Source organism: Canis lupus, chromosome 32 (assembly GCF_011100685.1).
Source record: "Canis lupus familiaris isolate Mischka breed German Shepherd chromosome 32, alternate assembly UU_Cfam_GSD_1.0, whole genome shotgun sequence".
NCBI lineage: Eukaryota > Metazoa > Chordata > Mammalia > Carnivora > Canidae > Canis > Canis lupus.
This window is the reverse complement of record NC_049253.1, coordinates 36,891,400-38,044,832: the sequence shown is the minus strand read 5'-3', so window position 1 is coordinate 38,044,832 and position 1,153,433 is coordinate 36,891,400. Positions and strand designations below refer to the sequence as shown.

The 1,153,433-nt window shown below is 38.6% G+C and overlaps 9 protein-coding genes, 5 long non-coding RNA genes and 2 pseudogenes across 35 annotated transcripts; 5 read left to right on the top strand and 11 right to left on the bottom strand.

Annotated features, from left to right (window-relative positions):
• Positions 1 to 37,387: 37,387 nt before the first annotated feature.
• Positions 37,388 to 151,442, bottom strand: CNOT6L (CCR4-NOT transcription complex subunit 6 like). Of its 6 annotated transcripts, none has more exons than XM_038582352.1 (12): positions 151,361 to 151,442; positions 106,483 to 106,604; positions 104,070 to 104,256; positions 102,724 to 102,809; positions 86,900 to 86,989; positions 76,635 to 76,703; positions 73,843 to 74,000; positions 71,605 to 71,759; positions 59,986 to 60,137; positions 54,180 to 54,407; positions 50,143 to 50,345; positions 37,388 to 44,746 (listed from the first exon to the last, which is right to left on the bottom strand). In XM_038582352.1, the coding sequence occupies exons 2-12, from the start codon at positions 106,592 to 106,594 to the stop codon at positions 44,534 to 44,536; spliced, it is 1,653 nt and encodes a 550-aa protein (XP_038438280.1). In that variant the 5' UTR covers positions 106,595 to 106,604; positions 151,361 to 151,442; the 3' UTR covers positions 37,388 to 44,533. The 6 variants fall into 6 exon arrangements, with proteins under 6 accessions (XP_038438280.1, XP_038438279.1, XP_038438282.1 ...); XM_038582351.1 differs by lacking the exon at positions 151,361 to 151,442 and adding an exon at positions 151,139 to 151,261; XM_038582354.1 differs by lacking the exon at positions 151,361 to 151,442 and adding an exon at positions 151,079 to 151,097.
• Positions 151,443 to 152,198: 756 nt separating this feature from the next.
• Positions 152,199 to 292,467, top strand: MRPL1 (mitochondrial ribosomal protein L1). Of its 7 annotated transcripts, none has more exons than XR_005382931.1 (12): positions 152,200 to 152,498; positions 172,856 to 172,990; positions 194,585 to 194,669; positions 211,640 to 211,751; positions 226,785 to 227,043; positions 230,004 to 230,087; positions 231,220 to 231,291; positions 235,391 to 235,502; positions 251,861 to 251,967; positions 262,011 to 262,169; positions 282,779 to 282,860; positions 292,157 to 292,197. XR_005382931.1 is itself a non-coding variant. In XM_038582344.1 (11 exons), exons 2-11 carry the CDS (start codon positions 172,946 to 172,948, stop codon positions 292,273 to 292,275), a joined length of 1,077 nt encoding a protein of 358 aa, XP_038438272.1. In that variant the 5' UTR covers positions 152,201 to 152,498; positions 172,856 to 172,945; the 3' UTR covers positions 292,276 to 292,467. The 7 variants fall into 7 exon arrangements, 5 of the variants coding, with proteins under 5 accessions (XP_038438275.1, XP_038438273.1, XP_038438272.1 ...); XR_005382932.1 differs by having other exon boundaries at positions 262,062 to 262,169; positions 292,157 to 292,196; XM_038582344.1 differs by lacking the exon at positions 262,011 to 262,169 and having other exon boundaries at positions 152,201 to 152,498; positions 292,157 to 292,467.
• Positions 268,082 to 271,437, bottom strand: LOC111093572. The gene is made up of 3 exons (XR_005382934.1): positions 271,326 to 271,437; positions 270,163 to 270,312; positions 268,082 to 268,833 (listed from the first exon to the last, which is right to left on the bottom strand). It is a non-coding gene; the product is annotated as an uncharacterized LOC111093572 (long non-coding RNA).
• A 34,671-nt stretch (positions 292,468 to 327,138) lies between the features above and the next one.
• LOC111093626 lies at positions 327,139 to 334,599 on the top strand. The gene is made up of 3 exons (XR_005382933.1): positions 327,139 to 327,630; positions 330,683 to 330,882; positions 332,871 to 334,599. It is a non-coding gene; the product is annotated as an uncharacterized LOC111093626 (long non-coding RNA).
• Positions 334,600 to 394,059: 59,460 nt separating this feature from the next.
• On the top strand, positions 394,060 to 828,748 carry FRAS1 (Fraser extracellular matrix complex subunit 1). The gene is given in 77 exon segments (XM_038582341.1): positions 394,060 to 394,255; positions 400,873 to 400,904; positions 545,585 to 545,692; positions 553,815 to 553,907; positions 562,337 to 562,496; positions 565,104 to 565,237; positions 571,585 to 571,668; positions 573,321 to 573,422; positions 573,938 to 574,129; positions 578,933 to 579,022; positions 581,037 to 581,072; positions 582,331 to 582,478; positions 583,903 to 584,046; positions 585,597 to 585,731; positions 601,045 to 601,188; positions 605,901 to 606,041; positions 607,629 to 607,769; positions 609,209 to 609,385; positions 623,708 to 623,848; positions 626,460 to 626,603; positions 645,029 to 645,181; positions 645,421 to 645,567; positions 650,899 to 651,045; positions 653,880 to 654,020; positions 655,772 to 655,912; positions 657,620 to 657,757; positions 660,852 to 661,078; positions 661,080 to 661,123; positions 669,966 to 670,050; positions 673,170 to 673,496; positions 688,109 to 688,262; positions 694,580 to 694,758; positions 699,102 to 699,218; positions 707,814 to 707,928; positions 711,171 to 711,308; positions 713,643 to 713,675; positions 720,858 to 720,989; positions 722,090 to 722,215; positions 724,599 to 724,846; positions 730,710 to 730,858; positions 731,038 to 731,200; positions 732,781 to 732,916; positions 736,429 to 736,619; positions 737,612 to 737,765; positions 738,945 to 739,208; positions 741,226 to 741,414; positions 742,781 to 742,900; positions 743,175 to 743,354; positions 751,774 to 751,898; positions 752,180 to 752,320; positions 754,311 to 754,538; positions 756,568 to 756,681; positions 758,367 to 758,517; positions 759,855 to 760,014; positions 762,530 to 762,698; positions 764,874 to 765,120; positions 766,364 to 766,425; positions 766,427 to 766,709; positions 768,681 to 768,841; positions 769,398 to 769,545; positions 776,177 to 776,382; positions 779,809 to 779,965; positions 782,130 to 782,330; positions 783,889 to 784,076; positions 785,624 to 785,686; positions 785,688 to 785,900; positions 788,437 to 788,669; positions 790,858 to 791,018; positions 793,486 to 793,700; positions 796,585 to 796,735; positions 798,124 to 798,231; positions 799,875 to 800,034; positions 803,917 to 804,033; positions 818,486 to 818,652; positions 821,673 to 821,878; positions 822,969 to 823,115; positions 824,989 to 828,748. Coding segments are annotated over 77 exon segments (12,036 nt in total). The 5' UTR covers positions 394,060 to 394,179; the 3' UTR covers positions 825,583 to 828,748.
• On the bottom strand, positions 434,139 to 434,642 carry LOC119877804 (60S ribosomal protein L21-like). Its single transcript, XM_038582342.1, has one exon. The coding sequence runs from the start codon at positions 434,613 to 434,615 to the stop codon at positions 434,139 to 434,141; it is 477 nt and encodes a 158-aa protein (XP_038438270.1). The 5' UTR covers positions 434,616 to 434,642.
• LOC607191 (60S ribosomal protein L31-like) lies at positions 449,033 to 449,455 on the bottom strand. The gene has a single exon (XM_038582343.1). The coding sequence runs from the start codon at positions 449,444 to 449,446 to the stop codon at positions 449,072 to 449,074; it is 375 nt and encodes a 124-aa protein (XP_038438271.1). The 5' UTR covers positions 449,447 to 449,455; the 3' UTR covers positions 449,033 to 449,071.
• LOC111093633 lies at positions 708,894 to 713,310 on the bottom strand. Its single transcript, XR_005382930.1, has 4 exons — positions 713,154 to 713,310; positions 711,278 to 711,422; positions 710,219 to 710,322; positions 708,894 to 709,128 (listed from the first exon to the last, which is right to left on the bottom strand). It is a non-coding gene; the product is annotated as an uncharacterized LOC111093633 (long non-coding RNA).
• A 9,712-nt stretch (positions 828,749 to 838,460) lies between the features above and the next one.
• Positions 838,461 to 839,423, bottom strand: LOC100687190 (annotated as a pseudogene).
• Positions 839,424 to 841,352: 1,929 nt separating this feature from the next.
• Positions 841,353 to 884,856, top strand: ANXA3 (annexin A3). 4 transcript variants are annotated; one of them, XM_038582338.1, is made up of 15 exons: positions 841,353 to 841,437; positions 841,576 to 841,761; positions 842,990 to 843,068; positions 845,232 to 845,283; positions 854,983 to 855,070; positions 857,937 to 858,031; positions 860,801 to 860,914; positions 863,912 to 864,002; positions 869,196 to 869,275; positions 872,355 to 872,411; positions 872,776 to 872,869; positions 874,516 to 874,611; positions 875,514 to 875,572; positions 876,900 to 877,022; positions 884,462 to 884,856. In XM_038582338.1, exons 4-15 carry the CDS (start codon positions 845,269 to 845,271, stop codon positions 884,519 to 884,521), a joined length of 972 nt encoding a protein of 323 aa, XP_038438266.1. In that variant the 5' UTR covers positions 841,353 to 841,437; positions 841,576 to 841,761; positions 842,990 to 843,068; positions 845,232 to 845,268; the 3' UTR covers positions 884,522 to 884,856. The 4 variants fall into 4 exon arrangements, with proteins under 4 accessions (XP_038438266.1, XP_038438268.1, XP_038438267.1 ...); XM_038582340.1 differs by lacking the exon at positions 842,990 to 843,068; XM_038582339.1 differs by lacking the exons at positions 841,353 to 841,437; positions 841,576 to 841,761 and adding an exon at positions 841,951 to 842,047.
• A 20,316-nt stretch (positions 884,857 to 905,172) lies between these two features.
• Positions 905,173 to 906,458, bottom strand: LOC100687260 (annotated as a pseudogene).
• An 8,591-nt stretch (positions 906,459 to 915,049) lies between these two features.
• Positions 915,050 to 917,560, bottom strand: LOC106558125. Its single transcript, XR_005382560.1, has 3 exons — positions 916,977 to 917,560; positions 915,708 to 915,826; positions 915,050 to 915,269 (listed from the first exon to the last, which is right to left on the bottom strand). It is a non-coding gene; the product is annotated as an uncharacterized LOC106558125 (long non-coding RNA).
• Positions 917,561 to 972,102: 54,542 nt separating this feature from the next.
• Positions 972,103 to 972,604, bottom strand: LOC111093591 (protein Asterix-like). Its single transcript, XM_038581748.1, has one exon. It carries the CDS (start codon positions 972,567 to 972,569, stop codon positions 972,297 to 972,299), a length of 273 nt encoding a protein of 90 aa, XP_038437676.1. The 5' UTR covers positions 972,570 to 972,604; the 3' UTR covers positions 972,103 to 972,296.
• Positions 972,605 to 1,005,445: 32,841 nt separating this feature from the next.
• LOC119867144 lies at positions 1,005,446 to 1,006,512 on the bottom strand. Its single transcript, XR_005382559.1, has 2 exons — positions 1,006,459 to 1,006,512; positions 1,005,446 to 1,006,133 (listed from the first exon to the last, which is right to left on the bottom strand). It is a non-coding gene; the product is annotated as an uncharacterized LOC119867144 (long non-coding RNA).
• Positions 1,006,513 to 1,014,545: 8,033 nt separating this feature from the next.
• On the top strand, positions 1,014,546 to 1,129,401 carry BMP2K (BMP2 inducible kinase). 4 transcript variants are annotated; one of them, XM_038582334.1, is made up of 17 exons: positions 1,014,616 to 1,014,741; positions 1,061,146 to 1,061,264; positions 1,061,639 to 1,061,699; positions 1,063,161 to 1,063,266; positions 1,068,780 to 1,068,922; positions 1,070,677 to 1,070,798; positions 1,072,920 to 1,073,001; positions 1,077,546 to 1,077,678; positions 1,084,542 to 1,084,645; positions 1,086,040 to 1,086,119; positions 1,091,438 to 1,091,598; positions 1,095,017 to 1,095,219; positions 1,096,569 to 1,096,667; positions 1,097,502 to 1,097,686; positions 1,101,722 to 1,101,879; positions 1,108,099 to 1,108,209; positions 1,123,312 to 1,129,401. In XM_038582334.1, the coding sequence occupies exons 2-17, from the start codon at positions 1,061,212 to 1,061,214 to the stop codon at positions 1,124,742 to 1,124,744; spliced, it is 3,234 nt and encodes a 1,077-aa protein (XP_038438262.1). In that variant the 5' UTR covers positions 1,014,616 to 1,014,741; positions 1,061,146 to 1,061,211; the 3' UTR covers positions 1,124,745 to 1,129,401. The 4 variants fall into 4 exon arrangements, with proteins under 4 accessions (XP_038438260.1, XP_038438259.1, XP_038438261.1 ...); XM_038582332.1 differs by lacking the exon at positions 1,061,639 to 1,061,699 and having other exon boundaries at positions 1,014,546 to 1,014,741; positions 1,072,941 to 1,073,001; XM_038582331.1 differs by lacking the exon at positions 1,061,639 to 1,061,699 and having other exon boundaries at positions 1,014,546 to 1,014,741.
• On the bottom strand, positions 1,124,253 to 1,153,038 carry PAQR3 (progestin and adipoQ receptor family member 3). 5 transcript variants are annotated; one of them, XR_005382927.1, is made up of 8 exons: positions 1,152,782 to 1,153,038; positions 1,149,260 to 1,149,422; positions 1,141,773 to 1,141,928; positions 1,138,832 to 1,139,029; positions 1,135,954 to 1,136,044; positions 1,133,089 to 1,133,237; positions 1,130,349 to 1,130,464; positions 1,124,257 to 1,124,774 (listed from the first exon to the last, which is right to left on the bottom strand). XR_005382927.1 is itself a non-coding variant. In XM_038582336.1 (7 exons), the coding sequence occupies exons 1-6, from the start codon at positions 1,152,964 to 1,152,966 to the stop codon at positions 1,133,095 to 1,133,097; spliced, it is 936 nt and encodes a 311-aa protein (XP_038438264.1). In that variant the 5' UTR covers positions 1,152,967 to 1,153,038; the 3' UTR covers positions 1,130,521 to 1,131,631; positions 1,133,089 to 1,133,094. The 5 variants fall into 5 exon arrangements, 2 of the variants coding, with proteins under 2 accessions (XP_038438264.1, XP_038438263.1); XR_005382928.1 differs by lacking the exon at positions 1,124,257 to 1,124,774 and adding an exon at positions 1,127,899 to 1,128,157; XR_005382929.1 differs by lacking the exon at positions 1,141,773 to 1,141,928 and having other exon boundaries at positions 1,124,253 to 1,124,774.
• Between the last annotated feature and the right edge of the window lie 395 nt (positions 1,153,039 to 1,153,433).

Sequence of the window (1,153,433 nt, the reverse complement as noted above, 5' to 3'; positions counted from 1 at the left end):
AACTGTCACAGCCAAGAGAAGCCCAAGCGATATGACAAACGTAATGTGATATCCTGAATAAGAACCTGGAAAGGAAAAAGAACATTAGGTAATAAACTAAAGAAGTCTGAATAAATTATGGATTTAAGCTAATAATACATCAATACTGAGTCATTAATTATAGCAAATGTATAATACTAATGCAAGATGTTAACCATAGGGAAACTGCGTGCAGAGTATATGGGAACTCTGCACCCATATTGTTCTAAAATAAAAGGTTTATTATACATAAAAAGAAAAATGTTCCTTGTTTGTTCTAGTACAGGCCCCTAATAGATTACTAAAGAATATGAATATAAATGACTTGTTATGAACCTTGCTATAAAAACATCCTGGAGCCCATGCCATATAATTAAAGTAATTATCTTATTAATAAGATCTTTGTATCATAAGCTTCTATTAGTGCCTCAGTAATTCCAAAAAAAAGTGGGTGGATTCCTGGATCACACTACACTTGAACAGATAAAACTTTAGCCTAGCCAAGCCAATTATACTGCCCATTCTAGTATTGGCTGGAACCCACTGCTATTTATGCCATTAGTAATTGGATTTTCTTGGAAAAAATCTTTCTCAATGTAATAAAAATACCATAAAGTTCAAACTTAGCAGCAGTAGGCAACTTTTAATAACCCAATCTGCTCTCCATTGCAAAGTACACCAATTTGGAAAGAAGCTTGTAGACATATAAAATAAAATATTTGTTTTATTTGCCAATCCCATTTTTCTGTTCATTTTTTCTCAATTGAGGTAATAAGTAAAAGTTATAGATTGATTAATACTAGTTTCTACTTGAAAAGCAGAATCTCTGCAACTTTTTCTTTACTCTTTTGACTTTAGGCACACAAAGCTAGATTTTTCAAAAGATGTTGCAAATTTAATGTTATATGGTATTATACTTTTATAGATGATTGCCTTCAGAGAGTTTTTAATTATCATTAGGACTGTGTGCAAGTTTTTAGTTAGAACATAAATAATGATAATGAGAAAAACAGATAACTTATGTTATCTATTCACCAAATATTGAACCATCATTTGCTATGTCCCAGGCCCTATGCTCAGTGTAAGGATATAACGGGGGCCAAAAACAGATGCAGGCCTTATCTTCTTGGAACAAGTGACATTAGCCAAATAATTTATGTCAGATTATGTAATCAATTTGATTCAGTAGCCTCAACAATTTGGATATAAACAAAGAACTGTTTTATTTTTCAAGTAAATCTTTTAATTCTGCTCTAATAATTCTCCTTTTTACTGGGTAGCAAGACCCCTACTATCATCTACATGATTTGATGTCTCTTACAGTTATTATAACAGAATGCTTTTGCTTATGAAGACTCATTTCTGTTTATTTTTAAATTTCAATCACTTATTTGATAGACACTCCCCTTACCTACCTTGCAACTAGACTTACAGCTTAGGCAGGAATGGCTAGAGTATGTGGGAATTCCCTTTCACGGCATAACCTCCTTTCCTGCAATTTCCCTTCTTCTGAGTCCAACCCCAGAGGGGTCAGAGAAAAAGACATCTGGTTATAGAAAAGCCCACGAATGTCAATATCTCCTTTCTTTAGTCATCACCACTGTTCATGCTTGCTGTGCATAGATATGGTGAGGGGAACCAGTGCTCAACAGGTTCACTGATGAGGAATTTATCCCAAGTAATTTGTCGAGGTTTGGTAGTCCCTTGAGAGATTCAGCCATATTTTCCTACTGGATGTCTCATACGTTTACCCCTTCCCTACAAAGAATTCAGAAAGAGAGGAGTATTCTATGCTGCCGTCTTCAATGGCAACTAGGTGTATCAACTAATTATGCAATGGCCTATGCCCCATCTTCTGAGATGCTTGAAGTTACTGGGCCTCCAGACAGGAAATATGGGGAATTATAGGTGAAATATATATGAAATGTATAAAGGAAACAGAATCTAAGCAATCCAGGTGCAGAACATCTGTTTTGCAGTTATCTATTAAAGCTGAACGCACAGCTACCCTATGACAGTAGCAATTCTACCACTGAGCATATAGTTAACAAAAATGAGTACATAAGCACTCCCAATAGTATTCATAATAGTCAAAACTGAAAAGAAATAGTAGAAATTTAGTAAAACAGCTAAATAAATAGTGGCATTCACACACAGAAATACTTTGCAGCAAAGAGACAAGACCAATTCCTATTATATGAAACATGGATGAATTTCACAAATATTGAGGCAAAGGAGGCAAAGGGAAAAAAAAGCTATATATGTAAACTTTAAAAGTAATCAACATAAATGATAGTGCTAGGTATCAGGATAATGATTACCCTTGGAGAAGAAAGATATATAATGGTGGGAGACAGGGTGCTGCTAATGTTATATTTCCTGATCTAAAGTGTTTATTGAGCTCTACACTTTACAATCTGTGCATTTTCCTGTGAATTACATAAATTACACTTCAACAGAATAATTACTTTTTTATTTTTTAAAGATTTTATTTATTTATTCATAGAGACACACACACACACAGAGGCAGAGACACAGGCAAAGGGAGAAGCAGGCACCATGCAGAGAGCCCGACGTGGGACTCGATCCAGGGTCTCCAGGATCACGCCCTGGGTTGCAGACGGCGCTAAACCGCTGCACCACTGGGGCTGCCTGAATAATTACTTTTTTAAAAAGGACAATGTAGTTCTTTCTATAGTAAGTTAGCAGTTATTATGTAAAAACTGTGCCCAAGGAAGCAGATTTAACACATACAGTTTCAGGAGGAGCTAGTATTTATATATTCCCAGATAAAGCATGACTTCATTTGGAGCAAACTTATAAATTATTTTACTCATTTTCAATTCTAAGTGTTTTTTTCATGTGCAAAAGGAAAGTGAGAACTATCAGTGTGTTGGCTCCGATAGCAGAAGGACTTCTCAAAGTCTTAAATTATGTCAGTTTTACATCAAAGTCAAAGTTCAGACACTTCAGAGAGAAAGTAATTTAGGTTGAGTTCAATAAAAATTCATTGTTTTCTTCTACTGCAGGGAATCAAGGTTAAAAGTTCATTATGATGAAAGTGAAACAGCTCTCATTATTGTGAATGCCATTGTAAATTCAGTTTAAAATTTCAACACAAGATAAATTTATTTGGCTTAACATACATAGGTATATATTGTTATTGCAAATATTTTTATTTTTTTTTGCAAATATTTTAAAATAGAACTATTCTATATAGGTCTACCAGTATAACAAAGCCATTATCTTGGGATCCCTGGGTGGCGCAGCGGTTTGGCGCCTGCCTTTGGCCCAGGGCGCGATCCTGGAGACCCGGGATCGAATCCCACATCGGGCTCCCGGTGCATGGAGCCTGCTTCTCCCTCTGCCTGTGTCTCTGCCTCTCTCTCTCTGTGAGACTATCATAAATAAATAAAAATTTTAAAAAAAGCCATTATCTTACACAGTTAGCAAATTCCAAAAATTACATGATTTTAACCACCCCATCTCAAAAATGTCCCAGTTGAGTTATAAGCTATATGTAAATTAAGTTCACTTTCAAAAGTGCTGATGTTGGGTGAGAATGAGAAGACCCAGACCTCATTCCCCCACAGAGACACCAACATAATAGCAATAAATGGTACAAAGAGTCTTTTTGAGAACTACAGAAAACAGTTAGTTAGTTACAGTACTCCAGGCAAGTACAGAGGCAAGAATGATGGTACTGAAATAAGTAAGAAAAGTCATTGCTTGGGATGCCTGGGTGGCTCAGCAGTTGAGCATCTGCCTTTGGCTCAGGGCATGGTCCTGGAATTTTGGAATCAAGGCCCACATTGGGCTCCCTATAGGGAGCCTACTTCTCCCTATGACTCTGCCTTGTCTCTGTGTCTCTCATGAATAAATAAATAAAATCTTAAAAAAAAAAAAAAGAAAGAAAAGTCATTGCCTTTTATCCAAGATAACACTTTCACTAAGCTGGTACAGTGCTTAGCCTCATCAGGATAAAATACCCAACTCATCATGGTTTCTCCTTCAGGAAGAAAAGAACAGAATACCATCTAACATTCTAGCTTTTCAAGTGCTACCAAGGACTTGTTTCTGTATAATCCAGTTTGGAACACTGACAGGGAGCTGACATATTATCAATGTCTGAGGGACACTGAAAACAAAGGAGAACTCAGTAGCTTGTGTGGCACCTGAGAACCTGCAATTCGGATAGACATCAGAGGGAACTGGAGGTTATGAACTGAAGAAAAAGAAATAGGCAAATCTCTCTAGCTGGGAAATTATATGTACAAGCCCAGAAAACACATCCCAAGAAAACACTTTAGAGGCCTTCAAAATCAGGCCAGGCTGACTGGTAAAGGTCTTCTTCCCCCATGCAAAGCCAGTCTGTAAAGAACAGGAGAGGTACTTATTCTTTCAAATGCCCAAATTTGAGGGAAGGGGCAAGATTGCGGAAGAGTAAGGGTCCTCAACTCACCTGGCCCCACAACTTACCTAGATAACTTTCAAAACATCCTGAACACCTATGAATTTGATCTGAGATTTAAAGAGGGAACAGCTGGAATGTTATAGAGAGAAAAGTTTTCGCTTTTAACAAGGTAGGAAGGCGAAAAAATTAAATAAATAAATAAATAAATAAATAAATAAATAATTATAAAGTGGGGGAGGGGCTCTGCGAGGAGCCAAGCTAAAGTGAAAGGGTGAGAGCCTCCGGGACAGGAAAGCCTTGCCCTGGAGAAGTGGGAATTTTGAAAATCTGAGCCTGAGCTTTCCCTGACAGAAAAGTGCTTAGCAGGGAAATCAGGCAGAGTCGCAGGGGGTGGGGGTGGGAGAGTAGGGGTGGGGGTGGCGGGCAGTGAAGCCTCAAGATTCCCAGAGCCACTATAAGAGGAGGGGCACCTGGGAGGAAGGCAGCTCACTGCAAACAATGGACCAATCTTGGTAAATGGTTGGAGTGGAGCCGCCTTCCGGGCATTTGGGAGAAGCCAGTCGGTTAGGCAGGCTGGCTCCAAAGCTCCCTTTATCCTAGACCCCGGCTCCAGATGGAGGTAACTGTTCCCCATTTCCCTTCGGGAGGTGGCCCCCAGGGGCATGGGTCCAGCAGCACAGGGCCCCGGATCCCAGGGTGCCAGGGGACACAGCCCCTGATCCTGCGGTCCCCCCAGGACAGGCGGAGGCGGGGAGGGCACAGGACAGTGAGGACTCTCCTGCCACTGGGTGCCCCCAAGCTGTGCAGGTCATCGCCCCTGCCCGTGAGCATCTAGGCCAGTGCAGACTGGGTGACTGTGGTTGATTAATGGGGGAGCTGACTCTGAAGCTGGAGATCTGGCCACCACCAGTGTTGTTGTTCCTCCTTGTGTCACCTTGTGCCTGGGAGAGGTGGGGCCACCAGGGAACAGAGGCCTCTCGGGGTAAACAGCTCCCACTGAACCCAGCACCTGGTAGGTGGGGGGCATCACTGCCAGGCACACACACCTGAGAATCAGCACAGCAGACCCTCCCCCCAGAAGACCAGCTGGAAGGACAGGGGAAGAGCAAGTTCTTGCCCAAGCAGGGCTGAAAAGCGCCAGGACTGAGGGAAAATAGTATATAAAACTAGAAGGTCCTTTTTTTTCTTTTTCCATTATGACCTGTTTTTATATCAGACTAAACTTTTCCAATATTTTTCTCTTTTCCCACCTTAACTACAATATTTTAACAGCTCTTCAATTTTAAGTTTTTTCCTTTTTGACTTTCATATTTCTAAAATTACATGTCTCAGATATATTTTTCACTTTGGGATTCCCTTCAGGTGTATTCAACTTAATTTTGGTAGATATACAAGATATGGGTATTTGTTTTTTGTTTTTTTCTGCCTCATTTTGTTTTACAATCGGTGGAAGTTAGTATCTTCTAAGAAATGACCAACATACACCTAGAACCAAGAAAAACACCATGCTGGTCCAATCTGTTAGATTATATTCCCTCTTCCTTACCATTCTGCCCCCCTCTTTTATCTTGTTGGTTTTTGTGGTCAATGTTGGAGCTTATATATAAGTATTGCTGGTCTGTATAAATTTGGGATTGAGCACCTTCTAACATATAGAACAAAATACACTCAGAACCAAGAGGATCACCTTAGGTAGACTACATTCTCTCTCCACTACCACTTCTTCACTACCACCATCCCCCTGCTTTTTTCTTTTTCCTCTTTTTTTTTTCTTTTCCTCTTTCTTTTTCCTTCTTCTTTGTTTTTGGCTTATTTTTACTCCTTTGTTTTAAAATTTGGTTTTCACTTTAGTGGTCCTTTTGTTTTGTTCTGTTCTTTTATTTTCTGGTCTTCAACCAACTTGGAATCATCTAGGGTATATTTTACTTAGGTTCTGGTTGGTATTTTTAACTCAGCCCACTGATACAGCTACTTTGCTCTGGACAAAATGACTAGAAGGAAGAATTCACCACTACAGAAAGAACTGAAAACAGTATACTCTCTGCCACAGACTTACAGAATTTGGATTACAATATGGTGTCAGAAATTCAATTCAGAAGTACAATTGTAAAGTTACTGATGGCTCTGGAAAAAAGCATAGAGGACTCTAGAGACTTCATTACTGCAGAATTGAGATCTAATCAGGTCAAAATTAAAAATAGATTAAATGAGATACAATCCAAACTGGATGCTCTAACTGCTAAGGTTAATGAGGTGGATGGAAGAGAGAGTGAGTGACATAAAAGACAAGTTCATGGAAAGGAAGGAAGCTGAGGATAAAAGAGAAAAACAATTAAGTGTCCATGAAAGAAAGGCTTAGAGAAATAAATGATAGCCTGAGAAGGAAGAATATATGTCTAATTGGGATTCCAGAAGAGGCTGAGAGAGAAAGAGAACCAAAAAGTATACTTGAACAAATCATAGGTGAGAACTTCCCAAATCTGGGGAAGGAAACAGGCATTCAGATCCAAGAGATAGAGAGGACCCTCGCCCCAAATCAATAAAAACCGTTCAACACCTCAATATTTAATAGTGAAACTTGCAAATTTAAAAGATAAAGAGAAAATTCTTAAAGCAGCATGAAACAAGAGATTCTTAACTTATATGGGGAGGAATATTAGATTAACAGCAAACCTCTCCACAGAGACCTGGCAGGCCAGAAAGGGCTAGCAGGATATATTCAGTATACTAAATGAGAAGAACATGAAGCCAAGAATACTTTATCCAGCAAGGCTCTCATTCAGGATAGAAGGAGAGATAAAGAGCTTCCAGGATAGACAGAAATTGAAAGAATATGGAACCACCAAACCAGCTCTGCCAGAAATATTAAGGGGAACCCTGTAAAAGAAATAGGAAACCCAAGAAACAATCCACAAAAAACAGGGACTGAATACGTAATGCAATGACACTAAATTCACATCTTTCAATACTTTCTCTGAACATGAATGGACTAAATGATCCCATCAAAAGACACACGGTATCTGACTGGATAAAAAAGCAAGACTCATCCATTTGCTGTCTACAAGAGACTCATTTTACACCTAAGGACACCTCCAGCCTGAAAGTGAAGGGGTGGAGAACCATGCACCATTCAAATGGTCCTCAAAAGAATGCTGGGGTACCAATCCTCATATCAGATAAATTAAAGTTTATGCCAAATACTGTAGTAAGATATGAAGCTACTTAAAGAGTATATCCACAAGAAGACCTAACAATCATGAATATTTATGTCCCTAATGTGGGAGCTGTCAAGTATATCAATCAATTAATAACCAAAGTAAAGGGATACTTAGATAATAATAAACTAATAGTAGGAGACTTCAACACAGCACTTTCAACAAATGACAAAACTTCTAAGCACAACATCACCAATGAAACAAGGGCCTTAAATGATATACTGGACCAGATGGATTTCATGGATATATACAGAACTTTCCATCCCAACACAACTGAATACACTTTCTTCTCAAGTGCACATGGAACTTTCTCCAGAATAGACCACATACTGGGTCACAAATCAGGTCTAGACAGATACCAAAAGATTGGGATTGCCCCCTGCTTTTTTCAGACCACAATGCTTTCAAACTAGAACCAAATCACCAGAAGAAATTTGGAAGAAACTCAAACACATGGAGGTTAAAGACCATTCTACTAAAAGATGAATGGGTCAACCAGGAAATTAGAGAAGGATTAAAAAGATTCATGGAAACTAATAAAAATGAAAATACAACCATTCAAAATATTTGGGATACAGCAAAAGTGGTCCTAGGAGGGATATACATTACGATACAAACCTCCCTCAAAAAAACTGGAAAAAACTCAAATACACAAGCTAACCTTATACCTAAAGGAACTGGAGAAAGGACAGCAAATAGAGCTTACACCAACAGAAGAAAAGAGATAATAAAGATTCAAGCAGAACTCAATGAAATAGAGACCAGAAGAACTGTAGAAAAGATCAACAAAACTAGGAGCTGATTCTTTGAAAGAATTAATAAGATAAATAAACCATTTACCAGCCTTATTAAAAACAAAAGAGAAAAGACTCAAAATAATAAAATCATGAATCAAAGAGGAGCTATCACAACCAATACCAAGGAAATACAAACGATTTTTAAAATATATTATGAGCAGCTATATGCCAACAAATTAGACAATCTAGAAGAAATGGACGCATTTCTGGGAACCCACAAATTACTAAAGGTGGAACAGGAAGAAATAGAAAACCTGAACAGGCCAATAACCAGTGAAAATTGAAGCAGCCATCAAAAATCTCCCAAGACACAAAAGTCCAGGGCCAGATGGCTTCCCAGGGACTATCAAGCCTTTAGAGAAGTAATACCTATTCTACTAAAGCAGTGTCAAAGGATAGAAAGGGATGGAATACTTCCAAACTCATTTTATGAGGACAGCATTACCTTGATTCCAAAACCAGACAAAGACCTCACCAAAAAGAAGAATTATAGACCAATATCCCTGATGAACATGGATGCAAAAATTCTCACCAAGACACTAGCCAATAGGATCCAACAGTATATTAATATTATTTACCATGACCAAGTGGGATTTATCCCCGGGATGCAAGGTTAGTTCAACACTTGTAAAACAATCAACATGATAAATCACATCAACAAGAGAAAAAACAAGAACCATATGATCCTCTCAATAGATGCAGAGAAAGCATTTGACAAAATACAGCATCCATTCCTGATCAAAACTCTTCAGAGTGTAGGGATAGAGAGAACATTCCTCAGCATCTTAAAAGCCATCTATGAAAAGCCCACAGCAAATATAATTCTCAATGGGAAAACACTGGAAGCCTTTTCCCTAAGATCAGGAAATGAGACAGGGATGTCCACTCTCACCACTGCTAGTTAACATAGTACTAGAAGTCCTAGCATCAGCAATCAGACAACAAAAAGAAATAAAAGGCACTCAAATTGGCAAAGAAGTCAAACTTTCCCTCTTTGCAGATGACATGGTACTGTACATAGAAAACCCAAAAGACACCACCCCAAGATTACTAGAACTCATACAGCAATTCAGGCAGTGTGGAAGGATACAAAATCAATGCCCAGAAATCAGTGGCATCTCTATACACTAACAATGAGACTAAAGAGAAATTAAGGAGTCAGTTCCATTTACAATTGCACTCAAAAGCATAAGATACCTGGGAATAAACCTAACCAATGAGGGTAGAGGATCTATACCCTAAGAACTACAGAACACTTCTGAAAGAAATTGAGGAAGATGTAAAGAGATGGAAAAACACTGCATGCTCATGGACTAGAAGAATAAATATTGTGAAAATGTCTATGCTACCCAGGGAAATCTATACATTCAATGCAATCTCTATTAAAATATCACCAACATTTTTTCACAGAGCTAGAACAAATAATCTTAAGATTTTTGTGGAATCAGAAAAGACCCCAAATAACCAGAGGAATATTGAAAAAGAAAACCAATGCCAGGGCATTACAAAGCTTGATTTCAAGCTATATTCCAAAGCTATGATCATCAAGACAGTATGGTACTGGCACAAAAACAGATGCACAGATCAATGGAACAGAATATAGAACCCAGAAATGGGCCCTGAACTGTATAGTCAACTAATATTTGATGAAGCAGGAAAGACTATCCATGGAAAAAGGACAGTCTCTTCAATAAATGGTGCTTGGAAAATTGGACAGCCACATGCAGAAGAATGAAACAGGACCATTCTATTACACCATACACGAAGATAAACTCAAAATGGATAAAAGATCTAAATGTGAAACAGGATCCATCCAAATCCTAGAGGAGAGCACAGGCAACACTTTTTGAACTTGGCCACAGCAACTTCTTGCAAGATACATCTATGAAGGCAAGGGAAACAAAAACAAAAATGAATTATTGGGACTTAATCAGGATAAAAATCTTCTGCACAACAAAAGAAACAGTGAAGAAAACTGAAAGACAAACTACAGAATGGGAGAAGACATTTGCAAATGACATATCAGATAAAGGACTAGTATCCAAGATCTATAAAGAACTTATTAAACTCAACAGCAAAGAAACAAGCAATCCAATCATGAAATGAGTAGAAGACATGAACAGAAATGTCTCCAAAGAAGACATAAACGTGGCCAACAAGCACATGAAAAAAAGGCTCTGCATCACTTGCCATCAGGGAAATACAAATCAAAACCACAATGAGATACCACCTCACATCAGAGAGAATGGCAAAAATTAATAAGGACAGCAAACAACAGATGTTGGAGAGGATGTGAGGAAAGGGGGACACTTTTGCACTGTTGGTGGGAATGTGTACTGGTACAGCTACTCTGGAAAACTGTGTGGAGGTTCCTCAAGATGTTAAAAATAACAGCTACCCTATGATCCAGTAATTGTATGACTGGGGATTTACCCAAAAGATACATATGTAGTGAAACGCTGGGACACCTGCATCCCCATGTTCATAGCAGCCATGTCCACAATAGCCAAACTGTGGTAGGAGCCATGATGTCCTTCAGCAGATGAATCAATAAAGAAGATGTGGTCTATATATACAATGGAATATTACTCAAACATTAGTAATGATGAATACTCACCATTTGCTTTGATATGAAACTGGAGGGTATTATGCTGAGTGATGTAAGTCAATTGGAGGACAATCATATGGTTTCATTCATACAGGGAAAATAAGAAATAGTGAAAGGGATTACAAGGGAAAGGAGGGGAACCGAGTGCAAAAAATTAGAGAGGGAGACAAACCATGAGAGACTCCTAACTCTGGTAAACTTTCTTTTTTTTTTTTTTTTTTTGAGTTTCTATTTATTTTTTTTTATTGGTGTTCAATTTACTAACATACAGAATAACACCCAGTGCCCGTCACCCATTCACTCCCACCCCCCGCCCTCCTCCCCTTCTACCACCCCTAGTTCGTTTCCCAGAGTTAGCAGTCTTTACGTTCTGTCTCCCTTTCTGATATTTCCCACACATTTCTTCTCCCTTCCCTTATTTTCCCTTTCACTATTATTTATATTCCCCAAATGAATGAGAACATATAATGTTTGTCCTTCTCCGACTGACTTACTTCACTCAGCATAATACCCTCCAGTTCCATCCACGTTGAAGCAAATGGTGGGTATTTGTCATTTCTAATAGCTGAGTAATATTCCATTGTATACATAAACCACATCTTCTTTATCCATTCTTCTTTCGTTGGACACCGAGGCTCCTTCCACAGTTTGGCTATCGTGGCCATTGCTGCTAGAAACATCGGGGTGCAGGTGTCCCGGCGTTTCATTGCATTTGTATCTTTGGGGTAAATCCCCAACAGTGCAATTGCTGGGTCGTAGGGCAGGTATATTTTTAACTGTTTGAGGAACCTCCACACAGTTTTCCAGAGTGGCTGCACCAGTTCACATTCCCACCAACAGTGTAAGAGGGTTCCCTTTTCTCCGCATCCTCTCCAACATTTGTTGTTTCCTGCCTTGTTAATTTTCCCCATTCTCACTGGTGTGAGGTGGTATCTCATTGTAGTTTTGATTTGTATTTCCCTGATGGCAAGTGATGCAGAGCATTTTCTCATATGCATGTTGGCCATGTCTATGTCTTCCTCTGTGAGATTTCTGTTCATGTCTTTTGCCCATTTCATGATTGGATTGTTTGTTTCTTTGGTTTTGAGTTTCATAAGTTCTTTATAGATCTTGGAAACTAGCCCTTTATCTGATATGTCATTTGCATATATCTTCTCCCATTCTGTAGGTTGTCTTTGAGTTTTGTTGACTGTATCCTTTGCTGTGCAAAAGCTTCTTATCTTGATGAAGTCCCAATAGTTCTGGTAAACTTTCAAAGGGTTGTGGAATAGAAGATGGGCAGGGGGTTGGGGTGACTGAGGAGGGGACTGATGGAATGAACACTGGGTGTTATACTATATATTGGCAAATGGAACTTCAGAACTTTAATAAAAACAAATGAAAAAATAAAAATATTTTAAAAATCAAATGCCCAAGTTCCAGCAAAATATAACTACACATCTAAAGCAACAGAGAATTATGGCACAATCAAAGAAACAAAATAAATCTCTAGAAACTGACACTAAAGAAACAGAAATCAATTAATTACTTGACAATGAATTTAAAATAACCCTTTTTTAAATGGTCAACCAGCTGTAAGAGAACACAGATAACTACCAAAAAAAATTAACTAGGAAATGATGCACAAACAAGAATGAGAATATCAACAAGGAGACAGAAACTAAAAGAAGAACCAAACAGAAAATCTAGAATTGAATCATCCAACTAAATTGGAAAATTCACTAGATGATTTCAAAAGCAGATTTGATCAAGTAGAATAATTAGTAACTCAAACACAAGTCATTTGAAATTATTGAGTCAGAGAAACAAAAAAAAAAAAGAATGAAGAAAGTGAAGAAGAGAGGTACTTGGCTGGACAGTCAGTGGAGCATGTGACCCTTGATTTAAAGGTTATGAGTTCAAGCCCCACATTGGGTGTAGAGATTACTTAAAAATAAAGAAAAAAAGAAAAGTGAAGAAGACCTAAGAGATTTATGAGATGTGACAGAGGAGACCACTTATGGGAGTATTTGTGGAGTCTTGTAAGAGTCCTAGAAGGAAGAGAAGGGAAGAAAGGTAGAGAGCTTATTTGAAGAAGTAACACCCAAAACATCTTAAATCTGATTAAGAAAATGGACATCCAAATTCAAGAAGCTCAAGAGATACCAACTAAGATGAATCCAAAAAGTCCCTCACCAAGACACATCATAACCAAATTGTGAAAAGTCAAAGACAAAGAGAAAATATTGAAAACAGCATAAGAGAAAAGTGACTTTTCATATGCGAAGGGAGTTCCCAAAAGATTATCAGCAGAAACTTTGCAGGACAAAAGAAAGCATGGTAATATATTCAAAGTGCTGGAAAAAGTCTTCCAAATAAGAATCCTATAGTCAGCAAAACTGTCCTTCAAAAATGAAGGAGAAATCAACTTTCCTGGAATAAACAAAAGCTGAGGAAGTTCGTCACCACTAGACTTGTCTTACAAAAAAGGGAGTCCTTTGTTTGTTAAGGGAATCCTTCAGGTCGAAATGAGAGGATGCTAGACAGCAACACAAACACACACAAAAATATTTAGCTGTCTATGAAAGGTAAATATATAGACAAATCAGAATCCTTTAAAATTGTAGTGGTGGTGTGTCAATCTCTTTAAATTCTGTTCAGAATTTAAAATATAGAAGCATAAAAAATAACTATAAAATTATGTTATAGACAAACATAAAAAGATGTAATTTGTGACATGGTTAATACAAAGGAAATAATGTTAAAGAGTAGAGACTTTGTATAAAATTGAAGTTAAGTTGCTATCAGTTTAAAATAGATTGTGACAACTATAAGATTTTTTAGATAATCCCATGGTAACTACAAAGAAAACACCTAGAGAATGAGAAAGGAATCATAGTATACACTACACAAAATCAACAAAACACAAAGGAAGACAGCAAAGAGGAACAAAATAGCTACATGACATAAAGAGAAAATTAACAAAATGGTAACAGTAAGTCTTTATCAGTAACTACTTCAAATATAAAGGGATTAAACTTCTTAAAAGACACAGAATGGCTAAATAGATTTTTAAAAACCCAACTATATGCTTTCTACAGAAGTCTCACTTCAGATGTAAGAACACACATAGGCTGAAAGTGAAAGGATGGAAAAAGACAGTCATGCAAATGGTAACTTAAAGAAAGAAGAGATGGGTATACTTTACTAGATAGCATAGACTTTACATCAAAAACTGCCATGAGACAAACGAGGACATTATACAATGATAAAAGGGCCAATTCATTGGGAAGATATAATATTTTTAATATATGTGCACCTAAAATCAGAATATTCAAATATATGAAGCAAACACTGAACAAATTGAAGGAAGAACTAAACAGTTACATAATGAGATTTCTGCATCTTTTAATAATGGTTGACCAACCAGACAGAAAATAAGAGAAAACGGAAGACTCAAACAATACTATAGACCAGTTGTACATAACAGTCCATCAAATGGCAGAATACGAATTCCTCTTGAGTACACATGGAACATTCTCTAAGATAGGGCACATGTTAAGCCACAAAACAAGTCATAACAAATTTAAGAAAACTGGAACAAATATTAAATATCTTTTCCAGTCACAATAGAACAAAATTAGAAATCAATAGCAAGGAGTGCCTGAGTGGTTCAGTCAATTAGGTGTCCAACTGTTGGTTTTGGCTCAGTTCATGATCTCATGGGTTGTCGGATTGAGCCCTGTGTCACGCTGTGTGCGCAACGTGGAGACTGCTGGAGTTTTACTCTCCCTCTACTTCTGCCGCTCCCCATCCCCATGCTCTCTCTCTCTCTAAAACAAACAAATAAATTCTTTTTTAAAAACTGGCAAACTCTTAGCTAGACTAAGAAAGAAAAGATTCAAATAACAAAAATCATAACTGAGACAGAAGACATGACAATTTATACTACAAAAATTTAAAAGTATTATAAAAAACTACTATGAACAACTATATGCCAACAAATTGGATAACCTGAAAACACACAAACTCTTGGAAATGTACCATGACTGAATTATGAAGTAAAAAAAATCTGAACACACCTATAACTAGTTAGGAAATTGAATCTGTAAACGAAAACTTCCCAACAAAGAAAAGCCCTGGATCTGAAGTCTTCTCTGGACAATTCTACCAGACATTTAGAGAAAAATTAAACCAATACTTCTCAAACTCTTCAAAAGATTGAAGAGGAGGAAGCATTTCTAGACACATCTTTGGGGGCCAACATTGTCTAGATACCAAGGCTAGACAAAGATATCATAAAAAAAGAAAAATACAGACCAATATCCCTATGAATATCGACACAAAAATACTCAACAGAATACCCAAAATTGGTACAATAACTGTGGGAAACAGGATGGAGAGTTCCAACCCCCCAAAAATAAAAATAGGAATACCATATGATCCAGTGATTCTACTATTGGCTGCTTACCCAAAGTAAACAAAAACACTATCTAGAAAAGATATATGTACCTCTATGTTTATTACAGCAATATTTATAATAGCCAAGATATGGAATTAATCCAAGTGTCCAATGACAGATGAATGAATAAAGAAAATGTGGTGTATATATTTACAATGGAATATCACTTAGCAATAAGAGTAGAATCTTGTCGTTTTTGACAATGTGGATGGACCTAGAAAGTTCTACACTAAGTGAAATAAGTCAGACAGAGAAAGTCAAATACCATACGAAATCTAAAAAACAAGCAAAATAACAAATAGTCTCTTAAACACAGAAAACAAACTGGTTGTTGCCAAAGGGACAGAGAGTGGAGGGTGGGAAAAAAAATAGGTGAATATTAAGAGATGAAAACTTCTAGTTATAAAATAAATAAGTCACATAGATGAAAGTACACTATAGGGAATATAGTCAGTAAGACTGTAGTAACATAGTATGGAGACACATGGTGACTATAGCTACCATGTTGAACACTGAGTAATGTATAGAACTATTGAAATAATATGTTGTACACCTGAAACTAATATAACATTGTATGCCAATTATAGTTCAACAATAAAAAAGCGTTCCCCCCAAAATAAAAAATAAAGCATTGTCGAAGAATAAAAGACATCACAAATAAATAGAAAGACATTACATATTCATGGATTGGAAGACTTTTTACCACATTTTTTAATTTTTTAAAAGATTTTATTTATTTATTTATGAGAGACACAGAGAGAGAGACACAGGCAGAGGGAGAAGCAGGCTCCATGCAGGGACCCTGACATGGGACTTGATCCCAGGCCTCCAGGATCAAGTCTGGTTTGATCAGCGCCCTCCACGGGGCGCGAAACCACTGAGCCACCCGGGCTGCCCACCACAATTTTTTTTTTAAAGTGTCTTGCTTAAGTCATGTTATGTGGTTTCCCTACCCGTGACACATAGTGATTCAATCAACTGATCACTTTTGAAGCAAGCCATCTCCGACACTCCTCTCCAACCCATTCCAGAAAATGAATCTGTAATTCTGTGAGTTATGATAAATTTTCCTGGGGTGAGGGTGGTGTAGAGAACATTCAAACATGGTTTTGCCAATGTCCACAATAGCCAAACTGTGGAAGGAGCCTCGGTGTCCATCGAAAGATGAATGGATAAAGAAGCTGTGGTCTATGTATACAATGGAATATTACTCAGCCATTAGAAACGACAAATACCCACCATTTGCTTCGACGTGGATGGAACTGGAGGGTATTATGCTGAGTGAAATAAATCAATCGGAGAAGGACAAACATTATATGGTCTCATTCATTTGGGGAATATAAAAAATAGTGAAAGAGAATAAAGGGGAAAGGAGAAAAAAATGAGTGGGAAATACCAGAAAGGGAGACAGAACATGAGAGACTCCTAACTCTGGGAAACGAACTAGGGTGGGTGGAAGGGGATGTGGGCGGGGGGGTGGGGGTGACTGGGTGACGGGCACTGAGGGGGGCACTTGATGGGATGAGCACTGGGTGTTATTCTATATGTTGGCAAATTGAACACCAATAAGAAATAAATTTATATAAAAATCATGGCTTTGCTTATGCTCTTCTCAGTTTGGAAAGTACATGACATATTTGGGAAACTAATTAATCTGTAGTGGCAGGAGAAATGAAGGCTGAAGCTGTGGGAAGGAGGTAAGGTTAGAAAGGTCCAATGTTATAGAAAGGCTTTCAAACTCTGTCCCCATCCAAACAGGTGGAATTCTACCCTATGGTCAATGGAAAATCTCTAAGAAGGTTTCCACAGAGGCAAGTGACAAGATCCCATTTGCACAAAGGATGTACTGGCAAGGAACAAAGACTAGAAGCAAGGAGATCAACTGATGTAGTTAAGCTGGTGTCATCTGTATTTTTGCAAAAACTTCTTAAAGAAATTGTGGAAGGGATGAATTTAAGAGATGTTTTTGAGGTAGAAGAGGATTTGGTGACAAACAGGTGAGGGGATGAATTGAAAAGCAATTAAAGAAACAAATATTACTTGGTATAAGCCTGGCACATAGTAGGCATCCAATAAACATTAATTTCTCTATTTCTTAAGAGTGTACATAGACATACAACTAGCATGAGTTTTCTGATCCTTTGTTACTGGAAGAACTATGACTTTTTAAAAATAAATATATTTTCATCTGGGAAAATATGTTAAATACAATAAAAATTAAAACAGCACTGAGGGGGGCACTTGATGGGATGAGCACTGGTTATTATACTATATGTTGGCAATAGAACTCCAATAAAAATATATATATATTAAAAAAACAACCACTTTGGAAAAATTTTGGTAATACTTGACAGAACTTGGCTACATTGAGTAAAGTTGAAGATACTCATATCCTAAGACCCTGCAAATCCACTTCTGGCTATAGCCCCTACAGAGACTCTCACACATGTGAAAGCTGGAACCAACCAAAATGTCTGTTAAGAGGAAAGTGGATACTGAATTGTGGAACATTGATGTAATAGCATATACCACATATATAGTGTTTCAGCATGGATAAATTCCAAAAATGTATCAAGCAAAACAAAAAAAAATATTACAGAGTGATATGTATGACCATGTGTTTAAGGCCTATTAAATAACAGTATGTAATAAGTAAGGGAAGAGGCTTGTAAAAAGAGGAGTGCATAGTAGATCTTAATTATATTTATGACATTTAATTTCTTTGAAAAAAGGACTTGAGCAAGCGTAACATAATGGTAGGATTTGATAGAGGTGGATACACTGGTATTCATCACAAGATTCTCTATCCTTCAAAGGGAAGAGAGAGAGAGAGAGAGAGAGAGAGAGAGAGGCAAACCAAGAAATATACTCTTCAATATAGAGAAAAAAACTGATGGTTACCATAGGGGAAAGAGGTGGGGGAAATGAGTGAAATAGGTGATGGATTAAGGAGTGCACTTGTTGTCATGAGTACTGGATGTTGTATGTTAGTGTTGAATCACTATATTTTACACCTGAAAGTAATACACTGTATGTCAACAGGAACTTAAATTAAAACTTTAAAAAACCCCAAGATTCTCTAATTATTCATAGTCTGAAACTTCTGCAATAAAATACAAAGAAAAATGCAGTAGTCATTTGTCTATTGTCCTCTAAGCTGCAGAATAATATTAGGTCAAGTATATGCTAAAGTTTTCAGGACAGAAATTAGGCCACTTCTTTAACCTTGAATGATCTCCATAGAAATAGCAACCACCTTGGTGCACCACATAGAGAGTTCTGAGAAATTGGTGCTCATTTTGGCTCTGATCTTGAGCAACTCAATAACTGTCTTATGGAGAGGAGACAAAGAGAAAATCCTAAAAGGAGCTCAGGACAAGAAGTCTTTAACATACAAGGGTAGAAATACCAGACTGGCAGTAGACCTATCCTCAGAGACCTGGCAGGCCAGGAAGGACTGGCATGATATATTCAGGGTACTAAATGAGAAAAATATGCAGCCAAGAATACTTTATCCAGCTAGGATGTCATTCAAAATAGAAGAGATAAAAAGCTTCCAGGACAAACCGAAGCTAAAAGAACTTGTGATCACCAAACCAGTCCTACAAAAAATATTAAAAGGGATCCTTTAAGCAAAGAGAGAGCCCAAAAGTAACACAGACCAGAAAGGAACAGAGACAATCTACAGAAACAGTGACTTTACAGGCACTAAATTCATATCTTTCAATAGTTACTCTGAATGTACTCTAGACACAGGGCATCAGATTGAATAAAAAAGCAAGACCCATCAATATGCTATCTGCAATAGACTCATTTTAGACCCAAAGATACCTCCAGATTGAAAGTGAGGGGATGAAAAACCATTTATCATGTTAATAGATATCAAAAGAAAGCTGGGGTAGCAATCCTTATCCCAGACAAATTAAATTTTAAACCAAGGGGATCCCTGGGTGGCGCAGCGGTTGGGCGCCTGCCTTTGGCCCAGGGCGCGATCTTGCAGACCCGGGATCGAATCCCACGTCGGGCTCCCGGTGCATGGAGCCTGCACTCCCTCTGCCTGTGTCTTTGCCTCTCTCTCTCTCTCTCTCTCTGTGACTATCATAAATTTAAAAAAATATAAAAAAATTATAAAGAAAAAAGACCTGGTCCTTTAAAAAAAAATAAATAAAATAAATTTTAAACCAAAGACTATAATATGAGGAAGGACATTATATAATAATTAAAGGGCCTATCCAACAAGAAGATCTAACAATTGTAAATATTTATGCCCCTAACATGAAAGTAGCCAATTATATAAACCAATTGATAGAAAAATTAAAGAAACTCATTGATAATAATACAATACTAGTAGGGAAGTTAACATCCCATTCACTGCAATGGACAGATCATCTAAACAGAAACTCAACAAGGAAACAAGGGCTTTTTTAAAAGATTTTTATTTATTTATTCATGAAAGACACACAAAGAAAGAGGCAGAGACACAGGTAGAGGGAGAAGCAGGCTCCATGCAGGGAGCCCGACGTGGGACTCGATCACAGAACTCCAGGATCATGCCCTGGGCCAAAGGCAGGCACTAAACCACTGAGCCACCCAGGGATTCCTGAAACAAGGGCTTTGAATGCACCAGATGAACTTCACAGATATATTCAGAGTATTCCATCCCAAAGCAACAGCACATTTCTTACATGTATATAGAACATTCTCCAGAATAGATTACACACTGGGTCACAAATCAGGTGTCAACTGGTACCAAAAGACTGGGATCATTCCCTGCATATTTTCAGACCACAGTGCTTTGAAACTTGAAGTCGATCAGATGAGGAAATTTGGAAAGAACTCAAATACATGAAGGCTAAAGAGCATCCTACTGAAGAATGAATGGGTCAACTAGGAAATTAAAGAAGAATTTTAAAAACTCATGGAAATAGATGAAAATGAAAATACAACTGTTCAAAACCTTTGGGATGCAGCAAAGGTGGTCCTAAGAGGGAAGTACATAGCAAAAGAAACCTTCTCAAGAAACAATAAATGTTTCCAATACACAAGTTAACCTTACATCTAAAGGAGCTGGAGAAAATAACAGTAAATAAAGCCTAAATCTAGCAGGAGGAGAAAAATAATAAAGATCAGAGCAGAAATCAATGCAATAGAAACCAAAAGAACAGTAGAACAGATCAATGAAACTAGGAGCTGGTTCTTTGAATGAATTAACAAGATTGATAAACCCCTGGCCAAATTTATCAAAAAGAAAAGAGAAAGGACTCAAATTAATAAAATCATGAATGCAAGAGGAGAGATCACGACCAACATCAAAGAAACACAATTTTAAGAACATATTATAAGCAACTATATACAATAAATTGGGCAATCTAGAAGAAGTGGATGCATTCCTAGAAACTTATACACTATCAAAATTGAAACAGGAAGAATTGGAAAACCTGAACAGACCATAACCAGCAAGGAAATTAAGCAGTAATCAAATATCTCCCAACAAACAGGAGTTCAGGCCAGATGGCTTCCCAAGGGGATTCTAACAAACATTCAAACAACTAAGACCTATTTTTCTGAAGCTGTTTCAAACAATAGAAATGGAAGGAAAACGTCCAAACTCATTCTATGAAGCCAGCATTACCTCGATCCTAAAAATCAAAGACCTCACCAAAGAGGAGAATTACAGAACAATATCCCTGATGAACATGGATGCCAAAATTCTCACCAAGATACTAGCCAATAGGAACTAATAATCCATTAAAAAGATTATTTACCATGACCAAGTAGGATTTATTTCTGGGCTGCAAGCCTGGTTCAACATCCACAGAATCAATGTGATACACTACATTAATAAAAGAAAGGACAAGAACCATATGATCCTCTCAATAGGTGCAGAAAACCCATTTGACAAAATGCAGCAACGTTTCTTGTTTAAAACTCTCCACAGTGTAGGTAGGGATAGAGCAAACATACCTCAAATCAGGAAAGTCATATATGAAAAGCCCATAGAAAATATCATTCTTAATGGGAAAAAACTGAGAGCTTTTCCTCTAAGGTCAGAAACACGACAGGGATGTCCACTACTACCACTGTTGCTCAACATAGTACTAGAAGTCCTAGCCTCAGAAATCAGACAACAAAAAAGAAATAAAGGGCATCTGAATCAGCAAAGAAGTCAAACTCTCAGTCTTCGCAGATGACATGATACTCTGTATGTGGAAAACCCAAAAGACCCCACCCCAAAATTGCTAGAACTCATACAGGACAGCAAGTTGCAACCTTTCTGGATATACTATCAATGCACAAAAATTAGTTGAATTTCTTTACTCTAAAAATGAGGCAGAAGAAAGAGAAATTAAGGATTTGATCCCATTTACAACTGCATCAAAAATCATAAGATACCTAGGAATAAACGTAACCAAAGAGGCAAAGGATCTGTACTCAGAAAACTATAGAACACTTATGAAAGATATTGAGGAAGACACACAGTAATGTAAAAACATTCCATGCTTATGGATTGGAAGCATAAATATTGTGAAAATGTCTATGCTAACTAGAGCAATCTACACATTCAATACAATCCCTACCATCAACTTTTTTTCATGGAGCTGGAACAAATAATCCTAAAATTTGTAAGGAACCACAAAAGACCCCTAATAGCCAAATGAATATTGAAGAAGAAAACCAAAGCTGGGGGCATCACAATGCCAGACTTTAAGCAATTTTACAAAGCTGTGATCATCAAGACAATACGGTACTGGCACAAAAACAGACACATAGATCAATGGAACAGAATAGAGAACCCAGAAATGGGCCCTCAACTCTATGGCCCACTAATCTTTGACAAAGCAGGAAAGAGTATCCAATGGAAAAGAGACAGTCTCTTCAACAAATAGTGTTTGGAAAATTAGACAGCCACATGCAGAAGAGTGAAACTGGACCATTTTCTTACACCATACACAAAAATAAACTCAAAATGGATGGAAGACCTTAATATGGCACAGGAATACATCCAAATCCTAGAAGAGAACACAGGCAGCAGCCTCTGTGACCTCAGCCACAGCAACTCCTTCCTAGACACTTCTCCAAAAGGCAAGGGAAACAAAAGTAAAAATGAATTATTAAGACTTCATCGAGATAAAAAGATTTTGCACAGCAGAAGAAATAGTCAACAAAACCAAAAGTCAACCTATAGAATGGGAGAAGATATTTTCAAATGTCTTATCAAATAAACAGCTAGTATCAAAGTCTATAAAGAACTTATCAAATTCAACACCCAAAGAACAAATAATCCAATCAAGAAATGAGCAGAAGACATGAGCAGATACTTTTCCAAAGAAAACATACAAGTGGCCAACAGACACATGAGAAAAAGTTCAGCATCACTTGGCATCAGGGAAATACAAATCAAAACCACCACAATGTACCGCCTCACATCTATCAGAATGACTAAAATTAACAAGTCAGGAAATGACAGATGATGCTGAGGATGTGGAGCAAGGGGAATTCTCTTACACTGTTGGTGGGAATGCAAGCTTGTCCAGCCACTCTGGAAGACAGTATGGAGGTTCCTCAAGAAGTTGAAAATACAGCTACTCTACAACCCAGAAATTGCACTACTGGGTATTTAACCCAAAGACACAAATGTATTGATTCTAAGGGGCATATGTTTATAGCAGCAATGTGCACAATAGCCAACCTGTGGAAGACCCCAGATGTCCATCAACAGATGAATGGATAAAGAAGATAATGGAATACTACTCAGCCATCAAAAAATGAAATCTTGCCATTTGCAAAAATGTGGATGGAACTAGCAGGTATTGTGCTAAGCAAAATAAGTCAATTAGGGAAAGGAAATTATATGATCTCACTCATATGTGGAATTTAAGAAACAAAACAGAATATCATAGGGGAAGGGAGGAAAAAATAAAATGAGACAAAGTCAGAGAGAGAAACAAACCATAAGAGACTCTGAATCATAGGAAAGAAACTGAGGGTTTCTGGAGAGATGGGGTGTGGAGGATGCTGTAACTGGTTGATGGACATTAAGGAGGATACATGATGTAATGAGCACTGGGTATTATACAAGACTGATGAATCACTGAACTCTACCTCTGAAACTAGTAACACATTATATGTTAATTAATTGAATTTAAATTTAAAAAATTAAATAACTGTCTTATGACCTTGAGCAATTCATTTTATTTTGGTCCTCAATTTCTTCACCTCTTCTTCTACCAGTTAGCTAAGAAGATAGTCTGAATCTTATTGTGAATCTTAAAAACAAGAAGGATGGCTGCCACATATTGCTACACCCAGCTGCTGATAAGCATTTTAATTAGGATTAAATTGTAGATGCATTTATGTCCTGTTATTATCTCTAATCTATCCACCAGGAAACTAAGGCTTAGAAAAGTTAAATAACTTGCCAACAGACAAAGCAGGAATTTTAACTTAGATACATCTTTCACTTTGCAAGTCCAAAGTCCATGCATGGACTTAACCTGACCCAAAGACTCTTACTAGTTGGCAAATTGAACACCAATAAAAAATAAATTTATTAGTAAAAAAAAAAAAAAAAAAAAAGACTCTTACTAGCTCAGATCATACTATTAGTGAGTATTCCTCTTAATGTTCTGAGTAGGTTAGACATGTAACTTATCCTTCAAAGTAGGATACTTCAAGAGTAAAAGGGACACTGTTAATAATTATGCCAGGCATAAACCAGGACTGTACCAGCAAACCCAAATACATGGTCACCACAGTTCTGACTCTGTAGCAAACAAATTCCAGTAGGCTTTTCAGAGATACGATACAAGCATAGTGGTTTTCTAGTGTAATAACACAGGTCATTTAGATGCCCAATCTAAGGTTCTGTTGCTCTCAGCACTAGAAGTTCTCCCAACCCAGCTGGCTGAAATAGAGGGCTGGAATGGTGCCTTCCAATGGTGTCTTTATACACAGCTGTTGCCCACAGAGGGGCATAGCAGCTGTTCCAAAGTCCTTCCATGGTTTTTCCTTTACTGTCCTATTCATGTTCTAACATACAGTTTCTGCTTCCTCTGTTACTGAGGCACTTAGAAAAATCCTATCTGCAAAGAAGGTTCTCACTCCTGAAGCCTTTGATATAAGAATGGGACGATGTTGCCCTCTGGTGTTATTAAGGAGGCAGCAAGGCTGTCAGGATGGTCAGGACAAGGGTGCCTAACCTTTACCAAGCAAGTGCATTAAAACCTCTTCATATTTAATGCTTACAACAACTTTAAAGTTCATTCTTATATTCTCCATTTTATAGATAAGAAAAATGCTCAGAGAAATTAATTTATTCAAGGTCACACAGCTAGGAAGTAAATTGAAATTCTATCTCAAATCTGTCTAGCATTAAAGCCCATGTCTTTCCTTGTATTAGTCTATAGGCCACATAAAAACCGAGTCTTTAAGTATTCAAAATATATTAATGGAACGCTATTTTATAAAAGAAATTGAAGGGCAGCCCGGGTGGCTCAGCGGTTTAACGCCGCCTTCAGCCCAGGGCCTGATCCTGGGGATCTGGGGTCAAGTCCCACGTCGGGCTCCCTGCATGGAGCTTGCTTCTCCCTCTGCCTGTCTCTAATTCTCTCTCTGTGTGTGTCTCTCATGAATAAATAAATAAAATCTTTTAAAAGAGAGAGAGAGAAAGAAATTAAAGTTGAGGATAGGTTGACTTATTCCATAAAGAGATCTCTGAGTACTTTAAAATGAAAAATGAAATATATATACCCTTATATGCTTGGGGGCTGGGGGCGGGCAGTCCATTTTGCCTTGGCTAATGGGATTTTTTTTTTCACTTTTAATACATTCCTACATCTTTATTAACATTTTCCTACATTTAAAAAAAACGATCTCATTGATCCTTGTTTCTTATTTCTGAACCTCCTGCCACTTTCTCTGTACCAGGTTTCTTAGTCCCCTTGTGTTACAGTCATTGGTGAACCTAATTCTGCCATCCATCTTCCTCGTATTACATAATAAGCTACCTGAGAGCTAAGACTATGTCTTACTTTTTTCATTTCAAACCCTACAGTATCTATCACAGCACTCCACAAAGAATAAAGCCTCAAGGCATTTGCAGAATTCAGACTGCAAGAGATGTCAGCCACTGTCCTTGTTTATATTTTAATTCCACAACATTAATATTTTCTTCCAACTTGATAACATCCCACTGGGTCCTCTTACAGAGTGAACTGGCCATGTTAAATGCCTAATAGCCTGACAAGATCAAAGCTCTCCTACACACATCCACATACTGGCAAAAGCACACGTCAGTGAATGTTGAGGTTGGGCTAGAGATGTGGTCTCTTCCACATCTCAAGAGTGGAGGCTGTGGGGCAGTCTGCTGCCCTTGTCTCTATCTTCCCTCATTCTCCCATTCCCCTCCTCCATATTTAGTCATTATTCTGTTCTACCCCAGCATCATCTACCCTCTCATTCGATTGCTCCCTTAAATAGAGCCTTTCTACTTTTTCCTTTCCCTAAATGGCTTTCACTGATTCTGGCTTTTGTGAGTCCTCTGTTTTCAGGGAAATGTAGCTAACCTCCTGACCTCTAATTCTGCTACAGACCAGCTGTCTTGCCACAGGCCATGTATTAACCCTGTTTAAGCAAGTCTTTAAATTCCTGGGATGCTCAGTCAGCAGCATCACCATCTGCTAGGAGTTTAACCCCTGGCTCCCTGGGTTTTAACAGTGGAGGTGGATCAGACACACAAGTTTCCATATGTGAGTAGGTATGAGCCACATAATACTTTAATGCTTCTCTGCAATTCCACTCAAGGTCAGCAAAGTAAGTTTTGATATTGAAAAGCATGTTTATGTCAGTTTGTTTCAGTGATACGTAATAGCAAAATACTAGAAGCAATTTATATATTCATTCAATACAAAATTCAGCCCTATGAGAACACAACGAAAATGTTTTAAATGGCTTTAGAATATTCTATGGTTTTGAGATATATTTATTAACCTGCAGAAATGCTTAAGTTATAATGTTAAGTGGAAAAGAAGAATATAAAAATAAATTAGGGGCTCCTGGGTGGCTCAGTTGGTTAAGCATCTGCCTTTGACTCAGGTCATGATCCCAGGGTCCTGGGATAGAGCCCTGCATCAGGCTCCCTGCTCAGTGGGGAGTCTGCTTCTCCTTCTCCCTCTGCTGATCCCCTTGCCTGTACTTTCTCTCTCTGTGTCAAATAAATAAATAAAACCTTTTTAAAATGCATCAAATATGGGGTGCCAGGGTGGCTCAGTGGTTAAGCATCTGCCTTTGGCTCAGGTCGTGATCCCAGGGTCCTGGTATCGAGTCCCCACATCAAGCTCCCTGCAGGGAGCCTGCTTCTTCCTCTGCCTGTGTCTCTGCCTCTCTCCTGGTGTCTCTCATGAACAAATAAATAAAATCTTTCTTAAAAAAAGCATCAAATAGTAACCATTTTGAGTAACCATTTTAGTAACCATTTTATTTTATCCAATTATTTTTTTCCTGCAACATACATTCTAGAAAACATTTAAAAAACCACTTTTACATATTCATAGTAATAAATCAGTGCAAATACAATAGCTCTGGTGTAGGTACAGCATATTAACTAGCATAAACCCACAGCTGACAGGTGGGATAAACTATTTTTATTGCTTCCACCAAGTCCTGGAACTTTCTTCTGTTAACAATTTTTCAACAATGCCTCCATAAAACAAAACAAAACAAAACAAAACAAAAAAACTACTTTATTTCTCTCGTCTCTTCTCTCTTTCTTCTCAAAGTCATCCCAGGTCTACTTCTTGGCACCTCTCTGAGTCACAGCTCAGGGGAGTAGAAAAGCAGAATACAGCAAATACTCCTATTTCATCTTTCTACTAAGACTCTCTTCCTTGAATCCCTGAGAAGACACAGGACACTGTCACCAGAGAAAAACTGGTTGCCCCTGAGTACACAATTCTATTAAAAAACTACAATCTAAAAAAATAATAAAAATAAAAATAAAAAATTACAATCTCACCACTGTAATTTCAGACAGGTGAGATTAGAACTTTGTATAGTAATTGCCTAATTCTGGCAAATAGGCAAGTAAATACAATACTTTTAAAAACTGTAATATAAGGCACTCTCAGGCCTTTGGCATGTATGCAGAAAGGGTCTTATTTCTCTCTCTTGCATTTGTTTGCAGGATAGGGCAAAAACACTGAGAGCCCACATGACAAAACATTTGTCCCTCCAGACAGCTGAGCATTCCCATGGATAGACAATGGCATCTACTTGGAGGAGTCCTTTAATATGTATTTAAAAAGCAGATGTTTAAAATATAATTCAGCCCTGTCAGACAAAGAACCATCTCCAGTTATTCCATTTTTATTCATAATGGAATCATTTTGGAGGACTATCCATAGATAATTTAGAGAAAAAAAAATTAGGTGAGTATAGGCCAGTAACAAACTCCATTCATTGTGGCTTGAAATTTGAGGAAGTATATGGAAGAGAGGTACAAGGAGATTCAATTAGTTCCTTGACAAGTTTTCCATTTTTACAAATGCCCACACTTGATAAAGTTTTCATTGTCCTTTATTGACTATTGCAAACATTCACATACACTACCACCCAAACTGGAGATTAAGTTTCCAGATACATTTGACCATCTTAATAATTTTGATTAACAAGAATTGTGATTAACAAGGAAGAGTGTACACAAAGACAAGCCTAAGACCTTGAACTTTTAACACAAAATCTTAGGCTATGTAGCCACATTCCATAGTCCTATAGTCATAGGATAGATAGGGCTGAAAAGCATGCCCAAGTCTTAATATAGGTTGCAAAGCTGCAACATTAGTTAAATTACTTACCAAGTATTTTATGTTAAGTTAAGGGCCCTGGATGGAAAGGAGTGTTTCACTGAGATTTTGGTTGGTGACATTTGGGCAGACAGAGAGGAGGCTGTGAATTCTTAACTCCCTCAATGACCTAGGACCCTCCTAGCTAACAGAAGCAGTTCTCCTCTTGTCGGTTGGTCAATGTAACACCCCACCTAAGGCAACCAATCTTCACTTGCATAAAAATATTTACATGACTTCACTGTGGCAGTTGCCTGAGAAGAGAACGCTGATTCTCTGCAGAAACCATTCTAACCACCCATCATTGTTTCTAGTCTCACAAGAGTTCTATCCTAACAGCCCAGATGGAAAAGTGCAGGACCTATTCCAATGAGATACAGCAAACACATCAAAGGAGTTGCAAAATTCTGTCAATTTGTATTAAAAGAAATCTGGGGAACATGTATGAGAATATATCAGTCTGTTTAGGCTACTATAACAAAATACCACAGATTAGTAGCTTATAAACAATAGAAATTTATTTCTCACAGTTCTGGAGGCTGGAAGCCCAAGATCAAGGCAACATAGTCACCTTCTATTGAGGGCCCTCTTCCTAATTTATAGCTGACATCTTACTACTGTGTCTACACACTGGGGAAGGGGCACAGGATCTCTCTGGGGCCTCTTTTATAAGGCACTACTGCCACTTATGAGGAATCCACCCTCATGGCTTACATACCTCCCAAAGGCATCACTTCCTAATATCATCTTTGGGGGGTTAGAATTTCAACTTACAAACTTTGGAGTGACACAATCATATAGATCATAATAATATATTCTTTTTTTTTAAAGATTTTATTTATTTATTCATGAGAGACAGAGAGAGAGAGAGAGGCAGAGACACAGGCAGAGGGAGAAGCAGGCTCCATCCTGGGACCCTGACACGGGACTCGATCCCGGGACTCCAGGATCACGCCCTGGACCGAAGGCAGGCGCCAAACCGCTGAGCCACCCAGGGATTCCCTTGAATATGTATTTTTAAAACTATTCTTTCCAGTGCTCAATAACCACATGAGGCTAGTGACTACCATACTGGGTAGCATAGCATAGTCAAAGGAGTCTAGAGAATCCTAGAGACAGGAATTTGGAGTGGATTCATAATGTACAAACTGCTTAGCCACTCCCATCCATACCCTCACTATGAAGAATACAGAAGACATTTCTCTCACCTCAATATCGAGAAATTCATTGGTGAAAGCATATTCATATAAAGGTTAGTTGCAGAACAAAGCTGGAAGAGTCACTCTTCCTGATGTCAAAACTTACTACAAAACCGCAGTTACCAAAACACTATAGTACTGACATAAAGATAGACATACAGACCAATGGAACAGAATAGAAAGACAGCGCAGAAATAAAGTTTCATGTAAATAGTTAAATTCTTAGCAAGGGGGCCAAGATCATTCAATGGGAAAAGGACAGTCTTTTCAACAAATAAAGCTGGGAAAAATAAATATCCAATGCAGAAGAATGATTAGGTATTAGGTCTTAATACCATGTACAAAATTTAACTCAAAATGGACCAAGGATCCATTACTCAAATGTAAGACCTAAAGCCATAAAACTTTTTAAAAATAGGGTGAAAGCTTCAAGATATTGGATTTGGCCGTGATTTCTTAGATATGACACCAAACGTACAGGCAACAAAAACAAAAATAGACAAATTGGACTTATACAATGAAAAACTTCTGTGAATCAGAGGACATTATCAACAGAATAGAAATGCAATCCCCAGAATGGGAGAAAAATATTTACAAATCACATATCTGATAAGGAATTCATATCCAGGATATATCAAGACTCCCCAAACTCAACCATTAAAAAAAAAACAAAACTCAATTTAAAATGCAGAGGACTCAGACATTTCTGCAAAGAAGATACAAAAATAACTCATAAGAAGACGCTCGACATCACTAATAAGTAGGTAAATCCAAATCAAAACGACAATGAGACATTGCCACCTCACACCTATTGGGATGGCTACTGCCAAAAATATAAAAAACTGAAATAACAAGTGTTGGTGAAGATGTGAAAATATTGGAACTCTTGTGTTTGCTGGTAAGGATGTAAAATGGCACTGTCACTGTGGAAAATAGTATGGTGGTTCCTCAAAAGAGACACAGAGAGAGTGAGAGAGAGGCAGAGCCACAGGCAGAGGGAGAAGCAGGCCCCATGCTGGGAGCCCGATGTGGGACTCAATCCCGGGATTCCAGGATTATGCCCCAGGCCAAAGGCAGGCGCTAAACTGCTGAGCCACCCAGGGATCCCTATCCTACTCATCTTGATTGAAATAGAGTATCTTCTGGTCTTTTTCAACTGAATCCTACCTAATGTAATCTTATTATAGACACTTCCAAACCAATCCACAAGAGACCATAAATCCCCATAAATTGTGCCATTTGATTCACAGACCTCTTTTTTCTTAATATATTTATTTATTTATCTTAGAGAAAGAGAAGAGCACATGCAAGCTGGGGAGGGACAAAGGAAGAGAATCTCGAGTAGACTCCCCACTGAACGTGGAGCCAGAGCCCATATGCAGGGCTCAATCCACAACCATAAGATTAAAACCTGGGCAGAAACCAAGAATCAGGCGCTCAATTGACCCACCCAGGTGCCCCAGATCTACAGGCCTTTTAAATAAGGTCTACATGTTTATTTCTATGTTTTGCACAGCTTTATGTGTTTGATATACATTTATAAAATATACACACATAGATACACACATACATACTGGAAATTTATCATATATGACAAGTACTATAGTTTTCTTTAGTAAGATTCTTATAATTCAAGAACACTAGTATAATTACCCACCTTGTGGATATTCCAAGAAACAGATTTTGAGATGGAGACTGGCATTCAGGAAGTTTTTTGGAGAGTGCCAAAATCAAACCTGGGAAGTGAAGGAAGCAATACAGTCGCAACAAAGATCCCAGCCATTGCCATCAGGGCTCTGGAGCTGGCCATGTCCATTCAGAATGGTCACATGTTGATGTGAGGAGGCCAAAGTCAGTAAACCTCACATTAGCCAGCCATTGGCCCCAGACAGAATGGGGAATGATGTTGGGCAAGGCAGCTGTCCTTCCTCAGCCTAAGGTACTTATTAGGAACATTCTCAGTGGCGAGCCCACTCCCAGATGAAAGAATAAGTGTTTCAGTCCTGAAGAGAGTAATCAGAGTAGTATACCACACCACCACCTTAAGTCAGTCACTCATTTTGCATAATACATTTTGAAAGCATCTCCATTCTCTGCCCCCCAAATCTTACAAGGGAAAGTTTAATAAGATGAACTAGTTTTGTGCTACAGCTGTTCTGGGGCTACAGTTGATATTCATCTCCCTTCTCCACTATCCACCCACCCTAAGTTCCCTCTCATTCTCAACGAGCATCCCTATTGCTCTTAGTGCCTGATCTGATGGGGTAACCTAGAATCTGGTTACCATGCCCTTTTCATGATTCTTGCACTTGCCAATTACACAGCAAAATGGAGCAGGGAAATGCCAAGAGTCACCCAAGTGTACGCCTGGGTGCTAAATATATTCCTCCCTCCTCTCATTGTGTAGTAGCAGCTGGACCTCTAATGCCATAGGTCTGCAGGGCTCAATAGGAAGGGCCACTTGCACTCTAGCCTAAACCTGCTGCAAAGCCTTTTCCTGCTTCTTACACCAGCTCATGACCAAGAACACAGAGCTATTGAGTTACTAACCTCTCAGAGTCTCAGTTTCCTCACCTGAAAAATTAAGAGAATTACAGTACATATTTTATTAGGCTGTTGTGAAGATTAAATGATTTCATGTATATAAAGCATACAAATAGTGCCTGGCACAAAATAAACCTTGAAAGAGGAAGTGAAGGAAGCAATACAGTCGCAACAAAGATCCCAGCCATTGCCATCAGGGCTCTGGAGCTATTCTAGTTTTTATATTAATTTACATATTTGCCATGATCCACAATAAAGGGATACAAGTACCTATAATATGCTTAGAAAACACAGGACTACTCTTAAATTTATTTTAATAAGAACTTGAACATTTGCTGTTGTAAATTTAAGTACATTTCCTTGACTTGTTTTAATATAAGTTCAAGATCCCCTACTATGTCATATTTGAGGATAAAACCTGGGCCTGAACAGATGAGAGAGTTAACATTTAGGTAAATGACCTTTGATCAAGAGGATCTAGAAACCATTGGATAAATCTCTTCTTCCACTCCTCAGGTGGACATTCACAGGTGCATTTTACTTGGGTCCTTGGAGAGCTCCTGGAAAGATCAAGCCTCAGCTGCTCACAGAAGTGATCAGCTCAAGAACTCACCATTGAATTGGCTTAGGTTCTTTCCTCATTTAACTTTTCCTAGTCTCCACCTGTCTTTGTTTTGTTTTATCTAAATTCAATTTGCCAACATATAACATCCAGTGCTCATCACACATAACATGCCTGCCTTAATGCCTGCCTACCAGTTACTCCATCCCCCACCCCGCCCACGCCCCTACTGCAACCCTCTGTTTTCCCAGAGTTAGGAGTCTCTCATGGTTTGTCTTCCTCTCTAATATTCCCCCAGTTTCCCCTCTTTCTCTTATGGTACCTCCCACTATTTCTTATACTCCCCGTATGAGTGAAACCATATGATGATTGTTCTTCTCCGATTGACTTACTTCACTGAGCATAATATCCTTCAGTTCTATCCACGTCGAAGCAAATGGTGGGTATTCATCCTTTCTGATGGCCAAGTAATATTCCCCTGTATATATAGGCCACATCTTCCTTATCCATTCATCTGTTGAAGGACATTGTGGCTCCTTCCACAGTTTGGCTATTATGGACATTGCTGCTGTGAACATTGGGGTGCAGTTGTCCCATTTCATTACATCTGTATCTTTGGAGTAAATCCCCAGTAGTGCAATTGCTGGGTCGTAGGGTAGCTCTATTTTTAACTCTGAGAAACCTCCACACAATTTTTCAGAGTGGCTGTAATTCCCATGAACAGTGCAAGACGGTTTCCCTTTCTCCACATCCTTTCCAACATTTGTTGTTCCCTGTCTTGTTAATTTTCCCCATTCTCACTGGTGTGAGGTGGTATCTCATTGTTTTGATTTGTATTTCCCTGATGGCAAGTAACGTGGAACATTTTTCCATGTGCTTGTTGGCCATGTATAGGTCTTCTCTGGAGAAATGTTTGTTCATGTCTTCTGCCTATTTCTTGACTGGATTGTTTGTTTTTTGGGTACTGAGTTTGGTAAGTTCTTTATAGATCCTGGATACTAGCCCTTTATATGATATGCCATTTGCAAATATCTTCTCCCACTCTGTAGGTTGCCTTTTAGTTTTGTTGACTTCTTAGGATCACATCCCAACATCAACAACCTGCAAGGAAGATCTCCTAGACTCTGTCCTTTTGAGAAACTTAGGCCAAGATAGTCATTAACAGAAGTAGCTCAAAAAAAGCAAATGCTTCTGGACATGGATCACTCTCTAGTCACTCCATTGTTGGTTGATGACCCCAATGTGCTTTCACTCATGGTGGATTTGAAGTACAGGTAGAAGAGAAGCACTGGCTTATATGTAAAGCAGTAGCATTTAAACAGTATTGCACACACACACACACACACACACACACACACACAAACAGTATGGCACAATTTTAAGTATAAGGACTGTGAGGGTGTCCAGTTCTCAAAACTGACTTTGGACATCTTGAAAAAAGAAAATGACAGGCTCAGATTAGCCAACTGTAACTCAAGACATACTGTGAAAGTCAAATACATCCAGGGCAGTGCTTAAATGATTATTTCAGTAGCCACAGGGCAAACAATGCTAAAGATCAGGCACAGGATTTGTATAACAATAGTAGAGCCACAACAAATATGAGCATAATCTTCAAGGTTGTGCAAAGTGAAACTGTAAACCCTGGGATGGAAATATTTTGTAGAAAAGCCAGAGAAGGGGTACCTTGGTGCCTCAGTCAGCTGAGAAGCCAACTCTTCATTTTGGCTTAGATCATGATCTCAAGGTTGTGAGATCGAGCTGCACATTGGGCTCTGTGCTCAGCAGAGTCTGCTTGAGATTGTCTCTCTCCCACTGTCCCTCTCCTTATGCTCTCTCTTAAATATTAAAAAAAAAAAGATAAAAAAGGAAAAGCCAGAGAAGCTCAAATCCCCAGATGTCATTGAATTCTCAGGGCCCTCTCCCTTCTTAGAAGAAAGAAACCTCCTTTTGCCTGGAAACTTGCAAAGTTCTTACTTACAGAAGCCTCAAAAGTCCTTCCAAAGTCCCATTCATGCCTCCATTCTTTGAACTTGGGACCAATAACTATGGTGACATTACAGTACCAACTGAGCAGAGGTATACAGCACTTAAACCAAAAGAAACTAGCTTTCACACCCAAAGAATTCTAAGACCTGGGCTAACATTATGACCAGGATTAAAGAGAGATATGAATGTGGATCTTGAAAAGTGTTGAATCTGAGAGACCTGAGTAAGACTCTATATGGAATAATTTATTGACATAGTGGCCTTCTATTGTGATTCAAGATTTAAAGTCTTAGCAAACAATCAGTCCTAATATGCTGCTGGCATGATTCCTTGAAATTTGGTGTGGCAGGCTGTGTTCCTTGGGAAGCATAGTCTGAAATAGAGATTAATATGCAATTAGTAGGAAACTGAAGATGGGATGGTGTTTCAGAGGTGCTGAGGTGGACTTAGACTGAAACTTAATACCCACATACCTCCCAGGCATTGGATGCTCCCAGGAAGGGTCATTTAGGGTTCACAATGCTGGTGCACAAAGATTCATCATATTGGCATGAGAAAGTAGGGCTGCTGCTACACAATGGAAGGCAGGAAAAAGTATATCTGGAACCCAAGGGATTCATGGGGCAGCTCTTGGTTCTTCCTTGTTCAGGGGTGGCTTGGAAAACCCAAGCAACCTATACCCAACAAGCACAAAACATCTTGTTGGGACGACGGTCTGGGTCGCCAAATCTTAGGAAAGCAATCTAGATCCACTGATGTGCTGGTGCAAAACTGAGTAAAATCTGGAATGCATGACAGAAGAGAGAAGGTGACAAATATTAATCAGCCTCAAAATCAATTGCAATGGATTGTACCTTGTTCTCCGACTCCTTATTTTGTTGAGATTACAGTGTGTCATTACGTCAGATTCCTCAGATGCCTCACATCCTCTCAGCTCACTTCCTTACTGCAATCATAGCTTAGCAACCAGTTGCACACAGGTGTAACTTTTTTGTAAAAAAGATTTTATTTATTTATTCATGAGAGACAGAGAGAGAGAGGTAGACACAGGGAGAGGGAGAAGCAGGCTCCATGCAGGGAGCCCGACGTGGGACTCCATCCCTGGTCTCCAGGATCACGCCGTGGACTGAAGGTGGCGCTAAACCGCTGAGCCACCCGGGCTGCCCACACAGGTGTAACTCAACAGCGCTTTGCTTTCCGGACCACCACCCAATGCATTTCCCCCCTATGAGATTCTTGCATGAATCTACTTAGTGAATTTAATAGATGCACACAGGTAAGAGTTAACACCCTTTTTTCATGGGAGCCCCTACTCTCCTCTCCCACCCCTCATGAAGACAATTTTGAGGTGCACCCTAGTCAGCTCCTCAGAGTCAGTGGCCAGTTTATGTCCCAGTTGCCCATAGAGGTGATCGGCTCAATATTGCATCCTTGACTTGGCTTTCCCTCTTTATTGTTATCCCTACCCCCTTACTCTTTCTTGGGATCACTTCTCCAAATTACCTGCGTGCAAGCTTGTCTTGGTGCCTTTTTCTATAATTTCATGAGATTGTTTCTTACATTCATTTTACTAGTATCGGTACATTTTTGTCAAGGTCACGTGGTGAAATGCAAGGACACTTAGTGTCTTGATTCCTCTATTTTAGAGTATCTTCTTAATAAGCCAGTTATCCTAAAGCCTGGTCCCTCTGAGATACAGTTCAAGTGATTCTACTTTTGGAGTACTTCCTGAAGGCTGCCAATGTCAAGACCTCTATATAGAGAGGATCCTTGGAGTCAGTGACCAACTTATACTGGATCCTTGGTAAAAAGGGCCAATCAATAGGCACTGGGCTAAAGATCTGTCAATGTTCACAATCTGTTCCCCCCAAATCATCCATTATCTTCCCTAAGCACTTACTAAACTGGACAGCTCAGTTGTTTCATTCTCTTCAAGAATAATCTGGTCCCAAGTATACCATATCTTAAATAACTTTTCAACTGAATATCCCTGAATGTAGTTTCAAAATTGCTATTTCAGTGTGCCTTCCCCCACCCTCCGTCCCAAGACTCTAAAGATGGAAGATACCATTACTATAAAACACTTCAAATATTTTGTGTCAAAAATAGAAATGTTTGAAAAGTGAATTCTTCGAGGATGAGGAATCTGTCCAGCTTTATATCCCCAAAGCAGCTTGTTCCTAGTAGATAATTGAAGTGTTGAATGAGTTTACTCTGTCTTGGGAAGTCTACTTATTAAGACTGGTTAATGTGGTAACTCAGCAGATCTGAAGTTTGCATATCAGCCAGTATGGGTTAGACCATGCTGCAATAACAAACCTTTATGAAGACACTGAGATTTGGCTGTTGTTTCTCACACATTTCTGTGTACGTCAGCAGGAAAGCTCTGTTCATCAGTCACTCAAAGATCTAGGATGGGAAGTTGAATCTCAATATATGCTTCCATTATCACCAAAGCAACAAAAGGGAATACAGCAAACTGCACACTGGGTCTTAAAGCCTCACTCAGAAGTGACACATGTCCCTCTGCTCAGATATCTTCAGCCAAAGCAAGTCATAATTACGGCTAACTTTCAAATCTATTCTAATCAAGGTACTGTTTAAACAGTAATACAGTTTTCACTAGAAAAAAAATGTAGCATGAATTTATAATTTTTTGTCTGAATTACCTTGGCTTCTTACTTCACTTTCCAAGAGATGTACTGACCTAAAAGCAGACACATACTGCACAGAGAAAGAGTAAAAAATCAAGACAAAGGTACGCAGTTGCAAAATGGCCATTTATTGCCTACAGGGGAAAGGGAGGGAGAGAAGAGGAAGTACACAGGTGCAAGGAAACAAGCATATATTTAGCCCTATACATCATGTGTGATCAGTACCCAATCTCCAAAATGGAAAAAAGTATTTTGTCATCTGACATAGTAGTTAAGGTTCTTAAGCACCTCCCTTCTGAGCTGCCACAAGATTTAAAAGGCAGGACTGCTTTGTTTAGTCAATGTTCACATTAATGAAAAAATACTACCACCCAACTGTGTCCTTTTGCACGCACATTTTGTACAGTGTCTACTGTGAAAAACATCTCAGCTGAGCAGTTCGGTCAAGTTTCAGACCTCATCAACTGTTTAATAAATAGAAAAATAAAGCAGCTGGTGATTTTGTCAGAGAGAATGTGTTCAGTAAGAGTAGAACCACTTTCTCCAAGGATAACAGAGTGTTAAATGATTAGAACGCCACAGAATCAGTCTATTAAACATTAAACACTAGTAAGCTACAATTACATGGCACTTCATTAAGTCTTCTAACAAGAGAATGAATGAAAAAAGAAAAAAAGGAAAAAAAATCTTAGATTTTTAAACTGATTAATGGAACACAGTAACAAATTGATTTAGTGCTTGGCTTTTTCCTAGGACAAAAGTAAAGTAAATATATAACCTAAAACAGGAGAATCTGTTCTGGAATAGTACCACTAGAAACTCCCAAGCATTCAAGGGATAAATTACCAAAATATCTTGCTCAGTTTTAAACTCAAGTGTTTTGCTTTCCAACCATTAAACTAATCACAAAAACACTTTATAGGCCACAGAATGACTCAAATATATGCAAAACAATGCATTATTAATTTATTGCCAAATAATGAAAATAGATGAATCCTTCCCTATTCAAATGGTAAGTTGAGTTGAAGAGTAGATCGTCATTTATTTGGCACTTGTTTTATGGTTGAAAGAAATCACAATACAAGATATAAATTAACCCATAGTGAATATGGCAAACACCCTGGCCTTTCCGAAAGAGAAGGTACAAACACACTCTTTCTCTTTACCAAAAAAGAAGTCTCCCTCATTACCACCCCATCCAGAAGTAAAAAAAAAAAAAGCCAAAGTTTGAAATGTTCATCCTCCTCAAAATATTCCAAGTAGTCCAATGAACTCTATTCCTCAACCTTTCCTAGATCAAAGAAATGCTTGCATTTGGACAACTGTACGAATGCCCATAGTGCACTTCTCAGTGCCGCTGGTGTTTAAGAAATTTGCCACTCACAACACTGAACAATTCCAGATCCAGTGTGCAGTAATACAGCCATCCAAACTCCTCCCACCCACCCCCACCCCTGAAAAAAGTTGGCAGAGCAACGCTCAGGAATTTCACAGGTAAGGGAATATATTTTTAGCAAGTTAAGCACAGAGAAAGAACAGTACAGCTTCTGAATACATACACACCCAGACTACTGCATCACTTATTGTACCAAGACTGAAACAAGTAGCAGGAAACTAAGCCTGTTAAGCAAAGCCATTGTTTGACACATCAACACTGAGCCAATTGTGTGAGTTAAGATAACTAATTAAACAAATGTGGTTCATATAACCATTAATAGCTTCAAAGAAAATACAGTTATATGTCAGTAACACAAAACTGAAGCAAGAAAGGGCCACTTTTGAGAGGGTTACCATGATTCTTACGCTTTTAGATTTAAAAGTGACAGAGGTACAAGTAGGGAAATAATCTAAATCTGGGGAGACTGTTGTAACAAAAAGAAGTACTAACAGGTGCCAAACTATGCTTTCTCCAAGTTTCTGAAAACTGCATGTACCAAGTATGCCAAGAGTCATATCCCTTGGCATTTACATACCCTTTTCAAAATGTGATTTACTGTTTCTGATAACATCATTTCTAGTTTTGAGACAATGCTACTGAGTTTAAACTAAGTGCCATAAAAAAATGAACATTTAATAGGCAGAAATGTCCTTATTTTATATGCTTTGAAAGTAAAATCTATTTTACTTAAAAACATTCCATTACTTTAATGTCATGATGTATGTTGAATAAAACCTCAAACATGCTTGTTTTCCTTTGGTTCCAAGAATAACCCAAACTTACGCCAAAATAAATTACTAAGTAGGTTAACAAAGCTTGCTTTTCCTAGTACCTGCCTACTTCCTACTGTAAGACTTGAGTAAGTAATTCAACAGAGAAACTTACATAAAGAAGGTATTTGGTTAAAATAAGAAAACATGCACGTTCTCCCTCACCACCTTCCTGAAAAAAACTTTTTTTTTTCATGGATCTTATTCAGAACACCCTGCAGTATAGGTATAAGAACTTTCTTCTTCTTATCCTTAAGCTTTAAGATGACACTTATTCACAGAGATTCCCAAATCATTTTCTGTAAAATCAAACATGCCCTTGGCATCCTGTTCTTAAATTACAACTTTGGTAAATAAGCCAGGTTAAAGGTGTAGTAATTAAGTTTCAATCTGAATTTGGTGATCATGATGCAATAAAAAAAAAATTAAAATCATTCAAAGTAACCATAAGTATAAAAGTTTTGTTTACGAACTGGAAACTTTAGTGGAATTTCCTGGCTTAGAAAAATATCCTAATTTTCCTAGCTAATTTGTCTACCTATAATTCTCAGAGTTCTATAAACATGATATAATTCAAAGGGAAAAGGTTAAACAAATCTACATATTAGTTGATTTTTTTTTTTTAAGGTGAGGGCAGGTAGGAAAAAGATAGTACCTTATAAATGTGACAATTCACATTTCTGTCAAAATATAAGTATATATGAGTGCTATTTTGAAAACGTGCCATAAAGTTACTGCTTGCTATATAACCATTATTCTATGGCCCTGCCAAATGTATCAGAAACTGATTATGTTTTCTGTGACCAAAGCTACTGATCAGTCAGTGCATTTTACAAAGCTATTAAAATCACTCAGAATGTAAGACTTAGAAACAAGTACTGTAAGTACTGGGACACAGTCAATTTGCTAGAAAACCTAGCCTTGTATTAGGAATGAAAAACCATATGCCTCTGGTTCCATCAAAGAACACATTTAACCTATTTTGTCTTGTGCTTTCTCTACTTCTTGCTATTTGATTTGAAAGTATAGATGGCATTTGTGATTTTTAGAAACTCTTGGAAATGCAAATACAAACTTAATTTTTCACCCACTTAACAACAGATACTTAGGAGATACAATTTCAAAATGGAACATAGTTATGTTTGCCCATGTTCCATTTCTAATGTGCCACATCCTCAATTCTAATATAACCCATCATAGAATCAAGTGATACGAGTTTTAGGTATTTTCTCCCTTCTCTGTGATTCAATACATAACTGTAACACACCAAATAATAGGGACAAATAAGAAACAAAGCTTTATATTTCTGCAAACTACAACACTGAAACACAGTGGCTTATTTAATACATTCACACAGGATGCTTATTAGTAAAATTAAATATCTGCCTATGAATATCAGAAAAGTAATTTGAAAAGAAAGAGCTTGGAACAAGGCAAATGGGAGGGTGGAAGGGTGGGGGTGAGGGGGAGGGTGAAGCTGGTCTCAGAACCCATTGTGCCATTACCTGACTTTAACATGTGATATTCAAACGAACGTTCACACGCCTTACATCAAAGAAATGAAACAAAAATATTCAGCTACATTGTACAAAATTTTTTTTACATAAAACATCATAAATCTTGAACAGATTTACTATATCTGAATTCTAAAAAGTTGCCTATAGAATGGTGCTGGGATTCTGTTCTCTGCTTGCTTTTAGGCAGTGCTGTTGCTTAAAAGTTGACACCAGGCACAATATTTTAAAACAAAGTCAACAAAGCAAGGAGCAGTAAGTGGATTTGAGCCTTTCCCAGATGTCAGTCCTGAGGATGCTGCAATATTCCCCATCAAAATGTGTAAAGCTATGAGGCAGAAACTGATGCCTGAGAGAGTGGGTGACTTGACATGCACTTGTATGACTGTTGTAATAGCAAACAGTGCAGTTTTCCCTTCCTCAAACAACACTGTTTTAATAAATTTAAAGAACACTCCAGTTCTTAGACAAATATCAGAAATCATATTTAACAGTTAAAAAAAACCACACATTATCACAACCTAAAAATGCCCAAATTTTCTCTTAACTTCAGATAAAATATGCAGCAGCCCCATGGCATAAAGCTTATTAAACTTATTCTGAGAACTAGAAAGTATATAAGCATAAATATTTTACTTTCATTGAATATATACCATATGTCATTCACCTCTTCCTTTTGGCTTCTCACTGCCAAAGTTCCAAATGGCATGCGTTTTAACAAGACAATACTGAGGAGAGCAGCATTTCTGATCATCTGAATTGGCAGCTCAAAACAGATACCACTCCTTTTACAAAGGGAACAAAGGGTGAAAGGTGTGTGAAATTTGGGTAGTGGGCTAAAGGGAAACCGTGCACATGAAATTTGGGTTACCATGCCCCAAGTGTGTGTGCCACCCAAAACATAACACAATTAATTACCTACTTCAACAGAGCTATTACCAACATTTACTAAAACCACATTAAAAATACACAGGATAATGAATGGTTTGAAAGAGTGCATTTGGAAGCAGAGAGAACCCAATTACACACCTTCCTGCAACAGAGTGCCTCGATCATACACAAAATAAACTTAAGCTGTTTACAATGTTTCCCAATTTTTTTTATTTTTTCCCTCTACATTTAACTATTAAAAAAGTTTTTATTAATAAATGGGCTCCTCTGTGGTTCATATACAATCATAAGTGAACTTTAAATTCCATTTTATACAAACATCTCAAAAAATATTGGGAGTGAAGTATGGTAGGAAATATTGCTCACATTGCTAATTAACATGCACATATGAAAGGAGGAAAATGTTTTGTTAGTGCATATACCTCCAGAGCAGAAAACCCACGCAAAACAAAAGATTTAAAATAAAACATACAGTAGCTGATTACAAAAAAAGGTAATGTCCACAAAATTAAGTTTTTCATGCTATTCTACTTTCCAGTACTATGGTTCAGGTAATCAATTTGCATGGCTAGATGTTGAATGTTTGAGGTATATAAGAAGGGATACCTGCACACTGAGGAAAATCTGTCACCTTAAGGGTTGTTTCTTTGTTTATTCTGGTACTTTACCATTTTTAAAAGAATATTTTATTTACATCAAACTCCACTCAACTACAATGACATTCCAATTATAATAGATGACAAACAACGCCTCTATCACTAGGCACTTTTAAAAGGGAGGTTAGGCTCTACGGAACCCTTCTGATGCAATCCCATATATGACGTTACATCATCCCACCACCCTCGTCCCACTAAAATCACCCTTCTGGGGAAACATTATCTTATATAGCCTGATTAATTTACTATGGAAGAAATTAGTAGAAAATGACCAAAGGAAATGCATCATTTAAGACTAATAAAACAGCCTAAGATGTCAGGTTTGAAAGAGGAGGCAAATTGTATATATTTAAAACTAATTAAATAATTTAGATTTGACCTGTACTTTATATATTAGTGAGACACAAATATAGGCTATTTTCTTTTAAAATTTCATTCACATAATGGAAAATTTCTTGTTTATTAAAAATATCACATTTTGAGACTAGAAACAGTAAAGTGCATGAAAAGTTTAAAATATAAATTTCAGAAAACTCTTATAGCAGCAAAAAAGCAGAATAAAGAAAAACTTAAAAACAGAGACACAACCTTTTCCTGTTAACTGTGCCCTAATTAACATCAAGTAGCCAACCAATTTTTCCCCCAGAAAACCTATTATGTTCACGGCCTCTTGAGTCATAGATCTTCAACTGGCCCCTCCTGGGCAAAAAAAGGATTCCAACATTTCTAAAGAGCAACAACAGTTGGGAATAAACCAGTAGCTTCTTAATTCAACCCTGACAGACAACGGAAACAAAGATTAAAAGCATATAATGGCCATTTGGCAACTAGAGTCAGGAAAAAAATGATCCAGGGTTTTCAACTACTCCATGTTCTCTCTACCCCTCAAGTCCTTGCCACTGTCACCTCAAAAAGCCCAAACCAGCAGCCACCTGTCCTACTTCAAGAAACACATGAGATATTTGTATCACTTTTCCCTTTTAAAACTTTGATCAGGGCCTTTTTATTCAGTAGTTGTTTGGGTTTTGTTTGTTTTTTTTTTTAAACACTGAACTATAACAGCAAAAATTAATACCCAGATCTTATCTATTTCTCCAGCACAATCAGGCAGAAGAAAGAGGTGGGTGACAATAATGAAGATATTAGACACTAATTTTGTGGGCATCCTAAATATAACAAATTCTACTTTCAAGACGTGTGGCAGTAGAAATTACCTACTATTTCCTAATAAACTAGAGAGAAAGGCTTAAAATTAATACTTCCAATGAGGTTATAACTAACAGAGGAACTAAATACAGAGTGATTCCTCAAAAAAACAAAACAAAACAAAACAACCAGTGCTTGCCCAACAAACTGTCATGTGCTGTTGAATGCTTGATTTTGAAAGCATATTGTGCAACCATCTTTAATTTCTCTCTTCTTCTATTATGGTTAAAGCTGTATCATAGTTTATGTACAGATCTAGCAAATTTAAGTGCTTTGTTAATGTGCAAAAGACCAGGGGAGCCAAAAATCAGTTTGTTATAATGGAAAACAGAAATCTAAGAAATTTTTCCCGTAAGGCATGCCACCAGTCAGTTTAAAATGTCATATTTATAGTTTTTAAAAATTGCCTTTTACAAAAATAGTTGGCTCATGTGAAACCATTCAAAAGAAAGTATTTGTTTTGGAAAAACAAATACACTGTTGTTGGGCCTTGAATTGGTGATTTATTAATTACGAATGCTGACTCCTAATATAATATGAAGAAGGTCCAACTTAAAAACAAATTAAAAATTTGGAAAGAGTAATACTTTGGTTCCAGCCCTAGTGCCAAATGATACCAATATACACAAAAATGTACAAAATCTTAGAGCAAACACATAATGAAAGGAACCTGAAGAAGCAGCTTAAGGATGGCCATACTTCACTCCTACATACTTTGATTTACAACTGTACAGGTCCATAGCAACAGATCCCCCCGTCTTTGCGGGGCAGTACTCCACTACCTCCGATTAGGCAAGTGAACACCATTAACAAGAGGCAGAAGTGGAGGGTGGAGTTCAAGTTGTGTTAACAGTGAGAAGTGGTCTGAAGGGATGTGAGGGTGTGGACACCCAGTGATGTTGTTCTCAACCAGCCATTGAGGATCTAAAGGCCCCAGGACACCAAGCACGTTCATATGAGTCTTGGAATAGAAAATGTAGTCAATCACGCCCTGGAAAGAGATTAGGGGTTGGAAAAAAAAGAAAAATATATGCTTAGAAAAAAAGAATAACTCAAGATATATAAAGAACAATTCATAATTTGTAAAAGCCAAATACCTGATTAACCTGTACTTCTAGTACCTGTTATCTTGACAATGGGTCAAATACGACTCAAGTCTTCAGTGGGTATTACATAAAATAAAGATGGCTCAACAGGGAAATACAGGACCCAACTGGAGTCATAAAGCCTTGTATGTGTGCATAAGTGGTAAGCAAACGGAGAAGCTAAACACACCTATCTAGGCATCTTTAAAATTGGCTTGCTTAAGTTACTGAAATCTAATACATCAGTATAAACATTATGGGAATACACTAAATCTATCAGTCACAACAAGCTTTTTATATAAATGCATAATGAAAAGGTATGACTCAAATTAACTTTTTAATGTTAACTGGCATTATTTTCAATTATTTACACATCAAGATATCCAAACACATATGAACGAATCCATGGTAAAGCAGGTTATATTTGCCAATTCTAGTTCAGCTTTCCCAGATATGCTACCTACGTACAAATACTACATACAGTTAATTTTTCCAATGTGTTCTTTAGAATACTCATTTTCACAAATTCTGGTATACTGTAAATTCTGGATTCCTTAGCAAAAAATACTTGACAGGTATATATACATAGAGAAAGAGAGAGAGAGAGAGAGAGATACAAATGATATATATATATGAAACTAGATGATTTATTTGGTTTGTCTGAGCATCATCAAGTTTTAAAATTACTGTGCTTTTTATTGCCCCGGGCTGTGGACACAAGAGGCTAAAGTCAAGGGGCACCTGGGTGGCTCAGTCAGTTAAACGTCTGACTCTTAATTTCAGCTCAGATTTTAATCCCAGGGTCTTCATCTCATGATCAGGAGTTCAAGCCCAGCATGGAGCCTAATTAAAAAGGGGAGGGGAAGATAAAGTTAAATTTCTTCCTATCCATATCAAAAGAGCCTGAGCCCAAGTGTGGAGAAATATTTCCAGATCTGGAAATATCTATTTAGAAATAGTAAACATAATGAGTTCCCGAAATATTATAATATTATAGTGAAATGGGCTACTTTAAAAAAATATAAAAAAAGAAAGTAGAGACTTTTAATGAAAAAAATTTGTATTATGAAATTTGGAAATAATTACCTCAGTTTGTTGACCAAGACCAAAATAATGAGATTGTGCTTTTGAGCAAGAGGGCCTCATTCAACATTTAGAAACCTTAATTTTGCCACAAAAAGGTACCTACTTGATTCCAAGGAAGGACTTTTTGCCATGAATACTCAAAGTCTAAACAGTTAAAAAAAAATGATAGTACAAAGCATTATCCTTTCGTTTTGGCTAATGCCCAGTTTTGCAGTGACATTTTAGGAAAAGGGTCAGAGTGGATTTGTCTTTATGAGACCACTTTTGTTTCAACTATAAATAAAACATAAATGAAATACTCTGTTACTTAGGTTGAATAAATCTCCTGTATCACTTCTTAAGAGTGCCATTATGCACACTAGCTGCTAGACTTATAGAATCCTTTGCACACACAGGCCCCAAGAAGATGTTAAACACTCTAGAGAGTAAGACACATTTAACTGGAGGAATCACTTTTAACTATTTTCTTAATTTGAAACATCCAGAGTAAAAGCTCTTATCAAAACCCTTAGTAAGGTCCTATCTGCAAACTCACCCAAATATTTGTACATATGTATGTACATTTACATACTGTCAAACCCACAAAGTAGGTTATTAGACTAATGATTCTTAACATTTTTTAATTCAAACTTTTTTTTCAAAGGCTACAATGTGGGGAAGTAGCCTTAATATTAGTAAAGACTATAGTAAGTTTATAGAACTGTATTTGAAAAAAAAAGAATAATGGAAATAGTTTATGAGCTAACATTATGCTAATAAGTTTTACTTATAAAAGAATGTGAGAAAATTATATACTCTAATAGAGAAAGATTTACTACTTGACAAAATAGGAAAAGTGTCCTTTTTTCATTAACTGGTTCAGGTACACCCTTAGATTGGTGGGGCAAAGAGCAGCAGCAGCAATAGTGGTGGCAGCAAATCTGCATTAAGCTGTTGATTCAATTTACCTGTTGTTACAGTCTGAAGGTTTCTGTCCCCCCAAAATTCACACTCTGAAATCCTAATTCCTAACATGATGGAAATAGGAGGTGGGTCTTTGGGGAGGTAATTAGATCATTAAGGTAGTGTTCTCATGAGTGGGATTAATGCTCTATAAAGAGAGACCCCAGAGAGTTCTCTCAGACTCTCTGCCTAGTGAGGATACAAAAAAACAGCTCTCTGCAATCCAGAAAATCCTAATCTGAGCCTGACCATGCTGGTGCCCTGATCTTATACTTCCAGCCTCCAGCACTGTGATCAATAAACTTTTGTTGCTTATCACCCACACAGTCTATGGCCCATATTCTGTTAGCTATCACTAAGACACCTGGTCTACAAGCAATTGTCCTAAATGGCTTACCCATCCTTTGGTACATCCCAAATCATTTCTAGATTAAATTCGTCTGAGTTCTAAACAACACGAAACCTCTCTCCCCTCACTCGAGAGGTCTCTCTTTTTTTTTTTTTTAATTTTATTTTTTTTTATTTTATTTATTTTTTATTTTTTTATTTTATTTATTTATTTATTTTATTTTAGAGAGGTCTCTTTTTTTTAAGATTTTATTTATCTGACACAGAGAGAGAGCTCAGAGAAGCAAGGGGGAGCAGCAGGCAGAGGGAGAGGGAGAAGGGAGCTCTCCACTGAGCAGAGCCCAACATGGGGCTCAATCCCAGGGCCCCAGGGTCATGACCTGAACCAAAAGCAGATGCTTAACCAGCTAAGCCACCCAGGCACCCCTGCATCTGAGTTCTAATATCACTTTTCTACATTTCTAACTTATTCAAGGACCAAGAAAGTAAACAGATGCTATAAGTCAAGTAAATAAAATTTAACAAAAAAAAATAAAATAAAATAAAATTTAACAACACTCCACTGATGTAATGGCAGAATTCTGTATTTGGAACTGTATGTAATGTTAATTACATGACATTTTTTATGTCTGATACTATCTTTCCTTTTTTACTGATTGCCTTCAATACTGGGATGGCATAAAATGCTTTACATAAAACTGAAACACTCACTGTTATTAGGACTAAAAGCTTCATTTTCTGTTGTTAGGTATGCCCTTGGTTTGTTCTCTGGTCATCCTATCTTTAAATCTCCTCCCACTCTCCCATCCCATCCATCTATCTATCAAGCCAGCCAGTGTATTTATCTTCCTGTACACACCTGTCTCTCATGGATTTATAGCGCTGTCCTTCTGTCTCATCCTAACCTACATATTCAAACATCAAACACTCTCTGAGTCATGTGCTTTTGGTTCTTTTCCTGTACCTCTTTGGACAATGTAAATGGTTCAGTACAATTTTTGATTCAAATTATCACCACATGTAAAATCTTTTGAAGAAATAACAACAAAGGAATTTAAAACAATTAGCTGGTTAAGAAAGATGGCTTAGGTGAATATCCCAAATTTTGTTTCTCTAATTTCCATTGATGGACAAGGAAAAATAACCTTTATCAAAGCCTAGATGAGGTAGAAATTTGGTCTTTCTACCACACCCATGCCAAAACAACAAGAGTAGCAGAATTATTAAACATTTTAGGGAATTTTAATTTGGATTTTCTGGGTTGTGCTGGCAAAGATGTATTATATATCACTATAGTCACAAGGACAGAAATTAACGTATAGTAAACTGTGGATCATTAAGTCTAGAGGTTTTCCTTTAAGCTTGCACAAGAGCAGTGGTATGCTACAGCCAGCTGTACCTGCTTTCTTAGTGTTTCATCTCAATTCTGAATTCAATGGTATTAGGTTGGGAGCTTGAAATCTACCATAGTGGGGAATACTTACACCACAGAAATCAACAAACACTGCAAGTTAGGGTTTCTTTTTCTGGGAAAGCTGGTTATTAAATATCTACTAGCACATTACTGCATATGAGTGATTTGAACAAAACGAACTATCACTGGGGATATCTCTATCTACTCTAACAGCAAGTACTAAAATTAGATTCAATTTATTCTAAGCAATTTTTTCTCCACTTTATGATTACAAAGTTGACTAATAACATCACAGCAATTTCCCTTCCTCCTCCTCCAATTTGTTCCTTAGAAAGGGGCTAACTAACAACAATCACTGAAAATAAAAACATAAAAAGATTTTGGAGATGTGAAAGAGCTCATTTCAAAATTTTTCTTTGGTATTTTTATATATGACCCCTAGGCTTCTTACACCAAACCACTTTCTAACACCTGTATTTTTTCCAGGAAAGTATAAGATTTTAATATAGATGCCTGAAATGCCGGAAAGTCAAACAGAAGTATAATGGAGAACTATAGTCTGAAAGACTGATCAGATAATTGGCAACAGGAAAGTAATCTTAGTTACAGAAAACCACTACAATCTTTATTTCTTTTTTTATTTAATTTAATTTATTTATTTATCCATGAGAGACTCAGAGACATAGGCGGAGGGAGAAACAGGCTCCATGCAGGGAGCCCGATGTGGGATCGATCCCAGGACTCAAGGATCACACCCTGGGCTGAAGACAGACACTAAACCGCTGAGCCACCCAGGCATCCCACACACAGTCAATCTTTCTAAAGAACAATATGTCCTCTAAATATGCCCTCTAAATTTTTTTATCTTGAAAAAATATCTCTCTTTTCCTTTTATTAATAAGCTGGAGTGTTCCACTGCCTGGGAATATATTAGTTTGACTACATCAATAGAGGGCTGTGTGTGTGTGTGTGTGTGTGTGTGTGTGTGTGTGTAAAAAAAAACAGACCCTCTCTAACCCCATCTCCCAAAGAAATTTGGAAAATTTAAAGATAGATAAGACATCTATGAAAATTACTAAGAAAATTCTTTGAGAATATTATATAAATTCATTCAAAGTAAACTTACTCATATACCCATATCAAGTTGCCTATTATTTAGATTCTTACTGAAAGTTAGGGAGTAATTATATTAATAAATATGAAGATTAACTATATTAATAAATATAAAGTGTTCTGAACAGTGCCTGGCACATAGTAGGCATTTTGGGAGTTTGGGCTGTTTATTAGCATTACTTGAAATGTGGAAAACAAGGGTTCAAAAAAATTCTCAAGTTAGCAATAACAAAAAACAAAGCTAACAAACCCCCTGACATTTAGTAGCATATTTCAAGGCATTTTGAGAATCTAAAAATTCCTGAAGATTATACAATTAAGCATAAATAATACAGGTCTTTCTTATCCTATGTTTGTATTTAAAATAATTTCTATATCAGCTCAGAGACTATTACTCACTTTGAAATCAAAGGTGTAATTGGTGTAAGGCATCAAGTTATTTTCATAGGCGCTCTTCAGTTGGAAGCCATGTGTGATTCTCCCTTCTGAGCTTCCATTCTTCCCATTGCAGCTGAAGTTCATAAGACACTCATTGTACCTTAGTTCCTTGAAGTCCTTATGGTTGTCAGCTACTCCTCCATTGCTCAAATATTCCACAACACCTAACAGAAAAGAGAAAGAAGAAATACTACCATTTAGCATTTAGACCTTAATATAAGACTATACGACCAAAATTTCATTATCAGGTGGATATACCAGGTTCAGAGCAGCTTAATTAGGTTGAGCCATATATGAAACTGCCTTTTTGTGGTGGTTGGTTGTTAAAAAAAATCAAACATCAATAACTTCATATGGTTAAATCAAACTGGAGGGTATTTGCCTGTTCCAAAACAAAGTATCAGGATCATCCAGAAATATCTTCAGTTTTTTAATGGGTTCTTCAAACTAAAGAAGATTCCTTGAGGCAAAGGTGGCATTCACCAAGAAAGACTTAACCTTGAAGGCTTTAGAATATTATCCTAAACCACTATCTCATTAGTATCTCACTATCCTCTGCAGTCAATCAACAACTTTCAGGAATATGTATAATATAGCATACATAATAAAAAGTCATTTACAACAAAAATAGACTTTGCATCTTCAATATTTCAATGTCTATATTAGGTAGAAAGTATTCTTTATTTTGAACTATAGTGAATTCTTTTAGTCTGATACTATATAAGGGACATTATATGCTACAAAAAAACTACTTGGTAAAAAATATTAAATATGTATAAAAGCTAAAGTAGAACCATTCACAAAATACACTGCTTCCATTTAACAAGTAAATATGAAAAATATATCACAATGCTGCTGCCGCTGCTGCTGCTGCTGATGATAATGATTGATACTGTTAGCTATCTCTTTCTATCTGTGATCAGGAATGACAGCAACATATAATGAATAAGTGATGAGCACAGTATCAGTACTGTGAAAAGGAGCTATCATGTATCTAGCATTTACTATATGCCAGGCACTGTTTTAAGTACTTTACACACTTAAACCTCACAAACAACTTTATGTGGTGGCTAAAATTATTCCCTTATTTAAAAATGAGGAACTTACAGATTGCACCTGTAAGTGGTAGAAGCAGGATCCAACCCTGGCAGTCTGGCTCTAGAATCAGCTCACCACGCTGCACTGTCAATGACAGCTTATACAAATCAAATGAAATGGGGGAAACATATTTGAGAGGATTTCAACTCAAAAAAGGACTGAGAAAGGAAGACGTGGTTAAGGTGCCAATTGGGCTAGGGGCTAAAGACAAGTATGCAAAAGGATGATTTCAGCATTTGCTAAGGAGAAAAAGTAAAGATATTTTCTAGATTTGTGACTTACGAAAATTGAAGCACTTGGGTTCACATTTATTGTTGAGTGATAATTTCAAATAATTTAAAAGTTTACTGAAAATATAAAAAATTTAGAATATGCTACGTAATAGAAAAACAGTAACACTTAAATGTCTCACATTTGAACTTTAATATCTAAAATGCAGAACTGATTTTTTACAAAGATCTGAAATAATATAAATTAGGATATAAAGTGGTTTAGTATAGCTCAAGAAGTAATGTCAAATCCAAGGAGAATGTGGATCAGCTTTCTGCATCTAATTATCAGTATTCATATATCATTTAATGAATTCATTGAAAAGTTGCCAAGCATTAAATGTGTAAATTGCCCTGGGTAACACTGACATTTTCACAATATTAATTCTTCCAATCCATGAGTATGGAAAATTTTTCCATCTCTTTATGTCTTCCTCAATTTCTTTCAGAAGCGTTCTGTAGTTTTTAGGGTATAGATCCTTTACCTCTTTGGTTAGGTTTATTCCTAGGTATCTTATGCTTTTGGGTGCAATTGTAAATGGGATTGACTCCTTAATTTCTCTTTCTTCAGTCTCATTGTTATGAAGACAGTATGGTAGTGGCACAAAAACAGACACATAGATCAATGGAACAGAATAGCGAATCCCGAAGTGGTTCCTCAACTTTATGGTCAACTAATACTCGACAAAGCAAAGACTATCCACTGGAAAAAAAGACAGTCTCTTCAATAGACCATTCTCTTACACCAGACACAAAGATAAACTCAAAATGGATGAAAGATATAAATGTGAGACAAGATTCCATCAAAATCCTAGAGAAGAACACAGGCAACACCCTTTTTGAACTTGGCCACAGCAACTTCTTGCAAGATACATCCATGAAGGCAAGAGAAACAGAAGCAAAAATGAATTATTGGGACTTCATCAAGATAAGCTTTTGCACAGCAAAAGAAACAGTCAACAAAACTAGAAGACAACCTACAGAATGGGAGAGGATATTTGCAAATGACCTATCAGATAAAGGACTGTATCCAAGATCTATAAAGAACTTATTAAACTCAACAGCAAAGGAACAAACAATCCAATCATGAAATGGCCAAAAGACATGAACAGAAATCTCACAGAGGAAGACATAGACATGGCCAACATGCACATGAGAAAATGCTCCGCATCACTGGCCATAGGGAAATACAAATCAAAACCACAATGAGATACCACCTCACACCAGTCAGAATGGGGAAAATTAACAAGGCAGGAAACCACAAATGTTGGAGAGGATGCGGAGAAAGGGGACTCTCTTGCACTGTTGGTGGGAATGTGACCTGGTGCAGCCACTCTGGAAAACTGTGTGGAGGTTCCTCAAAGAGTTAAAAATAGATCTGCCCTATGACCCAGCAATTGCACTGCTGGGGATTTACCCCAAAGATATAGATGCAATGAAACGCCGGGACACCTGCACCCTGATGTTTCTAGCAGCAATGTCCACAATAGCCAAACTGTGGAAGGAGCCTTGGTGTCCATCGAAAGATGAATGGATAAAGAAGATGTGGTCTATGTATACAATGGAATATTCCTCAGCCATTAGAAATGACAAATACCCACCATTTGCTTCAACATGGATGGAACTGGAGGGTATTATGCTGAGTGAAGTAAGTCAGTCGGAGAAGGACAAACATTATATGTTCTCATTCATGTGGGGAATATAAATAATAGTGAAAGGGAATAAAGGGAAAGGAAAGAAAATGAGTGAAAATATCAGTGAGGGTGACAAAACATGAGAGACACCTAACTCTGGGAAATGAACAAGGGGTAGTGGAAGGGGAGGTGGGTGGGGGGTTGGGGTGACTGGGTGATGGGCACTGAGGGGGGCACTTGGCGGGATGAGCACTGGGTGTTATGCTATATGTTGGCAAATTGAATTCCAATAAAAAGAAATAAAAAAAAACAATTGGAAAAAAAAAGTTTCTCTACTTGCTTGTTTAGTTAACTATGTAATAAAAGAGCTGATTAGCAAGCAGCATCAGATCCTCAAAAAAAAAAAAAAAAAAAAGTTGCCAAGCTTATTAAACTACTCGTGCTGAATATTTCCTCGTTGTTTCTTCTCCATTGCACTCGGTGCCTCAGGATGCTGATTTTTTACTTGCATCAACAGCAAACCCCCCCACCCCACTCTACCTTCTAGTTGAATTTGGTCAATGGGCAGCACTGGCAGGACAGTAGAGTGAGACAGGGGGATATATTACCCCTGGCTCCCTTTTTGTTGATGTCAGAGATTAATAGTATCAGTTAACTCAAAGCCATCACTCCTACTACATAATCCTCTCTTTATAATTACTTTTTCTAAGTTCTGGTAACAGTTCCCACCACTCTCCAAACGTTGAGGTGTAGATGTGGTATAGAGTACCTAATTCCCTTAGTAATAGAGTACTGCCTTAACCCTGTACAAATTTTTGGAAATAGCTTCTTTACTAAACTTTCTGCAATTACCCCATGTCTTATTATCCCTGGATTCTTACTAATACATTCCCTAATTTCACAGAAAAATTCTCCACTCAAAAGTTAAGAGCAAGCTAGCCCTTCAACTAGAAGCTAAAGCAAAACTAAAAGCAAAAGGAAATGATGTCATAAATACCTGAATCTGGCAATGAGTTAAGATCTGCACATAGCACCAGCGGGATGGAATTAGGATCTGCAGTTGGGCTGCCAGGCCTACTAGAGGCTTTCTCCAGAATGTTTTTAACCTCTGAGACAAACATCATGGTCTGGATGAGTTTCACATCAGAATACTCTGGGTCCCAATGCATGTGGGCATTTGCCACTATAAGCAGCTGTTTGTCTGCAGCATGAATAGGCTTCATACCTAAATTTAAACAGTAGAAAAAAAGGTAAGATTATGCTTTATATATCCAAAAAGCAATTAGCTTAAGGTTTTCTCCCCAAACCCTGTAGCTCCTTATTTTTTTCCCATTAATTTATACCTTCCCTTTTATCTCATAATGTCTTAGAAGCTAAAGTGCTAAGATTCTGATAATTCCAACATGGGAATTACTCCTCTAGATCAGGGTAGACAAACTGCAGCCACAAACTAAACCTGGCCCACCACCTATTTTTGTACAGCCTATAGGATATAATAAGCCTGGTGCTACATTTTTAAAGGATTCTACAAAAATTTCTTTGAAAGACTGACAGAGACTGTAGGTGACCCACAGAGACTAAAATATTAACTATCTGCCCCTTTACAGAAAAAGTTTGCCAATTTCTGCTCTTATACACCCAAGTTAAGAATTTTATCATGATATAATCAACATTTGATTTTAGTGCCTTGATTTGCTGAGTTCTTGAGGTAAACAAGCACTTTAAATAGCTATCATTTAAAGATCACAATTACCTAGTGAGGCAGGCTTTCAGTTATTTGAATTACCTAAACCTTAACTTAAATTCTTCCCACTGCCCAGTACTCAATTCACCTTGCACTTCCTGAGCAAATCAGTGATGGATCGACAATAAAAGGCAGTAATACTATATATATTAATTTATACAAATTAACTAAGGAAGAAAGTTTCCTACTAAAACAAATTCATACCAAACACCCAAATAGGGCACCTGGATGGCTCAGTGGTTGAGTGTCTGCCTTTGGCTCAGGGTGTGATTCTGGGGTCTTGGGATCAAGTCCCACATTGGGCTTCCTGCATGGAGCCTGCTTTTCCCTCTGCCTGTGTCTCTGCCTCTCTCTCTCTCTGTGTCTCATGAATAATAAATAAAATCTCTAAAAAAATAAAACAAAATAAAAACAACACCCAAATAAAGTAATTTTAAAATGGAGACTTAGGGGATAGTGTGCTCTCAAAATGTGGACACTTGGGGTTTTAAATCTGGCTGTTTTACTGTTTATTTTCGTGTTGGGATGGTCACGTAACCTTTGGTACTCAGGTTCATTTGGAAAGTGAGAAATGCAATTAGAAAATATGTGAGGTTCTTTCTTCCCCCTAAAATTCTGTTTTTAAAATTTTGTCAAAATAAGTATTAACATAGTATTAACTTTCAAAATGGGAAACAAAATATATAATATATTAAAAATTGTGAACATTAAAACTTGGTTACCATGTACAGGCAGAGAAAGATAATCAAAAATATTTAAAATACAAAGCTCAGTAGGCATGGTATGAGGCCATTTAAATAAAACTACAAAAAATAGGGATCCCTGGGTGGCACAGCGGTTTAGCGCCTGCCTTTGGCCCAGGGCGCGATCCTGGAGACCCGGGATTGAATCCCACATCGGGCTCCCGGTGCATGGAGCCTGCTTCTCCCTCTGCCTGTGTCTCTGCCTCTCTCTCTCTCTGTGTGTGTGACTATCATAAGTAAAAAAATAAATAAATAAAAATAAAAATAAATAAATAAATAAAACTAAAATAAATAAATAAATAAATAAATAAATAAATAAATAAATCTACATACATACAGTCTATATCAGTAATGAGTAAAGAAATTAGCAAGAGCTTTTCCTAAAGAGTATGAATGAGATAAGGAACTTCTTTTTATATACTTTTGTACTACTGCAATATTAGTAAACATGCAAAATTCATTTTTTATTAAAATTTCTATAGAATTACCCTATGATCCAGCAGTTGCACTATGAGGATCAAAGGATACAAAAATACCGTTTTGAAGGGATACATGCACCCCAATGTTTACAGCAGCATTACCAACAATAGCCAAATTATGGAAAGAGCCCAAATGTCCACCTACTGATGAATGGATAAAGATATACATACACACACACACACAAATGAAATATTACTCAGCATCAAAAAGAATTAAATCCTGCCATTCACAATGATGTGGATGGAGTTTGATGTTACGTGAAATAAGCCAGTCAGAGAAAAACAAATACCATACATATGATTTCACTCATATGTGGAACTTAAAGAAAAAACCAAATGAAGATTGAGGGGGAGGGGGGCGGAAAGAGAGGCAAACCAGAAAACAGACTCTTAACCATAGAGAACACACTCAGGGTTGCTGGAGGGGAGTGAAGGGATAGGTTAAATGGGTAATGGGTATTAAGGAGGGCACTTGTGATGAGCACTGAATACTGTATGTAAGTAATGAATCACTAAATTCTATACCTGAAATATTATACTGTATATTAACTGTAATTTCCAGAAAATCAAAACTACCAAAAAATCTAGAGAAATGCCTCTTAAATTTTTCTATTGAAAATATAAACTCTACAGAAAAAGACCTAATTTTCTAAGTCTACTATTTTGATAAAGTTTATTATATCTTAGTAAAGTGAAAAGGAACTTACCTTCAATGTTGAATAATAAACAAGTAACTGAACTGTCTGTTATATGTGACAGAAGTAGTCATTTTTTAAAAATTCTATTTAGGTATAATTAATATAATAATGCTTTCAGATGTACAACATAATGATTCAATATTTGTATACATTGCAAAATGATCACTACAGTAAGTCTAGTTACCATCTGTCACCGTATAAAGTTAAACTCTTGGGATTTACTCTCTTGGCAACTTTCAAGTACACTTTACAACATGAATGACTAGGGCACCTGGGTGGCTTGCTGGTTAAGCATCTGCCTTCTGCTCAGGTCATGATCTCAGGATCCTGGGATTGAGTTCCGTGGTGAGCTCCCTGCTCAGCAGGGAATCTGCATCTACCTTTCCCTCTGCTCCTCTCCCCACTTGTGCACATACATTCTCAAATTTAAAAAAAATATATGAATGACTATAGCCCCCTCATGCTGTACATATCCCCATAACTTATTTATTTTATAAGTAGAAGTTTGTACCTCTTGATCCACTTCACTCATTTTGCTCACTCCCCAGTCCCTCTCCCCTCTGGGAATCACCATTCTATTTTCTGTATCTATGATTTTGATTTTGTTGTCTCTTCATTTGTTTTGTTTTTTAGATTCCACATATAAGTGAGGTTATAAAATATTTCTTTCTCTGACTTATTCTATTTAGCATAATACTCTCAAGGTCCATCCATGTCATGCAAATGGCAGATATTCTTTTTTATAACTAAATAGCATTTCATACTACCTTTTTTTTAGCCATTCACCTGTTGATGGACACTTAGGTTGCTTCCATGTCATGGCTATTGTAAATAATGTTCCAATGAACATGGAGATGCCTATCTCTTTTCAAGTTAGTATTTTCATCTTCTTTGGATAAACACCCAAAAGTGGAATTGCTGGATCACATAGTATTTCTTTTTTAACTTTTTTTTTGTGGAATCTCCATACTGTTTCCCATAGTGGTTATACCAGTTTATATTTCCACCAAGTATATAAGGGTTCTCTTTCCTCCACATCCTCATCAAGACTTGTTATTTCTTGTCCTTTTAATAATAGCCATATTAAGGTATGAGGTGATACTTCATTGTGGTTCTGATTTCCATTTCCCTGATGATTAGTGATGTTGAATATCTTTGCATGTGCCTGATGGCCATCTCTGTCTTCTTTGGAGATATGTCTCTTCAGTACCTCTGCTCAAATTTTAATCTGAGTGTTCATTTTCTTCCTATTGAGCTTTATGACTTATTTATATATTTTAGATATTAATTCTTTATCGGATATATGATTTACAAATATAGAAATAGTCCATTTAAAGCAATGTAATAAGATAAAATCTAACAGCCCAAATTCTCTAAGTTTTACTCTTTTCTGAGAAGTTTTATAGTGTCATTTCTGGCTATAGATTAAATGTTCACTATATTAAAATTAAAAACTACTGGGTACCGGATCCCTGGGTGGCACAGTGGTTTAGCGCCTGCCTTCAGCCCAGAGCGTGATCCTGGAGTCCTAGGATCAAGTCCCACGTTGGGCTGCCTACATGGAGTCTGCTTCTCCCTCTGCCTGTGTCTCTGCCTCTCTCTGTCTCTCATGAATAAATAAGTAAAATCTTAAAGAAAAACAAAACAAGGGATCCCTGGGTGGCGCAGCGGTTTGGCGCCTGCCTTTGGCCCAGGGCGCGATCCTGGAGACCCGGGATCGAATCCCACATCGGGCTCCCGGTGCATGGAGCCTGCCTCTCCCTCTGCCTATGTCTCTGCCTCTCTCTCTCTCTCTCTATCATAAATAAATAAAAATTTAAAAAAAAAAAAAGAAAAGAAAAACAAAACAAAACAAAACAAAACTACTGGGTGCCTGGGTGGCTCAGTCGGTTAAGTGTCTGCCTCCGGATCAGGTTGTAGTCCCAAGGTCCTGGAATGGAGCCTGCATCAGGCTCCCTGCTGAACGGGGAGTCTGCTTCTCCCTCTCCCTCCCTCTGCCTGCTGTTCCCCTTGCTGTGCTTGCTTGCACGCACTCTGTCTGCTTGAGTGCACACACTCTATCTAAATAAATAAATAAATAAATATTTTTTGAGATTAAGGAACTATTAAAAACAATGGAGCCATAAGCACCTTCTATAATATTAAATTCCTCTTATAGAAGTAAGAGACATATTTCAAAATACGAAACAGTCTGCTGTATAATTTATAATTACTCTTCTGAAAATTAAAAGAATAAAACTTCAAAAGAAATTCAATTTTCATGTTACCAGAAAAAGAGGTACCTAACTTTTGAAAAGAATGAGACTGCAAAGGACATAACAGTAGGTAAAAAGGGAAAGGCCAAAAAAGAAGAAAAATTTAAAATAAAATATCAAAGATTATTTGATGATGGATAAACTGAATACCAGAGAGAAAAGGTTTGGACAGATAGGTATGGTCTGAATAATCCAAATCAATACTCAAGACAAACATCTTTTCTTCTATGATAAGTATTTTAAAAAAAGTTTACAAATAAAGCCCTAATGTGGTCTTAACATCTCCTTGCTCTTGCCTAAAATATACTAATTAAGTAAACAGTGAAATGCTCAAAGGCAGGCAGGAGAAAGGGGAAAAAAAGGTCTGGATATGCAAAGTACATATTGAGTTTCTGACTTTGAAGGAAGCTATAAATAATCTAAAATGCAAAAGATAACTACCAGGTAGATAAAAGATCCTGCTCTTATCCCAGTAATGACTGAGATATAACAAAGAAATTAGAGAAAACTTGCCAAGTACTTAACCTTAAAGATAAAAGATTTCGCACTCAAGAAGCTAAAAATATGGTTAAAAAGAGAACCAACTCATTATAATTTCCAAACTGAGCCAACTAAGCATTTCCTACTTTAAATAGCCTTTTGGAAATAATGGCATATTAAAGACTTTCCTTTTTACAGATTACCTGGTAAGTAATATCCCTAGATATATATGATGGTTTACATAATTAGTCCTATTTTCCTGCCCATTTCCCTTAAGCTTTCTTAAAGACAAAAAGAAAAAAAATAACTGTGCAATAAATAAGCAAGAGTCTGTGTACTTGTTTGAGATGGGAAAGCATGAGATGGTATTTATTTTTAGTAAGAATATTTTAAACTGCACTCACCTGTTCCAAATAGTTCCTTGTGGACCTCTAATACCACAGCGACACCAATATTATCTTTTGTCATCACTCTGTTCAGCATAGCTTCGGATCCATCTGAATTAGCCATTGCCACTTGGTTAAATTCCACTGTATGCTTTTGCACCAATGTAAATCTAAAAGGCACAATGCATTATTAGTGTAATAGTAGATACCTGGACTATCATGCTGAAAGACATTAAATGAGGGAGCAAAAGATACACTGTTCACTATCTCCCTAGTCATTTTCCATCTGCAAGGGGACATGCATTAGTCCTGGCCAGGGGGACATAAGAAGTGCCACCTAGCAAAGACTGCATACATATCTCTTTGCCCTTTTATATGTTTATCCATGTGGTAAGAAGCAGGAGGGCAAAAGCTAACCCACTATGGACTGGGAAGCAGCTGAACCAGTTCTGGACTGATGTGAGAAAATTGCCCTTCTCTCATTTCTTTAAGCTATTGTTAGAACTTTCTGATAAACTTTCTGATATTTAAAGGTGAACACAACCTTAACTAGTCAATAGATTAATGAAAAAGAACAAAATAAAATTTAACTACCCTGCTGTTTGCAGTTTTATTCTTACCACATCAAGATATCTGTCACAGGGCAGCCTCGGTGGCCGAGCGGTTTAGCGCCACCTTCAGCCCAGGGCATGATCTTGGACACCTGGGATTGAGTTCCAGGTCAGGCTCCCTGTATGGAGCCTGCTTCTCCCTCTGCCTGTGTCTCTGCCTCTTTCTCTCTTTCTCTTTCTCTGTCTCTCTCATGGATAAATAAATAAAATCTTTTAAAAAAAAAAAAGATATTTGTCACACACACAAAAAAGTTATTTGTCACACCCATATCTCAACTAAGGAGAAGCCAATCTTTTCATCTGATCTTTACTATAAAAAGGTGGAATACTTTTTATAGTATAAAAAGGTGGAATACATACTTTCTCACATATGTAAGGGTTCAGAAAGACAGCTTCTATAAGGTGAAAAATGACTCTCCCTGTATAGTTTCTGCATGAATAGTATTTTCTTTCTTTACTTCCAAACTAAGTATTGTAGATTTATAGGACTTAATAGAATTGAATCTAGCACTGACATTTAATAGCAGTATGACTTTAGGGCAAGCCATTTAACCACTTACAGCCTAGTTTTATTAGGTTTGTAAGATATTTATAAATGGCCAAAACCAACTAAATATAATTACTTTTCCCTAAGTACTATGTGGACAGAAGACACCTTTGTTCTTTTAACAGGCTTCCACCCCATCTTCCTCCTAGCTTTGAAACTGAAGCATGTATTCATCTCTTTATAAATACAGACTAAAATCTTACTATGCTGCAGGACACTGTGCTAGATAAAAACAGTACTCCTTTCCCTGCCCCAATTCTGAAGTTCTCATGCACGGAGAAGAACAAGGGCAAGAGTAATAAAGAGAAGGAAGATTCAAAGTATGCTCTAGGTAGACTTGACGATCCTCCATACCAGACTTTTCCAAACATCTAAGCAGAACATCTTTTTCAAACAATTTCTGGTAAGATTCTCGTACATAAAGTATTATGTTTGACTAAATCAATCACTGAAAACAATACGTTTTTATGAGTATAAAAATTTCAAATCGAAGGGTATAGATCATAGTCTTGTTATCAGTCCCTGCATCCAACTTATTTCTGCTTTTTCGTAAGCAGAACCTCTTTTATTCATTCAAAATGCTTAAGAGTCTTCTCTGGAAACCATGTCTTTCTTTCCTCTTGGAAGATTATTTTTCTACAGGCTGTAGTGTATATTTTTTTTTAATTTATTGGAGTTCAATTTGCCAACATACAGCATAACACCCAGTGCTCATCCTGCCAAGTGCCCTGCTCAGTGCCCATCACCCAGTCATTCCAACCCCCTGCCCACTTCCCCTTCCACTACCCCTTATTCATTTCCCAGAATTAGGTATCTTTCATGTTTTGTCACCCTCAGGGACTGATATTTTCACTCATTTTCTCTCCTCTCCTTTTCATTCCCTTTCACTAATTTTTATATTCCCCAAATGAATGAGACCATATAATGTTTGTCCTTCTCCGATTGACTTATTTCACTCAGCATAATACCCTCCAGGTCCCTCCACGTCCAAGCAAATGGTGGGTATTTGTCGTTTCTAATGGCTGAGTAGTATTTCTGCATTTTTGTTTGGGTTATAAAGTATTAATAAAAATCCTGATCCACAGAGACACACAGATATAATTTGCAAATAACTGACCTTGAACTCAGAAAACCTTAGCATGTAGGTAAAAACTTGATTCAGAGGTCTACACCAAAACAATTCAACTAAGCAGCACATCCAAAACATATTTATTAATTTCCAAAGTGTTAAAAATAGGTATTTGAAATATTTGAGTGAATATATTATTTTAAAATTATAATTTATTTGTATTTACTTTTTGAAATATATTCTAAATATTTACAGAACTCTTAAGGTGTATTTACAGGAACCTTGTAAGAAAGTATAAAAAGGGACACCTGGGTGGCTCAGTGGTTGACCATCTGCCTTTGGCTCAAGTTCCGGGATCGAGTCCCACATTGGGCTCCCTGCATGGAGCCTGCTTCTCCCTCTGCCTGTGTCTCCGCCTCTGTGTGTCTCTCATGAATAAATAAATAAAATATATTTTTTTAAAAGTATAAAATTCCGGGGATCCCTGGGTGGCGCAGGGGTTTGGTGCCTGCCTTTGGCCCAGGGCGTGATCCTGGAGACCCGGGATCGAATCCCACGTCAGGCTCCCGGTGCATGGAGCCTGCTTCTCCCTCTGCCTGTGCCTCTGTCTCTCTCTCTGTGTCTCTGTGTGTGTGTGACTATCATAAATAAATAAAAATTAAAAAAATAAATAAATAAAGGCATGTCTAAAAAAAAAAAGTATAAAAATCCTGCTTAATGGTAATATTGTTAGTACTGGAATATTTTACTTCTACCAAAGTCAGGTTGTTATGAGGGAGGGGGGTATCTAATAGTTAGAAATGTCTTTGTTAACTAAAATTTGTTTCCCCGTACCTAACTTCCATTTAATCTAGATCTAGATATTTTCCTTAAGCAAATATAGAATAAAACCTAGTATCTCTTCTACTTGCCACTACTTTAAATATCCAATCACATCTTTTCTAAGAAATGGCCAATTTTTAAAAAATATTTATTTATTCATGAGAGACAGAGAGAGAGAGAGAGAGAGAGGAAGAGACATAGGCAGAGGGAGAAGCAGGCTGCCTGCAGAGAACCCGATAGGGTATTCGATATCCAGGCTCCAGGATCACGACCTAAGCCAAAGGCATATGCTCAACCACTGAGCCATCCAGGTGTCCCAGAAATGGCCAATTCTTTACATGATATATGGTGTGAGACAGTTGTTCACCTGAACATCTCAAGTTTTCCCAAAGGTACAGTATCTAGAATTGGGCATAAATGAAGTAGTGAGGTCTTCATTTTGGACCGTATTTTTGTTAATAAAGACTGAAACTGCACTTTGGGGAAAGCCATATTAATCATAAACCAAATGAGAACTAAGATGTAACTAAAACTTCCTGGACTTTTTCCCTCTTAAACCAGGTCTCTTCAGTTCCGCATTTCATAAATGCTTATCAACAAATAAGTGGGGAAAAAATGTGCAATATACATATTGCACAGATTTGGGAACAAGGAAAAATACAAAGAAAATTGAGAGTTACCTGCAACCAAATATCCTAACAAGTCAATATATTTCCCCAGACCTTTCTCCATGCATTTTCATGCAAATATTCCTATACAATTATAATACTCTATAATTTTATATTCTGGTTTATTAATAAACATTCTATCAGAAGGACTTATAAAATTAAATATTCAAAACCAGTATATATGAAATGTATTATAGTTCACTATACAGACTCACCATAATTTAACATTCTGTGGCAGACATTTAAATTGCTTCTGATTTGAGCTATTATAACTAATGCCATTATGAACATTTTCACATAAATATTTTTCTGTACTCTCAAATGACTGTATCCCTCACTCTTTCCCTTCCCTTAATAATCTAAGTGTAGCCACTTTATTTCTGTTGAGTATCATTTCATGACTTTCTATTCATTAGTTCAGCCACTCTCATTAAGCCACTCATATTAAGGATACTTTGTTATTTTTTAAAATTTTTATTTTAATTCCAGTTAATATACACAGTGTTGTATTAGTTTTAGGTGTATGATATAGTGATTCAACAATTCCATATGTCACCCAGTGCTTATCATAAATGTACTCCCTTACAGCCATCACCTATTTCACCCATCCGCCCACTTATCTCCCTCCCCTCTGGTAACCATCAGTTTCTTCTCTTTAAAGAGTCTGTTTCTTGGTTTATCTTTCTCCTCCCTTTGCTTATTTGTTTTGTTTCTTAAATACCACATATGAGTGAAATCATATGGTGTTTGTCTTCCTCTGATTTATTTCACTTAGTTTAATAATCTCTAGCTCCATACATGTCCTTGCAAATGGCAAGATTTCATTCATTTTCGTGGCTGAATAATATTCCATTACATACACAGATACACACACACACCCCAAATCTTTCTTTCTTCGTCAATCAATGGACACCTGGTCTGCTTCTATATCTTGGCTATTGTACATAGTGCTTCTATAAACATAGGTGTAAAATGCATCCCTCTGAACTAGTGTTTTTTGTATTCTTTCAGAAATATTCAGTAGTGCAACTGCTAGATCATAGGGTAGTTCTATTTTTAACCTTTTGAAGAACTTCCATACTGTTTTCCAGAGTGGTTGCACCAGTTTGCATTCCCACCAACAGTGTAAGAGGATTCCTCTTTCTCCACATCCTCACCAACACCTGTTCCTTCTTGTGTTGTTGATTTTGGGCATTCTGACAAGTGTGAGGTGACATTTCATTGTAGTTTTAACTTGTATTTCCTTGATAAGTGACAATGAGCATCTTTTCATGTGCCTATTGGCCATTTGTATGTCATCTTTCAGAAATATTTGTTCATGTCTTGTACCCATTTTTTAATTGGATTATTTGGTATTTTGGGGTGTTGAGTTGTATGGTTCTTTATATATTTTGGATACTAACCCTTTATCCGATATGTCATTTGCAAATATCTTTCCTCATTCTATAGTTTACCTCTTAGTTCTATTGATTATTTCCTTTGCTGTGCAGAAGTTTTCATTTTGATATAGCCCTAATAATTTATTTTTGCTTTTATTTTCTTTGACTCAGGAGACCTATTTAGAAAAAATTTGCTATTGCTGATGTCAGAGAAGTCACTGATTAGGACACTTGAAGCTTCATTCTTTTTTTCTAAAAGATTAAATATCCCTCCCTCCTTTTGGTTTTCACAAATCTTATGTGTGTTTATTGGTCTTCCCTTAAATAATCGAAATTCTCAATAGGACAGAACCAATAATAAAAATAATACATGCTGCCCATTACTGAGGATATATCTACTTTGTGTCAAAATTGTGATAGGGGGATACCTGGGTGGCTAAGCAGTTAAGCATCTGCCTTCGGCTCGAGCAGTGATGCTGGAGTCCCAGGATCAAGTCCTACATCAGGCTCCCTGCATGGAGCCTGCCACTCCCTCTGCCTATGTCTCTGCCCCCCTCTCTGTGTCTCTCATGAATAAATAAATAAAATCTTAAAAAAAAAAACTTGTGATAGGTACTTCGTATGTTTTAATCCTATAACTTGCAAAAACTTTGCAAAGGGATGAATATGAAACACACTGTCCAGATTCCTCATCAACCCTTCAGGAATTGCTCCAGCTGCAAAAAGCTACCTCACTCAAGGTCAAGTACTTCCAGGAGTGATCTACATCCAGTTATATATCGAAAGCAAAAGATAAAAGTTTAGGGATTTTGATCCCTCCTGGGTTAACTCTCACAGACCATTTCAGCTCCAAAGCTAACAGGCAGGATCAGCTGAGGCTGTAGGCTTATAACACAATTCTGTTTTCTACGCCCAATTTGATTTCTTTCCTGCTCCCTTCCATTGGGGAACATCAAACTACCTTATCTTTTTGAAAAATAACATGGGTTTGTTCATTTTCAATATCCTAGGAACTTCTCCTACACTTCAAGATTCATAATAGATTACCCATGTCAGCTCTGTAGTCATACTTTTGCAAGATCTTTTATTACCACGGAATGTAATTATCTTGATTTGGAAACCTAACTAGTTCAGGCAGTTTAGTGACTCTTGGCTTACCAATCTCCTCTTCACTTCGTCTTTAGTCTTTCCACTTTGAAGATAATTCTCAATAGAGATCATGAAAGCAAAATAGAAGTTGTACAGCTGTTTTTTACCTTGATCCTCAATTAGTGATTATACAATTCACAATGGGTATATCCCTTCTTTACAGTGCATGGTATTTAAAATATCCTTCTCATTGCCTAAGCATTTTCACCAAGCCTCTGCTTTTTCTTAGTCTTCTTAGCAAAGATCACAGATTCAGCCAACTTGTTTTTAAAATACATGCTTGGTTACTGACTTTTCTTCATTTAAAAATGAATCCTGAACAATTATTCAGTTTATGACATGCTTCTACCTACCCTTCAACTTACTTCCTAATTGGTATAATTAATGATTGTATTGCCTCACTTTTGACTTTTACTTCCAATCTTCTTAAAGTATGTTTTTTAATGTCTGTGGCTTCAAAAAGTTCATAAAAATAAACACAGTTTTCCTGAACAAAGTATAGTATGTACATCCTTATAACTAACACTCCCTTCCTTGGCCCTTACAAATACGAAAGAGGACAGGGTCACATTCTTGAATCTTATCATTTCAGCTTCACCAATTATTTGTTTTGTTTTTTAGATTTACTTATTAGAGAGAGAGCAAGCACACATGTGGGGGTGGGGGTGGAGGAGGAAGGGCAGAGGGAGAGAGCATCCTAAATAGACTCCAAGCAGAGTGCAGAGCCTGATGCAGGCCTTCATCTCACAACCCTGATGAGCTGAAACCAAGAGTTAGATGCTTAACCAACTGCACCATCCAAATGCCCCTTCACCAGTAGTTGAAGAACCAAAGAGATAGCTGAGAACTAAGCAATCAAAGAAAGTTCCTTCTTTACAGTGAGAATTAAGAGCAAGATATGCTTCTTGAATGGTAAAAACTTTTCAGGTACTCTAAGAAAATCTCCAGCACTAGTGCAGATCATTGCCGTCTCCTACAATTTGTCTTGTTTTTGTGTTACACTGTATTTATAATATATTCATAATATAATAAGAAATAATTATCCATATTCCATCCATACTACCTTACTAATACTATTTCTTAATTTCCCCTCCAACACATAACCAAACACACTCCGCTATGCTTTGACTTTGTCTCATAGGTGACATTTTGACATACAGGGATATCTTCCTCATTCCTTCTATTAGATGTTTGGAATAAAACATACTGGTTTATAGTTACTTTTCACTCACTAATCTAAACCATCAAGCCTTGGTAACATGTAAAATCTTGTAACTTGTCTCTATTTAAATTCATTTTATCATTCCTATTGTATATGTAGAACACAGATGCTATAAGCATTAATCTTCATGCTTTTTTTTCAGTCTAAGAATTCTCCTATTTACCTCCTGAAAGTCTTATATGAAAGTTAAATGGGCATAAAGACATCATATATAATAAAGACTGACATAATCAAAAACCAAAGACCCCACACCCTTCTTACATGATTTGAGAAAGATTATTAGGTTGAATCTTTCAAATACAGGAAAAACATGTCCAAAACAGTGCTTCAAACAGAACAATGAGATAATTCATTTTTTTCCCTAGCTTGTGATCTAGAAGTAATTTTATGGGCTGTGATGTGATTAAATCATTGGTGAATGTCAACTATGAGCAAGCAAAACAATATATAAGACTTCAGGAACAGCAAATAAGTCTATTATCTAGATCTTTGTCTCCATTTTTCTCCATTTTCAATTTCAATTTCTCCATTTTCAACTCTGCATCTGGATCCAAGCCCATTTCTACTAACTGCTAAGTATACAGACAAAATATGGTAAGAGGAAATTTAAGTTTCTGAGTCTAAAAAAGTTATCTATAGTAGCAGTCTTTCTGTACACACACAAGAACAAAAAAATCCATCTATGTAGTTTATAAAATACTTTGCACTTAAAATAATAGTTACTGAGATAAAGGACAAGCAAAAGTTGACTTCTAGAATTTTATGAATTGAAACTTTTATTTTCTGGTATCCATGCATCTAACCACCCAAAAAAATTTGTCATGATAACCAAAAGGTCCTGCCAAATCTTAAAGTGCTTTCTGAAACCCCGAAGACTAAACTACAATGAATATACTACAAGTATATTATTTTATTGTATTCTATTTTAGAAATAGAGAAGAAATTCTTATTATAGCATTTTGCTAAAAACAGTAATTATTATAGTTTCTATTTATTGTTACCTACTCTGTACCACCATCTTCCACAAAGGGAAAAACTGTCATCAATGAAGATTAGGAATTATGAGATACTCTGGGGTTTTAGAAGAATGAGACTTTAAGTACTCTTCCTACAGCTATATTTTGACTTTGTCAGTTTTGTTAACTACATAAAGAAATTGGGATCCCTGGGTGGCGCAGCGGTTTGGTGCCTGCCTTTGGCCCAGGGCGCGATCCTAGAGACTCGGGATCGAATCCCACATCGGGCTCCCGGTGCATGGAGCCTGCTTCTCCCTCTGCCTACTATGTCTCTGCCTCTCTCTCTCTCTCTCTCTTTCTCTCTGTGACTATCATAAATACATTTTTTTTAAAAAATTGAAAAAAAAAAGGGATCTCTGGGTGGCGCAGCGGTTTGGCGCCTGCCTTTGGCCCAGGGCGCGATCCTGGAGACACGGGATCGAATCCCACATCGGGGCCTGGTGCATGGAGCCTGCTCCTCCCTCTGCCTGCGTCTCTGCCTCTCTCTCTCTCTGTGACTATCATAAATAAATAAAAATTAAAAAAAATTATCTTAGATGGTAATATACAAATATATACAAATGAGGAAATAAGCCCGGAAAGGGTAAGTGACTCATTCAAGGTTATATAGCTACATAAGTAGGAGAACCACCAGGCTTCACAATTCTTTTCTTTGCATTGTATTATGTCTCCAACCTGAAGGAAGAGTAGAATAAACATGGTAGTATACTTTGTATTAAATTTCAAATAGTTTGGCATTGGATAGTTAGGTCCTATGACATCAACAACTATTTGATACTACTCAGAAGAGAATATAATAAAGATATTAATCTGTTACTAGATCCAGGTTATTATTCAGGCAAAAAGAGTTGATGTCTGGAAGAAAATCTAATGATGCACCTAAGTATTTCCTATGTGTTCATCCCTTAACTAACTCATAGCATTTTTAATAATTCAAGCATCGATTTTCAAATACTTAATTGTTTAAAGTTCCCCTAGACAATAGTCATATTTGTTAGTTAATCATCTCTAGTAAATTATCAAGGCATTTTAGATTTTCCTCTCAAATTGTGAAGGGAATGATAAAAATTATATTATCTTCCTTTGGGAAGAAACAATGGCAAATGGAAAAAGAACTTGATGTTTTATGTTAATATTACCAGTACTCTTTTTTCAATTATGGTGTTTGGAGTAAATGTATATATGAATATAGGTAACAAACAACAAATTCAAGGTAATTTTTCTAAGTGAGGTAACCTTCTAAGACATACAAGTAATAATGGAAGATCAACAAGAAACCTAAAAATTAAAGTTTAGCACTATGGTTAAAAGCACTGACTATGGAGCCATACTACTTTCTGTACCTTGGTTTCCTCATCTATAAAAATGAGGATACACTTCTACCTCTAGCTCTGAGGCTTGCTTTAAAAATTAAATAAGAGGGGATCCCTGGGTGGTGCAGCGGTTTAGAGCCTGCCTTTGGCCCAGGGCGCGACCCTGGAGACCCGGGATCGAATCCCACATCGGGCTCCCTGCATGGAGCCTGCTTCTCCCTCTGCCTGTGTCTCTGCCTCTCTCTCTCTCTCTCTCTCTCTCTCTGCGTGACTATCATAAATAAATTTAAAAGAAATTATAAAAAAATAAAAATAAAAATAAATAAAAATAAAAATTAAATAAGAGAATCCATAAAATAAAAGGCCTAACATTACTACGAAGTAGTATCTATTGTTATTCTGAAATTCATAAAACAAAAATCACCAACTAGAAGAATTTAGTATATTCTAACCTCAAATACTTTAGGGGCTATGTACTAATTATTAGCCAAAATGAGAATATCTCTATTCAAAATTCAGAGAGTAAAATAAACAAAAATTCACAAAAAATATAGGGAAGTAGGTACAAATAAATGAGAAAAGTAGGCCAAGTATTTGAAAGATACTTTCAAATTCACTTAATTCATATACTTAACATAACATGCTAGTAATATGCCTGTATCAATAAAACATGTAACTGGCTTTGTTATAACTGGTACTAATAAAGGGACAATACTGGAATACAGTATATGCTTATCCTATAAGTAGATGATTCCCTATCTAACATATCAAACCCAAATTATTAACCATAGGATTTAACCTCGATCGGACTTTACACATTTCAGTCTTCTATTGGAGATTCCTTCATATTTTCCACTCTAAAACTGGCAGCCTTTCTGAGGCAAAAATATGTTCCTCTCTTTTCCTCAAGATGATAACTAAGGAATATGCCTGTAGCATTCAGGCTCAGCCAGCACTCAAAAGAAGACCGCTTTCTGAGTGTGTTGTGGCTCTACACCCTCAAGTAGGAAATGCAGGTTCCTAAATCCAGTGTACACAAGATAACAAAGGCTTCTACAAGATCATTTGTGTATTTTATTAAGCAGATTCAGAATATTCTCACCGCTGACTTAATCAACCGTATTAACCCCCCAAAAAACACAAATCCTGTTTTCTGTGTGTCTGATGACTGTTTTCCATTGTCCTATCTCAATCCTTTAATTCTCCACCTCCATAGGCTGTGTTTCTCTTCCATCCTCCCTCATCTATCTATGCCAATCTCCATCTTACATATACCTTTTTTTACTTTGATTTTCTTATATGATTACCCTTTCCTACTAGACTAGAGCTCTGAGTGGGATAAGGAACTATGTCTCTTGTCTTTGTGTCTTTTTTTTTTTTTTACTAGCACAGCACCTGTCATAAAGCAAATGTTCAGTAAACATTTAGTGAATAAATGATTAAATATATGAAATGTGAATTGAAAAAGGTTAATAAAATTAAGGTTTCTGAAAAAAGCCAACCTCAAAACAAAAATCACAGAAAGACTCAGACCACTCATTTCAAATCTTAAAATGTACTATGCTTTCTTTTTTTATACTAGAACTAGTATTTTACTTCATGAAAACATATTTGGAAATACCATGCTAACACTATACTCAAGTATACACCTCTCAAAATTTTTATGTAATTTGGCAATAAAGCATTAAGTAAAATAAAGATTCTTAATTCTAATACACAGCCTAAGAAATATAACATTACCAAGAGTTTTTAATTTTTACATCTCTTGCTTTCTAACTTTTTGCTAATTTGTGTGTTAAAGAAATAAGTATGCACTATTATGCTTTGTTTCCTTAACTCACTTTTCTGTTTTGAAGAATATTGCACAACCATCCACATGCTTTCTCTCCTGCTCAGACATGATTTTGGCACGTGACTTTGGAGAAAAAAATCCATCGTATCCACGCTCCTTCAATGCTGGCAGAAAGAGAGTGAAGTATTGCTCTGTTTCCACTTCCTGAGGTGAAAGAAAAGTTGTCATCAACATGACAGAGGAAAACTCTGATTAAGATATAAAAATATTCAGCATTATGAGTAAAATGTGACTAAGTTAAAATAATTCACATAACAAATATTATCTATTCTAACCTTATTCCTAGCAGCAGCCATTTCACAATGGCAGCTTTTAAAACTCAAAGAACCTGAACTGTTGGTATGATTTTTCTTGCTCACATGGCTAGCTGGTCCCAACTCTCTTTCGTCCCAGTTTAGAGTTCATTCTACCATACTTCAATTTATCAAAACTGGTAAAACTGGACATATTACAGATTAAGCAGTAGGGAATAGTCAATTTTATACAGAGGTATAATATTTAAAATTATTTATCTTTCTCAACTGTGATAGAAAGGAATGATACCCAAAAGTGAGAAGTTTAAGATCTATCAAGAAAAAGTTCTACTCTAAGGAATTTTTAGGTACCTGAACACCAATCATTCCAATGGTCCCTGTTAATCCAGTACTTTTAAGTTAGACTATTTTATTCTTGACCAATAAAATTTTTTAACCAATCTTTCCAAATGAGATAATCAAATGTGAAGATAATGATTTATATGATAATGCTCATAACATGATTTTATAACAGTAAAAACTAATAAATAGCCTAAATTTCAGACATAGAGAAAATGCTAAATCAATAAATAATTATTCATATAATGAATCGGCATGAAGAATTTTAGTAATATAGAAAGTGCATTAAGTACAATAGTTTGATCTCAAATCTATTTTGAAAATAGATCTGTAAATAAATAGGAAAATTGAATTAAAAAATACGTGCAATAAATATTTCAGAAGTTTTAACAGAGAAACTATTTTTGGATTATGACATTAGGTGTTTTCCTCCATCATTCTTTATATTTTTTCCAAAATATTCAATTTTTCTAGAATGAACATTTTATTCTACAGTATTACCTTATTACCTTTACAATAAAAAAATGCTTCTTAAATTATGACATTTTTATCCTTCAAACTATGCTTAGAAGAATGTGAGGCTATTATTACCGCGAATACTAAATTTTAAAAAAGGACAATTAAATAACTACAACAAGGCTGACTTTGCCTCCTTCTCTCCCCCAATTCTAATGTCAGTTCTCAGTTTTTAGAAGAAAAATTAATGTTTGAAGATTTTTATTTCTCAGGAAATCATATGAACCATAGCCAACATAAATTATCAAGCTACTCAAGTAAAAAAAATAAAAGGTTGTTTAAAAAATAATACCTTTCTTCAGGCTATGCTAAAAAGCAGTTATGAAATTATATCACTTAAAATTTTTAAATACCTTCATAATCATGTAACATGCTTTGAAAAGTTGCTAAGAAAAAATTACTAAACACTATCTAGAAACCTTGACTATTCATTAGCTAAGTGTTGAAAAGAAGTGCTAAAACACAAATTTCAACAGAAAGGTGCTTCTTCAGTTTAATTCATTATAATAAAGTGTTATAAAACACAAATGTCTAAATTTCAGATATGGTTTTTAAAATAACACAAAAATGCATGATTTATAGCACAGTATTTTTAAATGTTTACAGTGTTTATTTATCATTAAGGAATAGTGAACAAATAATTCTTTTTTTTTTTTACAGAGTCTGTAAGTTAAATTTAGATTCCTAAGACACAACCTTCTGCAGTTTTCTCTTTCTACAATACAAATGATCTCTTCATAAGATGAACTGTTAACATGAATAATGGATAAGATTATTTTCACTTAATAGTAAATGAGTATAGGGGGAAGGTTATACTTAGCAAAATAGTTTCACTGCGCAAATGTCTTATATGCTTATTAAAACTGCCCTTTTTAAGAGAGAAAACAATTCCTTTTGAATTTTGTTTTGAATACAGACTCTCTCCCAGAAGTAAGAACTACTAAGTTCACCTTTAAGTTTAAATTTCTTTTTTTAAATTTTTTTTATGATTTTATTTTTAAGTAATTTCTACACCCAATGTGGGACTCGAACTTACTTGAACCCCAAAATCAAGAGTTGCATGCTCTACCAACTGAGCCAGTCAGGTGCCCCCAGACAACTAATTTCTATAGTTTTACCTGAAGACTAATGATATCTGCATCACAGTTAACAATTTCTTCCATAATTCCCTTTTTCCTGTATTCCCAGTTTAATGCCCAGGATGGGCAATAGCCGTATAGCTGCCGGGTGGCGTATTTATCACATAACACATTGTAACACATAACTGTGAATGATGCTAAGAATTGGGAGAAAAAAAACAAAAGACAAAAGGGAGAAAATTAGGCAACTTTTTAAAAAAAGAAATACCATGTGTATACCTGCACAAGCACACATGGCACACAAACCTATCCTAAATATTGTGGAATGCCGTTGGCAAAATTCTGTTAAACTATATCTACAAAGACTTCACTAGAATCCATCACATCAAAATTCTATTACTAGAATTAGACTTACAGTTCATACTTTAGATTTTTAGGAAATTTATTTTAACAAAAATTCAAATTCTAAATCTGAATGCTAATTGTACATAATTTTTTGACCAAACTCTAAATGGAACAAAAGTAAATTTTAGTTTTATTAAAAGGCTCTAATTTCATTAATTTTTAAAAATATACATTAATACTTTTGGGAGCCTCTTACTGCTCTGAGCCAGAAGCATATGGACTAATAACAAAGTTTAGTTATAAGTGAATCCTTTTTGCCAAGTCATATATCCATTTCTGAAACTGAATTCTCATTTTAAAATGCCCTTAGATTATAAAAGGACTGTGACCAAACTAAAAAGACAATAAGGTTTATATTCTTGTGCTCTGAAGAACAAGAGCATCAGTTATCACCTAGGAACTCAAAAATGCAGTCTCTTTGGTACCACAAAGACCTACTAAGTCAGAATCCGAAAGTTGACAAAATCCCCAGGTGAATCACATGTACATTAGCTTGAAAAGCCCTGATTTTTATCAGTAATTTTCTATCCAGGCTACCCATTAGAATCACTTTGTACAGCATTTTTAAAAAGTGCTCATACCCAAGGCCCTGCTCAAGACTAATTAAGTTAGTGTATTTAGGGTCTAGATAATTCATATTTTTAAAAAGCATCTCAGATGATTATAGTGGGCAGGCATTGTTGCAAATCACATACTTAAATAAAAGGTGAGGAATCCAAATAATGAAAGTAATAGTACTTGATTGAAGTTGGTTGGTTAAGATTCAGCTAAATGGGGGCAAAATTAAGAGAAACTCAGTTCAGTGGTTCCCTGGGTATCTGACTGGAGGCCATTTTGTACACTGTCAGCTTTTTCACTATCTGGTACTGATTCTTACAAAATAATCATTATCGTTTTGTACCTATAAATCGTAAGTTATTATAAACATCTCCCTACTCCCTACTTTTACCAGGAATAAAAGCCACTTTATTTAGCACTCAGATTCTACTTAAGAAAGTACAACAAATCCTGAGAAAAATTCATTCTCATTTTTCAATAAGGAAAACCCAAGGATACATTACTTTGAGAATTCAACTGATGGATGAAATCATGTTTCTGTCATTCTTTTTCTTAATGAAAATGTAGGTATGCAGTATCAGGAAGGCTTTTTTTCAAGATTATGTTCATTAGTGCTCAAAAAGGGATCACTTTGAAGAACCAGAATATGGTGTTTTTATAATCAGAAAGGTAACAATTAATTATGCATTAAGGAAGGCTAAACAAAATAAATCCATCTATGTCAAGGCTTTGTAGAAAACCTTAAGTATTCCTTTTACTCAGACCATCAATGTGTATCCTGTTAATAGGAGTGTTACTCATAACACGGACACAGTGCCTCCTAGAACAAGGCTGATACTAAGCACGTGGTAGTTTTAAGATCACTGTCCCTGGAAGAAACAGAATTGTACTGTATATGCTGGTATTTCTCAGTGTTATTAACATGCAAACAGAACCATGAAGATGATATACTTCCTACATTTCCTAATTTCAAAGCAAGTAATTTTTTCTGAATCCTCTAACTTTAAAAAAAAAAGCACACATACAGAAGGGCTTAAAAAGTACATAATAAGTTCTGCAATTCACCCTTTAAAAATTTAAGTGTCAGTATTCAGTGACTGGTTCAACCTTCGTATTAAAACAATATAATTTTCATTTGTGAATTTTAAAATGAAATTGGATATAATGAAAACTTACTCTTGTGATTAAAAAGAAGGCATTTGGAAACATACTAATTCATAACAACTTATTTTAAGTAGAATTCCTAATCATAAAATGTCTAATAAGCAGTAAGAAGCACTATAAATGATGTCTAATCATTATTAGTCTCCACTGAAAAGAGAAGGCTTTATATTTTTCTACCTTGCAGTTCTAGAAATGCTAACATATCTTTAAATTGATTAAATATTCATGCTCTACAATTTCTACACCACTGGCCTGGTATTATATTTTTTTCCAATACAGCAAATATAGACTCAATCTAAATTATTCTTTCATAAGTGTTATCACTCTACCCACTCAAGATAGATAAAGTACCGAAGTAGTTTAAAATTTTTGGAAGAAAATTCATTATTTTTCATATTTTCTTTTTAAGTCACCCAATACTTTGTGTGAAGATGCCACTTGGAAGGCTTTATTTATTTTCTTATTGGGAGGCTTCATTATAAGGAATAATTTTAAAACCAAGAGCTCCATCACTATGAAAGATAGAGAAGATTCCTACATGTGGCCCTAATATGGGTTTTCTATTTTCAAATCTATCCATCAGTAGTAAGCTCATCTACCTTGTGGACATAAAAATGAAGGTTTATTATACTTATATTACAAAGCCCAAATGCATTTCAAGTATTTCTGAAAATATTCAAAGAAGACTAAGGAAAACTATTTACCTGATGGCAGAATTTGGTCTCGTTCTTTTAATGTAATCCATGGCCTCGGAGGAAGCTGCTCTGGATGAACTAGGGAGAAGAAAAATCTTTTTTAAACATAAGTTAATTTCATGTGCTTCTAAAATCAGTATCATTTACTTTATAATGTCAAATCAACTTCTGTTTTCTCTTCAGCTCTAATGGCCCACAAACTGACTTAAAAATCTAATACTGAAACATAAAGAAAATTTAGAAGCCAAAGGAAGTTCAAGCAGACCTATGCTGAAACATAATGAATATATGAAAACATTAGGAAACTCATTACTGACATTTCTACTTACACAGCATTTATGAGAAGTACCTACTTAAAACCTTAAGTAAGATCGAGGTGCCTGGGTGGCTCAGTCAGTTAAGCATCCAGCTCTTGATTTCAGCTCAGGTCATGATCTCAGGGGCTTGGGATCAAGCCCCGAGTTGGGCTCTGCTTTCAGCAGGGAGTCTGCTTAGGATTCTCTCCCTTGGGAATGCCTGGGTGGCTCAGCGGTTAAGCATCTGCATTTAGTCCCAGGATCGAGTCCCACATTGGGCTCCTTGCATGGGGCCTACTTCTCCCTCTATCATGTCTCTGCCTCTCTCTCTGTGTTTTTCATGAATAAGTAAAATCTTAAAAAAAAAAAGAAAAAAGAAAAAGGATTCTCTCCCTCACCTCTCTCACAGAAAAAAAGAAGGCACTGGTTAAACATTAATTACTCAGATATGGTTATCAATACTATAGAACTAAAACCTACCCAACTATCAGATGAGAGAAAATTCACTAAGTTAAGATTTAACTAGCCTTTTACTTTTTTCCCTTTAAGAACATTTACAATTACAGGACAATTAGATTCAAGTTTGCAGATTTTCCCAGGGTATGCAATAGCTGAGAAATGTATTCCTTTAGAATAAAACACTCTTATCTTCATCCAGCCACAGAAATTTTGACCAGAGTATCCAAGATCTTTAAAAGCTTCTCTTTACTAGCCATTTTGGTGTTCCAAAAGCCTATCTAAAGAATGCATGTTTTAGCATCCATACTTTTCACAATGTGGAATGAACATTTTCTTTTGCATATTCCATATCTTGTCAGGAAAGGAATGAAGGATATCATTAGATGACGAACAAACCATCCAGCTGGATCAACATACTGAATATCCTGGAAAACAATCATGCCTGCCAGGAGTGCCAAGCCACAATCATAACAACTATCTAAAAAAAATGAAAGCCCAATATATAAATACAATGAAGTGTAAATAAGGAACTTTCTAGCTGCTGGGTTCCTTATCTGGAAATGGTTAAAAATTCAGAAATCAAAAAATCCTCAAAATAAAACCAGTAAGGTGATGCTGACATTTTGGTGCTTCCCAAAACTTTGCCAATATATTTTAATTAATTCATCACAATATATAAGTAAAATGTGTAGTATTCACTGACAATATCCAAAGAGCCAAAAACCTATGAAAAAACACTGTATCTAACCAGTAATCAAGAAAAATAAAGATGAGAGGGCATGTCTTTATCCAGATTGTCCCCCAAATTTTAATATAACCAGAATTGATAATGGTGATAAAAAACGAATACTTGCATACACTGCTGGTGAGAATACAAACTAGTACAGCTACCTGGGAGGACAAGTTGGATCATCTTTTAAAATTTAAACATATATGTCCCTATGACTCAGCAATTCTAATTTCCTGGGATCAGACCTATCTATTTGAAAAAAAGCATTCAAACAGATATTCACTACATTATTGTTTATAACAGCAAAAACAAGGGTAAATGGCTAATACCCATTTTACAGAAGTCTATGCAACAGTTTAAGAAAAAAAAGCAGAGATACAAATGTGCTAAAATGGAAAGCTATATAAGAAATACTGAGTGAAAACAACTAGAAAATATATAATGATGGGGTGCCTGAGTGACTCAGTTGGTTAAGTGGCCAACTCTTGATTTTAGCTCAGGTCATGATCTCAGGGTCCTGTGAGGGATCAAGCACCCCATTGGCTCCATGCTCAGCAGGGAGTCTGCTTGAGGATTCTCTCATTCTCTCATTCTGCCCCTCCTCCTACTTACACAGACACTCTAATAAATAAATCTTTAAAAAATATATATATAATGATAAAATAGAATATGTTTTATTAGAAAACATTTTAAAAACACACAGGAAAAGTAGTATTATCAAATTCTACTGGCATAATTTTTATATGTAAATGTCTATAAAAATACCTACAAGAACACACACTCAACTTACAAGTGTATTTACTTATGATGGAGGGGACATGCAATTAAAGGTAGTGGTCAAAGAAAATTTTGGTCTTAATGGGAATTTAACATTTTTTACAAGGAGAATAATATATACATGTGTGCCATGTACTTTAATGTTCTTAAGATTAAACTACAATGTCAGTGATATGACAAACCATAAAATAAAATAAAGACTGTTTAAACTGACACAGTACTAGAATTTGGATTAATATGAAAGATAAGTCTGTTCTCATGAATAGAAAAGAAGAGACAGTAGTTAACATAGTAATAACTCTCTCAGGATCATACCTAAAATGTGATAAAACAGTAATCCTCCCATTTTATCTCCCATACATGCCACACATGGTGCTAGACAGCCCTGCAACCAGCCCTGGAGCCATGAGGAATAGATTAGGGGCAGGGAGTAGGGCAGCAAGAAAATCATGATTTCTCTGGCCAATGAAGCCAAAAAGAAGTGCAGCAAGTATTAGGTGGGAAACTTACACTCAGTGGCAGTTGTAATTCAATGTGCTAGTGGAAATCTAGCAGAGTCCAAGAGAGTCAACCCACCCCATCACTCCAGTGACGAGAAGCACTGGGCCTCATTTGACCATGGTAAGTAAGGGTGTCAGCTGAGCCAGGAACAGCTGACAGAACCCATATACTAAATCTAAACTGGGCAACTGTCTGCTAAAATTGAGATTTGATTTTAAAAGGATCAAGAGTCTCCAAACTTAACATTTGAAATAACCAGGATTCAACTGAAAATCACTGGTCATACCAAAGGCCAAGAATATCACAAATTAAGTGAAAAAAGACTATCAGCAGAGACCAACACAGAGATGATTCAGATGTTAAAATTATCTGACAGACATTTTAGAGCAGCCATCATAAACCTGCTTCAAGAAGTAATTACAAATTCCCTTGAAACAAATAAAAAAATAAAACTCCCAAAGAAGCAGAAGTTCTATTTGCTGAAAAAGAAATTACTGAATGAAATTACTGAACTGAAAATCACAATAATCAAAATAATGAAACTCACTGGAAGGGCACAAAAATAAAGACAACCAAAAAATGAGTGAATCTGAGTATTCCATCTTAACAATTAAAAGGAAAATAAACTGTGGCAAAAAAAATGAACAGAGCTTGAGAGACTAACAAAAGCTCTATGACTCATATAATCAGAATCCAGAATGACAAGAGAAAGAACATGTGCTTTAAAAGTATTCTAAGAGATAATGGCTAAAATGCCTCAAATTTGGTAAATGACAAAACCTACAAATTCAAGAAGGTGAGCAAACTTCAAGTAGAATAAACCCAAAGAAATCCACACTAAGACACATCATAAACTGCTGAAAACTAAAGACCAAAAAAATCTCAAAAACATCAAAGAGAAAAGATATATTACCTATCAGGGAACAATGGGTTTCTTTTCTGAAACCATGGCAGCCAGAGGAAGTGGCACATTTTCAAGTGCTGAAAGAAAAGAACTGTCAAACCACAAATTCTGTATCATGCAAAATTTCCCTTCAGAAATCAAGGGGAAATAAAGATGTTATAAAAGGAAAACCATGAAACTTTGTGGCTAGCAGAACTGCCCTTAAAAAATAGCTAAAAGAAGCTCTCTAAACAGAAAGGAAATGATAAAAGAACTGGAACATCAAAAAAGAAAGAACAAGCAATGAGTAAAATTAGGGGTATACACAATGGACTATCCTCTCCACATGAGCTTCTTAAATCATACCTGATGGCTAAAGCACAAATTATAACATCTGTGTGGTACTCTGTAAGTCAAGGAAAGATTATAGACAATTATATTTTAATAAAATTGGGGAGTGTGAAGGCATTTAAAAGGGAAGGCATCAACAAGGCACTTAAAAGTGGTAACACCACTATCAGTAGACTATGCTAAATATGTATATTATATCTAGAGCAATCACTAAGAAAACTACAGAAGACAATATACTCAAAGATAGCATAAATTTTAAAAGGTACAATTCTAAAATATATTTAACCCACAGGAAACCAAGAAATGATAAAGTAAAGGGAAACACAAGCAACAGAAAACTGAAAAAATGGCAGACTTAAGTTCTATGCATCAATAATTACTTCAAATGAAATGATCTAAATATACAAATTAAAAGAGCAGAATCTTGGCAAGGCAGATAAGAAAAAAGTGATACCTGACTCAATTGTATATTGTCTACAAGAAACTCATATCAAATATAATAACATAGTAAAGTTGAAGGAGGAAGGAAAAAGATAATACCATGCCAGTATTAAACAACAACCAAAAAAAGCAGAGTGGTTAGATTAACAACAGATAAAGCAGACTTAAGGGCAAGGAAAATACTAGAAACAAAGAAGGGCATTACATAATGATAAAAGGTTCAATCCACCATATCAAATGTAGTATAAATTCTAAATATGTACATACCAAACAATATACCTTCAAAATATATGAAGCAAAAACTGATAGGGCTGAAAGGAAAAATATGCAAATCTACAATTACAGTTGGGGATTTCAACATTATAATGTATTTATAACAATATGAGATAAAAAACTAGAAAAAATATGGAAGAATGGAACATCACCACTAACATGATCTAATTTACATTTATAAAACCATTCACCAAGACAATAAAACAAATCCCAGCAAACTTAAAAGAACTGAAATAATGTAGAATGTTTTCCAACTGTTCCCAAACTGGAATAAAACAAGAATAACAGAAAGAACAAGAAATTAACACATTTCTAAATAATCCATGAGTAAAAGAGGACGTTTCAAAGGAAATTTTTAAAACTACATTAAACAGAATGAATACACAACATATCAAAATTTGTGGTTAGCTAATGTAGTTCTGAGAGGGAAATGTGTAATGCTACATGATTGTATTTATAAAGAGGAAGAATTTCAAGTCAAAACTCTTAAGTTTTTATTTCAAACAAGAACAAAATAAACCCAAAATAAGTAGACAGAAGGAATTACTAAGATATAAGGAAAAAGAAAGGTTAAACATAAAAGAACAGAAAAAGATATATAGTGCAAATTCTAACCAAAAAGAATTTGCGTAGCTAGGTATTTTCATATAACCATACTAATATTAAAGTAATAAGAAGAGCATCAGGAGCTGATAAACATTTCAAATAACCAGAAAGATGAAATACATGAAAATATACCCTCAATATATGTAATTAAAAAGAAACACAAGGAACAAAGGAGGTGATTACATAATGATAAAAGAATTAATCTTTTTGATTCCTGTAAGAGCCGTAAGAAATAAACAAATCTGTGGTATGCAGGTGGCTCAGATTGTTATAGGTCTACCTTCAGCTTAGATCATGATCTCAGGGTCCTGGAAGGGAGACCTGAGTCAGGCGCTCTGCTCCGTGGGGGGAGTCTGCTTCTCTCTCTCCCTCTGCCCCTCCCATTGCTTGTGCTTTCTCTTGCTTTTCTCTCTCTCTCTCTCAAATAAATAAGATCTTTAAAAATATATAAACAAACCTACAATTAAAGTGGGAAATTTTAGCACAGCTCTATCAATAATAAATAAAAAGTAACTACCAAGTGTATATGTCATATTCAAACAGTTAACAAATGCTGTATTTATAGAAAACAGCACCAAATAACTGCAGAATACACATTCTATTTAAGTACATACTTAACAATTAGAAAAATTAAGCATGTGCTGGCTAATAAATAGCACATTTTAAAAATTTTAACCAATTAAAAGTACTCTGACCACAATGCAACTAAACCAGGATTCAATGACAAAGAAAAACAACTCCTCTAGAAATAAAGACACTTCTAAGTGATTCATCTAAAAAGAAGTGATGAGAGCTTTTAGAAAACATGAACTGAATGATAATGAAAATAATAAAATTAAAACTTGAAGGATGCAGCTAAAAGCCATGTTTAAAGGGAGACATTAAAAAAATACTTTGAGGAAAAAAAGGAAAGTCGAAGATTTTTTATTTATTCATTTGAGAGAGAGAGAGAGACAGAGAGAGAGAGAGAGAGAGAGAAAAGCAAGAGCAGAGGGAGAGGGAAAAGCAGAGTCCTGCTGAGCAGGGACCCCAATGCAGAACTAGATCCCAGGACCCCGGGATCATGACCTGAGCCCAAAGGCAGATGCTTAACCCCCTGAGCCACCCAGGTACCCAAAAAAAGGAAAGTCTAAAAGTTAATGATTAAGATGTTAAGCAGTTAAAAAAAGAACAACAAATGAAACCCAAAGAAAGGCAAAGGAATAAAAATTTAAAATCACTGATACTGGGATCCCTGGGTGGCGCAGCGGTTTAGCGCCTGCCTTTGGCCCAGGGCGAGATCTTGGAGACCCGGGATCGAATCCCACGTCGGGCTCCTGGTGCATGGAGCCTGCTTCTCCCTCTGCCTATGTCTCTGCCTCTCTCTCTCTCTCTCTCTCTCTCTCTCTCTCTCTCTCTGTGACTATCATAAATACATAAAATAAAATTTAAAAATTTTAAAAAAATAAAAATAAAAAATAAATAAACTCACTGATACTATTATTTATTAATAAGAGTATCAATAAAGCTAAAAATTGGTCTTTTTCTATGCATGAAGTAAATAAAAGCAACATAAATAATGTCTGGAATGTAAAAGAGACATCATCACTATATATCAAATAAACATTAAAAGATATTCTGAATAACTTTATGTCAATAAATTTGAAGATTTAGAGAAAATGGGCAAATTACCAAAAAACACAACTTTCAGAAACTGATAAGAGAAATGAAGAATCAGAACAGTACTACAGTTATTAAAGAAATTAAATCAGTAATTGAGAACTTCCTTCAAAGAAACCTCAGACTCAGATATATTCTACCAGACATTTAAGAAAAAAAGAAACCATTCTTAAATACACTTTTCTAAATAATAGAAAATAAATTTTATGATGCCAGTAAAATCTTTATACTAAAACCTGACAAGAATATTGAAGAAAAGAAAATTACTGGCCAATGTCACTCAAACTCATATGCAAAAAATCCTAGGTAAATTGTTAGTAAACTGAATAAGGGATACACACACACACACACACACACACACACACAAACTTTCTTAACCTATATAAAAATTATGGTGAATGTCACATTTAATTGTAATTATTAAAAGCTAGTAATTTTTGAAATTAGATAGATTATCATTACTTTTAGTTAGCATCTACTGTGATCTTTAGCAAGCACAATAAAGCAAGAAAAAAGAAATAAAAGATATAAGAATTAGAGGGTAATAAAAGTGTCATTATTCACAGATGACACAATCGTAAAAATTGAAATAAAAATACATTAGGATTAAAAAGAGTTTAGCAAAGTGGCTAAATATGTATTTACCAAAGGCATTTTAAGTGTTCAGCAAGGTGCCTGGAAACCAAGAATATACAAAACCCAACTATATTCCATAAATAAGCAATAATAATCTTATTAAGATAAAATTCATTTTTTAAAAGAACATTTATGAGGGCATCAAAAAAATCAATACCTAAAATAAATGTAATAAAAAACATGAAGACCACTACACAGAAACATAAACTCAATAGAGAGAAATTAGAAAAATCACAATAAATCAAAGAATATTCAACGTTGTTAGATCAGAAGATCCAGTTGTAAACATATTTATTCTTTCTTTTTTTTTTTTAAAGGTTCTATGTATTTATTAGAGACACAGAGAGAGAGAGAGAGAGAGAGAGAGAGAGAGAGAGGCAGAGGGAGAAGCAGGTTCCATGCAGGAAGCCTGATGTGGGACTTGATCCCAGGTCTCCAGGATCACGCCCTGAGCTGAAGGCGGCGCTAAACCGCTAAGCCACCAGGGCTGCCCTGTTGATTATTCTTTCCAAAGCAATCTATAGATTTAATATATTCTCAACCTAAATCTCTACCTTTTGGGAAGGAGAGAAATTTGAAAAGCCAATTCCAACAATTTTAATGAAAATACAAGGTAAAGGAAGAACACCAAAACTAACTTGGACTTTAGAATCAAATCAAGAAGACTTACTCTACTGAATCTTAAGAATTTATAAAAATATCCTAATTACATTGTTATATTGCCATAAAGACTACTGGCAATGATCAGAAAACACAAAACTCAGAAATAAACCCATCATACAATAATTTATGACAAAGATGGCACTAAAAAACTTTTTTTTTTAAGATTTTATTTTTTTATTCATGAGAGACACACACACACAGAGAGAGAGAGAGAGAGAGAGACAGGCAGAGACACAGGCAGAGGGAGAAGAAGGCTCCATGCAGGAAGCCTGATGTGGGACCCGATCCCAGGTCTCCAGGATCACACCCTGGGCTGAAGGCAGGCGCTAAACCACTGAGCCACCCGGGCTGCCCGGCACTAAAAAACATTAATGAAAGAACAGTCTTTTCAAAAAATGGCTCAAGATCAACTTAATCTACATATGGAAAAGTTATGAAAATTGATTCCTGTGTTACTCAAATTTCAATTCTAGTAAGATATTAGCTTTAAATGTTACAAGCAAAAAATGGTATTTTTTAAAAGATTTTACTTATTTATTTATTCGTAAGACATGGGGGTAGGGGGGAGAGGCAGAGACCTAGGCAGAGGGAGAAGCAGGCTCCATGCAAGGAGCCCGATGTGGGACTTGACCCCAGATCACCAGATCATGCCCTGAGCCAAAGGCAGATGCTTAACCGCTGAGCCACCCAGGTGTCCCCAAATATGGTATTTTTAGATACAGTAAAATACAATCTTGAACTTGAGGTAGAAAAAATTTCTTAAATAGGACACAAAAGTAATACCATAATAGAAAAGATCAATGAATTCAATTATGTTAAAATGTTTTCTGTTCACCAAAAGACAAATTAAAAAAATAAAAATAAAAGACAAATTAAAAAAAGGAAGGCAAACAATAGCATGGGAGAAGATACCTGCAATATATATATCACCAAATGACTTGTATCCAAAGCACTGAAGAATTCCTTAAATATTATACACACATACACCCCACACACATGCCATATGAATGACTACATCTATTTAGACAAAGGAGATATGGATTTTTAAAGCAGGAAAGAAATAGTGTACACATACTATATATATAGCTAAATTAAACTTTTAGCCATATATTATTAATTTGTTATAGAAAGGATCTCTCAAGTTTATTAACTCTCCCATTAATCAACTTTTAGTCTTTACAGCCAAAACATTTTAGATGGTATTAATTTGGTTTTACATTATTGTAAATATTACTATTTTTTAAAATTTTTGTATGTAGATGTCTTCTGTGATGGAGAGAATTAAAGAATATAGACTACATATTGCGATGCTGGAATCTAGAGTTCTCTAGCTCTTTTTCAGGATTCTGTATTTTAGAAAGACATTATATTATTCCAAGAAAAATCTCTGAATTTAAACATCTATATACTTTTACTCATATTTTGAGTACTTAAGCAAAAAAGAAAAAGTTTTAGGTCAAATACTTAAAAGACTTCTTAGAATACAACTATTTTAGTCAGGTGCACCTGGTGTTCTTAATCAAAATCCTGCTTCCAAATTTCCACATAGTATAGTGAATTCACAAAAAATGTGTACAGTGTATGGGATCCACATAATCTGCATCAAATTCAAACAATTAATAACTATGTATCTGGGATTAAGAGCAAGAGAATCTTGGGTTCACAGCTCTGGCATTAATCACCTGTGTTAACTTGGAAAAACTAATTTATTCTCTGAATCTCAGAACCTGCATCTGTATATTACCAGTAAAAATTCAGACCTCTTAGATTCTTAGAAAGACTAAATGAGATAATGTTACTAAAGCTCCTAATATATTGCTTGGTAAACAGAAAGCACTCAGTATATGAAAAGAATGTCCCACTACCATGGGATTTAATAATGGGAGAAACTCTAAAATTATGATAAGCTTTAAAAAATGGTCAGATGCTCTTAAACAACATGTGACATATTAGCGAGTAGTAATACATGTAGAGTTCTCTGATGGTCATTAAGAGTTACCTGCAAGATTGTCAAGCATGAAGTTCAGTAGCTTTCTGGTTCCATCTGGGTCCTGGTATAAATTGAGAATATCCTGTGATAAAGGATTGCCTAAAGCAGAATACAAAAGTAACATATGTAAGACTTACAACTCTAAGACCAGACAAATGTACACAATAAAACAAAATACTAATTTTCTAAAGTAAATTTTATAGTATTTAATCTGTTATTACATAAATTTAAAGAAATTATATGAATCTAAAGACTCTTTGTTAAGATAGTCATAAAGAAAAATTTCAAAAAAGTTCTTTCTTTCCAGATTTCACTGTTTATACTATATACCTACAATTTATGTTTGCCAAAGTCACATATATAAACATATATATATCTTAGTCAATTCTGAAGTAATATCAAAACTCAGCACCCTGAATTTACCTTTATAAGTTCTATATTTATCTTTGAAGACAATATTCTAACTGAAAGACAAACAGTCCATACAAGAAAGAATGAATGCTATAAAAAAAAGGAGGGTCTTCCTAGTTAGAATATTTATATTACATATGGAGAAAGGAAGACATTTCAACTAAAAAGGAAACCTTGTACAAATACGACTTAGCTAAATATGAGAGGAAAATAAGAATTTTTCATAATGGTGATCAGGGATATCTGAGTAGTAACAGTATAAATGTATCAAACATAAAAAAAACAAACAAGCTATTATTAATAATCTATATATTCCCTTAAGAAATATAAGAGGGGCACCTGGTGGGTCCAGCAGTTAAGCGTCTACCTTTGGCCCAGGTCATGATCCCAGGTTCCTGGGATCAAGCCCTGTGTGGGGTTCCCTGTTCAATGGAAAGCCTGCTTCTCCCTCTCCCTCTGCCCCTCCACGCTACTCCATGTTCTCTCTCTCTCTCAAATAAATAAAATCTTACTAAAATATTTGGGTATTTTATTACATATAACTCAAAGTACTAAGGGAAAAAACTATGATCAATGAGTTAAGCAGTACATCAGACACAGCTAAAAATAAAATTAGTGAACAGAAAAAAAATACATTCAAAGAAACTACCGAGAATGTATCACTAAGAGAAAGATATAAAGTAGAAGACAGCAAAAGATATGTGAGTTAGATAAGGTATCTTAACATATATCAAGTTGGAACTCTAGAAATAGAGAATAGAAGTTGGGTCTCTGGCTCAATATGGACTCAGAAGTTGTCACTCCTGCCCCGACAACTGAAGTTATAAGGCAAACTGCTGCCCTGAACACAACAGGCAGATAGTAAAATCACAGTCTAGCGGCAGCAAAATACTGGACACAGAAGCCCAGAAATGGAACTAGTATCAGTTGGCACACTTTAAGATAAATTGCTGGAGGCTTACAGAAAATTAGCTTGAGAGTTAAAAAAAAAAAAAAAGAAAAAAAGCAAAGGGACCCAGTCTTAGGAACCTCCAACACTTCCCTGAGTTTTATCTCTAAGAGCCCCCTGGGCTTTTTAATATACAGTCTGCAGAAAAATTCCCCTTGTTGCTTTTAGTGGGGGAAGGAGACAGGGTGGGCAATGCTCTTCTTAAGTCCTACATGCAAAGAAAACTGTTTTACCAGAGTATAATCAGGACAGGTTTTACCATTTAAGCTCAAGTTACTCCACACTCCAGGTCCATCTAGCCTGATTTAGGGCAGAAAGAGTATGAAGCAGGATATCTAACTCAAAGGCCCATTAAAAGACTGAGACCTAATCATAAAACTATAGGACTCTTCCTCTCTTCCTACATCTTACACATCAGTATTACTCCTGTATAATTACAGATGATTATTGTAAATAGAATTATAAGCCTCAGAGTCTCTAGGAAAACCCATAGGCAACAGAGGAAATAAAAACAAGAAAACCGGAGGAAATTTTAGATTCTGACACACAACAGCAAACAGTTAACACAGACTAAGTCCTAGCCAGAAAGAATTCAGAGAGAAGTGAAAGACGCATTATTTTAAAAGAAAAAGGCTGCAAACTTTCAAAAGATAGTCCTTTAAAAATGAATAAACTGAGTCAAGAAGCACAATGTATACAAAGAAGTATATCAATGGATTTCATTTTACTTTGTACTGCAAACTAGAGAATGCCAATTACAAGTAGAATACTTTAAAATCTATTAGGGAAAATAATGAATTACTTAAAAACAGAAACTAAACAAAAAACATGGTAATAGCAATAAAAATAGCAAAATTGTAGACAAAAGTCCTATCTTATCAGAAAATATATTAAATATAAGTGGATTAAACTCAGATATTAGCAGTGAAGAAATTAGAATTCTAAAATGCAGACATTAACAGAATGAATAAAACATAATTCATTATATGCTGTCCACAAAAGATTCACTATAGATTCAAAGACACAAATAGATTGAAAATAAAGAACAGAAAGAGGTATGCCATGCAAACAAAAAAGAATGGAGTGACTGTACTAAGAGTGGCTATACTAAGAAAGGGAAAATCTCAATGTTCTTTATCAATGAAAGAAATTCAATTAGTAGTTAAAAACCTTTCAACAAAGATTAATTCCAGGCCTAAATGGTTTTACTGGAAAATTCCACCAATCATTTAAGAAAGTAATAATACAAATGTTCTGCAAACTCTTCCAGAAAAAAGAAGTGTTACACTTTCCAATTCATTTTATGAGGTCACCTGTATTCTGAAATCAAAGACATTGTAAGAAAAACATTACAGAATATGTCTTATGACCATTAATGTATAAACCCTCAACAAAATACTATATACACTAGTATATATATTCAGTATATATTTAGATGTTTCTCAATATATTAGAGAACATATAATGACCAAATTTTTTGAAATGGGAATAGAGGCTGACTCAACATCTGAAAAATGATATAAATGGAGTAAAGAAAAGTTACACAATCATCTCTATAGTCACACACAAAGTATTTGACCAAATTGGACTTAAATCAATAACAAAACCTTCAAACAAATGTGAAATAGAAGGAAGTTTATTTAATCTGAATAGCATTACCAACAAACTTGTCATTGATATAATTAATGGTGAGAGACTGTTTTTCTCTAAAATTGAGAACAAGGATGTGCACTGTCATCACAAGTATTTAATACTGTCCTAGCCAATGTGATAAGGCAATAAATTAAAAGCATATGCAAAAAAATAAAAAATAAAAAAATAAAAGCATACGCATTATAAATGAAGAAATGAAAGTCTCTTTGCACAGATTAAAAGTTTACCAATGATGCAAGAGACGAGCATTTGTAATATTTATAAATATAAATATTTTATATTTAAAAATTAACTGCATTTTAATTCTACAGTATCAAATAACTGAAAATTTAAAAGGCAGTATCATTTACAACAGCAATCAAAAATATCAAGTAAGTATAAATACAGCAAAGCATTTGTAAGATCTGCATGCTAAAAACTATAAAGTATTAAAGAAATAAAGAATGCCTTCATAAATGAAGAGACATATTGTATACATAGATTGGAAAACACAATCTTAAGTCTCGAGATTAAGATAATGAATCTCCTCCTCAAACTCATCCATATGTTCATCAGTATTCCAAAAAATATTTCAGCACAATATTTTGCAGAAATAATAAGCTGATTCTAAAATTTATATGGAAATGTATGCCACCTAAAAGTATAAAAGCAAATGTGAAAAAAATCAAAATTTGGAGATCTCCTGCTGCATAACCTCAAGGCTTATCATAAAGCTACAGTAAATCAAGTATTTTGGTATTGGCATAGATCAGTGGGACACAATAAAGTATCTAGCAGTAGATCCACATATATTTGGGTTCACTGAATTTTGACAGAGTTGCAAAAGAAGTCCACATAGAAAGTATAACCTTTTCAACAAATAGAGCTTAATTACTGGATGTGCATAGGCAAAAGAACAAACCTTGCTCCATATACAGAAATTAACTCAAAACAAATCATATATCTAAATGTAAAACCTAACTATAACATTTCTACAATAAAATTTTCATGTACTTGGATGAGGCAAACATTTCTTAGAAATGACACCAAAGACATAAAAATCCATAGAAGAAAATAAATGATAAATTGGACTTCATCAAAATGGAAAACTGGCCCTATATGAAAACAGAAATGCAAGCCACAGACTAGTAGAAAATATTTGCAAAAACACTTAAACAGGATTTGAATCCAGAATATATAACAAATCTCAGTAATTAGAAAAAAGCAACTCAATTATAAAACTAGGCAAACAATGTGAAGACACTTCATCAAGGAAGACATACAAGAAATACGCAAACACATGAAAAGATACATTGTATCATTATTCATTACAGAAAGAAACTCATTATGAGCTATTCCTGCATCCTATTACAATGGCAAAAATTGAAAAGATTAATACCAAGTGCTGACAAGAATGCACAGTAACTAAAACTCTTATTTGTAGTAGGAATGTAAAATGATACAACCCACTTACAGAAAACAGTTTGATGGTTTCTTAGAGAATTCAACATATACCTACCATACGACCTGGTAATCCCACTTCCAGGTATTTACCCAAGGAAAATAAAATTTTGTTTCATGCAGAAATTTGTATTCAAATGTTTACATTGTGCCTTATTACTAATCACCCATAACTGAAAACCAAGTTCTTCAATTTGTGAACAGATAAAAATGTGCTGTATATCCACACAATAGAATACTACTCAGCAATAGAAATGAACTACTGAAATATCCAAAATGATTGAATCTCAAATGTATTATGCTAAATGAAAGAACCTACACTCAAAAAGCTACATTCTGTATGTTTCCCTATAGGATGTAAAGTAGGTGAAAGTAGATGTTGATTTCAACACAAATGAATTCTGAGGGGGTAAGAGAACACTTCTATTTCTCAATTGTGGTGATGGTTATGAAAGCTAAATGTCTATCAACATTCACCAATTTTGAGTGTCTACACTCACCAAAGAGTTGAATTTCACTATATATAAATTATAACTTGTTAAAAATAGTTGCTAACAATTTAATTTTTTCAAAAATATATTAAAGGTATAATTTCAAGAGTAACCACTAAGAGTCTAGAAATAGAACATACTAACTCCAAAGCAAAAGAAAGTATATAAAACAAAGGGGAAAAAAAATTCTTAGGCAAAAAAAAAAAAAAAAAAAAAGACACAGAAAGTTGTATCAAAAGGAAGGATAGCATAATACAAAAATACCCATAATTACAATATAGGTGAAGCAATTGATCTGAACCCACATTAAAAACAAAATAAAGTCAGAATGTATTAAAAACAAAGTCCAGGGGTAGCCGAGTGGCTCAGTCAGTTAAGTGTCTGACCCTTTAATTTCAGCTCACTTCATGATCTCAGGGTCCTCAGACTGAGTCCCACATTGGGCTCCCCCCAACCTCAGCAGGGAGTCTGCTTGTCTTCCTCTCCTTCTACGCCTCTCCCTATTTGCACATGCATGCCTTCTCTTGGCTCAAATAAATAAATAAATCTTAAAAAAAACAACAACAAAAAACAAAGTCCTAAGCATAAGTACACAGAAAGGTTGAAAGTAAACAGATGAGAAAAGATATATTAGACAAACATTAACCAAAAGAAAACTTGCACAGCTGCAATATTAGACAACACAGACCATAAGATGAAAATACTCAACAAGGAAGGAAGAAGCTCACTACCTATTATCAGGTTCTATTCACCAAAAGGTATATAGCATGATATACAATATAGCAAATATACAGCAAAAGGTGTAGGTGGTATACCTAATAAAATAATCTCAAAGGATATAAAGCAAAAGCTGAGTGAACTACATGGGGAAATGAGCAAATCTACAATTTTAGTGGAAATTTTACATTAATTACCTTAATTACAGGCTAGAGTCAAAAATTTATAAAAATATTAAAAAATCTGAGCAATAAATCTGATCTAATGGACAAATAATACAGACCTATGCCCAACAATCAGAGAAAAATATTCTTTCAGATGCAATAAAACATTTACAAAAATTTATTACATACTAGGTCATAAATTAAGAACCAAAAAATGTCACAGGATAGATTCATACAGGTTACCCTACCTGCCTATAAATGTTAACTTTAATGCTAACAATTAAAAAAGATTTAAAATCATGTATGCTTAGAAACATTAAATAATTAATGGGTCAAAGAAGATATGATAACCTATATTAAAAGTACTTAGACCAAAACAAAAATGAAAATACTTCACGTTGAAATTGTGGGATATAGCAACAACAAAAATATCCAAATAGGCACACTTTATAGCCTTACTTAGATGCTTATACAAAATAAGAAAATCTAGGTATATATGAAACCACGTATCCAACTTAAAAGGAGAAAAAAGGAAAATATAGAATAAGCCCAAACAAAACAGAACAAAGAAAAACAAAAACGAACCCGTTTTTGAAAAATAAAAAGCAACACTGATTCACTGAAAATAACACAACTGACAAATCCATGGGGAGGCTAAATTAGGAAAAAAGAGAAGGCACAAATAAACAATTCTAGAAATGAAGAAGGGGATGATATAGCTATAAATAGAACAGAGTCTAAAAATATATCAAGAAAATATTATGAACACTTTCATGCAAATAAATTTGAAAAATTAAAAAGCCAAAACATTCCAATGGTACATATATGATCCAACAAAACTGACTCATTAACAACTAGAAATCCTCAATTGTCTTATAACTAAAAATATATTGGGGTGGCACTTAAATATCTTCCATAAAGAAACAACTGTCAATGATAGTTTTATAGAATTATAAAATAAATTATATAAATATAATTTATATATAGTGAAATTCACATCTTTGGTGAGTGCAGACACTCAAAATTGGTGAATGTTGATAGACATTTAGTTTTCATAACCATCACCACAATTGGTATATAAAATATACCAAAATTTCAAGAACACATTAGTTCAATCTTATACAAACCCTTTAAGAGAACCAAATAAGAATCTTACTTAGGTCTGTCTTGTTCATGAGCATATGTGTAAAATTCCTAAAAAATTTTTTTTTCTTGGGAAAGGCAGTCCACCAGGGACCCAGTGCTTCCCTCTTCATTCTTGGTGAGGGTGACAGATTCTGAGGTCTATCAGTCTGATACTGAGTAGTTCTATAGCTAGTTATATAGGCAGCTAAATAGGTTAAGGCAACCATAGCAATATTTCCATGTAACTCTTTGCCTCCTGGGCAATCAATACTGCTGCTTACTAAAGAATTTGCTGCTTGCTTGAAAAGTGCTAGAACATTAGACATGAACTACTCAAATGCAATGTAAACTCACTGTGTTCATAGCATGTTTAGACCCATCTTGTTGCTTGAAGGGATAATGTTCTTTGTCTTGTCTCAGGAGTCTCATTGCCTCCTGCCACTATCCATGAAACAATCATTAACTTATGAGTAGGGTAAAATCTCAGCGCCTCCACAGTCCTTGAGAAATATTATCAAAATAAATCCAGCATACAAAAGCACAAGGTTGGCTTTATCTCAGTGATGCAAGATGCAAGTATAGTTTGAATTGGAAAAAATGGGGCACTTAGCTGACTTAGAACATTCGACTCCTGATCTTGGGCTCATGAGTTCAAGCCCCATGCTGGGTGTAGAGATTACCTAAATAAACTTTAAAAAATGAATAAATAAGTAGGGAAAATATATAGGTATAATTTACTAACTCAGCCTATGAAATGAGAAAGTTCTCCCACAACTGATGAAACATTTAATAAAAGTCAGCACTTAAATAACAATTAGCAAAGCAGAAATAGAACTTTTAGAAACTAAAAGTGTATTTTATGAAAAACATAAAGCAAATATGGAAAAATATTAGAAGCATTTCTTTTAAAATTGAGAATAGAGGCATGCTCATCCAGTATTAATACTTCTACTCAACATTGTACTTAACATCCTGCTCAGTACATTAAGAAAACATGTAAGTTGAAATAATTAAACCCAAAAGAATTTGCAGACAAATTTTCTGAAAGATAAGAATTTAGCCAAGAAAGCTTACTACAGATCAATTTTTCCCTCTTACTTGTATTTCTATACCCCAACAGCAAATAGGCAGGAAAAGTAACTTTAAAAATAATTGTAACAGGGGCAGCCTGGGTGGCTCAGCGGTCTAGCTCTGCCTTCAGCCCAGGGCCTGATCCTGGAGACCCAGGACTGAGTCCCATGTCAGGCTCCCAGCATGGAGCCTGCTTCTCCCTCTACCTGTGTCTCTGCCTGCCTCTCTATCTATCTCTCATTGAAAAAAAAAAAAAAATTGTAACAAGAAAAAGAAGAAAAGGTACCTAAGAAACAAAACCAATAAAAGATGTGCCTGGGAAAAAGATGTGCAGAAAGTTATAAAATTTTATTTGAAATCATTAATATATAAATAAATGGGGGAAACACCAAAATTCATAGAAAGATTCAATATATTAAGGTTAATTCTTCCTAAATTGATCTACACATTCAATGCAATTCCAAAGTCCCAAGAGTATTTTTTGTGAAACATAACAAGCTGTTTCTTATTTATGAGGAATCCAAGACAAACTGCCAAGACACTATGAAAGAAAAATGTAAGGGGAATTCCCAGACTAGATATCAAGTCTTAATATAAAGCCATAATAATGATAATGGTAATGCAGTAATTGGTGCAAGGTCAGACAAATTAACTTCTGGATATATAAAATGGAGATCCTAAAACAGACCTTTACAAGCTGATAGGGAAGCGACTTTGCTGATTATCAGTGGGAAAAGGGAAAACTATTCAATAATGATAGTGAAACAGATGGTTATTCACAGAAAAAAAAAAAAAAGACTATATCACCCCCTCAAGCCATATTAAAAAATTAGTTCCAAAATGGTACTGGAAGAATTGGATAGGTAAATGCAAAAGAATGAAACTGGACCACTTTCCCACACCATACACCAAAATAAACTCGAAAAGGTTTAATAACCTCAATGTAAGACCCGAAGCCGTAAAACTCCCAAAGGAAAACAGGCAGTCAAGTCTGGGACATTGGTCTTAATATCTTTGTGAATCTCTCTCCTTAGGCAAGGTAAACAAAAAGAAAAAGTAGTAACTGGGACAACATCAAACTTTTTTTAGCACAGTGAAGGAAACCATCAACAAAACAAGAAAGCAATCTAATGAATGGTAGAAGGTATGTGCAAATACTGTTTGGTTAATATCTGAAATATACAAAGAATTCTTATACATCAACACCAAAGAAACTGATTAAAAACGGGTAGAGTTTTCCAAAGAAGACATACAGAGAGCCAACAGACACATAAAAAGGTGCTCAAAATCACTAATCATCAAAGAGATGCAAATCTCTCTCTCTCTCTCTCTCTCTCACACACACACACACACACACAGAGGAATATGACTAAGCTATAAAAAATGAGATCTTGCCTTTTGTGACAACATGGATGGGTGTAGGGAGTATCATGCTAAGTGAAATAAGTTAGAGAAAGACAAATACCATATGATTTCATTTATATGCAGAACCTAAAAAAATGAATAAAAAAGCAGAATCAGACCTATAAATACAGAGAACAAAGTTATGGCTGCCAGATAACTGCCAACAGACAAAAGGGGTGAAGGGGAGTGGGAGATACAGGCTCCCAGTTATGGAATGAATTAAGTTAGACTAAAAAGCACATCATAAAAAGTCAATGGTGTTATAACAGTGTTACACGGTGACAGATAGTAGCTACACCTATGTTAAGCACAACATAACTTATAGAATTGTTGAATATCTAAGTTGTATACCTGAAGCCAATGTAACGTGTGTCAAATATACCAAAAGAAATAATAAATTGACCTTTAAAAAGATATATGCACCCCCTATATTTACTGCAGCATTATTTACAACAGCCAAGATATGAAAACAACCTAAGTGACCAATGATAGATGAAAGGATAAAGATGTGGCATATATATATATATATACATATATATATAATGAAATAATACTCATAAAAAAAGAATAAAATCTTGTCATTTATGAAAACACAGGCCTAGAGGGAAATATGCTAAGTGAACTAAATCAGACAGAGAAAAACAAATACCTTAGGATTTCATTTGCATGTAGGAACTAAAAAACAAAACAGGGACACCTGACTGGTTCAGTCCATAGAGTATGCAACTATTCATCTCAGGGTTGTAAATTCAAGCCCCATGTTGAACTCAGAGTTTACTTTAAAAACAAACACACAGGGCAGCCCTGGTGGCTCAGCGGTTTAGCGCCACCTTCAGTTCAGGGCCTGATCCTGGAGACCTGGAATCAAATCCCACATCGGGCTCCCTGCATGGAGCCTGCTTCTCCCTCTGCCTGTGTCTCTGCCTCTCTCTCTCTCTCTGTGTCTCTCATGAATAAATAAATAAAATCTTTAAAAAAGGGAAAAAAAAAAAAAACAGGGCTGCATGCATGGCTCAGTTAAGCAGCCAACTCTTGGTTTCAACTCAGGTCATGATCTCAGGATCGTGAGGCTGACCCCCTATCATAGGGCTCCACACTCAGCAGGGAGGGAATCTGCCTCTCTCTCTGGCTCCCTCTCCCACCCGCCACATTGGTGCTCTTAAATAAATAAATCAAAACACACGTGCACAGACCCCAAACAAAAACCCAAACAGTCTCTTCCAGAGAACCACCAGGAGGTTGCCAGGAGGTAGGAGGATGGGGAGGAAATGGGTAAAATCAGTGAAGAAGATAGAGTAGTACAAACTTCCAATCATATAATGAATAAATCACAGGGATGATAAGTGCAGCAGAGGATGTAGTCAATAATATTTCAATAATATTATATGGTAACAGATGGTATCTAACCTTAATGTGGTGAGCATTTTGTAACGTATACACATCTGTCAAACCACTATGTTGTACCTGAATCTAATATGTCAACTATACTTCAATTAAAAATTTTTTGTAATTTCAAATTAATGAGAGAACTTATTATGAAGAGCAGAAGTTTACAAAACTTTTAGGAAATAATACAGAAAAAGAGTTTTCGACCTGGGATAGCATAGGATTTCTTTCACAAGACAAACATGCATTAATCATAAAAAATTTTTAAATTCAACTACAGTAGAAAAAAAAATAAAAAAAAAATAAAAAAAAAATAAATTCAACTACAGTAAAAATATCAAATCTACTCATTACAAGATACCTAAGAAAACAAAAGAAAAGCCACAGAATGGAAGAAGACATATACAATACAAAATAGACAAAAGAACTCCTACAAATCATTAATAAATACGTCAAGTGAAAATGCTCAGACATATCAATAGCAACTTCAAACAAAAACCATGGCCAATAAATACATGGAAAGGTGCTCAGTCTTACTATCAATTAGGAAAACACAAATTAAGAGAACTAGAAACTATTTCACACTCAGTAACAGACAAAACTTTTAATTTTTTTTAAGATTTTATTTATTTATTCATAGAAATGCAGAGAGAGAGAGAGAGAGGCAGAGACACAGGCAGAGGGAGAAGCAGGCTCCATGCAGTGAGCCTGACGTGGGACTCAATCCCAGGACTCCAGGATCATGCCCTGGGCTGCAGGCGGCGCTAAACCGCTGCGCCACCAGGGCTGCCCCAGACAAAACTTTTAAAAGTTGACAATACTACATGTTGGGAAGAAGACAAAAATGGAAACTGTATTACTTTTGGGAGTGTATTTTAGTACAACTACCTTGTAAAACATTATGGCATTACGTAATAAAGCTAAGAAATACAAGTAGATCTCTACAACCCAACTATTCCACTCCTGGGAACTCTATCAGGAGATGTATACAAGAATGTTCATGGCTACATTGCTTATAGTAGCCATAAAAAGGGCAAATCATCTAAATATCTACTGTGGAATGAATAATTATAGCATATTCATATATCAGAGATAACACAGCAATTAAATTACAATTACATGCATGAGCATGGCTGAATTATAAAACCATAAGGTTGAAAAAAGCCAAGTCATAGAAAAATACAGTCAGTAGGATTTCATTTATTTATATAAAGGTTAAATCACCAGTAATAGTTACATATATAACCACAGCATCTAGCACATAGTAGGTATTCATCAATACCTGTTGTTTGAAAAGAAAAGTAAAGGAATAACTAACACAAAATTCAGGACAGTATAACCTCTGGGAAAAGGGATGAAGATGTAATCATGAAAAGGCCCACAGGAAAATGTAAGGTATAGGGGATCTATGCCAACAAGGTGTGACTGCCTATGTCCAATAATCTCACCAACAGTTTTTATCACATTTTTGGAATTCTTCTAAATGGTAAAAGTTGAGAATAGTTCCAATTTGCAGTTGCTATTATGCATGTGTTGATGAACCCCCTATGATTTAAAGCCTTGTGGATATTCTCTTATATTAACTATTAATATATACTAGATTGTTCTCTAATTTCTAGAAACCCATTATAAATACAAAAATAAGTACTTTACCTCCTGTATAAATGACAGATTTTCAAAGTGCATTTCTTAAAAAGGTACTGAGAATATATATAATGGGTGTCCAGTTATTCATCATATTTTCTTTAAAATTTAGGCTATTCTTTTTAACTTCATGAATACAAAAACATGTTATTCCTTTATGTTATATTTTACGAATAAATAATTTCACAAGTAAAAGAAGCTTCTACTGCCATGGTCCATTTTATTTTAAGGGAGATATGTAATTCCTGGAATAAGGCTAGAAATCTTCATAATTATTGAAGTTCTAAATAGTTTACAACCTAGGACATCAATGTTTAGTGCATGAGTACAGCTCTTTGGCCCATATGTCAGAGAAAGTACTACCTTAACACCGTAAGACATGAATTCTAAATTATTTAAAATAACTATAGAAGACCTGCTTTTACTTACTTCTTCTATAAACTTAATACACTCTGGATTTTTCTTTTCAGTGATTTAAGAGAACATTTCCAACTTACTTGACTGGCCGTGTCTGTAGTTTTCTAACTTGCCCTCTTATTCCAACCCCTCAAATACTGTGCATACCCTTCACACATACTCCACAAATGTCAAAATAGAATTTCTAGAAATTAGCTTGTTGGGCCAGGATGATCAAACTTATTAATATTTCCCTATCTGTGCTTCAGAGAAAGACAAGGATATAGGGAAAAAGTGCTCCTTTCTTCAATTTCAAGACAAATGGCATCTCAGAGGTTGTGCATTCTCATTGTTTCTTTTAAATACATCACGGTGACATTTTAAATGCTCCATTCCAATTAGTCCCTTCCCTTTTCTAGACACAAAGTACTACTATGTGACTGCTAAAATGGATTAGGAAATTATTTTAATGTTTACCTTCCTAAGAATATAGAGCTACTATTCATTAGAGACATTTTATTTGTTCGGTTGCTTCATAAAACCAATCCTGTTTTTACTCTCTCAAACTTTTGAAAAATGACAGGAAGAGCTCCGAGTTTCTTTCATTTTTGAAAGGTCCTTGGCTTTTCTATATTGGATCACTTGAATAGAAATGAATACTGCCAGAAAAGTTCTCAAGAAAGAGAAAGAGACTGCATATAGGTATTTATCGGGGAGCAAACTAGTTTAATGAAAAGAAATTTATTCACAGGCATGAACAGAGCTGATGCCTAATCTAAAGTACTAGAGTAGACATCTAAGAAGAGATTTTAACAAATGTGAATCAGTAAACAAAAAGACACTAGGATCGAAGACCAGCCAAAAACAGTAGTTTGGAGACTAAGACTTTATTTTTTTAAGACTAAGATTTTAACTAGTAAAATAGAATGAAAGACAAAGGAGATAATGGATATTCAGAGTGATTCATTCAGTTGATGCTTAGTATAAATTTTATTGGAGTATGTCTCTACGTGAGATAACAGTGTTATGAAACAGTAAGATATATAATATTTGCTTTTTTAGGAACATAGGGTACAAAGGGTAAATCCACAGAGTTCAACAGTAAATTATTCATTTGCCACTGATATGCTCTCCATTGATATTAACAGGAGGAGAATAGCTGTTCTTATTGGTGTTAAAACAAACAGTATGTTACTCTTAGAGACAAAAAAATTATTAAAATCAGTATGAAAGCATGATTTCATACTTCATGAATCTAGGATTATTAAAAATGACAATCATTCCATAATATTATTTAATAAAAAAGAACAGACTTGTTCCCACTCCAACTCTAGCTGGATGCTTATTTGAACTACTTTTATAAGAATAAAATTTAGTATATAGAGATTAAGGTAAAATGTCCCAACAGTTGCCTTGGGTTCATCTTTAAGAAAATATTTTAGGGACGCCTGGGTGGCTCAGCAGTTGAGCATCTGCCTTTGGCTCAGGTTGTGATCCCAGGATCCAGGATTGAATCCTGCATCGGGCTGCCTATGGGGAACCGGCTTCTCCCTCTGCCTATGTCTCTGCCTCTCTATGTGTCTCTCATGAATAAATGCCTCTCATGAATAAATCTTTAAAAAAAAGAAAATATTTTAGATGAAAGTATCCCCTGGTCTACTTTATATATGATAAAAAAATATCAATAAAGTTCTACAGAGAAACTAAAAACACAAGACAGACCATTCATATACTTATGTAAATTTACAAAGTATTAACTGTACAAAGAATTCCAATACCACTTTGGTCATTTCAACCAATAAGGTCAGGATTCTTTCCATTCATATTCAAATTTCAATCTTAATACTCCATTATATGACATATGCAAAGGTAAACAGAACATGTTCATAGAAAGTCAAATTGTCGTTGAAGGAAAATAACAGAAGTGTTTACTTTATAAGGTTTTAATGTTCATTCCTCATGAGCACAGAATAAAACATTTAATCCATACAGTACATCTGTATTTAGCCCTCTGAATTTAAAATATACCGTTCTTATGCTGTGCCATGAGAAAATTTTAACAGATTTCACTATTTATATGAATTAAGAATGACTTTCATCCCAAACTGATTGAGAGGTGATTATTAAGGAACATATATATATATTTTGTTTTATTATATTACTTTCCTTGCTTGGGATGCCTGGGTGGCTCAGTGGTTGGCATCTGCCTTTGGCTCAGGGTGTGATCCCAGGGTCTGAGGATCAAATCCTACATCAAGCTCCCTGCAGGGGAGCTGCTTCTCCCTCTGCCTATGTCTCTGCCTCTCTCGCTGTGTGTTTCTCATGAATAAATAAATAAAAACCTTTAAAAATAATAATAATGTATTACTTTATCTTAGCAAAAATTAAATAAGCGGCACCTAGATACTAATTCTATGCTATGTACAAAGACCTTATTATATTGGGGATTAAATTCTTATAACAGCTCTTGGATTTTTTCATTTTCTTTGTAACCTATAAAATCCTACGATGGATGACCATTTTCTTATACAAGAGTATCTGTAACAGTATCTATACGCACAGTGGAACATATATTTTGGATTCATTTATTTAGAATAATCATACTTATTAGTTTATTTTTACTGTTATTGTGTTTTCTCTCTTACACCATACAATATGTCCATGCTATTTTATCTACTCTATCAAAACCTGACATGGGTCATTCTGGGTAGGTTTACTTTATTAAGTCATTCTTTTAAAAGGGTGTGGTGAGAAGACTACAGAGTTAAATTTAAAGTATCTCCTTTAAGAATGGCAGCATGTTGAAATACTGAAGCTCACTTTGATACTAAAGAACCACTTTATTTTCAAAAGCAAGCATAGTTACATTCGAAAAATTACTCTAAAACCTGACATATGTTGTAACTAAAATTGTGTTTTAAAGGCTCACAACACCTCAATACTCAGTGTTAATGCGGTCATCTTCTTAAAAAAATCACTCACCTTTCAAACCTAGAGTTTGTAGCTGGAAGAGCCGACCAAGTTCATAAGGCAAAACCCGTAACAGATTGTTATTTAAAAGCAATTCCCTGTTTTAAAAAACAAAACAAAACAAAACCTGTTTTAGCTTAATATATCAAACTTTATTAATATCTGTAATTGTTTTCTTAACCTTTCCTAACATACCATGAGTGATACAAAGTATATTTCTAAAAAAAAAAAAAGTATATATCTATCCTTCCAATCAAAAAATATTGTGCAATATTAAAGTACTACAAAATGTGTGACTGCCACAACTGTTAACAATGTTTCTATAACTTACTCTCTTAACACAGATTATTGAAGTTATAAGAATTGTATATCATTCTCAGGCTAAATTCACTCTTTTCTCTCTTACCCAAATGCTTACAAGACACATATCAGAGTGACAGGTATTCTTAGTATCCAAAGACAACTGCTATCATTGAATCCAGTGTAATTCATAGAAAAAATAGACAATCACCTTTATCAGTTTTTATAACTGATTACAACTGTAATCTCATTAAGATACTATGATGAACAATCACTGATATAGAACATAAACACTGAAAACAAAGCATAAGATAATACAGATAGTAGGATAACATAGATAAGATCCACATTTTTTTATTTTGAAATTTTGGCCAGACTATATAAGAAATGAACAGCCCCTTGTTATACAGCTAAACAGTATGAAAGAAAAGAAACAAACATACAGTAAGGAGATAGTGAAGAGTAAAATTCTCAAACATGAATTTTCAATTTTAAACATATGACAGCAATTTTTAAAAATTACTACTCAGCAGATAAACATAGAAAAGCAATCCCTGTTGATATTGAGAACATTTATACAAGGTCTTAAGGGACCTACAAATTTTTTTCCTATGAAGAGATTTTTAAATAATCCTGAAGGACTACAAACAAATCCATTTATTATCAAGTTTTCAAGATTTCCTTAAAGAGCTGTGACATATAAGTATACTTTGCCTTATAGAGCAGAGATATGTTCCTGAAAGTTTACTACAAGATCACAATATTTTCCCAATTCTGTATGAGTATCTTATCATACACTTGAGCGTCAAGTGAGAGTCATATTTTAACCCCACCCCACCTCAAGCTTGTCAAAAGAAACAGAATCACATTTAACTAGAAACCTTCAAATTAGAGGAAATGTTCAATGGAAGCCAACTCAAGCACTGTTGCTTACAGTCAATATCATCTGATTTTCAAACATACATAGAAGTCCTCCTGTAAGAGGAATATTCCATAATTTTCTTATTTGGTAAATTTAGAATTTTATATACTGAGTCATATCTATAATATTTTCTTACCTGAGAGACACCATGTTTCCTAGTTCTGCTGGTAAACTTCTGAGTTTATTGGATGACAGATCCAGGTAAACCAGATTATGAAGCTTGGCAATATCAGGTGGAATGCGACTAAGGTAATTGTCATTTAGGTGCAGCGCTGTCAAGTGTGTCAATGACCAAAGTGATGTACTTAAGCTCCGCACTCTACCTAAAAGGCAAAATATTGAAGCATTAAATTCAAGGTCCATGTATCAGAAAAAGTCAGAAAACATATTTCAGACTCTGATTTTTTTTTACCATTTATTAGCTATATAAACCTGGGCAAATCAACTGGCCACAGCTAATATAAAATGAGATATTACCTTAATAATTTGTGTGAAGATCATTTTATAAACTTTACAAAAGTAAAATAGAATTTCATTTTATATCACTATTAAAACAACATATTTTGATTTAAGGAGCAGTGAAAGGTAGAGAGGACACAAAATCTCAGACAGTAACTGTTACATTCCACATAGCTATCAAGCAGTAAGCTCCAGCTTACATCTATCCAGGGTTCTTTCTGTCACAGGTTCCTTCATGCTGTCTATAAGCAGGCTTAAAGTGCCAACTAGGATTTTGTATTTATAGGAAAGAAATTTTTCAAGTGAAGAGAGCTCTGGTCTAAAAGAAACTTATTTCAGTTTTATCTGGGATTTAATCAACTGGTTCTCAACCAGGGGCAATTTTATTCCCCAAGGGACTTTGGCTATCTGAACACATTCTTGGTTGTCAAAACTAGAAGAGTGCTACTGGCATCTAGTGGGTAGAGGCCAGGAATACTGCTAAACATTATGCTGTACAACTGAAACTAATGTCTCATTGTGTGTCAACTATACTTCAATTTTAAAAAACTGTAATTTATGTAAATTATAGTCCTTAAGATCTCTACTGATATGTATTACAGCAATCTTTTATCTTATGTGTGTTTTAATGGAATTCTTTATAAGATGGTAATATCTCATGTTAATATTCATGTGTATTTAAACTTATATAAAAATAAAAATAAAAAAATAAACTTAATATATGTTAATATTAATTTATATTTAAACATATATATGACAAATTATCACATTAAGGATCCAAATTGCTGAATAACTATCTTCACCGTCAAAATTCCAATATCATGTCTACCATGAAATTAATGTCCATTAAATCTTTAAAAATAAAAAAAAAAGAGGATAGTACTACTGGTATCTAGTGGATAAAGACCAGGAAAGCTGCTAAACAACCTTACAGTGTACACAACAGCCCCCACAAAGAACTGTCTAGCCCTAAGTGTCAGCAGTACCAAGTTGAGAAACCCGGGGTTAGCCCATTAGGATTTACTCATATTTATTCTTATTACCAATCATTTATACACTTAGTTACCTTTTAGCTAAATGTACAGATAATTCTTGCTGTTAATACTATAATGGGGGTTTAATGCTTCCAAATGAAAGCCTACTGGGGGGAAGAAGGGGGAAGAAACCCATTCCACATATTGTCTGTATTCTATCAAATCATAGGAGAAATACAATAATTATATTCTATTTTTAATAAACTTTTAACTTTACAATAATTTTAGATTTACAGAGAAGTTTTACCAAGGTAATACAGAGTCTCTGTATGCACCTCATCCCATTTCCCCTGCTACCTACTTATATTACCATGGTACATTTGTCAAAACTAGGAAACTAATACTGGTACATTATTTTTTTGTATTGGTACATTACTAATTTACGGATTTACAGATTTTATTTGGATTTCACCAGTTTTTACAACTTTTTGGTGTTAGGAGTCAATTCAAGATACCATTTTGCATTTGACTAAATGCATATCTCCTCTGGTCTGTGACAGAATCTGTCTCTCCTTGTTTTTCATAACCTTGACAATTTCGAGGATTACTAGTTAGGTATTTTGTAGAATGTCCTTCAGTTTGGGTTTGATTTTTTTTTCACTAGTAGCCTGGGACTGTAAGTTTTTAGAAATCATATTTCATTTTAACAAATCCTAAGTATGAAGGGTCATGTAACATAGTTATTACTTACTTGTTACAATAAACAACTTCTAGGTTTCCTACTCTGCAAATACTAGGATGACAGAAGAACGGCAAAGATTTCAATTTGCAAAAATAATTACTCTGACAGCCAAACCAAAATCTATTATATCAAAGAATCGGATTTACTCAGAAACTGAATTCCCAATGTCCTCAATTACAAATGCCAACTTTGGCGTAAGGTATTATCTCAAGAATGAACAGGAACAAAGATATTTAGACACAGGTAAATTAAACACTAGTACCTCTGCATCTGGTATTTTCTCAATGAATTCATCTATTTTAAAATGTACAATATTCAATTCATGTTCATAATTGCTATTATATCCTGGATTTAATGCTTCATATTCCACTCACCCGAGATTTCTAATTCTGCCCAGTGAGATTTTTTCCCATTGGCTACCTCCTCTGCTGACATGATGGTATAAATTCTGCGAGGATCTGGAGGATCATATTTTTCCTTTGGCATCCCTATTAGTCTGTTTAAACAAACAAACAATAAACAAACAAGAGGATCATCAATTACTATAGTCTTATAGAAAAAAAGAAAAATAGGATGGTAAGTTTTCTTTTCCTCTCTCCCCTTGCCAGGCTACTAATTCATTTTATACCACAAATTCTCACTAGAAGGAAAACACATCTGCAGTATGTTAGGCTCTTGCAGGAACTTGGTAACAGATGCCTAAGGGAAAATGTAAACAAACAATGACATTGGATTTCACATTGAACTTTGTGGTTGCTTCATGAACATCCATTCCAACCCTTCTCCTTCCTTTAGCTGCCTTGCTTTCCTAAACAGACTGACCCTACACCATTTTCTGAATGGACTCTGACTAGTCTAAGAATATCAGAGTAATCCATCCTCCCTAAGTGATATTCAAATATCTCATATCCAAGACAATCAGCACATGACATTCCTCCTGTCACAGAGATTAGTTCAGAAGTATCTAATAATCATGAGGCTTCAGATTCATTCTATGCTTATGGAAAGAGAGGCTTCTCTCTCCTACTAGTCATAAAAGAAGAATATAGTCCACACTGCTATTGGTAACCAACCAACAATTATAAGGAAGTCAGCCATAGAAGCCAGCGTCTAGAAAAACAATACCTGTAGGACTCTCAAACACTGGGCTTTCTGGATAGACAGCCAACATATTTTGCTTATTGTTTAAACTAGTTTAGTTTGTATTTTCTGTTACTTGCAGTCAAAAGCATCCTACAGGATGGTATTTTCTTAGTATGAGCCAATCTTGATATAATCTGTTGTTCTTAGGTAATATGCCTTTTCTCTCAAAAGTGTCCAACTTGGGATGGGGGAGTGTGCCTGGGTGGCTCAGTTGGTTAAGCCTTCAACTCTTAATCTGAGCTCAAGTCTTGATCTCAAGGTCGTAAGTTCAAGCCCCATGTTGAGCTCCATAGTAGGCACAGAGCCTACTTAAAAATAGTTTTAAAAGGGCACCTGGGTGGCTCAGTTAAGTGTCTGCTCAGGTCATGATCTCAGGGTCCTGGGATTGAGCCCTGCATTAGGCTCCCTGCTCAATGAGGAGCCTGCTTCTTTCTCTCCCTTTGCCCCTCCCCCCTTCATTCATTCTCTCTCTCTCTGCACTCCCTCTCTCAAATAAATTTTTTTTCAAATAAAAAATCTTAAAAAAAAATAGTTTAGCGCTCGCTTCGGCAGCACATATACTAAAAAAAAACAAGTTTAAAAAAAGTGTCCAAATTTGAATGAGTTACATGGCCACTGTAATTGAAACTAATGCTATATATTCTTCATGTAACTGCCAAAATAATCACCAAATGATCATGAGTGATGACAACTCTGTATAAAAATCCTCGAGTGTGCAAGGTAGAAGCATATAATAAATGGCCCTAAATTTAACTATTTGCGGGGTCTAACACAAGAATTACTGCTTGGTAATTGTCAGAAAATAAAAGCCAGCTCAGATCTAGCAAGAGTAGCAAATGACAAAGCACTGCATACTATCTCTAAATTGCCTTGTTGTTTGCTTTTTTAATGTTGGTTCTTTCATATTCAACACACACACACACACACACACACACACACACACCAAAATCAAGTGCCTAAATCTGGGAGTATTTCCAAGTAGAGTTTGGAATTTATAATTCAATAGAATTTACCTTCAGGTGGTCTGAAATTTGTTACATACAGAGAATAAAGAAAAAATGGTGGTATTCCAATTGTTTAAAAAAAATCACAGCTACTTCATAAGAAGAATACAATCAAAATCTCCCATATCATAATCTACTCCTATTTCTTTTTTTTAAGATTTTATTTATTTATTCATGAGAGACACAGAGAGAGAGAGAGCGGCAGAGACACAGGTAGAGGGAGAAGCAGGCTCCATGCAGGGAGCCCGACGTGGGACTCGATCCTGGGTCTCCAGGATCAGGCCCTGGGCTGAAGGCGGCGCTAAACCGTTGAGTCACCCGGGCTGCCCCTCTACTCATATTTCTGAAGGTAAAATAGTCACTTTCCCCTTTACTAAAAGAGGCAAAGAGAAAGTTTTCCAAATTTATTCACCTGTTTAACAGCAATTTGCTTCCAAGTTTCCAGGTTAAGCCTTTTTGCTTTAATCTTCTCATACACTTTCATTATTACTAACTCATATTTGATTTCCCATAAATATCCTAGATCTTTGTACAGCACAAAGAATATGATTATTTTCCACAGCAGGGGAAAAAAAAAACTTGATTTCTACCACACTTGGCCTATGTAAAAATACTTCTAAAAATAAAATTTTTAGACAACAAGGTTTTTGGAATTTCTACTATGCACAAGTTACGTGTATCTCTATGAGTACATCTGCATACTAATTTAAGATTCCACAAAAACACCAGATTAAGCAAAGCCAAATCAAACAGATCCAAACCCAATGACATGCTACAAAATCCATTCACTACATTGAAGATGGGAAAAAATAAGGGCTGTAAAATATGCAAAAACAAACATTTTCAATGTTTCTCTAAAAATTAATCCCAGGAAATGGTAATTAATCCACATGTTCAATTTCCCTAAATATTTTAACAATCTAGACAGGTCAATAATTGCTGTCTATTCTTGGCTCTCTAATTCTAATTTAAAAAACAGCTACTATCTAGCACTTTTTAAATTTTTCGTAAGTTCCTACCTTCCTAAATCACTAAAATTTACAAATTCTGTTCCTGCAAAACAAATTCATGAAATGTTTACGTGACATGTAAAACCAAAGGAATATTAATACTGTCATATTAGGGCTCAGAGATCTCTTTCAAATTTGATTAGGAAGCCATTAAAAATACAAGTCACTCAATTCAAAATGAATATAGATTTGGATAGCTTGATTAAAGCTATAACATCTTACATTTGGGTTAACTAACAAGCAATTTAGTAGAGTCTACAGTTCTCGTGATCAATACTATCTCAAACATCAGGTTTTCATATATGCTACTAAAGATTTAGAGAATTCAAATTCAGGAAATTGGTAATACTGAAGCCTCCTATTCAGCTTTATTTCCCCTCTAAGTTACTCAGCATCAACTTTTCATGCTAGAGATATACCACAAAAACCTATTTCAAAATAATGTAAAATATAATTCAAATGTAGTTTAACTCTTTAAACATGACTCTTGATAGTGTGATTTCCAATAGTCTCATAAGTCATTCTAAGGCTGAATACTGAATGATGAGTATTTTTTATCCAAAAATTAGAAATGTTTATTTTGGAAAGCCTAACAGCTAATTCCTTATCTTCTTTTTCAAACTGATGAAACAGGTAGGTTTTTGAATTGGTTTTTCCAGGAGTTCTAACTTTTGCAACATCTTACATCAGTTTCCCAAAGGATCTTCCTGTTACATCAACCTGATTTATACTAGAGATCCTGATCATGTAACAGAGTACAATAAAAGCCCCTTTGGCAACACAACCTGTTTAACTTCCCTATCTTCAATCCTACTTCAACACTATAAAAAATACACCACCTAGCTCCTCAAATGCTAACTACATAAGCTTCTTTAAACCTGCCTTCTTATATGTATACAATGGAATATTACTCAGCCATTAGAAACGACAAATACCCACCATTTGCTTTGAGGTGGATGGAACTGGAGGGTATTATGCTGAGTGAAATAAGTCAGTCGGAAAAGGACAAAACATATGGTCTCATTCATTTGGGGAATATAAAAATTAGTGAAAGGGAATAAAGGGAAAGGAGTGAAAATATCAGTGAGGGTGACAAAACATGAGAGACACCTAACTCTGGGAAATGAACAAGGGGGTAGTGGAAGAGGAGGTGGGCAGGGGATTGGGGTGACTGGGTGATGGGTACTGAGGGGGGCACTTGGCGGGATGAGCACTGGGTGTTATGCCAAATGTTGGCAAATTGAACTCCAATAAAAAAAATTTTTTTAATGTAACAAGGATTTTCAATATTAAAAATTAAATGAGATAATTATTTTAATAGATATTGAAATGTAATTGGAAAAATATTTATTTCTTTTATACTTGAAAAAAATAAAATATAGAATTAAAAAAACCTGCCTTCCACCTTCCATTCATTGAAGCTTAGCATATCACCTACATGCCCCTCCCCAGATACTAGTGCAAAATTTCTTGAGTACCATCAAGAACCTGATTTTGTCCTACTTCTTAGTTCGTTCCTACATGAACTATCCTAAAAGTAAACTAGTTTAATCTCCATCACTGAAGGCTGATGAATCACTATCACATAGTGAAGATTTTCATTAATTTATTTCTCAGTCTTCTGTACCACAGGAAAAACTTCATGTAAACTTGTAAAATACAAACTGCATGGAAAATGTATTCTAATTTTTTCAGTTACAAGCCATATTTTTTTAACTATCTGTTTATTTGAGAGAGAGAAAGAGCGAGAGAGCATACATGCACACAAGACAGCAAGCAGCAGGAGGGGCAGAGGCAGACAGAGAATCTTCAATTGGACTCCCTTGTGAGAGGGAAGCCCAGTGCGAGGCTTGATCATGACCTGAGCTGAAATCAAGAGTCAGCCACCCACCCAACTGGGCCACCAGTTACGAGCAATATTATACCTAGCACTAGAGCTACTTTGCCCTAGAAAAATTTAATTTGGAGTTTCTGAAACCATAAATAAAATGCAAGATACCTAAATATCATGTTGATTCAGTGAATAGCATATTATAAGATGTAGATGAAATAAACCCAAATATACTATTACTAAGGAATCCCAAATAAATCTCAGATTTTTATATCTGAGGCTAATAACACAACTTAACTTCTCCCTCCTCCAAAAACAATAACAAAACAAAAAAACTAATCTGAGCCAAATCAGAACAAACTATTAAAGGCTAGCACTGGATTTCTCTTAATAGCAGTTATCTAGAACAACTTCTAAAAAAAGAGCAGCCTCTATAATACATATAAAGATGTTAAGTTCTTCCAGTGTTTTTTTTTTTTAATTTTTTTTTTATTTTTTTATTTTTTTTTTTATTTATTTATTTATGATAGTCACAGAGAGAGAAAGAGAGAGAGGCAGAGACATAGGCAGAGGGAGAAGCAGGCTCCATGCACCGGAAGCCCCATGTGGGATTCGATCCCGGGTCTCCAGGATCGCGCCCTGGGCCAAAGGCAGGCGCCAAACCGCTGCGCCACCCAGGGATCCCTTTTTTTTTTATTTTATTTATGATAGTCACACAGAGAGAGAGAGAGGCAGAGACACAGGCAGAGGGAGAAGCAGGCTCCATGCACCGGGAGCCCGACGTGGGACCCGATCCCGGGTCTCCAGGATCGCGCCCTGGGCCAAAGGCAGGCGCCAAACCGCTGCGCCACCCAGGGATCCCAGTTCTTCCAGTGTTAAACCACAGCTTCCCACTCACCATCCTATCTAAATTTAAGGTCATTTTATCCAACTCCATAGTTGAGCACAATTACAATTATCTCACTTAGAATTCAGTTTAAGAAAGAAAGTATGCTACAACTACCACAGAGTGCTTCATAACGAATCAGAGACTTCTAACTACTCAACCCTAAAATACAAATCACTTGACATATATTTATTTCCATATAAATATTAAGTGGTCATTTCAACTGTAGTTTGCAGAGCAATCTTTGGCAGAAATACAGATGCTGGCAAAATTCCCAAAGTTAGAGGAAGACAAATTTAAGCCCATATTAGATATTTCTGCTTACATTTTAGAATAAGATGTTAATGATTTGTTACATTTTACACATCTTCAGATAACTCTGTCTTATATTGGCATTTATTCCCAATGGTTACAAAACACATTGTTATTTAATGAATATTCACCCAACTAACAACCATCCTTCCTACCTGGTCTTAAGCATTAAGACTATTTTTCTTCCTGAGAAAATAAGGCTAAGCTCACCTTTTCTAATGAAGCAAAATAACCCCTGAGCTACAGCATTACTGAAGTTTCTACTTCCTCATTAATAGCTATTTTTAACTATACACAACTCTTAATTATTATAACTGTCACATAAAATTTATATCTTCCCTAAATGGGCTCACCACCTGATACTAAAAAACAGTACCTAACAAGTCACAGTACATACAGTAGGATCATATTGTTAAAAATAAAGATTGATGACACTCAAGAGCTTAGAAGACACCCTGAGATTAATAATGATTTCATTAGCATTCCCCATTCTACTTTTACACCAAGGGCCTATCTGGATGGCATTTGTCTGCAAGAACATATTCAACTAAAGTTCATAGATGATGATAATGCAAACAAAAAAAGAACCCCAAAGTTTTCATGAGTATCTCCCACTCTAAACAAAACACTAAACACTACTTAAAAAAAAAAAAAGTAAAGCAAAACCTGTATCTTATGCTGATAAAGTCACACATCGTTATGAAAAAAATAACCTCCAATATTTGGAATTTCATGTTTCTGACCAGTTTAACATTTATTCAACATGTATTGCATGCCCACTACTATCATGTATATACTAAGCACATGAATTTCTACAGTAAACAAGATAAACAACATCCTTGCCCTCATGTATCTTATACCATTTTCATAGCACTACTTGAAAAATAAAGTTACAGAATATATATTTACTTTCAAATAGTGTTATAAAGAATTTGGCATTTCTTGATACTGTTTTCTTTCCCCCTTATCAGGTAGCTGCATTGCTCCCTTCTGTCACCATTCTGAATTATACAACTAAAGAGAAAATAAAGCATCCTTACCACAAAGGATGAGGGTACTGAAGTTAACCCCTCAACAACGTTAGGTTTAAAATGCTTAGGTCTATTTATAAGCAGACTTTTTTACAGTACCATAAACATATTTACTCTTCCTTACAATTTTCTAAATGCCATTTTCTTTTCTCTAGCTTACTTTATTGTAAGAATACAGTATATACTACATGTAACATGCAAAACATATGTTAATCAACTATGCTATCAGTAAGGCTTCCAGTCAACAGTAGGCTTTTACTGGTTAAGTGTTAGGGTAATCTAAAATTACACATGAGTTTTCAAATACATGGCAGGTTGGCATTCCTAACCTCCAAGTTGTTCAAAGGTCAACCATAATAGGTAATCTACAGAATGATCAAGGACAGGTGGAGAAAGTACAGTTCCCAGAACAAGAATGGCAAGTTTTAATATTGGGGAATGGACCAAAGATAACCAGGTTATCAGTACATTTAATATATGGCAATGGCAAATACTTTCCTAACCCAGTGACATTATTTTTTCTATGATCCTTACTGAGAAACTGAATAATTAGGTAACAGTAGTAACAAGGATTCTTTTGGTCTTTAAAAATACTTGGATTCAGGGTGCCTGGCTGGCTCAATCAGAAGAGCATACAACTCTTGATCTCAGGGTCATGAGTTTGAGCCCCACATTGGGTGCAGAGATCACTAAAAATCTATTAAAAATAAATAAATAAATAAAAACACTTGAACTCAACATGTCTTCTTTCTAGTTGGTTTATTCTTAGGGATCTACTTCAAATCCCAAACCAAACTAGTTACTTATCCAAACAAAATGAATAGGCATACATGGCAATAAAGCCTCTGGATGAAAATGAGATGTCATAATGCTTGCTACATCTTTTTCTAAAGGTAACCTAAAGGTAATTTTATGGTATTCCACAAATGATAACCAAAAGAAGCTTCTAACGCTACAAAGGGTTAAGGGCACAGTCTACTTGTCAGCTAAAAAAGTACTAGGAGGAAAGAAAAAAAAATCAGAATATAACTCTTTTTCTGCACATTGGGAAATTTTCTCTCATATGTGCATTACCAGAAAACAGCAGCAGCAACACAAAACCAATAAATACTAAAAGGAAAAATAAAGACCTGGGATTATAAATCTATCACTTCAAAATTCCAAAATAATGAGACAAGTTTCATCTTATTTCATCATTAATCAAATTGGACAACCAAAGCTTGTAACTCTATCATTCCAAATTAGGTCTTAGTCTCTACCTAACAGTCACTATGCTTTAATGCCTCTTATATTTACTGACTGCCTCCCACTTATCTAAAAATACTGAATATGATCTAATTATCCTGCAGGAAATGGGAGGTAAAGAGATTAGATTAAAATTTTCACATCAATTTTTCCAGGACTATGATTTCTTCCCCTTGATAACTTTCCACTTTTTTGGTGTAACTTGTGTTTTCTATTTCCTCAGATGAATACATTTTGATTTCTTTCAATGAATGTCAAATTCCTATCCATCCTTATGGCTTAAGTCATCGTTCACCTCTTCTTCAGTACATTTCTCCATTTAAAAATCAACAAACCAATTCTAAAATTTATACAGAGAAATCTAGAATAGCAAAAACGCTTTTGAAAAAGAAATATAAACTTTGGTGCATGCACTATCTAATGTTAAGACTTACTATAAAGATCTAGTAAACCATACAGTTTTGCATGGATGAAGGGATAGACACATAGAGTTTAAAGGAAGAGAACTTATAAACTAGAAATAGAACCACATCCATATAGCCAATAGATTTTGCACAGATGTGCAAAGGTAATTCAATAGAGATAAGTTTTTCAACAAATGCTGCTAGAACAACTAGACATCCACACACAAAAATAAATAAATAAATAAATAAATAAATAAATAAATAAATAAGCATCAACCCTTACTTTGTACTATAAACAAACTTACAAGGATCATGAATTTATTTTTTTATTTAATAATAAATTTATTTTTTATTGGTGTTCAATTTACCAACATACAAACACCGAGTGCTCATTCCGTCAAGTGCCCACCTCAGTGCCCGCCACCCAGTCACCCCCCCCCCCCCCCCCGCCCACCTCCCCTTCCACCACCCCTAGTTCATTTCCCAGAGTTAGGAGTCTAGGATCATGAATTTAAATGTAAAACCAAAAGCCATGAAACTTATAGAAGAAAACATAAAAATCTTTATGACCTTGAATTAGGCAAATATTTCTTAGATAAAATACAAAAAGCACAGAAGAAAAATACTGATAAACTGAATTTCATGAAAATTTAAAACTTCTGCTCTTTGAAAGATGAAAAGACATGTCCAAGACTGAAAAGAATATTTACATAACATAAATCTGAAAAAGCACTCAGAATATATAAAGAACTCTCAAAACAGGGGCAGCCCGGGTGGCTCAGCGGTTTAGTGCCGCCTTCAGCCCAAGGCGTGGTCCTGGAGACCCAGGATCGAGTCCCGTGTGTCAGGCTTCCTGCATGGAGCCTGTTTCTCCCTCTGCCTGTGTCTCTGCCTCTCTGTGTGTGTGGTGTGTCTCTGGTGAAAAAAACAGATACAATCTTCAAAAAAAAAGGAAAAAAAGAAAAACAACCTAATAAATAAATTGGCAAAAGATTTCAACAGGCATTTCATCAAAGGAGATACACAGATAAAAAAATAAGCACATGAAAAAATGCTCAACTATAGGCATTTGGGAAATACAACTTAAAATGACAATGAGATATCACTACTGGAATGAGTAAATTAAAAACTTCCAATACCTAGGGCCAATAAGGATACCTCACACACAGACCCATCCTTGTGTGTATGCTTATATACATATATAAACATATATTCATTTTTATATATACATACACACAGCCCCTCACATTTCTCTGGTAGAAAGCAAAACAGTACTATCACTTTGGAAAGGAGTTCAGTTGTTTCTCACCAAGTTAAATGTACTCTTATACAACCAACAATTCCATCCCCAAGTATATACCCAAGCATAATAAAAATTTATGTTCATAAAAAAAACCTGTACATAAATGTTTGCAGTAACTTTATTTATACGTTCCCACACTTAGAAACAACTCAAGTGTCCTTCAACTGACAATTAGATACTAACTATGGTACATACAATAAACTACTACTCAGTAATAAAAAGGATTGAACTAATGATAAAAACAACATGGATAAATGTCAAATGTATTATGCTAAATTAAAAATACCATTACCATACTCAAAAGGCTATGCACAATGTTCCTTACCATAATAAAGACCATATAACAAGCCCACAGCAAATATACTCAATGGTGAAAGCTGAAAGCTTTTTGGTTTTTTTTTTTAAGATTTATTTATTCATGAGACACAGAGAGAGAGGCTGAGATACAGGCAGAGGGAGAAACAGGCTGATGTGGGAGCCTGTGGGACTCGACCCCGGAACTCCAGGATCACGCCTTGAGCCAAAGGCAGACGCTCAACCACTGAGCCACCCAGGAGTCCCCAAAAGCGTTTTATTTATAAGCAGGAATAAGACAAGGATGCTCACTCTTGTCACCTTTATTGAACATAGTACTAGAAGTCATATCCAAAGCAATTAGGCCAGAAAAAAATAAAAGGCACCCAAACTGTAAAGAAAGTAAAACTGTTTGCAGACATGACATTATATATAGAAAACCCTGAAGACTCCATCACAAAACTATCAGACTAATAAAGTGAAGTAGCAAGATATAGAATATACAAATTGTTTCATTTCTATACATTAATAAACTATCAGAAATTATTAAAACAATCCCATTTACAATTGCATTTAAGAAAATGCCTAGGAATAAATTTAACCAGGGAGATGAAAGATTAGTACAATGAACACTAATATGACACTAATAAAAGAAACTGAAGATGACACAAAGAAATGGAAAGAGGGAAGCCTTGGTAGTTCAGTGGCTCAGCAGCTGAATGTCTGCTTCTGGCTCAGGGTGTGATCCTGGTCTGGGATCGAGTCCTGCAATGGGCTCCCTTCAAGGAGCCTGCTTCTTCCTCTGCCTATATTTCTGCCTCTCTCTGTCTCTCATGAATAAATAAAATCAGAAAGAAAAGAAAAAAAGAAAAGAAAAGAAAAGAAAAGAAAAGAAAAGAAAAGAAAAGAGAAAAGAAAAGAAAGAGAAGAGAAGAGAAGAGAAGAGAAGAGAAGAGAAGAGAAGAGAAGAAGAAAAGAAAAGAAAAGAAAAGAAAAGAAAAGAAAAAAAAAGAAAAGAAAAGAAAAGAAAAGAAAAGAAAAGAAAAGAAAAGAAAAGAAAAGAGAAAGATAGTCCATGCTCATGGATTGGAAAAATATTGTTAAAATGTCTATAATACCCAAAGTAATCTACAGATTCAATGTAAACCCTATCAAAATTCCAATGGCACTTCTCCAGAGTAATAAAACAAGTAATTTTAAAATTTGTATGGAACCACAAAAGATACTGATAGCCAAAGCAATTTTGAGAAAGAGGAATAAAGCTGGAGCCATCATATTCCTTGATTCTAAACTATATTACAAAGCTATAATAGTCAACACAGCATGGTACTGGCATAAAGAGACATATAAATCAATGGAATGGAACAGAGTCCAGAAATAAACCCACATATATGACCAATTAATTTAAAACAAACGAGTTAAGAATATATAATGGGAAAAGGATAATCTCTTCAACAAACTGTGTTGGGAAAACTGAACCGCCACATGCAAAAAAATTAAAGTGGATCTCTATCTTAACACTGTATACAAGAACAACTCAAAATGGACTAAGGATTTGAACATAAGACTTGAAACCATAAAACTCCTGGAAGCTTCTTGATTAGATCTTAGCAATGATTTTTGGATTTTACAGCACAAAGGCAACAAAAAACAAACATGTGGGACATCAAACTGGAACCCTTCTGCTCAGTAAAGGAAACCCATCAACAAAATGAAAAGATAGCCAAAAGAATGGGAGAAAATATTTGCAAATCATATATCTGATAAGGGGTTAAAATCCAAAATATATAAAGAACCCATACAACTCAAATGAAAAAAAAATCCAATTAAAAACTGGGTAGGGCAGCCCTGGTGGCCCAGCGGTTTGGCGCCGCCTGCAGCCCGGGGCGTGATCCTGGAGACCCTGGATCGAGTCCCACGTCGGGCTCTCTGCATGGAGCCTGCTTCTCCCTCTGCCTGTGTCTCTGCCTCTCTCTCTCTCTCTGCATCTCTATGAATGGATAAATAAAATCTTTAAAAAAAAAAAAAAAAACTGGGTAGATGGGATGCCTGGATGGCTCAGTGGTTGAGCATCTGCCTTTGACTCAGGGCAGGATCCCAGGGTCCTGGGATCAAGTTCCGCATCAGGCTCCCCACAGGGAGCCTGCTTCTCCCTCTGCCTATGTCTCTTGCCTCTCTGTGTCTCTCATGAATAAAAATTGGGTAGCAAAACTAATTAATTAATTAAAATGGGTAGACAATCTGAATAGACATTTTTCCAAGGAACACCAACAGACATACAATAAGGGACTCAACATCACTAATCATCAGGGAAATGTAAATCAAAACCACAATGAGGTATCACCTCATAGAATGGCTACCATCAAAAAGACCAAATATAACAAGTGTTGGCAAGGATGCAAAGAAAAGGGAGCCCTTGTGTACTACTGGTAGAAATGTAAACTGATGTAGCTACTAGAAGAAAACAGTATGGAAGTTCTTCAAAAAATTAAAAATAGGGGGAGCCTGGGTGGTATAGTTGGTTAAGCATCTGACTCTTGGTTTCAGCTCAGGTCATGATCTCAGGGTTCAGAAATGAAGCTCTGCACTCAGCACAGAATCTGCTTAAAACTCTCTGCCCCTCTGCTGCTCTCCCCGCCTCATGCAATCTAAAAAAAAATAAATCTTTAAAAAAATTAAAAATAGAACCACCACATGATCCAACATTCCACTTCTGAGTATATATCCAAAGGAGCAAGATCACTATCTCAAAAAGATAACCTGCATCCCCATGATCACTGTAGCATTATCTACAATGCCAAGACATGCAAACAAACTGTGTGTCTATTGGCAGATATGTGCATGAAGAAAATGTATTATAATGCACACACATATAGATACACACCCCCAACACAGATTATTATTCAGCCATAAAAAGGAAGAAAATCCTCTCATTTGCAACAACATGGATATACTTTAAAGGCATTATGCTAAGCAAAATAAGTCAAATACTTTATGATCTTATACATGGAATCTAAACACACACACACACACACACAACTGAATTATAGACACAATAGACTGATGGGCAAAATGGGTAATGGGGGTACATCTTCCAGTTAAAAAGTATGTCCTTGGGATGTAATGTACAACATGGTAACTATAGTTAATACTCTACTATATATATGTGAAAATTGCTAAGAGAATAGATATTTAGGAGTACTTGGCTGGCTCAGTCAGTAAACCATGAGACTCTTGATCTTGGGTTCATGAGTTCAAGCTCACATTGGGCATGGAGCTTACTTTAAAAATAGAGAGAGAGTAGATGTTTAAAGTTATCATCATAAGAGAATCAGATCTATGTGTGATCACAGATGTTAACTAGACTTATTGTGGTAATGATTTCACAATATAGACATATATAAAATCATTATGCAATACAATAAAATATGTTATATTTCAACTGTATCTCAATTTCTTAAGGACTATATACTATATGAATCCATTTAGATGTCATTCCAGAATAAAAACTATTGGGACAGAAAACTGATGAGTGGCTAGCAGGGGCTAGGGATGGAAGGAGACTGGAAAAGGAATGAGTGAGTTTTCTTGTGATGTGACCTAGATATACTGGTTAATTTATAATTACTCACAATATTACCATCAGAAATATACTCAGAAAATAAAATAACTTAAGCCTTCTTGTCTCTTGGTAAAGTAGACCTTGGGGGAAAAATTGCTATAACATCCAAAAACCATTAAGAGAGTAAAAAATGGAAAATAAACTAACAAGATGTAGGATTTCCCTATCTCTTAACCTCTCTTCAAGGCATTTATAAATACGTTAGCCTAAAAACAGCATCAATTGACCTGCAAGTAAAATCACAGAAGTTAAATCCACAGCATTTTGCAGTCTCTTGGTAACTTAATGTCAAAGAGTCACAATAAGTCAATTTTATTACTAACTAATAAATACCAAGAGGGTTTATGTGATCAGAGTCACTTGAAAAGTAAAATCCCTCCCTCTCTCCTTCCACTCCCCCAACACACACAAGAGAAGGGGATTACAAGCAGTGCAGGGTTGCTGAAAACTATCACACTAAATATGATGAAACTGTGTTGTATGGGAGGACAGAAGAAAGATCATGGAAAGTTCAAAAGTCTGTTCTGCTTTCCTGACTTCTTTCTATAGACTGTTTTCCTAATATAAATAACTACCAGCCATAAGAAAGTCTAATAATAAACATGTACTATTAATCTTGGTTGCTTCCTTCTTTCATTCCCTTTTACTTTTCTTCTCTCAATAGCATTTCTTCTAGTCACACTTCCAAGTGGGCCTATATCTTCTACTGAGTCAGCTATCACATTCTTAAAGAAATTATAAATGCCTTAAAAGCCATGTACTTATATGAAAAATAAAAATATTCTTATCTCTTTGCATCATAAAAGCAAATTACAGCATAGCATTAACTGTCATCACATTTAACCCAAGCTTCTCAGCATGCACAATTATAATTACTAGTGTAGTGAACAGATCCAGTTAGCATAAGATCCAATTCTTTAAAAAAAAAAAAAAAAAGATTTTATTTATTTATTCATGAGAATACACAGAGAGGAGAGAGAGAAGCAGAGACACAGGCAGAGAGAGAAGTAGGCTCCATGCAGGGAGCCTGATGTGGGACTCAATCCTGGGTCTCCAGGATCACACCCTGGGCTGAAGGCGGCGCTAAACCTCAAGCCACCGGCGCTGCCCCATAAGATCCAATTCTAAAATATATACTCATATTCTTCTTTGAAATTGAGAGAATCCACTTAAAACAAATAATCTCTACATTCAGGATTCTTTAGGTCAGCAACTAGCTACCTTCTAGCTCTAAAATAAATCTATCAGATTTTGAAAACATATGTGAAATATAAATACATATGAAAACTACATGAAATAAATGTTAGGTAGGATCTAGACTTAGACTATTCCATCTAAAAGAATGATTTTATACATCAGAAGAAATGCAACAAACTCCCAAATTTATGATTTATGAAAGTTAATTAAAAATTCCTACTCAGTGATACTTGGCTATAATTTTAGAAATATTTTTAGGCTATCCCAAATTCCTATTCAAAAATTTCAGAATTGGGCAGCCCAGGTGGCTTGGCGCATTAGCACTGCCTTCCACCCAGGACGTGATCCTGGAGAGTGGGATGGAGTCCCATGTCAGGCTCCCTGCATGGAGCCTGCTTCTCCCTCTGCCTGTGTCTCTGCCTCTTTCTGTGTGTGTCTCTCATGAATAAATTAAATCTTAAAAAAAAAAAAATCAGAATTAACACATATTTAGTGAAAAACACCATTAATTTAATGTATACATAAATGGCTGCATTAAAAACATCATAAGAGGGATCCCTGGGTGGCGCAGCGGTTTGGCGCCTGCCTTTGGCCCAGGGCGCGATCCTGGAGACCCGGGATCGAATCCCACGTCGGGCTCCCGGTGCGTGGAGCCTGCTTCTCCCTCTGCCTGTGTCTCTGCCTCTCTCTCTCTCTCTGTGACTATCATGAATAAATAAATAAAAAATCTTTAAAAAAAAAAAAATCATAAGATGTCTAAATTAATACTTATTTAATAAAAGACAATGAAACTTAATTTTTATACAGGGATACACAAATATAGCAAGAAAAAGAGCTATAGCAATTCAACTCCATAAAACTTAGACAAATGAATTGTCTTCAGGGAAAAAAATTTCCTAAACTTCATATTCCTTATGATTCTCTTTTAAGATGGGAAATTAGAGTACAAAAAATATACCAAATAATAAACCCTCATGTTCTTAGAGGATGATTCTGAAATGAATTAAGTGAAAAATAACTCTCCAGTGATGCTAGTCATTCTAAAATGGTGACAAAAGTATGTATAAGAGTAACTAAAAGGCCATATATTCTATACAACGTTAATACAATTAACTGCAATCAAAGTATCATTCTCCTTGCTTTAAAGAACTAGCCTCCAATAAAACCAGTAACTCTTCCCAGGGTCCTAGGATCAAGTCCCACATCGGGCTCCCCCACAGGGAGCCTGCTTCTCAGGAGCTCTGCCTCTCTCTCGCTTATGAATAAATAAATAAAATCTTAAAAAAAAAAAAAACACTCTTTTATATTGGTAGTAAGTATAAGTTTCCTCTAACAACTGCCTGAAAATCCTATTATTTACTTAAGCCTATGGGACTTAATGAATTTTTCAAAGTTACATAAAACATAAAATACTACAAAAATTGGTTTACCCAGAATTCTATCAGTTGGTTCTAATACCCACCATTTGTGCTAACTTACAGTTCTGCACTAAATAATCCCAAAGAAAAACATTAAATTGCAATTAGTATAGTGTGGATATTTACTTTTTGGTAGCCCAACCAGAAAATTGGTAATCTATATTAAGTAAAAAGCATTTCTCTAAAAACCAGAAGTCTATTCTCCAATTGTGGATGGGCACTAATTCAGTTTTTAAAAATCACTGAACATTTAAGTATGTGGGAAAGCATTCAAGATGTATTGCTAACTGAAAGCAAAAGCTGGTTACATATAACATAATCTCATCTTTGTAACAAAACTTATATATTTGTGTGTGTACCAACATATACAAAAAAGGTAGGAAAGAATCAGAATTTGGAGTAATTCTTATTTTTCTTATTTAGCTATATTCACTTTTCTATACAGACAATAAATTATTCTTATAATATGAAGAAAGGACCTTATAGTAATAATTTTTTTTAGAGAAGTTTTAGGTTCACAGCAAAATTGGCAGAAAGAGTTCCCACAAACTCCTTGTCCCCACACAGTAACCCTCCCCCAACAACATCTAGTACCAGAGTAGTACATTTGTCTCAATCAATAAATCTTTACTGACACTTCATCACCCAAAGTTCATTGTTTACAAATGGGTTCAGCCTTGCTATTATACATCCTACGGATTTCAACATTATCTATAATGACAAGTATCTACCATTGTGGCACCATATAGAATAATTTCACTGCCCTAAAAATCCTCTGTGCTCTGCCTATTCATACTTCTCTCCCCTCTAACTCCCGGCAACCACAGATGTTTTGATTACATCCACTGTTTTGCCCTTTCCACAAATGCTATATAGCTGGAATCATACATTATACAGCCTTAACAGACCAGCTTCTTTTACTTAGTAATATGCATAATAAGGCTCCTCTAGATCTTCCTATGGCTTGATAGTTCATTTCTTTTTAGCACTGAATAACATTCCATTATCTCGATGTACCAGGGTTTATTTACTCACCTACTGAAGGACACCTTGGTTATTTCCAAGTTTTAGCAAACATAAATAAAGCTGCCATATACATCTCTGTGCAAGTTTTTATGTGGATATAAGTTTTCAGTTTATTTGCATAACTAGCAATGAACATGACTGCCGGCTGGATCATATGGTAAGACTATGTCTAGTTCTATAAGAAACTGCCAAATAGTCTCCTAAAGTGTCCGTATCATTCTGCATTCGAATCAGCAATGAAAGAGTTCCTGTTGCTCCACATATTCTCCAACATTTGGTGCTGCAAATGGTTTTTGGCCATTCTAATAGGTATATAGTATTTCGCTATTATTTTTAATTAAAAACTAAAAACGCATTATCAAATGCATTGAAGATATATTGATACAAATATCAAATATTTGAAGATTACCTGTGAAAACTTTCATTTTTTAAAATAATCCTAGTCATAATTCTAATAACCTAGCATGTTATCAATACTGAGAAAGTTATATACTACCTACAGATACCTGCAAAAATATCAAGGTAACAATCTTATACTCTAAAATACACAAAAGTGAATACAAAAGTGAACAAAATTCTGCCAAATAAACGCAATTAAAAAAAAATCACAAAATCAGTTAAAGAGATCACTGTCAATTGAGACATCTATATTTTCTTTGATCAAAGGAAATTATTTTTAAGCCTTTCTGTGAAATGTTTAGTTATTCAAAGTCTCAATCATAGAAGATACACTATAGCATACAATTTCTCTAAGGTTTATTCATCTGTTACACCCCTAATATTTTCCTGAAGCTTCTTCCATATTCTGATTAAGGAAATTAACTTGATTTTCCTTCAGCATTATTTAAGCTATGAATGTAATATATTTTTCTTCTATAAATCATTCATATACCTATGTAACAGTATTTTTTTAATTATGAAAAATATCCTGATAAAGCAAACTACATCTAAAGGAAATGATAGAGGTTTTTAATTTAGAGATTCAAAACCATATTCTTCCCAGAATATAGACACATACACACATCTGAAACATAAACATTATATTTAAAAGCATGTTTTGGTAACATACTACCAATAATATTTCACAATGTATTTATTCTTTATTTAATAATTTTAATTCAAATAAAATACCCTGAGTTACTTTTTTTTTTTTTTAAGAGCCTAAAGGTCACTTTTAAATGCCCCTGAGGACAACAGTCTAACTCCAAGCAATAATTTTCTTTCTAGGGGTAGAAAGTATTTGTTTCCCCAACCACTTCTGAGCACACTATAAAAAAATAAAATTCGTATGTGATTCCCTGTCCTTTTTGAAACCAAAGTGTAGAGAGACATACAAAAAGTTAAGCCTGGGTGTTATCCACTGAAAACGTCACTAGGTGCCCAACTCCATATATCCACACATCAATACGGGCAAGAAAGGATTTTTTTTTTTAAGCCATCAGTTTAAGGAGTCATCAATTGACCAACCCCAGTAGCACAACTAAATCAAGCAGCTATACTAAAATAAGAAAGATCTACCGCATAAAACTAATGGCTGTCTAAAAAAGTAAAGTACTGGTTAATACAATGGTCATTACTCCCAAGAAATACTAAAATAACAAATCAGTCTCAAATCACAGCACACACTAAAATCCTCTCTAAAAGTGAGGGTTCTCGGGCTGCCTGGATGGCTCAGTGGTTGAGCATCTGCCTCCAGCTCAGTGCGTGGTCCCAGAGTCCAGGGATGGAGTCTCACATTGGGCTCCCCTGGAGGAGCTCGCTTCTCTCTCTGCCTATGTCTCCGCCCCCTCTGTGTCTCTCATGAATAAATAAATAAAATCTTTCAAAAATAAAAGTGTGGGTTCTCAACTAGCTGTGATTTTGCTCATTAAAGTATCTGGCAAACATCTGGAGACATTTCTGGTGGTCACATGGGGGAATGGTGCTAATGGCATCTAGTAAAGTAGACGTCATGGGTGCTGCTAAACATGAGCAATATCTTTGCCGATAATGACTGTCTAATACGGAACAATGTTTCCTTAATTTTTTGTGCCATTCACAATCGACTCAAAGCATAATAAACTTTAAGCTAGGCACTTATTGTGATGAGCACTGGGGGTTGTACATAAGTAACAAATCACTAAAATCTAAACCCACAACTAACATTACACTATATGTCACCTAACTGGACATCGAATCAAAAAAAATGTGTAGTTTAAATGTTTATTTTTCATAATTTGCAGAGATTTACTTCATTCCTGAGTATATAATTAATTTTGTAATGGTACATGAAAAAAAATAAGCTGGATTAATATTTCCTCATCATTTTCTTAAGACTAGACAATCAACAAATTAATCTCTATTTGTGGCATGTGCCTATTTCTGTGGTGCAAATACCCCCATGTGTATTTGTGGTACAATATTACCCATATTTTGAAAGTCAGGTTTCAAGCTGTCAACAGGATGTCCAGTAACATATCATTATATTGTATTTCAGAAGTAAATAATCTCAAAATTATAATAGTAAAATAGTGAGTTTTCAGCACTGAAAGATTTTATCTATTTATTCATGAGAGACATAGAGAGAGGGGGGCAGAGACATAGGCAGAGGGAAAAGCGAGCTCCTCCAGGGAGCCCTATGTGAGAAAATGATGAGTATTCAGCATTTGTTTCTTTTTCTTTTTCTTTTTCTTTTTTTTTTTTTTAGCATTTGTTTCTAACAGGGTTTAATTCTGTGTTATGTAATTTAATTTTCAATAGGTTGAACTCAATAACCAGCTTGCAACATTCCTGAAAAATTAATAGCTGGCTCTTTCAAACCAGCCCAAGCCAACTCTAGCATACCACTAAGTATATGAAATCCTGACTTTTCCTCTATTAGATGCTCAGTTAGTTCCTAGTAATTCTGCTTCACCAAAAAATTCAAATCAAACATCAACCTGCTCCATGTTGTACCTACCAAAACCTAACTTATCCTACTTATCTCCAAGGAGGTTCATTCATTAAGTAGTGTAAGACATAGAACTTGTTCTTTATGAGAATGTATACAACCTATTATATAAGAACAGAATTAAAACTTTACAAATAGAAACAGATGATCGTATTCAGTCCAGTGATTCTCAACCCTGGATAGCTTTTAAGGAAGAAACAGTATGAGTCTATACAAGCTCTTCCATAAAATTGAAGTGACCACTATAAAACATCAAAACCAGATAGCACATTAATTTTTTTTAATTTTAGCAAATCAAATCTAAAAATAAATAAAGGGGATAATACATCATACAAAGTGGTATTATCTCAAGAATACAAAGGCTAGCATTAAAAAAAATCAACATAATCCACTTATATTCAGATTAGAAAGCAAAACCACCAAAATCCAACCACCATTCTTATCTAAAAAGAAAGAACTCAAATAATAAAAGGGACTATATTCAGCCTGATAAATACCATCTATAAAAAAGCCATAGGTAACATCATACTTAATATTTACCACTTAATCTCTAAATGCTTTCCTGAGATCATGAACAAGGTAACGATGTCAGCTCTCACTTCTATTCAACTTTGTACTGAATATTCCAGCCCACACAATTACACAGAAAAAAATTTAACAGGCATGAGCCTGGGAGGAGGAATCAACTTATCTTTGGTCTCAAACAACATGATTTTGTATATGTAGAAAAGCCTACAGAATCTACAAAAAAGATACAAGAACTAATTGTTTAGCAAGGTTGTAGGATATTAGATAAATATATAGAAATAAAATAGATTTGGGAAAGATATACAAGTAACAAGAACTTAGAAACTGCTTTTTTCTTTTTTTTTTAAGTAAGCTCCATACCCAGCATGATGCCCAACACAGGGCTTGAACTCATGACCCTGAGATCATGAGCCAGATGCTTAACTAACTGAGTCACCCAGGTGCCCCAGAAACTGAAATTTTTTAAATACTATCTATAGGGGCACCTGGGTGGCTCAGTGGTTGAGCGTCCACCTTTGGCTCAGGTCATGATCCTGGGGTCCTGGGATCAAGTCCTGAATTAGGATCTTCTGCCTCTGCCTATGTCTCTCCCTCTGAAAAACTAAAATCTTAAAAAAAAATAATAACTCTTTAAACATTTTTTAAATAAATAAATATTATTTATAGTAGCATCAAAAACTATGCAATATTGGGGATTAATATGAAAAGAAATGTGGAAAAATAGCAAAATGCATAAAACTTGTTAAATCACCAGGCTGTATACCTGAAACCAGTGTAACACTGTGTCAACTATATTCAAATTAAAAAAAAAAAGAAAAAGATGTACAAAACCTGGATACTGAAAACACCACATAGTGACAAGAATTAAAGAGCTAAATGAATGGAGATATGCATCATCTTTATAGAACAGAAGATTCAACACTGTTAAGATGTTAATTCTCCCCAAATTGATCTATAGATTCAATGTAATAATTTCAATCAAATCCCAGCATGTAGTTTTTGTAGAGACTGAATGACAAGCTCCATCTAAAATGTAAAGGGAAGAGCACCTGGTTAGCTGTCAGTGAAACACAGGACTCTTGACCTAAGGGTTGTAAATCTAAGCCCCACGTTGGGCATAGAGATTACTTAAAAATAAAATCTTAAAAATAAAGAAATCTTAAAATAAAATTATATGGAAATAGAAAGGACCTAGAACAGGCAAACAATTTTGAAAAGGAAAAATAAAATTAAAAGTTTACACTAAGGGGCACCTGGGTAGCTCAGTCGGTTCGGTTAAGTGCCTGTGTTCGGCTCAGGGAACAATGCCAGGGTCCTGGAATTGAGCCCTATAATGACAGGCTCCCTGTCCAGTGGGGAGCCTGGTTCTCCCTCTGCCCCTCACCCTGCCTGTGCTTTCTCTCTCTCTCTCAAATAAAATCTCAAAATCTCTCTCAAAATTTTAAAAAACTTTACACTACTTGATTCAAGAGTTATTATAAAGTAATTATGGCAATGAGATATTAACAAAAGTTAAACAGATTGAGTGCAAGCTGGTGCAGCCACTCTGGAAAACAGCGTGAAGGTTCCTCAAAAAGTTAAAAATAGAACTACCCTATGACCCAGCAACTGCACTACTGGGTATTTACCCCAAAGATACAGATGTAGTAAAACAACAGGACATCTGCACCCCAATGTTCATAGCAGCAATGTCCACAATAGCCAAACTGGAAGCAGCCATGATGTCTTTTGACAGGTGAAGGGATAAAGAAGATGTGGTCGGGGCACCTAGGTGGCTTAGTGGTTGACCGTGTGTCTTTGGCTCAGGGCATGATCCTGGGGTCCCAGATCGAGTCCCACATTGGGTTCCCTGCTTCTCCCTCTGCCTAAGTCTATGCCTCTCTCTCTGTGTCTCTCATGAATAAATAAATAAAATCTTAAAAAAAAACAAAAAGACATGGTCTATATATACAATGGAATATTACTCCGCAGTCAGGAAGGATGAATCCTACCGTATGGCTTCAACCTGGATGGAACTGGAGGATATCATGCTGAGAGAAGTCAATCAGAGAAAGACAATCATCATATGGTTTCACTCATATGTGGAATATAAGAAATAGTGAAAGGGACTATAAGGGAAAGAAGGGAAACTGAGAGGGGAAAAATAAGAGAGAAAGACAAACCGTGAGAGACTCCTAACTCTGGGAAACAAAGGGCTTCAGAAGGGGCGGGGGGGGGGGGTGCCTGGGTGATGGGTACTAAGGAGAGTACTTGATGGGATGAGCATTAGGTGTTATACTATATGTTAGCAAATTGAATTTAAATAAAATATTTAAAAAACAAAACAAAGTAAAATAAGTAACATGTATTAATTTATATCACTAATTCACTAGTAATTACAAAATTCTAGGTTGTAGGAGTTTTCATTATGTCTTATTTTAGAGAAGCAGAAGAAACTGTAAATGTACAGGCCAAAATTATACAACATCTAGAAGAAAACCTTAATGATCTTAAGTCAGGCAAAGGTTTCTTAAATAACACAAAAGCATAATCCAGAAAACAAAAAATCGTCACGTTGAATTTCATCAAAATCAAGAACTTTTCTTCTTTGAATGGCAACAAGAAAATGAAAAAACAATCTACAGGTTGGGAAAAAATTGCAAATCATATATAATAAAGAATGTGTATCCAGCATAAACAACCCTTAAAATTCAATAATAAAACTTTTTTAATGGAGAAAACATTTTAATATATAGTTCATCAAAGAAGATATATAGATGGCAAATAAGCACAAGATGCTTAATGTCATTAGTCATTAGAGAAATTAAAATTAAACCACAATGAGATACCACTACATACCTACTAGAATGGCTATTATTAAAAAGACTGACCAATTAAGAAATGTAGAGCAACTGGAACTCTTATACACTGAATATAATGAAAAATGATACAACCATGGGAAACAGTTTTGTGGTTTCTCAAAAAGTTAAATATATATCTATATGACCTAGACACCCCACTACTAAATATTCACCCAACAAAAATGAAAAAGTATTTCCAAAGACTCAATTGATCTCCAAAGTTCTTTGTTTTATCTGTAATAGCCAAAAACTAGAAACAACCCAAATGACTATCAACATGTTGGTAGATAAATAAAAAGTAGTAAAAAAAATAAAATAAAAATAAAAAAATAAAAAAAATAAAAATAAAAAGTAGTAAATACAACAATGAACTATTACTCAGCAAGGAAAAGGAATGACCTATTTACACACACAAGAACATGGAAAACTTTCAAAATAATTTTGCTGGGTGAAAGAAAACAATTTTTTAATCACTATATTGTACAACGGAAACAAATTAACACAACATGTTAACCACACTGGACTTAAAATTTTAAAAAGAAAACAATTTTAATAATTTCAGCAAATTGATTCTTCAGGTAAACTGATTTTCAAAAAAAATGGTCTAGAAAAGGGGAATTGAGTAATAGGAGGTCCAAACAGGTACTGACTTTGAAACAGTCCAGCACAATTTCTATACTAAGAAGTTGGTAATTAAATTCTCATTTTTCTTCATATGAACCCCAAGGATAGATGTGTAGATAACAGAGCTGGAGACCCAAGATACCACAGCTTATTACCGTCACACCCTTAACACCCTGAATCCAAGTAACCTGCATAGTCTACACAGTAACTCAAAAAGTTTACTTTTCTGACATAGAAACAACAAATTTAGCAGCTAACTATTCAACAAACTTAGAGATAACACAAGAGAAACCATGTTCCCATTTCTCTTAACAAATTCTTATACTAGCAGTTCCTTTCTTTCATTTCCTACTTCCTCACTAACACAGATACAAAATAAGAAAAAATGGTTTGGGATTTTTTTTTTTTTAATCTGTACTCTTATCCTCCAATTCACTGTCAGCCTAACTTCAAAGTACTCACATCTCTAAGATATCCAGGTAAGCAAGAAAAAAGCCACAGATGGAGAACAAAGTTTCCATCCTGTTATGTACTCAAGATGTTATTATGTAGTCAAGACAGATCTATCCAATACATCTGGCATGTGTTCAAGGATAAAAATGGAAAGTCATTTGTCTATTCTCCAGCATTCTCTGTAGCATACTAATCATGAAAGGTCCATATCCAACTGCTGCAAATTCTCATCTGAATTTCTTTTTCCCTACAGTAAACCTACGAAAATTAAGTAGAGAGGGAAAGAACAAAAGCACAGTACTATATTCACAAGGATGTCTACAATATCAGAAAATCTGCTTCAAGCATTCTCCTAAAACTGCTAATCAGTAAGGAGTACTGCCCAAAGGAAAGTATTCTCCTCAATTGGATGTGCAATCTGAAAGAAGAGTTAACAAGAATCCACAGCACAGTCTGTGTCTTCAACTACCAGAAATGAAAACATCTTTGCTGCTAAAAAAAAAGTCAAAGTAAGAGTCAAAGTCAAGAGTAAATATGTTCAGATTCTGAGACAAGTTGCAAGGGCAGCTGTAAAAAGATCACAGATCACCCAGATAAGCCACATTGTTAAAAAGTAAGCATAACAACAATTGAGAGTTCTTATCAACTTTGACAAATCCACTAGAAAAACTGGACTCAGTCAACATGTTTAAATGTGAAAAAAATAAAACAACCTAAAGTAACATTCTAGGGCTCCCTTCTGCAGCACATACAATAAAGTAACATTCTAATATTTCATACAAAGTAAAATACTTCACCCTTTTCCTTCTCCTACCTTCCAATTTCAGGCTCTTCCTCTCTATTAATATATAAAACCAAAAATTTTAGTATTTCAAATATAATATCTTGAGTTGGCTTATATGAGCAAAAAGTCATCTGTGTATAAACTAAGAATATTGTACTGCATCAAGAAAATATAAACACTAATTCAAGAAACTGGTTTCTGTTACTAGAAAATTGAATCAGTATCAAAAGCTAAAAATTTAATAAATTTCTCTTCACAATGCATACCTTTGCTAATTATTTTAGCTTTTCTATTTCTTTAGAAAATAATTTAAGGATTTACTTTAAGATTTGACTGATATGAAAGTCTGCAAGTAACCAAAATAACTATCCCATACTTTTAACCTGAACCAAACAATACAATGCTTCAGAATTAGATATACTCAATAAGATATGCATTTAAAAGGTCTTAAAACTAGTTTGACTTATCTGAAAACCAGGATTTACAATTTGGAAAAACAGTATCTAAATGTACAAGATTCCATTAAAAATAGCATAGTAGGGGTGCCTGAGTGGCTCAGTTGATAAAACATCTGACTCTTGATCTCACCCCAGTTCTTGATGTCAGGGCTGTGAGTTCAAGACCCATATTGGGCTCTAAGCTGTGTGTGGAGCCCACTTAAAAAAAAAAAAAAAAGTAGCAGAGTAAAACAGAAAAACCTTAGTTAACTAAACTCTAAAACTTGGTAAGGCACAAAGAAAAGCTCCATCCAGGAAAGGGTTCTAAGGTGCCAGCATCTTAATTATGAAAGAATTTAAAAAGCAGGGCCAGGGGAATCCCTGGGTGGCTCAGCAGTTTAGCGCCTGCCTTTGGCCCAGGGCATGATCCCAGAGTCCTGGGATCAAGTCCCACATCAGGCTCTCTGCATGGAGCCTGCTTCTCCCTCTACCTGTGTCTCTGCCTGCAAATAGATATCTAGATAGATAGATAGATAGATAGATAGATAGATAGATAGATAGATAGATAGATAGATAGATAGATAGATATAAATAAAATCTATAAATATAAATGAATGAATGAATGAATGAATGAATGAATGAATGAATGAATGGCAGGGCCAACGCTGACTCACACTGATCCAAAACAGCATCAAACAATAGAGCTAATCCTTAACTTTTTGGCATGAATAAATGCCTAAGGAGAGTACCACTCTACTCATACAAATGATTGCCAAGAAAGCTGTGCTTTGTACTAAGCGGAAAAGGTTGGAAGGGAAGGGGTGTCAGCTTTCAAATAGTTCCTAAAGTAGTTGCTTAAAAAAGATAAAGAATAAGAACTTACAAAGGCTTTCAGTCAAGCTTGGTTCCAGGAAAAGGATACTTTGGTCCTATGTGAAAGCAAAAATCAGCCATTGTAAAATACAGATACCCAGATTTTGTCAGAAGGATGAATATTGTTCATTACTTCCCACAAAGGTAGCAGAGTCTTTAACTTGGATTCCTACTTTTTTTCCTAGCAGATAGATAACTCTGCAAAAGCAACAAAGCAAACTAAACATAAAATTCTTCTGAATTTCAATTCAGCAGTCAAAATGCCAACTTTACAAACTCATCAAAGGTCACAGAAAAGCAAATTTCCTGTTGTTACTTAAACTCATTACCTTCCTCCTAAGCTAACCAATACAGAATTTCCTTCTTGTTTTGAGGCTGACAAAATGGGGACAGTATACTTGCAACATACTAGGAAAAAAGGGCAATTACACAGAGTCAAGGAACAGAATTTGACAACATTTTCTAAATCCCAATTACACATACTCCAAGTCTATTTCTCCACTTGAGAAATATCTAAATAAATATTTTTATTAACAAATTTTTAAAACTTTGAGGGGCACCTGGGTGGCTCAGTGGTTGAGCGTCTGCCTTTGGCTCAGGTTGTGATCCAGGGTGCTTGGGATTGAGTACCACCTCAGATTCCCCGCAGGGAGCCTGCTTCTCCCTCTGCCTATGTCTCTGCCTCTCTCTGTCTCTCTCATGAATAAATAAAATCTTTAAAAAAAAAAAAAATATTTTGAGGTTATTTTATAGAAAGAGGAAAAGTGTATTGCTTTGTAAACATTTGTCAAAAATACATAATAAACATCTGTCAAAAATCCATTATTTTGAGGGCAGCTAGGTGGCTCAGTCAGTTAAGCATCTGCCTTCAGCTCACGTCATTTTCTCAGGGTCCTGGGATAGAGTCCCACATCAGGCTCCCTGCTCAGCTGGGAGTCTGCTTCTCTCTATCCCTCTGCTCTGCTCCTTCCCCCGTCATGTTATCTCTCCTGCTCTCTCAAGTAAATAAAACCTTTTTTAAAAAGTCCACTATTTTGGGACTCCCAGGTGGCTCAGCAGTTGAGCTTCTGCCTTCAGCTCGGGGCGTCATCCCGGGGTCCAGGATCAAGTCCCACATCCGGCTCCCTGCAAGGAGCCTGCTTCTCTCTCTGCCTATGTCTCAACTGCTCTCTGTCTGTCTCTCTCATGAATAAATAAATAAATCTTTAAAAATTGAAAAAAAAAAAGCCATTTTTAATTATTAGAACTGTGTTCGTTACCCTAAAAACCTTATAAGAAAAATGTTAATGATGATTACTGTATGACATTTATGTATTTCCCATCTCTTTCTAAAACACACATAAAGTTGCTTTGTACAAAGGATATTTATCACTCTTTACAAATAACTATAATTTAATGGAGAATGTATGCAAATTCCATAAAGGGCTACTAAGAAGAATAAAATACAAATAGTCAAGAACTACCGGTCTGATGTTCTTGACCAGTCTGATGGACTAACTGTGAAATGTGCTACAAGGACTGTAATTTTAAAAGTAAAAATGGCCTAAATTTATCTATAAATTATATACACATATACTATATATGTATTAGTATTGTTATCCCTGTCCTCTTACCAGCATCCTAACAATGAAAGAAATAGGAAGAGTTACAACTGTTTCTCAAAGATGTATATAATTATGGGTAATGTCCCATATGTACTTTTCATCCCTCATGTCTTCTGTATTGCTCTACTTAGTAGTCATCCTATTAAAATATAGCCATTTCTCATCACTCCAATGAAAACTGTTCTTATTAAACATAAAAAACTTTAATATTACTAAATCAATTTTCAATCCTCTTTTTAATCAGCTCATCCTGTATGATTTCTCTAAAACTGAGGACCACCCTCTACATCTTAAAACTTCCCCTCTCTTATCTTCTGAATCAGATTATACATAGGTTGAAGGAAGACAGAGTTTGAGTGGGAGAGATAAGAAAACAGGCACTGAATGACCTGTGTGTCAACACTGTGCTAGAAGATTTGAACACATTATCACATTTAATTTCACTAAAATAAAAACTACATATTATTCTCACTTTATCAATGACAAAGCTGAATGGAGAAGCTGTGAAACACCCAACGGCTCATTGTTAGTAAATGACTAAAATGAAATTTGAATATGGATAATTCCAACCACAAAACCCAAGATTCTTTTTTTTTTTTTAGATTTATTTTTATTTATTTATTTATGATAGACAGAGAGAGAGAGAGAGAGAGAGAGGCAGAGACACAGGCAGAGGGAGAAACAGGCTCCATGCCAGGGAGCCTGACGCGGGACTCAATCCTGGGACTCCAGGATCACGCCCTGGGCCAAAGGCAGGCGCGAAACCGCTGAGCCACCCAGGGATCCCCAAAAACCCAAGATTCTTCTACTAAATCATGACAAACTTAATTCTAAACATACATTTATAGAAGAAAATGCAGAATAATAATCTTATAATCTTGGAGTGCAGAAAACTTTTCTAAACAAGGTGAAGACCATAAAAAAAAAAAGACAGATTAAATGATACAAACAAATGTACTATCTGTAAGGCAAAGAGTTAAGTCATAAAGTCAAAAGATCAAGAGGAAAGGGGAGCAAAGTATCTAATACTTATAATAGAGAATGAGGTAATGTTTCTAAAATAAAAACAACTTTCACAAATCAATAAGAAAAAAATGTAAACACCCCAATAGAAAAATTGGGAGTAAAGTTAGGTCATGATCAAGCAAATTACAAAAGACTGGCCAAAAAAAGTGAAAAAAAATAACTCCCCTATTAATCAAATAATTGCAAATTTTAAAAAACATATGACTTTATTATCGGAATGGCTAAGATTAATAATGTAAATAAGAGTTTGGGAAAATAGGTACCCATCATGCAGTTGACAAGAATATAATTTTATACATTTCTAAAGGATAACCCAACATGATGTATCAATATTTTAAATGTGTAATCATTTTAATCCAGCAAGTCCACTTCTAGAAATTCATCCTTTAAAAAACTGTGATAGAGGGAGCCTGGGTGGCTCAGTCAGTTGAGCATCTGACTCTTGATTTAGGCACAGGTCATGATCTCAGGGCTGTGAGATCAAGCCCACACCCAGTGTGGAACCTGCTTAAGATTCTCTCTCCCTTTCCTTCTGTACCCCCCCCCCATTAAAAATACATAAATATAAATAAATAAGTGTAAAGTGCATTTATGAATCTTTTCCTTGCATTAATGTTGATAATTGTCAAAGGAAATTAATTGCCCATCAGTAGGGGATTGAATTGTAGCATATCAATAAATTGAATTACAATCCAGACATTAGAAAGCATAATATGTAGAAATGTGAAATGATGCTGCTGTTGTGAAAGTTTGTCAATTTTCCAAAAATTGAAAAAGAACTGCCATATGATCCAGTAATTACACTGTTAGGTTTATACCCAAGAGAACTGAAAACATATGTCCACACAAAAATTTGTACATGAATGTTCATAGCAGGACTATGTGTAATAGCCAAAAAACGGAAACCCAAATATCCATCAGTTGATAAACAGATGAACAAAATATATGCCCATGACAGCATATTACTCAGCCATAAAAACTTACAAAGTACTATTACATGCCACAACACAAAATAATCTTAAAATCATTATGCTAAGTGAAAGATGCCATACACAAAAAGTCATAGATTGTGTAATTCCATTTATATTTAATGCCTGGAGTAGGCAAATCCATAAGAGAAAAAGTAGACTGGTGGTTGCCAGTAGATGAAGAAATAGGCAAACTGGAATTGCTAATGGGATTAAGGTTTCTTTTGAGGGTGACGGAAATGTTCTAAAATTAGATAATAGTGGTAGTTCACAACACAGTGAAATACTAAAACCACTAAAGTGTATACTTGAAAACAGTGGTTTTTGAGGGGCACCTGAGTGGCTCATCAGCCGAGCATCTGCCTTCGGCTCAGGTCAGGATCCTAGGGCCCTGGGATCAAGCCCCACATCGGGCTCTCTGTTCAGTGAGGAGCCTGCTTCTCCCTCTCCTTCTGCCTACTTCTACCCTGCTTGTGCTGTCGAATAATCTTTTTAAAAAATTAAATAAACATGATTTTTATACTATAGTGATCTCTTTTTAAAAAATGCTATCAATTTTTTAAAAGCATAAGGCATATCTACTGATGGAAAAAATGACAATATGCTGGTTAAATCAGAAAGCAATATAAAAAAGAGCATATAGAATCATTCTATTTATGTATGTATATATGCACATATTATTGCCCAGAAACAGACAATGGTTCAACACTACTAACCGTCTTGTCTCTGTAAGATAAGATGACCAGGAAATTATGCTTTTCAATATAATTTTTTTTTTAATTTTTATTTATTTATGATAGGCACACAGTGAGAGAGAGAGGCAGAGACACAGGCAGAGGGAGAAGCAGGCTCCATGCACCGGGAGCCCGACGTGGGTTTCGATCCCGGGTCTCCAGGATCACGCCCTGGGCCAAAGGCAGGCACCAAACCGCTGCGCCACCCAGGGATCCCTCAATATAATTTTTTATATAAGGAACAGATGTTATTTCCAAAAGCAGACTTAAAAAAATATTGCCATGTGGAAAAAAAAAAAAGACAGTAGTATGACAAAAATACACAAAATAGATGTAAACCAGGAGAGAATACAAGCAAAGATTACTAACCTAGGGTCCATAAACCTTAGGAAATCTATAAATTTGCATAGGAAAGAAATCACAACACCACTTTCACTAATATCTAATGAAAATTAAGTACCTCAAAAAAAAAAAAAAAAGAAAATTAAGTACCTCTTTCAATTAGAGCTAACATTAGCAGTACCTATGATTTTTGGTCACTAACGTGTTGTATTTTCCTATCACGTGATAGTTGTTACAGATAGCTCAAAATATCATCTGTATGTACCACTACTTCAAAATTATGGTAGTTATTGGGACGGCTGGGTGGCTCAGCAGTTGAGCGTCTGCCTTTGGCTCAGGGCATGATCCTGGGGTTCCAGGATCAAGTCCCACATCGGACTCCCTGCATGGAGCCTGCTTCTCCCTCTGCCTATGTCTCTGCCTCTCTCTCTCTGTGTCTCTCATGAAAAAATAAATAAAATCTTTTTTAAAAATTATGGTAGTTATTATATTCACTACTAGATCCTGTAATTTAAATGCACTGATAAAGAGGCAAATACATTAATATATTAATATATCACAAATCTTTTTTTTTTTACATTTTAGTATTTTAATGTAACAGGTTCCTTTTTAATCTTATTTTCTTTCATCCACTTAAAAATCATTATTCTAGGGATGCCTAGGTGGCTCAATGGTTGAGCGTCTGCCTCGGGCTCCCTGCAGGGAGGCTGCTTCTCCCTTTGCCTATGTATCTGTGTGTCTCATGATGAAATAAATAAAATCTCCTTAAAAACCACATTATTCTAAAAAGCCTCCATGGCGGCCTTCTCCAGGCTGCCAAAGGATCCATACCATCAAACAATCCACCCATATCCAAATATACCACCTATCTATTAGAGGTAGGAAAGGACATCAAAATCATGAGGATATTCTAATTATTCAGGCATAAAGCAATTAGGGACTAAATCCAGGGGAAAAAGAGAAATCATCCCAATTTTAATCAATTTAACACAGAATTCAATCTGTCTCCCCCTCCCTTCTGATTTCTTAGTCATCTGACTTCTTCCTTCATATTCTGACTTCTTCCTTCATTTCCATCCACCAATGTCACCTTATTAAAAGCTGTGGCTACCCTGATTGACAGATTTATTTCTTGACTTAGCACTTCATATTTTAACTCCTTAAAAAAGAGCCTCCCTCTTTCTATTCTGATCTCAAATGATTCTGCATACTTCAACCAGATATTCTTAAATAATTATTTCAAATTGCCACCAACATGCTCAAGATCACTCAATGCTATCAGTGTGTTTAAGAGTCATATTTGTAATTACAGGATTCTAGACCCACATCTGCAATTACTATTAATCAAAAGTAATATATTGCTATGTCTTACGAAGTGTCTAAAACATTATAACAAAATTCAGACATTAATATGAGACCCTGAATTTATAGATGTAAAAGACCACTTAGCTGCTCTAGAGGTGAACAATAGGATAAAACTAAAATTCCTTACCTAGGCATTCAAACCCATCCCAAAAAATCATGTTCCAATATGCCTTATCAGCTTCCTGGTTGCCACTGAAGCTCTGGAAGTTAACCAGAAATTAACCAAATTTCCCTCTCATACTTGAATGTGGATTTGCCTTTCTGCTACTACCTATTTGTTGATGTCATTTCTATCATTTGCAATGCCATTTGATTATTCGTTTGGTAAAAGTAACTAAGTCCCTAATATATACTAAACACTAAGTACACTGATACGAGTAGGGGTTTAACCCCTGCAAACACTTGGGCTACAAAGTGAGATATCCCTGCTCTTAAAAACTCAACAGTCTGATGGAAAAATAGAAAGAGAAACCAGGTAAATACAAGACAATATGGTAAATGCTATATAAAAGGAATGCACAAGATGCTAGGGAAGCTGAAAGAGCATAAAGCAAACAACCAAGTGTCATCAGGTAAGATTTCTCAGAGTAGGAGCAATCTAAGGTGAATTATTCAAAAAAAATCAATGAGATCACAAAGTATTATAGGTATATATAAAACCATAAACCAAGCTATAAGTCATTCAGTATGGCAAACCTAAGGAATAGGTAGGTTCAGGAGAGAGATGTAATAAAATGATAAAACTGGAGAGGTACGCAAGGACAAGATCATAATGGGTCTTACATATACTCCTATGAAGTCTCCACTTCCTTCTTAAAAAAAAAAAAATTAAAATAAAGAACAGCAGGATATCCTGGAAAGTACACAGGTTTAGGAATTCCAATGACCTAAATCTGAATTTGAGCTCTGTCATTTCCTTGCTTTGTGAGTTTCATCAAATTTGCCTCTCTGAGCTTCAGTATCCTCAACTATAAAACAGAAATTAATAATATCAATTTTGCCAGGATTCTAAGAAAATTTTGTGTAAATCTCCTAGCAGAGAGGTCAGCAAACTATAGCTTGGCTTGCCAGCAATGAATGGTCTTACTTTTTTTTTTTTTTTTTTTTTAAATTCATGAATGACAGAGAGAGACAGAGACACAGGCAGAGAGAGAAGCAGGCTCCATACAGGGAGCCCGATGCAGGACTTGATTCCAGGACTCCAGGATCACTCCCTGAGCCGAAGGCAAACACTCAATCACTAAGCCACACAGGTGTACCAATTTTTAAAGGATTGTTAAAAGAATAAAAAAAACTACAACAACAACAACAAAAAACAAAGAATACGGGACAGAGATCATAATGTAATCCCATGGCCAAGATATTTACTACATAAAGCCCTTTATATAAAACACCAACTCCTGTCCTTAGCACATAGTAAGCAACCAAAAAATAGTAACTACTATTGAAGGATTTTAAGGAGAGAATTGAAGCAATGTCAAATGAATTTTGCAAGATTTCTCTGGTGACGATGGAACAGAAGTTAAAGGAGCTGCTGGGAGGACAAGCAAGGAAGATGCTGCAATGTTCCACTACCTTTTCCTTTTCTTTCTTCTCCTAACCATAAAGAGATCAACTTCTATTTCCTCCTTATCCCTGTAGATTACAAACCCATATGTACTCTATATGTTATAGCATTTAAATGGTCTTTGTCAGTTAGCATATTCTGCTTACACTTGCTATTTACCAGGGCTTAAATCCCTTATATGTATAAGTAGTGAAAGGGTAAGTATTATGGAGTCAAACACATCCTGTTCTATTTATTTATTTATTTATTTATTTATTTATTTATTTATTTATTTATTTATTTTATTTTTCAGATCCTATTCTAAATATTGATTTCACCAATATTTAAGACTTGTTATTTACTTGTATGGTTCCTAGCAATAAGAAACAGTAATGGCTAACTTATATTGAATTTTAAGGTTTTTTAAATCATGGATGTGCCACATACTATTCTAAGCACTTTATAGGTATTACTTGATTTAATGCTCAGAACAACTCCGTAAGAACTATGATCTCCCTATTACAGATGAGGAAACTGAAACATGGAAAAGGGAGTTCTCCGAAGAGCTAGGAAGTGAAGGATCCAAGGGCTCACATTATTGCCTACCTCTAGAGTGAAGATCATACTCTACTTCACAGGATTTTCATGAAAACTAATTGAGATTACATATTTAAAGAGAAGGGTATGGCTTTTCATAGTTCTTAGTTCTCAGTAGTCCAATAAATAACTGTTCCATTTCCCAGTTAAAAAAAAAATTATATTCCAAACCCTGAATAAAATAGCTAATAGCCAATAGAAACTTAATATTTCTTTAGAGTCTAATACTTTAAAGTGATTAAAATTCTTATATTGTTTCAAGATTATCATTCTGTACATTATTCACAACATATTATTCTGTAAGTTGCAGAAAACTGCACTAATATGAACCTATAGCAGAACATACTCTTGCCAGTTTTTTGCTTTTAAATATAAACATTATGATCAGACAGCAATGAATATATACATAAAGATCTCAAGAAAGTCTTTGTATAAAGGGACATTCCAGTTTAGTATAGCCTATATTTAGTTCTGTTCTCTTAGTAGTATTTGTAACTAGTATTATATAACTCTGATCTATGTTACTCATTTAGGGAATCTATTTAAGTAATGTGGGAAGAGAAAAAGATTCTAAACTGTAAGATTACAGAGAGAGGTTCTCTCTGCAAAAGATGAATGTAAGGGAATATAAAGTGTTATAACTTCTACTTTGTTGTCACCAATTTCTATTGTTAACAATACGAAAGCCCCAAAATACCTGGCATCTATTCAGTATGAACAATGAGTCCCTCACACAGCAAAGTGCACTTATTTCTTCAAAAGAATTAAAAATAAATTTTTATTTCTAGTGAGATTTTAATGTGATCTAAAAAAAATTGGAACGTATCCTGCTACAAAAGAGAATACAAAAAAAAAAAAAATATATATATATATATATATATATTACCACTTTCTAATCCTGACTTGTAAACAAGAAGATTCTTGGCTAAGCCCAAAGTTATTTAATTCTGTGACATATAACATGGACTAAAATAAGTGGGTTTTTTTGTTTTTGTTTTTGTTTTTTTTTTTTTGAAACATTTTTTTGGGCAGCCCTGGTGGCCCAGGAGTTTAGCGCCACCTTTGGCTCAGGGCGTGATCCTGGAGTCCTGGGATCAAGTCCCACGACAGGCTCCCTGCATAGAGTCTGCTTCTCCCTCTGCCTGTGTCTCTGCCTCTCTCTCCTGTTCTGTGTCTCTCATGATTAAGTAAAATAAAATCTTTAAAAAGAAAAAAAAAATTTCATCAGAATGTAGCTGCATGGGAACACTATTTAAGTTCCAAAACTTAAAGGGCAATCACCATAAGTGAAACATAACCTTGGGCAGCCTGGGTGACTCAGCTGTTTAGCGCCGCCTTCAGCCTAGGGCCTCATCCTGGAGACCTGGAATCGAGTCCCGGGTCAGGCTCCCTGCATGGAGACTGCTTCTCCCTCTACCTGTGTCTCTACCTCTCTCTCTCTCTCTCTCTCTCTCTCTCTCTGTCTCTCTCATGAATAAATAAATAAAATCTTAAAAAAAAAAAAACAAAGGAAACATAAGCTTACTTTGCAGAGCAAAATTTCCTAATAAAGTTATCAGGTTTTTTAGAAAACTTACAAAAACAAAACCATTCATGCTGAAATATTTTGGGAAAAAGTCAGGTAATAACCAAGTCCCAAGTAAATATGGAATTCTTAATTAACAATACCCTCAATAATCACAAAAGTGTGTTCCCATCTTTTTAATTCTATAGTTAGCTCATTTATGATTTAGTATTCTGCTTCCTGTGTCCCCCTCCACTCTAGCTATCAATGTAATCAGGAAAAAAAAATCCCCACAGTTCTAACTGAATATTTTTCAAAAGAAACAGCATTTTCCACTACTCAAGAAACCTGAATTATTCAAAAAATCTTCAGTGAAAGATTAAGGAGCCTCCTAATGTGTTCATGGATTAATGAGAAGGCAATTAGAGAACATTAAAGGAGTAGGGAGGGGAGGAAATGAGGGAAAAGAAGGTGGTGAAAGCTAGCTCCTCTTTCTCAAATAGGTTAAAGCATCATTACCTGACACTCATTACTAGACATGATATCTTACTTTTGTAATCCATATTTCATACTTCCCTCAACTCAACCCTAACACCCCAGAGATCCCTTCATGAGAGGAAACACTCAACAAACTAGAAATAGAATTTCCTCAACCTAACAAAGAGCATCTATGAAAACCCCACAGCTAACATACTTAATAGTGAAAGACTGAATGCTTTCCCCTGAGATCAGGAACAAGACAAGGATATCTGTTCTTGATACTTTTCAACAATGTACTGGAGATTTCAGCCAAGACCATGAGACAAGAAAATGAAATAACACATCCAGATTGGAAAAGAAGTAAAAACTATCTTCACAAGTAACATGACCTTTGTTATACAGAAAATGCTATGGAACAAACTAAAATATTGATCTAATAAACAAGTTCAGTAAGGTTGCAAGGTACAAAATCAATAGACAAAAATCAACTGTATGTTTATACACTTGCAATGAACCCAAAAATAAAACAATTTATAATAGCATCTAAAAGAATAAGATATTTAGGAATAAATGCAGCAAAATAAGTATAAAACTTAAGACTCTGAAAACTGCAAAAAAATCTTGCTGAAAGAAATCAAAGAAGAGCTAAATAAATGGAAAGAACCCATGTTTGTGAATAGGAAGATTTAGTATACTTAAGATGGCAACACTCCCCAAATTGATCTACAGATTTAACACAATTCCTATCAAAATTCCAGCTGGCTTCACAGAAATTGACAAGGTGATACTGAAATTTTTTTTACTGTATTTTTTTATTGGAGTTCAATTTCCCAACATATGGTATAACACCCAGTGCTCATCCCATCAAGTGCCCTCCTCAGTGCCCATAACCCAGTCGCCCCATCCCCCCGCCTGCCTCCCCTTCCACTACCCCTTGTTCATTTCCCAGAGTTAGGAGTCTCTCATGGTTTGTCTCTCTCTAACAATGTTAGACTCCCTATATCAGGTCATATGCAGAAATTAACTCAAAATGGATCAAAAATCTAAATGTAAGTACCAAAACTAAGAAACTCTTAGTACAAAACAAGAGTAAATCTCTGTGACCTTAGATTAATAAATGGTTTCTCAGATATGACAAAAAGCACAATCAATAAAAAATTAAGATTTCATCAAAATCTAAAACTTATTCTTCAAAAGACATCATCAAGGATCTGTATGAGTAACTCACAAGCTGCAGGAAATATTTGTATCTATAATACTTATATCTATAATATATAAAAGACTCTTACAACTCAGTAACAAAAGATAGTTCATTTAAAAGTGGGCAAAGGATTTGAATACACATCTCTCAAAACAAATATATACAAAAATAGCAAAAAACAAATGAAAAGACACTCAGCATCTTTAGAGAAATGCAAATCAAAACCACAATGAGATACTAACACTCACTAGGAGACCTATGGTCAAAAAGATAACAAATGCTGGCAAGGAGTAGAGAAGCTAGAGCCCTTATATACTGCTGGTAGGGACAGGCAACAGTGAGGGTGCTTTAGAAAACAGAAGTTCCTCAAAACTTTAAACACAGAGGCACCATGGGGCACCTAGCTGGCTTGGTCAGTGTAACATGCAACTCTTGATCTCAGGGTTGAGTCTGAGTCCCACACGGGGTATAGAGATTACTTAAAAAATAAAATCTTTAATAAAGAAGGAGAAAATAGGCCAGCCCCGGTGGCACAGTGGTTTAGCGCCACCTGCAGCCCAGGGCGTGATCCTGGAGACCCGGGATCGAGTCCCACGTCAGGCTCTCTGTGTGGTGCCTGCTTCTCCCTCTGCCTGTGTCTCTGCCTCTCTCTATCTCTATGAATAAATAAAATTAAATCTTTAAAAAAAAAAAAAAAAAAGAAGGAGAAAATAAACATAGAGGCATATGATCCAGCAATTCCACTCCTAGGCATTTCCCCAAAAGAACTGAAACTATGTACACAAAAACTTGTATATGAATGTTCATAATGGAATTACTTATAATAGCCAAGTAATAGAAATAACCCAAATGTCCACTAGCTGATAAACAAAATGTAGTGTATATCCATACAATGGCATATTATGCAGCCATAAAAAGGATGAATTACTACAACATGGATGAAACCTTGAAAACAGGGTAAGTGAAATAAGCCTGTAATAAGACCACATATTACATTAAGATTCCATTTGTGTGAAATGTTCAGAATAGGCAAATATAGTCAGAAAGCAAATCAGCGATTGCCTAGAAGTAAGGGTATAGGAGAAGGGGGCGGAATACCCTTAAAGAATATAGGATTTATATTTCAGGTAATTTAAATGTTCTAAAATTGTGATGATGGCTGCACTACTATGAATATACTAAACATCACTGAATTACATATTTTAAATAGGCTACTTCTATGGTAAGTGAATTCTATCTCAAAAAAGCTGTTACCTGGGATCCCTGGGTGGCTCACTGGTTTAGAGCCTGCCTTCCACCCAGGGCGTGATCCTGGACTCCCGGGATCGAGTCCCGCATCAGGCTCCCTACATGGAGCTAGCTTCTCCCTCTGCCTGTGTCTCTGCCTACCTCTCTCTCTCTGTGTCTCTCATGAATAAATAAATAAAATCTTAACAAGAAAAAAAAAAAGCTGTTACCCAAAAAATATTTTCAGTTTTTTAAGTAGTCCCTGACCCATCCACCATTCTATTTCATGTTACTCCCTTTCAGAATGTCTGCGGTTTATACTGTAGTTAGTGACTTGGGCTTGTTCATTCATTGCTTTGAAATAATAAATTACAAGTTTTATCTCCTTTCCTCATAACCTACAAGCTTTGCAAGGGTTTCTTTTATTTCTTTCATACTTTAGAACCAAGTATAATAATGGATTCAGAATGGGCCCCCAAAAAAGGCTTGAATTTTCAAAATGCAAAATATTAAAAATATGTACCATGGAGGTATTAACAAGACTACTCAAAAGTCTTCCTTGGAGGAATACAGATATATGACTTCTCAGATCCTTAACCAAACCGTTTAGAATAAAAATAAGAGAAGGAGGGGGACCTGGGTGGCTCAGTGGTTAAGCATCTGCCTTCAGCTCAGGTCCTTATCACGGTCCCGGGACGGAGTCTCACATTGGGCTCCCCCCAGGGAGCCTACTTCTCCCTCTGCCCGTGTCCCTGCCTCTCTCTGTGTCTCTCATGAATAAATAAATAAAACCTTTAAAAATAAATAAATAATAAAATAAGTGAAGGAGAACATAGAGCTAAAGTTTCACATTACAATAATCCTAGGTAATAAAAAAATAAGTTATGATTCAATTAAAATTAAAGTTGTCTAGAGATAAAATTCATTTAATATGCCAGAGGCTCACTGTTAGTGCAGTTAATCAAAGAAAGTTGTAGTATTCTCATCATGAACCATGAGCACAAGTTAATAATTAAATCTTTGTTGTTTATTCAATGATTTTATTGTTCTGAGTGAAGTCTCACATATATTAAAATGACTTTAGAATTATAAAAACAGCAATAGTAAACAATAAAACATAGTAAGGTCCACCTAAATATTTCCTTAAAGTATAAAGTAATAATAATATTTTATCCTAATACGAGAAAGTAAAATATTCAAAACTGTGTTCCCATGAAACTGTAACCCAGGAACTGAAATTCAAAGTCAACTGATTTCAAAGTACAAAGAGAAAAACTCAAACAGCCAGAACCCAGTAGACTACAATGACAGTAGATAATTAGATAGTAAAGGAGAGACGTTACTAAAGGTTATAAAATCCAATTGTTATGTTCTCTGTAAAATTTGTATCTTTAAATAGCTAGATTTCACTTGTCATTCATTCTTCATAGGAGAGAGCTCTTCTTCCTTTTGTAGCTTTAACTCCTTCCTTCTCTCCCCCCTACCAACTGCCCCAATTTTACTCTTTGGGAAGATGGAAAGCAATTTTTAAGTATTATAACTCACCCTTTTGACATAATTTCATAAATACACACTACCATCTAAAGCAACATCATAAAATGCCCCAAGCTGTCCACCACCATCTGGGGACTACATTCTCCTCCCCCTTGCATTCAAATAAGACTCTATGACAAATTCTCACCAGTCAAATGTGGGCAGATGTTTGTCACTTTAAGTCTGGGAGTTCTTAAAAAATGGCCTGTAAGTAACAGGCAAGGCTCCAAGTCCCTAAAGAATGCTAGAGCCATAGATGTAAGGAGTGTGGGTCCCTCAAATACCACATGGAGGAAAGCCACAAGCCTGCTAACCAGGAGCACCTGCACAGAACTGTTACATGTGAGCAAAATACAAACTTACATGTGTTAAGCCACTGAAATTCTGGTGTATTTATTGCCCTAATTAGCATTATCCAGAGTAATACATACACAAAGCCTTAAGTATTTCAATTCCCCCTGATTAAAGACATTTGTAAGGGATATTTTGGAAAGCTTGTTTAAAAGCCCATTTAAGTAACATTAAATTTTAAAATCTAAACAATTTTCCACCTTGATTTTGTTGAAACATAATTACTTTAAACAATGATAGCATGAGCAGTTCCACGGTTAATAAATTTACTGTCCACATGTCTTAATATTTTAGTTCAATATATTTTCATGATTACAAAGAAATGTTTTCCTCACTTTTCCCAAATTAAAAAATCATTGTTTTAAAACACTGTGATTCATAATGTCTACTTTGTAACATCTAATGTCTATGTAGTTTAAAACAAAATTTTCTATTTTATTGTTCTTAAAGTATTAAAAATTATCTATTATTTCACTGTATTTCTTTACTTATTTTATTATCATCTATAATTCTTAAGAATTCTTCCTTTAAATATAACCATATGGCAGATAATTCTGTCCACTGTAAATGCAGACATGCCCATAAGACACATACTTTAACAAAACCATGACATTTCTCATTCTAATAAAGTTGCCCCTACTATCCTTCACAAAAGTGTTAAAATTTCAGTGATTTACAAGTGTCTTTTTTTTTTAAGCTTACCATTGCTGATATAAATAAAAATAAGGCCTAATTTGGAAACCTGGCTTTAGTAAATGGACATACTACAAACTTAACCCAATGAAACTCCTCACATTCTCTTCATCCTGCCTTCACCAAAATAATTTTTAAAAAGATAGAAAAGAAAAAAAAATCCTTCTTTAACCTTTCCATTGCCTTTACCTTAAACTCTGTATCATCATTTTTTTTTCTCCACCACAATTAAAAATAAATGAACAGCACATTCACTACTCCACAGAGAGTAATAAAAATGGAAAACTATTCAAAGTTGATTGAGGATTTTTCCCTAAACCATCCAAGAATGTATTCCAAGAAGTTTTTGTTTACCAAATCAGTCAACATGAACTCAAAGAATTACATAGCAATTTTTTGGCACTTATGCTTTATGAATCTGTTAAAGTAATCTAAACTCTCGTTTCTTGATCCATTTTAATGCTTGATTGTATTGGAATGTATATGTGCTATATACAGTACAATTTTTTCCAGGACTACATAGCCAGAATCATAAAAGTAGTAAAACTGAGAGATGGCCTATTCAAAAATACAGAGGAAAAAAAGTATGACTAGACAGTCTCTATAAACTAATATACTAGGCCACTTTAATGACAGTCTTATTTCTAGGAAAGACATAAAAAACATTAAAAGTTTATATATACCTTATATATTATCAAAGGACTCTGAAATGTTCTACTGCCTTGATTTTTAACCTACAATTACACAATATTGCTCTCAGTTATCAAATGGGTATTTGTCCTTACACATGTTTTTCAATGCCCACAATCAGGGCTGCGGGAGGAATATTTAACTAAGCCTCTACTATGTGCCAAACATGTTTTTTCATTCCACCCTCAGGACAACCTTACTATAAAGGTATCTCCTCGTTACAAATGGAAAAAAAAAAAAAAAAAAAAAACAGAGACTTACAGACATTCGGTAACTTGCTAAGGTCAAACAGCTAAGAAAAATGGCACAGCCAGAGTTCTGAGGTAAAACAAGTCCTTTTTCCACTCAACTACACATGTTGTTTTTCCAGCAGTGGTCCCAGAAAACAGCTCTCCACTCCTATTCTTCCCTCCACTCTTGTTCCCAGTGCACGGCCTGGAACATTTGTGAGACCAGTTTTAGAAACAGGGCTACCCGGCCATCATACAGAGCATGGTCTGCAAGGATCAAATCTGTATCAGGACTTCATCCACAGGGTCTCAGCTAGATGAGCTTACGAAATGCAAACGGAAGGAGGGCGGAGTAAAGCAAATAAATCATTCAAATACCATTTATATTTGGGTCTACAACGCACTGCACACCTATTGGCAGATTTATCTTCATAGTTCCGCTTTGCTTAGACCACTCTCAAAAATAGCTTCCCCGGAGCACACACACACCCTGGGTAGACAACATAAAGGCTCCTTGACCTAGGTTTTGGAGATTGTGCATGAGACGTGTTTGTTTGTACGTGACTATCCTGATCGGCAATATAGATAAGTAGAAGCAGTAAGGCAGTAAAATGTAATACTGTGCTTCCAACGTGTACAAACGGCTCAGCTAAACTCCCTGAACACAATCCATCTCAACAGCCTAAGATAACTAGGCCGAGTTAGGGACGATGACAGCTACAGTAACTTCCTCTTCCTCACCAACCTCCTCAGTTCCGCGTGTGCACGCCTTTCCCCTAGGAGGCAGGATAAAACGATTTCAAACGCACAAAATCGATCCAATGCCACCAACACCGCAGGACAGGAAAGCCAGCTTCCATTTCTTCCCTCGCGTCTCGGGGGGGGAAAAAAAAAAAAATTTATCTTAAAAATCGCACTCATGTCCCCCACGAGAAAATATGTGCGACGAAAACTGAAAACGTGTACACAGTCCGTCCACCGGGCCTTCGCGGAGGGACGGGGCGAAGGGATCTCCATCCGCAGCCAGTGTTCCCGAGATTCACCGCTCTGAGTCTCTTTCCCTCGGGTCCCGCCGCCCGGAGGGGCAGAGCCTGCAGCTCCAGAGCCAAAATAAGCCTTCGCCTCTCTCCTCAGCAGACGCGGAGGCGGCCGAGGCGACGGCGGTGCGCGCGTCCCGCCTCCGACCCTCCTCACCTGCCCAGGCCCGAGGCAGCGCCCCGGGTGCTCGCGGGCCGGGGCGTCCGGGAGGCGTCCGGGAGGCGTCCGGGAGGCGTCCGGGAGGCGGGCGGGCGGGCGCCGAGGCGGTTAGGCCGCGCTGCAGGCCGGCGCGCTTCCTGCCGGGCCCGGGAGCAGCGGCGCGGCCCCGACCCGCAGCTCAGCCGGCCTGGGCTGCCGCGCGCGGGCGGCGCACACACTCGCGTCCCCGGTCCGGCCCGGCCCGGTCGGGGCCCGCCGCGGCCGAGCAGCTTCACCCGCGCGGCGCCCACAGAGGGGGGAGGGGAACGGGGGGGCGGGGGAGGGGCGCCCCTCGGGGGTCCCGGACACACGGAACCCGCCCCGCACCCCGGGGCCGCCAGCGCCGGCCCCACACACGCCCACTGGCCCCGGGTCCCCGGGCCGCCTCCCCGCCCGCCACAGCCTCACCTCGCACAGCCTCACGCACGCTCGTCGCTCTCCCACCTCACCTCCCGGGGACGCTTCCGTGTCCCCCACATCGACCCTCCTCCGAGGCGCAGACACTCTACCTCATTCTCTTCCTCCGGCCCAGGCGGAGCAACAGCAGCCATTTCCCCGCGGCAGGGGAGACACGGCGGCGCGCGCGCCCGGCCCCACAGATGCTTCCCTCCGGGCCGCGGCCGCAGACGCAAACACAAACACCCACGGGCGGGCCTCGCTCCCGCCCGCCCCGCCGCGCCGCGCCGCGCAGCGCCGCCGCCGCCACCGGCAGGGCCCGCGCCCCCCCTCACCTGCATTCAGCGCGCCGGGGTCCGGGCGGCGGCGGCGGCGGCGGCGGCGGGGCGGCTGCTGCTGGTGCTGGGGCTGCGGCGGCGGGGGAGGCGGCGGCGGCGGTGGCGGCGGGGCTGAGGGCAGCAAAGACATGCAGGCAGCCCGCCGGGGGGAGAGGCACCGGCCGGAGGGGACGCGGGGCGGGCGGGCCGGGCCGGGCCGCCTGAGGGACGGCAGGGGCGGCGGCGGAGAGGGCGGCCGACGGGAGCGGGCAGGCGGGCGGGGGGCGGGGGGCGGGACGGTGACCCCGGGCGCCCAGGAGAGGCCCCGCGGCCGCGGCCCCCGACGCGACGGCCCAGCGCCGCAGCGAGCTCCCTCCCACGCCGCGGCTGCTACTCCGAGGGCGGCGCGGAGCCCGGCCTTGGCCTTGGCCTCCGGGCGCCGGGGCTGCTGCCGCCGCGGGGCTTGCTGCTGCGCCTGCCGCTGCCGGGCCCGAGGCTGCCGCCGCCGCCGCTCGGGGACGCCAGGCTCCGGTGCCTTCGGTGCCTTCGCTCCCGCTCCCACGTTCACAACCCCGAGGGCCGGGGAGAGGCGTCCGCGCGAGGTCGGAATTGGGATTAATAACAAGGTGCGGAGAGTGCGAGGAGGAGGAGGAGGAGGAGGAGGAGGAGGAGGAGGAGGAGGAGGGTTGATTGACGTGGAGGGGCTGGCGGCGCTCAGACACTCCCCTGCGCGAGCGCGAGCGGGAGCGCGAGCGGGAGGGGGAGGGGAGAGGAGGGAGGGAGGGAGGGAGGGGAGGGGAGGGGCGGGGCGGGGAGGGGGCGGAGCTCCAGCGCCGCGCCTCGGCCCCGCCCCCCGGTCCCCGGTCCCCGGTCCCGCCGCGGGCCGTGGCGCGCCTGCGCGCGTGGCTGCCAGGGCGCTCACCCGTCTTCTCCTTTGCCCTTATCGCTTTTTTACTCTCTTTTCTTGGCTCGAGCGGCCGGCGGAGCTGGGGGGACTGGCGGGGCGTCACACGTCCACGTCCACAGAGCCATGCTGCGGAGGAGGCCGGCGAACCCTCCTCACCCGGTGTTCCTGCCGGACGCGGCGCCGTTTGCCGCTCGCAGGCCTGAGGCGGCCTGAGCGGGAAGCGCTGCTCGGGAGCTAACGAGACGTCAGGTGAGGGGAGGTGAGGTGAGGGGAGGGGAGGTGAGGTGAGGTGAAGTGACGGAAGGAGAAGGTTTCCTGACATCTCCGATGGGGCGTTTTTGTTGGTTGGTTGGTTGGTTGGTTGGTTGGTTGGTTGGTTCAACGCAAAACACCTGGAAGTTGTGTCGCGAAAGGTAAACTGAGGAACCTCTGACGCTCCGCCATCATCCCCGTCCTACTCATCGCCTGATTCTCCCTTCTCGCGGTACAACTACGTGTGTTTGGCTGTGACCCTCCCCCCCCCCCGCCCCCTTAGCGAAAACATCAAAACGTAGAGAAAGATTAATGTTCGCTTGGCGAAGGTGGCCTTGACGTTTTAAGTTTCTCGGGTCTAGTTATGTTTCTGTGGGTTGGCTTCTGCTTTTTTACCACCTGTAGGTAGTCAAAAAAACAAAAAACAAAACAAAACATACCGACTCTAGAGGCAGAGTAGTGCTATTGCACTTTTGCACACTCCCTCGGTGCATGCTCCAGGCTTGTGCACTAAAACAAGCAGCATAAGGGTAGATTATTAGCGTATTTTTCCCCACACAGGGGTAGTGTTTAGCATACTAAGCGCGTTGTGTTGGTTGCGATTAATTAGGCCTTATTATTGAATGCCAAAGGCCTTCATCTCCTGGGGAAAGGAATGGTACACACACACCATCATTTAGCCAGAACTAATCAGATATTAAGAGTCCATCATTGCAAAAGGACAATTGCACCTCTTTCATTTTTGTCACCAGAAAGTGAGTAAAGAAGCCCCTTAGGACGGAGGACTGTGGACTACTTTGTTTTCCACCCGCGTTAAGTTTCTGTTTCCCTGTGTAGCAGTCGCGTTCCAGCGTCTGTAATAGGTGTTAAAATGGCCTTGATCCTAAAAGAAGCCTCACTCATTCATTCCCAACTGTCTTCAATCTAGACTGGTATATATGAATAGTTCTCTCTGACTTTGTAAACAACAAAGAAACAAGTCACTTCTGGAGCCCAGAATGGTAAACCTGCCTGAATGGCCTTTTGCCATAGCATTTCTCCTTGACACACACTTCCCCCCCCACCCCCCCACCCCCCAAGGAGAAACACTACCAACTGTTGAAGAAAATAGGAAAATAAACACCTGAAAAATATAAATGTGATGATGGCATATCCTCAAAGATTTAAGCTTATTCAAATACCTATAGATACATAAAGTCGTAGTTCTTTGTATATAATAATGATCTATGAAGGATATTATGTTCCAGACATTGTATTTAGCCTCAGAAATACAAAGATAAGCATATATAGTCCCTATTCTTAAGTAGCTCACAATGGTTGTAGGGGAAACAGACTCTAAACAGGAAATTCTCACAGAGCAACCAGAAATGAAATTATGAAAGGTAATACAAAATAAATAGTCACAACAATACCCAGGAGGATAAGGCTGATGGCACTGGCCTTTTACTTGAGCCATATATCTTGTCATTCTCACAGGCTAACTAGCGAGTAAGGACTAGGGCGAAGGAAGAAGGGATAGCCTTTGTGGCTGATAAGGAAGTGCTAATAGTAAATGGTGTGATGTGCTGGTCCTGAAGCTCAGGTTTATGTGGGAGATGTTCATTGTTGCTCTTTAAATTTTGTATAGTAAACGATCACAATCCATTGAATAATTGTAATTGTGATATTCAGAGTTAAGAACAGTAGGTGTTTATTTAAAAAAAGGCAAATGCAGATTAAGTTTTTTGTTTGTTTTTTTTTTATTATTTCTTCATGAGAGACACAGAGAAAGAGAGAGGCAGAGACACAGGCAGAGGGAGAAGCAGTCTCCATGCAGGGAGCCCAATGTGGGACTCAATCCCAGGACTCCAGGATCATGCCCTGGGCCCTTCATGCCAAAGGTAGGCACTAAACCGTTGAGCCACCCAGGCACCCCCAGGTTAAGTTTAAATAATCTCTATTCTCAGGAATGTTCTCTTTATACCATAGCAAATGTATTGACTCACCAAACAAAAGGAAAGCAAAACTTTTGTATATTAATAAATATAACTGTATTATCCAAAAAACAGATTGTTGTTTTTCTCATTTGCTATGAGATAGAGATCAAAGAAATAATTTTCAAATAGTTGGCGATGTATAGATGCTGAGAAATTAAATCTTCACTGATACTTAAAAACTCATTCCAATTCAAAAGACATTCTAATAATAAAACACTAGCACTAAAAAAAATTAGCATTTAAGCCATTTTTAAAAAGCAGTTTTATAGTAGATCAAAGTTTGCAACCAAATGGTAACCTGTTTTGACATCTCATTTCATGGGAATTTTTCATGTTCATCAGACATTTCAATTTTAATAAGATTAAAAATGACACAATATAAAAATCTCTCTTTAAAGAAAAGTGATTTATCCAATTGAAAGCTTCTGGCTTAAGTAAGGCCTTTTTGACAAAATTGGTAATAGCAATACTGTGAGGTACAATTTTTTCTGAAACAACAATTATATTTATTTGCACTGTTGCAAAATTGTTCATTCCTTCCCAATTAAAAAAAAAAAGTACTTGATGTTCTAGTGACCACCTGTGTCTTCTCCAAATTAGCAATTAATATTTGATCTGAGTAAATCAGATCTCTACATGTTATTTCTGTCAGTAGTGTAACTGGATCTATAAGATCCCTGAGAACTATGTTGTTTTATCTATTTTCTGAAATTCTGTTGAACAGCTCGCTCAAAAGGGAAAGGTTTAAAGTTTTTTATTTAAGAATATTATTACTATTTGATAAAGATTCAACTAAACTTGATTTTACTGATTTCAATACACTTTTCTATTAATAGCCACATAATTGTTAAAGAAAATATCACATATAAGTTATTTAGTAAGATGTAATTAGTAAAATAATTAAATGTAATTTACCTGATACTCATTAGTATAACTTTTAAACAAGTATTAACCAAGATGATCTTGAATTTTTACTTCCCAGACCTTCTGACAGGGCATCCTGTCTTTCCATCAGCCTCCCCTTTGTTCCTTTCTCAGGAATGACTGTGGATGACACCAAAGACCATCCCACCACCCTGGCCAAAGATGAACATTTTCCTCTCATTATATAGTGTGCCATATGATATGTTAGTTCCAGATAAAATAGCAAAGTCGGCAAAGTTCATCTTGGTGACCCCTTACTTCCTCTTTCTATATTTCCCATTTCGAGTTCCTTGATCCCTGAATATTCAGAATCTCCATCCCAGCCCCATCAACATCAGCACCACTCTTTCTTGTGCTTTCCTTATTCCAAAACTTTTCTAGTTAAGCACTACCACTATCAATAAAAATCTACTACTTCAGTTTGTCAAGGACTTGTAGGCACCTGGCATGCTATCCAATCAATAAAATCAATTATTTTAATGCTGTATTCCAAGGATCCTCATGGGATTTTCAAACCCACCTAGGATACACAGAGGAGACCAGATACGTGAGACTTCAACTAGAATGTTTCTATTTTACATATTGACCATCTATTTGTCTCCCTGGTAACTTTCCTTTTCCTACAAACAGTGCTCCTTTCTTTTCTTTTTTTTTTTTTTTAAAGATTTTATTTATTTATTCATGAGAGACAGAAAGAGAGAGAGAGAGAGAGAGAGAGAGAGAGGCAGAAACATAGGCAGAGGGAGAAGCAGGCTCCATGCAGGGAGCCCGACGTGGGACTCAATCCCGAGTCTCCAAGATCACACCCTGGGCCAAAGGCAGACACTAAGCCACCCAGGCATCCCAAACAGTGCTCCTTTCTTTTGGGGAAACTATTTCTGCCTGTTCTATAAACAGGTGACTCTAGTGGCAGCTGGCAGCTCAGTCCCCAAACTTCTTGGCTGTATACAGGGTGGGCATATGACACAAGCCCAAGCAAACAGCGCTCTTTCCCAGGATGTGTTCAGGTGGAACTTAAGGAAAGAAGGGCTATTCCACTTACAGTGGTAGTCTGAGAAAAGAAGGAAGTCTTGATAATGGCAAGTGGCCACATGCTGCTTTACGTGGAATGAAGCCATTACACAGAGATGAAAGGAGAGATAGCAAGTCCTGGTGGTGCACCAATCTGAATTTCCAGTCACCCATGGGGTCCAGTTGCACCTTTTCACATAGTGCGGTTAAACTTGTAAATTGTCTTCCAGACTAACTTGAGTTAGACCTTAAAACGAAAACATCCTAATACGTTGTTTCTGCATAAAAGTTCTTTCAAAGAAGGCTAACTGCTGCTAAATAAGTTTGAAAGTCACTGAACCAAACTATAATAAGACATTATTGTTGGTTGAATCATAGTCTACCAAACGTTACAAGTCACCTTGTCCTAATTCCTTTTTTCTACATGAGGAACCTAAGGCAAAGTAACTTGCTAAACATCACACAGGCAGTCAATGGCTGTCAAAGTCAGTGTTAGGAACTGATTTCTAGATACCTTGCTCAGTTGTTCTCTTCATTACACTATCCTGTCACCTGTTTAATTCCTCCCAATGGTATTTTTAAGAGGCAATTACTTAGAGAACCTTAATCTAAAAGAATAAATCACAACAGTGGCAATTTCACTTACTGATTGCATAGTGGAAAGCTATTTGCCTGCATGGAGGCCATAATAGATGCCTTTTCCTCTTTCAGCCTCTCACATGCTTTTCATATGGGACCCAAACATACTCTTTGAGTCTAAGATGGTCAGATCTACAGGTTTTAACTGCCATCTTTATGCTTATAATTTCCAATCTACATTTCTAATCCAGAGTTCTCTCCACACATTCAGACCTACATTGTCAGTTTCCTCCTGGGTATCTCCACCTGGACAGTCTATACATATTTCAAGATCAGTATGCCTAAAACTGAGTTCGTCGTCTCTCCTCCAAAACCTGTTGCTGGCCTTGTGTGCCTCTTATTTAAAATGGTACCACCGGGACGCCTGGGTGGCTCAGCGGTTAAGCATCTGCCTTTGGCTCAGGGCGTGGTCCTGGGGTCCCGGGATTGAGTCCCACATCGGGCTCCCTGCATGGAGCCTGCTTCTCCCTCTGCCTGTGTCTCTCATGAATAAATAAAATCTTTTTAAAAAAAATGGTATCACCAAGGGGCATTTGGGTAGTTCAGTGGAGTAACTCTTAATTTCTCCCCAGATCATGATCTCAGTTTTGTGGGATCAAGCCCCACATGGGGCTCTATGCTCAGTGCAGAGTCGGCTTGGGGTTCTCTCTCCCCCTCTCCTTCTGCCCCTCCTCCCCTTGCTCTCTCTCCCTCTCTCTCTCTCTCTCCCCCCCTCTATCTCTCTTAGCAAATAAATAGTATCTTTAAAAATTAAGTGGTACCACCATACTAGTTGTCATGTAATCATATGAATAGTTCCGCAATGCAGAATCCTAGGAATCATCCTTAAGTTTTCTCTCCCATCATCACCAAAATCTACCAATTTGACCTACTAAATACTTTCAATAATCTATTCCCTCCATCCCAGTGAACTGCTAATGTCGTAGGTCAGCCTGAATCCTCTTGCCTAAGTTTTTGCATTTTGTCTATTAATGCATCCCTACTAAGTATAATCCCAACATCTTTTTAATACATATTCTAATTCATTTTACTTTGCTCTTAAAATCTTTCAATGACTTCCCATAATTTATAAACTAAAAGCAAATTCACAAGCATATATGGCCTTAATGATCTGCCTCTCCCTTGTCACCACCACCTGAAGCCATTAACTTTCAGCCTCTCTCTCTCACCCCTGATTTTAATGAACCACTTATTTCCAAAACAGGACATGCTCTTTTAGTTCTCTTTGCACAAGCTACTTATTCAGCATGGCATGCTCTTTCCCATTTTTGTCCTCCTTTTGAAATCATCTTTCAAGATTTGGCTCAAGCATCACTTCCTCTATGGAGCCATCTCTAAAAGCCCTACTGTGAGGGCAGCCAGGGTGGCTCGGTGGTTTAGCGCCACCTTCAGGCCAGAACCTGATCCTGGAGTCCTGGGATCGAGTCCCACATTGGGCTCCCTGCATGGAGCCTGCTTCTCTCTCTGCCTCTCTCTCTCTCTCTCTCTCTCTGTGTGTCTCTCATGAATAAATAAACAAATTTTTTTAAAAAATTAAAAAAAATAAAAGCCCTACTGTTTATTTCTTTAGCACACTGTGCCCACTTTTATTACAATGTATGTGATTAAGTAGTAAATTCTCTTCTACATCTAATTTGAGCTAGACCTGTACAACCAAAGCATGCGGATTAACACATTGTTTCTGTGTGAGAGTTCTTTCAGAGAAGACTACTGCTAAATAAATTTGGAAATCACTGAATGATAAGGCATTATTATTGGTTGAATCATAGTCTTTAAAGAAGAGACCTCTCATATGTGGAGATGAACTATAAAAGATTCTCTGTTTGGGTGAATGCAGTCTATCAGAGCCCAGCCCGCACCCACTTCTTGGCCAGATGTCTATGTGCAAAATGCAAACTGAGCAACTATATCATGGTATACTGTAATTATATATGTAAGTATGCATCTATCTCACATAGTAGATCTTAAGCCCTGTTTTTATTCCTAGCACATCACAGAGTGATACATAATGCTCAAGAAACATCTGTATAATTGATTAATTACTAGTAGCCCTTCTTAAACCATACTATTTGGTCTTAATTTACTAGTAATTAGCTGCTATACAAGAAATCATAAATAAGAGTGACTTAAATTTTATTTTTCTCTCACATAAAAGAAGTTATGGTAGGAGTCGATTCAGAGCTGAAATGGCACATCCATGTTCAGCAGGAATCTGTCTCCTCCTGCTTTCCTTAGAACATGGCTCCGGGGATCCCTGGGTGGCGCAGCGGTTTGGCGCCTGCGTTTGGCCCAGGGCACGATCCTGGAGACCTGGGATCGAATCCCACATTGGGCTCCCGGTGCATGGAGCCTGCTTCTCCCTCTGCCTGTGTCTCTGCCTCTCTCTCTCTCTCTCTCTCTCTCTCTCTCTCTCTGTGTGTGACTATCATAAATAAATAAAAAATTAAAAAAAATAAAAAAATAAAAAGAACATGGCTCCATTTCCTGCCTCAGTATCCAATACAGCTGCCTGGGCCACCTCATACAGTTGTGCAGTTTGTTTACTGCAAGGGCATCTGACCAAGAAGTGAGTGGGATCTATATACTGCAAGCTAATTCACCTGACCAGAAGAGGAACTTTTCCTAATTCATCTGCAAGGACAGGTTTCTATTCTGTCTAGAGGTACCAAAGAGGTTATCTGAGATATTGGCCATTGGGATTCCAACTATCCCATGCATTCTCCTAGAAGAGCAAAAATTATCCCCATCTCTAAGCACTTTCTTAGACGACCACCTGAAAAAAATATTTCCTTGGATTTCATTGGCCCAAATTTGATGACAGGACACAACTAGCTGAAAGGTAAGCTGAGAAAGACTGTTTCAGTTAAACATACTGCCACCATAAATAAATGGGAAGCTTCAATATAGGTGTAGCATACATACAATCCACCATTTCGACATTGGATGGTTGATGAGTCCAAAGAAATAGAATTAAGGCATTGTACTGAGTTTCATAATTAAAAGTTCAAATTCTAATAAAGCAAACTTAAAATTGTTTATCTAAATTAAAGCAAGATACTTTCAATAAAACTTTCATGGTCTGTTTTTGGAAGCCAATAATCAATCTCTCTCTCAGTCTCTCTCTTTCTCTCTCTCTTTCTAAAAGGTCAGTAGAGGGCAGCCCGAGTGGTTCAGTGGTTTAGCACCGCCTTCAGTCCAGGGCGAGATCCTGGAGACCTGGATTGAGTCCCAAGTCATCGGGCTCCCTGCATGGAGCCTGCTTCTCCCTCTGCCTCTCTCTCTCTCTCTCTCTCTCTCTCTGTGTCGCTCATGAATAAATAAATAAAATCTTTTTTTTAAATAAATAAATAAATGGTCAGTAGAGTTTATTTTTGGTATGCCAAACACTCTATATATAAATTCTGAGTTATCAAGTAGAAGGATTCTCTTACCCTTTATAAATTAAAAAAGAAAAATGTCCCCTTAAGAAGACGGTGATAACCTTAAAAGTTACCATTAAAGTTTTAGGGCTGAGTGTTTTGTATTCATACCTATATTTCTAAGACAATGGTAATTAGTAAAGGCTCCCCACTGCCTTTTGCTCAAGGATCTTTAGAACCTGGATTCAGACACCTTTCCAAACTTAGCACATTTTTCCTTCACACACCCTAATTCCATCCAAACTTGTTCCCTGCATATGCCCTGACTCCCACTCTGTACCCTTGTTTGACATTGTTCTTAGCTTCCACTTCTCAGCCTATCTCCACATAATGAAAACAAGCACACCTGTCAAGCACCATGTCCAATGTTCCTTCTTTTGTAAAGCTTTACTCTATGTATCCCCCCCCCTACAACCAAATATATGTCCCTCCCCATCTAGATACCCACCACGTTTTGAGAGAAGGGACTCTGACGTTTTATTTGGTGCAGTAGAAATTCTATGGCTTTTGGGGTAAGAAAGACTGAGGTAGGGATCCCTGGGTGGCGCAGCGGTTTGGCGCCTGCCTTTGGCCCAGGGCGCGATCCTGGAGACCCGGGATCGAATCCCACGTCGGGCTCTCGGTGCATGGAGCCTGCTTCTCCCTCTGCCTGTGTCTCTGCCTCTCTCTCTCTCCTCTCTGTGTATTCTCATGAATAAATAAATAAAATCTTAAAAAAAAAAAAAAAAAAAAAGAAAGAAAGACTGAGGTAAGACAGGATACAAATTCTGGCTCTGCATCTCACTATACCAGACAATTCCTTACCTGCATCTGAAACCTAAGTATAAGATGTACTTACAAAGTTAGCATGAAGACAAGTGAAGTAGTAATTGTTAAGCTGACAACAGTAGACAATGTTTCTTGACTAAATTCATAAATATAGTATACAGGCTTGTGGTGAGTTCTATTATTTTGAGTCATAATAATGTGTATCTTCCAAAGATACCTTCCATTAGATTTTATCAGAAGTAAAAATCATAAAAACAAAACACATTAAAATAAAACCACATTGACATAATTAAAAGACATAATTACAAGTAGAAAATACTTAAAGCGTTTGTTTGCTTCAAAAAATTTCTTGAGATACCTGGGTGGCTCAGCGGTTAAGCATCTGCCTTCGGCCCAGGGCATGATCCTGGAGTCCTGGGATCGAGTCCCACATTGGGCTCCCTGCATGGAGCCTGCTTCTCCCTCTGCCTGTGTCTCTGCCTCTGTGTGTGTGTGTGTGTGTCTTATGAATAAAATCTTTATAAAAAATAAATAAATAAATAAAATGTTTAAAAAGAAAGAAAAATTTCTTCAACAGACATCTCCAGGTAACCATGGCCCAAAAAATTGTGGAAATACACACATCTGTTTGCACTGAATTAGGGAGACAGGAGTGATGTGTTCTACTTCCAATTCTGCCATTAAACATGTTTGCTACCTTTGGCAATTTGCCAGGACTGTCATTTCCCAGCTTCATCAAAAACAGTGAAATTGGGACACCTGGATGGCTCAGCGGTTGAGCGTATGCCTTCATCTCAGGGCATGATCCCAGGATCCAGGATCGAGTCCCACATTGGGCTCCCTGAGAGGAACCTGCTTCTCCCTCTGCCTGTGTCTCTGCCTCTCTCTCTTTATCTCTCAGGAATAAATAAATAAATCTTTAAAAAAAAAAAAAAAACAGAAAAACAAAAACAGTGAAATAAAATCAAGACACTATATACCCTAAACAACTTAAAGGTAGAGATACTAAGTGTAAATATTATGAGAAATAATAAATAATTTAAAATGCTATCTACTATAATATGTTATACAAAGACAAATAAATGGTTAAAAGAAGTTATGTCTCTTTTGGTTCTCTTCGCACAATGAATTTCTTCTTTATGAGTTTTCTGATAACATACCCTAATCAGTTCCCCAGAAAAAACCTACCACCTACCTTACGTTTTTTCTTCCATACTTCTTTCCTTTGATAGTGCAGTATTTATAACTGTCTTATCAACTAAATTAATATTTTTACCTGACCAACTCTTTTGGTGGATAAGAAGAAATTATATGCTAATGCATGGGTTGACCCATATAACTGCTTAACCAAAAATACCAGATGTCACTGTGTTTTCATGCTAACTGTGTTGTGGAGGATATGCTTTTCTGTTTTTCTTGTTCTCATTTTTCAGGGCAACCTGCAATTCTGTGTACCAAACATGAACAAGAGATTGAAATCATAGAGAGGTTATATAACATCAACCCAGGCCCCACATGGATATGTGAATCGGTTAATAAAATTATAGACAGTTGCTAAAGGGATGATTTTTCAGATAAGAATTTCTATGAAATTCCAAATTTCTAAAAGAATGTAGATGTTCACCTCTGGATTTATTTTGACTTTGATTTTGATTAAATGCTTTTTAATTAAAATATCAGAATATTCAATAGAGAAGTAGGAGTGCATGAAGAAACAAAGAGGTAGAAAAACAGGTACATTTTATCAATATTCTACTACTTGGCCTGTTATTCTGAAAGCATACATAGTACCGTAATTTTCCTCAAGTGTTGTGAGAAATGGATACTTCATGTGCTCTAAAATTTCTGTAATTTTTTTGTGAAGTATTTTTATATTTCTTTCAGAAACCAATTACAAAACAAAAACAAAAACAAACAAACAAAAGAAACCAATTACACTTTACTGGGATTTTTCCTGTCAACAAAGTACATTTAGTATAGCCTCTAAAAATATGTCCCCTACTGTGCAGAAGAGATTTTTGAACTAGCTACACTACTGGGCTGAAACAAAAATTTCTTCCCCCAGAAAGGAAGATGGCTGGTTGGCTGACTTACCCCATTGCATGTGAGAAGCTGGAACAGCAAGAGAGAGAATGGTGGACAGACCGCTTAGCTACTCATAGAACACAGAGAGGACGACAGGCCATGTCCTCATGCTGTGTGGTGCTGAGGAGGCTCTGCCCAGATGTCGAGCTAGCATATCAAAGCTAGAAACCCGATCTCCTCCATCTGATATTAAAAAAAAAAAAAAAAAAAAAAATTTAAGAGCTCAGAGTTGCACGTTTGACCCAGCAGCCCTACCCACCGGTAAATTGTATCCTAGTGGATGTCAAGCCCTAGCCCATCTGGTTTGCCACTCCTCTATCCTCAGTAGTGAATAAGGCACGCGGCAGTAAAAGAGTTCCATCCAAATTTCCTAAAAAGAGGAAAGAAGCCTACTCCTTTTCTCTGTGTGTCTTTAGGAGATAAGAAGAGTTTACTCTTAAATTGTGAAAGACTCCCAGAAATATTTGACTGAGAGAAGAATGGGGGATAGGAATGGAGTGGGACAGAAACTTTAACTTGCAGAATCAAGACCCAGAAAAACTTAGCTTTTGTCAAATTTCCTCCCTAATACACAACCTGGTTAAGTCATACGGAACCTCATTTCCTTAAGGGCCATATATTTTGTTGTTGTTATTGTTAATAGCCCTCTATTAATGAATTCGCATTGTAGAAAATATAGACAAACAAAAATAAAAACATTACATTATCAATATATTTAACACCTTACTGATGTTTGTCTTCCTGGTTCTCTCTATATACACAATTTTAAACTAAATGAACTCATACTGTGTATACTGTTTTGTAGCCTGCTTTGATCAATGATGTCCACCTATTTTAGTAAATGTTTATCTAACACATAGAATATAATCTAAAAATTTCTTACTGACACAAAAATGTCATTTAGAGCTGGTTTGTCTAAACCGCTCTCCAATCCAGGACCACACATTGCATAGAGTTGATACAGCTAAGTTTCTCTTTACCAAGTACTGCCCCTTTTTTCTGACCTTGGATTGTTGAAGGAACTGGGACAATTATCCTGGAGAATGTCACACTTAATTTCTTCCTTGTGTTATCATTTGGTTAATTCCACTGTCCCCTGTGTTTCTTGTAAATGGGCTGTTATATGTAAAGTTTTAATTGATTCAAATTAAATATTTTTGGCTAGAATACTTCATAGATATGTTCTATCTATCTATCAATATGTTACCATATTGCCTCTCATCAGAAGACACATACTATCTGGTTGATTAACAATAAATAATACTGATGTGGAACCTGGATCAAGGTGATGACATTCGCCCTCACCCACCCAGAAACATAGCATAATGACTTGTGCAGGTGGAGACTTACTGTTTGGTAAAATACAGACTTCAGTATTGTTTTTGTTCTTAAGAATTTTATATGTCAGTTAATCATTAATTTGGTTTTAAAATCCATTATCTGACTTTTGTTTTTATTTCGATGGTAGACTTATCGTCCTGATTGTTTTACTTTGTATGTTTATTAAGATTAGTTTTTATATACCATCTTGTGTGGGAAACTGTGGCCCAGTTGTATGGTAGAGCAAATAAACTAGATGTTAAAATTTTGCATCAGATATTCCACACATCAAATAATTTACGTTTTGAAATTTGAGATTTATATAACCTAGAATAACTCTTTATTTTTTTTTTTTTAAAGATTTTATTTATTTATTCATGATAGTCACAGAGAGAGAGAGAGGCAGAGACACAGGCAGAGGGAGAAGCAGGCTCCATGCACCGGGAGCCCGACGTGGGACTCGATCCCGGGTCTCCAGGATCGCGCCCTGGGCCAAAGGCAGGCGCCAAACCGCTGCGCCACCCAGGGATCCCTAGAATAACTCTTTAAATGTTAAACATTAGGTTTTTGGGTTTGTTTGTTTGTTTGTTTTTTTAACTAATACCAACCGTTGATGCACCTACACAAAACAATTTTGGCAAACTTCTACCAGTTGATCTTTAAAATAATCATCAAGGAAATTATGGGGCAGCCCCAGTGGCCCAGCGGTTTAGCGACGCCTTCAGCCCAGAGCGTGATCCTGGAAACCCAGGATCGAGTCCCATATCGGACTCCCTGCATGAAGCCTGCTTCTCCCTTGGCCAAAAAAAGGAGATTATGGTATTTTCTGAAATAGAAATAATTTTGTTATTTGTTTTCTTTCCAGAATTATACTCCACATTTTTATTTAGTTTGTCTACATTGGTGGCCCAATCCCCAAAATAATTTCCCATCTATAATATTATATCCTGTGTATATCTTACACTGTGCTCCATATCCACATTGTGTTGTTTTTTATGAACAACTTTCAGATATAGTATTTTAAAGTGAATAGACCAGGCAAACCTGCTTTTTTGGACTGATTTTATGAAATAGAACAATCTTTTAATGTGAAAAGAGCTTCTATTTCACTCTTCTGTTCTAAAATGATTTATGCTCATCATACATTTTTACTTATATTCTTTTTTTCAAAGAGTTTATTTATTTTTTTATTTGAGAGAGAGGGAAAGAGAGCATGAGTAGAGGGGGAGCTGCAGAGGGAGGAGGACAAATGCAGAGCCTGATGTGGGACTCAATTCCATGACCCTGAGATTATCACCCAAACTGAGATCAAGAGTTGGACACCCAACCAAGTGAGTCACCCAGGCATCTCTCTGTTCTTTTTTTTTTTTTTTTCAAAATTTTTAAAATTTGTATTCTTTTGTTAAATTTTTCAGTTTCTTCTTTCTCTCAGCCTAAACTTGAAGGTTAGGATTCCAACATATGATGTGATTTAAGAGAATAACTGCACAAAACAATTTCCCTCATTGCTTGTTATAATGCCTAAAAATTAACCATGAGGATTCAGTCTTTTGAAAATAAAAACTTTTCTAAAATATTGTGTTAAAATGTACATCACCTTAAATTAATGTATTCCAACAGCTGCTATATAGAACATTACTTCCATGAATTCTTAGAGTTTAGGGAAAGGGAAGTTTCTGTGGCAAATTATATACAGGAAATGCTACAACTGTACTACTTTTAAAAACTCATAATACCCTTAAGCTTAACAACAACAACAAAAAAAGTGGAAAGTCTTAGCTAAGGAACCATGCCTAACTTCATTTACACCAGTGCTTTCTCAAATATATTGATGACAGAACTCAAATATATCAATGACTACTTACTTAGTCATTGATTCTCAACAAGATACTAGCCAATAGGATCCAACAATACATTAAGAAAATTATTCACCATGACCAAGTAGGATTTATTCCCGGGACACAAGGCTGGTTCAACACTTGTAAAACAATCGATGTGATTCATCATATCAGCAAGAGAAAAACCAAGAACGATATGATCCTCTCATTAGATGCAGAGAAAGCATTTGACAAAGTACAGCATCCATTCCTGATCAAAACTCTTCAGAGTGTAAGGATAGAGGGAACATTCCTCAACATCTTAAAAGCCATCTACGAAAAGCCCACAGCAACTATGATTCTCAATGGGGAAGCACTGGGAGCCTTTCCCCTAAGATCAGGAACAAGACAGGGATGTCCACTCTCACCACTGCTATTCAACATAGTACTGGAAGTCCTAGCCTCAGCAATCAGACAACAAAAAGACATTAAAGGCATTCAAATTGGCAAAGAAGAAGTCAAACTCTCCCTCTTCACTGATGACATGATACTCTACATAGAAAACCCAAAAGCCTCCACCCCAAGATTGCTAGAACTCATACAGCAATTTGGCAGCGTGGCAGGATACAAAATCAATACCCAGAAATCAGTGGCATTTCTATACACTAACAATGAGACTGAAGAAAGAGAAATTAAGGAGTCAGTCCCATTTACAATTGCACCCAAAAGCATAAGATACCTAGGAATAAACCTGACCAAAGAGGTAAAGGATCTATACCCTAAAAACTACAGAACACTTCGGAAAGAAATTGAGGAAGACACAAAGAGATGGAAAAATATTCCATGTTCATGGATTGGCAGAATTAATATTGTGAAAATGTCAATGTTACCCAGGGCAATTTACACGTTTACTGCAATCCCTATCAAAATACCATGGACTTTCTTCAGAGAGTTAGAACAAATTATTTTAAGATTTCTGTGGAATCAGAAAAGACCCCAAACAGCCAGGAGAATTTTAAAAAAGAAAACCATATCTGGGGGCATCACAATGCCAGATTTCAGGTTGTACTACAAAGCTGTGGTCATCAAGACAGTGTGGTACTGGCACAAAAACAGACACATAGATAAATGGAACAGAATAGAGAACCCAGAAGTGGACCCTGAACTCTATGGTCAACTAATATTCGACAAAGCAGGAAAGATTATCCATTGGAAGAAAGACAGTCTCCTCAATAAATGGTGCTGGGAGGGATCCCTGGGTGGCGCAGTGGTTTGGCGCCTGCCTTTGGCCCAGGGCACGATCCTGGAGACCCGGGATCAAATCCCACATTGGGCTCCTGGTGCATGGAGCCTGCTTCTCCCTCTGCCTGTGTCTCTGCCCCTTTTCTCTCTCTGTGATGACTATCATAAATAAATAAAAAATTAAAAAAAAAAAGAATAAATGGTGCTGGGAAAATTGGACATCCACATGCCGAAGAATGAAACTAGACCACTCTCTTTCACCAGACACAAAGATAAACTCAAAATGGATGAAAGATCTAAATGTGAGACAAGATTCCATCAAAATCCTAGAGGAGAACACAGGCAACACCCTTTTTAAACTCAGCCACAGTAACCTCTTGCAAGATACATCCACAAAAGCAAAAGAAACAAAAGCAAAAATGAACTATTGGGACTTCATCAAGATAAGAAGCTTCTGCACAGCAAAGGATACAGTCAACAAAACTAAAAGACAATCTACAGAATTGGAGAAGATATTTGCAAATGACGTATCAGATAAAGGGCTACTTTCCAAGATCTATAAAGAACTTGTTAAACTCAACACCAAAGAAACAAACAATCCAATCATGAAATGGGCAAAAGACATGAAGAGAAATCTCACAGAGGAAGACATAGACATGGCCAACACGCATATGAGAAAATGCTCTGCATCACTTGCCATCAGGGAAATACAAATCAAAACCACGATGAGATACCACCTCACACCAGTGAGAATGGGGAAAATTAACAAGGCAGGAAACCACAAATGTTGGAGAGGATGCGGAGAAAGGGGAACCCTCCTGCACTTTTGGTGGGAATGTGAACTGGTGCAGCCACTCTGGAAAACTGTGTAGAGGTTCCTCAAAGAGTTAAAAATAGAGCTACTCTATGACCCAGCAATTGCACTGCTGGGGATTTACCCCAAAGATACTGATGCAGTGATATACCAGGACACCTGCATCCCAATATTTATAGCAGCAATGTCCACAATAGCCAAACTGTGGAAGGAGCCACAATGTCCTACGACAGATGAATGGATAAAGAAGATGTGGTCTATATATACAATGGAATATTACTCAGCCATCAGAAGAGATGAATCCCCATCATTTGCTTCAACATGGATGGAACTGGAGGGTATTACGCTGAGTGAAGTAAGCCAATCGGAGAAGGACAATCCTCATATGGTTTCACTCATATGGGTAATATAAAAAATAGTGAAGGAGATTATAGGGGAAAGGAGGGAAAATGAGTGGGAAATATCAGAGAGAGAGACAAACCATGAGAGACTCCTAACTCTGGGAAACAAAGGGTTATGGAATGGGAGGTGGGTGAATAGGGTAACTAGGTGATGGGCAATGAGGAGAGCATGTGATGGGATGTGGGATGAGCACTGGGTGTTATGCTATATGTTGGCACATTGAATTTAAATTTTAAAAATGTAGGGACACCAGGGTGACTCAGTGGTTGAGCGGCTGCCTTTGGTTTGGGGTGTGGTCCTGGGGTCTGGGGATTGAGTCCCACATTAGGCTTCCTGCATGGTGCTTGATTCTCCCTCTGCCTATATTGCTGCCTTTCTGTGTGTCTCTCGTGAATAAATAAATAAAATTTCTTTTAAAAATTGTTTTATTTTTTTTTTAATTTTTTTATTTATTTATGATAGTTACAGAGAGAGAGAGAGAGGCAGAGACACAGGCAGAGGGAGAAGCAGGCTCCATGCACCGGGAGCCCGACGTGGGACTCGATCCCGGGTCTCCAGGATCGCGCCCTGGGCCAAAGGCAGGCGCCAAACCGCTGCGCCACCCAGGGATCCCTAAAAATTGTTTTAATGTTTAAAAAATAATTAATTATTTTTTAAAAAGAAAAATTATTAATGGAATACATAGGTACAGTATCATATAAACAACATTGCTGCATTAAAATCAAAGACAATAAGCTTAGTTACCTTAAATACAAGTTGTGCAGCAAAGGTCCAATGGAGGTAAAGCGAGAAAATATAATGCCATTCCAATCCTCTCCAGTTTTCTTAAGTTTGGTAAAGAAAATGAGATATTACGTTGCATTCTAAAAGAAATATTTTATTACTATATTTCTGATTGCATAGCACTTTACAATTTACAAAACCTTTTAAAGTACAATTAGCTCATTTGATCTTTACAATATTATTGTTTTGAAGAAATCAGAGCTATATCACAAGTGTCATATTTTAGCAGATAAGAAAATTCAGAGATGCCTGATGATATCTCCAAATTTACAAGCTCTCCTTGTATGTGGCAACCTAGATCTCAAATTCAGGCATTCTTACTCTTAGGACCTGATTTGTCTGCCACTAACAATAAGTATTTCATCAGGTCACTTCTATTTAAATTTAAATGTAGTTTTACTTATCTTGAAGTTTCTGAACCACAACCTGTAATGTATAAATATTTTTCACTAAGCCCTTGTATAGAAAATTAGTATAGATTATTTATATATTTAACCTGTAGGACTAGACTTTTCACTATGTAGAAGTGCTATTTGAAGCATAGAAGCTGTAGAAATCCAAGAGATGAACCTCATGACCTAACTAATTGCATAATTGCATTTGACCTAAGAGAGCTTCTTATGAGCTCTATTTAAGACTGTATAAAGTGAAAACACTGACCCAATTGTGTATGTCAATGATTTAGCGCCAAATATCAAAATACTGGAGAGTTAAGGGGTTATTATATTATTAAACGAATATAATAATGATCTAACTCTCCACTGAAATGAAATTCAGTAGAATTAAATATTTGTCTCAGTGAAACACCATGGGTCAGCTTGACAATATCTTGAAATCAAGGTAAATGAATAGAAATCATCAAAGGGTTTTTAAACAGAAGGATTAGATATAAATGAAAAACTAAAAATGAAGCAAAAATGATTTTCTAATATTACTTCCAAATATCTTCACTATACCTATGTCTAATTCGTATAAAAACTAAGTCTCAAAAGTCTCATGCACTTAGCTGCCTGCCATACTGAAAGGCAAACTGCAATTCAGCCAATGGTAAGCAAATTTTCTTACAACCTTTGTTTCTCATGCATCTCACATAACACCAGACCCCAACTAACAACAAAAAATTTCTTTCCAAAAATTTAGTTTTGAAATAGTGGTCTTGGGGCGCCAGGGCTGGCTCAGTTGGTAGAGCACACAATTCTTGGTCTTGGGGTTGTCAGTTTGAGTCCCATGTTGGGTGTAGAGATTACTTAAAAGTAAAGTAAAATAAATAAAATAAAATGAAATAGTGGTCTAAAAGCCTATTTTTGCAACCTGAGTATTTATGAGTTGGATGTTTGTCACTCAAGGAGAATTACAATCAAAATCAGGTAAGAGGGCAGCCCTGGTAGCTCAGCAGTTTAGCGCTGCCTTCAGCCCAGGGCCTGATCCTGGAAACCCGGGATAGAGTCCCACGCCAGGCTCCCTGCATGGAGCCCACTTCTCCCTCTGCTTATGTCTGTCTCTCTCTCTCTGTGTCTCTCATGAATAAACAAATAAAATCTTTAAAAAAGAAAAAAATCAGGTAAGAAAATTCAGTAAGGTCATTTAATATATGGATTAAAATCTCTATTATCTGGTATTATCTGGGTCACATGGGTGGCTCAGTGGTTGAGTGTCTGCCTTGGGCTCAGATTGTGATCGAGGGGTTCTGGGATTGAGTTCTGCATAGAGCTCCCCGCAGGGAGCCTGCTTCTCCCACTGCCTGTGTCTCTGCTTCTCTTTCTCTCTGTGTCTCTCATGAATAAATAAATAAAACCTTTAAAAAACAAGAAAACACCTCTATCATCTGTATTTTTATCATATTTTTCTATCATATTCCTAAGATTATACATTTGAACTAAGATTTGGCATAAAGCAAAGAGCCATAGAACAGAAATATGTCAGCATTAATGTAATCCTTATAATTGAGAATCAAACCTCATTTAAGATGCTTAGTAGATGTAACAGTCTCTTCATGTACTCCTAGAATTTATTGCTGGGTTTTGTTCTGACTGTTGGAAAGTATTTTGATCTAAAACATCTTATAAGCAGTCTACATGGGGCACATAGAGTGTTTTACTCAGGAGTCTAAATTGTTAATCTCACCTTTGATGTTTCTTTTAAAAAAATGATTTTATTTATTCATGAGAGACACAGAGAGGCAGAGACATAGGCAGAGGAACATGCAGGCTCCCTGCAAGGAGCCTGATGTGGGACTCAATCCAGGGACTCTGGGATCACACCCTGAGCTGAAGGCAGATGCTCAATTGCTGAGCCACCCAGGCTTCCTGCCTTTGATGTTTCTTAAACATTTTTCTATTTTTCTGCTCTCAGTAGCAATTTCTTGGAAGTCATAAAGGACTTGTAAGCACCTAATCATGGTATATTTTGTATACTTTTAAAATATTGCCTTTTAAAAAAATTTTTGTTTTATTTTCTTGGGAAGCTTACACCTCCTAGAAACTTCTTTCCCTCCTATATCACTCTAACCTGGATAGAGACCCAGGTCCTCAGTTGACTGTGCCTAACAACCAGCTGTGTAATTTTGGAAAAATCTATTCACCTCCTTGACCTCAGTTTTCTGAGAAATTTAGCTTTAAGTTCCTCTCAGAGTATTCCTTCTCAAAAAAAAAAAAAAAAAAAAAAGAAATAAGGAAGGAAAAGAAAAGGATTAATTAATTTATTTGAAAGAAAGAGAGAGAAAGGGAGAGAATCCCAAGCAGACTCCATGCCAAGAGTGAAGCCTGACATGGGACTCAATCCCATGACCCTGAGATCATGACCTGAGAAAAACAAGAGTTGATTTGAGCCACCCAGATGCCCCTCAAGTATTCTTTCTTACATATTCTTTGACATAAAGCAATTGTCCAGAAACAGACATTGAAGAAATAAACACTATCCTGCCTTTCACATGTGTTTGGCCAGAATTATGAGGGTCTCTCAGACATCATTGGAATGAGAGGACTGGCCAGGAAAGGGGGCATGTTAAAGTCCACCCTGCTGGAAGTATCCAACATGAGGTGTCATAAATTCAAGTCTAGGAATATTAAGGACTGCCTAAAGCCCTGTGAAGAGTGATGACCAAATTTTGATACTGTGATTATTTTGAAGTTTTCAACTCTTATCTCATCAACAGGATAAGGAAGCTGTTGAAGAGATATGCTCTGTGTATTTTGCTACTCATACACTGGTGTGGCAAGGAAGCACCATAGACCACTGATCAACTATGGGAAACAAACAACGCTGGAAATACACTGTTGACAGTCTTTGGGTAACATAAGCTTCTCTTGGGTTCTCATCAATTATAGAAGAGGTTTGATTGTCAAATTTCCCAATACTTGGGAAATTCCTACTTTCTGGGGTCATCTATTATAATTTAGTTTACAGAAAAATAAAGTCTAGATGAATAAACATGTTAATAGTGGTGAGTTAAGACTCACTCCTAAGGGGAATGGGATTGCTGGGGAGAGACTTCCATATTTATTTTATACTCTTTGGATTTTTACTACTTTTCTTATTTAAAAAAAAAGAATTTTAATGTGCTATATTAACAATCCTAAACTGAAAATAGGCTTGTTATCCAGACATTTCAGGTAATGGGTATCATTCTCAGGCTGAAAAGAAAAGAATTACTGTCTAATTTCTAGAGTAGATTTTACCACAATGGCGTAAGTTTGTAGACATTTGGAAGAAAATTATTTTCATTTGCTTCCTTCTTTTCACAAGTATTTGATTATTTTATTGTATCATATTTCTGTGTGTTTATTTTTTCCAGGGTTAGTCTTGATACGTATATTCTTGGTACATGGCAATTGATCAATAAATGTTTGTTGAAGGAATACATTAAATAAACCTTAATCTTATTCTATTTTAAAATCAGAATAACTTTTATTTTATTTATTTATTCATGAAAGACACAGAGAGGCAGAGGCACAAGCAGAGAGAGAAGCAGGTTCTATGCAGGGAGCCTGATGTCAGACTTGATCCTGGGACTCCAGGGTCATGCCCTGGGCCAGAGGCAGACACTCAACTGCTGAGCCACCCAGGCATCCCCAGAATAACTTTTCAAATAGAAGGATACCAAGCTGGGCACTGAAACAGTGTTGGTTTTTGTTTTTGTTTTTCCTAGTAACCTAGAAGATTTTACAATATTCTTTAAAAGTTATCTTAAAACTCAAAATGGATAAAAGATCTAAATGTGAGACAAGATTCCATCAAAATACTAGAGGAGAACACAGGAAACACCCTTTTTGAATTCGGCCACAGTAACTGCTTGCAAGATACATCCACGAAGGCAAAAGAAACAAAAGCAAAAATGAACTATTGGGACTTCATCAAGATAAGAAGCTTTTGCACAGCAAAGGATACAGTCAACAAAACTAAAAGACAACCTACAGAATGGGAGAAGATATTTGCAAATGACGTATCAGATAAAGGGCTACTTTCCAAGATCTATAAAGAACTTATTAAACTCAACACCAAAGAAACAAACAATCCAATCATGAAATGGGCAAAAGACATGAAGAGAAATCTCAGAGGAAGACATAGACATGGCCAACATGCATATGAGAAAATGCTCTGCATCACTTGCCATCAGGGAAATACAAATCAAAACCACAATGAGATACCACCTCACACCAGTGAGAATGGGGAAAATTAACAAGGCAGGAAACCACAAATGTTGGAGAGGATGTGGAGAAAGGGGAACCCTCCTGCACTTTTGGTGGGAATGTGAACTGGTGCAGCCACTCTGGAAAACTGTGTGGAGGTTCCTCAAAGAGTTCAAAATAGACCTGCCCTACGACCCAGCAATTGCACTGTTGGGGATTTACCCCAAAGATACAGATGCAATGAAACGCCAGGACACCTGCACCCCGATGTTTCTAGCAGCAATGTCCACAATAGCCAAACTGTGGAAGGAGCCTCGGTGTCCATCGACAGATGAATGGATAAAGAAGATGTGGTCTATGTATACAATGGAATATTACTCAGCCATCAGAAGAGATGAATACCCACCATTTGCTTCAACATGGATGGAACTGGAGGGTATTATGCTGAGTGGAGTAAGCCAGTCTGAAAGTACAAACATTATATGGTCTCATTCATTTGGGGAATATAAATAATAGTGAAAGGGAATAGAGGGGTAGGGAGAAGAAATGGGTAGGAAATATCAGAAAGGGAGACAGAACATGGAAGACTCCTAACTCTGGGAAACAAACGAGGGGTGGTGGAAGGGGAGGAGGGCGGGGGGTGGGGGTGACTGGGTGACGGGCACTGAGGGGGGCACTTGACAGGATGAGCACTGGGTGTTATCTGTATGTTGGCAAATTGAACACCAATAAAAAATAAATTTATTATTAAAAAAAGTTATCTTTAAAATTTTCCTACTTATTTTCAGGGAAATCTGATTTAACAAATACGTTGATAGTGAAAAAAATTTGACTTAATAAACAAGTTGTATATGATATCTCAGTTTCTAAAGAAATGATTAATTTTATGTTGGCAAAGTACTTGCATATTATTTAATTAGCTATTCCTCACAACTATTCCTCTAGTGCTATTATCTGAGTTTAAAAAGAATGATTAAATGAATGAATGAATGAATGAATGAATGCTTTGCTTAAGATCCCAAAGGTAGGCAGCAGTGAAGACAATTTGATGTTCATTAGCCCTGTTGTCTCCCCAGAACAAAGGGTAGAACTGCAGAGCTTTCTTCCATGGCAGTAGTAGTGGTTCATTTGTTAATGCTTGTCAGGAAAAGATGAAAGACTAAGCCAGATAAGAAGTGTCTGCCTGCTACAGGTATGGTTTAGCATCGTGGTTTATAACTTATATGTAGTAAATATTATAACCACTATTAGTTAGGCCTTGTGCTTTTTTTTCAGGCTTTGCACCCTTTAAGTGCACAAACTCACATTTCTTCTCCAGTGCCAAAATATAGTTTACTTCTGCTCTAGGCCTAGGAAGAGAGAGAAGAGAGAAAGAGAATATGAACAAAGTTTAAATGGATCTGAATTACTGAGGTTTCTTTGCTATATTTTATTGAATTCCACATTTTAAAATTGATGGAAAGGTGCTCACTGAAAAAAAAGTGCTCATATTGATAAGTATAACTTTGAAGGAAGAGGGGAAAGTTATATTTTTGGCAGTAGGTCAGCTTTTACTAAATCTATTTTCCTTCCTTCTCTTTTGTTATTACATTTTTATTGAATATTTTCCTACAGCTTTTTTGGAATTAACTGAGTTACTCTAGTTGTTTGCATGCAGGAGTAAGGTTTTTTCCCCTCACTTCATTTAACATTCACATGAATTTTTATTCAATTTCTTTGGCTTTGGATATTCACCTCTCTTCATCTTCTGTGTTCTGAATAGCATTTTCTCTTCTGCCTATTGTTCCTGTGAATGAGGCATTCACAGTTGGATTTACAAGCTGTTCTGGAAATTCAGAGTTTTCCTTTGTGGCATGTGACTCTTAGAACACAATCTATCCTTGGCATTTGCCAGTTAATGCCTAGACTTCTCCAAGGCTAAGCATCAGTTAAGATGGTTGAAGAACATCAATGTTGAACTAAAACTTTTGACTAATAAGCCCCAAATTCCTTTGTTTCGTAGTTGCATTTTCAACATGAATTCTGAGTGATTTCTGGGTGCTTTACTTTTTTCAATCCCAAACTCTTGTTCTTAGCTTTACCTGCCTCTTTGAAGTATTGACCAGCCTTATGTCTCAGTATAATCACTGACAAATGTACATTATTATTGCGTTGGCTTTAATTCCCTACTAAAATTTAAATAAATTTGAGGTATTATTAATATCCATTTACAATGTCCTTTTGATTTTTAATATGGAACAAATCCTGCTGGATAACATTATACAAACAGCAATTTGATTTCCTGAAAGTAAACCTAAGTAATGAAAATTCCTACCCCTTGGGCTTAATGCATGATTTTAAATGTCAAAATCTGCCTAGAAAAGTCAACTATATTCCCCTCCCAGGTAGTTAGCTACAACCAGAAAGGAAGAAAAATTGAAATACTTCTATTTAAATGTTGTTACAGCATTAAATAAATTTGTCTTGAGTTTCTAATATAAAATGTCTAATAGAAGTCCCTCTGTTTGGAAGATGCAGCCCACTTCCAGACTTTTGTTTGGGAAAAGATCATTTAGAGATAATTGTGTGTAGTACTTCTGCATTAAGTTCTATTTTTCTCATTTTTTAAGGAATGTGGCAGGTATCCCTACCTTTTATCGGTGCCTAAGGAGCTTTGTGATGAAGTTATTACTGTTTCTCCCTTGTCTTCATTAAAAGCCTCCAATCCCCGAGGACTCCGTGACAAGTCAAGCTCAATAGCCTAGCAGGCAAGGGCTGCTTTTTCTGTCAGGTTTCCCACCCATCTTTCCTAACTTACAAACATCCTACACCACTTGATTTCCGAGAACCCTTTCTGACAATCCCTGCTTTTGTCAATGCCAAACCCTTTCCAGAATCCACTATGCCTTGGATTCTCATTACAAACGTTTTCCATTACAAACTCAGCTGTGAAGGCTTCCCAAATAACAACCTCCCTCCCAGTTAGTGATCCCTCCAGGGCAGCGGCTTCCTAGGTGTGGTCTCCTTCAGGAATTATCAAAGTCACTTCATCACCCTGGAAACTTGTTAGAAATGTAAGAGTTGGGTAGCCTGGGTGGCTCAGCAGTTTAATGCAGCCTTCAGTCCTGGGTGTGATCCCAGAGACCCCGGATCAAGTCCCACGTCGGGCTCCCTGCATGGATCCTGCTTCTCCCTCTGCCTGTACCTCTGCCTCTCTCTGTGTCTTTATGAATAAATAAATAAGATCTTTAAAAAATGGAAGAGTTTTGGTGCACCCTAGGCCTAGTGAATTAGAAAGTCTAGGGGTGGGACCTATTGTGTTTTAACAAGCCCTTCTCTGGATTCTGACCCATGGCCATAGGGCATCAACTTCTAGCCATACAAGTATCTCCAGACTCTCGCTGGTTTTCATAGCAGGTTCTTAAGAGGACTTTCATGTAAAACTAATCCTAAACAAGCAAATAAAAACAAAAATATTTGCTTAAAATGGCCTACCTAAAACAAATTAGCCTGAAGCCTATTTTTCCAAATGTTATTTACTTAATGATCAGGGCTCTTAATAAACAATTTACCTAAATTCAATCTCCTGTGAATGTTTTTTACATCCTTATTGATGAAGTTTTGGAATATAGGTGAAGTTTGGTGGAGTGAGGTCCAGAGCCGATGACCAAGAAAGAATTCTTGAGATGTCTTTGGTGCAAAATGGTGGTTTTATTAAAGCCTGGGGACAGGACCCGTGGGCAGGAAGAGCTGCTGCCCCGGGCCTGTGAGGGGTGGCTGATTATATACCTGGGAGTGGGAGGGGTTGGGAAGGGTGGGAAAATAGCCTACTCTCTAGGGAATTCTGGAAGCCAGTATTCCAGGACCTTGAGGGGATCAGCTATTGTTGGGGAAAGGTCACTTAATACCATTTAATAAAACCTGAGTCATGAGACCCTTCCGATGAGTATTGGTGGGCCATGTACTTGGCAGATGATCTCCAATACATATCTTGGGGGTTTAGAGATAAGGAGAAATTTCTAAGGAATTTTTATATGTTAAAGTAGACTCACAGGATCCTAGGGGTTAGACTACGATTGCCTTCTGCCCTTAGCAAAGTATGAACATCGAGGCAGTTGAATCTATAGAGGAATGTCACTCACCCTGTTTCAAGGACTTGTCAGTGTGCTTTGTCCTCAGCTAGTCTCTTTTCCCCCATCACTTAACAGTTTCCACACCATTCTTTGTTTTTTTTAAAATATTTTATTTATTTATTCATAGAAAGAGGTGGAAGGAGAAGCAGGCTCCATGCAGGGAGCCTGACGTGGGACTCGATCCCAGGTCTCCAGGATCACACCCTGGACGGAAGGCGGCGCTAAGCCGCTCAGACTGCCCCCACACCATTCTTTAAGTCACTAATGATCTCTCAACTTTCATTTGAAACCTGAGATTTTCCCCACCTGGGTTAAGTTGTTCTCTTAATTGTTTCCAAAATGAATTAGCTGCAGGTTTCTCCCATAACATTATGGATTTCTCATGAGCAAAAATCTTTTGTTTCTCTTGTTATGTCTTATATTATGCCTCGTGTATGGTAGACATTTGAGGAATGATTGTTGGCTTCAATGATGGTATACAGTATAATAGCAGACCGTACAGAACAGAGGCAAGCCTTGTATTCAAATGGCACTTCTTTCATTACTAGCCATGTGACTTTGGGCAAGTTTTTAAAAAAATCGCTCTATGCCTCAATCTCTTTACCTATAAAATGGGCATAATATATAATAGTACTCACATCATCGAGTTGTCATAGAATAAGAGGAGTTTATATATGTGGTATATATATACCAGCATAAAGCAAACATTATGTATGAGTTAGTTATTATTTCTTTAGTATCAAATCCTAGTTCTGCTTTTATTCAATTATGTGTTTTACTCACCTATGTTCATTTCCTTTTCAACATTCCTTGTTCTTGTAGCTAGAGCACAGGGGTGCAAGAGCACCTGGCTCCAGGGCTGCCAAAAAGACCAGGTGTAGCCGCTTGCCGCTAACAATATCCAAAGGTCGAGAGATGAGTGGTGGGTGAGACAAGAAAGCAATTTAGTTCAGTGAGGCCAACATCAGGAAAACAGTGGACTAGCAGCTCAAAGACCAAGTGCCAAAAATACTTCCAGGTTTATATATGGAAAATGTGGGACAAAGGTGGGTGGATACATGCAGTTAGGCAGCAAAGGTCACATCTATCATTGTCTTGGAGTCAATCACTGGTCTAGTATTTCAGGCTTAGGGCAGTGCTTACTACTGGGGGGAGTAGTTTTGTTTTGGTTTTTTGTGGGTTTTTTTTTTTTTTTTTTAAGATTTTATTTATTTATTTGACACAGAGAGAGAGCACAAGCAGTGGGAGTGGCAGGCAGGCTCCCAGTGGAACAGAGAGCATGACATGGGGCTTGATTCCAGGCCCTGAGGATCATGACCTGAGCTGACCCAGGCACCCCAAGGGGCAGTTCCAATTCCCATCCGGGGATGCTTTGCTCTCAGGGTAATCTGCTTGAGCCAGGAGACCGCCTGGAAGGAAAAACACAACCAGGTAGTTTGAGATCAGCCAAGAGTCAGCTGAAATTCCCTCCATTCTTATTACACTGTCTCTGCCTCATTTGGAATTAATAGAATAATTAATTTTGTCACAAATATATAAAATATCACTTTTTAAAAATTAAGATGCATGCTTTAAAGAGTTCATATTGGGATCCCTGGGTGGCGCAGAGGTTTGGCGCCTGCCTTTGGCCCAGGGCGTGATCCTGGAGACCCGGGATCGAATCCCACATCGGGCTCCCGGTGCATGGAGCCTGCTTCTCCCTCTGCCTGTGTCTCTGCGCCTCTCTCTCTCTCTGTGACTATCATAAATAAATAAAAATTAAAAAAAAAAAAATAAATAAAGAGTTCATATTCTCTGACCCAGTAATTGTCCTTCCAGAACTCTTATTTTTTTTTAATGGGCAAACACTTAGCAAAAATGTATGAACAGAATATTCATTTTAGTTTTATTAACAGTACTTACGTTCTTTACATATTTTGGATATGTCTTTTATCAGATACATGGCCTGCAAATATTTTCTCCCAGTCTGTGGCTTGTCTTCTCATTCTGTTTAGATGTCTTTCACAGAACAAAATCTTGAAATTTTAATAAAGTCTAATTTGTCAGTTTTTTCTTTCATGGATTGTGCCTTTGGTGTTTTATCTAACATGTTATGGCCAAAACCAAGGTCACCTAGAGTTTCTCCTACGCTTCTAGAAGTTTTATAGTTTTTTTTTGTATCACATTTATGTCTGTTCCATTCTGAGCAATTTGAGTAAGGTATAAGCTGTGTGTTAAGGTTCATTTCTTCTGCATTTAGATGTTCAATTGTCCTAGCATCATTTGTTGAAAAGACTATTCTGCTCTTTAATTTATTTATTTTTTAAAGATTTTATTTATTTATTCATGAGGAACAGAAAGAGAGAGAAAGAGAGGCAGAGACACAGGCAGAGGGAAAAGCAGGCTCCATGCAGGGAGCCTGATGTGGGACTCGATCCCAGGTCTCCAGGATCAGGCCCTGGGCCGAAGGTGACGCTAAACTGCTGAGCCACCAGGGCTGCCCTATTCTGCTCTTTTTAATGTCAAATTCTATTCTTTCTCTCAAGAGAAAACACTCTATTTTTATAGTGTATTTTGAAACAGATATCTAGACCCAAGATGGAGCTGCTCCTACATGAGATGCCAGGTCAGCAAACTGAAACTGAGATAACTTTTGTGTCCCTGTAAATGCTCTGCTTGGCCAGAAACATAGCATATCACTTAGTTGATCCACAAATGCCAGCCAACTTGGGCTTTCTTACCTCAAAGTCGACTATTTGGCCCTAGCCAATCAGATATTTTCTGCTTTTCATTTCCTTGTTCTTTATTCCTTATCTTATAAAAGCTTCTCATCCTCCACCCCACTTTACAGTTCTCCAAAGGAGCACGTCGCGAAGTGCTCATTTTGTTTGCCTAATCTAAATTGTCTTCTTTAATAACTTTTTAACATGTGACTCAACGTGACTCTTCTTTGTGTAGAAGAAAGCTTTTTTTTTTTTTTTTTAGAAAGCTTTTTATTCAACTCATTTGGACTGAGTGGCTGGTTTGTTCATCATATAAGATGATAATCACAAAAAAAATGATAACTACATACCTTAAAGATTTTTTAAAGTTTAAAATGTGTAGAACTCATTCATTTGCTAAACTTTTCTTTGAATATGGATCTGCTGATTGTTCTAAATTGTCTTTTTCAGAAAATACACATAAAATGCATCGCCTGTGATAGCCAATGTTTCAGTTAGAACTCAGAATTCTTAGGTTTAAAAATGGGCTCCCCCATGTAATTATCTAGAGCACCTTACCTAGCCTCTCTCGTCTTTAATTTCCTCATCTGTAAAATGAGAGTAATAATAGTACCTATCTCATAAGAGAATAAGTTAATATATGTTAATCACTTAGAACATTTGTCTCACACATAGTAAGTATGTTATAGGTATTTGCATTAAGGTGGAACAAGAACTTGTGGTACAATCTGAAGGAAGAATCCTATATCTTTATTCTCTTTTCTGTATTTTTACAATTGCTTTGTTTGCAATTTGCCTAATTTGGCAGCAGTGGTTTTTAGTGGCTTTTAGCAGCTTTCTCAAAATTCCAAAGCACTCAGATACATTTTCATATGAAAAACCTTTCTTGGGATCCCTGGGTGGCGCAGCGGTTTGGCGCCTGCCTTTGGCCCAGGGCGCAATCCTGGAGACCCGGGATCGAATCCCACGTCGGGCTCCCGGTGCATGGAGCCTGCTTCTCCCTCGGCCTATGTCTCTGCCTCTCTCTCTCTCTCTCTCTCTCTCTCTCTCTGTGACTATCATAAATAAATAAAAATTGAAAAAAAATTAAAAAAAAAAAAAAGAAAAACCTTTCTTGTACACACACATTTCATCAACATACATGGCAGATTTGGGGAAACAATGAACTCAGGTATAAAACTCCAGGGGATCCCTGGGTGGCGCAGCGGTTTGGCGCCTGCCTTTGGCCCAGGGCGGGATCCTGGAGACCCGGGATCGAGGCCCACATCGGGCTCCCGGTGCATGGAGCCTGCTTCTCCCTCTGCCTGTGTCTCTGCCTCTCTCTCTCTCTCTCTCTCGAATAAATAAATAAAATATTTTAAAAAAATTAAATAAATAAATAAATAAAACTCCACTAGTGGGATAATCAGTGGGCAGACTACAGAAGAGATGGGAAGAGAACTTCAGCTGACTCTGTTTTGACCCCAGACTTTCTAGTTGGGTTATTCTTTCCGGCTCATCTCCTGGTTCAGGCAGAAAACCCTGACAGCAAAACAGTAAAGCATCTCCTGATGGGAGTTGAAACTACCCTTCAAGCAATAAAAACTGCCCTGAGGCAGCAATACCAGAAGTGTGATTGATTCCAAGACAATGATCAATTTGACCTTTGTTGCCTACCTGCATGTACCCACCCACCTTTGTCCTTATATAAACCTGGAAGTATTTTCGGAACTTTAGAGACAGTCTTTGAGACACTAGGCTAGTCCACCGCCAGTGTTGGTCGCACTGAACTAAATTCCTTTCTTGTTTCACCATCACTCATTTCTCTGCCTTTGGATTTTTCAGTGGTGAGTGGTCTTCCCTGGTCTGTTTGGGAGTCCTGGAGCCAGGTGCTCTTGTATCCTGTGCTCCGGCTACAAGATTACTAGCCAGGTTTTCAGAGTGCAATGGAAATCAATCGATTTGTTTACAGAGGCATTGGAAAGATTCAGTTAATTTGGTTAACAGATTACATACCAGGTTGGTTAATAGGTTCTACAAATGAAACAAGACCATCTTTTTTTTTATTGGTATTTTTAAGCTGGTAGTGACAAAGTTTAAATGCACTCTGTGAGGTGATCCCTGGGTGGCTCAGGGGTTTAGCGCCTGCCTTCGGTCCGGGACATGATCCTGGATTTCCGGGACGATGTGGTTCCCTGCATGGAGCCTGCTTTTCCCTCTGCCCATGTCTCTGCCTCTCTCTGTGTCTCTCATGAATAAATAAATAAAACCATAAGCAGAAGGAGAAGCAGGTTCCCTGTGAGGAGCCCAATGTGGGACTGGATCCCCAGACTCAGGATCACGCCCTGAACTGAAGACAGATGCTCAACCACTGAGCCACCCAGGTGACCCCCTCTTTTTAAAATATTTTATTTCAAACCAAATAAAGTAAAATGTTCCATTTTATTTCCATACGTAATGCAAGAAGTCAAGTTTAAGAAATGGGTCGAGATTATAGTGGATATGCCTCAAAGAAGAATTCTGGTGGGAATTTAAAAATGTCTCAACTAGCATTGATGCAGGCTGGCTGCCTCCAAGGACCCAGATGGGGCGGAGCAGGAGTCCTGCAGTTTCAGCCAAAAGTGTCCTTGGCTTTGTGCAGGATAGAAATCAAACGCAAGCTGGAAGGAAGTGAGAGCAGAATTTATTGAAGACAGAGAGTAGATACAGACGGAGCATCTGGGAAACTCGGAAAGGAAAAGAGAATGACTCTTTTCTTTGTTTGGGGTCTAGGGTTTTTATTATGGATTGTGTTCTGGTGTATAGCTCTTCTCACACATCCAGGAACTGGTTAAAGCCGAATGCTCAGTTGACCCCTCTAAGTCATTTGTGCCCTGGAGCCAGGGGTCTTGGTGAGTCAGTGGTCTTGGAAAATGTCACTCCTTAGATGTTATCTGTTGTGCTGAAGACTTCAAAGGAATTACTAACTCCTTGACCTCTACAAAGAAGACATACATTATCTGTATGATAAGGTATATGTAGGGTAGGGGTGCAGGTCCTAACAAGAATAGAAGCAGGAAAAGGAGCAAAAAAGCAGTCCTTCAAGGGATCTCCTTGATTTCTCTGTTTCAGTACTATATATTACCTTCTGCAGCATATAAAACTGACTCAAAGTGGACAAAACTCATCCACGATTCAAATGGAAAAAAACATTTAATAATTCATCCACTTAAAAAGCATAATTGAGTGAGCTCAGACTAGTATAATAAAAGCTAGTGTATCTTGGGGCACCCGAGTGGCTTAGTTGATTAAGCGTCTGACTTCATTCAGTTCAAGTCATGATCTCAGGGTGCTGAGATGGAGCCCCACATAGAGTACCATGTGTTGGGCTCCACACTCCGTGGGAGTGCTTCTCTCTCTCTCCGTCAGCCCCCCAGTACCGCTCGGGCACTCATGAGAGTGCTCTCTCTCTCTCTCAAATAAATTAAAAAATATAGAAAAAAAAAAAACTCTTTAAGAGTTGTGTCCAAAAGTATATAAAATAGAAAAAGTATCAGGATATATCCACCAACGTAACAAAACATAGCAAGTTGTATAAATAATTATCAAATATAATCAGATTCTGGGACTCCTGGGTGGCTCAGCAATTGAGTGTCTGCCTTTGGCTCAGGGCGTCGATCCCGAGATCCTGGGATTGAGTCCCACATCAGGCTCCCCGTGGGGGGCCAGCTTCTCCCTCTGCCTAAGTCTCTGCCTCTCTCTGTGTGTTTCGCAGGAATAAATAAAAATCTTTAATAAAAAAAATATAATAACATTCAGTTGCAAAGACCCTTAAGTGAGTCATTTAAAATATGGAAGGCAAAGGGACTGTCTCTAAGAATTTAGTCAGACCCTTACAAGTGGTAATTTTGAAGCTTTGGCCTGGTGTTTTGCTAATGGAACTACCATTAGGAGGTTTATTCTACAGCAATAAGCCTATTTCTCATTCTGATAGACATCAGGGCAGGACATTTGAAAAGTAGTGGGATTAGAGGGTCCAGACCCAAGTGTCTGCAGGGTCTAGGCGACTTTGTGAATGACTGAAATGCCTAAAGAGGCAACCATGATGATTGCGGTGCTAGTGGAGCTTGGTATGCCATCTACAAAGTACAATGCTTACTTAGTTCCAGTGGGTCGTGGCCATGTAGAAATATGGGGCCAGTATGGCTTGGTCTCCTAATTATTATTTTTTTTTTAATTTTTATTTATTTATGATAGTCACAGAGAGAGAGAGGCAGAGACACAGGCAGAGGGAGAAGCAGGCTCCATGAACCGAGAGCCCGACGTGGGACTCGATCCCGGGTCTCCAGGATCGCGCCCTGGGCCAAAGGCAGGCGCCAAACCACTGCGCCACCCAGGGATTCCCCTCCTAATTATTTTCAAAAGAAGACAGAAATGTAAAATTTTAGCTTAATTAGTGGTCAGTATAATTTAAAAAAATATCTGTGGCCCAATACTGTATTAATATGGCACATTGTCTCTGATAATTCATATTTCCCCTTAGGAGATGTGTATGTATGTCTCTGTCTCTGTGTATGAATGATCTAACAGCTTTCTGCTTAGACAATTCAAGAATGTGACATTTTGGCAACTCACATTAGAGGGAAAAGCTAAAGAGGATCATACTGTAGTAGCTATGTCCTCCAACTGTTCTATGGGCCTTGGAACATGCTAGAGAATATGAAGAACTATCTTGTTAGAGCACTGGAGTCTCGAGGGCATTATTCTTGACTGAACAAATCTGAATATTGGATATGTATTGTGTTGGAAGGGTTATATGTTATGGGGGTAAGACCATCTCTTTTATGGACAGAAGGGGTTTCAGCAGACTGGTATAACACTGCACCTTGGAAATAAGATGAAGGTGGTGTTCTTACCATAAAACAAACCTTAGCACAGAGTAAAGAACAAAAATCAACCATAATACAACCTGCTATGTATGACTTCTTGCCTGTGCTTCCTTTGAACTGTGGAAATTGTTATTGTTGACATATTGTCAAAAATTTTTTGCTAAACATGTAATTCTTTTTTGTTTATCCCACCAGTTCAGTTAAAGTCTGATCTAATAATATATTGACCAGATGTCTGTATTAGTCAAAAGTCTGGCAGGAAACATGGCAAATTCAGAGTTTAACCAAAGAGAGTTTAAAAGGGGACCTATTTACATAGGTGCGGGCAGGGTTAAGGGCACTGCCAAGGAATGTTGAAATAAACATACATGAGAAAGAGAGGGAGCTACTGCCACACCAGGCCTGAAGGGACAAGGGGAAACGTAGGTTATTAGAAATGAGGTGAGAGCTAGAGCTGTGGAAGGAGAGATGCCGGGAAGAACCAGTGGCCAACGACAAAATGCAGCCGCCTCCAGGACCACAGCCAGAGGGAGCAGGACAATACCTTCTCTTCTCTTTCTTCCTGTCCTCTCTCACTGGAGCTCCCTACTGCCAAACCCAGAGAGAAGCCAGAGGCAAGGAAGCCCAGGCGACGCAGTTTAAAGGAGTCAGTCTCTAAGGGTACACCTAGCAGGGTGGACAAAAGTGAAGAATAAATGTAACCAGTGGCAAATGCAGTATAACCAGTACAATGATCTGTTAACATAAGGAATTACCAGTAATTTACCAGGTTATAACAAGGAGGGAAAAAAATCTGTTAGGAAAAAATGGGTAAAGATAATGAAATATTTTCGTAGCAGGTAGATTTATGCCAACCATGATAAGGACAGTTTCATAAAACTAAGTAGTTTCTTTTTAATCTACTAAATTATTTGAAAGAGGTAACATAAATGACAAAGGAGGGTTAGCCAGTGAATTTAATTTATTCAGATTTTGCAATGAATTGTGGTAATGCCTTTTTATAGATGATGAAAGATACTTAATTCTCATGGAATAAAGGCTAAGATAAATAGTCATAGGTAACTTTAAGATTTAGCAAATTAGTAAGAAACAAAACAAATGAACAAAGAAAAAAGAGACAAACCAAACCAAACCAAACCAAAACAAAACAAAAAAACCCAGACTCCTAACTACAGAGAACAAATTGATGGTTACTAGAGGGTAGATGGAGGGATGGGTTAAATAGGTGAAGGGGATTAAGAGCACACTTCTCATGATGAGCACTCACTAATACATAGAATTGTTGAATCCCTATACTGTGTGTGTGTGTGTGTATATATATATATATATATATATATAAAGATTTCATTTATTTATTCATGAGAGACACACTGAGAGAGGCAGAGACACAGGCAGAGGGAGAAGCAGGTTCCTCCAGGGAGCCCAATGTAGGACTCGATCCCAGGACCCCAGGATCATGCCCTGAGCTGAAGGCAGACGCCCAACTGCTGAGCCACCCAGGCCTCCCTATACTGTACATCTAAAACTAATGTAACACTGTATGTTAACTGTACTAGAATTAAAGTAGTAATAATAAAAATAAAGATTTAGCAAATTAGACAAGGATTTCATATTATAATGGACCCTCAAACAACATGGGTTTGAACTGCATGGTTCCACTTATACGCAAATTTTTTTCAATAAATACAGTATAGTATTATAAATGTATTTTCTCTTCCATATGATTTTCTTAGTGGCATTCTCTTTTCTCTAGTTTACTTTACTGTAAGTATACAGTATATAATACATATAACTGCAAAATATTTGCTAATCGATTGCTTATGTTATCCATAAGGCTTCCAGTCAACAGTAGGCTATTAATAGTTAAGTTTTTGGGGAGTGAAGAGTTATTCATGGATTTTTGGCTCTACAGGGGATTGGCACCTCTAACCCCCATATTGCTCAAGGGCCAACTGTAATTCAACTGATACTAAGTCAAGATGCAGGGTACAGTGTGCCATATTTCAATCTGTAATTTGGAATTAGATATTTTATAAAAAGATGTAAGGAAAGAAACCTGCTAACCTTGGCCAAAGAAAATCTAGGAAAAATCAAACATTGGATGAGACCTAACAAACCTCATAAGTGGGCGACATTATTATTAAAAAAAAATCATAGTTGCTTGCATTATTCTGAGATGGCTCTCTACATGCCACTGGTGTTTTCCAGACCAATGGTGAACTATATAGCCTTGATATTTCTTAGCCTTTAAGACCCCACTAATAATGATTGGCTCTATGCCTCCAGTATTCTTGAACTCTGGACAAATGCACTGGTTGTTATAAGGGAGTGTCGCATTGAGTGGTCCCAAACACATATGCTACTGCATTGTGTCTGCCCTTTTTGTCCTCTTCTGCTGCTTTTGGTTAGTTTTTGTGTGTAAGAAAGGTGCCAAAGCCATCAAAGCTATCTGTGTCCCAAGTATGTCACAGACTGTAGCATGCTGCATTCTAGAATTTCTCTCATGTCCTCTTTTGATCTGGTTCCCATAAACAACAAGCCCTATGCTCATGGGGCTCTAAGTGGTTTCAGCAAAATGTCTCTTTTACATGTTTTTCTTGTGTCTTCCAGCCCAGGTTGTAACAGTAATGCTTGAAAGGCACTGGGCAGAAACAGGGCCCTAAGGATTACTTCTCTTCCACATAGGTGCTGTATCCTTCAAATGCTCTCACCTCCCTTACATGAATAGCTCCTTAGAGCCAAACACACCCTGCAACTCTTCTGTCTGCTTGACAGGTATCTGAATCTCGAGATGCACACAGCTTGGGTTAAGTGCAGTCCTTCGATTACACAGCTGCTACTTCCTGATTCTATTCTGGGTGCCCTAGAAGTGGGGAGTTGTGGTAACACTGCAAAAATCCCCACTCGCTGTCATTCACGAAAGGTTCTGGGTCTCTTCTGATAGTGGGGCATTGGGAACCAGAGCATCTTACTCTCTCTAAATTTCTGCAGCCCTCCTTCTAGAGAGAGTTCAGAAAAGCAATGCGTTCTTGTGGTTTCTTGAAGAATCACATGCTTTATATCAGTTTTGGTGGTACAATCTGTTTTAGAACCTGGATTATTACAGTTGAAGATAAATTTTATTTAGGAGCCCATCTATTTTTATTTATATTCCCAGCCATTACTATTTTCCTTTGACCTTTGGAGAAATTCATTAATTTTTCTAAATACAATCTACTTTTCCTGATGGATTAGGATGCTCATTACTTCCCTGGACCCCTGGATAACTCTTTGATCTATGTTTGCTTTGATTTGTTTCCTTGGGTTAGAGCTCTGTCATCTCTCCTAGATGAGCCAGAAGCATCTTTTATTTGTCCATTAAAAATTAATCCTTAACAATTATTCATAGTTGTTTAGCATAACTTAACAAGATGTAACCAAAGCTAAGGAAGTGCAATGGAGAATCACATGCCACAAAAATGTTGTCATCCCTATTTTCAGATGGAAAGACCACAGCGCTGAGTGGGGATATAACCTGCTAGGGTTGGCCATGTCAGGAAAGCGTGACCTGAACCTCTGGCTCCTTGATTATTAAAGGCTCTTCTACTCTGAGTCTCGTTCTCTCCCCATCTCTCTCATACCACTACTCTTCTACCTCTATCACTTGTTTACTAAGGGAAGAAGACAAATGCTAACCCAGTTGCAACAACAGAAACTTTGTTAGATGGAATAAGATAATTTAGACAAGGATGGAGATGTTACTGTATATGGATGAATATTGGAGTATTTATTTAATTTTTTTAAAAGATTGTATTTATTTATTCATGAAAGACAGAGAGAGAGGCAGAGACACAGGCAGAGGGAGAAGCAGGCTCCATGCAGGGAGTCCGATATGGGACTCGATCCTGGAAGCCTGGTATCAGGCCCTGAGCCAAAGACAGACGCTTAACCACTAAGCCACACAGGCTTCCCAATATTGGAGTATTTAGACTCAATATTTTTCAGATAAAATGACTAAGAAATAATTCTCAAGATTCCCTAAAACCCTTGGGCTCATTTCCTGAAGTAGTAAAAAGTAGATGTTTGGAGACAGAGAAAGAGCTTATTAACTCCTAAGGCTGGGGCTTGAACTCAGCTTCAGTTCAACCTTATCTAAAAAAAAATACAGGATCTGAAAAAAGTGCAACAACAAAATGTCCAGTTCACTTCTGAGTCTACAAAAACAATAAAGCCACACGGTACAAAAGAGAGGAAGAGAGTCACATCCTTTCAGTTACTTACAGCCTACTTTTGTGGGTTGGGTACGCTCTTCAATAAAAATAAAACATTTTCCTGAGAATTGCTTTGTTGGATTGTTACTTTTCTTAGAGCTATAAAATGTTTAAAATATGCATTTCCAGGGGCGCCTGGCTGGCTCAGTCGGTAGAACATGTGACTCTTGATCTCGGGGTCATGGGTTCGAGCTCCACATTGGATGTAAAGATTTCTAAAATAATAAACTTTAAAACAAAGTTTTTAAAAAGTTGGGTAAAACGGGATCCTAAAAATAAATTTAAAAAACCCACATTTCCATATTTAGATAAATATTTCAAGCAAGTTTTACCACTGCATGCATTGAAGATAAAAATTAACTCTAATTAGTGTTTTGTTGGTGCTTGTGACTTGCACGCTTGGCTTTGAAGATCAAAAAATAATACATATGTGCTCACATGTTATTTACCTTCTCCCACACACTCTGATATTATCTGGCCATTTTCTAATTTGAAACATCGGCATCAAAAATATTGAGTCATGGGTGTATGTATGTTTAAACATCAGAGTTTCAGGACAGTGAAGCAGGAAGAGGGTGCAGTGATCAAATATACTGAGCTGATATTAGGCTCTAACACTAGCTGTGTGGCCCTTGGCAAGTTATTAACTTCTTGGGGCCTCAGTTACTTCATCTATAAAATGGGAATTAAGCAAGATCCCTAAATGTATCAGCATGAAGTATGTGTGTGATGCATGTCTAATAGTGGTTAAAAATGAAGTCTCTGGAGCCAGGCATCCTGGGTTGAAATCTCAATTTGACTACTTATTAATTGGGCAAGTTACTTAACTTCTCAGTGTTTCTGTTCCTTCATCTGTAAAATGAGAATAATTATAGTGCCTATCCTATCGGGCTGTTGTGAAGATTTAAACAGTTAAATTATGTAAACCCTTTAAAAGAGTTTGGCACACATTAAGTGTTCAATAAATGTTAGCTATTATTATTCTTCTAAAATCGTGGTAATGTAGTAGCCATATGTGGCCATTGAGCACCTGGAATGGACTTAGTCCTAGTTGTGATATGCTCTACATGTAAAATAAATATAGAAATTCAAAGACAGGGGATCCCTGGGTGGCGCAGCGGCTTAGCGCCTGCCTTTGGCCCAGGGCGCGATCCTGGAGACCCAGGATCAAATCCCACGTCAGGCTCCCGGTGCATGGAGCCTGCTTCTCCCTCTGCCTGTGTCTCTGCCTCTCTCTCTCTCTCACTGTGTGCCTATCATAAATAAATAAAAATTAAAAAAAAAGGAAAAGAAATTCAAAGACAGTATAAAAAAAGAATGTAAAATATCTCAATATTTTTTATATTACATATTGAATTGATATTATGAATATATTGAGTGAAACAAATTGTTAAAAATAATTTTGTGTCTTTTTACTTTTTCAATGTAGCTACTAGAAAACTTAAAAGTACATATGTGACTTGCATTATGTTTGTTTTGGACAGAGGTATTCTAAAATACAGAAATCTTAAAGCAAGAAGTCCATCAAAAAGAACCTTACCTTTTGGTTTAGCTCAAATCTGGATACTTGTGGTATGAGGAAAAGCAAAGGAATTACAATGTACTAAGTGAAGCCATTACAAGTTGCTGCAATCTTAGGTTATGTTAATTTTTCCAGGAGTGATGCTCCTTTCTCCTCTGGAGTGTTTTGTTCAGTCTTGGGATTATATTTAAGAGAGGCACAGGCCACCTAGAGTATATGCTTGGTACGCCTCCTAGGAAAATGAAAATTTTTCTCACAATGCCTGGAAAAGAGGAACTGTGGGTGGGTAAGAATATGAACATACTCAGCTAAGTGAGAAGACATAAGAGACATGACAGCTGTCATTGAATACCAGGAATGTGGATTTGCCATGTGGTAATGAAATTGGAAAATGGAATTGACCCAAAGGGTTCAATTGGGTCCAAGTTAGAGGGAAGATGATTTCAGCTTTAACATAGGGAGGAGCTTTAACAATGAGAGTCGTCCAAAATTGGAGTGAACTAGCTTATAGGATATTCAAGACTTTGCCACCCTAGATTTAAGCAGAGAATTACAGATAGAGTTTATATATCAGGTAGATAGAAAACCTCAAAAGGTTTTCAAACTCTGAGATTCTATGATTAAGGCTTCGCTGCTGATTCTGGCAGAGAGCTGCCAATTCGTGCATCATAGCCAGAATAACTAGAGTTCCAAGATTTTAATTAGGGTTTTTTTTTTTTTTTGCTTCTTTGTTTATTTAGGAGATACAGAAATTCACTGATACAAGCTCAAGAAAACATGTTATTGTGGGGCTATGTGTGGTAGATAGGGATCTCACAAGAAGGCAGGGAGAGGGATAGTGATATAGCAGACTTGACGGAAACTGTAACAGGAACTGAGGCTGCATCTGCTGTCTTCCTCTCTGGGGCGGCTGATCTCTTCATGATAGCTCTGCTTTCCCCCGCATCCTCGTTCTAGTCTATTCTGGAAACTGACTGGCTTCATGTAACTCTGTTCATTGCCATTTCTGCTAAGAATTTCAGCTTGTCTTTCAAAGTTTCTCTGGCCCTGAATCTACACGTGACCTTACAGCTCAATTCTCCCACCTATATGTTTCCATCTTTCATTTTCTTCAATTCCAGTTTCATGAGAAAAAGGATTGGCCCAGCTTTTTTCAAGCCAGATCACTAGCTATAGTATGGAAGGACTTTCCTTGGGTCAGATGGCTTCAGTTGGTCCAGATAGCTGTGGTTGGGGAATTTTTTGTTTTTATATATGGGAGGGGGAAGTTTCCACCAGAAACAGATATTTGTGGTGCAAGGAGTTACTGATACTTCTAGTATCTCTCCTGAAAGATGGAGGTCATGGAGTTTATAACCAGAAATTTGGGAATCCACTTCAGTTTATTCTGTGTTAAGAAGAGAGAGCCTCGGGTCACCTGGGTGGCCCAGCAGTTGAGCGTCTGCCTTCTGCTCCCAGAGAGCCTGCTTCTCTCTCTGCCTAGGTCTCTGCCTCTCTCTCCGTGTTGCTCATGAATAAATAAATAAAATCTTAAAAAAAAAAAAAAAGAAAAAAGAAAGGAAGACAGCCTATTCAAAAGATTCTTATTTGAGACTAATGATAGAAATATAAATTTTATTCTAGGATGTGTTCTAGGAACTTGTTACTCAAAATGTGGTTCATCAACCAGCACCATCAACATTGCTTAGGAGCATGTTAGAAATTAGACCCTCATGCTCACCCTAGACCTACTAAATTAGAATTTACAATTTAACAGGATTCCCACGTGATTTGTATTCACACTGAGGTTTGAGAAGTGTGGCTCTAGGATAGGTTAGTTTGGTTCAGGTCTTTTAAGTTATCAAAGGCTTTTACTAGGAAACTTCCAATAGTGTGTTATAGCCATGTGAGAACCAAGTGCTAAATTGTCCGAATTTTGTGAATTGGTTGATTTTATGTTTGGGAGCTTGAAACCAGATATTGTGGGAATATTTATACCACAGAAATGAGTAACTACTACAAATTTGTTTCTTTTGTACCGGAGAGCCGGTTGTTAAACATTTACCAGCATTCCACTGGATAGTTTTAAATCTCCTAATTCAAGCTGGAATTAAAATGTCTCCTAGGGTTTGTGGGACACAGCAACTCCCATATTGAGGTAGATGTGAAGCAAAATAAAATGAGTTCTAATTCCTCACAAACTTTTCCACCTTATGATTAAGAAATAATTATTCTAGATAGACATTTCTTTATAAAAAAATAATCTGAGTCTGCAATAAACAAAAGGAGGGAAGGCAGTCTAGGTGATACTTAAAATCCAGATGGACAAATAAGCAGAGACCAGAAATTCTCCCAGCTGGCAGTTGGACAGTTTTAGAGCTAAAACCGAAGTATGGAATAGCAGTTTCTATATAGAGGAGAAGATAAGACTGGGTAGATTCAGGTCCTAGAGACATATCACATACAGGAATTAATGCTTTTATTGCCTATATTATATTGAGTATAAAATTGTTAAACAAAACAACTCCTCCCCACATTAATGATAGGTATGGATGCAAATGTGTCATGGTATTTATTACATAGGGAGTGGTTTTTAAAGTGTGGTCTCTGGACAAGTACACCAGTTCTCAGCATCCCCTGAGAACCTATTATAAATACAAACTCATGGGCCACACCCAGGCCTACTGGGTCAGAAACTCTGGGGGCTAGAGCCCAGCAATCTGTTTTACTCTGGGTGATTTAATCTGGGTGCTTCTGATGCCTATTATTGAAGTAGGAAATATCATTGAGTTCCTTATTTTTGTTCAATAAAATAATTCATTTTCAACTTGAACCCAAAATAGGAAGTAACTCTTCTTGCAAGAGTTTCCAGAACAACTGAAAGATGGTTGAAGAAAGAGAGCAAGATCAAGAGAACTGCAGAGCCAGGCAAGTATTTAGAAACCTCTCCCAGGGAAGTTAGCCAAGCAGGCAGGAGGCTGGCATGTTGCCAAGACTCCTGGAAAGTATAAAACCTTCCTAGAAATCAACTGGGAAAAGTTGTGTTTAAAGTGAACCATAAGGAAGTACATAAACACTTTCTACAAATACTAATGAAAGTTCTGATATAAAGAATGGGACATCCTAGTCCATGTATCATATGTGTATCAGAATGTATTGTATTAAGAAATAAGCAGATAATGGAAAAGAAGGTATGAGAACAGCTTATTCATTTTGCCTCCCTGGTTAAGAGTTCTCACTGGTTCCTCCTACTGACACATTGTAACATGTAATGAGTGTTTACTCTGTGTCAGGTACTATAGTAAGTACCTCCATAAATTATCTCATTAGCCCTGTATCCCAGATTAAGAAAACCCAGGCTCAAAGAGGTACAGCAACTTGTCCCACATTACATAGCTGGTAAGTGATGATACTGAGATTGAAGCCCAGAAAGTTTGGCTCCAGAGCACCATTACTTAACCAAAAGGTTACTGGCCTTCTTTAGTTAGAACTTCATTACATATTAAATATTGAGGGGCTTGGAGTTCCCATTTCAGAGTGTGGATTTTTGTAGTTTTTAATAAGTTTCAAACTAAATAACCTCTTTTTAAAAAAAACTATTTATTTGAGATAGAGAGAGAGACAGAGATAGAAGAGCACAAGGAGAAAGGAGAGGGAGAAGCAGGCTTCTCACTGAGCAGGGAGCCTGATGTAGGCCTCTATCCCAGAACCTCCGGATCATGACCTGAGCCAAAGGCAGACACATAACCGACAGCCACTCAGGCACCCCTAAATAATCTCTTTATGTATTGTTATATATAAATAAATGGACTCTGAACCCCATCTGACTAATACCATCAAGTTCTGGTGGTCACAATAGCTAAACTGTGGAAGGAGCCACAATGTCCTTCAACAGATGAATGGATAAAGAAGATGTGGTCTATATATAAACGGAATATTACTCAACCATCAGAAAGGATAAATACCTACCATATGCTTCAATGTGGATGGAACTAGAGGATATTATGCTGAGTGAAGTAAGTAATTGAAGAAAGACAATCATCATATGGTTTCACTCATATGTGGACTATAAGAAATAGTGAAAGAGGCTATAAGAGAAACGGAGGGAAACTGAATGGGGAAAAATTAGAGACAAACCATGATGAGAGAACTTCTAACTCTGGGAAACAAAGGGTTGGAGAAGGGGGGTGGTATAGAGGGATGGGATGACTGGGAGACAGGCAGTAAGGAGGGCACTTGATGGGATGAGAACTTTTTTTTTTTTTAATTTTATTTATTTATTCATGAGAGACACAGGGAGAGAGAGGCAGAGGCACAGGCCGAGGGAGAAGCAGGCTCCATGCAGGGAGCCCTGAAATGGGACTTGATCCTGGGACTCCAGGATCAGGCCCTGGGCTGAAGGCAGCACTAAACCGCTGAGTCACCAGGGCTGCCCAGCACTGGGTGTTATACTATATGTTGGCAAATAGCATTTATTTATTTATTTTTTAGATTTTATTTATTCACTCATGAGAGACACAGAGAGGCAGAGACATAGGCAGAGGGAGAAGCAGGCTCCATGCAGGGAGCCTGAATGTGGGACTCGATCCTGGGACCCTGGGGATCATGACCTGAGTCCAAAGGCAGCTGCTCAACCACTGAGCCACTCAGGTGCCCTAGCCAATTGAATTTAAATTAAAAAAAAGAAAAAAAAGTCCTGGTGGTCAAAGTGGGCAGTCGGATAAGTTGCACCACTACAGGACACTGCTTTACTGCAAGCCATACTGCCTGTTACTCTGAGGAAAAGGGGCCAAACCAAAATAAGCTCTCAAACCCGCAGGGAACCAACGGCGAACCACGCAGGTGTTTAAATTATCTTGTTGTAACAGGAGACACAAAGAAGTACACAAGTGGGGGTGAGATTACTTTAGGTATAGGAATGGGGAGTTGTGGAGGCTATGGAAAAGCACTTTCATCACCTTTTTTTTTTTTTTAAACATTTTTTTTATTTATTTATGATAGTCATACAGAGAGAGAGAGAGAGAGGCAGAGACACAACAGGCAGAGGGAGAAGCAGGCTCCATGCACCGGGAGCCTGATGTGGGATTCGATCCCGGGTCTCCAGGATCGCGCCCTGGGCCAAAGGCAGGCGCCAAACCGCTGCGCCACCCAGGGATCCCCTCATCACCTTTTTTTGTCTGGAAATGGATTTGGCAAACTTGCCCTAATTGTTGAATTTACCCTCAAGTGAAATTGGCTTTTAAGGATCATGAAGGCCATGGCTATGTTGGTTTCATTTGCCGCCTCCATGCGTGGCCAAGCACATTGCTTGACACATGGCAAACAGTCATGTATTTGTGAAAAGGAAGGAGAAAAGAAAAGGAGACAGAAAGGGACGAAAGTTATAAAGGCAGATGCCAAGTTCTTTGAATTTGTGTGTATACCGGTCGTAAGTGGGTATGGACCTTTTGAAGTAACTGCTTAGGTGTTAATAGGACAGGGAAATAAATTAGAGACCACGTCTGTCATGTAGTCAGGTACAATGGATACATGTGAAATAAATAAATCATCTGGGAAGTTCCACTTTGATCAGTTCAACTTCTCATGGGCAGCTTCATCGAAGTAAATTTTGGCCATTGGAATGGCCAGAGAGCTTGTGTGTGTGTGTGTGTAGGGATAGAGAGGTGTTGGCCTGGTGTTGAGGCTGGAGAGATAAGCAGGAGCTAGAAGTGAGCTCTGGAGGTAGCTACTGGAGGAAGGGGGGAAGGGGGTGGGGCGCACCTGGGTGGCTCCGGTCCTGATCCCCAGGGTGCTGGGATCCAGGGCTCCCTGCATGGAGCCTGCTTCTCCCTCTGCCTCTATGTGTCTCTCATGAATAAATAAGTAAAATCTTTTTAAAACCCCCCACAAAACTAGGAAGGGATATAAACTATGATCAGATTTTTTTTTTTTTAAAGATTAAACTATGCTGACAACACCTTTGACTGATGGAAAGGACACTGTTTTTTGGTTTTTTTTTTTTGAGTCCTAATAACCTGTGCGTAGGTCTCAAGATCTCCCATTTTAAAACTAGAGGTGTTCTATAAATCTTTCAAGTGCTATTCAGTTGACCCTAATGGGCCAGCTTGCCGGCAGAAGGAACACGTCGAGCTGATTGAGGTGAAGATGACCTTAAGACCACGCTGGTCTCTAGTTGAGACAAAAAGAGAGTTTTGTTAGTGGGTGGGACGCCCGCCATTTTAAAGTCTTCCCAAGGCCGGAAATGGGCCGATAGAAACTGGTGAGATTCCTCAGATTGTTTTTTCATGCTTTGCTGGGTACTCTCTCGATATATTAAATTATCGTTCTAAGTACATTTGAGTCAAAGAGAGCAACGCGAACAAGACCGTATTTTCCATGAAGGGCAGATTTCTCTGCAGGTGGTTTAAGCTGTCCTCCCGGAACCATGAAGCACAGGGTCCTAGCACGGGAGGCCAGCACGGAAGCCCGATTGTAACACCGCCACCGGGGCGGGGGGGACCCGGGGGGTTCGAGGTTCCCTGCCGGTGTGAAGCTTCTTCTGGTTTCCGCCCCTTTTCCTCTCGCTCTTTCTTAATCCTCACCCTTCTGTCCGTTCCGGAGAGGAACCCTTTTTAAGTTTCCTGCAAGTTGAAGCGTAGGACCGATTTCGTCGACACAATCCGGAATGGTCAACATGGCGGCGGCCATGAAATGCGTCGGTCGAGGTAAAGCAATGCGTTATCCGGGCTTGGGGGGAAGTAGCCCTGGTATTCTGCGGTGAGCCAGACCCTCCTAGGCACGGGTCTGCGCGGGGGGCTCGAAGGCTTCCTGTTGTTTGGAGTTCTAGGTTCTCCAGAGGGCTGTTGCTGCTCACAAACGGTTTCACAAACGTTTCGCTCCTTCCTGGAGCCGCCTACCCCCGGGCTGGAGTGGGACGGGGTGTGCGCTGCTACCCCCCCCCCCCCCCCGGAGCCGCCCGCCCGCCCCGGGGTGAAGACGCGGTTCTGCCTCCAGCACTGGGGTGTGGGCTGCGTGGGAGAATTCCATAAGAGACGTGAGTTCTGGTGTGGAAAAGGTGGTACGTTTACGTGATCCACAACCGTGAACTTCCAACACCTTTCGGAACGCTCGCTGGCGCTTGCGGAAGTTCATCGCTGCAGGCAATTGTGATTCTTAAAGGAATTTGAAGTGACTGCTTAGGTGTCAGTAGGACCGGGAAATAAATTAGAAACCACGTCTGTCACGTAGTCAGGTACAATGGATACATGTGAAATACATCATCTGGGAAGTTCCTACTTTGATCAGTTCAATCTGCATCAACATTTATCATTGGGAGACTAATTGTGTCCTACTTCTTGGTAGTAGCTCTTTTCCGGACTTAGTAAACTCCACAATTCATGGTCTAGGAGGACGGCCCTTTTTTGGTACAAAAAAAAAAAAATTTTTTTTTTTTTTGGTACAGTGCTTTTTAATTTTTGTTTTGTGATTTTGAAGCACCGATACATATTGTTATTGATTAAGGTAGCTCTTTAGTTGAAGACAGCAGCCAGCATCACTCCTATTTTACAGAGGAATAAACTGATCCCGTTAAAGTATGTGGTAGCGCTCATATAACTAGTGAATGGCAGGGGCAAAACTGAAGCTCCACTCCTAGGCTAGAGATTTTTTTTTATTTTTTTATTTTTTAACCTACATCCTGCTTTTTCTCTTTGAGCTTCTTTTGGGAATGCTTAGCGTCAAGACAGGATTCTGTGTTGGGGACAGTTGTTTAAAAGAGTGGTGACCAAACCAGAAAATGTATCTTTACTGAAAAGAGACTTATGGTATTTTCTACATGTATGACAGAAATAACACTGTATTAGACAAACCAAAAAGAGAACTGAGGATTATCATTTTCTTCGTGCCACGTTTTCTTCTCTTGGCTTCTGGCATTCCTCTCTTTAATTTTCTTTTTATCTCACCTGTCATTTCTCACATTACTTTGCTAGTTCCACCTCCTCTCCCCAGTCTCTTACCTTGCAATTCCTCAGGAGCCAGGAACCCATCTTTAATCTCCATGTCTTTTTTTTTTTTTATAAGATTTTATTTATTTATTCACGAGAGACACAGAGGCAGAGACACAGGCAGAGGAAGAAGCATGCTCCATGCAGGGAGAGATTGACACGGGACTCAATCCCGGGACCGCAGGATCAAGCCCTGAGGCAGACGCTCAACTGCTGAGCCACCTAAGTGTCCCCCAATCCTCATGTCTTTTGTATGTAAATTCATTCCTCTAGTGATCTCATCCAAGTTTCCTGGCTTTCGCTATTATCTATGTCTTAATGGCTCTCAATTTTTTATCTATGGTTGGGGCCTCTTGTAAACTTTAGTTAGTTAGTTAGTGAGTAAAGGGATAGAAGTTTATTAAGCAAAGATAGAGAGAAAGCTCTCAGAAGTGGGAGGGGTCTTGACAGGGTTTCCCCTCTTGTGAACTTTAGATTCTTAAACTTATCTGCCAATTCTAGGTCTCCACTTGTATGTCTCATTAGCACTTAACACTTGTCTGAAATCAGACTCATAGCCTGCAGTCTTCCCCCTCTCATTTGATGGTAACTTCATCCTCTTAGTTGTTTGGGCCAAAAGCATGTCCACAATTCCCTCTCTTTTTCCCACACTTCACATAAAATAGTTGACAAATTTGTTGGTTTACCTTCAAAATAAATCCAAAATTTATGTCCTCACTACACTATAGCAACTACCTTGCATGCCATTACAGTTCCTCACCTGGCATTCACTATGTTCTCAAAAGAGTAAATCATGTTACTCTTATTCTCAAAACTGTAAGACCTCCCCATTTTTCTTAGTTTTTAGAATGGTCTACAGATGTGTTGTCCATATTGTTATCCACTATTGAACACTTCAGGTGTGGTTAATCTAAATTGAGTGTGACAAATACATATTAGATTTTGAAGACTTAGTACCAAAAAAGGTAAAATACCTGAGTTTTTTTTTATATTGATAACATGTTGAAATGATAATGTTTTGAGTTATTAGCTGTAATATGTTAATTTTATTAATTAAGTTCACTGGTTTCTTTTTTTACCCTTTTTAATGTGGCTATTAGACAATTTAAAAATATACGTGTAGTTTACATTCTACTTCCACTGGACAGCACTGGCCTAGGGTCTTCACACCTGCCTTATCCCCCCTACTCACCCACTCACCCAGGTTACCTCTCTGACCTCTTTTCCAGCTACCTTTCTACTTACTCTGTGTTCTCTAGTCACATTGCCCTAATCAACACCAAGAACATTTCTGCCTTGGGACAACTTTTTCTTCCAACTGGGGTGGGCTTGAACGCTTTTTCTAGAAATTTGTGTGACTGATTTTCTCATTTCTTTCAAATCTTTTGAACTTTTGTTCAAAATGATGTTTGTGAAATTATCCATATAACACATAGTGTAGTCATTTTTACTCTTCTCTAGCTTTCCATTATAGAAATATACCACAATTTATTTATGCATTCTACTGTAGGTAAATGTTTGGGTTCTTTTAAAAAAATTTTTTTTTTAAATTTTTATTTATGATAGTCACAGAGAAAGAGAGAGAGGCGGAGACACATAGGCAGAGGGAGAAGCAGGCTCCACGCACCGGGAGCCCGATGTGGGATCCGATCCCCGGTCTCCAGGATCGCGCCCTGGGCCAAAGGCAGGCGCTAAACCACTGCGCCACCCAGGGATCCAAATGTTGGGGTTCTTTTCTGCAGTATTGCCATTACAAAGATATGATGATGATAATGATGATGATGAATGATGATTTATTTTAATTCCAGTATAGTTGACATACAGTGTTAGTTTCAGATATATAATATGGTGATTCAGCAATTCTATATATTGCTCAGTGCTCATCATGATAAGTGTATTTTAATCCTCTTCACCTATTTCACCCATCCCTCCACCCACTTCCCCTCTGGTAACATCTATTTGTTCTCTATAGTTAGCAGTCTTTTTTTTCCTTTTTTGGTTTATCTCTCTTTTTAATTTTTTTTTTCTTAAATTCCACATATGGGTGAAATATATAGTATTTGTTTTTCTCTGGCTGATTCATTCACTTATAATATCTAGATCCATCCATGCTGTTGCAAATGGCAAGATTTCATTCTTTTTTTATGGCTAAGTAATATTTCATAGTGTGTGTATACACAGACACCAATCCCACATCTTCTTTTTCCATTGATTGATGGATGGACTCTTCGACTACTTCCATAATTTGGCTGTTATAATAATGCTGCAGTAAACAGAGAAGTGCATGTATCTTTTTGAATTAGTGTTTTCATATTCTTTGGGTAAATACCCAGTAGTGGAATTAGTGGATCATATGGTAATTTTTTTTCTATTTTTAATTTTTTGAGGAACCTCCACACTTTTTTCCACAGTGTCTACACCAGGTTACATTCACCAACAGTGCCTGAGGTTGCTTTGTTTTTGTATCCCTGCCAACATTTCTTTTGTGTGTTGTTGATTTTAGCCATTCTGACAGGTTATGAGGTGCTGTCTCATTATAGTTTTGATTTATATTTCCCTGATGATGAGTGATCTTGGGAATTTTTTCATGAGTCTGTTGGACATCCATGTCTTTTTGGAGAAATGTCTCTTCATGTCTTCTGCCCATTTTTAAATTGAATTATTTGTTTTTTTGTAGAGTTTTGTAAGTACTTTATATATTTTGGATACTAATCTGTTATTGGATATGTCATTTGAAAATATCTTCTCCCATTTAGTAGGTCATCTTTTAGTTTTGTTGATTGTTTCCTTTGCCGTGCAGAAGCTTTTTATTTTGATGTCAACTCAGTAGTTTGTTTTTGCTTTTGTTTCCTTTGCCTCAGGAGATACATCTAGAAGGATGTTGCTACAGCTGATGTCCGAGAAACTACTGCCTGTTCTCTCCACTAAAATTTTTATGGTTTCAGGTCTCACATTTAGGTTTTTTTTTTTTTTTTTTTAAAAGATTTATTCATTTATTTTAGAGTTAGAGGTTGAGCAGGGGGAAAGGCAATGAGAAGGGGAGAAAAGATAGAATCTCAAGCAGACTTCCCTCTGAGCATTGTGCTGGGCACAATCCCATAACCATAAGATTGTGACCTGAGCTGTAACCAAAAGTTGGATGCTCAACTGACTGAGCCACTCAGACACCCCTCACATTTACGTTTTTAATCCATTTTGAATTTATTTTTGTGTATGGTGTAAGATAATGGTCCAGTTTCATTCTTTTGCACATAGCTGTCCAGTTATCTCAGTGCCATTTGTTGAAGAGATTTTCTTTTTCCCATTGCATATTCTTGCCTAGTTTGACAAAGATTAATTGGCCATTAATTATGGGTTTATTTTTGGGCTTTCTATTCTTTTCTGTTGGTCTATGTGTCTATTTCTGTGCCAATACTATATTGTTTTGATTACTGCAGATTTTAGTATATTTTGAAATCTGGGATTGAGATGCCACCAGTTTCATTTTTCTTTTTCAAGATCACTTTAGGGATCCCTGGGTGGCGCAGCGGTTTAGCGCCTGTCTTTGGCCCAGGGCACGATCCTGGAGACCCGGGATCGAATCCCATGTCAGGCTCCCGGTGCATGGAACCTGCTTCTCCCTCTGCCTGTGTCTCTGCCTCTCTCTCTCTCTGTGTGACTATCATAAATAAATAAAAATTAAAAAAAAAAAAAAGTTTAAAAAAAAAAAAGATCACTTTAGATACTCAGGGTCTTTTGTAGTTCCATACAAATTTTAGGATCATTTCTTCTAGTTCTGTGAAAAATGCTGTTGGTATTTTGATAGGGATTGCATTAAATCTGTAGGTTGCTTTGGGCAGTTACAGATGTTTTAACAATATTTGTTATCCCAATCCATGAGCATGGAATATCTTTCCATTAGTTTGTGTTATCTTCAATTCCTTTCTTCAGTGTTTTCTAGTTTTCAGAGTACATGTCTTTCCCCTCTTTAAGTTTATTCCTTCTTATTTTATTGTTTTTGGTGCAATTGTAAATGGGACTGTTTTCTTAATTTCTCTTTTTGCTACCTCATTATTAATATAAAGAAATACAATGGATTTCTATATTGATTTTGTGTCCTGCAACCTTACTGAACTCATTTATCAGTTATAGTAATTTTTTAGTGGAGTCTCTGGGTTTTCTTTATATAGTATGTTATCTGCAAATAGTGAAAGTGTGACTTCTTCCTTACTGATTTAGATCCTTTTATTTCTTACTGTTTGATTGCTGTGGCCAGGACTTCCACTACTATGTTGAATAAATGAGAATGGATATCCTTGTCTTGTTCCTGATCTTAGGGGAAAAGCTCTCAGTTTTTCTCCTTTGAGGATGATGTTAGTTGTAGGTTTCTCATATATGGCATTTACTATGTTGAGGTATGTTCCCTCTAAATCTTCTTTGTTGAGGATTTTTATCTTGAAGGGATGTTGTACTTTGTCAAATGCTTTTTCTGCATCTACTGAAATGATACTATTGTTTTTTATTTCTTATTGATATGATGCATCACATTGGTTAGTTTGAGAATATTTAAACTTGTATCACAGGAATAAATCCCACTTGATCATGGTAAATGAGCTTTTTAATATATTGTTAGACTCAGTTTACTAATATTTTGTTGAGGGTTTTTGCATCTATGCCCAGAGATATTGACCTTTAGTTCTCTTTCTCTGTAGTGTCTTTATCTTGTTTCAGCATCAGGATAATGCTGACCTTATAAAATGAATTTGGAAGCTTTCCTTCCTTTTCTTTTTTTTTTTTTTTTAAGATTTATTTATTTATTCATAAGAACACACAGAGAGGAGAGAGAGAGAGGCAGAGACACAGGCAGAGGGAGAAGGAGGCTTCATGCAGGGAGCCTGATGTGGGACTCAATCCCGGGTCTCCAGGATCATGCCCTGGGCCAAAGGCGGGGCTAAACTGCTGAGCCACCGGAGCTGCCCTCCTTCCTTTTCTATTTTTTAGAATAGTTTGAGAAGAATAGGTAACTCTTCTTTAAATGTTTGGTAGAATTTATCTGTGAAGCCATCTGGTCCTGGACTTTTGTTTGTTTGTTGGTTGGACTTTTGATTACTAATTTCATTGCTGGTAATCAATCTGTTCATTTTCTATTTCTTTCTGTTTTAGTTTTGATAGATTATATGTTTCTAGGATTTTATCTGTTTCTTCCAGGTTGTCCAATTTGTTGGCATATAATTTTTCATTGTATTCTCTTATAATGGTTTGTATTTCTGTGATGTCAGATGTTATTTCTCCTCTTTCATTTCTTTTTTTTTTTTTTTTTAAAGATTTTATTTATTTATTCATGAGAAACACAGAGAGGAGAGAGAGAGAGAGGTAGAGGGAGAAGCAGGCTCCATGCAGGGAGCCTGACGTGGGGCTTGATCCCAGGTCTCCAGGATTACACCCTGGGTTGAAGGTGGCGCTAAACCGCCGAGCCCTCCCCGGGCTGCCCACCTCTTTCATTTCTGATTTTGGTTTAAGTCCTTTCTCTCTCTCTTTTGATGATTCTGGCTCAAGGTTTCTCAATTTTGTTGATCTTTTCAAAGAACCAGTTTCTGGTTTCATTGATCTGTTCTATTGTTTGCTTTTAGTTTCATTTATTTCTGCTCTAATCTATTATTTCCTTCCTTCTACTGCTTTGAGGTTTTGTTTGTTCTTCTTTTACTAGCTCCTTTAGGTAGAAGGTTAGGTTCTTTATTTGAGATTTTTCTAGCTTCTTGAGATAGGCCTGTATTGTTGTGAACTTTCCTCTTAGAACAGCTTTTCCACCTCCAAAGGCTTTGACCACTGTGTTTTCATTTTAATTTGCATGTATTCTTTGATTTCCTCTTTGATTTCTTGGTGAGCTTTTCATTGTTTAGTAGCATGTTATTTAACCTTCATGTATTTGTGTTTTTTGCAGATTTTTCTTGGGGTTGATTTCTAGTTTCGTAATGTCTTGGTCAGAAAACATGAATGGGATGACTTTAATCTTCTTGATTTTGTTGAGACTTGTTTTGTGGCCTATTATGTGATTTATTCTGTAGAATGTTCCATACGCTTTGGAGAAGAATGTGTATTTTGGTGTTTGGGAATGGAATGTTATGAATATGTTAGATATATCTTGTCCAATGTGTCATTCAAAACTACTGTTTCCTTGTTGATTTTTCCATTTGAATAATTTATCCATTGACGTAAGTGGGTTGTTAAAGTCCCCTACTATTATTATATTACTACTGATTACTCCTTTTATGTTTATTGTTAGCTGCTTTATGTATTGGGTCCTTCTATGTTGAATGCATAAATATTTACAGTCGTTATATCTTTTTGTTTTGTTTTTCTCTTTGTGATTATATAATGTTCCCCTTTTTTCTCCTGTTACAGTCTTTGTTTTAAAGTCTATTTGTCCAGTATAAATATTGCTCCTTTCTTTACACTTCCATTTGCCTGATAATGCTTTTCCATCCCTTCACTCTCATTCTGCATATTTGTGGGGTTGTTTTTTTGTTGTTGTTTTTTTGTTTTTTTTTTTGTAGTAAACTCTACTCCAGTGTGTGGGCTTCCAGCTCGACCCTGATATTGAGTCACATGCTCTACTGACTGAGCCAGCCAGATACCTCAATCTGCATGTGTCATTAGGTCTGAAATGAGTTTGTTATAGGCAACATATAGATGCATGTTGCTTTTTAAATCTATTTTATTACTCTGTGTCTTTTTTTTTTTTTTTTTTTTTTTTTAATTTTTTATTTATTTATGATAGTCACAGAGAGAGAGAGAGAGAGAGGCAGAGACACAGGCAGAGGGAGAAGCAGGCTCCATGCACTGGGAGCCCGATGTGGGATTCGATCCCGGGTCTCCAGGATCGCGCCCTGGGCCAAAGGCAGGCGCCAAACCGCTGCGCCACCCAGGGATCCCTACTCTGTGTCTTTTGACTGAAACATATAGTCCATTTATTCAAAGTAATTACTACCATTTGGTTACTTGTTTTATGATTGTTTGTAGTTCTCTGTTTCTTCTCTTTCTCTCTTCTCTCATGGTTTTTTGGCTTTCTTCAGTGATACACTTGGATTTTTTTCTCTCTCTTTTTTTTTTTTTAAAGATTTTATTCATTTATTTATGATAGACATAGAGAGAGAGAGAGGCAGAGACACAGAGGGAGAAGCAGGCTCCATGCCGGGAGCCTGACGTGGGACTTGATCCCGGGACTCCAGGATCACGCCCTGGGCCAAAAGCAGGCGCCAAACCGCTGAGCCACCCAGGGATCCCCGGATTTTTTTTCTTTTTGCATATCTATTACTGGTTTTTGATTTGTGGTTACTGTTAGGTTTTTATATGACATATTTTGCATACAGCAGTCTAAATTGATGTTTCTTAAGTTTGGATCCATTCTTTACTTCTCTCCTCCCCATGTTATAGATATATGGTGTCATACTTTACATCATTTTATTTTTGTGAATCCCTGACTGATTTTTATAGATATACTTATTTTTACAGCTTTTGTGTTTCCTGCTTTTCTTATTCCTACTTATGGTCTTTCCCTTTCACTCAAAGAGTCCCCTTTAACATTCCTGTTGGACTAGTTTACTTGGTCATAAGTTCCTTTAACTTTTGTTTGTCTGGGAAACTATCTCTCCCTCTATTTTGAATGATAGCTTTGCTGGATACAGTGTTCTTGGCTGCACGTTTTTTTTTTTTTTCTTTCAGCACTTTGAGTTTATCATGCCACTTTCTTCTGACCTGCAAAGTTTGTGCTGAAAATCTTCTGATAGGCTTATAGGGTTTCCCTTATATGTAACTTTTCAGTTGCTGCCTTTTTTTTTTTAAGATTTTATTTGTTTATTCATGAGAGACACAGAGAGGGAGGAAGAGAGAGAGAGGCAGAGACACAGGCAGAGGGAAAAGCAGGCTCCAAGCAGAGAGCCCGATGCAGGACTCGATCCTGGGACTCCAGGATCAGGCCCTGGGCCGAGGGCAGTGCTAAACCAGTAAGCCACCCGGGCTGCCTTGTTGCTGCTTTTAAAATTCTTTCTTAACAACTACTTTTTGCCATTTTAATTCGTATGTGTTTTGGTGTGGACCTCCTTTGTTTGATTTTGTTAGGGGATCTCTATACATCCTGGATCTGCATTTTTGTCCCCCCGCCCCCCAGATTTAGAAATTTTCTGCTATTATTTCTTTAGATAAATTTTCTGCACCCCTTTTTTCTTCTGGGATCCCTGTAATGGGACTATTATTAGGCTTGTTGGTGTTACTGAGTTCCCTAAGTCTATGTTCATATTTATTATTATGTTTCTTTCTCTTGTTTAGCTTGATTTGCTTTCCATTATTCTATCCTACAGGTCACTACCATTTATTCCATCTAGTATATTTTTAATTGTAGCTATTGAGTTCTTTGATTGGTTTTATTTTATGTTTTCCATCCCTTTGTTAAAGCCTCACTGAGATTCTTTTTTTTTTTTAATTTTTTTTTTTTTTTTTATGATAGTCACACAGAGAGAGAGAGAGAGGCAGAGACATAGGCAGAGGGAGAAGCAGACTCCATGCACCGGGAGCCCGATGTGGGATTCGATCCCTGGTCTCCAGGATCGTGCCCTGGGCCAAAGGCAGGCGCCAAACAGCTGCGCCACCCAGGGATCCCTTTTTTTAATTTTTATTTATTTATGATAGTCACAGAGAGAGAGAGAGAGAGAGGCAGAGACATAGGCAGAGGGAGAAGCAGGCTCCATGCACCGGGAGCCCGACGTGGGACTCGATCCCGGGTCTCCAGGATCACGCCCTGGGCCAAAGGCAGGTGCCAAACCACTGTGCCACCCAGGGATCCCCTCACTGAGATTCTTTACCTTTTTCTCAAGTCCAGTGAATTATTTTTATGACCATTACTTTACATTCTCTGTCAGGCATATTATTTAGGTCTCTTGCTGTGATTTTTGTTCTATTTCTCACTTGGAACATATTCATCTGTATCCTCATTTTGTCTAGCTCTCTGTGTCTGTTTCTGTGTGTTTAAAAAGTCAGCTGTCTTCTGCTCTTGAGAGTAGTAGCCTTATGGAGAACAGGTCCTGTAGTGTGCTGCAGTGCAATGTCCCCTACTCACCAGAGCCTGGCACTTCAACCATATCTTCAGTGACTGTTGCATGTGCCCTGCTGTTGTGGCTGAACCATGTTTGCCTTCAGTCCAGTCATCTGCAGTGGCTCTCTTGGCTTGTTGTGGGCAGGGTTTGGTCCCTCCGTTATTAATGGGCTAGTATGGGGCCACCTTGGACTTAAAGTTGAGTCAGATCAGGGATTTGCCAGAGATGTGATAGTACCTAACTATAGGTGAATGTGGGGGCAGGGTGCTTGGTGCCAGCAAGGACCAAGTTGACAGGACCAGACCTCCAGCACCATATAGACTGAGACAGGTTGTGTTGGAGGGGGCAGATCTGCAGAAGTGCTCAGTATTGGGATGCATGGTGTTAGCAAGGTTTGCATGGGTCTGTTGTGAGAGGAGACCCAGATCAGAGGGCTGGCTGGTGGGGGCATGTCAGAAAGAGAACAGGGAACAGGGCACACTCTTAGCAAGTTAAGTAGCAAGTGTTGATGATGCACTGGTTCCTAAAGGTGTTGGTGTGTTGATGCTGGGGGTAAGGCATGAAAATGGTTACTGCCAGTAGTTTTGTTCCTGGAGAAGTCTCTCAAGGATCCCTGCCTCTCCAGCACATGCTCTGAGATTTATATAAACCAGTCTCCCTCCTGTACATCCCAGGCATTTTTCAAACTGCTGTATTGTGCTGTATTGCATGGGGACTCTTTGTTTTGCTGCCTCTTTAAGGGCAGGGACTCAGTTTCCTCTTGTCCTCCTGCCTCCCTTCTGTCTCTCCCTCCTGTCTCTCCCATGAGCCTGCTGATTTGTAAGGTTCCAGGTCTTAAGCCTTGCTTAAGAACTACTGAAATTCAGCCCCTCTGGTTTTCAAAGCCAAATGTTATGGAGATTGGTCTTCCCTGTGTGGGCTCCTTGGTGTGAGGGTCTGTTTCTGTCCCCTCTCTGTGTCCATGGTCTCCCTCTCTCCTGTGGACAGCCTTGCAGGTCCATTTAGCCCCTCTTTGAAGTGGCCTTGGCCTCTTCTCTACATTTAGCTGTAGAGAGTTTGATCTGCCAGCTTTTGGGGCATTTTCTGGGTTATTTACATTGAATTGGTTGTTATCTAGTTGTATCCCAGGGGTGAGGAGAGCTTATGGACCTCTTACTTTGCCATCTTCCCCAGAAGTCTCCTGACATTATGATGTTGTTATTTTGGGCATGTATCTTGGTACACATGTGTAGGAGTTCTTCTAGGGCATATTTCTACAAGTGGAATTACTGCATCACTGATATATATATATATATATATATATATATATATATATGTATGCCCAGCTCATTGAGTTATGCCATTTTATTTTCCAAAGTGGTATTCCAGTTCATACTTTTATTTACTATGTGTAAAATTTACCCTTACTTAACATTTTCAGCAACTCCAGACTTAAAAAAAAAAAAAAAGTTGCCAATCTGATGTATGTAAAATATTGCTACTTAAATGATCGCACCTAGAAACTGTTACCTGTCCACAATTTAATCAAAGCATTCCTTGCTTTACTCTTTACTTTTTCATAAGAACTCTTGTGGAAAAAAATGATGTCAGCTGCAGTAAATGACATACTTAGTGATGTGGTTGATTTACATGCTGCTGTAATTTTGATTTACAGGCCAACTGACCACTCTTTAAATAGCACTGTGGAATGATATTTTATTATGTTTTAAATTAATATTTACCTGATTACTAATGAAATTGTGCATTTTCCCATACATGCATGTACCGTTTATGTTTCCTTTAAAATTAGCCTGTTCATCTCTTTTATTTTTTAATTGGGTTGATCTTACATATTCTGGATATTAATCCTTTGTTCTATAGGTTGCTATTATGTTCTCCCAGTTTTTGGCTTGCCTTTCATTTTCTTTAATAAACAGATGTTCTTAACATTAATAAGTTACTTTTTGGCTAGCGCTTTTGGGTTTTGTTTGTGAAATTGTTCCCTCCCAAACAGTCAAAAAGATACTTTCCTATATTCTGAAAACCTTTAGTTTGTCATTCAAATGTAAATCCTTAGTCCACCTACATTTGATTTTTGAGTGTGTGCGTGGTATGAGATAGGGATCTAAATATACTCTTTTCCCTATGCATAATCCCTTTTCTTAACCCCACTTAATTGAATTCTTCATGAAGTTATTGGTAATAACATTTGTCCTATTTCAGATATACATAGAGAATAAAATTTAAATTCTTAAAAAGAAATTCAGGATATGTATATCATATTCCATAATAGTAGAGCTAACGTACTCTGTTGATCCTGAACTGGATTAAGTTAAAACTAAGTGAAGCATGGGTGCCTCCCAAGTTCGGTTGGTAGAGCATGTGACTCAATCTCAGGTTTGTAAGTTTGAGCCCCATGTTGAGTGTAGAGATTACCTAAAAATAAAATTTTTTAAAAAAGTAAATAAAGACCGAATTATTCAATTAGATGTTTGCTTGGCTTTAGTTTCAAGAATTGAAGTTTCTACTTTTACAATTTTTTATTAAGATTTATTATTTGAGAGAAAGAATGTGCACAAGTGGGACGGGCAGAGGGAGAGGGAAAGAGAATCCCAAGCCAACTCCTCACTGAGTACAGAGCCCAATGTGAGCCTTGATCCCATGACCCTGAGATTATGACCTGAGCTGAAACCAGGAGAAGGACTCTTAACTGACTGGGCCACCCAGCTGCCCCTATTATTATGCTTTTTAAAGAATGGTTGAGACTCATAAAATATTGAATATTTTTTTTCGGAAAATATTAAAGATGTAAAAATTATGGGTGTAATGTTTAATGTTAATATTTTATATGTTTTTTTTTTCTTTCAAGTCTTGATACATCATCAAAAGCATAGTCTTTCGAAGAAGGTTTATCAGATACCTCTTTATCCTTGTTCTGTATATGTTCAGGTGTCCAGCAGACATTTTGCTGCTGCTACAAAGTAAGTAACTTTTTTTTATTAATTTTGTTTGCTTTTATTGAAAATTTTGATTAAAAAACATGCTTTTCCCATAAAGATGTACAGGGGCATAGAATTATGAAAGTTATCATCTCTGCTTTTTTAACATTTTATAATTTAAAAGAAAAATATGACTTATTATAGTAATACTTAACATTTATTGAACACTGCTATTCAGTAACTAATTTAGTCTCCACAGCTATTTTATGTGGAAGCTGTTGTTATTATGTTCTTTTTTTCAGTTGAAAAGCAAGGCATTGAAAGATTATGTAACCTGCCTAGGTTCACAGTAGTAGTAAGTGTTGGAGCTAGGACTTTGTGACATAAGATTTATATTGGTCTCTGCCCCCAGTTCCTGATACAGAGCTTCTAAAATTCCCGTAATCTCCTGAGTGATAGGGATGCTAGGAGCATCTATTGTTGTAATATTTGGTCTTTGACCCAGTTCCTGATACAGAGCTCCTAAAACTCTTGTAATTTTCTGGGTGATAGGAGCATTTTGTCCTAATAAGAAACTTTTGGTAGGCTCCCAGATGGGGACTTGTCTCCAGAAAGACTAAGCCATGATTAGAAGCTTCCAACCCTATCTGTTATCCAGGGAAGAGAGAGGATCTAGACATTGAGTTCATAATTAATCATGCCTCCATAAAAATCCCTATACTGTGAGGTTCTGAAAGTTTCTGGATTGGTGAGCATACATCTGTGCCCAAAGGGTGGTGCATCCAGACCCAATGGAGACAGAAACTCTTGCACTTCCAACTCTTCTGCATCTTGCCCTATGTACCTATTTATCTGTATCCTTTACCATATCTTTTGTTATATAAGAAACTGGTAAATGTTAAATAAGTGTTTCTATGAATTTTGTGAGCTATTCTAGCAAATTATGAAGTCTGTGGAGGGGTCACAGGACCCCTTGATTTATTTATAGCTAGTTGGCCACAAATACCAGAGGCCTTTTGAATTGCTATTGGCATTTGAGGTGGGGGCAGTCTTATGGAACTGAGTCCTTAACTTGTGGGATCTGATGCTAAATCCAGGTGGATAGTATCAGAACTGCCGTTAATTGTTGGATACCTGGCTTGTATCAGATAATTGATTGGTGTGGGAAAAAATCCACACATTTAGTGTTAGAATTGTTTCTTATTTAATACCTGAATACCCTGTCCTGCATCTTGCTTGCTTTTAACTTAACAATATATTTTGGAGATTGTTTCAGATGGAGCTGTCTAGTTATTTATTTTTTTGTTGTTGAGATATAATTGACACATATTATTGTCAGGTGTCCAACATAATGATTCATTATTTATATGTTTGGGGAAATGCTCACCACGGTCTGGTTAATATCTATCACTATACAGAGCTATCACTTTCTTTTCTTGTGATGAGAACTTATGAATATTTACTCTTCTAGCAACTTTCAGACAGACAATATAATTTTATTAACTATAGTCACGGTGCTGTACATTATATCCCTATGATTATTTTAAAATTAGAAGTTTGTACTTTTGACCACCTCCCATTTTACCCACCACGCCTGTCTCTGGTAACCACCAGTCTGTTCGCAGCATCTGTGAATTATTATTATTATTGTTTTTTAAAGATTTCATGCATAAGTGAGATCATAAGGTCTTTTATTCTCTGACTTGTTTCACTTAGTATAATGCCCTTAAAGTCCATCCATGTTGTCTCAAATGGTAAGATTTCATTCTTTCTTTTTATGGCTGAATAATATTTCATTTTATATATCTACCATATTTCCTTTATTCATTCATTTGTCAATGGGCACTTAGGTTGTTTCCATGTTTTGGCTATTGTAAATAATGCTCTAATGAACATGCCTATAGTGTTTCATTTCATATATCATAATTTAACCATTTCCCTATTTCCCCCTCTGGTACATATTTATTTTTTCCGTCTTTTGTTATTATAAATGAATAGTCATGTACATAAATCTTGTCAAAGATTTTGAATGTATTCATAGTATAAACACTGAGAAATAGAATTTTTGAAACAAAAGATGTATGCCCTGCAGACGGAGAGCTCTGTAGTTACTGCGGGAGCTGAATCCAGGGCTCCAGAGCTGGCCGCCGCCACTGTGGTTGTTCCTCCTGGGGCCTCACGGGGTAAACAACCCCCACTGAGCCCTGCACCAGGCAGGGGGCTGAACAGCTCCCCCAAGTGCTAACACCTGAAAATCAGCACAACAGGCCCCTCCCCCAGAAGACCAGCTAGACGGACAAGTTCCAGGGGAAGTCAAGGGACTTAAAGTATACAGAATCAGAAGATACTCCCCCGTGTTTTTTGTTTTGTTTTGTTTTGTTTTTTTGCTTTTTGATTTCAGTTTGCTTCCTCCACCCTTTTTTTCTTTTCTTTCTTTTTCTTTCTCTTTTTCTTCTGTTTTTTTTTTCTTCTTTTTTTCTTTTTCTCTTTTCTTTCATCTTTCTCTCCTCTCTCTTTCTCCTTTTCCCAATACAACTTGTTTTTGGCCACTCTGCACTGAGCAAAATGACTAGAAGGAAAACCTCACCTTAGAAGAAAGAATCAGAAACAGTCCTCTCTCCCACAGAGTTACAAAATCTGGATTACAATTCAATGTCAGAAAGCCAATTCAGAAGCACTATTATACAGCTACTGGTGGCTCTAGAAAAAAGCATAAAGGACTCAAGAAACTTCATGACTGCAGAATTTAGGTCCAATCAGGCAGAAATTAAAAATCAACTGAATGAGATGCAATCCAAACTAGAAGTCCTAACGACGAGGGTTAACGAGGTGGAAGAACGAGTGAGTGACATAGAAGACAAGTTGATGACAAAGAGGGAAACTGAGGAAAAAAGAGACAAACAATTAAAAGACCATGAAGTAGATTAAGGGAAATAAATGACAGCTTGAGGAAGAGAAACCTACATTTAATTGGGGTTCCCGAGGGCGCCGAAAGGGACAGAGGTCCAGAATATGTATTTGAACAAATCAAGCTGAAAACTTTCCTAATCTGGGATGCATTCAGATCCAGGAAATAGAGAGATCCCCCCCTAAAATCAATAAAAACCGTTCAACACCTCGACATTTAATAGTTAAGCTTGCAAATTCCAAAGATAAAGAGAAGATCCTTAAAGCAGAAAGAGACAAGAAATCCCTGACTTTTATGGGGAGGAGTATTAGGGTAACGGCAGACCTCTCCACAGAGACCTGGCAGGCCAGGAAGGGCTGGCAGGATATATTCAGGGTCCTAAATGAGAAGAACATGCAACCAAGAATACTTTATCCAGCAAGGCTCTCATTCAGAATGGAAGGAGAGATAAAGAGCTTCCAAGACAGGCAGGAACTGAAAGAATATGTGACCTCCAACCAGCTCTGCAAGAAATTTTAAGGGGGACTCTTAAAATTCCCCTTTAAGAAGAAGTCCAGTGGAACAATGCACAAAAACAAGGACTGAATAGATATCATGATGACACTAAACTCATATCTGTCAATAGTAACTCTGAACGTGAGTGGGCTTAATGACCCCATCAAAAGGCGCAGGGTTTCAGACTGGATAAAAAAGCAGGACCCATCTATTTGCTGTCTACAAGAGACTCATTTTAGACAGAAGGACACCTACAGCCTGAAAATAAAAGGTTGGAGAACTATTTACCATTCAAATGGTCCTCAAAAGAAAGCAGGGGTAGCCATCCTTATATCAGATAAACTAAAATTTACCCCGAAGACTGTAGTGGCAGGTGAAGAGGGACACTATCTCATACTTAAAGGATCTATCCAACAAGAGGACTTAACAATCCTCAATATATATGCCCCGAATGTGGGAGCTGCCAAATATATCAATCAATTAATAACCAAAGTTAAGACCTACTTAGATAATAATAATACACTTCTACTTGGTGACTTCAATCTAGCGCTTTCCACACTCGATAGGTCTTCTAAGCACAGTATCTCCAAAGAAACGAGAGCTTTAAATGATACACTGGACCAGATGGATTTCACAGATATCTACAGAACTTTACATCCAAACTCAACTGAATACACATTCTTCTCAAGTGCACATGGAACTTTCTCCAGAATAGACCACATACTGGGTCACAAATCGGGTCTGAACCAATACCAAAAGATTGTGATCATCCCCTGCATATTGTCAGACCATAATGCCTTGAAATTAGAACTAAATCACAACAAGAAGTTTGGAAGGACTTCAAACACGTGGAGGTTAAGGACCATCGTGCTAAAAGATGAAAGGGTCAACCCGGAAATTAAGGAAGAATTAAAAAGATTCATGGAAACTAATGAGAATGAAGATACAACCGTTCAAAATCTTTGGGATGCAGCAAAAGCAGTCCTGAGGGGGAAATACATCGCAATACAAGCATCCATTCAAAAATTGGAAAGAACTCAAATACAAAAGCTAACCTTACACCTAAAGGAGCTAGAGAAAAAACAGCAAATAGATCCTACACCCAGCAGAAGAAGAGAGTTAATTAAGATTCGAGCAGAACTCAACGAAATCGAGACCAGAAGAACTGTGGAACAGATCAACAAAACCAGGAGTTAGTTCTTTGAAAGAATTAATAAGATAGATAAACCATTAACCAGCCTTATTAAAGAGAAGAGAGAGGAGACTCAAATTAATAAAATCATGAATGAGAAAGGAGAGATCACTACCAACACCAAGGAAATGCAAACGATTTTAAAAACATATTATGAAAAGCTATAAGCCAATAAATTAGGGAATCTAGAAGAAATAGACGCATTTCTGGAAAACCACAAACTACCAAAACTGGAACAGGAAGAAATAGAAAACCTTAACAGGCCGATAACCAGGGAGGAAATTGAAGCAGTCATCAAAAACCTCCCAAGACCGAAAAGTCCAGGGCCAGATGGCTTCCCAGGGGAATTCTATCAAACGTTTAAAGTAGAAACCATACCTATTCTACTAAAGCTGTTTGGAAAGATAGAAAGAGATGGAGTACTTCCAAATTCGTTCTATGAGGCCAGCATCACCTTAATTCCAAAACCAGACAAAGACCCCACCAAAAAGGAGAATTATAGACCAATATCCCTGATGAACATGGATGCAAAAATTCTCAACAAGATACTAGCCAATAGGATCCAACAGTACATTAAGAAAATTATTCACCATGACCAAGTGGGATTTATCCCCGGGACACAAGGCTGGTTCAACACTCATAAAACAATCAATGTGATTCATCATATCAGCAAGAGAAAAACCAAGAACCATATGATCCTCTCATTAGATGCAGAGAAAGCATTTGACAAAATACAGCATCCATTCCTGATCAAAACTCTTCAGAGTGTAGGGATAGAGGGAACATTCCTCAACATCTTAAAAGCCATCTACAAAAAGCCCACAGCAAATATAATTCTCAATGGGGAAGCATTGTGAGCCTTTCCCCTAAGATCAGGAACAAGACAGGGATGTCCACTCTCACCACTGCTATTCAACATAGTACTGGAAGTCCTAAACTCAGCAATCAGACAACAAAAAGACATTAAAGGCATTCAAATTGGCAAAGAAGAAGTCAAACTCTCCCTCTTCACCGATGACATAATACTCTACATAGAAAACCCAAAAGCCTCCACCCCAAGATTGCTAGAACTCATACAGCAGTTCGGTAGCATGGCAGGATACAAAATCAATGCCCAGAAGTCAGTGGCATTTCTATAGACTAACAATGAGACTGAAGAAAGAGAAACTAAGGAGTCAATCCCATTTACAATTGCACCCAAAAGCATAAGATACCTAGGCATAAACCTGACCAAAGAGGTAAAGGATCTATACCCTAAAAACTACAGAACACTTCTGAAAGAAATTGAGGACAACAGAAAGAGATGGAAAAATATTCCATGCTCATGGATTGGCAGAATTGATATTGTGAAAATGTCAATGTTACCCAGAGCAATGTACACTTTTAATGCAATCCCTATCAAAATACCATGGACTTTCTTCAGAGAGTTAGAACAAATTATTTTAAGATTTGTGTGGAATCAGTAAAGACCCTGAACAACCAGGAGAATTTTAGCAAAGAAAACCATATCTGGGGGCATCACAATGCCAGATTTCAGGTTGTACTACAAAGCTGTGGTCATCAAGACAGTGTGGTACTGGCACAAAAACAGACACATAGATCAATGGAACAGAATAGAGAACCCAGAAGTGGACCCTGAACTTTATGGTCAACTAATATTCGATAAAGGAGGAAAGACTATCCACTGGAGAAAGACAGTCTCTTCAATAGATGGTGCTGGGAAAATTGGACATCCACATGCAGAAGAATGAAACTAGACCACTCTCTTTCACCAGACACAAAGATAAACTCAAAATGGATGAAAGATCTAAATGTGAGACAAGATGCCATCAAAATCCTAGAGGAGAACACAGGCAACACCCTTTTTGAACTCGGCCACAGTAACTTCTTGCAAGATACATCCACGAAAGCAAAAGAAACAAAAGCAAAAATGAACAATTGGGACTTCATCAAGATAAGAAGCTTTTGCACAGCAAAGGATACAGTCAACAAAACTAAAAGACAACCTACAGAGTGGGAGAAGATATTTGCAAATGACGTATCAGATAAAGGGCTAGTTTCCAAGATCTATAAAGAACTTCTTAAACTCAACACCAAAGAAACAATCCAATCATGAAATGGGCAAAAGACATGAACAGAAATCTCACAGAGGAAGACATAGACATGGCCAACAAGCACATGAGAAAATGCTCTGCATCACTTGCCATCAGGGAAACACGAATCAAAACCACAATGAGATCCCACCTCACACCAGTGAGAATGGGGCAAATTAACAAGGCAGGAAACCACAAATGTTGGAGAGGATGCGGAGAAAAGGGAACCCTCTTGCACTGTTGATGGGAATGTGACCTGGTGCAGCCACTCTGGAAAACTGTGTGGAGGTTCCTCAAAGAGTTCAAAATAGACCTGCCCTACGACCCAGCAATTGCACTGTTGGGGATTTACTCCAAAGATACAGATGCAATGAAACGCCGGGACACCTGCACCCCGAGGTTTATAGCAGCAATGTCCACAATAGCCAAACTGTGGAAGGAACCCCGGTGTCCATCGAAAGATGAATGAATAAAGAAGATGTGGTCTATGTATACAATGGAATATTCCTCAGCCATTAGAAAAGACAAATACCCACCATTTGCTTCGATGTGGATGGAACTGGAGGGTATTATGCTGAGTGAAGTAAGTCAATCGGAGAAGGACAAACATTATACGGTCTCATTCATTTGGGGAATATGAATAATAGTGAAAGGCAATATAAGGGAAGTGAGAAGATATGTGTGGAAAATATCAGAAAGGGAGACAGAGCATAAAGACTCCTAACTCTGGGAAACGAACTAGGGGTGGTGGAAGGGGAGGAGGGCGGGGGGTGGGGGTGAATGGGTGACGGGCACTGAGGGGGCACTTGACGGGATGAGCACTGGGTGTTATTGTGTATGTTGGCAAATTGAACAGCAATAAAAATAAATTTATTATTAAAAAAAAGATGTATGCATTTATAATTTTGAAAGGTAAACCAAATTGCCTTCATAGAGATATTGCCAATTTATGTCCTTACCAGAAAGTAGTATTAGAATGTCCATTTTTCCATATACAATATTGCTAAAATTTTTGAACTTTGCCAATTTGATACGTAATAAATGGAATCAGGTTTTAATTTCTATTTCTTTTATTATCATTGAGGTTATATATCTTTTCATGTGTTTAAGATCCACATTTTGTTTTCTGTGAATTTGTCTTTCTGTATTGTTCCATTTTTGTGTACGTACTGTTGAAGTGAGCAGTGTTTAGTATAAATTTTTTGATCATGTCCTATTCTGATTCTTTGTTGTTGATTAGTGGGAGCTCCTTATATAATAAGTTAGCACATATCTGCACTGTATATTTTAACTGTTATGATAGAGAAATGTACCAAGTGCTGTGGGATCACAGGTGAAAGGTAAATTAATTCTACCTGGAAGAGGATATGGCAAGAAGTAGTTGAAGTTGGTCCTGGAAGATAGAATTTTGCAGAGGGGTTGAGAGGAAAGTATTTCAGTGGTGCAGAAGCATGAAAGTGAATGATACGGATAAAGTACACTGTGCTGTAGCTTGAATATAGGATGAAGAGGGAGGTGGCAGAAATGTGACTAGAAAGGAATCTTCCTTTGAGTTTGCATAGTTCCTGGATTCTTTTTGTTATTGAGAAGTTGGAGAAGTATTGGTTGTAGCAGTTTACATTCCCATACCCATCCAGCAGTGAGTGAGTGCCTGCATTCCTAAAAACTCTGGATATCGTCAGTCTTCATTTGTGTTTCTTTATCATATTTCTAATTTATATCTTTTTGCCTATTTTTCTGTTGAACTGTTTGTCTTTTTTTTTTCCTGCTTTTTGAAAATTCTTATTAGGGATATTAATTACACTGAGAATATTTTATCTTTGTTTCCTTTATCCAATAGAAAAAAATTTTGTTTTGAAAATTTTCATTCTATGTCTTCCCCATATTCTATTCCAGTGCAAGTTGAAAAGGAATTTAAAAGAAACAATGAGGGCATACCTGGTGGCTCATCGGTTTAGCGCTGCCTTTGGCCCAGGGCGAGATCCTGGAGACCCGGGATCGAGCCCCACGTCAGGCTCCCTGCATGGAGCCTGCTTCTCCCTCTGCCTGTGTCTCTGTCTCTGTCTCTGTCTCTATCTCTATCTCTATGTCTCTCATGAATAAATAAATAAAATCTTTAAAAAATAAAAAAATAATATTTCTAAAAGAAATAAATAAAAGAACAATGAGAGTTATTCCATAGCTTGATGAGAATCATCGTATTTATAATCTTAGTTGTGTTTTTAATTTTTTTTTTTAAGATTTTATTTATTCATTCACGAGAGACACAGAGAGAGAGGCAGAGGCACAGGCAGAGGGAGAAGCAGGCTCCATGCAGGGAGCCTGACATGGGACTCCATCCTGGGTCTCCAGGATCACACCCTGGGCTGAAGCAGCGCTAAACCGCTGAGCCCCTGGGGCTGCCCTATGGTTTTAATTCTTTAAGATTATTTATTTATTTGAGAGAGAGGGTGTGTGCAAGTGCACATGCACTCTGTGGGGAGGGACAGGACAGAGAGAATCCCAAGCAGACTGCGTGCTGAGTGCATAGCCCGATGTGGGGCTTGATCTCCCGACCCTGAGATTACAACCTGAGCCGAAACTAAGAGTCAGAGGCTCAACCTACTGTGGCATCCAGATGGCCCTGTGTTTTTTGTTTTTTGTTTTTTAGTATACTGACTTTATAATATACTAAAAAAATGTTTTTTGTATGCCAAAATTTTTTTAAACATTTATTCATTAGAGACACAGAGAAAGAGGCAGAGACATAGGCAGAGGGAGAAGCAGGGTCCCCCGCAGGGAGCCTGATGTAGGACTCAATCCCAGAGCTCCAGGATCACACCCTGAGCTGAAAGCAGACACTCAACCACTGAGCCACCCAGGTGTCCCTGGCAAAAATTGTTTTTATCAGGATTTGAGACAGGGTAGAGAGGCTTGTGCTTGATTCTTCTCTCATCATTTCATTCGTCCGTGTATGTGCATATACTCATAGTTTGTCAGTGGCAGATCCTGATATAAAAGGCCACTTTGGTCATCTCTGACTTTGGTTCTGTTTCTTTGTTGATAATAGGTTCTTTTTCTTCACATATCTCAAAATTTTTTATTGACTGCAGAACATCTTGCGTAGAACAGTTGAAACCTAAGTACCTAGTATTTATGCCTGGGAATGCACATGCCTCTTGTAACAGTGTTGAATCAGCCCAGTTAGAAGTGGAGCTAGGTTTTGGTTTTGGTGTTGCTATGGTTACAACCAGCTTCAAATTTCTGTTCTTTACATGGTGCAAAAGGTGGGGGCAGGGTTGCTGGAAAATTTTTCTCAGCATTCCTCCTTTATGCTCTGTTTTCTGCCTTGCCTGTGTACCTGTACCTCAGGGTGGGGCAGTGGGGGTGGGGGAGTCTCTCTTCATACTCTTGCTTCTTCCCTAGTGTAGATTGCTGTTGCTTATTAGTGTTTGCTAGACTGGAGATGGGTGCAGGAGGGATTCTCTGTTTTCCAAATCAGCCTTTGAGTGCGCCCTGTGTGACTGGACCTTCAGGTTGGGGTTTTCTCAATATTTCTGTCCCTTTTCCTCACGGTTTCTATCTATTGCAGGTCTTTGCCAGAGTGTCCAGGCCCTTCCCCAACTCGACTACTGTTGGAAGATATTGTGCTCAGGACTGTTTACTGACCTACCCCTAAGGATAGACGTTTTTGTGTTTTTTTCTTCTTTCTTTTCCTTATACACATGGGTGTTTACCTGTGACCTATGTGGTTTCAGGGTTACATGTCTTTCTGGTAGCAGTGACCAATCTCTGTGGCTGTATTTTTTAGGGAAGCTTTCTAGTCTCCTGGCCTGCTCCAGTCTTTCCCAGGAGCATCTGGTGGAGGTCAGTGGAAAAGGCCTACAAATTGAGTGTGAACTCCTATTGTGTGTGGATATCCCAGGAGGTTTCTAGTAGCCCTAACATTTTAGCTGTTTTTTTTTTCTTACCTGCTTACCTTTCTCTCCTACTATGCTACAGGTCTGTCCTGAGTATACATGTGGAATGGGGATAGGGAATGCAGGCTGATTCTCCTTGGCTATAAGGCTACTTGGTTGCCCTGTGATCTTAGCTTTGTGATGCATTCAAGAAAAGTTGTGATTTTATCCAACTCTCTAATTGTTAATATTCATTCCAGTTTTTATTTTTCAATTTTCATTTATTTGTATCACTGGTTTCTTTTTTTTTTTTTTTACTTTCACATTGTCAGTATAAACAGAACTTCTGCATTTAGTTTTATGAATAAAAGCATCAGAGATATTAGTGAACTTATTTACAGAATTACACTGAGAAATAAGATGTCAGGATGTTTGCATTTCATTAATAATTACATGCCCTAGGCATTTTCTCTTTAGTTCTGTTTAGTTTAGTTTGATGGAAGTTGTGTATCACTATGCCCCCCAACCTCCATCCCGCAGTTCCTCAGTGTAAAGAGTTTTTCAGCCTTGAAGGGACTCGATCTCTGGGGTCACAGATCTTCAAAGGTCTTAAAATGAGCTTTATTGTATAGCACTGATTTTTTTTTTGTTTTGAGTATAACCATGGAATTATTTTTCCTTTTATGCTTTTGGAGTTAAGGATCAGATAAGGCAGGGAGAAAGTTATTACCTGAGTATAGTCTCTTGTTATATTTAATCTATGTCATTTAGATAGGTAACCACAGCTAAATTCACTTGAAGTCAGATTGCCAGATATTTTTCCCTGGGCTTGGCAAAAACCTTTTTAGTATGATTTATTTTTATTCCCAAGAATCCTAGCATTTAAGCTCTCCTGATAGGGCCTTATATAATTGCATGAACAACAATAGTTCTTCTGGATGTGATTGTAATGAATAAAGATAGATATTTTTGGAGGGTCATGAAAAACAGACAGTGGGTATATAAAATTAATTATTGACAGGTTTTGTTCAGTTATGTTTTTTTTTAATTTTGGAAGAAAGTGCTTTTTAGAGTCCTGTTTGATCTGTGTTATAATATGCTCCTTTTTTTATTTAACTAAAACAGTGTTCTGTTTGTAAGTTAAAAAAATATTCTGGCCCCCTTCCTCCATCTTCAAAGCCAGGAATGGCAGATTCCCTTTCACGCTCGAATTTCTTGTTCCCATCTCTGTCAGATGTAGTTAGGAAAGGGAAAAAAATTTCTCTGCTTTTAAGGACTTGTGTGATTAGATAGGCCCCCTGGATTATCCAGACAGTCTCCCCATCTCAAAGTCTTTAGCCCTAAGCACATCTGCAAAGTCCTTTTTTGCCATGGAGATATAACATTTTTGGAAAGCTATTATTCTGCCTACCATAATATTTTAGAAATATTACTTAAATAATTTCAAACTCTATGGTTAAAAGATTATAGGTGTGATTTGAATTAATGTTGAGATTTTAAAATATATTATCTCTAGCTCTTTTTTTTTTTCTGTCTTAGGTTCAAACTCTTACCTGCAGTTACCTGTTGAACATATTTTCCTAGATATTTTATAAACACCTTGTTAGCTTTTGTTATGTATCAAACCACTCAAGAATTATTTATCATTGCCCACACATGTGTTAGTCAGCTGATCTAAGCCAGGTTTGGATGGGGTATCTCTTAGGACCTTGGCTGGGCTTGCTGCACATTTGAGTCTGCAGGTCAGCTGCAAATTGTCCAATCTAGCCTGGGGCTCTGTGGGGTCAGCTCTGTTTTACGTATCTCTTATTCTTGTAGCCCAAGCATATTCTTATGGAAATGGCAGAAATACAAACATGCAAGTGGAAACCTTTTAAGCTTCTTATTGGCCTAAGCTTAGAGCAGAGAAACTGTCACTTTTGCTTTATTATATTGGCCAAACTAGTCAGATGACCAATCAAAGTGCTGGGAAATATGTTCTACCTCTTTTTTTTTTTTTTTTATTTATTCATGATAGGCACACAGTGAGAGAGAGAGAGGCAGAGACACAGGCAGAGGGAGAAGCAGGCTCCATGCACCGGGAGCCCGATGTGGGATTCGATCCCGGATCTCCAGGATCGCGCCCTGGGCCAAAGGCAGGCGCCAAACCGCTGCGCCACCCAGGGATCCCTGTTCTACCTCTTTAAATAGGAGGAACTGCAAAGTCACTCAGCAAAGGGACTTGAATGAAGAGAGGGAATAAAGAAGTAGAGTCAGTGATGCAACTAACCCCACGCTCAAACTCTGTATTGCCTCAAACTAAACATCTTTGTAAATACCTCCCTTATAAGAAAACTGTTTTGCTTTCTTTATTTCTAGTCTTAATGATACTCCTCTATGCCTAGTCACCTAAGCTAGAAATGTAGGAGATGTTATATAGACTTTTTCCATCTTTCTATTTCTGCAGTGTATACTTTATAAATATATAATCTCATTTTCTCTGGTCTATTACCAATACTACTCTGGAGGCTGTCATATTTCCTTGAGAAGAAAGGGAGGAATTGGTCTTTATATTGTCTCTAATTCAGCTTCCTTCAAATCTGTCTCTTGTATTGTAGCTGGGATACTCTGTTGGAAATACAGATGCCACTCCTGTTCCGTGGCTTCTTATTACCCCTAGCGAAGGCGCTCTGTGATCTAGATTCTCCAGCCCCATCTTCTGATGTATCTTGCCTTCTGTTTTGCCCTTTAGTTCAGGAGTCAGCAAACTATGTCCAGTGGACCAAAAAAATCTGGTTTACTATCTATTTTTGTATGATTCATGGACATGGTCTTTACATTTTTAAGTGATTGGGTAAAAAAAGAAAAAACAGTATTTTGTGACACATGAAATTTAAGCTATTTGTTCATAAAGTTTTATTGGAACGTGGCTACATTCATTCATTTCTCAATGTCTATGGCTGCTTTCACATTACAGTGCCAAAACTGAAATACTGAGATAAGAGACCATAAAATATTTTGCTGTCTGGTCCCTTCCAGAAAAGTTTTGCTCACCTTTGCTCTCATCAGTTAGAATTTATTGATTTATTTAAGATTTTATTTATTTATTCACGAGAGAGAGAGAGGGGCAGAGACACAGGTAGAGGGAGAAGCAGGCTCCATGCAGGGAGCCTGACGTGGGACTTGATCCTGGGTTTCCAGGATCAGGCCCTGGGCCAAAGGTGGTGCTAAACCGGTGAGCCACCAGGGCTGCCCATCAGTTAGAATTTATAATTGGTCTCCTTGAATACTTGTATTCTGTTTCATGACTCAATACTTTTATTATGTTGTTTCTTTGCCTGGCTGACCCTACTTTTTAAAGTAATAGCTTTATTGAGATGTAATTTACAAAGCCTACAATTCACCCATTTAAAGTGTACGATTCAGTGGTTTTTAGTATATTCACACTTTTGACACCATCACCAGTGTCAATTTTAGAACATTTTTGTTAACTTCCCCTAAAACCTCATGCCTATTGACAGTGATGCCCCATTTTTTCTAACCTCCTTTCCCAGCCTCAGACAATCACTAAGTCTACTTTCAGCCTCTATGGACTTCCTGTCCTTCATGTTTCATAAAATATATGGTCTTTTGTGACTGGCTTCTTTCACTGGCATAATGTTTTTACAGTTCATACTTGTTATAGCTTGTATCAGTACTTCAATTCCTTTTCACTGCTGATTAATATTTAATAAGATACGGGTATTTTATTTTATTTTATTTTTTAAGATTTTATTTATTTATTCATAGACACAGAGAGAGAGAGGCAGAGACACAGGCAGAGGGAGAGGGAGAAGCAGGCTCCATGCAGGGAGCCCGATATGGGACTCGATCCCCGGTCTCCAGGATCACACCCCAGGCTGCAGGCAGCACCAAACCGCTGCACCACCAGGGCTGCCTGAATACGGGTATTTTAAAAGTATGGATATACCACCACATTTACGTATCGATCTCGGTTATTGGACATTTGGGTTATTTTTACTTTTTGGCTGTTATGAGTAATGCTGCTATGAACATTTGTGTACACCTTTTCATGCGGTCATATGTTTTCGTCTTTCTAGGGTATATACTTTGGCCAATTCTTCCTTATTCTTCAAGAATTGATGTTAGGGTCATCTCTCATAGAACACTTTCCTAGTTTCCTAGAGTGGATTAAATGTCTTCCCTACAGCTCTGATAACACTGTGTCAAAGTACTTAGCCATTCTATTGAAATTATCTGTTTATATGTCTGTCTCCTCTATTTCTCTAAATTTCTGGAGAACAGCATCAATGCCTTATCCAACTTTGTATCAACTGCATACAGTACAAAAGTTCACCTAATACTTGTTGAACTAGAAAAACTATAAAGCAGTTTATGCTTTTGAATTAAACAAAAAAAAATAAACTTTATTTTTATTATTTTTTTCTGAATTATGTACATTGGCTTTTTAAAAAAAAGTTTCTTAGAATATGTATTGAGATAACTGATCTTGAATTTTTTTTTTTTAAGGCCTGCAAAGAAAACAAAAAAAAGTATGAAAGACAAAGCATCAGATGAGAAAAAAGATGAGATAGAAAAAATAAAGTCATATTCCTTTATGGAAGGTGAACCTGAGGATGATGTCTACTTAAAGCACCTATATCCAAGGCAGATATATGAGGTGGAGAAAGCTATTCAATTACTTAAGAAATTTCAAACTCTAGACTTTACTAATCCAAAGCAAGGTGTTTATCTTGATTTGACACTGGATATGTCACTGGGGAAGAAGGTATGTAAATTCAATTAAAATAAATTTGTGAATAGTAGCTGTGTGAATTGCTGTTTCTTAATTTTTTTAATTCTTTGTTTCCTATAACAATTTTTGGGAAATCTTATGCTCTTTGTATACTATAGAATGAAAAATGTTTGTTTTTATTTTCCAAATATAAAATATGTTGAACATACTCTGCAGAGTTAATGAACATGTCTCCTATTCACCTGAAAATCACTGATATAAATTTCAGCAAAAGTAGTATTAAAATTAATTGAGGTATTACTATAACTTTGAAAAGTGACTTACGCTGCCTGAGTGTCATACTCCTTTTCTGTAAATGAGGATTTGGGATTAGCTCAGTTGCCTGCAGGTATGTTCCTTCGAGTCCTGTGTTGAGACTGAGTTTGTATGTGCATGTACCAAGCTCCTCACTCTTGCTTCATCCTAAACTTTTCTGCTTTATCTGTTTATATGCAGTTTTGGAAGACTTTTGCTTATAAAACTCTAAAAGTAGTAAAAATACTAAATTAGAGTTGAGGTCCATTATACCACTAAATTTGGAAGTGTTGCATTTAAGAAATTTAATTTTCTTGGAAACAGTATTTTAATTTTTATTCTGAGGATGTCTTTTTTTTTGGGTCAAACTAGAAGATACAAATTTTTTAATACAATTTAACAACCTCAACAACAGTTGAACACGTAGGAGGAGGCAGTACAGTGTAGTCCTTAAGAGCATGGGCTCTGGAGTCAGATTACAGTACAGGCCAGAATCCTGGTGTCACCACTTACTTGCTCTTTGGGTTTCTGGTTTAACCTCTTCAGATCTATTTTTCTACCTTCTTTAAGGGGAAATAAAATGCTTCTTTTATACAGTTTTTAAGAGGATTAATTGCGATAATGCATGTAAAGTATTTGGTAAGTGTTTAATAATCACAGTCAACATTTACTGGAAAATTTTCTGTGTACCAGCCACAATGTTAAGTGCTTTGCATGCGTTTTCTCATTTAATTCCATAATAACCTCAAAAGAGGAAGCTGAGACATAGAAACTGAAGTAAGTTGTTCAAGGTCACAGAATAGGAGGTGGAGTTAGGATTTGAATCAAGGTCTTGAATCAAGAACGTTTTTCTTAGTTCTTATTTATTAGAGACAGTTTATACCAGCCACGCTGTAATTTTATTTTATACCACAGTGTTACTGTTAGTTCTTTTATTTTAAAAATGTTGTGGTATCCAAGATGATCACCCTCTCAGTCAGCCGTTAATGTACTGTTTACCATTGAACAACATAGGCTGAATTTGAGGATTCACTTACATGCAGTTTTTTTGATAAATACAGTACAATACTGTAAATATATTTTTCTTATTTTCTTAACATTTTCTTTTCTTTAGCTTTCTTTGATATGATAATATAGTATCTAATATATACAGTGTACCAAATATGTGTTAGTTGACTATTTATGTTATCAGTAGTTAAGTTTTGGGGAAGTCAAAAGTCATACGCAGATTTTCCACTGGGCTGGGGATAGTGCTCCAAACCCTGAGTTCTTTAGCGGTCAGCTGTGGTTCATAATGAAGACTTGTTGTACCACACACTTTCATTAACATTGAAAGGGTACTGGTTTCTTTCTAAGACATTTTTTTTGTTTTTGATAGAGCCCTTTTACAACAAGCTAATATTCCCCCAGGGAATTTTATTATGATTTTATCGTGGTTACTGGCCATTGAAAAATTCCCTGAAACCAGTTGTGACATGTTAATGGCAAAGGAATGTCAGTCAATAAAATTGAGTTGCATGTCTGATAACAAGTGTGCTTAAGAGTGTGCCTTCTTGTCTGAAAAGAAGTCCTCAGGAGCTTATCTTTACTCAAAATAAAGTTTTTTAAAAATATATAACCTTTCAATCAGTTTTAATTAGGGAACAACCCTTTTTCCCTTTTTTCTAGATCTTAAAACTGCACAAAAACTATGGGCCTAGAACTTGTTTCCATGTGAAGTCTCTCTAAGTGATATGAGCCACAGGGCTAGACAGATCCTTGGCTTAGGTAACTGAACAAAAAAGTTCTGAGGCCCTGTAGAATCTCCACCCATGTTTGGGTGGGTGTCTCAATGCACGCCATTACATATCTTGGATTTTCCAACTGACTTCCCAAATGTCTTTCAAAGTGGTAGGCAGTCTGTATAGTTTCAGAATAGACCCAGTCAGAAGAGCCTTTCATGCTTGGCATTTCTACCTTTGATTTAGGGTTAATAGTGACCTACTAAGCAGATTAGCTGGATATTTTCTGTTGTCCATTATGCATAGCTGTGCTCATATACTCCTTATAGTATCAAAAAACTTACATGTTCTTTTTAATTTAATTCAAGGTAGTAAACATTTATTTATTTATTTATTTTTTTTATTTTTTATTTTTTTATTTTTTTTTATTTTATTTATTTATTTATTTATTTTTTAAAGATTTTATTTATTCATGAGAGAGACAGAGGGAGAGAGGCAGAGACACAGGCAGAGGGAGAAGTAGGCTCCCTGCAGGGATCCCAAAGCAGGGCTGGATCTGTGGACCCCGAGATCATGCCCTGAGCAGAAGGCAGATGCTCAACTGCTGAGGCACCCAGGCATCCGTAAACTTTTAATGATATCTATCACGTAGAAGGCATTGTACTAGGTTCTGGGGAAGATATGGGTATGCAAACACATCTTTTAATATAGGAGAGACTGTGAAGAATGATGTAGAGATAGAAACCAAGTGCTATGGCAGTATGGAGGTGGGGAGAGAGAGAGATTTTCATTATGATTTCTTAATAGTCTCTTATGCTTTAATAGTAATCAGTAAATAGTTCTGAATTAATTAGAGGACATATGGTAGAACTAAAATGTTGAAAACAAAACATGTTAGCTTTGTTTTTTATAGATGTAAGAGATACAGAAAAGATGAATGAATTTTTCTTAATTATTTTTCCATTGTTGTATATTTAGAAAAAAGTGGAGCCATTTGCCAGTGTTCTTAGTTTTCCATACCCATTCATTTCAGAAATCAATAAAGTTGCTGTACTTACAGAGGTGAGTAACCTTTGCCAACTTTTCATATCATTTACCTTTTTTACATATCACATTGATCAGTGCTTAGATTAACTGAATGAGTAGACTAGTCACATAGCCTTATTTTCCCCCATTTGAAGCAGTTAGGTGCCTTATTTGAGGTTATGTCATTAGTTTGAGAAAGAGCTAAACTAGAATATTAATTTCATCATTTTTAATCTACTACATTATGTTTCTTGTAAGAAACTGAAGAGAAATAGAGAATTTGTCCTACTAGTTCCTGCTTCAAACTCAAAGTACTCTTTTCAAAAACAATGAAATTATTTTGAAGCAATGAGCTCACTTAGTACTGTGAAGACAGAAACCACACTTTTAAAAATATCTAGTCTGGAAAGCCAGGAAAGTCGAAGCTGTAACAGAGTCATACGGCTCTTTTTCTGTCTTTTTGTGTTACTTATAAACATTTGTTTGTAATGTATCTATAAATTGTTAGAGCATTTTGATTCTTCTATATCTGCCTCACTTTCAAGGAAGAGATTTTTTTTATTTCTAGAAAAGTGGAGAATATAGCTGTTGGAATGCTATAAAACTTGAATGATTTAAAGGAGTGATACATTTTCACAGTAAAATCAAATGGCATAAATGGAATATACAGAAAGACAATAACTAATCCTGTGTTTTTCTTTTGAATTTTCAGACAGCTGGCTAAATTTAAGTTTTTCATTCTAGTTAGTTAACATACAGTCTTATATTTCAGGTGTACAATGTAGTTTTGATTTTGTCATTTCTTAAGTAATTTTTCCTCTTCTATATTGGGGATGTCTCCATTTAAGTTAGCAAAACTAAACATATTTTAATCTTTTACTTTTGGAAGATGATATATTGAAGGCATTGAAGAGTTAGGTTGAACCACTCTGGTTCAATGTGTTTTAATGTGTTTCCTCATGTGTTAGTCAAGAAACACCTTAATCACCTACAAAGTAAACTTGTTCAGGATGTAATATCTCTGATGTGTCTGATTGAGAATTGATGCATTTTCAGTTAAAAGTAAAACCACAATTTTTACTTTGACCTGTGATATTATTTCTTACAAAATACTTGAAAGCAGATTGAACTTACTTAAAGATTGATGTTCAAACTATTGTATTTATAGAATGCATCAGAGATTAAAATAGCAGAAGAAAATGGAGCTGCGTTTGCAGGAGGAACTAATCTGATTCAGAAGGTACAGTGTTGTATTCATGTTCATTAGTTATAGAAATTGTTATCTTTGCCATCCATTGATTTGTTACATGTGGAACCTAACCACTATGCTTACATCTTTTGATGTAATGTAAATGGTTAGTAAAGCTTTGTAGAACAGGGAAGAATTTTCCCATTCTAAGTCTCAAAATCAAGCTAAGAAAAAACTATCCAGTCTGATACTAATTATGCTTGATTTATAGTGTGATTTTTTCCCCCTCTTTTCTTGCTGTATGTTTGTGAGAGTTTTGTGAGTAGACTGGAAAGGGCAATATGACTCTTTGTGGTTTTGAGTGGGAGATTTAAAGTGACATTTAAAAGGTAGCACTCATGAACATCATTATTCATTTTTTGAAGCTCAAATATTTGTTTTTGCCTTCTTGAGGTGAAAAGTGTGATTAACTTTACAGATCACAAAGGATAGTATCTGACCTCTGTAGTAATATGATACTTTTTTTTTTTTGTAATATGATACTTCTAATTATCTTAACTTTTACTCTGCAGCCACTTCAGAGTTGCATAGATTCCCCATGAGGCAACAAGTGGTTATGCTGCTTGTATTGAGAAAGTAACAAAGAATTTGTGGAGCTGAATTGCAATCAGAACAATATATATTTTTTTTTAAGAGGTGGGAAGAAGAAGCCTGTCTGTTGAATTTTGGGAGTTATTTTTGAAAATACAAGAGATTTTCTTTAACATTCTCTAAAATCTTTCTCTTTTAAATTTAATTGTTTAGGTTATAGGAATACTTTTTGTATTTGGCGCAAGAGAAAGTATATGAAAATTTCTTTTTTTTTTTAAGATTTTATTTATTTATTCATGAGAGAGATAGAGAGGCCGAGACATATAGGCAGAGGGAGAAGCAGGCTCCCCACAAGGAGCCTGATGTGGGACTTGATCCCCAGACTCCAGGAACAGGCCCTGAGCCAAAGGCAGATGCTCACTGGTGAGCCACCTAGGTGTCCCTGAAAATTTCTTTTGTTCCATATTCAGATTTGGATTTGGGGAAAGTTTGAACTGGGCCCTTCCTTTGGGATGTAGAAGAGTGTTTGTAGGTTGTTTTTTTTTTTTTTTCCACCCCCAATAGTACTCTAAATGTGGGGAGGATTCTGTATTTTTAAGGAGAGTCTCCAGAATGATTTTTGGGAGTAGCGCTAATGGAAAATACAAAGAGATTATGCTTTCATGCAGAGTCTGGCTCAAAGTCAGAGGGTGGTACCAGTTCTTTCTGATGTATGATAAACTTTAATCAAATTATTAAAATTCTTTTAATTTTTAAAAACTAAACAATACCACATATTCTTTGGAATTGGAGAGTAGAGCGTAATGTCTGGAGCCAGAGAACTAACTATTCTTATTAAATTAGTGTACCGCCTTCCATCTGTTTTTTTTTTTTTTTTCCAGAAAGCATAAGAGTGTCTGGTAGAACTGTCAAAACAACAATGGAGTTTAAATGAAGTTAAATGTTAAGCAAGAAATTACTTCTCAAGAAATAAATGTCTGTAACATTGTTTATTAAATAAAACATATTTGAAAAAGTAACCCAAATAAGGAAAGCAAGTACATTTTGAAATTATTTGGTCAATATTACAGGTACAAAATTTCCCTTAGGGATACCATTGATGATCTATTACTAGAGGAAAAATGCCATCTGTATAAGGCATCACTAGCATATTCTTGCAGGTTTTCACATGGAATCTTTCTTTTTAATTTTTTAATTTTTATTTATTTTATTATTATTTTTTTTCACATGGAATCTTTCAAAGCTCATCCATGTTATTTTTTTTAAAGATTTATTTATTTATTGAAGAGAGAGAAAGAGAGAAAACAAGCAAGCATATAAATGGGGGGAGGGGCACAGGGAGAGGGAAAGACTCCTTAAGCAGACTATATACTGAGCTCATGACCTGACCCAAAATCAAGAGTACGCCACCCAACCAACTGAACCACCCAGGCATCCCTCATTCATGTTAATTTTCAAAGGTATTCAGGTTATGAAATAAATTCAATCCAGTTTTATAAATAGTATCATGAGTGTAATTTTTTTAACACATTCTGTATTTTTTATTTAGATTAAATACTATTTTACTTAGCACTTATAAAAGGTAAGGTACGGGGATCCCTGGGTGGCGCAGTGGTTTGGCGCCTGCCTTTGGCCCAGGGCGCGATCCTGGAGACCCGGGATCAAATCCCACATCGGGCTCCCTGCATGGAGCCTGCTTCTCCCTCTGCCTGTGTCTCTGCCTCTCTCACTCTTTCTGTGTGACTATCGTAGGTTAAAAAAAAAAAAAAAAAAAAAAAAAAAAAAGGTAAGGTACGGTGAATTTACTAAACTAATAGTCATTTAGGTAAGGCCTTTATTTAATAAATTCATTTTGTTTCATTTTGAGATATCACAAATATACTTGGTTGTGAGAGATTTTTAAATAATTTAATTTTTACTCCTCCCTAAAGCATGGTTTTTGTTTGTATAGTTTTGTATTATTCCAAGATGTGATTTTAAGGTTAACTGTAACATAACTTTCACACATAAATTTAAAGGAACATGTCATAAAATCCATATTGGAAAGTAATCTTAGAGTAGAAATTTCACATGCATTTCTTTGACATTTAAAAATTGCCTCTGTTTTCATATTTATATGAATGAGAGCTCTGGGTTCTGGAACTACATTACATGTGTTCGAGATCTGGGTCTGCTTTTTGTAAGTGCACAGTCTGACTAATATGCCTTGAGACCTCAGTTTCCTATCTGGAATGTGTGGCCAACATCAGTACTGCCTCCTAGAATTATTGTAAAGACTGGATGAACTAAATCATTTGACATGTTTAGCAGAATGCTTGGCACATGTGTTAAGTGCTTGTTTAATGCAAGTTATTGTTAAGGGGACCAGAGTAAGTTATTTAGGGAGTAAAGAATTTGTAAAAATAAGAATAGTAACAGAAAGGTAAAATTCCAGAATCACTGTTTAATTTTGCCATGGTACAAGATTTTAGGGTTTATTGTGTAGCCCCAAACTGCGTTTTTTGAGTGACATACTATGGTAATAGTATATGCAAAAAGAATCATTGGTAAAATATTTGTTGTCCAGGCAATATTATTCTAAAAAGTTGCTTTTCTATAATGAAACTAAATGTTTTTGTAATCACTTTGTAATCAACTGTATGTTTAAATGGAGTATATTGTAGTCTAATAATTATTTTAGATGCTTGCCTACATTAAAACTGTTTTTAAAAATTTGTATATTATTATTATTATTTTTGCTATTAAAATGGAATTAAGAGTATGGATAAATATATTATAAATTAATTTATCTTTGACCATCTCACTCCTCTTTTATTTTTAGTTATTGGAGGCAATAGAAGTTTAGTTTCAGTTCTTTGTGAAAATAATTATAGATTAGTTCTCTTGATGCTCTAAATTTAGGAAAGCAGTGTGGTTGCTAGCAATTTGAGTGTTATTAATTTTACATGTGATATATTGCACAATTTTTGGCATTGTTTCTATGGCCAGTTTTAATGAACATAGGAATTCACCTTTGTTAGGAGTATATGAAGCATGTACACATCAGTGCTATCTTCTAGTTTATTATACTTTTGCCTAGTATAACCCCATGTAAGAATTAAATCAGATGAATTTTTTTTTTAGGGATGTGGCAGTTTTTAAAAGAACATCAGGGCTGCCCCGGTGGCTCAGCGGTTTAGCGCCACCTTCAGCCCAGGGCGTAATCCTGGAGACCTGGGATCCAGTCCCACATCAGGCTCCCTGTGTGGAGACGGCTTCTCCCCCTGCCTGTGTCTCTGTGCCTCTTTCTCTCTCTCTCTCTCTCTCTCTCTCTCTCTCTGTCTCATGAATGAATAAATAAAATCTTAAAAAATAAAAAAAAATAAAAGAACATTAGAAAATATTTTGGTTCTAATGGTTTTCATAATTGGTAAATGTGTTTGTAAGGTCTTTGTGTTTGAAGAAAAGAATTGTGCTTAATGTCTGTTTTCTAAGTTCTAAGGGAAATTACTACATTATACTTTATTTTCAGAAGGATAAAGCTTTTCATATAATTTATCTTTTTTCCCCTGATTTTCAGATTTTGGATGATGAAATTCAATCAGACTTTTATGTAGCTGTTCCAGAAATAATGCCTGAGCTTAATCCATTAAAGAAGAAGCTGAAAAAAAGATTTCCAAAACTAACTCGAAGTAAGGGAGAATTCTTTTTATTAATTTAATATGCTGTCAAAAGCTTTCTAATATATATATTTATTTATAAAACGAAACTGCTTATATGTAGAGTAAATAATATGTTCTAGTATTTGAATTTCATGTTGTGTAAGAACATGTGGATTTGATTTTTTTTCCCCTTTGGCATTAATACTGGTAATAATAATTTGAAAACCTAGTTACTTTATAATACCAGTTCTTTAAATTTAGGCCACATTCAAGTTTGAAATTAATGCCATATATTTAACCCACTAGATATGTTATTTTCATACTATTTTATACCTCTTTATCAATATAATATGTATGCTTGTATATGTCAGCATTCATGTATGTTCTATATATATAACATACATATATATAACATATACATATATATATATAATGCTTATTGTGTGCATGGCTCTGTAGATATTTCCCTTAAGGAACTTTCCCCTTCTAGTCATTTCCCTCTTATGAAATCTAGTAAGAGGTAATGTTGTTACATAAATAGCCATAGTGTGAGGTATTATATGATAAATTCACAGTATGCCAAATGTGTTCAGTAGAGGAGGAATTTATACATTGGTGGGGAAATCAGAGAAGGCATGCTGAAGGAGATAACATGTAAACTATAATTTGAGGGCACCTGGCTGGCTCATTCTGTAGAGTGTGCAACTCTTGGTCTCAGGGTTGTGAGTTTGAGCCCCACTTTGGGTGTAGAGATTATTTAAAAATAAAATCTTAAAAAAAAGAAAATAAACTTTAACTTTAAAGGGCAGCTAGCTGGCTCAATCAGTAGAGCATGTGACTCTTGATCCCAGAGTTGTGAATTAAAGCCCTACATTTGGTGTGGAGCCTACTTAAATAAACAAACAAACAAAAAACCTGTACCTTGAAAAATTGGATGAGTAGATTATTATTATTAATAATATTATTATTATTAATTTTAAAGATTGTATTTATTTATTTATTCATGAGAGAGACAGAGAGACAGAGGCAGAGACATAGGCAGAGGAAGAAGCAGGCTTCCTGCAAGGAGCCCATTATGGAACTTGATCCCTGGACGAGGATCACACCCTGAGCCAAAGGCAGATGCTCAACCACTGAGCCACTCAGGCATCCCATTTTAAATAGAAGAAATCTATTAATGATTTACAATGAAATAAGTCAGATATTATAGGCCATGTACAAAAAATGTCAGTTAATTTTCTTTGGCTTGTAGCAAATGGTACCCCTACATTGAAATGAAAGAGAATAATGGGAATTGTATTGGAAGATTGATCCCATATTGGGAAGGATCTTAAGTAAGATCCTAATAAGCTTGGGCTTTTATTCTGTATTTAGCAGGAATTTCTTAGAAGTTTTTAAAGTGGGGAGTTCCTTACAGTTTTAATCTAGAAAGAGTTTGTGTAAGATATATTGGCATGCATCAAAACTAGAAGTTGGGAGCTCAGGTTCGGTGCAGTTGTCAGAGACTAATAAAGGTAATGTTAAAACTAAAGTCTTCATAATGAGATGAGTAAGGAGATAAATGTCAAAGATACTAGGTCTTAGGGCTAATAGGAATGGACAAGTTGAGGAGGAGGAAGGGAGGAGTCCTATAATGCTGAGATTTTGAAGCCTAGGGATCTCCTAATAAATTGATACTAATGGAAACGGAATATTTGGGAGGAAGAATAAGTTTATTTGCTGACATTTTTTTTAGGTGTGCTGGATTTGAGATAAAATTTTATGGTATAAACAGAACAAGTGTTTTAAAATTGTTTTAGTAGATTCATTTTCAAATTCTAATTCAAATTGAACTAATTCATGATATACGATAGCCACTAATACTTATCTGAATTGTAGATTACGTTCTGTATTTAAGCTAATTCAAATGTCCTCTCTGATTCTTTTATTGTTGTAGAGTTTTGTTTAATTTTGGTAACTTGCATTGAATAACACATCCTTAATAGAAATCAGATTGAAGTTTGGTGCTTTTTATTAGCACCATTAGTCCATTATGGTAGTGTGTATTGTCATGGAATCGGACTTCGAGTCTTACCTAAGGAAAACGTGAAACTAAACATTATTTTAAAATTTAAACTGGAATTATAGTTGAATTTGATGAAAATATCTCTCATAATTTTTTGTTTCTAATTAAATTAAGCTCATTAAAACCAAACAATACTAAATATAGTCAATTAAAAGTGAAACTGAATAGCAAATATATCGGTGTCCAGTAATCTCCTTACTTTGCATAGTGAACTGATTTTTCACAGAAATTAACTTTGTCACCTTTGCTACTTTATCCATTCTCTGAAGAATCCTCTTGGCTTCTTTCTTTATTCTTTAGCCTTGAGTTTTTTTTTATTACTGCTTTCATCATAAACGTTGAGACTATTGTTTTTAGCCTGAAAGATTTTCAAATAACTTATTTCTTTATTTCAAATTAGAAAAGTGTCCCTTTAAAATGTTTATCTTTATTAATTGACTTTATTTCTACTTTCATGAGTCATGGTTTCCGTATACCTACCATGGTCAAGTTTCCTAGGTATGTAGTCCTTCACTTCGATTTGCTTTAACAAAGCATCTTGAAAAAATAGACCTTTCTCCTATAACGTTTTCTTTTCTCCCTCCTCAGGATCTGTTTAACAGCACTGGCAAAACATTTATGTTCTTTAAACATGAAGACAAACGATTAACCTGTCAAAAATGTTAACACAGAACACACCAGATGTTTATTAGAACAAATAAGACTAAAAAAAAAAAAAAAGAACAAATGAGATTTGTATTATGCATTTTCAGAGCTTATTCTGATTTTTTTTCTTTAGGAACATTTGATTCCCCTTATATCCAACAAAAGATTTTAGGGTAAAATAGAAACTACGTTTTGAGCAAATGGATGAAAATTAAAAAACAAACAAGCCCCTACAGCTGAGCTCATTAGTTTCCCATTTTGTCTTACATTTTGTTTTACTAATGGGAGTGGGTGTAACTGTCTTGGCTGGATTGAGTGTGCACATTTTGCAGCTTGTTTAATGCTGCATTTTTATTCATTTTATTTTAATTACGTAACTGTAGGCAAGTTCTCTACTTGTCAAATGCACACTTGGGTTCTTTTCCTAGTATTATGTCTTCTTTCTTTGAAAAAAAGACATTTAAAACTTGCTTTTCAAATTTCTTGGAAGAAATTGGGTTTCATTTTGCTTGTCAACTAGCTTTCTTTTCCCGATGTAAATGCCCTCTGGATTGTTTCCTCTTTAATATAGATATGTTTTTTTGATATTTTAGATTTTTTTTATTGCTAACCTATCTTTTAACACTTATTAAACAAAAAATATGAGTATGAAAAATATCTTGACTTAATGGAATTAGTCTTTTATTACACATATTAACCTATGAGTGGGTATTATGACATAGATGGAGAAAGTGGAATCCTTTTTAAACTATGCTAAGTTATTGGCAGGTAGGTGGAAGAGGGACATGATTAGAAAATTGGACTCACTAATGTGTATTCTTCTTAACACATAGCTCTCTCTTTTTTCTTTTAGCAACCCTGATTCCTTATTTTATTTTTTTTAATTGGAGTTCAATTTCCAACATATAGCATAACACCCAGTGCTCATCTCATCAAGTGCCCCCCTCAGTGCCCGTCGCCCAGTCACCCCCACCCCCCGCCAACCTCCCTTTCACCACCCCTTGTTCATTTCCCAGAGTTAGGAGTCTCTCATGTTCTGTCTCCCTTTTTGATATTTCCCACTCATTTTTTTTCTCCTTTCCCCTTTATTCCCTTTCACTATTTTTTATATTCCCCAAGTGAATGAGACCGTATAATGCTTGTCCTTCTCCGATTGACTTATTTCACTCAGCATAATACCCTCCAGTTCCATCCACATTGAAGCAAATGGTGGGTGTTTGTCGTTTCTAATGGCTGAGGAATATTCCATTGTATACATAGACCACATCTTCTTTATCCATTCATCTGTCGATGGACACCGAGGCTCCTTCCACAGTTTGGCTATTGTGGACATTGCTGCTAGAAACATCGGGGTGCAGGTGTCCCGGCATTTCACTGCATCTGTATCTTTGGGGTAAATCCCCAGCAGTGCAATTGCTGGGTCGAAGGGCAGGTCTATTTTGAACTCTTTGAGGAACCTCCACACAGTTTTCCAGAGTGGCTGCACCAGGTCACATTCCCACCAACAGTGTAAGAGGGTTCCCTTTTCTCCACATCCTCTCCAACATTTGTGGTTTCCTGCCTTGTTAATTTTCCCCATTCTCACTGGGGTGAGGTGGTATCTCTTTGTGGTTTTGATTTCTATTTCCCTGATGGCAAGTGATACATTTTCTCATGTGCATGTTGGCCATGTCTATGTCTTCCTCTGTGAGATTTCTCTTCATGTCTTTTGCCCATTTCGTGATTGGATTGTTTCTTTGCTGTTGAGTTTAATAAGTTCTTTATAGATTTTGGAAACTAGTCCTTTATCTGATATGTCATTTGCAAATCTCTTCTCCCATTCTGTAGGTTGTCTTTTAGTTTTGTTGACTGTATCCTTTGCTGTGCAAAAGCTTCTTATCTTGATGAAGTCCCAATAGTTCAGTTTTGCTTTTCTTTCTTTTGCCTTCGTGGATGTATCTTGCAAGAAGTTACTATGGCCGAGTTCAAAAAGGGTGTTACCTGTGTTCTTCTCTAGGATTTTGATGGAATCTTGTCTCACATTTAGATCTTTCATCCATTTTGAGTTTATCTTTAACACATAGCTCTTAGAGTTAACATCAATACTCTAGTTGGAGTCTTTTCAAAAAGAAAGGTTGTTGTAGGGCATCCCGGGTGGCTCAGCGGTTTAGTGTCACCTTCAGCCCAGGGTGTGATCCTGGAGACCCGGGATCAAGTCCCATGTCATGCTCCCTGTATGGAGCCTGTTTCTCCCTCTGCCTGTGTCTCTGCCTCTCTCTCTCCTCTCTGTGTTTCTCATGAATAAATAAATAAAATCTTTAAAAAAAAAAAAAAAAGAAAGAAAGGATGCTGTAGCAGTCTTGTCCAAAGAGTATTCACATCTACTGAGTAAGGGCACTGCTTTCTGTATGGAAGATGGTATTGTATCATATTTGACACTAGTGGATGTAAACTTACTGAAACCTAATGTGAAATATTTTTAACTCATAGATTGACATGCTGTACTTAAGAGTATTACTTGCATTTTTAAAACAATTGGAACTCTTTGGTTATATAAAGAAAAATATGAAGACAGGATTTTTGCACAGTAACGAATTAGAAATTTTTCTAAATTCCCCCCTCATGTATTAGTTTAAAAACTATTTATGTGTGAAAGACTCCAATGATAATTAGGAATAATGATAATTATTATAGATTAATTATTGATATATTACAGCTGGTTTTGTTACTCTTCCTTCATTTCCTATACTCTAGCAATAGTGGCCTTCTTGCCCTTCCTCATACACACTAAGTGTTCTCCCTTCTCTGATCTTTGGACTTACTGTTTCATCTATCTATAATGCTCTTTGCTTATTAACCTGGTTCACTTTCTCATTCAAATATCACCTAGGCAAAGAGGCCTTCCATAACTACCCTATAGAAACTGTTATCCTCCATGCCCTCTTAATCACTGATTTTTTTCATTATTGCAGTTTTTTAATTTTTTAGGACTTAATCACTTTTAGCATCTTACTCTGGCAACCACCATATTGTTCTCTGTGTTTATAGGTATTTTGCTTTTTTGTTTGTTTTTTAAATTACATATAGAAATGAAATCATACGGTATTTTCCTTTCTCTGTCTCACTTATTTCACTTGGCATAATAGCCCCCAGGTCCATCCATGTTGTTGCAAATGGCAAAGTCTCATACTTTTTTATGTCTGAGTAACTTTCCATTTGGTGTGTGTGTGTGTGTGTGTGTGTGTGTGTATGTATGTGTGTGTATGTATGTATCAATCATACCTTTTTTATCCATTCATCTGTTGATGAACACTTAGGTTGCTTCTGTCCTGACAATTGTAAATAATGCTGCAATAAACAAACATAGGGATGCATATATATTTTTTTGAATTAGTGGTTTCATTTTCTTTGTATAGATACTCAGCAGTGGGATTACTGGATTGCATGGTAATTTCTACCTTTTATTTTTTGAGGAACCTCCATACTGTTTTACACAGTGACTGTACCAATTCACATTCCTACCAGCAGTGCACAAGGATTCCTTTTTCACCACATCCTCACCAGCACTTGTTATTTCTTGTGTTTTTGATACTAGCCATTCTGACCAGGTATACGGTAATGTCTGATTGTGGTTTTGATTTGCATTTCCCTATGACTAGTGATGTTGAGCATCTTTTCATGTGTCTTTTGGCCCTCTGCATGTCTTTTTTGGGAAAATGTCTCTTCAGATCCCCTGCCCATTTTTTAATTGGATTGTTTTTCGGTGTGAGTTATGTATGTTCTTTATATATTTTGGCTGTTAACCCACTATCACATATATCAGTTGCATATATCTTCTCCCACTCAGTAGGTTGCCTTTTTGTTTTGTTGATTATTTTCTTCACTGTGCAAAAGCTTTTTATTTTTTGATGTAGTCCCATTAGATTATTTTTGCTTTTATTTCCCTTGTCTAAGAAGTATCTAGAAAAATGTTGCTAAAGTTTATATCAGAGATTATTGACTATGTTTTCTTCTAGGAGTTTTATGATTTTAGGTCCCAGATTTAAGTCTTTAACCCATTTTGAGTTTATTTTTGTTTAGTGTAAAAAGGGGTCCAACTTCATTCTTTTGCATGTAGCTGTCTAGTTTTTCACTGTTTATTGAAGGGACCTTCTTTTCTCCATTGTATATTCTTGCCTTCTTTGGTGAAGACTAATTGACCATGTAAGTGTGGGTTTATTTTTGGACTCTGTCCTGTTCTGTTGGTCCATGTGTCTGTTTTTGTGACAGTACCATACTTTTTCTGATTGCTACAACTTTGCAGTATATCTTGAAATGTGGGATTTTTTACCTCCAACTTTGTTCTGTTTTTCTTGTGTGTTTTTTTTCTTCCCAAGATTGCTTTGGGTATTCAGGGTCTTTTGTGGCTCCATACAGATTTTGGGATTATTTGTTCTAGTTCTGTGAAAAATGCTGTTGGTATTGATAAATATTCTATTGAATCTGTACATTGCTTTGGGTAGTATGGACATTTTAATGCATTGCTTAATTTTAACATAATATTAATTCCTTTGGTCCATGAGCATGGAATATCTTTCTATTTGTTTGTATCATCTTCAGTTTCTTTCATCCATGTTTTATAGTTTTCAGTCTTCTACCTCTTGGTCAAATTTATTCCTAGGTATTTTATTCTCTTTTGGTGCAATTGTAGATGAGATTGCTTTCTTAATTTCTCTTTCTGCTGCTTCATTGTTAATGTATAGAAATGCAACAGATTTCTGTATTATTAATTTTGTATCCTGCAAGCCTACTGAATTCATTTATTTTTTTAAGATTTTATTTATTTATTTGAGAGAGAGAAAGAAAGAGAGCTAGCATGAGCAGGAGGAGGGGCAAAAGGAGAGGGAAAGGGAGAAGCAGACTTCCTGCTGAGCACAATCTGATGTGGGGCTTGATCCCAGGACACTGGACCTGAGCTGAAGTCAGACACTTAAGCAACTGAGCCACCCAGGCATAATAGTTTTTGGTGGTCTTTAGGGTTTTCTGTGTAGTATTATATCATCTGCAAATAGTAACAGTTATACTTCTTCCTTAGTAGTTTGGATCCCCCCTTTTTTTTTTTCATGTCTGATTGCTATTGCTAGGACTTCCAGTAGGTGTTGAATAAAAATGGTAAGAGTCGACATCCTTATCTTATTTCTGTTTTTTGAGGAAAAGCTTCCAGTTTGTCATATTGAGTATAGTGTTAACTGTACATTTGTCATATTTAGCCTTTATTATGTTGAGGTATGTTCCTTCTATATAGATGTTGAGAGTTTTTATCAGGAACAGATATTGAAATTTGTCATTGCTTTTTCTGTATCTACTAAGATGATCACATGATTTTCATCTTTCATTTTATATCCTTTTTTTTTGTTGTGTGTATTTGGTTCTTATTAGAGTATGAGTATTTTTTGGTTTTGTCCAATTGTATTCATATGGCCTAGAATGATATGTGGCACATAGGGGGCCTCAACAAATATTTGTACAGTGAATGCACATTGTAACATTCAGTTGATAGAAGATACAACATTAAATTAAGTCAAGTGAGGAATGAATTACAATTTATAGATTTTTTTTGGATTAGAATAATTGTATGTATAGTTATTGAGAATCTGTATCAACTGTGTCCCAAGCCTTGAGTGTGGTAAGTATGAACAAGATAGACAAGGCCCTTACTGTCACAGAACTGTTTTTTGCAGCAGGCAAACTTATTTAATTTGATATTTAATCATGCTCAGATTTCTAGTTAAACAAAAGAACCATAAAACATATATTTGATATATAAAAAACCTTTATTTGATTTAGCTATCTTTTCTAGCTATGATCTTTTCTTCTTTGTTGTTTTATACTGTTTTACACAAGTGGTCTTCACTGGTTGGATGTCTCCTTTTCCTTACCAAGTATTATTCTTTCTTACATCCTTCTTTCATAATTCAACTAAAATGTTGCTCTTAGTAAAAATCATCAGTTTTTCTTCTGCCGTATTCAGAGATCTCTTCTAATTTTTTTTTTGTTTCTGGAAATTTTCTTTTACACTATATGATCTTAACTCACCTTCTTTCTTATTAACTGTCCCTACTTTTTTTTCCCTGTCTTGTTTTATCCTACTCTCTTCTTTCCTATGATATTCTTGGATAAAGGAGAAAAGAGAATATTAGAGTGAAATACCTGATTATATAGTTTAATACTGATTATGTTCATTATGGAAATTGGTAGAATTAGAAGAAGAGAAAGGGAAGGGAAGACAAAAGAGAGAGGTAGAAGAATATAAAAGTACAGAGAAAAGAGAAAATGAAGAAGACAGCAACTACATATAATAAGGGCTAGCAGAGCCCTAGAAATAGTGGTGAAGATTTAACATTGGGCTATATTGAAAAGCAGAATGGAATATTGGTTAATATATACCTGTCTTGGTCTTATGTTTATTCACTTACGACCTTCAACTGGCTTTTTAACATTTTTGTGTCTCTGTTTATGCATCTACAAAATGGATTTCATGATAACATCTCTCTATAGTGTTTTTGTTATAGTGTGTGTAAGAGCTTAGCACAGGCTGGGTGATAGGTGCATAATATAAATGAACTATAATTATTACTGACTCCCTGCAATTCCTAAGGTAGCTATTTATTCTCTGCAGTTAATTTAGGAGTATTCATTCTTGTTCATGCCTTTATATATCATTTCTGCCTTCATAATTCATTTATTAATTAAAAACATAATAATTGAGGACCTACTATGTGCCAGACAGTGCACTGAGGGTTGAAAGATAAAAAGATAGTTTCCATCTTTAAGGAGATTTAAAAAGAGAGAGACAAGAACAAACTACTGCACTAAAATGCAGAAAGAGAACTAGTGTACAGTGTGCAAAGTGTTGAGAGGATTGAGGGACTACTTTGTAGAATCAGATTATATAAAGGAGACAGCAGTTGAGAGGTTAAGGATTAGTAAGTATTAGTAAGTATTTTCTTTCCTGACATGCATGGGGAGAACATTCCATGTAGAGGAAATGGCACAAAAATATGAGAAAGTTGTGTTCAGGAAATTATAAATACTTTTCTATCATTTGGTACATAACATTTTATCAGATAATGGTGATCAGTGGGGTTAGACAGTGATAGGCAGTGGGCCAGATGACCGAGGGCTTTGTGTGATGTACTGTGGAGGTTAGATTTTATCCTTTATCACTTAGAAGCCATTGAAAAATGTTGCTCAGAAGAATGATGTAAGATTTGCTTATTTGAATTACTGTATGTGGGAGCTGTGTAAGTGATAGCATGGTAATAGAGAAATGATGTAACTCAAACAGAGACCAGTAGGAGGCTAACGCAGTAGGCTAAGTAAAAGATGAATAAGGACAGAATCTGAGCAGCGGCAATAAAAATGAAGAGGAGGAAGGCTGTTGTGGGATATTGAGGAGGCAGAATGAACAGTAGTTACTGATTAGATATAGGGGGGTAAGGGCGAGGGAGGAATCTAGAATGATTCCCTGATTTCTGTTGTGAGTAATCCAGTATATACTATGAAATAGACAGGTGGTGAAACAGGTTTGGGCATGATCATATCAGGCAAAAGAGGGAAGATAGAGTTAGGCTGGCACAAATTTATTCTATTTTCCTAGAAGTCAGTATGAAGATGAATAAGTTGTGATAAATAAATGTGCACATTGTAATTTCTAGAGTAAGTGAAAATCATGCACAGATACAGGTTAAAACTAAATAAAGGAATAAAAAAAAGATACACTAAAATATTTTTGTTTAAAAGAGAAGAGGCAGTAAAGGAAGAAAAGAGGAACATATGAGGTGAGACAAATGAGACAAATAGAAAACACATCAAAATAAAAACCTAAATCCAGCCATATCAATAGTTTTGTTATTTGGAAATGGAATGAATGAACATTCCACCTGAAAGAGATTATAAGACAAAGAAAAAAAATCCAATTTTATGGTGTTTACAGGAGACACACTTTATATTCAAACATACAAATAGGCTAAAAATAAAATGATAGGTAAAGATATACTATGAAAACAGTAAGCATTAGTGACTTGGACTGACTGTATTAATACCAGACAAAATGGACTGTTGAGACAAGGGCTGTTAGGAACAACTTTATGCCAGTGAAACGGGCAAATTTCTTGTAAGACACAGATCACTAGCGTATCTAGAAAATCTACATGGATCTATAGCAACTGAAGAAATTGAATTAGTAATTTACAGCTTCCCACAGTGAAAAGTTCAGAGCCAGGTGACTTCTTACTGGTGTATTCTATCCAATATTTAAGGCAAAAATAATATCACAACCTCTTTTAGAAAATAATGGGGAAGGAACACTTACCAACTCATTTTATGAACTCAGCATTACCCTGATATCAGAGGTAGACAGGACATTACAAACAAAGAAAACAACAGACCAATATCCTTCATGAGCATTGAAGCACGAATTTTTAACAAAATATTAGCAAATTGAATCCAGCAGTATGTTTTTATGTATATATGTATGTATATAAAGGTTAGTAAACACTAACTAAGAAGGTTTATTCTAGGATCACAAAGTTAGCTTAACATCTGAACATCAATATACTATATCATGTTAATAGAATAAAGGAAGTAGGGCAGCCCCGGTGGCGCAGCGGTTTAGCGTCGCCTGCAGCCCGGGGTGTGATCCTGGAGACCCTGGATCGAGTCCCACGTCGGGCTCCCTGCATGGGGCCTGCTTCTCCCTCTGCCTGTGTCTCTGCCTCTCTCTCGCTCTCTCTGAATGAATAAATAAATAAATCTTTAAAAAAATAAAAGACTAAACAAATTTAAAAAAAAGATTAAAAAAAAAAGAATAAAGGAAGTAGATCTTAAGATCATCTCAGTAGATGCAGGGAAATCATTTGACAAAGTCTACAGCAGCCATTCATGCTAAGAATTTAGAATACTAGGAATAGAAGTGAACTTCCTCAACTTGACAAAGCACATTTATGAAAAATCAGCAGTTTATATCATTCTTAGTGATGAAACCATTAAGATTGAGTGCTCTCTACCTAAAATCAGGAACAAAGTAAAGATTTGTTCTCTCATCATTTATGTTCAGCCTTGTACTGAAGGTCAGTGAAATAAAGGGCATACATATGGGAAAGGAAAAAATCAAACTGTCTTTATACCCAGAAATTGTGATCCTGAGTGAATTCTAATAAGTGAATTTAGAGAGGTTAAAGTATTTAAGATCAATACACAAAATCAACTGTATTTCTATAGTAGCAATAGCTAATCAAAATGAAATTTATAAAAATAATATTAATAAGAGTTTAGAAGGTTAAATAAGGGAATAATAAGTCAAAATAAGGAATAAATTTAACAAAAGACACAAGACCTACTTACAGAGAGCTGTTTAATGTTGCTGAAAGTGTCAGGAATACCTAAGAAAATAAAGGGGCATGTCATTGCTTTTTGAAGGATAATATTATTAAGAGGAAGTTTTTCCTATATTTTCTACAAATTTAGTGCCGTCCCAATCAAGCTCCCAGAAAGATTAAAAAAAAAAAAAAAACATTTTTTTTGAAATTAATAACATTTATTTTTGAATTAATACATAAGTGGAAATGGAAGGAGCCTGGAATTAAAAAAAAAAAAGTTTTTAAAAAAGGAAGAACAGAATTGGAGGACTTGCATTACCTGATTTAAGACTTTAGTGCTGTAGTAATCAGGACAGTGTGGTATGGCATGAGTATGGATGTGTGTAGATCAAACATTGGGAGTTAAAAAAAATAGACCCAAGCCTAAGGGACAACTGCTTTTTGGAAAAGCTGCCAAGGTTATATGGGGGAAGAATACTTTTCAATGAATGTTTTGAAATAACTGGATATCCCTTTCCTCACATCAAACACAAATATTAATTAAAAATGGATCACAAATCTAATTGTAAGGGCTAAAGCCATGAAATTCTAGAAGAAAATTTTCTGGAAGAGCATCTTTTTGGCTCTGAATTAGGCAAAGATTTCTTAGGACACAAAAAGCATGAGCCATAGAAGAAATTGCTACATTGAACTATTAAAATTAAAAACTTGCTTATGGGAAAACACCACTAAGAAAATAAAAAGACAAGCCTCAGTTTGGTGGAGAATATTTGCTACATATATATCTGATAAAAGACTTATATCCAGAATATACAAAGAACTCTATAATTTAGGAAGAGACTATTTTTAAAAAGGAGCAAAAGAACTGAACAGGCAGTTTACAAAATAAGATCTACATTTGGCCATTAAGCACTAGAAATGATGCTCAACATCTTGGTCATTAGGTAAATGCAAATCAACAAGGACAGACTTTGGTTAGAAGACAAAGAGGAGGATCCCTGGGTGGCTCAGCAGTTTGGCACCTGCCTTTGCCCCAGGGCATGATCCTGGGGTCCTGGGATCGAGTCCCACGTCAGGCTCCCTGCATGAAGCCTGCTTCTCCTTCTGCCTGTGTCTCTGCCTCTCTCTCTGTGTCTTTCATGAATAAATAAAATCTTAAAAAAAAAAAAAAAAAACAGGAAGAAAAAGGAATATGTTAGGTCAAAGGAAGATTTTATTTGGGGATAGAATTGGCCTGAAAATTCAAATCTGCATCATTACTAAACCCGATCTATCAATTTTTTTTCTGGTTTCATATTCTAACTGTAAACACACTATATATAAGTTTTTTAGTACTCCATCAGAACCTTCTCTTCAGTATGTTTTAATGCAGACCTATTTCTATTTTCTTCTTAAGCCCTGATCTTTCACACTCATTGAACGTCACTATGAGATCAGACCCAAGATGATGAAGTTGTTTGTTTATTCTTTCAGCAAACATTTGCCCTTTTGTACTCCTTACTAATTAACCTACCTGCATCTAGACAGAGATATTAGGTAGGCTATTGGAGATCATTGATGAGAGAGGTTGTAACTGGAGATAAAATTGGCAATTATCTGTAGATAAATGGTTTTTAAAGCCATGTATCTGGATGAGATCACTTAAGTGTGATTAATAGAAAGAGGTCAGATGACTGAGCTCTAAGGTAGTTTAATCTTTGTAAGTCACCTAGGGAAGGGTGGGTCAACCAACAAATTGAGTGGAACAGCTAGTAAGAGTAGTGTTTCAGAGAACAAGTCTGGATATTTTAAGAAAAGAAGATATATATATATACTCTGAACTGCTCTTGATAGGTCAAGTCAGAGGAGCATTGAGAAATGATTATTAGATTTATCATTGTGAAGGTCATTGGTGACCTTGACACTATTATTTTCAGTGGATGATAACCTGATTGAAGTAGATTTAAGAGAAAATGGAAAGAGGAAGTAGAGAGAGAAAGACTAGACAGCTGTTTTGAGAACTAATACTCTTAAGGGAAGTATTGGCCGCCTGAAGACATTATGAAGTTGTAGATGTGTTTTAAGTTGGGAGGTTTTATTTCAAGTTTGTAAGCTGTTGATAGTGTTTTAGAAAAGCATGTCTAAGAAAATTGACAGTGTAATAGAAGGGAGGGGTGGGATCTAGTGCACAAATGAAGATGATTGGCTTTTGCTAAGAGCACAGACTCTTCATTCACAGTGACAGAAAGGAAGAAGGCATTGTGGTTATAGATTTTGGTTAGTCAACATAATTCTTGAGCTCTCACTTTGTAGAAGGCACTATTCTTAAGGAACAACATTTAGTAGAGATAGGAGTGCCTGTTTTTTGTACACCACTATCAGCATTTACTGTTTATATGATACTATTTTTCATACTGTTTAATACTAGTTACATCAGAATGTGATATTAAAAAAAGTAGCATTTTATAGTAGTTGCTCCATCTGCACATCCCTTTTCTTCCCATCAATGACAATTAGATTGTAAGCTCCTTGTGGATAATTGCTTTCATTTACAGTGAAGTGCTCCTGAGCCATACTGAACAACTCCTCAGATGATCCTTAAAATATGCTGAAGATATACCATACTCTCTATGTAATGATATCTTCACGTTGACTTATCATGGGAAGAATTATTGGATACACTGAAGAGTGGTGTGTCTTTAGTAGCATATTCCTTATTATATTTCTTACTCTTCAAATAATTCATATTTTCTATGTACAAAATTGAAAAATTTTCAAGTTAAGCTGCGTTGTCACGAAATCTTAAAAACTTATATTTTGTGTATTAAATTTGAATTAATGACTGAAATTTGGGAGGTACAGTTTATTTTTGAAGTCTTCTCTGTGATCCTTTGAAAATTCTTAATTTTTACCTTGACTTAATTTTTCTTCTTTCTATATTCAGTTATACTTCTTTTTCTACCATAGTGGAGGACAAAGTTTTTTTTTTCTTTTTTTAAAGGTTTGCATGTTTATTTGTAATTACAATTTACATTACTCCAACAGAGCAGCCCACTGCTATGTTCTAATTCTTAGCCATTAAGTCCTACAAAAGTAAATCCAAGCTTTTACAGTAACTGAATCAATACAGAACTAAAACCTTTATAGCTACGTAAAGGGGCTTAGTTACCAAGGTGCTTATGTTCAACATGATGCCCTCTCTGGCAGAAGGGTGCATGCTTACACTAAAGGTCTGACCCATTTACTCATGCAACAAATTTATATTCCCCACCCTCCCTCCACCCACTGTAAAACAAAAACACAGCTATTTACAGTTGAGAAGAAAAAGGTTCTTGGTTAACCAACTTTGCAAAAAAGACTGGCTCATTTCCAAGTGGATGAGACGCTGAACATTGGCCAGAGTCCATTAGAATCCTATAAATTGAGTTTCAATTCTTAACTCTTTTTTCATGCCAGTTTCTGTAGCCATTTGTGCAATAATGAGCTGCTTCTGGACTGTCAGTCACTATGATTATTATTTCTACTGCTAAATCTTGTGACTTTTCTAGTTCGTTTCTCTTTTTTATGGTAGGAAAGGTCAGGTGAGTTTCACATTAAAGTAGGTAAAAAACTTCTTAAAAGATTTCAAGACTACTGTTTGCTTTTATCACAGAAAATCTTTTTTTTTTTTATCACAGAAAATCTTAAAGATTTTATTTTAATTTGTCCTAATGTTTCTAAAGTGCAATAAGTGTCATCTTTGCATATACTTATTTATTGGTTATCTATTAGTGTGCAAGAACATTACCACAAATTTAGTGGCTTAAAACAACACACATGTACTGTCTCATGGTTTCTGTATGTTAGGAATGTGTATATAGCTAAGCTGAGTCCCCTCTGCTTCAGTGTCTCATAAAGCTTCTATCAAGATATCATTCAGAACTTGCGGTTTCATCTGAGATTTGACTGGGGAAGTGTCCTCTTCTGGACTCATTTGGCTTTTTGGCAGGATTCAGTTCTTTGCAGGTTGCTAGAACTTTTTCATGTGTCAGCTTAAAACATTGCAGCTGCTGCTTTAAAACTAGTAGGGAAGAGAGTGTTCTCCAAGATGGGCATTATGGTTTTATGTAATGTAATCATGTACATATAAGCATCTTGTCACTTGGTTAGAAGCAAGGTGTCACTCCTATCCACACTCGGGGGTGGGAGGGGATCACGAAAGAGCATGAAAACCAGGAAATGGGCATCAAAGGGGCCACTCTAAAGTCTGTCTGCCACAACTAGTTTGCTATGTCTTAATATGGAATGAATGTTTCTCTTATTCAGTAATTTTTGTTACTTATATATAGTGATAACTTTGGGTTTTTAATTTTTCTAACCAGATTCTATTGGCCGTGACATCCCCAAAATGCTTGAATTATTTAAAACTGGACATGAAATTAAGGTAGATGAAGAAAGGGAGAACTTTCTCGAGACCAAAATAGCAACAGTAAGTTATAGTAGAAATTATTAAGTAACCATCTTTTCTTTTTTCGCTTAAGTGCCTGATAATTTATAATACAATATGCCAGTCCTTTGAACTTGTTCTTGGTTCTAGCATCAGGAATAGCACTAATATACAGTTAGATAATTTTTTTCTGTTCTGTAGATTGAACTCCTAAATATTAATGGTATTTAAGAATTCCTTCATGTGCCACTCAATGATACTGTCCTTTATCTTATTTGATTATTCTACGTATGCATTTTTTGCTCTCTGATATTCTAAGGTTATTGAGAGTAGGATTGTATATCCCTGTGGAACGTTGCATAATGCTCAGCCCATAGTAGGTATTTAATACTACAACAATGGAATTGAGTAATTTGCTTTATTTTTATGAATTATTTTGATTATCCCTGGTTGTATTTTAAAACTGCCTACTCATAGAAGAGACTGGAAATCAACTTCCAAAGCTATTTTTTGGACTCTGTTATAGATATATCAGGTTTATAGGACTATGTTTGTAGATATATAGTTATTTGCTAATACCTTCTTTATGCTAAAAAATCTTCAGTTTTTTTTTTCCTGTTTAGTAACTAACCATAGGAATAATAGTGATATTGATAATAAAATTTAAACAGTACCTAGCAAGTGCCAGACACTATTCTAAACACTCTTCATACATTCCCTTTCTTAATCTTCAACACTATGAGAGGACAAATTATCATCACTATTTAATGGATGAAGGCACAGAAGCCCAAAGAGTTTAAATAATTTTTCTAAGGTCTCACAGCTAATATGAGGCAGAATAGGTATTTAAACATTGGCAGTCTTTTTAAGAGTCCAGGTTCTTTGCCCCAAACCATCTTCCCTCATGCCTGGAATTATTTGAATAGCTTATTCCTCTTTCCATCCAGCTCTTAAGAGGAATTCTGCATTATAGCTAGTGGCTAATAGTCCAAGCTAATTGAGCTATGCCCAATATAGTTCATCAGAAGTAGGGAAAAGGCACTCAGCTAGTTTTATAGAATGAAAACTTGCTTTATTTTTTTTAAAGATTATATTTATTTATTCATGAGAGATAGAGAGAGAGAGGCAGAGACACAGAGGGAGAAGCAGGCTCCGTGCAGGAAACCCGATATGGGACTTGATCCCGGGTCTCCAGGATCACACCCTGGGCCAAAGGCACGTGCTAAACCACTAAGCCACCCAGGGATCCCCATAAAACTTGCTTTTTTTTTTTTATGATTTTATTTATTTATTCATGAGACACAGACACAGGCAGAGGGAGAAAACAGGCTCCATGCAGGGAGCCCGACATGGGACTTGATCCTGGGTCTCCAGGATTACACCATGGGCCGAAGGTGGCACTAAACTGCTGAACCACCTGGGCTGCCCCAAAACTTGCTTTAGAAAAGGGCAGAATAATTTAATCTAGTCAGGGATTGGGAAATCCCTCATTGTCATTGCATTAGAGCTCAGCACCAATTGTGTGGTATCGTGTTCTCCTAGAATCTGATGTTGTACTTTCCTTATTTCCAGGAGGCCCTTGGCAGTGTTTCATGTTTGTTAGGGATGACAACATTGTAATGGGAAAAGCAAACGAAAAAAATGGAAATTTTAAGAAAATATTCTAGAGTTGTAGAGACTTAGGTTTGAATACCTGTTCTATTACTTATGGGATGGCAGACTGTAAAAAACAAGTTTCTTTCTTTTTTTTTTTTTTTTTAAAGTTTGTGTTTCTTCCAGGATGATTTATTTTTTTTTTAAATTTTTATTTATTTATGATAGTCACAGAGAGAGAGAGAGAGAGAGAGAGGCAGAGACACAGGCAGAGGGAAAAGCAGGCTCCATGCACCGGGAGCCTGGTGTGGGATTCGATCCCGGGTCTCCAGGATCGCGCCCTGGGCCAAAGGCAGGCGCTAAACCGCTGCGCCACCCAGGGATCCCAAAAAACAAGTTTCTTAATGTTTGTCTTGAATTCCTGAGCTGTAGAATTTATGTAGTAATATTTATTTCACAATGTAGTTTTGAAGGTTAAATAAAAATATGAAATGGAAACAGCAGTTGTTACTGTTTTTTTGTTTTTAGAGATTTATTTTATTTCAGAGATAGAGTGTGTGGAGGGAGGAGCAGAGGGAGAGAATCTTTAAGCAGACTCTTGCCGAGCGGGGAGCCCTATATGCAGGGCTTGATCCCACGACCCAAGAGATTATGACTTGAGCCAAAACCAAGTCGGATGCTCAACCAGCCACCCAGGTGGTCTGTTGTTACTGTTTTAGTTGGACTTTTGGGGACTATTGGATGTCTTTATAAGACTATTTCTTTCCAGCTGGATCTTTTCTTTTTGTTATGTTTTCAGTATATTTTTTTTAATGGATCCTGACTCAGTGTATAAGAAACCATGACATCTCATTTATTCTTTTTAACAGATGCCATAGTGATTAAGTGATTACATGAGCTCCAGTTCAGATTACTTGTATCATTTAGAGGTAGAATGCTTTTTCTTAATGAAAAATAAATGAACTTCTGTGTTTAAAGCAACTTTTTTTGAATACTACTTAAATATTATAGTATTGTATAATAAGCAGGTTAAGAGAATGGGTTTTAGATCCATACTATCTGGATTCTAATCCTAGTTCCAGATTAGAATTGTGTTACTTTGCTCTCTGAACCTTAGTTTTCCCCCATTCCCCCTAATGTGAAATGAAGTTAATAATGATAATTACTTTCTAGGTTAGGAAGGAGTAGGTGAAATAATGAGTATAAAGCAGACTTCTATTTCTGGCTAACATGAAGTAACAGGAACCTGATTTACTCTCTCACCTGAAACAGTCAGCATTACCGTGATACCAAAACCAGGCAAAGAAACTAACAGTTTAGTATCATTTATGAAAAATAGGTGTTAAAATTATAAACTAAATTTTATCTGATAGAATGCAGCAATATATGAAAAGGATAAGATCACCAAGTAGGATTTATCCTAGGAATGCTAAGTTAGTGTAACATTCAATGATCAATTATTAAAATTCACCATATTAACAAATTATAAAAGAAAGCCATCTGATCATCTCAGTAGATATAGAGAAAGCATTTAATATAATCCAACATTTATTCCTGATTAAAAAGTCTTAGCAAACTAGGACTAGAAGTTAATGTCCTCAACCTGATAAACGGCATCTAAGAAAAACCAATAGTTAACATACTTAGAACTAAAAGACTGAATACTTTCCTTCTAAGACCAGAAACAAGTTAAGGATATTCACTCTCACCACTTCTGTTCTCCATTGATCTAGGGATTCTAGGCAGTGCAATCAGGCAAAAAAAGGAGCATCTTGATTAGAAAGGAAAAAATAAAATAGTTGTTATTCACAGATGGTATGATCTAGCTACAAAAACAAAGAAGTAAATTAAGTAAGGTTGCAGGATACAAGTATACAAAAACCAGTTTTGCTTGTATAGCAGCAATAATTAGAAATTAAAATTCTTTAAAGAAATTAAAAGTTTTAAATAATAATTTATAGTAATATAAAAAAATAGGAAATACTTAGAGATAAATCTGACAAAAGATGTGAAAGATCCATACACTGAAAATTTCAAAATATACTTGAGGGAAATTAAAGAAGATCTAATAAATGATGAGGTATATGATGTTTATGGATCAGTAAATCCAGTATTTTAAAGATGTCAGTTGTCCCCAAAGTAATGTATAGATTTAGCATATTCATGATCAAAATCCCACTTAGCCTTTTTTATTTTGTAGAAACTGGCAAGCTGATAATAAAATATGGAAATACAAAAGATCTAGAATAACTAAAACAACTTTGATAAATAGCAAAATTAGAGGTCTGATTTCAAGATTTATAAAGCTACAGTATTTAAGACAGTGTGGAATTGACACCAAAGAAGACAAAATGATATGGAATAGAATAGAGTCCCCCCAAAACAAAACAAAACATATATGGACAACTGATTTAAAACAAGTTGCAAAGTCATTTTTAATGGAGAAACATTAGTCTTTTCAAGAAATGATACCAGAACAGTTGAATATCTATCTACAGTAAAATGAACTTTGACCCATTACTTTATACCATATGTAATTAACTCAAAATGTATCAAAGATGTAAATATAAAGCCTAAAATTATAAAATTTCTGGAAGAAAAAGTTGAGTTAGGGAATGATTTTTTTTAGATGTGAATGTAAAGCATAGTCATGATCCACAAAAGAAGAAATTGATAAATTTCACTGTATAAAAACTAAAAGCTATTTTAGCTTTCTATTTTCTATTTATTTATTTTTAAAGATTTTATTTATTTATTCAGGAGAGACACAGAGAGAGAGGCACGCAGAGACACAGGCAGAGGGAGAAGCACGCTCCATGCAGGAAGCCCGATGCAGGACTCGATCCCGGGTCTCCAGGATCACACCCTGGGCCAAAGGCGGTGCTAAATTGCTGAGCCACCCGGGCTGCCCAACATTTTCTCTTTAAAAGACACTGTTAAAAAAAAAAAACAAAAAACAAAACAAAAAAAAAAAATAAATAAATAAAAATAAAAAAAATAAAAGACACTGTTAAGAGAATGAGAAGATAAATCACAGACTGGGTTAAAATACTGATAAATCATATAACTGTTATCAATAATATCCATAATATATAAAGAGCTCCCAAAGCTCGATAATAAAACAACCCAGTTTTAAAAACCAGCAAAAGATTGGAACATACCTCATCAAAATGTAACAAACACATGGCATAGAGATGAGAAACAATTTGAAAGATGCTCAACATTATTAGTTGTTATAGAAATCCAAATTAAAACCACAGTGAGATATCACTATACATCTGTTGGAATGCTTAAATTAAAAAGATTGACCATAGCAAGGACTGGTAAAGATATGGAGAGACTGGAACACTTACACTACTTTGACAGTGTAAAATGATATATCCTCTTTGGCAAACAGTTTGACAGCTTAAGAAATTTAACATCCAAGAGTGCCAGGCTGGCTCAGTCAGTTGGGTGGCTACTCTTGATTTTGGCTCAGGTCATGATCTCAGCGCCTTAGGATTGAGCCATGCATTGGGCTCCACACTCAGTGGGAAGTCTGTTTCAGGATTCTCTCCCTCTCTCTCTTTCTGCTTGCTCTCTCTCTATTTTTTTTTTTTTTAAAGATTTTATTTATTTATTCATAGACACAGAGAGAGAGAGAGGCAGAGACACAGACAGAGGGAGAAGCAGGCTCCATGCAGGGAGCCCGATGTGGGACTCGATCCCGGGTCTCCAGGATCACACCCCAGGCTGCAGGCGGCACCAAACCGCTGCGCCACCGGGGCTGCCCTTGCTCTCTCTCTAAAATAAATAAACACATCTTTTAAAAAAAGGAAATTTAACATCCACTTGCTAGATGATACACCATTTCACTTTTAGATATTTATCCAGGAGAAATGAAAACATATGTCCATACAAAGACCTATGAACAAATGCTCATAACAGATTTATTTGTAATAGCTAAAAGCTGGAAACATCCCACATGTCCATTGACAGGTGAATGTATAAACACTTTGTTATATCTATGTAATAGAATATTCTTTAGTAATAAAAAAATTGATACATGCTTTAACACGGATGAATATAAAAATGATTATGCTAAGTAAAAGCCAGAGAAGTTACATACTGTATGATTCTACTTTTATAAAATTCTGACAAATGCAAATTTATATAGTATCACTAATGTATAGTGACAGAAAGCAGACCAGTAGTTATAATGGGCAGAGGTAGATGGGGAGTAGGGGGAGGAGGGATTATAAAGGAGCACAAGGAATTTTGGGGATGATTGATGTGCTTGTTATTCTGACTGGTGAGGTTTTCATTAGTATATGCATATGTCACAACTTAATAAATTGACACTTTTAAGAATGTGCAGCATATCCTGTGGGATACTATTCAGCAATGAAAAGGAAATGAACTATGGATACCTGCTCTGATGTGAGTCACAAAAACATTATGCTCAGTGAAAGAAATCAGACATAGAAACCACATACTATGTGATACCATTTATATGAAAGGGCAAAACTATAAAGACAAAAAATAGATGAATGGTTGTCTTGGGCAGAGGTGAGAACAGTAAGTGTAGGCATTAACAGTAAACATGCATAAAGGATCATGTTGGGGTGATGAAGATGTTTTAAAACTTACGGTGATCATTGCACAACTTGATAAGCTTACTAAAAATAAACATAAGTTAGAAAATGGTAAATAATATGATATGCAAAATACACCTCAATCAAGTTAAAAATATGCGGTATGTGGGCAGCCGGGTGGCTCAGTGGTTTTGTGCCACCTTCAGCCCAGGTGATCCTGGAGACCTGGGATCGAGTCCCACGTCAGGCTCCCTGCCTAGAGCCTGCTTCTCTCTCTGCCTGTGTCTCTGCCTCGCTCTCTCTCTCTCTCTCATGAATAAATAAATATTTTTAAAAAATATGCAGTGTGTCAAGTATATCAATAGTTATTTTAAAAGCAATAAAATGTATTTACAGTTTTATCTAATATAGCTATTATATGAATTTTATTTATTATAAGTATCAGATAACAAAGATTTTATTTATTTATTTTTTTATTTATGATAGTCACACAGAGAGAGAGAGAGAGGCAGAGACACAGGCAGAGGGAAAAGCGGGCTCCATGCACCGGGAGCCTGATGTGGGATTCGATCCCGGGTCTCCAGGATCGCGCCCTGGGCCAAAGGCAGGCGCCAAACTGCTGCGCCACCCAGGGATCCCCAGATAACAAAGATTTTAAAGCAAAGCAATATATCTTTCTCAAAAGTTTGAGATTTCTATGAATGATGTTATTTTTTTTAAGATTTATTTATTTATTTGAGAGAAAGAGAGAACACAAGAAGGGGGGGAGGTTAGAGGGAGAGGGAGATAGCAAATCCTCAGGCAGACTCCGTACTGCGTGTGGAGCCCTGCATGGGTCTCAATCCCAGGACCCCATCATGACCTGAGCTGAAACCAGGAGTTGGTTGCCCAACCCACTGAACCACCCATGCACCCTGAGTGATGTTACTCTTACTATACAGTTGGAAATATTGAAGATGTTGGGCTTTTTGTTCATTTGTTTTTGCCATCTGTGTGATGTGAGGCCTGGATTTAGAAAGAGTATGCAGATGAAAGAGCACTGGTAGATCACATGCCTGTTAAGGGGCCTTATTTTGGTATATAAGAAGGAAGGTATACAGAGCACAGGTCAACAAACTATAACCCATGGGCCAAATCCAGTTGTGGTCAGCTTTTATACAGCCTGTGAGCCAAAATGCTCTTTACAACTTTAAAGGGTTGTAAAAAATAAAACAAAGAATTTGCTGCAAAGATTTTATGTAGCCATAAAGCCTGAAATCTTTACTCTTTAGAGAAAAGATTTGCTGACCTCTGATCTACAAAGATGTTTTTTGGGAGAGTAAAATGTATTAAATTTGTTTAATTATTTTATTTGTATAATTATTTGTATAATTATTTGTATTTGTGTATATATATATGTATATATGTATATATATAATAATTTGTATAATTATTTGTATAATTATAATTAATTATTTGCTTGTAGAGGAGAGACTATCTTACTTCAGTTAAATCACTTGATATCTGTTGTTACGATTCTCAAAGGGTCTATACTGCCACATTGCTTCAAGATCTGTTCTAGTATTGATGTAATATAAAATTGATCTTAAGCAGGCTTTCCAGCTGAATGATCTTTCTTAGTTATCTGACTTGAAGATTAGTATCTTGGGTGTTAGAACTCAACTACTAATGCCATTGTATATCAAACCTGTACAAATGCCCTTATAGCTAGCCAATATCTAACATTTGTCAGGAATGTTACTTATAGTTAAGTTAGTTTTTTTGTTAATCTTTTCTACCATTTGTGCCTATAATTTACATATTCATGAAATTGGTTATGACTGCATGCTAGTAGATCAAATGCTCATATCAGTGAAAATGCAACTTATTTTTCTGAGAGAAAATTATTTATTTATTTGATTTTCATTTATGAAAATGCCATTTAAGTGATATGTTGAACATAATGCAAACACAACAGGTTATTGGAATATTTTATTTTTCTGTCAATTATATTACCATCAAGTAGTCACCATTTTTTTTCGGCATGAAGGATATGTTGGTTGGGATAAAAGTAAATTGCTAAATAACCAAATTTAAGGGAAAGATTTTAAAACATAAAAATAAAGATTCGCAGGGGAGAAAAAGCATATTTAACCGGACCCTAACTTATTTTAAAATTATGGTTCTTTCCATGAAAAAGAAATGAGGGACACCTGGGTGGCTCAGTGGTTTAGGGAGCCTGATGCAGGACTCAATCCCGGGACTCCAGGATCACACCCTGGGCGAAAGGCAGGTGCTAAACCACTGAGCCACTCAGGGATCCCATAATGACATTCTTATAAATACACATTGCCAGTTTTTTCCAAGTATACCCAGAAGATAAGTGTCCAGAAATAGAATTCTATTGAAAATGTTATGTAGGGACGCCTGGGTAGCCTGGGATCGAGTCCCATATCGGGCTCCTTTCATGGAGCCTACTTCTCCCTCGGCTTGTGTCTCTGCCTCTCTCTCTCTGTGTCTCTCATGAATAAATAAATAAAATCTTAAAAGAAAAAAGAAAGAAAAGAAAATGTTATTGTAAGTATTGCTAAATTGCTCTCTAACATGTTTATATTAACTTACAATTCATCCAGTAGTGTGTTATGTGTGTTACCTCACTTACTCACCAGAATTAGGTATCATCAGATGTAATCATTTTGTTTGTTAAGTGACATATTACGTGTGTGTGTGTGTGTGCGCGTACTTTTAACAGCTTAAAAATTCCAGGGTAAGCATTATCGTTTTCTTCTTCTGTTCTTCTTAAGATTCTGAGTTTCCTCATCCTTCCCCCCATCCCATTCTTACTCCTTTTTTCTATATTTCTAACCTGCTCTGATTTTCCAACACTTTTTTTTTTCCTATGTGGGTTCCTATGACTCCCTTTACTGTGACCCTGTCTGACTCACCTCTGCCATGCCTTGCTCTGTTTACCAGTGCCTACTAAGTGACTCAGGGTGCTTGTAAAATTGAAATGTTTACAGATACTGAGATTGCCTAACATCTGCTAATTACTGAAAATAAGGCCTTTTCTTAAATTTTTTTTTTTTTTTTTTTTAATGATAGTCACAGAGAGACAGAGAGAGAGAGAGAGGCAGAGACACAGGCAGAGGGAGAAGCAGGCTCCATGCAGGGAGCCCGACATGGGACTCGATCCCGGGACTCCAGGATCGTGCCCTGGGCCAAAGGCAGGCGCCAAACCGCTGCGCCACCCAGGGATCCCAATAAGGCCTTTTCTACCCAGTGTTTTTGGGCTGATTTTTCTGGCCCATAATGTATTAGAGATTTTCCCTGCATCCTGTATAAAAAATATCTTCATTTATTGATTTTTCTTAAACTTTATTCTCTGAATACAAAAAACTAATAGTTTACTTATAACCTAACCAAAAAAAGAAAAAACCAAAAACAACCAATTTAACATGTTTTATTTAATAAATATTAAGTACTGGCTCTGTGCTAGATACAAAAAAGAATATTTTTCTTAAGACATAACTAATAGTGAGATAAATATGGAAGTAAACTATAATAAAGTATGATAAATGTAATAATAGAGATTCATATAAAAAATGAAGAAGTTGCATGTAAGGAGCTGTGATTGATGTAATCATGGCATGGAGTAGATCAAGGATGGCTTCTCTATGAGGAGTTTGAAAATATATACCAGGTAAATTAAGGGTCATTATTTATATTTTAAAATAATACACAAAATGATGAGTGGTCTCCTATATATCTATATTGGTTTAGCTGTTTTAAAGGGACTAAATAACAGTGACTTCACCATGGTCGAAAGTTATTTCTCTCCCAAGTTTGAGCTGCTGGTGGGCAGCTTAGGGCTGTTCTGCCCCAGAGTCATCTAGGAGTCAAAGTTCTCCCCCCAACCCCCTTTTCTTTCCATCTGCTAAGGTCTTTTATTCTGGGTGCTTAATTCTTGCGGATACCATGTCTGATTTGTAGCCTGTGTGAAGGAGGCAAGAAGGAGATGGAGAGCAAGCAGCTTTCTTTCAAGCATGTGAACCATTGACCTCATCACTTCTGCCCCTACACCACGGTCAGAGCTTACAGGTATGGCTTAGCTGAAGATCTGTGCTAGCTGGTGACCATGTGCTCAGAAAAACTTTATTTAAAAGAAGGCTGGTGGGCACCTGGGTGGCTCAGTCAGTTAGGCATCTGCCTTCGGCTGGGGTCGTGATCCCAGGGTCCTGATTGAATCAGGCTCCCTGTGCAGTGTGGAGTCTGCTTCTCCCTCTCCCTCCCCCTCTCCCTCTGCCTGCCACTCTCCCTGCTTGTGCTTTCACGCCTTCTCTCTCCCTCTCTCTCTCTGTCAAATCTTTAAAAAATAAATAAAAGAAGACTGGCTAGATTTGTGAGATAATTAAGGTTTTTTTTTTTTTTAAATTTTAAAGATTTTATTTATTTACTTATGAGAGACACAGAGAGAGAGAGAGAAAGAGAGAAGCAGAGACACAGGCAGAGGGAGAAGCAGGCTCCACACAGGGAGCCCGACTTGGGACTCGATCCCGGGTCTCCAGGATCACGCCCTGGGCTGAAGGCGGCGCTGAACCACTGAGCCACCCAGGCTGCCCAATAATTAAGGTTTTGACACAGCTGAGGAGGAACCAAGAAACCAAAAGAATAAGAAAATAAAGGAATTTTTGTTCGTTTTGTTTATTGCTGTATCCCCAGTTCTTAGAATAGTACCTGGCAAATGTAGGTGCTCAGCAAGTAGTTGTTAAATGAGTGAATATACAAATATATGAATAACAAAAGCTACTGCCAGTTGAAGATCAGTTAGAAATTAAGACATTTTAAATGTATATATAGTGAATCAGTGTCCTGTCTTATTAAAAATTTGATTTATACCCAACTTTTCAAACAGTGCTAATGAAGTAATATTGAAAGTGAAAATTTTAATTCGTGAAATTTCTCAAAAGGAGAGAATTAAAAATCCTGTCTTTTATTTATAGAAATGCTTAGCCAGGTATATATTTTGACATTAGACAAGAAAGTTAGACTATATCCAGAAATAAACCTGCCAGAATTTGAAGTAATTTTCAAAGGACACCTATTAGTATTTTATAATATACCACAAATCCATTTTATATTAGCTGTGAGGGTTTCAGAATATGCCTTGTTTTTTTCTTACTGATAGTTTTCTTGTGTGTTTTAAGATACTTGGCCTCCAGCCTGTTTTTTTTCTTTTTTTCTTTTTTCCTTTTCCAGGACACTTCTAAGTGTAATTATAGGACAGGCGCATTGTTGATTAGCTTTCTTATTACTTTCCTTTCTTATTGTTTTCCTTTATTATAAGGAAATAATAAAAATTTCTAATTTTCTATTGATATGGGATTTCCCACTTTACAGAGACACATAATACTTTTATATTTATCAAATACTAAAATGTTCTTTGTCTCCTTTCATTTTGGTTAATGTTGACTGCCTCACATATTTCAAGAACAAGTGTGATAATGCAGTTGCTGAGAATGACTATCAAGAAACAGAACTATTCACTAGGAAAAGATTACTATAGCCGTAAAATATGTCACATTAAGACTTGTAGTAGGAAAAAAAAAAAAGACTTGTAGTGGGAAGCATTTATCCAGAACAGACGACATGCAGTTTAAAGGAAAATTTGCAGTGTGTTTATTTAGTGTATTTAACCTATCATAGTATTTAATACCATAATAAATTATATGACTCTCATGGCCTATTATATACACTCCTGCAAAAGCCCATAAAAATCAAACCCATGTTTCTGTATATGTGTTTTCAACTAGCAATTACACTTTTTTTTTTTTTTTACCCAGCCCCCTCAACTCCTCAACCAAGCTAACTTTTATGTCTGAATCCGGTTTATTAGTATCTTACATATATAGAAGCACTCACTGTAGTTTTTGTGGGGTTTAAGCTTTGATTTTCAAATCAGTTCTAATTTAAAAATCTTTTGTGATTAACAAAGTTGGAAGAAGTTTGAGGATAAAGATATAGATTTGCATTGTAATGCACACTGCACCTTTCAAAGGGTGCAGTATACTGTGAATCTACTTAGTTTCAGATAATTTTTTTTTGTAGTTTTGTTTCCTTTATTATTAAATGTTCTACTGTCAGCATAGCAACTTGTGAGAATTCTTCACACTATGAAAAAGTGTTTGGCCTTTGAAAGAATGGTTAGTTAAGACCTGTATTTCCAGTCATTTTTTTCTCTTTTTTTACTTCAAAAGAATTATTTTTCAAGTATACATGTACATAAAGTGAGGATTTTTAAAATCACTTTTCATTATAATATTTTCTGAAAAATAATAAAATCAGGAATCTTGATGTTTTATTTTCATTTTTTCTTAAAACAATAGGGGCACCTGGGTTCATAGCACTATAGAAAAGAAAATTTGAAGCGTAGTTAAACCATATTCATTATATTTCTGTAAGAAAGTAAAGAAATTAAATACCACACATTTTCTTGGGATTTATTGCTTATTCTTACCTCTAGTTAAGCTCCTATTTGTAAATATCCTCAGTATTTTTCTTCAGTTTTTTATTTTGAAAAATTTTAAATGAATGGGAAAGTTGAAAGAATAGTACAATGAACACCTATATACTATATTCTCATCACCATCTAGATTCACTAATTTTGCCACATTTGCTTAGAAAAACTAGTAAAAGTAGTTTGCTTAGAGAAAGTAGTAGATATCTTTTTATTTTCTGAAACACATAAAGTTGCAGACATCATAACATTTCATGCTAAATATTTTCTCATGCAGAGCCTAAGTATAGAATATTCTTCTATATATGCTTTTCAAAGTAGTTTCATTTTTTGGTATGGCTTTTATAATTTATTAGTACCTTTTTTCTATTTATAATTTATTGATTTGTTCTTTTTCTTTATCCTATTATCCTGAGATTTTTGCTCATTGGTTTTCTAATTTTCTAAGTTTTTTTTTTTTTTTTAATTTTTATTTATTTATGATAGTGAGAGAGAGAGAGAGAGGTAGAGACACAGGCAGAGGGAGAAGCAGGCTCCATGCAGGGAGCCCGACGTGGGATTCGATCCCGGGTCTCCAGGATCGCGCCCTGGGCCAAAGGCAGGCGCCAAACCACTGCGCCACCCAGGGATCCCTAATTTTCTAAGTTTTATATGAGATTTATAAGTATTCCCTTTTTATTTTTATTTAAAGTCTAGTTAGTTAACATATAGGGTAATATTAGTTTCAGGAGTAGAATTTAGTGATTCATTGCTTACATATACCACCCAGTGCCCATCAAATGCCTTCCTTAATACCCATCACCTATCTAGCCCATCCTCCTACCAGCTACCTCCAGTAACTTTCAGTTTATTCTCTATAGTAAAGAGTGTCTTTATGGTTTGCCTTCCTGTTTTTTCTCCCCTTTCCCTATGTTCATCTGTCTTGTATCTTAAATTCCAAAGAGTTTAAATCTGTGAATTTGCCTCTGATTGTATGTCTTTATATTTAGTTTTCTTGTCATTATTTTTAAAATACTGTGTCATGGTATTTTTTAAATCTTTTTTGGCAGATTATTTAAAAAAAAAAAAAAAAAAACTTCTTAGGGATGCCTGGATGGCTCAATGGTTGAGTATTGAGAGATTGCTTTTGGCTCAGGGCATGATCTTTTGTCTAGAGATCGAGTCCCGCATCAGGCTCCCTGCGAGGAGCCTGCTTCTCCCTCTGCCTTTGTCTCTGCCTCTCTCACTGTGTCTCTCGTGAATAAATAAATAAAATCTTTAAGAAAAAAAACTTAAAGAAAATTGGAACCTTTTTTGGCTTAAGTTTTTGTTTTTGTTTTATTCTAGTTTGACTGCCTTATTGTTGAAGGCATTCTATGTAGTTTTTGCTTTTTAAAAATTTCTTGAATCTTTCATTGTGGCCTGTGGTGTAAGATTGGTATTCTTTTTTTTTTTTTTTTAATTTTTATTTATTTATGATAGTCACAGAGATAGAGAGAGAGAGGCAGAGACACAGGCAGAGGGAGAAGCAGGCTCCATGCTGGGAGCCTGACGCGGGACTCGATCCCGGGACTCCAGGATCGTGCCCCGGGCCAAAGGCAGGCGCCAAACCGCTGCGCCACCCAGGGATCCCCGGTATTCTTTTTTCAAGTGTACCAGTGACGCTTCAAAATAACGTATATGGTGAGGCTTCCAGGTAAAGATTACAGATTGAACACCACAGTGATAACTGATTAGAAAATGCCAAATCTAAGCCAGCAGTGGAGAAAGCCAAAAAACGAGTACAGTCTAAATTTCAGGATCTTGCAAAGAGCCTCAGGATCTTACTCTAGATACCTCCGGAACTGAGTGTTGGTGGTACATCTGGAGATGGGACAAAAGCCCTCTGAAATAGGGAGCTTTAATTAAAACTATTGAAGATTCTTACATACTTCACGACACTGGGTAGCTGCCCTTTCCCATGCTGGCAGATGGATAGAAAGATTAAAACAGACAGTTTCTAACCTAGGGGAGATTGGAAGTTGAGAAAACTGATAATGGAGATTAAGTGAATCTAGGTATACTGAATGCTGAGGAATCCTTCCTCTATCCCCAGTCCCTCCCTTCCCCTGACTTGGCTTTCAGAACTCTGGCAGGAGGGGATTAGATGAGGCGTGGTTCAGTAATAATAATGATGATAGTGATAGTAATAATAATAGCAGGAGCAGCAGCAGTAGTAGTAATAGTAAGGTTTGTTTTCGGATTCCCCTTTCCTTTCTTTCTGCCTTCTGCTCTCTCTTTTTTTCTTTTAATAGCTCTTTGAAGTTTTTCCTTTCTATTTTCTTCCTCCCTCTCCTTCTTTTTGCTTTTCTTTTTTTACTTCTTTTCTACTCATCCCTCCCTCTTTGGCTGTCCACTTACATACTGGAAAGATGAAAATATAATTAAATTTATGGGAAAATTAGTATGAATTAGTGGGAAGTGAATACCACAGAGTAATTTTTCAGTGGCATTCAAGTTAACTTTGATTGCTTAGGGTATCTAATCACAAAATGTTGCCTGGTATTTGTTGCCAAAGTTATAATGCTCTGTCTTAACAAATCATTGTTTATCTAAAAATGTTTTTTTTTTCCTAAAAATGTTTTTAATATAAAAGTTCTCTAACGGTGTTTAAATGTTTTCCTGTGGTCTTGTATTATTCATTTGTTACATTATAAACTTTTAAAAAATATATTTGACAGTCTGTGAATTATTACTAATTCCAAATTAGTGGCATCAGTAAATTTATTATTAAACATCGATTCCTCTTGTGAGTGAATGGAGTCCTCCTCTTCCTTTATATTTTCCTATGTTACAGGACAAGATCCCACTAGTATACTATAAAACCAAGTAAATAAAAGAGCGTATTCTAAAGCAACTATATTCTTTAAAAACATGTATGTCATTTGTTCTGTTTCAGTTTAGAAACTATTTCTATTCTTTTAATTTTTTAATATGTAGTCCTTTGAAGCACTATGTTTGTATATCCTTTGGATAATTAGAACATAAAATCTTGGATGATTTGGAATGAGGAAGACTTGTAAAAACTTCACTAAATATAATTGCAATTTTGAAGAATATATATCTTTAAAATATACATTATATAATAGACTGGCTTTGACATGAGCAGTTATTCATAGCATTAAAGAAAAAACAGAGAAGAAATGTGTGGGAAATATCAGAAAGGGAGACAGAACATAAAGACTCCTAACTCTGGGAAACGAACTAGGGGTGGTGGATGGGGAGGAGGGCGGGGGGTGGGGCGAATGGGTGACGGGCACTGAGGGAGACACTTGATGGGATGAGCACTGGGTGTTATTCTGTATGTTGGTAAATTGAACACCAATAAAAAATTAATTTATTAAAAAAAAAAACAGCTGAAGCCCTTTTACAATCATACAAACAACCAGATTTTTGAAGACTTATAAATGATAAATGTATCAACAAATAAAGCCCATACTCATTTTCTAAAAAAAAAAACAGGAAAGGACAGCTCAGATTTACATTTATACCAGATTGAGCCAAGGCCTGATTAAACTAGTGTTTCTTGTTCAGGTTTCAAAAATACTTGGATCTTTGACACACTTAAAAAGGCAGTGTCTTCGATATACTTTTTCTCTTAATTAAAGTTGTAGACATGGTTCATTCATAGGCATGTTACTTTGCTTTACTTATGTAATAGTGAATTGTTTTGTGGCAAGATTATTGTTAACCTGGCAGCTAATGAAAGCTGAAGTATATTGTAACAAAAATAAACAAGTTCAGGTTAAGAGAATATAAACATAGTAAAATCTTGTGATGAAACCAGAGCCTCCAGTTTTAACAAACATGTTACAACAGGAGAAGTGAATGTATTGAAGTTCACTTAAACAAGATGTGGATAATATCATTCATGGAAATTGAAGGCTTATTTTGTAGCAATGAGGCCTATAAATTGTGAAAGTGGCAAGCAAAGAATATTGCTTAAATCAGTTAGATCCAAGCAATAGTTGGATAAAAGGTGGTAGTCCATTGGCTCATAGTTCACTGCCACTTCTCCTCTTTTTCCTCCATTCCTTCCATTTGATAATTAACTTTTCATTTGTTGCATTATTTCTGGCATACTACAGTGAGCTGTCTCATAGGTAAGGGAATTACAAGGAGGAGAAAATAAACTTTAAAATGTAAAAGTCAAATTCTGTACTTGTTAGTTCTCATTTAAAAAGAAGGAAGTAGATTGGTGATAGATCTTCGATCTTCAAGAGTGTGCATCTAAGAAAGAGGAGAAAGAAACTAATATTTATCCAGAACCCAGTATGTGCCAGCCTTCTGCTTGATGCTTTATTGTGAGAGATGTATATTTAACTGGGATGAATAATTCTTGTAGTATGTTACATTACATCCTTTGGATGGATATTCATCAGTATTAGGTCAAGAGTTATTTATTACCATTTCCAATTTTCTTACCTATATTGTCATGAAATTAGAGGAAAATTTCCAAGAGCTTTTGGGAAATTGAAGGTGGGACTTTCCCGTTCTATCAGATATAAATAATACCATAGGACAAACCATACCATTTGAGAGAAACCACTAACTTTTCTCTTTAATTAATTGCATTAACTTAATAATGTAGTGATCATTGATTAATAGAATAACATGAAAAATATGAGTAGGTCATAACATGTAAAAGGGGAATAAACTGACTTGCTTTCCTTTGTTAATCCATTTGTTAGCAAGTAGTTGTCAGTATACTGCATGTACTGCACATATAGCTTTCTTTTGTTAACTTTACTTCAAAAACCAGTGATAAGTTTGATAGGTTTTACTGAAATCTATCTTTATCCAAATGCTGGGAAAGGAAATTGAATGGGTCTGAAAGATAATTCCTTGTAAGTTTCATCACTGTTACTTTCAAACAAATAACATTCACTAATATTGTATAAATAGTAAACAAAATACCAATAAGCCCCTGTTTCAAATTATTAAATATATTAAGTAGAAACACAAAATTAAGTGTTTTCCAAATAGGTTTATCATTAGCAATGAGGAAAGCTGCTGTTGCCTGAGAGTACCCTCCTTCTCCCATTTAGATTTTGGTAAAGTTAGGAATTTGTTAAAATGATGTAAAGCATAACTCATACCACAACTTGTCTTTGCAAGAATTCTTATATATTTGGTGACAAATAATGTATTCTCATACAGGAGTTGGCAAACAGTGGCTCTGTGAGTCTATTTTTGTACCACTGTTTTTGTACCACCACTTAGAATGATCTTTTAAAGGGCTGTTAAAAAGAAGAAAAAAAAAAAAAAAAGAATATGCAGCAAAAATCGTATGTGGCCTTAAAAGCCTAATATATTTACCATCTGGTTCTTTGCAGAAAAAGTTTCCCAACTCTAAAATATAAATACATAACATAAAAGCCTGAAGTTCTGGTTCCAGGTGATACGGTGTAATCATATGACAACTTGTCTCTTGCACTGAATGCAGCTGTTATAAAACATGGACAGAATGCATGGAGTAGCTATTTGAAGACCCCGAAAAGTAAATAGTAGCAGGCGAATTAGGGAAGACCAGAATTTGAAGTACCACCACTCACTCACCACTGGTGATGAGTTTGCCATTTTTCTCCTTGTCTTGTCACATGAACTACTCTCACGATAAGTCTAAAACTGGAAAGCGGACATTGATGCAGGCGGAGAGTTTCACGAGAAGCCTTTTACTTCAGGCTTGAGAAGTAGAGAACATGGATCCTAGTGGGGACAATTGGTGCAGAAAATTGGTACAAGTATCTAAAATTTGAGAACAGAGAGCCTTCCTCTCTGACTGGAGGATCTATGATCACAAGAAGATGGGTGTGCACACTGTCTTTGCTTCTTTTCTCTCTCTGTCTTGTCTGTTGGCAACCAATGCAGGAACAGTTACAGAGAGTAAGTGGCAAAATGGGGTAAATAAAGCCCCAGCTATCTGGCCAGGGTTCCGAAAGGAGAGTCTTAGGGAATCAGAAGGTACTAGGAAGATCAAGGAGAGGGGGGAAACTAGAAAAGGGACCTCATAAAAATTATTTATGAATTACTAGAGATGGACAGAGGAAAGAAAGAACTTGAAGATAGATCATAGGAATTATCTAATCTGAAAAAGACAAAATATAGGGAAAAGTAAGAAAGCCTTAGGGTCCTATAGGCCAATACAAAGATCTAACCTTCTCCCCAAAAGAGAAGAAGCCTAGGGAGGGGCTTGAGCTCACGACCCTAAAATCAAGACCTGAGCTGAGATCAGAGTTGGATGCTTAACCGATTGAGCCATCCAGGCACCCCTAAAATTGAAACATTTAAAGTGAAATCAAAACTTGTATTCATACAAATATCTGAATACATGTTTATAGAAATTATATTGATAATCATCAAAAGCTAGAAGAAACTCAGTTGTCCTTCTATATGTGAATGGATTAAAAAACCCCATCTGGTATATCATGCAATGGAATACTACTCAGGGATAAAAAGGGCATGAACTACTTATAGAACAACTTTAGAGAATCTCAAAAGGTTACATTCTGTAACCCAAGTGAAAGTACTCAGAAGGTTACATACTGACACCAAAAGCACAGGCAATGAAAGAGATAAATGGGACTTCATCAAAATTTAAAACTGTGCATCTAAGATTACTATCAGCAGAGTAAAAAGGCAACCAACTGAATGGCAGAAAATATCTGCAAATCATATATATGGTAAGAGACTTGTATCTAGAATATATGAAGAACTCTTACACAGTAGTCTTCCCCACCCCCGCTTATCTGTGGTTTCCCTTTTCACAGTTTCAGTTCCCCACAGTCAACTGCTATCTGGAAGTAGACAGTCCTCCTGATGCATTGTCAGGAGGTCAGTAACAGTCTGACGCTACATCACAATGCCTGTGTCACTTACCTCACTTCATCTCACCATGTAGGCATTTTTTTAAAAGATTTATTTATTTATTTGGGGGGGGGGGGCGTGGGGAAGAGCTAAGGGAGAGGGAGAGACAGAATCTCAAGCAGACTTCCTGCTGAGCTTGGAGCCCCGCACAGGACTTGATTCCACCACCCCAAGATCATAACCTGAGCTGAAATCAAGAGTTGGGCACTTAACTGAGCCACCTAGGTGCCCCACCGTGTAGGCATTTTACCATCTCACATCATCACAAGAAATGTGAGCATAGTAGAGTAAGATATTTTGAAAGACAGAGAGGGAGGCCACATTCACATAAGTTTTATTACTATAGTGTGTTATTATAATTTTTCTGTTTTATTATTCATTTCTTACTGTGCCTAATTTATAAGTTAAACTTTATCATAGATATGTATAAAAACATAGTATAGAGGTTTGGTACTATCTGCAGTTTCAGGCATCCACTGGGGGTCTTGGAACCTATCTTCCATTGATAAGGGGGGACCACTCTAACTCAATAATAAAATTATAAATAATTCAAAAAATGAGCAAAGGAGTGGCACCTGGGTGGCTCAGTGGTTGAGCATCTGCCTTTGGCTTAGGGCATGATCCCGGGGTCCTGGGATCAAGTCCTGCTTCAGGATCCTCACAGGGAGCCTACTTCTCCCTCTGCCTATGTCTCTGCCCCTCTCTCTCTGTCTCTCTCATGAATAAATAAAATCTTTTAAAAACTATATTAAAAAATGAGCAAAGGGTCTGAATACACATTTCTCCAAATAAGATATACAAATGGCCAATAAAGACATGAAAAGAGGCTGAGCATCATTAGCCAACAGGAAAATGCAAATTAAAACCAAAATGAGATACTGCTTCATACTTACAGGGCTGTCTGTTATCAAAAATACCCAAAAGTAAGTGTTGGTGAGGATACAAAGAAATTGGGACCCTGTGCGTTGGTGGTGGGGATGTAAAATGGTGCGGTTGGTGTGGGAAATGACATGACAGTTCCTCAAAAAATTAAACATACAGCTACCGTAGATCCATAGATTGTAGTCATAGTTAATATACCCAAAAGAATTGAAAGCAGGAACTCAAACAGATGTGTGTACAGCCATGTTCATTGCAGCATTATTCAAATAGCCAAAAGGTGGAAGCAACCCAAGTGTCCAAGACAGATGAATGGATAAACAAAATGCATATTCAAGCGTACTTTGGAGATATTGCAGGTTCAGTTCTAGACCACTGCAATAAGTAAATATTACAATCAAGTGAGTCAAATGAATTTTTTTGGTTTCCTACTGCATATAAAAGTTATGTTTATATTATACTGTAGTCCGTTAAAGTGTGAGATAGCATTATGTCTAAAAGAACAATATATGTGCCTTAATTAAAAATTACTTTATTGGGGATCCCTGGGTGGCTCAACGGTTTAGCGCCTGCCTTCGGCCAGGGGCATGATCCTGGAGTCCCAGGATCGGGTCCCGCGTCAGGCTCCCTGCGTGGGGCCTGCTTCTCCCTCTGCCTGTGTCTCTGCCTCTCTCTCTGTGTCTCTCATGAATGAATAAATAAAATCTTAAAAAAAAAAATTACTTTATTGCTAAGAAATCCCAACCATCATCTGAGCTTTCAGGGATTTGTAATCTTATTGCTGATGGAGTGATAGAGGGTCTTGCCTTCCTGTTGATGGCTGCTGATTGATCAGGGCAGTGGTTGCTAAAGGTTAGGTGGCTGTGGAAATTCTTATTTTAAATTCTTAAAATAAGTCAACAATGAAGTTGGATTGTTGCAATTGACTCCATAACAAATATAATAATGAAAAGGTTTGAAATATTGTGAGAATTACCAAAATATGACAGACATGAATTGAACAAATGCTGTTGGAAAAATGGTGCCAGCAGACTTGTTCGACATAAGGTTGTCACAGAACTTCAATTTGTGAAAAATGCAGTATCTGTAAAATACAATAAAGTGAAGTTCAAGAAAATGAGGTATGCTAGCTATATATACAATGGAATATTATTCAGTCTTAAAAAGGAAGGAAATTCTTACACATATATATAACACGTATGAACCTTGAAGACATTATGGTGAATGAAGTAAACCAATTGACAAAGGATACTCTATGATTCCACTTATTTGAGGTACCTAGAGCAGTCATATTCATAGAGACAGTGGAATGGTGGTTTCCAGGGGCTGGAGGAACAGGAGAATGAGGAATTAGTGTTAAATGGGTACAGAGTTTTAGATGAGGAAGACGGAAAAGGTTTTTGAGATGGATGGTGGTGAGAGTTGCACAACAATGAGAGTATACTTAATGCCACTGAACCACATACTTCAAAACAGTTAAAATGGTATATTTTATGCTATGTAAATTTTACCACAGTTTTAAACAATCACAAAGGGAAGAAAAGTTATGCCCTGTTACTCCATTTGTATGACATTTTTGAGAAGACAACACTTTAGTCACATATCAGGAGTTGCCAGGGTTAGGAGTGGCAGAGAGAGATCACGTGAGAAAGTTCTTTTGGTTATTTATTATGTATTGTGGTGATGGTTCCTCAAATGTATGTGTGAGTTAGAATTCATGGAACTGTAAACCTATAAAAGGTCAATTTTTAATCTTGAAAATATAATTGCATTTTAATCTGTCTTTAATCCTGAAAATATAATTAAAAAGCATATCAGCTGTAACAAAATAATTAGCCTGTTGGGGCTGTGGTGGTGGTGAAGGTGGGGATTTTGCTTTTCCCTCCACTATCACTATGAATGAGTCTCATTTCAAAAAAATGTGAAGACAGAAAGTATGCCCTATAATTTGTAGCATCATAAAGGACTGCTTTTGTAATTTTAAATACTAAACTGAAACTAATTTTTTTATTAACAAGTATGTAATAAAATATTTGAAAAATGTTAAATAGCATAAGAATATAAAATTCATACAAGGGTTGCCCTTGGTTACATTTTAGTATTTTTATTACTGCTGTCTCTATGCTTGTAGTTTTTGTTTATGTAATTGCTATCATACTATAAATTAACTTTATATTTTCTTTTTCTTAAATACTGTTTCTTGAATACTTTTCGAATTATTAAAATTCTTGCAAGATACCATTTTAATAGCTATATCATAATGTCATGTAGGTATATCATAATTTATTCAAACTTGATCCTTTTCTTGGGCATTTAGACTGTGATATCTCTCATTATTATATATATCATTCCTGTGAACATAAATTCACATCTTTCATAGGTACAGAAATACAGTCTGTGTATAAATGTGTAACCCTTCATTGAAAAGTCTGAATTTAGTGGGATACAAACACAGAGTAGTTTTCTCCGTTCTGATTCTAGCTGTGCCATGTGTACGATTTCCTTTCTTTGTTTCCTTCTCTGACATGTTAGATAGATCTCATAATTCGAGTGACTCTCAGTAATTAAAAGTGCAATCTGATTCAGTTCAGAACTCTAATCTCATATGCAGAACTTTCCCTTGCTCAGTTTGGAACCAGGCTTTTATGGCTCATGTGATCTGAAGTGAGGAGGGCTTCATTAAGTTTTCACTCACACCTCCTCCCACTCTGGAACTTAGAGTGCTACAATGACTTGATTCAGTTCTGAAATACCTTGTCCCAATCACCTTTGCAGACCTGATGAAGGGAATAAGGGATAGAAGGCACAGGCCTCTGCTTACCTATGTATATTTCTTGTCTCCACTTTGATTATTGCTACATCTCTGGCAACCCTTAGTGTTTTCATGTCCCTCATAGCATGTGTTTAGCCAGCTAGTCTCCCCTTTGCTAGGTGCCCCCTCTCTCCAAGACTTCTTGGAGCTTTGCCTCCTTATTTGGCCTGCTTCTACTTAGGTGGATGTTGATTATAATAGGACTTTTTTGGCGCCTTTAATTGCTGGTTATCTTTCTTTAGAATATAGGGTACTGGGCAGCCCCGGTGGCGCAGTGGTTTAGCGCCGCCTGCAGCCCGGGGTGTGATTCTGGAGACTCTGGATCGAGTCTCGCATCGGGTTCCCTGCATGGAGCCTGCTTCTCCCTCTGCCTGTGTCTCTGCCTCTCTCTCTCTCTCTCTCTCTCTCTCTCTCTCTCTCTCCTTTGTGTGTCTCTATGAATAAATAAATATTTTTAAAAAAATCTGTTAAGAATATAGGGTACTTGTAGTATGCCTTTTTTTGTTTCAGATTTATCACCTGATCTGAAAGTCCTGAAGAAACTTCCAGAAAAGCCCCATACAACATCTTCTAAACAAATATCTAGGGCACCTGAGTGGTTCCATGTTTGAGCCTCTGCCTTTGGCTCAGGTCATGATCCTGGGATCCTGGGATTGAGTCCCATGTCGAGCTCCCTGCGGGAAGCCTGCTTCTCCCTCTGCCTATGTCTCTGCCTCTCTCTGTGTCTCATGCAGAAATAAATAAAATCTAAAAAAAAAATAAAAAATAAAAATAAAAGAATTTAAACACATATCCAAGCTTTGGACAGTTGTTAAAGCAGTCGCTAAGCATTTTTCCTACTGTTACTTTAAATGGCAATGCAATTCTTAGCCTGACAAAACATTTTTTTGCTTCATCTGCATAGTAGATAGTTAGTTAGAAATGTCTCAGCATCTGACAAAGCTTTCTGTTAACAAAACAAAATCTTTTTTGATCTAGCAAAAATTAATGGCTCTTTTTGCCCATTCACGTCTTTAAACATCATCCTTCAGTCTGTCTTCCATACCAGGGGTCTGCAAACTGGTCTGTGGGCCATTTCTAGTTCTTCACTTGTTTTCGTAAGGCAAATTTCACTGGAACACAGTTGGACTCATTTGTTCATGTATTGTCTATGGCTTCCTTCTTGCTAAAGAGTGGAGTTGAATAGTTGCAACACAGACTGTTTAGCCTGCAGAACCCAAAATATTTGTTATCTGACCATTTATAGAGAAAGTATAACAACTCCTGTTTTACACCCATCCTGTAGAATTCTTTCTAAAATCCACTCAGATATACCATTTGTCTGCTGAGAAAAATTAAACATTAAATAGTTTCTCACAGCTTCGCAGTTCCAAAAAAAAAAATATTTAGCCTTACATTTCAATCTTTTCGTGGTCTCCAATCCCTGTGTCAGGTTTGGACTCAGTATTTCTTCCTATTTTCGGTGATGGAGGCTAAAGTCTGGAGTTACAGATTGGCAGCTTACAGGCTAAATTTGGTCCTCATACTGCTTGGGCCCAAATAGTGGTTTTGTTTTTTTTTGTTTTTTTTTAAAGATTTTATTTATTATTTATTCATGACAGAGAGAGAAAGAGAGAGAGAGAGAGAGAGAGAGAGAGGCAGAGACACAGGCAGAGGGAGAAGCAGGCTCCATGCAGGGAGCCCGACATGGGACTCGATCCCAGGACTCCAGGATCACGCCCTGGGCCGAAGGCTGTGCTAAACCACTGAGCCACCTGGGCTACCCTGTTTTGTTTTTTTTGAATCAGCATGAAAAACTAGAGGATATCACAAAGAAGTTCAGATTTCTAGTTCTTGACAAGTCAGGAATTCTGTTAACGCTGGCCTCTCATGGGCCTCAGTGCTAAGTAGCTTTCTGCCTTCCCCATGTGGAGTGGTGCTACCCACCTCTGTGCAGCCTGTGTCACACAGGTTTTGTATGCATATGCATTCACATCTGGTCCTCCTCAATCCTACGAGTTAACCTGCTCTAGCCACTGTAGGCATTTGAGTTTGCTACACAGGCCTAGATATAGTGAACTACCTTGTGTTCATCTGTTCTACCTTATTATCATATTATATCATGCTGCTCCTTCTGCCTAGAAGATCCTCATTGTCCCTCAAACCCCTTCATCCTTTAAGACTCAGTTAATCTTTAAGACTTACTTGTCACTGTCTTTGGGTAGCCTTTTCTCTCAAAGTCAATCACTTCTTCCTCTGTGCCCTTATACTACATTGTTCACAATGGAGTGGCATATATGATGATGTGTTTTAGTTACCTGATTGTAAGTTCCTTGAGAGCAAGATTTGTATCTTATTCATCTTTTGCTCCTAGTTCCCAACCTGATGATGGACAGAGTGGGAGATGAGAAAGGGTTTCTGAATTATATGGTGTTGCTGTCTCTACCAAAAGTTGGCAGGTGGTAAAGGATTCATTTGACAGAAAAATTTGTATTTTTTCCCACTTAAATGCATATTTTTTCCATTAAGTATTTCACTTAGTTTCTTCTTTTCCTACTCTATAACAAACTCATTTGTGTTTTCCAGGCAACTGATAATTTATTTTTCATAAGAGCTACCAACACTTAAAAACTGTGTCCCACGTCACAAGCTAGTAAGTAGTGTAAGTGGACTTCAGATTAAGATTTCTATGCTTTTAGAGCTCACTATAGCTGTTGAGCCACTCCTTACCAGGGGTATGTGCCCTTTGATAAGTTACAAAGTTTTCCAAGTCTTAGTATCTAATGGTAAAAGAGGAATTGCAGTAGTTCCTATCTCAAAGGATTCTTGGGAGAAATGAATGAGAATATTTATGTAGTGCTAAGAACAGAGCTTGGTGCAAAGGATTTACTCAATAAATTGAGATGCTTGGGGGATCCCTGGATGGCTCAGCGGTTTAGTGCCTGCCTTTGGCCCAGGGCGTGGTCCTGGAGTCCCAGGATCAAGTCCCACATCGGGCTTCCTGCATGGAGCCTGCCTCTCTCTCTCTCTCTCTCTGCCTCTCATGAATAAATAAAAAAATAAAATCTTTGAAAAAAAATCGAGATGCTCAATCAGTTATTCTTATTATTATTTTCCTTAATGTATATAGGAGACACACATTATTTTCCTTTTCTTGGTTGAGACTGTTAGGAGTCATGGTGATTAAGACCACTGGCCCGTCTGCAGAAACTGTATGCTAGGCCATGCTGTATTTAATCTTAGAATATTGTGTTTGGAAGAAATTTTGGAGGTCAGATGTTCTAACAGGTGCTTTCCAAAGGAGCAGTCCTCTCCACGGTTTTCAGTTAGAGATGATCATCTACGGGCTGTCAGAACGTTTACAGTGACAGCACCTGACAACCTTAGGAAAAGGAACGTGTGATTGTTAAAAAATTATGTGTGCATACTTCACTTGTTTGCTTTAGTTTTATCCCCTGTAAAAGGTAAAAAATTAAGTCAAATAATACACTATAGTCCTTAGTCCTCCAAAATATTTGGAGACTCATCTTTTTTTCTAGCAGTTCTCAAAGTGTGATTATAGATCCCTGTTAACAGACACACTTTCCTCAGAAGCCTTTCTTCTCCCTTCCCCTTTCTTTTAATCAGAGAATCCATGAAGACCCTGAAAGCATAGACTAATTTTTGTGTGTCCCTGTGTGCAGTTTTCTGGAGTGAGATTTGATAACCTCCCAAAATTTAAGAATCATTGCCTTGGGGGGGCGGGGACGGACTAAAATGGTGGTGTAGTAGGAGGACCCTAGACTTTCCTTGTCCCTTGAACACAGCTAGATAACTATCAGATCATTCTGAATACTCAAGAAATCAACCTGAGGGCTGATAGAACAAACTGCATAGCTAAAGGGAGAGAAGAGATCACCTCCAGGAAGGTAGGGAAGTGCCAAGATGTGGTTTGGGGGAGAAACAGATTGTGGGTGCCGCAGAGGAAGGGAGTTCTGGAGCTAAAGAGTTGTAGTATACTAAGTGAAATAAATCAGAGAAAAACAAATACTGTATGATTTCACTGATACGAAATTTAAGAAACATGAATGTGGGGGGGGGGAAGAGAAAAGACTTTTTAAAAAAGAAAAGATTTATTTGAGAGAGCAAGAGAGAACATGAATGGGAGGGGCAAAGAGAGAGGGAGAGAAAATCTCAAGCAGACTCCTGCTGAGCTTGGAGCCCAACTCTGGGCTCCATCATACGACCCTGAAATCACAACCTAAGCTGAAACAAAGAGTTGGATGCTTAACTAACTGTGCCATCCAGATACCCCTACAGACTCTCAACTGTAGAGAATAAATTGTAGGTTGCTAGAGAGGGAGGGAGGAGTTAAATGGGTGATAGGTATTAAGGAGTGCACTTGTTGAGATGAGTGCTGGGTATTGTACGTAAGTGATGAATTACTAAATTCTACACCTGAAACTAGTATTATACCATGTACTAACTAATGGAATTTAAATAAAAACTTGAAAGAAAAGAATCACTGTGTTAGGTACTCATGACTACAGTTTGCCTTGCATACATCTACATCTCAAAAGGATGAAAAAAATGGTCAGGAACCATTGATTTTTAGTTTTCTCATAAATTGTAAAAACTAATTGAGGGCAAAGGTTAGGAATTGCATGGAAAGAGGAAAATCTGAGAGTTAAAGCAAAGAGAGACATATGCACTGAGCCTCTACCCAAAAACATCTTTGGTAAGTCTTCCATCTAGTCTGCTTAGGGAATTATTTCTGACATAATAAGGGATGTTAAGCAGAAAGGAAGATTCAGTAGTCTTTTCTTGAAACCATGTCTGCTACAGAATGAGGAATAACTATCATGTTCTGTAATGGGCAGTCATTTAACTAAACGTAAGTAGGATTGTAACTATTAGATATTCAAATGCACACATAGGCACATGTATGAATATGGTGCTTACTATAGTTCAGGGTTCACCAATCCCAGTTTTCTTTTCTGCTGTACCAAGTCTTATGCTCTGATATTGAGAATCTAACAGATAATATCATCTCAAAATGGTCTGTCCTACTTTTGTAAGACTATAAAATGTTATTGCATGAGGGCACTATAGAAGTGAGAGTAACTGAGATATAGAGAAGCCTACGAATGTTAACTTTCCTGAGTTATCTCTAGGTTATTGTCAGCCCAAATTCCTTTCCTATGCAAGTTTTGATAAAATTCATACATGCATACTTTTACTGGGCCATAATTAGCACAAATAGCCAATTAAATAATCACAGTTACTGCATAAACCATAAAATATATAGATTTTTTTCATAATTTTATGTAATATCTAAAAGAAAAGGTAAAATTACGTATTATGCCCATAAATATTTTAAAATTTAGTAGAGGACACAGTACTAAAAATTAGACATGCTAAAATTTGGACAAAAACATGAACTATGTTTGAAAACATTTTTAGGTATTTCAGAACTTAATGAAATCATTGAAGTTATCCTAATAATGAAAGTTGCAGAGGAAGTATTTGTTTTGTGTTTTTCAAGCATATGTTGCATATGTTTAGCATCTTGTTTTATCTTACTGTAGGCAGGATGAGTCCACAGAAGTATAGTTGAGTTTAGTATATTCAGTATATTATATAACAGTGTAGAGCGTAACTTAATAGTAAATAGTAAAAACATACGTTGGACATCTTGCTTTTTCTTGTACTTATTACTTTCCCAAATTTAAGGTAGCAGTGGGTCTTTAACAAAGGGTGAGGGAGCTTACTAGAGCTGTGGTGGTTACTTCATTAGATAATAGAAAGAAGGACAATTTGATTAACGTAGAGAAGTACAGATGAAGGGAGACACATGCTGATCATCTTAGTTTTTGTTTTGCTTTTTAACAAAGCAAATGTAAGGTGCCTTTTCTGCCAGTGAACTACTTGGTTAGAACATATGGAGTTCTGTGGACTTAAGAAGGTGAATTAAGCATTGCTTGATATTATTTTTTTTCCGCTCACAGTTTCACTTATGGATTGGCATAACGTGAAAATGCCTCCAATAATATCCAAACCTTCTCATTTAGGATTTGGTATTGCATCATGTCCAAGTGAATGTAAAATAAATGGTGATGATGAGAATAGTTTTTTTTTTCATGAGGAATTCTCTTCATGCTTACACAGCACATTTTCCACAGGGGTTTCAGAGTCACTAGAAAATAGAAAACATACTTGAACTCTTACCATGTGATTTTTTTTTTTTTGCCATTATGCTATTATGAGTTTTACATGAATTTCAAAAAATTGATTCATTTGGCAAAGTGTAAAATCCTTTAAACATCGGGATGTAATATAACTGATTTTAATTGGTATATTTTAGAAGAGTAACATGCATTAAATTTAAATGATAAACATTCCAAAGTTGTGAGCTAAGTTTTGGAGTTTTATGAATAGGGCTTGTTCACTATATATGTACTTACTATAATTTTTGTTGAATAGCAAGATATTTGTTATTGCATAGAGTGTTACCATAGCATCCTGAAAAATGTCTCTGTATCAGATATGTATGTTTGAATGTGTGGTAGTTTTATTTTGTACTCCTGAAAGCATGAATTTCTTTTTTTTTTTTTTTTTAAATATTTATTTATGTATGATAGTCACAGAGAGAGAGAGAGAGGCAGAGACACAGGCAGAGGGAGAAGCAGGCTCCATGCACCGGGAGCCTGATATGGGATTCGATCCCGGGTCTCCAGGATCACGCCCTGGGCCAAAGGCAGGCGCTAAACCGCTGCGCCACCCAGGGATCCCAAGCATGAATTTCTAAACATTTTCTTGGCGTCCTTTAAAAGTAAATCAACAAAGGGGATGCATGAGTGGCTCAATCAGTTAAGCGTCTGACTTCTACTCAGTTAAGCGTCTGACTTCTACTCAGGTCATGATCTCTGGGCCTCATTTTGGACTCTGCTCTCAGTGCGGAGTCTGCTTGTCCCTCTGCACCCCTCCTTTCCCCACTCTTGCTCTCTCTATTTCACAAATAAAATCTTTAAAAAAGAAAACAAAAAGTAAAAGTAAATCAACAAAAAAAAACTTTAAGGAGGGATCCCTGGGTGGCGCAGCGGTTTAGCGCCTGTCTTTGGCCCAGGGCGCGATCCTGGAGACCCGGGATCGAATCCCACGTCGGGCTCCCGGTGCATGGAGCCTGCTTCTCCCTCTGCCTGTGTCTCTGCCTCTCTCTCTCTCTGTGACTATCATAAATAAATAAAAATTTAAAAAAAAAAAAAAAAAAAAAAAAAAAAACTTTAAGGGGATCCCTGGGTGGCTCAGTGGTTTGGCGCCTGCCTTTGGCCCAGGGCACAATCCTGGGGTCCCGGGATCAAGTCCCGCGTCAGGCTCCCGGCATGGAGCCTGCTTCTCCTCTGCCTGTGTCTCTGCCTCTCTCTCTCTCTCTCTTTCTCTATCATAAATAAATAAAATCTTAAAAAAAAAAAAAAAAAAAAAAAAGAAAACAAAAAAAACTTTAAGACGAAGTATCACTAAATCCTTGGAGATAGGGATCAGGGATGGTGTATTCTGCCTCAGGAAAACACTGTCTAAAATAAATACTAGTGTAGTCACCAAGAGTTGCATTATCTTCTCATTTTCACATTATTAATGTTATATATCCTTTTCTTTCAGCTGGATATGCAAAGTGACCAGATAGCTGCCAATCTGCAAGCAGTTATCAGTGAAGTTTGTAAGCACAGACCACTCAGTTTGGGTAAGTGATTTGCTGGAGTACTTCCCTATTGCTCTGTGATTCTTTAAGAATGTAAAATATTAAGAAAACAATCAAGTTAAGAGCAAGTACAGTATACAATAGCAGCATTATTTTCTGGAAGCTGTTTAGTAGGCTAGAAACACATATAGTGCCCTTATTATTGCATTATGTGCCATGCATATTCTCTTTGCAATTTCACTCCTGGCTGGTTGCAGCCAAAAAAGGGTTCATTATACTCAGTAGACTCTTTGTTTATAGACTTACTATTATAGGACTCTGTCAAGTTTAGTTTTATAACCCAGTGTATAATTAAAACACAATCTTAAGCTTTTTTTTTTTTTTTTTTTAACCTTCTTTGGGAGTTAAACACACTGGTGAATAAATACCTCATTGTTAATTCTGCTGTTGTAGATATGGCCATAGTTCTTAGTAATTGTATGTGTATGCATTCTTATATTCTATGAGGCACTTTAATTTCAGTATAGGATCTTCTGAGACTATGGCAGGAGTGGAATGATGAACAGTAAATCTCTAAAAGGAATATATCCTCTTTTTACAGTTTTTTAAATAGAAGTATAATTAACATATAATGTTCTTTTAGTTTCAAGTGTACAACATAGTAATTCAGCATTTGTATACATTGCAAATTGATCTTGATCGCCACCATAAGACTAGTTACCATCTGTCAACATACAAAGTTAATAAAATAATATTGACTGTATTCCGTGTGCTGTACATTACATCCCATTGACTTATTTCATAACTGAATGTTTCTACCTCTTGATCCCCTTCACCCATCTTGTCCCTCCTCCAACTCTATACCCCCTTGGCACCCACCGCTCTGTTCTCCTTATCTGTGACACGGGGTTTGGTTTGGTTTTGTTAGTTTTGTATTTTAGATTTCACTTATAAATGAAATCATTGGTATTTGTCTTTCTCTGTCTGAATCATTTCATTTAGGATAGTGTCTTCAAGGTCCTTTAGTGTCACAGAAAGATTTCATTCTTTAATATGCCTGAGTAGAATTCCATAGTGTGTGTGTGTGTGTGTGTGTGTGTGTGTGTGTACCATATCTTCTTTATTCATTCATGTATAGATGGACACTTAGGTTGTTTTCATATCTTGGCTATTATAAATATGCTGAAAGGAACATAGAGGTGTTTATATCTTTTCAAACCAGTGTGTTCATTTTCTTTAGATATACCCCAAAGTGGAATTGCTGGACTGTTCTTTTTTTAATTTTTTGAGGAATCCTCATACTGTTTTCCAGTGTCTGCACCAATTTACATTCCCACTAACAATGCATGAGGGTTATCTTTTTCTCCACATCCTTTACAACATGTTATTTTTGATAATACCCATTCTGACAGGTATTTGATTTGCATTTCCAATGATTAATGATGTTGAGTTTCTTTTCATGTGCCTGTTGTCCATCTGTATGTCTTTGGGAAACTGTCTACTTAGATTCTCTGCCCAATTTTAAGTTGAATTTTTTTGTTATTGAGTTATAGGAGTTCTTTATAAATTTTGGATATTAACCCCTTATTGGATATATGATTTGCAGATACCTTCTTTTGTTCAGTAAGTTGCCTTTTCATTTTGTTGATAGTTTCCTTTGCTCTGCAGAACTTTTTAGTTTAATATAGTCCCACTTGTTTTTTTTTTTGTTTTTTTTTTTTGCCCTTTTTAGTCATCCTAAGAAAAAAAACCTGCTAAGACCAATGTTGAAGAGCTTATGACTTGTGTTTTCTTCTAGCAGTTTTATGGTTTCAGGTCTTACTTTCAATTTTTCAAATTCTTTGAGTTAATTTTTTTTTAATTTATTTTTTTATTGGTGTTCAATTTACTAACATACAGAATAACACCCAGTGCCCGTCACCCATTCACTCCCACCCCCCGCCCTCCTCCCCTTCTACCACCCCTAGTTCATTTCCCAGAGTTAGCAGTCTTTACGTTCTGTCTCCCTTTCTGATATTTCCCACACATTTCTTCTCCCTTCCCTTATTTTCCCTTTCACTATTATTTATATTCCCCAAATGAATGAGAACATATAATGTTTGTCCTTCTCCGACTGACTTACTTCACTCAGCATAATACCCTCCAGTTCCATCCACATCGAAGCAAATGGTGGGTATTTGTCATTTCTAATAGCTGAGTAATATTCCATTGTATACATAAACCACATCTTCTTTATCCATTCATCTTTCGTTGGACACCGAGGCTCCTTCCACAGTTTGGCTATCGTGGCCATTGCTGCTAGAAACATCGGGGTGCAGGTGTCCCGGCGTTTCATTGCATTTGTATCTTTGGGGTAAATCCCCAACAGTGCAATTGCTGGGTCGTAGGGCAGGTCTATTTTTAACTCTTTGAGGAACCTCCACACAGTTTTCCAGAGTGGCTGCACCAGTTCACATTCCCACCAACAGTGTAAGAGGGTTCCCTTTTCTCTGCATCCTCTCCAACATTTGTTGTTTCCTGCCTTGTTAATTTTCCCCATTCTCACTGGTGTGAGGTGGTATCTCATTGTAGTTTTGATTTGTATTTCCCCTGATGGCAAGTGATGCAGAGCATTTTCTCATATGCATGTTGGCCATGTCTATGTCTTCCTCTGTGAGATTTCTGTTCATGTCTTTTGCCCATTTCATGATTGGATTGTTTGTTTCTTTGGTGTTGAGTTTCATAAGTTCTTTATAGATCTTGGAAACTAGCCCTTTATCTGATAGGTCATTTGCAAATATATTCTCCCATTCTGTAGGTTGTCTTTGAGTTTTGTTGACTGTATCCTTTGCTGTGCAAAAACTTCTTATCTTGATGAAGTCCCAATAGTTCATTTTTGCTTTTGTTTCTTTTGCCTTCGTGGATGTATCTTGCAAGAAGTTACTATGGCCGAGTTCAAAAAGGGTGTTGCCTGTGTTCTTCTCTAGGATTTTGATGGAATCTTGTCTCACATTTAGGTCTTTCATCCATTTTGAGTTTATCTTTGTGTCTGGTGCAAGAGAGTGGTCTAGTTTCATTCTTCTGCATGTGGATGTCCAATTTTCCCAGCACCATTTATTGAAGAGACTGTCTTTCTTCCAATGGATAGTCTTTCCTCCTTTATCGAATATTAGTTGCCCATAAAGTTCAGGGTCCACTTCTGGGTTCTCTATTCTGTTCCACTGATCTATGTGTCTGTTTTTGTGCCAGTACCACACTGTCTTGATGACCACAGCTTTGTAGTACAACCTGAAATCTGGCATTGTGATGCCCCCAGATATGGTTTTCTTTTTTAAAATTCCCCTGGCTATTCGGGGTCTTTTCTGATTCCACACAAATCTTAAAATAATTTGTTCTAACTCTCTGAAGAAAGTCCATGGTATTTTTTTTTTTTTTTTTTTTTTTTTTTTTTTTTTTTTTTTTTTTTTTTTTTTTTTTTTTAAGTCCATGGTATTTTGATAGGGATTGCATTAAATGTGTATATTGCCCTGGGTAACATTGACATTTTCACAATATTAATTCTGCCAATCCATGAGCATGGAATATTTTTCCATCTCTTTGTGTCTTCCTCAATTTCTTTCAGAAGTGTTCTATAGTTTTGAGGGTATAGATCCTTTACATCTTTGGTGAGGTTTATTCCTAGGTATCTTATGCTTTTGGGTGCAATTGTAAATGGGATTGACTCCTTAATTTCTCTTTCTTCAGTCTCATTGTTAGTGTATAGAAATGCCACTGACTTCTGGGCATTGATTTTGTATCCTGCCACGCTACCGAATTGCTGTATCAGTTCTAGCAATCTTGGGGTGGAGACTTTTGGGTTTTCTATGTAGAGTATCATGTCATCGGCGAAGAGGGAGAGTTTGACTTCTTCTTTGCCAATTTGAATGCCTTTAATGTCTTTTTGTTGTCTGATTGCTGAGGCTAGGACTTCCAGTACTATGTTGAACAGCAGTGGTGAGAGTGGACATCCCTGTCTTGTTCCTGATCTTAGGGGAAAGGCTCCCAGTGCTTCCCCATTGAGAATGATATTTGCTGTGGGCTTTTCATAGATGGCTTTTAAGATGTTGAGGAATGTTCCCTCTATCCCTACACTCTGAAGAGTTTTGATCAGGAATGGATGCTGTATTTTGTCAAATGCTTTCTCTGCATCTAATGAGAGGATCATATGGTTCTTGGTTTTTCTCTTGCTGATATGATGAATCACATTGATTGTTTTACGGGTGTTGAACCAGCCTTGTGTCCCAGGGATAAATCCTACTTGGTCATGGTGAATAATTTTCTTAATGTACTCTTGGATCCTATTGGCCAGTATCTTGTTGAGAATTTTTGCATCCATGTTCATCAGGGATATTGGTCTGTAATTCTCCTTTTTGGCGGGGTCTTTGTCTGGCTTTGGAATTAAGGTGATGCTGGCTTCATAGAACGAATTTGGAAGTACTCCATCTCTTTCTATCTTTCCAAACAGCTTTAGGAGAATAGGTATGGTTTCTTCTTTAAACGTTTGATAAAATTCCCCTGGGAAGCCATCTGGCCCTGGACTCTTGTGTCTTGGGAGGTTTTTGATGACTACTTCAATTTCCTCCCTGGTTATTGGCCTGTTCAGGTTTTCTATTTCTTCCTGTTCCAGTTTTGGTAGTTTGTGGCTTTCCAGGAATGCGTCCATTTCTTCTAGATTGCCTAATTTATTGGCGTATAGCTGTTCATAATATGTTTTTAAAATCGTTTGTATTTCCTTGGTGTTGGTAGTGATCTCTCCTTTCTCATTCATGATTTTATTAATTTGAGTCTTCTCTCTCTTCTTTTTAATAAGGCTGGCTAATGGTTTATCTATCTTATTAATTCTTTCAAAGAACCAACTCCTGGTTCTGTTGATCTGTTCCACAGTTCTTCTGGTCTCGATTTCGTTGAGTTCTGCTCGAATCTTTATTAACTCCCTTCTTCTCTTGGGTGTAGGATCTATTTGCTGTTTTTTCTCTAGCTCCTTTATGTGTAAGGTTAGCTTTTGTATTTGAGTTCTTTCCAGTTTTTGAATGGATGCTTGTATTGCGATGTATTTCCCCCTTAGGACTGCTTTTGCTGCATCCCAAAGATTTTGAATGGTTGTATCTTCATTCTCATTAGTTTCCATGAATGTTTTTAATTCTTCCTTAATTTCCTGGTTGACCCTTTCATCTTTTGGCAGGATGGTCCTTAACCTCCACGTGTTTGAGATCCTTCCAAACTTCTTGTGATTTAGTTCTAATTTCAATGCATTACGGCCTGAGAATATGCAGGGGACGATCCCAATCTTTTGGTATCGGTTCAGACCCGATTTGTGACCCAATATGTGGTCTATTCTGGAGAAAGTTCCATGTGCGCTTGAGAAGAATGTGTATTCAGTTGAGTTTGGATGTAAAGTTCTGTAGATATCTGTGAAATCCATCTGGTCCAGTGTATCATTTAAAGCTCTCGTTTCTTTGGAGATGTTGTGCTTAGAAGACCTATCGAGTATAGAAAGAGCTAGATTGAAGTCACCAAGTATAAGTGTATTATTATCTAAGTATTTCTTCACTTTGGTTAATAATTGATTTATATATTTGGCAGCTCCCACATTCGGAGCATATATATTGAGGATTGTTAAGTCCTCTTGTTGAATAGATCCTTTAAGTATGATATAGTGTCCCTCTTCATCTCTCACTACAGTCTTTGGGGTAAATTTTAGTTTATCTGATATAAGGATGGCTACCCCAGCTTTCTTTTGAGGACCATTCGAATGGTAAATGGTTCTCCAACCTTTTATTTTCAGGCTGTAGGTGTCCTTCTGTCTAAAATGAGTCTCTTGTAGACAGCAAATAGATGGGTCCTGCTTTTTTATCCAGTCTGAAACCCTGCGCCTTTTGATGGGGTCATTAAGCCCGTTCACATTCAGAGTTACTATTGAGAGATATGAGTTTAGTGTCATCATGATATCTATTCAGTCTTTGTTTTTGTGGACTGTTCCACTGAACCTCTTCTTAAAGGTGAATTTGAAGAGTCCCCCTTAAAATTTCTTGCAGAGCTGGTTTGGAGGTCACATATTCTTTTAGTTGCTGCCTGTCTTGGAGGCTCTTTATCTCTCCTTCCATTTTGAATGAGAGCCTTGCTGGATAAAGTATTCTTGGTTGCATGTTCTTCTCATTTAGGACCCTGAATATATCCTGCCAGCCCTTTCTGGCCTGCCAGGTCTCTGTGGAGAGGTCTGCTGTTACCCTAATACTCCTCCCCATAAAAGTCAGTGATTTCTTGTCTCTTGCTGCTTTAAGGTGCTCCATGCACCGGGAGCCCGACGTGGGACTCGATCCTGGGTCTCCAGGATCGCGCCCTGGGCCAAAGGCAGGCGCCAAACCGCTGCGCCACCCAGGGATCCCTGTGATAGGTTTTTTTCCTTGTGGCTACCATGCGGTTCATATATACCATTCTATGTATATAACAGTTTGTTTTCAATTGGTAGCAACTTAATTGAAACTCATTCCAGAACTCTGCATTTTTTTTTAAAGATTTGATTTCTTTGAGTGAGAGAGAGGGAGCAAGCATGAGTGGGAGGAAGGTAGAGGTAGAAGACTCCCTACTGAGCAGGGAGCCTGATGCAGGACTTGATCTCAGTGCTCTGGGATCATGACCTGAGCCAAAGGCAGATCCCTAACTAACTGAGCCACCCTAACACCCTGGGAAATCTACAGTTTTTTTCCACCCTCTGTATTTTATGGTTTTTATGTCACATTTTACACTTTTTCATTTTATATATCCCTTAACTAATTATTACAGTTTTAGTTTTACTACTTTTGTCTTTTGACTTTTATGCTAGCCATATAGGTGAGTAAATGTACTACTTTTATAATATATTTACAATTTCCAGTGAGATTCTTTTTACTTTAGTATGTTTTCTTGTCATTATTAGTACTATTTCATTTCAGTTTAAAGAAGTCCTTTTGACATTTCTTAATAAGATTAGTTTAGTGATTATTAACTCCTTTAGCTTTTACTTATCTGAAAAACTCTATCTCTCCTTCTATTTTGAATAATTTTGCTTGGTAGAGTATTCCTGCTTGTAGGTTTTTTCTTTTAAGCACCTTGAATATGTCCTGCCCTTTACTCTTGGCCTTCAAAGTTTCCTATGAAAAATTTGCTGATAGCCTTATGGGGTTTCCTTTGTGTGTATCAAGTTGTTTTTTTCCTGCTACTTTTAACTTTAACTTTTGACATTTTAATTATAATGTGTCTTGGTGTGAATCTCTTTGGTTTTATCTTATTTGGAACTTTCTGACCTTCTTGGATTTGGATGTTGATGTCCTTCCTCAAGTTAGGGTTTTCAGTTATTTTTTCTTTGTTATAAGTTTTCTGCCTGTTTCTTTTCTTTATGGAACCCCTATAATGAGAATATTATTTTGCTTGGTGTTGTCCTATGTATTCCTTAAGCTATTTTCACAATTTAAAATTCTTTTTTTGTTTGTTTGTTTGTTTCCCTGTCTGGGTGAGTCCATTGTTGCATCTTACAGGTTGCTGATATGTTCTTCATCCAGGTGCTATTGAACCCTTCCAGTGTATTTTTCAATTCAGTAATTTTAGTCTTCAGCTCTGATTTTTGTTTGGTACTTTCATATATTTTGTCTCTCTTTGTTGAAGTTCTCCTTGTGTTTATTTATTCTTCTGAGTGAGCATCCTTATGACCATTACTTCGATCTCTTTATCAGATAGATTACTTATCTCCATTTCATTAAGGTCTTTTTCTCAGGTTTTTCCTTGTTCTTTCATTTGGAACATATTTCTTTACCTCCAAATTTGGCCTGATTTTGTGTGTTTCTATGTATTACTTGAGGGACTGGTAGATTTGTTACTTTCTTTGGTTTCTACTTCTGTAGGCAACAAGATTTGTTGGCCATGTACAAGATTTTCTGTGGTGCTTAGCTGTAGGAGGGAGCCACGTACGTGCTCAAGGGATATACCCTGTGTGGGCTTCACACACCTGCCAGCTGTATGTGGGGTGCTTATCTATTTGTGGCATGGTAGGAATGAAGGAATGGGGATGGGGGTTCACCTGGCTGACTGTGTAACAGGCTGTATTTTTGGTTGGGGCTGCCCACTTGGCTGGTTGTGATTTGACTGCAACACAGCAGGGTAGTGGTACATGGGACTCTTGACCACCAGCTGTGCTGTGGCTATGGCATGTGGGGGCAGAGCATGCCCGGTGGCACTAGTAGGTTAAAGTGGCATTGCCAACATGACTCTTCCAGCATTAGCATTAGCGAAGTCAAATGATATTGCAAAAATGGCCTCAACCTGCACTTTCATCCTCAGAGAGAGAGTCTCAATAGGTTCCTGCATTCTAGCAGTTGCTTTAAGATAATAAGTGGGTTTCCTTCACATATGGTCTAGACACTTCTCAAACTGCTTCTTTGGCACCAGTTGTGGAGTGAGTGAGTTTGTGTGTGAGCCCTTTAAGAGCAAGTTCTCTGCTCTTCCCAGTTCTGGGGTTCTGAATGCACTGTTGGTTTTCAAATTCATATATTTTGGGAGCTCATCTCTCTTGTATAAGACACAGTGGTTGGGATGCCTGGTGTGGGAGACAAAGCCCTTGGTCCTCAGGGAAAAGTACTGTATTTTTGAGATCCCTCCTAATTGTTGATCGCCTTGCCTGGGATGGTGTTTTTGCAGAGTGTTGTCTCTGACTTTCCCATGTGTCTCAGTGCAGCCCTTTTATCCGTTGTTGTGGAGATGCTGCTCATCTAGTCTTCAGGACTTTTTCGAGGAATTTGTTCCATATATAGTTGTAAATTTATTGTGTCTGTGGGAGGAGATGAGTTAAGGATCTTCTTAAGCTGTCATCTTGAACTATCTCCCATCTTTTTTTTTTTTTTGACAATTTAAATGAAGTGCCTTAATTGTTCTTATGAAAAGCTATTTAATTTTTAAGGAATTGTGCTAAATGTTCAGTAACACAAAGTAGCATCAGTACTGTTTCATATAAATATTTAGAATATGCCATCAAATGTAAATATCACCACCTGCTCCCTTCACTTTCAGCTTTGCAGTAAAATAAATTCTGGGTGGTCATTTTCTGGAAGAGAGAAATGAATATTACAGAATATGTAGTTTTAATGATAAAACTCTAATATGCTACAGTACAGTTAGTTTGTCTTCTACTTTAGAGATGAGATGATCTTTATAATTCACAGTATTAATTCAGTTATATAAATACTTTTCAAGTAGAAAATATAACATGAGTTTTAAAAGGTTTGTTGTACGTTTCTATTTGCTCATTATATATCTATGAAATAAAACAAAAGTTGATTCTTTGTTTCCAGGACCTTTCGTGGTACGAGCTTTCCTTCGTACTTCAACAAGTGAAGGTTTATTACTAAAGATCAAGCCATTGTTGCCTAAAGAAGTAGAAACCGAAGAAAGTAACAAAGAAGATGCGTAAAAAATGTTATATTATTAAATTATTTTCAGTGGATTAAGAAGCAACAGAGAAAATTATAAAACTGTATAATTTCTATATTTGGTGTCTTGTTATTTCTCAGTCATCGTGTTTGACAGTGAATTTTAACACTTGGAAAATCTTACAACAACACTTTCCAAAATAAGCAAATAAAATTTTCTCTCTCTGAACCTATATTTTAAATCCTATTAAATTGTCTTCTTTAGAATTTAGATTCTGCATGCTGGTAATTATAGTGGCAATATCTAGCTTAATAACTTTCCCTTGAGAGCCATACTGTCTGGGGAAAAGTAATATTCTCAATTTTTGTAAGATAGAGAATGGCAAGTCGTGAGCTATATCACAAATTTGACTATTTTCTTTTTTTTTAAATTTTTATTTATTTATGATAGTCACACAGAGAGAGAGAGAGAGAGGCAGAGACACAGGCAGAGGGAGAAGCAGGCTCCATGCACCGGGAGCCCGACGTGGGATTCGATCCTGGGTCTCCAGGATCACGCCCTGGGCCAAAGGCAGGTGCCAAACCGCTGCGCCACCCAGGGATCCCAAATTTGACTATTTTCTAAAGAAAAAGTCTGGCAAGTGTTCATTCTAAGAATTTTAAATGTCACTTGTGATAGCGTGAACATAGAAAATGACTAAGACATTAAAACATGTGAGTGGGAAATCGTTTTTCCTTTTAGGAATTAATTTAAAATATTTGTGGGGTTTTATAATGACAACACTATATAATTTAATGGTGCTTTATAATATACATATAGTGTATAGTGTTTTCACTATACTTCATATACTTAACCTCATTTGATCTTGAATTCCTTTACTTAACAGCAAGTAATAGGTTTGGATAGTGTTTGTTGAATGAACATCCCATGATGTGGATAGAACAACTTCATTGAATTGGAGAAGTATCAGGCTAGGAAGTTGAGTGTCTTTCATCAAGTGTCCATTTGCAAAGTGGTGTTGGTCTTTATGTATTTACTGGCAGGTGACAAAATGGAAAACATAAGGATAAGTTTGAGATGCAGTTGCCCACTGTCCTTTCTTTGGAATGATTTCCTTTACCCAAAGACTATCCTCAGACTTTTCTTTCCTTTCCTTTTCTTTTCTTTCCTTTTCTTTTCTTTTCTCTTCTGTTCTTTCTTTTTCAGATGTTCAAATGCTGCTTCTTTCATGAAATAATAGCATTGATAAATTTGTTGGTGGGTTTTAGTAACACCCACTTTGTAAAGAGTATTTTGGCAGCTTCCAAATTGTTTTTGAAATAGAAGTGGATGGAGGAGTCCAAATGACTGTGAGCAACCATTGTACCTTAGTAAGCTTTTTTCCACAGGAAAATTAAAATTTGAGGGCTATTTACCTAAAACAATTTTAACATTAACTATAAAATAGTAATAGCAGTTATCTTCTGAGTGCCTACTACCAGCTTATGCTTTATATGCATCCTCTCATTTCATCCTCATAACAGTTCACTGAAGGAGGGTTGGTACTCCTACTTACAGATAACGAAATTGAAACCTCTGTGAGCTCCCCTAAACTAAGACTCAAACCTAGATCTGTCTGATTTTGAAGTCTGTTCTCTTAACCATTAGGGTATTTTATCTCCTTTTTATATATTCTAAGATAAATTGGACTGTTTAACTGAACAGTTTAAAATTGTGAAAACATTGGATAATTATGTCTTAGTATCTCTGGTTATGGCAGAGCTGATGTGAAGAAAGTAGAAATAAAAGGGTTAGAAGGAGTGGTATGAGAAAAGAGTGGTGTAGGTTAGGGAGACAAAAAGATATTTACTTGTTTTCCCCAGTTACTATCTTTTGAAGGCTTACTGATTAGTCATTATTTGAAGATCCTAATTCAGAGTAGAAGCTGTATTTTATATTTGTGGATCTTATTCTGATGAGTAGATTAAGTGTAGTCTTATGATGGAAAGTTTTAAAAACACTAATAATTATAAAAAATCTCATAATCCTACTACTCAGAGATAACGAGCATTAATATTTTGGTGCTTTATATTGTCTTTTTCACTTGACAGAGAGACAGAGAACATACACATGATGCTATAAAGTAAGCATTTTTCCATATTATTTGAAATCTCATGTGGAAAGCATCATTTTAATGGTTGAGCAATATTCTATCCTGTCCTGTAATTTATGGAATCATTTCTTAATTGTTGGACATTTAAATCACTTTCAGATCCCCCTTCTCTGTTATTTACAATGCTTTGGAGAAAATCTTTGAGTGTAGTTTATTTTCCTCTCTAGTCCTAGCAGTGACATCCCTGGGTTAAAAGGTATGATATGGCTAGAAGTCTTAATTGTGTCTTAAGTGCTTTTGTGATCAGAACAAACCAGAACAAGGAAGTATGGTTGGAAAATTTGCTCTAGGCAAGAACATTCAAGGGTTTTATTAACATTAAGGGATAAATTATTCCCTACTCTTTCATTAAGCTTTTTTCCTTTTGGCTAACTAGAACTAATGTTGAGTGTTTATAATGATATGTTTCTAGAAAATAGGATTGTACTAGATTACCCTTAATGTAAATGTCTTTCTCTTTTGCATTATTATTACTATCATCATATTTTCATAGAGAACAGAGAATTAAATCTTACATTTAAAGAGATTAAAACCTTAAAAATTTTATATTAAATACCAGTGATATTCAGACTTTAGCCTGTATTCAAATCACCTGGTGGGCTCACAATCACGAATCTCTGGGCTCTGCTTAGCAGTCTTGGGTGAACCTTTAAAATGTACATTTCTAACAAATTCCCAGGTGATGATGTTGCTGTTTCGTGGATAACACTTTGAGAACCCCTGTTATTTTCTATTGGCTTTTTAAATTCTGGCTAGATAAAAAACATCTTTGGCTGTGATACCACAAACAGTTTATTTAAAAACTCCACGGGAGGGATCCCTGGGTGCCTCAGCGGTTTGGCACCTGCCTTCTGCCCAGGGCGTGATCCTGGAGTCTCGAGGATCAAGTCCCACATCAGGCTCTCTGCTTGGAGCCTGCTTCTCCCTCTGCCTGTGTGTGTGTGTGTGTGTGTGTGTGTGTGTGTGTGTGTGTGTCTCATGAATAAATAAAATATTAAAAAAAATAAAAACTCCAGGGGCACCTGTCTGGCTCAGTCGGTAGAGCATGTGACTCTTAATTTCTGGGTTGTGAGTTCAACCCCTGTGTTGGGTGGGCATGGAGCCTACTCAAAAAAAAAAAAAAGTCACAGGTAATACTGATGCACCGGGATCAAGAATCACTGGTAGGGGATCCCTGGGTGGCCCAGCGGTTTAGCGCCTGCCTTTGGCCCAGGGCGCAATCCTGGAGACCCGGGATCGAGTCCCACATCGGGCTTCCTGCATGGAGCCTGCTTCTCCCTCTGCCTGTGTCTCTGTCTCCCTCTCTCTGTCTCTCCTGAGTAAATAAATAATCTTAAAAAAAAAATAAGTTGCAATTTTAAGAACAGGTAATAAAAAGCTAATGCACCAAATTTAAGAGCCAGGACTGGGATATCTGGGTGGCTCAGCGGTTAAGCAACTGCCTTGGGCTCAGGGCATGATCCTGGAGATCTGGGATTGAGTCCCACATCGGGCTTCCTGCATGGAGCCTGCTTCTTCCTCTGCCAGTGTCTCTGCCTCTCTCTGTGTGTCTCTCATGAATAAATAAATAAAATCTTAAAAAAAAAAAAAGCCAGGACTAATTTATAGGTTTTTGATTTATCTCTGTGTGTAAGTAATTTAAATTCTGGGTTCTCAGTGTATGAGAAAACAATTCAAAATCTAGGATCTTTCTTCTGTAAAATAAGGACATTGTAAAATGGTACCACTATGCTTTTCTGACAAAATATTTTTTGCAGGTGGCATTTCACGTTGTTATAAGTTATTTAATAGAACGTTAATTAATATTACTAATATAAACATACATGTAAACATGAATTTAATGGTATTAGGATTATCACATGAAGGACCAGATGCTTTGCCTGGAGGGGGAGGCAGGCACTTATTCAATAGTGATTGTTTTTCTGTAGCAAGCAGTTAATAACAGTGTACAGTAGGTGGCGATCATAAGCTTTCATGCAACTTTTAAATAGCCTTTGTTTATTGGTAAATACTTGGTTTTTTCCTTTGGCTATACAGATAAAAAAGCAAAATTATTATATAGACCACTTGGAGCTTTGTTTTATAATGAGTTTTTTATTTGTTCATTTTAATTCTGTTTTGGTTATACCATGGAGTTTGCTTTAGTTGTCACTGTAAATAGTGCATTTAGAATTCTTTTCTTTGTTTTAAATTTTATTATAGAATTTTTCAAACAGTAAATTTTAAAAAATAAGGAAAACCTGTTTACTTACCACCCACCTTCAGTAATTATCAGCATTATGCAGTTGTGCTAATTACATCTATCCCTTTCATCTATCCACCAGCCCCCAGTTTGTCCTTATGCCTACTAGAGTAATTAAAAGCAAATTCTGAAAAATCCCATGTATCATATATCTTAACCAATAGTGTCTTGAGAATAATGAAGCTATAATTACAAGAAGGTTTTAGGTCTCAGAACCCAATTTTTGTGTGTGCTACTCTGGCCATTGAAGGCATTCAGTTTTTATTAATTTTTTTCATGTAATACTGGGCAGATATCTATATATTTTTCGTGTAATAATGGGCAAATATCTATTTCTATTGCTCTGAGAACTTAGTAACATAATTAGCTATAGAAGGTGTATATAAGGGCAGGCCGGGTGGCTCAGCGGTTTAGCACTGCCTGGGGTGTGATCCTGGAGACCCAGGATTGAGTCCCATGTCGGGCCCCCTGCATGGAGCCTGCTTCTCCCTCTGCCTGTGTCTCTGTCTCTGTCCCTCTCTCTCTCTCTCTCTCTCTCTATCTCTCATGAATAAATAAATAAATAATCTTTAAAAAAAGGTGTATATAAATATCAGTACTTCAAAAAATAAGGAAGAAGTTGGTATCCTCACTTAAATTTTTATTTTTGAATCAAAATCTAAAATTAGAAATATAACTATTATAAGGAATCGGTTGAAATAATATTTTCATCTGAACATATCCAAAGAACAAAAAGTTTTACTATATAATTTTATTTTAAAAAATAGAGGAACATTAAATAAGCGAAGCAAAGGAGAAAGAACACAGTAAAAAATATAAAGAAAACAATGACCCATAATTTCTTAAATAACCAGTTAACATTTTGTTGTACTTCCTTTTTTTCCTTTTCTCTATGTGGAGGTCTCCTTTTTCCCTGAAATAGAGTGGCTATGGTCATGTTGGGTACAGAGTAGAAGAGAGACTTCTTGGCTCCCAAACTGCCAGCACTTTAATCACTTCCTTTTGAAAAAAGGCAAGTAGAAACAATCACTATTTACTAAATGAAAGGTTTAATACTTTCTGTATCTCATCACATGTTACATAAATTTTATATTTTTGTTTCCTAAGTTGGTAATTGGTTTAATGAAAATTAGTTTATACATTTTTTAAAATATAAAAAAAAACAGTGTTTCCCAAAGGGCAATAAGTATCTACCATTAGCGGCACAAGAAATCAATTTCAATAGTAAGTAAACCACATTTTATTTTATTTTATCTTTTTATTTTTTATTTTTTTAGTAAACCACATTTTAAATGAATATTTAAGTGTATCCTTAATGTATCATAGAAAAATATAACATCTAAAGACCATGATTTCATGGATATCATGACATGGGATGATATTACAATAGGTATTATTTATAAAGTCCATTTGAAAACATTAAATTATATAAATATTTTAATCGTATAAACTGTTTTCCACAGTGGCTGTCTTATTTTATATTCCCTGCAGCAAGGTATGAAGCTTCCAGTTTCTTCACATTCTCGATAACATTTAGAATTGTCTTTTTTCTTATAACCATTTCTAGTCAGTGTGAAGTAGTTATACATATTTTAATTGAGAAAATGAGTTTTTTGCTAAGAAACTATTTAGGTATAAATGATAATAGTTTTTAAATATATGCCATTGCAAGATGGAGCTTGGATACTCTGAAGCTCCAGAAATAGAGCTGTAACTAATATAGATTTTATAAAGAAGTAAGTTCTGGCACAAAGTTAAGCAAAACTTAAATGCAGTGTACTCTCTTACAAATTAGTTGTAACCTCTTTATTGAGTGTATTTACATCCAGCTGTATCAGTTAGCATTCTATAATTACTGTCAATGGAAACTGACTGACTTAAACAGAGACGGGATTAATCATAAGGATTTGGGATGATTCACAGAACTTAAGGAAAGGCCAAGGAACTGGTATTGGGAAAGGATAGGAAGCATCTCATGGAATCTAAGTAGCAGGAACCAATGGACAGTTTCCTCAGCTACTGAATCAGCTCAGTCTTCTGACCTTGTGTCATTCCACTCAAGATTTAAGTTCTCAAGGCAGAGAGTCTGCTTGGCCTAGTTTAGCTTACACACCCACTCCTTGGTCAGGAAAAGACAGAATTGATCATTTCACTGAAAATGCATTCAGTAGGGTAAAAGAAAGTCCTCAGGTGAACATTGAGGTGCTTTTACCAAAAGAAGTGGCTATTGCGTGTTGGGCATGAAAACCAATAGATGTGTACTACATTAGGTTACTACAACTTGGATGGATATTTAGGAAGAATCAGGAGCACTGATGGGAGGGTTAACAAATCTTTAAGGCCCGTTCATTCTTTGAATTTTTATTAAATATCTCTGATTTCTGTGAAATCAGTAACTTTCTATGAGCTCAAAATATTTCTTACTCAAAGTATTTTTAGACACATAGTAGATATTCTTTGCAGAAAAAAGTGTCCATTTATTTTTTGGAGGGGAGAAATGTCCATTTCATTTTCATTTTGTTAATTATAAACACATGAACAGATTCCCATGGTAAAAAGATTCAATCAGATCAAAACTTTCTGTGAATCGCCCACCCAACCTCTCTGGTGGCTCCATGTGAATCTTCTATACTTATACAAATTCTGTTCCCACATGTATACAGTCAATTGCCTGTGGCATATGGATTAAAATCGACTGCATTATACTATATTTAATGTTTTACAATTATTTTTTTACTCAATATCCGGAGCATTATTCTATGACTACTATATTTTTTTAAAGTTTGTATGTTGCTCCATAATATGAATGTACCCTAATATATATATTACCATATGTATATTACCAGTCCCTATTGATAGACATTTAGGTTTTTTCCAATATAACATTTTGATGAACATAATTATTATGTGTGTCTTTGTAAGTATGAGCAAGTACTTCTCTAAGGTAGTTTGCTAAAATAATATAGTGATTAAGACCACAAACCCTGGAGTCAAACTAAGGATTTAAGTTCCAACTCTGCTATATATGGTACATTGTTGTTATTGTCCAGTAATTTTAAGGCAAGTTTCATTGCCTTAAACTCAACAAATTCCATGCAGGATAATTGAAAAGAAAACTATTCTAAGGCATACCATATTCAAATTGTTGAGAACCAGTGATAAAGTGAAGCTCTGAGAAGCAGCCAAAGGAAAAAAAGAAACATTAAATATAGGGATATCAAGATAAGAATTACTACTGATTTCTTGTCAGAAAAAATCAAGCTAAAACAAGGAATGGGATGATAACTTTAATATGCTTTTTTAAAAAGTTGATCTAAGAGTGGCTCAGTCAGTTGGGCATCTGACCTTGGCTCAGGTCATGATCCCAGATTCCTGGGACAGAGCCCCCTGTGGGGCTCCCTGCTCAGCAGGGAGTCTGCTTCTCCCTCTCTCTGCCCCTGCCCCCCCCCCCCCCCGCTTGTGCTCTGTCTCTTGCTTTTTCTCTCTCAAATAAATAAAATCTTTAAAAAAAAAATAATCTAAGATTCTATGTCAAATGAAAATAACCATTAAAAAGGAGAGCAATATAAAGACATTTTGAGGCAGACAAAAGCAAAGAGTTTATTTCCAGCAAACCTGAATTACAAGAAAATTTACAAGTTCTTCTAGAGGAAGAAAAATTATACCAGATATAAACCTAGTTCCATACAAATGAATGAAAAATGCCAGAAGTGGTAAATACGTGGGAAAATATGAGATTTTTTTTCACTTTTATCATTTAAAAAATTACCTTTTAAAAGCAAATGTAACAGTGTATGGTGGGGTTTATGACAGTTTGAAGTAAAATATGAAAATAATAGCATAAAGGTTGGCAAGTTATATATGCATATCATTTCAGCTGGGTACAATTTTCTGTGTTCATCTGGTGTTTTTTAGTGGTGAAATCACACAAAGTCAAATTTAACTTATAGTAATTTTTTTGTACCGTGTTAGAACAAATTTACATTGTCAAAAGTAAGCATTATAGTAGAACTGACCTTACAGTTCACTGAGTATGACAAAAGTTTATACACATGTGAGCACGATGAAAATCAAAATGCAGAATATTTCCATCACCTCAAAGAGTTTAGTTAGTGCAATTTATACTAATTCCTGCCTTTACCTCAAGCAACAGATTTGCAGACTGCTCTAGACTTTCATATAAATGGACCATAGGATTGACGCATGTATTTTATGTTTGGCTTCTTTTGCTCAGGAATAATGTTTTGAGGGAATCCCTGGGTGGTTCAGTGGGTTGGCACCTGCCTTCGGCCCAGGGCGCTATCCTGGAGTCCCGGGATCGAGTCCCACATCGGGCTCCCGGCATGGAGCCTGCTTCTCCCTCCTCCTGTGTCTTTGCCTCTTTCTCTCTCTCTCTCTGTGTCTATCATAAATAAAAGTAAATAAATAAATCTTTAAAAAAAAAAGGAATAATGTTTTGAAATTTATCCAAGTTGCTATATAATATATATCAAATATGGTGTTCTTTCTTTTTTTTATTATTGCTGAAATATATTCCCTCATATAGATACGGCAACTGTATTTATCCATTCAACAGATGGGTATTTGTGTTGTTTCCAGTTTGGGGCTATTATGAATAAAACTGAATATTCATGTACAAACTTTTTGTTTTTATTTTGGTGGACATTTGCTTTCATTTCCCTTGGATAAATAATGGAACTGCTAGGTCTTATGGTAACTGACATTTTTCTCAAGAAACAACCAAATAGGTCTACAAAGTGGTCATACCATTTTATACTCCCACCAGCAACATCTGAAAGTTGAAATTACTTAATATTCTCAGTTGGGTTTTTCATTTGTTTAATTTTAGCTATTTTAGTGGGTGTGTAGTGGTATCATTGTGATTTCAATTTGCATTCCTCTGATGACTAATGAGCTTTTCATGTGCTAATTAGATGTTCTCATATCTTATTTTGTAATTAGAACAAGGTGTCTGTTCAGATGTTTTGCTCTTTAAAAATTGGGTTGTCTTCTTACTGAGTTATGAGTATTTTATATAATTTGATTTCAAGTCCATTGTAATGTATATGTTGCAAATATTTTCTTCCAGTTGTGCTCTAACTTCATTTCTTAGTTATGTCTTTCAAAAAGTGGAATTTTACAACTTTCATAACTATTTTATTTTATGTTTCTCATATGGTTAATGCTTTCCTTCCCCAAAATTGCAAAACTTTTTTCTATATTTTGCTGTATTACATTTCTTCTATAAGGTTTATAATTTTTATCTTATTTTTTATTATTATTTTGGGGGGGTTTATAATTTTTTGGGGGGGTTTATAATTTTTAACCTTCATTTTTAGGTTTCTGGCTTATTTCAAAAAGATTTTTTTCCATGGTATAATGATTGAAATGCATTTTTTCCATGTAGATACTTAATTTTTCTAGCACCATTTGTTGAAAAGACAACAAGCCATATTTGGCTTGGTCAAAATTAATTAATCGTATATGTATAGGTATGTATTTGAGCTCTCTAATATCTGTCTGTATATTAATACCACACTGTCTTGATATCTATAATTTATGGTAAACCTTAAAACCAAATAATGTAAGCATTCCAACTTTGTTTTTCAAAAAAATTTGTTCTGGGACACCTGGCTGGCTCAGCGGTTGAGTGTTTGCCTTCCGTTCAGGGTGTGATCCCGGGGTCCTGCTTCTCCCTCTGCCTGAGTCTCTGCCTCTATCTCTGTCTCTCAGGAATGAGTAAATAAAGTCTTTAAAAAATTTTTTTTTTTGTTCTGGCTGTTTTAGGCCTTTTGTTTTGTTTTGTTTTGTTTTTTTACGATTATTTATTTATTTATTCATGAGAGACACAGAGAGGGAGAGAGGCAGAGACACAGGCAGAGGGAGAAGCAGGATCCATGCAGGGAGCCCAGCGTGGGACTCCTGGGACCCCAGGGTCACGCCCTGGGCTGATGGTGCTAACCTTAGCTGAGCCACGGAGACTGCCCGGGCCATTTGTTTTCCTATATAAATTTTAGAATTGGCTCATCAATTTCTGCAAAATGGGCTATTGTATTTTGATTGAGATTTTATTGAATATGCATTTGAATTTAGATAGAACTGGTATGTTAACAATATTGTCTTCTAACACCTGTTTAGTATCTGTGTTTATTTAAATATTCTTTAATGGCTCTTAGCCAGAGAAAGGTTGAGGAAGTTCTTTCCTATTTCTAGTTTGCTGAGAATTTTTTTGTTATTGTTGTTGTTCATGATAGGTGTTAAATTTCATCAAGTGCTTTTTCCACACTTATTTAGAGAACCATATGGATTTTCTTTTTTAGTTAACATGGTGAATTACATTGCTTGTTTTCAAATGTTAGACCAACCTTCTGCTCCTGAGGTAAATCCCATTTGGTCATGTGGTCATGCTGCATTATCTTTTTTATATGTTGCAACTTGGAATTGATAAGATTTTATTAGAAACTTTTCCAGCAAGGTTCAGGAGAAATAATGGTCTTTAATTTTTTTTAATTTTATATTTTAGTAATAGCTTTATCATCAGGGTAATGATTCAAAATGAGTTGGGAAATATTCCTTCTATTTTCTGAAACTTTCAGTAAGATAACTATTATGTCTTCCTCAAATTTGGATAAATGTTACCAGTAAATCCATCTGGAACTAGGATATTTTTTGTAGAAACATTTTAAGTGACTAATTTAATTTATTCAAATGATGCAGGATTGTTCAGGGTTTTTTTAAAAATATTTTTTTGTCAGTTTTGGTTTTGTCTATTTCTTCTAAAATGTCAAATTTGTTGCAATAAATGTGCTTAAAGTATTTCTTTATTATCCTTTTAATATTGATATGGTGATGCCCCTCTCTTCTATACTGGTAGTTTGTGTCTTCTCTTTTTTTCTTGATTCTTCTAAGCTAGAAGTTTATTATTTTATTGATCTTTTTTAAAAAGCAGCTTTAAAAAATTTTAAAAATAAAAATAAATAAATAAATAAGCAGCTTTATATTAATTGATTTTTCTCTGTTGTTTATGCAGTTCATATTTAATTGAAAATTTTATAGCAGCTTTATTAAGGTATAAATGACATACCATACAATGCATCCATTTGGAGTGTACAGTTTTGGGTTTTCTTTAGCATCTTCACAGTTGTGCAACCATTACCATCATCAATTTGAAAAATTTATAAACCCCAAAGGCAATTTCCTATCTATTCATTCTTCATTTTCCTAACATGCTTTCCCCAGCCCTAGGTAACCTCTAAACATTCTATCTTTTAAAAATTTGCCTATTCTGGACATTTCAAATAAATGGAATCATATAATATGTGGTCTTTTGTGACTAGCTTTTTCACTTAGCATAATGTTTTTAAGATTTATCTATTCTATAGCATGCATCAGTACTTCATTTATTTTTATTTTTGAGTACTTTTCCATTGTATGACTACATCATAGTTTGTCCAGTCAACAGTTAATGGACATTTGGATTGTTTCCATTATTTGGCTATTATGAACAATAGTACTACAAACATTTGTATACAGGTTTTTGTACAGACTTTAAAAAAATTCAATTTAATTAACATATAGTGTATTATTAGTTTCAGAGGTAGAATTTAGTGATTCATCAGTCTTATGTAACATCCAGTGCTCATCACATCATGTGTCCTCCTTAATGTCCATCACCCAGTTAGCCCAACTCCTCACCCACTTACCCTCCAGCAACCCTCAGTTTGCTTCCTATAGTTAAGAGTCTCTTATGTATGGACATATGTTTTAATTTCTCCTGAATATTTACCTAGCAGTAGAATTGCTGGACCAAATGGTTACTCGGTGTTTTGTCTTTGGAGGATATACTAGGCTCTTTCCCAAAATGACTGCATCATGTTATAATCATTTTTGGCACATGTAAGGATTCCAATTTCTCCACATCGTCACCAACAGTTGTTATTATCTGTTTGTTTGTTTGTTTGTTTGTTTTTTTAATTATAGCCATCTTGGTGTGAATTTGTATCTCCTTGTAGTTTTGATTTGCATTTCCTGGATAGTTAAAGATGTGCTTATTGGACATTTGTTTCTTCTTTGGAGATGTGTATATTCAAAATTTTTGCTCATTTTTTAACTAGGTTATATGTTTGGTTTTTTATTGATGTTTGGGAAGTCATTATGTATTCTAGATACAAGTTTCTTATCAGATAAATGTTTTGTAAGATTTGTCTCCCATTCTCTGAGTTGGCTTTTCACTTTCTTGATGGTGTCCTTTTTTTTTTTTTTTTTTAAGATTTTATTTATTCATGAGAGACACAGAAAGAGAGAGAGAGGCAGAGACATAGGCAGAGGGAGAAACAAGCTCTATGCAGGGAGCCCAACATGGGACTCGATCCCAGGTCTCCAGGATCACACCCTGGACTGAAGCTGGAGCTAAACCACTGAGCCACCCACGCTGCCCCAATGGTGACCTTTGAAGCACAAAAGTTTCTACTTTTGATGATGTCTGATTTGTCTGTTTTTGTTGTTATTTTTGTGTTTTTTGGTATTTTTTTAAATATTTAATTTATTTATTCATGAGAGAGAGAGAGAGAGAGAGAGAGGCAGAGACACAGGCAGAGGGAGAAGCAGGCTCCCTGTAGGGAGCCCAACATGGGACTCGATCCGGAGTCTCCAGGATCACACCCTGGGCTGAAGGCAGCGCTAAACCACTGAGCCACCCGGGCTGCCCTGTTTTTGGTATCTAAGAACCCTCCTTTTTTATCAAGTTCATAAAAATTAACACCTGTGTGTTCCTCTAAATATATTAATAGTTGTAATCTTACATTTAGGTCTTTGATTCACTTTTAGTTAAATATTTATATGGTGTTAGGTAGGGGGTTCAACTTTATTCCTTTGTGTATGGATATTTGGTTGTTTGACCACCATTTATTGCAAGGACTGCTCTTTTCATCTGCCAGTGGTCTTGGTACCCTTGTTACAAATTAAGTGACTATAAATGTAAGGGTTTATTTCTGGACTTATTTTGGGTCTTTTAAGTTTCCATACAAATTGTAGGATCAATTTGTCAATTTTTGCAAAAAGCCAGCTACAGTTTGTGTGTATGTGTGTGTGTGTGTGTGTGTGTGTGTGACGTGGGACATTTTTTAACTTTTATTTTATTTTATTTTTAAACATTTTTTTTGTGAGAGGGAGAGAGAGAGAGCACATGAGCTGGGGGAGGGAGGAACAGAGGGAAAGGAAGACTATTGCTTTCTTAACCCCATTTTCTCCCGGGGCCTTTTGTTTTTTACTGTGGTAATTTGCACAGCACTGTGATTTTTAGGAATAATTATGCTGGGTTATAGAAGAAATGACTGCTTAAGATGGGTACATTTTATTTCATGTAAGTTATTCCTTAAAATCAATTTAAACAGAAATTAATAATTCTGGGGCTAAGTTATTTAAGGTGGTAAAATAATTTCTTTTTTTTAATAAATTTATTTTTTATTGGTGTTCAATTTGTCAACATACAGAATAACACCCAGTGCTCATCCTGTCAAGTGCCCACCTCAGTGCCCGACACACAGTCACCCCCACCTCCCTCCCACCTCCCCTTCCACCACCCCTAGTTTGTTTCCCAGAGTTGGGAGTCTTTCATGTTCTGTCTCCCTTTCTGATATTTCCCACTTATTAGTAAAATAATTTCTTACAGTAACTTTTATTTAACAAAAAGCTTCTGAAAACTTACCCTTTGCAAGATTTTTAAGTATCTATCATAACTTCTAATGAGTAGTTAAATCCATTTTTTCCACCTCCACTAGTCTTATATAAATCCATTTTTTCCCACAAACATTTAATTATTCTTTTCTCTTAAATTGTTTGGTAAAATGGTTCTGCCCTTAGTATTATTTTCTTTAAGTTTTCAAAAAGTTACTGATAATTGCCAATATCTGACCCTAAAATTTTAACTGTCGACTGTGTCACACATATTTACCAATAGTTGCTTTTTAATCCTAACTACAATGTTCCCTTTCTTTATCTTCATTTAAAAATAAGGGGTTGATTTCAACTCTTACTCTTCTCCCAATATTGCCTACAAGGTAGAAAGCAATTTTGCATAGATTAAAAGCCTAAATTAACCGTTAAAAGCAGATGGACTTGTCAAATCATCTCAATGGATTCATTGATAATTCAAAGGAAAAATAAATCAGAGCCTTTGTTACATGTCTGTAGTTTGGGAGAAATCCTCTTTCAATGAGAAAGCTAATCATTTAACAAATATATGTTCCCATGGGAAAATAATGTTTGAGTATAACAACGATAACTCTCGATATTTTAAAAGAATAAAATTAAAAACAATGGGAACCTTTGAGTTCCTACAAAAAGTAATTAAGACATGGTGTAAGTTTGTTTTTAGGATAGTATATAATTTTGAAGGAGTGTTTGAGACTTATAGCTGAGTTTTAATATTAAGGTCAGCAAATATCAATGAGCATCAAATTGTGAAAACTAAAATGACAAGGGTGAGTGAATAATGCTGTCATTTTTTTCCAAATTTTTATTTTAATAGGTCTGTCTTGGATGGTTATAGATGATACTAAGTTTCTTCTGATTTGGCGATAGCTAGAAATAGCGATATGTATAAAAATGAGTGAACATTCTCTTAAAATACACATCTTGTCAAAATGAACTTTTTGTTGATAAATTTTAGCTTAAATTTTAGTCTAGATGTAAATTAGGAAACCCTCACTCTCATTCTCCCATCAGATGCTGTTCATTTTTTTTTTTAAGATTTTATTTATTTATTCATGATAGTCACAGAGAGAGAGAGAGAGAGAGAGAAGCAGAGCGAGAAGCAGGCTCCATGCACCGGGAGCCCGACGCGGGATTCGATCCTGGGTCTCCAGGATCGCGCCCTGGGCCAAAGGCAGGCGCCAAACCGCTGCGCCACCCAGGGATCCCTTTTTTTTTTTTTTTCTAAGATTTTATTTATTTATTCATGCTAGTCACAGAGAGAGAGAGAGAGAGAGAGAGAGAGAGAAGATGCTGTTCATTCTTTATAGCTCTTGTTAAAATTTATTTGTATGTTCATTTGTTTAATGCCTATGTCTCATGTCTGACTGTCATGTATATATTTTTTACCACTGTATATCCTGTACCTAGCACCATGCCTGGCATATAGTATGCACTCTTGAAAAATTGCTGAATGACCAGATAAATACAGTGCCTACACCTCAAAAGTCAGCCTTAATTCCATTCTGACTTAAGAAATAACTTGAGCAAGTTACCCTCTTTCTGCCTTTTTTGCTTTCCATGGTATAGTAAATAATAATGATATCTTACATATAATACATTGCATCTCTATAATAGTAAAAGCATTTTTATAGCATTCACTGAGTATTCACTATATGCCAGGTACACTTCTAGGTATTAAGGATATAGCATTGAACCGAAAAAAAGACAAAAATCTGTGCATTTAAGGAGCTTACATTTCTAGTAAGATCTGTTGTTTTGTTTTGGTCCTCACAACAACCATATGTATTATGACTTAATAATTTTGATAAAAAATAATTTTGATAATGTGCAGTGGGTAGGACTGGTATTATTATTAATTTACTAATGCAGAAATAGAAACTTGATAAAGTTTTTACTCCAGGTCAATCAACTAGTGAGTCCAAGCACTAGATAATGTCCAGTGTTTTTCTTCCTCCCTTAACTCCTTATCTATCGTGTAGGAATTTTTTTACCAAAAATAAGATCCAATTTATTCAACATCTCCTGCAAAATATACTACATAAATACAAAGTGATGGCATGATTCAAGTTTTTTATAATTTTGAGGTATAATTGACATACAACATTATATTAATTCCAGATGTACAATACAATGACACTCTCTCTCTCTCTCTCTCTCTCTCTCTATATATATATATATATATATATATAGTAAAATGATCGCCACAGCAAGTCTAGTTAACATCCAATCATGATTCAGTTTTTAAAGTGGTTTAAAAAACTACAGCATTTCAAGATACCTTAAATCCAAAGAAAATTAAAAATTTAAGCTTGAATTCCTCTGTTTAGGAATTCTGTTATTTGTGTACTTCCTGACTCTTATACCTAGACTATTGACAAGTTGGAGCTTCTTATTGTTAAATGTTCTAATACTGTATATTAATTAGCATGGGACTCAAGGCAGTGCCCATAAGTGGATGGCGTAGTAGTTGCTAAGCAAGGGAAATTATTATGCCATCTGCTGCTCTTATAAGATGTGTTATTACCCAACTCATTTTCTGAACCCACACACCAAGGCACCACAAGTAATATAAATTATAGTAGCTTGTACATTTTTTGGCTAAATAAGCAGTTTATAAGAAAAAAATCCCCAACTTTTTGCTTCTTGACAATTTCAGTGGCTGCCTTGAGAATTTTTTTTTGTCCTTTAAACTTTGTTTTCATGAGATAATCTTTTACTAGATCATCAGATATCCCATATTCAAACTTAAACAAGAATTTTTCTTTTGGGGGATCCCTGGGTGGCTCAGCAGTTTAGCGCCTGCCTTGGGCACAGGGCATGATCCTGGAGTCCTGGGATCGAGTCCCACATCAGGCTCCCTGCATGGAGCCTGCTTCTCCCTCTGCCTGTGTCTCTGCCTCTCTCTCTCTCTCTCTCTCTCTCTTTCTCTCTGTCTGTGTATCTCTCATGAATAAATAAAATCTTTAAAAAAAAAAAGAATTTTTCTGTTTTAAGTTTACAGATTCTCTAGCATTGAGAGTAAACTATAGGGAATCTGGTATTTTATTTCAAGCACTTCGAATTCTAGACAGCATTAAAATGCCCCCAAATTTGCTGGGGCTTGCATAGAGGAACCTAGATATGAAAAGTATATGTATCTATTTCACAGAAATTCCAAAGTATTTTTTTTTTTAAATCTGCCCTAAAGGTTATGCTTTAGATATACTTTATTTGACCTTTTATCCTACTAAAGGGTTAGATTACCATAGAAAAATCCTTCTCAAAGTGTATTTCTTAAAGATATTAACAAGTATTATTGGGAAGAAGGTTTCTGTAATCACATATGATGAAAATGCTAAAGAGATTTCTTCACCCGACTTCTCAGAATCTTTAATATATTAATATGTTAGTGCATATTATATAATCCCTATATAATTTTCATATTTTGCCACAGAATTTTTTCTTTTCTTTTAAAAAAAAAGATTTTTATTTATTTGAGAGAGGAGAGAGCTCATGAGTGCAGCGGGGGTGGGGGTGGGGAGAGGGAGCAGCAGACTCCCTGCTGAGCATGGAACCCAATATGGGGCTCACTCCCAGGACCCCGAGATCATGACCTGAGCTGAAGGCAGATGCTTAACTGATTGAGCCACCCAGGCACCCCCAGAATTTTTTTCTTAGGAATGTCTTGTGAGACTAATGTTATTCACAACACAATTTATCTCAGAGTATATGTTAGTATTTGCATATAGCCTATGAAGTCTGTATTTGCTACTGGTTACTCCTCAATCCTCTTCCCTCTCTGGGCACTCTCAGTTGTACCCATGGCCTTAAATGTCACTTGTAGTCTGATGTTGCCCCAATATGCAAATCTACCAGCATTGTCTCCTGAGCTCCACATCCATGTGTCCATCTGCCTACCTAGCTTTTCCAACCTGGGTATTGAGGCCTTCAGAATCAGTTATCCAAAAGTGAACTCAATATCTTCCTCTTAAATCAGCTCCTCCAGCTCCTCTCCTATCTTATTAAAGATCACTAATATCCACTCGGTTGCCCAAGCCATGTGCCTGGATCCATCCTTAAGTCTTGCCATTCATTTCTCTTTTCTCATCCAGCCATCAATGTGACCTAATTATCCCAATTCTATGTATCTCTTAAATAAGTCCACTTCAAATTGCTTCTAACTTAAGCCTTCATCATCGTATATTATACAGATTGCTGAAATAGCCCTTTAAATCAGCACTGTTCAATGTGTGACCCAATACAATGCCAGCCACAAACCCAAATCATGTATGTAATTTTAAAATTTCTGGTAGCTGCATTAAAAATGCAAGATAAAGTAGGTGAAATTAATTTTCATAATATATTTTTAGTCCGATGTATCAAAAATACTCACTTCAACATATAATCAGTATTTTATATATATATAAATTATTGATATTTTACACTATTATTTTTATACTGAGTTTTTGAAATCCAGGGTGTATGTTTTACTTTCAGCCATCTCAATTTGTGCTGACCATATTTGAATAGCTCAATAGCCACACGTGGCTGACAGTTGTAACGTTGGACAGTAGAGCTCTTAAGTTGTTTTCCTCTCTATAGATTCTCCCTTTTTACCCCATTTTCCCCAAGGAAGACAGTGTGGTGTATCTGATTGTATCACTCCATTGTTGAGGATCCTTGGTTGATTGCACGTTGCCTTGCCCTTCAATACCCACAATAATAAGCTGTAACTTGCCTTTCTAGCCTTATCCCATTTAACCCTACTCTAAGTTCCATGCATACTGATTTATTTGAGGTTGTTTCCCAAAAATACCATGCTTTCTGTCCTCTAGCTTTTGTATGTGTTAGAGTAATTCTTCCCTACCACTTTGCCAGATAAATTCCTGTTCAGGTCTCACATTTAGGTGTTTAATCCATTTTGAATTTATTTTTGTATGGTGTAAGAAAGTGGTTTAGTTTCATGTTGCTGTCCAGTTTATCCACATTATTTGTTGAAGAGACTGTCCTTTTCCCATTAGATATTCTTTTTTTGTTTTGTTAAAAATTAATTGACTCTATAGTTGTGGGTTCACTTCTGGGTTTTCTGTTCTGTTCTGTTGACCTGTGTGTCTATTTTTGTGCTGCTAGTACCATACTGTTTTGATTAATATACAGGTTTCTAATATAACTTGAAGTCTGGAATTGTGATGCCTTCAGCTTTGCTTTTGTTTTTCAAAGTTGTTTTGGCTATTCAGAGTCTTTTGTGCCTCCATACACATTTTAGGATTGTTTGTAGTAGCTCTGTGAAAAATGGTATTGGTATTTTGATAGGGATTGCATTAAATTAGATTGCTTTGGGTGGTATAGACATTTTAACAATATTTTTTCTTCCAATTCATGAGTATGGAATGTTTTTCCATTTTTTTGGTGTTATTTTCAATTTCTTTCATCAGTGTTTTATAGTTTTCAGAGTACAGGTCTTTTATCTCTTTGATTAGGCTTATTCCTAGGTATCTTACTGTTTTTGGTGCAATTGTAAATGGGATTGATTCCTTAATTACTCTTTCTGCTGCTTCATTTTTGGTGTATAGAAAAGCAACAGATTTCTGTACATTGGTTTTGTATACTGTGATTTTACTGAATTTGTTTATCAGTTTTTGGTGGTCTTTCAGGTTTTCTAGATACAGTATCATGTCAGATGCAAGTAGTGAAAGTTTGACTTCTTCCTTGCCGGTTTGGATACCTTTTATTTCTTTTTGTTGTCTGATTGCTGTGGCTAGGACTTCCAGTACTATGTTAAATAAAGTGGTGAGGTGAGGTGAGAGTGGACATCCCTGTCTTGTTCTTGACCATAGAGGGAAAGCTTTCAGTTTTTCCCCATTGAGGGTGATATTAGCTGTGGATTTTTCATATATGGCCTTTATTGTGTTGAGGTATGTTCCCTCTGAACCTACTTTGTTAAGGGTTTTTATCATGAATGGATGTTATACTTTGTCAAGTTCTTTCTGTGCATCTATTGAAAGGATCATACGGTTCTTTTATTAATGTGATGTATCACAATGATTGATCTGAGAATATTGAACTACACTTGCATCCCAGGAAAAAAAATCCCACCTGATCATGGTTAATGACTTTTTTTTTAATGTATTGTTGGATTTGGTTTGCTAGTATTTAATTGAGGTATTTTACATCCATGTTCATCAGGGATATTGACCTATTGTTCTCTTTTATAGTATAGTCTTTTTTTTAAATTTTTTAAAAAATTTATTTATGATAGTCACACACAGAGAGAGAGAGAGAGAGGCAGAGACATAGGCAGAGGGAGAAGCAGGCTCCTTGCAGGGAGCTCGACGTGGGATTCGATCCTGGGTCTCCAGGATCGCGCCCTGGGCCAAAGGCAGGCGCCAAACCGCTGCACCACCCAGGGATCCCTATAGTATAGTCTTTATCTGGTTTTAGCATCAGGATAATGTTGGCCTCATAGAATGTAATTGGTTCTTTTCCTTCCTTTTCTGTTTTTTGGAACTGTTTGAGAAGAATAGGTATTAACTCTTCTTTAAATGTTTGGTACAATTCCCTTGTGAAGCCCTCTAGCCCTGGACTTTGGTTTTTTGGGAGATTTTTGATTTCTGATTCAGTTTCTTTGCTGGTTATGGGTCTGTTCAAGGTTTCTAGTTCTTCCTGTTTCAGTTTTGGTAGTTTGTATGTTTCTAAGAATTTATCCATTTCTTCCGGGTTGTCCAATTTGTTGACATACCGTTTTTCATAATATTCTCTTATAGTTGTTTGTATTTCTGTGTTGTTATTTCTCCTCTCTCATTTATAATTTTATTTATTTTGGCCCTTTCTCCTTTTTTTTGGATAAGTTTGGCTAGAGGTTTATTATTTTTATTATTTTTTTTCAAAGAATCAGCTCCTTGCTTCATTGATCTGTTCTGTTGTTGTTTTTAGTTTCTATATCATTTATTTCTGCTCTAACCTTTATTATTTCCTTCCTTCTGCTGGCTTTAGATTCTGTTTATTGTTCTTTTTCTAGTTCTTTAGGTATAAGGTTAGATTGTTTATTTGAGATTTTTCTTGTTTCTTGAGGTAGGCCTATATTGCTATATACTTTCCTCTTAGGACAGGTTTTGCTGCATCCCAAAGGTTATGGACTATTGTGTTTTCATTTTCATTTGTTTCCATGTAAGTTTTTATTTCTTCTTTGATTTCTTGGTTGATGTTTAGTAGCATGTTGTTTAACTTCCATGTATTTATGGTCTTTCCAAATTTTTTTCTTGTGGTTGACTTCTAGTTTCATAGTATTGTAGTCAGAAAAAGTGCATGGTATCATTTAAATCTTTTTGTATTTGTTGAGGCCTGTTTTGTGGCCTAATATGTGATACCTTATGGAGAATGTTCCATGTGCACTTGAAAAGTCTTTGTATTCTGCTGTTTTAGGATGGAATGTTCTGAATATATCTGTTAAGCCCATCTGTTCAGTGTGTCATTGAAAGCCATTATTTCCTTTCTTATTTTCTATTTAGATGATCTATCCATTGATGTGAGGTGTTGAAGTCCCATACTATTATTGTGTTATTACCAATTAGTTCCTTTATGTTTCTTATGAATTATTTTATATATTTGGGTGTTTCCATGTTGATTGCCTAAATATTTACAATTGTTATATCTTCTTGTTGGATTGTCCTCTTTTTGATTATATAATACCTTTAGTCGTTGTCTTAAAGTCAATTTGTCTGATATAAATATTGCTACTCTGACTTTATTTTAATGTTTATTTGCATAATAAATGTCACCCACACACACACACACACACACACTTTCAATCTGCAGTTGTCTTTCGGTCTAAAATGAGTCTCCTGTAGGCAGCATATAGATGGATCTTGGGTTTTTCTTTGTATCTATTCTGACACCCTTATCTTTTGATTGGAACATCTTAGTCCCTTTACATTCAAAGTAATTATTGATAGATATGCATTTGTTGCCATTTTATTACTTGTTTTCTTATTGTATCTGGAGGTTTTCTCTGATCCTTTCTGGTCTTTATCATGTTTAGTCTCTCCTTTGGACTTAAAGAGTTCCCTTTGATATTTCTTGCAGGCTTATTGATGAGCTCAAGCTCGTTTAGTTTTTGTTTGTTTGGGAAACTCTTCATCTCTCCTGTTCTGAATAGATAGAGGATAGAGGATTCTTGGCTGCAGATTTTTCCCATTTGGTACTGTGAATATATCATGCCACTCTCTTCTGGCTTGCCAAGTTTCTGTTGATAAATTTCCAGCAAGGCTTATGGGTTTTCCCTTGTATGTTAAAACTTCTTTTGTCTTTCTGCTTTTAAGATTTTTTATCATTTTATTTTGCAAATTTATACAATATGTCTTGGTGTTGGTCTGCTTTTGTTGATTTTGATGGGATTTTTTCTGTGCCTCCTCATCTGGATATTAGTTTCCTTTCCCAGATTTAGGAAGTTTTCTCCTATTATTTCTTGAAATGAAGTTTCTGTCCCCTTTTCAATCTCATTTTTTAAAATCTTTTTTAAAAAGATTTTTAAATTTATTTATTCATGAGAGACAGAGAGAGAGAGAGAGAGACTGAGACACAGGCAGAGGGAGAAGCAGGCCCCATGCAGTGAGCCTGACATCCCGGGTCTCCAGGATCAGGCCCTGGGCCAAAGGCAGCACTAAACTGCTAAGCCACCTGGACTGCCCTTGCTCACTTATTCATCTGGGATTCCTATTATACAAATGTTATTTTGCTTAATTGAGTCACTTAATTCCCCAAGTCTATTATTATGTTCTATAATTCTTCTTTCTTTCTTTTGTTCAGCTTCATTATTTTCCATTACTTTGTCTTCTAGGTCACTGATTCATTCCTCTGCTTCTTCCCACCTGCTGTTCATTACATCAACTCTGTTTCCAATCTCATTTATTGCATTCTTCATTTCTGATTGTTTCTTTTTTAACCTTTTTATCTTTGTGGTGAGGGTCTCCCTGATGTCTTCTATTCTTTTCTCAAGCCCAGTGAATATCCTTATGATTGTTGCTTTAATTTTTCTATCAGATATGTTACTTATATCTGTTTTGCTTAAATTTCTGCCCATGGCCTTATCTTGTTCTTTCATTTGGGATAAATTCCTCTCTCTTGTTATTTTTTTCTAATCTCTGCCTTCTTCTCTCTATTAGAACAGCCAGTTATGTCTTCTGGTCCTGAAAGTAATGGCCTTATGAAGAAGAGGTCATGTAGTGCCCAGGATCTGGTGCTTCAGGGAATGTTTCTGGAGTGTGCTGCATATACTCTGCTATTGTGTTGTGGCCACTCTATCCTTTAGGCCAGTCATCTACAGAGGCTCTCCTTGTGGGACTATTTTATCCCTTGCCTAAATGTGGCAAGTTTTAACTAGGTGTGCTTTGGTCTGCTTGTGAAATGAGACTTGACACCAACTCTACCAGAACTGAAGCCCTGCAGAACTCTCTGGTCTGGAGACATGGTGTGGGCAGTTTTTGTGCTGGTTTCTGGCAGAGGGGCCTGCCATGCTGGGACTGAGACAATATTGGCTTAGAAGGGCAACTGTGGCAGAGCACAGGGGGATGGGGTTTGGTGTAAACAAGTTAGGCAGCCAGTGTCCATGCTCAGCTACTTTCATCAGGTGGGTGTGTTTATGCTGAAGGGTGGAGGAGGAAAATGGCATATTATATTGTTCTTAGAGAAGCATCTCCTAGAATACTGCCTCTCAGGGATGCGCTCTGAGAAGAGTGAATAATCTCCCCCATTGTGCCACCAAGTGATTTTCAGGTTATGGTTTCCATGCTGTCTGTCCTTGGGTAGTTTGCCTGCCTCCTCTCCAGGAGAAGCACAATGCCCTCAAGACTCTATCCTAGGCAAGCAAGCTGACCTTTAAAAGTCCAAGCTTTAAACCTGGAGCTTTAAGGTTGCAAGAATCATGAAATTCAGCACTTCTCATTTTCTAAGCCAGTGGCTTTGGGGAAACATTTCCCTTGTGAGTTCCCTTTTGTGTTCCTCTTTCACCCTTCTCTGTGACTACAGCTCCCTGCCCTCTGTAATATCCGTGATCTTTTTCTCCCCTAAACCAAATCTATGCATTTCCTACCTTCTTTGATGTGGCCTCATCCCTTTCTTCTGTCAGTCTTTAGGTTAATTTCTGGGGTATTTGGGATAATCGAGAGTTACTGTGTTTGTGGGATAAGATGAGCCTAGGGTCCTCCTACTCCGCCACTATCTTCCTCCCCTGCAGAAGTACACTCATTCTTCAAATACTCTTTCTCTTCTATATGTCAAGCGATGGGCTATGTATTTCCTGGCATGGTGGGAGATAGCATGCCTTATAAATCAATAATAATACATATTCCTTTTACATTATATGGTAGTGTGATAGCCATAAATTTGCATATATCAAAGTACTCTGAGTTAAAATTCTGTGATTACAAGAAATAGACCCATTTCTGATTAACATAACAAGTAAAGGGGGGTTATTGGAAAGATACTAGAGGTACGCTACAAAATAGAAGGAAGAACTGAACCACCAAACTTTTAGGAAGCTTTGGAAAGGACAAGAAACAAGGTAGCTTCTGATTTCTAGCCTCAGGAGCTCACAGATGTGGTTATCAATCATGTTTACATCAGATTACTCATGTAGGTTCTAAACGTATTTGCTCAAAAGTCAAATTCTTGGGAGAAAAAAACTGGGCCACAATTTAAAAAAAAAAGGAGTAGATTCTATATCAGTGCTCTCAGGGACTAAGTGTCATGGAGAGGCCACCTAAAGGGCTTAGTCAATTTTTTTAATGATTATTATTTTATTTATCATATATTTATCATATTTATTATTTATCATATAGAAGATCCAATAATCCAAGTAAGATTTCAAACTCCTATTTGTGTATAATAGGATTGGGGATTTAAATTTCATCTTTATACAGTGGGAATGCATGAAGAGTCTGGAGCAAGGAACTGTGATGGTCAGATTTCCATATTGAAATGGAAATTGGTTGCTGTGTAATCAACATATTGAATGGAAGAGAAATTAAACTTTCTAGGTAGTATATTGTAAAATCAAGGAGAAGAGTTATAAGGCTTGAACATGAGCAATGACAATTGGGAAAAGAGAGGAGGCAAATAAAGAACATATTTAGGAGGTGCTATGGTGTGGAATTTTTAAAAAATGGTGTCTAGTCACAGTAGACTGAATTCAAATTATAAGGGAGTTCATTGCCTCACACACCTGAAAAGTTCAGAGGAGAACAGAAGTTAGTTTCAATGGTGTCATCTAAAAACTTTGTTTTCAGGGGATCCCTGGGTGGCTCAGTGGTTTAGCGCCTGCCTTTGGGCCAGGGCGTGGTCCTGGAGTCCCGGGATCGAGTCCCACGTCGGGCTCCTGGCATGGAACCTGCTTTTCCCTCTGCCTGTGTCTCTGCCTCTCTCTCTCTTTCTCCCTCCCTCTCTCTCCCTCTCTCTCTCTATCATGACTATATAAATAAAAAAGTAAAAATAAAATAAAAACTTTGTTTTCACCTTGCAATTCTGCGTTCTATAATGCTAGTTTATTTCAAGCCTAGTTTCCTTCCTAGTGACAAAATGACTGCAGCAATGACTCCAAAGATCCAGAAAGAGAAAACATGTGGGTGGCCTTTTAGAGGTTTTCTTAGAAGAGAGAGAAAACCAAAAGTTACCTTCCTGTTCCTGACCTGTTATGACCAGGAGATTCCAAATTTGCCTAAACTTGTTCATTTGAAGCTAATCACTTTAGCAAGGAGTATGAAACAACCTTTGGGAATAGGATCGGCTTCCCACAAGCGTAGGACTCTAAGGAATGGGATAGATCCCAAAGTGAAAGCTTAGACAGGAGAAAATTAGTGCTATTAAGTCAATTCAGGGAGATTGTTTACTATGGGGTGTGTACTCTTTCCAGAATATTGATGGTGAGAGGAAGGATATATAGAGATGCAGGATTGAGGGAAAGGATTTTTTTCTTTCTACTTTTCCTTCTTTACTTCTTTCTCCCTTCCTCCCTCCCTTCCTTCTTTCCAAGATAATTTTTTAGCACGTTTTTAAGCTCATACATTAATTTACATTTCATTGGCCAACAGTGTCACAAGGCTATACCAGCTTCAAGGGATGCTGAGAAAAGCACATACTGGCTATGTAGCAAGGGAGAAAGGAAATGGGAACAGCTAGTGAATTAGCTAAATATAAGAATTTGCTAAACTAGTTCTTTTGAAGTCTTTTTGTTCCCAACTCCCAAGATTTGGGGAGTGTGTTTTCTTTTTGTGTTCAAGATATTAAAATTTTGTGACAGTGCTGTAGGTCTATTATAAAGTCAGAGTTCAACAATGTAGGGAAATGCATTCCTTTCCTTTTTTACAGGAATCCTTTTTTACAAAGATTTACAGAGATCGTAAAGTGAATGGAGTAGGAATTAGAAGCACATGCTCCAGATTTTACTTTACAAGATAATGCTGAGACAGGAATTTTGTCTTCTTGGATGGACTTCCAGCCAGCAGGAAGTGAATGGCTCCATGGGATAGATATGAACAGCTGAATCATAGAGCATTAAATCTTAGCAATCAATGTGTGACATAGTAACTCTTTGATCCAGCACAATAAGAAGTGTCAGCTTATAGATGATACTCTTATACCAGTATTGCGACAGCTGATTCAGATAGCTATGTGATTCCAAATTGCTGAGCCGTTTCTTCAACCAGAGACAGCATCAGAAATGAAGATGAATCAAAATTGATCAATAATGTAAAGTAGATGATACAGCCAGAGCAGACTGCCTTCTCACTGGCAGGAGTGCTGCTCTGTCTATGGTTCTGCTTTGTAAGACGGCCTTTTGGACAGCAGCCCTCAAGTAAGGGTATGATGCAAAAGCATCTGTGGATCCCACCAGGATCTATTGACTAACCATTTTCAGTATATGTGCCGCCGAGGCGAGCACATCTATTGACTTACCATGATTCATTCTTCGTCACTCACTTCCCGATAATAGAAACAAAGTCAGAGCAATTGAATGCCTTGAAGGGGTCAGTGTTTGTGGCTCTGGAAATATACACTGCTTCACTTCCTCATTTCTCATCAGTGGATTTGCTTCAGCAGCTATCCAGCAGCAGGGAGACCATTATTGCATGAAAATGTTCCATGACAGTGACATTCATTCAATTTTCTGAAGCTGTGACATGACATTCATTCAATTTTCTGAAGCTAAGTATGGACTGTGGATTTTCTGGATTCCTCTAAAAATGTAGGACAAGCAGCTTACATTTGAATAGTGATTAGACATTCTTAAAATTTTAGAAAACTCAAGCTTATTCATATTTAGTGACAGCAATAACTAACTTCTCAGTCTTCAGGTAAAAAGCCCTGGAAGTATCAGAGGTGCCCAGGTCACTCAGCTTGTTAAGCTTCTGACTCCTGATTTTGGCTCAGGTCATGATCTCAGGATTTTGGGATTGAGCCCTTTGTGGAGCTCTATGTTCCTCAGAGAGTTTGCTTGAGAATTCCCTCTCCCCCTCTCCCACTGCTCTTTCCCAGTCATTCTTGCATGCACATGCATGCTCTGTCTCTCAAGTAAATAATTAAACTTTTAAAAACAAAGATCTGGAAGTATAAAAAATAATGAAAATTCCCTGAAAATTTCCAAACATTATATTATTTTATATCCTTCAGTATTATCTTCTATCGAACCCTTCCATTAGAACTGCTATGGAGTAGCAACACTGATGTTTGACCTCACCTTTCTGACTCTTCAGGTCCAGGTGAAAGGAGTAAATAGCAAATGGGGAAGATCTGAGGACAGAAAAGGGAGCAGGGAAATGGAAGCATCTAGATAACCCACTGTGATCTCTATTACTGAGGTATCTAGCACTGACTATTTTCCTAAGGCATTTGTAATTGGAAACAGCTCTGCCCATTTCAATCTGTCCTTCTTTGCAAGCATCTTGAGTGACATAGTATTATCCTATTATGTGAACAAAGACACTGATTTTAATTACATGGAAATTGATGTTTACTGTGAGCTTTTATGAAGAGTAATTATTACATTGAAAAAGATCCAAAGAATAGTTAGTCATCTTTATGAGCTTTGATTTGGGTGTTAATGCATCTTTAGTGTTCAATAGTGAGAATGAATTTGTGCATTAGATCCACATTTATATCATTTTTTTCAGTTATCAGAATCCTATTGCATACATAGGTTTTGCCTATCCACATAAGTTGACTTCAAGGCTTTGTTTAGCTTACTTCCTTCTCAATATATTGCTGCTTTTATTGTTCTCCAAGTATGCTTGGGCACATTATCAGAATTTTGCTTCCATGACTAGACGTTGCCTTTCTCAAGGTCAGAGAGCCTGTCTTAATCAGTTTTTCAGACCTCCCAACAGAACACAAAGTTTGGCTTGTAGGAGGCATTCAAATAAAAGTTGAAGGAAATAGATTATTTGAGACAAAAGAAATAATCTGTCTGCCTTGCTTTATCTGAAAAAGAGGTAGTTTGATTTACATCACAGGTGTATATGTATTTTGAGGATTAATATGTATGGGTAGGAGATTAATCGCTCGGAAGATGATTGTTGTACAAAATTCAAGAAAAAAAATCACTCCTAGTTGTCAGCTGTGATGGGTCTGCATAAAATCCTACTTTCTTTGTTTTGCTGATGTTGCAAGTACCTGAGCAATTTGCTGTTCCCACCTTCTTGGATCTATATGGTATTAATGCTTTACAGATTTCTCATTTCCATTGAATAGCTGCTCTTCAGATTTGGTGTAATTTCAGAATTTAATTAGGAATCGGAGCAAAGGTCAATTGATGTCTCACTGTGAGGCTGAAAGAGGGATGTAGAAGATGATTACATTTGTGCCTAGTGCCCATTGCTCATTTTAAAGGAGAACTTGAAGCTAGCAATGTGTGAGACCAGGTGTGTTTACCCATCTGCCATCCCTGATAGCTGAAGCTACTTCATCAACATTGATTAACATGCTCTGGCAGGTGCAGGTCTTTAGAAATCAGTTTAAATGGTAAAACATTTTAGCGGGGGGTGGGGGGGTGGGGGTTCTATTCTAAAACATACCCCCCTCCCCACTCTAGTTTTTTTTTCCTGCCCATGGTCAGGGGAACCTGAGGGACTAGACAATCTTCTATGACTCTTCACTCCCATTGGGATTTGGAGTTTTCATTTAAAGAGTCTCAGTCTGCCCTAAATATGTTTTTATGCTTTGATCCGGTGATTCCCTTTTTGGGAATTGAATAGAATGAAATTGTCAGAGATCTCTTTGGATATCCATGTGTAGATCATTTGTTTTAACATGATAAAAAAAACCTGAAAATAATAAAAATGCTTAAGTAGGAGATTGATTAAATAATGATACAAATGCACAATGGAATTCCATGGAGCCACTAAAAATCATTTATTTAATAAGTTGGGAAAATGCTCATTATGTAATATGAAGTGAGAAAAGCAGAATTCAAATACAAGATATATGTAGTTGTAATTTTGTAAAACTAGCTAACTATATATTTCCCAGTTAGCCCCCTTAGTATTTTCCAGATTCTTAGAATTAATTTTTCAGTAATAACCAAAAGGCAGTGATTCATATAACAAAAAGTGTGGGAACCTCCTATGAAGCAGAGACTGTAGAGGTAAAAAGCAAGGGTGACAAAAATCAACAGAGTCAAGATACCAGTATGGGAGAGGGTCACTCTGGGCTGGGGATCTCTGACAAAAAGGTGACCACTCCATTCAAGTCAAATATAAACAAAGCTCAATACTGCTTTCAGATGATAAATGGTTAACACTTGGTTGACATTAAGGGTGATAGCCAGGTCTGGCTCTGTTGGCAGGTGAGAGAGTAGACAAGAAGGGTGAAGCTTGGGCCAGCAGGTAGAACAGCCCACCTGGCTAAGGAGGGGTCTGGAAGCAGAGATGGAGGAACAGATCGTATAAATGGTGAGAGAGAGGAAGTAAGCCCAGTAGGTAGAGCACAAATAAGATTTCCTGCCAGATTGGCAGAAAAAGCAATGGGAAATACAGGGCTGGGTAGTATTTGGAGATTCGGATGTAGCACAGGGAGCTTTAACAAGTTCAGTCTCTTTTGTCAGTCCTCTACTCAAAATCCTCCAGTAGCAACTCAGTTCACTCAGAGTAAAAGCCATAGCTGTAAAGTCTAGATTTTAAAAGTGTGCCCTTGGAAATTGGTTTGAAGAAGCACGTTGCCTCCTCCCGATGGTTCTTGGATTTTGCAAGAAGATGTTTTCATAGATGTGAATGGTTGTTTTAAAGCAGCACTTTTTTTCTTCTTTAAATGTAAATGGATCTGAAAGCACTGGGTTTTAAATGTCACATGCATTTCTAAATCACCCTCTCCTCTACCTATCTAATCTAAGCCAACACAGGGAATCCAGCACTGGAAGTCTGTGTTCAAGCTCATCAAAAACAAAGACCAAAGTAACTACACAGGGTTCTTGGTTCCACCTACCTATTTTTGCTTAGATCTTGACTTTAAGTCAAGATCTAAAGAAATGTAAAGTACATTTCTAAAAGAAATGCCTTATACAGTACTTGGCATAGGGCTGACCCAAGCCATATGGTTTTCCAGCTAGGCTAATAATTTTGTGTATCCACCAACTGTTACTACAAAAATACTTCCCCAGCTGAGTGTGGCAAGTAATAAGAAGGACTTTTGTGGCAGTACTTGTCACTTTTTATCTCGCACTGTCCAATATGGTAGCTATGAGACACATGTGGCTATGTAAATTTAAGTACAAATTAATTAAAATTAAATGTAATTTAAAATTTAGTTATTTTCTCACAGTAGCCACTTTTCAAGTGCTCATGTGGGTAGTAGTGCTTATATAGGATGGCACTGATATAGAACCTTTCAATCATTGCAGAAAATTTTTCTGGAAACATGTATGCCCCTTAGAGCATAGCAAGAACCCTGCAGTTCATCTACTGACAAGATAGTTTCATAACAATCCATTATATTCTAGCATTCACTCATTCAGCAAAGATTTATGGAATTTTTACTTGCTGTATTTCCTGGTTTTGCTTGCCAATGGACCAACTAGGTACCTGTGGCTTCAGATTTCAAAGAAGGCCCTGAGATAGAGAATGGAAATGACTAGTGGTGGTGTTTGCAGTGAGTCAGTTGACGGTCACTGACAATTTGAAGTGGACTTAGGAGACACGATCCAGGACACCGAAGTGTCTGCTTCAAAGTTTTGTAACTCTATTTTGTCTTTGTTTTAACATTTGCTATTATTATGACTTAAAATGTTTTTAGTATCTAATAGTAATGCCATCTAAGCATTCATTTGAATGTGGTCCAAATGATAGTGCCAAAAAAATATGGTCATGAAAATCAGTATCTTTGAAATAGAAGTTTGATGTGTTAAAATAAGGCCAAAGGCCCTAATACACCAGGCTATTGCTTTGGGGAAAAGCATGCTATGATATATCAGAAATAATCTTGGGAAAATATAAGGCAAAAATAGGCAACAATGGTGGTAGATACATGTGTTGTGAGAATTCATCTCTTCTCTGGCTGTTATTGGCTCAGGCACAGGCTCATTTTCCCAGGTCTGAAATTACTATGGTTCATTGCTTCCCTGGCCATAGTAACTTATTTCAGAGGTGTGAAAGTCCACGCAGTGTGAAGTGTAAGAATTTGATTTTATGATGGGAAGGAAAGGAAGCCCCTTATCCTCCAGTGTAAATGAGAAAATTTGGGTTCCTGGGAGCTGCCAATAGCTACCTTGCCACCATGGAAAAACTAGCCCAACTGAAAAACCACTACAAGAAGGAGGGCACAACCAAGGGAATTACAAAAAAATGAGAAGCAACGGCCCTGGTGATTTTACAAACCTTTGGCTCAACTGACCCTAAAGTTTGCCTTCTTTCTAGTTATGTGAGTCAATAGTTGTTCTTATTCTCTAACTCAATTTAAATTGTGATTGTGCTACAGATTCCTTCTATTCCGTGGTGTTATCTTCAGAGCAATCAGGATTTAAAACAAAAAGTCCTACATGAAGCCAATAGAAGACTCTGCTTTTTTTTTTTTTCATGAGCCAAATCAAATGTTCTGGTCTTTCCACTGAAACTTTCTTTTGGCATAACCTTATTATTATATTATTAATCCCTGATCACAGGCAATTCACTTCTAAATTGATTTACATTGCTTATGAAGTGAAACATCATCTACTACTCAGTTTAATTACTGAATTCTGACTGCTTACATAAATAAACAACTCTCTGCGTGTGACAGTCTGGGCACTGCTGACCTCAGATTGGTCAAATTCACTTGTGGTCCCAGTGGTGATCAACGATGTGCATGTGTGGGACTTCTACTTGTAATAATGCTCTGGAGCAACAAAGTAATGTTGCACAGTTTCATATTTTACGAAGTACATAATTGCTTCTGTTTGTCCTGGATATATATCTAACAAGGTCTATTTCAATACATTCTGAAAATTATCTTCCAATAAAATGGTTGAAAATATGAATCATTTATATTTTATGGTTTACACAAAGACATTTGTGTAAATGAAATGTGTAACAGTTTGGCCTCTTTCTGTTGCCAGTGATGGAAGACTCAAAACTAGTTTAACAGAGGAGAATTTATTGGCCTCTACAACTGAAAAATCCAGAGTTTTCAGCTGAAGCAGAATTTGAGGGTCAACCAGTGCTTTTGGAATTCAGCTTCCCTCTGTGTCCACTTCTGAGCTCTACTCTCTACTGTATTGGCTCCAGGCTGAGGCTGAGGCTCCACACAGTGTCCTCTTGGAAGCTCTAGATTCCCTCATATATCTAAATCCAACAAAAGAGACAGTCTTCCCCCACAAAAAATCTCAAAGAGAAGTTCCAGAACTTACAGTTGTTGGTAATGATTGGCCTCAACCAATTATTGTGACCAAGGAATAAAAATACACAAATTGGCTTAGAATAGTCATATTCTCAACCCTGCATTCAATGGAATTTAATTCTCCCCACCTAAGGAAAATCCTAACTATGTGTACATTGTATATTCTTATCTCAAAAGGGAGGTGTGGGTGGCGGGATATGAAACTACAAGCCATCAGAAAGTGAGGCCATGTACCATTCTTGTGTTTGGTCTTCAAGGAACTTATGGTGGCCTAGCTGAGACTTTTACTACTTACTCTCTTCTCACATTTGGGTTCCTCGAAGTAACCAAGTTGCTCTTTGGTAGGGCTTCTTTGCCTTTCTTTCTGGCGCTATTCCAGTTCCATCTGAGCACTGCTTTTTTCTCTGAGCTCAATTTTTGCGAGCTAAAGTTCATGATTTTGTACAAGAAACTGTTAAATCCATTGGCTGTTTTTTTTTTTTTTTTTAAGATTTCATTTATTTATTCACGAGAGACACAGAGAGAGAGAGAGGCCGAGACACAGGCAGAGGGAGAAGCAGGCTCCATGCAGGGAGCCCGACGTGGGACTCAATCCCAGGTCTCCAGGATCACGCCCTGGGCTGAAGGCGGTGCTAAACCATTGAGTCCCCCAGGCTGCCCAGCTGTTTGTTTTTTGGTTTTTGGTTTTTGTTTTTTTAAGCTAATTTCATTAGCCTCACACTATGATTTATGGCTTAAGCCAAAAATGGCTAAGGAGAGAAGGAATATTCTGCTTGATAAGTTTCTGAGGCAGCTAATTATTGATAAATAGAAAATAACTAGCTTAGAAGCGCCTGGGTGGCTCAGTCATTAAGCATCTACCCTTGGCTCAGGTCATGATCCCAGGACTCTGGGATTGAGCCTGAGTCAGGTTCCCTGCTCAGAGGGGAGTTGTCTTCCCCTCTCCCTCTCCACCTCCCCCTGGCTCGTGCTTTCTTGCTTTGCTCTGTCTCTCAAGTAAATAAACAACATCTTAAAAAAAAAAAAAAAAAAAAAAAAAAAAAAGAACTAGCCTAAGCAGGGAGAGTACATTGGAGTCATCTAATACGATGTGTAGACCTCGGTTTTATTCCTGAATATGGTTGAATTTGTTCTGGTGTATTTAGAGGTTTTAGGATGCTGCTGGATGATCTCTCTTGAGACCAGTATTCTGAAGAAGGGTTGGTTTCATTTTTAGATTTTATTTTTTTTATTTATTAATGATCTATTTATAGATCTATATATAGATCTATATATATATACTGAGATTGAGAGAGAGAGGCAGAGACAGGCAGAGGGAGAAGCAGGCTCCACTCAAGGAGCGGGACGCAGGACTCAATCCCGGATCTCCAGGATCATGCCCTGGGCCCAAGGCAGGCGCCAAATTGTGAGCCACCCAGGGATCCCCCTGGTTTCATTTTTAGAGAATAGTGGATATACAAGGGCATTTCCAAATCTGGAAATATAAAATTGCCCACCCAGAAATTTGCTGAGCTTCTAATTTGGCTGTTAATCAAACAATCTAAAAATAAGGGTTGCTTTAAATAAAAGACTAAAATAAATCACTCAAGAGTCAGTCTCAAATCTGATTTTGTATAGTAGGCTAATTATAACACCAAATCACTTATTTATTCCTCCTTAAATCTACCATGATTGCATGTGTTTTTGCACCTAACTAGTATAAACCCTCCTCCTTTTAAGTTAGGTGAGGAAATACACATCTTTCTTTTTGCCTATTAAGAGAGCATATTTTCTTAAAATCTTTTGCTAAGGGAAATGTTTCTTAGAATTCAAAGAGTCCAAAGAAAAAGCTATAATAATGTGAGCCAACTGGAAGGTGTTGAGAAAAAGCAATGAACTTGGAGCAAAAAAAACCCTGGAGTTTAAATAAGTCCAACCATTACTGTGTTGCCTTAACCAATTTGCCTAACTTCTCTGAACTTCAATTTCTGAAGAAAACAGAGAACAAGTTAAAGGGGATTCAAAGCTACATAGTAATTAGACCCTCCTTAGAGCTGGAAGAAGTCAGGTGGCCTTTATAAACATTCTCTAAATATTTAAACCATTGTGGATAGATGGACTCTTTAAAATTATAACAATAATACCTTCAATTTATATAATTTTGTCCTAGAAGAACTTGTGTAAAAAAGGAATAATTTATTCTAAAATAATTTAAAGGACTAGAATAAATGACACCTATTAATATCTGCCAGTGTTTTGTCATAATGTTATGATGATAAGCATTCTAAGAACTGAATATAAGCCATGAACTGATGAGATCATAGGTTCTCATAGGGACAAATCCACATCTAATTTGGATCCCATCCAGAACTGATGAGCCTTCTTGCCCAGCCTTAACTTGGAGACAGAGAAAAGAATGTGATGGGCTTGGGAGGAAAAAGCATTCAAAAGCCACCTTGAGATGTTTTGCATTCCAGGTCCCACACTCAGCATTTTAAAATTAGCTTTTTTATTTTAAAGAAAGTGAGAGTTTTTCTGGCTCCATTGTATGCTCCATATACTTCTTGACATTGTGCTTCTTGCATGCTGTTGCTCATATAAAAGAAAATAATATTTGATAAGTATTAATTTTCCAAAAGATAATTTTTTTTACCTAGGCAAATTTGTTTAAATTTTTAAAATTTTACCTAGTCAGATTTAATCCAAGCCAATCTAAACTTCAAACCCAAATCAAACAAAAAGGAGGAAGGGAAAAAACCCCGAAAAATCTTTCTTTTAAGCTAGCTTTCTTTTCATTGAAAAATTAAGTTCTGGGCAGCCAGGGGTGCCTCAGTAGTTTAGCGCCGCCTTCAGCCCAGGGCCTGATCCTGGAGTCCCAGGATCGAGTCCCACATCAGGCTCCCTGCATGGAGCCTGCTTCTCCCTCTGCCTGTGTCTCTGCCTCTCCTCTCTCTCTCTCTCTCTCTCTCTCTCTCTATGATGAATAAATAAATAAAATCTTTAAAAAAAAAAAGAAAAATTAAGTTCTGATTTTGTTGGAAACCTTTCCATACAACTTTTTTTAATATAATTTTATCTTCTCATGATGATCCAGGTTGGAATAATAGTTTCAAAGCCTTTTGGAGGTGATAACAACCAATCCTGGTTAATTTTGTAGCTTTTCCTTCCTCCTTATTTCCTTCTTTATTTTATACCTTTTTTCTTTTAAATCACATATCACATACATAATGTTAATTTATTTTAACTTATTGTAACTTATTTTTAAGGTTAATGCAAATTATAACAGATTTATTGATATATAATTCATATAGCATGCAATTCACTCTTTTAAAGGACACAATTCAGTGTTTTTAAAATATTCACAGAGTTGTGAAATCATCAACCACTATCTAATTCCAGAACATTTTTATCACTCCCCCCTCCTAGATAAACTCTACTTATTAGCATTTACTTCCCATAACTCCCTCTCCCCAGGCCCTGGCTACCACTAATCTTCTTTCTGTTTCTTTAGATTTGCCTATCTTACAAATTTATGTTTCATATAAATGGAATCATACAATATGTGGCTTTTTGTGTCTGGCTTCCTTCATTTAGGAGAAAGTTTTTAAAGTTCCATCTACGTTGTAACATATATCAGTATTTCATTTCTTTTTATTGCCTAATAATATTGCATTGTATGGAGCTACCACATTTTATTTGTTCATTTATCAGTTTATGGACACTTGGGTTATTTCTACCATTAGGCTATTATGTTACTATTAATATTTGTGTGCAAGTTTTTGTGGGGACATATGTCTTCAATCCTCTCTGGTTGTACATAGAGGTGGAATTACTGAATCATATGAGAACTCTATACTTAACTTTTTGAGGAACTGCCAACCTGTTTTCCAAAGTGGCTACACAATTTTACATTCTCATCAGCTGTGTACAAGGGTCCAATTTCTCCATATCCTTGTCAAAATTTGTTGTTCTCTGTCTTTTTTATTATAGCCATCCTAGTACATGTTAACTAGTGTCTGATTGTGATTTTGAGCTAAATGTATTTTGATTTGCAAGAATTTTTCAGAATTGTATGACATTCTTTATGACAAATAGCCATAAAGCACCAGCATTTGTTGAACACTTTTCCAAACAATATCTCATCTTGTGGGGTATAGTTCTTTTCGTTCTACAAAGAGACCAATGTAAGGGAAGTGCCTTTTGTGGTTTTAGTTACAAGTGGAGTCAGTATTTGCACCCAAGGCTGTCTGACACCCATGTCATTGTTGTGCAACTTCATTATAAGCTGTGGAGATACATTCCAAATCAGGTCTTCAGATTCACAGGCTTTAAATTTCGATTTTGGGACACCAAAGCCCAATGACTTACTCTGTTCATCAGAGAGACTTTAAGGTCTTTGGGAACATCATGTTGGGGTCCTGGTCCTAAATCCTGGAGAAGGATCAAAAGAGCCTCAGCTGAGTAGCACTTTGTCTCAATTCTTTCTCCTTACCCACTTTGCTCAGATTTGTCTGATTCTCTGACTATTCAGCTGGGTGATGTAGCCCTTTGTTCATCAGAAAGACTAAAATTTATTGTACTGATATAAATTCCTGCCTCAAAGGGATAATTGATTACATTATCTATCTAGTTGACAGGCCTTTAAAGCCAGAAAATTCAGCATTGTGGGAGAAGTAAATCTAATACTCTGGAGAACAGCCAGAGATCCTGTAGTCACAGCTGCCCTGAAGAAACTACCCTTGTTTCTGACTTCCTCTCTTTCCAATTATCTTGACACATTAATCTTACGAATTCCATGTCACCTGACTATACGTTTAAAAAAAAGAATCCAGTCTGTTTGCCTTTCAATCTATTATTCTATTTATACATAATTTTTATTCAAGTAATATGGGCACATGGCTAAGAGTAAGAATCCCTTGCTCCATCCATTCCACCTTTACTCCATTCTCAAGAATCAACCACTGGTAACAAATATCTGGTAGTGCTTTTATGTCTTTACATGTGCTTTTTCTATCATTGTTTGATTTATCAATTTTAGACATTATGAAAATTTGCTTCCTTTATAATAAAAGCCATTATGAAATATTCATTCAGTGATACCACTTCCCACTTTCCTAATAACTTAAAAGGTATTACCACACCTTAATTTTTAATTTCATACACTGTAGGTATTTTCCTCCATTGCTCATCTTGTAAGATGAGGATATTAGTGACTGTATCCTGGCATTTAGTTCTCCTCTCCTTTCTTTCCCAACTAACTTCTATACTTTGTCATTGCATCGTCACAGTTGATAACATTTATGGTCTGTTCTGTCACAATTTAATTTTCCATATGTTGCCTACAGGTTAGGCCTAAAAGCCAAAAGGCAATAAAATGTCATTATTGTGACTCTATGAAAATTATGAATTGACGTGGTATTATACTATGATTATATTTTTCTTGTATAGTTTTTCCCCATGAAGTTTCTAAAACTCCTCCTTTTCTTATACTACTTACCTTTACTTTTTGATTATTTCTATACATATCAGGTGTGGTTTTGTGTGTAGCTTTTTCCTGGAGTCTCCCCCGCACCCCAGGCAAGACCTTCTATCCATCTTTCCCAGTTTGAACTGCCTCAAGGCCAGATGCACAGCTGTCATCCTGGGACTTCTTTTCACCTTCTTGGTTCATTCCCATGTTTCACTGGAATACATCCCCAAGAAATTTTTAAAGAAACGGTGTATGGGAGGTAAATTGTTTTAAGCTGTTCCATATCTGAAAATGGATTTAGTCTATATCACATTTGGATGATAGTTTGTGGTGGCATATAGAATTCCAGGTTCAAAATCATTTTTTCATTAGAACTTTAACAATATTATTCCACGGTTTTTTGGCAACCCATAGTGTCATTGCAAAGCCCAGTGCTAGGGGTGCCTGCGTGGCTCAGTGGTTGTGCGTCTGCCTTTGGCTTGCATCGTGGTCCTGGGGTCCTAGGATTGAGTCCTGCATCCGGGTTCTTGCAGGGAGCCTGCTTCTCCCTCTACCTATGCCTCTGCCTCTCTCTCTCTCTGTCTCTCATGAATAATTAAATAAATAAAATCTTAAGGAAAAAAAAAGAGAATGTCCTTATTTCTATTTTTTCTGTTTTTTCTTGGAACTACTATTACTGATGTTAGGTTTTTTTGTATTGCTCTTACTCAATTTCTTTAGAAGAGACCTCTCTACATTTTCTTTAAGATAGACTCTAAAAAAATTCTTCAAGAAAGCTAGAGATGGAAACTTATTTTTTAAAGATTTATTTATTCATGAGAGACACACAGAGAGAGGCAAAGACACAGGCAGAAGGAGAAGTAGGCTCCCCAGGGAGCCCGAGGCAGGACTCGATCCTGGATCCTAGGATCATGGCCTGAAGTGAAGGCAGACACTCAACTGCTGAGCCACCCAGGCGTGAGATGGGAACTTTTCTGAAAACACACTTTTAAAAAAATGAACTTCTGGGGGTTCCTGCGTGGCCCAGTTGGTTAAGCTTCCAACTCTTGGTTTTGCCTCAGGTCATGATCTCAGAGTTGTGAGATGGAGCCTTGCTTCCAGTTCTGCACTTAGCACAGAGTTGACTGGAGATTCTTTCTCCCTTCCCTTCTGCTCCTCCCCCTCTTGCATGCACTCTCTCTCATAAATAAATAAATAAATAAATAAATAAATAAATAAATATTTTAAAATAAAGTTAACATTTATGTTTTTTCCCAGTTTTATTGAGATTATCGACATATATAACTATATAAATTTAAGGGGTATAGCATAACGGTTTGACTTAAATATATTGTGAAGTGATTAGCACCGTAAGTTTAGTTAGCTTCCATCATCTCATACAATAAAAAGAGAAAGCAATAAAAGAAAAGAAGAAAAAGCCTTTTTTTTTTTTTTTTGGTAATGAGAACTCTTAGGGCTTACTCTTTTAACAATTTTCATATATATCACACAGCAGCATCAGCTGTTGTCATCATGTTGTATTTTATATCCCTAGTTCTTATTTATCTAATAACTGGAAGCTTGTACTTTTTGACCACCTTCCTCCTGTTCCTCCTGCCCTCACCCTTCACCTCTGATAACCACAAGTCTGATTTCTCTCTCTCTTTGCCCACCCCTCCTTTTTGGTTCCACATATAAGTGAAATCATACAGTATTTGTCTTTCTGTCTTAGTTCACTTAGTATAATGCCCTCAAGTTCCATCCATGTTGTTACAAATGGCAGGATATCCTCTCTTTTTTTTTTCTATGGTGGGATAATATTGCATTATATGTATATACCACAACTTCTTTATCCATTTATTCATCAGTAGACATGTAGGTGGTTTCCATGTTTTGGCTATTATAAATAATGCTGCTATGAACATGGGGAATACCTCTGTTTTTGGTCCCACAGCCCACTGCTACCATTTGTTAGATCCAGGATATCTGTGTTTTGTACCTCTCTTATATTCTTCAGACTGTTTTTCTCCTTACTTGTATTCCCTGCCCCATCCTCAATACTTACACATACACATACATTTCCTCCCTCTCTCTGTCTAGACTGATGCTTCTTCTTTCTTCCTTCATCACTAAACATATCACTCTGTCTGATTTCAGTCTTCCAGAAACTGATCTAATCTCTAATCTGTTGTTCACCAGTGGAGCCCTTCTTCTTTTTTTTTGTATTAAAATTATTCCTTTTATGTTCTTTTTCTGTCATTTTAATAGCATCTCAAGAGGAAGAAGAGATAAATATATGATTGTTTCACCAAACTGACCTCTAATAAATCAAGCTCTTCATCAGAACCTGTCTTTGCTCTGCCCAGATCCTTGTTACTCATTATCATTAACTCAGCTTTCTTTGGATTGCCTGATTTTGCTCTATATGATCCAGTATCTTCACTCAATTGCTCAGGTTTGCCATTATTCTTCTCGGTACGGAGAAATTCCTTCTTGTACTATAAAACAGGTCTGAAAATTACTGTTTGGTGTTTAGGATTAGTGATTATTATGCTGACAACTATAACTCAACTGTAGTAAAATTATTATTTCCTTTATATCCTCTCATAGAAATGAAAGTGGTGAGTAATTAGCTGTGTGTTTGGTGTGGGGTCTAGGGGAGTGAGAAAGGAAGGAGAGGACCAAGTCATAATTTTCATTAAATAGAGCATCTAGAAGGTTATTAAGAATGATGAAGTTTTATTTTTTTAAAAAAGACTTATTTATTTATTTGACAGAGAGAGCATGAGAGGAAGGAATAGAGGGAGAGAGAATCTCAAGCAGGCTCCACACTGAGTGCAGAGCCCTACCTGGGGCTCAGTCTCATGATGCTGAGATCACGACCTGAGCCAAAACCAAGAGTCAGACACTTAACAGACTGTGCCGCCCAGGTGCCCTGATAAACCTTTCTCCATCATCAGTAAAGATAGCCAAGAAGAAATAGGTTTCAGTTGCAATATGATCAGTTTTTTAGAAAAAACTAGAAAATATTTCTGAATGAGAAAGAATTTCTGTAGAAAATCATGTAATTTCATTTCTTTAAAAATAATATCGGGACTCATTTTGTTTTCAGTAAGTATTTAAATGTGATCCAAATTAGAAGCAGAAGTATGGACTAGAAGTCCTATCTAGCTTCTTCTCCTAGGATGACGATGAAAAATAACAACAGTAATGGTAATCAGTATGTTTTATTGAGTATTTGCAGTGTGCCAGCTTCTGGGCTAAGTACTTTACATGCCAATCTCATTTAATTCCTACAACAGGCCTATGAGGTAAGAAATATTAGTATTTCTACTTGACAGAGAAACCCATTATCCCAGATCCCTAAAGTAATAGATTCAGATCTGGGTCTGTTTGACCACAAGATGCTTGCTTTCAAGATGCCACATGAATTTGTCTCTTCTAGGATGCTGTGATTTTCATTTTCAAAATCAATGCCTTTATCTAGGACCACTATGCCCTTATTGTTCTAAGTAATACTTGTAATTGTTGTTTTTAGTGATTTGTTCTTTACCCTGCATTATTATATCATCGAATCAGATTGAGGTGATGATGCCTCTACTTCTAAAATTTGAACTAGTTTTCTATTGTCATAAAAATGTGCCGTCTTCCAACTGTTTTTCAAAGTCAGATGACTTGTCAGTACTTATACAGAATACCCTTAAGACTCTGTATCCACTGTGAAGCTTAGCTACTGTCCTGAATGGACAGTTTCAGAAAATGACTTTCTGGCCCAACCCCATGACAGTCTGTCAACTCTTAACAGCCTTGTGGGAGTGCTGGCAGATGGCAATCAGAGCAGGTGAGCACTTCCTCATAAGGACACTCTTCACAGTAGTCTTTAAAAATTGTGGCTGCTTCATGTAGGGTAAAAAAATCGGGTAAAAGAAAAACCTTTATCCCACGGAGTCTTTAGATAGATTCAATCTTATTTTACAATACTCAGCTATATGTTTATTTTTGCTCTTGTTGGCTTTATTGTTCATTAAAGAATTGTTTGCTCTTTATACATATGAGTGACTTGAAAAGTGCATATTTATTTTAAATCTACATAAAAGGCACAAGAACAGTAAGAAAAGAAGGGAAGGAAGAAAAGAAGGATAAAGAAAAAAAGGGTTTTGCTATGGAAGTTAAGAGAAATCCAATGGCAGCAGATCCCTATTATGTCACAAATGGTTAATTATACCCTAAATTAAATTCTGACACTAAAACATATTCACACAATTGCAGTTAGCCTACAATGTGATTGTCGATACAAAGGAATTCTGCAGTCCTTTCCAGCACTTATACCTGTTCCCCCACTCCCCCCACTCTGTAGTATTTATCCTGAGGTGATCCAAGTAAGAATCCTCCTATAGCTACTGGCCAACATACCACTGCCCACTGCTTCCCCTACTCCATTTCTTCTCCCTCCCTCGCTCCTTCTAAACTCAGTTTGACCAAGATTGTCGAAAGGATGATGGCAGAGGCAACAAAAGTAACTAAACAATTTTTGTCTATGATCCTGCCTTTCCCTTTTTTTTTTTTTTAAGATTTTATTTATTTATTCATGAGAGACACAGAGAGAGAGAGGCAGAGACATGGGTAGAGGGAGAAGTAGGCTCCATGCAAGGAGCCCGATGTGGGATTCGATTCCAGGGTCTCCAGGATCAGGCCCTGGGCGGAAGGTGGCGCTAAACTGCTGAGCCACCCAGGCTGCCCGATCCTGCCTTTCCATTCATGTTTCTGTCTGTAATTATTGACCACCTCCTCCATCCAAGAATATGTGATGATGTTAATATCACAGTAGCTGAGTAAACATGGTTCTCTTAACTTTGCTTTATGTCACTATAAAGAACACACCACTGATAGGTCCTATGATGTCATTGTCACATTCTGGACCTTAGGTTCTTGGGTTGCTCTGCACTAGAAAACAGGATGAAACTGATAGGCTCCTATACACAAAAAAAGGGCATTCTAATCACATTTGTATCATGCTTTAAGCTGCTGTGCTTCACAAATTAGTTTTCCTCCTTTATGTAGAGGCTTTATAAGAATTCTCTGTATTATTGTCATCATTACTACTAGCCTCAGCAATGACAATTTTCCAGTCCAGTGACTCTGTCTACACACAATCTGAAGTGCCATAACTGCATTTTGGAAAAAGTACAAAAGCCTAGAAAGCTGATTGATTGAAATTCAACATAGAAGATACCAAATCAGATTATAAAAGTATAGAAATTTACCAAGTATAATGTATAGAAAAAAGACAAACTTATGTAATAGGAAAAGAACCCAGCATGTATAAAGTTTTAATAAATGATATTGAAAGACATGACAAATCAATCAGAAAGGGTAAGATTGAGGGTACTTAGCTGTCTCAGTCAGTAGGTCACGAGACTCTTACCTTAGATTTGTGAGTTCAAGCCCCACATTGGGGCTAGAGGTTGCTTAAAAAAGGGTAAGATTGTTCATTAAATGGTCTAGGGACATATGTTTTGAAAAAAAAATCAACTTAGATTTTCATCTCACACTGTATGCGAAAATTTATTCCAGATGGACTAAATATAAACTATTAATAAATAAGGATAAATTATAAGTGACTGGTCTCTGGAAGGGAATGTATTCTATTGGCATTAGAACAGAGATAAAAATTATAAAGTAATTTATCATCATCTGACTATACAACATTCTTGCATATCTGTATATCAAAAACTTAAGTTATGACAAAAGGGATACTATCTTTTATATGTACAATATGTAAAATATAACTTACATAATTATATAACTTATACAAACAGACAAGAAAAACATTAAGACCTGAATAATTAAAGTGGGCAAAGAAAATGAGCAGTCAATTCACAAAGGAAGAGATTTCAGAGCCTAATAAAGATAAATATTCAATTGCATCTGTAATCAAAGAAATATAACTAAAATAATGAAATGCCTTTTTTTCTTCTATCAAATTAGCAATGTTTCTATATTGGCTGGGCCCTCTGGGAAGCAGTTGCAGAGGAGAGTTAGGAATACAAAGGTTTATTTGGGAGTAAGTCATCTGAAAGATAAAAAGGGGAAGAAGCAATGTCTGACATTCATGTACTATGAATATTCTATCACACTGCATGACAGTCTATCAAGAAAAATAGGCAATTAGTGCTAATAACATTCAAATATAAACCCATTTAATCCTCACAACAATATTATAAAGCATGTGCTTTCTGGACCCTTATATTAGAGACAAGGAAACTAAGGCACAGAAGGAATAAATAAAATGCCCAAGACAGAGTTGGAACTTGAACCCAGGCAACCTGACTCCAGCGTCTTTAGTCTTCAGTCTTATATTACAGTGCATTTAAAGTATAATATGCAATTTTAAGCAATTTTTATTTTATTTTGTTGATTTTTAAAGCTTTTATTTATTTATTTATTTATTTGAGAGAGCGTGAGCAAGTGAGAGAGAGCATGAGCTAGGGGGAGGAGCAGAGGGAGAGGGAGAAGCATACTCCCTGCTGAGCAGGGAGCCCGATGTGGGGCTGGATCCTGGGACTCCAGGATCATGACCTGAGCCAAAGGCAGATGCTTAACCAACTGAGCCACCCAAGTACCCCTTAAGCAATTTTTAAAATGATATTAAGAATGAATTTTGATCATGTGAAAAAATACTTATGATATAAAATTATTTGGAAAAAACTGAATTCAAAATTATATAATGTAATCTCAATAACTATAATATAATATAAAATAATTAATGACAATAGAATAAATTATTAATAGTCACTACTGAGTGAGAGGTTAGGTGTAGGGTAACTAGCTCATCCTGGCCTGCCCCGAATTTTCCTGGTTTTTCCCAAGTCCTAGGAATTCCATCAATTGTTGACCAAATTGGGATGATTCATCAACCCTAATGATTTTAATTATCTATTTATATTACTTTGGTCCCCACCTCAAGTTTTCTAAACTGAGCATCTATTAACTGAGTAATCAGGAAAACAACAACGACAACAAGCTTTTGGGAGAAGAGGAAGCATGTTAGCTGTATTTTGATTGAGGAGGGACCAGAAATAGGGGAGAAGCATCCAATATAATGACCCAGATCAAGGAAACTGAACAGGTAGCAGGAAATTTTAATTTATTTTCTTATTCATTTAACCCAGTGCTAGGCCCTGGGGATATGGAAATGAAGACAGGTGACAAGTCACTTGCTCTCAGGAGTCAACAGCATTCAATAAACAAATGACAATACTCCTATGTTGTGATGAATGTTATGCAGGAAAGAACTAGGGTGATGCAACAGAGAGTAATGAGATGGGGATACTCCAGAGAGGAGGCTTAGAGAAGGCCTCTATGGATTGGTGACATTTGATTTGGGACTGAATGAGAAGTGGTATTATAAACATTATTAATGCAAGTATAAAACTGAACCATGGAGAAAGAAAAGATTTCTATCAGTTCATTACTTCCTAGACCTGGGATTGAGACTCATCTCTGGAGATAGAATTCCTTGGCATCATGCTCACAACTTACATGAATGTTAACTAAAAAAGTATGTGAGAAATTGGGTTCAAAAATGGAGCTTTTTAAGGGGAGAATCAATGAAATATCAGTTATCAGAAACTTTTTCCTTTATATATTCTTTTTTTCTTTTCTTTTCTTTTCTTTTCTTTTTTTTTTTTTTTTTTACAGATTTTATTTATTTATTCATGAGAGATACAGAGAGAGAGAGAAAGACAGGCAGAGACACAGGCAGAAGGAGAAGCAGGCTCCATGCAGGGAGCCTGATGTGGGACTCGATCCTGGGACTCCAGGATCACGCCCTGGGCCGAAGGCAGGCGCTAAACCACTGAGTCACCCAGGGATCCTTTCCTTTATATACTCTGAAGCAGTAACAAAACACCTTGAATCTATAATTTTTCACCAAAATAAGGGCTTTAAAAATTAGTCTATTGCCTGTGTTTGAATGATCTCAGTTTAGCATGATTCTGCTTAGAAGCAGTACAAATTTTGAATGAATAAATCTAGGAGGGGACAGTCCATGATGGCAGTGCAGGAAGATCCTGAACAACCTCCTCCCACAGACACACAAAATCTGCAGTGACATGAACAATTTCTTCTGAAAAAGAAATGAAAACTAGATAAACTGTTCCTCTACAACAAAGGATAAAAGGACCACATCAAGATGGGCAGATGAGGCAGAGACCCAGTCTGGCCAAACTCCCTCCTCCCCAGCCCCCGACCCCATGCCAAGCATGGTGATTCACAATACTGAGGGATCTTACAAGTCTGGAGCTTATTCTGGAGGAGGAAGGGGCTTTTACCCCACATCAGGCACCTAGTATCTAGGCCAGAGAGATGAGTCCCCAGATCATATCACTTAGAAAAGCAAAGGGTTTATTTCCAGGGGACCCAAAGGGTAGAGAACTGAGATTCTCCCTTCAAAGGGTTCATGTGCAGTCTCACTCACCCTGGAACTCAGTGCAAAAGCAGCAGTTTGAAAATGCCTAGACTACATGTGAAAGGGGTTCATTTACTTATCTTAAAGCATCTGCTGGAGGGGCAGGGAACAATTAGGACTCTCCAGAGATGGAGGAACCAGTGGATGCCATTTTTGTACTCTCCCACTACCCCACTAGCAGTGGTGGGTGCACATGGATGAGGCATTTACTAAGGCCAGAGGGACTGAATAGCATAAACAATTAAAGCACTCACAGCTAAAGCCAGTGAGTGTATGCAGACAAGGCACTCTGCTGCTGCATTACCAAAGCCAGTGGGCATATGTAGTCAAGGCATTTTCCCATTGCCTAGCTGAAGCTGGTGAGAGGGCCCATCCTGTTTCCAGCTGCCTTGCTAAACCTGGTATGTGTATGCAATATACACAGGAAGCACCCCTTAATTGCCTGGCCTTGGTGGCTAGGGGGCTGTGTTCCTGCGTTGTAACAATCAGAAACACAACTTTTGGCAGGGTATATCCTTAGGGCACTGAACAGACAGTAAATTGAAACACACTGCTAGTCTTCCTATAGAAAAGGTGTTTTTACATGTCCTCACAGGGAGACTCCATCCTGTGTATTGCTTTGGTGTCACTACAGCTCAACAATACTTCCCATAAAAGAGCTTATAGCCCTGAGTTTTGGAGCCCTGAGTTTTGCAACTGTTGCCCAGGGAACACCTTCAGATTTCCTGGGCTGATAGCAGGGTTTATAATTACAGCCCCATAGGAGTGTATATATTTGCATGTTTGAAAAGCTGCTGCCTCAGGGTCTGTCTTCCAATCAGCCTGAAACTAGGTGCTGGACAAGATCCCTCCCCTTGAATCGCTAACAGATCTTGACACACCCTCAACAATAGGGATTTATCAAGAATCAATGAGTTTGCTGAGATAATCACAAAGGTGTAAGTGACAACCAAGAATGAGGACAAAGTTGAAACTTCTCTACCTACACAAGGCACTCCTTCAGGACTAGGAGAGGTAACTGTTGTGCCTAACAAATAGACACAAACCCAGAGAGTCAAGCAAAATGAGGAAACAGAGGAACTGTTCCAAATGAAGGGTTAGTTAAAACCTCAGAAAAAGACCTTAATGAAATGGAGATAATAATCTACCTGATAAGAAATTTAAAATAATGGTCATAAAGATATTCACCAAACTCAAGAGAAGAATGGATGAACACAGAACTTCAAGAAAGATTTTGATTTAAAAAAAAAGGAAAGAAAATACTGAATAGAAGTCACAGGGCTGGAGAAGATAATAACTGAACTAAAACATACAATAGAGGAGTTTAACAACAGATTGAATGAAGCAGAACAGATCAGCAATCTGGAAGATGGTAATGGAACTCATCCAAACAGACCAGGAAAAAGAAAAAAAAAAGAATTTAAAAAATGAAGGTAGGTTAAAGGATTTGTGAGACAACATTAAGCAAAATAATATTCACAGAAAGAGAAGGGAGAGAAGGGGGCAGAAAACTTATTTGAAGAGATAATGGCTAAAAACTTTCCTAAACTGGAGAGGAAAGAAACATGCAGACCTAGGAAGCCCAGAGCCTTTCAAACAAGATGAATCCCAAGAGATCTTCATCAAGATACATTATAATTAAAATGTCAATAGTTTAAAAAAAAAATCTTAAAAGCAGTAGGAGAAAAAAGAACTTGTTACATACAGGGTAAACCTCATAACTATCAGCAGATTTTTCACAGTAGAATTTTAGGCCAGAAGGGAGTGGCATGATATATTCAAAGTGCTAAAAGAAAAAAACCTTCCGGGCAGCCCCGGTGGCTCAGTGGTTTAGCACCGTCTTCAACCCAGAGTGTGATCCTGGAGACCCGGGATCAAGTCCCACATCAGGCTTTCTGCATGGAGCCTACTTCTCCCTCTGCTTGTGTCTCTGCCTCTCTCTCTCTCTCTCTCTAATAAATAAATAAAATCTTAAAAAAAAAAAAAAAAGGAAAAACCTTCCAACCAAGAATACTCCATCAGCAAGGATACCCTTCTGAATTGAAGGAGAGATAAGAAATTTTCTAAACAAAAGCTAAGGGAGTTCATTACCACTCAACTGGTTTTACAAGAAATGTTAAAGGGACTTTTTAAGCTGAAAAAATGTAGTACTATTTAATAAAAGAAATGTGTAAAAGTAAAAATCTTACTGGTAAATATGTAGTAAAGATGGTGGAGCAACACTTATAAAGCTAGTATTAAAGCTAAAAGACAAAAGTAATAAAATGAACTTAAACTACAATAATAAATTCAGGATACATAAAATAAAAAGACAAAAAACAAAACAAGAGATGTGGCAGTAAAAATGTAGTTTTGAAATAAGCTCAAATTTAAGTTGCTTTCAACTTAAAACGGGCCGTTATATTTATAGGATGTTATATGTGAGCTTCATTGTAGTAACAAAGTAAAAACCTGTAGTAGGTACACAAGAGAAAATGAGAGAGGAGTCTAAATATGATACTGAAGAAAGTCATCAAAGCACAAGAGAAGAGAACAAGAGAAAAAGAAAGGAACAGTGAGAAACTACAAGAGAAGCCAGGAAATATTTAACAAAATGTCATATAAAAACATACTTATTGGGGCACCTGGATGGTGTAGCCAATTAAGCATCTGCCTTTGGCTCAGGGTCCTGGGATGGAGCCCCATGTCAGGCTCCCTGTTCAGTGGGGAGCCTGTTTCTCCCTCTCCCTCTGCTAACCATCCCCCTACTCATTCTCTGTCTAAATAAATAAATAAATAAATAAATAAATAAATAAATAAAATCTTTAAAAAGAAAAACATACTTATAATTACTTTAAGTGTAAGTAGACTGCATTCTCCAATCAAGAGATACAGAGTGGCTGACTAGATTTAAAAAAAAAAAAAAAAAAAAAAAGACTCATTTATATGCTGCCTACCAGAGACTCACTTCAAATGTAATACACGGACAGACTGAAAGTGAAGGGATGGGAAAAAGAAATTCATGAGGAGCATAGATGCAAAATCCTCAACAAAATACTAAAAAACTGAATTCAGCATTAAAAGAATTGTATACCATGATCAAGTGGGATTTATTTCAGGGATGCAAGGATGGTTCAATATCCACTCATCAGTGTAATATACCACTTTAAAATGAAAAATAAAAATCATATGATCATCTCATATGAAGAAGCATTTGACAAATTCAACATCAATTTATGATAAATACTCTCAGGAAAGTGAGTGTAGAGTCACCTCTATGTGCCTTTATGTCTAATGTACCTCTGTGTCTAATGATAAGGTGACAGTTAACATCATGTTCAATGTTGAAAAGCTAAAAGCTTTTCTTTTAAGATCTGGAACAAGATGGGCAGCCCGGGTGGCTCAGCGGTTTGGCTCCACCTTCAGCCCAGGGCTTAATATTGAAGACCCGGGATCAAGTCCGGAGTCAGACTCCCTGCATGGAGCCTGCTTCTCCCCCTGTGTCTCTGCCTCTGTGTGTGTGTGTGTATCTTTCATGAATAAATAAATAAAAATCTTTAAAAAAAATCAGGAACAAGACAAGAATGCCCACCCTCCGCACTACTATTCAACAAAGAGTTAGAAACCCTTTCAATTCGGTGAGAGAAAGAAATAAAAGGCATCAAAATTGGAAAGAAAGAAGTAACATTGTCATTATCTCTGGATAATGATGCTATATATAGAAAACCCTAAAGATGGCACCAAAAGCCATTAGAAGTAATAAATGAATTCAGTAAAGTGGCAGGGCACAAAATCAATATACAAAAATTGTCGTGTTTCTATACACTAACAGTGAACTATCAGAGAAATTAAGAAAACAATCCCAGGCAGCCTGGGTGACTCAGCGGTTTGGCAGCCGCCTTCAGCCCAGGGTGTGATCCCGGAGTCCCTGGGATCGAGTCCCACGTCGGGCTCCCTGCATGGAGCCTGCTTCTCCCTCTGCCTCTGTCTCTGCCTCTCTCTCTCTCTCTCTCTCCCTCTGTGTCTCATGAATAAATAAGTAAAAATTAAAAAAAAAAAATCCCAGGTAGAGATACACTTGTGGCCAGCATAGCATAATACAGAGACTTTTTTTTTAAGATAGATAGTAATAATAGTAATGATTTTTCTTATAAATTTATTTTTTATTGGTGTTCAATTTGCCAAAATACAGAATAACACCCAGTGCTCATCCCATCAAGTGCCCCCCTCAGTGCCCGTCACCCAGTCACCCCCACCCCCGCCCACCTCCCCTTCCACCACCCCTAGTTCGTTTCCAAGAGTTAGGAGTCTCTCATGTTCTGTCTCCCTTTCTGATATTTCGCACTTATTTTTTCTCCTTTCCCCTTTATTCCCTTTCACCATTTTTTATATTCCCCAAATGAATGAGACCATATAATGTTTGTCCTTCTCCGTACAGAGACTTTTTAAATCACTCTGTTGTACACCTGAAACTAATGTAACATTGTGTTTCAACTATACCTCAATCAAAAAAAATTTCATTTACAATTGAATCAAAAAGAATAGAAATAAATAAATGCCTAGAAATAAACAAGGAGGTGAAAGACCTGTACAGTGAAGACTATAAATCATTGATGAAAGAAATAAAAGAGGACATAAAGAAATAGAAAGATTCCATGCTAATGGATTGGAAGAATCAATATTGTTAAAATATTCATATTACCCAAAGCAGTATACATATTCAATGCGATCCCTATCAATATTCGAATGACGTTTTTTTACAGGAACTGGACAATCCTAAAATGTGTGTGGAACCACAAAAGACCTAAATAGCAAAATCAATATTGAGAAAGGAGAACAAATCTGGAGGTATTATGCTCCCTGATTGCATACTGTTCTACAAAACTATAGTAATCAGAACAGTATGGCATTGGCAAAAAAAGAGACATATAGATAAATGGTACAGAATAGAGAACTCAGAAATAAACCCACACATTTATCGTCAATTAATTTATGACAAAGGAGGAGAGAACATACAGTGGGGAAAGGATAATCTTTTTATTAAACGGTGCTAGCGGGCAGCCCCGGTGGCTCAGTGGTTCAGCGCCTTCAGCCCAGGGTGTGATCCTGGAGACCCTGGATCGGGTCCCACATAGGGCTCCCTGCATGGAGCCTGCTTCTCCCTCTGCCTGGGTCTCTGCCTCTCTCTCTCTCTCTCTCTCTGTGTCTCTCATGAATAAATAAATAAAATTTTAAAAAAAATAAACGGTGCCAGGAAAACTAGACATCAATATGAAAAAGAATAAAACTATTATCTTACATCATACACAAATGTTAACTCAAAATGGATTAAAGACTTAAACATTAGACCTGAAACCATAAAACGCCTAGGAAGAAAGCATAAGCTCTTTGATATCAGCCTTGCAATGAACTTTTGGTTCTGACTTCAAATTGTTGCAAAGGCAACAAAAGTAAAAAACAAGTGGGACTTCTTCAAACTAAAAAGCTTCTGTACAAAAAAAAAAAAAAAAAAGAAAGAAAGAAAAGAAAAGAACAATAAAAATAAATTTATTATTAAAAAAAAGCTTCTGTACAGCAAAGGAAACCATTAACAAAATGAAAAACAACCTAATGAATGGGAAAAATATTTGCAAATCATATATCAAACAAGGAGTTAATATTTAAAATATTTAAAGAACTCACAAAACTCAGTAGCAAAAACACAAACAATCCAATTAAAAATTGGCCAAAGGATCTGATTAAACATTTTTCCAAAGAAATCATACAGATGGCTAGCAAGCATATGAAAAGATACTCAACATTACTAATCATCAGGGAAATGCAAATCAAAACCACAGTGAGATATCACCTCATACCTGTTAGAATGGCTATTATCTATCAAAAGGACAAGAAATAACAACTGCTAGTGAGGATGTGGGGAAGAAGAGATCCTTGTGCACTGTTGGAGGGAATGCATGTTCATGCAGCCACTATGTAAAACAATATGAAGATTCCTCAAACAATTAAAAATAGAACTATAATATGATTCAGCAATCCACTTCTGGGTATTTATCCAGAGCAAAACACCAATTCAAAACAATATATGCACCCCTGTGTTCATTGCACCACCATTTACTATAGCCAAGATATGGAAACAACCTAAGTGTTCAGCGATGGATGAATTTATGAAAAAGATGTGATGTACACACACACACACACACACACACAGAGTAATGCTAGTCAGCCATAAAACAAATGAAATTGTGCCATTTGCTTAACAAGAGAGGAAACCACAAATGTTGGAGAGGATGCGGAGAAAAGGGAACCCTCTTGCACTGTTGGTGGGAATGTGAACTGGTGCAGCCACTCTGGAAAACTGTGTGGGGGTTCCTCAAAGAGTTAAAAATAGACCTGCCCTATGACCCAGCAATTGCACTGCTGGGGATTTACCCCAAAGATACAGATGCAGTGAAACACCGGGACACCTGCACCCCGATGTTTCTAGCAGCAATGTCCACAATAGCCCAACTGTGGAAGGAGCCTCGGTGTCCATCGAAAGATGAATGGATAAAGAAGATGTGGTCTATGTATACAATGGAATATTAGTCATCCAAAACGACAAATACCCACCATTTGCTTCGAACGTGGATGGAACTGGAGGGTATTATGCTGAGTGAAGGAAGTCAGTTAGAGAAGGACAATGGTCATATGGTTTCATTCATATGGGGAATATAAGAAATAGTGAAAGAGATTAAAGGGGAAAGGAGAGAAAATGAGTGGGAAATATCAGTGAGGGTGACAGAACATGAGAGACTCCTAACTCTTGGAAACGAACAAGGGGTAGTGGACGGGGAGGTGGGCGAGGGGTTGAGGTGACCGGGTGATGGGCACTGAGGAGAGCACCTGATGGGATGAATACTGGGTGTTATACTATATGTTTGCAAATCGAACTCCAATTAAAAATGTACAAAAAAATCTTGCCATTTGCAACAACATGAATGGACCTTGAGGACATTATATTAAGTGAAATAAGGTATTATATTAAGTGAGAAAGACAAATACCATGATTTCACTTATATGTGGAATCTCTAAAAAATGAAACAAATGAACAAACAAAACGAAACCAAAATTATAGATATAGATAACAGAATGGTAGTTGCCCTTGGGGAAGGGGTTGGGGAGTGGGTGAAAGGGGTGTCAAAAAGTACAAACTTACAAGTATAAAAGAAATAAGCCGTGGGAATGAATGTATAGCATGGTGACTACAGTTAGTAATACTCTATAGCATACTTGAAAGTGGAAATCGTTACAAAAGATTGTAAAGATTGTACAGATTGTAAAGATTGTAAAAGATTGTAAAGATCTTCTTTACAAAAGAGTAAATCTCAGATGTTAACTTTTTATAGTGACAGATGATAACTTAATGTGGTGAACCTTTTGCAGTGGGTACAAATATTGAGTCATTATGCTGCACCCCTGAAACCAATATAATGTTGTATGTCAATTACACTTCAATAAAAAATTTATAGGGGTACCTGGGTAGCTTAGATGGTTAAGCGACCGACTCTTGATATAGGTTCAGGTAATGATCTCAGGGTTGTGGGATCGAGCCCCATGTCAGGCTCCATGCTAGGTATGGAGCCTGCTTGGGATTTTCTCTCTCCCTCTGCCCCCTCTCTGCCCAGCTCATGTATGTGTATGCTCTCTCTCTCTCTCAAGATAAATAAACATAAATAAATATAAATTTATAAAAATAAACAGATTTAAATAGTAAAAATTTAAAAAGAATAACAATAAGGGAAGTTGCAATCTTTTTTTCCTTCATTTAGAAAATGTACAACTCCTTAAAATAAAGACCAAGCATGCAGTTTATAGGGGGAAAACCCCAAACACTCCAGTCTTGCCAAAGTCAACAGAGTTCTTCTGAAGTCATCAGACTAGTAGAAGTTCATCTTCACCAAAACTCTTAAACATTGAGAGCTTGTTCGGTAAAAAGTGATAATAGGCTCACAGGACTTCCTTGCCTTCTCATCAAGATAGATGACAATTAGCAGAGGAAATTATTCAATAAATTCAAAGAAGGATCACCACTGGACCAGAGAAGGAAATGCTAGAAACAAGAGGGTTTTTTAAATTTATTTTTTGTTTGTTTTTCAACTAGAAGAGCTTGATATATTCCTAAGGTCTAGCTAGGTAATATACTAAGACCAGGTGTCATAGTATATTTTATGGTGCTTATAATAGAACTAGTCCTAAAAAGAGTGTAGTATTTGTTATTCCACATTCCTTTCCTGTTTCTATCCCTCTCTTCTCTGAGAATACATTTTAGGAAAAAATTGTTAAAATGCTTATTAAACAATTTTTATGCTTTAAGCTGATTATGAATTTGGATTTTAAGAAAGGAAACAATCAGTAGAGTGGATTTTTTAAATCCTCAGAAAAATTTCTATGGAGGAGATGCTTTTTTGGGGTAGCAGTTTAGGTTGGGTATCAGTGTCTGCTGGTAGGCTTATCGTAACTAAGAACACTGAGCTTTTCTTTAAAAAAAATTCCTTAGCTGGAATGAATAATTGAAAATGCTGAGCCATGAGAACTTCAAAGATTAATTTCTCCATTAATGGCACAAAGTGATAGAAATAATCAGCTAAAGAAGAATAATCAAGCTAACTCAACTGGGGCATTTCATCTGATACTCAAAGTTGCTGGGCCAAAACTTTGATCTCCTTCAATTTTGTTTAAGGGAGTTTTAGGTCATTTAAAACTGCAGAAACCTTCTGTCTTTGTAATTTAGAACTGTGTTCTGATATATGTTTTTTTTTAATCCCTTCAGGTAATAGGATACAAAGTGCTATTTTGGGGCACTGTGAGCTGCAGGGTGGTTATATAATGACCAGTGTCAGATATTCCCAAAAGGCCTTGGGTATATTTTTAATGTGCTTACTTGATATAGCCACAAGTCCATTCAGTTATATTAAACTTGGAGGCAGCCCATCTGAGTTTACTTAAGAGAGAACAATGATGCAACAGGAAGTCAGATGGCCAAGATAAGACACCTGCGTTCCAAGAGAAACCAAACAAATCAGAACCACTACAACTTGGGTCTGAATAACAGTTGGGAATGCAGTAGATTCAACTGAAGATTTTCTTTTTAGTAACCAATTATGTTACTAACAGATAAATTCTCCAGATTTATAGCTAAGAATATAGAAGTTATCATGATATCAGGTAGATTGTATTATCTTTGTCAGTGAAAAATGTTCATACTGTATAAGTCTAACTTATCAAACATCTTCATAAATGGCCATTAGGATTATTCCATGGTCATGGAAACTTTTTGGAGACTATATATATATCAGATTATTTTAACTATTGTTGCCATCAACCTTATTGACAGAATCAGCACTGTATTAGTAAGAATTACATAGTTTCTCCCTGTATTTATTTGGTTACTGATGTGTTTGAGGCACTGTTTTTGGCCTATTTAAAACATCATCCCTGTTCCTTACAATAGTCCTACAAAGTACACATTATTAGTCCCAATTAATATGTGAGAAAACAGAATTTAAGTGACTTGCCCAAGGTTTCCAAATGGTTAAATGGTAGATTCATATCCTAGTAAGAGCTTCTCTGACTCTAAAAAAAACAAATTCCTTTTTAAAAAAATTTTTTTAATTTATTTTTTCATGAGAGACACAGAGAGAGAGAGAGAGAGAGAGAGAGAGGCAGAGACACCGGCCGAGGGAGAAGCAGGCTCCATGCAGGGAGCCCGATGTGGGAAACTGGGTCCCCAGGATCAGGCCCTGGGCTGAAGGCGGCGCTAAACCTCTGAGCCACCCAGGCTGCCCAAAACAAATTCCATCACAATCACCATTTCTCCAATTTTTATGTTGCTTTTCCTTCAGAATTAGTGGATGGAGTGGTTTTCTTTGCCACTGTCACTTACTTGAAGCAAATGTCTTCCTTTCTTTGCAGTGGATTGCATTCACTGAATATTCACAAGTTCCTCAGTGCTGTGGCTGTGTAGCTGGTGGGGGTAAAAGAGGAGAGAAATCATGGTGGAGACCTCCAAAGCATCTTTACTATTCTAGAAAATAAACGAAGTACACACTGTACCTTTAACCCTAGTACTTGGAACTCTAATGGGGTTAGTTTAGCTACATACACAAATCCTATTCAAGTTTTTCACATCCTGGGCTGTGGAATTGTTAACAGGGACTAGTGATGTGGGTATGTCACAATAACCACTTCTGATTGAGTCCTTTCCAGGTATGAAGTACTTGACATTGGGTACCTTTTCAGTAAACACATCAACTCTATGAGTTCGGTACTATTGTCATTATCATCCTCATATTACAAATAAGGTCAAGGTTAGGGGCGCCTGGGTCACTCAGACCATTAAGTGCATGCCTTCAGTTTGGGTCATGATTCTGGAGTCCTGGGATGGAGCCCCACATGGTGCTCCCTGCTCAGCGGGGAGTCTGCAACTCCTTCTACTCCTCACCCCACTCAGGCTCACTCACTGTTGCTCTCTCTCTCAAATAATTAAATAAATTAAGTCTTTTTTTAAAAAAAAGTCAAGGTTATTTATATGCTTATTGGTAGAGCAGGAGGACTTAGACCCTATGATTTCAAATCAAAATTCTGTAATTGGGGGCATCTGGGTGGCTCAGTTGGTTGAACTTCTGCTTCAGCTCAGGTCATGATCTCAGGTTCTTGGGATGGAGTCCTGCACCGGCTCCCACTTAGCCAGGAGCCTTCTTCTCCCTCTCCCTCTGCCTGCAGCTCCCCCTGCTTGTGCTCTCTTTCTCTATCAAATAAATAAATAAATCTTTTAAAAATACTGCAATTGTTTCTATGATATTTGGTAATTGTTCAGATTAGTGTTCTTAATGTCTTGACACTGAAGTTCTTATAATTCTCAAACATCCCAAGTAATTTGTAATTAAAATATATAAAATATTAAAATTTCCAGATGGTTTACTTTTGTGTGTGTGAATTAGAGAATATTCAAGGATTTCTCTGAAATATCATCATCCCATACTTTTTGCATTCAAATATATTTTCTTTTGTATGAGAGGAATGTTTATAATAGCAGTTGATATGCAGGAAACTGAACACAACCTTGTCTCTTAGCCACTGTGCTGATTTATTATCTGTCTCCCCTTTTGTTACTTCAGAAGTGGCCAGCTAAAGGGCCTGGCACAGTAAGTTCTTGGTAAAGGCATGAGAGTAAGGCACAGAGTGGTTAAAAGCATAGATTACAGAGTTGAAGCCAGCCTTCCAGCACTTACCAGTTCTGTAATATCAGGCAGGTTATTTACCCTCCTCAAGCTTTGGTTTCCTCATTAAGGAAATGGGGTAATAATTACATAGGATAATAATTAGAAGTATTTAGTACAGTACCTGATTACCACAAGTGCTTAATTATGTTAGTTGATATTATCTGCTATTCTAAGAATCCTTTTTTTTTTCTTCCTGACTCAGAAAGTCTAGTTAGACTGTAACAAAACAGAATAAGGGGCTGTATCTTTGCCTGCAGGGTGAGTTAAAGAAGTCTAGGACAGGGCAGCCCTGGTGGTGCAGTGGTTTAGTGCTGCCTGCAGCTCAGGGTGTGATCTAGCCGGCCGTGGGATCAAGCCCCATATTGGGCTTCTTGCATGGAGCCTGCTTCTCCCTCTGCCTGTGTGTCTCTCATGAATAAATAAATAAAATCTTTAAAAATGGATATATAACATTTGATTTATTTTACTAACAATGCCATGTTATGAGGGGAGGAAGGAAAATATAGTCAATAAGTAACTCTAGGAGCCTTAATAAAATCTTTACTCTTTTCTATCTAACTCTGTAAACTAGTAGGCTTTTTTGTGTGTAAGCACTATTTTTTTTAAAGATTTTATTTATTTATTCATGAGACACACACACACAGAGGCAGAGACACAGGCAGAGGGAGAAGCAGGCTCCATGCAGGGAGCCCGATGTGGGAACCTGGGTCCCCAGGATCAGGCCCTGGGCTGATGGCGGCACTAAACCACTGAGCCACCTGTAAGCACTATTTATAAGTCTTGTTAACAGCAACATTGCATCTCGGATGATGAATAATTTGTATGTGGGGAAACTTTTACTCATTCCTTGCTAGCTGTTGATTTAAAAAAAAATAATCATTAGCATCATGGAAATTAGTGAATTGTCAATTCTTGTAGAATTTATTTTTCTCCTTATAAGTGATCTGAAAATACCTTAAGCTATCTGCAGATAGAGGTAAGAAGAAAATCCACATAGATGCAGACCGGCTTTCAAGGAAGCTAAGTGGGTTTTAGGTTGCAAAGTAGGAAGCACCAGGTCTGGGGCATGGTCCTGATTCAGAGGGAACATTCCCCAAAGGTATATTGTTAGACATTACCTACTATGATTTGGCAGTCAGCACTATTGCTCTCACTCATTTTCTTGATAAGTGGTTTGATGGAATGATAAAACTTTGATAACATATCAAGGTAAGCTCTGTCTTCAAGTGTCACACAGATTTCTCATCTTCGATAATATTCTACAGGTATTTTTGCCTCAGGGTCATATATCTTTATACTACAGGAGAGTAGTGAAGATTTCTGGCTTCTGAGATGAAAAATAGAGTTTCATATTGTGCCCTAAATACTTTCTTTTTTTTTTCTTTCCCTAAATACTTTCTATGTGCAGTTTTGTCTTTCCAGTCTCTTTTGTACCTGCCTCTCTGCTTCCTGAGCAACTAGCACAACCTTCCCTGTCTGATGTGTTGACCATATGCCTTCCTATTGCCTGTAGTTAGTTATCTTTTTCAGTAGGAGGAGTATGATGATTAAGCTGACATCAGTCTTCCTTCTTTGACTTACTAAACAGGAAAAGGACTTCAGAGATAACAAAAAGATGTCAGAAGTAGGAAATAATGAAAAAAAAATTGGAGAAAACAATTTTTCTTTTGATATTAATCTTATTAAGCAAATGATGTGAATGAGAAAGCTGATTACACAAATCCCATTGCTGGTGAGGAAGGCAGTGTGATTAAATAAAACAAACACACACACAAACTAAAACTGAATTTCAACAGGGAAATATGAGATCTGGCCTAATCTTGCCAACCACCAGCTAGATAATTTGGTCTAGTTATTGAACTTTTTAAGAACAAAATTTACTTATGAGTAAAATTAGAGGATTGGAACAGGTGTTCTGAAAGTCCTCTTATGATTCCACCATTTGATGTTCTAAGATAAACAAAAGCCAACATCTCCAGTGAACAATTTACCAGAAGATGATCATGAACTTGTCATTCTGAATCAATGCTTATAGTACTAAAAAATGGTGTAATTCTACCCAGAGTGTTTTAAGATGAATAGAAGTGAAATAGGTAGAAGCATCTCAGACCAGAGAAAGGCAACAGTTGATTCTAAGTGATTATAAAAATCTAGATAACCAACTAAAGTAACTCAGCAAAAAAAGTGAGCAACAAAACAAAATACAAAATCCAAACCCCAAAGAAGTATTGACAAAACTTCTTTAAATCCTTCCAGAAGACTTTGTTTATATTACTTTTAAACACTCTAAGTTCTCCTTTATAAAAGAGTATAGAATTCCATATCTGGACTTGGTGAGTGACTGGTACCAGACTTTCCTTCCCACTGTACATAGCTAAAATCTGAGCAAAAAGCATGAAACAGTTGTTAGACATTGGGCAATATACTGTACAAGAATATGATTTAATCCCTGAGATAAGGGAAACAAAGAAGCTGAGTCCACCAATCACCCTGAGTTTCACTTGGAAACATTTTCTAAATTATAATGTGGGGAGGGAGAATCCAAGCAGAGCATGGTGATCTCACTTAGTTGAGGGGACAGACTTTGGAAGAAGTTGAGGTGGCTGGTATTTGTGGAGAAGGATAGTGGAGAAAAGAAGAGAGTCTCCTTAAATTAATTAGTGAATACTAAACTGTCCATATGTGAAATCCTTATGAGTCCAAATAAGAAGGATGCTATATACAGAACAATTTCCAGAGTTAACATTGGCAGGAGACATTTCAATTCTCATCATCCAGAATGGAGAGACCCTGTTGAATTCCTGGGACATTCATGGAGAATCCGGAGGATCATGCATTAATGGTATGTCTAAATTAACTCCCAAATAAAAATTACTGTAGACTTATCTTAATAAAATTTCAAGACAAGCCTTGAAATGATCCAGCTGATCTGCAAGTAATTTAACTTGCAGTAACTTAAGTAACTTAATGAAATGGTACAACAAATTTCAACACTGGACAAAAAAATCTAGATAATTAACAGTGTAATGCTCACAATCTACAAAATCTAATCAAAGTAATTACATGCACAAAGAGGAGTGAAACATGACCTACAATCAGAAGAAAACATGACCTACAATCAGGACAAGAAATGATAGAGATAATGGAATTCACAGACAAGAGCTTTAAAACACACATTAACAATACACTCAAGAAGTTAAAGGAAAACATGAACATAATTAGGAAGAAACATTATATATATTTAAAGATTGAGTGGAAATCTTGATTGAATTATATAGGTCGATGGAAAATTAACATCATAGTGAAATTGCTAGTAACCAGTGATATCTTTATCACTGAGATAAGAGAACATTTTAAAAGCAGCCAGAACTGGAAACTGTATATTCAGAGTAATGTCAATAAGAATGACATCAGACTACCCCTGGAACTAATGTAATGGTATGTATTAACTATACTTTAATATAAAAAAATGACATCAGACTTCCCTCAAGAACAGTGGAAACTGGGAGACAATAATATGATATCTTTAAAGTGATAAGGAAAAAACTGCCAACCTAGACTTCTATACCCAGTGAAAATATTCTTTAGAAAAATTAAGGCAAAGCAGACGTACCAAAACAAACAGAACTGAGGAGTTAGTGCAGAATAGCACTACAATAAATCCTAAAGAAGATTCTTTAGTTTGAGGGCAAATGATCCTAGTTGGAAGTGCAGATATGTAGGAAGAGCACTGGAAAGAATAGATGTATGGGTAAATATATACTTGGAAACTATTTTTTAAAGTGTCTTTTTAATAAAGTGTCTTTAAAAGACTATTAACCATATAAAACAAGTGTAAAGATAATGTCAGGTTTGTAATATGAGAGATAAATGGAAAAAATTATAATAGCTCAAGTCACTTAATGTTTGTAAAGTAGAAAATAATAATTTAAGGAAGACTGAAGTTAATAATGCTTGTTGAAGTCTATAAAATAATGACTACAAATGTGTACCCAAAAAAAGCAGAGCAAAAAAACCAAAGCCAGCAAAGATCAAAATAGAAGATAAAATAATATAATAAAAATATTTTTAACCCAAGAGTAGATAGGAGAGGAAGAATATAGGAGCAAAAAATGGGAATAATTAAAAAAAAAAAAAAACACAAGATGGTAGACCTAAACTCAGCCATATCAATCATCACTTTATTATGTCCAAATGAGATTCTCCCTTGGTGTAGCTCTGTTCTAAAGATGCCAGGGCAGTGTATGTGGAAAGGAAATGATATCCAGAAGAACCGTGGGCATTTCTGGGTTAAAAACATTGGGAAACCTGGAAATGGAATAGGGACCTGGATAGTGAATCAAATTTTTTTTTGTATTGCATTCTATTCTCTCAATAGTTTAGCTGCTTTCCAATGTACAATACTTACCTTTTGTTTTTTTATTTGAATTCTGCTTGCCTTAGAAAGGAAAACACCTGAGAACAAAGGATTGATAACCACATGATCTTCACTGCTGATTTTTGTGTGATTTCTTGCATTCTGCCTTTTCTCCCCATCTCTATACCTAGAACCTCAGAATCAAATCTCTTATTCCTATTTTGGTAGAGTTATTAAACAGTTGGTGGAGAAAGTTTAAGGTCCTGGGTAAAAAAGAGCTTTATAAAATTCAGAGTGTTTTTGCCTCCCCCATTTCATGCTATATTGTAGTGCATACATTTCTTATTCTTATCAAGCTTTCAGAGCTTAATTTGACTGCCATAATTAATTAACCTTTAACTCTTGTAAAGGTTACCTAAATATTCATTCAAAAGATATTTTCATATGTTGCAATGGGCATTACTAAGTCCTACTATGCATAGTTCCATTGTTACATTCCTTTTTGTTTGAGATATTATCCAATTCCCCTTCTTCCTGCCACCTTGGTTTCTGTGCACTGTGAATTTCTTCTCACAGAAGCTTGTTTTCACTTGTCCGCTGACTAGCCTGGACAAGTCACTGATCCTCATTGTATCAAACTTCTCACCTGTGAAATAGGAACAAAAGTTGGCATTATGTTTGTAAGGTGACTGACCTTCTGAAGATGAACAATTGCTTCTGTATCATTTAGTGTTTCTTTGGTAAGCAACAGGATGCTGACTTGGAACAGCCTGTGAGAGGGGACAGTAATGTGGGAGAGGTTTAGACTGCAAGTACACTACCACCTTGAAAGAGTAACTGTTGAGGTCTTTGTTAAAGTAACCTTGATCAGACACACACACACACACACACACACACACACACACACAATTGAGGCATACTTAAATTCATCTTCATTTGGTCTATAAATTATTTTTTAAAAATAATATTTGGTATATGTAAGTCTCTCTTTTTTTAAGATTTTATTTATTTATTCACAGAGAGAGACACACAGAGAGAGAGAGGCAGAGACACAGGCAGAGGGAGAAGCAGGCTCCCTGCAGGGAGCCGGATGTGGGACTTGATCCCGGGTCTCCAGGATCACGCCCTGGGCAGAAGGCAAACACTCAATCGCTGAGCCACCTGAGTGTCCATGGTCTATAAATTCATAATACTCATGATATTAGTACTACTTGAGATACAAAATGTATTTTCATTTGATTTTGCTAATGTGTTTCATAGTTTTAAAATGGCTTCTAGTTATTTGTGAACTAAGTCCTATAAATGGTGCCACTTCTACATGATGCATTTAAATGTATAAGCTCTTCTTCATAGTACATATTATGCAGTGTATAAATCACATGATCCTGTGAACCCAGTGAACAATATGAATATTGGTGGTATTGATACTCTCCATGGTGAGAGCATAACTGTTTTCATAATCAAGTAGTCTGAATTATCTCTATATTTGCTGATTTGTGTGACCCCCAAACTAAGTCCTTTAAAGGAAAGAAAACTAAGTCCAGAAAATCAACGTCAGGTTATATTTCTTTATTTAAAACATTGTTTTTACCCACAAATTCAAATTTTTAAAATAAATTTTAAGAGATATATTTTTAGTTGAAATATACTCAAAAATTTTAAATTAGGTTGTAGTGATTCATAAAATCTCTCTGAGATAGTCTTAGATGGAGTAGATAGAGAAGAATAAAACAATTATTTGAAGATTGAGGCTCAAAGCTCTATATTTATCTATATCTTTTTTTTTTTAATTTATTTTTTATTGGTGTTCAATTTACTAACATACAGAATAACCCCCAGTGCCCGTCACCCATTCACTCCCACCCCCCGCGCTCCTCCCCTTCCACCACCCCTAGTTCGTTTCCCTGAGTTAGCAGTCTTTACGTTCTGTCTCCCTTTCTGATATTTCCCACACATTTCTTCCCCCTTCCCTTATATTCCCTTTCACTATTATTTATATTCCCCAAATGAATGAGAACATATAATGTTTGTCCTTCTCCGACTGGCTTACTTCACTCAGCATAATACCCTCCAGTTCCATCCACGTTGAAGCAAATGGTGGGTATTTGTCATTTCTAATAGCTGAGTAATATTCCATTGTATACATAAACCACATCTTCTTTATCCATTCATCTTTCGATGGACACCGAGGCTCCTTCCACAGTTTGGCTATCGTGGCCATTGCTGCTATAAACATCGGGGTGCAGGTGTCCCGGCGTTTCATTGCATTTGTATCTTTGGGGTAAATCCCCAACAGTGCAATTGCTGGGTCGTAGGGCAGGTCTATTTTTAACTCTTTGAGGAACCTCCACACAGTTTTCCAGAGTGGCTGCACCAGTTCACATTCCCACCAACAGTGTATGAGGGTTCCCTTTTCTCCACATCCTCTCCAACATTTGTTGTTTCCTGCCTTGTTAATTTTTCCCATTCTCACTGGTGTGTGTCTATCTATTATCTATCTATCATCTATCTATCTATCTATCTATCTATCTATCTATCTATCTATTCAGTCAACCATTCCCAGGCGTAAATATATAATTACTTGTTATAGTATTAGCTAAAATCAGTATCAAGAAAATCAAGGAAGAAGAAATAAAACTTCTTGGATTCCTTTTTCTATTTATACTACTGTTTTCAAAGGTAATTATACATTTATACAACTCAGAAGCAGTTTGTAGTTGTGGACCTTTCTTTTTTTAAACTTCATGCACTTTAATTTTTTAAAACTTTCACATTAAATAGCATGAATTTTAGGTGTCCATATGTTTACTTATTTATTTTTTCAAATATTTATTTATTTTGGAGAAGGAAGAGAGAGTATGTATATGAGAGTGGGATGAGGAGCAGAGGGAGAGAATCTTCAAGCAGATTCTCTGATGAGTGTCTAGCGTGGGGCTCCATCTTACCATCTGTGAGATCATGATCTGAGCCAAAACCAAGAGTTGGGCACTATAGCAAGTGAGCTACCCAGGCAGCCTCCATATACTTATTAATAAATAGATTTCATATCTTTTTTTCCCCTCCTTAATCTAGTCATATCTAAGAGAGTTATGTTGAAGTCATCCATTATGATGTGGTTTGTGTTAATCACTCTTTTTGTTACTCATACTTTTTGCTTCATGGATTTTGATGTTATATTGTTTGATCCACAAAGTTGGATGGATATAATATCTTCTGGGTGGACCATAACGTTTTTCCAACACAAAATGTTCCTTTTGTTTAGTTAACATTTTATCCTTTTGAATTCTGTGTTGTATATTTTTATTACCACTCAATATTTTTTCTTGTTAGAAATCTCCTCATACATCTATTTCATTATTTTCAAACTTTCAGCATCATTTTGTCCTAGACATATTTCTTTTTTTTCTAAGATTTTATTTATGTATTTGACAAAGACAGCTAGAGAGCACAAATAGGGGGAGCAGCAGAGAAAGAGGGTGGAGCAGGCTCCCCGCTGAGTAGGGAGCCTGATGCAGGGCTTGATCCCAGGATCCTGGGACCATGACCTGAGCCAAAGGCAGATGTTTAACTGACTGAGCTACCCAGGTGCCTCTAGATGTATTTCTTATAAATAGAATATAGGTAAGTTCCATCCTTTAAAAGGAACTCTTATCCATTCATATTTATTGTGCTTACTAATATGGTTTTTAAGTTTTTATTCAAATTCCAGTTAGTTAGCATACAATGTAATATTAGTTTTAGGTGTACAATATAGTGATTCAAACTTTCCATACAACACCAGTGCCCACCATAACAATTGCATTTCTTAATCCCCAACATCTGTTTAACCCATCCCCCTCTACCTCCACTCTGATAACCATCAGTTTTTTTTCTATAGTTAAGAGTCCATTTTTGGGGGCAGCCCAAGTGGCTTAGTGGTTTAGCACCACCGTCAGCCCAGGGCCTGATCCTGGAGTCCTGGGATCGAGTCCCGCATTGGGTTCCCTGCATGGAGCCTGCTTCTCCCTCTGCCTGTGTCTCTGCCTCTCTCTCTCTCTCTGTGTCTCTCATGAATAAATAAATTTTTAAAAATCTTTTTAAAAAAAGAGTCCATTTTTTGGGTTGCCTTTCTCTCTTTTTCCCCTTTGCTTCTTTGTTTCTTAAATTTCACATATGAGTGAAATCATATAGTATTTGTCTTTCTCTGACTTATTTTGCTTAGCATAGTATTTTCTAGCTCCGTCCATGTCATTGCAAATGATAATTCTTTCCTGTGGCTGAGTAATATTCCATTATATATGTAAATGTAAATATTTATATACCATATCTTCCCTTTTTTATCCATTCATCAGTCCATGGACACTTGGGGATTTCCATAATTTGTCTATTATAGTTAATGCTGCAATAAACATCAGGGTGCATATATCGCTTTGAATTAGAATTTTTGTCTTCTTTGGGTAAATACCTATCAATGCAATTCCTGGATTGTAGGGTAGTTCTAGTTTTAACTTTTTGAGGAAGCTCTATACTGTCTTCTAGTGTGGCCATACAAATTTACAATCCCACCAATAGTGCAAGAGAGTTCTCCTTTCTCCAGATACTTAGCAACACCCATTTCTCCTTGTGTTGTTGATTTTAGCCATTCTAACAGGTGTGAGGTGATATCTCATTGTAGTTTTGATTTGTATTTTCCTGATGATCAAAAAAAGTCCTAGAGGAAACACAGGCAGTAACCTATTTGACATTGGTCATAGAAACTTCTTTCTAGGGCAGCCTGGGTGGCTCAGCAGTTTGGCGCTGACTTCAGCCCAGGGCATGATTCTGGAGACCCAAGATAGAGTCCTGCATCGGGCTCCTTGCATGGAGTCGGCTTCTCTCTCTGCCTATGTCTCTGCCTCTCTTTGTGTGTCTCTCATGAATAAGTAAATAAAATCTTAAAAAAAAAAAAAGACTTCTTTCTAGGCAAGGGAAAAAAGCAAAAATAAACCTTTGAGACTTCAAAATAAAAAACTGCACAGCAAAGGAAACAATCAGCAAAACTAAATGAGAGTCTAAGGCGTGGGAGAAGATATTTGCAAATGACATATCTGATAAGTGCCACACTTATCCCCTCAAGAAAGAGCTTGTTGTCCAAGTTAGTCAACAGTCTTCAGCTTCAGAGTTTCCATCAATGGTAAAACAGCCTTAGTATGCAAAAATATAAGAAACTTATAAAAGTCAACATCCAAAAAACAAGTAATCCAATTAAAATGGGCAGAAGATATGAATAGACATTTTTCCAAAGAAGACATACTGATTACAAATATTTTTACCATCTTCTTTTATGCTTTTGATTTGTCATGCTCACTGGTTTCTTTTTATCACATTTCCTAGTATTCATGGACTTGATTGTTCTGTTGTTTATTTTGCCTTTAGTGACTTGGGAAATGTAATTTATTGTGGTCTGGGGTACTTATAAATTTTGGCTTTCTGGTTCTCCTTCTTTTGGTTGCTGAGGAAACTTCTTCCCTCAACCCATTTACTCCATGTGGTGCTCTTCCTCACTATACCCACACCTCTGCCAACACAGAAACAAGCAGGTCAACTCAAGTCAGCTAGTCAGACAAACTCCTGTCTGGCCATAAAAACTGGGTCAAGAATGAGCCCATCCTTATCAGAATCTTCCCTGAATCAAAATGACTATACCATCCTCCACGATAAGACACAAATTTGGTATTTCTATTCTCATCCCCCTCCACTGAAATCTCTACTTTGCTGAAATCATTTTGAATTTTAATTATGTTTTTGAGGCTTTCATATTATAGTTATTCTATTTTCATGATATTTAAACAATTCTTTATTAAGATTTATGTCCAAATTAACATATCTTTGTATGTATCCATAAATTTACTAGTTTCTTTGCTGAATACTATTTCTTGTAACTCACGTCTTCCTTTTTTTTTTTTTTAAAGGTAATTTATTTGTAGGAATATATCTTGGAGTTTTTCAGAAAGATTGAGTGAGCAGTAAAGTTTCTGAATACTTAGCTAAATAAAATTCCTCATTTGTTTTCACATTTTAGTGATGATTTATTTCCCTTTGTATGAAATTTGCATAAAATTTAGGTTCAAAATCCTTTTCCTTTAGAACTCTATAAAAATTATTCCATTGACTTTATGTATCCCATGGTGAAGATAAAAAATATAAACCCATGTGACTCTTGATCATTTAGGACTACCTTATATAAATAAGTTTATTTCTGGAGATGAGAGATCTTACTTGAATGATCTTAAGTGTTTCCTTTTTCATTATTCCTGCTTGGGATTAAATCTAAAGGTTCTAGGCAGCTCCGGTGGCTCAGCGGTTTAGCGCCGCCTGCAGCCCAGGGTGTGATTCTGGAGACCCTGATCGAGTCCCACATCGGGTTCTCTGCATGGTGCCTGCTTCTCCCTCTGCCTGTGCCTCTGCCTCTCTCTCTCTCTCTCTCTGTGTCTCTATGAATGAATAAATAAAATCTTTAAAAAAAAAATCTAAAGATTCTGTTGTTCCCTTGGCTCAAAGAAAATTTCCTTCATTTTTATTTTTTATTAGTATGTTTTTGTTTAAGCATTTATTAATATTTTTAAAACTTTTAAAATAATTTGTAAATAACATACTTACTGTATTCAATTACAATAAGACACAACTTATAGTCACTCTATAGTCCTTTTTAGCTCCCCATGTTCATGTGGAGATGTGCCACACTTATCCCCTCAAGAAAGAGCTTGTTGTCCAAGTTAGTCAACAGTCTTCAGCTTCAGAGTTTCCGTCAATGGTAAAACAGCCTCATTCAAAGGCATGCCTTCCTAAGATGATTCACATTTAATGACTTAATTGAGTTGGGCATATAAGGGCCCCAAAGTGATTTATAACCTCTGGAAATGAACATGCTGCAAATGTTCTAACGGTATTGGCCAAGGTGTTATCATTCCCTCATCTCATTTTATTTTATTTTTTAAAGATTTTATTATTTATTTGGCAGAGAGAGAGAACAAGAGAGCACAAGGGCAGAGGGAGAAGGAGAAGCAGGCTCCCTGAGGAACAGAGAGCCCAATCAATGCAGGGCTTGATCCCAGGACCCTGGGGTCAGGACCTGAGCCAAAGGCAGATGCTTAACTAACTGAGCCACCCAGGCACCCCCCTCATCATATTTTAACTACCTCTTCTGTCCAGTTCTGTTTTCTTTCCCTGAGATGATTCCTAAAATACACCCTGCCTTCTAAATTTGTGCTTAGCACTGCTTGAAGAGAACTTAGCTTAGAAAAGTTGGTGGCAGAAATGGTATGAGAAAGTAGGTAATGTGGTGTTTAGGATATGGATTATTCTCTGGCCAGTTAGCAATAAAGACCTCATCACTGGTGGTAGGCAGAGTACAGATAATCCCTGGCTTAAGAGATAATTATTAAAACTCTCAGTGATGAATTAGAATGGTATACCCAATGAAAGGGAATATACTAGCTGGTGCAATTTATTAAGCATTTGAGAAGTGTAAGAGAAATAGTAGCTCTAAAGGCAATGAAATTGGATGGCTCTTGCCATTGGCTTTTAAGCCATTGATACCTGATTAATGTTTCTTAAAGCACAATGTCTACTGGGAACTTATGAAAACTACAAATTCTGTGACTCCAGCACAGACTTATACAATAAGAAACTCTGGAGATGGAATCCAGTCATTTGACTTTTAATAAGCCTTCCATATTATTCTGATGCTAAAGCTTTATAATCAGTTCTGTAAAAAAAAAAAAAAAAAAAAAAAAAAAAAAGAGCAGGAAAAGCTGTAGGCATTAAAGGAAAAATGGAAGTTAAGCGTGAAAGCCAGAGGGCTGCCTTTAAGCTTAGAAAGAGGCTCCTATCTCCTGCAGTCTCAGAAAGCTCAGGACCAGTGCTAAGAATAGTGGCTGAGTTCCAGAGAATGTTTAACTCTCAACCAAGGTAAGTCTGTTATGCCAAGGTCAGGGCCTTATGATGAGAACATCTCTTCAAATGTCCTCCCAAATTTTGAACTCTCAGAATTCTCTGATTTTGCAGCATTAGGTCACCCCACCATATTAAAAGTTAGCATTTCTCCCTTGTCTGAAGACAATTTAGAGGCTCCTTCCAGGCAAGACATTCAGTGGCGGCAGGAGCATACTCAGCTTTGGTAAGTGGGAGTCCATGCTATTAGACCAATGCATAACCATTATCTCTCCCACCGCGACCGTTCCTTGAATGTGGCCATGTGCAAGCACTGAGTTGGCCAATGACCAAGACTGGCTGATGTTAAATGGCCTGGTTCCCTCAGGATCTACTTCCACATCCTTTCACGGGAACTGTATCTTGAGTTAAGTAATCCAAAACAAAGTATATGCTAGGCCTGTTAAGGGAGGAAAGGGACTCCACCAGACAAGCTGTAGATCTAGTCAACATGTACCTGTAGGAGCTGCTACACTGAGACTAAATCTGAGAGTGCTTGATCAGCTGGTAAGAACATAAGATTGAATAGTGGAGAGTTTATTGATTTGAGGACATGTGCCCAAGATACAAAATTTAATGCCCTGGCAAAGCCCCTAGGAGATGGTATGGACTTACTCCTAGGATGACTTCTAGAAACATAATAAAAGTATTGTTTGGGGGGGGGCAGGGCAAGCTGGTGGAGGAGGAGGGTCCCCAACTCACCTGTCCCCACCAACTTACCTAGATAACTTTCAAATGATCCTAAAAACCTATGAATTAGGCCTGAGATTTAAAGAGAGAACAGCGTTCCAGCTGTTCCAGAGAGAAGAGTTTGCACTTCTAACAAGGTAGGAAGACAGAAAAAAGGAAAGAAAAAAGAAAGAAAAAGAAAGAAAGAAAGAAAGAGAGAGAGAAGAAAGAAAGAAAGAAGAACCAAGTGGAGGAGGGGCTCCCGCGAGGAGCTGGGCTAAGGCCGAGCAGGGAGAGCCTCCAGGACAGGAGAGCCCAGCCCTGGAGAAACAGGAGCTTTTAAAAATCTGCACCAGATTCTTTCTAGAGGGAGAGGCGCTCAGCAGGGAACTCAGGCAGAACCGCAGGAGGGGCAGTGGAGCCTCCAGGTTCCCGGGGTCACTAACAGAGGACCTGCACCCTGGGGGAGAGCCCGCCCACCCCGCAGGCCGAGCTCCCTAAGGGGCTGGAGCACGAACCCAGCGGGGCCTGGGGAGCAGTTCAGGCGGGGGCTCTGGGCAGAGGGGGCTGCGCGGCCCCGGGAGCACGATTCCAGCGACCCAGGCCCCGGAACCCAGGGCGCCGTGTGACACAGCCCAGGATCCTGCACTTCCCCCGGGACAGGCGGAGGCGGGGAGGGCACAGGTCAGTGAGGACGCTTTTGCCGCTGGGCGGTCCCCAAGCTGTGCAAGTCAGCGCCCCCTGACCCCTGAGCATCCAGGCCAGTGTGGACTGTGAGACTGTGGGTGGTTACTAGCGGAGCTGACTCCAGGGCTGGAGAGGAGGCCGCCAACAGTGGTGTTCTTCCTCCTGGTGTCACCCTGTGCCTGGGAGGGCAGGGCTGCCAGGGAACAGGGGCCTCACAGGATAAACAGCTCCCACTGAGCCATGCACCTGGCAGGGGACGGGGCAGCGCCCCCAGGTGGACACACCTGAGAATCAGCACAGCAAGCCCCTCCCCCAGAAGACCAGCTGGAAGGACAGGGGAAGAGCAAGTTCTTGACTGAGCAGTGCTGGAAGCTCCAGGGGAAGTCGAGGGATTTATACAGTATATAGAACCAGAGGATATCCCTCCTTGTTTGTTGTTTTTGTTTGTTCCTTTTCTTTTTTCTTTTTTTCTCTTTTTTTCTTCCCTTTTCCAGTACAAATCATTTTTAGCCACTCTGCACTATGCAAAATGACTAGAAAGAAGAACTCACCATGAAAGAAAGAATCAGAAACAGTCCTCTCTCCCACAGAGTTATAGAATTTGGATTACAATTAAATGTCAGAAAGCCAATTCAGAAGCGTATTTATAAAGCTACTGGTGGCTCTGGAAAAAAGCATAAAGGATTCAAGAGACTTCGTGACTACAGAATTTAGATCTAATCAGGCTGAAATTAAAAATCAATTAAATGAGATGCTATCCAAACTGGAGGTCCTAACCATGAGGGTTGATGAGATAGAAGAAAGAGTGAGTGACATAGAAGACAAGTTGATGGCAAGGTGGGAAGCTGAGGGAAAAGGAGAAAAACAATTAAAGACCATGAGGAAAGGTTAAGGGAAATAAAAGCCTCAGAAGGAAAAAACTACATTTAATTGGAGTTCCAGAGGACGCCGAAAGGGACAGAGGTCCAGAAAGCATATTTGAACAAATCATAGCTGAGAACTTCCCTAATTTGGGGAGGGAAGGATCCCTGGGTGGCGCAGTGGTTTAGCGCCTGCCTTTGGCCCAGGGCACGATCCTGGAGACCCGGGATCGAATTCCACGTCGGGCTCCCGGTGCATGGAGCCTGCTTCTCCCTCTGCCTATGTCTCTGCCTCTCTCTCTCTCTCTCTCTCTGTGACTATCATAACTTAAAAAAAAAAAATTGGGGGAGGGAAATAGGCATTCAGATCCAGGAGATAGAGAGATCCCCTCCTAAAATCAATAAAAACCATTCAACACCTCAACATCTAACAGTGAAACTTGCAAATTCCAAAGATAAAGAGAAAATCCTTAAAGCAGCAAGAGACTAGAGATCCCTAACTTACATGGGGAGAAATATGAGATTAACAGCAGACCTCTCCACAGAGACCTGGCAGGCCAGAAAGGGCTGGAGGGATATATTCAGGGTCCTAAATCAGAAGGACATGCAGCCAAGAATACTCTATCCGGCATGGCTCTCATTCAGAACAGAAGGAGAGATAAAGAGCTTCCAAACTGAAAGAATATGTGACCACCAAACTAGCTCTTCAAGAAATATTGAGGGGGAATCCTGTAAAAGAAAGAGGACGCCCAAAGAAATAACCCACAAAAACAAGGACTGAATAAGTATCATGATGACACTAAATTCATATCTTTCAATAATAACTCTGAATGTGAATGGGCTTAATGATTCCATCAAAAGATGCAGGGTTTCAGACTGGATAAAAGAGAAAGCAAGACCCATCTATCTGCTGTCTACAAGAGACCCATTTTAGACCTAAGGACACCTACAGCCTGAAAATGAAAGGTTGGAGAACCATTTACCATTCAAATGGTCCTCAAAAGAAAGCAGGGGTAGCAATCCTCATATCAGATAAATTAAAGTTTATCCCAAAGACTGTAGTAAGGGATGAAGAGGGACACTATATCATACTTAAAGAATCTATCCAACAAGAGGACCTAACAATCATGAATATCTATGCCCCTAATGTGGGAGCTGCCAAGTATATCAATTAATAACCAAAGTTAAGATATATTTATATAATAATACACTTATACTGGGAGACTTCAACATGGTGGTTTCCACAAATGACAGATCTTCTAAGCACAACATCTCCAAAGAAATGAGAACTTTAAATGATACACTGGACCAGATGGATTTCACAGATATTTACATAACTTTACATCCAAATGCAACTGAATACACACATTCTTTTCAAGTGCACATGGAACTTCCTCCAGAATAGACCATATACTGGGTCACAAATCAGGTCTTAACCGATACCAAAAGATTGGGATTGTCCCCTGCATATTTTCAGACCATAATGCTTTGAAACTAGAACTCAATCACAAGAAGATATTTGGAAGAAATTGAAACACGTGGAGGTTAAAGACCATGCTGCTAAAAGATGAAAGGGTCAACCAGGAAATTAGAGAAGAATTAAAAAGATTCATGGAAACTAATGAGAATGAAGATACAACCGTTCAAAATCTTTGGGATATAGCAAAAGCAGTCCTGAGAGGGAAATACGTTGCAATACAAGCCTCTCTCAAAAAATTGGAAAAAACTCAAGTACACAAGCTAACCTTGTACCTAAAGGAACTGGAGAAAGAACAGCATATAAAACCTACACCTAGCAGAAGAGAGTTAATAAAGATTTGAGCAGAACTCAATGAAATAGAGACCAGAAGAACTGTGGAACAGATCAACAAAACCAGGAGTTGGTTCTTTGAGAGAATTAATAAAATAGATAAGCCATTAGCCACCCTTACTAAAAAAAAGAGAAAAGACTCAAATTAATAAAATCATGAATGAAAAAGGAGAGATCACAACCAATACCAAGGAAATACAAACGATTTTTAAAACATATTATGAACAGCTATATGCCAATAAATTAGGCAATCTAGAAGAAATGGACGCATTCCTGGAAAGCCACAAACTACCAAAACTGGAACAGGAAGAAATAGAAAACCTGAAGAGGCTGATAACCAGGGAGGAAATTGAAGCAGTCATCAAAAACCTCCCAAGACCGAAAAGTCCAGGGCCAGATGGCTTCCCAGGGGAATTCTATCAAATGTTTAAAGAAGAAACCATACCTATTCTACTAAAGTTGTTCCAAAAGATAGAAAGGGATGGAGTACTTCCAAACTTGTTCTATGAGGCCAGCATCACCTTAATTCCAAAACCAGACAAAGACCCCACCAAAAAGGAGAATTATAGACTGATATCCCTGATGAACACAGATGCAAAAATTCTCAACAAGATACTAGCCAATAGGATCCAAGAGTACATTAAGATTATTCACTATGACCAAGTGGGATGTATCCCTGGGATGCAAGGCTGGTTCAACACTCGTAAAACAATCAATGTGATAGATCACATCAACAAGACAAAAAACAAGAACCATATGATCCTCTCAATAGATGCAGAGAAAGCATTTGACAAAATACAGCATCCATTCCTGATCAAAACTCTTCAGAGTGTCGGGATAGAGGGAACATTCCTCAGCATCTTAAAAGCCATCCACGAAAAGCCCACAGCAGATATCATTCTCAATGGAGAAACACTGGGAGTCCCTTCTCCTAAGATCAGGAACATGACAGGGATGTCCACTCTCACCACTGCTATTCAACATAGTACTGGAAGTCCTAGCCTCAGCAATCAGGCAACAAAAAGAATAAAGTCATTCAAATTGGCAAAGGAGAAGTAAAATTCTCCCTCTTTGCAAATGACATGATACTATACGTAGAAAACCCAAAAGACTCCACCCCAAGATTGCTAGAACTCATACAGCACTGTGGTAGCGTGGCAGGATACAAAAATCAATGCCCAGAAATCAGTGGCATTTCTATACACTAGCAAGAAGACTGAAGAAAGAGAAACTAAGGAGTCAATCCCATTTACAATTGCACCCAAAAGCATAAGATACCTAGGAATAAACCTAACCACAGAGGTAAAGGATCTATACCCTAAAAACTATAGAACACTTCTGAAAGAAATTGAGGAAGACACAAAGAGATGGAAAAATATTCCACGCTCATGGATTGAAGAATTAACATTGTGAAAATGTCAACACTACCCAGGGCAATTGACACATTTAATGCAATCCCTCTCAAAATACCATGGACTTTCTTCAGAGAGTTGGAACAGATCATCTTAAGATTTGTGTGGAATCAGAAAAGAACCCAAATAACCAGTGGAATATTAAAAAAGAAAACCAGAGAAAATGGCAGAAAACCATAACAATGTCAGATTTCAGGTTGTACTACAAGGCTGTGATAATCAAGACAGTGTGGTACTGGCACAAAAACAGACACAGAGATCAATGGAACAGAATAGAGAACCCAGAAATGGGCCCTCAACTCTAGGTCAACCAATATTCGACAAAGCAGGAAAAACTTTCTACTGGAAAAAGGACAGTCTCTTCACTAAATGGTGCTGGGAAAATTGGACATCCACATGCAGAAGAATGAAACTAGACCACTCTCTTACACCATACATCAAGATAAACTCAAAATGGATGAAAGATCTAAATGTGAGACAAGAGTCCATCCAAATCCTAGAGGAGAACCCAGGCAACACCCTTACACCCTTTTTAAACTTGGCCACACCCACTTCTTGCAAGATACATCCATGAAGGCAAGGGAAACAAAAGCAAAAATGAATTATTGGGACTTAATCAAGATAAAAAACTTCTGCACAGCAAAAGAAACAGTCAAGAAAACTAAAAGACAACCTACAGAGTTGGAGAAGGTATTTGCAAATGACATATCAGATAAAGAGCTAGTATCCAAGATCTGTAAAGAACTTATTAAATTCAATAGCAAAGAAACAAACAATCCAATCATGAAATGGGTGAAAGACATGAACAGAAATTTCACCAAAGAAGACATAGACATGGCCAACATGCACATGAGAAAATGCTCCACATCCCTTGCCATCAGGGAAATACAAATCAAAACCACAATGAGATACTACCTCACACCAGTGAGAATGGGGAAAATTAACAAGATAGGAAGCCACAAATGTTGGAGAGGATGTGGAGAATGGGGGACCCTCTTGCACTGTTGGTGGAAATGTGAACTGGTGCAGCCTCTCTGGAAAACTGTGTGGAGGTTCCTCAAAGAGTTAAAAACAGAACTGCCCTACGACCCAGCAATTGCACTGTTGGGGATTTACCCCAAAGATACAGATGCAATGAAATGGCAGAACACCTGTACCCCAACGTTTATAGCAGCAATGTCCACAATGTCCAGCAATGTCCACTGTGGAAGGAGCCTTAGTGTCCATCGAAAGATGAATGGATAAAGAAGATGTGGTTTATGTATACAATGGAATATTCCTCAGCCATTAGAAATGACCAATACCCACCATTTGCTTCAACGTGGATGGAAATGGAGGGTATTATGCTGAGTGAAGTAAGTCAATCGGAGAAGGACAAACATTATCTGGTCTCATTCATTTGGGGAATATAAAAAATAGTGAAAGGGAATAAAGGGAAAAGGGGAGAAAATGAGTGGGAAATACCAGTGAGGGTGACAGATCATGAGAGACCTTAACTCTTGGAAACGGACAAGGGGTGGTGGAAAGGGAGGTGGGCAGGGGGTTGGGGTGACTGAGTGATGGGCACTGAGGTGGGCACTTGACAGGATGAGCACTGGGTGTTATGCTATATGTTGGCAAATTGAACTCCAATAAAAAAAATTTTTTTAAGTGATGGTTCACAAATTATATGAACTTGAAATGCCAGGCTTACTGTGGGAGACTGTGGAGGAGGGAATTAAAAGATCCTAGGAAGTGCTCATGCTGAAGTGGGCATATTATGTGAGGTGATAAGTTCTACTAGAAGATCCATTTTTCACAGGTTCACTAAGAGGACACACCACCCATCAAGGCCATAGAGAACATGCTGGTGAGAAGGTAGAAGCATCACTAAAGGTATTCTGTGGTGCCTCTCCTCTGTAAGCTGGGACTGATGGGAGGAAAGACTATTATAGAACTAGGCTGATAGGAACCCAAAACAATAGAGGCCAGGTGGCAGCACTTAACTGCTAGAAGCCAGGTGGATGTAATTATTATAATGAACCACAGGGTTGGAATGACAGCAAAGGGAAACTAAGGAACTAATTGACCCGAAGAGGGTTATATAGATGGTTAATTGAACAGGTGACCCTGGGGGCATAGTAGATGCATGCCAACATAGGTACTACTTGGTTTGTACTATCATAACAAATCCAAGATGAATGACTGGGAGCTGAGAGAAATTACCATAATTTAAAGCCATTATATTTTTGCTTGAATCCTAAACTAAACCAGTTTTCAGATCTGGGCCACATCTACTGATATGGAAGCTGGACCCACAGGAAGAAGGCCCCTGCAACATGACAGTTATCACAGTAATAATTCTTCCAAGTCTTTCTCCAAAAGAATGTGGTCATTTACTCAACAGAGTTCATTCTTGGGAAAGAGATGTTGTTGTGTGCATGATATCCACAAGATGTCCAGGTCCTGATCCCTAGAACTGTAATTGTGTTATGTTACATGGCAAGGGAGAATTAAGGTTACAGATGGAATTAAAGTTGCTAATCAGCTCAATGTAAATGTGGAAGAGGGAGAAGAGACAGGGTGTCACAGTAATGCACTATGAGAAAGACTTGACCAGCCATTGCTGGATACCACAAGCCTGGGGAATATTGGCAGCTTTTAGAACCTGGGAAAGGCAAAGAAAGGGATTCTAGAAATTCCTTGATTTCAGCCCAGCAAGAGCCATTTTATATTTCAAACTTGAGAACTCTAATATATAGTTGTTATTTAAGCCACCAAGTTTGTAGTAATTTGTTAATAGAGCAATGGAAAACAAATACATGCACTAATGCTTTTTAATCCATTTAACTTACACATCTGGCCATTAAAGGAGTCAGATGAATTCTACAGGATCCCAGTAGACTACTGCAAACTCAATAAAGTAGTAGTCTCATTTGCAGCTGCTGTGTCAAATGTAAATTTGCTGGCAGATTAACATGGCCTCAGGTATATGGAATGAGTACCCTGAGCTGGCAAACACATTATTTTCTATTCCAATCAGAAAAAAAAAAAAAAAAAAAAAACCCACAAAAAACACATTTACATGAAATGGGAAACATTAACATTCATATGGATTAGGCAACAATATATATTTACAGTTTTCCCAGGGCTATGTTAAATCTACTACTTTCTATCATAATATAGTCTATCATAATAAGGTCTGAAGAGATCTGGGCCATGTGGATATCCCCCAGAATAACAAACTGATCCACTGCATTGAGGACATTATGCTAATAGGGTCAGAGGAGCAAAAAGTGGCTGATTGGCTGGAGGCCTTGGCAAAACACTTATGTGTTTGATGATAGAAGATAAACCTTACAAAAACTCAAGGGTGTAACACATTGGAAAAATTTCAGCAGTTAGTTTTCATGAATGTGCCAGGATATCCCTTCAAAATGAAAGACAAATTGTTGCATCTTGCACCTTCTACCATGAAGAAGGAAATACAGTGCCTGGTAAGCCCCTTGGGGGACTTTATTCCACACCTGGGAAGGCTAACACAAAAGTAATGATGTCACTTACTGACATCAATGATAGGGTGCAGAGTAAGGAAGCGTTCTGCAGTAGGTCTGTGCTGCTTGGCCCAACTCACCCAGCAGTCTTTATTATATTACAGGTGTGAGTGGTGGGAAATGGTGCTATATGTCACTTATGGCAAATTAGATGGAATCAAAATGCAGGCTTTCTAGAGTCCTATAGCTAAACTATGATCTCATGGCAGATAAATATATGCCTTATAACTCTTGCTGTGCTACAGGGCACTGTAGAGATGAAGTGTGTGACCATGAGACACCAAGTGATCATGCATTTGGAACTGGGTTCTGTCAAGACCCACTAAATTGTAAGTAAGGCAGGTTCAGTAACAATCCATTGTGAAAGGAAAGTGTTATATCTGAGGTCAAGCATGAATAGAACTAAGGACATCAGCAAGCTGTATGAGCAGGTAGTCCAGATCCCCAGGTCATCTGCTAGTGCATCACTGCCCCTCCCCCAGCTCATCCCTATGGACATTGGACCACTTACAATGCAGCAGGGACCTGCTGCAGAACCCTTTCTTGCTCTGCACCCAATCAGTGATGGCAGCCTTCTATATTACTCACTTACTGAGTAAGTGAGTATATGGATTAGAGCTGTATTCCCATGTGCAGATTTATAATGCCTTCAAAATCCTCATAACCAGACAACGGAGATTTACAGATGGGCAGCTGTGCTGTAGCTTCACTCAGGAAAGGCATTGAAAGATAACGAGGACAGAATTTCAAGCACTGTTTCTGGTTATCCACTTTGTGTGAGAGAAGTAGGTTAAAGTTGGAATATATATAAACTCATGGGCAATGACAACAAAAGGATGTGAATGGATATATGGGAAATGTGAAGATCTTTGTGTTATGTATAAACAACCATCAGAGGGCATCCATCATGGAAGAGGCATGGAACAACCAAGTAGACAAATTTACTTGGCCATTTGACATCAGCTGGTCTCAGTCATTGACCATTCCAGTGTTTGCACATGAGCACATTCATAGAATGGTCATGGTGGAAGAGATGAGGGTCATGCATGGGTCTAATAGCATGGACTTCCATTTACCAAGTCTGAGTAGGTTCCTGCTACCACTGAATATGCAACTGCCTATTTTCAAGGAAACCAGCCAGTCATTGGTGGCAAGTTGACTACATTGAGATATTTCTATCCTGGAAGGGCCAGAGATCTGTCCTAACAGGGAAAGCCAAATGTTCTGGGCATAGATTTGCCTTTCGTGCCCACAAATTCCAATCAACATGACTGCCTCAGAGCTTATGAAGTATTTGATCCATCAGGATGGGGTCCCAATAGGATAACATTACACCAAACCAGGGAACCCACTTGTCAGAAAAGAAGATGCAGAAGTATGTCCTTGACTATGAGATTTATTAGTCACATCAGTGGTGGCACCATGGAAAACTTCAAGCCTAATAGTTCTGGCATGGCATACTATAGGTGCAGTTTAAGTATCAGCTTGGAGGTGCTGCTCTAGGAGGATGGCACACCATCTCCTACAACCCCATTAAAGGAAGTAATAGGAATTACTAGAAATAAAGGAGTGAAAGCTAGAGTAGAATCACAGTGATTCTCACCAACCCACTTAGGGACTAAAAATTCTGGCCATTTCAGTCCAGCATGGAATAATACCTCGGAAGACCCATACATAGGGTTGGGTGAGACGAGGTTGATACGGTATTGCAGTTCAAGTGTTTGCACAGTTCTGCTTCTTCCCCCTCTCTTATTCAAGTATAGATCATTAACAAATACCCTACTTGCCAAATTCTGTGTTTAGATCTGCTTCCAGAGAACTCAACCTTTGATAGCACCCAATTTTAGTGCATATTCTTCTAGGTCTTTCTCTATATGTGCATTTACATATATAAATATATATAAACATTTAAATTTTTCTTCACATAAATGGGATCACAGTGTATATGTGGCTCTCTATGGCTGGATTTATCTTTTAGAGACAGTTTTATTGAGGTAAAATTCACATTTTTAAATTGCATCTCAGTAAGTTTTGACAAACAATTAAGATATAGGATATTTACATTACCTAACCAAATTCCTTCATGTTCCTTTGCAATTAATCCCTTTATCCCAGTCGAAGCTCCAGATCTGACTTCTGTCCCTATAGATTTGCTTTCAATATATCATATAAATGTAACCATATAGTATGTAGCCTTTGGTCTGGACTCTTTCAGCATAATGCTTTTGAGATGTAATATTTATGGATGTATCAATAGTTCATTCGTCTTTATTATTGAATAGTATTCCATTTGTGGATGTACCACAGTTTGTTTATCTGTCAGTTGAAGGACATTTAGGTTGTTTCTAAATTGGTGCTATCGGGCAGTCCAGGTGACTTAGCAGTTTATGCTGCCTTCAGCCCAGGGCATGATCCTGGGGTCCTGGGATCGAGTCCCACATCGGGCTCCCTGCATGGAGCCTGCTTCTCCCTCCACCTGTGTCTCTGCCCTCTGTGTCTCTCATAAATAAATAAAATAAAGTCTTTTAAAAAAATAAATTGGTGCTATCATTTATAATGCTCTTATAGACATTTATGTACAGGTCTTTGTGTGGACACAAAATTGTTTATAATTCTGTTGAGATACTAGAGAGTGGGACTTATGAGTCATTCATTAAGAATATATTTGACTTTAAAAAACCAAACTATAAAACATTCCCAAAGTGGCAGAAACATTTTACATTTCTACAAGCAATGTATGTGAAGGTCTCAGTGACTTCACATTCTTCTAAGCACTTGGTATTTTCAGGCTTTAATTTTAGTCATTGTAGTAAGTGTGTAGTGCTATTTCATTATGGTTTAATTTGTATTTCTATAGCAACAAATGATCTTAAGTGATTTTCACATACTTTTTGACATCCTGAGTCCAAAGGCCTGAGAATTAGGGGAGCAATGGTACAAGTCCCAAACCAAAGGCTTGAGAATCAGCACCAACGTCTAAGGGCAGGAGAAGATAAATATCTCATTTCAAACAAAGAGCAAATTTGTGTTTCCTCTGCTTTTTTGTTCTATTTGGGCCCTCAGAGGATCTGATGATGCTAACCCATGTTGGTAAGAATTGACTCAATCTACAAATTCAAATGCTAAACTCTTCTGGAAACACTCCACGGATACATCCAGAAATAATGTTTTACTAGCTATCTGGGCATCCTTTAGCCCAGTCATGTTGACACCTAAAATTAACCATATGAACACCATATTATTACTGTAGCTTTAATGTATTAAGATATATTTGCATTGTTGAATGTATCAAAAGTTCATTTTTTTTATTAAAACCAAGTGATAGTGTTATTTATTTATTTTTATTGTTGGGGGGTTTTTTTTGATAGTGTTATTTCTTAAAATACATTCTTTTTTCAAAATTATTTTGCTTGTCTAGATTCTTTGTATTTTCACATAAATTTTAAGAACTTCTGCTTTAAAAAAAAAGATTTTATTTATTTATTCATGAGAGATACAGAGAGAGAGAGGCAGAGACACAGGCAGAGGGAGAAGCAGGCTCCATGCAGGGAGCTTGAAGCGGGACTCAATTCCGGGTCCCCAGGATCACACCCTGGGCTGAAGGTGGCGCGAAACCGCTGAGCCACCTGGGCCTGCCCAGAACTTCTGCTTTTGACAAAGATGGAATAACAAGATCCTGATTTATTCTCATGTCTGCAGTAACTAGAACAAGGGATAAATTATATGAAACAACAGTTTTCAGACATTGGGCGTAGGCATTACAAGACAATGATCACTGAGATGAGAAATAGATGAGAAAAACCCTATGATTGACCATTTTACTGCCTAGATAATGTTTCCAGGCCACAGCACGAGGAGGAGGGGACCCAGCAGAGCCCCAGTCTTCCTGAGTTAAGGAGAAAACGTTGAGAGTTTTGGGAGGACCAGGAGATAGGTTTCTAGGGCAGAGTCCAAAAGAGGAGATAGCTGTCAAGAAAGTTCCAGGGACTTGCAGATGGTCCTGTTTTAGTCAATTCTCAGCTGGGTACTGATAATGTCATGCATGGGAAGAAAGTACCTGAGGCTGGAGATAGAATTCCAACCCAAAGGAGCAGAGGGAAAAATCTCTGGTGTTCACAAAGGGCCAGAAATACATCATGTTCTCTCCAGCAAGAGTGAACGAACAACTTTATCATTCACAAGACATTGGGCAGAGAATTCAGAAAGTTATTGGAAACAAATCAAACATTGACTAAAGACTGTTTTGATGTCACCTAACAAAGTTTAAAAACAAGCCTTGAAAGAATCAATTGTTTCCAAGTATCTAAACTGTATGTAAGAACAAAGCTCAAAAATATGTTTCAAAAACCACAAGAGTATCCAGCACCCAACAAGGAAAGATTCACAATGTCTATTATCAAATAATAAAAAAAATATTATCAGATGTGAGGGTACCTATGTCCTGTGACTGCTGTCTCATATAGCAAAATGGCCTTTGCAAATACAATTCAGATAAGGATTTTGAAATAGAGAGATTATCCTAGATTATCTAAGTGGGCTCTAAATGTAATCACAAATTTCCTTGAAAGAGAAATACAGAGGGAGATTTGACTTATAGAGACAGAAGGCAATGTGATGACTGAAGCAAGACGCTATATGACTTGCTTTGAAGATGACTAAAATAGCCACAAGTTAATGAATGCAGCTCTAGAAGCCAGAAAAATGGTAATTTGTTATAGCAGCCATAGGAAATAAATACAGACGTCGGTACCAGGAGGTGGGTATTTCTGTTAAAACAAACAAACAAACCTGAAAATGTGGAAGTTGCTTTGGAATTGGGTAATGTGTAGAGACTAGAAGAATTTTGGTAAGCCTGATGGAAGAAACATAGATTACTTTGAACAAACTATTGGTAGAAATATGGATGTTAAAGATTGCCATTGAGGTCTAAAAGGAAGTAAAGAGTATGGTAGAGAAGACCTATATTGTCTGTAGAATACCTAAATTGTTGTAATCAACTCTTGGTATAAATATGAACATTAAAGGTTGTGTTGAAAGTTTAGAAGGGAACGAGTAACATGTTTTTGGAAGCTGAAGGTAAAAGGACTTTGTTCTATAGTGGCAGAAAGCTTAGGTGAATTGTGGCCCATAGTTCTGTGGGAAAAATACTTGTAAGTAATGAACTTGGATATTAACTGAGGAGATTTCTACATGAAGTATTGAAAGTGCAGCCTGGTTTCTTTTTGCTAATTAAATGAGTAAACTGAAAGAGAAAAGAGATAAATTAAGGGAAGAACTTTCAAGCAAAAAGAAACCAGGACTTGATTTGGGAAATTCTCAGCCTATCTTGTTTGAAAAAAAAAGCTAAAATTTGGAGATTCATTGCCAGAAACATGTGCTCGAAAGAGAAAGCCATAGGGGTGGCTGTTCAACCTTTTGTGCTTTGGAAGAATCAAAAGATCAATATATACATTCATGCAGAGTGAATTTGAAGTGATTAAGCATGTGACTCATAGGTCTCCTCAGCCAGCTCAGCAGAAGTCTGGAAAAGAGATGTGATTATCCAGGAAACATGGGTGGAGGAAGCTTTTATTAAATGGCATAAGTTCCTGTGACACACAGAGGAGAAATTCACAAGGTTTTTGAGAATGTTACAATGGTAGAAATATCCCTAGATTTGGATTGAAAGGGACAGAGACAGGATGAAATGAAAGGTTGTTGGTCCCCAAAATTTTAGAGGGAGGTAACAGGTTGCAAACATGTTTTGCATTTCAAGAAAAAGGAAGGATGACTAAGGGCAAAGCTTTGGGTCCGGAGGGCAGAGCCATGAGCCACAGAAGACTATTCCCACACTTTTAAATCTAATGGGTTTGCCCAGTTGGATTTTGAAATTGCTTGGGACCAGTGACTCTTCTTCTCTGTCCATTTTTCTTCTCTCTGGAATGAGATATCTATAGCATCGTCCTAACCCTGTCCCACCCTGTTTTGTGAGCGTGCCTTAGTCTGTTCAGGCTGCTATAGTAAAATTCCATAGATTGGGTGGCTTATAAACAACAGAGATTTATTTTTCACAGTCCTGGAGGCTAAGAAGCCCCAAATCAAGGTGCTGGCAGATTTGGTTTCGGGTGACATCCCACTCCCGGTTCAAAAACAGCACCTTCTTGCTGTGTTCTACATGGCAAAAGGGGTAAAGATGCTCTTTTACAAGGTCACTAATCTCATCATTAGGGATCCACCCTGGTGATCTAATGACCTCTACAAAGCCCCATCTCCTAATACTATCACATTGGGGGGTGGGATTCAACATAGAACCATGGGGTACACAATCTGTATTCAGACCATAGCAGCATGTAACTCACTTTTTAGTTCACAGGTCCTCAAATGAAGGGAAATTTTTTCCACAATTGATCATATTTGTTTTGACTTAGATGAAATTTGAGACTTTGGAACTAATGGTATTTAGATAAGATTTTAGATCTATAATGGGTTGACACTTTTGGGGATATTGGGATATGAAAGAGCAACATCTCCCTTGGGTGAAGTAATTAATCTTCCTTTTCCTAAGAACCTGAAATGACTTCCTCTGACTTAGTTTGCAGAGGAATGCTGATCTTTTTAAGGACCTATCTCTACTACCTCTCATCCCTGCTAGACATATGTAACCAGACTCAAGACCCATCACACTCCAGTGGGTGAGATAGAATCCATGACACACCATATACACCAAAATAATTGCAATATAAACCCATTAAGTATTTACAGAAATTGATCCCAAGATGCACAGAAATTCCCAAATTCTGATTATTTTTCTTTCCCTATGCACAGTCTTTCTACTAAATGACACTAAGTTTCTTTGGGAGTCTAGAAGGAACATATTACCATATACATTTTTGGTAGGCCAGTGACTCCTTACTCCAGAGAACACCAGTCTCTCCTTATTCAAGGGCTTTGTGTCTGGGAATTGGCTGAGGGCTCACAATTTTTTTTTTTTTTAAGATTTGTTTATTTATTCATGAGAGACACAGAGAAAGAGAGAGGCAAAGACACAGGCAGAGGGAGAAGCAGGCTCCATGCAAGGAGCCTGACGTGGGACTCGATCCCGGGACCCCAGGATCATGCTCTAGGCCAAAGGCAGGCGCCAAACCACTGAGCCACCCAGGGATCCCCACAATTTTTTTATATAATATGTGATTTAAGTCAGACATTTTTCATTTAATCTAGAGCTCTTACACATTGACAAATCAGGAAAGATTTTAGTACACTGATTATTTTAATCCTAAGGGCACTGTGATCAATTAGCTAACACAAAACATCTAAGAAGGTCTGAGTATTTTTTTTTAAGATTCTATTTATTTATTCATGAGAGACACACAGAGAGACAAAGAGGCAGAGACACAGGCAGAGGGAGAAGCAGGCTCCGTGCAGGGAACCTAATGTGGGACTCGATCCCGGGACTCCAGGATCACGCCCTGGGCCAAAGGCAGGCACTAAATTGTTGAGCCACCCAGGGATCCCCAGGTCTGAGTATTTTGATGACTAATTTGGCCCTGCATTTATTACAGTTACCATAGTCGTCTTATTTCTGATAATTAAGTGCTGTGACTTGCTCCCTGCTATCCTGGTATCCCATAATCCACACTGAATTCATCACCCAGTTAGATGACAATTTTTCCTATACTGACTTCTAAAGAAGAGTCACCACAATAGTCTTCAAGGATATCAGGGCTCACTCATCAATGAACTTAATGTCTTGGAAAAGGCAGTTATACTTATCTTCTCTCTTTTTCTCTAAGTTGTAAGTTTTGGCCATTTTATTGATTTTTTCTAAAAAGTGCATATGCTTTGATTTATACTTAGTTTTTATGTTGTATTTAATTAACTTATGTTTTTGTACTTACTCATAGATTTCTTTTAATTTCTCTGGACATAATTTATTATTTTTTTCTTGATTTTATTTATTATTTTTTAAAGATTTTATTTATTTATTCACAAGAGACAGAGAGAGAGAGGCAGAGACACAGGCAGAGGGAGAAGCAGACTCTCCCTGCAGGGGGCCTGACCTGGGACTCAATCTGGGATCTCCAGGATCAGGCCCTGGGGCGAAGGCCGAGCCACCCGGGCTGCCCTTTTTTATTGATTTTAGAGTTAAAATGTTAGCTTTTCTATTTTTGATCTCTCTTAGTTTTAAGGCATTTTTAAAAAGATTTTATTTATTTATTTGAGAGACAGCACAAGCAGAGGGAGACAGTGGAAGAGGAAGGAGCAGAGGAAGAGAATGTCTAGCAGACTCTGTGCTCAGTGCAGAGCTGGACACAGGGCTCAATCCCACAACCTGAGCCGAAAACCAAGAATTGGAAGCTCAACTGACTGAGCCACTCAGGCACCCAGTTTTAATACATTTTTAATCTTTAACTATTTCTGTCTCTTGCTTCAGATACCACACTGAATTGTGTCACACAGGCTTTGATAAGCAATTTCTTTGTTACTTTTTTCATAATTTGTGACATTGGTTTTAATGTCCTCCTAAGTAAAGAGTTATTTAAAGGATTGCTTTGAAATTTTTAAGTGTACTTATTTGTAAAATAACAAAACTATTTTTTTTTGTTAGTGCTTACTTACATTGTAGTTGTTAGAGAATATGTTGTGTGTGGCTTTTTTCTTTCTTGAATTTCTTGAGATATTATTTACGACCTAATGTGGACAGTGTTTATAACTGTTTCCTGTGTGTTTGAAAAGCAAATGCATTCTTTACTTTTTTGGGCAAAGATGAAGACCTAATCTGTCTTGCTCTTCCTACATCCACTGGTTTTCTTTCCCCTTCCCTCTTCCAGTCTCAACGTCAGCTTCAAAATTCTGCTTTCAGTCTTTACCTTAATGTTCCAAAAATTTTAAATAGATCAATGATCTTTGCCATTTTATTTCCCTACTTCCTCTTCCCTTCCCCATCCCTACCCCATCTTCCAATAAACTTATTTCAAAATTCTCTTTGGTTAACTCTAACTTCTAGGTATTATTGGAATTTTAATTCTAAACTATTATTTGCTTTTCCTTGAATTACGTCTTTTCACTTTTTATCATCCTTATTCCACATTTATACTTTACAAATTGCATCATCGACTTCTAATTTTAACAGTTTATTTTTTAGTTCTTAAAAACTAGGATTTTTTGTTCACCATTATTTCTTGTACACTCAATCTTTTACTAACTTGAGACATTTTTCCTGAATTAATTTTTCTTTGCTTCTTTGTTTCCTAAGGAAAAATTAATAGTATATTTTGTGATCATATAAAATTTATTCTCCTACTCTTCCATGGGGAGGATATCTAGGGTGATAAAGAATTCATAGATCTTACTTCTTTTTTCTGGAAAGTCTGTATTTTTTTTCTACTTTCCAGAATCACAGGTAAGAAATCCATTGTGATTTCTTTCTTGTCTAAGTTAATCTTGTGTGTGTGTGTGTGTGTGTGTGTGTCTGTGCACACGTGCTAGTGTCTGGAAGGGTTAGATTTTCTTTTTATCTTTGGCATCCACAGTTTTTATCAAATTTTGTCAAAATGTATGCCACTTAAAATATTAATTATGCCTGGCATTTTAATCTGAAAAGCATAATCTTTCTTCTGTTCTCTTTTAAAATTTCTCTTATGCTTTCTTTTTACCTCTTGGATTACTTTTTTGTGTGTGTGTTTCAGCTCTTCTGGATCTGTCTTCTTTGTCTTTTTACTCACATCTCCAAATTTTGTATTTTGGGGCTTTGTTGTGATATCATTTCTTTACTTGATCTCTTATATTTTAATTTTGTTTCCAGATGTCTTTGCTCTTTTTTTGGTGTTATTCTAATAAATTTCAAGATTCAAGTATTATAGCTTTGAACATTAAAAAAAACTTTTTGTTTCATGATCCTTCATTTACCTTCACATATTTTTGTATGCCAATGATTTCTCTAATATTTTTTTCTTAAATTGTCTTCTTAAATTTGTCTTCTTCAATGGGAGACATCTGTCCTGTTTTTGTTTTGTTTTTTATCCTGGCACACTATTGAGCCTCTTATTTGTTTTAATATTTTATCTATTTATTCATGAAAGACAAAGAGACAAAGGCAGAGGGAGAAGCAGATTCCCTGCAGGGAGTCGGATGTCGACTCAATACCAGGACCCCTGGGATCACACCCTGAGTCAAAGGCAGATGCTCAACCGCTGAGCCACCCAGGCATCCCAACTATTGAGCTTCTTAAATCATCTGAGATCCTTCTTTGCTTTCTCATAATTGTGCTATGTAAATCAGCCTCTTGGGGATCTTCTCAATAGGTGGTGGACAGGCAGGAGATGAGAGTTAAGGAATTTTTTTTCCAGTGAACCAGCAGTCAGTGAGAACTTGACATACTGTCAGCATTCTTTAGTTTGAGTATGTGTGCAGGGGTGGAGTTGGTTCTTATTCATCCCCCCAAAAGGGGACTATTCAGCTCAAGGTATAATTCTTTCTGAGAATGGTCTGTAGTAGTATACTAGAGGGTTTCCTTGTGTTGGGGGTATTGTTGAGCTGAAACAGAACTATTTTATTCTAGCAGATGCAAAATCAAACGTCACCCTAGTTTATACTAGGGTGAGAGGACTTCTTGTATGCCTGGTCTTTGATCCTTCTAGCTTTTTAAATGATGTGCTATAGAAAATGCCTTAACCAGGCAAAATAGAATCTCTGTAGGACATTAATATCTAAGTATGCCATACTTTCTTCATTTCCCTCCCCACTCCAAAGGCCCTCTCCATGTTAGCTGTTTGTCTTACTAATTAGTTGGGAGAGAGAGGGATGTATGCTCCTACTCCCATCTTCCCAGCATGAATAATTACTGTTTCTTTGCTTCTTTCCTTATCTTTTCTCTATTTCTTTCACTAAGGACTCTTATTAGACAGATATTGAATCTCCTGGAGCTATATTATATTTTATTGCTCAAAATTTTGAAAATGCCTTCAGTTTTTATCTTTAAGACTACTGACTAAAGTCTTCAGCTATGTATATCTTCTTATTTGGAGCTTCTGTTAAGTTGTTCTTATTTTGGAAACTATTTTCCAAAAACTCTTTTGTGTTTTTAACTGCTCTTTTTTCATAGCAGCCAGTGTTTATTTTACAGATATATTGTCCCTTGAAATAATTCTGAGGATATGAATTTAATCTTTTCAAATGTTTTCTTGTGTTTCTCGCATGATGCCTTTTTACTCTGGGATCAGTTATTTTGTTTGTTCATCTTTACATTTCTATCTCAAGCTGTGGTTCTTTTCTCAAATGTGTTTTGATTTTGGTTGTCTGTTCATATTTATGACAGGGCTAGGTTGACTAGTATGGGTAATTGGTGTATATTTCCTCAGTAACAAGAAACTTCAGTTGCTTTTTCTCTAAAAGAGTACGCAAATTTGGGGATGCCAGAAAGTAAGTTTACTAAAGAATTCTATTGATATGCACATAGGCAGGATTCCTTCCAATCACAGAGACACATAGTGGGCAGGCTAGCTGGGGACTAGCTGCTCAAATTAGAAAGGCATCACTCTGGATATAAGTGCTTAATGGTGTGACTAGTACTAATTAATGGGTCTATTCATCAGTGTTATTTTATTTTACACTGATATAGGTAGCCACTCACAGAATCCCCACACTTATATTGAAAATGAAAACAACTGAGGTTATTTTGGTGGTGTATATATAGTAGCATCATATAAGAAACTCTCCAGCTCAATCCAAAGCTTGTTATAAGTTTTTTTTTTTTAATATAGTCAGGTTATAAGAGCATTTTTAAATACAGTTGTGGATGAAAACAATTGCCTTCCTTCTTTTCAGATGAATTTTAGAAAATCAAAGTAAAAAAAGTTTTCTTGGTGTTTTTTTTTCCATGAGTGGAAAACACAAAAATATCATGATGTTCTAGCCATGCTAGATCATATAGGCACATGTATACATAAACTTTGTTCTGTCCTTGGATATCTATGAACTTAATTGCATTTTTACAGCAATTCTTTCCCTCCCTACTTATTTAAGTGAGCTCTCTTTTTTGTAGCAAGTCTTTCTCTGACTACAACACTCTATGTAAATTAACACAGTATGTATCTTTACATTTTATTTTTATTTTTTAAATAATAATAAATTTATTTTTTATTGGTGTTCAATTTGCCAACATACAGAATAACACCCAGTGCTCATGCCATCAAGTGTCCCCCTCAGTGCCCGTCACCCATTCACCCCACCCCCCGCCCTCCTCCCCTTCCACCACCCCTAGTTCGTTTCCAGAGTTAGGAGTCTTTATGTTCTGTCTCCCTTTCTGATATTTCCCACACATTTCTTCTCCATTCCCTTATATTCCCTTTCACTATTATTTATATTCCCCAAATGAATGAGAACATACAATGTTTGTCCTTCTCCGATATCTTTATATTTTATAAAAAGCTTTGGCCTTGATTCATTCATTGCAAGTTAAATTTTCTATATTGATGCCACATTTGATGCAGCATTGATCCAGATTCATGCTTGAAGCTGAAGTTGGTAAGAGGGTGTTAAGTCCAGGAGATATGAAAATTTCTCCCATCTCTGAGGCACTTTCAAACTCCATATACTTCTTGATTCTAAACAAGATGCTAAGAGACACAGGGTCATGAGTCTTCACAGTCTGCTTTTTCACCTTCTTTTCATCTTGTACTCACGAGGGAAATATTTCTCAACTCTACACCTTCCTGAAAATGACAGCAGGTTCAGGACTGCCTGTCTGCCAGGGGACTCCCATGAGAACCCACCGCCAGCTTTTCCCTGTCTTTTCCAAGTTTACAATCATTTTAAGACTGAATAACTCCAGAGGCATGAATGTCAGACCTATTGCAGCCCAGTTGTTACTAGATGCTTATAGATAAGAAAGAAAAGCAGCAAAATTAAATGTTAATGAATTACCCAATTCAGACCCATAAAAAGTCACAGCTCCTATTATATCATCACTGGAAATCTTTAAAATATTTAAATATTTAAAAAATAAAGACACCAAAAGGTCTTCTTCCATGGATCAAGGAATGAGATCATTATCTTGCTTCCTGCTTTTCATTCACAATTAGAGAAATATTATTATTATTATTATCATCATCATCATCATCATCATCAGTTTTGATTTATCTGAATAGCCTGCTGAAATAGACCTCTGGGAGCATTTACATATCCAATTACTACAGGATGATTATTCATAGCCTTAAAACTGCCTTGCACATAAAAATGCCTGACCTAGCTAAAAGTTCTTTTTTTTTTTTTTTTTTAAAGTTCTTAATAATAATACTTTATACCTGTACGGTGGTCTTAATGTTCCAAACGATTTTCATATCCCCATTTTCTTAATTTGAGACTGAAAACAACCCAGGTTGATAAATAAATCCCAAGTATTATTACCTCCTTTTTACAGGTGAAGACCTAGAAGATCTATCAATGACTTATTTGAAGTCAGTCAGCCAGTTAGTCTTAGAACTTAGACTGCACACATGGTGTTACTTCCTGGGCTCAGTGAGATAACAGTCTCTCTTACCTTGCTTTATGAAGTCCAGTGTCTTTGGATTGCAGTGAAAATAATCTCAAAGTCCTGAGTTTGCTTTTGAGAAGGTAAAATGTGTTGTTCTTTGTCATTTCTGCTCTAAGGTCTTTAAAGAGCCTTAGTGGTGGGGCATGAGGAGCCAGGACACATCAAGAGGATTGAGTTCACTAATGTTGATCCCTAGTTGTGTTGACTCAGAAAGAATATCCTGAAAATAAGCTGGCTTCAGGAGAAATCTTCGTATTCTGCTGAATTTTCCCTTATAGAGAATATATTTGGTAATTACTACCTCATGGAGTTTTTATTTTCTTCAAAGGTACTAATAGACTGCATGTTTGTACACCCCCAAAATTCGTGGGCATGAGAGTGAATGTGGACCCATGAAACACAAAGAAAACATTTGCTAGGAGTTCATGAGAAAGTAGATGTTGCTTTCCTAAGCTCTGGATTAACCCTTTGTAGAGTGGACAAAAAAAAAAAAAAAAAAGAAAAGCATATAGCTCTGAGAATTGCTGGCTGTTATTTCGTATTGAAAAGCTAGATCCAAGTGGAAGTGAAACTGGCGCAGCACAAGGCAGAATTGGTCAGGACAGGCTAGTTTATACTGAAGTAACAACCCCCAAGTCTTTGTTGTTTAACTAAATAAAGTGTATTTTTTATACTACCTATCCAATGAGTGTTGGCAGGAGCCTTTGTTCCAAACAGTTCTTTAGGGATTTGAACTTACTGAGGTTTCATCACTTTATGATGCTGCCATCATAGGTTTCAGATGTCAGTGAGGCCACTGAAGGGAGTATTGGTATAGTTAGTTTCGGCTCAAAAGTGACACAGCCCATTGTCTGAAGCAGTGTCGTCCAATAGAAAGATAATGTGAACCATGTGTGATGCACAGGACTAACTTTATTGTTGTTGTTACCAAATTTGGAGGTAATGCATGTTTGCTAAGATTTCTTTGTTTATTATGTGTTTTTTATGTTGTTAACTAGGGCATAATTTACCCACAGTAAAATTTTCTTTTTTTAGGGTTCAGTTCTGTGAGTTTCAACAAACACATACATCACATGATTAGCATTTTAAACAAGTTTTAGAACACTTCCATCTCTTGCCAGATTTACTCTGGCCCTTTGTAGTCAATCCCTCTTCCTACCCTTGGCCCCTGGCAACCACTGATCTACTTTCTGATGGTATGGTTTTGCCTTTCAACAATGTCACATAAATAGCAGCTTTTGGGTTTGGTTCTTTTCATTTAGCATACCGCACTTGAGATTCAATCATGCTGTGGTGTGCATTAGGAGTTTGTTCCTTTTTATTGTTGAATAGTATTCCATTATATGGATATACCACTGTTTGTTCATCCATTTCTCCGTTGAGGGACATTTATGTTGTTTCCCAAATGTTTTTGGTGACTAATAAAGCCAATATAAACCATTTTTGTGTGTACATAGTTTTTCATTTCTCATGGGAATACATTTACCAGTGGGATGACTCAGTCATATGGTAACTTCATGCTTAATTTTTAAAGAAACTGTAAAACTGTTTTTCCAAAGGGTCCACACAATTTTGCATTAACTCCAGCAATATATATATGAGAGTTTCAGTTGTTCCACATCATTGCCAGGCTTGATGTTATCAGCTTTTAAAAATTTATTTTATTTTATTTTTATTTTTTTAAAGGTTTATTTATTTATTCACGAGAGACAGAGAGAGAGAGAGAGGCAGAGACACAGGCAGAGGGAGAAGCAGGCTCCATGCAGGGAGCCCAATGTGGGACTTGATCCCTGGACCCCGGGATCACACTCCAAACGCAAGGCAGACACTCAACCGCTGAGCATAAGGGAGGCGTCCCTTAAAAATTTATCTTAAAGGGCAACCCGGGTGGCTCAGTGGTTTGGCGCTGCCTTCAGCCCAGGTCTTGATCCTGGAGACCCCAGGATCCTTTTTTTTGTGATACCCTAGGATCTTTTTCTTTATTTTTTGTGTGTACTCTATCTTTGAAATCTGATATATAGAGCTCAATAGCCACATGTAGATAGTGGTTGCTGTATTGGATAGTGCAGATCTAGATGTAGTTACTAGTCTCCCTTAACTGTGAGTGGGCTGAGAAAACATGATATTCTGTGATCCAGGAAATGTGGGTGAGCACTAGCAATGTCTATTACAAGGTAGAGTGGAGAGAAAGAAAGAATTCAGGTCCTATATAACATCATTACAGTACTAAATTGAACTCAATCTGAAGATAAAAGGAAAGCCTTAGTTTCTAGTTATGACAAACAGAAAATGCCATGTATGGTTTAAGACAGTTTGAATTAGCTGATCCTCTCTCTCTTTTTAAAAATATTTTATTTATTTATTCATGAGAGACACAGAGAGAGAGAGAGAGAGAGGCAGAGACACAGGCAGAGGGAGAAGTAGGCTCCATGCAGGGAGCCGGGTGCGGGACTGGATCCCGGGACTCCAGGATCATGCCCTGGGCCAGAGGCAGGTGCTAAACTGCTGATTCTCTTATTTGAGAATTCCTCCAACATAACTTGAACTGCATAATTACATATGAATTTAGTATAGAAAAATGAGAAAACATAGGCAGGCTAAAAAGAGAAATTAACAGTCACTTGCAAATTCAGATAATTATTTTGGTATATAATTAACCTCTGAACAACATGGGGGTTAGCGGCACTGACTTCCTGCAAAGTCAAAATCCACGTATAACTGTTAGTTCCCCAAAACTTAACTAATGGCTTACTTTTGACTGGAAGTCTTACTGATAACATAATAATCAATTAAGACATGTTTTGTATGTTATGTGTATTATATATATATACTGTATTCATACCAAGAATTATCTAGAAAAAAGAAAATGTTATTAAGAATATCAGAAGGAAGAGAAAATACATTTATAGTACTGCACTCTATTTATATAAAAAAATCATGTGTAAGTGGACCTTCACAGTCCAAACTTCTGTTGTTCAAGGGTCAACTGTATATCATTTGAGATGTATATGTACGGATATGTGTGTATAAGTGTATTAAAGTTCATGTGTATAAGCAAAATCGTGGGAATGGTATATTATCATTGTATAATCTATGTTTTCCACCCAATAATATTTTGAAAACATCTTCCATGTCAATAAATAGATGTTTAAACTATCATTTTTAATCTCTATGTAATATTTGATTTTATGGAAAAGTCACAATCTACTTAACACATTCTGTATTAATAAGCCATTTAGGACATTTTATCATGTAAGTTGGGGCAAGGGCAGACTTTTTTTTTCTTCAGAGAGAGAGTGCACATGCCAGTGAGTGCAAACAAGTACTAGCAGAGGGGAGGGATGGAGTGAAAGGGAGAGAGAGAACCCCAAGCAGCCCAGCATGGAGCCCTTAGCAGAGCTCCATCTCAAGACCCTGAGATCATGACCTGAGCCGAAATTGAGTCCAATACTTAACTGACTGGAATAACTTCTTATCTGAAACAAAAGCAAAGAGCATTTGGGAATCCTGTTTCCTTTTTTGCACCTCTTCTTTTATATCTGGCTTCCTCTCAGTTCTTTCAGTAGAAAAAAATACAAGAGGGAATATACAGCTCAGCAAGGTGACTAGATGATTAGTAAAATTAAAAAAAAATTAGTTTCCTACAAAGTTTTCAGTACTTTTTTCTCATTGCCATGACTACATTATACTTCTTACCAGTAATGATTAGATAGTCAAGTTATTCAAGGTGTAACTAGAAGATAATTAGTGATAGAACAACAAATTAAGTTAAAAAGAATCTAGAAGTATGCAATAGTAAAGTATAGGATGAATCAGGCCAGTCCTATTGGACTTTTACTTATAAAACAAAAGCCAGTGTAGTCTGTGTAGGAAAGAACTTGATTAAATGTGCCGAGATGACCCATTTTCCTCTTTTGGCTGTTGTGGCCTTTGGCATTTCAGTGACCTCTGATGTTTGGCTTTCTGCTGTGTTGCTATGACAGACACAGGGTTGATATTAAAAATATTTCACAGTGATTCAGGGGCACTGATCAATGACAAAAACACCCAGCCTATCGCAGCGGCTATGACTGAACCTGTGTAAAAGTTATGCTGGTTGTCCCAAATGGAGTAGATTAAAACAAGGAAACAAATAAAAAAACCCCAAAACTTGAGGTTCTTGTTTATTCCAGGAAAGAGATTCTAGGTATGAAGCCTTTTTGGGCAGGGGGGTTTAGTCTTACATGTCCTTCTAGTGACACTGCTGGGGAAACTATCATTTTCCACAAAAATAAATGGTAAATAGCCTCTTCCTTTCTCTAAAACAATACCTAAATTCACAGAAAATGATCCTGAGTATATGAAGAACTCTTACAATTCTACATAGACTTAAAAACTCCACTAGCAGAGAAATATAAAGAGGTCATTCAGACACACACAGAGAAACGCAATAAATATAAGAAAAATTGTTTTACTTTACTAATGAGCAAAGAAATGCAGATTTAAAAAATACCCGTATTTCACTTGGCTAACATCTGTCAAGTGGCTACCATGTGTCAGATATGGTGCTAAGCATTTTTACCTCATTTAATGTAAACAAACGTCCTGGTAAGGACTTTTAGTATAATGAATTTTGCTCTAATGCCCATTCCCTAGGCAAGGAATCTGAGGTTCAGGGAGGGTAATATGCCTGAAGTGACACAGTTAATAAGTAGAGTTAAGCAAAATGCCATTTTGCCTTTTGAGATTTACAAAGATTAAATGATAGGTATCAAAATGAAAAATATGCATCCCTTTGACCCAGCACTTTCAGTTCCAAAATTTATCCCAGGGCAATAATTGGGTTAGTGCACAAAGGACTTTTATAAATAATACATTTAGTGCTGTATTATTTATAACATAAGAAAACTAGGAACGATATAAATGTTCTTCAACAGAAGATTGGCCAAATATATGTAAAGACCTATCCATATAATATAAACTCAAGCAGCTCTTAAAAATAATGGTATCGATCAATATGATTTGGCTTAGAAAGTTGTGGCCTAGCTATACTGTTCAGTGGGAGGAAAAAAAGTCAGGTTACAAAATAGCCTGCAAATTGTGAGTGTATTTTTGTCAAAAGAATTGTGTTCAGTTAAGCAGAGAAAAATGTTTGAATGCGTTTGCTGTGGTTATTCTTGTGGAAGGGTTAGATTATAGCAGAGCCCATCAGTGTATGTTTCTGTATTATTTGATTATTCTTTTGGAATAACTATTTGAAGCAGGAGAAAAAAATCAACACATATTGTCACACGCCGAACTGACAAAGCAGAGCCAAAGCAGTGACGCTGCAGGATCACCCCTAGGGCAGGTACACCTCGGCGGCACAGAGGAGAAAGAAATGATCCAAGACTCAGTGAATAGGGTGGGGTTGTGCAGAAAGAAGACCCTGAAAATTAGAAGAAAGGGCGCAGAGGGGAGAAAGGGAGAGGAGAGTCAAGTGGACCAACAGGAAAGTAAAGACAAGTTGAACAGTTGCAACAAAGTCAGCGAAGCCCTCCCTTTAGCAGGAAAGGTTCAACCTGTGGATTTGCCGAGAGGCAGGAGAGCGTAGCAAAGGACAGTTGAGATAGTGAAGAGCAGGAGCTCTGGAGTGGAGCAGTACTGTTAGTGCTCACTAAATAAACACCCGTGTTTTCCCCAACAGGTCCAATCTGTTTTGCGGTGAGGTTGGGGCCATTCGACTCACTCTTGCCACTGGATTGTGAGAGGAAGGGCTAAGTCCCTTAGGCATTTTAATGCCTCCCTCATCACTTTCTTGCCCCCAGGTAGAAGCTGCATGAGGTGTGCTCTATCATGCCAGAACAACAAGAGGTAGTCACCTATGCCCAGGGGCCAGGATGTGATTGACAAATAAACGTTTGTCTTAAGACACTGCAGTGTGGGCTTCTGCCTGTTTTTGCAGCTAGCATTGCTTGCTCTAATATGTTTTGCCATGTATTAGTTGTCCAACTTTAGACAGATTACTTAACTCTCTGAACATCAAGATTTCTCCTGTAAATGGAAATAATCATGGTACCTTTCTCATAGGGTTACTGGAGGATTAAATGGAAAGTGTACAGTGTTAGGCTATTATGGTTATTCTTACATGTGTTGTCTATTATTTTTGTTTTTGCTGTCATTTACAGGAGGAATTGATAAATAAATTCCCCAAACTGGACAGCACCAAGGTCAGGGAAATGTCACTAGGTACCAGTAGGACCAATCGAAGGAGATACTGTGGGGCATTTTAACAGAAGTTGTGGAATCTAGATGAGTGAGTGAAGAGGAATAAAGATACAGACGCAACTACTGTGCCAACTCCTTGTCAGGGGAAGCACTGGTTGCTGGAATGAGGTTAAGTTATAGAGAAAAGCTAGTTATCATCAATTGCATATCCATAAAAATGCCTACTAAATTTCCATCATAATGAAACGGGTTATGTTAGTATAATTATTTTCCTGACATCTCATATCTCAATTTAAGTGGCCATGGAATGTGCTATATATGCCTAATCTTACTAATTGGTTGACCATTTCACTCATTTGATCATACTGGGATGGGGACTTGAGCCACCTAATCAGGGATGGGGAGGAGGATGATGGCGGCGTGTGTGGGCCAGTGTGTGGCCCTGGGTGGGCTCGGTGATGGTGATGGTGGTGGGGGTGATATATATAAATAATGCATATGATGAATTTGGGGTAACTTGGAAATGCTGTTCTCCCCCCACTTCCTCTCCTTCCTTCATTTCCTTTCCTTTTTAAAAAGTAGCACATTTGCATATCGCACAAGTATAACAGATGTCTTACTGAAGCTTCTTTGAGTGCCACGATGGTATAGTTTTTTTTTTTTTTAAATCAAATTGATTTTTAAGAGAACACATTGTCTAAGTTACTCCCAGTCAGCGGTGGCTACAAAATTTCTATAAGGAATGGGTTCGGAGTGGTAACCTGGTTGCCAGAGTGTGTTGGAAGCTGAGTTTTCATAGCACTTTATATGGGACTGAGAAAATGTCAACTTTCTAAATAAAAAAAGGAGAGGGGTTCTTTTTATGGGGAGCGGAAGTTAAGACACCCAACTGCCCTTGATGTGGCCACTGCTTTCAGGCACTTACTATTTTCACTCAGTACATTCTTTCAACAAACATTTAATGAGCATCTACTATGTGTTTCAGATACAGAGGTGATAAAGACTGTTCCTGAGGCCCTCACGATCCCAGAGAGACTGAGGGTGAGTTGCACAACTCCTGGGTCCTTTACTCAAAAATCAGTGCCAGGTTAGGTTGTTAGGGGTTCCCATTCTCTTCTGGCTAATTAGTAATACATACAGGCGTCTGCCAGTTACAGCTTACGGAGTTACACTGAAAAGCCATTCGTTCTAAGCAGCGCACGAGAGCATCAGAGCGTTCCCCTGCTCTTAGGGTGGTTGTAAAGACTGAAAACAAGTGGGACCCCTGCCGCTTCCCAGCTCTGCGTTCGCTGCTTGGACAGGCCCCGGGTCCACGTGCTCACTCACCTCTGGCCATCTACGGGGACCAGGACGTCTCTGGGCCAGTCGAGCCCAGCCAGCATGTCTCTGATGCAACCTCTCTCATCTCTCACAATGATTGACCCTGGACCAGCTCTTTTTTATTCGATCATTTAAAAGTTGCCGTCGTCACTCGGTGCTGACCCGAATCAAGGCCTTCACCCTTCAAGTGCGTGCCCCAGTCGGCCTCGCCAAGACGTTCCCTTCCCAGTGCCTGGCATTTGGGGGCGCAGCTGGAGCCCCGGCGCAACGCGTCTGAGCCTCTGGGAGAGGTCCGGGCGCGCCCGCGGAGGGAGGCCCCGCCTAGCACGGAGGAGCCGCATCCTGCAGGCTGCAGGTACAGCGCACGGGGGGACCGCGGGAGGGTCCCAGAGCGGGCAGGACGGGTCAGGTGTGCCCCGCGCACTTAGTCCAGCAGGAGTGGCCGCGGGTGGGGCAAAGTAGCGCCGGGGCCTGGGATCCCTCCTGCAGCGGGAGGCGAGGACCTAGTTTGTGGGCTCCCAGCAGCGCCTGAGTGAGCAAGACCCCAGCATCGCGCCCCTCCCGGCTCCCCCCGCCCCTGCCCGGGGTGACCCCTTTCCACCCCGCCCCCAGACAAAGGCAGCACGTACTCCAGCAGGACGAATGCGGGGATCAGGTTGCTCTCGGCCTCCCCGCACTGCCCCCCTTCGTCCCCCTGCCCCACGTGACTCTCTGGAATCTCCGCCGAAGCCCCGAGGCCCTGGGTCTCCTTTCAAACCGAGCGTTGGAGGGAGGAGGGAGGAGGGAGGCGGGAGGCGGGAGGAGGGAGGAGGGAGGAGGGAGGAGGGAGGAGGGAGGAGGGAGGCGGAGGAGGGCGGAGCGTGGGGGCTCCAGAGGGACCTTATTCCGTGCGTATCCGGGCTCTGCGGTCCGAGCGGCGTTGGGTCGGGGATCCTCGGCGGCCCCTCGAGCTCTCTCCTCCGAGCATCTGAAATCTTGGCTTCTCCTGCGCCCGCGTAGTCACGCCTCAAGCCTGCGGGCCAGCCCGGGGGCCGGCGCGGAGGTGGCGGTCGGCGGGGAGCAAGGGGAGCAAGCCGCGCCCGCAGCCCCGTCCCGCGGAGCAGCTGCGCCCCCGGTGCCGTGGGCGGAAGCCTTGGGGCGCTCGGCTGCGGGGGCGCGGCCCGGGGGTCCCGGGAGCTGCCCTGGGCCCTGGCGCCCCGCCCCGCCCCGCCCCGCCCCGCCGAGGAGTGTCCAGCGAACTTCACCGGGCGGCTCCAGAGCAGCGCGCGGGCACCGCCCCGGCCGGGACCCTGGAGCGGGGGGTCCGCTGTGGGCGCAGCGCGGAGGTCCGCCCCTCGGGCCAGTGCGCAGCGGAGAACCGCGCTCGGCGCCTCCGCCTCCGCCTCCGCCTCCGCCTCCGCCTCCGCCTCCGCCCCCGGCTCGGCTTCGCGTGGGGGCCGAGCGCGCTGTGGCCCTGGAGCAGCCGCTTCCCCGGTTCCCCCGCGCCCGGGCGCCGCGGCCAGCGTTGGAGGCGGGAGCCGGGCCCTGGGTGCTGAGCGCCGGGCTCCGCCAGGGCAGGTGCCGACGCGCAATGGGCGCCTTCAGAGTGTGGCTCGGGGTGGCCCTGGCGCTGGCGGGATTCGCAGCATCGCCTCGGCATTGCGAAGGTGAGAGGCTCGTGGGCTGCGCGCGCGTGTGCGTGTGCGGGACTCCGGTGTGCGGGCCGCGCGGAGGTTCCTCGGGGCTGGTAGGCGGGTGGGATGGAACCGGAGTGCGCTTTGCTGCAGGGATATCCCGCCCCGACCGCGGTGCCCCCCGCCCCGCTCTCGGCCGCAGGTGCCCTTGGGCGGGGGTGGCCGGTGGACCTGGCATCTCCGATCCGGGCCTCCCCCGCCCCCGACGGCAGCGACTAGTGAAGCGGGGCCGAGGAGCCGACAATTGCTCTCACCTCGGCCCCTCCGCAACCTAAGATCCGGCCGCTTGAATCCGCCTCCCCCGGCCCCGATGGGTCCCCCGTAAAGTGCAGTGAAGACCCCACGACCAGGTAGGTTGAGCGGCTCCTGGACGGAGACCTCCAAGCGCCCTGCGAGGAGTCCCTCCAGTACAGAGGCGCGAGGCCGCCTGCTTTCTTAGGGGGAAAGTGGCTAATAAGGGTCTAGCCTCATCCTCTTACTTCGCCCTCACTCCGGGGCCCCCCAGCCCGTGCGCACGACCGCGAGCTGCGCGCGGAGCCGGAGGAGGCGGCGGGAGTTGTGGCCGGGATGGCACAGGCAGGCGGCCGGGCCCGCACGGATGCCTGGAGCCGAAGAGTGAATCAAGCGTTTGGGGGTCGAGGATGGGGGCCCGGGGCTGCGGGCGCTGTGGACGCCCACCTGCCCCGACGAGTAGGGAAAGTCCCTTTGCTGAGTGCTCGCGGAAGGCGCAGGGAGGCGGAGGCAGCATCCAGCGTCCGGGGCCCCGGGCTTCCCCTCCCGGCTCCATCCATTACTCCTCCGGCTGCGGGCAGGGAGCTCCCCTGCTCCCGGGGACTCCGGGCTGGGGCGCGGAGGGGCGCCCGGGCCCTGCTGCAGGGTTGGGGCGGCCCCAAGGGGCAGGGCCCGCGCACCCGGTGGGGCGGGAGGACAGGCAGAGGACAAAGCCCTCCCTGGGATCGACCTCCAGCCAGCAGAGCAGCTGCCTTTTCCTTGCTAGTAGTTTCCCCGGACAAAGTGGCGTGGCCTTGGAAGCCCACGCACGGTACTGGGGATTTACCGTGGGTGGAGGCACCGCCTGCCCGCCCCCCTTCCCCGGGGAAGTCTGAAGCCTGTCCAGTACTTGCCCCAGGAAGAGCACGTCTGGGGCCTGTGCAGCCTACTTCAGATGGGTGACAACCTGTAGAAATAGGTCTGTGTTGTGTGCGTGCGTGTGTGTGCATACCTAAAAATAAATAAATAAATAAAACTTACAGTGCTGAATTATAACGATAAATCAGGTAGGAGAGTTAACCCAGGCCACCCAAATCTGAATTTGAGACTTAGAAAAATTATGTCTGCATTCGGTGGTGGCAACGCGGGGACGCGTGCTGCCCCCCTCCCGGATAGCTCACCAGCGGGGCAGTTGGAATGATGCCGTTTTTCTGAACCAAATCCCTTGAAATGACAAAAGCCATTATTATTAGCAGGGCTCGCTCTTAGGAAGACTAGCTGGTTCGATGGGCAAAGTTTAAGAACGTCCAAAGGCTTTTGATGGGGAGGAGGAGGGCAGGATGCCAGGGGTGCTATTCCTTCAAAGATTCTTTGGAAACTTTGCTTCTTACTGTTTCGCCCCACCTTCAGGGCATTCTAGAATCATTTCACAGATTGGGTTGATAAATGTCTGAGAGTTTCCATCCAAGTCATAATGGTCCTTATCTAATAATGAATGAATGAATGTGGACATTTATTGAGCACAAGCTATTTGGCTTTTACTATGCCAAGCACTTTACATACATTATCTCATTTAATTGAATTAATTAAGTGATATCAGGCCCACAGCCAAAAAATCAGCTGTCATCTGGTGAGACCTGTGGTTTGGTTCTGTCAGGGTATTCCTTTTCTCTTAAAAATATGAGCATTGAAGTCAAGGATGGAAAGCTTAAGGGTCTTACAGATTTCCTCAAGTTTTTATGATTAGTTCTAGCAATGATTTTTAAAAATGGAAAAGAAGCATTTTCATGCGTGCTTCTCACGGTGTGACATACACTTTGTTACTTTTGCTGACCAAGCTATGGCAGAGTTCGTGTTTTCTTAGTGCTCAGAGAGCGTCTCACACATACTTCTAGTACACCAGTTAATAGTTCTACAATCACATTGATAAAGGTGCAGTTTCAGTATTCTTCATGTAGCTGTGTGCTCACCGAGGGCTTCTGATGGCTCCTAATTACTCTTACATCTCCACATCACCTCCTAGTCCCCGCGAGGTGCTAAAAAAGTATTGGTCAGATGAATGAGTATTGCCTAATTACAGTCTTTTGAATTAAGCTAACACTGGCCTCGATGAGAAACTTCTGTATGACCCTGAATGAACCACTTAACTTCTTTGGCCTGTGGTTCTGTCATTTACCAAATGCAGAAGTTGGCTGGCGAGGTGATAGCTTTTGCTGGGCAGCCTGGGTGGCTCAGCGGTTTAGCGCCGCCTTCGGCCCAGGGCATGGTCCTGGAGACCCGGGATTGAGTCCCACATTGGATTCCCTGCATGGAGCCTGCTTCTCCCTCTGCCTGTGTCTCTGCCTCTCTCTCTCTCTATCTGTGTCTCTTATGAATAAATACATAAATTTCAAAAAATATTTTTGCTAATTATCCAGCATGGGGAAAAAAAAGATCAACATTTGCTGCCTTATTTGTGGTCGGTTGCAGCTTTCTGGTTCTGAATTTTACTGTAGTTATTAAAAGAAAAATGAAGTCTTACAAGCAAATCACTGGTAATGTTATTTTATACTGTTTTATATTGCCAAGCTGGCAACTCACTATGATTTGAGAACTTAATGCAATCAAGAAGTCACTGAGAAACTTCTAGCAAAGATGACTGCTTTCTGAATCAGACAAGCTTTGCCATGACAGTCTCTGGAGAAGCATGTTTTGAATTTTGTTAACCCATGGAAAATCCACTAGATAGAACGTGGTGGCTTGGAGATAGGAGAGGACTATTGAAGTGGACGTTGAGAGAAGAGAGTTCGAGTCTGTGTCCTGTAACTCCCCATGTGGCTTAGTCAATCCCACAATCTTCCAGACTTTTCCTATAAATGAATGCCATTAACAGAATACATTGGAAAAGATCATTTGATAGACAACGTGTTTTACTTATGGGTGGATCAGCATATTTGGTTCCACTCTTGGCTGGAGAGTTCCTTCTGTGTCAGATTTAAACTTTAAAACTCAATGTCAATAAAGAGAAGACATTGGCTAGGGAAAATAGCCTATCTCTTCATTCTTTCACTCCATACATCTTTATTGAGAGCTTATGTGTATGGTTATGTCTGGTAGGGGGAATACAAATGTAAAAAAGTCATACTACCTGCCCTGAAGAAGTTTGCATACCCAGTAATTGTTAATATCAGTAAAGTAGAAGTAAGGATGTGTGAACATTGGTCCTTGGTGGGTTTCCCAATATTGAATAATTGTACTTTTACATCTTTTGGCTTTTATAACTACCTGCTAGTGAAAATAAAGAGGTTTCCATTTCTGTTCTCCTCTAGAGATTAGATCCTGCATATACATTGTTTAGTGAGGGTGTAGCCATCTGTATTCACTGTTACGGACTTAAGTGGCAATTATCACTCAGCTTCACTCAGACGCAGGTAGTCATAAATACCCTCTACCACATGGCTCAAGAGAAGGGAGGAGAATACCACATAGCAGAGTTGGAGTTGTGTGCCAAATCTTACAATAGTTCAAAAAACAGTTGGCCCATTTTCATTTTAATTGCTCTATTAATTGATCTGAATTTTGGTTTACAATAATCAGGATATGAGCTGTCCTGTCAGTTCAGAAAACAATTCTATTTTAACTATTCCATAGTGTACAAGCCATATGTTGAATTATAGCACAACCTAAAGCTTGAACATTTAAATGCTAACTTGTGGCTACTTGTTCCTAATGAGTCATATTTTTGTGATACCGTGCTCTCCAAATCTCTTCATATCTTATGACCATATAGACTGCTTTGTCTTTGAACTAATGGGTCTGATGTTTTGCAGCTCTTGGATTTAATTTCTCTTATTTACTCAGTTTACCAGGTATGGTACTATAGTGAATAGTTTCTGGATATGAGTACTATATTCCGTTTTGACTTGAGTCTCTAGCAGATGCTTGGCTTAACCAAGTGTGTATGTGGTGCCACATTCAATGCTGATTTATTTATGTTCTGGTGGGTTTATAACATCTATCTAACTTTCCAGAAATAGGCTTTGATGTGAGTAGTTGGATATTTCTTTCTTTTTTAAAAGATTTTATTTATTCGTGAGATACAGAGAGAGAGAGAGAGAGAGAGAGAGAGAGAGGCAGAGACACAGGCAGAGGGAGAAGTGGGCTCCATGCAGGGAGTCTGACGTGGGACTTGATCCCGGGTCTCCAGGATCTGGCCCTGGGCTGAAGGTGGCACTAAACCGCTGAGCCACCTGGGCTGCCCAGTAGTTGGATATTTCTTAGGATACTTCATTCCTTTTGGATCTGGCTTTTGGGAGGCAATGCTATGTAGGAGGGCAGTAAAATAATTTGAAGATGGTCTTATTCTAAAGGTTAAATTTTGTTTATTCTAAAGTTTGAATTTTGCTAAATTGTACCTCGGTCATGATCTTTATGTTTATTTTGTAGAAATCAGAAGTAATGAAATAGGTCCATTTGAGTATTTTAGAAATTGAATTTTGTTGATATATATTTATTTGAGCTTTATATGATTATTTTATGTATGTACACATATATCCTATATGATTTTATATATGTATATATTTATATATATGCATACATATCTCTCTTATGACATACCATAGACTGAAATACTAAGTCTTTATTTCTTGAAGAGACATAAGTGAGTTAAGAAGAATTTTCTCCCTAGGTTTTATCTCAGGCTATTCTTGTCTAAATGTCAAGGGCACAAAAGTCATTCCAATAAATTTGGGCATAGAGATCTTTGATTCAGACCCCAAATGTAAATAGCCATCTCATCTCGGAAGATTGTTCATAATTCCATTTTTGGTGGATAAGGCAGACTGGCCCCTTCCTGAAATGTTAATATTTTTGAGACTTCACGAATGATCTGTTGAAGGCCAAGCACTATAGTAAAATGTGTCCTTCCCTCTTTGGACACCACGTGCAGCCTATTGTCAAGATGTGCTTCTGCCTTGGTGTGTGTATGCTATTCCAGTCTGTTTTGTAGGTTCGGTTTCTGAGAGAGTAGATGTTAGCACAGTACCCACATGTTTCTAGGTTAAAAAAAAATCTTTGTGCTGTTCAAAGATTGGTTGAGAATTAGAATTGCAATTTTACATTGTTTTTCAAATATAACACTTGGAAAGATTTATTTTATGGTATGCTAGTTATTCAGAAAATATAGGTGTCCCATTCACATTTAACCTTCTTTTCCATTTTGAAGCAAATCATCTGTTGTTTTTTATTTGGTGCTTAATGAATGGAAAATATAAAGATGTATCAGTTCACAGCCAGCCCATTAGAAAGAAATATTGAGTGAAAAGAGGGTGAAAAGAGTATTGGAGTTCAAGAGCTCAGTAGACAAGTTCTTTTCAATAACTACAGTCAGGCAGCCCTGGTGGCCTAGCAGTCTAGCGCCGCCTTCAGCCTGGGGTGTGGTTCTGGAGACCCCGGATCGAGTCCCACGTCAGGCTCCTTACATGGAGCTTGCTTCTCCCTCTGCCTGTGTCTCTGCCTCTCTCTCTTTCTGTGTCTGTCATAAATAAATAAAAAAATCTTTAAAAAAATAATTCAAAAAATAACTACAGCCTGCACTGCTCTCTGTAAAATGTGATATTCCTAAAGAGGAACATACTGTGTGAAGTAGTTAATCACTCAGATACCTAAGTGGATGCCTACTACGTGAAGAGTTAGGGAAGCCAAAGAAGTAGAAGCAGCTCCTCTCCCAAGAGTTTGTATATACACTGTAGCAGGGTAGATGCAGCGGTTCTACAAGAACACAAGAATGAATTCACAAACAGATGATGCAGGCACTGAGTGCTATGAGGGCAAAGGGGAGACAGCATAATCCTGTGGGCTGGCAAACCTCATGAAGGAGATGGGATCAAATTTAAGGAACTTGAATAGACCCAGTGTGTCTCCTGCAGAAAACCAGAATGAGCGAAGGCATGGAGATACGGGAGTGTTACCACCAGCTCCTAGGTTGGCCTCTTGGGTTGGACTGGAGAATTTGTGTAGGCAAAGAGTGGCAGAGAAGCCTGGATAAATAAATTGGGATTCAATTAGGGAGGTGTTGCTGATTTATCATGTAGAAAAATACGCACTGTATACATAACATGCCATTATAAATACATTTATTTTAAAATTCATAAATTTAAATTTATTTATTTAAAACAGATAAGTTTTAATGATGCTTTCCCTCATGTGTATCCAAGAAGTGTTGTTGTGTTGTACAGGGTTATTTCCCTGGGAGCAGAATGCTCACACTTTTAAGATTTTGGAAAAAGCTCAATTTGCTTACTCTGATGCATGTAAATGGAGTTTTAGCCCAAGTCTGCTGGGGCAGTGACAGTCGGTCTCTCTTGCATTCCTTTTAATTCTTGTTTTGTTTTTCCCTACAGGTGCTTGTGTCTACCAGGGTTCCTTGTTGGCGGTAGGTCATTCTTCATCTATTTGGTTTATTTCTTTCAAATGTAAAATGCTTGATTGAGGTTGCAGAGTGAGTGAGTGACCCTATCGTTGTAAAATATGTTTATTTTTCCTTCACAGTTTGAGGATTATCCCTCGTCTTGGCACAATCATGTTCAATTACTTTATACCTTTTCCAGAGTGAATTAGTTCCATTCGAATACTTAGGTATTGGAAAAGAAGTTCAAACACCCAACACAATTTGCATTCCATGGTTTTCCTTTGTGTTCTTTCAATCAGAGAGAAAATTAGATCCCATTCTCTTGCCAGATATGAACTAGGGCACACTTTGTTCATTTTCTCATTGCATTTGCTTCTTCCTTTGAACCCCCTCTCCAAAAAGAGGTACACTTATTAAATTGAGTACAATGAGGAGGATTCCAAATAACAAGCAAATTAACTATCTCTGAACTTTTGCCTTGTAGGGTAGAATTGATTTTGAATTTAATGTCATGATGACTTGGGGAAAAAGCTGATGCCAGTCTTATGCATTTCTTTTCATTAATAATGTACTATGGTGCATAACAGTGTGTTAAAGCCTTATTGAAGACTGTCTACATTCCATCAACTCTAATAAATGGTGTGACAAGTCATTCTTCACCACTTTTTTATTTTGGTTTAATAAATGCTATATTAAAAACAGGACTGAAATGGTTGGAGAGGGTTTGCTCCTTTATATCACAACTTGCTATTGACATGTGCGATATTAATAAGTCATCTTGGATTGTCCTCGTGGTGTTGAAATAGATGAGGAATATCTGAAATATCCAACAGTCTGGATAATGGTAGATGTTCACAGTAATATTCTTGATTCTGAACTTTATGTAATATAGTTACTGCTCTGAAGATTTATGTTTTTTTCCCCTTCATGTTTTTCTATTAAAGAATCAGGAGAAAGCCAGTTCCTTTTTCTTTCTCATTCTGTGCCCTTCAGAGCCTGCTTTTCCTTGTGTTTCTTCTTTAATACATTTTCTGAATCATCTAAAAATTGAAGGGCTTTAAAATACATCACCGGTTTGGGGGAACAGTAGTAGATATTATAGACAAGTCAGCTATCCATGTTAATACAAAGAGAATTGCTTACTGTATACAGTGCTTCATAATTTAAAAATATTTTTTCATAGCTATTGATCTATTTGATACAATAGACTAGTGTAATGAGCAGATCAAGTATTATTTTATACTCTTCTTTCTCCCTCTCTTTAATGAAGAACCAAAGATGTGAGAGATTTTAAGAGATTTGCTAAAGGTAAATTGACCATTAAGAGATTGAACAGAATAAGCCTACCTGTCTTCCTTCCGTTGTTCCCCCTGGATCTGAAGGAAAGTGGCTAGCCTGTCTTCTATATTTGATGTTGCTCTGTGTTATTGTGCCTCCGAATATGAAAGCATCAATTACTTGGAGAGGGCAGTGCCATCAAGTTCAAGGAGAGACTGTCTTGTCAATTTGTACCTAACAGGTGATCGTGCTATCTTGGATTCCATGCTCTGGCTCCTTCCAGGACTATGGCTGCTAAGGTCTAGTAGGCTGTGCTGTGATGCACCAGCACACTCCTGTTTCCCACCATTTGGCTTCTTTGCTTACCAAGATTCAGTTCTGTGTGTTCTTAAACCTCCCCAAGCCTGATGTATTTATTATTGTAGGTATGTAATTCAGTTAGAAAGACAATACATCTATTACAATGATAAAGGTTCTTATTTAACTAATGTTTATGGAGTGGCAACTGTGGCCAAATGTGGAATTCTCCACGCCATGCGTCAGTGAGCAAATACACAAAATCCTCGCTTTTGTGAAGCTTGAGTTCTAATGAGTAATATATATATATAGAAGTCAGATAGGTGCAACAGAGGAAAACAATAGGGGAGTAGGGAGATGGAAGATACTGAGTAGAAGATGAGGGTGGCTACGGCAAATAGGGTGATAGGGACGGCCTCCTTGAGAAAGGGACATTTGAGCAGCGACCTGCAGACAGCCATTATAAAGAGCTAGTCTCCCTGGATATCCAGGGAAATAGAATTCCAGAGAAGGGGAGAGCAGTGGTCAAGTCTGAAGCAGGCTTGCTTAGCCATTTGAAGAAGTGTGTGGTGGTCAGAGCGGCTGGAGTGCATGACCAGGGGCAGGATGAGGTCAGAGAGGTGGGCCAGAGCCTTGTATAGGCTTTAGCTTGTCCTCTCAGGAAGGTGGAGAGCCACTGGAGGAGCTGCAGCAGAGGAGTGACAAAATCTGACTTATAGTTTAATTAAACTGCTGGAATGTGAATGTGAAAAGAAATCATGTTCTTGTTTCTAAGGAAACTATGGCGAATACTTTAAAAAGACCCCGTAGAGGTGAGTCACTAAAAATTTGCTGTCAAATTAAGTATAGGAGAAACAACTATAAAAGATTGGGGAAAAACACAAAAATCCAGAGAGATTCTGCATTCAGATTTATTTGCAACCATTTTAAGTTTTTTTCCATTTTAAGGGACTTCAAACTGGAAATAGTAGATGATGCATTGTGGGCATAGTTAATTGTCTGCATAATTAATTGCTGTTCTCTCTCCACCTGATCTGGTCTTGGAGAAAGGCATTGCCCCTACAGCAGTGAAATGGAATGAATGTGCATTTTTGTATTTTGAATGAAAATAAAGAGCTTATATACTGATTCTGGGTTTTTCTGATTAAAGAGCTCTTTAGGTGAGAGGGATTCTATGGTTACGAGGTTTCACAGCTGGGAGCTGGCTCTGAGGATGGTGGCGTGATGTCCCTGTACGAAAAAAACCCTGTACTACTCGCACACATTTTAGAGCTAGGTGTGACTTCAGAGATCATGTAGTTCGAATTCTCCATATTATAGGTGAGAAAACTAGGGCAAGGGTTATGAAGTTCTTGAACTTAATCCATTTCTCAGGTGAGTAACCAGAAAAGGAGAGTGGGTCTGGATGAAAACAGCAAAGCAACAGCTTTACCCAGAAGAATTCCACAAAATGTATCTAGCAAATGAGATCACAGATCTCGGTACTGGTTGCAGATTGCTAACTCTCATCCTGCCTTGTGAGGATTTCTCCCACTGATACGTCTCCAGTCTTACCCCTTGTTGCCTGGGAAGCTGTCAGATAGAGTGGAGGATCCATGATGCTTGTCACTTGACAGACTTCGTTTTGATTCTTCCTCCTCCACTGCAACCCAGCTCTGTGACCTAGAGCAAGTTACATACATCTTCCTGAATCTCTATCCCTGCCTGTGTGGAATGGGGATAAAAGCCTCTCCTGAGGGGTTTTCATACAGTAAAGCCGATAACGTGGCGAGGACACTCCGGTGCAGTGCCTGGCATGTGCTTTTCTGCTACAACAAAATTTCTCTTTACCAACAAAGAAGGACAAGAGGAAGGGAACAAGTTACTAAGCACCTATGTATTTCATACTGTCAGCAATCCCAGGAAATAGGTGTTGTCTTTACAGATAAGGAAACTGAGGCTCAAGAAGTCGAAGTCACTTGTCCGGAAATTATATAGGTGGTCACTGCTAGAGCATTCAAACCTGGTTCTGACTCTAGAGCTGTTTCACTGAGCAGCTTGTTTCTCTCAGCCAAGCCAGTCCGCCTGTTGTCTCTGAACACAACTGGCTTAGTTCACCTTTAGTTCTATATGCCCATCCCCTCTCTGCTGCAGTTGTCTCTGCCAGTCTCCACCCTGACCGCCACAAAAGCCAGCTGTCCCTGGGTAACCCCTACCCATTTAACTGAATCTCTCCTGCAGTAGTGTGTACCAGATCCACCACATGACACAAGAAATGTTTGGAGGGGGTCATTGCATCTTAAATAAACACACACACACATGCACACACAGGAAGGTCCTATACCTTGAGAAACACTATACTATTTTGGGGTGTGTTTCTTACCGCACAATACCCCTGGACCCACAGAACTTTCCCTAAAGTCAGCCCTTGTGAAAGAAAGAACATGACTACCGTGTTAAATCAGGAATCTATCAGGAGGAAGCCACCTGGTCTTATGTTTAACTGTGACAGGGGCATTGAGTGGGAGCAGAAAAATAAAATTTTTATTTCAATATTTTTACTTCTGTTCTTTTCCAGCTATATTGAGTGAAAAGAATTTAACTTTCTCTTGGCATCACCACAAGTAAACAATTCTGCTTTATCAGGTTTTCCCTAGGGGTGGAGAGTCGTACTCTTGACCTCAGTTTTTTGTTTGTTTGTTTTTTGACCTCAGTTTTTACATCTGTAAAATGGAGACTATTTACTTCACAGCCTTATTGCAAAAGTTAAAGGAGATCACCATGAAGCGCTTAGCTCTGTGCTTGTGACTTCTAACACTCAGTGAAGGTTAGCTGCTGTATTTGTTGCCAAAAGCATTTGTGATTGGAAGAGTGGCACAAAGCTGTTCTTCTTCCCTTGATCAAAAGTGTTATGTGTTGACATTTTCCTGCTTGGAATACTTTTGCTCACAAATGCTTGACAAAGTAAATTATGTGACACTAAATTTGGACACATTCGAAAGAAAAAAGTTCAGGGATAGTTAAAAATGTGGAGTGTTTACTTCACAGCTATTTAGTATGACACAATAGAAAGATCTAGGCTTCGGAGTTTGAAACCTACTACTGCCACATACCTGCTGTGTGGCCCCAAGTATGATATTTTATACAGCCGAGACTCAGTTTCATCGTCTACATAATGAGGATTGTAGTCCTCCCAGGGTTGATGTGAGGATTAACCGAACGCATGCTTGTGAAAGAACCCAGAACTGTGGTTGGTAAGAAGCTGGTGCATACGTTATCTCGGTGGCAAAAAGTGTCGGAGTGGAAGTGACTCAGTGATAGAGGCCAGGGTGTCTTGTTTTGGGTCCTGGCTCTGTAATTACTAGCTATGCAGCATTGAGGGAGTCACTTGAATGAAATGAGCTCTGTTTCTAAATTTATAAAATGAGAACGTTTGATCCTCCCCAAGATTCCTTAGCTCAGTGCTACTCAATATGAGTTTCCTTGTGGATGGCTGTGTTCCATGGATACACTGTCCAGCATAGCAGCCGTGAACCACGTGTGGTTATGGAGTGCTTGAAATGTGGCTGGTGACCCCAGGGGGTAAGTTCTAAATTTTTCTTAAGGTAAATTAATTAAAAAAATATAGATCGCCTCATACAGCTTGTGGCTACTGTACTCTACCATGCAGCTTTAGAGCTTTACGGTTCTTAACATCTGTAGCACTTAAGCTTGAATTATAGTCTCACGTGTGGTTCTCACCCCAGGTGGAGCCTCCCTATAGTGTTGTTAGTTGTGGAGAGGGTCACAAGAAATTTGTTACCATATCTGAGGTTGTTCTTTGTTTATGTAATTTGAGCAGTTTTAAGTCATCTTATTGAGATCACTACTCTCCCCGTTTTGCTTGATATGCTTTCTGGAGTGAAAGGAGCAGAGATACAGCTGAGCCCTTGCCTGCAATCTGTCTTACATATTCCATTAAAAATCTGTTTTCAGCTTTGTTGAGGTATAATTGGCCCATGAAAATTGTATGTGTTTTAGATGTACTACTTAATGATATAGATCGATCGATAGATAGATACAGACATATATATATTGTGAAAAAATCACCACAATCACATTAATTAACTTATCTGTCACCTCACTTAGTTACCATTTTTTTACTTTCTTGGTGGTGGTGAGAACACTTATTATCTACCTCCTGGCATGAGCACTGGGTGTTATATACAAGTGATCAATCACTAAATTCTACACCTGAAACCAGTACTACACAATATGTTAAGTAATTGGAATTTAAATAAAAACTTGAAACTGATATATATATCTCCATCCTCCTAGCAAATTTCAAGTATATCATACAGTATTACTCACTATTGTCACATTGTTGTGCATTAGATCTGCAGAATTTGTTAATCTTGCTTACCTTGCTAATTGCCCCAGCCCCTGGGCACCACCATTTTCCCCTCCACTCTGTGGGTATGACTATTTTAGATTCCTCATATAAGGGAGATTGTGCAATATTTGTCTTTCTGCATCTGACTTACTTCACTTAGCATAACGTTCTCCAGGTCCACCCATGGCGTTGCAAATGGCAGGATTTCCTACTAATTCAAAGCTAAACAATATTTTACTGGATACATACACCACCTTTTCTTTACCCATTTACCAGTTGATGGATATTTAGGTTGTTTCTATATGTTGGCCGTTATGAATAATGCTGAAATGAACATAGAGGTGAAGATATCTCTTCAAGATCCTGATTTCATTTCCTTGGCTATATATCCAGAAGTAGCATTGCTGGACCATCTGGTAGCTCTATTTTAAAATGTTCTCAGGAAGCTCCATAGTGTTTTCTGTGATGGTTGTACCAATTTGTATTCTCACCAACGGTGTACAAGGATTCCCTTTTTCTTTTTTTTTAATATTTTATTTATTTATTTATTTATTTATTTATTTATTTATTTATATTTATTTATTTATGAAAGACAGAGAGAGAGAGAGAGAGACAGAGACACAGGCAGAGGGAGAAGCAGGCTCCATTGCAGGAAGCCCGATGTGGGACTCGATCCTGGGACTCCAGCATCAGCTCCCTGAGTCAAAGGCAATCACTCAACCGCTGAGCCACCCAGGCACCCTAAGGATTCCCTTTTTCCCACATACTTGTCGACACATATAATCTTTTGTCTTTTTGATAATAACTATCTTAACAGATATGAGATAATAGGATAATATCTCATTGAGGTCTTTGAATTTGTATCCAGTAAAATTTTTACAAAATATTTTTGGTGTTTTGTCAAAGTCTGATCTGCTTGGAGTGTTATCCACTGTTTATACAATGGCAGAGAAACATTGAGAACTTCGGGTCTAATATGTAGGCCTTGTTTATTAAGGCTAAGAAGTAAGAAAGATAAAGGAAGACAATTCGAGCTCTTTAGTTCTAGTCACCCTTTTAAAAGATGAGTGTGCTATATAGCATTACTTTCTTTTATTTGAAACTATAACATGAGAGATGGTCCCATAGAAACGAAAATGTCTCAGACTTGCATTTGTGCTGGTTATTTATCAACATGCTTAAGAGATTTTATGGTGAAGAAAAATGAAAATTTGGAAGCTTACCCTATTGAGTGGTCAGAGTCCCCCTAAACTTTTAGTGAATCTCAGCCAGTGGCTACTATTAGACACTCTGAACTTTGTAGCAGTCAGGGGGAATACTTGGCATCCTGTGGATATACTCAGAGGGGAAGCAATAAAAGCAGCCATTCCTTAATTTTCCTTAAGAGTACTACTGGGTATTGTAGGATATTGTTGTTTTTTGTTATAGCTTAACAAGAATTCAGCATTTTTAAGTGCCTCTGGTCCATCTTCATTTATTATTATTTTTTAAAAAGAGATATATATATATAAAAGATATATATATATAAAAGATATATATATAAAAGATATATATATAAAAGATATATATATGAAGATATATATATATATATATATAGAGAGAGAGAGAGAGAGAGAGGGAGAGAGAGAAAGGCAGAGACACAGGAGGAGGGAGAAGCAGGCTCCATGCTGGGAGCCTGATGCGGAACTCGATCCTGGGACTCTAGGATCGTGCCCTGGGCCAAAGGCAGGCGTCAAACCACTGAGCCACCCAGGGATCCCCATCTTCATTTATTTTTAAATACTGAGCAAAAAAAAAAAAAAAATACTGAGCAATATGTTTTTTTCATAATAAATTTATTTTTTATTGGTGTTCAATTTACCAACATACAGAATAACACCCAGTGCTCATCCCGTCAAGTGCTCCCCTCAGTGCCCGTCACCCATTCACCCCCACCCCCTGCCCTCCTCCCCTTCCACTACCCCTAGTTCATTTCCCAGAGTTAGGAGTCTTCATGTTCTGTCTCCCTTTCTGATATTTCCCACACATTTCTTCTCCCTTCCCTTATATTCCCTTTCACTATTATTTATATTCCCCAGATGAATGAGACCGTATAATGTTTGTCCTTCTCCGACTGACTTACTTCACTCAGCATAATACCCTCCAGTTCCATCCACGGTGAAGCAAATGGTGGGTATTTGTCGTTTCTAATGGCTGAGGAATATTCCATTGTATACATAGACCACATCTTCTTTATCCATTCATCTTTCGATGGACACCGAGGCTTCCTTCCACAGTTTGGCTATTGTGGCCATTGCTGCTAGAAACATCGGGGGGCAGGTGTCTCGGCGTTTCATTGCATCTGAATCTTTGGGGTGAGCAATATGTTTTTAAGTGGGAAAGCTACTCTTGTTAAAATGTACTTATTCTGGGATAAAAGCTTAATTTTTTTTTTTTTTTTTTTTTTTTTTGCAGTAAACCAGTAGCACATCATCACTGTGCTGGGCGCTGCGATAAATTTCCTTTAACTGAAGGTATTCAAGACCAGACAGTCAGCATCAGAAATGAGAGTGTTGGCTAGGTCTAGATGACTGCCAATTTGGGGTCTTGCTTAGATGGATTGAAGGTGAGAGTTATGCATTTCTGCCTAAAGAAGTTCTTAGGGTGAGGAAACCTGACTCCAGTGTCCAGTGAAGGCTTTCTTACTGTGCATCTCTTTAGGATAGGGAGGGATTGTGTACCTTTGGGTCCCAGGTGGTGAGCATTGGGCTCTAGGTGCTTCAGATGATTCTTTTGCCTTGCTGGGTTTTTATAAAGTGTCCCTTGTAATCAGATGTGCTAGTTTCCTATTCGGAAATTGATTTCTTCTTAAAATATTGTGTGAGAGGAATAATATGAGAGGCTTTGTACTTTTATTGATGAATAATCCATATGCATTTTCAGCCTTATTCATATTCTTGTGGTAGGAACAGATGTTTTAAATTAACCAACACATTTCCTATGCTTTGTTTTGAATTTAGAAGACACAGCTGAATTTAGCAGCCATATTAATTTGTTCAAACTATGCTATATGTGATTATATATCTCAATTTTCTGGTTGGATCATACACTCACCCTACCTTTTATTTTTTAACTTTTTACCATTTCTGTTCTAAATTTTTTATTTAAAGATTTTATTTATTTATTCATGAGAGACACAGAGAGAAAGAGGCAGAGACACAGGCAGAGGGAGGAGCAGGCTCCACGGAGGGAGCCTGATGTGGGACTTGATCCCGGGTCTCTAGGATCACACCCTGGGCTGAAGGCGGCACTAAGCTGCTGGGCCACTGGGGCTGCCCATTTCTGTTCTAAATTGCCTGATGACCTAATACCTCATTTTGTTTTTTTTTCTCCATTTGTCTTTTTATACATACAAAATATATACATATACATGTTTATTTTATACACAGTACATTTATGTATGCATATATACATATCCTCTAGGAAAGAACTATCACTCATGATACCTTATGGTATTATCTTGTCATAATTTGCTTACTTTTTAACGCCCTCTGCTTACTAAGGGAAAAGAATGTATATAAATATCAAATGACAATTGTGAGTTAAGCCAGCTTATGTTTTTTGGTATTTGAATGGCAAATGTCTAAAGAAAAATTGGCTTTAAAAATTTTGTATGGTATCCCCGGATAACTTAGCGGTTTAGCCCTTGTCTTTGGCCCAGGGCGTGATCCTGGGGTCCTGGGATCGAGTTCCACATTGGTCTCCCTGCATTGGAGCCTGCTTCTTCCTCTGCCTGTGTCTCTGCCTCTCTCTGTGTCTCTCATGAATAAATAAAATCTTAAAAAAAAATTTTTTTTCGTATAAAAAATAAAAATAAAAATTTTGTATGGATGGCATTTTGCTTCTGTGAGAGGAAAGGACACTTAGATATAAAAATGGTGCAAGATAATTTTGTTAAAAATTATGTAAAATAAGTGCACTGCCTCTGGTATGCCAGCTAAATTCTTTTTTAGCAATGATTTCTTAGGCTCCCAGAGTTTATAAACTAAATGAAAGGAAGGAGGAAAGGGAAAAGCTTTCACAGTAAGAATGTTTATTGTTATACCCAGGAGACCCTTGAGTTTGGGCCATGACCTGTGAGTTCTTTCCTGACAGCTCCCAAGATTGGTTATTTATTAAATTTATGTCATTCCTTTCTTCCAAAGGGAAATTGAATGGTGGGGGAGCGGTTAGGGGAAAAAGTTGTCTGCATTGGAGAGCAGATTTTGTAGTTCTTTATACCTCACATTCCTGAAATGGTTTTGTAATAGTGAACAAGAGAGAATTATTAATAGAAATAGATAGTTGTTCTTTGGTGATCTTACTATGCCGAGTTTCCCTGTAATCCAGAGGGAACTTGGTCTAAGAGATGAAAGAACAGAAATAGAAGGAACCCTAACCTGCAATTAAGGGAGAGAAGAAATTTCTTTCTCTCATATTTGCCATCAGTATATATAATAGGAGTGATCCAACTGGATTCCAGATATTGATCAACTTCCATGTGTACAAGACCTGAGTCATGTCCCTAGGGCCTGTAGTAGCAGACTCTAGGTTGCCTGCTCACTAGCTCCTTTTCTCCTCTTCTCTATTGGCAATCCTTTTTTTCCCCCCAGTCCCCACCCCTTCCCCACAAGACTTGTGTAAATCCTTACAACTGTAAGCAACTTAGGAAGTATATATCCCCCTGCCAACATTGGTTTAGGAGTGAGTTTATGGCCTAATTGTGGCCAATATGCATGGAAGTCTGCTAAGTTTTTGGTGCTTGAAAGAACCTCATAGGTAGCACTTCTCTCCTCCCCAGTTCTGAACTAGTTGAGAAATAAAGAATAAATTTAGACCTGAAAACATCACCTTTTTATTTTTTAATCAATGAAGCTAAGGTGGCAGATATATCTTTGATTTTTTTCTTAAATGGACTCACTGATTCTGAACCCCCAGATTCCAGTAGACTTATGCATTCAGAACTTTACTGAAGCAGTTTTCCCATATAGAAAGGCTGCTCAGGTAAGAATTCCTGTTGGGAGAAGCAGAGGAAAACTTAAGTTTTTGGATGAAAGTTTTGCTCTCTAGAAGAGGAAGAGAGACAAAACTGAGTTAAGCCTGTACTCTTTTAAATTTACCAGTTAGATAAATCATACCACCTTCCCAAGCATAAGAAAGCACTAGAGTTGTATGTTGATACCCCTACACAGGAAGGAACCCTCAGGAGAAAGACTTCTCCATTAATGGGAGACTTTAAAACTTAGTCTTTGAACATTGGCAGGTGAGTATGCAGTCTCTGGAGCCACTGCAGCTATTAGGCTGCTCAGCCAACATGCGCAGGTTGATGGCAGAGAAAGGCGGAAAGAGTTTGGTTTCTTTCCTTTTTTTTTTTAAGATTTTACTTATTTATTCATGAGAGAGAGAGGCAGAGGCTCAGGCAGAGGGAGGCAGAAGCTCAGGCAGAGAGAGAGAGAGGCAGAAGCTCAGGCAGAGGGAGAAGCTCCCATGCAGAGAACCCGACGCGGGACTCGATCCCAGGTCTCCAGGATCACGCCCTGGGCTGAAGGCGGCGCTAAACCGCTGAGCCACCCGGTCTGCCCAGAGTTTGGTTTCTTGAGGAGTTGGGTTGTGGATCTGCCAATGTAACCAGCACAGGAACGGACTTTCCTGGGGGATTGTTATATGAGTCTAGAAATTCTCTAATTGTTTAAACCAGAATAAATAGGATTTTCATTACCGTAGCCCAAATCATTCTTTCCCACACCCTGCCATCAAATAGTGAACTCAGGTCATAGCACTTTGGGTTAAGTAGTCAGTAAAGGGGCACCCCACATGGTAAGGGGATGGGTTCTAGATTCAGAGTTCGGAGTTTCACTCTGAGCTCTTCACTGCTGTTTGACCCTGGACGAGCTACTCACCCCATCAGTAAAATGGGGGTAATAGTTTTGTGTATGTAAATAGAGCTGCTGCAAAGTTAAATGGGATAATATGTGAAAGTCCCTGGGACATAGTAAGTAATAAGTATGTGTTAGCTGTTGAGAGAATATTGTTATTCCTGGTGTAAACCACTTTTGATCTGGGCCTTAAAATGTGGGTCAGTTTAGAACAGGAAGACATGAGGGAAAAGCTCTTAAGATAGAGGATCAGTATGAGGAAAAACATGAGTGGCAAAGGTAGTCCGTTTGACTGACATGTGAGAAGTGATGGGATGAAAAAGAGAAAATAGTTTTATTTTTTAGAGATTTTATTTATTTACTCATGAGAGACACAGAGAGAGGCAGACACACTGGCAAAGGGAGAAGGAGGCTCTCTGTGGGGAGCCAGATGCAGGACTCGATCCCAGGACCCAGAGATCAAGTCCTGAGCTGAAGGCAGATGCTCAACCACTGAGCCACCCAGGTGTCCCCAGAGGAAGGCCTTTTCAACTCCAGATCAAGTAGGGCCCTGGAATAAGGCATTTGGATTACATTCTGTAGGCAGTTGGGGACGCTTTGAAATGGAAATCATTTGCCCTTAGATTCTAACTCTTACTACAATCTGATCAGTGTGTTGTTGGAAGTGCTTTCCTCTCCTGTGTTCCTCCCTCTTCTCATTTTCACCAGGGTCCTCATATTGCTGCTGTAGAGCTTTGGAGAGGGCTTGAGGGGTTCCATGGAACTGATCATCATTGCCGAAAAGGAAAGATCAGTCTGCAGACATATTCGAACAGTGAGTCAGTACTGTTAGGTTCATCATTAGTTCAGCAGAAATGGCTTCATCTGGCATATGTCAAGTGGAACTCCCTATTAATAGGCATTGATCCACTCCTTTAGTATCGGTGTTCATAATGATGCCCCCTGAGGTGGTGGTATAATTGTTTCCCTTCCCCTTTAACCTAATTGGCATTTCTCATTTCTTCTTCATAATTTGTAAAGATTATGTTCTGGATAGTATTAGGATAAAGTATTTTATTGGATTAAATTTTTTTTTCAAATGGAAACCTGGTTATTTGATATATCCTACCCCAGATTTTGAAGAGTATAGTTTTTCTCTCATGCTGGACAACAGAAGCTTATTATCTTTTTTGTTTGCTTTTAGAATTTTATCAGATTTATCAATTTTTACATTTAAAATGTGTTTTTAAATATGACATTGTGTATCAACTATACTTGAATAATAAAAATAAAAAGATTTTTAAAAAAAATGTGTTTTTTAGAAGAAAGATCAAGTATGGGAAGATACTTTAAGGAATAGAAGGACCTCTTGAAAAACATGAACTGCCAGAAAAGATTCTTAATAGTTTGAGGATTTAGGAGGAGAAGAGAGGAAGATTTTATGGGAATAAGATAATTCAAGCGCATATAAAAGGAGACAAACTCATGTTAATGGTTGCTTTGGTTACCACTTTAGTAGAATGGATGAAGGTGTTGAGGAAAAAAAGTCTTTTTATATTTCTTACTCTGTTTCACTGATGACTTGGAGGAAAAACCTCAGTAATAACAGGAGATAAATATATAGCATAATAAAAGAAATACTGTGAGCATCAAGGCATGTGTATTCCTGTGATATGGTTTTATACAAACTTATTAAGGTTAAGGATACTTACTCAGCAAGGGAGATAGTATCTTTAAAACTAAGAATTCCATTTTTGGGGGGGAGGTTCTAGAAATAAATTATTGAGTTAGGAAGAAAACCATTAAAAAAAAAAAACCCATCAATAGTTTTTTTTTTTGAAGTGTTTTTTGAAAACCAAAGTACATACCCCAGAATATCATTCCAACTTTTGAGAGTGATAGCTTTCTTTTTTGATCTTTCTAAGGGAAAAATGGCCATAACACCATTATATTAATATGATTAATTATATTGAAAGTATTATTATATTAAAAGTATTATAAATTTGTTCTAAAATAAAAGAAACCATACAAACATAAAATATCAAAGGAAAGGAGAAGCCACGGACAATATCCTGTGAGAGGCTTTCCAGTTACATTCCCACTGCACCTGATATTTGTACCTCCACCGCCTTATGTCAGTGGACTGTACTTTATTATTTGCACATCTGCTCCCACTAAGGACATAGATTGTAGTGTACTCATTTTTATATCTGTGTAGAGGACATTGTCAGGTATTCAATGAATGAATGAGTGAATGAACAAATACATAAATAATTATCCTTAGTTATAGTTCTGCCCTGTGGAAGTTTCTTTACAGAATCATACAAATGTTTTACCCAAAAGAAGGGTAAATTGGTTCCCCTTGTGCATGTAGTTCCTTTAAAGTTAATGAAAGACACTCGTACTTTAGCATTACAGAGGAGAAAATAATTGCACTCATGATCTGTTAAAATAAACAGATGTAAAGAGATATTTTGATGCTTTCTACTTTGCGCTAAAGTGTCCAGAAATAATTTTAACAGGTATATCTTAAAAAACGTTTCAGATCACAAAGGCCAAGAAATATATTTTTTAAAGATTTATTTATTTGAGAAAGAGAGAGAAAGCATGCACTCATGCGGGGGTGGGGCAAAGGGAGAGGGAGAGAATTTTTTTTTTTCTAAAGATTTTATTTATTTGTTCATGAGAGACACAGCAAGAGAGAGGCAGAGACACAGGCAGAGAGAGAAGCAGGCTCCATGCAGGGAGCCTGACGTGGGACTCGATCCTGGGACTCCAGGATCACGCTCTGGGCTGAAGGCAGGTGCTCAACTGCTGAGCCATCCAGGCATCCCAAGAGAGAGAATCTTAAGCAGACTCTCCACTGAGTCATCAAGGGGCTTGATCTCAGGACTCAGATCATGACCTGAGCCAAAACCAAGAGTCAGATGCTTAACTCACTGAGCCAGCCAGGCTCCCCTGGCCAAGGAAATATTTTATAGTAATATTAGATTTACTTTTATAGGATTTAAGGTTAACGAGCTCATAACTATCATTAAAAAAATCCCAAACTTTCAGTGCCTTCTATTAACCTATTATATGCAAAGCATGTGGGAAAGAGCTGTTGCAATGTTAGAAACTTTTTAAAAAATGTTTTTATTTTTCTGACAGAGAGAGAGAGAGAGAACAAGCAGGGAGGGCAGCAAGCAGAGGGAGAGGAAGAAGCAGACCCCCCCACTGAGCGGGGAGCCCAATGTGAGGCTCTATCCCAGAACCCTGAGATCACGAACCGAGCCGAAGTCAGATGCTTAACTGACTGAGCCACCCAGGCACCTCTTTAAAGCCTTTAAAACAAACAAACAAACAAACAAACAAACAAAATGATGAAACATTAAAAAAAGGGAAAGTCTCTATTAATCCAAATAATTCCACAAACAAGGATAACTACTAGTAAATATTAGATGAACTTATTACAGAACTTCTATTAAGTATGTGTATGATCAACAAAAACAGGCATCACGATATGCATGTTGTTTGGTCATTGTTTTCTTAGTATATTATATAGTGAATGCTTTTTTATCTCAGTACATAATTGATCTACATGATAAATCCATTGTGGATAAACTAAGTTATTTTGGTGATCTCCTATTGATTGGAATTCATAGTCCAGTGTTTTGGTATTGTAAGCAATATTATGATGACCATTCCAGCACATTTTTCAATTATTTCCTGAGGATAAATTATTTCCTCAGGGTAAATTTCAATTATTTTCTGAGGTGAATTTCTTAGAAATACAATTATTGAGCCACACGAATACACATCTTTAAAAAACATATTTGTGTACACACTTAATGTACATTACCAAAATTGCCCTTTGGGGAAGTCTTACCAATTTCCATCCTATTAGCTGGTATTAGTAGGGAATTCTGATGTAAGATTAAAACTAATTTGATTTTTGAATTACTGATTTTTAAAAGGTGATGACATAGAAGGCAGTATTGACAAATTTTAATAAAATTTTAAAAATATCTAACAACATAAAACTAAAAACAAAGCCCAATAGAATACAGATTTTCAAAGAATTAGTGTTATAAAGAATTATTTAGTACTTATAAAGCATTCATACAAATATTTAATAATACTACCAACTCCAGGAATTAAGAATAGAGAGTTCACGTAAGAGAAAATACAAGTAGCAAATATATTAAGAAGAATCATTGTTAAGAGCAAGGTGAAAACTAAACCAATAATGAGATATCACCTTATGCCTATTAGAAAAAAAAATTGATTAAATCTAGTTTTGATGAAGCTTCTGGGAATTTGCCCTAAGGAATTAATTTAGAAGAAAGATAAATTATACATAAAAAAGTGACCTTTCCAGGATTATTTGTACTATAAATTAAGAAGTTACCTAATGTCTATAGTAGAGGAGTGGTTGAGTAAATCAGTATAGATGGAGTTGACATGAAACATTCTATAGCTATTAAGATAATAGATGTGAAGAACATTTAGTCATGTAGACTCATTTATGAGGTAATGTTAAGTGAAAGGCAGAGTGTTCAAACCTTGTGATTAAAACTCTCTTTTAAAACAAACCTTTCTGTTAATAGAGTCTAATAAGTGGGAGAAACCCATTTTATACCAAAAGGCAGGAGAAAACTTGTTATGGATATGGAACCAAAGGAGAGAGTGGATAGAAGTTAGGAGAACGAAGGGACAGTGGACGCAGAAAATCAAGAAGGGACAAGATGACTGGAGTGGGATCAAACCTTAATTGGCAAGGACAACATAGACAAGGATCTTCTTCAAAGATAGAAGAAAAGCAGGAGAAGGTGTATGAAAATCACATTATTTAGGACTCTTACTGTGAGCAATGGGAACTCAGCTCAAATTAGCATAAGCAAAGCTTATAATTTATTGCTCCCTTGACCTGGAAGTCCAAGGGTTTAGCTTCTGATGCAGCTGCATCCATGTGATCATATGACATTTCTCTTGGCTGTGCATTCCTCTGGGTTGGCATCATTCTCAGGCAGCCTCTTTGTGGTGGCAACATTGGTTTACACAGTTCAAATAGTTTGTATTCACAGGGAGCCCCTTTTCTGGGGATAAGTTTCTAGTCAAAGTTCTTGGGAAAATTCTGGTTGATCTGGCTTGCATCAAGGATCTTACCCCCAGTTGTAATCATATCCTCATGGGGAGAGACAAACCTTATGATTTACCGTACTACCAAGGAGAGAGGCCATTTCCAACAGTGAAAGTATGCTGGCCAAAGAGATGGGAGCAGATGTTCTCTAAGGATAAGTAGACATTTGGAGACAGTGTGGCTCATTTACTAAGCCTTAAGTGAGAGCTACCATCTGCTTTGGTTGGCCTAATCAACTAGGCTGGAGAATGCGTCATTGGAACCAGGTCTCCTATCTCTTGACTACCCACATTGTGGCAACCCTAAACTAACATCCATCTTTACTTGCTTCTATCTGAAGCCTCAACTTCAGAAAGTTAGTTGGATCCATTTCACTCTATAATAAACCTTTACTTGTTTGAAAATAATACTCAGCAAAAGCATGGACATATTTGATGAATTGGGGCTGCGTTGATGTCCTTTTTGGTAATTTGGGTGTGGGCAGTGAAGTAAATGGGTGATAGGTTAGATGTTAAAGCATTTCAAAGTGGGATGTTTTATTGTTTTCTTGAAATGCTTGTTTGGAACATTTCTTGGTACTTAGTTCTTTCATTTATTTTCCTTTGATAAATGACTAGTGGAAGGAGAAAACCGTTTGTAATGGAGACTGAAAATTTATTGACTAGAAAGATGGGACTCCGATTGTATGGGGCCAAACATTTCTCCAGTCCTCTGAAATGAGTCAGCGATTTGGTGTATAGTGTCCATTCCAAAATCATTGTCCTACCATGAGGAATGAGAGCAGAGTAAGTTAAATTGTAGCACTCTCAGGTGTTTGGGAGCTTTAGACTATTATCTGAAAGAGTTATAATTTCTAGCCTTTTTGGAGTTATAAATGTCTCCTCCCCACCTCCCCACCCCTCTGCCCCTTCTAAAAATGTAGAAAAATAGGAGTTTTGGAATACTGGAAGTAAGGTAAGAAGTTTGATCATTTTCCTATCCTTAATTTAATGCCCTATAGAGGTTGTAAATTAAGCTTTCCTTTCCCAGTGTAAGGAAGCGTTCTCTTACTTGCTTCTATTCATTGAGACCCTCAAAGACTGTTTTCAAGGACAGGAAATCAATCCTCAACCTCTTTGTCTTTAATCAAAGATAGAAGGTTAGCAGCTCAGTGTTTAGATGCACAATAAATTGCATTTCATGCTGGTGCTGATATTTCTAAAGGTGGATTGAAGAGAGTCCTTTATGACTCAAGGATTGTAAATGCCACTGATTCAAAGCAAAGAGTTTGGATGAGTTTTGGTAGTTTATGCAAAGGAGCAGAGCTGAGGAGTGGGCAGGAAAGAACAGGGTCTTGAGAATGTCTTGGGTGGAAGGACTCATGTAATTTTTTGTCAGTGTGAGTCTGAGATATTTGAGTATTTATGTAAGAGAATTGTATGGAAACTCTGGAGCTGTGTAAGAGAGAATACGAAGAAACATAAATGTAGGTTAAAAAAGATCTTTTTGAGAAAACTTTGGGGCCAGGCCATAGCCTGACTTTTAATAGCTACAACTGTTTTTAGAAAACAGGTTAAATTTTTTTTTCTTTTTTCTTTGTACTGTTGTGATTGTTTTATCTCATTGTAAGGATTTTGTACCTTGAGTGTTAGTGTAGCGGTTGTTCTCAATCTCTGCTTTTTGATTCATTCTCCAAATTCTATATTTCTTTGTTTGTTTGCTTTTTGTTTATGCCCCTGTCTTTCTCCTCTGCATCCCTTTGTACTAACATCTCAATTTTTACCCCAAGCTGATGGTGTAACAAAACATGGAAGTAAATTAGGAGCTAGAACTAAGAGCTTTCATTTTCAGTCTTTACAATCATCTTATTGTGTTTGATGATTTATTTTTTTGTGTGTGTGTAGAACTGTCAAAACTACTCTACCATTGGTTCTATTTTGAAAACTGCCATCTTCTGGATCCCTGAGTGAGCCTAAGCATTAATAAATGTGATACTCTATATAATCTATACCACACAAATAGAATGACATCTCACCGTTGGTAACCCAGCTAGCTCTTTGGCAAACTTGTCTGTTTGGAACACAGCTAAGAAAGAGGAACTAACGACAAAGGTCTGTGAAGAGCCAAAATAGATACCACACTGTATATGCCTGATTGATTTATCTCCCTGGGGCAAGAGAAAGCCATCCTGTTGGTATTACCACCGTGGGAGGTGTAATTGCAGTGTTCAGCAGTGTTGCTTAGAGAAGAAGATGACACGCTCAGGCATTTAGGAGAAAGAGTAGATTTTTAGTAAAGATTTGAGTCTTGTTTCCTTTTAATTACATATATTTAAAATATTTTTTTTCTGTCAAGGGAGGATGTCAATAAAAATCAAATCTTTTCTAAGTGGAATAGTTTTTATCTTAATGAAATACATTCTATTGTCCCGAGTTTGTACCAGTGAATAGCTAGTGATGTATCCGCTTTGAGAAACACTGTGTGAAATATTTTCTATGCTCAGTTCTGCTTTTGCCATGAACACGTGGTTTAAACTGCATAAATCTGTTGTGCAAACAGATATGTAAGCATTCCATGAGCTGCATATTGGGATGCATTCATTTTGAGCCCACAAACACTTTACCACCTCAAATTCTTTTATAGTTATGGAATATTTATTTTCAGTTCACTTCTAATCTTCCATTTGTGTGGCAAGGCAATGCTTTTGTTTTCCTTTTAAATGGTTACATTACCTTGTAAATCTGTCCTAGGATGTCTTGCCAGGATATGCAGGCAGATGGAGTTGGGATTAGCTTCCCTAAAATTTGTCTTCCTTCCCTCTGCTGGAAAAACAAAACCTCCCTAACTGACACTGCAAGCTTGGTATATTAAGTTGGTGTTTAGCTACATTCTCTGATTTAAATGAGTCCTGGATACCTATGGGAAAGAGCTTTGACCCTGATAACAATTGGAATTCAGACATCCGATGTCATGTCTTAAGGACTATGGAGAATGGGATGGGATGGGACTACAGGTTCAAAAGGCTAGGCTGAAAAAAAAAAAAAAAAAAAAAGCTAGGCTGTAAAGAGAGACAGGAGGGTTCCTTAGAGGAGTATCTCCACAAATGAGGACAGTGTTTGGCAAGGTGAAATCCTCTAACAGAACTCTTTGGAACAATGAAAATATTCTGTAACTTGTGCTGGTAGCTACTTCCCACCAAAGTTAAACATGAATACTTGAAATGTGGCTAGTGGTGGAAGAAGAAATGGATTATAAATTCTATTTATTTTTAATTCGATTTAAATAGCGTATGTGACTGGTAGCTATGTATTGGACAGCACTGGTGTAGACTTTATAGCAAAACTAATGGCCAAAGAAGGCAGTGATTGAACATATAGCTTGGGGCAACACATAAACTTACCCCATCCAGCCTGTTAGAGCAGTTTTGAACCTTGAAAGGAGATGGCTGAGGGGTGAAACTGGAAGAACCATATTACTTGGAATTCAGACCCTCTCAGAAACCTGGGAGATACATTGGCAAGAAGCTTAGCATTAGCTCTCCTAGCTCTCCTGTGGCAGGATCCCTCACTCACTGATCTTGTCAGTGAGAGATAGTTGGGTGTCCCAGAGTTAGGAGGTAAGCAGCAAAGAACTCCAGGCCTTGTCAGCTGCCTCTGGACATTGCAGGTAGGTGGAGCTGGGATAAGTGGACAGAAAGAAACTCTAGCTACCTATAGAGGCTTCATTTCCCATTCCCCTTCTCTTCTTTTTCAAAGAATCCTTTTTTCAGGCATTTTCCTTTCTTTTGATCACATCCTTTAGAAGAGCTGGGCCCCTTCCTCAGACCAGTGATGAATTTTCTTTGGCCTGAGTCAGTGCTCTTTTACTTCTAATTTTTCCTCATATTCCCCCACTAGTTTTTTTTTTTTTTTTAATTTTTATTTATTTATGATAGCCACAGAGAGAGAGAGAGAGAGGAGGCAGAGACACAGGCAGAGGGAGAAGCAGGCTCCATGCACCGGGAGCCCGATGTGGGACTTGATCCCAGGTCTCCAGGATCGCGCCCTGGGCCAAAGGCAGGCGCCAAACCGCTGCGCCACCCAGGGATCCCCCCCCTACTAGTTTTGAAAACCATGTATCTCCTTACACATTTACAATTTATATCTAAAGCTTTTTTTTTTTAAATCATAGATGTGTGAATTGTAATGTATGCGTTTTTTGCATGTGGAAAACTGGCATTCTAAGGAAAGTTATTATAGCTCTATTCTAAAATGTCAGTATATCCAACAGAATCTGATTATTGTAGCAATTTGATTCCCACTACCATCCTCCATAAAATATACACAAAGTCTTCCTTTATGGGAAATGTACATTGTTTCTTTTTCTTTTTAAACTTTCGTTTCTGATCCAATTTTCCCACAGAATTTATCCTCGTGTAAATTATTTTTATGCTTCAAAGTCTTTTATTGATCACCCTATTATATACTTCTGTGTGACAAAATATGTATATAAATTTAAATTTAAAATATTTGTAATGTTTCCCATGAACATAAGGCTCTTAAGTGTTAAGTAATTTCTTTTGGATTAAGTTATCACAGTTGAACAAAACAACATAAACACATTACAGATTTTGATGAATATTTGTTAAACGTTAGAAAGTACAGTTTCATTGGAAATGCATCTCTTAATGAGATGGATGGGGCTTTTTTCCCCTTCAGTTTGTTCATGTAGGATGCATATTATTTATTGCTTGATGAGAAACAGTTCAATATCAATTCTATTCCTGTTTTCACTTGTCTAGATTTAAACTCTGTGAAATCTTGTTAACATAAGTATCTCGGTAAGGAAAGAATTTGTTATAGTCTCTTTGAACTTCTTCTTAGTTAAAGGCCACAATCAGTTATGATCTATCATTAAAAATTATTTTTAATGATAAGCTGACAATTTGATTGGTCCCTCTTCGGTTTTGCTAAAAGCAAAGGATTAGTAACTGCCTGATTTGCAGAAGGATTCGTGTGAGTTATTAGAGTACTTTGTTTCCTCAACTCTAACATTGATATTTCAAAATGCCCCTGTGTTTGATGATCCCAAGATTTTAACATACTGGAGCATTACACTCTATAAAAATTCAGAGTGAGAGGTATGTCTTTCTTTTATATAGTGTGAGAAGGAAAATAGTGAAAGGCTTAGCCTATTCTGAGGAAAGGAAACATGGATATGGGGATCTGGAAATTACCTTAAATTATCTATTCTCACTGTACTCTTGAGGAGACTTCATTTGGCCCCAGGGGTCAAATGCACTCAGTTTGAAAGCCCATGATCTAGGCATTTCTGTGATTCCCTTTTGCTGGCCTGGCCCGTGTTTGGTAGAGAATACGATTCTGGGACAGTGACAGGCAGGGGGAAATCTGTTTCAAGATTCTGGGAAATGTTTCCTGCAACTTAGAACCATCTGAGCCTAAAGCTGTGCTTCCTTGCTATTCAAGGAATTGTGAGTGTGCATAGGCTGGGTAGAATTAATGTTGTAAAAGAACAACATAATACTGTAGCCAAAACATAGTGCATTCATGACCCTGGAAAAGGCATAAGCCTTAAATTCCAAATTAGAAGGAAGTTAATTCACTTAGTCTAGAGAAAATTTTAAATGTAGCAAACAGTTTCTAATACTGAACTATATGCTAATCTAGAAAGGTTTGAACACCTTTGGAATTTGAGAGCCAGTTGGTTATCCAACCACGAAGGTATTAAGGTGTGGTTTCAGAATTATACCAATTTTGAAGCTATTTTTCTTTTCTTTTCTTTTTTTTTTTTTTTAAGATTTTTATTAATTTATTCATGAGAGACACAGAGAGAGAGAGGCATAGACACAGGCAGAGGGAGAAGCAGGTTCCATGGAGGGAGCCTGATGTGGGACTCGATCCTGGGTCTCCAAGGTCACGCCCTGGGCCAAAGGCAGTGCTAAACCGCTGAGCCACCCGGGCTTCCCTGAAGCTATTTTTCTATTGAGAAAATTTCCCCTATATTTTCAGAACTTGACTTATAAATCACCATGATAGATATTCAGATCTGGTTAAGTGCAAAATTGGGCTTTGAGGGCCAAAGAGGCCTTTCTAAACTCTGTCACTTTCTTTATCTTGGAGTTCAGCTACTGCTGTTCCCGTGGGCCTCCAACCATTAACTCATCTATGCTCAGGATCATTGAAGCTGTAAATCCATGCTATTCCTAAAGTACAGCTGTGTGTTGCAAGAAATGATTTTCTCATGGTCATTAGAAGAACAAATGCCATGGGAAATTTTTTTAGAAGTCGACAACTGAAGAAAGGCATTTTTTCCTCTAGTTGATATAAAGGCTGTCATTGCGTAGAACGGCCTCTCTTACCCTTTTGTGCATTAACTGAGCATAATTTTCAAATGTAAAACTTCCAAGAGGAGCATAATTCTGGAAATGGCAAGATTATAATTATGTGCAGCATAAAGGATAAATTTGTAGTTTATAAATCATGGATATTAATATTCATCAGGAGCCTAATTCACAGTAAAACTTGAAATAACTACATTGTTAAAAATAATTGAATTTGGGTTTTAGGAGAAATTTTAGCAGTTAAAGATTATTTTTGTAGGGAGGGCATTTGGCCATCTGGGCTTTAAATTTGCATTTAGGTGGGGCTGTTTTCATTGCTCTTGGAAACAGTGGCATACATTTAAATTAATTTAGACTTACTTTTCTCATTCCTACTACCTACCCCTTATCTGTCACGAATGCTTGGTTATTTAACTTTTCACATATTTTTGAATCTCCTCTTTCCTGCTGTTTGTGCTTTTGCTATCTTGGTTCATGCTACCATTAACTTGTAGCTTGATTTCTGCTGTGGCTTCTAACACATCCCTCCTCCTCTGGTCTTGTACAAATCGTTCTTAGGCTGTATCAAGAGAAATCTAGTTGGTAGGTAAGTGTTTATCTTATTACTCTGCTTTAAACTTTGTGGTGCCACCTCAGTATCTACAGGCCGAGGTTGCTCTGGATGGAGTGAATGGGCCAAAATATATTTTACTATTGAGTAATGCTGAACTTTTTCAGTGGCTTTGATTGTTGCTGATTTTCAAACAGATATATTTTTAAAAGTTTTAAAGGCTTCAATTTTAGGATCCTGAAGTGTGGGTGGCTCAGGGGTAAGAACTTCCCTGGTTGGTACTTCTGGAGCTTGCGGTTCTTCTCATTCTTTCAGTGTTTTGGTGTCAAGGAGAGTGTATAGTTGTAGAAAAAGGGGCTTTGGGAAAGACCTGTGTTCTAATCTCCTCTTTCTGCTTTCTTACAAAATAATTTTACACATGTTATTTAACCTGCACAAACCTCACGTCCTTGTTCTGTAGGATGGATTACTGTGAGGACTGGCATGTAGTCGGTACTTCGTCAATGGTAGTCCATGCTGTTCTTTGAGGTTTTCAGTGGACCTGGGGGGAGGTGGGTTTCCAGGACCTCACAGTAGAGATGCCCCAAAAGAAGAGTGTTATTCCTCAAAGTAAAGCGTGACTCTTATGTCACTCTTAGATGCATGCATAGATCATGGGTTAAAAGGTATCAGAAGACTTCAGACTAATTCCTGCAGATTCACATAAAACCTTTTATATACCGCCCAGGGGGTCTGTATGCACAGAGTAGAAGCTGCGAATCACAAAAGGGTAGTTTATTACAAGTGGTTTTATTTTGGGAAAGAGAAAAACTCATCCAACTTTAACCTTCGCTTTTACTGTAGCTGGGTGGCTGCAGAAGACCACAATGAAGTATGTGTAATTTTCATTCAGAGTCACCTTTTGTTTGGCGATAGTGGTTCACTTTTGGAATATTCTGAACCCAAGCCTGCAGTCACATTTCTGTCTGGATTCAGGAGCAGCCAAAAAAGGGGAGCCATTCTCAAGCCGGAATAAGAAGATATGTATTGAGAAGCATTCAACATATGATAAAGTTATTCCAAAATGGAAAAATACCATGAGTACCAGCCTAAAACTCAAATGCCTATTCAGGAGCCATGAAAAAATAAACATTGCAGAAATGGAAGGGAGTTAACCAAGGTTTCTGGAAACTAAGATACAAAGTGCTAAGTATAAATTGTAGTGAATTTCTATTTTTGCAGCTGTTAGAACTCAGCCATGCTGCTTTTACTGAAAAAGAAAAACAGTACTCATACCACTATGACAACTGATTATATTTAATATCTACTATCATAAAAACCTTATTAAGATTTCAGAAGAGCAGAAGATTAAGTTACCAGGATTAAAATTATTTTTATCTGAATAAGAATAACAGGTATTTAAAATGTGAACTACCAAATCTGATATATCTGGCCAGATGCTCTCCAACTTTTCATTTTTATTTTTATTTTTATAAGGAACCATCTGCTGTAAGTGGAGGTGCCTATTAACTTTTCTAGTAGAAAAAGAAATTAGCATCTGAAGGCCCAGAGCCAGTGAATTGTGAAAGAACACAGTTATGAAGACAAAATTAAAAAGTCCTCTGACACCCCAAGGACCAATTTAAAAGGGTTCTATTTAGAGAAATTCTGTTTGCAAAGCATATATTTTCAGTTATTCCTGTTAAGGTTACTACTAGCAGCAATTTCCGAAGCATGTTTTAATAGATACTGTATTATGTTGCATTTAATGAGAATGAGCTCTGGATCACAACTCATCTGTTTATGGAGCTCCTTCCCCTGTCTTATCTCCCACCCTGAGTCTAGATGACCAGTCTGGTATGTCACGACAGGCTACCTGGAAGTCACTATGCAGTTAGAAATTTAACATCAGTGTGAGAGGAATACATGAAATTATTTGGCCAAATAGTTTTTGGCAACTATAAAAGTGAAATTATTATTATTTTTAAAGATTTTATTTATTTATGAGAGACAAACACACACACAGAGGGGCAGAGACACAGGCAGAGGGAGAAGCAGCTCCATGCAGGGAGTCCGACTTGGGACTCGATCCTGGGTCTTCAGGATCAGGCCCTAGGCTGAAGGTGGTGCTAAACCACTGAGCCACCAAGGCTGCACATAAAAGTGAAATTAGGAAAGCATGTAGTGCTCCATCTTTATATTATCTATATACTTCCAGAGAACTTTGGGTCACACAACAGCTGAGATAAAAGGTAATGCTGGTGGATTTGGGATAATTGTTTAAGAAGTGAAAATGATGGCAAATGCTCTATTTTAAATATTTTAGTTGTTTGAGGTAGCATAGCTTTTTCATGAAATTAAATAGCTTTTGGATGAATTAAAGTCACATGCAACATTTATTAAATATATTTTGAATCTTTAGCTTACAAAGTTCTAAAGTTGGAACTTTCCTGACTTTTATCTATAACAGCATCTTAATAACATGGAGTGTTATACTGTGTGCTAAATGATAGACTCATTTTTTGGTAGAAGTTTTGTAGAGTTGAGAGTTAACTTTAAGAAACAATGAATAGCTAATTATCACATAGTAGTTGCATGGTGTACTAATATAATTTGTTTTCAAGTGTTTTAACAGAACTTCTTTCTATACTATCAAATGATTACTTGATTCAATATAAAGTACTAGTTGGAGTATTACCTCTGAAGCCAGATGACCAAGTTGAGATCCTGGTTTTTATTTTTATTTTATTTTTAAAAATATTTTATTTATTTATTTGAGAGTGCACAAAGGGAGAGGGAGAAGCAGGCTCCCTGTGTAGCAGGGAGCCTGATACAGGGCTCAATCCCAGAACCCCAGGATCATGACCTGAGCTGAAGACAAATGCTTAACTGACTGAGCCACCCAGGTGCCCCAGAGATCCTGGCTTTTATATTTAATAGCTGTTAGACCTTGGGCAAGTTACAGAATCCCTATACCTTGATTTCCTCATCTGTATAATGGGATAATAATACTACTTAGCACATAGCATTTGTAGGGAATCCAGTGAGTTAATATATTTAGTTTAATGTATGGTACAGAATAAGTACTCAATAAATCCTTAATTTGTAGCCTGCTTGGAGTCAGTGTATGGACTCAAGAGAAACCGAATTGAAAATATAATTTAGTATATTCACGAATCCTTTTTGAAGATACCATTTATTACTTAAATGGTATCTTAATGTAGGTTTCCTATTCACCAATTGATATTAAATTAAGGGCTTCAGATCAAGTAATAAAGTTGCTATTTTATTTTATTTTATTTTATTTTATTTTATTTTATTTTATTTTATTTTTATTTTTTAAAACTATATTTTATTTATTTATTTATTCATGAGAGACGCACAGAGAGAGAGAGAGAGAGAGAGAGAGGCAGAGACACAGGCAGAGGGAGAAGCAGGCTCCCCGCAAAGGAGCCCGACATGGGACTCAATCCCGGGTTTCCAGGATCAGGCCCTGGGCGGAAGGCGGCGCTAAACCTCTAAGCCACCCAGGGAACCCAAAGTTGCTATTTTAAATTTTCTTCATATTTTCAAATTAAAAACTTCAATTGTTGCCAAATATAGTTCTTGAAATCTCCCTGAAATATTTTTGGAAGAATACATTGAACAACATTTTTAGGTAATGTTTCTTTTTATTTGTACAATTTGTTTTCCATCTACAATGATTCATTTTCACAGTGGAAACACAGTTGCTAGTTCTTTAAGGCCTACACATATCCAAGAGGTGTGTATATTCATTATTAGTATATACTGCTTATAGTCTATAGTTCATATAAGCCATGAACAATTTATTTACATATCCATGTTGGAAGCAACCATAGATGTGAGCGGTTAGTGAAAATGGGAGGTGGGGAGAGACAAAGATGGTAAATGCTACTTTACCTAAAAACATCTCATCAACACTTGCTACTCATCTTGGTTTAATGTAGATTCCAGGATTTGGAGTTAGAGGATGTTCTTTATTGTTTGACTTTAGGCTAGTGACAAATTTTCTACATCTCAGTTTCTTCATTTTGAAAGTGAACATGATAGTAGTACCTACTTCACAGGGTTGTTATGGAGCCTGTGGAATATACATACCATAATAATTGTGTTTGTAATTTACTGTGTACCACTGCTCTGGCCATGTGTTGCTTTACCTGTGTCATCGTGTTTAATCTTTTCCAAAGCCCTAGGAGGTGGTTATAGTCACAGTTCCCTTTTTATGAAAGAACAGAACTTTTTCAAGGCTTCCCTGAAAGTAGAAGAGCCAAGACTTAGTCCTGGATCTGCCTGACACCAAGGTCAGTGTGCTTTGCCTCTATAACATTTATAAACCTTCAAGTGCCTGGGAAAGTTTAATTGCTACAATTCTGCTTTTAAAGCATTAGTAATGAGATGCCTGGGTGGCTTGGTGGTTGAGTACCTGCCTTTGGCTCAGGATGTGATCCCAGATTCCTGGGTTCGAGTCCCACATCAGGCTCCTTGCATGGAGCCTACTTCTCCTCTCTTTGCCTGTGTCTCTGCCTCTCTCTGTGTGTCTTTCATGAATAAATAAATAAAATCTTTAAAAAAAATAAAGCATTAGTAACTAAGGCATTAGGTACTAAAAATAATGTATGAATTTCCATAGAGTGATTTAACAACCTACTTATAATTGAGAACACTATTTTTTTTTAAATAACAGTATTATAAGGGGACTACAGGGAGATTTATAGATAATAAACTTGAAATTCCTCAGTTTGATTGAGGGTAGCACTTGCTGTCCACTGATGCCGTTGTCTACTTGTGTCCATCTCTGATGACCTGTAAGAATTTTCCAATTGTCATATGAAACAATTTTTATTGAATTTATGTTCTAGATTTAGGAATTTAGCTTTGTTTTGTTTTTAGTTAAACATGTGCCAACTTAACCTATGAAGCCAGGAAGAATAAAGTTAATCCTCAGCAGAAACAATGTTCTTTCTGTGACCAGCCCCTTCACCAGGAAACATTTCTAAAATCATTATCATAAAGCAATGTAATATCTATAAATGAAAAAAATTGAAAAAATCTGTGTAATTGACCAGAAAGGTCTTTATTTTCAATGCAAAAATTTAAAAGCTTTTCCAAGAAAGGAAATTCTGTCCTTTAGTAGCTAGATCCTGTTTGGTTAAGTTTCATTCAAACAGTAAAAATCTCATTGTAGAAAAAGAAGACTATTGGCAGATGGTATACTGCATCGATAGAACCATTTTTAAATTGTTTATTTGGAAATTGGAGCATATTTTTCCCCACAAATAGTTCATAAAAGCTGGTTGGATCTATTTTATGCGTGGTGAAGTCTCATTATTTTATTGTTTTGGTTTTAATCTTGAGAATAGAGGACTGTTATGAGCAGAATTGTGTCTTTCCTAAATTCATATCTTGAATTTCTAACTCCCAGTCTTTGGAGGTGGGGCCTTTAAAGGGTAAATAAGGTAAAATGAAGTCGTGTGGGTGGCTAATTCAAAATGACTGATGTCCTTAAAAGAGAGGAGGTTAGGGTATAGACACACAATGGGAAGACCATGTGAGGATGCAAGGAGAGAAACCTCACGAAGAAATCAACCCTGCCAACACCTTGATCTCTGACTTCTAACCTCTAGAATTGTGAGAAAATGAATTTCTGTTGTTTGAGCCATGTTCTCTGTGATGGCAGGCCTAGCCAGCTGATACAAGGGCCATGTGGTAGGGAGGGTAAGAGCTGGCTTTAGGCTAAAAATGCAAAAATAGAAGAAGAGTTTGGTTCATTCTCCTTTACGTTTTGCTCCATCTCTCTTCCTGTTGTCTTCTTTTTGCCACTGAGTTCCCACTATAACCCTCTTCTTTATTGTGTTGGGTTTGGATGGTTCTGGATTGTTTCTGAACAACCCTTGCTCCTTATGTTCCCGATAAAGTTAGGAATAAAGGAATAGGTTTGGCTCTTGGTGATAATGCTATTGTAACACATCGGGGTGCATGTATGTACCCCTTTGTATCTGTATTTTTGTATCCTTTGGGTAAATACCTAGTAGTGCAATTGCTGGATCATACATAGGATAGTTCTAATTCTATCTTTTTGAGGGACAATAGCCAAACTATGGAAAGAGCACAAATGTCTATCAGCTGATGATAAAGAAGATGTGTGTGTGTGTGTGTGTGTATACTTAGACACATATAGATACAATGGAATATTACTCAGCCATCACAAAGAACAAAATCTTGCCATTTGCAATGACAGAGATGGAGTTAGAGAGTATTATGCTAAGTAAAATAAGTCGGAGAAGGACAAATATATATGATTTCAGTCATAGGTGGAATTTCAGAAACAAAACATATGAACATATGGGAGGGAGGAAAAAAGAAGAAAGATAAGGAAGTAAACAAGAAATTTTTATTTAATTTTTAAAGGATTTTTTTTTAAGATTTTTTTTTAATAAGAGACACAGAGAGAGAGAGAGGCAGAGATATAGACAGAGGGAGAAGCCCAATGCGGGACTCAATCCCAGAACCTTGAGATCATGACCTGAGCCAAAGGCAGTCAACCACTGAGCCAACCAGGTGGCCCGAAACAAGAAATTTTTAAAGATAGAGAACAAACTGAGGGTTGATGGAGGAGAGATTCCAGGTTTGGGGGAGAGATGTCCGGTATAAATTTGGGTAGAAATAGGAGAAATAGCTTGGCTTAGCTTAGCTTAGCTTTGTGTGTGTGTGTGTGTGTGTGTGTGTGTGTGTGTGTATGAGAGAGAAAGAGAGAGAGAGAATATGTGCCTTATTACCACATTGAATTAACCTCTAATTCATCTGATTTTGCAGCACTGTTTTCCTGTGGTCACATTAACACTGTAGTCATCTCAGAAGTTTCTTGAAGAACCAGAAAAGAAATATCCTTAGAAGTTACTATTTCCCAGAGGCTAGGGGGGAGAGAGGCAGCTGAGGAGAAAAACTGGTATTGGGATAGGGAGGCTAGGGTTTGGTTAGTGACAGATCCCTTGGTAAAATGTTGATCTTCTCTGTATGTTCTTTAGCAGATAAAGGAGATTATATCTATCCTACTTTCAAGATTGTTGTGAAGATATACCAAGAAACAGAGTGTAGAATTTAAGACTTGGAAAGACTGCCAAGTCAATGAATCCAGTAGTTTTCATTTATTTTCATGTAACTCATTTTTTCAAATGAAGGCAAAAAAGTCAAACATAGTCACTCTTTTCAAGTAAAAGTGACTTACTTGGCATGCACCCCCTTTGCCTGCTCTTTCTGTCTTTGAGGGCACTCCAAGGATTCTTCAGAGCCTAGTTTCTTTTCTTTTCTTTTTTTAAAATATTTTATTTATTTATTCATAGTCACAGAGAGAGAGAGAGGCAGAGACACGGGAGGAGGGAGAAGCAGGCTCCATGCCAGGAGCCCGACGTGGGACTCAATCCTGGGACTCCAGGATTGCGCCCTGGGCCAAAGGCAGGCACCAAACCGCTGAGCCACCCAGGGATCCCAGAGCCTAGTTTCAAAGTATAGTTTAAAACCTACTTCTCTGAGCCAACCTCTTCCAAATATAAGGAAATTTAGGCCAAGACACAGTCAATAGCTCCCCTGGAGTTTGATATTTCCATTCTCTAAGGGTTTTTTCCCATTGGGAAAACCATCTCCGTGTGAAAACACTCTGAAAAGTTGAAAACCCATATCAAAGTAAGCACTTTTGCCTTAATGATATGCGTCATTTATTGAATACTCTTAATGCTGTGGAGCAGGAACAGCTTCACAAGTGTGCGACCCATGCCCTTTGTATAGGTCGTGCATTCACAAGACCACATGCTCTTGGTTTTATGCTTTGCTTTGCCAACTTGGAATTCTTACTAGTTTTTGAACAACATGCCCTGTGTTTTCATTTTGCCCCAGACCCCACCAACTATGTAGCTGATCCTGGCTCCTGGTGTTTATGTATCTTGTCTCATTTAATACTCACAACTATCTTCAAGGTGTGGATATTATTATTCCTATTGTACAATTGAGGACGTTGAGGACAGGAGAATGTCCTAAGGATCACGTGTGTTGTGAAGGTGCAGATTGGGAAATGTAGTCAAGGAATGTTGGTCTCAAAGCCCCACCATCTTTCCAATTTAGGCTAGTGCTAGTCTAATATAAGACTGTGGAGAAGGAAAAGAAGTTAACAATAAATCCTTGTTTGGGAGAGAGTGGGGGAGGGTGGGGGATGTCAGAGCTGCTGAAGTGCTTTGCTTGGCCACTGGAGGCCATTTCATAGGGATAAATGTCCTTTAGTTTTTTGAAGACAGTTAACTTTTTTTTTTTTTTTTTACACAGTTTGTTATAAGACTTGATTTATGTAGAATCTTTACTCCACAGATCTGGTAGCTGACCCAACAAGTGTGATTTTATTTCTTTACAAAAGGAGAAGCCGAGAAACATTTGTAGAAGAACTTGTTTTGGTTCTGGCTGTGAACTGGAGGCAAGTTTAGGATTAGAGCTCCCTTGTGCTTGCTTTTACTTCGGCATTCAGATCGTGTTTTTTATCTATTTTTTCATATACAGGTGTAAGACAACATAGTGGTTTTGGGATTGTTTTGATGATAGAAGTTATAGAGTAGAAAATACAAATACTTGGCATTCCTGTCTTCATGTCTATAAGAACCTAAAACTATGTTCAATCTCCTTTTCCCTCTGTAATTTTTACGTGAGTGTATAATTTTTAACATGTTTTTCATCCAAAGTGTCAATGACATTTTTTTTTATGGTGACCTGTGGTAGAAAATAAGAATTTTTTTCTCTAGAGGAAATTCTTAAAGAACTGAGGATTTCTGGTTCTAACGTTCTTGGACAATATTACGGCCTAGGTTGTAGTAATGTCCTTGTATTTGTATAATGCTTTTAGTCTGTAGTGTGTTTTCCTATTTGTTATAGAGAAGAGAATAAGACAGCAGAGTGTAGGAAAGAAGGATTGCTGTCCTGATATTCTGACAGGACATGAGAAACACTAAGTGAGGGTTCCATAGCAAGAGCAAAAGCAAGTGAACACGGAGGCAGGGTGCCATGCAGGATTCAGGAGTCCAATTTTTCATTCGGCTAGAGTCCAATGCTCAGCTTCATTCATTCAACAGTTATTCATTGCCTCTCACAAAATATCAAATAAAAAACCCTTATAATACTCCAAATTAGACTGCAGTGGCTTGATTAAGACCTAAAGTTGCAGATTTATATCAATACTATTTTTTAATGGTACACTTCCGAGATGTTCTAACTTACCTTCTTTTTCTTTTCTTTTTTTCTTTTCTTTTCTTTTCTTTTCTTTTCTTTCTTTTCTTTTTTCTTTTCTTTCTTTTCTTTTTTTTTTCTTTTCTTTTCTTTTCTTTTCTTTTCTTTTCTTTCTTTTCTTTTTTCTTTTCTTTTCTTTCTTTCTTTCTTTCTTTTTTTTTTTTTACAATCCTGAGGTCTTTTCTTTACATTTATCATGCCATGAATTCATAGGGAATGGGTTCCAGCAGTGGAAGCAATGGGCTCCTTTCCATTGCTTCTCACAAAGTGTGCTTCTCTGGGTGGGGCAGGCTGGCACTTCAGTTGGACCCAAGTACCTTTCTCTTTGGCTTCCTTCTTTTTCTGATCATTTTCCTTCACACGCTTCAGGAAGCTATCTCGGCTCTTTGAGTGTTTAATATGCCCAATGAGGACATTAATTCTCTTGGCCAGAATCTTGCCCTTAACTTGTTTGTTTACAACAATGCCAACAGCATGCTGAGTATCATTGTAGACCCTTCCAGTTTTGCCATGGTAACATTTGTGGGGCATTCCTTTTTGAACAGCGCCCATTTCCTTGATGTGCACAATATCACCTTTCTTACAGATTCGCATGTATGTGGCCAAAGGAACAACTCCATGTTTCCTAAAAGGCCTAGAGAACATAGAGCGGGTACCTCTCCTCTTTCCCTTTGTGTTGGTCATTTTGGCGAATTACTGGAAGATGGCGGTTCCGGCCGAAAGGCTAACTTACCTTCTTTGATCAAGGTCAGAGATGGTGATTTTCAAAAGAAAAAAAAAAAAAAAGATGAAAACTGAAACAGTTTTTGTCCCACTTAATGGGACGTGCTCTGGGGCGAGGTTCGCAGGCCTGCGGGGGAGGGAGAGAGCAGGGAAGTCGCAGTTTTCTTACTTATTCAAACTCTTTTTTTTGTTGTTCCACAGTTCATTTACTGAACTGGGGCAGGTGATTTAACAGCAGGTTGCGGGATAAGGCTGGAAGGGAAGACTTCTTGCTTCCCCTCCCAGGAGCCTTGTGTCATGGACGCCTGTAGATTTTCCAGAATAGCCATCTGCTGCCGGGCAGGCTGGGTCTGAAGCTGGAGGTTGGCGTGCGTACCTTCTGGGAGCCCAGGCGTTCCTTGGGCTTGTGTTCAACTCCCGAGGGCAGCTTCGTTCTCTGGACGTTCAGGAGAGTGGCCGGTGGGGAGGGAGCTTGAAGATTAGTACAGCGGGGAGGGTTGGCCCGACCGGAGGCCCAGCATCCCTTCCCTCTGGCTTTCCCGTCGGGCGGCTAAGCAGGCTGCTCCATCTGGACGCCCAGAAGCTGTGCTGTCTGCGCTCTTACTCCGGAGCCTCCTACCCGGGTCCACCTATTCAAACTCTCGAATGTGCTTTCTTAAAGACCTCTGGGAAAGAAACCATTTCCAAAGGACTCCCGGGAACATTTCTGTGGAAGAAACAGAATGCATCTCCATCAGTAATCCTCGCCTAAGTCCTTGGAAACTCCATTAGTGAAGTTCATGCCCAGAATCTGTCAGAGAGGTTGTAACCAGAGTGCTAATGGCTCAATTCTTTAGTTATCAAAATGTCACGTCATATTAAGTGAATGAACTCCAAGTATCCATATGCTAATTAGATTTATTCTGTACACGTTGGCTGTGATAATTATCACATTGAGTATGAACTTTATTGAACGGCTCTACAAATTCCCCTTAAGTCTCCAAGTTAAGATGGCACTGGGTACCCCCTCACGAGGGTATTTTAACTCCTAGCTAAATAGGGTGGTGAAAATAAAAGTTGAGAGTTGGAGAAAAGTCTGGAAAAAAGGAAAAATAAAAAAAAGTCTTAAAGAGAAGGTTGTGTAAACCAAATATATAAAGCAGTGAAGGCTGCTATAAAGATTTTATTGCCTTGAGATTGAAGTTGCCACATTATTGTTGATTTCTCTCAGTCAGACACATCTAAATTTATTGCCATATAATGAGTGCACTCACCGCTGTGTAGAATCTGAGGGAAAGGGGGACAAAAGAGTAAAATATAAAATAGCTTCATCTAGAGTAGAAACAGAAGTTGAACATTGAGTAACTTTCCTATTCTTTAAACCAAATGAAAACACGTAAATTTGTATCCTGTTTGTAGAATAACCAAACACTTAGAAATGATATGGGGTGTGTGTGGGGGGGGAGGGGGAAGCTTCATCTTCTACATTTGGAATATCCTAGATCCACCCATTTTGATCCATTTTGAAGCACACAAAGAGGCAGAGGAAGCACCTCTCTGCTTCCTAATAAAAGGCCTTCTCTGCCTCCTTTTAAGATCCAGAAAGGCAAATAAAAGTACTTTGGGATAGGGCCTGTGGGAGTGGCTTAAGGGGAGCTCTGAGAAAAGCTACTGAAGCCTCAAAACCAGTATTTAGATTTTTAAAGCCATTGACTATTGGCTACAGGGATGGTGTTGGAAGAAGACATTCATGAAACAATTTTAATTGTTAAATGAAACTGGCATTCTTGGTAATTTTTTCCCTAATATTTTAATATACCTGGAGACTCACAAACTGCAAGTTTTTCAGTTTTCTCTTGCTTTCTGAGAGGACAAGTTTGGTAGATGACTTTCTAGGTCTTCATTTATAGATTACAACTATTACTCCTATGTTTTCCCCCCAGGATATGGGTTATAGTAGGACAGTGTTGGGGGACAGAATAAGAGACATGGACCCAACGGGGGATGTACATTTATGAAGAGTAGTATATTATAGTTCTTTACCTTAGCTTCACAGATCAGTAATACTGGGGAGGAGCTAAGCTCTGTGCCTGAAGGGCCAGACCCAGCGTGTAACAGAATCCACTAGAATGAAACAGCCACCTGTAGAAAGTAGCCTCCCCTGTGCTCAAAGCTCATTTACCTAAATCCTCTTAACTAGAACCTCCTGTATTGCTATGAAACCATGACAGTGTTTTTATTCAACATTTTACTACGGTCTCTTCCAGAAGTGGTTGTCCCTTAAACACAAGACAAAAAATGGGATATTTATTTATTTTGAGATTTTATTTATTTATTCATGAGAATACACAGAGAGGAGAGAGAGAGAGGCAGAGACACAGGCAGAGGGAGAAGTAGGCTCCATGCAGGGAGCCTGATATGGGACGATCCTGGGTCTCCAGGATCATGCCCTGAGCTGAAGGCGTCGCTAAACCGCTGAGCTACCGGGGCTGCCCCCAAAATGGGATATTTAGAAATAAATCTGAACACCAGCCCCTTTGAGAGCCTGATGCTAGCTGCACATGAGCTAAGCTAGCACCACATTTGCCACAGTTTTTTTTGGCTACTAGAATTTCAGTGTTTTGCTCCATAAAGTGCAAAATGATTTTAAGAATACTTAGTGTAAATCTATCAAGGGCTAGAAATAGTGAGAAGTCTAGAAACACAGTCTTGGCAGACATATAAGGACGAGGGATATCTGGTGCTGCCCAAGATTTTTCTTCCCTTGAACTCTTGGGTATATATACAGAGAATCGATCTTACCTGTATAAGAGGCCAATCATTGTTTTTATTCATTTAATAAATGGGTCTGTTCTTGATGCATGATTAAATGATTTATCATATGCATTTTTATTGCTTTCTTGTTTATTAATTCATTCTATTGTACAGCCTTTTAGAAAAGGTTGTAAATTTGTTGATTCATCCAGTCATTCAGCAGAAATTCACTGTGCAGCTGGAATCTCTACCATGCTAAGTACTGGTGGTATACTGATGGAAGGCCCAATGCTTACCTTCCAGGAATTTACAGTCATATCAGAGGACCTTTTATCTCAAAGGGGAGAAACCAAATACTTAATATGTACTTGATAATATGTTTTAAAAAAAAAAGCAAGGCTTGTCTTGGACTCATACCTTTATTTTATATTTCATGTCCTGTAACATTTGTCTACTAAGATTATAGAGTGTTTTATATTGTATTTTGTAATATAGTTGAACTATCCTGACTCTCAAGGTGTTAGACTAACCTTGCTTTGCATTGCCTTCTTCCATTGGTTGTTGTGATTTAAATAGATTGGATTTATTTGTTTTCTCAGCAGTGGGTTGATTTCCTTTCTAGTTTTTCTTTACTTTAGATCTAAATTTTTTAGAGAAGCTGCTGTTCCCCAGCTTCTCCTCTTGGCATTAGGTGGTTCCATGTGGATAGCTCCCACCAGTCTGAAAGAATCTTTATCTTGTTCTGAAGCCAGAATTCAGGCCTGGCTTGGCATAATCCTCAGAAAGGTAAATGTTTAATGGGAATAGTTCCTTCTGCAGCTGCTCTGAACTGTTGGCTTTACCTGACACATTGTGTTTGTGTATGATTATATGACATTCACTCATAATCCTTATTTTGGAAAAGGGGAGAGATTTGGGGTAGTTGACAGGCATCATGCAATTCTGGGGGTTTTATTATTCAAAGCACCCTAGTTGTGCTTTTCTGTTCCCTCCCTCCACATAGACAAAAGGCTAGTAACCCAAGCTCCTGCTGCTCCTCTCAGAGGGCATGGGGGGGAAATGAGGAAAAGTAATGGGGAGGGGGCTCCTTGGTACTTATAAAGATCCATACGAATTCATTTTTTCTTCCATTTGACGTGAGATGGTGGGGGAGAGGATATATGCCGCTCATCATCGTTTTCACGTATATCGGTCTTAACATCACAGAGGGAAAAATGCTACTGTTGGAAATAGGATAAAATAGGAACCGTGATAATGGATGAAATTAGTACATAAGTTGTGAGGTGTAAGATGAGGTTCTCTTTTGCAATAATATAAAACTTATGAATAGTTAATAGAGATAGAAACTAGATATGCTGGAAAAGTAAGAGAGTAATGTGGGGTGGGGGGCAGAGACAGTCCTAGTGCCACATATCCCTAGATGGAATTGCTCTAAATCGATAGGAAAGGACTCCAAATCAGAAAAGATTTCAAGAATGTGTGTTTTTAAAACACAGAATTATAAAAACACAATAAAATACAATTTTTGGAATGTTTAACATTGTGATTTTTCATTATATTGAGAATTTCTTTGATAATCTCCTTCACTTTAGTAAGTATATTGTCCTGCTTTCTGTTTTTCAATTAATGAACCTAACCTGTAGTTGAATTCAAAGTATTCCTCAAAGTAGGAAGGGAAAAGGCCTAATTGCATGTGGTTACCGTATTTTTGATTTTTTTTTTTAAGGATTTTACTTATTTATTCATGAGAGACACAGAGAGAGAGGCAGAGACACAGGCAGAGGGAGAAGCAGGCTCCCTGCAGGAAGCGCAGTGTGGGACTCGATTCCGGGTTCATGCCCTGAGTCAAATGTTCAACCACTGAGCCACCCAGGTGTCCCGTATTTTTAATTCTTGATTAAAAACTGTAATAAGGGGCTGCCCAGGTGGCTCAGCGGTTTAGCGCCACCTTCAGCCCAGGGCCTGATCCTGGAGTCCTGGGATCGAGTCCCACGTCAGGCTCCCTGCATGGAGCCTGCTTCTCCCTCTGCCTGTGTCTCTGCCTCTCTCTCTCTCTCTCTCTCTGTGTGACTATCATAAATAAATAAAAATTAAAAAAAAAAAAAAAAAAAAAAAAAAAAAAAAAAAAAGAAAACTAACTGAATGAATATAACTAATGACTAATCAGTCAACAGGTACATATTAAGAAGGTAGCTTTTATTATTGCTTTATTTATTTATTTATTTATTTTTATTATTGCTTTAAAGGAATCACACTGTCACTTCGTGTATGTATTTACAAATATAAAAACCTCTGGGAGGGATCCCTGGGTGGCTCAGTGGTTGAGCCTCTGCCTTCAGCCCAGGGCGTGATCCTGGAGACCTGGGATTGAGACCTACATCGGGCTCCCTGCATGGAGCCTGCTTCTCCCTCTGCCTGTGTCTCTGCCTCTCTCTCTCTCTCCCTCATGAATAAATAAATAAAATCTTTAAAAAAAATAAAAACCTCTGGGATTCATCAATCTGGAGGTCATGGATCTATAATTTATTTTACTATATTGTATACTTTAGCCATGTCTGAACTTTTCCATTAGGTGTGACTATTTTCTGATAGCTCTTTTTGGAGGCCTCTGGCTTGTGAATGGGCTTTGAAAACATTAACATGCTATCTGATAATTAAGATTCAAATCATTAATATTTTGTTCTCCAGAAATGGCTTGGGGAAGTACTACAAGAGTAGTCATAATGTAATTGTACTTACCACATAGATTCTGTACAGCAGTACTTGCTTCTTAGTTATTAATGCAATTATGAAATGGCCAAAAACAAAACCACCAACTGGCTATACTCAATATTTATTTCTTTTAATACTTTTATTCTATTTCTAATAGTTCCTCAAAAGTATGTCAGCCAAGTTCAGGTTAGACTTTTTAGAATAGTAGTTCCTAAACCTATCATCAGTTATGGTATTTGTTAAAAACGCAGATAACTAACTCAGTTCTGAGGATGCTGATTCAGTGAGACAGAGGTGGGGTCCTGAATTTTAAGCAAGTTTCCCAGGTGATTTGACTCCATGGATTATTATACGGGAAACTCTGATTTCAAGAGCATCACTATCAGGTAATGGATATCAGCAAAACCTCTTGACTGTTGTAATTGGGTAGTTCAGATTATGTTCTTCAGAAGCAGTTGATATTACTACATTGAGGAGAGAGGAAGAGCATCTCTCATCTGTTTTCTCTGATTTGTCTACTGAAGCAAAACAGAATTGTAAAATATGTATTTTTTCTGTTCATTCCTTGTCCTTATGCCTTAATCAGACCAAAGGGGAGAATTTTTTTTTTGAGTTATAAATGGATATATCTCAGACTCTTAACTATTTACTATCTAGAATATATTTGAACAAAGTATATGGATGTATTTCTTATATTCTGGTTGTTTTGGAGTTGACAGCGCATTTGGTTTCTTTAAAATGTATGTTGATTTCTTATGACTAATATATATATGCCAAATTTGAGCACATACTTTTCCTTATAAATAATAATAAATAATAAAACAATAAGAAACCTTATTTCTATGATTTCAAACAACAAAATAACTCTCTCCTCTGGAATGTCAGATCAGGACAAGAATCATCTGTGCCTATGTCAGTGTAGGAGACTGTTCCATATATGGATTTATCTCTAAGATGTAATTTTAGAGTTGCCCAGGAAGTACTATATATTCTCTAGGGCTTATTTCTGAGATTATCAAAATATCTTTTATGTTTTTCTCATTTTCATCACTTCCCTGGCAAGATGGTATAAGGGAGAAAGATCCCCATTAGCTCTGATTTGTTGTTGGGGCTGGGGCCAGCCCTAGCAAGAGGGCCTTATGTGCAGAGCTTCAGTCATGGCCAATCTTGTTCAAGAGGAGGCCATTTGTACCCTGTCTGACCTCAAGATTAAGGTCAGGATTACTCCGGTGCTAAATTGAGTATACTCTTACGGGTTGCTGACCTTAAGTAACTTTCAGAGTAATTCATGCCCTGTAAGTCTTTGAATCTTAGAATACTTAGGCCCAGTTCCTAGGCTTTCTCTAATGTAGTCTCAACTGAATTAAAATCTTACTACAAGTTTGGAGTGAGAACCTAGGTTTGGACCAAATCTGGAGATACGATATAGGTGAGATGACTGGAGTGATAGTGATTCTGATGTTGGGTTGATGACCTTTCTTACTTTGTTGGGAATTGAAATAAGTCTTTTTTTTTTTTTTTTTTAGATTTTATTTATTTATTAAAGAGAGAGCCCATATCATGCATGCACATGAGTGGGGGAGGGGCAGAGGGGGAGGGAAAAGCAGATTCCCTGCTGAGCAGGGTGCCCAATCCCAGAAGGGGCTTGATTCCAGGACCATGAGATTGTGATCTGAGCTGAAGTCAGCCACTTAACCAATGAACCAACCAGGCACCCCTGAAGTGTGGCTTCTTAATCCCAACACACATCAAGGAAGACATCCAGGAAGACAGCCAGGGATCCTTATATAGTACAACCCTTGGATGCTTTGGTATTTTACTTTTCTGGGCCATCAGGTTTCTTTGGGAAGGCAGTGAAAGTTCAGAAACTTCTCAGCCAATTTTGCGACCAAATTTGCCTTCTCTGGAACCTGAGTGAGTGATCCAGTGGTACAGCCTTGTTGTATGACCTTTCTCCTTGGATCAATAGCCACATTTAGACATTTTCATATAATTATAAGGATAGGATGAGTCCTGGTTAGGATTCCTGCTCAAATAGGGTAAACTAAAGTAAAATAAATTCCTTTGAACATTTTGGTCCAGTGCTGTAATGACTGTAGATGCCTAATCCTTGCTGGAGTTTAAATTTCCTAAAGCAAGCCCCCTCACATCTTGGGAGCATTCTGGGGGCCTCTGTAAGAGTGGGAACACTGGTTAGGGTGAGGGGCTTTGGCACAATGCTGGCCTGCATCTTTCCTTTGATGAGGCTGCAGGGCCCTAGTCAACAAGTAATGTAATCAAGCATGCTCTGCCTTAGGTGCCTCTTGGCACACCATGTGGAAGCACTTAATACAGTGCAGGAATTAGCTAACAGCCTGGGAGATTTATTCCCTTGCTGGATAGTAGGCAAGGGGCATTTTATCAGACTCTCTGTCCCTCTTCAGACTTACTGTCTAAACAAAGACTTCTTTGGTTATACTTGAGCTCTGTTTCATATTGGGCCGTCTATGTTTTGCAGTGAAATAGCTATGTTGTGCTTGTTTAAAGCAGCACAGTAGACTTAGCTGTTTCTTTTTGTATCATAGTACATGTGGTGGATTTCATTTAGAATAGCTACCCATGGCAGCTGGAATATGAATAGCTCTTGGATGATGAGCCTTGGAATGCCCAAAATTAAAGATGTTGATGTGGCCTGGTCATGCATTGTCTATACTAGACTCTAGAGTTTCGATCTCTAAAGGGCAAGAACTGTATCAGCTGCACAGCAGGTGTATGATATAGGAAATCTTTGATACTTTGTACTGAGAATTCTTGTTTTTATCTATCTGTACTGTGCCATACCAGTCTGCCTTACCTTCCTGAAATCGCATTATATCCTTTGCATTATATTCTATCCTTATTTTTGAATCTAGCACATTGTACAGTTTCAGTATTAACTCACATTACTAATCATATCACATGTCTAGTCATAGATCATGAAAAAATGAATAGATAAGAGGGTAAAATGGAAAAGTATTATTGACATAGTATACCATTCACCAACTTCCCTGGGCATGTGTGGGGACCCCTAGGATATATTTATTTTGTATTAGTGAAAGTTTTTGTTCCCATTACAAGCAAATTAATGGAACCTTGAAATTATAGCCTGAGGATAATTAAAAGTCACTTAGAATGAACCCCAATTATTTGTTCATTCATTAATTCAGAAAACATTTATTGAGCTCCTAATGTGTGGTCAGCAGTGTCCTAGGTACTGGGATACCATGAAACGGACAGATGAAATGCTGTATTCATAGAACCAAGAGTCTTGATGGGATTGATTGAACAATTATTAAAGAGAATGGGTAAGGGATGGGCTAATGTTTCAGGCTGGGGGAAAATGTACGTGAAACCTGAGAGAGAGAGTGAGAGAGAGAGAGAGAGAGAGAATATTTGAGGAACTAAAAGGATTTCAGAATGGCCTGAATGTGGAGTGTGAGGAGGGAAGTGATGAGACATGAGGTTAAAGAAACAATCCTGGGTGCACTATTGAAGGGTTGGCTCTTCAGGCTCTTTTAAAGATTTAGAATTTATCTTGAAGCAGTAGGAATTATTGTAGGTTTTTGAGCTAGAGAAAGATGTGATCAGATTTGCAGTCTAATAAAGATATCAGTGTTATGGCTATGGCTGGAGAACAGATTGAATGGGACAAGAGTGAATGACAATGGCTTTGACCAAGATGGTAGCCCTGGGGTAGAGAGGGGTAGGGATTTGAGAGATATTTAGGCAGTAAGGTCAGTAAGACTTGGTAATTGATGAGGAATCAAGGATGACTTCCAGATTTCTAGTCTCAGGCCAACTGGGTGAATAGTGATATGATCCACCAAGAGAGTGAGCACAGGGGGAGGAGCAGCTATAGAGGAAGAATGATGAAGTAAGTTTTGAACAAACTTACTCTGAGATGTCTGTGAAAAGCCAAGGGAAGATGTTGATTAGGCAATTGCATTTTAGAGTCTGGAGGTGAGGAGAGCGGTCTTGAATGCAGATTCCTAATTGAGAATGTTGTGGTAAATCCAGGGGAAATAAAGAAACAATCTGAGAAATGGTCCATGGCTTCCTGGTATATGAAGTTATACCCAAAATAAGAGTAACAGTGTAAAGATGTCTCTGGCACCTTGAGTCATGTAATAAATACTCCCCAGAGTCTAGAGAAGGTCAGTAGCCTGGGTAATCATGGATATTTTCAAGCCAGTGTAACCTTTATAAAATTGATCTCCTCACCTCTACCCACCTGAAACCCCCAGTGGGCCCTCACTGATGTTAGGATGAGGTTCAAATTCCTTAGCTTGATTGCAAAGGCCCTGTCCTAATTTTGTTTCTCCCCAATTCTCAATTCGTCCCACTCCATTCTTTTTTATCTCTCATTTTCTGGTTTGGCACCTACCTATTAATTCCCAGAACATGAAGCTGCTTCTTACTTTGGTGGTCTGCCCATGATGGTCTTTACCAGATTCCTGGTTTGTTCTTCCACACCCTATGTGACTGGCAATTCCCGTATCTCTCTGAATCAAAGCTCTGGCCAGGTGGTTCTCCTCATGATGCTTTCCCTGTCTCCTGAAGACGGCATTACTCACTCCTTGCTTTAGTTCTCTTCCTTGTACATACGTCTATTCCTACATATAGTGTCATCTTTTTGTTTTGTTCTTTGTTTTTGTTTGCATTTCTGTCATCCCTTCCAGACTTTTAAGTTCCTTATTGACAGTAACCAATTTTTTTCCTCCATTATGTATCCAGTATCTAGCATAGTGTTTGGCACATTCAAGATGCTCAATAAATTTTAAACTGAAATGATTATATTAAGCTTCATGTGTATGTATAGGGGAGATTATAGGAATAAAGGAGCTCTTGACAGAATTTTTGTGTGTCTAATAACTTCAAAAGCACTGATTACAAAGTCAGTGCCGTATACTCTTTGTTAGCAATAATGGGAGTAATCTAGTCCAGCCGGATCAGTACTTACACACTTTTGGGCTTCATTGCCTCCAGAATCATTTTGATTCAGATCTCAGCTTTGTTTCTCATCCTTCTGTCTTAAAAAGTTGAAGTTGTCAAAGTTGTAACCAACCCCCAAAGCCTATTCAATTTAATAATATTTAGTCATTCATAGACAATTATTGAGTGTCTTCTAGGGGTTAAGTCCCTGAGGATATGGGGAAAGACATGGCCCTAACCTCAGACAGCTTATAGCTTCAGGAGAGAGCATGCTAGAGGTTTTAGTGTTAGTAGCCATTATTTTTGCTAGCTGTTTCAGCTGTAGTGCTAAATAAGCCAAGTTATTGATTCTACTATTTTCTGATTTCTTTCAGGTATTATTAACACATGAACTAAAAATGATGTTTTTTTTCTTGAGATATGCACATTTTTGACGATTTGCTGCATTCTCACGTGCTTTCATTGTGCCTTGGTTGAAAATGTTTTTTCCGGAGGATTAATTCTTTCCAGCATTAAAATTCTGATATTGATATATAATCACATAGGATTTGATATGGAGGTTTAAATTCATAGAAAACTTCTCAACTAGATCTCTTTGATCAAGCCAGGCACAGCTCCTTGGCTTTTCATCTCAGCTCAGCTTTCCTTGAAGATTCCTTACCCCATCCAGACTATTTTTCTCTATTCCTCCCCCATCTCCGCCCCCCCACCCCACCATTCCCACCCACACCATAGAGTTGTTATCTCTTTCTTTTGATACAAGGCACGGAACATGTTTATGTCTTCATGATGCTAGAGGAATTATGTAGCCTGGTGAGAGGAATGACTATTGTGTTAAAAATGTCTGTGCTAAGTCTTCATAATAAGAGCAGCATCAGCAGAAGCCCAAACTGTTCAACATTCCTGAAACTGCAGTTTGTATTATGCAGAGAAGATGGTATGTTAGCCTTAGAAAGGCATGCCACCTCTGAGCCTCTTCCCAGGGCTGAAATCTGTGATGCAAGGAACTTTGGAGCAGGTGAGCATAGTGCCGGATAGTGACTAGTAGCAGAGATTTGATTGGAAAGGAAAAAAGTTAACTATTGATTACTTATTCAGGAATGTGTCCTACAAGAATGGAGAGATCTCAAATTATTTTGCCATCTTTAACTAGAGTTTTAAGTCAAGAACTGTATAATAACTTCAGCATGGATTTAAGTAGTTGCTGATAAATAGGTACCTGGGACCATCTCCATGGGGATAGTTTGTTTTATTAAGTGAACTTACTAAACAGGTTCTTAAAGCTCTGTATTATTTCATTGTGGTCTCAAACCTAGCCTGTAAAATCCCTTTGTTTTCTCTTACTGTGTATAGGTTTGGGTCTTTACCGTGTAAAGCTGGTGCCCTGTCAGTGCTGGCTTGTGTTTCTTGGTGATTTTTCACCAGATCTGCTACCATTAGGTGTCCTTCTGCAGACCACGGCCCTCCTGAAGAGGTTGTAGGGAGTCAGGCGAGGCAGCCAGTGACTATTGACTCTTACTTTAGGTTTGGTTGGGAAAACAACCTCTTTCCCATTTCATTTGAGAATTCATTTAGTGTTTACAGGAAATCGGGTCTTTGTTTGGTGCCCTTTATTAAAACAAAACAAAACAAAGTATCTCTGGCAATATAAGCAATGTATGGCTGCTGTTTTGAATTTGGTATTCAGAGATTTTCCTGCAGTCACGCAGAACTCTTAGTAGGTGGATGGCTAAGCTTTGTGAATTGGAAGCATGAATAACCATCTCAGTTCAAATACTGCAGAATTGTAAGCTGCTTTTTGTACTAAGGCAAGGAGACAACTAGAGGAATAGGAGTGTCTGGAGATGCTGGAGAGAAGAACGATTTTAGAATAATTTAGGTAATTCAGGAGACAGAGGGGACAGGAAGAGAAGAGATGAAGACAGAGTTGCCTGTGATAGAAGAAGCAATGTCTCTTTCACTGAGAAGCTGAAAAGAGCAAATGGCAGTAGGTTCAGGCAGTAAATTTATGTGTGTGTAGGATGGGGGAATGGTTTGATGTGCTTGGGGTGGTTTGGATGTGATGGTGAAGGGTTTGTAGAGAGAATGGTTGAAATTGGGCAGAGCCACTGAATGGGATGGGAGAGTTTCTGATTTGGTTTGGCTATTCCAGGGCAGATGCTTAGGGCCTGCAGAGAAGGAATAGTTCTGCCAGATGGTTGCGTATTTATACCCCTTTAGATTTGGAGCTGTCTGCTGGCCTGATACCTCACCTCGTTCTCTCTAGCTCCTGACTTCCCAGCCCCTCCTCCATTTGTAAGTCAACCTAAATCCCTCTGGCCAGACACATAATCAATTGCTCTGCCTCTTTAACTTCAGCTCTAACTCCTAACTATGGCTCTTGTCTTTCCATAGCTGAGCAGTTTTACAAATGGATTTCCAGGTAAGAAATCCAGAGCAGGACCCAGCGCTCAAAGCTTTCTCTTCTTTCCTACCTTTGAATAGGCAGCCCGTTTCAGCTTTTGGGTTGGACTTAGAAGGAGCAAACCAAGGACAAACTAAAGGATAAGTAACCTGGTCAAGGGTCCAGCTGTGATGTGAAATCACAGACATGAAGTGGAGGCCCTCGTAGGAGTATTCAACATTTGTCTAATTGTGTGCAGCAGCCCCGAGACCTCAAATTTTGGTTTTGATCCAGAGTTGGTGGCCTGTGTAGAGGTATGCGACAAGATACATGGATGAAGAAGATAAGAAGATGGGCAGAAATTTCACTGAAGTAACATTCCATGGGGTCCACAGTGAGGTTGGAGAGAGGCCAGTGACAGATACAGGCTGATAGACTGAGAGCAGAAGAGGTGTCAGATGACCAAGATCCTGGTAGGGCCTGAGATAGGGGGATTACGAATAGATGTGGAACAGGGAATTCTCACCCCCATTTTTGTGGGTTGTAGACAACTGTTCTATCCATCTCAACTCCCTCACCTTTATTGAACCCATCAGTATAGACTGAGGATTCATAGTCTGATTAGAAGTTTGGATTAGGTGACCCAAAGAGCTTTTCAAAGCCTATGATTCCATTATATTCTAATGGAGAAAGGAAAATTACATGACTTAGTTGATTAGGGATGACAACAGAAACAGAATATGTCTTTAGCTTTGTGTTGGCTTCTTTTCTTGTTCATCTTGCATATGCATTTTCAATACGTGACTTGGAGAATTCCTGAACTACACCACTGGGAGGGCATGGTGTTCACTGACATGCTGATGCCACTATTCAGATTTTTTTCTTTCTTTTTTTAATGGCATATTTTATGATTTCTTTCCTCAGAAATAGTTATTTCAAAGTCAGGCTTCCATTATAGGTAATCATGCAGTGAGGGCTCTTTGACAAGTTCCTTTAGAACATATCTAACACGACTATTTTTACCTTTATTGTAGGCATGTGTCGTGATACGTATTCTGAGTTCTTAAGAGCTACTGGATGCATACAAAGGAGTAGCATCCTTTCTTTGGGCCTCAGAATTCTTTATTTCTCCTCCTCTTAGGTGCTCATGGTAGAGACTTTGGCCCTAGAGATTTTTTGTTTCATCTGTTACCCAGTTTATTTTCCTGTCACATCCTTCCTTCTTACGTCGACAGGATATTGCTGTGGCTTCCAAGGCCTGGGCCTGTAATCACATTGTTTTTACTTGTAGGATTAGTTTTGGTCTTTTGGAAGTCATTGATCCATTACTTGGCAATGAGAGAAGAAAAGTGGAAAGCCCGAGGAACTAAAAAAAAGTTGCTTCTCTCCTTTTTCTCCTGCCAGAATTACTCCTTCATGACAGAAAACTCCAAACGTGTTTCTGGGAGCTTGGTTCAATGCTGGGCTCTTACCTACCAGTTTCAACCCCCCATGTGACTTAGATCTGTATGTGATTTATCAATTGTAATGGCATATTAATAAATGACAGTTTTCATGTCTTAGGTATGGAAATAGGTGCCCTATATGTGTTACTTTTTTTTTTTTTTTCAGTTTTATACCTTTATTTGACAATCAGCGATTAGTTCTCATCCACATTAACAGTCTGTAGATTTTTGAAAGTGGTGACAGGTACGTAGGTAACCAGCGTGTAGAGCTTGTTTGGTGAATATTCATCCTCGTTACGTTTTCTGGACAACCGCACACGGATACGGTATGGAACATTCCTTATTCCTTTGGCCCAGACAGCTTTGTTGAGCCTGGTGTCAATGCGCACATCTGGAGTTCCCATCTCCTTCATGGCAAATTTCCGGATCTCTCTGAGTGCCCGAGGGGCACGCTTCTTGAAACCCACTCCATGGATACATTTGTGAATGTTGATGGTGTATTGTCTGGTCACTACCTCGTTGATGGCAGAACGGCCCTTCTTCTCGCCACCCTTCTTTGCGGGAGCCATTCTGCCAACCCCTAGTTGGAAAAAAAAGTGTATGTGTTACTTTATTTAATTTTCAAAACAGTTTTCTGTGGTAGGTGGTGCTATTATCCATACTTTATTTTATTACTTTTTTTATCCATACTTTATAAACAAAAAAAATTCTGAGGTTGGAAAGTTAAACCACTTACTGGAAGCCATTTAGTTAAGTGGATTTGAGCCCTCATGCCTAAGTTCAGAGTTTAAGGAAAATGCTCCTTTTTTTAAATACTAATTTTGATAGCTTGAAAGGACAGTTGCATGCTGACAGATTCAGTTGCATAAAATTGTTATACCATAAATGATGTGATTGAGCTGACCATATATTTGAGACATATAGTAGCAAACCATATTCCAAAAGAAAAACAAAAACCAAAAGTTCCTCCCTTCACTTGCAAATGGAAACAAATTTTGATTGACTTTGCTGATGCCTTTCTCAAGTGGTCTTTCTGTCTAAAACTCTTGCTATTATACTCAAATTTTCTCTTCCATTTTTGTCTCTTTCCATTTCTTTCTGTTCTTTTTCTCTTTTCATTTTCCCTTTTTCCTTCTCTTGTGTTCCCTCTTCTTTCAAAAAAAATCTCTCTGTATCTTCTTAGTAGGAGTTTCAGGTGCATGCATGAATTATTTATTGTTACTGCTCTGTGTTTCTGCAGTGGATTTGTGAAGAACATTCTCATGAGGGCACCATCTGTACTTATTAATGACAGTTACAAACTGATCTGAGAAAGAAGCTTAGAAACATTTGGGCTATTTCTTGCAAAGTTCTGAATACCTATGTAAGCATAAGATGAACAGGAAAGGCGTTCCAGGAAGCACCACATTCCCAGATGGGCATACCGTTGTCAGGAGCCCAGGTCGTGTGCAATAATTTCATCATGAGCACAGACTAAAGGTTCTAGAAGAGTTTTTTTTTGTTTTGGGTATGTTAAGGATAGAAGTTTCCATTTTTGTTTTCTCAATAGTGTCCATTTTTAAATGGATCATATCTCAAGGGCATGTCTGTATGGTTGGACAGGTTGTGTATAGTACATCTCTGAAGTACGCCATTTATATTTCTACACAACTGTATATGGAATCCAGCTTGAGGATATATAGTTAATTCTCATTATTTGCAATAGTTACATTCTATAAAGTCACCATGAACACTGAATTAGCAAATATTGAACCATTGATCCTAGAGGAAATATAAGGTAGGGCTCCTGTGAGCCTCTGATCATAACATTTTTAAAATTTAAGTTGATTACCACATTTTTATCAGCTGACCAATATATGACCTTGGTTTATGTGTGTTTCTATTTAAAGATACCTTATTTAGGGACACCTGGAGGCTCAGTGGTTGAGCGTCTGCCTTTGGCTCAGGTCATGATCCTGGGGTCCCGGGATCGAGTCTCATATTGGGCTCCCCTCAGGGAGCCTGCTTCTCCCTCTGCCTGTGTCTCTGCCTCTCTCTGTGTGTCTCTCATGAATAAATAAATTAAAACTTAAAAAAAAGATACCTTATTTTATATATATTGTTTATTCATTAACATTGAACTCCTGTCCAATAGCACTATAACTCATGCCTTAACAAGGCTTATGCAACATATGTATTTTCTCCGTAAAGCACATCAAACCTTCCTGAGTTTAGGGACACTAAACAGCACTTTAGCACTACGCTTGGAGTCTGTTTTAAATAGCAAAATCACCACCACCACCAACAACAAAAAGGCATAAAAATGTGAAAAAACCACAATACTAAAAAGACTGCAAAAAAAAAAAAAGGACACTTTTTTTTTTCTAGTATGCAAGCTAAAACAAGAAGGTAGATAGTCACCTTTGACCTCAGTTGGGAATGTGCATTTCAGGTGGCTCAAATTTTTTGCCAGTCTGTGCATATTCTTGAATGACCATGAAGGTGTATATGTATTGACTTGGAGGTTACAAATAAATTTTAGCCAGTTGGTGAATTCACAAATATGGAATCCATGAATAATGAAGATCAATGAATATATGTTTTTTTAACTAAGAACTAGAGGAATCCGAGAGACTTTGGGCTGGGATTCATCTTATGGGAGGTAGGATTATAGCATTTAGAGCTGGAAGGATCTTTAACTGCCACCCAGTCTAATTTCTTCAGTTTTTAGATGAGGAAGAATCTCAAAGACATATGACTTATTGAAGGCGACACAGCTAATGCATGCAAATGACAAGCAAATATTTAAGCTGGAATAGTAGTTCAGGGGGACCCAAGTCTTGATGTACCATACTGATGTCCTGCCTCTGTCTGTGTGCCATGGCGAGAATCCCCACAGGACTTTCTGTTTTGTTGAAAGGGGAGGGCAAGGAAGATGATGCCACTAATTAGCTCTTCCAAATGTGGGCTTCTCTCTCAAACCATTGGGGCAGCAATAACAGAATGCAATAGACTGTGTGACTTATAAACAATAGAAGTTTATTTCTCAGAGTTCTGAGGCTGGCAAGTCCAAAATCAAGGCCCCCAGCAGATTTGGTGTCTGGTGAGACCTGCTTCCTATTTCATAGATGAACATCCTCTCCTTCACTGTAACCTCGGTACGGTAGAAGGAACCAGGTTGCTCTCTGGGGCCTCTTTCATAAGGGCATTAATCCCATTCTTGAGGGCTGTACCCTCATGACCTTATTACCCCCAAAGACCCCCCATCTCCAAATGCCATCACACTGGGGATCAAGTTTCAACATACAAATTTTTGGAGGGACACAAACATTCGATTTGTAGCATCTTCTCACCCCATTTGTTTATTCATTTGAGAACTGATTTTTTTACATATTTAATGTGTGTCTGAACAGTGGTAGGTGCTGGAATACTGGAGGTGAATGATACCTCATAAGCAGCTAATATGCAGTTGAATGCCTTCAGAGGAGGACTGGGCACTGGTACACACAAGGCTTGAGTCCACTGGCACTGCACCATCTGGAAGAAAATTTCCTTTCCTGGCAAGCAAAGCTCTAAGGAACTAGACTTAATGTCATTTCTCAAAATCCTAAGAAGCCTCTCTCATGCTATCCACTTGGCAATGAGCTTCCTGGGCTGGACTATTATGTAAATGGCTTTTATAGTCCTTTGGTTCATTTTTTTTTTCTCAGCTAAAGAAAAGATGTGAAGCCTATAATAGAGTCTAATGCTCCCCTCAATGTGACCACAGTAAAATGTCCAAAGGCCCTTTATAGGTCTTGTTGGTTCTAGAGAATTATTTGGACCAGTAATTCTTACTTATTAAATGCTAAGTAAAATAACTCCTTTAATTATATGTGTGTATCTGTGTATTTCTGTCTGCATATAAATATATAAAAATAAATTTTAAAATAAAATAAAATATATTTTCCTTTCTCAACCATGAAGAATGGAAGAGTGACTATTTCATTGTGTAGCTTTTCTTTTTTTCTTTTTTTTTTTTAAGATTTTATTTATTCATGAGAGATACAGAGAGAGAGAGAGAGGCAGAGACACAGGGGGAGAAGCAGGCTTCATGCAGGGCGCCCAATGTAGGACTCAATCCCCGGTCTCCAGGATCAGGTCCTGGGCTGAAGGTGGTGCTAAACTGCTGAGCCACCTGGGCTGCCCTTCTGTAGCTTTTCTTGAAGATTATAGATTTTTTTTTAAGATTATAGATTTTTAAAATACTTTTTGTGCTTCATATGTCAATTATGTTAATTCTGCTTTTACTCCAGAGATGGCATTCCTGTCTATTAACATTATTCATTTATTTTTTTTCTAAAAATTTATTTATTTAAGAGAGGGAAAGATGGAGAGAATGAATCTCAAGCAGACTCCACACTGAGCATGGAGCCTGACACAGGGCTTGATCTCATAACCCTGAGATCACGACCTGAGCCAGATCAAGAGTCAGACATTGGGGCACCTGGGTGCCTCAGTGGTTGAGCGTCTGGCTTTGGTTCAGGTCGTGATCCCTGGTCCTAGGATTGGGTCCTGCTTGGGCTCCCCATAGGGAGCCTGCTTCTCCACCTGCCTATGTCTCTGCCTCTCTCTGTTGTCTCTCATGAATAAATAAATAAAATCTTAAAAAAAAAAAAGAGTCAGACACTTAACCAATTGAGCTACCCCGGTACCCCAAGATTATTCATTTATGAGTGTCTGCCTTATCTTCTCTTAGAACTGGAGATGACTGACTAAGGGAAACTGTAAGTACTGTCTGGAGAGGCTGGATAAAGCCCTAATGAAAAGTACTCCACATCTTGTGTGCATCATTTTGGCACCGGCAGATGTCTTTTCACTCACTCTCTGAAGGAAGGATGAACTTTAGCATCTAGATTTGAGGTGTGTGTATGGCAGTGTGAGTAGTGGTTAATTGCATGTGCTATGGAGTTAGGTTGAATTGGGTTCTAATCTGATTTCCATATCATCTTGGGCACATTACTAAGGCTTTCTGCTTCCAGACTCTCATCTGTGAAATGGTGATATTGATATGAAGCTCACAGGTTGTTTTAAGAATTGTATAGTTAATTGTATAAATGCTTATTGTAGTGCCACATAGGGAAGGCTGATAAATAGTACTTTTTGGCAGTAGTAGGTCTGGTTATTATTAGTGGCCATGTGCACTTATTGAACACTGGTTTAATCTAAGGTGGCAGCTTCCAATCCTGGACTCCCCAATCTGATATTTACCTTCCTTCTATAGTTGGTCTCAGGCTCAGGGGAGGTTCTGCCTCCAGTCTTCTGCCTATGGAGAGCCTCACTTCCCATTTTATTGGGAACTCTGGTGTCAAACAGCCTGTCACTTAGCCCTGCAGCTGCTCTCATTTTGAGTAGCAATAGTGATCATCGCCTCTAATAAACACTACTCTGATCTGTATTTTCATTTTGTGCAAATGTGGAGCTTAGCTATGAAAAGTAAGGATGATCATAGAGAGCATTTAGCTCCAAGGCCAAGAACTGAGTTGTTTTGTTTCTGGAGGGCTATGTGCCAGTATCTGGTGAGGATATGTTCAGAAGATAAGGGAAAAGTAACCCAGGGATCAGCAGTATTACAGATAAGCCAAGACATTCATCCAGGATGTGTGTAGAAGACCATACCCAAAGGGTTATGCAATTTCTTTTAACTGTATGCTCTTGTTGTCTGTTTTCATAATCAGATTTGGTTTTTCAGCCGTGATAAAAAGATCACAACTATTATGTAATAATTCCTTGTCATATACCACTGTGTGTTTCTGAACAAATGACTCAATCTCTCCAAGCCTCAGCTTCTCTTGCTATAGGATGGTGGGATGTTTTTAGTACCTATCTCTTATGGCTGTCCTGAGAATTAAATGGGATAAATATATGCAAATGAATGTGTATGAGATAACGTGGGATCATCAACTTAGCACAGTGCTTGCCTTATCTCAGAGTAAGCATTTGATAAGTGTCAACTGATAATGTTTAAGTTGCCGTTGAACTATAGTTAATAATGAAAAAATAAAGCTTGATCTTCCTTGATTTTAAACACTGACTGAATACTGAGGATCTCTCTATTCCTGGGATTTGTAAGGAACTACTTTGTGTGTGTATTCACACAGGAGCGCACGCTGACAGGCAGGTCTGCATATCTCTATAATTACATTAGAATAATCTAGCTCACTGAGAGTTCACATCTTGGGTCTCATGGACTGGCCTAGTTTGGGAAAGTGTTCTTTGGAGGTGAGTCATATCTTCCACCTCACCTGCCAAAATAATATGCTGCCTTCTACAAGCAGTCACTGGAAAGGAGGTTAGCACATTGCCAGCCTCAGATATATGGAAGGATGCAGGCAAGTATTGGACCTGAGAGCTGAAGAACAGGGCCTTGGGGTGTCATAGCAAGAATACAGAGGAATGAAGAAGGAATTTAGGGCATAACCAAAAATGAACATGTAGCAGACTATTGACTGGACAGAGAAAATTTCATGGGGTATGTTGAAAGTCATTTTCCGAAGTTTCTCTCTTATTTTATATTTGGGATCTCCTTTCCCACAAATTACAAGTTTTTACCTATATTTAGGTATAAAAAAGCAAATTTTTAGGAGACCCGAGCCAGCATCCCACAGTGTGCTGCTCTGTTAGTGGGGAAGAGTCTGGGTTATAGAATATTAAGAATGTGCTAAGTACTGAATGCTGCATTAGCATAAGTAAAATAAATTTTTAGCTTTTAAAAAAGATTATAATTGATAACACTGTATTGTATAATTGAAATTCACTGAGTAAAAATGAAATGTTCTCACAAGAAAGGGTAGCTATTTGAGGTGATGCATGTGTTAATTAGATGGGAGAAGTCCTTTTATAATGCATATATCTTACAATTTTTATTTTTATTTTTATTTTATTTTATTTTTATTTTATTTTTTTATATCTTACAATTTTTATATGTTTATTATGTCTCAATAAAGCTAAAATTAAATAAAAAGATTCTTAGAACATTACTATTAGTATCTGTGTGATGCAATATGAAAAAGGAGGTTGAATTATACTAAGTAATGAATCCTCTTGCCTCTTGCTTAGCCTACCTAGTTGACAGAAATTAGTATTTAAAGCATTTGGGCCATTGGATGAGATTTCTTATGTAGAGATATTTGTTGAACTGTATTGTTATAACTAGATTTGACCTTTTGCCCCCATTAATTGATTCATTTGTCATCTGTTTTTGAATTAGAAAAAAATAACAGGTGAACTTTTCACTTCCTTTTTCATTTTATTTATAGTTTTTATTATGAAAAATTTCAAATACAAAAGAATAACTTAATGAATATCCGTGGACAGTCACCGTCTAGCAGTTCATGGCCAATTTATTTGACTTGTACATTCACCTACTTTCTCATCTTGTAGTATTTTGAAGTAAATTCTGATCATATCAATTCATCAATAAAAATTTCATATGTATGTGTAAATGGTAGTGACTATTTATTTATTTATTTATTTTTAATTTTTTTGGTAGTGACTCTTTAAAAAAATAACTAAAATAACTATCACACCTACTAAATTAATTGTTCCTTAATAACTGTAGTTATTTAAACATATTCAAATTTCTAATTATTTTTGTTTTCCCTTGTTTTGTTTATAAGGACGTGTATTAGGGTCAGAGGTTGTGATTGACTATTTTCCACCGTATTTATTATTTAATATACTTACTTTTTGAAGTTGTGCTTTCATTTTGCATTTGTAATTGAAGGTTCAATATAAGCTGGATTAGTTTCTTGGCTCTTCTAGGAACTTGTTGTATGGCCATGAGCAAATTACTTCATTTCTTTGAGTCTCAGTTTCCAAATTTATAAAATGATAGTGTTGAGCTAGAAGACCTTTAAAATCATCTCCACTTAAATCTTTCAATGACCTAAACTATTAGCAAGGAAAAAATAGGATATTTGAACTTTTTTTTCTTTTAAGAGAGGATATGGCTTTTGGAAAGATCACAAGCCAGAGCCACAGATAAAATGTTAGATGATGGGCTGGGAGATTATTTTTGTTTTTCTGGAAGAAATTCTACCCTCATGGAAGTTGCTATTTGACTTACTACCTTCAGAGTATACAAACTGTCCTTTTTACCCTTCTTTTAGCTGAGCATGGTTCAGGCCTGAATTGAAGTGGGTTATGGGGGGAAAAACACTTATTTGGGATTTCATTTTAAAAATTTGTTAAATAGAATTGTCTTTTAGCAATGGTGAATTTTGTTATCGCAAACCAACTCTCTCACTAAAAATAACTAGAAAATATGGATAAAGTATGAAAAACCTTCTATTTAAAGGCATAAGAGGACTATTAAGATAGTAAGACATTCTAGGACCAAGATCTAGAAGAGGAAGAGTCCAAAAGCAGTGGCTGAGAGTCTAAGACGCCTGGCACAGCTTTTAATACAATCACGAGGCTGATTCCCTATGTGGGAATTGTGATGGTAAATACCCCAGACTTTCATTTGAGAACTTGAAGGGTTGGAGCCTAGGAATAAGAATGAGTAGGAAATAACAGAAATCCCTAGTTGGATTTAAATGATTTGGAATTGGGGCACCTGGGTGGCTCAGTGGTTGAGTGTCTGCCTTTGGCTCAGGTCATGATCCCGCATTGGGCTCCCTGCAGGGAGCCTGTTTCTCCCTCTGCCTGTGTCTCTCCCTTTCTTTCTGTGTCTCTCAGTAATAAATAAATCAAATCCTAAAAAAAAAAAAAAAAAAAATGGTTGGAATTACTGATGCCTTTAGACTACCTGCTTGCCAGAAGTAAAATTATTCCTCTCCAGAAGAAGATAGCATCATCCAGATTATCCAGGGATCTCTACCACTTTTTTATATAAAATGTTCTGTACTTAAGTAGAAATAGCCTATAATATAACAAGACAAGATGAAACTAAAAAAAATTTTCAAAAAATGTGACAGAAAAAGACCCACTAGGGTCTCAGATCATGAAATTATAAGGCTATCAGACAGTCTTCATAACTATAATTCATATGTTCAAGAAATAAAAAAGGTAAGGCTATGGGGTGACTAACTGGCTCAGTGGGAGGAACATGTGACACTTGATCTTAAGAGTTTGAACCCCACTTTGGTGTTCAGATCACTTAATAAATAAATAAATAATTTAAAAAATTAATAAAAGTTAATGTTGAGAATTGTAGTAGATAACTGGAAACCAAGAAAAAACCCAAAAAGTATATAATTTAAAAAATACAAGTGAAATTAAGAACCTAGTGAATGGCTTTAACAGTAGATTTGACACAGTTGAAGTGAAGTAGTAAATTGAATGATAAAGCAGAAGATATTATTCAGTCTTAAGCACAGAGAACAAAAAGAAAGGAAAATACAGAAAACAGAAATACAGAAATACAGAATACAGAAATTTGTAAGAGACAAATAAGGTCTGGTGAAAATGTTCACTATTAATGTAACTGGTGTACCATAAAGAGAAGAGAGATAGAATGGGAAGGCAACATTTAAAGAGTAACTAGTGAGAGACAACAAATAATCACCTTGAAACCTACACTGGGCAAAGGACAAGAAGAAGTGCTAATATAAATAATGAGAACCAAGAAAAGAGAAAAAAGATCATAAAACCAGCCAGAGAGTAAGGACCTATTACTTTGAAAGGAGAAACAAGTTACTAAGATGATTTTTCAATAGAAACAACGAAAGCCAGGAAACAATGGAAAGATATCTTTCAAGTTGTGAAGGAAAACAATTGTCATTATAGAATTCTATACCTAGCAAAAATGTTCTCCAAACATTAAGGTGAAAAAACACATTTGCAGACAAACAAAAACTGAGAGAATTTATTATCAGCAGATCTACATTAAATGAAGTCCTAGGGGATCCCTGGGTGGCTCAGCGGTTTTGCACCTGCCTTTGGCCTAGGGCACGATCTTGGAGTCCCGGGATTGAGTCCCGCGTCAGGCTCCCTGCATGGAGCCTGCTTCTCCCTCTGCCTGTGTCTCTGCCTCTCTATCTCTCTATCATAAATAAATAAAAATAAATCTTAAAAAAAAAAAAATGAAGTCCTAAAGGGTGTTCTTAGGCAGTAGGAAACTCACAGGGATGCTCAGAGATGCAGGAAGGAATGAAGTGCAACAAAAAGGTTAGTAAATATGTAAGTAAATCTAAATTTGTATGATTATTGACTACTCCAAGATAATAAAATACTAATTAAAAATATATATAAAATTAAAATATACAACAAATTACTTGGTTTTTGAGGGGCTGAATGGAGAAAAGGTGTCTTAAAGTCCCTGTATGATCTAAAGAGTAGTAAAAAATACTAATTAGGGTAGACTTTAGTAAGTCATGAATGCATGTAGTATCCCTAAAGTATCACCTAAAGGAATAGGTAAGGAATACATCACTAACAAATAAAGGAGGAAATAGAATAATAAAAATTCTTGATAAATCCAAAATAAGGCAAAAAGAGAAAAAGGAACAGATACAAAGCAAAGAATAAGATAGAAAATTTAAACATAAATATATCTGTAATTCCATTAAATATAAAATATTAAAGCTTTCCATTGAAAGATAAAAATGATCAGACTGGAAAAACAAGCAAATAAAACCTAACTATAAGTTGCTTATAAGAAACACGTCTTAAATGTAAAGATTCAGAAACATTGAAAATGAGAGTTTGGAAAAAGAAATACCATTCAAAGACTAAACAAAAGAAAGCCAGTATAGCTTACAATATCTTTTTTAAAAAAAATCATCTCTCTTTTTTAATTGATTTATTTTATTTAGAGAGTGAGAGCAAGAGCGAGAGCAAGAGAGAAGGGGCAGAGGGAGAAGGAGAGAAGCTGACTCCCTGCTGAGTGCAGAGCCTGACTGGGGCTAGATCTCAGGAACCTAAGATAATGACCTGAGTTGAAATCAAGAGTCAGACACTCAATCAACTGAGCCACCCAGGTGCCCCTAGCTTATGATATCTTAATGCAAGAAGAATTACTAAGAATGGCATTTCGATGATAAAGGATCAATCCACCAGGAAAATGTATTTCTTTTAAATGTGTATATACCTAAAACCATGGCTTCAAAATATGTAAAGCAAGTATTGACAGAACTGCAAGAAGAAATAGATACACTCACAATTTCAACGGGAGATTTTAACATATCTTTTCTAGTAATTGATAAGTGGACAGAAAATTAGAAATGTAGAATATTTGAACAAATTAATCAACCTGTCCTAATTAATATATAGTATGTAGAACAATATACATAATTGTGAAATACATATTTCTTTCCAATGCAATATTGTACCTTTGCCAAAAATGAATATATGCCAGGTATAAAGCAAAGTCTTAATTTTCAAAAAATTAAAATTAGAGAGTACATCTTGGAACACTGAGAAATCAATTAGAAATTAATAACAAAAGATACTTGGTAAATTCCCAAATATTTTAGGAAAAAAAATCAATATTTTTCAAAATAATAGGTCAAAGAAGAAATCAAACCATTTTGACCAGAATGAAAGAAATATTATACAATTAAAACATTAAATAGAAATTTATAACCCAAAAGATATACATAAAAATAAGAGGCACCTGGCTGGCTCAGTGAGTGGAATGTGCAGCTCTTGATCTCAGGGTTGTAAGTTCGAGCCCCATATTGGGTGTAGAGATCACTTAAAAAGGCACATATAAAAATAAAATGTTAGGGGCACCTGGGTGGCTCAGTTGGTCAAGTATCTACCTTTGGCTCAGGTATTGATCCCAGGGTCCTGAGATTGAGCCGTGCATCAGGTTCCCTGTTTTCCCTCTCTCTTTTCCCCTCCCCCCACTTTTGCTCTCTCTTTTTCTCTCTCTTTTAATTTTTTTTTTCAAATTAGAGATTTTTTAAAACTCTTTAAAAAATAAATAATTTTAAAAAAGAAAGGCTGAAGAATCTCAAAGAAGTTGGAGAAAAGAATAATAAATCTGAAAAAAGTAGAAAGAAGAAAATAACAATTCCATGAAAAGATATTAATGAAATAAAAACAAGTATATGGGGCAGCCTGGGTGGCTCAGTGGTTTAGTGCCGCCTTGGGCCCGGGTGTGATCCTGGAGACCCAGAATTGAGTCCCACATCGGGCTCCCTGCAAGGAGCCTGCTTCTCCCTCTGCCTGTGTCTCTGCCCTTCTCTCTCTTTCTGTGTTTCTCATGAATAAATGAAAAAAAAATCATAAAAAAAAAACCAAGTATATGCTAAAGAGAACCAACAGTGTCATGACCTAGTGTTTTTGGAGAGACAAGAAAAATTGATAAACTTCTGATGAGACTGTATTCTCTGACTTTGAAGAATTATTATTTTGGCCAAAAAATGTATTCCAAAATTAACATTGCTGCTTAACCATCATATTTTCCCTCCTTCTCCTTCTTATTTAAAAAAATTAACATACATATAATTTTTTAAAAAACTAGTATTTTTATACCCTTTATATATCTTTAATCAGTCAGCTTCAGAAGGAAATTACTTTTTTCATTAAAATGTGATATATGTTCATTGAACAAAGTATAAATATGCAAAAAGAAGATTTACTAGAAAATGTTAAATCCCAGAAAATAATTGCTTTTGATGTATATTCTTTGAAGCTCACATCTTCCTCATAGATTCTCATATATTTACGAAATGGAGTCCATGTGTATTGTTCTATAATTTTTTTTACTTAGTATATGTGTAATGACTATTTTTCCATGTAATTAAATATTTTTTTGCTGAATAACTTTAATAATCAACATGACCTAATTTACTCAAGTGTGCCAGTTACTTGTATTTAGATATTTAGTTTGTTTGCAATATTTCTGCTGTTTGAACAGTGCTGTAGATAAACATTCTTGTAACTAAATCTTTGTGCAAATTACTGATTATTTCCTTTGGATAAATACTTGGTAGTGAAATTGCTGAGAGGAAAAATAAAATTCACTCTTAAGGCTTCCAGTATTTATTGTTCAGTTGCCTTCCAGAGAGATTGTGCCAAGTTCTAATCTCATCAACAGTGTGTGAGAATATCGATGTCCAATAGTGTCTCTAATATTAGGCATAATCTTTTCATATAAACTTCACATAATTATCTTATCCTGAAAGTGCTGAATCAGAGTTTCCCAAAGAATGACAGTAGAGGGCATGGAAGCCAGAGAACTAGGAAAATACACAAAAAAGTACACTTTGGGGAGAGAGCTCAGGGAAGGGGCAGTGATTGAAGTTAAGGGCGTTCTTGCTTAGTGATTTGCAGTTAATTTCTAAGAGCCCTTCAGGGGCCAGGAGCCATATACAAGCCAAGAGAGATGAAAGCATGGTTGTTCTTAATTCTGTACTTTTACTTCAATTGTTAATATTATTATTAATTTTATTTATTTATTTTATCTATGTTTACATAGATCCCACAATGTCACTCACCTGAGGTGAGTGCCATGGGGTGAAGAGAGACTTACGGAACCTCATGGAGTTATTAGAAGCCCTGAAGTCATATCATGGCTGCATGCAGGGCTGTTTTGGAAGTCAACAGGCCTTTTGGAGCTCAACAATTTTGAAGTGCTTTTTATTTATTTTTATTTTTATTTTTGCTTTTTATTTTTATTTCAAACAAATTTTATTAAATTCCAGTTAGCATACAATTATTATTTTTTTTAATTTTTTAAAATTTATTTATGATAGTCACAGAGAGAGAGAGGCAGAGACATAGGCAGAGGGAGAAGCAGGCACCATGCACCGGGAGCCCGATGTCGGATTCGATCCCGGGTCTCCAGGATCGCGCCCTGGGCCAAAAGCAGGTGCTAAACCGCTGAGCCACCCAGGGATCCCAGTTAGCCTACAATTATAAAGTACTTTGAAGTTTATAGGCTTTTTATATATTTCTTATTGGAAAAACTTATAAGAACTACATTAAAAGAGATTTCTTACAATGCACCTAGAACCCAAACTTCTATAGCACTACAATTTTTTAATTGCTGTTTTTTATCAAAGTAATCATGTGCATTGTCTTAAAATTCAAATAGTAAAATAAGACTTATAGTGAAAAATAGTAGTCCCCTAAACAATTTCTCCCACATTCCAGAAGCAGTTAAATCTTTTAGCTGTTTCTTTAGACATTTTCTTCAGTGTTGCGAAATAAATGCTTATACTGCTATTTCTTGATTTTTAACATTATGATAATATCAATTGATTTCCATAGAAGATTATAATTTAGTTCTCTTATATACAAACATTCCCTAGGCATCTGTCTCCTTTTTCTTCACATTGTATAACATCTTCCTCCTTCCCCTTCCCATCTTCCCAATATTATTTTTGAAACTTTTTTATTATAGAAAATTGAACACAGAAAGTAGTGAAAATATTGAAGTGAACCCCAATGTGCCCATCGCCTAGCTTCAATAATTATTAAGTTGTGATCAAACTTTTTTTTCTATGTCCTCTGTGGTGAATAGTTTGAAGTAATTCCAGACATCATATTGTTTCATCTAGAAATATTTTAGGATTTATGATTCCAGTATAAAAATATAATAGTTTTTTTTTGTCAAATTAGTTTATAGTGCTGACTTTATTATAGCCATGTAAATATTGCTCATGGATTTTGGTTTACAACTTAATGTGGAGCCACATTTTCTAGCTGAGCCACATTTTCTAGCTGCCTTCTGAGAAAAGGTGCAAGAAGATCAATTTTTTTATTTTTTATTTTTTTAAGATTTTATTTATTTATTCACGAGAGACACAGAGAGAGAGAGAGGCAGAGACACAGGCAGAATGAGAAGCAGGCTCCATGCAGGGAGCCCGACGTGGGACTCGATCCTGGGTCTCCAGGATCACACCCTGGGCTGAAAGCAGGCGCTAAACCGCTGAGCCACCCAGGCTGCCCGGAGATCAATTTTTTTAAACCTTGTGTATCTGAAACTTCTTGATCCTACCTTTACTATCAATTAATAAAGTCAGCTGTAGAATTCTAGGTTGTAAGTGATTTCCCTCGGAATTTCTAAGGTGTTGTTTCATTGTGTTCTATCATCCATTGTTATTGGAAAGACATCAGCCATCACGATTCCCAGTCATTTGTTGTTTGTTTTTGCCCGTCCTCTGGAATGTTTTAGGATCTTCTCCGTATCTCTGGTGATCTGAAATTTCATGATGTTGTGCTGTACTTGTATTGTATACATATATTTTTATCCACTGTACTGAGGATATAGTACATGCTTTCAATACAAGATCTCATGACCTTCAATCCTGGAAAATATTGTTAAATTATTGCATTGATGACTTCCTTCTCCCCTCTGTTTTCTCTGGTCCCTCCTTCAGAATACACAGCCATGTTCTTTCCTCTCCCCCAGCTTCCCCTCTTTTCTACTCCCCTTCCTTTTCTTCTCTCCTTCTCTGTCATTTGGTTTTAGATCTTTCTACACAGGGAGTCTGGAAGCCAGCATTTCTGGGAGACAAATGGGGATGGGGGCTGTGGTCTCCCCACCGAGTGTGCCGACTGTCACTTGACTCGCCCTGTTCAGTAAGATGTTTCACTGGACTGTGCTTGGTGGTCCCAGATGCAGAGCATTTCTGGTTCAGCCTCTCCAGAGGGTAAATCTTCAGTCCTCCAGCAGGGTTGGTGGGAGAGAGGGTGATCAGAGGTATCTATCTGTTAGCTCGCATTGTCAGCCTTTCCAGAGTTTTTGCAATGTTGACCACCACCTAAAGCACCTAAAGACAGTTGAAGCTGAGAAACCTGAAATGCTGGTCACTGTTTCCCTGTCTGCTTTCTATCTTTGAAAATTGTGATCTCTATCATCTGGTATCATTGCCTCCTCTTCTCTTTGATAAGCATTTGTATACTTTTATCCCTTTTATTTTAGTGGAACTTTAGGAAAAAGTAGAGATGAACAGTTTTATCTGTTGTGCTTCACCAAAGACTTAGCACAACAGATTTTTATTTCTGCAGGTCACCTTTCTAAAGTAGTTAAAAGAAGGAAAGGAAGGAGGAGGAGGGAGAAAGAAGAAGGTGTGGTTATATTGAGGAAGTGCTACTGATCCTTGTACCACAGATTTCTCATAGAGAATAAAACCAGGACTGCCTCAGGGCTTGTGTTTTGTTTCTAGGATCTCTGGGGATGTGTGGTCATAGGTGAGTCTTCATCTAGAGAGTAGGATACATTTGCCAAGAAGACTGGTGAACTGGTTCAATGCAACAAATATTTATTACAAAATGAATTTCCAAAGTCATTTTTCACCTTTTAACAAGAATTAATTTCATCATCTGTTTAATCAAATGGGGGACTAGATTTCTTTTGAAATAAATGGTGAGGAAAATGAAAGTATTTCCATTTCCATCATGGTTTATTCTGTCCCTCAAATAAGCTTCTGTTCAAACACCAACTAAAATTTGGGTTTCACAAAATATTTCATTTATTTAGTCACTCTCTTACTCCTTTCTTTTAATTCCCAGACCAAGATAACTGTTTTTTATTTGAGAGAAGGGGAGAGAGAGCACAGAGGGAGAGGGAGAAGACTCCTGCCAACCAGAGAGCCCGAGGCAGGGCTCAATCCCAGGACCCCGAGATTGAGATCATGACTGGAGCAGAAGGCAGACCCTCAACTGTCTGAGCCACCCAGGTGCTCCAGGGTAACTTGTAGTAGATTGTGACTTAAGGTGGTGGTTGGTACAGGCCTGTTTTCCTCATGAATTAAGTTTTTCAGCACAGATTAAGTGACTGCTATTATGTGGTATTGTTTGGGGTTCTTTGGATGAAAAGATAAACAAGGTAGGATTTTTAGGAGCCTGTAAGTTTATAGCCTTGTAAAAATCTGGTCCCCATATTAAAGAAAGAAATGAATTAGCTTACATGTATGGTGAATGAACAGTTGTTTGAGTTCCTGGCAGGGAGGCCTATTCTATAAAGGCAAATCACATAGATTTTAAATTAATTAGACTTGGCTCTCATTCTAGGTTTGCCATTGTGTTAAATTGTGAGGATTGTGTTAAACAGGATAATGTGAGCCTCTTGACCCTATATGAATGTTTTGTTTGAGTTTTATTTTTAAGATGTTAGGGATCCTGAGGCACTAGATTGGATGGTGTGACTATGTCCAAGGAATGCAGAGCATTTGCCTGCCATACTATTTGGTAACCTGATTGTTGTGGTGCTTTCCTGAAAACTTAAATCTAATTGTTCATTGTGAGAAGTTTCTGGACATCTTCTGTGGAACTAGTCCAATCTGGAGGTGACCTTTGAAATAATTAAAAATTAAAAGCTGCTACTTGTGCTGCATAATAAGAAAGTGTCATTACTTCACTCTAAATCCCAAGACCTTCTTTTCTATAAAACATGTGAACAGTGTCTAGAAACAAATTTATTTGGGATTTTTTTGTTTCCTTCAGAAGTGTAAAGAAATGACTCCCTTTTTCACTGGTGAGTAGTCTGCTAATGGAGACTCATAGAATCATAGATTTTTTTTTTTTTTTAGAATCATAGATTTTTGAAGCTAAAAAGTACCTTAGAGACCACCTGATTAAAATTTTTAATTTTATTGATAAAGAAATTAAGCTTGAGAGAGGCTATTACTTGTCCAAGACTACAGAGCTATTAACTAGTGAAGTCTTAAAAAAACAGCCAGGTTTCAGCTGTGTAATAAAAAATTCAATGTGATATTTTATCAGAGCTCTTTAAATGTTTTCTAGTCAGTCTCAGCTTAGAAAAGATGGAATCCCAAAGGGTTCTAAAACAAGTTTGCTGAAATTATGTAAGAAAATCTTTTAAAAATTAAATTCATCAGTGAATTGAGATGTTGTAAGCATTCTTGAGTGTCTAAATTAGCACTCCAGTTTTCATATGATACATAGCTATTAATTATGTATTTGTGTTCTTAATTATTTATCTCAAAATATATCTGAAGCACCAAGTTGTCCTGTGTTAAGAATACTGGTGATTGTTACTGCTTATTTGTGAATGGCAGTTACTGATGCTCAGTAACTTGACCTGATACTCCACCTCTTTTGATGTCATTTTTAACAAGGTCCATCCTTCTTTTCTCACCCGTGTTTATTGTGGCAAATTATAGTGGTCACGAATACACAATACCTATTAAGAACACATGCACCAACAAAATCCATGTGACTTGTGTTTCATCAAATGATAATGAAGTATTTTGATAATGAAGTATTTTGATAATGAAGTATTTTCATGGTTGGCAGCAGAATGACCCTGGCTCTTCTGTGAATAATATCTTCTTAGCTTTAAATGTGGGCTGGAGAAATAGTCTTCTTTTAAAAACTCTCAAAGAATGTAATTCACACTCTTTCTTTGGGGAAAGCCTTGCAATATTGCTTTCCCTTTGCAGGCTGAAAAAGCTCCAGATTTGGAATTCTGTTGTCCTTTTGTCTTTTGGCTTCTGCCTCAGTCCTCTGAGGAGGCAGTGATTGGGAACAGCCTGATCCTGAAAATGGTGGAGTTGGGGCAATGCCAGTGGAGGGAAAGCTCACAGTAAGTGCCATGTTTTGGTTAATTGATCTAAGGGCCTGAGCATCCTTGGCAGCAAATATGCAGTTGGCTTTCATATCTGGTTTCAGGTTTGTGTTACTCTTTCCTTTCTTCTCCTTAAATTTTGTTCCTGAGAAGTTATCTTTTCTCAATCTGCTATATCCTTTGCATCCATTAAAAAGAATATGAGTCCAATACACACTTATAGTAAAAAATTCAAATAGAATAAAAAGGTTATTATATGCCTTGTACACCTCCTCCAGTCTTAGCCTTCACAGGAAACACCATCTGTACATTCTTGGATCTCCTTTTAGACATTTTCCATGTGGACACATCTATATATGTATATGTATATGTTCCTGAATGGGAGTATAGTACACATATAGTTCTCTTCCTTCCCTTTTCACTTAGTACATTTTGGAGATCTTTTTGTATCACCACATGTGGTGAACTCATTCTTTTAAATGACTGGGTCATTTTTCCATGTTTAGGAGGTTCCATTATTTATTGTTTTTCTCATTCTATTTCTCCTTTTCCTCAGAAAACATACCCCAAGACAAGCATTCATCAATCTCATACTTAAGGTTTGAGGAGGCTCAATTTTCCAGGCCCAAGAAAGCCAACACATGTCAGCTTGGGAGCATCATTAACCATCAGCATCTGCTCTTCCCTTTTCACTTCTTGGTGTATGAGAATTGGTGTATTTCCCAAAAGTGGTGTTTCCCAAAACCAGACCTGCAGTGGTGGCACCAAGGGACAGTGGGTCCTGGAAAAATGAATGGGAAGCTGGGTACATCAGTGGCGATTCCTTAGATTGGACACAAAGCAGGAGATTAAGGTACTGTGCTGTCAGAATTTTCAAGGTCAGTAATGCTGCTCACTCCATTTCAAATCGAGTTAGCTCAGAAGCCTATTCCAGTAGCTTTGTGTGTTTTCTCAGATAGGAGGAAAGTCTTGGAGCTTATAAAGCCCATCTTGGGAAAAGCCCACAGATTCCCACAGGAAATTGAAATGTCAGTCTTCGCCTGCCTTCAAGCAAGAGTACTAAACTTTGGACAAGATAAATAGTTTTCAAACTCCTTTTAGAAGGGGAACCTATTTTCCAAATGAAATCTCTTTTACAATTCCCAGTAAATAAAAGAAGAAAGAAAGTGGAGCTGCAGGGTATGAGTTACATATCCTCTATCAGTTCCCTCCATCAATTCCCACAGCCTGGCATCTTACAGAACACAGAAAAACAAGTAGACTAGATAAGCATCATTTAATTTCATCCAAGATATTATGATTTTATCTTTCTTTGTCTTTTAATAGTATTTAGACACCATGAAGTGTTTATACTTTGTGTATAATTTTGAAGAAGAAACATCTTCTCTTTGTACTTTTTAAAAGAGCCTGTTTTGAATGGACCAAAGCGTAGCCAGTTGGTTGAAGATCAGATACATCATTTCAGTTAACTTTTAGCTACTAAAGGAAAATTTAGAAGTATCCAGACTGGAAGAACTAGTTTGTAAGGGCAGCAAGTCTCTACACAAATTCCAAAGCCTGTGAGATTGATTGCTTTCAGTGTTTACTGCAGTCAAATGATTAACTAAGACCCTGAACTGAGCCCACTGGAGAAATGATTTATGCTGTGAGTGCAGAAAGGAAGTTTGCATATGACCATTGGATTTCTTGCTGAAGCCCTTTAAACATTGCTTATCTTGGGGACACCCACTACTTAGAGCAATTTTATTTCCTTTTGTATCTTATATTGCCTTAATCCAGAGGCCGAGGCCAGTCTTGTAGTATTTACTGAGTTTGGTTTCTCAGGGCTTTCTAGGGGATGCCACTGAGTCCATAGGAGAAAGGTGTGCTTCAAACCATTTGAAGTGTGTAGTGCTCTGAAATTTTTCACCATCACAAATGAAGTAGTTGGTTTATGATTAATCAGTTTTTTCTAACTAAAGAAACACAATGCTCACAAACATTGAATCATACTATAATTATTTGGGATTTCAAAGATAAAATGTATGTTGATTAAAGCCAGAGCCAACTTTTGTGGAACCCCCCCCCCTTTTTTTTAACACTTCTCTCACACCTTGAAGTGTGAAATGGAAATGGAAAGCTCCCCTTTCCCCACATTGAAATAGCATACATCATTTAAAAATATGTGCTGAGCACGTACTATGTGCCAGTCACTGTTCTACATCATTGGGATACAGCAGTGAAGAGAACAGAAAGTTCTTACTCAGAGGACCTTCATTTTCGCTCTTTTAGCTAAGTCATTTAAAAATTTGGTGAAAAGTTATCAGCTCCACCTTCTGCAACAGATGTTATTCGAGAAAGATAATGTGCTTCAGGATAGTGAAACTTGTTATTTTGGTAGGGAATTTAATTTTCTGTGTACTCAAGATAGGGCTAATGGAAGATGAGTATCATGGGCTTGTCCTGAGTATAAAATAAAAGATAAATACACAGTTTTTCCACAATGTGCTATTACCTACCTACATATGGAAGAATAAGACAAAAAATAAAAATATACATTCCTCTAGGTGTAACACAGACTAAAAAGAAAAAGCATTCAGTTGCAACTCTATTCAATAGAGAGCATCAAGAGACCTGAGGAGTTGCTGATAGATAGTTTCCTTGGCTCCCTAGAGCAAGGGATTTCTAAAACCTTCACTTTTCTTATTTTTCTGTTATAGCTAGCAGAGTGGTTCGGCCTAATAGCTGATGCGAACTTTCAAGAATTCTTAATCTTTGTTGGGAAGATATATTAATCTTTAAGGTAGTGCCTTTGCTTTCTTTTGCTATAATATCTTAGTCTGTAGATGGAAGGAATCATACTTGGTCAACTGGGTTCTGAGCAGGACTGATTCTAAGTGATCGTACAGAATCTAAATCAGTATTTGCATTGTTCTATTTATTCTGTATCATGTCACACTATAATTTATTGTACTATTATGTTATATTTTAGAAGAATGAATGTTGGTGTTGCCGTTAAGAAAGGTTGAAATCTGTTTAGATTTGAATTGGTATCTTTTCTGGTGAAGTCACGTGTGCTTGGAGTGCTATTCTTTTGCATGGTTTTGTGGTACTGCTGTACTGCTCAAGGCACTTCCCCCTCCCTCTTGTTCACAGGAAAGACTGAGGTGCAGGAAGGAGACTGCGTGGCTTAAGATATCTGAACACATGGTTGGGTTGTTTCTCACCTGCATGTCTTTGTTTAGGGCCCTGGGTTGCTTATTTCCAGGCTCTCAGGGAGAGTAAAGGACTTGCTAATTTGAAATTGAGTAGCTGCTTTAATTCAAACCTCATTGCTGTTCCAATTTGTATACTCCTATGTTTTCTTCAATTAGAGGCAAGCCTTTCGAATTCAAGAAAAGACCCTTCCCTTGCACTTTTCTTGTGTGTCCCCCATGTCACATAGTTCTTTGTATATAAGCCTAATTATTTGCTGATTGATTGAGAGTGGCCCAGAGCTAATAACTCACAGATCATAACCGATTTAGTTTTGGAGAATTCATTGATTTGTTCCTCAGATATTTGTCGAGGTCTTAATGTGTGCCAAAGAACTATTGGGAGTAAATAATTACTCCTTTGGTTGAATCTAAATGTGATTCTCAGTGCTAATGAATTTATATGATATGACCAGGGAAATTGGTCTCATTACTTGTAGACATGTTCTGTTGGCTTACTGGTCCTATTTACTTTACTAAGAATAACACAGAACTCTCTTTTCTTTCTATTCCCAAAGACCGAGCATAAGCTTAAACCTTCTTTATTGCTTACCTGGATTGCTGCTACAGGTTAATAGCTGTCTCTATTTTATTGGTGTTCTTGCCTCACTCACGCCCACTTTCTGGGTTCTTCCGCAATGATGATACAGTGATCTTTCTAACCTGAAGACTGGTAATATCTCTACAGGGTTTTGTCCATGATGTATAAGACATTCTGCTAGCCTTCCAGCCTTAATTTTAACTATGCCTCCCTCTCCACACTTTGTGTTCTAGAAATGTCCCATCAGTGACAGTATCTATTGGACTAAGAGTGCTATGAGGGTAGGGTTCATATCTGCATACACCTCTTTGAATCTCTGAGATCCAGAATGGTGCCCAGAATATAGTGGGGTTCCATAAGTGTTTGTGGAACTGAATTTTGCTCACTCTTTAAAACTGATGAGATTTCAGTTTGTTAGCAAGCCAAACTACGTTGCCTTCTGTCTAATCCCTTAAATTCTTTTAGATGGATTCAGCGTTATTTGTTAAAGCACTTCGTGAAATGGAAGGAAGATGGCTCTTTCCTTTCACTGCTCAACAGAACTCAGAAATATATTTAGAACATTAGCATTTGACTACTGCTAAGGACTGTCTGTGTATTTCTTTAGGTTGTCCTCCTCATCTGATATGAGGAGGTGGTATTAATTTCTAAAATAACAGAAAGGAGGAATAAAGTAACGCAGGGGACTTTCACAGTGTGTTCTTTAGAGAATCTTCTGCCTTTAATGATCTTGAGAATAGAACATGAAGTAATTTGATGGATTACTCAGTGTTCCTTGAATCTGCTTTATATTTCATAATTTTTCCCTTTTCAAGTTTTGTAAACCAGTTTTCCTCATAATATCGATTATAGCATTTTTTCAGCGATGTTCAACCAATTTGTGGCTCTAGTGTTACTTTATGATCTTGTTGCTCAACTACATCGGATTTCTTTGCTTAAGAAATCTCTGCAAATTCTTCAGAGTCTTTTGTTCAGTGTAAATTTATCTATTCTAACAAATTTGGATTGCATATTATTCCCTATGATTTTCTTTCTTCATGGTCATTTCTTATTTATGGTTTTTTTTTCCTTATCTCTATTTCATTAGGCCAAAAGGCTGTATGAATATGTGTGCAGCTTACATATGGCGTGACCTTTATATTCAGAGATGAGCCCACTCACTGTTGAGATTGATATCTTGAATTGTGCTTCATGGAAACACAGGAACAATAATGTCACCCACAATTTCTCTTAATCTCTTCGTCCTCTTAGAACTAATGGTGTACATTTTAGAGGAAATGGTATTGTCTCTGTATAAAGATTGATATACTTTGAACAAAAATTCAGGCTTAGTGCTATTAAGAGACTTGCTCAATAAGTAATCTATTTGCTTAAAACCCACTTAAATTTTTCTTTTTTCTTTTTTTTTTTTTTTGATGGTGGGATTTTATATACATTCTTAAAAGGAGAGACAACATTATAAGGAACTCACATATATATGTCACTCAGCTTTAAAAGCTAGCAACATTCACCTATTTTAGGGCCTGGACTTTAGCACTTGCTCTGCACCTAACATAGGTTCTAAAGAAATTCAGTTGACATTGGGTAGATCAGAAGGTATCAGATTTCTTTTTAGGCTCATTTTAATTGCATGCATGTAATTATTCTCATAACCACTTTAAGTTGTGCTCATTGTTATTTAAAAAAACACAAAAAACTAAGAAAATCCATTTTTAATCCCTGGAGGGGAAAAATGCACAAATAAGTAAATTGGAAATCTTAGCAGGTGGGTAACTGAAAACAAACAAAGCAGAATTATCCTGAGAGTTTTATCACTGTTCCAAATACTAAGAATGTGTACTTTATTTGGGAGATTCAATATACCCTGTCCTTGAGTATCTAGCAGCAGTTAATTGCCTTTTCTTGAGTTTTCTCCACTCTGTGATCTGATGTGCTTCCCTCTACCATCTTCCTGACTCAGGGAACACACACACATACACGCACAAAGGTAATGGAGTAGCATTGAGTGATCCTGTGTGACAAAGTGTCCTTTAATGATTTCCATTATTTTTGGATGAGGCACTGTATTGTTTTTGATTATTCACATCATTTCTCAATTTTCTTCACACAGATAATAAAACATTGATTCACGTAGCTTCATTAACCTGTAAAATCCTTGAGGCCATAGCTCATTCATCTTGTATCCTCAGCACCTAGAACAGGACCTGACTTCCAGCATCTTCTTGGTGCACATTAGTTGGCTGGAGCAGAACCATGCCGTTGGTTAAGAACCTACATGTGAAATGCTTTATTATTAAGACTAGATTGATATACTCTGAACAAAAAAACTTTTTGGCATGTGTTTAATGAAATAAAAAGATTGTTATCATTATTTTGAGAACAAACTGAAAAATGAAAAAATTAAACTGATTTAATATTACTCTGAGCACACTGCCAAGAATAAAGTAAATGGAGTAAATCATGCTGAAATGGGAAGGAAAGAAAACAAAATCTAATGGAGGGAGAGGTTATAGTTAGAAAGCAAAGTTATTTTTCAAAACTATTATTTCCGTCATGACCTTTTCTTCAAGTTAACTGATGATACAGTCACTTGCTTTTTCCAATATAGAAACACATGGCATTCTAGCAGTTTATTTATAACCCACTGTGAAGAGCAAGTAGCAAAGAAGAATGCTCAATTCTGCATTTTAAACACGACTCTTCCTGTGGTCAGGATGAAATGTTATTCTGCTTGTCCCGTGGTATCTTTTACATCTGAGCAAACATACCTGGCTTACTTTTCCCAACTTCCTCCTCTCTTTTTTCTCTGTTCAGGAAATCAATTTGGTTGAGTTTCTCGTGTAGAGCGAAACCCATGGATTTGTACAGAGCTGGTGAGCGGACCATCAATGGGATCTCTGTTAGCTCATTTTTCATCAGGGAGATACATTTCTTTCCCAAAGCTGTGATCTAGGAGAGTTGCCAAAAAGCTAGAGTTTAAAAAAAATACACAAAACCCAGCAAACAACGTAATTCTTTCATGTGATGATCTCTCCCTTTGTGCTCATTATGCTGTTGCTGGCTGACCAGTTCTAAAATAGAGTTCACGGTTCCTTTGCCTTCGGCTCTTTCTGGGTTTTTGAATCTTAGTCAAAGCTTGATTCCAAATAGTTGTCCACTGACAGCATTCAAAGGATGGACATGGAAGACTCTGTTTGTAGGTTAGGACTAAATTGAAAAATGATGGAGGCTAATGAACAATTTCTCAGGTTCACTTATGTGAGCTTAGCAGGTGTAAAATATTTACAAAGCATTTTTTGTTGTTGTTTTGTTTTGTTTTGTTTTGTTTTACAAAGCTTTTATGTCCAGATCTGAACTTGTGTGTTCTTTGAATCCAAAGCCCTCACTTTTCTTTTTTCTTTTCTTTTCTTTTCTTTTCTTTTCTTTTCTTTCTCTTTTCTTTTCTTTTCTTTTTTCTTTTTTTCTTCTCTTCTCTTCTCTTCTCTTCTCTTCTCTTCTCTTCTCTTCTCTTTTCTTTTCTTTTCTTTTGATATTTCTGTCTATCTCTTTGGCAGGATCTATAGCAGTGGCTTAAAACACCATCTTTTCTTTTTTGGGTCCTCAGCTGGACTGGTAATGGAACTAACCAGCTGACCTAATTTATTTCCATCTGCTTAATTTTATGCATGCCTCTTTGGTAGCCAGAGCCAGCTTTCCTGACAAGAAGAAACAGTGATGCCCACCCACTTAGTGGGAGCCAATTTTTTTTTTTTTTATTGTGAATACTTGAATTCAGCTTATATGTAAGATTCTCTAAAGAAGTAGTTGTTTTTCCATTACCCAAACAAGACATTGTCCCTAGGTGGCTTTGGAAATCTGCAAAATGACCTCTGTTTCAAGGAGACCTTTCTGATGATTGAATTGAATCGACTGATTCTAAATATTACACCATTAGTGAAAAATATTTAACAATCATTTGTGCCTGGGACAACTGTGGATTTAGCTTAGTTGCTTTCAACTGTGGATATCAGGATACCACTGTGGCGAACCTCTCCCACTGCTTCCACACCAGAAGGATGGTGAGGGTGGCTCATTGCTAGTTTTCAGCAATGTAGTGTTCATCTCCGTCTAGTGCCGTCTCTCCTCTGCTGCAACCACAGGATCAGGATGCCTATACACTCCCTTTTCTAACCTCTGAATCCTAGCAGCTCTTTCTTTCTTGGCCTTTCCAGCTACTCTTTCTACTTTGATTGCCCAATGAAGTTTCTCATTAGGCTCTGATAAGTAAAAAGAGACATCAGAAGCTGTGGTGCTTCAAGCAACATTCAGTGAATTAAATTCTTATGTGTACATTGTAATCAATAAGCAAAACATCTCTATATCACCTTGAAAATATATCACATATTACGTTTTTAGGCTTGCTGCAATTAATAGTATGCTGAGGAGAATGATATATGGATTCTTTTGATCTCAGTTCTTAGTAGCAAAACTAAGTTTTTGTTTACTTTCCTGTACCTCACATGATTTCTTTTTCCAAAGTAAGCTGGTTGCTGGACTCTCTTGTTCACTTGGCTATACCATTGCTGTTTCATGTTTAGAAATCTCTTATTGGAGAATGGCTGTTATGTTGATATGGTGTTAAATTATGATTACTGTGTTTTGGCTTTGTGCATTCAGTAATGATGAAGTGTAGACACAATGATTGAAATCGGTAGATGTGGAGATCCCTGGGTGGCTCAGCGGTTTAGCGCCAGCCTTCGGCCCAGGGTGTGATGCTGGAGTCCCGGGATTGAGTCCTGCATCGGGCTCCCTGCATGGGAGCCTGCTTCTCCCTCTGCCTGTGTCTCTGCCTCTCTCTGTGTGTGTGTGTCTATCATGAATAAATAAATAAAATCTTAAAAAAAAAAAGAAATCAGTAGATGTTGTCTGGGATAGTTTAACTATAGTCCTTAAACCAGGCAGTAGCAGGGGCTTTTTGACATATGGAGCAGTGCTTTTCAATCACATAATGTAACATTTGGTCAGCAGTGAAGGGTGTCACACATAGTTGATACTACTGATGGGGTAAAACTTATCAGTAGATAGATATTCACAGACTTTGTGAGAGCGAAAGAGAGCACAAAACTCAGTGGATAAATTTTTTGAGAGAAAAATCATCAAGTTGGAATACAAACCAACTACCTCCTTTGGAGCTTCATTGAGGGGATTGATGTCACAGGAATATAAAAGGTGGGCCTTAACAGTTCAGAGAGAGATGAACTAAAAAGGCAGGTAGAAAAGATGTGATGGTGTGGATAATTAAATTTTTTAGGAGTGGGACAGTGAGTGCTCCTGAGTTGCATGTTGTTTGAGATAATGCTATAAGACAGAACTTTCATGTTGCTATGGACTCTATTCTATGAACTCCTTTAAGTGATTGTGATTCAAGAGAAAGTGGAAATTCTTATTTGGGCAATCTGTTTTAATTGTGACATTGCTCAGGACTGTGTGGATCATGGCTTTTTAAGTTTGCAGTAGTAATTAATTTTCTAAAGTTTTGATATGATTTACTTTTAAAAATAATTAAGAATCAATTCATGATTATTCCTATATTATTACTCTCATTCATAATGGTTTAAAGAGCTTTCCCCCCATGGGAGAAAAGGATGCTCTAAGGATTGTGTATAATCCCCATCATATCTACTCTACAACTCAGAGTAGGTATGTATTACTATTAATCAGTGTGGTGATTACCATTTATTTATAGTGCTTGTGATTTGTGATATTATAAGTTTTAATTTACCCATGGGTAAATTTTTAATAAGAGAAGGCAAGAATAGATGAAAAAAGCCTGATAATGTGTCTGTATCTCCACTGAACACAAAAAAGAAGTATGTTTAAATGTTTGCCTTAGTAAGAATACAAGAGTGCCATGGGTCATAAACTAAAGGATTATAGGTCAAATATGTCAAACATAGCCTACAGACATGTTTTATTTGTCTCTCATGGTGTTTAAAAATTTTTGAGTCTATTGACAAAATATCAGATTTCATAGGAAAATCTGACTTTCTAACTTGAGCAGTTGGAAGGTTTGAGAACTTTGGGCCCATATTCCAATGACAACCATCATCTGGGAGTGTTTAGAAGCCTTGCTCATTAGGTGGGGCATGTGCACTCACATGCTGTTGCCCCCACAATGCTTTTTCTTAGGTCCTGGCTGCTGCTTCTGTTTTTTTTTTTTTTTTTAATTTTTTTTAAATTTTTATTTATTTATGATAGTCACAGAGAGAGAAAGAGAGAGAGGCAGAGACACAGGCAGAGGGAGAAGCAGGCTCCATGCACCGGTAGCCCGATGTGGGATTGGATCCTGGGTCTCCAGGATCGTGCCCTGGGCCAAAGGCAGGCGCCAAACCGCTGCGCCACTCAGGGATCCCGCTGCTTCTGTTTATGCAGGCTTTGGAGTATGCTGTTTCTAACTGATCACTAAGTCAAAGGTAGACAAAATGATGAAGTTTAAAAAGTTTGTTATAATCCTAGTAATATTAATAATCTTAAATGCCTATATATTTTGTGTTATCGTAATATAAAACAAAAAAGTAGGGCTTATTTCTTTTAATTAGAATAGTTCCATTGGCTCAAAATAAGAACTCAGTAAATATTACCTATTATCATTACTTCTAGATAGAGTCATCAGTGTTATTTACTTTATTACAGGTTTTTTTGTTTTTTGTTTGTTTTTTGGCTCAAAAAAGTCTTCTGCAATATTGGGAGTATGTTTGGTATGTCTACATCATCCATCAGTACTGTACCTCTTGTACCTTAGAAAACCCTAAAAAAAAAAAAAAAAAAAAAAGAAAACCCTTGTACTAAATCTAACTTTTAAAATTTTATCTAGTGCCATAGATCTTCACCTGTAAAAGAAGGAGGCTTTTCTTTGCTGTCTACCTTGTATGGTAAAACAGAGTAGAAATTCTGTAGAGACAACTGAGGCTACTGGTAGAAAGATGCAGAAAAGATTTTGTCTTCTATAAATGAATTTGATGAAGATGGATTTAGTCATCCATTTTCCAATTCCTAATTCCATGCATTTTTCTAAGCCTTGGTAGGTGAATACAGAAAAGCATAAGTATCAAGTTGTGGCCAAAGGATATACAAAATACAAATTTGTTGATTATGGAAATGAACTTTGTGCGTCATGTGTCACTTGTCTTGTAGATTTAATGTTATTTTCTTGACTTTGACTTATTGCCAGAAGGAGGAAAAGTAGGTTTTACTCTTATGCCTTAAAGGAACCCACAAGAAAAATGCTTTTTTAATCTGCATACATGGGATATAACACTAACTTGGGATGATGCTCAGCATCAATGGAAACTTATGATTATGTCCTCCCATCTTGTTCATTCTCCCAGAAAAATTTGGTTTTAAGTGGGAAGAGAAAGAGATAGAAATGGTACCAAAAGAACTATTTCTTGTGTTCAAAATTGCTGTTTTCTTGAGTCCTACGTTTCCGAGCACCCACTGTCCTTTCAGAGGAAACAGAAAGTAGTATTTCACTGTTGTAAATGAAGATTGAGTATGATGGGTTACATTTGAGGGAAATGTCCTCTTAAATGATTGCAAAAACACAAATATATCTCAGCTCTAGGGTTTTAGTGTAGAAGATCTTGTAAATTTTGTCTGGCTGCCATTCTCATTGTTGTTTCGTTTGTTCCATTTCTGTCACTGCCTGTTAGGTCAATGCTTTGCTTTTATCTGCTGACTTCGGAAACCCAGGTTATTTCTCCCAAGGCTGTTGGGCAGAAGAGCTTTCAGAAGCTGGTTGACTCTTCCTGAAGAGGGAACTGTTAGACAGTGTACTGTTAGACATGGTGCTAGTTCCTTTCTGTGTCGGCATAAACCATCATGTATTGGGAAAAACAATTAAATGGACTTGTCTAGAAAGGGAGAGTTCTGAGGCATATTCCAGTTGTTTTTATAGCTGACTGCTAGAAAAAACAAATTGTGGGATGAGTTCTTCTCCTCTCTAAACTTTTCGAGGGGGGATCTCTGGGTGGCGCAGCGGTTTGGCGCCTGCCTTTGGCCCAGGGCGCGATCCTGGAGACCCGGGATCGAATCCCACATCGGGCTCCTGGTGCATGGAGCCTGCTTCTCCCTCTGCCTATGTCTCTGCCTCTCTCTCTTTCTCTCTCTGTGACTATCATAAATAAATAAAAATTAAAAAAAATAAAAATAAAAATAAAAAAAAAATAAACTTTTCGAGGGCTGAGCGTGTGGGTGAAGAGTTCCCAGTACTTGAGGTGGTATTAAGCAAGAAGCAAACAGGCAGATAACACACACATGTCACCATTTCACTTACTGCTTGCCTCTAGAAAAGCACACTCGAACCTCAGATGATAGAAAAGATAGTAAAGACACCAGTCTTTTAATGGAGACTCTTGGAACATTACCTAACTCTTACAAAAAGTATTTTATTCACGTTTTTCCATTCTGTTTTTTATTTATCTTTTTAATGAGTTAATCTATATGCATAGATCCTTATTTATATAGATGTACATTTTCACATTTCTCTTTGAGAATTTTCTCCTTATTGTTAAAAAAATCTATATAATATTCTTCATTATTTGCAAAAAATCTATTTTAATTAAATTGTAGGATAAAAGATTTCACATATTTCAGGGACCAGTTAATTGTGTTACCTAATTATGCCAAAAGTGGGTAATATTTATAATTGTTTTATTAGCAGAGATCTTCATTTACGTTTTTTTTTTTTTTTTTTTTTTTTTTTTAGCTGTGGGCACTTTCTGAAGGTTGTTTGGCACTTAAAATGTGAACACTCATCCTTTTGTTTCCTGCCCGTGCCAAGGGAACAATATTTTGAATTATGATAAAATGAGGTTTCCATTCTAACCCACAAATCTTTGTAACATCCCTGCTGGGGTTGCTCTATAGTGCCATGGTTTCTTATTGCTTCTATGGAAAAATTCATCCCAAGTCACAGTGAGATATATGACTTCCTCCTTAGTTCCAATATTGACAAAATTAATACTTACTTGGACTGTTGGAAGAGAAGTCCCACCTCCCCACCCCTACCACCCCTCGTCCCACTCCTTCCACTCCAGCCTGGGCCTTGTGAAGAGTTCTAATTCATTTTCCTCCATTCACTAGGTATATGGAAGGAATTGTGCATGGTCACATCTGACAAAGATGGAAGTAGGAAGAGGTTTTTGCTCTGCTTGTCCAACCTTCCATGGCGTCCATCCCATGGGATTGCACTGGCCATCTGACTAGAATAAAAGTTGAGTTCCAAGAAGCTGGAGACAGATACAGGCTCATGAACTGGGCACAGAAAGGAAGAGGGCCAATTCAAGTCAGAGTTCCTAAGGACCTATGTAAAATCAGTCCTCTGTGATACAGTGGTGCAGAGCAAATAGCTTGGTTATAGGCAGAAATGGAGTCCAAGGATGAGTAGTCAGGAACACTTTTGTATGGCACATTCGGCATTTTCCATTGGAGAGGTGGAGCAGTATGTGATGCTCGCAACACAGTAAAAGGAATTTATTTATTTATTTATTTATTTATTTATTTATTTGATTTATTTATTCATGAAAGACAGAGAGGCAGAGACATAGGCTGAGGGAGAAGCAGGCTTCTGGCAGGGAGCCTGATGCAGGACTCCATCCCAGGACCTTGGGATCACTAAGCCACCCAAGTGCTCCAAAAGGAATGTTTTTAGAGTCATGTTTGTAATTCTAGGTCATAATACTTTAGAGTAGTAAAAAATTTGAATCAGTATAGGTTAAAGAAGATAACAGAAGGAATAGAAACTGCAGTTATGATCAATTAATAAAATTATTCTTTTTAAATTTCATGAAATGTTAAGATATAAGAAGAGATTTAGAAAGGTTTGATTTTATTAAAATGCTGTTATAAATTTAGTACTTAAATTGTTCTAGAATGAAATAAATCTTACCTGAAATAATGCCTTATTATAAAAGGTAAGTTATTTCTATCTAACAACTTTTCTACAGAAGGAATCCAAAGGCTATTTAAAAATCTCAATTTTTATTAAGCAAATCAAGTATTTTAATTTGTGTTTAAATATGGGCACACCTTAGTTAATATCTTTTCCTTTTAGAAAAGTTTACAGGGGCACCTGGGTGGCTTTGTCAGTAGAGTCTGCCTTCAGCTCAGGTCATGATCCCAGGGTCCTGGAATGAAGCCCCACAGTGGGCTCCTGGCTCAGTCCCTCAGTCTGCTTCTCCCTCTCCTCATTTATGCTCTCCCTGTCTCACTCTCTCTCTCAAATAAATAAATAAAATATTTTAAAAAAGAGAGAAGGGTTTACAGTATTTTTTTTTAAAGATTTTATTTATTTATTCATGAGAGACACTGAGAGAGAGAGGCAGAGACACAGGCAGATGGAGAAGCAAGCTCCATGCAAGAAGCCCAATGTGGGGGCAGCACCGGTGGCTCAGCGGTTTAGCGCCTTCTTCAGTCCAGGGCGTGATCCTGGAGAACCAGGATCGAGTCCCATGTCAGGCTCTCTGCATGGTGCCTGCTTCTCCCTCTGCCTGTGTCTCTGCCTCTCTCTCTCTCTCTCTCTCTCTCTCTCTCTGTGTCTCTATGAATAAATAAATAAATAATCTTAAAAAAAAAAAAAAAGAAAGAAACCTAATGTGGGACTCAACCCCGCGCTCCAGGATCACGCCCTGGGCGGAAGGCAGGCCCTAAACCACTGAGCCACCCAGGGATCTCTTACAGTATTTTTCTTATCTTTTTTGTCCTCTTTTTCATGTAGGTTTTTTCAAAAGTAACATCTTATTTTCCTGCCTCAGCAGCAGCCTAAAGTCAGTCTTAAAGTGTTTACTCAAAGCTCTTGTCTTCTTGAATTTATTCCTAAACTTCTGTTTAGGATTCATTTAGTTATTCATTCATTCAGGTCCATTGGTAGGCCAGGGGAATATACCAATAAAAAAAGTCAAGGTTTCTGTCCTCACATTCAGTCCTTCAAATCAGGATATAAATTTAAAAGACAAATTCTAGGGTAATTCTCTTGGTGCTCTAAAAATTGATAAGCATTAATCATGCTGGAACCCTGACCCTCCCCCATGCTTTTTTTGGAAGAATGGCTAATGTCTAGGTAAACATCAGAGCTTTCAGAGCTAAAGGTATGATAAAGCTGACCCGGTGACCTTTCTTTTGACAAAACACAAGTTTATAAAGTACTTTCATCAATGTCCCTAGCATAGAGTAGAACATCTTTCCTTTTTATAGTATTTTAATGTTTATAATGTGTTTTAAACTAGCTCATCTTATGCTAGGCGTTCACTAAAACCCATCTCATCTTTTGAAAATGTGCGACAGGTCGTACAGGTGACATTCTTCAGTGTCCAGCTTCTATTGCACCCTGATGTTTATGTTGACTTGAGAAACTCCAAAGATCTTGGAAATGAAGCAAAATGATTTCATGGAAAGTGTATCAAATTGCTAAATTAGAAGACCTGAGTTGTAATCCTAGCTTTATTAGTGTTGACCTTTATTACTCTTCTCCTTGAGGCTTCTGCAAAATGAAGGGCTCTGATAGGTAACAATTAGGGGCCTGTATTAGATAGTTATTGTTGTGTAACAGCCCACCCCAAAATATCAGTGTCATAAGACAATAAGCATTTATTATTACCCAGAAAGTATACATGGGTCATCTGGGCAGTCCTGCTAACATGGGCCAGGCTTACTTGATTTGATTGGTCTTGCTCGTGCTTCTGTTGGCTAGTCTGTCGTCGGCTAGGGTCTGGCTCCTCTGGAATGGCCTCTCACCCATGGCTGGCTGTTGTCTGAGCAGCAAGATGAGAGTGTCTCACATTTCTCATCATCCAGCAGGCTAGGCTGGGCTTATTCTCTCTGCCAAAGCATGTCCCAAGAGTGTGATCAGATACAAAACAAGGCCTCTTGAAGCCTGTTAATTCCACTACCTTCTGTTGGCTGAAGCAAATCTCAAGGCCAACTCACATTCAAGAGATGGGGAAATAGACTCCAAAGTCTCATTGAAAGGGCACAGAAACAGTGAGGAGTAGAAAATGATAGCCTGTTTTGCAATTAATTGACTTACAGGCCCCTTTGAGCTCTAACTTTTTTTTTTTTTGTTAAACCTGTGAGTGATCTAATTGGTTATTTAAATCCTACTACTGTGCATAGGCACTGAAGTGCAAAAGAAAAAATAACACTTGACTATATTGAAGGCACTTTGTATTTTATAAAACCATTTTCACTTTTCCAGAGAAATGTAATGTAAAAGATACCCTTGAGGATCTGGCAATGTGGTTAAGCAAATAAGGCTCATATATTAAAACAGAAAACATTTCAAGATTATCTATTTTTCTTTTGGATGGAGATTTATAACAGCTATAGGACACAGAAAAGGAAGAGGCAAATGTGGGCTAGAATTGTCTACTAAGCCTCAAAAGATGAGGTGTCAGTGGTTAGATCCAGAATAATCTTTCTTCCTTTTGATCACCCCTTATATTTATACACACGAAGAGAGCAAAAGGTACTTTAATTAAGCAAGGGAAACCAACAGTTGGCTGATGAATAATTAATCTCCAAACTCATTCCTGCTAGTTTAAGGAAAAAGTGATATCTTGACTATAGACTTTTAGTAAATAAAAACTATTCTGACTAAGAATGTTTAATTTTCTCAGTACTCACTATTTTTAGATTGTGGTTCCTTTGAATAAAGCAAATGGCATTAATTTCAACCATTGGCAGAAGTTGCTAGGTGTACATTAAAACCGATTTCTCCCTCCTGCACCTCCTTTTGAAGATAGGTGTATCATTTAAGTTCTGCCCCAAGTGAGTAGAAAAACATGCGCCACTTCTTGGCTTGTCCCATAATATCTCCACCAAGTGTTTCTCCATACTTTTCTGCCTGTCTTGGTTGGTCACATCCAGGGTGACTTTGGAAGCCATAGATCGATCAGCTTGTAAAGAACTCCTGCCAACCTGTGTTCCTAAACGATTGCCTGGAGCAGAATCCCTCTTTTAAAAGGACTATTTACCCTGGGCTCTTAACTGAACAAGACATGAAATTCTGTTCTGTTTCATGCAATACAGTGGGTCTATTTGTTTAATCAATACAGTCTGCTCCAACTAGTACAATAAGTAATATATTTACTTTTAAAATTGTGGTAACTAAAGAATAGTTTTCTAGATTTTCTTCTCTGTCAACAGACATTAATCTTGATAGAAAATTGAGTTCCATAAACACTTATTGACATTCTCCATCTACAAAGAGCTGAGCTCATTGCTGAAGCCAGAGCTGAATAAGACTATTCCACTTCAGGGAATGCATAGTCCCCTAGAGTAAATGTATATGTAAACAAATCATTATCATACAATGTAATAAACCTATTTTGTGATACAGGTTTATTACAAATAAATGTACCACAGAGACCCCACTATTTAGTGACTCAAATAAGATAGAAAGGTTTTTTTTTTTTTTTTTTTTTTTCTGTAATATTTAAGAGTAAGGCAGACAATCCACAGTGGGTGGCCAGCCCTGCTCTAGAGATTTATAACAATACTGATAATGATTACTATTGTTAATAATAATGATCATTATGATTATAGGTAGCATTAACTGGCATTTATTTATGTAATTTATTTATTTATTTTAAAAAGATTTTATTTATTCATGAGAGACAGAGAGAGAGAGAGAGAGAGAGAGAGAGGAAGAAGCAGGCTCCCTGCAAGGAGCCTGATGTGGGACTCAATCTCGGGGATCCCAGGATCATGCCCTGGGCCAAAGGCAGATGTGCAACCGCTGAGCCATCCAGGTGTCTCTGCTTAAGTAATTTACCCAAGTTCATATGGTAAGAAATGACTTGGCTAGGTTTTGAACTTATGCTGTTGTATCACCATGCCGTAGTTGGATAAGCAAATTGATACAGTGGGCAGTCATTGTAATATGGGAACATCCACTGATTTGGGGGGACATTTGACTGATACTTTTAAAATAGTCTTTCAGTACTCATAAACTCCGGTTGTAATGATGTACTTGGTGCTTGTGTTTTTGCTGCATATATTTTTTATGTGTTTTATGTTTTAGATGTATCAAGATTCTTTGACGCAATCTAATTTTTGTGAGTTTCTGTTTTCTTATGTAGTCAGTAAAAGGTTATACCAGTTCAAAAAATTAGTGATGACTACTTGCATGTGTTATCTTCCCAAGGTGACTTTTTATGGATCTCCAACTTATTTAGAATATGGTATACTGATTTTGCCCACACTAAGTGCTTGATAAGTGGCTTCTTGATGAGCAAATATAGAATAATACACAGTGTAGAGTTCATCACTCCAACTCCCATCCAAAGCATACCATACATGTCTTCTCCTTGTCCTCTGCATTTTCCCTGCAGTGCTCACTTAGACACATGGCAATGTCTGAATGTTCCTTTCCCTCACCTACTCCTTGAAGAAGGCTGGATTTACCAGAGGGAGCAAAAATGGTTTTTAAATAGCATTTTTGCTTTTTTGCCCCTGTAAGATGATTTGACAAATATAAACCTAATCTGAAACCTCAGATTGTCTTTTCCTTGAGTAGACAATGTCAAAATATTCAATGTGACATTTTTATTATGGTCCACAATGGTTTTTCATTTTGTCCAAGTGTTAGATTTTTTTGTCTAAGACTTATACTTCTGGGAATAATTTTAGTTTCCGTTAAGATATTGTGACTGCTCTCTTACTTTTTTCATTTACTGATGATCATTTTCTCTTGTCCAGGATGGTGGCTAGAAGGGTTTCCTGAGCATCCCATCTCTGTGTGCTGAATTGATAAAGAGGCTAGGCAAGTGCTAAAAGATTCTTGGAGATGCTTTCTCCCTGGGGTCATTGAGTCTGGTTAACTCTGGCTTCATTAGAATTTGTGAGGGTGCTTTGTGTTTAATATGTCTGGCAAGACAGAATTAAAGAAGGAACCAGGCAGTGTCAGTTTACTAAAGTTGGCAGCTCTTCACTGGGAAATTTAGATGTAAATCATGATCCAGGTTGGGTCTGTTGCATGTACTACAAGAAGGGTTTTGAAAATCCAACAGGCCTAGCAAGGGAGTTGTGAACTACAGGCTGCCCTTTTATTCTTTGAGTACAAATGACTTGAGCCATTCAGGAATGAATTAAGTAATTTTTTTTTCAATAATCATGCATTCATCTTCTTTGCCCAAACAATGTTCTTGAGGTCAGGAAGTAAATGGGGAGCTGGGAATTTCAATTTCCCAGACTGGGTCTATTTTTCACTAGCGACATTATCTTTGGCAAATTGGTTTACCTCTGCTCTTTCTTTCCACAACAAAGCTAATTATGGCTCGTGGAATTCATAGGCTGATGCAGAGGATGACATTGGTAGTGTACCATATTGGAATTTGAGTCTGCACTCTGCCATTTACCTATTATCACCTTGGTCAGGTTGCTTAGTCTCTCAGATGGAGACAGTAGTGTTTGCCTCACAGGATTGTTAAAAGAATTTAAAAGGCTGTGGCTAGACATCAGCAAGCACAATGTCTAGTGTATAGTAGGTACCCATTTAATTCTGGTTATTACATTTCATCGTCATTATTATTAGCTGTTGTCAAGTTTTCAACTTGGATGAGATACTGGCAAACTATCAACAGAGGTGCAAGGAATGTTCTTTCCTGAGAAGATCATGCCTATTGCTATGGAGAGGACTATTTTTAGCATAATAGTAATTACTATATTAATATTAAAAAGTTTTTTTTCAGAGATTTATTTTCACAAATGAGAGAAGCTTCAGATACCATCTGAGTTGAAAGTCAGCATGGCATCATGGAAACAGCATGAGATTAAGGAGTTGCACAGATCTCTGGCACTACCATTTACTAGCCGTGACCTTGGAAAAGTTAATTAACTTCCGCAAGCTTCAGTTTACTTGTTCATAAAATGCTAATGAAATGATAATGTTAATTTAAGTAAAACTCATTTTGAGGGCTAGAATTAATATATAGAGTTCATAAAGTCTTGGATGTTCTATGTGATTGATTAATAGAACACCATAAAATGTTGCCACGTGCTTTCCAAAGGTGTTTTGTTTTGCCATCTTGAGCTACCAAGATCCCCCAATTGTGTAGTATGGTCTGTCTTTAGAGCACCCTGTACTTTTCCTTTGTACCAATTAGTCACAATGTATATTTCTCCATTTCTTGGTATATTTGTTTACTGTCCTTTGCTTCCCCCTTGGCTGAGGGCTAGGTCTGTGTCTGTTCACCATTAGATGGCTAGCACAAGCCTGGCATAAATCTTTGTTAAATGGCTCGGTGGAAGGATAGAGCCAACAATCAACAGCGATATTTCTCCTCTGTAAGCACATATCATTTATTTGTCACTTCATTTCATATTGCCTTGTAACATCACCTGTTGTCTTGTTAATTAGCTCTTGTAAAATTTCTAATTATTTCTCATACTCTCTGATAGGCTGTAAACCAGTTATGTGCTGAAGCTATAGATTTGATCTGCATTCCCCACAGATAGTACACTCCTGTGCCCAGTAATTATTTGTTGAATAAACGAACCAGAAAAGGAAAGAAAAGACTCACTCTGGGGATTTCACCAAAGATTAAACCTTTGGGAAATGTTTATAAGGTTGGTTTTCGTTCAGCCTTCTTTCTCTGTTGCTGTCTATTGTAATAGAGGTGACTGATGTTCAGAGAGATAAGAACAGTCATAGTGATCAACTCTGACACTGACCTAACCATTTTTATATACACACCTCAGTGACATTTCACCCCACTGTGGCCTTCCCCCATGGCCACACTGCATCGTCAGTTGAAATCACTCAGCTTTGGAATTTTTCTCCCGCATCACCTCCCTCCCTCTCTTATGTTGAGCTGCCAATTTGTTCTCCTTTTGGCTTCCTGTACCCCAGTCCACTCTCCTCTTGATTCTTTTCAGTTTTAACATCTGCCTTGACTTTCCTGTCTACCAGTCTTAGTCACATTCAAATTCAGAGTAAACCAGCTACCACTTTAATGACCAGGAATCTTCCTGTGGGCCTTTACTTGCCTTCCATCAGCTTGAACCTGCGTGGCCTCCTTTCTGCTCTGATGTGGCACCTTGAAAACCATGAAATTGAACTTCATCTGGACACTCACTGTTGATAAACCATATTTTATTAATAAAAAAAAATCTCTACACAACTGTATTTCACATCTTCTCTGCCTTCTTTAAGTTCTCCTGCCTCATCCCTCCAGGGAAATTAAGTCATTTGCCCAAGGCCACAGAGCTAGTAATTACCCAAAATGGGCATTCTGGCTCCCCCTAGTTACTAGTCTCTACTGCCTCTTTAAGTTTTTTGTTTTTGCTTTAATTTTATTATTTTTTAGTTTTATGGGTTTTTTAAAATTTAAATTTAATTTGCCAACATATAGTATAACACCCAATGTGTTTTGTTTTTTAAGAAAAGGAGAGAGGTGGGGGGAGGACGGGTGAGTAGAGAGAGAGGGAGGGAGAGGGAATCTTAAGCAATTTCCACACCCAGCACAGAGCTCGACATGGGGCTTGGCTCAGGTCATGATCAACCCTGTGATCATGACTTGAGCTAAAATCAAGAGTTGGACACTTAACTAACTGAGCCACCTAGGTGCTCCTCTTTATGTGCTTTGCATGTGTCTGTACAACTCATGCAAAATATGTATGATTTAATGATTTTTCTTTATGTAAATGTAATATACTATGCTTAGAATTCTGCACCTGCTCTTTTTCAACCAACAAAATATTTTGGAATTGCGGTTATTCTTGCTTCCTCCCCACCTCCAACCTTTTTGCCACACTCAATGCTTTTCCAGATTCCACAGGGACTCCCTTTGTAATTTCTCTTACCACCGTTTACATGCCTGAGACCACCACCTTGTTCAACATGCCTAAACCTTTTTGCCTAGAATATCGATGTCACCTTCTGGCTAGAAAAAAAAATAAATAAGCATGCAGCTGTGAAACTACTGCCTCCTGGCTGCCACTGGTGGCTCTCACCAACACATCACCATAGCCTTTGAAGTTTCCCCAAGTCTAACTTCCTTCCTGCTCCCTCTCCCCAGCATATTCCTTTTTTTTTAAAAAATTAATTAATTCATTAATGAGAGACCCAGAGAGAAAGAGAGGCAGAGACACAGGCAGAGGGAGAAGCAGGCTCCATGCAGGGAACCTGACGTGGGACTCAATCCCGGGTCTCCAGGATCATGCCCTGGGCTGAAGGCAGGTGCTAAACCACCGAGCCATCCAGGCTGCCCTCCCCAGCATATTCCTGTGACTGTGTTCTGCCAGATGTAACATAGGATCCTCAACCTGGCCCTCATGTACCTCTGTAATTTGGCCCACTCCATCTTTCTAGTTGTGTCTATACTTAACCCTGCAAATTATCAGTGCTTTCCTGTGGCCGTTCCTTCTCTCCTATCATATCCTGAATCAAGAGTAGTTTCTTTTCTTCTTTCCTGTTAAAACCCTACTCACCCTTCAAGGGACATCATCAGTGCTGCCTCCTCTAGCACTGAAGGTGGGCCTTGACTTACTGCCTCCTCACTTAGGTATTGTATGTTCCCTCTCCCCTCCTCCCTCTCTTCTCTACCTCTCCCATTGTATTTCACACCTCACTGTCTTCCCCTGTCTTGGCCCACTTGGACTTGCCCTACTATTTATAGTTTTTATCTCTCCTGGCTAAGAGCATTGATAGCAAGAGTCCTACTTGTATTTGTGTTTTAATTGAATAGAATCATTAAAGAAAAGTTATATATTTTTTTGAAAAGTTGTTATATTTAACATCACTTTTAAAATGTCTGTTTCCATTACTTTTATTAGTCTGAAGAATATTAGTCTATGGCGATACTTTTGTGAAATTTTTGATTGAAAAGCTCTTTGGTATTGCAGTAACTGCATGGTGACAGATGGGAACTAGACTTACTTTGGGGATCACTTCAAAGTATATAAAAACAATGAATCATTGTGATGTAAACCTAAAATTGATAGGATATTATATGTTAATTATACTTCAATGAAAAAAATAAAGAAAAGCCCTTTGGGGCTCCTTTGTATTTTAAAATTGCACTTTTCCTCAGAGAGTAATCATTTGGGATTCAGTTTAGAGGTGACCATTTGATAAAAAAAAAATGCCTTTTGATCTCTGTGTTGGTGGCAGTTCTTTTATCCATGACACCCAGCAAAGAGAAGTGCACTGTGAAATGTTTTTTTAGAAGACAAGTACACATCTCGGTCCACAGATTAAGAGTGGAAGACACTAAAAAAAAAAAAAAAAAAAAAAAAAAAGAGTGGAAGACACTGACTTTATGTCCTGTAACTCTCATCAACTTCTGATGCGTCTCTGTTCTGTCAAGTGGGTAGAACGACAATACCCTAAGTCCTTCTGATGTGTTCCTTTGTTGTCCTAAGGTTTTGTCGCTATCTGAGGTCTGACACAGTCCTAGTTCTCTCTTAGTCTTCGAAGAGATCGTTCATCTCTGTCTTGAGTCCGAACCAGTTGCCAGGAGATATCTCTATCCTCCTTCTTGCTGCCCCCTCCCCACCACGCTTGTTGGGTTTAGGAGTCTTCTGCTGTTTCTGCTTTACCCTTGAAGCATGGGCATTAGTACTAGGACTATCCATGGTCCCCTCTGCCTAGGGCACCATGAGCTTGAAGCTATTTCTCTCTAGAGGAGTCCTGTCACCTCACAGAGAGGGGTTGCAGGGAAATGAGGTCCAGGCTCTCTTTATTCCTAGGACTCCTTCTTCTCTTTTAGTCTCCTTGCTTTGACATCTGCCATTTTTTTGTAATCACTGGAGAGCTCCCACATTTCCATCCTGGAAGAGCTTTCCTGTCTTTCGAACACGGGAGGCATCTTAAAATTGAAACTAAAAAGTAACATAGCTCTTGAAATTATACCTTTATTAGACTATTTTTACTGTAGTTGCGTACTTCATTACTGCTCATTCTTATTCAACCCACATCTTTATATAAACTGCAGAAAGTTGGTTCACTTATTAGTGAACCAACAGATTCTAGTGGGGGTTATTACTAGACTTTTATTTTATTTTATTTTATTTTTAATTTTTTATTTATTTATGATAGTCACACACAGAGAGAGAGAGAGGCAGAGACACAGGCAGAGGGAGAAGCAGGCTCCATGCACCGGGAGCCTGACGCGGGACTCGATCCCGGGACTCCAGGATCGTGCCCCAGGGCCAAAGGCAGGCGCCAAACCGCTGAGCCACCCAGGGATCCCATATTACTAGACTTTTAAAGATCATTTTCATTTCTTATTGGAAGGTAAGGAGAAAGTGGTCCTTACTTAAGATATTGCTTTGGAGAGCCATGGTGGATAAAAATGACAGGCTGGTTGAAGTAATAAAAACATTTTTATTTTCATTACACTGTTATTGTCAATGTGCTTAATAACTCTTACTACTTATTATCATTGGTTACTATGTACATTCAGCTTCATTGTACAGGTGGCATAACTGTGTGCTACGTGACTAACTCTTGATTGCGATGTCCCTCAGCGTCTGCTGTGTTTCCCATGTTTCAGTGGAACACACAACTGCATCTGTGACGTAGAATTGCAGCTTCTTTTTAGTACCAATCTCTGATGCTTAGCTTCTCTGAATGAGCTTCGTGTGTCCTAGCAGCTCTCCGTAAATTGAATTTTGCTGTGTTCACTCCTTCCACTTGGAAATGTGTTGGCTCATGTCCTCAACTACAAGAAATCATGGTCCACTTAGGTCACATAAAATACCTTATTGTTAAAATTTAGGGCTTGGCAAACATACTTATCTCAATGCATCTTTAACATATTTGGTATGATTGTGAGACCTGCTTACAAAGATTCGACTACCATTTGAATGTACAAGAGGATTATGTGTTTAAAAGAGAAGGTAATGAGAAGACAATTTGATGGATAGTAACGCTTCCTGCCAATGAGGGCTGTAAGCATAGGCCCCATGCCCATCTCACCTCACCCCACAAGGGCCTTTGTTTTCCTGTAACCAGGAGTGGCTATCTGTCTTGAATGTAACTAAGACAGAAGGGAGGGAAAAGATAAAGGAGGTGTATTCACTCAGCTGTCTCAAAAATGCTGAGCTTACCAGTTGTCTCACAATTAAGATAAGCTAAGTATTTGGCTGACTAGTCCTGGTCGTCTTCAGGCATTAAAGTAGCTTGGAATATAATTTGTCTTGGAGATAAAATGACAGGATTATAAATCTTTAACCAGGCTCTCTTAAATCCCGTAAATTGAAGCTGAATTAGGTCAGAAGTCTCAGGCAAGAGAACACAGTCTTGAGCCATTTACGTAAAGTGGAAATACCTATGTAGGAATGGTCAGAATGGATGTTTTCATTTGGAGAACAAAAACATTACCCTAAATGTAAATCACTGAATTTTCTTTTAGCTGCACACAAATAGTGCATTACAGTTATGCACAGGCTTAAGTATTATTAAAGCAAAAAGGCATTACTGTATTCAGTAATGTGCTCTGAGTATTTTCATTATTGGATCTCAGCAGGCTTGGTTCTATGCAGAAAGATGATGTAGGGTGAAATCAGCCTTTCCTACTTCCTGCAAATGCAGGCAGCTTCTCTCCACCGGTCCCAGTCTGATGCTTTGGCTGGCTCCTGGCCCCTTATCCTGTTGCCTACGGACTGTTTTTGTGGGGAAAGGTAGGATCTCCCATTGGACAGTGTTAGTACTCCTGGTTCCCATTAATTAATTAAGCTTCTGTGTGCCTGCCACTGGCTGTGGTGCTTTATATACAGTCTGTCTCTAGTGTTTGTACCCTTGGTGGTGAGCATATTCCTGTACATTGTTCAGCCCTTGGATTCTTGCTGTTCCCTGTTTTGCCTTCCTTGGTATTATACCATTTTGTTCTCTCTTTTCAGACATCCCTCACATGGACAAATTTACTATTCAAGTACATTTCTACAATTCAAGCTCATAGAACCCTACAGGGGAAAACTAAGCCTATAAGCCTATGATAATACTTATTCTTCATTAAACACTAATGTTTGAATGAACTGCCAGGTTCTCTGCTAAACTTTCTATCTCATTTAATCTTCACAACAACTTCTCAAGGTAGGAATCATCATTTCTGTTTACAAACAAACAAACAAAAAAACCCTGAGTCTGAAGTGGCTAAGTAGTGTCTCCAAGGTTATTGGCTGGATACTAAGTGCTAGAACTAGGACTGGACTTGAGGCTGTCTGCACTCTTAACCTCTTCTGCTGTTTCAACAGAGAGCTAATGAGAGAAAGAGTGAGAGAGAGAAATTAGCTCTTTGCTACATCCTCTCCCCAAACACACAACTTTTTCTTTCTTTGGTTTCTTTGAGCATTTTAATATTGTAAAATTGGCTTTCTAGAGACCACACCAATCTTAGACATCCATCAACAAAGAAATTTTAGGCCAAATAGGGACTAAGAAGAAATAGCAGATTGGAAATTGGACATATCAAACTAGGAGTGCAGGTCCCTGGCATAAACCTTCAGCAGTCCAAACTCAAAGCTTGGAAAAATGGAGGCATTTCTGATATCAATCAAAAAAGAATGCCATCTTACTTTTGAAGCCACAGGGCTTCTTCTTTAAATCTCATCAGATGGAATGAAGATTATTTTCCTCTGAATTAAAAAAAAAGACTAAGTTTCGTCTCTCAGTTCATTATTTAAAATAAAACCATGTCTTCTCATGGATTGACCATAATCTCCAGTGCTACTGCTGGGTGCCACTGCTGTCCCCTTCATGGTAGCCTGGAGAGATGCCAGCAGACTCTTGGGTAGTGTTCGGATGGCAGCACCTCTCCCTTGTGCTCCCTGGTAAGGAGGGACATGCTTACTCTGCCATGGGACCCTGCAGTGTGTTGGTCTTGACTGGTGTCTGCTGTGTCAGGGTTTCAGCAGGAAACAGACTATGTACCTAAACTAGGTAATCTGGGGAGATATTAAAGGACTTTTTCTCAAAAGTGAAAGAGCATTTTGTAAGGAAACCACAAGGATGGTGCAGTCCCCCAGGTCTAGTTATAGTAGAGAGCCAGGATCTGTCTGAAAGGGCCAGGGGAGGGAACTATGAGTGGAACCTGAGACAGGGCTAGCCTGTGGAGAGAGTTGTCCTTTGAGAGCTGTGGTCTTCAGATGAGGAATGTGGCCAGACCTTGGTGCACAGCTGGGAGGAAGGCAAGGAAATAAATAACCTCATTTTCTACCCTTCCTCTAATCTGCTGGGCTTCACTTTTGGCCAAATTCTACAGGAAGGCAGGGGACACAGGAGCCTGCTGATGTGATTCATCCAGACTACCTCTGTTGGCTGAAAACAGGGTTAAATGGAAGACTCCTGTGCTCAGGCTCTTAATCATGGGACAGAATTAAACCCCTGAGAGATGCTAAGTTTCTGTCTCTTTGTGGGCGTCATTTTGCAAACCAATGAGATTAAGACTTTAGCCACTGAAATATTAGTGGATTGTATGTCAAACTCTGCACTGGCCATCAGGGAGATATTTATGTTGATTCCAGCCGAGTTAAGGGTAACAACTGTAGTTTGGTTGTACTCCAGTTCAGAAACATGTAATTTTTGCTTTTGGAGGTACCTTCCTATAATATTTGAGACATCATTACTTTTATGTATCAACATTTATGAAAATCAGCAATTTAAGATAAAGGACTGAAAACTAGGAAGCCTAGAGAACATCATAAAATCTTGGTCTTGGAGGAGAATATCCAATTTTTTCTTCTAGTTAGATTGGGAGTCCTTTCTAAAGGACCTTCTATAACCGTTAGTGGGAGGATCTGAAACTCAGCCCATTCTCTTTGCCATCGGACATAATTATTAGAAAGAGCTTCCTTACACTGGTCAGAAATCACCTCACTGTTCCTTTCACTAGTTTTAATTTTTCCCTGCAGAGCTACGTGGCTTAAATCTCATCATCCTTGAAATACAGGAAGACAACTGTCATTTCTCACTGACACCTAATTTCTAGTTTGTGCATTCACAGTTTCTGCAGATTGTTCTCATATGATACAATTTAATTCAACAGACATATATTGAACCCTCCAGCTATATGCAAGACACTTGGTCCAGGTTCTAGGAGGGTACACCTACTAAGCTTCCAGTGTAGTGGGGATGAGGAATATAAACACCAAATACAAGACAGGGTGAAATGTGTTGAATAGAAATTTAACTCACATACTTTTAAGCCTTCATCTAAGTTTTGGGTAAAATGTTAAATACCATAGGAAAAAGGGAAAGCCCTTTCGTAGGTCAGTAAAGAGCCCTCTCCAAGATTGAGACCATTTGGTTAACTCACATTATTAGGCATTGTCATTCTACCTGCTTTTACCTCAGGTCATCTTATCTACCCCCACCAAATCATGGAGGACCTTTATCATGCTTTGCTGAAACCAAAATTCGTTATGCCTGTTCTAACATTTGTTAGTCAGAGATTACACACCTCCATAGTGAGAATAGGTTAGAACCTCAAAGTAAAGGGAAGGTAAAGAGTCATATGACATTTTTTTATACTCATCAAAAGAGACTTGGTTTAAAATTAAAAATAAGGAAAAAATTAATGTCTAAATGTTAAAAATTGTTGAAGCTAAGTTGTGGTACCTGGTTGTTTATATTATTCTACATACTTTTCAGTGTATTTGAAATATTTTTAAACTTATAAAAGGAAGAAATAAACACTGTCAGTAACCCATAGTGAAATCTTAAAAGTTGACTATGGCCATGGCAGATCATGAGCCACCAGAGACAAGAGCCACCAAGTGATTGGGGATACTGGCTTATACTTAGCATTCACTTGTTGTACTTAATTTCATTGTTAAAGTTGTTCTTTGAGTCAAAGCAAAAACAAACAGCCATTCATAGGTGAGGACAGTTGGGAACTTTTGAGTCTTAAATCACCACTGTGCGTTGTGTGCTTCGGGAGGGGCTCTCCAGGAATGACTGTACTTGAGATCATGGTTCAAGCACCTCTAACTCCTGGTCCGCTTTCACTAAAGGTTAAGGAATTCAGCATTCTCTCTCTCCTTTACACCTTCTTCCTTTGGGGTACCTTCCTAACTTTTTAACCTTTCCCCCCACATAGATGGGTATTGGATGGAGCATACTTTGTTACTTCCTGTATGAAAGTGACCCAAGGTCCTTGATCCTCCATTTCTGCATCAGTAAAATGGCAATAATGATACCAAGGATTTATATTTTTTCTAGGGCTGCTATAACAAATTTCCACGACTGGGTGGCTTAAGACAATAGAAATGCATTCTCTCACATTTTTGGAGGCCAGAAGTCTGAAATCAAGGTATTGGCAGGGCCACACTCCCTCTGAAAGTTCTGAGGGAGTCTTCCTTGCCTCTTCCAACTTCCAGGCACCAGGTATTCTTGGTTGGTGGCAGTATAACTTTAATCCCTGACTCCGTCTTCCCATGGTTGTCTTCTCCCTGTGTGTTTTTGTGTCCTCACCTCTTCTTATAAGGACACCAGTCATTGGACTTAGGGTTCAACGTCATTCAGTATGACCTCATCTTAATGTAACACTAATTACATCTGCCGCGGCCCTATTTCCAGATGAGGTCACACTTCAAGGTTCCAGGTCCACATGAATTTGGGGGGAATTATTTGGGGGCTTAAATAAGATACTCTATGTGGAGTACCTTCATAGGGTATGGTATACAGTAGGTGCTCATTAAAAGTTCCCATCCCTTAATGACTGCGGGTACATGAATGTCTGAGAAGAGTAGAGCTCACAGCACTGATTGCATATTTCCATGGGAAGTGCTCAGGATTTGATCTTCAAGACACTTTCCTGTAGCTTGCTTTTCCCATCTACCAAACGAGGCCAAGCATTTCTCTGAAAAGTGTGTAAAAATATGGTGAGGTATTCTTTTAAAAATTCTGGTTCTGGTTTTCCAGTTGTGAACATAGCAAGGGAAAACTTCTTGAGAATGTAACTTAGAATCAGGACACAGGACAGAGGTGGAAAAATACAGTTGTTCACACTGTCTGGAAGTGTATCATCAGTTCAGGCTGCCTTGGGTTATTTGCATTCTTCTCATTCTTTCAGCCTTGGGGGCCTTCTCTTGACATCTGGCTCTCCATAGAAAAAGCACCTGTGGTGGCCTCTTCTTTTTAATATCAAGTGCCAGCAGGTAGTGAGGTGTGTTATTCTGAAACATTGCTCACAATCTCCCCAGGCTTTGGATGACAGAAAGTGGAATTTCCCTGAATGAGCGGGAAGTGTTTCATTAAAAATCTTAGTTGCATAAAACTGCCTATAATGTGGAGCTTTGAAAAGCTATTCTTGCCCTGCTCTAGAAACTGTATTTCAAGTGACATCTCTATAAACTTTGAACGTGTTGTGTGTACAGAAATCCAAAGAAGGTAAATAAGGAGAGAGTCCAGATCTTCCTTTTATCCAAGTAACTTATTTTAAGGAATTTACTTTCATCTAGGGGTGGAATAAAGCCTGTTGCTATTAAGAGACACCTTTTCTTTGTCTCTAGGCATTGGAGATGCCTAACTAGCAGCCACTTGTGAGACAAATGGGTAGAATTGTCATTTTTGGCAGTCCTGTAAACATAGCTACCCCAGGGAGGCACGGTGGCTAGTGCCAGGATGATGTGCAGTTGGCAGGTCTGTGGATAGATGTGGCTGAAAAGATTTGATTAACAAACACTCTTGTATATGAAGCTCACTCTTTTAACTACTGGTGATACTACTGTATTTATATTAACTTATTTGACCACCCAATATTTATCAAGTGCTTATTATGTGCTAGGCACTTGGGGATATAGGAATAAAAGTTCCTATTCTTAAGGGGTCCTCGGCCTAGTGGAGGAGATACATAGGGAAATTCATTCAATAGCTAGTTGAGCATAGTGTCTCAGGCACTGAGATCTTTGGTGCATGTGTTGAACAAGATATTTCTTAATATTATGAAATCTTCAGTTTAGTAGGGGAGACATACATTTAATAACTATACAAATGACTGTAGAATTATATTCTTAAGAATGGCTATAAAGTAAAAGGTCAGGGTGCTGTGAGAATGTATGACAAGGCCACCAGGTCATTGTTGTTTTCTAATCATGGTACCACAGTAAGTGCCACGTGGGGCTGTGTATCGGGAGCACACAGGAGTAGGGCTTGACTCAGACTCAGGTAAGTTAAACAGTTCCTGACAGAGGCATCATTGGATCTGGGAGGATGAGTAGGAGGTAATCTGGCAAATTAGAAGGGTAGACCCCCTCCCTGGTCTCAACTCTTTCCCTCTGGGTAGATGATGATGCTATTCAGCAAAAAAAAGAATGCAGGAGGAGAGGAGGTTTAGAGAGATTGACGATAAATTTGATTTGGGTCACCTTGAGCCTGAGATACTTACAGACATCTGAATTAAAATTCCCAGAAAGCATATGAGCCTGGTGCTCGGTGTGGAGATGACTTGGGACCTGCCACGAGCAATTAGAAGCTTGGACATAGATGAGAAGTGAGAAACACAGGGACTCAGACTGGGAGAGTTGCACAGAAGAGGAGCTGGAAAAGGAGACTTCGAAAGAGCAGCTGGAGATAGGAGGGAAACCAGGAGAGAGTGGTGTGCCATTCATGGGCTGATGAGAGTGGTAGAGTGAACGAAGTGGTGTGGACACAGGAGCTTCACATCTCTTGTTTTCCCCCTGGGGTTACTTTTCCCCCCGGGAGCAAAGCCTTAAACCATGAGAACAAAGCTGTTATCATAGAATATTAACAGTCACCAAGATGAGGGAGAGTGGGACCCGATGGTCTCTGCACAGGAGTTGTTTTGGCTTCCCCCTAAAATCATTCCACATTCAGATGAAAGGTCCATCTTCCAGCAGTACTGGTCAGGAATGTGCTTGCTGATTCCAGAGAACACATTGCATTGTTTCTCTGTTGGTATTTGACTGGTATTTGCCTACATTCTAGTTTGGATCCTGTAAATAGTAACCTTACCTTAATCTACTGTTAAATGATCTCTGTAATTTTTCTGTTGAGTAAATTTTCTACCATTTAGGTCAGAACAGGGCAGGCTTCTGTGAGTAGTCTTTAGTTCTGGGCATGGGCTATGGGAGAGCATTATCACTTGATATCTTTTTTTTTTTTTTTTTTTTTTTCACTCTTCATGTGGCTTTTTATATTATACCCATCCAGAGGTCTAGAAAGTGGTCGGTGCATTACATTTTTCAAATGCATTAATTAATTAAAAAGTAAAAACAGGGGCACCTGGGTGGTTCAGTCAGTTGCGTGTCCGACTCTTGCTTTCAGCTCAGGTCATGATCTCAGGGTTGTGAGATGGATCCCTGTGTCAGGCTCCACGCTCATCATGGAGTCTGCTTGAGATTCTCTCTCTCCTGCTGCCCTCCCCCACATTAGCACCTGCTCTCTCTCTAAATAAATAAAATCTTTTTTAAAAGGGTAAAAATAGGCGTGCCTGGATGGCTTAGTCAGTTGAGTGACTGACTGCCTTTGGCCCAGGTCATGATCCCAGGGTCCTATGATTGAGCCCTACATCAGGCTCCCTGCTCAGCAGGGAGACTGTTTCTCCCTTTCCACTACTTGTGCTCTCTTATTTGGTCTCTCTCTCAAATAAATAAATACAATCTTTTTAAAGAAAGGGTTAAAACAAACCAACAGAACCTGGAAATTGGAAGAGCAAAGAGAGAGTGTGGGGAAAGCAAACTAGTGTTTATTTAGTGTGTATTATGATCTAGGACGTCTCTTAGTGTCAAACTATGTCCATTGACTAGTGATGGTAACACCAACTGAGGGGTTGTTAGAAATGCAGGTTCTTGGGCTGTACCACAGACCTGCTAAATCACAATCTACATCCCAGGTAATTTGTGCTCACAGTAGAGTTTGAGAAGAATTTCTCTAGGCACTTTAAACTATCACATTTAATTCTCATAGCAAACCTGTGAAGTACAGATAGTTACCCCCTTTGTCAGTCAGGGGTGACTGGAGAAACAGAACCAGTGGGAGATAATATTAAGACATTTATTCCGATGAATTGGCTTACATGATTGTGAGGCTGGCTAAACAAGTCTGTGTCCATAGGATGGGCAGTCAGGAGGGGAAGATCGTGGGCAGTCTGGAACCCTTGGGGTTAGGCTGAAGCTGTTATCCACAGGAAGTCAGGAAGGGAGAAATCCTGAGAACTCAGGGAGAGTGGTTGTAGGTCTAGCTGGTATTTAGAGTCTAATTGGCCAGAAAGAACCCAGACTCTTTTAAGGGAATGATTAGGCCAGGCCCACCGAGGATGATGTCCCTAGCTTAAAGTCAATTTATTTGGGACTTGAAATACATCTGCACAATCCCCTGACAATAGCACCCAGATTAGTGTTTGATTATGCAGTTGGGAAAAGGTCTGTGTGTGCTACAAATGGCTTTGCCTTCCCTCGCATTCTTGTAGTTCAGGCTCACCAAATTCATGTCAAAAGCCATCGCATCTTCATTTTCAGCAAACAGAGGTCAAGTAATTTCTTTTGGATTATATAGCTTGTCAGTGGTGCCTGAGCATTCATTCCCAGGACTGTCTTACCATGTTGCTTCTAAAAGAATTATCATTTTTCCAAGTGTGTTAGCCAGACCAGTACTGTGTGTTAACCCTGCACATCAGTTGAGTAACAATTATTTGCAGAGCTCTTGGCATATCTTGTGTAGGCCTGAGGCAGGTTCTGTGTCAATAAGTGTCATTAAAAAAATAATAATAATAATAAGTGTCATTTAGCAGAGTGCAAGTAAAAGTGAAACACGGTCAACTGATCAAAGTAGTTTATAGTATACAGCTGCTTTATTGGCTGGAGCTTTGTTAAAGTAAACTTGATTTATCAAGATTATTGCCTTGCAGAATCTGATGGAATGTGTATGTGCCAAGGTTTATAGGTTGGAACTTGATTGCTAGCTTTTTTTTTTTAATCTTTTTTTAAATTTTTTAAAAAATTTATTTATGATAGTCACACACACACACACACACACACACACACACACAGAGAGAGAGGCAGAGACATAGGCAGAGGGAGAAGCAGGCTCCATGCACCGGGAGCCCCACGTGGGATCCGATCCCGGGTCTCCAGGATCGCGTCCTGGGCCAAAGGCAGGTGCTAAACTGCTGTGCCATCCAGGGATCCCTGTTTCCATGTCTTTATTCGTGAATTCCCTTGTCTATCCTATGGCCCACATTTCAAGTCGAGGTTTAATTGGATATTTTCTAATCAAAAATATTTTTGTCGTTTCCTTTTGAGGTTGTCCTCTTTGCTGACCCTGTCCTGTACACCTGCTGATCCTAGTTGCTTCAAAAGGGTCTTACCCCCAAAGTTGAACTTTCTATAGCTGCCTATTGGAAAAGGTGATACATGTAAGACCTGCAGCTCTTCAGTAACTTTGGAAACTTGGGGTTTTCAAAATCAATAGGTCAGGAAATTAGTAACCTATGGTTCAACTTGCAGAAGATTCAAAGATATATTTAATTTAATCTTTCATAAAAGAGCAGCTTTGATGAATGGCTGGTTTTATAGAGTGGTGAGAAACAGCTGTTTGACAGACTGCTTGGGAAATTAAGATCTTGCTTATGCTTTTTTTCCCTCCCCCTCCCAGAATCATGAAACCTTTATATAAGCCTGGGCCAGAGAATACTAAATGGTGATCAGTTATCAGGGATATCTATTATAAATGCCATCTGTTGAAGGCTTCACATATATTCAATAGCATTTTTGCTGAAGTACTCTATCATAAAACTTGTCACTTGTGAACTATGTGGAAGTCGATATTAATTTGGAGCCAGTGTACTAGGTTTGAATCACATGAGGCTCATTAGTATTTGCTACGTCAGGATCCACTTGGGCTCTTGCCCTGTCTCTTTATAGAGGGGTAGTTTTTAAAGATAAACTTATTTTTTTCCTATCCCAAGCTTATCAGCAGACCAGAGCAGCAATATGCAAAGTGACACAAATTACACAAACTGCGTCGTCATCCTATTCTTTGGTGATTTCCCTATATCAAAACTGTGTTCTGATTAATTGTTTTTTTCCAGTGACAACTAAATATATAAATAACAAGACGATCTTAGTTTGGTGGCTGTCTCCCAGGGGTGCAGAGTTTTTATCTGTATATTTTATGCCAACTTGTACTACAATAATATATGTAACTGAACTTCTCTCCAAATCTTTGAGCCTAAAATCTGATCTTTTTATTTTAGTGTCTTCCAAAGCACTTAAATATTTTTGAATGGATGAGTGCACAAATGAAAATACTGGTGCACTTAAAGAGCAACTATGGTCAGCCTATAAACAGAAATTGGAATAGAGAGCTGGAAAGGCACATTCTAAGTTCAGCTTCCCTTCTTGGTGTTGGAGATCCAAATGGAGCTGCAAAACTACTTGTGTGTCTTCACTGTGTTCCTCTACTAGAGAAATGAATCCATTAACTGAATGTGGTGTTTTAGAGGGGGCATATATGGAGTGATGAGATGGGAGGTAGCCCTTCGTCTTGCTTTCCTGATCACCTGGTCAGCAAGGGATGGCATCACCTACCCTTACTTTGCCTTTGGGAAGGATGATGATTCATAGACCTCATTTACAAAGGTGAGGAGTGGTTATAGGCAGAAAACTGAGCTAGCTGACATTTGCTCTTTGGAGAAGGAATTAATCAAATTTTGTCCCCAGAGTTTGCAGGTGTCCCACCTTCTGCCTAAGCATTTCTTGGGAGAGAGCCCAGGGGACTATTATTTCAAGCCACAGGTCTACTTGGAGGGTCATGCAGCAAGTGACTTATAAATAAAATCAGAGTCTATGAATAGTGTCGTCACATTAAAAGACAATCGCTAGATTCTCCCATTAGGCAAAGAGCTCGCATCTTTGGAATCCATGAGTTGGTATCATTTATGGGATACCTAAGATGTACCTTGCTCCGATTAACATTACCATGCTACTTGCTATAAAAAAGCCCAAGGGTAGACTACAGAAGATACTAGGGTCACCACTTTCTGAAGACTGAGCTATAATATACCTCCATGGCTGGTGCAGATGGCAGATCTCTTTTTTACCTCTCCATTTGCGTGTCTAATGGCTCATCCTACTTCACAAATTCACAAATTCTGCACCCTCTTCCCAACCTATTTCTTCCACTTCCCCCATCTCATAATTTTTAGCGTAAGCCAAAAGTTTCCCTAAAATAGTCTTCCTAAAGACTCCCTGAAATAGACCTTAAGTTCTTTTCTCTAACTTCATTACCTCAATCCTATTCCAGAAATCCATCATCTTTTCCCTAAGTGGATACACTAGCCTTCTAACTTGGTTCTGCTATTTCTGCTGTTGTCCAACTACCTCCTTTCCTGCCATAGAAAAGCCCATCTGACTGCAGTGTGGCCAGATCAGACCTCTTCCCTGTTTAGTGCCCTTGGTGCTCATCTGTCAAAGTTAGTCTAAATGCAAACTCTGCCCTGGTCTGCATCTCAGACTGTACTTCATACTGTTTGGCTGTGGCCCACTACAGCTTTTCCTCCATGGTCCCTGCTTGCTGCCACTAGTCCAAGCATTTGCCCTGTCTATGCTCTGTCCTAGGGACACTCTATAGAAACCTCACTGGCTCCCTCCCCTTCAGGTCTGAATGTAAAATCATTTCTTCAGAGGGGCCATTATTGTCCATGCTGTCCGAATAGATCACCTCTCTCAACTACCTTCCCACCCTCACTTGTTGGTTATTTTTTTACTTAGTTGTTTATTTATTGTTTCTTGTAATCTACTGGAGCGAGCTTTTGTGAAGGCAGGGTCCTTAACCCCTTCCTCCCCACTTTTCTCCATCCTTCCATCCTTCCATCCTCCCTTCCTTCCTTCCTTCCCAGGGCACAACGTGGTGCCTGGCGAAGAATATTTGTCTAACAAATATTATTTTAATGGTTGAGTCAGTGTTCATTATTCTTGTGTTTTTGGTCTGTAGCGGTGTACTAGGTTGACAGCTTTGGGAGGTGTTGTGGACTAAGCAGTGTCCTCCAAGCTGACTGTTTTTGGAGAAGGAGCCTTTATGGAAGTAATTAAGATTGAATGAGGTGTAAGAGTAGCCCTGATCTGATGGGATCAGAGCCCTTCTAAGAAGAAGAAGAAAGACTGGAGAGCTTTCTGCACATGGCATGCACACACTGAAGAGAGGAAGTGGAAACACAGCCATCTGTAAGCCGGGAAGGGAGCTCTTGCCAGAAGTCAAGTCAGCTGACACTTTAATCTTGAACTTCCCAGACTTCAGAACTCTGAGAAATAAATTTCTGTTAAAGCCTCTCAGTCTGTGGCATTTTGTTATGCAGTCCAAGCTGACTAACACGAGGAACAGTGTGCAGTGACTGTCAGGTTGCTTTTGTAGGTCTTAACACATGTCGTCTTCCACATATAATTTGGGTTGAATTTTCCCAAATGCACTAAATTAGTCTCCCTCATTATTTCTTATCTACTCAGTGTCTGTCTTATCACCTAGCTTCTGAAGATCTGTTTGGCATTTTATTACTCAGGGGAGTTAGTGTTATTTGGTGAATTAGAAAATTTATAAAAATGTTAAAATATGTTAAAGTAACATTTAGAAATGTTAAAAGCAAATAGTTCCTACCGCAGGGTCCTGGGGAATCTATGCATTATTTTCATCTAGGAAAAGTCTCATTTACTTTTATTTATTTATTTTTAACATCTCAAGGCCAGTTCCTTTTATATGATTTTTAACAATCATGTCTTTTTTTTTTAGACCCTTAATTTTTTTTTTTTAATTTTTTAATTTATTTATGATAGTCACAGAGAGAGAGAGAGAGAGAGGAGAGACACAGGCAGAGGGAGAAGCAGGCTCCATGCACAGGCAGAAGGAGAGAGAGGCAGAGACACAGGCAGAGGGAGAAGCAGGCTCCATGCACAGGCAGAGGGAGAGAGAGGCAGAGACACAGGCAGAGGGAGAAGCAGGCTCCATGCACCGGGAGCCCAACGTGGGATTCGATCCTGGATCTCCAGGATCGCGCCCTGGGCCAAAGGCAGGCGCCAAACCGCTGCGCCACCCAGGGATCCCAACAATCATGTCTTATTGATCATAGTATCTCTAGTATACAGGGCAGTAAAACATCTATTTTAAAACATTGTATAAACTCCGTAAATTTATTGAATAAATAATGAAAGTTTTCTGAACCCATGATTTGTTTTTAGTCTTCAGTATGTAAAACCTTGTTAGAAGTCTGTAGAAAGATTAAATAATTATATACTTTAGAATAATCAGTATGTACTCTTATTATACTTTTAATTTTCATCCATTATCTTGGTGTTCGAAGTTAAAAATCTGAGCTAAATTTAGAGGATTGGTTCCTAAATTGGGTTCTCTAACTCTAACTTAATGGTATCTGTGAGCATATATTTTATAGTATTACTGGCAGTGGTTGCATATTGCTTTCATTCCAACATTTTAGATATTCTCTGTTCCTCAGAAGCAGTAGAGGAGAAGAAAAAGTTATATGAAGAATTTGGAATAATGATCTCTTTATTATATGAGGGACTTTGGAAACTCCAATTCTCAGGGCTTGAATGAGATTCTTTTCCCTCTGTAGAATTTAAATGAAAATCATGGAAATCCACAAGTGTTGTTCTTTATAGACCTTTTGAACTGAAGTTTAAAAAATGAGTATTTGTAATAAGGAGGGTATGATGAACAAAGAGTGGAGTGGGGGTGATTGGGACAAAGTGGAGCAGAAATGGGGGTGAGATTCCAGGGATAGTATGTACTGAATACTTTAGGCGAAGGTCATTGAAAGTTTGCAAAAGTTCCCCTTGTCCTTTTGCTTCTACAGGCGACTCACTGTTTTTATCTTGATAACCATACTTATTCCTGAACTCTCTCTCCTTCCATGCTGCCTTTCCTGCAAAGCTAGTCTGGGCCTTTGAAGTCTGATTGCCTGGGTTCAAATCCTGAGTCCTCCATTTAATATTTGTATTCAAGGGCTTTCATATAATAAGATCTTTTATTTTTAAAGGATTTTATTTATTTATTCATGAGAGACACAGAAAGAGAGAGAGAGACATAGGCAGAGGGAGAAGCAGGCTCCATGCAGGGAGCCCGATGTGGGACTTGATTTCAGAACTCCCGAATCACGCCCTGAGCCGAAGGCAGACACTTAACCGCTGAGCCACCCAGGCGTCCCTCATATAATAATATCTTAATAATTAGTTATTTTTATCATTGTCCTTTTCCTCCTTACCATCATTATTGTCATTGCCATCATCTTTATTTCTCCCAGGGAGCCTATCACATCAGTATTTTATTAATTGAATAAATATTTAAAATGGCATAGGCATGAGAAAGAATTTCAAAGTGGAAAAGCTCAGAAGTCAGGCAGAAAATGTAGCTTATTTCAGATACATAGAGAAGGTTGGACAAGGAAGGATTGAAACAGGGAAAGAGTTGAGAGTGAAGAGTGGTAGATGAGCAGAGAATTCATACATTTTTAAAGCAGGATTGGGTAGCAGGTGCTGTTGATGCCCACCTCTGATTTCAGTTACTTCCACTGCAGGTTGATTGGGTGGTAGTTCCATAGAAGCTCAGACTCACACTAATGGCGTCCACCTTAACCTCCTGACTTCATTTTACTTTCTACCTTCTCAGACCATTGAGGTCAACTTGACCCCAGGCATATCTGCAGCCTACAAGTGTGGGGGTTCATGTCTCCTGACAACTTTCACACAATAACGCAAGACTTCTGCCTTTCGGATGAACTTCCTGGAAGGCATTCTCTTTGCTTCTTAGAGGTCCCACTGGCATACAGCCTCAGTTGACTGTGATCTTTATAACACACACTCATATTGACCTTTCCTCTGTCCTTGTCTCACTCTTCCCTCCCACTCGCTCACGATTTTCAGGCCCTTTTCCAAATGAATACCTTTTCCATGACTCTCTGACTTTGTCTCAGGTCCTCTTTTGGAAGAACCCAAACAAAGAAGAAAATTAAAGAAAGTGTGGGAAATTGATAAGCCAGCATTCATTTGGGATGCTTTTGCCATTCTCTGAGGTAAACAGCTTGCTGCTAAAATATCTTAGCAATATTGAATTATCTTAACTTCTTTCAGCTATATTGAAATTTTCTTGAGGACAAGGACAATTTTTAAAAATTTTTATGTACCCCACCTTCTGTCACTCAGTGGTAACATTATTTGTTGATTGATTGGTTTTCCAGTTGAATCTCCAAATTCCTCTTGAGACTGTCATTCAGAGTAATCTAGTTTAGCAGTGGGGAATCAGTAGCAAGTGACAAATGAGTTCTCTTAGTTTGAGGATTTTAGTTTTTAAGAGCAGTAGCTCATGTGAATTTCCTAGCTGAAGAACAACCTTGCTCTTGTGAGTAATTATCTCTCCAGAGATGATCATCTCTGTCTACTGCCCCTTAGCTTGATGTACCTTCAGGTGATGTGTAGTTATTTGGCTTTCTGATTTTGATCTGTTCCTATGAGAAAGAAGTGAATTCTTTGGGGGAGGATAGTACTGTAGGGCATTTGTCTATAGAGCACAAAAGCAGTTTTTCCAAATTAATGACTGAATGAATTGTTAAGATGGTCAAATAAAATAAAACCAATCAGTATTTTGAAATATTGGTAAAATGTAAACTTATCTTTTTGGCTTTAACTCATATTCCTTTATAAAAAAGATCCATGAGAAGACCTGTGCACTGGCATGGTATCCAGACTTCAACCTCCTAGGGAATTATAATAACAGTGATTTGATTAGGAAAAGAAAGAGTCGTACACCTGAAAATAAAGTAACATTGTGTGTCAACTATGCTTCAACTGAAAAAAGAAAGAAAGAAAGAAAGAAAGAAAGAAAGAAAGAAAGAAAGAAAGAAAGAAAAGAGAGAGTTCATTGGGATCGGAGATATGCCATGTGTATGTAGGCCTGTGAAGTTCCAACAGAAACTATTTTAATGAATTAATACATGCAAAATGTTTAGAAATGTGCCTGACACATGGTGGATGCACAGTTTACATTATCTCTGATGATGATGTAAGAACAACAACCACAAAACAGTGAGGGGAAGAGCCCCACTGCCTTCAACATGTACTTACCTTTGTGACTTGGAATTTTAGGGTAGAGGATACCTAAACAGAACTCCTGTAGATGATAGTCTTTTTGGGTTACTATAACAGAATACCATAACTGGGGGGCTTATAAACAACAGAAATTTATTTTTCACTGTTCTGAATACTGAGAAGTCCACAAGACCCAGGTGTCATGAGATTCAGCATCTGGTGAGGTTCCTCTTCTTGTTCATTGATAGACATCTTTTCTCCATGTCCTCACATGGCAGAAGTGGTGAGGGAGCTTTCTGGGGTCTCTTTTATAAAGCATTAATCCTATTCATGAGGACTTCAACCTTATAATCTAACTACCTCCCAGAGGTCCCCTCCCGTATTGGGGGAGGTTAGGTTTCAACATGTGAATTTTGGGGAGACACAAACATTAAGTCTATAGCACTGCATTTGTTAAATATACCTCCTTTATAGGAACATAGGTAGTAAGAACCACCCCCCACCTCCCTCCCCACTAGCTGCCTGTCCATTCAATGTGAAGAAATTGAAGCAGGTCTTATCTTAAGGCTGATGTAATGGGAATTTGACTTGAGATGAGACAGAACTATCATCAGTAGGTTCCTAGCCCTTGTCAGAACCTTGTTTTTGCTATGTCTGTTATTACTCTAAATAGATGTCAAGTTAACCGAAATGAGCACAGCTCTTTTCTTGGACACAGTGTGTGTTCAACCGCAAATAATTCACTATAAGCTTCTGGCAGACATGGATCTGTGCCTTATATTTTCATACACACAGATATGGAGCTCCTGACAGATAAGGCCACACCCCATCATGGTATTGCTGACATATTTCTCCCCAAACAGCACTGTTGATCATTATGAAAGCAAGACAGGTTTTTTTTTTTTTTTTTTTTTTGCAAGACAGGTTTTAAAGGAGAAAGAATATGTTGGGAGTTGAAAGCAAAACAGAGAGTAGCTTTTAACACATACTTGGAGGCTATCTTTCAATTTTTTTCCCTGTATTATTTTGAGGCAGATCAAGAGATTGCCACAATACTGATTTGGTCAATCTATTCAAGAAAGTGACATATCCAAGTTTGTCATGGCCCTGGAATTACCTTTTTTTTTTTTTTTTTTAAAGACAAGCAGCGGCCAAAGAGGTCATTGAGGCATCAGTTTGATGAAACCTCTTCTAGCAAATTGCCATTTCTGATTATTCAGTGTATCTTCTCTTTCATCACTCAGAATGGCTACTTCAAAGGGAGATGTCTCCTCTTGTGGAGACAGTGATGGGAATGTTGTAACTTGCAGTTTCCAGCATGCCTTGAATTCACCTTTGTCTTGTTTGTTGCTGAGTCTGGAAGGCCAAGTGAAAATCTTTTTCCTTCTTCCCTAACTGCTTTGTATTCAGCTATTCCTTTCTTTCAAACATAATGCATTTCTAGTAATTGAACTTTTGTTTATCTTTTTCTGAATTCAGATTTATTCTTACTGCATTTACACAGAGCACATATTTCATTTTGGTTGTTATTTAGCTTTTGGTCTATGCATCTGCCTCTTCTCCAGGTCAGAAACCATGTATTATCTTTTTTTGGTGTTGGTGGGAAGACTGGAGCTTTTCACAAAGTAGACACTCAAGATCCGTTACTTTAATGAAATGTTTATTGAGTAAATGTTAAAGTATTATAGTTATCTGATTAACTATCAATCCTAAAAGTATGAAATTATGTACAAATTAGCAGCTAGATAGAGCAACAAAGTATTAGTAGTTAATTGGAATCATAGAATTTTTAAAAGTGTATGGGATTTTAGAGGAACTTGAGACTTTAGTCCAACCTCTGTTTCACGAATGGAAAATCTTGCTTTGGATGAAAAGTCCAAGGGCAGGGCCATGCACTGCAATCTTTGAGTGCTTTTACTAGAGAGCTGTGGAACTGGCCTATGAAAACCCCGTTATCAAAATTCTCAGTGTTGTAAGGGTTCCGAACTCTAACCTCCCTACATGCCCCTCTCCATGTGATGTGCAAGAATTCTAAAGGTAAGACTTAACCAGTTGCTTCTGAAAATCTGTGATATTAAGAACAGAATCAAGTTAACTTTGTAGTCTAATCGCCCACTCATTTTAGCTGACTTCAAAGCCAGGATTTAGAACGTCTCTAATGAGAAACAAAGGAGGTATCAGAAATAACAAAGAACATCAAGGATCTTCTTAAAAACTTTCAGAGCCTCTCTTCTCAGAAGATTCACTGTGAGTGAGAGAGGAGAAAGTAAACATTTATCAATAGCCTTTCAGATGTCAGGCCCTGTCACATTTATTAGGTCCAACAGTACTTTAAACCAGTGGATTTCAAGCAGTAATGACTTTGCCATTCCCACCCTAGGGGATACGTGTCAATGTCTGGAAACAATTTTGATTATCACTACTGGGGGGTTGCTATTGGCATCTAGTGGGTAGAAGCCAAGGATGCCGCCAAACATCCTACTACACACAGGCCAACCCTCACTAAAAACACTTTTCCAGCCCAAAATGTCTATAATGTCATGGTAGAACAACTCTGTAAAAAATTGTATTATCTTCATATTTACAGATGAGAGGATAGAAACTCAGCTCAGTGTTCCTTGGTTAAATAGATTGGGCTTATAAATCAAGATTTCTGAACAACCAAGACCTCCCAGCCTCTCTCTAAATGAGCAGTGACTCCTAAACGTAGGTTTACATAAGCATCAGCAGGGAGCTTGTTCAGACTTCAGCTTTCTGGATCTGCCCTTAGAGATTTTGTTTACTTTGGTCAGGTATAGAACATGAAATCTGCATATTTTATCAAGCAGGCTCTTCAGACGCACAATTGGAGAAATATTGCCCCAAACGGGTGTCACTGCTTGGACAATGCTGCTTTTATTGTCCTTGTGGCTGGGAACTAGTGATTTGACTACTTTTGCTTTGCTCTGGCTTCTCCTCTCTTTAATGTCACACTTTCTTCTCCTTTGACTATCCCGTGAGTAATGACAGGGGCTTTCTTAGTTGAGTATGTGCCTGTTACAGGGTAAGACTGTACCCAGGGTAGATCCTGAATAAATTGAGGAATTGGAGGCAGATGTCATATCCTCCATCAGATATATTTTATTTCTTCATTCTACGCTACCATTCTTTTAAATTAATGATGGTGTTTGGTACTTTGGGTATTGGAAATAACATAGAACTGTTTTATAACACTGATTTTGGGGGAGGAATGAGTAAATCTTCCTGTAGAGTTAGCCAGACTGGTTTGTTTTATTTAACAAGCATTAATTGAGTGCTTCCTCTGTGGCAGCTAGGAATTTTACCACATGACTGATAGGCAATAATATGTGGTAAAATAGGGTCAGTGTTGCTGGACATTAGGAAAGCTCACATTGGATTGGTGAGTGACTTAGAGGTGACTAAGGGATAAAGAAGTTAGAGGTGTTTCCTACAAAATATAGTACAGTCTATTCTCATCATTCATGGATTCCATATTTGGGAATTTACCTCCTTGCTAAAATTTATTTGTAACTCCCAAATCAATACTAAAGGAACTTTCACAGTTATTCATGGACATGAGCAGAGAGGTGAAAAATTTGAGTCGCTTGACAAGCATGTTCATAGCTAAGGTCATCAAAGAGAAACTCTGCCTTCCTGTTTCACTTCTCATACTATACACAAATATAATTTTTGTGGTCTATTTAGTGCCCCGTTTTCTGGATTTTTGTGTTTATGGTGGTGATTTTGCTGTTTAAAATGGCCTTGAAGCATAGTTCTGAAGGGCTGTCTAGTGCTCCTAAGCAGGAAGGATGTACCTAAGGGAGAAAATATGGGTGTTAGATAAGCTTCATCGAGCAGGAATTCTAGTACTGTTGGCTAGTGAGTCAATGATAATGAATTAACAATATATATTAAATAAAGTGTCTTTAAACAGAAACATATAAAATAAGATTATGTATTGATTGGCTGATGAAAAATTTTTACCAGAGGCTTGCAGGAACCCTACTCGGTATTTTCCCTAGGAACAATGATTCAACATTTGCTCTTCAGTGTTTGTGGAGGCTCTATAGAACGTAAATACCATGAATAATGAGAATCCACTGAGTATGGATTACCTAAACTTAGCGTATACAGTGAAGTACTATGCAGCCATGTTGTGAAACTATCAGGGAGAGGCTTTCATTTTGCCTAAGTGATTTTTTTTTTTTCTGAAGTAAATATGGGTCATTTCCATTCATACAGAAATAGCATTTGTCAATTAAGGTAATTGCTTACTAAAGGGATAAAGTACATTAAAAGCTATCCCCTTTAAAGACATAATTATCAATGAGGTTGAAACACCATTCAATTCATTTTCAAGAACCACTATGAGTATCTAGACTGATTTCTGGGATCATTATCATGCCATGTTATAAACCTTGTCTTGGCTTTTAGCACTGATTTTTAAAAATTTATTTCCACCCAGAGTCCACAGAGTTCAGGAAGGAGAAGGCCCTTTGAGTTGACTACCTATTTGGATTGTGTTTTCTCTAAAAGTCAGAAAGAAAAGTTCTACCTGATTTAGAGTTTCAGAGTGAACACAGATTGATATGTTTTGAGCTATGTCTTCTTCATCAAATGTTTCATCCTTTTCTATATTTGAGGATCAGTGACAGGTACCAGTTTTCGGTAGAGCATATATGTTAGGGAGACCCCACTGAGAAGGCCTCCACATGCACAGTGAAACTTTAGTTGAACCTGTAGACTCCTTTTTCTCCAAGTCACTCCCTGCCTCACCTCTGCTTGAGATGGAGCCCAGGGAAGGAAAAGAAAAAGAGCAGGTTCGGCCGTTGGCCTTTGGTCCACTGTACACAAAATTCCAAATGCATTACATCAGGGGACAGCTTAATGTTTTAAAAAATGACGATCACAAATATCTAGCTGTGATAGGTTGAGTTATAACATCCCAAGTTCACATCCTAAACTGCTACTGTGCCATATAATCCTTAAATGGCAAAAGAGACTTTGCAAATGCAATTGAGTTAGGGATTTTGAGATGGGAGATAAGAGTACCTTGGAATCTCCCCGTGGGCCCAATCATGGAATCACTAGGGTCTGTCCAGGAGGGAGGCATGGGGAGGTATGATAGAGGAGAGATGGTGGTGCTGAAAGCAGTGACTGGAGCAATATGCTTTGAAGGTGGAGGAAGTGGCCAAGAGCCAAGGAAGGCAGGTGGCGACTAGAAAATGAACAAGGCAAGGACATAGATTCTCCCCTCAGAGCCTGAAGACATAACTAGCCCTGCCAACAGCTGGACTTCAGCTCATGAAACTGATTCCACATTTCTGACCTCCAGAACTGTGAAAGAATAAATTTGTGGCATTATAAGCTACCAAATTGTGGTGATTTTTTTTTTTTTTTTTTACAGCAGACATAGGGAATTACTATACTACTCAAAGAGCATTTTTCTGATGCTGTTATTATATCATTTCTTTTTAGAAAAGTAAGTTCACATAATATTTATGGAAATACACTTCTTGTGCAAACATTTCCATAACTAAACAAATTTATTTAAGCATTTTTAAGAGGAGTATCTGGGAAGATTCATAAAATCATGGCATTCAAGGGGGTCTAGGGAAAGGTTAGTCTAACTATTTTACATATGAGTTAACTAGGACTGGAGTCCAGGTCTCCTGCTATCCAGTCTAACGAGGGTAGAAGATGAAGCAAGGAATTGGCTGCCCCTCTTTCTGGTCCCTGGGAATGTCCTGCCTCCTTTGTGAAAATGGTGCCAGTGTGTCATTTGCTGCCATTTGTGACTTTGGCATTGCTGCCCAACAACTATGAATCTAGGAAGAGCTCTGACTTTGTCAGGGATTGGAAGGGGGTATAAAGAAACCGGCACCAGTTGGAATAAAGTTATTTTAAAAAATTAACTCAAACGTATAGTTATTACTAAATAACTGCAATCTATACTCTGATGTTTTAAGCCTTTCATTAAGAAATGAAAGGAATTTTCTCCAAACCCATCCATTAAGCCTTGAAATCCAATCCTTGCTCTCAAGTGCAAAGTCTGGAAATGAAATGGAATGCCAGAAATTACCTCGATTGAGACCTTTTTCTTTTGTTGTGCTCTTTTGGAAACTAATCCAGGGACAACAAGAATGCAGCAGAAACGAAATTGCCAAAATGATTATAATACTCCCAAATCTATGCCTATTTAAAGACTTTGTTTACCTTTTAGACTGTCTCAGATAAGTGAAGCTTTGTAGGAAGTGTTTAGACCCAGAGATAGGGAAGCTTTTATTTTTTTTTTTATTTTTATTTTTTTGGAAGCTTTTAAAGTATATTATTTTTTCATGTAAATAGGGGAAATATAACCTTAATGCCTCTACATATTTCAAAAATATGTAGCAATACTAGCCTCAAGTTTCTTATGTTTTTAATAGAGGGGGGAGGAAGATTTAGTAATAGTAGACACTTGCTTCTGGTAGCTTCTATAATCCTGGCAATAGTCTATGAGATATAAATATTGTTATTTTACTTTACTTCTCAAGAAACTAGTTCAGTGAGCTGAAGTAATTAGTAAAGTTAGTGTGAGGAGTTTGAAAAGAATTAGGTCTCAAGGCTCCAGATTGATGGACCAGGCTGTTATAATTTTCCCCAACTGGCTATTTCCTCCCCATTCAATGGGCATATGCGGGGTATATGAATGCATGGAGGCAAATGCAGTGTCAAGCCTTCCCAATTCAGGTTCTTAGATATTTTAATTTGTAGGACTGTATTTTTTAAATGAATCATTGCTTATTTATTTACATTAAGCTTTTCTACATTTATAATTATTTATTTATTTATTTTTTTTTTTTAATTTTTATTTATTTATGATAGTCACACAGAGAGAGAGAGAGAGAGAGAGAGAGAGAGAGGCAGAGACATAGGCAGAAGGAGAAGCAGGCTCCATGCACCGGGAGCCCGACGTGGGATTCGATCCCGGGTCTCCAGGATCGCGCCCTGGGCCAAAGGCAGGCGCCAAACCGCTGCGCCACCCAGGGATCCCTACATTTATAATTTAATGCAAAGCAATACATGCTCATTATAACAAATCTTCCAGATGAACAAGGTTTAAAAGTGTGGCTATTCTTCCATGACTTTCTCAGCTTCATACAATGCAGAAATGTTCTTTTAAGGAAAAGCATTGCCTAGTTTAGGTTCTGCTAAACAGAGAAAAATGGATTGTAATTTGAATGCCTATTGTTCACATGTACATCATTGCCCCTAAAGCACTTCACAGACTTTGTTCTGTTTAGTAGCTAAAAATCCTTAACCTAGTCTGAGATGCCTCAAATTCAAATGCAGTCACTCATGAATGAATGAGATTTTGCTCTATTATGAATTTTCTCCACTGTACACAGGGTATATGTACAGAGTATTTATACCCTCAGAACTGCTAAGTATCAGAGTCCCTGAGGAAAAAGCTCCTTGGGCTCTTAGGGAAGACATCTCATGGTGAGATTAGGGGCCCACAGTCCCACAAACACCTGTTGAAACAAGCAGTAACCTCTTACTGGAATTGATCTTATGTAGTACCTGAGGTGGTACTTCCCAGGTGGTTCATGGCTTGTCTCTCTGGATTTTAGCCTTCAGGCAACCTCTTGGAATTACCCTCAGCCTTCTAAGAGTTCCCAGTCCTTATTTGCCCTCTTTTCCCTATTTACTCTTTCTCTGAAACTATAGGGAACAAGTCCATTCTTGCTCCAGTATTCCTGGTTCTGATCCAACTTGTTCCCTACCTTATCACAGCACTGATCACCCCTGCAGAAGGCTGGCAGTGGTCTCCTGATGATCATAATACACCTGCCTAAATAGGGGTACTTACTGTGTAGTAGGCAAAGTATGTTGATTGGATATTTTCCATTTGCCCTTCTAGAACTACTGTTTCATCTGTTCTGTAATCCTGGAGGTGGCTTACACTGATGGGCCCTTTCCCCTTTGGCTTCCAGTTAGTTGTAAGCCATGGGAGGCACTGACAGTAAATGGGAGGAGGGTGAGGTGGAATACTTATTCCTCCACCTCCCACCCTGTGAGTTGTCTGTGGTTGGTTGAGTTCCTCTGCTTCTGAAGATCACAGCTTTTCTGGTTTCTCCCCCACGTCCCTTCAGGCCTGGTGGTGGTAATGGTTCCTCGGCTTCTTGCGGTTGCCTGGGATTCCCAACCTTTGCCTACAGCATTGTCAGTAGTCTCTGTCTTACCTTGTCCTCAGTGATATTGTTGGAGTGAGCCATCTGTTTTCTGCCAGGACCAGAGTCTCAGGCCCTTTTCTCCTGCCTCTCTTCCACCTCTCACCTGTGAATGGCTCTTCTTTGCCTTTTATGTGTTAGTGCCTTCATCCCCACGCCTCCTTCCCTAGACCCTGTGATTTGGGTAACTATCTGTCATCAGTAATTTTCACCTTAGTAGGAAATTATTTCAGAAAGCAATGTCAGAACGGGAAGGCACTTGAGAAATCATTGTGGTCTTGTGAGTTTTTATTCAAAAGTTAAAAAAAAAAAAAAATAGAGCCAGAGAAGATAGATGTTTTGCCTGAGGTCCATTAGATAATACCTATAGGCTAGTTCCTCATTCCTTCCTCTGTACCACATGGAGACTGGGGTTTAGTGTCCCAGATTGGAGGTATCTTCAGAAATGCAGGCCAAAAGATGCCGCCTTCTGAAACTGAAGCCAGTAAGACCCAACATTAAATGGGTAGACTCAATCCCTTTGCAGAAATAAACAGATTCTAAGAGGAGATAATGGTTTTGAAAATGTATTGTGGGCAAGTCAATAATGTTTCCTGGTTTCAGCTAGAAGATTAGGGAGTTTCCCAAGAAATTAGCATAAGCTTTAATCTAGTAGATTTTACATACACAAAGGGAAACATCATCACAGAAGGGTTGTTTGACTGGAGGGGTTGGAGAAGTCTTGAGAGAGGTTCACCTCTGTGGCCACCCTCTGGATTACTTTATCTAAGGTTTGCACAATTCTGTGGGTCTGAAGATAGACTCTTGACCTCAGGATCCCTCTGGATGTTTGTTACTGCAGGGATCATAGCAGCAGGACTCATTGGGGCTGACCTTTGAAAATAACTGCTCTTAATTAAGAGACTAATTTGATTCTGCGTAAATCCTTGGGGGCTAATTTCATTTACGTTCTTTACTGCTGGCCTGCCTCCCAATGAAGCTGACCAAAGGGCCTGTGTTTTCCGGAATAGCTCATTGACTCCACAGCCTTTCATTCCCTGTGCTATAGTTCCCAGTGCTTCTCTAAGTCCCGTTTGGGGTTCTCATAGCAGACTTACCTGACCTCTTTATGTCCTTTCCCTGGCCTCTGCTGAGCTCGCCCACTTCATCTCTTGCCTTATGTGCTGGTAGTAGACCCCATGTCCATGCCACTCTCTGCCTCTCTCTATGTTCCCACACTTCCCTCTTCCTGGAACTGATTATTCTGCCTCCTTCTCTGCTCCCTAGCCCCCACATTTAACTAAGATGTGGTCCAGATATCACCATTTCCCAGAGCCTCTGCTCCCCAACCTGGCTGAGGGCCCTGGTCGCTGGTTCCTATTCCAAGTCCTGCATGTATCTGTCATAGCACTCATCACCTTGTATGTAAATTGCCCAGTCTGATAAGTTTTGTATTTAAAAACTTACTGTTTATTCTCACACTGAGTTCCTTCAGACCTGGATCTAGGTCACCTTGGCGCCTCAGCAACAAATACAGTGCCTGGCTCACAGTACATAGACACTCAACTTGGAAGTGGGTATTCTGATTAGTAAGAAATTATACTTTGGGGCTTTCCTGACTTCTGTGGACTCTCTCAGCTTTTTGCTTTGCCTTCTTCCACCTCAAGCTCTTCATATCTCAGGGACACTTGTATGCCCAGAGACATTGGGGACATAGGGATGGTTCATATGCCATTGTCCTGTCCTTGCCAATGAAAAGAATGATGCAATTATAGGAGATAGGTTTATCTTGTGTGGTAGCATCTGAGAAAGAGAGAAGGGAAGTGAATTGCACACACAGTTATGGCAGATCAAGGAGATTGTAGGAGTCAGAGCTCCCAGTAGAAGCCAGTGGTTGTTAGGTTATAAAATCATCGGGTCTGTTAGGTGGCAATGCCTTAGGAAAAGCAATAAGCTGCTTTCTTCCTTGCCATGCAAAGTGGAGAGTCCCTTGGGCATCCCACGTCCCCATGCTCTGAGGACCACAGCTTCAAATACTTGCAACAATTTCCTCTCACTGTAATGGAAGCATTCTCTTCCCAATGTACATGTGGTCGTGGGCATTATGGCCCCTCTGTAGGGTACAGTGGGACTTGTTGGCAAAGAAGGAGGCAGCTGTGGATGTTTAGGTGCTTGCATTATCGTGAGAAGTTTCATCTCACTAAAGCGATTACCTGACACAATGAATTGATATATGTAGAAGTCGAGTAGACTTCAGGAAGTGGTGTCTTATAGACTGGGAAAGGGCATGAAGGAAACTTTTGGGGTTCTCTGCCTAGACCACCCATGTCGTGGTTACATGGCTGTTTACATATGTAAAATTGTCATTGAGCCTTACAGTGAAGGTTAGTGCACTGTGTGCAGCTTACTGTATAAATGCCATTCCTCAATAAATTTTAAGAAAGAAGTCACTTGGAAAAGTTTATATGGCATCATTGAAAAAAAACAGGGAAGCAGGAGGCTGATTCTGACATTTAAAAAAGTGACTAAAACACTGCCTTCAAACTTAAATGATCATTAGTCTATGACTAAAACTTAGCTGTCATGACACTTACACAATCATTAAGATCACACAGGATCTATGGAGACAGTGCAGCGGAGTGGCACATGGCACATGTTTGTCTTAGCGACCTTCCCTTCCACCTTCACTCCTACTTCTCTCAGATCACTCAGCGCTGGGGTCCCAGGGGCTCGGGCAGTTGTTACTCTTCAGATTGTTTCTTGGGTTTGGACTGAAGTAAAGCTTTGACATTAATACTTTTATTTTTTGGAAATGATTTTTTTTATTGTGGTAAAAAAAAAAATATATATATAGTATAGAAGTTGTCATTTGAGTCATTTTTAAGTGGATGATCAATGGCATTAATTACATCCACAATGTGCAACTATCCTCATTACTTATTCCCAAAACTGCTTCATTACCCCAAACAGAACCTCTGCACCATTAAGCAATCACCTCTCACCCCCAGCCCCTGGTCACCTTTGATCTACTATTTCTATGAATGTGTCTTTTCTAGATCATTCATGTAAGTGGAATCATACTGTACTTGCCCTTTTGTGTCTGGATTATTTGACTTAGCACAATATCTTCAGGATTCATCCATGTTGTAGCTTATCTGGAGCTGTGGGCTATCTCTCAAAATCAAGAAAGAGCTCAAGTCAAAGGAGCTTGAGGAAGGGCAAGGCTGGCAAATCGAGTAAGGATGTCCAAACGGATTTTCTGAAGGAAGGAATTAGAGGTCTGTCCTAAGCGAACCCAGGGAATGAGCATGGAAGGAAGTTGAGACTTGGGAACAAGACTGGCTTTTTCTTCCTTGACAGTGGTGTGGGGCAAGCCTGGAGGTATTTATAAGACCGGGGATGATCAGATCTCTGTCATATTTCTTACTTCTTTGCTTTCCATGCTTATTTCTTCCTCATTTGCATGCCTTTTGCTACACAGCTTTTTCCATGCTCATGAGGTAAAAAATGTGGTGTCTTAAAACTTAGAATTTCCAGCCCTGAGCTCAGCACATAATATGTACTTGAATTAGTTAAAATATAGATAAAATTTGCCTTAACACAACAAATAACAGTGGCTTATTAGCTAAGGTTAGTTTCTCTGAGAAATGAAATGGAAATCAGTGTGCAGGTGTTCTACTGGGGAGTACTCTTGGGGAAAACTTAAGAGAGTAAGGAAAGTAACATGGAGCAGAAAGAAGTTGCACTGTGATGCAATAGAGAGTTATCTGTTGAGACCTCAGCTGGTCTCAAGGGGAGCTCTAGAATTGGGATGGCTCTTCAGAGTTCATAATGCATCCAGGCAAGGAGACCTGTGGTTGCATCTCCTTATAGATCAGTCACTACATGCAGGCTACCTATAGTGGGGGAATATTATAGGGTGGCTCCCCTCAGCTAAGACCAGTTTCTAGCCAGCACTTCTGGCAGCTGGAGAAATAAGCACTTTCAACCCGAAGGTGGAGATCTGAGTGGCCTACCAGGACTAGAGTGGGACCCAGACTTCTTCCATCTTGTTGATCTATGTTATAAAGGCTTACCCCCACATACACATCCCAATGGGACACGTATCTCTCTTTCTTCTGTTCACTTGGAATTCTTACCACTTGGACATGGCCCCTAAGTTACACACATCATTCCACTGACTTGCCATTGCCTAAAACAGCCAGATGAACACACTTAGATGCAAAAGAGGCTGGGACATTATTTCTTTTTTTTCTCCCAGCCTTATACCCCAAGATATAATTGACAAAATTATATATATTTAAAGTGTACAGTGTGGTGGTTTGATAAACATGTATATTCTGAAATGATTATCACTATCAAGTTAAACACATCCATCACTTCACAGAGTTACCAATTTTGTGTATGTGTATAGCAGGAATGCTAAAATCTACTCCTTTAGCAAATTTTAAGTATACAATCCAACTATAGGTACCATGCTGTGCATTAGATCCCAGAACTTACTCATTTTATAACTGAAAGTTTGTATTTTCTTTCTTTCTTTCTTTCTTTCTTTCTTTCTTTCTTTCTTTCTTTCTTTCTTTCTTTCTTTCTTTCCTTTCTTTCTTTCTTTCTTTCTTTCTTTCTTTCTTTCTTTCTTTCTTTCTTTCTTTCTTTCTTTCTGTTTTTTTTCCCCCCCCAGAATCTCCCCTTAGGACATTCATTTCTTTTGTTTGTCTTTATAAGGTATGAGTGAAGGAAACCAAAATAATGGAAAGGGGTTATTTTGGGTGTTTTATTCATGTCATATTTCTGAGGTTTTCCTGACTAAGCATGGAAAGCTTTTATAATCAGGATAAATATTATAAAAGTGTATAATAGATGTAGTTGATTGCTGGAAGCATATGAACTTTTAAAGAGTGAAACTATAACTGGCTTCTGTATCAAATATAGAATAACTATAGAGAGGACAAAGGTAGTAGGCAGTCGCCCCAGATGGCTTTAAATAATTATTTATTTAATTCACTAACTCAGCAAACACTTACTGAGCACTCTTCTTGACCAGAGGGAAATCTCCTTCTATTGCTTTTGTTCAGTTTTCATTGATTGTGACCTCCTAAGATTGAAATTTAACCACAAAGTGAGTGCTTTTTACATTCGGAAACACTCACATGTGTTGTTGGGAATCACATATACATGGACAACTTTAATAGGTGCTGGTTTCATTATTAATTCTTACACTGGATTTAGAACAAAGCTGGAGTGTGAGACAATAAGGTCTCTGCATCTTCAGGAAAGTAGTGGGCTTTTGGGATTTGGTGGGGAGAGCTGACTTCGCTGCCATGACTCCCCTAGCGCATTTGGTCGCTATAGTTGAACAAGGCAAAGGCTAGAAGTATCCATTTTTATTTCTTGCTCCCTCTGCTAGCCTGTGCACTTGTATTCTGTGACTCATTTGGGCAAAAACACCGTAACTTTCTATCAGCAATAAATTTTCCTGCTTAATTTTATAGTACTTGATGGGTTAGGAATAATCTAAATTCTGTGTCTGTCTTGAAGTCATCCACAGCCTATCATAAATTGTTCTGCCGCATGCACATTTTTAAAATAAATTTTATTACAGAAAATTTCAAGTAAACACAAAATTAGAGAGAATAATATCCAACCTTTATTTAGTTTCAAGAATTACTAATACTTAGCAATCTTGTTTCATCTACCTTTCCCATTTTTCATTTTTTGCTGGGGAATTTGAAAGCAAAGTCTTTATTGTGTCTGAACATCCCACAGATATCTTGATAAAAGCAGCACCCTTCATGGATACCTCTCAGACTTCCTTGGGGTCTGCATGTGGAGAGTGTTTTTGATTTTACAGCGCAACTTTTCCTCAAGCCAATAAGTTGCTTGTGCCAAGACCAATTAATTTACTCATTCATAACCAGAGAAATAGTGTGTGCTGTGTGCAAGTGGTTGTGCAGCCCTTACTTGGCTTTTGCTTGCCATTTATTTTAATTTGTTTGTCCTCACACAGCATTACTAGCCAGTCATTTCTCAACAGCCTCGAATGAACTGAGGGGCCCTTGTCACAGAATTAGGGGACAAAGAGATTGCTTTCTTTGCACAAAAGGCTACCCTCCTAGATGTTATGATCTGGGTATGAAGTCTGTGTTCCTTGAAATTAATGATCATTTAAAGGTGCCATCTTTCTCTAAAGCAGTAAATCACTAGCCAGTGTGTAAGCTTGCCTTTCTGATGCAGAAAGAACTGAAATTTAAAGCACACCTGATGACTATCTCAGCTATTCTTTTTTTTTTTAATTTTTAAAATTTTTTTTATTTATTTATGATAGTCACAGAGAGAGAGAGAGAGAGAGAGAGAGAGAGGCAGAGACACAGGCAGAGGGAGAAGCAGGCTCCATGCACTGGGAGCCTGGTGTGGGATTCGATCCCGGGCCTCCAGGATTGCGCCCTGGGCCAAAGGCAGGCGCCAAACCGCTGTGCCACCCAGGGATCCCTATCTCAGCTATTCTGTTTAACTTCACTGTGGTCTATAAAATGATTTTTTAAATAACAGTAAATATGCATAACATAAAATTTACCATCTTAACCATTTTTAAGTGTATATAGCTTAGTGGTATTGAATATATTCACATTGTTGTGCACCCAATCCACAAAACTCTTTTCATCTTGGAAAACTGAAACTCTATACTAAACAGTAACTCCCCATTCCCTATACTAAACAGTAACTCCCCATTCCCTATTATCCCTAAGCCCTGGCAGCCACCATTCTACTTTCTGTCTCTATGAATTTGACTACTCTGGGGACCTCATATAAATGAAATTACCATCTTTGTCTCTTGTGACCGGCCTATTTCACTTAGCATAGTGTCTTCAAGGCTCATCCATGTTGTAGCATATACTAGAGTTGCCTTGCTTTTCAAGACTGAATACTATTCCATTGTATGTATATACAACATTTTGTTTATCCATCCATTGGTTGATGGTTACTTGGGCTGGTTCCACACTTTTGCTCTTGTGAATAATGCTGCTATAAACATGCATTTGTATAAGATATTCTTTTTTAAAAAAATATTTTATTTATTCATGAGAGACAGAGAGAGAGAGAGAGAAAGAGAGAGGCAGAGACACAGGCAGAGGGAGAAGCAGGCTCCATGCAGGGAGCCTGATGCGGGACTCGATCTGGGATTCCAGGATCACGTCCTGGGCTGAAGGCAGGCGCTAAACTGCTGAGCCACCCAGGGACCCCTTAAGATGTCCTTTAGGTGAAAAGTTCTTTTCTTGTTCTGGAATATGTTGCTTCCTTGTATTTTGGGTGTCCACCACTATCCTTCCCTGAGGTTATTGCAGGGCCCATAATGCCATATCATTATATCTTTCAAATCCTGGGCACTTTTTTTCCTTGACCTACTGTGCCATTTGCCATGGGTATGCCCACCAGTTGGTACAGTGCTTGGGACACAGTGTAGATATTTGTTAAGTAAGCGAATGAATAAATGAATGAATGAAGTAAAATTAAACTAAAGAGAAACAAGTTATTTTTCCCTGTAGAATGGTTAAGACCCCAGGGCACCCCAGGTGGCTCAGTTGGTTAAGTATCTGCCCTTAGCTCAGTTCGTGATTGAGCCCCACATCCATAGCCTGCTCAGCGAGGAGTCTGCTTCTCCCTCTCCCTCTGCTCCTCCCCACTGCTCATGCTCTCTACCCCCTCTCTCAAATAAATCAATCAATCAAAAAAGAAAAGGTTGGGACTTCAGGCCTGTCTAGATATGTCCTAGAATACTTCTCTTTCAAACATCTGGCCCATGTTCCTATTGAAATTACTCAATATAGATTAATTAGCTATTGTTCTAATTTTAGTCAGAACACACTAACATATCCAGTACCTCTTTCCTGCCTTTCTTCCTGTGATTTGAACACAGTAGAAGCTCAAAATATATTTATTATAAATGAGTAAATTGGAGAGTGAATGTATGTATGAAGGGATTATTTAATGAATGAGCTAAGAACATATTCTTTGGTGAGTGGTATATTTCTTGGAGACCTTCATTATAATAGGGAAGAGAAAAGGAAGGAAGGAGGAATGGGAGGAACATAATTTATTCTCTCATTCCACAAATAATCACAGTTCTGGGTACTGGTGGTTCAGCAGTAAACAATGCAGGCACGGTTTAGGCTTTCAGGGCCTTACCTTCCAGGGAGTGAAATAGACAACAGAATGATTTCCAGTTGTTCTCATGCTGTGAAAGGAAACAGGAAGCCATGGTAGAGAAGAATAGAGGCCTATTGGGGAGGGTAGTCAGGAGGACATAGATGAGAAGATGACACCTTCAGAGTGTGAAGGAGCCTGGTCAGGAGACGGGGGATGCGTGCCAAGCCAAGGAAATGCCTGGCAGGAGGAAAGCATTTCCAAGGAGCTGATCTGACTAATATGGAGAGGGAAGCAGAAAGGAGTGAAGCCCCCAGAGCAGTGGTTTGGCAGGTGGTAGTAAAGAGTTTGGACTTTGGTTAAGAGCATTGAAAATCCATGGACGTGTTTGAGTTTGAGAAAGATATGATCTCATTTGTATTTTAAGAAGCTCTGTCTGGGGCACCTGAGTAGCTCAGTGGTTGAGCGTCTGCCTTTGGCTCCGGGCATGATTCCTGGGGTCCTGGGATAGAGTCCCACATTAGGCTCAGCACAGGGAGCCTGCTTCTCCCTCTGCCTATGTCTCTGCCTCTCTCTCTGTCTCTCTGTCTCTCGTGAATAAATAAAATCTTTTTAAAAAAAAAGAAGCAGCTCAGTCTGGTTGCTGTGGGGAAATTGTTGAAGGGTGTGTCTGGAAGAGGAATGCACTGTCAGGTCCATGGGAGCCACAGCCCAGGCAAGAGATGAAGGTGGCCTGGAGTGGAGGTGACACTGGAGCCAGGGAATTAAAGATTCAGTATCAAGTTAAGAAATTGCCTTCCTCACCTCCTATGTTTCTCCTGCTTGTCCCTATGTTTATTTTGTTACATATGAAGGCAGTTCCTCAAGGTCGGTGAAATCCGATGCTATTATCACTGCCATTTTGATGAGTAATCTCACTTGGTATTGTGTCAGAGTCTAGGCATTAGTTCACTGGACAATAGCTTTTGTAAGTTTCTATCCTCTCTTCCTTTATGAACTTAAAAGATCTTTCTTAACACATGCACATCAAAAACAAAAATTTCTGCATTTAATATTTCACTGAATGAAATATGATAATTCCATCCACCATGGTCATATCTTTTTGACTCCTAAGCTTTGTTTTGGAGCATACACACAGAGAGACTCAGGAAACAACCTTAGAAGGATCGGTGTTTAAAATATAGCACATTATGCTTCTCTAAAACTCTCTTTTTGTTCATAGAGTGTGGTGAGTCTTGAGAATCTGGAAATATGTTACATTCTCTATGATTTGTTCAAGCTTTTCTGGAGAAGAGTAGACTACAATTTTTCCTAGTAGAGCCCAGTTCATGATCTGAATGCTGTAGCACTAAGCCAGTGGGGGAGGGGTTGTGGGGGGCGGGTTGTAGGAGTGATGGCAGGGGGTTTATGTGGGACTGAGTGAAATGCATATTGTTTGCCTTATGATACCTGGTTGAAACTCAGGTTATGACTTAATTCTCAGATCTGGTCTAAGGGCAGATCTAAAAGGATTACTCTGTGGGCTCTTTGGACCCATCATCATTTTGACCTTGCTCTTAAAATCCTCAGAATCAATCAAATCGCTCTTCCTAGAGATCCGGAAATAAATGATGGTCCTGAACGCCTCCAAACTCAGAGCAACCCATGTGCCACCCTTATCCTGTGGGAAGGAAGGGGAAAACAGTTGATCGTTGGGGATGAAGAAAAGGTGATACGTGTAGGTTGCTTGCCTTGACAAATTCTGTAGTCTGCCTATTCTGGGTGATTTTTCAATCAGAAATTTCAACCAGAAATTTCTTAGGAAGTGGCCATTAAAATGAATTTTTAATCCTTTCAATTCACAAAGTAGGATTTGTAAATTAGAGAAAACGTATTCCTTTCCATCTTTACAGAGGAAACATTGTTTCAGGATTCATTTTCCCTAATATGGGATTTCAGCTCCAGCTATAATTCAGGAAGTGCTTGTCTGGTAATTCCATTCTTTTGTTGATTTTTCTCCTTTTCATCTTGAAGATGATTTTATTTTTTCATGGTATAAACCAAATACTATTTAAAGTTCGTATTAGGGAAGAACAATTAACAAATCCATGAATTGTGGTCCTGTTTATACATCTGTTATCAGAGTGAATTACTTGTTTGTTTAAGAAAGAAGTTCTACCTCATTTAAGACCATTTTTGTCGATTAGCAAATGAATTCTATTTGAATTCTTGTAAGTGCTTTTACTTTACACCAAAAGAGACATTGTTTTAGAAAATCAGAACATTGAAAATTTTTTTCAGCAAATAAAAAACATATTATCTGCTTATAAATACTAGAAGTTAAAACACAAATAATATATTTCCTAATTGCTTTTTCTTCTAGACCTAGCAACAATTGATCACGGGTATATATATATATATATATATTACTTAATATATATATAATATATATATTATATACAAGTAATATATATACTTATTTACTTACACAAGATATGTAATTATTAATTATTATATAAGTAATAATATATATATTACTTAAACAAAGATGTATTTTTAAAAATCTTTTAAAAGAGCCACCTGCCAGATCAAATTGATCAAGCACCTAAATAACATGTTGGATTTAAAATAGATTTGTGTGAGATATCTGTTTCATCCTTGAGGAACAATAATAAACATTGTAGAGAAGGTTGAGCTTTCTCCAGAATTTACTTGAGATGTCAGGATAAGTAATTGCCTTGCTGCTACAAATTTGGAACTTAACATTTTGTTGGGCCTATTTTTGCTGCCACTCCATAGATAATAAATTTCATGAAGGGATCTTTCCATTGGCAGAAGTTAGTTCTTTTTGTTTTCCCTGCAGAAAATGAGTTGCTTTGCTTTGTGATAGACAGGTATCCAAGCACTAATACTTTTCTTTTCAGTCTAGAATCAGGTAATGATGGCCCATCATTCTTACTGACAGCTGGGATGACAGCCTTGCTCATCCCATATCTTCTAGTACAGCTCAAGGACAGGAACAGTGGCTAGAATTTTATCAACAGGCCCAAGAGTCAAGGGACAGGAGTGATATGGGTTGGAGTAGGTGATTAACTCTTTGAAGATTGATTCCTCTCCTGTTATCAACTCCAAATTGACCAGAAGGTGCTATTTGGTATAGAACCTTGAATACTATCCCTCACTTATCCCTCTGGAATGATACAAACGCAATCTATTTTGTTGATCAATTAATTCTCTCTCTCTCTCTCCCTCAATGCAGTTGATCAGTTGTTGCCCAGCTATAGTTTGCAGGACAAATCCAGTCTATGGTTGGCAAGCTAAAAATGGGTTTTATATTTTTAAATGATTAAAAAATCAGAAGAAAAATATCTCCTGAAAATGATAAGTCAATGCCCCTAAGTAAAATTTTACTTGAACACAACCTGCTGATCCATTTACATATTGTCTATGCCTATTTTCTGCTACATTGAAAAAAATTAATTGAGAAGTTAGGACAAGATATGTAATGGACCATAAATTCTAAGGTGAGGTAAGTCTAGGCTCTTCTCAAAAATATATATTATTTACTACATATGTAGCTATGATCCTGTCCTTAACTGTAGTGGTGATTTTCCTGTATTTTGGACAAGTATTTTTTTCAGAAACCAAATGGAGAAAACTTTTAGCACATTTCTCATGTTCAGTATGGTCTAATTGAATTAAGGGAAGAGTCAAAGCAATAAGGAATCAGAGCCTGTTTGGACAGTAAATCATCTAATCTGGAGGTATGGGGTTAATGCATCCATTGAGTTTACCTGCTTCCTCTTTTTCTAGTCATTTTATTTAGGAGATCATCTAAACTTGTCAAGTATGCCAACTTTCAGAAATTTCAAGAATACTAGTAGCATGTTTTCTTTTTCTTTATTTTTATTTTTTAAAGATGTTAGTAATTTATTCATGAGAGACACAGAGAGAGGCAGAAACATAGGCAGAGAGAGAAGCAGGCTCCCCAGAGGGGATGTTGGACTTGACCCCAGGACACCGGAATCATGCTCTGAGCCGAAGGCATACACTCAATCACTGAGCCACCCAGGCATCCCCTGGAAAATGGGATGTTTTCCTTTTTTTTTTTTTTTTTTTAAAGTAATTAGCACATGTTTATTTTAAAAAGTAAAGGTGATCAGCTATCTTTTTTAAACTAAAAGAAAGGGGAATATAGAATTTATTATAAAGATTAAAAATACCAAATTTGTTTTGTGGTCTCTGGTAGTGTCTTAAGATTTTTTTCCTTCTCTGCAGCAAATCCCTGTATGTACACAGAATTAATGTGGTAGTAAACAACTTCTGGGCTGATTAATTGATATTTGAAGTAAAGTGACCTGTGAGAGTATTTTTGCATATGTATTAGAAACCTTAAAAACTTGCATGTGTCCTATCTTTACTTATGCCTATCAGCTGAATAGCATACTATTTAATGACTTTGTAAGAATTGTCCTTATCTCCATTAACTCTTTGCATTAGCCTGGCTTAACCGTCCTCTCAGTGCTAGTGTCCAGGGCAAGCCACCCAGTGTGCATGGCACAGGAGCTTCATGGGCATGCATTTCGACAGAACCTTGTGAGACCCAGGATTTGCCACCAAGAAGAGGGTGGCAAATAGTGATTTGCAAATGAATGCGTCCTCTTTCCCACATTTGATATTCAGCTTTAGGTCAAGATCACAAAACCTCTTCAGTCCATATTAAATATCAGTCACAAGGCCCAAAATGGATAAAGGCTGAAATCGTATATTTTGGTTGAAGCCCAGGAACAAATTATAATGGCTGTTCTGTCTTTAAAGGAATCATTCTCCTAAGGGGGCAGGAAATTTTAGGCTTGTCCACAGTGTGACCAGACATAACTCTTTAGGCCATTTACAAGGGTGCAAGTAGCCTCTTGTACTCTCTGGAAGGCTATAGGAGAGCAGAGCAGACCTGCAGAGCTTCGCCGGCTTCAGTCTGGATTATTACTGGGCCTGAGGCACCGGCTGATCTTGCTCAGCTTTGGAAGAGTTATCACAGTTTTCCAGCCAGCGCTTGGAGAACTCCAGTGGAATCTATCAGAACCCCTCTGTGGAATTCATCTAGGATTCAGCAAATCTAATGATTCTGCGATTCAGAGCTACTGTAGCACCCTCCTCATCACCCCTGCTGTCCACTCTCATCTCTTTGTTTCTTGTGTGCCTCTCATCTCTTTGGTGAGGTTGTGACTCCCCCACTCCCCAGTCCAAAACTCATCGTCTCCTATTCCTTTCACAGCCCCTAAACACTAGTGGAACTTTGCATTCAGTTCAGTAACTTCTCGGTAAATGTTGACTGTAGGGCAAGACTGGAGAGGCCAATTCTCCAGAGAATGTGTGCTTTTGCATGTATATATACCGTGCAATGTTAATGAGTCCAAGCAAGAATTTACAGGGGCAGTGATTTAATTCCCTTGCCATTAGTCAAACAAACAGTAGGTGGGACGGGTGTTAAGCTTAAATATCTCTGGTGCACCATTTGAACCATACCTACCACCTGTGGGTTTTTTGCAACTTGTCCTTTTGTTGCGGTGGGTCCCCTAATTCTCTTTTCAGTCCCTTTCATCGCTTCATTGTTCTCAAAGGCACAGCTCTGTAAACCACATAGAGGCCTTTCAACTTCTCTTGCATTTTGTTTGATTCAGCAAATTGACTAGTGCTGTCAGCTAATTGGAGTGGAAATATAAAATGAAAGCTGTATTATTCAGCTGCCAAGTCTCCTCACTTGGCAGGGAATGGGTGATCCTGGTAATTGTACCAGAAGTGTAATTGCTCTGGGTTCTGCCTCTGGATTTAATAGTGAACCCTGGGAGGGTCTTCCTCAGAGACACCTGATACCTGCTTCTCTTCAGTGGCTTCCTGGCAAACAGTGAGGCTTGAAGCAAATCTAATCTAATCAAGCATTCTTCTGTTGCTAGAGAATACAACCACTGTGTATTTTGCTGACTGTGGGAGTGGATTGCTTGCACTAAGTACTTAGTCAATATGGCATTCTCATCAGAACTGGCAGTTAATTTCCTCTTGGTTTGGGATGGGGGTGGAATCCATGTTCCCAGAGGTGAAGATGCTAACCTCATATGCCAGTCGTGGCCTGTGCCAGGGCGTTCTTGGGAACAGTAGCTGATGCAGAACAGAAGCACATTTTAAACTAGTTATGAATGAAGGAAGGTTTACATGTCGGGGAAAGAGTTGAATGGCTTAATGGAAAAATAAGGAAAGTAAAATGTAGTTGATTAGTTCATCATTAAAGTTAATCATCTCAGTGGTTTTGGCGTAACCAAGCTGGCTTTCTTTTCCCTTCTTTTCTTTTTTTTTTTTTTTCCACTTTAATTCATGAACTGAGTGAGAGTGGTGAGCAATATTTTAGGGTAGATTATGTGGGCATTAGCATGTGGATCATATGGCACGGGTAACTTATACTCCTCCCAACTTAATCCTGAGCCCATGGCATACAATAGTAATTGTTCTCACTTAACCTGCCCTGGACAGAGCTTCAGAATCCTCCTCAACACAGTGTGTCAAGTGGCTTTTTTTGTTTCTTTGTTTTTTTTTTAATTTATTTTTTATTGGTGTTCAATTTACTAACATACAGAATAACCCCCAGTGCCCGTCACCCATTCACTCCCACCCCCCGCCCTCCTCCCCTTCTACCACCCCTAGTTCGTTTCCCAGAGTTAGTAGTCTTTATGATCTGTCTCCCTTTCTGATATTTCCCACTCATTTCTTCTCCCTTCCCTTATATTCCCTTTCACTCTTATTTATATTCCCCAAATGAATGAGAACATATAATGTTTGTCCTTCTCCGACTGACTTACTTCACTCAGCATAATACCCTCCAGTTCCATACACGTTGAAGCAAATGGTGGGTATTTGTCATTTCTAATAGCTGAGTAATATTCCATTGTATACATAGACCACATCTCCTTTATCCATTCATCTTTCGTTGGACACCGAGGCTCCTTCCACAGTTTGGCTATCGTGGCCATTGCTGCTATAAACATCGGGGTGCAGGTGTCCCGGCGTTTCATTGCATCTGTATCTTTGGGGTAAATCCCCAACAGTGCAATTGCTGGGTCGAAGGGCAGGTCTATTTTTAACTGTTGAGGAACCTCCACACAGTTTTCAGAGTGGCTGCACCAGTTCACATTCCCACCAACAGTGTAAGAGGGTTCCCTTTTCTCCACATCCTCTCCAACATTTGTGGTTTCCTGCCTTGTTAATTTTCCCCATTCTCACTGGTGTGAGGTGGGATCTCATTGTGGTTTTGATTTGTATTTCCCTGATGGCAAGTGATGCAGAGCATTTTCTCATGTGCGTGTTGGCCATGTGTATGTCTTCCTCTGTGAGATTTCTCTTCATGTCTTTTGCCCATTTCATGATTGGATTGTTTGTTTCTTTGGTGTTGAGTTTAATAAGTTCTTTATAGATCTTGGAAACTAGCCCTTTATCTGATACGTCATTTGCAAATATCTTCTCCCATTCTGTAGGTTGTCTCCTAGTTTTGTTGACTGTATCCTTTGCTGTGCAAAAGCTTCTTATCTTGATGAAGTCCCAATAGTTCATTTTTGCTTTTGTTTCTTTTGCCTTCGTGGATGTATCTTGCAAGAAGTTACTATGGCCGAGTTCAAAATGGGTGTTGCCTGTGTTCTTCTCTAGGATTTTGATGGACTCTTGTCTCACATTTAGATCTTTCATCCATTTTGAGTTTATCTTTGTGTATGGTGAAAGAGAGTGGTCTAGTTTCATTCTTCTGCATGTGGATGTCCAATTTTCCCAGCACCATTTATTGAAGAGACTGTCTTTCTTCCGGTGGATAGTCTTTCCTGCTTTGTCTAATATTAGTTGACCATAGAGCTGAAGGTCCACTTCTGGATTCTCTATTCTGTTCTATTGATCTATGGGTCTGTTTTGTGCCAGTACCACACTGTCTTGATGACCACAGCTTTGTAGTCCAACCTGAAATCTGGCATTGTGATGCCCCCAGATATGGTTTTCTTTTTTAAAATTCCCCTGGCTATTCGGGGTCTTTTCTGATTCCACACAAATCTTAAAATAATTTGTTCTAACTCTCTGAAGAAAGTCCATGGTATTTTGATAGGGATTGCATTAAAAGTGTATATTGCCCTGGGTAACATTGACATTTTCACAATATTAGTTCTGCCAATCCATGAGCATGGAATATTTTTCCATCTCTTGTTTTTGTTTTCTTAGAAGCTTGGGATCAGTAAGATAACAAGAATAAGGTTGCTGAGGCAGGGCTGGATACCCTTATAGGTCTGATTCCTTCCCACGAAGAAATCCTTGCCAGCTATAGTGAGGTGCAGTGGAGGTAGCAACAGCAGCCAGAGTCAGTTAGGTCCATCACGATCAGTTATGCACAGACCTATCAAGAGCTGTTCTCTCCAGAACTATAATTTTTTAGTTGAAAGAGCATGGTTTTTGTAACCAAGTGGTCTTGGCTTCATATTCTGGATTTTCCAGTTACATGATAAGTCACCAAATAATTTTTTTAAGTTTTGGTTTCTTTTTGTTTTGTAAAACAGAAGCAATAATTAAATAATTCATAGGATGTTTGCAAGGATTTAATGTTACATGTAAATACTTATATAAACACATTCGTATGTAATATGTATCTCATAGGTATACATATACATGTATATACACCTGTAATATGCACATATAGGTATATATATAAGACACATATATGTAATATAGGTATGTAATAGTTGCTTAGTAAAGAGTAGCTCTGAGTATTATATGGACATACAACTTGTGTATTGACATTTTAAAATGGATGTTATAAAATGGGGTTTGGAAAGTTGTGTGTTAGGTTTTTTAAAAATGCATTATCTTTATGGTATCTTATTTTGGAAAGTAAGCTTCCTAACTTGTGTGCACATTACGAGTAGTATATTGAAGAACATGATTATGTAAAGCACACATGAGAAAAAAAAATCCAGCAGATGATGAACTGCTTATAATTTGTGCAAAGAGGTGTACAGTGATGATTCCTCTGAGAAACAGAGGTCATACCGAGATTTCTCTGGAGTATAAGAAAGGCCCAAGGATGGAGAACTGGGAGCCTCTGCTCTAGCCTGTAAGTGCTGGGTACTATACTGAGGAATTGAAAATGTGTTTCTGATTTATCCTCCTAATTTTCTCTCATAAATATATTTTATTATCTTTATTCTTTTTAAGTATAAGTAAACCAAGGCTGTCAGGACAGTTAATCTTGTTTAAAGTTCTGTAACTATTCAAGCAGGGAGTTAGATTCCAACTCCCAGATGTATGACTCAGAATTCATCTTCAGATTATGGACACTGTGCTCTAACCTCTGAATTTAATGGATGAAGAATCTGAGGTTTTGGTAAATGACTTGTCTTGTGTGCCCAGCTTGCTGAAGACAGATTATAACTCCTAGTCTAGCGCTCTTTTTCTGTACTTGGTTCTCTCTCCAATTATTCTTTTCCTTTGTTCTCTAATTGTTTTAAAAGTCTTGCTTTTTCAACTGTATATCAAGTTCAAGTGCATATGTAAGGGATGGGGTTATATTTTAGTGTATCTGGTTTGGAGTGCATGCTTAGCACAATGATAGATCTTCTATAAATTAGATCTTCTATAAATTCTTGGTGACTTGAATTGTTGAAGGATTTAGTTACTGAAATTCTATTTTGAAAGAGGCAGCCTATATGTACATATATACAAATTGGGGTTTTATCTTTGAGACTAATTGATACTTTATAATAATGACTCTCAATGTTGTTGGATCCACTACACTGTCCAGTCTGACAATATTTATCTTTTAACATTTTCATTCAGTTTAATTACTGATATATGAAAGTTTATATTTACTATGTTATTTGTTGTCTGTTTGTTCTCCTGTTCTATGTTTCTTTTTTCTTTCTTTTCCTCTTTAGGATCAATCCAAAATTCATTTCCCCATCTTTTAGCTTGTTAGTTATACATGCTGTTATTATTTCTTTTAGTGATAACCCTAGGAATTACAACATGTATTATTTATCTGTTTCCAACTAGTACAAGGACCTTGAAACACTTTATTTTTTATTTACCCCCTCTGCTGTCTTATATGTCATTGTTATGCAGTTTTTATCTACATATATTTTAAATTACACAAAATGTTATTATTTTTGTTTTGTACAGTTAATTTTTAGACTTATCCATATATTTGCCCTTTCCATAACTCTCAATTCCTTCCTTCATTGCTGTGTTTCCATCTACAATCGTTTTCTTTTTGCTTAAACTTCTTTTACTTTTTTCTATTTTCATGTCTGCAGGTGACAATTCTTATAAGTTTTATTAATTTAAAATATCTTCATTTCACTTTTATTTTTTGAAGGCTATTTTTGCTGGGTATAGAATTCTAACTTGGTGATGATTTTTCATTTATCATTTTAAAGATTTGTTTTCTGACTTCCATCGTTTTTTTGTGAAGAAGTTGGCTATCAGATTTATTATTCTTTGAAGATAATTCTCCACCCTTCTATAGATTTTAAGATTTTTTTGTATGAAAACAACTTATGAATTCTAACTTGGTGATGATTTTTCATTTATCATTTTAAAGATTTGTTTTCTGACTTCCATCGTTTTTTTGTGAAGAAGTTGGCTATCAGATTTATTATTCTTTGAAGATAATTCTCCACCCTTCTATAGATTTTAAGATTTTTTTGTATGAAAACAACTTAAGTGACTGTCAGTGGATGAATAGATAATGAAAATGTGGTACACACACACACACACACACACACACACTAGAATACTATTCAGTCTCTAAAAAGAAGGAAATCCTGTCATTTGTGACAACATAGATGAACTTGCAGGGCATCATGCTAAGTGAAATAAGCCAGACTGAGAAAGACAAATGCAACATGATATCACTTACGGGTGGAATCTCATATTAAGCAGAGAGTAGAAGGTGGTTGCTAGGGGTTGGGGGGTGGGGAGGGATAGAGAAAGGAGAAAGAGATTTTATTCTTTACTGTTAGTTTTCAATAGTCTTACTCTGATGTGGTTAGGTATTCTTTTCTTTATTCTGTTTGTTAGTCTTATTACTTCTTGAATCTATGGCTTAATGTGTTTCTTCTGTTTTGGAAAGTTCTTGGCTTTTCTTTTGTCAAAAACGTATTTTTGCCTATTTTCTGTCATGTCTTCCTCAAGTGCCCATATGTTAAACATTGCAACATATTTCATGTGTCTCCCATGCTCTTTTCTGTTTTCTAAACATTTTGGTTTTTGTCCTTCACTTTGAATATTTTCTATTGAGCTGTCTTTTTACTTAATAATATTCTTTTGTGCTATGTCCAGTGTGCAGTTAAACAAAATTAATCTCATTTGTTTGTATTTTTCTGTTTTAGAATTTCAAATTAATTGTAGTTGAAGATACTGGTTAAAATATTCATAGTATTTTTTAAAAATACTGATTAAATATTCATAGTATTTTTAAATTTCCAATACATTTTTTATCCTCTGTTATTTTCATAAAGTTCTAAACAAAAAATGTACAATCTCTTTTTGAGTTACATGACAGTTAAATTTCTGGATAATTCAGTGTGTATTATTACCAGTCAATAAATTCTTTGTGTTTTATGTAAAACAGAGTTAGGATAAATAAACAGCTAATCATAAACATTTTTTTCACTGACATGAATGTTTCATAGAACATTGAAATGTTGTGGAAGTGGGACAGTTTTTTGTCTTGCATGATATGAAAGCTAGAATTTATGATCCCTGTCCATTAAATAAAGCCAGTAGTGCCCCAACCTTCAGTCTTCAAAACAAATTCTCAAATGCTTCTTAAGGTGGCATAGCCCCTGTTTAGGAGCCTGCTTTATGTTAAATAGTGAAATTGCATTGCCTGTAATGAAGTCTTTGACTTAGGACCTTGAACAGGCCTGAAAACAGACATTTCAGGATGTGGGTTTGCCTGTTGAATGTAAGTGTCAGAAAGCTCTCCACCATTGTACTGGGTGATCAATTTAACTAGGCCAATTGCCAAGAGCCTGGCTACAGGAAAAAAGTTGGGGATTGAGGACATGCAGCAGAACTTTGAATGATTTGTACAGTGTTGCATGCTGAAACATGATATCATTGGGCAGGTGACTTGGCATTCAGACAGAAATAGAGGGGCCCTTTCAGAGCAAAGGTCTTGACTGAGACATAAGTCTAGAAGGTAAGATTTCAGTGCCTATTGATAATGGTCCATTGAAGGTACAAGACTTTTATTACACAGAATGTGAGATGCTATGTTCTGTATATTTGACTTTTCAGCAGTTGCATCACAAAATAGCTAGTGATTATCTAAATTTGGGAACATCCAACCATCCATCCATCCATCCGTCAAAAACATTATAAGTGCCTGCTACATTTTAGTCACTGTGGGAACACAAAGGTACTTATATATAAAGAAATATAGTCTCTACTGTTGTTGGGAAGGGAAGGAGGCAAATAACTAATTATGAAAGATTGATAATGATCAATTGGGGAGGAAGACAAGAAAATAAATAATATTAATATGAGAAATAATGGTATAGCAATAATTTAATTTCATGTGCAAACATTTGAATGTTTATTTGTTTTTTGTTATTTGCCTTAGGAATATGAAATGAAGTCTTTGAGAGCAGAATTTTTAGAGGAAATAATGCAGTTACAAACTTAAACTGTACTAGTCCGCCTAGTATTGACTTATTTAAAGTGGAAATATGAAGCAGACTTTATATTCATTATAGAACTTTTTCTTTCCTGTGGGTAGCATTTCTAGAAATTTATGAGGATTATATTGTCATTGGGGTGCGCTTAGATTGTCTTTTCACTATAACAGGATTGTGTTAGTATGAATGGAAGGCTGGGTGTAAAAAATAGAAGAGCTACAGAGCTAAGCCTGTGTTTCCATTGCTTGAGAATTTAGAATATGAAGCACATTCACTGGGCATTTAATTTTATTCTATATTGTGAAGAGATTCTTTTTTGTTTGTTTTTTGTATACTCTTCTAGGAGTGTAGTTTCCACAGCACTATCTAGTGGAATATTTTGTAAACATTTAAGCTGTGGGAAAGTTAACTCCCCCTTATCTTGGAAACTGGAGATTCCAGGAGGGATTTTCTAATTCTGTAAATGCTACAACTACTCCCTCTGTCACAGAAAGTACCACCATCAACTGGTCAAGGTTGTGGCAAGTGACCAAACTTGTAACTAACATTTATTAAGTGCTTCCTACGAACCTGTCACAGTGCTAATAAGTGTATTAATTTATTTCATCTTTACTATCACTTTGTTCAAGATCCTATAGCTAGGGAGCAATTGAATTGGCATTTGAATTCAAGTTTATGCAGTCCATATTGGTATTGCTACTTGAGTTAGTGTGGTGTATGACCTTGTGTTCATAGACCAAGGCTATAGGTACAGAAGTAGGTATGGTTGGAAAAACTAAAAATTCAGAATCAAATGGATACTGGTTCAAATATAGGTACTATCATTTATAATCTTTGGTAATATTACCTAACTTCTGTGAACTTTGGTTTCCTCATCTGTAATGGAGGGGTGATGATATCTATTTCAAAATATTTTAGGAAGAAATATAAAAGATCTGAATGTGCCAAGGAATCTGTAATCTAAAAGGTACCATTTTTTCTTCTTTCTTTCTTTCTTTCTTTCTTTCTTTCTTTCTTTCTTTCTTTTTTTTGTGAAAAACAGAACTCAGAGGAATAAGTCTGGCATTGTGGAAGTGGGCGAAGCTTTGGAGGCAGGGAAATATTGACTTAGGGAGGCAGAGAGGTTCTCCCTGAGGAAGTGGTATTTCAACTGAGACCTGGAGGATATGTGGAAGTTAGATTAAAAGAGTATGTAGGGCAGCTGGGTGGCTCAGTCAATTAAGTGTCCAACCCTTGATTTTGGCTTGGGTCATGATCTCAGGGTTGTGATATAGAACCCTATGCCAGGCTCCATGCTGAGTGTGGAGCATGCTTAAGATTCTCTTTCCCTCTACCTCAAAAAATGAAGGTAGGTTAGGAGTGTGCTTAGGAGGCATGGGGAACATTTTAGGCAGGTAAGTCACTTAACCTTACAGTCCTAAAAACAAAACAAAACAAAACAAAACAAAAAACAACTCACAGTCCTTTCCTCTGAAATTTGCAGTACTGCCCTCACGTGCCTCCTCTTGCCCTGTAAAGTGAGAGAATGGAAGTAACCATGATATGAACTGGTAAGACTGCTGTATAATAGAAGACATTCATTGTTATTGATACATGACAATACTGTGGCATGGAAGAAAAGGATGGGTTTGAATCCAGATCCATTCATTACTAGATGTGCTCTGGATGATTCCTTCAGTCTTTCCACACCTTATTTCTTCATTTATAGAGTAAATGCTCTTACAACATAAGGCTTTGTTCACAAGATGCTGGGAGGAGCAGTGGGCTGGCATGTGTATGGGGTCCCTCAGAAGTACTGGCACGTGGCAGGAGCTTGTTCCCTTTCCTTCCCCTGCCCTCGCCTGTTACTATAGACATATGTACAAGAACTTGATGTTAACTTGCCATGCTTTCAGTGTCTCTTGTCAGCCAGCTGAACAAAGACATTTTTGATTATATGTAGCAGCTATCTTTTCATCTGTGATTCCTGCTGTTGTTTCTGTATCCAAGGTGTATTCTTATAGCTGATGCCTTGGGGTTTATCATTTTAAGACAGCAGGAGGAGAAGATCAGGTACAAGCTAGTCACTCCACAATGCTGAAATGGGAAACTACTTAGGTCTTTGGTGTGGAATACAGGAAACTGTGAAGAGGGCCTTATATGGAGCAAGCTTTTGAACTGGGTCTCAAACAGGAAGTGATCTGCCATTTTTTTTCTCTTATTTGGCATTAACTTGTGTTTGCTCCTCCTGAAAGGAGAGAATTTCTATCTTTTCTTAACAATAAATATCCTCTGCTCCTTTTATTTGGGCTCCTTTTTATTTGGGACTGGATAAGGAGCTTTACATAAATTTAAAATGTGACTGAATGAAAAAGGTATTGTTTATCTAAGCTGTCTGTGGAAGGGCACTTGGGGAAAAGAATTGAACTCTAAAATAACCTTGTGAAAGTTATTGATTTGCTTCTTTATGGTTCCTTGACAAACAAGAACATTACCGTGCCTGCACTGGGGCTGGGTCAAAGAACCCTTTTTTATAGATTATCTTTTCTGAAAACCAGACTTGTCAGAAAAATAAACATCCAGAAATGAAGATATGAGACCCAGTTGAATATTGTGTCCCATTTTGCTTTGAAGGACAAGTAGGGAACACAATTAATTTTTAAAAATCTTAGGGGATCCCTGGATGGCGCAGCGGTTTAGCGCCTGCCTTTGGCCCAGGGCGCGATCCTGGAGACCCGGGATCGAATCCCATGTCAGGCTCCCGGTGCATGGAGCCTGCTTCTCCCTCTGCCTGTGTCTCTGCCTCTCTCTCTCTCTCTATCTCTGTGACTATCATAAATAAATAAATAAATAAATAAATAAATAAATAAATAAATAAATAAAAAAGCTTGGCCAGTATAATAGGCATGCATATTTATTCATTTATTCCATGAAACATATTTCTTTGAATGAAGTGTTTTCACAAAAATCTCAGCTTCTCAAAGCCATCTAGGTAACTCAGTGCTTAGATACAGAGTTGATGAGAACCTCCCAGATAGGGAGATGCAGGCCAGGACCTGCATTCTGCATTCTGGAACCCCACATTGGAGCCTGGCTTGCTTTAAGTTACAAGCCATGTTCCCCACAAGGTGCTTGGAGAGACTGTTTATTTATTTATTTATTTATTTATTTATTTATTTATTTATATAAATTTATTTTTTATTGGTGTTCAATTTGCCAACATACAGAATAACACCCAGTGCTCATCCCATCAAGTGCCCCCCTCAGTGCCCGTCACCCAGTCACCCCTACCCCCCGCCCACCTCCCTTTGTTTCCCAGAGTTAGGAGTCTCTCATGTTCTGTCTCCCTTTCTGATATTTCCCACTCATTTTTTCTCCTTTCCCCTTTATTCCCTTTCACTATTTTTTATATTCCCCAAATGAATGAGACCATATAATGTTTGTCCTTTGGAGAGACATTTTAGTACCCACTTCCTCGAAGGTGGTTCCAGCAGCTCTCATTTGTCAGCCCCAAACTTGAACCCTTACCACACAATCTTCAGTTGCGTCCTCCCATTTGACTCTAGGAAGCTTTGTATCTACCAAGGCTGGACATAAGAAAAGAAGAATCATTCTTGATGCCAAGAAGATCCATCGGAATTAGGAAAACAAACTCAAAAAAGAAGACTGTTGTGTTGTCTTCCAGGATACGAGAGCACAGGGACCCAATGCCCAAGCTTCCCATAACTATCCCTACACTAAGGCACACAGTGAGAGAGAGAGGCAGAGACATAGGCAGAGGGAGAAGCAGGCTCCATGCACCGGGAGCCCGACGTGGGATTCGATCCCGGGTCTCCAGGATCGCGCCCTGGGCCAAAGGCAGGCGCTACACCGCTGCACCACCCAGGGATCCCCCTGGCCAAGCTTTTAAAGAAAATATTAATATGCTATAAGAAATTATGTAAGATACACTTTTGTTATTGAAAAAATATAGAAACTGAATAAGGATAAAGGAAAAAACCAAAAATCACCTACAATCCATACTCAGGAATGACCATCCTTCACTTACTAGTTTATATAATTCTGTACTTTGTTTCCTTGCACATAAATACATTTTGATTATAAAAATGGCATTAAAAATGGCATTATATTCTACATATTATTTTGTAACTTGAAAGCACAGATGGGTGAGCTTTTTTTCTTTTTTCTCATTTTTGACATTAGAAACCAAGGGAATTTAAGATGAGATGAATTCATCAATAATTGAAGTAGGGTTATTATACCATACAAATTGAAGAAAATTTATGTTGGCAGTTGATATACTGCTCTTACAGAATACTGTAAGTAATTTCCCCCCAGAAATTTGAGTGAGGGATATATTCATTGTTTATTTTTAGCACTAATCAAATGTTCAATAAATACTTAACCAAGTGAAATAAGTTTTTATTCCTTGAATTACTTGGCTATTACTTTAAGATATTTGGAGATGGAGGCACTATATTATCTGCAAGAGCATTTGATTCACATATTACTAAAATATTAAAAGCTGTATTAAAAGATTATATTTTGATTGCTTTGTCATAATCTAATCCTTTAATCTATATTCTAAGGAGGAAGTATTTTAGGACCTCCTTTTTGCAGAGTGTTAGATTGGAAGAGAGGATTATAAAGCAACAGAATTGCAATAGTAACATGCAAGATCTGTAAAATTTACTTTACAATGTTATTTCTTTGGACTTTATGGCTTTATCCAAAGTTTCAGCTATTGAGGAACTCTAGTATCCCCACCTTCATGAAGCAATTTTATGGAAGCATAGAAATTGACTTCATAAAGTTTTAGACCTGAAAAATATATGGCCATCTATCCTATCCAGGCCTTGGTAAGGGGCTCATTTTATTTAAAATTAGCCATAAATTACTTATTCTATGAGGACATCAATATAAGGAAGTTTTTGACAAGTCTGATGACCAGATGAAGAAAAATTCTTTCAAACATAGTTTGATTCCAGTGAAGTAATAACCTTCAACATATTGGGGATTTTGTAGTGCTATCACTTAAACATTGTTTTTATCCAGATCTTGTATCCTAACTAGAATATCTCAATTTGCCTGGATAGATATTTTCTTAGCAAGTTCTCAGGGTTGTTCATTAAATTAATTCAGCTAGCCCTCAGGAACCATGCTCAGGGAAGGGGATACATAGAGAGAAATAAAATGAGACCTTCTTTTTTAAAGAGTCATTCATAGTCTGGTGGGAAGACAAATATATAAAACAGAGTCAGGAAGGCCTTTTGGGCCCAGATAAACTTAACTTTGAATTAGCATAAAGAAAAATTGTGCTTCTATGAGTGAAAGTAAAAGATGATTCCATGTTTTTAGAAGATCCTGTTTAGGGATCCCTGGGTGGCGCAGCGGTTTGGCGCCTGCCTTTGGCCCAGGGCGCGATCCTGGAGACCCGGGATCGAATCCCACGTCGGGCTCCCTGCATGGAGCCTGCTTCTCCCTCTGCCTATGTCTCTGACTCTCTCTCTCTCTCTGTGTGTGACTATCATAAATAAATAAAAATTAAAAAAAAAAAAAAAAGAAAAAAAAAAGAAAAGAAGATCCTGTTTAGAGTTCAACAAGCCAAGTCTACTGACAGAGCTGCTAACAAGCATAATGGACTGTTTTGGAGTCTGGAATCACGGAGACAAGAATTGAGGTGCAGAGAAGTTGGCTCCTGATCTAAGAATGCCACATCTGGAGGGGTGTGTGTGTGACTGCACCTTAGAAAGTAGCAAACTGAAGATGGTCTGTGGAGCTGGGATGGCCATCCTGTGTCCCAAATGAAAGGAAGACATGGATTCCTGGTTATGTCAGCTCAGTGAGACAGAGACTTCCAAGTTCCCAAGTGTAGTGTTGAGAATGCAACCTGTGGATTCATTATTCCCTTCTACTGCAAGTCCTGAATCCTTTCAATGAGTGCTAAGGTCCGAGTGAAATTATTATAGTGAAATAATAATATAGTGAATAATAATTTCATCATAATAATTTCACTCTGTTTTACATGTGTAGGCTGGCGTAGGAAGATGAGAAAGTCAGGTACTTTGGGAACTGTTTTCACTCTGAGAAAAGGAAATGTTTAGGAGATATTTGCTAAAATGAGCATGCCATCTTAGAAAGCATTTAGGATTAAAAATAAATTATACTGAATGGGCCCTTAGTAAGTTCCCAGTGCTGTTCAGATCTCTTTAAACACATCATCTCACTTGATCCTTTCCACAGTCCTAGGAATTAAGTACTTTATCATCCTTACTTTACAGGTGAGAAACCCAGGGCACAGATAACCTTAACTTGATAACAGACTTCCCATTCTGAATGATGACACCAGGATTCAAGCCCAGGCAGCCCGGCTCCAGAGCCTGAGTACTCAGGTCTCTTAAAGCTCTGTGAACTTTGAGCAAGTTGCTCAATCTCCCATCACTTGTTTCCTCATCTGTAAAATAGGAATAGTCATAATTGTAGTGCCAGATCCATAGAGGTGTCACACACATGCTTGTTCAGTTACTTCCTCTCTGCTGGGCCCAGCTCTCTAGAATGATGGCAGAAGTCAGGAAAACAAACTAGGCCAGCCTCCTCCAGTACCACAAATGCCTCCTGTATCAGTGCTTCCTGCTCTAAGAGTCAGCATAAGATATTAAGTGGTAGCCACTGGCTTCATGAAGTTGTCATTTTTATTTAATCTGTATCCTGAAACTGATACCATGTTCTTGAAATCAGTGGGGAACATATATTACCTCCTGGTTGAGAATGAAATGTGTTTTTCTTCACCTACCTGTCATTGCTCTTTCGCTTAGGAGGAGACTGTAGTCGGAACACTATTGCCAATTTCAGAGAATGTGTTATGATAAAAAAAAAAAAAAAAAGAAGAAAAGAAATTCAGAGATATTTCGTATCAGATTCTAGTACTCATTTGCTTTGGCTCAGAGTGTTTGTGAATTAACCAGTGGGGATGTAATCTCACTTTAGATACATTTTGTGTTTCTTAAGTGACTTTGGATTTGAAGCATATTTCCTAAGAGGTTATACATTTAACATTTCTCAGTCTGAAAGGATGACCTCATTTGTGCTTGGGAATGTTGTTCACATCCCTGTAATTCTGTACTAGTGTTGGTATGTCAGACATGGTCTTTCAGAGAAACAGAACCAAAAGGAGACATATGTGTAACTTTATAGATATGTGTATTTAAAGAGATTTATTTTAAGGAATTGGCTCATGCACTTGTGGGGACTGGCAAGTCCAAAATCTGTAGGGCAGGCCAGCCGGCTGGAAATTTAAACAAGAGTTAAAAGTTGCAGTATGAGGGGATCCCTGGGTGGCGCAGCAGTTTGGCGCCTGCCTTTGGCCCAGGGCGCGATCCTGGAGACCCGGGATCGAATCCCACGTCGGGCTCCCTGTGCATGGAGCCTGCTTCTCCCTCTGCCTGTGTCTCTGCCTCTCTCTCTCTCTGTATGACTATCATAAATAAATAAAAAAATTAAAAAAAAAAAAAGAAATCACTTAAAAAAAAAAAAGTTGCAGTATGAGTCTGAAATTTTGAAATTTGCAGGGCAGGCTGGTGGCCTGGAAACTCAGGCAGAAATTCCATGTTACAGTCTTGAGGCTGAATTCCTTCCTCTCTAAGAAACCTTAATTTTGCTCTAGAGACCTTCAACTGATGGGATGAGGCTCATCATGTTATCCAGGATAATCTCCTTTACTTTAATCAACTGACTGTAAATGTTAATCACACCTACAGACTATCTTCACAGCAACACATAGGCCTGTGTTTGACCAAACAGCCAGGCACCGTAGCCCACCCAAGTTGACAGGTAACATTAACTGTCACACTTGGCTTCTGCCTTTTTGTGGGGAAGTCTCAGCTCATCCCAGCTCAAGTCCAAGGCCCTCATGTTCATGATCCATAATAGATGTGTGAGTGTCTGATGGATTGTGCTCATACGCCTGCTTCATTTGTACCCCAATATGTTTAGCATACAGCTGGGAATATAATGGCCACTAACAAGAGCTAGAAAGTGAAATCTAAGGTGCTGATATTAATTAGTGGCAAATGCTGCTTTTAGAATGCTGGTCCAAGTGTCATTTTCCTTTAAACATGCTCCAGTGGTTTCTTTTGGTTAACAGCAAAGACAAACTTCAAGTCAGGGAGCAGCCTGTCCTCCTGAGGTTTCAGGCTGATCGATGGTTTTTACTCTGGGTATCGACAGCTCTCTGCTGCATGCCCTTGTTTTTGGCTACGTGGGCTGACTGTGATGAAATGGATTATACAGCTTTTACTGCCTCTTGGGGTCTAATCAGTGCCCAGTAAGCGCTGTGTGTGCCTGTGACTTTCCTTTGCCTTTTAATTGTTAAGGCTGTGGGGCTGTTGTCGGTGCTGCTTCTCTGTATTCGTACCTTGACTGATCAGTTTTTAACTCAGAGCTTATGCTTCCTTGCAGGATGCCACAACTTGGAAGCCTGATTCATGCCAGAACTGCCATTGCCATGGCAACATCGTTATCTGCAAACCTGCTGTTTGCAGAAACCCTCAGTGTGTCTTTGAGAAGGTATGGCATCCTAATTATATCCTGCATATACTGGTAAAGTCAGAGAAGTTTCGGGTTTTTGCATCTCTTCAGTCATTTGGTTCTGCCATTTATCCCAGTCTCTGATTGGAAGCCTTATGAAATGCAGGAGAGAATTTTAACATATCACATTTAAGGATATTTCTGTTTACTGAGAATTTATTCTGAACTGGGCACTCAGTTAAAGGTTTGTAGATGTTATCCCACTTAATATCATGTAGGGTAGGTATCTTTCTCTCCACTTTCAGATGAAGCAATGAAGCCTGGAGATTTTAAGCAACTTAACCACAATTATGCAGTCAATAAACTGCTGCCCACAGGTTTTCCTGGGGCTGACAGACGCTAAAGCTACTGATAAGCACCATAACATTTACAAGCCACTGAATGGATTGAAAGTCCGCATTGACTTCTTGAAGATAGCTTTTCTATAAACATTATTTGTCCTGCCACTGACTGTATTTGTGATGCCGTTGAGCCCCCTAGGAACATAGGGGAGAGGGTTTGACTCCATAAATCTCCTGGTTGACCAAATACATGAAGGATATTTCTTCCTTTCCACTTTGTGAAAGATTTTCAGTTTTTTTTCTGACTATACATCTAACTCTGTTAGAATACTTTTTTCCTGGTGCTTTTTTCTTTTTAAAGTGAATCTTAAAAAAACAGCTTAAGCTTCAAATTTGAACACTTGAAACTTTCTGGAGAAGACTAAATTATTTTCTTTAAAAATATTCTGTCAATTTTACAAGCACAGTTTATTTTTTGAGTTTTATCCCTCCCTCCATAATAATTAATCTTGAGACTTTATGCCATCTGGTGCTAGTAAGTTTCTGTTTATTTTTAACATTGGAGTGAAGAAGGTTCTGTATACCTTTCAGTAGGTCCCTCAATTTCTTCATGGGTATATTTCTGAGAAGCTGAGTATACATCTAGCATTGGTAAATTTAATAATATTTTGTTGTATATTGTGGGGTTTTCTATTTGTGGAGCACATATTCCTAAAAGCTCTCTACTTAGCTTGTTGAGTAATTCATGTCACAATCTGAGCTGCTCACATAAGGGCCATGAAGACATACCCTTTTCCTCTTCACATGAATAACTGTAGTATCATGTAAGAATATGAATCCTTGCATTAAATGTTAGAAAGATATTGATGATTGTATTGCTGAAAATGGTATGTGTTCTATACCAAGGGTCAGCAGACTAAATCTGGCCTGCCACTTGTTTTTGTATGACCTATGAACAAAGAATAGTTTTTACATTTTTAAAGGGTTAGAAAAAGACAGAACAATATTTCATGATATAAAAATTATATCAAATTAATTTAAGTGTTCGTAAATAAAGTTTTATTGAAACACAGGCATACTCATTTGTTTGTGTGTTGTCTGTGGCTGCTTTTATGCTATAAGGACAAAGTTGTGTAGCTGTGATGTATACCAAATGTGGCTCCCAAAGGCTAAAATATTTATTATCTGGCCCTTTACAGAAAGTGAGTTTCTGACCCTTGTTCTATACGAAACATGATGTTGTCCCTTCCTCATTTGTTTTTTTTAATTTTTCTCATCTCCGTAAATGGCAACTCCTTTTTTCCAATTGCTTAGGCCAGAACACTTAGCATCATCCTTGACCCTCAACTCTCTTCCACATCTCACATCCAGTGCATTAGCAAACACCCAGCCTCTTCCTTCATAAAACCATAGGTACCAAATGCAATTTCCCTGCTTTTAACTCTAGTCCCACCTATTATCATGTTTTTGTATGTATTCTCATTGTAGCCTCTTAACTTGTTTTACTGTTTCCGTGCTTGCCTTTTTCATTGTCATCTTGATATAGCAGTCAGGGTGATACTATTAAAATTTAAGTCAGATCATTTTGGTTCTCTCTTAAACCCCTCTAGTGGCTTCCAATGGCTTCTCACTCAGAGTAACCACTTATAATGTCTTGTTAAAGTGCTATTATACCCCTGTAATTAATATGCTGTTCTTTCCCTTGTTCACTCTGCTTCAGACACCAAGCCTACTTGGTGTTCCCTGGAGATGCCAGGCACACTTCTGCCATTAGGGTCTTTGCACCCTGCCTTTCCCTCTGAAATGGTTTTTTCTTCAGATACAGATATATACGTGACTTGATCCTTAACTTCTTGAAAGTCTTGCCTGAACGCCACTTTATTTAAAATTGTAAATCCCTACCCTACTGCATATTTCCTGTCCTTCCTCCATGCTTTATTTTTCTTCCTGGCACTAATATCAGATATACTATATATTTTACTGATATTTCTTGTTTACTGTCTCCTTTACTGACTGTATATCCTCAGCCCCTACAATAGCACCTGACACATGGTAGGCACTCAATAAATATTTTTTAACCAGTTGAATGAATGAATGAGAGAAGAGGCTAGAGAGTTGGTAAGTTCAAAGTTATGGAAAGCCTTGTACTATGCTGTACTATGGAACTTGGGCTTTTATTTGGGAGATAATAAATAGTAATAGAATAGTAATGAGGATTTTAGACATATGAGTGGAATGTCCAGCTTTTATTTTAGAAAGATCTCTGGGGATCCCTGGGTGGCTCAGCAGTTTGGCGCCTGCATTTGGCCGAGGGAGCAATCCTGGAGTCCTGGGATCGAGTCCCTTTGTCGGGCTCCTGGCACGGAGCCTGCTTCTCCCTCTGCCTGTGTCTCTGCCTCTCTCTGTCTCTTTGTGTCTATCATGAATAAATAAATAAATAAATAAATAAATAAATAAATAAATAAGAAAGATTTCTTTGGTTTTTCTAGGTTAATGCATGATATTAGAAATGTGGGAATCAATTCAGAGGTTGTCAGAATAATCCATATGAAAGGAGGAGCACTTAATCAGAGCACCAGTAGTATAGGGCTCAAGAGGAAGGGACTGGCTCAAGAACACTTGGGATAAACCAGCAGAAATATATGAAGTTAGGAGGGTGAGGGAAAGGAAAAGAAGAGATGACTCCCAGATGTATGGTTTGATGACTCGTTGGTTAGCTGAGCCACCAACTGATCTTGGAAATACAGAATAATGAGGAAAAGCATTCTATCTGGAAGGAAAATGATGCTTTCATTGTGAATGTTGAGTTTAAAGTATCTGTGGAGGAGCCAGGTGGGCATGTTGAAAGGGCGGCCAATATATGAGTCTAAAGCTTAGAGAAGACAAAGTTGGAAATATCATGTGGGTATTGTTAGCATATAGTCAGTAGCATAAACCTTTAGAAAGAGTATAAGATCAAAGATGCAATTTGGGGAACACAGTCATTTACAAGGAGGTGAACATAAGAGAGGGAACTTAGGAAGATTGAAGAGACATAGTCACAGAGGTAAGAGAGAGGTACTATGGTGACCAGGACAGTAGAGAGTTTCCAGAAGGAGTTTGTATCAACAGTGTTGATCACAGGCCAAAGCTGATGTTGATGTCAGTAGAGCGGTGCAAGAGGAAGCTATATTGTAGAGGTTTGAAGAGTGAATGGAAAGTGGAGAAAGGAAACCAAGTAAAGGCTACTCTTTAAGGGATCTTTGCTGAGAATAGAAGAGAAATGGGGGCATTAGGCAGACATCGGTACATCTATTAAGTTCCTTTGAACCTCCCATCCCCAACCTTTCAAGCCTCCTATGTGCTGCCATGGTGCTTTGTGCTTCCTCTTACTATAGCCCCTGGCCGGACTGCAAATGCCTATTTATTTGTCTGCTTTCTCCTCTGTCTTCTCACTATTGAAGCCTGTCAAACAGCACAGTGTGTGACACTTAATCAATACTTGCAGAGTGACCGAACAAGAGAAGGGAGAGGGCTTTGTTTTTGATATCAGCATGAAAGATACATGATCATGCTAGGAGGAAAAGAAAGATGACCTAGAAGTGAGAGAGAAGCTGAAGATGTGGGAGGTGGAGTAAGGAGGATAGAGACAGAATGAATGAATTAGAAGGAGTAGGTTTTAGGGAATAGAGTGTATGGGATCCAGAGCTTGAGATGGGGAGGTTAGCCTCATTCTCTAAAAGTGAAAAGAAAAAGTTATGGATAGATACAGATATAGTTAAATTTGTAAGTAAGAAAAGAGACGGGGCACTGAAATAGTTCATATCTAATGATATTTTAATCTTACTTTGTGAAGCCTTAGAGGTTCAGTTGGGAACTGAAAGCAAATTTAGGAGCTGTCATGAGGGGTTAAAGGGACTGTCTAAAGGTGGAGATAGAGCATTTGTGGGTGATGTTAAGGGCCTATGGGAGCAGGAGATCATGAAACTGTGGGGGTACCAAGCTGCATGATGGAGTGATTTTCTAAGCAATGTTTACTAGCCAAGTATAAGGGAAGATAAGACAAATTGTGGAATAGGTCAGGTATTGGGATTTTGCCATATTAATGGAGAGAAAAAGTAGATATACAGGAAGTGTTGGACATTGAGGCCAACATGATTAGGAAAATGAGGCCAGCTAGGGGCTGAATGACTACAAGGGAAAAGTGTTCAAGGAGCTCTCTGAAGGACATGATAGGAGGGAGAGTGAGGGTGGGAAAGAGCTAAAGCCCAGAAGGTTCATATTCAGAGAGTTGAAGTTTTCTGGTATAGAATAATTTGGAGTGTAGGTAGGTTCCAAAATTGACCATGACCATGGGGAGCTCAAGTGAAGTGGAGGAATGAATTGAAATGGAATCAATTGTATGAATTGAGGTGCTTAAGAATGTACAAGGATAGGATGTCACTTTCATGGACATTGAAGTTGTCTAGAATCATGTCTAGATGTAGTGTAAAAAGAAACTGAGCCAAGTCTTTAGTGAGTACAAAGGAGTGATCAGAAAATTGGTGAAGGATAGTAATAAGAATGACATAATTGAAGACTATGAACTCTAAGAAGGTTTCTTATGGGTAAAATGAGAGGGTTGTATCAGATGATCCAACCATAAGAAACTTCCAACCCCAAGGTCATGTTGAGGGTATCACAGAGTACTTGGGTCTTTATTTTAACTAATGAAATAGATCATAGAATGATAGAACTCAAGAAGCCTTTGAAATTCATGGAGTCAGACTTTCTCATTTTATAGACAAAGAAACAGACTATTTGGGGTTTAGTCACTTGCTCAGAGACACAGAGCTAGTAAGTGGCACAGCCACGACAAAACCGTAGTCCCTGGTTCATTACCCAATGTAACTTCTACTCTACTGTGTTGCTTTAAGTTTTCCTTTGTGTTTCTTAGCAGCATGTGTTGTTATTCAAAACTGCTGTGGTATACTTACATTAGTTTATGGCACAGGTTAATGAATCACCATTGCACCTTTTAATTATTATTAATAACTTTTGTTACTCTCATCTTTTAACAATGTTTAAAAGCCCTTTTACAATTTGTTTTATCTGTGGATTGACCGGAAATAACCTATTGTCAATGGCAATTCTAACAGATCTATCTATCTATCTATCTATCTATCTATCTATCTATCTATCCATGCATCCTGTCCATATATAATAGATTCTATATCCATTTCCTATGTCAATCTAGAAGTAGCTAAATAGGAACAGAGAGGGAGAGAAGAGATAGACAGATTGAGAAAAACAGAACAGAGGTATTTAGAACCTTGATTATTTAACCCAGTCCTATAGGACCAATCCTCTCCGGATTTCTGGAGAAGATATATGTGTAGAAGACAATGCCATACAAAGGAACACTGTGGGGGAAAAACAACAACAACAACAACAACAACAAAGGAACACTGTGTACATGGTGGGGGTTCAGCTGCAAACCTCAAGCAGCTAATAATAGTATTTGCCTAATTACGCATACTATAATTCTTACAACTTAATTAGGTAAATACTATTATTAGTTGCATAGGTGTCATACATATATACACACATAATCATATATATGTATATATGTACACACATATACACAAGTATGTATATGTCTATACACATACATGCTTAGAAGAGTACCTGGTGATTCTAAGTACCCAGTTAAGTGTTAGCTATAATTACCAAATAATCATCATAATTACTTTTGGTTGGTTTTTCTAGATCCTGGGCAAGTGGTGTTGCCCAGCAAGCCTAACAATCTTCCTTGTTACCTCTTGCCCACATGGTTACTTTCTACTGTTCCCCAATGTGCAGCCTAAGCTTATGTGTTACAGCTCACAAGGCTATGCCAGGTCACATGGTTAGAAAGCAGAACTCCATCTCTCCTTCTCTAAGCTCCCACATGCACAGTGCTTTGCTCTTCCTTTAGTCCCAATCACCTTTTTTATGTTCTATCACAGCAATAGTTAGACTTAAGTTGGGGACTTAAGTCCCCACTGCCACTCACAAATAGAGAATATTATATTTATGAAATGATTTTTGAGGGCCAAATATGAAAATCAGTTTTTATAGAAAAAAACTAGTTTGGAGATGCAAAATATTCCTTGAAATCTTCCATTCTACCTGCCTTTCTCCCTTGGTCCCTGCTTCCATGTTAGAATATAAACAGCACTTGGATTGTCTTATTTTCTGTGTGAAATTCTTAATGCAAATGAGGCTAATGTGGTTTCTATATTTTACTGACCTAGTGAAAATCAGAGAAGTATAGTTTCCTCTTGGGTTCAGAGGGCATTTTTCTGAAAAGTCATTAATGTCACATAGTATGAACAATTTTATAAAACCTCATATTGTATGTTTTATCTTTTATCAAGCAAATAGGAAGAATTTGGTGCTCAGTATTGCTAGATAAAATTGTATTTATCTGTTTAGTGGATGAACAGTGGTAAAATCTTAGTCCTATTTCTCACCCATTCTTTTTTTTTTTTTAATTTTTTTTTTATTTATTATTTATGATAGTCACAAAGAGAGAGAGAGAGAGGCAGAGACACAGGCAGAGGGAGAAGCAGGCTCCATGCACCGGGAGCCTGACGTGGGATTCGATCCCGGGTCTCCAGGATCGCGCCCTGGGCCAAAGGCAGGCGCTAAACCGCTGCGCCACCCAGGGATCCCTCTCACCCATTCTTAAGGATGTAGTTATATAAAATTAGAATTCTCTTGTAGGTACAGTTTTTTATTTTAATGGAAGCAGCCCCAAATACCAATGAAACATTAATACTCACACTCACACACACACACACACACACACACACACTTTTTTTTTCATTCTACTGGATAAATTCTTTGTAGACTTTTATTCTGTGGACAAGCCATGATTCCCTGGCTGATGCAGGCTCTTTTACCATTTTTGGTCAAAATCACTCATTACCCATCCTGTCACATGTTTAAGACTTGTGGAAACACTAAGATATCTAAGTGGAGAAGCAAGATGAGTCAGAGGATCATTGGGCCCCAAAGACAAACATGATCTTTGCTCCACAGTTTTAATGACCCTTGGATAGATGGATTCTTCGCAGTGGCAAATGGATGGTTAGTTAACATGACAACTTCCCAATAAATCCTAGGATATCATGTGGTAGCCCATTCCCTTGATAGTATCACATCTTGATAGAAAACACTATTGGAATTACAGGAGGCCTGGAAAACAATGTAGATCTTTATTGGAGCTCAGGAATTCTACCTGGCTCCCCACCCTACACATGATGCCTCCACACCAATGCTGTTCCTCCCCTAGCTTTGTCCTTCAGTTCCTGCCCTGTGTGCCTCGCTACTCTGTCCAGTAAAAGCGAACATTGGAGCTTCAGCCTCCCCTCCCTGCTGACTGCATCAGGTCTCCATAGGATACCTGAAAGACCTGCCAGCTCTGTGGCCACCCCATTCCCCCACTCCCTGACCCCAAGTCCTCTCAGCAGAGGGGAACAACCCCTTCGGGGAGATACAGCCCTTCTCTTACCCTAACTTCTTTCCTTGTGTTAAGGATGGAGCATTTCTAGTGAATAAACTGCCCCACTTCATTACTAGTGACGAGGTGTAGACAATTTTCAGGGAAATTACTTTCTCAAGGGGCTTTGGTTTAACTTTGAGAGAAGCTCATCTTGACAGAATCCTTTTTTGTCAGTTTATTTGGTTTATCCTGTCTGTTGTCACCCATGGAAACTCATGAAATTTAGTGAATCTGAGATGACTTGGGGTCCGGTGAGCCACTCTGAGTGTGTTTGTTGCCGCTGTTTTACGCTGAACTGTTTTTAAATGCTCAGGGAGAAGTGCTTCAAATAGCTGCCAACCAGTGCTGCCCTGAGTGTGTATTGCAGACTCCTGGATCTTGCCATCATGAAAAGAAAATCTATGCGGTAAGTGTTTTCTGACCTATTGTTGACTCTATGCCTGTAGATCATTGATGAAGGAAAGCTGACTGCTAAACCTGTGTTGGCAAGAGAGGTCTGTTTTTTGTTTTGGTTTTTTTTTTTTTTTTAAATGTCTGGGCTGCAGAGGACCTAAAGCTTGATTTGAGGGGCATTTGATTTCCATGGGCATTTGGGTTACTTGAATAAATTTAAAACAGTTCTACTTATTCCATAGGTCCTATGTAAATATTTGTAGATTGAATTTGTGTCTGTATAAAGAGTAGTTTGAGAATATTGATGTTGAAGAAGGCATGATGCTGAATAATAATAAGCCACTTTGTCTTGTGTACCACACACATTTTTTTCATTCAATAGTTACAGACAACCCTGAGTGAATAGAGCAGATACTATTACTCCTGTATTGATGATGAGGTACTTGCCCAATGTCATATTACTAATAAGTGGCATCACCTAGCCTAGAACCCTTACTCCTGATTCAGTGCTCTTTCCATTAGGGTAGAGTTTCCCTACTTTAGCACTAATGACATTATAGGCTTTGTTTTGGGGACTGCCCTATGCATTGTAGGATATTCAGCAGTAGCCCTGACCTCTACCCACTAGATCCTGGTAGCACCCTAAGTCCTGACAACCAGAAATGTCTGCAGACATGGCCAGATTTGCCCCTAAGGGGCAATATGCTCATCTACCCCATTTATTTTTTTAATTTATTTTTTATTGGTGTTCAATTTACCAACATACAGAATAACCCCCAGTGCCCGTCACCCATTCACCCCCACCCCCCGCCCTCCTCCCCTTCCACCACCCCTAGTTCGTTTCCCAGAGTTAGCAGTCTTTACGTTCTGTCTCCCTTTCTGATATTTCCCACACATTTCTTCTCCCTTCCCTTATATTCCCTTTCACTATTATTTATATTCCCCAAATGAATGAGAACATATAATGTTTGTCCTTCTCCGATTGACTTACTTCACTCAGCATAATACCCTCCAGTTCCATCCACGTTGAAGCAAATGGTGGGTGTTTGTCTTTTCTAATGGCTGAGGAATATTCCATTGTATACATAGACCACATCTTCTTTATCCATTCATCTTTCGTTGGACACCGAGGCTCCTTCCACAGTTTGGCTGTTGTGGATATTGCTGCTCTAAACATTGGGTGCAGGTGTCCCGGCGTTTCATTGCATCTGAATCTTTGGGGTAAATCCCCAGCAGTGCAATTGCTGGGTCGTAGGGCAGGTCTATTTTGAACTCTTTGAGGAACCTCCACACAGTTTTCCAGAGTGGCTGCACCAGTTCACATTCCCACCAACAGTGCATCTACCCCATTTAGAACCACAGTATTAGAAATCAATCCTCAATTTCTTTTATTATACTTTCTTATTCCAGATCCTTTAGGATTCATTTATAGACACTAAGTCCTGATTAAAAAGTACCATTGCAAGGTTTATAATAGGAACTTGGAAATGGAATGGACACAGTTCATCTTTGCTTATACCTCAAGATTACCCCCAGGCAGTAGGTTAAGTTGGATGTGGTGGAAAGAGGCTCTTTGCTTTAACCTTTATCTTCTACCTGATGCAAAACTCTCCCCAGGTTAGTGCCTCTGCCCATTTGGGTTAGCAGGATTTGATATACCCACTCTAGGCTGCTAGTCAGTGTGTGTACCTAAAACTCAGTGAGCCTAGTGCACTTTCCCCATGGGACAGGATCATCTTCTTTGAGTCATTGTCTGGTAATTACCAGGAAGTTGCTGAAAGACACCCAAACAGGATCTATGGTGGGAATGTCTTTATACCATGCAAGTATCACCCTTAGCTATTCAATTCAGTCTGTGTTATGAAGAGTGGTATATGCCACCGAAGAGGATTGCCTGTGAAATGAAAAGTGTTGTAGAGCACAGTGGTGACAGAAGTAATGCCAGGTGGTAAGGATTTGAATAGGTATGTGGTATAAAGTCAAACCCACACTGAATCTCTCAGATGAAGGCATATACAGGATCCAAAATAAGGTCAAGGGACAATCAGGTATCTTAAGTAAGTGGCAATTCTAGGGACACACAAAATCAAAATTCACTAAGTCTCTAATGACATTCATCATTTGTTCTCTTGTGTTATATTTGTGCACACGTGCTATTGTCTTATCTTGGCCTAAAATGCTTGAGAACATCGACAGTATTTTCTGCATCTTTGTAGTGATCTTCCTTGCCACCCACCTAATCAGGCATTTAGCATTGAACTTTTCCCAGAGTAGGTGCTCAGTAAACATTGATGACTGCAGGATTCACACAACGAGCAAATAAATCCTTTCTCCAACTTATCTATGTCTGTGTTCCAACGGCACGTTGGTCATTGACCAACTACTTCTGTAGCTGGGTGGTTCTAGGACCGGAGGTCTGCTGATGGATTAATTAAGAAATGAAATCTGCTTGGCCTCCAGCTTTTTCTGGAGGAGTTTGGAAAGCGCTCCTTCTTCCTGCCTCTCCCCCTCCCCCCTCCCCATTCTGCTGTAATACATCACATGGAAAGCTCTAAACTGGGTAAGAACATATCCATGTGTCCTTTTCCCATATGCAGCTTTCAAAATGTACTCCTCAAAAATGTTATATTTCTGGTACTTGATGTAAGTGAGAGAAAGGCTGAATTTCAGCAACTGTATTTTGAAGGAAAAATTCTCTAGTGGTCTACTTCAAATTGAAATAGAAGAATGATTTTTTTTTTAAGAATGATTTTTTTTAAGTCAAGACAAAAAAAATCTAATTTTGATCTTAATAAAGTCAAAATGATCACATTTCTTCTCTTTCTGCCCTTCCTTCCTCTCTTACTTTGTTCATTTCCCCAAGATTCTTTCCAGAGCCTTCTTAATATTATTTGTTTTCTTGCATGGTTTAAATACTTTTCTGGGTTTGCTATGAATCTCACCATGTCTCTTGTATCACAAGTTTTTTTTTCTCCTGACTCTTGAAGGGTTTGTTGTTTGGTGTGTGTGTGTGTGTGTGTGTGTGTGTGTGTGTGTGTTTGCCCCTTTTGGTTTGCTTGTGAAACCATCCAGAGCACTTTCCTCTCTCACTGAACAGCAGTAATCTTGTCTTTAGAGGTGGTCATGGAGACTCTCTCCCTCTAGCTACAAAACAGCCCAGTGTTCTAAGAACTTTAGAACCATGATCCAAGGTGAAAGCTTTCCCCTAAGAGAGGGCTTTACAAGAGGCTTTAGCATAGAGTGAGTGTGACAAGGAGGAGGGGAATTAGTTGAAGTGATACTATGTCCAAGGAATGGGGTCGAAGCAAAGGAAAGTAAAGGATGAGTCCAACACGGGGCAGCTCCAGAAGGCCACCCTTTAAAGAATTGGTGTTGCCTCACCAGAGGACTGCCTTTGCTTGCAGGGTAGACAGCATCTTACACAACTGGCATTCTAACGAGTCAAGACAAGTCCCGACATCTTCCCTGGAATTTAGGAAAACACTTGAGCCTTTTGGCTGCCTCCAGGTTATTTGAGAGTCTTACATGGGTTTATAACAGCCAGCATTTGGGGGACTATTTCATCCATGACCTCCCCAAAGCTGTCCCTTCAAATTAGTGTTTGGATCTCTGCCCAGCCTTGCCAAACATTCAGGGAGACAAACCTGAAATATGTTTTCCTAAAGAGTGTTGGAATGCTTTTCCTTGTTCTTTGCCCCCACAAATTAGCTTGTGAAAGGGAGGGAAAAGGACCATCAGTCCCCTTTCTTTCTTCTTTACTAATTTAATCCCTTCACCAGATAATGTCAGGTCTGAGAAGATAGTGCGTCCCTGAAAAAGAAAGTGGCAAGCGGTAATGCCCTAGTGCCCACATTCAATTGAATGAAGGAGCACAGAGGGAGAGGGCTGCTCGCTTTGCCTGTCTGGGAAGCTAAAAGGAACACTAATTTGTGTGTGTGAAGGTAGAAATGACTATTGAATTCCACAGCCTTGTTCTCTTCAAAGTAGAGGATGTAATTATAATGTGCACTCAACATTCCCAGATAGTTAGTATTCTGAATCTATAACTTCGTAACAGGAGCAATTATACAAAGAAAAATTATTTTATTGTTCCATCAACAAGCCAGGCAAATACTTTATGACCTTATCTTTCCTTTGGGTTTATGTCAACAGCCAGGCTGACTTATTAGTTGGCTATGCAGAAGAACATATTGAAAGTGTTGTCTGCAGAATGCACTTTTGTCCCCAGTCAAAATCTCGTATTTTCAAAAGGTATTAATGAAGTTAGGATGACACAGCTAAAACCAGATCTGGGAGCATTACTGTGTTTATCTATTATTCCTTGACTTTACAAAGCTCTCTTTGCTGCTACAGTGTTTATAAACAATAAGGCTTTTGTAAATGAGTATGGAGAACACTAGGAAATTATATATATATTATATATAATTATTGCTATTACACTAAAATTATATATGTCAACATGTGCCAAACCCCTTGATTTCTAGTCTCCTTCTGCTGACAGCAGCGTCACTGGGGACTTATGTGACTTTTTCCCAAGAGAGCAGTGGGACAATTTGTCTCCATCACTCTGTGCATTTTGGATCAACATCTGATCCTCTGTGGCTTTGACATCAAGCATTGGAAACCCCCTACCAAATGTTTGTCGTTATTCCCATAATTTTCAAGCTTATTGTGAAGGGGGAATATCCTGCCTCATTTTGTGTCTCTTGAGTTACATAATAGATTCACATCATTAGAGTGCTTGAAGGTACTGAAGAAATTAACACAGCCCTCTCATTTTTACAGATGAAAAAATTTTGGTGATTGACAGGTTGTTATTGTAATTCACTTTTGTGGTCTCTGTCTGAAAGTGGTGTGATTGCAAAGTTGTTTTTATTTAAAGATTTTATTTATTTATTCATGGGAGACAGAGAGAGAGAGACAGTCAGGGACACAGGCAGAGGGAGAAGCAGGCTCCATGCAGGGAGCCTGATGTAGGACTCGGTTGATCCCAGGTCTCCAGGATCACCCCCTGGGCTGAGGGCGGCGCTAAACTCCTGAGCCACCTGGGCTGCCCCAAGCTCTTGTTTTAATGAAGTGAAATGTCAAGATGCTTAGAAGCAACCTCCTAACTTTTAATAGAATAAGAAAGTTCACTTTAAGCTGTTTCATATGCAGCCTTCGCATTTTACTTTAAGACATAGAATGATTCATTTGATACTTTATTTTTTTTTTAAAGATTTTATTTATTCATGAGAGACAGACAGACAGACAGACAGACACACACACACACACACACACACACACACACACAGGCAGAGGGAGAGGCAGCCCGATGCAGGACTCAGTCCTGGGACCGGGAGATCAGGACTAAGGCAGACGCTCAACCGCTGAGCCACCCAGGCATCCCTTATTTGATATTTTAAGCAGTAATTTGCCTTCTGATGCCAAAAGTTAAAATATGTCTATGGTGAAAATTCAAAAACTAAAAAAGTGTACCAGCAGAAAAAAATCACTGGTAATTCCCAAACTATGAAAATCACTGCTGCTGTTTTCTCAGTTTTTTGGAGCGGCAGTAGTAGTGGAGATGAGTAGATGGGTAGAGCTCTATGTATTTACACTGTGTGTGCAGTTTATATCTTACTTTTTAATATAACATGTTGTGAATTATTCCCTGGTACACCCTTGGACAACATGATTTCCTATTATTAGGCATTTGGGTAGTTTCTAACTTTCATGAGAATATTTCCAACTTTGCAATAAAGAACAGTGTAATGGAGTTCCTTGTATTTAAACTTTTTGCATGTATCATTGATCATTTTCTTCAGATAACTTCTTAAATTGAAATTAGTAGGTCAAAGCATTTAAAGATTTTGAGTATTGAAGCTGTGACATCTGTAGTCATTAAAATTCAATTTTAAGTTGTCTCTGTCTAATGAGAAATCCAGTGGGAGTATCACGGGTATTGTAGCCTCTTTTTGAAGTATGGTTACCTTGGTTAGGCCCCACGTAGCTGAGTATCCCAGGTGCTGTAGAGAGGGAAGGCTTTATGAAGGAGAAAATCCCACTCCACTGCAGCTTCACCAACATGACTAGAAATTTTGAAAACTTCCCCATATCTGATATGAAGAAGTGTTATTCAATTTTATTTTAATTAATCTTTCTTTGAAATTAATAATGTTAATATTCTATAAGCTTATTGTTATTTTTCTGTTGGATTTTTTTTAACTTATTGCTTGTAAATGCTTTTACATCATAGAGCTTAGTTCTGATTAATATAATTTGTAATTTTTATTAGTTTGTCATTTGTCTTTTAACTTTATAATGTATTTTTCACAGACTTTTAAAATTTCAACTTAGAACCTATCAAATTTTCTCTTACAGTTTCTTTCTTTGCTTTTATGCTTAGGCTTTTCAAAGTATAAAGGTCAATTACTTCCTCTCTTATATCAGTCAATAGTTTATTACCATGTTGGGGGCTTGCCCATTTATATGCTGTACCAAATTTGAAATTTTATAGTTAGTTATAGCAGAAGTAAAAATTGGTGGTAGAAGACTTGGCCTTGATATTATGTCCATTCCTATAGTCACAGATGGCATATAGGCTTGAACAGGAGGAGGAAGGCTGTAAACTCAATGCAGTGGAAGGAAGAGAGAGGATTGAGCATCCTCTACCTGCCACCCTCCCCCCTTGCTCGCTTTTTAACAAACTACCTCATTTATCCTTATAATAACCCAGTGAGGGGAATGTTGTCATACCATTTTAATTTTTCAGGCCAGGAATCTGAGATTTAGAAAGTCACTCACTCACAGTTCCCAAAGCAGGGAGGGCTGAGCTGGGAACCTCCAAGGAGACCCTCAGTTCATCTGGCTCCATGCATACTTGGCATTATTTTTCTCTTGTGCTTCAGTAGTCCACCTAGAAGAAGGTAATCTTCGTGATGGAGAGGTGAGGACTCAGTTCCCAAATAATTGGATGGCTGTGACTTACCTATTACTACCATTATTATAATAATAGTACAGGTTATTATTAATTCCAGAATGTCAGACTTGGCATCCTTGCAACTTGGTTGTAATTAGCAGAATAATGGGGTACTGACTTGTTTAGGTTAAGACAGTTCTTTTGTGTTTGAGAGAGATGAATAGCCATTCTGGACTCTGGCTTGAGGAGAAGCAAGAAGACATTGATTTTCTGTGCTTCTCAGTCGACACAGTTGTAATCCCCAGATTATATTTAGGTGATTGAGCACCTGGAATGTGTGATGTTTTTAATAGAAATCTATATATGATTTGGGCTGGATCAGTTATCATCATATGCTACATTTAATATAGGCAAAGGATAGCAGTTTCCAGTATATTTAAGAAAATGTCAAAAGAGGAAAATTACATTCATTAGGCTTATTATTTTCCCCCCTATGTCTTGCAAAAGGCCACTATTATTCCATTCTGCCTTTGAGAACATAACATATTTTGACAGCAACTTCCCTCAGCAGTCAACATATCTTTAGCTTTTTACATTCAGGGTTCATCCCCCTCTTGCTCTGCATCCCATTTGAGTGTGGCTCATTTAAATATTTTTGATACTCAGTGAGTCATATAACTCAAAACAAGGATCTGTTAAATCACTGATACAATCCTCGCTTTGGGAAGGTCGTACCCAGCCTAAAGCAGATTAGCAACATTCTGTGTGTATAAATGGGCTCTGAGTTGGCTCTGTGGTTGGTGGGAGAACTGGTTGGCTATCATACTTTCCCCCAGGACCAGGAGATCATTGGAACAGGAGAGAGTAAGATGGGGGCCGGGGAAGGAAGGAGAAGAAAAGAGGAATATGGGAACTAATCAGTGTAAAAAGTAAGGCAGAAAGAAGGGGGGGGGGGAGGGAAGAAGGAAGGAGGAGGATCAAAGTGAGAGCTATTGAAAACAAAAGGACCATTATAAAGAATTCAGGATATATGTGTGTGTATACATTACTGTAGGCTTTTTTAAAAAAAAAGATTATTTATTTATTTATTCATTAGAGGCAGAGACACAGGCAGAGGGAGAAGCAGGCTCCATGCAGGGAATCCAATGCAGAACTCAATCCCAGGACCCCAGGATCACACCCTGAGTCAAAGGCAGATGCTCAACTGCTGAGCCACCCAGGTGTCCCTATTACTGTAGGCTTTATAGAATTTTTTAAGTGATTGGAGTTGGCATGCTTTTTATTTTCTTTCTGTGTTTTTCTGAAATTTTCGAAAATAAATCTTAGGAATGCTAAAAAGAAAAGAAAAGAAAATTCAGTTTTTTAATTGGTCTCTGACTCAGGACGTTGTAAACCCTAGTCTTAACCTTGTAAGCCTAGAGCTGCCTTCCATGTCTCCTGAGCACTGTCCCTTGATTTGTGTTAGAGGTTTGTTTCTGTTTGGTCAAATGAAAGCTATATTCTGACAATAGCCTCCTTTTTCTTTTCTCCCCAACACCCAGCATGGGACAGAGTGGGCCTACCCCCCGTGCAGTGTGTGCTCTTGTACTCACGGGGAAGTCCGATGCACCCCCCAGCCATGCCCACCGCTGTCGTGTGGACCACAGGAGCTGGAATCCATCCCTGAAGGAAGCTGCTGCCCAGTGTGTGTGGGCCCTGGGAGTGAGTATCAACTTGTAGAAGGAGACGCTCTTTGCCTCTGAGGTTTACCTGCTGACATCCCAACTTTTCTCTTTCTTGCTCACTTTGGCTCAAATATCCCTAGCCCCGTTCCTTATTGGACCAAGTTGGAGCCTTGCACTTGGCAGAAGCAATGTTGCAGAGAGTGAGGTTGAAACAGATCTTGAAGCTCCATTCCAAATTTGGGATTCTGCAAGTCTCTGATTTATTTATTTTGTGCTGGCCAGATGCATCCCTTTGCTTTCGCTGCTCCTGAGAAGCAAAGGGAGGAGGAACAAGATTCTTTGATGTGACTCCATGAGGCTAAGATAGTTCTTCTTGTATCTTGGCAGAGACAGAATGAACAAATCACTTCTCCATGTAGCATCACTAGCACTAATTCTGCCGGTTGGTCTTTGAGATGACGTAACTTCTTTCTCCAAGACACACAGAGCAGGAAACAGAGCTTTCATTTGTCTCTATGCTCACTGTGGAGATTATGTCTGCCTACAAATGGAGGCCTCATTCAGCAAGCCCAGGACACACCTCCAGGCCCTTTCTTTGGAATCTGTGCTTGGTGCAAGTACTTCTTTTATTACATTTTAGGGATATATGTCCCCCTCCATTTTTATAACTCAGTAGTAGTAGATACTTTGCGATAAATACAAATTATTGTCATTGCTGCATTATATCCTCTCTTGGCATATAATGGTTAAAATTATTCTTTTATTTAATAATACCTGGAAGCTATGCTCTATTTTTGCATTTCCTTTTTATTGTTTTAATTAATTTTATTTTAAAATTATTTTTATTATTTTGAGGGAGGAGAGGAAGTGGGCAGAGGGTGATAATGAGAGAGAATTCCAAGCAGGCTTTACACCCAGTGCAGCCCGATACAGGGCTTGGTCTCACTATCCTGAGATCAGGACCTGAGGCAAAATCAAGAGTTGGATGTTCAACCAATTGAGCCATCCAGGCGCCCCTGCCTCATTCTGATCCCCAGTTATTCCATTCCTGGCATTCCTTTACTCTGGAGAAAGGTTACAGAGATTGAAAAGTATGCATAGGAAACAATGGAAGTACAATGCTTGCTTTACGCATTTCTCCAGAAGAGGACTGACAGCTGCTCTGAGCCAAATAATCCTGCAAGTAAAAATACTTGAACAACAGAGTTTGGGGGTGGCAATAGGTTGGCTGAGATTGTGGGATCCTTGCTTGCACTTTAAGAGGCTTCTTCCTTGGCCTCCAAGAAAAAGACATACTGGAAACATTTTGCCTGGGGAGAATGGAGGATCAGCCAGGGCCAACTTTATAATTTGCTAGGTGCAAAATGAGAATGCATGGCCCCTTGTTTAAAAGGCAGTGGGTGGGAGGAAGCCACTTATATTCCTTTGTGGTTTTTCTCAACTGTCACGTTTTTAATTTGCTATTTAATGTCATACTGCTTCAGGCATGGGGCTACTCACCGGGTGGATGGAGACCCCACAGGCACCCCATACCCCATCCTGCTACTTGGTGCTTAGGGTACATGCATTCTCCTGGTACCTGCATCCAGGTCCCTGATGTGGGTAGAGGGTGGCAGTGTTCACTGTGATGTGAAATTTTGGGGTCTGGCAGCAAGTGGTCAAGAAAGAATTCTTGAGATATCTTCAGTGCGAAAAAGGTGGTTTTATTAAAGCACAGGAGAGGACCATGGGCAGAAAGCTGCAATGAGGTTGTGAGGAATGACTGATTATATACTTTCAAGTTGGGAGGGGGTTAGGGATAGTGTAAATCTGTAGGGAATTTTGGAAGTAAGGTTTCCAGGATCTTGAAGTGCTAGCTGCTGTTAGGGATAGGCCATTTACTACTGTCTAGTACTACCTTAATCCTGAGACCATCCAGATGCATATCAGTGGGCCAGGTAAAGGTAAAGGAAGTTTCCAAAGGGATTTTTATATGTTAAAGAAGACTTACAGGATCCTGGAGGTTGGGCTAATGTCCAGCTAAGACTACCTTTTGCCTCTAGCAGAGTATTAACATTGAGGCAGTAGAGTTCCTGAAGCAAAGTCTCCCTGCCTGTCTTAAGTACTTGTCAATGGGCTGCAAGAGAAATTTCATTTTTTCCCCCTACGTTTCTTTTGCCTTTGTTCTCCACATCAACTGGGTATGGGTTTGGGAGCAAAAAACCCATCTCAAGAAACCCATCTCAAGAAGGCAAGGAGGCAGTGGGATGAGGGACCATGCATGAGCTGAGGCTCCCCAGCACATATTATGTTGTCTCACCAGACTTCACATATAAAACTCAGAAAGTTATTAAGAACTCCATACAGTGGGGGCGCCTGGATTCCTCAGTTGGTTAAGCATCTGACTCTTGATTTCAGCTCAGGTCATGATCCTAGGGTTGTGAGATGGAGCCCTGCATCAGGCTCCATGTTGGGCATGAGGCCTACTTGGGATTCTCTCTCTGCTCTAAAAACAAAATGAAACAAAACAAACAAACAAAACCCCCCAAAACCTCCATATAGTGACTACAGAGGGTCCTATGTGACTGCACACACATACCTGGAGTCAGCCCTGAGATCAGCAAGTGCAGTCACCCCAGTAATCTTTATTTTTCTTACCTTTCAGAATCTTGTTCCTATGAAGGCCGTGTATTCCAGGATGGGGAAGACTGGCCATTGAGTCGGTGTGCCAAATGTGTGTGTAGAAATGGGGTCACCCAGTGCTTTATAGCTCATTGTCAGCCTCTGTTTTGTAATGAGGTAAGGAAGACAGCTTCCAAATGGATCCTTCATAGACTATTAACTTCATTGTTTGGGAACTTGGAGCCTCTTCTGGGGTTGTCTGGCAGTCTTTCGGAAGTACTAGGAACGAGAAGCAAAGGCTGTTTTGTTTTCCTTATACTTTTGGAGATCACCCCTGAGACATTTACCCTTGGAAGCTACAGATAGGTCTAATACCAGCCATTTAAGCTAATTGTTATGTAATGAAAGTGAGCCTTGGATGTACATGCAAAGAAGCCACCAGCTCCAGTTGCAGATGTTGCAAAAATCTCAAGCTAAACATCTGGAAAAGTCAGCAATATGATCAGGTATTGTTTCTCAATGCATAGGTATAGTCTTGCTTTTTAAGACATAAGTGTGTCTTTGAACGTGATTATCCAGATGTACATTTTTTAATTATAAAATAATGATTCACATTATTCAGATTTTCTCTTGGGGAGCTTTAAAAAATAGTGGATTTTGTTCCTCATTTAAAGTTCATCAGAATTTCAAAACATTAGACTCTTCCCATAAATTCAGAAGAGAAAATCAATGGCAAATAAATGTGGTATACATGATACTTTATAGGTTTTACTCTTCCAGAGGTTTCTATGGCTGTTCTGTGGCAGTTGACAGATAACCATGAAAGGAGTTTGCCTCCAGTCGAAAAATAGCTCATTTTTGATCTTAAGGAAAAGCCGGAAGCCAACATTCAATTGATACAGAACAGTACTTTGTGTCAAATAAAACAAAATCAATAACATGGCATATTGTGACAATTGGGCAATATTTTTAAAGGCAGACAAAAGGCAATTAGACAGAAATGCGAAATGCCAAATAAAGGGAAAATGTATCTAATTGAAAAATTAGACTGTATTACCTACACTACTGCAACTACTGCACTCATGTCACATCTCCTAGTTCATCACGAAGTCTTCTCTCAGTGCTAAGATTACAAATGAGCTTCTCTGTAGAGTTGTATAGTATCTCACATTCAGGGGACACTATCAGGTTGGGGAATTTTGATTTAGCACTTTCTAGGATTCAGTCCCCTTGTGTATGAAGGGTAATTAAACAGTTTGCCACAATTGCAATAAGGAAAGCAGGAGGCAAGGGGGACCACTTTGTGAGTCTTCTGCTTTAAATCTTTGTAACCTTAATGGACTTCATGTTAGGGGGATAGATATTGAAGTACTTGAAAGTACTAGTTCCCATTTTTAAAAACATTATATAGTGGTGCACCTGGGTGGTTCAGTCAGTTGAGTGTGGGACTCTTGATTTTGGCTTAGGTCATGATCTCAGGGTCCTGGGATCCAGCCCTATGTCAGGCTCTGTGCTCAGCAGTGAGTCTGCTTGAGGATTCTCTCCCTCTGACCACCCCCAACCCCACCCCATACATGCACACATGCTCTCTCTCTCTCAAATAAATCTTTAAAACAAATTTAAAAAATAAAAACACTAAATATAAACTCTAGCTTCAAACATTTACTCACATACAGTTTGCATTGATATACATAATTAATTTAAAAGATGAAATTTGGTACCATACTTCAGAGCTAGTTGATGTGCAAACATTCTAAGGTCTTGAAAATAGATTGATTTGAATCACTCTTGCATCATTAAGTTTATATTTTACTATGACATATTAAAAAAATAAACTCTTAGATTATTTAGAAATATCTTTCTTGAATTAATATCATTATTAAATATTGGATGTTCAGATGATATCAACGGGTATTAAAAAGGGGTGCTAAAAAGTTTAGACTTTTGATGGAAACACCATCACCACTGTCTACCATCTATCATCATCTCTGTCATCACCATCACCACATTTTTTGCACTTATTATGTGGCAATCATTAATTTTCAGAGCTTTGTAATTCTCATAACAATCCTATTAAGAGCTATTATTATCATTTCCTCTTGCCAGTACATAAAACTGAGGTACAGAGAGCTTAAGTAACTTCCATGAGGTACCACAGTTAGGAAGTATCAGTGCTTCTCACCTAGGCAGTTCTGCATCACTTCAACAGACCACACCTGACTTATATTTTTTAACTATTAGCTAGATAACCTTCCAAAATGATGAGTTACATAGCATTTATGTATAGTAATAATCACAAAAACAATAGTTACTAATAGCATTGAACACGACTGCAGGTATTTTGTATGCATCAACTCATTAAATATTAAAAACACAACACAAAAGTTCACCAGAAGAAATGTATTTCCAGGACTTGAGCTATAGAAAAAAACTGATTTTTAATGTGAGTGTTTTTCTTTTTCTTTTAAAAATTGTAAAAGGAATCTGTACTTATTAAGGAAAGTTTGGAAAGGCAGAAAAGCAGAAAATGATCATCTATATTTCTACCATTCAAAAACACCAGCTTTTCTTGGTAATTTATTCCAAATTTTTTGTAGGCAAATGTGGATATATTTGTTTTTTTTTTTTTCATAGTTATAATCACATTTTAGAAGTTGGTGATAATTTCTGACAAAAGGAGTAATTTCTTATGTTCAAAAGGGTCTTTTTCCCTTAAGGAAGGATTTAAATTCATACTGAAATTGTTTGCTTTCAACTTTTGTCCAGATGCCTTGAACAGAGCCCTAGCCCATCCACATTTCTGTAGGCTCATTAAAATGGTCTGTTCAGTCGATAAGTGTTGTTCCTGATGATGTTACCACCAATTTTTTTACTGTAATTTTTCTCATTCCCCATGTTGATGAATCTGAGTAGGTTGAATTTCATCTTTGGATGTTCTTTCAAGAAAGATAAAAGATTGGATGTCTTCTGAGCCACTAAGTGTTTGAGAATTATTTTCTTCTTGTTTATGTATCTCAAAATTGGGGGCTCAAAAATTGGGGGCAATTATCATTTCCTCACATCCCAACTCTGTGGGCTCCTTTCCACTGAACCCTGAAATTTAGTGCCATGGAGAGCTCTGAGGTCTCTTTTCTATTTCATTGTGTTCATCTAGTTTCCTTTGTTGGATTCTTGCAGGATGTTTCCTTATCTTTAAAAATGAAACATTTTTCAGGACATTTCTAGGTGAGGTGTCTTTTCACCCTTATTACCTAGAATATGGTCAAGCCCTTTCAGTCTATATTCCAGGTTTTAAAATGCTTTCTTCAGTTATGGCTTTAATTTAATCATATTCATTCCAATTATTCTCATTTCTCCAGCAATACTTATGATTCTTAGATTACTCCCCTCTCTTTCCCCCTCATTATCAATCATGTTCTCTCTCATCATTTTGTTTCTTTCCTCTTCATATGGAGAGAGCTTCTTGAGTTTGCATTTACAACTTCTAGTATTGATTTTGACTATTTCACTTTGAATTTCTTTTAAATCTTCCTTATTTTTCTTCTCTTTGGTTCATCTAGGTTTTTTATCCTAATACTTATTCTTTTTTATTGCTTCTTGCTTCTATTTAATAAAGACTGCATCTTCGTGCATCTTACTGAAGTTGCAAAATAGCTTTTGAATATTTTCTTTCAGTTACTATAGTATGTAGCATTCAGAAATTTGCCTTTCTCTGAATCTTTAGAACATTTTTAGTTTTGCTGGCTCTTCAGGGTTTTTCCCAAGTTCCTTTCCTTCTGTTTACTCATCCTTGATCAAGAGAAATCTGTCCATACCCACTGTTTGAAAGCTGCAAGGGTAAATCTCCTACCGTTGGCTAACTCCCCTTTATGGATCTGTAGCCAAATGCTAAGAAATGTGCATATCTCTTTGTCCGAGGGGCTGGTGGATTTTCAGTTAGTGTAGCTCTATTGTACCGAGATTGGATCTTTTCCTTACCTCCATAGCCCAACCCTCTTACGTTCTGAGCACATGAAACAAAAACTAATCTCCAGTTTGTACCTCTGCGAAAACTCTCTCCTTCTCTCTAGGTGACCATGTGCTTTATCACTTGAGGCACCATCCTATCCCCCAACTTTTTATCACTCCCTCTACCTCCTCCAACATACATACTTCCCACTCTTTTTTCCATTTTTACATTATGGGCTCTGATTAGGTGTAGAAAGAAAGATATTGAGGAAGGTGAGGGCTGGTACTCTGACCACCTCAAAAGATAGTGACCACACACCAGAGGGATGAATCTGGGTTGTGTTGGATATAGAAAGGCAGAGAATTAGACAGAATGATGTTTTTTATATCTATTTAGGTTTACACAGCAAAGAAAGGTCATAGAATGTCTTATGTTCAATGGGACTTCCTCTTAGCAGTGGTAGAGGTTGGCTGTGTTACTTTTTGGTGGTGAAATTTTAATCTCTTTCTATACCTGTAGAGGTATCATAGTGGGAGCATATTCTGTCAAGAGCTGTTAGCTATAATACACCATTAAATTTTTATCATAAATATTTTTATTTAAGGAACATGAAAAACCATAATTAAGTATATCCTTAATGGTAGTTCTACCCTAAATTGTAATAACATTAATCATATATATATATTTTTAAATTCCTGAGTTTACTAAGGGTGCCATGTTAGACCTGGAGTTGGCAAACTTTTTCTGTAAAGAGCAAGATAGTGAATATTTTCAGCTTTGTGTGCTGTTCAGTTGAAAGAACTACTCAACTCTGCCATTATAGCACAAAAACAGCCACAGATATTACGTAAATGAGTGGATGTGGCTGCATTGCAGTAAAAGTTTATGGAAACAGGTGGTAGGCTGGATTTGGCGCATGGTCCATAGTTGACTGGCCCCTGTGTAGACTATACGTTTGGAAGAGCAAAATCTACATAGCCCAGAATGATATGGTTCAAATATATGACAGCAACAAAATGCACTGTTAAATAGTCTTTCCCATTTTTCTGACCCACTTTGCTGTTCATCTTCTTATTGATATCTCTAGTCTCGTTTATGAAGCACCAGCCCGGTGAGGTCTTCCCGCTTAGGTAGTTCTCCTATATCCTGGGATATTTTCTCTTTAAATACCTTTCCTGGGACGCCTGGGTGGCTCAGCGGTTTTCTGCTTCTTGTAAGAGAAAGTGAAGGTAATTGTTCAGGAGGTGTCTTCTATGTAAAATAAACCACTTCTTAGTCCTTAAAACTTATTATAACCCTCCTTGCTCTGCCTTTAATTTGTCTACGCTCTTGCCATTCAAAAGGGTATAATGATAAGTCAAAGTGAGAAGCTGACTCTTTGGCATTAATGAGGGGACAGTTGCTGTGAAAGTTATTTACAGGGTAGCAGAGACAAAGGGTCTGATATTCTGGGAGCGGGAGTGGTAGAGGGGAGAAGTAGAGAGAGGGCATGGGGGTTCTTTGGGCATTTAGTCTCTGTCACCCACTTTGTCCATATTCCCAAATACCTAGGAATACGATTTTTTTTCATGTTAAGGAACCCCCTAATGCATATATGTAAATGTGCATTCACATAAAGATGCACAAGAATAGTGAAGTAGGTTATCAAGAGAGAAATACCTTCATTCCGAGTTTAGCAGTAACTCAACAAGAGTTTAAGTGTTCTTAAGTATTGGTATGGCTGGTGCCCTACAGTTTCCTTCCAACCATTTGTCATTGTCAGGTCAGCTGTGTGACCTTGTCCAAGTCACAAAACCTCTCTGGTCTTTACTTTTCTTGTGTGTAAAGCAAGGATAAGAACATGTACTTCATAGGGCCATGTAAAGCATTAAAATAGTGGCTGGCGGGGATCCCTGGGTGGCTCAGCGGTTTAGCGCCTGCCTTTGGCCCAGGGCACGATCCTGGAGTCCCGGGATCGAGTCCCACGTCGGGCTCCCGGCATGGAGCCTGCTTCTCCCTCCTCCTGTGTCTCTGCCTCTCTCTCTCTCTCTCTCTGTGTGTGTCTATCATAAAGAAATAAATCTTTAAAAATAAATAAATAAATAAAATAGTGGCTGGCAAACACTAAGTACTATTCTTACTATTATTTTTAAAAAATATATTTTATTTATTTATCCCTGAGAGAGAGAGAGAGAGAGAGAGAGGCAGAGACACAGGCAGAGGGAGAAGCAGGCTCCCTGCAGGGAGCCTGATGTGGGACTCGATGCCGGGACTCCAGGATCATGCCCTGAACTGCAGGCAGACGTTTTAACCACTGAGCCACCCAGGCATCCCTCTTTTTGTTATTATTTGTGCTTTCGTTTGCTCTTAGAAGAGGATAGGACTTGAGTGTGCAGACCTCTTAAGAGGCACACTGACTTTGGAAGTGCTAATTCTTATCAAAGCACTGGATGACTAATAAATGCTAAATGAGAGGAAATTGCTATTTATGGATGCTTGAAGCACATGATTGAATTGGCTATGAATGAAATTTTCCTGCTGTTGTGGGTTTTATTAATGTCTCCTTTTATTGGATTGTTCCTTTTTTGGACGTAAGGATGAAGCTATAGTCCGAGTTCCTGGAAAATGTTGCCCACAGTGCTCTTCCCAATCCTGCTCTGCATCTGGCCAAGTGTATGAGGTAACCTGTGATGTACCCCCTGCAGATGTTTTGACAGATGTCTCACACATATGCCCTCTGCCCTTCCAACCACCATATTTCCCCACCCTCTTGTCTGAGTCTTTGCCAAGATTAGTAACTCAGTATATAAACAGCTTTTTTTCTTCTCTTTGTGGCGAGGCTTTATGAAAAAATTAAATTGAAGGGGATTAGAAATATAAAGGAATGTGCTGGCAGGCCGCACCTGGTTCACGAACCTTGTTGAACTTACTGTTTACACGTCTCGAAGGAAAAAAAAGGACTATCCTGGTTACTATTCAGTTTACACTTAGGCTGGAGGCCCTGGGAATGTCTCTCTGTTTGGTTCATATCCAGAGACAGCTTCCCTCTGCCTTACACTGTGGGGGGAGGCATGGGGGTGAGAGGGGACTGAGGGAAGGGAGGGGAGAAGTTAATGGTGGTGGAACCTGCATACTTGAAAGTACTATTGGAACAGTCTAGATAACTGTGCCTAACACATAATAGGTGGCAAATGAAAAATGTGTTCAACAAATTGAATGAATGAATGAATGAATGTTCTGTCTCAGGACTACACCCAGCTGAGGCAAAAAAAAAAGGTCACATTATTCAAAAGCAAAGAACGTACAAAAAATACACCCAACTACTTCCCTTGCTTGCCAGCCACTCTAAAGAAGACTAAATAGGAATTGGAATTATGACTCTCAGTAGAGAATCTGGAATTGGGTAATAAGGAATGAATGTCACGAATGAACATAACTAATTGGGAAAGGACTTTTGTATGTACTAGATCTGTGTTGTCCAATACAATGTGTGCCAGATTAATTTCTACTGGAAGAGATAGCCTTTATATCTATTGTGATAGTTTTGGTTGCAAGTAACAGAAATACTCCTCTAAAAGTGGTTAAAATGAAAACATTTTTTTAATCTCATATAACAAGAAGTCCAGAGGTAGGGTGGTTACAGGGTTGATCAACTCAGGTCTTAATGATGTCTTCAAGGATCTAAGGATCTTTTTCCCATCTTTCCGTCTTGCCATTTGCAGCTTGTTGGCATTGGCTTTGCATCTTGTTCCCTCGTGTCCCCAAGGTGGCTACCTCAAGACTAGCTCATGCACACACAACCATTACTAAAGGATGGTGGGGAAAAGGGTTGGCTTTTCTTCTTTTATGGGGGAGAAGAGTCTTTTCTTTGACCTCCACTGTTCTAGCAAACTTCCCCTGAGGTCTCCTCAGTTAGGACTGGGACAATGCCGTTGCCTATTTGTAAGAGGAGCTGGGAACGTGGCTGTAGGAGCTGGGTCTCCTGCCAAAGAAGAAGGGCTAAAGAGCTAAAGAATGAGCACTGATTAGGCAGGAAACAGGGTCTTCTTATTAATCATGATGTTCCAGGGACCCTTTGTGCCTGGCAGAGAGCAGACCCTCAGCACATCTGTGGAATGAATACAGTTGAATAAAAACGAATGCAAAGCTCCCTTTGGACATTTATTGACTTTTTCTTAGTTGCTGTTACTGCCTAACTGTTAACATTTCTCAGGAGTACATTCAATGTGGCTCAGTTAAAAACTGTAATAAAAAATTGTGTGTCTTATGTGCCTGTGTTTCTATTTGATGTATGTGACACTTGATTTTCCACTTTGTCCCTTCTTTATTCAGCATGGTGAGCAGTGGACTGAAAATGCCTGTACCACGTGTATATGTGACCAGGGTGAGGTCAGGTGCCACAGACAGGCCTGCCCTCCGCTAAGATGTGAAAAGGTATTTGAGACAGCATGGCTTGGTTTTCAAAGCTTTATTCTGGGTCATTTAAGAAATGCATTTCTAAGTCCGTTGTGTCTTTTGAGGGAATCAAAAGTTTTATGACATTCAGAAATATTAGGGGCACCTGGGTGGCTTAGTTTAAGCATCTGCTTTCAGCTCAGGTCATGATTCCAGGGTCCTAGGATCGAGCTCCACATCAGACTCCCTGCTTAGCAGGGAGCCTGATTCTCCATCTCCCTCTGCTGCTCCACCTGGTTGTGCCCTCACGCTCACTCTGTCAAATAAATAAATCTTTTTTTAAAAAAAGGAAATATTAGAAAAAGATATGAAAGATCTGCTTTCTAGGAAGAAGGGCTAAGGTACAGGGGAACTTGCCTCAGCTGGGTTAATTTGGGCAGGCAGGGAAAGGAGCAGCATACAGTGTTGGCACTTTATGTCCTTCTGCCTCATTGGCTCAATGTTTTCAAACTCTCCTGAGAACTTCCCTTTACATGCCATCTTTGTTTCTTCAGGGTCAGAGAAGGGCTCATCGGCATGGGGAATGCTGTGAGGAATGTGTGTCTCCTGCAGGAAGCTGCTCGCACAATGGGATTGTGCGGTACCAGGATGAAATGTGGAAGGGTTCAGCCTGTGAGTTCTGCATGTGTGACCGTGGCCAAGTGACCTGCCAGACTGGGGAGTGTGCCAAAGTGGAGTGTGCCCAGGTAAGAAGCGACAGCATTTCCACTTGGACTGTAACAGTTCTCTTCAATGGGAAAGGAGGTCCCTCACCTATTCCTTACTTTTTGGCAGCAGAGGCGACAACCAGGTTGACCACTCACATTTCACAGAGCCTTCTAGCACAAAGATTCTGTGGTTTAAAATAAATGCCACTGTTTGTTCAGATTGACTTGGAACAGCCCCCTGGAGCTTTTAGTTCTCCATGCATCTGGTCGGATTGGAAGCCCTGCGCCAGAGACATGAAAGGGAAGGACATGCTATGGGACATTAGCCTATCAGTCAGCGCAGCTGGACGTCATGGCTGACAGGCCTGCCCGGCTTGCTGTGGTTGTGAAACAGAGGTCCGCAGGTGCTCCCATGGCCCAGCTCTGTTGCAGGCCCTACTGGCAGCATTTAGCAGAAAGGAGAGCCAGCACCTGCAGGTTGCTTCTGTGAATCAGGGAAAAAAAATAAAATGTTTTTGTTTTAAAGAGAGGGGAGGGGAGCCTCTTAAATAATTAACTCGGTTGACCTCTGTTGACTTCTGCTTTCTGCAGAATTTCTAGAAGCTTCTAACAAAGCAGCCTCTGTTTGGACTATAGATGTATATTGTAGGGAAATTGCCTTTTTTTTTCCTCTTTGAACTCCATTTTGACCCATTGCAAAACAAATTGCTTTGAAAGTTGTCTCCTTCTCCCTCACCACTCCCGTCCGCCCCACCAATTTCCCGCAGGGTTATGGACTTGAGTAGATGAGGGAAACTCAGAAAATCTGAAGCAGTGAATGTCTGTGAAGGCATTTTTCTTTCTAGTTCTTCACCCCCACATCTCAGCTCTCTTAGCACCAAGCCTGAGGAGGAACAACCTTTCAAACATGGCTGTCAAAGACAGGGTGATTTTTCATTTTGCCTCCTACTTCTGAGTCTTGACAGAGCTGACACGTATTTAGGTAAAGAGGGTCTTGCTTTGTGCAGATTTATTTCCTGCACATGTCTTTTCATTTCTTTTCCTCCTTTATGTCTGGGGAGTCACAAGTGTTGGACAAAGATGAGAAAAACCCCAGTCAGGGCCCTTTTTTCTTTTCCCTTTCTCAGGCTGAGGCTGGGCTTCCTGGCCTTGCCAGACTGCCGGGAGGATGCTGGTTTATCTTCTAAGGTCTTAGTTTGCCAAATAATAGCCTAGGCTTTATGGAAAATGTGGGAGAGGTGATTCTGGCAGGGTGGATCCCTCGGCCACCTACTTTCAGTTAGGTCTGAGCAAAGAGTCTCACTCACAGAAAATGATTTGCCCCGTGGTCCCCAACGCTAATGCATTTCCAAGTGCCTGCTGTCCTCCCTGACGCCTGCCTGTGGCCCTGTGTGCCAGGTCTTCTCTGCTTTTAGGAAAAGTTGGGGGCAACTGCTGAGGGAAGTGGAGGGGGCCGGGTTCCCGTCCAATCACCCCACATCCCTGCCTGCTTCCCACTCCCACCCCAGCCTCTGTTATGAACTGAGGAGTTCTAATGTCTTTAGCCCATTCCTCCATGTCTTTAGTTAACTAACCTAATGTCTTCCAGGTAACATCTGTGTTTCCAAGTGTTGTTAAAGTCATTAAACACTGCCGAAGTGAAATTTTAACCAAAATTGACTCTTACCAAAAATATCCCTTAGCCTTCTTCTTTCTGTGCCATACTTCTGTAAATAGCTCAGTGAACGCCTGGAGTATGAACTTCCTAACTTCTGCTTAGCTTGGAGATAAAAAGATGAATAAGACACATCCTAATCTCAAGAGTTCCCAGGCTTTGAGAGGAAGTCAGATACATCAACAGAAATCGCAATATGCAGTGGCATCAACAGTGATGGAAATAGGAATGAAATGCATTAGGAGCATCTGGAGAAAATGACCATCTGCCAAGGGGAGCCCTACAAGTGTGCTGTTGATATTTTTATTCAGTTCTACCCCACTTTCTCCCTTTCCTAGGATATCAAGGCCATTTGATTCCTAATCCCGGATACCAAGGGTAGATTGAGTTGTTATTGTTGTTGTTTTTTTTTTTTAAGTTTATTTATTTATTCATGAGAGACACAGAAAGAGGCAGAGACATAGGGAGAGGGAGAAGAAGGCTCCCTGTGGGGAGCCTGATGCGGGACTTGATCCCAGGACCCTGGGATCAAGACCTGAGCCAAAGGCAGACGTTCAACCGCTGAGCCACCCAGGCATCCCAAGGGTAGGTTAAGTCTAAATATATGTATATCCACAAAGATGCAGAAAAATAAACTTCTAGAAAAGACAGAACCGTGCAGGTTCACCATTATAATAATGGTCCCATTGTTTATCAACCACAATGTTCTGAGTAGCATGGAAATCAGCACATAATTTTTTCTTTGTTAAAAAAGGAGAAAATGGCATGGCCTTTGTTTTTGATGTGTCCAACCAACTCCCTAGATATTGAAACATAAATACATCAATAGTGAAATAGCACAGTATGAAGATTTTCATTTTTTTCTGTATTTTATGTTAACTTTGAACATGAATTCAGATGGAGAAGTCAAATTATTTTTTTTTATGATAGTCACAGAGAGAGAGAGAGGCAGAGACATAGGCAGAGGGAGAAGCAGGCTCCATGCACCGGGAGCCTGACATGGGATTCGATCCCGGGTCTCCAGGATCGTGCCCTGGGCCAAAGGCAGGCGCCAAACCGCTGCGCCACCCAGGGATCCCTACTTTTTTTTTTTTTTTTTTTTTTAAAGGACCTTGCATTCATGTATTAGGCATAGAATGGTGCTGATGAGGGGGGTAGGACCGAAGCTTTTAGTAAAATGCATGGAAGAGGGTGAACACACCAGAAGTGTGAGGTGCCTTTCCCTTCTCCAGTGGAGGAAGATTCCTTCATAAGAGTGTTTCCTTTTCCAATGGTCAAGCTAGTGGAATCACACCATCTTTGCTATGATGATGGGGTGTTAGTGTGATTCAGTGGGGAGGGGTTAGCAATTGCATCTGGCCTATGGCAGCAGAATCCTCTTAGAAAGAAAAGAATTAGTTTTGTTCGGCAAAACAGTTTTTCTCAAAGCAAAAATCAAATGCTAATTGGAACAGGTTCCCCACCACAGTGAACTGACGCAGTTTGGAGCATCCAGGCTTCTTCTATAAATAGCATATCTATTTACAACTCCCTACCTCACCAAAACTGAATCCTTGTTCCCCTGCAGCAAGGCTTGCTGTTTATTTATAGTAGTGTTTGAAGCCTCAGAGCAGCCACCCTCCTTGCCTTCCTGGGATGATGCAGGCTCCATTTTCAGTTTTGTCTCTATGTACTATAGCGGGCATTCAAGGAGCATCCACACATTTTGCTTTTAATGGAAATACACGGACTCTGTCTCATTTTAAAACATTGTTTTAAGCAACTTAGATTACATGCATATAAACCCCCTATATGCTTTGAAAGCAGATTTCACTGTCTCTGGGTTAGGTCTATATTACCAGCTGATTTGTCATGTTTCTGCAAAACAATTTATATGTAAATACACCCTCTCTCTATAGCATCCACTGCTTTCCACTGGCCTCTGATTGGCGTGACATTTTGATGGACAGTGATCTATACACAACTTCTGTCTTCTTGAAATCAGTTTTTAGACATTGTAAAAAGTTGCAATAAAAAAAGTTTCAATCATGTAATTTTGTATTTCTTTTAAAAGTTTATATTTCCCTCCGTTAAAATAATACATACTCATTTTAGAAAATTGATTCGCAAGAAAAGTAGACTTTAAAAATCCACCCATCATGCTACAATCCAAGACAACTGATGCTTTTATTTTATATATTTTTAGTGCAAGTGTTTTTAAACATAAATATCACTGTGATTATTCTGTTGCACAATTTTACATTATTCAATTTTTACCTAACATGGTTTCTGCAATTTAAACATAATGTAGACCTAAAATTGGATAATGTCTTGATTTAAAGAAACATAACCATTCTTTAGAAATGGAAAGTGCTTTAGAAAGTGGAAAGTGTTTAAGGAACACTCGTTATCCTATAGATCTATTAGATGTTAGTATGTGCATATGAAAAATTGTAAACAGAGATTGTATCTTCCACAGCAGATTTCTTGGGAGGTAGGCTTCAGAATTTATAATTATTTAATTTTGATAGTAAGCATTTGTTATTTTATAATAGAAATAAAAATGAAATTATTAATATCGGGAAGTTAAAATAAGACTTTGAAAGTTAAGCATCTACCATCTAAGTGTGACCTTTTTCCTTCTTCTTATAATTAATTTAAAAAATAGTGATTATGTGAGTTGGATAACAGTTTCAGAATATTGAATAAAAATTGGTTTTCTGCTGTTTAATTTATGCCTGAAACTATATCTGTGCATAAAGGGATGTATCTGATTTTGTATTCAAGGAAAACTGTTGGTTTGATTTGAACACTGTTAATGACACCAAATCACAAGTTCAGATGTTGTATATTTAAGATAGCCTGATCCTTTTCTGAAACTTGTACCTTTCTTTCCAAGATTACAACAATTAACAATCTTGGCCATTCTTATTTGTGTGAGCTTCTGGTCATGAGTTGGAATCGATGGAGGGATCTGTGCACAAGTATCACAAGAGCTGGAATGAAAAACCACTTGGGGGGGTGAGCTGTATGGCCTAGATTGTCCATGGGAAGCTGACAGGGAGAGAGGGAATAAGCAGTGGGCCCAAGCAAAGGGTGGGCTAAGGTTTTTCATTCTAGTCAGGGAATCCAGCTGTTTTTGCAATTTTAGTAGTGCTACCTAGAGATGGTAATTTGATAATGTGCCTCTGCAATCCTTACTTCTACAGGGTGAAGAATTAATTCACTTAGATGGAAAATGCTGCCCTGAATGCATTTCAAAGAATGGGTACTGTGTTTATGAAGAAAATACAGAATTTGTGAGTAGCAGGCTAATAACCAGAGACTGTTAAAAATTAAATAATAGTTCAAAACTAGTTTAATGAGGGGCCATTACCTTCCCATATCTTTTAACCATTCACGTGTTCAACAAGTGTGATTGTGTACCTACTATGTGCCGGGTACTAGAGACACAGAAGCAAGTAGCAGACAGAGTCCCTGGTCTTGTGAGCTTCCGCTCTAGTGTGGGGACACAGAGGACAAACATAAGCCTGTCCCACACCAGGTGGTGACAAGTACTGCCCGGGGGAATAGAGCAGCTAGGGAGGAGCTGAGGGACTGAGGGACAAAGGTGCTTTTTCTACATAAGGTGGCTAGGGATGTCTCTTGTGCAGAGAAATTTTAGCAAAACCCAAAGGAAGTGAGGGAGCAAGCCACATGGATATCCGTGGAGAGAAAATGTACTAGGAAGAGGGGCTGGCAAATGAGAAAGACTGAAGTAGAGGTGTGCTTGGTGTGTTTGAGAAACAAAATGAACACGGCTGGAACCAAGTGAATGAGGGGGAAAGGATTTGGCGAGGAGGTCCACCAGGTAGCCTGGACACTGTGGTATATGTGTTGTGTTTTTGCCTTGGCACACACAGGGGCTGGGAGAGCTTTGAGCCCCAGTGCTCTGATCTGGCTTACCTGTGAAAGGTTCACTTCGGCTGCTCTGCAGGCAGGAGATGAGAGGGGGCAGGACTGGAAGTAGCTGGTCTGGTTGGAAGGTTTATAGCAATAGCCCAGAGGCAGTGATGGTGTTTTGGTCTCTGGAGGAGGTAATAAAGAGTGATCAGGATTATGTTGCAGGTAGAATTGATCCTGATCACTCTGTATCACCTCCTCCCTAGACCAAAACACCATCACTGCCTCAGGTAGAATTGAAAGGATGTTGAGGGATTGGATGTGGGGTAAAATTTTCATTTGTGAAGGTTTTATTCCCCAATCTATACTTTAAAAAATTATATACCCAATGGAAAAAACATTTATCTTAATTTCTTCAAATTTGCTCTATTTATATAACCCATATTTTCCACATGGGGTTTTGGAATGTGGATAAATTGTGTTTTAAAAAATAGGCCAGTTGACCACAAAGACAACTGCTTCATTGACCAAGCAGAATAGGATGATAAGAATTGGGATTAAGTCCTTTGATTCCTATGTGCTGTTTCTTCGTGATTTGGGAAAATTGCCTCTGTCAAACCTGTATATGCTGGGGAGAGAGTACTGTGTAGGATTACCAGTACGGGCTCCTAAATTCAAATATCTACTTTGCCACATACTGAGTATAACCTTGGACAAGTTACTTAATCCTCATCTGTGACAAAGGTTATAACAATTGTATTTACTTTATGAGGCTATTGAGAGAATAACACCTGTAAAGCACTTAGAACAGTGCCTGGCATATTTAGAAATAAAAAAAGAAGCTAAAAAAAAATGGCACCATTGTTGTTATTATGCTATTGACATTGTTTCCTAAGTGGTTTACAGCTTAGTCATTTTTATTTCCTAAGCATTTAGGAGATTAAAGGCTGCCTATAAATAATTGAATTTCTAATTTCTCAATCATACTATCAATTTTCCTACCTGTTTTTAAGGTAAATTAACCCAGGTGGAATTAAAAAAAAAAAAAAAAAAGCAAGTTGTGTTAAATGAGTCTAAACCCCCATAATGCTGTGGTACCATATAAGACTGAAGAGTTTGCCAGGCTTAGACCTCTTGCCTATGAAGTTCTTCATGTGGAAGCAAATTGAAGCCAATGGCTTAAGCACAAAGTAAGAATAAGAATTAAAAAAATCTATTCCGAGGCATGTTGTCTTCACCTTATATCATATACTTTTCTTGTTTTTTTGACATATATAGATTTTTTTTCTATTCATAAGAAGTGAATGAAGTTGCATGTTATTTGGATAAAATGGATAAGTATTAAATGAAAAAATAAATAGATCAGCCTAATGGCATAAATAAACCAGCTTTTAGTGGTATAATAAATGCATTTTTTGTTGTTGTTCCTAGATGTCCTCAAATGCAAGTGAAGTTAAACGTATTCCAGTAAGTATAGATTTTTAACTCTAGATTTGACTCATTGAACTTTTGCCCCTTTCTTTACCCAATGTTTTCCCCAGAGTTAATAACTAATACTTCTCTAAGTACGGGCTCCCACATGTATCTTTCCCCCTTTTTTTGTGATATTTTTCTTCTTCTGATTTTTTTTCTGGCCTAGAAAATTCAGTTTAACCACCAGTGCAATTTCATATTCCTCAAAGCATTGGGAGCTTTTGGGGTTTGGGAGTGTTAGTTTCCCAAAACAAAGCTGAGTGTTCATTCCTTCAAGCTTTTTTGCAGGACCACTCTATATGGTCCCTTTCTAAGGGAAAATGTAAGCACTTTTGTTCATACAAGCAAGCTCATAATTCTGGAGCCTATAGAGTCAGGGGCCTGGGAATCCAGTCTGCCTTGAAATGGAAGAAAAGCCCTTCTGCCTTCTCAGATAATATTCTTGATTTTTCTAACATTGTCATTAATTTTTACTAACTATAACCACATTAATTCTTTGGAATATTCAACATCAGTTGGCTTGGTAAACATTTTATCAAGTATTTATATTATAATATGATCTAATATCCTCCCATTTTACCTCCTCATCGCCCCAAAACATTCTGATAGGAGCCTTCATCTCTTTCCTATCTCCAGGGTGAGTGGGATAGTGAGCAAAAAGGAATTGCTCTTTATAGTTCACTTTGAATTCTCCATCAAAGTACTAATGTTTATTACCATAATTTGCTTGGCTGAAAAGAATATTTTAGCCTGAGAAAGCCCATGGCACATCTGTAGCCCACTAAAAGATGTCATACAAGAGCTTTCATTTTAAGAATATAATAACTCTACTGTTACTCTTACTGGAGTAATTATGAGGAAATTCAGGGCTTTAACCAGCTTCCCACTGTTATTGTAAAGATTGTATGTAATGTACCTTCTAATCACTAGGCACATAGTAATCCCCTCTGGTGTTTTTTTTTTGGTGAGATAGGCTGAGAAACAAGTGTTATATGCTTCTTGCTTATTCTGGGAGCCCCAGAATGCTTTCCTAGTTTTTCTTTCTGCCTGGGTTATACATTAAAATAAATCAATTATATACAAAGAAGGAGAAATAGTATCATTGACTACTGTCCTGTTTTAGAGTTAGGTTTGTATGATACTGAGCAGGACCTTCATTTTGTCCCTTATGGAAATTCTAAGTTCTCCACCTGCAAACTGTCTTCTGAATTTTTGCAATTCCGATAACATCATTCTTTACTGTTTCATGTAGGAGGGGGAGAAGTGGGAGGATGGCCCTTGCAAGGTGTGTGAGTGCCGGGGCTCTCAGGTAACTTGCTATGAGCCCTCTTGTCCACCGTGTCCAGTGGCCACACTAGCCCAGGTGGTGAAGGGACAATGCTGTCCAGATTGCACATCAGGTGGGTCCATGTCTGATTTATTTCTACTGAGATATTTTTACTGCCAAAAAATTCTGAGAGACCTTTTTCTTTCTTTCTTTCTTTTTCTACTACAAACCTACTAGGTTTGTTTGTTTGTTTTTTTCTTGCTGATTTTTCTAACAAATGTGTTACTTAATCTTTGCCCATATATTTGCCAAACTCAGCAGATTATGGGTATGTGATCTTGGGCAAGTCATTGACCCTCTCTAAATCTTAATTGCCTCGTTGATAAAATATACCTTATCTACCTTGAAAAATTGTTATGGATATCAAATAACATAAAGTTTGAAAACTTGTAAAGGCAAATACATGTGTTAGGACTGGTCCATTATTGAAGATATAAGAATAATTGCTGAAAGTTTGTTACAGGTGTCCACTTTTTATAAGGTGAGCTATTAAACAGATGGTTTCTTTTGGAGTTCTCAAATCGGTTTTTGAAGTTAAAAGACTCATTGATTTCTTCCAAAAGAAAATTTTATCTACTTGTTCTGCAACTCTGCTTTCAAATCACCTGGGGTTGAGTTAGTTCCAGTTAATAATTGTTGGCAAGTACTGGCATTGCTCTGGCTGTGCAGTAATTTGCATATATAAGTTTAGTCTCTCTTAGAAAAGTGGCATTTTCTTCCATTCGTATTTCATAATTAATTGTTTTCATCTGTGGGTCACAATTTTTCATATTGGCAGCTGCTTTGTTGCACTCAACTTATGTTGGCCGATCACAGTGTTTATGTGAAGAGTTTATCATGGGAAAAGCAAAGCAACTTTATGTTTTAATTATGTTACCTTCACCAAAGTGGCTCTCTGTGCTTTCCAAAACAAATATTTAGTATATTATAATGTACTATACCTTGAAAATCAGGTCCTTAAAAACTTCAAAACCTTTAAGAAGTCCTTTGCTGACAGTTGCCACTGAATTCAATGATAATCCCAAATGCTGGGAATGAAATTTGGAGAAAAAGAAGAAAGCTTTTTTTGAGCCAATAACCTTGTTGAAATTGTATTTTGTCTTAACTTTCTATGCATGCCAAAGCTTAAGAAGAATGTCTAAGAAATCATAAATTATTGAATTCATTTAAATCCTATATTACAAAGCTGGTAATTCCTTTTTGTAGAGTCATTCCAGCAGGCAGAAGTATTAATAGGGCCATCCAGTCATGTTTTTAGTGTTTTCCATTTGTAGCTACCAGAGACAGTAATAATATTTCAGACAGGAGATGTTCTTTGAAAGCTTGCATTGAAATCACTTTTGCTGTTTGGCGGCCTTTTTCATACCTAAGTTTCAGAGTTTTCTGTTCTTCATATTCTATAGAGTTCCATATACTCTGTAGATTCTTTTCTGGAAGAATGTAACAGGAATCCTGTGGCCTTTACTAAATTCTCCTCTTCTTTGTCCTTGATTGTAGTTCATTGCCACCCAGACTGCTTGACCTGCTCTCAATCTCCAGAGCACTGTGACCTCTGCCAGGACCCCACAAAGCTGCTGCAGAATGGACAGTGTGTGCACAGCTGTGGTCTGGGATTTTACCAAGCTGGTGCTCTCTGTTTAGGTATGGTTCTGGACAGACAGTCCAGAGGTGGACTGAGGCTCACTACTGTCAAGGAGGGGGGGGGGTGTCCATGTATGCAGGAAATGCACAACTTCCAAAAACCATTAGAAGGTATTAACATCATCCATACATTACTCGGCTTGTCTACCTGCAGGTCTCTTTCTTCTAACATCTCACAGGTGTTTTGATGTTTACTGAAAGCTAGATGATGTGGAGGTTGTGATTGGATTTTTAATTTTTTGAAGACTTTCAAAGATAGTAATATTGCTGGGATTCTTGGTGTCATTTATTACAACACTCAGTTAATCCAAGATAGAACTTTAGAATTGACATGTACATTTGAGATCCCTCATTAGAACTTTCTCTTTTTGTAATTGGGGAACTTGTGGGCCAGAGAAATCGACTGCCTTGCTCAACATCACACTGGTAATACTGTGATAACATCACATTGGTAGTAGAGCTTTTCTCCTGTGGTTTATTGGGGGATCCAGAATGGGTTCACTTCAATTTTTAGAGTTCTTATGCATCTGAGAAGGAGATCTTATCTGGCAGAATTTGGTTTGTTTGAGGCCAGATCATCACTACTTTTTCCCTTATCTCAGACTCAGGCTGCTAATTTTCCATTGAAGAGTGTGTTGGTGGGATCCCTGGGTGGCGCAGCGGTTTGGCGCCTGCCTTTGGCCCAGGGCGCGATCCTGGAGACCTGGGATCGAATCCCACGTCGGGCTCCCGGTGCATAGAGCCTGCTTCTCCCTCTGCCTATGTCTCTGCCTCTCTCTCTCTCTCTCTCTCTCTCTGACTATCATAAATAAATTAAAAAAAAAAAAAAGAAATTAAAAAAAAAAAAGAGTGTGTTGGTTTATACCACAGCTGTGAATATTTAACCTCTTTGTCCCTCAGTATTCTTACCTGTAGAATGGAGTGAAATTTCTAGTACCTTCCTTAGAGGGTTCTTATGAGGATTAAGTGTGTTAATATACATGAAGTGTCTAGAGTGGTTTCTAGGATATTGTCAAGCTTCAATAAAGATTAACTGCTTTTATTATTTTTGTAATTATTTACTTCTCCCTACTTTCTCTTCTGATGCCTGATCTTTAGCCTTTTTAAAAGTCATTTATACCTCTGCCGTGGGTTGTGGAAGAAAAAAGACAAGGGATATTCTTAGGAAAATGATTGAAAGCAAAAGACACTGGGGGGCTATTGGATAAGAAGAGTAGAGTCAAGAGCTAAACTTCCTGGGTTCAGATGCCAGGTTCATGGGACCTCTGACAAGTTACTTCACCTCTGGGAGTTTGTTCCTCGTGTGAAAAATTGGGGTTAATAATATCGGCCCAAAGGGTTGTTGTGAAGATTAAATGTATTCATACATATAGAGCCCTTCATGTGGAGTCTGGCATGAAATATATGCCATATAATGAAGGCTGGTAAAGTTGTTCTCTGTATCTCCAGAGCCTCAGAATTGGGCTACATGAGAATGGGCACCGAGGTGATGTCTCTGAGCTAATGAGAGCTGCCCTTTTTTTCTTTTTCCCACCCTTGCCTGGAGCCAGCCTGCCAGCCTCAGTGCTTCACGTGTACCAGTGGGCTGGAGTGCTCATCCTGCCAGCCTCCTCTGCTGATGCGGCACGGCCAGTGTGTGTCTACCTGTGGGGATGGCTTCTACCAAGATCGCTACTCCTGTGCAGGTAATCACTGGCTGGGCCACCAGGGAAGCCAGCCCTGTCCCCCAAGAGATCCAGGGCCACCAGGAGCTCAGAGTGTGTTTTCAAGTATGAGAAGAAACTCTGAGGGATTCTCCTGATGGGCTGAGAACAGTGGATGAGAGAGATGACACATGTTTTTATAATCTTACTAGTGCGTTAGTGACGTGTGTGTGTGTGTGTGTGTGTGTGGTAAGATTTCTCTAAGTCCTTCTGCACATGCCTAGGGACACTGGAACAATTCTTAATTCAGTTCAGGATTATCATTGTGTTATAAATCAGATTCCTTCATCGTGTAAATACATAGTGCTTAAATGAAAATGAAGGGTGAAATAATATCTATATTTTTTCAAAACTTGATTTCTACCTGAAGAGAGAGGGAGAAACAGAAATGAGAAAGTGACATCATGATAAGAAACTTGGACAAGCAAAACAGATGGTGACATTTACATTTACTCTTACCTTAGTATCTGTATGCTATAGTAGCTTTATGTGTCTAAATTAAGAACTAGTTGAAGTTCTTAATATTATCATATGTCTCTGGATATGTATGTAATAATGTAATATGTATCATGTCTCTGGAGGTCTGAGTGGTCTTCATGTCATTTAAGTGAACCATTTTTTTCAATAGTGATTATAATCATGAGTATAAGTAAAAAAGTAAATGTATAAATAATTTTTTAAATGCAGGAATAGGAAAAATAAATAAATAAATGCAGGAATGGGAGATGGGGTAACGGTGAAAGCAAAGACAAAGGGCCGAGTCCTACGTTTGTCTGCAGGAGGAGACGGAGAATCAGGTATGCTCAGAACCTAAGGCAGAGTGTGCAGTGGCAGGCAAACCTGAAAAGGCAGTCAGGCCAGAGGCAGGGTCCTGGATGTCATACAAGGAACTGTGGTCACTCGGCTCTGCAGCTGAGCAGGAGAAGGTGCAGAGATATGATGAGAATTGGAGGTGCGGGGATCCCTGGGTGGCGCAGCAGTTTGGTGCCTGCCTTTGGCCCAGGGCGCGATCCTGGAGACCCGGGATCGCATCCCACGTTGGGCTCCCGGTGCATGGAGCCTGCTTCTCCCTCTGCCTGTGTCTCTGCCTCTCTCTCTCACTGTGTGCCTATCATAAATAAATAAAAAAATTAAAAAAAAAAAAGAATTGGAGGTGGGCTAGTCTGAGGGTCAGCTCTTCCCTCCTATGCCCTTGGTTAGATTTTTTAGGAAGATCGTTTGGAGAGAATATAGTAAAGAGAGTCAGGACATGGTGTTCACTGGCTATGCGGGCTGAATGAGCTCTGTGGCATGGAAGGTCCTACGTGGAAAGTCTGCTGGCCTCCTCCAGTCCAAGTTGTGGGCAGAAGCAACATCCCTGGGCTTATGGAAACCATCTTAAAGGGAAACACTAGTATTGCTTATGTCATACAGTTATGAGGATGGCAGGGCCTACCCTGGAGCCAGTCACAATATAGAATAAAAGACATGCTAGCTTCTGAGTCCGGCTTGGGTGCTCTTTGCAATCTGTCAAAATAACTTTTGTATCCCCAATGTCAAGGGCTACAAAAAGTGTTCAGCATTTGTTGAACAAGTGTTTGATGAACCCGGGAACATACTACCCTTTTGGGATCCTTGCAGGACCAGTGTTTTTATAGGAATCTCAGCCATAAATGAGGAAAGAACCCCTAATGTTTCTTACTTATCATGTTCTGTTTACCTGTTATTTTAGAACAGGCTCAAAGTGGGCACATCCAGATGCCGTTGTAAGTGTGTAATGGTTGGGCAATTTAGGTAAACTGCTAAAATTTCAATTTGATGAAGTTACTGAATGTAGTCTCTACTCCTTCCTTCTATCCCATCGAAGAGACCTCCTGCTAGTGCTCCTGTGACAGATTTGCCTTTAAAAGGGAATTAATTTCCCCTCGATATTATTCTTCCTTCTATAATACCTCTACTCCCTGCCCCACATCCCACCTACATGTTTACTTTTTTCTTTTTTTTTTTTTTACTTTCTTTTTGGGGGCCATTTTCCTTCTCTTCTGTGTCCAGTGTTTTGTCGGTGATGTTCATGCTGTTGTAGGGCACTTTGAACGTTTCATTTGATTATTGGTTTACGGTAGCTGATTGCTTCCACATTCCATCCACATACCCATACACAAGTGCCTCTGGTAGAAAGTTGCTGGGAAAATTTGTTCATGCTCCCTCCAGGGAATTAAACCAATTTGCTTTAGTTCAGCCTGGTTGCATTTTTATGCATAAAATGAGAAGAAAAAGAGCAAGAAGAGAGAGAGAATGATCTTAAAAATTAAAGCTAAAATTGTGATCAATTTCCATATACTGTTTCAATGCTGAGACAGCCCAAATAAGCTTTCCAAATAAGCTTTCTCATTATTGGAATTTTTTGCAACAATTATGCTTGTGCTATTTTTGGTGGCTTTTCACCATTGACCTTGGAAGTCGGCCAGTCAACCAGTGCTCTTCTAGCATGTGCTAAACTTTTCAAAAAACAGCCTGCCATTTCATGGTAACAACAGGTTTTTCTGGATTGATTCCTCTTGGCAGGGTCATTTATATTATGACCAGCATAATTTGGCATTTTATTGACCCATCAAAACCAAAAGAAAGTGAACACTGTGCTGAGGAAACTAATTACCAGAAATTACCTGATTAATATTCATGCTCACTGTGTTGAATATAGGGTTGAGAGAAAAATATGGGGCAGAGACAAGTGGCACAGAAACACATGGCTCTTCGACAAAAGAGTAGGAGCAGGTAAACCGGAGGGCTGAAGACATGGAGTCCTGCTAGAGAATCTTATCCTCAGGGTTCCTTATCATTTTCCCTTTTCCCTTGAGTTTTGTGGTATACATACACAGATACACAGATACAGATTAATGTGTTTGTATATGTGCGTATATTAATGTTATTACGTTCTTGTGCTTGATTAAACTAAGTAGTCTCATAAATATAGACACATTATGCACCCCCATACCAGTCACTGCTTTGTTTCCTCTGCCTTCCCCAGTTTTGGAGTTTGATGCTTTGATCACCTCACCTGAAGGCTCACTACCACCCAATCCTTATACCAATCTAAGTCAAAGACAGACAATGTATAAGTTGCGTCTTCTCTACAGCAGGTAGGGCCAAAGAGTAATCACCCTCTTAGTGACTAGAATTCATCTTTTAGACCTGGCCCTCAGGCTTCTGCCTTAACCCCTAAGCTTTCTTTACCACCAGCTGGATCTGGTCAAAACATCCCTGTTGCCCGCCCTGTCCCATTCTTCTTGACCTTGTGGCCATCAGGGATGCTGGATTGGGCTTCTACTTTGGTTCCTTCTGTCTTGTCTGTTGTGATCTATTTCCAGGAATCAACAGCCAATCTCTTAGTTGCACCAGCCTGTTGGTCAGGCTTGACTCAGATATAGATGCTCCTTGCTTCCTCCCATCGACCACATGGCCTTGCACCTTTTCTACGTGGGTACCACTTGTCCTGGATTTATTGTATTCTCTCTAATCAGAGTGGTAGGCCCATCGCCTCTTCCTAGAAACCTTGTTATGAAATCTAAGTTTGGATCCAGACTCAGCTCACCATGCCCCGAAAACATTCTTCCTTACCGGTCTGCCTTTTTTTTTTTTTTTTTTAAGATTTTATTTATTTGGAAAGAAGAGTGAGAGCAAGGGCAAGTGAGCAAGCACAGAGGGCGGGGGAGAAGCAGATTCCCTGCTGAGCAGAGAGCCTGATGTGGGGCTCAGTCCCAGGACCCTGAGATCATGACCTGAGCCAAAGGCAGATGCTTAAACTAACTGAACCATCCAGGTGTCCCTTTCCTTATGTGTCTTGCCCCTCTTTTCAGTCAACCCCTGTTTCACTCTGGTGGGGCCACGGAACTATTGCACACATAAATCCTAGGCATGGGAGTTCATAAGAAGAAGAGTTAGAAACAACCAAGCTAACGCACATCATGCAAGATTAGTTTAAAATAAGTAGCTCAGAAGACTATAACTTTGAATAAAGAAAGAACAGAGTTTAGCCTATTTTTATATGTGTGTCAGTGTTGACTTTGGCCAGTCCAAACTTCCAGTACTCACAAAGGCCTGAGGATGGAGCTGTGTATACCTGTGGCAAGTGCTACTTTCATTCTGCAGACCCAGAGATGGGAAGGAGTGTGACATGGTGCTTAATACTGTAGGCTTGGGAGCCAAACCTCCTGAATTCCAGCCTTGGCTCTGTCGTGTACTACAAACCGTATTTTTTTTTTAACTCCACACTTCAATTGCCTGTGGGTAAAGCAGTAACAGTAGTATCTGCCATATAAGCATGGTTGTAAGGATTAAATGAATAAATATTCACATATGTCATTTAGGATGGTGCCTGGCACTTAGTAAGCCCTCCTTATGGGTTGGGAGACTTGTATTTCTGCTTTTCATTGTCCTCCTTCCCCATTCCATTTCTCTCCCTCCTACATTCATTCTCCTTTGATCACTGCTTGAGGTCCTGAGGATATGAAGTGAAATAAGTGTCTATCATAGTTTCCTATAGTGAGCTTGGAATCAAGGCAGGGTTAGCTGCTGATTACAGAGATGTAAAAAAGAAATCACATAAACATACAAATTCATGCAGTTTATTCTATATTCATTGCTGTGTGGCCTTAGATTTTGAAACTTAAACAACCAAGGGAGGATCATTTTGATTCTTACCTCTGCCACTTACTGCTGTCTGGTTTCACACAGATAATTTAACTGCTCTGAGCCTCAATTTCCTCAGCTGTAAAATGGGGACAATGTCATCTACTTTAAACCATTATGATGAACATTAGAAAAAATGTTTGAAAAATGAAAATATGTTATGCCTGGCATAACATGGACATGGACAACAAAAGGCAACTATTGTCATCGAATCCATCCTTTTATTTTTCAATTTATGGGAATGAAAATTGTTTGCATTAAGAAACAAAGAATTTTGTGCCATTTGCTTCTGATTTCAAATAAAATCTACTTTTATATGTTATGAAGAAATAAATATAGGGAACAGTTACCTGTATTCATCACAAGTTAAAATCCTTTTATTTTTTTAAATGCTCAGATTAAGTGTTGAGTCTGGAATTTTGTTTCGTAGCCAATATTATGGTATAATTAGAGGGAAAACTTAGGAGAGCTAAGCCTATAAAATTTACATATAGGATGCTGATCTAGCTAAGATTTAAAAGCTATAGTTTGAACAGAGGAACTTCTGAAGTTAATTATTTATTGGAATTTTGTTTGACCGAAGCCACCCAACCGTTTTTAGAAATGAAATGCTGACCCTTGGAGCTGAGTCCAAGGCAGTGAAGACTTAACTTAAGACTTAACTTAGCATTATGTTTCAGCATGTGGCTTAGTTCAACCTGGTTCTGCCCAGAGCAGAGCTCTTGGCAAAGGCATTTATGAAACCACTGTTCTGGAATCTGCTAGAAGACAACACCTCCTTGTTCTGTTGGGATGGTCATTGTGAAGCCGGCATCCTCCATGGCCCCCTCCAACATCATCCAGGATTGGAGAGTCAGTCCCTATTTCATTGCCAGATTACATATTCAGTTGGGGGCCTAGCACACTCCACCTCTCTGTCTTCACTCATTCTGTTCTGCCCCTAAAATTATATGCTTTGTTCATGTCTTCTTTGGTCTATTATAGCAATTATGGTCTCTCACTTAGTTGCTGAGGGTCTTGTAAAGGGGACTTATTGCTTCAAGTGATACTCTTGTCTCTTCCATTCTGTTCATGTAGGGAATATTTGTTGAATCTCTTTCATGTACCAGGACCTAAGATACAGAGTGAATGGATAGAAAACTGTCCCCTGGGGGTTAAAGAACTTACTTTCTCAGTGGGAGAGGAGTGTCAGTATAAAAGTATATAGATAATTTCAGATACATACTACTCTGAAATCATTACTATCAGGGCTACAAAGGCAGTTTTAAAAGGTGTATTATAGGAAGTGAGTGATTATTGAGACAGGGACAGGTTTCATACTTCTGAATTCCCCATAGTGCTAAGCACATATAAGGTCCTCTGGAATAATTTTTGACTGAGAAAAGTGTAATAAACCATTGCATGGAGGAGAGAGGACAGGAATATACAGGCATGCCTAGACTTTGGCTTACTGGTGACATAACTTCCATTTAGCTTCTATTATTTACTTCCTGTCAGCAATTCCTGGCTAGGTGTAGCCTCAGGAAGATTCCAGAATCTCTATTTTTCCTGCTTCTCATCTTCTTCTCTTTGTCTCCCTCCTCTTCAAGATAGTAGAGTGCCTTATCAGTGCTGGAAGGGTTATTACTCTTTTTAAAAGAATGAAAAACGACAACAAAAAAAACAACTATTATTGGAACTCGAGTAGTACCCATGGAATGTTTTAAGCCAGTCAGAAGGCTGGACAACAGGATTGCCCTCCCAGAATGTGTACATTTCTTGAGTGAACTAGACTCAAGGAAACAGGTGACAATGATATTCCAAGTCCTCTCCCTCTTTGGATGTTCATGTAAAAGTTAAATGGAGAGAAAGTAAAAGCAGCTGGCAGTGTTGTGCCTGGGACCTTTGCTGTGGCAGGGGACTAGCTATATTTGGCATTTGCCTGTGTTGCTCTTAGACCCTTGCTGTGTATGTCAAAAGATAAATGACAGACAAAAGTATCACATACCAGCAGAGAAAGCCTGCCACAGATGCAAGGGAGGTTATCTTCTAGACAGATCCCATTCTTCCCGACAAATCTGAACCCCCAAGTATTTTAGCTATGGATTACAAACTAGTGACAAGTCTTCTGGCTTTCTGTCCAGTTCCTAGGGTTCTCAGTATTTTAGGTAGACTATATGGCATACATTCCTTGTCTCTTTTTCCTATTCTCCACCCTGACGCTCTCCCTACACAATCTTCCCCTCCCTTTCTAGGCTGTCCACAGAGCACACAGCACCTCCATGTTATCACTGTTGAGATCTGAGCAGGCTATGTTAGTGCAACCAGGAAGTCTGAGAACTTTCCTCATCAAAAACTTGGTTTTGGTTAGTGGTCCCTCTGGCTTTTCAATTTCTGTAGACAAATAGACTAAAGGTATCAGTGGAGAAATCAATAGCCATTTAAGAAATAGCGGCTGAGAAAAAAAACAAAACAAAACCAGGAGTCCTACCAGCTGTGGGTTGCCAATGGTCACAGTGGATGAGTGGAATCTGAGAGTTCTGTTTGGCTCATCAAGCTGGATTGAGATGGTCACTGCATTTGAAATCTCTTGCAATGTACTTGTGTTGTAGATTTAGAAGTATAGGCAGAGGGGCAGGAGAGAGAAAGGATAACTTTAAGAACATTCCTCGTGAGCTGAATGTCTGCCATCATCCTCTGACTTCTCGTACCAGTGAAAAGCTGGCCTGCTTGTAAAAATCTCTCTCCATGTGGCCCTGCCAAAGCCTCTGCCAGCTAGGAAGTCATCCCTTTGGTTCAAGCTCTACAAAGACCCTGCTAAAAATTCAAATATATTACCCAAGATGAGTAAATCATTCAGCTGTATCACAAATGTGGTCAATATATTAATTAGGTATTTACCTAGCATGTGTCTTTTTTTTTTAAATTTTTATTTATTTATGATAGTCACACACAGAGAGAGAGAGAGAGAGAGGGGCAGAGACATAGGCAGAGGGAGAAGCAGGCTTCATGCACCGGGAGCCCGACGTGGGATTCGATCCCGGGTCTCCAGGATCAGGCCCTGGGCCAAAGGCAGGCGCCAAACCGCTGCGCCACCCAGGGATCCCCTTAAGGAATAGGGCTACAGGCTTTTTTCCCCCTCCCCCTTGAGTAATTGATTTTTCCCTAAGTATGAAATGAATTCATGTTTATTACAAAAAATAATTTGACAAAGTCAGTCAAATTCAAGGAATAATAAAAAATCAGCAAAAATCCCTGACTCAAACTCTCCCAAATTACTACTGTCAGTTTTTTGGTGAATATCTATCCAATTTATGAAAGTGTATGTGTGTGTGTTATATGCACACACACATTTATTTATTTTTCAAAGGTAAAAATCACACTCTCTATATAGTTTTATTGCCTGCTTTCCCATGTTATTTATTATCCTTCTACAAAATCTTTTTAAAGCTATTTTATAACTTTCCATCTGGGGCTATGCAAGAATTCATTCAGCCAGTCCTCTGTGGTTTGACGTTTGTTCCTAATTCTTCCATTATCATAAATAACCGTGATGCAAACATTTTTAGTAGAAGTTGTGGTAAACATATTTGATTAGAATAAATTCTTAGACCTGTGATTGCCAGGTCCAAGGGTATATATGTACTATTTGAAGCCTCTGGCACTTTAATATGTGGCAGTCCTTTTTTTTTTAAAGATTTATTTATTTATTCATGAGAGACACAGAGAGAGAGGCAGAGACACAGGCAGAGGGAGAAGCAGGCTCCATGCAGGGAGCCTGATGCAGGACTCAATCTTGGGACCCCGGGATCACACCTTGAGCCAAAGGCAGATGCTCAACCACTGAGCCACCCAGGTGCCCCTGTCACAGTCCTTTGAAAAAGTTGTAACTTGTACTCCTACTAGACACAAATGAATGCCTGCTTCCTACCACCCTCATCAGCATTAGGTGTTATGATTCTTCTGGTTTGTCAAGTTGGTTGATGTAAAATGGAATCTTGTTTAATTTTTTTCTTTTATTGATTTTTGGGATTCACATGAGGAGGTTTGACTTCATCTTACTTATCAGCTCATTCGCATGATTAGCCTGGGCCAGTTATTTCTCTTGCTTATCTATCTATGCCTGTCATTCTGCCTGTCTATTCCTTTTGCTCCCATGACCTATTCCCATTTCTCTTCCCCCCCAGCTTCCCACTTAAGTAACTATTCTAATGCAATTTAATATGTGTTGTGCATGTGTGTGCTCAATTTTAAATATTCATAAATATTAGTAGGTAGGTATTTCATTCTTTTCCTTTTTTTTATTCTAAATACTTTATTTTTTAAAGAGCAGGTTTAGGTTCATAGCAAAGTAAAAAGGATGGCACAGAGGTTTCCCGTTTGCTCCCTGCCCTCACACATGCATGACCCACCCCATTACCAACCATTATCCAGGGGTCTGGTTTATTTGTTATCTTGGTGAATCATTCATTCTCCTTTTTTTTCTCCCAAAGCAGTGTTTCTAAGATGCATACAGGTCACTGTATGTACAGATAACCAATTGCATGCAGCTGTTGCTCTCCTGCTTATTTTGCATATCTCTAGCTGTTTATGAAGCTAAAGATTTTTTTTTAATGTGTTTGCTTTTTTTTCCGTTATGAACTCACTCAAGTACAAATGGGTTTTCAGAATGTATGGAGACCCATTTCAGGGTGTCAAGTTTTCTGTTGGCACAGGGAGGCAGGTTGAAGACAGAAACCCAGCCTGGAGAGGACAGAAGTTTAGAGTAAAAGGATCAAAAGTATGATTACTCCCATGAACTTCCTTTCCTCTTAAACTTGTCTGGCATTTGTGCTTCTTAGACAAGTAGCCTTGGCCTCCTGTGGGGCTGTGTTGGAGGAAAGGAGAGTCATCTGGCCAGCATCTGGTCTTCTCTGAAGACAGTTACCAAGCTATTTTCAGTGGCTTTCCGCAGGACTTTTGTTGATGTGTTGTAGAGAACACAAGAGGAGGCCTCTAAAGTATGAGCACCCCGGGAAAGTCTGGAGTCCCTTCTTGTAACTGCTGGAATAATCAACAAGGACTCTCCTTTGGTCCTTTCTAAGAGAACCTACCTTTCCCATAGTCTTTCCCGTCCTTTCCTCTTCTGTTTTCTGCTGTACTTTAATCTGCTCTCTTTATAGTTACATTGCCTTTGACACCAGTCGAGACAGGATGTACTTGATCTCTCAGGGTATGTCACTCATTGGATCACGTACGGCATTCTCTGCTTTCTCAAATATGTCTTCTCCCCATATCTTCATGAGTTACATGCAAGAAATGTTATTCCCACTTTGCAGATTAAGAGAGCAAGGAACAGGGATCCCTGGGTGGTGCAGCAGTTTGGCGCCTGCCTTTGGCCCAGGGCGCGATCCTGAAGACCCGGGATCGCATCCCACGTCGGGCTCCCGGTGCATGGAGCCTGTTTCTCCCTCTGCCTGTGTCTCTGCCTCTCTCTCTCTCTCTCTGTGTGACTATCATAAATATATAAAAATTTATAAAAAAAAAAAAGAGAGAGAGCAAGGAACAGTGAAATTGAGTGTAAGATAGAACATTTTTTTCATCCAACAAGAGCTTCTTATTGGAAGTGTTGTACCCATTGTCTCCTGATAATACTTTAGAACTTGGCAAGTTCTTCCTGGTCATTTATGTGATGAGAATGGAAGCTAGTGATTGCTACAAAATGAATATGGACCAGAATGAAGGAATTTGACTTGTGGATGACGTAGCTGCTTGTACCTGCAGTTTGGGCTGCTTCTGTGTAGTTGCCAGTGAAAACCCCCTTGGCTGTTTGGAAATCTGAACTGCAGCCTCACTGATGAACCTAAAAAGGCCTGCTGATCAAGGGTGCCAATTTCCTGGGAATGACAGGGAAACCGATTCCAAAAGGCCATGGAAAAGGTAAAGGACTAAGGCTCCTTCTTCCTGCGGGGCATTTTGAACTGCAGGCTGAGGCTATTGTATCTGGATCCACTGCCTAGGCTCTGAGAAGGCTTCCTGAAAAATGAGAACTGGCCCATAGGAAGTGCCTTTAACACTATCCTGGAAAGGGATTGTATTTTATGCTTAGAGAAGCACAGGTTAAGGGTTTTTTTTTTTTTTTTTTACGGCAATCTTGTTTCAAAATTATCAAGTGACAAAAAGAAGTTTCTTATTTTTAAAGTAGGGTTTCAAAATAGAGTTGCCAAAAGAAAAGTAACTCATTCCTTTTCATTTTGAAATGAATTGCTCAGCAAGCCAACACATGTCTTGCTATGCTTTAGAAAAGTCAGGGGCTTTCCTAAATAAATTATCTACTGCATGTAAGATATGAAGATGTTTTTCTCTCATTAGCCCTCTTTTAAAATTTATTGCCACATTTTCACAATATGCAATTCAAACCCTGGGTGATCTGAAATGATTGCTAAGAGAAATTATGATGAAAAGTCAGGGAGTGACCTTCTATTTTTCATAATAACCCAGGTATAATAAAAGCCACATGTAAAATAAGCCTGGAAGAAGAGGTCATCTTTAGTAGCATATGTTCAGTGTTAGAAATTAGAAATCAATTGCAAAACACAGTAGGAGTATGTCATTATAAGAAATGATAGTTAAAAATAAGAAAAGAAAAAGAAAAAGAAACGACAGCTCAGCATAGTCCCATACTGAAGAAATAAAGATCCCGTCTGCTGTCTTGCCTGACCATCGAACATGCCTTTTGTTTGCTATTGAAACACAGAAGGCCTGGCCTCCCATTTGGCACTCTATATAAATGTAGCATAAGTATTTGTCATAAGTCGATTTGGACACCAGCATTTATTAGGTAAATTTACAGCCTCAAGCTTATCTCCCCTAAGTTATCATATGTTCAGACTATGACCTCCTGGTTAGTTGTTGCCATGTAGAAGGAAACTGATATAATGACTCCCTCATAATCAGTAAAAAAAAAAAAAAAATTCTGTTGTGTGTTCATTTAACATACATTTAATGAATACTGACTTTGTACCAATTATCAATCTGGACACTGGGGGTTTGAGATGATTCAAACATGGCCCCAGTTTTGGAGAATATTATATTCCATTGAAAGGGATTGATCTGTAACCAAATTGATTAGGACAGTAGGAGAAATAGTCTAAGAGGGTATGTACAACTTTCTGTAGAACACAGAGGAAGGAGGGACTGTTTGGACAAATTTAGCAAAGCTTCCCAAAAGTAGTGACGACTTGAGCCTCTTGAGTGTAACCAGGATTACAAGGGCTATGGAAGGAGCTAGAGACATTGCCAACTGGGTGAATCCTGCATAGGGCAACCAGAGCCCACGAACAGACACACGGCATGCTTAGGGTAGCCTGCTCCGTAGACCCGGCCTGCTTGAGGGAGGTAGCAGAGGCAGGGCTGAAATGTTAGGAGCAGCTCAGTTTGTGGCAAGCCTGAATGCCGTCCCTAAGCCTGTAGCCTGTATCCTGCTCATCCTTTGGCCCTGTTCTGATTGGCAACACTAGGGATAATGTTAAAAAAAATACTTAAGTAGTATGGCACAGATCAGATTGGTCAGAAGATAGGGGGTTACTGGAGACTCTCTCCTGTGTCAGACCTTTCAGTTCCTGGAGCACAGTTTCTTGCAGGCTTCCCAGAGATGAAGCCAGAGTATTATCCTCTCCCCACTGCAGAGTAAACTCTCTAAGAAGCAAAATTTACTAAATCTCTTAGAGATGAAGTCCAAGGCCCTACTTGGCCTTCCATGACATTTGTGATCTGGCCCTTGCTGTCTTATTTCCCGTCATCCTCTCAGGCACTTGCCCCCCAGTGTAGTTTGTGCAATGATACCAATAAGCTCAAGTGATGGGTGGTTTAAATGTTCTCTCCAGTAGGCTTCTGATCTGTGGTTAGCCGGGAAGGCCCCACAGGCTACTCACAGCACCTTGTATGTGGTAGGTGTTTCTGTTGAACATTGGATGGATTCGCCTGGTATATACCTTCTTAGGAATGAAATTTGTTTTTTTTGTTTGTTTTTGTTTGTTTGTTTAGGTAATGACTTTTTTTTTTGAATATATAATGGTTTTGAATCAACTCCTGAGTCAGTAAGACAGAGGCACAAACATGGATAGACACTTTATTTTTTTTAATTTAATTAATTTATTAATTATTATTAATATTATTAATTTGCATGAGAGACACACAGAGAGAGAGGCAGAGACACAGGCAGAGGGAGAAACGGGCTCCCTGTATGGATGTGGGACTGGATCCTGCGACCCCAGGATCACGCCCTGAGCCAAAGGCAGACGCTCAACCACTGAGTCACCCAGGCGTCCCTAGGGGTAGACACTTTAGATGATGACTATAGTCAGTAAGTGAAGAGTAGCTGAGTAAGTGAGTAAATGACAGATTTCATGTATGTTCAGGGTAGAATTTGTTACTGGGATCTTTAATCCACATTTTAAATTATGATATCCTAATATTAGCTTATCCTAATATTAGCAGTGATCTCCTGTAACACATAAAATATAAATAAGGTGTTAAATATTAATGAAGTACCAAATGTAGAGTACCAAGCAGTTAGTTAACTAAGTGGAAATGGATTCTGCCCTTATGAAGCTTACAGTTTAGCAAGGGAACCAAATTGTAAACAAGTAAACTTTCCTCCATTTCTGTTTTTCACCTGCTCTTGTCATCTCTTGCCTGGACCAGAGCAGTGGACTCCGTGCTGGCCTCTCTGCCTACATGCAACTCCTTAAAACCTCTCTACACAGCAGCCAGAGAGAGCTTTTAAAATCAAGACTTGTGTTGATCTTGCTTAACCCCTTTTGAAATTTCATATTAGACTTAGGATAAAATCTTAATTTCTTTCCTTGATCTTAAAGGTCAAGTTTGATTGGGCCCTTCCTTGCCTGTCCCTCCAGCCAATCAGGCTACTGTGCCCCATCATTCCTCACTATGCCCCTCTGTGCCTTGCTGGTCCCTCTGTGTCCACAAGCTTCAACCACATGGGTTGCCTTCAGTTCCTTGAACCCCTGAGCTCCTTTCCTTCTAAAGGACTTCATTGGTGCTCTTTTCTGGCTCTCCCAGGGCTTACAACTTCTCATCCTTTAGATCCACCTAAAGTTGGTTCCTTTCACCCCCACCACTCTCTTTATCGAAGAGCCCTTCTTAACATTTCTTAAGGGGGAAGAGGGGCAGAAGGAGAGGGAGAGAGGGAATCTTAAGCAGGCTCCTCGCCCAGTGCCACACCTGACATGAGGTTCGATCTCACAACCCTGAGATCTCAGATCACGATCTGAGCTGATATCGAGAGTCAGACATGTAACTGACTGAGTCACCCAGGTGCCTCATGGCATTTAACAGAATTTGTAATTATCTCTGAGTTTGTTGGGGGAGAAAAGTTGTTTGAAATTAAGGCTTTCCTGTGTGGTTTCGAGCTGCAAGGAGAGGATTAGATCTTGAGATTCATAATGCAGGTACCCTTTTCTGATTCTGTAAGGATACCTAATTAAATTACTTAGGTATACAGTTCCCAAGTCTCTTCCAATCAGTGGAGGGTTTTTCCCTACCAGTTTTGGTCAGAATGAATAGCTTTGCAAAACAGGCTGTGCTGGGAAACCTGGGTGGTGCAGCGGTTTAGCGCCTGCCTTTGGCCCAGGGCGTGATCCTGGAGACCCGGGATCGAATCCCACGTCGGGCTCCCGGTGCATGGAGCCTGCTTCTCCCTCTGCCTGTGTCTCTGCCCCTCTCTCTCTCTCTCTCTCTCTCTGTGACTATCATAAATAAATAAAAATTAAAAAAAATTTAAAAAAACACAGGCTCTGCTCTTCTGTGAAGCAAATATTTTGAAAATTAGGATGTGTTAACAGAAGTATAGGTTGGGGTTAGCCATCAGATAGTCAACCAAATTTTAATATACTCATTGACTCAGAATAGGCCTCTTTTTACAGACATGTCAAGGTGAAAAGCAAGCATGAATAGTAAAATCAAATGCTGGAAGAGGAGGACATTTTGAGAACAGCTGCGGTTTAGGAACAATGTATGGCTAGGAAGTTAAGTTGTGAGAGAAAGGTACCTCGAGGTACATGTGGAGAGCAGAAGCTAGTGTCGGGGGAACCAGAGACTGGGGGAGGGGAGGACTAGAAGGGTACTGAGGGAGGACAAGAGGGCAGGGGAAAGGGGTGGGATAGACAGAGAAGACAGGGATGGAAAGTGGGGAGAGAGCAGTAGAAATCAAGCAGTACCAGGTCTTTCAAGGTCCAATCAAAGATGAGAGTACATGGCATCCTGATTCTTCATGATGTTGGACATAGGAGCAGCAATCCAGTCAATACTTCATTGGCAAGGTGATAGAAAGCCATCTGATTTCATTAGACAGGGCATCTTTCTAGAAAATTATAGTTCCCTTTCCTGTGATTCCCATTACTCAAAGCCTCTGATTTCTTGTTGCAAAGTCTCCTTGCAGTAATTGACTGAAGTTGTACTTCTGGCCAACAAAAATATTATTTTTAGTGGTGGGGGGAGTGTTCTCCTGCAGTATATATATGTGCATAGAGATTTAGGAATGAAGGCTCCAATAGCCTCCTTATGAATTCTAAATCTTTTTGGAAGAAAAATTGCAACCAGTCCTTTCCACTGTAGATTATTCACTGATTTTGCTGTTTGCCTGCAGTCTGCCATGAGTCCTGTACTGCCTGCTGGGGTCCGACAGCAAAGCACTGCATGGGCTGCAGAGACCCCCTCCAAGTGCTGAGGGAGGGCAGCTGCGAGAGCAGCTGTGGCGTCGGGTTCTACAACAAGCAGGGGATCTGCAGTGGTAAGTGCCTGGCTTTGTATACCAGAGCATCTTTTTTTTCTTCCAGCATCCCTGGTTTTATTCAAATCCTATAACATTTCTTTTACTCAACAAATACGCAAATGACTGCTAACCTTGATAGTGTTTCAGTAGTTTATAAAACACTTTTTTCCAACTGGTAGGATCGCCTTTCACACCCCCACTTCACAAGAGCTTTTTAGGTTAGGGTGTTCATTCTAGCCTCACCCTGTGACACTCGGGCTGCTTGCTCCAGACTCACAGCTGTAAGGAGAGCTGAGCTTCCTTCTTCTAAGTTCCAAACTCTACATCCATGCCAGACTGCCTTCCGAATATGCATGGAGACAAAGATGCTCCTAGACCAGCCAGTGGCTGACCTACCTTCGTGTTGGTGTCACTGACTTAAAGCTGAAGCTGTTACCGTGTATTCTATCTTTAACGTCCACGGCATGGTGGCAAGAGTTAACCCAGTGTAGTGCTTCCTTCCAAGTGCTTTATAAGCATTAACCCACTGAGGCAGGAAAGTAACTTGGGCAAGTTACATAATCTGTCATGTTTTAGTTTCCCTTTTGTAGGACAGGAGTAATAGTAGCCACTGTGGTAGACAGAATGATGGCCCTGCAGGCTGTCTACGTGCTAATAGCCAGAATTTGTGAATACACTTCCTTAGACAGCAGAAGGGACTCTGTAGGAGTAATTAAGTTAAGGATCCTGAGATGGGGGTGACTATCCTGGATTATCTGGGTGGGCCAGTGTAACCACAAGGGTCCTTCTAGAAGGGAGGGTGGGAGTCTGAAAAGGAGATTTGAGACAGAAGCAGGAGTCAGGGTGATGCCAAGAAGGGGCAGTGAGCATGTAGGCAGCCTCTAGAATTGGGGAAGAGACGAAGAAATAGATTTGCCCTTAGGGCTTCCAGAAGGAATGCAGCCCTGCTGATGCCTTGACTTTAGGATTTCTGACCTCTAACATAATAAATTTGTGTTGTTTTAAGCCACTGAGTTCATGGTGATTTGTCCCAGTAGCAGCGGGACTTGAACACACACCCAGCTCAGAAAGCTGTTGGGAGGCCTGAGCTGATACAGGCAGGCATTTAGCACAGTACCTGGCACCGTGTAAGTGCTGTGTTTGGTGTCTATTCCTCACAACAGTTGCAGGACGCAATTACTATTATCATCCTCATTTTTCAGATGAGACAAAGGTTAAGAAGCTTGCTTAAGGTCACATAGCTACTAAGGGGCAGAGTTGGGATTCAAGCCTTCATCTTCTGGCTTTAGATCTTCTTACCTGCCTCCTAACTGTTCTACTGGCTATAATGAGATACCTCTCTATGCACCTCTGCTACTTCTCCCTCCCTTCTCCCTCTCCTCTACCTTGATCCTCTTCTGCCCCTTTCTCCCTGTCTTCCTGTGAGCCTTTGGATCAGCTACTGCCCTTTGGCTCAGCCACAGGTAGGCACCTGAGAGTGAATGGGTTTGAATTGAGTTTACTGTGATGGTCATACCTATAGAAAGGCCGTGATGACTTTTTTTATATATAACAAAATCCACTAAATCAATAAAAATGTGCAGCCCATAGAACTTTCTTGAGTTATTGTCTTTGTTTTGTTTACTGAGCAGGGCAACAGCAAAAATGAGATGATCTTTGGGACTTGACACATCCACTTGTCTTGGAGAAGAGAGATAGTCCCTGGGAGCTGCTTGCTTAAAGCTGTGCAGAGATCCATCAGCTCACTGGTGTGAAAAATTTCACTTGATGTGAACAAGTCACAGGTGGCTTTTGTGTGGATGCAGGAGAGAATAAGAAAGGCCAGGCTGCTGTATTTTAATCTTTTTCTGCCAGCATCACTTTCCTCCTCAATTAAGCCAAATGTGTTCTCTAAAGGTCAGCAGATGTCAAGTTTGCACTAATCTGAAGGCATGTAGCCTGTAAGTCCGCAAGGAAGGTGGCTGCTATCACTGATGAGGGCTGGTGACCCTGATCTGCTACTGAGATGGTATATCTGGATTGAGAAAGCAACTTTTGCTCGGGAAGTGGTTATTTAAAAGGAGGGATTTTAAAAAATGAGGGATTAGTGTGAGCCTTGAGGTGAGGGGTGGAAATCTACTTGGGCTAAGAGGTTGGATGAAGAAAGCCAGAGCTCCTTGCTGACTGGATGAATTAAAAAAGAAGGGATCCCTGGGTGGCACAGCGGTTTGGCGCCTGCCTTTGGCCCGGGGCGCGATCCTGGAGACCTGGGATCGAATCCCACGTCGGGCTCCCTGCATGGAGCCTGCTTCTCCCTCTGCCTGTGTCTCTGCCTCTCTGTCTCTCTCTGTGTGACTATCATGAATAAATAAATAAAATCTTTAAAAAAAAAAAAAAAAGAAGAAGACTACTGCACAGGTGCTTAGGGAAAGCGTATACATCTGAAATACTATCTATATACATTTTGAAACAAAGCATCAGAAAAAAAAAAAAAAATCTTCCGGATAGGAGGATGGGCCATTGCTGACAGTCAGCCAGGGAATCAATTGATCAGCAAGTAATTAATGACCTCCTGCTGTGTGCTTAGCATGATGCAAGACTTTGTGATACCATTGACATTGACCCACAGGCTTTTGATAAACACTGCAGTTCACACTTTTTATAAAATTCTTAAGAGTTCTCTAAGTTTGTATCAGATTCCTTCAGAAGTGTTAGTATAAATATTTTCTAAAACATCAGTGAACCAAGTCCCTGATTGGTATCAGAATGTTAATTAAAATGTCTGATGCTGATAATGCTGAGTTATTTCCAGTTCAATTTAGTGCTATTCAAGATAAAGACCAGCCGGTATTGGTTTAATAATTTATAACTGAGCAGCCCATATCTATAGAAATCTCAGAGTCGGATCCCTGGGTGGCGCAGCGGTTTGGCGCCTGCCTTTGGCCCAGGGCGCGATCCTGGAGACCCGGGATCGAATCCCACGTCGGGCTCCCGGTGCATGGGGCCTGCTTCTCCCTCTGCCTATGTCTCTGCCTCTCTCTCTTTCTCTCTCTGTGACTATCATAAATAAATAAAAAAAAAAAAAAAAAAATTTAAAAAAAGAAATCTCAGAGTCAAGTGCTGAGAAAAATCCAGCACAACCTGTTTTACACAGTGGGATGCCCTGGCTGAAAAAAATTTACAGCAACCAAGTTCATTGGTGGTTCATGCTTTGAATTTTATAAATGTTAGATATAAAGGTTGGGGAAATTCAAAGGAGAAAAACCTCCTCATTCTTTAGTCTTTTAAGTATTTGTGCTGTTATGAAGGGCTTTTCTAACTCTAGCTAACATAATAAATCAAATTAAGTTTAGAGGTTTATGTTAGCATTCTGTCTCCCTTCCTCCTCTCTTTTCTTCTCTTTTTCCTTAATTTTATACTCATTTTCCTTCCTTGCCAAGGGAACTCTTTAATTTTTTATAAATATTTAATTTATTTATTTAGAGAGAGGGCATGCATGCATGCAATCCCTCCTTTTAAATAACTGCTTCACCCATAGATGCCCTCATCTGTGAGGGGGAGGAGACAATCTTAAGCAGACCGTGCACTGAGCGTGGAGCCTGACACCAGGCTCGATCTCACCACCCTGAGATCCTGACCTGAGCTAAAGCCAAGAGTCAGACATTCAACCGACTAAATGACCCAGGCACCCCTGTTTTAATTTTTTAGATCTTTTTGTTTTTATGGGCTCATGTAAAATGACTATTCTTTTGAGTGTATACATCTTTTTTTTTTTTTCTTAAATAATATTGTGTTGGGCAGCCCAGGTGACTCAGCGGTTTAGTGCCGCCTTCAGTCCAGGGTGTGATCCTGGAGACCCGGGATTGAGTCCCATGTCAGGCTTCCTGCATGGAGCCTGCTTCTCCCTCTGCCTGTGTCTCTCTGCCTCTCTCTCTCTCTCTCTCTCTCTGTTGTGAATAAATAAAATCTTTAAAAAATTGCGTTATAGAGTTTGTATTATTCTTTTTTTTTTTTCGCTCAGCATTGTTTTAAGAGTCCCCTGTGTTGCTATGTCATCTAGCCTTTTACTTCTCGCTGCTGCCTAGTACTTCCTGGGCTGCATCCTCCATAGCTCACCCATCCACTGTTCATGACAGACTCCCCACTTCCCTCCATCCCCATGATGTCCCTAGAGCCTCAAACACATCCTTTCGTGAACCTGCGTGGAAGTTTCCCTGAGATGGGTAATCTGGGAGCAGAACTGTCAGTTTCTTAACTGTCCATGTTCTTTATTTGACTAATAGCATCTATACTCTCAAGTGTGACTCTTGTCTCATCTCCACATCCTTCCGCCATTTGGAATTACCAAGCTTCAGATTTTTTTTCTGGTTAATAGAAATACTGGGACATCCTGTTTTATTTGCATTTTATGATTATTAATGAGTTTGAGAATATTTTCAGCTTTATTGGACTGGTGTCCCTACCTCCAAGCCTATTTTGACTTTAAATCACATATTAAATTGGATACACCGGTGGGTGTGCCTCAGAGTATTAGTTATGTTTGGCTCAATGAATAATTATCTGTTTTTCCTTCACTGTGAAAACAAAGCACAGAGTACTTTGAAATGTTGGAATCAAGGAAACAGAACTCAGCCTAGCAGCCAGGGAATGTGATTATCATGTTGATACCAACTGTGAACTTTGTAAAGAACAGACTTCTCTCCTCCCTTTGCTCATTACTGACTTTCTCTGGTGGATTTCCTCCCCCTTAGCTTGTGACCAATCCTGTAAGAGTTGTGGTCCCAATAGTCCCAGGTGTCTTACCTGTGCTGAGAAGACAGTATTGCATGATGGGAAATGCATTGCTGAATGCCCTGGTGGTTACTATGCTGAGGCCACTGGCAGATGCAAAGGTAAGACATGGGTAATCATTGTCATCATCGTCATCATCAAGAAGGGTTTAACATTCTTGACAACACTTGGCACCATCTGCTACTCACTTGGGAATTTGTATCTATGATGGGAAAATGACAAATGAAAAGGAATGGCTTTTTCATTATGGAACCTGCATGTATTTGGTGTGGGAGTGGGTGGATGCTATGGGACTTAAGTGATTAAGTAAAGGGGTATGCGTATCAATCATCATTAGAGATCAGTTGATCCTTTTCAGACCAAAGAACATCTTTAAGATCCTCATGTAGTCCTTGTGTACTCATAAACCATAACTAACTTAGGTTGTAGATATAACAGAATCATTTCTTAGGTGGCATATATGGGCAACAACATATCACAAAAATGAAATAAAAAATAAATCATATTTGAGCTTGTAAAGCCAAAGTCTGTATCTATTGAAAATTTGGTCTTATGTGCTATTTATATAGTTTCTTTCAGATTTATACGACTTTAACTGTGAAACATTCTTATTTGAGAGTTTATAAATTTCTTCTTGTATACACTTGTGTCTTTCCTTACAGACAACTAGGGGACCTTACTGCTGCCTGGGATACCTAGTTACCCGTCTCCTCCAAAAGAAACATGCATATTCTCACTTACACCTATAGTGTGGGTTAGTGGCGGAATACTTAGATCTGTCCCACAGCCGTATCAATCTCCCTCTTGTCTGCCAACCTCTTTACTCACCCAATTCCACAACATCCTGCCCCCAAGGGTCTCGTTCCATTTCCACACTCCCCTCTCCCAGCTCTTGCTCATTGTTCTCTGCAGTCTTCTAGTATCTCAACCCTGTCTCCTCAGACAGGCCATGGTACCATCTGTAAATCAGAATCAGAGATGTCCCACTGTTATCACCCAGGACTAAAGCAGCAGAGATGCTGGTCTGACACTGTCATATGTAAAGATTGTTTAATGTAATTCTTACTTAAAATCCTACAATGTCAGACCTAGAAGTATCTTAAATGATCATTCAGTCCAGCCTCACAGTGCATATGCCAAGGAACCTAGGCCTGGTGAGACCCTGACGTGGCTAAGGAGATAGATAAATTAGTGGACAAGCCAGCCAAAATTCTGGTGCTTCCAGCACTCAGATGCATAAACTTTTCACTCTTACCCATTCAGGTAGGGCGTTTTAGGTTCAGACAGACTGAGGGCTAACTCTCATTTTTGCTACTGATTAGCTCTGTGATCTTGGGTGAATTTTAAAAAAGTTCCTAAGACGTCAGTTTTGTCATCTGCAAAACCTCATCATTGCTATGAAGATTAAATGCAGCAAAGTGTATACACCACTTAATAGTGGAGAAATAGAAACACTAAATAAAGGGTAGTTAATAATAGAACATGTATAAAAGATGGGTAAAGGGTCACTGTGGACAGTTATGGGTGTGATACGACCTCCTAAAACATCTTTCCCCTTGATTTGGTGTGATAGCTGAATGGGATTGAGAGTGATATAGGAGGGGCTTCCTGGCACATAAGGAGCCCAGCCGAGAGTAGGGTCTCTAATCATTTGGGTTCCATGGTGTCCCTCTCACTCTCTCCCTCAGTTTGTCATAATTCATGTGCCAGCTGCTCTGGACCCACGGGCTCACACTGCACAGCCTGCATCCAGCCCCAGGCTTTGCGCCAAGGCCACTGCCTTTCCAGCTGTGGAGAGGGCTTCTACCCTGACCATGGGGTCTGCAAAGGTACTGTTGGTGTCACTATCATTCTTAAGAGACGTTTCTGTCACAAGGACAATGTTTTGAGTTCCTTTTCAGTGCACTTTTCCCTATAGTGTATCTTATATGGCTATGCATGCATTATGTTCTTTTCTTTTTCATTGCCAGGGGATAATCTGAAAAAAATCACATTGGGATATTTGTGATGACACGCCAAAATTAACGATTAATTTTCTGGCCATCTTTGAGAGGATTGCCATTTTCCTTACCGTACATTAAGACAAAACCAAACTCTTACTTCCTCTTTTTCCCTGTTCTCCTAGCATTGCTAATATTTCTCTTGGTCTTTATTTTGTATTTCCCTGAAGAACTTTTTTTTGTTAATGTTATAGCCAAGCAAACGGAGTTAGTAGCAATGCCTCTGGGCTGAAGGAAATGGAAACTCTTAAATAGCTGTTTGCCAAAAGGGCTTTGGGCTCATTGGGAGGGCAGGATCATTTTCTTGTGAAACTAGAACATTGGGAGCAAACAATATAATTAGGTGAAATTAATTTACATGTATTTATATGTAGGGCACCTTGGAAAAGAGTTTGAGAATAATTATAAGAATGTATATATCTTTATATATATTATATATGCATAAATTGTTATATATTTCACATATATACGTATATTTTTATATTTTTAATTTTAAATACATATATGTATGTATATATCACAGGGCAGCTGAAATAAATATTCTGAAAAAGAAAATTGAGAAAATCTTTTAAAGCACTCTCTTGCACTCTCTTAGAGTTAATTGTATCAAAGCTAGTTATATCAAAGAGCTCTTGTAAAGAGTTAATTATATCAAAATGTGGGCATGAGATACTTCTAGTACTCTGGCTCTGATTTCAACCAGTAGCCAAGGAAAACAAGACACTGTGACGGATTGTCAAATTCTTGTTGCTCCTCCAAAGTGGGGCTCTTCCTTGTCTAGAAAAGCAGCCTTTCCTCACATAAATTCTAGGATGACTTTGTTGCCTGGATGCCGATATGGTGGGTGATGGATGACATAATGGACAATAGTGCAATGACTATCTTTGCAAAAAACATAGTGATGGCCTTTGTGTGGATGCTTCTTAAAGTCTTCAATAAAAACTGTGGCCGTGATATTAAAACACCATTCAGTAAATGGGTATCTGGAGAACCAAGCCAATATTGTCCAGTTTGCTGGGTTTTTTCATGCTCTAGCTTGACAGCCCTTATAAAACCTGAGAGATGTGTGACTAGTTAGTATCACCCTCACTGTTCCTCTCACAAATATTATCACCCTGTACTATGTATAGAACACTAGAAAGCAATTTTCTGATCAGATGTATTTGGCAAACTCTTCTAAGTGGTTTAGATTTAATTAGGGACTCCCCTTGGCTGTAACATGTAATATGACCCTTGGATTGTTTTCTGCATTTTGTTCTTATTGGCAGCCTGTCATTCTTCTTGCCTCACTTGTGTGGGTCCAGAGCCCTCTCACTGTGCCCAGTGTAGGAAGCCTGATGAAGGACTGCAAGTTGAACATCTCTCTGGGGCGAACATCACCTCTGGCGAGTGTCTGCCCCAGTGTAGAGCCCAGTTTTACTTGGAGAACACCGGGCTGTGTGAAGGTGAGCAAGCAGGATTTGAGGATTTAAGGTACCTTCTGGGCTTTGCTCTTGAGAGATGAGGCAAGAAAAAGCCTTTGTTTTCATGTAAGAATTGTTCCAGGATGCTTGCAGATGGCGCAGAAGATGGACATGCCAAGCAGTGGCCCCTACTGATATTCTCCTTCCCTTGGTGAATAATAGATAATCTTAGAGAGCTGGTTCCACTTACTCCACTGTCCCCAAAGTTACATTCTAAGAAGTTCCTGACGGGAAGTATTTCAGACACAGTATGAGTAGCTAAGAAAGACCCAGAGCTCATTGTAGAATTCCATTTATTATTTCTTCTAATTTGCTACCCTGAATGAATATGAATTGGTCCCTTCAGGGTAAAATCTGGACTTCTGTCAAAATTTAGAAGTTCATTCTTGGGATTGCCTTTGCATATCATCTACAGAGAATTGATACCATCCTGAATAATTTGACTCAATAGCGGGTCATCTACGATTGACTGAGGAGATAAAGGGGAGATATATATAATTTGGAGGGAGGTAAGGGAAGCCCCTCTCTGTTCCTATAAGAGGTTGCCTTGCTGTTGGTTGAATTTTTTTGACTCTCAAGCTACTTTAAAAGATGAAATACTTACATATTTCATTATGAATGTAACATATGTTCATTAAAGGAAACTTTGTAGAAAAAGTAGGAAGATAATCTGCCCACCATCTATCACATTCTACTACTTTGGTATTTGCCTTTACCATTTTGCTGTAATATATCCAAATCTTTTCCTATGCATAGCTTTGAGGTTTTATTTTTACAATGTAACTGTAAGCATGCTGCAGATTCAATTTTGTATCCTGCAATATCCAATTTTATGTTGGAATATACTCTCACATGGAAATGACAGATATCAAGATTAAGTTAAAAGATTTTGACACAGTGAGTCATATGGCATAGTAGGAAGCATGCAGATTTGGAATACAGAGATCCCAGGCCAGACACTTAAGCTTTCTGAGCCTTTGCATTCACAGCATTAAAATAGGGATAATTATCTTTCAGATAGACTTTTTGCCAGGATCAAAGGAGGTTAGGAGTGTGAAAGTTCTTGGTAAATGGTGAAGCCCCGTACTCAATTGTTAGAAATCTCAGTCCAAATACTCAAGTGTTCAGGAACATTATAGAGGTAATCCCCTGCTCCCTGATTTGTACCATGCTCCGGGGAAGTTACACAGTGCCTAGAAATTAGAAGAAGAGTCTTTACTCTTCCAGATACACTGGTGGTTTCCACCCACATATGCATTGCCTATACTCTCTGTGGTCCCTTAAACTCTCATGGCTCTGTTTCCAAACTAATTCTGAAATACAGGAATCTTTGTCGCTAAGAGTCCCAGTGCCTTCCCAAGGCACACACCACACAGCCTTTCCCTCTGATCCTGGGAGAAATCAAGAAGAAATCTTCGCAGGCTACTCAGCATAATTAGCCTCTTCCAGGCATTTTGAACACTATATTAAAAATGAAAAATAGGGAATTCAAGGATGGATCAGAAAAGAGAAACAAAAATGATTAACACTTATAAAATTAAGTTACAAATAAAAATTAGAGTGAACAGAGTTATTCAGCCAGAAAATAATATTACTGTTGATTTGGTACACACCATGAGCCAGTCACTAGGAGAAGTATCTCACTTGTTTTTCACTTAACTCTGGTACCAACCTTACGGGGTGAGTGGGACAGCTGTTTTAGAAGAGAAGTGGAGGCTTCAGGAAATTAAGGCTATAGCTTGTTCAAAGTCATGTATCCAGCACAGAGTAGAGTCCAGTAGAATCCAAGTCTGCCTGACTTCTGTGTCCATGCTCTAAACCATGTTGTTATTGTGTTATGGGCACTGATGAGGCAAAAAGCACAACATACTAATACCACAGGATTGGAACATCTTAAATTTAAGGAAGCATCCTCAACAGAGGGGAGTTTTCTGGGAATCCCTTCTTCATAAGAGACACCTTTTAAAGAGGATTAGAGTCTAATTCTTATGGAATGGTTTAATTGTGGTCCCATATGAAAGGTCTAGATTGACCTCTGGAGTCCCTTGTGGTCTCATGATTTTATGCTAGTTCACATAATATTATTAGGTATCACACTATATAGCTATCTACTCACATTTATTACTAAATCCTTGTGCAGGGTCGCCTGTGTGGCTCTGTGGTTGAGCAAGTGCCTTTCGCTCAGGGTGTGATCCTGGGATGCAGGATCGAGTCCCACATCAGGCTCCTTGCATGGAGCCTGCTTCTCCCTCTGTCTGTGTCTCTGCCTCTCTCTCTCTCTCTCTCTCTTTCTGTGTCTCTCATGAATAAATAAATAAAATCTTCAAAAGAAATAAATAAATCCTTATGCAGTCTCTGATATGTAGATTGCTATACTCAATTCATAAGTGATGAGAATGTGGCAGAAAAGGTTAATTGAGTTGCCCAAGATTCTGTTGGGAAACTGAATGCAGCCACCAGTTGTTTCCAAGCCTATCTGAGTATTAAGTGTGTTGATGGATGTGTTTCCTGTCACTCATCTCATATCTCTAGAAACCTTTCTCCTTTCCCACAATCTGTTCCATTTTCGATTCTGCCGAAGTGTTATCTATGTAATCAGGCTTGGGAGCCCTATGAGACTGCATTGGGCTCTCCTTCTCACATGTTCCTAGAAATACCCTTGCTTCCTTGCAGAACATTTAAAAAGGTTGAAGGTCTTTTTTTTTTTTTTTTTTTTTTTTGTGGCTGTACCATTGAGGGTTTCTTTTAAAGCACATTTGATCTCAAGTGCTTTTCTATAAAGAAGAGAAAAACAACTGTTTTCTAGAACTCTCCCTCTTCCACTCTGTGAGACTGCAGTACAGAGCGATTAGAATATTACTGTAGCTAATGAAAGCAAGAAACCAGATGCATTACAGGAAGAAGCAATTTACTTAGAGTCTAAAGTGATGTCAGAAGTTATCATTAAAGTTTCAACTCAGAGCCACATGACAATCCCAAGAATTATCTAGTGGAAGATGAAACAAAAATACTCAAGCTATTTGACTAACATCCATGTCTATGATTGAAGGAAGGAAAAAATATAAAATTAACAAACAGGGACCAAAGAGGACATTGTTTATTAGTAGCTGGAGGGCAGCCTGTTTTTATTCATTCCTCCTACAAGTGTCTATTGAGTGTTCCATCAGTGTTAGGCATTTTCTAGGGGCTGGGGGTACACTCATGAATGAGTCAGACAAAATTCCTACCCTCGTGGAATTTATATTCTAGTGAGGGAAACAGATAATAAATAAATGAAAAACAACAGCAGCAACAAGACCCATGGTATGTATGTGGCTAGTGGTCTGTGTTCTGAAGCCCACCGCAGGATAATGAGGAAGAAAAAAAAGTTGGGCTAAGGCGGACTCCAAAACAGAAGGTGCTCTGGTGAGGGGGTGGGTGGGCATGGGCATGTATTTGTCCTATGATTTTTGGCTCATTCTCAAAAGTGAGAGTGGGTACTTCAGAAGACAGAGCTCTGACATTACACTTCCCCCCCCCCCCCACATGGCCTCTATGTTTGCAAACTGTGCCTAGAAGTGTTGGTACAAAAGAGTCTGTTACTAATTGTGAAAGACCATGTGGAGGCATTTTCAGTAGTCAACCAAAACTGTGCATGTTTATCCAATTTTAACATTTAGTGTTAACTAAAAGAATTTTAGTAATGTGATCCAGAGTTCACCTCACCTATTTAACTGATTGTGTTAGCATTGATAGAGTCTAGTTTATTGAAATAACAACAACAACAACAACAACAACAATAGGAAATACCCATCAACTCTTTTGAACAAATAATAAAAATTCAATCCCTTCAAAACCTCCAAACATCAAAAAGGTATCCCCTTACTTTTTTTTTTTTTTTTTTTTAAGATTTTATCCATTCATTCATGAGAGACACTGAGAGAGGCAGAAACACAGGCAGAGGGAGAAGCAGGCTCCATGCAAGGAGCCCGATGTGGGACTCGATCCCAGGATCCTGGGATCATGCCCTGAGGCCAAGGGCAGATGCTCAACCACTGAGCCACTCAGGGCATTCTATGCCTTACTTTTTTTTTTTTTTTTAATCCCTTACTTTTTTATTCATCTCCCCCTCCACTAGTTTTCCAGGCCTCCCTAAGTTCATGAATCTATCTGAAGTCTCCAGGGTGGAGCTGGGTAGGGGGCTGCTATCTTATACAATTCCAGGGTACCATTCTCATGGTAATTCCTATGAGGGGTGGCTCCTGGAGTCATTTAGTGACTGTGCAGCCCATGAGGCTATACCTGGCAGCCCAAGGTGGATAGACAAGACCAAGGACCTGGAGCTCTTGTCACTGGGAGGCCTCTTTTCTTTCCTGAGAATGTTCCTAGGATCAGGTCAGGTCACTCAGTCATTTCAGATTCTCTTTACACTGCTTTTGAAGTGTTGTTTTTTTCTTTTAAAGGATTCAACTACTTTGTAGCCTTAAATTTTAGTTGAGGTCTCTGTAGAACTGAGCTTTTCATAGGCATCTCTTGGGAATCTTGTTAAAATGTGGATTCAGATTTAGTAGATGTAGGATGAGGTCTGAGTTTCTGCATATATAGCATGCTTCCAGGTAAGGCTGATGCTCCTGGTCCAAGGACTGTATGTGAGTAAGCAAAGCCTCTCATTAAAAAGGGCAAGTATATATTATTTTATCATTGTTATGCTTCTAACTAAAACAGTTTAAAAAAATCTCAATTTTTATTTCTTCTCTTTGCATGCATAGTACATATTACAGAGACTTTAAAAAACATAGGTAAGAAAAATAAGAAAACAAAAACATCTACTACTAGACTACCCAGATTTAGTGAATAAAAATGTAGAATTAAGAAATAAAAATATTTAACAGATTAAAAAAGGAATTTTTTAGTGTAAATATATCCCAAATATTGCCTGAGGTATTCTAAAATGCTATTCAACGTTTATCTGAAATTCAAATTTAACTAGGTATCCTTTATCTGTAAATCCTACCTATAACCCTTCAATCTTGAGATAACCCCTTTTAATCTTTTGGCATAGATTTTTACAGTTGTTTATACACACATCTGTGTGTATATATATGTTTCACTTAATAGTTTATAACTTTCTTATAACCAAGAATTTCGTTAGAAATTCAGTAAGTTTGGGGCACCTGGGTGGCTTAGTTAGTTAAGCATCTGCCTTTGGCTCAGGTCATGATCTCTGCGTCCTGGGATTGAGTCCTGCATTGGGCCTCCCTGCTCCCCAAGGAGTCTGCTTCTCTCTTTCCCCCTCTGCCCACCCCGCTCATGTGTGCTCTCTCTCTCTCTCTCAAATAAATAAATAAAATCTTTAAAAAAAATTCTATAAGTTTACATTTACTTTCATTTTGCAGATGAAGAATGTAAGGCTTAAAAAGAATCAACTAACGAATGATTTAGCAACCGAGGATCCTAGCTTTAATACAGGACATAGTTGCTCAGGAAATATTTCCTTCTTTCCAAGCCTGGATCTCTTGTACTTCATTTCACACTAGAGCTTTACAATTGAATTTCAGGCCAGGCCATCTCAATTAGTAATGCACCATGTCAAAAACTTGGCAGCGGTGACCAGGACCGGATCTGAACATGGTCAGGATGATTAGATTAGCCAGGTAATTGCCCCGATTCTGTGGCAAATGAATGGTGGATACTTTCCATTCCCACACAGTTCAGCAAGAGAGGTCAAGATGATCTAATTTTGAGGGAATTATAAATTTTTAAAAGTGAACTTAATGCTGCAATAATGAATTTTACTTAACATGTCTTTTGACATTGTATGTTCAGTAGATACACTGCTTTAAAGAACGCAGAGGTAATAAACATCACAGTGGCTCCCCTTCCTGCAGTGACATCCTACTCATTATACTTATAATAATCAGGTAAACATCAGGTAAATTTTAGCAACTGAAATTTTCCAGGCCTTCTTTTTCAGTCTTAAAGACAGTATTGCCTCTCTAGGCTGGGTTTTGCTGCAGGGGGCAAAACTACACAGAGTCAATACAGGTTTGGTATCAATTAAAAAAATTTTTTTTCTTCTAGTTTTGCTGAGATAGAATTGACATATAACATTGTGTTAGTTTAAGGTGTACAACATAATGATTCAATATGTATATATTGGGAAATGATCACTTAGTAACTTTCAAATATACAATATTGTTAACCATAGTCACCATGCTGTCCATTATTACATCCCCAGACTTATATATGGGAGTTTACATAGTTTGACTACTTTTATCCATTTCCTGCCTGGCAACTAGCAGTTTTTTCTCTGAACATTTATTGTTCAACCAGCTCTAGCGGTTGAGTGTTTTTCGAACCGTTTGTGATTGTCTGTGCCACCTTCTTTGTTCTTAGTGGCCCCCAGTAGTTGAGGGTGTCCTGAGACTTGTCAGTGTCCCAAAGGGGAGGACCTCAGCCAGCACGGAAGATGCTGGCTGATTGAAACTGGAGCCTCAAGTAACAGCTTTTACAACATGCAAATATACCTCTTTCAAGAGAACACTGGGAGATGGTATTTCTGTGTGCTCCCTCTGCACTGAGCCTGGGAGTGACAGCCAGCCAGGTTAAGAACTGTTTCTTTGTTTAATACAGTCCCACTGAACCAGTGAACTCAAACCTCAATGACTTACCAGAGCCAGGCTGTCAAGGGTGTGCCAGACATGTGCATCAGATCTTTGCAGGAAGACACTAGTGACTGGGAGCAGGGCAGAGGTAGAGCACGGATATCGTGTCCACTGCCCAGGTCTCCAAAGAGGATCACAGGATGTGGGCCTCTATGTGTGTGTTAAATTAGAAACCTCACCCTTAGTTGGCAGTTTTTAAGATATACAAATAGGTCTCTTTCAGGGAAAGAGAGGGAGAATGGGCATTTCTGACTGCCGTTGTCTGGGGGACGGTGGGAATAACCACCACCTGTCCTTGTGAGTCCATTAAGAAATGTTTCTTTAGGGGTGCCTGAGTGGCTTCATCAGTTAAGTGTCTGCCTTTGGCTCTGGTCATGATCCCGGGGCCCTGGGATTGAGCCCTACATGGGGCTCCCTGTTCAAGGGGAGCCTGTTTCTTCCTCTTCTCCCTGCTCCTGCTCTCTCTATCTCTCATAAATGAATGAATGAATGAATGAATGAAATGTTTCTTTACTTTCTATAGTCTTACAGATTTTGTGGATGCAAGCCCCTTTGGCTTTCAGAGCTAGGGACCCATCCCTCCATGGACTCTTAAAAGTTGGGGCATCTCATGTTGACTCTAAACCCTTCATTCCTCAGGGAGAAGCTGGGAGTTTCTTCCTGTTTATGGCCCTGGGGGTGGGGGTGGGCATGGCAAGAGTGTCCCAGCCTTCCTTACCTGTTTCCATATAGGTTTTGTTCTCATTTGCCCCATGTGTAGGAGTCCCTCAACCGGTTAACTACTTTCTGGATTTCTTGCAGAGGGAAGTGTTCTATGTGTAGCTGTAGATTTGTTGTATCTGTGGTAGGAAGTAAGCTCAGGGGCCTCCTATATCACCGTCTTGGGCTGGAACACCATTTTTTCCTCTCTCTAAATAGGAAGTTCACCAATTATTTTGGTCAGTTAATTAACTTGCTTTCGGTGAATCAGAAGAAAAAGTATATCGTGGGTATTTTGGTCAATTTAGCTGTTGCTAAGATTCACCAAAGGCCGCAAGGCAGAGTTTTAATTAAAGAAATAAATGGGCAGGAGTCTGCCTGCTTAGCTTAAGAGCATTTATGAAATTGGGATCCCCTTGCATTAATTGAATAAAATACATGGCATCTATATTAAGCAACACTCTTTAATGTAGTCCCCAGAGTGCTGACATAAGCTATGCAAATACATGCTTTTTGGTAGTGTTCAATATTCTTCACTTTTCCCTTCTTGTTTTTACAAAATGACTGTGCTCAGCTTTGGGGAGAGAAAGATGAGAAAGATAAAGACCATACCCTAAGGAAAGCATGATCAAGTATGGGAGGTTGACATCTGAACCAGGAATAAGAAGAACATGACATATGCTATTGTAGGGGCCGAGGGCCCGCTGTTCCAACATGGCCGCTTTGGCATAAAGATTATTTTGAGTTAAAAAGCACTCAAAACCCAGAAGATTCAGGAAAAGCTCTTTACCTTCCCCACCACTGCCTAAAAAGAATTTATATGGAGAAGGAAGAGAGCTATCAGCATAGCTCTCATGATATAATTTGGGTATGGTAGACAGGGAGGTCTACAAGGTCTGTTTGATCAAAGTCTTCTGTATGTCCGATTGTCTCTGAATGGCCCAGCAAACATTTGTTTACCTAACATTCTCTTTCATCCTCCTGAGGATTGCATGCCTTCCCTTTGAAGTCTCAGGCCCCTAACCCCTCCTCAGTTTAGAATGATGTATATTCCTCATTTTGCCTGTCTTTGGAATTTCCATGTCTGTATGGATTCACCATACATATACTATTAAATCTGATTTTCTCTTGTTAATCTGTCTCATGTCAGTTTGATTCTGAGGCCAGCTAGAAGGACCTTGAGGTGTCAGGAAATTCTTGCTCCCCAAGAGCAAGATGACAGTAGGCACAAGGTACAAGTTGCCTCATGTTCTTTTAATTCCTGGTTCATATGTCAACCTCCCATACTTGATCAGGCTTTCCTTTTTTTTTTTTTTTTGATCATGCTTTCCTTAAAGCATGGTCTTAATCTTTTTCATCTTTCTATCCCCCAGAGAGAACAGAGGAGACTGATTCTGTCTGGGGGGAGAGAGTATGAGAAAAGATCCGCAGAGAAAACTACATCATCAGTCTATTGAAAGGTTAATTGCAATTCACCAGGGCAGAAGATGGGAGAGGGCACTTCAAGTCAAGGAAACAGCAGGTGCAAAGGCATGCTGTATTTGGAGAAGTCCAATGCATTTGGTATTCCTGCAGTATAAAGCCCAAAGTGGTAAATTATGGGAATGATACTGGACAAATGCGGGTGAACCATGTCATGAAGTGCTTTATGTGCTACACTAAGGAGTTTAGAGTTGACAGTGTTGGTATTGGAGAACTATTAGAAGTTTTTAAGTAGGGGAATAATCTGGTCAATTTGCATCTTATAAAAATCAATCCCTTACCTGTGCAGCAGGTAAATGGGGAGAAAAAGTAGAGCTGGTTGGGCAGCTGCTGCACTAATCTACATCATGAGTGATATTTAAGGTCTAAGGGGTCATGAAGATGGTTAAGTTGGGATAGATTTGACAGAGAGTTAGGAAGTAAAAATCACCATGTCTTGGATGGGTTGTGGTGATAGGAAAGTAAACGTCCAAGATTTTCAGCGTGAGTGTCTTGGTAAATCGTGTGACTACCAAGTAAGGCAGGGAATACAAAAAAAAGATGAGGCAGTGGGTAGGATGTGGGGCTAGAGGTAGACAATAAATGCAATTTGGGACAGGAGGAATATGATGCCATAATTTGCATTAAGTCAATATGGGCTGAACTTGGAAGTGGATAATGAGTAGTATTTGGGAAATGAGGAGGATGAGATACCATTGAAACACCAAATAGAGATATCCCCTAGGCAGTTAGATTTGTGTGGTTGGAGTTCAGAGTAAAGGCCATAGCTGTACACATAAATTTCGGTCACACCAGCATGGCTGAGTTAAAGCTATGGATAAGTTTGCCAAGAGTGAGAAGAGAAAGGGCAAAGGGTGCAGTTTTGGGAAGCTCCAATATTCCTGACATCAACAGAGAGAGGCTGAAAGAAAATGATCAAAGAAATTGGAGGAGTGTTGCCACATTCCACCTATCCACCCACTGGCCCACCTACCTACAGATTCACCCATTGAATTGGCAGAAATTCATTGACTGAGAAATTATGATATGACTCTGTTAGGTACTACAGGAATCACAGATATGGAAAAGATGTGATTCTTACTCGTAAATGTTCAGCTTATTAAAAAGAAAAAAAGCAAGAGAAAGAGAAGAGGAAAAGGAGGGTGAGGGAAAGGGGGAGATTGTATTGACTTTGACTCATTTCAATTTTCATCCCTTATCACAGTACTCCTACTGTATTTCCTAGAGGATTTTCTTTTAAGCTTTTATTTATTTATTCATGAGAGACCTAGAGAGAAAGAGAGGCAGAGACACAAGCAGAGGGAGAAGCAGGCTCCATGCAGGGAGCCTGACATGGGACTCGATCCTGGGTCCCCAGGATTAGGCCCTGGGCAGAAGGCGGCGCTAAACCGCTGAGCCACCCGGGCTTCCCTCCTAGAGGACTTTTGATATTTACATCATAATTCAAGAGAAGTCTACTTCAAAAATTGTTTTTGATTTGAAAAGTCAGAAAATTTTATATGATATGAAAGTAGAGATGCTGGACCACTTTTTATATCATTGAAAAAAGTAGTAGTGTTTGTTGTCTGAAATTTATTTTTCTTAAGATTTTATTTATTTATGAGAGACAGAGAGAATGAGTGGGGGGGAGGGGCAGAGGGAGAAGAAGACTTCCTACTGAGCATGGAGCTCTATGTGGGACTCAGTCCCAGAACCCTGGGATCATGACCCGAGTGGAAGGCAAATGCCTAACTGACTGAGGCACCTGGGCACTCTGTTGTCTGAAATTTAAACAGGGGACAGGATAGAATAGAGTAAGAGTAGAATAGAATAGAACAAAAATTGATGTTTTAATTATTTTAGGTAAAATTTTTATTGGAGTCAAGTTGATTAGACTTTACAATCATCTAAGAACACTTTTAATGCCAACACATTTTAATGCTTAAGCTGCTCTGTTACGCTTTTTCAGAAATATACTTAGCCATCAACTGGAAAGCCATTCTCTAAAGATGTAGTATTATACATGGGGAAATTATTCATAGAACTTCTTTGAAATCTTTTCCATATATGCCCTGTAATGGAGTTAGTCTTCCTTGAAGGATCTTAGACTTCAAACCAGAGCTCCTGCTATGAAAGCAGCTTCCATAGAATGATAGAGCCTCGTTAAAGTCACTGAAATAGTGTAGGCATTTCTCAAACCGGCACCGAATTGAAATTTCATGAGATTGTTTTAAAGATGCAAATGCCTATACTTACAGAAATAGAGCATTGTAGAGGAAAAAAATACTTTGACAGTGTGGTCACCCAGTATATCATTTTCCCTCTGTGCCACTTAGCAACTAATAGGCTCATTATCCATTTGGTTATTAAACATTTCTAATGACAGCAGTTCTGAAGTTTGCCATGGCATCTAAGATCTAGTGGATGACAAGGGACTTTCTTGTAGGATTCTTAGCCCATCAGTCTTTCAACTTGCTTGTCCTCTTTGCTTCCTTGTTTTATATAATTCAATAATGATCTTTATTCACATTGAGCAAGGTTATCACATTGACTTTGTGACCAAATACAATGAAATAAAGTATGTTGTGTGCTTGTGAGACATTAATTCATCTTTTCCTAGTTTTCAATTCCACAATGATAGGCTTTGATTTCCTTTTTATTAGGGAGGTATAATAGGAAGAGCTAGGGATTTTAGCAACCTTGTAAAGTCTAATATAAACATATTGGTATTATCATAGGTATATCTAAATATGTGTTAAGTATGTTGCTTCCCCAAATCACCTTGGAAGGCTTTGTGTTGACAGTGTAATTTAGCTGGTTTTTGAAATATTACTACTTGATTTTCTTTTACATGCTGTTTTATTCGTTTGTGTTAAATGTGTCTTACAGAATGGGCTAATATGTACCCTCCCTTTATATTTGCTTACCTTATTTGTTTTTTGGTTTTTGAAAAGGAAATATTTTCTCAGTGGTTTTGAAAATGTTTGGGGGCAAATTTTCTTACTGAGACTTGTGCTAGTAAGAATTGTTTACAAGGCAATATAAAAAAAAAAGGAAATCATTTTAAAAATTGGAGCTCTAGGGCAGCCCCGGTGGCGCAGCGGTTTAGTGCTGCCTGCAGCCCATGGTGTGATCCTGGAGACCCGGGATCGAGTCCCGCGTCGGGCTCCCTGCATGGAGCCTGCTTCTCTCTGCCTGTGTCTCTGCCTCTCTTTTGCTCTCTGTGAATAAATAAATAAATAAATAAATAAATAAATAAATAAATAAATCTTTAAAAAAAATTGGAGCTCTAGCTGTTTTTCATATAGTAATAAATACTGTTAAATAGACATAAAGCTCTGCAGTGTATCCAGAAATAAGAATAAAAATATTTATCAACCGGTAAGGCAAGTTACTGCCCAATCCAAATGGGTACTGGCTTTAGCTCAGGAACAAGGGTACTGGAAGCCTCCTGGTGGAGGTTTAAACCTTTAGGTGCTGGTTTATGGATGAGATAGGATGCTAGAGTAATAAGGCTGAGGCTTCAAGGAGCACTAGAAGGCTTAGGACAGCAGTGTATATCACCCATATATCAGTAGTTTAATATTTAACTATCAGTACCACTGGACCAGGACATCCCAGCTTATATTAGTGGAACATCAAAAACTGTATGTTGCATTTCTATTGGAGGTTGGCAGAAATGGAAACCTTCACTGGTTTAAAATCACATTTGGTTCTTCCAAGCTGCTGGTCTCTGTCTGAGTATTTGATAGAAGGGATAGAAAAGGCAAAAGAGGAGACTCAGTATGGTCCCTGCCATTGTGGATCTTGTCCACTGGATGGACAGAAGGTGGCCTGAAATGTGGGATCATCCACATGGGTTAAGAATCAGGTATTTGTCTTATTCACATTGTATCCCCAACACCTAGACCTGTTTGAGACTCAATAATGAATGATTGTAGGTGAATGACTAATTGTTTCATAATGGAGGTTTTATTATTATTATTATTATTATTATTATTATTATTTTTATATGATGAGACCAAGAGATTAGGAGACAGTTGCCATTGAGAAGCATGTGTTACTCATAGTTCCCAAGAGAAGGAGGCATTGCAGGCTCTTCAGGGGCCACACCAGGAAGCATTAGAGTTGGTTAAAAGGCAGAGGGAATGAGGGGAAAATGTAAGCAAGAGCCTTTATTGTGCTTTCTGTGGAAAGGAACAAGTGAGGGCTGGTAAGCAGTTTAGGGTTGGCTAGTTTGAGTAACTTCAGTGGGCTTTGGCATAGGGACTGTGTACAGTTAGTGGTGTGAGTGATAGAGGAGGTGATGGGTGTGTGGACAAGGGGCTGGCTAGTTAGCATATGAAAAATACTCTTCCAGGCTAGTCATTTACTATCTCTAGGAATTCCTAGCCCTGGGAGGGCAGTCTCTCCGGGATTTGCAGGACCCCAGATGTCAAAGTTTCAGAAATACAGAAAATAAAAAGGCATGATTAATACACTCTCCACCCTTGGGAATTGATACAAATATTCCCTTTATTCTTTAAAAAAAATTTTTTTTATTGGAGTTCAGTTTGCCAACGTATAGCATAACACCCAGTGCTCATCCCGCCAAGTGCCCCTCTCAGTGATCCCCTTTATTCTTAAAGGTCTAATGTAGACAAGCAGAGATGTCTTTGCTTCCACATTCCTTTTTACACCTGTGGGTACTTGTATCATGGCACTTAATGGTAATAATTACAGCTAAGATTTATTAAGCCCTTGTTAATGTACTTAGCACTGTCCTAAGAATTTTACGCTTTACATGTATCAAACCCAATTAGTGTCCACAGTACCCCATGCATGATGTACAGTTTATATTCTCATTTTATACATGAGAAAGTAGGAGTCTTGAGAAATTACATAAATTAGTCAAGGCCACATAGAACTGCAATGTGATGCTCTTACTGCCTCTACTATACTTTGTCTCCCATTAATTGTATTCCAGTTACTTGCTTGTGTGTCTGTTGATGCAGCTAGTTTGAGCAGCTCACAGTGTTGGACGATTCTTCTCACCTGTGTACGTCCAGTCTCTATTAGAGAGTAGGCACCATCTAAAGCTTTGTAAGTAAATCTTCTGTCACTGTTCTCTGTAATTTGAGCAGCCTGATAAACAGCCCTTTGTCTAGTGATGAAGGAGGAGCTGTCCTGATGGAAGGAGCCCTGTTTTATGGCTTCCTGGTCTTTATTTGACATTCTCTGAGAATGGAACTTGGGAAGAAAGAAATGTATGACTCTGCAAATGGTTACTTCTGTTTCGTGGCGTTTGTGCCTTACTTAATCTGGGTCCCACAGATGCTTGCTTTGCAAGATACGGCCTTTGAAAGAAGTATGTGAGATGTGTGTCCTGTCCTTGGAAAGACTAAGTGGATGTGCAGAACTTATTCCAACCCAGAAATGTTAACAGGAGAGACAGAGTTACTACATTTGTCATACGGTGGCTTTCCTGATTGTCCCCTCTGCTTTATCTTTCATCTTCCAGCTTGCCACCAATCCTGTTTCAGGTGTGCAGGGAAGAGCCCACATAACTGCACAGCCTGCTGGCCTTCCCAAGTGCTGTTGGATGGACAGTGTCTTTCCCAGTGCCCAGATAGATACTTTAACCAGGAAGGCAGTTGCACAGGTGAGTATGTAACATGCTGGGGCATGTTCCCTATGCCATTGTTTTGTCTTTGTAATGCAGCCAGGCTCTGTAATTTAAAATGTTGTCATACCAGGGGACTAGGGTTGGACTATAAATCCTTGTCTTTAATTTGTTAGGTATAGAGTGAGAGGAACAAGTGAAGTTCTGTTCTTCTAATAGCGAAGTATGGATGAAGTGAAAAATTGGAGTCAGCTTTACCCTTTGCATACAGGGAGGGATGGATTTCATGGTGTTCATCAGGGAGACAAGCTACTAAAGGCAGGTTCTAATGCATCTGTGTAGGACTAGGCATGTGGCAATAACTCTATAGTTCTCAGCCCCACTTCCCCTTGCTACAGCCTAAGAGAGCAAAAAAGAGAGGGTGATATTTATTTTCTTCTTTGATGTGTCGGTCCAATGTGTTTTTAACAACACCTTTCTATAGTTCAGCGACAGAGATTCTAGAAATTACTAGTTGAGATTAGTTTAGAATTTTATTGGGATTGACAAAATACTAAAAATTTAAGCACCTTATTGTAGCACTGTGCTTTTTTTTTTTTAATTTATTTATTTATGATAGTCACAGAGAGAGGGAGAGAAAGAGAGACAGGCAGAGAGAGAAGCAGGCTCCATGCACCGGGAGCCCGATGTGGGATTTGATCCCGGGTCTCCAGGATCGCGCCCTGGGCCAAAGGCAGGCGCCAAACCGCTGCACCACCCAGGGATCCCGCTTTTTTTGTATCTATAGGAGAAAAGATAAGACAAAACACATTCTATCATGATAGCTATTTTATTTCTAGAAATAGACTGTTGAGGCTCATTTAGAGGAAGAAGCCAATTGTTATAAAATTGTATGGCACGTGTTTCTGGAGTCAGGAAACATGTCATAAGTGCACAAAATATTTTATAAATAAATTAATACTTGTTAGGTCCATCTAAGCCTCAAACTCCAAAGAGGAAATCCAATGTAAATACAAATCTAGATGACTGAAGATCAGTATTATATTTCTTCTAGAATTTTCTTTTTCCAAGTACATTTTTAATCCCTCTGGGCCCTTGATGGGTTGCTTTGCTTTAGATTCTCTCTCAGGATCAGTGGGACTGTTTCTGGTTTCTTTGTCATCAGGTTTGTCCTTGCAGACTGTTATCTGCCCTGGTGTGCCCTGACCCTAGCCAAGTTGGTTGTCTCGTGTGTGAAATTGCCGGGGAGTCACGAGTGAGCAGCTCTCACTCTCTTCTGTCTCCACCTCTGCCAGCCTGCCACCAGCAGATGGATGGTGCCCTGAGTTGGCAGGGCACCAGGCCACTGGAAATCTGACAGGGAGGAAGAACTGGGAGGTGGAAATCACCCTGAGAACTCGAGTATCCTTTGGGCCAGCATTTTCCCCATTTGGGCCTCGGGAATGGAGGAGGGGTTATAGCTGATCCTAGCCTTCTAATCAGAAGTGTGTATTCTTGTTTGCTTGCTTGCTCGCTTTATTTATTTATTGTGTGTGTGTGTGTGTGTGTGTGTGTTTTACATAACGCCTTATCTTTTCTTGGCCTTATGCCAGAAGAAGTCAAAAGCGGTTGACTGTACTTGAAATCTGTGCCTTTGCTTTCCACCAGCTCTGTGCCAGAAGGGAGTTCTTTGTCATCAGTTCCAGCAAGCTCTGCCCAGCTCAGGTCCCTCCCCTCCCCTCCTCTCCTCTTGGAATCAGACAGGCTTAGACCTCATCCTTGGCAGAGAAATTCTGAGATCTCCTTCCATGCACTTGCTCCTGCTGCCTGCCTTGGCAGTGCAAATGCGGCTGCAACCTTGTTTTACTCCTCTAGTCCTGCTCTTCATTGCCTGCACCTCCTGGGACTTACTTGTTGTTTTCAGGGCAGTACCTGTTAGTAAATTGGTGCTTTGTCTGGGGGGAAAACCTAGCTTTGACTTCAAACCTGGCTCCTGATAACCTCCAGGAAGAGGACTTTCTGTTCTTTGTATTTTAATTAAGTGTTGCTGCTAACACAAGGCATCCAAATTGTGGCCTGATGGAGAGCTTGGCTGGCATCTGATTCTAGTGAGAAGTATTAATGTGCCTTGCTATGTATGGTTCCCCTTTTCCTGCCAGGAATTTCTTTTTTTTTTTTTTTTTTAAGGTTTTACTTATTTATTCAGGAGAGGCACACAGAGAGGGAGGGGCAGAGACACAGGCAGAGGGAGAAGCAGGCTCCATGCAGGAAGCCGGACGTGGGACTCAATCCCAGGTCTCCAGGATCACGCCCTGGGCTGATTTAGGTGGCGCTAAACCGCTGAGCCTCCCGGGCTGCCCCTGCTTTGTGACCTTGATCTTCCTTACATACATTGGGAAGGTCATGCTAGGGCCCTCCGGAATGTGTAGCCAATCACTCTAATTTTTATGGTTCTAGATTACAGGTACTGTTCATGGATGGTATTGTCACTGACACCAGAAATGTCATCTTTTGGTTGGGCCTAAGGGTAGGTCAGGCTTGCTCAGGAATCTTCAAAAGATGATGAGTGTTTGAAGTCTACTCTTAATGTAATTTGTGGAGTACATTAACACTTCATATATTCACATGCTGAGGTGCTAATTCCAGTCCTGGTTCTTGTTTCTCTCCCTAGAATGCCACCCCACCTGCAGACAGTGCCACGGCCCATCGGAATCTGACTGTATCTCTTGTCACCCTCATGTCACTCTTGCTGGTGGAAGCTGCAGGAGCAGCTGTAAAGAAGAGCAGTTCCTCAACCTGGTGGGGTACTGTGCTGGTGAGTAGGATCTCCTTCATAGTTTTAGAAATCACTAGCCAAAGGGTGGGGTTCTTCATGCCAGCTTTAAGAAGGCTCTCTTGTATTTGTCCTTTGTCATCAGATTGAGAGCTCTTTATTTGGGAGGCATTTGTCTCATGTCTGGGAACTTTACTGCTTCCTAGAAGATATTTAGTAAATATTTATAGATTCTAATGGAATCTTCTAATAACACTCTTGAAATTCCTGAGAAAATTTAGAACCTCATATTAATGAAGACTGAAGTAACAATAATAGTACCTTATATGCATGTGGTATACTTCAGCTTCAGATAGCAACAGCGTTGCTTCAATCACTCTGAAGACTCTTTCCCTCTTGTCTATATTATCTTTTGCCTCTTGCTGTGGAGAACCTTTGCCATTGGCCCTAGGCACAAAAATTTAGAGACTAACTGTATCTCAGGAGATGGGATTTTTCCTCCTCATTTTAGAACTGAGATTTCAAAGAGGTGTATGTTAAGAAAGTAGCCTGGAATTTGGATAATAATGTAAAAGCCATATAGGGTTTGTGTTCATCCATCCCTTCATACAAATAGCTTTGAGTGTCTGTTCATGGCCAGATGCTCAGAGTATAAAAAATAAAGAAAGAAAAAAAAGTGAATGAAACAATGACCTTGCCTTCAAAGAACTTATAGTCCAGAGAAAAGAATTTACAGACTAGTGGGTTCTTACATAATTCTTGACCCATTTCTCCATATTGTAGGAGAAACTTTTTTTTAAAGATTTTATTTAGTTATTCATGAGAAACTCAGAGAGAGATACAGGCAGAGAGAGATACAGGCAGAGGGAGAAGCAGGCTCCCTCAAGGAGCCTGATGTGGGACTCGATCCAGGACCCCAGGATCATGTCCCGAGCTGAAGGCAGACACCCTACTGCTGAGCCATCCAGGTGTCCCCATATTGTAGGAGAAACCTGAAGAGATTTACCTGCAGTAGCTTTTGCCACAGCTCTGAAGGCCTTGACTGGGAGGCATCTGAGATGCCATGGGAAAGGTGAAAAGGCTAGGATCTGGTCAGTTGCATACTGGAGAAGTTGATCTGTCTGTAGGGGCTTATCTTTGGGCAGGGACAAGGTGTGGTCAGTTGTCTAGATCATAGTACGAATCAAGCACATTCAGTCTGGGACTCAGTTGTCCACTTTGGTGGGTGGAGACACAGCAATTCAGTGACAGTCCTCCAAATGTGGCTGGTAGTGCCATGGTCCTGGGTGATCCATTTCTTTTTGAATATGACCTTAGCTAAATGACTAGACATTGGGATCAAAGGACTATACCCTAGGAAGGCTGGATTGTCAGGAGCAGGGCTGTAGCCAAAAAAGGCTAGGATTCAGGGTAAAACCCAATTGTAAAGACTGCAGACATTTTAGGGGCAATGAAAAGTAGAAGCACAGGAGAGGCCAGGCTTGAGACTAAGGAGATACCTCACAAGCTGTAGTGTATGAACCTCTTGCTGGCACTGCCACTTGTAGTCAGGACTGACTTGGGAAGTGGGCAAATGGGAGGCATTAGTGCCTATCCTTGAAGAAGAATCTCGGGATAGTAGGGCCTGACTTTTATTATAGTTTGTAAGCATGAGTTCAGCAACTGCTTCTTACGTTATGATATGAAGGAGCAGCTACCCTGATATCTAAGTGTTTTAAATATATTTGCAGGTATTTACATGGAATCCCTCAAGGTGCTGAATTGTAATCTGAGGCGACACAGAGATCTTTCACGCTATGTAAGGAGATGAACCCAAACACGACTGCAGTTAATAAACAGTACAAAGCAACTTATGGATGATAGCACCTACAGGCAGTATGGGTTGTAGGAGTCCAGAGAAGGGAGAATTAAAAGATATGAAAGGCATTGTGGAGAAGGTGAAACCTAAGATTCTTCCTGAAGAGTAACTAGGATTTAGTTAGAGGGAGGATAGATAGGCTTTCAGTGTGTGGCTTCCCAGGAGACAGGCCAGATGGTGGAATATGTGGGCCATTCATGGCCAGTGAGTGGTCCAACCTGGCTGAAGAGCATAGTTTGTGTTAAGGCACATTAGATGCAATGGTTGGAAAATTTAAGTTGGAACCAGGGTATAGAGAGCCCAAAGTTCTAGGTGAAAAAACTAGAAAGTTTGAAAACTGAATCTTGTGGGCAGTAGAGCAATGAGAGTTTGGGAGAGGGCTGTGACTTCACCTAGTGTGTGGGATGGGCAGGAAATCTGCAAGCTGTGGAAGATGGACTAGAGCAAGGAGAGATTATAGTCAGAGAGAGGAGTTAGAAGGGTCAACCTTCATGTGGCTTTTCTATTTCCAACCTATTCTGTATGTGCACCCTAAAAATTTTATGCTGGGGCATACTTTATAAGTAAATGTTTATATAAGGAGATTGGAAAAGTTTAATTTTTAATGAATGCTGTTCTTCCAATGTCCAGAGCCCTCTTTGATAGCAAATTAGGTGATTAGGAGTTGCATTAATTTTTTAAGGCTAATAGGGGACTCTTAGAATAAAGAATCATGGGACTAGGCTAAATGACTTTGGAAATCCTCAGCCCTAGAAGAGTTCCTTCTAAAATAGGCTGAAAGGGACAAACCTTGGCTGTACTGGGAATTAGATATATTAAGTAAAGGTCTGAAGTAAGGTTACCATTGTCTGGTGCTTGGAAATGCTTTTGAATAGAGACTTATAGGTGTATAAGTATTTGTTATAGGAAAATTTGACCAATAATTTCAGTTGTTGGTCTGGGCAAAGAACTGCACTGACCCCAAAGTTTACTTTTCCGATAAATATATGCCCGCTCCACACTCCTCCCACTTCTCTCTGTAGCATTGTAATGAATTCATTCATTTGCAGCTTCATCAAACATTTATTAAACCACACACTCCATGCCAGGTCCAGGTATTGTGCTGGGCTCTGCCGATGCCCACATGAATAAGATACGGTGCTTGTATTTAGGAAACATACCATGTAGTGAAAGAAGAACATATGTGTTGAATACAGTGCTGTGGATATGAGATGAACCTATGGGACAGGACCCTAACCCTCACTGGGTGTGTGCAGCAGGGTGGGTAATGAAGGCTTTTTTGGAGCATATCATTACTGAGATGAATTTGAACGATAAGTAAAAAGTAGAAGGGTTTGAAGATTTGGAGGGGAGAGCATTCCAAATAATGGGCCAAAGAGTATTATCTGTTTGGGCATCAACAAAGAATTAAACAGAATGGCAGCTCTGAGTGTGGGAGTGGTAGTACCTGAAGCAGAAGGACACAGAGCCAGGTCATGAGGGCCACCTTGCACATTCTGTTTTAAGGAGAATGTACTTTGTCATCAAGGCTATGGGGATCTCTTGGAGGTTTTTATGGAGGGAAGTGTCGTGGTTGCATTTCCGTGAAGAGAAAGATCCATAGAAGATTGTGTAGAAGAGGACAAGACTGGGGCAGAGGGACCTGAAGAAATAGTTGTAAGAATTCAGGTGAGAGATGAAGCCTTTCATGAGAAAATTGCTGAAGGGAAGGAGGAATGGCTTCACTAAGAATTAATTCTTTGTTAGGTCAACCTGTGTGAGATCACTGTTTTGTGTGCGTGTATGATCAAATAGTGGCAATTTGATATGGTTCAGCCTAATGGAAGCAACAGAAGTTGGCAATGTCTCATCCTGGGGACTAAGGGAAAGGGAGTTTGGGGGATGATATCAAGATTTCTAGGAAAATTAAAAAAAAAAAAAGATTTCTAGGCAAATAAATTCGAGGAGTGGGAGTACTATTTACTAAGGGCCAGAATAGGAAGATTATGTGCTTGGACTGGACAAATTGAATTTGGGGTGGTCATTGGACATCTATGGGTACATCATGGACCCCATGAGGGGGTTGAGGGTTTAAATGAACACAGGTTTCTTCCTGTAGCCACCAGAAACCTAGCTGCTATTTTCATTTTACCCTGAACCTAAATTCCTGGAACATTTTTTAACTCAAGTGTTGCTTTAGTTAGGTCATAGTTGACCTCTTGGAACATTTCAATGACTTTTATCTAAACTCAGGAAGGTGTTAGGAGGAGTGCTGTGATGATAGACAAAGCAGAACATGTTTTGCCATATGCGGTGTCATCAGTGGAATACATGTTCCTCGTCCTTGGGAAATTCTAGCCCCTGTTTCCTCTATCACTGGTAAGCTTTATGGGGTGGTAGGATTTACTCACAGGATTTACTCTCTAGCTGAAGCTATACCTAATCAGAGACCTCTTAATTGCACTTAGCTGTTTAAGAAAGAAAATTACATCTAATCTATCACACAGACAAGAGTAAACACATCCTGGGAACTGGTCCAAAAACCTCAATGTGTTATCACGTATGGAGATATTATATGTGTGGGGTTTTTTCCTCTGAGTCTATCAAAGCAAATAGGCTTTGGGAGATTTAGGCCAAGGCCGAAGGTTTTCAACAAAGATAAATGGACTGAGGTGAGAGGCAAGAATGGATGAATAGTATCTGGCATGGTGAAGTGCTATGGAAGGCAAAGCTTTTTCTTTATAGATTTTTGTTGTTTATATTTTGCCCACGCCTAAACAACATTCTCCTCAAGTTCCAAAGCCTCAAGTGCTTTCTCCTTTGTCTTTCTCAGCCAAAAACTCTCCCTTGTTCACAGAAGAGGGTGAAAATTAAAAAAGAAGACATGAGGGGAAATATCCAAATGCAGATGCATTAAAAAATGTGTTGGGTTTTGTGGAATACCTAATGGGATGGTTGTACTTTTGAATTATGTAGAAAAAGAGATGATAATACTGAGAATAATAAGAAGGGAAGACTGGAAAATTGTAAACAGCTGATTCATTAGGGTTATAGAATTCTGAAGGGTTAAATTTTGTTTGTTTATGCAGTAATTTTTTAAATGCTGCATTTGTTTATCGATCTACACCAGAATGTAAGCAAAAGAAAACAAGTGTTAGTAAAACAATATTATTCTGAGCATTTTCGTATTGTATTCCATTGGACTCAATTTTTAAGCAATGGTTAATAGGTATCGGATGTGAAAAAGATTCTGGCTAAAAACATTTGGGAAACTCTTGGTTAAATGAAGTTAAGCACCTTTCTTTACTGCAGAATTTCTTAGGACCTTAAGCAAACAGATGAGCATTGTGAATCTCTAAGATGAAGGAGGCTGAATATCGTTGCTCAAACATTTCATTGTAGACCCTTTCCCTTTATTTGTTATAGCCTCTCAGAGCTAACCAGTGGTTTGCAGAACAATCTTCGGGAAGCCCTGCAATGATTTTAATATATTTGACAATTTATTGGCACTCCCTAAAGGTAAAATAAAATAATGAACCAATACTCAGATTATGGATTTCCTTCCATTCATTCCTTCCTTTCTTATTCCTTCCTTCTTCCTTCCATCCTCTGGGCAAGCAGAGAGGGTCACTAAGGAGGCTCAGGTTTGCTACTCTCTTGCTTGTTGAGAGCACTGAAGAGTAATCAGTACTTATCTTCCAGTGTCGGGTCTGAGAAGTGTTTGTTCTCTGAACCTGAGTGGAAGCCATTTGTTGACTAATTAGAAAACCTGTTAACATTTTTCTTCCAAATCATAAGAGGAAAACTTTAAGTCCTTTCCATGACTTTCCCCCATTTATTGTCATAATTTCTGAAAGATGGGGCCCTAAAAAATGGTGGAGAAGTTGAAATGCCCAAATTAAAAGAGCAACAAATGTTCATTTTGGAATAAGCTGATGCAACTGCAACATCAAGCAATGAAAACCCCAGTTCAGGTTGAACGTATTACGGAGCTGGAAAGGAGCCTCATGTGAGCTGCGTACCAGCTCTCTGCCTCCACGCACAGTGACTTGAAGCCAGAGGTGAGAGCCAGTTCTTGTTTCACAGCAGCTTCTGCACGTGGGGCAGGTGCATTGGCACTGCTCTACATCTTGCTGTAGCTGCTCCTGCGGCTGCAAGCTGAAAGGAAGGTAAGAGGTATACACTACTATAAACGTGTAGCAGTTACTCCTTATTTTGATCATCAAAATCCTGCTCATCCATTCCCCATGGCCTGGCTTACATCCCTTCCCTTCTAGGACCAGCTTCCTCTTGGCATCTCCCACACTGTAATTCCTAGTGTGCTGATTGTTTCTACCAATTACCTAGTATTTGGCATTGACTAGATCATATTCCCTGTGAGTGATCTTTTTGTGGGATCTAATCATAGGTGACTGTTCAGTGGGTTTAATATGTGACAAGTGCTGTGCTAATTGCTTTGAATGCATTTTGCCACTTATTTTTTTAACTTAAATTCAATTTATCAATATATAGTGCATCATTGGTTTCAAAGGTTTAGTGATTTATCAGTTACATGATTTATCAACATATAACACTCAGTGCTCATCTCATCCCCTACCCTCCTTAATGCCCATCCCCACCTCCCCCTCCCACCCACCTCCCATCCAGCAACCCTCAGTTAAGAGTCTCTTATGGTTTGTGATTTCATCTTTTATTTTTACCTCCCTTCCCCTATGATCCTCTGTTTTGTTTCTTAAATTCCACATGTGAGTGAAATCATGTGATAATTGTCTTTCTTGATTGAGTTATTTTACTTAGCACAATACCCTCTAATTCCATCCACATCGTTGCAAATGGCAAGATTTCATTTTTTATATTTTGCCATTTAATATTAACAGTGATCCTCCAAAAGAGGATCACCATGGATTTCTACTCAGCTCACCAGAAGTTGAGTAGGAGATCCAAGGTTTCAGCTGGGACTGGGTCTGTTTCTCATGTTATTGTCTGTAAGAATACTGGTGTGTTTGTGGAGTTTTATACTTTTCTTTTTTTTTCTTTTTTTAAATTTTTATTTATTTATGATAGTCACACAGAGAGAGAGAGAGAGGCAGAGACATAGGCAGAGGGAGAAGCAGGCTCCATGCACCGGGAGCCCGACGTGGGATTCGATCCCGGCTCTCCAGGATCGCGCCCTGGGCCAAAGGCAGGCGCCAAACCTCTGCGCCACCCAGGGATCCCAGTTTCATACTTTTCAAAACATTTTCTCATTTATCTTTTCATGTGATCATCCCAAGATCCTTTCCTGTAGAGATGGGAATTCTTTTTTTTTTTTTTTTGTCTTTTTTTTTTTATTGGAGTTCAATTTGCCAACATATAGCATAACACCCAGTGCTCATCCCGTCAAGTGCCCCCCTCGGTGCCCGTCACCCAGTCACCCCCACCTTCTGCCCACCTCCCCTTCCACCACCCCTAGTTCATTTCCCAGAGTCTCTCATGTTCTGTCTCCCTTTCTGATATTTCCCACTCATTTTTTCTACTTTCCCCTTCACTATTTTTTATATTCCCCAAATGAATGAGACCATATGTTTGTCCTTCTAGAGCTGGGAATTCTTAATATGTGGGAATTCTCAGTGCACTGACTGACTAGCACATTGATGGTAATTCAAAAAATGCTGAGTAAATGAGTGACTCGAATTTGACATCCTAATGATGACTAAACTCCCCTTCTAATGCTTTGCATGGTAATTATATTAAGGATCTTTCTTGTTAGCGTGATCCATTTATGGCTTCTTATCTCTTTTTTGTTCACCTCCCACCTCATTCCGTCTGGTCCAATTCTTCTATCTATATTTTTTCAATTTTCTAGTGTCTTTTTTTTTTCTTTAAACACTTGCTACTTTATTTTCCTTATCTTCTTTTTTGGCAATGTACTTTCTTATTCCTCATCTTGTCACCCTATCTCCTATTGCTTGAACTGTGAATTGTATATCCAATCTCTCTACAGAACTTTCAGTGATTGTCTCTTCCTTGTTCTCCCAATTTGTTTTATTTAAGAGACTACATTGTCTAACAAAGGTTGATTGAATATTCCAAGGTGTTTCTTTATTTTACCTTCCAGAAAAAAAAGGACATGACCTCTGCTTAAATTGTGCCTTCCTAAACTAAAAAGAACTATATTCATGTGGCTTTTACTGAACGATATATTACCTTACAGAAAGACCTTACTTCCAAGTTTTCAACGTGGCAGGGCTTCCAGTGCAGTCAGGATTGCTGTTGTCTTCATAAGAACCACAAGTCCTGCTTAAATTAAGGTCACAACTGAATTTAGACCCATGGGTCATCCTCTCAGTACTAAAGATGGCAAGATTGCTATGGCTGTACTTACTTACATTTCTTACACGCATGTAAATTGTAAATCTCTGTGGTTTACATCCTCTAGGCAAAAATAGTGACTTAGACATAGGCATGATGACCAGTACCAGTGTCTGTTCCAACTGGGCCTACTGCAGATAATTAATAATGGCCAATATTTATTGAGCATTTACTGTGTGCCAGCTCCTCACATATATTATCTCATTTAATCCTGACCACTAGCCTTGGATGATTAGTAGTATCTCTTATAGCCCAGGAGAACTGAGATGAGAGATATTAACCAACTTACTCATTGTTTCATAGCTAACAAGTGGTAGAGCCAGGCACGGAAGCAGTGTCTCTTCAGAGGGCACATGGCTGAGCATGTGTCACTGGCTTCCATTTCCTGATTTAGGTCCAGTAAGACCTTCTCTGCTGCTTGGTAGTCCTATTATTTACAGCTCTCTTCAGGCTTCGTCATCTGGCCCACTGTGCCTTTCCTTACATGCTGTCCATACCTCCCCTTGACTCAAATCTCACTCAGATCAGTTCACATCTCTGCTTTCTTTCTCATTTGAAAGAATAGCATAATCTGAGAAAGAACAAAAAACCTTCCTTACCTTTTCTCCTCAAGTGGCTCTGCTTCTTCTCTTAAATACCACTTTTTCTTCATTCCTTACTTTGGGAAAGGAGTCCCCACACCCTGGCTCCTCAGTCTGTGACCTGAGCTTGAGGGCACATCACCTTCAGGGGCTGGTTTTGCCAGTCAGTTATTTCGTCTTCTGTTACTGATTTCATCCTCCTTCTTCCCTGACCCCACCCAGCCCCTTTCCTTGGGATGGGGACACCTCTTACAGCCTCAAACCAGTCCTTATTTCTGTTTTCTCCTTGGAGTCCATGTGGAGTACCTATGGGATTGTCATCTCCAGACTCTCTACCTGTCTACTTCCTAGACATCTAATCCGTAGGAACACCATACTCAAAAACCCCATCTTCATTCCCCTTAACCCACCAAGTCCTTTCCTTCCATCTTCTGAATTTCTTATTCACCTGCTCACTGCTGATTTTTCACTCGGCATAATTGAAAACAGTTGAGTTAACCCTGTGCCTTCCCTGCCCTATTCCACAATCTGATCACTGCCACATCTCACAAAGTTCAAGTCCTTCTTATTCTCTTTGTTTGTTTGTTTGTTTGTTTTCCTTCTTATTCTCTTTGGATAAAATATTCTCTGGTCCTCTGAAGACACTTGTTACATTTTAGGTGTGGCTTTCCTCCTGTAGACCCTGTTGTGAACATCTCGAGGGAAGATGCTGAGTCTGACTCAAAGCTGTCTCCTGTGGAAACTTCATAGCGTCTCACACCCAACTGACATTCCCTAAATGTTCATTGAAGTGAAATGTTTTCCTGTTTTGGAGGTAAAACCAACAGTAGGACGTAAACTGCTGGAAGGTGAGGTAGGAGGCATTGATATACACAGAGGAGTGGTGCTCATGACCCCTGGTTGGCAGCAAGAACTGGCACCAACTGAGCAGAGAGGTTTTGCTTGTACATCTGGCACTAGCTCTCGCTGCTGCAGAAAGAACACGTGGTTTGTAAGAGCTCCCTGGTGGGCTAGGACAAAGCAATCATGGGGAAAGACAGGGCACTTCTTTCTCTTCTCCCTCTGTATGTTATTTTCTGGGTTTCTTCTGTCCTATCTCACAGGCAGTACCTCATCAACTGTAAAAGTGGCATCAGAATTCAAATTCTATATGCAGTTTAAGAGCCTTGAACTCCGGTATGAAATCATTTCTTTTTTGCCTGATGAGGAACAGGCACAAGTGCTGATTATTTTAACTGCTTCCAAACGCATTTAATGTGGTTGCATTAAGAACCTAATCGACTGACAGGACATTATTAAAAACTCACTGTGTGTCTAAATTTGTCTTTATAGGTCATTATTTATCTGCTAAGGAGTCACTGCCCCATAAAACCAACATCCAAAACCATTGCTTCCACAATACACATTTACTTTAATATCTTCAAGCTTTTTTGACTTTGCTCCAAAGACATGAAATAAGTCCTTTCACTGCCGTGTGCTCCCATCCATCATCATTGTTAGTAATCCTCACTGATCCTCGAAGCAGAGCCTTTGTGATTTGAAGAAAGCATCACACAGTGATGACCACATGTAATTTCCTTACAGCTGCAGGGTGACATATTAGAGGTCTTACAGCTGCTGAGTCAAAATATTATATTTTTAGCTATTTAAATTTTTAGCATGTCTGCATGCTGTGAACATTTAGAAAACAAATGGAATCCTCTGCTGGCTTAAAAACGAGAAATGTATTTATTTCAGCCCAAGCTAATACTCCATTTCCAGTCTCCCTTGTACTGTGTTCATTAATTTGTTTGTTTAAAGTGCCAGTTCACTGGGTTCGTTAGCAAGTGGGCACAAGTACAAACAACTTGAATTCCATCTGCCCTTCCCTCTACCACATGCTTATTATATACCAGTAATCTGAAACAGGCCATGCAAAAACATATCCTGAGTCTCTCTTCTTTCCTTGTCACCCTTAATGAGTCTTATATTTAAAGACTCTTCACTGTAATTGAAATGGTGACAAATAAGGATTTACTTAGTAGCAATGCTAGGACTCAGAGAGAAGGCCTCCAGAATAGGCGCTATTTTTAAGCAATTAATGGATACACACTCACCATTTAGACATATTTGAGGTTAGCCCCCTTGTTTGATTACAGACAGTAAGGTCAGATGCAAATGCCTTACCTTACAGATGGGGCTTTTAGGATGGGATGTTAATCCTTGTTAATCCAGCCTCTGCTGTTAGATTGGTGGGTTGGAAACTCAATTCCCCTATTATAGTAACTGCAGCCCTGGTTCAAATTAAGCAGTAACAGTATAAACTTCCTCTTGTGTATCATGTGAAATTGTTCCAAATGTCACCTGAAGAGGGGGATGGGCACGGAAGGTGAGGTGAGGAGGATTATATAAAGGGGAACTCCTCTGTGCTTTGTTGGCCTCTCTGTGAATACTGCTGCCATATTAAGGACACGATTTCTGACAGTTGTGCTCCTACAGCATGGGTCCAGCAAAGATTGGAATTAGGATTTGTCAGGCAGTTGCCACCTACCAGGAAAAACGCAAGAGTTGCCTCCAAATCAGCTTAATTTTTAGAAAATACTCTTATGGATTTCACTACGCATGAAGTGACTGGTGTCAGAACATTCCCCCCGGGACACACAGTCATCCCCTGCAGTGCCTGAAGATGGGGTTCATGCCACCTCTTAATTATGTTTAGAGTGTATAATTAAAAAATACATTTGGCCATGGGGATATTTCTCTTGTCATTATCTCAAATTCTACCGACAAGACAGTAGTAAATTGTCACACACATAGCCAAGTGGTGCCCTTTCTCTTGGTTTGAAGTGGATTATGTAAACCAGGAGGTGCAATCCACATGAGCCTCCAAATTCCCTACAATTTCCTGGTATTTTGATTCCAATAGCCTTTTTTTTTTTTCTTTCACTCAACAAATAGGTGGGGGCCCTACTAGCTACTCCTGATTTGGCCAAATCCTACATTGTATTAATTTTTAAAGGTATTTTGGAATTTGTGAAAGGTCTTCCCAGGTCATGCCTGAAAGACAAACTACTGGTATGTTGGCCTTCCTTCTCAAGGGAAACCTAAGATCTTCATTTCCTGGTCTTGATAGCTTTTGTATACTTATGTTATAGTATACTTCATATGTCTAGTCTAGCACAAGCCTCATAAGAACAGTTCAGCATCAGGATATTATTAACAGAGATGGTCTTCTAGGCATAATGGAGGGAAGGAGGGGAAATAGTAGGGATCCCTGACCCCTCCCCAGCAAGGTTCTGTAGAGCTGCTGTATGTCAGAGTTTTCTTGGATTGTTGGTTCTTTGCTATGGTTCTCATGTCTTCTCTCATCACTAGTTACCTTCAATACCACAGTTTCTCATTTAAATCTGTAATAAAAACATAGAGACCTCTGTAAATAGACTGATGAAGAACACATACATATACAAGCCCATTCCCAATCGCCTTTAGGATACAACACGTGCTTCCTTTTAGGGTATTCTACAATTGGTTCAGCCAGGTCCTGAGTGGCTCTTTTGTATGTTCTTCAAGATCCCACCGTCTTGAACTTTACTCAGTTACTTGAAGGCATCCTGTTTTGTATCCTGTGAAATTGGGCTGCTGGCTTTTTGCCTAAGCTTTCCCCCTTGTTGGGACCCTTTCCAAACCCTGTCACCACCTTGCCCAGCTTTTCTTGCAGCTAATCCCCATTCAGGGTTCATGGCTCCACCTTCTCCAGAAGGCCTTCCCTGTCTCCTAGGACTGAGTGGGGACCCCTGGGACAGACTTACACGGTGTCCTTGGTACTTACCCCTTCGCATTTTACAAAATGTTCGTAATGCTCTTGTGGCAGTCCTGCATCTTATTATTCTCCACATTCTCTATTGGCCTGTGACGCAGGTCTCAATTTGGAGAAAACCCTTTTTCAAGCAAGAAGCACAAGTCCACTTTACTGTTGGATTGTTGAATATTCCACTTGGCTGGCTCCAACCTGTTCCTTGGGAAGGGAGGGCAAGGGTAAAGTGAATGGTCTCTCTGCCTCTTCTTCCTCTCCAGATTGAAGGGTTTTTCTGGGCTGGGGTACAGGAAAGGGGAGTGTAGGGGTTGTAGTGGTGGTGGAGGGTTTGGGTCTCTTAGCTCCAAGGCACATTCAAGTATGTTTTTTCTTCCATCTTTCATCTGTTCCCTCAGCCCTATAAATTTGGTATCTTTTAGATCTCATTCTGGTAACTTTCTCTGGGAGCACATGATGGCTCATGCTTCCTGGTTCAATGGGGACAGTTATTTACAGTGCATGAGAAAAAACTCATTGGTTGATATCTCAAATTATTGTCTGATAACACATATTTCATGCTCAATTATCATTATATATCCAGGGTTATTTTTCTGACCGTACTGAAAGCTGTCTGACTATAGTAGACATTTGAACATTTTTGTTGTTTGAAAGTTTTTTTTAATGCTCAGCCTCACTTATAATAAAAGAAATATAAATGTAAACAACAATGTAATTGCAGTTTTCACCAACCAAATTAAGATTGTTTTACTACTTTTCAGTTCCTTAGTGCAGGCAGAGTTATGAGGAAACAGTCTCATGAGTGACTCTTGGAAATGTAAACTGATATGAACTTCCTGGAATGGAATCTGTAATACCTATTAAGAATTTTACTTTTTTTTTTTTCATGCCTGTAGTGGCTAAAAGTATATGCTCTGGAATCAGTGTGGATGTGACATGTGTGAGCAAATGACTTAACTGCTGAGTCTCCATTTCTTCATCTTTAATAGGGGATGATAACATCAGCTACTTCATCTTTGCAAACTGTGCATGAGATTATGCATTTATAATGATTAGTATAGTGTTTGATATATATTCTGAGCTCAATAAATGAGCTATAATAATAATATGAATTGGGCTGTGTTGGTGGTGCAGTCAGTCAAGCGTCTGACTCTTGCTTTCAACTCAGGTCATCATTTCAGGCTCATGAGATTGAGCCCCATGTTGGGCTCCATGCTCAGTACAAAGTCTGCATGGGTTTCTCTTTCCCTCTCCCTCAACTCCTGCACTCCCCTAAAATAAATAAAATCTTTACAAAAAAATACAAATTGCATTATTTTAAAAAATTTATTCATGAGAGATGCAGAGAGAGAGAGAGAGAGAGAGAGAGGCAGAAACACAGGCAGAGGGAGAAGCAGGCTCCATGCAGGGAGCCTGATGTGGGACTTGATCCCAGGACTCCAGGATCACACATTGGGCCGAAGGCAGGTGCTAAACTGCTGAGCCACCCAAGGATCCCCTACGAATTGCATTCTTGACAATGTCTTTTGGGAACTAATCTAAAATGCACAGAGGTCTTACCAGGGCCTTAATTATAAAAGTGAACAAATTGGAAGTAAATGTTTAAACAGTTCACTCTAGAACAGCACAGGTTTGAACTGTTTGGGTCCACTTAAATTGTAGATTTTTTAAAAAAATAAATATAGTACAGTACTATAAATATATTTTCTCTTCCTACGGTTTTCTTAACATTTTCTCTAACTTACTTTATTGTAAAAATACAGTATATAATACATATCACTTATAGAATATTTGTTAATTGACTAGGTTATCAATAGGCTTCCAGTCAATAGTAGGCTAATTGTACTTAACTTTGGGGGAAGCCGAAAGTTATGCATAGATTTCTGACTGTGCAGGGGGTTAGCGCCCCAACCCTTGATTTTTCAAGGGCCAACTATATATGAAAAATGGTAAATTTCTTGTTTATTTATTCAAGGCTGGGATATTATATAGTTCCTAAAGGGATGTTTACAAAAAGTTCCTAATGATGTATGGAAATGCTGATGGTATTGAGTCAAAAAATATTATATGACATTTAATATAATCTCATCTATGTAAAAAGTCATGTATGTAAAATTATATAGAAAAAGAACTAAGAGAAAAATATCAATGTTAGTGGTCAGTTACTCTGAAAAGGCTACTTAGGATGGTTTTTATGTTTATTTATACTTTGTAAAAATGTTTTTCATATTTTCTTCCATGGCTCACTTTGTATTCAGAAAAACAAAATTTCAAGGTTCTTATCTGGGCCACACTCAACCCCTCTTCTGGGCAGAAGATTTCAGTGGCCCCCAGACTTGAGCCTGAAGCTTGCTTACAGGTGATACCCAGTGGGACTGGCCACTTGTAGCCTGTCCCACCTGGGTTCTGTAGTCTGCTCTAAGGAACTATACTTTTCTGATTATAGGTTAGAACACAGGTAGCAATCCTTAAGCCCTTTTTAGCTTTGATTTCTGGCTTCTTTCCCTGAACACCATTACTCATTTTGAGCTCTCCCAAAGAATTCTCTCCTATGAAGAGATTTTTGACTTCAAGCTCTCAAGACAGAGGTGTTACCTAGGTTTTAGGAATTTATTTTTCTTTTCTGATTGGTTTAAGAAAAGTCAGTCAACCTTCAGATTGTCTTAAGAGCAGGATTTCAGAGCATATTTAAGTGGTCTTCCATTGGGGGCTTGTAAATGAGAGAGTTGGGAAGAGAGGTTGCATGAATGCATTAACATGGGATCACTTAGCTTGTTGTTTTGGAATGAATCTGTTCATAGGGTTAGGTGTTCAGTAAGACTTTTTAAACCATGGATGAATGAATAAGGAATTAATACAGGTCATGAATAAAAAGAGGGAGTCCAACATCCAGACTTGGGTAGTTATAGTCTTGTTTGTAAGGTAAAACTTTAAACTTCCTTGCATTAATGTGATGCTTCGGGCAACCTGCAGTTGATTGTTTTATATCTTCAGGCGTCTTTTATTGATTTCTCCGTGCTTCCCGGTACTCCATCATGCAGTGTGATAGATGTGTCTGGCAATTGATGTGATGCCTTCTTAAGGCTTGAAGGAGATATGGAGGCATTGAAGAGAAGCAAAGGCCTTGAGTAATTTTGGAGTCTCTAAGACTGCTAAAGTTCTTTCCATTGGCTTCTAGTAGCTGTATACCAAAATACGATGCAAACAGCTCTGTCTAGTCTCTTTAGAGAAAGAGACTCGATTAGGAGGATGGCAGAAGGCGAGGGTTGTAAGGAATCTCTACATGTATCAGGCAGTCAGTGGTGGAGGACAAGGACCTGGCCATGAAGAGCACCAGGGTAAAACTTACTAAAAGAAGACAGGCGCATCAAGGAGGAAGGCAAACAGGAGTGTCATGTATTGCAGAGATCTCCAGTAGGTTAGGAATTAGAAAAAAAAAAAAAAAAAGGAATTAGAGGAAGCCATTAGATTTGGTCAGAGACCTTCTCAAGGCAATACCACAGCAGGCTCCTGGAAGTTGAAAGAAGATCCCAGCAAGCTGTGGAGTTAGGGAGGCAGGGAAGCTGGGTGGTGAAGGTAAGGCAAGAGAGAAAAGCTTTGGAGGCGTTGGTAATGCAGAGCCCTGTAATGCTCTGGTTGAAGTCAAGGGGAGTGAAAAAAAAGATAGGATAAAAGATGCAATAATGCTGAAATAATGTTCTAATAATGTTGAAAACTGGATCAGGAATGTGGGTGGAGGGATTAGCCATTTCATCCTGTGAGAGGAGAAGAAATGAAATAAAAATGGGTTAAGAAAGATGTTTTGATGCTGACAGGAAGGAAGGACTTGAAGGTGCTTGTGCTTGAGGGGCTGAATGGAGAAGATAGAATAACCTGGGAGGGGGTGGAGGGTGGTGCCTGGAGATGAGGAGTGAGGGTTTACAAGCAGCTGCCATGAGAGTGGGAAGGGGCATCCATGGCCTAGCTCTAGCTTCCTTTAGAAGTAATTAATGCACATTACACTCATTTCAGCAGCTTCTAGAGATCCCCAAGATCAGATAGATTCATAAATATTATTGTACCTACAAAGTACTCCAGAGATCTTCTTACTTTCTCTTCAGAGCATCCCCTTGGTGATTATTCTTTTTCATTCCTCTAATTGCACACTAGAGAAAGCTGCAGTTAGATGCAACTAGTTTTTATACCACTGAACACCTGCAGATCTTGTTGATGCATGCCTGAGCCCAGAATTCTCTGTAAGTGCTGGCTTGAAAGAGGAAGAGGCTGCAACTTTTCAAATAATGGAGCCTTAAATCAGTAATGTTTTCAGGTTTCCACCCCTAGCACGTGGCCACTTATTCAGGTAATCATAAAATATGATCACCACAATTTGAACCAGAAACTTTTGGAGCTTTTGGAATCCCCCCTTTTGCTCCCGGCACTGTGAGGAGGGCGCAGAAAAAAGAGAACATTGTGTGGAAACCTTACACTAAGTCGGGGGAAGTAGCCCACTTATCCTCTTGCCCTCAATACAGTCATCGTTTTCCTTTATTATTTCCTGAAGGTCTGTAATGAGGATTGATTTGCCTCTTAGGAGATCAAGAATTGCTCCTAATACGAGCAAAAGGCTGCCCATAATGTGAAACTCCCAAAGTTCAGAGAAGGGGCAGGGGCTGTTCATTTATGTGCCCTCTTCATTTTGGGGAGGACACTTTTGGCTCAATTTCTGGAGTTGCTGTGCTGATCCCCAGATGGCTTCTCTTGGGGATGAGTGGCACGGGTGTGGGTCTGAGATCCACTTCTGCAGGGAACATGTCTCAGGTGGTCAGCAATTAAAAACTATTACTGAAGGTATAAAGACCTATTTTAACAGATTTCAGAGAACAGGCTGTTCCGTTTTATTGACAAGGATTTTTTAACCTAAATATTGCTCAAGATCACAATCTCTTTCTTTAAGACTCTGAACCAAACAAGACATCTCTGGTCCCTGAGTGGTGCATTAGCAAGTGCAAAGAATGCTTTGAATCCTCCAGGGAAAGACGGAAAGGCCTGTGGTTAGAGCTCTAACTTTCCATTTCCTAGGCCTTTATTCCTTTTCCATTTTGGTGGGTAATTCAGGATTTGTGGATTTTCTTCCATCTTTGGGGTAGAGGATGATAAACAAGACTTGAAGGGCAATTATCACTTAAATGAGGCAGAGGATGTTTTCACCATAATGGGGGGTGCACACAGTCAGGTTCCTGAATGAAAGAATGACTATTATATGGGTGAGAACGAGAGACCAGACAGAGTACCAGGTGATTTGTCTTAGAGCTTGAATCACAACTCATACAATAGAGCTTCTGTGAATTATGTATTGGGGCATGAAAATGACTTCTCAGCTGACAACTCTTCTTTGTAACTTTACCTCTATTTGAAGACGAACATTTTCCAGCAACTCAGCCCACTCCGTATCGACACCTGAGGCTGGTATGCTGACTCTGGAAGGCCAAAGTCCTGGCAAGGCAGCTTGTGGAGGGCACCGCATCCCCCTTAGGAGCACTGTGAATAGGGGCATGCTGGGCTCCAGTTCCCCGAACTCTTGGGGGAAATGTTGGTAGGATTGGCAGGACCATTGCTGTTAGTCTGACAATTCTATGCTAGCAAGAGTCTATCTGGTGCTGCCCTAGTACTTGAAGGTCGTTCCATTGAAAAGAGATGAAAATGTAATAGCCGTGCCTGGCCTGGCCATTTGCTAAAGACCTCAAACGCCCCGCTTATACAGGTCCCACATCTGTACCCCTGTTTCCTGAGATGTCCTGCCCTTGGGCTACTCTCCCGCCTTCTGCGCTGCCACAAGAGTAGTTGCAGTCCCTTCTGCCCTTTGGTGTGGTGCTGAGACCTGGCGCACTCATGCCTGTGCCTTCTGTGTGCCCCCCGCCCCTTGCAGACTGCCATCGTCTGTGCCGACGCTGCACCGCTCACCTCCACGATCCCGGCAGCACCTGCCTCCGCTGCCAGAACGCTCGGTACCTGCTGCTCGGTGACCACTGTGTTCCCGATTGCCCTTCCGGATACTACGCGGAGAGAGGAGCTTGTCAAAGTGAGTAAGTGCCGGTCGCAGGACCTGGCGGTGCCTTGTGAGCTTCTCTTTGGGGGCAGTAGTGAGAGAAGATTTGAACTTCCAGAGACAGAGGGAGGGAGGAGGCAGGAAGCTCGCCATGGGACAATAAACCAGATCAGCTAATGGTCGCAGGGCGGGCTTTTACGAATGCTTCTTGGGCTGCTTTGGAAAGGAGTTTGGCTACGTAGGTTCTCTCTGTGTCTCTTTTCCCTCTGCAGAATGTCACCCCTCCTGCAGAACGTGCCAGAGCACAGGACCCTTCTCCTGCACCTCCTGTGATGCCAACTTTGTCCTGTCCCACCTGGGCACCTGCACCACTGCCTGCTTCCCAGGGCACTATCTCGATGACAGCCATACTTGTCAGCGTAGGTTTTTAAAAATGAACTTTCTCTCCTTTCCTGCTCTTCTGGAGTCATTGAAGGAAATACAGAGTTCTTGCTTCTATAATCTCACTTGGTAGCCTTTATCTTTATAAAATAAAGTGTATCAACAAAGGCATATGGATGCCATTAGCAGGTCATAACTCAGACATCAGTCTAACTGGGAAGGCTAGGCTAGGGATCTCCTCTGCAAGGCCCAGCTGCATGATCTTAGGCCAGTCATTTAGCTTCTCTGTTCTCAGGTTATCTCACTTGAAAAGATAAAAATTGGCCTATTGTATCCTTAGCAATTCAATTCCAAGATCCTGAGCAGGGAGTGGAGCTCATTCTGGTACACAACCAGCGACCCAAGCCCTTGTCTGGATTTAATTTGTTTTCTGTGTGTATTTGTTGAATATTGACAACGTGCAAGGCTTGACATGCTACAAAGCATTCGGTTTCTGTTCAAATAATCATTGTTTTGTCTTGCAGGAGAGTTACTTGCACTGATGTCTTATTTCTCAAATAAGTCAAAATATGATTAATTACTTGTGTCAGGCACAAATAAAGAGCTAGGATAAATTAAGGAAAGTGCAAATCTGAGTAGAAAAGAAATTAGAAAATCCTTCACAGATGAAGGAATATTTTTTGAGATGTGCTGAGGTGGCTTACTTTATTTCAATCACTGAAGTGTCATTTGCAAAAAAATTTGTTGTACTTTTTTCCTTTTGAAAATGATAGCTAACAAATACAGTGCTGGTATTTCAATTTTATGTCCTAGGAAGTATCATATTGAAGGAATTGTAGACTGGTTAGGAAGGTGGGCTCTGGACTCTGTGTGACTGAAGTTCAAATCCTACCTGCCACTTACTAGCTTTGTGACCTTGAGCAAGTGAATTAACTGCGAGGCCTTGTTTTTTTTTTTTTTTTTTTTCTGTCAAAGGGTAATTATAATGGTACCTACATCTAATGCTCTTGCACTTAGCATGGACCCTAGCACAGAATAAGTATCAGTATAGATTAGTTATTGTTGTTGTCATCATTATGATCCAGAATGATAGACAAATCAAGCAGTTAAAGATATTTATTTTTATAGATAGAGAGACAGATACTACTATTAGTTTACTGAGATGCTTGCAAAGATTTGCATTTGAAATGAATTTATGTGGAATTCATCATTTTGCATCATCCATTGAGATACCAGGGATAAAAAAAAGAAACAAAAACCTTTTTGGACCCATGAAAAATTTCTTTGCTTTTATAACAAAAACTTTGTTTAGTATATATCGACTGTCTACCAGTATCTGTAGATTCTCTAACATAAGAGACATGAATGAAATACTTGCATGTTCTGTTCAAGAGCAAGAGTGTATTGGTGGAGAAATAGTGATTTAGTGATAAATAGGCTCTTCATAGCAGTGGAATCACAGAAATAAAAGTTCAAAAGAAAAAGTAGAATCTTTTGTATGACGTATAGTTGACAAAAAAATGTTGCATTGAAATACTTCTTTCTGAGAAGCTTTTGCCTTGGTGCAAGGAGATCTCCACACAAATGCATTTGTTATGCTACCTCGTAAATAGGATTTCGTAGGCTATTTCAGTTAAATTAAGAATCTCCTAGACTTAGGCCTTTGCTAAAGCTTAAGTTTCATTCTTTCAGATATGAATAAAGCATGCCCTTAAGTTGAGATACTTGAGTTTCTAGTATGTAAAAAAAAAAAAAAAAAATCAACAATGTTCCTTTCTAATGCTCATCATTATAGACAATTACAGGCCTGACAATTTTAGAAATGGTACAGTAAAGGGCTTTCAAGGAAATATAACCAGTATTAAGGGGAGGCATTAATAACTATATTATAGAAGAAAGTAAGAGCTGGAGAACTGTCTGGATTCTGGCTACAGAAACGTTTAGAAGTTACATACTCGTTCTAAAATTCAAGAATAATCAGTTGAAGCAGGAACTTTAAAAAAGAGATGATAAATGAAGTTCTCAGTACTTGAATCCATGGTGCTTTAGAGGTGAGGAGGAGAACTCCAGGATGGCCAGAACTGACCTTGTACCCTATGCAGAGATTCTTTCTCACTCCCCTTCAGAGGCTTCTACAGATGAGGAAGGAAGCCAAGTCCATTGGAGGAGGTGGTAGTTGTTTAGATGTTTAGTTCTTGCTCATAGGTCCTAGAACTCCCCTCTAGAGCAATATAGAGTAAGTCTCTTTCCTCATTCACCTGATTGCCTTCCATAGTTTGAAATTAACTATCATTTCCCACTTGCTCTTTGCTTCTCCAGGCAAAACTAGAGCCAACAGAGTGTTTGAGCAGAAATGAATGACCCTCTCTGAGCTGCAGTAGAAAACAGGCCTATTTAAGAGGGAAGGTGGACTTCATAAGCTGTCAGGTCCCTTACCGCTTAATGAATGATAGTTATAGTTCATCTCTGCTTCCCTTACTGGCTTCTGATCCACTTACCACCGTCTTCACTGACCTCTTGGTACTTTCTGGGGTCCGGGACCTCAGAGAACTGCACCTGGGACTCCAGACGTAATCACACCAACCTGATTACTACCATGTGTGGTCTGAATATTCTAAGATAGAGAAAATGCTCCTTACCCACATTCCTTTGGAGATGGAAGCTGAGAACCCAAGGGCATTGGTATGTGCAGAAGAACTGCTTTGACTAAGACAAGGTCATTTGTGGATTGCTTTGGTGAGAGGTGAGGGGTTCAATGAAAGAGGAAGAAGGATTCAGATAGACATGGTGGAAGCTCCTTGCTCCTCGGTGTGACACTGCTGCATCCCTCCAAATCTCCATATAGTCTTCTAACATTTCAAAATGCTTGGCATGAACCCATTTGTTTCGGAAGCCAGTAGAGGGGTTGAATTATACTTTGAGGTTCTAAGATGCAATGAAAGATTGCATAGAAGGATTCAAGAATAAGAAGGTATGCAGACACTTGAGGAAGTAAACGACAGTTATCTTCCTGTCTAAACTGAGACAGTTATCTCAGTTATCTGGCAGGGCATTGTCCTGTCACTCTAAGCTAAGGAATTGGCATTTGGGCTTCATTTGCAGCTGTACAGGGAGGTCCAGCTGACATTTAGGTTATATGAAGGCTCTTCAGCTTAAGATTGTGTTTGTTTCTTTAGTAACCATATCACACCTTTAATAAGCTTTTAATCATCTAAAATTCTTGCATCATTTTTTATAGGAACTACCGTCTGAACAGGTCTCCTGTATCCTTTATTTATGCAATTAGTTACAGGAAATAAACGCAGGACTTTAGAGTTTTGCTTATTTCATTGGATTACTTTTAGCTTATTGTTCAACTAGCCAAAATTGAGTGTGAGTTGTTCTAGCTGGCGAAATTAGACTATGTGTGTATCTTATTAGGTGTATGTGGCATATGTAGATATTATTAGCATGATTTCTTTGCTTTAATTAAAGTTATTAATAAAAATGTCCATCAAGTAAAAAGTTAAGACTTCATCATAATATTCTACTGAGGGCATTTCTTTTACTAATTACAAAGGTTTACTGATAACTTTTTGAGTATGCATTTCAACCATTTTCAAATCCACCTACAACCACTAGACACCACTTCATTTTTGTATTTACAGGTTTATTTTTGAGATTTTTGTCAAACCCTTTGCTAAAATTAAGATATAGCATATGTAAAAATTCTAGCCAAAAAGATAGAAGTTTAATTTCACATAAGTTTCCAAAAATTAAAATATTCTTTTCTAATTATTCTCAAACCATCTGTTTGAAAATCCAGTCTAGAATTCTTCTAAGATCTTTAATTACCAATCTACATATCTAATGAATATTTTATATCAATGACATTTCTTATAGCTGAAATGAGAGGACTTCCTTTTTTTTTTTTTTTTTAACCAGGAGGTAATTTTCTTGCACTGTGCCACACATTTTGATATCCTCTAGATCTAAAACTCTAAAACTCTAGATCATTCTCTGGATTTTTCCTCTGATATGTACTTGGAGAAAATTTCAGAATGAGGCAGAGATGCTAGCACTTGAATATATAACTACAATATGTGGCTTCCTTTATTTATGTGCAAATGTTTATTAAACATCCACAATATGAAAGATAAATAGTCAGGTGCTGGATACTATTATAAGGAATGAAACAAACCTGGCCTTTGCTTTCATGACGCTTAATAGTTTAAAGGATACAGAAGTTAAATAATCATTTTAATGAAAATTATTATGTATGGCATGAATGAAATGTCTGGGGTGCTATAAGAGCAGTGACAGGGAGACTTACTCTAGACTGGAGAGTCAGGGGAGACCTTAAAGAAGTCACTGAAGAATAAGAGTTAAAGACAAGAGACTTGGAGATTATATTGAGAGGATTCAAATACGTGTATTAATATTTCTGGGTGGAAAGAATGGAGGGAGTGATGGAGGAGTAATATTTACAGAAATGGTGGCTGGAAATTTCTAGGGTTAAAGAAAGATATGAGTTTATAGATGAAAGTATCCTCTGAAACCTGAGCAGTATGAATTAAGAAATTCATTCTTGTGGATACATGGAAAATCGAAGGCAAAGGGGTCAATTAGCAGGCTATGACAGTAGTCTAGTAGGAGATGATGATGGCTTGGATATATTGGCATGTATGGATGTAGAGAGAAGCATAAAGTTCTGGGAATTAGGTAGGAAAATTTGAATAAATGGGATCCAATGAGTGATTGGGGTAGGAATGAGAGTAAGGGGGGTTGTCAAGATAGCCCCAAAAATTTCTAGCATAGACAACTGAACAGATGCAGAAATGCCAGTTGTTAAGTTAGGAAAGATGGAAGTATGACCAGATTTGGAAATCATCCGTGAGTGCCTGAATTAAGCGGCTACTGAGAATTACAACTGGGTGAATCAGAAAGCCAGGCCTCCTTAAAGTTTTTTGCGGCTTAAAACATGGGATTTCCTGAGCTTCACAATAAAGTAGTTGTCTAATTTTAATCTTGGCATCACTCAAAAATGTGACTCCACATGAACAATAGGGGGCTTGATTCCTTAAGAAGTAAAGTTCAAATACATCTCTGGACTGTCATTCCAGAGATCTTGGAGTAAGTATAAATTCTGTTGCTGAATCACAGGGCAACTTGGATGTGGGATTTCCATTCTTGGATTTATAATTTATCTTCTCTGGAAAATAAGAATAACGTTTTCTGCTTCTGTTGATCACAGGGGAGGGTTATGAGCCACAATTAGAGCATAGGTTGGAGCAGAGCTTTGCTCCTGTGTAGCATCTGTTAAGGTTTGATCAGTACTTCAGTATTTGCAATGATAATTATCTGGTCATTTTCTTTTCCTATCTCCTCAGCATGTGATGCTGATTGTAGAAGCTGTGATTCACAGGCCAGCTGTACCTCTTGCCGAGATCCAAACAAGGTCTTGCTCTTTGGGGAATGTCAGTATGAGAGCTGTGCCCCACAGTACTTTCTTGACTTCTCCACCAAGATCTGCAAAGGTAAAGCTCTTCCAGAACTGTGCAATGATTCTTTTCCTCAGTGATCTCCCTGTACTGTAGGTGTCCAATCCTGCACATTGGGAAAATACTGTCATATGTTTCAGCTTTCTCTGATGATACCAAGAAGTCATCATGTATTATGAATGCATGTATGCAATTTATTTCCTTTTTTTGTATGTACTTTATTAAGAAAATATTTTTGAGCACCCACTATGTGCCAGATATTGTGCAAGGTTTGAGTAGCTAGACCAGACGTGGCAAACCAGAAATTCAGGTTGTATGTGGTCCAAGACTTAGAGGGTTTTTTTGGCCCCTCTAATGTTACAGTGTTTTAAAATTTTTAATTAATGCATTTTAAAATGTAGAAGACTTCATATACAAAAATTGATATTTTCTGTTTCTTTTGAAAAAGTCAGGTGATCTGGCAATACTGGATTTGCATTTCCACGATGCAGCAGTCAGTTGGAGATGAGTAGTGGTTGTCCCTGTTGTGTGTTCAGATCACTACAGTCCCCACCATTCCCTCTTTTATCACACCAGGCCTATTGAGAGATTTACATTACCTTCCTAGGACCTAGAGGCACTTGCATATAAAACTCTAGATTGCTAGAACCTAAGCTTAATGAAGACAGAGATTGGGGTGCTTGGGTGTCTTGGTTAAACATCTGCCTTTGGCTCAGGTCATGATCTCAGGGTCTTGGGACCAAGCGCTGCATCATATTCCCCACTCAGCGGGGAGTCTGCTTTTCCCTCTCCCTTTGTCCCTCCCCCTGCTTGTGTGCTTTCTCTCTCTCTCAAATGAATAAATAAAATCTTAAAAAAAAGATAGGGGTTGTATCTGATTGTTCATCTCTGTTTAACAGACTTAGGTGAGTAAAGACACAGTCCTGTGCTTGAGGAGTTTGTAAGGAGGCAATGTCAGAAACCTAGTACCTTGTTTTCTAGTGGTTGGAATTCTTGGGGCTTATGCTCGTTAAATGGCAGTGCTCAGCAAGGAGAACAGAATTTTCCTTGCTTTTCTTCCATTTTCTTCCTCCATCCCTCTATTCCACTTGTCTCCCATCTCTCCAGTTCTGCCCAAAAAGCTGGGCCTCAGATATGAAGGCCAAACATCTGTCAAGTGAGTTTGGGATGTTTTAAGGCTTTGCAAAATTGCATATTCTCCATTCCAAGAGATCCTACTCGTTGTCAACTTAGGTGGCCTCTGTGCTCAAGACCACGGAAGCTTTTATAGTTTTTCCCCTTCCAAACAGTGGTTGTCGATTTGCGGTGAAAAACAAGATTATCACAAATCCTCCATGTTGTAAATGATTTCACAACTATGCTGGCAGTTTTCAAGGCTCTACTTTAGTCATTCTCCCTCAGGACTGATTCAACCAAATAAATGAGTGAGATTAACTTTATATATCTTCTTGGAAGCATGTGTACTGCCTTGCACATTTACCTGCTTCTTTGGGACTTAGAAATACTGCATCAAGAAAGAGAGAGGTGACTAATGAGAAGTTTCCTTATTCTCAGCTGGTATGGTTGGTGGAGTGAGGGTGCAGAATGTTCTCTGAGAAAAACAGTTGGGCAGCAAAATATTTGTTAATCTGTTACTAGGTGCCAGGCACTGTGCTAACTTCTTTACATTCATCACTTTGTTTAATCTATACAATAGCCTTATGAAATAGATACTGTTCTTATCTGTCTTACAGATAAGGAAACTGATGCTCAAATAATTTAAGGGAGGTATATAAGAGATGTAGATAAATAGTGGCTCAGCCATAGCTTCAGTAGAGACTTGGCTGTCTTCAAAACACAAGCACTTAACCATGTGGCATTGTCCCACCTTACATACATGAAGGACTTAATTTACTGGCTGGAACTTTGGGTCTCAGACACGAATGTCCTGGCTGCAGGAATTGCCTGGGCCTTCAACAACCACAGCAACAGTAACAACCACTATAATAATCATAAGCACAGAAACAACAGTAGTGGCCCTGACATGCATGTTTCCTTGTGCCCCAGTCCTCAAGACAACATTAATAGTTCTTATGTTGAGCCTAATAATCTGTATACCTAATAATCCTCCTGGCTTATATGGGTGCACATCCAAGGCTGGAACCCATGGGCACATAAGCCTCTTGAAGCCAGGGTCTGCCCACTTTCTACCCACCGTTCAGCACTGTGCTGAAAGGTGCTTATTGATAACATTACATAACATGTAAATGAGTCCATTCTACTGCTTTAAGGAGATCTTCTGTTATTTCTGTAAGCCCTTTCTTCCTGGACAGTTGCTTCATGTGCCATTTAATTCTCACATCATTGGTTCTTTCTGTTGGGTGGGTCAGCACCTGATTTTTGAGAAGTAGAGAATCAAGCAGCCGGTGATGGTGGAGGCAGCAGATGCATTCCTCGTTGAGTCTCTGACATCCCCTTACCTACGGAGCATTTGGACGAGGTCCAGATTAGGTTTGTGGAGGCAAATTGGCCCCTCCCTGTAATAGAGCAGGCTTTGCATGAAGACACCATGGCACAGGAATAAACAACTCTGAGGCACATGGAGTAATATTAAGTTAATCTGGCTCCTCAGCAGCCCTGCTGACAAGCAGGCTCTGCACAGGCATGGAGTGATCCTTGTACATGCCCGTGTCTAACATAATTAGGAAACACTAAACCTCAGAGAGGAGTTCAGGCTCCTACAAGCAGAAACCTCGTTAGAGCTCATTTATCTGACATCTGAATGTTGTCCTCACTTTACCCCTTGTCACTGCAGATGGTGTCCTCCTAATTTAGTTGCTGGGACTGAGGGTGGACAGATGAAGGTGATCTAACATGGACTTCCTTTCTAGAGTGTGATTGGAGTTGCAATGCGTGCAGCGGACCCCTGAGGACAGACTGCCTGCAGTGCATGGATGGCTACGTTCTCCAGGACGGAGCCTGTGTGGAGCAGTGCTCACCGTCCTTCTACAGGGACTTGGGTCTCTGCAAAAGTAAGTGTCTATAGTCCCTGCTCTGTTCTCATCCACACTTCAGCCTTCTCCAAGTTTTCACTGTTCTGACAAGGAGTCTCTGGCAAATTTCCTTTCTGGCTTTTTTTTTTTTTTAAGATTTTTTTAATTTATTTTTTATTGGTGTTCAATTTACCAGCATACAGAATAACCCCCAGTGCCCGTCACCCATTCACTCCCACCCCCCGCCCTCCTCCCCTTCCACCACCCCTAGTTCGTTTCCCAGAGTTAGCAGTCTTTACGTTCTGTCTCCCTTTCTGATATTTCCCACACATTTCTTCTCCCTTCCCTTATATTCCCTTTCACTATTATTTATATTCCCCAAATGAATGAGAACATATAATGTTTGTCCTTCTCCGACTGACTTACTTCACTCAGCATAATACCCTCCAGTTCCATCCACGCCGAAGCAAATGGTGGGTATTTGTCGTTTCTAATGGCTGAGGAATATTCCATTGTATACAAAAACCACAGCTTCTTTATCCATTCATCTTTCGATGGACACCGAGGCTCCTTCCACAGTTTGGCTCTTGTGGACATTGCTGCTAGAGACATCGGGGTGCAGGTGTCCCGGCGTTTCATTGCATCTGAATCTTTGGGGTAAATCCCCAACAGTGCAATTGCTGGCTCGTAGGGCAGGTCTATTTAACTCTTTGAGGAACCTCCACACAGTTTTCCGGAGTGGCTGCACCAGTTCACATTCCCACCAACAGTGTATGAGGGTTCCCCTTTCTCCACATCCTCTCCAACATTTGTTGTTTCCTGCCTTGTTAATTTGCCCCATTCTCACTGTTAAGATTTTATTTATTTTTTCATGACAGACACAGAGAGAGGGGGTGGGCAGAGACACAGGCAGAGGGAGAAGCAGGCTCCATGCAGTGAGCCTGACATGGGACTCGATCCTGGGTCTCCAGGATCACACCCCAGGCTGAAGGTGGTGCTAAACCACTGGGCCGCCGGGGCTGCCCTTCTTTCTGGCTTTTTATCCAATTTCTGGTTTCTTTGCTAAGAGCTTTTCTTCGTTGTAGTAAAAATGCCCCCTCTCTGCTCCTCCCATGCCCAAACATGATATTTTCTAAAACTTGAGGTCAGTGGGGTAATCTTGGGGGTAAATGGCCTCACAAACAGTTATGTTTTGATGACTTTTGGATCTCCTAGAGCATTGAACAGTCCTGTCCTCTGGATGGGGAGGTATTATACATGATGGACTGTATTATTCCACCATCTGTCTCCCGAAGCCCTGCATGTACCAGATGTCTTACCACCATCCTTCTAAGAAGTCCCACTCCCTTCAGCCTTGATTTAACATCACAAAATCTTCAGACCTCAAAATGCCCTGCAAGTGCACAGATGGCACTCCTGGGAACATGTTGGGGAGACTTTAATAACTGACTGGGTGAGTCAGGAAAGATGGACACTTGAGTGAAGCAAGAGAACCATGGACTAATTAATAATAATGATAATGGCTAGTAACTGTAGCTTCTAGGTTTGCCTAGTATTTTCCATTTACCTTGATCTTTGTCCAGCAAGCTGGGAGGGACAGTATGTGTCCACTCTCATTTTATAGGAGAGAGCATCAAGGCTCAGAGAAGTTGAATCTCTGATCCTAAATCATCCTGTTGGTAAGTAGAGTAGTCGCAACCAGAAGCCTGGCTCCTGACTCCTCATAAGGGCCAGGAACCCCTTCCCTTGGAAAGCTATACTGTTCTGTTGATTTGATTTTTGTCCATTAGGCTGTGGCAACCACTGTCTCCGGTGCCAAGGTCCCCATGAGTGTGCTCGCTGTGAAGGGCCATTTCTCCTGTTGGAAGGCCAGTGTGTCCAAGAATGTGGGAAGGGGTACTTTGCAGACCATGTAAATCGCCAATGCACAGGTAACTCGGAGACTGAGTCCTCTGGAAGAAAAATAAGGGCCACAAGTAAATCAAGTGTGTTGATTCTCAGGTAACAAAGAAGAATCTGGATGAGAAGTAGAATGGAAACACAGGGAGCTAGGCCTAAGAAATTGATGGCTTCCCCTGCACATCTGCCAAGTGCTGGTTAAATAGAATATAAAGTGCAGGCCAATAATTCTCTTGCATAAATCAATGTTGTCCCTTAGGTCTTTGTGGAAATGAGGCCAGTATTTTATGGAATGTGAGGCTTATGTTGAACTAAGAGCAGATACTCTTATTGATATGGGCATAGAATTTTCAGTGTGTAAACTAAATTACTGATGACCCTATTATTGGCCTAATATCCTTGAAGAGCAGGATTTCTGAGGACAATTTGGTGAGATGCATTGAACTTTTATTATTAAAGTTCAACCCAAAGTTTTAGTCTCCGTGTCTGTTGGGATATCCACGAGAGTTTCCTCAATTGGTTCTCATCATTTCCATTAAAACTTAATATCATATGCCCCACTTTGAAGAAAACCTGACACTTAAATAAAGCCATGACCCCTGCATGGCATTTTACATTTCACAAAATTCCTCCATCTGCATTATCTCATTTAATATTCACAATGACTTGGTGGTAAAAACACAGCAGACATTATGAATCCTGTTTCACAAGTGAAAAAAAAAAAAAAAGAAAGACAATGGCTTGAGAATATTAATCAAGGCAACATAAAATCAGATATTCAACCCAAGTTTTCTGATTCCAATTCAGGGCCTTTAAAGTATATACCACTTCTGTATAATAACATCTTGATTAAGGAAGCAGAAAAATTAGGCAGTAAACACTCGATTTATAAAAGATTATTATTAACTTGACCCAAAGAAATAAATCTATGGTCCTTTTTTTTATATTTTATTTTTTAAAGATTTTATTTATTTATTCATGAGAGACACACACAGAGAGAAGGCAGAGACATAAGCAGAGGGAGAAGCAGGCTCCATGCAGGGAGCCTGATGTGGGACTCAATCCCCAGACTCCAGGATCAGGCCCTGAGCCAAAGGCAGACGCTCAACCGCTGAGCCATCCAGGCATCCCTCCTATGGTCCTTTAATGAGCTTACTCTCCTCATGCATTTAAAATAATAATAATAATAATAATAATAATAATAATAATAATAATAGAGTAGCAGTGGTATTAGTAGTGTAGCTGAGGCCTTTTAAATGCCAGGCAGTGTTCTAGTCTCTTCACCTCATAACACATCCTCCCAACAGTTATTTGCATTAGGTGCTGTTACTATCTCCATTTTTAATAAGAGAAAATCACACCATAGATCATTAAAGGAACTTGCCCAAAGCGGACAGCTGGTAAGTGGTAGAGGAGGAATGGTACCGAGAAAGGGCCTGTGCTCTTAATCATTTTAAACCACCTCTCTTACAAGTCATTATGTTTAACTTTTTAAATAATCCATTTATGTGCAACATTTTCACATCACAGTGCATAAAACAAAGATGCTCTGCTGTATTCACTTTCCTTCTGAGGATAGATCTGCTCCCTGTGAAATTCTAGAGGAATTCCTTTTGCTGTAGTTGGGGGTCCTATGTTGCTTGTGCTGTCATGTCACTCTTTATTTCTCTGTCATTGGTGGACCTCACTGGTGACTATGCCTTTGGTGTGCCTCACTTACCGTGTCCTTTCTTTGACAGCCTGCCCCCGGGCATGCTTGCAGTGCAGCCGCCAGGACCAATGTCATCTCTGTGACCATGGGTTCTTTTTGAAGAGTGGCCTTTGTATTTCCAACTGCATTCCTGGCTTCTCTGCCCATTCTAATGAAACATGTACTGGTAAGTGCTTCTTGTCAGATGTTCTGGTGTAGGAACCTGTAATTTCTCCATGCAGAGACTGAGTTTGTAGATACAATTAGCTCATGTGATGTAAAATTCAGTCTCATTCTGGGAATGTTAACGAATAAGGGATTATTTATAGGACATGGACATTGGAGAAACTCAGCTTCTAAGATCTTTGGGAAAAAGAAACAATCTGTCCTTTAAAAATAACAACTATCAGAAGTTATGTTTCTGAACTACAGATATGTTGTAGAAAATTACATATATACATATAGATATAATTTATTATATAAATATATAATATATTTATTATATGTAAATATATTTATATATACATGTATATAACTTCTTATATATAATTTACATTATATATAATTTATATAATTATATACATATATATAATTTACATATATATTTACATATATATATATACTTGTAGAGCTAATTATGCCAGGTGTCAATGGTGCATATTTTGTGGACATACTGGAGATAAATTGCAAATAAGTAACGAGTAGTGTGAGAAGCCTGCCCCATTAAGGTCACACATTTAAAGCAAATAGATTTCAAAATAAATAAATAAATAAAAAATAAAGCAAATAGATTTCAAGTCACCCATTAAGAGTAAGGTGGTGTATTAAGGGAATGGAGCTAGCCTTCTCCAATACATTAATGGATATATCACCTTAAACAACAAAAGCGAAGCAAATTTAAATTCACTCTTAATTTTGAATCCCCCAAGTTTTATAGATGAATGAACCTTGAGAGTTATACTATGGTTGAGCATTCCTCAGCTTTTGAGTGTCCTTCTCAATAATGTGAGGCATATTTTAACACCCATAGTCAATCACATTTTCTGTCTTTAAATTCCTGACCTCTAAAGATATTAAGACTTTCCCATGGGAAAAAGATATATTTGGCTTATTTTATTGGGATCCTTCTGGAAACCCCAAGTACATGAGAATCAGCCTACTCCTCTTGGGACATAGTACAAGTCAACTTGTGAAAACGAATTTCATTTTCATTAGAGTATCTTAGAGTGAAAGTAGTCCCCTTGAAATTTGGCATTCCCAAACTGTCCTGACTGACCTACTTGTAGAAGGAAACACTAGCAATGAAATCCAGGCAAAACAGCTTGCAGGAGACAGGATGAATTTCACATCATGATCAGATATTCATCCATCAGATGTTTCCTATGGACAAAGATGGTAAAATTTTAAAACAAAGTGGGTATACTTCATATGAATTCTGAATATAAGTCACTGATAATCATACTGTTCGAGCAAATGATATCAGACCCTTGCTTTTTTTCTTACCCTTAATGGGTCTGATGGTCAGATGTGATCAAAGTATTAGGTTAGGACTGTGGTTCCCAACTTGGAAGTCCATTAGGGTTGCCTGAGGAGCTTTGTAAAATCAATAAGGTTCCCACTCCAGAACATCTAAGTCAGAATCTCTGATGGTGGAGTTTAAGTGTCAGTACTGTTTTAAAAGGGTCCTATATGATTCTTTTTTTTTTTTTTTTTTTAAATGATAGTCGCACAGATTGAGAGAGAGAGAGGCGGGTCTCCAGGACCACGCCCTGGGCCAAAGGCAGGCGCTAAACCGCTGTGCCACCCAGGGATATATATGATATATATGATTCTTTATTATTATTATTGAGATATAATTCACATACCATAGAATTCACTCTTTAACATATACAATTCTGTGGTTTTCAGCATATTCACAGGGTTAAGCAATCATCACCACTCTCTAATTCCAGGACATTCTATTCTTCCAAAAAGAAACTCAGTAACCATTAACAGTTTCTATGCTTGCCCCAGTCTGAGGCAGTCATTGATCAATGTTCTGTTTCTGTGGGTTTAGCTCTTCTAGACATTTCACATAAATGGAATCATACAGTATGTGGCCTTTTATGTCTGGCTTTTTTCACTTGGCAATAATATTTTCAAGGTTCCTCTACATTGGAACACTTATCACCAACTACATCATTTCTTTTTACAGTTGAATAATATTCCATTGTATGAATATACCGTATTTTGTTTATTCATTCCCCCAATTAATGGACATTTGGGTTGTTTTCACTTTTAGGCTATTATATATAACTGCTATGAACATTTACGTACACGTTTTTATGTGGACATATGTGTTTAGTTCTCTTGGGTATATGCCTACGAGTAGAATTATTGGATCATAGGGTAGCTCTATGTTTAATTGTTTGAGGAACTGCCAAACTGCACTATTTTACATTCCCACCAGCAATGTGTAAGATTTCTAATTCCTCCACATCCTCAGGAATAAGTTTTATTGCCCTTCATCATGACCGTGAGGTGGTATCACATTATGGTTTTGAGTGACATTGAGCACCTTTTCATGTACTTATTGGCCTTTGTATATCTTCTTTGGAAAAATGCCTATTCAAACTCTGCCTATTTTTGAATTAGGTTACTTGTCTTTTATTGAAAAATAAGATTTTTTTATATATATTTTGGATACAAGTCTCTTTTCAGATATATAATTTGCAACTATTTTCTCCCACTCTATGGATTGTCCTTTTCACTTTCTTACCAGTGTCCTTTGAAGTACCTTGGTCCAATTTATCTATTTTTTTTCTTTTGTCATGCATGCCTTTTGTGTCATATCTAAGAAAGCATTGCCTAATTTAAGATCTCATAGATTTTACACAGGGCAGCCCTGGTGGCTCAGTGGTTTAGCGCCACCTTTGGCCCAGAGCATGATCCTGGAGACCGGGGATTGAGTCCCACATTGGGCTCCCTGCATGGAGCCTGCTTCTCTCTCTGCCTGTGCCTCTGCCTCTCTCTCTCTCTCTGTCTCTCATGAATAAATTTAAAAAAAATTTTTTTAAAGATTTTATACTATATTTTCTTCTAGAAATTTACATTTTAACCTTGAGAATCTGTTATTTTCATATGCACTCCGGGTGAGAATCACTGGATTAGAAGGAGGCTTATGGTGCACAATAGCCTAGAGTCTCATTTCTGAACAAACATTACGAGTCTATTTATTTAAAAAAAAATACCCTTATTAGTGAATGAACCGAATCTGATCTTTGGACTTGTATATTTTCTAGGCAAAATATATACTCCTAGTCTTCATGTGAATGGTTCTCTCACCCTTGCAATTGGTTCAATGAAGCCACTGGATTTTCCCCTTCTGAATGTCCAAGACCAGGATGGCAGGATGGAAGACCTCCAGTTCCATGTTGTGAGCACTCCCACCAATGGTCAGCTAGTGCTCTCGAGGAATGGAAGAGAAGTTCAGCTTGACAAGGCTGGCCATTTTAGCTGGAAGGATGTGAAATGAGAAAAAAGTACGTTTTGTGCACAGCAAAGAAAAACCCAGGTGAGTCAGTGTTCTGTTGTTCTCCTCCTGCCTCCTTTCAGTGCTCTGCACCCCTTCCCGTCTTCTTAATAGCTATCCCTTCTCTTCTGGGGAAGATCAATACTCCACAAATGCCACCACTTTCAGTTGCCTGTCATCATTTCACTGTAATTGCTCCGAGAGTTTGCTTCTGTTAGAGGCATTTTCATTTTATCACGTAATTATGGGTAATTCTCTGATGTGACAGGAAAGTTCCTCGTACAATTACTCAGTATTTTCGGCCCAGCAAAAAAACAAAACTGGTTATCTATGTAGATTGCTACAGCTGCTTCTTCCACATCAGGGTGATATACTAGGAGTGAGCAGTGGCTATAAGACGGAGCACATACTTTTCCAAGTGTTATATGGTTCCTAGAATTCCAGAGTTGGAGGGAGGCTAAGAGTCACAACTTTTTATTATCCACTTTATAGGATTAATTGTGGTTAATTTTTAAGCCTGCTCCAGTTTTCCTCTGATGCCTAGCACACTCTTGGCTGTCTTCCTCACCCCAGCTGACATATGCTTCAGGAATGCAATTGAATGTTAACACTAACCCAAGCAAATAGAGTCATATAATTAGCAGACTAAATCTGCTAAACCGAAATCAGAGAATGTACCCCAAAGATTAGCCTTGTGGATTATCCTTTACCCAGCTCTGCTTCATTGGTGCAGATAATTCTAGTGTTAGCAATGGGTTGAAATATTTACAGTGAATATTTTCTACCATCACCACTAGAGAATTTTTTTTTTTTTTTTAAGGTTTGAGCTAGGAGATAGGTGAGGAGAAAGGAGATGGCACTTTCCCTATTGCAGTTGAGAGCCAGAACCTCAAAACATCATCCTATAGGAATAAGAACAACTGATAAATACTGAGTGCTGACTGCGACCCAGGCATTGTATTAAACACTTCATGTGAACTATGTATATTTATGTTCCTGGGGTATAGATAGGGAAACAGCCTTCAGAGTATAAGCAAAGCCAAGTCTCCAATCCCTGGCTCTCTGACTCCACAACCCATGCCTTTAGCCACTATATTTCTGCCTCCTTTAGTATTACTAAGAATAATGGGCATGCTTCCATCCTCAAGGGGCAAAAGATCTTGTCACAGAGACATGTTGCTACAGAGGTGGAGCTTAAAACTCTGGCATCTGATACCATAGAATCAAGCTTCAGATTTATGCTCCAAATCCTGCATTCATTTTGCTTCAAGTATAGTTCTTAATTGTTTGCATCACAGGCATGCGCACACACACACACACACACACACACACACACCCCACAGGCCTCAATACCTGTAGTCCTTTACCTTGGAATCTTGTGAACAGCAGATAAAGTTTGTAAAGGCTCTAAGACAACCAAAGCTATTCCTCTTGTCTGTCACCTGGCCCCACAAACTTACCTAGATAACTGTCAAAACATTCTGAAGATCTATGAATTTGACCTGAGATTTAAAGAAAGAATAGCTGGAATGCTACAGAGAATAAAATAAGAATAAAGTGGGGAAGGGGAACTACAAGTAGCTGGGCTGAGCAGTGAAAGCCTCCAGGGCAGAAAAGCCCAGCCATAGAGAAAGTGGGAAAATCCGCACCGGAGTTTTCCCTGGTGGAAAAGTGCTTAGCAGAGAAATTGGGCAGAATCACAGGAGGGACAGTGAAGCCTCAAGATTCCCGGAGTCACTATAAGAGGAGGGACACTGGGGGGAAAAGTGCACCACAAATCGGGATCCAATATGGGTAAAGTCCTGGAGTGGAGCAGCCCTCCAGGGCATTTGGGAGAAGCCAGTCGCCTAGGCAGGCCAGCTCTGGATGGAGGTAGCTGTGCCCCGTTCTCTTCGGGAGAGGTGGCCCCCCGGGAGTGCAGGTCCAGGGGCACAGGACCCTGGATCCCAGGGCAGCCAAGTGGACAAAGCCAGTGATCCTGCATTCCCCCTGGGACAGGTGGAAGCAGGGAAGGCACAGGACAGTGAGGACTCTCCTGCTGCTGGGTGCACCCTAACTGTGCAGATCATCGCACCTGCACTGCCCCGGGAGCATCTGGGCCAGTGCGGACTGGGAGACTGCTGGTAGTTACTCGCAGGAAGCTCAACTCCAGAGTGGAGATCTGGCTACTGCCATTGTTGGTTTTCCTTCTTGTTTCACCTTGGATGGGGTAGGGCTGCCAGGGAACAGAGGCCTCATGGGATCAACAGCTCCCACTGAGCCGGCACCTGACAAGGGGTGGGGCATCTCCGCCCAGGCACACACACCTGAGAATCAGCACAGCAGGCCCCTTCTCCAGAAGATCAGCTGAAAGAACAAGGGAAGAGCAAGTTTATTGACCAAGCAGTGCTGGAAAGCTCCAGGACTGAGGGAAAATAGTATATAGAAATAGAGGGACCTTTTTTATTCCTTTTTCCATTATGACTCATTTTTATATGAGACTAAAAATTTCCAGTATTTTTTCTCTTTTCCCACCTTAACTATAATATTTTATCAGCTCTTCATTTTTAAGTTTTTTCCTTTTTGACTTTCATATTTCTACAATTACATGTCTAAGATATATTTTTCACTTCTGCATTCCCTTCAATGTATTCAATTTAATTTTGGTAGATAGATACACGGGTTTTTGTTTTTTTCTCCCTTTTTTTGTTTTACAATGGTGGAAGTTAGTACTTTCTAAAACACGACCAACATACACCTAGAACCAAATGGAACATCATGTTGGTTCATTCTGTGAGATTATATTCTCTCTTCATTCCCATTCTGCGCCCCCCTCTTTTAAATTATTTGTTTTTGTGCTCAATGTTGGGGCTTTCGATAAGTATTGCTGGTTTATATAAATTTGGAATTGAGCACCTTCTACCGTACAGAACAAAACACACTCAGAACCAAGAGGATGACCCTCTGGGACACCTCAGGTAGACTACATTCTCTCTCCACTACCACTTCCTCACCACCACCATCCCCACCCCCCACCCCATTTTTTCTTTTTTTTTTACTTCTTTTTTTTTTCTTTTTCTTTTTTCTTCTTCTTCATTTTTGGCTTTTTATTTTTGCTACTTTGTTTTAAAATTTGTTTTTCACTTTAGTGGTCCTTTTTTTTTTGTTCTGTTCTTCTTTTATTTTCTGGTCTCCGACCTCTTCAGAATCATCTAGGGTGTATTTTAATTAGGTCGTGGTTGATATTTTTGACTCAGCACACTGATATAGCCACTCTGGACTGGACAAAATCACTAGAAGGAAGAATTCACCACAAAAGAAAGAAACGGAAACAGTACTCTCTGCCAAAGAGTTATAGAATTTGAATTTCAATATGATGTCAGAAATTCAATTCAGAAGTACAATTATAAAGCTACGGGTGGCTCTGGAAAAAAGCATAAAGGGCTCTAGAGACTTCATTACTGCAGAATTGAGATCTAATCAGGCCAAAATTAAAAATAGATTAAATGAGATGCAATCCAAACTGGATGTTCTAACTGCTAGAGCTAATGAGATGGAAGAGAGAGTGAATGACATAAAAGACAAGTTGATGGTAAGGAAGGAAGCTGAGGAAAAAAGAAAAACAATTAAGAGCCCATGAAGAAAGGCTGAGGGAAATAAATGATAGCTTGAGAAGGAAGAATATATGTCTAATTGGGGTTCCAGAAGAGGCTGAGAGAGAGAGAATGGACCACAGAGTATATCTGAGCAAATCATAGCTGAGGACTTCCCTAATCTGGGGAAGGAAACAGGCATTCAGATCCAAGAGATAAAGAGGACACCACCTCCAAAAAATCAATAAAAACCATTCAACACCTTAACATTTAATGGTGAAACTCGCAAATTTCAAAAGTAAAGAGAAAATTCTTAACACAGCTTAAGACCAGAGATTCTTAACTTATATGGGGAGAATTATATTAACAGCAGACCTCTCCACAGAGACCTGGCTGGCCAGAGAGGGCTGGCAGGATATATTCAGGGTACTAAATGAGAAGAACATGCATCCAAGAATATTTTATCCAGCAAGGCTGTCATTCAGAATAGAAGGAAAGATAAAGAGCTTCTAGAATAGAAATGGAAGAATATGTGACCACCTAACTGGCTCTGCAAGAAACATTAAGCGGGACCCTGTAAAAGAAAGAGGAGCCCAAAGAAACAATCCACAAAAACAGGGACTGATGACACTAAATTCCTATCTTTCAATAGTAACTCTGAACATGAATGGGCTAAATGATCTCATCAAAAGACACAGGGTATCAGACTGGATAAAAAAGCAAGACCCATCTATATGCTATCTACAAGAGACTCATTTTAGACGTAAGGACACCTCCAACCTGAAAATGAAAGGTTGGAGAACCATTTACCATTCAAATGGTCCTCAAAAGAAAGCTGAGTACCAATCCTCAAATCAGATAAATTAGAGTTTATACCAAAGACTGTAGTAAGAGATGAATAGGGACACTATATCATACTTAAAGGGTCTATCCAAAAAGAAGACCTAACAATTATGAATATTTATGCTCCTAATGTGGGAGCTGCCAAGTATATCAATCAATTAATAACCAAAGTAAAGAGATACTTAGATAATAATACACTAATAATAGAAGACTTCAACATGGCACTTTCTGCAAATGACAGATCTTCTAAGCAGAACAACACCAAAGAAGCAAGGGCCTTGAATGAGACACTGGAACAAATAGATTTCACATATATATATAGAACTTTCTATCTGAATGCAACTGAATACACATTCTTCTCAAGTGCACATGGAACTTTCCTCCAGAATAGACCACATATTAGGGTCACAAATCAGGTCTCAACAAATACCAAAAGATTGGATTGTCCCCTGCATATTATCAGACCACAGTGCTTTGAAACTAGAACTCAATCACAAGAAGAAATTTGGAAGAAACTCAAACACGTGGAGGTTAAAGAGCATCCTACTAAAAGATGAATGGGTCAACCATGAGATTAGAGAAGAATTAAAAAGATTCATGGAAGCTATGAAAATGAAGATATAACCATTCAAAATCTTTGGGATACAGCAAAAGCAGTCCTAAGAGGGAAATACATCATAATATAAGCCTCCCTCAAAAAATTAGAAAAAACTCAAATATACAAGCTAACCTTGCACCTAAAGGAATTGGAGAAAGAAGAGCAAGTAAAGCCTACATCAAGCAGAAGAGAGATAATAAATATTCGAGCAGAACTCCGTGAAACAGACACTAGAATTGTAGGAACAGATGAACAAAACCTGGAGTTAGTTCTTTGAAAGAGTTAATTAGATAAACTCCTAGCCATCCTTATAAAAAGAAAAAAGACTCAAATTAATAAAATCATGAAAGAGAGGAGAGATCACAACCAATACCAAGGAAATACAAATGATTTTAAAAATATATTATGAGCAGCTATATGCCAACAAATTAGGCAAGCTAGAAAAAATGGATGCATTTCTGGAAAACCACAAAATTACCAAAACAAACAGGAAGAAATAGAAAACCTGAACAGGGCAATAACCAGCAAGGAAATTGAAGCAGTCATCAAACACCTCACAAGACACAAAAGTCCAGGGCCAGATGGCTTCCCAGGGGAATTCTATCAAACATTTAAAGAAGAAACCATACCTATTCTACTAAAGCTGTTTCAAACGATAGAAAGGGACGGAATACTTCCAAACTTGTTTTATGAGGTCAGCATCACCTTAATTCCAAAACCAGTCAAAGACCCCACCAAAAAGGAGAATTATAGACCAATATCCCTGATGAACACAGATGCAAAAATTCTCAACAAGATACTAGCCAATAGGATCCAACAGTACATTAAGAAGATTATTCACTGTGACCAAGTAGGATTTATCCCCGGGATGCAAGGCTGGTTCAACACTTGTAAAACAATCAATGTGATAAATCATATCAACAAGACAAAAAATAAAAACCATATGATCCTCTCAATAGATGCAGAGAAAGCATTTGACAAAAGACGACATCCATTCTTGATCAAAACTCTTCAGAGTGTAGGGATAGAGGGAACATTCCTCAATATCATAAAAGCCATCTATCAAAGGTCCACAGCGAATATCATTCTCAATGGGGAAACACTGAAAGCCTTATCCCCTAAGATCAGGAACAAAACAGGGATGTCCACTCTCAACCCTGTTATTCACCATAGTACTAGAAATCCTAGCCTGAGCAATCAGACAATGAAAAAGAAATAAAAAATAAATAAATAAATAAATACAAATTTTTAAAAGAAAAAGAAATAAAAGGCATTCAAATTGGCAAAGAAGAAGTCAAACTCTCCCTCTTCACAGATGACAGGATGCTGTATATTGAAAACCCAAAAGACTCCACCCCAAGATTGCTAGAACTCCTACAGCAATTCAGCAATGTGGCAGGATACAAAATCAATGCCCAAAAATCAATGGCATTTCTATACACTAACAATGAGACTGAAGAAAGAGAAATTAAGGAGTCCATCCCATTTACAACTGCACCCAAAAGCATAAGATACCTAGGCATAAACCTAACCAAAGAGATAAAGGATCTATACTCTAAAAACTACGGAACACTTGAAAGTAATTGAGGAAGACACAAAGAGATGGAAAAAACACTCCATGCTCATGGATTGGAAGAATTAATATTGTGAAAATGTCTGTGCTACCCTAGGCAGTGTACACGTTCAGTGCAATCCATATCAAAATACCATGGACTTCCTTCAGAGAGTTGGAACAAATAATCTTAAAATTTGTATGGAATCATAAAAGACCCCCGAATAGCCAGGGGGATATTGAACTAGAAAACCAATGCCTGGGGCATCACAATGCCAGATTTCAATCTGTACTACAAACCTGTGATCATCAAGACAGGTGTGGTACTGTCACAGAAACAGGCACTTAGATCAATGAAACAGAATAGAGAATCCAGAAATGGACCCTGAATTCTGTGGTCAATTAATATTCAACAAAGCAGGAAAGAATATCCACTGGAAAAAGGGGAGTCTCTTCAATAAATGGTGCTGGGAAAATTGGACAGCCACGTGCAGAAGAATGAAACTGGACCATTCTCTTACACCATACACAAAGATAAACTCAAAATGGATGAAAGATCTAAATGTGAGACAAGAATCCATCAAACTCCTAGAGGAGAACACAGGCAAAACCCTTTTTGAGTTTGGCCAAAGCAACTTCTTGCAGGATTCATCTATGAAGGCAAAGGAAACAAAAGCAAAAATGAACTATTGGGACTTAATCAGGATAAAAAGCTTCTGCACAGCAAAGGAAACAGTCAACAAAACTACAAGACAACCTACAGAATGGGAGAAGATATTTGCAAATGATATCAGATAAAGGGCTAGTATCCAAGACCTATAAAGAACTTTTTAAACCCAATACCCAAGAAACAAATAAGCTAATCCTGAAATGGGCATAAGAGATGAACAGAAATTTCACCAAAGAAGACATACAAGTGGCCAACAAACACATGAGAAAATGCTCTGCATCACTTGCCATCAGGGTAATAGAAATCAAAACCACAATGAGATACCACCTACCCCAGTGAGAGTGACTAAAATTAATAAGACAAGAAACAGCAAATATTGGAGAAGATGTGGAGAAGGGCGAACCCTCCTGCACTCTTGGTAGAAATGCAAGGTGGTGCATCCACTCTGGAAAACTGTGGGGGGGTTCCTGAAGAAGTTAAAAATAGAGCTACCCTATGACCCAGTAATTGCCTTACTGGGGATTTACCCCAAAGATACAGATGTAGTGAAACGCCAGGACACCTGCACCCCAATGTTGATAGCAGCAATGTCCACAATAGCCAAACTGTGGAAGGAGCCTCGGTGTCCACTGACAGATGAATGGATAAAGAAGATGTGGTCTATGTATACAATGGAATATTACTCAGTCATCAGAAGGACGAATAGTCACCATTTGCTTCAACGTGGATGGAACTGGAGGGTATTATGCTGAGTGAAATAAGTCAATCGAAGGGGAATCATCATATGTGATATATAAGGAATATAACTCATACAGGGATTATAAGTAATAGTAAAAGGCTTGTTCTAACAATTCAGTTATGGCTCAGATCTTTAACAGATCAAGGACAACTGGGTTTCCAGAGAAGCCTAGAAGCTAGAACCAGCAATGGGAAGCAGGACTAATTATCCCTTTTGTCCCTGTGTCTCTTTTTTCAAAGGCCACATTTACCGCTTTCCTACAGATAGGCGTACTACCTATCTCATCATTGTACACTGTGGCTCCTGTAGAGTCAAATGGGGACTCTCAGGCCAGCTGCAAATTCCAGGGAATAATCCACCATCTTTCTCTAGTTCAGTCTATGTTAAATGTGGATGTGTGTGGCTAGAATGGGGGCAGGTAGATAGAGTCATGTAATACAAACATTGCAGAATTGTTTATGGGGGCCCACTCACATGATTCAGGAATAGGTTGGAGTGAGTTGGAATAGGTTGGGTTTGCAGGGAGAGGGAATCACGGAGGGCTAAGCAGAGACTATGATAGGTTCCTTTCCATTGTCCAATTTAACCATTAGCTTTCACTATATTACTAACCTGTCTTGGGCCAAAAACTGATTTTCAACCATTTATATAGTCATTTAAGAAAAATCAAAACCAAAACATTTATGTAATTGCTGTGTTATATCAAGATCGGAGAATATGCAGTAGTTTTACCCGTATGTGGCTACGTTCATCTTCATCTGGTTTTTATTTACAGCATGAATGTTATATCACTATAGTGGTTTGATCCAAATTCTTACATGCACATAACCTGAAAGTATTTTTATTCTTTGTTTTTCTAGAGACTTAATGACTGCATTTTTTTCATTCCTTTCTTTGGGACTTCTTTTAGGAAAGGTTACTTTTCCCTGAAAATTAGTGACCAGCAGTTCTACTCTAAGCCACAGCTGATCAACGTAGAAGCATTTTCAACACAGGTAATAACTGTGCCACCCAATTAATAATTTCATATGCATCAATCAAGGTTTCTAGTAGTTATAGCAAAAATGAACTAGATGAATCTTGTCTCAGTTTATCCATGAAATACCACAGGAATATCTTTTAGTACTTGTGGGTAGGAACAACAGCAGCAACAACTAATTGCTAATATGCCTATACTATTCTTTGCATTTTTCCTTTAAACCCCATGATAGCCCTAGGACATGTTGTTATCCCCAATTTACAGAGGAGGAAACTAAAGCCACAGGGGTGTTAAGTAACTTGTCTATGGTGATATAGCTAATAAATAAGAGCTAAGATTTGTGCTCAGAAGATCTGGCTGCAGAGTCCGTGTTCTTGACTACCAATTTATGGTACCTTACTTTGCTATGCTGAATCTGATATCAGCTCTTCAGAATAATTTGAAACTGTTCCAGTTGTTAAGACTTTCCTCATCTTAGGTGAGTTTGTTTTGCCTAAATATTTGTCTCTCAGGGATATGAAATTATGTTCAACTACTTTTGCCCATCTCTTGTGTAGCTGGATGACACTTTAGTCACTTTGTGGTAAGTTGAGCATCTTATTAAGGATCTACTTAAATGAGGTGTCAGTGTGGTCCTCAGCCAAACATGAGTCTGAGGAAATCATGGTAGATGCTATAAAACTCAGTGTGATGGCTCTTGTGTTCCTATCACTCATCTCTGTCAAGATGTGTCCAGAATACATGTAGTGCTAGATGGTCTGAGTAACTGAGCTTGAAGGATTGAGCAGCTGAAATGTGTGAAGAGAGTAGGAAGATAGATATGGCCTTAAGTTGTGAACAGCAAGAGAGTGGGATATCAGCATAGGGAACCAAAGTGACCTAAATATCCAGACCTCAGTGGAGTTTTAGTCATGATTCAAGGAATGACATGAGATTATTGTTTTAAAACTTATTTAAAAATGGGACACCTGGGTAGCTCGGTGTTTGAGCGTCTGCCTTTGGCTCAGGTCATGATCTCGGGGTCCTGGGATCAAGTCCTGCATCAGGCTCCCTTCAGGGAGCCTGCTTTTCCCTCTATGTTTCTGCCTCTCTCTGAGTCTCTCATGAATAAATAAATAAAATCTTTAAAAAATAAATAAAACTGATTAAAACAAAATTTTTGTTCAAAAATGGAAAGACCATGGACTTGAGGATGATATAGACATAACCCCATATAGATGTGGCTTCCAAATGGTGTTCATAGTCCAGCTCTGCTCTTCTTGATGGCATTCTTACTTCAGGGGTGACTGAAGTTGAGGAATGATTAGAAATTGATCTGAAGTTACTTTGACCTCACTGTTGGGCTAAGAATATGAATTTTGTTTTAATTGAAACCAAAACACGTTAAAAAAAAAAAAAAAAAAAAACCACCAACCAAAAACTAAAACATGTGACCTCTATAAATATGGGCCAGAGGGCCACATCAGGTCTCAGGACTATCTGGTTTAGAAGTTTCTCAGTATTTAAACTCAGAAGTTTTGTTTTGTTCGTTGTGTTAATTCAGTTACTCTAATTAGGTGAATTGGAAACTTAAGGTGGGTATTGGCAAGTGACTTTCTCATCTGAGACAGTGAGTTCCTATGGTTCCCTGAGTTTTATTTGCTTGTTTTACCCAAAGCAAGTAAGTAGATAGTGGCAGCATTTTTAAATTTTGTTATATGAAAAATTCTTTCATTGTAACTTTTGAAAAGTTATTTTAGAAGTTAATTTTGACTTATTTTTGTTCCTTTACATTCCTGTGATATTTCAATATGGCCTTGACCTCCCCAAGATTTTCTCATGCAAGTTAATTTGATCTTTTCCATTTATGGTTGTTGACATCACCTTTTGACCTTTCCTCTCTCAGAATCCAAGGGGCCATTCATTCCCGTGTATATAGAATCACAACTTCAGCATTCTCACTTGGGAATTCTGAGGAGTAGCTGTCATCTAGCTTTCTACTATGCAACCATTACAATGATATATTAGACACTACTTTAATAGATATTGAAATTTCCAAGAGGCCAGGAGGGGTAGTTGTAAAAGAAAACCATTTGGATTAAAGAAGGCTGTGTGCTGAGAAAAATCCTAGATAGTTCAACCTCAAACAATATAAAAACTTAAGATAGCGTTTTCTTTGGCTTCTGGTCTCATTTTTTTTTAAGTATTTTTTTTCTGTTGTGTTTCATTAACTTTTATCTTTATGAAAGAATATTTTACTTGCTTACTCAAGTTGATAAAGAGAAACTCGGTAATCCTAAGAAAAACATGAAAACTTGCCATGTGAGCTAACCAGATGGTTATCTTAACAGACCCTGATCTTATCAGGCTTTAAAACCTGAGTTGGAGGGTGCCTGGGTGGCTCAGTGGTTGAGCATCTACCTTTGGCTCAGGTTGTGATCCCCGGGTCCTGGCATCATGTCCCTCAGCAGGCTCCTTGAGGAAGCCAGCTTCTCCCTCTGCCTATGTCTCTATCCCTCTTTGTGTGTCTCTCATGAATAAACAAATAAAATCTTCAAAATAAAAACAAACCTGAGTTGGAGTGAGCCCTTCAAGATATGGATGAGATGGCTTAAAGAAAATTATTGACTGGGACCAGATATTGATTGCTTGAATCAGGAGTATCTTACTCCAGATCAACATACTTTAGTGTAGCCTGGACTGAAGTGATCAACTCCAAACACCAGTGCAAAAATTCTATGCCTCTTACTATTTTCTCTTGGATGCAGACAGTTGGTTGGGATCCCTGACTCTGGGCTGATTTCAGTTACAATGCAGGGGGTATAGTATAAATCAAGATAGCAGAGACTTATGAGATTTGGAAACAAGCAGTTCATCTCAATTGCTTCTGGTGAATATGATGGCTTTGACATGGCTTGAGAAGCCTCCAGAACCAGAAGTGTGAAGTAATCTCACTGGCTCCGATTGCTATGACTGACCATATCTCTGACAAATACTTTGACTATGCAACAGTTTGGCACTTTGCTGGAGCACTGAGAGTTCCTTCAAAAGCATAGAATTATCAATTAAACTGTACACGACTGTATCTAGTCCCCTGGATTATCTTCTCTTTTCCTGCTAAATGACATTTCCTCCTCCTTCCCTTCAACTGCTCAGGCCCCCTATGTGCTGAGAAATGAGGCCCTTCATATTAGCAGAGGGGAGAGAGGAACCATTACTACCCAGCTGCTTGACATCCGAGATGATGACAACCCACAGGATGTGGTGGTTGAAGTGCTTGATCCTCCACTTCATGGCCAATTGCTCCAAATACTTCCGTCCCCTGCAACCCCAATCTATCAATTCCGGCTGGATGAACTCTCCAGGGGCCTTCTCCACTATGCTCATGATGGCTCAGATAGCATATCTGATGTTGCCGTCCTGCAGGCCAACGATGGACATTCTTTTCAAAATATCCTGTTCCACGTGAAAACTGTGCCCAAGGTAGGTGTCATTCCTAGAACTGCAGTTTCCTTGCACCTAGGTATGAATTTTTGTTGATAATATTATTTTACAATATTCATAAAGTTAAGATATGGATAGGTAATTATTCAAACATATATTAAGCATCTATTATGAAGACACTTAGGATGTTCAGAGATAAATAGAACACATTACTCAATCTCAGGGAGCAGTATATATTTTGTTAGGAGCACCCTTGATCTGAAGGACCTATCCTCATGTTCTCTATACATGGGAAACTTTTGCACCTTTATGTTGACTTGCTGCCATAAAAATGCCTCATTGCCCACTGACCCTTCTGTCTCCTGCCTGAGCATGATCACAAGAATCAAGTTCACCCCTGTTTTTGCCTGCCCTTCTACAACAGCTCATGCAATGTGAAGCTCATAGTCAGGTTATAATGAATCAAAAAGGATGAGCCCAGGCATTCTGTTAGCCCAACTGAAGTAGGTGAGGGAACTCTCTCTTTTAGTAATCATGGGAAGGCTTGTTAGCATGAGTCATTCCTGTGCCATCTCCATATGTTTTTGTCATGTCCATGAACACCTCTTCTAGTACTTAATGTTTTTCTTTGTATCAACTTACTTTTTTATTGTGCCCTCATCCTAATAAGTGAAAAATATGAAATCACAGGCTTAATGTACAATTTACTTTCTTCTAAAATATTAAAATTAATACATAACCATTTTTAATAATATTCATCCATGTAGTACATAGAATGTTCTTGGAGACTATTAATAGGATGGCTATAACATTTTGAGAAATACTGGGCTAACCACAAGCTAGATCCAAGAGACCTATTGAAAAACATTTTCAAAACCATTTATTACTTGGTGATATTTCACTAGAGCTCTTTTCTCCATTATAGCAAGAATGGCTCTTTCCCATAGTGGATAGACTGGGCTTCTCATTTTTATTGAATTTTTCATTCCAAATATCAGTAGCCATTGTCATTAATGAGTAGCTAGAGAGATTGATTTGCTGAGGACAGTTTAGAAGTGACTTGTCACTTTCTCACAGATGATTACTCAAAATCTGTGATGGATCCTTGTGAAGTTAAACAGCTGAATATGACGTAGTCTGCTGGCTACTTTCTCTGGCTGTTGTCTCATGATTTGCAGCTGATGGTGGCATGAGATAGATGGGAGTAAGTGAAGACTGATTATGAGATAGAGTTGGCAGATAGCCACCTTGTAGCTAATCCTAATTATCACCCTCTTGCAATCGCCCTGGGAGATGAGGTTTAGTTCTGAAGTGATGAAGTCTAGACAGACACAGAAAGTTTCTTTTCTTCCTGCTTGGTTTCCTTCCAAAGATAGGATTTCAGTGCAACGCTAGCAGCTGCCTTTCCCTACCTGAGACCTTTTCCAGGTCTAATTCCTGATTTCAGTCTCCACATTTGGAGCTCAGTTCAGTGTATGGCGCTATCATCTTACATGCTATGGCCCAAGGTTGAAGGGTATTTCTCGGATTTTAACTACTTTGACTACCAAAACAAAACAAGGAAAAAATGAAAGTTCAATTTAGAAATAAGGCATATGCTTAGAACTTGAGAATCCTGTAGTGCTTATAACTTGGGGTTCATGTTGGTATTTCGAGTGCCTGCCCCTCCTCCTTCCTCCTGCCCTCACTCTCTCTCCTAGAGTGTTGTGTTTACCTGTCCATCAGGTGAACTAATGGCTTCCAAGCCAATGAACTGTGATAATGAAACCAATGACCAGAGTGCCAGCATCTGTCAGGATGTACTAATAAATTTGACACTGTAATACTGATATTTTATATGCATACTATATTTACCTTCAGGAATTCAAAGTACTTTTTCTTCATACCTATCCTACTGATCTTTGCAATATCTTAATGAGAAGGTTAGAAGAGAGGCTTAATTTCTTTTAAAGGAAATTCTATGGATGGGAGGTGTTTGGGTTTGTTTTGTTTTTAACCCTTTTTGGGCATTAATGCTTGACGTAAATTATTTCATTTGATGTTCATGATCATCCTAGGATGTCTGTACAATTATTATCTGTAATTTTCCAAAAAGGAAACTGAAGAAAAGGTTTAAAAACATTTTTAAAAGTCTCAAAGTATTTATTTCTTATAAAGGTATTTCATGTTGGAGCTGTGATTTCTACTCAAATGTGTTCTGGCTCATCACACTTAACCCACATGGCTTTTTTCATTCTCTCCCATATTTCAGTGTTTTGGTCATATATACTCTAACCCCCCTAATGGACAGAATAGAGACAGCAAGTTAGTCATTTTCTCAAAGTCCTATCCAAGTAGTCTGGGCCCTAAGCGTTCTGGAATCTTCCCTCTGGACTCACCCCATTTTGTTACAGGTGAAACTGTTTATAATCATAAGTCTACTGGAGCCCAAGAAGAAAAATTGCCTCAGCTGTTAATGGCTTCCAGTAGATGTATAGTCAGATGTGATATATTTCATTCTGATAGGCATTTCTGAAGATGGGCATCCAAGTCCTTACCCTGAGGCTGCCAGTGTATTAAATTTGGAGTCAGGCCAATTACTGGCTGATGTCTAGCTCATGGTTTAAATGGAGTTGCTAAGGGATTGAGGTCTAATTCCTGGGGAATGGATGTTCAAAATAACCCCAATGTTGTTCAGTAGAAAACTTAACCTGGTAACACAGATGGAAAGAGAGGGGGAGATAGAGAAAACTTTGAGCAGCAACTATTTTAGTCTTCCTATCTTAAGCAAGGCATATCATAGGAACTTAGTACATTTTTGTTGGATGGAGAGATAGGTGGAGGGATGGAACGGCCTGAGTGAGGGTGGTTCCCATGTTCCTACCTTTGAATCCATCCCTTGTGTCAGATGAGAAGCCTTCAGGCCACCTCTGCCGATGTTGGGGTGGCCTATCTGGGCCTAAGGGTAGGAGCTGTCAGCTCCACCCTTGTTTCTCAAGTTCTCCATCACATCCTACAAACTTTCATCCTTGGCCTGGCAGTGACGAAATCTGACTGCTGCCCTCCAGGCTTACACTGACTTGCTGAGGAGAAAATAGATTCAGGACTGATGTTGAAACATGTTCTGTTGCAGGGAGGAGGCAAAAGAAATTTTAAAAAGATTAAAAGGTAATAAAGAATGCTCTGCTGAACAGGCTTTCATTAATTGGCTCGATTACCAACCCTGAGCCTGCTAGAGATATGATTTTAAAACAATTCAGTGTCTAATCAGGGCTAAAATGTGGGCAATGAAAAGTCATGCTTATTGGTGGGTTTCCATCCCTTGTGGGGCTTTCAAGAGATTACTTTCTTTTTTATTGATTAAGACATCTCTAGAAATCATGCCTCTTTTTCCACTTTGGTAATAAATTTGATGATCTTTGTGACCTCGCTTGTCATTGTTTGAATAGTTACTTTCTGCCACTGGACAATGCTTTGATGTTAAAAGTGCCCAAGTATCATGCTATGAACTGGATGGAAAATTCTGTTGCTAAGAGTCCTCTCTAGCTGCTTGAACTTGGTAACGCCCATGTGCAGCTAAAAGCCCTGTTGTGCTTTCCCTCAGGTTTCTTAAAACTTGTCCTCCCAGTGGTTGTCTGGCAGGGATGTCGCTTGGTAATAAGGGTGCTTGCGACAATTATAAATATGGCACGAAAATGTTAATTTTTTGAATAAGAGTCTATCTCATAAATAAATCCTTACTATATGTCAGGGTTTTACCTTTTATGGACTTGTTTAGCTTGTTCAATTTGACATCTTATAAGATGTAATGCTCAGAGTATATGTTCAAAATGGCTGTTGATTACAAAATTTTATTTGTTTGTTCATAAAGTAGTTGAAATCTACATGGAAAGAAGGTTCTATATTCTTGACCTGAGGAAACAGAGCTTCTGAGGAGCACACACACACTGACAAATACAAAAACAGTCCAATTATCTTTCCATCCTGTATCCTGGTAAATAACACCTAAGTTTCACCTTTTTTGCAACCACATGATCCTTCCCTAAAATCCACAGTGTCCTATAAGATTGCATTTTAAAAGCTATGGTATAAATGAGCATTTGCAAATTAAGGCTTTTTTTTTTTTTTTTTACAGAATAAATAAAATGTTAGGATTGCTATTATATCCAATTATAGTTATTTTCTATTTGATTAAGTTTTATAGCTTTTTAGCTTGAATAGTTTGGCCTGTGGTTGGGGTATATTATCATTTGAGATCATCATTTGTGTCCCAACATTTATTTAGGGGAGGAAGTATTCTTTTTTTTTGTGAGATTTTTCCTCCTAGTGATAGAAGCTTAGGCCCTTACTTCTGGTTTACAACATTAATATTTTTATTTGTAACACAATATATAATGGCTAAACTTTATTGCCAACATTTCCATATGCCCATTGTTCTATGAAATGAATTAGAAGAACTGTTTAATTTAAAGCACTCTTTTGATTATGCCCCCATAATCCCTTTTTGGGGTTTCATTGCTTTCTAATGTGGTATCCTGAAGGACTTATAAAACATCAAAAGACAGGAGATTATTTAACTCATGTTATGGCTAATTTCTTGAGCTTACAGGAATATATGCACTATTGTGCAGAAGAAAAAAAACTACAAGGAGATAAAAAAATTGAAAAAGGTCAGAATCATTAGGGAAATGAGGTTAAAATTTGTTTGGCTTTTCTGGACACTTTAACTGTAGAAAAGATGGTGTATTCATCTCTTCTTGACTCTTCCCTGGAATTTCTTCCAGAAGAAAGCAACTGATAAAAACTATCTTCATCATAATCAGTGGGAAGAATTATACTTCTTTCACTTAGACAGTTGTCTGTTTCTTCTTAATTATTGTAAACAAATAACTCATAAACAGAGTCATGTAAATTATCTGGTTATAAATGTAAATATTCTAAAAGACCTGTCTGTGGGGTTTCAGGAGAACCACTCTAGACCCATCACTATTTCTATCCTGGTCTGTGCTTCTCCTGCTTTAGCATGACTCCATATCACCTGGGGATCTTGTTTAAATACAAGTGGAAATACATAAAATTACAAAGCTGCACAGCAAAGTAATGGTCAACAAAATGAAAAGGCAGCCTACTGAATGGGAGAAAATATTTGAAACCATATATTTGATAAGGGATTAATCTAAAATATAGAAAGAACTCACACAACTCAATAGCAAAATAATAATCATCATCATCCAATTAAAATGTGGCTTAAGGAGCTGCACAGACCTTTCTCAAAAGAAGACATACAGTGGCCAATAGGTACATATGAAAAGGTGCTCAACATCACTCATCATCAGGGAAATGTAAATCAAAACCACAATGGGATACCACCTCATAACTGTTAGGATGGCAATTATCAAAAAGACAAAAGATAACAACAGTTGGTGAGCATATTGGGAAAAAGGAATCAGTGTACCTTCTTGTCTTGGTGGGGATTTAATTGGTGTAGCCATTATGGAACAATAAGGAGGTTCCTCAGAAAATTAAAAACAACTATCATATGATCCAGCAGTCTCACTTCTGGGTATATATCCAAAGGAAATGAAATCTGTATCTCGAGGAGATACATGTACTCACATGTTTATTGCAGCATTATTCACATTCACAGCCAAGGTACAAAAACAGCATAAGTGTCTCTTGATGGATAAATGGATAACGAAAGGTGTACTGGGGTGGCCGAGTCAGGTGAGTGGCCAACTCTTGATTTCAGTTCAGGTCATGATCTCAGGGTCAGTAGGGAGCCTGCATCAGGCTCTACGCTCAGTAGGGAGTCTGCTTCAGGTTTGTCTCTCCCTCTGCCCCTCCCCTTACTCATTTTTTTCTATCTCTAAAATAAATAAGTCTTTTAAAAAATTGAATAAAGAAAATGTGGTCTATATATATAAAATATTTACTCAGCCTTAAAGAAGGAAATCCTGCCATTTCTGACAACATGGGTGAGCTTGAAGAACATTATGCTGAGTAAAATAAACCAGACACAATAAGACAAATTCTGCATGATCTCATTTATATTTGGAATATCAAAAAGTCCAACTCATAAAGGCAGAGTAAGAATGGTGGTTGCCAGGGGCTGGCATAGGAGAAATGGGGAGGTGTTAGTCAAAGGGTATAGAGGCTCAGTTACAAGGGATGAATAAGCTCTGGAGATACAACGTATAGGAAGGTAGCTATACTTAATACTACATCATATGCCTGAAATTCGCTAAGTGGGTTGACCTTAAGTGTTTTTACCATATACACATACAAAAGTGTAATTATGTGAGGTGAGACTTCTTAATTAGCTTGATTGACAATGGATAATTGTAATCATTTCACAACATACATATACATCAAAATGTCATGTTGTATACGTTCACTATGTACAACTATTATCTGTCAAATATACTTCAGTAAAGCTGGTGAAAAAAATAAAATGCAGATTCTAATTCAGAATCTGGGGTGGAGCCTGATATTCTGAACTTGTAATAAGCTTCCAAATGTTACTGGTATCTGAACCCTGACTTACAAGTAGTACTGTCTCCTAAAGATTTATACTCTCGTAGGAATTAGAAAATTGTATTGATAAAGTATAGCCAAGTTAGATGTGTAGTGGGAGAGACATTGGGGCACATGCATTGAGGAGAGACATTGGGGCACATGCATTGAGGACATGCATTGAGGTCACATTGCACATGCATTGAGGTCACAGTACTTAACTGCTTGTAATATGAAAAACCACATTGCTCCACCAGTCCCAGAATGTAGTTCTTATATGCCTGATTTCTGTAACAGTGATCAAACTTGAGGAGGCTGCTGCTATTAGAGAGATTTTTAGCAATTAAGACACCTGGGTCTAAGTGTATTATGTTATATGAAACACTACTGGAGTAAAGAGGGCCCCCCCAACCCCCCGCCCAGAGTGCTGGGGGAGGAGTGGAATTCTTGGCACATTTTGATGTCTTTGTAACTAATATACTGCATCAATTGTGAAGGGAGAAAATTCTTGGGAGTTTGTCCCTGAGCACAGATCACAATAGAAGATGCCTTTGCTGCTGTTCTCCTGGGCACCATTTGACTAAGTTCTCTGGCAATTGCTCAGTCAATTCCCTGGTGACTAACTATGGTCGCCTCTGGTAGGGGGCAAATGCTCTCGTGTCAAGTGACTGCAAAAGCATATTTGTTGTCTTCTGCTCTGGATATTCGCCTCCTGGGAGTGGTGTTTTACTCTGCTATCTTTATTGGCATATTTGAAACTAATAACAATAACTTATAAAAAACATCCTCTTTGAAATGCCCTCTCCTAAAATACCAGGTTTACAGGGCTGCCTGGGTGGCTCAGTGGTTGAGCGTCTATCTTTGTCTCAGGGCATGATTCTGGGGGCCTGGGATCGAGTCCCGTATGGGGATCCTTGCTCTGTGGGGAGCCTGCTTCTCCTTCTGCCTATTTCTCTGCCTCTCTCTGTGTGTCTCTCATGAATAAATAAATTATTTATTTATTCAAACTTTTTATTCCCACCCTCTCCTGACTCCATAAACTCTTCTTGCCCAGACACCTGGATATTTTATGAAGCACACAGTGCAATCTCATGTCTTTACCCCGGCTGGACCCCTGCACAGAATCCATTTCACCACTTCTCTCTTCGAAGGCCCCATATTTTTGTTATTCAAGAATTGAATTTTATTTCCATAGGAGAGCCTTTCTGAATATTCCTTCTTCAAAGAGGAAACCTTTTTCATTTATTCTCCTATAGCACCCTGCTGAAGCTTCTCATAGAGCATCATTTGTGATGCATCCTGATTATTTGTCTGTGAGGGGATCGCTAGACTGTGAATTCTGAAACCCATGTCTTGTTTAGGCATTCTTAAATATCTCAGGCCTCTGGCAGAAGAGCTGGCCAATAATATAGGTGCTTAATGTTTAGTGCTTGAATGTCGGTGGATGGGGAGAATGGAAGGACAGTTAGATGGACAGATGAAAGAAAGAAATGGAGAGACTCGTCTTCCTGAATGAAATAAGTCATTTGCTTATGATAAAGTAAAAGTAGGACATTACATATATACATACATATGCAAGTATCCACATATAGTGTACATGCATAGTTCATAATGTGACTCCAAAGTTACGAATATCTCTTTATTAGATGATGGCTGGCAGTAATAGTACCTGATGACTTTTTTTTACTGGAGTTCAATTTGCCAGCATATAGCATTACACCCAATACTCATCCCGCCAAGTGCCCCCGTCAGTGCCCATCACCCAGTCACCCCCACCCCCCGCCCACCTCCCCTTCCACTACCCCTTGTTCGTTTCCCAGAGTTAGGTGTCTCTCATGTTTTATCACCCTCGCTGATATTTTCACTCATTTTCTCTCCTTTCCCTTTATTCCCTTTCACTAATTTTTATATTCCCCAAATGAATGAGACCATATAATGATTGTCCTTTTCTTTTTTTTTTTGTTTTTGTTTTTTGGTTTTTTTGTTTGTTTGTTTGTCCTTTTCTGATTGACTTATTTCACTCAGCATAATACCCTCCAGGTCCCTCCACATTGAAGCAAATGGTGGGTATTTGTCGTTTCTAATGGCTGAGGAATATTCCATTGTATAATAGACCACATCTTCTTTATCCATTCATCTGTCGATGGACACCGAGGCTCCTTCCACAGTTTGGCTATTGTGGACATTGCTGCTAGAAACATCGGGGTGCAGGTGTCCCGGCGTTTCACTGCATCTGTATCTTTGGGGTAAATCCCCAGCAGTGCAATTGCTGGGTTGTAGGGCAGATCTATTTTTAACTCTTTGAGGAACTGTTTCCCAGAGTGGCTGCACCAGTTCACATTCCCACCAACAGTATAAGATGGTTCCCCTTTCTCCACATCCTCTCCAATATTTGTTGTTTCCTGTCTTGTTAATTTTCCCCATTCTCACTGGTGTGAGGTGGTATCTCATTGTGGTTTTGATTTGTATTTCCCTGATGGCAAGTGATGCAGAGCATTTTCTCATGTGTGTGTTGGCCATGTCTATGTCTTCCTCTGTGAGATTTCTCTTCATGTCTTTTGCCCATTTCATGACTGGATTGTTTGTTTCTTTGCTGTTGAGTTTAATAAGTTCTTTATAGATCTTGGAAACTAGCCCTTTATCTGATACGTCATTTGCAAATATCTTCTCCCATTCTGTAGGTTGTCTTTTAGTTTTGTTGACTGTATCCTTTGCTGTGCAGAAGCTTCTTATCTTGATGAAGTCCCAATAATTCATTTTTGCTTTTGTTTCTTTTGCCTTCGTGGATGTATCTTGCAAGAAATTGCTGTGTCCAAGTTCAAAAAAGGTGTTGCCTGTGTTCTCCTCTAGGATTTTGATGGAGTCTTGTCTCACATTTAGATCTTTCGTTCATTTTGAGTTTATCTTTGTGTCTGGTACAAGAGAGTGGTCTAGTTTCATTCTTCTGCATGTGGATGTCCAATTTTCCGAGCACTATTTATTAAAGAGACTGTCTTTTTTCCAGTGGATAGTCTTTCCTGCTTTGTCAAATATTAGTTGACATAAAGTTGAGGGTCCACTTCTGGATTCTCTATGCTATTCCATTGATCTGTTTTTGGGCCAGTATTACACTGTCTTGATGACCACAGCTTTGTAGTACAACCTGAAATCTGGCATTGTGATGCCCCCAACTATGGTTTTCTTTTTTAATATTCCCCTGGATATTCTGGGTCTTTTCTGATGCCACACAAATCTTAAGATGCTTTGTTCCAACTGTCTGAAGAAAGTCCATGGTATTTTGATGTGGATTGCATTAAATGTGTAAATTGCCCTGGGTAACATTGACATTTTCACAATATTAATTCTTCAGTCCATGAGCATGGAATATTTTTCCATCTCTTTGTGTCTTCCTCAATTTCTTTCAGAAGTGTTCTGTAGTTTTTAGGGTATAGATCCTTTACCTTTTTGGTTAGGTTTATTCCTAAGTATCTTATGCTTTTTGGTGCAATTGTAAATGGGATTGACTCCTTAATTTCTCTTTCTTCAGTCTCATTGTTAGTGTATAGAAATGCCACTGGTTTCTGGGCATTGATTTTGTATCCTGCCACACTGCCAAATTGGTGTATGAGTTCTAGCAATCCTGGGGTGGAGGCTTTTGGGTTTTCTACGTATAGTATCATGTCATCGGCGAAGAGGGAGAGTTTTACTTCTTCTTTGCCAATTTGAATGCCTTTTATTTCTTTTCGTTTTCTGATTGCTGAGGCTAGGCCTTCCAGTACTATGTTGAATAGCAGTGGTGAGAGTGGACATCCCTGTTGTGTTCCTGATCTTAGGGGAAAGGCTCCCAGTGTTTCCCCATTGAGAATGATATTTGTTGTGGGCTTTTCGTAGATGGCTTTTAAGATGTTGGGGAATGTTCCCTCCATCCCTACACTCTGAAGAGTTTTGATCAGGAATGGATGCTGTATTTTGTCAAATGCTTTCTCTGCATCTATTGAGAGGATCATATGGTTCTTGTTTCTTGTCTTGTTGATATGATCTATCACATTGATTGTTTTACAAGTGTTGAACCAGCCTTGCATCCCAGGGATAAATCCCACTTGGTCACGGTGTATAATCTTCTTATGTACTGTTGGATCCTATTGGCTAGTATCTTGTTGAGAATTTTTGCATCTGTGTTCATCAGGGATATTGGTCTATAATTCTCTTTTTTGGTGGGGTCTTTGTCTGGTTTTGGAATTAAGGTGATGCTGGCCTCATAGAATGACTTTGGATGTATTCCATCTCTTTCTATCTTTCCAAATAGCTTTAGTAGAATAGGTATGGTTTCTTCTTTAAATGTTTGATAGAATTCCCCTGGGAAGCCATCTGGCCCTGGACTTTTGTGTCTTGTGAGGTGTTTGATGACTGCTTCAATTTCCTCCCTGGTTATTGCCCTGTTCAGGTTTTCTATTTTTTCCTGTTCCAGTTTTGGTAGTTTGTGGTTTTCCAGAAATGCATCCATTTTTTCTAGATTGCCTAATTTATTGGCATAAAGCTGCTCATAATAAGTTTTTAAAATAGTTTGTATTTCCTTGGTGTTGGTGGTGATCTCTCCTTTCTCATTCATGATTTTATTAATTTGAGTCTTCTCTCTCTTCTTTTTAATAAGGCTGGCTAATGGTTTATCTATCTTATTAATTGATTCAAAGAACCAGCTCCTGGTTTTGTTTTTCTGTTCCACAGTTCTTCTGGTCTCTATTTCATTGAGTTCTGCTCTAATCTTTATTAACTGTCTTCTTCTGCTGGTGGAAGGATTTATATGCTGTTCCTTCTCCAGCTCCTTTAGGTGCAAGGTTAGCTTTTGTATTTGAGTTCTTTCCAGTTTTTGGATGGATGCTTGTATTGCGATGTATTTCCCCCTCAGGACTGCTTTTGCTGTATTCCAAAGATTTTGAACGGTTGTATCTTCATTCTCATTAGTTTCCATGAATCTTTTTAATTCTTCTCTAATTTCCTGGCTGATCCTTTCATCTTTTAGCAGGATGGTCTTTAACCTCCACCTGTTTGAAATACTTCCAAACTTCTTGTGGTTTAGTTCTAGTTTCACAGCAGTATGGTCTGAAAATATGCAGGGGACGATCCCTGTCTTTTGGTATTGGTTAAGACCTGATTTGTGACCCAGTATGTGGTCTATTCTGGAGAAAGTTCCATGTGCACTTGAGAAGAATGTGTATTCAGTTGCATTTGGATGTAAAGTTCTGTAAATATCTGTGAAATCCATCTGGTCCAGTGTATCATTTAAAGCTCTTGTTTCTTTGGAGTTGTTGTCCTTAGAAGATCTATCAATTGTAGAAAGTGCCATGTTCAAGTCTCCAAGTATAAGTGTATTATTATCTAAGTATGACTTAACTTTGGTTATTGATTGATGTACTTGGCAGCTCCCGCATTCAGGGCATAAATATATTCATGATTGTTAGGTCCTCTTGTTGGATAGATCCTTTAAGTATGATTTAGTGTCCCTCTTCATCTCTTACTACAGTCTTTGATATAAACTTTAATTTATCTGATATAAGGATGGCTACCCCTGCTTTCTTTTAAGGACCATTTGAATGGTAAATGGTTCTCCAACCTTTTATTTTCAGGCTGTAGGTGTCCTTATGTCTAAAATGAGTCTCTTATAGACAGTGAATAGATGGGTCTTGCTTTTTTATCCAGTCTGAAACCCTGTGCCTTTTGATGGGATCATTAAGCCCATTCACGTTCAGTGTAATTATTGAAAGGTATGAATTTAGTGTCATCTTTATACCTATCAGTCCCTGTTTTTGTGGATTATTTATTTGAGCTTCCTCTTTCTTTTACAGCATCCCCCTTAATATTTCTTGCAGAGCTGATTGGTGGTCACATATTCTCTCAGTTTCTGCCTATCTTGGAAGCTCTTTATCTCTTCTTCTATTCTGAATGACAGCCTTGCTGGATAAAGTATTCTTGGCTGCAGGTTCTTCTCATTTAGGACCCTGAATATATCTTGCCATCCCTTTCTGGCCTGCCAGGTCTCGGTGGAGAGGTCTGCTGTTACGCTAATACTTCTCCCCATAAAGGTGAGGGATCTCTTGTCTCTTGCTGCTTTAAGGATCTTCTCTTTATCTTTGGAATTTGCAAGTTTCACTATTAAATGTCAGGGTGTTGAACGGTTTTTATTGATTTTAGGGGGGTGATCTCTCTATCTCCTGGATCTGAATGCCTGTTTCCCTTCCCAAGTTAGGGAAGTTCTCAGCTATGATTTGTTCACATACACTTTCTGGACCTCTGTCCCTTTCGACGTCCTCTGGAACCCCAATTAAACGTAGATTTTTCCTTCTGAGGCTGTCATTTATTTCCCTTAACCTTTCCTCATGATCTTTTAATTGTTTTTCTCTTTTTTCCTCAGCTTCCTCTCTTGCCATCAACTTGTCTTCTATGTCACTCACTCGTTTTTCTACCTTGTTAACCCTGACCTCCAGTTTGGATATCATCTCATTTAATTGATTTTTAATTTCGGCCTGATTAGATCTAAATTCTGCAGTCATGAAGTCTCTTGAATCCTTTTTTTTTTTTTTTTCCAGGGCCACCAGTAACTTTATAATTGTTCTTCTGAATTGGCTTTCTGGCATTGAATTGTAATCCAAATTCTGTAACTCTGTGGGAGAGGGTACTGTTTCTGATTCTTTTGTGGTGAGTTCGTCCTTCTAGTCATTTTGCTCAGTGCAGGGTGTTTAAAAACAAGGTGTAATGGAAAAAAAGAAAAGGGGGGGGGGAGAGCAAACAAAACAAAAAACAAGGAGGAGTATCCTCTGATTATATATACTGTAAGTCCTTAGACTTCCCCCTGGAACTATCCAGTGCTGCTCCATCAAGAACTTGCTCTAACCCTGTCCTTCCAGCTGGTCTTCTGGGGGAAGCCTGCTGTGCTGATTCTCAGGTGTGGGCACCTGCGGGAGCTGCCCCAACCCCTGCCAGGTGCATGGTTCAGTGGGAGCTGTTTATCCTGTGAGGCCTCTGCTCCTTGGTGGCCCCGCTCCATCCTAGGTACAAGATGACACCAGGAAGAATAACAACAGTGGCAGTGGCCAGCTCTCCAGCCCTGGAGTCAGCTCCCGCAGTAACTACCGCAGTTCCCAGTCCGCAGGGGCCTGGTTGCTCCGGGGGCGGGGGGCGCTGATCTGCATAGCTTGTGGGTGCCCGGTGGCCGGAGTGTCCCTGCTCTCCTGTGTCCTCCCAGCCTCCACCTGTCCTGGGGGGAGCACCGGATCTTGGGCTATGTCTTCTGGCACCTTGTGCTCCAGGGCCTGTGCTGCTGGAATCGTGCTCCTGGGGTCGCGCAGCCCATCTCTGCACAGAGCCACTGCCCAGGCCGCCACCCGAGCTGCTCCCGGGTCCCACCAGGAGCGTGCTCCAGCCCTTTAGGGAGCTCACCGAGGGGTGTGGCATGCTCCCCCTTGAGGCACAGTTCCTCTGTTAGTGCCCTTGGGAGCCTGAGGGCATCATGCCCCTCCTAGGATCCTGCTCCAGTTACCTGGGAGCGTGTTCTGTCTGGGAAGATTCGTAAAGTTCCTGCTTCTCCGGGACTGGGCTTTACTGTCCTGGGGCCTCTCGTCGCCCCCCTTAGCCCGGATCCTCACGGGGGCCCCTCTCCCTTGAATGCTTTTTTATTTGTTTATTTTTTAACCTCTTCCTACTTTGATAGAAGCCTGAACTCTTCTCACTGTATCATTCCAGCTGTTCTGTCTTTAAATCTCAGGCCGGGGCAGCCCGGGTGGCTCAGCGGTTTAGTGCCACCTTCAGCTCAGAGGCCTGATCCTGGAGACCTGGGATCGAGTCCCACATGGGGCTCCCTGCATATGGCCTGCTTCTCCCTCTGCCTGTGTCTCTGCCCCTCTCTATCTGTGTCTCTCATGAATAAATAAATGAAATCTTAAAAAAAAAAACAAAAGTAAATAAATAAATCTCAAGCCGAATTCGTAGGTTTTCAGAATGATTTGAAAGTTATCTAAGTAAGTTGGTGGGGACGGGTGACATGGGGACCCTACTCTTCTGCCATCTTGCCCCACCTTATGATGAGTTATGTTTTTAAGTGCTGAGATATATATATATTTTTTAACTTATTATTATTATTATTATATTTTGCTTGGACTTAATTCTGTACTCTTTCCTTATTCTAGAATGATGGGGGTCTTCAGCTTGGGGCTAATTCAATGGTGTGGGTTCCAGAAGGCGGGATGCTGCAGATTACAAATAGAATCTTACAAGCTGAAGCTCCAGGTGTCAGTGCCTCAGAAATCATCTACAAAATTACCCAGGACCACCCACAATTCGGTAACTTTTTTTTTCCTTTGTCATGATCTCATGAATGTATACAGCAGTCTTGGACTTGCTTTTCTATGATGCCATGCAGTAAGCTTGTGATTACAATGAAATTGACTTACTAACACCTCACACATCTCCTTTAAACACAGAATAGTCAAAATAACTGTCATACTGTACAAATAGTTTGTATCAGGTGGTATGCTAAGTAATGTAGACCCCTTAGTATATATGAAATCCAAAAAAAAATTTTTTAAGATTCTTATTTATTTATTCATGAGAGATAGGCAGAGACATAGGCAGAGAGAGAAGCAGGCTCCTCACAGGGAGCCCAGTGCTGGACTCCATCCTCTGACCAGGATCATGCCCTGAGCTGAAGGCAGACACTCAACCACTGAGCCATCCAGGCATCCTGAAATCCAAAATTTAAGTTTTAAAATAAGTTCATTTTACAAAAAAAGTAACTTGCTAAAATATAGTTCATTTTAGCATATACACCTAATAATATCAGTTTAGTTTTGAAGCTCAGTCGCTCAAGCTCCACATTATGTCCCTTCTAGAACATCACCGGATTTCTTATGGAGACTTTTAAAGAAAGTTTTACATAAAAATATTTTTAAAGATCTCCTTTATTATTACTTCCACTTCCAGCAGGAAGTAGAGTATGAGAACTTGAAATTTTTCCTTCATTATCATCATCTAGAAATGCCAGATAAAAGATAATGAGAATTATAGGGAACTCATGGCTGACCTTCCAAGAATAGAAAGAAATCTCCAGATAGTAAACAGAGAGATTTACTTCTCTGGGCATGAGCTGATGTAATAGCTTCCCTCAAAGGGGTTGTATGTGTCCCAGTAACCCAGAGGCTTGAGACGTAATGCTCATGCTGAGATAGAAAGTTAAGATCCTGTATAAAACTGGGGCTTTGGAAAGACTTTCAATTAGAGGGACAGAATAGAAAACAAGAAGCACATCCTCACAGAGAGATGGCAAAGAAGTCTACCTGTGTTTCCCAGGGCTCAGAGTGAAGCAAAACATCTCCCCTGTTTCTCTTGCAGATCCAGGGTTAAGTTACACTGTGCTCATTATCTGAAAAACTCAAAGCTGAGACATTCATATGAATATTAATCTCAGGCTGATGATACTTCTTGGGTCCCTTGCAGAAACTGGTAAAAACTATTGTGGTATGTCTACCCTCAACAGCAGATCACAAGATTCTCACGGCCTAAACCACTGAAGATTAGCTTACAATTCAAAATTACGGAACAGATGAGGAAACAATCCATAGTATCATAAAAAAATGAACAAAATGATTAAAATTCCAAAGATTTCAGGAAGCCTAGGTGGCTCAGTGGTTAAGCATCTGCCTTTGGCTCAGGTCATGATCCCAGTGTCCTGGGATCAAGTCCCGCATCAGGCTTCCTCCATGGAGCTGATTCTCCCTCTGCCTATGTCTCTTCCTTTCTCTCCATGTCTCTCATGAATAAATAAATAAAATCTTTAAAAAATAAAATAAAATTCCAAGGATTTCAAACAAATGAGTAATCATTAAAACTATGAAACAAGCATATTAAATGAATTTAAAGACACAAAAGAAGGAATTGAAACTGATAAGGCAATAACCAAGTACCATACAATAAAATAGGTAGATTTTTTTTTTAAGTTTTTATTTATTTATTTGAGAGAACGAGAAGAGTGAACATGAGAGAGAGAGAGCACAAGCAGCAGCAAAGGGTAGAGGAATAAGCAGACTCCTTGCTGAGCAAGGAACCTGATGTGGTACTAAGTCCCAAGACCCTGGGATCATGACCTGAGCCAAAGGCAGATGCTTAATCAATTGAGCCTTGAGCCATGCAAGCACCCAGGCAGGTAAAATTTTTTTTTTTTTTTTTTTTTTTTGGGCAGGTAAATTTTTTAAAGAACTACTAGCTCACCTGAAAATGAAAACTATATTCATTACAAGTAAAAAGTTTCTTGGCATGTTAAATAGCAGAGGAATAATAATCTGATTTTCCTCTGGGTTACCAAATTTTAAAAATTATGTATTTTCTGCAGTGAGGAGAAAAAAGTTAAATTAACTTTTGTGCAGTTTAAAAGTAATTCCAGTGGGGCGCCTGGGCAGCTCAGCCCATTAAGTATCTGATTCTTGATTTCAGCTCAGGTCATGATCTCAGGGTCCTGAGATGGAGCCCCACACTGAGCTCTGCCCCAACAGTATGGGGGTGCTGCTTAAGATTCTTTCTCCGTCTACATCTTCCCCTCCCATAATGCCCCCCTCCCGCTCTCTCTCTCTCTCTAAAAAAAAAAAAAAAAAAAAAAAAAACTGGAAAAAAAAGTAATTCCAATGCCAACAAAGATATTGAAGAGCATAATCTAATCAAAAATTAATATGATTATAAAATAGTTGGTCTAGTTGGGGTGTCTTTTATTATAGTTGTACAACTTTGAGGAAGGTAAGTGGATCCCTTTGAGTCTTAGGTTTCTTTGAAAGGTTAGGGTAGGTAAATTAAACCTTTTAAAAATAATTTTAGACTTACTGAAAAGTTGCAAAAATAGTAACAAGAGCCTTTGAATACCCTTAATCTAGCTTCCCTCAATGGTAACATCTTACAGAACAATAGAATAATCTTCAAAACCAGGAAGCTAACATGGATACAATGCTATTAATTAACTACAGACCTTATTCAACTTTGCCTTATTTTATCCACTGATTTTAAGCTCGATAATGTTAAGTCCTTTTCAGCTCTAAAAATCTTAGAATCATTTAATGTATTAAATTGGTTACCTTTATCTTGATCATTAAAAGCCAAAAGAATTTAATTTCCTAGAGACAGCCCAATATTCCAGTATTCTGTGTAAGTATTAAACAGAACAATGCTGAATTAAATCATTTTTAAGCCATTTGAGCTTGATAAATGCCATGTAGGCTTGCCTGTGACCTTTTCCTACTATGACTCTCTTAATTAACTTCTTCCTATGAACATAATCCTCTTTCTGTGTGTCCACAGCCTCCTATTAGTATTAATCAAATCACATTACCCTTTAGAATCACTCAAGAGTGAAAAAAGTGGTGGGAACTGGAAGCCCACTTAACACCAATCTGCTGCATCTGTTGTAGTGGTATCAATTTGTGAAGCCCCTCCCGACTTGCCACCCCAGTTATTATGTCCTCCCTCATCATTTTAGAATGTTCCAGTTGGGCTTTAGACTTTTCGTGAAGACCTGACCATGAGCTGAACCAAATGTAAATTGCTTGTGTAGTAAATGCATAAAGGATCCATGTTCCACCACTTGCAGACTCCTCACTGTTCTCAAATAAAAGTTTAGAACAGTTGATTAAAACTTATACCTTTAGCTACTTCATAAATTTGAAAGTAAATTTAATGAGATGGTTTTAATGAAGTAAGTTAAGTATCATTTGAGGGAAAATCTGACTTAATCCAGTACATTGCCAGCCCTAAATTATTTAGCATAAGGTAAGAAAGCTTTAGTACAAATTTTCCCAATCCCAATCTCATGGAGAGTCCAGGGAGATTCTAATTCTTAATATTTACCAAATTTTCCCTTCTGAAGTCTTGATTAAACTATATAGACTTCAGTATTAAGGAAATCCCAAGTAGATATTATTTAGTTTTTTAACCTGGATTGTTTTTTAAACCTGGATTTCCATTTATTTAAAGGTTCAGCTCCTTGTATTTGTCATAATAAAAGCGGAAGGTGAAGTACTGCACAAAAGCTCTCACCTTGCTAGGGTGAACCCCACAAAGTCCTGATATTTCTCCCTGTTGCCTCATGGGCTTGTCACAAAGGCACCTGGTATTCAGCCGACCCTGTGCTGAATTTCCCTCCATCCTGCTTGTCCATCAGTGGCATTGATACCCTTCCTGTCAATAGGTGATTCTTAGATCCCTCCCCATTTCTCACCCATCAGAACCACAAGGTCCAGTTGTTGCTTCTCCTTACTTGTGACTCTCATGTCTGTTTATTTCTTTCCAATCTTAACTTCTGTTGCTTTAGCTCAGGCCCCCATCAGTCATCTGGATTTTGCAGTAGTCTCACAATTGATCAAACTGCCTACATAAATATTATTATTATTGCCATGTTTATAAAATAAAGTTAAGCCTCTTTAAGAGGTCTTTCTTAGTCTCCCCTATTCTGATCACATAGGTTTTGTGTTCTAAGTCCACATGGCCAGCTGATCTGAGCTATAGGGGGTGCTGATCTCAGGAATAGGAACTGCATCTTGCTTACCTTCGAATCCCCATCCCTGAAAGGTCTAGCATGATCGCTAGCACCTAACAGGTATAAAGTCACTGTTAACTGAGTTGAAATTGATAGAATTAGTCAATATCCTATGGTTCTTGTTAATCTGCATAATATGGCAGTTTTTTTTTTAAATCTAAAAAACAGGTTTATTTCATTGGCCTTGTTAGAAAAATTCTGCTTAGTTTTCTATTATAAAGAAAAATACCTAGGAAATTGGCATTTGAATAATTTGTATTTTGCTACTCTCCACATTTTCACTGTTAGGAATCTACTTTCAGAATATTTTGCAGGTGTACTCACATTCCTAAACAATCTACATCCTGGAAAAGCATGTTTGTTATGCACAGAGGTAGAGCCAGGAGAGATGGCTAATGGGATTTGTGACTTAGGTATAAATGAGAAACAAAACCAAAAAGAAACTAGAGTGAGTTGATGCTATACATGATTTTATAAAGAAGACTATTGATATTTTTTTCCTTACTTCAATATTTCATCGCCATCCAGGGTATTCTCATTTTGAATATGAATTTGGTGCATATAAATATTAGAAGGAGTATTTTCTTCATGTAAGAAAATTGCTCTAGTGTAATCAAAGTGTGTTTTCAATTGTCCAATATGTCCTGTGTACTTAGTGTACTAAGATCTGGGTATCATGCTAGAGAACCTCTCCCTCGCCTCCCACTCCCTTCCTCTTCTATTCCTTTTACCATCTGAGTGGTAGGGAGGCTTTTTTCTTTTTTTTTTGGGGGGGGGGGGAGGCTTTTTTCAGATTTATTATTAGATGCATTTTCATGAAAACATGGCTTCTGTTTTTAGCAGTTCATCCATTCTCCTGTTTGGTCTACATGTAAGAGGATATTATCATAGTGAAATTTTAATTGTTTCTATAACACCTCTTTGCAATCTCACTTTAAGAAGATAGTGGCTTCAGGTGAATAACAAGTGATGGAAACAGATTGGTGGTGCTGTCATTTAGATTTAGGTTTCCTTGCTTCAACTCTAATAAAGTCTAGGGAATGACAGGGGAGAAAATAAAATCAGTTATTTAGGAGGGGAGATGCTGGACTATGAACACAGAATAATCATGACTGGAAACAGTTTCACGACCCAGAATATGAGATTTGGATTCAAATCTCAACTCCAAATACCATTTGTGAACTTGAAGAAGTTAATGAACTTCTCTGAGCCTAAAGAACTTTCTTTAAATGTAGATAGACATAGCATCTTCAGAAGGATCAAATAACATATCGATAAGGATGACCAACATTCTTTTTAAGTACCCATGAAGCATGTACTGTTCTCATTTTACCAATAGGAATAGAGGCTTAGAAAGCCTACATACTGTCACACAGCTGGACATGAAACTGGGTTTGAGCCATCACATAATGTGCTTCACACAGGCTTCCCATATGCATCTTAGGGCCAGCTATCATTATTCTCATTGTATAGAATTCTCCCAAGAATAACTCTCTCTGGGTTTTTTTCAAATTTCCCATTGTGTTTACCAAAAACTTCCTAGTTAGAAAGCATTTTCTGCTACATAGAAAATTGTAAGTAGAAACGAATCTACCTAGTGCCCCGTATTTGAGTATTTGTTTGCTGTATTCATGATTTTTTAAAGAAATTTATTCATGAGAGACACAGAGAGAGAGGCAGAGACACAGGCAGAGGGAGAAGCAGGCTCCATGCAAGGAGCCCGATATGGGACTCGATTCCAGGACCTCAGGATCACACCCTGAACCAAAGGCAGACGCTCAATCACTGAGCTACCCAGGCATCCCTGTATTCATGATTTTAATGTGATTTAATAGATGTAGTCAGTAACATCATATGTGAACTGCCCTTGAATCACTTAGTGTTTTTTAGCTGATGGACTGGGAATTCTGTATCTGAAGGTGAATTTGATGATGTCTGTTGAATTCTGTGTTAACATACTTTCCTTCACCTTAGGTTAAAAATAAGGAAGTTCATAATTTCTGTTAAAAAAAAAAAAGGGGAGTTGAGAGCTCTGACTTACTTTTACATTTCCCAGAGATCCTTACTAACTCTGTGGCTTTCCTAGGAGAGGTAGTCCTTCTGGTTGAAATGCCTGCAGACAGCCCCGCAGGAGAAGGGCAGCACCTGCCTGATGGGAGGACAGCAACTCCTACCAGCACCTTTACCCAGCAAGACATCAATGAAGGCATTGTGTGGTACAGGCACTCAGGAGTCCCAGCCCAGAGTGACTCCTTCAGTTTTCAGGTACCCTCTGCTTCTGACTGGCATATTTTCTGATGTCTGGGTGGTCTGAGGAAAACCATCCTACTGTTATTTTCAACAATTCATGTCATTTTCTATGTTGCCTGGAAATCACATTTGGGGGAAGAACAAATGCAATTAATAGTATTGAGAGATTTTTTTAATCTGCTGATTCAGTCTTACAGTATCTCTACAAGCAGAGTCATTTCCATAGCTCAGAGCTTATAATAGATAATGGATGGTAAAGTGTTTAGAAAAAAAAGGTTTTAAAATATTAAGATGCCAAATGGAGGAAAACAAGATTTCTTTTTTCAGATGTTTTTGGACCATTTACCATCTCATGATAAGATCATAGACTTAGCAACCAAACCCAGTGGGTTCATATTTCAGTTTTGTCATGCACAACTTTGGGAAAATTACTTTGGCGAAATGCTTGGGCTTCATTTTTCTCATCTGTAAAGTAAAACTACTATGAGGATTTAATGAGTTAATACCTATGGAACATGTAGAATACTACCTGTCACTATGTACAAGCTTGTTGCTACCATTTATAAAGATTGCTTAAATACCAGTGCTGTAGACTGAATGTCTGTGTCCTTCTCAGATGCATATGTTGAAATCCTACCCCCTTCCTATGTAATGGTATAAGGACATGAGACCCTTGGTAGGTGATTAGAATTAGAAGAGGTCATAAGGGCTGTGCTCTCATGAATGGGATTAGTATACTTACAGGAGTCCCGAGAGAGCTTGCTCCCCTTCCCTGCTCCCTGCCATGGGGATGCAATGAGAAGTCAGTGGTCTGCGGCCCAGAAAAGAGCCCTCACCAGAACCTGACCATGCTGGCACCCTGATCCAGACTTCTGGTCTCCAGAACTGCAAGAAATAATTTATTGTTGTTGTTGTTTATGAGCTACTCAATTAATGTATTTTTGTTATGATAGCCTGACAAATGAAGACAAACGGACCCTACGGAGGCTGTGAATAAATTGAAGGACAAGAAATTATACTGGGCACATTCTCTGGCACTTAGCAAATATAATTAGAAATTAACAATAAAACGGTAAACAAAAAGCTCAAGCCATTTAGAATTTTTAAAATAGTCTCCTAAATAATTACTAGTTCTGAAAGGAAATCAAAATGGCAAACTATTAAGAAATGTTGATGAGGAAGAAATAACTTATCAAAACTTAAATGCCGTGGATGAAATAATACTCAGAAGAAAATTGATGGCCTCAAGCTCTTATTGTTGAGCAGAAAAACATGAAAATAAATGGACTAACTGAAGCTACAGAACCACAAGGAAAACCTAAGGAAAGCAAAAGGAAGGAATTCATAGAGATAAGCAGATGAATTGATTCAGTATAAAATGGGAGAATTGATAATGAGTACAAAATCTGAATCTTTGGAAAAACCAATAAAATTAGACAAACCTCTGTCAAGGGCAATATGGAAATAAAGAATTGAATAGAAGTACAAAGGAATGAGGAACTTTGAATGAGAAACAGATTGAAACATACATACAGGAATGAATTTGGAAAGATGTCAGAGAAACTATAAAGAAGCATTGGTGGTAGTGATCAGCCAAAGCAGGGTCACAGACTCTCTGAATCTGAGACTTTTCTTTCGTCCAGGAATCCAACTGGGAATAAACTGCCATGATAGTTCACCTTGTTAAAATTACCATCCATACCATGCATTCTGTTTCTGATGCCTGGTGTGCACATCTTCATTGCCTGACTAATTTATATTGTGTAAAAGATTTACTTTTCCAGGGAGCAGGTTGAACTAAACTTGGAAAGCATTAAAATGAGTTTATACTGAGCATACTGAATGTCCAATGACTGGGTAAGCCTTCATATGCCCTTTGCCAAGTTAACATCTTCATTTTTAGCACCTAGGGATTACACAGTCCTTAAAGAATGAGTCAGAATGGAGGCAAAGACCTCAATCATAAGAAGACACCTAGAATCCTCAGATCTGCTTTTGCGTTTATAGATGTCAGGACGAAGAACATTCTCAATATCAAGCACTTCCTTGGAGCAAGTCTCAGTACTTGCTTAAAATGATATTTGATTGCTTTTGCAAGTTGGTTACTAAATGGATAATTATAAAAAAGCAAAAGTTATTGATTTTTTAAAAACAAACTCTAGAATTTTTAACATTATTGAACATTATTACTTAGAAAGTGGTTCCCTCTGGAGAGTCTTCATACATTTTACTCAAGGTGTGTTTAGAACTCCTACCTGAAATCTTCTTCAAAATCTATGGGATTTTCTTTAGAATATCCTCAGTAGTGATACTATATCACCTGTGGAAGTTGATCTTTAAAAAATAATCAAAGAGCCAAAAGTCAGCCAGTCTTACCAGTCATGTCTGGTAAGACAAAGAGCAGTAATTATTTTTGGTTAAAACAGGGAGCAATTATGAAGTAACAAGCTCAGTTTTCTTACATGATTTGTGAACTCTCTCTGAAGGCATTCCAAGAAGTACATTTTGAACACTGACAGCATCTTTATTGCAAATGTGAAACAACTCTCTGAGATTATGTTCTCCTGGATATAAAAGTTTTGGTGTGTTTTTAAAGTCTCATTGTTTTATAGGCTTACTTCATATTTTGATTTGAAATGACAACAAGACACTGTAGCTATGTGCTAAAATAAATGGTTGCAACTTCTCTCATTCATCATGTTAGTGTCCCTAAAGAATTTTAAACTAAGAAAGATGTTGTTCTAATGATTTTTCTCTCTTCTCTTCTCTTTTCTTTCTTTAAAGCAGAAAATGCAATACAATGAGTTGCATGGATTTAATTCCATTTTAATATTGATGTGCTGTCATGAGTCATCAATGCATCCCATCTGTTACTTTGCACATAAAATTTGGGACTTATGTAATGCAACTGGCATTAAAAAAATAGAGCATGGCATAGTGAGAAGAAAACATGCATATCTGCATCATTTGGGGCATGGGAAGGAACTCTGGTTTTGGTATATTCAGATCATGTTGAGATAGCCTTAGGAATGTGGTATGAAAAGAATAGCATATTTCACAGCAGTATCTTTACTAAGGAAGCTAGAAGTAATTCCCTTGCTTAGTAATATGTCCACATTTCACTACCTACACAGTGTTCCATTCTTTTTCTTCAAAAGATAGAGCATATTTTCCACTTTCCTAAGTTTCTAAAGCTTCCAAATTGGGCCATCTTCATCAGTAGGAACATCATGAAACTGCTGGCCTGTTTAAATACCAACTCTTATTGACCTTATGACTTTGATACCTTGCTTAACTTTTTTGACCTTTGGTTTTCTTGTCTTTAAAATAGGAGATAACATCTACTTTTTAAGCAGTAAGATGACTTTTGAAAAGTAGGTAGTACATGCTGAGCTCATGAGAGATGTTCAGTAAATTATTACTATTGTTATCAAATTATTCATGATGACACACAGTAAGATATCTTCTTGAAAACATGTAGATATTCCACAACTTGATCTACAGTTCTCTGATGTGATCAAGAGAGAAGACAGTTTTTCTGTTGGGCATATCTTAAGAAGACAGAGTAATGACTGCTATTCCTGCCTTTTTCTCAGAATTGACAGAACCCTTCCCCCTCACATGGAATTATTGCAACTGTGCGTAGCCAGCCTAAGGTGGAGCAGATAACAGGGAGGAGGGGCTTAAGGGGAGCAACTCAGAAGCACTGAGGGAGGGGAGGAGCTAGCTACATAGGCAAAGCATCATTTTTCAGCATTTTTGAAACAAGAAAAGGTTGATTTTGGTGACCACTCTTCTAGTTATAAATGATATTAATCTCACCTTACAGTGATGAGGCTGAGATTTGTTGCTTATAATCTAGGTGTATGTATCTGTGCTGGGTAAAGTTTAAAGAAGTAGAATAAAAATCACACATATAATGTGTTACATATGCTCATAATGAGACATATAGCTATCAAAAATTATGTTTTCAAGAATGTTTAATGATATAAGAAAACATCATAGAATTGTTAGAAATGTAAAACGCATACTTGTATATAAAGTTTCACATTTGCATAGAAAATAGACTAAACTAGAATGCATCAATATGTTAATAACTACTATGTCTACTTAGTGAAATTCTAGACTTTTTATTTCTTTTGTATTTCCCTGAATTTTTAGAACTTCCTAAGATGATTACATATTTTTTATGATCAATAAAACATTAGCATTAAAATATGAAGAGCAGAATGGAAATTATAATGCAAAAGCACAGAGAATTCAAAGACAGATGGTTTAAAGGGGGATAAAGAAACATGCACAAACATGCTGTGCCCAACAAAGGATGAGAGACTCACTAGTATGATATTTCTTTTCAGGTGTCCAGTGCCTCAGATGCCCATACACATCTGGAGAACCACATGTTCAACATCGCGATCTTACCACAGACACCTGAAGCACCTAAACTCTCTCTGGGAGCATCTCTCCATATGACTGTGAGTTGGGTGGGAGGGCTCCTCCTGCTTGGAGGAGACTCGCTGATGGGGCTTGATGGAATATCCTGCTTTTATATCTGGAGAATGCCTGGCTCAGGATGCAGACTCAGGGGCCAACAATAACCAGCCTTGAGAACATATTTCTCATTGACTTGAAAAGGAAACTTAAAATCCCAGAGTGAAAGGAAGGTTACATGGAATCCACCACAACCTCCCATCCATTGCTTCTGTTCTTTTTATAGCATCCCAGATGGTTCACAGGGCCTCTCTTTGCATAGATGGAAGAAGTTTCAAGCTCATTTCTATTTAATCAATACCATTTTGGCATAATTGTTCAGTCAGTTATGGCTCCACCTAGCCGGAAAAACTGTTACTCTATGTCTTAGAAGCCCAATGAGAAAATTTTGTTTTTGTTTTTCTATTATAAAAGTCTCCTGGAGAAGGTAATGCTTTGCTGTATCCAAAGACATAAGTACCAATCATCCAAGTGAAAGTTTGAGGGGCAGGTTGGAAGGAAGGGAGGGATTAAGGTGAAGGGTACCACCAGATGTAAGAACAGTGCCTACAAAGACACAGAAGTGAAAGACAATGTGATGGTTGGGACAATTGCAAACAGTTCAATAAGACTGGAGGACTTAAGGAGGCAAAGGAGGAGTAGTCAGGAGGTGGAGGTTCATAAGCTAGATCACAGAAGGTCTTGTGTGCTGTGGAGGAAGGAGTGTGGGTACATGGAAAGGTTTGAAGCAAGGTGACAGCTAAATTAGTACATGAAGCTTAGTGCAGACAATTAGCAACCCCACTGTTCCCTATATCTAGGGGGTATGTAAGCCAGAACCCCTGTTCTAGACAGAGCCACAAGGATATAAGACCTTGTAAATTGATCATTAAGATTCACATTTTTGTTAGCGTCCACATAATTACACTCCAAAGTAGTGTATCAGCTGTGAGCCACAACAAAGAGAGCAGCTATAGTTTTAGAAATTATGGGTCTGGGGCATGACAGAGACATAAAGGGGGAAACAAAGTTTTTAATGAATAGCTGGTATCGGCATTTCTGCCATAAACCATAATTTAAAGAAATCATAATTCAGCAGCATTATAAAGTCTATAATTCATCATTCTGACTGGAGGAACTCGGATCAGAATTTTCTCTAAACTGTAAAGAAAAATGTGCATACACACTTCTTGCCAAATGCTAATGCAGTGTTATTTTGAGTTTAGAGGAAAAGAATGGGCCAAGAGCCAATGAAGATGGCGCCCTTCCCACTATGTTGTTGTGGACCTCCAGGGACTTCTTAAGTTACTTAACCTTTAGGGTCTCAGGCTGCATGCTTGTAAATTAGATCTGTCCTGTATAATTTAGGATATCGCAAAGGTGAATTTACTGTAAAATGTGATTAGCCCACTCTTTTATTCCTTAAAATATACAGTTTATATTTCTTTTGACATTAATTAGGGCCATTACTAGAGGATATACCTGTTATCTGTGACAAAAACATTTTCTATTCAGTGGCTTGGATTCCTCCAAGCCCAGGTTTTACCCATATTTGATAAATACATTATGAATATATATGCTAAATACATACATGGTGTATTCATATATGTGTTTAAGGATAGGAGTCCACTTCTCCAGTTATTCAGTCATTCAAATCAATACATCTGAGCCCCTAATCTATCCCAACTGCTATGAAACACATTGGAAATTCAATGACTAGAAAACATAGTCTCTGTTCTCAAGGAACATAGAGTCTAAAACAAGCACATATGTAAGCAATGACAGTACAGTGATAAATGCCATGATATGATACACAAGCAGAGTCCCAATATGGAAGCAAATAGGAAGATACCTAGTCCAATAGGGCATGGGAAAGGTCATGGAAGGCTTCCTCTTGGAGGTCAACTGAGCTAGTTGAAGTGTAAATTATGAGCATGATCTCAACTTTCAGCCTACATTAGGATCACCTGTAGGGTTTGTTAGATCACAGATTGCTGAAGCCTGCTCCAGAATTGTCTAATTTAGTAGGTCTGGTCTAGGGCTGAGAATTTGCATTTCTAACAAGTTCCCATGTGATAGTGTTGCTTCTGGTCCACTAACTACACTTGAAACCCCATTTATCTGGCCTACAAATAGGGGGAAATTCATTCCAGGCAAAGGAGCAGCAGGTGAAAAAAAGTTAGAGACACAGGAGAATGTGACATGTTTGAGGAATTACAGAGAGTTCAGTTGGCCAGAGCATAAATCCCTAGGTGAAAAAGAAACAAGAAATGAGAGTCAGATCATAGAGGACCTTACAGATAAGATGAAGAGTTTCTATTTTGTCCTGAAAGGCTGTTGGGGCAGGTAGGATGTTGAAAGATTCATAGCAGAGAGGGGACATGATCAGATTTTCAATTTAGGAAGATCATTCTGGCTGTAGTGTAAAGAACACTGCATATGGGTTCCAGACAGAGAACAAGGAGCCGAGAAATAGGCTGTTACAGTCTTCTAGAACAAGAAGGATTGGTAGCATGAACCCCATGCAGTGGCAATAAGGATTAAGAGGTAGTAAAATCTCAAAAAGAAACTGCCACACCCATGTATATTGCAGCATTATGCATAGTGGCTAAGAGGCAGAAGCATCCTAAATGCCCTTCAGGCAATAAAGAAAGTATGTTACAGGGATCCCTGGGTGGCGCAGCGGTTTAGCGCCTGCCTTTGGCCTAGGGCGTGATCCTGGAGACCCAGGATCGAATCCCACGTCGGGCTCCCGGTGCATGGAGCCTGCTTCTCCCTCTGCCTGTGTCTCTGCCTCTCTCTCTCTCTGTGTGACTATCATAAATAAATAAAAATTTAAAAAAAAAAGAAAGTATGTTACATACAACAATGGAATATTATTCAATCTTAAAGAAGGAAATCCTGCCATGCTACAGTATGTATGAACCTTAAAGACATTACCCTAAAAGTGAAATAAGCCAGTCACAAAAGGACAAATACTGCATGATTCCATTTATGTAAGCTATCTAAAGTAGTAAAACTTTAAGAAACTGAAAGTGGAATAGTCGTTGCTCCTGCAGGGGTGGAGGTAGAAGTAGGGAGAGGGAAAATGGGGAGTTCCTTTTGTTCCATAATATAGTTTCAGTTTTGTAATATGAAAGCATTCTAGACATCTGTTCCACAACAATGTGTATATAGTTAACACTACTGTGCGCTTAAAAGTGGTTAAGATGGTTAAAAAAAAAAAAAAAAAACTAGGGAGAAATTGAAAGATATTTAGAAACATAGTGGTCAGTTGGATATAGGAAGAGGGTAAAACAGCCCAGTTTCTAAATAAGTAAAGGTGCCATTCATTGAGATCAGGAATGTATGAGGACATTCGAGGGAGGGGGAGAGATGGAAGACGTGATGAGGTCAGTGGACTGCACTTATAAAAGATGTGCCTATTAAAGGCTGGCAGACGGTCAGTAGATATTCTCTGTGGGAGATAAACCTCTGAGAATCATTAAAGGCAAGTAGTGGTTTAATCCTCAGGCCTGAGATTCCCCAGGAAGATTGCACAGAGTAAAAAGCAACATATGCCTGCCTAAATGGAAATTTGTTCTGTGGCCTTTCTATACTGCTCTTTTTCATCAAATCTGATTCTTTAAATGGTATCTTATGATTTTGTTTGCAGTGTTCCATCAGAATTATGTGCATGCAAACATATATAAGATGTATACATATATGTAGAATATTATAAGATATGTACCTATATATAAACATGTGAGATGTATACATTTAGGATAAATATCAAATTTGGGTAAGGAAATCTGTAAACATGCATATTTACTAATAGATAGCATAACATAATGTGAGATTTGGCAAATATGTTAATAGATTTACATCAACTCAGTTTTCCAAGTAATCATCCACCGTTTGACTTAGAAGATCCTTAAGGATAAAATCTTTAACTAATTAATCTTGGTATCTTCCTCAGCATCTAGCACAGTGCCTTATATAAAAGTAGTTGCTCAGTAAATATTTGTTGACTAGATGAATCGTTTCAGATGTACTTTCACACAGCTAATAACTCCCTAAACTGTTATCACCTTCAAATTTAAATAAATTGATCATATGGCTATATACACACATACACATACTTTGAATATCATATTTCCAATTCCTCTCTTAAAGAGGAAATAAGTTCTATTATCTCTTAATGTGAAAGACAGTATATTTACTACTTCCTTTTTCAAATGGTTGTGGTACTCAGAGTTGGATTGCCCAAGGTCACCACTGGAGAGAAAGGCCTAGCATAAGCCTTCCTAGTTCCATTTGTTTCCAAAGTGATTGCTGTAACAGAGTTCTCTTAAAACCTCTCTTATTGGGGTTAGCAGGGATTTGGTTGGAACACCTTATCTCTTTTGTCATATAGACTCAAGTCTGGGCATGCTGTATTTTTTTATGGCTGCGGGCTTATTCTCCATGGTTTTTTGTGTTTGAGGCCTTTCAAACACTAATAAAATTATTATCTGCAATTTCTGGAAATGTTTCTTCATCCTTAGAATTCCTACTGTGCTTTATCTGGGCCTTTCACAATACTTAGCAGTTTCTATATCAGAGTTATTTATGAACTTCCCTTACTAAAACTGAAAATCCTTAATGACAAAGTCTGCATCTGATTCATCTTGCATCTCCCATAGCTCTTTGTGTGGTACTTTGCCCATAGTAGGTTCTTACTAAATATTTGCTACATGAATATGCCAGTGAACTAATTTTGTTGTCCTGGTTAAACTATGTAAGAAGATGATTTCTTGTAGAACCCCCATTTTACTAATTTCATCTTCTTATTTTTTGTGGGTGTTTAATTTCTGAGGCCAGCCATGGACTTTGCTCTTTTGGTAATATGACAGTCGACATATGAAAGCAGTCTTTTTTTTTTAAATAGAGTCTTAAATGATAATGTTTGTAAAAAAAAAAAAATGTTGTTTGTAAATCTTGATGTGGGATTCAAAAGATTGAAGCTATACACACATTTTGCTAAGGCTTACATGTTGAAGTGTTTGCCCCTCTTTAGATGACATTGAAAGACAATGGGAAATATTTTTTTAATTAAGTTGTTAAAAAAAGTATTTTCGTTACTTTATTTCTTAATCTTTTTATAATGATATTTTTCATTCACTCAACAAATTTTTTTTTTAATTTTGTTTATTTATTTATGATAGTCACAGAGAGAGAGAGAGGCGCAGAGACACAGGCAGAGGGAGAAGCAGGCTCCATGCACCGGGAGCCCGATGTGGGATTCGATCCCGGGTCTCCAGGATCGCGCCCTGGGCCAAAGGCAGGCGCCAAACCACTGCGCCACCCGGGGATCCCCACTCAACAAATTTTTGTTGAGCATTTTCATGTGCCATGTGCTGGGTGCTTGGACAAACAAAAATCCATATTCTCATGGAGTTTCCGTTCTCTTGGCTGGGCAGGATAGAAGAGACAATAAGTAATAAATAAATAACTCATATATTGCATGTTAGTGAAAAGTATTATGGTAAAACAAAAAGTAGGTCAAGGTCAAGGAGGTCAGAAATGTGGTGGGAACAAGAGAGACCCAGATTGCAGTTTAAAATGAGCTGAGCTTTATTAAAACAATGATGTTTAAAGAAAGACTTACAGGAAGTAAGGGAAAGAGCCATGTAGAAAAGAAGTGAGAGAAAACCATTCCAGGCCCAGGGAACCACGTGTTTAAAAACATCCAGTTGGGAGTGTGCTTAGATGTTCAAGGAATAGCAAGGAATCCAGAATGACTGGAACAGAATCAGTGAATGTGAGAGCAATCTCAAATTGCCAAGTGTATCTGCTGGGAGAGGGGAGAGGGAGAAGTTGGAGCAGATCTTCTAAGTCCTCATGGGCCATCATAGGGACTTCATTTTTTTCTGTGTAATTTTTTTTTTTTTTTTTTTTTTTTTTTTTTTTAGTAAGAGATCAGTGTATGGTTAACGGTATGGGACAGACCGGGAAGGTACCAGGGCCCATAGTGATGAGCTTCCCAGGAACAGACTGACAGACAAGCAAACAGAGGGACAGGGAAACAAAGCCAAATGGCTGAGAGACCCAGGCCCAGCCTCAGTGGCTCTGCCTGGGTCCCAGTTCCAGTTCTGCCCTGGGAACCTGGGGGATGAGCAGGACCTACAGGTGCCTCAGTTCTTGTAAGGCTCCCATCTCCTCACTCCCTCCTGTCCCCTACCAGCAGGCTGGGACTTCTCACATGTGGTGTATTTCCAGGGCTAGGAAATGGCTGGTCTGGGGGTGGGGAGCCAGAGGCCTTGGTGGTATGGGGTTAACAGCAGCACTGGGAGGAATCTGGTCAGGCACCAGGTGCCTGGGTGGGGCACCGCTCAGCAGGGCCATTACTGGGTATTGAGCAGTATAAGTCTAACCTCCCTATCTGGCTGGGTATTGTGCTGAGATAGACTGTAGGTGGGGCAGGAAAACAATTGGAAGGTTTTCCTGGTGATCCAGGTAAGATTGTGGCTCCCAGCAGAGTGGTGGCAGTGGCAGTGGGGAGAAGCAATTGGAGTCCAGATATATTCAGAGGTAAAATGGGTATTATGAGAAACATTATTCTGTAATCTTCTTTTGTTGATAGATATTTTATTTTATTTTTTTTAAAGATTTTATTTATTTATGCATGAGAATACACAGAGAGGAGAGAGAGAGGCAGAGGCACAGGCAGAGGGAGAAGCAGGCTCCATGCAGGGAGCCCGACATGGGACTCGATCCGGGGTCTCCAGGATCACACCCTGGGCTGCAGGCGGTGCCAAACCGCTGCGCCACCGGGGCTGCCCTGTTGATAGATATTTTAATAAAAAAGTGTCTTCTGTAATGATTTCTATGAAATTTAATCTTTCATTTCTTAGTATATTTAATTGATAAATATTGAACATTCCAAATAGCCAATATTAAAATTGATTATACTTTGATATATGTCAGCATCAGTATTGCTTTCTTCAGGGAATCAAGTCCTTTTTTTTTTTTTTACCCCGTGTCTATTTCTATTAGTAGAGAAATAATGTCAATAAATTCCATAATAAAATATATTATCTTGCCTAGCATGAATTTCCCTCTATCCAAGCTCCTATGTCCATTTCCTCTTCTTATTACTTTATTATTTTAGAGACATATAGATTTTCAAAAATATCTCATGATACCCTGAGAATTTTCAGATATTTTGATGGTTTTGAGATTAAAAGGTGTCAGTACTGAACAATGTAGTGAGTCTCTACTTTTCTCTCCATGTAGCTGTGCTCACACATGTATTTACTTACAGGTGTGTGCACACATGCATAGGCTGTAAACATCTTATACAGGGCATATATTTTTAATTTGTTGTCCTTACTTGTTTTATTTTAGGGTGAGAGACCAGCTGCTATTTGTAATTCTTACTTTCCTTACTCATTACATTCCAGAGCTGAGCAGTGGCCTGAAATATGACTCTTTACTATAGAGGGGTTGTCCTAACCTGCAAATGCTGCCTCTCCCCAGGACAAGTGTGCCTTCAGGACATTTACAAAGCAACTGCAACCTTCAATCTTTTCATGGTTAAAAGGAGGAACACCACGCCCTCCTCCATGAGAATTACTGAGGCCTACTTAATGCTTTCCTAAATGGGGAAATTCCTTCTGAAAGGAGCAGAGTTTCAAAGAGCAGGAGAGCATGTCACACTCTAACCCTGCAGGGGTCAGTTAGGAAGAGCCTGCAATGAACCAGATATTTTTGTTCTGTCTTGCTAACAGCATATGTGACCCAGACAAGGGGCCCGTGTTTCCACTATTCCCTCTTCTCATCTCCACTCTGTGTTTTGCTGCTGTCCCCAACTCACTGTTATGTCTGGTCATGAGATTTGAAATCTCTCTCTCTCTCTCTCTCTCTTTTTTTTTTTTTTTTTTGAGTGTTGTCATTATGGGTGGGTTATGACTATATATAAGTGAATGAACAGTAAAAAATATGTACACGTTGGCCTTTCAATTAATTTTCCTTGACACTTTCATTGGATACTGAGTGCTAGAAAGGAAAAGCAATATCTAGTTCTTTTGAGTAGTGCAATGGAGACAAAGAAAACTCTATTTTTATGTAATTTAATAAATAATTCTTAAACCTTTGAATTCAAATAATGAGCCTCTTTTGATATTTGAGGTGAGTTCATCTTCAGCCCTTTGAAAAATCACAGTTTCCATTAGCCAAGCAGGGGGCGGTGGGGGGGAGGGTTCAGTGAGAGAGGGCTTCTTACCAAATCCAACCTTAACGTATTAAATCCAAGGAGTAGAGATGTAGTGACCTAGCTGTGAAAGAACTGGGGGGTTAGCCAGCTGTGGTGGCTCATTTTCAAATGTGTACCACCACAAGAAAACTGGAAGATTCTGGAACCCTGTAAAGTTCTTAAGGCTAAGACAAATCTGCAGCGCTAGAGACCAGACCCCTCTCCTGAGCTTTCAGAGAAAATTTTGCTGTGTGTGACTAATTTAAAAGCCCAAAGTGAGGGCTGTTTTTTTCTTTTTGTCTTTTTAATAAGGTTTATTTTTGGCTCTGGCTTTTGTTTTCATCACACCATTTGTTCTTCTTCTTCCTCCTTAAATGTTGTTTAGGCTCGGGAAGATGGCCTCACTGTGATTCAGCCTCATTCCCTCTCCTTTGTAAACTCTGAGAGGCCAAGCAGAAAGCTAATATACAATATCACGTTACCTCTGCATCCAAATCAAGGTAAGATGTGCAGAAAATGATCTCTTGAGTAATGCTGTTGTCTTCTAATTGTAGACCTATCTTCCAAGCTCTGGAGTTTTGTCTGCAGGTACTTGTCAAGGATTTAAGGAGTAACTTATTCATACCCTTTGTTCCCCTGTTCTGAACTTAGGACCAGTTGAGAGAGACACTTTGGTCAGACAGACGGCACTGAATGTGTCAGCTTTGGTATGACAGAGCTGTGCTAGAGAACATGGCATGCATATAACCTGAGTTGCTGGATTGAGCTGCCCCTCCCATGCACAGGCAGAACTGGACAGACAGACACAAGCACTGTCTGTAGGGACAGACCCCGCCCCAGGGAAGTTATGCCACATGAACAGACCAGATTTTTTTTTTTAAAGACTTTATTTATTTATTCATAGAGACACAGAGAGAGAGAGAGAGAGAGAGGCAGAGACACAGGCAGAGGGAGAAGCAGGCTCCATGCAGGGAGCCTGACGTGGGCCTCGATCCACGGTCCCCAGGATCACACCCCAGGCTGCAGGCAGCTCTAAACCGCTGCGCCACAGGGGCTGCCCCAGACCAGATTTTTGTGCCCAAGATTGCGAATCCGAGAAACCACCAAGGAGCCGACACTGATGCAAACACACAAGGGTTTATTTACAAGCTCGAGCTTGGGTCCAAGTGTACCCGACACAGCGGAGCAGGGACTTGGACCCTGAGGTGGGTTTCAGCTTAGTTTTAAGGGCTGGTCTAGGGGACCTCCAGAAGGGGTGGAGGAATTTCTCAAGTTCTGTTTACATTTTGATATGGGGCCTTCAAGGGCATTGAGCTCTGTTCTCATTCTAATAGGGGCTTCCTGCCCTTGGCTTGGGCTCTGTTCTCATTCTAAGATGGGACTTTCTACCACGGATGTGGGCTCTGTTGTCTTTCTGATATAGGATTCTCTGCCGAGGGCAATTCTGAGCTCTGTTGTCTTTCTGATATGGGATTACCTGCCGAGGACATTGAGGACATTCTGCAGTTTTTCCCATAAGGTTCAGCTCTTATTCACAGGGACCTAAAATGGCTGTACTTGTGCTAATGCTAAACTTTAGGTGGGATGGCCTCCTCCACAAGATGAGCACGTGCTCTGGACAAGGAGCTCTGCCAGAGAGTGCGCAACAGGCTGAGCCACATATTACTTCTTTCCTTTCCCATTTGGATAAGTCACTCCTTCTGCATGGGGGAAAAATGAAAATATGAAACTACAGTCAGCCAAGAGGTGGGCCCCTGCCATCAATCTTCATCCTTTAGGTCTCTTAACTTTGGGCTTAACTAAAAAGCCTGCTCCTAACAGAGGTGTGGCTGTCCATCATGGAGAGACGATTAGCTTCTGTTAAGACAGTTCTGCTCCCAAATCTGAAGCTGCTCTCCCAAGACCAACCACTGCCCTGGATGTGAGCCTTTCACTTTATCAAATCCCCTAGGAGAAATAAATGTCTAAAAATTAAATTATATCACTCTTTCGATAAAGCCTAAAGAAATGAAACACCTAAAAGTCACCTTCCCTATATCTAACTCTGCTAAGTCATAGCAAGAGCCATTCTTCTTATATGGCCAGGGTATCCAGCAGCCTGGGCTATCTTCTGGAGAATGGCCATAGATCTCTCAGCCCTTCCGAACTTGAATTAGTTCAAAACCAACTCTCACATGTGTCCTTCTTTGAAAGAATTGATAGGCCATGAAAGATGATCAGAGCATTATTTTTTTTAATTTAAATTCAGTTTGCCAACATATAGTATAGCAGCCAATGCTTATCTCACTCATGTGCCCTCCTTAATGCCCATCATCCAGTTACCCTATCCCCCCACCCCGAGCATTATTTTTGTGACTACAAAATTTAGAAATGATAAATTTGCAGCCTCTAAAGCATTTATCACAAGGAGAGTTATAATTGCAAATCTAATTCTTAGAATAATCATGATCCATGTTACTGTTGCCTAAGATTGTCACAGACTGAGTTTCTGAAGGAAAAGGGGTAAGTTGAGAAAACTCTCATTATAGCTTTTCCAGGAAAACCAGTCTATATCATTTTCTTGGCAACTTTGACCTTTGAACTTAAACTCAATTGAGAGAAGTTCATAATTATGGTACAGTGTCTGTGACATATGGAGAATTACCTAGTAGGGGTAGTAGTTTGTGCCTTACTATTGTTTATAGTCAATGACTTCTAGGTAAGAATCTATTTGGGTTTCACACATGAAAAGAGGCTCAGCATCCCTAATCATCAGGGAAATGCAAATCAGAATCAGAATGGGATACTTACCACTCACCAGTCAGAAAGGCCAGTATCCAAAAGGTAAGATATTACAAGTGTTGCAAAAGAAAACCTTTGTGCACTGTTGGTAGGAATATGCATTGGTGCAGTCACTGTGAAAAACAGTATAGAAGTTTCTCAAAAAAATAAAAAATAGAACTACTGTATGATCCAGAAACTGGTATTTACCCAAAGAAAACAAAAACACTAATTTGAAAAGACTTATTTACCCTTATAATTATTGCAGCATTATTTACAATAGCCAAGATAGGGAAGCAACTTCAGTGTTCATCAGTAGATGAATGAATAAAGAAGATGTTGTGTATATATACACTGGGATGTTACTCAACCATAAAAGAATGAAATCTTGCCATTCAAGACAACATGAATTGGACCTAGAGGGTATCATACCAAGTGAAAGAAGTCGGATGGAGAAAGACAAATACCGTATGCTTTCATTTATATGTGAATCTAAAAAATAAAACAAATGAACAAACACACAAAAACAGACTCTAAATACAAAGAATTAACTGGTAGTTGCCAGAGGGGAGGTAGGTAGGAGGATGGGCAAAATAAGTGAAGGGGGTTAAGAAGTATAAACTTTCAGTTATAAAATAAATAAGTCACAGGGATGAAAAAAACAACATAAGGAATATAGCTAATAATCTTATGATGTGTACAATTGTCGTATCACTAAGTTGTACACCTGAAACTAATATATTGTATGTCAACTATAATTCAATTAAACATTTTTTTTAAAGATGCTATAAAAGTCAGTTTGGGTTTCAGATTTGCCTTTTTCATGAATGACTGGAGAATGGGATGGTAGGAGACACCAGAGAGCAATTGTTCTTGATGGATAAAAGACTCCCACTGGTGGGAAAGGCAGTTTATAGCACTGGTCATTCAGTCAACCATCAGAATTACTGTTGATTCTTATGCTGAGTCTTTTCCTCCCCAGGAATCATCGAACACAGGGACCAGCCCCACTCTCCCATCCGGTATTTCACACAGGAAGATATTAACCAGGGCAAAATCATGTACCGTCCTCCCCCTGCAGCTCCTCACCTCCAAGAGATCATGGCCTTCTCCTTCGCTGGTAATGCCTTCTTTATTTTGGGGCACCCGGACTGCTCTCCTGGGATCTTCATGGCAGGGTCTTCCTAATTCTTCCTATTGTCCTTCTGGATAGTTTAGTAACATTGCTCTATAGCTGTTCAAAATTACTTGAGATGAGACTTGTAGACTATTATGTAGTTTGGGCTCAGTTCATCATTTTTTTTTTCATTTATTCATACATGCAGGCATGCCGGCATGCTTTCAATAAATTATTTTATTAATTAAATAATTATTTTATTTTATGTCTCCTATGTGGCCATCACTCAGTGAGGTCTTAGATATTATAGTGGTGAATAAAAAGAGGCATGAATCCTGTTCTTGGGGACTTTTGGACCTACATATGGAGAGAGAGTTTGAGAAATAATCCCAGCAATGAGTGTTTAATTGCAGACTAAGAGAAGAACTCTGGAGAGGAAGAAAAATGTTCAGTGGTGGAATTAGAAGTAATAAGACTGCCCTAGGGATCCCTGGGTGGCGCAGCAGTTTGGCGCCTGCCTTTGGCCCAGGGCGCAATCCTGGAGGCCCGGGATCGAATCCCACACCAGGCTCCCGGTGCATGGAGCCTGCTTCTCCCTCTGCCTGTGTTTCTGCCTCTCTCTCTCTCACTGTGTGCCTATCATAAATAAAAAAAAAAAAAAAAAAAAAGACTGCCCTAGACTAAGGGTTCAGTGGAGGCCATCCCAGGGGGGTATTGACGGAGGGATGGATAGATGCTAATCAGCCTAAATGTGCCTGTTGGGATACTTGGGAGAACGTTTCCCAAGGAAGGGCACACATTCCATGTGCAGAAGCCTTGGGGAGGGAGAGCACATGGCATTCTGGGGATTAAAAAAATGTCTCTGGAATGTAGAAGGTTGAGCAGAACAGGGATGAGACTGGAGGAAAAGATAGAGGCCAGGCCTCAGAGGCCGTGTAAACCTGTAGGGACTTGGATCTTTATTTCAAGAATAATAGGAACCCAGTGGAGGTTTTAAGATCTGGGGAGATGGCCTTTCATAAAAAAAGCTCTTTGACTGCAGTGATATGAGTGGATTTGAGGAGGAGGCCAGGGTGGTTGGGCTGTGGGTGAGGGGAATCTAGCGATAAGCATCCCAACACTACCTCTAGTGAGAAAGTCCCATGTAGGAACGAAGAATGCAGGCAACCTTTTGGGCCAGGATTTGACAGAAGCCACCTTTTTTAAAGGAAAACAAGACTGAACAAAAGTTCTAATTCAAGCCATTTTGTGCCCTTCTGCTAACCCGTGATAGTTCACCTTTGCTACCCCTTATCTCTCTCTTTGACCCAGTAATCAAAGCTGCTGACTGCAATGTAGGAGTTTTGAGTCCCTACCCCTAAACACCTCTGTGCCTTAGAATGATTCTAAAAATCTTGAGGCCTGTTTCCTTATGATTTTTAAGAGGTATGTACCATATAACATCATTAATATGGAATATTATTTTTATGTAGTAGTTTTATTCATACAGAACAGCTGGTGATTTCTTATGGTAAGTTGAACATGGGTTAAATGATTTGAGAGTTACATTTTAAATTATAAAAAACATTTAAAGTAATATTTTCAATTATTTATATAAGTGCAATTATCCAGAAAATAATTAACTCTTCTTTAAAAATATCTAAGTGAGTGTATAGGCCTCTTCTCTAAGGAGTATCCTGGTGTTTGGTAACTGGGTAACTAAGAGCCCATGAAAATGCTCATGGTTCTCTAACCCCTATTTTAAAAAAGACCTATTTTACAAAGAAACTCAGGATATCCTGGGATTAGAGGGAAAGAAAACATGTCAGCCATGGTTGAAGTTGTTATTTCCATATCTATTATACTCACCTAAGTTCCTAGAGCCTTTATGGAGAGAGCAGAGTCCTATCCTGTATAATCTGTGGGATAAATGCCATGAGATAAATCTTTCACATCGTTACAGTGTGTAAATCAATGTCCCAGACATCACTCAATTCTACAATAGAATTGACCCACCAGAAAGCCTTGTCAGTTATATATGACATCACCCACATTCACCGATTTGTAGGATTTTATGTACTGATCAAATGGGATCTGAATGAATGTATTATAAATCACTCTTAACCACTGGGATATAAAATTATTCTACCCTGTGGTTCTTTTTGTACTTAAAATTAGTGCTGGCACCATTAAATTCAACATAACATTAACAAAGAACCTGGTGATCTTTCCTTAAATCATAATTTAGATGAAAACATTCTTTACTTTTCTGACTTCTGCCTCATAGTTTGTACCTTTTCCATCTATTTCTGATCCCAAAATGCTTATTAATATAGTGATTTTTCTCTTTTCTTTCAGGCCTTCCAGAATTGGTGAAATTTCACTTCACAGGTGAAGATTTTAATGAAATTTTATTAGAAAATATAATTTTCCTTTCCTTTCTTTTTGTTCCCTTCATCATTACTTGTACTATTTTCTAAGAACTGCTTAAAAGTTATACAAGTTTTTCTGAAATAGTCACATGACCAGTTAAGTAGTAATAGCTTAACTTTGTATTCATAGAAAAAAATAATCCACCAAGTATTCCAAAGATTAGTGTTGTTGTTTAAGCCCCATTTCAAGCAGTGCCAATATCTATTAAAAAGAAGTAGTGGTTAAGATCTTAGCCTCTGGACCCAGACTGCCTGGGGGTCAGCCTGCTTTGATAAAGTCTCTTAACTTCTCTATGCCTGAATGTCTCATTCGTCAGTGGTGATAATGACTAATAATTGTAACTATGTAAAGCTCCCAGAACGATTATTGGCATAGTCGTTCCTATGTGGTACTCAGCTAACGGATCGTGGTTGTATGTAGTCTTGAACTGAACCTTTCATTGAGTCCCTTGCTACTGGTGGGAAATGAAACCTGTGTGTGGAAGACCCAAGTATCCCTGCTTTGGTTCATAGTGCAGTAGAAGCTGAGTGCCAGGGAGCAGAAAGAAGCACATCTGGCATCTCTGTGGAACAACACAGGGACAAGCTATCTTGTTGAGGTCTGGTACGAGGATGTTTGGCTGTAAATGGCATCCTTAAACTGTTTTTTTATTTGAGATGGACTATTCCATTGGAATCACCCATGTGTCCTATTATGTTTCATGTAGGATAAATATTGGTTGGAGAGAAAGTCATCTCCCTCAAACTTCCTGATCTTTCCTTCTTTGAGGTTTGAAAATCACACTTGAAACAACAGTAAATTTCATTGTCCTGTCGGTTTTTTTTTTTTTAATTGAGATTAAATTGACATATGACATAACAAATTGTCCTATTAGTTTCAGGTATATAGCATAATGATTTAGTATTTGTGTGTATTGCAAAATGATCACAACATTAGTCACCATATATAGTTACAAATTATTTTTTCTTCTAACTTTTACTGTGTCTGTAACTTTCAAATATGCAATACTGTATTATTAACTATAGTTGCCATTCTGTACCTTACGTCCCTATGACTGAAGTATAACTAGAAATGTATACCTTTGGAAAAAAAAAAAAAAAAGAAATGTATACCTTTGGCTCCCTTCACCCATTTCAGAACCCCACTCCCGACCTCAGACAACCACCAGTCTGTTCTCTGTAGCTCTCAGCTTGGATTTTTTGTTTTTTATTTGCTTCCTTGCTTGTTTATTTTAGAACCCCAAAATCAATGAGACTATATGGTATTTGCCTTTCTCTGTCTGACTTATTCATTTAGAATAAGGCCCTCAAGTCCCATCTGTGTCATTGCAGATGGCAAGATTTACTTTTTTATGGCTAATATTTAATTGCATATATATGCTACCTCTTCTTTATCCCTTCATCTGTCAGTGGACACATAGGCGGGTTCCATGTCATGACTATTGTCAATAATGCTGCAATAACCATGGGAGTCCATGTATCTTTTCAAGTTAGTGTTTTCATTTTCTTTGGATAACCCAGAAATAGAACTGCTGGATCATGTAGTTCTTCTGTTTTTAATTTTTTGTGGAATTGGGGCACTTGGGTGGCTCAATCAATTAAGCATCTGCCTTCAGCTTAGGTCATGATCTCAGGGTCCTGGGGTAGAGCTCCACATCAAGCTCCCTGGTCATCGGGGAATCTGCTTCTCTCTCTCCCTTTCCCTCTGCACCTAACCCTGCTCTTGCTATCCCTCTCTCTCTCTCTCTCAAATAAATAAAATCTGTAAAAAAAATTTTTTTTTGTGGAACCTAATACTATTTTTTAAGTGGCTATATTGGTTTATATACCCACAAAAAATACACAAACATTCTCTTTTCTCCACATTCTAGCCAACACTTGTTATTTCTTGTCCTTTTGATATAGTCATTCTAACAGATGTGACGTGATATCTCATTGTGGTTTTGGTTTGCATTTCCCTGATGATTAGTGATGTTAAGCATATTTTCATGTACCTATTGGCGATCTGTATGTCTTTAGAAAAATGTTCAGATCTTCTGCCCATTTTTAAATTGGATTTGTTTGGGTGTTTTGCTGTCGAGTTGTATGAGTTCTTTACATACTTTGCATATTAACTTATCAGATATATAATTTGCAAATTTTTCTCCCTTTTGGTATTTGTCTTTTCATTTGGTTGATGGTTTTCTTTGCTGTGCAAAAGCTTTTTGGTGTGCTGTAGTCCCATTTGTTTATGTTTGCTTTTGTTGCCTTTGCTTTTGGTTTCAAATCCAAAAAAATCATCCCCAAGGTTGATATCGAGGAGCTTCCACCTTTGTTTTCTTCTAGGAGTTTTATGGTTTCAGGTCTTCCATGCAAGGATTTAAACCAGTTTGAGTTGTTTTTTTGTGTGTAGTATAAGGAAACAGTATAGTTTCCTTCATTTGCATGTGGCTGTCCGGTTTTCTCAACACCATGTATTGAAGAGACTGTCTTTTTTTCCATTGTATATTCCTACCTCCTTTGTTATAAATTAATTGAATATATATATATATATATATATATATATATATATATATATAGGCTTATTTCTGGGCTCTCTATTCTATTCTATCGATCTCTATTGATCTGTTTTAGGCTAATATTATACTATTTTGATTACTATAGTTTTGTAATACAGTTTGGAATGAGAGAGCATGATGCCTCCAGCTTTGTTCTTCTTTCTCAAGATGGTCTTATCTTTTCTGGGTCTTTTATAGTTTCATACAAAATTAGAATTATTTGTACTATTTCTGTGAAAAATGCAATTGGAAATTTGATGGGATTGTAGATTGCTTTGGGTATTATGGACATTTTGACAATATTAATTCTTCTAATCCATGAGCATGGATATCTTTATTTGTGTCTTCTTCAGTTTTTTTTTTTTTTATCAGTATCTCTTAATTCAGAGCACAGATCTTTCACCTCTTTGGTTAAATTTGTTCCTAGGTATTTCATTTTTTTTATGCACTTGTAAATGGGATTGTTTTCTTAACATCTCTAATAGCTTATTATTAGGGTATAGAAATGCAACAGATCTTTGGATATTGATTTTGTATCCTGCAACTTTACTAAATTTATTTATTAGTACTAATACTTTTTGATGACATCTAAGGTTTTCTGTGTATAATATCATGTAATTTGCAAATAGTGACAATTTTACTTCTTCCTTTTCAATTTGGATGCCTTATTATTTCTTTTTCGAGTGTTGTGTTATTGTTGATGTGAATCTAGTATCAGCTCATTTCCAGTGATAGACTTCTAGATAATTCATGCAATCAGTAAGGATATACAACAGATTTTATAGTATTTTATGTTTTACAAAACAATTTGCAATACAAGTTGTCCTATTTAATCCTTGTATCAAGACTGTAAGGACAGGTATTATTTTTAGTGTTTGAAAGCTGGAGACATTAAGGTTCATTTGAGTAAGTAATCTGCCCAGATTTACAGTCCTGGTAAAGAGTAGAACCAAGATTTAAATACAAGTTTCTGACACTGAACGTGGGATACTTAATTTAGTCTGGTTTGTATGTGTGTTGGTCATGAAAAACAAGTATAATAGTGTGCTTGTTTGTTTTCCGAGCCTCAACTTTTACCTGAAAGCTTGAGTAGGTGAAGGGGTTAACTATTAACTTCTCCAGGACTTTAAGTTAAATGATCCTTGAACCTATTATACAGTGTAGAGGAAATAGACATTGGGCAGACCTCCAATTAATTTATCTTATTTCTGCCTGAGGTTTTTCTTTTTCTTTCTTTCTTTCTTTCTTTTTTTTTTTTTTGAGTGATTTGTTAAAAAACTTGTTTTAAAGATTTAATATTTTTAGAGCAATTTCAGGTTTACAAAAAAATTGAGAGTAAAGTACAGAGATATCCCCTATTCACCCTGCCCCCCCACACATGCACACATGCATACATGCATAGCATAGCTTCTCCCATTGTCAGTAGCACTCACCAGAATAGTACATTTTTTTTACTAAGGATGAACCTACACTGACATGTCATAATCCACCTAAGTCCGTAGTTTACTCTAGGGTTCATTCTTGGTTTTGTACATTCTACAGGTTTTGACCATTGGATAATGACATTTATCCATCATTACAATTTCATATAGAGTAGTCTTTCTGCCATAAGAATCCTCTTTGTCCTCCCTATTCATCTCCCATCCCCACTTCCCACCTTTGGCAAGGGCTATTCTTTATATTGTCTTCAATGGTTTTGACTTTTCCAGAATGTCATATGGTGAGAGTCATATAGTATGGAATTTTTTCAGATTGGCTTATTTCACTTAGCAATGTGTATTAAAGATTCCTCTGTGTCTTTTCATGGCTTAGTAGCTCATTTATTTTTAGTGCTGAATAGCATTCAATTGTTTAGAGGTACTACAGTTTATTTTATCCATTCATTTACATGAATGATAGGACATCTTGGTTGCTTCCAAGTATTAGCAATTGTACATAAAGCTGTTGTAAACATCTATGTACAGGTTTTGTGTGGACCTAAGTTTTCAACTCCTTGGGTATGTACCAAAGAGTGCAGTTGCTATATCATATCATATGTTTAAACAAAAGCCAAGCTGTCTTCCAAAAGGGGCGTACCATTTTGCGTTTCCGCCAGCAATATATGAGAGTTCCTTTTGCTCCACATCCTCACCAGCATTTGGTGTTGTCGGTGTTCTAGATTTTGGCAATTTTAATTGGTGCATACTGGCATCTTATTATTGTTTTAATTTCCATGTCTCTGCTGACATATGATGAGGAGCATTGTCTCATGTGTTTATTTTTCATCTGTATATCTTCTTTGGTGAGATATCTGTTAAGATCTTTGGCCCATTTTTTTAATCGGGTTGTTTTTATTATTGAGTTTTATGAGTTCTTGTATATTTTGAATAATAGTCCTTTGTCAAATGGGTCTTTTGCAGATACTTTCTTCCAGTTCGTGGCTTGTCCTTCATACTCTTGACATTGTCTTTCACAGAGCAGAAGTTTTTAATTTTAATGAAATCCAGCTTATCAGTGATTTCTTTCACAGATTGTGTCTTTTGTGTTGTATCTAAAGAGGCATCACCATTCCCAAGGTCATATAAGTTTTCTCCTGTATTGTCTTATAGGAGTTTTGTAGTTTTGCATTTTATATTTAGGTCTATGATCCATTTTTAGTTAATTGGTTATGAAGGGTATAAGATGTTCCCTTTTTTTAAGGAGAAAAACTTTTGCAAACTGGTAGGAAGGAAGCAGAGTTTTGTGATAGAAAATTTTAAATTGGGCACATAATGAACTAAGGTGGAAACAAGTCCAAGCCCTGACATTAACCCATAGAATGAGAAAGAACAGCTCATTTGGTTAATCAGCTAGGATGATAAGGAAAGCTGATATTCCTGAGCTGGCTGCTTCAAAATAAGCACAGATGCTCTGCAAAGCCGTCCTGAGCAAGGAAAATACATGAGGCAAATGGTGCCCACTGGAGGCATCTGACCCAGAGAGGCAGTCAGGCTGTTTCTCAGAGAAATCAGAAACCTTGCTTAAAGGGACAGGTAGATGTGTAATCGCTAACATGTTGACTGTAAGTTCTTATGCTTCCTTACAAAACCCTACACCCCGTTGATATATTTTCTAGTTATAAAATATGTACCAGAAAATAGCTTTCTTCCATTTACTCACAGAGGTAAAGATACACTTTGGTCACCCTGACAGCTCTGTGCTATTATCAAAACTCTTAAGTTTCAGGGCCTTTCCTTCCCCTCCTGTAAAAGTAAGGATGTTGAAGGCTCCCGGAGGTCCTACCCAACTTAAAAATGAAATCAATATAAAACATTTTAAAAAGTAAAATTATATCTTACAATCATGATTTTTATTTAACATACGTGTTCTTAACTAGATTCCAAGGGTCCTAGAGAATTGGAATCTGCTGATATTTATGGAAAAGTTCATATATTTGTCCCCAAGCCCCCAAGAGTTAGGAATTGTCCGTCTCTATCTTTGAGGATCCAGAGAGGAGACTGAGCATAAACAAAGAAGTAGGGGCAGTAATCCTGACATTTAGTTGAATGACCAGAGCCATAAAATCTTCATTCACAGGGGTAATTTTTGCTCTCCTTCAATAGGACTGCTTCTGCACTGCTCTAGGACATGGAGTGTACCGTATAAAATCTAGCCATATCTTTTAGATCTGTTTCTCAAGGAAAAAAAAAATCCAAAACTTAAAAGGGATCATTACTAATAGTCACTGAGCAATGCTTTGCTTTGCTTAAATAGATGTCAGATTCCTACTGACTTGCTACTGAGTCCGGAAGAAAGCAAAGTAAACCAAACCGTATGCAAGCATATTACACGTTTCAAATCATCAACAGTACAGTTTTCTTGGTAGCCACTACAGATAAGCACACCAGTGAACTGGTGGTACAGATATTCTTCCAAACCTGGCTTTTAGAGTAGAGAGGTATAGGTGTAGATATAGGAAGGCGGAAATAAGAGTCAAATGTGAGAACAGTTCTGCCTTCACTTCCCTCAAGTTGTCAGTGTTCACTTGGATGTCAGATAATCCAGGAAAGTAAAATCTTGAAGACGTTGTTCTAGTCACAAAGATATCTTCCATTTATTGCAATGTGTATGATGATCAGGTAAAAAACAAAATGAATCAGCTTACTTCCAAACAAATGCCATCAGAGATACTTATACAAGTATTTTCTGTCCTTTTTAAAAAGTTATTTTCTAATGAGACATACACATGTCATTTCTAAACAAGATCTCTTAAAATATTTTTCTGAAACACTAGGAGAATGAATCAAAAAATAATTCCATAAATACTTTCCCAGAATCATCTAAGAGTACAGATTTTGTATTACTTTCCTTTACACTATCATTTATCAGTATCACCCTCTTCTGAAACTTGCTTCGTAGAATGGTTTAGTTATTATAGTCCTTTAGCCTTTTTGTCACCCAGTGGAAAAAGCTTTGTTAGAATAGCGCACAGGATCTTCCGTGCTTGCCTACTTTTTCCATTTGTAAACATCTCTTCGAAGTATTAAGGTAATATATATAAAAGCTTCTGGCTGTATATTTATGGAAGCAGCCTGATGGTGACCAGACTACAAGTTGATGTGCATGCGTGTGTTTATCCTTTCTAGTTTCCGATGGAGCTCACACAAGTCCGGAGATGGTCCTCACCATTCATTTGCTTCCCACTGATCGGCACCTGCCGGCATTCCGGGTCACAGCTCCACGGCTTGAGGTCAGCCCAGGAGGCAGCGCTTCTCTAGGTAAGAACTAAGCCTGAAAGAAACATGCCTTTGGAAATGGAACCATATTTCAGCATCAGTCGCTGTTTCAACCTCTTGACGGTTGCCCAAAAAAAGTGACTTCTTCTTCCAGAAGGTATGTGCGTTCTTACCTGTGCTCTTCCCTCTGCCCATTTCCATGCAAATAGAAGCAGCACAGAGAGAAGGAAATAAACCCTTCCGAGGCCAGTGTTCAGTGATGGAATACAACACAGAATGTATTTTCCAGCCTCCAGCAGTTTGATTTGTTGCTGTCACTAAAATGTAAAGTTAACCCAGGAGAGCAGGGAGGAGAGGGAGGGGAGGAGTTTCAGTGACTGCCCTTGTTTGCTGTTTAGAAGGTAAAGAGTAACAGGAGAAATGACAGATCACAATAACCTTCAGAAGTTGTGAGGCGTTGGCCCACTTATTCTGTACGTGATTTTAGTTACCTCTTAGTTTACTTACTCTTTAGGAGTTTCTTTATTCTTTCACCAAGTATGTTTTAAAAGCAAATGGTAGACATTGCGGTTTTTATTGGTTGTACTCTACAAATCCTTATCCAGGTTCTACCCCTGAGTATTGTCCTGAGATTAATTATCATCCAGTTTTCTAAACAAGCCATATATACAAAGACAACTGTCACTTCCACCCTATTCTTTCTCACTCCTGTGATGGCTGTAGCAGCCATCATTAAAACAAGTTGGCTCTTCTGGAGATTCAGAAAAAGAAGGGAATAAATAATGAAAAGCAAAAACAGATTCTGGGAGCATTTTCTGGAAAGAAACCTATCCCAGGAGGTCAGGACTGACCTATATGTCAGCTTCTGTGTCCTCATTTGTATGGAAGATAAAAGGTATTCATAATTCAGAACTACATACTTATAAGTTAACTTCTGGAAGTAAGTTAACTACTTATAAATAGCAAGTGACTGTATTATCAGTTTTCACCCTTTGTGCTTGATTGGGATTAAACAGCGCCTTCTTGTAACTATCAGATTGCCCAAAACATAGCTTCCAGCCTGTCCTGTAGCTTTCATGTAGGCAGGGCATACAGTGTTTAATGTACACATCCTGTCACTATGATCTGTCTCCTGACTGCAGGACTTCAGCTGGTGGTAAGAGATCCTGAGATAGCACCTGAAGAACTCTTCTTTGAGCTCCGGAAACCTCCAAAGCATGGCGTGCTCCTTAAGTACACAACTGAGTTCCAAGTTCCCATGGCCACAGGTAGCTGCTCACTCTGTCACTGGCCTGCATGGAGGATTTCTTTCTTTCTTTCTTTTAATATTTTATTATTTTATTATTTATTTATTCATGAGCGACACAGAGAGAGAGGCAGAGGCAGCCAGAGGGAGAAGCAGGCTTCCCGCAGGGAGCCCAGTGCAGGAGTCCATCCCAGGACTGTGGGATCACTACTTGAGCCAAAGGCAGATGCTCAACCACTGAGCCACCCAGGTGCCCTGAGGATTTCTTGCTCTACAGTCAGTGTTATGTGCCTCAAACAAGAAGTAAAGCAACTCTGTGGGAGACTATGAGAAGACACTTAAAAAGGAAAACCTTTGAACTTTCAGTCCATTTAGTCCATTGGCTGTAATATTTGTAACTTCTCTCTGCCACCACTTACAAACCAAACTATGAGGCTGTTTCCTCAGGTTGTAGGTGAAATTAGTTGAAATTGGTTGATTTATCTAGAGTAAATGCATTTAGAACAAACTCATATGAAATGTCAGGTGCCACTCTCCTGTGGTTAGTTCATGGAGATAAATTTGTCTTCCTTAGTTTCGTATGTTAATCTTCACAGTATTTTTTGCACTGAAACTCTGATAGTGTAAAGTACATGTATCTTCATCCATAAAAAAGGAAACACATTTTTTTAAGTAGTATCTTTGTGATGTAACACTGTGGTAGATGATGTGACCAACTTTCCAAAATAATATTTCTTAGAATTTTCTCCAATTATAAAATAATACATGTTGATTTTTAGAAGTATGTAGAAAAGCAAAAGGAACATAGCTAAATCTAATTTTTAAATAGCCCATATATATCAAAGTGAATAATATCTCTTTCAAATTAGTCACTTTAAGATACTATATGCTTATTTCAACAATCTGTACTTTCTCAAAACCTTTGTATAATTCCTAATAGGCTTGTAATCATGTATTCTTTTAAATATCCCTGCAGAAAGAGGGGGGCAAGTCTTTGACCTTGAAGTTAGATAGAATTTGGGAGTCACAAAGGTAGATTTTAAAATATTTACTGAACACAAGAAATGTCATCAGAATAAATTTCTAACATCCTAAGGGGATTACTTTAGAAGCATTAACAGTCAGAAAAAAAAAATTAAAAAAACAGAGCCCAGTTTCTTTAACATTATATTTAACCTATATTTGCATGGCTAATAAGATCTAAAGATGTTTATAAAGTATTAGTTTTATTACTCTTTTTTAAAGCACAATACCACTAGCACCAGTACATCACAATAACACAATGTCAAAAGAGAAGGTTTAGAAAACAAATACAGAAAATGAATAAATTCCTTAGTCTCATTCATAACACCAATTATTAGAGCCAAGAATCTGCCAGGAAATAGAGTTGAATATAACATCCAACATGACCAATTCTTCAATTGTACTCTCTGGAATCCTAGGACCCATGGTACTGTGAGGCATTTCTTATAAAAAGGATTCCTTGACCAAACAATTCTGAAATGCTTCAATATTTCTATATCGAAGATTCTAAAATTCAAATAAATTCCGCAGGTCAAAGATTTTTAGTTTTGAAGTTTGTTTAAACCTATTTTTCCCAAACTTCTATGACCTGGAAACTTTTTTTCACGCACCTATAAAATCTATCACAAATTAGTACTCTAGACCTACATTGTTTGGATTTCTAACTTCAAGTATGTTTTTAAGTTTTTAGATATTTTTGAATTTAGGGAAACCTACTCCCCAACTAAAACAAAGACCTCTACAGATTCATCAAGCAGGATTTCTTTTCTTTTTTTAAAAAAGATTTTATTTATTTATTCATGATATACACAGAAAGGCAGAGACATAGGCAGAGGGAGATGCAGGCTCCATGCAGGGAGCCCGATGTGGGACTCGATCCCAGGACCCCAGGATCACGCCCTGAGCCAAATGCAGACGCTCAACCGCTGAGCCACCCAGGTGTCCCAGGATTCATTTTCTTAACTTTTTCTCAAAAATGTCAGTATCAAGATTAGATTCAAGATTAGGTTGTCATAAAGCATAGAGGCACAGCCTTTATTCCCTAGAACTAAGAATGATGACTGGTTCTTACAGAAGCTGATTTGAGCTCAATATGATTAAGAACTTAAACAAAATTAGAACTCTCTCCAGTGGAATTAGCTACCTTGTAAAACAGTGAATCTCCCACCTTGAGATGCATTAAAGGACAGGCTAAATAACTCCTTTCAAGAGTGGTATAAAGGGAATCCTATATTGGATAGGCAATTGGACTAATTAACTTACAGCTCCCAGAGTTTATGATCCTATATGTACTTTACAATCCTGAGAACAAAGGTGTTATGTACATGAAAAGCGTTATTCCCAGAAGTCACTGGTTTTGCGATTTGTGTTATTCTCGAAAGGTGACACTTTCACATATGAAGATATTGAGAAAAATGTTCTGCAGTATCTACATGATGGCTCCTCTGCCCAGGAAGACAGCATGGAGATCACAGTCACAGATGGCCTGGCAGCAACAACCGTGGAGGTGAAAGTAGAGGTGTCACTGTCAGAGGACCAAGGGCCTCAGCTGGCAGCTGGTGCCTCGCTGAGCATTACTGTTGCTAGTAAAAGCACAGCCGTGATCACCAGGTCACATCTTGCTTATGTTGTAAGTTCTTACCTGTGTTTTCTTGTTCACTGCATCCTCTCACTGAGCTTGGCTAGAGAGCAATGTCAAGGCTGAAGTGTCAGGGCATCGGGTATATAGCCATATTAGGAAGTTTCTTCTTAACTTCCCAATAGCTCTACTCTTAGGAGTTACATTGTTTTTTTTCTGGCTGCTCCCAGTGTGTTAGGAGCAGACAAGTGAATGAGCAAAACTTTGATGAAAACACAATGAGCTTATGTAGGGATGGGTGATAGTCAACAGGGAAGAGTGCCAGTGCCAGAAAAGCCCAATTCCCCATTTTTTAAGCTCAATCTGTAATATTCCAAGTGGGAATTTGCCAGAGAGAGCATTCTAGAGGACTTAAGTGACTAATGACTAATAAGTAATAATATTTCATGGCCCACTGAGAGAAGGCACTGAGAGTAAGCCCTCTTTCACCAGCTTTTTGTCTCAGGGCCAGCTCTAGACAGAATGCTGGCATACTCCTTCGGCAGTGCCTCTCTGCCAGATGTCCTAGGCAATATTACTGACTCACCCTCCATCCTATGTCCCAAGAGAGAGGCAATGTATTTAGGGGACCAAGAGTAGATGTAGGGGATTCAGGTTTTTTTCCCATGTGGCTCTAACTTGCTAAGTGACCCTGGTTAATTACACTCATCTTCTTTCTTTGATTCTTACCTCTGGAGCTAAGGATAATGAGGATAATTTTATTTTTCAGTTATGTGTGTCATAAGCATATGTGAATTCTCTATGTAAGCATAATGAATAGTTTTGACAAATACCTTGAAAATAAGGATGATTATCTGAATGGTAATGATTCTTGGTATTGAATTTTTCCCTACCAATGTTAAAATTCCAACCAATGACCTGGCCTTTTTCTTTTCTTTTCTATTCAGTTCTTTTTTCTTTCTTTCTTTCTTTTTTTTTTTTTTTTTTTTTTTTTTGATACTATATGGTTTCAAGTAATCCTTTTCTGGGCTAAAGAGTCTGACTATAAAATCTCGTCCTGGATAGTAGCATGTAACATAAAGCATTGGCCAGGGAACAATTGCATCAACTGTTTTAGCACACATTTTCCCCTCAAATTATCTTTTCCTAAATTATGGGAAACTGCATTCCACCCTGATTCTTCTCATGGGTCTAGTATGGTTTCAGAACAGTTTTGATTTTGTTTTGTTTTGTTTTTTTAGTTGACAGGTGATTTTTACCATAGGTTATGGTCTTTTGAATCTTATGAAACTCATGAATTCATAAAAATGTATGAATACAGATTTAATCAATAGATCACCAAGGCCTGAAAAATATTTGACAGGCCAAAATAGCTCTCTAGGAGCAGTTCCTGCTCATTAAGTGCATATTATAAGCTGCATATCAAAACACAAGCCCATTGGCAACTGAACACGTATTTTCAGAAATTGATTGAATGTGAATTTATCCACCAGAGAAGAAAGACTCCAAAAGGACTATTCTAGCCTCTGAACGCTTAGCATATTTTAAAGACTTAGCTAAGTTATATAGTAACTTTCTCTGAGGGTTGTAGAAGAATTCTGTGCTTAGTGTCATGGGGAAAATTTTTCCAGATATGCCTAGTTAGTGAACACCCAGAAAGGTTGGAAAAGCTATATGAAATGCTGATCATAAATGGAACAGAATATCAAAGGATAGGGACAGGTGAGCCTGTTTTTAATTAGAGTATCATTAACTCCAAGAGGGTGACATGATGTCAAGAGATACAAAAGGCAAAAATAGGACTCTGTGATTTGCTTCTGAATGGTGGTTTCCTGTACAGTTTGCTCTGCACTGCAGGTAAACAAGTAGTGGAGGAATGTTTTGTAGTTAGAATGGATGCATCGTAAGGCAGGCTCACCACTTATTAGCATAGTAACCCCTGGCAGAGTACTTAACTCTCTAGGGCTCAGTTTTCTCATCTGTAATGTGGGGAGGATTACATAAGATTAATTTTTAAAAGCTAACAGCATTTCTGTGCACTAGCCAAAAATACAATAGTTCAAAATATAATACCATCTCTGTCAACATCACATAACAGGTATCTAGGAATAAATGTAACAAAGATGTGTAATTTCTAGGGAAAATTGTTACAGTGCCCAACTAAAGAAAAGCCAAAAGAACCTCTTGACAAAGTATTAGAAATAAAAGGAGAATTTACCAAGGGGTCAGATAGATCAACAAATCAGTAACATTGCTAAACATAAGCAAAACATACCTAATAAGTGTAACTAAAAAGATGATACCACTTATAATCGCATTATAAAAATCATGTCTGTTGGACTAAATCTAACAAAAACTAGACTGTACTTCTACAGGGAAAGTTGTAACACTTAATTGACAAATATTTTTTTAAAACATCCAGTAAATGATGAGACATGCCATACGCATGAATAGGAAGATTTAGTGTCAAAAAAATATCAACATTCCTGCAAACTGATCTTTCCATTAAATTGAGTTTCAGTCAAAAGCCCGGTGTACTTATTATGGATCTTGTTAAGCTGATTCTACAATAAAAAATGAAGGGCCGGGGCACCTGGGTGGCTCAGTGGTTGAGCGTCTGCCTTTGGCTCAAGTCATGATCCCTGGATCCTGGGATCAAGTCCTATATCGGCCTCCCTGTGGCAAGCCTGCTTCTCCCTCTGCCTATGATTCTGCTTCTCTCTGTGTCTCTCATGAATAAATAAATAATTAAAAAAAAAAAAGAATGAAGGGCCAACATTCTAAAAAAGAATGATATGAGGGCAGGGGCTTGTCCTATCAAATATCAGGATTTATTATAAACCTGCACTATTTAAAGCAGTATAGCACAGGAATATATTACAGAGTCCAGAAGCAGATTGACACATGGGACTATATTATAAAACAGATATAGTGAGCCAGATCAGTGGAAACAGTAGGAAATATTTAAAAAATAGATCTAGGCAAAATGATTATTCATATGGATAAAAAAAGAACTTGTAGTGCTCCCTCACACTGTACAGAGATTAAAACTTCAGGCAAATCAAGCACTAAAATTTTGTAACTCTTTGTATGATGTAGATAAATATTTTTAGATATGGGTAAAGGGAAGAATTTTTTTAAACCAGAAATAAAAGGCACTAACTATAAAGAAAAGATTGATAAACTTAACTTTATTAAAATTAAATTTATATTCCCTAAACATGAGAAATACAGAAAACCGACTAGTTACAGATTGGAAACAGATCTTTACAATACATGTAACCAAAAATAACAAGATATTTTTAAAAGTCTGCAGATCAAAAAGAGAAAGATAACCTAGTAAAAGAATGAACAAGAGACATTAGTAGGAATTTCAGAAGAGGAACCCAGAGGAACCAATAAATGTAAAAGGAGATAATTACTTCTTTAGACATCAAGGAAAGTAAAAAAGACTACATGCCATATCATACCAATTCAAATGACAGAAATTTAAGTCTGAAAATACCAAATATCAACAGGAATAAACCACTTTAGGAAAGAATTTGGCATTGTCTTGTGAGGATGAGTGATCATATACCCTAACCATTCCACTCCTAGAGTCCTATCCAAAAGAAACTTTCATACGTACACTAAAGGATATGCCCAAGAAAATTCATAGCAATTGTATTTATAATAGCAAAAATATTGAAACGAGACAAATGCCCATCAATGGAATAATATAACCTGTGATCGACTTACTCTATGGAATATTAGAAAACACTCGAAACAGATGAACTGTTGCTGTGTACAATGATATTGATGGATCTTAGCAGTCTACTATTGAGTATAAAGGAAAGTAAGTCCCACAAGAGTAAAGTCCAACTCTCTTTTCATAAGCTTTTAAAAAAGCAAAAATAAAAAATTAAACAACTAAAAACACTTTGTAGCAACATATCAAATAATATCAAGAAATTCAAGGAAATGAGAAACAAGATCCAAGGTAATGATAGGCCCAAGGACAGGACAAAGGAGGGACACACACATAAATATTAATTATCGGTGTTGTAGTCCTTGTGTTGAATGGTGCATCAGTAGATGTATAAGTAATAAAAAAAATGAATAATGAATTGATACAAAAGGAGTAAGAAGGTAGGAGGATTACTTGAGAACAAAGTCTACCTTCTTATAAGTTTTTTTGCATCCACAATATCTTAGATATGCCAAAGTAGTAATTTTCCTTAATTATAAAAATAATTAATTACTAATTATTTTCTTAAGTTATGAGAGCATTTTCAGAAGAAAAAACCTTGCTGATTCCATGCTTTTTCAAACCCAGCAGTCATTTGAGACTTGAAACATTAAAATAAATGTACCTGACATGAGATAAGCATTTCTTTGCCAAATTTGCCAATGTGGAATTTTGAAGCTATTCATTCTAATCAAGAGCCAGGAGCTCTGTCCTTGTAGCTTATCACCATTTCAAAAGATAATACCTTAGAACTCTTAGCTGTCTTTTAAAAATTCTGTCTCAGAAGGTACTCACAATAATATTAGGAAGTAGTCTTTTGCAAGTCTGCATATTGTATTTGATAACCCATGTAGAAAATAGAAAAACTTTTAAAGTACACATTTAGGGGAAACTTTCAGAGATTTTGCAGCTTTGATGAATTTGAGCTTCCTTCCTTACTAGGTGTCAGGTGATATGAGGAAATAGGGAAAGTTCTGTGACCTTGCATTAAGGCTCTGACTTGTCTATTTAAAAATGCTCCTAGGGGTAAGAAACAAGATCTGACTAGTACCCTCCACCCCAGATCACCAGGTATCCTGAGCACATTCCCGATCCATACTTAAACCAGCTGTACAACATAGCTATGAAAATTTGCATTTTAAAGTACACTTGGCCATGCAATATTTATTTTTGTTGTTGCTCTGGTAAAGTGCAAAGTGCCCCTCTGTTTACAGCCAACTGCTCTAAAAGATGAATGACTTGGAGAAACTCTCAAGAAGATGTTGGCCTCCTAGATATTTCCACAACACCTTTAAAGAGAGAGGAAATAATCCATTAAGACATACAAGTATCGTCCATGTAGAAGCACAGAAAGTCAATTTATTTTTCAATAAGCAATGTGGAAGGAAAAGAAATTGTCTTTGTTAAGATTGTTGTCTTCGGGGTTGAGCATCTGCAGGTTCCATCCTGATGGAATGAAATCCGTAAGATTTCCTAAGTTCTTCTGTTAAACTAAAAGTTTTAACATGTTGAGTATTACTTAAAGCTAAATCACTTTCCTTCTTTCTGTTTCACAGAATTTTCTTTATCATTGTATTATATGTTGTAATGGAAACTTATTTGTTTCTAAAAAGCAAACCATCCTTTGAAACTCAAAAAGAAGCCTACAACTGTGTTTATAGGAAGATGACTTATATCTCTGACCATGTTTTGTCCTTCGCTAGATTCGTGTAATGAAAATGAAACCCTGTGTGGCTCTGATGATAACAATAGGGTATCTCTTTGTTTTATGCTCCATACCTAAAGTAAATGTCCTCACTATTGAGATACTCTTGAAGGAAGACATTATTAAAGAGATATTTTCTAAAGATTATTTATTTATTCATGAGAGACACACAGAGAGAGGCAGAGACATAGCCAGAGGGAGAAGTAGGCTCCATGCGGGGAGCCCAATGTGGGACTTGATCCCAGGACCCCAGGATCACGATGTGAGCCAAAGGCAGATGCTCAACCACTGAGCCACCCAGGTGCCCAATCTAAGAGATAGTTTATGAAGAATAAAGAATGGGATTTTCATGCACTTTGAAATGGTGTTGCTTTATTACAGAGGGAAAGAGACTTTTTCAGCTGGCTGAGAAGGAAGCAACCATGATCTTTAACTATTCCTACAAATGTGTATAATGTCTTACCTCATATTTGCCTGATTAGGATGATTCTTCCCCCGACCCAGAGATCTGGATTCAGTTAAGTTCTCTGCCCATGTATGGTGCTCTCTTAAGAATGTCAGGACCGGAGGTAGAAGAACTCTCAGAGGTTTCCAATTTCACAATGGAAGACATCAACAACCAGAAAATTAGGTATATAACCGCTTTATATTACTTGACAGAATTTTTAACAAATTATATTAAAATATTTAAGCAACTAACCAGTAGCTCCCTTGAAAGATTATACTGCCCCATTTCTAAACAAAGATGCAGCCATTTTATCTGGCCTGTCATGTAGCTCATTCATTTGATTCTTGTCCTCACCTGTGTAGGTACTCAGCTGTGTATGAGACTGATGGTAATCTGGTTACTGATGGCTTCCATTTCTCTGTCTCCGATACGGACCACAACCATCTAGACAATCAGACGTTTACCATCATGATCACTCCTGTTGAGAATCCACCTCCAGTCATTGCTTTTGCTGACCTTATCACGGTAAACAATCCTCAGATCAATGAACAGCGAGTACTATGGAGAGCTGGAGTCTGTACTGATGTAAATATAGGATTTCTACCCAAATCGGCTGCCAGGTTCTTCCTCTAAAGTTTCTAGGCAATAGGGTCTAAGATATTCATGGTTTTCAATCATGAGTTTTTCAAAAAGTATGAGAAAAAATATATGCAGAATGTCAAATAAATATATTTACGTTATTTAGTCAAAAATATTTATATGCTAGACATAAATGCTAGATGTGTATAGTATTTTTATACTACACTAGGTGTGTGTAGTAGTGGGAGTTAAATTATAAATGGAATATATCTTTTAGGAGTTAAAAATCTAATGTTTGCAAGAACTAAAATATGGGGATATAGACAATGTCCCCAAATCACTTCTTAAGTCAATACTTATTTAAATATTATTTACAGTTCCTTGGGGGTGGTGAGGGTGGGGGCATATGATATATCCTGATTATAAGGTTACCAGACCTGAGTTCAAGTGCTGGTTCTGTTACTTACTAGCTGAGTGACCCTGGACCAATGATACAATCTTTCTTAGCCTCAATTTCCTCATCTTTAAAATATAACTACTCCTGTTACCCAAAGGATTGCTCTGATATTATCAAAATACCATTTAAAAGCCCCCAGTATGTACCAACATATGATAGGGATTCCTTACAAGTTAATTCAATTTCCTTGTCCTGTTCTACGTACATACACAATGCTAAACACTTAGGAGATTTTCTGGGTTTGTCAAACAACTGAAAATCCATAAAACTGAGTTGTTTCCAAATGGTTTTGGTATTCCATACCTTGGGGAACCCATTTAGACCTCCTCCATTCCCAGAGTCAGAGTGACCTTCCACTTTGTACCTTGTCGATCTTCCTGCATTTGGCCAAGAATTGTTCAGAGTGAAATGGCTTGGTCATGTCCAGCAGGCCAGCAAAAACCACTGGGATCAGGTTGCAGAGTTGGCATACACAGCAGAGCCCTAAAGGAAAAAGTTAGCTCAAGCAACTGCTTTTACTGAGACTGATTTATTTCCCTCCTTCGATATTAAAATAAGCACTAGCTTTCAGGTACGGTGATCCCTTCCTTCCTGCACACCTATCAATATATACTATAAGAGGAGAAGTGGGACCTTCATCCTGGGTGGGAGCATCTATAGGACAGTCACCCTCACAGTATCCTAGGGAGGACTTGGATGGATCGTCCTAGAGCTGCAGGCTTTTGAATGTTGATAGTGAATAAAGGCGACCATCCACAGCATCTGTGCTGAGGTGGGTGATTAGAATGGGCCAGAGCTGCTTTATAACCAGATCCATCATTGAAGGAAGCACAACTTTGAAGGGAGACACAGAAGTCTTAGTGTCTGAATGTAGCTTTGAGAGGCACTGAAAGATTGCCTCTCAGAGCAGCAGCATGCACATCCTTCATCTCCTCTGTAGAGGATCTGTCTCCTCAGAGGAGTGGAATTGGGGCTGGAAGGTCACCCCAGGCAGCACTTTTTAATTCACTTCTTTTACTGCAGTTCTGTGCAAAACCGCCCAAGGACTGTACAATCTTTTCTTTCTTAGGTTGACGAGGGAGGGAGAGCCCCACTCTCATTTCACCATTTCTTTGCTGCTGATGATCAGGACAACCTCCAGGGAGATGCCATCATTAAGCTAAGCGCTCTGCCCAAATATGGCTGCATTGAGAACATGGGAACAGGTACCAGCAGTAGCTTTGCTATAGAATTGTTCCGGACCTGGCAAGAGGGGAGGGGCGGGGGAAGAAACTACCTCCAGGGAAACTTTGATGCGGAGGACTAAAGAGAAATGATTCCATTTCAAAGAAATGAGAAGAAGGGAGGTTTCATTCACTCAAAAATCTACAGAACATTGTCTGTGTCCCACGCATCTTTTTAGGCACTGGGGATATATCAGTCAACAGAACAAATAGAAACCCCGGCCTTCACGTTGCCTTAGATCCTGGTGATGGTAGACAGATAAGAAGCCTAATAAACGAGAAGATTGTGTAAGGTATTAGGAGATAAATCAGTGCTATGAGAAAAAATAGAGCAGGGTAGGGGATGGGGAGTGCCAGCAATGGGGAAGGCAGGGCTTATGGATTGCACTCAGAAACGAGTGTCAAGGAAATAAAAATGCCTGTCCTTTATTAGCTGTGAGCCACAGCTAATGGCTCAGCTCCTTCGAAGGATATGACATGAATTGAAATGCTTGCCTTCCTGTCTGTGACCCTCTCCTCCACATCCCTCCCCCCTGCACCATCTGCCTGGACCCCCACTGCCCTTGCTGGTTATCACAGGGAAGGAGAGGTGAGAAGGCCTGTCCTGTCCACTGGCCCCCTGAGACCATGGTGACTGGCAGTTGAGACAGCTCCTGGCAGGTTACTGTGATGCTGCCTCCTCAGTGAAATCCCTGAGTGCCAGCGCTGGGCTCTAATTGGTGTGCAGCTAGCAGCTCCCGCAGAGAGGCGCTTGACTGAAGGTGTCTGGCCAGCTTGCTGCCTGGGATCTGAGCCTGGTCACCAGAAATTCATTTAGAAGGGGCCATGTTTTCCTCCAGAAACTCTCGAGTCCTTTCCCTCATCTTGCCTTTCATTGAGTGCACTCAGATTTCTTTATTGCTGAATCAGATTTATCTCAACAAATGTTTGCGCTAGAGACAAAGGGTGTCAAGACACAGCTCCTGCCCAGAATGGGAGACAGGTCGGAAGACTAATAAATCACGATAAATAAAAAATGCTAGGACAGGGAAGGGGCAAACCCTGAAAAAATTACATAGGGCAAAACAATTTTGCCTGAGAAGGCAGGAAAGGCTGAGGAGAGGACATTTGTGTTGCAGTTTGAAGGGTTAGTGAGAGTCTCACTGTGGGCAGAGGGAAGAGCATGGGCAAAAGTGGGAAGTCATGAAAGGGTAGCTGGCCCCCACCCTACACTTCTCTTCAGATGGTTTCTTTTTAAGCCTTCCTGATGTGATTTGATGTTACCCTGGAATGCATGCAGAGGAGTACTTCCCTGGTCTAGAAGTCAAATTTCTGGAAGCTCTAGCTCTCTAAAAGTGATGCTCAAACTTGAATGTGTAAGACTCACCTGGAGGGCTTAGGAAAACGATTCCTTGAGCAGCAACTCCAGAGTTCCTGTATACAGAGGGTAGGTGAGGCCTGTGCATTTGCATTCCCCCACCCCCACCCCCAGCTCGTAGGCGGTGCCACCACCGCTGGCCCGAGGACCACATTTGGAGAACCACCACTGCTGTATATTAGTCTGAGCCTGGAAGTAAGGAAGAGATGTTCAGGGGACTAGGGGCAGGGAGGTGCAAGTAATTATCCCAAGACAATTTAAGAACTCCAGCCTCTGCTCCATGGGTGTTCAGCACCAAGTCTGTTTCGTGTATATGAAACTAGCTAGATTCAGAATCCAGCAGATCAGCATGACGCCTTTCTAAAAATATTACAAGAAGCAGCTTTAACATCTTACCAGCAAAACCGGAAGAAACAGAATAATTATATTGTTAGGTATAAAATCTAACAGCATGGACTCTACATTCATTTAGTCCTAGCACAAACAGAACAGACCCACCTTGATTACCTTGAGGGCATGTATCACCGTGTTCCAGCCCTACGCAGTAATAGATGTTCATAATGATAGCCTGCATGCTTCAGGAACTATTTAATTTGCCCACAGTATATTCTGCTTAAGAAGGCAAGGAAGCACATTAATGAGAATGATTTACGTGAAAAAATAGAAGGTGCAATTTTAAAACCTGGAAGGCTGGTGCTTAAAGCTTCAGTGACAGATTGACTTGTTGAATGCCTTGTTTCCCAATGACAGAAAATAAGTCATTTCTCTATTTCAGTATATTTTTAGGCATCATTTAGTTTACTTGGGCTCTTTCGGACCCAAATAAAAAAGCCACATTTCTCATATTTATAGTAAGCAATGTAAAGGGAAAATAAAAATTTGAAGGAATTACAGCACTTCCTTCTGGAAACACCGAACTGTGTGTGCTAGAGATTGTCAGATCACATGTCACTCAGATTCCTCCATGCTTCTGGTATCAAGAGGAACCAAATCTGACGGGTAAAATCTAAGAAAATTCATGTTATTGAAGAAAAAACAATTGTCCTGTATTCTTACTTCAAATTATAAATAAAAATTTCTCAGTCCTAGTCTTTCTGTTGGAAGGTTAGTAAAAAATGACACTGTCTACAATTCAGGAAGTCAATAGCCTTTTGATTTATGACCTGATCTTTGCAACGGGCCATGGAAGAGAAAAAGAGAAAGCCTGGTTGCTTTCACATACCCTATATACACTTTTCTTTGTTGCTATGTATCCAGGGGATGTTTAAAGACACAGGGGTTGCTTTTTCTCCTTTCTTTAGAAGAAAATGTGGTAACCATTTAAAATCAATCAATTAGAGACTCAGACCAAGGAAGAGACAAGCCATCCATCCTTTAGACAATGTTTACTCTTCTCCTTGGCCTTCTCCAGTGCTTGGTTGGGTTGGGATGGAAAGATGAGTTAACCAGACTAGCTCTATCTCTGGAGCTTTGAATGGTACCTGAATGGTACATCTCAGTGCTTGAATGGCACCTGAGCTGTGAATGGTCCTGAAGCATCTCAGTAGCGCTGGTGTACCGTCCCAGGTGCTGAGCACTGACCCATGGGGAGGTTTCCTTAAGGAACCGAGGTCAAATGAAAACATACTTAATGAGATATTTCTTAGATAAAAAGGTATATGGTTAATCTTTTTTTACATGGAGAAGGAGGCTTCCTCTTGCAGGATGTGCTAGGCAGAGAGGCTCTGAAATTGACCAAAGCTTAAGGCAGAGAATCCTTGCATTTGTGAGGACTTACTTTATCACAGATTTCTAACAAAACAACCACTGATTCTTTTTTTTATTCTTGCTATATAAAATAACATTCTGAGTGCTTTCATGTATATTATCTCATTTGATTCCCTATGGAAACAGCAGGGCAGGTATTACCAAGTGTGGATGAGGAATAGTGGGGAAACTAACAGTTTTAACTGATTTAAACAGTAAACAGATTTAACCACAAGTCGTCCATTTCTAGTCTTGTGTTCTTTCCCTTCTCCATTTTTATCCTCTCGTGTGCTTTTATCTTTTGCTGATAATGCTGTCATGTTTTCTAGTTCAGCCTAGTAAGAAGGAATTGAAGGATGAAGGTAAAAGTTCTCTCTTGATGTTGATGCAGGTGATCATTTTGGCCCTGGAACTACAAGTGACCTAGAGGCATCATTCTCTATTCAAGATGTCCTGGAAAACTACATTTACTACTTTCAGAGTGTTCATGAAAGCATTGAGCCCACCCATGACATTTTTAGTTTTTATGTAAGTGATGGAAATAGTCGCTCAGAAATCCACAGCATCAATATCACCATTGAGGTAAAGACTTTGAGGTTGGAAAAGTGGGCTTTTGACAACAATATCCCACCATTAGATCACTTTATATGAACTCAAAAACAAAGAAGATTGCATTTGACCTTCAGTTTTAGAGATCAATTTAAAAATATAATGTGGACCGTTAGGAAACTTGTAGAATTAAGGCTGGCATTTGGGATGATCTGATGTGGAAATCTGAATATCCACTTCAGGGTATAATGTGTTCATTCTGTAGGAAAACAGTTTGTGCGGGTCAGACAGAGAAACTCTGTTAGCCTCATATTTAGATGGAACTAACAAATGCCTATTTTTCCCTGAAATTATTGTATGTAGTTCTACATGCATACTTGCCTTTTCTTACATTTTAATACGTTTATTTGTTAAATTGTAACATCAAAAAAATATGTTCCTTGATGCTGTATTTATTCTCATTTGAGCAACTAGATAGCTTGCTCCACCAATGCAGGGAGAGAGAGATAAAAGATAAAACTCAGACTGGAATACCTTCTGCCCTGGGAAAATACCCTCAGCACCCTTCAGAGAGGGTATGGGGTGCTGACACAGGGTCAGGGAGACAGCTTTAGAAACCCACACATTTAAATATTGTGTCCTCCTCTATAGTACTGTGATATTCTTGGGGTTTTCTAAGACAGTTGTGATATCAAATAATGTGCTCTTTTATCCCCAAAATATACTCATACTTCTCTAACCACATATCCATGTTTTTTATTGAAAAACATGATCATTGTAACCTGTGGAAAATATCTTCAAGATTTCTGTAGAACATCAGTTTCTTTTCAAGGGGACATTTTGCTTGTGTGACTTGCTCTACTTTCAAGTGAAGTATTTTGCTGGGGAATTAAAGATGGTGACCCATTAAGTACAATTTTGATAGTGAAAGTTGGTGTGATAATGTTACTTTTGCTGCATAAGGTGCATTTTCTTTCTTCTTAAACCCACATCTGTGTGAGACCTGACATTTTAACTTTAATCAGAGGAAGAACGATGAGCCTCCCAGGATGACCTTGCAGCCCCTCGGTGTACAGCTAAGCTCAGGAGTGGTGATAAGCAATTCTTCTTTGAGCCTGCAAGACCTGGACACTCCAGATAATGAGCTGGTTTTTGTATTGACGAAAAAACCTGACCACGGTAGGACACAACTGCTATGGCAAGCTTCTTAATTGAGGTGCTGGATGGGTTTTTGGAATAAACACATAGATTTCTGTTGATTATTCCTATACTTTGCTTGAACGTAGTCCATTCTTTGCATCAAGGTAGAACCAAATTTACAGCTAGCCAATATTCTTTGGGGTCACCAGTTGCTCTGAAAGCCTGAATCCTAGGTAATTGGTGTCGCTGAAGTTGAATTTCAGCTGTTTTCTTGTTTTCCTCTATAACCTAAGGCAGAATAGGTTTAGAGTCCTGTTCTCAGAGTAAGCTTCATTGCTTGATAATCCTGGGCCATCTCATGCAAGGAACAACATGGAAGCCTTGTTATTAATTGCACAAGGTGTTCACTTCAGGTTAGAGGTGTGCTAGATATCTTTATGAGCTTGATCCTTTTGCAAAAAAGGCACTTTTCCTGATTAAACCAGAGGTAAAAACCACCTTGGGAATCCTTTATCTATTAAGTACCATTCCTCTGGTATTAGCCAGAGCTCTGGAACTTTCATCTCCCAGGTAGTATCTTAGTGTGTCATAACATCCTTGGTCTTTTAAAGATGAAGTTGTTACTGTTGATGAAGGTTAATGGAAAATTCTGTTGGTCATTGCATTTTATTTTCCCTTCCTTCACTTTCACTTTCTTTAATGAAACACTTTACCTGTCCCATCATGATACAACCCTTGAAAACAGAAAAATATGCCTCAACACAAAGGTGTCTAGTGTCTTTCTGAATTTAAAAGGGAATTTAAAACACAATCCCTTCCCCTATCCTAGATGCCCTAGAAGAAAGGCAGCAAGAGAAGAGTGCTATTTTCACTTTGCAGTAGGGGAAAGTAAGCTTTAGATAATGCAGTGAGGTTGAATTCAAGGTGGGAGATTTGATTTCTAAGCCACTATATCACCACATTCATTATGTCTCCTTAAGAGATTTTTGAATAGGAAAGGTTAGATTTTATCTTCTTTACTTGTGAATGAGCCTACAGGGCAGCACCCTGTGCTTCCATAGAAAATTCTGAGTTGTTGATCATTTATGTGTGTGTCACCAAGAGCCTCCGAGGTGGTGTACATTTAACCCAGGCTCATGCTAATTGACAAAAATCAGGCAATGTTTTGGTGCCATATTTATTCTACTATTGATTCTTTTTCTTTACTTTCTCCCTCAGGCCATCTGCTCTGGAGGCAAACTGCTTCTGAGCCTCTGGAGAATGGGAGGGTTTTGACTCAGGGCTCCTCCTTCACCTACCAGGACATCCTGGCGGGGCTGGTCGGGTACATGCCTGGTGGTCCTGGAGTGGCAGTGGATGAGTTCCGGTTCTCCCTCACGGATGGCCTCCACATGGACACAGGGAGGATGGAGATATACATAGAGCTGCCTACAAGTGGCACCCCCCACTTGGCTATAAACCAAGGCCTATGGCTCTCAGCAGGTATCACACAGGAATAGAAGAGAGTGGCTGTGGTCCCTCTGTCCTTATTTCTCTTGGTCAGTGTACATGTTAGCTCTGTGGGAGGATATTGAAATAGGCATTCAGAACTTAGACTGGAGGTGGGGAGAGCTATTGTGTTGTTTTTGTTTTCAAAGATTTTATTTATTTATTCATGAGAGACCCAGAGAGAGAGGCAGAAACATGGGCAGAGGGAGAAGAAGCGGACTCCTTGTGGGGAGCCCGATGCAGGACTCCATCCCAGGACCCTGGATCACGACCTGAGCCAAAGGCAAACACTTAACCACTGAGCCTCCCAGGTGCCCCAAGAGCTATTATTTTAAGGACACTAAGAACTGTGAGTGACTAATATAAATCTCTTAAATTCTTTGGACCAGATGCCCATGTCTGTGAATTTGAGAAGAGTGTGTAGTACTTCCAGGGTCCTCAAAACCTTAATTTATCCAGCTACTCATAGGATCAGGATTCTTAGAACATGGTCATTGCCCAGCCAACCCCACAGAAAAACAAAAAACACAAAACCATAACAACAAAAGAAATCCAACAGAATTTTTAAGATATTTATTTTAAAAAAACAAAAAAAAAAACGTGGGAAGGAGGCATGGGGGACAATTGGGAAGCTATCATACACTAAAAGAGATTATAAAAATAATTAAGATTCACTAAATACAGTATCCTAGGTATAACATTTGCAAGTTTGCCTACGTGTAAGCATCACTGAAGGACCTGCAACAAGTGTCAATCTTAAAGTCAATTTGCAGTAGGGAGTTACTTAATTGGGGAGTGGGCCTTTTGCCCAGCAAAACATCTGCATCCCACTTGGTCCTATTTATTTATCTACTCTTACTGTCACATGTATTTTGTAATGAAAAATATATACCATAATGGTATTTGAAAATTTGGAGATTCCCAAAAGTCCCAATAATTAAATCTGAGATTTAACTTTACCATATTTACAAGCCAGTAAGTTAGCCTATGATAGGAAGACATGAGACTCCTTGGTCGGAAACAAAAATACTCTGTTACAGCACAACTGGCAGCATTGCCATCAGTAAGTTTGCATTGTTTCTCCTCTGCACTCCAAGTCTGGTGGGGGTGGCACAGAAGGCCCTGATGGATGCCTTCCCATGCAATGGGATGCATTACAGAAGAGGAACACTGAGTTTGGGAAACTCCCCTGTTATAGTAACAATAAGCAAGACTGGTCTTTGTTCCGGAGGAAGATATCACCTTATCCCTAAGTGCTCCTGGCTGAGAATGGCCTGGGGAAAGCATAATTAGGCCTTGCATTGTTGGCATCACCCAACAAGAACACACAGTATGCCCAGGCCCAGCCGAACACCAGAATGTACTACACATGAATGACTAGCACCCATTTTATCAGAACGTACTATTTTTTAATGTGAGAAAATAGCTGGATGGGAAAGCAAGGGGCAAGGCTCCGAGAAGAGGTGTTTGCTGGTTGCCAGTGGCTTGCCTCCATCCCCAACACCTGCATAAACTTACAGGGTCCAGCACTCAGAGCTCCCTGTTTTGTAATCCTGTAAACACTGATTTTAACTATTTGGTTTGAGAAGACAACAAGATATATTTGTAAGTTTATGTAGAGCTGTTGCTTATGACTTAGTGAACCTTAAGACAGTAAATAAGTTAGGTCTAAGCAGGTCTCACCAAAGATCTAGGAATTACTACATAGATCTAGGGAAGGGGTAGCTAATAGGCCACAGGAGTAGAGTGTGCATAGGGAGAGTGAAAATGGATCAGCAGAGAAAAGGGCTCAGATATAAATTCAAGAGAGGATTAACAAAATGAAAAGTTGGGATGGTTTCATGTAGGGAAATTAAAATTTATGCAGCTGGAAACCGAGAAGGGCAAGCACCCAGTATTCACTGAAACCCAGGCCATGTGTAATGTGTGATCACTTAGTCTCTTAAAATCACTTGACATCCTATTCAGAGACAAGATGGGCAATGACCTACTCCCCCCCACTCTCTTCCAGGGTCTGTAGCACGCATCACAGAACAGCATTTGAGAGTGACAGACACTGATTCAGATGACCACCAGGTGATGTACATCATGAGGGAAGATCCTGGAGCAGGGCGCCTGCAGATGGTAAAGCGTGACAACCTGGAGCAAATCTCCGTTAAAGGCCCCGTCCGGAGTTTTACCCAGGCTGACGTGAGCCAAGGTCAGCTAAGCTCTCTTCTGCCTGCCCAGACTTCTATAAAGTCCACCCACAGTAGTAAATGGGAGTTAAATGCCTCATAGCTTATGGCAGTAAACTGCACTCTTTGTTTTGAAAAAGAGCTGAGTTATAGGTTTCATTTATTCTTTCTTTCTCCTCAATTTTTTTTGTTTAAAAAACTATCCTTCTTGGCCAAGAAGTGTTCGTGCTTTGGCATAGCATTGATGAAATTTGGGGCCATTACAGAGGGAAAAAAAATCATTTTGACTTGCTATGATGCTAAAAAGCGTGTGTGATAGAGAAAAGGGAAAAGAAATGAATTGGGATGGATTAAGGTGAAAATTATGCCTGCCTGAGGTGAACAATTTATATCTCTTTTTAGCTCCCCCAAAGAGCACGAGTTAATGAACTAAGCAAAATGGAAGGGCATAAATCGGAGCTGCCTGGGGGAGATTACATAGCTCATCCCTCCTCCAGGAAATGCTGATGTAATGTAAAAGCATAAATGTTAAATGCTATGTAGTTACAGTTCTTTCAGGGGTAAGAAAGGGAAAAAAAGTTACATAATGGGGGAGAAAAAGTAACCCAAGGTCACGAGATGATGTGCAATTCCATTTAGAAGTGGAAATAAGCCCCCGAGGAGCAGAAATAAGGGTCTTTTCCATGCACTAACACTCAAAATGGGTAGCAGCTAGATTCTCCTGAACCTGTCTGTGCTTTTCCAAAGGGGGTGGAATAGACAAAGGGATAGTAATTCATTAATTATTCCTTGCCTCAGTGTCTCTTGTAAAGATGAGACCAAGTACCTCTTCCCAGATGTCTGGCTATATTTACATTGCGAGGTACCTGGAAGTGATGTTGTGGCTGAACAAAAATATAAGATTTTACACTTCTCCCTTTGGATCCTTTTGACTTCTGTGAAGAGTTGTTTAATTTGCTGCTTGGTTATATTCAGTGTTCTCTCAAAAATGACTGAAAGCTACGCTGGGAAATGGGAATGATGAGCTCTGGGAAAATACGGGACCACAGCTCCATGTCCCTGGCCCTATGACATGGGTATATAGCTAATAATGTGGGTGCCATTGCTGCACATTTTCCATGTGGTTACTCCTAAGACTTCCGTAGAGTCTTTCACAAAACCTGAGCCTCAACCATATGCAGTGCTATTTGGGATGATTTTATCATGAGAGTGTTTTTGATTATGAGGAAGTCAGTAGTGGGGAGGAGAAAGGGAGGGATTGTAAACTCTGGATTAAAAATGTTTAAAGCAATGTCAAAGTGAGGAAGGTGTTCAGATTCCCATCTGCCACTTCAGAAATAAGGCCAGAAAGGACTAGTAGTGAATCTTGATCTTGTCCTTTTTTTACAGGCCAAGTAGAATACAGCCACAGGAAAGGAGAATCTGGTGGGAGCTTTGCTTTTAAATTTGATGTGGTTGATGGAGAAGGCAACACACTGATTGGCCAGTCATTTTCCATCAGTGTTTTAGGTAAGGGGTCATTGGGTTTCTAAAAATATTACAATAGGGCTGAAATTATATAGTGTACCCTGTGCTTACCTTGAGGCTGGAGTCTTTCCTTTACTCAGCTACATGGGAATCTGGAATCCTATCCCCTCTGTTGTGTGAAGCTCTAGCTCTTTGGTACACTCTCTGAATGACAGGCCTAAGGATTATTCTGGTTTTACTCCTGGGCACCAGGCCCAGAATTGAAGAAGGGTGGCAGAAAGGATCCTCTTTCAAATCACATTTCTGATATTTTCAGAAGACACCTCCCCACCAATCATCACCACCAACAAAGGGTTAATCTTGGATGAGAACTCAGTGGAGAAAATCACCACTCTGGAGCTCTCTGCCACTGACCAGGAGAGCAAGCCTACAGAATTAATCTATAGAATCACTAGACAGCCCGAGCTGGGCCACCTGGAACATGCAGCATCACCAGGTAAGCCTATCATCACCCGCTTCATCAAACCAAAAGTTGGAATTTAGAAAGTGTTGGGGGTAAGCCACACTCACATAGAATCTGCCTTGATTAGTATTTATTTTTTTGCATTACTTATCTTGACCATTATATACTGCCTTGTGTTTGGCAAACAGTAGATGCTCAATAATTCCTTGCTGAAAACTAAATAATTGAAATTTTATGTAAGCATAAAATGCTTCTCCATAATTGGATTGTCAATTCCTTTAGGGCCAACACTCTACCACGTTCTTCTAATGTCTGACCACCTGGCACGGTATGATGTGCTGTGTTTAAAAATGTAATTCAGGGAATCGCAAGTGAGCATATGTATTGGGCAAAATTTTAGTTTAGCTGCTGCTGGTGGGGGTGGGTGCGGGGAAAAGATGAAGGAGATCCCATTCTCACCCCTAGTGTGCTCTATTGGATGAGATAAGGAACTTCTGCATATAATCATATATTAGAGAAGAATATGGCAGGTTTTTTAAGAACTGTATAAACCAGGTGTCATAAAAGTTCAAAAATGGGAGAAGCTGCAGTGGGCAGGAAGGTTCACAGAGGTGGCATTTAAATGTGCCCTTAGAAGGCAGAGTTTGGGCAGACAGAAATGGTGGTTTTTTTTTTTTTTTTCAGAGATGGGAATAGCATGTGTGCATATTCAAAGAATAATGAGTGAGTCAGTTGAGCTATAGCATATATTCTGAAAATAGGGGCTGATATGGCTCATGGGTAGATTGAGATTTTATGGAGGGTCTTCAAAGCCAAGATACATAATCCCTATGTAATTCAATAGGTGATGGGTAGGCACTGCAGAATTCTGAGCAGGGAAGGAAAGTGACATGCATCTAGTGTCCACCAGATGGATTGAAAGAAAGAGAGGAGGCAGTGAGCATGGGTCGGAAGTCTCACATTTGCCCCAGTAATAGGCAGTGAGGCTTCATCCAAGGAGTGAAGTGGGAAGAGGAAGATGAGAACCATGTAAGAGATCATACCTGGCATCTGGTAAACTGTATTCCATAAACAATAATTGGTGGAAGAGTGAGGCGGAGGGAGGGAGGAATGAATTTCAGGGCAGAACCTATAGAACTTGGCAGCTGAATGGATTGAGGCACTGAAGATATTTGCTGAATTAACAGTCTGAAGGTAGAGTTGTCTTTGTTTTGTACATCATAGAGGGAGCGATGGTTTGCAGATTTAGGAGATTCAGATTGTCACTAGTTTCCTCAGGATTTCAAGTTGCAGATCCTTCATTCATTCAACCATGGGGTTAACAAAAGAGGGAACATGCTTACCCTGATTCTGCTCACTCTCTAATATAGGGAGTCAGACCATAAGCACATAGGAAGCAAATATATATCATTGGTTATGAGTCTTTTAGGGGAGAAATAAGAGCATTCCAGGGTGCAGGGACCAAGGGGGTAAGGGAAGAACTCCCTAATTTAAGATGGCATTTAGCAACGGGTCTGAGGAGAATGAGGGAGCCAACTGATGTTATAAGGAAAGGGCATTCCAGACAGAGGGATCAGTGAGTGTAAACATCCTGAGGTGGGATCAGCCTGGAACATTCCATTCCAGGGGCAGCAAGACTATGTCTGTGGCAGGGTGAATAAGAGGGAAGATCTATGGGGAGGTGAGCTTGGAGAGGTGGAGGGTGGTCTGGCAGAGGGGGAGGCGGACTAGGTGATGGTGATGGAAGAGAGGGGGGAGTCTTTTTTTTTTTAAAGATTTTTATTTATTTATTCATGATAGAGAGAGAGAGAGAGAGAGAGAGAGAGAGAGAGGGAGAGAGAGAGGCGCAGAGACACAGGCAGAGGGAGAAACAGGCTCCATGCCAGGATCCCGATGCAGGACTCAATCCCGGGACTCCAGGATCACGCCCTGGGCCAAAGGCAGGTGCTAAACCGCTGAGCCTCCCAGGGATCCCTGGGGAAGTCTTGTGAGTGTTTGGTGCAAGCGTGTGGGGGAAAATGGAGACATTGACCAAAATCCCTAATGCAAATGGAGCTAATGACCTGCCCTTTTGTCTTGAAGTTCCTGGGGAAGAATGCAGATCAGCACTCCTAAGACCTTGGCTGCATGAGATACTCGATAACTAATTCATGAGCTAATTGCTTCTGCCAGAGTTCGGTCAGGTTGCTGATTGTGTCTCTCCTAAGACGAAAGGGCAGACTCTTGGCTGCTGTGTTGGACAGTTGCATCCAGGCTATCAGGACTTTCAGAGTGTGGAGCCTCATGCACAGCACAGTTGCCTAGCTGCTGGCAAATCCCAGCCCTCACTCTTCTTTGACCGTGGGCTGTGTTTAGAGTTCAGTGTGAGGCTGCTTCAGTTACTCCTTTTCTGTTGTTACAGTGTCAGCCTTCACTGGGCTTAAACTCTGGCTGCCAAGACAGAGCCGGTGCTGCTTAGGGAGAGAGACTCCTGGGTGATCACGTTTCTCCCTTATCTTGGGAAGGCACCCTCCAAAAATAGAGGGAGGGCTCCCTTTCCCCCCTGGGATACTACCTTCGCCTGCCTTCTCCACTGGGCTTAACTTCTCTTACCCGCTTAACTCACACCTGCACCAGTTTTTCTTGGTCCACCTGTTTCTAGTAACTCTCAATGACCCAGATCTGAGGATCCAGTCCTCTCCCCTTTACTGTTGCCCCCCCCACTGCTAATGGAGCAGGGATGCCCTGCCCCTGCTGTACCTCCAACTCTATTCTGTGTCCTTTCTGTTGCATTTTGCCAGAATTCTCGCCTTCCCTGTCTGCCCTAAGTGAGAATATTTTCATGAATCTTTTTAGATGTGAAAAATGTCCCTTCAGGGGAAATGCAGGTTGATATCTTGCATTTCTCTCTTAAGGCAGCTGGCACAGCTGAGAGAGAAGCACCCGCACGTCATCCCTTTGCTTCAGTGAGGATGGGGCTACCAGGAGCCGGGGTGGGCTGGTCTGTGCTCTCCAAAAAGAGCAAAGCAAACTTCTAGGCCAGTGTCTTATGCAGGCACAGAGCTATTATGGGACTGATTTTGCCTCTTGAATGATCAGTTTCCACTAGCGCTTGCACATATCCTCTGCCCGGTTAACTCTGAAGTGGATTCATTCTCTTATTGTCTGTCTTGGTCAGTGGATCGTAACTGATTGTTGTTTTTAGATACACAGAAAAGGTTTGAAGATCTATTTTCTTCCCTTGAGGAGGTACAAGGAGCCATATGCCTATGCAAACTGTGCAGAAGACAGTTGAGAGCCTGCGGCCTGTAGGGAGAGTAGCAGGAGAGCCTGGGCCCTGGGTGTGCCCTTTTCATGGTTAAGGGGTCACATCCTCATGTCAGGGCCCTGAAGACCCTTTTTTTCTTGTGAAATCAGAGTAAGGAGTTATATTATTAAGATCGAAGCTAAGCTTCTGAAACAAAGAGATCCCAAATTGCAGCGCCTTAAACAAGAAGTTCATTTTCTCTCACAGAAAAATCCAGAGGCAGGTGGCCCCAGATGGCCGAAAGTAGCTCAGTGATCCTTAGCATGAGGCTCCCATCTATGGTCCAAGGTGACTTCTGTAATTGCTGTCATTCCCCAGCCAGCAATAAGGGACAAAGGCCAGGGAAACCTACGTCCACTTCTATTGTAGGAGTATTACTGGAAGAACACATAGCAATTTTGATCACATCCCAGTGGCAAGAGAGTAGTCAGACAAAGCTGTGAAGTGGCTGAGAATTGTAGACCCTCCTTGGGAATCCAATTACTTAGCTACCAGTCAGAGGTTGTGTTTTTTAAAGTCAGGAAGAAGTAGAGCAATCTCTAGCACAGAAGTGGTCCTCACCTTCACCAAACATTCCCTGAGTAGCTGCTGCAGAAGATTTGTTTTGGAAGTGGGGCACATGTCAACAAACATGTGCAAATGTGTTTCCTTAGCTGAGATAGCAACATGTCAGGATGGTGGGAGTCACCACTGCACAACACAGTGGGGTCTATCTGAGAGGTGTGGGCGTGAGTCAGGAAAGACTTCCCAGAGATGATGCTTTAGCAGAGGTATTCCTTGGTTTCCTTTCTGTCTGCCTTTCTCAGGATTGTGACACCAGCCAAAAAGGATGCTCCCACTGCTTTACTTTGGGTTCTCCCAAGAGCAGGGATATATGAGACTGAGCAACTTATCCAAGGAAATGGATTTTCTCACAGATCTGGGGCTGGAAGTCCAAGATCATGGTGTCAGCAGGGTTGAGATTCCCTCTGAGGGCTGTGCGGGAGAATCTGTCCCTGGCCTCTCTCCTTGACTTTATAGAGATGGCTGTCATAGCACGGTGTGCTCCATGTATGTGTGTATCTGTGACAAACTTTCCCCTTTTATAAGGACATTAATTAGATTGGATTAGAGCCTACTCTAATGACTACATCTTAACTACTTTCTTATGCAGTGATCCTGTTTCCAAGTGAGGTCACACTGTGAGGTACTGAGGGTTAATACTTCAGCATATGAATTGGGGGCGAGGGATGGGGTGGCAGCAGAGCACAATTCATTCCCTATCAGGAGGCTTGGAGGAAAAGCTGAGAGTCCCCCACAGCCTGGCAGCAGGCATGGTGCCATCTACGGCTCTGCAGAAAGCAGGAAGGCCAAGGCAATCACCCAACATCCTGTTAGGAAGGCAGTTTCTTCAAAGATGCTTTATTCCTGCACACTTCCCTCACCCAGACTGAACTTTATCTAATGTGCTGGCCTTCCAGGGGAATTGGAAAAACTGACAGGGTTAATGTGGGTCTCTGTAATGCTGCCAGATGTGTAGTTGAGCCTGCAGGTTGGTAACTGAAAACACCTTTGATGGGATTAAACTCCTTCAAGATATTTCAAACAGTAACTACCTGCTATGACAGTCAGTAAGGACAATATATTGTTAGGAAAACCACCTTGCTGGTGAGTAGCTTAAGCCTTCCAATACCCAATTAGCAAAAGCTAGAATTTTTTAAAGTGTATAGAGATGGAAAATCTGCACTCAGTATGACCTCTTAGGTAGTGATTATAGTGGATGAACTGAATTCATTCACCAACCGTGGTTTTGTTGTTGTTGTTGTTGTTGTTAAAGATTTTATTTTATTATTTATTCATGAGAGACACAGAGAGACAGAGACACAGGCAGAGGGAGCAGCAGGCTCCATGCAGGGAGCCCGACGCGGGGACCCGATCCCCGGTCTCCAGGATCAGGCCCTGGGCTGAAGGCAGCGCTAAACCGCTGAGCCACCGGGGCTGCCCACCAAGCATGTTTTGAGTACCTGTTATGTGCCAGGCACTATTTTAGGTGTGCAGTAGAGAAGAAACAACAAAAATCCTGTCCTCTTGAAGCTTATGTTCTAGCTGCACCTTGTTACCCTCTGGCACTAAGTGAGGAGGACATCACTTAAGTAATATTAAATACCCCATCAAAATCAGTATTTCTTTTTTTTTTTTAAATCAGTATTTCTGATGGGAAAAATATTATAGCCAAAAAAGTATTCTAGAAGAAATGATTCCATTAAAAATATAATGATGATATTTCAGGAGTAGATCCATGAATGGCTTTTGTGATTCCTTACTACTTTTCTGTTGTTTTTCACATTTTCTTTAATGGACATGTATTACTTTTATATTGAAAAAAAATTAAAGCATAATGGTAAAATTCAAGAGGCTCCTTGCCTACCCTGAAAAGGTTGATGAGTTGTACAAAAAGTATTCCTAGCAAGCATAAACTTTGAAGTTAGACAACCTTGAGTTCCAGCCCCACGATTGCCCTCTTACTGGCTGTCTGAGACCTTGGGTGGGTCACACTGCTTTTCTAATTTTACTCGTGTCATAATCTAGAAAAATGGAAGTAATATGCCAACCTTCACCTCCCAGAATTGTTAAAGGATAAAACTTAATATATATAAGCAAGCCCGAAACAGAGTTCTGCACATGGTAGGTGTTCAATGTTTGCTAGATTGGAGTGGCTTATTAAGATCAAGCCTAGAGCTCTCATGTGCTGCTAGTGGAAATATAAAATATAAACATATAAAATATATTAAAAATCCACTTGGTTTGGCAATTAAGCAGGTACCTAACATATATTCCCAACATTCCACTCTAAGAGATTTACCCAAGAAGAATAAAAATATATGCCTATACCAAGACTTGTGTACAAATGATCATAGCAGCATTATTTGCAACAGCAGAAAACTAGAAATAACCTAAATGTCCATTAACAGGTGAATGGAGAAACTATGATATATCCATACAATAGAATACTACTCAGCAGTAAAAAATAATAAACTATTGATACATCTGTAATATGGATGAGTCCCAAATAATTATGCTAAGTGAAAGAAACCATGCATAAAATAGTATATATTCTATGATTCTAATTATGAAAAAAATAGAAAAAAATCCAGGTAGTCTATAGTTACAAAAAACAATTGTTTCTTTGGGATAGGGTAGGGGACAAAAAAAGGGAAGAATGGAAGGATTATAGAGTGTCAGGAAACTTTTAGAGTGATGGACATGTTTAGTATTTTGGTTAAAGTGATCGTTTCATGGGTGTGCCAAAGCCTATAAAATTGTATACTTTAAATATGTGCAATTTATTATACGTCAATTTCCTCTCAATAAGAAATGTTAAAAAAAATCTATTCCAAACCTTTTTTTTTCCAAGAAGGTAAAATCTATCACCTTTCTTAATTACTCTCAGACTAAAGACTCATATAAAGGGACCAGTGAGGGATCCCCGGGTGCCGTAGTGGTTTGGCGCCTGCCTTTGGTCCAGGGTGCGATCCTGGAGACCTGGGATCGAATCCCACGTCGGGCTCCCGGTGCATGGAGCCTGCTTCTCTCTCTGCCCCTCTCTCTCTCTCTCTCTCTGTGTGGTTATCATAAATAAATTTAAAAAAAAAAAAAATAAATAATAAAGGGACCAGTGAATTAGGTAACCAGTTGATTGTATCTGGACAAGTATTTCCCCATGAGCTGTGAGGATGGATTCACAGCAGAGAGAGAGATGGTTAAATTTGTCAGTGCAGCTGGCCTGAAGTTATTAAATTTCTAAAGAATGGTATGGATTTCTGTCTAGAGCCACAAGACAAAGCGATAAGACAGGAGGCTACATTTTTTGCCTGTCAACAGCTGATGTACCAAGCACAGAAATCTAAAATGCCTCATCAAAAAAAAAAAATGATAATAATGCCCCAGTAGCCAGGAGGCTGTTGTATCTAGGTAACAAATCTCAAATGCTAAAGAGAGTTGGAAATGTAAACCATGTAGGTTAATTTATTTTTGTAAAGATAGAGCAGTAATATGGATGTCACCGTTAAATGTAAAAGTCAAAGTAGAATCTCTTTGTTTTTTTTGTTTTGTTTTTCTTTTGTTTTTGTTTTTTACTGAAAAGCCAAACTAGTTTTGCCAGGATTAACAATGATAAATAATAAATCCCAGGAAGCAGCAATTGAATTTCAGGACCAAACCAAAGGACTAGATGTGATGGATTAATACCCCAACACTGAGAATCAGAAAGAGGGTCTTTGTGCTGAGGGACTAAAAGATAGGGTTTTGTTTCAGTCTTGGCTGGCATCAGAGGATGAGCTCTAAGATAGAAGCAAGAAATCTGGGCTGTTCTACTAAATATTGTACGACGTTTAAAAACATAAGATGTTATTTGTGGGATGTGTTGACTATCTAAAATAACTTTAGGGTTTTTTTTTTTTTTTTAGTTTTAAAACAAGTCTGAAAAAAATTAATGTGCTTCATTTATATCATGTTATTAAAGGATACTGGTTTTTTAGGTCATTTAAGAGTTGAGATAGAATGATGCCACAACCCCAAAGTCATGCAGTAAGTTTTGTCACTGCCAGCCTGGCTAAAGTGGTATATGAGAAGCTAGAAAATCATAGACCAGAGAGTTGGAAAGGAACCTTGAAGAATACCAATGAAATCATGGATGCCAGGCTCACCAATCACAGAAAAAAGCTTATGTGTAGCCAAGCCCTATGACTCCAGTGTTCAAAAGCGAGACCATCACACAATATTTAAAAATAGGGCAGGTTTTCAGAAAGGACTATGAGGCTATGGAGGAGTATAAAACTTAAGAGAGAGGAGTTTGGAGACCAAGGCCATGACCCTACCTTTCGCAGATTTGACCTGTATCCATAAACCCTCAGAGATAGGAGAGGAACATTAATTGAGCACTTGCTTTTGGCTTGGCACAAAGCAGAAGCTAGATAATTAAGTTAACATGTGCTCTCACAGAACATATACTGTTGTAGGGAAAAAAAAATACACAAACGACTCTAACACAAGGTCTCAAAGAGAAGGGCATAAATGCTGTAAGAGTTAAACAAAGGACTCTGGTGACAGTGTGGCATTTCTCTAGCGTTAGAAGTATGGCTAGCATTTTGACATCCTTTTTCTGGTTCTCTCTTCCCCTTTTGCTAGGTATCCAGATTCGTTCCTTTACTCAAGCTGACCTGATTTCACAAAACATTCAGTATATCCATTCCAGTGAAACCGAGAAACATTCAGATGCCTTCAGCTTTACACTCTCAGATGGAAGCAGTGAGGTAGGCAAGGCACTCCATTCCCTCAGTGAACAGGTACTGATTCAATACAGTCTTCTTTGAATGGAGTGTGCAAAGCAGTTATGCAAGCTTCATTTTGCCCTGCTCTTAACCAAGGATAGTGGTGGCTTCTGACAGCCCCTGGGGCTCTTTCCAGAGGGAAACCACTTTGGATTCCTGGTCAGTCAGTCATGCCAGGAATGGGTGAAAGGAAAAGCAGCACCTACCTTCTACTTGGGTGGGTGCTGGGGACAGGTGTCCCACCTGCACTTTCTGCCATTTAGGTGACTCAGACTTTCCATATCACCATTCGCCCTGTGGATGATTCACTGCCTGTCGTCCAGAGCTTGGGGATGCGGGTACAGGAGGGTGTGAGGAAGACCATCACAGAGTTTGAGCTCAAGGCGGTGGATGCAGACACAGAGGTAAGAGCATTCCCCTGGGTTCTCGGGCTGAATGAGAGGCTGATCTGTTGCTTTGTGACTATGTGTCCTGAGGGTAGGGCAGAGTAGTAAGTTTAGTGCAAGCATCATGGAAGGACTAAAAATCAGAAGATACTGTGGCCTTCTGGAAAAGAGAAACTGATATATTTGAGATCAAATTTTTTTTTTAATTTTTCTTTTCTTTTTTAATTATATTTACATATGATAGTCATACAGAGAGAGAGAGGCAGAGACATAGGCAGAGGGAGAAGCAGGTTCCATGCACCAGGAGCCCGACGTGGGATTCGATCCCAGGCCTCCAGGATCGTGCCCTGGGCCAAAGGCAGGCGCCAAACCGCTGCGCCACCCAGGGATCCCTCAAATTGTTTTTAAACCCTTTCTGAACTCCTAAATATATCCTCTCTCTACCCTGATTACATGTAACTGTAATGCTGATTTTTTTAATCCTAATTCATAGAAAATTAAATAGATGACATTTTAGCCAATTTTTTACTCTTCCTTATTATAGTGAACAAGGATTTGGGGCACCTATTCATTTTTCCTATCATTTACCACCTTCATTCAGACTTCTCTGAATGACAATTAAATATCGCAATTTGAGCATCCTCAAAGCATTCGGCTTTATTCAGTAAAACAGGGCATGTAGAGACTAAATTCTTATCCTCATGATGCTTTCAGATTAAAGTACCTAACATTCGGGCATGATTTAGCTCTCATTAAAGGGTACCATAGCATTTGTTAATTAGTTCTATGTACACCCTTCCCTGTGCCAGCCCTTCTACTTTCATTTATCCTCAAAAATATTGATTACCTAATAAGTGCCCCCTCTGCTCTAGATGCTAATGACAAGGCTGTAAACAAAACAAAGTCCTAGGCTTAGGGAGTTTTCAGCCTTTGGTTAGGGGGGACAGACAATGAAGAAAGGATGTATAATAACATGTCAGATATGATAAGTGCTATGAATTAAAAAAATATAAAGCAAGATAAAGGAGATAGAGATTGAAGGGTATGTTATTTTAGATGGAGTGGTCAGGGAAGTCTTCACTGAGGAGCTGATATTTGAGCAGATATATCATGAAGTGGAAGAACAAGCTATGCATTTATCCGTAAAAGTCACTCTTTGAGCAAAAGAACCAGAAGTGCAAAGGCCCTGTGGTAAAATGTGCTTGGAACCTTCGAGTTACAACAAAGAAGTGAAGAGGCTGGAACCCAGTGAGCAAACAGGCAGAAAGAATACAGCCAGAGAGGAACCCTGGGACCAGTTCACAGAGGGCCTTGTTGGCCCAAGTCAGGCCTTTGCATTTTATTCTAAGTTGGTGGAAAATCCCTGGAAGGTCTTGAATAGGGTTTTCTGCATTTTATTTTTCCTTCGATGTGTCACCTAGAAGCCACAATTAGAAATGGGAAATTAGCTTCTGGTCTGAGGCGTTTGTAATCTCTGTATGAGAATTTTGGGAAAGTTGGGGGGAAACGTTGGGAAAGAAATGAATAGTTTTTAAAAGGTTTAGCTCCTCTCATCCTGGTAGAGGTTAAAAATTCAAGTTTTCCCCTATGACCCTTAAGAGACAAATTTAAATGTCTTAATCTGACACCAAAAGGCACCAGAACATAAGTTCAATTGTAGTAACCAATATAGTTTCTCTCCTTAGTTTTATTTTTGGTATCTATAAAGAAAATGCAATCCTTATTTTATAAACATCTTTAGGTTTGGCTACCCTTGGCCACCTGTTGGCCGTCACTCACAAATATGATTTGGGTTGTCTGGTGCTAAGTTGGTAAAGCCTCTGATTCTTGGTTTCGGCTCAGGTCGCGAACTCATGAGTCGTGGGATGGAGCCCAGTGTGGGTCTCTGCGCTCAGCAGGCAGTCTGCTTGAAGACTCTCTCCCTCTGCCCCTCCCCTACTTTCAAATAAATAAATACATCTACCAAAAAAGCAAAACAAATCTCGTTTCTGTTTTACCTCCTCAACAGGCCGAGTCTGTCACATTCACCATAGTGCAGCCCCCACGCCATGGTACCATCGAGCGAACCAGCAGCGGGGGCCATTCCCGGCACATCTCCACCTTCACCATGGAAGACATTTACCAGAACCGGGTCAGCTACAGCCATGATGGCAGCAACTCTCTCAGAGACCGGTTCACCTTCACCGTGGCTGACAGGACAAATCCCTTCTTTATCATTGAGGAAGGAGGAAAAGAGGTAAGGGGTAAAGACAGTGGAGAGGGAGGCAAAGTGTACCAGGGCTTGTCCGAAGGCAGAACATGGCATTTTCCAGCCAAGAAGAGCGTTGTTCTTATTCTGTCACTGATTGGCCTTGGGCTAATTACTTAACTTCTCTACGCCTCAGCTTTTCATCTGTAAAGTGGGTACAATAATAATTACCAGCTTCAGTTAGTCTAAGGATCAAAGGAGTTAATCCCCGTAAAGTGGGTAACATTGTTGGCAAATAGCAAGCACAATGAAGGGTGATGATAGTGATTGTTACTATTACTGTCATTATTTCTCTTTTCCTTTCTGTCCACCACTGACTCCTTTTATCTTTCTTCCATCTGATTCTAATATCTGATCTCATACAATTCTAGATTGTCTTTCCCTTTTATATATCCCCTTAACCACCCAGAGTTTCTCAATCTCATAAGGAATAGCCCGGTTAAGAGTATGGCTTTTGCCTCTAAAAAAAACACTGATTTAAATTCTGGCTCTGACACTAACTAGCTGAAATGTTTGTAAAATGGGGATATCTGCCCTTATGATGTACATAAAGCAGTTGGCCCAGTACCTTACACGGAGAACACAGGAAATATCAAATAACTGTGGCTATCATAGCATCATCACAGTCATCGCTTTAAGACCAGCATATGAGAGCGGTAAAGGTGTTGTTCTCTTGAGGTCCTGCAGTTGTCAAGCTTTACTTCCCTAAGAGAATTGTTCCGTTCTAATGTTCAGGTGTCTGGAAGAAACTCTCAGATGTCCTCCACTCCCCTCCCTGTCACTTTTCCTCAGTCCTTCATTCTTCAGCCAGGGCTCCAGCAGGACCATAACCCTCCCCTGGGAATAATGGCAGCTGTGGTGAAAGGTAGGCTGGAGGACACGCCTGTATCTCACGCATCAGAAGCAGTGTTACTGAGCAACGTGATCACACCCCACTGTATTTCAGGAGGACAGAAGGGGCAGCTCCTCAGTCCTGTGGCATCCTTTCTTACTCTGATGATGAACGGGAATGATTCCTTTCCTGGAAGAAAGATCCACCCGCATCCTTTAGAGACAATCTGTGCGAAGATCATTCTCCCTTGGCCCAGGTGTCAGTGAGACGGCTCTTGGGGTTTCCTGCCAGTTTGGTGTCTGCACTGCATTGCCACCTAGCAGATCATTGCTTTTCCTCTTCCAAACTATAGCTGCTCCCCCACTTCATTTGACTTTCAGAAGAGCAAAGAGATTCAGGATGAATCAGCAAGAAGGCTATCTCTCTGATAAACATAAAAGGTCATAGTAGGTTTCAAGAAGAACTGTATTTATTTTTGAAATGAGAATTATTTAGAAGGATTGCAGAAGATTGAAAAGCTGGCATCTTACTGCCCTGCGTGCTGGCGTGCCTTATCCTCCCAGAGACAGGTTCTGGATTGGACCCACCTCCTGTGCGGAGTGCGTATGTGGACATGCATCTGCGTGAGAATGAAATCATAGACCAGTTTCTTTTCACTATCCCCCCAAATGCTTTTATTCTTTCTTGATGTCCTGTGCCCCTTTCCCCCATAAGGACTGTTCTTTCTCAGAAAAAGGGGGGAAAATATCCCCCCATGAATCTTCCCACACCTGCCAGAATCCCACCTGGAGACTCTGACAGTAACGTGTTAATGATAAGTGTAGTCCACCTCTTATGACAATTTTAACAAGAGTTATTGAAAGGAAGATACTGTTTGCTGTTTGACCTCAGGGCAGTATTGAACCCAACTAAGGAATGCATGGGTGTGGGAAAGTCAACTTCCATAGCAGATGAAATTGCAGAAAAATGCCACTTCTTTCGTGCTCTTCTTCTCATATGGTCCCCACGTTATCAATCAAAGCATTCTCTGTGCCTCATGCCAGGGGTGATAAGCAATGGGAATGGGCACAGTTGTCCATTCTGAAGTGCCAACAGGTTTCAGGGGTTCCAGCTTTGTAGGTCATGCATCTGGCCTAGTTCGGATGTCTGGGAATGATGACTTTTCTCTTTGGGCTTCCCTGCCAGGTTATGACAGCAGCACCTCAGCATTTCCAAATAGATATCCTCCCAGTAGATGATGGCACTCCTAGAATTGTTACCAACCTGGGGCTTCAGTGGCTGGAGTACATGGATGGCAAGGTAAGGCCTTTCCATCTGCCACATTCACATGAACCAACGTTGGCTATGTCCTTATCTGTGACCACTTGGGGACTAGAATTGCAGCTTGATTCATGTTTACCTCTCCTGAAGGGAGCTGATTGTCCTAAGATTGGAAAGCTCTGTGAGTTTGGTTAAGATTGTGTATAGTTTAAGATTTTCTTACAAAATGACCCCCAACGTACAGAAACTCAAAGAAGATAGAAGTTTAGTTTTTCTGTCACATATGGGGTGGCAGTATGTGGGCAGTCCAGGACTCTCTGTGACCATTCAGAGATGCAGATTCCTTCTGTCTTCTGATGCACTGGGTTGTTGCTGAGCCAAAACTCCTCAGCTCCTCATCGATATTCTAGCCCATGGGAAGAAGAAAACAGAGAAATAGAGGGTAAGGAACTTCATTTTAAGCAAGTGATATGATACAGAAATTAAACACATCATTTGTGCTTATATTTGGCAAGAAATTGGCTATATGGCTCCATCTGTTGCATGAGAGACTGGGAATAGAGTCTCTGGCTGGCTCAGCTAAAAGTTTGTTAACTAGAAGAAGGGGAGGATGGATTTTGGGGAAGTATCTGGAATATGCCATAGATGGGAAGGAAGTGAGTATTTTGTAGGTGAGTATCCTCAGAGGACTTCTATTTTAGAAATTCCTTTCTCTTCCTAAATCCCAATTTGATAATTTTAAGATATGCCAGATTCTTACCTCATAACATATCAAGCATTAAATTCTCATCCTCACCCAAACACACATACTTCTTCTCTAATCAGTTCAGGATCTGATTTTTCTTTTGTGTGTGGTATTCCCTCTAGGATATGGATTTTCTCATCTCCATGGAGCTGATCAGTTGGCTGTATATGTAGCTGCTATGCTATGATTTTCTATAGAACAGGCTGTGATTTTTAAAATTAGTACATATTCCTGCCATCCCCTATTTGATACCCCGTCCCCATATCCAGAACCATCCCACTCTCTTCTTGATATTTTCCAATTGGTTTTCTACTTCCTACTTTTCTCCTACTGCAATGACTCTTATCCAAGTGTCAACAATGACTTTTATCTTGCCAAATCCAAAAGTCACTTACATATCCTTATTTTACTAGGTCTACTAATATTTAATACTGTTGACCACCCCCTTTTTTCTCTCAAACCTTTGCTCTTACTAAATGTTTGTTGAATTAATGAATGAGTGAATTAAAATTCAGCCAGTATATTTGGGCAATATTAGGGGTATGACATATTTATCTTACACAATTTCAAGAATTGTGATTGACTCCAGTAGGGTATAAAGTGCAGTCTTCTCTGCATCTTATCACTGTTTCAAAGTTCCAGACTCAAATCCCACCACCTGAAATTCCTCCTCCAATGCAGGTAGAATTAATCTCTCCCACTCCCATATATGGACAGTACTCTTTTTATATCTCCCGTTATGGCTCATGCCACAATTACCTTGCACACGAGCCTTTGTTTCCCAGTAAAATGTGAATACCTCAGGGATGGAGGCTGGGATGGTTGCAATCCTCGTAGCCTCTTTAATCCTAACAGAGTTTTCCATGCAGTAAATGCACTCACTAAATCATTGTTGAACAGAATTAAATTCTGAGTCAGAGGGTCTTGTTCTGGCTTTATTCCCACCTCAGAAATTAAATTTAATGGGTTTCTATTCCAGACAACCAACTTGATCACCAAGAAGGAACTGCTGACCATGGACCCAGACACAGACGACCAGCATCTTGTCTATGAGATAACAGAGGGCCCCAAGCATGGCTATGTGGAGAGCAAGCTGCAGCCTGGCAAAGCTGCTGCTACTTTCACACAGGGTGGGGACTCAGGGCACCGAGAGATGGGAGAAGTCTGTTCTAACTTTCTCGAAATTGTCTGATCTTTCTCACAACCACTTCTAGCTACTTACCCCCCAGTCACTTAATGGCAAACAAAATAGATCGTTTAGTGTCTAACTGTCCAACTTTGGAATTTTACTTCTCCCAGTTTCCATTTCCCATTACTCTGAATTATGGTAAAAAAAAAAAAAAAGAAAGAAAAAGAGAAAGAGAAAAGAAAAGAAAAGAAAAAAAGAAAGAAAAGAAAAAGAAAGAAAAAGAAAAGAAAAAAAAGAAAAGAAAAGAAAAGAAAAGAAAAGAAAAGAAAAGAAAAGAAAAGAAAAGAAAAGAAGGAGGGAGGGAGGGAGGAAGGAAGGAAACACTTTGTCTTTACCATGCTTGCTCAGCTCCCAGGTTGCTTTATGTTTTGGTGAGATTTAGTGGAAGGATCACATGATACTGATTGGTTTTCTTCTTTTTCTAATTGAAGCAAAGTTGGCATACAATGTTACATTAGTTTCAGGTATACAACATACTTGGTTTTCCTTAAAAACAAAACCAACAACCATACTTTATGAAATATCTGTGATCCTATATGGCTTATTTTTTCTCTAAGGGTTATAGATTGTTTTTAAGTATTTAACAAAGAAAGTAAAATCAACAAGGGTATGTTGCTCAAAAGAAATATTTTCCTATTTTGAATCACATCAAGCAAACCATTTTGTATTTTAGTAGTCTTATAAGCATGTCAGACTCTTCTAGACTTCTTTTGAGGATGGCCCTTACCTTGAACAGTCATTGCAAAAACTGTCCCTTGTAACTCATACAGTATATTTCCCTTTTCTCCCTGTTTTCAATCTTAATGTTCTCTCCTAGAAGAGAACATTTTATGTGTCTTGTGTGGTTGTTTGAATTCAACCCCAGCTTTTCTTAGTAGCATATACCTTCCAAAGAACCTTATTTACAAGGAAGTAGGGGTGAGTGTGAGCATGTATACAGAGAGGATGGAGTCAAAGACTCTTTGTCAGCACTCAGATTTGACTTTAATATTCCAGAGAGATTCATTAAATCTCTCTAAGACCCTGGGATTCTCATTTTACAACAGCATCAAGGTACTTCCTGGACATATAGACAGCTCTTTTGCCACACAGAGCTATAGGATTTTATTTTAAAATCTGGCAGACACATTTATTTTTAAGACTACTATCCCTTTTTTTGTTCTTGGGAAATTACATTCTGTCTACAGCCCATTAGAAGAATAAACTAGGTATGTTAGCATGGGATCTCCGAGGCTGCCTACATCCCTGGGTTAATTCACAATGTGCTTTTTCTCACAGAGGATGTGAACTTGGGATTGATTCGTTATGTGTTACACGAGGAGAAGATCCATGAGATTATGGATAGTTTTCAGTTTCTGGTGAAAGACAGTAAACCCAATGTGGTCAACGACAATGTCTTCCATGTTCAGTGGTCCCTCATCAGCTTTAAATATACCAGGTACAAGGGTCATTGGTGTTCATTCTTGAGAAGTGAATCGGGCAAGCAGAGGAGATCAGATTGAAGTACCTGGGGGTCCACTCTAGTCATCTGATGGTGATGGTGGTGGGGATAACAATAATAGAAATGATAATGTCACCAAGTATTTTTTAATACTGTGTGTACCGGGCACTTTGACATGCATCATCTTGTTTAATACTTGCAATTGTGAGATGAGTGCTATTGTTCTCCCCACAAGAACAAAGCAATGGAGACAGAAAGAGGTGAACTAATCTACCCAAAGTCACATAGCTAAAAAAGCAGTAAGACTAGGATTGAAAACCAGTGATCTTAACCATTGTGCTTTCTTGCATCGCCTACAAGTATTTTTGCTTCTGCCTTCAAGTTTTAGAAGATAATCCAGGAGAACTGATAAGAAACAAAATATGCATCCGATACTGGCTGAAAATAATCACTGGTGCATAATAACGACATCTTTGCCTTACCCTCTACATTCTCTCTGTTCTCAGGCTTGTATTCTCCCCTCATTCCTTTGATGTTCATAGGATTTGATGTCCTTTGGGAAAATTTCATAGCTTAATATAGACATGCTTTAGAGTGCTTTTGTAGTCTTTTGAGGGGTTGAGAGGCAAACAGGCACCAGCTTTGGTAAAGGTAGGCAAGCACAAGGTTGATTTATAGGTCAGATTATAACTAAGATTATGATTATGTGGGGGAAATCGTTCTTGAAGTCTATGTTTCAGAGACTTAACTATTCTAAGAAAGCAATTTCATGATGGTTATGATGAAAATTGGAATGGAGGTGGGAGATAACATAAAAACTTGATTTCATGTGCTGGGCCGTTCCACTCTTAGTCACATAGACTTAGAGAACTTAGTAAGATATTATAATCAGCTTTTATATATGTAAGCTTTGCTGTTATTTCCCTCTTGTTTATATCTCCTTAAAAATTAAATAAATGGGGACACCTGGGTTGCTCAGTGGTTGAGCATCTGCCTTCAGCTCAGGGCATGATCCCAGGGTCAGGGATCGAGTCCCACATCAGGCTTCTTGCGGGAAGCCTGCTTCTCCCTCTTCCTGTGTCTCTGTCTCTCTCTGTGTCTCTCATGAATAAATAAATAAAATCTTTTTTTAAAAAAATTAAATAAGTGGACTAAAACTGATCACTTTTTCTGGACAACCCTCAAGCGTTTAATGGGCTGAATAGTAGAGTGTCCCAAAGCTGGCAATGAAAACTAACCTGTTAGAGGTACTTAGTTGGCAACCCTCACAGCAACAAGACATAAGCCCTGTGATGAAAAACTCATCCCCAGCTCAGACCCTACTCACTCATGTCTTTTCTAAACTTAGATACTTATGAATTAATAGCACATGGAGAGTTTGCCTTCTACTTTGCCAAAGCAATACAAATTCATAGCAGCAAGCTAAGTTACCCCTGTGTTTTATTTTTTTAATTTTTTAAAAATTTTTATTTACTTATGATAGTCACAGAGAGAGAGAGAGAGAGAGGCAGAGACACAGGCAGAGGGAGAAGCAGGCTCCATGCACCGGGAGCCCGATGTGGGACTCGATCCCGGGTCTCCAGGATCGCGCCCTGGGCCAAAGGCAGGTGCCAAACCGCTGCGCCACCCACGGATCCCTACCCCTGTATTTTAGTCTGTTTGTGCTGTTATAACAGAATACTGTAGACTAGATGGCTTACAAACAATAGAAATTTATTTCTCCCAGTTTAGAGGCTGGGAAGTCCTAGGAAAAGGTGCTGACAGATTCGGTGTTTAGTGAGGAGCCTCTTCCTGGTCCATAGGTAGTTGTCTTTTCCCTGTGTCCTCACATGGTGGAAGGACCAAGGAACTCTATGGGACCTCTTTTATAAGGGTACCAAACCCATCCATGAGGGCTCCACCCTCATGTCACCTCCCAAATATCAACATATTGGGGTTAGGATTTCAACATAGGAGTTTGAGGGGACATATTCAGTCTATAGCACAATGTCACAAAACTCCATTTGTCTAAACAGCTTTGTTACCTGGGCCCAATTCTCATTTTCTTATTTCTGCCATCACCCTGACTCCTTTGCACACTTCCTGGAGATCTGGTCCAGTCTGTTCCCACCTGACCTAAGTCATTAATTGCCTCGCAAGCAGCTTTCTTTCCTAGGAACTCACTATTCTAGTTATTCTACCACACTAGGGAGAGATTGTCATTTCTCTGTGTTTTGATGTACAAAGTACATAGTTCCTTGGTGCTGCCCATCTTCTGAATGACTTCCACCTTGCTCTGATAAAGGGGCAGATACCATTCTGCATCCACAGCCTCCTTGGTCTCTTGGTGCTGTGACTGTCCCAGGTGAACACATTTCCTCAATTTATAACCTGGCTTCTTAAAGAGACCAAACTTCCTATTCTCTGAACTATATGACACCAGTAGCCAACCAGAAGAGACAGGCATTAAACAAATGGATTCCTCACAGCCCCAACTCAGAATTTCAGAGACTGCCTTTTTGTGTGTTTCTAGCTATAATGTCAGTGAGAAAGCGGGGTCTGTCAGCGTCACAGTGCAGAGGAGTGGGAACCTGAACCAGTATGCCATCGTCCTGTGTCGCACTGAGGAAGGCACTGCCAGCTCCAGCTCCAGGGTCAGCTCCCAACCTGGACAGCAGGACTACGTGGAGTATGCTGGCCAGGTAGGTGTGCAAGGGGGCCTCTGAATACCGATCACCAGAGGGTACCAGCCAGGGCTGCATTGTGGTGTTGGCAAGTGTGGCACCTTCCCCCTAATTTTCCCCGCACCTCCTTTTCCATTGGCGCCCTTCCTCGAGTGATTTTCCTGTGTTCCCTTCCCACAGGGCTGAGTTCTTCCCAGTCCTACTCTCTGTGGAAGTTTTAACTGCTGAAGTCTGGATTATCTAGCTTCTCAGTCTTTACATTTTGCTTCATGGCTAAAAAAGGCCTCCAGGGCATCCTGTTCTACACAGGGCTGTTGGGATCCAAACCCTTTCTCAGTCCTTGCCCTTCTCTAACTGAAGGGAGGGCAGAGGAGGGTGTGGGGGATGGTTGGGAAGCTCTTGGAAGAGATGGGTAAGAGATGATGGGAGCTTGAGTTTCAGTTATGAAGCCAGGTTGGAAACAAGTGGGTAGACTGAAGATGACTAAGGACTGATAGAATTTCACAGCAGATTAGAGAGTGGGCAGAAGCGGGAAAGGGATGGTGATGCCCTGTGCTGGGAGGGGACATGGTCAGAGGAGCAGGTTTGGAGATGGGGTGACCTTGACTGTGCTTTGGACAAGCCAAGTATGAGGAGCCTGAGACTGAGAGGACAGCTGTGCTGGTTGGCAGCAAGTGCAGAAAGCAGTTAGGGTGGCGCTACATGTGCAGGTCTCTACCACAGTGGTGGTAACTAGTGCCAGGGGGGATGAGACAGAGCAGAGAGCAAACAGAAAAAGAAAGGAAGAGGACTTAAACAGTAAACTCCTTTACGGTAGGATACCCCGTATTTGTCATCTTTTATGTTTGGCACGATACCTGGTGCTTCCTAGGTATTTCTTCAATGTTTTTGCAAAGTAAATTCACTGTTTTTATGACATCATAAATCTCTGTAACGAGGAGCGGACTCTCTCTTTGAGTTATTTCAGCTGGACTGAGGTCAAATTTAAATGAGGAATTAGAAGAAAATAGATAAGCCAAGGAATCTTTCAGCAAAATCATAATAAAGAGTACATACTTGTGTTTGTCAAGGAAAGACGAAAGGTAGTGGGTTCTAGAACTAAACAGAGATCTAGAGATGTTTCATTCAGTTGGGAGTGTTTTGAAATGTGGAGTGTAGTAAATTTTAATTTGATTAGTTGATTAGATATGGAATAGTAATTTTCTGCTGATGGAAATAATGTGTTTTTCAGATTTGTGTGTCCCTTGAGGTTTATGACTATTTTACACATTTTAGCTATCTCAGTTTACACAAAGTGTAGTCCAGGCCTATTTTCTACTCTTTTGGTTTTGGATAAGTCCATAACCCTGGTTCCTTTTCAAGGTTTTATCTTTATCCTTTTATTAAGACAAAGTAAAACCAGAATAAATCCCTATAAGTTCACAATTGTGTGAATATAAAATGATTTCTCTTTTTTGTACCAGGCTAAATTCATTTACATTATAGATCTAGACTATCTTAATGGCAAAGGATTTAGTTAAATACAAAGTCAAGATTCAGTCTGGCTTGTTGATATTATAACTTTCTCTGGATTCAAACTCCATTATTCAGGAAACTGAAGATTCTATATCAATTTTTATTGTGTTAGCAATGTGGTAATGGTAATAAGGATAACATCTCACATTTGTTCAGTGCTTTAAAATACATCGTGTCATATAATCTTCCCAGTAAATATGCAAGATAAGCATGTGAAATTGTTATTTAGCTGATGAGGAATCTGACATTTGTAAAGATTCATAGACTGACCCAGCTTAAAGTCAGAACATTTACATTCCAAGTTCAAAGATCTTTCCAGGTAAATCTGCCACAAATATAAGGGGACCTGAGTAACCAAATGACTCTTGCTATCCCAAGTGAATTAATAAAACAAGATATGAATAGTTACCTACATGTTTTGCTACAGTCACCAAATAGTAGAAAGATGTCTTTGCCCTCCATGTCCTGATGCGGTAAATGAGCTCCAGTGTGTAGATGAAGGCTAGGAAGAGGTAGCCAAGTGTTCCAGGTGATGAACAAGAAGTTGGGGTAGAAGAACCAGCTGTTTCATTCAGTGCTCTACCCACTAGATTTGGTTCCTATTTTCCCATGATGTTCTAGGGGAGTGAGCAGGGGAATGAGGTACAGTAGAACTGTTTGTTGTTTCCTTTGTGACAGGTGCAGTTTGATGAGCGAGAGGACACCAAGTCCTGCACCATCGTCATCAATGATGATGATGTGTTTGAAAACGTTGAGAGTTTCACCGTGGAGCTCAGCATGCCGGCATATGCCCTATTAGGGGAATTCACCCAGGCGAAGGTCATTATCAATGACTCCGAGGACGAGCCCACATTAGAATTTGATAAGAAGACCTACCGGGTCAACGAGAGCGCTGGTTTCCTATTTGCACCTATTGAAAGAAAAGGTCTGTTGGTGCCAAGGGTGACAAGGAACTATAACAATAGCTAGCTTTTTTTTAGTTCTTATTATGTGCCAAGTCCTCATGTACCATATTAACTTCTGTGTGTAAGTGCTTTACATGTATTAGCTCATTTAACTTCCCAGAACAACTCTAATAATGATCCTACCTGTAGTGAGCACTATTGGAAAGCTTCTCTTAGTTCAAGTTGTTAGCACTCCCATTTATTCTTTAATGTGACTAGAAGACTGGTCATATTTTGCCTTGCAAATTATTCATGAACTTAGGATTCCTAATCAATCACCCAATCTATAAAATACTTAGTAGCCCTGGTCAAGGAGGGAAGTTTGTAAGAACTGGCTTCTCATCTTAGTTTTGGAAGATAGAAAATATATTTTAAAGATTTCCCTACGTGACTGTCATGTATAGAGCTCAGATGAGAAATAAACCATGTATGCTAAATAAAGGGCAATGCTTGAGGGATTGAAAACAAAATAAAGATCGTATGCATTTGTGAGTGTGCAAATGTTGAGACTTTTAAAGTCATGGAAATTAAATCCTCATTCAAAGCCTGAACATGACTATAAGTGATGATGTCAGGTTTTTTATTGAATCTGCTGACTATTAGTGTAACATACACTGTAGATAGGGTAAACCCTTGGTGATGCCACTTGGAAAACAGGCAAGGCCCATTGATTGCTCTGGGCCAGCGAGCCAGGCCCAGAACAGGCTATCTTCTGGGGACATGGCAACACTAATAAGTAAAGTCATTTGTACAGAGATGCAGGTTTTATTTTGTTTTGTTTTTCTTTTTTTAAACAAGCTGATTTCTCCCTGGAAATTAAAGTGCAGAAGTTTATTCAGAAAGGCAGTGAACTGTGCTCAGAGCACGACCTTTGGGACTCAATTACTTTGCTACTTAAAGTACCAAATATGTCTCTTATCTTTATACCCGCTGTGGTCTTAGATGTTGAGCAATGAGTCTTGTGAATTAACAGAGCACAAAATTCACAGAATAGGAAATCCATTTTAAGTTGTTTGGTGAAGTATCTGGAGTATATGAAATCCTCAAGTGGTTTATACCACAGGCTTAAGAAGCTGCAAATGCAGGAAGGCTTCATGTCAGAGTTTGAACAGAAGTAGTGATGGGATGGGTCAGAGGGAACCAAGCTTACCAAATTATCAGAGATTTTAATATTTGAGAAGTGCTCATTCAAATGCTTTGATTTTCTTACCATTTGTATTTCAGGAGATTCAAGCAGCATTGTATCTGCAATTTGCTACACAGTCCCTAAGTCAGCTATGGGAAGTAGTCCTCTATGCTCTAGAATCTGGCTCTGATTTTAAATCTAGAGGGATGTCTGCTGACAGTCGTGTGATATTTGGGCCTGGTGTCACCATGTCCACCTGTGATGTCATGCTTATTGATGACAGCGAGTATGAAGAGGAAGAAGAGTTTGAGATTGCCCTGGCAGATGCTTCTGACAATGCCCGCATCGGAAGGGTGGCATCGGCCAAGGTGCTCATTAGTGGTCCCAATGATGCCTCCACTGTGTCCCTAGGCAACACGGCTTTCACTGTCAGTGAAGATGCAGGTAATAGGGGATCCCTGGGTGGCTCAGCGGTTTAGCGCCTGCGTGATCCTGGAGTCCCAGGATCAAGTCCCACATTGGGCTCCCTGCATGGAGCCTGCTTCTCCCTCCACCTGTGTCTCTGCCTGCCTCTCTCTCTCTTTCTGCCTCTCATGAATAAATAAATAAAACCTTAAAAAAAAAGATGCAGGTAATAGAGAATCTCTGGGATTCTATTGCCCACATCCTGATCCCTTTCTTGAACAGTTTCCTTTTAAATTTAAGAATGTCCTGAAGACATTTGAGAATGCAGTGGCATTCTGAGGAATGCCTCAGTGACTCCATTGTCAGTCTGAGACATATAATACCAAGCATTAAGACCAAAAATGGAAGGTAGTGAAGAATAGGGAATTCCATCCACTTTTCTTGCCCTGGTTACTGATGGCAGGGAGGGATCTGGCTTAGAGCTTCATTGAATGATCTCTGTGGTCCAGAGGAAGGACATGGTGCTAAGCATTTTAGCTTCTGAAGGTGAGAAATATGATCTGTTTTGAGGATGGGGGTAAACTTACTTTAGCATACTGTTAGCTGCCAGAACAAATAAATTCCAAAGTTTAGTGTCCTAACAAATGAAACTTTTTCATTCATATCATGCCCCAAAGCAGTCAGTGGGCAGATTTCTTCCACCCAGGCTCCTTTCTTCTTTTGGCTCCACAAAGGCCTCAAAGTCTTCTGAGTGCTACTAGCAGACATACTGCCAGAAGGGGCAGCAGCTGCACTGAGCATCAGTGATCTGAGCCACCTGGTCAAGGTCATTCACCTCTTCGAAGGTGATAGTCTGAGAGATAATGGGAACAAGTATTTTTGAGCACTTACTCAATGCCCAGCACCATGCCATCTGCATTCCATACATTCTCATTTAGTCTTCTGTAGAAAAGAAAACATTATATAGAAGAGCAAAGGGAGGCTCAGAGAGATGAAATAAAGCCTCAGAGATCAGTAAGCTAATATGGCAGAGCTGAGATTAGAACCTAGACCTTTCCTATACCATGTTTCCTTCTTATACACCAAATGCTCAGCCATGACTACTTGTCATCTTGCAGCTTATTGGCTGAAAAAATATGATTGATGGGATTTTCTTTTGCTTTTCTTTGACCTTGATTGGGAAAATAGCTAAAAATCTACAAGTACATCATTAGGACACTACAAAGTATGATGTCACCGTGGACCAGAAGATGAGCTTCATTCCTAAGATAAGCAATAACACACATGGTTTAGGGATCCCTGGGTGGCGCAGCGGTTTGGTGCCTGCCTTTGCCCCAGGGCGCGATCCTGGAGACCTGGGATCGAATCCCACGTCGGGCTCCCTGCATGGAGCCTGCTTCTCCCTCTGCCTGTGTCTCTGCCTCTCTGCCTCTCTCTCTCTCTGTGTGACTATCATAAATAAATAAAAAATTTAAAAAAAAACACACACATGGTTTAAATAATGATGTGTGCACCACTCGGATAAAATAGGGAAATCAACCCAGTTAGGAACATTTAATTAGGAACATGCAGCTTCAGGCCCCATAGAGTTCCTTAGCTGGTTCGTTCTTAATTGACTATTTCCTATATCACCCCTGAGGCTCTCGTCTCGAGTTTCTTCTCCTGAAATAGGCTTGAGATGTTTTTTGATGGGCCCTCTCCAGTTTGTTTTTCTCCTATGAACCGTGTCTTTCATAAAACCACAAAACCACTTTCTCCTAAGGGCTGTCTCTCCAGTACTACCTCCATGAAGCCCTCCTCCAGGTCTGCTCTTCATATTGTTAGTAAAAGTGGGGGGTGGGGAGTGGCACCTCACAGCTTTCCTCAGAGGGAACACAGGAGCATCACTGAAATTGTATTAGACAAGCTCACAGGGTAAAGCTGCTGCTGCTGTGAGGAAGAACATTATTCTGAAAACCCACTGTGCTGGCCCGAGACTAACCATTGACATCTCTGTGGATATCCATTTAGGTACAGTGAGGATTCCAGTTATCCGCCATGGGACTGACCTTTCTACCTTCACATCTGTCTGGTGTGCAACACGACCTTCAGACCCAGCTTCTGCCACTCCAGGAGTTGACTATGTTCCCAGCTCTAGGAAGGTGGAGTTTGGGCCAGGTGTCACTGAGCAGGTGAGCATAGAGCAGTCAAAGGCCAGATGGGCCTGTTAATGTGGGCTCTATTCTGCTCTCCAAACTCTCTGGAGGACTCTGAACAACCCTTGCCTTATTACTGTCTTCCCTTTCTTCACAAACACAAACATGCAAACAAAAGAATAAACCCAGAGAGAGCTTCTACAAACTCTCCAAGTGACATTGTCAGCATCTAATATCCATCACCACAGATTTAGTATATGAACTGTACTTGTTTAATGTAAATATCTAGAGACAGAACCCCTAAAGGTTTTGTAAGAGATTATCGTTTTATGGACTAAAAAACTTACTGTCAGACCACCGCAGAAAGCAAGTTACCACCTTTGTACTCTGCTAAAGGCAAATGGGTGTTGCGTGTCTGTAAGGTTTACTTTGATTTTTCTTCTTCTTATATTATTTTTTAGATCAAGATTAATCAACATATAGCATATTAGTTTCAGGTGCACAACATAAAATGATTCAGTATTTGTGTATATTGTGAAGTGATCACCATAGTAAGCCTAATCAAAGTCATGATTTTTTTTTTTTTTTCTAGTATTGCACCTTGACTATTTTGGATGACACTCAGTATCCAGTAATTGAAGGGCTAGAGACGTTTGTGGTTTTTCTCAGCTCAGCACAAGGGGCCGAACTGACCAAACCCTTCCAGGCTGTGATTGCAATTAATGACACATTCCAGGATGGTAAGATATTATAGATGTCAGCTCGTGGCTCAGACTATATTTTTGTTTCTTCCTTACCTTCCAAATATATGACATTAGAACTCATTCACCTTTTCACTCAAGAAATTGTGTGTGTATGAATGTGTGAGCACATGTATGTACCTACTTTCCCATAGAAATATGGGAGAGAGATAAAAATTCATGTTTCTGCTACTGTGCTAGGCACAAAAAGATATATAAGCCTTGGACCCTGTCCTCAAGAATCTCAATGTCTAGTTGGGGAGATCAGACCTTTAAACAGAAAAATTAGAATATATTATGATAAATGACCTAATAGTGCTATAAATCCAGTAGTAGGGGAGCAGAGGCGACTGAACAGCAACTATTTGTGGAAGAACTGTAGATTTCACAAAGGATGTGATATTTAAACCGGGTTTTAGAATATGATATGAGTTCGTCTAATGGATAGTGAAATAAAGTTTTGTCAAATGGAGAGATATAGTACATATGCGCTATAAAATTTTGAAAGACGCATATTTGGAAAACAGTGAGATACTTTTGTTTTAAGCCTGGCAGGAGATGAATAGAAGGAAATGAAATGTAAAGACAGGTTGGAGTCCAGTTCTAAAAGGTCTTCTTATGTTGTAGCTGGCCTAAGGGATCTGTAAGCAGAGGACCAGCAGCTGCTTCTAAGTAGTATGATTTCTGAGGGAGGAAACTGACGCTGGCAGTCCTGTAGATGATGTACAGGAAAGAATAGACAGCAAGTACATGAACAAATTAGCAGTCGCCACTGAAGATTTAACCTAACTAATAGGAAGATGGCAAGGAAAGGACAGTTGCTTCTTGGGAAGAGTTGATGAAATTTAGAATTGTCAAATTCTGGAGTTCGTAAGAAGGTCAGGTCAAACTTTTCACCTGAAGCAAGAGGACCCTCATTAACGTTGCCAGTGGTTGACAATAGCACCCATGATCAGACTCTTTCAGTGACTGAAAAGTCACCAGAAAAGAAATAGGCAGCCAAGCAGGGTGATCCTTAATGCTTTCATTTATTTTTAAATTATTTATTTATTTAGATTTTTTTTAAGTGACAGAAAAAGGGGCACTTGGGCAGCTCAGCGGTTGAGCATCTGCCTTCGGCTCAGGTCATGATCCCGGAGTCCTGGATCGAGTCCCACATTGGGCTTCCCATGGGGAGCCTGCTTCTCCCTCTGCCTGTGTCTCTGCCTCTTTCTCTGTGTCTCTCATGAATAAATAAATAATTTTTTTAAGTGACAAAAAAAATATACTATGAAAATTAAGTCTACCTTCTACCCCTGTCTCCTAACTCTGGTTGTTCTCTTAGACAACCATTTTAAACAGTTTATTGTTATATGTACCCTTCAAAAGGAAAAAAAATGTGTGTGTGTGTGTGTGTATACATATATATATACACACACACACAATGCATATATAATGCATATGTAATGCAAATGTCCTAAATAATATCTTATTTTAGACCTAGGTTTATTGAGATCTAACATATACAAATTAAAATTCACCCTCTTAGTCCACAGTTCTGAATTTTGACAGATGCATGCAGTGGCGTACCCACCACCACAATCAAAATGTGGAACAGTTTCAATACCCTACAGAATTCTCTTGTGCCCCTTTGCAGACAATGTCTTGCCTGACTCAAGCCCTGGCAACCACTGCTGGTTTTATGTCTATATAGTTTTGTTGCTTCCAGAATGTCATATAATTGGAATCCTGTAATATAGCAACTTGGGTCCGGCTTCTTTCATTAGAATGTTGTGCCTGAGAACCATGTCGTTACATATATGAGTAGTTCATTTCCCTCACTGCAGAGTAGTTTCCCTTTATATAGATGTACTACAATTTGTTCATCCATTCAGCTGTTGAATGACATTTGAGTTGTTTCCAGGTTTTGGCAGTTATGACTGCAATGACTATCAATATTTGCATATAGTTTTTGTGTGAATATAGGTTTTTATTTCTCTGGGGTAAACACTTAGGAGTCGGGTTGCCGGAATGTATGGTAAGTGTTTAACATTATAAGAAACTAAAAAAATAAAAAAAATTAAAAAAAAAAAAACATTATAAGAAACTGCCAGCCTGTTTGCCAAAGTGGTTGTAACTATTTTGCATTACCACCAGCAGTATATGAGAATTCTGGGTGCTCCATATCCTCACCAACATTTGGGGCTGTCAGCTTTTGGTGGGATTTCTTTAGTTATCCTAGTAGATGTATAGTGATGTCCCATGGTTTGAAAGTAATTTCCCTAATGACTAATGACACTGAGATCTTTCCAAGTGCTTACTTACCATCTATATATCTTCTTTAGCAAAGTATTATTCAAATATTTACCTCATTTTTAATTGGGTTATTTTTCCCTCTATTATTGCATTGTTATAAAATCTGGACAGACATTTGTGTTTTGCAAATATTTTCTCCCAACCTGTTGCTTGGTTTTTGTTCTTTTAACAAGGTCTTTCAAAGGGCAATAGTTTTTCACTTTAAAATAGTCCTATTTATCAATAATTTGATTATGGATTGTACTTTTTATGTTGTTTCTAAGAAATCTTTCTTTGACCCAAGGTTACAAAGATTTTTTTCCTGAGTTTTCTTGAGGAAGTTTTAGTTCTAATTTCTAGATTTTGGCTTATAATCCATAAAATGGAAACTTTTAAACTGTGAACAAGATTATAACAAACTATTTTATATTATACATTACCTCAGTTTACAGAGTGTTATACTAGACATCTCATTTGCTGATAATCTCATGTATATTTGTTAGTATTTCTGTAGATAAGGAGACTAGAATCAGGAGAGTACACTCAAAATCTCATACAGAGAAGGACCAGCATGCGTTCTAAGACTTTGGCTTGTCCATATTCTTTGCACCACACTAAACAGTCCTATTTGGTGCAGCAGTAGAATCTGTGAGATGTGTTTTTTTCCTTATTCATAAAAAGAAGAAGGAAAGAAATTCAGTTATTCTTCTTATTCTTGAGAAGGTTTCTAGTTCTTTTTCATGAAAAGTAGTTAATTTCCTTCTAATGGGATGGAAAGGGAATGCAAAATCAGAAGTCCTAAAATAAAATACCAGCCCACCACTTCCTACCTTCTGGCCTTAGACTAGGAACATAAGGTTACTGAGCCTCATTTTTTTAATCTGTAGGTAATGAAAGTACCTACCGTACAAGGTTATTGTAAGGATTAAATTAGATAAGGTTTGTGAACATATCTACCATGGCACATAGTAGATTTTATTACATGTTAATTTCTTTTCTTCCTGACACATCAGTAGTTTATCACACTTGCCCGTGGAACTCCAGTTATGTGCAACAAAACTCATTGCCCCATATCAACAGAAAAGATTCCATGTGGATTTTTTTCTACATTTTATTGATGAACGTTAGGGTTGCAAACTTAGAAAATGAATATGTTAGATATATCTCATGTTTCAGGGAGGTTACAACAAACTGTATTCAGTCAGGAATTCATCCCAGAGAAAGAAATCCCCAAACCGATTTCAGTAACCCATTGTAGTGTTCAGTGGTTGTCTATCAGTCATCCTTCTTCTTAGTTCTTGCTAATTCTTGTTGAGTTTTTTCCTTGTGCACATTGTAAAGTGGAAATATCTTACCTTCTCTCTAATCTTTACAAGCTCTTCTACTAGTGAAACAGGTTAATAATTTGACCAAAGTCATACAGAGAGGAAGTGATGGGACCAGACTTAAAACCTAGGTCTGTTCTATCCACATCCAGCCTTCTGGTTTATACCCTAGCGTGCTTACTCTTCACATTGCAGTTTTAGATGCTCAGTGTCACTCAGTTCCTTATAAAGTCAACTTTCAGTCTTCCAAGTGACCTTAGGTATTTTGTCTTTCCACACGGTGATCTCAGGCCCTTAAATCATCTGAGTAGTCAATCTCAAAACATTTTCCTATTTGTACTTTCTTCTGCTGCTCTGGTACCTGGAGTTAGACTTTGGTATGGACTTGAGGAATGCTGAGCAAGACAGGAAAAGCCTTGTAGCCATGATCTCATCATATACCTGGATGTGCACTATATCCTACCTACTCTAACTCTGGAGAACTGGACACAGGATTTCTCCTAAATCTCCAACCTAACTATGGCCCATAAAGAGGCCCGTGAAAATCAGAGGGTGGCATTTGCACCTACTTTATCAGTTACTGAGAATATTAGTGGATAACATTTTCCATGCCTAAAACTGGCACCTAGCACTGTGTGGGTTACAATGGAGTGGAGAGGAGAGTCCCAGCATCTATTTCAGGACAAATGACTAGCACAAGTAAGGAAAGAACTACAAATTGGGTTGTGCGTGATGAATGTGCTGAGAGTGTGACAATAAGTGTATGATACCCAGTGCAAACCTGTGAACCTCCACAAGTCATCCCTATTTCATGGGCACACATCCCATCGGTGTGGAAGGAGAAGGTGTTCTATAGTCAAGCAGAACTGAGAAGAGTGCTCCTACTTCCTGAGGGGATTATAATCAGGGCACTGAGAAGAGAACATGAAATGACATATATGGAAGCCCTTTACATACTGCTGGACTTGGACTGGGCCTTCCTTTGTATGCCATGAACCCCCATGTACAGATCTAACACTGAACCCACCTTATGGTTTTTCCATTGTCTCTTGCCTCAGTCTTCCACCAGACTAGTCGCTCCACAAGGCAAGGACCATTCCCTGCATGGCATGCAATCATGAGACATGTTTACCCACTGCCCTTACTTCTACTTCTCTCTTTCTCCCTCTTTTTCCAGATAGGGAAAGGAGTGGGGCTTAATATCTAGTTAAAGAGGAAAAAAAGGAGTCTTTTACAGCTCAAGAAGAACTTTGGGTTGATTAATACACGACAAAACCCAAACTTACCCCTTTCACTTATAACTATCATCTGACATGGTGCCTCTCAGGCCAGCAAGAAAAATCAATCCAAAGCTTTCGATAATCTTTCATGAGCAGAAAAGCTTCCTTGCTTGTTGTTTTTACCTGCCAACAAGTTTCCTTCTTGTCCTTCTATGCTAGGTCATGTCATTGCCACACACCTTTTGACAGTACAGACCATTTTCCTAGATGACAGAACCCTAAATGATAAATGTTTGGGGCTTAATGCCAAAGTTGTTAATTTTCCTTTAGGTGTGGTGTTCTTTTAAGAAGTATCTTTTGGGTTTTTCTTTGGTAATAAGTGATAACTCCTAGATTTAGCTTAGATAATGAGTTTGCTTTGTTTTTGCTCACACCAATGGTTCTGAGCAGTGGGTAGGTTGGAGTCAAACAACTTTTTACATATGGACTTGCAGAATGCTTGGGTCCTTGCCTTTTGGTTCCTTCCTTTCAGGTTTGGCAGGGCATATGCAAGACACAGTGAAGAAATAGGGGACTACAGCTTTAGGGTCAGCTTCTGCCACAGTATACTTTGACATGTGACCAGACTGGAGGGACTACTTCTTCATATTGTTCATTAAGAAATCAAGAACCAGTAGGGTGCCTGAGTGGTTCAGCCGGTTGAACCTTTAACTCTTGGTTTCAACTCAGGTTCTGATCTCAGGGGTCATGGGATCAAGCCTCACATCAGGCTCTATGCTCAGCACAGAGTCCACTTGACTTTCTCTCCCTCCCTCCACAAGCGCGTGCTCTCTCTCTCTCTCTCTCTCTCTCTCTCTCCAATAAATAAATAAATCTTAAAAAAAAAAAAAAGAACCAGCAATCAACAAGATGTTGGTCTCAAAAGATGACATGTCTTAATATAGAGCATTATGTAGGCATTGTAGGAAGTAAGGGAAAAAATGATTCTTCATATTGAGAACTGTTGACTGAAAAGCCCATGTTTTTTAACACAATGTGGCTATAGTCCCTTCTTAAAGTCAAATGAGATCATTTGAGCTATAAAAGAAAAGGTGATTTTATAGCAGTAGACACAGACTGGGAGCCCACTGGCCAAATTCAACATGTGGATGTCTTTCATTTGGCACAAATGGTCTGGCCTATATGGAATTTCTTTATACCATTTTAACTGATTACTTTTTTGAAATTTAGCAGATAAGACATAAAAATCCAGACTTCTGATTTCATCTGAAAATAGGATGATTTGTCAACAAAAGACTGGAGTTGAGGGATGACCCCCTTTAAAAAGGCCTGCACTTTCCTCTTTACCAATGTCCCCATTCTTCCCTACTGTCTGTCTGGCCCAGGACCAATGTGAGTGGCCACTTATTTTCAGGCTTACACTGCTTTTTTCCTTTTTGTAGCCTTAGACAAAATTTGAACTTTTTTTGCATACTCAAGTCTTAATAAAAATTTTCCTTACACCTGGCCCATTTCTTTACTTGCATTACTTGTTTGCATTTGAAATGGGGACTACACCCTGAAGCTAGGAGAAAACAGGTGCAAAATTGATTTATTCTGTTTCATTAGAAGTACACTCAACAGTGGAAGCAGTTCCCTTGTCTTGGGACCAAGCATGTCTTGAAATCTGCTTACCATCTCTGATTTGCCAGCCTCTGATGGCCCTTAGTAGAACTTTCCTACCAAGTGGCTACTGAGGGCTTCTGAGGACTATGGCCACCTTTTCTCTGTCTCCCACTAATGATGCCTCCATCTTTCCTTATGCTCCCCTAGTGCCCAGCATGCAGTTTGCCAAGGATTTGCTCCTAGTGAAGGAGAAGGAGGGTGTCCTGCAAGTGCCCATCATTCGGAGTGGAGATCTGAGCTATGAGTCATCAGTGAGATGCTATACCCAGGGCCATTCAGCTCATGTCATGGAGGACTTTGAGGAGAGAAGAAATGAGGACTTTTCACGGATTACATTTCTGAAAGGGGAGAAAGTAAGTGGATTCATGATGGCTGAAAGATCAGATTGTGTTTTTCCTTGATACCTTTACTTGTCCATAATGAAGTAATTTAGACAAATTCTGTACATCCTAGGAATTCTTTTACTAATTGATATTATTTGTAATATTATCATCAGTCTCATATGGCTTTCTTCTTTGTATCCTGTTTACAACCAAATACATATATCATTGGTTTAGCTGGGAATTTAGAGTATATGTAACATTTCTGGAATTTAACAGAATCAAATGAATGAGGCTTCTCTTAATTTGCAATTGCATTCGAGATGAACACACTCCACCAATGTTACCTAGAGGAGGACAAGACAATTCTCCAATACCTGGGCCCCTGTCTCAGGGCAGCATATGTTCTAGTATAGAACCAATAGGATAGTACCAAATAGGTAGACAGTTGAGCAGATTCAAGCCAATAGAATGTTCTCTTCTTAGCAATACACATGAACAGTGGTGTATATGGGCATAGGAACTCCTGAGAAACTCCAGTCAGTAAGTATAGCTGCATTAGACTCAAAGCCTGCAACCTCAATGTATGTCAAAAGTGTATGTATATGGAATAGGAATCACATTTCCCCATTTTTGGATTTCAGTTTCAGATAATTGAGTCACTTGCACCCTCTTGATTCAAGACACACAGTCCCCATTGGTCATTTCAAGGTCCTTTCTCTTACTTTATTTGTTTTATTTGATGCCTACTCTCTAGCCACATTCCATTCCCCCTCTCAGAACTCATCAATCTGTCGTGTTTAATGTGTATCTCTTAATTTATATTTATTCTTTAAAAATGCTGGTTGTAGAACATGGAAGACTCCTAACTCTGGGAAACAAACTAGGGGTGGTGGAAGGGGAGGTGGGCAGGGGGTGGGGGTGACTGGGTGGCGGGCTCTAAGGTGGGCACTTGACGGGATGAGCACTGGGTGTTATTCTGTATGTTGGCAAATTGAACACCAATAAAAAATAAATTTATTATAAAAAAAATAAAATAAATAAAAATGCTGGTTGTTTTGTATTCAAATTTTAACTTATAAAACTCCTGTGTTACAGCTTCTTCAAACTTTTACTGTTTACTCAGTAATATATTTTAATATCTGTCCACATTTATGTGTACATCTAATCTATTGCTGAGATAGTGCATAGTATTTTGTGATGTGTATTTAGTACATTTTAACCACCCACTCTTAGCAATAGATAGTGAGGAACTCCAGAAATAGTGCCCAGTCATCTCCTAACACTCTGCCACCACAGATAGTGCTGCAGTGCACAACCCCATACATAGCCACTTACAGACCTGAGTGGGAATTTCTTTGGATATACACTCAGCAGCAAAATTGCTGGACCAAAGGCCATGTCTGTGCTTACTTTGAAAAAATAGTGTCAGAATACTTTCCAGAAAGTCATTAGCAGTGGCATGAAGGTTGTTATAATCCTATATCCTCTCCAACACTTAGCATTACTCATCTTTTGAATTTTTGCTAATCTACTATGTATAAAGTTATATCATTTTGAAATTTGCATTTCTCCAGTTACTACCAGTATATATATATGCCTGTTAGCTTATTGGGTCTCTTCTTATGTAAATTAATTGTTTTTATCCTTTGTTCCTTATTATTGTATTGTTGCCTTTTCCTACTGATTTGCAATCTTTCTCGTATATTCTAAGTATTAATTCCTTGCCAGTTGTAGACATTTTAGACATTATAAATATTTTTCCTTTCTGTCACTTATCTATTACTTTTGATCATGGTGTTCTTAGTTGAATAGTTTTTTTCAATTCTGGTATAGTCAAACATATCAGGTGTTTGCTCTATGATTAGTCCTTTTGAAGTTTAGCATTAGAATATCTTACACATCCAAAGTTACTGCAAATTCTTCCCTGTTCATCTTTACTACCAAAAAAAATAGTGATAGCTTCCTTGGTCTTTTATACATTCATGACTCATAGAAGCCCTGTCTTAGTTATATATTACGGGAATTTTACTGGTGGCAGGTCAAAACACGTGTTTAAAAACATACACAAATACTACAGATATGATCTTCAGCTTTGAGTCTACATGTCTATATTTGTTTTAAGTTCAAAAGAGGATTCTCTGCCTATCCAGGAGACAGTTTATAATTTAATAAAATTATAAAGAAAATACAGTCTATTCATCTATGTTACCCACGTGACAACCTATCATTCTTCATAAGTGCACTTTGGAATCTTCATTTTCTCTGGCATGCTCAGCAATCTGTCTTTGAAACTTGTCAGTCATTAGAATGTCCTTTTTAAAAGGATATCCTGAAGAGTCACTACTAAATTCATGCTTTCTATCAAGAAAAAAGAGACATTCTTTAGGGGCTTAAAATCAGGTTAGCAAGCTACCTATAAATGTTCACAGGATGTTCTCCTTCCATTTAGTATGATTTCAGAAGTATGAGAGTAGAACTTCTCTATACCCACAGAATAGCAGAGTAGATTTAAAATGGTTCAACTAAAAATAATCCTACTTCACATCACATGACTCTACTGTTGAGGTTACTGCATTATCTAAAATGTTTTGGCCTTATTTTATGTTTTCTTAAGAATAGAGTGCTCAGTAAAGAATACTCAGTGTGGGAAACACTTGATTTCTTTCCATCAAGCAGGGATTTAGATTATGTTCTCAGACTTTCAGGACTCAGCAGTTTTCAGATGAGACACCATTTGACAGAACATTTGAAAGGTGCAGCATTGAAAGATGTCTTAAGCCTAACAAGAAGCCTTTCTGAATTTCTTCTAAAACTCTTCAGTTTTTACTGAGGGAAAGGACCATTGGTTAGCTCTTTCCAGGAATCCTAATCCATATGTTAGACCCCCAACATCAGAAATTTACCTTTTTTTTTTTTTTAAGATTTTATTTATTTATTCATGAGAGACAGAGACAGAGAGAGAGAGAGAGAGAGAGGCAGAGACACAGGCAGAGGGAGAAGCAGGCTCCATGCAGGGAGCCTGACCTGGGACTGGATCCCATGTCTCCAGGATCAGGCCCTGGGCTGAAGGCGGCGCTAAACCGCTGAGCCATCTGGGCTGCCCAGAAATTTACCTTTCATAATGTGTATGTACACATTGGTTTGATTAGGGAAAGTGCACAAGTTTCCTACAGGTGCATTGGAGTGGGTTACTTTATTAATTTTGTTTTGCATAACCCATGATGAATCATTCAGTTTGGAATGTTCTAATACAGGACTCTGCATATGGGTATGTCCCAGTCAGGCATGAACTGTTAGATTTAAATATTCTATTTTACAAATGAAATCGTTTGGATCCTTTTGAATTTGTGCTGACTCTCTGATGCTGCAAAAAAGAAAAATCATTTTCTAGGAAAAGCAAGAAAATTACTGATTTTTCACTGCAAATGTTAATCTATCTTATAACATTGGCTCTAGATGAAGAACTGTACTGTTTCTATCCATGATGACTCCATGTTTGAGCCTGAGGAACAATTCAGGGTCTACCTTGGCCATCCTCTTGGAAACCACTGGAGTGGAGCCAGAATTGGGAAAAATAACATGGCCACCATCACCATATCCAATGATGAAGATGGTAACAGAAGATACTGTCTTTCGTTACTCTTTGGTTGATAGAATACGAACTGATGTTTTACTAATAATGTAATTATAGGTGTTTTGTAAAAATGAAAGTATTGTAAAAGTGTCTACCGATAACAATCTCAGAGTATTTATATAAACTGTTGGCAGCCAGTGATCATCCTCTATAGAATTCCAATAAGTTTATAGGTGTGCTTAATCTCATTATTCTCTATCACATTGCCAAGAGAAAAGGAATGGGTATGGTTATAAGCCAGGACAGAGATGCTAAGAATAAAACCTCTGTGAGTCACTGGAGTTCAGGAGCAAGATTAGAAATATGATCAGAATGAGTTGAATCCAATGAACTAATTTAAACACTGCCACCTTCCCAGAAAAGTCTAATTTCTCAGTTTTCTTCTAATTGATTTGGCCTATTAACCAAAAAAATCTTAAATTCTTTAGTTGCGAGTCAGCAAAGAATGACCCAGGCACTGGGGAAAATAAAACCAAATCTGTTTCAAATTGGCACATAATTTTTTTATTCAAATAGATATTTTGAATGGATAATAGTATTACAGATAGTAATAGCTGTTTTTATTTGAATGTTTACCTTATACCAAGAACCACACTAAGCATATTATATTATTTCATGTAATCCTGACAGTAACCCCTTGAGGTAGGTGTTATAATCCCCATTTTATAGGTGAAGAAATTGGGCCTCAGCAAATTTATGTAATTTATGCTCGTAGTTACATAGCTGTAAGCAGCAAAACTGCTTGTAACCCTTATTTTATCAGATTCTAGAATCTACATGAGAGTTAGTGAGACTCCAGAGTTTCTGATATAAAATCAAGGACAACTTGGACACTGGGTAAAATAAGAAGAGCCAGACTTGAAGCTAAATTAGTCCTTTGCCTAAGGACTCAGGTTCAGATCCTGAAGTGAATGTCTCTTGCTCACACAGAAACCCTATGATTGAGGCTCAGAGAGGTAATAAGGGACTCTCCTAAGTTTCAAAGAACATTCATTTTTTTTTAAGATTTTATTTATTTTATTAATGAGAGACACAGAGAGAGAGAGGAAGAGGCAGAGACACGGGCAGAGGGAGACGCAGGCTCCATGCAGGTAGCCCGATATGGGACTTGATCCCGGGTCTCCAGAATCACGCCCCAGGCCAAAGGCAGGCACCAAACCACTAATCCACCCAGGGATCCCCTCAAAGAACGTTCATTAGACTACAAAACCTCCAATGAATCTTATCTTCTACAATTAGGAAGAATTGATTTTCTCAGAGGGAAAGAGGAAAATGAACAGAGACTCTAGAAATTACTGCAAAATATTATAGTATGTTAGAAATAATCTAAAATTTGTAATTACTCTCAGTTTTCCCTTTTTAATCTCACTCTATCCACCACTACCACCTCACCCTACACCCTGAGAATATAATGGAAAGAAGGCACAATTTGAAATTTTTGTAAAAACCAACATATTAATCACTTCGTAGCAATGAGAATAGTACCTCAAACCAGATTGTGTTAGGAAGTCTTGTGTTCTTCATTAAAACTACTCATTCTTAACTAAATAAGCTGTGAGAAGTTAGGAACATTTAAGGGCTGGGAACATTTAAGTTAGGAACATTTAAGGGCTCTGAAAAGAAGGACCCAGAAGATCAGAGACAGGAGATGGACTTGGAAAGTTTAGGTAGTGTATAACTGAGATAAATTATAAAGCTTAGAAATTTATATCTCAAAAAAAAAAAGAAATTTATATCTATAAGTGAAAAAGAGTCTATTCACGCAATCAGTCGATAAGTATTTATCAAGGGCTAACTCTGAGTCAGTCCCTTGATAAAGCGTGTGAATTCAAAAACGTTTTGTGAGCTGTCATGCCCAGATGGAAACTTGGACCTTATGCATTTCAAAATGCTTAAAAATATTCCCCCCACTATGATTTTTAATAATAGGCCTATGAGAAACAACTCCTGGAGAATCATAAATTCCTTTTCCAAAGCTCTGCTGAGGGGTAAAAACTGATTTTTGTGATCGCAAGCCATTTTACCTTTGTATCATTTACTAATGTGGAAAAGTCCCTCTTGTCTTGATAAGGTGTTTTCAGGGGAGTGGGAATCCTTTGTACTTTTCTAACTTGCTCTTGTTTTCCTAATCCTGTTTCCTTAGCCCCTACCATAGAGTTTGAAGAAGCTGCATACCAAGTCCGGGAACCCTCGGGGCCAGATGCTGTAGCCCTCCTGAATATCAAGGTGATCCGCAGAGGGGATCAGAACAGGACATCCAAGATTCGCTGCAGCACTCGGGATGGGTCTGCCCAGTCCGGAGTGGATTATTACCCAAAGAGCAGAGTCTTGAAGTTCAGCCCCGGTAATCGAACGCCAACCACGATCTGTGGATTTTACTTAATAGAGAGGCAAATATCCTGTATTTGAAGAAAGGAATGAGCAGAAAAATAAAAGAGGAAAACAGTAGTACTTATTAAGCATCAAGTACTTATTAGGCACACATTTGCTATTACAGGAATCTTCACAATTTTTAATTGGTAAAAATTGGCATTGAGAAAGAACAAATGGCATCTGGACTCATTTAAAAGAATTTTTTGGTTGTTGTTAGCCTATGATTTGGTTGAGTAATAGATGCATTTGATTTTAAAAGAATAAACATGACTGCCGTCATTCAGTAAAACATAGGACGAACACTGTGTGCTGGGCCCTTCAGGAATTACTAAAACCCAGAAGGTACAATCTCTGTGCTCCAGTCGTTTAACATCTGCCAGGAGACAGGATACCCTGCTAGATTTCCAAAAAAGGTTTAGAGGCAACCGTGGAGATGAGTCAAAGGACAAGAGAGAGAGATGGGATTCAGGTCACAACTAAGTATTGAACTATCCCCTATGTATTAATTTGATGGGAGAAATAAGACAGAGAAGGAATTGAACTATATGCTAGATCTTTTTCACAGAACTTCCTGGAGCAATATAAGGGGGAAAGACTGGTGTAGATCCTGGAACCATTTGTGATATAGCCAGAAAGAAGTAGGCAACAGTGGTAGGAAGCCTTTTCAGAGACATCTCGGCAAGTAGGGGGAGGAAGTGACTCTCAGGAATGAGGGGGAAGGGGTCTCTGATGTCTTTCATTCCACTGGAGTTTTAAAGGGCTTTTGGCTCCATCCCATGTACATCTGTTTAGTGTTTGCCAGAAAGGTAGATGCCCTTCCTCCGCCTCTACACAATGATTCTTCTTCCACGTGTCTTTACTTTTTCCTTTCCTTTTCTGCATAAGGATCTGGAGAAAAGACAGGTTGTGGAAGTGACCCAGCCCGGGTGTTTGTAGGAGAGGAAGAAGGAGATACCACCAGGGATATTTGCACCTTCAGAGAGTCATTTTACAGAAAAGGAAAGCAGTTCCTAAGGCTCTAACCCTCTTCATCCCAGCCTGCCAAACCTTTATGCTGTGGTCTTTGTGGGGACAGTATGGTAGGAAACCTTTGAGATACAGTTCTCAGGACAGCTTTGATGGGTGTCTATGTGTGCAAGTACTCACAGCCACACAGGAGTTCATGCCTAAGTGTAAAGGAGAAAGAAAAATTAAGCAAAAAAACTCATAACCAAGGTGGAGTGTATTTTGGATCATAGATTTTTATTACTACCAGCTAGTGTCAGACAGGAGCCATTAATCCTCATATGGTGTTGAATAGTGAATCGTGAATCTGCAAAACTGAGCCTCTATCACAGGTGGAATTTGGTCAATAAAATAGGTTTCTCACTTGAGATAGGACTAAAGTGATTAGCAGCCACTGTATTTATAGAAAACCTCTACAAGAAAAGGGCATATTTTAACAAAATGTCAGTAGTGCCAACCTCCACTTCTTAGGTAGGTCACCTAATGAGAACTTTTGCTGTCTTTCTGTTCTGTCCTTGGTGAAGGTGTGGATCATATCTTCTTTAAAGTCGAGATCCTATCCAATGAAGACCGGGAATGGCATGAATCCTTCTCCCTGGTCCTTGGCCCAGATGACCCAGTGGAAGCAGTTCTTGGTGATGTGACCACTGCCACCGTGACGATTCTAGACCAGGAGGCAGCAGGGAGTCTCATATTGCCAGCACCGCCCATCGTGAGTACTTGACCCAATAGGTTCACTGCTTTTATGTCCTAGTGACTAGTAGATGATGACTTGAGATAAGTAGTTCTGATGCGGTACTTCTTCATTCTTCTAACACTGGTTAACACAGGAACCACCTTGTCCTTTCCTTCCCAAATCCCCTCCCTGTGCCACCACCTCCAGGGGATATTTAGCAATGTCTAGTGATATTTTTGGTTGTCACAACTGTCATACTAGATGCTTCTAGTGGGTGGAAAGCAGGGGAGCTGGTAAATATCCTACGATGCACAGGACAGTCCTCGACAACAAAGAATTACTTGGCACACATGTCAGTAGTGCTTAGGATGAGAAACCCTGTCCTAGCAGAAGAGTAAGACCAAACCACATTCATACCTTAGTCTGATAAACATAGGAAGTACGATACAATTGATCTTCTCACTTCTTTGGTGGGATCTAGGAGAAGGGGAAAAAAAGTAAGGATATTCCATATCTATTACCCTCCATACTTGCCACATGCATAGAGTTAAGTATTTGCAGAAGTGTAGTACCCAGTTTCCCAAGCTGAGGATGCAGAGAATGAATGCACTGACTTTACAATTAGGAAGAAAATGCCTAGAGGTTACCAAGGGAAATTTAACTCATAAAAATGAAGCAGTCAGAATAAGTCTTCTAACCTCCCCTGGCTAGTCTCATATAGTAGAAGGATCATTCCAAAATTTGTCTCTTATCCGACCATGAAAGAAATACACTATCTTTATTTACTTTTGTTTTGCCATGTACACTACTGCATACTATTAATAATTTAATGCAACTTCATTTATTTTATTTTTTCTTAATGCAGCTTCAAACTAGTAACTGTTCACGATACAGCTTTGGTTACAGTAGGCATGAAAATAAAATATATTTCATATAAGTGATTAACACGATGGTTTAGGAATAAGATTAACACGATACTAAAGCTTTTAGCTCAGGTAGATGGAGGATCTTCACCACCACTAAAGATCTGTAGTATCTTTTAGGTATGCCTGGCAAAGCACTATGAAAACCTCCGTTGTATTTTTCTTCCTTCCTTCCTTCCTTCCTTCCTTCCTTCCTTCCTTCCTTCCTTCCTTTCTTTTTTTTTTTTTAAAGATTTTATTTATTTATTCATAGAGATGCAGAGAGAGAGAGAGAGGCAGAGACACAGGCAGAGGGAGAAGCAGGCTCCATGCAGAGAGCCTGACGTGGGACTCGATCCAGGGTCTCCAGATCACGCCCTGGGCTGCAGGCGGCGCTAAACCGCTGCGCCACCGGGGCTGCCCTCTTTCTTTCTTTCTTTTCTTTCTTTTCTTTCTTTTCTTTCTTTTCTTTCTTTTTTTCTTTTCCTTCCTTCCTTCCTTCCTTCCTTCCTTCCTTCCTTCCTTCCTTCCTTTCTTTCTTTCCTTTTTTTCTCTTTTTTTGTTATATATTAAAGAATCCCTAGCAGTTAAGGGATCTTGTAGATATCTCAAAAGGGGAGCCTTAGTTCTCTGAGCCTCCCAGCACCCAGTCCAGGCTGAAGCTTTGTTGCTCCTTTGCAGGTTGTCACACTTGCTGACTATGACCATGTAGAAGAAGTTACCAAGGAAGGAGTCAAGAAATCCTCCCTCCCCAGGCTACCCACTGGTTTGTGTTACGCCCTGTGACTCTCATTTCCCCAAGTATGCCATCATGAAGGAGCGTTGCAGCGAGGCTGGCATCAACCAAACATCTGTGCAGTTCAGCTGGGAAGTAGCCACCCCCACTGATGGCAGTGGAGCCCGGTCTCCCTTTGAGACCATCACTGACAACACACCATTCACCAGTGTCAACCACATGGTAGGTCTAGGGTTCTGGGCCTGGTTGCATGGGGAGAAAACTGGTATTTCTCTTTGTCACTCCAACTCCATCAAATTCCTTAAGGCCCTTGTGTGGCATTTGGAATAAAACAAATAAGCAGATACATATAATATACACACAGGTTTTTATGCTTATTTATAAGAAAAGGTAATATGGTGTCGTAGAAAAAAAGATCCAAGCTAGTAATCAGACAACCTGTTCACTAATCTTGATTCTCCTTTACTTTTAACTTGTGATATTAAGAGGTTACTTAACTCCCCTGAGTCTCTGTTTCCTGCTCTGCAAAATAATACCTCTTCCACATAGCCGCTTGTCAAGGTCATTGAAAAATCAGATATAAAAGTCATCTGAAAGCGGCAAAGTAAGTCAAAGATTCCATATAGGTACAATTAATGATTACTTTTTTCACATCTCTTCAATCATCCAGTAAGTAGTAGGATATAAAGTCCTTAAGGATGTGGACCAAGTGTTCTCCCACATTTGTATAGCCTAACATGCTCAGCATATTGATGGTAGTCAGGATGGCACAGTTATTAAACAAAGGATAAAATGTTTCTTGAGTGGTCAACATTATACAGAATTGTAGGAGGACATGAAAAGTTCACTATGCCGTTGCTGTCCTCAGATAGTCAAGACACCAAACCAATACTTCTGCCACCATCAGAGAGCAATGAATAGTGAGGGTTTCCCCAACCTTAAGAAACAGTGCACTGTGGTGACTGCTCATCACGCCAGTTGACGTCGTTCTCCACAGAGAGAGAACTGAAAGCAGTGGAGATCCTCCTCACCGTAGCTGGCACATAGCAAGCCCTCAACAGTTTTTTATTGAAAATTAGTGCACAAATTAGTGCAATTTTGGAGAACAGAGATTTCTTTGAGACTGGATTTCTCAATTTTCTCCTAGTCAACTCTCAGTTTGTTCTCACTTTAATAAGTGCTTCCCATAGAGGGATAATAGTGGAGAGAAGGTACAGATGGATAGGCGGGCAGGGGCTGGGAGGGTGGGGAGGGGCCTCTGGGTTTGGCAAAGTCACTCATATTCATTGTTTTTTGCACAGCTTATTTGGAAAGGTCAAAAGATCCATTCTTTTGCAACATAACCTAGTTCAAGTGTAAACTATCTGATAAAATTTAAAAACTTAAATGTCGAGACTTAACAGCTTATCGTTTCCTCAGTATCTAATTCTCTCTCCAAAAACCCATGAAGGCAATTTTCGGTCTGATGTGGCCTAAATATACATTTTTTAACAGGTACCACGTTTAATATTTTACATTATGCTTCAGTTTTTCTTCTTGCAATGACTTGGTGACTAATACTTTTATCCCAGTTTCCTTTGCTCTGTCTTTGTTTCTTTAATTATTTATTTAATATCATTGTATCGTGTGCCTTTTTATAAGATGCCTCAAATCCCTTCTGAACTAAGTCCGTGTGTAAATAAATAAATAAAACGTTGGCAGCTAATTAAAAAAATTTTAATGGAAAAATCCTCTTTAATTTTTAATGGACTTCAATGAGAATTGCTTTCATGGGTAGAATTTATAAGTTTGTACAATCGCTTTGTGGGAGGTCTATGGCACACAGAACTGCTAATTAATTTTTCTTGTTATATACTTCCCTATGTGTATGCACATGTTACTTAAAGAGTTGTGGTGACCCACGCTGCCTCTGCATAGATTGAATTAAGCATTCTTACGGCTCCTCTATGTCTGAGAACACAAAAGATTCTGTTCAAAGATCTTCAAAGGCCAGTAGGTGTCAGAGGCCAAGTTCTCAACTTCAACTCTCCATGTTATTGTAACCGCTGCAGTGTGTGTGGTCCCTAGGTGGGGGCTGGGGGAGGGACTAGTGGTAGGAAAGAAAGAAAAATCAGAACTCCTGGGAAAGGACCATATCTCTTCTATATCCTGACACTGTACCCTCAGCCAAAGTGACTTGGAGGCCAACCAGTCTTTTTTTTTTTTTTTAATTTTTATTTATTTTTATGATAGTCACAGAGAGAGAGAGAGAGATGGGCAGAGACACAGGCAGAGGGAGAAGCAGGCTCCATGCACCGGGAGCCCGACGTGGGATTCTATCCTGGGTCTCCCGGATCGCGCCCTGGGCCAAAGGCAGGCGCCAAACCGCTGCGCCACCCAGGGATCCCCCAACCAGTCTTAATGGAAGGGCTGGAAACCAGTTGAGTGGTTCTTATGCTGAACCTAATATAGGAAGAGAACAGTACTATCGCTGGTAACCAGTCATCTCTGGGCTCTTGCTTCACATCTGTCTACTCGTTCCTTGTCTGACATACTGCCTGAGGCTGTAAATCCTCTGTCCTAGTGCCTGGCTCCTGGGAGAAAGCCAGTAGTTTTGTGGTGAGTGAATAAACAGAAGAGTGGATAGATGGGTAGAGAGACAGATGCTGGGTGGTCTGCACAGATAACCCTGTACCAGAAACTGGCTGTGTCCTATCATCCAGAAGATACAGTCTAAGGAGTATATACATGTCTTAAGTACTTTATTTTCCCCCCATAGGTCCTGGATAGCATCTACTTTAGCCGGAGGTTCCATGTGCGTTGTGTGGCAAAGGCCGTAGACAAGGTGGGCCACGTGGGGACTCCCCTAAGGAGCAACATCGTTACCATTGGAACAGACAGTGCTATCTGCCACACGCCTGTAGTAGCTGGGACAGCCAGAGGCTTCCAGGCTCAGTCCTTCATCGCAACCTTGAAGTACCTGGACGTCAAGCACAAGGAACATCCAAACAGGTCAGGCAGGTGGTGCCTTCCACACAGAGAGGGCTCTCCTTTGTGGGTTTTCTGGATGAGACAGAATAATGAGTGATGCTTCTGCAAAATAAGAATAACAGTGATAAATGCTTCAGGAAAAATTTAACTCCTTCAAAGGCCCCCTAAAATCTGGGCCCTTGCCTGTCTTCTTCGCCTCATGTCCCTCAGCTGGGCATTTTCACCTGCCAGTCTACCTCAGAGAATCAAACTGAAATCAAATCCCCAGGTCTTCCAAGTCTTTTATGCTGCATTACCTCTTCCATGCCAACACTCTTTTTTTTTTTTCTTTAAGATTTTATTTATTTATTCATGAAAGACACAGAGAGAAAGAGCTGCAGAGACACAGGCAGAGGGAGAAGCAGGCTTCATGCAAGGAGCCCGATGTGGGATTTGATCCCTGGTCTCCCGGATCACGCCCTGAGTTGAAGGCGGGCGCTAAACTGCTGAGCCACCCAGGGATCCCATATGCCAACACTCTTGACTGCACTTCTCCCAGCCCCCATCCACCCCCTGTAGCTAAATCCTGTTTTCTTACTATACCTAGCTCATGACATCCCTTCTAGGAACTTCGCCATCATCTTTCCCAATTTAATTTGGAAGCTCCTCCTTCCAGCTCTCCTGGCACTCATGTGTGCCTCGTTCAGAGCATTATCATCATTCATTCTCTTTCTATCCCCATAGTAGATGGTGAGGACGGGGATCATGACTTAAAAAAAAAATTTTTTTTTGGACCCCCCTGCCTGAGACAGTGCTTCTTGGCACCTTACAGACACTTACTAAATATCTAATGAACAGAGTGATAGTACTGTATAAACTAAAAGTCACTGGACAGATGTGCTTTTATTTTTTCCTGTGCTACCATGATTTTGATGGAAGATACTTTCATGTTTGCCTAGCAAGAAAGAATTCATGTATATTATGTATAGTCATTAAACCTTGCGGTATTTGTGCATGTGTCTTTATGAGCAACTGAGTTCAGAGAAAGGGGTTCATTTGCATGGAGAAAAAAACATTTAAATACAGAGGCAAGACTATGCAAATCCTTTCTTTTTTCTAACATAGTAAGACATACTTTTGTTTAAAAAGCAGGAACAGAAGTGCTCAGGCCACTACTGACCCTTTCCTAGCAAAAGAGACATCCTATTCATATTCCAAGGTTCTGATTCCTCTTAAAAATGCCTATTGGGCTTTTGTTCCAAGAGACAAGCTGTAAAAACTCAAAAAGACACCCTCAATCAACATGCTAAAAATTTAAACTTGCACAATGAAAATAATGCAGATTAGAGTTCTGTTGTATCGCAGTCTTAACCAATATTTATTAACTTAAGCTCGTATTTTATTTAGAATTTTATACTATATCCTCTGGAAAAACAAAAGAAGTGAAGGAAATAATCCTTGTCTTCATTGTGGGGAGGCAAGATAAACAGAGGCTGCGAGCATATAAGAAACAGCAGCCAATATGAATAAGTTACAGATGTCCTGGTGTAAAGGCATCTGAGCTCTGAGAAACGCAGATGAGGCGAGAACACCCTGCAAATGCGGCCAGGCCAGCCGGTAAGGGCTGCCCACATGGCTGGAGCTTAAAGGGAAGAGAAAGGAGAAAGCTCTTCTGGTTAGGAGGATACAGCAGGAGGAGTGGGATATGATTATTCCTAAGATACTTTCCTGAGTAGGAAGTATCAACCTTGCTTCCTTAGAGTTGAAAGAGCTCAGTGATGTTGTTTGGCACAAATACTTGAAAAAATATGGGTTTCAGCCCTACCCAGTCTCCCCAGGCCCTCACTGTGATGGGTTAGGGGAATGGTGCCTCTCTGAGTCACTGGGCCATAGCTCACAAGGGAAACAAAGCTTCTATTTAAAGCAAAAGAAAGCTTTCAAGTAATTTGTGGTTGTGATGTTATATTTTCTTGTATAGAAGAAACAACTGTGATTTTTTATTGCTATCTGTTCTGAGCTGGAGGATCTCTTAGGGGAGGGGGGCAGAGGGGACAACCCCAGGAGTACGTCATACCCTGTGTTCCTTCATGGGAAGCTTCCGGACAAAAAAAAAAAAAAAAAAAAAGGTAAATTCACTTGTGAAGGCAGAATCAGTTATGAGAAAGAAATGTGCCCTACTAACTCTTTCTAGCAGGTACCTAAGCACTACCTCTGCCCATTTCTGCCTTAGAATCCACATCTCTGTGCAGATCCCACACCAGGACGGAATGCTGCCCCTCATCTCCACCATGCCGCTGCACAACTTGCATTTCCTTTTGTCCGAGTCCATCTATAGACACCAGCACGTCTGCTCCAATCTCGTCACGACCCGCGACCTGAGAGGCATCTCGGGTGAGGGACAACTTCCATGCTAGCTTTCCCATTCCAGCCTGGCACAGTGGCCCTTAGGGACACAGCTGAGTGAACTCTGCTGTCATGTCTCCTGGTCTTCGAAAGCTGCATGATGAGTGCAGTTCCTTCCTAGCAGGCAACCAGACGAAGGCAGCTTAGACAGTGACGTGAATAGGGAAAAACAAGGATGCTGGAATCAAAGTGACCTAGGTTCAAATCCTTAATCCACTACCTGTACAACTGAACAGAGACAGCTGGACCTCCCCAAACCACTTTCTTATCTATGATGTGAGGATAACCAGCGATACCCGTCAGGGTGAGGATTTAATTTGTTGACATTTTTAAAGCACCTGCTATGGTAAATGCTGGTTCTTTCCCTCCCCAATAGTGAGCATGTTTGGATCTGTGCTCTAAAATCCCCTTATTTTTTTAAAAGGATGTATTTATTTATTCATGAGAGACATAGGCAAAGACACAGGCAGAGGGAGAAGCAGTCTCTCTGCAGGGAGCCCAATGTGAGACTAGATCCTGGGTCTCCAGGACCACACCCTGAGCCAAAGGCAGATGATGCTCAACCACTGAGCTACCCAGGCGTCCCTAAAATCCCCTTATTGCAGCATCTTCAGAAAGCTAATGCACAGCTGTCACATGTTGTAGGGTGGGTTATCTGGAGCAGGAGCTGAGAAGGAGTATGGGGTGCAAGATGTTTATTGGGATCAGCATCTGTCAAAGGGGAGGAAAAGAAGCAGAATGAGGCAGAGGGATGAGTCAGACTACCACATAGCCCCACCAAAGCCTCCACCCACTCTTCAGGGAGCTCTGGAGAGAGCCTAGCCATCCAACTCACCTTACTTCCAGCCTCAACAGACAGGCTTTTCTGTCACATCTCAGTCAGTCCCTAGGTGCTAGGGCCCCAGTAAGGGTGGCCCAAGGAGCCAGTGTGCCACTGATGCAGGCCTGTAGTTGCTGACAGCTGAGGAAGCGCATCCCTATGTTAACCACAGCAGACGTTTTACTCTGCAAAGAATCCTGTCCATTTCCATTTACCTTAGCAAGTGTGCATTAAATGTGTGTTCCCTCCCTTGACGACCAACAAGTCATTTACTAGTGTTTGGGAAGATAGTAAAGCATTCATATGCTCTCTCGTATTCAGTAAGCATCAACTTTAGGTAGTGATGCTCTTTATAGAGTAGAGATTAGTTGAATGTAAATTATTTGCAAGTCACTGAGCTACACGTGAAAGTTTAAGTGGCCCACATCAGCCACTGGAAGAAACATACTATGTTTATAGGCTGAAAGTTTGTACCTCTTCCTACCTAAACACAATTTAATTGAACACATGTTCATTGAGTTCTTCGTCCTTTTGAGGGCAGAGGACCATGTGCTGGTGCCAAACATTCTAAGAAATGCATCAACTCTTTCAGAATACTATAGTTGCTTTTAGTATCATAAAATTTTTAATCGGATATTCTAAAATTGTATCTGTATTTAGCTCTCTGCTGCATAAAGGCCTTCCTTAATTTAGAACAGTTCAGTTGCTTGGCAGCATTTGATCCAATAATTTTTGCCCATAGCAGGGGAGGTTTAGTCAGGCATCATTAGTGCGCTATCATTAACACGAAAGTAAGACTTTTTTTTTTTTTTTCCAGTAGTTCAGAAACTGTGGAAGCAGAGAAGGTAGTCAGATATTTGTTTGTTGGCTTTACATCAAAGCTATTTTTTTTTTTAAATCAGTCTTAAAAAATAATTCATCAACAAATTATCTAGAGAGTAAATGTGTTTCTTCGAGGATTGATTGCCAAGCCTCAGTATGTTTTCATTTAAAGACACGTGGGGCCCCTGAACTCTGACTCCACTTATAGTATCCTTTGCTCACCTTTTCTTCTAAGGTTCCTGAAGCCTCTTAGAGGAGTCTGTGAACACAGTCACACTAGGCCGTGGGCACAAATCTAGCTCCCCTTAGCTTCTCGCCCAGTGTGTTTTGGGAGCCCTAGTTGGTCTCTTAGTAGAATCTCAGGTAGAGGGTAGACTATCTCAGTCTCACAAGGACACATCACTTTTCCCCACTCATCTTCTGGGCAGCCAGTGAGGGACGTGTCCACAGACTGAGTCCCTCTTCCTTGGTTTTTTGTGTGTGTGTGTGTGTGTGTGTGTGTGTATTTTTATTGGAGTTCGATTTGCCAACATCAACTATAACACCCAGTGCTCATCCCATTAAGTGCCCCCCTCAGTGCCCGTCACCCAGTCACCCCATTCCCCCACCCGCCTCCCCTTCTGCTACCCCTTGTTCGTTTCCCAGAGTTAGGAGTCTCTCATGTTCTGTCACCCTCTTTGATATCTCCCACTCATTTTCTCTCCTTTCCCCTATAATCCCTTTCACTATTTTTTATATTCCCCAAATGAATGAAACCATATAATGTTGCTGAGTGAAGTAAGTCCCTATTCCTTGTTCTTCCCTCCCGCACAGAGGCAGGGTTCCTGAACAACAAAGTGTACGATAGCACAGCCCTGGGGCCTGGCTACGACCGCCCCTTCCAATTTGACCCTAGCGTCCGGGAGCCCAAGACCATCCAGCTCTACAAACACCTGAACCTGAAGAGCTGCGTCTGGACCTTTGATGCCTACTACGACATGACTGAGCTGATTGATGTCTGTGGGGGTTCTGTGACTGCCGACTTCCAGGTGTGCGCCAGGGGTTTTTCTGAAGCCTTCGAGCACCTGAGTGCTGTATAAAACCTTGTTTGTTCCTGAAACACTTCTGTTGCATCCAGTGGCTCCCAAGAACTAGGATAGCCAAGTCCCTTAGCAGCATGGTGGCTAGAGAAAGAGCCCCCCAAAGTCCTCTAAATCAGTGAATTGGAAAATCTAATGTGGAAAATGTGAAAATTAATGTGGAAAAAAATTTACTGTTGAGCACTCCCATTTATATAAGAATCTAATATTTACTTCTCTAGTTATATGTCTTTTCTCTGTAGGTATATTTTGGAAAGCCAAAAGGATTTACATTTGATGGTAAGGTTATTACAAAGTAGATGTATTCTCTTCTGTTTTTGGGGAAATAAGTCAAAATAAGGTACACCCTTTCTGAAGACAAGTACAGCACTTTATTTTTAAGCATTTTGAAGAGAGAATTGTTTAAAACAACTTGATTTCATACCTAGTCCAAACCTGTGCCAAACTAAAACCCTTACAAAAAAAAATAGACACTATTTATTTATTAATTGGAGAGCAAGAATAGAAGTGAGGGGAAGGGGCAGAGGGAAAGGAAGAAGCAGACTCCCCGCTGAGCAGGGAGCCTGATGCTGACCTTCATCCCAGGATCCTGAGATCATGACCTGAGCCCACGGCAGATACTTATCGACTGAGCCACCTAAGTGCCCCAACACTTTCTTAATAGTTATTAAACATTAGGGATAAAGTAAAATTTTAGTAAGAAGCCATGGTCCTAGGAGGGCAGTTAGATCAAAGGGACTAAGCTAATGTGTCCTCATGGGAAAATTAAATGTAAAGCAGATTCTACCCAATTATATGCAGTTACCTCAACGAACTAAAAATTACGTTCCTTCTTCATCTCAAATCAGGTTTAACCACACTGAAAGAGGAACTTCTGGAGGCACTTATAGTAATCATTTTGGGAACGAGTCTGATTAAAATTAGTGTTCTTTGTAATGCTCTCATTTTGATTAGCTCGCATTTCATATGCACTGCTGCCCTCTACTGAATGGAAAATTAAGGCATTCTTAGGTTTGCTTTCTGTGTTTCTGCAGTTGCATGACCTACATTTACTCTGGAAAATGCAAAACGAAGTGATTGGTTCCTCTGCTGGCCTCTCAAAAATTAGTATTCTGTGTTCTCCATGCTTTTTTACTCTAATTACATTTTTGGATATTTTTGTTCAGAATATGCCTAAAAGTCTCAAAGACTAAGATTTTTCATTATATAGGCTCCACTTCTTAAACCAACACAGAATATATACACAGAAGTACTTCATTGCAGTCTGTTTCTTTAAAAATAGTTGAAACAGCTGGCATAGGGTAGAAAGAATATAGAACTTACAGCCAAGCCCTAGTTCTTATCTTTCCCTATCATAACTTCTGAAAATCGTCACCAATCATCTCAACATGGGAAGCTACTTAGTTCAGTATAGGTATGTGGTAGATATTTGTCAAGCTTTTGTTTTTGTTTATAAGGATTAGTAAGTAGTATCATGAGGGATAAAGGTTATAAAACAAAAACAGGAGGGAAAATTAATTTTTCCAATCAACTAAAGAATTATTGAGGTTCTAATAGCAACAATTTTGAGATTGAGCCATGTGTTTTTAACAAAACCTATATATTAAAATGGCAGAAGATGGTGTGAGGTCCAGATAAAATTTTCTAAAGAAATCAGAATAAGGCATTTCAAAAGATTTTTTTTTTGATGAGTATGGAATTAGCAGTCTTTCAAAAAGCTTGGAATCCAATCTTGAATCCCTGATAACATTGAATATGAAAAAAATATTTTAAAAAATAAAATTTGATGTCCCAGCTATTGATTAAACAGTTGGCTCTTTTCCTAAATTACCCATGGAAACACTTTACATTGTGTTTTAAAACAAAAACAAAAACAAAGTAAGTTCCATAGTACTATTATAGCATTTTACCAATGACAAAAATAAAATATTCTCAAACTAAGCTTTTTTGTTATAAAAGAAATAATATGTTTACAGAGAAAAAAATAAAATGAATAACCCAAATCCCCCATTCATACACACAATTAGCTTCCCCATGAAAACTTCTACTTATATTTTATCTTTCTATCCAGTTTTTGTTCATTGCATAGTAAAATAAAAATTTTTGAGCTAAGTTAATAGCAGTAACAGGAATCCCCTTAGAAGAAATAGTCTCTTGGAAGTAGGATGTCCTGCCTTTTCAAAAATTATTTTAGTGAGGCATTGTATGGATGGGAAATTATCCAAGCATATGCAGCTCTAAACTGTGTGCTGATAAGTTTCCTAGATATGATATCCAAATCCCATGACCTCAGTTCCTGTTGCAGGAAATATGACTCCTCATTAAAACATCCCAGTTGGGCATCTTCCCAATTACGGTTGATTCAGACTCTCCTACAGGTCACTGTAAAATATGCTTCAGTGAGGGACTATTGACTGATCCTTTGTGAATAACTGTGTTACTTTACAATCTTAGCCAAGTCTTCAGCAATTGAACAGTGGAGGCAAAGCTTCTTCTCAGTCTTCAGAAGTCACCTCCTCAGAGAAGCCTTCCCACATCACCCTATATAAAGAAAAATTCTGGACACTTCCCCTCCCTTTATTTTTTAAATGGATGCATCTCCTTCCTAGATTGGAGGTTCCATAAAGGCAGCGATTTTAGTTCTTCCCACTGCTGAGGAGGAAGCTCTGTCTGATGCCTAGGCACCTAGCACAGTCGTGGGCACTTGGTTAATAATTATTGAATGAATAAGTGACCAAATGAGAGAGTAAAAGGTGAACGAGATGTCAGAACCATATACCTTCTCATCCCAGGGAAGAAATAACTCTCTGTGTGCACACCATTTGCTTGGCAGGTGAGAGATTCTGCTCAGTCATTCCTGACCATACATGTGCCTCTCTATGTGTCCTACATCTACGTGACGGCCCCCAGGGGCTGGGCCTCTTTGGAGCACCACACCGAAATGGAATTTTCCTTCTTCTATGATACTGTTCTCTGGAGAACAGGTATACCCACTGGCATCTTCACTATTCCTGCCGTATGTCCAAGCAAGATTAAAACAAAGTAATAAGTGGTGACTTTTAGCAGGAGCTCCTTCTTCATGCCATTGTTCTATATACACTCTAGGCCAAATGAATGAAGTGAACCAGGTTGCTCTTGATATATTTTCCATTTCCATACACCTGATTTGAAGACTCTTTTGCTCCTTAAATACCACAAATCATACCATTTTAAAATAGGAGCAAATGAGCATGTTGATACTCTGAAAGGCTATCTTTGAACCCCTAATAGGAACCCATCTGTCACTCTCCGTCCTCTACTCTGGGTCTCTAGCTATCTGGAGTGAGTTTTTCATCCCTGGAGGCCTTCTAGTTGAATCAGCATATATGAATGTGGTTCTTTTCAGGAGCCACAGATCTATGTATTGGCGACAGCCTCTCAGCTAGGAGCTCACACCTTCCCCGTGTCTCCTGTAAACCACCCTTTCCCACTGCTACCATGTGATGCCCCAGACTCATCTTCCCTTACTTCTTTTGCTCCCATTCTTCCTCCTTGCCTCCCTGGAGGTGATTTATTTTGATCTGAGGCAGAGATACTAAATAGCTACAAAAGTTTTTTTTTTAGATAGGACCTCAACTCCAGTAATAGAAAGTACAGTCCTTTATTCTGTTGAGCGCTTTAAGCTCAAATCATGTGTTTTGTATTACTCATAGGAAAACAATTTCAGGAAGTTTTCATACTCTGGATTGGATAATTTCTTGAGCTTTGGGGTTCTTGTTAAATATTATTTGCACCCCTCCTTAGGTTACCCTTAACTTCGGGGTCATGCCGAACTCATTGGGCATCATGATTGTAACCACCCTCATTAAAGCTGTGGTTTACTCATGTCCTGCCATATATGGCTGGCTCTCTACAAGCTGATCTTGAATCCTCCGTTGGTTTGAATATTAAATGTAACCACTAGGATGTTGCTTATGGTTCTGTTGAGTCGTCATGAAAGGTGTCCTCATGAGGAAAAGCAAATAGAGTCTGAAGCAGATGCACTATAATCACATCCTGCTATAAGGTTGATAGTAAGAATTTAAGGACTTTTTTTTGGCTGCAGGTTAGGGCCCTGACTCTGGGCTAAGTGGCATTTTCAGATATGAAGAAACTATGTCAATGAGAATGGAACTGTAACAACAAAAACAAATAGAATGAACTGTTGTACAGGTTTAATTGGCAAATGGGTCTAAATAGATTCTGTGTTCATATGAATATATACATTTTTCTTGTATTCAAATTACTCTGCGGCTCTACTTCGAGGTATCACTGGGGCATCATATGTAGGTTACTATGTGGAAGACCTTCTCCTTGCTCTGACTTGGATGTTTGTGTATGATTGCCTGCCCAGGAATCCAGACAGACAGTGTGCTTTCTGCAAGGCTTCAGATAATAAGAATCTACATTAGAGAGGACGGCCGTCTCGTCATTGAATTCAAGACCCATGCCAAATTCAGAGGTACTATCAATGCATTTTTTCCCCTAATGTTTTGTTTAAAAACATCACAAACATAGACAAAAGGCAAAAGAATAGAACAATGAAAAATAAAGTCGACATTTGTTAACATTTTGCTGTATATGTTTGTATCTATATACACATGCATACCCATTTTTTTGTAACACGTTGAAAACAAGTTGCAAGGGCACCTGGGTGTCTCAGTCAGTTGAGCATCTGCCTTCCGCTCAGGTCATGATCCCAGGGGCCTGGGATCGAGCCCTACATCAGGCTCCCTGCCCAGCAGGGGGCCTGCTTCTCCCTCTCCCTCTGCTGTTCCCCCCACCCCACTCATGCTCGCGCTCTCGCTCTCTCTCTCAAATAAAAATCTTAACAAAAAGAAAACAAGTTGCAGACTTCATGTCAAGTTACCCTAAATACTTCAGTAGGCATCTCCTTTTTTTTTTTTTTTTTTTTTAAATTTCTTATTCATTTATGATAGTCACAGAGAGAGAGAGAGAGAGAGGCAGAGACATAGGCAGAGGGAGAAGCAGGCTCCATGCACCGGGAGCCTGATGTGGGATTCGATCCCGGGTCTCCAGGATCGCGCCCTGGGCCAAAGGCAGGCGCCAAACCGCTGCGCCACCCAGGGATCCCCAGTAGGCATCTCCTGAGAACAAAGACATTCTCTTACACATCACAATAGTATCACTACATCCAAGATATTTAAGATTGATCCAATAAGATCTAGTCACTATTCATAGTCTCTCTATTGTCCCTACAAATGTCTTTTCCAATTGTTTTTATATTTTACATTTATTTAATATCTGTTTATATAAGAGGAAGGTGGGTCCAATCAATATTCACATATTACATTCTGGCTGTTACATTTTCTTAGTCTCTCAATCTAAAACTCTCTCTACTTTTATTTATTTACAACACTTTGCAGTTTTACACTAGAATGGCTTAAGAAAAGCATTATCTAATTTTGATTTTATTTTACACTCTCAGAAGAGATCCTATTTAGCTAATTAGAGCAATGATTACACAATTGACATTCCTGTTCTAGAAGGGTTTGTTCACACCCTAGAATGGCTTAAGAAAAGCATCATCTAATTTTGATTTTATTTTACACTCTCAGAAGAGATCCTATTTAGCTCACTTTGCAGTTTTAAAGAGTAGAAATGTCTTGCTGAGTAACCTTTACCTTTTCAGTGATGTTTACAATTGTCTCCTTCCTCCGAGGACTTAAGTGGCTTCAAATGTAATTTTTTTTAAATCTGAAACTGATATTCCTGTCTATAAAACACCAAGACCTTTCTGCTTCTAAGAAACATGTTTTTTGAATTCAAAGCTAAGTGCATTTGACATTCATTGTCACATAAGGATCCCTATTATTATGAATATGCTCATACCATTTTCACAATGAACATTCATGTTGTTTATAAATATACATGACCATAATGACCATCCTGAGTAGGCTGATAGACTAAGGTGAGATGCCATGCTGTCAGCCAGGATGGAATATATTCTAAGGGCTGAGAGAATAGATATAACCTTAGTTGTTTGGTAGAAGAATATTAATTCGGTGCTAAGGCTTTAGTAGGGGATTCATCTCAAGCACGATAAAACTCACAAATAAGTGTGTGTATTTCCCCTTGAAATAGGACAGTTTGTGATGGAGCACCACACCCTCCCTGATGTGAAATCATTCATACTGACTCCTGATCACTTAGGAGGAATTGAATTTGACCTGCAGCTACTATGGAGTGCTCAGACTTTTGATTCTCCATATCAACTCTGGAGAGCCACGAGCTCTTATAACAGGTGAATACAAGATAGGGGTGTTCGGGGGGGATCTGAAATGGTCTCAGTCTCTTTCAAGAGCTTGGGAAATATGGCTTTTTTCTCAAAGGTTGTATTTCTATTATAAGGGGTGGGGGGAATAGAAATAACCCTGTGACAAATAGAGAAAGAAAGAAAGTCAGATCAGCTTGTGCTGTGTAAACCAGGAAGTAGCTATCCTTATCACAAGGATAAGACCAAGAAGTGGTGAGGCATTTGGGTGGCTCAGCACCTTGGTTTTGGCTCAGGTCATGATCTCAGGGTGGTGAGATTGAGCCCTATGTCAGGCTCCACGCTCAGCAGGGAGTCTGCTTGAGATTCTCTCTTTCTCTCACTGCCCCCACTCCCTTATGCTCTCTCATAAATCAATCAACCAATCAATCATTAAAAAAAAAAACCCTTAGTATAATAAAAACTTTTCAATCCAATCACTACAACCAGTTCAAAATCCACGATCTCTGGTTATTAGGTCCAGATATCACTCCTTATGGTCCAATCTTCTGCAAAATAAATAATAAGATTTATTTCCTTCCCACACCCAAAATAGAGGTAAAATAGGAATTGGTTAAATATGGTAAAATATCTCATTTGTAACAGGGAAGAATAGGAGAAACAAAATTAAAACTATCACCATAAGGCAACCAAGAGTCTGTCATGAATACTTTTTTTTTTTTTTTTAAGATTTTACTTATTTACTCATGAGAGATAGAGAGGCAGAGACACAGGCAGACTCCCTGCAGGAAGCCCAATATGAGTCTTGATCCCTAGACCCCAGGATCACACCCTGAGCCAAAGACAGATGCTCAACTGCTGAGCCACCCTGAGAACGCCTGACAGGAACAGGTGTTCCTGTCATAAATATTATTATCCTCATTTTATAGATCATGAGATTAAAATTGATATTTAGCATGAGTTTCTTGTTCCAGCTTTATAGTTAAGAAGTAGCAGATTATCTTAAGAATTATTTTCAAAAAGATTTCTTTAATTGTGGATTTTGGTTTTATATCAGGTATTTTTTTAAATAATGATTCCTTTGAAATCAATATGTAATAATCGTCAAAGGCTGTGCTTCCTAGAAGCTCATGAGATTATACATGTACTTTGTCCTAATGTATGGACACAGAAACTGTCCTCTTTAAATCCTCTGCTAACTCCCCACTGCCTCCTGTATGAAGTCAAAATTCTTTATTCAAAGCCCATACCCTCACCTCTAGCCTGATCTCAAACCCAACCTTCTGAACTACATTAAGTATCTTACCAGCCCATGAACGTACCAGACCATCTGTACCTCCATGCCCTTGCAGTTTCCTCTGCCCTTCCTGCTCTTTCCCTCTTGAAGACCTGGAACGCCTTTGAGCCACAGCTCAAATACTCAGATACTGACCCCTCTGTGATACCTTCCCTGACTCCCCATGCAATGGTGCTAGAAGCTCTTCCTTTTTCCACTTTGTTCCAGCTTCCACTGTAACACAGCTTGTTATATTAAATGCTCTAAGTAGAGTCCCATTTTCCACGGGTAAAGGCATGCCTGATTGATCTTGAATTCTCAGAGCTGCAAGTTTTAGCACATTGTAGGTGTTGAATAAACATCCTTTAGGAGCTTACATTTCAGGTAAGAAGATAAAAATATATAGATAAACGGCAAAGTGTAGAACAACATCCAACATGTTGTGTTCTGTGCACTGTGAGAGGTACAGAACACTGAGACCATAGCTGTTCACGCAGGGCTGGGGAACTGTACAAGGAAGGCTTCCTGGAGGAGGTGGGGCAGCTCATGCTCCCTGTTGCAACATGAGAAATATCTAGTTTTCAGAGAGAAGACCTATAGAATTAAAAACCTGCATCTAAGGTTTTATTTGACATATTTGCAGGGATAGTGAGGAAATGGACCTCAATCATATTTAGGGATGAGAAAAGTAGGACTGTCAGCGTGAAAGGCCATGTACTTTGTCCTGCATTCATTTGTTCAACAAATATTTATTGAGCATTTACTGGTATTAGGAAAGGTTCTGGGTACTTAGCTACATCAGTGAATAAAATAAAGATCCACACAGCATCTATAGCAAAGTAAGAAGACACAAAACGGTGGCCATAATAAACAAGTCTAGCAGAACGTTTTAGAAGGTGGGGAGTGCTATGGAAAAATAAAGGATTTAGAGCAGACTGTAAGGGGAATCAGGAGTAGAAAGACGTTGTGATTTTAATTAGGATGTTCAAAGTAGGCCTCATCAAGAATGCACATTTCAGCAAATACTTGAAGAAGGTGAGGGAGTTTGCTATGCAGATGATCAGAGGAAGACATTCCTGGCCGAATTTCTGAGTTGGCAGCATTTCTCGCATCTTGAGGAATAGACAGGAGGCTGGTGTGACTGAGGTGAAGTGAGCAAGGAAGAGGATGATAGACAGTGAGGTCAGAGGAGTAAGGGGATGGGATAGGGCCACCATGTGGGCCTTGTTGTGCTTGGACTTCGACATCTACCCTGGTGCATTCCCCTAGAGCCACAGTGGGGTTTGAGCAGAGGAGTGACATGATCTGGCCTGTTTGAAAGGAAGGGTTAGGCATGGACAATTCTGCCTAAGTATTTCTATTAATTACAGGTTACTATTCACATTATACATGTCAATTTTAGTGTAATTCAAATATGAGGTATAAGGTCTCATTTCCTGCTGGTCCAAGGTTTGGAGGAAGATAGGGATCATGTAGGATCTGCATGTCTGTAAACTGCAGACATAGCGACTCAGACAGGAAGGGGCTTAGAAACTAAGCCATGAAAGTTTGCATGGTTTGTCAAAAATCATACACTTGTGGCAGCAATGGAGCAAAGCCAGATCTAGACTGTCTCACAGTTTCTAACTTGTGCCATTCCACTAAAATGACCCCAGGATGTGTCATAAAACTCTTATTTGTTTATTTGTTTAACTAAATCCTTGCTATCGCTTTATGAATACATAGGTAAATACAAAAGAAATGGTCAAAAAACAAACACAGCAAATGTGGGAACTGTCACAGATTGCCCACAACAGTTATAATTAAGATTCATAACCATGCACTCTTCATTGAGTGGATGGCAGCCTCCCAAGACTCTTGAAGAATCTTCCTGAAGTCTCTGGCTGTCTGGCTATCTTCCAGGCAGCCTGCCAGGGCTGGGGCTGCTATTCCATGAAAAGTGTGGGAAATGATGTAGGTGAAAGTACAAAGGCTCCATGCTCTTGGTGTCATAACCTACAGAATTCTGTGATCTACCACAAATAGAGAATCTACAGTGCTTAGTCTCCTATGAGAAGAGAGATTGTTCTTTAACTCTGTGAAGGGCTGAGCCTGTAGAGTTTGGAAGAGGATCCCAGAAACTGAATGCTAAGGAAATGGGGGTGCAGGCACTCTCTGGAATGGGGTGTCCTTTAACCCTGAGGCATTTGCCACCACTTCTATCAGAGTAGCCGCTGACATGTCCATATCTTAATAAAATATTTTGCAGTTGAGAATGTGTTAAACAGGGTATCTATCAGCAAGAAACACTAAACAGAAATCGTCAAACAAGTTTCATCAAGGGGTCAGGTTTGTTTTATCTTCATAGAGCCTTTGAGGTCTTTATAAATCATATGCCTTTCTCAGCTTTTCTCATGAAAAGGACTGGAACGGGATAGAGGCAAGTAGCTCTATCTAACACCTCTGGATAATACCCTGACAGTTGAAGTAGTCAGTGATGAATTCCTGAAAATTGTGTTTTTGCAGACTCGTAAAGTTCGTAGATGCTGAGCATAAATACCATCTAAAAACTGTTTAATGAAGTCAATATGTTTCTGGGTCAGTAAATAATCTGTCAAGTGCCCCGTGTAACCGCAGTCTGCTCTGCATGTTCCCAGGAAGGACTACTCGGGGGAGTACACCATCTACCTGATCCCGTGCACCGTGCAGCCCACGCAGCCATGGGCTGACCCCGGAGAGAAGCCTCTGGCCTGCACTGCACATGCCCCAGAAAGGTAGGGAAAGACGGTAGATCCTCATTATTTCTAAATTCGCCTACTCACTGTAATTTATTTGTAGCTGCAAAATCAGTTCTCTTGATGCCTTCGTGGTCATTTGCAAACAGGCAGAGTGGCCAAGTGTTGAGTCATCTGACACACACGTTCCTGGCTCAGGCCGAGCAAGGCAACACTCTGCCTTCTTATTCCAGCTTTCATACTATAAACAAGTATCCTTTTCATGGCCTGGGTAGTGCCACGGTTTTTTATTTTTATGTCTTTTTCATTGGTGATTTTGCAGTTTATAATGGCTCCCAAGCATAGCGCCAAGGGGCTGCCTAATGCTCCTAAGAACAGGAAGCCCATGAGGTGGGTACCTTAGGTCAGATAGACTTTCTTGGGCGTAGGTTTTAGGTGCTGTTGCCATGAGTTCTATGAATTAACAATATATTAAATAAGGTATTTTATCATTTTATTTTTTTATTTTTTATATTTTATTTAAATCCAATTAATTAACATATAATGTATTATTGGTTTCAGAGGTAGAGGGCAGTGATTCCTCAGACTTATATCAGACCCAGTGCTCATTACACCACATGCCTTCTAAGTAAGGTGTTTTTTTTTTTTAATTTTTTTAAAGATTTTGTTTATTTAGTTGAGAGACAGAGAGAGAGCATAAGCTGGGGAAGAAGCAGATAGAGAGGGATAGGCAGACTCCCTGCACAGCAAGAAGCCTGACCTGGGGCTTGATCCAGGACCCCAAGATCATGACCTGAACCAAAAGCAGATGCCTAACCGACTGGGCCACTCAGGTTCCCCTAAATAAGATGTTTTAAACAGAAACATGCATAAAACAGGGCTAGGTATTAGTCAGTCAATGAAAATGTTATGACCAGAGGCTGTGGGAACTTTATCCTGTATTTCCCCTAGGAGCAGTGATTCAGTATTCACTAACTTGGTGTTCACTGTGACTTTATAGAGCATACTTACCCAGAATAACAAGAGTCAACTGTATATCATCCTGTACCCACCTCAGACCTGAGATCGTCTGTGTTGTGCCATATGTTCACTTATTGAAGCAGTATTAATTCACCTCTTATCATGTGCTTGGCTCTGGTCTAGCATGGAGATTATAGCAGAGGATTAAAAGTAACCTCTGCTCTCAGACAGTGTACAGTGCAGCACCATCTATCTAGGAACTGGGCAAAGTGAAGAGAAAGCATTTTTAAGAGAGGATGCTGAGGACAGAATCTAACATTATCACAAAGGGAAGAGAATTTGGAATTTCATGTTCAAATTAAGAAACTGAGAATGGGCCATAAGATTTAGCAATTGATGATCTTGACAAAGAGCAGGCTCAGGGACTGAGGGGTTAAAATCTGATCAGACCATGAGACACAGAGGATATAAAGTAGAGACAACAGGGATAAACTATGCCTAAGGTGTTTTATTATAAAGGATGTCAGAGGAAAGGGACAGTAGCTAGAGAGAGATACAAAGTTAAAGGAAGTCTTATTTGTTTGGATTTTAGACTGGAAAATATTTCAGGATATGTGTGTGCTGGTGGGAGTAACCCTCTTGGTCTATTAGGTGAAATTTAACGTTGCAGCAGAACCAGGGGAAGTCTGTAGAGCTGAGCCATTGGGTACAGTGGGGATAGATTCAAGACAGGAGGGGAAGGGCCAGCCTTCACTAGAAGCTTAGAGCGTTCATCCAGCAAGAGAAGAAGGCATGCAGAGGTGTATGGATATAGGCGAGGGGAGAATTGGGAGATTGAGATGGATGACAAAGTAGAACCTGATTAAATCTACTTTCTCCATAAAATGAGAAGCTAAGCACTAATGGGAAGTAAAGAACACTGAGGTTTAAGAAGAGAGGAGGAAGTGAGGGAGTCATCTCAGAGAGGAGGAAAGGGGGTGTACCAGATGGTTGCAGATCGCAGATCAGGCTGTGCTGAGAGCCTGTGGAGTTGTTTTTAAATTGCCATATTATTGACAATAAGATAAACTGTACGTATTTAAGGTATGTACAATCTGATAAATTTTGATGTGCGTATACACCCATGAAACTGTCACAACTAACATAATGACTATATCCATTTCCTCCAAAAGTTTCCTCTGCCCCTTGGTAATCCCTCCCTCCTATCCCACCCTAACCAACCCCTTTCTCCAGGATCCACCAAATATGCCTTCTGTCACTATAGATTAGTTTGCAATTTCTAGAAATTTATATAAATGGCATCATACAATCCTCAAGGAGGGGCAAGATGGCAGAAGAGCAGGGTCCCCAAGTCACCTGTCCCCACCAAATTACCTAGATAACCTTCAAACCATCCTGAAAATCTACGAATTCGGCCTGAAATTTAAAGAGAGAACAGGGATCCCTGGGTGGCGCAGCGGTTTGGCGCCTGCCTTTGGCCCAGAGCGTGATCCTGGAGACCCGGGATCAAATCCCACGTCGGGCTCCCAGTGCATGGAGCCTGCTTCTCCCTGTGCCTGTGTCTCTGCCTCTCTCTCTCTCTCTCTCTCTCTGTGTGTGTGTGTGACTATCATAAATAAATAAATAAATAAATAAATGAATGAATGAATGAATAAATAAATAAATAAATAAATAAATAAATAAATAAATAGACAGACCAGCTGGAATGCTACAGTGAGAAGAGGTCGCGCTTCTATCAAGGTAGGAAGACAGGGACAAAGAAATAAAGACACAAAAGGCCTCCAAGGGGGAGGGGCCCTGCGAGGAGCCGGGCTGAGGCCGGGGCGAGTGTCCCCAGGACAGGAGAGCCCCATCCCGGAGAAGCAGGAGCTACACCGACCTTCCCGGGGGAAAGGGGCTCGTGGGGAGGTGGAGCAGGACCCAGGAGGGCGGGGATGCCCTCGGGCTCCCGGGGACACTAACAGACACCTGCGCCCCGGGAGATGCACCGAGCTCCCTAAGGGCTGCAGCGCGCACGGTGGGACCCGGAGCAGCTCGGGGGGCTCGGGGGCGGCTCCGCGGAGGGGGCTGCGGGGTGGGAGCAGCTCGGGGGGCTCGGGGGCGGCTCCGCGGAGGGGGCTGCGGGGCGGGAGTGCGAATCCAACAGCGCAGGCTCCGGAGCACAGGGCGCCGGGACACAGCCCAGGATCCGGCCTCCCCCGGGACAGGCAGAGGCCGGGAGGGCCCAGGACAGCAAGGACGCTCCTGCCCCGAGCTGAGCAGATCAGCGGCCCCGCCCCGGAGCCTCCAGGCCCTGCAGACCAAGAGCTCTGGAGCTACTGCGGGAGCTGACTCCAGGGCTGCAGAGCTGCCGCCGCCACTGCGGTTGTTCCTCCTGGGGCCTCACGGGGTGAACAACCCCCACTGAGCCCTGCACCAGGCAGGAGGCAGAGCAGCTCCCCCAAGTGCTAACACCTGAAACTCAGCACAACAGGCCCCTCCCCCAGAAGACCAGCTAGACGGACAAGTTCCAGGAGAAGTCAAGGGACTTAAAGTATACAGAATCAGAAGATACTCCCCCGTGTTTTGTTTTGTTTTGTTTTTTGCTTTTTGATTTGTTTGCTTCCCCCACCCCCTTTTTTTCCTTTCTTTCTTTTTCTTTCTTTTTTCTTTTTTTTCCTTTTTTCTTCCTTTTTTCTTTTTCTCTTTTCTTTCCTTTTTTTCTCTCTCTCTTTTTCTCCTTTTCTAAATACAACTTGTTTTTGGCCACTCTGCACCAAGCAAAATGACTAGAAGGAAAACCTCACCTCAAAAGAATCAGAAACAGTCCTCACTCCCACAGTTACAAAATCTGGATTACAATTCAATGTCAGAAAGCCAATTCACAAGCACTATTATACAGCTACTGGTGGCTCTAGAAAAAAGCATAAAGGACTCAAGAGATTTCATGACTGCAAAATTTAGATCCAATCAGGAAGAAATTAAAAATCAATTGAATGAAATGCAATCCAAACTAGAAGTCCTAACGACGAGGGTTAACGAGGTGGAAGAACGAGTGAGTGACATAGAAGACAAGTTGATGGCAAAGAGGGAAACTGAGGAAAAGAGACAAACAGTTAAAAGACCATGAAGACAGATTAAGGGAAATAAACGACAGCCTGAGGAAGAAAATCCTACGTTTAATTGGGGTGCCCGAGGGCGCTAAAAGGGACAGAGGGCCAGAATATGTATTTGAACAAATCATAGCTGAAAAATTTCCTAATCTGGGAAGGGAAACAGGCATTCAGATCCAGAAAATAGAGAGAGCCCCCCCTAAAATCAATAAAAATCGTTCAACACCTCGACATTTAATAGTGAAGCTTGCAAATTCCAAAGATAAAGAGAAGATCCTTAAAGCGGCAAGAGACAAGAAATCCCTGACTTTTATGGGGAAGAGTATTAGGGCAACAGCAGACCTCTCCACAGAGACCTGGCAGGCCAGAAAGGGCTGGCAGGATATATTCAGGGTCCTAAATGAGAAGAACATGCAACCAAGAATACTTTATCCAGCAAGGCTCTCATTCAGAATGGAAGGAGAGATAAAGAGCTTCCAAGGCAGGCAGGAACTGAAAGAATATGTGACCTCCAAACCAGCTCTGTAAGAAATTTTAAGGGGGACTCTTAAAATTCACCTTTAAGAAGAAGTTCAGTGGAACAATCCACAAAAACAAGGACTGAATAGATATCATGATGACACTAAACTCATACCTTTCAGTAGTAACTCTGAACGTGAACGGGCTTAATGACCCCATCAAAAGGCGCAGGGTGTCAGACTGGATAAAAAGCAGGACCCATCTATTTACTGTCTACAACAGACTCATTTTAGACAGAAGGACACCTACAGCCTGAAAATAAAAGGTTGGAGAACCATTCACCATTCAAAAGGTCCTCAAAAGAAAGCAGGGGTAGCCATCCTTATATCAGATAAACTAAAATTTACCCCGAAGACTGTAGTGAGAGATGAAGAGGGACACTATATCATACTTAAAGGATCTATCCAACAAGAGGACTTAACAATCCTCATATATATGCCCCGAATGAGGGAGCTGCCAAATATATAAATCAATTATTAACCAAAGTGAAGAAATACTTAGATAATAATACACTTATACTTGGTGACTTCAATCTAGCTCTTTCTATACTCGATAGGTCTTCTAAGTACATCTCCAAAGAAACAAGAGCTTTAAATGATACACTGGACCAGATGGATTTCACAGATATCTACAGAACTTTACATCCAAACTCAACTGAATACACATTCTTCTCAAGTGCACATGGAACTTTCTCCAGAATAGAGCACATACTGGATCACAAATCAGGTCTGAACTGATACCAAAAGATTGGGATCGTCCCCTGCATATTCTCAGGCCGTAATGCATTGAAATTAGAACTAAATCACAAGAAGTTTGGAAGGATCTCAAACACGTGGAGGTTAAGGACCATCCTGCCAAAAGATGAAAGGGTCAACCAGGAAATTAAGGAAGAATTAAAAAGATTCATGGAAACTAATGAGAATGAAGATACAACCATTCAAAATCTTTGGGATGCAGCAAAAGCAGTCCTAAGGGGGAAATACATCGCAATACAAGCATCCATTCAAAAACTGGAAAGAACTCAAATACAAAAGCTAACCTTACACCTAAAGGAGCTAGAGAAAAAACAGCAAATAGATCCTACACCCAGCAGAAGAAGAGAGTTAATTAAGATTTGAGCAGAACTCAACGAAATCGAGACCAGAAGAACTGTGGAACAGATCAACAAAACCAGGAGTTAGTTCTTTGAAAGAATTAATAAGATAGATAAACCATTAGCCAGCCTTATTAAAAAGAAGAGAAAGAAGACTCAAATTAATAAAATCATGAATGAGAAAGGAGAGATCACTACCAACACCAAGGAAATACAAACGATTTTAAAAACATATTATGAACAGCTAAACACCAATAAATTAGGCAATCTAGAAGAAACGGACGTATTTCTGGAAAGCCAAAAACTACCAAAACTGGAACAGAAAGAAATAGAAAACCTGAACAGGCCAATAACCAGGGAGGAAATTGAAGCAGTCATCAAAAACCTCCCAAGACACAAAAGTCCAGGACCAGATGGCTTCCCAGGGGAATTCTATCAAACGTTTATTTTTTTTTTTTCTATCAAACGTTTAAAGAAGAAACCATACCTATTCTACTAAAGCTGTTTGGAAAGATAGAAAGAGATGGAGTACTTCCAAATTCGTTCTATGAGGCCAGCATCACCTTAATTCCAAAACCAGACAAACACCCCACCAAAAGGGAGAATTACAGACCAATATCCCTGATGAACATGGATGCAAAACTTCTCAACAAGATACTAGCCAATAGGATCCAACAGCACATTAAGAAAATTATTCACCATGACCAAGTAGGATTTATCCCCGGGACACAAGGCTGGTTCAGCACTCGTAAAGCAATCAATATGATTCATCATATCAGCAAGAGAAAAACCAAGAACCATGTGATCCTCTCATTAGATGCAGAGAAAGCATTTGACAAAATACAGCATCCATTCCTGATCAAAACTCTTCAGGGTGTAGGGATAGAGGGAACATTCCCCAACATCTTAAAAGCCATCTATGAAAATCCCACAGCAAATATCATTCTCAATGGGGAAGCACTGGGAGCCTTTCCCCTAAGATCAGGAACATGACAGGGATGTCCACTCTCACCACTGCTATTCAACATAGTACTGGAAGTCCTAGCCTCAGCAATCAGACAACAAAAAGACATTAAAGGCATTCAAATTGGCAAAGAAGAAGTCAAACTCTCCCTCTTCGCCGATGACATGATACTCTACATAGAAAACCCAAAAGCCTCCACCCCAAAATTGCTAGAACTCATACAGCAATTTGGTAGCATGGCAGGATACAAAGTCAATGCCCAGAAATCAGTGGCATTTCTATACACTAACAATGAGACTGAAGAAAGAGAAATTAAGGAGTCAATCCCATTTACAATTGCACCCAAAAGCATAAGATACCTAGGAATAAAACTCACCAAAGAGGTAAAGGATCTATACCCTAAAAACTATAGAATGCTTCTGAAAGAAATTGAGGAAGACACAAAGAGATGGAAAAATATTCCATGCTCATGGATTGGCAGAATTAATATTGTGAAAATGTCAATGTTACCCAGAGCAATGTACACGTTTAATGCAATCCCTATCAAAATACCATGGACTTTCTTCAGAGAGTTAGAACAAATTATTTTAAGATTTGTGTGGAATCAGAAAGACCCCTAAGAGCCAGGGGAATTTTAAAAAAGAAAACCATATCTGGGGGCATCACAATGCCAGATTTCAGGTTGTACTACAAAGCTGTGGTCATCAAAACAGTGTGGTACTGGCACAAAAACAGACACATAGATCAGTGGAACAGAATAGAGAATCCAGAAGCGGACCCTGAACTTTATGCTCAACTAATATTCGATAAAGGAGGAAAGACCGTCCAGTGGAAGAAAGACAGTCTCTTCAATAAACGGTGCTGGGAAAATTGGACGTCCACATGCAGAAGAATGAAACTAGACCACTCTCTTGCACCAGATGCAAAGATAAACTCAAAATGGATGAAAGATCTAAATGTGTGACAAGATTCCATCAAAATCCTAGAGGAGAACACAGGCAACACCCTTTTTGAACTCAGCCACAGTAACTTCTTGCAAGATACATCCACGAAGGCAAAAGAAACCAAAGCAAAAATGAACTATTGGGACTTCATCAAGATAAGAAGCTTTTGCACAGCAAAGGATACAGTTAACAAAACCAAAAGACAACCTACAGAATGGGAGAAGATATTTGCAAATGACGTATCAGATAAAGGGCTAGTTTCCAAGATCTATAAAGAACTTATTAAACTCAACACCAAAGAAACAAACAATCCAATCATGAAATGGGCAAAAGACTTGAAGAGAAATCTCACAGAGGAAGACATAGACATGGCCAACATGCACATGAGAAAATGCTCTGCATCACTGGCCATCAGGGAAATACAAATCAAAACCACAATGAGATACCACCTGACACCAGTGAGAATGGGGAAAATTAACAAGGCAGGAAACCACAAATGTTGGAGAGGATGCGGAGAAAAGGGGACCCTCCTGCACTGTTGGTGGGAATGGGAACTGGTGCAGCCACTCTGGAAAACTGTGTGGAGGTTCCTCAAAGAGTTAAAAATAGACCTGCCCTACGGCCCAGCAATTGCACTGCTGGGGATTTACCCCAAAGATACAGATGCAGTGAAACACCGGGACACCTGCACCCCGATGTTTCTAGCAGCAATGGCCACAATAGCCAAACTGTGGAAGGAGCCTCGGTGTCCATCGACAGATGAATGGATACAGAAGATGTGGTTTATGTATACAATGGAATATTCCTCAGCCATTAGAAATGACAAATACCCACCATTTGCTTGGATGTGGATGGAACTGGAGGGTATTATGCTGAGTGAAGTAAGTCAGTCGGAGAAGGACAAACAGTGTATGTTCTCATTCATTTGGGGAATATAAATAATAGTGAAAGGGAATATAAGGGAAGGGAGAAGAAGGTGTGGGAAATATCAGAAAGGGAGACAGAACATAGAGACTCCTAACTCTGGGAAACAAACTAGGGGTAGTGGAAGGGGAGGAGGGCGGGGGTGGGGTGAATGGGTGACGGGCACTGAGGGGGGCACTTGACAGGATGAGCACTAGGTGTTATTCTATATGTTGGTAAATTGAACACCAATAAAAAATAAATTTAGTAAAAAAATAAAAATAAATAAAAATAAAAAAATAAATGGCATCATACAGTACGCGTTCTTCTTCTGTAACTCCTTTCACTCAGCAAGATTATTTTCATTCACTCCTATTGTACATATCAGTAGTTTGTCCTTGTTATTGATGAATTGTAGCCCATTGTACAGATATACTACAGTTTCTTTATCAGCTCATCAGTTGATAGACATTTGGGTTGTTTCCAGTGTATGGCTGTGATAAATAAAGCTGCTATGTATGCACACACACACACACAAGCCTTTACACGGACATACGCTTTCTGTTTTCGTGTGTAAATACTTAGGAATAGAGTGTCTGGCTCATATGGTAGTTATATGCTTAACTTTTTAAGAAACTGCCAAACTGTTTTCCAAAGTATTTGTACTAATGTAACAATGTGTGTACATTCCCACCATGAGTTCCTCAGTGTTCCAGTTGCTGGTAAAAGGCTGGGGAGGTCCTGTGGGATTAGGGAATTAATGAGTGGAAATAACAGAAGGGGTGAGCTGGGAGGTTAGGGGGTGGAGAGAGTGAGGTGCTGGGAAATGAGATTTTAGGAAGTGGCGTGTAGTAGGACTGTATAAAGTGTGGGTGGCTACACCAGGGAGAGGACAAGTCTTTGGAGGTGAAGATATCAAGGAATTGAGAGCTGAAGGGTATTGGATGATTCATCCATGCAGATGTTGAAATCACCAAGATTGATGGTACCATGGTAGTCAGCTAAGTGAGGGAGGGAAAGTGACCAGAAAAATGGTAGTTGGCTGCCATTAGGAGGAACAGAGGGCAAATTATCAGGGGAAATATGCTGGGGCATTTGTATTCACGTATTCAATTTTTTGAATATTATTTTAGATAGAAGACCATATATAATGCATATGTAAAACCTCAAGTAATGGAACATTATCTATTAGGAATTGCAACTGCATGAGTGAGTATCTCTTCGGCTGGGCTACTGATGATAAAATGAGTAATAATAACTACCGGTGATATTAATGATCATGTATGGAGTACACATGTGGTAGACTCTGTACTAAGCTCCTCACATTCACTTCTCCAGGGGCAGCTGGGTGGCTCAATCAATTAAGCATCTGCCTTCAGCTCAGATCATAAGCCTGGAGTCCCAGGATCGAGTCCTTCTTCCGAGTCCTGCATCTGGCTCCCTGCTCAGCGGGGAGACTGCTTCTCCCTCTGCCCTTCCCTCCACCATGTTCTCTCTCGCACTTGCTCTCTCTCTCTGTCTCTCAAATAAATAAATAAAATCTTTTTTAAAAACCCACATTTGGATCCCTGGGTGGCGCAGCGGTTTGGCGCCTGCCTTTGGCCCAGGGCGCGATCCTGGAGACCCAGGATCGAATCCCACATCAGGCTCCCGGTGCATGGAGCCTGCTTCTCCCTCTGCCTGTGTCTCTGCCTCTCTCTCTCTCTCTCTCTCTGTGACTATCATAAATAAATAAAAAAAAAAAATAAAAAAAAAATAAAAAAAAAATAAAAAAAAAATAAAAACCCACATTTACTTCTCACTGCAGTGGTCCCCCACAAAATTGGCACTATTATTTACATTTTAAAACCAGTGAAAGTTGGAGTCAAAGGAAAAAAAAGAACTAGAACATCACCAGTACCTTTTACATACCCTCCGTGCCCCTCCAGTCACTGTCTCCCACCTCTCCCCCAGGGTAACTGTAAGACTGATATTTGTACTTACCATCCCTTGTTTTGGTTTATGGTTTACCTCATATTTACTTCTGCATGGTTTTGCATGTTTTTGAGCAATATAAAAATGTCATCCTGCACCAATTCTCTCTGCAACTTTTCTCTTTTGCTCACTGAATCACTTCCTGATTCATAAGTGTATCAACATTTGTGTTGATTCATGTAGCCATGGTTTGTGCTTCACTGCCTTAAGGTATTCACAGTGGGAACATTCCACAATTTATTTGACCATTCTGCTTGGCATATAATTCCACCTTCTATTATGAAGAATACTGTATGTGTCTCTGAGCATACACCTGTAAGAAGAGTTTCTCTGGGGTCGGTGCCAGACCTTTTTTTTTTAAGAGGAGACAGATTTGAAAACGGCAAAAAGAGCAAAGAAGACACCAACCCATATCCACCCCTGGTGCTGTGTGTGTGGGAGGCCGCAGAGGGAAGAGTGTTGTAGAGTCAGCATACCAAGGCTTCCGTGTTGGAAATCTTTGCCGTGCATCAGGGAGATTGTTACTTGTGGAATCCCTGTGATTCCCAGGGTGACCTTCTGTGGGGCCTAACCTTGCTTTTGATGATCTGTATGGCCTCATACGGATGCAATAGAACTGCAACACAAAAAAATAAGACACAGGGAATTCAGACTTAATATAAAAGAATTGTTTTTGTCAGGTCTATCAGACCTTCTAACCTTATAAGTCATCATCATCATCATCATCTCTGGTCCATTATTCTATTTAATCAGTAAATATTTATTGAGTATCTTAGTGTTAGGCACTTTGTGGAATCTGGTAATACCAGTTATCAACAAGAAAAACCTGTTTCCCCAAGTCAACTAAATGAGCTCGCAAAGCAACTGATGGGGACATTGAAGTCACTGAAGCAGGGTCAGCCCTAGCTTGTGCCTACGTGCCACGTTCTTCCAATACCCCAACCCTCTGAAATCTACCCCATTTTATTTTTTTTTTATTTTTAATTTTTATTTATTTATGATAGTCACACAGAGAGAGAGAGGCAGAGACACAGGCAGAGGGAGAAGCAGGCTCCATGTACCGGGAGCCTGACGTGGGATTCGATCCCGGGTCTCCAGGATCGCGCCCTGGGCCAAAGGCAGGCGCCAAACTGCTGCGCCACCCAGGGATCCCAGTACTTTCAATTAAAAGCAAGGAACGGTCAGATGGACTCTCTTGGGTAAAGCATTGAAATTGTCACTCACACATTCCCATTATTCTTTAACAAACGTGTGTATCAGAAGCTTGGCTAGCAATGAAGATACAGCAGCGAGCAAATACATATGGGCTGTGACTCTGTGGACCCCATAATGGGTGAAGCAGACTTCGACCCAATTTACATTTAATGTCACTTTATTTAAATAAAATAGCAAGGACACCTGGGTGGCACAGCAGTTGAGCGTATGCCTTTGGCCAGGATCAGTCCCATATCGGGCTTCTTGCAGGGAGCCTGCTTCTCCCTCTGCCTATGTCTCTGCCCCTCTTTCTCTCTCATGAATAAATAAATAAATAAAATCTTTTTTAAAAAATGAAAATAAAATAGCAAATCATGGTAAGTACTTTGAAAGAAAAGTGCACAGTGTGATAAGAACAAATGATAAGGGGCACCTGGGTGGCTCAGTGGGTTAAGCATCCCACTGTTTATTTCAGCTTAGGTCATGATCTCAGGACTGTGACATCAAGCCCCACATTAGATTCCATGCTCAGAGTGCAGCCTGCTTAAGACTCTCTCTCCCCCTTGGCCCCTCTCCTTTAATTAATTAATTAGTTAGTTAATTAAATTCTTTTAAAAGAGGAGAACAAATGATAAGGGATCTGACCAAACCTGGAAGGGCAGAGAAAGAGGGTGAACATCCTAGACACTGTGGTGTTTTTGTTTTTTTTGTTTTGTTTTTGTTTTGTTTTGTTTTTTGACACTGTGGTGTTTAAGTGGAGATCTGGAGGATAAATAAGAGTTAAGGCAAAGAAAGGGAGACAGAGGAGGAATGTTCCTGCAGAATGTCCAGCAAAGTCAAGGTCAGGAAACTTTAAATTCGTGATTACTAACTTCAAATTGACCCTCATGGCTCCCCAGCAGTAAACAAAACAGTTCCCTAACCAATGGCTTCACTCTCTTGCACCTCTCAACTATTTTATTCCTTCCCATTCAAATTGCTGTATCTCTCCTGTCCTCACCCTCAGCTGATTATCTTGTGTCCTATTTCACTGAGGAAACTGAATAAATCAGAAGAGAACTCACCCAGGTTCCTACCACCATCTCTCTCCACTCTCTGCACCTGCATGACCATAGCTGTCAGTATGAAGGAATAGATAGTCCTAGCTCCTATTCCAAGCCAGCCACTCTACTTGTGCCCTGGAACCCAAATCCTTTCATCCACTTTATATGGAGCAATTTATTTTTTTTTATATGGAGCAATTTATAAGCCATTCTCCTCTCTCTCTCTCTCTCTGTGAATCACCCCCATCCACATAAAAAACATGTAACTTCTTCCCTCTTAAAAAAATAACCTTTCTTTACTCCACTTTCCCCTCCACACTCATTTTCTCCTTCCTTGTACTTTGAGTAGTCCCTCAAGAGTTGCCTAGATTCACAATTTCTAGTTTAGCACCTTCCATTGTCCCTTGAGCCTCCATTGCAGTGAGACTTCTGCTCTCATCCCTTAACCCAGCTTGATCTTGTCAAGGTCACCAGTGACTGTGTCTTACTGGAACCAGGGGTTGAGTCTCATCTTTATTTTTGCAACAATTAACAGTTGTTCAGTCTCCTCCTTGAAACACTTTCTTCACTCAGCTGCAGTGTTATGCTCTGTAGGCTTTTCTTCTACCCACTGGTTTTTCCTCACTCTTTGCTCTGAAGGTTCCTTTTCTTTTCCATTGCCTTTGAATTTACAGCACCCTGAGTGCCATGCTGGAACTGTCTCTTCTATCTCTATTTTCACATGGTGTTCTCATTCATTCGTTCTCAAGATTTTAAATACAAAAGAGCACCTTCGGCCCAGGGCTGAACCTCTCACATCCAGACTTGTGCATCAGATTGACACACCTCTCTCCACCTGGCCCTCCTATGGGCCTCCCAAGTTGAGCATGCCTGTTGCTGAATCCCTCATCTTCCTCCACCAAACCTAGTCTTCCTGCATTTTTCCCATCTCAAGTAAGGGTGGCTCCAACTTCCTAGTTTTCCTCTCACTGAGGCCTTCGGTGACCGCCATATTTAAAATTTCCAAGTTGAGCCTCTTCCTGCTAATTCCTGCTAATTCTCTGCCTTATATTTCTCTTCATCACTTGTTTCCTTATAGTGTATATATTTTTTAACATATATTAACCAACTCCCTATTGGAACATAATATCCCTGAGGTCATATGTGTTTCTACTTTGTTCACAGATGAATTCCCATTACTAGACTAATAACTATCACATAATAAAAGCACAGTGAATATCTGTTGAAGAGTGAGTCCCAACGCAGTAGAAATATGGGGTGGAGAACATGTTAAGATACTTACAAAAGGCCAGCATAGCTGGAGGAGCTCATATGTGCCAGAGTCTGGGAAGAAAAGAGCAGATTCAAAAGACCTAGAAAGAAGGCCAGTGAGGCTGCAAAAGGAGTGAGGCAAGAGAGTATTGTTTAGCAATGTCTTGAACACTGGGACATAGGATAAATAAGTTTGGATCTGGGAGCCTGCAGATCTGGGAAGGAGAAGTCTAGGCAGGGCACCATGGCAGTGAGCCCTTCAGCAATTAAAGAGCAGTCTTGGGGGCCATCAGAATGAAATGGCTAGGAAAAGCAAAGAGCACAAAAGAGATCTAAAGATGAATTAGATTATTTCTGCTCAAAAGAGCAAGTTAACCTCATAATGATCCAAATTAGTAAAATTCCTCTCCTCCACACATCTCTTTATTCAGTGATTATTTAGCACCTGCAACAAAGTGCTGTTCACAATCCTTAGTAGGGTGGGAAGGGAAGACAGCTTGAAGTTTACAAAGTTGACCTTGCTCTCAAGGAGCTCTTGTTTCTCCTGCATTTAGATTCCTGATCCCCATTGCGTTCCAGCAGACCAACCGCCCTGTACCAGTTGTGTATTCTCTCAATACTGAATTTCAGCTCTGCAATAATGAGAAGGTATTCCTAATGGATCCCAATACATCTGATATGTCACTGGCAGAAATGGATTACAAAGGGGCCTTCTCAAAAGGTAAGTTGTTTCCTTTGCCTGCAGAAAGAGACTCCAGCTGGGCTTGAGATGCTTTAGGACAGGTCTCTGGATTAGCATCTTTGCTCATTGACTTTCAGGCTACTCACCAGTGAAGATTCCCCTGGGCTTGGTTCTAGGATAGCCAAGGTTTAGTCAAGGATCCTTCCTTCATGTTGTCTCAAAATAAGATCACACATTTGGTACTATAATGACTGGCAGTGTGGTACTGTGGAAAAACACTGGTCTGAGTAGTAAGAAGACTAGGATTTCCAGCCAGATTCTAACACACCTCTGACTTTGGGTGAGGTGCTTTATCTCTCGGTTACTCAGAGAGATTGCACCATGACCTCCACTACCTGCCAACCTCGAGGTTGCCAAATGTCTACATGTCGTCCATCGTGCTTTCTCTACTAGAAATCCAGGTCCTCTGCCCCTCCTCACCCCAAACATGGTTTCCTAGATGTTTCAAAGGGATAGCCCTTTCTTCTCCTTCATTCTCTGCTTAATTGTTAACTGCCTCAAAGAGGCTTCCCCTGACCACACCAGACAATTGAACCTAGGCCTCCATATTTTTCACTTTCACAGAACATTATTCATTTTTTATAGTACTTCTCAGAATTTTTAATGTTATATGATATATATTACATATTTATTTACTTGTTGCCTATTTCTACTGCTAGACTATGAGTTCCATGAGAGTAGAGATTGTGATCAGATATCAAATTTGCGCACTAGACTACCGGTGCCTAAGTGAGTGATAAATATTTATTCATTGAATAAATGAATTAGCCAGTAATCTGCCTTTCATCTCTCAGTGGTCCCTTTTGCCTTTTTCTTCCTTTTAACCTTCGGATGTCATCATATCTTAGTTTTTTTTCGCATCCTAAAAACACACTCAAGTCCTGACTATAACAGAAAACAAAGCATCCCTCAACCTTAACTCCCCATCAATCTTCAGTGTTTTCTCCTTTTCTTTTCTCTTGGAAACTTCTTCAAGGAGTGAATGGTGAGCACACACTGTCTCTATGGCCCTTCTTCTCTGTCCCTCTGTTATAGGCTGAGTTTGTCCTACCTTGCACAGCTCAGAACTCTCTTTTGTCAATGGCACCAAATTTGTGGATTTGACACTTATTTCCTGTGGGGTTTCCTTTGCACCAGCCTCACCTGACACCGTTTTGCTTCTCTGGCCACTTCTCACTCTCCTACCCTGGGTCTTTGTCCTCTGCTGCATCCATGTTGTTATCCCGAGGTTCCATGCTTGGTTCCTTCTGGTCCTGTTCTGGTGCTACCTCTGGTCATCCCTGTGGCTTGGCCCATCCCTTTGCTCTGAACTTCCTTTTTTTTTTAAGATTTTATTTATTTATTTTTATTTATTTATTCATGAGAGACACCGAGAGAGAGGCAGAGACACAGGCAGAGGGAGCCTGATGTGGGACCCAATCCCAGGATCCCAAGATCCCAGGGTCACGAGCTAAGGCAAAGGCAGATGCTCAATCACTGAGCCACCCAGGTGCCCCTGTCTCAGCTTCCTATTCTCCTACTACTCCACAGCCATTCCTTAACAGTTGTCCTTATCCCTGATCTCTCTGAACTTCGTTTCTACATTTCCACATGTGGATCTGGAACTACCACACTGCTTCAAAATGGATGTCTTTCAGACACCTAGAAGTCTAGAATAGGACTTCATCTCCTTACCACATCTGCTGCCACATTGACTGCGTCATCAAACTCCAGGTGCCACAGGCAAAAACCTCAGGATTATCTTCCACTTCTCCTGTGCCTCCTGTCTATCATTAAGATCAGTGGAATCTGACTCCCAGACATTTCTTGACTTCATCCCTTGTTTCACAGCTATGTTTTAGATATCTATCTCTCACAGAGTGTTAGCATAGCCCCCTTCCCAATCTCTGTGACTCCAGTCTCTTTGTCTTTCCTTCATTCATGTTTCTGAAGCCCCGATGTGTTGATATTACACACCTTCCAGTGTTCCCCATTTCTTACACACTGAAGTCCAGGCTCCCCAGCACGCTTAGCCTATCTTCCCAGGAGTCTCTCCTGCCAGAGCCTCTCAACATCCTCCTCTCTTAGTCACACTGATCTATTCAGTGCCACATAGCAAATGCTCTGGATGAGCATTTGGAGTCAGAAAGATTTGTGCTCAAATTCTCATCCTCCCATGTCACAGATATGAAACCGTGGACTCGTCATTTAAAATGAAGATAATAATTGAACCTATCTCTTGGGCTCTTGGGAAGAATAAATAAGATAGTATAAGTAAAGAAAGTGCCATAGCAGGCACTAAGGAGACAGCAGCTACACCAGGACTCATGCCCTTCCAGCATTCAGTATTTCATACATGGACTCTCTTTTGCCTAGAACTCTCTCCCCAGTCTCCTACCTCAAATCCTCAAATACCTACTCATGTTTTAGGATATTGCTCAAACATGATCTTCTCTTTAAATCTTTCCACAGGCAGATCTCTGTGCTCAGCTCTATGCTCACGTGACATTATGTACCTTCCTGTATTGCAGTTTATAACAGTACAGTCTGTGATAAGGGTGGGTTTTAGAGCCCATGTCCCTTGACTTTGAATTCCACCACCACCACTTACTAGCTTTGTGACCTTCAACGAGTCATTTAACCAGTGTTTCAACTTCCTCATCTATAAAACTGTGATCACTACACGAGTTCTTATATGGAAAGAATTTAGTACAGTACCTAACAAATAATAAGAGTTTGATTAATATTAGCAATCGGTTACGTTTTATTTCTGCCCTCTCAGCTGTATCCCCTATGTACAACGGGATCCCTGCCACACCTTAAATGCTTAATTAATGTGTGTTGACTAAAAGAAGCTATAAATGAATGAAGGAGTATTTTAAGGGCACCTGGAGTCATAGAGCTCTTCATAGAGAGGTAGTTTTGACCCTAAGGGAATGTGTAAAATCTTTTCTACCTTTGACATTTCTTTCTTTTTAATCTTAAAGTCTGACCTAATTAATGCCTCTCACTCTTTCCAGGTCAAATCCTTTATGGCCGAGTACTTTGGAATCCAGAACAAAACTTGAATTCTGCTTACAAACTGCAGCTGGAGAAAGTCTATCTTTGTACCGGCAAGGACGGTTATGTGCCTTTCTTTGACCCCACGGGGACAATCTACAATGAAGGGCCACAGTATGGATGCATTCAGCCAAACAAACACCTGAAACACAGATTTCTGCTGCTGGTATGCTGTTGGTGTTAAACACCTGACACTTAAGTTGATTTCCTTAGCTATGGATTCTGCCTAAAGCCGACGGAACCCTACTCTTGATGATATTCTCTCTATACATATTGCTGTTGTTGTTTCTCTCTGATCAGCTAAATGTTAGTACATACTACCAAGTGTGATGTTATGGTGAGTAACAAGACAAGCTATCATTAACATCTCAGGAAAAGGAAAGTCGAGGTCAGTGTTTCTCAGAGTATGGACCAGCGACCCCTGAATATATCCCTGAATCTCTTTGATGTCGAAACTACTTTCATAATAATATAATGAGATCTTGCTTTTTTTCATACCAATTCCCTCATGAGATATGGTTTCATATTTCACATTGTAACTAATCTTTCAAAAATACCGCTTACTGAGTTTTATTTAGTATCAGAAGAGAATATCCACAATTATCTGAAAAAGCTATGAAAACATTTTTCCCTTTTTCTTTTTTTTCCTTTTTCAACTACATATCTGTGTGAGGCCAGATTTTATTCATATACTTCAGCCAAACTAACATAACACAACTGATTCAATAAAGAAGTTATGAGAATCTAGTTCTTTTCCAGAGATTTGCAAAAAATATAAAACAATGCCAGCTCTCTTTGAGGAGGAGCAGATAGATACAGGTATCTTCTCTAAAAAAAAAGTTACTTATGTTAATATGCAATGGGTTTTTCATCGCCACTTTAAAATGAATTAGTGAATATGTGTTCTAATTTCTCAGTGTTAGTTTTAATAGAGTAAATATTGTAGATATTGATAGATAGAAACCATATAAACAAAAGACTTTTGGAGCCCTTGATTTTTAAGTGTGTAAGGGGTCATGAGACCAAATGGCTTAAGAATTATGCCACTCTTTGAGCTTTGGGATCACAGAAGCCACCAAATGTCTTTCCTTGAAGGAGAGCAGTGGGTGCCCAGAGGTTGACTTAAGGGAAGGGCTTCCATAGCATGTACTCTCCTGACCCAACCCAAGGTAATTTTCTCTTCCCGGTGACTGCCACCTGCCAGGGCAGTGGTTCCATCTTTCTAAACCTTGCGTTTCATTTTTCTGAAATTCCAGGACCGCAGCCAGCCCGAAGTAACTGATAAGTACTTCCATGATGTGCCCTTTGAGGCCCACTTTGCTTCCGAGTTGCCTGATTTCCATGTGGTCAGTAGCATGCCAGGTGTAGACGGATTTACTCTGAAAGTAGATGCACTCTATAAGGTGAGTATGGTGAGAAGAGGAGAAGCATAGGACTAAAGCCACTTTAAAAGTTATAGTAAAAAAAGATGAAATTATCTCTGGACTCTTAGTCTCTTTTTATAGCATTCTTGCTGGTGGGTCTTTTTTTATTGGTGTTAAGCTTATCATTCACACACCCCCAATTTTTTTAAGATTTTATTTATTTATTTGAGAGAGAGCGCGCGCGCACAAGCAGTGGGGAGGGACAAAGGGAGAGGAAGAAAGAGAATCTTTTTTTTTTTTTTTAAGATTTTATTTATTTACTCATGAGAAACACACACACACAGAGAGAGAGGCAGAGACACAGGCAGAGGGAGAAGCAGGCTCCATGCAAGGAGCCCGATGTGGGATTCGATCCCAGGTCTCCAGGATCACTCCCTGGACTGAAGACTGCACTAAACTGCTGAACTACCTGGGCTGCCCAAAGAGAGAGAATCTTAATCAGACTCATCAGACTCCCCGCTGAGTGTGGAGCCAGACATGGAGCTCAGTCTCACAATTCTGAGATCCTGATATAAAATGAAACCAAGAGTCAGATGCTTAACTGACTATATACCACCAAGCACCCTCGTTTACCCAAAATTTTCACCATATATCCCAATAGATCACAGCAAGAATAAAATTCATTTGCTTCCAGTCATTTGTCATTGTGTGTATCAGGGACGCATATGGTACTCTAGTTTTTCCTAAACTCTTTTATGTTGCCTACCTTTTTTGGCTCTCTGCTGTACCAGCTGATTTTCACAGCCATGTGGAAAACATTTCACAAAATCATAAATACAGTACAGCAATTTAGAATGACAAGAATTACTGGTATTTGATGAACAGAAATACTCTAAATCCAGGATTAAACATGAACTTCCTGGGCAGCCCGGGTGTCTCTGCCTCTCTCTCTCTCTCTCTCTCTTTCTCTGTGTGTGTGTGTGTCTCTCATGAATAAATAAATAAAATCTTTTTTAAAATAAATAAATAAAAAATAAACATGAACTTCCTAAATCAAATTCCACTTTTCTCTGTCTTCAAGTAGTAGTCCGTGACTTTGGATTTCAGAACCATCACTATTCCTTAGAAGTTAGTTCAAAACCATGGATGGTTTCAATGGGGGCACATGAAATGGCAGTAAAATACTTGATAATTTCATTGGTCAGGGGCTGATCCAGGAAGTGTTCGGATTTAGGAAATTTTTGTCATGTATCTGCATATTATGCACAGAGTAGGTATTTTGTGGATATGTGTTGAATGACTCTAGTTTAACTGAAGCTTATCAGTAAATAGTAAGTTAGGGACACCTGGGTAGCTCAGCGGTTGAACATCTGCCTTCGGCTTAGGGTGTGATTCCAGGGTCTGGGATCAAGTCCTGTATCGGGCTCCTTGTGGGAAGCCTGCTTCTCCCTCTGCCTGTGTCTCTGCCTCTCTCTGTGTGTCTCTCGTGAATAAATAAATAAAACCTTAAAAAAAATGTTAAGTTAGCATAACAAACAGTTGAAGGTCACTAAGAATAAATATAGTTATTAATTTGGTTACTTCACTGCAATCAATAAAGACTGACGATCATAAGTATTTACTTAGCTAAAGAGCCCATGAAAGATAAATTCTTAGGGCTATTCCATACACAGATAGGGAAACAGAAAAGAATGTGAATATCTGGCTCAAGATGACCCTAATTTGGAAATAAAGTAGAACCTATAATATTTGGTTCAACTCTTGACAAGCAGACACCAGTAACTGCTAATGCTTTTGTTGAAACCGTTTATCAAGGTTTGTGATGGCAGTTGTCTTTCCATTTCCTTTCTTAAGTGGTCTGTGGGCAACAATGACATGTCTGGTTTGTGTCTCTGTCTCCATCCCCCGGCAGGTGGAAGCAGGACACCAATGGTATCTTCAGGTGATCTACATCATTGGCCCTGACACCATCTCAGGGCCCCGGGTCCAGCGCTCTCTCACAGCGTCTCTGAGGCGCAACCGAAGGGACCTGGTGGACCCCAGTGGCCGGCTGACCCTTGATGACTCCCTCATCTATGACAATGAAGGAGACCAAGTCAAGAATGGCACCAACATGAAATCCCTGAATCTTGAGATGCAAGAGCCAGTTGTGGCTGCTTCTCTATCCCAAACTGGGGCATCTATCGGCAGTGCCCTAGCTGCTATCATGCTCCTGCTTCTGGTGTTTTTGGTGGCTTGTTTCATCACCAGGAAATGCCAGAAGCAGAGGAAGAAACCACCCATGGAGGACATTTTGGAGGAATACCCTCTGAACACCAAGGTGGATGTGCCCAAGAGGAGCATGGACAAGGTGGAGAAGAACTTCAACAGACACTACTGCACCGTGCGGAATGTCAACATACTAAGTGCAACTGGGGGGGCTTATGGGTTTAAAGGTACTAATGTAAAAAAATTGAATTTGGAGGTCAGAGTTCACAACAATTTGCAAGATGGAACAGAAGTTTAATGGAGGAGACCCATATGTATTTTTTTCTAAGAGCATTTTTATAAAACAAGGGGAAAATACTGGTATTTTTATAACCTTACCGTTTAAAAAGGGAAAACTATAGCTTTGAGTGACAGAAGGCACACATCACATGCATCAGCTCACAACTGAGCTACCTCATTAAACAAAGAACCACTGAGACCCAGAGTTCTGGAGCAGAGTTCTTTCAGTAGTGCCAGCAGCTGCAGACTGCTCCTTCTATAAGGCTGGTCTTAGAAAGCATGTATTTCAGTATCGGGCAGGGGTTAGACTTTCCAACTAGCTGTTGGAGTTCAGCAGACATGGGGATGTACAGCAGCAGATCTCCTGGGCTGGGGTTGGGGGTGGTTCAGGGCCATTGGTTTCCTCCCCCACCTCCAGCTTTCTGAGACTGGGGCTTTTCCTGGGCCTCCTGACTGCAGAATTCAGATTGCTGACACTCCCAAATCCTTTCAAAATTCTGCTACTCCGCACAACCTATATATTTGCTTATTGTATCTGCTTCACAGCTTGCATTCCATGGCCTCCAGCTGTCCTTTGCATTTCCAGAGCCTTTTCACCTGGGGGTTTCAAAGTGCTCTGGATGAGAGCATTGTCCTACAACTTGCAAGAAAAAGCACACACCTCCCCTGCTAGATGTCTAGCAGATGCACAGCAGAACCCCCTTTTACAGAAGGGCAGACTGAAACCCAGAGAGAGGAGGGGCCTGACCAGCACCTGGAATATTAGTGATGCACGGCCCCCTAGGCCTAGGAGAATGTTCTCATGCCCAACTGGTTTACACTACACTTGGGAAGCATCGGGACATCCTCCCTGACAAAGAATGATGCAGAACAAGATCAGGGCAGCTGGCCGTTTTATTCCACGTTGCTGTGGGTGCTTAAAAACCCAGCACAGTTTCCTGCTATCCCAGGCTTTGCCCAGTCTAATAAGACAAACCTGTGTAGCTGTGAGTTTTTTATTTTGCTAGGGTTTCAGAAAAATAAGTGATTCATTTGAATAAAGCCAATTAGGAGAAAGCCCCACTCAGAGTGAAATCTGAGTTAATAGATGCCAACTAGTACTCACAATAGATAAAGAACCGATGCTCACAGTGTTTAAAGGCACCGGTCCCAGGACAGGTTTTCAGGGATTTCTCCTTTCGGGGGTTCTTTTCGGGTAGCTCAGGCATTTATTTTACCACATCCGCATATGACGAGGCTGTAAACACATGGCTTTAAAATGATTTAGTGTTCAAATAGCAGCTTCAGAATTTTATATGAAATGCACACACAGCTTGCCTTTGTGTTTCTTTTTTGTTCTTACCAAAAAGGCAAAAACACAAGCATGCGTGTTCTGTTGCTTTGAAATAAAGGCACAATTTCATTACTGAGGAATAAAAGACATGTTCTCTTCCTGACACATGGCACACCATAACCACTGAGCAAACAGCAGAACGTTCACATTGTGTAATACTTGTGTCAGAATGACCCAAGCTCTTGGAGAACATTCCACACTGCGCTTTGGTTCTAAAAGCTAGAATGAATGAGCCACGAGAGGCCTTTGACATCTCTACCAGACTCCAAGCTCTCAAGAAAAGGCCTTGGGGGTGCGCCTTTGGTTCTTTAGCGGTGCCTTGCACAGAACGAGCACTCCAGAAATATTTAAGTAAATAGATGAATGGTGTCATGGGTGAAAGGGGAGGTGAAAGACGATGGTGGCAAGATCACAAGGGCAGGTAGGGAAAAAAACACCCCAAAACTGCCTCTTCTGCTTGGATTCTGAAGTAGCCTCATTGCAACAAAGAAGCACTGCTGGATGTAGGGGGAGTCTAGCAGCAGTCTTAGGATGGATGAACAGAAAAATCATCAGAATGTATTAGAGGAAGTTGAAACTGTGACTCAGCTCCAGCGCAGGACATTTGGAGGAAAGTCTGACTCCTCATTCTGAGGTGAGTGAGGTTTTCAGAAAAAGAAAGGGGTGAGCCCAGAACCTGAAACTCCTCTGACTGGTCACTGGCTCCTTAAGGTCAGCTTGGGCGGTGTGGGGCAGAACTTCTGTGTGAGCCTCAGGAACATCCAGAATTGGTGTCTCGTAGCTGGGAAACTCATCAGCCCAGTGTGAAGTCTTCTCCAGAACGACCTAGAAGGTTCATGCTAATTGTGCAAGAAAGGAATGGAAGCCCATCTTTGTGGAGCAACTTCTGATCTGGCCTGTTCTGTGTAACTGTTCCTACTTGCCAGAAGGCTTAGACGATAGAGCAGCACTATTTCGTTTGCTCAGATATTCCTGGACATCCCTCCAGGCCTGATTAGGACACGTGCATGGGGAGAGTACAGACATGAGCAGACTGTGTAGACACAGAGACCAAGAGGCCTCCAAGTGCTCTTAGCAGCCTCCACGTATTGGTGTTGAGTGACAAGGACAGCATCCTGGGAGGACTCTGAGACTGTGAGCTCTGAGTGAAAGGAAAGTCTGGAAGTACTCCCCACCCCTTCCGTTCCAACACTTCCCCTCACTGCAGCCGTGTTCTCGAATGCCGGCAATCTCTACCGGGGGCACACACAAAATAGAAAGTGCTCAGAGATGTGAAGTTGGGATGTGCTCCTTTGATACAGGTTTTCAGCTTGTTGATGTTTTCTATTTCAGAGTAGAAATCCAATAACTTGGTGACCCATACGGGATTATATTTCAGTTACAGCCCTCCTTTCAATTTCTCTTAGCTTGCTCACTAATGCCTTGTGTGTGTTTTACTGATTTTCTATATCATGCCCTTAGATGAGAAGGAACAGAAAGCCCTCAGGGGTTGCTATTTGGTCTCCCACACTGGCTGTGAAAGGTTGAAAGAGAGAAGGTTATACCTTTTGTCTGCCTTGCTTTCAAGGTCCCCAGGCCTCCGGGAGGCCACCTGCAGATACCTGCTGCTGGGTGTGGAAGTCGTGTCAGAATGTGTTTGCACAGTCTTAGGACATTCAGTCTCAGTGTCCTGTAGGTGTTTGTTGTTCTTGGATACAACACACATGCTCAGACAGAGTGAAACATTTGTGGTGCTGTCAACCTGATTTCTTGACTCAAGTGATCTTTGTATTTCTAATACTAATCTGTGTGTTATGAATTTCTGAATTCTCCAATAGCATATGCCACTATATAAATTTGTATTGATAAATGACGGTCTGATTGCATTTTTTTCCATACTCTTTTTAGATGACTCCTCTCATTAACATAAGACTTCACCTTTGAGATGGCAAAAGCATTCCAAAATTTGAGGCTGAGTTCTTTGGTGAAAACTTGCCTGAGGGATTGACTCTGAGACACACACTGACCATGCTAAGAGCCAGAGGAAGAAGAAAGTACACAACCCCAGATCATCCTAGCTCAGCTTCTGCAGTCGGTCGAAACCCTAGTATGAAGAGGACTAATACAAATCTCCACGCACAATACAATAAGATGATTACTTATGCTGTATTTATTACCATCAAACCCTCTTAGAACCCTTGATGTAGTGTGAAAATGGCTAGGTCCTTTTATGCACCATGAACGTTCGTCAATGTTTGTCTCCCTAACTCACCCTGGAGAGATGACCAAGGCTCAGATAAGTTGATTGGCATGTGAAGAGGCAATGGCAGAGTCAGAAAGCAACTGAGCCCTGTCTTGGCATTCTGGGAGTCTGTGCATTTGTGTCTCTGTCCCCTCAGGGGAGCTACTTTATATGAAAAAACAAAAATATTGCCAATGACAGTGAGCAGCAGAGCTCTGTTGGCACCTTTTCATGGCACATTTGCAATCTCAGCAAGACCTGAGAAAGCATGTTTTCATAAAATCCGGGGAAAGGAGGCCACTACCCTGCCTAGGATTTCCTTAGGTACTACTGAGACTTTGTGTAACCCTCACTTCCTGGAGGTTTCCTGTGATTGTCCTTTGCCTAACAGCGGAGCTCTAAGCCCTAGTGCACATTTCTCTCTGGCCCATAGAGAAGGTCTATCAGGAAGCAATTTCTGAATCATTAAGATTGACTATGAAAATGCTCCCTGAGACCTGCAATTTCACAGGCATAAAACTTAGAAAACTTGGGGGTAAGTGGCAAAAAAAATGAGTTCTCATTTAGAGCTTGCAATACCTCACAGATGAAGGTTTTGAAGAAACGTGGGAACAGGAGAGGGAGATACTGAGATGCTGAGAATAACTCAGCAGGTTCAGCCTCATATAATCGTTGGTTTTGTTGGTTAAAAAATAGTTTAGTATCAGTTGTTTTAGATCTCTCAGCCTAATACTAAAATGCCACAATTGTGTAATATCTAGCCCCAAAGAGCCCGAGAGAACTCTAACTAGGAGCCCTTTAGATTGGTGTCCTGAGAGTAGCAAGTAGCCCAGGACGCTCAAGTGATACATCGGGCACATCTGGCACTCAGGAGCAATGACTCTGTAGCACTTTCTACCTCATTCAGTCCTCATGACAACCCTATGAGATAGTTGCAGGTCATTGTCCTGGATAATTTTCTTTGAAAGTGCCATATGAAAAGTAGGATTTCCAGTCTTTACCAAAAGGCCTTCTTCACAAGTACAAATTGGTATTTTAAAAAATGGTCCAAAGTTCCTATAACTTGGATTTAATGCTTGTCATGAAAAATGTGGTCACTTGGGTGCCTGGGTGGCTCATTCGGTTAAGTGTCTGCTTTTGGCTCGGGTCAGGATCCTGGGGTCCTGGGATCGAGCTCTGCGTCTGGCTCACTCTTCAGCGTGGAGTCTGGTTCTACCTCTGCCCTTCCTTCCTGCACGTGCTCGCTCGCTCTCTCTCTTTCTCTCTCTCTGGCTTTCTCTCTCAAATCTTTAAAAAACAAAAAAGAAAAGTGTGGTCCCTTGATTAGTACAATAAAATAGACCCATCCTACAACTTTCTCTAAAACGAACAGCTATCAGTTTTCTCCCTGGCTCCTTTAAGGCCACCAAGTTCCAAGACTAGTTAGTTATAAAAGTTGACTAGAATCCCACTCTCTGGGATTAATAGTTAAAAACCAGTTTCAAGGGATGTCTGGATGGCTCAGCGGTTGAGCATCTGCCTTCGGCTCAGGGCCTGATCTGGGGTCTGGGGATCGAGTCCCGCATTGGGCTCCCCACAGGGAACTTGCCTCTTCCTCTGCCTGTGTGTCTGCCTCTCTCTCTGTGTCTCTTATGAATAAATAAATTAAATATATATATTTTAAAATACCGTTTCAAGATGTCTCCCTTAAATATCCCTCACTAAGGAATGTGTCCAAAATGAACTAATGCTCAAACAAAAAACCCAAAAAAACAAAATGAACCAATGCTCAATACTAGTGGCTCAGCAAAAGTCCCTTTGCTGCTTATTCTGTCTCTACAGGGATTCTCTGCCCTGTTTGTGCTCCAGGAAACCAACTTGCCAGAAATGCTTCTCCAACACTCCCTTGCCCCTCGGCTTCTGGTCAAAATTGGCCAAACTGATGGGAGAGAAGTTACACTGTGTCTATCCCTGCCCCCCTACTCCCCATTGCCTTGCTATGTGTGGTTCTGGTTGGTTCCCTCCTGAGCCACAGCCTCTCTTCCACAGTCCAATTCACAAAAAGTTCTGGTAACAGCATCCTTCCCTTGCCCTGTTAAGTGTAAAAGCAGTAATGATTTCATCCTCTTTCTAGTCCTAGGGTCTTCATCATCAGTCTGGATTCCTTTAACCTAATGCTGCCTACACTCTGTCCTTTAAAAAAAATTATGAGAGAGCGTGCATGAACGAGGTTGAGCGAGCAGAGGGAGAGGGAGAAGCAGACTCCCTGCTTAGCAGGGAGCCCGATGTGGGGCTTTATCCCTGGACCCTGGGATCAGACATGAGCCAAACCACTCAGGCTCCCCTGTAAATAGTCCCTTTTTAAAATTCTCCAAACCCTCTGAGTATGCTATTTCTGTTCTGCCAGAACTCTTATTAAATGGTCCTTAAATTCGGTGCCATTGGCCATAGTTTTCAGATATAATTCAAAGACAAACACTTGAACTCAAATCATGTCTTCATTTTAAGTTTGCCCATTGCTATCAGCAGCAGCATGCTGATAAAAGTTCAGACCAGCGTTTGGAGTCAGCAGAGGCCTGATTTGTAGCATTTGCTGCTTTTCTGTTGTATACGCCCCACCATGGCCAATCAACCTACCACCACAGTTTCCCTGAACGTGGAGTTGGGGAGAGATGCACAGGATCTCAACTTCATACAGAATTTCTACTACACAGATATACTAGACATAAATAGCTTCAAAAAGATCAAGAACAGTAAAATGTAAAATATTTAGGAAGTTTGGGTGTCTTTGTTTTTAACATAATTTATTCAATTGTGCTTATTTAGTACAATGTTTAATAATGGCTGGATTTGCTTGCAAAATTCCTAAAAATTTAGCAATTTGCTTTTGCATGTCAAGCCAGCCTCACCACTGTAAGAGCAAATATATTTCATATCTACAACCACTTGGTCAATTAAATCTGCCTTTATTAGTTTTTACCTCCATTCTAGCACATATTTTAAATATACCTTAATAATTTTGGTCCAAAATCTTATATTTGTCTTGCAAATTATTCTATTTAGAGAGGGAAAAGGTGATATAGGAAAAATTAGCTTCTAGAAGAAGTTTTAGAAAAACTAGAAAGTAGTTCTATGTATTTAAAATGGTGAAAATTTCATCAAATCATCTTTTCTGAGTTCTTTTTCTTACAAACCTGGTTTCTGAGATCCTAACTTTTATCATTATTATCATCCAACATTTCCTTCTGGGAAAATTCATCCTTTGAGGAAAAAAATATTAGCTTTCTAATGATGCCATAGCATGACTCCAGTCCAAAAGATGGTAACTGGGCAGTTGTTAAAATAAGAATAATTTTAAAAATGGTTAGAGTATACTTTGCCTGGGGTGTCTGGGTGGCTCAGCTGGATAACCAGCTGCCTTCGACTTGGGTCATGATCCTAGGGTCCCGGGATCAAGCCTCACATCAGACTCCCTGCTCAAAGGAGAACCTGCTTCTCCCTCTCCCTCTGCAGCTCCCCCTGCTCGCTCGCTCTCTCTCTCTCTGTAAAATAAATAAAATCTTCAAAGTTGCCATCCTGAAACCAGATGTTAAACCATGAACCTGAAATAATTAAAATAAATCCTACATTAACACCACCTGTAGCTCATTTCCTTCTGGATGTAAATCCAGCCCTATGACTTCCTGGTTGTGTGGCACACAAGCTGTGCAAGTTACCGGAGCCCTCCAAGCCTGTCTCTAAATTTGCAAAACAGGGCAGTGCGGGTGGCTCAGCGGTTTAGCGCCGCCTTCGACCCAGGGCGTGACTCTGGAGACTCGGGATCAGGATTGAGGCCCACGTCGGGCTCCCTGCATGGAGCCTGCTTCTCCCTCTGCCTGTGTCTCTGCCTCTCTCGCTCTGTGTCTCTCATGAATAAATAAAATTAAAAAATAAATAATTTGCAAAACAAAGCTAATCACACTAAATCTAAACTGGTTAGTAAGCATGAAATAACACCATGTCTGCAAAGGCATTCATTACTCAATGTCTGGCGGAAATAATAGGTTCTCAATAACTATCCACCTCCTGCCACTATGCTAATTCCAGAATTTTCCAGGATGAGACGGTACTTAATAGTTTATTGTGGCAAACTCTGAACGGGAGTCAGGAGTTACAATGCACAATGGAAGGCAGAACATTGTCACACCTTCTCTCTTGGAAGAAAGCCCATCATGACTTTAGCCTTATGAATCTGGCGGGCTCCCATGCACTGGCTTTTTAAGCAAGGCTGTTTCTCTGCTTTTTCCCAATGCAGCTCCTCTTCCATTTAAGTAAGGATATCATCTTAAGGCAGTGGTCCTCAAGCTCTAGGCTGCATCAGAGTCACCTGGAAGGCTTATTAAAACAGTAGGTCTGGGATAAGTCTGACAGAATTTGAACTTCTAACAGGTTCCCATATCCCAGCCCATAGAACCACTGCTCTAGAACTTTCTGAAGCCCAGCAGCCTCTGTATTGGTAAAGGGGCATCATGTATTATCCACTGGAAGACTAGAAAAAAAATTCATTCTGACCATTCAAGTTACTGTAGATAAAGCAAACCAAAAGCTTACAAGCAGCTAAATGACAACTTACTAGTTCTAATCCTTTTCTTAAAGTGAATATTTTCACAACTTTTCTCAGAGTAATAGTAATGGCAGTAAGGTAACCTTAGTCTGTGATTAAGAAAAACGGGGCACACTAATTTCAAATGAGAAAGAAAGAATTGTTTCAAACGATAATGTTAAAATCCTTCCGATTGCATTGCATACTTCCTTGACTGTCCCAGACTTTTAGTGTCCCTTTTCTTCTACATCCACAAGTCCTTTCCCCAGAGGTTAGCATTATATATAACAAATCATAAAACATAAATGAATTACTGACTTTAGCTTCCCAGGAGCTGGTCTTGACCTCAGATTATAAATTCATTGATATCTGAGCTCTGTCTCGTTATGTCCCTTTAATCTTCCATAGCATTGACCACAGTGCTATGTATTACAGGTAGTGTGCAGTCAACAAATATTTACAAATGAATTTTAACTAAAATAAATCCACACCTCTGTTTTGATCAAAAAGCAAAAAATTGAGAAAACAAGGTCCAAAACTGTAAAAATGTACTGCTTTTGTGTATTTGTTTTGCTTGATTTTGCTTAAAAACAAAACAAAACAAAACAAAACAAAAACATGAAAAGGCTAGACAAGTAGTTAAAGAAAGAAAGTGCTTACCTGAAGGGGCAGCAGTGAGTAGAGGGGATGAGGCCGGGGTGGGGGCGGGGGAGGGGTTTGCAGGGTGTTTCAGAGCCAAGACTTTGATGTACATTTTTTTAGAATTAAAAAAAACCCAACCGTGCAAGCATCTTAAAATAAAGTTTTATTAACCGAGGAAGTTGAACTATTCTTTTTCTCTTTTAAATTTTCTTAGCTATAACCAGATTTATTCAATTTCTGTTTGGCTCTGATAGAAAGCTCAAACTGCACTGCTTGGAGGGTAGAAGCACCCAGGTGGAGGTCATGCCCACAGGAGTGCTGTGTTTGTTTTCTACTGCTGCTGTAACAGATTACCACAAATTTAGTGGCTCAAAAGGACAAAAGTTTATTATCTTACAGTTCTAGACGTCAGAAGTCCAAACTGGGTCTCAGTAGGCTAACATCACAATGTCAGCAGGCTGCATGCCATCTAGAGGCTTCAAGAGAGAATTCATTTCCTTGTCTTACCCAGTTTCTAGAGGTTTCTGCTCAGCGTCTGCTCCCCTTTCCCCCATATAAGGACCCTTGTGATTATACTTGGCCCATGTAGATATTCCAGGATAATCTCTTTATATTTATATTAAGGTCAGCTGATAGCAACCTTAATTCCGTCTGCAACCATAGTTCTTCCTTGCCATGTAACATAACATATTAAAGTTTCTGGGGATTGTTTTGGCCATTATTTTGCTTACCATACATGTCCATCATAATTTGGTACAGAATTTTGAGCCACAGAAGTCAGAATACCCAAACCATCTGCCCCTCTCCTACTGCTGCATGTCAACCAACATTTTGCACATGGGTCACTTTTGTTGAATAATTTCCTTCCAGAAATGGGAGGGACCCATAAAAGGCAGTTAATCTATATTTCTTCCCTTGTCTTTTTTTTTTTTTTTTTTTTTTTTTTCTTCCCTTGTCTACTGAGCTAACAAGGGATCATGAATAATGGAAGTTTCTCTTATTAGAGAATGTGACTGTAACTGTGGAGCTTTTGAACATAAAAGAATAGTTTCACTTAGATTAACGGCTATTCCTTCCTCCTCCCCCTCATTCCCATGGGAGCCTTGAGTCAGCCTTTTGGCGTTATGTGTAGATTTGTTATTGTACTGATTAAGATAAGCTTTGGAGCAGGTCGACTGAGTTTGAATCTTAAGTACATGATTTACTGGCTGTGTGACCTTGGCCCAGGATCTTACATTGTACAGTTTCTGCAACTCTTAGAAATAATACATCATAGGACCTACCTCATTTGGTTGGGGTGTTAGTTAAATAAGATGATGTGCACAACACATTTGGAACAGCACCTGGTATACAGCTGGTGCTTAAAAAAATTAACTAAATTGTTGAATATTTTGTTGTTTCAAAGACCAAAATAATATTTGATGGTTTACCGGTTGAGCTCTTTTTCTTAGGAAAGTCATATATCCATGGCTAACACTCTCCTGGGATGTTGAGAGCTTCAAAACTCCTACCTGTCCCCAGACCTGAATATTGGATGTAGGAGCTTCTGTAGTTGTCCTTGTTCCATTTGACAAAGTTCGGCCACGTTGGAAGCTCGCAACCCCTCCTCAACACCACTCAGTATACGGCTAAGATGGGTTAAGGTACTCTTCAGAATTATCCTCTGCCCACCCACCCATCCATCCCACTCAAAAAGGACTGGCCATCCTATTTGTTAGATGTTAGATGTTAGAAGTCATGGTGCAAGCAAGGGCTTGAGAAGTACTTGTATAGTCGCGTGTGCCCTCTTGTACTCTGACATCACCAGAAGAGCTTCCACCAGGTAGTGTTGCCCTTTTAGCTTGAACTTAGAATGAGCACATGAACAGAGCTACCCCAGCCCCCAGATTCTGCAGATCTGAGAGAGTAGTTGACTTCTTTCAGGCCCTTGAATTTCAGGATGGCTTGTTATATAGCATTATGGTGGCAGTAGCTGATACATCCGTCCATCCTCTCAAATTTTTCACAATATTGTCCCACTTGAAAACTAATCTTTGGGATACCTCGGTGGCTCAGTGGTTGAACTTCAGCTCAGGGTGTGATCCCAGGGTCCTCGGATCGAGTTCCACATTGGGCTCCTTGCATGGAGTCTGCTTCTGCATCTGCCTGTCTCTGCCCCTCTCTGTGTGTCTCTCATGAATAAATAAATAAAATATTTTTTTAAAAAAACCTGGTCTTTGAAGTATCCTAATCTGGAAGCTTTTCATACCTTCTCCTAGTAACCACCTGCTTCCTGTACCAAGCATTCAAGTGTTTTCTCTTTTTTCTTTCCTTATTTTATTTTCAAGTGATAATGTCACCAACTCATATGCCTGTGAACAAGAAACTATGTACAATAATGCTCATTGCAAAATTATTCATAGTAGAAAAATACTGAAACAATGTAATGTCCACCATCAGAAGAAGGATGGATGAACCATGATGTAGTCCTAAAATGAAATATAATGCAGCAGTTAAAATGACTGTAGCTATTAGAGTAGCTAGCATTGAACTAAAAGAGCTAGTGGAAGACTATATATCATGATATAATTCCTTAAAGTTTAAAAATCTACTGAAGGGTGTAATTTAATATTTATGAACATATCAATATTTTGAAACAAGTATAACCACATGCACAAAAATAGTAACTGAGTTTATTGTTGGGTTATCTCTGGAGAAAGAGGGAAGCAAATAGATCAGAAAGAGCACAAAAGGAACATCGGTTGTATCTATTTACCTTTTAAAATATCTCAAAAACATTCTAAACGAAAACAACATAATATTTAAGCTCTGATAAAGCTGGGTGATGAGTACACAGGTAGTCAATATTATTCTGTCATTTATTCTTGTTGGTATCTCTAAAATATCTCATGATTAAAAATTTTATATAGTAACTTTTTAAGAAGAGATTGTGGGAGTTGTTGTAAGCTGCTAGCTATGGTCTGAATGTATCTCCCCCAAACTAATACATTGCGATCCTACCCTAACAAAGCAATGGCATTTGGAGGTGGGGCCTTTGGGGTGATTAGATCATGAGGGCAGAGCTGTCATGAATGGGATTTGCGCCCTTATAAAAAAGGCCCCAAAGAGCTCTCTTGCCCTTTAGGCCATGGAAGGCACAGCAAGAAGACAACTGTCTTCAAACCAGGAAGAGGGCCCTTACCAGACATGAAACCTGCTGGAGCCTTGATCTTGGACTTCCCAGCCCCCAGGACTGTGAGAAATGCCTTTTGTCACTTAATAAGCCACTTAGTCAGGGGATCCCTGGGTGGCTCAGTGGTTTAGTGCCTGCCTTCGGCCCAGGGTGTAATCCTCGAGTCCCGGGATCGAGTCACATGTCGGACTCCAGGTGCATGGAGCCTGCTTCTCCCTCTGCCTGTGTCTCTGCCCCTCTCTCTCTCTCTCTCTATCATGAACAACAACAAAAAAAGCCACTCAGTCTGTGGTAGCCTGTTAGAGTAGACCAAACGGACTAAGTGCTCTTCTTGGCGTTCTGTGTCAGGTCGTTCCCAGCCCCCCCCCCTTTTTAAATTTTATTTAAATGCAATTAATTAACATATAATGTATTATTGGTTTCATAGGTAGAGGTCAGTGGTTCATCAGTCTTATATATCACCCAGGGCTCATTACATCACGTGCCCTGTTTAATGTCCATCACCCAGTTACTCCATCCTCCACCCCCTCCCCTCCAGCAACCCTCAGTTTGTTTCCTAAGATTAAGAGTCTCTTACGGTTTGTCTCCCTCTCTGATTTCATCTTGTTTTATTTTTTCCTCTCTTCCCCTATGATCCTCTGCTTTGTTTCTTAAATTCCACGTATAAGTGAAATCATATGATAATTGTCTTTCTCTGATTGACTAATTTCATTAAGCATAATATCCTACAGTTCCAAAAAGAATCCTATAGTTTCATCCACATCATTGCAAATGGCAAAATTTTGATGGCTGAATAATATTCCATTGTGCATATATATATATATATATATCCCATCTTCTCTATTCATCTGTTGAAGGGCATTTTGGCTCCTTCCACAATTTGGCTGTTGCTGCTATAAACATTGGGGTGCAGGTACCCCTTCAGATCACTACATTTGTATCTCTGGGGTAAATACCCAGTAGTGCAATTGCTGGGTTGTAATGCAGCCCTGTTTTTAACTCTTTGAAGAACTTCCATACTGGTTTTTTTTCTTTTTTTGGGGGGGGCGGAATCACTTTATTCTAATTAATTCACAAATGATAACATCACAAAAGGTGACTTAAAGAGGCACACAAACATCTGCCCAGCCCCAAATTCAAACCATTATGGACTTCTTTACTAAGAACACTCTTTTTCATTCCAATTCTGAAGAAGTCTGTATTTAATGATGAAAGAGAGGTTTAACTGGTGGTTTTACACTTTATATCTTCACCATTAATTATTATGCTAAATTAACTTGGTCATGAGAGATGATTTTCCATATCCTCAATTTGAGTTTCTTGATTAGGCTAATCCATTTGCAAATCTGCACTGAGCACGTCGCTGAAACCTTCACAAAGCTTAAGGTCACCCTGGTTCTGGGCACACCCCAGGAACTGTTTCATCTCAGAGTGGCATGGGCCAAACTGCTGCTGCTGGCATGCTGGCTGGGTTCCCCGAGGCTCCTGGTAAGTGATGTCAGGCCTTGAAGGCTCAGCATCACTTCTTCCACCGAAGCCCCGGGGATGGCAGGACCTATCATGTGCCTGACACCAGAGCCCACAGTCAAGTCGGCTGCAGTGGTTGCCATTTGGACCACCAGACCTGGCTGCTGGGGTGCAGTACCAGGTGGGCCAACAGCAGGTGGTGGAGCCCCTGTCTGCGGGTGAGCTGCTGGTGCTGGTCTAGGCGCAGCTCTCACCTGAGGTGCCTGGCTGGCCGCAGGGGCCGTGTGGGAGCTGCCGTGGGGTGGGCTCCCATGCAGCATGGATAATCGGAGCAGCACAGCATCTAAAAGTTTGTAATATTTTCCAGAGTGGCTGCACCGGTTCACATTCCCACCAACAGTGCAAGAGGGTTCCCTTTTCTCCACATCCTCTCCAACATTTGTGGTTTCCTGCTTTGTTAATTTTCCCAATTCTCATTGGTGTGAGGTGGTATCTCATTGTGGTTTTGATTTGTATTTCCCTGATGGCAAGTGATGCAGAGCATTTTCTCATGTGCATGTTGGCCATGTCTATGTCTTCCTCTGTGAGATTTCTGTTCATGGCTTTTGCCCATTTCATGATTGGATTGTTTCTTTGGTGTTGAGTTTAACAAGTTCTTTATAGATCTTGGAAACTAGCCCTTTATCTGATAGGTCATTTGCAAGTATCTTCTCCCATTCTGCAGGTTGTCTTTGAGTTCTGTTGACTGTTTCCTTTGCTGTGCAGAAGCTTCTTATCTTGATGAAGTCCCAAGAGTTCATGTTTGCTTTTGTTTCCCTTGCCTTCATGGATGTGTCTAGCAAGAAGTTGCTATGGCTGAGGTCAAAGAGGTTGCTGCCTGTGTTCTCTAGGATTTTGATGGATTCTTGTCTCACATTTAGATCTTTCATCCATTTTGAGTCTATTGTTGTTTATGGTGTGAGGAAATGGTCCAGTTTTATTCTGCCACATGTGGCTGTCCAATTTTCCCAGCACCATTTATTGAAGAGACTGTCCTTTTTCTAGTGGATAGTCTTTTCTGCTTTGTTGAAGATGAGTGGGCCATAGAGTTGAGGGTCCAATTCTGGGTTCTCTGTTCTGTTCCATTGATCTATCTGTCTGTTTTCTGTGCCAGAATCATACTGTCTTGATGATTACGGCCAGCCCTCTTGGTTGTTGTTTAACTCGGCCTCTTGAACAAATCCCAGAATTTACTCCACCCTAGAGTGGCAGCTGCTTCTCTCTGGAAAAGGGCACCTGTTCTCCCCTGACCTCCATTCTTTGCTTTTGCCCTCAGACGTTTGTTGGTGGACTACTGCACCTTTAACTGCATTGCTCTAATGTGAAAAGCAAAGCACCGGTAGCTGCAGTGGTTGCCATTTGGGCCACAATACCTGGCTGCCGGCGTGCAGCAGCGGGTGAGCCTGCTGTTGGACTGTGAAATCCAACTTGCAACAACCCAAACCCCACAATTGTCCCAATTCCACCTCACTTTTGAAGCCCAAGCGGCAGAGACTCTAGAGTCTCCCTATAGGATTTTATTTTATATATTTTTTTAAAGATTTTATTTATTTATTCGTGAGATGCAGAGAGAGCAGCAGAGACATAAGCAGAGGGAGAAGCAGGCTCCCTGCAGTGAGGGTAAGCCTGATGTGGGACTTGATCCCTGGATCCCGGGATCATGACCTGAGCCCAAGGCAGATAGATGCTCAACCACTGAGCCACCCTATAGGAGGTGCCCCTCCCTATAGGATTTTAATTTCACTTCTCTCTTCGGATTCATTGTTTCTGGAACCTGCATAGCTATGTTTTTAGAGGACGAATTAGATCTCTGTGCCAGTCTCCCTCAAACACTGTCAGTACTTCCCTATTCCTGCTAAAATATGCCCAAATACCTAAAGTATGTCATTCAAGATCCAGCCCTGCCCAGAGGAAAGGTACACAAAGGCTGAGGCCAGTGCTGAATCCCAGTCATGACACTTTTTTAGTCAAGTGGCTTTGGGTAAATCACTTGACTTTTCTAAGCTTGTTCCCTCTGCGGCACATTTTGATAAAAATTGCATCCCCTAGAGTTCCCTTGAGGATAAAAGAGGGGATGCGATAGGGCACTAAGTCCAATGCCTGATACTCAATAAATGGTAGCTTCTACTGCTCTCTACTACTCCCTCCAACACACAACGACCCACAATTCCCTCAACACAACCAGGGCTTTAGTTTTTAGCCTCCTGCATTTGATTTGTTATTCCAGATGCCTAGGATGCCCTTGCACCTTGTTATCTCCCCACCTCGGTGGTTCAAATCCTCATACTAGACGGCCAATAAGCTTAGCAGAGGAAGGACAAAACTACCCGGGTTCAGAAATCTAGTTCTCTCACTTCCTCCCTGTATGACTTTGCCGAAGTCACTCAATCTCCGTGTCTACATTTCCTCGTTTCCGAGACGGGGGCAGTCCCGGTGCAGGTATCCCCTGGCTTTCCAAAGTGCTTCTTAGGCCTCGTGGCCGTCACCAAATGCCGCGATTATCAGCACCTGTTTTTGCTGAGCGAAAGAAGAGAGGGAATGGGGCAAACCCGGGGATAATCTTGAGCATTTCTTTAGCAGAGGCCGTCGGAGAGGGAGCAGACGGGGCGCAGAGGGCCCCCGCCCGAGCTCCTGGCCCCGGCACGCTCTGGGCATCTCCGCCTCGACTCGCCAAAGCTTTGAACCAGACCCAGGAGCACCTGTGCTGCGTTTTGATTTGCTTTTGCATCTGCTGGCAAGATGCGTCCGAAACGTCAGAGAAGCGTAAGAGAGGTTATGGGGGTGCGGGTGGGGGTGGGGGTGCGGGTGGGGGTGGGGGGAGGAGGGTCTGGCGCGCCCGCCTCCGCCGCTAGCAGTTGCCACTCTAGGGTGGAGTAAATTCTGGGATTGCTTCCTCTCTCCACGACGTTCCGGCCTCCGACGCCTTCGCAGGAGCTCCGGGGCCGTGGCGGCGTCTCGGACACCCGGGGCCGCGTCTGCCTCCCGGGGCGGCTGCACGGGCCCGCCGGGGCGTGTTCTGGCGGCGGAGCCCGACCGCGCCTGCCCCGGGGTGAGCGCGGGGCCCCGTGGCCGCCGGGTCCAGGCCGAGCAGCCGGGCGGGCCTGGAAGCCGCGGGGCCTGCGCGGACGCGGGCGATGCAGTCGCGGCGAGGAACTAGCGCGAGGGAGGGGCTGGACCCCAGGAAGTCGGCTTCGGGGGGGAGGGGGCGGGGGAGCTCGGGCACCACGCGGGGGAGGGGCGGGGGGAGGCGGGGGGGCAGGGAGGGTGGAGGCGGGAGGGGCGGGGGCGGGGGCAGGTGGGCGGGGACAGGGGTGCGGGGGCGGGGGGTGCGGGGGCAGGGCGGGTGGAGGAGGGAGGGGCGGGGGGCAGGTGGGCGGGGGCAGGGGCAGGGGGCGGGGATATGGGGCGGGGGCAGGGGCAGGGGCGGGGGGGCAGGTGGGCGGGGACAGGGGTGCGGGGGGTGCGGGGGCGGGGGGTGCGGGGGCAGGGCGGAGGGAGGAGGGAGGGGCGGGGGCAGGTGGGCGGGGGCAGGGGCAGGGGGCGGGGATATGGGGCGGGGGCAGGGGCAGGGGCGGGGGGGCAGGTGGGCGGGGGCGGGGGGCAGGGGTGCGGCCGTCGCCGAGCGCCCCGCGGACTGCAGCACCCCAGGTACGAGCTGCGGCCCCGCCGGGGTGGGGGGTGGGGGGTGGGTGATGGGGTGGGGGGGCCGCTCCCCTCCACTCCCGCGGGGCTGCAGGGCGGGGGCCCCCGGCGCGGGGCAGCGGAAGGGCGGCGCCCGGGAGGGTCGTAGCGGCGGGAGCGCCCGCGCCCTGGTCTTTGCCCTCGCGGCCGGCGCCGCGCTCTGGGTCGGAACCGCCCCGGGGTCCCGGGCGGGGCCGCTGCCGAGCTCCGAGCTCGGAGCCGGGGCTTGGGAACCGCACCCGCCCTCGTGCGCCTTTTCTCCCCTGCCCGGAGACCGTTCATTTCAGTTCACCTGTTTCATTTTTTGGAGGCGGAAGAAGGGAGTAAACGGAGCGACTTAACTCCTCCTTGCAAAGACTCGCCTTTCCTCCGATCGCAGCGCAGCCGGGGTCAGTGCCCCCTCCCCGGGCTTTGTCGCTCTGCCCCGACTTCAAGACCGCCCTTGGGGGATCCCCGGGTGGCGCAGCGGTTAGCACCTGCCTTCGGCCCAGGTGTGATCCTGGAGACCCGGGATCGAGTCCTGCATGGAGCCTGCTGCTCCCTCTGCCTGTGTCTCTGCCTCTCTCTCTCTCTCTATCATAAATAAAAAAAAAAAAAAAAAAAAAAAAAGACTGCCCTTGAGGACGGACAGCCGTCTTTACACCTTGTTTTATCGACATCACAAAGATGTGACTCATTAAAACATCGTTCTCCAAAGATCTCACCCTGGGCCCTATGAAGGCAGAAAACCTCAGAGGGACAAGAAAGGGACTTTCAAGGTGACAAGAAACCCAGACACTTGTTCTCAGAGCCGTGGGGCTGGTGCAGAGCCATCTGCTAAGAAATAGGGAGGGAAGATGGAGTAAAGGAAATGATGTAGATGTTCAAACCCCTTCCTGAGAAGGATGTTCAAAGTTCTGTTGTTAGGTCCCTTGGCCTCCGCTGTGCAGGGATTTCTTTACCTCTTACAATTGAAGTCAGTAATAATTATTAATAATTTACAGAGTCTCCCAGATCATCCCATATTGAACATCAGCTGCGGCGGTGTGGGACAGGCACCTGCTAAGGCAGACGCAGGGGAGTTAATGTCACACCTGTGGAGTGTGACTGTCCAGACTCAAAAGGGGGACACTCACCTGCTGTGTGGCTGGTTGGAACATCGTTGCTACCGTCTCTGTGCCCAGCCTCTTTTTTTTTTTTTTAATTTTTACTTATTTATGATAGTCTCACAGAGAGAGAGAGAGAGGCAGAGACACAGGCAGAGGGAGAAGCAGGCTCCATGCACCGGGAGCCCGACGTGGGATTCGATCCCGCGTCTCCAGGATCGCGCCCTGGGCCAAAGGCAGGCACTAAACCGCTGCGCCACCCAGGGATCCCTGTGCCCAGCCTCTTTATGTGCAAAGTGGAGATGTTATCGATGACACCTAGCTCCCTAGCCTGTTGTGAGCTTACAGTAAATCATTCATTCAATAAGTATTTTTTTGCTGCCTTTTATGCCCCAATGAACGAACATGACAAAAACTCTTGTGGAATTAGCCTCCCAGTGCTTTTTATGTTACCTGGCACATAGTGAGAACTCAAAATGCCAGCTGATATTATTACACATAGGATTTCAATCTATGCCAGGAGCAGTCCCCTCGCTACCCTTTCTACTGATGCGGAAACCAAAGCTCAAAGAAATTGGGCTTTAAGAGGCAAAATCAGAAGTAGTGACACCTTTTATCCACTATGTATCTAGAGGGATATGGTGTTACACCTGGTAACCAGAAAGCCCACTGCCCTGGGCTACAGAGGACCTGAGAAAATCAGGCTAACCATCAACAGGGACAACTAGTGTAATTTCCTACTGAACTTTGTTCTGGGGCTATCATTGAATTTTTAGAATATTTTGTTCCCAGGATTGGTGGGAGCAACTTGCACTTCTAAATCAACCCTGGAGATATGCCAGCATGTTTGGATAATGTCTACATATGAGAAGCGCCTGGGTTCCCAATAGGGCTCCACCTAAAAATTGCCCTTTTTACCGCTGTGGCCTACCAGGAGCTAGGCTGCCTCCTCAAAGAGCAGGCAGGTCTGTTTGTAACAGGCGTAGGCTTGGAGCCTTGTAAAATGTAAATGAAGATAACACAATCAAACACACAGAATCGAATTGAAGCCAGCTAAAATTTGCTTGGGGATGGGGTCAGGGGAGACCATTTCTGTTTCTGTTGTTGTTCCCCACGATGGTATCTATCCTGGTTAAAAGAACTCAGGAATCAACATAGTTCTGTTGGATTTTTAAACGAGTCAAGAATTTGCTTTCCAGGAAACATGTATGTAAACCTCTTAAGCACACGGATTTTTTTCTCTTTTGCTTTGACCCCTTCCCATGTCCAGCACAGCCCCTTGTATATAGTAGGTGCTCAGTAAGTGTTTGCTTAGTTTGATGTTAGAGACACATTGTCTTACTGAGGTGGTTTCTCTTTGAATGTTGACTTCTGTTTTCTGGAGAATCTAAAGATTAGGGCTATCCTGAGATTATTGTATTCTGAATCCCATATTTATTCTGTTTAGTAATCTTTTTCTTTTAATAGGTTAGTGTGATCTTAACTCAAGCAAAGGTGGGATATCATGGCTTCCATCTGGGTAAGTAAAACTCAAGCCTTCATAATACAGTAATTTAGTCAACTCAAAATACAGAAAGTCAAAACTTAAAAAAATTTTTTGAAAGTTGATAAAAGGTTGATTTGAAAATATAACGTTCCAAAAAAGCTAGGGGATGTCTAAAAATAATAAAATATAAACAGGTATTGTAGAGGTACATGTTTAAAATAATTTGTGATGACACTGAAGCAGAGGTTAATAACAGAGTAAATTCAGTAGGTGATTTGGGAGTTTATATGATAATATTTAATTTCATATTAGGAAAAGATGGCTTATTCGATAAATAATGTTAGGGAAATTTCTAGCCATTTGGGTAAAAATAAATCTGTATTCCTTCCCCCTTCATACACTAAAATGCATTCCAGATGGATAAAATACTGAAATGAAAGAGATGAAATATGGGTGAATGTTAAAAAGTATCGCGGAGTAGGAAAGACAGTTACAACCATGACACAACCAAAAGCCTAAAAGAAAAATATTGATCTACTTAACTGCATATAAACCGGTAATAAAAAGACAAAATACTATGATTCCATTATATGAGGCATCTAAAGAAGTCAAATTCTTAGAGACTAAGAATAGGGTTGTGTTTGCCAGAGACTGAAAGGGATTTGTTTGCTTAATGAGTAAAGAATTTCAGTTCTGCACAATGAAAAAGTTCCGGAGATCTGTTTCACAATAATGTGAATTTTCTCACCACTGCTGAACTTAGGCTCAAAAATGGTTAATGTGGTCAACTTCCTTTTATGCACATGTTTTTGTTGTTGTTCCCATAATTTAAAAAGCACCCCTGAGATTTCTGTACCTATTCTGTTCTCTTTTGCCCTCTTATACACAAAAGCACATCACACCTAAACACAAATAAGCAATCAAGTAAGTCCGTGCTTTTCACCAAAACTCTAGATCAGTTTGTTGTTCCCAGGGGATGGTGAGTTTATTGGAGTGATGTGGTCAAGAGAGAAGCCTTTGGCTGCTGTTGTAGTACATTGCGGGTGAAGATCAGGAAGAGCTGGTTTCCTAGGTCTGTGTATGCTAGATGTTGCAGCCCTCTCATTGCTTCAGAGGAGTCAACAATCTGTGTGGCATAACTATTTCCTCCGGAGATGTTGCATATATCTCTGGTCAGGCATGTTGTTCTCCTACTTAACCGCTGATGAGAAACCCTGATACCTTATCGCTTTGTGCTCTTTGGACCAAGGGCCCCTGTAGGTTGCCCTTCGGTCCATGGCAGGCACTCGGGAAACCTACAAATTAGGACGTCTAAGGAGCATGACAGGTGTAGGGGTTGCTGTGGCTGTTGCCTTGGAAGTGGCAGGCAGGTGCTTAGGAGCCCTGGGGGTGGCGGGGCCAGCCTCTTGTCCTGCGCACATCTGGGCGGTCCTCGGTCTCCAGGACTGGGTACCTGATGCCGCTGAGAGTGGCCCCGCCTTCCCGCTGGTGGCGGCCTGCACGTGGGAGGTGGCAGGTAGTTTCCACTGGCCGGGTCTCCACTTAGTGAGCACAGTTAGACCCTCGCCATCGGCCCTGGGCTCCACGCCCACCGTCTTGGGGCGAACCAGCCGTTGTTGTAGCGGTTGTTGAGTTTGGGTTGTGAGGCTTCGGCTTCCTGGCCCGGGGCTGTGTGTCCTGCTCCTCTGCATCCGGAGCTGGAGCGGCTCTGACCGCCTCCGTCGCGGGGCGCCCGTCCCACCAGCGCAGCTGCAGCGGACTTTTTGTTAAGGTGGCATAGCAATGTCTTCCCCATATGTGCCTCCCAGGGTACTGGCTTTCTCAAGCAAATGTTCCAGGCCCTTTGCTCCTTGGCCATTTCCTAACTTCCTTTTACCATTTGTTTGAATCCTCACTAAGTATTTTTATTATCCTACTAAAATTTTTCTTTTTTTAAAGATTTTATTTATTTATCCATGAGAGACACAGGCAGAGGGAGAAGCAGGCTCTCCGCAGGGAGCCTGACTCAGGACTTGTTCCCAGCACCCTGGGATCACGACCTGAGCTGAAGGCGGACGCTCAACCGCTGAACCACCCACGTGCCCCCCTACTAAAATTTTTCCAAACTCATAATCACCGTAATCATTATGAACTGTTATAACATCTTAACTTGTTATATATTTCCCTTCCCTACTCCAAACTTTATAAATCAGGAGAGGGAATGGAGAGCCACTCTGGAACCAAGGGATAAAAGACATTTTACAAAAATGTAACTTTACACAAATGTGATGCCTACAAACTTTGTCTTAAAAGAGTTCATCAAAAGGGTAGTTAAACACTTAAAGCAGCAGGTACCTGCTGCATTGGGCTCTCCTGGAAGAAGGAAGACAGTTCAGCCACAATCTCAGGTCTTCTTTTCTTGACTCTCTAATTGGTTAAAAGGCAGGCTCTTGGATATGACCTGGAGCAAGTAACCTAGTCTCTCGCTGTCTCTGTTATTTCACCTGTAAGTGGGTATAACAATAGTACCAACATCATTTAGTGCTTGTAACAATTAACCCAGATCGTGTAAAATGCATTAACAGTGCCTGGCACATAGTGAGCACTCAGAGAATGCTGAGTTTTAATCGTTATGATTTCCATATGTTATTTAAAGGCATATCCCATACTAATTAACATCCCTGCAACTGTTTTAGTAAAGGAGCTTCTGCCTAACTCCTGGGCCCGATTTTATTATAGATCAACATCTTCCTCCCCATTGGAGGCTGTCTCTGAGCCATCTGAAAACAGATGGATTTTCCCCAAATAGATTCTTTCTGACCATTCCTATTTGCAGTATCTTTTAGAGCAGTTTTAGGTTCCCTTTACCCTTTAGCAAGGGTACAGAGATTTCCTATAAACTCCATGCTTAGACACACGCATAGGGTTCCCCATTATCAGCATCCCCCTCCAGAGGGGTACATTTCTTGCAACTGATGAACCTACACTAACTCATCATAGTCTCCAGGGCCCACACTTTACACTACAGTTCACTCTTGCTGTGGTACATTCTATGGGTTTGGATACTTATATATAAAGACCGAATACTCTGTTCCCGCTTCAGGCGGGTATGCTGCAGTACAATTCAGACACTAACCATGTGGAGTTAAACTCCACAGGTTTAAGAGTTTGGCCCTTACTTCAGACATCAGCTGCAAATCTCAGAGCCACTTGCTCTTCTGACCCATACATTTGAGGATTTTCATGACCCTCTCATCTTCAGTAATTGTCTAGAACAAATCCGAATTCATTGAAAGTGCAGTATTTACGATTACTTTTTTCTTTTTTTTTTTTAAATAAAGTCTACCTACACATAGAACAAGGTCTGGAAAGGCCCTGTCCCTCTGGAGTCAGGATGGATCACATCACCCTCCCTGCACATCATGTGTCCACCAGCCAGGGATCCCTCCAAACCTCAATCCAGAGTTTTTACTGGGATTTCATTACATCGGTGTGATTGATTAAATCACTGGCCACAGGACTGAACTTAATCTCCAGTCTCCTTCATCTCCCAAACTACCAAACATCTCCATCCTACACCTACCTAGAAGTCTGCCATGAGTCCCTTGTTAGCATAATAAAGACACTCCTAGGGATCCCTGGGTGGCGCAGCGGTTAGGTGCCTGCCTTTGGCCCAGGGCTTGATCCTGGAGACCCGGAATCGAATCCCACGTCGGGCTCCCGGTGCATGGAGCCTGCTTCTCCCTCTGCCTGTGTCTCTGCCTCTCTCTCTCTCTCTCTCTGTGTGACTATCATAAATAAATAAAAATTAAAAAAATAAATCTTTAAAAAATAAAGACACCCCTATCAGGAAATACCGATAGTTTAGAGGCTCTGTTCCAGGAAGCCAGGGCAAAGACTAGAAATATTCTTTATTGTACCATACATGTATAACTCACACTGAAGCTGCACAGAATTTTAAAATATCATAGTCCTTTTTTTTTTTTTTTTTTTTTTTTACTAAGATTATATTAACACTCAGGCACTGGTTACCTTGTGCTGATCAGAACCTCTGCTTGGAACTTACTATCTTTAATAATAAGTAACATTGGGTAAATGTTTTGTAATAAATACAGATTAGCAGATAGAATCACTCAAAACTTGGGGTCTATGAAGAAGAAATACTTAAAGGGATTCTTTGTTTTTTTTAAGATTTTATTTATTTATTTATGAGAGACAGAGAGAGAGACAGAGGCACAGGGAGAAGCAGAGGGAGAAGCAGGCCCCATGCAGGGAGCCCAATGTGGGACTCAATCCCTGGTCTCCAGGATTCCATGCTGGGCTGAGGCAGTGCTAAAATCCTAAGCCACCCAGGCTGCCCTAAAGGGATGCTGATAGTGGAAAAGTTGGGGAAGACTTAGTTAGGGTGGAAACTTCCTAATAGGAAAGACTAATCCCTGAAAATGTGCTCTTGAGAAAGAGAGCACAACTTTCCTTCCCCACCTGATCTTTCCTTTCTTTCCTGGGAACAAGATTGGTGCACTTTGACCCACGAGGACACAATGGTCCCATTTCTGCTGTGTAATGTGAAATAATGACATCAGCAGAACTCCCAGGAAAGGCGAAATGTGCTAATGTGAGAGAGAATTTGGGAAGGTCATGCCTTTCCATTTCTCTTCTATGGATGGCATCAGTCCTGGGCATATGATGCTACTGGTCTTGGGTACAAGAAGTTGGTTAGAATCCTGTCAAGTTCAAATGTCTTGTTTTGATGGAAACATCCCATCACACATTTCTTTCCTGATGTGTTTGCTTTTCCTAATCATGCAAATCTAAAACATGTGTGGGAAGGACACCTGTGTTACATGCATGTGGTTGTGTTGACCTTCTCCTCTGGTGTCCCTGCCTACCACATCTCAGGGCTGGAACATTTGGCTCTATAACTATTTTTATTGAGCTAGACTTTTCACATCCCAAGGAGAATGGGCATCAGGCCTCATTAGGTGCTCTTCAACATGATTGCACCTTCCAGTCGGGTATGTGTTTTAAACCATGTTCCCCAAAGCTTATTTAGATAAATATTGGTAGCTGCAAAAATGACCCTCTGCAGGAAGTTAATGAAAAACAGGTAAAATCCGGATTTCAAATCAAAACAGTAGAGCTTTGTTTCATGACAGAGTCTAGAAAAAAACTGTCCAATCTGATCCAGAAGAGAGAGGCTTCCTAGGACTGAATGGACTAAGTGTTAAAGAGCTATCCTTTGCCACTCCCTGGCCCCAACTCACTCATGAAAGTATAGGGCCCCTCTTTCACATTTAATCATAATAAAAAGTATAACTTGCCAAATCTAATGAGTAGCTATTGAAAAAGCCTGGTAAATCAGAGGCAAAGAGGAAAAAGTTTTAGATTGAGAGCAAGGAATGTGAAGGGGAGGAGGTATAATTTGATTCTCTTGAATGCCTATATTTTGGTGGATGCAGAGCAGTTGGAAAATGCAAGTATTTTAGCACTGAGCAGTACGATTAATACAGACATAGAGGTTTCACACAAAATATAAGAGAGTAGTTAAAAGGACAGAAAATTTTCAAGTCTGCCCCTGCCTGCATCATCAGATCTTTGCTCCTTTCATTTTTAACCATTCGTGTTTGATTAAATACTTCACCTAGGTTCTGGAGCCCTGTCTAAATAGAAGTAGTGACAGCCCCATCTGAACAGCATTTACAAAAGAAGAATGCATTAATCAGGTTTTTGAAGTGTGTCATGGAGCTCTGAAAAGTCTGGAAGTGGCATTTGAGAATTATCAAAGGAAGCAAGACTCAGAATAAGAAAGCATTTTTTTTTTATTCGTGAGAGACACAGAGAAGAAGGAAGAGAGAGAGGCAGAGACACAGGGAGAGGGAGAAGCAGGCTCCATGCAGGGAGCTCAATGTGGGACTCGATCCCGGGTCTCCAGGATCACACCCCAGGCCAAAGGCAGCGCTAAACCGCCATGCCACTGGGGCTGCCCAAGGAAGCATTTTTTATTCACTTACTCATTCAACAAATATTTATTAAGATCTACTGTGTGCCAAACACTGTTTTAGGCTCTGGAAATACAGAGAAAGAGAAATTTTATTTTCTTATTATTTTTAAAAAAAGATATAATTTATTTATTTATTCATGAGATACAGAGAGAGAGAAAGAGAGAGAGAGGCAGAGACACAGGCAGAGGGAGAAGCAGGCTCTCCGTAGGAAGCCTGATGCGGGACTCTATCCTGGGACTCTGGGATCACGCCCTGGGCTGAAGGCAGGTGCTCAACTGTTGAACCACCCAGAGGGTAGAGGGAGGAGCAGGGGTGGGGGGAAAGGAAGAGGGAAGGAATCCCAAGCAGACTTCTCGCTGAGAAGGAAGCCTGATGCGGGGCTCATCTTGGGACCCTGAGCTAAAACCAATAGTCAGACACTCAACTGACCGAGGCGCCCAGGCACTGCAAATAACAACAATTATTAATGTCAAGAGCTCCTGTTAGTCCCCTCCCCCTTTAATTTAGACATTCCTTGCTTTAATTTATTTTCCAACTGGTTTCAGGATCATTGTCCCTTTGGGGGCATCTGAAGGTCATGTTTGAGAAAAGGAAAGCAACCAAGTGGTTAAGGGATGCAGATGGACATCCGATCAAACGTAATTTTTTTTTTGGAAAAATAAAACTTTGCTAAGTATTTGTGTCCTACACTAGCATGACACTTTGTTAGGGTGTTAGGGTTAGTGCAAAAAGAGGAGGTCAAGCTTTGATTAGTAATTTAAGTGTTAAAGAAGGAAGCCTGCAATGAAGCAGGCCATGCAAATAGTTTTGTCTGTAAAAATGCCAGCATTCCTGAAACAATGAGCTCATCATCAAATTCTTCTTCCACCTCCCATAAAAGAATCTATGACTTATTTACTCATTTTGCTTTGGTTTTCTGGGCAGCTGAGAATGGAATAGAGCAGCAGTTCTCAAACTTGAGCATGCATTAGAATCCTCTGGAGGGCTTGTTAAAACACAGATCCTGAGTCTTGGCCCCAGAGCTGTCATTTCATTAAGACTTGGATGGGACCCGAGAATTCGCATGTCTGACAAGTTCCCAGGTAATGCTGACATGGCTGACCCAGTATCTATATACTTCAAGAACCACTAGTGTGGAATCCTGTGAAGCATTGTGATATGATAGAGAGCACAGGGCGTTTTAGACACAAGCAGGTGGGTTCGCATTCTCAGGCCATCCCTAGTAGCAGAGCCATATTAAGCAAATAATTTCTCTGAAATCGAGTTTTTTCCATTTTAAATGAGAATAATAAAATCTACTTTGTTAAGGTCATGGTAAGACTGAAATAGGTTGTCTATAAAGCCCTTTGTTCAGAGCCTGGCGTGTGCTAGTTTAAAAGATTCTATTCATGGGCAGCCCCCGGGTGGCTCAGCAGTTTAGCGCCTGCCTTTAGCCCAAGGTGTGATCCTGGAGACCCGGGATCGAGTCCCACGTCGGGCTCCCTGCATGGAGCCTGCTTCTCCCTCTGCCTGTGTCTCTGCCTCTCTCTTTCTCTGTGTGTCTTTCATGAATTAATAAATAAAATCTTTAAAAATAAATAAATAAAATATTCTATTCATTTCTTTACTATAAGATTTTCTTTCATAGTTCATGTAAATATTTTTGAATATTCTGGGTAACCAAGTCTATCAAACGAATAATCCTGTTTATTTAAATAACTGAAACAGTCTTAAAATTTTCATTAAGATTCTGCTTCAGAATTTCCAAGCCATTTTTCAAACTGGGGTGTGTGTACGTGTGTGTATGTGTGGCTTTTTTCTTTTAATTAAACAAACAGTTCCTGCCCATTTAATTCTTACTAGGTGGCAAATTACATAACACACTGGGAATTTCAACCTTCTCTAATTTTGCGCATTGGAATTTAGCATATTTTGATGTGTAGGTAGTAGAGGGCAGTGAAGGTCATGGCTAGAATGGAAATCTTTTTCATGAGCCGTTGGAATCTGACTGCAATTTTGTCTTCTTGGATTTAGCAGCAACCATGTAAATGCCTGGGTAGCACAAAATCACCAAGGAACTTCTTAAACATATAGAGACCACCTTAACACCTTATTTCTGAAGAACGTGTTCAATATGTCTAATGCGGGATTTGATTCACATGCATTTTAAAGAATTCCCCTGGGTACAGACACTACAATTCAAGGAAGACTAGGAGTGGGCTGGAATGGTCATGATTGCATTCAAATACAGATTTTACTGCCTACCTAGCTTATGTGGGCTTGAGCAAATTCTCCAATCTTCCTGAACCTTGGTGTTTTACATGTGAAATGGGTTGCTCTTACTCATCGGGGCTGTTGTGCAGATTACACTAACCCATATGAAGTGTCTTGCGTGGTTCTAGGCATGAAGCACTTAAATGCTCTAATATTGTGGTGGTTCTTTTAAAACGCCAGACACATAAGGTGGACAAATAAATCAGCACAAAAGTTCCGAGATGGATGGAAATGAAAGGAAGCCAATTGACTCTGTGAATCCGTAAAATATTTGTTAAGCCTCAGAGAAAGGATTCTCTGAAGATTATGTGGAAGTGACTGATTTCTTACAGGTGCCTTTAGATCAGACACATTTACAACTAGTTTCTGAACTGTTATAATCATTCTTATAGAATTCAAGCTCTCTATTTTGGTTGTATTGGAGCAAATTGTTCAACTTAATCTATTGAATCAGCAGATTATCATTTTTTACTGTGCCAGAACATTTGTTTTCCATTCACTTTAATGTGACAAGATAATGTCCTGTCATGAAAATATTAAACACTTCAAGAGAGCCTAAATGAAGCCATATAAGCACAAGACAGCAGAGCCAATATTGTTCAGTAGCAGGGTAGGAAAATCAGTTTAGAAAGAAAACAATATTACTGTAGAAACATGTTCTTATTCCAAGAGTAGGAAATGCCGTATAAATTCATGTTCACTGGGGCACGCGGGGGGGGGGGGGGGAATTCATGTTCACTTGTATTTGTCTCAGCACCTTTGTGGTTGTTCTATAGTTTCCTAACCAGTTTTGAGATATTTTATTCTTCATAAGATGGTCTTTCCCAGCTTACTGACATGTTACTAATTTGTGTGTTTAAAATTAGTATCATGGCACTTTTCATTTCCATACTGTTCCTGAAGATCTATGTCAACGGAGCTTTCAAAAGGGAATTTATCAGCCGCAGCTGCACACCTGTTAAACAAAGCTCAAGAACAGGCAGTCCTAATGGGGTTTTCATTGTGGATCCTTTGGTGTAGGGTTCCCTAAGGACAATGGTCAGCATTAACTAAAACATCCTAAAAAAAAAAAAAAAAAAAAACCATCCTGAAGTCTGTAAACCGCAGTTGCTTCTGTGTGAAGTGCAGTGAAGAGCTTTGAGTTATCACTTGAAAACAATGATACAGGAAATTCTCGCTTTCTAATTGCTTTCATGTAGATGCCTCTTTAAAACAAATATTCTTCAGAGTCACTGGGATTAACACAATTTATTGCTTTAGAGAATAAATGTTTTGTATTTCTAATTTGTTACACAAGAGGGGGGAAGGAGAGGCCTCTTTGTATATGTGGCAAATGTCATATTGCCTGCATGTCTGGGAACAGGAGAGTCTCTTGAACCTTGACTCCTTAAGGGAAAGAAAATGTCACAAATTATGGGTTGTGCTTCTAGCATGCATGTGCAAATGCCAACCAAGAGGTCATTTCGAACTAGTGGCACTTTCAAATATTTCCTTCCAGGGTGGACACCGAGGGACAATGCACGATTACCCGGGCTTCAGCCCATCAGTGGATGCTGAAGCCATTCGCAAAGCAATCAGAGGAATTGGTGAGTACTGCTTCGCAATTCCTCTCTTCATGTTGAAGCAAATCAGGAAAATTAGAATTTAAAAGCGCATTGGTTCAGTTTGCCCAAGTTGGCTTACTTGACTAGAGAAATTATAAGGGACTTTTAAAAACTGTGAAGTAGTGGGGTGCCTGGGTGGCTCATTGGATTAAGCATCTGAGTCTTGATTTCAGCTCAGGTCATGAGCTTGGGGTCTTGAGATCAAGCCCTGTGTCAGGCTCCACACTGGATGTGGAACCTGCTTAAGATTCTCTCTTCCTCACCCTCTGCCCCTCCTTGACCCCCTCTAAAAAATAAATAAATAAAAATTGTGAAATAAGGAGGAAAAATGCATAAGGCACCGAGTTTTATTAAATCTTAATATTTCCCACGTTTTACTTCCTATGAAATAGTATATCACCATCACTGGTACCAACAGGAGTGATCATCATAATAAATTATTATAGATAACATTCCTGCTGATTCTTCCTGGACCTCTTTCCCACCCCATTTCCTAGGGATAAAACACCATCCTAAAGTAGAGTTTATTCCCATGAAACTTTTAGTTCCTTTTTTTTTTTTTTTAAACTTTTAGTTCCTTAACTACATGTGTACGTACATATTGTTTTGCACGGTCTCTAACAGTATAAACTGGAATGATACTGTGTGTTGTAAGGACGTTCTTCTGCAACTTCTTTTTATCCCTTAACATTTTGTTTTTGAAATTTTTCCATGTTGCTCTGTTTAGCTATATTTCATTAACTTTACTTTCATAGTAGTCTATTGAGTTATTATAAGATGGGATATTGATGGAACATGTAAATTGCCTACAATTTTTTCTATTATATAAAAATGCTGCATTGAACATTTCTGCTTATGTCTTGTTGTTTGCTAGCATTTCTTTAGAATATAACAAATGGAATTTCTAGGTTGAAGGTGTCCACCTTCAAATTAACTAGAAATTTTGCCAAACTGCTGTCTGAAATGACTATGCAAGTGAGCATTCCTCCCGACAGTACATGAGACTTACCCTTGCTCCCTATTCTCACCAGTACTTGCTAAGGTCACACTATTCTGATTCCCAGTTGAGTAGGTCTACAGTTGTATCTCATCCTGTATGTGTGTTTGCTTCCTCTCTCCTCCTTATCCACCGTGACTGATACGGCAGTCTCCTCCTTTCTTGTTCATTTGCTCCTTCAGTGAATTATGTCTTCATATCTTGGATTGTCTTCTTCATGATTGGCAAGATTGTTTTTTGCAAATTCTGGGTACAAATGTAAAAAAAAATTACAATCCATGAAAATATCTTCTCCCAGTCTGTGTTTTTCTTTTAACATTGGTTATATGACTTATATTGCATAGAAATTTTAAATTTCAGTGAAATCAGATTTGCCAGTATTTTTCCTATGTATTTTTTTTGTAATGAGCTCATAAAGATATTCTCCTGTATTTTCTCCCCAAAGTTTTACAATCTTAATTTTCACTTTGAGATTTTCAGTCTACCTGGAATTAATGCTTGTGTAAGTTATTTAAAGGTATCTAATTTTATTTTATCTCCTGTGGCCAGTTGATTGTCCCAGCACAATTTATCAAATAACACATCTTTTGCACACTGATTTGTAATGCTGCTTTCATCTTGAAAGTTTCTCTATGTTTCTGCTCTGTTATGCTCCATTGGTCTGTTTGCCTATCCTGTCTCAATACCACATTGTCATAATTACTATTCTAATTTTATGATTAGTGTCTAGCAAGAGGAAAGCTTTTCTTGGCCCTTTGCCCTCCACTCTGAATTTTAGGGTCAGTTTGTCAATTCCATGAAATATACTCTTAGGGGTTTTATATCAGTATAATATTCTCTTATTTCTGTCTGTTTGGGTTTATATTTTTCTGTCTTTAAATGGCAGTTATTTCTTCATTTATCTCTATGCCTTCCCTACTTATGCTCAATGTTGAGTAGACTGTTCCATGAGGCTAATGTCAAATTGAATGAAATAATAGTCTTACATTCTATTTCTTTTCTTAATATTATGTTTCTTCACAAACTTTTGCATTTTGGGTTGCAGACCTGATTTGAGATGCTTATGAGGCCCATTACTGATGTGTTCTCAGTCCAGAGCCAGGTGTCATAATGGTATTTGCATTAGGGATGTGTCAGATCCAGTCTCTGAACCATGAGGCAGCTTGTTTTAATTTTTGGTCTTGAGCATGTACAAAACTAAGAGGTGAAAAACCTCCTAGCATGCAAACTTCATGCAGCTGCCAGTAGTAGTAGTTACTGTTGAAGTCTAGGGGCAAAGGGCATACAGATGCAGAGAAGGGGTAGAAAATTAGAACAGAGACTTAAGGCAGGAGCTAGCCCCTGATGAGCAGGTGTATGAGCTAAGGGGCTCGAGCTTCATCCTGAAGGTTATAGAGAGCCATTAGGATTTCAGCCAAGGGACTGACATGATCAGGCACATTTTAGAGAATTTAGTGAGGCAGTAATGTATGATATGAATTGTAAGGTGGCCAAATCAGGAGGCTGTTGAAGTTTCTCGGTGAAATACGATGTGTACACAGGGGCAGAGACAAGGACAGATTCAAGAAATGCAGATGATTGCTACAATGTAGGGAGGGAAGAAAAGAAAGGAGTACAGGATGACAGCCAGGAGTTTTGGTTAGATGACTGTATCTGTAGTGATGTCATTGATAAGGGAACATAGAATGAGAGACGAGTGACAGAGGAAAGAGAAGGAGAATGAATTCAACCCAAATTCTTCCCTTCCTCTGTGCATTGGTTTCAAACGATTCATCACGTTTTCTTTTGTTCACAACAGATATTAAGCATCTTTGGGTTGATGGTGAGTAAAATCACTTTCGTTTCATTTAGGAACCGAAGAGAAAACGCTCATCAGCATTCTGACTGAAAGGACGAATGCACAGCGCCAGCTGATTGTTCGGGAATATCAAGCAGCATATGGGAAGGTACAATTTGATTAACATAACAGCCAGTAAAGAGCTAATCACTATGGGTCAGGGATGCTCCTGCGTGATTACACCCACGGATCTTTTGTTTCAGGCCGAGTATAACAGAAAGTACCTTGTGTATCCAGTCAGTAGCCTGGAGTTTGAGTCCTGGTTTGGCCCTTAACAGGCTGAATGGGCTTGCTCATGTTATTTGATCTGCCTAGGCCTTAATTTTTTCACCTGTTGAATAAGGAGGGTTGTCCTAGACCAGTGGCTTTAAACTGGAATGATTCTGCTCCCCAAGGGATATTTGGCAATATCTTTGATTATCACACCTGGAGCGAGAGAGAGAGAGAGAGGGGGGGATGTTTTTGGAATCAGTGGGGGGAGGTCAGGGATACTGCTAAAGATCCTGTGATGCACAAGATGGACCACACAGCAAAAGAATTATCTGGCCAATTATCTGATAGACCCTGTCTTAGATCATCTTTGATTTCTCTTCTGACTTTAAAATACCTTTGTAGTTGTAGATTTGATTTATTCAGCAAATGAAAATTTACTAAGTAGCAGAAACTATACAAGAACTGTGCAAGAACGTTTGTGGTTTTTCCACATGGTATATTTGTTCAGTAATAAACTATTCTGTGTGAGGAGTCGAGTATCACTCTGGATCTCGGGGAAGAGCATTTCAGACAGAAGGCACAGCACATGCAAAACCCCTGAGGCAAAAACAAGCTGAGAATATGTAAAAAACAGACAGACTTCTAATATGGCAGGAGTACAGAGCCTAAGGGGAGTAGATGGAAGAGATGGGGTTGGAGAGGGTTAGACTATGCTGGGCCATGGGGTCTTCGTACAGAGTTTAGGTTTTATTCCAAGAATGATAGGGAATCATTGGAAGTCTGTAAGCAAGGGAGTACTAGAAACTGATTTACATTTTTGAAAGATTATTTTAACTTCTGTGGCTCACAAACTGTGGAGGGGAAAGAGTGGTAACAGAAAGCAGTCAGGCTGTTGAGACCAGGTGAGAACCGAGACAGTGTTTTTGGTTTTTTGGTTTTCCTATTAGGGCATAATATCCTAGGAGTAAAGACTGTGTCTCACTTGATAAAGTTTTGGAATATAGGTGAGGTTTGGTGGAGTGAGGTCTGAGGTCCGGAGCCGATGACCAAGAAAGAATTCTTGAGACGTCTTTGGTGCAAAATGGTGGTTTTATGAAAGCCTGGGGACAGGACCCGTGGGCAGGAAGAGCTGCTGTCCGGGGCCTGTGAGGGGTGGCTGATTATACACCTGGGAGCGGGAGGGGCTTGGGGATAGCGTACTCTCTAAGGAATTCTGGAAGCAAGGTTTCCAGGGCCTTGAGGGGACCAGCATTGTTGGGGAAAGGTCACTTATTACCGTCTAATAAAGCCTGAGTCACGAGACCCTTCAGATGTGTACCGGTGGGCCATGTGCTTGGAGGATGATTGTCAACACATGTCTTGGGCGTTTAGAGTTAAGGGGAAATTTCTAAAGGAATTTTTATATGTTAAAGTAGTCTTACAGGTCCTGGGGGTCTGGCTAAGATTGCCTTCTGCCCTTAGCAAAGTATGAACATCGAGGCAGTTGAGTCTGTAGAGGAATGTCACTCTCCTTGTTTCAAGGACTTGTCAGTGTGCTTTGTCCTCAGCTAGCCCTGTGTCCCCCCATCATCACTCACCTTTAAATGCTTAGCTCAGAGCAGATGCCCAATACACATCTGTCAAATTAAATTAATTGCCAAGCTTCCTGACAACACACAACACTCGTGTCTAGAGGACACGAATGATACGTTGGCCTTTCAGGATTTCCAAATACGGAGGAAGGATGAGGTGAACGGTGACACCATTTCTCACAGTGGGATGGAATGAGAATGTGTGGAGTCAGATTCAGCTGGAAAGTTCCTGGATTGAGGAAGATGGCAGTAGAGTTTAGCATTTAGAGAGGAAACTCCCTCTGGTAATGAAAGCAGAACTATTGACACTTGGCTCTATCTCATTTGTTTTGCCTGCCGCCCCCCGCCAAGCCCCCCAGTGGCATAGTAGATGTTGGGATGTAGCACATTGTCATAGCGATCTGGGAGGCTGCCAGCCTCTGTCTCAGAGCTGAAAATAATCAAGAGCAAGAAAAATAATAATTCAATAATGCTCCTTTGAATATTGAAAATAACCATGTTGCCTGCCTTCAAGCAGAGGAAACGGACTGTACATATATAATGTGTGAAACAGGGACAAAGGACAATAAGAAGCAATGCCAGCCCCATTATATTTACGGTTTTCCCTGCTGTTGTTGCCAGAAAACTGCTTTGATGACTCCTGGTCTCACACACTTAGCAGAGGCAGGTGACCAGGCACTGTACTTCCTTCCCTTTTCTCTCCAGGGCTCTTTGGCAGTCATTGAGAAGCATCTACTCATGAAGCTGGGTGTGATTTATAGGGCTCCTCTTCCTCTTCTTCTTCCTCCACCCCAACTCAAGTATTGAGAGCATCTGGGGCCTGGGAATTGCATTTTGATACACAGTTCCTATCTGTGGCACCTGTGTAACCTCCTCCACTGGCTTTCCTTCCAAAAACCTATAAAACAGAACATTTTGGAAGCAATCACAAAATGCAGTGATATGCTTAGAAATATTTCACCATTTCTCTATTCCCTGTGAATTGGCATGTTTTTGTCTGAATTGATATATTTGTTTATCTTTCATGATGTGACTTTAAAGAAAGAAAAAGGAAAAGTACTTCATGCTTTCCTCTTTGGGGTTTTTTATTTTAGGAACTGAAAGATGATTTGAAGGGTGATCTCTCTGGCCACTTTAAGCAACTTATGGTGGCCCTTGTGACTCCTCCAGCTGTGTTTGATGCAAAACAGCTGAAGAAATCCATGAAGGTATGAGCCCAATATGAACCATTTCTGCCTAAGATTCGACTATGTCATCAAGAATAATGATTTACTTCCAGTGCACACTTGAGATATGGGTGTAAATAGGATAGACTTGGATGTCATTCTGATGCTGTGCTACCCAAGTGGTAGAACAATCCTGAAATGGGGGACGATTGTGGAACCTTGAGCCCAAATGTTCCTGGGCTGAAAGGATATCATCTTTATCCGAATTTCATTTCCTTGGTTTTGGACTCAAAGAGTCAAATTTATTACTTTGTTGTCACAGAGAGTAAATGGCACCATCATCCACCCCATTGTTTAGGTCAGAAACCTAGGATTACCTCTGATCCCTTCTTTCCCTCACTCTTCAAAGCTCCCCAAATCTATCTGCAAGTCCATTTGCTCTTCTTCTAAATATGTCTGCAAGTCTATCTATCAGAAATGTATGTGTGTCTCTCAAAACCCATTACTACCTTTCTAGTTCAACCACGACCATCTCTTGACTGGACAATATCAGTGCCTTCCTCATTGGTCCCTTGCCTCTATTTTTGCCCAACTGGAATCCATTCACCAAGATTTATTGCAAGAAATTTGTTACCTAATTAAGGATCTTACTATGCACATCTAAAATCTGTTGGGCAGGTTGTCAGGAAGGGCAGGCTGGAACTCTTAGCAAAGCTGGAGCTGCTGCCCACAAGTAGAATTTTTTCTTCAGAGAAGCCTGAGCTCTGCTCTTAAGGCCTTTTAACTAACTAAATTGGGCCCACCTAAAATGTCTAATATGATCTCCCTTGCTTAAAGACAATAATGGATTTTAGTTACATCTACAAAATACCTTCATAGCAGCACCTAGATTGTATTTGATTGCATAACTGAGGATTGAAGCCTAGCCACGTTGGTAAAGTTCCATTAAACTGCCCACCACACCCTCTCCTCCCTCTCTCCTCAATTCAACTCTATAGCTATACTGGCCTTCTCTCTGCTGCTTGAACATTCTAAGTTTATTCCTACCTTGAGGTCTTTATATATGATGTTCTTTCTATCTGGAATGTTTTCCCTCCATATATTTTCTATCAATTCACTCCGTTTTATTTTCTTAATTGCACCTATTACCATCTAAAGTTAGCTTGTCCCCCCCCCCACTTATTTGTTTTTTTATTTTTTTGTCCATTCAATTAAAAGGCAAATCTCTATCACAGTTGGGAACCTCATCAGTCTTGGTCTGTATCTTCTGTTCCAAGAGGAAAACCTGCAATGAAGTAGGTACTCAACAAATGTGTTGACAAGAACAAGAGGCAGGAAGGAGTCTAGGTCCAAGGAATAAGCTGTATTCTAACTCCTTATCAGAGATAGGACTTTCTCTTCCTTGGAAGAGATATGGGCCCCCAAGAAGCAGATGGCAAGATGGAATGAAATACACAAGAGACTACCGGGGGGAAATCTTATGAAGGATAAAGAGGAGACAGAGCAGAATAGGTTGGGTGAAGCTTCAGATGGTAATACAGGTCTCTGACACACATAAAAGGAGAGAGGGAGGGAAGGAAGTAGGCTCAGATAGGAAGAGCTTCCATATAGAGCTCTGAGAAAGTTGTGGCAGGCCAATGGGGAGCTCCTGAGCAAAGATTGCCCTTTGGAGAAGTCCCAAGTGGGGCAGAAATGACCCAGCTCTGGTACTTCTTCCATGTTCGGTAACTTGCTGAGAGCAGCTTGGAGGGAGCATGACTTCTTGGCAAACTGTGGGGCAGATCCAAAGCTATGGCAGTTGGAGTCTATGGACCAACTACCTTATTTGCAGCAGATTCTCTTAAAATGAAATCTGAGCAGCACATTTCTATGGCTGCCTTGTCGGGGACAGTTTAGCAGATGTAATCATAGGATTAGATTCACCAACAAGGATTAGAAAAATTTCTCTCTTATGCAAAAGAAATCCATAGTGAAGCAGTCCAGAGCTGGGTGTCGTAGCACTATCATTATCAGAGAATCAGATTCCTTCAATCTTGAGGTTTTACCATCTTCAACCTGTAGATTGCACTTGTTGGCTAAAGATGGCAACTCAAGATCTGGGCATTGAATCTTTATCCCAGTCAGCTAAAAAGACAGAGACAAAGAAGAGTTCATTTTCTCTCTTTGAGGACTCTCAGAAATTGTATGTGGTACTTTACATATATTCTATTGATTATCACTTAGTTATATGAATAAACATGGTTCTAAGGGAAGCTGAGTAATACAGTATCTATTTGGGTAGCTATGTGCTAGTTAAAAATTGAGGGTTCTATTACTGAACAAGGAAAGTAAGAGATGAGGTCCATTCAATTTTGCTGTGAACCTAAAACTAACCTAAAAAATAGTCTGTTTTTAAATGAATGGATTAGTTAATTAATTAAAAAGGAGAGATGTTGAGGGCAGCTAGGAACCTCTGCCACAGAGGGACAGAATTCAGCCTCAGTTCATAAGCTGCATTGACTTTCTTTGATCAAGTCCTACTGTAAAAGGCTTGAAGTCGCAGTGTGATTCAGTGATCTCAATATAAACCAAGGCTTGGGGTAACTAGTCCCCAAACCAACTAGGCCCATAACATACATTATTAAGGCTTTAAAAATCTCCCTGTATGAAGATGTTACCTGCTGACCAACTTAGTGCATTGGAGGAACGATGAACTCATTCAAAAAAATGCAGAGCCCTTTCTAAGTATAATGGCATGTTTGAATGCTTGCATCTGCTCTCAAATGACATGGGCTTTTCCCTTTACACTATTTCTTCCCACAATTATTGAATTGATTCTCACGCTAAAGTAGGAAATCTCGAAAATTTCTATGTCAGCTTAGATGATTTGTGTTATTTGCATACGAAAACATGAAGAAATGAGAAAACTACTTGAGTGCAATATACAACCTTATGCTGATTTACTAAAACTTCATCTGTATAAAACAAGATATTAAGGCTGAAATGCCTGAAATTAAGCCTTTTAAGTATTCTAAAAATAGACCTCCTTTTCCTTTTTAGGGAGTTGGAACCAGTGAACAGGCACTGATTGAAGTCTTAACCACCAGAACAAGCAGACAGATGAAGGAGATTGCCCAAGCCTACTACACAGGTGGCTTTCTTTTCTGCTTACTTTTACCCCTGTGCACACACTGATGAGCTGGTGTTGCCTTTCCCAGAAATCCACCAAGCTCTTTTTCACAAGGCATTTTGGGAAGGCAAGACATGAAAGATACATTTTTAAATGGGCTGAGGTCTATGGATTTTCCAAGAAAAGTTGAACATGACCCAAGCCAGAAACTGCAGCCTAACAGTAGCATTGACGCTCTGCACTTATTACCACGATAGTGGATTTTGCTCTTGGCAATCACTGCTTAATTCAATCAACTATTTTCATCCACGTTAAGAGATCCAAGTCATTATATATTGCTGTATGTTAAAAGCCACTTAGATTAGCCTCTTGATTTTTCGTGTGGAAAATGAGACGGGCCATTCAGAGAATGTGTGAAGCCTGTGGATTCAGGATAATTAGCTAAAGTCCTAATAGTCTGCTTGTTAGCTGTGTGAAAATGAGAAAGTCCCTGCAGCACTGACACAGACTGCCCAGGGTTAGCATGACTCCACAAGTTACCGCACAGTCCCCGGAGAACTAGTCTCACTTCAGACACCTGCCACAAGCTCAGGGTCCCCAGGCCATGTACCCTTCTGACCAAATAGTAAGGTCAGGTGTTCTCACCACTCCTTAGGGTTCAAGAGCTTGCTAGCATAACTCACAGAATTCAAGAAAGCCCTGTACGGTTGACCCCTGCACAACACAAGGGTTAGGGGTGCTGACCCCCTGCATAGTTCAAAATCCACGAATGACTTTTGACTCCTCAATAACTACTAATAGCCTGCTGTTGACTGGAAGCTTTATTGGTAACATAAACAGTTGACTAACACACACTTTGTATCTTATATGTATTATACGCTGTGTTCTTAAAATGAAGTGAGAGATAAAATGTTTTTTAGAAAATCAAAAGGAAGAGAAAAATTTAAAAATCCACATTTAGGTGGACTGTGCAGTTCACACCGGTTGCTCAAGGGCCACCCGTACTTACAATTATTGTTTTACTCTAAAGAATAGCAATCAGGATCAGTCAAATGAAGACCTGCATTGGAGAAGTCTGAGAGGGTCCCAAATGCAAAGCTGCTGTGTCCTCAAGAGGCATCTCCCTCCCAGCACATCGATCTATAATTACCAACCGGGGAAACTCATTTGATCCTTGGTATCCAGTTTTTTTTGAGGTTTCATTACATAGGCAAGGCTGAATCACCGGCCACGTAACTGTACTCCATCTCCAGGCCCCTCTGTTCCCTGCAGGTTAGGCTGACATCACGTGGCTCAAGGCCCCAAGCCTTCTAATTACACATGTTGATCTTTCTGGGACCAACCCCTACCCTGAATCATCCTGTTAGCATGAACTCAGGTGTGGTTCATGGGGCCTTCCACAAATAACAAAGACACTCCTATTATTTGGGAAATTCCAAGGTTTAGAAGTTCCCTGCCAGGAACCGGGACAAAGAGCAGCCTGAATTCTGCATTATACAACAACAGCGTCCTCTAATCTTCCCCAAGCACCCCAAGGGAGCCACAGTTTCTGTTTGTGTATCAGGGAAGTCCTGCAGTAGGAGAGGTCGAGAAAAGGGATATACTGCCTCCTGGATGGGTGTTCAATAGGTGACTTTGAGAAATTCTCATTGGAAGGTAAATACCTTCACTTGCCTCAATGATAGGTAAATGACTATTTTATTCATGTGCTCATCAGGGAGCCATAAAACCAGAAAGAGCACTAGGCATTTTAATAGAATTTAATATAGAGAATTGTTTACACACCCTTTGGAGAACCGAAAAAGCGAAAAGGGAACACAGGGACAGCAGGAGGTCTCAACAAATCCCAGGGCTGGGACAACAGAGGAGATGGGGTTTTCAGAAACTAGAAGCTCATAGGAGGGGCACCACCCTGCCAGTGTTGTTGCCTCAGGGGCTCTGAGGAGTTCAGATCTGTGCGAAAGGGCTGCATCTGGCTAGAGCGGGCCCTCTCTGCCAGTGCTAATTGGCTCATTCTGGGAGCGGAACCTACTGCTGCTGTCAGGATGAAAGGCCTTCACCGCTTTGCCTGCTGTGAATAGCAAACAACTAGCCTGCTCTTCTCTCCTCCTGCCTTCCATCGCCCTCTACCCCAAGTGGTGGAGCCCAGGCAGGGAGTTGGGGCAGGGGAGGGGGGTACAGAAGAGAATTATAATTTACAGTGTCCTAATCCCAGCTCCATAAAGCATACAGGCTGATTTTGGAGTAGATGAGATAATTGCTTAATAATAGCCACAGATGGGCACATTGTAGGTTTTTAAAATATTTGGTTTTCTCAGTTCAATCAGATTTACACGTAAAAAAATCGTCAGAACCAGTGGCTGTATTCCAAGATGCCTTGTTACTTCCTAGTGTTTCTTAGAAGAGTTACTGCTCCATGAGTTGACCCACCCCTTGGTGGCTTCCTGGGATCCAGCATCTACATACAAACAACCCTAAGACGTAAGCTCCATGAAGCCAGGAATTTTGTCTGGCTTTGTTCACTTGCTGCAGTAGCTCCAGTGCCCAGAATAGTAGGGGATAAATTCAAGTATGCATTGAATTAATAGCCTCAAGATTGAGATTGTCATCTTAAGAGCCAAGTGAAAGTTCTAGCATTTAGCACTGTCGTTTTGCAAATATGACCTGTGATAATAGTTCGGTTATCAGCAGCCTTGATATCTGTGTGAGGTAAGCTCTCTAAGGCTATAGGAATGGGCCGGCACCTAGGTTACTTTGATTAATAGGGATTAATGATAATTAAGAAGCAAAAGAAGGAAATAGTCCCAGCCATGTGTAGCCAAGCTTTACAGAAATTCAGGACACAGCACTACCCTAGGGGTTCACTTGTCCTGTCGCTCCCTCAGCATCAGGCATCCATTGCTCACTATGCTGATCTATCTTTCTTTCTTTCTTTCTTTCTTTCTTTCTTTCTTTCTTTCTTTCTTTCTTTCTTTCTTTCTTTCTTCTTTCTTTTCTTTCTTTCTTTCTTTCTTTCTTTCTTAGATTTTATTTATTCATGAGAGACACAGAGAGAGGCAGAGACACAGGCAGAGGGAGGAGCAGGCTCCTGGGGGACTTGATCCCATGACTCCAGTATCAGGACCCGAGCTAAAGGCAGATACTCAACCACTGAGCCATCCAGGCGCCCCAATGCTGATGTTTCTGTTACAGTGACTCCTTTTTTTCCCTTTCTGCTTCTACTGTTCTTGACAGCACCAAGTAACTTCTCCCACAAGGTATTTGTCTACTCAGCCTTTTATTTGCCCCCATGGTTTATGGCTATTCTTGGCTTCTGTTTTGTGCCTTATTCCTTGGATTCTTACTCCTTTGTTACTGTACTGTCTTTGTCTCTTTTCTGTATGGTTCACTCCCTAAGAGAAGATTCAATGAGCTCAGGAAGACATCATCTAATAGATATTATTTTGGGTGACATTCTCCTACTAGGTCACCTCTTAGGCTGCTGGCTACCTATAGTCAGATGCCAATGCAGTGGGAGTCAGCTACAGCAAGGGTGGTGGTGTCATATAACGTGAAATGGTGGCCCATGTATACAAAATCCATCAAAGTTGGCTACCATCTTGGCTTTTATAAAAGGACCAGGTGTCTTGTGTAGCTTGTCTAGTACAATGACACTATAGAGTCTAAATAGCTGATTTCTAAACTGTTTCTAGTATTTAAAAAAAATTTTCTAATTAGAATGGATAGATAAAATATCACAACTGTTAGATAAAACGATGCCTATTAAGTGTTGTTATTACTTAAATAATTTGTATAAAAATGGATTATGCTTCTTTGAGTGGCTTCAAAAAATTACAGATTTTGTAAAAAAAAAAAAGACTAAAATCATGCTGGAAGAGTTTCTATTTCAACACAATTCTTGCTATTAAATAATCTCATACCTTCTACAATTGTCTTATGTTGATTTAAAAGGACATTTATATGACATAGAGTTTTATTTTTTTTTAAGATTTTATTTATTTATTTGAGAGAGAAAGAGCATGAGAAGGGGAGAGAGGTCAAGGGAGAAGGAGAAGCAGACTCCTTACTGAGTAGGGAGCCTGATTCAGGGCTCATTCCCAGGATTCTGGAAACATGACCCGAGCCTAAGACAGAAGCTCAACCGACTGAGCCACCCAGGTGCCCCTGACCGTTAGAGTTCTTGAGAATGTTGCAGGCAGAGTTCAAAGAGCTGCCTGGTGTCAGCTACATCTAGGCATATAGTGGCTGTCAGTGAATCACTACCTCATGGATGGAGCAAAAAGAGATTTAAAATCAATGGACATTGCACGATACAGTCTATGCAAGAGAGGCTACAACTAGTTAGTACTAAAATGTGTGAACACACAATTGGCATTTGTCATGGGAAATAGTATATTTTAGGGTACCTTTCTCATTTTTGAGAGGTATCACATAATACTATCTGGCTGTATACATCACAATTAAATTTAGGTTCCATAAAACAGACAGTGGCTCAGATAAGATAAAAATGTATTTCTCCCAGATGTAGAAGAAGTCAGAGACCGGCAATTCTAGGTCTGACATAGTAGCTCCCCAACACTTTCAGACTCAATGCCCCTTCTTGCTTCCTTCCATGCTGCTGCTAAGACCTAGTGCTTGTCTTCAAATCCAAGGTGGTTGCCTGAGCTCTAAGAGTCAGTCTACCGACCAGGCAGTAGGATGGAGGAGGGACATGGCTGTCCCTTATGGAGAGTTCCCGGCAATGTCACGTGTGCTTGCCTACCTCTCGTTGCCAAGAACATAATTGTGGAGCTGTACCTAGCTAAGCGGGAAGCTGAGAATGCAGTCTTAAGTTGTGGGCATTATGTCTTGCTCAAGGACAGTGTTCTGTTACTGTGGAAGAAGGACATAGTAATGAGAAGGCAAACCAGCAGCTTGCCCACCCTGGCTTTTCCATGACACGTACTTTAGTGCCATTGTCAGATAAAGTGGACCATGATTTCATTCAAAATGCCAGTTCTTTCTGTTCTTCTGCATCTACCACAACACACACGACAGTAAGAGTTATGAGAAGAATGTATCCATATCAGAAAAGCACCAGGAGGGTAAAAACAGAAGCAAGATTTATTTTATCAGGTACTCATTCTTTGCCAATGTTGACATTTACGCTTTTCTCTGTTTTGTAATAATGTTTTCCAGTTTGTCAAGGCTTAATTTATTCTTATTTGGTTTCAGTATATAAGAAGAGTCTTGGAGATGATATTAGTTCTGAAACATCTGGTGATTTCCGGAAAGCTCTTTTGACTTTGGCAGATGTAAGTTTTAATTTTTTTATTACCTAGCTGCCTGATAAGCTGTGTGCTTGATAAAAAAATTTTTAAGGAGTTTAAAAATAACCAAACAGAGACAATGAGATTGCAATTTTCCTCGTGAAATAATTTGTTCATTTTACATTTTCATTTCTGGACTCCAAAGAATATATATTTCTTTTGTCAGCATTTATATTAGGTAGGAAACTTGATATGGAAAAATTATCTTCAGAAATGAGTGTATCAGTCTCTGGATTAAAAAAAAAAAAACAAGAGCTGCAAAAATAAAAATAAACAAAAAATGACTTGTTGCAACTTTATCTTTGCTACCTTTGGAAGAATTGCTAAACCGTTTGTCAGTATATGACCACATGAGGCCACATCTAGCTCTCCCTTCTCAGGAGGTTCATGACTTTATAATAAAAGTGATAAGGTCAAGGTTGAGGTATAACCACAGATGTGTATAAGAGAGGCAGTAATTTAAGCCACATTTCACTGTCTTCTTTCAGCTGATTTACACAACTCTTAATGTGTGAGAAAATCCCAACAATGGCCGCGGCCTGAAGCTAGAAATAGTACTTGTCAACGTGAGGCATTATGCCACAAGAAAACAATTTATCATAATATGGTTTTCATTATTTTAAATAGTAAAAACCTTAGAGATTGAGCCCAGAAACTCAAATTTATGAGGCATTGCGGCAAGCAAACACTCTCAGAGGTTTATGTGCATAAGTGTACACCCATTTGCACGCGCACACAAGCACACAACACCCATAGGAGGCAGCAGAGAGTAGGGCTTCAGGGCAGGTGGTTAGAATCCAATGGACCTGAACTCTCAGGCTCCTCTGCTACCTACTAGCTTTGTTTGAACAAACGACTTTAAGCCTTAAAACCTTTGTTTTCACATCTGTAAAATTAAAATAAGAGTACCAACCTCAGGGGGTTTTGTGTAGATTGAGGGTGTGGGTGCAAACAGTACTTCGCACATAAAACGTGATTATTAGTAGTAGTAGCAGTGGGTCGGCATTTTTCTTACTGGAGCAGGCTGCACAATGGAACAGAACAGAGGCAGTCTACCCTTAGAAACGACAGACACCCACCATTTGCTTCAACGTGGATGGACCTGGAGGGTATTATGCTGAGTGAAGGAAGTCAATCGGAGAAGGACAAACATTATATGTTCTCATTCATTTGGGGAATATAAAAACTAGTGAAAGGGAATAAGGGGGAAAGGAGAAAAAATGAGTGGGAAATATCAGAAAGGGAGACAGAACATGAAGACTCCTAACTCTGGGAAACGAACTAGGGGTGGTGGAAGGGGAGGTGGGTGGGGGGTTGGGGTGACTGGGTGATGGGTACTGAAGGGGGCACTTGACGGGATGAACACTGGGTGTTATGCTATATGTTGGCAAATCGAACTCCAATAAAAAATATATACAGAAAGAAAAAGGCGATCTAACAGCAGAATGGCGGCAGCTCTGAAAAGGAAAAGAAATCTTGTGGAAACCAGACAGGCATACAAGGAGCTAATGTTTGAAAATGGGAATAAATGCATTTAAAACATATTAGAGCCAAACATTTCGTTCACCAAAAATTTCCAAAAAAATTCAGGCAATTCCCTTTTCCTATCTCTCATCTTTCTACGATGTGCTGAGGGTCTGTGCACAAGCACAGATGCACACTTTGTTCCTGAGGCCTCCACATTCGAGTTGGTGGCAACCTTCGAGGGCTCTGTTTTTTAATAAACTTTATTTTTAAGAGCATAACAATCTTTTATTTTTAGATTTCCAGAAAAGTGGGGCAGAAAGTACGTTATTGCATATTATCATTGGTGAACGAAAACTGATACATTCTTGTTAACTAGAGTCCATATAGGTACATTTAGGTTTCACTCATGGGTTTGGACAAATGTATAATATCATGTATCCTCCGTTACAGTATCACAGAGAGTAGTTTTACTGCCCTAAAATTCCTGGCCTCCAACTCTTCATCCTTCTCTTTCTTTAAAACCCCTGGCAATCACTGATCTTTTTACCATCTCTATTTTTTTACCTTTTCCAGAATGTCATATGGTGGGAATCACAGAGCAGGGTGCCTCTTCAGATTGGCTTCTTACATTTATTAATATGCTAAGTGTCTTTCATGGCTTGATAGCTCTTTTTCTTTTATCACTGAATACTATTCCATTGCGTGGATATACGACGGTGTGTTTCACCCGTTGAAGGCATCTTGGTCTTTTCCAAGCTTTGGCAATTAGGAGTAAAAACTGCTAACGTTCATGTACGAGTTTTTGTGTGGACTTAAGTTTTCAGCTCACTTGGGTGAATATCAAGGAGCACAGTCGCTGGATTATAGTTAAAGAATGGTTGGTTTTGTAAGAAGTGGTCAAACTGTCTTCCAAAGTGGCTTTATCAATTTGCATTCCTGCTCGAAAGGAGTGACAGTTCCAGTTGTTCCAAATTCTTCCTGGCATTTGGTATTGTCAGGGTTTTGGATTTTAACCAGTCTAATAGGTATGTAGTGGTATTTTCTTGTTTGTTTATTTAATTTTCGGTTCCGTAATGACATATTATATTGAGCATCTTTTCATGTGCTTTCTTGCCAACTGTATATCTGATGCCTGTGCAGATCTCTTGCTTGTTTTATAATTAGGTTTTCGTTGCTTAAGTAAGTGTTAAGAGCTCCTAATATATTTTGGATATAAGTCCTGCATCCGATGTGTGTTTGTAAATATTTTTTCCCAGTCTGTGGCTTGTCTGTTCATTCCCTTAAGGTCTTTGAGTTTTCAGAGGAAGAGATTCATGTGATTTGTTACAAACTTCGTGGCTGGTGTACTCAGAGCCAGAACAGGAGCCCTGAGTGCCTGATTCCTCTGTGCTTCTTGGCCTCCACTGGAGAAAAACGTCTAAAATGTCCTGCTGATTGAAATACTGAGCATTAGAATCTTCTGTCTTTAAAAGGGATTGCCTAAATAAATAAATAAATAAATAAATAAATAATAAATAAAATAAAATAAAATAAAATAAAATAAAATAAAATAAAATAAATAAAAGGGATTGCCTTTGTCTTCATCTTCCCTGTTTAGGGCAGAAGAGATGAAAGTCTGAAAGTGGATGAGCATCTGGCCAAAAAGGATGCCCAGGTCAGTAATAGAGCAAAGAAAACAACCCTGTAACCAGTCTCCCGTTTGACTGCCTTTTCATTGGTGAGGCACCAACAGAGGCTGTCCTCTCATGTCCCCTCTGGAGGTGCAGCCTGAAGGCTGGGCATCACCCACCCCTAGTTTTCTGTCTCCCCCAGTGGTGTTTCTTCTGGCTCCACCTCCCTGACTCTCAGATTCCTAGTCTGCTAATAGTGAAGGCCTTGGGTGAGAGATGATCTCGCTAACCTCTACCACCAAGTAAACTTCCCATTCTTCTTGGTCCGACACCCTCCTACTGAGAGAACAGAGGGAGGGAGAGATTGTGTCCATAATAACATTCTAAGTCTTCCTTCTTGTCTGATAGATTCTCTATAATGCTGGGGAGAACAGATGGGGCACAGATGAAGATAAGTTCACTGAGATCCTGTGTTTAAGGAGCTATCCTCACCTGAAACTGAGTATGCGCTCACATTACAATCCTTTTTACTTCATGTTGTATTTGCAAATGTTTGGGGATTTAATATGCAAAATTCTGGAAAATGAAGTTAAAAATTGCAAAGGCTCTTCCGTTTGTATGTATAAACAATTCCGGAGAATACATGGGGAGCTGTGTTCCAACTCAAGGCAGAAGTGACCCTCCTCTTGTCTTTCCTGAAGGCTGAATGCATTACCTAGTGAGTGACAGGTGACAGATGGAAGAGGGACAACAGGGAGAAGAAATGGGGGAGCCCTCTGGGGTAAAAGCAGAGAGGAATAATTTCCAGTGATACAGAGGAGCCTGAAGGCAATGCTTCCAATCCACCTCTTCCCTAGTTAGTCGCTTTCCAGAAAAAACAGGTTATCTGTTAATGTGTTTACAAGGATTAACATTCAGCTCTTTCTGATGTGATGATAAATGGGGAAAGGCGGCATAGTTCTTTCGGGCAGACCAACTATTACACGGAACTGCCAAGCACCCACCTCCTGACACTCATGTATCTCCCTGAACCTTTCTGGAAACAACAGCACCCAGAAGCCCAGAACTCTGCTTGCTATGAACAGCTGACTTGGCTTCCAGGTGCTGGTTGAGCGAGCTACCATAGTGCATGACTAGGCTTATGCTGAGTTGATGGAAAAATGAGGAAACATAAGGATATTACTATGACATTTTAGTTCTGAGATTGCCCTTCCTTAATTGTGGCATTAAAGTTTCACTTATTTTATAAAATAATGGTAATAGTATATTTTAGTTGCTTTATTAGCATCTTTATTTGAAAATAAAAACCAAACAATCCTAGATTTCTCTCCAAAGTCTTTTTCAAAATTTCCTCAGGAAAAATTTACTTGGCTTTCAAAAAAAAAAGAAAAAAGAAAAAAAAATTTACTTGGCTTTCAAAGTATGTCTGTGTACTTAGTGACATATAGATTTTGCTTTTTGGCAAAAACTGATCAAGACATTTGAATGCCTTCTGGTGAGTGAGTAGGCCATGCTGCCTTAGGAAATGATTTACTCTGCAGAAAGAAATCTTCATAATTAAGATTTCTTCAGCAGATAAAGCATATTTGACTAACAACCACACTATTATTATAGCAGCACACCAGGTGCTGCTATAATTTAAAAGCAGCCCACCTGGGCAGCCCAGGCGGCTCAGCGGTTTAGCGCCGCCTTCAGCCCAGGGTGTGATCCTGGAGATCCGGGTTCGAGTCCCACGTCAGGCACCCTGCATGGAACCTGCTTCTCCCTCTGCCTGTGTCTCTGCCTCTCTCTCTCTCTCTGTGTCTCTCATGAATAAATAAATAAAATCTCTTTTTAAAAAGTAGCCCACCTTATTAGATAAGTTATTTTTCATTTAACTTTTCAGGCTATTTTAAATTCTATCAGCCTGGGAAGGGGGAGGAGAGAAGAGAGAAAGAAATCATTGAAGAAAATGGCCTATGGAATTTCGGTTTTATTGTAGATGATATTTTAAAAAAGAGGCAAAACTTCCATGCTCAAATTTTGATGGTTTGAAAAGGAGTTTTTGAGTTTGACACTTAACAACTTGCATATCAAATAAAAAACTGGAATATATTCAATTGTGGTCAGATGGGATGCTTTAAATATTTTTGTGGTGCCGCTTTGTAGCATTTGATGAATACAGAAATATTAGCCAGAAGGACATTGAGGACAGCATCAAAGGAGAATTGTCTGGGCATTTTGAAGACCTACTGCTGGCAATAGGTAAGCCCTCAAGTGCTTATAAACCGAGTTACTTTGCACTTGTTTTCAACCAATGTGAAGATTCAGTCCTTCCTATAAGAATCCTGACTGATCCATCTTTATGCTCCCACAGTGCACAAAATATGTTCAACAAATATGTTAAATGAATGCATGAAGAAGTTATCTTTTTAGGTTTTACTTTGCCTTTTAACTTTGTATTAGTTTATCACCATGCTTGGATTGTAAACTCCTTGAGAGATGAAAATATTACATTTCTGTTGGCATTTTTATTAAGGCTTGTTGAAAACTGAATAATCTCATAATTTACTAAATTTAGTAATTTACCATATTTGGTTAGTTTTGGAAGATATCAGTAGCTCCCAAAGCTGAGCCCAGGTCAGAACCATAGGTCTCCTCCCTCTTGGCCAAGCTAACTGGGTGTAGTGCACAGAAAATCAGTCACAGACCCAAGCTGGTCCTGGAGACATATGGGTTAACAAGCAGGCACAAACACCGTTATGTAAGCGGATTGGTCTTTGGGCCCAAGTTATTTATCAGCAGTCGAAGACGCTAGAAATGGAGCAATGGTACACCCTAGGGAGTTATCAATGTAAGTGTAGGTGTTGGTGTGTCTGGGTTCTGGAGATGAGTGAGCTGCTGTGGGAGCTTCTTTGGCAGGTAATTATATTTTCCCCATGACTAAAGATAATGACTGTGCTAAAGGTCTGTGCAAAAATGATGTGATAAGCCTTTGAAATTCAGGTGAAGCATTCACCTCTCCATTCTAAATAAAAGCCAGTAGTGATGGGGGGGGGGTGGAGTGGGATGGTTACTCAAATAATCTTTTTAAAAAACATACTACCGTAGATTAACTCAATTTCTATTAAGTGAAATTGAACATATTACTTTGCTTTTTATAACAGTTCATTGTGCCAGAAACATGCCTGCCTTTTTGGCTGCAAGACTGCATCAAGCTTTAAAGGTAGGTCTGGAAATTTCATATCCATTCTCAGTCTCCCTCAAGGAGAATATAAAAAGAAGTTGCATAATATTGATGGAATTTCATGTCCTTTTCCTCCTCGGAGGAGTACTCGTTTGTCTCGTAGGTTGATAGTATCCTAATCATTCTAGAGATAGTAAAGAGAGTAGTCAGTAAAACTTGTTCTAGAACAGCAAACCTCAAACCTGACTCATTAGGTCTGGTGGCCTCTCCAGCTGCTTTTCTTAAAAAAAAAAAAAAAAAAAAAAATGGAGTCAGTAGCCTTTTCTATAGAAATCCTGCACTTTCATGTCTGTTACTGCTGCTAGACGGTGAGGTCTGTGAGTACAGGGGATTTTCTGGCTTTCAGGCCCTTGCCCAGAGCCTGGCACATGAGAAAATGCTTTCTTCAGTCTCTTGACTGGACATTTCCTATAGAGATCCACATGTGCCTTCAAAGTGACATCCAAAGTGAACGCTTCCTGTCCCTCACCTCACCACCCACCAAGGCTGCTCTCTGTCCCGTGTTCACTCACTTCAGTGGGGAGCCCCGACAGGAGCTAGCCTTGCCCGACTCTCTGAAGTTCTACTATTCCTGCTAATCCTTACCCTTTGTGCCTCAGCCACCTTGGCCTTCTTTCTGTCCTTGACCATGCCAAGTGTCTTCCCACATCATTGTCTTTGTGTTTGTTGCCCTCTCTGCCTGGAATGTACCTCCTCCAGGTCTACCTGTGGCTCATCTCTTCTGAGAAAGGTCTTTCCTGACTAAACAGGCTGATTGGCTTTCTTTTGGTCACAACCCATTTCATATTTCTTATTAATAACGTGTTAACTTTCTTTACTGTCCATCTCTATCCGTTAAAACGTCAATTCCATGCAAATAGAGATGAATCTGTGCTCTTCACTACCATATACACAGTGCATGGAAGCATGTCTGGCAGGTAGTAGATTCCTTCATCTGGTTGATTACTTCAGCCCGAGGCAGACCTTTCCCAATCCTTGATCTATTTTAGGCCCTCCTAACGCACACCCCCATAGTACCCAAGATTTCCTGTATGTTGGATTATGTGGCATATTCTTTACAAAGTTGGAAGCCTAGCAGGGATATCTCATTTCTGTTTTCAGCATTTGGCATGGTGATGGCACAGAATAAGCACTCAATAAATATTTCTTGACTATATGAATGATGAAGTTTGATGACAAATGAGTGAAGAAGAGTCACTGTGGTTGAATATTTTGTGCACCATTATCTGTTTCCTATAAATACAGATCTATATGTTGTTTTGTGACCAGTGAGATTTGTACTGTGGACACCTGTATTTCTTAACAGGGTGCTGGAACTGATGAGTTTACTCTGAACCGAATAATGGTTTCCAGATCAGAAATTGACCTTTTGGACATTCGAGCAGAGTTTAAGAAGCATTATGGCTATTCCCTATATTCAGCAATTAAAGTAAGTCTCATCTTAAAAATAGTGAAATACATTTTGCCTTTCTCTATTTGTCCACTTTTCTGTATAATCCTTAAAACATAGAGATACGTGACTGAGTTTTCTTTCTCCCTGCCAACGTATAAATGTGTTTTCTGAGTTTAAAATAGTGGTCACAAAATGTCTCCTAAAGATAGTGATTATTTTTAACTCTAAAATCCCAGGCACATAATAGATACTCAACATTTTTTTTTTTGGTTTAGTGGCCACTAATTGTTCTTCTTTTGTGAATTGTATATGCAAGTCATCTACCTGATTTTTATATTACAGTATTTTTTATTCTTTTTATTTCAGTTTTTCTTTATGACAATAGAAGGAAAACAAAATACATGTTTTAAATTTCCTACTTTTACCTGAAGTCTAGTTGACATACAATGTCACATTAGTTTCAGGCATAGTTAAATTTCCTCTTGTTTTACTCAAAATATAGATAGCATGGTTCTGTACTTTGGAGCTCATCTCATTTCAGTTAATAGGAAACTTTCTCATTCTTTTAACAGCTGCATATCACTCCATTATTTATATATTTGCACCCACCATACCAATAAATGTTTCCAGTTTCTTGCTATTGTAAACAGGGCTGTGATATGCATACCCATTTTCATAAGGCACAAGTGTATCTAAGGGATAAATTCTGGTAAGTTTGCAGGATTGCTGAGGCAGATGTAAAGGACACATGTAATCTTGGTAAATATTACCAATGGACTTCCCTTTTCACATCAATTGATCAACTAGATTCATTCATCAAAACAAATCCTTTTTTTCTTTCAACTGGAACTTTTCTCTTAACACTAAATCTTTGCAGGAGGAGATGCATGCTTAAATTGAAATCGGGAACTTACTCAAAAAGGCAGCTCTCAGACTGTGCCTGAGGCTTAGAGCAGATTTCATCCACTCATACTCAATACAATTTAAATCCATTCTGACACATTAAAATAGTTTCAATCAACACAGGAAAATTTAATAACATTAACCATATTGTACTATATCTAAGGCAGAAAAGTAGACTCTTATATTTTATAAAGATGCCAGTAACAAGGTTGAATCACAAAGAAGGTCTTCAATTCACCCTCAGCAAACTAGAAAATCAAATTAACCATTAGTTCTCCCTCCCTCGGTGGCTGGCTAATTGAGGCTTATTATATTAGGATACATCTCAGCTATGTGGTGCCTTGATAGGAAAGAGAATTCATTGCTGAAGAATTCAGTTTGTAATTTAAAATTGCGTGAGGAAAAAAAATAAAATAAAATTGCATGAGTTTTCCTCATCTCTATCACCTAATGTACATTTTTTAAAAAATGAAATGTTAAGGTTGGATCAGGGAAAAAAAGAGAGAGCTTCAGCTAGATCAATAAGTATGAAACAAATTAAAAAGGAGGTCAAAGACTACCTTCCTAAAAACCCCAGGATTTGCTAGACTCACAGGTGAGCTTCACCAAACTTTGAAGGAACAGATATTCCTATCGTATGCAAGTTGTACCAGAAGGCAGGAAAAATGAGAGCTGCCTAGTTCATTTTATGAATTTAGTATAATCTCTTTTAAGATTGTATTTATTTTAGTTATTTGACAGAGAGAAAGAGAGAGCACACAAGCAGAAGGAGGGGCAGAGGGAGAGGGAGAAGCAGGCAGGCTATCACGGAGCAGGGAGCCCAACATGGGTCTTGATCCCAAGATCCCTGGATTGTGACCTGAGCTGAAGGCAGATATTAAACTGACTGAGCCACCCATGTGCCCCGAATTTAGTATAATCTTGATTCCAAAGACAGAGGACAAAGAAAATGACAAATTCATTTCACTTATGAATATAGATAGCAAAGAGCCAATTGACTGAATGTATCAGTTTATTAAAAAATAATACATCAAAATCCAGTGAGGTTTAACCCAGGAGTAAAAGGATGGCTCAACATCAGAAAGTTAATGTGATTGCCCACATTCCACACATATAAAAGATAATTTTATAATTATTTCAGTCTTTGTAGGAAAAGCTTTTGGAAAGGGAGCAATACCTATTTATTGTAAGAAAAAAACATTTAACCAAATTAAAAATAGAAGCAAACCTCCTTAAATTGATAAAGCTTGTATACCAACATATTATAGCAAGTACATACTTAAACTCAGTGGAGAAACTTTAGATATAGTTCCTTTAAGATAGGGATCAGAACAATAATACTTCCTATATACTAATAAATACTATACTAATATACCTTAGTACTGTCTCAGAGAGGACTAGGGGGCCTAGAGAGTACTGGATAGGAAGGAAAAAATGTGTAAGGATGAAATGGAAGAGTTGAAGCTTTCATTATTTTCAGTAAATACAATCATATTTCTAGAAAAATCAGGAATTATAAATTACCATCAGTAATAAAAATTCAGCAGTGTTGCCAGATAAAGATCAACCTATCAAAATGAACAGTATTTCTTATACTATATCATCAAAATTAAGATACCATTCATAATAGAAATGAAAAACTATAAACTATTCAGGAATTCACTGGACCAAGACTACATAATGATGGAGAAAACTTAAATACTGTTATGAACACCATAACATATGTCAATAAATGGAGAGATAGTTCACTTGAGTGATGTGATAGGTTATTATAAAGATGTCAGTTATTTCTCAAAGTAAGCTATAAATCAAATGCAATTTCAATCAACATTCCAGCTGGATTTGTTTGAGGACCTGGATTGACTTACTCTAACATTTATATGAAAGAATGAAGATTCATGACTAATCAACCTTAAATACAAAGAGTAAAGATAGGGAAAGGGATAGTCCTACTAGAGACTGACATGGTACAAAGTGATTATTAATTGTTTTAGATGTAGTTTTGGATTAAGAACACAAATGAATCAATGGAACAAAATGGAGACCTCAGAGACAAATCCAATTGTTTGTGGAAACATATAGGCTAGAAGGGGCACCATAAATCAGTAGGGGAGGGACAGATTATTTAGTAAAAATATATTGGGAAACCTGGTTGACTCTATAGCAAAAACTAAGACTGGATCCTACCTAACACCATATCACCTGTAAACTGGAGATGAACTAAAAAACAATATATATAAAAAAAAAATATATATATATATATATAAAAAAAAAACAATATATAAAAGATAAAATTATAAAGTTAATCCAAGAAAAAATAAGAATTACCTTTGTGACCCAGAAGCAGGGAACAAATTTTTGAACAACAAAAGCATAAATCACATTGCAAGAAACAACAAACAAATAAAGGTACATTATTAAATATAAAATATATCAAATAATCTCGTTACGTTTTCAATACTGATGAACAGGATCTTTTTATAAAAAGAAATATTTTATTTATTTATTCATGAGAGACAGAGAGAGAGGCAGAGACACAGGCAGAGGGAGAAGCAGGCTCCCCACAAGGAGCTCGGTGTGGAACTCGATCCCAGGACTCCAGGACCATGCCCTGAGCCACCTAGGCGTCCCAAATAGGATCTTTTTGATGCTTAAATTTCCATAATTCAGCAGCTAGAGTACCATTTCATATATTACCTGACCTTTCATTTTGTCTTCCTCTTTTGCCTGTAGTTTAGACATTTCTCTCTGTTCATTAACACTTTTCTCAGGTGATAACAGTTGGGGATGGGTGGTAAGAGGAGAGAAAGGAAGTAGGTGAAAAACAACTGTGTCTGTCTTATTACTTAATAGTAAGATATTAATACAAAATTTCATTTTCTTGGTAGATTTCATTGAGCAACAAATTAAGTGGCTATTTAATAAATAACACAATTCCAGGGTCTTTTAATGGAAAACATAGTAGCCATCCTCAATTCGTAGTCCATGTAGAGATGAGATGAGCATAAAAAAAACACTTAGAAGAAGATAATATGAAACAACATACAATTAAATACTAGTTTATGCAATCCAGAGGATAGTAATGTAGGAACTGAAAGTAAAGAAGTTTGGGATTAGATAGGGAATGTTTCCTGGGGAAATGAGTCTTAAGCCTTCCTTTCAGGTTTAATAAGCTTGTGTTGAGTGCCTCCTGTGGGGCAAGTGCTATGGTGCTCAACAGGGACTCAGGTGAATGCTTTAGGAATGTGTATATGGTAAGGAGTAGGACAGAAAGAAGTAGTAAGGCACTAGATCGATTTGGGGGTCTACCCTGGGGAATACTGAAAGACAAAATCTGAGTGGCAAGATGAATTCAGTTAAAAAAGAGTTTTGAGACCACAGAATTTGTATTTCATCCATTCAATTAAAAATACTTACTGAATGCATATTGTGTGCCTTACTGAGGGTTATAATTACAAGCAAAGTAAAAAAAAAAAAAGTTTCCTGTCCTTATGGAATTACAAATAAATGTAAAATTACAACTATGTTAAACATAAAGGAAAGAGACACTGTGCTGTAAGACCATATGATAGGAGGACAACCTATAGGAAAAGCTTCTATGAGAAAATTATGATTCAGATCTGAAAAAGAGTGGACAAAGTTTGTCAGGTCGGAGAGTCAGTAGAGCATTCTAACAAAAGGAAATGGAATTACAAGTGGAAAGACCTCATAGTAAGGAGACATGATGAAAAATAAGGCTGGGGGGACCAGATCACCCAAGACCATTTTGGCAATGTTTAAGGATCTGTCTTTAGCCCAAGAATATTGAAGAGTTTTCATTTTAAGTGCATAGTGTCGTGATCAGAAGTACATTTTGAAAAGATCCCTGTGGCCATGGGGAATGAATTGGACATAAGAAAGGAGAGATTTAGGGGTACTGAGTTATTTTATTAGTCATACTGGAGCTGCTATGACTGAGTAATGCAAAGTACTAATGCAAAGAGAGCAAAGAACAAAAAGTCAAAAGATATTTAGAAATTAAAACTTCGGGGACTTGATGTGATATCTTGGTGTAAGGAACAAGAAAAAAAAAGGTGTCAAGGATGGCTCCCAGGTTTTTAACTTGGGATCAGATAGTGGTGCTAAGACCTACAAGAAGGTTAGGCTTTAGGTTTTTGTTTTTGTGTCTTGTTTTCTTTTACTTTTTGGGGAGTGGGAGAGAAAGTTCATGAGTTTGGTTTTGCACTCGTTGAGTTAGAAATGTCTTTGAAATATGTAAGTAGAATTGTCAGGTCAGTAGCTAGTGGTATGAGATATATTTTCAGAGTCAATTATGTTACTGAAAGTTGGACATGAATGATATCCTCTAAGGAGAAAATATAAATTAAGAGAGAAGAAAGCTTAGAAGTGAGATTTAAGCATTACTCACAATTAATGGCTGGATAGGTGAGGGTGAGCCTGCAGAAGACAAATGTAAGGATGCCAGAGAGGAAAAAGGAAAAGCCAGGACTACTTACAGAAAAAGTAAGGGCTTGGTGGACATGGTGGCCATTGGACTTGATTTACAAAGCAATAAGAATTAACACCTTGGAGAATACAGTTGATGAATCTAGAGCCAAGGAAACTAGTGACAAGAGATGTGAGCCTAGAGTAGATTTGCCATGGTCAGAATGGAGAGAATAAGTTAAAAAACACTGCAAAGAAATAATCAGCAGGATGGATTAAATGTAGAGGATGAAAAGATGGGATAAAAGTCGGGAGAAGAGAGAATTGTTGGTGGCACTGTTAAAAACACACCAATAGAGACAATTAGTTTCTTGAGAGCAATTAATATGGCCTAATCTTAATTAGGGTTGGCCTAGGGTTGGAGCCTGCCACGACGAAGAGGGAGCCAAGGGCCTATGGAAAGTGCCGGGGGGCCCCCACTGTGCACCTTGCCTCTTCAGATCCAACCCCCTACCGCGGGCTGAGGTGGCCCACCCCAGGGGCCAGCCATCTGGGTCCTTGAGGCACCCATCTGCAGGAAGAACAGGGGTGCTTTCCCTCAAGACGGCTGGCGGGCCTTCCCAAGGAAGGATGGACTGCCCACACCTGCGGCGCACAATTAAATTTTATTTTTGCTGATTTTGAAAAAAAAAAAAAAAAGATGTATAGAGGTAGGAGAAAGGATGGACGTTTGTTTAGCATCAACAGTGGATCAGAAGTTATATATAGCTCTGTTAAGCTACTTGGATGTATTTTCTTGCCTAACTGATAGAACTGCTAAAAATTGTTTACAGCTTGGTCAGAGATGGCTAACGGGAGCTGTTTTAATACACAAGTAGAGCATTGTTGGCTTATCAGCAGTTTCAGAGATTATTACATATGGTAGAGCAAGACTTAGAAAAACCAATAGAAAAAGAGCTACAATCTGTATAAAACAGGAGAATGTATAGTAATGCCTGGGTGTCTCATTATGAAAGCAATGCATAATCTCTTCGCTAAATGATCCTTCTTTATGCCTTCCTTTGCATTACTACTAACTCTCATATTTATCCTGATGTGAAACTTAAGCGATAAGGAGGGCTCACTGTTTGAGTTGCTTTGAATAGAATAAGAACAATGTGAGGATTTTAGGCAGTCTAGATTAAAAGCCAAGTTTAACCACCAATGCCATGCAAAAGTTTTACCTGTTTTGCATGGCAAACAGGCATCTTTGTACATTAGGCCTCAAACTCACGTGATATCTGTTCTGAACCAAGATGTATTTTGGCAGCTTAGAGGAAAGGAACTGGAAAGTATACTCTTTGGGAGTGTAGTTTGTTTCAGTTTCTTAAATCAGGCAGTATAGTATGGTGTTAAGGCACCAGGCTATCTGGCTTGAATCCTACTTCTGTTGCTTATTCTCTATTTGATTTAGAGTTTCCTAACCTCTGTTTTTCTCATTTCTCATTAAATCGACATACTTAGGGCACCTACTGCATAGAGTTAAAAGGATTATAAGATTAAAGTAGTTAACCCTTAGAAGAGCAAGCATATGATGAATATTAATATAGTATTATTAAAATTGTCATTTTTAAAGTTTTATTAGAAAAGTAATATAATGTCACACAATTGATGCAATCAATCTTATTTATTATCTTTTTATTTTATTTTTATTTTTTTTAAGATTTTACTTATTGATTCATGAGAGACACAGAGAGAGAGGCAGAGACATAGGCAGAGGGAGAAGCAGGCTCCATGCAGGGAGCCCGATGTGGGACTCGATCCTGAAACTCCAGGTCCATGCCCTGAACCAAAGGCAGACACTCAACGGCTGAGTCACCCAGGCGTCCCGCAATCTTATTTTTTTTAACCTAAATTGAAATTCAATTGCAATGAATCAGGAAGAATTTAAACATTATGTATTGTAAAGAAGATGCTAGGCTGGAATAATTACACTCAGGTATGAATGAATAATGGAATTACAGGTGCATTTTACTAAATGATCCAGGTCATGAGTCTCACCCCAGAGAATCCCCTAGAGCTGTGGGATTTCATTCATTTACGGTTCTTTCATTTACGGTTCTTTCATTATTTATGCTATATCTGTCCTTCTCTCCTTTTCCTTATAGTCGGATACTTCTGGAGACTATGAACTCACGCTCTTAAAGATCTGTGGGGGAGATGACTGAGTCAAGAACATAATCTCCGAAGGTCACTGCTCCACGACGGGCCTTTCCAACAGTCTGCTTACTCCTTTCTCAGAGTTTAAAGTAAAAGCAAGTGTAAACAGCAAACTGTTTTCCTAATGGCCATTTTCATCATTCCATAATAACAACAAAAAGTGATTATAGTAGAGCATCTCAGCATCCTGTAGTAACTCATAAATGAAATTTTTAAATGTATTAAGGATCTGCTAATATGATACAAATTATTTTTCTGCTTAGGAAGTGAGAATCTTTGTAGAATTCTAACACATTAAATTTGTAATCAGAGTCAATAAAAGTTTTGCTTTTATGAAAGGAAATTTGTCTTTGTTTTTAACATATGCCAACATTGTTTTGTACATGATCGCCAACAATTAACGGTATTTTAAAATGCATTTTTAAATAAAAGGTATTGCTGCCTTAATTTATCTATTACCTTATTAATTACATTTATCTTTAAGAAAGAATGAAGCTGTGTGTAATCCTGGCCTGCTCTTTCTAGCTGTGATCAAGCTATAGGAGTGGCAGTGCAGGAGAAGTTATTCAGCCCTTAGAAGACATCTGCTGAACCATAAATCTAACCACTTCCTGTCAGAATGGCAAACATGCATTGTGGTCATTTCATGCTAAATTCTATTTTCCCAGAATGGGTATGTAGAACCAATTCTCTAAAGATGCTTTTCCTCTAAAATAAGTTTGTAAAACTATGCATTAAAAAAAATTCCTCATGTTCTTTTTGCCAGCAACTTAAGATGAAATATCTTAACTAATATGAAATATATAAGGTAATACTGTCCATTTGGAGTTATTAGTCTGGACTTGCATAGAAATGATAAATGTGTGAGCCATAGAAACAGAGATGTAGGAGCCCAGAGCTTTTAATTAATGATTCCCTTGGCAAACATTCTGAGGCCTTTCAGAAGGACCAACAAATTCTTGTTCTAGTGTTTCCAAAATGCATACAGGAAGGAAAGCACCAGGATTTAGAGTCCAACACATCTGGTTTTGACTTCCTGCCTTACCATTTCCTGGTTCTGTGACCCTGGGAACTACCAAACCCTGCTCAACTGAAGTTTTCTCGTCTGTTAAATGGTGATAATTATAGCACCTACCTTTCTCTTAGGGTTTTTAAAAGATTAAATAAGATAATGCCCTCAAAGCACTTAGCCCTGTGGTTGGACGAGGTAAGTGTTCAATTATCATGTTATTATTACTGCCAAGAAACATCAAAATGCTCATGACAGCATTGCAGACATTTTCAACAGGAACATGTGGATCATCTACCACATGCCAAACTCTATGCTAAGTATGTATTGGATACACCAAGGGGACTGAGACCCATCTGCTTTTGCCAAAGAGCTTAAAACCTGTTTAGGGAGAGAGATATGTGCGTATAATCACAACACTGTGTGTACCGTGTACATTGAGAGAAATGACATCGTGTAAGAGAAAAGTGCTATGGAGGCCGGATCCGTAATTCATCCTATCAGAGGTCACAAACTGCACCAGTAAAAAGAAGAATAGAGGCTCTGCAGATAGCTAAGAGCACTAGCAAAGTCACAGCGTTATCAACTAGCACACTGTGCACCGCCCTACCCAAAGGTTAATGTGGTGGGGTCTCAGAGGACAAGGCAGGGCTATGGTGACCAGTGATAGGCAGAGGCCAGATTACAAAAGTCTCATGCTTAAGAGTTTATAAGCAAGGGAGACTAGTGAATGGAAGGAGCATTCCAGGAGGATTTCATTAAGGGAAATGATGTCAAATTTTTGCTCAAGGGGGAGGAATGTCTGGGAGAAGAAAGCTAGAGGCAGGAGCCCCCTTGGCAAGCTGGTTCTATAATCAAGTCTAGAAGTGTCAGCCTGAGGTAAGATAATGGCCAGGGAGAACAAAAATCCATGCACATACTTAAGAAATAAAACTGATAGAATATGGTAATCAAGGTAGTCAGGTGTCATTTGCCTTATGACTTTGGCTGAAGTGATTTAGTGAATGAGTGTCTCACCAAGCAATAAATCCTTGCTTATGCTTATTGAGTACTTTACTGTCTATCAGGCACTATGTTAAACAGCATAGTATATATTAAATCATTAATCCTGAAAGAACTTTACAGTGCAGACATGAATCCACGGATACAGGAATGGAACCTGAGAGAAATTAATTAACTTGCCCATTGGAAGAGCCAGGGCTTGAACCCAACCAAGCAGCCAACTCCACTATTTGGCCTTAAAATTTATCCTGCTGTCCCAGGGTCACTCTTCTTTTCAAACCTGCAATGTCAGCTGTTGGAAGGGATTTTTGTCTGTTACATTCACTGCAGTGTCCTAATTCTTAGCACGTGCTTGGCACATAATAAATCTTTATGGGATAGATAAAGTTTTTCCTCTGTGCACCTGAGCTACATAAGTGAATTTGGGGTAAACATTCGTAGGTATACCTGAGCCTCAGCTTCCCAGGCTGGGGGAAAGGAAACTAATACATTAAGGCAGCCTTGGAGAAAAGTTCAGAAATTTTACCCTTATACACAGTACTTTTTCCAAGCTACTCATCACCATGGGGAGAAGTACTTTGTGAAGTTGGGCAGGATATTGGGACTTCCAGAGAAGCAAGGAGTTTGAATCCCTATAGGCTCTCCTTTACCTAGCATCAAGCTAAACTCCTGAAATGGCATTACTAGATTTTAATCTTGGCCACATTCTCCAAAGTTATGGAGAAGTAATCTCTACTGTCTGGGGTTTTTTTTTAAGATTTTATTTATTTATTCATGACACACACACACACACACACACAGTGGGGGGGGGGGCAGTGACACAGGCAGAGGGAGAAGCAGGCTCCATGCAAGGAGCCCGACGTGGGACTCGATCCCCGGTCTCCAGGATCAGGCCCTGGGCTGCAGGCGGCGCCAAACCACTGGGCCACTGGGGCTGCCCTCTCTACTGTCTTTGGATTTTGATATTAACTCTTCTCTTTTCCTCTGGAAAAATGGTTTTCTTCACTAGAGCTCTCCCGTATACATTTTTCCTCTTTCCTTCCTTCCTTCCTTCCTTCCTTCCTTCCTTCCTTCCTTCCTTCCTTCCTTCCTTCCTTCCAACTTTGTTCCTTTCTTCCTTCCTTCTCTGTTTCCTTTGTCCTTCCTGCCCATTCATTCTTCTCTCTATTGATTTCTATAATGCAATAAGCACTTTGGCATCCACTCTCCAATGTGAACCCTAAGACTTTCACAATAACTGCTACCAACCACGCGACCTTCCCCTCCCATCCTCTCTGAATCTCCCTACCTGACCATTCTGAATTCCATATTGATTGTCACCTTGCTTTCTTTTTATATAGTTTTTCATTTAATTTTTTTTCTATACTGTCTTGTGCTTATCTAATCTCTGAGACTTACTTTTTCATTTAATATTATTTTGCTAAGTGATATCCATATCATTGCATGTCATGTATTTTATTTATTTTGACAGCTATGTATCATTCCACTGCGTAAGTCATAAATACAACTGCTAGGAGTCCAGAAAGTTGCCCTCACACAAGTAGGAGAAGCATAATTTTATCTGGCTCTCTACCCCTTGTGCTTCTTTGAAGTTATGGTGCCTCACTATGGCCACAGAAGTAGCCTTCGTCTCCAGTCACTAAAAGGCAGAATGTAGCAGGAAAAACACAAAACTAGGAAGAAACTGGATTTTTCTCTTTAATGGGTGCCGATCACCCATTTCTAATGTTGGGGGAGCAAGTAGCTTTTAATAAACAATGCTCCAAAACCAGCTGAAAGTCCTACAATTCAACTTATTCTGATACCATCTACCTGGATTTAGCATTAGGTCCCACAGCTTAAGGGCTCAATCTCACAAGATGCACCCCCTCCCCAACTTCAGATGCCATTACAAGTCCAGGTTATCACCTGTGCTTCCAACTGACTGGCTATAGATCGGAGGTTCCAGAGGTATGCTAGACTAGCTCCCAGTTCTCAGGAAACATTTATTTATGTTTACCAGTTTATTATAAAAGCATTTAATAAAAGATGCAGATGAACTTCAAGATAGAAGAAATGCTTAGGGCAAGGTATGTGGGCAAGGGTGTGGAACCTCCATGTCCTCTCCTGGAAGTCTTTCTCCCAGTGTCTTCATGTGTTCGCCAACCTGAAAGCTCTCTGAACTCCATACTATTGGAATATTTATTCATCATGTGGGAATGATCATCATTAATTCCATTTTTAGCCTCTCTCCCTTCTCAAGAGAATGGGAGGCAAGGATGACAATTTTAAGATTCTAATCATGGTTTGGTCTCTCTGATGACTGACCAGCCCTCATCCAGGGGCCACCCAGAACCCACCCAGAGTTTCCTCCTCATTAGCAAAGATCAAATATTAAAAGATGCTCCTAGGGCTCTTATCACTTAGGAAATAACAGAAGTTTTAAGAGCTTGGTGCCAGAGGACACCTGGGTGGCTCAGCGGTTGGATGTCTGCCTTGGACTCTAGGCATGATCCTGGGATCTGGAATCCAGGTCCTAGTCTGAGGGAGCCTGCTTCTCTCTCTGTCTGTGTCTCTGCCTTCCTCTCTCATGAATAAATATATGGATCTTAAAAAAAAAAAAAAAAAAAAAAAAAAAACCTCTGTGTCAGGAATCAGAGCTAGAGACTGGTATATATATATTTTCTATTATTTCGTAACTTTCCTTTCCGAAGAATTGACTGTGTCCTCTGTCAGAAAAAAGGACACCCACTGAACTATTGTGGATGCCTATGTGTGTGTTATGTATCCCTAAATTCCTAGCCCAGTTCCCTATTCACGGTGAGTACATGATAAATTTTCATGTCACCGATGTGTAACATGTGGTAGTCTACCTTTTCTACCAGTTGCACCAGGTTGTTGTAAGGAGCACAGGAAGCAATGATTACAGCTATCTTCTAAAGTATTGAATACTATTCAAATGTGATGAGGAATTATGGAATTGATATTAGAATAATCAATTTTTTGTATATATGAATTAAGGACTTACATTGTGCTGAGTACTATGCTAAATATTTTAGATTTCATTTATTTTCAGAGTTATCTTGTCTGTCTTAAGTGCTTTGTGCAGCAAAGCATGGTTATACATATCTGTATCATTCCCGCTTTACAGATGAGGAAAATGAGGCCCAGAAAGGTTAGGTTGCTAGCCCAAGGTTATACAGCAGAGAAGCCAATGTTTAGGATCCAGGCCTTTTGGTATCTGTGTGTGTTTGAGTAGGAGGAAGGTGAGAACTTGGAGCGAGTGATGATCCCTTGACAGAATGCTGCAAAGAGAAAGGAACACAGATAATGAGACACTCCAAGGAAAGCTCTCCTCCTCCATCCCTCTCCTCCCATCCTTCTCACCTCACATTGCATTGGACCAGCTGGTAGCTGCTAAATGCATATTTCTGATGATTCTGATGGAACACGGCCCTTTCAAGATGAAGGGTTGTTGTTAGTGATCCTGCCAAAGAATGACAATGCTTATTTAAATATTTTAATATTATATGAGAATGAGAAGGGCAGTATAAGGCACAGGCCAGTGCCAGGGGCAAGAGCATGGCCCCTGGGGTCTTGCTGCCCAGATCTGTGACTTTAGAGAAATTACTTTACTTTGCTAACTCACATATTCCTCACATTTGGAATGAGGATAGTAATAGCCCCTACCCTTGTAATTTTGATACATAAATGAGAAAGCATTTAAAATGTGTTCAGCATAGTACATAGCTTGTGCTAAGCCCTCAGTAAAGCCCTAGATCATTTTATCATTACAGTGTATTATTCAAAGGCCATGTTTTTTTTATTGCCTTCAATTTCCACAAGGTGGCAGGTCGAGTTCAAAGTGGACCCCATGGCTCCGTGTCCCAAAAGCAAAACCTACTTTAATTGTTTCAGAATAACTGGGCCAAATCTCAACAGTTTGGAAACATCTTCATTATATTACCTATAAAATATTTGTTATGGTCTGAGCATCTTATTGTTGCTATAAAATTCTTAATGGAACATATGGATCATTTAATTTAATCCTCTCGTTTCTCGCAATTCCCAAGACCATCTGCTCTGACTTGAAATGTAGATTGACTCTTCCATGGATCACCCGCCTAGTGAGTACATTCAAGTCATCTCAGTACAAGCTAAATTTAGTCCCCAAGGATTATGAAGAGGAGAAAATTAGCAATCTGGAGCGCGTCCTGCACGCTGAGTGGTGAACTACAGGAGGCAGGAGACTGGTACACTTCGTTCTATTAGTGATGGGATATTTGGTCTGTTCCTTAGGAGCTACAAAATGACAAATGAAGATAGTGCATAGGAGGTTCTCTAGCCTATTGATAAGGGCATATTGAAAAAAAAGGTGAAAATAGTGTAATTCAGACTTTTATTGCGTGTATCTTCTCCTTTTTCCATTTCCCTAATTTTGTGCCCTACTGACAACCTCTAATTTCCACACTTTGTCTTTGAAGCAGTGGTTTCAGAGTCAGATCCAATGGGATCCAAGTGCTGGCTCTATACTCTGCTAAAGCAGTGTTTATAGTGGTAAATATTTGATAAATACTTAAATCCTTTACAGCTCAGTTCGGTGCTTAATAATGACAGCATCTACCTTACAGAGTTGTTATGAGGGTTGAGTGAGGCGGAGCATGCAAAGAATTTAACTTAATCAAGTAGTTAGTAGTAATTGTGCTGGTCTGGACTTGCCCAGCAAATGGCAGAGAGGACGCGGATGCGTTCAACAAGCACTTGCGGAATAAAGCAACGATACTTTTTCAGTCCTGCACAGTGAGAGTAACTCTAAGACTGGCTTTGGATGCTTTTGAGGGAAATGCTCCCTGAAATCAATGTTGTCTTGTTAAATATGTGCACTTCAGTGGTTAGATATATAGGATCTGAAGACAGGCTCCTTAGGCTTATTTCCTGTCCCCCAGTTGATAACTGTGTGATACGTGGGTGAGCCACTTATTTAACATTTTTGTGCCTTAGTTTCCTTACCTATAGAGCCAGGATGGCAATAGCACTTATTCAGATTCAGATAGGTGTCTGTTTCGGCAAGTCTGTTTAGGTAAAGCACTTAGCACAGGGCCTGCCCTCTCTTACATGCCCAGTAAATGTTAGCTGTTATTCTCTGGTTCGGTTTGGAAGACCAACAATCGCTTATAGTCGATCTACTTGGGGGATTTAAGGGTGTTGTAAAGCTAACTCTTCTAGTTTGTAATTAGAAAAGAAGATAAAGCAGACCTCTTGGCAATTTCTTGCCCCTATAACCTTGTGTTTTATGAACCACGGAAAGTACCCCAGATTTCTTTTCAGCTCTATCTTGGCAAACTGACAAACTTAGATTATTTCCCACCCACTCTGTACATCTCTTGTGGGATGATTAAAGCAAAGCAAGTATTAGTTGCTTTGCATATAAACTGTTTTACTAGTACTATATTTCTTCCAGTTTCAACAAACTCAGCTTTATGCCAGTTTTATCTACCAGAAGGTCAGCCCTGCTCTGAGACCAGAGTTGCCCTGTTTCCGTGGATTTAACAAAATCAAAAGTCGGGGAGAGGAGAATCTCAAGTGAGGAGGAGGGTTACAAGTGAGGAGTGATTGAACAGCTCTCACAGTAAACTGCAAAAAGAAATCCCAAACCCCCAAACCCAAGAAACCAAAACAGCAGCGCATTCAGCTGTATACACTCTAAAACACATGCGTTAGAGAAAATGGGCCATCAAAACCTACATAAGTCCTCTTTTAGCACAAGCTTTGTGGAACCGGACGTGGCAATAAATAATGGCCTAGGGTGACTTGCAGAGCTCTTAGCTCACCCTGAAGTAACAATTGGTATAAGATCGACCGTTAAGGCAAAAGTTTTTGTTTTATTTTGTGTTAGAGACCCAAGTCTGCAAAGAAAAACCCAGGTCATGCACTGAAAATTCTATTTAAACATGTATGAATTGATCTCCTCATATAAAATATCTTCTTTGGTTGTTGTCAAGCCAACTCCTACAGTCCTTTATTCCTTCAAGTATTTATTATGTGATAACCATGGTCTGGGAACTGTGCTAAGTGATGGAGTATAAAGATGAATAAAGCTACATGTTTCTTGACTCAAAGAGTTGATGATCAGGGGAATGAGGAAGGGAAAGTAAAGACAGATGCCTGGCTCGTTAGCAAAGGCAGCATTACGGTGGTGCTGATGTTGGTGATGATGGTGGTGGTGGTGGTGGTGATGGTGGTAGATGGGCTTGAGTATCAGGCTGACTTGACTGCTCTGCTTCACAGCAGTTTGGCCTCAGAGAAGATTCACACCTGTTGTTTCTAACTATTAGAGTTAAAGAAAAGATATTTGAAGAAAATTCTTATTATTGGGTGCTCGATGAATACTCATGTCATTCAGGGCAATGGTTTTGAGTCTGAAGCCAATCTAGCTCAGGTTCAGATTCTAGCTCTAAACTTACTAGCTGATCATGGACAGATTCTTTAAACCCTTTATGCCCCAGTTTCCTCATCTGTGACATTTGAATAATAGCAGTATTTAAGCCAGTACCCTAGAGTTACACGGATTAAGTGGATCAATGTTTGTAAGTACCTAGACTGGCCCAGCATATGTAAGCATCATGTACATGCTAGCGATTTATCATTAGCTGCAGTAAACTGTGATATGCTTTGTAACAATGCTATTAAAAAATGCTATGGACCACTCCTCACCCTTAAAATGTATATGTAGATATATAGAGATACAGAGACAGACATATAAAAAAGACACTCATATATTGTGTTAAGTGGGAAAAAAGCATGTTGATAAAGCAGCGAGAAAGAAAACAAAGACTGGAAGCCAACATACAAGACAACATGAACTGTTTATCGCCGAGTGGTAAAATTACAGGGAACTCACTTTCTTGTTTTTTCTTAGTTGTGTTTTGTCAATTTTAAACAGTTTATTGGTCTAACAATTTTAAAACATGTTTATATGGAGTATAAGACAGGTTATTAAAAGTTGCCTCAAACTGAAATGAAGGAATGATGAGTTCTGTCGGGAAGAATTCCCTGGGGACAGAAACTTGGAACTAGGCATTAAAGGACATAATTGGGGATTCCTGGGTGGCTCAGCGGTTGAGTGTCTGCCTTTGGCTCAGGGCGTGATCCTGGAGTCCCAGGATCAAGTCCCACGTTGGGCTCCTGCATAGAACCTGCTTCTCCCTCTGCCTGTGTCTCTGCCTCTCTCTCTCTCTCTCTCTCTCTCTCTCTCTCTCTCTCTCTGCTTCTCATGAATAAATAAATAAAATCTAAAAAATAAAAAATAAAGGACATAACTGGTAAGGACTTTGAAGACGTGATGATCAGCACAGAGATAAGAACAAGCTCCCAAGACCTGGTGTGATTGTGTATTATTTGATTATATTGGAAAAACATGCAGAAATAACGCATGGAATAAGTGGGCCATTAAGCCTCAGTAAAGACATCATCTCTGGGCACTGAATATCAGAGAGTCCATCCTTAATTCTCACTTCTTTTCCTGTTTCTGAAATATCTGGTAGAAACTTTAACCTATCTCTCCTTTTCTTTCTCTGATTTCAAATGTTATCATAGAATCCTTTTGAAGATATCTGTAGGCTGTTAAGTCTTTTTTTTGTGATGGATCCCACAGGATAGATGTCAATACATTTTGTACTTTCCGGATACTGACAGGTAATATGAGAACCATGTAGAGCTCCCTATCATGGATTAGATCCAATGTAAGACCCAACTTATGTACACTCAAAGCTGAGTCTTTCTTAGGAAGTGAGTGGTAAGGAATAGCGGGGAATGTCCTACTTTCCTGGCTCTTTCTGTGCCTCCCCTCTGATCTCAGTACTGTAATGAAGTTCTAGAATGTGCTTTAGGCAAGGCCAATCAACCCAGGGCCTCTAACAGTTATTCCAGTTCTCCTGTGTACCAGCACACACATTAGCCTCCCATCATGGAAGACATTGAATGTCTCCAATCTACCCAGACGTTTCTGAAGAGAAGACTTGGTAACAGGGAGAAAAGCAGCTTCATTCCTCTCTTTACTTCATGTCTCTCCCTAAGCCTTCTGCTTTACTTCCTGGCTAACTTCAACAATGTCGACATAACAAAGAGAAGTATTTGCATTGTTTAGTCTATTTGTAATTATTTCAATATGGAGACCATCCCTGGCCACCAGGCAACAAGCTATCCGTTCTTGATTTTCTCCTTCCTCTTTCTTCTGGATTTTGGATATGTGGTTTGGCTGGACCAGGTGCAGCCAGAAACTTCTTGGGAGGTCCAAAGATTCCCAGAATTTAGAATATTCCCAGAGAAGGACCTGTGGGGAAACTCGACAGATCTTTCTCTGGTTCTGTCTTTGAGGACACTGCAGTTGTCTGCTTCTCCTGGGTTGCTCTTAACCTCCTCATTGTTATGATCCTGTCTTCTTTCTTTAGGATAGGCAGTTTCCCTGACCTTCCCCTTCCTAGGTATAAAGGAAAGACTAGCTCCGAAGTATTTCTGGGTTGAAATACTGCCTACTTGCTGTGTGACTTCTGGTAGATTACTTAGCTACACTGATCCACAATTTCCTTCTGCTTATGAGACAGGAGTAGTAAAATAAGTCAGCTAGAGAAGGACAAGATTCCCACTTATACATGGAATCTAAAAAACCCCAAACTCAGATACAAAAAACAAACAGATTAGTACTCATCAGCAGTACGGGTTGGGGGATGGATGAAATGGGAGAGGGTGATCAAAAGGTACAAACTTCCAGTTATAAGATAAACAAGGCCTGAGGATATAATGTACAATATAGTGACTAGTGAACAACAGTGTATCATATATTTGAAAGTTGCTAACAGAGCAGTTCTTAAAATTCTTACCACAAGGAAAAATATGTAATTATGTGTAGTAACGGATATTAACTAGATGTATGGCGGTGATCATTTTGCAACACACACATGTGTCAATCATTATGTTGTATACCTGAAACTAATAAAAAGTTATGTTCTATTATATATTAAGTTTTAAAACGATGGGAGTAATAATTTATCTGATGATGTCAAAAAGGCCCAAGGAGGGAATGATTAGATTTGTTTGGGAAGATATAAAGAATTAAATGAGGTAACAAAAGTGACCTAACAAAAATCACCTAATATAACATTTGAAATACAGTAGTGAGTAGATACTATTTACACCTTTTCCTGATTTCCCATTCTCTTTTGCTATAACAAGTACATGCATGAGATCTTTATTGTTTCAAAGGCTTCACTATCCATAATTGTAGGGAAACTGACAAAGGACTGCATATTCTGACAAGAACCACGGGGAGCTTACACAGCTTAGCAAATGATACCACCTTCTTGATTCCCTCACAGAGAGGGAGAGAGAATTCAGCTTCCCTTGGACTTTGGCTTTAAGACTTCATGTTCTCTTCCCACAAACAGACCTGAGGGGGCGCCTGGGTGGCTTCTGCCTTCATCTGAGGTTATGATCCTGGAGTCCTGGGATTGAGTCCCACACTGGGCTCCCTGATCAGTGGAGAGTCTGCTTCTCACTCTTCCTCTCCCCTCTGCCCCTCTCTCCCTGCTTGTGTTCCTTCTCTCTCTCTCAATAAATAAAACCTCAAAACAAAACAAAACAAAGCAAAAACCAGACCTGAAGATGCAGTAGGTGTTGATTGCACCAACCTTTTCAGGTGACCCCTGTCTCAGTAGTAATTGACACTATTTTCTTTGTACTCACCATGAGCCATGTGTACCTATTATTTCATTTTGTCCTTACAACAACTCCATGAGGCAGGTAACGTTACCTCCATTTACTAGTTAGGAAACTGAGGCTCAGAAAGATTCAATGCCACCCTAGATCACACAACTAGATTGTTCTGGAGCCACAATACAAACTGAGATATACATGGCTTCCAAATTTGTGCTCTTGACTCTTTCACTGTGGTGCAGTGAAGAGTAGCATCAGTTGCAAAGCTCTTTACTATAGAGGCCTATTTTCCAAGGGGAAAATGTCTAGAAACTTTCTTTCCCATGAACCCTCTGAGTTCATGTCCCAAGCAACTCCAACATACATTTAATAGTCATGAATACCGAAATCAAAATAAGCCCCTCCGAGGTTTACAGGTCAATAATAGAAAGTCATCTAGCATAGAGCTTAAAAACTCTAGAATGTGCTAAGGCAGGGCACACACGTAGGAAATAGTGTATTCCCAGCTTTGTGTTTTCTATACTTTCCGAGAGAGAAGTACGCGACGGTTCAATCTCATTTCCCCACAGCACAGGCGTGGCAGTACCGATCCCATTCAGCAAGGAGGACTTGGCAGCTTCCTCTAAAGGTCATGTCACTGGCCAGCACAGTTTGAGTTGAAGTGATTGCAGACATGTAGGCAAACATCCAGAGGGTCAGCAGGTCCCAGGTCTGAGCCATGGGGAATCCACAGTTTCTGGAGTGAGCAGGCGTCAGGAGGGGAAGCCCAATAAAGAACAAGAAGGTCATGCAGAGCTCTGAAGGAGAAGCAGCTGTCACCCTTTGTACCTTAAAGCCAACAGCCAGGACATCTTTAATAAGGCAGTGGTGTACGAATGACACATCTTGATGACCTACTGTGTACTCAGCACTGTGCTGCTTGCTCTGTAGAGGCCCTCAGGCACAGGGGAGTTAGAAAGGCTTCATTTATCCTAACTCTTCTAACAACTAGCTTTGAGAAATTGGGAAAATCATTCAATCTCTCCAAGTGTTTATTTCATCTGTAAAATTGGAATAATATCTATATCATTCATTGAGCCCATAACGTTAAACTGAAGACATATTGTGAGCTAAGCATTATTTGAAAAGCCAAATGCATATGAGTAAATGAAAACAAATCAGTATCCTACAAGATAAATAAGTTCTAGGGATGCAATAATGTACAACATGGTGACTATGATGAAAAATATTTGGATGTTGGTAAGAGAGTCAATTTTAAGAGATTGCATCACAGGGAAAAAATGTGTAACCATGTATGATAATGGAGGTTAACTAAATTTACTGTGGTAATCATTTTGCAATATCCATACATATCAAATAGTTGTACTGTACACCTTCAACTTATTCAATGTTATATGTCAATTATATTTCAATAAAGCTGGAAGAAAATTTTAAAAAATAAAATAAATCATTGTGCTTTTTGTGGAAGTCACAGCCTATGAATATAGGCAAGTCTGATAAATTACATAAAATGCTTAGGATGTGGCAGTTATTATTTCATTTAATCCTCTCAGCAATCCCATAAAGAGTATGCCCTTTTCATATCAGCATTATCTACCACTGTTAAATGTTGAAAATACATCTAGGCTGATCCAAACTAAGGAAAAATTATTGAGTACTAGACTCATCTTAATTGCACACGTTAAATGGCCCCAATTAGCTGGTGCTTCTATATAATTAAAGTCAGTTTGTGGTGTGTTTCATATGCAAAAATAGACCGTATCTTTGATTGATTCATGCCTCCTGTTGATGAATCATTATGGCCCATCACAGTATTCTTAGCATCTGGGGCAGTGCATGGCATCTATTAAATGATTGATATATAATTGTTGAATAAAAGTGAGTACTTACTATATTTTTATCAGGCATTACTTATTCTGGAAATTGAATTGTATCTGATTTTTGTTCTTAGAAATTTTATAAGGGTCTCTGGATGAAAATAGTAAATTCTGGCCTAGGAGTCTTTAGAAAGCTGCATGAATAGAAATGGAGGCAGTGAGGGATCCCTGGGTGGCGCAGCGGTTTAACGCCTGCCTTTGGCCCAGGGCGCGATCCTGGAGACCCAGAATCGAATCCCACGTCGGGCCCCTGGTGCATGGAGCCTGTTTCTCCCTCTGCCTATGTCTCTGCCTCTCTCTCTCTCTCTCTCTGTGACTATCATAAATAAATAAAAATTAAAAAAGAAAAGAAAAAAAGAAATGGAGGCAGTGAACAGTGATGGAAGGCAGTCTTAGATGAAGAGGGTTCCCCACATCTCCAAAATAACCCTTTGAACACTACTTCTGCTCTGAACCATCTCTTCTTACTCCAAGATCTTGCTTCTAATGATGGATACTCTCCCAAGATTCTGCCCTTGGATTTCTGCTGTACTAGTAAATGTATGAAGGTTAGAGTCTTTAAATCACAGTTCCACAACTTACTAGCTGGGTAATTTTGTGAAGTTACTCAACTTTTCTCTTCTCTTCTCTCTTCTCTTCTCTTCTCTTCTCTTCTCTTCTCTTCTCTCTCTTCTCTTCTTCTCTTCTCTTCTCTTCTCTTTTTTCTTTTCTAAGTAAATTTTACCCCCAGCATGGTGGTGCTTGAATTCATGTTCAAGAGGGTCATGTTCTACTGACTGAGGCAGCCAGGCACCCCCAAAGTTATTTAATCTTAACTTCTCAGTTTCTCTTTATGTACAATTGAGACGACGACAACTTGCCTGGTCAAGAGGATAAGCAAAATAGTGTCTCTGAGAGTATCTAGTACACTGAATGGAAGAATGGGAAACTAGAACCAGGGATAGGTACATGTTATAGTAAAGCTAGGTGGATAAGAAATATAGAATGTTTTTGGTGCCTCACCTATATCCCCTTGACACTCAGCATTCCACTCATGCTCTTGCCTATGACAAGTGCCTGTGGCACTCTGCGTTCAGCCTTTATCCAGCTATAGGAGTTTGCCTTGGCTCACATCTAAGGCAGAATGAATGGAAGCCCCTGTGGCTGAATGCCCCTGGGAAAGCCCCCAACTAATGAGAGGTGGGAGGTAGTGGATAAATAACTGCGCGCTCTCTCCTCTCGGATGGGCCCGCTCTGAGGTATGATTTACACTGCCTCTCAGAGACCTCCAGTGAGACTGAGCCCCAGTGGCCCCCAGTAATAGCCTGCCCATAACACATTCTCTAATGACTTCCTTTCCTTCTCTGTTTCACATCTGCGTTCATCTTCCAGTGCCTCCGGGGACCCCTGGATCCTTATCTCAGGGTCTGTTTCTGGGGAAGCTACCCTAAAATAATCAAATCATTCACAGTAGGAGGTATAACTGTGCATGTAACTTTGTGAGGTTGCTGAGTGGAGAAGTTGAGGGAAGGAAATGGAGGCTGATGTGGGTAGAAATAATCCAGAATGGCAAGTTCTCTGTTCTGCTGTGCTAGGGAGTTACCAAGAGTGCTAAGGGAAAGGTACGAGTCATGGTACAGCTAAGGCTGGATAGCGCTGGGCAGGAAGTAAGCTGAATATCCAGAATTGTTTTCCTCCAAAAACACAGCATAACCCGGAAACACAAAGACAAGAAAATGAATGAGACAGAGGACCAGGCATAGGCGCAATAAGAGAAGCAAGAGAAGCCCAATTAATTACCATCTTCAAATTACTACTATGACATACCACTACTTTACATTGATTTCCATGGGGTCTCTGAAGGTCAAGTCTAGGGTATGGGGGCACACAAGCAGTCAGTTCTAGCGAGCAAGACAGAAAGCAGTGAAGGCAAATAGAATCAATGGATGAAGGAGAGTAGATTGTGTGAAGCAGGACAGAGGCCAGGGAAGCTGGAGATAGACTTGCTAGGAGGGCAGGGGCAGGAGGTGACAGGCTATGCCTGTGAAAGGGATAATAGTCTCAGAACCAGACCTCTTCAAGCCCCGAGTGCAGTTCTGCTGACTCAGATGGGCCAGAGATGGAGGTCTGGAGTCCAGGAAGCATGCAGGGGTTCAAGGAACCTGAAAGGTTCACATGGATTTTGAAGTCACTGAAGATGATGGCCAGGAACAGGGCAGAAGTGAAGGGACACAGTCAGCTGAGTCTGAGGACGTGTGGACAGGTCCTGAAAGTCACAGTGCTGAGAAGGGCGCAGGCTTCGTGTGAATAGCAGATGAGAACAGAGGAGGGGAGTGAGAGGCTAAGAAATCACAGTGGAGAGAGGACAGGAAGCTGGTGCTCCAGCCCACCCTCTGGTCCGAGGGAGTGGGAGGAGGTGAGGCCTGCATGCTAGAAGACCTGGGAGGACAGTGATTTCAGAGGAGAGCCTGCTTCAGGCCAGGAGAAGGAGGAAAGAGGAAAAAAATGGATTGATGTTCATGGGGACCGTAACGGCCACTGTCCGTGGCACCGTGGCTAGGTCACGGCACGTGGGTATTTGGGCAAACGTTATTCCATGTGTTTCTGTGAGTGCATTTCTTAGAGGAGATGAACGTCGACATTGGCAAACTTTCAGGAAAGCAGATCGCCCTGCAGAATGTGGGTGACCCCCATCCAGCAGGCTGAAAGCCTTAACAGAAGATGACCCTCCCTGAAGCCGGGCGAGTTCTGCCCACAGACTTGACCCGCAGCATCAGCCCCTCCCCGGGTCTCCGGGCTGCCGGGCCACCCTGCAGGTTGTGGCCTGGCCTGCTTCCACAGGGTGTGAGCCAATTCCTTAATCAATATCCATCAATCTCTCTCTCTTCCTTTCTCTGAATAGATAGACTATATATGCACACTGATCTGTATCTATAAATCTAGATCTCCATCTTCACACACACACACACACACACACACGCATGTACATCGCATTGGTTCTTTTTCTCTCCAGAATGCTGACGAATACAGAAGCTTAGGGACTTTCCCCACAACGGGGTGCAGATCCCAAAGATTACCATGAAAGGCAAAATGGTAAATGAATGCGGGAGAACACAGGGCTGAGGATGAGATTCTGATTTGGTAAAGTGAGGATAAGGAACAGACTTGAAGGATTCATGAGAATAATGGTATAAACCTGGGTTCTAGCAATTAAGTTTAATTATGGAAAACAAAAATGATTCTGAATTATTTCAATAAAGTTTGGGTATAACATAGGGAATTGGGTGCTTACAAAACCTTAAGAATAGCCGCGTTACCGAGAAGTGATTCCTAGAACGACGCAGCAAACAGGCCTTCCAGGGAGCCACAGTCGGGAAGACGCCACCTCTAGAAATGGGGGCCTTGTGAACACATTGCTTCAGCTGCAATCCAGGAGGCCAAATGCCCCTTAGGTACGGCAGGCAGTGTTTAGGGCCTGCAAGACTTAAGAGTCCACAAAAATAGTTGAATTTTTTTTAAAACCAGGGAAAAAAAGAACTTTTAAGGTGAATTAAATGTTTCAATATATGATAATACATTCATATTTATCCCAGGATAGTCCTAGAAGACAGTTTTTATTATTTTCTTAATGGAGGATGTACCACATCGAGGCAAGAGTGCCAGGGATAATGAAAGTCCTAATGTAGCCTTGAAGGTCATTGCTGCTGCCACCTCTGTAGCTGCCTCTGACACTGGTGAAGCTGGTGCCCAGAAACACAATGTACTGCAAAAATAGTATGTTGGGTTGTAGAGATGGGGAAGGAAATGGAAAGCCTCACCTTCCTAACTGGTGTGAGGGTGTCCAATCAGTGGAAATGATTTCATATCCCAAATTCTAGCTCCCCGATGAGGAGTCTAGAACAAGTGGTTTTTAGATTTCTAGCTGTGGTATCAGCAGACCAATATGAGGGAGGTGGGAACGGACATTGAGTGCCTGTCCTGCCACATCCACCACACTTGAGTTAGCAGGAGCACAACAGGGCTTCCTACTAGAGCAAAGGGAGGACAAGCAAAGTCTCTGATATAAAGTAAGTGAGTATAAAGTCAAACTTTGCTGAAAACAACAACAACTTTCCTGGAAATGAAAGAAAAATGCTGTTCTGCACACCAAGGGACAACTTTTTTCTGGCCAGTACTAAAGGCAAGTCTCAGGTTCTGATCCCACCCAAATCTGAGCAGATGTTACTATTAGGCACCAGTAGATCTTCCTCTACTCAATGTTAGTAGCAAAGGAGCCACAAATAAGGGGATGAGGCCAATTCATATTCAAGTAAACAGAACACTTCAGCTTCTTTTGTTATTTTTCCTTTCATTGGATCCCATTTTTTTTTCTTTTCTTTTTTTAAGATTTTGTTTATTTATTCATAGAGACAGAGAGAGAGAGAGAGAGAGGCAGAGACACAGGCAGAGGGAGAAGCAGGCTCCATGCAGGGAGCCTGACGTGGGACTCGATCCCGGGTCTCCAGGATCACACCCCAGGCTGCAGGCAGCGCTAAACCGCTGTGCTACCGGGGCTGCCCGGATCCCATTTTCTACCACTCTTCTTTTTGCTCACTGGGCTCCAGCAACCCAGGATTCCTGCTGCTCCTACAATATGTCAAACACTCCCACCTCAGGGCCTTTGCACCTGCTATTCCTAGGTAGGAAATAACCTGACTTACTGTCTCACCTTCTTTAGGTCTCTCTTCAAATGGACCAAATATAAAAAGGGCAATCTTGAGCACTCCCTCTCTGCTCTACTTTCCTATACAGCACTTAGCACTTTCTGACATACTTCATTTTATATATTCATTTGATTATGATGCATCCTCACCTTCAGAAAATAAGCTCTATGATGACTGGAACTTTAGCACCTCTTCTAGGGCCCAATGCTAATTAAGTGCCCAAAAGTACTTGCAGGTGAGTGAATGAGTGAGTGAGTGAATGAATGAATGAATGAAGAATATTAACATTAAGGCCCTCCTTTTCTTCATTTGAGCTATCGTGATCATCTTCAAAGTTCTTTGAGATACACATTTTGTATTTAGATCAGAACTGAAACTGAGAGGAATTACAGTCAAAAAGTGCTCTGTTTTAGCAATCCAAATTTATAGGTAGTTTCTTGGTAGTTACACAATTCTCCATTTTATATATGAAGAGAGACCCAAAGACAATGGACTAGCTGAGAGCTGCACAGGGTCAAAGTGCCTACCATCGTGACTTCTACTCTTTCAGTATGACTATTTTCATGTATACTCTAGGAATCGTGTGGAAAAAAAAAATAACGTGGGCAACCCTCTCTTTTATTTTTGTTGAGCTTAGAAAATAATATGGCTCTATATCTTTGGTCATATATGGTTTAAGGATTAATATCATGAATTATGCACATATAAAAGGGATTGGCTTACATCTATTCTTCAGCCCCTATACCCTTTTAAAGATATGATCTCTCGAGAAGAACTAGTCCAATCTCACAATGTGTTATTTAAAGTCCTTGTTACAAAAGAGTTTACAAATCATTTCCATTCATTATGTTCCTATCATCTGTTGGCAGTATGACATCCAATTAGGCAGTGTTAGCTCCCTTGAAGACGGAAACATTCATCATTTTGGCAAATAAATAGTGTCTAGAGTCACTAACCACGGCACAGCTAAATTCATCTTGGCCTGGGAGATAGCAGACACTTAGAATTTTTAAAAGAAAATCTAAAACCATCTTCGCTGAAATTATTATTGCCAACTAAATGGTTCTATTTATACTAGATTCTTCTGACCTTAAAATCATTCCTATAGTATTTCCCCTTGTTCTTGTTTCCGTGAGGCTGGCAACCAGAAAAGTGAGTCATTAATTACGCTTTACTTTTGGACAGGTACATTTTTTTGCAAATAGATGATACCTGGAGATTCTATTCTAAGATTAGAAAGACTTGTAGCAAGTTTTTCTTGGAACAGATTTGCAGTGACATTTGGCAGAAAGGAGGAAGGTGTAGACATAGACAGCTAGAGGGAATTTCAGCTGTGTTCAGGCCGTCTAGAGCATCAAACCACATTGGGGGATGTTCTGGAAGGCCTACCAGCTGGTCGTGTAAGAGACCAGAATAAGGGATTGAGTCTGACTACGGGGTGGTGAGAGCAAGTGGCCTCTCATCACTAATCCGAAGAAGAATGGCACCAAATAAAGCTCTTGAGATGAAGAACATGCAACAAAATCCTAGTGAAAAAAACTTAAAATGAAAAAAAAAAAACAAAACAAAACAAAAAAAAAAAACAAAATCCTAGTGAAGCTACATCTTGTTTGTTTTCTTTGGGGGGGGGGGGGCTTGCTTGGGAGTTTTTTTGTAGCCAGATCTGTTGTAGGCAATGCAATTCTGCAGGAAATAGCTGTAAATCCTTTTTTTCCTCTCCCTGTCAAGGAAGAGTACGGGAATGCGACTGAATGAAACTTCGTCACCATAGGATGTTTTACTATTTTCTTTCTTTAAAAAGTGCAAGACAAAGCTGTTGAGGTTTGATTTCCCGGCCTGCTGCTGTGCCCCTCTGCGCTCCCGGAGTCAGGGCCGGCTGTCGTGTCCTGAGACGCGCTGGCCGCCAGGGGTGGGCCCCCGGGGCCTGGGCCGGCTGGGCCAGCCTTCCTGCAGCAGGTGTCCGGGAGCTCGCCGTGTGCACTGCGCCTCCCACCCGAGACCCGCTTGGACATCAGTGACAGCCACGTGGCCACGCGCCTCCCACGGGGGCTCGGGGTTGAGCTCAGCCGGAGCAGCATGAACCATGAACCAGGTGCGCGCCCCCCGGGGACCACGCCAAAGCCAGTGCCTCGTGACTGAGCTTCTTGATCGCCCTGATCAGGTCGTCTTGGCTGACATCCTGTACAAATTTGCCCTTTCCTTTTTTTTTTTTTTTTTAATTTAAAGCTTTTATTTATTTATTTGACAGAGAGAGGGAGTGAGAGCACAAGCAGCGGGGACAGCAGAGGGAGAGGGAGAAGCAGGCTCTCTGTTGAGCAGGGAGCCCAACGCAGGACTGGGTTCCAGGACCCCGGGATCATGACCTGAGCCGAAGGCAGACGCTTAGCCCACTTAACCACTCAGGCGCCCCTGCCCCTTCCCTTAAACACATGCTGCTGTAGTTCACCCAGAGGTATCGGACCTCCATCCTATGCTTCAGAGCCTCACACACTTCAATAATCGGGACTCTCAGCTCCCACACCTATCATCTCAGACCAAAATCCTTTTCCAGAAGGCAGAGGATCCATGCCAGCGGTGGCACACATGTCACACAAGATATTCCCTGGAACTGCACCCAGAACTCAAGCTTCTTCCGGATTGCCTGCTTGTGCTTGCTGGTAAATTCCTCCAGACTGGTCTTGAGCATGTCCAGCTGCTTCGACATGTGGGCTAGCTGGTCCTCAGCCAAGACAGTTCCTTGCTCCTTATACTTGGCCTCAGCAAGCTTCTTGGCAGTGACGCCGGTTCCCACCCCACAGCAATGCATCCCCATCCTGGGCCTGTGGGTTGCCCTGCTGCTGGAACCCTGGATCTCCTCATTATTACAGGATATTTTAGTTAAGATCTTTCTGAATGGTAAAGACAGAAAATTCTATGCAAACTGACTACATTGGATTATGTAGCTAACACTCCAGCGGTCAGGTGGGCTTTAGACACTAATTCAAGGCTCAAAGGTATTGTTAGGATATGGCTTTTTCTTCATTTCTCAGCTCTGCCTTCCAATGATTGGCTTCAGCCTCAAGTTCCATATGGAAGCAAATGAGGCAGAAGTTCCAGCTTTGTATTATCTCAGATTCAAGCCCATTGAGAAAGAGTACCTGCCCCTATTCCAAAGTCTTAGCAAAGATTTCATTGGCTCTTTAAAGCTGTTGTAGGCCATATGTCATCCTTTTATCCACACTTACAGCCTAGAGAATATTAAGCTCTTGTTGACCAGGTACCTCTGGATTGGAGATGGGAAATGATTAGAACCACTGGGATTGAGAATGGGAGTAAAGTCCATAACTAAAACTTAGGGAGTGTTATGAAGAATGCGAAAAGCCCCAATAATCACAAGTGCCCACAAACTAGGTAAAAATCTGAAGTGTATTCATATTCAGACCTACTACACTGAATATGGTATGACTTGACATATTCCATGACTGTAGGGGACAGCAGCATGTATTTCCAGTAAGACTGAGAGGATGAGCAACATTGAGTTGGTAGAAAGAGTATAGGACTAGGCTTCAGGATTGCTGAGTAATAATCTTGTTTTGACTACTAAGTTTTCCATGTGATCATGAGTAATTCATCTATTCACCTTGCCTTTCTGGTTCTCAGGCTTCTTCTTCTTCTTCTTCTTCTTCTTCTTCTTCTTCTTCTTCTTCTTCTTCTTTTTTTCATCTGTTAGATGAAAGAAACATCTGCCTGCATTACTTATCTCAATGGGTTATTGTATGGCTAAAATCAGATAAAAACACTATGTACAATGAAGCACATGGTTTTATTAGTTTATCAAGAGACCTATATCCATACAAATATAACCTATTTTGTTTTTGTAGATGATAATGAGTCTAATTCACCCAATAATTTTTACTTCTAAAGGTTGTGCAGTTCTTGAATTCCTGACTGCAAAATTGAGGCAAGTTTCTTTTATCAGTTCCAACAACTGAATCCAAAGTTTAAGCAGATATTCGTTTACTGACATCTTACTAAAAAGGAACATTTGAAGAGTTAGCATAAGATCTGAGATGTAGGCAATCCATTAACAGATTTTTTTTCATTCTTATTCATTCCTCACACAGATATTTTTGAGTACCTACTGGGCAATGAACAGTATAGAAGTGGTTCTTAATACAGCTTAGAGTTAAGGTAGCATTAAGATATTAAACTAGCTTAATAGTTTAAGACAATCACACAAATGGATATATAATCAAAAACTGATAAGAGCTATAAAACATTCTGTTAGAGAGGAATGAAAGAAGGAGGCTTCTCTGTTGAAGTGACATTTAATCTGAAACCCAACTGATGAGTAGATTAGTCATTAGAAAGCAGGATGGGGGTGAATAAGAATCGGGAGTGTTACTGAGGGAAATGCTGGTATAAAAGTCCCATATTAAATGCATTATTTCTGTTCACCCAGCATTGGTAATCCAAACCTCTCCTATGGGGAACTCATTTCCTGTTGTTTAGATAGATTCTACTAAATATCCAACTGAGATGGATCACAGCACTCTCCTTCCCAGGCAATGGTGATTGGTTCACTTCAAGCTAGCTAGCTAAGATGTTCCCTGGAACTTTTCTTATAAAATATCAAAAAACCAGAACCATTTAGCTGTGGTTATTAAGCTAAGAATGTGTAATAATGTGAGAACCCACTGTATAGCCAGAGGGAGCATAGTCTGCACAAGACTACCCTCACTTCTGACACCAACAGCAAATTTGGTAGCTCCCCAGACTACCCTCACTTCTGATAATTCACTATAAGGACTCAAAGAACTCATTCAAAGCTGCTATATTCATGATTACAGTTTATTACAGGGAAAGGGTGCATATTAAAGTCAGCCAAAGGACAAGACACATTGGCTAGGAGGGTAGCAAACCTGGAGCTTCCAGTTGCCCTCTCCCTGTAGAGTTAGGATAGCATCACTCTCTTGACATCTATGTGTAACAATACGCACATGGTGTCCAGAGTTTTTATTGGGGCATGATTGATTAAATTCTGGGCTAATCTCAGTCTCCAGAGGCCAACTAATGGCACATGACTCAAAGTCTCCACCTGAAATCACATTGCTGATTTTGCTCAACCCACCGACCCCAATTCATATTGTTATGCTCTGGTTGGCCTATGGCCCCCAGGCAAACAGAAACTCTTATCAAACATGACATACCAAGGGCTTAGAGGTTACCCCCCAGAAGCCAAGGGGAAAGGCCAGACCTCTCTTTGGGTAAGATTGATTTTTCACTGCACAAATAGACATCTCTGACAGTGGCTATCTTGCCTCCATTATGACAGTCCATGTTAAGATGGAACCAAAGATAAGCAGAGCTTAAAAATGAAGCAACAGAGCACTAAAGGCATAATTTGAGTTCTTGGAATATGCCATGTCTGAAGTCAGCTGCTTTTTAGGCTTCTCACTTGCATGAGCTACTGTATTTCTTTTTTGATTACATTTGAGTCAACTTTTGTTCTTGCAGTTAGCGGGTCTGAGGTAGCAAAGAACTTGCTGATTCCAAAGATTTGGGAGAAAAGCTGGAATACAATAAGCAAAGGGAAGCGAGTGCTAGATAAGGCTAAAGACATTGCAGGGGCTAGATCATGTGAGGATTTGTATGCTATATTAAGGATTAGGGAATTTATCTTAAGTGCAGTGGGAATTTCTGAAGAGGAAAGTAGCATTATCTGATTTATGTTTGTAATCATATATATGGAGAATGGAAGAGGTTGTGTGGGAAGAGTGGAGATAAAGAAGGTTATCTACATTTGAGAAAAATAAGGGGGTAAAATTGGCAGGATATGATGACTGATTGGCTATGGGTGGTGAGAAAGAAGGATGTACCCAGAATTACTCTCAGGTTTCTGGCATGAGCCACTGAGTGGATGGAAGTACCATTTATTGAGATGAAAAGGGAGGGCCAGGGGTTGGAGATCAGCCTTGGATATGATAAATTTAAAAAGCCTGTGAGTCTTTACCATAAGGGATTGGTTTTAAGGAACTAGGAGAGGGATCCCTGGGTGGCGCAGCAGTTTGGCGCCTGCCTTTGGCCCAGGGCGCGATCCTGGAGACCTGGGATCGAATCCCACGTCGGGCTCCCGGTGCATGGAGTCTGCCTCTCTCTCTCTCTCTCTCTCTCTCTCTCTCTCTCTCTCTCTCTCTCACTGTGTGCCTATCATTAAAAAAAAAAAAAAAAGGAACTAGGAGAAGATAGTATGTAGTGAAGGCAGAAGTGGTCAACTAGGTTAAATCCTGAGAATTACCGTAAGAACCATTAAAGTGTCTGCTGGATTTAGAGACACAGCAGTTATTAAGGACTTCAGCAAGAGCAGTTTTAATGGAGGATGGCAAAGAAGCCTTATAGGTTGGGATAAAGAATGAATAGGAAGCAAGCAATGAAGACTCTGCATTAGGCAACTATCTTGATGCAATTGTCTGTGAAAGGAAGTAAAGAGAAAACTGAGCAGGAACATGGAGCCAAAGGAAGGTGTTTAGCAAGGTGAGGGGGGTGTTGTCTGTCAGATGGGAGATGCTTGGTTATGTCCGAATGCAGATAGATTCCACTAGCGAGAAATGTGGAAGATGTAAAGAAAAATAAGATGCTAGTTGGGGGTAATGATTAATGATAACCACTCTGACAAAAGGATCCAACAATATATAATTGCTCCAGCTCCAGCCATCTTGTGTCCCCTCATCTTTAGTATATGGGTTCCGTGTTCGCTGTGCCCCTCTTATCAAGTGAACAGAAGAGGGAAGAACCACTCCTGCTTTTTAAGCTTCTGGGCCAACATCACTTCTGATCACACTATATTGACAAAAACTCATCGTGTGGCCTCAACTAAAGGGCAAGGGAGCTTGGGGAACATGGTCTCTGGCTGGGCAACTACTTCTTGGCATCAAGTCTATACTGTGGAAGGAGAAACCTGAATTTAGAAGAACAATCATTTTGGCTGCAGGTAATAACCAATTGAACACATCCTCTGAGAAGGCAGGATGGAGTGGGATGCAAAACACATGTGGATGAATTTGCCTTTGAAAGGAGGGACAAATCCTTCATTGTAAGGGAAGGGTGAAGAAAAAAAATGAGGGCTTGTGTTTTGAGCACTTGCAAGGACTGCCAACTAGAGGAACAAAATAAGGGTAATAGATGCTGAAACCTGCTTGTGCCCAAATTTGGGGTCCTCACCCGCTCATCTAGAATTTGGCTAAACAATGAGGACCACTGGTCAGCTACTTTATTTTTTTTTTTTTTTTTTTTTTTTTTTTGGTCAGCTACTTTAGTAAGAATTTTTACTCATATCATAGAATATATGATTAGGCGTGGATGATCCTGAAGAAAGTCAAGATTGATTCCTTTGGGGGCGAGGCCACACTATTTTTTATCTCTGTCGTGATAACCTAAAAGAAAGACTTGGAGAGAATGAAGTTTTGTCTTAAAATGGAAATATTTTAAAACAGAGCCAAGGCTTTGCCCTCCCTTAAATATCGTAGCATAAAAAACAAATGGAAACCTTGCTAAAAGTCACATGGGGGGAGGAAGCCAAAACATGAACAATCACTTGCTCTCAACCTCATGGAAGCCAAGGGAAAGCCGATCAGGAGCTGGGGCAGGTGAGCCGGCTTTGATACTCCAGCGAGAGGTGAAGCTCACAGCACAAATTCAAAAAGCTCTGCTATACTAAGCTTCACGGTCTTGGCTTCCGGACAAGAAAGAAAACTTGTGACTGAAAGGGATACTCCAAAAAGAATTTCAATGAGGTACAACTTGAGGAAAAACAATAAGTTGCCCAGATTGCTTGGATCATAGGCAGAGGGCTTGGCATGTGGCATGAATGTCATCAGCTGAGAACACAGCCTTGATTGGTAGCTGCGGAGCCTGGTGGAGCCTGCTGCCCACGTGGTCCCCTCGGGCTGGCTTCCTGGTGAATGCTATTTGGTGAGTGCCAATCCACTCCCCTCTGTTGGCTGTTTTTTCCTCCCTCCAAATTATTCCCACAGAATCTTTCCCACCCTAGGCACTGTGATGTTCTTTACTAAGATGCCATCATCTCTTGGCTTGGCACAAAATTTTCCTTTGAGATGCTTGGCAGTATTGGTGGTATGAATACAAAATGGCTCAACCCTTCGGAGAATTGTTTGCTGTTTCTTACAATGATAAACCTACCTCTACCCTGTCAGCTAAGTGTTCCGTTCCTCGGTTTTTACCAAAGGGCAATGAAAACATATGCTAACACAGACTTTCAAAGAATCTTCATAGCAGCCTTACTCATAAAAGCAGAAAGCTAGACGTAGCCTAAATGTCCACCAACAGGAGAAGGGATAAGCAGGTTGTGGTACGTCCATACAATGGATTACTACTTGACAATAAAAAGAAATCTCCTGATAAATGCAACAACACAGATGAATCTCAAAAATATTATGTTGAGTGAAGAAAGCCAGGCACAGACACACACACACAGAGAATCATACAGTAGGTTTCTGGGGTGACAAAAGTGTTCTCTCTCTTGTTTTGGGTAGTGGTTACAATTCAATACATAAAATGCAGTGTAAAGTTGTCAAAAACTATCCAACTGAACATTTAAGATCAATGTTGTTTATTGAACATAAATTATACCTTAATAAAAATAATCTTCCTTTGTGAAATGCTATTAACATAGCCTTTACATATTCTCAGGTGTCAGGTGCTTGATAATAGGCTTTCTGTCCCATCTCATCCCTTAGAATGGCTTATGGGATAAATCCCAGAATTCAATAGCAAACACCAACAAAGGTACCTGAAAAAATGCAGGTACCTTTAAATCAAGGGAGAAACCAGGTAGATGCTGGGGCTTCACCAAGTGGCATTGAGGTTAAAGTCTGCTCTCTGCTTGGCAAGCAACAGACACCTCTTCTAGTGCCTGGAAAGAGGTCAGTGCTAAGTCAGCTGTATCAGCCCCTGGAGTTTACACAGAGAGAATTTAGCAGGAGTTCACCCCTGGAGTCTTTTTCAAAACAAAACAAAACAAAAAAAGATTTTATTTGTTTGACAGACAGAGAGCACAAGCAAGGGCAGCAGAAGAGGGAGAAGCAGACTCCCCACTGAGCAGGGAGCCTGATGCAGGGCTCAATCCTAGGACCCTGGGATCATGACCTGGGCCAAAGGCAGATGCTTAACCCACTGAGCCACCCAGGCACCCTGGAATTTGCCCCTATAGTCTTCTGTGTAGTCATCCCGAACTGCAGATTCAGTGCCTGGTAAGAACCTGCCTCCTGGTTCTTAGACCATTGTAGAAGAGTCCCTTCCCTGAGTTCCTAATGTATTCTTAGCTGTACCATACAACTCAGAATTTATTTTATGTTAATAAAATAAATATAATATAATGAAATGGTTAAAAGCATGATCTTTGTAGTCAGAGACCTGAGTGCAAATTCTATGACTCATTATCTGTCTAAATTTGGACAATGCACTCAACCTCCCTAAGGTTCAATAACCTTTTGTACTAGACAGGGGGGTTTTCCAAGAGGGAAAGACTGAAGAGGGCTCTGTGCTATCCTTGCCAAACTTACAAATCAGTTTCACCCTCTTGGCAGGAGTGAGCGGTTGGTAGGGGAAAGAGGGGCTGTTGTGCTAACAGCAAGAAAACATCAGCAGTGGAGACAAGGCAGTCCCCCCCCACTAGCAATTTGTATGCAATTGCATCACTTTCAAAGCTTGTCGGCCTATATTATTTAGTGTGAAATAGGTACTATCATACACATTTTATAAATATGGAAAATGAGAATCAAAATCTGTGTCTATACCAACATAAAGCTGACTACAAGCAGCTACGCCTTCTATAAGTAAACAAAGGGTGCCCAGTAATTTTTATTGTCTAATAGAGGCAAATATTTTTACATTTTTATTGAAGAATTAAATACATAAAATGCACTTTGATAAATTTTTAAAAAATTTTTTTATTTATTTATGATAGTCACAGAGAGAGAGAGAGAGTGAGAGGCAGAGACACAGGCAGAGGGAGAAGCAGGCTCCATGCACCGGGAGCCCGATGTGGGATTCGATCCCGGGTCTCCAGGATCGCGCCCTGGCCCAAAGGCAGGCGCCAAACCGCTGCGCCACCCAGGGATCCCCACTTTGATAAATTTTTACAAGTTGAACATCCACAAGTAGTCATCACCCAAATTAAGAGCCTGAACAATGCCAACACATCCAAAGAGCAAACTCTCTCTTAGCTTCATGCCCCTTTTAGTCAACAGAATACCCCCCCCAAAATAACCATATTTTGGCTTCTGCTATAGATTGAATGTCTTTCTCAAATTCATCTGTTAAAAATCTAGTCCCCACTGGAATGGTCTTTGGATGTTGGCCTTTAAAATTGATTGGAATTAGTGCCCTTCTGACGAAGCCCCCGGGGAGCTCCCTTGCTGCCCCTGGCATGTGAGGACACAGCCCAAGGACACTGTCTATAAACCGGGAAGCAGGTTCTCACTGGACACTGCGTCTGCCGGTGCCCTAATCTTGAGCTCCCCAGCCTCCGGAACCAGAAGAAATAAAAGTTTGTTGTTTCATGCACCCAGTCGGTGGCATTCTGTTATAGCAGCCAGAAGCAACTAAGACAACATCTAACAGCAAAATTAGTGTTGCCTGTTTTTGAACTGCGTCTAAATGGGATCCCATGGAATCACGCATGAGCGCTCTTTAGTGTCCATTGCTTTTGTTCAGTTTGGGGAGAGTCATTCATGTTGCCGTGACTCCTGCATCCACATAGCTGTGTGGTCTCCCACCGGGAGGACAGACGCGGTGTGTCTGTCCATCCTCGGTGGATGGGCATTTGGGTAGTTCCCAGCTGGGGACTTTTATGATCAGTGCTGCTAGTAACGTGCATGTCTGTTGGTGAACCCAATATACACGTTTCTGTTCGGGGACCACGTCCTAGCGGAGCTGCTGGGTGCCGGGTAGGAGCATGTTCAGCTGGAGCAGACCCTGTCAAACAGTCACCCAAAGGATCTGTCCACATTCATACCCCTACCAGCCGCAAGTCCTTTGGTTCCAATACTTGTTCCTACCAGGCATTCCCATTTTAGCCATCCTGGGGCAGGGGTGCTGGGGCAAGTTTTGCCTTCATTTTGATGTCAGTACCAATTGTTGGCAGCTTTTGTTTGTTTTTGACTGCAGCTTGAATTTGCTTTCCTTTCACGTGGTGGCTGAGACATTTTCATCCAGTTTCTTCTTTTTGCTTAAAATTGCCCATCCTACAGGAAATTCTGATGGGTTCTTTCTTCTCTTTCCCAGCTCAATCTTTCCTTTGTTTTCTTTCCCTGGTTGTTGCTTTCCCTCTCTTTTACACATACTCCATGGCCACCTTCAGGGCCACTCGTCCAGGTAACTCCTGCAACACCCATCAGAGCTCCCAGCCATGTGGATCTCAATCTTGTGTGGATCCTCAGGGCCACTGGCTTCAAATTTTCTCCCCCTTCTAGTCTCGTCTCCTTCATGCCCCTCCTGGGATGAGTTCTAGTCCTACTTCTTCAATAGGCCAGGCCCTAAAAACCCTCAGGTTTCAAGAACAGTTAACAGTTACTGAGAGCTTACAGAAGCCAGAAACTTGACAATATTCCTACACCCCACACAAAAATCCCAAACTTTACAGGTGAGGAGATGGAGATACAGTTAAGCAAATTTCCCAATTCCTTCCCATTAGTAACTGACAGAACCAGGATTTAAACAGCTCATCTAAACCTACAGTGTGTGGTCTTAGGACTTCCCTGATTTTATGAAGCTACAAGATCCTCAGCCCCTATTGTCTGTTCCATTCACCTGATGGTTATATTTAGAGCCTTGTATCCTTGTCCAACCTTTTATTTCCAGCATCATGATTTTTTTTTTTTTTAGCATCATGATTTTGAATCTTTAGGCTCTCCTATCTGATTCTGTAGGGCATTTAAAGAGTGGAAATACTGACTGAAATGGAGATAAAAGCAAAACCATAAAATTCCTGTGAGAAAGAATAGCATACAGTGAAAAGACAGATGACAAGCCCGAGGAAGAATGGAATAGATGACAAAGACTTAATATCTTGTTACATAAAACCCTTTTATAAATCTGTAAGGAAAAAAGCAAGTAACCTATTAGTTAAATAATATTTTGAAGGATAAGAGTAAAGTAAGCAATTCACACTAGTAGAGATGACTAATTCACAAGAAGTGCTACTTCACTGGTAATCAAATGAAAATTAAAATAATTTTTTACTTTTAATAGAGGTGGGCTAGCCAGAAGAACATAACCCACCTTCAGGTGGTTGGGACTCAGTTGGGAGGGTAGGTCCCAGTGGTGGGGGCTGAACCGCTCTGGCATGAGGGGAGACAAAGGGATTCTCACTCTAAGTCATGTCTTTCCTTGCTTTGGGACTCAGTGCCCCCGTCATCTTGTAGTAAAGTTACTGGGGTCTGGTCTGGTCCCAGTGAGTGTGGGTCCTGCTCCAGGGGTGTCCCGGTGTTTGTTTCACCTATACAGAAGGATATACCAGCATATATATTAATATAAAAGCATAGACTTTATACTTTCTTTATGCTTTATGCTTTCCTATATTATTTATGTATTTATTTTGCAAGGACTATGTGTTAGTTTTATCCTAAAGAAAGTTATTTCTGTCTTGGGAAAACAAGAGTATACGTCACCCACTTTGTGAGGCAATATCAGAATCTAAACCTCACTGGAGTCTAATGGTAGAGGCTAAAGAGTTTGGGGGCAAAGAACTACACTTCTCAGATACCATTTATCATTCACTCAATTTTTCTTATAAACTCGATTTTCTGACTGTGTTTCTGGTATGAATTAGTTATGTCTGGACTTTGTCATTAAGACCCAGAAAATCTTGCTTCCCTTCTCCCCTTTTTTGTCCTGAGTATACAGAAGGGCCTACAAGTCAGACTTCTAGGCTTACCTGCAAGATTACCTGTCCCATCCAGATCCCAGCCAAACTGCACATTTCGACCAGTCGGGTGTCCAGTCTTTAAGATGCCCTATTAAAATCTGCATTACTTGCTGATGCAACACAGCCTCCTGGCAAAAAAATCTCATTATTACCTCAGACCCCAGCCCAGCTCCTCCTCTCTGACTCGTCTCCGGGCTTCTCCACTTTCAACTATTAGTTTACTGAGCTTCATAGGAGACTCTTCAAAATAAATAACATTTTCTATCATCTACTGAGTATTTACATTATGCCAGGAATTGACATATATCTTTTATTTTAATCCTCCTAACAATACTTTCAGTTAAATATAATTACTATTTTACAGATGAAAAGAAACAAGGGTTATCAAGAAAAGCACAGCCAGGATTTAAAGTCACATCTGTCTGGCTTTCTTCCAATCTGGAATCTCCCCCCCCCCCCCCCCCCCAAGCTCTTCCTTTGCCAGGAGAAACCCCTAACTTTGTTCTCTGCTAGAGGCTGGACTGCAACCACCATGAGGTGACCTGCTGTCTCTTCTGATCATGCCTGAGAAAGCCGTGAACAGATTCCTTGTATTGTTATCTGCACAGACACTTGTATGCTGTCCACTAGTCATTTCCTGAATGTTTACTCTCAATCCAGAGCAGCCCAATTAAGAGGCCTCCCTGTCTCCAGTAAGGCCTTGCATCAAATCTATTTGAAGTTCGAGTGACAAGATACTTTGTGCTTCCTGTGATGGAAAGACTTGGCCCTACAGGGTGTATTTATGCTTTAAAAGGACAGTGTATCTATCCAAGGAAATTTCTAACACAAGAAAATTTTCTTTAAAAAAAAAAAAAAGATTTATTTACTTGTATTTTGGGGGGGGGGGGAACATGAGCGGGGTGAGGAGCAGAGGGAGAAAAAGAGAGAGAGAGAATCCCAAGCAGACTCACAGAGCCCAACACAGGGCTTGATGTCACCGTTGGGAGTTCATGAGCTGAACCAAAACCAAGAGTTGGATACTCAAACACTCAACGGAGCCACTCAGGTGCCCCAACACAAGAAAATTTTCTAAAAGGAAGAAATTTAGAACAGAGGTAAAAGGTGGCACAGCTTATCCTTGTTTTACAAAAAAAGGAAGTGGAGCCTCAGAAATTCGTTGGCTTAGCCAAAAGTAAAGCACAAAATATGAAAATGAAACTCTATCTTCTAATCATGGATTTCAAGCCTCACCCTCTTTCTGCCCCCACCCAGTGCCCATTTTCATCAGCCACTGACCTGCATTCCCAGGCCTTCTCTTGTGGGAGAGCCACCTCCTTGTGTCCTGGAGACAGGCTGGAACAGGGCTGCCCTGCACCCCTCCCACGTTTTACACCATCTCAGCTCAAAGTGAACCCTCTGGATGAGTAAAACTGTTAAGAACACCCTACCTGTCACAATGTTTTAGGTGTCATTATTTTATGAGGTAAACTGCTCAGTTCCTCATTACAAATCTCTCTCAATTGTCTGCCAAGGATATGCTCCCTATAATACTTCCAAATTCCATAAACTATTTCATCCATACATTCATCCAGTAAGTGTCATAGCATAAGGAATGCGAGGTCCTAAGGAGAGAAAGAGCCCCCTACCCCATAGAACTAAGGGGTAAATTTCATAAAATGATATGTTCCGGATTCACTGGACTCTCCTTGACTTCCAAACTTACTCTCTCTCACCCAACGCCCAAAGCGAGCCTACGTTCTTGTGACACCTTGACAGTCAGCAGTTTATAAGGACAAAGCATGCTACATGCTTCACCTGATACTCCACCCCACGTGTATACACTGGCTTTGTGTTCTGACCCTGGAAGCTCTCACAACCGCTTGTATGATCCAGGACATAGAGCCAAATCACCGCTGCCACCTTTACTCCCTGACACCATCCAACAGCATTATTTCACTTCTGCACACCCTGCCTTCTGCTCTGGGGTTCCTCTGTCTTCACGGTGCCCACATTTAGCACGCTGCCTCTGTGGGGGGGCCACAGGCTTGTGCCCACTCACTGCTTCCTCTGCTGTCCTGAAATCCGACTTCCTCAGGGACAGGCAGGGGGGCCAGGTGCATAGTCCCAAAGTGCACCTTATTTTGTGTTCACCTCCTAGGACCTAGAACAGTCTCTAGCATATGATGGGAGCTCAACAAATATTTGTTGAATGGAGGAATGAAGGAGCAGAGTATTAAAGTGACATGTATAAGGCACCTAGTTTAGAAGACAAGAATCCTGGCTCCCTAGGTCCTAGGTCAGTGCCCACTCAACTCTACCACCCTAGGTTTACGTTAGCCTCCTACAAGGAAAAAAAAAAAGAAAAAGGAAGATAGATTAAGAACAAGGGAAGGAGGAGAGAATATAGAAGAGAAAGCACAACAAGTAAAACTGGGGGTTGAATGTATAGACAGCACAACAGCAAGACCAGAGCTGACAGTTTCTGGGTCTAAGATAGACTGCTCCAAGGAAGAGAAGTTATATTTATGGATAAATGGTCTGTTGCCCAAATTCTCACCCCTGGAACAGGCCTGGAAGAACACTTGACTCCAGGCAGAGTAAAAGTAGCTTAAAATTCATATTTATATCACTTAAATGTGTTCATTACCTTGTATCCTACCTTCGGTTATCAAGATTTTTAAAAAATCTCATTTAAAAAATAAATACCTTTTCCTACCCATCCCAGCAAGGTCAATGTCTCTCTTTTTTTTTTTTTTAAAGATTTTTTTTTTTAATTTTATTTATTTATGATAGTCACAGAGAGAGAGAGAGAGGCAGAGACACAGGCAGAGGGAGAAGCAGGCTCCATGCACCGGGAGCCCGACGTGGGATTCGATCCCGGGTCTCCAGGATTGCGCCCTGGGCCAAAGGCAGGCGCCAAACTGCTGCGCCACCCAGGGATCCCAGGTCAATGTCTCTTAAGAATTTATTATTATTTTTGTTGCTATTACTTTAAACACCTTCAGTGGATCAAGCATATTAGATATTAATTAGTTATTTTGATTTAATTAGTATGCATCAAGTAATACGCCGAAGTCCCAGTGGAGATTTGAGAGGTTTTGCTTCAGAATGTGACTGAGATATGTTTTGTTTTTTTTGTCCACAAGGTATTAGCTATACTGTTAACCATGCCTAGGGCCTGGGGCAGAGAAATGGTGTTATTTAGAAATAATGACAATACAGACAGGAGGTCTGTCAGTTTGACAAAGTGGTTTTGGAAATTATCTTTAAATTTTTCACTTAATGGGAAAAACTTTATACTGAAAGCTATAAAGACATAAATACTTCCTATAATCCCATGCACACTCATTTTATATTTTATAATGTAGCATATAGTTATTCACCATTGGCAAAATAGGTGTATTTTCTAAGAAATCTCAAATTATCAAAAACCATAAACGGTAGGTGACACCGAGCAAGACTGGAGAGGGTTGGCTGGGGAGGAGGAGTGGAAGAGAAATTTTTCATTACAGATATACTACTAGGTACCTTTAGGTTTTGTGCTTTATGAATGGATCTCCTATCAAAAATAAATCACATTTAAACTCAAAACCAAGATTTAAGACATATTTTAATGAGAGCAGAAAGCTGTAGACTCACAGAACAGGTTTTTTTTTTTTCTATAGTAATTTCAATAATAAATGAGTTTTTATAGCCACAAGTGTATTTGGTTATTGCCAGCTTTAAAAAGAAGTGGTGCATCAAGAACTATAATAACAAACACAGACTCTTCCTTCCTTGCCCTTTACCCCACATAGTCAGAACCCTCTGATGTCCTACCACTTCTGCTGTGCACTTGTTTGCAGCACCATCTGTAATAGCCACGGTAAGTGGGAGCTTTTCCTCTATTCTGATGATGCTAGTTCTGATTAGTTCTAATTATCACCAAGAATGGCTCATATAAATAATGTTTCACAATTAGGAAATTGCGCTATATCCAATTCTTGTTATGGACACTAGCTATGGGAGACATAATCACCCAAATTATTTTTCTAAGCATTTTTTCCAGGTGTATGTACACACATTTTACACAGAAGTTATTTTTTGTTTTGTTTTGTTTTGTTTTGTTTTTTTTACCCAGGAAAAGGATCACAATAAATATACTACTTTAGACATTTTTTTAAACCCCACAATGCGTTCGGAAACTCTTTCATGATAGGGCACACCTATGTGGAGATTCCTATAGGCCATGGCCACCCTAGGAGACTACTGCCTTTGCTGAAGCTATGACAAACCCAGGAGTAACTGAGGTCCACCCAAGGAAGGTAGTTGTGCATGACTCAGCATTCTCAGATCTTTGTTTAATCAAGTGCAAGGCATTATGCTAAGGAAGAGGGAGGGAAACTAACTGGGTCACTCTAATGGTCCGGGACGCTTATGATCCAGCAAGGAAATCTACAGGGCTAAGGCATACCGAAATAAGCCTGACACAAGAAAGACTAGTAAGTAAGACCAAAAAAATAAGTAAACAGAGGTGTCATAAGAAACGCAGAAGAACAGACTAAACTGGCCTGGAGAAGGTAGCAGTCGTTGCTCTCCGAAGAGCAGGTGAGACTGCAACCAACCGAAGACAGAGAAGAGGCTCTAAGGGTTTAACAAGAGTCTAGGCTGTTGACATGGGCTTGATTCAGGCTGCTCAGAGCTGTAAAGCCTTTTTCCTGTTCTCACTCTGTCCTTTTTAGTTCTCTGTCGCTGAGGCTGCTATGTTTCTGGGCACACCCAGAGGATCTTCAGACTTTACAAACCGGTTGTGCAGAGCCTGGCATTTCAATAAGAAACAAAGTGCTGAGTAACAACATGAAGTCAATCTGTTGCTTGCCAAGAGCTGGGAGGCCTGGGTGGTTTCCCAATCTTAAAGAGGCAGAAAAAAATTAAAGCCAGACTCCTAGGGAAAAACCTGGGTGGATTTACCAAACCAAAAAACACGACGCACGCATTGATTTAGGGTAGCAGCCCCACCTGTGATTACTCTTGTTCATTCCCAGGTCAGAGGGACTAATGTACCTCCCAATTATTTTGCCTTTCTTCCATGACAGACTAACGTATCCTTAAATGGCTTATTTTTGTGAAGAATCTTTCACACCCTGTAAAGCAGAGATAATTTTTAGTCAGCCCTGGGTCAAAGAGGAAAAGTTGAAGAGATCTCAACAGGAAATGACTCTGCTACAAAGAATTCCGAGTACAAGTGAACAAACAATCTGGCACAAATGATGATTTTGAGGTGTCCCAGAAACAGTAGGGCCCACTGCCAGCTCCAATGGTGAAATCCCAGTCTGATGAAGGGTACCAGCGCTCCAGAGGAGATCACACCTGGATCCATCACTCCCGTGTCACAGATTTTGACCAGCTCAGCTAGTATTCAACGCCCTGGGGCCTTTTGTCTGATGACTCATGTTTGACCACTTGTTCTGGGAATAGGGTACCAAATATTTGGGAGGCTTCATGGAATCTGTAACTGAAATGACAGACAAACCCACAGAGGACTGGGGCCAACTCAGGAATTTGTTTTAATCTTTGATTAAAATTTTAAAAATTTAAGAATATAATTATAAAAATAGTATATTTCGAAAATCAGCAATATTTGGCAACTGCAAGTCCACCACTGACAAATATTAAGTGTATTATTTTTTTTAAGATTTTATTTATTTATTCATGAGAGACACAGAGAGAGAGGCAGGGACACAGGCAGAGGGAGAAGCAGGCTCCCTGTGGGGGGTCTGATGTGGGACTCGATCCCCAGACCCAGGATCACACCCCGAGCCGAAGGCAGATGCTCAACCGCTGAGCCACCCAGGCGTCCCAGAGTGTGTTTATTTTCATTCTGTGTTCTCTGCATACATGAATGTATAAAATTAGGATCACACGATACATACATGATTTTATGTTAATTTTTATCTAACATTGTATATAGTCATTTCCCATGTTTATTCAGTATTATTATAAACATTGTTTTTAATGGCTGTATAATGTTTTATTCTCTAGGTATATATGACAATTTATTTAAACATCCTACTTCTTGGGACACTTATATTGCTTCCAGGTATTTTTATTTCTGTAAATAACATTATGATAAATATCTGTACCTAGAAATATTTTGCTATAATCAAAACGTATTTCCTTAGAATTCAAATCAAGAAGTAGGATTACTGGATCAAAGAGTGGGCTTTAATTTTTTAAGATAATTTATTTATTTTAGAGAGAGAGAGAACGTGCATGTGAGTGGGGGGAGAGGCAGAGGGAGAGAGTCTTCAAACAGACTCCCCACTGAGTATGGAGTCCCATGTGGGGCTCTATCTCACGACCCATGAGATCACGACCTGAGTCAAAACCAAAAGTTGGATGCTCAACCAACTGAGCCACCCAGGCACCTCTCTAATTATTTCTTTTAGTTACAAACAGATGAACCATGCTGTATGAGTAACATATTCTGAAAGTCTGCATATCCAGCAGATCTCTCTGAATCACTCTGTGGGTGAGTCAGGGATTCCATGCTCATTCTCAGTAGTCTTATTTTGTACATTTTACCTGCAGTTCCTTGAACTTCCTCATGTCCTACTGAAGACCCCAGTATAGCCAGTGTTCTCCCACAGCTGATCACCTTCTTCACTTGAAGGATCTTAAAACTACTGAACTCACTGTTTCCTTCTTCTTCCCAGGCACCTTACATCCAAACGATTTGAAGGAATGGGTTCTCTGAGCCATGGGGTTAAAGTCTCTATTTACTGATCTTACCACCTGCCTGTTCCTACACATCCATATCTGTCTTCTCTTCTTTAAATACCATGTATAGGTTGTCAACACCCAAATTAATATCTCTAGCTCAAATTTCTCCTCTATGTTCTGACTACAAATCCAACTGCCTACATGACAGCTCTATTTGGATGTCTAATGATCATCTCAAACATAGTATATCTAATACCAAACTGCTGATCTTTCCTGAACCTGTTTTTCCTGTAGTCTTCTACACAGAAGTTAATGACAACACCATCTTTTACTTTCTCATGCCAAAAACCCTTGGAGTTCTTTTTCTGTCTCTCACACCCCACATCCAATCCATGGGCAAATATTTGCATCCTTTCTCACTGGATTACTGCAATAATCTCCTTACTGGTCTCACTGCCGTTCAGCCTATTTCTCAATACAGTAGTCAGAATAGTCCTGTTAAAACATAAGTCAGATCATGTGACCTACCCATTCAACACCAGCACAGGCTTCTTTTTCACTTAGCATAAAAGTCAGAGTCTTTATAACGCCTGGACACGATCTGCCCCCTCCTGCCTCCTCACTCATCTTACTTTATGTCCTACAATTTTCTCCTTTGTTCCCTCTGCCACAACCACACTGGCCCTCTTGCTGTTCTCGGAACACGTCAGGCACCTTTCCTTCCTCAGGATCAACATACTTCCCAAGCCTCCTACATGCCTCCCAGATTTCTGCATGGCTCACTCCCTTCCTCCTTCAGGTCTTTACTGGTTCATCTTCCTACATGACCTTTCCTGATGATAATGATTTAATTTCCAACTCCAGCCCCAACATTCCCTATCTCCTTTCCTACCTTATTTTTCTCCATCACCAACAGACCATGTTTACTTGGTTTGTTGTCTGTCTTCCCCCACAAACAGAGAAAACTTTTGTCTGTTTTGTTCATTTCTACCTTCTCAGCACCTCTATTAGTGACTAGTGCATAGCTGCTGCTTAAAAACTATTTGCTGAATAAAAGTAAGCGTAAACTACAAAGAAGCATAGGTAAGGTTTTCTGGGTCAGGAGTGTGAGAAAATGGAAAATGGCAGGCACCAATGTGTCTCCCCTGGACATTCTGATTCCTATTATAGAATCTGGGCCAAAAGTACATAAAAGAATCAGAAGGACTACAGAGCAAGCAAACTAGGCCAGGTGTCTCCTAGATAGTCTTGGGTATTTTTGCACACTATATATTAGGAGAGTTTCTAAACTGTGCACTAAAGCAAACCAGAAAGTTTTAACAAAGATTATATTGGCTTTCTCAGCATTTCTGCTTGGTCACAGAATGTGGCAGAGGTTTCTGAAATGGCCCCAGTATCCAAAGCAGGAAGGAATGAAAACAATAGAACTGAGTGGTTTCCAAATGGCTAGACACTTTACAGTATCTCATTTAAGCCTTCACCAGCACTGAGAGTCAAAGAGTATTACTTCCATGATAAATACATTAAAATTGATGTCCAGAGAGAATGATTTCACCAGAGTCACACAGGTAGTAAGTGGCAGGCTGAGCATCTCTTCTTACTAGCTCCCTGACTAATTGAGGACTTAGAATCTATAACTATTATCTTGACTACTTCGATGACTTTGGAGAAATTGCTTAATATTTCCATCTTGATTATCTACAAAACAATGCCATTCACTTTAGACATACTTCTCAGCATGAACAGGGCGACGATTTCAGATCTTTCTGGCTCTTGTGCATTTCAGCTCTTTAGGAAGAAAGAAAATGTTCTAAATGTTCAAGTCCACTATGGCTCTTGTGCTTCCTAGTTCAAATCTTTAAGCCCTTAAGTTAAACCATAACAACTGCCATTATACAAAGCCTCCTGGAACATTTTCCCAAGTGAAACAAATACTCCAGTTGTGTGAGGGTGTCAGGCAAAGTTAGAAATGGAACTCCTTGCTGGCTATCCATGTGAAGGACTTTGTTTGAGGGAATCCTATGTTGCCAGCACAGTCACTTGTCAAGGACAATGGCTGCTGGCACAGCGTTAATATGTGAAGATTGGGAAAGCTGCCAGAGAAAGCAAACTCTTTTGTGGTATGTGCAATGTTGTGCTGGGGCGTCAGCTGAAGTCCACCATCGGTGACCATCTGAACGCCGCCTTTCACTGACAGTGCACACAAATGGACAGCTCAGCAAATTGGAGGATGAATGTCTAGGGAGAGGCAACACACTGTAATGGGAAATAAATTAGGATATGCGTGAGGAAATCCTAATTTTCATTCCAGTGTTGTGACACTGACACCTCCTGCAACCTCTCTGAGCCTCATTGTCCTTTTACACTCACTCACCCGATCACCCATCCAGGCATCCAGCAAGTACTTATTAAATGCCAACTTCTTGTCAAGGCATTGGGTCAGACGATGAAAGTATTTCATGGTATTGTTTTATGTGTATTAGGCATAATGATAGTCTCGTCTACCTCAAAGGGATGTATGAAGAAGAGAATTGGTGGTAAAAACGGATCTAATTACGTTTGTCTTGCTTACTTCATGGATCTATTATGAGAATCATATGAGTTAATTACGTGGGTATACTTTACAAACTTAAAGCATCGCATGACTACATAGAAAATAGATAATTTGACTAAGATGAAACTTTATACCATTGTTGGATATTAGTGAGAGAGATCTAGAAATTATTGAGATCTGGTGCCATTTTTCTTTTTCTTTTCTTTTCTTTTCTTTTCTTTTCTTTCTTTCTTTCTTTTTTTTTTTTTTTTTTTTTTTGCCAAAGCAACACTTCCCAAACTAAAAATAGAAGTTGGTTTAAATAATTATCTATATGGTTTTTCAAAGAAAGCACACAGATAACAACCAAAGCTGTGGTTCAAACTATACTTTTTATTATACTCAGTAGTTTTAGGTGTTTAAGCTCTAAACTTCAAGATTAGAACTCAGGGTGGGATTTTTTATTGCTAATATATCAGTTAGGATTGGGTTTTGTTGCATATAAAAAGAAATATGCACTGTCAGTGCCTAAAGCAAGCCTAAAGGAGAAAGGCAGTCTAGCTATGGACTTGCAGGCTGTCATAGTTTTTTTTCTCCATCATCCTAACGTGAGGATTTTATTATTTAGGCCATCTCAGGGCTGTTAAAACTTTAGTTATCACATCTGCATTGCAGGCCAAAAAGAAAACAGAGAAACAGAAAGAATCCCTTTCAGCTGAGCTGAATCCCTTTAAGCATCCTTTCTGGACTTTCCAGCTAGAAATTGTGCTTTCATACCTTTGATAGAAAATAGTCATCTGGCCAGACTTTGCCACAAGGGAGGCAGGGAAATGTAGTTTCTTGCAGAGAGACTGTCCCCAGCTAAAAGCTGGGTTAAAGAGGATGGGAAAGTGGATGTGAGACTGGCAACCAACAGTCCATTCCATGCAAAATATTAAGAAAAAAGGTAAGTGAATGGATACAATTTCCTCAGTTTTATCTTTCCTCCATAAATGTTTCCTATTCCTTTGGTTTTAATAATATTATCTTTCTCTTGTAACAGGACACAATATATCTGATTCAATACAAAATTATACATTTGTTTTTCTTACATAAATTAAGTATTTGTATTTCATGTTAAAAGGTAATATGAGGGACCCCTGGGGGGGGGTGTCAGTGGTTGAGCGGCTGCCCTTGGCTCAGGGCATGATCCCGGAGTCCTGGGATGAGTCCTGTATCGGCCTCCCTGCAGGGAGCCTGCTTCTCCCTCTGCCTGTGTCTCTGCCTCTCTCTGTGTGTCTCTCATGAACAAATGAATAAAATCTTTAAAAAAAAAAGCAACATAATTTTCAGGTGTTTTATCACATGATTATATTTGAGCCCCATTAATCCAAATCAGAGAAAATCTTAGAAGCCTAGACTGGGTACGCACCCTGTGTAGACGTAAGCTGTCAGCGCCTATTCCTTTAACCACCTTAGCTCAGAAGCACTTACTAAAAAGCATATTGACTTGAACATCAGCATAACACAAAATAACGTCTGAAATTTTTTCAGCACAGAAGAATGTCCTCCTGCTGTGGCCACAGCATGTGCATCTTCTTCCTACACCTGTCCTCAAATTCCCAGCAACATGATTGTACCTTGAGTGAAATCCCCCTGGTGTTCTGTGTGGACCCAATCCATATGTATAGTCATGGACCTTTCTGTTTATTTATAATTTGCCTTACTAAGACCTTAAATAGCTAAGCAAGTATGCCCGAGGGGCTCATTTCCTAACCTAAGGAGCATGGCAAACCAACTGGGTTATGAAAGAGCAGTGGAGCATCCAAAGCCATCCCTATCACTTGAGGAAGTGTTCTCTGCATACCACATACCGGGATGGCAGCCAAACGAGAAATGTAAGTACTGGATTCTGAAGCAAAGTTTTCATTTCTTTAAAAGCAACTATCACCATGTAACATAAACTTAAATTCAATCCTATCTGGGCCTTGCTGGCAATAGTATAATTTCTGGATGAAATAAGGTTTGGAGAAAGTTGAAAAATCTAGTATGTTATGTGACCTTGGACAAATCACTAAACCACACCAAACTTGTTATTTTACAAATAAGAATAATAATTGCATTTGGTCACTAACAGAGTAATTGTCCCCAAATATTGTGATACCATTTTTTAAAAGATTTTACTTGAGAGAGAAAGAGAAAGAAAGCATAAGCAGAGTGGGAGGAGGTGGGCAGAGCTGAACAGGGAGCCCAACACGACACAGGGCTCAATACCAGTACCCCAAGATTGTGACTTGAGCCAAAGGCAGATACTCAACCAACTGAGCCACCCAGGTGCCCCACAATACTATTAAATATTTATAAGAAACATAACTACTGATCATCCCTTGTCTGATCAAAAGATTTTGTCACTGACTTGCTAAGATTTTTTCAGTGAGATTCTGAGATAGAGGTCAGTAGGTTACGCTAGTGAGAGAATTGACCTCCATAATCTATATTTTCCCAGCTGGCCTTAGCATTCTAACGTTCTAGACCTTATTATCTTTAGACTCCTTTTCTCTTCCTTTATTTGCCCCTTAATTCTAGGCATTTTACTGCTCATTGTCTCTCCCTCTAAAGACTGGCAAAAGAAAGTAGTAGCAGTTCTGGTAAATAGAACAAATACAAATGGAAATGAGCCAGAAGTAGTTTGTTATATTCAGTAGATACAGGTCCAGTTGAATATCAAGTATTGATGAAATGGTCTGTAACTTGGGAGGGAAGGGTAGATGGAATGGTAGCTAGACCATAGGCTCTGGAGTCAGGAGTGGGAAATTCATGTCTTGAGACTCTTCTGGCCACTCGACCCTTAGCAATTGTACAACGTCAAAGACTTCATCTCTGAAGGTGGTGATAGCACCAATAGCACAAATTGAGGGTGGTAGCAGTGCATACTTTCTAAGATTTATGAGGAATACTACTACCCATATTGTGGGCAGTATCCTCACTGTGACCAGTTACTATTCACCGACACCAATATGAGATGTCTCTGTATTGAGTTCCACTAAATTTGCAGGTCCATTTCTTTCTTTCTTCTTTTTCTTAACGATTCTATTTACTTATTCATGAGAGACACAGAGATAGGCAGAGACACAGGCAGGAGGAGAAGCAGGCTTCCTGTGAGGAACCCCATGTGGGACTCGATCCCAGGATCCCGGGATCACAACTTGAGCCAAAGACAGACACTCAACCACTGAGCCACCCAGGTGTCCCTGCAGGTCCATTTGTTTCAAGCAATATTTGATCTGATGCAAATGGAATACAATAGAACATCCCCGAATGACTAGTATAGGACTAAGCCTGATCCTAGGTCTTTTTGCTAGGAAAATTGAGACTTCATTATCTGTTTGTAAAGGTGTTTTGTGAGCTCCGGTTCCCTTGAAGTCCCTCGCTACTTTTATTTTGCCCTCTTCCTGTGTCTTTAACAGCTCTGTGGCTTGGAGGCCTTGTTCTCTTCCAGATTTACAGTTGGGTTTCATCAGCACTCCTGTTTCCTGTTTTGTCCCTGTCTTGGCTGCTTGTTTTGCACCTCTGAGTCCTTCCCCTTCCTCTTCAGGGGATATCATCATTTCCAGTAGGGATAGGCAATGCCACCAGACTCTCTTGCTGCAGTTTTTCCTCTTCTTTCTTTTTCTTTTTTTAACCTCCTTTGAACCTTCCTAAACTTCCTGTAATGACTATGTCTCTGTTCCTGCTATTTCAGTATTTCTGTGGCTTCAGATTTTGATCTGGATTTGCGTCTTCTAGCTGAAACCATCTCAAACAAGTATTTTGAGGTTTTTGCTGGAAGGTAATTTGATTTTGTTTGCCCGGCCACCAACTCCCAGTTTAGATGTCATGAGATTTCTGGAGTGGAGGAGTGGCCGACCATCCCAGATTACCTTTCTCTTATTATCACTGAGCCACATTATTAGCAGGGATGGGCTGTTTTCTTAATGACTCAACCTTGCTTCTCATAATTCTAAATAGCTCCTGCTAAATCAGCAGAATTAAGGATGTCTTTCATTTCAGGAGGGTTGATGAAGAGTTAACTAAAGTCAAGCATAGACATGGCTATATTTACATGCTTTGGCATACCTACATCACTATGAATGATCAAATACACACACACTGGTGCACATACATTCACTAAAACACATAATTATTCCTTTGTAACTTTATGGCATCTTGTCTGCAAAGGAAGCCACAAATAGAAACTAAATACGAATGAAATTACTCCATTGCCTTGACAAATGACCAATAAATAACCTCTTCTGCTTCTTTTCTTTTTCTCTTATTTTTGGTCACTGTTGTTTAGATGAAGAGCAAAAAAGTCCAAAATGTTTCTCAGGCTACTCTCAAATTACTGGGCTCTGGGTTCATTCATTCAACAAGTATTCAGTGAGCACCTGCTATGCTCCAGATATTCACAATATATAGCTATGTACAGAACAGACCGGCTCCCAGCTATCCAGAGCCTTGTGTTTGGGTGGATGATCATCTTTCAGGATTAGACAATTTGTTCATTAAACAACACCCCAACGTGGTTTAAAATTACAAAAAGGAGAATGTCGAGTCAAGAGCAGAGATGGAGGTTATTACATGCCCCATCATGTGGTTTCCTAACAGGCCAAATGCATTACAGAATGGGGTCTTGCTCACTCTTCCTTCCCATTTCTGTTGCTCAGAACTCACAGCCACATTTCAGGAGTTAGATATTTTATTTCCTACGAGCTAAGACTTTGGCTGTATTTGCTATCATCCTCATCAAGTGAGAGGACCATTTGCTTACCTAAGTATTTTGCCTTGCGCCCTGACAACCCCAAATAGAACCTTGCCTTGATTTTCTCTGGGAGTCAAGATAGTTCATCAGAGAGACCTTCTGTTGCACTGTAGTATCACTCTTTAGACTGACTGAGATACATATTGGAAGATACCATCTACTAAAAGTCACCATTAAATACTTAATTGAGGAACCCCTGGGTGGCTCAACCATTGGGCATTTGCCTTTGGCTCAGGGCGTGATCCCGGAGTCCCAGGATCAAGTCCCACATCAGGCTCCCTGCATGGAGCCTGCTTCTCCCTCTGCCTGTGTCTCTACCTCTCTGTGTGTGTTTCTCATGAATAAATAAATATTTTTTAAAAATCTTAATTGAATCCCCACTTTAGCATTTTTAATCCTTTGGATTTATATAGTAAAGGGAAAAATGAAAGGTATTGGTTCTTTGCATCTTTCATTCATCTATGTGACTGCTTTTGTAGCATACCTACAGAAATATAGCACTTTCCAAGTCTTTAATATTATTAGTTTGTGTGGCGTAAGGATGTAGGCGTGTGTTTGGCTTTTGTTAATAGGTAGTTGTATTTCTTAAAATACACTGTTTTCTGAGTTCTCTTACTGTTCTTGTTTTCAACTAACGGAAATTGAAAAATAAAGATTGTGGGAGTATAAAATGAATGCTTGCAATGTTTGTCATTTTTAAACTCTATTTCTGTGGCTCTTGACTTTTTCTAGGATGACTTCACGTTAAAGCTAAGGCCAAAAATGAATATAATATTATATGTCAACTATATATCAATTAAAAAAATAAAAATTAAGGAAATAAAAAAAGCCAGAGCCCTTGTTGTAAACAAATGACAAGGGACGTAACAGCTCATAAGGAATGCAATCTGGGTTATCTGTAGCATATTGTATGGATAAAAAGTAAAAGGATAATTTTGAATACAAAGGAAATGAATAAGTTCCCTTGCTAAGAATTGAAGGAAGACTATTGGAGGGCAGAATCATTCTCTGCAGCTGGACCTATACCTCCCCCAAATCAGTGGCCACACCGTATGGTTAGGAAGCCTGAATCTTACCCCAGTGGCTGATATTTAATTCTCTATTTTGGCAAAGCATGAGAAGAAGTAGAGAATAGCAGTTAAGAAACTGCCTGGGTTTAAGACCTGCCTCTGCCACCTATTTGTTGTGTGCTTCCTAATAACCTGAGCACTGGATAATGGTACTTGCTTTGTGGGGTGGTTTTAAGATTGAAAAGAAATAACCCACAGAAAGCAGACAAAGTCAGAGAGGCTCCCTGCTCGTAAGACACTCTTAATCATAGGAAACAAACTGAGGGTCGCTGAAGGGGAGAAGGGTGAGGGGACGGAGTAACTTAACTGGGTGATGGACATTAAGGAGGGGACATGATGTGATGAGCACTGGGTGTTACTTACATAAGACTGAGGAAGCACTGGCCTCTACCTATGAAGCCATTATATGTTAATTGAATTTAAATACAATTTTAAAATAAATAAATAAATAAACAAAAACCCAAACAAACAAAAAAGAAACAAAAACAAAAAACAAACTGATGGTCACTGGAGGGGAGGTGGTCAGGGGATGGGGTAATTGGATGATGGGCACTCAGGAGGGCACTTGATGTAATGAGCACTGGGTGTTATATGCAACTGATGAATCACTAAATTCTACCCCTGAAACTAATAATACACTGTATATTAACTAAATTAAATTTAAATAAAGAATTATTTTAAAAAAGAAAGCAGACTGCTTAGAAAGCACATAGTAATAAATGTGAAATATTATTGCAATGATGGCGATGATGATGATGATGATGATGATGGGTGTTCAGGGAGATATCGGGCTGAACATGCCTGGAATGGCTCAGTCAGGGGCAGAAATGTGACCCAGCTGACAGGCTTCAGAAGGTAGTTAGAGAACCGATGGGCTAAGTTGCAGGGTTGTTAAAGAGGATATGGGGCAATGCCTATAAAACCAAAAGAAGCAAAGGTGCCCTTTTGCCTGCTGTGGAACAAAGTACATCACCTAGTCTGGAGCCAACTACAGAAGGGCCTAGACCCCGGGAGAGAAGATGTTGAACCTAGCTAACATGGTTAAGGTCAAACAGGTCAAAGCTCTTGGTTTTCTCTTTGTTTGTCTGGCTTGGAAAATTCCTGAAAAGGAATTTTATGGTTTTTATCCTTTTAATACCTGACTTCTGTATAATGGAAGAAAAAAAGCACTCTAGTAATCCTCTATAAAGCCAGACACATACTTAAGCAAGGAGATCCTGTGTAAGATGATAGGAATTATAGGTCTCATCCTAACAGCAAGAAGGTAATAAATTCCCTTCTATACACGTTACAATTATATAAGCCAAAAATTGCTGTAAAATGAACCATCTCTTTGAAAATCTCACTACATGTTGTTTGCATAATTACCAAACTCTTAATTGTAAAATGTACAGTGGCTAACAATCAGGAAGTAGTTGTTGAGTATCTATTTTGTGCAAGGTAGTATTACATAATGACAGAATCATGCTATTCTTTTGCTTGATGCATAGGTTTGTGTTGCATAATCAATGTCTCACTAATTTCTTCAAACTTCGTAAAAAATAATAAACCAGAATCTCCTACTGGGAATACAGTAGCGCATATTCCTAAATTTATAGCATTTTAAAGCTGGAAGGACTCTTTTTTTTTTTTAAGATTTATTTATGATAGAGAGAGAGAGAGAGAGAGAGGGAGGCAGAGACACAGGAGGAGGGAGAAGCAGGCTCCATGCAGGGAGCCCGACGCGGGACTCGATCCCAGGACTCCAGGATCACGCCCTGGGCCAAAGGCAGGTGCTTAACTGCTGAGCCACCCAGGGATCCCCCAGCTGGAAGGACTCTTAAAAGAGAATGGAAATCGGCACCTGAGGCTTTTTTCAAAATCCTGGTTAATGTCCTAAGGAGCTTCTGAAATTTTAAACTATTAAGAACATTCTATAAAAGAAATTACTTAGTCAAATATATCAACTGGTGCACTGAATCCCCTACTATTATTAGAATTTATTCATGGTAGCCATGCCAATTTTAGGAAGCACAGATTAGAAATTCAGATAACTTAAGTGACTGAATCAAAGTGAATGGCATGAATCATTCATTAGAGAGAGAGGACAGTCAGGCATCTAAAGAAATAAGGCCTAGCATTTGACCTGCTTGATGATTTCTTTTCCCAGCTGAAAAATATTTTTTTGAATTTTGCCCAGTTCCTCTTGAGACAGACAAATGTTAAACAGAAAGAAGTGGTGATGTGCTTTTGTTCAGTATGGTCTCGTGGGGGAAGTCCTATAATATTTTCAGCGAGTTGCTATGGAGGCAGCCAGCAGCCAGCTCAGCTAATGAAGTCAGGCTGATGGTGCTGTGGGATGATACTACAGTAGCAATTAATAGACACCTGAGTGCCAGAATCATGCAGTAGAGATAAATAAGGCAGGAAGACAATAGCCAAGTTTACCAAATAGAAAACCACGAAGTGCACACAAGGAAGGTACACTTTTCAAACTTCACAAGGCATTTACAGACACCAGTGAACAAGAGATGCACAGTACCAGTACCGTCCCATATGCCCTACCACAAGTAGGTATCCCAAGGAGAGTGATGTCCCTGCATGCTAGAAGCAGGGCACAAGGGGAAGTCGGTTAAAATATTTGGATAGTTAGCTGAGCTTTGAAAAACCATATTCCAGGCCCATTGGATTTCTAGACTTATCGGGTCTCCACTAAAGAACTTTTGAAATCCACTTGGAAAGAGTTAAAGAACTAGCCACCTTCGTTTTGTTTAAATGAGCAAAGAAGTAACAACGAGTCATCATCAGCCATTCCCTTCTATGGCGTTGGACAGACCTTTTTTCCCCCCCCCTCCTGTTCAGGGCTTCCTGCTTGGTGTTTGTCTAAGCAGGGAGGAAAGCCATCGTTCAAACTCTGCAACAACAGATTACAAGCTAAGGCTTTTCTACGCTTTGTTTAATTTTCCTGAAATGTCCTTTCCTCCAGAAATGATTTATTGGTGACCTAGCATGCTTGTCTTCTTACTCAACACTCCCCTGGGGACATAGTTAAAAATGCCACTTAGCTGTAATTCTCCTGGGTGGGGAAGTGGCGGGTGGTGGCAGTGAAACCAAAGCCCAGATTTGCCCAACTGTGGGCTGTTGACTTTATGCTAGTCTTTCATAAAGGGAGCCCTCAAAACACCGCAGCCATGCAGCAAACAGTGTGCATTTCATCTAAGCCTCGCTGGCTTTGTGTTTGCCTTTCTTCAGGCTAGAATGATCCTAACCAGCAATGTCTTTGTGTCATGATGCAGAAAGTTGGCAAGTACACATGAGGATAATGCTGAAGTATAACTTCTGAGTGGGGGAGGGAACCAGAGAGAGAAGTAAAGCTCTGTACAATGGCTAGTGGTTCTCTCTCATGCTGTTTGTCCCAACAGAGGTCAATCATTGTGCATTGTCCCCATGGGAGTGAATACAGCATATTATTTTTGGGTAAAAATTGAGATTTCTCTTGGTGGTAAAGTATATGGCAAATAGAATCCCTCTGTGCTTGATTTCTTTGGCTTATTTAAATGTCTCCAAAGCATTCTTCTATAAGAAGGAAACTGATAATAAGTCTCTAAAGGTGAAACTGTTTTAATGACAGAAATGTTCAATATCAAATGTACAAGGACTACCAGGAAACATTACCAAAGTTAAAAAAAAAAAAATTCTTATGCGTAGCAAACTTTGTTGCCTATTCAGCAAAATATCTTCCCCTTCCTCCTAAAGGAAACTCAGATTTTGTTTTTCTCTCATTTATCATGTGCCTAGAGGAGGTTAGTCCCAGCTCCAGGGAGATGTGTGATTGGTCTGGGTAATGCCAGTCCTGGGTCAGTCAACCACTCAGGAAGGGGCATGGGGTTCAGTTTTGGCCAGTAAGATGTAAACTGAAGTTTCCTGTGGGATTTGGGGAAGTTATTCCTGCCATTCGGAGAACCACAGGAATACAGACTTTTCCTCCAACTTTGATGGGAATAAGGAAGCACATAGTCCCAGTTGCTCTTGCTGTCATCCTATATCTACAAATTGAGGCCAAAGCTGTAGATGGTCCTTGTGACATCACCAAGCCGATGGATGAGTCAATAAATGACATTGTTGCTTAAGCCATTCAAGTCAAGCTCCTGTTACTGACAGCTGAAGGCATCCCTTTCAACATAGAGTGATTCCATCACTTGATAAACTCTGGACTGGGTGGAGTTTCGCTCCTATGTTCTTCATGTACTTTGGCTATCCACACCCCTTCTGCTCCCAGCAATCCCTTCCACCGTCCACCACATAAGACAAAAAGTCTGTGTGCTCGGAGACATCCACCCCAAAACTCTATTTTCAGTGAAATGCCTTTTGGAGAAAGTGCCTTTAACCCAGTGGCTTTTAAATCTTAATTTTAAAAAATTGAATTGTAATTGACATACCATATTATATTAGTTTCAGTTATATAGTATAGTGATTCAATACTTTTATACATTATAAAATGATCACCTTGATGGGTCTAGTTGTCATCTGTCACTATACAAAACTATTATAGTACTATTGGCTATATTCCCTATTCTGTAAACTGCATCCCTGTGACTTATTTATTTTATTTAAATCCTTTTTTGACTACAACCTACCTCAAGTATCAACAATTACTATATGCATGAAACACTGAAACAAAATTTCTCCAAATAATACTTGCATTAACTACCTGTGAGACAATCTGATATTTTTTACCCTGATCTGTTTTGTTTTATATAATTATTTGTCTCTATTCACTACATTGATTTCATAGATGGGTTGTGACCACCAAAAAATACTGCCTAATCCACAGCAGAAACCCTCATGGGTGTTGTGATAATTCTGTAAGGAAGTCTTTGAGGGTGTTTAGATCTTATTTAAACTTCAGTAAAATGATAGCCAACACAAATTGGAAGGGATTCTCTCTGTGTGAGTATATGTACTATTTTTTTTCTTCTAAAAAGAACATTGAGTGAGTGAGACTTGGTGTATGAATACTGACAACTGATGTGGTCCTCATGATTTGGGACATCTTTTTGAAATGACAAATGTATTTAACAAACACCATCATAGTTACTTCTAAAAGGTAGAGATGTTTCCTTCAAAAGCTATTGGTGTCCCAGAGTCAACTTATTGATTGCATTTTTTTATTTAGCTTTTTAGAGCCTATTAGACACATCTGCTTGCTCATCAATTTGGTGGCTTTGCTACTTCTTTAAGAGCTGGGGATTTCATAATAGCAGATTATCTGTAAGCACCATTTTTATACTATTGGATTATGGCCAAATGTGTTGGCTTTCCTGTTGATAACCAGTCGTTATCAGCTGTAACCACTCTTACAGCCTGTACGATACAAAGGCTGCATATATCAAGTCCATAGAATGTGTGAGGATCACATGATGTTTAGGAAAATCCTGTATAAACTGTAAAGTACTGTGTAAATATAAAATAATGAATCTTTGAAAGTAAGAAACTCTTTGTGCCTTAAAGTCGCTCATGAGTTTTGATATTTCTCTTCACTTCTATGAATTTTTTTCCACAACTCATGCACACACACACACTTGGTTTTAAGCCTATATTCAATACACTGCATGTTGGTTATTTGTGCATAAGCCTTGAGCTCTCCCTTACAAGATTTAGGTTTTCTTCTATATATAGCTATTTCTAAAGTGATATATCCAGAATTGTTAAATTATGTAATATAGTCATTCAGAGTGATTAAGAGATGCTTTTGGTGACAGAAAGGCTCCAAATGCAGTTTTACCTCTTACTAACTGTGAATTTGGCTGAGTTACTTAACCTCCTAAATTCTGACATTTCTCATCTATAAAATGGGGATGAGACAATTAACTTCACAAAGATGTTATAGGATTGAGTTTATCTCTACCTATTAAATTAATTTCATGATTCACTAATGGATCATGATCACCAAAAACACAACCTTAACCCACAGCATAAATTCTGATATTCAGAATCATGGGCACATGACGTTTGCTCTGTGTGTGTGTGTGTGTGTGTGTGTGTGTGTGTAAAGCACTTAGCACAATGATGATATCTAGCAAAAGTTCAATAAATGTTTGCTATTAATAATAATAACTAATGATAATCATGAAATTTTTATCTTCGAGCTCCTGCACTGTGCAAAAACACAGAAATCTAGGATATGGTACATCTACTTTCTTTTTAGTGTCTTCTCCACTGCTTTCCAAACCACCTAGAGATGTGTGTCATGGGCCTTGGTGTTTAAATTGTGGAATAATACTGTGATACAAATTTCTGAATCTTTGAGGCACACGTGTGTGTCTTAGGAGGAACAGGGTGCTAGTCTCTCTCTTCTTGCTAAAGGAACTTCCTTAAAAATAAATATACTGAAAAGTAATGACAGGAAACTTCACAAAATCAAAAGAGGATGTCAGGAAGTACAGGATGTGAGGTTGTTTTCATTTCCTTCACTGTTTTTCTTATTAATTATATATATTTATAACTTTAAAAAGCAGAACATTTCACCATTTCTTCTCCTTAAGATCCAGATTATAAATAAAAAAGAAAGTGTGACCAAGAAAGAACTAGTTTAATACTTTCTGTATTACAAATGGCATTTACATCCTTGATCCTACATTATTGGATATCTGAGTAGGAGTAGTCACATTCCCATTCATTTATAAATCTGTTGCATTATGAGGCACTACCCAATATGGCATATTGGCACATACCAATATGGAAAGGGGATAAAAGCAAAGTACCTTGTAGTAGAAACTGAGAAAAACATTATTTTTTTTTTTAATTTTTGATCATTATTTCTTTCCCAGAAAACTGTTTTCAAACACAGGGGCCTGGGCAAATCAACAAATGCTTAAAACTGCAAATCCACTTCTCCTTTTGAGAATCAAGGCTACAGGAAAATCAGTACTCAGCAGTCGTATGAATGATGAGCATTTTGTGTTGTAGCACATGCGTAGGAAAATGAGCGTGTTGCCTACGGAATGTTGTGCATGAAATGGAGATCTGCGTCCTGTGGCCGTTACTGAGCAGCACATTTTGTCTTAGACATTGAAACACACGTTATCTACAAACAAATTTCTAGAGTTCCTATTTGGCCGAAAGCCAAAATAAACAACTAAAAAAGTTGTTTTGCAGCCCTCTGCATCGCTGGACAGATAGATATAAAGGTTGTGGGTGGGATTGTCTTTATTGCTATGCTTGACTTATTAACACTTAGGGACTCAAAAAATAAAGTGTGGTCCATCTCTTAAAAATTTATTATCTAAGTCAAACAGTTCAAAAGTCATAATTCAGGTCCATCCAGAGAGCTTATATTTGAGAGGCAGGAAGTTGCTTGATATCAAAAGCAGTTATTCCTTCACTTCTTAATAAAATTCCCAATGAAAGTATATGGAGGACATATGGTGTTTTCATCGGCACAGCAACCCTTGCTCTGCGAAAACATGCTTTTAGAGGGTGGCCTCTTCCACATGCTTTTAGAGGGGTGGCCAATCATTGTGCCCCACCCCCACATAGGACACAGGTCTGGCCAATCCTAAAATTCACTTTTCCTAAAATTAAGATATGGATGTTGAGAGAGATGTGCTTTCCTTCCCCTGGGATGCCAAACTAGGGCGGGGATCCCAGAGCTGCCAGCTGCCATCTTCACCATACACAGAGGAGGTAGAGAAGGCCCAACTTCAGAAGGAAAGCAGTCCAGAGACAGAGGAGTGAGAGGAGGAGAAGGAGGAGCAAGAAAATAGGAAGGTGGAAAAGGGGAAGGGGAGGAAGAAATTTAATCTAACCCCAGCAGAGCTGTGATTGAAGCCAGCTGATTCCTGAACTGTTTTAACACTCAAGTTCACTAATCTCCTTCATTGTTCAAGCTAGTTTAAATGAGGGGTCTGCTGGCTCAGTCATTGGAGCATGAAACTCTTGATCTTGGGGTTGTGAGCTCAAGTCCCATGTCAGGTGTAGAGATTACTTAAAAATAAATTCTTTCAAAATAAAATAAATGAGGAGCCTGCAACCGAGAGGGTCCTACCTAGTGCAGTGGCTGATGTTCATTCATTCAACCAACAAAGGTTTGCTGTGTGCCTACTATATCCTAGGCCCTAACTGGGTATAGGGGAGAAGAGTTGGTAGACACATGGTTCTTGGCCTCGTAGAACTTATACCCTGGTTGAGAAAATAAACATAACCCACATGCATATGCACATTCGATTTGAATATGTATATTTAATTTTTCATCTTATAAAGGAAAAGAACAGGGTACAAATAGCAGGAAAGAAGAAAATCATAGGGCAACAGAGTCATTAGAATAATATTTAAAGAAAGAAGTGCATGGATTGGGCTTTGGGAGTGCAGATAAGATAGCATGGTAGAAAGAGAAAACTTTATACATAGTAGGTAGCCCAGGAGCCTCAGCCTAGCTCCATCAGGAATTAAGAGCTTTCCTCATCAAGAAAGAGGTAATAACTGTCTTCATGTTTCAAGGGCTATAATGAAAATCAAATGAGAGAATATGACTGTTGCACATTTGAATATTGCTCAGTCTTTATTTACTGATTGATTCTATCCTTTGATGTATTGATAAGTACATTTCTGTTAATAATTTCTGACATTCTTTATTCAGCAATATTCTGAGGAAACAGTTCTCAATAATTTTTTTTTTAAGATATTACTTGTTTATTTGACACACACAGAGAGAGAGCACAAGCAGGGGGAGCAGCAGGCAGAGGGAGAAGGAGAAGCACAGAGCAGGGAGCTCAATGTGGGACTCAATCCTAGGACCCCAGATCATGACCTGAGCCGAAGGCAGATGCTTAACCAACTGAGCCACCCTGACACCTTCTCAATAATGTTTAATATAATAATATTCTACAAAACCGCTTAAGGTATTTTTATTTTTCATTTCCCACGTGGCTTCTGGGTCTCCCTTTACAAGACACATTAGGTCATTTTTAAAAGAAATGCAAAACAAAGTAGCAAAAAAGGAGGCGCTACCATTTCTCCAATTCTTGAGTTGGCTTAAAAAAAAAATCCAGGGATCCCTGGGTGGCGCAGTGGTTTAGCGCCTGCCTTTGGCCCAGGGCGCGATCCTGGAGACCTGGGATCGAATCCCATGTCGGGCTCCCGGTGCATGGAGCCTGCTTCTCCCTCTGCCTATGTCTCTGCCCCTCTCTCTCTCTCTCTCTCTGTGTGTGTGACTATCATAAATTAAAAAAAAAAAATTAAAAAAAAAAATCCAATTATTGGGATGCCTGAGTGGCTCAGCGGTTGGACATCTGCCTTCGGCTCAGGGCATGATCCCAAGGTCCTGGGATCGAGTCCCGCATCGGGTTCCCTGCAGGGAGCCTGTTTCTCCCTCTACCTATGTCTCTGCCTCTCTCTCTGTGTCTCTCATGAGTAAATAAATAAAATCTTTTTTTAAGAGAAAAAATCCAATTATTAAAATAATACACTAATATTGTGAAAAATTCAAGTAGTACAGGAAGGCATAAAATGAAAAGTTCCTCTCCTACCCTACTCTCCTTGCCCAGAATAATCCATCTTAATAGTTTACTCAGACTCCTTCCACAAACCTTATCTGCATTGTCAGCCGAGTCTGGAAAGCTTGAGTGGTAGTCTCTTGGCAGTCGAAAAAAGGAAGGTTACTTCTTCAAGTGGAGGAAAAACATGCACGTGCACTGTCATGGGTATGACTGATGTCCAGTCCATATGTATGTTGTCCACTTCTAATTTAAGTATAATTTGACCTGTAATTACATTGGCATTCAAGTAGAATATTCCATTATTTTCACTTCGGTGACTTTCTGAACTCCCTTTCCATGGATCAAAACAAGCATTTTGGGATTTTGTCAGGCCAGAAAAAGTGGAGTAGAGGTGTGAATTTGTTTCTTTGGCTACTTACTGCCCTGTTTGTTTGTTTGTTTGTTTGTTTTTACAGTTTGTTTATTTATTCATGAGACACACACACACACACACACAGAGGCAGGACACAGCAGAGGGAGAAGCAGGTTCCACCCAGGGAACTCAATGTGGGATTTGATCCCAGGACTCCAGGACTTTAGCCCTGAGTTAAAGGCAGAGGTTCAACTGCTGAGCCACCCAGGCGTCCCTACTTACTGCTCATTAACATTGGTCCCTGCCCTCTACCACTTGGGTACTTGCTCTGGGCAGGCTCAGTGGTTCTCTCTACTGACCACAGGCTGGCTGTGCCTGCATCCATAGCAGTGAGCCATTGGGGCTCTCTTTGTTTGGCCTCACCGCCCCGGCCTGAACACAGGAAGGACTCTGCCTTTACCCAATCCCAGTCGGGAAAATCCCCAATGCTGGCCTTTTTGAAGAAAGCTGCTAGTATGCTGCTGTTGTTGTTTTTTTAATGCCTTCATGGTTCCCTTTTTCATAAAAAGGGGAGGCAAAGAGGCAAAAAAGCAGCATGACCCACTGGGAAAGCTAGTATTGCAGCCAGGCAGAAGGAGGTTGGGAAATGCAGAGGAGAATGACTATAGGGGCAGGTGAAGACCCGGTTAGAAGTGTTTGTATGGTATTCTAATGCATTTAGATTACCTAGGCATTGTGGGGAGGGGATCACTGGAGGCTTTAAACAGAGCAGTGGCAGATATCAGATTTTCCTTTGAAAAAAAAATTCTGGTGCCAGTAGTGATAGGAGGTTGGAGGGGAACAGGCTGGAGGCAGAGCAGTTAGGAGATTGTGGTGATAGGAAAGAGCTGTTGTGGATTAGCATCTTAATCCCCTCTTGTATTGGAGAGAGTTTCCATTCTATTGGCGTGTGAATTGGATCATAAGCCACTCTCCTACCATAAAAGACAAAAAGCCTGATGTGTCTATGTCTAGCCTGACCTGTAGCTAGAGTTGGGACTTAGGAAGACAATAGTTCACTCTGGTAGTGCTAGTAGAAGTAGTGGCAACAGTGATCCTCCACAGCCCCGATTCAGGACCAGCAGGGATGGTGGCCGCAGGTAAGGCATCGAGAGGCGCAGGTGGCAGCAGCGATGTCTTTGGGGCAGTGGTTTGATGTGGGGGACAGTATTTTAGACAGAGGGGAGCTGCATGTACAAGGACACGGGGACAGGCAACAGTTTAAAGACGTCAAAGAACAGCCAAGTATTTTTGAGTTTATGGATCCTGACATTGAAAAGCCATGGTGGGATAGAAGGGGACAGATCACGTGAAGGATCTTAGATAATCATGCTATCTGGGCCTTAATGCATGTGAGAAAGACAGTAAGAGTTTTAGGCAAGGGACGCCTGGGTGGCTCAGTGGTTGAGCGCCTGCCTTCTGCCCAGGGCGTGACCCCAGAGTCCCGGGATCGAGTCCCGCATCGGGTGGGGAGCCTGCTTCTCTCTCTGCCCGTGTCTCTGTCCCTCTCTCTGTGTGTCTTTTGAATAATTTTTTTTTTAAAAGGGTTTTAGGCAAGAATATAGCCAAAGAATATTTATCTTTTGGAAAAATGACTCTGAAGATAATGTGGGAAATAGCTTGAAGTGGAAAGAGACAAAGGGAAGAGTCCAGGTGAGAAGTAACAAAGGCATGTGCAAATAGAGATGAAGAGATGGGAAAATATGCAGGAAATATCTAGGTAATGGGACCACAGAAATTGATAATGAATGTGAAGTGTAAAGAAAGGTGAGGACTTACACAGATAGGTGATTATCAAGTAAAAAAAGGGGGGGGGAGAATGTAGAAATAACAGATTTGGTGGAAATAAAAATAAGCTTCCTTTAGACAAGAGTGTGAGTTGTTTGAGTTATGCAGGTAGAACGGCCTTACGGGCAATGGTATACAGAGAAGCGCCCAGGCTGCAGCAGTAACTGAAGTCCTCGATTACACAGGTAGCGATGACAACTGTGGGAGTGAGTGAGATTGCCCAAAAGAAAAAAGCATTCTGAAGAAATACTGTGGTGTATGTGCCTGAAGTATCATTAGTAGTCATGACACCTTTGTCAATGAGAATTGTTGGAGTGTGTTTTCTCCTCATGCTTCAGAATGTGTGTGCCCCATGATGTGGTGGAAGGGTTGCTGGGCTGGGGAGCAGGAGGCTTGGCTCCCAATCCCGGTTCTCTCAGAAGCTCCTTGCATGACTTTAGCAACTCATTTAACCATTCCCTTCTTTGGTTTCTTTATCTGTGAAATGAGAGGGGCTGGATTAGATGAGCTTGAGCGCTCTGTAGTTCTTCAAGCAGTTCTCTAAATCTCATGACTTCTTCTGATGGGCTCTGATGGAGCTGCCAGTGAAACTTGAAATAACTGAAAGATGGAAATGAAAAGAAATTTGGCATAGTAAGTGCCACCAAGTTTAGAATTTCCTCATAAATGGGGTGCCTGGATGGCTAAGGGTCTGCCTTCAGCTCCAGGTCATGGTTCCGGGGTCCAGGGATCGAGTCCTGCATCAGCCTCCTGCTCCGTGGGGAGCCTGCTTCTCTCTCTCTCTCTCTCTCTCTCTCTCTCTCATGAATAAATAAATTCTTTTTAAAAAGAGAGAATTTCCTCATAAATAATGGAAAGTTGACTTTGAAAAATATTCTTGCTGTGCTTTCTGAGCAGTTATTGCAAACTATTATGAAATTGTGGGGCCTTGTCGGGCTCCCGGTGCATGGAGCCTGCTTCTCCCTCTGCCTGTGTCTCTGCCTCTCTCTCTCTCTCTCTCTGTGACTATCATAAATAAAAAAAAAAAAAAGAAAGAAATTGTGGGGCCTTTTATTGAAAGGCAAATATTGAAATATTTGATCACAAATATTTGGGTTTTTATTGACTGGCCTTTAGAGCCTAAACTTAAAAAAAAAATGACTATATAAGGTTATCTCATTTAAAAGCCACCTACTTAAAGCTCCATTGCCTATGATATATGTATACAATGGAATATTCCTCAGCCATTAGAAACGACAAATACCCACCATTTTCTGAACGTGAATGGAACTGGAGGGTATTATGCTGAGTGAAGTAAGTCAACTGGAGAAGGACAAGCATTATATGGTCTCATTCATTTGGGGAATATAAAAAATAGTAAAAGGGAATAAAGGGGAAAGGAAAGAAAATGAGTGGGAGATATCAGAGAGGGAGACAGAACATGAGAGACTCCTACCTCTGGGAAATGAACTCGAGGTGGTGGAAGGGGAGGTGGGCAGGGGGATGGGGTGACTGGGTGACGGGCACTGAGGGGGTCACTTGACGGGATGAGCACTGGGTGATATGCTATATGTTGGCAAATCGAGCTTCAATAAAAAAAGATAATAAATAAATAAATAAATAAATAAATAAATAAATAATCTTTCCTTGTTACCAAAAAAAACAAAAAAAACAAAAACCAAAAACCAAAAAACCAAAAAACCTCCATTGCAGTAGGGATTATGTGATAGATCCGATAACATTTGTCCCTCCTGGCCAATTATGACTGCCTTTAGGTAACACAGAAAGAGAAAACATTTTTTGTAATTATATTGCATTTAAATTGTATATCCCAGGGACGCCTAGGTAGGCTCAGTGGTTAACTGTCTGCTCAACTAACAAACCAAACATCTGTGAAGATAGCCACTACCTGTATTGTGGTATACGGCTGGACGGTTTTTGTAAAATTATTTTGTAGTTTTCATTGAACTGCATTCTGGCAGTACCCTTACACAAAGCCCCTGAATAATAATTACTCTCTGAATGTCAGAAGATTATCTTATTGTGAGGAGCCCTGAGCACACAGTGACATATAACAATCATGGTACAAAAAGCCTCAGAACATAGATCTTTGCATTGTAAAGAGAAGCCTCTGCCAAAAGAGTAGGATTTGCTTGACTCAATCAGAGTTTGTAAAAAATGTTTAAGAATTAAGAGCAAAGTAGAAAGGTAAAGAGTTAATGTACAAAAATTAATATATAAAACAGACAACAAGCAATTGAAAGAATGGAACCAAGTGCAAAAGCAATCTGAAGAATAACAAAAAGACAAAGACAAAAAGACAAAATCCTAGGAATAAATGTAACAAGAAATGTATAAGACCAATATGAAGAAAACTTTAAAATGCCACCGCATGACGTGAAAGAAGATTTTTTTGTTTGTTTTTTTTTTTTTTTTTTTTTTTGTGAAAGAAGATTTTGGACGTGCGAAAGACTTCTATTTTGGAAAGAGAACCAAGATACATTATTAGATGAAACAAACAAGGACCAGAACAGTATGTGAAGTATCTTACTTTTCACATAAAAAAGAAAAATAAGAATCCACACTTCTATTTACTCGTGTATAGGGAAACTCTGAAAAGATTCCTAAGAAATTTCCTATGGAGCGCATGGAAATTGAGCAGGTAAGAGACATGAAAGGTAGACAGGGTTTTTCATACCTTTTAGAGAGCACCTCCTCATTCAATTTTATAGCTAGATCGCATTCCATTTTACGTTTGAACTGCAATTTGTTTTAATCAGACTCCTGCTGATATGTAGATTGTTTCTAGTCATTCACTATTACAATCGATTTTACAATTAATCATATAAATGATTAACTTTTTGAAAAACCAAACTTTAAACCATAAATAAAACTTCCAACCAAAAAAAAAAAATTCCAGAAATAACAATCAAACACTTTCAAATGAAAGCTCTGACTTCTTAAATATAAATATTGAAGTTCAAAACAGCAAGTCTTGGACGTGGCCAAATGTAGGATGACTGGTTAAGCATCTCTCCTTTCTCCGTCCCCCACCCATTCCCATACCACCCATCCAGAGTACACCAGCTCTCTTGCTTATGAATGAAGAAGCATCCCAAAGTCTTCAGTGCAGATGAGAAACAAGTCAAATTATTTCATCCACTGCAAGTTAGCACAGGGCTCCAAAGTTGTCCTAATTAATCAGCTGTCGTCATTCTCAGTGTCTCCTGCCACTGAAACTACTTTGCTAGACTGGTGGGTGTGGCAAGGTTTTTATTAAAATATTAACTTATACTGGTTCTCTCTTTGGTTTTCTCCCCTACATTTGAAGCAGAGAGCACACTTTTGGCTCCCTTGTCTCAGAGGTGCTTTGTAGTTGACTAGAAAGCAGGAGCTTCCTGAGGAAAGGCACTCCATTTTATTTGTAAAAAACTCACAAAAGAGATTGTTCTAGATATCCTGAGTGAAGAAAGAGAAGGGGGAGTGCTTTTGAAAGTGGCAAGAGGAGGAAAGGGATAACTTTCCCATCCAGAGCAGAGATAGCAGTCTATGGGTTTTTAGAGTAGCAAGGACCTCCTCCTGGCTTCCTACCTGGGCCTCAGAGGGGATGGCTGCATGGCTTTTGAACACTAGGAACCAGGGTCCCAGCCCTGGTTGTTTTCTTTGTCCAGTGAGTAGCTCAGGAGCAACTTCTCACTGTATTTCAAGGAATCATTGACACATTAAGTATATCAGCAGCAACCATGATGGACTGGAGAATAAAGTTTTCTCTGTGAATCATTTAGAAGTGCTTGAAGCTGCAAATAATGAGAAACTCAACATACTGTGGCTGAAACAAAGAGGGTGTTTCTTTTTCCTCTCACAACAAGAAATTCTGGAAAGAAGTGGCTCCTGGAATTGGTTCCGTGGCTAAGTGGTGTTGGGGTCACCAAGCGTGTAGTCCCCCTTCATGATTGCAAGATGGCTGCTGCAATTCCAGCTCCCATGCCCCTATTACATCAAGAGAATGAGAGGAAGAGGGAGCATGAGGGCCTTGCATCCATCTTGTCAGGAAAAGCAGATCATTTCCTACAACCCCCAGCAGAAAGAAGTTCTCTTGCCTATTTTGACCACTAGTCCACCCTTCACATCAAAGAAGGTGGCAAAGCAAAAGGCACCTGGGAACACCTGTTGGGTTTGCCATAACCACAGTGACTGCCACACCCAAATTGGGGGGCACTACATAAGCATCCTGAGTCTATATGATCAGCAAGAGATGAAACCCCCCCGCCAAATTACTAAGAATCAATTTTCCACCACCCAGTGAGATGCCAGATGCCCAGTGATTAGGATGAATTTCAAAGAAACCAAGATAAAAATAAACACATTCTTTTTAAAAAAAACAACAACAAAAATAAGAGGTAAAAGGTGATGCTTCTTGCAGGTCAGATTTTGTGTTGTAAATGCATTACCTTTTACACAGGCATCAATGATCTTAAAAAAAAAAAAAAAAAAAAAAAAGATGTTCTTCTCCTTTGAGGAGTCCTCCTGAAACAAAGGGAAAAAAGAAAGAAACAGCAGTAGTAAAAGCTTTCTAGCAAGCAGTTACCAAATATGTTCGCCGTGGACCTGAGAACTCAGCTGTGTTTATGAAGTGCATATGGGCTCTCTCCGAATCTTCCCTAACCGGTAACGCCTATCTTCTAAATAGCAGATGCAAGTGAGTCTCTCTCTGCTAAATGTAGTCATTTCCACCAAACCCTAATCTTGCCTGGCAGGTGCCCCATATTTCTGAATTGCTGTTCTGTGCCCGATGTTCTTTCAGATTTGCTTTCCATTTGTTTTTAACTGGCATTAGTCTGGTTAATTCTATTGTGTCTTAACCCTGGTTCTGGATCCGTCTCTTCTTTCTTCTCTGCTCTGCTCGTGTTTTCTCTTCTACTGTTCTTTCAAAGACCGCTTGTCTCCTCCTCAGCTGGCTGGGTGTCCTCTCCTCAGAGGTAGCATAGTGGCAGCAGTCTAAGGAATGGCAGCAGAACCGGGATCAAACGAACACGCTGCTGCTTGTTACAGAAATGGATCATTAACTTCAGATCATTAAGTGCAATTTGTCAGCTTATCTCTTTCAAACTTAGTATAAGAAAGTCATTTCCCAGTGGCAACCACCTGCCAGCTGGAACTTTCATGCATCGATCGGGATAGATGAGATTGATAGGGGCTCTTTGAACCCTTCCCAGAATTATCTCTATAATGGGACATTTCATACCATGGAACTATTGTTAATATTAACAAGAAGTACCTAGAAGGTGTTTGGGGTTTCTAAGATGAAATATGTCACATAAATGGGACAAATCCCTTTGGGAAGATAGAATGTGAATACAGGGAATATTACCTACATTATGGAGCTGAAATCTCTGAGGCTTGAGGATTTAATTTCACTGATATGTAGCTAAAGACAGTGGTCAACACTTTCTGAACATGATTTCTCCCCGCTTGAGAAGGAGGGGTAATTTGTTCTCTTCTGCGTGTGTGCACACATGTCCTTTATAGAGCAGATCTGCCACCAAAAAAATGGACCTTTCATACCTGAGCCCCTTCCAAAGTTCTGTACTGTCCATTTTTAATGTCACATGATTTTTCTTAAAGAAGACCCCTTAAATTACATAAGCTTCAGGCTTCAAAAAATCTGGATCTCTACCTTATCCAATATATGATGCAACTTTCCATTTCCAATTTTTATTTATATCCAGTATTTCATTGGAAATAAGCAAGTATACTAGTGGCATCATTTTAAAAGATAACTCATTTTATTTATTTCTGGCTTAATGATTAGTGTTTGTAGTTAAATTTAACCATTTAGAGGCATTTTCATATATTCAGCAATTGAACAATAGCTTTAAAAATTATAAATGTGCAATGTACGATGTATTTGCACAGTTATAAGATGCCATATCTACAAAACTATTCAGTAGCCAAAGATTGAAAACACCCTAAAAATCACCAATAAAAGGCTAGTTAAATAAATTATGGTACATCCATATAAACACTATGCAGCTATAAAAAAATGAGAAAGATCTCCATGTGCTGATATGGAAGGGTTTCCAAGATATATTGTTTATAAATTATAAAATGATGAAGATAGTATCTATATAGTGCAGTAAAAGGGTGGGGGATAAGAATTTATATTTACAGTGGCTTGTATTTGCATAAAGTAATTTTGAAAGGACATATAAAAAACTAATAAAATAATTACCTACGGTAATGTGAGTACAGGAATTGAATGGGTGAGAAAACAGGAAGGGAAGTAAGATATATCACAATTTTATGCATTATGTAGACAAAACCATTGGAATGTATTTCTCAAAAAGTAAAATCAGAAAGAAACAAGAAACTGCCTGGATACTCTTCTCCTGACTCAGTGTATCTGTATCCTGTTAGCCCTCTAAGCGTGTCATTGTAATGACTTCGCGAAGCTTCTCCTGGAGTGAGAACCTTCCCCTTCCCTTAGCTTCCATCGCAACAGCATTGGAATGGACTTCTGGTAGGACAAATCACTCCCCATCACTCATGATCCTTATTTATAAAGGTCATTTTCAAGGCTGTTCTGTATTTACCTCCCGCCATTCTTGCTCTCACCTCTCCATGACCTTCATGTTGTACTTCTCTCAGTTTCTTGAACAGCTCACATCCTCTCCCACGGAGAAGCTTTCCCTGACCCCCTTGACTTTGCTGGGTTACCTTGCTTTTCTTTTCCATCCCTGTATATTCATTTTCAAATTACTTACCTCACTCGTTATTGCTTGTAATGTGGGTCTTGCCTACTCAACATTCCAGACCAAAGGCTCCATGCTGGTCTGGACTGTATTTGTAATATTTACTTCTGTGTTCCTAGTGCTTAATACAGTTCCTATCAAGTTCCTAGCAAGAGTTAGCAAATCATCGTTGACTGGTAATGCACGTGTTTCCTCCTTACCGGAGAGTAACTTCCTCAGGGGTCAGATATGCCTTTCTCCAGAGGACGCATAACATCAGTGACAATAGTATTAACCTAAGAGACAGGGATTCAAATAAGAGCTACCATTACCAGCTCTGCGATCTTACCTTTTAGCCTCTTTGGGCTCCAGAGATCTCCTCTACAGTAAGATTTTCATTTGTTCTGTCATTCAGTAAATATTTACCAAGTGCCAGCCATGTGCCAGGCACTAATCTAGTACCTGTGGATACAGAAAAGTGCTTACTATCTGGATAGAGAGGGGCACAGTAAACACTTAATCCAAGTAAATACAAATTTCAAGTAATGATAAAGGCTACAACAGAGCAATGGAAGGTAGCTAATTCAGAGCAGCCAGGGAAGGCCTCTCTGAGGAGATAGTTGAAGTGAGTTTTGGGGTAGATTAAATGAGATAGTGTCGGCCAATACTTTAAAATAATATCTAGCATATGACGAACTTTAACAAATGATAACTATCAGTATTATTGAATACGTGTCAAAGAATGAGCTAAAAGTATGAAAGTATAAGCAGATTGCATTTAATATGTAAAATGCTATAATACAATATGTATGCAGATAGTGTTGAGTCAGCAAGCTCTTTTCTGACTGAAAGAATCTCCTTTTTTTTTTTTTTTACTGAAATAGTTACTGTTCCTCCAAAGGAGTACAATTAATACCCTAGGAATGATGTCATTACTCACGATGTCTAACAATGTACTCAGAGAGAAATCACAGAAACATATGTAACATTGGTGTTCATAAGTGGATAGGATGTTCTCTAAGGTCCCAAGAACCCAAGAACCTATGAGTTTTTACATGTTTGTTACATCTGGTTGGGGTACGGATCTCAAGAGGGAGACTACAGATGTGTCAACACAGATCCACTCCTAAAGTCTAAAAAGTCCCTGACAATTCACATCTTCCTGATGTGGTAGTAAAGTCACTGGAATGTATTGGCTGGTATGTATCGTGGGGTAGGGTTCAGAACCTTCCCAGTGCCAGGCACTTCTCATTTAATCTTCAAAAATATATATAAGGCAGGTAGCTGTCTTAGGTTGGGTTCCCAGAGCTGAACCGTAGATGAAGGAAGTGGCACAGAGGTAGAAAGGATGTGACTTCTAGGTGAAGCCTCTATTTGGGCTGGGGGCCTTGGGAATTTGGGGGTGTATCCCGAATTTGAGGGAGGGGGGTGTGTGTGTACACACACAGAAATAATAAACAGGACCCAAAGGATCTAGGCAGAGCACTGACAGTGTCCTGTATAGCATTTATAAAAGAGGAAATCTGGGCCTTTATGCGCTCAGAGAGGTTAAATACTGTGCTCAAGGTCACCTACTTATTAAGTGGTGGAACTCAGATACAAATCCAGAGGAGCCTGACTCCACAGTTCATGTTCATTCTCCTGCATCACATGTGCCTCCCTTTCCTGACCATCAGCCACATTTACTGAAACATATTCTGCATTTATATAAATAGTCTTACCTGTCTTTCTGAGGCAGAAGACCACCAGCTATATTCAGAAATCTTTAGAAAAGCAACTATCAGGGGCGCTTGCAGGGCTCAGTCGGTTAAGCATCTGCCCTTGGCTCGGGTCATGATCTCAGGGTCCTGGGATTGAGCCCCATGTCAAGCCTGCTTCTCCCTCTCCCTTTGCCTCCGCCCCTAACCCCACTTGTGTTCTCTCCCTCTCTCTCTCTCTCTCTCTCTCTCAAATAAATAAATAAATAAATAAAACTTTGAAAAAGAAAAGAAAAGCAACTACCCCACACAAATGAGGTGCAAGCCACATACATAATTTAAAATTTGCCAACGGCCACAACAAAAGAATAAAAGAAACAAGTGAAGTTAAATTTAATAGTACACTTTATTTAGCTCAGTATATTCAAAATATTATTTTGAAATGTAGTCGAAATAGAAATTTAACAAGATCTCCACATTCTTTTTTCATACAAAGTCTTTTTATATATTTTACACTATAGCACAACTTGATGTGGTTGTAAGATATTTATCGGAAGTACTTGATGTGAGCTTAGATTTCATAAAATTCTCGGTTGAAAAATGGGTGGATTTCCATAGCCAAGTTGGTCCAAACATGCTCAGAAGTTTTCATAATAAAATGGGGTATCTTTTTACATTTAAATCAATTAATATTAGATATTAAAAATATTCAGTCTTCAATCACACCAACCACATGTCAAATGCTCGATAGTTTCATGTGGCTACTGGGTACCCAATAGAACAGTACAAAAAATTATCCTATGACAAAGTACAAGGAGGTGATTCTGTATACCATCAGGGACTAAACCAGAAAGTCTTTGAACAAAAAAATATTGAGTATCTCTCATGTGTTGCATGTAGTAAACATGATGATGGAACAAAACGCTCTTAGCTAGAAACAGTTAACTACAAGGACTTTGCAACTGTAGTGGCTCAGAAGGAATGAGAATTGGCCATGTTAATAGTTTTGGACCAGAGCCACTCAAGAAGGAGATAGGATTGGCTTGTGCTTGATCTTTGTTGCAATATTTTATTGCCTGCATGTAATTCTTTATACATCTCTGGAGACCTGGTTACCTGGTTTCACTGCATTTTGTATGTAATCTGGTAAGAAGCTCTGCATCAAACCAAGAGCACTGGTAAGTGGCTACTTTGACCCCATAATCTCATCAGTACATGCCAGGTGGTGCTAGAAACACAGTCAGGGGCTAGGACCTGGGAACACTGGAAGGAAGCTGGCGTACTTTTAAATCCATGTGCAAGTTTATGCTCAAAAGAAATGAGCACATTTTCAAAAGCATGTGCAAAAGTGTTCATGGCAGCACTATTCTTAATTACCAAAAACAGTTATTCAAACACACATCAACAGTAGAAAGATTTAATAAATAGTGGAATTTTGTGGAATATGCATGCAGTAAAATACCATGAAGCAAGGAGAATGAAAAAACCTACAACTATATCCAACATTATCAATGAATCTTAGAAACACACTGAGTAAAAGAAGCCAAAGAAGCCAGATACCCAAAAGAACAAAATGTAGGATTCCCTTCATACCAAACTCAAAAATAGCCAAAACTAATTTATAATTTTAGCAGTCATGAAAATCACAAAGTTCGGTTTGGGAGTGGGGGATCAGGGATTGTGATTAAAAGATAGCAGGAGGGAGAATCCTGTGATGCTGGCAAAGTTCTATTTCTTAATTGTAAGTTGTTACACAGGTGTGTTTAAGGACCATACTTACGACTGGGGCAATTTCTGTATGTCTGACATATATATGCATCTTTCTTAAAATCATAAAGAACTTCCTTGGAAGCAAGGGAAAACCAAGCTGATCATAGAGACTGGGAGTCGATGAGGGAAGTAGGTGACAAAAAAGAGAACTTAGTTCTCATTGAAGTTTCTCTGCTTGACATGTCTTTTCCCCACCTTTGCGTAATGAAACCCTGATCTCCTTCAAGTTCCATTTAATAACACTTCCTCCAGGAAAGTTTTTCTGGATTGCCCTAAATAAAAGTTATCTCTCCTTCTAAATGTGTCTGGCACTTGTCAGTACTATTCATCACATACTACCATGCATTATAGCAATTCCTAGAGGCAGTGCAGTGTAGCACTTAAAAGTTTGGGCAGGGAGTCACCAGGGTTAAAGACCTGCCTCTACCCACCTGTGAATGACCTGAGAAATTGCTTAGTCGTTCTGCATTTGTTTCCTTACTTGTAAAATGGAGATAATAACAATAGGATCTCCCCAAAATTTGTTGTGAAGCTGAAATGAGTCAATGGATGCACAGTGACTGGAAATCAGTAAGACCTCAGAAAATGTTAACTGTTATTATTATTATTATTGCTGAGTATTATCTATTCTAGCAGATAATAGTTTGCTGAAGAATACATGGAACATGACTTAGATGCCCCATTACACACATCCCACATTGGCTTGCTTTATAATAGTCATGTGCTTTTTTATTTTTCCCACTAGCCTAAACTCCTCAAGAATAGGGAAAACAATCTCACATTGACCCTTCACATTGTATAATGGTGGGATTCGGGCTATGTAGGTACTTAGTAATGGGTCAAATCAACTTGCCCTTCCTCATTTGGCCACACTCCAAATAATCAAAAGAGAATTTCCATAAACTCACACCACAAATTTTCCTACCTCTAAGGTAACTGACCAAGTATTGCTGTTTGCCCTTGGCTATACATGTTTGGGTACTGAAATTCTCATGATCCCCGAAACCCTTCAGTCCCAGACACACCAAGATAGGTGACCCCCCCCCTCCAACCTGCATCTGTGGCCTACTGATTTTTATGGATGGCGGATGGTTCATATAACTGCCTAAAGCCTCTTTCTGTTGGCATTTTCTCTGCCTACTCAAGGACTGGGGGCTCTTGAAATCTCTCTCCTTCCTACATCATCCATCTTTTCCCCTCTGAACCATTCCCATCAGCATACAAACATGTTGTCATTTCTCCTAATTAAAAAAAGACTTAAAATATTAAAACAAAAATACCCCCAACAATAGCAATAACAACAAAAAGCCTGGAACCTACATCTCCCTCAAGCTACTCTCCATTCTTGGTTCCCCTTCATAACAAAACTTCTTAAATGAATGGTTTATACAATCTCCAATTCCAGTTCCTCCCTTTCACCATTCATGTTGAACCACTTTAATCAGGCTGTCCCCAACTCTCTATAGACGTAGGTCTTGTCCCAGTTTGCCAATGATCTAGAACTTTCCCGGACTGTTAAATTATGAGAAATAAAATTTTATTGCTTTTAGCCATTATATTCGCTCAGGTTTTTTTTTTTTATTTTTTAAAAATATTTTATTTATTTATTCATGAGAGACACTGACTGAGAGAGAGAGAAAGAGGCAGAGACACAGGCAGAGAGAGAAGCAGGCCCCACGCAGAGAGTCTGACCTGGGACTTGATCTTGGGACTCCAGGATCATGCCCTGGGTCTAAGGCAGGCGCCAGACCGCTGAGCCACCCAGGGATCCCCCAGGTATTTTTTAAGTCACAGAAGTTTATCTTAGCTTAAGCAATAGAGCAAAGAACTTCCACATTTACATGTTCAGTTCAACTACCTCCTCTGCACTTCATGCTTATATATCCAATGGTCTACTCTGCAACCAATTAAATATATAGTAAGCATCTTATATTTAACATGTCAAAACTAAACATTTAATTTCCATCCCTAAGCAATCCCCCCCATCAGAAAATTGTTCTCCATTATTCTTGCTCAGGCCTCAAACCATGAAATCATCCCTGATACCATTCCTTCTCTCATATCCCACATTCAGTCTACCAGGAAAGGCCACCAGCCTCTCTTGCCAGATACTGCAAGTGCTTCCTCGCTGTTTCCACACTGGCCTGCCCAGTCTGTCCTCAACACAAGAGTTAGAATAATCCTCTAAGATCACAGATCAGTGTAAGTCAAACCTTCCCCCAGTGGCTTCTTGTCTCATTCAGAATAAAATCCCAAGCACTTACCTTGACCTACAAAGCCAAACGATCTTGTCCCATTACTTGTCTGACCTCATCTCCTACTGTTCTCTTCCTCCCTCATTCCGCCTCAGCCTCAAAGGCCTCCCTGCTCCCCTCAAACACACATAGCCACTTAAGCCTCTGGCTGTGAACTTTCAGATCCTTCTGCCCAGAAGGCTCTGTCCTAGATCATGACATGATTACTTCTACACTTTCTTAGTCTCTCCTCAAATTTTAAATTCTTTCTCTTAGCTTTTAAATCACTCATTTATTGATATAAGATATAGTTTCCATGCAACAGACACTGTGGGAACATGAAGATGACTATGACATGTACTCCACCCTCCAAAAACTGCTAAATTGGACTAGAGACTGGGCTTTTCATAAAGTTTCCTGGGGGAGGTGGCTTCTAAGATGAATCTGGAAGAAAAAAATTGGAGTTAGTTAGTGGGAGAAGGGGTGGTAAGGCAAGTACCTTTGGGAAAGACAGTGTAGTGATTGTGTATGGGTATGAAAGTGCATACCATATTCAGAGCCTATAAGATCAGCCATTTCCCTCCAAGAGTCTGGTCATGTGCTATAACATGAGCACTACAGTTAACTGCAGAAGGATGAGAAAGAGTGGAAGGAGCCACTCATGGCCACAGGAGTGGTGGTGCAGGAGAGGAAGCCAAGATCAGTGCCCAGATATAGGGATTGCAGGGATCTGTGGTGACAAGAGAGAACATCAGACAAGTAGTCAGAATGAGGAGCCCATTAGCAAGAGGGAGCTATGGCCCAGCATAATGGGCAGAATTTAGGAACAGGGATTCCCGCAGTGAACAATGTTTGGAGATGATAATAGTGATGGGAGTCTGTACACTGATGGCCCTGAATGAACCAGGTTCCCTGGCACTCATGCCCTCTTCAGTCTCCCTCCTTAAATCTTGGCTGGACCCGTAACTTGCTTGAACCAAATAGTCCCTAATCAGGGGAGACTTTGCCCTCTCAGGGGACTTTAGACAATGTTTGGAGACAGTTGTCAAAAGGGGAAGGGGAGTGCTACTGGCATCTAGTGGGTAGAGTCCAGAAAGGTGTCAGACATCCAACAATGTAGAGTATAGTCCCCCACTACAAGGAATTATCCAGCTCCAAATGTCAAAGTGCGAAGGTAGAAAAACCAACAGAGAGCAACCTAAGCCTTAAGACCTTATGCCTTAAGAATCTAGAAGCTTCCATTTTTGCAACCTTGGAAGCAGGTCAGCCAAACTTCTTACATGGCCAACTCAGAGATTCCATGGAGAGACCATATGAGAAGCAGCAGTCCTATGGCTACATGGAAGGGAACTGAGAACCCAGTTCACAGCAAGCACCAATGTCCTAGGCAAACTTTTTCTGCTAGCCCCCAACAATCTGAGCCATCTTTGCTGGGGTATCAGATATGAGTCCAGATGCTCAGGGATGGTCCAGTACCAGCAGACACTACAGGGAGCAGAAATGAGTTGTTCCTTCCGAGCCCTGTCCAAATTACAGAATTATGAACAAATAAATACACAGTACTGTACACAGTAATAGATAGAACAATAGGCAACATAATAGGTCATGTTCTGAATCCATTCTAACTACAACCTTACGAAGTGGAACGTGTTATTGCCAATGTCACTTTAGCTATGAGAAAGCCTATGCACATAAGCACGAAGGAGTCAAGTACCCACCAAGCTTAACACAATGAGGAAGTAAGAGAGTTGAGCTTTAATTTAGGCAGCCTGACTCCAGGGGCTATGTCTTCACCATCATGACACACAGCCTCTCTCTGGGCATTCATTCACTTAATGAATATTTATGGAGAATCTGCCATGTGCTGGAACTGTTCTATGCACGTAGGTTCCAACAGATACCAAAACAGACAAAAATTCTGGTCTCACGGAACTTACTTCTAGTGGAGTCTGAGAAGCCACAGAAGCGTGCTATCAGGTCACAAGACACTGATTGCTTTTTTGGCTGCTAGGCATCTATTCTAGCACCCTCATTTCCATTGGGGAATTATTCTTCTTTTTGGATATAATCTATTAAGACTTTTACTCAAGGTGGGCAGCCCTCCCCTCACCAAGCCAGGCCAGATATTCCTGTCCAGAGATTTAAGGCCTCAGAAAAATAGCAGAAAGATTGAAAATAGTTGGAATTCATTCATTCTAAGAGTGTTCCCAGAAAAAAACTATCAAGGAGCTCCTGCTACTCCAACCCCCAAATCTGCCCGCCTCCTACCTACTTATGAGCCTTGCTCCCTAGTCTTCTTGTTATTCTGTGAGTCATCTGATATCTCCCTAATAAATGCCTACCCTAAGTTGGGCAGAGACTGGTTCTGCTGCTTGTGGTTAGAAGGCTCTAACCATAGGTCTGGAGTTCAAGAGAAGGTCTCTGGGCCCAGAGGGAGGGACTGGTAGGAATAAAGCAAGTAGTAGCAAGTACTAGTAATAGTCTCCATTATTCATCTCTGGTTTCTTGATATGGGCAACTGATGTTTCCTCAATCTTATTTAAAGTGTTCAGCAAAAAACAGTTTCAAGCCTCCTTCTCCAAACCGGATTGCTGTGCTAAGACATTTCTGCATAGAAATTCTGAAGCCACCACTGAAAAGATTCTTTAAGGTGGAGACTGAGACACAGGACACTGGTGAATAGAAATGGAATAAAGATACCAGACTGTATAGAAGCCTTCCACTGAGCTCAGAACTAGATGAGAAGCACATGCCCAAGCAAAGAGAGATTCTAAACCCTATCCCAGACTCCCTGAATCAAATCTCTGGGGTACAGACCAAGAATGTTCATTTTTGTATGAATGATGCTAGCAGTGATTCTGAGGCTCACTCAAGTTTGATAACCATGTCATTCATTGCTGGGCTTGAGCCCTCTTGAATAGTGCTTATTAAACTTTTACATGCAGACAAGTGATCTCGCTCAAGGGCAGATACTGATTCAGAAGTTTGGGGTGGAGCCTGGGATTCTGCATTTCCAACAAGTGGGCAGATGATGTCCTTGTTGCTCAGATCATATTCTGAGTAGCAAAGCCCTGGAACACTCTGGCCTCCACACTAAATAGGTCATAGAGTCTGAGTGGGGCTAAACCTGAGGCTGAGAGACAGAAGGAACAGACCAGGAGGGAAGCTGAGAAGTAGGGAGAACCTGACAGCCCATTCCCTGGAAAACTGACAGAATGAAATCACAGAGCCTGCAAGACTGACAACCAGATTCTTAACCACCACAATGCTGCCATCCTTCCTGGCTTAACCTGAGCAGCCCCTAAAGGAGCTATGAGACTAAATCCATTAATTAAATCCTCAAACAGCTACTTTTCCCCTAATAGACCCTTTCCCTCTGACTCCTTGTTCAGTATTACAAGATGAAACAAAAACAAAAACATAATTCCAAAGTTCAATCTGATATAATAAGGCGCTTTGTTCTTAATTAGAGTGCAAAGTATTTTTCATGTAGGCCATTGAGTCTGTGTAGATCGTAGTTTCATGTTTACTGTTCTCATAAAAACTGTTCCTCATTATAAGAACAAAAGTGCCTAAAAAGCTGACACAGACAGTTTTCAAATGATGGACGGTTTTCAGAATCAAATTATTCTGAAGAGCTTGGGAGTATTTACTTACAAGACATGGCCCTTCTCTTCCTATTCATCCATACATTCAAAAGCAATCATGGTCCAGGTATTATGCTCAGCACTGGCATTTGTTATAGAGGTTATATGGTACCAAGGGTCTGTCCAAGAGAGCTAAGAAACTCAGAAATTCAGCCTCTGTATATCGTTTAATGAAACTCACAGGATCCACTCCGTTGTTGATTTATTTATTAAATGGAAGGCTAGGTGCAAATCCCTACTCCCTCTCCCTTGGAGGAAACCCAAAAAATGAAGGTAAAGTTCCAAATAGTAGAGAATAAACAACAGGTGGTTTGGGCTTCATTCAAAATGTGAGTCACACTAAAACTAGGTGTGGGTTTTTTTTTTTTTTTTAAAGAGTCATTTCCACTCTAGATTTCAATGTATGCTACTCAGTATCAAGTGGGTTTTTACTTCCATGGATGTAGATGAAGGCAAAACTCTATTGAACTGACATTTTTATAAGGTGGACAGCATTTGCAGGGCTGAGCAGAAGGAGCTGGGAAAGGTCCTTCTTTTAAAGCTTTTATCCTCTATATCCAATGATTCATCAAACCAGAAATTTCAAAACCTCAGGTTTATACTAGAATTATTGCTCAAATAGCAATTTCCAAGGCATATGAATGATATTAAAATCACTTAAAAGTATGTGTTAAGGACCCACATGCAAATTCCTTGTGACAGAACCATGGCTGCTTAAGGAAACTCCTGGAAATGATTAGCGAGAAAACATGAGACATTCAGGAAGGAGGAGTCCAAAGGGAGGGCAAGCAGAGTAAGGTAGGATGGCCAAGGAAGGGGCTGAAGCAAAGGGTGTGCTGACACGAGGTCTAGGGAAGAAGGCGGAGGTAGAATGAGAGGTACAGAAACCATCACCAACACCTGGAAAAGCTTGAGAGAAAAGTAAAGGCGCCAGAAGGACTATCACCTTCTTGGAAAGGCCTTACCCTACCAATGTACCGACAACAAATACCCTGATCTCAACATACCATTTTCTATCGTTACCTGGGCTTATTCACTGCTATAACCCTAAACCTAGGGCACTGCCTGACTATAACTGAGTCCTTGACAAAGTGTGAGTTGAATGAATTAATGAATGAAACCAATAAAGGGATTTAAGAAGTGGAAAAGGCAGAATGCTAGTACGAGTGTTTAGAACAGAGATGCAATGAATAGAGATGGGTGCGGGGGGCGAAGAGAGCAAATAAAAGTAAAACCTTTTATCACATCTTAATATTTAAGATAGGGATGCCTGGGTGGCTCAGCATTTGAGCGTCTGCCTTCAGCTCAGGGCGTGATCCTGGGGTCCAAGGATCAAGTCCTACACTGGGCTCCCTGCAGGGAGCCCGCTTCTCCCTCTGCCTGTGTCTCTGCCTCTCTGTGTCTCTCATGAGTAAATAAATAAAATCTAAAACAACAACAACAAAAAAGTTAAAAAGATATGTGAGTCCTGAACCCACCCCAAATCTGATCTAAATAGCCTAAAAACATTCCAAAATATTTGTGAGCTTTCAAAGACAAGCATGAAATAATTCTCAAAGTGAAAAACTGGGACCTTGATTCTGGGTAAAAAGGCCTGAAGATTCCAGAAGGCCTTCAGCCCATCCCACCCTCAGCTGCAGAAAAAGGCCTTGGGCAAGTCACATTGCCCTGAGAGGCTCATGGGACCCCCACAGAAAGTCACGCTAGACAGAACATCAAATGTCACTTGGGAGCTGTTCACGAAAAGAGGAATACAGAGTTAGTAAGGGCGAAAAGCTTTATAAATCTAGTAAGGAGTCAGAAAAGAGAATTTGACTAACTACCCCTCCTACCACCCCCATTCCCCGCAGACAGTGTCTCATTGTTGGGATTATGTTTATTTGAGAAAAGACAAAGCCTCAGCTGTGAGTCTGTGGTGGTGCATGCCTAGTACTTATTTTACCAAATGTCTTGGTGCTGGCAGGATTGATGCTGAAGGAGCTGCTTTAGGCAAAGGACAAAGGAACAACTTAGAACTCTACCAAGATGAGATGCATTCCAAGGCAACTTCTCCAGCAGAGACCGGCATTAATTGGTCCTTGCCTTGTGTGTACTGATTGCTTACTATTAACCATACTCGGACCGATATACACAGAGCAGAATGTTTCTTTCCTGAATATAGAATCCAAACGAAGTTTGATCTGACAGTGGTGGCTACCTGTGAAGAGTGAAGAGGAACAGTGAGGGACACTTCCCTGTTTTTTATGAGGTCTTAACACAGTAGTGAAATTTGTTTTGTTTGCTTGCTTTTTTTATGGTTTCCACTTGCTATTTTGAAACTGCAATATTATTAATGAAAGAGTAATAGATTATAGCTGTTCTTTACTTTTTTCCTATTGACATTATATATATATTTAAATCAGGTTGTAGGAGACAATCAGGTTTTTTTTTAAAAAAAAAAAAAAAAAAGCTAGCAGCCATTAGATTAAAAGTGGTTTGAAAATACAGCTATCAGCCAGGTATGTTTTATAGTCTATAGATTTTAGCGCACAGGTGTCCCATAATAATAACTAATTCTTATTGCTTACTGTGTCCCATGCACTGAGGAAAGTACTATTTAAGTACTATTTAATCACTATTTACAGATAAGGAACTGGCCCTGGCCCTCCTTCCACTGAGAGGAGTGGAAGATATAAGCAGTGAACAAAATTTTAGGGCTGTGTCATCTGTAGCTCTTGCAGTTCCTAATAGAAATGTAATGTAGACTGTCCTAGGCTCTTTTCTTAACTTTTTATTTTAAATTAAATATATATAAGTGCATTAAGTGCACCAATGTTAAGGGTACAGCTTGATGGAATTTTGCATATATATCCATCAGGAAATCATAACCTGATCAAAATATTTTTAAAAAGGGTTTCCTTTGATCATTGCTAGTCCATACCTTTCTTCTGATTTTCATCATCATAGATTAGTTTTATCTGTTCTTGAACTTTGCGTATATGAAATCATACGTATGTACTCATTTCTGGCTTCTTTCGCTCAATATGGAAAGTCACCATGGGGTTCTGTATTTTCATAATTCAATAAAATCTATCTTTTTGTTGCTATATAGTATTCTATTATAGCATCATTCCACAATTATTTATCCATTCCCCTGTTGATGAACTTCTGGGGTGTTTCCAGTTTGAGGTTATTATGAATAAAGCTGCTGTGAATCTTCTTTCTCATGTCTTTTAAAGAACAAAGGCCCTTATTTCTCTTGGGTGTTTACTTAAGGGTGGGATTGTTACATTATAAAGTAGATGTGTATTTCAAGTTCATAGAGATTGCCAAATGGCTTTCTAAAATGATTATGCCAATTTACACTCCCATGAGCAATGTGTGAGGCTTGTAGTTTCTTCACATCTTTGCCAATTCCGTGTCATTCTAGTGTAGTAGTATCTCATTGTGGGTTTAATTTGCATTTCCCTGATAACTAAGAATGTCAAGTGCTTTTTAATATCCTTGTTAGCCATTTGGATATCCTCTCTTGCGAAGTGTCTATTTAAATCTTTTGCTTCTGTTTTTAATTAGGTGGTTTATCTTTTTCCTATTGAATTGTAGCAGCTCCTAACACATTAACACATGGGCGTCTTTTGTCAAATACATGTAATTGGGAATAAATTCTTACAGTCTGGATTCTCATTTTGCTCTCTTAATAGTGTCTTTTAACACCAAATCCTTTCCAGGGATTAGGTAATAAATATATTTTGTATAACACATATAAAGGAGAGAGCTTATCTAATTAAGTTATCCACATGCACAGCATGTAATAAAATTTATGTCAATGGCTTCAAATAAAATCTATCTCAAATAGCCATTTTCTTTACTCAAGGATTCATTTCAATATTCACCCCACGTTAACTACGTGCAAGGCACTGGGCGCCATGGGTGCAAACATGGTAGAGTCTCTTCTCGCCCTCAAAGCACTCCAGGAGGCTGGCAGGTGATAAACTGAAATAATGTAAAGAGAGAAATGATAGTAGGCATGTATGTTTCCATGGGATCAGGCTAGAGTGAATGGACTATGAGGAAGTCCAGAAGGAAGAATATTAAAGCAGTTTCAGCAAGGGACATTTGCCCAGACCCTTGAATGAAAAGGAAGGAGCTCACCAAGCAAACTTGCAGGAAGGGACACAGAAGGCATAGAGGGATCAAATGCAAATATTTTGCTGTCCCTAAACCAGTGATTTCCTGTATGTGGTTTTTCAGACCACCAGTACCAGTGTGACCTGGCGTACTTGTGAAAATTGCAGATTACTGCCTTTCATCCCAGGTTTTCTTAATTCAACTCTCTGGATGTAGAACTTGAGAATCTGAATTTTAAACTTGCCCCTTGAGTGGTTATGTTTTTTTGTTTTGTTTTGTTTTTTGTTTTTTGTTTTTTACACCCTTACATTTGAAAACCACTGAGCTAGGATATAGAGGAACCAATATGACATAGAAAATGATGTGTAGAGTCAGGTTATAAAGACCCTTTCCCTGAATTTCATGCTAAAGAATTTGGGTTAAATCCAAGTGGGCAATGTAAGACTGTTAAAAGTTTTCAAAGGGGAGAAATTTTAAAAATCTAATACTGGTCTTAATGAATGTAGTACTTTCTACTTCCCAACTGATGTATTAAAATCAACCAGGGGATCTGCCCAATCTATTTGATAGTATTTGAGCCATGTCTTAACCAAAAGTCAAAAGAGAAAGTAATATTTGCATTTCCTGTTCTAGATCTGAGATTGGCAAACTTATTCTGGAAAGGGCCAAATTGTAAACATTTTAGGCTTTGTGGGCTGTACAGTCTCTCTTACACCTACTCAGTTCTGCTTTCTTAGCAGGAAAGCAGCCAAGCAGCCATAGAAAATATATAAATGAGCGAGCATGGCTGAATTCCAAAAGAATGTTATTTACAAAATCAGGCAGGTCAGAATTGGCCCATGGGAAGTAGTAACTTGCCCTCGTTGATTCTAGATAATTTCACTTAGTCTGGTTAAAGATTTAGAGCTCCAGGTTTTTCAAGAAGTTGGAGATCTGTCTTCTCCCCCCAGATCATGTTTAACAATTGTAGTTTTTTTTTTGACAATTGTAGTTTTAAATAAATATGAATCTGCAACAAACTGTGAAGAAAAAAAATTAGTGAAATCCAGATTATGATAGATTCTATAAGAAAATGCCATAGATAACTAAAAATGTGATGAGAAAAGGAGGGGGAAAACAAGGAGACTGTTTTAGTCTAGATTAAAAGGAATTTAAGAGGTTTTTACAATCAAATATAATGCATGAAGATTGGACTTCGGATCAAAACAGGAAAAAAAAAACCCTGCTATAAAGAATACATGTGGGACAATTGAGTAAATTTGAATATGAGCTACAAGTTAGATGATATTAAGTGAATGTTACATTTCTTGAATATGATGATACTATAGTTATACAGAGAATGTCTTTGTTTCTTTGAGATACATGCTTATATTTAGGGATTAGAGTGTTGCAAATATGGTTCAATGAAAACCTAGAATATGGCAAAATCATAATAATTGTCATATCTAGCTAAAGGCTACACATGTTTCATTGTACTATTATTTCAATTTTGCTGTGGCTTTGAAATTTTTTTAAATTAAAATGAGGGGAAATAAATATTGCAGAGTTTAATATTCAGTACACTGGTTTTTTTTTTTCCTTTTTCAATGCAGAAGAGGACAATCTTCAAAAAAGTGAAGCCAGTATAGATTTCTATCATAAGGTAATGAAAGGTCTCCTAGAAGTCTTCATTTTAGGCCTGGTGATGCCACTTAAAACTTTTGGCTCCAGGATGCCTGGGTGGCTCAGTGGTTGAGCTTCTGCCTTTGGCTCAGGGCATGACCCCAGGGTCCCAGGATCGAGTCGCCTGTCAGGCTTCCCGCAGGGAGCCTGCTTCTCCCTCTGCCTATGTCTCTGCCTCTCTCTGTGTCTCATGAATAAATAAAATCTTTAAAAAATAAAAATAAAACTTTCAGCTTTGATTTGCCTCATTCTCACCCCAACCCCATCTACCATTTTTTTTTTAAAATCTCTTTTACTCCCCAAGTTACAGGAGAGAGGGGAGTGGGAAAAATTCACATTTCACAAGCATATATGATATGTCATAAAACCGTGGATTGTGGCCACATTCAGATATGACATATCATATATGCTTCAGAGCACTGCCCCACATCCTTTCTGGCAAGGGTGTCCCATATTGTGGCATCGACTCTGTCGCTGCTGACATTGTGAGTCCCTTCTGTGTAAAGTAAATGGAACAGAATGAGGTGACAAAGGCAGAACTGCCGAAGATGACAGAATCATGTGTTTACACGTTTCTCCTCCGTCTGCAGCTCTGAGTCGTCCGTTTTTATTCTTTTTTTCTTTTTTTCTTTTTTTCTATCTCCCTCCCCTTTCTGGCACCGCTTAGACTCCTGTGGGGGTCATTTCCGGAGTGGAAGCCTTGCTCTGTCACTCCGCCTGTTTCCTTCCCCTTCCCCCTGGCAGTTACAGAACCATGTGTTGAAAATTGCTCGAAGGGGGACCAGGTGGTTGGCAGTTGCAAATAACTAAATTTAAACCTTATGAAACATAGCACTAATTTGGGCTGTTGTATAAATTTATCCTAAGGGGGGAATATATATATATATATATATATATATAAAATATGAAGGGAAAGACAAGCAGAGTGCTGTTTAAAAAGAACTCAGAAAAAAAAAATAAATAAATAAATAAAAAGAACTCAGGTGATACTAACAAGCACAAAAGCATCAGGCATAGGGCAAAGCTTGAGCTCTGGTGTCAGGTAGGCAAGAGCTTGGAACTGCTGTACCGCTCACTGGTTGGATGCTTGTGGACAAGTTACTTAACTTCTCTGAGCCTCGATTCCTTATCTACAAAACAAAACAAGAAATACCTACTTCTTTTGAAGATGAAATGTCACAAGGTAATCTTCACCGCTTGGCTGAGGCGCTTCTAAACATCTGAACACTGATCTGGTATAATCGCTGGTTCCACTCGATGTGATCCTCTCTATTCCACCAGAATGAAGGAGCGCACAGCCAAAATGGGCAAGGGGGGCGGTTGAGTTGTTCCTCCAGGGCAGGATGGGAAGCCCTTCCTTAAGGTTTTTTTTACAATTTCCATTCATCCTGATATTATCAATGCCTCTCAAAACTTTATTCGAAGACAAATCGCCTGGGGCTCTTGTTAAAAGGCAGATTTTTATTCCATAAGTCTGGAGTGAGGCGGGAGTTCTGAACATCCAGGAGCTCCTGGGGGCCTGTGGATGCTGCACTTCCCCTAAGCCTCCTGGATTAAAAGGCCCCAGGGCGTGTACTGAAGGGCCGGGGCTCTCTTGGATTGGGAGCCCACGGGATCTCTAGGCTCTTCGCAATCTGTCCTCGTTCTTATTCTGGAGCAGCAACTCACTTAACACGGCCACTGTCATTTCTCTTTCTATTAAATGTGATGTTCCTTTCACTTTGTTTTAATGAAGTGAGAATGATTCTCAAAATGAGCTGACAGCATTGTCAGCTGCCCGTGGAAATCTCACTCAAGAATTAAAACCAGGAGCTGCTCCAATGAGCTCTGCCCTGGAAAGTCAGGAGTGAGAGAAGCAGCCCAGCCACCAAGTGCCCTGGGTGCAACATCAACCCCCAGCCCTCAACGGGGCGGGAGACCTGCTACCTCTTGTCACTGTGAAGGTGAGAGAGGGGGAAAGCAAACTTCTGAGAGGTAAGCTGTGAACGTGGCCTTTCTCTCCACCCCTCTCAGGCCTGCCGGGCAGCGCGGACCCACCTCCCTCGGGGAGTATAAATGCTCAATCAGCACGTTCTCACCCACCTGAGGCCCTGTCCCTTTGAGAGCCTCTGGGGAGAGCAGGCCCAGAGATTTTCAAGGTTTGATTCAGCATATGCTTAATGTCAGGTGTTAATGTGAAAGAGCTGGCTAGGTTTCTCATTTCTGATCTCTAAAAATAGTTTCAAGATTAAAATGAAAATCGACCAAAGCAACAAGCACTTATGGAGAGTCCGTTAAAAGTCAAGAATTAGGTTAAGGACTGGGGAAAATTAAGTTGAATGAGAAACTCCCCTGCTTTCAAGCAGTTTAAATATTATTAAAGGAAATAAGCAAAACAAATGCTAAAAGCTACAAGATATGAATAAATGTAACTGTGAAACAAGCAACAAGCTGCAACCCACAGAAACTGGAATGATGGAGTCCATTAAGGGATAGTCTGTTTGTGCCTAGTGAGCACCATGGAGCCTGTGAATACACACTCATATGGACTGTGAATAAATGAGCTGATGAACAAGTAAGTAATGCAGAACAAGACTGTAATTTCATGAAAAATTAAAGCCATTGTTCCCTGTTTTATTTTATTTTTTCTCTTTCTGAACTGGTTATCATATCAGCTGGTAGGCTCACATCTGACATAGCCAGCCCATTACTTTGCACCCTTTTAACTGATGGCAGCTAAGCCCTTAGAGTGCAAATCACCCCTTCCTCTGCTTTTTTTTTTTTTTTTAAAGCATACTGCTTGTATACTGGTAGCTCTATCTGCTGAGAACTTCCCTCCACTCTTTGCAGCTATCCTGAAAGGAGGCCTCCAGCCTTAGAAAGAACTGTCAGCAATTTTTGCATTGAAGAAAATAAGGTGGGGAAGTGGGGAAAAGAGTTACAAAGCAGATGGTGTAGAGAAGGTACAGTGACAGCAAAGGACTGAGCCTTTCTGGAACAATGCAGTCACCCAGCGAGCTGTGGTTGGGTGCTGGGGTGCCAGAGCAGCGTGGAACAGAATGAGGACCAGAGCCTGGGCCCTGCTCAAAGGCAGAGGTGCTTGACTGCTGGTCATACGCAATTGTACGTCACTTTAGTGATATGTTCTTTTTTTTAAAAAAAATTTTTATTTATTCATGAGAGACACAGAGAGAAAGAGGCAGAGACACAGGCAGAGGGAGAAGCAGGCTCCATGCAGGGAGCCCGACGTGGGACTCGATCCCAGGCCTCCAGGATCACACCCTGGGCTGAAGGCAGCGATAAACTGCTGAGCTACATGGGCTGCCCAACTGAACAGAGTAATATTCTGAGTATTAGGAACTGGGAAATAAAAGCTATTGGAATATATGTAACTCTGTTCCAGAGAGTAAGCCTTGCTCTGTTCCTTTCCTACTTACACATTGCCTATTAAGTGCCCATTCAGAAAACCTGCTGCTTCTCTTATTGTGACCCTGTGTGTGTGTGTGTGTGTGTGTGTGTGTGTGTGTGATCAATAACGTTGTTTAAGGAAGATTTGTGAAAGACTTGAAATGGGCAAATTTTTAAAAATTAGATTTCCAGGTGTCTTCTTAATGGAATACGAAGTGCTGTCTACAACACCTTTTAATCTCATTTTATAGGGTCTGTGTGTTCATTATGTCTGAGGGACTTTACAACTCTGTAAATTGTAGACAATTGATGGTGGTGTCAAAATTCTTGTTCATAGAGGTGCAAATGACCTTTGCCAAGGTGATTGTACAATTGGTTCCACCATAGGGAAGAGGCCAGTTTTGCTCCTTTTAGCAAATTCACTTCAGTACTCCTGATTGCCTATCTTCATATCTGTTCTTTGAATTGTTTTTCACATCTTACTGGTTTCTTCATTAATTAATGAGTTAAAGAAAACACATTTGACACACATCCATTTTATATGTGTATGAAGGCCATGATTTTATTTCTCTTAAAAATTATCCTTTGCCACAGTGAAAACAAACTAAATAAGATATCAGATATTCATACCTTCCTGGCAATGAAGAAAATAGAGCAAATTATAAGTTTGTAATTTCAAAACAGGGTGTTTTGTGTACAAAATGAATGTTAAAACTTTACCCACTGGAGCTAGTAAGTTTAAATACAGCATGTCACCATCCGTGTTCTTCAAGCATGGGAGTTCTTAGAGAATGCTGTGGCATATTTAGATCTTTTTTTTCTTCAGTGGGAACTCTTTGTGATTTTCCTGTTGTAGAGGAGGAAAAACTTTTCCTCTAACCTCTTCTGGTAAGTGAGTGAGGCCTGCAAATAAAACTGACAAGAGATAGATGAACAGGAGAAGGATTTATTTTGTATGCAGTCATGAGTTTCTCTCTCTCTCTCTCACACACACACACACACGCACACACACACACACACACACACACACATCCCAAAGAGGTGTTTAGGCCTACAAGCTTATATACCATTTTAACACAGGATGACAAATTATGGAGAAGTATCTACATAAAAAAATGAGTTGGAGTTTCTAGGGGTGGTAAATTGTGGGAAGGTAAATATATGGAGGAAACGAAGAGACCGAAAGGATGATTTTAGTAAGATCTGTTTATGCAGATTCATTACAGTGCTGCCTTTTTATCTCCTGGGATAAGGGTTGTCTTCTCCAGGTGCTGGAGAGAGGAGGGGGCACAGCTTCATAAAGGGAATTTTATATTCCCTTTACAAAGGGAAATGTATGCCTCAGTGAGAAAGGAGGGTAGAGACTCTCCTGTGTCTGCTATGTATTAACTGCCTTCAGCTCAAAGTAATCCTTATGCCAAAGGGGCATATTTTGAGGTGGCAAACTCTGGTCCACTTTATTGACATCACTTAGGCTGCTTTATGTATGCCTGCTCCCTGAAACCTGTACAATAATTAAATTACTTCTTGTGATACAAGCACTGAAGATGCCCTATAAAGCTTTCGGAGGCAGGTCTGGGTTTCTGCACAGCTGAGCTGCCTTCCTTTATTTTCTCATCACATCTGGCTCACAACTTCTTACCATGAGGAATCCACAAAAGAGAACCTAGATTGGATCAGAACTGTTGCTTTAGCCAAAATAATTAAAGTCATAACTAGTTCACTCTGGAGGGCTTGGAGGATGATGTAAGAGCAACCTTGTTTTATTTCTGACATTTATATAGCATTTCTAACATGTATGTGCTTAACCACTATTCTATACTGAAACTCCACATACTAATCTGGAATTATGCATTAACTGAAAAAAAAAAGCAAGGTGAAGAACAAGGTCTACAATATGCTAAATATACATTTTTTATGTATAAAAAAGGAAGGGAGATCAGAGTCTGTATTAGAATTTGCTTGCATACCATAGGAATGAATTTGAAAGGATATGTATTTTTAAAAGATTTTATTTATTTATTCATGAGAGACACACAGAGAGAGGCAGAGACAGAGGCAGAGGGGGAAGCAGGCTCCCCGCAGGGAGCCCAATGTGGGACTGGATCCCAGGACCCCGGGATCACCACCTGAGCTGAAGGCAGACGCTCAACCACGGAGCCACTCAGGTGCCCCTGAAAGGAAATATTTTAACCCAATAAGAGATGGGAACAAAATTGGACATTTGGAAGACAAGATGGAAGGGAGATTTTTAATTTATATATGATTTTATGCTTTCTGTTTTTTGAATCTCATGACTTATTATTTATTTAAAAAAATAAAGTTTTCAAAAAATTTAAAAAATGTTTATAAAGTACGCTAGAGCCCACTAGGCTTTTCTTAAGTTCCAACATTAACAACATGTCACAGAAATAAAATAAACACCAAAATAAAATGTGAACTATAAAATTATTTAAGTGTGTCTATATTTGTGTGTGCTATATGCACCAGAATGGTGCACCAGGACAAAAGCCGGAGGAGGCTGTATGCTCCAAACAATTGCCCCCTAGCACACTGAGGGCAAGTCACTATTGGACAATAATAATATTATGTACAGCCTTTAGTGTGTGATCAAACAGGTTTACAGAACTAGGGAATTTGTGATTGAGAAAAAAGAAAAGAAAAATTGCAAACATAACACTAACACCTGATTCTATCCCATGCTAAAGCTCCAAAAGAAGGATTTCAGTTTCCAGGGGACCTCTGATAATACTTAATCCTTAAGCACTTCAGTTACAATTGGAGCTACAATTAATTATGTTTTAAGACATTTGGAAGATCATTAAGTTTTCGTCTGTATTGGAACTGTATGGTGCTTAGGTCAAAATATTGTTATGTAAGGTCATATTAAAAGTCTTACAAAAAAAAGAGATACCTACCACTTTGTGGTATTATTGAAATCTTTAACTCACACAGGGCTGGGTGAACATCTTTCAAGGAAGCCCTGGGACATGGAACTTCTACTAACTTTAGGACTCATCCTCACCCTCATATTAATCCAAGTAAAAGCAACACTAAAACAAAAAATAGATACCAGAAAGGCTGGGGAAAGTATGATTTTCCTTAAGATGACAACTCTACCGTGTTCAAGTATTAAAATTATAGAATGATAATGTATAGAAGTGGAAAGCACAGACTTGGGAATTAGATGAGACTACATCCTAGTTCTGTTGTTTACTAATTATATAACCTTGGGCAAATTTGCTGGCCTTTCTGAGTCTCAAGTTCTTTGTTTATAAAACGTTCAAAATAATACCCACCTTTCAAGTATCTTTGAGGAGTAAAAATAGTTAACACTTATGCTTCTATACACCAACCCTGCTCTCAGCACTTTCTATATAAGTCTGTTAATCATCAAAATGACTTTATGAGTTAGGTACTCAAGTCAAATCCAAGAGGGCTGAGGGACATTGAATAACTTCCCCAAGGTCACACAGCCAGATGTATAGCTTAGCGGTATAGGTCCACAATGCATGCTCTTTTTCCACCACAGAATACTGATAATGCTTCAGATGTTAAAAAGCACTTGTTGTAGAGCTTTAATGTTCTAATAAAAACTGAATATTGCATAGGGGATTGCATAGAATTCTTTTTTTCTCAGCTAACAATCTGTGCTCGAGTATTTCAGTCAAGGACCCAAAGTCCTTCTATATTTTTGTTCTTCTAATCGGCCAGAATTGTCTCCATCCACCTGGTCCAGGGTGGCTCATCATTTTTTTTAAAGATTTTATTTATTAAAAAAAAAAGATGTTATTTATTTATTCATTATATATATATATATATATATATATATATATAGAGAGAGAGAGAGAGAGAGAGAGAGAGAGAGAGAGGCAGAGGAAGAAGTAGGCTCCATGCAGGGAGCCTGATGTGGGACTCCATCCCGGGACTCTAGGACCATGCCCTGGGCCAACGACAGGCACTAAACCGCTGAGCCATCCAGGGATCCCCCAGGGTGGCTCATCATTATAGACACATCTTTATATACACATTCCAGGCTGCAGGAGGGGGACAGACAGCCATGTGTTCACTCTTCAACAGCATCTCTGAAGTTGCACAAATCATGTTAGTTCACTTCCCACTGACTAGTGTGTGGTCATAAGCACACATCCAACTGCCTCTTTAGAGACTACAAATGTACTTTTTATTCTGAGAGACAGAGAGTGAAGGAGAATGGATAATAAAGCAAATGAGGCAAAATATTTAAAACATAGAGAGTATATATGTGTGTGTGTGTGTGTGTATAAGTGTATATGAGTGTATATGAGTATTATCTATACTATTCTTGCAAGTTTTTTGTAAGTTTAGGTTTGTTCTCTCTTGTTGCCAGAATGCAAAGCTTTATTATTAACTGTTTTGAACAACAATAACAAAAAACAAGTGGATACACCTAGAAACATAGCATCTCCCTCAGCAGCAGGCAGGGTAGGGAAGACAGGTGGGAGGGAAAGGCCTGGGGTATCGCCCTCTGCCCAGCAGAAATGGAATCCCAGAAAAAGCGTCAGCTTCCCTTCATCTCACTGCGGGTGCTGAGATGATGTCACCCAGGGAAGCCCAGGACAGCAGCTGGGGGCAGAAGGCTGAGCCACCAGGGAAGGTGGACAGAGTGGTCCTAGGATGACATCACCAGAAAGGCGTCATGAGCTGGGGGTGTTGCAGATATGACGTCACCACAGCGGAGATGGATGGCATGAAGCTACTCATGTGCTTGGCCAAGCTGATGAAGGAGCAGTAGACAGCCCTCCAGGCACACCACTTCAGCTTGAGCAGGAGGCTGTACATCCTGAATATTATGCCGAGCAGGTTCATGTAGTCCAGCGTCGGGTCATCCAGGCTGAATGACACTGGCAGGGGCTTGTACTTCAACACTTTGTTTGCCTTCCATGCATCTGACATATTAAGTGGACATGGTGGATCACAGGGTATCACTCTTCCTTCTGTAAGTAGTTTTAAAGTAAAAAAAAAAAATTTAAAGATGTTATTTATTTATTCATGAGAGACACACAAAGAGAGAGAGGCAGAGACACAGGCAGAGGGAGAAGCAGGCTCCATGCAGGGAGCCCGATGGGGGACTCCATCCCAGATCCCCAGGATCACACCCTGAGCAGAAGGCAGATGCTCAACTGCTGAGCCACCCAGGCGTCCCTAAAGTAAAAATGTTTCAAAAGTTTATTTATAACTGAAAAAAAAAAGCATCTACTTCTTAGAACTTAAATGCCAGGCGCTATTCAAAGTACCTGCGGCAAAACTGTTTTTCCAGTATCTATTATTTTCTTCCAAAATTAGTATAACCTTGATGGGCCAGGGAAGGGGTAGGGAGCAAATCCTGCCACCTGTTTTTCTCTTTCTTTCTTTCTTTCTTTTCTTTTTTTTTTTAATTGAAGTATAGTTGACATACAATGTTATCTTAGTTTTAGGTGTACAAAATAGTGATTCAACATTGACACATATTACAAAATGATCACCACAACAAGTAGAGTTATCAGCCACTGCTTTTTAAAATAAAGTTTATTAGAGCACACTCATTCATTTATGTATTTTTTTTTATGGCTACTTTTGTACAACAACAACAGTCAAGTAGTTGCCACCAAAACCATCTGGTCCACAAAGCTAAAAATATTCACTGTTAGGCCCTTTACAGAAATAGTTTGTTAACCCCTAATGTAAACTGGTAGGTCTCAAACTTTAATGAAAATTAGAAACACACACACATACACCCACACGCACACATCTTTCCTGAGCCATTTGTATCACACTCGTTTTACCCCTTAATTCTTAAGTGTATATTTCCTAAGAACAAAGATATTTTTTACATAATCACAGTACAGTAATGAAATTCAGGAAATTTAAAATAAAAAAATACAATATTTTATCCAACCTACAGTCCACATTCCAGTTTTGTCATTTGTCCCAAAAATGTCCTTTACAACATTTCTTCCCTCCTCTTACACAGAATCTGGTCCAGAATCACATATCGCATTTTTGTTTCTTCTTTATGAGTGGTTTTTCATGTAGTTTCCCTATTTTCAATAGGATTTTTCATCTTTTTATTCAATTTTTAGAAATTCTGTGTTAGAAGTATTAGCCCTTTATCTCTGATATGTGCTGCAAAAGTTTTCTTAACAGTTTGTCATTTGACTCATGACTTTGCTTATGGTATGTTTTTGCCTGTGTACCCACGCAAGATTTTTTAATGTGAAACTTATTTTTGCATCTGAATTTTGAGTCATAGTTAGAAACTTCTACACTGACGTTAAACTTGAATTCAGTCATGTCTTCTTACAGTGCATGTATAGTTTCATTTTTTACATTTTGATCTCTGATTCATTTGGAGGAGTTTATTTTTATGTGAGGCAAGAGGATTGAACCTAATTTCATCTTTTTTCCAAATGGCTGCCCTGTTGTCTCAATAGCATTTATTATCTTTGCCCCAGGGATTTGAGATCCCATCATTATCATATATGAGATTTCCATATGCATTTGGGTCTATTTCTGGACTTTTAATTCAATTTCATTGGTCTGTTTGATTATGCTTGTGCTGATATCATATGTTTCTAATTATAGAGGTCTTGCAGAATATTTTAATTGACATGTCTATTCTCTCCCCAAGCAGCTCTTACTTTGCCATGTATTCCTAGATACTTCAGGATGTTTATTTTTCCATACAAACTTTATTTCTTATCAACTAGTCTAGTTCCAGAAAAAAAAAAGTGTTGGTGTTTTTACAGGGATTACATTAAAGTTCTGAATTAGGTACAGAATCAGTATCTTAATGATTTTGAGACCAGATTAAGGCACATATTTCCATTTGTTTTGATCTCTTTGTGTGTCTTTCAGGAATTTTTTACACTTTTTAAAATTTATATTTTCAACATTTTTTGTTTGGTCTCTTCCTAAATATTTATCTTTTTTTTTGATGCCCCTGTACATGGACATTAAGAGATTTGAGATTTAAGAGATTTGAATGTTGCATGTTAATTTTATATCTTGTTACCTTACTGAGTTACTTTATTGTTATCTAAGTTTCATAATTTCCTAGGGTATCACTGTCCCACTGAAATATATGTAGTCAGATGTGTGATTTTAAATTTTCTAGTAGCTAAAGTAAACGTAGTTAAAAGAAACAGATGAGGGATCCCTGGGTGGCGCAGCGGTTTGGCGCCTGCCTTTGGCCCAGGGCGTGATCCTGGAGACCTGGGATCGAATCCCACGTCGGGCTCCCAGTGCATGGAGCCTGCTTCTCCCTCTGCCTGTGTCTCTGCCTCTCTCTCTCTCTGTGACTATCATAAATAATAAATAAAAATTAAAGAAAAAGAAACAGATGAAATAATTTAATAGTATATTTCATTTAATTCAATATATCAAAATATCATTGTAGCATAAAATCAATAGTAAAATTATTAATAAGATATTATAAATTCTTTTTTTCTATAAGGTGTTGAAAATCAAGTGTGCATTTTACATTTATAGCTTATTTCAATCTGGACCTTAAATTTTTGTCAGAAATATGTTGTGAATTTAGATTTTATAGATTTTACAGTTAAAATAGTATATTCACATATCCAAATTGTTACAAACATACTTAAAAGTTTTCTTATCACCGAAGCAGTTACCCAAAAAAGCATTTTTCTTTAATATTTGCATCCATACTGACAAAAGTGGTTCTTCTTTTTTCAGAAGAACTGATTTTACTTTGTAGCAAAAGCATCTATCCATTAAGAAAATTCAAAAATCCTTGTGTCAACTCGGTATTACTAACATTAAAGCCAAAAGGGGATTTCATGAGCAGAAATTCAGCCTTGAAATGCAGAAAGAGGGGCACCTGGGTGGGTCAGTGGTTGAGGATCTGCCTTTGGTTCAGGTCATGACCCCTGGGGTCCTGGAATCGAGTCCCGCATCAGGCACCCTGCAGGGAGCCTGCTTCTCCCTCTGCCTATGTCTCTCTCTCTCTCTCTCTCTGTCTCTCTCTCTCTCTGTCTCTCATGAATAAATAAATAAAATCTTTTTTAAAAAATGAGGAACAAAAGCCTCTCAGGGGTAACTCTCAACTGATGGGAGACAACAACCTGGAGAGATACTCCTGCATGTCTATTTATGTGAACAATTCTGAGAGACCCTCTTGTACACCTCTCAGGAGGTCAAATGGGACCTATCCTCAATGGTGACCTTGATGATGCACACTTACATTGTCACCTCACCCTCCCTCCCTGTCTAATTTCCTCCTGTGCTTCATGCTGGCCCCATGGAATCACCTCCTTCAAAAACCACTGGCATTTACATCCTTATGTCAAGCTCTTTTTTCAGAGATTCAAGCAAAGATACATCTGAAAAGTTAGGAGCATGGGGCATGTTTGAAGTTGGAAGGCTTGTAGAAAAATGAACCAGAAATATCTGCTAAGTCCTTCAAATATTTTTCTGGAGCTTGAGTAAAAAGTGACAACTAGAAACTTGGATTTAAATTTCTTTCTTATTAAATTAAGTAAGAAGAAAGACAATGTTAAAACCATAGTTTGTACTGTGTCTGTATAAGAGAATATTCTTATCTTTAGGCATATACAACTTACTCTTGAATGTTCAGAAAAAATATATGTATGTATGTATATATATGTGGGTATATATATATATATATATATATATATATATATATATCTAGAGAGAGAGAGAGAGAGAGAGGGAGAGAGAGGGAGATTCTGGGTAAAGAGTATATAGATGTTTCTTATACTATTCATGGAGGTTTTTTGTAATGAAATTACTTCCAAATAAAAAGTTTTTAAAAAACCATCTTAAACTTCTTTTCAAAAACAGCAAACTGCAGCCATATAATTTCAGAGTCAGCAGCCTTTTATCTTTTTACCACCTACCCATTAAAAAAATGTCCTGATGATGCTTACAAGTTAATATTCTTAAATTCTAAATTCTTAAAGGTTCCAATTTGGGCTCACTAAAAAAAAAATTTAAAGGAAATATTCTCTTGGAAGCAATTATAAACACTCACACTTTCCCCCACTTGAAAACAAAAGGTAATGTTGGCTATTGCCTTTAAAATCGTGGCTGCCCCTTCCCTTATCTTGATGACCTGGTTTGCAGAGGCACTGTGTAATTTCATTAGAAAATGGTAAAACAGCTGAGACATTGGGTTCCAAGGTCATGCGCTGCTGTGATTTCTTTCCTGGATTTCTTGGAAACTTGGGTCAGGAAACCTCTTGGTGAGTTACTGAGCAAAGATAATACAGATATGGTGGGGAGAAGCTCTGTTAATGAACAAAAGGTACACTTTCCAGCAACTTGAGCAGATGTGTGTGAGGCAGCTCTAACCTGTCAAGGCTGTCAGAACCTTTATTTACAACCGATAATATACAATTCCTTCACTTCCCAGAGTCCTACTATTGTCACAGCTCACAATCGTCATCTGCTCTAACTGCTCATTTGCAGCTTCTATTGTTTTTAAATGATACCTGTCAAGTCATCATCCATCTATGCTTAAATATATTTAGCACCAGGCTGCTCATTAAACCCAAAATAGCACCATTAAAGTCCATGTCTTTGTATACACATTGATCTTCTTTGAGTTATTATTTTTATTTTTTTTTTTGAGTTATTATTTTTAATAGTAATAAAAATTTAGGAAGAATTTAAGTGACAATCAATAGGAAAACTGTAATTCACTGAAATTCTAAGTTATTAAAAAGAGTAAGTTGGATCCCTATATCCCTATTTGAAAAGAGACTACAATATATTATTAAACAAAAAATGAGAGGTTATAAAATAGTTTACATAATGTTTTGATTTTTGTACAAAAATCTGTGAAGTTTATATCCATCTGCAAAAAAAAAAAAAAAAAAAAAAAAGAATAGTCTAGAAGTATAAATTCCAACCAATTTTACACTGTTAACATGTGAGGAAGATGGTGGAAACGACTCACTCCCACTTTTTTTTCCTCACTGATGGAAGAGTTTCCCTTACATTTCTGACCTCTTGGCCCTTATTCCTATTCGACTCCTCCGAAGTGTCTGGGTAATATGACTTATTCTCTCCAAGTCTTATTTCCAGGTAAGGAGCAGGCATTAGAGAAAGATCACTCCTGCAGATAGGTAGAGGGATAGGTTTGCAGAAGTGAACAGGTGTAACTCAATCATGTATCTTTCCCTCTGCTGGGAATCAGACCTCAACAGAACCCACTCCTCTGCTCTTCCATCCCATGCTGTAAGTTTTGTAGAGTGGAACTTCTTAGATTATATAGTATTCTTGATGACTGGAGCAGTTGAATGCTACCTTGGGGTTTGGTATTAGCAAGGCCCACTGTTGTCTCCCATCTAGACCACATACTATAGTAGTTCTAACAATAACAAAGCTGACATTTTGCTGTCTATCTGCCCCACTCTTTATCTCCTTGGTTCTGAACTTGGATGAGTAATAAATGTCATTCATTGGAAACCCTCAAGTATGAAAATAATAGTCTCTTTTTATTTTTTATGCTTACATATAATTAGGTTTTTTTTGTAATGAGCATGTATTATATAGAGAGATATAGATACCTCTAGATAAGGGATATAAGGTCATAAAACCTATACCCTCACAGTTTTTACCTATTATTGGGATTCCTGCCTTCTTTTTGATTTGTATTATTCTTTATACTTCAATTACTTAAAGCAGTGCCTTCCAAGCTTAGAAGGGGTGCTTTGCCTTGACCCACTCTCTACTCTCTTGGTCATTGGTCACTATTTCTCTTGTTGCATATTTACTTTTTCCCTTATTATTTAAAACATCCAATTTCCCTGCTCTCAAGGAGGCCATTACCTTTCTATTCCATTAAGTCATACCTACTCCAATTGAGAAAAAACTATCCCTATTTTTCTGGGCTCCAGGGTTTTTTCCCTTTGGTAATGGCCAAAATATTGTCTCCCAGACATTTAAGGAACACCTTTTTCATTTTCCATATCATGACCTTTACATATATAGAACATTATATTCTCACAAATCTTTTTTTTTCCTCCAGGCAAAATATGCCCAGAGTTCTTAACTATACATCCTGTGATATGGTTTTTAATTCCCTCTAATATTGGTTACTCTCCTAGCAATGGCTTCCAAGTTGCTGATAAGCCTCATAAAAGGTGTTAAAGAATGACAACCAAAGTGGAATATAGGTTTGTTTTTTTTTATTTATTCATGAGAGACACACAGAGAGAGGCAGAGACATAGGCAGAGGGACAAGCAGGTTCCATGCAGGGAGCCTGATGTGGGACTCCATTCCACAGGATCCCACCCCAGGATCACGCCCTGAGCCAAAGGCAGACACTCAACTGCTGAGCCACCCAGGAATCCCAAGGAATACAGCTCTCTGGGTGTGATTGACCAGTGCTGAATAGAAAACCTACTTGTTATAAAGATGTTATACTCTTATCACAGTGGCAAGAGTGGTGGTATGCTTTCATTTTATATGTTATATTGGTGGTCACATCAGAGGATTCACTTGTATTGGGCTTATTGTTAAGATGTATTATTGGGCTTATTGTTAAGATGTTAAGAAAACATATACATCACTCTCATCCATGCTGTTGGTGAAAGATTCATTGCTCTCAACATATAAATATCTCAGGTAACTTCCAAGCTAAATTATAAAAGCCCTCCTATTTCCTATAGCAATCATCCCTCCACAACCAAATACTCTTTTTTTGCCTTCTAGTTACCCCTCAACCCAGGTGACTCTCAGTCTTTCTTCTCTGAGTAATTTGAAATTACTCTTGTAAATGATGCTAATAAGAAAAATCCAGTAGTCTCTTTTCTGGTCCAGTCCTGACCTCTGTAATGAATTCGACATTGACGGCCATTTCCTCTTTCTTGAGTTCCAGACACTATTGCCTTCCAAGCTTCATGCCTCTCCTCAAGGTTCCCTCCCATTCTAGATAGTTTCTCCTTAGGCATTGCTTCCAAATCTGTCATTATCCTGCTTAAATATTTAATGTGTCTTTAGAGCAGTGATTCAAAGCCAATTGTATATTGGGATCACCTGGGGAGCTTTAAAACCCTAGCTAAGCTCAAGTGGCATCCCAGATGAATTGAATCAGAATTAGTCAAGATTGACCAGTATTTAAAAACCACCAGAGATGACCCTTACCTTTTTGTTGGACTCCATCTCTTTTCCCTTACCCAATCATCTAGCTGTATGAAATGGAGTTCTTCGATACTTATTGTTCTCTCTTTCTAGATTGTACTCATCAGTTTAAGTATCACCTCCTCCATGAAGTCTTCCCACATCTACATCTCCAACCTCATCCTGTTTTTTGTTTGTTTTGTTTTGTTTTCTCCTTACTGTCCAATTCCTTTGACATGATGGAGAGACAAGGTTTAGGTTGGTTCAAGCTGATAAACCTGTAGGCATGCACTAATCAAGGGGCCAAGCAGAGTAGGGTGGAGTGAAAGGCAGGATGTCCAGAGGGGTGGTACTCACATCCCTTCTAAAACCTTCACATCCATGTACACACACACACACACACACACACATCCCTCACAAACAGAAGCTGACTCCTTCAAATACCTCAGATTGTAAAGGGGGAAGAAAAGCATTTTGGGGGAGAGATAAACGATGTAGGAGGATTGTTTTATAACTAATGAATCAGGAGAAAGAAGGATGGAGGATGGAGTAGATTGGGGGTAAAAGAGGAAGAACTTTTTTTTTTTTTTTTTGCAAGGGACCTGGAGTGATTGAAATGAGAAGTTTGGAGCAGACTGGGAGGAAAACTCATAGGATCCTCTATGCCATGCAGTGGGAGGTATGTGATCTTATCAGTTGTCTGCAACCTCTTTTTTTTTTTTTTAAAGTAAGTTTACTTATTTTTTTTAAATTTTCTTTTTTATAATCTCTAAACCCAATATGGAACTCAAACCTATTATCCCTAGAATCAAGAGTTGTGCGCCCTTCTGACTGAGCCAGCCAGGCACCCCTGTCTGCAGCTTCTCATAACCAGTTCTTGATTTTGAACTAGGATTGATATTAAGGTCATTGGTCTGTTGTTTGTGGTCAGCTTCTTTCCAGTTTTAAATATTCCTTGTTCTTCTGATTGTTTCAAAGAGAAGGCGTCATGTGATCTTGCTTTCTATCTTTCTGTCTTATGATCTCATTTGCAAACTATTTTAGTATCTTGAAACAGAGTATTATAATGGTTGCCTACTGAACACCTATTCCCATTTAGTCCATAAATAACATTTTTATTTCTTTTTTTATTTTAAAGATTTCACTTATTTATTCATGAGAGACACAGAGAAAGAGGCAGAGGCAGAGGGAAAAGCAGGCTCTCTCTGGGGAGCTTGATGTGGACCCTATCCCAGGAGCCCAGGATCATGACCTGAGCCAAAGGCAGATGATTAACCAGTGAGCCACCCAGGTGCCCCACCTAATAACATTTTTCTTACATAGCTATGCACTTTTAAGAAACCAGATTCCCATCCTCACCTCGTGATCATGATTAGTTTAGAAACTGTGTCTATGGCATTCCCAAGGGACTATTATTGGTCTGGGGGTATATCTAATCAAAGATTGGATTTGTCAGGGTATATAGTTTCTCTTCTTCTGGACATATAGAAGAACATTTGTAGCCCAATGACTATTGACAGCCATCTTCAAGCAAGGAGAAAAATAAAGGGTTAAAGCCATTCCTGAGGACAGCAAAGCAGATGGATACAAAGAATCCAAATCTTTGGTGACATCATTGAGTCATTCAATCAGCCAATTTGGATCCTGCCCTACCTCTGGCTGGACTCTTTGTTATATGAGAAAATAAATGTTATCACTGAAGCCATTTCAAGTGAGGATTTCTGTTATTGTAGCCAAAAGTATCTTAACATTCATCTAGATGTAACTTAAAAAGATTAAATGCCTTTAACTCACTTAAATTAGATGACTAACTCCTCATAATTTATTCAACCTTCTTGAATCTTGGCTTTACCTCCCTCTTTCCAACATTTGTTCTAGCGCTCTACTTTCAAATATCATGAAGATGTACAAACCCATGCTACTATTCGGCTCATAAACCTTCCAGGAGAGAAAGAGAGAACTCATATAAGAACTTCTTCCGGGATCCCTGGGTGGCGCAGCGGTTTGGCGCCTGCCTTTGGCCCAGGGCGCGATCCTGGAGACCCGGGATCGAATCCCACGTCGGGCTCCTGATGCATGGAGCCTGCTTCTCTCTCTGCCTGTGTCTCTGCCTCTCTCTCTCTCTCTCTGTGTGTGTGTGACTATCATAAATAAATAAAAAATTAAAAAAAAAAAAAAGAAAAAAAAAAAAAAAAAAAAAAAAAGAACTTCTTCCTAGTCTCAAGAGTTGGAAGGGAATCAAGATTGATTCCAACTTGTCCAGTACAGCAAGCAAGTCAGGTTATTTATTATTATTATTATTGTTATTATTATTATTTATTTTTATTATTAAAATAACATACACATCTGAGATAGCTCTGGAATGGAATCCCAAATGGTAGAACTAACTATACAAATTAGATGAAGGGGAAAAAAGTTAATTTGTCATCTAGCATGTGAAAGTTTCATGGTCTTTAAAAAAAAAAACAAAAAAAACAACTTACTGCCACTACCCCTATATTCCTTTTTCAAGGGAAAATAGAGAATAGTTTTTGTAGCTACAACAGCATTATATCTGTCAGTTCCGAAAAGTTGTATAGAACAGCCACAGGAAACAATAATTTCCAAATGATCTCAAAATTGAAAGAAAATTATCACTTTATCTCTCTTCCAGAAGGTGCTTTTTCAGATATTGAAATTAGGTTTTTTTTAAAAGATAATATAAAAGAGACAAATTGACACTTTGTTAATGGTTCATTGTCTTTCCTGAATTTTTAGAAACATGAGTCAATGTTATGGTGGTTTTCAAAGCTATAGGGGTGGGGGGGGGAACCCACAAAAACTAAAGAACAACTGTAAAATTAGAAACTGATCAAATGGATTAAAACTTAGGAAAGAGAAAGTTCCAATGATTCTTCTGGATAAGGCATATAAACCTAAATTAAAGTGTTTCATGTGGTCAAATTGAGTATGCAATCAAGGAAACATATATTTTGAATTATTTGTACATGTCAGCATTAAAGTCTTCTTTGAATTGAAATGATAAAGATGCATTCAGAAACTGGCTTGCAGGGACACCTGGGTGGCTCAGCGGTTGACCATCTGCCTTCGGCTCAGGGCGTGATCCCACAGTCCCGGGATCAAGTCCCACGTCAGGGCTCCCTGCATGGAGCCTGCTTCTCCCTCTGCCTGTGTCTCTGCCTCTCTCTCTCTCTCTTTCTCTTTCTCTCTCTCTCTCATGAATAAATAAATAGAATCTTAAAAAAAAAAAGAAAAGAAAGAAAGAAACTGGCTTGCAGGGACGCCTGGGTGGCTCATCATCTGCATCCAACAATTCTTATTGAAGAACCTAGTGAATGGCATATGAGGTGTTACACCAAGAAATTAATCCAAGGATTTGAAGTGATAAATTTGATACTCAAAAATCTTACTTCTTGAGTAAACCACAATTAACTGGAAACCTCAAATGTGCTGACAGTATGTTGCATGAAACAATTCTAATATGGATCTTTGTCAAGGAAATTTCTTTCTCCCTGTTTCCATGCTTTGGAAACCAAATATATGATTAGTAAGAATTTGTTTAAAGTGGGAAAAGTGGCAAAATGCTGAACTGGTAACTGTATATATTGTTATTAAATGACAGATATTTGTTCTCTCACCTTGTACATTTAAAGCAATATTTTCTCTCTGGGATTCTTACTAAATGTCAAATAAATGAAAATAAAAATGTCTTGAAATACAGGAGAATCTAAAAGGTCATTTGTAACATTTGTGATGAGCTTTGAAATGTGGTGTCAAAACACATGTAAGTTTTTAAAAAATTTAGCCTATCAACATTTGTTTCAAACCTTTTCCAGCACCTGATGCAGTTACTGCTTTATTTTTTCTTAATGCAAATATTTAAGAAGGGCTTCAGGTAAAACAGGACACGCAGCCCAAAACTCAAGATTCTCAAAATTTTTGGCCAATTCTGTTATAAAGCTAAAACTCTTGCTTGGACCTCTAGCAGGACTGGGAGTATGGAGAGCCTTGCATGTATGCATAATGTTTCTGGTTACCTTTTTGGTCAAAGCTAAGATTAACTCTCATCTAATGAATACTAATACTTTCTGTAATACAATCTGTTTTGTCACCTGTTGTTGAAATATTCTATTTTCTTTCACAGTTGCTAGAAAATTACTTTGTTTACATTTTGATTTCACAGCTTCTGTGAGTCTTCCATTAGAAGGAAATCACTTCTATAGCTAGATTAATAGAAAATATTTACTTAAATTCTAAATAATCTGATTAGTAGTTGTTGGAGGGTGAGTTAAGGGATGCAAAAGTAGGAAATAGAATATGAAGTATTTGAGCTACCACTGGCCAAAAGCCGTATATACACCAGAGCTGTTTAGTGGCATGAAGGACACAGATCAATTGATCCTAGTTATAGTCACAGAGAGCAGCAAGTGTTTTTGATCCTAAACAGTTGGATTCCTTGGCCTTATGTTCTACAGCATTAGCTATAAGGCCAGAGAGCAAAGGAGCCTGGAGGACGAAAGTCTTTACTGAAAGTGACTTGATTCATCTGGTAAAGAGAAGCTGATCCTGTCCTGGATTTAAGCAAGCAACTGTTGTGGCATCATCTTTTATTAACATAACACTCAAGAAGAACACATACTTAAATTTTGAAAGGCTGTTCTTGGGTCTTTCATCTTCAGACTTTTCTTTGAAAATCATGCTTTCTGTAAATATAATTGAGCACCATGACAAGTTATATAATATAAATACAAAATTATAAATTCTTACTTGGAAATGAAATGCTGTGGCTAACTTTTTAGTTCTGGAAAAATACTTTCTATTTTAAACGGAAAAAGGTGTGTGCAGTTAGGAAAGAGATATGGAAAAGACTCTATCTCAAAAATATGTACCAATATTTAGGAAACACAGAAAAATTAAAACCCATGGCTATGCCCACATAATTACAAATACTCATTTAATTATATGATTTCAGCCAAAAAACCAAATTCCATGAAAATCAAAAAAGCCTTTTTAATTTTCTTCTCAATCGCATAGGCAAGATAAACCGTTGATAAGTTGAGGATATTTAATGGTTCTTCATATGATAGTTTAAATAAATATTTGTTATTTTATTTATAAAAAAATATTTTATTTATTTATTCATGAGACACAGAGAGAGAGAGAGAGAGAGAGGCAGAGACACAGGCAGAGGGAGAAGCAGGCTCCGTACAGGGAGCCTGATGCGGGACTTGATCCTGGGACTCCAGGATCACACCCTGGGCTGAAGGCGGGCGCTAAACCGCTGAGCCACCTAGGGATCCCTGTTATTTTATTTAATCATAAAAGTAATGCATGCCCATTGTGGAAAATTTGGAAAATATGAAAAGAAATCCAAAATCAAATAAAATTATCCATGAATCCATCTTTATCATCCATGAATCCATCTTTGTCATCACCATTACTTTTGTAGTATACGTCTTTTGGACTTTCCTATGCATAAATTATATAAATGTTTAACAAAGTTGTATGCATTGTTTTGTCACTCAAAACACTTGTATTGGGCTTATTGTGATAGAAAATAATGTTTTATGTTATGCACAGTTTTTCTTTACTCTGCTACATTTAATCTTTTCATGATTGATGTAAAAATTGTTGCCAATGTTTTGTTATTATAAATACAGTTGCAACAAATGTCTTTGTAAATAAATTTGTATATCTACATCCCATTATTTCATTAGGGAAATATTAGCACTGGATTCTAAGATAAACAGCCCTTTAGAAACATTGAAATAAATCATATTCTTACAGGTAGTGATAAGAAGGCTAGTTTGCCAATGCCCTGATAACACTAGGTATTATCAACCACCTGTTTTCTTTCGTATGTAGACAGAGCATAATCTAACAAGTGCAAGAGGTGAATAAGTATATATGCACACATATATATATATATGGCCCAGAGATTTCCCTGGATTTTCCTTTATGCTTGAATATGACATAAGTCAAAACTGAGTCTTCAAAAGTAGGACAGAGGGACTAAATTAACATCATTTCAGCCACCATGTCCATAACTTCCCTTGTCTGACTCATTTGTCCCTTGTACACTCATGTGTCTTAGCTCTGAGGCTGCCTTTGTTTCGAGTTACTCAGTAAATTACAAAAGTCAGATGAGCAACAAAAGAAGTGAGTTGGAACACAGTACAGAGAGGGATCTTTTATCTCTACAAAATTCTATTTTTTATTAAAGTACATTTGCCTATTTATCCTTAAGACTAAAAAGCTATGATTTGTTCAATCTTTTATTGTCCACAACAAAATAAGTATACTTAAAACAAAAACAAATTAGTTTCCTTTAAAAATTCCAAAGGAATTATACTATTAGAGGTATCAAAAAATCTTTTCTGAAAGAACCAGAGAGTAAATATTTTAGGCTGGCCTTGCAGGCCATATGGTGTCTGGCACCACATTCAACTCTGCCCCTATAGTGTGAAAACAGCAATGGCTGATATGTAAGCAAATGAGTGTGGCTGTGTTCCAATAAAACTTTATTTACAAAAATAGGCAACTGGGTAGATTTGAGCTTCAGGCTATCATTTGCCGACCCCTGTTCCATCTTACTGTTTGATTATAAAGAAAAAATACACTGAGTAATGTTTATATACTTACCTTCCTGAAATGAAATCATTGTTGACATGAAGTGAAATAATGCTTTACATTAAGATACAATTTTTTAAAAAGATTTTATTTATTTATTCATGAGAGATACACAGAGTGAGAGAAAGAGATTGAGAGAGAGAGACACACAGGCAGAGGGAGAAGCAGGCTCCATGCAGGGAGCCCGACGTGGGACTCGATCCCGGGTCTCCAGGATCAGGCCCTGGGCTGAAGGCAGCGCTAAACCACTGAGCCACCCGGGCTGCCCCTAAGATACAATTTTTATTAAGTATCTGTCAAGTGAGAGGGATCACATGAAGCCACTGACATTCTAAGAAAGGGCTATTGCTTTGGCAGAATGGACAAAGAAGTGAAGAGTTGAAGAAACAGGCTAAAGTTGAAGGGGTCTCCACAGGGCTTCCTTGGTCTCACCTAAATAAAAATACTGAAACTCTTCTGAAGTGCTTTAGAGCTTTAACTCTTTACGGATAAGAACAAAGACCTCAGAGCAAAAACAAAGCTCTGCTCAGTGCATAGGCATAACTCTACCATTACCAGGAGGTGAAGAATAAGTTATTATCATCTTGATCATTGTGCTTTTAGTATTAGAAGATTTATTTTACCTTATTATTTATTTTGGTACTAATTTTGGAGATATTTTTCAAATATTAGCTACCATAGTAAGTAAGGGCAAAATAGCACAGGACTGATGAACTGCTTGAAAGTGCTTGCAAGAGACACATGAGGATAAAGGAAATGTTTAAATGGAGAGTCAGAACCAGCTTGTAGTTCATTTACAAAATAACTCGATTTAGATGCATCATATTGAATACATTTTTATAGTGTCGCTTTGGCTTTATGAATAAAGGGACTTCTGTATCAAAGGCTGACCTGTTCAAAAGTTCCGAAGAGAGTTTGTATTATTTTCCTTCATGATACAAGCCCTTCTACCAATTTATGCCTATGTTGCAGGTCAATGGTGGCTGCAAATCCTTTGATACTGCTACTGAGACATGGACTCTGTAACCTCTCATATTTTCTGACTAATATAATGCAGTTGAAGTGATATCACGCCTGTTTCCAGGCCCAAGGGCTTAAAAGCCCAACCACTTTCACTTTCTGTCTCTTATAACACTTGCTCTTGGAGCTCTGAGCTGCTGAGTTAGAAGTCCAACTGTTCTGTTGAAGAGTAAACGTCCAACTACCCTAGCACATAGAGAAGGTTGATACTACATGAAGAAAGACAGGGGCCCAGCCCTCCAGCCATCCCATCAAAGCACCAGGCAAGCAAGCAAAATCATCTTCGACCAGCTCAGTTACCAGTTTACTGAGCAGAAGAATCACCTAGATTAACCCTTTCCAAATTTCATGACTCATAAAATTGTGAGCTACAATAAAAGATTTGTTACTTTCATTCACTAAATTTTGGTATATTTTGGAACATAGTAATAGGTAACTTGAACAACATGTATGAATGGCAAACATAGATAGATATTTTTATGCATTCTGTAGCAATGACTTATTTGGTGTTTCCTCTCTTTTATTTTCTGGTTACTTTCAGTAAAATACACTCTGCAGGCTATAGTCATCTGAAATTTATATTTCACTTCCCAAACAATGCAATGAACTTCACCAAGAAATTTCTAAGATCCTTGTTGACTTGTGATTACCAATTAAAAAATTACTTTTGAAAAATTTTAAAGCCTGCCACAGAACCAGTGTGAATTGGCAGCCAGATCTTAAACATAGCAATATACCAAAGACCTGAATTTAATATTAATTTCATAGCCAAATCCAACTTAATTACCTCATTCAATGATTTCCAATCTCAGTTGTTTTTTTTCTTTTTTAAGATTTATTTATTTATTTATTCATGATAGACCCACAGAGAGAGGCAGAGACACAGGCAGAGGGAGAAGCAGGCTCCATGCAGGGAGCCCGACGCTGGACTCCATCCCGGAACTCCAGGATTGCACCCTGGGCCAAAGGCAGGCACTAAACTGCTGAGCCACACAAGGATCCTCCCAATCTCAGTTTTAAAATACGTTGGCATCACTAATGCATTCAAACATCACAAAGTTCTCCATAGTATCTCAAAAAAAAAATACACTTTTCCTTCTTTCAAATTAGAATAAAAATGTAAAACATGTCAAACAGCAGAAATTGGGGGCAGAAGCAAAAGGTACTTTCCATGCATAAATAAAATCCTTACCACAAGAGTAAGTAATATACTTGTTTATATACTTTTTTTGATATTTCCATCTGTCATTCTCATGTCTGTAATTCCATGGCTACTTGCTATTCTCTCAGGTAATAGTAAGGAAGTTTGTTGCATGGCTGTAATTACCTGGTTTCTGATCTCAAGACATCCAACTAGTTAACTCATGAGAATTTTTTTTTTAACGAAAAAGGTTAGTTTATAATGACAATCTTTTCCCACAGAAATTACTTTCTAACATACCCTGGCATGGTATAGTATTTCTCAAAAAGAGTGAAGTAGGATTTGATACCTCAGGATAGTAACATGTGTTAATTGGATTTAAAAGTGCCTTTGTAAATAAGTTTAGGAAAAAGCTAGGAAGGAAATTGTTAAATAATTTCCTTTCCAGAATTTTCTGGGAAACTTGAATGCTCTAAGTTCTGTGAAGCTCTAAGGGATCCCACCGTATGCTACATTTTTTTGGAAAAGCTCTTTGGAGAATAAGTGTGGACTGAAACACTCTTTGGGAAATGCTGGCAGAGTAGAAAGAGTCTGGAACTTGGAGACTGTAGTCCTTGGTTAGAATCCTAATCTTCCACTTACTGGCTGAGCTAGTAATTTATGCACTTTTAGTGTCAAGCTCATCTTATGTAAAATGAGGCTAATTATACATGCACTAACTGGTACTCCACAGAGTTCTCATGAGTAATAAATGAGAAGCTTAAAGTAAAACTGACTAATTCAATGCCTGGCATACAGAACGCCCCACTGTCAGAATGCTGGAGGAATGACCTCCTTTGCACAATAATGTCCTTAGTTGTTGTTGTTGTTGTTTTTTTTTTAAAGCACTGGTGAGAGGCTCACATGCTTATGAATTCTGGTGCTGATTTCTCATCAACCTCCAAATTTTTACATCTTGTGGCAATGACTACAGGACATGATTTATTGTCTGGTGAATTGAAGGTCAACTGGTTTTGGTATTTAACCCATTTTACAGTTGGACAACTAAGCCTATGGATTTTCAAGTTAGTTTCTCAAGAAAATAAAACCTGGAAATGAAACCTAGCATAGAGCAGTGAGCTGGTACCAGAAAACTCAGGACATGCTTACTTAATCTCTTTGACCCTTTGTTTCCTCACTTGTAAATAAAAATAATTGCCCCATAGGAATATCATGAGAATTAAATTTGATAATATGTGCAGTAGATACCTTTATAGTATAGGATATAGTAATATAGTTAATAAGCCATTCTATACTATCATCAAAAGTGATTTTTCATAGAATTATATAATATTAAAATTAAAGTCTCTGTTTTAGATTACCTAGTCCAATTCCCTCCTTTTCTAGAATTAAAAAAAAAAAAGCTCAGCAGGATGAAGGAATGTAGCTAAGGACATAACAGTTTTTAGTGGCCACGTCAGGCAGGTCATAATAGTATAATAGCTTTCTCCAAATGTTCAAAAAAGGAGAAGAGATTTATCCTGTGCGACCCCAAGGGATAAAATCAGTGGTAAAACTAAAGAAGACTAGGTAAAGAAGAAATGTCTAACAATTTCTGTGTTCCACTGTTGAAATAGACTTTCTCAGCTGCCACTTTCCCCTCTATTTACACATTGAAATTAGCTTTAGGAAAATGAGGCAGTCCAGATGTACAGTTATCACACTCGGGGTTGAGTGCATTGGAGACTAATCATATGCATCATGGCTTGAATGCATGGTGAACACATTGCCTAAGACAGACCTGGATCTATGACAGAGCAGGCCCTGGGATCTGTATTTAACAGGAATATAAGAGCTATAGTGTCATTGGAAGAAAAGACTCAAAGGTATAATTTCTTAGTGCTTTACATAAGATTGAGAAAATGCCAAGTATCTATATCAAAGAATAGGGTTTCTAGAGATTAGAGGGAGGTTAAGTTCCTTTAACCCAGTTGGCATTGCCACTGGGCATTGCCACCAGCATGGCTCAACTCTGCTGGATGATTAACCATAAGTTTAGAATCTGCAATGTTCTGTTATCTGTACTGACAGCCCTTTTTATTTATGTGAATAATTGAAAATTGACTGTAATTATGAAATCTGACAACCTCAAGACAACTCATTGAGCATTACTCTTTAGAAACAATGTGAATTGAGATGTTCCACCCACTAGACAACCCAAGTTATGTTTGCTCATGGTTAAAGAATGTGCCATCAATCATGCTATGCCAAACCAAAAACAGCAACAACAAAGAAAGTTCTCTCTTAGAAACAATCTGAGTGAGACAGGACTGACATTAGCAACAAAAGAGAAGTGAGAGGTGATTTGAGGAAGTAAACTAAAGTTCAAAAAAGGCTGGGATATTTCTGTGGAACCTAGTAAAAGGGGAACTCCAAGATATGTCTTCCATTTGTTCAGATCTAGACCTGAGTTTGCATATTTTGTGATTTTAGAGCGTGTTCTGACTAAAACAGCAAATATACTTAGTATAAATGGTTAATGAAGCTAGCAGTCAAGTGGGCACATCCTGTTACAATGCCCATAATAATAACAAAGCTAATATTAACCTTGAGCTTACCATGGGCAGGCACTGTGCTAAACTGTTACACATGAGGTAACTTCTTTAATTCTCCTAACAAGCCTGTGATGTAGGTGCTTATCTTAACCCCATTTTCAGAAAACTGAAATTGAGAGAGATTAACTATTTTCCATAGCCGGTAAGTGTCTCACTTCAGGTTTGAATCATGGTTTCTGACACCAGACTTACACTCTTCACTCTTGTACTATAGTGTGCTATATGCTATGCTGTCCATTTACCCGTGGCAACATCTGAATCTAGTCTTGATATGTTAGCACTGGTGCCATTGCCCCCAAAGAAGCCCCTTATTTACCACCTCAAGTGGCCAGCTCTATGCAGGCCAGCCTTTGGGGTAAGATGTGCCTCTTTCATGTTAATCCTGGGAAGAAACCTACTCAAAAATAAGTTATTTTTCCATCAGGTCATGACAGGTCAAAGGTCTAGGGATGATAGGCTTTAACCAAGAAATGTGGCATGAATTGAAACATAATCAGGAAAATTTTCTAACCATTATTTCACTTACAATACTTAAAGTTAAGTCTGTCTCATAGATGCTGCTAAGGAAATCATTCAAAGGCCTAGACTATCTGTTGCAGTTCTAAGTTTCTTTCTTTCTTTTTTTTTAAGATTTGTTTATATATTTGAGACAGAGAGAGAGAACATGAGCATGGGGAGGGAAAGGGAGAAAGAATCTGAGGCTGACCCCACACTGAGTGCAGAGCTGGAAATGGGGCTCCGATCTCACGACAACGAAATCATGACTTGGGCAGAAACCATGAGTCAGGCGCTTAACAGACTGAGCCACTGAGGTGCCCCGTAGATCTTAAGCCTACAGAAAGTTGAATACAGGGACAGCCACATACGTGTATAAGGCAGGTGGACATTAAGGGTGCTGCTGAAAAGGGTACCTGTACTCAAATCTTTTATCCCCAGAATTGCCAACTGGTCTGATATTCTCACCACTACTATTACTTACTTGAATAAAGACTCCTATATTAGAATGTAAATATGTTTTTGAAAAGATGAATACATTTATCTCTTAGCATTCGCTATAGACCAATGAGTTGTAATGTTAGAAAAGAGAACTGAGCTTCAAGGGAATGAGACCATGGTAGGCAAATTTTGATGGAAAACGAGAATTAGAAAGGTCACTGTAGTGGTTTCCAAACACAAGTCTGCAGATTAAAGTTGATCTAAGATGAAATTTTCATTAATTTATGGTAAAATCTGGGACACCTGGGTGGCTCAGTGGTTGAGCATCTGCCTTCGGCTGGATAGAATCCCGGGATGGAATGCCGCATTGGGGGCCCCGCGGGGAGCCTGCTTTTCCTCTGCCTATGTCTCTGCCTCTCTCTCTGTCTGTCATGAATAAATAAATACAATCTTTAAAAAAATTATGGTGAAATCTAAGCAAAAAAGACAATGTAATACATTTTTTAATTAAAATGACAAATTCTGATATGTCTTTTTCAGATGATACTATGCAGTTTCTTTTATGAAATGATTGTGATAGTAGACGAAGTTTGAGTTTTTTCTTTCATGTTTTGACTTGGTAAAATAAAAACCTAGCAATTTTTAAATTAATCTTTAATGTATACATGTGCATGTGCTAAGTGCTTCACATTCAATATTTTTATTTAATCTTCACAATGATATATGAGAAATGTACTGTGATAACCTCTATTTTATAGATGAAGACTTCCAGGCCTAGAGGATAAATAACTTACCCAAGTTTACACGGCTAATGAGTGGCAGAACTGATTTGTCTTTTTTATCGCTCCCATTTAGGGTAGGCATATTGGGGCCTTTGTGGGAGTGATGAGAGCTAAAAACAGAGAAATGAAGTACAGAAGATAAATGTCACCTACTTAACTTCGCTCAAGGCTCCCTAGAACTTTGTTTGCAAAAGTATTTTCCGTTATAATCAGCATTTATAAACTAACACCATAAAATCCTAGAAGGCTTAGAGCAAAAGAAGTCTAAAATTTATCTTCTTTTCACCAAATGAGAAAACTTAGGGGTAGTATAAATGTCTTAAAATTCTAAATACTTGCAAATCACTAGCACTCAGAAATGTTTACTTAAAGCAAAACATATAACTTAGCTATGATTGCTAACGTAGGAAAAGAAAATAGACAAAGAAGAATGAAGCCTGATCATACCAGGAAAGTATAAATTCCAGTTGAGCCAAATCAATTATCTATGAAAAATGAAGAACAGTAAATAGGAAAAAAGACTCCAGAATACAGTTAATTTCAGCTCAGGGTTTTGTGCACCCAAAAAATAATCACTACTAAAAGAATGAATGGATCCCTAATTTTATATTGCTCATCACAATATGTATCTTTTTCTTGTGCTGTAAATAAACATTGAAGAGCTATGAAGATGCTTGGCCATGAAATAACCTGCCAGGCTACACTTCAGTTGAGTAAGTGTGCTTGCCATTAAACAGAGACATAAAATGAAAATATGCAAATATGCTAATTTGGATATAATACATACAGTGATTACATCTTAAGAATTAGTATGTTCATGTGGCATTTTTCCAATCTCCCAACATTGGAAAACATTTTACATTATTGAACCCTCTTGCCACCACAAAGCCCAACTAAATCCAGAATTATGCTTTCTTCAGGGAGGTCTTCTCATCAGCCACAACAACCTCAGCAGATAGTTCTCTCATACTTGCTCTGGGACACCCTCCATCCCCCAAGGATTAGAATAAACTCTAAAGCATATGCTCAGAATTTCCAAGTCCTTATATATTCCTAAGTGGCATCCTCTGTTGATTAGAAGGAAAATAGGCGAAGAGTCAATTAAATTACCTTTTTTTCAGTGTTGAGGGGAGCAGAGAGAATAGAGTTTTGTGGCCTCAGCTCTACACTTCAGGAAATCCCATTATAACTTTAGATCTCTAAGCTAAAGATCTAAGGAAGACCATCTAATGTTTTTCAGAGGCAAGCATTGAAGTAGGGACCTCAGAGAAACCCTATCTACATTGTAGACCAAGATACAAACTGTCATTGAGGGAAATCAGGTACTACATTGAGTAGTTTTCCATCATGGCTTAGGTTTTCATAAGAAACATGACCAAACTAAATTCTGTTCTTGAAAATGGATGGAGGGACAAGTAATTTTCAAGAGGCCTCTTCATTAACTATGAATCCAAGATCATGTTCCACTTCTCTCACCCATGGAGGGAAGTTGAAAGTCCTGATGGCAATGCTGGCATCTATTGCTGACTTTCAGAACCCATTTCACCCACAAAGTTGAGCCCCCCAAGGCTTAAAGGAGATAGAAGTGAGATTCAAATTTTCCCTTTATTCCCTTTATTTTCATTCTTTACAAACCTGCCCATTTAAAATGGTGGCTAGACCTCTGTCAAGAAGCTAAATTATATGCAGAAGTTCTAGTGACTATCAAGCTCTAATTTATGCTTCTGGCCTCTCATTCTAAAATGCAGGATTCCTGAGGCACCTGCTAGTCCAGTCAGTAGCACATACAACTCTTGATCTCTGGGTTTTAGCTTTGGGTGTACACGTTGGGTGTAGAGATTACTAAAAAGAAAATATCTTTAAAATTTTTTTTAAATAAAATGAGTGTTTCCTGGAGCTCTATGAAGAAGTAGTATACCATGGAGGGCTACAAGCCTGAACATGTGGCTCCCATGGTTGTTGTGTGCAGGACCAGCAACCATTTCAGGAGACCCTGGAAGTGAAAGCATCAGGTAGATTTTGAACTTGAGTTACAGGGTGTCAGAGAATTACCTTTTAGCTGGGATGCTGGACTTTTGCTTCATTTGTTCAGCAACAGTATAGTAAGAACCTAAGAACCTGTTTTGTGAAAACAGGAAGGATGGAATCACTGACAGTTAAAGAAACCACAAAATAAAACTAGAATTTGTGATTGTGACCAATGACCAGCATAGCTTCACAGGGCCCACTGAGAATGGGGCAAGGGATTCCTTACCTACACCTCTGCCCCACACTTTCCTCATTCCTTCTTTTTTTTTTTAAGATTTTATTTATTTATTCATGAGACACAGAGAGAGAGAGAGAGACAGAGAGAGAGAGAGAGAGAGGAAGAGACACAGGCAGAGGGAGAAGCAGGGTCCATGCAGGGAGCCCGACGTGGAACTCGATCCTGGGTCTCCAGGATCATGCCCTGGGCCGAAGGTGGTGCTAAACCGCTGAGCCACCCAGGCTGCCCTTAAAGATTTTATTTATTTATTCATGAGAGACAGAGAGAGAGAGAAGCAGAGACACAGGCAGAGGGAGAAGCAGGCTCCATTCAGGGAGCCTGATGTGGGACTCGATCCCGGGACTTTGGGATCACACCCTGAGCCAAGGGCAGACGCTCAATCACTGAGCCACTCCAGGCATCGCTTCCTCATTCCTTCAAATGGAAGTGACCAATTTAGCATCATCCTTAATTTTACTGGATTATTTTCCTCCTGAAAATTTCTAAGCCAAGATCTAACTACATAATCTCAGGGTAGACCTCACTGTATAGAAGATATCAAAACTGGGATCCCTGGGTGGCACAGCGGTTTGGCGCCTGCCTTTGGCCCAGGGCGCGATCCTGGAGACCCCGGATCGAATCCCACGTCAGGCTCCCGGTGCATGGAGCCTGCTTCTCCCTCTGCCTATGTCTCTGCCTCTCTCTCTCTCTCTCTCTCTCTCTCTATGTGACTATCATAAATAAATAAAATTTAAAAAAAAAAAAAGAAGATATCAAAACTAACATTGTTGGGCTATGTACTAAACAATAAAAACTAGATCTATTTTAAATCAATGAAAAACAAAGACCTCATCTTAATTTTCTCTTTGGCCTCCAGTGCATAGCACAGTGCTTGTCCCATAGTAGACATTTCATAAACATTTATTGCATTGAAAAAATTGCTGTAGTGAGGAGTTTTTACCTTTGGCTCTGTTTGGCTGGATGCAATTATCTGCTTGATATTTTCTCATTTGGAATGTTTTTGAACCGGTGAATAATAACACTGAGTAGCAAGAGAATAACAGTTGATTTACCTATCTTTTAAGCCAGGAAAGTCTGCCCACTCAGGTAGCAAAATTCAGTCATCCAGCCTATTGAATATTTGCTTATTTCAGTGCCAAAATTTCAACTTCTGTTGAAGTATTCATCAAGAGTGTTCACATGAAACTGTTCTAAAACTATTGACTCCAAATTTTTTGCCCTTGGTCTCAACTTCCCTAGTTATAAAATCAATGTTATAATCGCCTAGTTCTTAGGAATAGGTAAAAGGTTTGTGAGGTACCAATTAGATAGAATTATACACATGCAGTTCCTATTACTGTCAGTGCCGATGATTCAGTATGCAAATGTTGAAATCCGTTGTATATGGTAGACAACAAAGTACTGAATTTTTAAAATGATGTATTCTAAGCACATATTCAGATTTAAGACTATGACAATCACGTACAATCTCACTCATTCTTATTGACATTTGAGTTAATTTTCCTGAGTGAGAAACAGCAAGGTGGAAGTACAGCCAGATGCACACATAAGCACACAAGTCTCACTGGCCACTGATCAACTTACGGGAGTGTGTGACACATGTAAATATCATTAGTCACATGTATCACAGTGGAGAAGTTGTTGCACATTCCTCTTCTATAGTCATAGTCTTTCACTGTGAATTAAAATCACTTTTAGAAAATTTACATTTAGGGCAGCCCGGGTGGCTCAGGGGTTTAGCGCCGCCTTCAGCCCAGGGCATGATCCTGGAGACCCAGGATCGAGCCCCACTTCAGGCTTCCTGCATGGAGCCTGCTTCTCCTTGTGCCGTGTCTCTGCCTCTCTCTCTCTCTCTATCTCATGAATAAATAAATAAAAATCTGTTTAAAAAAAAAGAAAATTTACATTTAAACATGCTACAGTATGACTACCCACCATTAGAAATAAGGCAAGAGTTTCCCTGATGATACTATTTAATAATGCACCTAACCGCCTACATTCCTTAGTACCTTTTTCTGTCTTTATTTTTTGCCATAGCACTTATCCCCATCTGACATACATGTTATATATTTTAATTATCTGTTTATATCTTCCTTCTAGAACATAAGCACTCCATTAGGGCGGGGATATTTATCCTGTTTTCTACTGTTTCCCCAACCTCTAAAATAGGGCTTGGCACATAATTGGCCCTCAGTGAATATTCATTGAATGAAATAAATAGAATAGAAATTTTGTTCTACTGAGCAACTCTTATGAAGAAACTGTAATATTTTTTTTTCTGTTTTACACTGTCAGTTACTTTTATTAAAAGAAAATCTGGGGTTCATATCCTGGACGAGCCCTCCCCCCCAAAAAAAGAAAATCTGGATGATGAATGAAATGAAATCACTCAACAATCTAAAACACAATGGTTAGTCAAAGAATAAAAACAGAGTGATGGGAGAGAAATCATCTAATAAAGTGGTTCTTTTCTCAGTTTGGCAAATTAGAGAAGACAATATTTTTCAAATGCTTAATATGATATATATTCTAAGAGCTTCTGAGGAAAGGAACACTTCTCAAATAAACATTGTCTAAAGGAAGACTAAAAAACAAAAAAAAAAAAAAATAAAGGAAGACTAGTCATCAGTTACCAGATTAGACAAGAGTAGTAATTCTTCTGAATAAGAGTAATAAAGCATTCTTCTGAACTATAGTATTAAGAAGGATAAAACTAAGATGAATCCATTTTTAATTGCCAGGTAGAAGTGAAAAGATGATAGAGTTTCATTTTATTTTACTAAATGAAATCTTAAACTTGAATAATACTAATGCTGAACATGAATTGACTCATGCAATATATTTGTTTCTTTAGTTTATTATTTTTTTAAGATTTTATTTATTTATTCATGAGAGACAGAGAGAGAGGCAGAGACACAGGCAGAGGGAGAAGTGTCCCCTGTGGGGAGCCTAATGTGGGACTTGATCTCACGGTCCTAGGATCACAACTTGAGCCAAAGGCAGATGCTCAACCACTGAGCCACCCAGGTGCCCTGTTTCTTTATTTTTAATTAAACTTTTAATTTTGAGGTAATTGTTAACTCATATGCAGTTATAAGAAATAATGCAGAGAGATCTCATGTATCCTTTACCCAATTTCCCCTGATGGTAACATCTTTTAAAACTAAAGTACAATATTACTGCCAGGATATTGATACTGATGCAGCCAATATATGTATATATATACAATTCCATTTCAAGGAACCTTCATGTTTTTCTTTTATAGTCACACCTACTTCCCTTTATCCCCACTCCTCCAATTCCTAGAAACCACTGTGTTCTATATTTCTATAATTTTGTCATTTTTCAGAATGTTATATATATATGGAATGATCTGTTCTAAGATTATAGTGTGTAACCTTCTGGGGTTGGCTTTTTTTTTTTTTTTTCCACTCAGCATAATTCTCTGGACATTCATAAAGGTGGCTGAGCATAAAAATAGCACCTTCCTTTTCATTAAATAGTATTCCATGTTACCACCACAATTTGTTTAAATATTCACATGTTACTGAACATCAGGTAGTTTTCAATTTGGGACTACTATGAATAAATATTTGTGTATAGGTTTTTATATGAACATAAGTCTTCAGTTCTCTGGGATAAATGTCCAGAGTACAAATGCTAGGTTGTATAGCAGTTGCATGCTTAGTTTTTAAAGAAAACTGCCAAACTGTTTTCCAGAGTGACTATATCATTTTACGCTCCCACCAGCAATGTCTGAGTAATCCACTTTGTTTTCCTACCAGCATTTGGTGGTATTACTAGTTTTTAATTTTAGCCATTCTAATAGATATGTATTGATACTCCATAGTAGTTTAACTGTGTCTTTCTCTGATGGCTGATGATATTGCGTATCTTTTCATGTGCATTTTTATATCCTTTTGGTGAAATGTCTGTTTATATTTTTTGCCCATTTCCCAATTGGACTGTTTACATTTTCACTATTGAATTTGGAAAATTCTTTATATATTCTAGATACAGTTCTTTGTTACATGTGTGGTTTGTAAGTATTTTCTTCCAGTCTAGAGCTTATCTTTTCACACTCCTAACAGGGTTTTCACAAGGAAAAATCCAACTCACCAATTTTTCTTTGATTTATCATTCTTTTGTTGTCAAATCTAAGAACTCTTTGCTTAGCCTTAATATTTTATACTACTTTTTTTTCCCTAAAACTTTAATAGTTTTAAGTTTTACATTTGAACCCAAGATCCATTTTGAGTTAATTTTTATATATGGGGTGAGACTTATCTTCTTGTATATCCCTTTATTCTCCTTTGTTTACAATATAAATGACTTATGTATTTCTTATGTAGAACCACCCAGTGTCATAATATTTGGCTTTAATGATGAATATTAATTTAAAAAACTCAAGAGAAGGGACATTTATTGTGTTTACTTATTTATCTAGGTAAAAACATTACTATGTTCTTATCATGTTCTTCTCATGTTCTAAGTTTTCTTTTATCATTCCCTTTCTGTTTTGAGAATTTCCTTTAGCTGTTCTCTCAGAATGGTGACAAATTCTTTTAGTTTTCCTTTATCTGGGAATTTCTTGACTTCTCCTTAATTCCTGAAGGATATTTTTTTGCTGGGTATAGGATTTTGGATCAACAAGTCTTTTTTTTTTTTTTTTTTTTTTTTTTGGCACTTAAAAGACTTCCCCCCTTTGGCTATGGTTTCTGATGAGAAATTTGCTGTCATTTGAATTATTTCCCCCCCTGGAACCCCTGGAAGTAAAGAATCCTTTTTTTCTTTTTTTCTGGCTGCCTTCAGAGTTTGTTTGTTTCTAGTTTTTAGAAGTTTAGTTTTAACGTGCTATGGTATGGATTTGTTTGTACTTCTTTTGTTTGGGTTTGCTCATCTTCTTGAATCTGTAGGTTTTTCCTCTTCCAAGTTTAGGAAGCTTTTAGTAATTATTTCTTCAGACTCCTTTCCAGTCTTGCTTTCTCCCTCCTCTCCTTCTGATGACACAAATGTTAGATCTTTTGTTTTGATCTCACTGGTCCCTGATACACTGTTCATTTTATTTTTAAGTCTTTTCTATGTTATTTAAGTTCTAATTTCTAATTTATGGATTCTTTCCTCTGTCTCTTCTATTCTGCTATTAAGCTTGTCCACTGAGATTTTTTATTATGGTTATTACATTTTTTTTTTTACAATTTTCTAAAATTACCAATTGGTTCTTTTCTTTAATCTGCTTCATTTTCAAAGTCTTCTCGTGTTTTTGTTTGTTTCATGTTTATTTATAATTGCTCAATGAAGCTTTTTATCATGGTTGCTTTAAAGTCTTTGTTAGATAATTCTAACATCTCTGTCAACTTAATGTTGGCATCTATTGGTTGTCTTTTTTCATCTGAGTTTGTGATTTACTCATTTAATGGTGGTTCATTCATTATTGAACTTCTGAAAAAACATTGGTTTGAGCTCTTCTTTGTTGTTGCTGACTTTTAAAAGGAAAATGATTTTTAAAATGAAATCTAAATATTTTTTGTATTATAAGATCCTGGATCTTATTTAAGCCCTCTATTTTAATTGGGTTTCTCTGAAATTACTCAGGCAGGAGAAGGGTGGACACCATGTCCATACAGGTAGGGGGAAGTAGAGGTCAATATTCCCTATTTAGCCTCTGTGAAGACAGAGGCTGATGGAGGCAGGCTCCACATTACTGCTGGCAGGAGTAGGATTTTACTACCCCAAATGATCTCCACCGGCATTGCAAGTGGCAGCCTTATTCCTGCTGAGCACTTATAAAAGTCCTAACTCTCCACTAGACTTCCTCTGATACAACCTTGGAGAGAGGAAGAGTGTCTTAACACGGCTGGGTGGGAATGGAAGTCTAAACTCCCCATGTCATCTCCACTGACTTTATAGGGAGGCTCATTATAGTCCAGTCAGGAGGAAAGTCCTAGCTCCCTAGTTGGCCTTTTCTGACACCACCTTGGGAATTGGCACCTCCTTATAACCTGGTAAGGAGGGGATTTTGGTCCCCAGTGAGCCTTTGCTAGTCTAGGTTAGGGGAGGGACTACAGTATTTTCTGTTGTGTTTGGTACCACAGAAAAGTAGAGAAGTTTGGAATCAGAGAAATTAATGTCTGAAAAAATTTTTTCTTGCTAGGGTGACACTCTCTTTTGGTTTGAGATAGTAGGCTTTTGCTAAGGCTTTTTTGTCTGTGCCCATTGGCATCTTGGGTTGCTTGCTTCTTCAGCTCCAAATATAGACTAAATTAGGCAAAAAGAAAACTCAAGGAACTCAACACTAGGCTGTCTCTCAGTTCCCAAAGTCCCTACCTGGTTAGCTTTTTCTCCACCTTTCTGTCTTTTCGTGTTTATTTTATATTTTAAGTCCAGGGAGAAATAAGAAAATAGTATTTGGAAAAAAGAACTCTACTTTATCTTCCTGGAAATGGAAGCCCATACAATACATTTTGTTCCTTGAATATGTCAAATAAATAAGTAGTCATTATTGAATCTTCCAAAATAATTATATCTAGATCTCCTTTGTCCAAAGAAAAATAAGAGCAGATGGGTAAGTAAATGATCCTGTAAATTATAGGGATAGAAAAGATGTGGATTTATTCACAAGGCAAATTTACAAAATGGACACCAACCTACTACCAAAGCATGGATTGAATTTTTAGTGATTCTAGCTGCATGGGTCCATTCCTAAGACAATTTCTTTTTCTATGAGTTGTTGCAATGTGGAATAATAAAAGCTAATTGATACGGCAGCTTAGATTAGCATGTATTTACCCTGACATTGCATGTTATATTACATCCAGATATCATCTGACTTTGGTAAATGTTGGACTCATTCATTCAACATCATTTTATTTGATGAAGGGGATACATGTAGTTTATAGAATTCAGTTTTTTACAACAATAAACTGAAATGATATAGAAGCAACTTTAGCGAAAGAGTATAACTTCTGGGCAGCAAAGTCCAAGTAAAGATAAAATATAGGCAAATAATATTAAAATGGTTAAAAATCATAAAGAGTTCAGAACTAGTGCTTTTTGTTATTTAATTTATTCAACAATTATTTGTAAAATTCATATATTTTTAAAAGATTTATTTATTTATTTTAGAGAAAGAGAGACAGGGAGAGGCAGAGGGAGAAGGAGAGGGGAAGTAGACTTCCTGCTGAGCAGGGGAGTCCCACAATGTGGGGCTCTTGATCCCACAGTTCTGAGATCATGACTGGAGCCAAAACCAAGAGTTTGAGGCTTACACTACTGAGTCACCCAGGTGCCCTGTAAAATGTACATTATTACAGTTCAACCATCAGTTTCTCAGATAAGAATTTGAGTTACAGAGAAATTGGCTTTACTACTTATTGGAAAAGCAAGGAAAAATAATTGGGCCATTTTATCACTTCCTTTTTATATCATATGGCCATCAGAAGTCTTTCATTGTCATACCAGCCATATTGGACCCCCACTTATTTGAAAAAATACCTTGCATTTTCTACCCCTACGGTTAACATATCTTTTCTCATTAACTCATGCTACATATATTTACCAGGCATGTTCAATGAGCCAGAAAGTTCTAGCACCAAAGTACATTCAAGTGAAAAAAACAAAGTTCCCTGTCTGACTACTTACATTCTAGGTAAATAAATAATAAATATAACAAATAGATTAGAAGATGAGTACTGTGGAAAAAAGAAAAAGCAGAACAAGTTAAGGGGGAATGAGATGGGAGGCATGGGGCAGACTAAGCTTTTTTACAGGATCCATCATCATCACCTGTTGAAATCTCAGCTCATCTCAAATGTTCCCTCCTTGATACCTTAGTTAAAATTCATCTCTTCCACTATGCTCCTTTTGCACTTCCTCTATTACAGCACTTAGCATTTTGCCTTGTGTTAGATATGAATACATCTGTCTTTTCATTAGACTTTGATTCCTTAATAAAGAGAACGTGCCTTATTAATCATTTTTCCCTTGTAGAGTCACACATAGTGTTGGCTTAATAAGTCATGCGTAGTGGTTGCTTAATAAGTGTTCATTGAACAATGAAGCCAAAATTAAACACAAATTGACAAAGATTTAGACTGTTTATAAAAGGTGGTCTTAATACTAGGATTCAAAAATATAAACTACACATGTTGATTTAAATGCTGATTCTCTGTTCACATTTTCTTCCCTTCTGCTAACAGCCCAATGGATGGTAATGTGTTGTTGGAGAAAGTCTTTATTTTCTCCTCTTGCTGACTTTCTAGTAGAAATACCACGTATTAACATGTCCAACAAATTAAGCAAAATAGTGTCTCATCAAGAACTTAAATTTGTCTTCAGAGGATTAGGCATTGACCATAGAGCCTATTAGATTAAGTGTTTTATATTAGGATTTAGGTAAATTAGCTAACACTATTTTCTTTAAATAATATCATGGTTTTATTTGAGAAAATAGATTTATGTAAAATTGTCAATCTTTATCTTTCATTTTTGATAGTAAATAAAAAATACAGAAATCATCTGGGTATATTCTTCTCTATTTATTTCATAAAACATACTGCTTTATATGACAAGAACCAGTAGAACTTGTTGGTTAAGAAGTTGTATTTCTTAAACATAATAACACACTATCTTGAAAGTGCTATTATAAACAACATTCATTATGTAATAAAGCTTAACTATGAAGCTGATTTTGATTACACATTCTTTAAGTACCCTATTCAGTAGGTATGAATAAAAGACTTCCCCTAAATAGTCATATAACTAAAAGTACAAATGATTTTTATATTTCACTTCTTTTTAAGAATCAGATTTAGAGGGTCTGCGCCGCACCCGGGCTGGTCCCAGGGTCTCCCGAAGGCGCGTCTGGCAGGTGGGCTCCAAAAAATAAAAAAAATGAAAATAAATAAAAATAAAAATAAAAATCAGATTTAGAATTTAAAGATTTAGTTAGTGTATTATCAGAAAATGTTTAAAAATTCTTAGAAATCCAGATAGATCGAGTTAGTGATCAGTGTTGCTTTTTGAATAGAGATGTGACAACATGAAATATTAATGAATGTTCTACTGGGATTCCTAACGATGGATTCTTTTGATGGAGAATTTGAATGAAATCTCTTTTAAAGATGGGAATCTGTTTGTCTTCTTAATATTTTTATTATTTCTCTCTTCTAAAAAAATTTTTTTTAGCTAAGCTCTACACCCAATGAGGGTCTTGAACTCATAACCCCAAGATCAAGAGTTGTATGCTCCACTGACTGAGCCAGCCAGGTGTCCCAGTGTTTCTCTTGAAGGTACTTATTTTTATCCAAAATGCTCATATAGTATACATTTCAGTTAAATTTTATCCCTGGTGTGCAAGGAATTACTATAATCATTAGAAACAGTGAAATTTTTCATTATTATTATAAGAAAGTTAATGGGTCATAAGTGAGAAAGTTAATGGTGGTGGAAGAGACAATATGCTGGTCAGAAGCAGAACAAATGTGAAGAATGCATAGGATGATCATGAACATAAGAAAACATGTCTACACTGACTGGATTCAATGTTTGGCTTAAAGTTTGAATCTTATGTTTTACTTCTATTTTTCTATGTGACTGGTACAATGTTGTATGCATATGTATGTACATATAGCCCTGCAATAAGTGACTTCTTTAATTAATTTAATTACTTATATAGGACTGGCAAAGTCGCTAAAGTTACTCTGTCTTTGAGGCTATGTGTAAATGCTATCAAAACAGTGATAAATTCAACAAAAATAAAAATTGTTCTATGAAACAATTTGAGACAATTTTATCTGTTTGACTTGATTTTTCAAGATTTTGATCAACTATTTTTTTTTCCTGTATTATTGGAAGAAAGTTTAAAATTTAAGTGGGCCAAATCTATGCTTGGTACAAAATACTGACATTAATATCTCCCATAATTATTTTGATTAAAATGTATTGCTAGACATATTTTCAAAGGCCAAATCTGTTTATGTCTGTGTGCAAAATTTGAATTTGGCATCTGTCAAATCAGAGTGAACATTTTAGTGCATAGCTGCCCACACATACACACACAATTAATAATTTTAGAGCTTATATAAATGTGCTTGTCTATAAAAAGGATACAGGGCAGCCCGGGTGGCTCAGCGGTTTAGCACCTGCCTTTGGCCCAGGGCATGATCCTGGGGTCCTGGGATCGAGTCCCACGTCGGGCTCCCTGCATGGAGCCTGCTTCTTCCTCTGCCTGTGTCTCTGCCTCTCTCTCTCTCTGTGTCTCTCATGAATAAATAAAATGTTGTGTTTAAAAAAAAATAAAAAGGATACAACATGAGGACTCAACAGAGGGTATTTTATTTGCATAAAAATTACAAGAAATTTGATAAAATGTTAATACCATATGAATTTACTTTAGCATACAATCTCCTTTACTCCTGAATTAAAGTTGTTACTCAGGAGTATGAATTTCTCCTGCATTTTGTAAATGCTCTGACCTGCTACTAGTTTATCAGCAAACATTAGCTGGGTGTTGTCATGGCAAATGGGAAAAAAGTTTTTAATCTGTCTATGTAAGTAGGCCCACTGCTGACAGCAGATAAGGGAGAGAACAGGAATAAAGTGTAGTGCTGAAGTATGAAAAACTAAAAGGTTAAAAAAAAAAGCATACTTGTCCTTTAAGAATTTCTTTGAATACTATTTTTAGAGCAACATGCAAATAACATAATTGAAGAAGATCCACACAAATCAAATTGGAAATGTCATAACTTAAGAAGTGGGTACACAAATATAATTTTCATTTTGGCTTGAAATATGCATGAAGGTTTTGATCTTCACCAAGATGAAAACAAATGATGAAATCACTTTCATATAATATTCAGTCACACTTTATAGTTTTCTGAGGAAAAAGATGCAAAAGAATCTTCTCTTTTACCTTTAAACAACAGTACAATGTTATCTTGGTTTACCTAGCCTCTGGTCAATTGTAACTCTCTTCTCAAAGCATCTTCTGCAATTCCTTTCTGTGAATCCAAAATGCAATTTAAAAAGGCATACTTTATTTATTTATTATTTTTTTAATTTTTAATTTATTTTTTATTGGTGTTCAATTTACTAACATACAGAATAACCCCCAGTGCCCGTCACCCATTCACTCCCACCCCCCGCCCTCCTCCCCTTCCACCACCCCTAGTTCGTTTCCCAGAGTTAGCAGTCTTTACGTTCTGTCTCCCTTTCTGATATTTCCCACACATTTCTTCTCCCTTCCCTTATATTCCCTTTCACTATTATTTATATTCCCCAAATGAATGAGAACATATAATGTTTGTCCTTCTCCGACTGACTTACTTCACTCAGCATAATACCCTCCAGTTCCATCCACGTTGAAGCAAATGGTGGGTATTTGTGGTTTCTAATGGCTGAGGAATATTCCATCGTATACATAGACCACATCTTCTTTATCCATTCATCTGTCGATGGACACCGAGGCTCCTTCCACAGTTTGGCTATTGTGGACATTGCTGCTATAAACATCGGGGTGCAGGTGTCCCGGCGTTTCATTGCATCTGAATCTTTGGGGTAAATCCCCAGCAGTGCAATTGCTGGGTCGTAGGGCAGGTCTATTTTTAACTGTTTGAGGAACCTCCACACAGTTTTCCAGAGTGGCTGCACCAGTTCACATTCCCACCAACAGTGTATGAGGGTTCCCTTTTCTCCGCATCCTCTCCAACATTTGTTGTTTCCTGAAAAAGGCATATTTTAAAATGCCAATTCAAAGTGGCATTTATTATTCAGGTGCTTTGCTAATTCAGTAAGTGTTTAGCACCCATAATGTGACTAATTGGGCTCTGTATGCAACGGAATTACTTAAAAATCAAAATACACACACTGTGTATTTTGTTTGCCAGTTAAGACTTATACACACTGGCCAATTTAAGCACACAGTGTGCTAGGCTTCGCATCGCATGCAGACAAAAATGCTATGGTGGTTTAGAGATTTGGGTTACTATGAAGTGGGGAAGTTGGGAGCGAACTTCCTAGAGGAGGTAAGTTGGGAAAGCTGTATATGTCAAATGCAGATGAGGAGAAGGGAAAGACATTATTTGGGGTCAGGCAGACGCAAGAACGAAAGGGAAAGGGTGAGATAAATTAGCCGGTAGAAAATAAATCAGCTTCTTAGAGTAGATCTGTGTGTTTTGAGTGGTGGGGGAATCAGGCTTCCATTATAGCCTCAGGCTTTCCTTTTAGATCTACTTCCAGTTCTAAAGTTCTCACCTCTCACCTATCTTTGTCTTCTTGATATTACTTACGGCATTCTTTTTCTTGTGCTGTCTTGATTCTACCTGGTTAAGGTGTCCACTCCAGAATCAGAATATCCTTTCTTATAGTTCCATGTACTGAGCAGTTTCCTATTGCCTGTTTTGTTTATTTTGTTTTGTTTTTAGCTACCTGCATTTCTCCCCTTAAGACTGTTCACAAAAATCCAGGAAACCATCTAGGTTTAACCTGACCAATGCACTCGAGTTCCACCAAGGTTTATTAAGCACTTACTTACTAGGGGACAGGCATGTATAGATGAAGAAGGCACGATTCATACTCTCCTGTATCTTTCAGCTGGGTAAAGGCTCTTTAGCGCCCCAACTCTGCTTATATTATCCTCTACTACAACTGCAGGTTAATTTCTACCAGAACAGAAAAAAGTAAAATTATTTATAAATGCTAAGAAGCCTAAAACTCACCCTGAATAAAAATTACCAGATTATATCTGTGAAGCACCTGTGGTGAAAAGGTGACATGGTAGTTTAGATTCTAGTTCAGTCACTTGTAATACAGCTTTGAACAGGATGCTAATACGGAAGGGGAAGTGACATTTATATGTGTCCAGCACGATGATTGGTATCGGTTATATATTATTTAATACTTATAGTTCATACCACCTCCCACCCCTCACTTCAAAAAACAAAAATAAAACCAACAGTATCACCGAAAACAAAATAAAAAAAACCCTATATTTTTCCTATTTTAAAGATGACCCAAACCAAGCCAAGAGCTTGGTTTTTCAGACATATTTGAGATTTGAGACTGGTCTCAAGCCCTCAGGTCTACCACTTATTAGGATCTAGGCTAACTTAGCCTAGTTATTCATTCATTTATTCAATGTTCACTATATACCAAGTACATTGCTTGGCACTGGATTTTAAGAGAACAATGTGACATGGTCCCTTCCCTTAAGTCTCTTACAATACAGTTGAGGGAGACAGCATGTAAGGAAGCGCTTGTAATTAAGTGATAGGTGTACTTCTGGAAGTCTATAAAGAGTAGTGTGAGGTACAAATGAGTTCATTCTACCCAAGGCTGGCAAAAGGCACAGGTCAAGAAAGCTTTCACCGGGGAGGTTCACAGAGTCACCCATTGAGTTAGGTGTGTCTGTGGAAAAGAACAAGACATTCTACCTGGAGTGAGCACTGGGGCCTGAAACAGGATGGTAAGAAATGAAGGTGGTTCGGGTGACTGGAGTGAGCGAGCTACAAGTTGGGAGTAAATAATTCACTTCTCTTGCTAGAGGATACATAGATAACATTTATACAGTGTTCGGTATAATGCCTGAGACACACGAGGTATTTAATAAACGTTCCTGTTCCTCTTTCAGATGCTTCATTTGATTACATCCCCTTCCAGCTCTAAAGTCTCATGATTTTCTTAAAAGATTTATTTATTTATTTATTTCACACACACACACACACACACACACACACACAGAGAAAACACAAACAGGGGTAGGAGCAGAGGCAAAGGGAGAAGTAGGCTCTCCATTGAGTAGGTAGTCTGATATGAGGCTCGATCACAGGACCCTGGGATGGTGACCTGAGCTGAAGGCAGACACTTAACAGAGTGAGCCACCCAGGTGCCCCAGAGTCCCATGATTCTACCATACTGTATGAGTTCTTATGATATATTGGTTCATACACGGTTTTACACATAGTACATGTTCAATAAATAGTCTCTACTCCAGTTGGCAGAGGACTGGGTAAAACAAGGTGTGAATTTTGATAAAGTATTAAAACAAAAGCTGAATTTAGCTTCAATCCTTTCTTTCTCTGTCCCTCTATGGTAACGTGAATACAATTTTCCTTGTGTATATGTGACTGTTGTGGAAATGCAGAGATTCAGCATCAGTTCAGCATACTGGGACATAATTCAGTATTTTACCAGGGGAACTGCTCACCTGCTCACAAAACCATGAAAACTGCTTTTCCGTCCCCACAAGTTACTAGATCATACTATCAGCCATACTACTGGGTGGAGATTTGAAGGCAACATACCATACAAGCACAATCTTAGACTCATCATTTTCTATACTGAGTTAATACATGTAATACATCAAAATAGCACTGGTACATCACAAGTAACCAATAAGTACTAGTTCTTATTTTACATTCTGCTAAAGTTCTATATAAATGTACCAGGAGCAGAGTAAGAGCAGTGCAGTAGAGCTTGGCCATGGGAGGGAAATACCAAAGCTATCAAGAGGGAGGGCAGGAACATATCCAAGAGTGTGGCATAATCTACTGGGACAAATACTTTAGGCAGGAAGATATCCTTGCTATGACATGTGACCTGAGGTGCTATATATCCAGTGGAACTTAGCCCCATTCCTCCCCACCATCTACCAATTCAGGTGGGATGGCCATCAAAGTGCCTCTTCTAATGGTGAAGTTGCCCCCCTCTGGAGTCTGTCTTTTTTTTTTTTTTTTTTTTTAAGATATTTATTTATTCATGAGAGACAGGAGAGAGAGAGAGTCAGAGACATAGGCAGAGGGAAAAGCAAGCTTCCTGTGGGGAGCCTGATGTGGGACTGGATCCCAGGATCATGACCTGAGCCAAAGGCAGATGCTTAACCGCTGAGCCACCAGGTGCCCCTTGTAGTCTTTTAAAAAGGCACAGTTAAGGGACCCCTTAACTGGTGGCTCAGCGGTTGAGCTTCAGCTCAGGGCATGATCCAAGTCCCACATTAGGCTCCCTGCAGGGAGCCTGCTTCTCCTTCTGCCCATGTCTCTGTCTCTCTCTGTGTCTATCATAAATAATAAAATCTTTAAAAAAATAAAATAAAACTTAAAAAATAAAAAAAAGCATGGTCAAGTTTTAGGCAAAATCCTATCATAAATGAATTTAATGTCAAATCATTTTTCCTATTAAGAATATTTGTGAACTGTTTGGTATTTTAAATTACACTGTCAGATTGATTTTTTTTAGGTGTATATAAATTTTGACAAAATATAGTGATGATGTTGAGTAGTTGCCTCAGAAAATAAAATATTGGGGACATGAAAAAAACACTTTTTAAGATAATGGAGACATGTATATATTCTTCTAATGGACTTCAGGACTTTTACTTTTTTGGAAAGCAAAGATATGGTCATTTAGTCAGGTAGAAAGATACACTGTTAGGGAGGAAGAATACTTATTCCTAACAGCAAAGCATAATGAGGCTAGTGATGATAGAAGAAGGTATATCGTCAAAACATATTTTGTTTGATCCGTGCCAGTTTTTCTCACTCCACACATCTTTGAGAGCTACCTTAGAGTAAAGTAGATAAGGGTCAAAGTAACAAAATGGGTTATAGATTTCCACTGGAACACAAAAATACAATAGCAATCCCTCCTCCTCTACCATTGCCAAAGTCCTTCCTGTTTAAGGATCTCAGAATCTTTTAATTGGCTACAATGATCTTTTGACTTTATCATAATATTGTAACATGACACCATGCTAACTGAAGCAATCTGTTAAAAAAAAAAAAAAAGTCTTCAGAGGGAGACAACCCATAGGAGACTCTTAATCATAGGAAACAAACAGGGTTGCTGGAGGGGAGAGGGCCGGGGGTTGGGGTAACTGGGTGAAGAACAATAAGGAGAGGGATCCCTGGGTGGCGCAGCGGTTTGGCGCCTGCCTTTGGCCCAGGGCGCGATCCTGGAGACCCGGGATCGAATCCCACGTCGGGCTCCTGATGCATGGAGCCTGCTTCTCCCTCTGCCTGTGTCTCTGCCTCTCTCTCTCTCTCTGTGTGACTATCATAAATAAATAAAAATTAAAAAAAACAAAACAAAACAATGAGGAGAGCATGTGATGTAATGAGCACTGGGTGTTATGTAAAACAGATGAATCACTGACCTCTACCTCTGAAACCAAGAGTACACTCTATGTTAATTAATTGAAATTAAATGAAAAAATAAAAAAGTCTTCATTATGTGGCTAGTTTCCCACCATTTTTATAGCAGTACTGCTATAAGCATTTGAAATACTGAGATATGCATAAAAAGCTGACATATAATTTTAATCTTTTACCTTTATTAAGCTATTCTCTGTGTACTTACTGTAAGTTACCTTAATGACAGGTCAGAATCTTCATTATTCATACATTTTTTTTTCTAGAGATTTTATTTTCCAACAGCAAGTCAAATTTGAAGTTCATCTGTAACCATGTTTAAGAATGAGTGAATACTGGGATCCCTGGGTGGCACAGCGGTTTGGCGCCTGCCTTTGGCCTGGGGCGTGATCCTGGAGACCCGGGATCGAATCCCACATCGGGCTCCCGGTGCATGGAGCCTGCTTCTCCCTCTGCCTGTGTCTCTGTCTCTCTCTGTGTGACTATCATGAATAAATAAATAAAATCTTTAAAAAAAAAAAAAGAAAAGAATGAGTGAATACCAAAGGAAGACACTAGCATTCTCAATAGAGTTTTTTTTTCATATATTAGCATCTCAATGTCTGGCTACAAATTGGTTTAAGGATACTTATCCTCAACAAAGCTGTAGGAAGATACTATGTGACAGTTAATTTCAGCATCTTTTGGTAGTAGGAGTGTTTGTAAATGTCTGGCATTCTTGTTATTAGTAACAATGTTTTTGCATGCTTATTAAGTAATATGTTAGTGGCTCTTCTGGAATATTGTGGAGTTAACATTCTATCACGATGAGGGAAAGTTTAAATTTTACTATATTTTTGGTGAAAAATTAAAGGATACATTGCTTGGTGTTTCAAGGGGCTTATACCTTAAACTAATTACTGACTTTCACGTTAGAAGTCAGGTTATACGAGTTTCTTTGCCACAGCAGTTGTGGTAAACTTGCTCCCAAACTGATCATAGGAGATTTTAGTATTGTATTGTGATTAGGTGTAGTTGCCTTAGGCCCAGACTGTATGTTTGTTTGGCTGATACCAGTTTTGAATTGAATGAAACGACTAAATTTCTCCATTAGTCGGCTTGAAAAACATAATTAAGATGTTCTAGGAATGAGACTCCTCAGTGAATCTCCCCAGTGAGGAAAAATAGCTTATTTCTAAGTGGAAATCCCCAATTGTCACACCACATCAGTCATCTGACATATAATCTGGCATGTACTTTAAAGGTCAGGTCTCTGGATGAAGAATTTTAGCTTAGTGGGTCATGCAGCAAAAAAAAAAAAAAAAAAAAAAAAAAAAAAAAAAAAAAGCCTGAATCCAGAGCACTGTTTCAGCATTGGTAGAAATAGCTTCTCTTCAAATAGCAGAGGGGAGGGAAGAAAAAAAAAAAAATCGAATATTATTAAGCTCAAAGTCTTTTGCCTAAGCACAGCTCCCTGTGTTCCATGAACAAATTGGGAAATCAAACAGGCATAGGGATAGAATCTCGTCCATCCCCTTTCGTAGAAGTTGCATACTGGAGTCCTGTAGGCGCAACTTACTTGGTCTACATTGAAACAATTTAGGAACTATATCGCAAAAATAAAATAAAATAAAAATAAATAAAAATAAAATAAAAAAATAAAATAAAATAAAATAAAAATAAATAAAATAAAATAAAATAAATAAAATAAATAAAATAAAATAAAAAATCCAGGTATCTGGCTTCTCCTGAGAGATTGGAATCCCTGTCCACAGTGGGCCTGTATTCATGAGGCCGGGATCGAGGTGGTGGAAAGCAGGCTGAGGCTGAGGATGCACATGCTCTGTAATTCGCCATTCTCTTACACTCCCCAGCGTCTTACACTCCTGTTCACTTTGCCTGCCTCATCCTAGCAGGTATGGAGATGCCTGCAGCTTAGGAAATGCATGCAACGGGTGTCCATCCATCCATCCATCCATCCATCCATCCATCCATTCCTGGCAGGCCATTCTCTACGTTAAAGGAGCCACGGGGAAAACTCAACGGCTGGTTTTGCTTCCAAACGCTTCTAAATTTGCTGTTTTTCAACCTACTTTTGCAGAATGGCCTAAAGTGCGAACGTGAGCATCGAAAGGTGGACCTTGTGGTCCCAGCCCTGCCACTGGCCGGCTGGGTGACCGTGGGCGCGAAGGTTCTACGAGTGCACGAGGTTCTCTTGGCCACAGGGGCTAGGTGGCCCGTCAATGCACCCAGTACCTGCCCCGAGCGCCCGACCCGGGCCGTGGCGCCGCACGCGAGCTCCCGGAGGCCTCCTCGGCGACTCTCCAGGCGCAGAAACGCTTCCCGGCAGCGGCGCCGGCCGCAGGGTGCGGCGCGGAGGCTTCAGAGGTCGGCGTGCGGGCCCCGGCTCGGGTTCCGCGCGGCCCGCAGCTCCCGCGGCGCGGGTGGGCGAGCGGACGACGCTCCGGGGAGGCTGCAAGGCCGGCTCGCAAGTGCAGCGAGGGGTTTCTTGGCGGGGGCGAAGCTGCGGGCGGCACGTGTAAGCATCCGGAGGGACACGCGGCTCCTCGCCGAGCTAACGGGTCCCGCTGCGTGGAGCGCGGGAAGCGGCCCCCAGGCCACGTCCCACCTCGGAGCCGGCGCCGCAGAGGCCGGACGTGAGCGCCCCCAGCCCCCACCCCCACCCCCCACGAGCACGGCCACGCCCCCTTCCGCCCCACGTGACAAGAGCCGGCGTCGTCACTTCCGGCGGCGCGGGGAGCGCGCCTGCGCAGAGCGTCGGGCCTCCGAGCGCGGTTGGCAGCGGCGCGGCCCCGCCGACGGCCGCGGGGGGCGAGCGGCGTCGGTGCAGCTCCGGAGGCGGCGGCGGCGGCGGGAGAGGCCCAGCGCAGTCCCGGAGGGGTCGGCCGCCCGCCCCTTCCCCGTCGCCCCCCCGCCAGGTGGCCCCGCCCCCACCCCGGGCTCGCGCTCGCGCTCCCGCTCCCGGCGCCCAGCGAGGCGGCTCGGACGCCCTGGGGCGCTCGCGGAGGTGGCGGCGTCGCCCCCGCGCCGCCCCGGCCCCGCCCCGCCCCGCGCCCGCCCCGCCCCGCCCCGCCCCGCCGCGGCCCGGCCCCGCCCTCTCCGCCGCCCTCTGCGGGAGCCGGGAGCCGGGAGCCGGGAGCTGCCGCGGGGCCGCGAGCGCGCTCGGCTCGGCGGCTCGGGATGTGAGGCTCGGGCGGCCGCAGCGCGCGGGGCCGGGGACTCCCCTCTCGCTCGCCCTCTCGCTCGCCCCTGCGCGCGCCCCGGGGCCTGCAGCGCGCCGGCGGGATGAAGAAGTTCTCTCGGATGCCCAAGTCGGAGGGCGGCGGCGGCGGCGGCGGCGGCGGAGCGGCGGGTGGCGCGGCCGGCGCGGCGGGGCCCGGCTCCGGCTCCGGGAGCTCGTCGCTGGGGGTCCGCGTGTTCGCGGTCGGCCGCCACCAGGTGACCCTGGAGGAGTCTCTGGCCGAAGGTACGGGTCCCGGGGGGGCTCGGCCGGCGGGCGAGGGAGGGCGGGTCGTGGCGGCGGCGGCGGCGGCGGCGGCGGCGGCGGGTCCCGTGCGCTGCTCTGCGCTCGCCCTTGCCGCCCTCACCTCCCCGGCGGTGCCCGCCCGCGGGGGGTGCCTGAGAGTCAGCCCTGCTCGCCGCTGGCGGCTCGGACCGCTGCACACTCCTCCCGTTACTGACTCCAAGTCCTTGTCGGGACCGTTCCTCCTTGGCGCGGGGAAACACACAGCAGACGTCCTGGCGAGTGACGCGGTGTCGTGGGCCAGCGACTCGTTAGAGGGTCAGACCGAGCAGGACCGAGGCCCCGCTCTGCCAGCTGCGGCTCAGGCCGCTGCAGGGCCCCGGCCCCTCCCCCGAGCCCCCACGGGCGCCCCACGGTACCGGACCCTGCAGCCCGCACTGTCGAGCTGGGTTTGCTCTGACTCAGTCCGCGGTTGCGAAACAGTTTGTTCCAGTGCGTGCGCTTGTGCGTGCGTTGGAGGTGATGCTTTCTGCCCCGAATTGTTAGCGGGTTGATTTGGAGGATCAGGTGAACTTGAAGTCCGTTGATCTTTTTTTTTTTTTTTTTTTTTTTTTTTAAGGACCGTCGTCAGACAAGGTTCTGTTCATTCATACCCTTTCAGTACGTCTCTCTGGTACTTTAAAGGGGGCTAAGAGGGGATCCCTGGGTGGCGCAGCGGTTTGGCGCCTGCCTTTGGCCCAGGGCGCGACCCTGGAGACCCGGGATCGGATCCCACGTCGGGCTCCCGGTGCATGGAGCCTGCTTCTCTCTCTGCCTCTCTCTTTCTCTCATAGTGTGTGACTATCATAAATTAAAAAAAATAAAATAAAATAAAAGGGGCTAAGAAAGCAGGTGAAGTTTTGCATTAGGCCCTTCTTTACCATTACCAGTTTATGTCAGCGGTTGCAAGTCCGCTTACAAGAAAGCTTTACACCATTAAAAAAACAAAACAAAACAAAAAAAACAACAAAAAAAAAAACCAACAACAAGATCCTGCACTTTAGTTTTGTGTTTCCTGTGTAACTGGCTTGTAGAAGATAGTTTCTCTTATTTATCGAATGCTCCATTTGATCTTTGGAGTTTTGTTTTTTTGTTTTTTTTTATCTTTGGAGTTTTTAATGGCAGAATATTACAAAACAGATACTTTTAAAGTTTCATGAATAGTCTGTTGATAATTGGCCCTCTAACGTCCAAGGTTAAGAGAAAAGAAATTGAAGAGAGTAGTTTTAGTCCTCTGAAAGTCAGACATTGATGTGGTTTGGACACAGTAGACTGAGATTCCACGTAACGTTTTTCGAAATGCCATAAAGAATAGCACATTAGTGCGAAAGAAAAATATGAAGGTTTTTGTTTATAGAATATGTAAAGAGAGAGAAATCTTGAATTATTCAGGAATGGGTGTTACTGTTTTGCAAGCCACGGCACCTAGTAATGAGCCTAGCCAAACCTTGGAGAGGTGGGAGAAGGATCCTTAGCTTTTCAAAAGAATGAATATATGGTGATTGGTTTTGATAGACAGATTTACTGTGCTGTAAAATTTCCGGGTTCTTTATTGTACACGGATTTCCAATGTTGGTTTAGATTGAGTTGCGGGTTTTAAGAAGATACGGCTATTAACTCACATGCTGTACGTATTTCTTTGAATTGCAGTAACTAATTGAAGTGTGGCTTGAGTGGTATTACACTCACTTCATTTCACAAAATCCCAGATGAGTTTTTTATTTAGTAGAAAGAAGACATTAACGTTTCATCAAACTAGACTTTGGATTTGTGGCTTTTATCACTGCTCTAAGCATACCCTACCATTACCCTAAGCAAGTCATTTTCAACAAAAATTAAGTAATTTTGAAAAATAAAAATAAAAATGAAGAATTTCAAAGGAGGAGTGCTCATTCAACCGCAAACAATAATTTAAAAAAAATTCAAGGACTAATGTCACTGTTGGGAGTTTTCCACTAGCTTTTGCTATAAATTTTTCGTTTTTCTTGGGAAAATCCATAATCAAGTGCTAGGATGAAGGAGGAGCTGAAGAAAACCATTTTTGGAAGGTGGAACTTCCCCACCACCCAACTCCACCTCTTGGACTAGATTTTTACTTCGTCTTTTCTGGAGGGGAGGGGAGACTTTCTTCCATTTTGTGTGTTTCTCTCACACACGCATCTGAAATTGCCTATATTCAGTTTACTTTTTGGTCCTGGCAGTTTTTTCTTATTTCAGATGCTTACTATCCTCTCTCCTTTCCAAATAATTTAGACGATTTGAACAAGATGTTTAAGCACAAAGTCTGGTTCACATTCAAGAATGATCATTCAGTAATTGGCAGATACATTTGCTGGATTATAAGATTAGGGCAAGTGCTGTGGAAAAGCATTAGATTTTAGAGTGGGACAAGGGGTGAAAACAAAGACCAAAAAACAAATTTGGTAGGTTTTACTTTTTTTTTTTTGCTTTGGGTCCATGTTGTTTAAACAGGGCCAAGACTGTAGGTGCTGTGCCCTGAGGTGTTTTTGCCATGCTACTGCAAACATATGCATCTTGTTTAGAATGGCCTCTGTAGTGTCTTTGAGTCATCAATAGATCTGCTAGGATGCAATGAAAATTGCATCATTGTCTCATGTTCTGCCTCAAACTCTCCTTCTCTTTCTCTAAGTATATATTTACATATTTGATTCTTATTATTGAGAGTAGTTATGTTTTGTAAAGTCACTGAAGAGTGAGTTAGTAAGTACTGAACCATTGCCCTTGAGAAGTACACGCAGAGGTACTGCAAAAGACACTGTTCACATTTTTGTCAACCAGTCAATATATAACTTTGCTTTATGTGTATTTCTATTTAAAGATCTTATTTAATGTATGTTGTTTACTCATTAAAAGTGAACTTACAGCTAACAGCGCTGTAACTCATGTCTAAATGAAACTTAGCTAAAACATTTTCTCTCTAAGGGACATCACAGCCTTCTTGAGCTTAGGAATACTAGATGACACTTGGGCACTATGCTTGGGGCCATTTTAAACAATGAAATCACCAATAAAAAGCACAAATATGAGAAAAACATGACAGTAAACACACTTCAAAAAGAGCCCTTGTTCATAAACAAGGCAGGACACTATCTTGTTGACTCCAGCTGGCCTTCTCAAAATTTCCAGCACTATACTCATATCTACAAATCATGAAAATGCCATTGTATTGATTTTGGGAATACAGATAAATTTTAGCAACTACATAAATTTATAAATATGGATCCCCAAATAATGAGAATCAAGTTATGTCTGTATGTATATATATGTACACATATACTTGCGTTTTATATATCATATATTTAAATAAACGGCATCTCAGAGTTATGTTGTATGTTTAAACTGTTGGAGTAGTTTCTTCTCTGAAGTATACACCTTGTATCATAGTCTCTAGTTAAGTAGGTGTATGTTTGAAGATGCATATTACACCTTGTGCCTTTTTAATTCCTGCTTAAAGTTTAGAGGACTAATATTATTATTGTGGAGCATTTTCATTGTTTTTCCAAAAACAGTTTAGTTTCTGGAGTGCATGCTAACCAGATCCAATTTGGGCCCATAGAAATGAGATGGAGCCATAAGTAAATTTTAGCTTGAAATAGTGTCAAATTGACAAGCGTATGTAATTCAGTATACTCTTTAAAGTTTTTACTAAAACATAGAACTGGCTTTTTGATCACATACATCCATAGGCCTTCAGTGCTAGTTAGAGGATTTAATATTGATTGATAATAGGAAGAAGTTGGTTCTCAATGTGTTTGATTCTCAATGTACTAAGTATGTTTGGTACAAAGTGCTTAAATAAACGGAGAACCTGGAGACTGGGACACTATCCATGATTTGTTGAGGTAATCTAATTATGAGGTTTTGGGGGCTGGATAGGAATGGTATTTTGAATATGATTGCATGGGTAAGGATAAGACTTTCTGTCATGGCTTGGGGGTTGTTGGTACTGTCAGTACTGGTTATTGGGAAGCCAGGAATATACTGCAGACTTCTGTACAAGGAGCTCAGTAGCTCTCTCAGAGTTAACTGATTAGATTAGGGTAAGTTAATTTAGGCTAAGCATTAACCAGCTCTCACTGTTAATTTTACAGGAAGGTAGTAAAATACATTTGATTTTGCAATATAAATCAGTCTGAAAATAATGGACTTAAGCATGATATTTCATTTGTAGAAATTATCTGTGGCTATCCAGTAACTTGTAACTTAAAGTTTCTGAGAGAGGATAGAGCAGAAGGGGAGGATTTAACAAAAATATTGATAATTGTTACTACTCCATAGCTATTAAATGCCTTTTGTGTGCCAGGCTCTGTAGTAGGTACAGTGGAGAACAAAACATATATTTCTTTGTCCTAATGGAATTTACAGTCTAATATTGAAGATAAACATTAAACAAAAATCATCAAGTTAATGTAGTTAATTTTGATAATTGTTATGAGAAGAAAGCACAGGATTTTATGAGAGAATAACTGATTCGGTTTATATTATTGAAGGATCAAGAAAGACCTTTTTTGATATTTTACCAAAACTCTGACGTATGAGAAAAATTAGGTAAAAGCAGCGATGTTAAAGTGAGGGTGGTATAAAGTATATCATGAAGAGAGAAGTCTCTATGTGGGAAAAAGTTTCAGAAACTGAAATATGCCCAGAGCTGGGGACTACTATTGAATCACTTGGAGAAAGGACCCAAGATGATATTGGAAAAGGTGTCCAGGATCCAAGAATTTAGGATTTTAGGTTTTATGTGATAATACAATGGGAAGCTACTGAAGGATTTAAAATAGGGCAGTTACATGCTCTGATTTGTATTTTTACAAGATCATTGTGATTTCTATATAGAGACTGGTTACAGTCTGTACAAATTAGATGATTAGTTAAGATAGTGGCAGTAGGAATGGAGATGAATGTAATAATGCTTAAATGGGAAGACCTGGTGATGGGGGGGGAGGGTATTGTAGGAACTGTGAAGTAAGACTTGTTTATGCTTGGGTTGGAGGTATCAATCATATGCTGAGATGGGGAAGAAAAGAGAAGGAACAGGAATTTTTTTTTTTTTTTTTTTTTTGCAGGGGAGTGGATAGGTGGGGGAGAGTTAAGGAGGGTATCTAGGAGTTCCAGACATGTTTTAGTTGAAATATCTGGGGGGAAATAAGTGTCAAGTAGGAAGCTGAGTATGTGGTTTGGGTTTGGTACGCAGCAAAGGTTTCTGGGCTTAGAGATAGGTATTTTTGATAACTGAGCATTTGGCTGTCACTGAAGGCCCTGGGAGAGGATAATGCATAGGGAGAGAGTATAGAATGAGAAGGCACTCACTGAAGGACCCTGGTAGAACATTGGTCTCAGACATTGGTGTTTATCAGAATCATTTGGAGGCCTTGGTAAAGCACATATTGCTGAGCCTGACCCCCAAAGTTTGTTTCATATGTATGGGTAAGGCTCCTAATTTTCATTTCTAACAACTTGCTCACTGATGCTGCTGGTCCAGAAACCATACCTTGAGAACCACTGATTTAGAGTAAAAAGGAGCTGCCAGAGAGTTATGAAGAATACCAAGAGAATCTGATGCTTTGAAGAGGAGGGATTGTTGCTGAGAAGTCATCTTGATCACATTTTTGGGCCATATACTCACATTTATGCTTCGTTCTTTTTTTTTTTTTTTTCTTTCTCAGGTTTTATTTTTAAGCAATCTCCGTACTCAATGTGGGGCTCACACTCACAACCCCGAGATCCAGAGTTGTATACTTCATGGACTGAGCCGGCCAGGCACTCTTCGTGCTTAGTTATTTTATTTTATTTTATTTTATTTTATTTTATTTTATTTTATTTTTTATTTTATTTTTAGGTTAAATTAAATTTATTTATTTAATTTATTCATGAGAGACAGAGAGAGAGGCAGAGACATAGGCAGAGGAAGAAGCAGGCCCCATGCAGAAAGCCTGATGTGGGACTTGATTCAGAGACTCCAGGATAACGCCCTGGGCCAAGGGCAGATGCTCAACTGCTGAGCCACCCAGACGTCCCATCCCATGTTTAAGTTCTTAACCTACCTTTTAAATCTTAGCTCTGGTATATCCTGATAGTACTCTGCTCCAGCCACAGCGTACCCCATTTGCCATTGTTCTGTGACTGTTGTATTTACCTATCACTACCTTTGCCTGTGTAATCCTAACTGCTAGTTATGATCACTCCCTTCTTCCTGTGGACATTTGTACCTATTTATTTGTACCTCCCCCATGTCTATTGACATGTTTATTTTACAGAGGTGGCTGAGTTTAAAGAAAAAAAGTATTGCTATATGCAATTATGAAAGTGTTTTACATTGTACAATTGATTCTGACAGCTCTTTGAGGGCAGTCTTATTTATCTCTGTCTTCAGTTTCTGTGCTGTAATTTTTGTTCTGATTGAATAGAATTCTCTGGAAACATTGTTTCCTTTTTTTATAAGATGGAGTTAATATTTATTATAAAGATTAACAGGTAATGTGTCTGTGATATTAAGAAGATAATGTATGATAATATCTAACAGTGCATTGCCAAATCTTTCAATAAATATGGGCCAATTTTAGGTTCAGATTTGGTGATAAGCTTTCAGTGAAATCTGCTTCTGGAATTGCAGTAATTTATCCCTGGGTGGTTCAGTGGTTTGGTGCCTCCCTTCGGCCCAGGGCGTGGTCCTGGAGACCCGGGATTAAGTCCCGCATAGGGCTCCCTGCATGGAGCCTGCTTCTCCCTCTGCCTGTGTCTCTGCCTCTCTCTTTCTCTGTCTCTCATAAATAAATAAATGGAATTGCAGTAATTTGCTTGTAGAATATGTATTACATTTATACTGAATAAAGTATCACATTTATATTTGTAAAAAATTGAATCATTTTAATTAGATAATTATGTGGCATTTTAGCCATATATAATTTTTAAGTTTCAATTAGCTATATAGAATTTTTACCTTGATAAAGTGTATGTTTTGACAAGAAAATGAAAGTAATTCATAGCAAAGAACATTACATAGACTCTTAATAACACATGCTTCTCTTTTGTGTTATCATTGTGGGGATAGTTCTTTGATTGTAATTTTGATTGCCGTTACGTTTTCTCTAGAGGTGGCAGTTTTATTCAAGGGCCCTAAAGCAATTCCAAATTTTCAATATTTTGGGTAGCCCTGGTGGCGCAGCGGTTTAGCGCCGCCTGCAGCCCGGGGTCTGATCCTGGAGACCTGGGATCGAGTCCCACATCGGGCTCCCTGTGTGGAGCCTGCTTCTCCCTCTGCCTGTGTCTCTGCCTCTCTTTAGCTCTCTCTGAATCAATAAATGAATAAATCTTAAAAAAATAAACAAATTTTCAATATTTTGAAAAAATATAGTGGAAATTACGCATTTATCCCCAGAAAAGGTGTTAAGTTGCACTAACATCAAATTTCTTTGCTTTTAGCTATGGTCAACTTTGCTTGGTTAATACTAACTTTCTCATGCTGAGTAGTTTGGAAAGGTTGTCTTTGAATTATTTTGAAAATATAAATTAATACTTGTTAGCATCTTTCCATTATGAGGTCTGCAGGAGGGAAAAATAGAAAAGGTCCTTGATGGTGTGTTTATATTATGGAACGTAGTAGAAGGTAGAATTGTTGTGTGTCGTTACATTGATTCTGGACCTTTAGTGTTCTTTACTAATCTTATTTACACATTATATTGGTTCTCTGTCACTCTTTCCCCCCTTTTTTGGTCAAAACTTGACGTAGAACATAAACATTTACTAGAGCCTATTTGGTAGCTATCAAAATGATTAAAGGCTTGACTTAGAATTCTGAAATTAAGAGTCCTGAGTGGTAATTTCAAAGCTATGGAATGGTTTCATTACAAGGAGTTGAGACTGTTTATTCCTTGGTTTTATCCTGCATCCATCTGGTGAACCATTCATCTACCCACAAGCCTACTATTTTTAGGGAACTGAGTTGGGAAGTTGAGTGGTTAATGACTGAGCTGTTTTAAATAGTTGGGCACTTAGTTAATTTGGAGATTCTCTTGTCTGCATATATCATCTTTACAAATGAGATCAGTCAGCACTTTTCTGCTGTTTCATGTCTCTGCAGGAAAGTGGTTGTCGGGCTTTGACACAGAGATACTTTATTTTTGGACTTTTTGGTTTGTCCTCGTCTTGTAGAATTCCAGTAAAATTTAAGGGCATGGTTTGGGGTATGGCTTCTAGAGAGGCATTTTGCAGTGAATATTATTTTAAAATATGAAACACTATTGCTACTAATTTGCCTATTTTAACATTTCATTAGATCTTTGAAATAGTTCCTGGATCTTTAATAGTTCCTGGAGGCAACTATTAAAAAAAAAAAAAAAAAAAAGGCAAAATTTGGAGTTGGGCCAGCTGATACTCTGTTATGCTAATAACTTGCATTGTGACATTTTGACTTCAGTTTCCTCAAGAAAAAATGAAGTTGATAAAGATGAATCTGTAACATCTTTTTCCATTTTGACATTATCTGATTCTGTCTATGTGATGGATTCTTACTGCTACGCTGATGAGAGGAGCAAGGGAAAGGGATAAAGATGAACAGTTTTAGGATTGAGACCATAATGAAAAGATTGTGTTTGATAACCATGCATTTGAGTTCTTTGACAAGCTTCAGTATAGATTAGCAACTTATTTTTTTATTTTATTTTTAAAGATTTATTTATTTATTCATGAGAGACACACACAGAGAGGCAGAGACCTAGGCAGAGGGAGAAGCAGGCTCCATGCAGGGAGCCCGGTGTGGGATTCGATCCCAGATCTTGGGATCACGCCCTGAGCTGAAGGCAGATGCTCAACCACTGAGCCACTCAGGTGTCCCAGCAATTTATTTTTTAATCCCACAATTAAGAAATAAAATGATTTCTTAATCATTGTGAAAAAGTCTTCTCTAGGAAGTTGCCTTATATAGTACCCCTTAAGATAAGGGTATGGGTGCTCAAATCATGTTGCTTTTCAGAGTACTGTCTAGTTTGAAAGTATATGCCAACTTTAGTGGATTCTTTTGTTATTTTAATGATTTGTGTTCTCCAAGTGATTCATATTTTGGAGGGTGTCTGGAAATAAAGAAATTTTCATGTTTTTCAAGTTTTTATTTGGAAAGAATGTATCAGGAAGGGTTATGACAGTTTGTGGATAGAAAGTTATTTTGTGGATAGAAAATTTATCCATGATAATGTGTGAAGAGTCAGTGCCTTTTTGTTTCTAGTGCTGTCAGCTCTAGTTTGGGTCCTTAATAAGTCTCAGTGAAATGACATTCTTATGCAGACTATTCTTCTCTTTGAGACTCTTTACTCACCAAATCAACTCTTCCCAGTTTTTCTTCCTGAAATGGACTTCTGATCCTTTGCCTAAGTGAAGTGCAAACTCATCACTCTGGGATTCAAGGTCCTCTGCAGTGTGACTCCAGCTCCCCTCCGGGCTTAATCCCTCTCTCACTCTGATCCTCGATGTGTATTACTGCACTTGGACTTGACATTTTCTGCATTTTGCTCTTGCTTTTTCATTCCTGTTTTTCAGCTTATGTTGTTACATTGCCTAGAATGCATACACTTCCCTCCCCACTCTGTTTAATTGTATCTTGCAGTGAACCTTTAAAATACTTTCTTGCAGTCTTTTTTTTCTGTGACACCCTATCTGCAACCAAATGAGTGTAATTATGCCTTCCTCTAATCCTCTGTGTAGCAACTGCCGCTTATATTGCACTTATTTTACACAGCTTTGTTTTATTCTAAGAAAATGTGTAGTAAAAAGTTTCCTCTACTGTAAGATTAAAAGTCCCCTTAAGATTTGGCAATGTACTCCTCTTATCTCTTATCTCTTGCAGTGCTGTGCTCATGATAGGTATTTAGTACATTTGTGAGAGATTGAAGTTTTGAATCGAAAAGCAGCCAGAAGTCCTGTAAATAGTTATTATAAAACAATTGGATAACAACTGTGTTTGACATATTCAACTGTTTGGTTGATGTTTAGGAGTAGGTTGGCCCCAAATTTCAAGTTGTGTCTTTTTACAGAAGCTAAAAGAAGTAGATAGAAATATTTGATGATAATGTAGATAGAGCATTATCTAGGTGAATGAAAAAAATACTACCAGATTTATTTTTGGATTCCTAGCATGTTTCATTTCTGTAGTGATTACACAAGTAGCACATTTCTGTTTTGCGGGTCTGCTTGCTCTTCTTACTAGGTGATTCTCAGCAGTGTTCTAGCCCGAGTGACCCGTGTCATCTTTAAAGAAAGCCACTACCATGGGACAGAGAGGGCAAACTGAAGAGGCCTAAAGTATGTGCTCTGAATACCCTAATATTAAAGTAATACTATTGGAAATGGTCAACTGGCTGTGGCTTTCTCTTGAGTGGTTGATAGTTACCAAGGCTTTATGGGACAACTGGTATCTAAGAGAATGAGAGATTAGGAAGAAGGGGATCTTATATCCTTAGTGCTCTGGGGAGGAAAATACTTGATTATTACCTTAGGGGACCCCTCTAACTAGTGTGTATAGTATTGGAGTTGCTTTTCTCGATGGAAAGACCTTCAGTTTTCTTTGAGATTAGGGAATTCGTAAACCTGGCATGACAGATCAGAGGTAGCAAACCAAGTCTTTTTGCAGTCTTGTTAATAACTAATCATTATCACCCTCAACATTCTTCTATTCCTTCTTTGGTTATCTGGAAGAGAGATTTCTAACACACCATTTCCTCTGCCTAATTGCTGTGTCTACTTATTTTGCTAATTTTTTGTAGTGGGGTCATTGTTAGGGCTGACTGGCGTTTTTTTACATACTTAAGTATTCTTTTTTAAATGAAATTGTCTGTGGTTAGTCTAAGTTTTACTGTTCTTTCTGGAATCATTAAGATGTTAGTATTAAAATGATGTACACATAATATGGTAAAATAGTTTACTTGATGAATGTTTCGGGACCCTTACTCAGGAGTAGGATTACGCATCACTGGCGATGACCCACTTTTTCATTCTCTGGCCTACATAACAGAATCTCTCCTACTGCATATTAATGGTCTATTCTTTGTATAAAAAAAATGATGGCACTGACTCATGATTAGTAGGACATGAGTTTTGAGTTATTTTTCCAGAACTAGGATGTGTATATTATCTCTTTGCATAGGCCTTTAATGGTCTTTTCTGTGATCAATAACAGAAGTTTGTAAGATAGTTAACTGGTGTTGAAAGCAATAATGTAGATCTGAGGAGTTTTTTTTTTTTTTCTTACCAACTAGCCTAGTTCAAATCCTAGTGAATAGTTAACTGGGTTGTTAAATCTGTTAATTTTTTATCTTTTAGCAAAATATTGTTTGTATAATCCAAAGGAGAAATTCTAAGGATCTCAGTCCAAATTGATACATATTTTAAAAACATACTGAAGCTAGCTGTTATGGATTTTATGTTTTTCAGCTTACTGAAGTGGGAGCTTAAGAAATGTTGCAAATCAGTGGGTTTTTTAAAAAAGTATTTTTAAAAAAAGTGTTTTTGTATGTCACTTTGCTGATTGTACTCTTGTCCATGAGGAATATTGGAAGTGAGTTTGCAAGATGCTCTGAATTCATGGTGTTCAGAGCTGGATGTAACCAAAGGCCATAAATTTCTAGTATGAGAAACTTGTATTTACAGATTTAAGGTTCAGATTTGTTTTCACCTTAAAGTAGCAGCTCTCTTTCTTAGTAAAGGCTACATGCATTTTAAAACGTTATGATGGATATTGTGGGTAAGTTCACTGGTTTTTGCTTTTTGGAAGACTAAATATAGGGATATATAGGGATGAGGCTGGTAGGTGGTATACAAGAATCTGAATTGAGAATAAGACCTTCTCAGCTCCCTTCGGAAAATATTACTAATTTTTATATTAACTGGTGGTGTTGGACTAACAGTTCTTTTAAAATGCTAGTGCATCATTAAATCTCCCATAATTGTTGCAATTATCCAGTTTTTTTTAATTATCCAGTTTTAATTCCCTCATTTAGCTACGAGAAAGTAGACTAAGGGATGACCCCAAAGTCACACTGCTGGTGTTGATTGTGGAAGGAGGAATTTAGGTCTCGTGACTAATCTAGCACTCTTTCTACTACATGTGACCTCCTTAATTGGGTCCTGTGCATGTACAGGCATAGGTTTTTGATTGGAGTGGGCTTAAGAGATTGAGGGACTTTTAATATGCTGGAGGCAACTGGAATATTCATGGTTGCCTCCAGAGTCTGAGATAGAAGGAGATATTATTCCCAACCACTTTTGAGTTAAAGCTTTCCCCCTTTGCTTTTCCTTAAAGCCATCAAACCATGTGCTGCAGTTTAAGATGTCAGGATTAATTTTACAAAGTTTAGAATTGCAGCTTCCCCCAAATGAATCTGTTCTGTCAGTGTAGAAATGTTCATCGTAAATGAAATAATGTATTTGCCAACTCTAAAGTAAGTAACATAAAATCACATTACTCTAGCTTCTTCAATTGAATGTACCATAGCAATATATATCTAGGACCTCCTATAGAAAGCAAGGAAAGTGAAAAGAAGAAAATAGCTGAATCCTTATCCCCTACTTCCTTCAGTTCCTAGTTCAAGGTTATGGAACGTTAAGAATTAGTGCTGTAATATCAAATCCCTTTTTGCATTTCATTTAACAAATTTGTGCTGCATGTTATTTAAAAGAAAAAGGAACAAGGTTTCATCATATTTTTAATTTTATTAGATCATGGCACAAATGCATTTGACTTATACCTAGAATACTAAACGTCTGAGCGTTTGCAGGAGAAATACAGTGCCTATGGCATCATAAAACAATTTTCTTAAAAATGACATGACATTGCTTCTGTGATACAAGTGGCATATTTTTATAGACATACAGGTGAAAAGTTAGAATAGTTCTTGATATATGATTTTAAAATAGTAAAAGAAAAAAAATTTTTAAAGACTTTATTTATTTGACCTAGAGAGAGAGAGAAAGAACCAGAGAGCAAAGCTGGGGGAACAGCAGAGGGAGAGGGAGGAAGCCGACTCTCCTCTGAGCAGAGAGCCTGATGGGGGGCTTGATCCCAGAACTTTGAAGGCAGATGCTTAACCGACTAAGCCACCCAGGCACCCCTAGGAGAGCTTTTTTTAAAAAAATTGAGAGGAACAAAAAAAAAAAAAAATTGAGATATAATTGACATGAACATTAGTTTCAGGTGTACAATGTAATGATTGCATATTTGTATAAATTGTAAAATGATCACAATAAATATGGCTAACATCCATCATTAATTTTTTAATGTTAGTTACACATTTGTTTTTTCTTGTGATGAAAACTTTTAAGATAAACTCTGTTAGCAACTTTCAAATCTAGAATACATTATTAGCTATAGTTGCCATGTTATGCAGTACATCCTCAGGACTTAGAGCTTTTTTATGTCAAAGTGTAACCCCCCCACCCCATTCTACCTCTGATATCTGTGTCTCCTTTTACTTCCAACTTTAGAAGCTGTGTCCCTGATTTCTCTAGTCTGCCCTGTTACTTTATCAATTATCTGATTTTTCTTCTGTTTTCTGCTGCTTGTTCTTTAATTCTTACTATATCTCATTTCTGCTCAGCATGTAGGCCTATTTGTTTCTCTCATCTTAAAAGGTAAAATAAAAACAACAATAGAACTAAGTGATCTTTTGTGTGTCTTTTTTTTTTTTTTTTTTTGTTCTGTCATTAATTGGGTTTTCTAAAAGAATAGGCTTCAGCAATGGTTCTCAAAATATGGTTTGTGGGCCTTAGGGGAAAGGATCCCCAAGACCCTTTGAGGAGACCTCAGGTCAAGATTATTTTCATAATACTACCAAGATGTAATTTTGCCTTTTACGCTCTAGGCATTTGTGTTGATGATTCAAAAGCAATAGCAGTGGTGGTAAAACTTGTAGTACCTTAATACAAGTCAAAACAGTTTGCACCAAACTGTATTAGTAGTCATTGTAGTTTTCATCATCATTTGCCTTCAGTTTTTTTGTTTTGTTTTTAATTGTGTGCTTATTTTTGAAGCCAGTTTCCCTTAAGAACATCCTTGATAAAGCTGTGAAAATTCTATCAATCTTGGCCCCTTGAATACATCTTCTTTTTTTGATTGTGGTATAACGTATGTAACAAAAAAATTACCATTTTGACCATTTTTAAGTTTACAGTTAAGTGGCATTAAGTACATTCACATTGTTATGTGACAGTTACCACTAGTGATCTCCAGAACTTTCTTGTTTTCTCTAATTGAAACTCAATATCTATTAACCATTAGCTCCCCATATTCCTTCTCCCCCAGCCTGTGGTAAACACTGTTTTATTTTCTGTCTCTATGAATTTGTATCTGTGCTGCCGAAGTGAGCACTCTGTCTCTATGAATTTGGTTATTCTAAGTACCTCTTATAAACGAAATCCTGTAATATTTGGCCTTTTGTGTCTGGCTTATTTCACTGGAAATAATGTCTTTTAAAAAAGATTTTATTTATTCATGAAAGACACAGAGAGAGAGAGAGGCAGAGACATAGGCAGGGGGAGAAGCAGGCTCCCTGCAAGGAGGCCGATGTGGGACTTGATCCCAAACCCCGGGATCACGCCCTGAGCCAAAGGCAGATGCTCAACCATTGAGCCAGCAGGCATCCCAGAATAACGTCTTTACGGTTCATCCATGTTGTAGCATGTATCAGAATTTCTATTAAATCTGTATAATATTCCATTTTATGTATATATCACATATTGTTTATTCATCAGTGGGCACTTTTGGGTTGTTTTTACTTTTGACAATTGTGAATAATGTTGCTATGAAAATGAGCACACAAATATCTTTTCAAGTCCCTGCTTTCAGTTCTTTTTGGTATATACCCAGAAGTAGAATTACTGGCTTATGTGATACTTCTGTGTTTAATTTTTTGAGGAACGGATACTGTTTTCCATAGTAGCTGCATTTTAAAAAATTCCCACCAGCAATGACATGGGTTCCAATTTCTCTGCATCCTCACTAAAACTTGATATTTTAAGATTTAAAAAAAAAAGTTTACGATAACCATTCTAATGAATGTGAAGTGGTGTATCATTGCAGTTTTAATTTGCGTTTTCCTAAATGTAAGTGATATTGAACATCTTTTTATGTTTTTATTATTGGCCATTTTGTAAGTACACATCTTTTTAATGTGTGAAGAAATGGAAAGTATATGTAAAACATTTGCTGCATAGTGAAATATGGTGGTATAATTGAGGAAAAGCACTTGAGTGATTGAGTTGTCTCCTAGACCAGCTACTTTTTACATGAACACTATTTTTATTTGAAAGAATGACTGACAGACTATGATTCATTAAGATTTGGGTATTTGGCAGATATTTTCTCTATTAAGTGAGGCTGTCACTTCAAGGAAAACACCTGACAGATGTTATTAGTGATGGAAATTGAGCTTTCAAAAGAAAATTAGAATTTGGAAAATTGTATTTGCCATTGTGAACTTGACAGTTTCCCATTACTTAGGTTTTTCTGAGGAGATAGTTGATGATATTAACAAATGTGATTTTTTTAAAATTGTGTAATGAAAGATCTCTTTGACTTAGTGAACTGGTATTTTCCAAATGTATGATGTTACAAATACATAGTACAAGATTGACTATTGAATTTTAGTTTAGCAGTGCAAGGAATTCATTGATACTTGCAACTAACCTTTAAGAAACTACTAATTGTCATATTTTGCTACAATAGCAAAGGAGAATATCTGTAATTATTTGAAAAGACTTGAAGATAAACTTCATCTTTCCCTCTCTATATACCTGAGGTTAAGTTGTGTTCATATGTTTAATTAGGCCCAAACAGTATATCTTAGAGGATTTACTGCAGAAATGGCTATGATAATCTAGCAGTCTACTACCAAGGCAAATATTAAAGAACTATGCAAAAAATGTAAAGCATTGCCATTTTTCTCTCTAAATTTTTGTTTTTGAAAAATAACAGCTATTTTCTTATAAATGTTATTTATGTTGACAAATAATATGTTTATTATTTTACACAAATTAATAAAGATTGAAAAAATTCTGTTTTAATTTCTTTTTAAAAATGTATTTATTTTAGAGAGTGTGTAAGTGCACTTGAGTGCAAGCATGGGAAGGGGCAGTGGAAGTGTGACAGGGACAGGCAGACTCCACGCTGAGCACAGAGCCCACTGAGCAGCTTGATCTCATGACCCTGAGATCATGACCTGTGCCAAAATCAAGAGTTGTATGCTTAACTGACTGTGCCACTCAGGTGGCCTATCTCAGTTTTATTTCTAATATGGTAAATATGGATTGATATAACCCACATGAGCAAAAGCTCTCTTGGGTCTTCAATTGAATTTTTAAGACTGTAATGGGATCCTGAACCCAAAGGGCTTGAGAATTACTGGATGGTGTGTAGCCTAGCAAAACTGTCTAATACAGAATCCACTAGCTGCATGTGGCTACTACTTGAAATGGGGCCAGGCTGAATTGAAATGTATCATATATGTAAAATACACATCAGATTTGAAAGCCTTAATGTGAAAAAAGTAATGTAAAATATATCATTAATATATGATATTGCTTACATGTTGAACTAATAGTATTTTGGTTATATTGTGTTAAAAATGTATTACTAAAATTCACTGTTTTTGTCCTTTTGAATGTAGCTGCTAGAAAATTTAAAGTTGCATATGTGGCTTACATTATATTGGACATGTATGGGACAGTATTGGCCTGTAGTGTACAGTTTATTGTGTGAACTCTACACTTTGTAGTTGGGGTAGTTCACCTGGGGTTCACTGACACTCGTGTGTCTTTCTTAGGCAAGGTATTATGGCTTTAATTGTATTTTCAAAGGGATGTATGACCGAAGTAAAGTTAGGAACTACTGTGGAAACTGGAGATAGCTTGTTGAGTTGCTGCTTGTAGTTACTTGGGTACTGCTGGTGGCTTGGATCTGGGGCAATCTCTTTCTCACTGTTTGGGCAAAACCTGCAGTACTAGGTGTGTAATTGAGATGCATTCTTGGCTTCCCAAGTTGGAACTCCGAATGTTCATGCAGAAATACTTCTATAGAGAGACATTAAATACTGTTAATACTACTGTCAATACTAGACTGCAGGTTGACCTGAGAACCTCATTATCAGGTGTAGGATTATTTGTGTGGGGAAATAGTCTGAATGCCAAAGTGCAGATATGAACTGTCAGAACACTACTAAATACCCCCACAGCTAAATACCCCCAAAAGGGGTCAGATCAGTTCATGAATACAGGTTGTCTTCAACTTATGATGAGGTTACATCCTAGTTAACCCATCATAAGTTGAAAATATCATGTCAGAAATATATTTAATATATTTATCCTCCTGAACATTGTAGCTTAACTTGCCTATCTTAAACGTGCTCAGAATACTTTAACGTTATTAGCCCACAGTTGGGCAAAACCATCTAACACAAAGCCTATTTTATAATAGAGTATTGAATATTATGTAGTTTATTGAATACTGTAGTGAAAGTGAAAAAAAAAAGAATGGTGTATTGGTACAGGATGGTTTTAAGTGTATCAGTTGTTTACCCTCACAATTGCATTGGCTAACTGGGAGCTGTGGCTCACTGCCTCTGCCAGAATCAAGAGAGGGTATTGTACCACATATCAACTAGCCGAGGAAAAGTTCAAAATTCCAAATTTGATACATAGTTTCTGTTGAATGCATGTTACTTTTGCACCATTGTAAAGTTGAAAAATTGTTGAGTTGAACAATTAAGTGGAGAATTGTCTGTAACTGCTTTATTAATGGCCTTCAGATCAGACATTAGTAGATAACTACAAAGGTTCTTAAACTTTGACTAGGATGCTAGGACTTAAATCAGAATTAATCCTAGGTTTAGAGAAAGGTCCAGAAAACTTCAGGTTTAATAAGCACTCCATATAATTCAGTTTGGAATTTTAATTGGCATTACATGAAAACTCTATATTAACTTGAGATGGTAGGTGGGGGGGAGGATTGATACATTGACAGTATTGAGTATTTCTTTCCAGGAACATAGCATGTCTCTCCATTTTATTAAAACTTTTATGTTTCTTAATGAAGTTTTTCTTCAATTAGGTCCTGCAGCTTTATAAGCTTGGTTCCATGTGCTTTATATTATATTATAAATGGATTGATCTTCTCACCAGTGCAAAAAGTTTTTATTTTTTTATGATTTTGGGAGAAGATAATTTGCTGTTAACTAGGAATATATTCTTATTATTTAGGCTTGAGGAATCTAAGATATAAAAAGACATGGACTCTACCTAGGAATATCTTGCAATCTGGTATGTTTTTAAATAACTGGTTTCTCCAGATGTAGCCAAGTCAGGTCAGTAGAGAAAAAACAATGCAAAGTCATAAATGTGAGAATTTAAGAAATCTTTAAGATTTCATTTGAAAGAAACAAAAAGGGACATAGTACTTATCGGGTGCCTGTGAGAAACTTGATTGTACTGTTTCAGAGTTTCTTATGGATCCTCTAAAGTCAAAAAGGATGGTCTATTAAATACTTTTTAGGTTATGGAGAATAATTTTAAAAGTTTTATTGGCATATATAGAACCTTACCAAGGGAGGAAATAACTGATTTTTCTTAATTTTCCTACTATTGTATTCCTATAAATTATTACACTCTGAAAAGATTTGTTCATAGAAAAGCTATGATTGTGTTCTTTCAAAGGTGTGACTTTCTTACAGTAGTATCTGAACAGATCACTTCAGGTGGCAATATTTTTATTTATTAATTTCAGAGTAGAATTTAATGATTCATCAGTTGCATATAACACCCAGTGCTCATTACATCAAGTGCCCTCCTGAGTGCCCATCACCCAATTACCCCATTCCCTCATCCATCTCCCCTCCAGCAAACCTCAGTTTGTACCCTATATTTGAGAGTCTCTTATGTTTTGCCTCCCTTTCTGTCTTTATCTTATTTGTTTCCTTCCATTCTCCTGTTTATCTGTTTTGTTTCCTAAATTTCACATATGAATGATATCATATGGTATTTTTGTCTTTTTCTGACTTATTTTGCTTATAATACCCTCTTGTCCATCCATGTCATTGCAAGTGGCAAGATTTCATTCTTTTTGATGGCTGAGTAATATTCCATATGTATATAATGTGTAAAATAATATATATGTATACCACGTCGTCTTTATACACTCATCTGTCAGTGGACATCTGGGCTCTTTCCATATTTTGGCTATTGCCGCTATAAATATTGTGCCCCTTTGAATCACTATTTGTACCCTTTGGATAAATACAGAGTAGTGCAATTGCTAGGTCATAGGGTACCTCCGGTTTTAACTTTTTGAGGGACCTCCATATTGTTTTCCAGAGTGGCTGCAACAGTTTGCAGTCCAGGTAGACAGTATTTATGAGGAAGTTCCAGTGGGTGCCTAGAATTTTCTTACCAAAGAGTTTTGCTGTAGTTCTTATTTATTTTTTTTTTGTAGTTCTTATTTTTAAAAAATATTTTATTTATTCATGAGAGATACAGAGAGAGAGAGAAGCAGAGACACAGGCAGAGGGAGAATCAGGCTCCACGCAGGGAGCCCGATGCGGGACTCGATCCTGGGTCTCCAGGATTACACCCTGGGCTGAAGACAGGTGCTAAATCACTGAGCCACCCAGGTTGCCCGCTGTAGGTCTTATTAACCAAAAAGTACACTTGACAGCTATCATCATCTTTTAAGTAAAATATATTCTGATGTAAACCTACATGTCTTAAAGATCCACAGCTGAATGAGATAACTACAGTCTGGGTATCAATGCTTTTAAGACAAAGCTTGTTTTGTTTTATTATGTTTTAAATGGTACTTGTTCTAAAATTGTAAATGTCTTTATAGACCATTCTAACAGGTAAAAATATCAATGGTAAACATTATTAAATTATTTTATATTGACAGATTTTGATAGAGACTTCCAATTGTTTAGAGAACTTTCTCCCCCATTGCCAAATTTGATGTGGAAGCCAGTTGCATAGATATTTTTAGGACCAGAATTTGGAAAATGTTCTGTTGCATATTTCAGTAATGGTACTAAAATGTAATTTTTTTGAATTCCATATTTCATTAAGAATCTAATGGAAGTTGTATACTGTTCTTGTTTTTTTGATGGAGATTCTTGGGCTGATTCAAGTATTTGTATGTGGGTTTAAAGAGTTCTATGTACATTTTTTTCCTTTTTCTCAGTAAAAATTGGCTTTTCTGTCAAAAGTACATAAGATATTTGTGCGGCTATGAGTAGTGTTATTTCTGAGTATCAGAAGAGTTTGACCCAATTCTTCCTTACTGATGTGCTATGGTCATATCATGTGCTACAGATGGATTGTAGGTATGCTAAGATAATTCTTCCTCAGTCCTCAAAGTGGCTCCATTGTGGTTAGGGATCCCTTCTGGTTATCTCTGGCTGAAAGCAGACTCCCGTCATTTTCCCATGGGGCCAGCCAAGTAGTTGGAAAGCACTGATTGAGTAAAAATATTGGATGGTTTTCCATTAGTATAAGTACAGATTTAGTCAATGGAATATGAAGCCCAGGGAATTGTGGGGGTTGGTGAGAAAGATAAGCTCTACTCTGCCTGACAAACCTTATTAATCAGGAAATAGACTTGAGCTGTCTTTGAAAAGGAGGAATTGCACAAGCTATTCTTTCAATTTAAGCCTTGTTTGTTTTTGGTGACATCGAGATAAACTGATTTGAAATGGTGTAGAGTGTCTTACACAGAATATTTAAATATATATCTGTTTTCTGAGCCACGGTGTTGGTTATCAGGACTTAAAGTAATAGATACTGACTCTGTGCTGATACTTTGGCTCTGTGTTGTGATTTTTCTTAGTAGTTCCCTCCTCCCCCTTCTGAAGTAATTACAGAAGGCTCTGTGTTTACTTGGCACACTTGAGATTGTTACACAAAGTGCATGCATAAGCATCAACACGTTGGGACCAGTCTAGTGATAAAGGATATTGCCAAGAGGAGTTAACATATCCTGTACAGTACACTCTATATCTTTGGTGACTTAAAAAAAGCTTATCTTATTTGGATTGGATGTAGAATTACCATCTTTGTAACTTCCCCACGCACATTCAATTATAAAATTTTTAGTGGTTTTTGTTTGCTAACCACGAGTTGTTTTGTATGATTTTTAACTCTGCTTTAATAAAGAACTAAATACTGGAATGTAGTTATGTGTGCAAGTTGTACAGTGTCAAGGTAGCTTAATTTCTAAGTATTCTAAAAGAGTTTTGCCTTCTCTGATCGTTTCATGTTAATATTTTAAGTCAGTATAACTTAAACTGCAGTTGTCAAAACTTTGAAATAGAACTGTTTTTACTTAATAAGAATGTAATTTGTATTATAAAGTAAAACATCTAAAGTAAAAAGTGGCAGACAACTTATTTGTTAATAGACCATAGATTGAATCGCCTTGCTTATATACGAGAATTATCTAAATGTAACACTGAAAAATTTTTTTCCCCACATACTAAAATTGTAAATGTGTTTGGGAGGATGAATATATTTTAAAAACTTAGCCTTTCAATGAGTTTCAAAGCAGTGTTTTTTTTTTCCTTTAGTTTTTTTTTTTTTTTTTCCCCCTGGGAGCAGTTATCTGAAGTATTTTAAGGTGAAATTAAAATGTTCCATATTGCTCAGTGAACTCATTTCCCTTTGCATAGATTGGTATTTTACCTGTCCTTTATTCCTTCACAATCTTTCTGTGTGATGGATCTATTCACAGATTCCCTAAATCTCTATCCCTATAGTCCAGGTTTCCTGTGTCTGTTGTAGACCTATCAAACAATTAAAATATATTTTAAAACTTTTAAAAACCCGGACTTCTACCAAATCAACAACTTAATCTATTTTGGTTGAAAGGGGAACCCACATGTAGTCACCCAAGTAAGAAACTAGAGATTCATTTGTTGTCATCTTTCTGTGAAAACCTTTATTATCTATTGTCTGGACTGTTGAAGTGTGGGTGTGTTTCTATTAATGTCACAAGTAGTAATTTTTCATAATGAAATAAGAATAGATAAGGCAAAAATTGTTCACTCTTAACTTCTTCCATTCCTCTTTTAACTACTTGTATCCTTTGAGATCTTTTTCCTTCATGGTGAAATACTTTCTGATTTGTTTCCCATTTTTGTCCTTGTCTTCTCTTTAGTCTTTTTCTAAACAATGCTTGCTAATTATTATCGTAAAAAAATTTTTTTTTTGCTTTGTTTTGAACTGTGTAAGGTTCTCTTTCCTTCATTTCCCCATGGAGCAGGGGGCCCGATGTGGGACTTGATCCCTGGACTCTGAGATCATGACTTGAGCTGCAGGCAGATGCTTAACCCCCTGAGCCACCCAGGTGCCCCGCCATCTTCACTTTAATCCACAAATGAGATATGATTATTGTTTTACAAGTTCTTGTTTAATAGCTTAGTTCATCTTGTTTCTTAAATGTCAGACCTTCCATCTATGCTCACTTGTTTTCACTCTGACACCCCTTTAAAGTAAAGGTCATTTTAGTAAAGGTCATTTTGTAAACCTGAACAATTTTTATTTCAATTTCATTCTAGAAGGCAGATAGTTTTTTTCTTTCAGTATTTTGAAGGTATTATTCCACTGCCTTCTTTCTTTTTCTGTTGAGAAGTTGCTAATTGCCTTTGTAGGTAATCTATCTTTTCTCACTGGTAGCTTGGATATCTTCTCTTTGGTCCTGTAGTCTTTCTCTGTGGTGGTATAAGTGTGGCTTTCTGTTATTTTATACTTCTTGGTTTTTCTGAACCTGGTGTTTGGTGTCTTCCATCAGTTCTGGAGAACTCTTAGCCATATCTATCCTAATAATGCCTCTTCCTAATTCTTGTAATTGATAGACGTATAGTAAGTCTTTTCACTGTATCTTCCAAGTCTCATAACCTCTCTTCCCTGTTTTCCATCTCTGACTCCTGGTGCTGCATTTTGGTATATATCACCACTTGACGGCATTCAAATATATCTTCCAGTTCACCATTCCTTCGGGTGTGCTTCATCTGATGTTTCAGTTACTATTTTTTTCATATGAGAAATTCCATTTGTGTTGTAAAATTGCCTGGCCAGTTTTTTTTTTTTTTTTTTTTTTGAGTTGTCAATTTTGATAACCTTTTAACACCTTTATATACTTTCAATTTCTTATTTTGTTTCTTTAAATTGTGAAACAGTGTTATTTTATATTGGGTATTTAGTAATTCCAGAATTCTTTAGTCCTTTCAAGTCTCATTGTGTAGTTGATTGTTACTTCTGGCTTTTGTTTATGGTGACTGTTTTCTTGAATAGTTGGTGATTTCCTTTCCTTTTAAAAAAGTTGTTTATTGTGTGCTTACATATCATAGAGTCTCACTTTTTTTTTGAGATTGGAATGCCTTCCTCTAGAGAAAATTTGAGTTTGCCTCTACCAGACTTTTGGGTATACTCATCTGGGGCTTCTTTTAAATTGTTGGCTTTTTTTTTTTTTTTTTCTTGATCATACAGGTAGTTGAATTCCCAGTCTTTGAGAATTAGGATCATGCTCAGAAAGTCATAGGGAACTCTCCCACTTCATCCAGTGCCAAGGGCAAGGCATTGATCTGTAATGTCTAAGGCAGGGTGTGGATTGGTTTCTAGTTCACATTGAGAATGAAGTGCTTTGTGGGTCCAGGCTTGGTGTGGTGGTCCCTTCTCCAATATTGACCTTTGGCTCCAATGCAGCTTATGGATTTATTCTTTCTTCTTATTTCTGTCTCCAAGGAATTTTCCTGCTCTATCTTCATGATTATTTTATCCAGCATTTTAAGAACTACTGTATCAGGAAAGGTTTTTCTGAATCCATAGTCTACAATGTTGCTAGAAATAAATTGTAATTTAAATTTTAACATGGCCAAATTATTAGTTTTTATCTTTTTGAGTTTTAAAAATATCTAATTTAAAAAATTCTTTTCTACCTCAGTCATACATACATATATTTTCCTTTAAAACTTTTACTGTTTAATTTTTCATATTTATATCTTTAAGCCATAAAATTTATGTTTGACATGTTATGAGGTAAAGATCAAATTTCCTTATCCACCCCATTTGTTGAGCAAAACATAATTGACCAACTTATCCTTTTCCCAATGATATATAATATCTCTAATGTCATTTATCAATTTTTGAAATAGTTTTCATATATAAATAGCTCCTTGTTTCTGAGTTTTCTTTGTTATTCTGTGGTCCTTTCTTTATTTGTATGCCATGATGATATATCTTATTAGAATTTATAATTTTGGTAATCGGTAAAAAGACTAACCCCACTCCTTACTCCATTTAAAAATTGTTAGCTGTACTTAAGTTTTTTGTACTACCATGTGAATCTTACTATTAGTATATCCAGCTCCACAAGAACTATTAGGATTTTTGTATGAATTACATTGAATTTATCATATAATCTGTGAAAAATTAAAAACCTTATAGAACCTTCATTTTCATAAAGAAATTTATATATATATTTAGCTTTTATTAAAGTTTTATAATTTTCCTCATAAAACTCTCATGTATCTTCTATTTGATTGATTCCTAGATGCTTTCTTGTTGTTATTTTTGTTGTGGTCATAAACGGTATCTTTATATTTTCCTGTTTTACTCTTGATTTCTCTTGTCTAGGAATGCAGTTATTAGAGAATTATTTTATGTAAATTCAATTAGCCAACATATAGTCCATCTAGAGAATTATCTTTTATGCAAATCAGATGAATATAAACCATCATTTAAACTACTTCTTTGGTTTCTCATCTTAGCATAATGATCTTGGCAATGATCTTTCATGATTGAAACCATGTTTGACTCTTTACCATGTCTCAGTTTTCCATAATTCATGTTTTGTAACCTGCGCTTCAGCTAAAACGTAGCTAGTTGTAACTCCTTGGACATACCCTGATTTTTTTTTTTTTTTAATAAGAGCTTTATTGAGATATAATTTACATATCCTGGACTTCAGTTTATTTAATTTTTTTTTTATTTCCTATGCTATACTTTTCATCTCCATGACTTACTTATAACTGGAAGTTTTTATATCTTAATTCCCTATCTCTATTTTGTTCATCTCCCCACCCACATTCCCTCTTGCAACTACTGGGTTGTTCTCTGTACTTAAGGGTCTTTTTGTTTTTTAGATTCCACAGATGAGTGAAATTGTATGTGTCTTCCTCTGGCTTACTTCACTTAGCATACTACTGTCTGGGTCCATCCATGTTATTACAAGTGGCAAGATCTCATTCTTTTTTATGGCTGAGTAATATTTCATTTTGTGTGTGATTCATTGTGTGTGTGTGTGTGTGTGTGTGTGTGTGTGTGTATATCACATCTTCTTTATCTGTTCATCTATTGGTGGATACATGGGTAGTTTCCATATCTTGGGTGTTGTAAGTAATTCTCCATTACACATAGTGGTGCATATATCTTTTCGAAATTAGTGTATTAATTCTCTTTGGGTAAATACCCAATAGTGGAATTACTGGATTGTATGGTATTTCTATTTGTAATTTTTTTTAAAAATTTTTTTTTTATTTATTTATGATAGAGAGAGAGGCAGAGACATAGGCAGAGGGAGAAGCAGGCTCCATGCACCGGGAGCCCGATGTGGGATTTGATCCCAGGTCTCCAGGATCGCGCCCTGGGCCAAAGGCAGGCGCTAAACCGCTGCGCCACCCAGGGATCCCTATTTGTAATTTTTTGAGGAAGCTCCGTACTGCTTTTTCGTAGTGGTTGCACCAGTTTGCCTTACCACCAACAGTGCATGAGGATTCCTTTTCTGCATATCCTCGCCAACACTTGTTATTTCAATTCAATTTAAAGTGTGCAATTTAGTAATTAGTAATTACTAAATTAAATTTAGTAATTAGTACTTTAGTAATTATTAGTATATTTAGTATATTTGAACCCACCACCACTAATTCATTCTAGACCATTTTCATCAACCCAGAAAAAAGCCCAATAGTCATTTCCCATTCCTCCTTGCTTGCTCCAAAACCTCACAGTCAATAATCTTTTTTTTTTCTTTATGGATTTACCTATTCTGGGCATTTCATATAAATGAAATGATACGTGGCTTTTGTATCTGGCTTTTTTTACTTAGCATGTTTTCATGCTTCATCTGTATTTTAGCATGCATCCATAAATCAGACTGTTCTTTCCTCATTGAATTGTATTCACACTGTTGAAAATCAGTTGACTATCAATGTATGGGGCTTATTTCTAGGCCCTCAATTCTGTTCCATTGATCTGTATGTCTAGTGTTATGCCAGTGCCACACCGTCTTGATTGCTGTAGCTTTGTGTAGGTAGTTTTGAAATTGGGAAATGTGAGTCCTCCAAGTTTCTTATTTTTTTTTATTTTTTTTATTTTTTTATTTTTTTTTTCAAGTTTCTTATTTGTAAGATTGGTTTTGGTTAGCTGTTTTGTTTGTTTAGTTAGTTGCTTTGTTTAGTTCTGAGTCCCTTGCATTTTTATATAAAATTTGGGGTCAGCTTGTCCAGTTCTGCAAAAAAGATCTGATAGAGATAGTGGAGATTTGTGTTTATTTGTTGTTATTTTTTTTTAAAATGGGGATTTGGGGAGCTTTTGAGGAATATTAGTTCATTATTAATTATTATTTCAGTCCATGAATGAGTGATGCTTTTCCATATACTAGGTTTTTAATTTCTTTCAATGATGTTTTACAGTTTTTAGTATGCAAATCTTCCATCTCTTTTGTTAAATTTATTACTGTCGTATTATATAAAATAATATAATGTAGTGATTCTGGAAATCAGATTCTTCCACTCCCCAGAATTTTGTTTTTGCTGTTTAGTGACTTTCCTGTACTGATTCTGTAAATTCTGTATTTTTAATGGGTTGCCACTGAAGTCTCTGCTCAGTTAGGTTAGTGGTCAGCTAATGCTAGGATATATATTTTCTTAAGCACCTGGAACCAGTAGATCTTTCAGCTTTTACTAAGGGGCTCTTTATGTTAGTTGGCATGAATTCCATGCTCTGATACAGTTTACAACTTTGCCTTGCCTTTACTTTTTCTTGTACAGAGTCTCAGTGGCACCCAGAGGTGAAAGGCTAGGACCTTCTCATCTTTCCTGGGCATATTTGCTCCCCTGTACTTGTGTATGGTCTTCTAGATCCCCAGAAATGTGTTGGAGCTTTTCAGCGCCTCCTATAAACACTTCATTTCCCATTTTCCTTGTAAGTTTTTTAGTCAGCCTCTCCTTATCCTTAACTTGTGTAACTGCCTAAGATAGCTGCAGTGTTAGGTAGTTGTTGCTGCTTGTTTTCAACAAACGCTCTGGTCCTAGTGGTTTTTGCACATTTAATCTCAGGTCAAATAAAGACAGACCTGGAGAATGGAGTTTTTCCAGGGAGCTGCCTGACAGGTCTTATTGTAAATGACAAGTCTTGTGTTTTTTTGGTGAGTCCAAACCTGTGTTGTTTCTGCCAGTATCTGCTAGTTTTTGCAGTTACTGTTGTTGTGAGCTGTATCTTTTCAAGACTGCCATGGAGCTGGGAGAGGATGATAGGAATAGGGTAAGTTAAAATGTCACAAATGTCTTTTTACTGAGATTCCCCCTGTTTTTTTTTTTTTTTTCCTCAAGCTTCTCAAATTGTTGCAAACTTTTGGGTAGTTTTCAGACTTCTGAAAAAATTGTTTTTTTTTTTTTTTAAAAGATTTATTTTAGAGAGCATAATTAGGGGAGGGGGCAAAGGGAAAGGGAGAGAGAGGAGGGGAAGCACATTCTTCATCAAGCATGGAGCCCAACTTGAGGCTCAACACAGGGCTTGATCCCAGGACCCTGAGACCACATGAGATGAGCTGAAACCAAGAGTCAGCCGCTTAATCAACTGAGCCACCCAGGTGCCCTTAGTTTGATCTTTTAATAAATATACAAATAAATGAGTATTGTTTTACCAAGTGATCCCTAGAAGCTCAATTTTCGTCCACTGATAAAGACGTTTCTTGTGACACATTTTAGAAGTCATTTAAGAAATGACAGGACCACTTATTTTATAGAATACACAGATTTATTGAACTCTCGTGTGTACTGGTTTCCATATACTTTTTTTTTTTTTCACCAAGAAACCTTTGAAATCCATCAAAACTTTGTTTTCTCTTGATTTGTTTAGTGACAGCTTATTAACTGCTTTTGAAATTCTGTCCAGTCTCAAGAAGTGGAAAATTTCTCATTTGTAGTTATTGAAAAGAATTTATGATGGTCTCATAAAGAAGTGTTAGAGAACTGTGTTACATTATGGCAATGATGTGAAAAACCTGTGTTGGTAACCTGACAGTATTCATGTTTGAGCATCTGGACATATAGTATCTACATATACAAATACATAATTTTGTTTAGTATCCTAAGGTGGATCCCAAAGGGTATTAAGCATTATAGGAAACTATCTATCTGATACTGGTCTACTTTATCTTACGATTATCTAATACTCCAAACATAGGAGTATCATAATGCTAAATCACTGATTTTGGTTTTTAAGTTTCTACCTTGGAAACATTTTATATACATAGTTCTCAGTTAATAAGAAATCCATGATATTTGGATTCTTATGGAAATAATCTTATAAATGATGGCTAGCTTCCAAGGCCTGACCCCAGGGCTAATGTAACTGATGCTTTAGGATTCTGAACTGCAAACAAAAGGAACCCATCTCAGATTAGTTTACCAAAAGGGAATTTTATTGGTTGAAAGACAGAAACTTGGTACCTTGAATTCAGCTGTACCTGAAGGCAGTTAAGATTATTTGGTATATAGTGTATTATGGGTTATATTAGCATTTTTGTAATGCCTACACAAAATACCATCCCATGTAATGTTATTTGTGTCATCATTTGCATTTTATAGAAATACAGGTTTCCATATCTTTACTAATGTCCTTATGGTAGAATTTTATAAATAAAATCATGAGGGGGGGGAATCCCTGGGTGGCACAGCGGTTTGGCGCCTGCCTTTGGCCCGAGGTGTGATCCTGGAGACCCGGGATCGAGTCCCACGTCGGGCTCCCTGCATGGAGCCTGCTTCTCCCTCTGCCTGTGTCTCTGCCTCTCTGTCTCTCTCTGTGTGACTATCATTGTACATTGAATAAATAAATAAAATCTTTTAAAAAAATAAAATAAAATCATGAGGGGGACTCCTGGGTGGCTCAGCGGTTGAACGACTGCCTCCAAGTCAGGGTGTGATCCCGGGGTCCTGGGATCAAGTCCCATGTCGGGCTCCCTGTGAGGAGCCTGCTTCATCCCTCACCTGTGTCTCTGTCTCTCTCTCTGTCTCATGAATAAATGAATAAAATCTTTAAAAAAAATAAAATCATGAGGAAAAGTATGAATATTTTAAGGCTCTTGGTATATGATTATGGTGGTAATATTTTACTAATTTACACATCCACCAAGAGCATATAAAAAGATTATAAAAGACTATTGATTATAAAACATCCTTGGTATGAAATAATGATTTTTTGTGGGGGGGATTTTTTTTTATATGGGAACACAACTGTTCTCATTGTATCTATAAATGATAAAAGATGAAAACTCAGGTACAAATAAGGATAAATAAGATATCTCTTGCATTGATCTCTTCTCTGGACTTTACATCTGGAAATCTAATTGTCACTTCATATCTCCAGTTGAATGTCCAGTAGGCCATCTTTGACGTAACGTGTCCAAACTGTGCTCTTGATAATTCTGCCCCAAACGTTCCCTATTTGTCAAGAACTATTAAGAATTTGAGATTTTACCCTATTTGTAATTTGACAGGTTAGCCTGCCATAGTTAACATGAATGCTGTCGGAAAACATGAGACAAAGGATTTTATTACAGCAATAACTATAGCCAGAGGATCAGCATTTGCTCTAGTTCCCAGAGCCTCAGTTCCCACAGGGCTATGTAAAAGGGTCCAGGTGATGCCTGTGCATACAGTGCATTATAGGCGAGGAACCCTGAGTTTAGGGAAGTAGAACCTTTTAGAATGTATATTAGTCTGCCCCAGAGAAGGTATGGGGGAGACATTGTTATCTTTAGTATGCTAGGCAGTAAACAAAACTGCCCTTTGCTCCAGAGGGAATATACAGGCTGCATCTTCTAAAGCTGTTACTATGCAATCTTGAAAAGATAGTCCAACACAAAGGTAGTTAGTGCCTCTGCTTACAAGATATGTAGAAATGAGACACTGATGTTGACTTGTTTTCCAGTACATCTTCTCCATCTCAGTTAATGCTGATTTCATCCTTCCAGTCCCTCAATCCAGAAATCTTGAAGACATTTTTAACTCCCCCTTTTCTCTTGTATCTCACATCCAGTCTATCAGGAAATCTTGTCCACTCTGCCTTCAAAGTTTATCTAGAATTTTTTTTTTCTCACTCTTCCTACTGCCTTTTTCAAAACCATTACCATGTTTTAACAGAATTATTGTGGTAGCCTACTACCTGGCTTTCCTAATTCTAATCTTCACTCCTATTCCCACACAGTAGCCAGAATGGTCATATTAAAATAGCAGTTCAGACATGTCTCTCATCAATTTAGAGCTCTCCAGTGGATTCTTATTTTACTTGGAATGAAAGCCAAAAATCTTTACTCTCATCGACACATAAGACCCTGTGTGGTCTGGCTCCCTTTTATCTCATTGAATTCCTTTTTTGTTTTCTCTTTGTTCATTTGGCTTTAGGCTCCCCTGTCCCTTTGCTGTTCTCCAGACATATCAGTCAGGCTCCCTGTCTTAGGGCCTTTGCACAACCTATTTTCTCTACCTGGAATGCACTTGTCCTGATATCCATATGGCTCATTCTCTCACTTTCTATCTTTACTTAAAATTTGCCCCAGGCCATTCCCATGCATTTAGATTAAATATTTCAACCCCCCCCCTCCTGCCAACACAGTTTTCCAGTCTACTATCTATCTCCACTTAATTTTCTTCTTCTCAGAATGTATCACTATCTCCTATATAGTGTATATTTTACTTGTTTATTTTGTTTCAGTCACTCTAGAATGTAAGCTAACAAAGGGCAAGAGGGTTTCTCTGAATTTTTTATAGTTTTGATTCTAGCACCTAGTATAGTACGTGGCACCTTGTGAGCAGTTAATATATATTGTTGAATGGTTGAATGGATGATTTACGTGGTTTAGAAGTGAAATACTGTTTTCAGAATTTATGTTGTATATTAGTATAGTGAACAGTGGGAACATAGGAAAATGATGAATCAGATTGCTTTTTTTTTAATCAGATTGCTTTTTATTCACAGATGATCAATGTAGTAATTCTAGCTTATCAGTTAAAACACCTTTCAGCAGAACCATTTTATTAATGTTAAGTCATTCACTTAAATATTTGAGTGCCAGGCAAGGTGACATTCAAACATTGATGATACTATGATTTAAAAAGTGTACACAGTCTCTGTTCTTATGGAATTTACACCCAGTTGAGAGTGGCACTGAATAAGTATATAACAAATTGTGGCAGGTAAGTTTTTAGAATTTCCTGTTGTAGAGTTTGCAAACTCAGACGCCTGCACAGGCCAGGCGGATAATGTAAAAGTGAAGTGGCCCAGTGAATAATACATTGAAACAGTAGGGAGGAGAGAGTTCAGAGGCACTGAAAGGCACACATCATCTATTGTAAAGACGTACTTACAGCTCCATCTGATTGATGTCATGTGGGAATGAGGACCCACTGTTTCCTTATCTCCAAGTTTTTTAAGAGAAACTGAAAATGTAGGTTGTCATCTGGAATATCACAATCTTCTAAGGTACTGAACAGTCCAAATATTGTTTTGACCTAAGGCCTCTTCTTTATAAGGAATATTGCCTTTTTTTTTTTTTTTTTAAGATTTTATTTATTCATGAGAGACACACAGAGACAGAGACACAGGCAGAGGGAGAAGCAGGCTCCATGCAGGGAGCCCGATGCCAGACTCGATCCCAGGACCCCGGGATCATGACCACAGCCAAAGGCAGACGCTCAACCACTGAGCCACCTAGGTGTCCCCAGAAATGCTGCATCCTAAGTAAGGTTCTATCAGGAAGAAAGCTCTGGGAGTGGGGAAGGCATTGTTTTCTCTTGATTATCTGTTTTTCTTTTGTTTCTCCTCAGTTTTAATGTTTTTCCTAGGTCCTCTCGTATGTAATTATATAGCTAGACTTTTCTTCTGACATAACTAACCAGGACAGATGTGGATGTAAAAATTATTAGGAGGTGAGGTTTATGGAAGGGGGAAGGAAGGACTTGTGACTCCCATCTTTTCAGCTTTGTGTTATTGGACTAGCTGCTTACCTTCTTTCTAAGTGTTTATTCCTCATATGTACAATGGGAATATCAGTTAAACTGCCCATGATATTATGAGTGATAAATAAGATAATGTACTTGGAAGTGCTCTGTATAGTGTTAGCACTATATGAATGCTATACTTTTGCCTTTTCTTCTCTAAATCCCCTTCTTGTTCCCTGCCTAATCAAATGTACCTGACTCATTCTTTCATTGCCTTGTACTAGATAGCACTTACTGATACGATAACTTTGGCAAGCATTTAAGTTAGTAATCCTCTTTAGGAGTATTTTCACTTTTATTTTTTTAAATATTTTTTTATAGATTTTATTCATATGAGAGAGAGAGAGAGAAAGAGGGGCAGACACAGGCAGAGGGAGAAGCAGGCTCCATGCAGGGAACCTGACGTGGGACTCGATCCTGGGTCCCCAGGATCATGCCCGGCTGAAGGTGGCGCTAAACCACTGAGTCACCGGTGCTGCCCTGTTTTCACTTTTAAAAGAAACTTTCGAAGTCACTGCCTTAACTTAAAGTAATGAAACTCTGATGTATCACAGGCCAGTGGACATTGGTTAGGAGGATCATTTTTCTGGCTCAAATCCCACAGCAAAATAAGTGCATGTTTTACTTATCTTGAAGATACTTTTCAAATGACATTGTTTTCTTTGGCAGTGGTTGAAACCAGAAGTTACTGACAGCTTGGTATTTCCTCTGTCTTGTTGATTTGCATGATGTATAATGATATACACAGTACAGAAAAACCACATGTAATTCTGTCCTTCCATCTTTCTTCTTCCATTCCCTAGGAAAACAAACTTAATAGGAGTAAACACTACTAAAGCCCAGTCTTTCATAAACATGAAATGCTTGTGTGTGTCAAGATGTTGGAGCTGTAGGTATCTAGGATACCATAAACATTTTCTGTGGCAAGAGACTTATGTTGCCTTTGGGGGAAGTTGTGAGTCTGTATAATCAGCAGCACTGTATTTCTTGTAAAATAATAATTCTCAGTGGTGGTGGTGGTGGTGGTGGTGTTGGATGGTAAGGGACAGAGGAATTACCTGGGGAAAAACATCCTGTGTTTCTTGTTCTTTCTCTTCCAACTTTGTCATGAAAAATTTAAAATAATATGGAAAAGTTTAAGGAATAGTATAATGAATAACCATATGCTCATCATCTAGAGTCAACTACTAATAACATTTTACAACATTTTCTTTATACATTTCTGAAAACACATGAATAATTAAACACATGACTGTGTCTTAGAAGAATTATTGTTCTCAGATGGAACAGAGGTACTGTGATTAGAGGATAATGAATACATTTTAAGAATGTGTATGTGTTTAAATACCCATTAAATACTAATAAGTAAAATGATATGCTTTAAGATTTATTAGGTGAAAGGTTTCTAACAAAAGTACTTTGTAGGTAATGCTGTTTACTTCATATTGACTCACATCAGGAAACACATAATGTCAATATTAATGCAATATTAGTGACTCTCAGATTTCTCCCTTATATTTTTTTCCTTATGGTACTTTGGCATCATGGGGTTATCCTATTTTTCATCAGCCTTCATCTTGAATTTTTGCATACATTGATGATCCTTACTGAATTAGTTTCTTAATATTATACTTCTCAATTTCGATACCTTTTCCTCCCAACTCCATTGACAGTCTCTATCATTTTTGGGAATGAGTAGTGTCTTTCAGTGTGTTGGGCAAGAAAATAGCTCGAGAACTGTGGTTATAGGAAACATTTCATGGTAATTCTATATTTATATAACTTCTGCCAACTTGGATTTTCAGTTATCTGGAAAGTGTTGATTAGGAGCTAAGAGAAGCTCACCGAATGTAAATTATCCCTGATGAAATTAATTTCTTATAGTGACTAGGAAAGTTCTTTTACCTGTCACGTTTTGTCAAAGAAATTAGGGTATCTTAGTTTTTACAAGGCTTTATAAAAAAATACCTCATTTTTTTCATTTGCAAGCATTTAGTTTACTTCAAAAGTGATTTGAACAGTTGTATTATGAACACATTTTGATTATTCATTTTGCACTTACTATTATGTAAAATCTTCATCAAGTTTCTTAATACCTAATGGAAGAGGCAGATTGATGAACAGAAGATCAAGTATGCTAATAGGGTATGGACCGGAAGCTGTGATGAGAGTTTTAAGGAAGTGCTGTGTAACTAATAAGGATGTCTAATTGTATGAACGAGTACATATTTACTAAGTACTTAATTTAGCATTGCATGTCTCCAAAATATTTGATGTTGACTTCAGACCTTTCTGGATTATTGAAAATCCATTCTGAATTAGGGTTAGATTTTAAAGTTTCTTATTTGTTGCTTCATATGGCGTATTTCTCATTTTCCTAAGTAGGAGATAAAATATATCCATAACTACTAAGTAGTTGCATTCCAACAACAATTCTCTGACACTAAACTGGGTGTCCTACAAATTAAAGGGCTCCGTCCCAGTAGATTGCCCTTATTTCAGATGCCTAGGGGCCCTCAGCACTTCTGATGACTGGCTTGAATACAAATTTGGGGTTTCCCATGACTCTTCTTCAGATTTGATAATTTGCTAAATGACTCAGAATTTAGGAAAGTGCTATATACTTATGATTATCATTTTATTATAAAGGATACAAATGAATAGCCAAAATGAACAGGTACAGAAGGCAAGAGATAAGGTATGGAAGGGTCTCTAGTGTGGGAGCTTCTGTCCTCATGGAGGCAGGTGTGCCACTCTCTGGGCACGTCAGTGTGTTCACCAACCAGGAAATTCTCTGAACTTTGTTATTCGGAAATTTTATTGAGGCTTCTTTACATAGGCAAAATTGATTAAGTCACTGACCATATGATTGAACTCACTCTCTAAATCCTCTTTTCTTCTCAGAGGTTGGGAGTGAGAAGTGGAGTGAAAGGAGAGGCAGGAGGCTAAAAAGTTCCAACTCTCTAGTTATGTAGTAGGTTTTTCTGGGGCCAGCCTCCAACCTAAAGCTAGCTAGGGGCCCCACCACTATGTTTCTCATTAATATAAACAGCACACTTCTGTCAGGGAATACTAAGGGTTTTTGAAGCTCTGTGCCAGGAACTGGGGACAAAGTCCATATATATTTTGTATTTTTATGTATGTAGAGTCACAATAATGCTTTCATTAAAATAATCAACTTGTAGGATGTTTCTACCCTAAAATGAATTGGGGAAGGGTTCATTTAATTGTTATTTTGAGTAACTCTAGAGGGTTGCTTTCATTAGACACAAATTTCAAGAAACCAAAACATAAAGGTATCTTATTGTGTTTAGGGGGGAAAAATAGAGTTATTTTTAGCCTTCATTTATCTTAAATTTTCAAGTCTTTAAAATATAATTTACAAAGCTAATTTTGTTTTGAATTATGTATGACATTTCATGAATACTTGGATCTACAACCGATTTGGGGCATGTTTATGTAGGTAAATGTTGTCTTTTTGAATCTTAACTGTGTTTATATTAGTTTATCAAGGCATGTGTTTATTTCCATTCTTTGTATTCTTGAAAATGTGTAGTGTAAATCTAACCTTCAAAGATGGAGTAGTAGTAATAGCAGCAGTACAATAGTAATCACAGTAGTAGTAACTATAATAGTTACCATCTATGAAATAGGTGATATTAAGCACTTTACATACATAATCTCTTTCATTGTTTACAGTAGTCTTGTGAGATCTCATTATGTTTCCAAATGCATGAAGACACTAGGGGTCAGAAGTTAAAACATGCCTTATGTTCATGTAATTAGTAATGGTGGAGTTAATATTTAATTCCAAGTCTGACTCCAAAAGCCTTGCTCTTCCTCCTCTCTTGCTATGATGGATTCTAAGAAAAAATTTAGTGGAGCATTTTGCCATCGTTCATTGATTCATTCATCCAATAAATAATAATCTTGTGCCCATTAACTTATACCAGGCATTAGTCTGTCTTCCATTTATAGCTAGCAGTGTTTATTACTTCAAAACTTCTAACCTCTCATAGTGTCTGTTGTTAATATAAAGCCTCAAGCACTATTTCATTTCTCTGGTAGGTCTCTTCTTCAAGATGATGATTTTGGAATAGTCTTACTATATAATCAAGGGGTTTTTTGGGGGCCGTCTTCTGGACATTTTTATTTGGCGTTATTCTTAGTATTATTTATATGTTTATCTTGCAGTGATTGTCTTACTGTGATCTCTTTAGAAATAGAAGACTACTGAAGCAGCTATAAAGTTTTCAGATTAATTTCAGCTAGACAATGAAGTATTTGGTAAAATGACACCACTAGTATGTAATATGCTTATTTAAATAGTATGAGCTTAATTATGCTTACACATTCACTTACTGCTTGTGAGGTGGCCAGATGATATCGAAGCCAGCCCAAACTAAGGCAAATTTGCAATCATTAAAAAATTTTTTTGTGTGGCATTTAGGATCTTTTCTATCCTGAACCTTCTGAAGTTTGTTGATGATGAGCCTTGATATGGATCTTTTTTGTTTGTTCATCATGCTTGGTATTTACTGGGTTAGTGCTTTTAAAAAAAATAATTAAATTTTAAATTTAAAAAAAATTCTGTATAATTAACATACATTGTTATATTAGTTTCAGGTGTACAATATAGTGATCCAGCAACTCTATACCTTCCTCAGTGCTCATCACAATAAATCTACTCTTTATCCCATTCATCTGTTTCATCCATCCCCACCCACTTCCCCTCTCTATAATTAAGAGTCTCTTTTTTTTCTTTGTTTTGTTTCTTAAATTCCACATATGAGTGAAATCACATGGTATGTGTCTTTCTCTGCCTTATTCCTTTAGCATTATACCCTCTAGATCCATTCATGTTGTTGCAAATGGCAAGATTGCAGATTTCATTCTTTTTTTTTTTTAAAGATTTAATTTATTTATTCATGAGAGACACAGGGAGAGAGAGACAGAGACATAGGCAGAGGGAGAAGCAGGCTCCATGCAGGAAGCCCGATGTGGGACTCGATCCCAGGACTCTGGAATCATGCCATGAGCTGAAGGCAGTCGCTCAACCAACCGCTGAGCCACCCAGGTGTCCCAGATTTCATTCTTTTTATGACTAATATCCCAATGTATATATATTGGGTTAGCCCTTATAGAAACCCATATACTTCAAGTTTGGGATGTATGTGTATGTATTATATCTTTGATAGACTTTTATTTTCTCTTTCTGAAACTTCTGTTACTGTGATGTTAGACCTTTGGACTTGTACTTCCAGTTGGTAAATTACCATCTGTACCAGAGGAAATGCAGGGAAGATAAAGAAATGAAGAAACTGGTTCTGTCATTCATGTTTTCCTTTTTTCATGTTATCTCTCTGAACACATTTGAGGGGAGTTACAAATATATGCACCATCAGTAAATTAAAAGTAAGACATAGAAAAATGATGGCTTTTAATAGGAGGAATGGTTTATCAGGAAGGAAAGTTAGTCTGTAGAAATATATACCTTATGTTCATACACAATTACCAGAGGCACCTGGCATCTCTAGAGTTTTACAAGGTGGTATTCAGTCAGGTGCAAGGTATACTGTAATTCTTTTAATACTGTTAAGTGAAACAAATTTAGGTTGGCTTAAAGCTACTCCTTCATTTAAATGTGATTACTTTTTGTGTTGGGTTGGGGACAAAAGAGGTGATATTTAAATTAGTCTGTGGAATGGTTTCACATGTGAACCACATGTCCTACCCTGGAAACAAACTAGGGGAGGCTGATAATCATTGCTTTTCATAATATATACCCACAAAATGGAAGGAATGCCAATATTATATTCTATTATATGATTTATAGATTGCAAAAGATGCCAATAATTTTTCTTCTCATGTTAACTTGCATAAATACACATTTCCCGTTTTACTCTGTCAGATCAATATCTGTTATTCTTGTATTTTCTTGGGATTTTGAGCACATTTGGAATACTTTATAATACCCTCATAGTCCTATATTTGGAATTATAATTAAAGCTTTATTTTAACAGCTGTGCCTTGACTTAGACTTGAACTGTATATTGAATTGGACAACATAATAAGTGAAATTTGCGGTTTACTGCCAGTAACCTTGTGATATATGTATGCAGTGAGTTGAGAATTAAAGTACGAGGAGGAGGGGCAAGATGGGGGAAGAGTAGGGTCCCCAAATCACCTGTCCCCACCAAATTACCTAGATAACCTTCAGATCATCCTGAAAATCTACGAATTCGGCCTGATATTTAAAGAGAGAACAGCTGGAATGCTACAGTGAGAAGAGTTCGCGCTTCTATCAAGGTAGGAAGACGGGGAAAAAGAAATAAAGAAACAAAAGGCCTCCAAGGGGGAAGGGCCCCGTGAGGAGCCGGATTGAGGCCAGGGCGAGTGTCCCCAGGACAAAAGAGCCCCGTCCTGGAGAAGCAGGAGCTGCACCAACCTTCCCGGGCGGAAAGGGGCTCGCAGGGAGGTGGAGCAGGACCCAGGAGGGCGGGGATGCCCTCAGGCTCCCGGGGACACTAACAGACCCCTGCGCCCGGGAGAGTGCGCCGAGCTCCGTAAGGGCTACAGCGCGCACCGGGGGATCCGGAGCAGCTCGGAGGGGCTCGGAGATGGCTCCGCGGAGGGGGCTGCGGGGCGGGAGCGTGGTCCTAACGATGAGGGTTAACGAGGTGGAAGAACGAGTGAGTGACATAGAAGACAAGTTGATGGCAAAGAGGGAAACTGAGGAAAAAAGACAAACAATTAAAAGACCAAGAAGACAGATTAAGGGAAATAAACGACAGCCTGAGGAAGAAAAACCTACGTTTAATTGGGGTTCCCGAGGGCGCCAAAAGGGACAGAGGGCCAGAATATGTATTTGAACAAATCATAGCTGAAAAATTTCCTAATCTGGGAAGGGAAACAGGCATTCAGATCCAGGAAATACAGGGATCCCCCCCTAAAATCAATCAAAACCGTTCAACACCTGACATTTAATAGTTAAACTTGCAAATTCCAAAGAGAAAGAGAAGATCCTTAAGCAGCAAGAGACAAGAAATCCCTGACTTTTATGGGGAGGAGTATTAGGGTAACAGCAGACCTCTCCACAGAGACCTGGCAGGCCAGAAAGGGCTGGCAGGATATATTCAGGGTCCTAAATGAGAAGAACATGCAACCAAGAATACTTTATCCAGCAAGGCTCTCATTCAAAATGGAAGGAGAGATAAAGAGATAAAGAGCTTCCAAGACAGGCAGGAACTGAAAGAATATGTGACCTCCAAACCAGCTCTGCAAGAAATTTTAAGGGGGACTCTTAAAATTCCCCTTTAAGAAGAAGTTCAGAGCAACAATCAACAAAAACAAGGACTGAATAGATATCATGAAGACACTAAACTCATATCTGTCCATAGTAACTCTGAACGTGAACGGGCTTAATGACCCCATCAAAAGGCACAGGGTTTCAGACTGGATAAAAAAGCAGGACCCATCTATTTGCTGTCTACAAGAGACTCATTTTAGACAGAAGGACACCTACAGCCTGAAAATAAAAGGTTGGAGAACTATTTACCATTCAAATGGTCCTCAAAAGAAAGCAGGGGTAGCCATCCTTATATCAGATAAACTGAAATTTACCCCGAAGACTGTAGTGAGAGATGAAGAGGGACACTATATCATACTTAAAGGATCTATCCAACAAGAGGACTTAACAATCCTCAATATATATGCCCCGAATGTGGGAGCTGCCAAATATATAAATCAATTAATAAACAAAGTGAATAAATACTTAGATAATAATACACTTGGTGACTCCAATCTAGCGCTTTCTACACTTGATAGGCCTTCTAAGCACATCTCCAAAGAAACAAGAGCTTTAAATGATACACTGGACCAGATGGATTTCACAGATATCTATAGACCTTTACATCCAAACTCAACTGAATGCACATTCTACTCAAGTGCACATGGAACTTTCTCCAGAATAGACCACATACTGGGTACAAATCAGGTCTGAACCAATACCAAAGATTGGGATCGTCCCCTGCATATTCTCAGACCGTAATGCCTTGAAATTAGAACTAAATCACAACAAGGAGTTTGGAAGGACCTCAAACACGTGGAGGTTAAGGACCATCCTGCTAAAAGATGAAAGGGTCAACCAGGAAATAAGGAAGAATTAAAAAGATTCATGGAAACTAATGAGAATGAAGATACAACCGTTCAAAATCTTTGGGATGCAGCACAAGCAGTCCTGAGGGGGAAATACATCGCAATACAAGCATCCATTCAAAAACTGGAAAGAACTCAAATACAAAAGCTAACCTTACACCTAAAGGAGCTAGAGAATAAACAGCAAATAGATCCTACACCCAGCAGAAGGAGAGAGTTAATTAAGATTTGAGCAGAACTCAACGAAATCGAGACCAGAAGAACTGTGGAACAGATCAACAGAACCAGGAGTTGGTTCTTTGAAAGAATTAATAAGATAGATAAACCATTAACCAGCCTTATTAAAAAGAAGAGAGAGAAGACTCAAATTAATAAAATCATGAATGAGAAAGGAGAGATCACTACCAACACCAAGGAAATACAAACGATTTTAAAAACATATTATGAACAGCTATACGCCAATAAATTAGGCAATCTAGAAGAAATGGACGCATTCCTGGAAAGCCACAAACTACCAAAACTGGAACAGGAAGAAATAGAAAACCTGAACAGGCCAATAACCAGGGAGGAAATTGAAGCAGTCATCAAAAACCTCCCAAGACACAAGAGTCCAGGGCCAGATGGCTTCCCAGGGGAATTCTATCAAACGTTTAAAGAAGAAACCATACCTATTCTCCTAAAGCTGTTTGGAAAGATAGAGATGGAGTACTTCCAAATTCGTTCTATGAGGCCAGCATCACCTTAATTCCAAAACCAGACAAAGACCCCACCAAAAAGGAGAATTACAGACCAATATCCCTGATGAACATGGATGCAAAACTTCTCAACAAGATACTAGCCAATTGGATCCAACAGCACATTAAGAAAATTATTCACCATGACCAAGTAGGATTTATCCCCGGGACGCAAGGCTGGTTCAACACTCGTAAAACAATGTGATTCATCATATCAGCAAGAGAAAAACCAAGAACCATATGATCCTCTCATTAGATGCAGAGAAAGCATTTGACAAAATACAGCATCCATTCCTGATCAAAACTCTTCAGAGTGTAGCGATAGAGGGAACATTCCCCAACATTTTAAAAGCCATCTACGGAAAGCCCACAGCAAATATCATTCTCAGTGGGGAAGCACTGGGAGCCTTTCCCCTAAGATCAGGAACAAGACAGGGATGTCCACTCTCACCACTGCTATTCAACATAGTACTGGAAGTCCTAGCCTCAGCCATCAGACAACAAAAAGATATTAAAGGCATTCAAATTGGCAAAGAAGAAGTCAAACTCTCCCTCTTCACTGATGACATGATACTCTACATAGAAAACCCAAAAGCCTCCACCCCAAGATTGCTAGAACTCATACAGCAATTTGGTAGTGTGGCAGGATACAAAATCAATGCCCAGAAATCAGTGGCATTTCTATACACTAACAATGAGACTGAAGAAAGAGAAATTAAGGGGTCAATCCCATTTACAATTGCACCCAAAAGCCTAAGATACCTAGGAATAAACCTAACCAAAGAGGTAAAGGATCTATACCCTCAAAACTATAGAACACTTCTGAAAGAAATTGAGGAAGACACAGAGAGATGGAAAAATATTCCATGCTCATGGATTGGCAGAATTAATATTGTGAAAATGTCAATGTTACCCAGAGCAATGTACACATTTAATGCAATCCCTATCAAAATACCATGGACTTTCTTCAGAGAGTTAGAACAAATTATTTTAAGATTTGTGTGGAATCAGAAAAGACCCCGAATAGCCAGGGGAATTTTAAAAAAGAAAACCATATCTGGGGGCATCACAATGCCAGATTTCAGGTTGTACTACAAAGCTGTGGTCATCAAGACAGTGTGGTACTGGCACAAAAACAGACACAGAGATCAGTGGAACAGAATAGAGAATCCAGAAGTGGACCCTCAACTTTATGGTCAACTAATATTCGATAAAGGAGGAAAGACTATCCACTGGAAGAAAGACAGTCTGTTCAATAGATGGTGCTGGGAAAATTGGACATCCACATGCAGAAGAATGAAACTAGACCACTCTCTTGCACCAGACACAAACTCAAAATGGATGACAGATCTAAATGTGAGACAAAAATCCATCAAAATCCTAGAGGAGAACCCAGGCAACACCCTTTTTGAACTCAGCCACAGTAACTTCTTGCAAGATACATCCACGAAGGCAAAAGAAACAAAAGCAAAAATGAACTATTGGGACTTCATCAAGATAAGAAGCTTTTGCACAACAAAGGATACAGTCAACAAAACTAGGAGACAACCTACAGAATGGGAGAAGATATTTGCAAATGACATATCAGATAAAGGGCTAGTTTCCAAGATCTGTAAAGAACTTATTAAACTCAACACCAAAGAAACAAACAATCCAATCATGAAATGGGCAAAAGACATGAAGAGAAATCTCACAGAGGAAGACAGAGACATGGCCAACATGCACATGAGAAAATGCTTTGCATCACTTGCCATCAGGGAAATACAAATCAAAACCACAATGAGATCCCGCCTCACACCAGTGAGAATGGGGCAAATTAACAAGGCAGGAAACCACAAATGTTGGAGAGGATGCGGAGAAAAGGGAACCCTCTTGCACTGTTGGTGGGAATGTGAACTGGTGCAGCCACTCTGGAAAACTGTGTGGAGGTTCCTCAAAGAGTTAAAAATAGACCTGCCCTACGACCCAGCAATTGCACTGCTGGGGATTTACCCCAAAGATACAGATGCAGTGAAACGCCGGGACACCTGCACCCCGATGTTTCTAGCGGCAATGGCCACAATAGCCAAACTGTGGAAGGAGCCTTGGTGTCCATCAAAAGATGAATGGATAAAGGAGATGTGGTCTATGTATACGATGGAATATTCCTCAGCCATTAGAAATGACAAATACCCACCATTTGCTTCACCGTGGATGGAACTGGAGGGTATTATGCTGAGTGAAGTAAGTCAATCGGAGAAGGACAAACAGTGTATGTTCTCATTCATTTGGGGAATATAAAAAATAGTGAAAGGGAATAAAGGGGAAAGGAAAAAAAATGAGTGGGAAATATCAGAAAGAGAGACAGAACATAAAGTCTCCTAACTCTGGGAAACGAACTAGGGGTGGTGGAAGGGGAGGAGGGTGGGAGGTGGGGGTGACTGAATGACGGGCACTGAGGGGGGCATTTGGCAGGATGAGCACTGGGTGTTATTCTCTATGCTGGTATATTGAACACCAATAAAAAATAAATTTATTATAAAAAAATTAAAGTACAGGATAATGTAGTCAAAACTCTAGATAAAAATTTTGAGGGACTGATGAATGATTGATTGTGAATGATTTCCCTGAGGAAAAATGTGTGTTGAAGAATGTGGTAGATATGGATTGGTGGCAAACAGGTGATGCTCCTCTCTTGGATTATTGTAATGTCTTAACTAATTACTTCCCACTAAGTGCATTCTTCAAACAAATAATATTAGCTGATTAATAATCAGAAAATGCTGGAAAATATAATATTTGGAGAAAGATAAATAAATTCTTCCCTTTCTTTCTCAAAGCAGGCACTCTTACTTACTTTGTTTATGTAGAAATCAGTTGATGAACACAATATCTTCTCTATTTAGAAAACTTAATGTCTGGTGGGATCTATGTCTAATTTCAAATTAGTGAAACTAGCAAACTTTAACTTTTAGGAATAGAAGTTTTATGAAAACAAAATTTTTCCTTAATTTATAGGCATAAAATTACATTGTTTTGTGGGTGGTTAAGAATGAATATATAGGATCCATGACTCTCGGAACTTAATCTCTGTTTCAAAGGATATTTAACTAGGGTGTACATCAGAACCAACTGGGAGACTACTCTCCACTAATACTCCCCAATTAATAACCAGTGTACATTATTATATACTTAAGAGAATGTATACACAAAGTAGAGTAATATAAAGCATAGGGGAGTTTTTGCTGCGCGCGCATGCGCGCGCACACACCCACACACACACACACACAGCCTTACTGGAGCTTTCTGATTCAGACTTGGGGGCAGAACTTGGAAAACTGTTCAAGATAAATTCATTCTTTCTTTCTGTCTGTTACCAGCTCACCAGGCAATTCTGATGCATAGCTGTATTTGGGAAGCATGGTTCTAGGGGAATCTCTAGATAAATATCTCAAAACAAATGCTGTTTAAATGATTTATCTTGATCTCATTCTACCTCCTTACTTGGATCTAACTTTTAGCATTTTTTTGAATTTTTAAAAAATTAAGTAAAATTTGAGTAGTTGTAGTAGTACTTTATTAGTGCTACTAATTTCTTAATGTTTACATTTAAAATTAATGCTAAGTGAACTTTAAAAAAGTTCCTTGCATTGTTAGAGCTTTTACTTCAAATACCTTTCCCAGATATCATCTTTTTCTTTCCTGGTAACAACCTTGTGAATCAGGTGATTTGATTTCCCCTACATTGTTTACATGGAAATCCATATCTACAAGGTGAGAGTTTTACAGTTTGTTGGAATTGCAGCAGGGGACATGGAGGCCCCACATTGAATCCATACTGATTCTGGAGTGTCTTAGGAACTCTTTTTTTTCCCTTATCATTTATCCCTAGTAGTTAACTTTTCCTTTGACTAATTTGCATTGAGTCAGAGTACAGGTGCCTTAGCATTGCTTAGTATGTTGCTTTATACAGGCTATCAAACTGATAAAAGTGACACATCATTTTTTATTTTAAACTACATTAGGCGGGATCCCTGGGTGGCGCAGCGGTTTGGCGCCTGCCTTTGGCCCAGGGCGTGATCCTGGAGACACGGGATCGAATCCCATATCAGGCTCCCGATGCATGGAGCCTGCTTCTCCCTCTGCCTGTGTCTCTGCCTCTCTCTCTCTCTCTGTGACTATCATAAGTAAATAAATAAAAATTTAAAAAAAAAAAAAAAAAAAAAATAAACTACATTAGGCAACATAATATCCTTTACCAGGATGAGCTTTAAAAACTTCAGGTGGAAGTCTGGATGTGATAGAAGTAATTGTTCTTTAGAATACCTAGCAATGTCTTTCAGATTTGCTTTCTCAAATACAATTGACAGACTCTCCAAAAAACTATGGCATAAATAATGAAGACATATCATTTAAGAAGGAGGTGGTTCCAGTGTTGTCTAATTCAGTAGACTAATTATGTCAGTGTTCTGGGTCATTTTTGATCTGATCCTTTTGGTCCATCATGGCCACAGATAGCTGCGATAGGTCTAAACATCATATATAACAAAATCCAAAAGCCAGAGGAAGAGCATGGCCTTCTTCACAAGTCTTTCTGTTTTTCTAGGTGGACAGTCTTCCTACATTCCCCAGCCAATTTTCCCTTATGTCCCAAAGCAAAATCAATTACATATCTGGTTCTAAATCAGATACTGACAAGAGGAAATGAAATTCCCATTATCACCTTATAACATTGTTGGTTCATTCCCTGGAACTGGAGGGGGACCCACCCCTCTGATCCTGTTGATGCCTCAAATAACATCAGTATTTTGTTATCACAGAGGGGGAAGCTAGTGGGTAAGCAGTCACTAGTAAGTATGTGCCAAACTATAGTAATAAAATTATGTAGTGATATTTTCCATGTATTATGTAAGAAGTATTGCTGTGCAAAACGAAATTTTAGCATTTTCACCTTTAAAGGGAAGCTTACTCATTTCAGAAGTGTGTTATTCTCTATGTGCTGCTTTATGATTGGTGTAGGAAGCCAGTATTTTGGCCTTTAACCTAAAAAAATAGTTGCTTACTATTATATTTGTGTGCAGCCAGTTTATTTCCTGCTGAGATTAAGCTCCTCAGTGATATTACATGATTTTGATAGTAGTTTCTGATTCTTTTTAGTTAATTGGTACTTGTTCTTCTAGGTGGATTCTCCACCGTTTTCCTGGTGCGGACACATGGTGGAATCCGGCATGCTTTGAAACGAATGTATGTCAATAACATGCCAGACCTCAACATTTGTAAAAGGGAAATTACAATTATGGTAAGTGAAAGAGTAATTCCATTTGAAATTTGGTGTATTTTCTTTTGATTTTGCACTATAATATTAACCAGCTTTTAAGTAAGCTGCTTGTTGGTTTATGCACATTTAGAAAACCTTTGAAGTGCATTCTTTATAGTCCTATATAGGGCTAAATATAGCTAACTCCTTCTGCTTTTTCCTCTCTTCCTTATTATAGTTCAGCAGGCAAACTGCTCTGCCTACCTCCTCCCCCTTAAAAATACATTTTAATTATGGAATATCTTGAGAATAGAAAAATTACAGAATTATGTAATAAATACTAGTTTATGTACTACCCAACTTAAGCATTAAAATCTTACAGATATAGTTGAAGCCTTCTGTATATTCCTTCCTAGCCGTATCCCTATGCTGTTCTCATCCAAAAATGTACGAGAATTGCAGTTTTTCCACATTCATGTAAGTGCTTGTTAGTATCATTCCTATTTATCCACCTAAGAGGGAGATTTCCTATTTTATATCAATATCTTAATCAACATGTATTTTGATCCCTTTTGTTCAATGATAGGCACATTTATACATCATGACATACCAGATTGTGCTTTTACTCTCCCTATTCCCTAGTTAGACTAGAGTTGATTAGGCTTTGAGACTTGCTTTTTAAAAGCTTTTTATTTTTACAAAGGCTATCAGTTAAAAGGGAGAAGAGAGGGATCCCTGGGTGGCGCAGCGGTTTGGCGCCTGCCTTTGGCCCAGGGCGTGATCCTGGAGACCCGGGATCGAATCCCACGTCGGGCTCCCGGTGCATGGAGCCTGCTTCTCCCTCTGCCTGTGTCTCTGCCTCTCTCTCTCTCTGTGTGTGACTATCATAAATAATAAATAAAATTAAAAAAAAAAAAAAAAAAGGGAGAAGAGATTTACCCCAAGATAGTAGGGGTTCTTACAGTGAGTTCTCTAACTTGAGTCTAGGTATGGTACTGTTGTACCATAATTCTTCCTTTTAATAGAATTTGTGTAATTTTGATACATAAAATATAGTCATCATCAGTAGCAGCAACACTCAAATTCTGTGCTTTTGAATAAGATAATTTAGGGAGATTAGCTCTTTAGAGCAGTGGTCTTCCAACTATTTTGTAGCCCATTTAACATTATATTTATGTATTTGTGAATTACTCACATGTTCTGCCTCCTAATTACATAGTTAAAACTAGGTTTATTAATGATACTAGATGTAAATTTATTTTAAAAAGTATTACTGATCATTGTTTTTTAATTTCCAGACTGAAATGGCAATGATTGTCTTACACCAGGAACAAAAGTGTAGGATTTGCCATTTTTTTCTTATTTCTTTATGCTTATATTATTAGTATTATCTATAACTATGGTTTCTTAATAGAAGTTTTTTTTAACCACTTGTTCATTTTGTAGGTTATTTAGTTAAAAGTATATGCATTCATAAGTTCACTTAACTAGGTACACATAAACTATAATATGTTGCAGGCAAAACAAACAAATGAGACTATAATTTTTAGTTCATAAATACTAGGACTTAATTTAAAAAATTTTTTTAGATAAAAGTTCTGATATTCTTGAGTCCCAAAGGACTATCTTGCACACTTTTGGAGACTGTTGGTTTTGAGTGAACCATCTCTTTCTTCCTGATTGAATTTAAAAATTAGTGTTCATTGAATATTTGCCTATTAGAAAATAGCAGCCATATGGAAGTTTTTATTGAAACCTTGTAGAAATCTTTTTGAAATATGTCAGATTCTATACTTTTTTGAAATTCTTTAAATATATTAATTTAGACTTCAAACCATTGCCAATATTAAGAGCTTTAAAATGTATGTTTTTCTTTCTTTCTATCTATCTATCTATCTATCTATCTATCTATCTATCTAATTTTTTTTTTTTTTCCAGAAAGAGCTATCTGGTCACAAAAACATTGTGAGTTATTTGGACTGTGCTGTTAATTCAGTTAGTGATAATGTATGGGAAGTGCTTATCTTAATGGAATATTGTCGAGGTAAATATTTTTCTGTATTTGTTTTATACTGAAAAAAAAATTGCCCTTAAAATGTTTTAGTACGTGTCTTGGTTTCTTCTAGGGTAGCTGTCACCTGATTCTAGACACTTATTGTAATCTCAGCTTTAATTATCTAATTAAGGAATGCTGTTAAGAAATATTTAAAATCTACAAAAAATATATTTAAAATCTAGTTATCCTTGCTGCAGTGATGATGGGAGTATGTAAATGACAATTAAAAAAATGCTGTTGGTTTAAAACAGGAAATCCAAACAGGTGAAGAGCAGTTACATAATCATTCTCCCTAAATGTTTAATGTCCAACAAAGAAGAGTGTATTGTGTCAATATTAGTTTTGTAAGATTTTTTTCCAGCACTTAACCATGTTAATTTTCAATATATTTAATGTAGTAAATTTAGATGCATTTTGATATGTAATACTTATAAACTTTCAAAGTCTTTTGGGGTTCTTTTGTAAACATCAGAAGGTTTTAAAAACTATATTTGGATCTCTTATGGTATTTCAAAGAAATACTTACTTGTATAGCATATCTTAATAATTTAAAAACTTTTAATATATTTGAAGGAGGCAATTAATCCATTGTCTGCAAACTTGCACTTTTTTTTTTTTTTTTGCCTTTTTTTTTTTTTTTTTTTTTAAATCAGACTGTATCTGGCAGTTTGGGTTCTAGTGGGCCTTGGTTTGTATTGAGATTCTCTGAGGACAATTGTGATTTTTAATTATGATATTAGGAACACTTGCCATTTCCTGAATGATGGTGGAGGTGGATGTTGGTGGTGGTGGTGGAAAAAATATAGTCTCATTTACTCTAGTTTTGTAAGGAGGGAAGGACAGGGGAAATGAAGTAAATCAGTATTATAATATCTCTTATTATATAGTGGTAACTTATTTCCAAATATAATATTAAAAAACAGATGTTTTCCTGATGGCTTTTTATCTCATACTGTAAAACATTGTGATCTCTTTAAGGAGAAGATACTGATGTTCTTTACTCTCCTGAGCTCTAGCATTTGTCGTGCTAAATCTTTTTTTTTTTTTTTTTTAAAGATTCTTTTTTTTTTTTTTTTTTTTAATTTTTTACTTATTTATGATAGTCACACAGAGAGAGAGAGAGGCAGAGACATAGGCAGAGGGAGAAGCAGGCTCCATGCACTGGGAGCCTGATGTGGGATTCGATCCCAGGTCTCCCTCCAGGATCGCGTCCTGGGCCAAAGGCAGGCGCCAAACCGCTGCGCCACCCAGGGATCCCATGTCGTGCTAAATCTTAGCTGGATAGAGTAGCCTGCCCTTGGTTACTTGTAAAGATAGTCCTTGGCTTTTTTTTGTAAAAGTAATTGAATCTGGCATAATCATATGAGTTTAATTAATAGTCATCCAGAAGACATTTTAAAAGGGGAACCAAATGAACTTCAGTTTTTAGGGGACAAATTTTTTTATTTTCATTTTTTAAAGATTAGTTTATTTATTTTAGAGAGAGAGACAGACAGAGACAGAGTGGGGAGAGGGGAAGGGCAGAAGGAGAGAGAGAATCACAGACTCTCCACTGAGCGCGGAGCCTGATCATGGCTCAATCTCAGGAGATCATGATCTTGAGATCATGACCTGACCCAAATCAGGAGTCAGACGCTTGATCAACTGAGCCACCCAGGTGCACCAGGGGACAAATTTTATTTTAAAGTAAAGGAATATGACCTGAGCTATTATTTTGAGGAAGTCATTCTTTTGCTTTTTAAAAAATTAAAAAACATTTTTTTATCTAGTTTGAATTAGTAAGCTGACTCACGTGAAATTTTTATATTTATCAAAGTAATTCACATATGTTTTAAAAATTCAAATAGTTCTGTTAAGCTGTGTCTAAACCATTATCCTCTTACCCCATCCCTCAGAGGCATTTGCTTTAAAAATTCTTGAGATATTTCTTCTCATATTTAATTTCATATTTCTACACTTTATTATATAGAAGAGAATTTGCAGTTTTAATGAGATCTTAGAGTATGAAAAAGAAGAAACATAGAAAATCAGAGCAGTGTGTGATTCTGGGCATGGGGAGGCTCTTAAATGAAAGTTTGCTAGTGCTGTTTCTGTTTTTTATGTTTTAGATAGGATCTCCAAATAAAAGTGAGGATTTTACTGTCAGAGTAGTATGTTCTTAGTTTTTAGATTAAATTAATAATCTGTGTTTAAATTATTTTGTTTGCCATTTAACTCTGATATGTAGTAGTCTGTAATTATGTTTTCTTTCTTGTACTTTAAATTTTTTTTCTTGGAGTTAATAATTACCCCATTTTTTATTTGCCTAATTTCCTTCATATGTGTTAGTGGTTTAGACCCATATTCCCCAATGCATGTGTAAATCTTTATGCAGTATGCTTAAACATTTAAATATTGTGCTTTATTTTTTCTTCTATAGAAACATCCTTTTGGGAGACTTTAGTTCTGTTTAATTTTGAATGGCATTTAGCTGTCATTCTGGGAATTCCCTTTGCCATCGTCCTATCTTGGACTCCCTGCTGCTCATGCCTCCCTCCTTGTTTTTAACTACCTCCTCTGAATAGAGTACATTTTTCAGTAGCTTTCTGATAATGGATTATGGAAGGAAACATATTTGAAACCTAACATATATGAAATATTTCTATTCAACATCTATGTTTAATTTTTAGTTTGGATGACCAAAGTGTTATAAGTTAGAAATAATTTTGATGTAGAATTCTGAAGGTGTTATTCCATTTTTTTCCTAGTGTTTGTTATTATTGAGAAATCTGACGCATTATGATTCTTTAGTTTTTTAGGTGGCCCCTTTTTTTCCATGGACACTTAGAATCTTTCCTTATCTCTAGCATTCTAAAATCTCAGGTATAGGTACTTTGGTTATAGGTCATTTTTGCTCTCTTTATTTTTGGGCAGTTTTTTTCTCTCCTTAATTTTCTCTTTTTAAGAATTTTACTTATGTTGGGAGCATTTCTTAAATGTATCTTTTTAGCTCCTCTATAGAATTTTGTATTTCTGCTGTGTTATTCGTAATTTCCAGGAACGCTTTGTTCTCTTAATGTTGTTCTTTGTTAAAATTCACCTTGAGGGATCCCTGAGTGGCTCAACGGTTTGGCACCTGCCTTTGGCTCAGAGCGTGATCCTCATCAGGCTCCCTGCATGGAGCCTGCTTCTCCCTCTGCCTGTGTCTCTGCCTCTCTTTCTCTCTGTGTCTCTCATGAAAAAATAAATAAAAAATCTTTAAAAAAATGCACCTTGCTCTTGTGTTAGATGCAAGTCTTTTGTTGTCAATAGTGATTATAGTTTTTAAAAAATCTTCTTCTGTTCCTTGTGTTTTTGTTTTTCTGAATTTTTTGCCGTTTGTTTTTATGCCTTCTTTTCTATGTTAGAAGTTTTCTTCAAATGTTTCACCAGCTAATAAGTTTACTGCATGTGCTGTAGATTAGAATGTACCCTCTGAGTGGGCAGTTATATCCTAGAGAAGGAATCCAGAGGATCTGAGTAGAGCATGCTCAATAGCATAAAACAACAGTCATTTATTATTAATTGTGTATCAGTGGTTCATCCATTATAGACTGAGCTTGGTGGAATGACACTGTTCTTTTTGGCTGGGCTTGTTCACCTGCCGGTGGTTTTGCTGGGGTTAGTTGGAGTGGCTCTGTTTCATGTGTTTCTCATCCTTTTCCCTGGCACTGTAAAGCTGTCCTGGGGATATTTATCTCATAAAGATAGTAGCAATACAATTATACCTTGTTTGATTTCTGAATCTGATTTTTTTTGTTTGTTTCTCATTAGAATAACCTTAACTTTAATTTTTAGGGGACTTTGATTTTGAATAATGAAATTTTATTTGTTTCTACATTTGAAATGCAGCTCAAATACAGCTTTTAGCTTTCTTTGAGGACTTGGATTTTGTGATTCAGGACCTCAGAATGGAATAAAGAGGATTAACGTTTAAAATTTATACTACTTTTTAGAACATTGAAAGTTTGGAAGAGAAACTTAACATTGAATTCAAGGTTATGATTTCTTTAGCTGTGAAATGATATTTCAAGAATGTGAATGAGCACTAATAAAACGCTTTTCATCCTGTTTAGTTTTTGGTTAAAACAAGTTCCTTGTCTAACACACAAAAGGATGGAGGAAGTTGCTACCTGGTCAGGTGCCTCACTCTTGAGATACTCTGAATAAATTGCCACCAAATATACTTGAGCATTCTGAAAATGGGGATTGATAAGTAAAATTTGATATTTTTTCCTGCTTTAAAAATTTAAAATGGAACACATGTAATTCAAAAAATACATGAGCATGCTGTTTAGGCAGTGATAATAAAAGAAACAGGCATGTTGGCATCTTGCAGATTACAAAATAGTAAACATTCGTTTTTCCCACCTCATCAAAGGGAAGTTTCAAGTTGATATATATCAAATTTGTCTTTTTAAATTCCCACACTTGAGTTTTATTAGAATGCTTTCTGAATGAATCACATATTTACTTGTGTTCTTATATGATAGTAAATTTTTTCTTAATAATTCAGAATTGTCATTACACTATTGATTATTGTGGTGTATGTAATATCTCATCATCCTGTCAGGGCTCATTGGTATGACTATTTGAGTTTAGTAAATTATCCCGCCCATTGCCTTTTACCTAAGTTAGAGTATAAGCCTCTTAACCTATCTTTCCATTTCCACCCTTGTGATTCTCCCATTCCCCAATCAAGGAGATCCTTTAAAAAACTAGATCAGGAAGTTTCCATGGTTCTCAAATAAAATCTAAAATATGGCTGATGGGTAGCTGTCTTGTCAGTTTTATGTCACTTTACCTCTTCTCTGCTTCTTAGACCATACTTACATTGCCTTTAAGTTATTCGGAATTATTAAGCTTTTTCCCAAGCTCTCTCCCTTTGTACATGCTGCTTGCTGTTGCTAGCATGCTTTTCTCCAGATCTCTGCCTGTTTAGTTCCTAATCATCCTATAGTCTCAACATAAATATCACCTCCTCAGGCCTTATCTGACACTCTCTCCTCCCCATCTTCCTTCACCAATTTAAATTTAGGTTGCTCTCATATTATCCTTATTATATAAAAATTATGTGTATTTATTTGTTTAGGGGCTTAATGTTTATCTTTGCCTTTGGATTATAAATTTCATGATAATATAAACTTTATTTTTGTTCAGGACTGTTTAATAGCACAGTGTTGAATAACTGTTCAAATCCATTATGTCATCAATTATAAGGTATATCTTGATTTCAGAGATGTTAAAATCTTAAAAAATGGCTAATAGCATCTATCTTAAGATATTTTTATTTCAGATATGTAAAATATGAAAAAAATGCATGTCATTGAATTAATATGCTATGGTATAGTAAGGCTCCTTACAGGAGCATTATGAAAAAGCCAGTTGCCCATTACCTGAGACTGTACAGGCATTTCTTAATTTCTTCATGGTAGTCTTTCTTTACTAGAAATATGTCTTCTCAAAATTACTCTTTTGGTTAGCTGGGCAGGTAGTGAATCAGATGAATAAGAAGCTGCAGACAGGTTTTATGGAAGCAGAAGTATTACAGATATTCTGCGATACCTGTGAAGCTGTTGCAAGATTGCATCAGTGTAAGACTCCAATAATTCACCGGGATTTGAAGGTATGAATTTTAGACTACTTATGGATTGATTCATGTATTTTAAACTTTAGCATTAAAATGTTCTGGACTATCTTCATCTACATTAATTTTTATTACCAGCACTGAGAAGGATCTCTGTCCTAGGCTACATTTTCTGAGGCCACATTAAGACTGTAGAATAGAAACTATGCTTTCCATGACCCTGAGTTCTTCTAGCATAGCTATAGAAGTGGATTTTGTGCCCTCTACTCTGCTTCTGTTGTACATAGTAGGCTTCTTCTGTGAGCAAAAATGTGAACGTCACTAATGCAGGTTGAACACTAATGCAGTGTTCTTCTACACTGTTCTCTCCCAGTTCAGCTCTCCTTCTATTTCTTGTAATCCATATTTAAGTATCAGAATGTTTTCCAGAGATTTTGGAGGCAAACTTGAATGGGTCTCTTTACTTACTTATTTATGATTTACTATAATTTTCTATAATTTACTATAATTTGGTGGTGATTGTCTTTAAGGTCTTAGTTTTTTCTGGGCTCTGATCTCTTGTTTAGGGTACCTACTTGGTACGTTGGAAAAAGTCCCCACAGAGGATTTAAATATTCCTGGTATCATATTGCTCAAGATCTAATTATATATATTATTTAAAACCATAGGTGCCTTCTTTGATGGCAAACACTAAGATTTTAAAAATTTCTCAAAGTGCTATATGCCCAGATAGCCCTTGGCTAAACTTTCATCCTGCTTTCAAGTCTGCTCAGATTAACCTTCTTAGTGAGTTCTGTCTTGCACCACCTTATTTATAGTTACAACCTAACATTTCTGCTCTCTACCCTGCTCTGTCTTTATTATCACTTGCTACCTTATATAATTTGTACTATATAATTTGCTTATGTATTATCCCTGTCATTCACTTTCTGTTCTCTTCCACTAGAATGTGAACTCCATGTGGGCAGGGATTTTTCCCTTTTGTAGTGATACATGGAAATATTTAGGATGGTGCCTGGCACATAGCCAAGGTCTCAATACATATTTAATGAATGAATGAATGAATCCCAATTCTGATTGATTATACAAAATTTATGAAAGGTGATAATAAAATACTCTTAAAATACAAGAGAATAGACGATGTCATTTAAAATATTGGTTGTTAACCAGTAAGGGTCATCTAGGGAAACCTACAGGTTCATCTAGGAAATTAAACCAAGATTGAAGTGCATGACTGCAGACTTTCTGTCCTTTAATTTGGATAACCAGTGTAGTTCATTTCAGTTCTTTTGATGAATATGCAGTGTTTACATTTTCCCTAATAATTGACATAGCTTTAACACGTAAAGTCAAAACTGTGTTTTTTAGTGGCACATTTCAGATAAAAATGGAATTAGAAGCCAATCAGATAAAATTTTAATGTTTTTTTTTGTTGTTGTTGTTGTTTTTTTGTCTATAAAGTAAAGTGTCAGTAAAGGAGAAAAATGGGATACAGTATAGACTTTTGCTAGTTCTTTTTCTTCATAGGAGAGGTTTAAAGAGATTTAGGGCTTCTTGGCCCTTGGAAAAAATCATCCTGGGATGGAAGAAACACTTCTGTTCTTAGTAAGAGAAACAGTAGACGTAGTCAAGTATATTTTTGGTCTGATTCATTTGTCCTTTCTCATAATTTATCTTGCTGCTATATGTATGTATATATGGTACAAACCTTTCAATGTTTATTTGGTAAAAACATGGTTATAAAATATAATTTCACTTTGAAAATACTACTAATTATTTATTTTTTTCTGAAGGTAGAAAATATTTTGTTGAATGATAGTGGAAACTATGTACTTTGTGACTTTGGCAGTGCTACGAATAAATTTCTTAATCCTCAAAAAGATGGAGTTAATCTGGTAGAAGAAGAAATTAAAAAGTAAGTTTCTATCTTTATTGCGCTTTGTCTCATGGGAATTTTAATTAACTTAAGTCTGTGGAGCAGTTCTGCTAATACAAATTATAGGTGTTCCATTTATAGATTTCTTCAAAATATTTCTGTGCCATAGACATTGATTAATTTGTGTCTGCCCTAGCGCAGTAGAAAATATATTTTATCAGGGATACAGGTTTTTTCATGTACATTGTAAATATATTTATCAGGAAATTTGTTAAGCTGTAGTGATTTGTGGAATCATTAAAGGGAATTTTAAGTGATTGTTGAGTTCAGTTAAACATCTTTGTTTTTACTAATACTGAGGATTTGTGCTTATTAGGAAAAATTATTTGAAAACTTTTACTTCACATTTAAAATGAGGAAGATTGACTTCTTAATGCATTGAAAACTATGGAAAACATGTTACTTTGTGATAATGTATCAGAAATTCTCTGGTAGAAATATGTCATATCTGCTTTATGTTTTCTTAATTTTGTACTTTCTGTGGTTGCCAGAGTACCTATAAAGACCTTTCCCTGACTTTTCTGTTTTCTAGTTTTAGGAAATAGAACTGTTTGTAAATCTTAGATTACTTTAATAAAATGATACAGAATGTACAAAGATCTGTGAGAATAGGAATTTCTACATAATTGTCTTTTCTAAGTTGTCTTTCTTCACTTCCTCACAAATTCTCAATTGTTTAAGAGTAGTTATCCTTTGACCTGCAGTATACATTTTGAAATGACTCAAGGAGAGTTGATCATACTGTGGCCCATTTGTATAACACTGTGGGTACTTAGCCTATGATGATTATATTAGATTCCGTAAAAATTAACTCCTCAGTAAACAAAAAAAATGTCCCGAAGAATACAAAGAACAAATTATTGAATTGACTTCTTGGGGATATATGTACACACACACACATATATATATTTTATATATATATACACACATATATGTGTATATTTATAAAAAATGAAAAATACTGAGTTGTGTTATGACTGCTTTAGGATCTCTGACTTGCTGAAAGTTTCATTTCTTGCTGTTGAGATTTGAAGTATAGTTAAGGTTCAGTAGAAGTTTGCATTATTGATGAACGCAGGCTCCTGAGGAGTTCTTGTGCTTTGTGGCTCATTTGAGGAGTTAATGGTCTAACCATTTATTCAGTTAACAGGTTCTTATTCAGGGCCTACCATGCAGTGGACACTGTTGTCGGTGCTGCAGTATAGCAGTGAACAGAAGCCCTGCCCTCATGCAGTTTCTATTCTGGTTTCTCAGGTTGCTCCTGTGTAGTAGTATCATTGAAAATGTCTCACCACTCAGGGTAATTTTGAAAACGTAAGATGATATAGAATGTTGAACTGTAAGATATTTCATATAAAATGAAACATATTGATACTCAAAATTGATCTTAAATTATGCCATGATATAGGAAGTCCTTCTATTGTCTAATAATTTCTGCCATGAAATTGAGTACTACTTCATTAAAATATTCTGTTCATAGTGGATTTAGAATTTTTATACTGGTAAATATTTTTTCACAGTGTATTTTAATTCCAAATAGCTTATCATGGCAGTCAGTTTTAGAAGTGTTCTTAATTAGTGTAGTTAGAATTATAGCAGCTAGGTTACTTTTAAAACAACAATGATAAAATAAACCTAATGGAGATTTATTACTATGTGCCAGGAATTATGTTAGGGTCCATAAAAAGGAAATCCTTAATAAACATATAAATTAATTTTTTGAAAGAGTAGCAATTTTGCTTTAAAATTAATAGGCTAAAATATTTTGATAAGGATTATTTTAAAGTCATATTATTTAAAATAAATTCAAGGAAAACAATATTTCAATCCATTGTCTTTAAGATTTTTTATTAAAGAAAATTAAGTTTTTATATCATTAGAGGTGCTATTACACTTGTTGAATTAAAAATGTGTATGTAGATGCTTTGTATTGTTAAATCTTGATGGATTTTTAATGAGCTTTTTAAAAATAGTATTAATTCTATATAATGTTATTGAAACAAAGTTTTTGTAGTATTTTATGTAGAAACAATGTAGTATCTTTTTTTTTTTTTTTTTTTTTTTTTATATCTCCACTCCATTTCACTTATTTACTGCCAGGTATACAACTCTGTCATACAGAGCCCCTGAAATGATCAACCTTTATGGAGGGAAACCCATCACCACCAAGGCTGATATCTGGGTAAGGCCAAGAAAGGCTAACATTTTCTCTAACCAAATTAAAAAAAAAAATCTGAGTTCAGTTGATTATTTTCCCCGTGTCCCCCAAAAGGTATTTCATAATAAGTAGAAGAGAGTGGTGTATAGTAGAGCTGGTTATTCAGAAGAAGAAAACAAATAGAACATTTTATCGTCTTAATCTTGAATTGGAAAACTTAGGTATAAAGAAGCAAATAAAGGACTTCCATATAATGTAACTTTTTACTATAGTATTTTTTAGAATTTATATTATATAGAATGTTAGCATTTTTTGGATTGAGTGTAATTTTGGTTGATCGTAGTATGGAAAAGCTGGTCCTAACTCTTAAGTAGGTTTTGGAAGTATTTTAGGATCTTTTTAATGGAAATAGTAAAACTTTTTTTCTAATAAAAATCATACCATTTACTAACTTTTACATATTGAGGATCTTATCATTTAGCATATACAGTTGGCCCTTGAATAACATGTGTTTGAACTGTGTGGGTCCACTTAATATGCAGATTTTTAAAACTAAATATATTGGAAACTTTCTGGAATTGGCAGTAAATGTGAAAAAACTTGCAGATGAACCATGTAACCTCGAAATAACTGAAGAAATTAAGAAAAAGTTACATGTTGTAAGAATACAGTATATAATACATATTACAAAATATGTGTTAATTGACTATGCTATTGATAAGGCTTCTGGTCAGCAGTATATAATTAGTAGTTAGTTTTGGGGTTTTACATGGATTTTCAACTGCATGGGGAGTTTGGTGTCCCTAAACCCCATGTTGTTCAAGGGTTTAACTGTGTATCTGGATTCAATTATTAAGATTGATCATGTTTCTATAAGTTGAACTTTATGTTAAAATGCTAGTACTTCTTTAGAACTTGTTTCGTAAGGAAATATATTTTGGCTGTATTTGATAAACTCTCCAGAAACTTTATTTTAAATGTGCATTCATTTAAATTCAACAAATATTTAGACATATCTATGACTAGTGACCCTATTAGGGATGGAGGAAAAAAATTCCTTTGGAAATAGTTCTAGAGTTTACAAGGAAAGTCATGTTTGTTTTATTTTTAAGACATAATTTAGAAGGTAGTTGAGTATAATGTGTGAAACCAAATGAAAATATCCTTGGTCCTCTTCTCCTGACCCCCTCCTCACAAAGGTTGGGATATTAAATATTCCTGCAAGATAATAAAAAGTATCTTTGATATCTTTTCATCTGTCATAATATATACTTTTTCATCAGTGATTCTTAAATCTTGTGGTAGTTGAATTATTAACCATATGCATAGTTGACTCAAACCATGGATAAGTTTGATTTAGTTATTTTGATAACTGCTTATAGATCACCAGCTTGTATAATTCAAATTGGGTTTGCCTTTCTCAGCATTAACATTTGACTTATTGGGATGCCTGGGTGGCTCAGTGGTTGGACGCCTGCCTTTGGCCCAGGGCATGATCCTGGAGTCCTGAGATTGAGTCCCACATCGGGCTCCCTGCATGGAGCCTGCTTCTCTCTCTGCCTATGTCTCTGCTTCTCTCTCTCTCTCTCTGTGTCTCAGGAATAAATAAATAAAATCTTTTAAAAAAATTGACTTATCAAATGGCTTATAGTAAATGGCTTATTGTATAATGTATACAACAAATCCAGTCAGATCTTAATTTATAAAATGAAGGTATTAGAAGAGGTGCTTGTGGAAACCTTTTCTAGCCCAATTTTATGACCACTGTTGAAATCCACATCACCTGAAAGAGTATTTCAATAGCAGAGGAAACAACAGAGATCATAGCTTGACTACTGTTTGGAAATCATCAAGGCCTGATTGAAAAAAATAGTCTCTAAGCATGTTATTGTTACTCAGTATCTTAATAAAAAAGGAGGGAATCCTTTTTTTTAATTCATTTTTTTTTTCATTAGACTTTGTATGTGTGCCAGACAGCATACTAAATTGTGATAAATTTAAAATGTATACCATTTGTAGTTTAGTATATGGGGTAGTATTTCTATAATGGATAACCCGGTATAGCTGTGGGATAGATTTCCCAAAGATAAAAAAGAAGAAAAATAATTAGAAAATAGAATCTATGTTTGTTTGCTTGACAAAAATAGAATTTTAATTTACATGATGCCAGTTTTTTCTTGTCTTAGCTCAGGTGAAACAGAAGTATAGTAGAACATTTTAGGTGTAAATGAAAGAATATCCAGAAAAAATTATTCAGCTTATACTGGTCAAGAATTACATTTCTTTTTCTTTTTTTTTTTCTTAAGATTTTATTTATTTATTCATGAGAGACACAGAGAGAGAGGCAGAGACATAGGCAGAGAGAGAAGCAGACTCCCTGCCCAACACGGGACTCAATCCCAGCACCCTGGGATCATGACCTGAGCCAAAGGCAGACCCTCAACCGCTGAGCCACCGAAGTGCCCCAAGAATTACACTTCTTTTTTAAAAATATTTATTTATTCATGAGAGACACAGAGAGAGGGGCAGAGACACAGACAGAGGGAGAAGCAGGTTCTTCGCAGGGAGCCTGATGTGGGACTTGATCCTCAGACCCTGGATCAGGCCCTGAGCCGAAGGCAGACACTGAACTCTGCTGAGTCACCCAGGCGTCCCAAGAATATTTTGATTCTATTTTAGGGTAATATTGATTCAGGGAGTTATAATACTGAGATTAAAGTATTCATTTAGCACTTTATATTTGGGGACAGTTTTTTTCTTTGGTTGGAAGTTTTCATTGTACATTATTTTTATCCTGAAAAGTAGGATGCTGATTTTATAAGCATTAGGAAATTCATTGAGAGATGCTTCATGTTATTTTTTAATGAGGAAAATTGAAGATGATGATACTTAGCTTTCAAAATCAGGTCATTTGTTTTCCCCTATTTCTTGAACAATTCTCATCATATCAGATGGATAAGGAGGGAAATGCCTTTGGTGTGAAAAAATTAGGATACCTAGTTGTGTTTACACTATGTGAAACAGTATTTTATGGTTTAGATTTGTGTTTATTAGGTATACTGGCATTGCTATCTAAAATTGTTATCTGAGAACTCATATAACATTTACTCTAATAGAAGACATATTACTAAAGGTTAGATTAATAGGATAAAACTGACTAAAATGCAGAACTCATATACTTAGACTGTCATCTGGGTAGCAGAAAGATGTAATTTAATGCAGATATTATACCACTAATAGTATTAATACTAATAGTATTCTGTTAAAGAAGCCTTACGCTCAATTTGTTGTATAAATGCTGAAATATTTTCCTTATAGAAAAAAAGGCATTAGAAATATTTTTAAGTGACATGGAACTGGTTCTTTTAGAATTTTTACCATTAGTCACAGTAATGCTTTTGAACTTACTAGAATTACTCTTCTAGAATTGAAATTCCTAGAGCTTTTAAACTTTTTTTGTTGGAAGACTATTTTGAAAATGTTTTATAAATAGTTAAACCTACGAAGGTGTTTCTGTATATTGTGATTTTCATGGTAGTTATAAAACTTTAGGGTACTTGTTAGTTGACTGTGGTAAGTTGATACGTGGAGAAAATCCAACAAAGGAGAGGTGCTAGTAAGGCCAAATTTCAGTATTACTGATAATAATTGTATACTGATTATTGGATAATTTTATTGCAATCTGTTTAGAATTAGAAATATCTTTTATATACTCTTAGGGCTTGTAGGTGACAGTTCTTATAACAACATAAAGATTTCTCGAGCCCCAAATCACATTTTTTTACTGCTTCTCAGGTTTGAGCTGTTGGCAGCTTAGTAGCTATGCATTTCCTGTGCTGCTTTTCAGAATGCAATTTGTGTTGTTTTAGGGTATTTTGTCTTCATTGTCAGCAAGTAGAATTATTGGTGCTGTGTTGTCTAGGAATCTATGCAGGCGAAGCATAGAGAGCCCTTTCTTTGTGAAATTTAATGTGGATTACCCAAGTACAATTATAACTAATATATTTAGAATAAAAATTACAGGGTTATATGTAGAAGTATAGAACTAATTTTTATGCAATGATGACATGTGTTTAGTGAATAATCAATAAAACTATGTTGATGGTTGTCTGGCTAACTTATATTTGGAACACCAGGATTTTATAACATTTTTTATAGTAAAAATTATTAGAAGGAGCCTTGTAATTACATAGTTGGTTATATGGTAGTTTTGTGCTAAAAAGTTTTTTTTCCTTTTGAAAGAAATAAAAATACATTTTTTTCCAAACGGAACCAGCTGCTTCCAATTTTAGTTATGTCATTCATGATCTAGAGTTCCACAACAGCTTTATTAATGAAGCCAACTAACCACAGATGTGATAGATATGGAAATTATATGGTTAAATATCTTTTAAAAAATTAAGCACATAAATTGGTTTAAGCAGTAAGTTGTGAAAAGATTGTTCCAGTATTAGAAACATTAGACTTTTGTTTTTTAATAGCATATTTAGTTTTTGGTCTGGGCTATGTTTTTGTCTTGTTATTGAGTGCTTGAGTTCTGATGGTATTCATACTTGTTTGTTTTGCAGGCGCTGGGATGTTTACTGTATAAACTTTGTTTCTTCACTCTTCCTTTTGGTGAGAGTCAGGTAGCTATCTGTGATGGCAGCTTCACCATCCCAGACAATTCTCGTTACTCCCACAATATACATTGCTTAATAAGTAAGTACTTGGAAAAATTTGTGAAAAAATTGTAAGATACTGTACTTAAAAGTGGGCTATTTCATCTCTTTACCTAAACCTAGTTTTTTTGATTTCATGAAGAAAAACATTAAAAATATTTTATAAGACTTTTATAGGAATGAAAGTAGCCTACTTACTGATTAGCGCATGGATATTTTTAAGCCCCCTAGATAAGTTTTGGTAAAACACAGAGATTATGTAATTAAGGAAACTGGAATTTCTGGAAAAACTTACAGCAAAACATTTAATTACTCTGTCTATCCAGATCTGTTGCTTTTTTGGAATAAAGTATTACCAGTCTTAGATTTTAGCTTATTTGGTCATTCTTTTAAATATTTATTTCTGGGCAGCCCCTGTGGCTCAGCAGTTTAGCACCACCTTCAGCCCGGGGAGACCCGGGATTGAGTCCCATGTCAGGCTACCTGCATGGAGCCTCCCTCTCCCTCTGCCTGTGTTATGTCTCTGCTCCCCGCCCCCTCTGTCTCTCATGAATAAATAAATAAAATATTTAAAAAAATAAATATTTATTTATGATTGATTATAAAGTGTTTATTGGAAAACAACCTAAGTGTAGTATCAGAAAGAAGTAGTCCTATGGGCCCCTGACTCCAAAAGAATACCTCAGTTTTCCTTCTAGTCTCTGTTAAGAGTTTTTTTCTCCCTTTTGGATGGATATTATAATTTAATTTTTTAATATTTGTACATGGTAATATTTCTGGAAAATATTGAGAGTGGGGAGGATGGCTATCAGATATTAAAATTAAAATAATATTAGGAAGCTGAAGTATTTAAATAGCACCTCTCAGCACTGTTTTAATTAAAATGTTTCTAGCATTGCTACTATGTTTAGTAGTAGCAATTTTAAACATTCCCTGTCATAGCCTCCAGCTACACAACACAGATCAATGCAGTAGAAAAGAGGGCCAATCTAAATATATTTGATTTTGTATTATAAAGATGGCCATTCACCTCAGTGGAAAAAAATAGATGGAAATACAAAAAATTATTAGGCATTTGTGGGCCAAAAAACCAAGCTGAAAATCTCCCTCAAACTTAATGCTGAAAATTCAAATAAGTCAAAGACTTATATGTAAAAAATAGAACATAAATGTTCTTGAAGAAAATAGGCTTGAATTTATTGACAACCTTTTATTGAGGTCCTTGTAAATCATTGTAACAGTGACTGTTTTGCTTAGTATAATGTTTTCATCAAAGTTGAACTGAGGGTTTTATTGGGGATCTTTCAGGTCGTAGAAACGGACTGTTCTCAATGGACAGTACTGTATGAGACTGGAGAGTACATACCTTGATTCATGATTTAATTTGCTTTTAGTAGTAAAATCTTATTTTCTTGAGTTAGGTTGTTTTTTTCTTCTCTGTATATGTGTATGAGTATGTGTTTGTGTTTACTGAGAAGGGAAAGCAAAAAGGCTAAACATTTTTGATAATTTTATTTATTTTTTTAAAGATTTATTTATTTATTTATTTATTTATTTATTTATTTATTTATTTATTTATTTATTTATTTATGATAGACATAGAGAGAGGGAGAGAGGCAGAGACACAGGCAGAGGGAGAAGCAGGCTCCATGCCGGGAGCCCGATGTGGGACTCGATCCGGGGACTCCAGGATCACGCCCTGGGCCAAAGGCAGGCGCTAAACCACTGAGCCACCCAGGGATCCCCACATTTTTGATAGTTTTAGAATCTGATTGGGTTCTATCTAGTTCATTGATGCTTCACTGTTTTTCATATGCTTCCTTTATTATTCAATAAATGTATAGATTTTAGTTTTTATCAATTTAAAAATTTGACCATGTATTAATCTCTTTGAACTTTTATCTGAGAGCTAGGCAGAACAGAAAAAAAAATTGAATAAAATAAAAGCACTCAAGTAAAAGTTGGTATTTTATCTCCTGTCAAAGGATTTTTATGGACTTTACTTTTTAAAATATTGCCTTGAGTGATAAAAGCTTAACAAAATAGAGATTTTTTTAAAAGAACATACTTAGCGTATAATGTTTTTAGAAAACACTTAGATTCTTTGCAATTTTAATCTTTACATTTTTTCATATGTGACCTTGGCCTGTATCCTGCTATCCCATTTAGGTTTCTCTGTCTGCTTTTATAATATATAATTACTGATTTACATTGTTTTCAAATAAATTCTACATTCAGAAAACCAAGAATTGCCTAGTTGTGCTCATAGTTTTTGAAAATGAATCATTTTATATTACCAGTTATTCATGCAATGTAGTTGCCCCCACATATTAATATAAAATAAAGCATTTAAAAACATATCTTTTTAGTATTAACAGTTTTACTAATGCTGCTTGCATCTATTTTATATGACTCAGGATACATGAAAATGAAATGGCTATGCCTGATCTTTGTTAAAACTATATGGCTTGGGGGATCCCTGGGTGGCTCAGCTGTTTAGCGCCTGCCTTCGGCCCAGGGCGTGATCCTGGAGTCCCGGGATCGAGTCCCACGTCGGGCTCCTGACATGGAGCCTGCTTCTCCCTCTGCCTGTGACTCTGCCTCTCTCTGTGTATCTCATGAATAAAAAAAACAAAACAAACAAACAAAAAAACTATATGGCTTGTGGTTACATAAGAATTTGCGTATGCTTTTGAGTATCACCAGTTTTGTCAAGGATAATTATTATTACCTACCGTCTGTAAAGCTCAGTTTAACTATTAGTTTCATTATATTTTTCTCCTGATTTTTCTTCTTAAAAGTAGCAGAATCAATTATTTAGAATTTTTCTTCTTAGCTTCTGTTAACTTTTCTAATAGACAAATAATGGAGGTAAATTGAAGGGTGAGGGAGAAGTGTTTTCATTGTGGATCTAAGAGTTGGAAAGAGCTTAACATTTACAGGAGAATGAGAAGCATAACTAATGGGGTTACTGAACAGTTATGATCAATGAACAGAGGGCTGGCTGCCTAACCTTTCCTTTTAGCTTCTGTGTTGTAAGGTTGTTGAGGTAATCCATTGTAGAAGTTAAGAACAATGCCTTGAGCCAAAGGGCCTGGACTTTTATCTTTGCTCTGTCACTACTTGATACAGAACATTGGGCATCTCCGTTTATCTTAATCACATTTCTAAAATGAGCATATTAGAAGTATCTACTTTATAATGATTATTGTGAAAATTAAATTATAAAAAATACTTCTTAACATGTGTAAGTATTCAGGCAAATGGGCCTGTTAATCTATATTCAATCCCCAAATTTACTTACACCTAGTAATAGGCAATGCTGGAAAGCCATACACTTCCCCTCAGAAGTAGGCTATTTTCCAAACATGGTTTCAGAGAGAACGTGTATGTCTGGAGAATTGTTCTGAAAGAAGGAGTATCAGAGATTGATGCATTTGGGTGCTTATTTCTTTTTTCTAGGCTAATAATTAGATAAATCACTGTCGTCTTATTGGAGAGGAATGAGTTACAGTAGTAGTAGAGAGGTCACTAGTACAGTGGTTTTCGGACTGTTTGACTATGATCCATAGTAAAACATACATTTTAGTTCTGATCTGGAGCACATGCGCTTGCGTGTGCACACACACAAAATAAGTTTCATGAAACATTGCTTATACTTAGCATAATAATGCATTCTAATATTTTCTATTAAAATAAGTGACAGTCATGACCTTTTAAACTGATTTTATGTTCCATAAACGGGATCAATACAATTTGGCAAACTAAGCTGGCTTAGCAAATGTAGTCCCACATGGAAACACACGCCTGGGAGTTAGAGGTCCTTTAGTTAGGTTATAAGATGATATCATTTCTACCCACAGCGTGGTTACCTAATCATTAGGGGATGTTGTGCTGTGCTTAACTTGAGAAATAGAATTACCAATAAAGATACTGATTAGAGAGCTTAAAATCTCAAATTTATTGCCCCTTAATACTTTTCATTATTATGAAAGAAAACATATGTAGGTTGCCTGAAGAATCATTCTTTTCCACTCTGGATACTTAAAAAGCTTTTTGTAGATTAGGTCATGCCTAAAAAGTATATTCATGTGCCGTACTGTTCTCTTCTCTTAGAGAATTTTTTCTGCTGAACTGTATTTAGGTGTTACGTCATTCATTGGTCTTCACAGAAGGAATGACCCATTGTCACTCATTGCAAGTTCTTAAGGATATTGTTACTCTGCGTGACCCTTCTTTAGAAAGACTTGAAGGAGTATTTATTTTTTGCTTTCAATATCAGGAATAGTGCTTTTTCATAACACCTGGTTTGTTTTTTGTGCTAGGGATACTATCATTCTTGTAAGGGATCATGTTGCTTTATTTGTGTTGCCAACTAGAAAGTAGAGAGCTAGAACCAAATCATATGCAGTTTCTTCACTGACATCATTATTGTAGGTTTTTTGGGGGCAGGGGCTCTCAGCCATTACTTTTTTATTAGTCCTAATTTTCTCATATATTTAAAAAATTTTATAGTTTTGAGGCTCCTGAGTGGCTCACTTGTTAAGTGTCTGCCTTTGTCTCAGGTCACGATCCCAGGATCCTGGGATTGAGCCCTGTGTCCGGCTCCCTGCTTGGCGGTGAGCCGGCTTCTCTTTCCCTTCCTCTGCCCTTCCCCCTGCTCATGCTCCCTCTCTCACTCTGGCCTCTCTCTCTCTCTCTCTCAAATAAATAAATAAGTCTTTGAAAAAGAAACTTAGAGTTTTGTATGCCTTTTCAGGTCCTTTATAGAAATAAATACTTATAAGCTACAGTTGAAATTAAATTTTATTTTATTATTTATTTATTTATTTTTTAAAAAGATTTTATTTATTCATTCATGAGAGAGACAGAGAGAGAGGCAGAGACACAGGCAGAGGGAGAAGCAGGCTCCATGCAGGGAGCCCGATGTGGGAACCCGGTCCCAGGAATCCAGGATCACACCCTGAGTCAAAGGCAAATGCTCAACCGCTGAGCCACCTAGGCATTCCTGAAATAGAATTTTAAAAGCTAAATAAACTTAATTGTTAGTATAGAAAAATAGCGTAAGTTTGTAAATTTTAGTTTCTTGTGACTTGTTTGGTTTTAAAAAATTATATGAATAAGAATTTATTGTTATAAGTCTGTTTAAATTTGTTTCTATATCCTGTACTGTTGTACTTTTAAAACATTTATTGGTGTCAATATCAAATATGATTTTGGAGGATAAAATAAACCTTGTAGGTTCCTGAATCTTCTCTGGAATGTGGTTGAATACAAACTAATAAATCAGTGTTTTTGGTTATTTATGTCTAGCAATGGTGACAAAATAGTAAAAAATCAATTTTATAAGTATCTATTTTAAGTATATAAAATCAAGTTACATGCAGAGTATTGTTTTAAAAGAAGATTTATTTATTTTTAGGCAGTGTATACCTATGTGCAGATAGAGGGGCAGGGGGAGAGAGAGAGAATCCCAAGCAGACTCGCTGCTGACCACAGAGCTTGATGTTTGGGGCTCATGACCAGAGCCAAGATCAATAGTCTGAAGCTTAACTGCCTGAGCCATCCAGGCTCTCCCATGCAGAGCATTTTTTTAAAACTGAGTTTAGAATCTCCTGGATCAATTTCTAAGTATGTGTTTAGTGTCATTTGCCATATAACTGTGTTTTTAACCTAAGTTTATCATGCTTTTGCAGATGTATTATACATTGTTCAAATACTACTTAAATTTGAAAGGAAGATTTAAATTCATTTTGATTTCTAACTTTAATTTAGTCATTTATATACTTAGATTTTTCTATACATAATTTTAATGGCAACATTCAGAGTATTATCTAATTGATGCCATACATTTTATATTGCAAATAGGCTTAAAAATTATTTGAGGGCTGCCTGCTTAGTTTGGTCAGTTAAGCAGCCCACTCTTGATTTCAGCTCAGGTCATGATCTCAGGGTCCTGAGATTGAGCCCCATGGGAGACTCCGCATTCAGCAGGAAGTTGGCTTCAGGATTCTTTCTCTCTCTCTCTCTCTCTGCCCCTCTCCAAGTTCATTCTTTTTCTAAAATAGATAAATCTTAAAAAAAATATGATTTGAACATTATAAGAACTTGGAGCTAATCAGCAAAGCAGAATTAGAACATGGAGATGTCCTAACAAATTATGAACTTTTTAGTTATAAATGTCAGTCTTCTTATAAACTTGTGAATTAATAAGTGACCCAAGAAATAGATAAATAGTTTTTTTTTTGGTTAGAAAAAAAAAGATCGTTTTGGTTAGAAGAAAAGTCAGGTATTTCAAATGATGCTGCAAGGCTGGTATGACATCTGTTTATAATAGAACCATAAAACTCTGCTCATACTTCTGAACATGATATGAATAACATGCAGAAATAAGAACTGTGGTGAATATTGTTAGCATCAGTAAGGGAAGAAAGAATGTTTTTGGAAAATTATGGTGTCAACCCTGAATTACTTTGTTAAATATAATACATACAACTTAGTCTTTCCTCAGTAATTCAGGATCATTTGAAAATTAGTAGAGGTATTTTAGATAATGAAAATAAGGAACTCTACTGTGGCTTTGAAACTTTCTTTAATAATTCCCTAGTGTTTGTTAAACTCACTTTTTGTTTTGTGTCACTTTCTGAGAAGAATGTTTATATTTGCTTATATATGCTTCTGGTGCAGAGCTCTTCCATAACTGCTTTTAGGTTCAGTTAATGCTTTAAGTTTGTGTATAAAATACCAATTTCTATTTTCTAAAACATTAACAAAGGTTACTAGAATCACTGACCTTAGAATGAAAAAGGTACATGTATATATACATTTTATTCTTTTAATGTGCTTCTAAATAGCTTCTTTGTGTTCAGTGGAACTTCTTAACGTTTTAATTTATCCTTGCAGGATTCATGCTTGAACCAGATCCAGAGCGTAGGCCTGACATATTTCAAGTGTCCTATTTTGCATTTAAATTTGCCAAAAAGGATTGTCCAGTCTCCAACATCAATGTAAGTAGTTTTTCAAGTAAGATATGAATTTAAAATCCCATTTCATCAGGTATAGATACATATAGTTTGAGAATTGCTTGTTTCATGACAAGTGGTTTGATTGTGTGCGTGTGAGAAGTATTTTTGATGCAAAGCCAGAGCTGCCAACCTGTACACTGAGGTGCACTGGGGAACTACTGCAGGATATTTTTCCTTTATGAGAGAGACACAGTGACATCTATTTGACACAGAACAAACTACTATTATTAAGTTGTTTGAGACTGTTAAGTTGGTTGGGTACCTAGGGATATGGTGAAAAATTCCTGAGACATTAAGCTCTGGGTAAACTGAAAAAGTTTGGTTACCTTTTAGATATATTGTATATTTTAGGAAGGTACTTAATGTCTCTTTCTTTTTCTGTGAAAATAATCATGAAGATCAAAACAATGAATGTAAACCCAGTGCCTCATCCATGGAAAGTGTTGAGTTGATAGTAGCTAATATTATTCAAAGGCTTTGAATTATATTCACTCTGTGCAGTATACCTGACTGTATCAGGATAACTGTGTGTGGCAAGTTTTTGCTAATTTTAATAAAGGTTTGGGTTCATCACTGATTTTAAGCCCATCTCAACTTTGTAAAGATCATTCTGGCTCTTGTTCTTACAATTTTTTTTTTTTTTTTTTTTTTGGTGTGTAAAATTTAGTCCATTCCACTAAAAAAAAAAAATAAAATAAAGAAAGCAGTACTATTTCTTTTTGTTTTGTTTTTTTTTTTTGTAATATATTCTTATATATTCTTTTGTTTTTTTTGTTTTTTTTTGTAATATATTCTCTGTCGAAGCTGAAAGACAGGCAGTTCTAGCATTCTAGTAATGAAAGTAGGTTTATTTGACATTTAACTGTGGATTTTTATCTTTTCATTCAGCAAATATATATTTGGGTACCTAAAGTAAGAAAAATGTTATAGAGAGCACAAATGATCTTCTGCTCTCCTGTGCAAGCCTTTATAAGAGGTGTCATGAAAATTATCAGCACTATATAGGAACAGCACTTTCCCGAAATGCTTGATGTTTGCTTTTTTTCCCCAAAGTCATTTGGATAATAGTCATTGATTTACAAGTGTAACATAATCCTTCTTTTTAGCTGATAATTACCTGTTTGCAAAGTAGATATGATGATGTTCTGTTTCTTTTCCAAGGGTTTCTGTGGAACGTGAATATAAAAGTGACATTTGTGAAGCATGCAATGGTATTTGTAGATTAGATCTGGCAAATATATGTGAACATGTTGTAGGTGTCTGAGGTGAAAGTAGTAGTATTTCATAGATAGTTAGAGTATATCCTTACTGTTTACATAAAACTGTTTGCAATTAAAATGGAAACCAAATGAAAAGTTTTATTTTTTTCTTCCAAGAATTCTTCTATTCCTTCAGCTCTTCCCGAACCGATGACTGCTAGTGAAGCAGCTTCTCGGAAAAGCCAAATAAAAGCCAGGTAGGCAGAGCTGTGCTGAAATTTGAAAAGACATTTTAAAAAAGTATATAGTTTTTGTTTTCAATCCTCCCGAGTACCATGGATTAAGTATCATTTTCATGCCCAGAAAGTGTATGTTCCTCACTGCATGTGATGGGGAGCTTAGCCAATATGAGCGTGTCTGCACTCGGCATGGTGTTGATGTTAGTCTGTACTTGAACTGCTCACCCCCTGTGATTAGGAAGTGATTGTGCAGTTACATCAGGTCATCTGGGGGGGCCATTATCTTATCACGTGGTAAATAACTAATTCATGAGATTTTTGTGTTGTGTTTATAGCTAGTATGATCTTTTTTAATTTAAGGGAAGAAAAAATAACTTACAGGCAACTATTTTAGAATATTCTAAATTCATGAGACATTTTGTGTCTTCTAATACCTATTTAGAATAGGTATTGGTATGTATCATTTATAATGAATGGTTATAATGGTAGTTCTTTTTAGACTGCTAAAGAAATAAAATGTTTTAAATTATTGTTCATAGTTCTTTATTGTACTGATAAGTTTGATGTGTATTATATAAGTTAAGAAGTGTATTTGGTAAGTGAATTGACAATTTTTTTTTCATACTATTTTTGGATTTAAAAGTTAATAAATAAGATTATATTTTAGGTGATCAGACAGGCATAATATTACATGTGGGAAGATTTCTTGGTTACAGCTTTTTTTTTTTTAAAGATCTATTTATTTATTAGAGAGAGAGAACATGAGCATGCAAATTGTGGGGGAGCAGAGGGAGATAATCCAAGAATCTCAAGCAGACTCCCTGCTGAGTATAGAGCTTGTCTCAGGACTGGATCTCACCACCTTAAGATCATGACCTGAGCTGATATCAAGAATTGGACACTTAATTGAGCTTTTTTTGTATTTTACTTATGCAGGTATTTTGCTTGATATAAAACACATAAAATATGTTTGTTATGTACTTGTTATATGCAAGTTATAGGTACTGGAAACACAAAGAAAAATGAGCAGTGTTTATTCTCAAGGAGCTCACATTCTAATGAAGACAGACAAGAAAACAGTTACAACCTGACAGAGACCAGGCAACTCTGAGAGTGGAGGAAGGGAAAGCAGGGAGTTGAGCATACTAGAGAACAGAAAGAATCCTTTCTCTGGGGCTGCAATTTGCTAAACTCTTCCTTGAAGATGAGTAGACAGTCACTTGAAGTGATGGGGAATGAAACTATAGCAGACAGGCACTTCAGGCAAGAAGAGTGGCCTTTGTGACAGTGCAAGGCTGGAGTATCAGGGGACATAAAGAGTGATAGGGAATGGTAGCTAGGTGCCAGTCATGAGCAGCTTGGTTTATTTTTTTTTTTATTTTTTTAAATAATAAATTTATTTTTTATTGGTGTTCAATTTGCCAGCATACAGAATAACACCCAGTGCTCATCCCGTCAAGTGCCCCCCTCAGTGCCCGTCACCCATTCACCCCCACCCCCCACCGTCCTCCCCTTCCACCACCCCTAGTTCGTTTCCCAGAGTTAGGAGTCTTTATGTTTTGTCTCCCTTTCTGATATTTCCACCCATTTCTTCTCCCTTCCCTCCTATTCCCTTTCACTATTATCTATATTCCCCAAATGAATGAGAACATACAATGTTTGTCCTTCTCCAATTGACTTATTTCACTCAGCAGCTTGGTTTATATGTCATGCTGAGAAATTTGGACTTGGGTCTTTAAGCCAGTAAATTTTCAACGTTGTGGTCAGTTCTGGTATTTGGCACTTTGCTGTGAGATGTGTTGTTATAATAATAAAAAAGGATTTGTTATTTATAAATTGTTAATATCATTTGTGAATGACTTCATTTAAAAAAATATGCTATCACTCTAAAAAGTTTTATCTTCATTCACTTGAATTTTAAGATACTCTCTCAAGTAAGTGACTGTGAAGAAGTAAGTTACATCTAACTTGGAGGAATCTGCTATGACTGACTGTCTTACCTATAGCATAGCTGTAGTTAGCAACTGCCGGTATAGTTGGGTGGCAGTTATGAATTATTATAGGACATGTCAGTTCAATTTTATTGTGGTCTTATTAAATTTATTTATTTTTTAAATATTTAATTATTTTAAAGAGAGGGAGAACAGGGATGGGGAGGAGCAGAGAGAGAATGTCTTTCGAGCAGACTCTCTGGTGAGCTTGGAGCTTGAAGCTGCCAACTAGATCCCAAGACTCATGAGATCATGACCTAAGCCAAAACCAAGTCAGTTACTTAACTGACTCAGTCACCCAGACACCCCTGTTGTGGTTTTTTAAATAACTGTTTTGTCAATGATTAAATCTGTAAAAAAAAGTGGATAAAGATTTTTTAAAAAGTGTGAGTCAACTGAACAAAACTGATGCTTTGAATCTATCTTCACCATGTCACGAGTCATTGCTGTACAGTTATAAGCAAATGAAATAGTTAATGCAACTAAAATTCACAGTGCTATTCATATTATGTTAAATCTGTACATTACATTAAAAATTAGGTTAATTGGTGCTTATTGGTCAATAATAATAAAATTCTTTATTGATAGAATTAGTAAAGTACTTGAAAAAATTTAAATGTGTATAAAACTTAATTTAAAAACTTAGTCTTTTTTTCATGTAAAAGGCTTATTAATGGGGGACAAGTGATTGGAGAAATCTTTAAATGGCTAGTATCAGGGATGCCTGGATGGTCAGCAGTTGAGCGTCTGCCTTTGGCCGGATTGAGGCCCACAACGGGCTCCCTGCATGGAGCCTGCTTCTCCCTCTGCCTGTGTCTCTGCCTCTCTCTCTCTGTCTTTCATGAATAAATAAATAAAATCTTTAAAAAAATAGCTATTATCAAAAAAATGAGCTATTATCATTATTTACATGTTATAGAGCTTTTATGAATATTATCCATCTATCCTGCCTTTACTGTGTGGCATTTTTTGTTTTACTTCCTAAAAGCCCCTTTCTACCTCCACGAAACCTACATCTGCTCTTGGGACTGTTAAACATGTGAGACTTTTGTGACTTGTATCTGAAAATGGAAAGGTTGAGAATAACTGTCCTGGCAGATGGAAACACTAAAGTATTTTAAGAGGAGAGAGAGTCTGTGTTTTAGGAAGATTGTTCAGGTGATAGAGAGTAGGAAAGACAAGGGAGGAAGCAGAGCAAACAGCTTTGTCTCTTGTAATCATGCAGATGAAGCTGCACAGTAGCATTGGTACCCGTGATTACTCAGCCGTTTGTTTTAGTTCAGTTCCTGTCTTCATGTTGCCTCATCTGCCCAGGCATTTTCTTCCTATTTCTTCACACAGAATGCTTTCTTTTTTTATGGTCTAATGAAAGTGTGTTTAGTTTTTACCCTTGAGTGCCTACCTGATGCCTTTTAGTTTTCTTTAAAGATTTTATTTATTTATCAGAGAGGGAGAGCAAGCACTAGAGGGGTGAGAGGCAGAGGAAAAACCAGACGTCCCCACTGAGCAGGGAGCCTCACCTTATTATGCAGGGCTTGATCCGAGGACCCTGGGATCATGCCCTGAGCTGAAGGCAGACACTTAACCAACTGAGCTACTCAGGTGCCCCTACTTGAAACCTTTCTAGCCAAATTAGATAAAGGTAGAATTACTCCTCTGTGAAACTCTTGACATGACAGTACTAGCTTGGCACTGATTATTTCTACTATCTTCTATTTTATTGTATTTTCATGAACATACATCATCTTCCTAGTTTACTATAAATTTTTTGAAGACTGTGTATTGTGCTTTGTTTGCTGGATATCAGTAATCATATAATAGATATTGGTATATTGGTAAAATACATTAGGAAACACTACACTAAAATCTGTGGAACTTTTAATAAGCTTTTAGGAGATTTGCTGCACTCATGTGGTTGTGAATCTCTATAGAGCAATTATTTATAACAGGAATAAGGCTGGGTGAGATCTGGCCTGTACTATGCACTTAATGAAGGATGGATAGACAGATGAAAAGATTATATAGGACGTACAATCCCCAATTACTTGAATTTAGGGAGTACAGCATTGGCTTTAGTGTCATATCCATAATTTGAATTCAGGAAGTACTTGATTATCACTAAAATGAGATATAATTGGTTATACATATACATGATAATTTTTTTGCCTTTTAGTTCAGTTTTCATATGACTTGTTTCATAACTTAGCCTATCTAAAACATAAATGTTATTTTTAGAAAGCAGCACACATACAATGTATTTCTATTATTATCTAAAATCTTTTGATTCAATTTCAGTTCTTTCTTAGAAAGATAGTTAAGAGGGCTCCCTCTTGTGGTATATATACAGAGAGTTAAGAAAGAACTGTAAATCTGTAGAGTTACTGTACTTAGGACTTTCTCCAAATGTAACATATATGGACTTGGTAAATCATGTATGCAAACTTTTGAACCAAATCATTTGAAAAGGTGCTAAGGGAACTTGGTAAAGAGATTTTATGGCAGTCCTCTTGAAAAGTGAACATATGACCCTATTAAAAAGTATTTGAATTTTTGTACTGAATTTATAGAAAAAATAAGTTGATAAATATGTAAGTTAAAGATTTTCCCTAGCTTTTTTCTGAAAAAGAAAAGAAAATATTTGTCTTTTAGTGTCCATAAAGATTTTCCTTAGCTTTCTTCTGAAAAAGAAAAGAAAATATTTGTGTCTTTTAGTGTCCTTGCTTTCAAAACTGTGCTTATCACTTTGACCATCCATGTCTGTGGCTTAAACTAAGTCCTAGTGGGAAAAATTTTATATAATTCCATTCACTGTTCTAAGTAGAGCATAGTTACAGATTCAGGAAGTTGAATGTGAGCAAGTAGCTCCACTTATTGAAAGTTTTGGCTCCTTTTGTTCTTTATACCCTGGAGTGTGATCTTTTCTTTCTTAGGCCTAAAGTCTAATAAGCTAAGGGAGACTGTTGTTTTTCATTTCTTGTTTTTATTTTTCTGACTGGTTTGGAGACCTGGCTCCTGATTTCGTCCAGAACCTCATGAGAAGGTTTCTGTTTGCTTCCTTTATTTCATCTCCATAAAGGAGTCCTATATTCTTTGTCTACCAGCTTCAGGGGCAGACTATGAATGGTAGGTAGCACAGTGGTTGAAAGAAATTGTTAGTTTTATTTTATTTACTTTCTTATCTTTATTAAACATTTAATACTTAAGAATGAGACAGGAAGAAGCCAAGAGGACTAACATGATCATCAATAAAATTAAAATGCACCTGTTGAAATAGATGCTTTATTAGGACAAATAGATAATTAGAAATAACCAGGATTCGGAATGAAATATCTTCTTCTGTTGTAGAATAACAGATACCATTGGACCAACAGAAACCTCAATTGCACCAAGACAAAGACCAAAGGCCAACTCTACTACTGCCACTCCCAGTGTGCTGACCATTCAGAGTTCAGCAACACCTGTTAAAGTCCCTGCTCCTGGTGAATTTGGTAACCACAGACCAAAAGGTAATAACAGCCCTGTCACTCTTGTCACCTTTATGGTTAACTTAAACCTTCTATGATTTGATATCCTAGGAGTATAAATTCCCGGCAAACTTACTATTGTGAAGCAGATAACTTAATGCTTGAAGAAATTTTCTACTGATGTCTAATAAACTCAACTGTTTTCCTAAAATTCTAGGCAAAAGTAGTTACTGATAATATCAAAGTATGATACAAAAAGCTTCCAGTTTGCTTATGCCATAGGGTCATCAACTAGTAGGGTTCAAGGTTGATAATAAAGTTCAAGAATATAGAAAATTCTTTATTGTGTTGGAAAGGAGGAAGCTCTTTGTCTTTCTACTGCATCTCGAGCTTTGGCAGAGGAATCTATCTTGGGTCATGTGGGCATTACAACAGAGAAACCTATCTTCTCATCCGATTTTGAGAAGACTTATTTTTCTAATCTAAAATATCCTCAAAGCATTATGGTACAGTGTAGTACTGAAAAAAAAAAAAAAAAAAAGAACTCCCCAAGAAAATATCTCTAATATTAGGTAGTAAACTTGTCCTCTCAAGGGTCTGGATATATAACTTGAAGGTCCATCTCAAGAAAACCCTGTTTTGCACTTCATTTCATGTTATAGCTGTTTTGTTTTAATGTTAAAATGTTTTCAGTTAAAATGTATTCCGTTAGTACACTCTAATGGTTAAGAGCCCATACTTAGAGTCTCATAAACTCGAATGTGAGTTCTGTTTTTCCCATTTCTTAACGTAATAAAAATTCTGGTATCTATTTGATAGAATTGCTGTGAGGATTAACTAACTGCTTAATATAATCCCTTGCCACATAGTATGTCCTTAAAAATGTTAAATATTAGCTACTATTATTACTGTTAATATATATATATACTCGGGAAAGCTGTTTATATTACCTGATGCATTCCTACGTAATTTTGTCATGATCAGGCACACCAGATGAAGGATTATTCTGTGGAAAAGGGAAAATAGGGGAAGTTGAAGCGTTTTGTGTCCATTTCTTAGCCTCACTGTTCTCTCCTGTAAAATGAGAATAACACCTGTTTTTCCTGTTACAAGAAATACATGACAAGGTGTGTGATATCTGGGAAGATTCTGTTTTGTAGTAAGCATTTAGTATTATTTTTTTCTACTATTTTGAGTTGGAGATCCTGTTATTCTTTTCTATCATGTATCAATGCCCTCCAGCCAAAACACACTAGGAACACACTTGTATTTGAACAGGTTGGGCTTATTACTCACATATCATGGGAATCTGTGGGAATATCTCAGTAACATGGTGTTTGGAAAGACTTATTGAAGGATTTGGGCTTGTTTTAGGTAATTTTGGGGAAGCTTGAAGGAAGTGGGGCTTTGCTCTGGGTTGAATGTGTTTAACGTAAGTGGATTCATACCGTACATGGTTCTCTGCAGCTTGATTTTTTTTTAACTCCTGTATTTAGGAGAGGTTTGCACATTAGTTCATATAGGTCTACTGTGTAGTTTTTAATATATAGATGATATTCACCATAGCTTATATAACCATTTAGGTTATTTCCAAAATTTGCTGCTATTAATAGTGTTGTGATGAACATCCTTATAACAGACTCTTGATTTCCATGTTAAAGCATTTTTCTGAGGAAGATTAAAAAATATACTCATTTAAAATTTGTCAGATATTGCTACATTGCCATCAAAAAAAGGACTTCAAAAATTTACGCTATCAAAACAGTGTGTGTCCTTTGATTCTTATCCTTGCCAATACCTGTAGTATTGGTTTTTAAAAATGTTTCCTTACTGATAACTGAAATACCTTTGTTTTTATTTTAATATTCCTGATTAATAATGTTGTTTTATGTTTACTGACCATTTGTTTTTTTCTGTGAATTATCTTTGGCAATTTTCTGTGAGATTGTTCTGCTTTTATTTATTTTTTATTGCCCTTAAGATTTTGTTTTTATGTATTTTGAATATTCTTTGCTAAATATGTTGTAAATATTTTCTTGAAATTTGTCTTTACTGGTGAATTCACGTAACTTTTCTGAGCCTTAGGTTTGTCATTTGCAAAATGGAGAATAATAGTGTGATGATTTAATGATATACATGAAAGCATTGTTTCCATGTAGGATTATTATGATATTGTTTGCGATTTTTCTGCTGCTCTGTGGCCTTGGCTTGAGAACCAAGGAACTCCTTTTATAGCTTGATGTCGCTAAAGCAAAGTCACAGTTTGTGAGGTGAGAGGTGAGCCACATGAGTTATTGCATGATGATCACTGATGTGATTGGGGTTCACCCCCAGCCACAAGTGTTCTGTAGTTAGACATCAGGGTCCTAAAAGGTGAACATAGCTGAGGAACTTAACTTTTTTTAATACTCTACTAAATGGAAAGAAATGCACTTAAAATGGCTAATAGTGGTAATGTCTAAGTGGTAGAATTATGGTTTTAATTTTCTTCTGTATATTTTTATAAATGTCTCAAGACAAATTACAATGAACATACATTTCCTTATAATTAGGGGATTTAGAAAATTATAAAACTGTTTCCATAGAGGTGTTGTATTTAAGGCCGGGGGTAGTTTGAAGATATTGAAGAATCCTCTTCTCCTTCCTTGCTCTCTTCCTCTTTTATCCTCATAGGATTAAATAACTGTACTCGAATTTATGGTTACTCATTGGAGGAGAATATAGAAATTGTGGTATATTGCACTTCCTCTTTTTGATGTTCTGTGTCTCTTTTCATTAATTTCAAAAATTTATTCATAGGATTTGCCTTAGGTAGAATTTATGAAGCTTATAAATAAATATCCACTTAGGAGGCAGTGTTGATTGAGTCACTACACTAGTATTTATTGAACATCTGTTACATAAAAGATTCCTTGGGGCCTAATAGATCAGTAAATCATCATCCCATCCATCAAGGGCCCTCGTTAGGAAATAGTCACAAAGACAATATTTGGAAGGCAGAATGAAATGTTATAAACCAAGTGGAAGTGTTAGATGGAGGAACAAGGAAGAGAGACTTGAGCTAAACTTTAAAGGATAAGAAGAATTGCAGTAGGTGGAAGGTGGTAGTGTAGACAGAATCATATTGGTAAAGACACAGACTCATGCCAGCTCATGTAGTAGTTGAGAGGCTAGAAACAAAGGACGTGGCTGGTGTGTTCATGCAGAGATAAGATAGGAAAAAAGAAGCATTTCTAAGACATTGGCTTGTTCAGAGTTGTGGCTGACAAAATTAATTTTCATGGGTTCTTAACATTATAGTAAATAATTCCTTCAGACTATGTGCTTATGGAAGTTTCTATGTTATAAAATGAGGATAAAATTACCTTGGTTAATGATTATTGAAACGGATGTTTTGAAATCCAGGCATTCTGTTGAAATCTTGAATCTGTTAACATACGTTTCTGGAAACCACTTTTAGGAGCACTGAGACCTGGAAATGGCCCTGAGATTGTATTGGGACAGGGGCCCCCTCAGCAGCCTCCACCACAGCATAGAGTACTTCAGCAGCTACAACAGGGAGATTGGAGATTGCAGCAACTTCATTTACAGCATCGTCATCCGCAGCAGCAGCAGCAGCAGCAGCAGCAGCAGCAGCTACTTCAGGATGCCTATATGCAGCAGGTGATTCTCCAGTTACTTTAGATACAGAAGTAGTGTTGTGAAATTCATGTGGCTATTTGAATGAATTCAGTGAATTCCCTGTCATATCATGGGCACCGTGAAGGCTAGATCCAAGTAGATGTTTGCTCAATTTCCATATTATTAAAGGATATTTTGCTTGTATTCTGTTAGAATCTTGAGAATATTCTGTTGAAATAGGTTGCTTTATGGCTTTGTGAAGCAAAAAAATGTTCAGTCATTAGGCATTAAGAATGAACATGGCAATTTATGATGAATGTTATAATTTTCTTTTCTTTCTTTTTTTTTTTTAAGATTTTATTTATTCATGAGAGACACAGAGAGAGAGAGAGAGGCAGAGACACAGGCAAAGGGAGAAGCAGGCTGCATGCAAGGAGCCTGATGTGGGACTCAATCCCGGCCCCTGGGATCACTCCCTGAGCCAAAGGCAGACGCTTAACTGCTGAGCCACCCAGGCGTCCCAGATGTTATCATTTTCAAGTTATGTTTTGAGTTAAGAAATAGATTAATACCGTTATTGCTGGAAAGGTGATATTTAGGCTTTCGAAGTAACCTTATCTTGGGTTTTTGTTCTAATTTTTTGTTTTTGTTTTTTGCCTGGGTTGTTGTTGTCCTGGGTTGTTGTTGTTCTTGGTGTGTGTGTGTGTGTGTGTGTGTGTGTGTGTGTGTGTGTAGGAGTGACATTTAGAGTTGGAAGGGACAGAAAAAAATGTCCTTAAGTCCTGTTCTGCCCTTTGCCTTATCAGAACCTGCAAATTTCTAGTTTCATTAAACTATTTTAAATTTAATGACTTGTAACAATCATCTTTCCATCATTTCCTGAAATATTTTTGAGCCTAGTAAACAGTAAACACATGGCACTTCTCATAGGTGTCTCTCTCCTCTGGTCTTGAATGATAGACCCAGAGCAGAACATAGTTAAGTTCTGCTTAACTAATCCAAGCCAATGGATTGCTGGAAGATATCACTGAAGGGGAGATAGAAGAGATTGGAAATTTATGAATCTTGGACACAAGTTACTTCAGGGGATCTCATCAACTGGTAAATGTGTTTAGGTTTAGTTTTCTTCTGAGCATCCCTAAACTGCTCTGGGAATGGTTTTAGTTGGTTCTGTTATGTTTTGTTGATAATTTTGAAGCCAATTCCAGTAAGCATATATAAATTATAGTCAGTTATGGACTATAGTTACTTTACATTGGTGTTTGGACTACTAACACCCATATCATTGTTATCATGGTAAGCTACAAACAAACAGAAACCACAACCAAAAAAACTATGGCACAAAAAAGGCATGAATAATACTGATGAATTACTTTGTGTTTTCATTGTAGTATCAACATGCAATGCAGCAGCAACAGATACTTCATCAACAGTTTTTAATGCATTCAGTGTATCAGCCACAACCTTCTGCATCTCAGTATCCTACAATGGTAAGTGTCACATAATTTCTAGATACTTCTTTCTGAGAATATATTCCAGTGTTGGAATTCACAGTATGAATGGCATTATTCAGAATTCAGTTATTCAAAATCAACTCCAGTCAGCTAATTAACACATTTTCAACAAAGCCAGTCACGTTTTCTAAAGCAGTTTTCCATTGGTCTGAACTGTAGCACCTGAATTTGGCACACTGTAACTAACTGGTGGTATTTTTCTCTGTTGTCATAGTATAAGGGAAATGATCTATTTCCCATAATCCTTTGTTGTATGTCTCTTTCATTTGGCACATGTCTGTTGAATAAAAAAAAGAAACCCAAAGGGAAATTGCATTTGTTTCAGAAAATAGTGTGATTTTAAAAATTTATTTATTTATTTATTTATTTATTTGGTGTGATTTTTTTTTTAAATAGCAACCCTGTATTAGTGACTGTCAGCTACTCTCTTGGTTTTTTTTCTTCTTAAACTATTCATAGGAGGAGTTTTGAATTCTGTCAAGTGAGCCTAGCTTCACAATTTTTTCTTTTTTTTAATTGAGGTACAATTGACATAACAGTATATTCGTTTCAGGGATGCAACTTAATGATTTGATACTTGTATATTTTGCAAATGATCACCATAATACATGCAGTTAAACAACTTCTTAAATAGACTTATTTTATCTTGCTATGGTATTCTGGTAGCAAGCTGCTCTTCATGCATAAATTATTTTTCAGCTTCTGTTTTGTTGCCAGTGTGAAAAGGAAAGAACATAGTAAACAGGTGTGATACTGACTGTGCTTTAGTGACACTGAGCATTGTTTGTGTAACGGCATTTCTTGTTTTAGATGCAGCAGTACCAGCAGGCTTTCCTGCAGCAACAAATGCTAGTTCAGCATCAGCAGTCCCAGCAACAGGCTTCACCTGAATATCTTACCTCCCCTCAAGAGTTTGCACCTGCCTTAGTTTCCTACACTTCATCACTTCCAGCTCAGGTTGGAACCTTAGTGGACTCCTCTTACAGTGCCAATAGGCAAGTATTTTTCCAGTAAACGCAAAAGAAATGACTGTGAAAGTGGGTATAAATGTAGAGTGGCAGCATTAAGTGGCTCCTGAATTGAGAGTCCATTTTTCTGCAATATCCCCCTTTTTTCTCTCCTATTTCTCTCTTCTTGTCCCTGAGCATCCCTATTCTTTGCATTTCCATCAGTTAGGTCTGCCAGTTGCTATCTGTAGGTGAGGCTTATGCTGCTAGATACTGCTAGCAGCATTTAAGCCTCAGAAAATTAGTGGCTTACATGTTAAGACATTCTTTGTAATTTAAATAGAAACAAAACCCTAACAAGCTACTTAAGTAGTTAAAAAAAATAATCCTTGTAGACCGTTAATTTGTCTACTTATATATTGTTACTTTCAATTAATTTGATAATATTTATTCATAAAGATTGTCTAATTTAGTTTAAAGAGGTAAAAAAAATAGTATTGTGTCATTTGGTTTTCTTTAAAGACACTGCAAGCTTACTGTTACCACAGCCTAGTATATTTTAGTTATTTAGATATCTTGGTTAGTAGAGTTATTTTTCATGGGTAATTCATATTGAAAACACTACAATAACTTAAAGAACTGTGGTGTAAATTTTCTCAAACTCAGATTTGAATTGAGGAGTGCTTCAGGATTTTGCAATGAAAAGTCTCTTGACCATTATGACTAATTGCTAATATTTTTAGATATGTAGGAGGAAGTAGCTATTAGAACTCAAGAAGTTCTCATACAACATTATTTCAAGATATGATCATTAGCTGGGAAAAGGTATCTGCAGGCTTTGGCTAGAATTTAGGCATGAGAAAAAGTGATGTCAGTAGCATACTTGTTCATTGAGCATATTAAGAGAGGGATAAAGTATACAGTTTGCTGTAGTACACCTCCCAACCTGTGTGTGTGTGTGTGTGTGTGTGTGAGAGAGAGAGAGAGAGAAAGGGAGAGAAGGGGGGAGGGAGAAAACAAATGAATTTATTGAAATGTTTTCCTAAATCAAAAATTGAAATGCAGAGCAGGGCATAAGATCAGAGGATGGTTTAAAGATCCAGACTGATACTTGCCGAATTATTTATTTATTTATTTATTTAAAAGATTTATTTATTTACCCATGATAGACATAGAGAGAGAGAGAGAGAGAGAGAGAGAGAGAGAGAGAGAGGCAGAGACACAGGAGGAGGGAGAAGCAGGCGTGGACTCGATCCCGGGACTCCAGGATCGCGCCCTGGGCCAAAGGCAGGCGCCAAACCGCTGAGCCACCCAGGGATCCCCACCAAATTATTTATTACTTGCCTACTCTAAATAGAGTAGGCAATTTACCACATAGCACTTTTTTCTTTAATAAATTAATAGCACTATTGCAAATAATAACATTAAAACAAATAATATTAAACATTTTAAACAAAGCCACTAAATACAATCTGTGAAGCACAAATAGTAATCTAATAAAAAAGACATCCCTAAAAAATAAGTCCCCTACGGATAAGAGTGGAATAGTTTTATTCTTCATTAAAAATGAGATTTTCTGTGCAATATTGTTTAGTTTAGGATACCGATGAGACTATATTAACCTTTTTTTACTTTTGATGTTAATTAGTATCAAAAATGTCAATTCTATCTAGTATATACATAGGTAGAAACAGTTATATACTTGGCAAATAGGTACACTAGCTTCCCAGAGGAACCCTCCAGTCACTCTTGGGGCCTTAGTGCTACTGCGTTAATATTCTCATTTAATATCAATCTTTACTAAAGATGATTTGTTGAGTACAATATCTTCATTTAAAAGGTGATTTGTAAGCAAATATTCCTGCTTATAACTGAATCAGTGGAAGGTGAAAATTGAATTAAATGCTTGGCTCTAAGTGTATTGGAGCTATTTGAGCAGAAAATAAGAAACAAAGAAATAAGAAACCAAGAAACCTTTCCCTTAGACAAAGGGAAAGGGTCAATATCTTGGTTAGTGTGATTATTTCTTTTCCCACTTAATCTGCTAAAATTTCTACTCTTCCATTGACTTAATAAAGCTTTAGTATGACTATTGGAGAATATTACCATGTTGTAGTCACATAATAGTGAAATAAACATCAGCGTATATATTATTTTGCTTATTATGATAGATTCCCCAGTTGTATTAATTATTTGTTGCTGCATAATAAATCATCCCCAAATTTAGCATTTTAAAGCAATGATAAACATTTATTATCTCACATACTTTCTTTGGATCAGGAATTTAGGAGTGCCTTAACTGTATGTTTATGTACAGAGAAGAGTCTCTCAGAATACAGTTAAGATGTTTACCTGGAGCTACGGGTCTGTTGAAGGCTTGGCTGGTATTGAGGATCTTTTCCTAAGATGGCTCATTCAATATGGCTTAGGGCAGGAGGCCTCAGTTCTCTGCCATATGGATCTTTCCAAAAGATTGCTTAATTATTCTCTTTTGCAAAGCTGAAGACTGTTTTGAATAAAGAATTATTTGTTCTGATTTGTTCAAGAGCGTGGTCCAAAGGAGAGAGCAAGAAAGAACCTGTGTGATGCTTTTTATGATCTAGTCTCAGGAATCATACCCTGACACTTCTCTGCCATATTTCATTTGTTGGAATCAAGTCACTAGGTCTAGCTTAATATTCAAGGGCAGGGGAATATGCCCTTTGAAGGGAGAAGTGTCAGAGAACTTGAGGACATTTTAATACCTATCTAAACTGTAGGTTAAGGTGACACACCTCATTGAATCAATGATTCCTTCCTAGGAATATGAAGAGGAGGATAGGGATAGGGAACCAGGAAGTTCTGAAAGGGATCACTGGCAGGCAGGAGGGAGAATGCCTATATTCCTTTTTGAGTGTTAGCCTCTCTTACTTGTGTTTCAGGGACTCTGGAAGTCCTTTAGGGTAGCTTTGAAATTTAGAGATAAGATTCTGTCAGAGGGGCGCAGGTTTAGACTTTGGCAGTTGATGCATTCCCAGAGTGAGTTCTAAACTGAATTATATTTATTATTAAGATACCTAAGTTATATTTACTAAGAAAGACTGTTTACTTATTGGTCAATTACTATGTTTTTGTCTAGGTTTCAATAAGTGTTTAAACTTCACATTCTTGGCTCAGGTATACTAGGGGGATTAAATGGGCAGCTTCTGTCTTCTCTTTCAAGACCTGTGTGGTAACAGTGGCAGTAAGCTCTCAGGGGAAAGTGAATTTAAGGGAATGAGTCTAGGCTTGCAAAATTGAGATGCACATAGAAATTCTCCCTCCATTATCAATGTTAAAATATCTGGATCTGAATTACAAAACAAACTTGAGAACTTTGTTACATTAGCTTGTGACTATGCTGTATTTCCAGGCTGGGTTGAATGAGAGGTACCCAGGGGTTCTTAGGTTAAGAAATCTTTAGACTCTTACCTTCTCATAAAAGCCAAGAGGCCTATTAGATAACTTTCATAAAACCAATGGTTTCAGGCTCCAGACTATATAGATCTTTAAATACCATAAATTATTTATTATGTAGAAAATAACCCTCATCTAGTTTTAGCTAATTCATAAAGCACTCCTAACAGTTCATCTTTTCTTGGTAGCTATACAGAGAATGCCTTTGTCAAAAGGAAAATTGTTGTGGTATATCAGCATAACCAGGACATAAGATCATCATACTTAAGAGTGATTTTAGAGTGATATTGTTTGAAATAGCACTTTAGGGCTATTCACTATGATAATCATAATAATTATTGAGTGCTGATTTCTTTTTCTAGACACTGCTCTCTGCTTTATATGTATTAAATGATTTCAGTAACTTTATGAGGTAGGTACAGTTACTCCTGTTTTGCAGAAGGGGAAGCTGAGACAGAGAGGTTAAGGAACTTGCCCAAGGGTACATATGGAGGCAGTTCAAATCCCGAGTGGTGTCGTCAATCTATGCCTTGATCATAATAAAAAGATCTGCTTTTCTAAGTATTTAGAAAATATGAACTAGGGCATTTAAGAATGTTCCATTCTAATGTTTTTTCCCCCTTTATTTCCTCTCTAATTATTATATAGGCCAGTTGCTGATAAAGAGGCAGTTGCAAATATTACAAGTCAGAAGAACATCAGTAACCCACCTGATATGTCAGGGTGGAATCCTTTTGGAGAGGATAATTTCTCCAAGTTAACAGAAGAGGAACTGTTGGACAGAGAATTTGACCTTCTGAGATCAAGTAAGGGACACTTGAAGGCTTATTTTGCTTCACAGTAAAATAACAGCTCTATAATTATTCAGCAAGGCCAAAGACTGTTTTGAGGTGGTAAATAGAAAATTCTTTTTGTGCATTTGAGGGCAAAAATCAGGCCATCTTCTTTTACATACACTATCGAACTTTGTTGTATGCGTTAGGAATCATTTGCTTGATAGTAGCTCTTAAACCCAAGATTGCTAATACGCTGATTCCTAACACTTAAATACTGCATATCTTTGAATGTTAAATTTAGAATATCTCTAAAACATTAAAAATTAATGTTCAAATGAAAAGGGAGACATTTGTATCTTGCTTACTAATAATTTTGCAGCTCTGTTTTCTTGCACACTCAGTAGAAGGTGGGTTTGAGATGCCCTTTGAAAGTGCCTGAAAGAAAACATGGGCTACTACATTATGTTAATGTTTTGTAATACCCTTTTAATGAGTGCTGACATAAAAGGGCTGCTTTGTTGTCCTGATATGGCAAAAGTTAAATAAATTGTTTTCCACTTTGAATCAGATATCTCAATGCTTTTACTTGGAATCATTGCCTTTTCTTAAACTACCTGATATATATGTCAAGCCTCATCACATGTATTTTAGAAGTTCTTTTTTAGAAAAGGGATGTGTGGAATGTTTTGAGGAAGTTGCAAAATAGCAAAAAGCTCACTTCTGGAGTATGTAGCTAATTTTCAGGTTTCAGAGTCTTCTATGTGTGTGTGTGTGCACGTGCTGGTGTGCATGTGCACGCATAATCCCAATGTGTTTTCCTGTTTTGCATGTGAAAAAAGAGGTTCCTAACGGTCCCTTGTTATAGTTCCTAGCTTCTATTTTAAGTACCTGGCTTTATGAGAACAATTATTAGATGAATTGCTTTGTTCCCAAATGATACATATTTTATGTAAAATTTATAAATGCCCTGAATTCATGTAAGAATAGTTGTTTGGGATATAAATTTGTATTTTACATACTGGTTATATGACTATGAAAAATTAAGTTGATGATTAATGCAGATATAAACATGAGTTTTGAACCTTTAATAAAGGTTTGTGAACTTTGGTAAAACCACTTACATCTTTTTATTAAAGAAAGTTTTTTAAAATCACGACTTTTTTGTTTGGCATTTTTAGTATACTTTATGCTGAGTAGCCCCAAAAACCAAGTCCGGAAAAAGGAAATAAAGTATCTCTTTCTTTTGGGGTGGGGGATGGCAAGGTGGCATAGGGATTAACCAATTCAATTTAACTTACAAGGTTATTTTGAAAGCAAAAGGTGTAAAATTAAAATAGTCATTTTAATATGTTTCGATATGTTTTGACCAGGATAGTAACTAAGTGTTCACTAAATCAGTATTTTCTATTCTTTGGGTAAAACTCGTCCTTTTAGTTTATCAGTTTATGGAATGAGTAAAATATTCACATTATTTTGTACTTATAATTAAAAATTCATTTTAAGCTCCTTAGAATTTATAATCCAATCAAGTTTTATTTACTTTGCATAGGGAAGAATGGGATGTATACATAACTTCGTAAAAATTGGGTTATCATTTATTTTGCTTTTTGCTTTCAAAAAGCAATTTACTTTCAAACTTGAAGGTCAGATAATGTGTAATTTTTGTATGTATCTGTGCACACATGTGTAGCCAAAGAATTTAGACTTTATTGCACTGTTAATTATGGGAAAATATTAAGTTCCAAATGAAAGTACAGGGGGAGCTTTATCTGAAGGTCAGATTTGGAGCAGCTCAGCAATTTGGAAGAGCGCCTAGATGGTCCCTGAGCTTTGAAATCATTTCACTGTCACAAGGCTGATGTACTTAAACTGGCATCTAGTACCAGAAAACATACATGAATTCTGATCTTTGGCAATCCCATTTAACTAGGTTGTAATCTCAGGAAAGTAATTTAACTGCTGTCTCCCTTCCTTACTTATAAAGTGGACATAGTGATGCTTATCTCATAAGGTTGTCAGGAAAATTAAATGAAATAATGTCTTGAAAGAGGGGACTCCATAAATGCTGCTTCCCTGTTCCTCATACTCTCTGTAAGTCTTTAGGCTCCAACTCGAGGTTATGGCCCTTTAACCAGCATTTAAAAATTATATCTAAGCTAACAGATTTCTCAGCTGGCAATTAAAAGACCAGATTAGAAGGGGCTTTGTGGTCAAACAACATCAAGAGAAGAAATGACAGCAAGAAAGAAGATGGAAAGTGTCTGTCTTCTTAATAATTGATAGTTGTAATAATGGTGTTCAAAAAAGGTGATATGTCTTTAATAAAGAGGATAAATCATTTATATAGAGAGTATTTAGAAAGATTTCTTTCCAAGTGTTACGTATTCAGTTATCTTTAGCACCTCTTTGACTCACAAGCAATGAGGCATCTAATATTTGATCCACTTAATAGGGACTACATTACTCTGCAGCACAAAAGGCAAGAACCTTAAGAGTTTCTGTGGAAGACTAACAGTGTAATGAAAATTAATTTTGGTCATTACTGGTTGATTCCTTTGTCCTTAAAAACCTTTTCTAAAATAAGTAAATTATTGATACATTTGGAATAGATTTACCATTTTTCTCAGCACAGATTTTATCAACAGTTTTCCAGTCTTTTCTAAAATAATTTATATTTGATTTGTGAAATGCTCTCCAGTGAGAAACTCAGTACCTTTATGTATAGTCCTTAAAAATATAGGCATTGCCCATGTCCTGATTGTTCAGAATCTTACATTGCCTTTTGAGTCTTTATTTTTAAGATGATACATGGTTTATTTATTGAAACGAAAAAGGACATTCTGTCTAGGAAATATTTTACTTGTGTATATTATCCAAAAGGTGATTTAAAAATCATAATATATTTTGACATACTTAGAATCCTAAAATATTAGTAATTGCTAACAAAAACTGCGTTTTAGTGATCTTTAAGAAAACAGTTGAGTCCATCCATATGCCACTTGGCAAAGGGATTTAATGTGAAAACTAAACCAGATTCTTGCTTTGTAACTGAATATTTATGGTTCAGAATTTTTCACCTGTTCTACCTAAAATCCAAACATTAAACCAAAATTAAGCATCATTAATAAAGCTGATCTCAAAGACATTTTTAAAGTTTAAACTTGTATTTGTGTTTTGTATCGGAACATCCAGATTAGTATGTAAACTTTAGAAATCTGTGATAAAATTTAATACATTAAACACTAATTAGATTACAGATGTTTGCTTTGGGAAACTTTTTAACTTGCAATTGTTCAAATAGTTTTGTAGCTCTGCATATTAATTAAAAGTAATGCTTGATGGAATATTAATTGTTGATGATTGTTTCTGTTTAAAACTGCATCACAGTAACTAAAGGAAGAATAGAAGAACCTAGACTGTGGCTGCTTTGCAAATTCTACTGAATGTGTTGTTTTTTTTTTTTTCTGTGAAGCCATGGAATGAAATAGATGTAAACATCTGTATTAGTTGTAAAGCATTAACTCTCATCATTTTAAGCTAATTCAGATATATTGCTGTCCTCCAGCACAGAAAACAGAACTTTTCAAATATATTAGAATAGTTTCAAGAGTATCAGATGAAGACTATACTTATAAAATTCATTCATTAGGTTTTTGGCTGTTCAAGCCATTATCCATATAAGCTACTAAATTAACTTATTAGAGTATTTTAATTTTCTCGTGATATTGTGGAATATATTTTGATTCTAAGATTTTTAAATTCTGTATTTTTTGCCATCTGTAACAATTGAAAATCCTGAAAAGATAATGTCTTTATTCACCAACACAGTTCTTTTGGGAAGGCAGGAGGAGGTAAGTTTCTTAATATTGGACAAGCCAAGTTCAGGTTTTGCTCTAATGTAAACCAGTTACTTGAAAATGGAACTTAAATTCCTTTTAGGGGTGACTGTGTATTTGAAAAGTAGCTCTATATACCATTTCATTAGTTTTTAACTATAGGTAATTAATTTAAAAAATTAATATGTGTATTTATTTTGTATTTTATGCCCTGGGACCCCGGTTAATCTGTGAACTCTAGAAATGATGATTTAACAAAAATCCTCCATGGAAAAATTAATTCTGTGTTTTGTGAAACAGTGAAAAATATTAGTTTATCCCTATATGATGTTTGTACTCTTATCCTAATTCCATGGTATTGCTTTTACATTTATGTGAATTAACCATAGATTGATGGAGATAATAATACCAGTGCATGAGTATTCAAATAACCTTAGTGGTAACGGTGCCTTTTTATGTGCTGTAAACCATTGGTACAGTACTGGTTTATAAATCTGGAGAGTATGTTAAAGTATAGATTTCCAAACTCCCACTCAGATATCTGATTCATTAAGTTTGTGGTAGGGCCCAGGTAACTATATTTTATAGAGTAATCGTAGCAATTATGATGCAGATGGTTTAGGAAGTTTGGTCCTAATTTAGACCGAAGTACCTACATACACTGTCTTGATTTTTAAGAATAAGGGATCTGGGATATTGATATACTGTGGCTATCACTCTGAGATAGTCTCTTTCATTTGTCCTTTCTCACTTCCTCTTTCCTTTGTTCTTACTCTGTTGTACACCAGAATTTTCGTTGTTACCCATTACAGTCATGGATTTGAAAAGCATCTGTTAAATTTTGGGACTTTGGAAACTGTGCATAAATCAGTTGTCAGATATGTTGCCTTAACAAAATAGTTATCATTTATTATATTCCCAATGGAATTTTAAGTAAAATTTTAGACAACCCAAAGTTTCATGAGGATATTGCAGTGTTAATTTTAGCCATCAAAGCTGATAATTGTGTTCATTGTCATAAAGGTGTCTAAAGAATTGTCCATCGTAGTAATCAAGTGGATTTAGGATAATGTAGACTCTACTCTAGGGCCTCACTTTCTCAAGAGTGTGCTCCTTGAATCAGCAGTATCATATCACCTGGGAGCTTGTTGAAGTGCAGCATCTCAGAACCCATCCCAGAACTGTCCAGTCAGAATCTGCATTTTACCAAAATCCAGTGTCTTTGTGTCTTAGAACTCAAATGAAACCAGCATAGTTTACTCATAGAATTTCTTAAACATGAAGGGTATAGTCCTGGGAATGCTTAAAATTCCTGAAAAAGCAGAATGTGTTCCTAATAGTATATGTTTGATTGCTAGGCATAGGAGGATAGGGAGACAGCTTACAAAAATCGAGATGTTTCTAGCTGATCAAGCGCCTGCAATCTGCAGTTTAAGAGCCAGGAAAGATAATCACTCCTAAGGGAATTAGGAGACAGAAGCTCTCCTCTTCAAACACAACAAACCTGCTTCTGCATTAGTTAGAGCCTTTGCTCTAGCTTTTCCCCTGTCTGGTGTGCTCTTCCCCAGGTAGCCTTTGTTGCCTCTTTGGAGTCTTTTCTCACCTAGTACCGATCAGAATCTCTTTATAACTGTGACTTGTGCCCACTCCCTTAGTTCCTTTTACCTTGCACTGCAGTTTTCTCTATAGCTTTATTTTTAACATGTTGTATATATTTCTCATTATACTCATTGCTTTTTTTGTTTTTCCATGCCAACATATAAACTCCAAGAAGGCAAGACTCTTTGTTTTGTTTGATGTTGTCTGCTCGTTGCTTAGAACAGTGCCTGGCACATATTAGATCTCAGATATCCATTGGATGAAATAAACTCTGTCATCAGGCTTTTAATAGAGGAATATATCTTTGTATCTGTATATATGTGAATGATTTATTAACTGCAAAGTAATATGAGAAAGGAACAGTAATGTAATAGTCAATTACTTTTAGTTGCTATTGAGAAATAAGATTTGCCTATTTTATGAACAAATGACCATTTGCAATATTTTTTCCATATGTATTTTTGGAGAAATTCTGCCAAATATGTCTCTGTTTAGTAAGCTGGGTTTAAGTTCAGGTCCAGTATTTACAAGTTAAAGATAACTGGGTATTTAAGTAAACCAAATTGCATTATTTATTAGGTAATTGTATTTGTGAAATCTAGCACTGAGATGATAATGTTAAGCTGGCCTTTGTAGCAACAAATATCTATTAAACTCAGGACCACCTCCTAATACTTATAAAAATGAACTCTGAATCTGATATTTTTCAAAAAGGCTGTTACTTTGTTTAATTTTATTTATACTGTTACCACTTTTTTTTTTTAAAGACCGTTTTTATTTTATTTTATTTTTTTGTTTCATCTTATTTTTGCAGACAGGCTCGAGGAGAGAGCATCCTCAGATAAGAATGTAGACCCACTTTCTGCTCCACATAACCATCCTCCAGAAGATCCTTTTGGTTCTGTTCCTTTCATTTCTCACTCAGGCAAGTTACATATGTAACATCATCATTATCATTAAAAAATACACACAAGAACAATAATAATAACAAAAAACTTTATTAATATAAAGCCAAAGTAAGAATTAGGTGCTAGTTACAGAAAATAGGAAATTATTTTTACTTTTGCCATCCTAGTCTTCTTAATGTCATTCTTTTTATTGCGTTATTCAGTTGTACCTTTTGCCAACATAGAAAAATAATGATTTATACAGTAGAACCATAACTCTCCTTTTATCTTTATTGTTGGATACCAGTGAATCAAATTCATGCATGAAAATCTTTACTTTTTATTTATTTAAAATACATTTAAAGATATGTTTATACTCAGCTTTTGCTCAAAAATCCTGTATTTTCCTAGTCTATACGTGCTCTTTTATAATTGTGTTTAAAAAGTATTAATGAGTTTGTATGTCACAGTAATCTTGTGACAGATTATATCCTTGCTTTAATTTCCTTTTTTTGGCTTTAATTTCAGTTTAGAATTTAAATATTGTTATTGCCATTAAAAAATATCTGTAGTAATATCTTCTAAGTAATCCACTGTCAAAGATATTAGGATGGAATAGGATCCCACTTTGGCATAAATGGATTTGTGTGTGTGTGTGTGTGTGTGTGTGTGTGTGTGTGTCTTCCTAGTGGTAAAAAAATGAGTTTGATCGTAGAAAAGGGAAATATATTAGATGAAATAATGCCTTGTTTGAAGGTATAGGTTCTGTTTACTTTATTCAAGGTACCGTACCTATCAGCCATGTTCTTAATTTCTTTTCCTTGTATTTCTCACTCAAGCTAATTACATATATATAACAACATCATTGCTACCATTTAAAAAAATGCACACAAGTGAGAACAACAAAAGGCACACCTTCTAAACAAAAGAAAAACTTAAAAATATAAGTTTAATAAGAAATAGGTGTTCAGGATTTTTGATGAATAGATTGAGGCAGTATTAATAGCCTTTCAACATTTAGATTTGGTTATCTAGGATATGTAGCATAATAATTAGGAGTTTCTACATCTTTTCATGTTCTATATTTTACTCTGCCATTTATTGAAAACGGTCCATATTGTCATTTTCTGTTTGTTTTTTTCAAATTATCTTTTAATGAATGTCATGACAACATTAATTGGGTGGGGAAAACAGTTTGCTATTTCTACTTAATCTGTACACATGTACTGTCTCACACCCCCAATAAAATAGTGTTATTACATTTTTCAAACAAATTATATTTCAAAATGGTCATTATAAACTCTCAAGAACATAGCTATTGATCTCTTCGCAGCAGAAAATGGTTTCAGTACTGCTAGCTCTTTTTTGTACTCTAGAAGGAGTGGTATAATCCTTTGCAGGTTTGCATCTATCTGTGCAACTTCTCTGGGGGAATGTGACTGGAATCAGGGACTAGAGTAAACCTCAATGATTTGCCATTTCCCTGGGCACCCTTATTTTGGGGTTGGCCCAGGATTTTTAGAAATATGCTCACAGATTCCAGCTTGATTGCTGTCATTTCTTATTTTGTTTTTCTTTTCATTGTGGGCATTTAATTTCTGTTAAATTTTAAGCTTATCAAGGGTGGGAAACATGAATTGTCTGCCTTTGAATTTTGTTCAGTAACCAACTGGTATTTGGTGTAATATTCACTGGATGAATGAAAAAATTCTGACTATTCCTAAAAATTCATACTCCTCTAAGTATTAAGAAAGTGACCTTAAAAAATGATCTTGACTCCAAAAAAAAAAATCTCTTTAAATTTAGTGTAACTATGAACATTGGAATGGTTTGGTTATGAACAGTTGAGTTCACAACATGGAATAAGGGAGGGAATGGCCAGTCATTGGTGAGATGTGCATCTAGAAAGAGAAGAAAAAGTGGTCACTTGGCTATTAGCACTGTTAAATTGTATTTATTAGGTCTAAATACATAATTAAATTAAGACTAAAAATAACATGTTGCCACTGACCTATTCATTATCAAGCTTAGATGTATGTTTATATATTTTTTTCAGTAAAAATAAAGTATTTGGGGTCATTTATTTTTCCTCCAATAGTAAAATAATCTAACCTACTGAAACAAAAATTGCCTTCTTCTGTAAGGTTTAGGGAGGAATTTGAAAAAGAAAAACAGTTCTATTCAGTGAGAATACACTTCACCCTAGCAGCTATTGTGAGCTTCTGGAGATTTGTAGGGCCAGGAGTGTGTGTAGATTGTGTGTGTGTGTGTGTGTGTGTGTGTGTGTGTGTGTGTGTGTGTACACAATATAGAGGATAGATACATGTGATAAACAATCTTACTTTAATGTGAAAGTTGACAATTACCGAACATAATTTTCAGTAAACCAGATAGAGAATGCTACTTGAGAATAAAGTGAATTCAGTCATGAGGCAGAAAGCTGTAAGAATTTAGCAAGTTTTAATTCCACTAGGGAAGTACATTTAAGAGGAAGTCCCATTGTCCTAAATCCAGTGTTCCTTGCATTGATTTTATTAGGAATTGTGCTCTTTTTATTTTAAAAGACAAAATTTCTGTGAGAACTTTTCATCTTAACTTTGAAATTGTAATGGATTATTTTTTGCTTCATTTTTCCTCAGCTTTGGCACAGTTGTTGTCAAGTGTTCAGTGTGTACATTTTTTGATAAGGAAATATTTGTCACCATTGTGTTCTAGTATACCATGATTACATTTTCTTTGTTCTATAAGTTTTTGTTCTTCCTAGAGTTAATTATGTTTATAAAAATGAATATGCTTTTGTTCCCTTTATTTTTTTTTTAATGTACACTGTCATTGATTCATCTCCATTTAGAAGGATTAATTTCCTCCCATAGTAAGGGGGCCGCCATTGGTCACATCTCTCATGGAGTTCTGTAATCTACATTGGCTTCTTTCTGTAACTACCACATGCTTATCATCCTAGTATTTACTTTCTCCACCATTCTTGTGGGAATTCCTGGATCTCCTCCCTCTTCTTTCTTCGTTTGTTAGGGCAACTCCTCAACTAGTTTCTTGAGAAAGCATGTGTGGGAGGAAAAGTTTTAAACTTCGCTGCCTAAAAATATCTTTTTTTCCTAACTTACACTTGACTGATAATTTGCCTGCATAAATAATTCTACGTTGGACATAATTTTTCCTGTGAAGTTTTGAGGCATTGCTTTACTGTATTCCAGCTTAAAAAAACAAAACAAAACAAAAAGGCTTCAACTAGAGGACTATCCCGTGTGCCTCTAGCTCTAGGCCCCATATCCTTTATTATTTAGTGACCAAAATACCTACCCCCCCATTTCTTTAATAGCTTCATGTACTCCATATCTGATAAGAGTCAGCTGACCTACCTTAGTTTGTTCACATAGATGCATCTTTCTGATTTATTTATGCCTTAGGCTTATGCTACTACTTTTTCAGACTTTTTGGAAGCATAGGTGAAGATAACATTTTGATAGACCATGTCTCAAATGATTCAAGTCTAGCTTTTTCTTTTCTTATTTTTATTTTTATTTTTATTTATTTATTTTTATTTATTTATTTTTTTTCTTTTCTTATTTTTAAACATATCTTTATGGGCCAAATTAAATTTTATAAATATCCATTTATGCAGAAATCAAATAATTGTATCAAGAGTATGTTTGGTGCTGTATATAAGGGTAATATCTTATTCCATTGGTTGATATTTTAATTATCATGGAATTATATTTCCCTTTTATGTCAGGTTGCTAAACTCTTAGTAGAGTGGTATATCATAATTCTAATAATATAGAATATATTGTAGAATAATATAATATAATATATTAATAATATAATGTAGAATAAAATAAAGTCCTTGGTATAAATTTTAGTTCTATCACAGATTAGCCATGTGATATTTGGTGTTGCCAAATTTCTTGGAGGATTTCTTTATCTTAAACTGGGGATAATATTAGCTACTGGATAAGATTATCTAAAGAATTAAAGAAAACAATGTTACACAAAGCACAACATTCTGTGTTGTTGCTGTTATGGATGTTGTTGGTAATGTTATTAAATAATATTTTTACTACTTAATAAATTTCGAAATCTTTGTGTTAAAATAAGTTGTAGCTGCTGTCTAGCTAGTAGTAGTACAAAATTCCAGTAATCTAGTATTCTTTTAACTACTGATACCTTTAAATAACGTGTAGAATCTGTTTATGAAGCTTTTTACTACCAAGAACTGTTTTAATACTGTTATATCTATTTTTATTACAGCATTAACTACCAGTATTCACTATAGTACACACATAAAAATCATTAAAAGCATGCTATTCATTTCCCATCAAACCTACACACCTTTCCTTCTCCCCAAGACATTATTTTACAGTTAGTTTGTATACCAAACAGGATGTGTGGCTCTGTGAATCAAAGTATGAACTTCTTAATTTTAAAAAACACAACTTCTAAAACAGTATTTGAAGAATTTTGTTGACATATAGGCTATATTAGTAGATCACTGAAGTTGTAGATTTCATATATTACATTTCATTTTTAATTAGGTTTGGTGAACTTACTCTTCCAAATCCCAGATCCACCTCATGGTTCTCATCTAATAGGAGGTTAAATTGAGTTTAGAGTTGGGAACAGTCATATTATATATAGCCAGTATTTATGTAACACAAACTATTACAGATTGTCAGTTCAAATGCTGGGTCATTTTATAAGCGATGATGAATGTATTGCTTATATTTTTAGATTCCAGTATATAAATTCTTGAAAATCAAGAATTTTACTATTCCAAGATGTCAACCAATAATGGTTACCATTTATTGAAGTCTATTTCATACATACAGTGGAAACAGGCTCAGAGAGCATCAATGACTTACTTAAGCTTAGGTAGTTTAAAAGTAGGAATCTAGCTCTGTCTACTTCTACACTCTCTTTTGTAAATAGTAGCAAAACAAATAAAAATGTTAAGTGGCCTGTTTCAAATAAAAATCTATATAATAGAAATGACAGTTTTACAGCATTTTTAATATGGCTGAGAAATATTAGTTCGCAACTAGCATGATTCTTTTTATACTCAGACCTTGTCACTTGGCCTGTCTTCGGAGAAACAGTACAGATTTTGATAAAGCCTTCTAATCCACTAATCCTTGGGCCTGGCATGGCACGTTGGTGGGAAATGATGGCAGGCAGGATGCTACCCATTCAAAGTGAGCTTTAAAGTCTTAGAGCCCTGCCTTGTACCCTAAATGATGAGACAACAGAAGGCATGTAATTATAATAGCAGTTTCAAGCCATTCATCCTCTATAATCTGATAGCTAGAAAAGAACATCAAAATAAAATTTCTTTGAAACTGGAAGCTTCTTATATGATTAAAAATGTACCACCTGTTTTATAACTAAAAGACCTGTCGTCTAAAAGTTGGAAACCTGATTAGAGGAGCATGATGCAAACATGCCCTTCTCCCCACATTCTTTTTTGACATTTTCTAAATATTTTGAATTTTTTGAGATAGTTTAAGAAGGTTCATTTATGTGATTCAAGAAAACATTATCTGCAGTATTTAATTAAAATAATGTGGCATTGACTAGGATTTCATTCTTCCAGAAGTATGTAAAAGAATACTATAATAAATACATGAAAATATGAAAACTGACCTTACAAATGTAGCTTTTGAGTTTGGAATCCTTTCTTGGACCGTGCAAGACTATGATGTCTTTGAAATTTTAACATCTAGAAATTTCTTCTTAATGAAAACTCAAGCATGAAATGGACGAATTTATGTTCTTATATATATTTGGCAGATTCATATTCTTAAATTCATTAGTGGGTTAAGCTTGTTCTTCAGAGCCTCCCAGTTGTTTTTACTTGGTTAGTCCTTTTCTAGATCACTGGAATCAGGATTAGTAGGTGAGTTTTACAACTGTTAAAGTGAATGATAAGCTTTTTGAAGTTAGGAAATGCTTTATTCATCTTTGTATGCTATATAACATCTTGATGAAGAGTTCAGGGTTTACTAAATAAAATGAATAATATTTAATGTTTAGCTCTATCAGGTAAGTTCCATTATTATCCTTATTTTATAGATGAGGAAACAGGCTTTTTCAGATGTTTATCTTCTGTGGATTTTGTAGAGTTGAGTATTGGTTCATTTGGTGATGAAGTCTTATAGTATTTCTAGAATTTTAACCTACAGAATTTTAACCTACAGAATATAAAATACTCAACACAAAATACTTACTATATAGTGCAACAAAACACTATTTGCTGAAGTAGAAACAATAAGTTTTTTTTTTTAATTTTCCTAATTTTTCACACATAGCTTTAAAGAAAATCAAAAGAAATTCAAGACAAGTCTGTGGTTGTATTTTGTTGAGGGTTGATGATGGGCTGTGTTGAATATTTGCTGGTGATGATATTCTACTGATAGTTTAATTGTAGAATTTACAGATGAGAGTTTTAAACTAGTATTGGCAGAGAAGTCACTATGACTTTGATCTGTATGGCCTTAAACTTGGGCAAGTTATTCAACTTCTTCCTATTTTATATTCTTCATGTACAAAATGATTACATCTCTAAAAATCTTTTTTTTTTTTTTTTTGGCTTTCAAATATAGTTGAAGCTATGAAATAGGATTAAGGTTACCAAAAGAAATAAATGGAAAAAGAAAAGGGAAAGCCAAGTAATGAGCACTGGATGATAAGTTCATATCTTTGAAGTCGTAGAAGGTTGTGACGATGATCTGACATTGAGCAAGGGGAACGTTTTTGAAGATGTAGTGAATAAATTTGAAAAGGAAAGATCATATATGACAAACCTTACAAACATTTTCACCCTAATGTTTTGGGAGCCTAATGGTGGGAGTTAAAGGGATAATGTATGAAAGACCCTTGGCACTGCATTTGTGTTCTTGACAGGATTAGTTACTATCTTCACTGATTCTTTCTCAGTATCATTGGAAGCATATGGCAGGTACTCCAAAAATAATCATGAAATGATGGTGTGCTACACCGGCAATACTAGCATAGCCCTTTACTGAATATGTACTGCACACCAGTGGTGTTGTAAGCACTTCATGTATGTTCTCACTTTAACCCTTGTTACAACTCCCAGAGGCAAATAGTATTGCTATCCCTATGTTACAGATGAGGAAAGTGAGACACTAAGTAATGCATGATTCCAAGTCAAGAGAGGAAACTTTCATTTAGTATCTTCTGCTGATGAAGGGAAGTAAGCCATATATTTTTATATAAAAAGTTTCCAAATGGTTAATGTGGTATTTAGATATTTAGTAAATGCTTTTTATTGACAGTACTGAATAACCGAAGCATTGCTTAAGTTAGCTCTGAACTATTATCTTGAAATTCTACATATGACATATATTAAGCCAGTGAGAATAACTTTCAGCAGCAGAATTTATATATGTACTAGTTCTCTTGACACTCACTTTAGTTTCACATTGTTGTAACTTTTTTTTTTTTTTTTAATATTTTGTTTATTTGAGAGAAAGGGCATACAAGCTAGGGGAAGGGGCAGAGGGGTAGGGAGAAGTGGACTCTCGGCTGAACCGGGAGCCTGATGAAGGGCTCGATACCAGGATCTTGGGGTCATGACCTGAGCTGAAGGCAGCTGCTTAACTGACTGAGCCACCCAGGCCCCCTCTGGTAACTTTATCAACACTTTATTTGGAATTTCCCTGAAGGACTATTTACATGCCACACAAAAGAATTTAAACCCTAAGAGACCATTTACATGCACAAGAGAATTTAAAACTTTGTAGCCCCTTATTGCTGTTCTTAATTTATCCAGATCTACATTGTCTATCTTTATTTTCAGGATTGTGTTCTGATTGGATTTTGGCTGTTTGCAGAAATTCGACCAATCTCCAAAGATAAAGATTACTCAAAAAGCTAAAATTTTTATAGTTTGTAGTTCTAAGGCACAATGCAGAAATAACATCCTGACTAGAAGCCATCAAAATATTCTGTTGTATTTAGCTTAAGGAAAGAAGAATGCCCTACTCAGAGCCAAAAATAAAAGTTAGTTTAATACATGAAAATTTACAGTGTTTTGCCAAAATCACTTAATAGAGAAAGGTAACTGAAGTATGATCCTGGGCACATTCTAGACATTTGATTTGTTTATGCTATAAATACATGTTTCTAGTGCTTATTCTAAATATTATAGCTTCCCTTCCAAACACTTGAAAAACAGCCATTTCTTATGTTAATAATACAAATCTCAGTAAATATAGGGATTATTAGGATTTAGGATATATTGAATTATAAGGAAACATTTAGACTGTACTTTTGGGGAATTAAGTAGTAAACTAATCCTGATTTAAATTCCATAGTAAATCACATGTGTAATATTTATTCTAACAACTGGAAGAAGCAATCTGGCCCCAGGAGCATAGAGTAGGAATATCTGAATTCTTTTTCTTTTTAAATTACAGGAATATGTTTAGGCAAAGAAATAGATTATAAAAGTTGATGATAGCACTTAGCTATGAAGTCACATAGTATACATTGTATAAAGTTGATAACCAACTTTATAACCTGTAATACTTATTCTGACAGTCTTTGGAACAGGACTAAAAGCCTTAGAATATATTGAAATAATTTAAAATTTTGTGTAATTCCCATTTCTTTCCAATTCTTCCATAGTTTTACAGTGAAGAGGGGGTCATTAAGTAGAGCACTTTTACTGCAGAGAGTAAAGCCTTATCTAGGATTGCTGTAACTTGCAGCCTGGAATTTAATGTTTCCCAGCAGGAGGTGCTGGAGAGCCAGGACCACTTGTATTTAAATTGTGTTGTAATGGTGCTTAAAATGTAAATTGCTCTTAGTATACTGTCAGAGCAATTCACTGCTGCTCTGGATTCTCTTGTGAGACATGGGAGAAGAAAGGAATTTGGATAAGTATCCTTGCTTGTTATAGTTTAATAAAGGGGAGACAATAAAAGAAAGTCAGTCTTTCTATAACCAACAGAAAAAACCTCCCAGTTGCCCATACTTTTCAGGGATATAATCTGAAACCACAAAGATGGCATATAGATCATTGTGTGTGTGTGTCTGTTCTGGGTCTTTTTGAGAGCAGTCTTTTTCAATTTCTTATACTGTGCACCCAACTACAGCTATTTAAAAATCAGAGATGTAGTTTCCAGGATCTACTGTGCACCTTGTAGGTGGATATACATTTGGGTGCCTACTTTTTTCTGGCCATTTAAAAAATATATATATATATTCTTTCAATAATCTCTACACCCAGTGTGGGGCTTGAACTCACAACCCTGCTATCAAGAGTCACATGTTCTTCCAACTGAGCCAGCCAGGCACTCCTATTCTAGCCATTTCTCAAGTGGACATGAAGGCTTCTTGAATTATTCATAGAATTACACTTGTCTCTATGGTGCCTGGTTGGCTGTGTTGGTTGAGTGTCTGCCTTTGGCTCAGGTCATGATCCTGGGGTCCTGGGATTGACCCCAGCGTTGGTCTCCTTGCTTAGCAGGGAGTCTATTTCTCCCTTTCCCTCTGCCCCTCCACCCACTTGTGCATGTTGTCTCAAGTAGATAAATCTTAAAAAAAAAAAAAAAATTGCGCTTGTCCTCACCACTGTCTACCACTGAGTCCAGAAAAGGTGCTAGAAGGTTGGAATTTGGTGGATGAGGTAATGGAGTTTGGCTTTGTTCTGGAGGTAATGATGATAGTTTACTATTGAATGCTTATTGAGTGTTGGGCACTCTTCTAAATCCTTTCTTTATAACAATCCTATGAAGTAGAACCTGTTACTGTTATATTAATCCCTCATAACATAATTTATATATTTCCTCACATTATGCATGAGGGGTACAGATTATTTAGCAATGATCTTGTCAGAGATTGTTACTGAGTTAAGTTACTAGTTGTGTATTAATCATGTATGATGAGGAAATAACATCCAAGTAAGTAAGTCCATAAAGTGAAACTAATATTAAAAAAGGAGAGTTTTCTTTTTTTTTTCCCCTCAAGGAAAAAGAGCATGATCATGGTTGTATTTAAAATGCTGAAAAACTAGAAACAACCTAGAGGTTCTATAGGTAAATGTTAAATCTTAAAATGCTATATATACAATATATGTTTTATCTTGTTTCTGTCAGAAGTAATAATTACTGATACCTATAAACATGCATTAAAAATGGTAAATGAAAAACCCCATAAATTTATATTCACACTGACAACTAAAAAAACAGATGGGGGATGCTGTGAGCTCAGTTGGTTAAGCATCTGACTCTTAATTTCAGCTCAGGTCATGATCTCAGTGCTGTGAGATGGAGCCCTGCTTTGAGCTCTGTGCTGGGTGTGGAGCCTGCTTAAGATTCCCTCTCCCTTTCCCTCTCCCTCTGTCCCACCTCACCCTCCCTGCTCATCTCTCTCTCTCTCTGAAAAAAAAAAAAAAAAAAAGAAAAGATCTGTATAGCACTTAACACAAAGAAATCTCTCTCTTAATACAACTTTGAAAAGCTGATGGTGCAGACAATGAGTAGGAAGTGTCGACTGTTTTGGAAATACTAGTGGCCAATTGGGTAAAAGAAACAGTTAACTTAGAAGACTGAGATTAAAATAGAAGAACAAAGGGGAAGTCAACTGAAGGATTCTGTCCTATGTTAAATTTTCTAGGTCTCCTAGAAATGGAATTTCTCAAAGTTGTAGAAGCAGTGTTTTCTGAGAATGTGTTTAGCAAAATCGTTTATAAAGTTAATAGGTGCTACTTGTACATAAAAGTATTTTTAGCAAAGCAAATTTGGGAAGTCCTGCTTTTCATAAGATTAAGCTGATTGTTTTGTGTATGACTTGGCAGCAACTTTATTTTTTTTTATTTTTATTTTTTTAAAGATTTTATTTATCATGAGGGGGGCAGAGACACAGGCAGAGGGAGAAGCAGGCTCCTTGCAGGGAACCCAGTGTGGGACCCAATCCCGGAACTCCAGGATCACACCCTGAGCCAAAGGCAGATGGCTCAACCCCTGAGCACCCAGGCGTCCCCACTGGCAGCACCTTTAATGAGCATTTTCCAGGTAGAGGCACATTACATAGTGAAGCATTTGACAAACTCTGGTACCTGAGACCACAGAGCTGTTTGGTTCTTGTAATAGGAATAATGTTCTGCAGGATACCTTTGGAAAACATTCTGGAATGTGCCTGGAAGTGTCCATGTGCAGGCATGAGGGGAGCAAGTTGTGGCTCTCTGGGTGGGTAAGGAGCTTGAGGTAATAAGTTAAATTGTATCGCAGAGGAACTGTAAGTCTTTGCCCCTACAGTATTATTTTTTTGCTTTTGAATAAAAATTCATGAAAATAAATTTTACAGCTAATCTAAAAGTAATCTTCGTTTTTAGTATCAGAAGTAAGCTATATGGAGGAGAAGTCAGACTTGAGAATCTGCATTTGATTTGGTTTTAATCTGTTAGGATTGAAGATAAGCCTATTATAAAATTTGTAAGGATATAGCATTTAGCTCTTGGCTGATTTCATGGAACTGGTAGAGGAATAATGAATGAAAGTTCTATTTAAGTAGAACCTGATGGAATTCTCCACGTCTTCTTTCTTCCTCCTCCTCCTCAGCCCTACTCCTCACTTCAAGATTGCCAGCAAACTGCATGGACTGACCAGAGCCAGTGGCCATTGTCTGGCCTGAGGTCATCGTACCTCTTTGCCTCACCTGGCTCAGTCGTCTACTGTCTCCAAAAGCACTCCTCTCCTAACACTGCACTCCCCTGCTATTGGTCCTCCTCTCTCTACTCTGCAGTTAGCTTTGTAGGTTCTTCTGCTGACTTCCAAATGTATTATACCTGAGGGCTCCATGTGGGGTTCCCTTTTCCTGTTTTGTACTCACTTCCTAAGTGATTTCCTTCAGACTTGTAACTCTCTGTACACAACCTCTACGTGGGGAAGACTCCCAGATCTCTGGTCTCCAGTCAAAAGCTAACCATTGCCCTCAAGCCACAGGTATCTGTTTGCACTTAGATGCCTCACAGATAACTTGAGCATTGTGTGCAAAACCAAATTCATGATAATCTCTATTTTCCAATCATTCTTTATTCACTCTTTTCTGTCAGTGTTAATGGCACTGTTGCCCTCTTCAGTCTCTCATTCTTCACTTCTACTTACCCTGCCACCATCATCATCCAGGCCACCAAAATCTCTGGTTTTAATTTCTACAGTTTCCTCTTCCCTGATCTCACTTTTGTTTCTCTCTCTCTTCACCCATTTTTTTCTACACAGCAGTCCGTTATGTTTCAAATATATATCTGATTGTGATGCCCATTTTAAATAAAGCCTTGTCATGGCTTCCTATTTACATACTGAATTTAGAACAAAATCCAGACTCCTTATCATGGCCTGAAAGGCACCTTCACAGGCTGCTGGTCCTTTACCCTCTCTTTCCCCATGCTGTACTCCAGGCACACCGGCCTATTTTCCTCAAACATGTCAACGTCTTTCTTTGGAGCAGCTTTCTGCCTGTCCTCTGCATGGCTGGCTCCTTCTCACTGTTCAGTGTTAACCGTCATCTCCTTAGGGAGGCCTTTGCGTTGCGGACTGTCTGGAGTGGGTTTATGTACCCCTTCCCCCACCCCATGACTTTCAGAGTGCAGTCCCCACACTTGATTGTAAACTCCTGAAGGCAGAGACTGTTTTATTCACCAAAGTATGATCAGTACATATAGCATGTAGGAAAGTGCCCTACATTTTGTAACAAAATGTAACAAACATTTTTTTTTTGTTGTTAAAAAAAAAAAATGCAGTGACTGAATTCTGAGCTAAAAGTCTCCAAATATGAAGAGTTCATTTTTTAATGTAACTTTCTTTATTGTGTTTGGAATATATTGAATTTTCATCTATGTCTATGAGCTCAGAGTAGTCCCTAATATTAGTGACTTTAATAGTCACTAATAATTGATTCGCCACATGCTAAGATAGAAAAGAAGGATAAATGAGGTAAATGATAAATAGGACTGTGTCTAGGAGCTCATAATCAAATAATTGTCATAGAGTACAATTAAAGCTTGTACTAAGTTTAAGGAGTCCCAAATATGGATATTTTTCAAGGAGTGTCTTCGCAGGGCCCTGGAATGGGCTGGGTCTAGGAATATAGCCAGGTCCACTAGAAGGATGTTCTTACCAAGGGGTGGTGTGACAATGGTAGAGAGATGTTAAAACAGCAAAGTGCTCCTTGAAACCCAAATCTATTAGGTTCCTCAGTTTCTGATAGCAAACATTAAGAGGTTGGATAAGATAGCTCAAAATAATTTTTTTAATGTAAATCTGTCAGGTAGAGCTATAAATAAAGAATGCCCAAGGGAGACATCAGGTCTGAGGCTAAAGATGTGGTAGGACAGAATCCGGTGAGAGAAGGGCACCCTATGCTGGGCTGAGCCCCTGAATGGTTTTAAGCTGTAGCCACATAATTAGTGTTTCAGAAAAGTCATTCTGGTGGCAGTACAGAGCAGCAGTTTGAGGGACATGGTACTGGGGGCAGACAGGCAAGAATAGAGGGAGAGAGGGAACAGATTCAAGAGTTTAGAAACACTAACCGTTTAGGGACACCTGGGTGGCTCAGCGGTTGAGCGTCTGCCTTCAGCTCAGGGCGTGATCCTGGAGTCCAGGATGGAGTCTCACATCGGGCTCCTGGCCGGGAGCCTGCTTCTCCCTCTGCCTGTGTCTCTGCCTTTCTCTCTCTCTGTGTCTCTCATGAATAAATAAATAAAATCTTTAAAAAAAGAACAAACACTAACCGTTTGGTGAGGAAGGACAATGATTTCCAGACTTCTGTTGATTTGCAGAACTATTTAGAAATGTTGTTCACTAATTTAGAGGGAGCTGGTGAGGAGCACATTTTAAGAGGAAAGATAATCTCTTTTGAAATTACTGAGTTTGATGGTAGGATACATATTCATAAGTATTAGCAAGATACGTATTCGTGGTCAGTATTAGAGAGATCCAGTCATGATGGTGGCAACTAACATACAAGTATTTAAGACCATGGGAGGACATACAGAGGGAGAAAGCCAAGGACAGAACCCTGGGGAACATACATGCATATGGAGATGACAGTGAAAGAGAAGTCTCTCCATGTATGACCAAGGAGCAGCAGTCAGGGAGGTGGGAAGACAACAGTGCTGACTTTGAAAGAGAAGGTAAGAACTCAGAGGTGTCATATGCCATAGGGACCATGTTGATAACAGGAAAATAATGGTCCTTCCATCATAAGTTGGTTAGTTTTCATGACTACAGACTATACTTCCAACCCTAGCTAATTATTTGGAAATATCTGATCTTAGTCAAAGGAAGGGAAGGGATGATGTGTGGTTGGATCAGTCCAAACTGATCCCTACCTCTGGAAAATCAATTCAATACACCCAGTGTATTGGGAGGGCAATATATTTTCATGTAGCTAATACAATCTTTATTATATACCATACGGTGAAATTATATGGTCTTTGGTACAGTGAACATATTGGTAGTTAAGTTTTTTGTTTTTGTTTTTGTTTTTTTTTAAAGGTAGCATGCTTTTAATGGTAGTGAAGATATAATAGTTAACGGAAGATGTGTCATCTAGGGAAGGCAGATGTCCTTGGTATGATCTGGGTTCAGTACCTGGTTCTTGGCTTTGATCAGATTATGGGGATGCACTCATGTTGTTAACCTAAGCCATAAGACAACCAGAATGCTTAAAAAATTTAATTTATTTATGCTTGTTGATCTCTTTGGGAAAACTTTATAATGGAGTTGAAATAGAAGCAGAAGGTGATCTGGTAATTGTGGGATTCTGATTGGGGCAATTAAATAATCTATTCTGAAGGTAGGAGAAGAAAGTTTGCTTGTATACTATATTCAGAGTCCTGTTCTGGGTACTATACATAAGACCTAGCTGTCAGTGAGGGCTTAAGGTGAGTAGGTGGTGTGTAGGAGACAAGAGGCAAGTAAATCTCTCTCTGCTAAAGGATCTAACCGTCTAGTTGAGGACAGGTGCATTCCCTAAGGAATGCCCAATAACCAAAGAATTGACATTATTTCCTCTATGCGAGGGACTTGCAATACCTTGTGTTTGTGCAAATGGTTCTTGAAATGTATTGGAATAGTAATTTTTCTTTGAACTTGCAGGTTCTCCAGAAAAGAAAATTGAAAATACATCCGGGAATCAAGAAAATATTTCTGTTAACCCTATCAAGAATAGAAAAGCAAGTCCAGTATCTAAAGACCACCAGACCGGAAAGAAAACCTCGGAGAATTCATCAATACAGAGTCAAGTGCAAAAGCGGAATGACGAGTCTGAAAGTGATTTTGAATCAGATCCCCCTTCTCCTAAGAGCAGTGAAGAGGAGGAACAAGAGGATGAAGAAGTTCTTCAGGGAGAACAAGGAGATTTTAATGATGATGATACTGAACCAGAAAATCTGGGTCATAGGCCTCTCCTCATGGATTCTGAAGATGAGGACGAAGAGAAACATAGCTCTGATTCTGATTATGAGCAGGCCAAAGTAAAGTACAGTGATGTGAGCCCTGTCTACAGAGACAAATGTGGCAGTGGACCAATGCAAGATCCTAGTAACACACTCCTCTCCCCGACCCGATTACCCTCTGATGTTGGCGTAGAGGCTCCTAAGCAGGAGTTTGATGTATTTGGCGCTGTCCCCTTTGCAGTGCGTGCTCAGCAGCCTCATCAAGGAAAGAATGAGAAGAACTTCTGTCAACAGAGCCTCAGTCCTACCGTGGGTCTGGAGCAAGAGGAATTTGACGTATTCACAAAGGCCCCCTTTAGCAAGAAGGTGAGTGTACCGGACTGCCGTGCCGTGGGGCCCGAAGCACATACTTCCCCAGGTTGTCCAAAAAGTGTAGATATATTTGGCTCCACTCCATTTCAGCCCTTTGCCACATCGACCAGCAAAAGTGACAGCAATGAGGACCTTTTTGGGCTTGTGCCCTTTGAGGAAATAACTGGGAGTCAACAGCAAAAAGTCAAACAGCGAAGCTTACAGAAACTGTCTTCTCGCCAAAGGCGCACCAAGCAGGATCTGTCCAAAAGTAATGGGAAGCGCCATCATGGCACACCAACCAGCACAAAGAAGACTGTGAAGCCTACCTACCGCACTCCAGAAAGGGCTCGCAGGCATAAAAAGGTGGGCCGCCGAGACTCTCAAAGCAGCAATGAATTTTTAACCATCTCAGACTCCAAGGAGAACATTAGCGTTGCACTAACCGATGGGAAAGATAGAGGGAATGGCCTGCAACCCGAGGAGAGTCTGTTGGACCCCTTTGGTGCCAAACCCTTCCATCCTCCCGACCTGCCGTGGCACCCTCCACATCAGGGCCTGAGTGACATCCGTGCTGATCACAACCCCGTCCTGCCCGGGCGACCAAGACCGAATTCACTGCACAGCTCATTCCACAGTACAGATGCGTTGAAAATGGATGATTTTGGTGCCGTTCCCTTTACAGAACTTGTGGTGCAAAGCATCACTTCACATCAGTCCCAACAGTCCCAGTCAGTTGAATTAGACCCATTTGGTGCTGCTCCATTTCCTTCTAAACAGTAGATACTTCTGACAGACTCTTGGCGTTAACTCCTGTTTCAAAAAAGTATGAATAGTTTTATGAATTTGAAAGGAAATTTATTTGTATAGCTCTTTATATCATTCACTCGCAAACAGGTCAATCAGAAATAGGTGATTTTTAAATAAACCAAATAGAAAAAGGAAGTGTCTCCACAGAGTAGTGACTTGCTGTCTCTTCCGTGAAGGAGAAAAGGGAGCTCAACTGCTAGCTCTAACCCTGGGCTTCAGCCACCAGATCGGACTCCACAGAAATCCAGGGGGAGCACGCGCCACCTTTCCAGTTGTGTAGCCACTGAAAAGGGACTGGAAAGCTGTGTCATTATTTTTGTAGCAGAACGTCACTTGGGTGTGCATATTCTGGGCTCCTGCCTGTCAGGATCCAGCATTTAAAACTAAGGTTATTTGTACATACAGAGGTTGGATTTGTGAATTTTCAAAGGTCTCTTCTAATTTCCACACAGTAAAATCAAAATCTGGTTCTCCTAAAGAATGAAAAAAGTTACTATCTGGAGAGAGCAGAGATTTTAGTCCTTAACACCTTTCTCGACAGAACAGAGCCAGAAGTAATGGACTATTGTGCCTAAAACTGTTTTGTTTTTTAAAACAAGTGCCATTAATAAGGAGTATCTACACAGAAGCCCAGAACAAAAACCAGAAAAATACCTGACTTGTGGAAAACGTAGAAGAAAAAAAAATGATACAGAAGAGAGAAAAGCTACTTCAGGAAGTTTATATTGCTTTCGAATGGCTTCTTGTTCAAAACTTTTACTGTCATGTCCCTAATAAAGCAGATTGTTGGAAAATGGGGAGTGAGGACAAAGGTTGTATAGAAATTGTACTTCAGGAAAAAAATCTGTAGCTGAAACCCTGAGTTTTTAAGACAACATAAAATCATGTTGCATTTAACAATGTGCTTTATTAAATTACCACCTTCACCAAATATTCCCCAAGTCGTGAGTGACAACTTTCTAGTTAGGTTGGGAGGGTGGAATAGTTTGAATAAAGTGCACAGAACAGTGAAACCCAAAAAGCCTTAGAGGCAGGACTCCTGCATCCTGCTGCAAGTACCTCTGCACTGACACACAAGATCTTAAAATGGCTGTAAGGTATTAGATGATGAGGAACTAGCTTCTCAGTTCTGCTAGTTGATGCATCCAGTGAAAAGAACTTGGCTACCAAATTGCCTTTTTTTTTTTTTTTAACACCACAAATCCTAATTAGAAACTTGAGATTTTATAGAAATTGTTTAATAAGTTAGAAATTACTGTATGAATTAATGTGAATACAGTATCTGTGCTTCCTGTGTCTCCAGCTATTTTAAGTTCTAATTAACTGTCCTTCCCTATCAACATTTAGAAGTTTCTATAACTGTTATAAAGCTACTTACAGAAAGGGGTGGAAACTCTTATTAACTGGCTCTCTTCTTGATTGCTCTATTTTAAATGCACTTTCTTTGAGTCCAATTAAAGTGTATTTTATGAGTAATCTTATTAGGATCTCTTAATCACAGTGCCCCAAATGGAGTGAGCTATTTGCCTGTGATCACTGTTCTAAGTGTATGTTACTAAACTATATATTCATTACTCTTTCTTTTCTCTCTTATATTTTAAATCAGATAGAAATTTGTGGATAAACAGGGAAGCACTATGTGAATCACAGTGTAGCAGAGGCAGACCAAGCATTATATTACTACTTAAGAGTTGTATTTTTAGAGCCCCGGCTGTACCAATTACTTGTCCTTGTGCCAAAGGCAAATATTATGTTTGCACCTTTTCTTTTTCCCCCCTGATTCTCAGGTTGATTAATACTGCTAATGCAAATGCTCAAGTAGATGTTCTTCAAAACTTTACAGAGTAGAGTCAAGTGATACTTTCTTTTTAAAAGTGAAGAGTTGATTAAAGAGTAAGTTCATGAACTACAGTAGGTTTGTATCAAACAATTTTTTTTTTAATGAAAATTTGTTGGTTCATGTGTACACAGTATGCTTCTTTGGCTATTTTAGTCCTTGGCCTTGGTCTCTGCTAGACCTCATGAGTTTCATAATTTAAAAGGGGTAGTGTATGAATTCGTGTGGTCTCTTTGGGCTGTAAACATGAAATAATCAGATTCTGTATGATACCAAGGCCTTGCTTACACTTGCTTTTCAGTGCACTGAGTAATTTTAAGTGATTTAGACACTGATGTAGACACTCTGGGCTTATGACGTTGGATGAATTCTAAGGAAACGATTTTGACCTTATTTAAAATGTTTCCATTCTTATGTTTATTATATCCCACCCCAGTGATTTTCCTCGCTTGAGATTATAGGTCGGAGGAAACATTAGGATTGACAGAGAACCCAATAGGATAGAAGTGGGGAGATTCCTTTGTGTTGAAGTAAAGGTGTCTCCCAAGGAGTACAGGATTAGGGGTGCTTTCCATCCTCCAATATCTCCTCCCACTATTGGGATAGATCACTCCAGTGATTCCGGGTAATTCCCTTAGGAGAATGATGAGGCTAGAGCTCCCAAGGCACATGAAAAGAGCCTAACACATACTTGAGACACAGCATTCAGTAAAAATTTGGTTCTGTTGTGGGACCGTCCAATTCTTGTTTAAGGAAGGAAAGTTGAAATTATTTTCCTCTTATTAATCAGGTGTCCTCTGTGCTTCTTTTGTACGTAAAGTAGTCCTAACTAAACCTGTCATGCTTGAACATCACTAAGGGAAGTAAATCATGAAGCTAGCAAAAATCTGAGGCCAAAGTTATTTCTGTCCTAACAGCTTTAATAATGCTTGTTGATTTTGAATAATCGTTGTAAAAGTGGACCATTCACTTAATTTTTTAAATATCACTTCACAATATTAGTGTCAAAAAGATCAGCTTTTATGTCATTGAAGAATGTATCTGCTGAGACACAAAAGTTGCTTGGTATATGTATTAGGTGGAGGTGGAAAGGTTTTAGGCCAGATGAAAATTTAACTGACTAGAATATTTATCCAGAAGTATCAATTGGGAAACTGTAATTCTTCCACAGACCCACCCCATCTCTGCCTGTGTCATCCAGTTATGACATTACCTGGAATTGTAGATATAAGACACACCTTTTGATCCTACCCCGTTTATTGTTTAACAGTGATAGATTGTCGTCCTCATACTGCTGGTGGGAAATAGTGAAGGTGGAGCCCACTCTTCTGCTCTGCTGTTCAGGAGGCAGAGCAGTGTTCTTACTGCTCGGCTGCTCTGCTTCGTTTAGGTTCTGGTACTTCATATAAGCATTGCTAGAAGGTACATGTGTATTATCACTAGTCTGAGGAGTTGGTACATTTGTTTTAATATGTGTAGAATGTGCAGGAAACTTCTTCTTTTAGCAAAATTACTTGTTTTTAGGTCTGACACTGAGCTGACAGATCTGCTGTGAGAATGAGATGACAAATCTACTGTGAGAATAAAATGTTTGAAAAATTTTATATTTTCCTAAATATATAAACACAGATGCATGCATGTCACATCTCTCTACTGTGGAGTTAATGTGAACCTTTAATTTTAAATGGAATTGCAACCACAATCATTACTAAAAGAACATTCACTCCTAGGGAGGTTTTACAAAAGCCACTAAAGGAATGAGGTAGACCGATGAAAATGCAAAGGGTCATCATTTGGGGTTATTTTTATTTAAAAATCTATTGTGCTACTTTTGAAAGAATTGTTTTTATTACTACTCTCTTTTTGTGATTGAAAGGTCATCTAATAGTAAGCAGTATAGTAATAGTAAGCTACTTTTTAAATTGCTGGCAAACAGCTTTAAGTGCACTTTCTTTGATTACACTTCCATTTTTTGTTAAACTTGAATTTTCTGAAGCCTTTTATGTACCACTAAGCAAATAACTTTAACTTTTAATAAACCTGATTTACATGTTTATTATATTTCTAATTGTTACAAAACATACTTTCTAAAGTAACTTCAGTCCTCAAATGTAGCTGGGAAACTGAGATAGAACCCGTTGCTTTTTTTTTTTTTCCTTTCTATATCTAATTAAGCACTAACTGATTTTACTACTTCATTGCCTTTACATTGCTTATTCTTATTGACTGAATTCTGTCCCTCATTCACTTTGTTTTGTTTGGAATTTAAAATTATTTTCTTACTGTATTTATCATACCTACTGTTTTAATAATCTGCTTTTCTTTAAATGCAATAAATCCCAAATGGATTACATATTCTTTCTAATTAGTGACTTCGGAGTTCCTCATTATTTGTCTTAAATGTTTTGGATGTAGACTTCTCTGTTCAGCTTTTATTCACACTACAGACATTAAGGATCTATTATGCTCCAGCCAGGGGAATAGAAAAGTGAATAGGATTAGATCTCTGTTCTTAGGGCAAAGCTCACAGTGTAGGACTTACATAAGAAAACCTATTGTGACCTAGCATTTTTGCAGCAAAAACACTTCATAGCACAATTTGTTCAGGCGCTACAATTACCTTTAATTGTAATAATGAAGGTACGGCAAAAACCTGAGTTTGAAGTGTCTTTTGAATGTTTGACATTGTTTTTGCATTGTGTATAACTTAAGCTTCTTAAAAACTGGTAACATATAGAACTTAAAAATATTTGGGTTAAATAAAATATTGTAATCCTCGATTATGTCAGAAAAGAGGCTTTGGCATGTTAAAGAGAAAACCTATTTACTGGATTGGTGGACTAAGTTTGGTGTCAAGATCACATTATTTTATGTATTTCACAAACTCGAGATTGGTGGCTTGCGGAAGGATTGACCTCGCTATGAACTTTTTTTTTTTACACTTACATCTAAAATTATGTGGAAAAATAAGGGCTTTGTGTCTTTTTAGTAAATGGTACAAAGTGTGAAATGTACCACTGTTCAAATTCAGTTATAGTTCTTTATAGAGAAAAACAGATCTTGCAATGAAAGCTATTTATTGAGCAGCAAATCCCTTTTTAAGGAAGTCCAGTTCTAGCATCATCTGTAAGATGCAGTTAATTATTCTCATAGTGAAGGCATGAGCTTTTGAAATTTTATGCTGTACGTTTAAAAACAGTTTGCTTTTGCTTCACATGGTTGGCACTACTGAAATTACATGTATGTTCCATATAGTGTTTTTTGATCCCAGACTTACAAAGCAGGACTAGAGCTTTGGTGGCTATTGCTCCTACCCTCTAAGGAGGGAATCTTCACTTTTCACAAGAGACCCCTACTGCTGTCAACCTCTCCCTTGTGAAAATGTTTCCTTAAGGGGAGTTTCAGTTTTGGGTCATTATCTCACTACCTACTCAGGAAGCAGGGTACCGAATTTCAGGGGACATTGGTACCCAGTAGCATCTGCACCTTTTTTTTTTTTTTGCACCTATTTTTAATAATACAAACACAGTAATTGTGGTAATGCATGGAAAAGACACTTCTGTCCCTCCCCTAATAGCTGAGCGGACTGTTCACACATTTTGGCAGGGCTAGAATTACCCAGAATGATGAGTTCAGGTGGATACAGATGTATTCAGCTCAGCAATTGGCAGGAATCCAGAAGTACAGGCTTTGCCCCTTGACATTTAATACAGGGCAAAGGATATCTCTAGGTTAGGTACCTGCCAAATGGTGTTGCACAGCTTTATGCCAGTCAATCACAATCTTCAAATCGGTTACTTTGTCCAGGTGGGATGCCATAAGATGACAGATACTCCCTGAATCTTCATTCCTGATTCTAAAACATGATTTTAAAGCTGTTATGTATTATAAAGAATGACAAGCAGCACTTAATATATTTAGTAAACCCAGTTTATTTACATAACACATATTTTGCCATGCAGCTTACTCAATTGCACTCGGTGTAATAACAAAAAAGACAAGCACTATCTTTTGAAAATGGATTTATATAGAAAGATAACTGCCTCAAATGAGTTAACTACAACCTTATAAATCACAACAATTTAAAATAGCCAAAGATAATTTTAAAATGTAGGTCTAAAGTCTGTAGGTAAAGCGCTTTTATAGTTTACACACTGTAAAACTAAAACCAGTTTTTTTTAGTATGGTAGCTGAATAGTGTACTTTTAATCTTATTTTATTTAATAAATCTTTATAAAGACAAAAATAACTTAAATATACATTATTACAAGGCAATTTTTAAATAGTTATTCTTTCATGTTAACAGTGTCTTAAAAAATTTGCCAGTAGTGATATGCACACAGTAAGTGGTCAGTAAATGCTGACATACAGAAGTGTTTATAGTTGACAACAATCCGCATTCATTCATTCCCTACTTTATAATAAAATATATCATAGTAAAGATGAAAATGGGAGAGTATAGCTGTCTTACAAAAAATGTTCACATATTATAATCCTCCTTATGGTTAGACCTGTATGCCTTATAAATTAAAAAAACAAACACAGTATGCCCTTTTTATTAAGTCTGGTGGCAAGTATTAAATAATTCATACACTTCTAAAAAAACCAGGAATGTTTTTCAAAAATTAAGAGAAAATGGAACTCAAAGTTCAATTTTGTATTTTGAGAAGATTTTAGAGTAAAAATGGTACCAGGCCTAAAATAACTAGACTTTTCTACTTTAAAATTAATAACTACTTGGTGTATTTTATTTGGCTAAAATGACAAAATACCTATGTAAAATCAATGTTAAACCCCTAAGAGATGTTTTAGGGAAAATCCATCCTATTATCATTACAGCAAAGTCTTCTATCACTCAGCATATGGATCAAATTTGTGGCCTTAAGAGGCAAAGTAGGCGTTTATTTCCAAAGTAGTGTGTTCCATCATCATAAGGGGTACAATACTGCGCCCTTAGCCTACTAGGAAGATGCTCCATGCTGAGATAACTAGCATGAAGAATTTATATTCCAAAAACGCTATGCTGAAAAGAAATACAAAATTTTACAGGTGCATAAACTGAGGCACATTAAAGTAATTACATTCGTAATAGAAGATGTATAAATGGCAATGTGGAAATAAGCTTCATCATCAATTAGCACTTCTGCTATTTAGTAATTCCAATGTGCGGAAGATACACCAGTATTTAAAGCAGTTCATGTCGACCCATTAAGAAATTTGGAGAGTATTTTATATTCCAATGAACAGGTTTTTGTGAATGACTGCTTCAAAAGGGATTTAATTCGTACATATGAAAAGGCCAAAGAACAAGAAGAGCATTGTATGCTAGGGCAGTGAGATCTATTTTTTAGGTATATACAATAAAGAGTAAATTTAATGTTTCAGATGCAAATATTAGATAGTGCACATCAATACTCTGAGTTGTCAATAAAATGCTAACACGTGCATAAACAGGAAAAGACTAGAGTACAGGTGAATAATCCTGTCTATCATTTGGGGTATCTGCATGACTTTGTTCTAAGGCTTAAGGTTCATTTTAGGGTCAACACTGGGCCATCTGGACTCTGTGGCCTTGAAAGTAGCACCCATTTAATTGGGAACAACCATCCATTAACACATTTAGTACTGTAAATTCAGAGAGGCGAAATTCCCTATTTTGCCACAGGAATTTTGGAACCAAAAATCTGTGATCCACTGGCAAGAGTGCAATTATTACACAGAACTAAGTCACATTCTTTGAAATTAAAAACTTAAATGCTAATGCCTTGGTTATTAGGCCACAGAATTTGTTGCCTTGTCATTTAATCAGTTTTGAATCTGATTTTTATCTGATGGGAAACGACAGTGCAAGTTCTTATCCTCTTCTCAATGCCTCTCTCAAAGGAGGAAAGGTTTAAAGTTTTTGTTCTAGCAAACCAAAAAATCCAATGTTCCTAAGGAGAAAAGAGCCCTTAGCTAAAGAGAAAATCATTCTTAAGTGCCAGTTTCTCACAAACCATGTATCTAAAGGCTAGTGATTATCAAAACCACTTTCCTAGCTCGTCGTCTTAAGCACAGGCTATTGTAACCCTAGCCTTGATTAGGCACTTCAACTTGATCAACTACTGTAAATATCTTCTATTAAAGTAATCACTCAGGATGACTCATTTTCATCATGGCCCTTCCTAAGGAAATTAGGCTGGTGTTAAGTAAAATAAATACCATCTCTACACTGGTTTCACATTCATTGTTTTCAGATGTTTCTTATAAATGCCAACTAATTTTCACTTTCTGTACAAACAGCAAATTAGTAGTTGTAAGGGCCATAAAGCAGTTATTATTACAGATTCCCAAGTATATTTTTCCATTTTTATAAAGTACTACTCGTGATATATTAAATAGGAGGAAAAAAGGAAAAACTAATGTGAATCTTAGAAATAGTGGGGTATACAACTCCCCATTACATATTGCTTAACAACTGAATATACCAGGTGACCATACCTGAATTCACAAATGTGAAACATAGTCAGGGCAAGGCTTGCTATGTCTGTACTGCATGACATACACTGTTGACTGGTGCCACCAATATAACATCACTACTGCAAGGATATGCCATATTTGGTGGCTTGATCCGAGGTAGTTTAGTTGTCCTAGAAGGGAAGGTAGAAAAGAATATTGACTGTGATATTAAAATAAGAATGTATTTTTATCTCTGGCGTTGGAGGTATGGCTTAGCAGCAAAAAAGATTTTGACAGTGTCAGAGCACCTGGAGACAGGAGATTAATTCAAACCCAAATATTCTTTTTAAAGGGATAAATTCATATTTGGGTCTAATTTAAGGACATTGGTGAATTTCAGAAATACTATTCCACCTGTGTTTTCAAAATCTAATTTGGTTACTTTCAGGAATTTGACCTTGTGTCTTCCCTGTCTGGCACTGTACCTATCTGGATATATACAACATAATCTGCAAAATGTCATTAGTAACTATGGCTTAATTAAGTTTGGTTAGTTCATATACAACTAACAACTATTTCTCTTGGTGCTTAAGGTTTAAATTCCAAGGAGATTAAATAATTAACATGTGGGAAGCTTCTTGAAAAATAATAAAATGAAATACAGAGCTATAGAAATTTAAATGTAAATCACGTTTCCTTATCATGGTGCCTCTACGGTCAGGTAATGTAAACATTCTCTAACCTTCCCTGTCTTTTCTTACCAAGAGAAACAGAAATAGTACAGTATGTAGATTTTAAAGTATAAGTTCACACAGTCCTTTCTATAGGGGATCTTAGCCTTTTCTTGGTGCCACAGCATACTCTGACAGTCCAGTGAAGCCCACACATGCATTTTCAAAAAGCACAAAATACAGAGGATTACAAAGAAAACTGATTGATCATATTGTAATACAAGTATGATAGATCCACCTAAATCTGCCCATGGACATCTTTGGGGATCTTTGGACCCCATCAAATACTGCCGTGATGTTTCTACATTTTAAAAAATGTAACTGAGCTAAAAGTACATTATTAGGTGTAAATTTGTTAATTTCACAGTATTCACCTACCATCTCACCACCACTGCACGTTTTTCCCTATAGCCAGGTCATAAATGGGAACTGGCGAGACAAAGTTTCTAAGCCACTCATTCAGGAACCTCTGAGACTATCACCTTCGTCTGTGAAGACCGATTATCTCCTACAGTCTCCATATCTCCCTGCCGTGCCTGTACCCCGTCACATGTTCGGCTACACAAGGCACATTTTATGTCAAGCTCATCTAGGAGAAAAGTTAAGTTACAAAACATCTGACCTCTTAGAAGGGAACTGGGAACTTCTGATATGAATATTTTAAGGCATAAAAGCACTATGGCCATACTGACGTAGTATAGAAAAATTTCACAGTTCAGTTTCCTCCATGTATTTGTCATGACGAAGTTAATAATAAAAGAACAATTAGTGAAGTGGTATAAAAATGTATTTTGCCAGAACCTTTTCTGTGGAAGATTCTGGCCCTACTTGAAGGATGGGACATATGCTAGTCATGTTCTTGAATCCTAATGTTTACACTCAGGTTCTTTGTATGCCACTCTTTTTTAAAACTCAGTGGTGAAAAACAAGTACACAGAAGAATGCCTGAGGTTCTGTGATCTAGTCATTCTCTAGATCAGGGTTTCTCATCCTTTCTTCTCAACATATATCATAAGTGGCATAATCCTATCTTCAATTCACTATGGAAGAGATTCTTCACCCACGAAAGAGGGACAAGTTTGCAGCGTGAATTTGAGCCACTGCCCTACTTCTAGCTCTCCAAACTAAAAAATCACTGCTCTATGTAATCTGTTATTCTTGACTCAAGTCAAAGCTCACTTGGACTTGCATCATTCTCTTACTAAACCACATCTTTCACTTACAGGACTGAGGTCAAGGGACATCATCATTGTAATAGTTGGTAACATGTATTGAGTGCTTACTACTTGTGAGGAGCCTGGCTATATGGGTCATGTACATTTTCGCATGTAATCCTCATAACAACCCCATCAAACAAAGTATTATCTCCATGCTCGGATGAGGAAATGAGCTGAAAAAGTACGAGTAACTCAGTTTAGCTCATGCAGCTATTAAGTGGGTGATGTGGATTTGAACCCAAGCAGTCTGACTCCAGATCTAAAGCTCCTAAACAAGCAAATTCATGTTTTGGACAACATTATTCATTCTACCCAGTGTCCTCTTAGGCATTTTCTATCAAAGGTTATTTTCCTTTGCACTGAACAATCAGGGAAATCTGTCCTATTGAGTTATTAGTTTGTGTAGATCTTGTGGAGGTGAAGACTTTTAACTTATATTATTTTCCCCTTAGCACTGGGTGCCAGGAAGCTGAAAGGCAGACTGGTGGCCTATATATTTTAGAACTTCATGATGGGTATTTGGTGAAGTGATCCTAACCCTGGCTTATTTTCATTATTGTCTTACTTTCCTCTGTCTCTTTTCTTATTTCTTGTTTTATGGATCTCTACATATATAAATTAATTTTTAAGATGAGTTGGTACCTAAAGAAGTCAATGGTAATTGATAGTATTTCACAAAAAAAGCAGTAGTTGGGAGACAGAGGATTCCCAGCTTTGTCACTAGCTCATAATCATGAAGTGGTGGTGACGTCATCTATTGTGCTCAACTCATAGTGAGGAGGAAAGGAAGTTTGTGAAAGCCCTCTGAAAGTTCAAGTCTTAGATAACATTTGGCTAAACAGGAGAGCCATTCTATGACCAATAATATTGGAGAAAATCTAACTTTTGATATTCTGAAGCATATACTTCCACCATGTATTTAGAATAAATCACGAGGTCACTATAATAGTGCTGCTTACCTGGAAAATACCTTTCAGGAACTTTGGAAATGTAGAATAGGAAAGCAAGAAGAGCAATCACATACATCACAATTACACGGGGTGCAAAGTCCTGGAAAGCAAAACATTTTTTCACAGATCTTCTTACTGTGACAGAATCACTAATTTATTATGAGTCTAATTCACAGATTACAGAGATTTCATAAATAGGATGTAAGCCTGTTCAATCTCAATTGCTTTTGTGGACAGTCTCCAATTACAGAAACCCTGCTCTCAATACTGTAGCCAACAGGGGCGCTAAGTGCCCAACTCTTGGTTTCAGCTCAGGTCCTGATCTCAGGGTGGTGAGGCGGAGCCCCTGTCCAGCTCCACGCTAGCACAGTGTCTGCTTGGCATTATCTTCCTTCCCTTCTTCCCTGCAGGAAATAGCCCATAGGAGTGGAACTGAGTGCCCTAAAGGTTGGGGTACTAAAGAAGCTAGAACTTTAAAAGGGCTGAGGGTCCTAAGGACACCCAACTCCAACTGGAACCTTGATGAATGGGTGGAATGCAAATGGGGAATGGAGTTAATAATGGATGAATAAGCAAAAAAACTAAAGACCAGGGGTTTGTGGCTAGAAAAGACACAAGAGGTTTGGCCCAACAATGAAATCTGTTCTACCAACACAGACAAATGGTCCTACTAAATGCTACTATATGAAGCAGTCCATCTCTCAGCTCTGTTGGAAAGCTTTTCCTTGCCCTAAGAAAATTAGCCAGCCCAAATTTATACATTTTGTTCCTAATTCTGGTTGTAAATCTAATTCACCAAGAAGCTATTTAAGAAATAAAGACAGATTACTTCTCTCTACAAATATGTGAGAACTATCATGACCCTCGTAAATTCTACATTTTTATACTAAGGAACATGGATTTCTCATTGTAGAACAAAACCACACCCTACTTCCCAGGATTAGCCCTTCTGGAACTTTTCATCTTTCTCTTTCCCCATCTTTTTAAAATTACAGATTAGAGAATTTCTCTGGAAGTCTCCCTTTGCTTCTTCACTGGAATGATCTGTGATCACATTAGATTTCCATTTTGCAGAACCACTATCTTCCCCAACTATATCTCTATTGTAAGATTTCTGAACACAGGAAAGCTCCCATATTTCTCTGATTTTCTCAAAAATCTACTGCCTGAAGGCAGGTCTGGTTCTCTTTGTCATTATAAGCTCAAAAGGAATGTGTTTACTTCATCTCAAATTTTGGTCCCTTCTATCTCAATAACCAGTTGTTCATTTATGGTTAGAATTAAATCTGGAGTTGCATCTCATCACTGTATTTTCTTTAACTTATTTCTAGGGAGTTAAAATTGGTAGAGAAATGATGTTTTCACAGGTATCAGGATCAATGAGGTTCCTCATCACTACTGTCTCGCTTTCTCCCAATTTCCTGATCTTACGAAGAAAGCATCTGAAGTTGACAAAGTGGCCAGATGATACCACTCAATTTGCTATATCACGGAATTTCCTTTTTTCTAGTTTTATACCCAAATGCTTGCTACCATGTTGTTGCTGACTTCACGTAAGTACACTGTAAGCCTATTAGTTTTCCCGTCTTCTAAAAAAATATGATCTTTTGAGTAAAACCTGCACTTAATCCCCATCTTCCAGATAAAAGTCCCACTGCAACAAGTATATATTATTTCTGCTAGATTTCCTGGCATACTTAACTGATGTTAAAAAAAAAATCTTAAGTTTACTCTCTCACGCATTCTTTTTTTTTTTTTAAGTTTTTTTATTTATTTATGATCGTCACAGAGAGAGAGAGGCAGAGACACAGGCAGAGGGAGAAGCAGGCTCCATGCACCGGGAGCCCGACGTGGGATTCGATCCCGGGTCTCCAGGATCGCGCCCTGGGCCAAAGGCAGGCGGCCAAACCGCTGCGCCACCCAGGGATCCCTCTCTCGCGCATTCTTAAAGCATTTTTTTATGGATCTCTGAGATCTTGAGTTTTTTCTAATCCCTTTCTCAAGAATACTGAGGAGTTCTCACTGAGCTACCTCCTAAATGCATTCCAACTTGCCCCCATAATACCTAACTCTTAAAGCTTTTCTTTTATTCCCAGTATATTGTCCTTAGTGGGTGGGACATGCTCCAATGGCAGGTAGCCAAGACAGTCATGATTTTTCAAATCTTGATCAGTAGTCTCAAACTGTGACCTAAATCCCAACTCCATCTACACCTTTATAGGTACCTCAAACTCAACAGATCCAAGGCAAAATCTATCCCAGCTCCTTTTCCACCACAAAAATCAATCAACTGATCAATTCCTCTCAGTTCCACACTTATTTTATAACTGGCATTATCCCTGCCATAGCTCACAAAGCTGGACATTTGGAAGTTCTCCTCCACTGTTAAGAACTTGGGTATTGGGATCCCTGGGTGGCTCAGCGGTTTGGCGCCTGCCTTTGGCCCAGGGCCTGATCCTGGAGACCCGGGATCGAATCCCACGTCGGGCTCTCTGCATGGAGCCTGCTTCTCCCTCTGCCTGTGTCTCTGCCTTTCTCTCTCTCTCTCCCTCTCTCTCTCTCTGTGACTATCATAAAAATAAATAAAAAAAAATTAAAAAAAAAAAAAGAACTTGGGTATTTACACACTCAGGGTAGAAGAAGGAGAATTAAGAACATATCATTTCACAAAAAGACTTCTCAGAAAAAAATAGCTGTTACGCTTTTTCCTGCAAGGCGTACTTATTTATATAGATGTGAAAGTCATGGCATCAATATGCAATTATAAATATTTTCTCAAGTGACAGAGACCCACCTTCCTGGTCTGATTACAGTACTTTACCCAAAATGAGTAAAACTGAAAGAACAAAAAGAAAAGAGAGAAAAATATTGACTATATTCAACCTACCTGTACAATAGGAGCACCGATTCCTCCATTGAGCCAAACCCAGTGAAGAGTGGGGATCACTCCATATCCTGACACAGAACAGAAGATGATAGAACGGAGCCTCTGCCACTGCTGTGTGAGGTAATTGGGATGGATCTGTGCAAAGAACACCGCTAGGATCATAGCAAGCACTGTGATCAAGTACACTTGGCGCCAATACTAGAAGGAAACCAAATTTTAATTGTCGTTAAAAAAAAGAGAAGGGAAAAAACAATTCTGGCTTTTACATTGTACATTCCAAACTTATTTACGTGATTTTTTCATTTCTAGACATGATTAACTTCCTTCCTGAAAACACGGCATGCTCCATACAACTGTTAGGTTTCTTAGGATGACACACCAAATTCCGAGGTGAGCTGCTAGAAACCACATCTACTCATACAAAAGCGTTTTTTGAGTACCTATTATATACCAGGGGTATAGAAGTCCTGTAGAAACAAAACTGACTATGACACGGACTCTCCCAGTGGGTGAGCTCCTTGACTGCGGGAGGGGCAGACATGAACAAGTTATCATGGAAGTACTGTTAACTGAGCTGTGAACACAATGTTTTAGAGTGACAGTGGAGGGGGCACTTGCTACCTGGAGCAGCTAATAAATGCTTCACAGAGGACATGGTATCTAAGCAGATGATTTCTGAGGAATATACATGATTGTGTGAGAAGAGGGAGTTCTCAAGGAAAAGAAACAACACATACAGTGGGAAGATTTTGAGAAGGCAGGCTGAAGGGCAGGCGTACTTTCAGGCTAAGGATTTGGAACTTTAACATGTTGGCTCTGGGGGAATAGCAGGGTTCTTTAAGAATGAGATGACAGGCCTGCTTTTCAAACTGACTTATTAGAAAACTCTGACATCAGTGTGGAAAAGAAAGTGATGATAGGAAACCAGCAAGAAGACATCAGAATAACTGATCCAAAGAGACAATGGAGGTTTGGACTCTCGTTGAACAAAGAAGACAGAGATGTGAGCAGCAGATTCAGGAGACTTTTTAAAAATAAATTAAAATCTTAATGGTTGACTGGATGTGTGAAAAGGCAGTGGAAGACAGCTAGACTGCTGCCAGTATGAAAGGCCATTCAACTGGCTTCTAAAGGAGCAAATGAGCAAAGATAATACAGGTGTGGTGTTTGTGTGGGTGGGGAGAGACTGGGAAAGCATGAAATGTGCATTTTAAAATATATTTAGTTAGAAGGGCTCACAGAGTATTTAGGTATCTAAATGAGCAGTTGAAGCTTAAAAGTTAGCACCACATAGAGCTGAATTCTTAAAACTGGGCTCCAAGAACTTTTGTGGGGTTATTAGCTTCGTGAGATCACAGGTCAAATTGTTTGGTTACTCTGTGCCCAAATGCACATTGCCCTGGATAGAGGGTCCAGAGTTTTCAATCTCATTCTCAAAGCAGACTGTATTCCTTAAAAGATAAAGAGCAACTGCAGCAATTGAATATTTGGAAATGATTAGGTACAAGAGGAAAGAAAACAATTTTTCCTTTAAATGATCATTAGCTCCAGGGGTTCTCTTCTCTTGGAAGCCTAGATTTTCTGAAAAGAGATTTGTAAGAAGTGTCTCATGACTCTCTTGAATTATCAGGTATGTTTAAGAAAAGGTAAACAGCAAACAGATTAGGTTTCAGAGAAAGAATAACAATTCAAATATGACAAGACTGCACTCACATGCTCCTAGTTAACAGTTTATTCCAAATTTTCTAAAAGATATAAATGGTTTCATGCAAAATGAGTAAGTGAAAGCTGAGCATATACGGACAGTTTATTACTAAAATCAAACCAATTTACAAGGTTAACTGCATATATAATTCAATGCTTATGTTTCAAAGTAATTAGGCCTAAAAAAGCAAACGGCTCACATGTAAGTGGTTACAATCAATAATTCTTTTACTTCAAATTTATTTTTTCCCTTTGCTAGTTTCACACTTTACTAGCAGTTATCTCTGTTATGGTGTAGAGACAAAGATCCTACTTTGGAATTCCCAAGTCAGAGGAATCCTGCGCTATAGCCAATCTTCCCACTAAGTGAAGGCTGAGGAGTATGGCTTGGAGCACCTGTACATGTGGAGGGCTTGTGGAGAGGACAGGCTCTAGTCTTCTGTGAGTAGGATTCAAAGTACCTAGTAGGTATACTGCCCCAGCTCTGACCTGGCTCTGAAAGGGGGGCGGGGAACTAAAGGACAAAAGAAAAAGAAAAGAGTAAGGTAGGAGAGCAGGAGAAAGAGAGAGTAGGGATGATGAGGACTTTCTGAATGGGAGGGTGTGAGATGTACCAAGCTCAGTGGAAGATTCAGTTTGCCTCCTTGGCTGGGACATGAGGTGAGGAGACAGAGGGTTATATTCCATAGGTCAGCAGGCTAATATTTTTAGGTCAGGTGCTATATAACCTGATAGCAGTGTTTCAAATGCTGCTTTGCACAAGGCAACAACTGACTTTTGTGACATCAGAGTCGAAAGTAGAGCCGATCTAGAGCTCAGGATAGGTACATATTCGTTAAAGTCACTCACCCCCCAGCTGGTCCGTCTCTCTCTATGCCTACCTAAAAGTAAAAGACTAAATAAAGGAAAACATATTTCTTATGAAGAATTGGGTCAACACACTCATAGACAAACCCTTTATTTTTTTTCACTGAGAGGAGGAGGAAAGGATCAGGGAAAATGGAAAGCAGTAGCCAGCTTCATAATTTCATTAAGCATTAACATTATTTAACTTCAGCTCTATATGCATAAAAATAAAAGATATGTAATGTGCATCTGAGGAATCATGTAGCTATGTGGATTCAGTGGAAACATTATTAACTCAGTGTTTACATTAGTTTTAAGTTCAAAGGAACCATGGCAAGAGAACCCAAGACCTATGTGAAACGTAGAATGTAAAATGTTTTAAGTTACTTACATTATTACAGTAAAATGCATAAAACACCCCAGAGACATAGCAGCCCAGTATTCCAATAGAAATTCCTGCATAATCTAAAGCCATCCATCTTCGACAGGTTTTTTCTGATCGATGGCAAGAAAAAAGATGATAGCCCACAGAGCAAAGCATACAGACCTATGGAAAATAGAACAAATCTTAGCATAGTGAAACAAAAAGGAATAAAAGCAACTCATGTATGATGTTCAGGGACGTGGTTAGGTCAAGCCCAGGCTTTCTGGCCATACAGACCTGAACCTAGATTCTGGCTTTGTGCCATAAAGCAAGCCATGTCTCTTCTCCAGTTCTTAGTTTCCTTACGGGTAAAATGGGGATAAAAGTAATAAAGAAAGACATTTAAAACAGTAAATATTTTATAATATAAAAATTTTAAAAGAGTAGCATAGCAGTGGGAAAATTATACAATGCAATCTTTAAAAAAATATTGAGGCTTATTTTGATCCATGAAAGAGTTTCCTTTTAAAAAAGTACCCACTAGAAGTAATGCATGTTTTTAAAAAGTTAATCAAAGAACATAGAATTATGCGATGTAAAAACATAAGCTCCCCCCTCTTAATCTATTCCCCAGCAGTAGCCCCTGATAACACTGGTTAGGTGTCCTTCTAGATATTTTCAATGAATGTATCAAACACCTATGATATACAAGTCCACACATATACAAACACATGATACAGAATTTTTTTTTAATATATTTTTTTCAATTTTTATTTATTTATGATAGTCACAGAGAGAGAGAGAGAGAGGCAGAGACACAGGCAGAGGGAGAAGCAGGCTCCATGCACCGGGAGCCCGACGTGGGATTCGATCCCGGGTCTCCAGGATCGCGCCCTGGGCCAAAGGCAGGCACCAAACCGCTGCGCCACCCAGGGATCCCTGATACAGACTTTTTAATCACATGGAATCACTTAATATATTCTGTTCTGCAATTTTGCTTTTTTCACTTAAGACTTTCCACATCTGTGAGATTTCATCGTACAGAGTTTACTTTTGGGTCGTGAGTCAAACACAGCTTTGTTGTAACCAAGAAAAAATAATTATGACTTAGGTTGACTTCACATGCTGCCAAACTGAGAGCAAAGCTAATCTGATTCAAGCAGCTGCTCTTAAGATTGATAAGGTTTCCATGGCCACACTCCTTCCAGCCATGAAGTACCTGCTGTGTGTCATGGACTAGGGAATACAAGGATGAGAACACTACTGTCTGAAAGATTTTCCCAAAACAAGTGGACAAACAAGTGGTAATGTAAGAAATCACAGTGAGAAAATAGAGGAGGGAGGGGACTGGGTTTGTGGGGGTATGTGTACATTCGGTGGGTGAAGTGGTGGGGAAAAGACCTTCACAGAAGGGCTGCCACCCGAGCTGGAACTTAAAAGGTTGTTCTGGAATTTACCAAGAATATAAATAAAGGTAGCCACATGTTTATTTTAGGGTCCACAGGAAAAGAAGCATTTGAGAAACACAGAACCATTAGTGAATGTCATGTGGCCTTCTTCATAATACAATTATGACAAGCCCTACACCTCACAGAATTTTAAAGTCAATATGGGGGAGGTGTGATACTACTGAAGATTTTAAGTGCAGTCTTACAGAAAGGCTAGGATGGGAGGTTACAGGAGTAGCCCTGAAGGGCAATAATGAGAGCCTCAAGGAAGCCACTGACAGTGGGGGTGCAGCAAATGGCAGGAATAAATGATATGAAGCACAGAGAAATGATATGAAGTAGGTCAAACTGATAAATATATATTTTTACAGATTTTATTTATTCATGAGAGAGACACAGAGAGAGAGAGAGAGAGAGAGGCAGAGACACAGGCAGGGGGAGAAGCAGGCTCCATGCAGGGAGCCCAATGTGGGACTCGATTCCGGGTCTCCAGGATCACACCCTGGGCCGAAGGCAGGCGCTAAACCTCTGAGCCACCCGGGCTGCCCCAAATTGATAAGTATCTTGCAAGCAACTGCTAAGGCAGAAAAATGGTCACCTAGCTATTCAATAGTCTGATCATTAAACAAACCTAATCAGGCCCCATAGCCTTATATCAATATTCAAAACAATGAATGTACTTAGCTACAATGTCATTTCTTCATCCATGGTCCCATATTTTCATCAGTCTGTGACTTTGGCTACTAAGCAACAAGTCAGAGTTCACTAACCCAATTCAATATAACACTCAAAGCTTGGTTATTTGTTTTCTCAAATCACCTTGAGATTAAATACAGTAAATCCAGAACACCAAGGTATGTATTCTCATTGACAAGGAAAGATTTCATTGTCACAACGCTAAGTGACACAAAACAGCAAGCAGAGATGATCATAGCTCAGTAGGCAAGGTAGGTGGGAGGCAGCTGTGCATAGACAAATGTCAAATGTGGTTACCTCTAGAAAGCGGTAATTCAAATAGCTTTTACTTTCTTCCATACACGATTTTGTTTGTTTGAATTCCCACTATTTTATAGTAATAGTAAGAAACAATGATATAAATACCCTAAAAACTACAGAACACTTATGAAAGATATCGAGGAAGATGCAAAAAGATGGAAAACATTCCATGCTCATGGATTGGAAGAGTAAATATCGTGAAAATGTCTATGCTACCCAGGGCAATCTACACGTTCAATGCAATCCCTATCAAAATACCATAGACTTTCTTCACAGAGCTGGAACAAATAATCCTAAGGCTTGTATGGAATCAGAAAAGACCCTGAATAGCCAAGGAATGTTGAAAAAGAAAACCAAAGCTGGCGGCATCACAATGCCGGATTTCAAGCTGTACTACAAAGCTGTGATCATCAAAACAGTGTGGTTACTGGCACAAACACAGATCAGTGGAACAGAACAGAGAACCCAGAAATGGACCCTCAACTCTATGGTCAACTAATATTCAAGAAAGCAGGCAATAATATCCACTGGAAAAAGGACAGTCTCTTCAATAAATGGTGCTGAAAAGTGGACAGTCATGTGCAGAAGAATGAAACTAGACCACTCTCTTACACCAGACACAAAGATAAACTCAAAATGGGTGAAAGATCTAAATGTGAGACAAGATGCCATCAAAATCCTAGAGGAGAACACAGCCAACACCCTTTTTGAACTTGGCCACAGCAACTTCTTGCAAGGTACATCCATGAAGGCAAGAGAAACAAAAGCAAAAATGAATTATTGGGACTTCATCAAGATAAGAAGCTTCTGCACAGCAAAAGAAACAGTCAACAAAACTAGAAGACAACCTACAGAATGGGAGAAGATATTTGCAAATGACGTATCAGATAAAGGGCTCGTATCCAAGATCTATAAAGAACTTATCAAACTTACACCCAGTAAGCAAACAATCCAATCATGAAATGGGCAAAGGACATGAACAGAAATTTCACCAAAGAAGGCACAGATATGGCCAACAAGCACATGAGAAAATGCTCCGCATCACTTGCCATCAGGGAAATAGAAATCAAAACCACAGTGAGATCCCACCTCACACCAGTGAGAATGGGGAAAATTAACAAGAATGTTGGAGAGGATGTGGAGAAAGGGGAAGCCTCTTGCACTGTTGGTGGGAATGTGAACTGGTGCAGCCACTCTGGAAAACTGTGTGGAGGTTTCTCAAGAAGTTAAAAATAGACCTGCCCTACGACCCAGCAATTGTACTGCTGGGGATTTACTCCAAAGATACAGATGCAGTGAAAAACCGAGACACCTGTATCCCAATGTTCATAGCAGCAATGTCCACAATAGCCAAACTGTGGAAGGAGCCTCGGTGTCCATCGAAAGATGAATGGATGAAGAAGATGTGGTTTATGTATACAATGGAATATTCCTCAGCCATTAGAAACGACAAATACCCACCATTTGCTTCAACGTGGATGGAACTGGAGGGTATTATGCGGAGTGAAGTAAGTCGATTGGAGAAAGACAATTACCATACAGCTTCACTAATGTGGAATATAAGAAATAGTGAAAGGGACTATACGGGAAAGGAGGGGAACTGAGGGGGAAAAATTAGAGAGGGAAACAAACCATGAGAGACTCCTAACTCTGGGAAGCAAAGGGTTGCAGAAGGGGAAGTGGATAGGGGAGGGGGGAACTGGGTGACCGGCACTAAGTAGGGCACATGAGGAGATGAACATACCCTATGTTGGGAAATTGAATTTAAATAAAATATTTTTAAAATTAAAAAAAAGAACAATAAAGGTAATTTCATTGTGAAAAGGAAAATAAAGAGAAAAATTAGACTTTTCAAAAGGAAAGTAAAATATATACTTTAATAGAGAACACTGAGTTTTTAAAAAGTAAACCTATACTTCGTATGTTCTGTTTTAAAAAAAAATGTGTTATTATTAGAATTCCTTAAAAAACTGGCTGCAAAATCATCTGGCAAATTGAGTTTGGTTTCAGTTTTCTGGAAAGATTCCTTCTGTGGACTATCTCACTCGACCAGGGTAGACAGGTAATTAGACTGTGACATCCTATCTCTAATCTCCTTGGCATGATAACCAAATATTTCAGGATCTACCTCCTGCCTCTCTCCAGCCTCATCTTTCTCCATTCTCCTATGAGCCAACCACAAAGGCCAATCCCTACAAGTCTAGAAAGTGCTGAACTGTCTCTTGCTTCTGGCCCTTTACACAAACTATTTTTATCTGCTTAAAAGCCCTGCCTCACTCTCCCTTCTGCCCTCCTACCTAGGTGACCTGATCTTTAGGACAGGCTGATTTTGTTCAGCACTGTATTCATAATGCCTAGCTTATAATACCTGGATGTAGATAGGAGGCATTTAAAAAAACATTTGTGAAACTTAATGCAAATGAACTGAATCTAGGAAAAGGCATTCCTGGATTGTACTCTTCCCTAAGACAGAAAGACCTCTGGGAAAGTTCAAAGCCCCTGAAATTACATTCTACTATTCAGAATGTACTCTACTAATCGGCTTGGTGGGAAAGTACTGATCAAATAAAACTGCAGAAGTGAAAGAGAAAAAAAAATGTTGTGTCTTTTAAAACTTAAATGTAATTTTTTTTTTTTTTTGAGAGAAGGGGAAAAGAGAAAGAGGTGGGGACAGAAAGAGAGAATCTTAAGCAGGCTCCATGCCCAGTGCAGATGGCCAACGTAGGGCTCAGTCCCAAGATCATGACCTGAGCAGAAATCGAGTCGGACATTAACTGACTGAGCCATCCAGGCACCCCTAAATGTGAATCAATCTTAACTTGTGGTTTACCATGCTGCCTGCTGACTAAGAATTTGAGAAAATTGAGTCAACGAGTTACAAATTTAATTTTTTTAAAAAATATTGTATTTATTTATACATGAGAGACACAGAGAGAGAGGCAGAGACACAGGCAGAGAAGCAGGCTCCCTGCAGGGAACCCAATGTGGGACTCGACCCGGAACTACGGGATCACGTCCTGAGCCAAAGGCAGATGCTCAACTGCTGAGCCAAGGCATCCTCCTCAAATTTAATTTCATAAAAATAAAAATAACAGAGATGGCAGTTTTTGGTAGGGAAGATATATTGTCTTTAGCTGTTGTTAGTATCTTGCTGCCTTTAGCATCTTTTATGGTGCGTAACAAAGATCACTGCACTAAGTAGCTAGGAGAACAGGATTTTACTGTCCTGCTGAACAACCCTGAGCAAGTTACTGCAACGTTTTGGGTTTTTCTTCATTGGCAATTGTAATTATTTCAGTTTTTCAGTTCTGCAATGCATTGTTTTCTTAAGCCAATATGAATATAATATGCTTTCCCTGAATTAACATCAGTTGTGGCTGGATGATGAAGGAATAAAGTGCAGGCCTTGGGGTAGAGGAAAACATGTGGAATTTTCAAAGTAGATCCTACCCATATTATTAACAGTAGAGTATAAACCAGTTTTGCTTATTAATGGTTACTAAGAGCATCTTAGTCTATAAGATACAGCTAAAACTTCAACTATAAAGAAATTGATTCATTTCCATTTTAAAACCAGAGGTGGATTCTAAGAGATGTTTGGGCTGCAATCAGGACAAAATGAGTGTACTTTAAAAATACTTAAAGAAAAAATAATTTTCAAATAACACAAAAATACAAGAATATTCTTTCCTTCAGTGAAATTTAAGATATTAGAAACTAGAATTTCTAGAATTTAAGATATCAGAAACTAGGGATCCCTGGGTGGCGCAGCAGTTTAGCGCCTGCCTTTGGCTCAGGGCGCGATCCTGGAGACCCGGGATCGAATCCCACATCGGGCTCCTGGTGCATGGAGCCTGCTTCTCCCTCTGCCTATGTCTCCGCCTCTCTCTCTCTCTCTGTGTGACTATCATAAATAAATTAAAAAAAATATATATCAGAAACTAGAATTAAGAAAAAAGGGGAAGGGAGATGTTCCCAATATGTCTTTAGTCATTTTTTTTTTTAAGATTTTATTTATTTATTCATGAGAGACACAGAGAGAGGCAGAGACATAGGCAATGGGAAAAGCAGGCTCCCTGCAGGGAGTCTGATGTGGGACTCGATCCCAGGACCCCAGGATCACAACCTGAGCCAAAGGCAGACACTCAACCACTGAGCCACCCAGGTGCCCCTGTTTTTAGTCATTTAACTCTGAAGTTTTAGCTTAGGAGTTGAATGCTGAAGGTTTGAAATTAAATGATACATCATGAAAACAATATCTGTGCAGGTGACTTATAGATGCACCTTTCAAATGGTAGCCAGAGGTTAACTGCAGGGAGTGCTGGCCTATATTTGAAGGAAGGGGTATGATAGCTTTCAATTTTTATGTTTTTTCTGTACTCTCTGCATTCTTTTTAAATTTTAAAAATGTCAGCAGGATTTCAGTCCACATTTGTCTTCTTCTTTAGAATTACTTGATTTTAAAATATATATAACTTTTAAAGGAATTTTAAGATCTTTGAAAAAAATGAAAGTGCTAGGGAACTAACAAATAGAAGAAGTAGAAAAGAGAAATTGAAAGTATTTGAAACCAGGCAAATGTAAAAAGACCAAAAGAAATTAACAGTAAAGCAACAGAAAAGATCACTACCAGCAAAACAAGACATTAAAATTAGGACAGTATGGATATATATACAGAAATCATAGACATATAAATAGGAAACAGATGGGGAATCTTCTCAAATAAGTTTTAAGCATTAACTAGTGTTTTATCTCAGCCAAAAAATAGAGTACAGAGGCTCCTATCCTTATATTAATCTTAAAGCAAAATGTCTAAAAAGTGAAGGATATATGCAAAGACATTTCTCAATCTTTAAAATCTGTTGGGTTTAATGTATACTCTGACAGTAAAGTCTAAATCTACTCTCATAAAAACATTTTTGGTGCTTATATTATGAAAATGAATATGCTAACCTATATGCTATTTTGGGGCTCTTTAAAGCAAGTGGTGGGTGTGAAGTAAGATCACCTGCCCAAGCTTGTCTGACTAAAGTTCTCTTAACCAGTAATAGTGTTTGTGAAATGACTTACCTGGAAGCAGAAAAGACAAATAGAACAAATTACAAAATCTTCTCTGGATGCACTTGCCGAAGGTAACACTGATGTCATGTCATATATTCCCAGTGTAAAGAAGAGGAAGAAACCCAGCAAATGACTCCAGATGTTTACGGTCTCGTTAGATAAAATAAACAAACTGGAAAACAAACAGACATGCATCTCAGATTGACACTGGGGTTGCTCACCATGAGCATTTAAAAGGTTAGGGACAGTTTGGGGATCAGTTCTCTAACATCTGCTACTTTAAGCCCTTAGCCCCATGTCTGCCTTTATAAATACGAAAGCTCACACAGTGTAATTGATCTTTAGGTTCTTCCCGGTCTTCACAAATCCTGAAACCTTAGGGCTTTTTTGGTGCTCACCTTTGTTACCATATTTACAATTTCCTTCCTCATCTGAGTTATTTATGTATAAACTCCATCTCATCCTCCAGCCTATCAACTCCCTGATGGCTGGCACCATCCATCTTTATGACACCACAGTCCCGAGCAGAGTGCCTTGCTCAGATCAGATGCTAAACGTCCACAGAAATGAATGTGCAGATTAAAAGGGGATGTTAGCTGCCATACGCTCATGTTCAAAACCTGGTATCTGAAAGCCTGCTAAGTATAAGGTGAGGCACAAACCTAAAATACCTTTTTAGTACTCATTAAATGCAAATGCAACAGACTCGAGAGAAGCAGAATAAATACAAACTGTAAGACAGGCAGGCTGGAACAGCTTTGCTGTAGTTGTTTGCAACCAAACTAGTTCCTAGTAGCATGAGTTTTTCCTTTTTAGGAACAACACGTTACTTTTAGTATCAGTCCTATTTGCTCAGTGTATGTGTAACTGGTTTAAGTTAAAGTAGTCCTAACAGCACAGGTTGGTGTAGCGTATACCACATCAACCAGGAGTCAAGAGGCTCACTTTTCTCCACTCTCACCCTCAGCAACAAATTAGCTCTGTGATCATAAGCAAGTCACTTAACCTCTCTGGCTTCAGTTCCTTCAACTATAAAACAAGGGAGGTGGATTAGATGCTACTACAAGTCCCTTCTTGCTCCTTCATTTTGTGAAATGTTTCCCTAGCTGTGGATAGAACCCATCTGATTATTTACTGAAAGTGACATCATGCCTAATATTTAAAATTCTCTTGCATTTCTCTTGCAAAATCTAATCTTTTTGTTTAAATTAAGGTCTTTGACATTCACTGGTTCAGATTCCTCATTAGTAAGCATAAATGTATAATTGTGACCTAAATTTGTAGGAATCACCATGGTCTCATTTTCCCTATTGTTACACATCATAAACATAACAGGGTCTCACATTATCAAATGATCATCAGGAATAAAGTGAATCTTGTTATCTTGAATTCCAGGTTTTACCCTGTACAAGCATCAAGTATAATGACTACTTACACTGGGCCAAGGGCGAGGATGCGGGAACGTGAAGGAACACATCTAAGTACAGGACCAGTTTGATGATCAATGCTGTGCTCTGCCTATTGCCTGAGAACTTTTCACTTTGCGAAACCTGGTATAACCTGATTAACTGAGAAGCACGACCTTGGCATGCTCCTTCCAACTGAGTGTTGGCAGAAGAGTTGTGACATATAAAACCTCTCCTTACATCCAAAAGCCGTCCTGGTCACTCCTGACAGCTAAAAGAAGAGAGGGCAAAAGCTGAACTTGGTAAAGACCAAGCTGTTGGGAAGAGCACTTGGAAGAATATTCCCCGTAAAGAATCTACTCTTACTCGGTGAGAAGTCAGGCTTCTCTGTTCAGCTTCACAATCAATAATCACAATGATAACAAGTCACCTTTTACTCAGTACCTGTCAGGTGCCATGCCCTCGTGTAGCATTTTACACACAAAATCTCATTTAATCCTTAATATTTTTTGAAGCAGGAATTGTGATCACCCTTGTTTTTACAAAAGGTAAAATAAGATTCAGAGAGGGGTCAACTTTTGTTCAGGGTCCCGAAATGGTTAAGTGGCAGGTCTGGATAACCAAGTCTTTTTGACTCAACGGCTCAAGATCAAAGCACTGTGTGTATTTCACTTCTCAATCCATGAAATTTGGACACTAACATCAACAGGCAGAGGACTGCTGCTTTGTGGGTAATAATAAACCTACGGTAATGTACTGCTTGCTCTCTCTTTATGGAACTTCACATCCATAGCCAGGTCCCAGCTCTGATTTCTTATGTAATAACTTATGCAAAGGCGACGCTGGGGAGGCAAATAGTACTCAGCGTTCAAACTGTGAAGGCCTGTGGGCCATTCGGTCAAGTACGGATGGGCAGTAACGCCACCTTGTGAGTGTGGTCCTAAACACTTGGGGCAGAAAGAACCAGGGACAGACCGTGCTGAAAAGAACCCCAAAGAATCAGATGTGTGATTGCTTCTGGAGCAACCCGGCAGCCTGCATTCCAGCACTGCGGTTTGTCACTACAGCATCCTAGAACTCACCAATATCTGTACCTTAATTCTCTTAAGGTAGGGCTCTACATTTAAGTACACATACAGAGAGTTTTAACACAAAGCTATTCTAAAAGTCAAAACACTGATTTTTGGTTTGGTTTTTAAAAATCCAGGCTTAAAAAAAAAAAAAAGAAAAAATAAATTAAAAAAATAAAAATAAAAATAAAAATCCAAGCTCTTTTCAAGGGTCTTAAAGGTTTAGATGATGAAGAAATTCCTTTGGCGGAAATGCTTCTACGGTGCTCTAGTGGAAGGTAGTGCCCGTTACAGGCTCTCCTTGCTATAGTCCTTTTCCTACGCATTTTTCACAATGGTTATTATGCAAGAGAGTAAATTAATTGCCTCTGTAATGTGTGTCCCACAGACCAAACCTCAGTCGTTTTATGAGAACAGGCACAAGGGCCATGTCTGCTGTTTTCTGCATGACCTGTGACAGCGCCTGGCACCTAGGAGGGGCTCCAGAGTATCTGCCGGATGAATGAATCTCTCTCGGGTGCACATACTCCTCCATACGTGTATATATACGCGTGCATATGCACCTGCCAGTGCGAATTCGTTTCCTAGTAACATAACTTCCTATGATCTGTCATGTCACACGTTCATCTGGCCCAAAGCATCTCAATTTCCATGGGGCTGATCTAAAAATAAACAAAGCTCAGGTATACCCTGGGGCAGGCATCGCTGGGCCACCGTCAGTGGAGTCGATTCCAACGAGCACCGAAGGAGAAGGAGATAAAGGATGCGCAAGTCCTCTGCAAGCTGCAGAGCTCCCCGGGACGGACCGCTACGGCGGTCATACGATCCCTGCCGGCTGTCACCGCTATTCCGTGCATCCAGCCCCCAGGCCGGGAAGAAAAGAAGGTAACGAGAGGGGAGAGGGAGGGGGCCAAAAGGAAGGGGGCGGGGGGGCAGCTCTGAAAGGACGAGCGCGGGGAGAGCAGAGGGAGCCCAGACAAGAAGGGGCGGGGGGAGGGGAGGGGGAGGGGCTGCCGGCTCCCCCAGGCCGCCCCGCGCCGGCGGCCAGACTCTACCTTTTGATGCACAGCCTGGAGGGCAGGTAGGCCCGGTAGCCGTCGGTGATGTACGGGTTGTCCTTGAGGGACACGGGGATCTGCTCGTAGGTGTAGAGGCGGATGCCGCGGGGCACCAGGACCGGCCAGTACTGGTAGCTCCCCAGCTCGATGTAATGCGCGCTCTTCAGCAGCTTCTGGTGCATCGTCCCGCGCCGCCGCCGCTCCCCGCGCCGGGGAGCTCGCCCAGGCCCCGCCTCCCCGGGGAGGGGGCTCCGCCGCCGCCGCCGCCGCCGCCCCCGCCCCCGCCCCCGCCCCGGAGCCCGCGGTCCCGCCGCCGCCGCCCCGGCCCCGCGCCGCGCTCGCACCGGCCTCCGCCGTCAGCGCCGCAGCCTTCTCTGACGTCAGCACGCCGCGGCGGGCCCCGCCCCTCGGCCTCCTCTGGGGCGGGGCCTGGCGCGGGATGGGCGGGGCCTGGCGCGGGATGGGCGGGGCCTGACGCGGGATGGGCGGGGCCTGGGCGGGGCCTGGGCGGGGGCGAAGCGGCGCAGGTGGAGTTTCCCCCCAGGGGCAGAGAGAAGCGCTCCCTGGAAGGAGATTCCGATCGACAGTGCTCCTCACCGACTGCGTATGCTCAGAACCTCACGTGTACTGTTCAAAGGGACTCTCGACG

Coding starts and splice junctions, on each gene's coding strand:
- CNOT6L (XM_038582351.1), bottom strand. Junction 86,990..102,723: donor ACAAACTCTAGGTTTGAAAG/GTGAGTGATTTT, acceptor ATTCTGCTTTAG/GCAATCCTTTATCACAGGAT. Junction 50,346..54,179: donor TAACTCATTGCCAGATTCAG/GTATTTATGACA, acceptor CTTTTCTGTTAG/GTGTTGTGGAATATTTGAGC.
- MRPL1 (XM_038582344.1), top strand. CDS start 172,946: ATGGGAAACAAACAACGCTGGAAATACACTGTTGACAGTCTTTGG. Junction 194,670..211,639: donor CAAGAGAACTGCAGAGCCAG/GCAAGTATTTAG, acceptor TTTTCTTTCAAG/TCTTGATACATCATCAAAAG. Junction 231,292..235,390: donor GAACTAATCTGATTCAGAAG/GTACAGTGTTGT, acceptor CCTGATTTTCAG/ATTTTGGATGATGAAATTCA.
- LOC119877804 (XM_038582342.1), bottom strand. CDS start 434,615: ATGACCAACACAAAGGGAAAGAGGAGAGGTACCCGCTCTATGTTCTCT.
- LOC607191 (XM_038582343.1), bottom strand. CDS start 449,446: ATGGCTCCCGCAAAGAAGGGTGGCGAGAAGAAGGGCCGTTCTGCCATC.
- ANXA3 (XM_038582340.1), top strand. Junction 855,071..857,936: donor CAAAGCAATCAGAGGAATTG/GTGAGTACTGCT, acceptor CGTTTCATTTAG/GAACCGAAGAGAAAACGCTC. Junction 872,412..872,775: donor TGGCCAAAAAGGATGCCCAG/GTCAGTAATAGA, acceptor CTTGTCTGATAG/ATTCTCTATAATGCTGGGGA.
- LOC111093591 (XM_038581748.1), bottom strand. CDS start 972,569: ATGTCAGATGCATGGAAGGCAAACAAAGTGTTGAAGTACAAGCCCCTG.
- BMP2K (XM_038582331.1), top strand. CDS start 1,014,561: ATGAAGAAGTTCTCTCGGATGCCCAAGTCGGAGGGCGGCGGCGGCGGC. Junction 1,084,646..1,086,039: donor GTCCAGTCTCCAACATCAAT/GTAAGTAGTTTT, acceptor TTTTCTTCCAAG/AATTCTTCTATTCCTTCAGC. Junction 1,091,599..1,095,016: donor TGGTAACCACAGACCAAAAG/GTAATAACAGCC, acceptor AACCACTTTTAG/GAGCACTGAGACCTGGAAAT.
- PAQR3 (XM_038582335.1), bottom strand. CDS start 1,152,966: ATGCACCAGAAGCTGCTGAAGAGCGCGCATTACATCGAGCTGGGGAGC. Junction 1,136,045..1,138,831: donor TCGGTGCTCCTATTGTACAG/GTAGGTTGAATA, acceptor TTTGCTTTCCAG/GACTTTGCACCCCGTGTAAT. Junction 1,133,238..1,135,953: donor TCCTGAAAGGTATTTTCCAG/GTAAGCAGCACT, acceptor CTTCCCTTCTAG/GACAACTAAACTACCTCGGA.